Source organism: Lissotriton vulgaris, chromosome 4_1, assembly GCF_964263255.1.
Source record: "Lissotriton vulgaris chromosome 4_1, aLisVul1.2, whole genome shotgun sequence".
In the NCBI taxonomy this organism is placed as follows: domain Eukaryota; kingdom Metazoa; phylum Chordata; class Amphibia; order Caudata; family Salamandridae; genus Lissotriton; species Lissotriton vulgaris.
The window spans coordinates 2021434446-2022587878 of record NC_141691.1 but is presented as its reverse complement, the minus strand read 5'-3'; the positions used below and the strand labels follow the sequence as shown (position 1 = coordinate 2022587878).

The window sequence follows — 1153433 nt, the reverse complement described above, 5'->3', positions numbered from 1 at the left end:
ACAATCGTTTCCTGCACAAAAGGAACGTTGACTATGAGCGACACAAGTTTCATCAACAGCGCCAGGACAAAGATGAACCGCTAACGTCCTTCATACACCGACTGCGGCGCCAGTCCCAGTACTGCGACTTCACAAATTTCTCGCCGGATGCGGCCATCAAGTCCCAAATAATTTCAGGTTGCCATTCTGACGCACTGAGGCGAAGACTGCTAAGGAAGCCACAAGAATTAGCGGAAATTGAAGAAAATTCGCGAATATATGACCAAGCCGAAGAGAATGCGGCGGATATCGAAGTCAAGCCCAGTTCTAGCCGTGAGCACGCCAACTGTGTCTCCGACCGACGACAAGGGCGACAGGACTACCGAGGCAACCCGCGTGACCGATCACGCCGATCCAGATTCTCACCCAGACGCCGGACCGACCACCGGCCGAAAGACTCGGAGAGGAGAGACCGACGACCCGAACGCACCAGACGGTGCTACAGGTGCGGGTATGACTACCCCCACATCGACTCCTGCCCTGCCATGGGCCAACGCTGCCGGAAATGCGGACGATCTAATCATTTCGAGGCCATGTGCAGTGATTACCACCGAGAGAAACGTGGCGGCACTGACCGGCGCGCCAGCCAGCAAAGGCCTTCAAGGACAGACACCAAACGGCACCATGCTAGAGCTGTTCAGGATGAACCTGACCGATCCCCAGCGTCGTCTCACTCCAGTCGTGAATCCAGACGCTCCAGATGGGATCGCCGCTCTCCCTCAAGAGAGTCCAGATCCTCCTCATCCAGACGATCATCCTACACCACCGAGTATGTCAACATCGCTGACAACGATCAGCTCAAGCGCTACCCACAGCTCGACATCATGGTGGGCAACCATGCAGCGAAGTTTGTCATGGACAGTGGTGCATCTCTTAACTATATCTCCGTTGCTGAACACGAGCGCATGGTTCCTAAACCTCATCTGCGTTTTGCACCTGTCCGAGTATACACATGGATGTCGAGAAAACCACTCCCATGCCTAGGGAAGTTTGACACTACCCTCACCTATGGCGACATCACCATCCCCGCCATCATCCATGTTATCAAAGGACCCGATGCCGACTGCCTACTAGGCCTTCCGACTGCTGAGCGCCTGCGCCTTGTGCACATTCTTTTCAACGTGAACGACTGCTCCAACTACGCTGCGAAGTTCCCAGCTCTATTCAAGGGCCTGGGCAAACTAAAAGGCCGACAAGTACATCTGCACATCAACGAGCAAGTCAAACCAATTGCTCAACATCCATGGCGAGTGCCGTTTCATCTGCAGCCTGCAGTGGCTCAAGAGCTGCAAGACCTCCTGGATGCGGACATCATTGAACGCACCGAAGGACCCACTCCCTGGGTGTCCCCGGTAGTCATCGTGCCGAAAAAGGGGACCCCCGACAAGGTTCGCCTCTGTGTAGACATGCGCCTGCCGAATACGGCAATCGAGAGGGAAAGGCACCCTGGCCCACACCTGAGCGACATGATTACGGCCCTCAATGGAGCTACGGTCTTCTCCAAGCTAGACCTCAACAAGGGCTACCACCAGCTCGAGCTGGATGACAGCTCTCGCCCCATCACCACGTTTGCCACCCATCTCGGCCTCTTCCGATACAAGCGTCTCAGTTTTGGTGTTTCCTCGGCCGCCGAAATTTTCCAAGAGGCAATTCGCCTGATCATCCACCATATCCCAAATTCACTCAACTACAGTGATGACATTCTAGTGTATGGCACAAATCTCCGAGAACACGACATTGCCCTTGATCGCGTCTGCCAGGCGCTACTGGACGCTAACCTGACTCTCAACAAGGATAAATGCGAATTCCACCAGTCAACACTAAAATTCTTTGGACACATTTTCTCATCCAATGGCATGAAACCCGATCCAGACAAGGTGGCTGTACTCAACAACACCAAAAGCCCAGCTGACGTGAACGACCTGCGCTCCTTTCTCGGAATGGCAAGCTACTGTGCTCGCTACATTCGCGACTACGCCACCATAAGCCATCCGCTGCGGCTCCTCACGAAGTCCAACCAGCCCTTCGACTGGACCCCGGATTGTGAGCGCGCCTTCAGAGACATCAAACAGGCGGTTGAATCGTCCGACTGTCTGTCCTACTTCAACCCCAGACGGAAAACAGAGATCACTGTGGACGCCAGTCCGGTGGGGCTGGGAGCGATCCTAGCCCAATATGACGACGACTCGGACCAACGGAGGATCATCGCTTACGCCAGCCGCAGCCTCACCGACCCGGAAAGGAAATACTCCCAGCCTGAGAAGGAGAGCCTGGCGGTCGTATGGGCGTGTGAGCATTTCCACATCTTCATCTATGGGAAACACTTCACGCTCATTACTGACCATCAGGCGCTCGTGACAATATACGGAAACCCGAAGAGCAAGATGCCTCCCAGGATTGAGCGGTGGGGCCTCCGGCTGCAGGAGTACACATTTACAATCATTCATAAACCGGGGAAGGGCGACAACCCTGCTGACTACATGTCCCGTCACCCCCGGGACTCTCCAGTACCAACCTCATCCATAGCAGAAGAATACATCCACTTCGTGTCAAGCCATGCTCGCCCTCCAGCCATACCAATGGACACCATCCGTGAAGCAACCAACAAAGACGCTGTTCTGCAGATCGTGATGAAACGCACACTGTCCAACAGGTGGAGACATCATCCGCAAGATGACAATGAAAATCCAGACGTCAGAAGTGAACTCCAGGCTTTCCGACACGTCTCTGATGAACTCTCGATAACCGAAGATGGCCTCCTTCTAAGGGACCACCGGATAGTCATCCCGGCCACCCTCAGACAAGGCGTAGTCGATCTAGCACATGAAGGTCATCGGGGGGTCGTCTCCACCAAGAGAGCGCTTAGAGAGCGTGTCTGGTTCCCAGCTCTAGACCAACTAGTCGAGAACACTCTGAAGGACTACCATCCCTGTCAGCTAACCGGCCCCAGCACGCCGCCGGCACCGCTCCAGATGACCCCACTACCGGACGGCGTATGGCAAGAAGTTGCAATGGATTTCTACGGGCCTCTGCAGTCAGGGAAATATGTGATCGTCATCGTAGATGAATATTCCCGATTCCCAGTGGCTCAGTTCATCCCTTCCACCAACGCCACCTGTACTCTCAAAGTACTTGAAGAGGTTTTCGCAACCTGGGGTGTTCCCCGGATCATCAAAACAGACAATGGACCCCCGTTCAACGGGCATGAATTCAGTGACTTCGCGAAACAGATGGACTTCCAACACCGCAAGGTCACCCCGCTCTGGCCACAAGCCAATGGGACTGTCGAACGTTTCATGTCCACCATCAAGAAAACCTTCCAACAGGCCACCGCCGAGAAAAAGGACCTGCAAGCAGCACTGAATGAAGTCCTCTGTGCCTATCGAACCACTCCTCACTCCACGACGGGTGTCTGCCCTGCCACTCTCATGCTTGGGAGGACACCGAGAACTCGGATCCCAACCTGGGAAGGGGCCCTGAAGAAACCCCTCTCAGACCGCCAGATCAAAGATATGGCTGCAACAGATCGGTACCACAAGGAAAAGATGAAGGAACATGCTGATCTCAAACGGAGGGCCCGATCCCCTTCCCTCAAGGAGGGCGATAGAGTCATTGTTAAACAAGAACAGCGCCAGAAAACTGACTGTCGCTTCAAAGACGAGCCTCTTACAATTGTGCAGCAGAAAGGCACAATGGTGACCGCGGAGTCAGAGAACAGGCGGGTCACCCGAAATGCATCCCACTTTAAGAAGTGCCCTCCAGAAAGACGTGACGGCACACCTACTGCTTCCGTGCTGGAGAACCATGGCAACCCAGAGACTGGCGCACCTGACTCTGCACCTTCCATGGAGCCAGAACCCGTGGTCGAGAACACTGTGTCCACACCGGCTCGACCCCGACGCCAGATACAACCTCCAAAGAGACTAATTGTAGAAATGGACTAAATTTCACTTCGTTGCTGTTTATTAAGAAAGGGGGAGATGTTATAGAGTTGACTGTCTAGTAGTTGGGGTGGGCGGAGCTAGGTGGGCTGAGGGGAAGAGGTGGGGTCAGGACAGGAAAGGGTCAGTTAGTGTAGGGACGGGGACCGAGCTGGAAGTTAAATAAAGAGCTCGTGAGTACTGAGTCCGTGTCCACGTGTATGTGTGGGTTGGGACACGACACCTATGTTGTTCAGTTGAAATCTAATGTGCGGTTGCCACGTATTCCCCAATATCGTATCTCTCTTGATGGTGAACGAGCATTGTTAGCGATCATCTATGATTTGATCGAGAAAGACGTTATTGAGGAAACACGGGGAAACGTGTGCAACAGCCCTGTACTGCCCATTCTAAAACGTACTGATCCTTCGAAACCACCTGTTTATCGTTTTGTTATCGATTTACGGGAGGTGAATAAAATTGTGATTCCTCAGTTCCCCGTTGTGCCTGACATCACGGCATTACTGACCCTGATTCCAGCTTCTGCATCGTGGTTTTCGGTGATTGATTTGAAGAATGCGTTCTTCAGCATCCCGATTGCAGAAGAGAGCAGAGACCTTTTCGGTTTCTCTCTTGGTGGACGCAGCTTCCGGTTTAAACGCGCTCCTCAGGGCTACTGTGAAAGTCCATCGATTTACAGTCAAGCCCTGAAGGGTCAACTGGATGCATTTAAGTTGCCGGCTGGTGCGGCCTTAATCCAGTACGTCGATGACTTATTGGTGGCTGCAGATACTCAGGACATTTGCAAAATTGCTACGGTGTCGCTGCTGCAACATCTCTGCGAGTTAAATCACAAGGTGTCACCTTCTAAACTCCAATATTGTTGTCAAGAAGTAACCTATCTAGGTCACTTATTGTCAAAGGAGGGAAGACGGTTGACCCCAGAGAGAATTGCAGCGATTGCGCGAATGGCTGTGCCAACAACCCAAAGAGATGTGCGTGCCTTTCTAGGTATCACGTCGTATTGCAGGCAATGGATTCCAAATTTTTCATTGCTAGCGAAACCATTGGTAGCTCTTACGTGCAAGGATGTTTCGACTCCTTTACCATGGACGGAAGAATGTCAGAAAAGTTTTTCTGAATTAAGTGATTCATTGTGTTCGGCTCCTGTGTTAGGTACCCCTGACTATAGCAAGCCGTTTACATTATATGTTCACGAGAGGGAAGGTTGTGCGTTGAGTGTCTTAACGCAACCTTTTGGTGGAAAGCAACGTCCATGTGCATATTTTTCCTCGACCTTGGACCCGGTAGCTAGAGCATTGCCGAGTTGCTTGAGAGCAACAGCGGCAGCTGCGGTCTCCATCCGACAATCAGCAGGATTGGTCATGGATAATATGCTTACGGTGATGGTTCCGCATGCAGTCGACACTCTTTTGAATCGTACGAAAACTCAGCACTTGACGAGTGCGAGGTTGTCGGGGTACGAGTTGACGCTGTTGGCAAGCCACATTCAAATAAAACGTTGTAATGTTCTGAACCCGGCAACTTTGTTACCAATTAGCTCAGAGTCAGATGAAATAACAGAACACGATTGTTATTTGAGGACAGAGGAGGAAACAAAAGGTCGAGTGGACCTTAAAAACACCCCATTGGAAGACCGAGATGGAACACTGTATGTGGATGGTTCATGTTTCAAGTTGCCGAATGGTGATGTGACTACTGCTTATGCTGTTGTAAAATTGACTACTGTTGTTGAGACTGCGAGGTTAAACCAGAATTCTGCCCAAGCTGCAGAGCTGATCGCTCTCACTAGAGCGTGTGTGTTAGCGAAAGGGAAACGTGTGAATGTGTTTACCGACAGCCAATATGCCTTTGGCGTCGCACATAGTTTTGGACGGTAGTGGAGAGAGAGAGGTTTTCTAACATCGCATGGTACGAAGATTCAGCATGGCCAGCTTGTGAATGATCTTTTGGATGCACTTACGTTGCCTAAGCAAGTGGCGATTGTCAAATGTAGTGCGCATCGTAAGGTGACGGATGATGTTGGTCGTGGTAATGCTTTTGCGGATGAGACTGCTAAGGAGACTGCACGAAACCTTAGCACTCGAATGTATGTGACGAGTTCGGTTAGGTGGCCTACAGAATCGAGTATGTGTGAGGACACTATCGAGAGTGTGAAAGCAATTCAGAAAGAGGCCACCAAGACTGAAAAGACGAAGTGGAAAGAAAGTACGGGAAAGTTGGATGCAAGTGGTTGTTGGATTGACTTATCGGATCAGAAAATATGGATGTTGCCTGATGCGTATGTGCTGGCTGTTGTGACTATGGCGCATGGGTTAGCACATATTAGCGCGAAAGGTATTTGCAAGTTGCTGTCTCCTGTGTGGAAGAATGATGGTATTACGAAATGTGCTGAACGCTTGGTTAAGAACTGTATGGTGTGTATGTTGTACAATCCTGGTAAGGGAACCCCAACTCCTCCTGGTAGTTTTGCTCCCCCTTCATGTCCCTTTGAGGTGATCCAATTAGACTTCATCCATATGGAGAGATGCAATAACCTGAAATACGTTTTAGTTGTGGTTTGCGCGTTCTCCCGATGGATCGAAGCCTACCCTCTTAAGGACAACACTGCTTTGTCTACTGCTAAAATCCTACTGAAGGAATACTTTCCTCGGTACGGAATGCCTAGAGTTGTGTGGTCAGATAACGGAAGTGAGTTCGTGGGGAGTGTGATGAAGAGTGTGTGTAAGGGCCTTGGAATTAATCAGAAATTCCATAGCGCCAATCATCCCCAGTCAGCTGGTTTGGTTGAAGGGTACAATGGCACCCTTAAACTAAAGCTAGCGAAGATTCAGGCGACGACTGGTCTCTCGTGGCCTGACGCTTTACCTTTAGCATTATTGTCAACAAGGGCAACTGTACACTCCCGAGTAGGGCTCAGTCCCTATGAAATAGTGTTCGGTCGTCCTGCCAATGTTTGGGGGGTCCCTAGACCGGGTGCCTTCTGTGATCTTGAGTATCCAATGTTGATCGATTATCTTCATGACTTGACTGCTAAACTGAGGTTAATTCACCAACAGGTTCACGAAGCATTGCCGACGCAGACGGAGGGTCCAGGCCACCAGCTCCAGCCCGGAGATTGGGTGGTAACGCGAAATTTTTCGCGCAAGAACAATTTGGATCCCAGGTTCACTGGACCCTACCAGGTCCTCCTTGCCACGAGAACTGCAGTTCGTCTCGAGGGACGGAAGAATTGGGTGCACGCCACCCACACCAAAAAGGTCCCTATTCCGTTGCCGGCAGACTCGTGGGTGAGGAGAGGCATTGCATCAACTGAAACCGAAGGATGGCCGGCGTTTGTACCTTTTAGTGACGCACAACCTGTCGGAGAATCCTCAGTGCAGCAAAAAGACACTGTTGAACATTTGTCATTAAAGGACTCAAGACCAGAACATTCAGCTGATCAACAGGACGCTGTCCCTTCGACGGATCCTTTGTTTGACAAACAGACACGTCCTGGGAAAACCCGATACTTTTTGCGATCTAGCACCAGAGACTAATAAAAGTTCCTGTTCTGTCCCTTGACAATTGCATTATCCCGTTTTCCACGATCAGTTTGAACACTCGTATCATTGTAATTATTTTGTATATATTCATTGAGCTTCGTTCCTTATACTTTTTGCTTCCACAGCTGCAGAGACATTTTTCGCATATATATACTTGTGAAATAAAGGCCGTAGGGCCGCACGTGTACTTCCTTCTGGTTAGTAGGTCTTGACACTAGGTTAAAGACCGTCGGTTCCTTGGAACTCCTAGGGATTGACTGCTGCTACACAGAACAAAGTGCGTCAAGAAACGTTGCGGACGGTTGTAGGGAATGGCGTTCTCGAAGCTGATGAACTTGGAAGAAGCTCAGGCGCAAAGATTTAAGTTACAGCAACTCAGTCGTACCAAATGCTTTTTGTTCCAAATATTCGTATTGTTTTTGACTGTTTCTGCATTATTGGCGGGTGGGGTGTATTACACGATGTCTTACTTCTTACCTTCTGCTACACCTACTCCTACCCCTGACCCTAAACTCACCTCCACTGCTTCTCCTCATTCTTTTCATATCTTACCTGAACACGAGCAGGCTAGACGTGCAGAATTCCGCAACAATTCCTTTATTCAGCTCCTTCATCAGCATCAGTTAGTGGTTAACACTACTAATTGTTGGGTGTGTGGGTTGATGCCACATACTACGGATAAGGGAATTCCATATCTGGTGTTACCGTATAGTTCCCAAGGGTCTGCTCGAGCATTTCAAACAATGTTTCGAAGCGCACTAGGTTTCCACCCCATTCGAGAACCACGTTCCCCCTACTCTGGTCCTACCTCGTATCAAAAACCTTTGTCTATAGCAATTGAAGACTTAGATAGCGATATCTATGATCCTTCGCTTATTCCAGAAGAAGAGGTACAAGCCTATAGGGTCCTGAGTAGAGGCGAGTATAGTGTGTTCACTAGTGAAAAACAGCTTAAAAGCTCGCCTCCGATATGGGTCGTACCCCACATTGGTAATTTTTGTCTAATAGGTCGTGGCCGAAGATCGAAAGCCCGACTTGGAGAGAGTGCTTGCACTGAAAATTACATTCTGCCGATGGTCTCGTCCCCTGTGTTTTTGGCCGCCAAGGGTACCTACTTTATCTGTCATGATCGTGCATATGCATGGTTGCCCTCTGACTTTATGGGCTCATGCTTCATCGCAAACTTGTTGCCTCCGACTTTCACTGTAGATGCAGATTATCACAAGACTAGAGTTGTGAGAGGCGTAATTAGCGAAGAGGATACTGCCGGTCAAGAGGCAGGAGACTTTTTCAAGGGTTTCCTCCCGTTTTGGGGACCTATGGTTAATAGTAGGAACCTGAGACAGTTGACTCGAGTGGTAGAATCGACAGCTAATATTACTGCCAGTGCCCTTGGTAATATCACCACTGAACTCCAGGCGGATAGACTTATGACGTTACAAAACCGTATGGTTTTAGACGTGATCTTAGCAGATCGAGGTGGGGTATGTAAGGTGATCCATTCGAGCTGCTGTATTTTCATTCCTGATAATGCTCCGACTGTCTATCAAGCCATCTCAAAGTTGCATAAGATCTCTGAATCCATACACGTGGATGTAGGGGATTGGACGCTACTTGGGTGGTTTTGGGGCCTGATGTCGACTTGGGGTTGGAAGATTCTGATGATCATCGGAGTCGTTGTGGCGTTCCTGTTCACGTGTTGCCTTTGTGTGGAGTGCGGTCCTGCCTTATGTGGCCTCTGTGCTACAACGTGTATGAGACAGCCACCTGTTACCAAGGGGACTCGGTTGGACAGAGCTATGCTACAGCAACATCTAGATGGTCTGATGAATATCGAGTATGATTGCGACTTGTGCTTGCCTACATGAGGGCAAAAGGAGCGTCTGAGGTTCCGTGACAATTGTAAGTGGTGTTTTCGACTCGCACGAATATGGTCGAGTCTGGTATCTATGAACCGCAAATGACGAGTTCAGTAAGTGTGCGCAGTTTCGCTGTGCTAACTTAAACCGTTCGTTTGTTATGTGGGTTTTTCATCCGTACCCACGGGTTCCATCTTAGATACGGCATCCATTTTGTCTCTTGCCCTCAAGTAGCCAGCGAACGGACGCTGTCCGCTTCGCGACCCTGGGACTCCCAAGATATTTGCGGAAGACACATGTCCTTTGTAAGTGTCTTTATGATGAGGGGGATGATACTGTAAGGCAGATGGCCCCGCTCGAGGCTCATCTTGCCGTGCCGGTTTATTGTCTCAGCCGTGCATCTCATTAGGCACGTCCCTTTGATGCCTGTATCTCGTGTTTCCCGATACCTCCCCTTTTACACCCTTTCCGATCTCCCCACTGTTTCTATCTTCCTCTGCACCTGTCTTGGTTCCTATTTCGATCTGTTTTACTGCCGATTGGAATGCACTAATGTTGGGAAGATGGGTTTTTACAGTTGGGAACCGCCAAATGTTTCCGCACTTATGTTCCGGACCTTATGTGTATCAAAGTGACCAAAGCGACCCCTCTGGGGGATAATTGTGGGAACCGGGTTGTAAACCTTTGTCTGCTATGCAAACTTATGGGAAAATCGTGTATATAAGGAGCGATCCACAGAACCAATTTGAAGCAGTCTCCCCAAGTTGCACGTGTTGTACTTGTCGTGACTTCTGTGTTCCCTGCAGTAAATAAACCTTGAATCTTTGACGCCGAAGGAAGTGTCCCGTGTCTCTGTCATTCGTACGCCGGAGCAGGTTACCCACGAAGGTTTCAGGTGTTGTGCCCTGGCACCGCTGGGTTCTAAATAACCCAGTCCTTCACTCTGCACGTCGGATGTCAAAGTCCTGGCTTGACCAGGTAACTTCTAAGATTGGTGGTGGGTGGGGGTAGAGGGAAAGGGCGACGGGTGGGGTCAGACATGATACCTTAAATTGCACAAACTTCAAAGCAGTGAGTAGTAAAGTAAGATGGTATGAAATTTCAGGACTCAATTTGTGGCAAATCCCGGTTGTGAATATGGGCCAAGAAAAAAAGTGAAATGGGGCTTGTCAATGAACATATGTGGCCTAAATGATAGCAATAAAAGACAAATGGTTGCTGCAGGCTTACAGACTTGGGGGGCGAACGTGGTGTGTTTACAAGAGATGCATGTTAAAGGGGCACAGATGCATATTTTAAAATCACTAGGGTATAGACTGATTTGTGCATCTACCCAGGGTGCAAGAGTCTGGGGAGTTGCTATTCTCGCTAAGGGAAGTGGGCTGGTCTTTAGCCGCTCTAAAGCAGACAAATTTGATTGTTGGGTGATCACTGAATGCCAATACGGAAAAAGACAAAAACCGACGCTCTGCACGATCTATGGAAGCAACATCGATGACCCTTCAGTATTGGATGTGATCTCTAATGAAGTTATGCACTGGCCATTACCCCTAATTGTCTGCAGGGATTTAATATCAATTTCCCAGTTAACTGGTCTTTAGAAGATAGTTGGCAGTATACAAGTCGGAAGCCTAAAGTATTGAGAGCATTGAAAAATGTTTGTACTACGCATGGTTTAGTGGACCGCTGGCAGACCATAAACCCTAATGACCCCGGATTTACATTCTTTTCTAATACACATCTTACTCACGTAAAATTGGATTATGTTCTAGTCTCGAACTCAATTAAAACTAAAGGGGATCTGAGAAAACTTCAGAGAATCTGGATCATAACCCACTAATGCTTCTGCGCCGGGACACTTCTGCGCCGGGACGCCCCTTGGCTGGGGTATCTGTGCGCATAATAAATCAATATAACATAACATAACATAACATAATATTCACTTACGAAATTGATTTGGATAGTAGCATCCCAACAGCTTGGACATTTGAGAAAAGTTTGCTTGTAGACGACAACTATTGTCGACACATGAGGGAGTGGATTCCGAAGTTTTTAGATGACAACATAGGTAGTACCTCTCTTGAAACAGTATGGGATGCGTTGAAAGCCGGAATCTGTGGGGAAACACTACAATATTCCTTAAAAGCTAATAAACTAGCTAAAGAAGCTATGCAGAAGATGCAGGAAAATCTAAAACAGGCTGAGGAGAGGTTAGTAAGGGTGACAATGGGAACCATACATGGAGGGAAGGAAGTGATTGAGAAAATGCAGCACCAGGTGGTTATTGATAATGCTATAATTATGAACGTTTTTACTGATAAAGCAGTTAAGAAAGCGCTGTCTCAGAAGGATTAGATATATGAAATGAACGAAAGAATTGGGCACCAACTGGAAGTTGACAAGGAGACAGACAACATCAAATCTGATTCGGAAAATGATTGATTCCAAAGGAAATCGTGTATCCGACTCAGAGCATATCAGACAGGCTTTTAGGCAGTTTTATCAAGTCTTATATACAGAAAACGGCAGGGCGAAATATATATATAGACCCATTCATCCGCAATTTAGAAGAGAATGTAGTAATCAAACCCATGATCTCGCAGGACTATGCTACAAGACACTTGCATATGCAGATGACACCGCAATCGTGACAGCCAAACCAAACACGACCATGACGGCTATTGAAGGAGAGGAGATTCAATTTGACTTTGGTCTCTGGATATGCACTGAAAAAAGTAAAACACAGATTGTGATAAAAGACAATAGCAAAATGCGGGATCCTCGGGTGGTGGAGCAAGCTACTTACCTGGGTGTTAGTATCACTTCTGACCTGGACAAATTGATAGATATCAACCTGAAACCAATGTTACCCGCTATACAGAAAGACCTGCAGCGCATAGACAACTTGCACCTTTCTATCATTGGAAGAGTGAATGTGATCAAAATGATCTTCTTCCCTAAAATGTTATATCTTTTCAGGGCCATCTGTCTGGAAATCTCAATGTTGTGGTTTAAAAAATTAGAAAGGAAGATTTCAAATTTTATTTGGGCACACTCACAGCCCCGGCGGGCATATACATTTCTCACATTACACAAAGATAGAGGAGGACTAGTCCTTCGTAATTTAAGGGCATACTACTGGGCAACAGTGTTAATATATAGTAGTGAACTGCTGCAGAATATAAATGAGTGGGGGAGACTAGAGACTCACTCACACCATCTATTTTTCAACTACTACTAGGACGAGAAAGCAGGGGATACTTTTGGCGACACTTACACAACAGCTATCAAGGAAGAAAAATTCAAAACATTACTTAGTGGATTCAAGGTGTGGAAGATCGTAAGGAAAATGATGGGTATAGAAAATTGGTCTTTCTCTACCCCCTTAGAAAATAACCCACTCCTTCCTGAAATCTTCAATGATAGCTACATGCATAAGTGGTTTGAGGCTGGGATAGTACAATTAGGATGTTTATTTTCACCAGACAGGTTTTTTTTCCTTTGAAGAATTGAAAAATAACTTTGAGCTGAATTGGCAATACTTTTTGAAATACTTACAGATTAGGGACTTTTTGCTACGCAAAGTTGGGGGACGCTGGGTTTTAACAAAAAGGAGATAGTGGAGACTCTAATTCACGATAAAAAAATGCACTATTGGGGGGATTTACGCACTTATTAATGCACAGTTTCCAGATGATTTGGTAAAAATGGCAATGAAATGGCAAGAGAAAGTGGGAGTATCTGATGAAGAATTCAATCATGCTTTATCAATGTCACAAACGACTCCCCTGTCAACTAAGCTACAGGCGCAATTTATGAAAACTTGCTTTTTTTATATTATACCCCTGATAAAATAGCTAAGTGGGGAAGTGGAAAAAGCACATGTTGTCCCAGGTGTAACTTGTGCAGTGCTGATTCAGTTCACATCTTTTCCACCTGTGAAGAGCTGAAATCCATTAAGCAAGACATTGAGAAGTTTCAATCAAATGTATTACAAAGCCCGATAGATTTATGCAGTGATGTTATTCTATTAGGGGTAGCTAACCCTAATAATACTCTAGTAGGGCATGAACTTATATTTATAGCTATGGCTGTTTTCAAACTATGTATTGCCTCCACATGGTTTTGCTCTGTTGCTACCTCTAATCACCAATGGCTAGCAAGGTTTCTTGCTATTTCTAATATGGAAATCGCCATCTATAAAAGAAAGGGCAGAAGGCGACGGGAAAAAGAGGACTAGAAATTTGGTCCCCCTTCGTAGAATGGTGTATGCTGCAAGACAATAATTGAATAACTGTACTACGACTCTAAATAGGAATTGGTAGCAATAATGTGGTAGGTAGTGAACAGCCTCCGGTTAGTGTAATGTATTGGTTATGAGATAAGGTATATAAATGTATTCATATTTGTTATTGTATTTACAAACATTCATGTCTGACCTTGGGTGGGGTGGGGGGGAATTGTGTGTATAAACATCACAATAAAGATGTTTTAAAAAAAAGAAATCAGAGTATCTGTGAGGACGTCTGTAAATGGGAGCAAGATGTTGCCAGCTTTGGCTGTAGAAGACAGATGTAATTCTAGTACATTTCTTTAAACGAGCACCAAACTAGGCACTCTCCTCCAATGGCGATCCATGTACCGAGCTGGGCCTCAGTGGAATGTTAAACCCACTGGCATTTTAAAATTCAATGTATATTACATCATTAGTGTAATGAGGGGAGTGCAGATCATCGTCATTATCACCAATACCCCGCAGTGTTCTCTGATCTGGCACAGGATCAGAATCTGAGCCAAAAAGATAATGATGTCTTTGCTAGTAGCTGTTTTAAAAAATCAATCCTATGCAATTTCAATCAGTTTGTAATATATAACACGATAAGAACAATAAAACAATAAAACAGGGAAAAGCAAACAACGTGAAATCAGAAAGACAGTTTATAAAAGTTCCTTTTAATTATATCAACAATTACATAAGATTAAAAATTGTGTTCAACACAAAATACAAATTCATAACAGTTAGAATCAAATTCATACAAAATTAAAAAAGAAAGAAGTGGCAGTCTTATATTTTTAATCAATTATATCGACGCGCATTTGGACGTGATCAAAACGCCTTCTTCAGGAGTAGCCACCGAATTACATAAGTTCCTATTTTAAATGGTTCTATGTTGATATCTCGCATGAAAGCAATTCAATAATCGATAAAAAGGATCGCAATGGTGTCCTGTATATAAGCAACTCAAAGCGAATAGTCAATTGAAAGATATACAGAGTTTCTGATAGATCGCCGATTTTTTTGCCAATTTTTTTATCTGCAGATGAAATGTAGTGCAAATGGTATCTTTTTAAAACAAAAATTAATGCTGGGTTCCCTTTTCTCTTGACAGAATACGGATATAGATAGGAGACCTGATTTATCATAAGAATATAAGCACAACAACGGGGCAAAAGATGGCCATCCGCATTTGGGGTTTGATAATAATTAAAACGGCGAGCTAATGTCGAAGATGATCAAAGACGCAGCATAAAATAAAGGATGGCTGCCCGCATCTCGCGTTCAATGCCGAACAAAAATAAAACCTGCTAGTAGCTGTGTCATGAGTGTAGAAAGAAATAAATTGACTTCAGAATGAATGGGTGGTACTTATATGTGGCTATGCTTCAATCACTTTTCAGTTTGTTCAGTGTCAGCAATGGGTTCCATGACACCACCTAGTGCTGAGCAGGAGCACTGCTACAAAGTTCTCTATATCCAGTTTTTCCGCTGGGGTGTTATTCTAAGGTAGGAAGTCTGGAGCTGGAAGTATCCATCAGAATGACTTTTACATTAGCCTTCTTTTATTTTGACACTAATCTCACTCCCAAACACAATAGACTGATTTCGTCCACAGTAAACCAATAAGTAGTCCTATTGGCCACTAGGTGCAACTAGACACACACCTGCTCAGGGCCAGGAAACCTTACCAGGTGATAATGTGCTGTACAAATCTACACACAGTGTATGCATTCAAATCAAATGGAGATTGTTACAAAAAACTGTGGTGACATATAGGTCATTGAGTATCTTTCCGGCAGCTTACCAACCTCGTTTAGAGGAGAATATTGGTACTGCTCCCCTAGAAGAGGATCACCTACTAAATTCTGAATTTCCCACCATGCATGTTGTATCACTGTAACCTCCTTTGGAGACACTGCTGCAAGGGATCCACTAAGGCATTGATCTTTGTTCTGAGTGGCTGCAATGCTTGATGCCCCCACTTGGCAAACTATTTTGTTGTACAAGAAAAAACTCACAAAGTAGCAACTGTATGGAGTGAAAGGGCGTTTTCTCCCTCTGCGTTGGACATTGAGCTATTTCTCAAGCTGGGATTGCCATGTACGCATAGTGGTCCTTGGTGTTAAAAATGAGTGTCAGCCATCCTGCTCTAATTAAGGAGGTGCGAGCATGCAAGGACTCCCTACAGTCCTGTGGTGGACCGACGATTGAGTCAAGAGTTTACACCAGCCCAGCTACCAGAGACTCCACCCATACACAGTCAGGTTCTCCTTCATTACTTTTTGGTATAGTGCAGCGCTGCAAGTATCCTTTCGGCGTTGCCTTGCATCTAAGTAAAAGGGCAGGAATGCGCCATATTAATGAAATACAGTGCAATCCTTTCCTCTATGCCAGCACAGAAATTGGTGCTTAGTGCCAATGTAGGCACCCTTACACCAGAGACACCTTTCTGCGCAACAACAATCAATGGAGGTGTCTTCCTCTTCCTACATGTGCTGCAAGATGTAGCAAACAAAGAAAGGTGAAAAAATTAGAAGAACAAGTTACTTACCTTCGGTAACGCTTTTTCTGGTAGATACAGTATCTGCCTGTGGATTCCTCACCTTGTGAATATCCCCCTTGCGCCAGCAACGTTCGGAAAATTCTTCGTAGCATGCCGGCGTGGACGACGTCATAGGAGCACGACATTGGGCGCGACTCCGTCTGACGTCACCGACTCCTTATAAAGCCCACGTCGGCGTGATGACGTCAGTTCCGCCCTTTTTTCCGTGCCTTCGAGGCACCCGGACGGACCAACAAATATATACATATAAACAATGTACACAGTACATGCAAACTAAAAACATTTAAAGTGCAAACCCATAAAATTCCAGAAAAACAAATTCATAAATACATTGCACATAAAACCAGGTATAGCAGAGTGGACAACGGGTAGGCGGGTGGGTCAGTGAGGAATCCACAGGCAGATACTGTATCTACCAGAAAAAGCGTTACCGAAGGTAAGTAACTTGTTCTTCTGATAGATACATCTGCCGTGTGGATTCCTCACCTTGTGAATAGAGTCCCACAGCAGTCCCCACTCCCGGAGGAGGGTGACCACTCTGCTATACCAGGAAATCTTGGAGAACAGAGCACGCAAAGTGGCCGTCCCTCCTCACCTCAGCATCCAGGCAGTAGTGCTTCGCAAAAGTGTGGAGGGAGGCCCATGTCGCGGCCCTGCAAATGTCCTCAACAGGAACACCTCTAGACAATGCAGATGTTGCAGACTTCGCTCTAGTTGAATGAGCTCTAATACCCTCAGGAGGATCCTTACCCGCCAGAAAGTAGCAAATCTTGATGCAGAGGATAATCCACCTGGAAAGTGTGCGCTTGTGCACCGCTCTGCCCTTCTTGCAGCCAGCAAAACCTACGAAGAGCTGATCATCAATACAATAGTCTTTAGTCCTATCAAGATAGAAACTAACCGCTCTCTTCGGGTCCAAGCGATGAAGCCTCTCCTCCTCCTTGGAAGGGTGTGGGGGAGGATAAAAGGTAGGAAGGGTAATGGATTGTCCTAGGTGGAAGGGAGTTCCTACCTTAGGCAGAAAAGCAGCCCTGGTCCTGAGAACCATTCTGTCAGCATGAATGGACAAGAACGGGGGCTTGGAACTAAGAGCCTGAAGCTCACTTACCCTCCTTGCCGAGGTAATTGCAACCAAGAAGACCGTCTTAAAAGAAAGAAGCCTCATTGGACACTTGTGTAAGGGTTCAAACGGAGAACCCATCAGATAAGTTAACACAAGATTCAAGTCCCAATGAGGAACAATAAAGGGAGAAGGAGGGAACTTATTAGTAAGTCCTTTCAAAAATCTTAATACTACAGGAGATTTAAAAAGAGAGGGCTGATCCGGCAAACAGAGAAATGCCGATAGGGCCGAAAGATATCCTTTGACAGTGGCAACAGCAAACCCTTGCCGCGCCAGAGAAAGAGCAAACAACAAAATGTCAGACAAATGAGCCTTTACCGGGTCAACATCCCCCTCCCTACACCAAGAGACAAACTTAGACCACCTATACGAATAAATGGACTTGGTGGAGTCGCGCCTGGCAGAAAGAATAACATCCACCACATCGTGAGGGAGAGAGAAGGAATTCAGATTGCCCCGTTCAATCTCCAGGCATGAAGGGGTAATGTCTGGAGGTGGGGTGTAGAACCTGCCCCTCCATCTGAGAGAGTAGGTCTGCCCTGAGAGGGAGACGGAGCGGCGGGTGAGAGGAGAGGTGGAGAAGATCTGTGTACCACACCCTTCTTGGCCAATCCGGGGCGACCAATATGACTTGGGCCCGGTCTTGGCGAATCTTCCTCAGAACCCGAGGAATCAAGGGTATGGGGGGAAACGCGTAAAGGAGCTGACCTCCCCAGCTCAACTGAAACGCGTCCCCCAATGCTCCTTGCATCGGATACTGGAGACTGCAGAATGACGGGCAGTGAGCATTCTCGCAAGTGGCAAACAGATCCACCCGAGGAGTCCCCCAAATCTGAAAGATGTCGTGAACAACCTCCCGGTGAAGCCTCCACTCGTGGTCGGCAGAGAACTGCCGACTGAGAACGTCTGCACGTACGTTCAGAACTCCGGCCAGATGATTTGCCATCAGACAAATCTGATGATCCTGAACCCAGGACCAGAGACGCAGAGCCTCTTTGCAGAGACACCACGACCCTACTCCTCCCTGCTTGTTGACGTACCACATTGCGGTCGTGTTGTCCGTCAGTACTTGGACCCACTGACCGCGAAGGGAAGGGAGGAAGGCCTTGAGCGCCAGACGTATGGCCCGCAACTCTAGAAGGTTGATGTGAAGCAACCTTTCCTCTGGAGACCAAAGACCCTTGACCTCCAGGTCCCCCAGATGAGCACCCCACCCTAGAGTGGATGCATCCGTCATCACCGTGGCCACCGATGGTGGAAGCTGAAAAGGCTTTCCCTGAGACAGATTGCCTTCCACGCGCCACCAAGACAGATCCGCTGCAGTTTCTCTGGAGATCTTCACTGACTCCCCGAGATCTCCGTTGTGCTGATACCACTGCCTGCGGAGGCACCACTGGAGTGCCCTCATGTGCCAGCGTGCATGGTTGGCCAACAGAATGCAAGAAGCCATCAGACCGAGCAGGCGAAGGACCTTCAGGACTGGAACGACCGCTCCATTGTAAAATAAAGAAATCATTTCCTGAATGTCGCGAATCCTTTGTGGAGGAGGGAATGCACGACATACAGTAGTGTCCAGCACCGCACCTATGAACAGGTTGGGCTGGGAGGGCACAAGGTGAGATTTGGGCACGTTTATCAAAAAACCCAACCTGTACAACAGCTGCGATGTCTCTTGCAGGTGATGAAGCACCTTCTAGGGCAACTCCGCTTTGATCAGCCAGTCATCCAGATAGGGGAACACAGGAATTCCCGATCTCCTGAGATGTGCTGCCACCACCGCCATCACCTTGGTGAAAACTCGAGGCGCAGTAGTAAGTCCAAACGGAACACCGCAAACTGGTAGTGTTGCGAACCCACCGTAAAACGGAGATACTTCCTGTGCGACTTCAGGATCGGGATGTGAAAATATGCATCCTGCAAGTCGATTGACACCATCCAGTCTTCTTCCAACAGCGCTTGAAGAACCTGCGCAAGAGTGAGCATTTTGAACTTCTCCTGCTTGAGATAGAGATTCAAAATCCTGAGGTCCAGGATTGGACGCAACCTGCCATCCTTCTTGGGGATCAGGAATACCGGGAGTAGTACCCCTGACCCCTCTCCTGCTCCGGGACCACCTCTATCGCACCTTTTCTGAACAGAGCCAGGACTTCTTCCTGCAGACGAACTAGGTGGTCCTCCGAACAAAAACCCTGGCAAGGAGGGTAATTGGGAGGGAACTCCTGGAAAGGAAGAGCATACCCATTTTCTACGAGATTGAGAACCCAAAGATCTGATGTAAACGATTCCCAATCCCGTAGAAAATGAGTAAGCCGGCCCCCCACCGGAGCCACATGATCCAGAAGGGCGGATCTAGGGCTGCTTTGCTGCAGAGGGAGGGGGTTGATTATTAGAGGAAGAGGAGGAGGAGGAAGCCTGGCGTCCACGACCACGGCCCTTTTGCTTTCCTCTGTAGGTTTTATACAGAGGATTCTGTCGCTGCTGACGCTGACCTTGGTTGTAGGAACGAAAAGTGGATCTGCCAAATCCCCTAAACTTCCTAGCCGCAGAGCCCCTTGTCTGAAGGCCCAAACACCTCGCCGTAGCCCGGCTGTCCTTGAATCTCTCCAGGGCTACGTCAGCCTTCTTACCAAAGAGGCCTGTCCCATCAAATGGCAAGTCCAACAAGGTAGACTGAACATCAGAAGAAAAATCGGAGGACTTAAGCCATGCGGCCCTTCTGGTTGCAACAGTAGAGCCCATAATCCTGGCAACAGAGTCCACCGTGTCCATTCCACTCTGTATTACCATACGGGCTGCAGCCTGAGTATCAGAGACCACTTCGTTAAAGTTCTTCCTATCATCCTCTGGAAGCTTAGATGAAAGTTGTTTCACAGAGTCCATCAACGCATGAACATATCTCCCCAATAGGAAAGTAGCATTAGTTGATTTCAAAGCCATGCTACCCGAGGAGAAAATCTTCTTAGCAGACTGGTCCAATTTTTTAGAGTCCTTGTCTGCCGGCACTAGGGGTGGGCGGAAAATCCGTTCCGCTCGCGGATTTTGCGGATTTTCGGGAAATCCGCAATCCGCGAGATTTGCGAATTTCCTGAAAAATCCGCAAATCCGCGAGCAGCGGATTTTGCTCGCACTGCTCGCACTGTTCGCGTGAGTTCGCGCCCCGCGAATAAGTGCGAAATTGCAGAAATACGATTTTAGCAAAACTGAAAGTAACTACTTACCAGGTTCAAAAGTTCAGGCTCATCATTAGTAGCCATTTCCTGTAGTGCTTCCTGAGGGGCCCCTCCAGAGTTCAGTTGCCAGTTGCAACTATTATGTGACCCTGCTCTGAACCTCAGAATAGTTACACATATGCCACAAAGGTCCTGAATTACAGCTAAGGGAGACAAGCAGGAGCCAGGCTGGAAGTTAAAATCCATTAATCAGCCCCTAATTCATTATTGTCAGTTGGGGCAGGGCAGGTGTTGTAACTAATTTTGCAACAATGAAAGCACTTAGCAAGTGCAAAAGATCACTAATCAGGGCGCACTAAGGAAGCAGGTGCCAGCTAAAAAAATATTCTGTGACACATTAATCAGCCCCAAATTAATTCAGGTCACTTGAGGCAGGGAAGGTGTGCTTTGCTTTGCCAAAAATAATGTACACTGGACAACCAGAGGGTGTGGTGATGAAACAGAGGGTGGCATGGGTGGGCCAGAGGGTGGCATGAGTAGTCAGAGAGTGGCAGTGGTGACAGAGAGTGGCAGTGATGAAGAAGAGTGTCCCAAACAGGTTGGACACGTAGAAACAACAAGTTCGCAAAACTTGCGACCCGACAGGTAAGTTCGCAAATTGCGAAATTGTAAAAACCCTCGCGAACTGGCAGAAACACGGGCGAACACAAAAAAAAAAAAAAATCCGCAAATTCGCGGGAATTCGCGGATTTTGCGGATTGCGAGTTTGCAAATCCGCAAATTCGCGGATTGCCAATCCGCAAAATCCGCTCATGCTTAGCCGGCACCTGAGGGAAAGAACCCGCAGCTCTGCTGGAACAGGCGGCCTGCACCACCAGACTCTCCGGAGCAGGATGTGAGGAAAGAAATTCAGGGTCATCAAGAGCCACCCTGTAACGCCTTGCCACCGACCTGGAAACTGCAGGAGCAGTCAAAGGTCTCTTCCAAACCTCCTTTATTGGCTCAGTCAATGCATCAGTAAATGGAAGTGTAGGCTCTAAAACTGAAGAAGGCGAATGTAAAACTTCCGTGAGGATGTTGGGCTTGTACTCAACAGTGGGCAAAGTCAAGCCTAGCAAATCCGCAGCCTTCCTAATAACGACGTGATAGGGTGCTACGTCCTTGGATGGAGTATCCGAAACGGATGGCAAACCCCACTCAGGAGAAAGTTCCAGGCCACTTGCGCTTTGGAGGTCCTCAAAACAATCCCCCTGATCTTGTAACTCTCCTTCCTCAACCTCGGAGTCCATATACTCCTTCTCCTCCAAGAGACGTTGAGCTCTGCACCTCGACCATTCCATGCGGACCGAAGTCGACGGATCCGGCAAAGACTCCGACGGCGCCGGAGCCGACGTCGAGCGGGGAGCTTGAGGACGGGAAGCACCACGATCCGAATCACTACGAGGCCGATCCGGAGTCGGCGAAGCCGCAAGCGAAGTCGACGACCTCGGCGGCGCCGTACCGAGCCAAGGAGCACAAGGCGTCGGCATAAACGGCATAAGGGGGCCGTGGCATAAGCCTGAGGCACACCTAAATTAAAAGACAGTGGACCCATGGGACCAACTGGTGCGCCAGTGGGGTACATAGCCCTCGAATAAACACCAAACATGGCATTTAAAAACTGCGAGGGATCCTGACCTGGACCTGGAAAGGGAGGGTACGAGCCCAACGGCCGCTCCGAAGGAGGCTGATCCAGCAAAGGTGCACCCTGGCCCTCTTGATTTTCAGGCTCCACAACCGGAGTCGGTGCTCGAGGAACCTCTTCTTCTTCATGCACCGAAGAATGGTGCGAATCCAGATCCGGTTCCTGCTTCTGAACCGGAGAACCCACATGAGAAAGAGCCGGTGAAGGAGACACAAAGTCATTGTGATGTTTACGAGACTTCTTCTTCGAATCCGAAGACTCCTTGCCAGAGTGATGTCTGGAGTGATGCTTACTCCTCTTGTGCTTCTTCCTCGAGGAGCTCGAAGCATGGCCCGAGGCCGACTTGGACCCGGACCTCGACCTCCCTCTGGACCTCGACCTCTCTCTGGACCTCAACCTCTCTCTGGACCTCGACCTCGCTTTGGACCTCGAAGGGGACCTCGACTTCGACCGCGACAACTGCCTCGACTTAGAGCGCCTGGAAACCGACCTCGAAGACCTTCCGGCTTCTCTTTCCTTCACCTTTGCAAGTAGAAGCTTCGCCTCCCGCTCTCGCAAGGCCTTGGGGTTCATCTTGAAGCAGGAACGACAGTTCTTAACATAGTGATCCGACCCAAGACACTACAGACAGTCGGAATGCGGATCAGTGGTCGACATCATTCGGGTACAGGAACCACATTGTTTGAAACCTGTCTTCCTCGACGGCATCCTCGACGAAGAAGAAAATCTCAAAAGAGAAACTGTAACAGCAAATAGTAACAAGATACAATAAGTTTCGGAGAAGATCCCAGAAACCATTAGCGTTGACGACGCGGAAAAAAGGGAACTGACGTCATCACGCCGACGTGGGCTTTATAAGGAGTCGGTGACGTCAGACGGAGTCGCGCACAATGCTGTGCTCCTATGACGTCGTCCACGCCGGCGTGCTACGAAGAATTTTCCAAACGTTGCTGGCGCAAGGGGGATATTCACAAGGTGAGGAATCCACACGGCAGATGTATCTATCAGAAATGAAGTTATTGCTTCTCGTTACACCTCCCCTGGAGAGGCGCGGAGTTTTGAGATGCCTGGGTGTTTTATTTTCCCAAAATTAATTGCCCGGACCCAGGAACTCTATCCTTATCAGGGGGTCCTTGTTATTATACATATTGATACCCACTGTGCATCCGTGTGGGACCTATTGTTCCTTGTCTATTTATTGTACCGCTATATATGAGTTCTTACTGAACAAGTTACTTACCTTCGGTAACGATATATCTGTAAGAAACATTAGTTAGTATTAGATTCCTTACCTTAGAATATCCCCAGGTGTCAGACTGGATCCGGAAATTTTTGCGTAGCAATACCCCTGCGCCTCGTTAGGCGTCGTCTCCGGCTCCGCGGTCGTCGTCGTCGTCTGCGCCGGGATGACGTCGTCGGAGTACTTAGACGCCGCCTATGCGAGCTGACGTCAGTTTTTAGCCACAGCTTTTTCGCGCCAGATACGCAGAGCCATGGTAGAACCAACACTGGTGCCAAGAAACTAGGGCCCTGAAAGGGGAAGAACCTTAACCCAAGGTATCAGTTCGCAGAACGGGGAGGATGGGTGGGGCGGTAAGGAATCTAATACTAACTAATGTTTCTTACAGATATATCGTTACCGAAGGTAAGTAACTTGTTCATCTGAAAGAAACATGTTAGTATTAGATTCCTTACCTTAGAATAGATACCCCAGCAATACCAACCCCGGTGGTGGGTCTGCGAACCAATACTCACACCAGGAAGTCCTGGAGGACGGAACGGCCAAAGAAGCCATCCCTCCGGACTTGACTATCCAGGCAGTAGTGCCTGGGAAATGTCCTGCAGGGGGTTTCCCCGACCCATGGCAGTAGTAGCCGCCGTGGCCCGAGTGGAATAGGCCCTCAGCCCAACTGGAGGCTCCTTTCTAGCCAAGGAGTAGCACGCCTTGATGCATAAGACAACCCACCGAGAGATGGTCCGCTTATGCACCGCCCGTCCTTTCTTCGCACCCACGTAGCCAACAAAGAGTTGTTCGTCCACCCGGAACTGGCGTGTGCCACATAGAATGAAAGCGTACGTTTTGGGTCCAGAAGATGGAGCCGCTCTTCATCCTTTGACGGATGCGGAGGCGGGAAGAAGGAGGGCAAGGTGATGGACTGCCTGATGTGGAAAGCAGAGACTATCTTGGGCAGGAAAGATGGCTTTGTACGCAGCACCACTTTGTCTGGATGCACAGACAGGAAGGGAGGTTTGCAAGATAGAGCCTGGAGCTCACTCACCCTTCTGGCAGAGGTGATGGCCACCAGGAAAGCCGTCTTTAAGGTGAGAAGACGGAGAGGACAAGAGTGAAGTGGCTCAAAGGGAGCACACATCAGGAAAGTAAGAACGAGGTTCAAGTCCCACTGGGGCATCACAAAAGGGGCAGGTGGAAACATGTGCGTGATGCCCTTCAGAAAACGATTCACTATAGGGGACTTGAACAAAGAAGGTTGATCAGGTAGCTTTAAGAAGGTTGAAAGGGCAGAAAGGTAGCCCTTGAGAGTGCCCAGAGCAGAGCCCTGCTGGGCAAGAGAAAGAAGGAAGAGAAAAACCTCAGAAAGAGGGGCAGAAAGGGGATCCACAGCCTTTGCTGTGCACCATGCCACAAATTTGTTCCACCGGCAGGCTTATACCGACTTAGTGGAGGGACGCCTGGCTGCCAGAATGACATCACAGGCTTCAGGAGGCAAGCCAAATGGCCTCAACTGCCGCCGCTCAATCTCCAAGCATGGAGGTGGAGACTGGACAGGTTCGGGTGGAGGAACGTCCCCTGCTGCTGCGACAGAAGGTCCTCCTGAAGAGGCAGACGGATCGGGGGACCGACTGACATGTTGAGTAGCTCGGGATACCAGTACCTTCGAGCCCAGTCCAGAGCCACAAGGATTACCTGGGCCCGGTCGCGCCTGATCTTCTTCAGCACTCTGGGCAGAAGTGGTATAGGCGGAAAGGCGTATAACAGACCGCAACTCCACTCGCGACGAAATGCGTCGCCGAGCGAGTGCCACCTTGGAAATTCCAACGCGCAGAACTGAAGACATTGTGCGGTCTCTTCGGTGGCGAATAGATCTAACCAAGGCTCTCCCCAGTGCAAAAAGATGCCCTGCGCCACGTCCGAGTTCAGACGCCATTCGTGATCCATCGAGCACCGTCGGCTGAGTTCGTCCGCCCTGGCGTTCAGAGAACCTGCCAGGTGTTGAACCACCAGGGTCACGCCCTGATGTTCCAGCCACTGCCAGAGGCGCAGAGCCTCTTGACAGAGGGTCCAGGACCCCACACCGCCCTGTTTGTTGCAGTACCACATGGCGGTGGTGTTGTCCGTGAACACCTGCACTACACTCCCCCAAACAGAGGGGAGGAATGCTTTCAGTGCTAGACAAATCGCCCTCAGCTCCAGAAGGTTGATATGGAGCTGGGACTCTGCCGGAGACTAGAGGCCTCTGATCTCCGCCTCTCCCAAGTGGCCTCCCCAGCCCTGGAGGGACGCGTCCGTCACAACCACGTGCTCCGGTTGGGGAAGGGAGAGGGACCTGCCGCTGACCCAATCGCGGTCCGTGAGCCACCACTGCAACTGTCTCGCAGTGCCCTCCGAGATCAGGACATGGTCGGACAGGTTGCCCTGATGCTGGGCCCACTGAAACTTCAGGTCCCACTGCAGAGCCCGCATCCGCCACCAGGCGTGATGCACCAGAAGGATGCAGGAGGCCATCAGCCCCAGGAGCCGCAGCGTCAACCTGACCGAAACCCGGAATAGCGGCTGGAAGATGGGAATCAACGCCTGAATATCCCGGACTCGCTGCTCGGGAGGATAAACCCGAAACTGCGCCGAGTCCAGAACAGCTCCGATGAAGAGGAGCTTCTGAGAGGGGCACAGGTGTGATTTCGGCACGTTGACGGAAAACCCCAGCTGGTGCAGGAGATCCGCCGTAATCTGGAGGTGGTTGACGACTGTCTGGGGCGAGCCCGCCTTCAACAACCAGTCGTCGAGGTAGGGGAAGACTGAAACCCCCAACCTGCGCAGATGAGCTGCGACCACCGCCATCACTTTCGTGAACACCCGTGGGGCGCTTGTGAGGCCAAAGGGGAGCACAGTGAATTGAAAATGTTTGAGGCCTACCATGAACCGCAGGTAACGTCGGTGGGCCGGCAGGACGGGGATGTGAAAGTAGGCGTCCTGCAAGTCCAATGCCACCATCCAGTCTTGCGGGTCTAGGGCAGTCAAGACCTGAGCTAAAGTCAACATCTTGAACTTCTCCTTCCGGAGGAAGCCGTTGACGCTCCGTAGGTCCAAGATAGGGCGTAGGCCCCCTTTGCCCTTCTTGGGGACCAGAAAGTAGTGGGAGTAGCAACCACACCCTACTTCTGGCCCAGGAACGCGCTCAATGGCCCCCTTGGCCAAGAGGGCCGTAACTTCCTCTTGCAGAAGTTGCAAGTGGTCCCCCGACACGAGGTGGTACTGCGGTGGCATGGCTGGAGGGGTTGATTCGAAGGGGAGGGAGTAGCCCCTTCGGACGATTTGCAGCACCCACCTGTCCGATGTGACTGTGCGCCAGTGGAAGAGGTGATGGCGGACCCTGCCCCCCACTGGCGTCACATGGGCCTGAAAACTCGGACTAGGAAGGTTTTGAGGCGGGAGCTGCGGGAGCGGGTGCGGACTGGCCTCGCCTAGAACCCCGACCGCCTCCCCGGCGGTTCCCACGGCCGCCACCGCGCTGGACATTTTGCTGTGGTGTGTGGCTGACGGCCCGTGTGGGGGCGCTCCTTCCTTGGCCAGGAAAGGAGCGAAAGGCACCCATTTGCTGGTGCGGGCCGAGAGGCCCAAGGACTTGGCCGTAGCCCTAGAGTCCTTAAAGCGCTTAAGCGTGTGGTCTGCCTGGTCGCCAAACAGATGACAGCCATCAAACGACATGTCCAGAAGCGTGGCCTGGACATCGGCCGAAAAATTGGTGCATCGTAGCCAGGCGTGGCGTCTGACCGCCACTGTCGTGGCCATCACTCTGTCTAGCGTATCGGCGGTATCCAGTCCGCACCGGATAGAGTACTGTGCCGCATCTCGACCCTCCGCTAGGGCTTGGGCGAGTTTAGCCCTGACCTCCTCAGAGCATTGTGGCAGCACGTCCGCAACCATGTCCCACAGGGTGTGGGTGTAGCGGCCCAAGAGGCATGCGATGTTGACTGACCGCAGTCCCAGACTAAGGGACGAGAACACCTTTTTGCCAAACTTTTTGAACCTCTTGGATTCCCTGTCGGGAGGTGCCGACGGGAACGTGGTCTGGGAGTTAGAGGCCTGGATAACCAGGCTCTCAGGGGTCGGATGGTAGCGTCTGGCCACGTTCCTGTTCACAGGCTGTCCTGAGGCGGGCTTGGACCAGGTGCCCAGCAGAACGTCACATAAGGCCTCATTGAACGGCAGCAGAGGCTTGACCGAGCTTGACTGCGGTTTGAGGACCTCGGTGAGGAGATTAGTCCTCACGGCTGCTGAGGGGAGCGTAAGGTTTAAGGCCTTAGCTGCCCGCATCAGAACTATGCTATAGGCTGCCCCCTCCTCCGTAGCCACGGTTGGAGGGGAGACAAAACCAGTGTCTGGAGAAAGATCCAGGCCACTGGCTTCCCCAAGCTCCTCTGTCCAGTCCGTTTGGTCCTGACATTTCTTTGTCAGAGGGTCCTCAGACCCCTCCCAGTCCTCATCATCACCCAATGCCAGGTAGCCAGGATCAACAATTGGGGCCCGTTCATTAAAGTAAAATGTACCCAGAGCCGTCACGTACGGCGCCCAACGGGGCCGGGTCGACGGCTAAACGGGATTGACCGAAGAACTGGGGCCGGCGTCGACCGAAGTCGGCGCCGGTGGTGACACCCTTGGGGACAGCGCCGGCGAGGTCGTGAGGTCGACCGGCGTCGACCCGGACCCGGATCCGGAGCCGGATCCGGACGGGGCCTGCGGCGCCGGGACTGAAGTCGCCGGCGGCACCGAGGCCGAAGCCGTCTGCAGCGTCGGTGCCGGAGCACTCGACCCGCTAGGCCCCGGAGCCGGACCCACTGGGCCCGAAGGCGCCGTCGGGTCCGGTGGAGAAGAGAGCGACCTCATGGCCATGAGGTACCGCTCGATCTCCTCCGTCGCCGCACCCTGTTCAGGGACCCGAAGGTATGGGGCAGGATGCGGCGCTAGCGACTGCGGAGCCGCGTGGGCGGTGCCACCCAAAACCCCGGCCGCGTTGGGCGAGCGTCGGGGGCGGTCGGAGGAGCGATGACGCCGCTCCGACCTCTCCTGCCTCTTACCTGAGGAGGAACCAGAAGACCGATGCCGACTTCCGGAGCTGCGAGGGCTCCGTCCCCGCGATCGATCCCTCGACCTCATATGGGACCGGGACCTCGAATGGCGCGGGGCCGACTGCCGGAGCTCGAGGCGCTTGCGGGACCGCTCCCGCCTAGCCTTCGACGTCAGAGCTCGACAGTTGGAGCAGGAACGGTCGTCGTGGTCGAGGCCTAGGCATTGCAGACACTGGCGATGGGGGTCGGTACTCGACATCAGTCGACTACACCTCGAGCAGGGTTTGAACCCGGGCATCCCTACCGACACCTGAAGAGTCGAGCGACTCGAAGAAGATCAAAAAATTATCAAAAAGTTTTAGTCAAAAAGTGACTAAGGGGTAGAGCTTCTCCGGATCTGCGCTAGCTGGCGCGGAAAAAAAGAAGAACTGACGTCAGCGCGCATAGGCGGCGTCTAAGTACTCCGACGTCATCCCGGCGCAGACAACGCCGACGAAGAACGCGGAGCCGAAGATGACGCCTAACGACGCGCAGGGGTATTGCTACGCAAAAATTTCCAGATCCAGTCTGACGCCTGGGTATATTCTAAGGTAAGGAATCTAATACTAACGTGTTACTTTCAGATATATATGTACACTGTTCATTATTTCATACTCTATGTAAACTTTTTCCTATCCTTTTTTTCATCTTGTCTTTATTCAAATACTAGTGTTCCATCGATATCTTTAAATTATGGCCCAAATGCAAACATTTGGCTTCTCTGACGAAGACTTTGCCACTTTAGTTGGCACTAATGTATCTTCCAGTAATAACTTAACATCAAACCCTCAAAATAGTAGTGACATAGGTACATTTTCGAATCTCCAGAAAAAACTAACTAGGAAAGAGGCCCACGGGGAATTCATGCTCAATTATTCGAAAGCCGGTATCATCCCATTAGGATTGAGAAATAGGAACATTCCCGGTCTTTTTGTAGATGTTAAAGCATTTCTACACAAATTGAGCATGATAGCAAGTAGGTGCTCCCGTGACCTCATGATTTTAATCATAGCTACATCTAAAGAATTAGCCTCAGAAATAAAAAAAAGAAATAGAGGACCTAGAAGAGAAAATAAAAAGATCAACTACAATTGAAGAATCTGATAAACTATTAGAAATAGTAAAGAAAGATATTTTGTACTTGATGGACTATTTGACCAAAAGGAAAAATGAAAAATGTATAAAGGAAAAAAGATTTTATACTCTAGATCGCACATATCCTTAGCCTGGAGAAACCTTTTATAAAACAGATCATTACCAAGGAGAACCCAATTATAATTTTCAAAAGGTCAACACTTTCTCAGACTCCTCAGACCCTGAGTCTGATGGAGAAGGTAATATGAATTATCATGAGGAAGGTCCATTTAATCCTCAAAATGGACACAGAAATGCACGCCAGCCTTTTTTAGGACACCGCAGTGCCAGGCGGGGGCGACAAAGAGTAAGGTTCCAGCCCCAACCCAGAGGCCACTATCAGAATCATCAATATCTTCAGGAACCTCAAGACTTCTTAGAGACTCGCAGCAGACAATACCAGAGACAATGGATGTAATACCCATTTTGAACTTATCAACAAATAATTTGGATGCTACTGATATGTCTCTTTTAACCAAGGGTCTGACATTTGTCCCCCACTCTAAAGCTGACCTTTTTGAATTACGTCAAGATGTTCACTCTTTCTTCAGAAAGATAAGATTAAAAAAGTTATTTATGGATAGGGAAGAAATCAATCAGGATGATAGAGTAGAGAATATAGTAGCTTTGCCCTCTACTTTTACCCCTTCACTGGATCAGGTTGGCCCTGAAATGGCCATCTTTGAAAAAGTGGTTCTAAATAAACTCGAACAAGCACTTCGGTTTCTTCCCAAACCCAGGTACAATATTTCTAAAGAAGAACATACATCCCTGAATCTTCTGAAAAACGATAAATCGCTCGTTATTAAAAGCAGCGATAATGGAGGAGGCATAGTCCTTATGGACTCAATAAACTATGAGATTAACATGCTAAAAATGCTTAATGATCCCACTTTCTACAAAAGAATTACAATAAACCCTACAGAGAGAGTAATTAAAGCTATCCAACAAATCACCACCAGAGGGTTAGACACAGGAATAATTAATAAAAAAGAATATGATTTTTTGAACAAGTCAGACAAAAAGGTATCTTGTATCTACGGGTTACCTAAAATACATAAAAACCAAGAGGACCCTCCTTATCGCCCTATTGTTTCTACTATAGGTACCCCTACTGAAGCCATCTCCAAGTACCATGATAACATCCTAAGACCTTATATTCCCCCTACACCATCATATATCAAGGACACAGGGGTGATAATAACAAAGGTTGAACATCTGCCCTCTAACCAACAAAGTGACTTCATGGTCACTTTAGATGTTGAATCTTTATATAGCAACATTCCCCTATCAGGAGCTATCGATGCAACCATGTGGTTTATAGATGAATACCACATACCATGTTCCAAACCGTTCATTCATGAATGCCTCTCTATAGTCCTCAAGGAAAGTGTCTTCCAGTTTGGTAAATGTATGTATCAGCAAACAAAGGGCGTGAGCATGGGGGCAGCCATGGCTCCGTCAATAGCAAATATATACATGGCCCTGTTCGAATCTAAGCATATCCATAACGAAATGGCCCCATTCTTTGAGTCTGTTTCCCATTGGTACCGTTACATTGATGACATCTTTTTTATCTGGACCAATGGGGAACAGACACTACAAGAATTTTTAATCTGGCTTAACCTTGCTGACATCAATCTTCGCTTCACCGCCCATATTAACTCATCACAAGTTCAGTTTCTGGACATTTATATCAGACATGACTCCAATTTGCTTGAGGTAGACCTATACACCAAGCCTACGGCGAGAAATACTCTCCTCCATTTTACCAGCTACCACCCGAGGAATCAAAAGGATAGTATCCCTTTCTCCCAGTTCCTAAGGGTTAGGCGCAATTCCACCAACTTGAAGGACTATGATTTTCAATCAATTGCAATGAAAAAGAAATTCCTTGAACGGGGTTATCCCCATCGCCTTGTCAGAGAGGCGTACATGGGAGCCCGGTTTTATGACCGGGATGCTCTGCTTAAATCCCAAAAAGAAAAACAAGAACCAAAGCTGGAATGTATAACCAAGCATTCCACATTAGATGCAACTGTAAGACAAATCATCATTGCCAATTGGCATCTTCTAAATGTGGATACTAAACAAAAAAAGCTAGGAAAACCCATGTTTGCACATCGTCGCAATAAAAACCTAAAGGATCTAATAGTTCGATCACGCTATACTGGACCAAATAACGACCTTCCATTCATACAGAAATCATTTGATGGTACCAACCATGTTAGAGATACCTCCCGCTGTGGCTCTTGTCAGTCCGTGACAGCATTCTCACAGGAGAATCATTTGTTTTTAACCAATTCAACATCCCAGCCAAAGAACTGTGGACGTGCAATACACGTAACATAGTGTATTTGCTTTTTTGCCTATGCAATTTGGGCTATGTAGGAGAGACTTCACGAGCAATGAAAACGCAACTCACAGAGCACAGGTCTGCCATTAAGACAAATAAATATACAGCTCCACTTGTTAGCCATTTCATGGAATTTAAACACTCCCCTTCGGACATTAAATGGCGTATTTTGGAGAAAAATCATACTCCTAACAATAATGGAGGTGATACATTCAGGAAGAAAAAGGAAGTATTCTGGATTTTTTCATTAGTTACTTTTACCCAGGGATTGAATAATGAGTTGCCTTGGGAAAACGCCATTATATAGAACTACTATTAACAGATACACCATGCAGTATTCCAGTCCCGCACAAATATCCTTCCTCCATGGATATTAAAATTATAATCCTTACGTGCCCCCTCAATCGCTTCTTTCCTTTATCTCCCTGCATTGACCAACTATGTCCTTGATGGTACGCCTAAAACATATTCGTGAACAATATGTACCAAATTAAAATGAAACATTGTTTTGTCAAATATGGCTTTCACAAATATTAATATTAAAGATCTACATATAAAATTATGTTCATTCCCTTACGTGCTTTTTAGCGATGCACTTTTAGAAATATCATCATAATGCTCTGACTCATTGAGATGTAACTGAAGTATATATCTTTAAGAGGCGTGTCCGGTGCCTTTTGCCACCAATGTGAATGCAGAATATATAAGCGAATCAGAAAGTCTGTACTAAATGCAACTCTTTCCACGAGGCAGTGGACGCCAGACTACGCTGCTCCGGTTAACAGCGCGGTTTTATAAAACAGGTAATAACCGTTTAACCTTCCCTTCCCCTGATAAATTGTTCAGCACGACTTAAATTTTCCTTCCCCTGTTGCAACTTTCAGTAGCTTATAGCACTAGCCTGCAGTACTATCACATACTTGTTATGTTTTTTCTGTAGACAACCAGTATTTTCACCCTCCCTAATCGGATGTGATAATCACAGATTTTAACACCATTAACTGATCAGTGCTTTATCGAGAGCAGAGCAGTGCCACACTTTTCTTTCAGGTAATGGACGTTTCTTTCATTTGCGCGTCCATATCGATATGGTAGTATTTTTTATCTTTTGGCAATTAGGATGTTTTTTCTTATTTGAATTAGGACATCCCTAACGTCTCTCCTGTATAGTTTGTTAATATTTATACAACAAATGTATCTACCAACAGCATTTGTCAAAAGCATTTGAGCAACGGCCCAGCAACTCTCCTAGTGTGGAGTATTTAAAGAAAATCAGTCATATTTACCTTGACGGATCTTATGAGATATCTCTCGTCAAGTTTCGTTTTTCCGGCTCACAACGCGGCATACAATACAGGTAATAGCCGCCCACCCCGTTCTTTCCTGCATATTAAAACTGTAGTAACCCGTAATACGAGTCCACAACATTGATTCTTATCCTTTGATAGCGGGTAATTTAAAAATTTCCATGACATCAGGTAGGATTGAGACTATGCGGCGTTTAATACAGGTATTAGCCGCTTATTCCAACTTTTATATTACAAAACAACAGAAACTTGTAATACTAAGCTTGTAATAATGTCCTATATTTGTTTTTTATACTTATCTTCAGACAAGCTGGTAATCTGATCTCTCTTAGTTAACTTGACCCTCCTCATTTATTAGTACTAAACCAACTAGTAATAGCTATCCTTAGAAAAAGGTTTTCTGCTTTACATGCCCACATTAATAAAGATGCATTGATCTATCCTATCTTCAGGATATCAGATCTCACGAACTTGATATGTGAGTTACGCTTCAAACAGATTTGCGTAGTCAATTTAAACTCAGTCATAAGCACATTATATTTCTATTAAATTACCTGACATGTATATTGGGCATCATCGAGGGAACTAACTAAGTGATACATGTCTCTAACTCTCTAGTTTCTGAAGACGTTACTTTGTTTATTTGACTCGGCACTGACGTCACGTCCCAATACAAGGAGGTGTAACATCACGGACCAGCCGCATTTCAGGTATTTGCCCTAAACAGTAGCTCCTATAACTACTTAGTCTTGACTGCAATAGCTGGTCTTCTTGGTCAGAATAAATAAATATAGGAGCCCTGTGTCTTTTTTGGATCTTGACCAGACTTACTCCAATTACTTTTCCCAACATCATCCTTAGATATATAGTAAGCAGTAACTTTGTATAACTTGTTAGAATAAATAATATCCCCAACATCCATGATAATTCTAATCTATCTCTACTCTCATAGCCCCTTAGCTGTTTCAGAATGGTTTATATAGGTACAGCTATATAGGCAAAAAATATAAATGTTTTCCTGTTTTTCTTAGAAAAATGTCAGCTTATTTTAGTGACTAGTAATACACTAGTTCTCTCTTTGTAGAAAATATAGACTATTGTTCTTTCTGATAAGTACCTAGGTACTACTTTATTTTCCTTCTTTCAAACTTTTTTGATCCTTCTGTTTCCTAATATGTTTTTTATGTGATGAAATGATAAATGTTTGTTGTAATCGGACCTTGTCCTGACAATTGTCTTTGTATTATAAAAGAAAAACATAATGAACTGATGTAATGCGGTATATCATGATATTTTATCAAATTACTGGCTCCTTTGTTCAAGTAAAATGTATTTACTTTTATGCACTGCCCAGCACAGAGACAGACTTTTAAAATATTGTCTATCTATTTGGAGTAACAAGATGGTAGTGTCCTGAGGAAGACACTTTGAACGTGTCGAAACGCGTAGACGGAAACCATCTCTTCATTGTATTATTTAAACAATATGCATCTGTCAATTATTTACTGAAAGAAACCTTTTTATATATCAATGATTCATCTTGTGATATTTTTATACAATTTATTAAATTGAATTTTCTGTGCTACCTTAGTGCGTTGTTATTATTATTTTTCACTCATCACTAATTTGTTACCTGAACTATGCCAGTATTTACATGTTGCCTGGGTGTTTTATTTTCCACAAAAAAAAAGATATCTCACATGAAAGCAATTCAATAATCGATAAAAAGGATCGCAATGGTGTCCTGTATATAAGCAACTCAAAGCAAATAGTCAATTGAAAGATATACAGAGTTTCTGATAGATCACCGATTTTTTAGCCAATTTTTTTATCTGCAGATAAAACATAGTGCAAATGGTATCTTTTTTAAAAAAAAAAAATAATGCTGGGTTCCCTTTTCTCTTGACAGAATACGGATATAGACAGGAGACCTGATTTATCGTAAGAGTATAAGCACAACAACGGGACAAAAGATGGCCATCCGCATTTGGGGTTTGATAATAATAAAAACGGTGACCTAATGTCGAAGATGATCAAAGACGCAGAGTGAGACAAAGGATGGCTCTCCGCATCTCGCGCTCAATGCCGAACGAAAATAAAACCTGCTAGTAGCTGTGTCATGAGTACAGAAAGAAATAAATTGACTTCAGAATGGTGAGTTTGTTCTGTGTCAGCAATGGGTTCCATGACACCACCTAGTGCTGAGCAGGAGCTCTGCTACAGAGTTCTCTATATCCAGTTTTTGCGCTGGGGTGTTATTCTAAGGTAGAAAGTCTGGAGCTGGAAGTATCCATCAGAATCACTTTTACATTATTATTTGTACCAAAGAGAGAGTAAGGGTATTTTTTAGGTACCTACTCCTGAAACCCCTAGGTTAATTTTTACAAAAACAATGACAGGAATAGTCATCAAGACATAAAACACTAATAGTCTCAAAGCAGAGAAGAAATTAATGAGAAACAAAGAAAAAAGAAGTTTTTTTCTTTTTTATGAAACCCCTCACTCACCGACCTGGTCGGTGACATGCTTCATCATCAGGGCCCACCCAAGTAGCCGAGTGCCACTTAGGTGTGCTACGACGCCTGCAATTGCAGCGGAGCTGGTTATTTTGTGCGTAGTGAGGGGTGAAATAAAGGATTAGTGAGGTGATCAAAAAGTATACATCAGATACTCCTTCGGAAATTTTATTCTGGAGACCGTGCAACCAAATTAAAAACTAGTGAGATACTACTCATGGTGCTATTGGCCATATAGTATCTGGAAGTGATTTAAAAACTACGGCTCCCTCTCCATTCAGTCTTTTTCTGTCATTATATGAATTGTAGACATCAACCATATGCTGATTACTTTCTCTTATGGGTTCCAACAGTCATTCCACACAGTTTGCGATTGCTTTTCTGTATATCGTTATGAGAACAATAAAGTTTTCAGTCTTTGTAGTAAACTTCGATATTCCCTTACATAGACAGAGCATTGCCTCTTCACATACGTTCCCTAAAAGACCGAGTGCAAGCATGGACATCACGTGCTCTGGCGGCCAAATGAGGTATTAAGATACGCGGAAGTCGAGGACCCAGTATCCCCGGGACACCGCGCAGGAAAGATAGGTTTCTGGCGGGCTGATACCAACTGACAAGTAAGAGATGAAAAATAACAGATTCTCTTTCTCCCTTGCATTACTAGTTGCTTCCCAACCAGGCATTTCCGATGTCGGTAACAATCGAATCGGGCTTCTGTCTTGTTTTGATTTGATTTGATTTTCCTACAGAATGCTCGGAGGTTACCCACCCGCGATGTCCATGAGGCACATTTAGTACCTTATCTAAGTAAATCGCTGATCTGTGTTCTAAGGGAATAATGGAAGGGTGCGTCTCTTTGGCATCACGATTTTAACAATAACTTTGGACTACTTGATTTTTCGCCACATTTATATTTTGTTTTAAAAAATAACATGTGTTCACAAAATAGGAGTGACCACGTTGTTTATGGTGACTCAATACAGGGTCCTTACAAATAGTAGAGGTAGGCCTGTGACTTATTGTAAACAAATGTAAAACAATAGGATTGGGGTACCGATTATGACCAGCAATATAAAAGATACAATGTTGGGGCACATTAATGCATGCTATAATAGAGTGTAATAAAAACGGACAGAGATGAATGAGCAACCTGACCAGAACATTACTATCACCATGCCATGTATGTTTGTGTTTCTGTTTCAGGTTCTTACACAGAATGCTGTACATAGAACGACAACCGTGAGTACACGGTATTTGCACTGTAGGGTCTGAGATGGGTGCACCTTAGCGTGTACAGACCTCTCGTCCCTCCCATCCTGGCCCTGAAGAAAACCTATAATTACAAGAGGTTGAAACATGTCGACCACCTTTTAAATCACTTCCAGATACTATATGGCCAATAGCACCATGAGTAGTATCTTACTAGTTTTTAATTTGGTTACACGGACTCCAGAATAAAATTTCTGAAGGAGTATCTGATGTATACTTTTTAATCACCTCACTAATCCTTTGTTTCACCCCTCACTACACACAAAATAACCAGCTCTGCTGCAATTGCAGGCGTCGTAGTACACCTAAGTGGCACTCGGCTACTTGGGTGGGCCCCGATGATGAAGCATGTCACCGACCAGGTCGGTGAGTGAGGGGTTTCATAAAAAAGAAAAAAAACATATTTTTTCTTTGTTTCTCATTCATTTCTTCTCTGCTTTGAGACTATTAGTGTTTTATGTCTTGAAGACTATTCCTGTCACTTTTACATTGGCCTTCTTTCATTTTGATATTAATCTCACTCCCAAACACAATAGACTTATTACGTCCAAAATAAACCAATAAGTAGTCCCATTGGTCACTAAGTGCAACTAGACACACACCGGCTCAGGGCCAGGAAACCTTACCAGGTGATAATGCGCTGTACAAATCTACACACAGGGTATGCATTCAAATCAAATGGAGATTGTCACAAATTACTGTGGTGACATATAGGTCATGGAGTTCTTTTCCGGCAGCTGACCAACCGCGTTTAGAGGAGAATATTGGTATTGCTCCCCTAGAAGAGGATCACCTAATAAATTCTGAATTTCCCACCATGCATGTTGTATCACTGTAACCTCCTTTTGAGACGCTGCTGCAATGGCTCCACTAAGGCATTGATCTTTGTTCTGAGTGGCTGCAATGTTTGATGCCCCCACTTGGCAAACTATTTTGTTCTACAAGAAAAAACTCACAAAGTAGCAACTGTACTGAGTCAAAGGGCATTTTCTCCCTCTGCGTTGGACATTGAGCTATTTCTCAAGCTGGGATTGCCATGTACGCATAGTGGTCCTTGGTGTTAAAAATGAGTGTCAGCCATCCTGCTCTAATTAAGGAGGTGCGAGCATGCAAGGACTCCCTAAAGTCCTGTGGTGGAACGACGATTGAGTCAAGAGTTTACACCAGCCCAGCTACCAGAGACTCCACCCATACACAGTCAGGTCCTCCTTTATCACTTTTTGGTATAGGGCAGCGCTGCAAGTATCCTTTCGGCGTTGCCCAGCATCTAAGTATAAGGGCAGGAATGCACCATATTAATGAAATACAGCGCAATCCTTTCCTCTATGCCAGCACAGAAAATGGTGCTTAGTGCCAATGTAGGCACCCTTACACCATAGAGACACCTTCCTGCACAAACAATCAATGGAGCTTTCTTCCTCCTCCTACATGTGCTGCAAGATGCAGCACACAAAGAAAGGTGAAAAAATGAGGAGCAATGAAGTTATTTCTTCTCGTTACACGTCCCCTGGAGAGGCGCAGAGTTTTGAGATATTCCCATGTTTGTTGACCCTTATATAGCTGGAATTGGGTCAAAACCCATGGGTGTTGCATGGGGATGCCCACAGCAATGCCCATGGAAAGCTTCCTTGACGCAGAGTAAGGTAACACAGCACTTTGCACTGCTTTGCCTTACTCCATATCTATGAGTCCATGCAAAGCCATGCAGGGTCGCTTTGTACTGCCTCATACATCTGATTGGGAGGCATGCATCACCGAAGCATCATAAAAAGTGATGCTCCGGCGGCGATAGCCCCTCATAAATGAGGCCACTAGTTTTAGTCAAATGGAGCAGCAATAGGGAAAATCACCAGAACTCAGAGGAGACTCCCAGCACACAAGACATGCAAGAACATTATGTACTATGGCGGGATCGGGGTAAATAGGGTTCAGAGCCCCTTAACCTCACTGGTTGGAGTTTGGGTCATTTCGAAGGTTTAAGACCAGAAAATAAGCAGGGAACGGGGAGCCTTAAGTCGTTTGATACAACACTTTTAGCCAAGCACAAAAAGTAGTATTTGAAGCTCCAGCTGGAACAAGCAAGAAAACTACCAAAAAGGAAGTGTAGTGTAGTTCCTAGTTTCCCACTAGGCCCTGCGCATTGGAATAACATAAACAGTAGTATCGACGTAGAAGTGCGGATCTTCCAGGCCTCTACTGACTATGCTAAACTTAATTGGGTTTGTTACCAACTAGCTCAGAGGTCACTGGAAACTTTCTTGACTGAATAGGAAGTGATCAGCTTCCCTGGCACAGACAAGAAGGGATTCAGTTTTCCAACAACCGTGCAACATGACAACTTTGCTCCTCAGATCAAGAGTCAATCTCTAGGGTCGTGTGAAACAATAGACAGTTATTTTACTCAGTCAGGTTGGTGCAGTTTACTTTCACAATATGTAGAGAATAGAGAGACGGCCGTTTGTCAATAAAGGGTTAACATTTATTGAACAGTCTTTCTTCTCGTAGAAGAGAAATGTATTGCCACAATTGCAAGACTTGTTATGATAAAAAGTACGTACAGTAAGATAAGTATTGCGAAATAATACTGTAAAAGCATTGATATGGTTTCTTAGCCATACAATGGTTTAAAAGTAATAAAACATATATACAGTCATATATACATTAGGCTAAAATACTCAACTGGTGCTTCTAACTACGCCTACCCCAGTGTACCTGACCTAAGCCTAATACTTGGGAGGGGAGTAAGTAAGTAGCTTTAGTTTAAGTTGGTTTTGCCAAGGTTTGCTTCAAGAATTCTCACTAAGGGTTTAGTCAACACCATACCTCTGAATAGAACGACGGAGGTCTGGTATCTCCTTCAGGGGGAACTCGGTATCCCAGTCACGGATGTATGACGGTACCACGCGTACTATTACAACGCGTACCGTTACAACGCTACTTTTACCACGCAAGTCGTTACAACGACTTGCGTGGAGGGGCGCTGGATAGTAAATTATTTAATTTACTATTCCAACTCCAGTCCCCGTGGACTCTAGGGAAAGGAGTTGGATAGTAAATTAAAGTATTTACTATCCTGGAGCGCCCCCCAGCGCATTTCGTTGTAGTGACCTGCGTGGTAAAAGTAGCGTGCTAACGGTACCGCGTTGTAATAAATGCGTGGTAACCGTTGCACACCCCCAGTCACCCGCGAGGGTAGACCAGAAACGCTGGAGCTGGATTTCTCTGCAGGAGAAAGACAGCGTCTCTCTTCAGCGCGTCGAGGAGGAGGAGGGGGGACAGCGTCCGCGGGCAGCTGGCATCTGTTGGGCTCTTCGCAGAGGGACGGCTGTTCAGCTCCTAGTTTCACCACACCATCGTTCACGCTTTAGCAGCGATAATGGTATCAGCAGCTTCAGGCGACGGGCAGCAGGCTGCAGCAACAGGGCGCTAGCTTCAGCTAACAAAGGGCAATTGCTTAAGGCAACGTTGGTAATATTTATACCTGACAGGTGCCTGGTTTGACGTAACTTTGCTGGACATAAGACGTCAATTAAAGATGTCACTAGGAAGTGATAGCTATCAGTCACTCATTAGAGTTCCATTACTAATCAAAACACAGCAAACAGGGATTTCCAGGTTTGCTGAGTTTTTATCTTGTTGAAGAACTCGGAGTGTTAATCTAGGAATCTCAGATAGTGACTTCTGCTCTGTCATTGCACTAATTGGTTGCAAAGGAAGTGGCAGAGAAAACTATTCTGGAATGTGGCTCTGTTCGTGTGAGGCCAGAGATGACTTTCTGAATATCGCACTTGAACGGTTATGCCAATATAGGGAATAAATGGATTTATAGCCGAATAGGGGCATAAGGTCACAGTATCGATCAGGATCCTAGATAAGCACGCAACAGAAGGACACCAAAAACAACACAAAATGTTCCTGAATAAATACAGCAAGCAGAGCTCTAACTACACCCAGCCCTCTGGAACAGACCCTACATGTCCAGAACTGGTGCATAAATGGTATGCCACGGGTCAACAACAGTGCCAAAGAACGTGCCTTAGCCCTGCTGCCTGTAAAGCGTTTCAAAGAGGATTCCACCTTATCTCCAATTAGGCAAGACCCATAAAAGAGCTTGTCAATTACCATGGCCTGTATATTGGCAGAGAATCAATAGACCTCCTCCAGGCATGTCTTTGAAGGCCAACACGGTGCTCGAGGGTCTCGCCAATGCACAGCGGGATCCATACCGGCACGGATAACATACTTGGCAGAGTCTGCACTCATTTTGAACTTCAACCACTAACATTTGAAGCCAAAGCAAAAAAAGAAGTGTTTGAAGCTCGAGCGGGAACAAACAAGAAAACTACCAAAAATGAAAGACACCAGATACAAGACAAAATGTTCCTGTATAAATGCTGTAGCAAGCAGAGCAGAGCAGACCAGCTCACACTGTACTAGCTTCACTTTGTATTCATGGAGTGCAAAACATATGTGTGCTGCAGAGAGCAAAATCCCAGGACTGGTACTTCATTTCTGCTTTATTTTGTAAGCTCTCCCCTAAGTGGTGTGTTAGACAAATGTACTGTGTAAGCAGGGAATTGCAAAAGAAATTTTTGGGAAAAGGTATGTTCCAGGATCTCACGCATGTACAAAGAGTTTCTACACTTTATTAATAACAGAGAGAACCCAATGGCACCGAACATGTCTGAATAAATTACATTTCCAACAGTGCAAACACTGTACTTTAGAGTGGAACTCTTTACAACAGAAGGGGAGATGGTTCCACAGTTTCCAATAACATGCACTTTAGAATATTAGACCTAATAGTTTCCTCCCAGTATTGCTTCACTCTGTACCGTACCCGAACAGTCTCAAGTAAGGCCTAACACGTTCCCACAAACTCCTTTCTTAAGAATACAAGAGGAAAATAAAATATAAATGATTTACACAATCAAGACTGTACATATTTTCAGGGATTTAAGTGGGCCGGGTCTCACCGGAGCTGAGCATTGGAAGGTTTTTAAAGGGGGCCTCGAAAAGGGTCTCTATCGGGCTCTGTTTTTTTGCCCTGGCACAAGCGGTCCGTTTTTTTCCAGACTACACTGACAGCAGTCACATCGATAAGCGCAGCTCACACTGCTCACTTCTCAGTAGTGGAGATGTTATGGCATGAGGTCATGCCAGGCGAACGTTGTACGGGAAGGGAAATCCTTTAAAGAATCATTTTCTATCTATAATTCTCTTCTATTTTTGACATGCAGGAGCAGCAAAATCGTCACCAGGGCTTTAAGTGGGCAGGTGGCTGGTGGTGCTTGCAGTTCCTAAATGCAGATGCTGTGATGGGCCATATCGGGCTCTCCATTTTTACCCTCAGTGTGGAAAAAAATCTCAACTCTACAGCAGTACACTTCTAAGCATTTGATGTAACTTCAGAGAGACTTGTTTTATTCTTTCACAATCTCATTTCAGTGCTGAAGCATTTTCAGTATTATATGCAAGGAAGCCATAGTTGCTGCTTATTTTTCTTATGCAACTAACAACCATTGACAAAGCCAATAATCCTAATTTTTTGTAGGTAAAATGTTACTTGTTGTATGCTATATCTGGATGCAATGACAGAAACAGCAAAAGACAAGTTGGGAAGCCCACTATATGCTAAGCACAGATATTTAACTTAGGTGTTTTTAAGCCATGCCCTTAATTACATCGGCCACGCCCCTTTGAGAGACCACCCCCCAGTTTTTTCATCCCACTTAAAGCCCTACATTTTACTGCAGGGTACCAGAACCATTATTGAAACAGGGAAGTGTACTTACCTGGTTCTGGGCTATCACCAGTTCCCGTGGCAGGATCTGTCGAGAGTAAATAAAAAGTTTAAAAGTAATACTTCATATTACAAACAAAATACAAAATACATCCATCTGCAAACATTTTCTTAAATGCAACATAAATCCTAGCTAGCCCTTAGCCAGGACTATCTGAGCCCCATACAATAAATTCTCATGGCCTTGGAATGAATGGATTTAAAGCGAGAAACAATGGGTTACTTACTTCCGGTAAGGCTATTTACGGTCGATACTATAACAGCAGATTTGTTACTTTGTTATTCCTCACCTTGTGAATCTCCCCACACACTAAACTGGATCCAAAGACTGAGGTAATAGATACAGGTGGAGCCATTGGCCATTGTTGCAACTTCAACCCACCTCTGGACATGACAACACAAAGCTGCATAAAAGTGCCTTGGCTGTATTCTGACTTCGGGTAAACCATTATTTCTTTCCATGCCAAAGACATGGAACATAGCGGACAAATGTAATGGTAGCTTGCTGTCTGCTAAGTTTAACGAAGACCCTTATTATATCTTGAAAATCTGTGCTGCATAAAGGGGAGGCGGGAGGGTGATGAGGAATCTGCAGGTAGAATAACCCTGAAGGTAAGCAATTTACGCTGCTGGATACTTCTAACCACACATTTTTTCTCTTTGCAAATTAAAGTCAGAGCAATGCCCACTCCAAGGAGGTGGGTCTGAGGTGTGGACTTTCAAGGGCCCTGCAGAAAAGAGAGGGCAAAAATAAATTCCCTCCCTAAAGATTTGTAAATCAAAGCAGTAGTGTCTGATAATAGTGTGGGCAGATGCTTACATGGCTGCTTGTCAGATGTGTTATTCTGGAAGGCCCTTAGGGCAGTAGTTATGGTTAAGGCTCTAGTTAAATAAGCTATAAGTCCCTCAAGAGGATCCTTTTTCGCCAGGGTGCAGCATTGCTTGAAGCAGAGGATAATTCTTCGGAAGAAGGTCTGATTCTGGGGTGTCTTTCTATATTTAGCAGCAGCAAACTTGACAGACACCTGATTGTCCTAACTAGAGTCTCCAACAGGTTGATTCAGAGGGTGCAAAGACTTAATATTGGCGGAAAAAATATTGTGGTCAAGAATATCGATTGTTAGGTAAGTAATATTGATGTTTAAAATATCAACGTGTTTAATATCGTTTGCAAAAATATTATTGTTTAAAATATCGAAGTGTTTAATATCATTTGGAAAAATATAGTTGTTAAAATATTGATTTTTTGATTGTTATGTATTTTAGTATATATTTTAAATGTATGTGATTTTTTTTTTGTCTAAGAATTTTTTGTATTTTTATTATTTGTGTAAATATTTTAGTTGTTATTTGAATTTTCCGTTTTTAGTGCCGTAGCGGGTTGTGGGTTCATAGGGGAATAGGGTGGGAAGTAATTTAATTATATTAAATGTATTGATTATTTTATTAGTTATTAATTTTTTTATTGTATTTTGCGTTTTTAGTTCCATAGCTGGATATGGGTTTATAGGGGAATAGGGTGGGAAGTAATTTAATTATATGAAATGTATTGAACATTTTTTTAGTTATTAAGATTTGTTTCATTGAGATGTTATATTATTTTTATTTTTTTATTTAACGAGTTTACCATCAATGGCACGCAATCAAAAAATATGCATATGCAGTGAATATACAGCCATAACTGAAACAGGTAAGGAATATTATAAATCAAATGACACATGTAGCAGCAAGAGCAAATATCATCAAGCAGTGTGGACAAATATACATTACCAGGTATCAATAAAAAAAACACAGTAGGACAATAAGAAAGGAAAAAGGGGCAATGCACATAGTCGCCATAGCAAACGTCAACATATTCGGAAAGTCAGGTGAATTGATTTTAGATCTCTAAAATAGACATGTCCTACAAGGTCATTGCAGGCAAAAAAGTTATAACATACTCTGGGATAAGCATACCCGGGTGTACTGAGAGCAGACCTTATGATCTGTCTGCAGCAGTGAAAGGGTGTTCCAGCAGATATGTCTGTAGTGGGCCCCACATGTCTCGGGGACATGAGGTACGTGGGAGTGGTACAGCATAAGTGCAAAGCTGGTCCTGCCAGAGTATCGTATCTCCCAGCCAATCTTTTATATTTGGGTGCTCGGCCCCATCTGCAGGCCACTTGCCGTTTAGCCAATACCAGACAAAAGGACTCATATTTTCGATGCTCGGCAGGAATGTGTTCAGTGTACCCAAGAAGGGCTATAAGTGGCAATCGGGAAATAGGTCATAGAGTCCAGAGCTGTAAGGACTTGACGCCAATATATAAGTACCTCTCGACATTCCCAGGCAAGATATAGGAAATCAGCTTGTTCTGTTTTACACCTATCACATCTGTTCGTGTCTCACAGACCAAAAATATGGAGTCTAACCGCCATGTAGTAGCTGGGGTGTAGGAATCTATAATGGATAATTCAGAGTCTGCTATTGGAGGAGACCTGTTCTGTCTGCTTGCAGCAGAATGACCATTATTAATCAGTGAGGTCCTGGCCCAGCTCTGCTGCCCATTTAGCACAAGCTGCTCATGGAGGATAGTCAACATCTATATATAGATTGTGGTAGAGTGTGGAAACCAAGTGCGAGGCAGTGGATGCTCACAGGGTTTGGTGCAGTGGGGCTAATGTCCCAGGCTCAGAGGGATACGTGGGGGTACAGGTCTGGATGCCAGGATGAAGACGGGCAAATAAAAAAGTTTCCATGGTAGATGGTGGAGGAATAGGGCATAGTTGTTGGAGAGTGCGAAATTTACCACTCATATATAGGTCTCCGCAACAGTGAATACTTTGTGTAAGTGCAACTTTCTTAAATAAGCCTTCCTGTAAAAGGGCATCTCTGGGTGATAACTAAGTAAGTGGCAGAAGGGGGAGTAAAGGCAGAACTCATGTTTACGTTCTAGGATGCGAGACCAGGCTCTTATCGTGCAGTCTATGGAGGTAGGGCAGCGCCCTCAGGGCTCGATGTTAGAAAGGAGGACGCCATTTAGTGGGATTAGATCTGCAAGTTAGTGTTCAGTGGTTACATACATGGGGAGTATAGTGGGGGGATGAAACCAATAATAGGCAAAGTGTGCCTGAGCAAATATATAATTCAAAGTTAGGTATCTCGAAACCCTTGTGGGCATAAGGCCGCAATAGCATACCCCATTGAATGCACGGCTGTTTACCACCCCATACCAATCACGTCAATTCCAAACGGAGAGAGGCAAAAAAGTGTTGTCCGAGGTCGTAGGGAATATTTGAAATAAATATAGGAATTTGGGGAGAATTACCATTTTGATGAGGGATATGACACCAGTCATAGTTAAAGGAAGGACAATCCACCCGTTGATGCAGTCTGTGACGTGGTCCATAGGGCACCCATAGTTGAGCCGCATTAACTCATTTTGATCCTACTGTAACATGGATCGCTAAATATTTAGCATTCTCAGTACACCATACAATGGGAAAATCTGGTTCAAAAGGAGTAGCAGGACTAGTCAATGGGAATATCTGTGATTTGGACCAATTAATGTGAATATTTGATTGGCTGCCAAATTTAACAAACTCACGCAGTAACAGATTAACATTTTGGCGGAGATGCTTAATGTAAAGGTTGACATCATCAGCGTAAAGAGAGATGGGAATGGGACGGAGGAAACCGCAGATGCCTACGTGCTGATAGTGTTGCCTAATCTTGGCTTCCAGTGGTTCCATTACCAAGGCAAAAAGGAGGGGAAAGAGTGGACAACCCTGCTGAGTGCCTCGGGATAGAGAGATCAAGGGAGAGATGTACCCATTGATCAAAACCTTTGCCGTGGGTGGGGTGTAGAGGAGCTGAACCCATGATAGACAGCCTGTGGGGAGTCCCATACATTGTAAGATGGTGAAAAGATAGTCCCTTTCCACCGAATCAAAGGCCTTAGAGGCGTCAAGGAATACGGCCACAAGCGCTAGTCTGGGACCACTGCCTACAGAATGAATAATAGCGTCCTAAGGTTGTGGGAAGTCGCTCTTCCGGGAATAAATCCAGTTTGTCCATCAGTAGCCTAAGACGATTCACTAGTTATTTAGCAAGTATTTTTACATCTGTGTTTATGAGAGAGAGTGGCCTATAGGACTCACAGCGGTCTGCTGGTTTGCTCAATTTTAACAATGACGTAATTAGAACCTCTCTCATCGAGGCAGGTAAGATTTGTGTCTCTTGTGCTTCAAGAAAAACCTCCTTCAGTACTGTGAGCAGCTGATCAATGTATGTTTTGTAAAAATCAATGGGAAGGCTATCGGAACCTGGCGCCTTTCTGGACTTCATCTGCATGATGGCTTCCCGCCGCTCATCATCTTCAAATGGCGCTGCTAAAAATTCACGCTGGGAGTCCCCCAGCCATCCAAGAGCTATATCTTCTAGATAGGGAGCAAAATCAGGGGTAGCAGTGTTGTGGTTCTGAAAATTCCGGACCCTGCCATAATGGTGTACCAAGGCCTAAACACTTGTGCAGAAAATATCATCATACCACGACGAATTTGGTATCAATAAGACCGGTAATGATCAGGACATTATGCCTGTGTATTTTCATCACGATACAATGATGCATGCAGGAGTTATTGGCAAATTCATTCTGAGCCCACAGGCTCTAGGTTGTGAACAAGCGTCCATTTTAGTTGTTGCCCTTTACATAGGCATATACATGAGCCAATGATTCTTAAAGGACACGTATTCCTTAGCTTGAGTTCTTCCTGACTCCCATTTGACCTGAACAGGCTGAATCTGCCTACGTGATGTTGGCCTCACCAAACCAGTCCATGCCCTCTAGTCAATCTATATTAAAGATCTGAGCAACTTGTTGTGTACATTGGCCTGAGCAAGATTAGAAGGCCGATTACAGTAGCCATGCCTGTTTATGACCCACAAGCATCCCTTATCCTACATTTCTATCTTCCACACCTGGCTCTGTTTCTCTGCTTCTGGGCTTTTACAATGGGGAGGTGACTGTTTATATGATGGGGAGGAAACCAGTTCTATGGTGAGCTCCTCCGGCCTGCACAGGAAAATATGTGAAGTTTGACATATGTTCATGATGGAAGATGGGTTGGTCAGTTTGGGCAAGTAGAATGGAATTCATAATTATAGCCTGCTTTGTTATGGTACCATGGGAGCGACCTACAATGATGTGTTCGTCAGCAAGAATGTGAGCCTAGGGCCAAACTTTTTGTATAAAAGGCCTGCCTGAGAAAGCTCAGGCAGGCTCCCTCTTTCAATTGTAAAACTACGGTTGGACGACGAAGCCTCATAATAATAATAATAAAGATGTCTTTTGATTTTACAGATTGGCTGTCAATTCCTTACCTGCTTTATTATGCAAATTACTGGATAGATCCCTGGTGGGGAGAGTGAGTCATTTTCCACTTTTCTTCAGTTGGCGCCCAACGTGGGGCCTTATCATGGAGTGGTTATCTGCAGGAGTGTTTTGTCAAAGGATGGAAAGATTACTGGAGGCAGGACAGAATTCTACCAAAAAGAGGTACTCTGGGCACAGGGTTTTCTGGGGGATTATCTGTCTTTGTGGCCCAGTATGTTTTTCGATTTTTCTGACTTAAAACTCTCCTAAAGATGTCACTCCTGACTAAGGAACCCATTCTTTTTTTTGCTGTAAGTATTTTTTAACAGACTGTTAGTGCAGTGGGGAATTGACAGTTATAATCTGGACAAATATTTGTGTATATGCAAATTGCAATTTGTATAGGCAGTTGAAGAGATATTTTCTCCATCTGTTTTAGTTGAAGAATAAAAATGGGTCGCTCCCAGTCCTTGGTTATTTATTGATCGCAGAAATGTGACGCAGTCCTTGGTTATTTATTGGTCGCAGAAATGTGACGCAGTCCTTGGTTATTTATTGGTCGCAGAAATGTGACGTTTTGGTTTGGGTACCGGTACATTTGGTTCAGTTGGTAGGCCTTTTGGTTGCTGTGGTTCAGATTATCGTTGGATAATCTTCCTCAGTATTGGTTCCTTGGTTTTATTTGAACACTGCAGTATTCAAAAACCGTGGGTCACGTACATTTGCGTGTATATCGTTGGAGATAGCCCCATGAAGTTTGAAACCCGACTAGTGAGCGCAGATGCCTTGTCGCGGTATTTTGTTTGGTATTAGTATTGACTAGGTTGCAACAAAGGATTCCCGGTTGGAGGATTCGCGTCTGATACCTCCGGTTGGAACTCCAATTTATGAGCTCTCTTTAAAGGTCTGTGAGGCTGTCTCTTTTGCAGCCTTCTGGAAATCTGTTGAAGAATTTAAAAAAACATAGGAACTAAAACGTTTTTGTTGTAAATATGGTTTACAACTAGTTTTGGCAGGTTATTTTTTAAGACAGTCTGTAGGCTGTTCCTTGTTCCTGTCCTAAGTGTTGACCTATGGGTTAAAATGTGTGTTTAAATGTCTATGTTGTTTGTGGGTTTTGTTGTACATTGCGACGGTGCTATGTACAAGAACGGCGCTATGTACAAGATATGGTTAGAGCGCGCTGTTTGTGTGTCCTGAGTGTTTGACCCCCCTTCTGTTTTGTGTCTGGAATGAGCTCAATGTATGTATGTGTATGGGTCACCTTCAATAGATGTAAATAAGGCTCCAAAGAAAAAAATGAAAAAAACGAAATTGCGTGTTCTTTAGACGCACGGTGTTAGATGTTCGCAGCCAAGTCTTTTCAGCTGTAGTATATCTAATAAGAATGTTCATTCAGCCAGCACCTCTCTAGTTAAACACGGGTGGTGGAATTTTGCAAACAGTCCTTTTTAAATAAATGTGGCGCAATCATCTCACGCATTCCCAGTTAGGCAGCTGCGCCTAGGCTTGTGTGTTAATATGTATCTAAATAATAGGCAAGGGATGTAGTGAGCGTTTTATAAGTAGAACAGTCACAAATAGCAATAATTAGGCTTCATTAGAATTTTTTTATTAATTATGAAAAATAATTATTAAAAACAAGTGCTACAAAAATCGTTTTTTAATATTTGTGAAGCTTAACACTCATGCTATGACCCCCTAGCATTAAAATGTTTGATTTAAGTTATGTTGTACCACGAAAATGACCAAACACTTCTGTGCGCAATTTCCCTTACCCCAGGCGCAAACAAGCTCATTTCTATAAGGTATAACTTAGTATTTTCAAAAGCATTTCTCGTAAATTGGATAGTAGACATTCTAGTAATACCCATTAACCAATAAAATTATAGAATATTTATTTCTTAGTATCCAGAATGCAAAAGTCGATTTTCAGATAAATAGACTGTTTTAAATGGTTTCAGGGCCCCTTTTTAAAGTGTCTCTTTAGTAAATACATACATTTAGATCTTAATATATATATTTGCAGGTTGTGCCTTCTTAGGATTCAGCGAGGCAATGTGTCATAGAAATTGTTTTAAATATAGTGAAATATTGCAGGTTATGTGGAAATGGTTAAACCTACTGGCCTTGTCCGCTTCAGTTACCAGGAGCAGGGGACTGGCAGAACCTGTATAACGTGTTTCCAGCAGTAGCGGCCAGCCAAGATGTTATCTTGTAAGGCTGTCTTGTTGACATTTGTGACCTTTTAATTAGGGCCTCGCCTGTGGAATGCAGCATGACATGGTTAAGCATGCATCAGCTGCCTCTTCGTATTTAAATCCCTGCCCATGCCACGGTCCTGACCTGAGGTCACTTGAATAGCCTGACTTGCTCTGATAAATTTAATTCCTGATCATGTTCATAATTTAAAAGTGTCTTCTTGTTACAAATTTGACATTAGCTGGGATGGGGTTTTTGTTTTTTTGAACTAAAATGAGCAGAGGATGCAAGGCATATGTACAGCAATGATGATTGCATTTTAGCCAAAGAATAAATAATAGCTCCAGCATGTTCCCACAAAACGCTTGTTGTTTGGTAAATTATGTCACCAACACATTCATTTTCAATTAGATATGTGCTGACACAGCATTGCATCCCGCTAATAATAATAAAAGGAACACCACACGTGGTTTGCATAGCTCCCAGTTGCTTTCAAAATGCTGCACACAAGCGCTTTATATGAGATGTAGTTGATTGTATATGATTTAAATCTGTAACCTTCATTTCATTGCAGGCTGGCTTGTTCTCATTTGCCGCATTCACATTACATCTGCGTTAAAAGCGCACATCTGAGATAATAAACAAATAGGAAAGGTATTCCTCATGCAAAATTGTAGCACCTGCACTTCATGTCTTACAAATTAAGCACTGTGTAAAATGAAGGAACATGATTTAAAAAGGGCAAATGCAAAAGTGATTTCTTTGAGAAAACAAATATCAAACATTCTGCTAAATGATCTGTAGAACTGGTATATGTGTGTCTCCATGCTAGGAACGATTTTTTTTAGTTAAGTTTATTTGACAAAATGAAAAACGAAGTGTTACATTGAGTTTTAGATAGGCAATAAGTAGAAGCCCTTCCCCAAAATTCTGCAACTTAAAGGCCTTAGGCCTGAGTGAGAATGGGCGTTTTTGCAAGGTACATGGAAAATAGGTTACAGGTAAGTAATGAAAAGTTTTTGTATGTCACGTTGTGCCATGTTTTGTAGTCTGATAAAAAGGGTTAAAATTTATGTTGTATTATGAGAAATGTGTGTGTTGTGTATCTTTTCTGCTTCTTCCTACAGATAATTCATGGATTAATTCACAAGACACGTGAGTTGGCTGATTGAAGAGAAATGTTTTTTTTTGCGTAATTTCTTTAAGAAAAAATGTGTGTGTTTATGTTTCATTTGTACATTTGGTCCACTGAAACGCGTTATTTGACACAGCGACGTTATAATTGACTGCAGGGTATCAATTACCTGATGCCCTGCTGTCAAAAGAAGGGCATGTGCCATGGTATTATGCATGACCGTTTATTCATATATGCTGTTTGTTTGTCTGGGCTGTTTTTCCTTGTGCTTGATATACAGCAAGTATATCTTATGGCTTGAGAAAATTGGATGAATATTGTATTAAGATAAATTTCACAGATATGGATCTCATACTGTGAGCAGTAAGGCAGCAGTTTTTCCAGTGCACGCCTAAATTTGGCTGTAATAATTTTTTTAAGAAAACTAAAATGATATACTGGATCATAGATTGCCATCCGTTGTTAGTCACTTAACTGCCTTTTTCCTTAAGGACAGGCAGCTCTGCATTTATGTATCCTTGATTGGGCCTAAGGATGGAATTATAGATCCGTGACTAAAGGTGGCCTAATTTTGATATCGCATTTTTTATCACATTTTTTGATTCCTGAATAAGCCTATGGATTCATTTTTTTTCGCTGAAGAGACAACTGAACATTAGTTAGAATTATCGTGTAGGGTATAGATTGTCAGCGGTAGAGTTAAAATTCTGTAACATTGGTCTTTTCATGTATCCCCGTGCTCTTGGTGCTGTGTCACATGCCTTAGGCCACCCAAGCAAACTCTTGTCCTTCCTATAGATTTTTCTTTTTGCTTTTTCCCTGACCAATGTTGCATCATGTTGAGTTATTGAAGATTTTAGTTGTGTCCTACTTCCATTTTTCCCTTCTCCATCTTCCTGTCACCAGTCAGCCCATTTATTATTATGGGTGTATTGTTCATGTTCCACATACATTCCCTTTTGATTGATGAGACTAATTTTCAAGAATTTACTTTAGGCCCACTTCAAATGTCTTTTTCAGACTGACTGTCAGGATAGTGATAGCCTGGTTAAATGACCCAATACAAGTTTTCCATCTCAATAGGAGATATCTCAAGTTTACATTCTTTTTAGTACGGCATATTTTTATGTCTATTTTAATTTTTCAGTTCCCTTCTGTTTCTGCTGTTTCAATTTTTTAATAAGATGTGTTCTAATCATGCAGATACCAGGACTCCCTAGTTCTTGTCCTCTTGTCTGCACAGTTGATCATTAGCCTTTGTATTACATAGCGCACTTGATGCACATTGTTTTAAAAAGGGACTTTTCTTCATGTCCTTGATAATATGTATTATGCCATTGCTCTATTTGAGATGTTCTAGATAAGGAGTTTAGGAACACCTAGGCTTCATCATTAAGGAGAATATGTATTTACCCCATTAAATAATGTATCCTATTAGATAATGCCACTGTATGAGGGCATCCATTTAGGTTCCCATGACGAATTGCCACTCCTTTGCACATTGCAGGCCACTTGCTTGCAGCCCTCTTGTCAAAAAGCCAACCCATGAACTGTTTTTATATCTGACTTGAAGGAAACTAACAATTGTGTTACACTTGCTACATCACTAGGGTCCTGCTGGATCTTCCAGAGTCAAAGGAAGAATGATTCCCTGCAGACCTGTGATCAACACTAAACCCACTCCCCATCAGTAAACATGGCAGACGACTACAGACTTCTTGGCCCTGCAATTCCTGAACAGCAATCAGCAGCGTGGGCAGCGGTCATCAGCATGGACAGCGATCATCAGCGTGCCTCCAGTGGTACCTCCTAAGCAAGCCATTTGTTTCATCAGAAGGCGTTGTGAAAAGAAAAGAAAAAAGGAGCTGATTTTCTGTTTTGCCTCAGAAGTTCAGTGCAAAGATGCGAAGGATCCCTGCTTTTGATGGCAGGACTGTCATCCACTTTGTGCAATTTGTTCAAACTGTCATGTGCTTGAACCTCTGACAGCGCGCGGTCCCCTGACCCCTTGGCCCGAGTTTTGGCCTCACCCACACCTCTTTTGCTTTGCACCAGCGGAACGGCGGTGCACCCAAGCATCCACGTTTGGAAAATGGCACTACATTCTGGTGCCCATAAGAGAGCAGCTTGAGCGTCCTCTGACACTAAATGATGAGTGTTGGAGTCTGAAAGGAGTTACTGATCTTGAGAGGTTGATTCTCAGTGGTGCTTGTTTCTGCACAAGATGTTTTGTGCCCTTGATCAATGAAGAGCACATTTCCTGAAGTGTCTGCCACAAAGAAGAGACACTGGTGCATTGTTTTAAGACATTGAGACTTTCGAGTGAGCTGTGAGTGTTTGCCCGGAGGGCACTCGTACTAAACAGTATTGTCTTCTCATGAAAAAGCCTGAATTGAAGAGGCCCAACGCGAAGAAGACACTGGAAGCGGATTTGATGGACAATAGAAGCCTGCAATGAGAGGCTTTGGCGGACTCTGGGTATTTTCTGTGAGCTTGCATAGAATTGGAGTTTGGAAACTAATTTTTGCTGCTTTGCTGGCATTTGTTTTAAAGTACTATTCTGTTTAGTAAAAGCAGAATGAAGTCTCTCTGTGGAAGTGTATCCCTTTTTCATCTGAGAGCATTGATCAGGAACGCCACTGTTTCACTTGAACATATAATAGATTACTGAAATGCATAGGAAGCTATATAAAATGTTATTAAATTCTAGGATTTGCTTTTTGTTTAGGATTGTGCAAGTATTTTGCATTTGACTTTTGTTTTTCTTTTTCTCTTGCTTTTTCTGAAATTGTATTATGGTTTTTTGTTAAATTTTTGATTGGTTACCATTTGCCAGTTGCAGGGTCACGTAGGAGTACCAACGGTTCAGTTTGTGACCTGAGTAGTGGCAGTAGGCCTGCAGGACTTGCAGTGTCCCTATGACCTGCTAATAATCACAGCTGAAGTACTCTATCAAGATCGCGTGAGCGACATTAGAAAATGGAGATTGTATTGAGGAATGACGATGAAAAGCAAGAGATGAAAAACCGAAATTATAGAATGTTGTTCTCTAAGGGTGGTATAACTTTCTCTATTTTAATACTTTTATGTATTCTATTAGTTATTATATTACGTCTGCACCAACTTCTCAACCTACTCTTTCTTTACTGTTTCTTCACATGACTTTCATATTTTACCTGAACATACATTGGTTAGGCCAGAGTTTACTGATAGACCCTTCTGTACAGCTTCTACATCAACACTAGAACATCAATAATTGTTGGGTGGGTGATCTTATACCACATACTACAGATAGAGGTGTTCACTATTTGGTCCTGCCATATATGGCCTTTGTACCACTACGTGTGTAAGAAGACTTGTCCCGAGAGAGTTGCTAAATAGTAAGATAATACTACAGCAACCTCTTGATGATCTGATAAGTATAGACCTAGGTTCAGACTGACATGGGTTTAGGTTATTGCCTATATAAAGGGCAAAAGGAGCGTCTGTGGTTCTGAAAATTCCGGACCCTGCCATAATGGTGTACCAAGGCCTAAACACTTGTGCAGAAAATATCATCATACCACGACGAATTTGGTATCAATAAGACCGGTAATGATCAGGACATTATGCCTGTGTATTTTCATCACGATACAATGATGCATGCAGGAGTTATTGGCAAATTCATTCTGAGCCCACAGGCTCTAGGTTGTGAACAAGCGTCCATTTTAGTTGTTGCCCTTTACATAGGCATATACATGAGCCAATGATTCTTAAAGGACACGTATTCCTTAGCTTGAGTTCTTCCTGACTCCCATTTGACCTGAACAGGCTGAATCTGCCTACGTGATGTTGGCCTCACCAAACCAGTCCATGCCCTCTAGTCAATCTATATTAAAGATCTGAGCAACTTGTTGTGTACATTGGCCTGAGCAAGATTAGAAGGCCGATTACAGTAGCCATGCCTGTTTATGACCCACAAGCATCCCTTATCCTACATTTCTATCTTCCACACCTGGCTCTGTTTCTCTGCTTCTGGGCTTTTACAATGGGGAGGTGACTGTTTATATGATGGGGAGGAAACCAGTTCTATGGTGAGCTCCTCCGGCCTGCACAGGAAAATATGTGAAGTTTGACATATGTTCATGATGGAAGATGGGTTGGTCAGTTTGGGCAAGTAGAATGGAATTCATAATTATAGCCTGCTTTGTTATGGTACCATGGGAGCGACCTACAATGATGTGTTCGTCAGCAAGAATGTGAGCCTAGGGCCAAACTTTTTGTATAAAAGGCCTGCCTGAGAAAGCTCAGGCAGGCTCCCTCTTTCAATTGTAAAACTACGGTTGGACGACGAAGCCTCATAATAATAATAATAAAGATGTCTTTTGATTTTACAGATTGGCTGTCAATTCCTTACCTGCTTTATTATGCAAATTACTGGATAGATCCCTGGTGGGGAGAGTGAGTCATTTTCCACTTTTCTTCAGTGTGTTGCAAACTATATAAGTCTGAATATAAGTCTGATTAGTAAGCAGAAAATGTGTTTAATATATCAAGAATATCTCTGTAGCTCATCCCTGCACCATCTATCACAACTAAGACATAGCTGGAAAAGCGAGGTTGACTAATAGTAGTAACCAATGCTCGGCCGGGTCTCTTGCCCTCACCATAGCGCCAAGCAGTAAAAAGCTTGCCCCTGAACTTCACCTACCGGTCTGCAGTATCAGTATAGTCTGTGAGCTTTTCACGGAGCGTAGCCGGCCGGGTACCTGAATTAGCGGTCCACATGTCCGATTCAAGCTGTTTGATCTCGATCTCTAGGTGACACAAGTTTCTCCTGATATTGCGGAGCACTCCAAAGCTTTTGGACATACATATGCCCTTGACAGTAACTTTAAAAGTCTTCCACAGTGTGCCCACCTGGTCAACCGTGCCCTTGTTTCTGGTAAAAAAAATCAGTAATTTCTTCCCCTAGCTCAGATTGAAAGACGGTATCCAACAGCATGTCCGGCACTAGTCTCTAACAGCGTGGGGTAGTATTGGAATAAGGGGGGTTATTTCTAGGTACACCGGTGCATGGTCAGAGTGTGTGCGAGCCAAGTGCTTAACAGATTGAATCCAGGAGGCAACACCACGTGAACAGACCCAGTAATCGTCCCATTGCCCGCTCTCCTTGCTCTCCCGCTCATCACAAAGAGATCTCCACTCTTGCTGACTTCACCCCTCAACCAGCCAGGGTCTCCCCCCTCCCCCTGTCCAATCCTCCGCCTACCCTCCACGTGATACATAATCCACATTCAGATCCTGCTGCAAAACTCATGGAAATAAACAAAGTACTTCTATCTCTCAAAATTGTCATTCAAAAACTCATTGAGTCAACTGAAGAGCTGACACTTGATCTCTCCTCCAACAAGATCTCTCAAGAGACCCCGCATAGGATTCTGTTGAAACTCCCAGTCCAGAACTGGAATACCAATCCCTTTCCTAACGCCCCAGCTAGAACCTCCAGGACCATGAAGCCTCTCTCAGTACCAGATATTCTCTCAAGCCAGAACTGGAACACCACCCCTACCCGAACACCCCATCTAGACCCTCCAGGTCCTTGAATCCTTTTTCAGAACCAGATGTTATCTCCCTGCTACGATCGTACACCTCTCCGCACTCATTTACCTCAGTCCCCTCTATATCAGTACAAGCAGCCCCACTACCTGCCCCCAGCTCGAACCGTCCTAAGCAAAGCTTCTCGGAACCCATCCAAAGCATCACACCCAACCCTTACAGAGCACCCAGACTCAACACCAGTGCCCTAAACACTAATAATTTCATGCAGATCCACTTCACACACCCACCGCTCACTGACAGCCTGCACAAACCTCACCTGAACTGCATGTTACTTAGCTGCAGGTCAGTGGTTAAACATGCTGCAGACCTTAGAGATCTCATCCTTTCCCAAGAACTGGACCTCCTTGTCCACACAGAAACCTGACTCAACAACTCCTCTGGCCCTATCCTTGACATACTAGTGCCTCCCAGCCACAATATTATCAGACTAGACCGTGCCAAGAAAATTGGAGGTGGTATAGCCTGCATGTTCTGCAACTCTCTCACAGCAAAACAATCCTCCTCAGCTGATCTCTCTTCCTGTGAATACTTAGGAATAGACATCACTAATGCACACAGACCCTCATGCTCCCTTCACATCTTCTACCGCCCCCCTGGTGATAACCTCCCTCTAACTGAAGGCCGTCACTGCCCACAGATCTTCCTTGGTGACTTCAACCTTCACTGGAATTAACCGCATGGTCAGGCGGTTAACACTCTCAAGAAGTTCCTAACTGACCTCTACCTCTCTGAATTCTGAGACAACCCTACACACAACTTAGGCTCGACACTTGATCTAAACATTTCCAACCCCAACACCATTAATCTCAAATCTATTCTTTCCGGTGATTGGTCGGACCATCACTGTATCAACTTCCATATCCTTGAATGCTGGATACCCAATAGATCACAACCACCTAAATAAAAACACTGGAAAAGATCGCTTCTCAACACTAGCGCTAGTGAGCTCATAGTGCACTGCAATGACTCCCTTCCACCGCCTGCAAACATGACCGACGTGCACGACCTCACTGAGCACTATAACAATGCCATGCTCTAGGTGCTGTATGCTACGGCCCCCCTACAACTAAAAAGAATACCCGACAAGGATTACAAACCTTGGTTCAACGACAACTTAAATGCGGACAGACGCAGCCTTAGACTAGCTGAACGCACTTGGAGATCCTCTCCCTCCATGGATCTTCCAAAAATCCTTAGACTCAAAAGAAGTAGATACAACAAACTCATTAGAACCACAAAACATTCCTTCTTCAAAGCCCAACTTGACAAAGCAAGAAATCGCCCGAAACGACTATTTGAGCTGATTAAAACACAATCCAACAACGCACCCACCCAATCTCAGCAATTCGCGCATCCGCAGCCAAACTGCGAAGCGGTTGCTGACTTCTTCCTAGAAAAGTCGAACAAGATTGCATCTGATCCAAGGTTTGATGCACTCTTACTCTCACCTCCTCTTGCCTTCTGCCTCTCCACGCCCCCATCCAGCCAGTCTGTTTTCTCTTCCAAAAACTATGCCTGTTGGAGTCAATTCACACCCCTCGATGACATTACTATCCTCAACACTCTCTCGACCATTAAACTCTCAAACCACTTCAATGACCCCCTCCTCCACAACTTCTATAAAGAAATGATTGGCTCATTAGCACAGCTCTAGTCCAAGATCATCAACGCCTCTCCCCATCAAGGCGAGATCCCGGACTGCCTGAATGAGGGCCTAGTGCTCCCCATCCTTAAAAAACCCTCGGCTGACCCTGAAGACCTGAATAATTACAGACCAATCACAAACATTCCTACCCTGGCTAAACTACTCTAGAAATGTGTTCATGAACAATTGCATAGACACATTGAACAATTCCAGCTCCTCGACCAATTCCAATCGGGTTTCCGCACTGGCCACAGTACCGAAACGGCCAACACTCACATAGTAGATGATGCTCTCACTTTACTGGACCAGAATGAAGCCTGCCTATTAATTCTTCTCGACCTCTCACCTGCATTCGACAATGTCAAGCATGCCAATCTTCTCCACCTCTTTAAATGCAGAATGGAACTATCTGGCATGCTCCTCAAATGGTTTGCCTCTTTCCTCAACAATAGAACTCAAAGAGTAAAATCCAATCAGACTCCATCCAACCCGAGTCCCTGCCTGCTGAGTGTTCCGCAACATCCTCACTCTCCCCCATGCTCTTTAACCTTTTCCTGGAACCACTGACAGTAATTCTTAAAACCTCCAACACCCAATATCACATATGCACGAATGAGACCTAACTATACATGAAAATATCCTCCCTCAAAGACATCAATGCTCTCAAAGGAACCCTGCTCAAACCCCTAAACTGGCTTACCTCCAACCACCTCAAACTAAACGCCCTCAAGATGGAATTCCTCCTCATTGAACCGGCCAGACAAACCCCCACGGTTGTGAAGCACAAGTTATTTACCTTCGGTAATGATATATCTGTAAGAAACATTAGTTAGTGTTAGATTCCTTACCTTAGAATATCCCCAGGCGTCAGACTAGATCCGGAAAGTTTTTGTCAACAGTACCTCTGCGCGCCGCTAGGAGTCGTCTGCGGCTCCGCATCTGTCGTCGGCCACGTGATCGCCAGGATGACGTCGTCAGAGTACTTAGACGCCGCCCTCGCGCGCTGACGTCAGTTCTGTACATAGCTTTCCACGGCAGTAACGCAGAACCACGATAGAAACCGACACTGATGCCATGAAACTAGGGCCCTGAAAGGGATGTCCTTAACCCTAGATATCGGTTCGCAGAACGGGGAGGATTGGTAATGCGGTAAGGAATCTAACACTAAGTAATCTTTTCCGATGGTAAGTAACTTGTGCATCTGGTAAGTCAAGGCACAGACTCCCCCCGACGCTCGCACGACATGTCCGGGGGTTCAGGTGACACCGCTCAAGCGGCCCGCCGGAGCCTCAAGCGGTGCGTCCAGCTCCAGACCCGCCGGTCCCTGGGCTGAACGCAACGCCGGAGGAGATCAGCGCCTTCCTCATGGCCATGAGGTCGCGCTTCCTTCTGTCGGGTCCCGTCGAGGTGCCGTCGGGCCCTGCGGACCTGTCTGGGAGCCCAAGCGGGCTGGCGGCTTCGGCCCCGGCGCTGTCGGGTGCTTCCGCCCCGGCGCAGTCGGTGACTTCCGTCCCGACGCCGCTGGGCTTTTCAGGGTCCAGGCCTGGATGCGAGTCAACGCCGGTCGACATTACGACCCCTTTGCCGGCGTTGTCAACAAGGGTGTCGCCCCCGGTGCCATCCTCGGGCGGTGTCGTCCCCGATCCCCGTCAATGGAGTACTTAGACGGCGCCCTCGCACGCTGACGTCAGTTCTTGTACATAGCTTTCTGCACCAGGAACGCAGACCCATGCCAGAGACCGACACTGGTGCCATAAAACTAGGGCCCTCAAAGGTAAATACCTTAATCCTAGATATGGGTCCACAGAACGGGGAGGATGGGTGGGCGGTAAGGAATCTAACACTAACTACTGTTTCCTACAGATATATAGTTTCCCAAGGTAATTAACTTGTGCATCTGAAAGAAACAGGTTAGTGTTAGATTCCTTACCTTAGAATAGATACCCCAGCAATACCAACTACTGTGGTGGGTCTGCGAACCAAGATCACACCAGAAAGTCCTGGAGAACAGAACGGCCGAAAAAGCCATCTCTCTGGACTTGGCTGTCCAGGCAGTATTGCCTAGCAAACATGTGCAGGGAGGCCCACGTAGCTGCCTGACAGATGTCCTGCAAGTGGACTCTCTGACCCAGGGCAGTAGTACCCGCAGTGGCCCGAGTGGAATGGGCGCGCAGCCCAACAGGAGGCTCCTTTTTCAGCAAGGAATAGCAAACCTTGATGCACAAGACGACCCACCGGGAGATGGCCCGCTTGTGCACCGCCCATCCCTTCTTAGCACCCTCGGAACCAACAAACAGCTGGTCGTCCACCCGGAACTGGCGTGTGTGATCTAGATAGAAGGAGAGAGCACGTTTTGGGTCCAAATGGTGGAGCCTCTCTTCCTCCTTCGAAGGATGCGGAGGCGGAAAGAGGTGGGCAACGTGATGGACTGCCCGATGTGAAAGCCTGTGACTACCTTGGTCAGGAAAGAAGGACGAGTCCTCAGAACAACTTTGTCCGGATGGACAGAGAGGAAAGGAGGTTTTGAAGATAGAGCCTGGAGCTCACTCACTCTCCTGGCAGAGGTGATGGCAACCAGGAATGCAGTTTTAAGAGTCAGAAGACTAAGAGGACAGTTATGAAGTGGCTTAAAGGGAGCGCACATCAGAAAAGTCAGAACAAGTTTCAAGTCCCACTGAGGCATCACGAAGGGAACATGTGTGTGATGCCTTTCAAGAATCTATTTACAACAGGGGACTTGAAAAGAGAAGGCCGATTAGGAAGCCTTAAGAAGGCTGAAACGACCGAGAGGTAGCCCTTGATAGTGCCCAGAACAGAGCCCTGCTGGGCAAGAGACAGAAGGAAGAGGAGAACCTTTGAAAGGGGGGCAGAGAGTGGATCCACAGCCTTTGCTGTGCACCATGCCACAAATTTGTTCCACCGGCAAGCGTATACCGTTTTTGTGGACGGACCCCTGGCTGCCAGAATCACATCACAGACTGCAGGAGTCAAGTAAAATGACCTCAACTGTCGCCACTCAATCTCTATGCATGGAGGTGGAGAATGGACAGGTTCGGGTGGAGGACCGTCCCCTGCTGCGACAGAAGGTCCTCCTGAAGAGGCAGACAAATCGGAGGATCAACTGACACGCTGAGTAGCTCGGGATACCAGTATCTTCGTGCCCAGTCCGGAGCCACAAGGATGACTTGGCCCGGTCTCGCCTGATCTTCTTCAGCACTCTGGGCAGAAGTGGTATAGGCGAAAAGGAGTGCAACAGACTGCAGCTCCACTCGCGATGAAAAGTGTTTCAGAGCGTGTGCCACCTTGGAAATTTCATCGCGCAGAAATGATGACATTGCACATTCTCTTTGGTGGCAAATAGATCTAACCAAGGCGCTCCCCAATGCTGAAAGAGACCTTGCGCCACGTCCGAGTTCAGAGACCATTCGTGATCCATCATGCACCTGCGGCTGAGTTGGTCCGCCCTGGCGTTCAAGGAACCTGGCAGGTGTTGAACCACCAGGGTGATGCCCCGGTGTTCCAGCCATGTCCAGAGGTACAGAGCCTCCTGACAGAGGGTCCACGACTCCAACCCGCCCTGTTTGTTGCAGTACCACATGGCGGTGGTGTTGTCCGTGAACACCTGCACAACACTTCACAGGACAGAGGGAAGGAATGCCTTCAGAGCAAGACGGATCGCCCGCAGCTCCAGGTTGATATGGAGCTGGGACTCTGCCAGAGACCAAAGGCCTCTGAACTTCCTCTCTCCCATGAGGCCCCCCCATCCCAGGAGGGACGCATCTGTCACCACTATTTGCTTCGGTTAGGGAAGGCAGAGAGATCTGACGCTGACTCAATCACGGTTTGTGAGCCACCACTGCAACTGGCTCGCAGTGCCCTCCGAGATCAGGACGAGGTGGACAGGTTGCCCTGATGCTGTGCCCACTAAAACTTCAGGTCCCACTACAGAGCCCGCATCCTTCACCTGGCGCGATGCACCAGAAGGATGCAGGAGGCCATCAGCCCCAGGAGCCGCAGCGTCAACCTGACCGAGACCCGGGATAAAGGCTGAAAGATCGGAATCAGAGCCTGAACATCCCGAAACTGCTGTTCGGGGGGGATAAACCCGAAACTGCGCTGAGTCCAGAACCACTCCAAAGAAAAGGAGCTTCTGAGAGGGGCACAGGTGTGACTTCGGCACGTTGATGGAGAACCCCAGTGAGTGCAGGAGGTGGGCCATAGTCTGGAGGTGGGAGACGACTGTCTGGGCGAACCCGCCTTCAAAAGCCAATCGTCGAGATAGGGGAAGACTGAAACCCCTAATCTGCACAGATGAGCAGCGACCACCACCATCACTTTCGTGAACACCCGTGGGGCGCTGGTAAGGCCGAAGGGAAGCACAGTAAACTGAAAGTGCTTTTGGCCTACAGTGAACCGCAGGTAACGCCGGTGGGCCGGCAGGACGGGGATGTGGAAATACGCATCCTTCAAGTCAAACGCTGCCATCCAGTTTTCTGGGTCCAGGGCAGCTAGGACATGAGCAAATATCAGCATCTTGAACTTCTCCTTCTGGAGGAAGCCGTTGATGCTCCATAGGTCCAAGATAGGGCGTTGGCCTCCTTTGTCCTTCTTGGGTACCAGAAAGTAGTGGGAATAGCAACCATGTCCTGCTTCTGGCCCAGGAACGCGCACAATGGCCCCCTTGGCCAAGAGGGCTGTAACTTCCTCCTGCAGAAGTTGCAAGTGATCCCCCGACATGTGGTGGTACTGTGGTGGTATGGCTGGAGGGGTCCCAAGGACTTTGCCGTAGCCCTGGAGTCCTTGAAACGCTCCAGCGCACTATCGGCCTTGCCGCCAAAGAGGCGACGGCCATCAAAGGGCATGTCCATAAGGGTGGCCTGGACATCGCCTGAAAAGTTGGCAGACCTCAGCCAGGCGTGGCGGCAAACCTCCACCGTCGTTGGAATCGCCCTACCCAGCGAGTCAGTTGTGTCAAGCCCATACCGTAGGTAATAGCGTGCTACATCCTGCCCTTCCGCAAGGGCTTGGGCGAGCTTTGCCCGGGCCTCTTCCGGGCACTGTGGCAGCACCTCCGCAACCATATCCCAAAGAGAGTGGGTGTAACGGCCCAAAAGACAGGCAGTGTTGACAGACCGCAGCCCAAAACTCAAGGAGGAGAACAAGTTCTTCCCAAACTGATTGTACCTTTTGGATTCCCGACCTGGAGGAGCGGTCGGGAATGCGGCCTGGGAGGTCGAGGCCTGGATCACCAGGCTCTCTGGGGTGGGGTGAACGGACAGGAAGCTAGGGCCGCGCGGAGCCGGGCAGTGGCGGCGGGCCATGTTCCGATCTATGGGGAGGCCTGTGGAGGGCTTGGACCAGGTGCCCAAAAGAAAGTCGGGGAGGGCTTTGTTGAACGGCAGTAGAGGCTCCGAGGAGCTTGCCTGCAGTTTGAGCACCTCAGTGAGGATGTTAGTCCTCATGGCCGCGAGAGGGAGCTCAAGAGCCAAGGCCTTGGCCGCCCTGTTCAACACTACGCTGTAAGCAGCCCCCTCCTCCGTAGCCACGGAGGGAGCAGAGACGAATCCAGTGTCAGGCGAAATGTCCAGACCACTGGCCTCCCCTAGCTCATCTGCCCAGTCCTCACTCATCTGGCACTGCAGTGCCAGAGGGTCCTCAGACCTTTCCCAGTCCCCCTCCTCATCCATCTCCTGATAGTCAGGGAAAAATGATGGTGCCGGGTCGTAGATGAATTGCTCACCTGTCGGCGCCGGAGACGGCGCCGGGTGGCATCCTTCTGACGCCGGACCCGGACCGGGGCTGGGCCTGGGGACGATGTCGTCTGGGGACGGCGTTGTGGTGACAACCTCGGGGTCGGTGCCAGCGGAGGAGTCGTGAGGTCGACTGGCGATGACCTGGATCTGGGCCTGGATCCTGCGGGGTCCACGGCGTCGGGACCGAAGTCGACGTTGGCGCCGGGGCTGAAGCCGATGGCCCGCTAGGACTCCCAGACGGACCCGCGGGGCCCGAAGGCGCCTCGACAGGGTCCCATGGAGGGAAGTGAGTCCTCATGGCCACGAGGAAGTCACGTATCTCCTCCGGCGTTGCGTGCATCCCAGGGACCGGCGGGTGTGGAGCTGAACGCGGCGCTAGCTGCTCCAGCGGAGCCACTAGGGGGTGTCGCCCGAACCCCCGGCCACTTTGTGCGAGCGTCGGGGGAGTCAGAAGAGCGATGACGCCTCTACACTTCTTTTTCGAGTGCCTCGACTTACCTGAGGACTTGGTGCCCGACGAATGGTGTTTACTTGTCAAGCGGTGATGACCGCGGCTCCGCGACCGGTCCCTCGACTTCCTCCTCAACCGGAACCTCGATCGACGTGGAGCCGACTGCCGGAGCTCGAGTCGCTTAAGGGACTGCTCCCGTCTAGCCTTCGAGGTCAAGGCCCGGCAGTCGGGGCATGACTTGTCATCGTGGTTGCCCCGAGACAATAAAGGCACTGGCGGTGGGGGCCGGTCACCGACATCAAGTGGTGACAGTCCTCACAAGGCTTAAACCCAGGCATCCCTACCGGCACCGCGAGTTGAAGGTCGACTCGTGAAGAGATCAAAAGTGAGCCAAAACGTTTGTGAAAAGTTGACTGGAGTACTGTACTTCCCGGATTTGCACTTGCTGGCGCGGAAAAAAGAAGAACTGATGTCCCCGCGCGACGGCGGCGTCTAAGTACTCAGACGACGTCATCCCAGCGATCACGACGCCGCCGGGGTACTGCTGACGAAAACATTCTGGATCCAGTCTGACGCCTGGGGATATTTTAAGGTAAGGAATCTAACACTAACGTGTTTCGTTCAGATATGTCTCTCTAATCTCACCACGCTCAACTGCATACCACACCTTATTGACTCCACGAAATCACGAAATTCTGCTTGATAAAAACCTAAACATGCAAGAGCACATCAGAGCATCTACCAAAGGAGCGAACTTCCAGCTGTGCATCCTAAGAAAACTCAAATCCTACCTGCCCCATGAGGTCTTCAGATCGGCAGTGCAGGCACTGGTCATCTCCAGACTAGAATTTGACAGTGCTACTTTATGTGGACTGCCGAAACTCAGCTTAGCCCCCATCAGAGCTTCACTAAATGCGGCTACGAGACTCATCACAGGTTCCGTGAAGACAAACCACATCTCGCCAGACCTGAAATCACTCAACTGGCTTCCCTTTGAGGCAAGGATCTAATTAAAGATTGCTTGTATGACCCATAGAGCTCTTCATTTTAATACCCTTCTCTACCTGGCATATGAGCTGAAACTTTCTGGGAGCTCCCGACCCGGAAGGAGCACCGGCACCTTGCTGCTCAAGCCAAAGAAATTCAATAAGCTTAAAATCTACAACCGTACATTCTTAGGCCTTGCCCCGAGAATCTGGAATGCCCTTCCAGTTAGGACAAGGCTTATTTCATCCACATTTGCCTTAAAAAAAGAAGTGAAAGCACTACTAATGAACAATGTGCTGATCTAGAAACTTTGCTCCTCTTACCTCGAGACTTTATGGATATCCTAACTATTACATGTGATCTGTTGCGACCTACTGTTGCCTGCAATAATGTCCCTATTGTTCTTGTTGTATATTGTACTAATTTTCTTGCTACCATAGCCTTCTCCCTATTTCCCTCCACTATGTAATTTTGCCCTTGTGGCACACTGACCAACTTGTAACTTTTTGTCTCTTTGAGCTGTGTTCCTATTTCTTCTTCAACCTTATGTAAAGCGCTCTGATACCCACTTGGGTCGTGGTCGTGCTATACCAAAACTTACAATAAATAAAATAAATAAAAGTTGTGTGTCCTGCCGAACCGTGTTCTGTAAGTATCCCAGATAGGGCCTCACAAGTGTTGGTATAGTGATGAGGAAGGGGGTTGGAACGGTCCATTGTCAGGCATAGGGCCGTATCAAAATCCCCCCCCCCATACAACATGTGTGGAGACTATTTTTAGTATGTGTCCCCAGAGAGTGGTGAAGTAGTCGGGATCATCCAAGTTAGGACCATAACTACAAGCGAGGGTGATGGATTGTGTACTCAGAGTGCCCCAGAGTATGCATCTGTGGCCAGCAGTGTCACTGTATGTGCCACCTAATAAGAATGGAATAATTATTTTAATCAAGATGAGCATGTCGCATGAGTAAGTCGAGTAGGAGGAGAATGCACATGTAGAGGCCCACCTACTGCCGTAGCAGGAAGGGCGCCGAGGGTCCATATGAGTTTCTTGGAGCATGGCAATTTGTATGTGGTGTTTATCTAGATACGCAAGTATTTACGTCCGCTTTCGAGGGTCTCTGAGACCCCTGATGTTCCATGTGAGCATTTTGATGTAAGTGTGGTCAGTCTGTGCTGTCATAAGAGGTAGGAGGAGATTATATGGCGAGCATGTGTCCATCAAAATGTAATGTGTCCATTCACATAAGATTTGGCATGTTGAGCTACAGCTGTCAAATACGTAACAGAACAATATAAAACATTCCCATCCCATCCCACCCCCCACCAAAAAGAAACCCATATTCAGCTAGCTTCCGAGCAAGCTTCTAACTGCCATCCCTCCCCCACCCACAACGGCACCCCAATTGTGATGGCATAATGCTGCTTACCCAATAATTCCCAATGTCTCAGGCTACAGTCTCTAGCGAGGTAAGGCCAGCAAAGCAAAGGAAGAGGACAACAAGAAACAATCGAAAGATAAAGAAGGCAAGGGTGGATCTCCAACAGGGGGGCACCAGGGGGCCACTAATACTTTCCTATGTCCTACCTCTAACTGCAGTGTAGTCCCCGGGTGTTAACCCATGGGGGGGAGTAGAGTAATGTGGGGGGAATGGGTGCTCGGGATGTATTACTTAAATCTACCAACAATATGTTAATGCAAGTGTAAGTATGTAGTTATATCACAGTCAAAGATCAAAGCCACTAAGGCACTTATCTGTCCACGATTTTTTTGCATGTGTGCAAGACCATCCAGGGGAAGGTTGACAAGGAATGATGATTAGTATGCCGGCACCTCTCTGTAGGATAGCGCAGTGTAACAAGGGCAAGTGTAAGTTTCAGCAGGTGAACTCTGCCTGTATCTTCACGCTTCTACTCAGCCCCTGAGTCGTGAAGGGGATCTGGAGGTGCGGTTGCGACGTGGTGAACGCTGTGCGACAGTTTAAAAAAAATCCTCCACTTGTTGCGGACTTGTGCAGAAGAAATGTTTGCCATCATGTGCAATCCGAGGTTTCGCAGGATACAGGAGGGCGTATTCTATTTGAGCCTTCGCAAAGTTTCTGCTTTACAGTGAGAAATTTCCGGCGCGCTTCCTGAACTGCCAGGATAAAAATCAGGATAAAAGGTGAAAGTGTTCCCTTCATATTGCAGCAGTTTCAATTTGGGAGCCTTCTGAAGTGCAACATCACGGTCCCGATAATTAAGAAGTCGGGCAATGATGGGTCTCAGGGTTTCGCCCGGCGGAGGTATTGGGCCTAGGGAGCGGTGTGCACGCTCGACCACTAGATGTGGTGAGAAAGAATCTCCACCAAAGGATCCCTTCAGGAGACGGCCAACGTAATCGTCCATGCACCCCGTATTTGTACTCTCCGGTATGCCTATTATACGGCTGCTGTTGCGTCGGCTCCTAGCTTCAATATCTTCATTCTTAGCCGCTATGCTGTAGGAGAGTAGGGTCTGCAATCCTATGATCACCCAGATTTTTTGCTTTTGTTTCACTGGTTTATGACTTTCTCTGGCTGTGGGCCTGCCAATCAGACCCACAGCCTGGCTGTTCTCTTTCTAAATTACGACATGTACCCTAGGTGCATTTACCAATTGGTACTGGGCCACCTTATCAGACCCTGTAACTCAGGGCATAGGTGTACCCAGGGCTGCCAGGGGCTGCAGCATGTATTATGCCACCCCTGGCTGGCCTCTTAAATTTGACACAACTGGCTGCATGACAGCTGGGGCAAAGTCGTGTAAACACGCTTTGCTGTAGGTGTAGTATACCTATACCTAACCCTAAAATGGACACACAGATTCCTATCAGTCACTCCTATGGCAGGCCTTGACAATCCTGAAGGCAGAGTGCTTGGAATCGTGTGAGATGGTGCTCTGGCATGAGCTGAGCCTGTCTGCAGCTTGCGGAACCAAGTCCTAATAGCTGTTCCATGATATCGCATACCATATACTCTTAAGTGCATTATAATCCTCGCGGTTAAATGCTAACTTTGGTATTGCTTTATCAAAACATGTCGAGTAAGGTGTCATACGAATTGGAATACTAACCCCTCACCAATTCTGGCGACGGGGTTAGCATTCCACCCTTCTAGAGGGACACGACATGTATGTAACTGTGAACCCCGGTTAAAGTTAACTAAAGCCTCAGCTCCACAAAATGGATGCTGCCACCACAGACACGAGTCTGACCCCCTGCAGCTGGGAGTCCTTCCAGCGAGGGGAGCCTGGACAAAGGGTTTCCTGTCAGGGGTGGTGCTAGCACCGTCCCAGACATGGTTTTGTGTATCCTGGGTAGGCAGGGCTTTACAGGAAGGTGACTGCTGAGTGGCACCCCGGTGCTCACTACGCATAGGCCGGTCTGAACCAGTTCCAGGGGCACACCAGCCCCTGGCCTGGGGAAGTCCGGCATGGCAGAGGGGTGTAACCACCCCCCACCTAGTCCCACCCATAGGCAGGACCTAGTCACCGGGTCAGCCCCCTTTTTTAGTATAAAGATGGGAGCGGGCCCCCTGTTCAAGTTAGATCATCTTTGGAATCAAGACACGACTTTCTTCGAAAGGACTTCACGATTTCTTCTTCAAGATTCTCCCTTGTGGCTAAGGAGTAGTCACCCTGCATCAAGCGGGCACCATCCTAAAGAACACTGCGGTCTGCTGCAAGTCCTTCATCACGAATCCGACGACCCAGCTCGACTAGACCCGGCTTCCCTGGCACCTCTGACCTCTACTCACCTCTACAGCCAAGCTGAGAACCGTGAGTGCGACGAGACCTCGAGGGACCGACGATCGCCAAGACTGCACGACATCTTTACTGCAAGCCCACCGTGTCCTCCACGGGTGAGTGCTTTGGGGTCCGAGAAGCCCCGACCCTGCACAGCTCCAGCACCCAAGATCAGCCTCCCTGCATCTCCACGATCTGCGTGGGGCCCTTCTGCTGTTTGCTGTGCACCGCGTTGTTTGGCTACTAGCCGGCTGGCTTGTGGCCTTCTGAACGACGCCCGACGACATCACTGCTGCTGGTCTGGTTGCTCCAGACTGGCCCTTGCTTCCTTCTTGAAGAGAGGCACCCCGGACCCTCCTGGTCCACTCCAGACGCCATTTTAGGTCCACCGCGTGGGCTTGAATTTGCCAAGGCTTTGTTGCCCAATCCTGGGTCCAGCGACGCCGACAGCTTCTATCTTCGTGGGACAGCTCGATCCTCCTTCCTGGTCGCCGACAACGCCTCCTGGTCCGTGAGATCTCCGAGCCCAGCGTCACCCACACGCCTTGTCGAGGTGGCTACCATCCGGTGCGCTCCTGGTGCCCACTGACTACTGGCTAGTAGTCTCGAACTTGGTCCCCTCTGCTTTCAGGTGTCATCTTCCATCGATCCAGGCTTGGATCCACCGAACTTTCTTCACTGGTCGCCTGCCAGCAACTTCTTTCTTCCAGGCTCCTGGTCCGTCAACGAGGATTCCCGACGTCTTTTGAGTCCTATGCAGCTGCAGCCCCTGGGCTAGGTAACTTCGGCATTTCGGTGCCCCAGCATAGCCTCACTATCCAAGGGTCAGAATCTACTTTCGTTTTCTCCCTACCAGGTCGGGTTCGCCCGTGAACACTAACTTTGCAATTACTAGCTACCATAGACGTTGTCCCGCATCTCGCGTGAGAGTGCACACACTGCACCCGAGTCCCCTAGGCCTCCTATAAGTAATCTGAAGGTTCTATAGTTAAGTCCTAGCGATTCCTAAGCCTATTAGTATTGTACTTACCTGCTAGTAATTTCGCATTCCACTTTTCAAGTATATGGTTTTCCGTGCCCCTCGGGCATTTGTATATACTGTGCTAACTTAAGTATTTTTGTAAGAGTTTTGGTTTGTGCTTAGTACCCTGTCCTCATAAAGAGTACAGGGCTGTTGTGAGTCTTAATAAATAACTGTTTATTTTCATAACACTTGTGTGGTGTCCTTTCACTTGGTGTTCAAGGGGTATATGTGGTATAACAGCTGGCTTAACACGCCCTCTCGAGTCTTTAGCCTTAGACTGCTCGTATCCACGCTACTAGGATAGCTGGTCTATAAGGTTGACTTACAACCAATCATCAATAAGGGTTGCTGGACTGATACATAGTGTTCACTAGAATAGTGACCACTGCATATCAGGCCACCTTCTCACATTGGTGAGCAGCGGTTGGGATTTGAGCTTGCTGTTGTTTTACCACACGTATCCTAAGAATATCTTGTTGAAAGATCACATAAGTACTGTTAGTACATATAACTAAGCTTAGAATACTCTGAGTTCTACTGAACCAGCTGTTGCAGCTCCTCAAGGCCTAGCACACCTTGGCTGCAACTCTTAGCAAGGGATCAGTAGGTAAACACATATTGTAGGTAGGTGCATCACTTACACCACACTAGAAACAGTATGTCGGACAAAGGAGGAAACTCTGAGTCTCCCCTTGTGTCAGCTGACCCTCCACAGGTCATCCCTTCAAGATATACTGTGCTGAGCTTCAAGGAGTTAAGACAGGTGTGTCACTCCAGGAAGATCAAGCAGGGGTCTAACCCCACAACTTCCTTTCTGATTGGTCTCTTGGAGACTTATGATGCCAGAAAAGCTGAGACCCTTCTTAGCTCTTCTAATCCAGAAGGAGGCATGCCTCCCCTTGAGGGAACCAGAGGTGACCCTGACCTCATCCACCTCTCAACTGAGAATGAAGATGTAGAGGATGATGAGGATGAGGATCCCTCTGGGGATGAGGCAAATAAGGGACAGGTAGAAGTCGTTAGACTAAGCAGGTCCAACTTAAGCAAACATGACAGTGGTACTGGGGGACCCCTGGGGCCACTATCAGGTCAGCTTAACATTGGGAATGGACGAGCCAGATCTCTGTCAAGAGACTCTGGCAGATCCCTTCAAACCAATGGCTCTCACAACTCTTCTCAAAGAGGGATGACATCCCCTCAGAGGAGAGTGTATGAAGCTAAAGAAAGGGCAGCCAATCTGAGGATTGAAAGGGAAGAACTTGCCCTGGCCAAAGAGAGGCTTGCCTTTGCTAGAGAGCAACAGTTAAGTGGGGTAGTCCCCACTGGTGGCAGCATTGTACCTAGCAATAGGGAAAGGAGTTTTGATACAAAACACCTTGGGAAGATAGTGCCCCCCTTTAAACAAGGGGATGACATCCACAAATGGATTACTGCTTTGGAGAGGGCCTGCACTGTGCAAGGTGTTCCCCAGAGTCAGTGGGCAGCTATCTTGTGGCTCTCCTTTGAAGGCAAAGGAAGAGACAAGCTCCTCACCACAAGGGTAGAGGATGCTAACAATTACCAAGTCTTGAAGAATACACTGGTTGAAGGGTTTGGCCTAACCACTGAACAGTACAGGGTGCTGTTCAGGGATACCCAGAAAACTCAGTCTCAAGATTGGTCTGACTTTGTAGATTGTGCCACTAAGGCTTTTGAGGGCTGGTTGCTGGGCAGTAAGAATACTGATTATAAAGGATTGTATAATTTGATGATGAGAGAACAAATTTTAAACAATTGTCAGAACCAGTTGTTGCATCAGCATCTTGTTGACTCAGATCTGACCTCTCCCCAAGAATTGGGAAAGAAGGCAGACAGATGGGTTAGAACAAGAGTTAAACAGAACCAGGGCCAGAATCAAGGTGGTCAGAAGAAAGCAGACCAGAAGGGTAAAGATTCTAAGGGGGAACAAAATGACCAGAAGTCTTCGACAGGTCCCCAACAACCCAAAGAGGGTGGGGGGTCAGGCTCCCCAAAAGAAGAAAGAAGGCCAATCTAAAAGGTGGTGCCAATACTGCAAAAGTAAAACTCACTGGTTTAGTGAGTGCACCAAGAAAGGAGGAGGGCAGACTCCTGCCACTGCAGCCCCTAAGGCACCTGTGCCCCCTAGTACAGCCAGCAGTGGTAGTGCACCTCCCAAGGGTTTAGTAGGGTTAACCCTGGGTTCTGAGGGGTGTGACAACTTAGTTGGTACACTCACTCAGGCTGTCCTTGTCAGTACAGGGGATATGGATATGTCCCCTGACATAAGTCCCAATACTTTGGGCAAATACAGACAGACACCTTTCATTAATGGAAAAATGGCTCAGGCCTATAGGGACACTTGTGCCAGTGTCACAATGGTGACACCTAACTTTGTGGACCCTGGACAGATCATGCCAGGTACAGAATTCCTGGTGACCAATGCAAGCAATGTCACTACCAATCACAGTATGGCAATTGTAGCTTTCTCCTGGGGAGGGGTAACTGGCCAAAAGAAGGTTGTAGTTAGTTCAGACCTCCCAGTGGATTGTTTGTTGGGCAATGATTTGGAGTCATCACAATGGTCAGAAGTGGAGCAGAGGACTCACATGGAAATGTTAGGCTTGCCAGCACATGTGTTTGCTGTGACCAGGTCACAGGTCAGGAAATGCCCCACTGAACAGGTGCTGGATCCTGGAACAATGGACCAGACACCTCCCAAGAAAAAGAGCAGCAGGGTTAAGGCTGTGCCTTCCCCCTTGCCCCACTTTGAGGATCAAGTCTCAGAGGAGGCTGACCTACAGGAATTGAGGGAAACTGAGCCCAGAGAGTTTGAACTTGATCAAGTTGAATTCTTGGGTTCAGGGGGACCCTCAAGGGAAGACCTGGGGAAGGACCAGTTAAGCTGCCCTTCTCTTGAACCCCTCAGACAGCAGGCTGCTGCTGAGGCTGCTGGGAACGCCACAGGTACCCACAAGGTATACTGGGAAGATGGACTCCTGTACACTGAGTCAAGAGACCCCAAGCCTGGCATGACCAAGAGGCTGGTTGTACCCTTGTCTCAGAGAGGTTTCCTACTTACCTTGGCCCATGAGATTCCCTTAGCAGGTCACTTAGGCCAGACAAAGACTTGGGACAGGCTTGTCTCACACTTTCACTGGCCTCACATGAATGAGGATACCAAGGAGTTTTGTCGCTCCTGTGTCACTTGCCAAGCCAGTGGTAAGTCAGGTGGCACAACAAAGGCCCCCCTTATACCAATGCCTGTGGTGGGGGTGCCCTTTGAAAGAGTGGGGATTGACATTGTTGGTCCAATGGAACCCCAGACAGCATCAGGGCACAAGTTTATACTGGTGGTAGTGGATCATGCCACCAGGTATCCTGAAGCTATTCCACTTAGGACCACCACAGCACCTGTGGTGGCAAGGGCCCTAGTTGGAGTGTTCTCCAGAGTGGGCTTCCCTAAGGAGGTTGTCTCTGACAGAGGTGCAAACTTCATGTCAAGCTACTTAACTGCTATGTGGAAGGAATGTGGTGTCAATTACAAATTCACTACACCCTATCATCCACAATGCAATGGGCTTGTTGAAAGGTTCAACAGGACCCTAAAAGGGATGATTCATGGACTACCTGAAAAGCTCAGGCGTAGATGGGATGTCCTGATTCCCTGCCTTCTGTTTGCTTACAGAGAGGTCCCACAAAAGGGGGTTGGCTACAGCCCTTTTCAACTTTTGTATGGGCATCCTGTGAGAGGCCCCCTGTGTTTGGTGAAGGAAGGATGGGAGAGACCTCTCAAAAAGCCTGCAACCAGCATAGTGGACTATGTACTTGGTCTCCGCTCCAGGATGGCTGAGTATATGGAGAAGGCATCAGAAAACCTTAAGGCCAGTCAAGAACTTCAAAAAGCTTGGCATGACCAAAAGGCTGTCCTGACTGTTTATCAGCCTGGACAGAAGGTGTGGGTGTTGGAGCCAGTGGCCCCAGCAGCACTCAAAGACAAATGGTCTGGGCCCCACACAATTCTTGAGCAAAAGGGAGAGGTCACCTACCTGGTGGACCTTGGAACTCCCAGGAGTCCCCACAGGGTGCTCCATGTCAACAGGCTCAAAGCATATGTCGACAGGAAGGACATGAGTTTGCTCATGGCCATAGATGAGGGACAGGAGGAAGAGAGTGACCCTCTCCCAGACCTGCTCACTCAGAATCCTGATGATGGGTCAGTAGATGGTGTTGTCTTTTGTGGCAGCCTCTCTGAGCATCAACAGAAAGACTGTAAACAGGTTCTTCAGTCTTTCAGACATATGTTTTCTCTGACACCCAGTCAGACCAATTGGTGTACCCATGAGGTTGACACTGGTGACAGTCTGCCAGTTAAGAGTAAAATCTACAGGCAGCCTGATCATGTTAGAGACTGCATAAAAACTGAAGTGCAGAAAATGTTGGAGTTGGGAGTCATTGAACCCTCAGATAGCCCTTGGGCTAGTCCAGTAGTTCTAGTGCCAAAGCCTCACACCCAGGGTGGTAAGAGAGAGATGAGGTTTTGCGTAGACTACAGGGGTCTCAATGCAGTCACTAAGACTGATGCCCATCCAATACCAAGGGCAGATGAGCTGATAGATAGATTGGCTTCTGCCAACTACTTAAGCACATTTGACTTAACAGCTGGGTATTGGCAAATCAGGTTAGCTGAGGATGCCAAGCCCAAGACAGCATTTTCAACCCCTGGTGGGCATTATCAATTTGTGGTAATGCCCTTTGGTCTGAAAAATGCACCTGCCACCTTCCAAAGGTTGGTGAATCAAGTCCTTACTGGGCTGGATGACTTCTGTGCAGCATATCTAGATGATATTGCTGTCTTTAGCTCCACCTGGGAGGATCACCTGGTCCACCTGAGGAAAGTGTTAGAGGCTCTGCAAGCAGCAGGCCTCACTATCAAGGCCACCAAGTGCCAGATAGGGCAGACACAGGTTGTATACCTGGGCCACCTTGTAGGTGGAGGCCAGGTTCATCCACTGGAGAGCAAAATACAGTCAATCAGGGACTGGGCTCCTCCAACCACCCAGACTCAGGTTCGAGCTTTCTTGGGCCTGACTGGTTACTATAGGAAGTTTGTCAGGAACTATGGTTCAATTGTGACACCATTAAATGAACTGACAAGTAAGAAAATGCCAAAAAAGGTTCAGTGGACAGCAGGCTGTCAAAAAGCATTCGATGACCTAAAGCAGGCCATGTGCACAGCACCTATCCTTAAGAGTCCAGACTACTCCAAACCATTCATTGTCCAAACAGATGCTTCTGAGTTGGGTGTGGGAGCTGTTCTTTCTCAACTGAATTTTGATGGTCAAGACCAGCCCATTGCTTTTATAAGCAGAAGGCTGACCCCCAGAGAGAAGAATTGGTCAGCTATTGAGAGGGAGGCCTTTGCTGTGGTTTGGGCCCTGAAGAAGCTGAGGCCATACTTGTTTGGCACTCACTTCAAGATTCAGACCGACCATAAGCCCCTCTTGTGGCTAAATCAGATGAAGGGTGAAAACCCCAAACTGCTTAGGTGGTCCATTTCCCTACAGGGGATGGACTTTACAGTGGAACATAGACCTGGTACTGATCATGGCAATGCCGATGGGTTCTCCAGATATTTCCACTTAGAACAAGAAGACTCGCCTGGTCAAGGTTAGCTTATTGTCCCAAAGTTTGGGGGGGGGTCATGTAGGAGAGTAGGGTCTGCAATCCTATGATCACCCAGATTTTTTGCTTTTGTTTTACTGGTTTACGACTTTCTCTGGCTGTGGGCCTGCCAATCAGACCCACAGCCTGGCTGTTCTCTTTCTAAATTACGACATGTACCCTAGGTGCATTTACCAATTGGTACTGGGCCACCTTATCAGACCCTGTAACTCAGGGCATAGGTGTACCCAGGGCTGCCAGGGGCTGCAGCATGTATTATGCCACCCCTGGCTGGCCTCTTAAATTTGACACAACTGGCTGCATGACAGCTGGGGCAAAGTCGTGTAAACACGCTTTGCTGTAGGTGTAGTATACCTATACCTAACCCTAAAATGGACACACAGATTCCTATCAGTCACTCCTATGGCAGGCCTTGACAATCCTGAAGGCAGAGTGCTTGGAATCGTGTGAGATGGTGCTCTGGCATGAGCTGAGCCTGTCTGCAGCTTGCGGAACCAAGTCCTAATAGCTGTTCCATGATATCGCATACCATATACTCTTAAGTGCATTCTAATCCTCGCGGTTAAATGCTAACTTTGGTATTGCTTTATCAAAACATGTCGAGTAAGGTGTCATACGAATTGGAATACTAACCCCTCGCCAATTCTGGCGACGGGGTTAGCATTCCACCCTTCTAGAGGGACACGACATGTATGTAACTGTGAACCCCGGTTAAAGTTAACTAAAGCCTCAGCTCCACAAAATGGATGCTGCCACCACAGACACGAGTCTGACCCCCTGCAGCTGGGAGTCCTTCCAGCGAGGGGAGCCTGGACAAAGGGTTTCCTGTCAGGGGCGGTGCTAGCACCGTCCCAGACATGGTTTTGTGTATCCTGGGTAGGCAGGGCTTTACAGGAAGGTGACTGCTGAGTGGCACCCCGGTGCTCACTACGCATAGGCCGGTCTGAACCAGTTCCAGGGGCACACCAGCCCCTGGCCTGGGGAAGTCCGGCATGGCAGAGGGGTGTAACCACCCCCCACCTAGTCCCACCCATAGGCAGGACCTAGTCACCGGGTCAGCCCCCTTTTTTAGTATAAAGATGGGAGCGGGCCCCCTGTTCAAGTTAGATCATCTTTGGAATCGAGACACGACTTTCTTCGAAAGGACTCCACGATTTCTTCTTCAAGATTCTCCCTTGTGGCTAAGGAGTAGTCACCCTGCATCAAGCGGGCACCATCCTAAAGAACACTGCGGTCTGCTGCAAGTCCTTCATCACGAATCCGACGACCCAGCTCGACTAGACCCGGCTTCCCTGGCACCTCTGACCTCTACTCACCTCTACAGCCAAGCTGAGAACCGTGAGTGCGACGAGACCTCGAGGGACCGACGATCGCCAAGACTGCACGACATCTTTACTGCAAGCCCACCGTGTCCTCCACGGGTGAGTGCTTTGGGGTCCGAGAAGCCCCGACCCTGCACAGCTCCAGCACCCAAGATCAGCCTCCCTGCATCTCCACGATCTGCGTGGGGCCCTTCTGCTGTTTGCTGTGCACCGCGTTGTTTGGCTACTAGCCGGCTGGCTTGTGGCCTTCTGAACGACGCCCGACGACATCACTGCTGCTGGTCTGGTTGCTCCAGACTGGCCCTTGCTTCCTTCTTGAAGAGAGGCACCCCGGACCCTCCTGGTCCACTCCAGACGCCATTTTAGGTCCACCGCGTGGGCTTGAATTTGCCAAGGCTTTGTTGCCCAATCCTGGGTCCAGCGACGCCGACAGCTTCTATCTTCGTGGGACAGCTCGATCCTCCTTCCTGGTCGCCGACAACGCCTCCTGGTCCGTGAGATCTCCGAGCCCAGCGTCACCCACACGCCTTGTCGAGGTGGCTACCATCCGGTGCCCTCCTGGTGCCCACTGACTACTGGCTAGTAGTCTCGAACTTGGTCCCCTCTGCTTTCAGGTGTCATCTTCCATCGATCCAGGCTTGGATCCACCGAACTTTCTTCACTGGTCGCCTGCCAGCAACTTCTTTCTTCCAGGCTCCTGGTCCGTCAACGAGGATTCCCGACGTCTTTTGAGTCCTATGCAGCTGCAGCCCCTGGGCTAGGTAACTTCGGCATTTCGGTGCCCCAGCATAGCCTCACTATCCAAGGGTCAGAATCTACTTTCGTTTTCTCCCTACCAGGTCGGGTTCGCCCGAGAACACTAACTTTGCAATTACTAGCTACCATAGACTTTGTCCTGCATCTCGCGTGAGAGTGCACACACTGCACCCGAGTCCCCTAGGCCTCCTATAAGTAATCTGAAGGTTCTATAGTTAAGTCCTAGCGATTCCTAAGCCTATTAGTATTGTACTTACCTGCTAGTAATTTCGCATTCCACTTTTCAAGTATATGGTTTTCCGTGCCCCTCTGGCATTTGTATATACTGTGCTAACTTAAGTATTTTTGTAAGAGTTTTGGTTTGTGCTTAGTACCCTGTCCTCATAAAGAGTACAGGGCTGTTGTGAGTCTTAATAAATAACTGTTTATTTTCATAACACTTGTGTGGTGTCCTTTCACTTGGTGTTCAAGGGGTATATGTGGTATAACAGCTGGCTTAACACGCCCTCTCGAGTCTTTAGCCTTAGACTGCTCGTATCCACGCTACTAGGATAGCTGGTCTATAAGGTTGACTTACAACCAATCATCAATAAGGGTTGCTGGACTGATACATAGTGTTCACTAGAATAGTGACCACTGCATATCAGGCCACCTTCTCACATATGCTTTTCAATAACTTTTCCATTTACACCACCTGGGTCTGTATCTGAGAAGTGGTATCCTCATTCTCGGAAATGCGGCGCTCGGCCTACTTCAATTGCCCATTGTGCTTGTCTACTTTCTGGACCAGAAAGTCCAGGCGGTTATTCATTGTGTCCATCTTCCCCCAAAGATCTGATAGACTATTTTGGATGCAACATCTTAACGTCAACTTCGGAGGATTGGGAGGGTGCTTGCGTTTGATCCACAGTATTGGGTTCAGTATCCACAGATGTTGATCATGATGCGGTCTTCTTGGCACCAAAGGTCAGTCTAGGCTGGCGGCTGGCAGGTTTTTCTATTGCATCACTTCACACTTCTAGGCAGGCTAGTAGTATGTGTAGGTGTCTTTTCACATAATCCCCCAGTTGCATGTATTGAGGCATTGCATGCACAGGCAGCAGCACAAAAAGGGGGATAGGGGTATCACTGTAAGCTCTAGGTTCATAGGTCAGTTCAGTGTGCAATTCCCCACTCAGACAGCACAGTATAGAGAGGGTCCCAGCTTGGATTGTACTGCTTAAAGATAAGGGGAAACTGTTTCAAATGCTAGCGCTCTGCAAGGAGTGTTGGGCAAATACTTAGAAGCAGGCCTCATGGGAGGGCAGGTAGCGTGAGGCGATCTTGGTGAGGAGGGAGGTGCCTGCCCCGCACCGTCTGGTGACAGGCAGGTAATAGTATGGACCCAATGTATACAGCAGCTCTACCGGCTCCCCACCGTGGAGACGCCAATATGCAGGGTTTTTATAGGAGGAGCACAAACAAGGAGGACAGCCAGTGCAGCGTCCCTGAAGCGGGGCAGAGGCCCCGCAAGCTAAGCGCAGCGGGCATATGCAGGGTAGAAAAAGATTGTCCTGTCAGGTTGTCTCTCGGGCTGTTGCGGTGCGCAGCAAGTCCCAACTGCAAGCGGGGAAACACAGCGTATAAATCTCACTGCCCTTGAAGGGCAGGAGAGTACTCCCCACACCTCCACTCTCACCCCCACCGCAGCAAAGAAAATGGCGAACTCTGCGCCGAGGGAGAAGGGCTGCAACCGGAGTAAGCCTCACCTTCTTCTCGCTGGACATAGAGAAAGGCATCTGAAAGTGAATGCGCCCACAGCTCAGCAGTGTGTATACCAAATTAGAGGCAGTTGGCATGCAATAGGGGATCTCCGGCACGAGTTTGCTGGATTTTGGGCCCAAGTCCACGTGGGATCCCCAGGGCTCTAGTTGATGGAGTAGCCGATTAGGTCTCCAAGTATGGGGCCCGCATTTGCACCTGCAGTATGGAGAGTTCCGTTGGTGTGCGTCCGAGCGCGAAAGAGACACCATTTTTTACCAAGCATGACCGGAAGTTCTAATAAGCAGGTAGGCAGTGTTGGTTATCAATTATAGCTAGTAGCGATAAGGAGAAATGACGGATTTCATTGCCGAGCTTCCCGAGCCTCACAGGTGTGCGGCCATCTTGGATGTGCGCCACCTAGCGCTCTCCCGAGATGTTATAATGTTAAATGTGGAAAGTAATTTTTTATGAACTCATTAATAATTTGTTCTTTATCATTTTTAAATAATGAATTGGCAATTAATTATGGTTATTGTGTAATTAGTTTTAGGTGTGTGTTGTGGTATGCATAGGTGTAAATGGTGGGAAGGGTGGAAAGTCATTTATTTTTAATTGATAATTTAAAAATTAGTTGTGAATTAGTTTAAAATAATTAATTTACTAATTAATTATGGTAATTGTGTAATTAGGTGTAGGTGTATGTTGTGGTGTGTATAGTTGTAAATGGTGGGAAGGATGGGAAGTAATGTATGTGTAATTGATGATTTAATAATTAGTTGTTGATACATTTAAAATAATGAACTAGTAATTTTTATGTTTATTTTGAAAATAGGTTTAGATGTGTGCAGTGGTGTTTATAGGTGTAAATCCTGGGACGGGTATTTTTAATTGATAAATGAATAATTAGTTCAGCTATGGCGCTTCCCGCTAGCCTTTGGCTCAGGTGATGCTCCTCCCCCTTCTGTTATGGTGTCTTCGTTTGTTTGGCATGGCGAGAGCGGATGCTGCAGATGGAAGCTGCGGCTGAATTTTCTTTCACGCTCCTTTGAGTTTGTGCAAACTGGTTGAGGGCGGGCTACAGTCCTTGCTGTTCTGGGGCTTTTTTGTGATCTCCGGAGTGCTGTCCCCACCACCGGCATCTAGAGTGCGGATGTTGGACCTGGCGGCTAAGAGATTGAGTCACTGAGAGCTCCCACTGCCTCTCTGGAGGCTCTGGTTTACGGAGGCGGCTCTCTCTTCCTGCTAAGATCGGCATGTTGTCCAACTCTGTGGGTGTAATTGCCCGCAATTGTGGAGGCTCTTGGCCGGACTTCTCCGGTTTTTCTCATTTTACAGCTGCTGTGCAGAGGCTCTGCTGTTGGGGGAAAAGAGCATGGTGTGGTTTTCTCGTGAAGCTGAGGAATAAAAACGCTGGAAAGAAACAATGGGAAACACTGGAAACACTGAAAGACAGTTAATGGAGAAAAAGATTGAGGCAGGAGGAGAGCGGCGGGAGGACGGCGCTAAATGGTGAGTGCTGACTTAATTCGATGGTAAGAGACTCGGGCTGGTCTGCCTTTACGGAATTGAAAACTGGTCTGGATAGTTAATGATATATAATGAAGAAACAGTTGAACCCTGCCGCAGCAGCTGCTAGAGCAGATGCTGCAATTTCTGCAAAAGACAAAACACGTTTAGCTAAAACTAAATTGAATCAGACTTTAACTAAAGCAGGCAGTATAATGCATCATGGTGAGTCCTCCTTTAGTTCTCAAAGCACAGAAACTGATGATCCATCATTAAAGGAGATTAATTTGATGGAGGCTTTAGAATCTGCTTTAGGAGATAAAAACGTGGCTACTTCGCGCAGAGTTATTGTAACTCAGAAAAATCAAGAGCAGAAGATTGCTAGAGATTTTCTTATCTTCGTTAAAAAGATGCTACTTCCTGTTAAGCTAGGGATAGATAAGCCTAGCCAAGACTCTTCAGCCCAGAACACTTTAGTGGCAACAGGAGACACGACAACGCAAGCAGTATCATCAGAGCCAGTATCCTCTCCTGGGCCAGTATCCTCCTCTTCTCCAGGGGTTTCTTCTCCAGGTGCACAGGGAGTACAGATACAAGTAGAAGAACTGTTGCTGGTTTTGTCTGACTCGGACCAACTTCAAACTACTGCTTTGACTGTGGCAATGGCTGTCGCGACTCTGCTTCCTCAGTCTCCGCCCTCTCTCCTTTTTACCAGTGGAAAGGACTCTCTAATACAACCTAATGGTACCATGCCAGCCCAGCAAGGTCAGCTAGATCAGCACGTTCACAAGACCAGCAAGGCCAACAAATGGCTTCAGTCATAATGAGGACTAAATCTCTTTTGAAAAAGGCTACTATTTTATTATATCCCTCGATGATCAAAGATAATAAGTCACAGCAAGGAATTAAAAAATGTGATCATGCACTCCAGGATGAGAAGGCTATTTCGTATCGATTAGATACTAAAACGATGCTAAATATGATACTTTCAGAAATTCGGGACACGAAGAAAAAAAAATAGTAGCTATAAAACAGCGATTGGGGAAGATAGAGGAAGCAGTCGCCCGTCTGCCAATTTGAATTCTGGAGGCTGAATCAAGGATTTCCTCTGTTGAGGATCAAATGAATGGTATTCTTGAGCAAGTGGATTCAGTGTCCCGGGAGAAAATAATCATGGAAAACAAGATTAAAGAACTTGAACATTTCTTACATCGCTCAAATCTGCGGATAGTTGGCGTCTCGGAGAGGCTTGAAGGAGTAGGCAGACTCAATTGGGTCGCATCTTTCATGAAGAAGGTTGTAATTCCTGAGATTTCCGGTAACTTAACATTAACTAAGGCTCATCGGGTTCCAGCACATCTTCCTCCTAACTTGAAGTTTCCACATACTATACTAGTTAACTTTGCGGATTATCGCATGAAGGAAAAAACGTTGTCTAAGGCAATTCAGACGAGACAGTTTGAAATTGAAAATGGAGGTAAATGTAGAACTTTTTTCTGACATGTCAGGAACGGCGGCAAGAAGGCACAAAGAGTTTGTGAAGCTACTGTATATCTTTAAAGCCCAAGCGGCACAAGCTGCTTTTACGCAACAATCCAAACTTTAAGTCCTTGTGCAGGGGAAGTTTCATTTGTTCACATGTATTGAAGAGGCTCAGGAGTTGCTTAAGGTGCTTTCAGTTGGAAAACAACTTGATATTTTAGCCTCTTGTCTTGTTTTCAATGATGCTCTCTCATGTTTAAACAAGGAGAGAAGCATTTAGATCTTGCTGTCTCCTTAAAATTCTTTTTAAATATCTATTAAATGTCATTTTTGATTTCGAACTTGAGGTTTTTGTTTTTCTTTTTGAGAGGGGGGTTAGGTTACCCTTGGTACAATATCAGGGCACCAGTACTAGTACTTGGGGGCGGGAGTAGCCGATCAGGTCTCCAAGTATGGGGCCCGCATTTGCGCCTGCAGTATGTAGAGTCCAGTTGGTGCATGCTGGAGCATGAGAGAGACGCAATTTTTTACCCAGCGTGACCGGAAGTTATAATAATAGGTAGGCAGTGTTGGTTATCAATTATAGCTGGTAGAGATAAGGAGAAATGTCGGATTTTATTGCCGAGCTTCCTGAGCCTCACAGGTGCACGGCCATCTTGGATGTGCGCCACCAGCGCCCCCCCGGGGAAAGCAGCATTTCTTAAGGGGAGGGCTGCTTGGGTTAGCAGAAAAAAAGAGCAGTTGCAATCAGGAAAGTGATAAAATGTGCAGGAATCCACTGAGTACTAAATTGAAGTTAAAAATATTTTTTATTTCTTTTTTATTTTCTTTTTCTTAGCAGAATGAGTTTATCCAATAAATGTCAGATTCTTTCTGTAAATGTCAATGGAATATTGAATATATGTAAATATGGAGGATTAATTAGGTGGCTAGTTACCTTAAAACCTCAAATTCTTTTCATTCAAGACCCCATCTGAAAACAAATGCCCCAAAATGCTATACCAGGAATGTTTTCTAGAGTTTTCTTTGCTTCATCAGGTGTTGCAATGAGGGAGGTTGCAATATATTTTTCAAGGAATATAGAACAAGGGGATCTCCAGGGGAGGTGCGTCTGGGTGCAGGTAAAACTAAATGAACAGGTTCTGAATTTCATTCATTATTATGGTCCAATAACTGGTGATACATCTGCATTACTTACACTATATAAACGTTTGATTGGGGTTTCCGGACAAGTTGTGTTTGAGGGTGATTTTAACCATATTCAAGATTTGAAAATTGATACCTCAAGTAGGAGTAAAAAACAACTGAAACAAAAGACAAAGAAAGTTTTTAATGCTTTGACAGATGATCTTCCGTTAATTGATGCATGGCGATTGCTCAATCAGACTGCTATGGAATATACTCGTTCTCTTGTCAACATCAGACTACATCCCGAATCGACTTTTTATTGATTTCACGTTCGTTGTGCCTTAGGGCTGCAGGCATTGGTGTTAACGCTCTTTCTGATTATTCATACGTTCAGGCCGACATAGAAATTGATGTTTCTAAAAAGAGCAGGTCCAAGTGGTAGATGGACCGCCTTCTCCTTCAAGATTCATTGTGTCTTGAACAGGTTAGGCTCTGGCTACTCAATTATTTTAAAATTAATGAAGGGACAGGTGATATTTTTTCTGTTTGGGATGGATTTGAGGCTGCAGCCCGCGCACAGATGATAGCTGCAACAGTGGGGAAAACTAGGGCACGGTTAGGACAAATTGCACAACTTCAGCATTCGTTGGACAATGCTTCTAAATCTGTGGGCTCCTTCTCGGCCCAGCAGCAACAGGCCAGGAAGGCATTTAGAGACTTTTTTTTAGAAGAAAAAAATAGCTCTCAGATGTATATGCAAGAGGTGTATGAAGAAAGCCAAATGGTTGGGAAGATGTTACCTTGGTCAACTAGGGCTCGACAAGAATATGCCTGTATTGTAGAAATAATTGATCCAAAAACTAATGCCACAGCAATCGACAGAGCTGACATTGCTCACATTTTTGTTGAACATTTTCAACAATTATATACTACAAAATATTCAGTAAATCTGGATATGATTCACAAGTATTTTGCTTTACTTCAATTACCAACAATATCACAGAGTGTAGCTTCTCAGCTTCAGAACGAAATTACAGAGGATGAGATATCGGCTGTTATTAAATCTTTGGCATGGGCAAAAGCCTGTGGCGAAGACGGAATTCCAAATGACTTTTATAAAACCTTTGTTAAGGAGTTGACCCCATTTTTGAAAAAATTATTTGATCATATTAAAACTGGTGGGATGGTATCTTCAGTATTTAAAAGGAAGACAGTATTTAGTTTGGTAAAAAAGGGTAAACCCCCAAATAATCTTAATTCATATAGACCGATCAGTCTTTCAAATGCTGTCTATAAAATTCTTATGAAGATCTGGGCCCAGAGTTTTGTTTCTGCGGTTAAGGAAGTAATTCACTATGATTAAACGGGGTTGATAACAGGCCGTGCAATGGCATCAAATACTTGCTTCTTTATACAAGCTCTAGATTATTTTAACGTAAAAAAGACACCTGCCTGCATTATGATGGTAGACGCAGAAAAAGCTTTTGATTTAGTTAATTAGGACACTTTATTTTATGGGATTCATTCTCCAGTAGTCAGTCAGTCAAGTACACTTTATTTGATTTGTTAAAAATCATAAAAAGGCATAAAACATTTACATACATACATAGAAACATAAAATACATTTTCCAAGTTCGATACAAAATCCTTGTAAACATGTGCAATACAATTGGTCAAGAGATAATCCGCACAAATGATGCACTTATTTAAAAAATACTTTGTGATACATTCAGTAGCACACTATGTGACTTCATTCTAGTTGCCAACACAAAAAAATTGGCCACACAGAATATGATGCGGGTGCTACTCAAGTACTAAAGATAAGCTAGAGCCGGCCTCACATGAATGAAGCCCGCCTCTCTCAAGATAGGCAGCAAGAATTTTTTCCTTATGTCCGAGAATAACCAACAAAACATGATAAAGTGCATGGTATCTTGTGGTGAGAATTTATCACAGTTACAAGGTGGGCCCACTTCTGGTTTTGTCCATGATTGATAACTACCCAAATAAAAGTGGATCAGATTAAATCTGAACTTAGTCAGTAAAAATCTATGGAATGGCCTGGAAACGATCTTAAGGTATGGCTCAAGTGAGGGGGAATATAATAACATGTAATGCGATCTAACTGTAGGCTTCAACAATTCCCGTTCCTCCTGGGCCAATCTGGCCCCGTCCATAAAGTGCTTTTTGATCAAGTTAACGTCCTCCCTCCTAATGCTAGATGGTAATGAAAAGAGTTCCGGACGTCCCAACTGTCCAAAGGTGTTCTCAGGAATTCCAGCCAGGGCACTTTTTTAGCGTGTTCTAATGACATGACATCAGTCAGGATTGCATGATTGAGGGTTAATTCCTTATTAAGCCATATCTTTAACCAAAATATTAATGGGGCCAAATTAAGCCTATCGGTAACATGGTCCAAACCCACCTCCGAATGAATTGAGAAGGTCGGAGTGGACTGGGGGACAGACAATAATGATCGCAAAAACCTGTTTTCCGCTCTCTGGATCAAATCATGATGTACGTAACCCCAGAAGGGTGAACCATACATAGCGATTGGGATGCATTTGGAGTTATAAACTTTTAAAAGAGCCTCCATGGGCCTTGCCCCCAGCCTTTTTGAGAACCCCATAAGAGCAGAGGTCGATCTAGCCACAGATAAGCTTTTTCCCTTAATTTGGGGCCCCACGATCCCTTCTCATCGAAGAGAACCCCCAAGTAAGGGAAGACAGCTACCCTAGAAACCACCTCATCCTTACACACGAAGATTTTAGATTTGAACTTGTTTCTTTGGTGACCAACCACCATCGTGTGTGACTTTTTCGCGTTTATTTTTAAGTCCAGCCGGGCCATAAACACACCAAAAGCGTCCAACAATCGCTGGAGGGCCATGCCAGTGCGGGCTATTAAGACTGCATCGTACGCGTATAGGAGAGCCGGTATCCTTGCATCTCCTACACGCGGAACGTTACACTCCACTGCCTCCAGATAACTCCCCAGGCCGGTAATATAGATGGTAAAAAGGAGGCAGGCCAAAATACAGCCCTGGTGCACTCCTCGCTCTGATTTAAAGCGGCTCGTGCACCTTCCCTCCTTGGTGACCCTGACTGTGGCAAATAGCTCCTGATGGAGGGACGCCATAAAGTTTACCAGCGCCACATCAATCCCGATCTCCAATAGGATAGCCCACAATTTGGCCCTGTTCACTAAGTCGAAGGCCGAGGAGAGGTCCATAAAGGCCAGAAATAACGACCCCTCCTTAGCTACTGTGTATTTAGAGATTAACAAGTGCAAGTTAGAACATTGCTCCAAAGTGCCTCTCTTCTCTCTGAACCAATGCTGTCCCTAACTTAACCAATAGGACTCTGCCTAGTATCTTGATTGCAGAGTCTAGGAGGGAAATGGGTCTATAACACCCCGGGTCATCTCGCTGACCTTTTGTAAAGATTGGCACAATAATTGAAGTAGCCCAAGAGGAGGGGAGAATATTGCCGTTTGCAGCAAAGAAGACGTTTGTTAATACCCTGGCCCAGAGCTTTGGTAAGTGTCTATAGAGATCGGCCGGGACTCCGTCCGGCCCAGGAGCCTTGTTCTTTGAGGTCTCTAAGATAGCTCTCTCTACTTCAGCTTGATCGAAAAGTAGGGGGGCGGACTCAGGTACTACCAGAGGAGAACCTTGAGGTCCCGAGTCCGAATCTCCATACACCTCTCTAAAGTGACAAAGCCATTTATGATCAGGTATAACACAGTCCATGACCGTGTTATCTAGATCTGAGAAAAAGGGCTGATTGATTGTGGCCCAGAATTGGCCACTGTCGCGTAATACGTTAGTTGAGAGTAGTTTCTCCCAAGCAGCCTTCTTTATATTATTTTTTCGGCCCTTAATAGTTAACTTATACTCCTTCCTTAGGGAGGCAATGACCGCCTTATCTCTCGGATTATGTTTTAGGGCTTGTATAAGCACTCTATGGGCTTTTGAGCAGTTCGAGTCAAACCATCTATGATGATTTTTACCTCCCTGCCCTAATTTAGCCGTTAGATCTTTTGAAATTTGTAAGCATTTAGGGCCCGATGTAGGTAGGCCGTTACCGATCGGTAACGGCCGAAAACACCGATTTTCGGCCCTTACCGATCGGTATACAGCCATCGAGATGTAGGGCAAAGAAAATCGTCCAAATCGGTATATATACCGATTCGGAATGGCTACCGAATCGGAAATAATCCGATTCGGAAATACCCCGAATCGGAAAGATAACGATTCGGTAACATACCGAATCGGTAAAAATACCGAATCGGTACATGTACCGATTCGGTAGTGACACCGATTCGGAAAAAAAACGATTCGGTCCATGTATCGAATCGGTAGAGACAGCGATTCGGAAAAATGCCGAATCGGATAACCTACTGATTCGGTAGAGTTACCGATTCGGAAAATCTCTGATTCGGACAGATAGAGAGATGTAGGGAAGCATAGAAATAACGATTTTGGCTCAAAATCGGTATTTCAAAATCGGTATTTACCATGGATTACAATCAGGTGGTAACCAACTTCAACCTATAAAAATAGACCCAAAATGCATTGCAACTTGCAGGATGGCTGCTTTTTATGTCATTGCAAGGCGGCTACGGCTACAGCAAGAAGGAGAGAGGCAATGGCAAAGAGAGGAACAGGTCTACAGACAGAGGATCACCCTGTTCATGCTCACAGAGGCAGAGATCCTACAGAGGTACAGGCTGGACTCAGACACCATTCTGGAGCTCATCAGGGACCTCAAACCACTGTTGCACCACCCCACCCCAAGGGCACACGCCATTCCAGCGCACGTGCAGGTGCTATGCAGCCTACACCTGCTTGCGTCTGGCAGATATCAAAGTGGAGTAGCAGCGGTAGGAGGGGTGACCCAGAGCAGCCTGTCAAGGTTTTTCCACAACTTCCTTGACGCCATGATACACAGGATGGACCAATACATCTCTTTCCCTGCAACCCACGCGGAACTGGTACAAACAAAAGCTGACTTTTACCAGATGGCACAATTTCCCCAAATCATTGGCTGCATAGATGGCACGCACATTCCGATTTGCCCCCCTGCTGACACAGAATACATATACTGCAATAGGAAGTCTACGCACACCATCAATGTTCAGGTGATCTGCAATGCGAAGTGCACCATCACAGACCTGGTTGCAAAATTCCCAGGGAGTACCCACGACTCCTACATTTTTCAACAGAGCGGCATCTATGCACGGCTGATGGCTGGCGAATTTGGTGAAGGATACCTCCTAGGTGAGATACATCATCAGACCCCCATAACACAAAGTAGCTAAGTGAAATACATGTATGCATGTGAGTAATGTTACCCCTTTTCCTTCTAGGCGACAGTGCATATGCCCTCCGCTCATTCATACTCACCCCCTACCTCAACCCCTCTACACCCAGCCAAAGGAGGTACAACCGGGCCCACAAAAGCACAAGGAATGTAGTTGAACGGACCTTTGGCATCTGGAAAAGCAGATTCAGATGCCTGCACAAGAGTGGAGGTGCAAGGCAGTATACCCTCATCACCTGCTGCAAGATAATAGCTGTCTGTGCAATGTTGCACAACCTTGCGGTGAAGAAGGGCACTGAGGTGTAGTTGTCAGACTACGAGGACCATGACGACGACGTTGCTGTGCCACAAACACAACCTGCTGGGGTGTCTACGCCAAGTGATGGCAGATACAGACGTGAGGAGATTACAGAAAACTATTTCTGAGTGAGTACAGATGCACAGACAGGTAAATGGTTGTAAGGAAAAGACATTTTTAATAATGTTGCAACACCGTTACTGCACTGATGTGCAACAAAAGAAAATGTTAAGAAAAAGTAGTTCAATGTCAATTGTCCGGGTTGCCTCACCCGCCCTGGCAAGCTTATTTTTTGCTGCGCTTAGCAGCCCCAGTGGGATGTGCCTCTCCCCCTTCCGCATGTCCAGCAGCTTCAGCAGAGCGCCTGGTGCTCCGGTGCGGCTCCGACACTGCGCTGGCCGGGCTGCTGCGGCTGCTGCTGTCCCCAGCCTCGCCCAGGTCCAGGGCTGGATTGCCCACAGTGTTTGAAATAATAAGTGCCTCCATGGCGGTCGTAATACGGGCCATGCCCCTGGTGACCTCTGCGGTGTTCTGGGTCAGGCTGGCCTCCATATTTGCCCCACGTTGGCATAGCTGTGCGGTAGCAGCAGCAAGGCGGTTTATTGATCTATTGTGCATGCGGGCATCCCTGCGGCGAGAGTGCTCGTGCTCGTCCAGTTTGGTACATAGCTGCGTGATGGCTGTGGTCATACAGCCAAGACCTGTAGCAATTTCCTTATTGCTTTCTACGAAAGTCTTAAACCCCTGCGCCATCTCTCCCATTTGCAGGTTATGCTGTCGCAGCTGGCGCTGGCAGGCCATGATGGATTTCGCCTGCATGCGCTGTATCTTCACCATGCTGCCCTCCAGCCCTTGAAAGACGCTGCCCTCCCGTGCTGGAAGTGCAGTGCTGGATGTTGTACGCCTCCGGGGATTGCTGCTGCCCTGCTGTGTGGGCTGGGGTGCCACTGGTGTTACTGTGTTGGTAGCTGGGGCCTGACCCGCTGCTCCCTCAATGGGGTTCAATGGAGATACAACAATACTCCTGGCAGGAGATGTGGCAGGTGCAGGGTGGCTCGTTGTTGGTGAGTTCTCTGGGAAGAACAGCAATGGGGGTGTGCCAGATATTCGGGGGGAGTGTAGGAATGTGAAGGAATGCCCTAGGTCATCCTCATTTCCCTGGGCACTGGTGTTCTCATCCTCCTCCTCCTCCAGGGTTGCTTGACTAGTGCTCGGCCCTGCCACCGCACTGGAAGATGTTGCTGGTGCTGGTGCCTCAGTTGCTCCTGCTCCTCCGCCTGATGGTGCCCCTAGGTATGAAGAAGCATTTGTGAATTGAGTGCTGATGTATTACAGTCACTACAATTAAAGCATTGCACATATCATTTCAAATACTTTGATTCTGTTCCACAGTTTTTTAAATTATGCTTCTGCACTGGCATTTTGGCCTATTTCTACTGTCTACATTTACCATGATGCATTTCTCATGTCTGTTGGTAGCAGTACTGGGCTGGGGTTGGGCTGTGCATTTTGTCTAAAGGGGAGGTGTCTGGTAGGGTGTGTCATGATGCGCATGCTTCTTACCTTTAGCTGTAGCTCTGGCTGAGCTATCCAGGTTCCCAACTCCAACCACACTCTCCCTCTCGATGGTAGTCGCCACTAGTTCCTCCAGCTCAGTGAGGGGTGGCGCCGGGTTCCTGCCTCCACCAGTAAGTCCAGCTTGCCTCTGCAGCTCTGCCAGTTTCCGCTTTGTTAGGCTGCGGATATCATAGAACCTCTTTTTGAGGTCGTCAAGGCTCCTGGGGGTAACACCAACAGAGTTTACTTTTACCCCAATATCGCTCCACAGCCTCCTCTTTGTGCTCTCAGGTACAGTGAGGTACAGCCTCCCAAACAGCTGCCTGTGTACCCTCACCACCTCCTCCACCAACACTTGCAGCTCCATGGTGCTGAATTTGGGTTTCCTCTTCTGCCCAGCCTTCTGGCTCTCACTGCTGCTAGCCATCTTCCACAGTGCTCTGGATCCTGCTTCCACTGCTGCTCACTGTGAATGCTCAGCTCAGGCTGCCTCTCCTGAAAGTTCTTAATGAGCTGCACCTGCCTGGGTAGCCACTCCCTGCTAGGGTGGGGGAGGGTGGAGCCACCTCATTGGCTGTTGTCTCTGGTTTCAGTTTGACTAGCTTGCCGAATCGGGAATTTACCGATTCGGTACCGAATTGGATTTTTCCGAATCGGATTTTACCGAATCGGATTCTACCGAATCGGAAATTCCCGATTCGGTATTTACAATGCGTTCCTATGGGCCTTTTGGCCATGGGGGTGCATTGCGATCACCGAATTGGTATTTGCCGATTTGGTTGTAGCCGAATCGGTAAATTCCGATTCGGTGGATGCCGAATCGGTAAATTCCGATTCGGTGGATGCCGATTCGGTAAGTATCGAATCACAATACCGATTACGACCGAATCGTTATTTTTCCGATTTTTTTTTCCTACATCTCGTTTTCCGATTTCAAAATACCGATTCGGTGCAAATCGGTATTTTAAAATCGGAAAAAGCGTTTTACCTACATCGGGCACATAGATTCGAAGGCCCCCATGATTTCGTGGTATGCAGCATTTGGGTCCTGGCAAATCACCAGGACTTAGAACCCATGGAATCGCCCCAAGTCGCCTCAAGCAACACAGGGTTATGATCACTGTATAGGGAAACGATTGCTCTATAGGAAACAACCCTATGTAAAATGCCTGGGGACAGGAAGATATAGTCTAAAATTGAACCAGGGTCAGAACCCTTGTAGGTAATTGTTCTGGCCCCTCCACCTCAGAATTAGTTGGTTCAAATAGGTTAAAATTTGCCAGCATCGCTTCCAGAGCCTCTGCAGACTTGGTGTGCTCAAAATGGGGGGGCCTCCGAGCCAGGTGGAGCCTCATACTCTCCTGTACGGCACAGATTGCTGCAGGAATGAATATTAAAATCACCCAATAAAATGAGCTTGAAGTTAGTGTGATTATTTTGGCTGACAGTAAGTAAAAAATGTTCCAAGGTGATGATATGGTCATTACCATTGTCCCTGACCCAAGAATTATAAAAGTTAATAAAAAGAATTTTACGGGTTGGAGATACCACCCATTCCACAATTAAAAGGTTCGGGGAAGCTACTTTGACCAATTTTAGAACCCCCTTGAGTGTTAATGAAAAAAGGAAAATAAGATCTCCCTTTGCTCTGCCAGCGGGACTGGGGACGGCCGGGATGGCGAAGCTAGTAAAGCCGTCCAGCCAGAAGCTAGAAGAGGTGTCCCAAGATTCCTGAAATGCTATAATATCATGGCTGGTAACAAAATTAACCCAGGCCTCGTCTGCCGTTTTAGCTCTAATTCCAACTGATGATTTTACATGCTGCTGCCACGTCAGTAGTGGGTACCCTGACCAGGGCAGGCGACACTGGGACTGGTTGTCAATCAATTTCCTCAATATCTGACAGAGGGGAGAAACGGTTACTCAGAACCGGCCCGCAGCCCTCCGCAGATCTATGCACTGACTGGGGATGAGGCGCAACCTGGACTACTAGCTCCCTCCTTGAAAAGTGTGTACGTATGTGCCCGCCTGGTCTTTCCCCTCCTGATACAGAGCTCACCCCCGCCTTACCATGGGTAGGCAGTGGTCACCATAATTCTTAACTAGGGGTGGGCAGAAAAAGCCCAAGGGAACCGGTCTCATTTGGCCTGTTTCCGATATCTCCGAGCCATCCCAAAACAATCTCTCGGCCAAGTCACAACTGTTGAAATTTATTATAACACAGTCCCCCTGAACGATCTTCGAACGCTTCCCAATCCAACCCACCCTCCTAGCCATGATGATCCTGTTGGAGATATTTGCCCCACCACTGCAAGCATCAGCACACCAAGATCTGGCCTTTACCATTAGGTCTGGGGCAGGCTCAAACTCTCCCTCTTTAAGTGGGGGATTGCCAATAAAGATTGTAACTAAAGGGGCAGCTTCCGGAGGTAAGTCTATTTTTACTTGGCAACCCCTCACCCTCTTATTAAGAACTGAGCCAGAAGACTCTACCGGCCTGCCAGACCGACTAGGATTTGAAGGAATTACCACCGAGCTAATAAGGGCTGTATGTGGGACCCGCGGCCTGTCATTTACTTGCTCCACCCCGCTGCTGGACAACACAATGTCAGTCGATCTAGCGACCTTTTGAATGCCATTCCCTGGCGTAACTATACCTGCTTTATGAAGTTCTGGGGATGAAATACGTTCATTAACAACTCAGTCAATAAGGGCGCATTTCTTTAGTAGGCCAGCAAGGCAGGTGCTCATAGTGTCCACAATGTCTTTTGCGATACCCAGTAGCAGAGGCTCAATCCGCACGACAAATAGGGCCTCTAGCTGTTCACCCAGAAGATCGTTAGTCCCAGGAGCTGCAACTGCGACATCTTTAACATGTTTCCATTTTTTTTTTGTTCCTCTTTGAAACTTGGCCAGTCGACTGGGCACTCAGCAGCGGGGGCGGCACTGGGATATTTCCCAGAGAAGAACCAGCAATGGGTTGTGCCACAGAAGTGGAGTTTGAAATAATCACCACTGGCTCTAATGGAATATGAGGCACAAGAACAGTATTCTGAGTGTCCTAGGTGTTGGAGGTGATTATGAGAGGGGGGGGGGGTCCAACTCCTTAACATCCTGTCCAACTCTGTAGTAATTAAGTCCATAGACGGTTGGTGTAGTTAAGTGGTTTATTACAAGTTAGGTAGATATGATGGTATAAACCAATAGGACCCCAACAGGAACATCCTGCAAGATGCTCAGCCCCAAGCCAACTGCCAGCCTAAGCTCACAGAGTGCTAACATTCCACAGAGCATCATGGCTAGAACATTCCATAAAGAAAGGGGATGGGGCAAGGATACTACATTATCCTCTCCCTTTACAACGGAACACAGAAAAGTTAAAGGGAAAGAGGAAGAACAGAAATATAACACAAGTGCGAAGAAATCTGTAACCCAGGGATGAAATAACATAACATCGCGGGAGGGAAAACAGAAATACCAAAGCTGATAAGGAAGAAAGAAAGAAAGTGAACAGAAGGAATAAACCCACACCATCCTCCTCCTCTTCCAATATTGAACAATAATAGAATAAGTAAACTCCTGAGCTAAAAAAAAACAAACAACCAAGATCTCAGAAAAGACTGAGAAGAGCTCATCAAAAAGCAAGAAAGTAAATCGTGCAAGAGCAAAGTAATGCCACACGTTAATAATGCCACACCTTTAATAAAGGATGTAAAACAACCAAAAGCCTAATGTGGATCAAAAGTCTGTGAAAGCGAATACAAGAATAGATGGATTGTAACCCTAAACGTGTCCCAGAAACTAGGGACCAAAAATGTAAAACAAGAATAATAAAACCAAAGACTTTGGTGATGGGACTAAAAACCCACACAGAAGTGCTACTCTCACGAGAAGACTGAGACATAGCCAAGAAAAAAAAAAACTAACCCTGTATTGAGGGACACTAAAAGGGACTCAAACCCTAGTGTAACGTTACCTAGGTGGGACTGACACCCCCTAAAAGAAAGACAGCAGAGTGGGACAACACCCCCTCTTAAAAAAAAATTGACATGAAACAGGATGATGGGATTAAAACCCACTCCAAGACAATACACCCCTCAACATTTTAGCATGAACAAGGGTAATGGGACTGAAACCCATTCAAAAGTAGAAAAAAAAGACTACTCACTTCACCTTTGAACAAAAGGTCAAAATAGAATATGGGACTCTTAAACCAAAACCCATTACTAAGGAACATGGGACTACAACCCACTCCTAAAGAATCAACGTGTCATTAGAAAAAGAAATGGGACTACAACCCACTCTTACGCAAAATGCATGTCATTACAAAAAGAGATGGGACTACAACCCACTCTTACCAATAGGACCCCAACAGGAACATCCTGCAAGATGCTCAGCCCCAAGCCAACTGCCAGCCTAAGCTCACAGAGTGCTAACATTCCACAGAGCATCATGGCTAGAACATTCCATAAAGAAAGGGGATGGGGCAAGGATACTACAAACTCCTGTTCAGCGGTCACAATTTCCTTAGTGAGAGCCCCCACAGCAGATGAGAGGTAGGATATAATGGACTCTGAGTGTCTTGGCACCATAGCCTTCTTCCCCCCCTCCTCTGCGTTACTAGCTTTCTTGCGATTACCCATGAGTAGATGTCAGAGGGCTGGCCCTGCCCTGCCTCCTCCTGCCCCTGACGGCCACAGACTGCCCGCTCTTTGCCCGGGCTTCGCCCGGCGAAGCCGGTGATACGGAGGAAGCTCCTGCTCTTTATACGCCTTCGGGCGCGCTATCAGGCGGAAGTGGGCGGTGCAGCGGGGCAGCCTGGGAGCTGTAGTCTCCCCCCCTCTGCGGCCGCGCGGTGAGGCTTGCTGCGGTGGCAGGGGAGACCAACAGCGCCAGGGCCCCAGGAGCGTCAGGTGTGGCGAGTGTTCCGGCCTCCGGTCATCAGGTACAGCCGGTATGCTCCCGTGCAGCGTTTCTGTTCCCCGCTCCTCCAAGGGAGCTCCTGCTCTTTATGCGCCTCCGGGCGCGCTATCAGGCGGAAGTGGGCGGTGCAGGCAGGGCAGCCTGGGAGCTGTAGTCTCCCCACTCTGCGGCCGCGCGGTGAGGCTTGCTGCGGCGGCAGGGGAGACCAACAGCGTCAGGGCCCCAGGAGCGTCCGGTGTGGCGAGTGTTGTGGCTTCCGGTCATCAGGTACAGCCGGTATGCCCCTGTGCAGCGTCTGTTCCCAGTAATTACTAAGCTTCAAAATATTTATGAAAGGAGCGCTGGCCCAATTAATAGTTAATGGGGCCCAAATAGAGTTAAACAAAATACATCGTGGGACTATGCAAGGTTGCCCCTCATTGCCTTTGGCAATTAGAATACGAGTCAATATGAATATTAAAGCTCCGACTGACGGAATGGCGAAATCAAAACATTTCGCGGATGACGCCATTCTGTATTCGTCCCCTTAAAAACCAAACCTGCAGTCAACTATGGCAGAATTCAGGAAATGTGAACAAACAGGGGGATATAAAATTATTCCAAGCAAAACTGAAATTGTAATTTTAAATACCGGGTCTGACTTTCTGCCAGAAAATTTGAAACGGGCTTTAAATGCAGATCCCATATGGTATTTGGGGACTTATGTCACAGGCCAATATGGGCAGTTAGTTAAGTTGAATTACGAAGCCACCAGTATAAAGATCCAGAAACTACTTGAAAAATGGACCAATCTTCCTCTAACTGTAATAGGTCGTGTGGCACTTATCAAGATGTCTATTCTACCTCTTTTGATATTTCTTTTTACCAATATTACAATTAAGGTGAATGTTAGTTTCTATAAAGAGATCGACTCAATGATTAGATCATTTATTTGGAATAAAAAGGCAGCTAGAGTTAAGCTGCCGATTTTGAAATTAGATACTCAGGTTGGTGGCTTAGCACTTCCTAATATGCATTTATCTTATGAATCATAATTTTTTGACTATTTAGTGTTTTTATTATCTAAATTGAAACAGGTTGATAACTTTTTTATTAATAAAATGATTAAAGAAGCTGGAACTCAAGTTCCCACATTCTTAAAAACAGCAAAGCTCCCAAAGAAAACAAGATATTAAATGTTAATGGATTTTTCAAATAGACTTCGTACTGTTTTTAAACAAAAAGGGTTTTTCGTGCTTTTTTTTCCTTAAAATTAACTGAGTGTAGAGATTTGGGTTTACATTTTCACTCCACTCAGCTGAAAACATGGAACGATTCTTGTTTGGGTATAGTTAGCCAGTTTGTTATACAGGGCAGGATGATTACTTGGGAAGAAGTGTAGGCCAGATGGCATAGTCACAATAAACTTTCTTTTTTTAAATGTATTCAAAATATTCATTTAAAAAATATATAATCTCATATTCAATAGCTGGAAAAACGGCCAGTGAACTTTATATTTCGAAGTTGACTGGAGTGGGTAATTGGTACTGCTTAATGAGCTCCCAAGACAAATCCCCTCTGGTTTAAAAATTTTGGGAGAAAGTTTCAGTTAAAACTCAATGTTTTTTTTCTCATCAAGAATGGCAAAAAAATATCAATTACAGGAAATAAGATGTTGAATACTGCAAACTAAAAAAGAATGGCATTTCTTGCCACACTGGATGGCATATTATACTCCAGAAGCACTAAATAATATGTATCCAGAGGTAGAAAATAGCTGTTTTAGTTGTGGGACCTTATTGGAAGGGCGATGGCGGCATATTTTTTTCTCTTGCCCTAAGTTGACAACTTTTTGGGAGAAAATATTTGAGTATTTTAGTAGGGCGATTAAAAAAATTTACAAACCTACAGTAGAAGCTGTTCTGTTTGGGATAACTAGTAGGGAGGTTATGCTCTCGAAAACTGAGGGGTATTTTCTTGCTATTGTATGTATAAATTCTTTATTCTGTATTTCATGATAGAAATCCATAAAAGCATTGTTATACACATTATATCATAAAGTGGAAAAAGGAAACAATATTTGCAACAAAAGTTTACAATAAAAGTTTGAGGAAGAATGCTTAAAAAATAGTTCAGTTCTCTTTACGTTAAATACATTTCATTGTGTTGTAAGCAGTTTTCTCACAAATTATTTCTATGTTTAAAAATACATTTCAGGAAGTTAACCATGTGGTAACAAGTAACTTCAGAATCTAAAAATTGAAGGCGTAGCATGGCAGGGCGGCACTGTCTTAAGTCCCACGATTTCAGCAATGGTAGCAACCAAATTTTGCGATGAACATGATAGTACTTACAGAACAATACTGTATGTATAGTTGTCTGGACAGATGTATCATCGCAAGGACAGTGTCCTAACGTTTGCTCCCAGGTGTTTCTCATGGGGAAACCTACTAACCGGTGGAAAAGGTTTAATCTGAATCTGGTTAGTAGAAAGCGGTCAAAAATGCCAATTTCAGGCGTTAGGTAGGGCTAAATTGTGGGGGATAAGATGCACCATGATTGCATGGTGGACAGAAGGTTTCCCTATTTCGCTTGTAAGTCGTAGTCCATCTAAGTGGCTCAGGGCCATTTCTTTCAACTCCTTCTTGGATATCTCGCAGATCTTTTCTGGTGTGATGTAGTATGCCTCCAGGCCTAAGTCCGTAAGAAAGTTTCTGATATAGGCGAGCCATTTTATTTTTCATGAATGGTCTAATGCCATTGAATCTGCCACAATCCCTTTGGTTAGCATGTTTTATCTGAGGTCCATATACGCCACCACAATAGCAAAGGTTGGGGTTTTGCCAGGTTCTCGATGTGCGGTTTGCCTAATTCAATGTGGGATGCATATGTGGAGATACGCCTTGGTCCCACCAGAAGAAATCTTAAAAAGAAATTTTCTGCCACCTGTAGAGCACTGACGTCCGCGTGCCCCCAAACCCCAGCCCCATACAGAGCTACTGTCTGGCATTTTGCCTTATAGATTTTCAGTAGTTCTACAGGCGACGGTTGCCCAATTTTTGTGAGAAGGACATCAGAGCAGCTATTGCCCTCTTAAAGGAATGCTTTCTGGACTCAACTGCCGCTTTCCAATTCAATTTTTCATCTATTGTGATGCCTAAATAAGGGTACTGGGCCGTCAGTTCAAGATTTTGGTTATTAAGGGATATGTCCCTAAACCCTTTTTTCCCTTTGCCTGCCACCATTACAAAGGTCTTCTTAATATTAATGTGGAGGTCAAGGGTGCCCATGAAGTCCGCGTACCTGGTCAACGCCTTTTGTAGCTCACGTGGAGTACGGGTCCAGGATGACGGCGTCGTCTGCATAGAGCAGAGCGGGAATCGGGCGTTGTTGTACTTGTGGGAGGTCTTGAGCCCCCCTCAGAAGTTCCGTCTCCAGACTGTTTGTATATAAGGAGAATAAGAAGGCGGCCAAGACACATCCCTGCCTGACTCCGCGCTGTACTCCAAAAGGTGCAGTCAACTCGCCCCTAACACGGTAACGTACTCTTGCAGAGGTTTTGGAGTATAGTTCCCTCAAGAAATGTAAAAGTGAGGGGTCCACACCCATTTGTGACAAGACTAGCCATAGTTTTGAATGGGACACGCAGTCAAAGGCTGAGGACAGATCCACGTACACCATATGGAGCTTGTCTTTTTTTGCATGAATATATTTTCCCACAGTTATTGACAGGTTTAAGGCCCGCTCCACTGTACCAAATCCTTCCCGGATGCCAAATTGTAAATTGGACAGTACACCCCTATCCTCTGCCCACTGCTGGAGACGCTCAAGGATGACCCTACCAGCTACCTTACCCAGTGAGTCCAACAGTGAGATGGGGCGACAACAGGTAGGATCCTGGTGATCTCCTTTTTTAAAGATCGGGACCATAACAGACTTGGTCCAGGATTCCAGGAGCCCCTTTTTGCAGCTGCCGCGCACACCCATGTCAGTATGGGGGCCCAGAGGTCCGTATTGTATTTAAAGATGTCCACCGGGACTCCATCGGGGCCCGGAGTTTTTCCGTTTTTACTTAATTTTAGGGCCGTGAGGACTTCGGAAATGTCGAATTCTATTAAAATGGGGTAAACGACAGCTGGATGAGTTATATCTTCACTTCCTAGAAGCGTTTGTTTCTTAAAAAATTTTGATAAATGAGAAACCCAGGCTCCTTCTTCTATGGCTACTTCTATTTTTGGGAGGTTATCGTCAGCTAAGAAGGGGGATTTTACTACTCTCCAGAAAGCCTCGCTGTTTTTGTTTAGGGCGCTTTTATGTAGTTTGTCCCACAAGGCCTGTTTTAATTCGGCCTTTCTCTGGTTTCGGACAGACAGATATTCTTTTCTAAGTCTGGCAATTAGCTGTGGATCTCTATCTTCATTATTCAGGACCACTTTAAGCTTGGAGTGTGCCGAAGTGCAGCTATGATTAAACCAACCTCTCTTATTTAAAGTTTCTACCTTTGATTTTTTGTTAGGAGGCCCTTAATGACGGTTTGAATTTTAGAGAAGTTGCTTATGACTTCCTCCTCTGTTGTGGTTAAATCAAGGCATTTTATGACGTGAGGATAGGCTAATTTAATCACCTCTGCTGTGATTTGCCCGGGATTTATCTTCCCCCTTTTTAAAGTATAACCATTTACCTGAGCCAGATGTAGTTTGTTTTGGTTCAAAGCTTTAGCTATCGTTGAGGCAAGGGATTGTTGATGTAATAAGTTGAGTTCTATCCTGAAAGCGGAGTGATCGCTTAGTGTGTTTAATAGAACCTCAACGTGCTTAGTCCTATTTGACAGACCGTCTGATATAAGGATGCAATTAACAGTAGACTGGTAACCCCTCCCTACATATGTTGGTTCTAACTTTTTAGTTTTTTAGTTCAGATTGTTGGCTATTAAGAGGCCCAAGTCTGACAGAAGTTCATTCATGGCTGTGCCCGATTTGTATGACAAAAATGAGTAAGGGGGATATCTAGCTCATAAACCATTCCACCACAGTTTTTACTAAAATATTGACAGGGATGTAGATTGAAATCCCCTCCCCATAAAAAGAAGACAACACCTTTCCCTCCTTTTGTCTGTCTTAAATTAGAGAGTTTTTTATTAAGATTTGATATTACTCTCAGAAATTCTCCTTCCTCCAAATTGTTATAGAAGTTAATGAGTAGGACAGTCTCATTTTTGGGTAGGGAAAGGGAAAGAAGCTGGAAGTTTGCATCCAGTTCAAGAGTGGTTATTTTTAGTTGGTGATTGTATTCGCTATATAGATAGTTAATCCCCCCTTAGCTCTGCCCATACTCCCAGCCAAGGCTGGAGAAAAGAACGTCCTAAAGCCCAGAAGATGGAGTTCCGTTGGTGACCATGTCTCCTGGAGACATACAATTTGGTGTCTGTCTAGGAAACTTATGGCGGATCCGTCCTCAATCTTGTGGCGGAGACCGGCAATATTCCAAGACACAACACTCAAAGTTTGGGGGTCCCTGCTTGGAGTTTGAGTTATTTGTGGTCCAGTATTACTCTCTGATTCCCCTTTTTTGGGGCTAGGGTGGTCTTCATCCTGTGATGGTCAATCAACTAACTCAAGGCCACTATATCTATTCGTCATTGGGATGCCGCTCCAGCCCTCCCAAGATAGTGGTTCTCTATAGGGATCCCTATGATATGGTCCTCCCCAGTCGTCCCTTTCTCCACCCCGATGTCGAGGGCCTACTGTGTGCCAGGGTCCATCGTAATGATAGCCATTCCGATGTCTCGGGGGGTAGAAGAAGGAAAGGCGCTTTGTTCCTATACCGCCAGTTGAGATCGGGTGGTCCCATGAACAAATGTGGTCAACCAGTCTAGGATCCTCAAAGGTGATAAGGACACAATGTTTTTTTGCCATGCCCTACCCAAGGGGCTCTTCTTACCATTAGGATCTTGGTTGAGCAATAGGGAGGAGGTGGGCGATTTGCACTTAGCCAATGTTGGACCTTGTTCTTTAGCGACCAAGTTGCTTCATTTGTTTGATCTCCCAGTTCTGGTACGCCGGTCATTACAACTATGAAGGGACTGGCCTCCGGTGGAAGATTGACAGAAAATCTTCCATCAGGGGGTCCTCTATCCCACCCTCTGTTCGATTGTGTAGCTGGTGTTTTTGGGCCCATGTTATTGTGTTCCAAATTAGTGTTAGTGGTGTTAACCGGGGTGTTACTTAGAGTATTTTCTAATGTTTTTATTTGTGGTCACTATGGGTTGGGCTGGTTTGTATGCTGGGGGGATAGGTTGTTTATTTTGAACAGTGGAGGTTGTTGGGGGCTGCTTACCTCCCCCTGTCTTTTGTACCCCCTGATTTGGCTTTGTTTTACAGAAGTTGTCAATTCAGCTAATGCTTTTTCTATTTGTGCTGGTCTCATTTCTAGTGGTGTGAATAGTTGCTTAAATAGGTCTCTGATAATTGGGCATTGGAATCGGAATTGTCATCTGCCTCCTTACCTGATGGGAGATCGGTTACGATTTCCACAGTAATGGGGGCCGGGGTGTCATGTGGTGTTGATGAACAATCACATTATGGACTTCCTGGTCTCCTCTCGATGGGGTAAGGGTTCGGGACTCTCCTGTCTTGTTAGGAACCTTATGTGATTTTTTAGATTTTTTTGTTGTTTGGGGCTGTAGGTTTTTTCTTTCTTATTGCTCCCTCTCTCCTCCCTCTTGACTGTCTTATTTCATCTGGGGTAGTTTGAATCACTAGATCTGGGGTCTTTTCTAAGTCCAAGGATAGTTGTGAGTCGGAAAGCTGTGAGACCGATAGATCGACTGTGGTTGGTAGGCTATGCCTTTGGCCACAGGCTTCACTCGGTCCAGGGTCCCTAAGTTGATCCGGTGTTCTTGCATCTGCCAGATGTCCCAAAGAGGACCTTCTTGCATTAGCTAAATCTTGGGACACTCTACGTTTTATCAGGGAGATACTCTGATCTATGAATGTATTCGCTCTAGTGATAAAGTTATCGATAGGACCTGTAATTTTCCCATCCTTAGCGGCAGTTTTGCTTCTACTTCCTCGTGTAGACATGATGGACATTAGGGTACTGCCTCACTTAGATCAAAGGGGGTGGATGTGTGGATATACAGGCAGAATCCCAGGGTTGGTATAGGACAGTAGGGGAGAATACATAGAATTTTTGAGGAAGAACTGGATTGTCGAACTTTTTAGGGGGGTGGCCCAGCACAGTCTATAACGGTCACTAACGGGCACAAACCGGCCCGCCCTTGGCCCGGGCTCCGCCCTGGTCTTCGTCCCGCGCGCGTCCCGCGTGCGCGGGGATTGGTAGCATTAAGTAGGAAGAGGCGGGGCGGGAAAGAGGCTCCAGCTGCGGCGATTGCCTGGCCGCTTGGAATGCTGGGCCTCGCAGTCCCGGCCCCGTCCTCAGTGTCCAGCAGTGCCTGCGAATCCTTTGGCGCTCCTCCGCCTCCCGATAGCGCCTCGGATGTGCGCTGGTGAAAATGCTCCTCTCGGTGATCAAATAGGCTCCCAGGATACAAGTCGCAATGGTCCAAACTTCTCCACGGCTAGGGAGCGGCACCCTCTTGCTATTTTATTGTTGGTTGCTCATTCGTTAATTTTACAAAATTGGAGATCATTGGAAGTACCTTTGTTCAAGAAATGGGTTCTTAAAATGAAATGTACGAAGCAATTCGAAGAAGCTTACCCCAAACGGGTGGGGGCAATGAAGACATTTTCACTGATTAGGGAACATTTTGTTGATTATTAAATTGTTGATGGATTTTGCTGTACATGTTTTGTTAATTGTATGATCAAAGCTTTGTATTTTGGATCTATTTCTCACCATATGTAAAGTGTAAGTATCGCATGATTCATGTTAGCTCTGCTCATTAATTTTTTTTAATGAATCATTAGTTAATTGATTTAAATTATTTAATTAGAAATTAAAAATGGTAATTGTGTATTTAGTTTTAGGTGTGTGTTGTGGATATTATAGTATTAAAGCATGTGTATTCAATTAATGTTTATTAATATTTTTATTAATCATATTTTTAATTGATTAATAATTATAATAATTATGGAAATACATTTAAAAAACATTGTAAGTGTTTTTTATTGGTCTGGTGTTCTAGGGTAGGAAACAAAATAAATATATTTATGTTTTACATAATTCTGTTAATATTCGCTTGTTTTAAATATTTATTGTTTTTAAATGTATTTATTGATTTTTTTATATAAAATATTTGCAGAATAGTGTTATATGTAATTTATATTATAATGTGTGTTTATTTTATATGTTATATATAATAAAAATGTATATTTCTTAAATATTGTTTATTTTTATGATTTTATTAAATATACTTAATATATTTTATTTTATTTTATATATATTTTTAATTCGATATTTTTTACATCTATGTTTTTTACTTCGATATTTTCGAATCAATTTTTTCTACTTACCTGTTTAAGTATAGGAAGGGAGTCGATATTTTAGCAATCTATATTTGTTCTTCGATATTTAGAACATCGATGTTTGTTACATTGATATTCTATCAGTGAACTGCTTAAGAGCTACTAGTGTCTTGCAGCCTGCATTAAAACTACCTGTCAGCTGGTTTGAGAATATGCAGCTCCTGTTTTACTAAGCGAGCACTTTAAACGATTGTACGGATCAATCATGAGGCTAGTGAAGATCACAGTAAATGGCTTCCTCTTCTGAAAATTTTATTTTTTTCTTTTATTTCTCAACTTGTTCCTTTTTCTCCTTTCTTTACTCCCCTGCCTTCCTTTCCTTTTTCTTATTTTTCTTATTTATTTGTATCTTTGTGCTCTCTTACCTTTCTTTCCATCTTGATTTATTCTCGGTTTTCCTGCTTTCTCTTCTTTTTTCCCTTTGTTCCTATATCTTTAATTCTCTACTCCTTTCCCTTTTCTGTTATTTATTTTTGCTTTACCTTTCTCTTTTTATTTTATTTCTTCCTTTATTTTTGTATTGGTGTATTTCTTGCGATACTTTGTCTTCCTTCTTCACCTTTCTTCCTCTGATACACCTGCATATCTTTCTTTCATCTCTTTTTTCTGTTTTAATTTTCTTTCCTATTCCTTGTTTCTGTGCTTCCTCCTTGCATGTCATTATTTTGTTTCTCTCCTTTTCTTTCTTCTTTACTTCTTTAACATTTTTCTTTCATTCTTATGCCTTTCCTTTTGTTTCTATGTATTCCTTTTTTCATATTTTCTGCTGCTTTGTCTTTCTTTTTTGTTTTTTTTCTGTTTTCCTTTTTTGCTTCCGCTTCTTTTTTATTTCTTCGTTCCTATTTCTTACTTTAATGTTTTGAAGTTTTTTTCTTCTTTCATCTCACTTTTTTCTTCATTTGATGTTTGCTCACCAGGACTCTTTGCACCCTCCCAGGAGGAATAAAGGGGGACCTACCTCTATGTCCTCCCTCTGTGTCACTAGAACTATTCCCTGGGGAATGGAATTCACCAGTGAGGGGTCTTAAGACTCCTCCTGGTCAGGTTCACAAATGGGGTTATTGGGGTGAGACACCCCTGACTCTTCTTCTGGAGGCACATCACCTATACCCACATTGTCCTGTTCTTCTGATCTGTCAGGAGTCTGGAAGTCATCCTGCAGGAGCTACTCTAAGAGCGGCTTTGTGTTAGGGTTGTTACCTGTCTTATGTTTTATGGATGCAGCCAGGGTCCTAAGCTCCTGAAACTTAAGACCACTGTATTTAGAGGGTGGGGCCTCACTGGACTCACAAACCAAAGGCATGGTTCTAGGGGTAGTGTGGTGTGGCAACTGCCTACCCTAGTGAAAACTAAACTTCCAAAGATCGGAGAAGGGTTGTGCAAGACCCTCAACTACCAATCCAAAAAGTTAAGTAGAACTTCCTAGATTAGAAAATATTATATGTGCCTAGCTAGTGATTGTTTTGCATGCAACTTTCACCTAGATTATGTGATAAAATAGTGCAGGCTTTAATCCCAACCGCTGCTCCCAACGTAGGAGGATGGGTTAATATCTGGTGCACACTTATTTAAGGGGTGCACATTGCACTGAAGCAGGCAAACCTTATGGTGATGTTAGTGGTATTTGAATACCTTTGAATGCTCTCTAAGTGGTTGCTGTGGAGAGCAGCCTTCAGGCTTATGTTTAAGGAATGAAAAGCAGCTTGTTTTACCAACTTAAATCTGTAGTGTAGCTAGATGAAAATAAACCACACAGTGTTTATACAAATTATTGGTCTTATTTATTACACACACTATCACTAAAGAACCAGTTACTTATCTTCGGTAACGTTTCAGTTTTTAATTTGTAAAATATGAAATGAAGGTGCTCAAATGTTTGTCGGAGGCCACACCTATGTTTCTCCGGCTCCACCAACTTCCTCAACTGGCTCCACCCACTTACTCTATTAGCTCCACCCACATCTTCAACTGGCACTGCTAAAAGTCAGATGCAACACCTAATCTGATTTTCAGCAAAGGAGCCTTCCTCAAAGTAAGATTTTGGTAGGAAGTTCCCATGCCCTGTGAAAATTTTGTAAAAGATTAAATAAAAAGTGCATTTCAGCACAATTTGTGAATAAATTAGCAAAAATCACTAATGCATAGAAAAGGGACCATTTCAGTGCTCTATGTGTTGATTTGGGGAAAGGACAATTCTGGGGTATCAGAATGCTTAGCACTTATCACGTACTGCCATTTTCTGCTTTACTGTACTGAATAAGCTTATGCTTTTAAAGGCAGCTATTTGACACATCTCATTCCAAAAAATAAGCTTCTGTATGATGGTGTTCACAACCTATACAATATACTGCTAATACTTCGAATAAATAAAACAGTGATATGGTAATGATTGTATTGAGTCATCTGGCTTTTCAAATGACAGGAGTATTTCCAGAATTAAGTGACAAACCACACAGTCATAGAAATGCCCAGGGTGGACGTCATTTTACTCGTCTTTGATACAAGTACGACCTGAAGGTAGCAGTTAGATTAAGGTACAAAGGCATGATGAGAGAGCTCCAAATAAGCTATGCAAAGAGAAAAGTGGGCTTTTGGAGAAACTGTTACCAGAAATATGCTAACTTTTAGCTGTAAGTTGGAATTGTGTCTTGGCTATAAAAAAAATGACTTTATTTTGGCAAATTAAAACAGGCATGAGGCATGTCAGGTTTTTGGATGGCAACTGTGTGTGCCTACACGGCCATTTAACACAAAATGTGGGATTTTATCATTAGAAGATTTAGCATTTAGCAAGTAAATAAACTGAATCAGTAGTTGAGAAGAGCAGATTTCTAGGACAGCAAAGAGAAGGTACACAGCAATGAATAATATCTGGAGTCAGACCTAAAACAAGAGCTCAGCTTAGTTACTCATTCGGGGTAAAGAGGGGGGCATAAATTGACCATTTTTAAATCCGCGGTCTGTGATTAATCTCTCATTCAAAAGAGAGTGAAGATAATTCCTCAGACTCACTGAACTTTTAATGAAGCCTAAATATGAGGATTAATACTAAAACTTGCAACTGCTCCAATGGCAGGCAATGAATGGAGCCGTGGGCGTCGTCATCCACCACAGTTAGAGGTTTTAATTTCCTGTCTGTGTGGACACAGGTTTCAATCCTAGCAGGTCCCATGCCTTTCATCATTCTGAGGTCGATAAAATGAGTACAATTGAGCTGGGTAACTATAACAATCTGTTGTTTAGCTCCAAGATACCCTCGGGTGAAGGTGCGCTTTACATGTTCTTATGTATACTATGTTATGATTTGCAGTATAATTTCCATTCTTCTCCATTCGACAGGCTAATCCTGAGATAAATTAACAGGTAACTTGGTGCATAGCAGCACTGTGCCATGGCGTGGTACTAGGAGGGCATGAATAAAGTAGTACCTGGCATGTTAGTGTGTGATGTGCACTACATAAATGAAAACGTATGTCTGAGGCTTGCACTTTTATGGTAGGAAATTGCACATCTGCTAGTAACACAAGACAATTGCACAGCTTTCGGAGTTAGCTCTGCACGTTGGAGCTTACAGGAACGCAAGTCATTCGCGTAGAAGGTGGAGCTCATTGCCCTTGTAGTGTAGTTCCTATATTCCCAATAGGCTCTGCGCATTGGAATAACATAAATGATAGTTTAGACGTAGGACTGAAGTCGACTAGGTCTCTATGGAGTATGTTAGACTTAATTGTGAATGCCAGCTAGCTCAGAGGTCACTAGAAACTTTCTCGAATACACAAGAAGGGATTAGTTTCTGACAACCATATAACATGACAACTTTGTTCCCCAAGAATAAGAAATATATCTTCAGAGTTGCGTAAACAATAGATGGCTATTTCACTCAGTCAATCGTGCATGCTTAGTTTCACCAGAAGTGCAGAGAAATAGAGGGACGGGAGTTTTTAATAAAAAGGTTATTTATTGAGCAGTGTTCTTTCTCATGCAAGAGAAGTTAATTGCAACAATCTTAATACTTGCTATGAAGTAAAGTGCGTACAGTAAAAGGAGTATTATGAAATAATACTGTAAAAGCATGTGTATGGTTTCTAAGCCATAAGTTACTTAAAATAGATAAAATACATACAATGATAAATAATGACTACAAGTACGCAACTGGTGCATCTAAAATACGCCTACCCCGTTGTACCTAACCTACGTCTAGTACAAGAGAAGAAGTATGGTGTAGCTCAAGTTAAATAGTTTCTGCCAAAAATCTATCCAACAATTCTCTAAGGGTCTAATCAGCTCCGTACCTTGGTTATAGAATGATGGAGGTCTTGTATCTCTTTCTCAGGAATCGATCTCCCAGTAACCCTCAAGGGTAGCAGGGAAACACTGGGGCTGGGTTTCTCGGCAGGAGAAAAGACAGCGTCTTTCTCAGTGCGTCAGCTGGAGGGTCGGCTTCCTTCGGCACTCGCTACAGCAGGGCGTCGGGCAAGTAGTTAGTCGATCTGCTCCAAACCACTGTGTGTTTGCTAGGGCAGATGTGAGTATATTTATACCTGGAAGGTGCGGAGTTTGATGTAAGGGTGGACATAATAACGTAACTAAGAACTCGAAGTTCTTTACACGCTCCAGGAGTTCTGGGACAAATCAATACTGAAGCAGGGGGAAGTCCCGTACTGCTGAAGGCTGGTTATCTTCAAGAACTCGTTGTACTCTAGGAGCTTAGTGGAAGTATATTCTGATCAGGGGGGGAAGGATCACTTGTCCTGCATAACTTTGGGTATGCCGTAACTGTTCTGAGTAGTCCCAATAAAAAACCCACATGCACGTGCTGGTAAATTTAGCGGTGTTTAGGCGGTATATCTTGTTTCTCGGCCGTCCCTCACACGTGTGTGCATAATCATAGGGTTAGTTTTTTATGCAACCTCCATCCAGGAGGCATTACCCATTGTTAAAAACAGTAGTGATCAGTGATAGTGATTGTGACGTGAAATCGTGAAAAAGTAAAATTGTCTCTCTTATCCAGAAATATTAATTTTATTAGTTCAGTTTTGGAGGCAAAAATTTAAAAATTCAATCGGTGAACTAGAGTGATTATGACTCGTTCACACTCAATAAGTGGTATAGGTCGACATGTTTCAGCCCTTACATTGCCAGGTGGGTCATATGGGCTTTCTTCAGGACCACAGTGCAAAACAGAGACCTCTCACGTCTCTATTGGTGAAAAAGAAAAAAGTTCTAATGGAACATATCGTTATGTTGCTCCTATTGAGGTCAAAATTGTACCTGAAAAGAAAAAAGGACATACTAGACACAAGGTAAAGGGTAATGGGAAACATTTAAGACTATTCGACTGGTTTAAATCAGCAGGAACAAGTATAACGCACAGTGGCGTCGCAACTAAAAAATGGCAATACTTTGCACTGACTACCCTAATCAAAGAATAGGGTCAACTCTCTCATTTATGACATAATGATTTATAAAGACTTCAATTTGTGGATTGGGACTTATTGGTAGAAATTACTCTCAAATGGTGATATGTAGCAAATTGCAAATGAATAGTATGTGTTTGAAGCCACGAGTTGTTGTTTAAATGAAGGTGGCAAATTCTATTTGTGGAATAAATTCTCACTTTACTCTATATTTATTTTTAGATTATTATTATTATTCAGGATTAGAGGTGATTCCTGGATTGCTTTCTTTTGAGGCAAAGGTCAGCCTTCTCGTGTAAATGTCAACCTTTTATAAGTGAAGCTAGAAGTGACACGTTTATTCGGGTGACGATTTTCAGAAACATTCGTGTTTTTATCATTAGCCTTCTCAACATCAATCCCAAGTGTCATTCGATAGCGTATTAGTGCAGGTATAGTGTATTTTACTACTCATTCAGTTTCAACCAACATGCGGCGCTCATCCATTACCAACCCCTTCGTAAGACATACCTTCGTTTTTGGCTATATTAAGCCTCTTCAGGATCTGGGTGGGTCAGGGAGGCACTCTACAATAATAAACATTTGTTCAGATGGAGTCGGCGATATCCTGGAAACGTACAAGAGACTACCTTGTACTAATAATAAAGACAGCGACTAAGATCACAGAGGAACTTACCATTAAGATCCAGATTATAGAGACTAAATTAAACAACATGGTTCATGTGACCATTTATAAGCAACGACTGGAAGAAATTAATAAGGAGATGAGTCAATCCCAAGAGTTCTTGACCCAACAGAAACTTCAGAAATTAGGGAAAGAACTCAAAAAGTTTTCCTTAGAACGGATACATCCCTATAGCCACAAGGATTACAAGCCTAATGACAATGCGTCCAACAACAGTTCCAATAGCGATTCCACCACGGATGGTTCTGACTGGAGTGGAGATGACTTCACCAACAACCAACGAGGCAGGTTTCGTAACAGAAGAGGGAACCGACGCAGCCGCAACTACTGGCGCACACCACAATTTTCTATGAATCCACCAATGATGCTGTTTCCTCTATTTAACCCCCACTTCCAAGATTGGGTAGATCCATACTATCAAGGTCCCCCCCATCAGATGCAACAACCCATGAGAGGTAACTACCAACAAGGGCCGCCTTTTTTAGGGAGAGGCCAGAACAACCGAGGACCGAAACAGAAAGGGGTAACTTGGCAGGATCAAGCACGCCAAGTCCAAACCAGGAGCGTGACCAGAGGAAAAACAGGAACCAACACAACTCCCTCGTTGTAAACCTGACAGACAAAATATTGACAAAAGACCAAGAGGAAGTTCTCAACAAAGGCCTCGGTTATGTCCCGACACCAAGTCTCGACACTTTCAAGATGAAATGCGAGATTGACGAATTCTGTAGGAAGCTCAAGCTCGAAGCCTTTTTTAGCAATCAAACTGCTCAACTCCCTGATGGAGACACTACTCTTAGAAAAAAGTCTACTTTTTGCCCTTTGAACACACAGGTACCTATTGAAATAGTTACGTTTGAACAAGCCGTCATGAAGGAAATAGATGGCTTAAAAGACAATACGAATAAACTCTTTCAAAACTTGTCCAGAGCAGAACAACAGGCACTGAGAGATCTTAAAAATGATGAGAATATCGTCATCAAACAAGCGGACAAGGGGGGAGGAGTGGTTCTTCTCTCAAAAGAGGGTTACGACCAACAATGCATAGAACTACTCTCGGATCAAAAATTCTACAAGAAAATAAATGTAGATCCAACACCAAGACTACAGAAGACCATAACACTAATGGTAACTGAAGCTGAGACTAACGACTGGATCTCAAAAAAAGAAGCACAATTTTTGGAAACCAGTAACCCGAGAATACCTTACTTTTATTCTCTTCCAAAGACACACAAACCTCGCTCACCACCACCAGGAAGGCCCATTGTGTCAGGAATTGGTTCGGACCTTGAACCATTATCACAATTTGCGGACCAATACCTCAAACCCATAATCCAAAGAACTCCGACCTACCTGAAGGATACCAGAGATCTTCTCAATTTACTCCACAATTTCACGTACTCAGAAGATGACATGATACTAGTAGAACTCGATGTAGAGAGTCTCTACACTAGCATGCCACAACAAAAAACACTGGAAACACTTGAGACCATAATTTTCGACATGGACTGGGACCACAAAACACCCAGACATTTCGTCCTGGAATGCTGTAGAATGGCCCTGACCGAAAATTATTTTAAATACAATGACACCATGTTTCAACAATGCCATGGAACTTCCATGGGAAGTACATTTGCGCCTAGTGTGGCGGGGCTTTATGTAAGCCAGTTTGAAGAGACACATATCAACAATCCTGTTACTCCCTTTTATGAACAGATTTTGTTCTGGCGTCGATATATCGATGATGTGATTCTCATTTGGCAAGGAGATTTACCTAGTCTCATCAATTTCAATACCTGGATCAACACTCGGGACGAATGGCTTAAATTCACCTACACAGCCAATAACAAGCAAATTGACTTTTTAGACATCACCATCTACGCTGAGGGCCAAACTTTACAAACAAAGACGTATTCAAAACCCACGTCAAAAAACAGCTTACTTTCCTTCCAAAGCTTTCACCCTAGGCCTTTAAGGGAAAATCTCCCTTATAGCCAATTTCTGAGGCTACGAGGAAATTGTAGCAAATTGACGGAGTATAAACAACAAGCCAATGAACTGAGCGAAAAACTGGAAGAAAGACATTACCTGAAGAGAATCATTGACAAGTGCAAAAAAAGAGCTTGCAATCAACACCGAGATGGTCTCCTAGAATCTACACCAAAGAAACCAGAAACAGATATAACAACTTGTGTAACTACATATGGCCCAGCAAGCAATAAATTAAAGAAGATTGTAAGCAAAAATTGGAGGATATTAACTTCAGCTAATATCCAATGGCCCAAACCCAGATTTGCTAATAAGAGAACCCGCAATCTTAAAGATATCTTGGTCCATACTAGACCTCAACCTATCAAATAACTGGCGATAATGAACTCACCATTGGACATGAGTCCTGTAACTGGCCATTATCCATGTGAATCTTGTTCAGTTTGCCCCTTGACAAAAGCCACAAAAGAGATACAATTACTCCTGGATTTAAAATGGAGACTCCTACAGCACACCAACTGCAATACAAGCCATGTTATCTACATGATCACATGCCCTTGCAAAAAGAACTACATAGGCATGACATGTAGAAAGGTAAAACAACGATTGTGCGAAAATCGAAGCAACGTAAAATGTAAGAAGATCACAACAAAGATGTCAAACCACTACCTAGAAGCAGGCCATACTGTCAACGATCTACAGTGGATTATTTTAGAAACTTTGCGTAATAAAGATCGCAATGCTGAAAAAATTCTTTTTGAAAAAGAGCAACGATGATTACACAGACTTGGCACTGACCTGAATGGTCTGAATGATAATATACCATGGGGTACCATTTATAGATGATGAAATGAATATAAGATCGCCATCCGAAAAACAACCACGAACAGAAGATCTCAGTCATCTTGCCCAAACCTAACACTCAGTATTTGAGAAATAGACCAATTTATGTATATTATCATTAACTCACAACTTCTCACTGATCCATACCCACATTGGTGTAATATTGAACCTCATGTAATGTAAAAACCCAATGCCAAATTGAGCATCAACCACACTTATGTATCCAGATAATAACCCCGATAGTTCGAGCGAGAAAATGAATATGTCTTTATTTATTTTTGAATCCCTATGGCATAAAATCAGGGGTTAATTAATTAAATATTAATAGTGTATAAATATTAAAACGATACATATCACCCCAGATCTGAAAACAGACTACAACACGAAACACCGATAAAGTTTGTTTACGACCTTCATTCCATTCACTACACTAAAAAACGAACGCCCGGAAGTGCAACCTGTTTTCCGGGACTTGAGGTGGCAGAGTCAGCACAAGCAACTGATGGAGAGCCAGAGGTAGCACAAGGACCGGAATGCGGCAGAACCGTAAAGTATTAAAAGACTTGGTACCTCCGTCTGAACAAATGTTTATTATTGTAGAGTGCCTCCCTGACCCACCCAGATCCTGAAGAGGCTTAATATAGCCAAAAACGAAGGTATGTCTTACGAAGGGGTTGGTAATGGATGAGCGCCGCATGTTGGGTGAAACTGAATGAGTAGTAAAATACACTATACCTACACTAATACGCTATCGAATGACACTTGGGATTGATGTTGAGAAGGCTAATGATAAAAACACGAATGTTTCTGAAAATCGTCACCCGAATAAACGCGTCACTTCTAACTTCACTTATGAAAGGTTGACATTTACACGGGAAGGCTGACGTTTGCATTAAGAGAAAGCAATTCAGGAATCACCTCTAATCCTGAATAATAATAATAATCTCAAAATAAATATAGAGTAAAGTGAGAATTTATTCCACAAATAGAATTTGCCACCTTCATTTAAACAACAACTAGTGGCTTCAAACACATACTATTCATTTGCAATTTGCTCCATATCACCATTTGAGAGTAATTTCTACCAATAAGTCCCAATCCACAAATTGAAGTCTTTATAAATCATTATGTCATAAATGAGAGAGTTGACCCTATTCTTTGATTAGGGTAGTCAGTGCAAAGTATTGCCATTTTTTTGTTGCGACGCCACTGTGCGTTATAATTGTTCCTGGTGATTTAAACCAGTCGAATAGTCTTAAATGTTTCCCATTACCCTTTACCTTGTGTCTAGTATGTCCTTTTTTCTTTTCAGGTACAATTTTTACCTCAATAGGAGCAACATAACAATATGTTCCATTAGAACTTTTTTCTTTTTCACCAATAGAGACGTGAGAGGTCTCTGTTTTGCACTGTGGTCCTGAAGAAAGCCCATATGACCCACCTGGCAATGTAAGGGCTGAAACATGTCGACCTATACCACTTATTGAGTGTGAACGAGTCATAATCAATCTAGTTCACCGATTGAATTTTTAAATTTTTGCCTCCAAAACAGAACTCATTAAATTAATTTTTCTGGATAAGAGAGACAATTTTGCTTTTTCACGATTTCACGTCACAATCCCTATCACTGATCACTACTGTTTTTAACAATGGGTAATGCCTCCTGGATGGAGGTTGCATAAAAAACTAACCCTATGATTATGCACACACGTGTGAGGGACGGCGGAGAAACAAGATATACCGCCTAAGCACCGCTAAATTTACCAGCATGTGCATGAGGGTTTTTTATTGGGACTACTCAGAACAGTAACGGCATACCCAAAGTTATGCAGGACAAGTGATCCTTCCCCCCCTGATCAGAATATATAACCTTAGGAAATTGGTTGGATCACAAATTCCTCCTTCCCTCCACATTGATTCTGGCGCTTAGTGGAAGTAGCCATGCCGTATTTGGACTGCATTGGCTGTGCCTAAATATGGTTATGATTCTTATGCCTATATAGGGATATGATAAGTTATACATATATAAGGGCATGAAGAGCAGGCTTTGATACACAAGATGACCCATTGGGAGATAGTTTGTTTGTGTAAGGCCTGACCTTTCTTGGCACCCATGTACACAACAAAGAGCGGGTCATCCTCCCGGAACTGTTTGCTGTGATCCAAATAAAAGGAAAGCACACGTGTTGGGTCTAGATGGTGGAGCCTCTCTTCCTCCTTCGAAGGATGCAGAGGCGGAAAGAAGGTGGGCAAAGTGATCGTCTGCCCGATGTGGAAGGCAGTGACTACCTTGGGTAGAAAGAATGGACGACTACTGAGTACATCTTTGTCCGGAAGCACAGACAGAAAAGGAGGCTTAGGAGAAAGCGCCTGGAGCTCACTCACCCATTTCACAGAGGTGATGGCCACCAGGAAAGCAGTTTTGAGAGTTAAGAGCCTCAGAGGACAGTTCTGAAGTGGCTCAAAGGGAGCCAATATTAAATAAGTTAAAACTAGGTTCAAGTCCCACTGAGGCCTAACAAAAGGAATAGGAGAAAAGAGATGAGTTATGCCTTTCAAGAAACAATTAACCACTGAGGACCTGATAAGGGAAGGCTGGTCTGGGAGCTGAAGGAAGGCAGAGATGGCTGAGAGATAGCCCTTGATAGTGCCCAGAGCAGAACCCTGCTGGGCCAAAGAAAGAAGGAACAAAAGAACCTCAGAAAGAGGGGCAGAGAGGGGATCCACAGCCTTTGCCGTGCACCATGCCACAAATTTGTTCCACCAACCTCGTCTTAGTGGAGGCAAGCCTGGCTTCCAGATTTACATCGCAGACTTCAGGAGGCAGGTCAAATGACCACAAATGCCGCCGCTCAATCTCCACGCAAGGAGTTGGAGGCTGGACAGGTTCAGGTGGAGGACCGTCCCCTGTTGCTACAACAGAACATCCCCCCGAAGAGGCAGACGGGTTGGAGGATCGATGGCCATGTTGAGAAGTTCAGGATACCAAACTCTCCGTGCCCAATCCAGAGCCACAAGAATGACTTTGGCCCGGTCACGCCTGATCTTCAGCATTCTGGGCAGAAGTGGTATAGGCTGAAAGGCATACAACAGATCGCAACTCTACTCACAACGAAAAGCGTCGCCTCGGGAGTGCCGCCTTGGAAATTCTAACGTGTAGAGTTGCTGACATTGCGCGTTCCCTTCGGTGGTGAATAGATCTAACCAAGGCTCTCCCCACTGTTGAAAGACACCTTGCACCACCTCCGAGTGAAGACGCCATTCATGATCCATCATGCACCTGCGGCTGTGTTAGTCTGCCCTGGCGTTCAGTGAACCTTCCAGGTGTTGAGCCACCAGGGATATGCCCTGATATTCCAGCCATGTCCCGAGGCAGAAAGCCTCCTGACATAGGGTCCACAACCCCACACGCCCTGTTTGTTGCAGTAACACATGGCGGTTGGTGTTATCCATGAACACCTGCACTACTCTTCTGCAGATAGAGGGAAGGAACGCTTTTAGTCTAAGATGGATCACCCAAAGCTCCAGATAGTTGATGTGGAGCAGAGACTCCGCTGGAGACCAGAGGCATCTGATCTCCGACTCTCCCATTTGGTCTCCCCATACCAGAAGGGATGCGTCTGTCACCACTGTGTGTTCTGGTTGAAGAAGGTAGGGGTTCTGATGTTGACCCAATCCTGGTTTGTGAGACACCACTGCAATTGTCGTGCAGAGCCATCCAAGATCTGGACGCAATCGGACAGATTACCCTGATGCTATGCTGCACCCACTAGAACTTCAGGTCTCACTGCAGAGCCCGCATATGCCACCTGGCATGATCAACCAGCAGGATGCAGGAGGCCATGAAGCCCAGCAGCCTCAGGGTCATTCTGACCGAAACCCGGGATAGAGGCTGAAAGATCAGAATCCTAGCCTGAATATCCCTGACTCATTGTTCGGGAGGATAGACCCAAAACGGTGTCGTGTCCAGAACCGCTCAGAGGAAGAGGAGCTTCTGAGAGGGAATCAGGTGTGACTTTGGCACATTTATGGAGATGCAGGAGGTGAGCCATAGTATGGATGTGGGAGACGACTGCCTGCGTTGAACCCGTCTTCAACAGCCAGTCATCGAGATAGACTGAAACCCCTGATCTGCGCAGATGAGCTGCGACCACAGCCATCACTTTCGTGAACACCAGAGGGGAGCTGGTAAGGCCAAAGGGGAGCACAGTAAACTGAAAATGCTTGTGGCCTACCGTAAACCACAGGGAATGCCGGAGGGCCAGCAGGACGGGGATGTGAAAATAAGTGTCCTGCAGTCCTACGCTACCATCCAGTATTCTGGTTCGAGGACAGACAAGACCTGAGCAAGCGTCAATATCTTGAACTTCTTCTTCCGGAGGAAGTTGTTGATGTTACTGAGATCCAAGATAGGATGCAGGCCTTGTCCTTCTTGGGGACCAGAAAGTAGTGGGTATAACAACCACGACCTACTTCTGGGACAGGTACGCGCTCGATGGCTCCCTTGGCCAAAAGAGCCGTAACTTCCTGCTGTACAAGGGCCAGGTGATCCTCCGACATGCGGTGGTATTGCGGTGATATGGCTGGAGGGGTAGCCTCAAAGGGGAGGGAGATTGGACACTGGTGCAACATTATCAGTCCCTAGTTAATGGTACTAAGATACACAGGGCATTGGTACAACAGAGGTTCCCAAAGGACTGACGCATGTATTATGCCACCCATGAGAGACCACTTAATTTGTAACTAAAGGCCTGACATTGCAGCCTGTGTAATTTGGTGCTAACCCCACTTAGGAAAGATATATATCTAGGGTCACTGCCCTTAAACCCACTCAAAACCACTTATAACCATTAAGTCACCCCTAAAGCAGGCTTTAGAATCCTGAAGGCAGGGTGCTTGGTTCTAAGTATGAGGGTGCCCCTGCATGACCAGGACACCCCTACAGCCCATGGAGTCCATTGTCCTGGGTTGTAAGTGAGACAGCAATTTGACATATAGAGGGGCACTGCGTCATTGCATGATGACCATATCAAAAGTGGCTGTAAAGAATCCTATCATGTTTGGTATCAAACATGTTGGAATCATACCCCCACACCATAAACAATGAGGACGGAATGATTCTATTCACCCTAAAGCTCCTTTGGGAGTCCCTCGTGCTCCCGGTACCAGTCTTCCAGATGAGGACAGCAAGCTAGGGCTGCTGCCAGCCAGAGAAACGTTTCTGCCCTCTTGCTGCTGAGCCAAGCTCGGGCAAGAGAAGGCAAAGCAATAGGTATTCTCTCACAGGGAGGTCTGATCACCTCCCGGACAAGGTTTAGTGTTTTGGGGCAGGGTGGGGGCGCTTGCCAGAGCCACATATTCTGTGTGCAGGGCACACTTGGTGCCCTCCATGCGCAGTCCAGTTCAAACCAGTTCAGGGAGCCATTGGCTCCTGCTCTGGCGTGAACCTGGACAAAGGACAGGGGAGTATCCTCCCCCTTGTCCAGCCACTCCTTAGGGAGGGCCCCCTGTATCATCCCAATCCTTTCCTTAGAGTATAGAAGGGCTTACCTGAGGGTGGGTCCCTAGATTCGTAGTCAGACAAGATATATTTCAGACAGCACTTCTTCTTCAACTATCTTGGCACGCTGGGCTTTGCTCTGGGCACCACAGCTGCAACCAGAAAGACTCCTGCTGCTCCTGATCACCATGCTCGTCTGCTTCAACGTCCGTGCTGTGCACCATACAGGAATGTGCCCAGGGCTGTGGGCAACCGATACACCTGAAGGAATCTCCCTTGAAGTGAAAGATGACCTGTCTGCTGATCCTGGGCTCCCACGGACTCCGAAAGGCTCAGCAACACAGGTGGTGGTTGTTCTCATCCCGCAAGGCCTGCCCTGTCCTCTCACCAAGTTTGAGGCCATTATCCCTCGTCAGAGCTGCAGAGACCGAACCCCTGAGCACTGCATCTACTTGCAGCTGCAATGGCTTTTTGGCTTCCTTCCACCAAGATCTTTGGGCTCCAAGTAGCCCTAAGCTCAAGCAATTCTAGTGACAAAGATGTTTGTCCGCACCACATCACTGGCACTGTGGGCCAGCATCTTTGGTAAGTTGCTCAAGATCCTCTTGCGCCTCCAGTGCCTCTGCTCAGGGTTTTTCTTGAGGGTCATCTTTGAATTCTTTGTGCTTCTCTGATTCGGCGGGATCTGCCCTGTCTACCATGCTTATAAAGAGTCTCCTGGACCTTGCTGGTCCCGACATTGCACCTTCTTCAACTTTCAGGTGGTTGCGGTTTCCAAGGCTTGTTGAGGCTCCCAGCAGACCCTGACCCCTCAACTCTTGACATCTGACCTGGGGCAGCTTGATTTCCGCTCCTGCTCATCCACAGTATTGCCTGGACCGCACAGTTGCAAGGTCACCATCAGTTTCCCTGCAGCACTCGACATCGGTCAGCATTTGTCTTCCGTGCCTGCTGGTCACTTCTGAGTGGAATAGACTCTGTCCATTCTACTTACAGGTTTTTCACATCTTGAAACCACCTTTGGGTTCCACCAGAGACTTTCACCTTGTCCAGCACTGGGATCAATAGCGGTTTCCGACGCCACTTCGCACCCAGCTTCCCGGGTGCTGGTATCCTGGTTCCTATGGTATCCACGGGTGGGGTGGCTCTGTTCGACAGTGTTTCTTTAAGGGCCACTGGAAAGGTTACTTCTTCTTTAAAATTGCAACCGCAGCTTACTCATCGACTTGCATTGATCCCAAAGTTGTGTTTCCACTCTGCACACAGCCTCTGTGGGGCTCCCAGTTACTTACCTTGGCTGGTTCCCTGGCTCCCAGGCCCTTCTACATCTTCTGAGTATAATCCTAACTTTAGCTATGGTTCGCATACCACTATTTTATTATATGGTTTGGTTCCCCCACCAGTGAACACTGTGTATTTCGTGCTACTCACCGGTTTCTATTGCAAAGTATTGTGTGCATTGTGTATATTTCTGGCTAGGAGATATCTGTATTTGTTAGTGAGTGTCTTATAATAAATACATATTCTTAAAAATACACTGTGTGGTTCTTTTTCACTTAATCTATACCTAAAAGATGATGTTCTGGTAAAACAAGTTGCTTTACAGTCCTTCTGGACTCAGACTGAAGGCTTCTCTCCACAGATACCAATTAGAGAGCTTTCTAAAGTTGTCTAAGACCACTAAAATCACCATAAAGGTTTTCAGGATTGGTGCAAGGTGTCCACTTACATAAGTATACACCATATTCCAAGCTAGTTTCTCACAGAGGGGAAAGCATGCCAGTGTCTGGGGAAGTGTCCAGATAACTGGCTTCACCAAATTTCTCATACCAGTCCAGGTCTTGTTGGGGAATTTCTAAGGGATCCTGCTCCCCTCCCAATTCTATTCCTCTGCTCCTAATCATTCAGCATAGGGCAGAAAAAACAGCATGGAGCCATACAGCTCCATCAGTGCCAGTCTCTGCATCAGGGGATATTTGACGAGAATGTGGAAAGGGGAGGTGCCGCTGTTGGGTGCCGGCGACGCAGAGTACCTTGGTACCGGACGCAATGCTGGGGAAGGTTGCTGTGCAGGTGCGACCGGTGATGGTCCAGACCTCTGTACAGGTCCACTCAAAGACTGTGGTGTCAGTGCCAGAGCCACCGTCATGGGAGCCATGGGCCCCTCCATATCTTGAGCCTGCGGGGTCCCAAGGTGAGCCGGAAGGGTCAGGTCACCCAAATACTAAGCACATGGCGTCTTAAAATTATTTTAGTTGGGTGGGGTTGCTCCTGTCCCCGGTAAGGGAGGGAAATGCGGAGCTGGCTCAGGCACCCGCAGAGCAGGGCCTCGAACGCCGTGTCGTGAGACGGGAGGGGCAAAGCCGAAGCACGCTTCGACTTCTTGCGTTTTCTGTGATTCCTCTTACCTTACTTTAACGACTTTGACCAAGAGCATTCACCGGAGTGGTGCTTGGACCTTCCTCACGACCGAAACCTGGACAGGGACCAAGACCGGTTAAGTGACCTCCGTGGTGCTGGACACCTTCAGCACCATGGCGAGTTAGTCAGAGTATGACTTGGAGTCGTGGTCGTGCTCCATGCACCAAAGACAGACCAAATGGGGGTCCCTGGTTGACATTGTGCAGTGACAGGCGCCGTACAGCTTGAACCCTGAAGTCTTCTTACTCGACATGACACAACAAAACACCAATGAAGTAGAAAAAAAAGTTTTAAAAATTCTGTCAAAAAATGACAGAGGCGAGCTCTCTACAACGGATCGGCATTGCTGGCGCAGAAAGAAAAGAACTGATGTCAGCGTGCTGGAGTGGCGGTTACATTGATGACGTGGACGTCATGACGACAAACACAACGCCGTCATGCTGAGTCGACCGACGCCACCTACCGGTGCACAGGGGTACTGCTGAGAAAAATCTTTCTGATCCAGCCTGGCACCTGGGAGTTCAAATGCCAGGAATCTGTGGCTAGATGTCTCTATCACATCAGATGTATACAATTACAAGCACCAGCAGAGTAAATAGAACGTAGAATTCTACTATGGTGTTAAAACAATGAATATATGCAGTCATATAGATACATGGCAGTAATCATACGTACTACTAAGGTGCTAGCCATAGCTAAGTGTACCTAGCATGTATGTGGGTGGAAAGCTAGGAATCCTCATAGGAAAGAGCCAACCGTAGTACCTGATGGGTGAGAACGAAGGACCCCGTCTTGGTCTAGAGTTGGACACCCCACAAGGCATGTCAGACCACTGCGTGCTGGAGTGTCTCTGTGCAAATACTTCAGTGTCTTGTGTATGCTTGGAAGCTTCTTCTCTGGTTTCCTCAGCAGAGATGTGGTACTTATATACCCAAAAGGAACCCTCAGGGGTTCTACCTAGAGGTGTCATGGTACTGTACGCCTGTCATCCAAGGATGACGATAGCAGTGACTTTTGTACAGAGTTATTATGCAGAAGATGATAATCCTGCTGTGATACTAAGAATCCTCATGCATAATAAATTAGGCTTGTTTTCAAAGAAAACTACAAGACATCTATTTGGCATGTAACTAGGTAAAGGTCAGCGCCAAAACTGTTATGTAGAGCAAGGTAGGACAAATATAGGTGAAAGGTCCTGCGGCTTCCTAGACCCATATTAGGGCACATTGGGACTCATAACACCACAGACCCCTCCTATTCTCTCCTGAGCTTAGCACATCTTCAAAGTGCTCAGGCGACAACATAGCACCCCTGGGTTCAATTAGCGTCAGAATCAGCGCTAAACGACATTGTACCGGCACCAACTTTGGGTGTGAGTCGGGGGACGTTCGTAATGGCACGACCAGCGTCTACTCGGATCTGGAATCACTGGAGCCATGGTCGGAGCCGACGGTGTCGGACTTGATGTGGCCCCTTGCGACTCTGTGGGGCATGAGGGCCCACCAGCGGGGTCATTCCACTCAAATATGGCCTCGTAAAATTCTTTATTTGAGCCGATGCTACTCCATCTCCCGCAAAGATGGGAAGGCACGAAGTCAACTCTGGTTCCAGCTCTGTGGAACTGTGCCTGGAGCGTTGGTGGTCCTTACCCCTCTCGATGCCGCACGTCAGCGAAGGTGAAGAGGAATTCCGTTTGGACTTCTTATTCTTCTGCTCTTCCCTGAGTGTCCCGGGGACCTTAAGTGGGATGGAGACGATTTAGGGCGCCAGGAGCGGTCCTGCGACCTCCTCGTCGTCAATCGGGACCTTCCCGGAGTCTCGTTATACGGTGTTGACTGCCCAGTTGCGAGGAGCTCCATCGCTTGCTCCCTCAGGGCTTCTGAGCCATGGCCTGGTAGTTCGAGCATGACTTTGAATCATGGTTGAGATCCAGATACCAAAGACAGACAAGGAAGTAAACGGTCACCAACATCATGCGGTGGCAAGCACCGCACGTCTTGAAACCTGGCTTCCTTGAAGATTTCCCTCGCACACTGTGAGAAGCTGGCTTGGTTTTTGTGCTTACTTATTTAGGTGCAGCACCCTTCACCAGTCCAGGCGACCTTTTTGGTGATATTAGTGTCTCTAAGTGGTAGCTGTGGAGAGCAGGCTTAGTTCAGAAGGAGTGTAAAGGAGCTTTTTGTACCAGTTCATAATCTTATGGTACAGAGTAAATGAAAAAGAACCCCACAGTGTAGTTATGAAAATAGTTATTTTATTACAAACACTCACTAACACAATGTATTATCTCCTAGCCGGGGTTACCAATACATAGCACACAATATTCAAGTAACAGAGCACGTAAGTAGCAGAAATGCACAGTGGTCTCCAGGGGAAGCAAACCATATACTAAAACAGTGCAATGCAAACCACAACTCAAGCCAAGAGTGGACCCAGAAGATGTAGATGAACCAGGGACTTAGGGAACCACCAAGGTGAGTATCTAGGAACCCCACTGAGGTCGTGGGCAGAGTGGGAGCCCAACTGCATACTCAATGTAAGTGAATAGGTAAGCTACGGCTGCAGATCTGAAGAACAAATACCCTTCCCAGTGGAAACCCCGTGAAAAATGGAAGGCTGGAGAGTCAGCCCACCTGTTGTTGTTTATCGATTTAGATTCCGTATGAATTTCCAGATTCATGCCCTTATATAGGTATATTTCACATTGCCCTTATATAGGCATAGAAATCCTCTCCTTATTTAGGCATAGTCCATGCTACCCAAATACAGGCATGGCTACTTACATCTGTTCATCTACGTCACAACGAGTTCCTGGAAAAGCAGACTCTTAAGCCTTTAGGACTTCCCCTTGCTTGGCTATTGATTTTTCCAAGAACTCATTTGTTATGCATGAACGTCTATTCCTTAGGGGTTCATTCATGACGTTCATATGCCGAACTTTTATGTCAATACTGGCATACCTAAACACCTTCAAGGTATAAATGTACCTTCACTTGCTATGGCAAGGTGCTGTGCGGTTCGGCTACCTACTTGCACGACCCGGCTTGCCACAGCAAGTCCCGAAGTAAGTCATCTCCCCAACTGACGCACTGACCAGATGCTGTCATCCTCCCTGCCGAGAAGCCAGCTCCAGTGTTTCTGACTCCCCTTGCGGGGTGTTAGAGAATCAAGTCCTGGGAAAGAGATACCAACCCCTCTCATTCTAAGGTATGGAGCTGGTTAGAACCTAGAGAAACCTTTGGCTATTCTTGGCAAAACTAAACTAAACTAAAACTAAAAGAGCACCTACTTCTTCCCTCCTACTAGACTTAGGTTAGGTACACTGGGGAAGGATTATTTTAGAAGCGCCAGTTGAGTATTTTAGCCTAAGTAATTTATGTATGCATTTTTATATATGTCAAAGCAACAGACCATGTTATTTCAGTATTATTTTATGTTACTGTTTACGCTGTACGCATTATACTTCGCATTCTGACTTTCGTTTGTAGCAGTTCATATCTCTTGATGGAGAAAGAAGACTGTTCAATAAACCCTTTTTATTGAAAAATCCCATCTCTCCATCTCTGTGCAACTCTGTAGAAAGGAAGCATGCACAAATGACTGAGTGAAACGATTATCTATTTTTTCCACGACTCTGAAGATATTGTTCTGGCTCTAAGGGAAAAAAAGTTGTCATGTTTATGCGGTTTCAGAAACTAATCCTTTCTTGTTCATTCGAGAAAGTTTCTAGTGACCTCTGAGTTAGCTGGCACACACAAGTAATTAAGTTTAATGTACTCGATAGAGACATACTGACCTTAATCCTATGTCAAAACTATAGTGTACATTATTCCAAAGCGCAAAACCTATAAGGGATATAGGAACTATACTACAAGGCGCCCAACGGTTTGGTAAGGGATAATATCCGAAATAGCTGAGTAGGAGGAAAAATCCTATGTATTAGCTTTTTGATTTGTTCAACGTTGAAGGATACAGTTTTCCAAAATATTGTGCACCTTATCTTTGTTCCCTTGAAACTTGCTCCACAACTTTCATTAAAATGACTGATGAAGATAACACTGAAAGCGGTGGAGCTACAGGCGATGATGCCGGACCAGCTTTTAACATAACAGGTTTTATTGAAACCGATGCGAATGCTGTAGTAATTCCTCCAAATTTAAGGAAAGCCATCACTATAAAACTTATTAAACATGGCCTATCATCAAGAGGTGGTAGAGCAGTTTTTGTGATAGAGGCACATGAATATCACCAGACAGGTATTCTATTCATGGATATTCTCCCAGAAGCAAATCCAGTAACACGTATGTTTCACTTCTACAAAGAAGATGATCCACGAGATGAATATATTAATTTCGAGGATATTGAAATTCTGCTCACATACCAGGAGCATGAGCTCTGCTTTAAAGGGGCCCTAAAACATTTAAATCACATTACCAGGCTCGGTCCAATAGGTAGACCAGGAGCAACATGGTCGGCTTTAGCCGGCTATACACCTGGCCCTGAGATTGAAGCAATGTCGGAAGATGAATTACTTAGTAATATACAAAAATTTGTGGAATTATACAATTAAAAACTACAACTGTCTGAAAGTCCAGAAATAGTCTTTACTAAAAAAAAACTCCTATCTCTTCAAAAAAGAATTAGCAGAATAGCAAGCAAACTTCCAAAGAGAAGCGTTCTCATTCTCGAGGTAGGTCTCCTCAAAAGGAGCCCTCTGAAAGGAGATATAGCCTCAGGAATAGGGATAATTTGAGAAAACCTGACAGGTATGAAGATACTGATACACGTTCCTCTCGTACCTTTCAGATATCGTCACAGACATCAGGAAGAAGACGACGGTCAGACAACAAAGAAGAACCGTGAAGTCCAAAGACAATCAACACGTTCAGAGAAGCAAACCCGAACCTCAATTCACCAAAAAGAATGTAGCAGGTCTAACAATTAGACATGAGGAGGATCTTGAGGACACAACTCAAGAATGGAGAATGGGCTCAGACAATGTTGGACAGAGCAGCAGAAGTAACAATAGCTCGCCAGAATCTGAAGGGACTTGGAGACAGTGGACTTGAATGAAGACATTGAAGTTGAAACTGCGGACACCAGGGTTAGTTCTCCACATAGGTTATATGAAATAACACTCCAGATGGAGGGAGACATACCAAGAAAAGTAAAAGCACTTTTTTGGGAGCGACTATCTAAATGTTATGATATACTTCTAGCTAGTGCCTAATTTGTAAAATATTAAGTGTAGGTGCTCAAATGATTTAAGGAGGCCACACCTACTTTTCCATCTCCACCCACTTACACCAGAGGCTCCACCCACTTCCTTTATTGGTTCCACCTACATCATCAAGTCTCAAAACATCATAGCCACTGCCTCTCATCTTGAGTTCCACAAGAAGCTGAAGACCTGGCTCTTCACATAAGCACTTTGAGGACCTCCCACCTACACACCTATGATAACAACTTGAAAGTTATCCCAAATAAGAGAATGTGTGCAACTCTGAAAATGCATCTTTAGGAAAGGTCAATAGAGGACTTGAGGCAGTTGTGCAAACTAAAGAGGATGTGCTTGTACTGTGCTGTTTTAAAGAAAGGAAGGGATGAAAGAAGGAATACATTAAAGAAGGCAACATCAAATGAAGGGTAGAAGGGGTTACTGGAGTGAGGAAATTAGTAATGGATGAAAGAAGGAAGAAATAAGAAAATAATGTGTAAAGAAGAAATTAATGGATAGAAGGAGAAAGGAAATCAATGATATGTGATAGATGAATAGAAAAAAGAAAGGAAAGGAGGAAGAAACGCAGAAGGAAGGGTTGAGAATAGGAAAGGAAGAAATTAAAGAAAGGATGCAGGAAGGAGCAGGAAAAAAAGAAAGTACGAAATAAATGGAGGAAGAAGGATTAAATGCACCAAGGGAGGAAGGATAGGGAATGAATGAGGGTGTTAGGAAGGAAGAATGGAATGAGAGTGTAAAGAAGCAAGAAACAAGATGGGAAAGGAGGCAAGGCTGGAGGTGCTGAGGAAGAGAAAAAAGGAAAGGAAAAAGATTGGACGAAGGAAAGAAAGGAGGTCAGGGGAACCGATACGAGTATGAAAGGTACTGGGTTCAGGAGGTACAGAGAGAATAATGACAGTGTAAAATTGAAAAAAAAAGATTGAAATACATTGGTGTCCTTAACATACCATGTATGTTTGTAAAGCACATATTCACCAAAGGAAGCCTTGACAATAAATTTAAAATGTTGTGATCCAGCTCAACGGCACGCATTTAATCGACCTCAGGAAGATGAAATCCTGAGTTTCCACTCCAAGATTTAAATGTATGACCCTGAGAACAAACACTGATTCCTGGAGTGGATATACAAAAATGTGCAAGAAGGAAAAACATAAAAGAGGGAGTGAGGAAGGAGGAGAGGCAAAGACTCTTTAGTCCTCAAGAGGCAACAGTGGTGGAAGAATGAAAAAGTCATATATGACTCTTTCAATGTAGCTCTTAAATGACAACTCGTTTTTTCTAAACAGGTAACCCTTTCCATCTCATAATAACCCAATCACATACAGTGTAGTGGGTCAAGGGTGGCATTTTACCATTTGTGGATTTAATGAAGGAGACTGACAATGGTGTCCGGACAATCGTTTCTGCAGCATACTATTGCTCATTTTGCTTTTGGACTCTTTAATCAACCGGCATGTATGTTTGAATCAATCAGTTTCAGCTGGTGTGTTCATTCATCTAGTAATTACATTTAGTGGAAATGAAATGAAAGGACACACTTGCAGAGACAATGTGGCAAGTACGTGAATTTCAAACACACAAATACTTCCCTGCTATTAATTAACCTGCTTCAGCCCACTGCCAACCACATTTTAAATCACAAAGTGCATACACTTGTGATTCTGGATAGGAGTATCCTTTTTAAAAGCGTTCTTTCTTTAGGGTTCTTGTTAGCCAGTCTTTTTAATTTGGTAAGTCCAAAAAGCAACTTGTAAATTAGAAATGGCGTTCTTTTCAAATATCTGCTATTTATTTCAGCTATTTCTTCTAACAAATGTGGACTTCCTATATCTGTCGCAATGAGAACACTAAAAAAATATACAGAGCCCTCATTTTCAAGGCAAACACACAAATGACAAAATCAGCAATCGCCTTCCCAGTGCCGAAAATGATTTGCTCCAGTTACCTGATTTTTTGAGGGATGATGGGCTAGTCACATTGTGTTGCGTCAACTTCTGCTTACTGGGTTTAGAATTTCCTGTTATGCCTGCCGCCTGGCTGCTCCTCGTAATGCTGCCAGGTCCTGTGCCACGCAATTAAAGTGCTGGCAGTTACTAAGTGCAGAGCAGCACGTGCACACTGTAGTAAGTTTTGGGCCATGAGTACTAAGTTCGAAAGCAGAATTCCAGACAGCTATCCGGGTCAATGCTGATAAAAATGCATGCTAAGAGTATGCACTATTTTTTAATTTCAGAAAAGGCAGGGCATCAAAATAAATCTACATAGAATTTCATAGCATCAGGCTATCAAACCCAAACTTTGTGACTCAAGCGCAGCTTCTGGCAACCATCGGTCGGATTTCACATTGCAATAAACCTGAAGCGCAGGCCCTCAGCATGAAAGACATGAGGTTAATAATGTGCCTTAATGCCGGAGCCTTTTACTTACCTGCTGACGCTGCCACAGACCGGACCTTCCTTTCCAGGCTGCAGGGACACTGGAGACAAGCCGCCACCGCCGAGAGTCATCCTCTGCACAGACTGCACGCGTCGCCGCTCCGGGACTTCAATTCCCGGCAGCCTACGCGGCGGCGCGCTTCACAGTGACGCGAGGGCGCCAGGAGGCGCACAAAAGCGGCGCTGACACCGGCGGAGCAGGGGGAGCCTTTTACTTACCTGCTGACGCTGCCACAGACCGGACCTTCCTTTCCAGGCTGCAGGGGCACTGGAGACAAGCCGCCACCGCCGAGAGTCATCCTCTGCACAGACTGCACGCGTCGCCGCTCCGGGACTTCAATTCCCGGCAGCCTACGCGGCGGCGCGCTTCACAGTGACGCGAGGGCGCCAGGAGGCGCACAAAAGCGGCGCTGACACCGGCGGAGCAGGGGGAGCCTTTTACTTACCTGCTGACGCTGCCACAGACCGGACCTTCCTTTCCAGGCTGCAGGGGCACTGGAGACAAGCCGCCACCGCCGAGAGTCATCCTCTGCACAGACTGCACGCGTCGCCGCTCCGGGACTTCAATTCCCGGCAGCCTACGCGGCGGCGCGCTTCACAGTGACGCGAGGGCGCCAGGAGGCGCACAAAAGCGGCGCTGACACCGGCGGAGCAGGGGGAGCCTTTTACTTACCTGCTGACGCTGCCACAGACCGGACCTTCCTTTCCAGGCTGCAGGGGCACTGGAGACAAGCCGCCACCGCCGAGAGTCATCCTCTGCACAGACTGCACGCGTCGCCGCTCCGGGACTTCAATTCCCGGCAGCCTACGCGGCGGCGCGCTTCACAGTGACGCGAGGGCGCCAGGAGGCGCACAAAAGCGGCGCTGACACCGGCGGAGCAGGGGGAGCCTTTTACTTACCTGCTGACGCTGCCACAGACCGGACCTTCCTTTCCAGGCTGCAGGGGCACTGGAGACAAGCCGCCACCGCCGAGAGTCATCCTCTGCACAGACTGCACGCGTCGCCGCTCCGGGACTTCAATTCCCGGCAGCCTACGCGGCGGCGCGCTTCACAGTGACGCGAGGGCGCCAGGAGGCGCACAAAAGCGGCGCTGACACCGGCGGAGCAGGGGGAGCCTTTTACTTACCTGCTGACGCTGCCACAGACCGGACCTTCCTTTCCAGGCTGCAGGGGCACTGGAGACAAGCCGCCACCGCCGAGAGTCATCCTCTGCACAGACTGCACGCGTCGCCGCTCCGGGACTTCAATTCCCGGCAGCCTACGCGGCGGCGCGCTTCACAGTGACGCGAGGGCGCCAGGAGGCGCACAAAAGCGGCGCTGACACCCGCTTCGCGGGACGCGAGCGGGACGCCCGGACGAAGCCCGGACAAAGGGCGGGCCGTCTGAGGCCGTCCGAGGTTGGCCACGGTTGGGTTGGGCCAAGGACTTTGCTCTATTCACTCCATCCATTAGCGCACAAGGCTGTCCAGGCTCACGAAGCTCCAGGTAATTAGTAACCTTACTATTTATAGTACTTGTTTTAGTCCCAAGTGGAACTTCTGTTGCCAAATGCCTGCAAAAAAGCAACCCACACCTTCTAACACAATGGAGAACTATCTCGTACAGGTTGTGACAAAAATCAACACTGATAGAAGGGCCTCACTGGGTCTGGATTCACCACTACAATCACCATTAGTAGATATAGAGAACGAGGACTCATTTGCCTTGTTAAACAATAGCCTCCTCGGTGGGGCACATGCCTCCCTCCAGGATTCAAATTGTATTCAGCCTAGCGGCATTGTTGCTAATAGAGAAGAAAATAGTGACATAGATGCACCAACTGTGCTTTCCGTAAATAGCGAGTCTGCTACTTCTACCGCTCCCCCCATCCCCGCACCTAGGGTTTCAGGGGGTAAAAGGAAAGCCATACAAAAGAGAGGAGGCTTAAGGTCATCTAAAAACAAAGTTGCGTCGCCACCAAGGAAATCTACCGATGATGAGGAGGAGGACTTGACTGGGGAAACTTATGTGACTCTTTCCGACGATTTATTGCAAAAACTTTGTTGTCTGATGGATACAAAAATTAAAGGGATGGTAAAACCCCTAATCAGTAAAATCGACAAATTAACTGCTGAGGTTAGCAAACTGGAAGGTCTATTGGGTAAAACCTTGGGAGAGGTGAAAAAACTACCAGAAGCCATTTCAACATGTGTCCAGCCTCTGTTGTCAGAAATTAAATCTACCCACTCTGATGGTGCGTCTTCTGTTGTTACACAAAATCCCCCGTTGCCCTTATTGACAAACTTATCTGACAGGCCTCCTGGAGATGTTTCATCTGCTTTACCCTATGGGGAATTAAATACCACGAATGGAGCATCAGAGCTCGTGGTTGAAGCCTCACCATTAGTTCTCGTTCTTGCTAATGTACCCAAATTAGCCCCCGGCGATGTTGAGTCGACTGCGTCATTACTCAACAAATCATTGTCATGGCTAACTAATAACATGGCCATAACACCCTGGGGCAAGGAGCAACTTGCGGAAGAACTGGTGAATGCACGAAGGGTCGAGTGGATTGGGAACAGGGCAAAAAAATTCAAGGGGGATTGCGTTGTACTTAACTTTACTGACCCCGAGGTCCTGCCTAACATTTTACCAAACCTCCACCCGCCCCAGAAAAGATTTACCCCTATTGTTCCTCTGACTTTAGATTTCTTTTATCCTAGAAAAGGCAGAGGTCCTAATTGCAACACTCTTAGAACAAAATGGAACGTTGTAACTAAGAGGGGCAGCAAGAACTCTGATCTTGCTGAGTGGGGTCTAGGTGTGGAAAATAGATTTGCTGCACTCTCCAACCTAGACGCTTGTGATTGACTACCATGCACCCCTACCACCGTGCTGCAAGTTCCTATGGCTGCTAACTATACAGTGGTTTCGAGTTGTCCACAATCTGTACAGGATGTGATATACACGACTGTATCTAGAGCTGGTGTAGTTATTGTAAATCCTAATGAAACTAGCAATGTTGATCTGTTGTCATCAGGGTTGGATTATTGCACTTGTTCTATAACAGTAAACACATCTGGGAATTTATTGTCTTGGAATATTGCGGGCCTATGTTCCAAAATGGATTGTGGTGAATGGTCTGGTTTTGTCAGCCAATATGATGTCTGCATTTTCCAAGAAACTTGGGCTGTAGATCCTGTATTTGCACTTGGTTATCTGAATTTCTACATCCCAGCTACGAAGGGTCCTAAAGGGCGACCGATGGGGGGACTTACGATATGGGTGCGCCAGGCTCTCATGGTTGATGTGAGAAACATTGAGCTTAATCTAAAAGACATTCAGCTCATTCGATTAAAGGGTAGCTCATCTACCTCCATGGATATCTACAATGTATATGCCAGGGGGGGAAATGCAAGAAAATCTGAGGTCCTTTTGTCTCTGTACAATCTATTAGAAACTCATTCATCAGGGAATAACATATTAATAGCCGGCGACCTAAATCGCACTTTTGAGCCTTTAGACACTGGCGATGCACAATTGGGATTGGAAGAAGACACCCTATGGGATATCCCCGCTCTCAATGCAGTCCCAATAACTCGTTGGACTGAGGACATTCTTGGCCTAAACGCCATGTGTTTTGAACATGGGTTAAGGGCCTTGAATGGCCGAACAAAGTCTGACAGAACACCAGCCATGACCTTTAACAATGGAAGAAACAAGAGCCGTATTGACTACGTAATATGTAGTATGTCCCTATGGCCAAAGGTCATTGATATGGCTGTGTTGGAAAGGTTAGAGAGCGATCACGACCCTTTATGTGTCCTTCATAATTGGTGGAAGCCCGATGCCGTTTTAAATACCTGTGCTGAACCCCTCCCGCCTTCGATTATACCCACTAATGATATGCGCAGGCTGAGGTGGACCAGTGTTAAATCTGACCTGCTGGCTTTGGGAAAAATAAATATGGCAACTGATAGGGCCATTGTGGCCCTTGAGGGTGTGGTCGGGTTACCTTCTACCCAGAACATAGTTACTCAGGTCCACAATGACCTTTTCAAAGAAATACAACGCCATTTTTTAAAACCGACTAATAACAAAAAGCCAGGGAAACTTAGGCCAGCCAAATGGTATAACCAAGACTGCAAGGGGGCCAGGGCCCATTTATGGGCCGCGATTAAAGATAAAAACAAGGAGGCCATTAGGATGGCTAGGGTACAATATAAATCTTCAATAATTAAGGCTAAAAAAGTTTGGGATGAAGCTCATTGGAATATGTTACAGAGTGCCAGCGACCAAAATAACTCTAGGTTATTTTGGCATATAGTTAAATGGGGCCATGACAGGATTGAAGATGCCTCCACAAATAATGTCCCCCAGGATGCTTGGGTAAAATTTTTTAGTGAACAATACGCATCGAGCAACCTGGCTACGGATAGCGTTTGTGTACCCCATGAAACGATGGAAGCTGACACCTTTACGCAGCATGAAATAATGATGGCACTTAAATCTGTCCATCAAGGTCGTGCTCCTGGCATCGACGGTGTACCTGCAGACGTTTTTTTAAACGACACTGCAAGGTGGTCTAAATACATCCATCTGCTAATCAACCACATCGCCAGAGGTGCAGATATCCCTGTGACATGGAGGGGTGCCGTCATCATCCCAATATACAAGAAAGGGGATCGTGCTCTGCCTAGTAATTACCGTCCGATCAGTCTGATCGATACTGTCCAAAAGATAGTCGGTCGAGTAATTGTAAATAGGCTGCTTGATTGGGCTGAGGATAACAACATCTTATCCCCCTTCCAGGCTGGCTTTCGCAGGGCAACCAGCACTGTCGACCAAGTCTTCCGCCTCCAGCTGATTCAGTGGAGGACCGTGGTGCTAGGCGGAGGCAGCCTGTACGCAGCATTTGTTGATCTGCGGGCTGCCTTCGACCTGGTACCAAGGTCAAAACTGTGGGAAGTTCTTGTGACACTTGGGGTCCCCGGGGAATTGTTGTCCCTAATCATGCGGCTGCATGAGGGCAATTATGCCAAAATTCGCTGGGGTGGGTATGGTAATGACACCGTCGAATTTCCAGTTGAGCGTGGGGTTAGGCAGGGTTGTTCAATGGCGCCTACCCTGTTCACTCTTTTTATTAACGGTGTGGTTTCCTCCATGCAGTCCCAGGCAGTTGATGCTCCTTCCCTTGCAGGTGAAAAAGTTCCAATTTTAATGTTCGCCGACGATACTTTAATTTTATCAAAAACACCAGCAGGGTTGCAAAAAGCACTAGCAATATTTGATGATTTCTGTGTAGCTCATGGACTGGAGGTAAATGGGTCCAAGACAAAACTAATGGCCTTCAACCCTCACAGAAATTTTAAATCTAATATTTCGTTGAGTGGTCGTACCCTGGAGGTTGTTAAATCCTTCACCTACCTAGGGATACATATTTCCAACGATAACAGGTGGCAGTCTCACCTTAATATTTCTATATTAAGACACAAGCAAATAGCTGGCACAATCATTAAAGAGCAAAGGAAATCGTTTACTAAGCCCATCAAACCACCTCTGATAATCTATGAGGCAAAAGTAATAGGGTCTGCCCTGTATGGTGCGGAACTATGGGGGTATGAAAACCTTCAGGAGCTCCAAACCTCAGAAAACAAATTTTACAGGAATCTGATAGGCGTCCCCCAGAGCAGCCCGCAATTGCCTCTAAGATATGAATTAGGCAGGAGAGCAATTTCTGACAAGGCCAAACTACGCCCGATTTTATATTGGCGTAGGCTTTGGACCACGCCAGAGCTCTCTCACTATGCAAATGGGTTTAAAGATGTTGTCACTAGAGATTGCTACAACAAAATTAAATGGTTTAAATCATTGAAGACTGCCTTGTTCGATATAGGACTTAATGCTCTTTGGGTTGACCCAGCCGGGGCCCTATTCCCTTCTAAGTCTACTATAAAAAGTATCTACTGGGAACATGTTGTTAATAAAAGTATGCTTAGTTTAAACAGTGGGTCCATGACCACTAGCTACTTAGAGACCAAGCTGTACCCAAATTATGAAATGTATTGGGATTACATATTAAAGCCCATGGACAGGAAACTGCTTTTTCAATTGAGGGTTGGTTCCTTGCCTTTATCCAACTTAACATCTAAATGGAAAGCAGGGGGCGTGACAACCTGTCCTGCCTGTGGGGTAGGCAATGAGACCCTTGGTCACTTTCTGTTCTCATGTTCAAGGTACTCTATTCCTAGGAGAGTTTGGTTGGCCCCAATGTGTAGGAACCTAGGAACAAGAAATAGCATGGTAGCACTGCGGATTTTAAGAACTACATCTGCTAATTGGATTATTACTGCCATTGCGAAGTACCTGGGGTGGGCTTGGGTTTTAAGACAGAGAACGATTAGAGGGCAATAACTCAATCTGTTGTTTACAAGATTATTAGTACACGTCTATTCTCTGTAACAAGTTATGATATATTCAGAGACTGCTAGGCTTTAGTCTATTCTCTGGAAAAAATGATTATTTGGTCAGAGACTGCTAGACTTGTATTCATCTTTTACCCTTTATAACATATTCAATTTTAATGTATCGTCGGTTAGAAATTTTATGATATATTGTCTTTTTTAAAAATTGCTTATTTATGATCACTATTTTTGGCACTTTTTCATATTTATCCTGCTTATGATATTTCTTTCATGTATTATGTCTTTTTTAAACATCAAGTGTGTGCTCAAGTCTAATATGACGTTGTAAATTTAATTGTTTTTTATTATATGTATGTTTGTCTGCTTTTATGAGTAATACTCGAAATAAAGCACTTTGAAATGAAATGTTTTTATTTTTTGTGCAGCTCTTGTTGCTTATATTGTATTGTATTATAATTGCATTTATATAGCGCTTACTACCCCTGACGAGGCGTCAAAGCGCTTTTTCAGTGAGTAGCACGCTACTCCGGAACCCATAAAGGATTAGTGTTGAGTTAGTATAGTAAAATATAAAAGTAATTTGAGTGGTGGCTAGGTTAGTCAGTTATTTGGATTCAGAAGGATAGCTGAGGGATAGAAGAGGGAAACAGGTTAGCATTTACATAACGCTTGTTACCCCTGATGGGGTGTTAAAGCACCTTTTTCGGTGAGTAGCACACTACTCCGGAACCCATAAGGATCAGTGATGAATTAGCATAGTGAAATATGAAAGTAATTTGAGTGGTGGATATTAAACACTGATTTGGATTGAGAAGGATAGCGGAGGGATAGAATAGGGAAAGGTTTGCATTTATAAAGTGCTGGTTACCCCTGATTGGGTGTTCAAGCGTTTTTTTTTGGCGAGTAGGTACCGGAGTTGTCATCTCGAAAAGGTACGTATATCAACACTCTTTGCTGGGATGCCAGGAAGAGTGTAGTCAAATGGAATCCTAAGCCGCATATCAGCATTAAAGGTTTGGGCAAGCCTTAACTCGAGTGGCCAGTATACAAAAGAGCTATGGTCCTCCAATACACCTGTAGCCATTTGCTTTGTCTTGCTTGATTCAACTTTAGACAACTGCAGTTCATTCAATCAAGAATGGGCAGCATGCATGGCAAATAAATGTATAGACAATAACTATTTCTCAATTTAACCAGAAGAAAACATTTTGGTAGCCACCACACATGTAGAAAATGTGTCATAGCACAGGAGAGACCTTTCCTGTAAAGTGCAATTGAAAGTGTAGGCGGCGAAGCAAACTGAAATGTAAGGAAAAAGAAATGGCCCACGATAAACCATACTTGCAGAAGCCTACATCTAACATGGCGCAGGAGTAAGGAGTGGGCAGTCTTAAATGGGGCCGATAGACCAGAAAGAACTAAAGCGGACATGGGCAACATGCAGAAGTGTCAGAACTGTCACTAGGCCAGATTCAGCTACTCAATGTGAATGAAGACCAGAAAGCATCCGCCTCAAAATCCCTTCCATTTTAAACTTATTGGAAATGCACTTTGCTCTCCAAACTGGTCAGAATGTCAGCCCATGGTTCGGAACAGGGCTTCTGAAGCAATAAACCTACCTAGAAGCAACGTTACTGAAACAAATTATGATTCGCTGCAGGAAGCTAGAATAGCCATCCATTTTGAAATCAGAATGGCTTCGCATGCACTCGTTTTTGCTCTTTCTCCTGTCTTTGGATAGGTCTGAATTACGTGTGCTTGTTTGGTAAAGCTGAATGTTAACAATAATGTATACAAAAAGCACACAGGAAAGGGCTTCCGGGCACTCACTCTTCTGCCACAGTGCACTTAGACTGGAGATGCAGGAAAATCTTAGGTCTCACATAAGACAGCATTGCACAACATTGCACCAGGATCTTCAGCAAAACTGGGAAGAATAGCTTTTTTAGGACGTGCAGCATTCATTCTAGGAGATATTTCAATGTTCCACACTGAAGTTTCTGCCTGAGCCCATCAGAATTCAGATTAATATGGTATTTGCTTCAAAGAGCTATTTCTGTGAGTAGTTGTCTCATGTTACTGGGCAGGGCGCGATTCAGGATGGTCGACAAATCTTGCACCCAGGTTTCATCGCAAGAAGCGCCAACAATGATTTTGGTCAAGTCATTTTGAAAGGCACTTCTTTAATGCTGATTTGTCACTTTTCTGTTCTTTGCTGTATTTGGGAGTCAAACTGGTGCGGAGGTGAAACTTTTTCCCAGACAGTGTCAACATGCAAAAATGCCAAAATAATGAGGTAATACTCTCCCTTCCCCGACCCTCATGGGTGAGTAGCCACGCTTTATTACAACCATGTTTGACTGATACAAATGCCAAACACACTGAGGCAAACAGTGAGTTGCACCAAGTACGCGTCCATGTGCACAAAGGTATTCATAAACCGACTTATTAAAAACTATCACTTAAAAGAAGAGACTCAAAGCACGTGTAAATTAAGCAAACGAAAACTATTTTAAAACAGTATACTGCTAAACTAGTGAGAAGGCCCAAACAACTAGATTACACTAAGCAGGAAATAAGCGGCCCAACCAAATTTTGATGAGGGTGTCAGGGAAAAATATTGGGAATGCGTGTAACATAGGGCACTTCACGCCCGGTTTCACAAAATAATGTATTCACAGGATTCTATGGCCGGGATGCCCGTCACCCCCTCCCAACACAATCCCCAAGGATGGGAAGACGGACGCAGTTCTGAACTTTTGGAAGGCGGGAGGGAGTCACCCTCCCGGCCGTATTTATTAAAATATGAAAATAAAAAGTTTCATAATCATGTACAATTTTCATTTATTACATTTCGATGAAGACATGTTCTTTGGCTAACCTTAACAAATCTCTAATACAAAGGTTTCCTAGCCGAGTCTAACATCCTGCAAATGCATACTTTCTAAATTAAAATTGTACATCCTAGCATTAACCCTTTCGATGCTGATGACGAGCTCAGCTCGTCATCACCCACGGGTGTTGTGTGCTGATGACGAGCTGAGCTCGTCATGGTGCCACTAAAATGGCATTTTCCAGCACAGGGGGGGGGAAACGCCCAGCAGCCATGTGGTTAAGGGCCAACGGCAAGGTCTTAACCGGTGTGAGTGGCGGCCGCGCAGAGGACTGTACCCTCATTGCCAACTGTAATTTCCCTTGTCTTGTCGGGGGCCCCCCTTTCCGCTCGACGCCATCTTAAAGGTCGTCCGAGCACCCGTGTGAGGTATCTGTAGGAAGGACAGCGTGGACTCCCCCCCACCCCCACACTCTCTATCACATCCACCGTCGCGGATATCCGGGCCCCGGGAAATTCGTAGGAGGGGCATATAGCCGCCTCCTCCCCTGGAAGGAGCCTATGGCCGTCTCCCCTTAGGCGACCCATCCTTAGTGGGTGCCGCCTCCCAGTGGGAGGGGCCAATGGCCGCCTCCCCCCAGGCGCTCCCATCCATAGTGGGTGGCGCCCCCCCTCTAGGGACCTTGAAATTACTGCTCACTGATTATGACCTTACCGCCACAGGACGGATAGTTGACCGGCTATCCGGCCCTCCCAAACTCCTCCTAAAGGTCATGCTTCCTCAAACCCCTTAGCCATGCTATGAAGTCTCCTATGAGTAAAACATTCCCCTCCCGGGACAGGTGAACCCCATCATTCAGATACATGTGATCACCCCGAATACACCCATGAGGAATGCTATGCAACTGCGCCGAGCGAAACAATCTACCAATTTTGTTGTTAACCTTCTTCACCGAATGGTTCAGTGCTGACACTGAAAGGCCCCCCCGCCACACCTTTCTGGGAATCATGTGGGACCAGGCATCCGTGCACCCCGGGATTCTTTTTGCCAACCAGCTAACGGCCGACAAAACTCGCTCGAGTAATACTCGTCTACCCAGTGTCACCAAGTCATTGCCCCCCAGGTGTACTATGACTACAGATGGCGGTGACCTCTGCCGCCCTAAGAGACCCTCAACAAAAGATTTGAATTGGTCAATACAGAGCCCGCCCCTTCCATGAAAGGCCACTCTGTACCCGTATTCCCCAGCTGCGCGAGTCGCGTCACCTGCCTTGAATACGTCCCCGGCCCGCCTCACGTATGAGTGGCCCACGACCCAAACCACTCTCTCCTCAGACGGTGATCCATGACCGCTGGTCCCCTGGTACTGGGTCAACTGCAAATTCCGCCCTGCATGACATGCTCGCGAAACTGTAAATCAAACAGAAGACAAGAAGCGTGAGTGCATGTAACTTGACTTCACAACATGTGCAATCGCACATACCTTTTAAAACAATTCGAGGACCATCGTCCTAACTGTTTCACTTCTTCTGCACTCTGACCCCTGGCTGTAGCCTCAGTAGCAGCCCCTATCCTAAAGGAGTGGGTCCCGAAATCGCACGGGTCCATGCCCGCCGCAACGATTGTCAGTGCTAGCACCCTCTGGAACTGAAACCTCGTCAGTGGGGTGGCATCGATGTGCCTCAGCAAACTCCCCCCCCATGTATCCGCCCTCAGTGCCAAGTATTCCTCTATACACATTATCGGGCACGTGGGGGACCCTCGCATGCGCTGGACAACAACACTGTTTCCCATAGCTCCCTGGTCAGTTTTGGACCTAGCTATCGTGACTACCATCGAATCACCCCTAATTAGGATGTGATCCCTGCACAAGCATCCCTCCACATCTCTCTTATTCCTTGCGACCAGTTCGCTCACCCGCATAGCCCCATGGAACGCTAATGCGAAAGCTGCCCGGAACAGAACTGCTTCGAATTGGGAGGAGCATGTCGTGACTAGTTTCGTCATGAGTAGGGACAACCTTTCTAAGCCAATAGGGCGCCTCTCATCTTGCTTGCGACCCTCGAGGCGCTGCCAGCCGCGAAGGGCTTTTTTCGCCAAAAAGGAACCTGTTGGGTCTTTGATGCCATGCACCTGCGCCATGAATGAGATGGCCGCCCTGTGTCTATTGGCCGTTGCCGCTGATCGGCCTTCTCTGTGCAGTGCTACCAGGAACCCAAGGAAGGAATCCTCCTGACCCCAGTTCTGACTCCCTGTCGTACCCAAAAATGCACAATAGGAACGAAACGCTCCTTCGTATGCCTTCCTCGTCCTGGGGGCTAAGCTTGCTGCCACGAGGTCTTGTAATCCAGGGCACCGATTAGCCAGAGTGCTTCGGGGAATGGTGCCGCCACTAGGTCCGCTGTAGGTAGATAACCCCTGAACGCCTGCATATGTGAACAAGAGAGTGCATCAGCCGCATGATTCAGTACACCCGGCACATGTTTCGCCCTGAACTGTACATTCAGTCTCATGCAAAGCAGCACAATTTCCTTCAACAATCTCAAGATCCATCTGCAGCGTGCTGCCTGATTGTTAATGCATTCTACAACATTCATATTATCAGACCAAAACACCACTGAGCAGTCTCGGAACTCGTCCGGCCATGTCATCAGAGCAACAAAAATAGGGAATAGCACAAGGAACCCTATGTTACCTGTGAGACCGCTGGTGTGCCACCACGTCGGCCATGTTTGCGCCGACCAACGATTACCAAAGATGCCGCCAAATCCCACGCTCCCCGCCGAGTCGGTCCACAAACCCAGCTCGTCCGAAGACGCTGGCGGCTTGTTCCACACTACTCGACCGTTGAAGTCCGCCAGGAATACCAACCAAATGCGCATGTCCTGGCGAACCTCTGCAGACAGTCTCGTGCGGTGGTGTCCTTCTTTGAGACCAACCATAGCTTGTGCAATAGAGCGTTAAAAGGGGCGGGCCATTGGTATCACTCTCAAGGCAAAGTTAAGCTGACCCACTGCTTGCTGTAACTGGTGCAGGGTCACTTTCGCCATACCAAGGCAAAGTTCCAGGGAAGCCCTAAATTTAGATACCTTTCCCACTGGCAAACGGAAACATCCCTCCACAGAATCGAGCTCAATACCCAGAAACTCCAGTGAAGTAGATGGTCCAACCGTCTTACCTGGTGCCAATGGCACTCCAAACTCCCTCATGAGGATGCAAAAGTCCTGTAGCGCCTGCGCACATTTCGTGTCGCCGGCTGCTCCCAAGAACAAAAAATCATCTAGGTAATGCATAACATGCCTATGCCCCGTGGCCTCGGTGAATGCCCACTCTAAAAAACAGCTGAATTTTTCAAAATAGGCACAAGAAATGGAGCAACCCATCAGCATGCATTTATCCATGTAATAACGTCCTTGGAACGCAAAACCTAGCAGACGCTGATCCTGTGGGTGTACCGGGAGCAACCGGAACGCCGATTCGATATCTGATTTCGCCATCAGCGCCCCGGGGCCCAGGCGATTTAACATGGTGACGGCATCATCGAACGATGCGTACCGCACCGAACAGACTTCTGGGTCAATAGCATCGTTTACTGAGAAGCCCCTTGGAGCAGACAGATTATGGATCAGCCTAAACTCCCCCGGGTCCTTTTTGGGGACCACCCCTAATGGGGAACAGATGAAATTCACCACTGGCGGGCGCTGAAAAGGCCCAGCCACTCGGCCTAGGCTCACCTCTTTAGCGATTTTTCTCTCCACCACACCTGGATTATGCTGTGCGGAAAGCTGTTTTTTACAAAAAGGTTCCCCACGGAAATCCCGCGCCGGGATGTGGAAGCCATATAAGAATCCCTTCCTCAACACCCCAGCAGAGACATAATCAGGGTATTTGTTTAACCAAGGAGTCATAGCCATGAGATCAACGGGAGTAGGCAATTGTACACAACAATCCACCTCAGTCTTGCTTGGACCCTCCTTTACCTCCCGACCCGCTATTTTTCGATCTGCATGAACTCTCCGTGTGAGAGGAATTCCCACAACCCGCACACACGTGCTTGAACCTACATGCACCTTGCGGTCTGTTACAGTTGCCTCTATTGAAGCCCCAACAGACCCCCCGCTTTCCACCATTCCCGCCGGTTTTCGGCTGGTGATCGCCACCGGTGCCTGCTCGAAAGGGCACCGCGGGCTTCTGGCGGGAAACCCCCGACCCATTCCCACCTGGCGAGGAAGTCCTTGCCGTCCCAGGCAGGAGCTGCTTATGCCAAGAAATTGAGTTGAGGCAATCCCATGTCAGAGAGGAATCATACTCTTTTGCTTTACGGAATTTCATGTCGTAACCTTTCCATTCACCCCCTCATACGTTTCATAAAAATCCATTATACGTGCCTGATAACAAGACAGTTCGGGCAATACCTCGGGCTTACGTTCACCAATAATCGCAGTAAACATTGCAAAGGCCTTCGCCCAATTCGTTATCGTCTCCTCAACCCTGAACTCTGCCATCTTGGCGCGCCAGACGCTCGGGTGCCACAAATCTTTCTGTGTTTTAGCATATTCCATCTCGCGATGGTTGGTTAACAACGAAAACATATTGACATACTTGTCTGCCCATATCAACTCTTTTGTGGCCATCGGGATATGTTGCACCACCCTCTCCCGCCTTGAGGGTAATGAGCCCTCCCCTGCCACTGGCAAGGCGAGCTTACCTGGTGCGGTCGTTGTTCCCGCCGTTTTCTCGAGACCAGCTTCCGGTCCTTCTGGTGTCGCCTGTGGGGAGACAAGAGGGAGATTCGCCTTCGCGGCATCTCGCGACTGTCGCAACTGCTGGATTAATAATTTGGCCTCTTCGGCAGTGTCTCCTGGCGCCGTAGCACCCCCTGCCTTCTTATTGAGCCATGCGGCCAACTGGGTGGCCAATTCAGGAGGCATATCCTCATCATTAGCGGGCGTAATCACAACCGGAATCGGTTGACCCGCGTCTGGGGTTGGTACTGGGTCATCGGCTGGTATGGCAGGGATGACCGGGGGCACCTCAGGGACCGGAACCTCCCCTGCCGCCGCCCTCCTCTTGACCCGTTTCCCTCTACCCTCGGGGACGACTCCCGGCAATGCCGGGCCTATTACCTTCTTCGGGTTACCGGGCTTGTTCATTGCGGCCAGTTGCTTCTTAACATCCGCCAAATCACGACCAAGCGCTGGGACTTTTCCGAAGCTTCGTTCCATTCTCGCCATTCTGGTCACCAACATGCAAAGCATCTGGTCTGTCTCGGAACCCTTTCCTGCCTTCTTGCCAGACATGGTTTCGATTATCAACTGTTAGCCGATCAACACGGTCCTGGATCCTTCGCTGTAAAGTCTCTGAAAGAGAAACACAAGAATTACAAGTTCTCAAAATTGCTCCTTGTTCCGTCGAGGGCTCACGAGCAACGAGTGGGTGCAGCCTTCCAAGCACAGGAACAAGAGGACGCTTCTTCGGATTCCCGCTCTCTTTATTCTTCTTCGGGAGGGCGTGTACCCTCCCCCGGTACGCCTACTGGGCGTGGCTATCGGTGTAGGTGTCTAGGACAACCCCTCATGGGCGGGAAAAGGCGCGCCCCGGCTACGCCGCTTCGGACATACCAGCCGAGACACGCCTCCCGCCCAAAATGGTTTCCCGGGAGGATCGGGGCACCCAACCATACGTTCGGGGGGACCGAGTGGTCGCCCCTTTCCATGAGAAGCCTGATAGCGACTGCACAACGTTACCCCTCTACTTATGAAGGAAGTAAATCCAGTCTATAAAACTCATACCTGCTGCTTTGATTGTGGGCGCTCGTTCAAATTCATGATTGTTTTTTGTCATTGTAAAACATTTGACCTGCAGTACTGCACAATGCCAGTCTGCCTTCCCCAGTTCAGCCAAAAGCCCGCCCTCGGCAGTTTCCCAATGGAAATGAAAACATGTTGTTTGTGGAAGGCAGGCATGATCTGCTGACGTGATGAACGTCATCATGTTGATCTTTTAACATGCCTGGACCGGGGTGGGCCTCCGTAATAGGACACACCAGGCAGCAACAGAGGAAGAGCAGGAATTAATTTTTAACCTCTTCATCGCAGGGCTAATTCCCCCGCGGTGCGGGAAGAGAGGGGCCGCGTGCGGCGTCGCAGTGTTCGTGATGAGCTCAGCTTGTTACGCTGCACGGTGGCGCTGTGCTCATGACGAGCTGAGCTTGTCATGACCACGCCCGTTTCTTAGAATGCTCAGCACAGAATAGCAGGGTAATTATCCCCGCATGGGAATGACGCGGCGGTAATAGAGCCACTGTGCCTCATCACCGAAGGTGTTAATAGTTACCGGGCCCTCAGCTGGAGGATAAAGATCGCCTAGACCCGGCCCCCGGAAAGCACCAGCACAAATTAAGCACTGCTTCTAGCAGAACAAGACTGGCCACCAGAATTTGTCAGGGAGTGCCCACATGGCGAAGACATCATTATGCCAGCTTTTTCTAACCATATTCCAGTACAATTAAAATATACTTATGCCAAGAAATGGGCAGCTGCCCAAGCCCCAGCAGTATACAAAAGTCATGTAGCATGGGATGAGGATTCACCTCACCACAAAATCCAGTTAAAAAAATCAACCAACTGCACAAAGGCAGTACCCAGTTAAGCAAGAAGCTAAAAAATAGGTCAGGGAGATTATAGATCAACTTGAATACCAGGGGGCGATTGAAACATGCACCTCATCAATGAACAATCCTTTGTTTCCTGTCTCCAAACCAGACAATACATATTGTCTAGTTTTGGACTACAGACACCTAAACTCTTGTCGCAAAACATTCGCAATGCAAAATGCACACCGTACAGCATTAATGAATAACATTGTATGTAAAAAATATAAAACCACATTAGACATATCAAATGGTTTCTTTTGTCAAAAAACTGCACCTGAAAGTAGGTATTTGACCGCTTTCTCAATAATGGAGACACAGCGTCACTTCTGTTGTCTCCCTCAAGGATTCAAGAATAGTCCTGGGTTATACTCAGCTAGGGTAACAGAGTTACTACAAATCTTTGATGACAAGGCATTGTCATGCATCGGCGATATCTATCTGACAGACCATGACTTGGATAGGCACTTGAACAGGGTGAACACCATTATTCTGGGCTTTGCATCTGAAGGGTACAAATTCAGCTTTAAATAATCTAGAATTGCCCATCTCAACGTCCTTTGTCTTTGATATTAATTATCAAGTTAAGGCAAAAGCCTCGCAGTCAACTTTTTAGAAAAATGTGCACTGTTCCAACCTCCAAAAACGCTGAAAAACTTACAGTTGATTCTAGGTTTCCTGAATTTTGAAAGCACTTACATTCTAAACTACACAGAAAGCGTTACACCTCTCTACGAATTAATCAAACCTGATTTTATAACAATAAATTGGACACAAAAACACACAGAAATTTTGTGTTCACTCCAAACAGACAAGTTAGAAACTAAACATTTACAAACATGCGTAAACGTACGCAACTTAGTTATCCGCATCCTTCCGGGTCAATGTGCATTCACCTACTTAACTTTAAATGAAGGTGAAAAGGTACCAATTGCATACAAATCACCTTTGTACACACAAGCAGAAATAAAATTCACTTCTACAGAAAAACGTCTGACAGTATTTCAAACCGCTGTAGCAAAAGAAAGAGTCCTAGCACAGGGGAAACGCATTATGATCGTTACTCCTGTACCTGCCTTAGAAGCAGTGACAAAAGCGAGCATTCCAAATACTAAAGTTTTACATCCAAAATGGATACAATGGGATAATTCTCTTACTGCAACTGATGTTGAATACGTTTTTGATCCTTATTTAAAAACACAAGCAATCCTGCAATACGAACAAGAATGTCCTCTGCCTACTGAAATTCTGCCTCTGGAAGAGTATGAATGTATAATTTATACTGACGGATAGGCACAACCTGCTACCTGGGGTAAACAGGCTTATAGTGCTACATGCCCGATCGTTAAAGGTCGTATACGCGATGGCAAATTCAGACCTATGGTCACAAAAATGCAATCTCTAGGAGATTGTACAGCTCAGTGAGCTGGACTACAGGCATTCATAATGGCACTTGAAAATACGGATCGCAAATTCCCCACACTCATAGTGTGCGATTCTTTATACTGTGTACAATCATACAATGAACATTTACAGAATTGGCTTCCATATGGTTTCAAAGATGCATAAGGTGGCCCAATCAAGCATAAAACACTTTGGGAACAAGTAGTTCAGTTGCAAAACGGACTACAAAACACTCACATGATACACACGCTGAGTCATCAACGTGAGGGCGTTCACGTTGAAGGAAATTCATTGACTGATGAAGCCACGAAGGGGGCTGTTCAATTGGCTTACGTAGCTGCAATCACTCATTCAAAAACTAAAATGGACAGTGAAATAATGCTGGCTGTCAATGCTCCAAGCAAAGGCAGTGGTGCAGCGTTACCTAAAGGGTTTCCACTCAAATACTCATATATAACTGATACAAACAATGTTCCGTTTTCTCGAATCCCTGCAAGTGGGGGATAGGGTCATTTTAAACATTGAACATAGATTAGGACTAATCCTAGAAGCACATGAAGGGCTCACCTCTGCTCATGCAGTTGTTTCCCCCACAGTATCATTATTAAACCAGAGGTACTGGTCGCCAAGCATTAGGAAACAAACCTGAAACTATGTTTTGGATTGTGAAATATGCCAGAAGATGAAAGTCTCAACTGTGAAATGTCCTGCGCAGACGCCCCTGTTAATTTCGGATAAACCATTAGCTTTACCTGGACCCCTTACAAAAGGATGTTAACTATAAATATGTTATGGTCGCAGTGGATTTGTGTTCAAGGTTCCTTTGGATGTGGCCTCAGTGCTCAGCTCACACTCAAACTGTTATAAAAGATTTGCGATTCTTTATTGGCAAATTCGCAGGAGGGACGCTACATTCTGACCAGGGTGCTGCGTTTAGCTCTCAAGCTTACAAAGAGGCCATAGCCAGTTTGGGCGTTGCATTGCGGTACTCTTCTCCAGCTATTATCCTCATTTGGAAAGTGCCCCAGCTTAAGATATGTTAGCACTGATGATCTAAAAGAAGTGGGGTTCATGGTAAACAGTAAGGGGGAGGAAATAACCAAGGTTTTACTCCACTCAGCCCTAATAAAGGATGCAATAGAAAAGGCAGAGACCGAGATGTTACGGGAAGGCATTAGAATACTAAAAAGGAAGGAAGTATTATCGGATAAGTTAGGGAATTCATTCCTCAGAAATCACGCAGCATTAGGCGAGAGACAAATAAAAATTATTAACCTGGGGAGAGGTACCAAAGACGCCATAGAAATCACGATAAGACCCAATGACCAAAGGTGGGATATGGAAGATGTACTTGCTGGGAATAGATACAGAGAGTTGGCATACATGAGTGGTGAGGAAGATGGTTCTACGAGCGAGATCGATTAGGAAGTAGGGTCGCCGCACAGCCTATCTATAATGACCTGGAACATAAATGGGTATAATAGAATAGTGGCACAGGAGGATTTTAAAAATATCTTGAGGAAAAATTATATCGTTTGCCTCCAGGAAACTTGGCTGTGCGGCGAAATCCCTGCTACCGTAGGATTTACTCATTATGTAAAAGCAGCAAAAAGGAACATGGTGGGTAGACCTTCAGGGGGGTTGATGACGTTGATTTCTACAAGGATTGCCACGCACATTGAACCCCTGGAACTAAAGTGCAATTGGGCACTGGGTAACAGAGTGCGAACAATAAATAATATGCTGGGGGTTGAAAGTCTATGCATTATAAATGTATATATTCAGAAAGGAAAAGCAAATGAGTATAAGGCAGACTTGGAACGCTTAAAAACTGACCTGGAAGAGGTGTGTAACCGGTTTCCAAGGGATGTGCTCATAATATTGAGAGACTTCAACCATAAATTGAACCCTAAAATAATGGACTCTTGGTTGAAGGACTTGTTGGATGCATATAAAATAGAGCGGGCGCATTTTCCCTGCTGCGATACTTCAACTAAAGATGATGAGCTTGGGCAACTGTTGGGGGTTATGGGATTTGTATGTTCCAACGGTAGAAGGAAAGCGGACAGGCCTGCAAAGCGTACCTTTAAGGTAGGGCAACAATTGTGCCCCATAGATTATGTATTCATACAGGCCTGGCATTTCCATCTCATCAAACAGTTTGAAATTCTGAGGGTGGAGGGTAGTGACCACTATCCATTGCAGGTTGAACTTCAGGTAAATAGCCCCCCGCAAAGACAAAAAGTGCTATTAGTAGATGTAGTAAATGTAGAATATCCCAAGCGGTTAACAACACGAATCACCGATGAATATATACAGAAACTAAGCGCATATCAGCTATCTGTGAATTTGGGTAACCTTGCACCAGAAGAGGGCATAGTCGAGTAAGAGGGTGTAATAAGGCAATTGGTGGAATGCCTCCGGATTAAGTTAAAGTGTATTAATCATAAATCAGTAAACAATGCAACATTACACCCTAACAATACCAAACATTGGTTTGATGCTGAATGCCGGAAACTAAAGGCCGGTATTAAGAAACAAGAAAGACGCCTCAGGGGTAACTACAGTGAGGAAGTGGTATTGAAGTTAAAATATAAGACAGTTATCAGAGATAAAAAAATGAGCTTAAAGGACAAATGTTGGGATAACTTACTCGAGGTAATTGAAGATAAAAATGTGAAAGGCTTTTGGAGGTTAATACAGGACTGTACGGGAAAAGCACAAGGGACCATGTAGTGCTCAGTGCCAGAGGACAAGTGGCTGACCTACCTAGAGGAAATTTATGGAAAATGGCCAATGAGGGAGGGAATAATGGCAAATGTTTGGCCAGGAATAAGTGAAGAATTAAAAATTCACTTTTTTCCCCAGACCGAATTAGAACCATTATAACTAGGCTAAACCTAACACGGGCTGCCGGCCCTGACAACTTGCCAGCTGTCATAATAAAAACAAACATATAATGGTGGGCAGAGTTCTTTTCAAATATGTTTCTAGGGATCCTAAATACAGGTGAATTCCCTGCAAATTGGAAAGGGGCTATTGTCAGGCCAATCCATAAAAAAGGAGATGCAAACTCCCCCAAAAATTACCGGTTAATAAACCTTCTGGATATAGGCGAAAAGGTCTTTTCCAAGGTAATCCTAGGGCTACTAAAGGAGTGGGTGGAAGATAAACAGATAATACCCCCAGAGCAGGGGGGGTTAAAAGAAGGCCACTCAACGGTTGACCATTGTTTTGCTCTGTGGTCCATTACACGGAAGTCAATTGATCAGAGGGGTAATTTATTCTGCTGTTTTGTTGACTTCCGTGCAGCCTTTGATTTGTGGACAGGGAGCAGCTGTGGTCAACACTAGTAGGGTATGAACTACAGGATGACTGCTGGTCCTTATCCAAGCATTACATACAGAAAATTGGGCACAGATAATATTGGACACGGACGGAGGACTGACTGGGAGAATTCCTATTGGGAACGGCTTAAGGCAGGGGTGTGTTCTAGCCCCCCTGCTGTTCGCCCTGTTTTTAGCTGACCTACCCCAAGTATTAGGAGACGTCAGAGGGGCGGACCCGAAATTGGGAGGGAAGCACATATCGTGCCTCCTTTATGCCGATGACCTAGTAATTATGGACCAAACAGAGATAGGCCTCCAGAGAAAATTAAATAGGTTTAAAGAATACTACACGAGTAAAAAATTAGTGGTAAACATGGACAAAACTAAAATGGTATGTTTTGGGAGAAGAAAAGCGAAGTTTTCGTGGTATCTTGGTACAGTTTTGCTTGAGAGGGTGTGCAATTCCAGATATCTGGGAATGTGGTTCTCATGTAACTTGAAATGGCACACACACCTGCAAGCATTAAAAATAAGGGCATTGGCGTCGGTCAAAGGCCTAAAAAGATTTAATAATAACTATGGTGAAAGGTCAGATAGGCCGGTCTTAAAAGCCAATCAAGCAATGGTCCCCCCACAATTTTTGTATGGAGCCGAGGTCCTTTACTTCAGTGGCAAGACCTCCTGGGATAGAGAGGAGGGAAATATATTAAAAAGCTTATTCGTGCTGCCAAAATCCTCTATGGTGCAGGCAGCACGACTGGAGCTGGGAATAACCTCCTGGGCTTTAACATCTTGCAGGAGCCTTGTACGCTTCTGGCAGCGGTTGGGACTAGGGGAACTTACTAAAATCTCCCAATTGGCTAAGGAGGAAATTACCATTGGTGAGCTTCCCTGGGCAAAAGAGGTAAGAGCTTCAATAAGTAAAGCTTATGGGGTGTTAGATTTGAAGGTATGCTTGCCGCAAGACCCCACAATATTTGGAAAAAAAGAATTAAAGATTCAAGGGGTCAATATGTCCCGTAGTTATGATCGGGACTACCTTGCCCAAATGTCCTTGGTAGCACACATGAAAGTGGCATGGGAGAGCAGCCAACACTTCCATTACGTGGATCGGTTACCCAGCCATAATCTGAGGTGAGAAGTCTTGAAAATGCGAATTGGTATAAACCCAGGCTATGCGAATAACGGGGCTTGAAACCTAATGATAGGATGTAATGGGAAATGTACTTGCACTTTAGGAACCACTTGTGATATTTTACATATTTTATTAGATTGTACGAGATTTTTAGATCTTCGAAAGGAGTTTTTATGTCTGATTTTTAAAAAATATAAGATTACACACAGAATGCAAGCGGCAACTCTTCTGGTCGAAATGGAGAATTTAGATATAGCCTGTGCGTTGGGGAAATATATGAATAAAGTTAAGTTGTTCCTTAAATGCGCAGAAGAACATGTATAGTGCAGCCCTTACCTCCGAATAAAGGTAGAGATACTAAGCTATAACAGTAGTAAAAACTGCATTCTGAAGAAGTTATGTATAGGTAAAATTTTAGCGATTTTAACAAATAAATGTTATAATACTCCATTTTAAAAGGAACAAGAGACATTAAACTACACGTATCTTGAGGTGTAATTGTGGTTTTAGTATTGTCATGTTAAGCTGCTGTTCTTTCGCTTTGCTGAATATTGTCATGTTAGGATGCTGTTCTTTCTCTCTTCACGGAATGTGGAAAATGTACTTTTAATGTTCTAACAAATCAAATAAAGTTTTGTTTGACTGACTGACAAGTGGTTCCAGCGATTTCAACGAATCCGGCTGCAATTCCAACCATTAACAAAACTGCCTCAGGATATCTCATTAACTTTGATACCTTTTCTGAGGATCTGAGCGAACCTGAAACAACATCAGCAACTTCAAAGAACAAGCAACTGACTTTTTTCATCACCTGGAAAAATCTTATCTGGTTTCACCAAGGAATGAACTATGGATTGTGTTGGGAATATTTTGTCTTCTACTTTAGTTAGCTCTGGTAATAACTCTGGGTATGCTGATAAATGGAAGATATGTAAAAATGGAAACAGCAAGTAAGAAAGTCAACTTACTCCTCAAGCCACACAAATCATCCCATCGTGAACAAAGAGACTTGTCAGAAGTAAACAGCAGAGCCGTTTCTATAACTGATGGTATAGCTTTGGACAAAACAGAAATTACATTTTTGGCCCGTCTGAGCTGTTGAAGATTCCACACTTATTTAAGATTTCCCTAAGTGACTTTATTACTTCTAGTACATTTTCTGATGATTGGGACTTCAAGACTGTTAATAATATGATGTCTGATCTAGAGATGTCTGAAGTATTCACAAATCATGAATATTTAGAGGGTTCATCAGACTATGAACAAATGTATTGTTATAACCATTAGGGTCATCATTTCTTGCACAAATCAGCAATGCCTAGAAATGTATATACGTATAACCAATGGAAACATTGTCCTACACCTCCAAAGGGTAGCTCAAAAAAATAATTTGCGAATAAGTTTCCATATTTTTCAGGGGTCAATGTATCCAATGCAGAAACATTTTACTTTAGAAATGTGAACAGAACAGGAATGAAAAGTATGTTAACCAATACAAAACTGATTTATTCTGCAGCCTTTTATGCCCAACTGTCTAGACAGGGTTTCGACTTTTGGAAAGACAACATTGAGACAAAAACTGTCTGGGGGGACAAAAGATTGGCAAGTGCAGGGGGTAGAAGCTTTTTTTAGAGCATGTATCATGCCTGAGCAAATAATGTTTTTGAATGACACTGTCCAACAAACGTCTTGCCTTGGGTTAGCCAAGATCAAGGACATGAACACACGACCAAATCAATACCTGCCATTAATACCTCTACACGGTAAGGTCGACGTACATAATATTTTGCATCACAACAGATCAGATCCAGATTGGAACAAATGGTTGCTCTGGCCCCTACACACAAATAACTGTCAAGATCGATTCCTGAACAAAACTCAAGGTTTCAAAATCAATAGGCCAGAACCAAGATATGTTCAAAGACAGCATCCTGGGTTAATAACAATATACAGTGTAGCGAAGCTATGCCTTGATTGGCTACAGAAAGCTACACTTCAGGATGTAAAACAACACTTATCTTTACTTAAAGATGGCGCAGTCCTCAGGAAATTCTTGCTAGGACCAAGGAAACTGCATCAAAAACATTTCATATATGTCGGTATATATACTGCATATAATGAAATATGGAAGATTATGCAAGCAGAGACTGCAGGACGAATATGAGAAATTGATCTTTGCTTGCCCTCCACACAGTTGTAATCATTTTGTTCATTTATCCAGCTGCCTGGAATTCAGCTTTCAGGGGCACACACATGACCGCGTATATTAACATATCTTCGATAACTAAATAATTTATGGTGATTTACTCTGGCATCAGCACGGAGAGTAGGAGGACAGTCAATAACCTACATGGATATTCAGGGTTGGCACCCGACCGTTTAATCCTTACTAAAATTCTTCTACGATTCATTGCATCCACACAAATACATATCCATTTCCATGCTATCAACTTGTAATGCTGCACATTACAATACAACATTATTTTAAAGTTAAAGCCAGACCTAATCTCGTTGCCAGTGCTTGTTCAACCTTGACATTCCAGCAAAGGTTAGCCCGATCTCAAACCATAACAAGTTTCACAAATCATATTTGTTTTGCAGATCATATTTCAAGTTCGACTCGTGTCTTTCTCGAATCTAGAACACCCGTCTGTTTCAGTATAGCTATTGCTCATGGTCAGTTTCAGTTGTAATACCACACTGTTCTTTACCTCCATATTCCTCTGCTGCTCCACCTCCCTGACAAAGCAACACAAGAATTTGCAAAGCTAGCTGGTATGACTTATGCCACCAGCCATTTTCACTTTGTCAATGCATTAGCTTTTTTCAATGCATGTTGGTGTTTGTAAAACTTTATTGTTTGGCACTAACAGTTACCCTAACCCCTTTCCATGGCGACAAACTGAGAACAAAAGCTCTTTTCATCTGGTTACAGCAATTGTGTAAGGCTAAATGAGAAGAGTTAATATAACACCCAGGATAATGTGCTGCATGCCTAAATACTTTTAAGATCCTAAATGTTAGACCGTTGCATTGCAAATGCTTGTTTAAAGGGTGCCTCGAAACGGTTCTCTATTGGGCTTTGTTTTTTTGCCCTGGCACAGGCGGTCCATTTTTTTCCAGAGTGCTGTGACAGCAGTCACATCGATGTGCGCAGCTCACACTGCTCACTTCTCACTGGTTGAGATGCTATGGTATGAGGTCATGACAGGCGAGCGTTGTAGAGGGAAGGAAATCCTTTAAAGAATCATTTTTACTCTCTCAGTACGCCCGTTCTTGCCTGGACCGCACCCAGCGCCAGAACCCCTGGCCCCCGCAAACACCACAACGACCCACAGTGCTACGATGCCAGCACCCTCCAACCACTCAACCCCGAACGAGAACACACCTGCCACCAGGCCATCCCGAAGCGCACCCAAGGATCCTTCACCTGCCGGAACTGCAGCTTCACCAGCACTCGGCTGGCAATACCACCTACCAAAGGACCCAACTACATCAGATGCATACTCCTCAACACCCGTTCCGCCTGCAAACACTCCGTCGAACTATGGGACCTCCTCGATTTTACAACCCCAGACATCGACTTCCTGACGGAGACCTGGCTGAACCCCACCTCAGCCCCCGACAACTCCATAGCTATTCCAGAAGGCTACAAGATCACCCGCAGGGACCACACCAAGGGCGTAAGAGGAGGAATCGCCATTGTCCATAGGAACACCATCTGAGTCTCGACCAACACCGAGGATACCCTCAGCACTGCTAAACACATGCACTTCCAGATTCACACCGACCCCAACACCACCCTCAGAGGAACCCTCGTCTACAGACCCCCGGACCCTGACCACAGTTCAGCGACTCCATCGCCGACTTCATCCGCACACACGCCCTCGCCTACATGGACTACATCCTCCTCGTGGACCTGAAGTTCCACCTCGAGAACAACGATGACACCAACTCCACCACCCTGATCGACAACCTCACTAACCTCGGACTCAGACAGCTCGTGACAACCCCAACCCACGCTGTCGACCACACACTGGACCCCATCCTCACCGTAAGCCCCCAAGTCTCCTTCAACCACATCACCGAACCCCACTGGACCGACCACCGCTGCATCCCCTTCACCTTAAGGAAGCCCACAAACGCACCCAACAGATGCCTCGACACTGCTGGTGCAGGGTCACAGAAGACCAGCTAACCACCACCCTTGCCCAGTATATGCGATCCCAACACCGCTGCCCGCAACCTCAGAGAATGGATCAACGACTGCACCAACACGCTCCGCTCAAGACTCCCTCCAACAGCCACACCAACAAGAAAGCCACCTGGTTCACCGAAGGCCTCCAGGCCTCCAAACGAACATGCCGAAAACTGGAGAAGAACTGGCTCCACGAACAAACACCTGACAGATACACAGCCCACAAGAACGCCAACCGCAGACACCACCAACTCATCAGAACCGCCAAGAGGGCCTCATTTAAAGACCGCCTGAAAAACAATGCACACAACAGCAAAAAGCTCTTCAACATTGTGAACAAACACTCCAAACCCAGATCCAACACCAATGACATTCCGCCTTCGCAAGACCTTTGCGACGCACTGGCCACCTTCTTCTACCGAAAGATCGCCGACATCCACGACAGCTTCCATGCCACAACCACCCCAACAACCATTGCCCCCACGACCACCACCTGCACCAACCGCCTGCTCTCATGGACCAGCGTCAACGACAAGGACACCAGCGAGAGCATGAACACAATCCACTCCGGATCACCGCTAGACCCATGTCCTCACCACATCTTCAACAAAGCCAGCACAGCCATCGCACCCCATCTCCAGAAAGTAATCAACATCTTCTTTGAGGCAGCAGCCTTCCCAGAAAGCTGGAAGGACGCCGAGATCAATGCCTTACTCAAGAAACCCAAGGCAGACCCCAAGGACCTCAAGAACTTCCGACCCATCTCCCTGCTCCCATTCCAGGCGAAGATCACCGAGAAAATCGTCAACAAACAGCTGACCCGCTTCCTCGAGGAGAACAGCATCCTTGACCTGTCCCAGTCCGGGTTCCGCAGCAACCACAGCACCAAAACCGTCCTCCTCGCCGCCACCGATGATATCAGGACCCTGCTTGACAACGGAGAAAAAGCGCCCCTCATCCTCCTGGACCTGTCAGCCACCTTCAACGCGGTCTGCCACTGCACACTACGAACACGCCTACACGACGCCGGGATCCAAGAGAAGGCCCTGGACTGAACCACATCCTTCCTCTCCGGCAGAACTCAGAGCATCCGTCTACCCCCTTCCGCTCCACTGCCACGGAAATCATCTTCGGCGTACCCCAGGGCTCCTCCCTCAGCCTGACCCTGTTCAACATATACATGGCAACGCTCGCCCACCTCGCCCAACAGCACAACATCATCTCCTACGCCACCCAGCTGATCATCTCCCTCACCAAAGAGCCTCACACCGCCAAAACCAACCTCCATGAAGGAATGAAGGCCATAGCCGAATGGATGAGGAATAGCTGGCTGAAGCTGAACTTGGACAAAACGGAGGTCCTCATCCTCGGCTCCACCCGCTCATCCTGGGATGACTCCTGGTGGCCGACAACCCTAGGAACAGCCCCAACACTCACCGACCACTCTTGCAACATGGGGATCATCCTGGACTCCACCCTCTCCATGACTAAACAGGTCAACGTCATCTCCTCATCCTGCTTTAACACCCTCCACAGGATTTTCAAGTGGATCTCCACCGAGACAAGAAGATCAGTCACCCAGGCCCTTGTCACCAGTAGGCCGAACTACGGAAACGCCCTCTAAGCAGGAACATCGGCCAAGCTCCTAAGACGATTGCAATGCATCTAGAATACCTCTGCATGTCTGATCCTCGATATCCCCCGCCGCAGCCACATCACACCCCACCTGAGAGACCTGCACTGGCTCCCCGTCAACAAGAGGATAACCTTCAAACTCCTCATCCACACAAACAAAGCTCTCCACAAAACCGGCCCAGCATACCTCAACAGACGACTCAACTTCTACTCCCCCACCGGCCACCTCCGCCAGCCACGCCCTCGCCACACTTCCCTGTATCCAAAGAACAACCGCCGGCGTCATATCCTTCTCCCACCTCACCACTAAGACCTGGTACACCCTCCCCACCAACCTACGGCAGACCCAAGACCTAGCGGCCTTCAGACGACTCCTCAAGACCGGGATCTTCGATCACTAGCAACACCCTCCCCCTCCCCCGCCAGCACCTTGAGACCCTCCCAGGTATGTAGTGTGCTTTATAAATGGCATGATTGAGTGATTCATTTATTGCATTTCTCTTCTATTTTTAACATGCAGGAGCAGCAACATCGTCCCCAGGGCTTTAAGAGGGCCGGCTGCTGGCAGTGCTAGTAGTTCGTAAATGCAGATGCTGAGATGGGTCATATTGGGCTCTCCATTTTTGCCTTTAGACTCAGGATGGAAAAAAATCTGAACTCTGCAGCAGTACCACTGCAAAGCCTTTGATGTAACTTCAAAGAGACTTGTTTTATTCTTTTACAATCACATTTCAGAGCTAAAGCATTTTCAGTATTATATGCAACAAAGCCATAGTTGCTGCTTATCTCTCTGATGCAACTAACAACCATTGACAAAGCCAATAATCCTGACTTGTTGTAGGTAAAATATTTCTTGTTGTATCATATATCTGGATGCAATGACAGAAACAGCAAAAGACAAGTTGGGTAGCACACTATATGCTAAGCACAGATTTTCAGCTTAGGTGTTTTTAAGCCATGCCCTTAACTACATCGGCCACGCCCCTTTGAGAGACTCTCCAGTTTTTTCATCCCACTTAAAACCCTGCTACAGGTCTGGCTTTAGCACTAGTGGCGCACTGTGCGACAATGTTTGTTGGTGCCCCCCCCCCAATTACCACCTCCGCCACTGATTCCCTCAGTACCGCCATTTGACAATGCCACTCAAGTCTCTATAACCACTGTCTCTTAGATTTATTTACTTTTATAGCGCCACTCATAGCAGTGTAAGTATGTAGGAAATGTTTCATAAGATAGAGGCCTACAAGGAGTAGGAGTCACATTTCATCCATACTGGCAGGCAGGTTAGAGTGCTTGGACTGGAAAAACACAAATTCAGAATTTAAAATGGTACACATTTGTTAGTAGTTTTCTTTAATAATAAGAATTGATTTCTACCCAAGTGAACCCTTTTTGAAAGAATAGGGCAACGAAACACTGGGCAGAAAACATATAGCTCTAATATTTTCCTTGCTGTTTGCATGCAGCTCTTTGAGAGCAGTGAATAGCTCCCTGCTCTATATTAGGATTTTAACTTATAAACTGCAAGTAACAAAAGGATCTCTGAAAAAAGCGGCAATGCATTGACCTAATTATTTTAGATGCATTTTGTCATCTGAATGGGACGCTTTCTTAGCAGTAGGCATATTAACCCTCTGCACTCTAATGAGTCAAAACTTTCACTAAACAAAGCTTGGCAGCCCACTATATGCTAAGCACAGATTTTTAGCTTAGGCGTTTTTAACCCAGGCCTTAATTACATAAGCCACACCCCTTTGAGAGACCCCCCAGTTTTTTCATCCCACTTAAAGGCCTGTATTTTACTGCGGGGGGCCAGAGCCGATATAGAAACAGGCAGTGTACTTACCTGGGTCTGAAGTTTCACCAGCTTTCTCTTTCTTGGCAGAACCTGTCGAGAGTAAATAAAAAGTTTAAAAGTAATACTTCATATTACAAACAAAATACAAAATACATCCCACTGCAAACATTTTCTTAACTGCAACACACATCCTAGCCCTTAGCCTTGGCTGTCTGAGCCCCATACAATAAAATCTCATGGCCTTGGAATCAATGGATTTAAAGCAGGAAACAATGCATTACTTACTTCCGGTAAGGCTATTTCCAGTCGATACTCTAACTGCAGATTCGTTACTTTGTGATTCCTCACCTTGTGAATCTTCTTATGCACTAAACTGGATCCAGAGACTGATGCAATAGCTACAGGTGGAGCCATTGGTCATTGTTGCAACTTCAACCCACCTCCGGACATGACAACACAAAGCTGCATAAAAGTGCCATCGCAGTATGCTGACTTCAGGTAAAACATTATTTCTTTCCATGCCAAAGACATGGAACATAGCAGACAAAAGTAATGGTAGCTGGCTGTCTGCTAAGTCAAATGAAGACCCTTATTAAATCCTGAAAATCTGTGTTGCATAAAGGGGAGGCGGGAGGGTGTTGAGGAATCTGCAGGTAGAACAACCCTAAAGGTAAATGATTTAGCCTGCTCGAAACTTCTAACAGCAGATTTCTCTCTTTGTGAATCAAAGTGAGAGCAATGCCCCTTCCTGAGAGGTAAATCAGAGGAGTGGATTAGTGCAGAAAACAGAGGGCCCAAATTCCCTCCCTACGAAATTGTGAATCAATGCAGTGGTGACTGATAATAGTTTGGCAGATGCTCACATGGCTGCTTGTCAGATGTGTTATTAGGGCAGTAGTTACGGCTCATGCGCTAGTGAAATAAGCTGTAATACCCTCAAGAGGATCCTTTTAGCCAGGGTGCAGCATTGCTTTGTTGTGTAGCATTTTAGAATCCAAGCGTAATTTACCGATTCATGCCCTTATATAGCTATAATTCTTAATTGACCTTATAGAGGCATAGAAATCATACCCATATTTAGACATTAGCCATCCAGTCCAAATAGAAGCATGGCTACTTCCACTAGTTCCAAAAAGCCACAGCGATTTCTTGGAAAACTCAGCTTCAGCAGTCAGGGACATTCCCTTGCTTGAATATTGATTTGTCCCAGAAATCATGGAGTTTTCAAAGAACTACCATTCCCTTGGGGTTATTTGATGACGTTATTATGTCCGACTTTACGTCAAACTAGACACCTTCAAGGTATAAATATGCCTAAACTTGCCCTAGCAAACACACAGTGGTTCGGAGCAGCTCGTCCATCGACTTGCCCGACGCAGCTCGCTACAGCAAGTGTCGAAGGAGGCCAACCCTTCAGCTGACGCACTGACAGAGTAGCTGTCTTTCTCTTGCTGAGAATCCAGCTCCAGTGTTTCCAAGCTCCCCTCGCGGGGTGTTTGGAAATCGAGTCCGAGACAGAGATACTAGACCTCCTTCATTCTAAAGCCAAGGTACGGAGCTGATTAGACCCTTAGAGAAATCTTGGATAGATTCTTGGGAAAGAAAAAATAAACCTATGCTACACCTCACTTACTTCTTCCCTCGTACTAGACTTAGGTTAGGTACATCGGGGTAGGCGTATTTTAGAAGCACCAGTTGAGTACTTTTTAGCTTTGTTTTTTATGTATGTATTTATCTATGGTCTAGGAACAATGCTTTTACAGTAATATTGTATATTACTCTTCTTACTGTACGCAGTATACATTGCAACCAGTATTACGATTGTAGCAGTTCACTTTACTTGCATGAGAAAGAAGACTGTTCAATAAAACCCTTTTATTGAAAACGCCCGTCTCTCTATTTCTCTGCACCTCGGATGAAACGAAGCATGCACGATTGACTGAGTAAAATATCTATCTATTGTTTCCACGACTCTGAAGATCAGTTTTATTCTTGGGGAAACAAAGTTGTCATGTTTATGCTGTTGTCAGAAACGAATCTTGTTTATTCGAGAAAGTTTCTAGTGACGTCTGAGCTAGCTGGCACTCACAATTAAGTCTAATATATTCGATAGAGACCTAGTCGACATAAGTCCTCCGTCAAATCTATAGGATATATTATTCCAATGGGCAGAGCCTACTGGGAATATAGGAACTACATTACAGCTTGAAGCAGAAGATAATTCATCAGAAGAAGGTCTGACTCTGGACTGCATTTCCAATGTTGCAGCAGCAAACTTAACAAACACCTGATTATCGTAACTAGAGTCTCCAACAGGTCGATTGAGAGCTACTAGTGCCTTGCAGCCTGCATTAAAACTACCTGTCAGCTGGTTTGAGAATATGCAGCTCCTGTTTTGCTAAGCGAGCACTTTAAAAGATTGTACGGATGATTCATGAGGCTAGGGAAGATGGCAGTCAATGGCTTCCCCTTCTAAAAATTGTCTTTTTTTTCTTTTTATTTCTCAACGTCTTTCTTTTTCTCGTTTCTCTACTCCCTTCCCTTTCCTTATTTTTCTTATGTCTTTCTATCTTTGTGCTCTCTGACCTTTCTTGAAGTGTTGATTTATTCTCAGTTTTCCTGTTTTCTCTTCTTTTTTCCATCTTTGTTCCTATAGCTTTACTTCTCTACTCCTTCCCCTTTACCGTTCTTTATCTTTGCTTTGCCTTTCTCTTTTTCTTTATTTTCTCCCTTTATTTTCGTATTGGTGTTCTTCTTTCAATATTTTGTCTTCTTTCTTCCCCTTTCTTCCTCTGACACTCTTGGATATCTTTCTGTCATCTCTTTTTTCTGTTTATACTTTCTTTTCTACTTTCTTCTTTCCTGTTGCTTGTTTCTTTGCTTCTTCCTTGTCTGTCATTATTTTTTTCTCTCCTTTTCTTTATTCTTTGCTTATATTTTATCTTTTTCTTTCATTCTTATGCCTTTTCTTCTGTTTCTCTGCCTTCCTTTTTTCATATTTTCTGCTGCTTTGTGTATTTTTTGTTGCTTTTCTTCCTTTCTTGGTTTTGCTTCTTTCTTTTTTTCTTCATTCGTATTTCTTCCTTTTATGTTTTGAAATTTTTCTTCTTTCATCTCACTTTTTTCTGCCTTTCATTTTTGCTCTTAGACCTCCCCAGGATTCTTTGCACCCTCCCAGAAGGAATAAAGGGGGACCTACCTTTAGGGTCTCCGTCTGTGTCACTAGAACTATTCCCTGGGGAATAGAGTTCACCAGTGCGGGGTCTTCAGACTCCTCCCGGTCAGGCTCACAATTGGGGTTACTGGGGTGAGACACCCCTGACTCTTCTTCTGGAGCCGCATCAGCCATACTCACATTGTCCTGCACTTCTGGCCTGTCAGGAGTTTGGAAGTCATTCTACAGGAGCTACTCTAAGAGCGGCTTTAAGTTAGGATTGTTACGTGTCTGTTTTATGGATGCAGCCACTGTCCTAAGCTCCTGGAGTGGCTTTACACTATCCTTCACACACACGTGCTCAATATCAGGGATACTGATATATAAGACCCCCTGGCCCGTGCGGAGGGTTCATTGAATCAATCAAGGACCTTACATCTGCCAGGGCGAACCAAACTACACATTTTATCATCATAGGAGATCTTAATATGCACCTAGAAGACACAAAGAATGCAGAGGCATGCAACCTAGCGCAAGACCTCCTAGCACTTCAAATGTGACAACTAGCGACCAGCCCAACTCACAATAAAGGACACCTATTAGACCCGGTATTCTCGAACATGAGCCAGCTGGAGACTCAGAACCCCGTCCCTATCCTGTGGTCAGACCATTTTTTAATCCCCATAGTGTGAAAAACACTGCAACCACGACAAGATTACCATCCGTCTAGAGAAAGGGACAGACCATGGGCCAAAATCATCCCTGAAAAATGGACAGAGCAGCTAACCACCACCTACCCGAGTAATGCCACAGTGCCCACTGCTGCATATGAGAAATACGATGAGTGGATCACTGGCTCCTTAGACGCAACCATTCCGCATAAATGGAAGGCCAAAAGGCCCACCAACAAAAAAGCACCGTGGTACACCCCAAATATTCGGGAACAAAAACAAAACTGCAAAAAACTTGAGAGAGCTTGCAGAAGGAACTTCTGCCTAGAGAGAAAACAAAAATATAAAGAAGCGATAAAAAGATTTCAAACAGAAATTAGGAAGGCACAAGCACTCTATTTTGAGGAAAGGATCATAGGAGCAACTAATGCACCGAGAGAAATTGCAAGAATAATGAAAACACTGTCCACATGCCCACAACCAGAAGGTCCCAAAGAGGGAATCCCACAGAGATTTAAGGAAATTGCGGAATTCTTTAATAATAAAATACTTAACATCTACAATTTATTCCAACCCCCCCCCCAGGATAGGGAGGATACCCTACCCCCAAATGCCCACAAGGGACTAAACACGCCTAATGAAGGAGGAAATACAGAGGGTATGGAAGACATACCGACCATGAATCTTACAACCCTCGATCTCATTTTTGGGAAAATTAAATCGGGATCGCCCAACGACCCAGCACCAGTACACATGCTAATAAAAGTTAAGGAAACAATCCTCCCGGTCATCCCAGAAATGATTAATCTATCCCTGACCACGGTAACAGTACCAGTCAGATGAAACAGGCGATGGTAAGGGCTCTTATTAAAAAGACAAGCCTTAACCCAGATAATTGGGGAAACTACAGTCCAGTATCACTTTGACCATTCGTCAGTAAGGTAATAGAGAAACACGCAGAGGCGGTTCCTCCATGGGGGCGTTTGGGCGCCGCCCCCCCTGTTTTCTCCCCGTGCGAGAAGGCAGAAACAAATGGTAGTTATTGCCTTAATATAACTACCATTTGTGATTTGTTTCTGCCTTCTCGCACGAGAAAGCAGAACTTCCTTCCTGGTGTAGAGTCAGAGTGGGCGGTGTGTTACTCGAGGGCAGGGGGGAGTGGCTTGGGGGAGTGGCTTGCCCAATGTTGTTAATACTGATAGTTTGGTCAGCCTGAGGCCGCCCAAACAGACAGTATTAACTACAGTGGGAAAGCCACTCCCCCAAGCCACTCCCCCCTGCCCTCGCGTAACACCACACACTCACTCTCCCTTTTCTCTCTGTATGCTGCTGCAGCAGCATACAGAGAGAAAATGACGTAGCCTGGGGCAGCCGGCCGCCCCAATCAAAAACGAGGTGGTGGAGGGGAGGGAGGCTGCCTGCTGCGCAGCCTTCCTGTGATGACGTGCTGCAGGACTGGAAAATGAGGAAGGCGGGAGTCGGGACAGAGTCTCTCCGGACGGTGAGTTTATTTTTTTTTATTACCCGTTCCTATTTCATTTAAGTTCATACTTTTCCATTTGCTTTTTTATTATTGAGAGCCGCTCTCTGTCACAAACTGATACTACCGCCCTCAATTTAAAATGACAGTGAAAAACGTGCTCCAACCCATCAACATAATGTCCATAAAAGCAAACTCAGTTCTTTTTACCTCATCACGCCATAACCGGCAGTTATTTGTATGCTTATCTTCCTCCGTATTCAGGGCATCATCAACTTCCCTCCCATTCTGACCTGTCCTAAAACCTATTTTCACACGTGTTCCCTGTAAGTCCCTAATTAAGGCAAACCCCGTGACCAAACATGAGATGTGCTTCCTAATGCAATAAATAAGTGCCTAACATACCCATAATGCACTGGCCCTGTAATCAGGAACCGTGAACCAAACTCAAATAAAACAAATATAACTAATGATTTGTGAGCAACGAGAAAAAAGTGAAACAAGTCAATATAAGAAATAAATTAAAGCATAAACAGTAATAAAATCGCTCTTAACAACTGAATCAGTCCCTTTCAGTTCACCAAAAATCTGTTGTGTGTAACAAATAAACTTGATGTTAAATTAAAATTAGATGCAGTTCAGACTAGATGACACTGTCAGCAATCCGCCCAAGATGATGTAATTGTCGTGCTGTCCCCACAGTGGTCTTTCTCAATACAGAGAGAAAAGATAGAAGCAGTCATTTGTGGGCATTGCAGCTGCTCCAAAATTTCAGTGCTTGTGTCACAGCAGAAGCACGGAGGCTCGCGCAGCATACAGGAGTAAGGGACAAAGTGCTTTGCTTTCCCTTTTCTCCTCTTTGTACATCAACACCATTTCAGTCCCCATTGATGCAAGGTGTGATCCTGGTACAATCACATTGCATAATGTTTCATATTCGCCAGTGTTTGTGGAGTGATTTGGTGTAACCCTGTAGCAGAGAATGGGCAGGAAATAGGCAGACTTAAGGGGTTGTACCTGTATTGATGTTTAACAGTGCACCATTTTATAAAACGTGCAATATGTTAATGGAAAAGTAATGGTTATATTTATTTAATCATATTTTAATGCCTCATACCCCTAACTACCTCCCGGCTTTTAGAATGCAGTGTGGTGTTTCAGAGATAAAACCTTGAACATCTGAGATGGAAGGGGGGAGGAGGCTGAGTGTCTGACTATTTGTCTACATTATAATTCCTATTATAAGATCCGTTTGGGTGTCTGCTTTACAGTTTCAAGACTGAGATGTGTCTGCTTGCTAGTTGTGTATTTGTCTGTCTACTTGGCAATCCCCAGTAGAGAGGTGTATGTACACCTGTAGTGAGCATGGGTCTCTGTGGAGCTGGGTGAAGGTACAAGAGCAAAGCTGTGTGAATTGAGGGGAGGGGAGGTGCAGTGACCGATCTGTTTAATAGGCCCAGCCAGCACTAATTGCTTTATTAACCTTCCTGCTTCCTCAAATTTGCTTAAAAATGCACTGTTTGTCCACTCTTTTTTTCAAAATTTTCTTGGTGGGGAAGCCCTCAAACCCCCCGTAGGTTGTTCGACCTTGCTCACTATACTCGCTACCCGTAGTGCAGTACAACAATAATGTTACGCCCCACCACTTTCAAATGTCACCAGCCGCCACTGGAAACACGTGAACACAATACTGTCCAACTATCTAGAATCAAAGGACATCCTGCACAGGACCCAGACAGGCTTTCGCCCCAACCATGGGACTGAAAAAGCACTCTTAACACTAATGGAGAAAGCCAGGAAAGTACTGGATCACGGAGGAACAGTGGCAGTTATTCTATTAGATCTTACGGCCGCATTTGATACATTTAACCATAAGATTCTAGTAGATAGACTTAGAGAAATAGGATTCAGAGGAAGGGCTCCAGACTGGCTGAAGTCCTTCCTATCAAACAAAACCTTCCAGGTGTTCGAAGACAGGCACAAATCGAGAGAGATTCCTCTTATTAATGTGTACCTAAAACCACTAGCAGAGAAAGTACAGCCATATGGTGTGACCATAGTCACATACGCAGATGATACTCAGCTGGTGGTAGCTCTGGAACACGCAAAGGAAGATCCCATTGATCTTAATCCTGTCTGGAACAGGTTGCCACATGGATGGCACACTCATTCCTAAAGCTCAATGGAGACAAGACAGGGATTATGATTCTGGGAAACAAGGCGGAGACACACACTAGTATGGACTGGCCTAGGAGGCTCGGCCCAAACCCCCAGCCCAAAGAGAAAATCAAAAGGTTAGGAATATGGCTAGATAAGGAACTCAAACTTGGCCATCAAGCAGTCACCACAGCAGCCACCTGCTTTGGCATCCTAAAACAACTTAGAAAGATTCTCCCACTTCTCCCGGACACTGCACGTAGAACCATGATACAATCTTTGATTCTCACTCTATCTTGGAACCCCTAAAACTACGATCAGGAAATTACAAATAGTGCAAAATGCAGCAGCCAGATTACTCCACAATATCCCTAGCAGACAATCAGCAAAACCTGCGCTGATGGCCCTACACTGGCTACACATTGCTGAGCGTATAAAATTCAAAGCACTATGTATTTCCCATAAAACCCTCTGGAATACAGGCCCGAAAATAAACAAATCCCTCCTTACCTTTCACCGCCCCTCACGTAACCTTAGATCGGCCAGCCTTTTCCAATCCAAGGTACCCATAACTAAAAGAGTAAGAGCAGGCGGACGTATGTTCTCATATAACGCAGCCTTGCTATGGAACTCTCTCCCGATCAAGCTCACATCGAACCCCAACCACATAACTTTCAGGAAACACCTTAAGACTTGGCTATTCCAGAATGCTTTCTAGATCTCCTTTGTCCTGTATATCACATGACAGCGCTGGGATGCCTGAGGGTAGCCATGTACTTAACAAGAATTATTTAATAATAATAATAATATAAGACCACTGGATTTAGAGGGTGGGCCGCACTGGACTCGTCGACCAAAGGCATGGTACTAGGAGTAGTGTGGTGTTGCACCTACCTACCCTAGTGAAAACTAAACTCCCAAAGATTAGAGAAAGGGTTGTGCTAGACCCTCAACTACCAATCCAAAAGTTAAGTAGAACTTCCTAGATTATAAAATATTGCATGTGCCTAGCTAGTGATTGTTTTTTATGCAATTTTCACCTAGATTAAGTGATAAAACAGTACAGGCTTTAATCCCAACCTCTGCAGCCAAATGTAGGAGGCTGAGTTAATATCTGGTGCACACTTGTTTTAGGGGTGCACAATGAACTGATTCAGGGAAACCTTATGGTGATTTTAGTGGTCTTTGAATACCTTTGAATGCTCTCTTAGTGGTTGCTATGGAGAGAAGACTTCAGGCTTATGTTTAAGGAATGTAAAGCAGCTTGTTTTACCAACTTAAATCTGTAGTGTAGGCTAGATGAAAAGAAACCCCACAGTGTTTATAAAAATTGGTCTTATTTATTACACACAATATCACTAACAAACAAGTTACTTATCATCGGTAACGCATTATCTGGTAGAGACTCTAGCTGCAGATTCCTTACCTTTGCATTTCGGAGGTGTCAGGCTGGATCTGTAAACTTTTGCTGAGCAATACCCCTTTTGCGTGGCATCGGGTGGGTCCATTTGGCTCAACATGCCATTGTAGGCATTGGTAGCATCTGTTCGTCACGTGCCTCTATAGGAACCACCCAGGTGCGCAGACGTCAGTACTTTTAATTTCTTCCATGACAGAAGTGCAGAGCCACGAAGTAACTCACGCAGTTGTGTGCAAAACTAGGGCCCTGAAAAGAGGAGTAACACTAGCCCTACAATATTAGTCCGCACAGTGGGAAGGCATGGGTGGGGCTGTGAGGAATCTGCAGCTAGATAGAATATTGCATGCGCTGCCCAGGCTTGGCTTAAAAAGGAGAAATGTAACCACAGAAACAGTCAACATTTTGAATATTCAGTGTTGGCAGACATCATCCATTTGGGAAAGGTATCAGCACCCCCACAGCTGCGGTATTCATTCTGGACAACTTGAATAAACAAGGACCAGGCCCTGGGCTGTGTCAGCCAGTCTGTGGCAGCTAGTGTCGCTTAAGAAAATCCCCAAAAGAGTTTCACTCTGCAGCAGGTAATATCGTCGTCACTAGCCGGCTGAGTGTTGCCTCTTTTCCGGGGCTTCTGCGTCACAATGTCATCTTCCTCTGCAAGACTGGCACCACCAACCACTCCCCAGCTATCCAGCGAGTTCCGAGCCTCCTCCAGGGTGGTAAAATACTATGCTTGTCCATCTGCCACCAGAACAGTTTTGCCGGGAACAAAGTAGAGTAATTTCTTTTAACATTTCTCCATGATTTCTTGACTTCAGGAAAGGACCGCCGCATTCTCTGAACTTGGAGGGTAAAGTCCGGGAAGAAAGCAGCATTATTACATCGGACTGGAGGTGCACTGCGAGCGGACTACAGAATGACATCTCAATCCCGGTAGTTAAAGATGCGTGCTACTGTAGGGCTCGGTGGGACACCCAGTCCTATTGGAGTGCCAAGGTCTCTGTGGGCACAACGGAGAAGTATTTTGAGAGGGCACGTTGTTGTAACTGTTTGAGTATAAGGTCTTCCACAAACCACAAACAAATTAACACCCGGTCCCTCTGATCATTCAGTGACTCCTATTATGCAGATATTATTTCTCCTACAGCACCCCTCAAAATCTTCCAACTTGGCTTCTACGACATTCGTAGTAGCACACCCACACCCTTAGGCTCTTTTGAACATGCACCTTTCCTGTGTAACCAAACTCATCATATGGTTCTTACTCAAACAACATCGCCCTTACTGGATTTTTAATTTTAGCCATTTACAGTGCAGTAGTGGAGTCTACATATTTATAGTGAAAAAGCGGTATTCACAACTTCCTTCATACACTTTTACAGCCAGATTCATCAAGCGAAATGCGCTCGCAAAAGGGCCAGATTCTGAGAATCTGGCCCTTTGCGAGTGCAATATTTGCATTTGGGATTCATCATCCCAAATGCAAAAATCGCTAATAAAGAATTCGAAAATTTGCGAGGATTAGCATTTAGGAATCTCTATTAGAGATTCCTTAAATGCTATTCATGAAACATTTTAAAATTGCGAATTCGCAATTTAGGAGCGCTATTCACCACAAAGTCAAACCTCCTGGTAAATAGCGAAAACTTAGAAAAATGCATTTAAATGCATTTTTCTAAGTTGCATGTTACACACACACATGTCCTTTGGACATTTGTGTGCACAACATCAGTGTAAATTCACATTTCAGGGGTGTTACAGGGTGTCCTTTGGACACCCCTGTACCCTTGAAATTGCATCCTTATTTGCGATTAGCAAATTGCTAATCTCAAATAAGGAATAACTCCCCTTTCATTCCTATGGGCCTTTAGCAATTTGCTAATCGCAAATAAGGAGGATGTAGGAATCACAATTTATTTTGCGATTTCTACATGAATCCAGATTTGCAAGTCCTTAATAACGATTCCTTAATAATCGCTATTAAGGACTCGCAAATCGGGACTTTGATGAATCTAGCTGTATGTCCCTACGGAAGGTCTGAAGCAATTGCCTGACGAATATGAAGAATAAGAAGCCTGAACAAACCGATGCACTCAATAATATTTTGAGTTGTACTGGAAAATTGCTTTGGTGTTTTATTTATGCATTCTTTTTTCTGGTTTTGGGGATTTGTATTATCACAAACGTGAGGTAAAAGTGTTTCAATAAAATAAATTAAACAAATAAAGCAACAGGTCACAAGCAGGCCAAACAGCGGTCCTGAGAAGTTATATGAGTGGAAGCGAGAGGAAATATGTCACAAGCAGAAGCAACAACATGGGGCAGGCAACAGAAAGCAGCAAGCCTTGAGGAGAATGGCATACAATTTTGGTGTAAATGCAGAACTGGAAAACCTTCCAGACCAGGGGAAGGGATTGGACAATACAAATGTGCAGTCGACTTGCTACCAAGAATTACTCTTGCCTCCGAGCCAACACCCTCCCTGTATGACTGACAAACCTTTATATGGCAGCTCCCTATAATCACAAGCAATCTTTACTTCCCTCGACCCAGCAGTGAAGAAGTCACTATCTATCTATAACAACAGCAACATTATGATCCAAGCATCAGACACCAACATGGATATCTTCAACATACACTTTCACACTCTCTTGAAGACCAAGACTTCAAGCCAAAACACATATCTCAATCTCCAACATACTAGCAACCCTTCAGGTACTCTCTCAAACTCTACCTCCTGACAATCCACTCACACTGCTACACTTCACAAGAGATTACCCTCTCACGATACGCACCAATAAAACATTGGCCGACCACAGTACTCCTTTAATGAACACACCAATATGTGTTGGGCCCAATGCCGAGGTGTGGCAGCATAACTTTCTCAAACGCACAATGATTGCATTATCCGAGGCTTTCCACTCAGAAACAACTCTTTAAACATCTGGAGCCTAGACCTTTATGCCCCCTTAAAAGCGTCATGTTTAAATATACCAACACCCATACCCAAATCCATTTTCTGGATTACTCTCTAGGGTACTCCTCAAGTCACAACTCACCGCATGATAAAACCACATTGTCTCACCTTAGCCAGAGGAGGAACTGTACAACCCATACCAACCAATTTTCAAAGACAGAACAATAGTTCATACGAAAACCCTGCTGAGATAGCAGAAACCATCTGATTGCATGACATAGAACTATTCCTCACAGAAACATGGATTCCTGGCTCCACTGTCCCTCTGATGGACCTATTAGTTCCTCCTGACTTTGAGAGTATTCTGAGAAATTGATAGGGGTGCTCTGGAGGAGCCCTAGCAATTATTCACAGGAATTTGCTAAACCTAAACTGCATCAGAACAGGGACCTACTTTACATTTAAATACCAGGGAGTGACCCGCAATCGCTTCCACCTCCACTGTGGTGAACAGGCAGACAACAAGGTAATTCCTTCCTAGAAATCATCAAATTTAAACAACTCTGCACAGGCCCAATCCATTTGAACTTCTCATTGCTAATGAAGATACTACCTGGAAACCCTGCCTGGGGTGGACTCTTCTGGAAATTTCATAATTTTCTACCTACACTCCGAAGGTGTTCCTCAAAAAGGTCAAGTCGCCAAACAGAAAGTGTGGTCCAGGGACACAAGACAAATTGATGCTAAAGAGCTGTCTTCCAAAATCAGGTCTATCCAGGCCAAGGGTGTGGAATTCCTATCGCCTGACGCCCAAGCAGGCTTTGAAAATTTACAAGAATGTTACCAGACCTGCAGGTATAGTGACTTAGATACTCTACTCAACCTAACTGTAATGCTCTTGACCTATAAACTGATTTCAAAGTATGTGATCCTAGGCAATTATTTTAATTCATTGAGCCGCCATTTACTTCATTGTCTCATATGATAGCACCTTCAAATACGCAAGTTCAGCATGTCTGCTGTACCAAAAACTATTTTGTTTGATTTAATAGACTAAGATTTGGCTCCATATATAATACAAATTTAGCCACATATAAGATACACATGACCACTGACTTGCCTCTAAGTTTATTAATAGCAATTCCATCATGGTGGGGCATGAGTGTTTCTCAAATCATGTTAAAAAACTATCACTTTTAATAAAGACATAGCTAAAGCGTGAAGTAGTAGCACACTGTCATTTGCAATCAACACATTTTTGATTGAAATGGCAACATTTCCCACTGACATGCTATTTTACTGATAAAACTATAGAAATATTGTTTGGAAATCATGGGCCCGATTCACAGAACTAATTTACGACAAAATCCTAAACTTACCACTTTTGGTTTTCAGAAAAGGCATTTAGTAGTCTTAAGCTAGGATTTTGTCCTAAATTAGGATTTTGTCTTGAGTTAAATTTAAGTTTAACTTAAGTTTGTCTTAAGTTTAACTTAAGACAAAATCCTAACTTAAGATGAAATCCTAACTTAAAACGAAATCCTAATTTAAGACAAAATCCTAATTTAGGACGAAATCCTAACTCAGGACAAAATCCTAACTTATGACAAGATCCTAATTTAAGACAAAATCCTAACTTAAGACAAAATCCTAATTTTATTTTTTGATAATCAACTTCATTGGCATTTTTAAAAACAAAACAGGGAAAGAATTTCATTAGTCGCAGCTCGTGAATCAGCAGGTGCAGTAGGGTAAAAATCACAATACATATGGGTGAAAGAAAAACATTCCAGTCCGACATCTTATTTAGCATGGTAACAACAAAGACAGTGGGCAGATCTGGGTTCACGGCGGAGCCAGATTAAACTATTTCCCCCATATTTTAGGAAACATTTCAGGGGTACCCCGATATTCAAAGAGGGTCTCTTCCTGGGCCCGCACCAGTCCACCCCCCTCCTCCACCCCCCCCCCCCCCCCCACCGTGGGACCGGATTCCCGCATCCAGTTGCGTGCTATGTCCCGCTTGGCCACGGCCACCGCCGTCCCCAATAGGCGTTTGTCTGCTTTATTTCCGTCTAGGCTATCGAAGATACCCAGCAACAGTCAAAGTGGGTCGTGAGGGACCTCCCAGCCCTGAGCCTGTTAAGTTCTCTCTCCACCCTCCTCCAGAACTTCGCCAGGACCGGGCATGCCCACACCATATGATAGAAGTCTGCTAGAGAGTGCCCACATCTGGGGCATTTCGGGGAGGGTCGCAAGTGAGCTCGGAAAAGCCTCTCTGGAGTGAGGTAGGACGTGTGTAGATAGTATGTTTGTACCAGCCGTAACTTGGAGAAAGTGGTCAGAGTATGCGGGGCCATCAGGGCGTCTCTCCAATCAGCCTCCTCCAGGGGTCCCACCCAACCCTCCCAGCGGGTGCACAGTTGGTCAAGGGACGAGAGTCTATTGTTGACTAGGGCATGGTAAATTCGGGACACTCCTCCCCTACCCAGATCCCCCATCATCATTTGGGCTTCCAGCGGACTCAATTCTGGAAGGATGGTAGACGCGGGAAGGTGTGCATGCAGGGTGTGGCGCAGCTGCAAATATCGAAAGTGTTGGGTGTGAGGAAGGGCGTGGCACTGCTGTAGGTCAGCGAAGTCTCACATGTGGTCCCCCACCCAGACGTCCCCGAGCACCGACACCCCAATGAGATCCCAGCGCCGAAACCCTCCAAGGGTCGAGACCTCCTGAAGCCAGTTCCCATGCCAGAGTGGCGTCTGGCCGGTAAAGTTTGCGGTCCCATCCTGTATGGCGCAGGGCAGTGCGCCAGGCCAGCAATACCGCCCGGGTAATCGGAGCCATGGTTTGTGGGACAGGGCAACCATAGAGGGTTGCTTGGAGCTGAGGAAAGTCCGTCTCTTCCAGTTCCACCTGGTACGCCGGGTCGGACCAGCCGCCCACGTACCAATCGTGGATGACAATAAGCTTGGTGGCGAGGTAGTAGACGTAAAGATGGGTCACCCCTAAGCCCCCGTCAAAGGGAGGAATGCAGCTGTGTGCGAGGGAGATACGCGATCGCCCGCCGCTCCAGAGGAACCTGGAGAGGGCTCCGTTCAGCTCCTGGAACCAGGAACGGGGAAGGGGGATAGAAGTATTCTGTAGAATGTATAGGAAATGGGGGAGGACCATCATTTTGAATAGTGCGCTCCATCCCATGGGGTTGAGGGGGAGGGATTGCCATTTCTTCAGGTCAGAGCGCATTCGGGTTACTAGGGGCGTCACATTCAGTGCCCTCTCCAGCTCCGGCAATAGAGTCACCCATATCCCCAAATACCTGACCGATTGACGCCTAAGGGGGATGGAGGACTACCAGTCAAAGCATTCCCGGGAGGGATGCAGTGGGGCCAGGGTGGATTTCGCCGCATTGAGCCGGAGGCCAGAGACTCGTTCGAAGTCCTGAAGGATCTGCAGACACCTAGGTACGAAGATGCCGGGTCCACCAGATAGAGGAGCACGTCATCGGCATAGAGGGCTATCTTGTCGAAGTGGCACTCATTCCAGGCCCACCCCTGAACGAGGCGGTCGAGTCAGACGAGGGTCCCCAGGGGCTCCATCGCTAACGCGAACAAGAGTGGTGATAGGGGAAATGCCTCTGAGAGCGTCCCGTTAATCAACACTCGGGCCATGGGGCTCGCATAAAGGACCATAACATAGCTGCGGAACCGCGGGCTGAAGCCCATCTCCTTCAGGACGTCTTGTAGATAGTCCCAGCCCACCGTATCAAAAGCTTTCTCAAAGTCAAGAAAGAGGAGGGCCAGATACGGAGTGAGGTGGGAGCCATGGGCCAGAGTCAGATGGAGGCGGCGGATGCAGTGGCGAGTACCTCTGGTCGGCATGAAGCCACATTGATCCGGAGGGACCAGATCTCTCAGGAGGGGCCTGAGCCGCTGGGCCAGTATGGTGGCGAAGAGCTTGATTTCGGTTTTTATAAGGGAAATCGGGCGGAAGTCTGCGCAGTGCACGGAGGGCGCAGGGGTTTGGGGGATGACCACAATCGTGGCTAGGTCCGACTCGGGGGGAAAGGATCCCTACTCCAATACGTTGTGGAAAAGAGTCAACAGGTGAGATGCTAGAGTGTCCCGGAAGGCTGTATAGAATTCCTGAGGGAATCCGTCCCGACCGGGAGTCTTGCCATTATTCAGAAGAGGGATGGCCTCCAGGACTTCCTCCTGTGTGAAGGGTTTCTCCAGGACCGCGGCATCCTCAGGGGTGAGGGAGGGTAACCAGGCACCCGCCCTGCTCAGGAGGGTAGACAGGGACGTGTTGGGTGAGCGCGCCGCATAGAGATGGGTGTAGAAGTCGGCGAAGGCTCCGAGGGTAGGAGATTAAGTTGTGTAGAAGTTTACCGTTTTTATCCCCCCAGCCGTAGATCCGCGCCACTGACGACCGCCACAGCTGCTAAGTCGAATTGAGCGAGATCTGACGGAGCTCCTCCCGGATCAGCGCCAGCTGTCGAGTGGGATCATTTAGACCCAGTGCCGCTTGCTCGGCTTCAAGCCGGGCAGCCTGAGACTCCAACTCTGCAAGTCGGGCCAGCCGGTCCGCTCGTTTGGCGTGCACTAGCCCTCTCGCCACTCCACAAATCACCACTTTAGCGGCATCCCAAAGTGTCCCTGGCGACTGGACCGAGCCCTCATTGGCGGTGAAGTAGTGGGATAGTTCATGCCTCAGTTCGTCTACCAACGCCTGGTCCTGCAAGAACCATGCATTGAGGTGCCATACCGCATGCGGACCCCCCAGCACGGAGCCCATGCGGAGGGAGACGGGGGAGTGATCCGACAGCCCCCTCAGTAGGATAGTAACCCCAGAGACCAAATGACAGTCTGTGGCCAGGAGCAGGAGAAGGTCTATGCGGGAGTGGGTGTGGCGAAAGGCCGAGGTATGAGTGTATTGTGTCTTGCGCGGGTTCCAAACCCGCCAAGTGTCGCATAGCCCCAAGGCCGAAGCCCAGCCCGACAGGGCCGCTGCGGAGGAAGAGCGGTACGCCGACGGGGGGCCGGTTGAGTCCTGCCCTGATCGCATAACGGCATTGAAGTCACCTCCTATAATTGTGAGACTGGGCGGGAAAGTGGGGACGATCTGAGTGAGGCATCGGAGCATCGGGGACAAGAGGGTTGGCGGGACATAGACACTCAGGATGTTTAGGGGACAGCCCTCCAGCATGCCCAAGATTGCGACATAGCGCCCCAGCGGGTCATTGTAGGCTTTAAGCAGGGTGAAGGGGAGACCTCTCCGCAGCAGGATCGCCACCCCTCGAGACCCCCGCTTGAACCCTGAGTACCAGACCATCGCGAGCCCTTAACGTGCTCGGAAAGTGCATTGAGTCCCTAAAAGGTGGGTCTCCTGGAGCAGGAGCAAGTCCGCCGAGTGGCGATGCGCTGCTCAAAGGACCACGGCGATCTTAATGCGGTCAAGGAGACCGTTGACGTTCCAGGAGAGGACGTGGAGGGGCCTCATTAGAGTGGAAGACATTCAGGGAGGAGGAGGATATGGGAGATCGCGGGGACAACTGGGGACGCGCTTCGAGGGGGAACTTACAGCTCCACAGCGGGTTAGAAGAGCGGGCTGTGCGCCTCCCCCTGGCAAGCAGGAGGTGTCATGGCGCGGGCAACCACGCCTGCGGGAGCCAGTCCGGCATCGCCTAGGCTTGGGCCCTTCTTGCGCAGGGCGGAGGGTGGGACCTCGGGAAGGGGAGAGTCTTCACCCAGGTAGAAGGGGGCGCTCCACCGTGAGCCAAGTCCAGGCATCCTGTGGGGAGTCAAACAAAAAGGACTTGCCCTGAAAGAGGACCTTGAGTCGGGCGGGGAATAGGAGGCCATACCTCAGGCCCAGGGCCCGGAGCTTTTGCTTAACATCGTCGTAGGAACTCCTCTGAGACTGGACCTCCCTCGAGTAGTCCGGGAAGACCATGATTTTGGAGTTCTCAAATAACAGTGGACCCAGGTCCCTAGCCGCTTCCAGGATGGCACCCCGATCTCTGAAGTTGAAGATGCGGAGAATGAAGGGTCGGGCAGGGCCTCCGGGCGGGGGGGGGGGTCGGGTGCTAGGGATTGATGGGCCCTCTCTATGCCGAACCAGGGGGAGAGCTTCACAGCCGGCATCCAGGATCGGAACCAGGTTTGGCCACCGGACCCTTCTCCACCCCCTCCGGAAATCCCAGGAGGCACAGGTTAATCCTTCGGGCTCGGTTTTCGGCATCCTCCGCCCTGTGGTGAAGATCCGACGTCAGAGTTTGGAGACGGGCCACTTGGGTCTTGAGGGCGGCCAGGTCATCCTCCACCATGGATATGCAGGACTCGGCTTCGGTGATCCGTGCCGTCGCGCTCCTGAGGTCCTGTCAGATGAGGGCCACATCCACGCGCACCTACCCAATTTTGGCCTCAACCGATGTCTGGGAGGCGCTGATCGTCTGGAGGATTGTTGAGAGGTCCCCTCCCTCCGCCCTAGAGGGAGGTGGGGGCTCGTCCCCAGGAGCATGGTCTGTCCTAACTAATTGGTCCATGCAGAGCTGGGAGGAGGGGACCGGGGTCTGTGTGTGCTTTCCCCGGACCACGGCTTCTACAGGCGGTCGTGGGCCAGGAGGAGTATCGCTGCTCCAGGTACGCAGTCCAGCGGGCACACCGCCGGATCGTTCAGCGGGTAGATTAGCAAGCGGGGGCCTGAGTGGAGGAGGGGTCAGCAGAGGGAAGCCATAGCGTTCCTGATGCAGGGAATCAGTCCAAAGGCGAGGCCCCAAGGCGGTCGTCCCAGTCGTTGCGCTTGTGGCTGGCCTGGCCCGGGTGTAGCAGGGTGAAGCAGAAACCTGTAAGCACAGCCCCAGGTCCAGGGCCTCTCCACCGACCCCCACGCCGCCGCGCCTCGCGGAGGAGCAGTGTCTGTGTCCGGATGGGTGCAGACGTGTCCAGGCTCCCACTCCCGAGGCAGGCGGAGAGAGTGGGCGAGGGCAGTGGCTGCAGAGGGGTGCAGGAGGCGACTGGAGCGTGTCTGGCGACAGGCCGGAGTCCCGGGGGGCAGAAGCACAGCGGGGGTCGAGGACCGGCGAGGGGTCAAGGGGCCCCGGGGGGCACTGGGGCGTGTGGAGTCACAGTCCTATTGAAAGCCCACAGGCGGAAACCCCTGGGGGTCCAACCCCTGCCCTGACCCCCTCCTCACCTTCAGTTCAGGCAGTCCAGGCCTCCAGCAGGGCCCCGAGGCGACAGCCCCCCAGAAGCCGTCAAGTCGAGTCTCCAGGGCCACAAAGGGCCTCCCAGGTGCCGGGGGAACGTCCCAAGGGGGGGGCAGCCGATGGGGCAGTTCAGCAGGACCCCAGAAGCGCTCCCGGGCGTAGACACAGGTCCACCGGGCCTTCAGTTCAGGCCTCCAGAACCAGGCAGTTCACAGCGGGCCAGGTAGAGAGTTCACAATTGCTGACAGGCCTCTCCTTTCGACCCTCCGTGCCAGCACCGCACAACGCCCAGTGGCCGCAGGCAGGGGCCCGGATGGGTCCACGGCTCAGGGAGGCTCAGCAGATGAGCACGGCAGGGATCGCCCTCAGCCCCCGCTGCCCAGGCAGGCCCACCGACTCCAGAGGGCACACGGGGCTCGCGTCACGCCCCTGGGCTGGGCAGGCGGGTGCAGCAGCTCCAGCCAGGATGGGAAGCCCAGTGGGGGCCCGGAAGTCATGCCTCTCTCTCCGCCCGCACGACGGGCCGAACAGTCTATGGGGGCCGCAAAAGGATCGTCGCCGCCGGGAAATGGGAACCGAGCGCTCCGGAGGTCAGTAAGCGATGGAAGCGCGTAGAAACCGCCGGGCGACCTCCAACTTCGCCAGGAGGTGACCAGCGGACGGGACAGTGCAGCGGTGTCAGGTGGGTCCAGCAATAAAGGCTGCTGCTGGCGGATAGAGGGCGGATGACGGATGGGGGTCCAGAGCACTCTTAGAGTGTGACCGCCATCTTGACGCCCTACAACAAAATCCTTATTTAAGACTACTAAATACCTTCTATTTAAAACGTTGCTTGCATCACACTTCCGAAATACAAAACAAAATGTGCTTAAGTAATTCCCGATATATTTAGAAATTTTTGTACTAAGCATTTACAAGCTATATGAATGTTGTGTGTTAGATACAAAACTGACATCCTACAGCCTTTTGTTTAACCATGATTGTCAGACAGCTCACTTGACAAAATCCTCTAACTGTAGAAAGAGAATTAAACACCATTTTCCAAAATAAGATAAGAATTCATTAGTAAAAAGACAAACTGACATTTGGCCTCTGCCCTTGAACAGACAGCAAATGTGTCATGATAAAAACAAGATTTAAAGGCATCTTAATTGCTCATTCATCTTCTGAATGAACACCTGCTACTTTCCAGCTCAAGTTCACTCCCTAGAATGGACTAGTAAGACCTAAAAATAGCTTGACCTGATAAAATGTGACTCACCATAACAAGTGGGAGAGTCGATTTTTCGAGGCCTGGCAGGACATATTGTTTAGGATCAAGACAGAAAAGTGTTCATGTTTATTTTGTCCTTGGAACAAATGGGCACAAACCCCTACAGCACTAACCCTTTGGCTGTCAATCACAATACCACATTATGGATCTGTGAAAAAGCATTGTCTGCAGTTAAGGTTAAGATCGTAGCCGTATGTTCATGCTTTTCAAACTTCTATTTATGGTCCCTTAATGCAAAGACTTTATTATTCGAGTGAAAGCTCTAAGGAAATGTTGCAAGCTCTTCTACCACTACTGACAGTGGTTCCAGTATAAAAATGTGCGCATGTATTAAGAAGGTTTAACATTGGGAGATGCTGCCTACAATGCTCCCAGATTGTTCTGCAATTAGATGCAAATACTGTGTAAAGTCAGTTGTGTAAATATGAAAAATTTGAAAGTAAACAGGCATTGGCAAAGTCATCAGTCTAATGTTGGTTTGGGAATATGTGCTTTGTTTTGACATGGCTTTCGTAAAATAATATTTTTTGTTAGCTTCCAGACAGTCACTAATATAAGAAAAACATTGTCTAAAACCAAAATATTTGTAGGTGTCAAAAATCACAGGGTGCTATAGTTCTTGGGACTTAAGTAAACGTCTCTGTGCCAGTGTCCCTTCTGAAAGAGTAAAATGCAGTCACACAGAGTGCAGCTAACCATAGACAAAGTTATATACATTTTTAACTGATAAAAAAAAGAGTGTCATGGGTAAGCGGAGATAGGCACATAGGGCACAACATACACTGCGTTGTGTGAGTGATTTGGCACGAACTACATCTCCCAGAATCCTCAGAAGAGACTGGTCATGACACCTGACTGAGGATATCGAAGCCCCACCCTGGAAGTGCTCGGGGCTTGTCACTCGAGTAATCTGATTTTTGAGAAGAAACTAAGCAATATTGAGGTGCTTGGCTAGCTGCTAATCTTCGAGTTTGTGAAATCTTTGTGGCAGTCGCCTGTCGAAGACTGCCTTTACATTTCCTTTGGAAGCGAGATAATTTCTCAGCCTTTGGTGGTCGGGCGAGTTGCACTTGATGAGTCATCGTAGAAACGGAGAGAGAGAGACCCTATAATTCAGAGCGTCTGGCGCTCAGCTACAGATCCGGCTGGAACACCAGGAGCGGTGTTTGTTTGAAAGCGTGATACGCTTTTCTACCTCCAGTAATGTGCTGAGCAACGAGTGATTGCTATGAGCGAGGAAAGATAACGCGCTCCGTTTTCAAACCTACTTGTGTTTCCTGGAGCTGCTTTTGAGACATCTTAGGGTAAATAAACAACGTTGGTACGCGCTGAGGAAGCGCTTCATTTCTTTGTTTTCTTTAGTACCTGATTATTGTTCAGAGGAGTGGGGCGGCACTGGACGTATTTGTGTATTTCTGGCCTCCAGAGGAACAGTGCAACAGCGCCAAGAAGCGCTTCATTTTTGGTTCTTTTTGCAAAGTTTATTTACTCCCTCTGGAGAGTAAGACAGGCTGGGAGATTAACAGAGTGAATAAACCTGTTATACAGGGAACATTAAGCAGCCAGAAAGGATTGCACAGTCACCAGCCTGAGAGGATTACCTACGATCAGAAAAGTACCTTATCCTGTAATGAATAAGGACTGTTTGTTTTCAATATTTTCTTTATTTTTCTCTTTTATGCCTTTTTACATTGGGAGAAGCACGGTTGTAATTTAAGTGAGTACATAACACATAAAGGTATATGGTGGTTCTATGAATGAATGAGGTGGGGTAATCTCATGTGTGTATTGTGTCTTCACTTACGGTGGATTCCTCACCTTGGGAACAGTGCAGAAGCCTGCTACCTCATTGGTTGGGCATTGGCTGCTGAAGGCAAACTAAAGTGGTTGGTTGGCTGTTTCAGCAGGGAGTTGGAATACTGGTGCCCTTGCTGACCAATGTGTTGCCACTCAGTTTCTCGTCTGCGATCCTAAAAGGACTTGACTGCATCATTTTCTGGGAATGCTGCCTCTAACAACACACCAGCCCTCTGGAACAGCCCCTAATTTTCCAGAACTGGTGCATAGATGGTTTGCCACGCGTCAACAGCCCCAAAGAACGCGCCTTAGCCCTGCTGCCTGTAAAGCGTTTCAAAGAGGAGTCCACCTCATCTCCAAATAGGCAAGACCCATAAAAGAGCTTGTCAATTACCATAGCCTGTACATTGGCAGAGAATCAATGGACCTCATCCAGGCATGTCTTTGAAGGCCAACACTGGTGTCGGAGGGTCCCGCCAATGCATTCAGCGTTCTCCATACTGGCAGGGATAACATACTTGGCAGAGTCTGCACTCCTTTTGAACTTCAACCACAAACACTTTAAGGCAAGGCACGAAAAGAAGTGTTTGAAGCTCTAGCGGGAACAAGCAAGAAAAGTACCAAAAATGAAAGACACCCGAAACAAGACAAAATGTTCCTGTATAAACGCAGCAGCAAGCAGAGCAGAGCAGACTAGCTCACACCGTACTAGCTTCACTTTGTAGTCATGGAGTGCAAAACAGATGTGTGCTGCAGAGAGCAAAATCCCAGGACTGGGACTCCATTTCTGCTTTATTTTGTAAGCTCCTCACTAACTGGTGTATTAGACAAATGTACTGTGTAAACAGGGAATTGGCAAATATATTTTTGGGAAAAGGTATGTTCCAGTATCTCGCGCATGAACTGAGAGTTTCTACACTTTATTAATAGCAGGGACAACCTAATGGCACCAAACATGTCTCATCAAATTACATTTCCAACAGTGCACACAGCTTACTTTGGAGTTGGAACTCTTTACAACAGAGGGGGGCAGGGTTCAACAGTTTTCAATACCATGCACTGTCGAATATTACACGTAATAGTTTCCTCCCCGTATTGCTTTATTCTGTACTGTACCTCAACAGTCTCATGTATGACCTAACACATTTCCACAAACCCCTTTCTCTGGAATACACTTGGAAAATAAGAATATAAGTTATTTCCACAAATCAAGACTGCACATATTTTACCGTAGGGGGCCGGAACCATTATTTAAACAGGCCAGTGTACTTACCTGATTTTGAATGACGGCCAGTTTTCTTGTCAGAACCTGTCGAGAGTAAATAAAAAGTTTAAAAGTGATACTTCATATTACAAACAAAATACACCCTTCTGCAAGCAGTTTCTTAAATGCAACACAAATCTTAGCCCATGGCCAGAAGACTGTCTGAGGCCTGAACAATAAACTCTCATGGCCTGGGAATCAATGGATTTAAAGCAACAAACAATGCATTACTTACTTCCAGTAAGGCTAAATCCGGTCAACACTCTAACTGCAAATTTGTTACTTTGTGATTCCTCACCTTGTGAATCTCCCTACGCACTAAACTGGATCCAGAGACTGATGCAATCGCTACAGGTGGAGCCATTGGCCATTGTTGCAACTTCAACCCACCACCGGACATGACAACACAGAGCAGCATAAAAGTGCCATCGCAATATGCTGACTTCAGGTAAAGCATTATTTCTTTCCATGCCAATGACATGGAACATAGCAGACAAATGAAATGGTAGGTGGCTGTCTGCTAAGTTTAACGAAGACCCTTATTAAATCCTGAAAATCTGTGCCGCATAAAAGGGAGGGGGAGGGTGGTGAGGAATCTGCAGGCAGAATAACGAGCACATTGCACTTACGGCCCAAATCGAGGACATTTGATCGCCTGAATAGACCTTATTCCTGTCATCTGCCTTTTCTCGGGCTCTCCCTACACTTGACTCCCGGTTTTCACTAATAACGATCACGCCCGATGCGGGACGTGCTACACGGATACCATTTTATGCCGCATCCTCGCCCTGACTGGTTCCCGCGTCATCGACCAGTGTTTAACCTTGTTAATTGGCTCATTAACCACTGGATGCCCGTTTTCCGTGTATTGAGGCTGACCCCAGCAAGCACGTTTCTTCATATTGTTGGCTACTTCCCAGGCATTTGTTCGATATTTCAGTCCTGATGATGTTCCCAGAATTTCTCTTGGGATCGAAACATTGTTGACACCTGCATCTTAACTCTATACTTTAATTCCATATTTATGTGGAGTACAAGATGCATTTCTCATTGTGACTTTTGCATATCTACATATTTTTTCTTTATAAAAGTCACTTTTAAAGTCACATGCCTGTGGTACAGAAATCGCTGATTTCCAATTACCCTGTCATGTTTAGCTCACTCACCTTGCATATTTTGTGGTGTGTTTAATTATATTTAAATAAATATCTTGAAATTGTCTATTAAGACATAAACAGAGCCAATCTTTATTGTGATAATTTGGCTACAAATGTTTTGATTATCAAACTTAAAGGGACCACTGTCTCATATACTTAAGATATGGAACATAGCAGACGAGACACATGTAATGGTAGCTGGCAGTCTGCTAAGTCTATCGAAGACCCTTTTTAAATCCAGAAAATCTGTTGCGGCATAAAGGGGTGGCAGGATGGTGGTGAGGACTATGCAGATAGAGTAACCCTGAAGGTAGGTAACTTAAGCTGCTGGATACTTCTAACCACAGATTTCTCTCTTTGCGAATCAAAGTCAGAGGAATGCCCATTTCAAGAAGGTAGGTCTGAGGCATGGACTTTACAAGGGTCCTGCGGAAAAGAGAGGGCAAAAATAAATCCCCTTCCTAAAGATTTGTGAATCAATGCAGTAGTGTCTGATAATAGTATGAGCAGATGCTTACATGACTGCTTGACAGATATGCTATTCTGGAAGGCCCTAAGAACAGTAGTTACTGCTTATGCTCTAGTGAAATAATCTATAAGGCCCTCAAGAGGATCCTTTTTGGACAGGGTGCAGCATTGCTTGAAGCTGAGGATAATTCATCAGAAGGTCTGATTCTGGACTGCCTTTCCATTTTTAGCAGCAGCAAACTTAACAAACATCTGATTATCTTCCATAGGGTCTATAATAGGTCGACTGACAGCTACTAGTACCTCACATCCTGCGTTAAAAATACCTGTCGGCTGGTTTGGGACTATGCAGCTCCTGTTTTGCTGAGCAAGCACTTTAAGATTGTACGGATCATTTGTGAGGCTAGGGAAGATAATGAACAAGTAACTTACCTTCGGTAACTCATTATCTGGTTGAGACTCTTACTTGCTGCAGATTCCTTACGTTTGAATTTCCCTGGCGTCAGGCTGGATCCGTAAACTTTTTTTGAGCAATACATCTTGCGCGCATCGACAGGGTGGCTCACTTAGTCTCCATGTGAAATCAATGGCGTTGTTTATGACTTTGTGGTGCCTATATAGTTGCCACCCAGGCACACATGCATGAGTATTTTTATGCTTTATTCCAAGTCAGAAGCGCAGAGCCACGAAGTAACTGACGTAGTCGTATGCAAAACTAGGGCCCTGAAAAGGAGAGTAATCCTAGCTCTACAATATTAGTCCACAAAGCTGTGAGGCATGAGTTGGACAGTCAGGAATCTGCAGCTAGATAGAGTCTCTACCAGATAATGTGTTACCGAAGGTAAGTAACTTGTTCATCTGATAGAAACTTCTAGCTGCAGATTCCATACTTTTGAATTAGATACCTAAGCCATACCATGCCGATGTGGGCTACGGACCAATATCCTTTACTAGGAACTCCTCCAGGACCGAGCAAGCAAAGTGCCAGTCTGTGTGGACCTGACCGTCCAGGCAGTAGCATTTTGCAAACATCTGATAAGATGCCCACATTGCTGCCTGACAGGTTTCTTGCACTGAGATACCTCGAGCCAAGGCCGTAGTCGCTGCCTTTCCCCTGGTGAAATGGACCCTTAGTCCCTCGGGCTGCTTCTTTGCAAGGGCATAGCAGATCTTAATGAAGAGAATAACCCAGCAAGAGATGGTCCTTTTCTGCACTGCCCTTCCCTTCTTTGCTCCCACATTCCCCACAAGGAGTTGGTTGTCCGCCTGGAACTCTTTAGTGAAATCAAGTTAGAATAAAAACACTCTTTTTGGGTCCAGTCGGTAGAGGCGCTCCTCTTACTTAGAGGATGCGGGGAGCAAAGAAGGTGGGCAACTTGATTGACAGACCCAGATGGAAAGGGCCACAACTTTCAGTAAAAAGGATGCCAGGGTGCAAAGCACCACTTTGTCTGGAAAGGACATAAGATAAGGAGGAGAGAAAGATAACGCCTGCAGTTCACTCGCCCTCTGGGCCGATGTAAATGACACCAAGAAGGCTGTTTTGATGGTTAACAGCCGGAGGGGACAATTGTGTAAAGGCTCAAAGGGAGCGCACATCAGATAGGTGGCGACCAAACTAAGGTCTTACTGCGGCATAACATAGGGCGTATATGGATAAAGGTGAGACAGCCCTTTCAGAAATCTATGTGCAATGGGAGATTTGAAGAGAGAGGATTGGTCTGGCAGATGCAAAAAGGAGACAGAGCAGAAAGGTAACCCTTGAGAGTTCCCAAAGCAGAGCTCTGTTGGGCAAGGTTCAGAATGAGCAGAAGGACAGTAGAAAGAGAAGTAGAAAGGGGGTCAATAGACCTTTCTGTACAGTATTATACAAATTTCTGCCAACAGCAGTTGTATACCATCTTAGTGGAGGGCGACCTGGCCCCAGAATAACATATTGCCATATTGACAATTTTGGAACTCTACACTGACTCGCTCCCTCTTACCATTCTGGGAGATTTCAATTATCATCTAGAAGCACACAATACCACTGATACGGCCAGATTGATCGACAACCTAGATGCCATCAATCTTAAACAATTAGCAACAGAACCTACTCATCAGGCCGGTCATACGCTGGATGGAATTTTCACTAATGACCCGGATATTACTGTCCATAATATACAGGCTTTACCATGGACAGACCACAAAGCTATTCATGTTAACTTTAAAACTATTAAACCACAACCTGGAGCACAAGTGAAAGTCCCTAAGACACTAATTAGATGATGGGATAAAATTAAAGAAGATGACTTTGAGTCGGCACTTAACTCTTTTCCGATCACTCAGGAATGTGATAACAATAAGGCTGCCCAGCAGCTAGATAACTGGTTAATGGCAGCAGCGGACAAGATCGCGCCCAAGAGATTAATAACCGGAAAAAAAGCAAAAACATCCTCACCTTGAAACACTTTAGAACTAAAAGCCTTAAAAATTGAATGTAGGAGGGCAGAACGCCATTGGCGGCAGAACTACGATATCCTAAAAAAGATATCACGTCACGTTATAAAGAAGCAGTTATTGCAATAAAGAAACAATTTTTTACTGTGAAAATAAAAGAGGCAGGCAATTCCGCTAGGGAATTGTTCAGAACGGTTAATTTGCTAGCCAAGTCACAGCAAAACAAAAGGGTTAAGCCAGACCAAAATGTATGCAATAAAGTGGCAAATTACTTCCAAGAGAAGGTGCGGGAGATTTATAATAACTTCCCAAGGTGAACAACCTTTACAACGAAACTTTTACAATGCACTACCATTACAACTTGGTCATTACAACACAAACCATTACAACGCATTGCGCTGGGGGGCACTCTAGGATAGGGAATAAGTTTAATTTCCTATCCAACACCTTCCCTAGTGTCCACGGGGACTGGAGTTGGAATAGAAAATTAAACTTTTCACTATCCAGCACCTCTAAGCGCTATGCGTTGTAAAGGTATGCGATGTAAAAACCGCGTTGTAAAGGCAGGCGTTGTAATAGCCTGCGTTGTAACGTCATACATCCACTTCCCAAGCTTACCTACTCCTCAGAATACATTAACACCTAACATTAGCCTACAATGTATGCTGTCTGGTTTTCAGCCCATGAATAACAATGTGGTGCAAAAACGACTTATTTCTATAAAATCAGGTGCACCCACTGATCATTGCCCTCCCCCAATAATACATCAAGTAGCCCAGAAAATCTGCAAAAAACTCACACCAATTTTAAACCAAGTTATAGCCACCGGCACATATCCAATTATCTGGAAAAAGGCAGCCATTCGACCTCTTTAAAAAAAAAACTTAGACCCTAATGAACCCAAAAACTATTGACCTATAGCTGGTCTACCTATCATGGCAAACGTATTGGAAAAACAAAGCAGCAGAGCGATAACCGAATACTTTGATGTAAACAATTTGCTCGATATCTCGCAGCATGGGTTTCGTCCACGTCACTCTACAGAATCAGCATTGATTCTTGCAGCTGAGGAGATTCGCAGAGTAGTGGATGGTGGGGGAAGGGTGGTCCTCGTACTCCTTGATCTCTCGGCCACTTTTGATACCGTAAACCATGTGGTTTTGCAGCAGCGGCTGAGGGATGCGGTGGTCGAAGGGACTGCCCTGTCCCTAATGTCCTCTTTTCTGGAGGCTAAGGAGCAAAAGGTGTTCTGGGATGTCATACAGTCTGAGAGTTTTAATCTCCCCTTTAGAGTGCCTCAAGGATCTGCGTTGTCACCAATCCTTGTTAACTTGTACATTGCCCCCCTAGCTAGTCTAGTTAAAAAAACACGATTTTGGACTGGTATGATACGCTGATGACTCTCAGCTTATCATCTCCATCCCCGATGATCCAGAAGTCACTGCAGTTAGGTTCCATGCCTTCCTCACTGACATTATGAGATGGATGGACCAGAACTATTTACAAATAAATACAGAAAAGACAGAGGTGATGGAGTTTGGAACAGGTCAATCTATTTGGAGTCAAACTTGGAGGCTGGAGAATGCCCTCACCCTATTGACAAGGTTAGAAATTTGGGAATTATTTTTGACAATAAGCTGAATTTTGGTGCCCAGGTAAATAGCCTTGTCTCCTCCTGCTTCTTCCTCTTAAAAATACTGCAAAAAATTCTCCCTTTTATTCCTTCAAATACTCCAGAAAACTGTGATGGTAGCGCTTTCCTATCAAAATTGAACTATGCAAATGCATTGTTCCTGGGTATTGATAAATTTCAGCTACAAAAACTGCAATCTTTGCAAAACGCGGCTGCCAGACTTCTTCTGGGGCTGCGTAGAGGACAACCGACATCAGCTGGAATGAGATCACTACACTGGCTCCCTATTAAACAACGTATTGAATTTAAAGCGCTAACTTTGGTGTACTAAGCAGTAAATGGGGGGAGTGCAGCTGATCTTCAAAAGCTTTTTATAGCCTATGTTCCCTCACGAGCACTTAGATCGGTTACTCAAGGATTAATAAAAACTGTAAAATTTAGAAGAGCTAGATGGGGCGGTCAAGCTATAACACACTGTGCAACTACGCTCTGGAACAAACTACCTATATACTTGAGACGTCATCCGAATCTCCAGCTTTTCAGGAAGAATTCGAAAACCTGTTTTTTTACAGCTTCATAGGTCATAAGCATTCTCACTGTGTATCCACCCTCTCACTTCAGCGCCAAGACACCTCGGTATTCGAGCGCTCTACAAGAAAAATAAACATAAAGATAAACATTACAGACTTCAGGAGGAAGGTCAAACGCCATCAACTGTCACAGCGCAAACTCCACACATGGAGGTGCAGAGTTGACATGTTCTAGTGGAGAACCCTCCCCTGCTGCTGCAACAGAAGATCCTCCTGAAGGGGCAGGCCGACTGGAGGATCGATGCTCATTCTAAGAAGCTCTGTATACCAGACTCTCCTTGCCCAGTCCGGAGCCAAAGGATGACTTGGCCCAGTCTCTCCTGATCTTCTTCAGAACCCTGCGCAGGGGTGGTATGGATGGAAATACATACAGCAGGCCTGAGCTCCACTCACGAAAAAAGGCATCGCTGAGCGATAGACGCCTTGGAAACTCCAGCACGCAGTACTGCTGACACTGCGCCTTCTCTTTGAAGGCGACCATATCTAACAAAGATTCTCCCCACTTCTGAAAGAGACCATGGGCCAAAGCCTGGAGAGGCAATTTGTGATCCGCTAGGCATCCATAGCTGAGACAATCAGCTTTGGCATTCAAAGAACTTGCCAGGTGTTGAACCACCAAGGTTATGCCCTACTGTTCCAGCCATGTCCAGAGACGCATGGCCTCTCGACAAAGGGACCACTACCCGACCCCGTCTTGCTTGTTGAAGTACCAGATGGCAGTGTTGTCCATGAACAACTGCACTAGCTTCTCCTTGACAACAGGAAGAAATGCTTTCAATACCAATCGAATTGTTCGAAGCTCCAACTAATTTATGTGGAGCCCCAACACTGCCGGAGACCCGTGTCCCCTGATTTCCACCTTTCCCAGATGACTGCCCTATCTGAGAAGTGACGCATCTGTCACGGCTGTGAAATCGCGTTGGGGAAAGGAGAGGGGTCTGCCATTGACCCAATCGCGGTTCATCAACCGCCACTGTAGTTTCTTCGGAGATCTGCACAATGTCGGTGTGATTTCCCCGCTCTTGTTCCCATTGGAACTTCAGGTCCCACTCCAGAGCCCACATACGCCACCTGACAGACATGCTTCGCCATGAGGCCATCATTCTCAGAATCAGTCTCACTGAAATCCAGGAGAGAGGCCGAAACATCTGTATTATAGACTGAATATTCTGGACTCACTCTTCGGGAAGATAGGCCCGAAACTGCACTGTGTCCAGAACTGCTCCAATTAAAGGGAGCGTTTGAGAAGGAGTCAGGCGTGACTTCGGTATGTTTATAGAGAACCCCAGCGAATGCAGGAGGTTTGCTCTAGTCTGAAGGTGGGAGACCAATGCTTTGGGCGAAGATGCCTTCAACAGCCAATCATCGAGGTAGGGGAAGACTGACAACCCTAACTTGCGCAGATGAGCTGCAACCACGACCACCACCTTGGTGAACACCCGAGGGGCAATGGTAAGGCAGGAGGGAAGCACAGTAAACTGAAAGTGCTTGCGGTCTACCTTGAACCGCAGGTAATGCCTGTGGCCCGACAGAATCGGGATGTGAAAATATCCATATTGTAGGTCCAACGCTACCATTCGGTCGCCTCGGTCAAGGGCAGACGCGACCTGAGCCAAAGTAAGCATCTTGAATTTCTCCTTCTTTAGGAAGAGATTGACGGTCTGAAGAGCTCAAATGGCCCGTAGCTCCTTTTTTTAGGTCTCGCCTAGGTAGCACATGCGCTGTCTCGTCGAGAGATGCTGTATACCTTAGAGTGGGGTAGCTCTGCCCACTTACTGCCTATCTTTTTGATTAGTTGAGTTCCTAAATGCTGCAATCTAATTGGTTTTCCTAAACTTAATCCTGCCTCCTGACGGCCATGTCATCATTTTTCTCCTTCCATAGCTATCAGCCCCTTTACTTTTAAAACTGTTTTGTCCCCCTGCCTCCCCCCATTTCCTCCTGCAGTCCGTCACTTCGCTGCCCACCACAACCCCCCATCCACTCCTGTTCCTGCCTTCTTGAACGACCGCAGTTTTATTTACAATGCAATAGGTCTCGCGTAAATACAAGTCCTATTGCATTTGTAAATGCTTTTTTTCCCTCTGATTGGCTGGCTGCATTTGCACTCTATTTTGCCTGACCTAGACGCTTGCATGCGTGCGATGCTATACACCATACACATGCACGCCAAAAGTCTGCCTCTTGTTCTTTTTTCCCCCCTCCTCAATCACTGGTTCAGCACATCGCGGGCTTTCAAAGGAACGAGGCGCGTCTCATTGTACGCAGCTTGCCCGTTGTTTTTTTTATAATTAACATATTAAATAATGCCGGCCGCAGGTCTTGTTTCCTCTTCCACCTGGTCTCAACTTCACAAACGAGCGAGACCGATTGGGGTTGCCACTGCTTTTTTAAATGGGAGTCGCAGCCTTTTAAAAAAAACATATCCTATTTCTTAAAGCTCGGTTTTCAAAAATGTGAGCCTTTCTTTGCTTCGGTGCAGCGGCTCCACCACTTTCGGAAGGCAGATAATGCTTTGGGGCAATATTGGCTGTTAGGGTAACAAGAGGGGGGGGGTTGGGCTGGTAGCAGAATGGGAGAGCACGTTTGAGTCAATATCACCCCTAATGACTCTGTCTTAATAAATTCTAGCTCACTGACCACCAGGGAGTGGTGCGGCAGTCATAGGAAGGTGCTCCACCTTAGTCAGGTGTCACCCGCATTTCCGTGCATAGCGCAGACTGCGAGCTCGGCCTGGCATGCCTGGATTAGCTGTTTTTCATCCCCCGAGGGGCAAATCTAGGGCCTGCATTGAGGACGGGTAGTTCCGCCAGCCGACAGTGCTATCCCCTGGGAGAAGCAATCACTGCGGTTCTTTGGCCATGACTTCCAGTGGCAGAAAACCTCATTAATACAAGCCCTTGTGTATTCTGTTTAAGTTAGGCATGGTGGGCGCCGCTGCACTGTCGTATTGACCAGGAGAATTGTACCATATTTTACCGAAGAATGCAACAGTGTCCGGGTTCAGATGCCCAGCCGGCATTCCATGCAGGGCCCCAACTACTGTTGTGCCCTCCCTCCTACCCAGAGCGGGGCGCAGTGGGGGCTGGAGGTTGAAAGGAGGGCAGTAGGATTGTTGCTGTTGTGGCATGTACCGGGGGCAATCAGTCCAACACTGATGGTTTGCTGGATGCGGCCTCAGACTGCATGCCACGACCACCTGTGGTGCAGGTATAGAAGGGGCACGAGTGAGGCCTAATCACCATACCTGCTGCCTAGGGAGCTAAGGCCAAAGGCAAATTAAATAGCGCAAAGAGTTAGGACAGAACAAAAGCAACAATGTGGGTCCGACCCTCCCGGGATCCCTCCGTTTGTATGTAAAAGATAGATTATACATATGTAAAGGATAGGTGTAGGAAAGTTAAGCCCTTGCCTGCACCATGTAAGGTGGGCACCAGGGAGTTCATTGTGGTGGGGAAAGAAGGCCTGGGACCAATAATGTGAGAGAGCTGAGGCCAGGCTCTTCCGAAGCATCAGCGGTGTGGGTGTTAGGGCACATGTGCTTCTCAATGAAATCAACACTCAACGCACATCCTGTTATAGCTGGAATCACTGCAAGGGAAATTTACCAATGATTGAACCCTTTCCATGAACAAGTGATCAAATGCAAAATGAGGCAGGGAGCGTGCAATCTTAGGGTTTTCGCTCACCAGCAGAATGATTAAGTGGTAGAATCACGGTGTCCCTATGTGGGGGGGTGAGGGGGTGTCTTTTGACCGCTCCTATGTGATGTGTATCAAAAGCTGTTCACCGCACTAAGCGGAATGTAAATGATTTTATTGATAGTTGAATTTAAGGGTGCAAGCACCACACGGGATCTTAAAACGTTCAACAGTGCATTCCAAGGATCATATAGACAGTGAGTTTTTTAGTTGCAAATGTCTGAGTTGGCACAGAACACCCCCTTCCAGGGCAGCTCTGAGACTTGGTAACCAAGGTTGAGTCCTGGCGTCGTTGGTACACATGTGATCTGGCATGCCTTAAGTTTCCCTGGAAATAAATAAATTAAATAAATTCAGCAAACTAATCTATAATGCCTCCAAAGGCAATCCTTTTGAGACATTACACGGGAAGAACATAGGGGCAGCAACCAGATGCCGAAGGAAGACTTGCTAAAGTCAAGCCCTGAGCCAGATGAGGTGCTGTGAACACTCAGCCCATGATCCTGTGCATGGCGCATCTGGATCAGCCAACCTGGCGCAGTTCCGCAGATGGTCATGCTTTTCACCCAGGCAGTACAGGCCACGTTTGTTTACTGGCTGGTGAACTGCGAGGTTAGGGTGCGCTCATTTAGAGCCCTTCATCCCGCACCAGTTCAACTGTGACAGGCAGTGCCACGAAGCATGTAGCTTCTCTGCAGCGCAACGACGTGCACTGAGCACACAGTTGCTCCCAGAGATAGTAATCGTGGTTTAGGGTACTGATATGCACATACTACATATATTGGGTGCATGGGGCAGAGAGGGGGCACGCAATGTAGTGGCATACTATTGGCTATGCCCTTGGGTGTAGTAATTTTACCTTCATTTGGTATGCTGGAGACCGGTGGAACCGTATTACCAGTGCCACAGCGATACCGTGAGGGCCACACAAGGGACAGGCTGGCCTAAAACATGCTTGCAACCCTTGACCCTGCCTCCAGGCCGTCGCTCCCCACACCGCGCAGCTCCACCTGACTGTGCCGGTGCTCCCAGGCAACTGCTGCCGCTGTGACCAGGGTTCAACGCCCGCCGTAGGCTCTGCTCGTTTTTAGTCTCTAATTGTATTATTTATGCTGTATTGTCTCTCTGTTCCATTGTTTTGTGCTCGCTTTTGCTGCCCTGTATTCATAACGTTTTCTCCCCCCACTGTTTGCCCCTTTGCCTTCTGTCTACCCCTCGCGGCTCTCCCCGATTCCCGGTTCCTGCTGCTGTGTCCCCTGCGGCCCTCCCCCTCGTCCTCCATTGGCCTCCCCGTCTCCCAGCTGCACCTCCCTCCCACCTCTCCTCCTATGGCGGCCGCTGTGCTGCAGTGAGAAGCGACACCTAACCCTGCCTCCAGGCAGGCCGCTCTCCACACCGTGCAGCTCCATCTGACTGCGCTGGTGCTCCCAGCCCAGCTGCTGCCGCTGTGACCAGGGTTCATTGCCCGCCGTAGGCTCTGCTAGTATTTTTTGTCTTTAATTGTTTTATTTGTGCTGTATTGCCTTTCTGTGCCATTGTATTGTGCCTGCTTTTGCTGCCTTGTATTCATAACGTTTTCTGCCCTCACTGTTTACCTCTTTGCCTTCTGTCAACCCCTCGCCGTTCTCCCACAATTCCAGGTTCCCGACCCGGCGTCCACTGCGGCCCGCCCACCCCGTCCTCCATTGGCCTCCCAGCTGCACCTCCCTCCCATCTCCCCTCATATTGCCGCTGCTGTGCGGCCATGCAGCTAGCGCGCCGCTGACACACCGAAGGTGTTCCTAAGGCAAGCCCGTCTGCGCCCGTCCGTGCCTGGATCATGCCCAACGCCAGGACCCCTGGCCCACGCAAGAGCCACAATGTAGGAAACTAGGACCCCCCAAAAAGCTCTAGAGCTCCTAGGACAGGGCAAATTACCAATGCGAAAAACTTTCCTAGGCAGTGAGATACATAAGTATTACATTAATTTATCTGACATAATGTGGGGGATGACCCAAGCTCATTGCAATTAATGGACAACTGTTTAAAACATGTTAGTTATTCTTTTATTCGTGTTTTTTTAAAGTTCAAACGTCAAAAGGCAATAATCAAAAACATTTATATACAAGTGCATATACATCAGTTGTAATGTATTTACCATGGGTAACGAGCGGTGAGCATTTTGTCAAAAACAACACAATAAAGGCATACATAATAGGAAAACAACAAAAATACATTAAATATACATTAGGAACAATTGATTAAAAGGTGAAAGAAGTGGGGCAGTGGATATATTGTGGCAGATGGTAATAGTTGTTACAGTTCTCTACGAGTGTTTTGGCATGGAGCATGCCTTCTTCAGGAGTGCCACGAAGGTGTATCCTAGTAACTGGATCAAAGAAATAATAAATGTAGCGCCCAATAAATGTAATTAATATGATACAATCTGTATATACATTATTGCACTGAGCTCAATAAACTGATCAAGTGTTTAATGTCTGCTCAAAAATGTTTCCAGGTGATACGTAGTGAGGAAACCATGCCGTTTGTGAGAGATAAATAGATGAGAAGACTGTCACCAAAATAAATCAGAGAGGAATTGTGAAATAGGCCTTAGGTCATCAAAGTATAGTGCTGACATAAAAGAGAACCCAATAATATCTAATACCTAACAGTTGCTCAGAAAGCCCTGAAGTGTAGAATACCAGAGGATAGAGATCATAGGGGAATAAGAAAACACTTACAAACCAAACAAGAGCGTACAGTAGCCAGGAGCTGGTTGGTCAATCAAACGAATAGGTAAGTGCGCCTTCAGCTGATGATAACCTGGAGTTAAAGAGGCAATAACCAAATCTGAAACTAAACTGTTTTGAGAGATAATGGAAGGTATCTCTGTTTATAGAGGGGTTTATGTAGAGCAAAATCTATATAGTCCCCAGTTATAAATACTGTAGAGGATGTTGAATAAGACTACATGCCTATTTATTAGCTAGATACAAGGTTACGTGGAAGGTGAAGTGATTATATTAGCTAGCTAAAACTGTGAAGGCTGACCTGTTGCAAATTGCAATGATATACTGGTCAGTATAAATTAAAGATGTCTAATTGTTAATCACTAGAGGTCATTTTATATTCTGAATATATTTTGTCGACTTACTTTTAGTTGAGACACTCAGTCTCACTTTGATGTAATGCAGCTTTTGCAAAAACTCAGTAGTTAAAACTGAATGTATTAATCTATAAAGTAAAAACAAAAACATGCGATTACCTAAACGTCCAGGAGACAAGTAGACATGTTGAAAATATAGATAACATTGCAATTTCCTAAATACAGCGGTAATAACTGTCCAGTAGGGATCACAATAAAGCAGCAGGGACAATCTGCTTCTGTAAGTCAAGACAGCAGTAAGGAAACTATGATAGAAAGGGGACATACCTCAACAAACTACTCAACCTCTACACCCCCACCCGCCAGCTCCGCTCCGCAAACCACGCCCTCGCCACCGTCACCCGCATCCGTAGAGTGACCACCGGCTGCAGATGATTCTCCCACCTCGCCGCCAAGACATGTAACACCCTCCCCATCTGCCTACCGCAAACCGAGGACCTTCTGACCTTTGGAAAACTTCTCAAGACCTGGCTCTTCGAACAGTAGCATCTCCCCCCCGCCCCCAGCGCCTTGGAACCCTCACGGGAATGTAGTGCGCTTTACAAATGACTGATTGATTTATTGATTGATTGATGCTTCAGAGATAACGAGGGGCCTCAGTGTCATCTGGGGTATGTCCCAATTGGAATGGAGCAGGCAAAAAATCTGTACGTTTTTCTTGTAACTCCATTGCAGTAGCAGATGGGGAAGAGCCTTGTATGAGCCGAGTTTCTCAGCAGGTTACAGATCAAGGTAGCTCACCAGGTTTCAAAGGCAGGGAAAGAATCTTGGCTCATTTTGTACACCAACCATCGAATCTCTTTGCTAGAATGGGTAGGTTTGTTTTTCATGAGCAGAAATGGGTGGTATTTCCATTAACTGGTGCATGACAGGCAGGCAAGGACAATGTGAATCTGTAGCTGTAGCTAGTGAAACTACATTTGTAATTAGCAAAAGAGTCCTCTGCAATTTGTTGCCACTTCCAGCTTTCGCAAAATGTTAATGCAATTATTATTATTGTTATTATATTTACATTTATATGGCGCAACAACTACCCGGAGGTTTCCCGGTGCCTATGGACCATGCTAGAAAGAAAAGAACAGCAAGTCAAGCTCAGTGATCGAATAACCACGTTTTGATGCCTTTTCAAAATTTGACATAGGTATGTCAAAAGACCGACCACCCATACGAGCAAGTTTGAACTTAGGGTTCATAAATTTAGCCTGCTTGGAAGATCTATAAAGGCGAGTGGGGATGTACTGGTGAACTAAGGAGCTAAGATAGCGAGGAGCTATACCAGTGTTGATTCTGTGCATATAGCAAAGGGCTTTGAATTTGGACCGATTTTCAATCTTTAGCCTGTGTAAGTCCCGAAGGGTCTTGGTGATGGAGGCTGTTAGACCTGGCATCATTGGCATGAGTCTCCCTTCCATTTTTGACGGATTGCCTCCTCTGTTTTGATATGTTTTTGCTCGTTTTATGCTTTGGGCACTCTGCCACTGCTAATCAGTGCCACCGTGCAAGTGCTCCCAATGCTAAATTGATGTCCTAATTGGTTATTACATAATTGGGTTATTTGATTTATCTTTCAGCCACAAGTAAAGTACAGTGCACCATGTGTGCCTAGGGCTTGTAAATCAAATGCTGCTGGTGGGCTTGCAGCACTGGTTGTGCCACCCACAGAAACAGCTTGTAAAGTGTGTCTCAGGCCTGCCATTGCAAGCCCTATGTGCAGTCTAGCACTGCCATGTCGACTTGGCCAAGTGCACCCACTTGCCAGTCCCTAAACCTTCCCTTTACTTCATATTAGACACCCCTATGGCAGGTCCAAATGCAGGGTGCATTGTAAGTATAAGGTAGGACGTACTCTGATGTGTGTAGCCTGTTCTAAAAGTGAATTACAGCCATTTTTGTTTTTCACTATTGAAGGCTACCTGTTCTCCATAGGGTAGAATGGGCAGTTAGATTATTACATTCTTATAATCCTAACTGACTCGGGGAACATGGTAGAAATTCGAATTTAGTATGCCTGAACTCAGAATAATAAAATACATATTTTAGTAAAGTTGGTTTTAATATTAGGTGTTTCCTTGCCTAACTATCCAGGCCTGCCTCTGCTGGGTTGTGTATTCCTTGCCTGGGTTTGTGAGTGACAGGGCTGGGGGATTCCAGAAGACAGGATGGGGCAGCCCGGTGGTGGATAGAGAGATCAGCATCTAGATGGGAGGGAGGAGTTGCACTTGGGACCTGAATAGGGCTGGGCCTTCCCTCTACAATGCTGGCTCCACCTCCTGTGGCTTGTCTGATGTCTCTGCCCTGCACTGCTAAAGGAGAGGAGGAATCATGTCAACAGAGTGCTCCAGAGCTGTATCCTCCCTCCCCTGTGCTGGCTCCACCTCCTCTGGGGCGGCTGATGTCTCTGCCCTGCACAGTGAAAGGAAGAGGAGAGTCATGTAAACAAAGTGCTCAGGAACTGGTTTGGAATAGGCAGAGGCCTCTCTGCCTTCAGAGAACAAAGGATTTTGGAGTATAAATATGGGGACCCTAATCCCAAGAAATTAGATCACTTCTGGACAAGAAACCTTTCTGCCAACGAGAAGAACCAAGGAAGCTGCAGGAGTTGTACCGCCCCTCTGCCAGTCTGCTGTTTGCTGGGTTGGCCTGCAGTGGTTGTTTCATTGCCAAGAGAAAGGAGAAGGAACTTTGTAAGGACTTTCATCTACAGAATATTCTCCAAGGGCTTGAACTGTGCTTGCCTACTGCTGAATTCTCAGGGACAAAAGACTTCACCTCCAGCTCCCCACTGAATTTCTTTGGTGGGAATTCTGAATCCAGACACTTGCGTGCCGCTGGAAGCGCGACGCATTGGGAAGAAGCGTCTCACCGCCGCAGCTGAAATCGTTGCATCGCCGGCGAAGCGAGCCTTCGCAGCATCTCCTTGAAAGCGTGTGTTCATCGAAGCTGCCTGCTGTCGCATCACCGGAGAAGTGTGACGCCATCGTGAGAGTCGCCATCACCTTACAGGAGAAGCGTGTCGCAAGGCCTGTCGTGGCTCCAAAGTACAGAGTCATCGCAAGGCTACCAGGGCCTCATCGCATCGTCATCGCATCACCTCATCAACGGCGCCATCTGCTCGCATCGCAACCGGATCATCGCATGGCATCAAGGCCCCATCTTGCGTACCGCAATGAGGGTGCAGGCTGAGAATCTACGCGTCACCTCCGCACCAGAAAGGATTACAACGCATCCCCTACTCTGCGCAAGCATTGAGGCACCACGCAATATCTCCCCCGGATCACGGAACCGACACATCTCCCCTTTTGCAATCCTTTTGCTTACTTTGCGTTATGCATCCAGGTATTTTGTTGAGAACTTTGTTGTATTTACCATCAACTTGAACTAAGCAACTTTAATCATCTTTTAAGTAATCTCAAGTGTAGTATTGTGGATTTTTGTAGTTGTGGTCTTGTGTTGAAGTCTATATAAAGAATACTTGTTTTTATAAAACCTGTGTTGTGTCCATCTGTAGAGTTTTCACGGTATTACTGTGTATATTCACAAATGCTTAACACACTGCCTCTGAGCTAAACCTGTCTGCTCGTGCCAAGCTACGAAGCGGGTGAGCAGGGGTTATTTAGGAGTGTAATCCCCTTATCCTGACTTAGAAGTGAGGGTCCCTAGTTGGACAAAGGTGAATGCCATTGCCAACTACAAACCCCCAGATCTAACAGAGGCCATTCGAGGTAGCTGATATAGGAGCCTGGCTGCTGAGTTTTGAACCACTTGCAGCCTACGGATTACATCCTTGTTGGCCTCGAAATATAAGACATTGCTGTAATCCAATCTGGACACGATCAGGGCTTGAACGACAGCCTTTTGAGCCGTAGGAGGCCGCAACCATAGGATCTTTTTTAACCATTTCAAAATAATAAAATAATAACGCACATTGAGGCAACCTGGACCGCTTGATGACGTATAGACAGTTGATTGGCTATAATAATGTCCAGGTTGCGAACAGATTGAAAAGGTTGGGGAAGGGGACCCATTTGATGCGGCCAATGTTGTGGGCCCCAGAGAGCTTTGTTTTCACCAAGAATTCCGCGTTCCGTGGTTTCAGTGATTCCCAAGAGTGTCAATTCGGTAGAGAAACCCGTTCTAAAACCAGATTGGGACGGATGTAAAATATTTTGGGAGTTCACGAATTGAGTCAATTGGCAATTAACATGTTTTTCCAAATTTTTGGAGAATGAGGGAGCAAAGAAACAGGACAGAAGTTAGAAAAGACTTCCAGATCAGCGTTTGCTTTCTTTAGCAAAAGGAGGATCATCGTTTGTTTCCAATTAGCAGGTACTACTGCCTCAGCAAGTGAGGCATTGAGAAGTTCCATAATAAATTTCAGGATAGAGGGGTCCAATTTTTTTAGAACAGAGATTGGAAAGGATCCTTAGGGGAGCCTGATTTTATACTATTTAGGATGTTATTAAAAGAGACCCTTTCAAGAGATAGCCATCTGTTGAATATGCTATCAGAATTGTCCTTTTTGTCCAATGAATCAGTGGGGGAGGTAGAATTTGCGGATCTATGACAGAATTTCGACAGACAGAATTTCGACCTACACAAATATCGGCGTAATTATATCGATAGCCAAAATATCGACGCCCTATGTACAACATGGTAAGTACCAAAATATCGAAAAATTAATATCGATGTTAAAAATATCGCTGTTAAATATATCGATTTTTTTTAAATTTAAAATAACATAAAAAAACCTGTAAATAATACTTATTAATTACTTAAACATATTTAAATATATGTAATAATTGTTAAAAAAATAATAATACATATTTAATAAAAAAATAAAATGATAAATCATATATAATATATAATTACTTAACAATAATTACTATTCCCACTCCAGTGGGTGCAACAGTAGGGAAAACTGACCCTGAACACTAAAAATACCCCTTTACCCAAAAACCTAAAACTGACCCTGAACCCTAAAAATACCCCTTTACCCATAAACTGAAAACTGACCCTGAACCTTAAAAATACCCCTTTACCAAAGAACTGAAAACTGACCCTGAACCCTAAAAATACCCCTTTACCAAAGAACTGAAAACTGACCCTGAACCCAAAAAATACCCCTTTACCCAAAAACTGAAAACTGACTCTGAACCCTAAAAATACCCCTTTACCCAAAAACTGAAAACTGACCCTGAACCCTAAAAATACCCCTTTACCCAAAAACTGAAAACTGACCCTGAACCCAAAAAATACCCCTTTACCCAAAAACTGAAAACTGACCCTGAACCCTAAAAATACCCCTTTACCAAAGAACTGAAAACTGACCCTGAACCCTAAAAATACCCCTTTACCCAAAAACTGAAAACTGACCCTGAACCCTAAAAATACTCCTTTACCCAAAAACTGAAAACTGACCCTGAACCCTAAAAATACCCCTTTACCCAAAAACTGAAAACTGACCCTGAACCCTAAAAATACCCCTTTACCCAAAAACTGAAAACTGACCCTGAACCCTAAAAATACCCCTTTACCCAAAAACTGAAAACTGACCCTGAACCCTAAAAATACCCCTTTACCCAAAATTAATTAATATTACAAATAAATTACTTCCCACCCTATTCCCCTATAAACCCACAACCCGCTCCAGTAGTAAAACATATAATTTAGTTAAAAATATACATAAATTATCAATTAATTAATCAATTAATCAATTAAAATAAATCATTGCCAATTAATATTTAATTGCAAAATAAATTAATCATTGAAAAATAATTATTTAATTACAAATAAATTACTTCCCACCCTATTCCCCTATAAACCCACAACCCGCTGTGGTAGTAAAACAAATAATTTAGTTAAAAATATACATACATTATCAATTAATTAATCAATTAATCAATTAAAATAAATCATTGCCAATTAATATTTAATTGCAAAATAAATTAATCATTGAAAAATAATTATTTAATTACAAATAAATTACTTCCCACCCTTTTCCCCTATAAACCCACAACCCGCTGTGGTAGTAAAACATATTATTTACTTTTCTATATTTTTAAATTATAAAAACATATTAAACACATATTATAACAATTAATTTAAATACTTAACTAATATTTCTAACACATATTAGTAAATCGAAATTACTTACATCGATATATATGCTATCGATATTAGTAATTTCGATATTACTTACCTTAGGGTCAATATTCTGGCCATCGATATTCTGGACATCGATATTCTGTCCCATCGATATTAGCAACTCGATATAAGTGTAGGTCGAAATTAAAAACTCGATATTTTGACTGTTTACCAGAATTTGCTAGTAAGTTGTTAACACTTAGGAAACGGTTCTCCATTCGTATCAAATTCAGAATACATTTTATCAATTTTTTTCATTAAAAAACACAGCTAGATCTTCACATTGAGTTTCTGTTATTTTTTGAGGCTCCGATTTGTGCGTAGCGCCAGACAATTCTTGCACCACCTTAATTAGCGTTTTAGGGTTATTTTGAGACAGCATGATATTGTTCTTTGTGTATTAAGTGAGCACTGCTTTGCATAGTACCTGGTAACCTTTGATGGCCTGTTTATAAACCCGTTTTTCAGATGAAGCATAGAATTTTCTCCAATGTCTCTCTAGCACTTTACATTTCGTTTTTTCTAATTTGAGTTTGTATGAGAACCATGGGGCAGGAGGGCGGTGGCTGTTGGTTTTATTCTTAGCTAAAGGGAGGCATGTGTCAATGGATGAGGTTAGCCTGCTGTGGATGGCCAGCTTCTGTAGGGCTGACTAAAATCATGGCCGGCATAGAGTGCAAAAGGTGAAGATTAAGAAGATCAACATTACGTTTTTTCCAATTTTTAAAGCCAGTTGCACCAACGGTGGAGGACGAAGGCTCATGTCCCATCACCTGTCTGAGCTTAAAGCTCACTAGAAAGTGGTCCGACCACAAGCTCCTTGTGCCGGGGGAAGGCAAGATGGCTGCCGACAGTCCGTAGGGGGTAGCTGCACTCGGCCACTCTCCTGCAATTACAGCTATCTTATGGTTAATCGTACTGGCATGGCTCAGTTTTTGAAAAAAAACCTTCTCTAATTGACCCACGAGGACACAGAGGTTGGAGGTCTATCTGGATGCTGGACTTCTGGATGAGCTAAGAGGGAGTACGTATGGAATATACAATTGTCTGGTTGGCTGCACCAGAAGAGATAGACACATGCTGGCTGAAAAAATTGAACAAATCGAACATATTAAGTGTACCATCTGCACCGAGATGTAGATGGCAGGCAGTACTGTCCAGAGCATTTTCCAAGACATTATCTAAGGCGCTCTCAAACGTTAAGGAGAGGCTAGCATCGTGTCAAGAGGTTTGGAGGGCTGTTAAACGTGTCATGGCCCCCAAGGTGCCGAGGACTACCCAGAAGAAGAGACAAGAAGAAGAAGTGGAAGTATTCAGTGAGCCTGGAACACCAACTGCGAAGCTGCAAACAAAGGCACAGCAAAGGGCGCAGACAAGAAGAGAGGCAGCTAAAAAACGGGAGGAAGAGCGACTCCTAGCAAGTTTGAAGAGAAAAGAGGAGCGACGCAAGGACTTACCTGTACTGGATATTGCAACAGAAGCAATACTGCGGCAGCCTCTGATTTTCGAGTCATTTCAGGCAAGGGGGCCATCGTCTTTTTCATCTTCATCAGCAGCTGCAGCAGTAAGAGTATCGACACCAACCGATCTTGAGGGTGCCGAGATGGAGCCCACAGCGCTGGATACCGGGACTGCTGCAGGAGCAGACTTGGAGCAGAGGGGGTATGGATCCGGCTCTGACGCGACACATGACGATGTAGCAGAGGCAGGCAGAGGCCTCCTGACCCAGCAAACGCCTGAAAACGGATCGAGTGGAGCAACGATTGGATCGACTGCGATGCACTCACTCGCTGCAACGCATGGGGCGGAGATCTCTGCGGGCGTGCAAACAGAGGCTGCAGAAATCACGGCGGACAAGGAAAGGAAAAAGGCTCAAGCGCATGGAACATCGGCGCCCACTGAAGTGCCCACTGAGCTGGAGGTCGAGGCGGAGGCGGAGGAGGAGGACAAGCGCGACCATCCTGCTCTGACGGAAGTTACAGAGCGTCTGAGCCGGGAAGCCTTAGTAGGCGGAGAGTCTGGCAGAGGCGGAGAGTCTTGTGGGGGCGGGGCTAAATCTGCAGATGCAAAGGAATCGGAGGTAATCCCTCACAAGGAAGGAGCTGGCGCTGGAATTGGAGGTGGAGACAGCGAGTGTAGAGCAATGCCAGGTATTGGGGGTGCTGATGGATTAGACAGCAGGCACAGGGCCTGCGAAGGAACTGAAATTGTAGCAGTAACTGAGAACAACAAGGAAAATGATGCATTCGAAGTTGGTGCAAAATGCAATAAAATAGATGCTATGGATATGGCTGCTATGGATTTGGATATGGCTCATGATAGTAATAGGGTAAATGAAAAAGATGTATATGAAGCTAGGGATATATCCAATAAAATAGGTGCTATGGGGTATGTCTTGAGTAAAAAATTAGAGGACTTTATAAAAGAGCCTATAACAGCGCCAGAAGTTCCTGATGCCACAAAAGCCACAAAAGGTCCAGAAGGATGTGATATTCATGAGTCTACTATTAGGGTCACAGTAGGATCAAACGGCATTGGCATTGATATAACTAAACCACAAATGGCAGAGGCAGAGGCAGTAGCAGTCGTAGATTCTGAGGTCTCTGGGGTTAAGAAAGCAGTATTAGCTAACCAAGGAGCAATTCCCAAGAAAAAGAATAAGAATAAGAATAAGGACAGAAGTAACAGCCAAATAAAAAATGTATCTCTGGTAAAAACCCCACTGAATAACGAGGATAGTGAGGGCAGTGACTATAGTGATAATAGTGAGTTGTTGGAGGAGGAGGAGGAGGAGGTGGAGGAGGAGGAGGAGGAGAGTGAGGAAGAGGAGGAGGGAGAAGGGTCAGACTCACTATCCACTTCTTCTGCAGAGATGGAAGATTATTCAATGAGCGACTCCCAAGAGACGGACGATGATCTTTTATGCTCAAAAAAGATGAAGGTAAAAAAAGATCTAAAATCTAAAACTAAAAGTAAAACCCACAAGGTCAAGGGTAAATACCGAGGAAGAACCCTAGTAAGCAACAATAACAAGAGCAAAAGTAAGAGTAAGAGTAGGAGTAAGAAGGGAACGATGCCGCCAAAAGAAATATCTAATACAATTGAGGGGGCCGAAACTGACCCGAACAAGGACAGGTTTGACATCTTACTTGCCACAATGAAACAAATTCAAGGAGAAGCACGCCAGGAAAGTCAAAGAGCCAAGCGGGCTAATAAAAAAATACAGAAATCTCTCCATAACTTACAGGACATGTACTCTGAAGTAACAGGTAGACTAGCAGAGGTAGAACAGAGAACTGGCAAAATGGAGGATGAAATGGCAGAGATACAGGAATTCAGACAGACCCAGGGAAAAACTGAATCTGATATTTTATGGAAACTGGAAGATTTTGAAAACCGCCAGAGGAGAAATAATATAAGACTCTTAGGAGTGGAAGAAGGCAAAGAAGGGGGAGATATGAGAGCCTTTGTCGTAGAACTGCTGAAAGGTGCGTTCCCAGAAATGGACGCATGGGACTGGGATAAGGAAGTGCAACGGGCACATCGCTTCCCCCTCGTACAGAAAAAAGGCAATGCGGGTGCAAGATCGAGGGCAATCCTTGTTTATGTAGGAAATTACTTGCTAAGGGAGGAGGTGATTATGAAAGCTAAACCTACTAAGAAACGCACATACAAAGATATAACTTTCTTTGCCCGTCCAGACTTTTGTCACACAACAGTCGAGAGAAGATGGCGGATGCGGCAACTTATAGTACCATTCCAGAATCTAGGCTGTGAAGTTTATTTACTGTTCCCGTCTCGCTTGAGGGTGGGGCTTAATGGACAGTTCAGAACTTTCTTTTCGGAAATCGTTGCCCAAGAATACTTGACCTATCTTCGAGAAGAAAGAAGACATATTTATTTATTTTATTTATTTACGCAACTTTTATAGCGCGACAAATACCCGAAGGTGTCTCGGCGCTGTGGAGCAAACTGGAGTCTATCATCAAGCCATCCTCTTACTAATTAAACAGCCATGTTTTCAAGAGCCTGCGAAAGCTCATCAGATTCGGGGCGGTTTTGATGGCTAGTGGCAAGAGGTTCCAGAGTTTTGGAGTGGCCACAAGAAAGCGCCTGTCTCCCCAGGTGACCGATCTTGTGCGTGGCACAGGGAGGAGACTGATATTGGCCGATCTTAATTGCCTGCTGGGAGTATACAGTTGAAAGGCTTCAACCAAGAACTTAGGTCCCGTGCCATGTACAGCCTTATAAGCAATACAGAGGGCCTTAAACTTAACACGGCTCTCGACTCTCAGCCAATGAAGCTGACGAATACCGAAAGTGGTGGATTTGCGACGAGGGATGTTGAGAAGAATCCTAGCAGCCGCATTCTGAATAGATTGCAGCTTCGTTGTGACACGCTTCTGGGTATGAAGGAAGAGTGCATTCCCATAGTCTATCCTGGAGAAGACTAGGGTAGAAACCAGAGTCTTCCCAGCTGACGGCGGGAGGTAAGGCAGCAACTTCTTTATTTTTTTCAGAATGAAAAAAGATGATGACACAACCTTGTTGGTATGAAGATCGAAAACCAACTTAGTGTCAAAGATCACTCCCAAATTTCGGGTTTTTTCCACTGGAACAGGTGGGGGGCCAAGCTTTTCTGGCCACCAACCATGAGACCATTCAGGGGAGAGTCTTCCGAAGGTCATAATCTCAGTCTTATCCGAGTTGAGGCGAAGGCAGTTCAGGGCCATCCAGCTACTGACCTCAAGCATAGCTTTCTGGAAGTTGGCTGCTACAGTGTGACCATCCTTGTGGATACCCAGCACCAGCTGGGTATCATCTGCATACGATGTAAGCTGTATCCCATAGGCCTTTATTATCCTCGCCAAGTCCGCTACATAGATATTGAAAAGCATAGGGCTTAGCGAGGAGCCTTGTGGGACTCCACAAGGGAGTGCAGAGATAGGGGAATAGAAATCTCCCAGCTTTACTGTCTGGGTACGGTTTGCCAGGAAAGATGAAATGAGATCCTTGGCACGACCGTTAATCCCCAAAGCAGTGACACGGTTGACTAAGGTGGCATGGTCGACCGTGTCAAAAGCTGCTGACAGATCCAGAAGGATAAGGACAGCCGCCCCTCCCTGGTCCATGATCACCCTGATCTCGTCAGAGGCCTTTATCAAGGCAGTCTCTGTTCCATGCCCTTTCCTAAAGCCAAACTGCGTGTCGTCGAGAAGATGGTGAGTCTCGACGAACTCTGAGAGCTGTCTGTTCATCAGGTATTCGCATACTTTGGCGGGAAAGGGCAGGCACGCGATCGGTCTGTAGCTTGCAACAGCTGTGGGATCTAAGGAAGGTTTTTTCAGAAGGGGTTTTATGACAGCGTTCTTCCATATACTTGGAAATTGACCTGTCGAAAATGCAATATTGCAGATCTCCATGAGAGGGCGAGAAATCACTTCTGTGAGTTTTGACATCACAGATGGGGGACAAGGCTCCAGTGGGGAGCCCGATTTGATAGTAGAGATGATTTTGATCACATCCTCATGTGGGGCGGGTAGAAAACAGGAAAAATGGTCATGGTTGTGGAGAGACAATGGTTCTTCCCCGCTACCACCTCTACATTCAGTTCTGGAATTATCTTCAAAAGAAGCATATATATCTGCAACCTTCGTGATAAAAAAGGCAGCTAATTCGTCACAAAAAACCTGTGAGGGCTCCACTTCAGGCCCAACGGGGGGGAAAGACAAGGTGTTGACAACAGAGAACAGTTCTCTGGCCGAATTAGCAGCGGTCTTGATTTGTGCCGAGAAAAATTCAATTTTCCGGGCCAAGATTGCCTTTTTATAGATCTGAAGGGCATCCTTATAAGTTTGTCTAGCTATGGGGCAGTAGACCTTCCTCCAGCGCCTTTCTAGATTTCTGCAGTGTTGGCGGTGTAGTCGAAGATCTTCATTGTACCAGGGGGCCGAAGGGGATACTCTGTTGGGCTTCGTGATTTTCTCTGGGGCCACAAGGTCAGCGGCACTTCGGATCCAGTCCTGAAAAGCTGAGGCTGATAGAGCCGAAGTATTATCACCCTGAGGACGGGAGGAAACCATAGAGACCGAAACGGACAATTGGATCGTACAGAGATCACAAAACAAGTAGCTTCTATCTCAAAGAGATAACTGAGCCTTTTCTATTTTTTTTGAGATGATGCGATTATATTCTGAGAATGTTCTAGCACGGGGGGTGGCCGGGCGAGACTCCCCTGGGAGGGCACGGCTGTCACACATAGGTCAGGATTGACCTATTTGCCAGTAAGGGAAAGGGTGGGGAGGGAGGGGAAAGAGGAGGGGGTGGGGGGTGGGAACCACAGGGGGGACAGGGCACGGCAGGAAAAAAAACAGAGGGGAGGAGCTTAACAAAAATATTCTTTGGTCACAGGGAACAGGCGGGGTTGAGAAAAAGGAAAGGAAGTAATACAATAAGCAACGCTGATTCAAAGATAATGAAATGGAGGATTACTAAGCAGATAATGTACAGTAGAGAGGGTAGTAGGGAAAGGAGATGGGAGAACATGGATAATGGGGATTAGAATTATAACTTGGAATGTTTGTGGGCTAAATGACCCCCACAAAAGAGCGAAAATAGCGTTAATGCTGAAACAAGTGAATCTAGATTTCGTATATATCCAGGAAACTCATATAATTACAACACAAGCTTATGTTCTGTCACAGCTAGGATTTAAGGTACTAGTTCACTCAAGCCAAGGGGTCAAAAAAAGAGGGGTAGCTATCCTAGCTAGGAACAATAATGTTCTAACCAGGAAGAAAGCACAAGACAAATGGGGAAGATGGGCTATGGTTGAGTGCTGGATTGATGGAGAGTGGAAAACATTGGTAAATGTATATGGATCACAGAGGACGATCCCGATATATTTCAATTCTTAGATGTTGAATTAGCAACCTGGGCACCAAACAGTATATTGGGAGGTGATCTTAACATTAATGGTGCAGACGGATTAGGACTGGGTTCTTTTGGAAAGTATAGCGGTAGGAAAAAAAAAGTATTTCAGGCACTACACAGTCTGGTGTTAAACAATGCTCTTTCAGATGTATGGGGGAAAAAGATATTGGATAACAAAGGGTACACATATTACTCGGCACCGCACCAAACATGTGCAAGATTAGATTATTTTTTTATTTCAAGTACTAGTATCTCTGACTCGAAGATTGAAAGGCTGCCACGGGTCCTAAGTGACCATAACCCTCTAGTACTTACTATAACAACAAAAACAAGTACTAGACAGCACACGAACTGGACTTTTGAAAGAGAGCTATTGAAAGATGAGAACTATATAGAATACATGAAAAAATGGATTACTGACTTTTTTTGTTTAATAAAGATACAGCAGAAATGGGAGTTGTTTGGGACACTTTTAAAGCTGGAATACGAGGTGAAACAATGAGTTATAATTCTTATAAAAGGAAACAAGTTCAGTTGAGGAATGTAGAATTAGCTTCGAATGTCTTGATGGCAGAAGAAAATCTAGAAAATAGTGTGGTGTCGGGGCGGGATATCGAAAAAGCTTGGGTAGAGCTAGTAAAAGCCATAGGTGAGGCAGAAGGCGAAATTGCCAGCAAAGCGGCGAAAATTTATAACACTAAAAGGGAGAAGTGCTATGAGCTGAGTGAGTCAGTGGGTAGGATACTGGCTACTAGAGCAAGACAACAAGAATCTGTAGGCATAGTGAGGGAAATTAGGGACTCCGCGGGTATGATACATACAGACTCGATTAAAATAAGAGAAGTCTTTAGGATATTTTATGAGAAGTTATATGATGACGAATTACAGGGTCGTGACTCTCTAAAAGATAAGGAAGAAATGAGGGAGTATCTCGAAGATATCCCTGTAGAGCCAATAGAGGAAGAGGAAGCAGATGGGTTGGAGGAAGAGCTTCAGTTAGAAGAAATAAAGCAGGCAATATGGAACCTACCTTCTGGTAAAGCAGCAGGTCCTGATCAGATACCCATTGAATTTTATAAAGAATTTTGGGATTGTTTGAGAGAAGAAATGGTGAAGGTGATGCAAGGTGCACAACTGGGCACAACATCGCCTAAATCATGGGGGGGTGCAGAGGTGGTCGTAATATTAAAAAAGGGTAAAAAACCGGAGGAACCAGGCTCGTACAGGCCTATAACCCTACTTAATGCAGACGCAAAAGTTTTCTCTAAAGCCTTGGCATCAAGGCTGGCAAGAATTATAGATAAAATCGTTAGCAGCTGCCAACACGGTTTTATACCAGGGAGAGGAACCACCCACCATATACGGAAGGCAATAACTTTATTTGACGTCTCGGCAGTTACAGGGGACCCGATCGCAGTGATGTTACTCGATGCAGAAAAAGCATTCGATCGGGTCTCCTGGAGCTACCTTTGGTATGCTCTAGCTAGAACAGGAATTAAACAAGGTTTTATCAAAGCTTTACAAACTCTCTACTTAGAACCAGTAGCGACACTACGAGTGAACAGTGGAAACACAGGACAATTTCGTATAAAAAGAGGTACCAGACAAGGGTGCCCTTGCTCACCCTTATTGTTCGCTATATATATGGACCCGCTTATACGTAGAATAGAGGCATCAGTGATGATAACACCAGTTACAACGCTTATTGGGCAATGTAAAATCTTAGCCTACGCAGATGACATCGCTGTTATTTCTCCAAACCCATCTGAAGCTATTGAACACCTTGAGCTAGAGGCGATGAAATTTGGAAGAATCTCGGGATACAAATTAAATACAACAAAAACACAGATAATTAAAAACTCGTATACCCCATGCTTAGACAACCGAGTAACACAAGAAGGTACATATCTAGGGGTTATCATAATGGCAGACTTGGATAACTTGGTGGAAAGGAATATTTCCCCTTTAATCAAGAAAGTGGAGAAAGACCTGGATAGATGGGATAATTTACACCTCTCAATAGTGGGAAGGTCTAATATAGTAAAAATGATTATCCTTCCAAAATTTCTATATCTATTTAGGGCAATACCGCTATTCTTTGATAACAAAATATTTAAAAAATTGGAGAGTATGCTAAATAGATTTCTTTGGGCAAAAGGGAAAACGAGAAGGGCTCTTAGATACATGACATTGCCAAGAGAAAGGGGAGGCTGGGGAGTCCCAGATTTAAAATCTTATTACTGGGCGGCGGCTCTACAGAACATGGCTGGTTTAATGGGAGGTGAACAGGGCAGTGGAGTAGAGGAGTGGAGTAAATTTGGATCATTAGCAATCTATGGCCTAACTCTGGGAACGGAAGCGAAGGATGTTCTCCTGAAATTTACAGAGGCTAGTTATTACAAGAGGACAAAGTTCAAGATAATAGCAGCAGCATTCGAAATTTGGAAAAGTTTTGCTAAAAAAATTGGCTTAGGAAAATTTAATTCTTATACAAGATTATTATATAATCCAACCCTCCCACAAGATATCTTCTCGGGACCTATAATGGCAGAGTGGGAAAACAGGGGAATCAGAACCATTGGAGATATTAGGGGGGAACAGTGTTTTCTCCAATTTAAAGATCTGCAAGACAGATATACCCTAGAAGCTAGGCAATTTTTCAAATTCCTCCAGATTAGGAGTTTCCTCCTGGGAAAAAAAGGTGGTGTTCTGGGATTCAGGCGTAATGCTATTATGGAAATTATTCAAAAGGGGGAGGATTGCACAATTAAAAGATTGTATGCTGAACTGATGAAAGTAAAACAAGATGATCATCAAAAGTGGAGCGAAAAATGGAAGGATAATCTTACAATCAGTTCTGAAAGCTTTGGTATCTCCCTAGAAATGGGGAACTCATTACTATGTGCAGCATCATTACAGGCTCAACACTACAAAACAATTTATCACCTGTATTATACACCGGCTAAAATAGCTCAATGGGGAGGTTTAGTGGGTATTACATGCTATAGGTGTGGAAGCTCGGATGCTGATTTGGAACATGTATTTGCTTTATGCCCCCGTTTAGATTTATTTAAAAAGGAAATCGAATGTTTTATAAGTAAAATTTTAGAAAGCGAAATTGTTCTAACCCCAGGAACCATCCTATTAGGAGTGAACGTTGAGGATATACGTTCTTTTCGTGGGAGGGAATTTTTGTTTGTCGCTATGTCTATAATGAGATTATGTATAGCCTCTGCATGGATAGATCCTGTACCACCTACCTTCCATAAATGGCTGGCTAAGTTACTAATAACGTATAAAATGGAGAAGGAGATATATGCAAGGAAGGGAAAAAGCGTCAGGAAACTAGGTAATATAATATGGGATCCTATAACTCGATGGAAGGAGGAATAATAGTGAGAAATGTTGGATTGCTTGCAGATAAGAAATACCAACTTGGTGCAATTATAATATCGATGCTGTACAATATGAAAGTATATTTTGCTTCTACTTATGCTATTTTTGTGACCTAACTTGTGCTCTAATTTATTTCTGGCAATATCACCCTCGCCTGCTGATGACTTAGTGATTGTTTTTTATCTTGATTTATGAATTATTGATATACACTTCTTCTCCTTCAATCTGTGGTTTGTATTAATGATGCCGTGCCTTGTATATAAATGCAAAATACTTCAATAAAAAATATTTAAAAAAAAAAAAAGAAAGTGGTCCGACCATAATAAGGGGAAGTTGGCTCACAAGCAATACTAGATAAGTTGGAAAAATAGGGTCTAGTTGGTGTCCTGCCTTATGAGTAGGTCCAACATTACATAAGATGACATTTAAATCAGCTAAGTCCGAAATTAAAGTGGAGCTAATAGAGCAGTTAGGATCGTTAAGATGTAAGTTCAGGTCTCCTAAAATTGAGAAGTTGGTGGCTTCAAGTAACAAGCATTTGCAATGCAATAGGTCTCGCATTTGCGAGAGTTTGAGCTATTTTTATTGTTAATGACATTGCCTTTTATTTATGTTTTGGTTTTTGAAACATAAATAAAAGCCATTGTCATTTACAATGCCAATAGGTCAAACCTTCGTAAATGCGAGACCTATTGCATTGCAATTGCTTGTTGTATTCATTCACTAGGCACATGTTAAAGACTGGTTGACAGAAGGTACATACTTTGTTTGCAGTTGGGGCTGTCTCGGATATTCTTATGTAGTTCCTAACCCATTAGGGGGGCTTTTGTAGGGGTGCTGAAGGATTGATGTCCATAAGAGATTTGCAACTATTTTCAAGAATGCCTTGCTGCCGTGTTTGTTGGGTTAAGTGCTGTGGGAGATCTAATGTTGCGGTGCTGCTACTGCTAGGCTGTGGCCATGTTTTGGTGTAGTATTCAACATTTGTTACTGTGGAATTAACATGTGTTCTGCTGAATTTTAATGTTAAATGTATCAAAATTAACTTTTCATGCCATCTTTCAATGAATTAACAAAAGCATTAACTGTTACATTGGATTAGCCTTCGCGCTCCTTTGAAGGGTTGCTTTAGACAAGGCATAGTTTAGCAGCAAGCTTATTATCTTTAGGGCGAAGAAACCTAGCTTTCAATCCCTGCTTTCTACTCTCCATTAAATTGTGTGACCCTGGGCAAAACACTGCCTTTAGCTCAGCTCCATCGTCTGCGACAAATGTTGAGAGTGCCTAGAAGCAATTAATTTTACAGTGTGTCATTTGAAAGAAAATGTTACCCACTCCCGAGTATCCTACTCATCACTGCATGGGGATGGGCAGTCTCCTTCACAATGACCAACTTGCTGTGAGATGTATGGCGGGGCAATTCACATTACAAATCCACACTCTGAAGGGGCATTGAATTTTGACTCCAACATGCTTTCACTACAGTGGAGCCTTTTGGAACAAACATCCTGGCATGTGGGGCACTGTACAATGAAAATGTACTTTGCGTTAATGTAAGTAGGCTACCATTGTCCTCCTTACATCACAGCCTTGCCCCACGCCTCATCCCATCCGCACACCTTGTACGGTTTTCTCAAACACGGTTGCAGGCAGCCGACATAGACCCATCAAGAAGCCCCCCTTGAGTCTGCCACAGGAGCTCCGACTGAGACCCATACCGATATAAATTTGTAAGCCCAGTGACCTCCGGAGAATCGTTCCCCGAGTGCGTGACATTGCGTGCCGGCGCTGCCGGGCTCGCCACCCTCCTCGTCGAGCTGCCCAAAAATAATCCGGATTAATAAGGCTCTCATGTTACTTCCACGTGCAAGTGCTCTCATTGACGTGACGACATTCAATAGAGTTTACTATGCAAACACCGAGTAATGAAAAATGTTTGGTATCAGTTATGCGACCGGGGATCCTGTACCAGTTGAGTAAGGGTTACCGCTCCTCTACCTACAGATAGGAACGTGTCTCCTTGCCTCCAGACCACCTTCCTTGTTGTGGGATCGGGACCGGACGCAGGAATAGCGCGTACGGAAGTCAGACATTTTGGGACAGTCAAACCTTATTTAAAGACTACCTTGCACAAAATCCCAATACTGCGCGACTGAGTTATTTATGCCTTTGTTTTTGTGATTTTTATATAGCAAAGGCTAGGACCAGAGCGCTTTACAATAGAGTCGAAACAGTTCAGTAACAAGTCACGTATTGAAAAAAACTCACCGCCGCAGCCCGGATTGGAAAGGAAGCCAGGCAACCTGTTTTGGGACGGGGTGGGGCCACAAACAGGAAGCAGACGGGAGCCTACCCTGCGCTCCTATAGCCAGCCGGAAGATTTGTGTGTGAGCTAGCGGGGCTCCCGTGGTCGTGGAGAGCCCGCCTGTTGCCAAGACTGACCCGCTGGCTGCCGAGGGAGACAGGGACATGCGGAAAGACCCCCGTAGGTGTGGGGGGATGGGGGTGCACGCGTGTGTGTCTGTGTGTGTGCATGTGTCTGTGTGTGTGCGTGTGTCTGTCTGTGTGTGTGCGTGTGTCTGTCTGTGTGTGTGCGTGCGCGTGTGTGCACGCGCGTGCATGTGTGCATGTGTGTGCCTGCCGGTGTGGGTGTGTGTATTTGTGTGTTTGCACACTTCAAGGAATCTGAGGCAGGAGATGTGCACGGCGCCGGCCTAGACGTGCGTGTCCACAGACGCCAATCGCCGCGCGTGCCCGACCCCTGTCTCAGAATCCCAGGAGGCGGGCAACATTAGTTGTCGAGCTGGATGCAATGCTTCACATTGCTTTCTCCAGCTCGACCTAAAAAGGGAGCAATAAAATCTGGGAGCACCGCTACCCAGGCTCCAGCTGGGCCCAGGGGGCGATAAGTCAGCGTCCCCGAAAAGGTAAATTGAGACGTAAGAGAAAGTTTAAAAAGGCAGGGTTCACAATTATTAATAGGAAGCTCTTCCCATTTAAAAGAAATTCTTTTTTTTAAATAATTCCTATGCCACCTCCCATTTTATTCAATGCAATGTAGAAGACCTTCAGTGAAGAGCTCATAGGTCCGGGCAATTCATTACACCAGACTCAGCTCCGCAATGTGCATGGCCTAGCAAAGCATATGTGAGCTTTTCTTGGAAATTTCAGCAGAGGTCCCCGTTACGGGTTTACGGCATATATTGCGAGAAATCAATATGTGAATCATGAACCGTTTAACAAAGTGATATTGTAGGTTTGATTTTGCTGACCAGACTTTCATGGTACTAATTCCACTTATCAACAATGCACAAGGGGGGCTCTCCTTTCCGATCAAAGCCCCCATCATCGCCACACTAGTGTCGGGATGAAGACACGATCCCAGCACTGACATCAGAAAAATAAATAAATAACCCTCACTTGTACCCTACGTGCCGCTAAAATAAATACATAACCCTCACTTGTACCCTAAGTGCCGCAAAAATAAATGCATAACCCTCACTTGTACCCTAAGGGCCGCTCACTTCAAGGTTATAGAGCACTTACCTACTTCAAGGTTATAGAGCACCTACCGTGCAGATCAGCAACGAATAATGACAGCAAGCATCACAATGGTAGCTAACATTCGGTACCAGGCGGGGGCAAATACATAGAGTAAAGGAGCCATAGGTTGCTAGCAGCCAAATTGTTTTTCCAAGGTTTGCATTTAGGAGTCTAGTTGTGTCAGCCTCTCTGTAAACAACACCGTGATCTTGATCAGCGTGTGTTTTACACTTTGAGTAGTCTATAGGAGGGGATATTGAACACATAGAGCTAAAAAGGAAAGATGTTGTGCGCATTTACTGACACATTTGAGTAAGCTAAGTTACAAGGACATAACCATCATTTCACGAGCTTCAAGAATAAGATACTGACCTTCCAGATTGAACCACATGCACTAACAAGACGTTAGTCACCTTAAGAGAGAGACAGCACAGCAACATCTGGCATAGCGCCCCAGCTACATAATCCTAGCACGGCTCCCGGGAGGAGCACCATTCATGCGAGGGGCACACTTAATCAGAAGCAATGGTCAATAGGCCCCTTCAAGAGGAAATAGAAATGAATGAATACATCAACAGAAACAGATTGGTGCACTAAAAGCCCTGGAGGAACCATCGCACAATCTAAACAAGTAGGCGTCTGCCATTTTCTAAAAACCCAGCAAGGGAGGTTTGTTAGTGTTTGCACTTATTGTTAATGTGTGTGTAGTCTTGTAGGCTCGTAGGCGCTGACAATAGGATAAGAGTGCATTGGTCATAAATAAACATACTTTCAATGTACTTACGGATCTATATATTTATCACTTTCTTCTAATTTAGCATTTCCAATGCACTACCCTATTTCCCAGCCGATACTTTGCTCAATATAACTTCTAGCCCAACCTTCTGACTCATCTCAAACTTCTTTCTACTACTCTTTCCAATGCACCTCTCTATCTCTCAGCCTATACATCCATTAATATATCCTCTACTTCCACTCTCTTATTTATCCCAAACCCCATGCCACTGCTTTGATCCCAAAAATACCCCTTTCTAGACTCTCTCCTACTCTACACCTCCTTGCATCATCTGAAACCTCTTTTTACTATACCGATCCCCTAAAAAAAACCTTTCTAAACTCTTCCCTCTGACTCCTCCCCTCCAAAATTCCTTTTCACTCATCCAAAAGCCACCTCATACTGCTAAGACCTAAAAAAAAGAATTCCTTAACTTTTTTATCCCTCCACTATCCTTTTCAATCAAAATTAACAGACTAACATGTTCACTTCTCAAATTCCATATTCAACTATACTAATTCACCACTAATCCTTTATTGGGTTCCAGAGTAGTGTGCTACTAGCGCTATATAAATGCAAACCTTTTCCCTTTTCTATCCCTCCCCAAACATTCTCAATCCAAGTAACTGACTAACATATCCACCACTAAAAGTACTTTCATGTTTCACCATACTAATTCAACACTAATCCTGATGGGTTCCAGAGGAACAAGTTACTTACCTTCGGTAACGCTTTTTCTAGTAGATACAGTATCTGCCTGTGGATTCCTCACCTTGTGAATATCCCCCTTGCTTCAAGCAAGCCGGGCCGACGAGGCTGAAATGCCAGAAACCGGTCCCCGGTAGCTTGTCTCCTTCCCAGTAGAAGAATTGGCTTGGTAGTTTGGTTTGCCCTGTTCCCATCATGCACTGGGACAGGAACAGACTAATTTGCATATAGCCAGGTTCTGAAGCTGGGATGGTGCAGTGAGCTAAAAAACGGTGATGGATCAAGCCCTGATCTCTTGACTGGGTAGGAGTATTCTGCATCATTCAGAAACTCTGTCCATCACCTTTTCCAAAATTGATTTTATCCACACTATGTGTGGGAGGGTATACTCAGACGTGAGTCCCTAGCTCATTGCACCATCAGGATTCAAGCAAGCCGGGCCGACGAGGCTGAAATGCCAGAAACCGGTCCCCGGTAGCTTGTCTCCTTCCCAGTAGAAGAATTGGCTTGGTAGTTTGGTTTGCCCTGTTCCCATCATGCACTGGGACAGGAACAGACTAATTTGCATATAGCCAGGTTCTGAAGCTGGGATGGTGCAGTGAGCTAAAAAACGGTGATGGATCAAGCCCTGATCTCTTGACTGGGTAGGAGTATTCTGCATCATTCAGAAACTCTGTCCATCACCTTTTCCAAAATTGATTTTATCCACACTATGTGTGGGAGGGTATACTCAGACGTGAGTCCCTAGCTCATTGCACCATCAGGATTCAAGCAAGCCGGGCCGACGAGGCTGAAATGCCAGAAACCGGTCCCCGGTAGCTTGTCTCCTTCCCAGTAGAAGAATTGGCTTGGTAGTTTGGTTTGCCCTGTTCCCATCATGCACTGGGACAGGAACAGACTAATTTGCATATAGCCAGGTTCTGAAGCTGGGATGGTGCAGTGAGCTAAAAAACGGTGATGGATCAAGCCCTGATCTCTTGACTGGGTAGGAGTATTCTGCATCATTCAGAAACTCTGTCCATCACCTTTTCCAAAATTGATTTTATCCACACTATGTGTGGGAGGGTATACTCAGACGTGAGTCCCTAGCTCATTGCACCATCAGGATTCAAGCAAGCCGGGCCGACGAGGCTGAAATGCCAGAAACCGGTCCCCGGTAGCTTGTCTCCTTCCCAGTAGAAGAATTGGCTTGGTAGTTTGGTTTGCCCTGTTCCCATCATGCACTGGGACAGGAACAGACTAATTTGCATATAGCCAGGTTCTGAAGCTGGGATGGTGCAGTGAGCTAAAAAACGGTGATGGATCAAGCCCTGATCTCTTGACTGGGTAGGAGTATTCTGCATCATTCAGAAACTCTGTCCATCACCTTTTCCAAAATTGATTTTATCCACACTATGTGTGGGAGGGTATACTCAGACGTGAGTCCCTAGCTCATTGCACCATCAGGATTCAAGCAAGCCGGGCCGACGAGGCTGAAATGCCAGAAACCGGTCCCCGGTAGCTTGTCTCCTTCCCAGTAGAAGAATTGGCTTGGTAGTTTGGTTTGCCCTGTTCCCATCATGCACTGGGACAGGAACAGACTAATTTGCATATAGCCAGGTTCTGAAGCTGGGATGGTGCAGTGAGCTAAAAAACGGTGATGGATCAAGCCCTGATCTCTTGACTGGGTAGGAGTATTCTGCATCATTCAGAAACTCTGTCCATCACCTTTTCCAAAATTGATTTTATCCACACTATGTGTGGGAGGGTATACTCAGACGTGAGTCCCTAGCTCATTGCACCATCAGGATTCAAGCAAGCCGGGCCGACGAGGCTGAAATGCCAGAAACCGGTCCCCGGTAGCTTGTCTCCTTCCCAGTAGAAGAATTGGCTTGGTAGTTTGGTTTGCCCTGTTCCCATCATGCACTGGGACAGGAACAGACTAATTTGCATATAGCCAGGTTCTGAAGCTGGGATGGTGCAGTGAGCTAAAAAACGGTGATGGATCAAGCCCTGATCTCTTGACTGGGTAGGAGTATTCTGCATCATTCAGAAACTCTGTCCATCACCTTTTCCAAAATTGATTTTATCCACACTATGTGTGGGAGGGTATACTCAGACGTGAGTCCCTAGCTCATTGCACCATCAGGATTCAAGCAAGCCGGGCCGACGAGGCTGAAATGCCAGAAACCGGTCCCCGGTAGCTTGTCTCCTTCCCAGTAGAAGAATTGGCTTGGTAGTTTGGTTTGCCCTGTTCCCATCATGCACTGGGACAGGAACAGACTAATTTGCATATAGCCAGGTTCTGAAGCTGGGATGGTGCAGTGAGCTAAAAAACGGTGATGGATCAAGCCCTGATCTCTTGACTGGGTAGGAGTATTCTGCATCATTCAGAAACTCTGTCCATCACCTTTTCCAAAATTGATTTTATCCACACTATGTGTGGGAGGGTATACTCAGACGTGAGTCCCTAGCTCATTGCACCATCAGGATTCAAGCAAGCCGGGCCGACGAGGCTGAAATGCCAGAAACCGGTCCCCGGTAGCTTGTCTCCTTCCCAGTAGAAGAATTGGCTTGGTAGTTTGGTTTGCCCTGTTCCCATCATGCACTGGGACAGGAACAGACTAATTTGCATATAGCCAGGTTCTGAAGCTGGGATGGTGCAGTGAGCTAAAAAACGGTGATGGATCAAGCCCTGATCTCTTGACTGGGTAGGAGTATTCTGCATCATTCAGAAACTCTGTCCATCACCTTTTCCAAAATTGATTTTATCCACACTATGTGTGGGAGGGTATACTCAGACGTGAGTCCCTAGCTCATTGCACCATCAGGATTCAAGCAAGCCGGGCCGACGAGGCTGAAATGCCAGAAACCGGTCCCCGGTAGCTTGTCTCCTTCCCAGTAGAAGAATTGGCTTGGTAGTTTGGTTTGCCCTGTTCCCATCATGCACTGGGACAGGAACAGACTAATTTGCATATAGCCAGGTTCTGAAGCTGGGATGGTGCAGTGAGCTAAAAAACGGTGATGGATCAAGCCCTGATCTCTTAGCTGGGTAGGAGTATTCTGCATCATTCAGAAACTCTGTCCATCACCTTTTCCAAAATTGATTTTATCCACACTATGTGTGGGAGGGTATACTCAGACGTGAGTCCCTAGCTCATTGCACCATCAGGATTCAAGCAAGCCGGGCCGACGAGGCTGAAATGCCAGAAACCGGTCCCCGGTAGCTTGTCTCCTTCCCAGTAGAAGAATTGGCTTGGTAGTTTGGTTTGCCCTGTTCCCATCATGCACTGGGACAGGAACAGACTAATTTGCATATAGCCAGGTTCTGAAGCTGGGATGGTGCAGTGAGCTAAAAAACGGTGATGGATCAAGCCCTGATCTCTTGACTGGGTAGGAGTATTCTGCATCATTCAGAAACTCTGTCCATCACCTTTTCCAAAATTGATTTTATCCACACTATGTGTGGGAGGGTATACTCAGACGTGAGTCCCTAGCTCATTGCACCATCAGGATTCAAGCAAGCCGGGCCGACGAGGCTGAAATGCCAGAAACCGGTCCCCGGTAGCTTGTCTCCTTCCCAGTAGAAGAATTGGCTTGGTAGTTTGGTTTGCCCTGTTCCCATCATGCACTGGCACAGGAACAGACTAATTTGCATATAGCCAGGTTCTGAAGCTGGGATGGTGCAGTGAGCTAAAAAACGGTGATGGATCAAGCCCTGATCTCTTGACTGGGTAGGAGTATTCTGCATCATTCAGAAACTCTGTCCATCACCTTTTCCAAAATTGAATATCCCCCTTGCGTCAGCAACGTTCGGAAAATTCTTTGTAGCACGCCGGCGTGGAAGACGTCATAGGAGCACGGCATCGCGCGCGACTCCGCCTGACAGCACCGACTCCATATTAGACCTACGTCGGCGTGATGACATCAGTTCTGCCCTTTTTTCCGTGCCTTCGAGGCACCCGGACGGACCAATGACAGTAGATATATACAAATACATTGTACACAGTGCGTACATTTCAAAATTATGCACACATAGTTTGTAGCAAAGTAAGAAAAACCATTTCAAACATATACATAAATATACAAAAATGTACATAAGCATAGGTAAAGCAGAGTGGACAACGGGGAGGCGGGTGGGTCAGTGAGGAATACACACGCAGATACTGTATCTAGCAGAAAAAGCATTACCGAAGGTAAGTAACTTGTTCTTCTGATAGATACATCTGCCAGTGGATTCCTCACCTTGTGAATAGTCCCACAGCAGTCCCCACTCCCGGAGGAGGGTGTTCACCCTGCTATACCAAGAAATCTTGGAGGACAGAGCGTGCAAAGTGGCCGTCCCTCCTCACTTCGGTATCCAAGCAGTAATGCTTCGCAAAAGTGTGGAGGGAAGCTCAAGTTGCAGCTCTGCAAATGTCCTCAACAGGTACACCTCTAGACAATGCAGAAGTAGCAGACTTTGCCCTGGTAGAATGAGCTCTTATACCCTCAGGAGGGTCCTTACCCGCCATAGAGTTGCAGATCTTGATGCACAGAATTATCCACCTGGAAAGTGTGTGCTTGTGCACCGCTCTATCCTTCCGGCAGCCAGCAAAACCAGCAAACAGCTGGTCATCCACTCGAAAGTCTCTTGTTCTATCAAGATAAAAGGACACGCCCTCCTAGGGTCCAGACGGTGCAGTCTCTTTTCCTCCTTGGAAGGGTGAGGGGGAGGATAGAAGGTGGGAAGGGTAATGGACTGTCCTAGATGGAAGGGAGTTACCACCTTAGGCAGAAAAGCAGCCCTGGTCCTAAGAACCATTCGATCAGCATGAATGGTCAGGAATGGGGGCTTAGAACTAAGAGCTTGTGGCTCACTTACCCTCCTTGCCGAGGTGATCGCAACTAGGAAGACCGTCTTAAAAAACAAAAGCCTCATGGGACACTTGTGTAAGGGTTCGAAGGGAGAACCCATCAAGAATGTTAAGACAAGATTTAAGTCCCATTGAGGCACGATAAATGGAGAAGGAGGGAACTTATTAGTGAGGCCCTTCAGAAACCTCAAAACCACTGGAGATTTAAAAAGAGAAGGCTGATCCGGCAAACAGAGAAATGCTGACAACGCTGAAAGGTAACCTTTGACTGTGGCACCAGCAAATCCTTGCTGCGCCAAAGAAAGAGCAAACTGCAAAATATCAGACAAGCGAGCCCTCAAAGGGTCAACAGCCCTCTCCCTACACTAAACAACAAATTTAGACCACCTATACGAATAGATGCACTTGGTGGAGTCACATCTGGCCGAAAGAATGACATCCACCACATCGTGAGGGAGAGAAAAGGAATTCATGTTGCCCCGTTCAATCTCCAGGCATGAAGGAGTAATGTCTGGAAGTGGGGGTGTAGAACCTGCCCCTCCATCTGAGAGAGGAGATCTGCCCTGAAAGGGAGACGGAGCGGCAAGTCACTATCTGAATCACAGAAGATCCCAGAAACCGTTAGCGTCGACGACGCGGAAAAAAGGGAACTGATGTCATCATGCCAATGTAGGCCTAATATGGAGTCGGTGACGTCAGACGGAGTCGCGCCCGATGCCGTGCTCCTATGACGTCGTCCACGCCGGCGTGCTACAAAGAATTTTCCATCAGGTTGCTGACGCAAGGGGGATATTCACAAGGTGAGGAATCCACTGGCAGATGGATCTATCAGAATAGCGTGTTACTTGCGCATCAAAACCCCATCAGGGGTAGCAAGCGCTATATAAATACAAACCTCTTTCTCTTTTCTATCCTGCCACCTCCCTTCTCTATCCAAATAACTGAATAACATATCCACTACTCAAATTACTTCATATTTTACTATACTAATTTTCAACACTAATCCTTTATGGGTTTTTGTAAATCAGCAGCGATTAGATTAAGCATTAACAGAAGACATGCTTCGTTTTGACCATTATTGTAATAAATGTGCCGACTCCATCTTGTATTTCTAGCGGCCATTTTGTATGCCATACATTGCCACGTGCTCGTCATGTGCTTAGTCCTACCTTCTTGTTCACCGCGCCTGAAGTCTGCCCGGCAACAGGCTATTTTTAGGATTCTCCGCTTTCAGCATGTCCAGACATGCGCAGTAGGATCAGCAACTGGTATTAATTGGTTCCAGATAGGAATGTGTGTTATCGGAGACTGTTAACTCCGCCCACTCATCGATTGTGCCTTCCAAAATGTCCTTGTATGGTCATAAATCTGCTCTTGTCTTTTGTACCGCCTTCTCTTGAGCCCCCTCATTGCGTATAAACGGGGCCAAGTGCTTTAGTTCGGTGTGCTACTCGATACAATACCGAAGGGTGTTGTGTGGACTGTAGTACCACCTTTAAAGGTTTAAGAAACTTTGCTTTTGTATTTTCCAGTTTCATTGCCAACTTCGTCCTAAGGTCTGAGGACTCTGTGCAGAGAAGGGCGAACCCTTGCACTAAGTAGGCCTAGCTGAGGTTTGCTTACAACAAATTGGCGCCCTACACGTGGGGCTCATCGGCGACTCGGATGCCCGAGGGAGCGGTCATGACGAAGGATTGAAATCTCGGTGCGGACGCGTACGCATGCCAGAGGAGACCCGAGTCGTGGCATCCAAGGCGTTTTTTCCTTTCTTTCCGATCTGATCATCCAGGTGGTGCCGGTCCTCGACTGAGATCTCTTCTGTTGGCGTGCCGTGCAGTGGCCGTTTGGTCGAATTTAGAACTTGGCAGTTGGAGACTGGACACCCTGTGAGTGGTAAGAACCGTTGTACGGTACTTGCTGTGGGTTTTGGAAGCCTGTGAGTGGCAAGGCAGTTTTAGGATACGCTTGCTGTGGCAATTTTGGAATGACTAGTCACTGATGTGTATGCGTATGTGTATGTGAAATATATGTGTTGCAACACATATAGGCAGGTAATGAGGAGACTTTTCTCCATAATACGATTTTGATTTGAACGGCACAACGTATTACAGATACTTTAAGTGCTACTTTGATTACAATACTGCATATTCTGCACTATTTTTGGCATGCCTGTTTATAGTGCACTTCGTAGGATGTGCTGCTTTTGTGAAAATAACCGGTTAAAACTTGAGGAATCGCAGCCGGCTCACCCAGAGGGGAAGCCTTATAGAGAGATGTATGTGAAATATAGTCTTTCTTCTATAATGTACAGCACGTTGTGGAGGAAATACACGCAAAAGGATCCTGAGTTATGTTGGCCGAAGTATGGGTCATTTGATATGCGAAAAATTGAGTATGTGGAACAGTGTATGTTTAAGCAAAAATCTAGAAAAGACATGTTTGAAAGTGTGCGAATGTGGGTGAAAGAAGTACGTGAGCGTGAGAAACGTGCGCAAGCGCTGATTGAGAAAGAGCAACGGAAGAATGTGTATGAAAAAGGGCAAGAATTGAGGAAAAAGGAGGCAAAAGAGTTGGAAGAGAGACAGGAAAAGGAGCGCAGATTACAGATATCTGGCTAATATGCTGTTCGACAACCTCTTTATCCTGTCTTTCATAAACCGCAAGATGATTTTTCTTTGTTAGATCATCCTCCGCCTCCGTATATCGTTCCGTCCTCTCCATCCAGTGATGATGAGGATTCCGGTACAGATCGAACAAAACCAGATACCCGCTCCATGATTCCGGTCGACCGTGCGGCAGAACCTAGGAAACTGGCTCGGCAGTCACTTAAGGATACTATTACTGTTTCAGATATTTTAGAGACTTTTAAGGGATGGCAAGATAGAGAACAGATGTATTTTACTGAACATTTTGCAGATGAAGTTGTTGAGATGTTTCAAAAATGATCTGATGTTCTCGAACCTGATGATGTGGCAATTGATTGTAAGCAATTACGTAAAGGTTCTTTTCCTCTTTCCCAGGTGACTGATACGATCAGGCGACTGGTTAAACTTCGAAATGATGCGCTTTGGCTACGGGAGGAGAAACGAAAAGCTAAAACAGAAGACCGAGCGACATTGGTCGACGGGAAACAATCATCTATTTTCGAAACAGATAAGACCGCGATAGTGCATGCAAAGCCTATGCGAGAGGCCGCGCCTTTATATGTTCCTCCTAAAGGAGCGGGTACTAGTGACGATAAATATTCTGTAAATGGAAAAGGGTATTTATAATTTGGTGTATACTCCCTGGAATAGAGCAGATGTTATGGCGCTTAAAGCTGCATTGCCTGATCCGCGTAAAAATCCTGCCGCCTTTCATGAGGAAGTCGAGGGAGCCTTAAATTCTTGTACCATGACGCTGGCTGATATCGATTTATTTTTCGGGCTCATATTGCCGCCCGATATGTGGCGATCCGTGCGTAAAGTAGATTATAGCACAGTGTACGGGGCAGTAGGGAAGGAGATAGAGAGGGAAGATACGGACAGGGAACCAGCGCAAAAGCCATGTCAATTGATTTTAGATCTCCACGGTGCAATATTAGCTAAATTAAAAATTATTATTCCCCCTAAAAAGATTGATTGGACTGTTTGAACATCTTGTAAACAAAAGACAGATGAATCAGTTTCAGATTTCTTCACACATTTTGAGGAAGCTTCTCATGATTTTAGTGGCCAGTCGCTAACGGACGATACGGGCCGTCACTTATTTGTCGATAAGTATGTTGCGAACCTATTACCAGGAATGGCTGGCCGCTTGAAAGCCAGTGAAAGCTCTTGGACAAACTCTTCTCCGGCATCCGTCCTGACAATGGCTCAATATTACGAGCGTCAGGAACTTGAAGCGAAGGGCAATGAGGATAAAAAATCTAAAGAATTGAAAACAAAAGTTATGTTATCTCAGGTCTATGGTGCACCTCTTCGAGGTAACGACAGAGGCGGACGAGGATTTTCTAATTCCTCCTTTACTTGTTTATCTTTGGCTATTGATCAATGCACGTATTGTAAGAAATTTGTTCACTGGGCAGATGAGTGTCCATTGTTGCGCTCACAGCGCTATGTCGGTGGCCGAGGATCCATGAGGAGCCGCTCGGGGAACTCAGGACCTAGAGGTGCCATGAATGATCGTGCTAGGTTTGATTCTAATGTGCGGGTACAAAATGGGTTCAATACTTTTGATAGGCGCAACCAATACAAAATGTCTGATTATGCGCAGCCTGAGTCGCATGATTCTGCTTATGCATAGGATTGCGTAGGATGGGGTAAGTAATCAGTTGAAGTTCCAGTAGATCAGAAGGTCCTTATGTTACAGCACATGTTTTGGGTTCTACTGATCAGTTTCTGGTTGATTCAGGAGCTACTCGTAGTGCTTTGTCTAAACAATTGGTTCCGAGGGCTCCCCTGTCTGGCTTAACAATTACATCGATAGGGTTCGATGGAACACCTTCCCTTAGCCCATTGTCACAACCACTTGCATTTCATGTTGATATGTTTGCTGCTCCATGCCCGTTTTTGCTTTCCCCGAACACGCCAGATAATATTGTGGGTCTTGATATGCTCAAGTATTTCAGAGCCACAATACGATGTTCCCCTAAAGGAGTGCGTGTGATTTTGAATGACAATTACCCAGTAACAGACAGAGTTTGTATTGTTCAAGAAGATACTGCATTAGCTTCCCTACCTAACACTCTGTGGGCTACTTGAGATACAGATGTGGGTCAGATGGTTATTCCACCAGTACATATTAGTGTAAAGGAGGGAGCTGTGTTGCCGCGCCTGCCTCAATATTGAATTTCACAGGAGGGTGAGGAAGCACTCACACGAATTGTACAAGATCTTATTGAAGTTGGAGTTGTTTAGGAAGTTTCCTTTAACATTTGCAACAGTCCGATCCTCCCAATTTTGAAGACAGATACTGATACTAGGATCTACAGATTTATCATTGATTTGCGGGAGGTCAATAAGATAGTGGTGGCACAATATCCAGTGGTTTCTGATATCACAATACTTCTTACCCTAGTTCCACCTACTGCAACTACATCCTCTGTTATAGTCTTGAAGAACGCTTTCTTTTCGATCCCTATTCATCCTGATAGCCGATATTTGTTCGGTTTCACTTTGAATAATCGATCGTATAGATTTTGCAGAGTTCCTCAAGACTATACCGAGAGTCCTAGTATTTACAGCCAAGCATTGAAAAGACAGCTTGATTCCTTTGTTCTACCCGAGGGTGTGGCGCTCATTCAGTATGTTGATGATATTCTGTTAGCAGCTGATACCCCCGAACAATGCGAGAAATGCACGCTGTCTTTGCTTTCTTTCCTTGCTTCACACCATCATAAAGTATCAAGAAAGAAATTGCAGTATTGTAGACCAAAGGTAACCTACTTAGGTCACCTTTTGTCTAAGGAGGGGCGTGCACTCACATCAGATCGCATTCAAGCAATTCTAGATACACCAGTACCTTCCACACAGAAAGAGGTTCGAGCATTTTTGGGTCTTACTTCTTTTTGTAGGCAATGGATATTAGGATTTTGATATATCGCTAAACCCTTGTTAGCACTGTTGACAAAAGATACTCCAATACCCCTGGACAGAAGAATGTGAGAATGCTTTCCAATAGTTACGACAAGCCCTTTGTTCAGCGCCAGTGTTTGGTACTCCAGACTACACGAAGCTCTTTACATTGTACGTACATGAGAGGGATGGATGTGCATTGTCAGTTTTAGTACAGACACACGGCGATAAGCAACGCCCCTGTGCATATTTTTCAGCAGTACTTGATCCTGTTGCTCGAGCGTTGCCTGGATGTTTTCGCTCGGTTGCAGCAACAGCTGTGTCAATACGCCAGAGTGAAGGGATAGTCTTATCACATAAACTGTTTGTGTTGGTAACTCATGCTGTTGATACTCTACTGAATCAAACGAAGACGCAGCATTTAACTAGTGCTCGTCTGACAGGATATGAGCTGACGCTGCTGGCTCCTCATATTACATTGAAGAGATGTGCAACGCTAAACCCAGCCACGTTGTAGCCATTTCCGGCGACTCAGCCTGAGGCCCAGGAAACACACAATTGTATTTTTCTGACTGAGGAAAAGACAAAGAGCCGTATTGATTTGCAAGATACTCCCCTTCCAGATGTGGATGGAGAACTGTGGGTTGATGGATCTTGTCTGAAGTTACCAGATGGTACAACTGCAGCCGCATATGCAATTACTACGCTTCACACAATAGTAGAGACAGCTTGTATACCACAGAAGTCAGCTCAAGCAGCAGAACTGATGGCTTTGACACGAGCATGTGAGCTTAGTACAGGATTGTGTGTGAATATTTATACAGATAGCCGCTATGCTTTTGGAGTGTCAAATGATTTTGGCCTGCTCTTGAAGAAAAAAGGCTTTTTGGCATCACACGGGATGCAGATAATGCACGTAGAACTAGTGCACAATCTTTTGACTGCATTAACATATCCAAAGAAAATAGCTATAGTAAAATGTAGTGCACACAAGAAAGTGACTGATAGGGTGGGACAAAGAAATGCCTTTGTAGATCGAGTGGCACTTGAGACTGCGATGCAGCCTGATACTACTTCGTATGTAGTGAAATCACAAGCTGAGTGGTGGCACGATGCCAGGAAAGAAGTATTAGAGATACAGAGGACTGCTTCTGACAAAGAACAAGAGCAATGGTCCATAGATGGAGAGTTGGATGATGAAGGTTGTTGGCGAAACAAACAGATGGATAAATGGAAGTTGCCTATAGCTTTTGTATAACCTATGGTTCCGATGGCACATGGGCTAGCACATGTTGGAGCTTCAGCAATAGTGAAATTGCTTACACAAATTTGGGAGCATCCAGAAATTGCTAGCACAGCTAAGAGAGTAGTACAGTCCTGTATGATTTGCTTACAATTTAATCCTGGAAAAGGGACACGAACTCCAGCAGGAGGATTTGCGACACCGACTGCACCTTTTGAGGTTTTACAGATGGATTATATCCAGCTTAAACGCTGTAATGATTTGAAATACGTCTTGGTGGTGGTATGTGCCTTCAGTAAATGGATTGGGGCATACCCCACTAAGGACAATACTGCAATTACTACGGCAAAGGTGCTTTTGAAGGAATTCTTTCCTCGCTACTGTGTTTGCAGATTTTTGTGGAGCGACAACGGACCTCATTTTGTAGGGGACGTTATAAAGTATTTCCTGAAAGGATTAGGGATCAAACAGAAGTTTCCTGCATTATTCCACCCACAATCAGCAGGTTTGGTGGAAAGATACAATGCAACTCTAAAACTGAAATTAGCTCAAATACAGGCTTCTACTTCTGTGACTTGGCCAGATGCGTTGCCACTGGCATTGTTGTCAATCAGATCAGTGCCTCATTCTCGAATGGGTCTCACACCTTATGAGATCCTTTTCGGCAGACCTATGAATATCTGGGGAATTCCTAAACCAAGTTCTGTGTATGATGTACCTTGTGTCTTAATGAATGACTATTTGGCACAATTAACTGATAACTCGGTTTCTATTCATCAACAGGTTCGAGAAGCACTTCCTGACAGATCCACAGGAGAGGGCCATAACCTCTGACCTGGCGACTTCGTCCTTCTGAAATCTTTTGAGAGGTCGAGCAGTTTGCAACCAAGGTGGCGTGGGCCAGAGCAGGTGCTACTACAAGAACAACAGTTCGAGTCACGATCGGAAGAATTGAGTCCACGGTACCCATTGTCGCCGAGTACTCCCGACTTTGGTGGAGCCTGCTGTATTGACCGACCACCAAGAGGTTCTGACTGCAGAGAGTGGTCGTGCTGTGACGCCTGACGGATCTGAGGAGTTCTTCCCGGACCAAACAGTCCCTGGAGCAACAAGATATAATTTGAGGCCGAGAGAGAAATCTGCAGCATTATGAAAGTTGTCTGAGCATTCCCTGGGTCAGTGAAACGGAGAGCCGATGAGGCAAGGGGGGGGATCAGCCCTGCATTAGAGCAGTGACACCCGTCTTGGTCCGTGGTGAAGAAATCAATGGCTACCCAGGGGTGAGAGCTTTGGCAACTACTTTAGTGTCAGGAAGATTTGTTTTGTGTTGTGACTAAGAATGGAGAAGAAGAAGAAGGTTTGTGTGTTATAGGGTTTGTTGTTGCCTTGATGATTGTGGCAACAATAACATGGTCTGTAGAGGAAACAACTCCTGCTCATGAGTTGTTTGTTGTTACTACGCCTACACCAGAGGAGCATTATTTCTTTTCGCTCCCATATCAAGAATTGAAACATCGACAATCTTATCTTAATAACACATTCATTCAAATGCTGCATCACACTTCGCTACTATGCGACAAACTGTTGGCTTTGTGGGATGATGCCTGCACATCAAAAGAAAGGAGGTACACCGTTAATACCTCTCCCTTTTTCGCATAATGGCTCTTGTCGAGCCTGGTATACTTTGCTCTTTGCGACTAGGAAGCCTACAGTGGCAGACTGCTTTTTCCGTTAAATAAAGAGTGCCATCAGGACAAAGATGGGTATCCCCAACTGAATGGAACTAAATGGGAGTGGGAGGAATACCGACCGGACAATATTTCAACGCCATATATCTTCACGAACACGAGAGACTCATATAATGCTGAACATTTTGTCATTTCTGTTACCCAAACGCAAACAGAACTATGTGTACAGAGCATTGGACATATCCCTGTGGGAGTCAGTGATTGTATTACTGTATTGAATATAGATGGTCTAAATAATAGTACTTTTTTAGCTTCACACAACACCTAATTCTAGTGTGGAAATCGTGGATATTATCGATTGCCAGCCGGATGGACTGGTATCTGCTACGTGTCTTTTTTGTTGCCCCCTGTGTTTTTAGCACCTCTACTGTATCACCGAAATCTTAAATTGTTCAACAATATTACTGTGAATAGGTACAAAAGGACGTTGACTACTGATAATGTTGAACAGGCTGACACTAGCCTACAACAATATATAGATTTCAATTTAGGATTGTTCTTTTTTGTAGGTGCTGCATTAAATAGCAGAAAAGTGCGACGATTGACTAGTGTAGTGGAAGCTGTTACCGATCAAACAGCTGCAGCTTTAGGAAATATTACTGAAGAATTGCAGATTGCAAGAATTGTAGCTTTGTAGAATGGAATGGTCCTGGATGTAATGTTAGCAGATAGAGGTGGTGCATGCCGTGTTATAGGTAGTAGCTGCTGCATGTTTATCCCTGACCATACTCCATCAGTGTATAAAGCGATTATTAAACTTCATAAAATCGCTGCAGACATTCACACAGAAAATGGTACATGGACTTTTACAGAGTGGCTTTGGACTCTGATTTCTGCCTTGGGCTGGAAAGTATTAACACTCCTATGTATAATAATTGCAATAATTTTCACCTGTTGCGTCTGTATTCAATGCAGCCCCATGATTTGTTCTATGTGTGTCAATGCTTGTATACCAACTAAAAGTAATATTACAGAAGTCAAAATGCAGAATGATCTTAAAAAGGAGATAGATAGTATGATGGCCATTGATATAATAGATGAATATCTGGCCTTTCCTAGGAAGTCGAATGTCTTCAGCTAATGCTTTTGTAAATCAGCAGCGATTAGATTAAGCATTGGCAGAAGACATGCTTCGTTTTGACCATTATCGTAATAAATGTGCCGACTCCATCTTGTATTTGTAGCGGCCATTTTGTATGCCATACATTGCCACGTGCTCGTCATGTGCTTAGTCCTACCTTCTTGTTCACCGCGCCTGAAGTCTGCCCGGCAACAGGTTATTTTTAGGATTCTCCGCTTTCAGCATGTCCAGACATGCGCAGTAGGATCAGCAACTGTTATTAATTGGTTCCAGATAGGAATGTGTGTTATCGGAGACTGTTAACTCCGCCCACTCATCGATTGTGCCTTCCAAAATGTCCTTGTATGGTCATAAATCTGCTCTTGTCTTTTGTACCACCTTCTCTTGAGCCCCCTCATTGTGTATAAAAAGGGGCCAAGTGCTTTAGTTCGGTGTGCTACTCGATACAATACCGAAGGGTGTTGTGTGGACTGTAGTACCACCTTTAATGGTTTAATAAACTTTTCTTTTGTATTTTCCAGTTTCATTGCCAACTTCTTCCTAGGGTCTGAGGACTCTGTGCAGAGAAGGGCGAACCCTTGCACTAAGGAGGCCTAGCTGAGGTTTGCTTACAACATTGGAGTGGTGGGCTACTCACCAGAAAAGCGATTCAACACCCATCACGGGTAACAAGTGTTATATGAATGCAAATCTTTCTTCCCCTTTTATCCCTCCGCTATCCTTCTCACTCCAAATAACTGACTAATATCCCCCACTGAAATTACTTCATATTTCACCATATTAATTCACCACTAATCCTTTGTAGGCTTCCTGAATAGCGTGTGTCAACAAGCGCTATATAAATACGAACCTTTCTCCTCCTCTATCCTTCTACTATCATTCCAAATCCAAATAACTGACTAATCTATCCACCACTTAAAATGTACTTGTATGTTTCACTATACTAATTCAACACTAATCCTCTATGGGTCCTGGAGTAGCATGCTACTCGCCGAAAAAGGGCTTCGACGCTTCGTCAGGGGTAGTAAGCTCTATATATAAATGCACTTACAATACAATACAATAATAACAAAGGGAGCTTGCCCCACCTGATTATTTATCGTCCCGTATTGGGTTCAACCTTCAGCAGCATCTAGGAAAGATGTCACATTTATCACATGGCCGGGGCAATGAGTAGAACCTTTCAAGAAGTCGAACGCCACCGCCAGCAGTGGCATTGCCATTTTGGGCAACAACTGCTCGTTGAGGCAAGAATAAACATTGCAAGATATTAATTGCATGACTTGGAAATAATTAATTTAGTGCCAAAGCTGTGTTGAATCGGAATGGGCTCAGCCCCTTCCACGCAGCTTACAAACATATTACTGTCTCCGGTGAATCTATGCTCTCGCGTATGTTAAATTCATCAGGTCAGAAGACGGAACAGCACCCTCCACCTCAGCTATGAACATTGCCCTTTGCATTTACAACTCAAGAGCGACATCTCAGTGCACGGGGGCAAAGCTCTCAGAAGCCAATGTTACCCTAATAATGGCTGTATTTATTCAATTACCCCAACAGCTGTCAAAGGGAGAATGTTCTTGCTTGCATCAGAAGCCATAGCGTTTTTGCTTCGCTACTGCATAAAACAAACCAGAGACGTTTTAAAAGGCAATCTGGGCTCTGGCCCAGGGCCCAGTCTTTAGGGCCCCCTTGATAGAGCTAGCTGTGTTCGGGAGAGTCTTGCCCTCGTAACCTTAAATAATACATATTTTTAAATATTTTTATTTTTCATTACTCACACAGCATAGACAAATAGTAGACTACAGTTGTGCACATTATTTCCATTAATTGCATGTCTATAACAGTAACAGTTCACAACCCACAAATAGGCCTTGCATAATTCTTAAACAGATTGTTTTAAATAGCATTTTCCTTTAATTTATTTTGAATGTGGGTGAGGTGCGAGTGTATTACAGACATTTTGCAGAGAAATGTCCGTTTATGTTTCATACAACATCCATAAAAAAGTTCTTTTACATCAAAACAGGACCTCGCATATGGGAAATGGGAGGGTGCCACCGAGATTTTTTAAAATAATGTTAGTGAGCTGCTGCTGCGTTACAATATTGAAAACACACATCAATGGCTGTAAACACATTCAGGATTTTGGACAAGTGTGTGTATGTGCACGTTCTGTGACCTGGCGAGGAGGGCAAATGGATCATTAACTCAAAGCTGGTGAAAACTTGGGCCCCCAAAGTACTTTTGGCCCAGGGACCCCCAAAATCCTTAACATGTCTCTGGCAACCGTGATGACGTGACGGTAATGGGAACGGATTCGGCGGCCTGAGCGCACAGGGCAGAGGTCAGCAGGTCAGACGGATCCGAGCGGCTTCTTTCTAGAAGTGCTGCTGCAGCCGCCTCTCGGCGCCCGGTGCTGGGGCAGAGCATGCAGGGATCCGCAGCAAGGACCTGTGCCACAGCCTACAGTGGAGACCGATGTAAGGGTGGGGGCACTCTTAACACCTTGGTTGCTTTGACTTTTCCCCTCCTGTGCTGCAACCCATGATTTACCATTGTTCATGACGAGCTCAGCTCGTCATAAGCACAGCTCCACTGTGCCTCTGAACGAGCTGAGCTTGTCATGAGCATGGAAGGGGTTAAAGGTACAGCGCCTGGCTTGAGCTCGGAGAATCTTCAGTTTTACTGCGGTGTTGCAATCGCGAGTTCATTGCCACGCAGCTGACTGAAGTATCTTGCAAATATTACAGCCAGGAGCTTTAAAGTCTTTAACTTTGCCAGTTTTGTATGAATAACAAAAACGTTGTTACTGGTAGGTAGGTGGGTTACTGCTTTAAGCCTGAAATCCTTTTATTACATGCAGTTCATAAATTGTCTCTTCTAAAAATAAATATTGGTCTGACTGAAATTATCAGTGATGTTGCCATCCGCCATGCTGGCATTCTTATAGGGAAGGACCGTTGCTTGTTTGTTATACATGTTCAGTGCTTTTCATATATATATATATAAATGCCTGTGCTCCTCTCTGTGGTGCTGTACGTTAACAAGCCACCTGTTCAAAATTAGGGAAACCCATCTAATTTAGGTAACCCGCCCTAATCCACATACTTACCTCCTTTCATTTCAGGAATATATTCTACTATTTCTATTAAGCAGAGGTAAACCATTTGCAAATTGCATCTTTTAATTGCCTCCTCCCACCCAAATGATACCATAAGTTAAAAACCTAGGCAACCGCTGCTTTTTTTGGTATATTATGCACTTCATTTCTAAAACAATCCTCCACTGCAAACAAACAGAATAAATAAAAAACATTGTATTTTACAACACCAATAGCTCTAATTTTTGAAAATGCAAGACTGATTGCAATGCAAATGCTTGTCTTTTTTAGAATCAGAAAGCAGCGGGAATAACAACCACTGCCTACTTCTGAAACCGGGACCCTTTCCATAGCTCCCTTGTCCAAGAGAGCTCTAACTTCCTCTTGCAGCAACTTTAAATGATCCTCCGTCAGCCATTTTTCTGATTTGGCAGAATGAGAGGAGGAAAAAAAAGGAAAGGCAGAGAATAGCCCTCCTGGACAATCTGCAAGACCCACTTATCTGAAGTTATGGATCTCCAGTTGGGGAGATGATGACGAATTCTCCCTCTAACTGGAGTAGTGTGGTCTTGCAGAGTTTAGCCTAGGAGTGCTTGAATGCTACGGCTGCTGGGGGCAGTATGGCCGATGACTTCTGTCATCCATTCCTAGATTGGAGAGCACCGCATCACGTCCTCGCATGGCTTGGGCAGTCTGAGCAGGACAGTGGCTGGGATAGTGCTAACATGGATGGAAACCCCTTCAATTACCACGAAAGTGGCGAAAGGAAGACTGGCCATGAGGTGTAGAAGAGAGGCCCAAGGATCTGGCCATAGCTCGAGAGTCCTTGAACCTGACCAGGCCGAGTCTGACTTTCCTCCAAAAAGACAGGTTTCATCAAAGGGAATGCCCATCAGATTAGCTTGGAAATCCCCAGAGCAGCTTTTGTTTGAAGCCAGGCGTGGTGCCTCAATGCCACCGTCGTTTAAATTAATCTGCCCACCGCATCCGTCGTATGTAGGCCACACCATACAGTGAATTTAGCTGCATCTCTCCCATCTTTGATCACTTGGGAGAGCACAGCCCAGGCCTCCTCTGGGACCTGTGGCAGTATTTGGCAACCGTCTCTCAAAGGGTACGGGAGAATAGGTCCATTAAGCACGCGGTATTCACCAGCCTCAATGCCAGGCTGGAGGAAGAAAACAATTTCTTCCCAAATGCATCCCACCTCTTAGATTCACAATCTGGGGGGCGGAAGGGAATGAGCCCTTGGACATAGAGGCCTACACCACCAAACTTTCTATGCTGGGTCGCCTGGAGCTGAGCAATGTTGGCGTGTAATTGTCCTATTCACAGGAACGCCGGAGCTAGGCTTGGACCATGTGCCTAGAAGGACGTCCATAAGTGCTTCATTAAAGGGCAAAGGGGGTTCAGAAGTAGAAGCCCACTGTTGAAGCACTCAGTAAGGACATTATTCCTGACCTGCCTAAGGGCAGTTCTAGTCCATGGACCTCAGATGCCCTCCTTACCACCAAGGCATTAGATGCCATTCCTCCGTAGTCACTGGGGAGGTGTCCAGTCCACTGGCCTCCCCAAGTTCCCCATACCAGTCCAAGTTCTCCTCAGAGACATCCTGGCATTCCAGAGGGTCCACAGACCTCTCCCCTTCCTCTCCTGAGCCTAGCACATTTTCAAAGTGCTCAGGCGCATCATTGAACCACTGGGCTCAATCGGCGTTAAGCAACGTAATTCTGGCTCCGTGTCATAGGGGAGGATGGGGCTAGCGCGGCCGATGAGGGGCAGCTCTGCAGGTACCGACTTCGAGTTTGACGCCATGGGAGGTCACGATGACACGACCGGCGTTGACCCAGATCTGGGATCTGATCCTTGAGACCCCACCAGCACTGTGGCCTGAGCTGATGGCGACGAAACCGATGGGGCCCCTTCCGACTACGTGAGGCCCGAGGGATCACCAGCATGGCTGTTCTGCTCAATTGCACGGGGCAGGGCCTTGTAGAATTCATTTATTTGAGTGGGATTCTCTCTGGCTCCCGAAAAGGGTGGGAGGCATGAAGTCGACTCTGGATCCGGCTCGCTGAACTGTGCCATTGGTGATCTACCTCTCACATTAACAGACGTCAGCTGAGGTGAAGATGTAGTCTGTTTGGACTTCTTCTTACGCCTCTTCCCTGAGTGTCCAGAGGACCTCGAGTGGGATGAAGAGGACTTAAGGCTCCAGGCGCAGTCCCGAGACCTCCTCTACTTCGATCGGCTCTGGGACATACGCAGTGTTGACTGCCGACCGCGAGGAGCTTCATCGCTTGCTCCCTCAAGGCCTTCAGAGCCATGGCCCAGCAGTCCAAGCACGAAACACCAGAGACAGAGGAGGTAGGGATTAGTGACCAACATCATGCAGTGGCAAGCACCACACGGCTTGAAACCTAGCTTCCTTGAAGACATCCCTGGCACATGAAGTGAAAAAAAGTCTCCAAATTCGACAAAAGTCGAGAAAGCACCTGCCAAAAAGTGGTAAGGGGGTTGCTCTTCCAGTATCGGTGCTTAACTGGCGCAGAAAGAAAAGAACTGATGTATGCATGCGTAGGTGGCCTTATATAGGCACCGCAACAGCATAACCGACGGTACCAACGACATCACGTGGAGCTAAATGGAGCCACCTGACGCCGCACGCTAGGGGTATTGCTCAGTAACAGTTACTGGATTCAGCCTGACACCTGGGACCTTCAAGGGTAAGGAATCTGCAGCTGGAAGTCTCTATCAGATGTATTAGTATATCTCCTACCCAGAGATATCAACACAATACACAGGAATAATTAGAAAGCAGTCAGGTAAGTAGCACAAAATACAATGGTCTCTGGAGGAGACAAAACCATATCAGGATATATAATAAGCACTTTGCACTTTACACTGTAATTGTTCATTTGATGTATCAACTGAGCTGATAATTTGTCGTTTTTAAATATGACTGTATACTCTCATTTTTAAAAGAAAAACTGTAACTGATCCCTCGGATTACAATGCTTTTAAGGTGTTATACTTTGCACTGAATAAAGTTTTGTTAGACTTTGATAAAGTAGTATGTGAACTGCCAAGGAGAACGGGACTTGGACCAGAAGACTCAGAGGAACCTGGACACAAGGAACCACCCAAGGTAAGTGCCCAGCAACCCCATGGAGGCTGTGTGCAGAGTGGAAACACAGATGTGTGCGCAACAGAAGTCAGCAGAGAAGTCGCAGTTGCAGTTTTAAAGAAGAAGGATGCTTCTCGGAGGACAGAAGAAACCCTTTGGAAGATCGAAGGTTGGAGTGCTACCCGACCCATGGATCCCCAGGAACCAGGCTACCTGCACCAGGGAAGTGAGGTGCATAGGGGTGAAGTGACGTTGGAACCTGACATAGAAAACAATGGGAGACTTTGAAAAAGATGCCTATGAAGAAGATTGCGAAGGAGTCTGGTGCAATCCAAGAGGTGATTCTGAAAGTGAAGAACCTGCAAGCAGAGGGGACAGAGTCTATGCCACATGGAGGTGACCAGGAGGCACCAAAACACAATGCCCACTGATGCAAGAAGGTTCAGAAGAGTCGACAGTGACAAAGTTGCTGCAGCTGTTAGGACTAGTCAACGCTCATGAAGACCAGGAGACGTGCAGGAGCTTTTCCCACATTCAATGACGGTGACTAGGTGGTCGGGGTCCGGCGGGAGCTCCAAGAAGCCTTGGATGCTGCACTTCGCATGGAAGACTAAAAAGGAGCAGTATTGGGACCAGCAAAGATCTAAGGGACTCACCAGCAGCAGCAGAGCAGGCCCCATGTAAGCTTGAGAGCCCACTGAAACAAGAGAAGACCCTCAGGAGAATTCACATGCCAAAGACTCAGGAGTTGCTAGAGGACCTCAGGCAGCTCACCAAAGATTGAGGCCCATGATGCAAGGGCTGCACTGATCTTCAGGATGCCAGGTTCTGGAGACTGGAGTTTTTGTAGCCCAAAGATCTCTGGAGAGCAGAGGCAACAAACCTTGGCAATGGTGAGTCAATGCGGTACACAGGTGTTTGGTCCCAGCTGTTCCAATAATGGATACTTGCCTCAAATATGTCGAGGGGACAGGTCAGGCCTCAAGGGAGTTGCAGAACCACCACCTGTGTTGCTAAGCTTAAGGTAGTCTTTAGGACGATAGGAGCAGCAGACTGATCAGCTTCATTGCAGTTCCTGCAGATGTAGGTGAGAGACTCTTTCACTCTAAGGGAGATTTCTTCGGGTATCCTTGATGCCTACAGGTCTGTTGAAAAACCTGGATGAAGCACAGATGATGGAGAAGACTTGAAGAACAGCGAGACCAGGAGCCTCCGTAGTCTTCCTTGGTGCAGGCTTGGTCCAGTTAAAGTCCAAGTGTACAGGCAATTCAAGAGCGACATAGTTTCATGGTTGAGCCCTTAAGTACCCTAAGGAAAAGGTTGGAACGAATTGGTTTCCCTTCCAGAGGAGGGGCTGGACAGAGGGGAGGATCCTCCCAAGTCCTCTGTCCAGTTCCATACCAGACAGGAACCAAAGGTTCCTGAAACTGGTTCAAGCTGGAGTCTGAAAGAAGGGTGCTAAATGTGCCCTTCTTAGTAGTCTGGTGGCGCGCGCAAGCGCCCATTTCCAGCACAATGCACTAAGTCCTGTCTGGGAGGTGGTTATACCTTCCTGTGACAGGAAACCTATTATTCTGCCTTCCCCTGCTCAAGCCTTGCTAAGCAGCAGGAGGGAAGAATCATGTATGTAGTCGGCAGCAGCACTAGCTTGCTTGCAGACCATGAAAGGCTGTACCAGGAGTTCAGGTGGGGGGTCCCCTAAGGAGCCCCCTGTACATGCGATCATACTTGCAACACTTAAATCTATGTTGGGGTATGATTCCAACATGGTTTAAACCAAACCTGACCGGGTTCGGTGCAGCCACTATATATTTAGACGTCTCGTAATGAATGATGTCCACTCTATACCTTAAAATGGCTGACCGCGAGTGGGGCGCTAGAGGGCGCATGGCAAGATGGCCACACTGATGAGGGGCTCTGCCTGACCGAGTTAATATCCGTCAATTATCTGCTGCATCCCTGGATCCTAGAGCCTGCTGGTGGACGTGGTGATCATCCACTTACCTGCTGAACGGGTTACGCTGTTTGCAGTATTGTAGAGCCCTCCACACCGTTCTAACGAGCTTGGAAGACTCAGTTGTGGGGCTGCGTGAAATGGCGGCCACGGGGTTGTGACAGGCCTTGCTGCCGGCTGGGGCGTCTCTGTGCTGATCCCCGTCATGATCTGCTCCTTCCGCTGGGGGCTGTATTCTGCGGTGACTTCGGAACTGAATGGTGTACAGACAACTTCGCCTGAGGCTAAGACGGAGAGCGGCGTACTGTGCCTGAAGCATAAGGGAGGTGAACCTGCTGCTGTGCGACGGCGAGCGGAGTCGCCCGGGAGTGGGCAGATCGGTGCGCTAGAATAAACGTGGAGGCCTGCCGGGAGGAGCTCTGGAGATCGCTGACACATCTGTGTGCCCGCCGGCGCTTGTGGCGGGAAGTGGGGTCAGGTCCTAGCGACGGCCTGGTCTGCGGAGGCGGGACTGGGCCTTGCGCTGGGCTGTGCCCTGCGAGCTGCGGCTGGTGTGAACGTTGCTGGGCGCTGCGACTTAGGAGTGGGGAAGCTGCCCAGAGACTCCTGAAGGCTTACATAGGATCCTCGCTGTATGGAGTGGATCCCGTACGCGGTCCTGCCAGCGCCTCCTGTGAACGGCACCAGTGTTAGGCCGTGAATACCCAGCCTGGAGTAATCAGACATCAGCCCTGGGGGGGGGGGCACACTGCGTGAGGACTGCTAGCTGCCTGACTGCTTGAATGCTATTCACCGGCCTGTGGTTGAACTCGCTGGAGCGTACTGTCTCTCTCCTGATCTCCTGCACATAATAGCTGATCTATTTAGACGGCCTTGTTGGAGGGGGTTTATGTAACCAGGGTCATTGTTGGAGGGAAGCCTCATTACATGCTCACAGATCTACACCTAAGGCCTGTTACGAACGCCTCAGTGATATAGGGGAACTGTTGGCCTTGCCCCTTACAACACTCACTCCTGGCTGTGTTCTTGGCAACTTTACATACTGCACGCGTAGCATTGATAGCTTAATATGGGGAGGACTGATAAATCCCAGCCGCGCCTCAATTTTGAACTGCGCAAGGCCCCTAAGACCCCACAAAAAACAGCCTCAGATTCTGAAGCTGATGCGCAAGTGGAGGGCCCCCCCACGCTGGAAACCACGCAGATGGCCATGCAACGCACGCTGCAGTCCATTGAGTGCACGATGGCCGCAGTGAACCATCGCCTGGATCATATGTCATCACAATTAGAGAAACAAACAGCACGTGTGGGGGAGGTGGAGCAGTGGGTCTCGGCAGCCGAGGATGGCTTGAGCACAGTTGCGGATAAAACTCTCAACATGGAGAAGGTTCTTGCTCTGATCCAATCAAAGAATGAGGACTTGGCGCCGTGCTCCCGGCGCAATAATCTCTGAATTACTGGTTTGCCAGAGTCAACCAATGTGGGCAAAATGGAGACATATGTTGAGCGCCTGATTTTGGACAATTTTGGCACAGAGCAATTATCCAACATGTTCATTGTGGAGCCCGCTCACCGGTCTCTAGCGGCTAGGTCTGTTACGGGAGCCCCCCCTTCTCCTATAATAGCCCGAGTTTTAAACTATAGGGACAGAGACACTATACTGCGCCTGGCTAGGGTGAAAGGTACCATAGTTCACCGGGGCAACACGAGTGCCTTCTTCCCTGATTTCCGGATCGCAGTCCAGGCAGCTCGGAGAGAGTTTGGCGCTGTGAAACAGTTTCTGAGAAATGAGGGAGTTCCCTATGCCATGTTATAGCCCGCCCGGCTCCGTGTCGGCACTGTAGATGACAGTAACATTTTCTCATCCCCGAAGGCAGCTATGGAACACACCAAGCATTTGAAACGGAGGAAAAGAGACTCTACGGCTGTGCCTGAGGAAGAAGAGTAGTGTGGCATTCTACTGACTGTTGAGAGTTGATTGGCACCTCTGGTCATTTGCAATATGGTTCGGACATCATGTCCTTCATATTTGACTGGCGCGATGTATAATGTTTGGCTCTGTACATGACTAACTCCTTTATACACAGTCTATGGTTGCCGCATTTGCATTTGTTGTCCCTTCCAGCGCTCTGAGGACAGTGATGGAACATGATACAGCGTAGAAGCGCAGGAAACATGACTGCATCGTGGGGACTCTGGATATAGAACAGTGAGGATTCAGTACTTTTGTATCATTTACTGGCATTCCTGCTCTCTATTTTTCCCTTTTTACTTATGTAGTGATGTTTGGAAGGTCACATTGTCTTCATGCTCTTCTACTGTTGGCATGTGTGATGCCCATCCTGAGGACCCCAGCTCCTTTTTGGGACAAGCGGCCAACTACTTAGTTCTGTGGCCTCCTTGGCGGCTTGGTAAATCGATAGTCTACTCTTAGGTGATACTTTGTGCGGGCTCAAGGTGTAGGGTTCTGTTCTAATTCTAGGTCTGTACAGCACCTCATTATCACTATACTATGTATGGTTGGGTATCCCGACGTCGCAGTGGGCACCGTATTATATATGTACATGTGATATGTGATGCATTCCTGTGTTATTAGTGCTCAGTCAACTTCTACTATGTGGGAGTGTTCTGAATCTGCACCCCCCACATATGGGTATGCCCCAAATCTGTTTTGCTATGAAAGGGGGAGGGGGTGTTTGGTTGGGTGTTGGGGCAGCTTTGCCATGTTTGGGGTGCTGAAGTGGGTGGGGGTTGGGAGTGTTTGGGGTGGGGAGGGGGGACTGGTTGCCTGGGAGAGGGGGCTGGCGGGGAGTTTGGGGATGTTCTTGGTAGGGCTAAGGTGCTGGGGTAGGAGAGGGGTGACTGTTTTGGTATTGTTTTCTATGTGCAGCTGTGCGAAGTGTGTTGGCAGTATATTGTTTCATGCATCTGATAGTGTAATCATCGATCTTTTGCGTTGCATGTTGCTTGAGTCTGGTACATGATGGATGGGGCAGGTAAAATTACTTAGATCACATGGAAAATCAGGGGGTTAACTAACCTGAAAAAGAAGGTGCTGGCGTACTTGGACCGCCATAATGTACAAGTTGCGATTCTACAGGAGACACACCTCACTGAACGCACTGCGGCTAGTGAGGTGAAGAAATGGGCTGGTGTGCGACTCACCTCTTCCTATTCCTCGTATGCAAGGGGGTTATGGTGTTAATTAAAAAAAGTGTCCCATTTGTGAGCACGCACGAGGAGATCGACAAGCATGGCCAGTATATTATAGCGCAGGGGAGGTTATGTGGCACCTTGATCACAGTGGTGAATGTATATGGCCCCAACATAGATGATCCGGACTTTTATAAAATGCTGTGGAACAAAGTCTATAAACTGCCTGCATCTGCTATCCTATGTGGGGGAGATTTTAATGTGGTGCTGGATCAAAATATGAATCGACATTCACAAAATAGTGTTCATGTCAAAAAGGCTGCGCAGGCTGTGCGTGATGATATGTGTGATTTTTGCCTTAATGATGTATGGAGGTTGCGACATCCTGGATTACGGGAGGGGACGTGCTACTCATATACACATAACACTTGGTCCCGATTGGATTATTGGCTAGTGACACATGATGTCAATGCTTGGGAGTCGCAGGTATTGCATCCGCCCCGCACGCTATCTGACCATGCGCCTGTGCTGCTTGACATGCACCTCCCTACCTATGGCCCGGCCTCATTTAGATGGAAGCTGCAGCCATCGGCCTTGTTAGATCCAGTGTTTAAGCAAGGTTTACGGGTGGCTACTGAAAATTACTTTGCTGACAATATTGGATCAGTGTAAAGTATGGGCACCATCTGGGAAGCGTTCAAACAACTATTAGAGGGGCTTGCATAGGTCTACAGGCAGGGGTGCTTAAGTCTTTGCGCAACTCCATGGGGAGATTGGAGCGTGAATTGGCACGGCTGGAGCGGCATTATGAGGAGGCGCCAGATGTGGCTACCTTAGCTGCAATAAGATCATAGGTGAATGAGTGCAATGAATTGGCCGAGCAGGAAGTGCGGCATCTAGCACGGCGATGCAAACCCCGATATTAAGGCGAGGGTGGTAGACCGGGGCGCGCGTTAGCTGAGAGAATTACAGAACCATGGGCCAAGTATTGTAATGTGTAGGGGATTACAGAGGGGGGCACGTCCATCTCGGACACTGCTGGTATACTGGAGCAATTTGTTCAATATTACAAGGCAATTTATGACAGTAGGCGAACGGCTAGTGAGGAGGAAATAGATAGCACAACATATGGATGACGTGGCCTTGGTTTGGTTGTCTAAAGGCCAACAAGATTTTTTTATGTATTCATTAACTTCTGAGGAAATTGAAGATGCCATTGCTGTATTGCCTAATGGGAAAGCAGCGAGCACAGATGGGCTTCCGTCTGAATTTTATAAGGAGTATGCTGATATGTTACTGCCCCATTTAACGCTCATGTATGCGGAGGCGTTTGAGCAGCAGCGGTTGTCTGACTCACTTAGAGAAGCATTGCTTGTCACACTATTGAAGCCAGGCAAGCCACCGGATAAGTGCGAGTTGTATAGGCCATTGCCGCTTATGAACACTAATGTAAAAATACTTGCGAAAGTTCTGGCGACGCGGCTGCGCCTGCTGCTAAATGTCATGGTACTCCCGGATCAATCAGTATTTATCCCTACGCGTTCCATGGTGCATAATCTGAGAGCATTGTTTGCTGTCATGCATCTTTTAAAACTGGAACTGCTGGAGGTTGCGGTTCTCCTAGACGCCACAAAGATGTTTGATTTGATTTGATTGCGGGGACCTATATGTTTGCCGTGCTACATCGAATGGGGGTACCGTTTTTTTTCACCAATTGGATAAAATTGCTGTACACTGATCTGGTGGCTCGGGTGCGTGTTAATGGGCACGTCTCGGAGGCGTTTCCGATTAAGCGAGGTACTAGACAGGGGTGTTCAGCGTTGAGATTTTATCAAAATCCATTAGCAGTATCAATGTATGCTGACGACATGGTTCTGTATGTGACTGAACCAGTAAACTATCTAGAGCAGGTTATTCAGGAATATATCAGTTTCCAATGGTATTCAGACTAAGCCATTAACTGGAGTAAATCTATAATATTCCCTTTCACGTGGTGTACCGTGCCATTTGTGTTAAATTACCCCTTGGAGTGGGCGGCTGATCCTGTGCGGTATCTTGGTATCTGTATAAATCAGGACCCGCAGGAAGTCATTAGGACTAATTATGGTGTGGCAGTATCAAAGCTCAAGGATCAAGTGGCTCAGTGGACTCGTCTGCCATTGACTTTTGCAGATAGGGTTGCTATAATCAAAATAGTGGTGCTTCCAAAATTTCTATATTTATTTGTCAACGTCCCTATCACTTTAGCACAGCATTTCTTCACCACACTGCGCTCCTTATTAATCACACTTGCGCAGGGGGAAAGAAATCTCGAATTGGATGGGAGACTCTAACAAAACCTTATGCGATGGGTGGATTTTCGGTGCCGGACATGCACTTATATTATCTCTGTGCTCAGGCACAATTTGCCTATTACTGGCAGAATGCACAACTGTTTACGCCGCATGTGGCTGTTGAGACCAGCGCAGTACACCCCTTGCCCTTGAAGGCATTGATAGTAAATCCATATTCAGTATACGAGCGAGGTGAAGTTTATATGGTACAGTGTACGGCTCGGGCTTGGGCAGAGCTGGGGAAGCGGACGCGACGAATGCCATTGTATGCACCAGCAATGCAGTTGCTGCATCATTCTGAAATATCTGTGACAAGGGAAGCTGGAGCTTAAGCCTTTGCATACCGCCGGGAAGCATGTTATGGGTGACGCCTTTGCAGGCGGGACTTTTATCTTGGTACAGGAGTTTTTGAAAGATGGGGTGAATGAGGCCATGTCGACATTCATATATACTAGACTTCGGGCTGCCATGCGTAGCTTGTACTCAAGCTTTCCTGATGAGCCTTCCACATTGGGGGCGCAGCAACTGCTGTACACAGCACAGACTAAGACTAAATTAGTCTTACAGCTCTATTATGCCTCACAATTAGATGAAGGTGCAGTGCAGAACAACTCCAGGGCCAAATGGGATGAGAGTCTCTCACAACCGCTAACGGACGAGGAATGGGAAGAAAGCTGTTGAATGACTGGGAGTTTTGCAGTCAATGGTAACTTTAAGCTCATTCATTATAAGTACATTCACCAAATGTATTATACCCCTGCCCAATTGCATAAATATGGCCTGAGGGACTCGCATTGTTGTAAAAGATGCAGCGCGGATAACGCTGATTTTATACACCTGGCATGGTTCTTTCCAAGAATACCTGCATTTTGGGCCGAAGTGACAACGGCGTTGAGTGACATGACTGGTGTCTAAATCACAAGAGATGTTAAGATATGTTTGTTGGGTATTGTCTCTAAGGTCCCAGCTGGTGTTCGTAAGTTGGTGGTGTTATCTCTGCAATTAGCTAAATGCAGAGCTGCTATAGGTTGGGATGGCAGACCCACACCCAAACTAAAACAATGGCTACATGATCTAGCTTACTGCCGTGACCAACTCACTTTTTATGCGGAGGAGTTTCCGAAGAGCGTCTATGCCAAGGGGCCCATACACTACATATATGTTGGCACAATCTGTGGAGGACTGAGCACATACTGAAGGTATAAGCTGATACGAATGCACTGACTTAACCTCCTGATGGTATTTCCCCTATTTCTATTGTTTATTTATTTATTTATTTATTTATTTCTGGTATTTGTAGAGCGCAGCATTCATCCCAAGGGATATCAAGGCGCTAAAAAAGAAAAGGCTGCTGAGGTTTATGCAGGAGGGGTTAGTATTTGGGAAAGAGGTGTGTTTTGAGTTTTTTTCGGAATGAAAGAAGGTTTACGGTATGTCTCAGGTCAATCGGTAATTCATTCCATCGTTTGGCCGCCAGGTGGGAGAAGGCCCGTCCTCCTGTCCTTGTTTTATAGATGCGCTTAGGTTTTGCTAGGGCTGAGTTAGTGGATCGCAAGTTCCTGTTTGGAGAATAAAATTCAATTTTCCCTTGCAGGATTGTAGGGCCTGTTTTGTGGAGGGCTTTGTGCGCATGACAAAGTAGTTTGAATGTGGCACGCTGGCGCATCGGCAGCCAATGGAGTTGTTTTAGGCATGCTGATGCCGAGTCACGTTTGCCTTTATTGCATACCAGTTTGGCAGCCTGGTTTTGCAGAACCTGTAGGCGGGAGAATAGCTGCTCGTTCATTCCTTCGAATAGAGCATTGCCATAGTCCAGACGGCTAACTAGGAGGGCCTGGGTAATCGTACGACGACAGTCGAGTGGGATCCAGGTGAAAATCTTAGCGAGGAGTTTCAGGATTGCAAATCCCTTACCCCACAGTGTGCGCACATGATCTTTCATAGATAGTGCGTCATCCATCATAATGCCAAGATTTCTGGCGTATTGTTTCGGGGTCGGGGCTGTTCCCAGTGACGGTGGCCACCATGAATCGTTCCACGATAGTTTGGCTCCTCCGAACAGCAAGATTTCAGATTTTCCGGCATTGAGCTTGAGGCAGTGGTTACGCATCCAATCTGCCATTTCGGAGAGGCAGCTGTGGAGTTTATTTTTGGTTGTTTCTGGTCTTTCCGATCTTTCATCCATGGTCACCATCAGCTGCGTATCGTCGGCATATGAGCAGATGCCGATGCCCCACTTTCTTCCGATGTCGGCCAGAGATGATACGTAGGCATTAAAGAGAGTGGGGCTTAGGGAGGCCCCTGATTAATACCTGATTAATGCCATGTGACATGTTGATTACCTGATGTAATATATGGGATGTGAATTGTGGGCACACATGACATCTGTACTTTGTGTTTCTGTTTCTAAAATGATAAATAAAAATATTTTGTTTAAAAAAGAAAATGTCGGAGCGTGGCCAAGATGGAGACCTGATCAGATGCGGGTCTCTGAGGTTCCTGCCCGGTCCTCCTCCAGAGCCCTTAACAGCGTTGTTTGATTCCCCCTAAGCACCACGTACCTTGGCTCCGTGTCGGGAAAGACAGATCGCAGATCTCGGATGCCGCTGCAGAGCCGGTTCAACCTGCGGAACAGCCTGGGTGCCGGGCGGCGATGAGAGCGGGAGCAGTGTAATGGCGGAAGGCCAGCCACAGTGACTAACAAGGCCTGGACCCCTGGCGGATGTCGCGATCTGCCGGTGCCGGTGGAGCGCGAGCAGGGGTTACCTCGCCCTAGGTCCTGACACCTGCGCTGTGAGAAGCGCTCCTCGCCATTGACGGCGCACCCCTGGCAGATAGAACGGGACAGGGCCGGGTGACGCGAAAATTGAAGCCCCGGTCCCGGGCCTACCCGAGACTGCTCCCGCACGTCGACTGCGGACCAACACGGCGCTACAGCGCCAACATACCCCGCACCAAGGCACTGACAACCGGGGACCCCCGGGGAGCAGACTCAGCACCCGAGACACAGGCAGCAGCATAGCGACCTCCCAGCAGTGAGCAGTGGAGTGGCCGGGATTTGTGGAATTCGAGGCCTGGAGGAGGGCCTGGGGGAGGGGCGCCTGGCCTGAGGGCCCACCTGGTGGCTGAAAGACACATGAAGGAGCCCTGACGCGGCCCCCCGCCACACCGGCCCAGTTGTGAGAGGCAGCCGAGGTCGTGCAGCACACGAGGCCTGTACCCCCCGCATATCGGGACAGGATCTGGGAGAAGCGTGACTTCGGAGAGAGAGAGAAGAAGCGGCTAGCGGCTGATAGAGGTGAGGAGGCTGAGTATCGGCAGTGGATGGTGGCGACTCGTGGGCGCACTCGAGCCCCCGGCAAGGGATCGGCAGAGGCCCGTACGCTGTAACAGACTGGTGAGGTGGTGTTCAGGCCCAGCGCTTCGTGGTGACTGCTTGGCGACAAGGCCCAGTCTCCTGCTTGCCCGATCAAGTGGAGCTACAAAGGGTCCATTGAGTGATCCGTTGGGAGACCTGTGTAGTGACCCGATGGCGGCCCCCCCTGTCAGACAGATAGCCCCTACAGTGGGTCCCCTTGTTGTAGACTCTACAGCGGATTCCTGGTAAACGCATGAGAGATGGAGGCTGCCCATCGACTTGGGCCATTGGGAGTCTGGGAGGAGAGGCAGGGGCGACCCACGTGGATCTCCTGCCCCTTCAAGACTGTTGCAATTGAGCCTGGAGCCCTCGGCTATACGCACAACCGGACCCTGAGCCGCAGTCGCATAAATTTGACGGTGCGCGAGACGTACCATGGCGGGCCTACGGGGGAAAAAGGGGACTCAGACGCTCCCTGAAATGTTAGCAAAGTCGCAACTCAAACCGGACAAGGGCTCGCCCTCACCCAAGGCCACAAAATCTCAGCCAGCCATGTCGGAGGACCAGGTGCCCATCACTAAGTCTTACCTAGAAGCTCTGTTTAACTCCCTCTGGGAGGACTGTAAATCGCTGAAGCAGGAGGTGGCCGGCGAAGTGAGGGAACTTCGGAGAGAAGTAGATGGCTTGGGGGAACGAGTGGTGGCAAGGATCAGAACTTTAAACTGGATACGGCGGGAGATGGGGAGCCGGTGCAATTCTTTCCGATAAGCTGCTACGGAGTGGCGGAAAGGAATATTTCCGATTAGTCTAGCAGCTGCATTTTGAACAACTTGTAACCTTTCAATAAGGTAGAGGGGGGCGCCAGCATAGAGACTGTTGGCATAATCTAGATGCGACGTGATCAGGGCATGGACAATAGTCTTACGGGAGTTCAAAGGAAGATAAGGAAAGATCTTCCTGATCATGCGTAGTTTGCCGAAGCAGGCAGATGTTACCTTATTGATCTGGGCCTTACAAGACATGGTATTATAAATTGGAAGCCCAGATTGTGGGCTGACTGGACTGGAATTGGAGGGAGGTTCAGAACGGTAGGCCACCACAAGGTAGCAGGAGGAGCAATTTTTTGGTTAAAGAACAGAACCTCCGTTTTGTCAGTGTTCAAAACCAGGTGGTTAGAGGCCATCCAAGAGCAGATGTTGCCAAGGCAGTTGCGAAAGTTGGTAAAATGGGAGTCAGAGTGATCTCTAAAGGAAAAAACAAGCTGCGTATCATCAGCGTAAGAGATCACCCTGACCCCCCACGACTCAACCACCCTGGCAAGCGGGCCTAGGTAGACATTGAACAAAAGAGGTCTCAAGGCCGAGCCCTGAGGCACTCCACACAAGAGAGGTTTATCCTCTGATTCAAAGGGCCGAAGAAGTACCCTCTGCATCCGCCCTGAAAGGAACGATCTGATCCAGGTCAATACAGTGCCTCCGATTCCCAGCTGCTGCAGACGATCCAGTTGTATATCGTGGGACACCGTATCAAAACCGGCGGACAGGTCCAGGAGGACCAACATGGCCTCCTCACCCCTGTCCCTACACTCACGAATCGTCTCCGATACCTCTAGCAGTGCAGTCTCTGTGCTAAAGCCGGTTCTGAATCCTGACTGGGAGTCATGCAGCAGCTGGTTAGTTTCTAGGTAATAGGCCAGTTGCCTCTGAACTACCTTTTCCAGGATCTTAGCAGGTTTGTGAAGAAGGGATATCGGGCGGTAGTTACAAAATTGTGAGGGATCCGCATCCGATCTTTTTAGAATGGGGACCAGCATAGCCTGTTTCCACACTAAGGGGAATTGACCCAGCCTAAAGAGGAGTTGCATATGGAGAGAAGAGGGCTGGTTAAAACCGGGGCAAGATTTCCCATCACTTTGGCGGGGACTGGATCCAATGGTGACCCTGAACTAACTTGACCAAGCAATTTAGTGGTAGTCTCAAGAGTAAGATCTTCAAAGGAATTAAATGAGCATTGCTGAGAGTCAAACTCAGCGGTCAGAGGGGGGGACAGAACTGGTTCAAATGAGGAAGATAACTTAATGATTTTATCCTGAAAAAAATCAGAGAGCCCGTTGCAGAGGGCCTGGCTAGGAGAGCTCTGGGCCTTCATGGCAGGAGGATTCACGAAATCCTTCACTATCTTGAAGAGAGTTTTGGTGGAATTCTCAGCCTCCTTAATTAGCTGTGAGAAGTAACCTCTCATTGTGGACTGTTTTAACTTTTGGAATTTATTCAAGGCAGACTTGTATACAGTTTTAGACTCAGGATCATAGGTCTGCCGCCATTTACGTTCAAGCTGTTTGCATCGGCTCTTTTCCTCCCGCAAAGTGGGAGAAAACCAAGGAGCAGAGGGTCGAGATCTAGCGGAAGTGATAGGGGCTAGTGGGGAAATAACATCAAGTGCGGCGGTGAGAGCGGAATTATATCTAACAACTTCCTCATTAAGGTCTGTAGAAGGATCGAACTGATAAGAGAAACAGGGATCAATGGTGTCACAGGTGACTTTAAGCCATTTTCGTCCATTCTCTCTATTCAGATAAGAAGGGGGGGGGGGGAAGGGATGGTAATTTCAAAAGGAAGGAGAAAATGGTCAGACCAGGTAAGGGGCAGTGCAGGAAGATGGATTATTCGTAAATATAAGGTCAAGGGTATGACCAGCTGTGTGTGTCGGGCCCTCAACTAATTGGGACAAAGTTAATCCTTGCAAGGTTTCAATTAAAAGAGACGCTTGTAAGCAGGAAGGGTTATCAACATGTAAGTTGAAATCTCCTAACACCGTAAAATAAGCGTGTCTTAGGGAGAGATGGGCTATTGTGTGCAACAGGGTGGTAAGTGAAGAAGTGGAGGCAGTAGGGGGATTATATACCAGGATACCAGCTAGAATAGTGGTGGCGGAATCCAAGATTGTGAAATACATATATTTAATAAGCCCTAAATTAGTGAGTTTCTTAACGGTCAGGTTAAGATGTGATTTTAAAATAACAGCAAGGCCCCCTCCGGTTTTGTCGTTGTCACGATTAATACCCACCAATCGATAGCCGGAGGGAGTGGCCAAGTGTATATCAGGTTTGGATGAATCTTTGATCCACGTTTCAGTAAGGAATAGGATGTCCCAATCCTGAGTGTCAAGAGATAGCCATATCTCATTGGCGTGGCGAGGCAGGGAGCGACAGTTGACTAGAGCCGCCTTTAACAACCTAGGGGGAGTCTGGGGTTTAGTGATCTTCAATGAAGGAGGGCAATGATTCCGCAGGGAGGTAATAGCGAATTTACATGAGAAACAGTTGTAAGGGAGATCCTCTAAACTAAGAGGACAACAACAGACACCTGGGGAACAGATGCCTTGTCTGAGCTGAAGAAGCTGGGTATTAGTCCAAATAATTTTCGTGGGTCGAGTGACAGGGGGACGGGAAGTCCCCTTTTTTATATCCATTCTGGAGGAGGGTGGGAGGCGTCCAAGAGCTGGAGCGCTACCCTGCCTCCCCCCAAGATGGCGGCTTAGCCTTCTACCAGCCGGCGTCAGCGCTGCAATCGGCTGCGCCGGGGGTTAGAGCCCAGTGCCTGAGACCTGAAACGAAGTAGTCTCGTCAGGATCAGCAAAGTAAGCAGATAACACAAATTTAAAAATGCTCCAATAAAATATTTACAGTTTTTAAGACACTCGCGTTAAACTCGGCAATGTTCGCTAAAATAAGGGATAGGTAGAAGATGCCCCCGGCTTCCGCCTCAGGGGAGAATGACAAGTAATCTTAACCTTGAATGTGCGGGGTCTAAACAACCCTGTTAAGCGACGTGCCATTTTGTCCCTACTAGAGAACGCCCAAGCAGACATCTGTTTACTACAAGAAACCCATCTGATGGCCCGCGATTGTCATAGACTCCGCTCCCGAAAGTTCCCAACCCAGCTCTTCTCCTCAGGCCCCAACAAGACTGCGGGGGTAGCGATCTTAGTGGCACGGACATTTAGAGGGGAGGTTCTACATAAGTGCGCAGAACGAAGGGGGAGACTGTTAGCGTACCGCTTTGACCTGGGAGGCCTATTGCTTACAATCGGGTCCATCTACAGTCCTAACGACGGCCAAGAACACTTTCTACATTCAGCCCTCACTGACGTCACAGATACGCCTGATAGACACATCATACTGGGGGGAGATCTCAACATGGTGTTTGACACAGTCCTGGATAGGTCAGCACAACGGGCCACCCAAACCGGAGTGTTCTCTGCCAGCTGCACAGACCAGTTAGCAGAACTGGACCTCCACGACCTCTGGAAAATTGGTGGTGACCAAAAGAAGCAGGATTCATCTAAAACGCAAGATATGAGTGGGGACAAGGGTAATGATAAGAAAGAGTATTCCCAAGAGCCCAAAAACCTGCATTTGTGGGGAGTCGCAACCATCCAAGAAATGCAAGAAGAAACGTTGGTGCTATGTCTGTAAGATAAAGAACCATTGGACAAAGGATGCTGATTATCCTAAAGCCAAGGAAAATTCCACTACCACTGCCCCTAAGGCAACTGCACCCCTTAGTTCCATTACAAGTGATAGTACAGCCCCCAAGGGATTAGTAGGGTTAACCTCGGGATTTGAGGTGGGCTTTGACTTAGTCAGGATGCCAGCTCAGGCTGTTTTGGTGTTGATGGTGGCACAGATCTTGCCACCTTACTGGTAAGTCCAACTAACTTGGGCAAGTACAGGCAACAGCCTTTACTTAATGGAAAAGAGGCAATGGCCTACAAGGACATAGGAGTTAGTGTCACTATGGTGACAGAGAACATTGTGTCCCCTGGCCAGATCATACTTGGACAAGTGTACCGGGTGACCAATGCTAGCAATGTCAGGACTGATCATTACTTGCCAGTTGTGAATCTCAGCTTGGGTGGGGTAACTGGACCTTAGAAGGTTGTAGTATCTTGAGACCTACCTGTAAATTGTTTGTTGGCCAATATCCGCAGTCCGGGAAACAACCTTTACAACGCAACTTTTACAACGAACTACCATTACAACGAAACTTTTACAACGCAACATCCATTACAACGCATTCATTTACAACGCAACCATTACAACGCATGACACTACAACGCACACCACTACAGCGCATGCCATTACAACGCAGTCATTACAACGCATAGCATTACAACACATAGTACCCTTACACTATCCAACACTTACCCTACTGTTGCACCCCCTGGAGTTAGAATAGTAATTTTCACCCCTACACTATCCAACACTTACCCTACTGTTGCACCCCCTGGAGTTAGAATAGTAATTTTTACCCCTACACTATCCAACACTTACCCTACTGTTGCACCCCCTGGAGTTAGAATAGTAATTTTTACCCCTACACTATCCAATACTTTCCTTACATGCAATGCAATGTAATGTTATGCGTTGTAATGGTATGCGTTGTAAATGTAGTATGTGTTGTAATGGAATGCTTTGTAAAGGTAGTTTCAAAGAATTTGTTGTATTGGCATGCGTTGTAATGGTATGCGTTGTAATTGATGTTGCGGTGTAAAAAATGCATTGTAAAGGTAGGCGTTGTAAAAGTATGCATTGTAACGTCATACATCCCGCAGTCCGTGCAGGTAACAGTGGTGGGGTTGTGTTAGGGGGGATTTGGAGGGACGATGCCAAGGAAAATTATTTATTTATTTAATTTTCCCTCAGCATCGTCCCTCGAAATCCCCCTTATACAGCCCCACCCCCCACCGATGTTACCTGCACGGACCACAGCTGTTGGGCAATGATTTGGAAACTTCAGTTTAGGCTGAGGCAGTGTTCAGGACTCATGCTGAAATGTTGGGCATCTCTGCAAGGGTGTTTGCTGTGACAAGGGCTCACAATAAACAAGCTGCTGCTGAGGCTACAGGGAATATCAGTGGGTCCCATAAGATCTACTGGGATGAAGACTTCTTTACTAAGGTGGTAGAGACCCCAAGCCAGGAGCCACCAGGAGGTTGATAATACCCCAGAAGTTTACAGATTTCCTGCTCACTGTTGCGCATGATTTTCCTCTGACAGGACACTTAAGGAAAAGCAAGATTTGGGACAGGCTTGTCCCTCACTTTCACTGGCCCCATATGTCTGAGGACACTAAGGAGTTATGTCGCTCCTTGCCACTTGCCAGCCAGTGGTAAGTCAGGTGGCATTACAAAGGCTTCCTTAATTCCACTTATAGTGGTTTGGGTTCCGTTTGAGAGGGTTGGGATTGACATTGTTGGTCCCATGAACCCTCCAACAATATCTGGGCACAGTTTTCCCTGACACTCAGTCAAACCACCTGGTGTGTCCATGAAGTGGACAGAGGTGAGAGCCTACCTGCTAAGAATAAAATCTACAGGCAGTCTGACCATGTCAGAGATTGCATCAGGATAGAGGTCCAAAAGATGCTGGAATTGGGATTAATTGAACCCTCGGATAGCCCCTGGGCTAGCCTAGTAGCCCAAGGGCTACTAGGTACCTAAATTTCACACCAAGGGTGGAAAAAGAGAAATTAGGTTTTGTGTAGACTACAGAGGTCTCAATGCAGTCACCAGGACTGATGCTCACCCAATTCCCAGGGCAGATAAACGTATTGATACTTTGGCCTCAGCCAAGTTTCTGAGTACATTTGACCTGACTCATACTAGCTGAGGATGCCAAAGACAGCATTCTCAGCTCCTAGTGGGCATTATCAATTTATTGTAATGCTTTTTGGATTGAAGAATGCACCTGCCACATTTCAGAGGTTGGCGAACAGAGTTCTCACAAGCCTGGAAGCCTATATTGCAGAATATCTATATGATATTGCTATCTTTAGCTCTACCTGGGAGGATTACCCTGCCCACCTCAAGATTGCTTTGGAGGCTCTGCTAAAAGCAGGCCTCGCTATCAAGGCCACTAAGTGCCAGGTTGGGCAGAGAAAGGTTGTGTACTTGGGCCACCTGGTAGATGGAGGCCATGTTCAACCACTACAGAGCAAAATCCAGACCATAATGGAATGGATTGCTCCAACTAACCAAACTCAGATTAGAGCTTTCTTGAGTCTGGGTATTACAGAAGATTTGTGGAGGGATATGGGTCCATAGTGACTACCTGAATGATCTGACTTTAAAGAAAATGCCCAAGAAAGCTCAGAGGACAGTAAGCTGTCAAAAGCCATTTGATTACCTTAAGCAGGCCATGTGCACTACTCCCATTCGGCAGAGTGCTGATTACTAAAAACCTTTCATTGTGCAAACAGATGCATCTGAATTAGGGGTGGGGTTTGTGTTTTCACAACTGAATGCAGAGGGCCATGACCAATCAGTAGCTTTTATCAGCAAAAAGCTGACTCCCAGAGAGAAACGTTGGTCAGCTATTGAGAGGGAGGCCTTTGCTGTGGTCTGAGCCCTGAAGAAGTTGAGACCATACTTGTTTGGCACTCACTTCATTGTTCAGACGTACCATAAGTTCCTCTTATGGCTTACACCGATGAAGGGATAAAACCCCAAACCTTTGAGGTGGCCTATTTACCTACAGGGAATGGACTATACAGTGCAACATAGGCCTGGGAGTAAAAGCAAATGCAGATGGACTCTCATGATATTTCCACTTAGAAAATGAAGACTCAACTGGGCAAGATTATTCTCATCTCCTTATGTTTGGGGGGGTTGTGTAGGAAAGAAGGATCTGTTTTTATGGTTACCCCCACTTTTAGCCTGGTACTAAGCTTTTATAGACTAGTCTGGCTGTGATCTTGTTAATCAGGATCCCAGTCTATCTGCTTTCTCCCTTAAATTGGTATGTTCAGTACTTAGGTACATCCCATAGTGGATACTGGGGTACCCTTATCAGTCCCTAGGATATGGTACTAAGGTACCCAGGGCATAGGTACCCCAGAGGACCCCCATAGCCTGAAGCATGCATTATGCCACCCATGGAAGACCATTCATAATGGAACTACAGGCCTGCCATGACACTGACCCCTCAGCACTCAACATCTGACGTGGGACAGTACGTGCACAGCTCCTGGTCTTCCTCAGCGTGTCTGGTCCTCACAGCAGCAGAGGTAAGGTCTTCATCTACTCTCCTACAACTCATAACATTGGTGGACATTCATCTTCTAGATCTCCAGCTCACTCCTGTAAATGTAAATGTAAAATATAAATGTGTTTGTATTTATATAGTGCACTTCTACCCTGAGGTCTCGTAGCGCTGTATTCATACCGCTGTGGAACCCTTCCTAGCTTTCCTGTGAGATTTCCACTCCTGGGCACCCCCAAAGTGAAGCCAGGCATCCAAGTGCTGCTGGGGCCGTTGTGGAGATTAAGCAAGCTATTGCCCAGAGTCACAGAGTGGGACCCATGATTAGACTAGGCACCAAGGCGAGAATTATCAGGTCCGGGGAGATTGAGTCCAAGAGCCGCCGAGGCAGGAATTAAACCCTGGTCCCGGGCCTGACCTCTGCATCAGGGTCTGCCACTCTAACCATTGAGCCATGCTTCTCCACTCCTGAGTAACATAGACTCTGTTCCCTCTGCTTGCAGGGACCTCTCAAATAGAATCCACCTTCAGATTCCACTGGACACTTTCTCCTTCTTCAGCAGCGGCACTTTCCTGAAGGTTTGCTATTTCTGACACCACTTCACACCTATAAACCCGGCTTCCCTGGTGTAGGTAGCGTGAGTACTAGGGAATCCACGGATGGGGTGAATCTCCAACCTTCTGTCGTCCACAGGGTTTCTTCAGGGTCCACTGGTAAGGGTCCTTAATCTTTTAAATTCCAACAGCAACTTACACGTTGATTTGTATGGAACACGCAGTCATGTTCTCACACTGCACATGCTCTCCGTGGGGTTCCTAGTCACTAACCTTGGGTGGATCCTTGGGTCCCTAGCACTTCCATGTCCTCTTGACACTTTCTTGACCCGAGTTGTGGTTCTTATACCACTTTCTTAGTATATGGCTCCCCCCCCCCCTCCCGGTCCACTGTGTGTTCTGTGCTATTTACTGAATTTCTATGCAAAGTATAGTGTGTCCCTATGTCCAGATGCACAGAGAAGAAAGGGGGCTTAAAAGATAGAGCCTGAAGCTAATTGACCCTGCGACCAAAGTTGATGACAACAAGGAAGGCAGTTTTCAGAGTAAGGAGCCTGTGTCGACAGTTGTGAAGGAGCTTGAAGGGATCACACATAAGATATATCTCAATGGGACACTATGAAAGGAGATGAAGGACAGAGATGAGTAATGTCCTTAAAGAATCTATTTACAATAGGGGACTTGAATAAAGAGGTCTGATCTGGCTGCCAAAAGAAAGCAGCGATAGCTTCAAGACAGCCTTTAAGAGTGCCCAGAGCAGAGCCCTGCTGGGCCAAAGAAAGTATATACAAGAGAACCTCTGAAAGAGGGTCAGCCTTTGCTGTGCACCATGACACAAAATTGTTCCTTTTACAGGTGTATACCGTTCGAGTGGGAGGGACGCCTCAGTTCCAAGATGACAATGCAGACTTCAGGTAGTAGGTCAAAAGCTGTCAACTGTCACCGCACAATATCCATGCAAGGTATGGGAGGCTGGAAAAGTTTGGGTGAAGAACCGTCCCCTGTTGCTGCGACAGAAGATACTCCCAAAGGGGCAGTATGATTGGAGGATCAATGGCCATGCTTAGGAGCTCGGAGCACCAGACTCTTCGTGCTCAGTCTGGAGCCACAAGAACAACTTGGGCCCGGTCGGGCTTGATCTTCTTCAGCACTCAGGGCAGAAGTGGTACAGGCGAAAAGGCCTACAGGAGGCCGTAACTACACATGCGACGAAAAGCGTCACCGAGCGAGTGCCGCCTTGGAAACTCCAACGTGCAGAAGTGCTGGCATTGCGCCTTCTCTTCAGTGGTGAACAGATCCAACCAAGGCTCTCCCCACCAGTGAAAGAGACCTTGCACCACCTCCGATTGAAGACGCCATTCGTGACCTACCAGACACCAGTGGTTAAGTTTGTCCACCCCGGCGCTCAGAGACCTGCCAGGTGTTGAACCACCAGGGTCATGCCCTGTTGTACCAGCCATGTCCACATGGGGAAGAGCCTCTTAACACTGGGGCCATGACCCCACCTTGCCCTGTTTGTTGCAGTACCACATGGCGGTGGTGTTGTCTCTGAACACTTGCGCTACTTTCTCTTTGAGAGAGGGAAGGAAAGCTTTCAGTGGAAGGAGGATTGGCTGGAGCACCAACAGGTTTAAATGGAGCCCGAACTCAGCCAGAAACTAGATGCCTCTCATCTCTGCTGTAGGAGGCTGGCTTGGTATATGGTAGCTACTTATACTCTGCCCAAATCCACACAACCCATATGGTGATTTTAGTGGTCTTAGACAACCTTAGACAGCTCTCTGAGTGGTAGCTGTGGAGAGCAGTCTTCGGGCTTAGTCCAGAAGGAGTGTACAGCAGCTTGTTTTACCAGAACGTAATCTTATTGGTTCCGATTAAGTGAAAAAGAACCACAGAGTGCATTTATAAAAATAGGAATACATCATAAGATACTCACTAAAACATACAAATATCTCCTACCCGGAAATATACACAATGCACACAATGCTTGAAAATGAAAACAGGTAGGTAGTACAAATAAGCAGTGGTTGCCGGGGAAGGCCAAATCACATACTTAATATAGTGGTTTGTGAACTACGATTCAAGTCAAGACTATACCCAGAAGACGTAGAAGTGCTGGGGACCCAAGGAACCACCCAAGGTAAGTAACCGAGAATCCCACGGAGGCTGTGTGCAGAGTGGGAACACGACCATGTGCTCAAATCAAGTCAGAAGAAGGTCCCTTCCCAGTCGACCTTGAAGAAATCCCGTGGAAGACAGATGGTTGGAGAGCTCCCCGTATAACACATGGATACCTTACGAATCAGCATACCTACACCAGGGAAGCAGGATGCATAGGTATGAAGTGGCATCGCAAACCGCTGTCAAACTCAATGGAGAACATCAGGAAGAAGTATCTGCTGGAGAAGGTGAAAGTGTCTGGTGCAACCCAAATGTGGATTCAAATAAGAGGTATCTGCAAGCAGGGGGGACAGAGTCTGTGCCACTCAGGAGTGACCAGGAGACACAGAAGACGAATGCCCACTGATGTTGAGTGTTGCAGGAGAGTTGACGGTGACCTTGGAGCTGCAGCTGTGTGGACCAGGCAATGCTGAGTAAGACCAGGAGTTGTTCACAAGCTGTCCCACGTCGGATGTTGAGAGCTGAGGGGTCAGTGTCCGGCAGGAGTACCAACAGGCCTTGGCAACTACAACCAACATGGAAGACCGAAAAGGTGCAGATAACTCACCACATTCAGGGGAGTTAGAGCAGGCCTTAGCAACACTGGAGTCAAAGTAGACCCTCAAGAGGGCCTACAGGCCAAAGGCACTGCAGTTGCAAGAGGAACTCGAGCAGCTCACCAAAGATGCAGGCACCCGGTGCAAGAGATGCAGTGAGGATGGAGAACTTGGTCACAGAAGATACTTGAGGTGGGGGCTATTTGGAGCCAAAGATCCTTGAAGAAGAGAGCCAACAAGCCTTTGCAACAACAAGTCGATGGGTGCACAGGATACTGGCCTCAAACTTGGTATGAAGACAGTGCAGGCCTCGAGTGAGTTATAGAACTAACACCTGTGTTGCTGAGCCTTTCGGAATCCGTAGGAGCCCAGGAGCATCAGACCGGTTAGCTTGGTTGCGGTACCTGCGGATGCAGGGAAGTCACTCCTTTCTTCAGGTGTCTTGGATGTCCACAGGCCTTGGAAGGTTCCTGTATGGAGCACAGGAAGGGAAGTTGCCGCAGACAAGCAGGGTGACGAGACCAGGAGCCGCAGGAGTCTTACAAGTTGCTACCTTGGTCCCCAGAACAAAGCCAGGGTAGTCTTGAGAACCCAGACGGTCGAAGATGAAGTGGTCTCTTGATCTGAATCTTGTCCCATGAAATTGAAATTGAAAATACTTGATAAAGCGCACTGTGACCTGGCGGCTTCCTGGCGCTGACGTAGGCAGTTGATGAGGATGGAATTCTACTGAGAAAGTTTAGCAGGAGTACGCTTGAGAGAATAAGAGGGTCTTAAGGGCCTTACGGAACTGGGTGTAGACTAGGGTTGATCTGATGGACAGTGGAAGGCTGTTCCAAAAACAAGGGGCTAGTATGGAGAAGCGGGTGCCTCCAGTCTTGGATCTGCGGAAACGCAGAACATTTAGGAGGGCTTGGTTGGAAGAGCGGAGAGTACGGTTGGGAATGTAGGCGCTGATAAGATAATTGATAAAGACCGGGGCATTACGAGCACGGGCCATGAAGGCCAGACAACCGATTTTAAAAAGTGCTCTCTGGCGGATGGGAAGCCAGTGGAGAGATTTCAGCACGGGTTGATGTGAAGGGATTTGGGGAGGTGAAAAATGAGACGGGCAGCTTGGTTCTGAATAGCCTGAAGACGGCGAAGTTCGTAGGCTGGAATGCCTACGAAGAGGCTATTTCCGTAGTCAAGACGGGACAGAATCAGAGCTGAAATGATAAGTTTGAGGGCGTCAGAAGAAAAAAAACGGGACACTTTCCGGATGATCCGGAGGGTGAGGAAACAGGAAGATACTACTGTACTAATCTGGGCGTGCATGGAGAGGTCCCGAATGACTTTAATGCCTAAGGTTTTAGCAGAGGCCACTGGCGTGGGCGGGGGGCCGAAGGTAGAAGGCCAAAAAGCAGCCGACCAGGGAGAAATGGTGTGGCCAGTCAGGACCAACTCCGTCTTGTCCAGATTTAATTTGAGTTGGTTGGAGTTCATCCACTCGGAGATAAAGGTTAGGGTGGAATGAAATTTAGGTAAGGAATCAGAGGGGGAGGAAAGATCGAATACCAGCTGGAGGTCGTCCGCATAGTTATATACGGAGACCCCCATTTCCAGAAGAGAAAGAACGAGAGGGTGAATGTAAAGATTGAAAAGAAGGGGGGACAGGGAAGAACCCTGGGGGACTCCACAGGGAACCAGGCGGGAGGGGGCAGAGAAACCAGAGAGCTGGACCGCCAGCGTCCGTTCGGTGAGAAAAGAGGTGAGCCAAGAGAGGGCAGTGCCTCGAATGCCCGCTGCGCGGACACGGTCAAGTAGAATGGAATGGTCGACCATGTCGAACGCAGCGGACAAATCGAGGAGTAACAAGGCTTGGGGCAGATTAAGGTCAGCCTTGCTCTTGAGCTCATCTAGAACGGACAAGACCACTGATTCAGTGGAGTGGACAGGGCGGAATCCCGCTTGGTGTGAGGCCAGTAGATGGTTTCCCTCGATGAAGGTAGAGAGACACATCGTGATATGGCTCTCTAGGATCCTCCCAGGTATGGGAGGAGGGAGATGGGTCTGAAGTTGGATGGGAGAGATGGGTCCAGACCAGGTTTTTTCAAAATAGCAAAAACTATAGCTGACTTGAAGAATGTTGGTACTAGACCAGATGAAATGGAGGCATTAAGGAGAGAAATGGGGTGAGCAGGACAGTGGGTAGGAAGCTCTCTCAGGATACGAGCTGGAACACAGTCTGTCGGAGAGCCCGACTTGACTTTCTGAAGGAGTTCAAAAAAGGCATGCTGAGAAATGTGGGGAAATTGATAAAGAAAAGCGGAGGGTGAGGGAAGAGCAATGGAAAAGAGCAGCGTTGTGACTGGAGGGATATTAGATTTGATTTTTTTTATTTTCTCTAGAAAAAAATTGTTAAGGGAAATGCAAAGATCTTGAGAAGGAATAAGATTAGGGTTGGCCCTATCCGAGGAAACTAGATCATGAATAGTGGAATATATCTCCTTAGGCTTGTTGGCTGCGGAGGTGATTATTTCTCCGAAAAATAGGTCGTTTTGGCAGAGAGAATGATTAATAGAGTCTTATATTTAGCACGCAGCAGAGGGCAATAATTGCGCCTCCAATGGCGTTCAGAGCGCCGAAGGTCTAATTTGAGGTTTTTGAGTTAATCCGTGAACCATTTTTGGGCGTCATGGGGGCGGCAGGCCTTAACTTTCTTTAAGGGAGCGACCAAATTACAAGAGGAGGATAACCAATGGTTCAGAGCACCTACTTGAGAATCAAGAAAGAGATTCGCAAAATCAGGAGGGGAAAGAGCGAGGGAGGCCCCAAGGGAACTAAGATCAACTCGATTCCAGTTGCGGGCCGAGATGTTCCTGGGTATGAAGGGTCTCTCTGGAGGTTCAAGCTGGATGGAGAAGGAGATCAGAGAGTGGTCGGACCATATGCAGGGGAGAACAGTAGGGCAAGATATGGGGCAAGATATGGGGCATCTGGCCGACCAGATCTGGTCCAGTATGTGGCCCTGGGCATGAGTGGGAGAGTGAACGTGGGAGAGGAAATTGAGACACTGAAGAGTGGCTGAGAAGTCTTTGGAGAACTGGTCTTCCTTTGGATCACCTGGCCAGTAATTAAAATCACCCAGGAGGATCACGGATGAGTTGTTAACCACGAGCGTAGCCAGGATTTCCTGAAGAGTAGATACGAAGGAAGGCATGTTCTGTGGGGGCCGATACATAAGGATTATTGTGAGGGGAGCCGGAAGGTTAGTAGAACGAGCGACTAAGAAATCCACACCGGGAATGGGAGGGTGGGGGAGAAGCAAGAATTGAAGGGTGGAACGAATTATCATCGCCACCCCCCCTCCTGATTTACCTGCTGGGCGATCCGCCCGAAGAGCGTAGTAGGAATCAGGTAGGGTGGATAGTAGGTCAGGAAGAGAGTCAGCAGAGAACCAAGTTTCTGTTAAAAACAGAAAGTCGGGAGACTCGGTGTCCAGTAAATTAAAAAGTTTGAGCTGATGCTTACCGGCCGATCTGGTGTTTAGCAAGTAGGCGGAGGCCATAAGAGGCGGCAGGGCAGGGGAGAGGGCAAGAGAGGAGAAGGTAGTAGGCCGGGAGATAAGCGGCATAGGACTGGGTAAAGTAGGTAAAAGGACAGAAATACCCAGGGAAATGATTCGCTGAAGGAGGGGGGGGCAATGGGCTGCAAATTGTTATATGACAGTAACTGGGCTGAGGTATAGATTAGAGTAGGGGCAGGGTGCATATTCAGTTTTAAAAAGTAATCATTCGTAGCTCCCGGCTTCCGCCTCAGGAGTTTGTTGCATCAGCCTACAGCGCGAGTCAGCGAGCGCACCGCTTATGTAGGGGGTGGGGGCGTGGCCTAAGAGAAGTGGGCGTGGCCTACGCTCCAGTGATGACGGGGATCCTCCTGCGACCCGCTGCAGCGCCTTTACTCGGCTGCGCGAGGAGAAGGGTCAAATCTCAAAGGTCAAATGACAAATCTAGGGACCCACGCACAGGTAAGCCCTTAAATACCCTGAGGAAAGCGTTTATTATGATTCCTAACCCCAATATAGGTCTTGGTAGTCATCTACACTTTTACCTACATTTACCCTGTGATTCTACTACATAATCGTTTTTGGTGCTGTCCTTTTACTTAGTTAGGTGCTGCATAAATGCTGTGTGGTTTTCTCTGAAAACTAGTCTAATTTATTTATTATGCATGAGGATTCTCTGAATCACAGCAGGATTACCACCTTCTACATAATAACTGTGTATAATGTTCATCACTATCGTCATCCTCAGCCGACATGACATAGCAAGGTAGATCCCCTGAGGGTACCTTTTGGGTACATAAGCACCACGTCTTTTCTGGGCCAGGCAGAGGAGAAAGACTTCTATGCTGACATGCTGACATGAGATGCTGCGGTCCCTGCAATGCAGACACTCCAGCACGTAGTGGTCTGACATCCCTCGTGTGGTGTCCAACTCGAGAGCAAGACTGGGTCCCTCATTTTCTCACTTCAGGCAATGGGGTTGGCTCTATCCTAGGGGGATTTTTGGCTATACACCTACATACATACTAGGTACACTTAGGTACATCTAGTTAGGGTTAGTACAATTAGGTACATCTAGTTCAGGTTAGCATAGTAGGAGTACGCATTATTACTATCATGTATCTATACACCTGCATATATCCATTATGTTAGCACTAGGGTAGAATTCTACCATCTATTTACTCTGTTGGTGCTTATGCCTATATATATATATATATATATATATATATATATATATATATATATATATATATATATATATATATATGCATATTACCTACTGGCGGTCGCCAGTAGGTAGTTATAGTTAGGATTATTTTCAATGCAAAATCTCAACATTCTATTGTGAATGACTTTGGCGCCGGTTGAGGAATGTGCCTGAAAATTTCCTCAAATTTGCCTCGCGGCGCCCCGGTCCTTCCCTGAAAGTTTGGGGGGGATTTGTCAAGCGGAGGCCAGGGTAAAAGGGGGGTCCCAAAACGTGTTTTCCCCATGTTAATTTCCATAGGGCGGTCAACCTCACTTTTAGCCCGAACGGCTGAATGGATTTCCACCAAACTTGGCAAAATTGCAGGGACTGGTAGCCCGATGTGCCTTTGCTATGTCTCAAGATATGTGCTCCAGTGAATTTTGAGTAATTTAGTTTCAAAAAAATATATATATCTATGGCCGCGCCCCGGTACGCGCACCAGGGTGCTACCCAGCGCGCTACGCGAGTTCGCGCGCGGAAACCTGATTGGCTCTTGGGTGTCTGTAAACATTCCAAACAGTCAGTAGCGGCCGCCATCTTGTGCCTCGGTAGGATCCAGACACAAGAGGTGGCAAAAACAAAGGGGGAAATGACCATAAGGTGGCAGAGTAGACCCCTCCTGACCCCCTAGGCTTATTGTGGGGGCTATAAAAGGGCCCCACGGAGCCCCCCCCAAAAACTTTTTTTGATTTGCGCGGGGGGAGCGCCCGGTACGCGCACTGCGGTGCGTACCGGGAAGCATTCCATGGGAAAAAAGAATGATAGAGTTTTTAAAAATGTAGCCTTTTTTTATAATGTGGAGGTAGTTCTAAAAAGAACTGTTTTTTTTCTTCTTTTTGTTGTTTTATATTTTTTTAATGTTTTTTTAACATTTTGTACTTTTTTTGGCTTTCATGAACTATTTTATATATTTTTTGTTATTTTTATGGGGAGAAACAAAAAATAGGGAATTGAAAATGGCTCAACTGGAGCAAAAAAAATCAGGAAAAAATTAGGGTTTTTTGGGGCAATTGTGGTTGTCACCAGCAAGGAGGATGAGCTTTATGCTCTGTTCACCATAGGAGATGGTCTTACCACAAAAAATACATGTAATTCGGAATTCCCCAAACCGTGGTTGTATGCAAGGGATCGTCTCCCTTGTCTCTGGTCCCGATGGAGTGGGTTGCTTTCTTTTGGAGGTGGTGGTTGTAGATTGGGGAGGGTTACTGGCCAGTTCTCTCACCTCAGCTGCAGAATAGTTGTTTGGATGCTTGCGCTGCATGTGCCTAATCATGGTATTATTACCAAAAGAATATTTTTTGTTAGGGTTCCCCCTGAAAAGTTCCATGTTACAGATTAGGCAAGTCACCTTGGGCGCATTGACTTTTTTCTTGTCCTCTGGGATTGAAAAAAACTCCCATACAATGTGCTGCCTTGGCTTGTATGGGGTATTGTCTTCTGGCAGCCACCTTCTCCCTTCTTCCTCCTCCTCCTCCTCCTCCTCCTCTTCTTGACCACCAATGTAATGTTGTGGTGGTCCTTTTGATGGTTGTGGTGGTGGTGGTGGTGGTGCAGATGCTCCAGCTGCTGCTGCTACTGTAGCCATTTTAAAGTACAACATTTTTCTCAAAGATGTTGAAACAGGCCTTCCTCAGTCAAAGGACAAAGTCAGAATAAGGAAAAAAGGTGGGGTCTTTCATCATTTGGGAAAAAAACTGTCCTGAACCAATGAAAAGTGTTATTTTCAGGTCACATGACCCGGGCTTTCATCATTTAGAAACCAAAACTGTTCTGCACCAATAAAAAGTGTTATTTTTAGGTCACATGACCCGACGCGCTTACGTGACGCGCCCCGGGTGCGCCGCGTAAGCGCGTCAGATGATTACATTGCGCAATCGTATTCGCTCGAGTATTTCCGTGTGCACTTATGCCGTGCGTATCACGCGGCTACGCGATACGTCATGATGTTTTCGTTCGCGGCAATAGCGCTAACGGGACGCTCACCGGTGCGCGACCCGGGGTGCTCCGAAAAAATGCGCTTTCCAGTGCGCACACCGGGGCGCGCCCCTGGAGCGCACCAGGGCAAATATATATATATATATATATATATATATATATATATATATATATATATATATATATATATATATATATATATATAAATATACAATATAGGATTCATTATAAAAAATATTACATTTCATAGGTTTGAGGCCCTATATATAGTTAGGAATTAGCATTTAAAAAACCTATGAAATTCACTGAAAAAAACATAGGTTTCACACCAGTTATGTCACTGACCATGTCATGAGTGATGTAATATGTGACGTCATCAGCAATGCATTGCACGCGCAAGTTATAGTGAGTCCAACTAACTATAACTTGGCAATTTCAATGGTTTTATGCGAGTAAAACTTCCTGCTAACTATAACTGGTGTGAAACCTATGGTTTTTTTAGTGAATTTAATAGGTTTTTTAAATGCTAATTCCTAACTATAACTGGTGTGAAACCTATGTTTTTTTCAGTGAATATATGTATATATCTGTTTCTGTCTTTTGGTTGTTGCAGCACACTTATATTCCACTAGAATCACACTGTTTAAATCAATGCTTATTGAAAATTTCCACATCGTTTATTCTGTGTATCTCCCTGAGACATTGTGAGCACGAATGACTGAGCGGGTTGTCATGTTTGACAGTTGCCAGAAACTATTTTCTCCTTGGTAAGAGGAGTTCATAGTGGCACTGTGAGCTAGCTAGTATACACGCGAACATATCCGGTTGGGGTGTCTGGAATCAGTTTGGACACCAATCCCATAGTTGATGTGGTCTAAATGCGCAGATCCTATTTAGATTTATAGGAACTACACAACATAACCCCTGCCAACGTTGGTTTGGTTATTATTTGATTGTCAAATCTAAGTAGTTCAGTTGTGCTTTTCTCAGAGACCCCTATTCACATTTACCCAGAGATGTATGTATGTGGGAGGAAAAAACTGCTGCAGCTGAATAGGCATATCCTATGAATTGGCTGTAGGTTTGTTCTAGCTTGAAGGATTATAGTTCCCTACATTGTGCATAAAACCTTATCTAATTTTCCTTGAAACTCTTTCAACAATGTCTGTTGAAGAAAATGCTGCATCCGCATTATATTTGAATGCAGCGGGGGATGAAGAGCAGGAATGTGCGATAAACATTTCAGAAAATGTCAGACATGCACTCTCAGCATTAGGTGGGACTGTAACATTCATGATCGAACGACACAAGTCATTCAGGAAGGAGGTATTCTATTCATGGGTTAAATTCCCACCTGTTGATTCACACACATATATGTTTCATTTTTACACTCCGGATAAAAAAAACAAAGGAATACAGTCCATACGAGGACATTAAAGTTCCGCGCAGTTACCACGAGCATATAAACTGGTTTAAAGGCACTCTCCCATACACCACAGATAAAGTGAGACTCGGTTCACTCAGCAGAGACGGAGCCACTTGGCCAGTCCTAGTTGCTTACACACCACATCCAGAAATTGACACATTTCCAATAACAGACTTACCTGCAATTCACAAAGAAGTATTAACACTTTACAGAAACATTATCCAGTTCGTAATGAGAACCTTCACACTTCAACCTAGAAGGGTGACACCAGCAGGTCGACTAAAAGGGACTGCAACTAAAATCACCCACGAACACTAATCGCCGTTATGGAAAGAATGCCCGCTAAACGTGAACAAATGCCATCTGGAAGGCACAGAAAATAGCACAGTTAGAGGCAGTGTCTCCACACACAGGCCCAAATGAAAAACACAGAATATGGACAATGTGCTTGCCTATGGGGATAGCACCCCCTATAGGGGATTGTACCTCTTGAGGTACATTTTTCGCTGCCATCTATACCAGTACTCATGGTATGCCCTCAATAACAGTGATACTAGAAGTATTAAGACAAATAAAGAATCAGTATGGAGCGAAACCTGCTCTGAACCTGGGGATGAAATTATTAGGCAATATTTTTCCCAGGTATCTACAATTATGTAAGCAAACATAAAAGGGGAGGCAGCAGCGGTGGTTATAAGACAAAGCCTGAGGGAATGCACTCCTGCACAACAGGAGCAAGAATTACCAAATATTATCGAAGATATATACATCGAATTAGGTAGTGTTAATTTGGGAGATAGAGCTACAAAACAGCAAGCAATGGGTAGTCCTGAAAAGGATAATTCTAAGCAAACATCTAATCCTTCAAAAAAGAAATAGTATAATAAACAACAGAAAAAATAGATCACAATCTAGGGATGAGTCTTCTTAACAGGAGCCCTCCGAAAGGAGGTATAATCTAAGAAATTGTGATAACATTAAAAAACCTGACAGATATTAGGATACTGATACACGTTCCTCTCATTCCTTTCAGGGTTCATCAAAAGACTCCGAAAGGGAGGGACGGTCAGAACTCAGATCAGAAGAGCGAGCAAAGTCAAGAGACACACATTGTACTTCAGACTATAATATCAAAAAAGAAGATAAACCCATGTCAAAACCTCAATTTAAAAAGAAGAATGTAGCTGGCCTTAAAATAAGAAATTCCCAGGCTGCTGAAGACACCTGATAAGTGTCCCACACCAGTTACATGAAACAACACTTCAAAAAGAGGGGGACGTACTCAGGAAAGGTAAAGGTCTCTTTTGGGAGAACCTGACTGTTGGATACAGCATCCTTTTGGCTGAAAAGAAGACTGGCCACCTGAGTTTGTTATGAATTGCCAAAAAAGAGAAACAGTTATTTTACCAACTTTCTTTGGCATCTTTCCAGAATCTTTAAAATATTCATATTCGCAGGAGTGGGCAATAGAATCGAAATTTGCCTAGCATTTGTAACGGTAAGTTTCAATTCTATTAAGGACACGGAGGCGAGGATTATGCTTTTCTTTCTTCGCATTTATTATAATATTGAAAACACAGCAGCCTTAGAAAAGCTCATAATGTAGAAAATGCTTAAATTACAACAATGAAGCATTTGAATCACATAACTCAAGAAAAACAATGTCTCTGGGACTACAACTCCCATCATGATAACACAACAGTCTGAACGGAGTCCTTCCTCTATGTCCACAGTCCATAGATAGGGAGTCCCTTCTCCAAGTTCCTCCTCTTTCTTCGCGCAAATTACGCCATCAGTTCATTGGTCTGGCTTGAAACCGTCATTTCCTAACAGAAGAACAGCGTCGTAACGGAAAATACAGGAGTTTACAACCGAAATAAACAATCACAGGATCATATTCAACCATGAGGAAAACCTTTAAAACCTGGTTACTTACTGCCATACGGGCGGGTTGACGCTCGACGATATACCGGGTGGGATAATCCTCGCCTCCGTGTCCTTAATAGAATTGAAACTTACCGTTACAAATGCTAGGCAAATTTCGATTCTATGGCAGGACCGGAGGCTCAGATTATGCTAGTTCAAAGCTTACTCACCACCAAACTTGCAATATCCACCACCGGCTTAAAGTAAAACCTCTTAAAGGTGGAATCGGAGGACCAGTCCGCGGCCCGCATCAAATCCTCTAAACGAGCTCCCGCAGAGAAAGCCTTAGAGGCCATGGCCCTTCTGGCAGAGTGAGCTCCGAAACGTTTGGTATCAATACCTGCCTCTTGCATGACCCAACGCACCCACCTGGCTATGGTGGGGGAAGAGACCGCATGGTGTGGTTTTCGCAAGGCAATTAACAATTGTCTCTCGCCCGGAGGGCGAATGTCCCAAGTCATATCTTCATAAGCTTTCAAACACTGAACAACACATAGCTTCGGGACATCCACGAAAGCCGGATACGAAATTGTTCTAGAAGCCGACTTTGTGCGGCGACCAATCGTGAAGGTGACACCATCTGGCGAAAACACGCGTGCCGAGACATCCAGAGCACGCACATCCGACACTCTCCGGCAGGACACCAAGCATAGAAGCATAGCCAGTTTCGCTGAGAGTTCCTTGACCGATAGGTACCTGTTAGGTTGCCAGGACAGAAAAAGGTTCAAAACCAAATTGACGTCCCAAAGGACTGAGTACCGGGGCTCCGGCGGCAACGCCAACCGGACGCCCCGCAAAAGTCGGCACACAAAGGGGTGTACCCCGATCGGAGAACCGTCAACTGGATGGTGTGCCGCAGAAATAGCCGAACGCACCGCATTAATCGTGCGGTAGGCAAAGCCACCCACGGCCAGTTCCGCCAAATAATTCAACACGGGAACGAGTCCCGCGACCAAGGGATCCAAACTCCGTCGAAGACACCAACGCACCCACTTAGACCAAGCGGATTTGTAGCGCTTCGACGTACTGACAGCCCAGGCCTTGGATAACAGACCTTCAGCTGATCTCGAAAGGCCCGGGAGCGACCAACGTCTCCTGAAAGCCTCCATGCCATGAGGTGGAGAGAGCCCTGAACGATTAGAGGATGCAGATCCCGATCCGGGCTGAGGAGCAAGTGAGGAAACCGGGGGAGTAGGATTGGAGAATCCCAGGAAAGTTCCAGAAGAACCGGAAACCAGACTTGATACCTCCAGAGCGGCTTCACCAACACCAGCTCCACTTCCTGCCGGCGAACCTGCACCGCCGTTCGCATCACCATCGAAAAAGGTGGAAACGCAAAGGGCTTCTCCTTGCCCCAGTCCTAGAGAAACGCGTCCGTGGCCTCTGCCAGCGGATCCGGTCTCCAACTGAAGAACCTCGGAAGTTGATGGTCCAAGCGGGACGCAAACAGGTCCAGTGAGAAAGGACCCCACAGCCCGTTGAGCCAGCAAAAGACCTGGACATCCAACATCCACAGACTGGAGTCCCGGAGATACCTGGAGTGCCAGTCTGCAACCTGGTTGGCCTGACCCGGCAGGTACTCCGCCGTCACCGATACATGATGGTCTAGACAGTAATCCCAGAACTGCTTTGCCAAATTCACCAGTGCACGGGACCTCACGCCCCCTAGGTGGTTCACATACCGCACTGCCGACACATTGCCCATTTTCAATAGGACACACGACTTCACCGAGTCCCTGGTCCAGCAGCGTACTGCAAAGGAACCTGCCAGAAGTTATAGACAGTTGATGTGCAACTTCTGTTCTTCCAAGGACCAAGTGCCGCCTGTTGAAAAATCTCCACAGCGCGCTCCCCAACCGCGTCTGCTGGCATCGGATTCGATGACGAGGTCCGGGGAAGACCCGAAAAATGCACGACCATTCCAGGCCTCCATGTGGGTTAGCCACCACAACATCTCTTCCTTGACCTCTTCCGATAGCGGAACCATTTGGTCGTATGACACGCCTCTGCGTAGGTGATAAGCCTTGAGGCGCTGGAGGGCCCTGTAGTGCAGAGGGCCCGGAAAGATGGCCTGAATCGAGGACGATAGCAGACCCACCACTCTGGCAACTTGACGTAACGACGTGTGAGATTTTGAAATTGTCTGTCGCAAGACGTGCTTGATCTTGGACAACTTCCGAGACGGAAGACTCAGGGAGGCGTCGACGGAGTCTATGACAAATCCCCAAAATTCTACTTTCTGAGAGGGTACAAGAACCGACTTGTCTCCATTGATGACAAAACCGAGCTCCTGAAGGAGGTCGACAGTCCGTCCCAGTTGAGAAAGCAAGCTGTGTGGACATTGCGCCATCAGCAAAATGTCGTCCAGATAGACGATCAGGCGAATCCCCTGCGCTCGCAAGAATTCCACCACGGGATGTAACACTTTGGTGAAACACCACGGAGCCGAGGATAGACCGAACGGAAGAGCCGTGAATTCGAACACCTGTTCCCGCCAGAGAAACTGGAGGAAGCGACGGTGAGGAGGATAGATTGGAACCACAAGATAAGCATCCTTGAGATCCAACCGTACCAACCAGTCCCGTGGAAGGAGGATATCTCGAAGGAAATGAATTCCTTCCATTTTGAAATGATGATAGACCAACCACCCATTGAATTCTTTGAGGTTGATCACCGGACGACGGCCTCCGCCGGGTTTGTCCACTAAGAAAAGATTGCTGATGAAGCCCGACGGATGCCGAGTCAATTGGCGAACGGCCCTTTTGCGGAGAAGTTCCGCGACCTCTTCGTCTATCAACTGGGCATCGGACACTGAAAAGGTTATAGGGCGCGGGGCGCACACCTGGAAAGGCTGATCGTAGAATTCGATATGAAAACCGCGGATAGTTTGCAGCACCCAAGCATCCGCTGTAAGGTCTACCCACGCCCTCCTCAAGGCCGCTAGTCGGCCGCCAATCTGAACCTGCTCCGCGGGGATAACACTCACCGTGTGTGTTGGAAGCGTTGGAGTTCCTCCTGAAGCCTCGACCTCCGAAACGCTGCCCTCTCATAGGGTAGAAGGAGATGAAGTTGGCCGAGGTGTTGTACTGCCCTCGCCCGGAGCCTTGCCCTCTGTTGCCGGCATTCTGCCCGCCACGGCCGGTCGCGCGGCCCCTACCGCGACCGGCCCCTTGGGAGAAACGCTGTTGGAACACACGTTTGATACTGGTCTGAGCTCTATCAAGGGATGTGAAGGTAGACACGAACTTCCCTAGCTCCTTGATGAACGGTTCTCCGAAGAGACCGCCTTGGGCAACCGCTCCTGCCTCCGAAGAGGCTAAGTCTCCCAACTTAGGGTCTAGCTTAATTAGGAAAGACCTCCGCCGTTCGGTGGAAAGGGCGCAGTTGGCATTGCCTAAGAAAACAATGACCCTCTGCGCCCAATTTGACAAGACGTCGGGGTCAATGGCGGATCCAGTAACTTTAGCCTCCTCCGCCATGTCTAGGATCTTAGTAATGGGTCCCACTGCGTCGAGCATCTTGTCCTGACACGACCGCCAGGATCGGTCAATGCCCTTACGCGGGTCTTTCATAAACTTTGCTAGAAACGTTGCCATCTTGGCATCTAAATCCGGTGTCATGGCAACTTTCCCCTCCAAGGTGGGCCTAGGGCATTCCCCACGGAGGCATCCCCTGGCCTCCTGCTCCAGAGGCTTACGCAACCGACTAGCCACGAACTTTGCCACCTTGTCACCCGGGGCCCAGGCTGCGGACCGCGGATGCATGATCTCATCCGGGTCCAGCATACCTGAGCTGTCCCGCGGTAACTCAGTGGCCGAGCTCGAAGGTCGCCAGGAATGCACCGATTCCTCGTCCCCGTCCGAATCCGGGGAATCCCCCGGAGACGAAGGGGCAGTTCCAGTAGCCACCACCGAGGCGGGGGCCGCAGGCTGGTCAGGTGGGGACTCAGTCGCCTTAGCCAAAAAAGCGTCACGCAGACGCTCAAAGGCACCCTTGTCCACCCCCTGAGCACCCTCCGACAACCCCCCCTTGCAGGGTTTCTTAGGAGCAGGGGGGCCCTCACCTGATGGACCTGGGAGGGCATAAGGGTTTCCTGACTGCGCCTGAGCTAACTTGGCGCATTCCTCCACTATGCGCGCAGAGAGACGCTCCTCCATAGGGGTTACCACCTCTGTCACGCAGCGGTAGATGGAGCTGTCTACTGCTTGGTAGAACTCCTCATCCTGCAGATAGGATTGAGAATCACCCCCATAATATTCGTCCTCCATGCTGTACAAAGCTAGCGCAAAGGGGTTCGCACACTACCCAACAGCTTGGGTGTCACAGAAATTAGGGCAGACCGGAGGACTGCAACAGTTTTGGATGCCAGGGACTGGCAAAAATTTGGGTGCACTCACACCCTCAGCGCGCAGACCCACCCCAGGGGGACCAGGTCAGCTGCCTCACAGCGCGCTGCCACACCAAACACAAACACGAGTGCAGACTTGCCAAATCGGCGTCAACGCGGTAGAACACCGCAATACAGACCCCCACCGGGGCGTTCACATATGGGGCAAAAGAGTACAGACCCGAGATACGGGCGTTCAGTGAGGCAGACTCGAGGGCTCGGCTCCGCGGCGGTTGGTCTCCCCAGCGCGGCTCCTCTGTGAGGAGAAACTCGCGCCGGAGACCAACGAGACGCGGCCGCGCCCCCTAGCGGATGACTGCGCACCGCAACAACATACACAGGGAAACAGTCGCGAAGGAAGCGAGACGGCGCTTCCGCGACCTGAATGGGACTCTGCAAGGAAAAAACACATCAGAGACCCATAACCCCAAGAATAAAAACATTACAGTGCATAAATACGTCAGAAATCCCCTAACAGCATCAAAGTGAGAGAGGGAGAAAAAAACACTTAACTGGCTGCGGAAGCAGCGAAGAAAGAGGAGGAACATGGAGAAGGGACTCCCTATCTATGGACTGTGGACATAGAGGAAGGACTCCGTTCAGACTGTTGTGTTATCATGATGGGAGTTGTAGTCCCAGAGACATTGCTTTTCTTGAGTTATGTGATTCAAATGCTTCATTGTTGTAATTTAAGCATTTTCTACATTATGAGCTTTTCTAAGGCTGCTGTGTTTTCAATATTATAATAAATGCGAAGAAAGAAAAGCATAATCTGAGCCTCCGGTCCTGCCATAGAATTTGCTCCTGCATTAACCACAATCATGTTATCCAGTGAAGGAAAAAGCCTAGCAGTCAACTTTTTAGAAATTTGTGCACTGCTCCTACCTTCAAAATCTTTGGCAGAACATACATTTTGGAGTACGCAGAAAAAGTAAAACCTTTCTACAACTTTATCAGAACTGATTTTTCATTGCAATACTGGACACAGGAACACACAGAAATCCTATGTTCCTTACAAGCTGGCATGATAGCTTCTTAACACTTACACACATGTGTAAACACTACAAATTTGATGATCTGTATAATTGTGGGTCAATCAGGGTACATATACCTAACCTTCAATGAAGGCGAGACAGTACCATTGCATATAAATCACATTTCTACACGAATGCTGAAATGTATTTTGCATCCAATCCTTACAGCAGTACAGATTGCTGTAGCGAGAGAAAGAGCACTGGCACAGGGAAACCAAATTATTGTTGTGACTCCAGTACGGGCCTTAGAGGCAGTTACAAAAGATAGCATTCCAAACGCAAAAGCACTGCATCCACAATGGATACACAGGGAAAATTCTCTCACTGCATAAAAAACACAAGCATTTTTGCAGTATGAACATGAATATCCTCTCTCAAATAAAATAATGCCTCTAGATCAGTATGAATACAATATTTACACTGACAGATCTGCTCAGCCTGCCATAGTAAGCAAACAGCAATAAAGCACAGTTTGTGCGATTATAAAGGGATATATGCGGGATGGCATTTTCTGTCCTAGCAATACATAGACACAGTCTCTAGGAGATTGCACGGCTCAACTGGCAGAACTTAAAGCCCTGATAATGGCACAAAAATACAGATCGAGAATTCCCCACACTAATTATGTGCAATTAATTTTACTGTGTTCAGTCTTACAATGAATATCTTCACTACTGGGGTTAGAATGGTTTTAAGGACTCAAAAGTTTGCACAATAAAGCATAAGTTGCTTTGGGAGCAAATGACAGAGGTGAAAATTGGCTTGTTGTGGTCTCATGTGATTCATACACTAAGTCATCAATGTCTTGGCATGCACGCTGATGGGAATACATTGCCTGATGAAGCTGCGAAGGCAACAGTGTGAACTGCTGCCATAGCTGTAATCATTCGTTCTAGCATGAGGATAGACAGACAGATAATGATAGCTGTACTTGTTTCACAAAAAAACAGCTCAGCCGTGCCAAAAGGCTCTCACTCTAGAACTCCTACAAGTTAGATGGACATAATATTATGTTTGCTAAAATTCCAGGAGCATAGTATCTTTTTTTATGACTTATTATTATGACTTATGTCCCGAAATGCAATGGTCACGAGAAACAATATTGTATATCATGTCAACGCATGAAGATGGCTAATATGCATGTGCTTACAGATGTATCACAGTATTGTTATATGTGAATGTAAACATACAGTATTGAGATACTAAAAAACAGATGTGAAAAATAAAGTATAAATATAAACTAATGTGAAGAGAATGTAAACACTTTTGAATAGTGCATACTGGTTTCAAGCTTAGTAACTTGAGTGGATCGATTATTGGTTTGAGTTGCATGTTGGACAGCATGCATTCCAGCGTAGCACACTAACACAGATGGATGAACTATTGAGATCATTGATTATAAGGGAGTGCATTACAAATTTCCACAAATGTATTTCCATTGTCCATTCTTTGTAATAGCACCCAGCATGTCATTTGACACCATTTCAAATTTAACTGATTACAGGGAAAGTGCCAGGGCTTTTACGGATGAACAAGCTACAGAAATATATTCCTTGATTCAGGAAGTCAGATCATTAAACATACAGGGCAGCTACAGTCTCAACAACTTAACAATTAGAATATCTAAGCAGACGTGAGCTCAACCAGCTAATGCATGCATCCACATTGGTGCAATATCACAAAGACAAATGAATTCCGAGAGGATCAAGACTTTCGATCAAACCCATGCTGTTTTGCTTCCACCAAAATAGTGTATTTATGGATAAATTGCCCACCAGCGTGTACAATCCTTCTATTATTGGAAGAATTATACAAAGCCATAAATGAATTAAAGGAGATATTTATTATCAAACAGGATTTGGAAACACATATGGAACCTGATACTTGGAAAATCACACTACATGGGATAATTTTGCAATTGGATCTCTATAGTGATGAACTGCAAGAAGTGAAACTGTAGAAGTTTGAACGTGACACTATAGATTATGAGTTACGTGAGGTATACATCTGAGCAGAGGTGTATGTCCAAAGACGCTCTAACTTCAAAAAAATAACAACCTCTTCTAATGAAAGTGTAGTGTCAGACAGAGATTTAGGCTGATTCACAGAACTAATCTGATACAAAATCCTAAATTTAATAGTAGTAAAGTTAGCATTTTGTCTTAACTTAGTATTTTGTTTTAAGTTAGGATTCTGTCTTAAGTTAGGATTTTGTCTAAAGTTGGTATTTTGTCTTAAATTAGTTTTTTGTCTTAAGTTAGGATTTGGTCTTAAATTAGGATTTTGTCACAAGTTAGCATTTTGTCTTGAATTAGGATTTTGTCTTAAATTAGTATTTTGTCTTAAATTAGTATTTTGTCTTAAGATAGTATTTTGTCTTAAGTTAGGATTTTGTCTTAAATTAGGATTTTATCTTAAATTAGTATTTTGTCTTAAATTAGGATTTTGTCTTAAATTTTGATTTTAAGACAAAATACTAACTTAAGACAAAATACTAATTTTTTTTGTTTAACATTTTTTTTTTAGAGTTTTATTTGCATGATACAGCATTATATGTTTGCAATGTTAGCCTTCACGTCAGGTGCCCACAAGCAATTAGATAACAGCAATACATTATGCGACATCCATCCCGTTATACATTACAGATGACAAGCAAGAAACATCTTATTGTGTCTGGATATTGCTCTTCTGACAAGACAAAATACTAACTTAAGACAAATACTAACTTAGGACAAAATACTAACTGAGGACAAAATACTAACTTAAGACAAAATACTAACTTAAGACAAAACACTAATTTAGGACAAAATACTAACTTAAGACAAAATACTAACTTAGGAAAAAATACTAACTCAGGACAAAATACTAACTTAAGACAAAATACTAACTTTAAACAAAATACTAACTTAAGACAAAATACTAACTTTACTACTACTAAATGCCTTCTGTGAATACCAAAAGTAGTAAGTTTAGGATTTTGTCTCAGATTAGTTCTGTGAATTGGCCCCATGGACACTAATCAGGCTTCAGCAAAATAATTGATTGCAGATTCTGATCTTCTAAATAAAGACATTGAAGATGAAAATCAACACAAACAACAATGTCACCATCTTTTTTGTCACAACCTCCAGATGTACGTCAACAACCTGGCCAACAAATTGGAAAAGCACACATAGTAGCCACAAAGCAAGGAGAGGAAAAAGAAAAGGCTCGAAAGAACCTAAGGAGCCAGAACAGAGTTTAGTCTAAATTATCATCTTTGACACTCACACCTCAGCAGAAAGTCATAAATAAAGTCATGGCTGTTGTACCCATGTACACTACCAATGAGCTAGAATGTGAGATAGCATTGTGCAAATTTAAAAGGAATCTGGGATTAAGACATTTATTTACTAATGTAATTCCACCAAGCGAGGACCCACAAGAATCCGAATTCCTTGACTTCAAAACCAAGAGTAATGTTCAAACCCCAGTCTCACACAAAATGCTGGATAGCTTTGAAATTCTGATAAAAAGGGATATATAGAAATTGAATTTTAAAAAAAACATGGAATACAAAACATGACTGGATTGGACTGGAGAAAAGCACATTAAGATCCTTAGCTAACAATTTTGACATAACTATTCAAAAAGCGACAAAGGAGATGCACTGGTTTTAACGACTACTTCTTACAGGCATTTGTGCAAAGACGGAGTTCATACGTGAAAGACACAACAGATTTTCAAATGATATTGAAGACGGAGACTGACATCAATAATACTGGCTGGATATTGTGTACCATAGATGTAGCAGCTTTATATACTTCCATTTTCCATTCTAAAGAAATGGAGGCTGTTAAATGGGCATTACTTCAACAACCCAACATTAAGGCTGATAAAGTATTCCTGCTGGAGTTATTACATTTTTGTTTGCACCACAGTTACTTCTAATGGAATGTCAATTTTTATTTACAACAAACTGGTACATCTATGAGCTCCGGCATGCGCTAATATATTAATGGCCAAATTTTAGGATGATTACGTATTCACGGATGAAGAGTGGCAAAACAATGTAAAATTATACTGCAGGTAAATAGATTATATTTTTCTCATATAGACTGATTCCAAGGAAAAACTTGAACGTAAGATTCAACAGCTGAACACTTATGATTCAGAGATTCAGTGCACCCACACGATTGATGATCATAAGATCTACTTTTTAGATGTATTAATCATGAAAACGGAAACGGGTTTACAGACTCAGGTACACACTAAACCTACAGACAAAAACAATGCTTTACTTTACACAAGTTTCGATCCTAATAATATGATACACAACTTGTCTTACTCTCAAATTTTAAAGATTAAAATAATCTGTTCTGGTAAAGATGTCACAGACAAGAACACATAGTATGTATTTAAACTACGCTATGCAGAGTGGGTTTAAAAACACTGAAAGTCCGTTGTCTAGTGGAATCTTTGTAATTAATACACGTGACACACCACCTGGCTGCAGTAGGGGAGGAGTAACTCAAATGTTAAATAGTGCGCCATAATTGAGTGAAGGATTTACAAGGAAGATATGTGAGCTGCTGCTATGTAGAAACATTGAGGTGACACAAAGATTTGGTGCTTGTGAAAAACGAGTTGGCACGTCGAGAGCCTAGGTAGTGAAATAATGGATGCAGATAACATGTCACGGTAAGGGTATTAGAAGTCAAAGCAGTTAAAGGAATTTCAAAGGTGCTTCAAATGAATTAGGCGAACGATGTGGCAGTGTACATTGATGTGCTCGTTTCATAGATGGAATCACTTCCTTCATGATATGTAAAACTAACGTTATGATACAAATAGTAATAATTGCAGCATGGTTAAATTACTTGAAGGCAAATGTTACGAGTTGTTATAAATGGTGTTATTTTTATCAAATTGTTCATTGTATGAGCAGTAATTGCGATGACGTTCTCACACATGCATTGTTTTATTATTTGTATTGTAGATAGCCCCGAAGAAGGGTTAATCCTAAAATGCATTGGGTGCTTTTTAAATAAAAGACGTGACATGTGGAAACCCTCTTGTCTCCTGTGTTTGCATAAAACACCTTCACATTGGATTCAAATGGATAAAATGAATTGAAGGAATTAAACTAAAAGAATGAAGAGTAAACTGGATAAAAAAATGAATAAGTTGAAGATTAAAAAAGGATTTATTTGATTGGATTCATTCAAGCAATTTTGGCTGTGCTGCTTGAAGGGGAACCAACATTGAGTTCCCTTAGTGTTACAGACAAGAGCATCACAGCCCAAAACAAAAGTATCAAAGTATCAAGCAAGAGGGTACCCTACAGACATTTTGGAGAAAACAGTGCAACGGGCCTCAACACTGGATAGAGACAGACTGTTGATAAAAAAATCTAAAGAAAACAGAATAATGTAAAGTTTTTGTATCTAGATTTTCTACCAGTTCTACTGCCCTGAAGACGATCATCAACTCAAGGTGGAATATGCTTCAGAATGAACATCACTTTAAAAACATTTTCATATACAAATCAAAAAACCTTAAAGAAATGTTAAGCACTCATATTAGAGATAAGGAATTACCGTGTCAAGGGACTAAACAAATTTAACAACTGCATTCACTACAATATTGTGATTCTAGGAGCAAGTATTACACACAGAGGACTGGCGAAATATTGCAATTAGCACACACAACTGATTGTAATTAAAAAAAACTTGATTTACGGCATCAAATGTCCTTGTGAACTATTATATGTTGGCAAAACAGAGAGGAAGATAAAAGCGCAAATAACAGAAAATAAGAGTACGATTCGTACTCAAAACAATTTGTCAAGTTTGGCAACACACTGGTTAACAGCTAGGCACACAATTTCACAGTTACATTTTCAGGTGAAAGAAACAATAGAGACTGTCCCGGGTATACACATCTTAAGATCCCTACTACAAAGGGAAATATATTAGATAAAAAAATTAGACACACAAATTCCTAACGGTCTTAATGATAAAGTAGACATGAGTTGTTTTTTGTAAAGTGTCAGATTAGACATACATCCAAACATCATGTATTCAAGAATATGCACATATGATTATTGAACATTTCTGTATTTGTACATTGGAAGAATGAGTACTTGTTTGGCAGTTTTATTTTTGTCTTGAATACATATCATAGTCGAGAACTACTTAAAATGTTACTGTTAATTGGTTCATAAACGATCACTAAAAGTATGTAAAAATATTTTATTTACATGTTTTCCATTTGGTTTACTACACTAACCCACACTAACTTATGTATGACATAAACATCTAGTGAGGTGGATAAAACTTGCCATATCACTGGAAGACTAAGTCAGATGATATTTGTACCATATTATATCAGAGCTATAGTATGATGGAAAGCAGTGGCACTGTCAGTAGATTCGTTGACACAAGGAACGAGATCTGTGGACTTTGAATTCCTGCTTCAATATATTTAAACATAGACTCACTTAATATGCTGGTTATGAGTATATTTTAGTTTAGAATTGTTTTTTTAAACATGTACAGTTGAGGAACATTCTATGCTAAGATGGTGCTGACACAGGAGGTAGAAATAAAGAGTTCTCATGGCAGTCTGTCGTTGATGTTGATGACCGATTGGATTTTAAACTAGATCACTTGGTACTCCATTAGTATTGGCGTCTTCATTCCATTGGGAGAAGAGAGGATTATCTTGAGGTGAGCGGACCATGTTGAAGTTAGGGAGGGTCATTAATAGAGCTTGGAAATGGGGATATGTGACACGGATGAGAGAAAGAACTATGGTATGATCAGAGCAGAGGGAAGAGGTTACATATTTGCAACTAAAGTGGATCCATGTTCGATTTTAGAAACAGAAGTGAGTAACATTGGGTGGAGGAGAAAGTAGCACAAATACATATTGTAATTTGCATCTCACCTATATTGAAGTGTATGATAATTTTTACCTAACGTGAATTCAGTGTTCTAATGTGAGGCGTATTGTTGAATTTTTTTGCAGTATACAGAAAAAATACTCATCAGATATATTGGATTTTCAGGATTCACTTGTAGTTAGTGCTTGAAGCATGATTATGACATGAACTATGTGGGTGATATTGTTTTTCTTATAGCACATACTCAGCAGTGAGGCACTTATGGCATGGGCACAGATTGTCAGTCGATGGTATGGACATAGTAGAGATCACGCTACGTGTTGGTGTTTCATGAAGAAGTCTCTTGGGTGGATGACTGGAGTAACTGGACGTTCTGACAGACATCACTAACATGACACTCATTTTTCCATGTAACTGACATACATTTTGTAAACTGTAGAAACAGTATAATTGCTCCCTTTACATTGTCACTTTGATTTTCTTTACATTGGCCCCTGAGAAAGGGACTTATGTCCTGAAATGCATTGGGCATGAGAAACAATATAGTATAACATGTCAATGCATGAAGATGGATAACATGCATATGCTTACAGATGTAGCACAGTATTTTTATATGTGAATGTAAACATATAGTACTGAGGTACTAAAAAACTGATGTGAAGAGCAAGTTACTTATCTTCGGTAACGCTTTATCTGGTGGATACAGTATCTGCCTGTGGATTCCTCATCTTGTGAATATCCCCCTGCGTCAGCAACGTTCGGAAAATTCTTTTGCAGCACGCTGGCGTGGACGACGTCATAGGAGCACGGCATCTTGCGCGACTCCGACTGACGTCACTGACTCCTTATTAGGCCTAGGTCGGCGTGATGACATCAGTTCCGCCCTTTTTTCCGTGCCTTCGAGGCACCCAGACGGACCAATGACAATAGATATATACATACACAATGTACATAGCACAAAATATTCAAGATAACACACACAGTGTGAAGTTAAAGCATGAGAAACACAGTATATACAAATAAAAAATATATATATATATTTATTTATTTATTTGTGACATTTGTTGAGCGCGAACAAATGCCCGTAGGCGTCTCAGCGCTAAAGATTCTGTATATGACTCTTGGGAAAAAGTGATGAAAAACAAGAGAGGTTACTGAGTGATCAGGAGTTTACTGATTAAACAGCCAGGTCTTTAACCGTTTTCGGAATTGAAAGAGGGATTGACTTGACCGAATCTGTAGTGGAAGGACATTCCAAAATCTGGCTGCCATTACCACAAAACGTCTGTCTCCCCAGGAGACGGTCTTTGTACGGGGTACCACTAAATGATACGATGTCGTGGATCTCAATTGTGTAGTAGGACAGTAGGCGGTGAGCTGTTCTATGAGGAACAGCGGACCTTGTTTATGTACCACTTTATATGAAATGCATAAAGTTTTGAATTTTATACGATTCTTAATCGTCAGCCAATGATAATTCCGGATAGTTTGGGCAATCGGTTTGAATTTAGGAAAATTCCTCGGAAAGCAGTCTCCCCGCAGCATTTTGTATCGTCTGCATTTTATTGACGACCCGAGCTTGTGCATTGGCAAATAAGCCATTGCAGTAATCCAATGAAGTAATCCAATGAAGAAAGTACCAGTGTGCTTACCAATGTTATAAGTCTTAGCTTATGAAAAAAGTTAAGCAGGGCTGGACTGGGAACCACAACCGGCCCTGGCAAAGTGCTCGACCGGGCCCCCCTCCCCACTCGAAGGGGGCTGGCCAAGCACTTTGCCAGGGCCGGTTTTCGGCCGATTTTGTTACAGGGCCGATTTTGCAGCTATGCTGCAAAAACGGCCTTGTAACAAAAACAGCCCCCAGGGGCCCAAAACTGGCCCCCACCCGTGCGGCGCTACGGGGGATTGCCCGGTGCCCGCTATGGCAAGTCCGGGCCTGAAGTTAAGGTTGTCATCAAAAATTATTCCCAAGTTCTTGAGCCTTGGGACGGGCGTGGGCAGAGATCCCAGAGAAGAAGGCCACCAGGAGGGTGACCACGCCGGGAAGAGTTTTTCAAAGATGACAACCTCTGTCTTCTCAGAGTTAAGTTTGAGGCTATTACAGGCCATCCAATCTTTGATAGCCAGCATACCCTCTTGGAAGCGTTCAGCGGCCTCTACTCCATCGTTGTTGATGGCGAGCACCAGCTGTGTGTCATCGGTTTAAGAGGTAAGGCTCATCCCATAAGATTTAATGACTCTAGGTAGGTCCGACACATAAATGTTAAAGAGTGTCTGACTTAGGGATGAGCCCTGGGAAACCCCACAGGGTAGAGACAGTTCAGCCGATTGGAAAGGTCCTAATGTGACTGCCTGTGTTCTTCCAGGTAAGAAGGAAGCACGCAAGCTCTTCACTCTGAGTTGGATGCCCATTTTTTCGACACGATCGATCAGAATAGAATGATCGACCGCGTCGAAAGCCGCGGAAAAATGCAGAAGTACAAGCACTGCCGTCCCTCCCTGGTCTGTAATAAGTCTAATATCTTTGGCAGCTTTAATGAGGGCAGTTTCTGTACCATGGAGCTTGCGGAACCCAAACTGCGTGTCATCTAGGAGGTGGTGTTCCTCGATGTATTATGACAGCTGACAGTTCATTGCCTTCTCTGCCACCAGGAACGGAAGACGGGCTATTGGTCTATAATTCTTCAACTCATCTTTATCCAGATGTGGGTTTTTTAAGAGCGGTTTTAAAAGGGTGTTTTTCAACATATCAGGGTAGATCCCTGGTGTAAACATGGCATTGCATATTTGTGTAATTACATCCGTTATTGAGTCCATTACAGGGGGGAAGACTTAAGGTGGACAAGGGTCCAAAGCTGATCCTGATTTTATGAGTTTAATAATATTGGTATTTGTAACTCATTAATTTCTTTAAATTGAGTTAGGGAATGTTCAGGGGATATAATACTAGTTGAATAGGCGCTAGGGTTATCTTTAGATGAGAACTCTGCATAGATGCCGTTAACTTTTGCATAAAAGAAATTAGCCAGAGCATCGCAGAGGGCTTGTGAAGGAGGGGGAACAACAGCAGGTGCTTTCTCTTTAGATGAGAACTCTGCATAGATGCCGTTAACTTTTGAATAAAAGAAATTAGCCAGAGCATCGCAGAGGGCTTGTGAAGGAGGGGCAACAACAGCAGGTGCTTTCCCTGCCAGTTGCTTCACTACATCATATAATTGTTTATTGGAGTTCTTTGCATTTTCAATGTGTTCACTGTATATATATATATATATATACATTCAGAATCAACACAATCTTAGGTATAGAAGAGTGGACAATGGGGAGGCGGGTGGGCATGTGAGGATCCACAGGCAGATACTGTATCTACCAGAAAAAGCGTTACCGAAGGTAAGTAACTTGTTCTTCTGATGGATACATCTGCCAGTGGATTCCTCACCTTGTGAATAGAGTCCCACAGCAGTCCCCACTCCCGGAGGAGGGTGTCCACTCTTTTATACCAGAAAATCCTCGAGGACAGAATACGCAAAGTGGCCAACCTTCCTCACTTTGGTATCTAAGCAGTAATGCTTCGCGAAAGTGTGTAGGGAAGCAAAAGTTGCTGCTCTACAAATATCCTCTACATGTACACCCCTAGACAAAGCAGATGTAGAAGACTTTGCTCTAGTAGAGTGAGCTCTTATACCCTCTGGAGGTTCCTTACCAGCCAAGGCGTAGCAGATCTTGATGCATAGTATAATCCATCTTGAGAGAATGCGCTTGTGCACAGCTCTTCCTTTTCTGCAGCCATCAAATCCAACAAAAATCTAGTCATCCACTCGATAGTCTTTTGTTCTATCAAGATAAAAGCTCACCGACCTCTTGGGGTCCAGACGGTGAAGTCGCTCCTCCTCCTTGAAAGGGTGAGGGGGAGGATAAAAGGTAGGGAGGGTCATGGACTGTCCTAGATGGAAAGGAGTTACCAGCTCAGGCAGGAAAGCAGCCCTGGTCCTAAGAACCATTCGTTTAGCATGAATGGTCAGGAACGGGGGCTTTCAACTAAGAGCTTGAAGGTCACTTACCCTACTTGCCGAGGTAATTGCAACCAGGAAGACCGTCTTAAAATATAAAAGTCTCATGGGAAACTTATGCAAAGGTTCGAAAGGAGAACCCATCAGAAATGTAAGCACAAGATTCAAGTCCCATTGAGGCACAATAAAGGGAGTAGGAGGAAATTTATGTGTAAGGCCCTTTAAAAACCTTTGAACCACAGGAGATTTAAACAAAGACGGCTAATCTGGCAGGCAGAGAAAAGCCGACAAATCCGAAAGATAACCCTTAACTGTAGCCACAGCAAACCCTTGCAGAACCAGGAAAAGAGCAAATTGAAGTATGTCAGATAAACGAGCCCTCAAAGGGTCAATGGACTTCTCACCACACCAAGACACAAATTTAGACCATCTGTATGAATAGATTGACTTGGTGGAGTCACGCCTGGCCGATAAAATGACATCCACCACATCATGTGGGATAGAAAAGGAATTCAGGTTGCCCCGTTCAATCTCCAGGCATGAAGGTTTAAGGTCTGGAGGTGGGGGTGTAGAACCTGCTCCTCCATCTGAGAGAGGAGATCTGCCCTGAGAGGGAGACGGAGCGGCGGGCACGTGGAGAGTTGGAGATCTGTGTACCATACACTTCTTGGCCAATCCGGGGCGATCAAAATGACTTGGGCCCAGTCTTAGCGAATCTTCCTCAGAACCTGAGGAATCAACGGTATGGGAGGAAACGCATAAAGGAGCTGTGAATCCCAACTCAACTGAAACGCGTCCCCCAAGGCTCCTTGCATCGGAAACTGGAGACTCCAGAATGACGAGCAGTGAGCATTCTCGTGAGTGGCGAACAGGTCCACCCGAGGAGTTCCCCACGTCCGAAAGACGTGACGAACTACCTCTGGATGAAGCCTCCACTCGTGGTCAGCTGAGAACTGCCGATTGAGACTGTCTGCACGCACGTTTAGAACTCCGGACAGATGATTTGCCATCAGACAAATCTGATGATCCTGAACCCAGGACCAGAGACGCAGAGCCTCTTTGCAGAGACACTGCAACCCTACTCCTCCCTGCTTGTTGACATACCACATTGCGGTGGTGTTGTCCATCAGGACCTGAACCGACCGACCGCGAAGGGAAGGGAGGAAGTCCTTGAGTGCTAGACGTATTGCCCGTAACTCCAGAAGATTGATGTGAAGCAACCTTTCCTCTGGAGACCAAAGACCCTTGATCTCCAGATCCCCCAGATGAGCACCCCACCCTAGAGTGGATGCATCCGTAATCACCGTGGCCACCGATGGAGGTAGATGGAAGGGCTTTCTTGAGACAGATTGCCCTCCAGGCTCCACAAAGACAGATCCGCTGCAGTTTCTCTGGAGATCCTGATCGACTCCCTGAGATCTCTGTTGTGTTGATACCACTGCCTGCGAAGGTACCACTGGAGTGCCCTCATATGCCAGCGTGCATGGTTGACCAGCAGAATGCAGGAAGCAATCAGACCGAGAAGACGAAGGACCTTCAAGACTGGAACGACCGCTCCATAGTGAAATAAAGGAATCACTTCCTGTTTGTCGCGAATCCGTTGAAGAGGAGGGAATGCCCGAAATACAGTTAAATCCAGTACTGCACCAATGAACAGGTAGCGCTGGGAGGGCACCAGGTAAGATTTGGGTACATTTATCAAAAAACCCAACCTGTACAACAACTAATTTGTGTCTTGCAGATGATGGAGCACTTTCTCTGGAGATTCCGCCTTGATCAGCCAATCGTCCAGTTAAGGGAATACTGGAATCCCTGATCTTCTGAGATGTGCTGCCACCACAGCCATCACCTTGGTGAAGACTCGAGGCACAGTAGTAAGACCAAACGGAAGGACCACAAACTGGTAATGCTGCAGTCCCGCCGTAAAACGGAGATACTTCCTGTGCGACTTCAGGATTGGGATGTGAAAATATGCATCCTGCAAGGCGATCAACACCATCCACTCTTCTTCCTGCAGTGCTTGAAGAACCTGCGCAAGGGTGATCATCTTGAACTTCTCCTGCTTCAGGTAAAGGTTCAAGATCCTGAGATCCAGGATTGGACGAAGTCTGCCATCCTTCTCGGGGATCAGGAAATACCAAGAGTAGCATCCCTAACCGCTTTCCTGCTCTGGAACCACCTCTATCGCACCTTTTCTCAACAGCGCCAGGACTTCCTCCTGCAGAAGCAGTAGGTGGTCTTCCGAGCAAAAATCTTGGCAAGGAGGGTAATTTGGGGGAAATTCCCAAAAGGGAAGAGCATACCCATTCTCCACGAGATTGAGAACCCAAAGATCTGATGTAACTGATTCCCAATCCCGTAAAAAATAGGTAAGCCGACACCCTACAGGACCCGCATGATCCTGAATGGCGGATCTAGGGCTGCTTTGCTGCTGTGGGAGGGGAGTGGGTGGCAGAAGAGGAAGAGGAGGAGGCCTGTCGTCCACGGGGACAAACTCTTTGTCTGCCTCTGTAGGACCTATACAAAGGATTTTGCTGCTGCTGTGTCTGCCTATAGGGTCTAAAAGAATATCTTCCAAATCCCCTATATCTTTTGGTCACAGAGCCTCTGGATTGCAGACCCAAAGATTTTGCTGTTGCCCTGCTGTCCTTAAACCATTCCAAAGCAGCATCAGCCTTCTTTCCAAAAAGGCTTGAGCCATCAAAGGGCAAATCCATTAATGCGGCCTTCACATCAGCCGAGAACTCCGAGGTCTTTAGCCAAGCCGCTCTTCTAGTGGCAATCGAAGAGCCCATTACTCTTGCTACCGAGTCTGCTGTGTCCATACCACTTTGAATGTCCTGCCGAGCAGCAGCTTGCGTGTCAGAAATGACCTTGTTGACATTTTTTCTGTCCTCTTCAGGAAGCTTAGGTGACAACTGCTTCACAACTGCTTCACTGAATCCATCAAAGCATGGATATAGCAAACAAGTGGCATTTGTTGATTTTAAGGCCATACTGCCAGATGAAAATACTTTTTTTGCAGTCTGGTCCAACTTCCAGGTACCGGAGGAAAAGCACCTACAGACCTCTTAGAGCAGGCAGCTTGCACCACCAAACTCTCCGGTAAGGGATGCGAGGACAAAAAATCGGGGTCACCAGGAGCCACTCTGTACTGCCTAGCCACGGTCTTAGACACTGCAGGAACTGTTAGAGGCCTACTGCATACTTCTAGTATTGGATCCGTTAGGGCGTCAGTAAAGGGAAAAATGGGTTCAACCACTGATGTAGGTGAATGAAGAACTTCAGTCAGTATATTTGACTTATATTCAGCTGTAGGCAAAGTCAAATTCAACAAGTCTGCTGCCTTCTTAATCACAAGGTGATAAGGCGCAACAACCTTAGAAGGAGCACCTGACACTGAGTTTAAATCCCACTCAGGGAACAGCTCTAACCCACTTGCCTCTCTCAAGTCATCAAAATAATCCTCAGGATCAAGAAGTTCACCTTCCTCGTATTCAGCTTCCCTATAACTCTGCTCCTCCAAAAGGCGCTGGGCTTCCCACCTCGACCTCTCCTTTTGAATCGACTTTGTCGGATCCGGTATCGACTCAGAAGGCTCCGGAGCCGGCGCCAAACGCGGAGCCCGGGCCGGCGTCGAGCCTCGAGGCAGATCTCGACATCTATTCGACGTCAGTGCAGCCGCATACGGCGTTGATGACTTCGGCGGCGCCGAGATATGCCAAGGAGGAGTCGGCGTCGGCATAAAAGGAAGGAAAGGCGATGGAGCATAGGCTTGAGGCACACCCAAATTATAAGCCAATGGACCCATGGGACCAGCGGGTGCTCCAGAGGGGTACATGGCTCTCGCATAAGCACCATACATGGCATTTAAAATTGCGAGGGGTCCTGTCCAGGACCTGAAAAGGGAGGATACGAACCCACCAGCTGCTCCTGAGGAGGCTGCACCGGAGTCGACACCTCATGTTCCTCTTTGTCCTCGGGTTGGCCAACCGGAGTTGTCAAGCCCTGAGGATCAAGAACCTCTTCCTCCATACGCTCCGGAGATTGCGATGGAACTGGAGACGGATTCAACTCCGAAGCTGGTAAATGTTTCAGAGCTTCACAAGGCAAGACCTCCCCTTCAGGATCCTGACTCAGTGAGGAAGTTACCATGCCCCTTCGATGCCTTCTTTCAGATGACTTAGCTATTGAGTCCGAATCTTTCCCTGAATCATTCCTGGAACTATGTCTCCCCTTCTTATGCTTCTTCGTCGAAAGACCTGGAAACATGCCCCGACGTCGACTTCGAAGCTGACCACGACCCAGACCTCGATTTCGATCTTGACTTCGAACACCTCGACTTTGACCTCAAACTCTTCCTGGCCTCTCTACCTTTCAATTTGGCAACAAGCAGTTTGGCCTCACGTTCTCGAAGAGCCTTCGGGTTCATCTTTAAACAGGATCGACAACTCTGGACGTCGTCATCCGAACTCAGACACCAGGTGCAGTCACTATGCGGATCCGTGATGGACATCATCCTCCCGCATGCATCACAGGGCTTAAAACCTGTCTTCTTCGACTACATCTTTCGAAAAGACAGCAACACCAAAAAGATACAGAAGAAATCCAACAGTAACAAAGTTACCACGAATCGCAACAGAAGATTCCCGAAACCGTTAGCTCCGACAACGTGGAAAAAAGGGAACTGATGTCATCACGTAGGCCTAATAAGTAGTCAGTGACGTCAGTCGGAGTCGTGCGCGATGCCGTGCTCCTATCGACGTCGTCCACGCCGGCGTGCTGCAAAATAATTTTCCGAACGTTGCTGATGCAGGGGGATATTCATAAGGATAGGAATCCACTGGAAGATGTATCCATCAGAAAAAGAAAGTATAAATATAAATTAATATGAAGAGAATGTAAAGACGGTTGATTGTATATTTTTGGAGTAGTGCTGCCTGGTTTAAAGTTTAGTAACTTGATTGGATGAATTATTATTTTGAGTTGCAGGTTGGACAGCGTGATTCCAGTGTAGCACACTACCATAGATTGAAGAACAATTAAGATAATAGATCATAAGGAAGTGCACTTGTCCTGGCTGTTGAAGGAAACAGAACAGTACTTCTTCCCCCTCTCGCCCGTAAAAAAGAAAAGAGATTCATCTCCATTTATCTGATCAAACCACACTATGTGGCTGATACTGAATAGCAGCCGGCATGTGATCCTGGGTAGCCGCTGATCTCCTCTAGCTAACATACAGGAGGTTCAGACAGAAAGACTAGTAACATTTGAAGAGTCTACTATACGAAATAGTGGAGTTACCAACAATGAAAGCAAACTCATTCCTGTTACATAGAACAGCAACAAAACAGAAATGAGACAAAGATCTCAATTCAGCCGAACACTGACATCTACATCAATATGCCTCTACAGGAGACATCTGCATGTCCCACAAAACTGGCTGAGCTGTCCAAGATAGATCAAACTGCATCTGGCTATTTCACTGATTTTGACACTTTTTCTCTGGATCCATGTGAACCTGAGCCACTGCCAGCTCCAGTTTCCCAGAAAAAACAACTTCATGATTTCTACCTTTGGCTGAAAAAGACTCACCTTGTCTCACCATGGCTACAGCTCAGGATAGTTACTGGTATACTGGTCCTAGTCCTCTGGATAGGGTTAGTGACTGTCTTTTTCTCACTACTGAATGGACATTATCTCCCAGAACGCTCCACTGTATCACTTGTGAACTTGGTCCTGAAACCACATATGTCATCTCATTGGGAACAAAGAAACCTGTCCTTTGTGAACATCACAGCAGTTCCGGTTCCTAAAGGAATAGTTTGGGATAAGGTTTCATATGATGTATTTGGTCCCCCAAAATTTTGAAAATACGGCATGCATTTAAAATATTTTGAATTATATCATCACCTCCAGTACATTCTCTGATGATTGGGGGATTCTGATAATTCCTTTGGCGCAAACCAGTGTTTTGTTCCTGCTGTCGCTGCCGCTCCGCCCGCCCAGACCGTGACTCTGCTGCATTTTCCCTACTTCCGGGTCAGGTATTAGGGCTGGGTTCTCCTGGCGTCAGCGTCCAGCGGTGCGGTATGGAGCCGCGGGCCAGCGGAGATCATACTTCGGACTTGGTGGCGTTTGGAGCAGACTACAGAGTGGTCGCGTGGTGTGGTTGTCATTTCTGGTGTTTCTGGACCAGGACGGCGATAGTGAGGAGTCTTGTTTTGCACTGTGCAGCTCAACGCGCCAGGCCAGGTGACTTTCAAGTAACGAGGATTTAGGGCATATGTCTGTTTACATTAGGTTTCATAGTACATTTGTTCGTGTGTGCAGGTGATTTATGATGACTTGTGGTTGAGGCAGCTGTTGCTGGTTGGCCACCAGGGAGTCCTCTCCCCGCTGTGTCATGTTCTCTCAGGGGCTTGACAGTGCAACGGGAGGAGAGGTGACTCCTGTGTTTTGGCTGACCAGCTGTCGATTTCTATGATTGGTTTGAGCCGAGGAAGGCTTTTGGAACCCAAGGTCCCCTGGGACCAGAGCTGCAACTTTCCCTGCAGACCTGGACAATTCCATTTTTATCGTGGGTGAGGTTACCTACCCTTTAACCCCAGTGAATAGGAAGGGGGTCTAAAAAAATCCAAGAGGAGCGTAAGAGTCTTTGGGAGCATAAAAGTCTTTGGAAGTGAATTTGAAACAAGCGGACAAGGCGGCGGCAGCTGAGGGCGTTTTGCAAGAAAGAGATAAGGATAATTTCCTTTTATTTTTAACTTTTTTTATTACAATTTCATCAATTTTTTGTTGGTTCACCAATGAACTCCTCTCGTACATCACCTTGTGTGCTTCGCTGAAAGTGAGCCCTCCTCAGTGCTCTGAAGGGTAGATCCCAGTGGAGTTTTTGTAAAAGGAGGAAAACAGGAGGGAAGAAGACATTTGTTGAACCTGATCAAAGTGCACTATGAAATGGGGTAGCTCCACGTTCACCTCTTGTAACCTCAACAAAGAACTTTATTCTCAAACATTTTTATAATGGAGCCCATTCTTCATTGGTGGAGGGGATTAAGATACCCCATGAGCCACCAAGTACTGTGCTCAGCAATGGATGAAGTGCAAATAGCCAACCTCTCAGCGTCTTCTTTACAGGCAACAAGTGTAACTACAAGCAGGAGTCCAAGATGGTCTTCCTCAACCCGTTTAGACATTTCCCTATCATCCTCCTGCTCCAAGAATTCTGATCTTATACAGGGGAATTGTAAAGAAAATGATCCGAGCTGAGCTATACTTTCACCCTGTAAGGCCCCTCTGGTTGGGGAACCAGACTCAACCTTTGGATCTCAGCCAACCACCTCGTCATCTTTGTCAGATGTAAAGCTGCTTCTGCAAACTACTTTACATTGCATCTTAGAAGCGTTGGTTTCGATAAGGACAAATCAGGTGGGCCAATCAAAAGTACTGAAAGACATTCAACATGAACTTCAGCATCTTAAACATAATACAGGCGAACACATGACGACTCAGCCACCTGCTGTAGTAACATTTGCTGAGCCTAGGAGAGGCCATAGTACGATTTCAGAGGAAACTGAAGGTCCATTCGTTTTGAAAGGATATGTTCATATTTACGAATGACCTATGCTTGTGAGGAAAAAGAATCATCATCTGAATCCTTTAACATTTATCTCAGGGTCTAGCTGTGGACAGATGGCATGTACTCGGAATAGATTTTTGGGGTCCCATGCCCCAGGTGCAGACAAAAAGAAGGTCCCAAGTATAAAGGGAAAACCTAGTAACAGTTCTTCCCCCAAGGTCAATACTCGAAGCCCACCAGTGGTAGAGTTGTAGATGCATCCTCATAAAATAGGGAAAAAAACGAATGTAAAACTTCGTCTCAAAGTTAGCCCGGATCCCATTCTCCCACCTTTGATTGTTCGCCCCACCCCAAAAAATAAAGGTCCTACATTAGCTCGTAGCAAGGTGTCTAAGTCTCAGATTCTGAATAAATCTTATAAAGAACTCCCTTTTGTTTTTTTCATTGTTCCCCAGCTCGCAGTCATAGTCTTCAGAGCTACTCTTGGATATCACTCATCGGGGAAAAAAACTAAGAAACTTCAACCTTTGAACTGCTCACAAATACTCCATTTATTCCATCAAATTCCTTCCCTTTCAGGGATATCTTCATTACACCTAACCACTGTTGGGTTTCCACTTGGTGAACAAGGTAGAGAAGTTTCTAGAATGTTTCTTTTAATTCACCTTGTATCACGCATCTAGTGCTTAGGGGCAAGGATGACCTAGCTAAAGCAGGACTACAAGCCTTCCGCCCTTTAAAAAAGAGCCCTCCTCCATTTGTCTCTCAGTTGGGCCCTACCCCTCTTGCCATCTTAAAAATACACACTGGATTATGAGCCACCCAATGGGAGTGGTTTATTCCTTACAAACCGCCCGTAAGGTCTGATTGTGTATGGCAAAGTAGCCTGCCGCTAAACGATCTAAGAGTGGTCATAGTAAATGATAGACCACCCATGCAGCCTGAACAATTAGCATGGGGTCAGGGTTATAGGTTCTCCCCCTTATAGCACTTTTTGGAGGGCAGCGACTGGAACACTAGACCCAATTCCCTCTAGAATGAGGGCTTCTCTCCAAACTTGAGGATCTTGAGATGGAATACCCATGGGTTTGAATGTTTGAGGAACAGTGATGAATTGGAAGAAAGTTTGAAAGCCTTTCATCTGATATTCCTTCAGGAGTCCTAGCTGAGAGAGGACCTGACAGTAGAAGGCTTTGTGGCACCGAATAGTAAAGGCTGGAGTCAGGGTGAAGGGAGAGCATCTGCAGATGTCCTGACCAATGTTCCCTCTAATTTCTTACCTCTGTGGGCGGTAGTGGAATATCCCTGAGCGCTGCAATCAAGGCTATGTGCGCCAACCAACTGGACATGCAAGTGAGGGCTGAGCTCAGCAATATAAATCTTATGGCAATTACCACTCCAAACCTTTGTTTACAATGAGAGCAAAAACAGGTGCATTATACACAATAATCTCTCTATAATAGGGTCTTGAGACAGTTTTGCAACATTTATACATAGGTTTGTGACATGAAATGTTCACTCCTGTGGCACCCACCCCTTGTTTTAGAAAAGAACTGGACATATAAGGTTGTACTATTATAATATTTTACTGAACAGCAATGTTAATGCAAGCAATTAGAAGGAGGCAGCTATTATTGAGCTTGAACCCACATCTATGCGTGTCATGTCAGTGAAATATGCTGTCATTTTTCCTATTGTAAATTGCCGACACCAGGGCACATTGGACAGCGACTGCAGGCTTTCTGCTTTATTGTTACGAACAAGAATATACAGACAGTGAATGGGCTCTCTTATTTACAATTTAAGTTGGGCCAAATCAAAGTCCTCATTCAAAGGGCAATCAGCCCAACCTTTATTTAAAAATAAGCCTGGCTGCGGGTCACCAGGAGCCTAATACATATACACCAAAGCAATGGAGGAGAAACAAATGTATATAACTTATCACTTTGCAAGTCAAGTACTTTAGAGAAACATTTGAGGCAGCCTTTTGAATTTGTTTATCCCTTTTATATAAACTGTAAGCAGGTAATGTAAGACGGTAGGCCTATGTTAAGAGTGCATAGCTGGGAGAAACAAAAAGTGTGGATTTAAAATGTAACAGTGCTGGGGCTATGTCTGTATTTATAAGACTTTATTACTATGCAATGGAACCCTTTTTTAGCAGCTTTATAAGACACATCGATAATGAAAACCATAAGGTCCCGAACCGATGCCTTTCAGTTTGCAAGCAGCTTGTTTATGCTTGCTGTGATTTATTATATGGTTTGCAATGTATGTACTGCAAGTGATAAAGGATATGTGTCAAAAGCAAAAACCTGCTAACTTATCTACAATACAATTTGTGATTTGCATATCACATAGTGTGCTTCACACATGTATTAGCCCTCTATGCAGCATTATGCATCAAAACTGTAACTCGACAAACCACAGATCTCGACAGCAACTGCATTAACCACTAGAGTTATCCTACTGTTACTATTACCCCCTGAGATTTTCTGAGCACCCAATTATCTCTGTAGAAAGTTTCTTAACACCATAAGATGTATTAAAATTCAGACTGTGTGATCAGTTTAGCTAGAACAGATTTACTGTTACATTTGTCCTTTTTGCCAATTTCTTTGCTGCAGAGGTTGAAAAAAGTAAAGGTATAAGTTGACAGCCACACTGATTTTCAAGACTCTGTTTCTCTTGACTGCACCCCCTTTCTGTTTTCACTTCTTGACCACCGGTTATAGATTATTATTATTATTATTATTATTGGACATTTATTAAGCGCCTGGTTACGCCACTGGCGTGTCCCCGCGCTATGACAAGTGGAGTGACTGTCCCCCCTCCTCCCAACCAAGCTATCTACTGAAAAAGATGTGTTTTAAGTTTTTTCCTGAACTGGATTTCGGAGGGTTCAAGCCGAAGTTCCAGTGGCAGATTATTCCAGCACTTGGGAGCAAGGTATCTGAAGGATCTGCCTCCCATACGAGCTTTAGATATTCTTGGAACTTTTAACAGCCCGGTCTGCGAGGACCGGAGACTGCGTGTAGGCTCGTAATAGGCTACTAGGCTCTGGAGCGGAAGAGGTGCCTTGCCATTCAGAATACGATGGCAGGTGGCAAGGGCCTTAAACTTCACTCTCCTCTCGATGGGGAGCCAATGGAGCGCTCGCAAGGCTGGCTTGGCGGAAGACCTCCTGGGGAGTCTGAGGACCAACCGCGCTGCCGCGTTTTGAAGAACCTGCAGGCGGCCGATGACCCTGCCCGTGGCCCCCAAATAGAGCAGGTTCCCATAATCAAGTCGGGAGGTGACCAAGGCATGCACCAGCGTCTGACGAGCAGAGATGGGAAGCAGGTCTAAGACTTTCCTGAGGGCTCTCAGAACACTGAAGCATACCCCCGCCACCCGACCGACATGTGGGCCAAAGGTGAGGTCCTTATCGAGCCACACGCCCAGGTTCCTGGCCTCACGGCAGGGAGCGGGGACTTCCCCCAGACAAGGTGGCCACCACACCGACGACCACGCCGACGGTGCACCCCCCACCACGAGCACCTCGGTCTTGCTCCCGTTCAACTTTAAACAGTTGGCAGACATCCAGGCAGCAAGGTCTTTCATGCAGTTCCTGAAGATGTCTGCCGCAAGACCGGGCGCGCGCGATAGGGAGATGACCAACTGCGTGTCATCGGCGTAGGACACCAGGCGGAGGCCATGACCCTCCACAATGGCCGCCAGGGGGGAGACGTAGATGTTGAATAGAGTTGGGCTCAGGGACGAACCCTGAGGTACGCCCTGGCCCAGCTCAATCTCCCTGGAATAGCACTCACCCAGTCTGACTTGAAAGCACCTCTCAGAGAGGAAGGACTTGATCCAACCAAGCGCAGCTCCTATCACCCCGCCTCCATTCAGACACTGTAGCAAGGTGGAATTTGCTACAGTGTCGAATGCTGCGCTTAAGTCTAGAAGGATCAGTGCCATCGTCTGGCCCTCGTCTACTCCCTGTCTGAGTGCTTCTACCGCCACGAGGAGAGCAGACTCCGTCGAGTGACGGGGACGGAAGCCAAATTGCGAGTCGTGGAGTAGCGAAGCCGTCTCCACGAACTGCATGAGCTGTATGTTGGCTATTTTTTCCGCCACCTTCGCCATGTAGGGAAGGAGGGAAATAGGACGGAGGTTATCCAGCTTTTCAAAGCTAACGTTGGCCTTTTTTTGCAGGGGAAGTACCACCGCCGGTTTCCAGGCCTTCGGGACCACCTGAGACTCAAAGGAGATGTCCAGCAGCTGACACACATAGGGCTCTAGCACTGGCAAGCTGTCCTTGAGCCGGCTGGGGGTGGTCGGATCTCTAGGGGAACCGGATTTGATGGATCCACAAATGCGGAGAAGCTCCGTAGTGGAAGGAGTGACGAACATGGTTAGCCGATGTTCCCCTTCCCTTCTTGGGAGTTCCAAGGGGGCAAGGCCGCTGTCTGTCCTCTGGGGGAAGGAATTGTATATGTTGGAGACCTTGGTTGCAAAGTACTCCGCAATACGATTACAGCCCTCCGTGGTGCAAAGTTTCTTCGGCGCGGCGGCGGATTTTCCTATTGCAATGGATTTGTAAATAGAGAAAAGCTCCTTGGTGGACTGCTTAGCTTCCTCAATTTTATTGCAATAGTACGATGATTTGGCCTTCCTAATCAACATGTGATAGGCACGTCTGCAATCAGTGTAAACAGTTTTGGCCTGCATGGAGTATGCAATCCTCCATTGCCTTTCGGCGCGTTTACATGCAGCTTTGGCCGTTCGCAGATCCTCATTGTACCAAGGCGCCGACCGTTGTATTCGGCCGCCTGATTTCGCCATACCCAGAGGTGCCACCTGATTCAGGGCTTCCAGGATACGCTGGTCCAGGTTGGAATTCATCTCATCAGCCCCGTCGCCCCCAGGATGACCTTTCTCGGTAAGTGCCAGGTTGAATTTGGCCTGGGAGAACGCTGTCCATCTGCGCCTCGGATGTTTATCAGCGGGAGGGTCATTGGGGCGAAGTCCCTGTATTTCGATGGTAAAGGGGACGAGGAAATGATCGGACCATGCGATGGGAATCGGGGCTTGTGCGTCCACTTGACTCCAGTTAGCAAAAACTGGGTCCAGAAGGTGACCCAGCTTATGGGTGGGTTGCAGTACCTTCTGCTCAAATTGTAAGCTAGCCATCGTGTGGCATAGCTCGCTCGCCACTCTGTCCGAGGGGGTATCTAGGTGTAAGTTAAGATCCCCTAGGACCAGATATTTGTCCGAGCGTAGAGAGGCTTCTGTGACACCTTCCACTAACTTTTCAACAAAGGCTGTAGAAGAGCCTGGAGGACGATAAATTAACAAGCCTTTCAAGGTGAAGCAGCCATTAATAGAAATGGAGAAGGCGCCAGCCTCGCTGTCGTCAATCACAGTGCGATCCAGCTGACATTGATAATCTTGCCGCACAACAATGGCTATGCCGCCCCCTCTCCCACGTGGTCTATCTAGCCTTTGTAGGCAGTAGCCTTCAGGGATGGCCTCAATGATCTCCGGCATGGAATCTTGGTCAAGCCAGGTTTCCGTGAGGAAAAACAGATCCCATTGTTTCCCCGTGAGGAGGTCATGAATATCGAGGGAGTGTTTCCGTAGGGAGCGAACATTTAGTAGACCACATACCAAAGTATGTTGGCCTGCGGTTAGCGCCTTACCTGTGTTGAAGGTGTACTCACAGTGGCTGCAGCCCGCATTGGTCCCTGCGTCAATGCTGTGGGGGCATAGCCCGCATAGCTCTCTACGGAGGAGAAGTAAATCATCTCGACTCCAGGAGACTTGACAGGGGGGAGAGGCAGGGGTTATGGCCCTGGGCCGCAGTCGGCCGCGGACGGGCGCAGACGGGCCTAACTCTGGCGCAACTCCGGCGCGACTTCTTCGCGCCCGCTGCGCTCGCCCGCTGCGCTGTCGACAGCACATCCGCCTTATATCCCCCCCAGCGTTCCAACAACTAGAGCGCTGCTGTTCCCTACCGGAAGTGCCTGGCTCGGACCCTCCACGCCCTCTGCTCAAACGGCGCTAATCACCGGCGTCAGACCGAGGCGGGAGGGAGGGGCGAGTCCAGTCCTCCGTAATCCGTCTAACAGAGCTCAGCCGAGCTAAAAACAAGGGGCACACACAACACGCTGCCAACACGCTGTGCTTCCCAGCCAGGTGAGGAGAAATAATGTGCAGAATTAAAATAGCATAAAATGCTCACGCGCCGCTAAGCAGGCGAGCTACACGCAGAAGCGCTTTAGTTTTAAAAGCGGTAGGGACGCTGCCACAGTCCACTTACCACACAAGGCTCCTGAGTCCAGTGCCTTATATCCCCCCAGCGTTCCAACAACTAGAGCGCTGCTGTTCCCTACCGGAAGTGCCTGGCTCGGACCCTCCACGCCCTCTGCTCAAACGGCGCTAATCACCGGCGTCAGACCGAGGCGGGAGGGAGGGGCGAGTCCAGTCCTCCGTAATCCGTCTAACAGAGCTCAGCCGAGCTAAAAACAAGGGGCACACACAACACGCTGCCAACACGCTGTGCTTCCCAGCCAGGTGAGGAGAAATAATGTGCAGAATTAAAATAGCATAAAATGCTCACGCGCCGCTAAGCAGGCGAGCTACACGCAGAAGCGCTTTAGTTTTAAAAGCGGTAGGGACGCTGCCACAGTCCACTTACCACATCTATGAGGTCTTTGTAGTGGGTTCATGGTGAGTAGGAAAAAAGTGCATGCTGTTCTAAGATCAGCACAGGATAAAAGCCTAACAGCCATTCATTCCCCTACTTCCCCAAGTTCTAACAGCACCATATGTAAATGGTATGACTTGAAAACAGTTGCATTCCTATTTGTATGAGCTGAGCCTTGAAAATATTTGGAATGCAAAACATTCAACAAACATCATGTTAGTACATAATAAGGTTGCACAGGATAAAGCGGTCCAGGAAAGGGGAACCCTTCAAATAAGATGTGAGACAAGATGAGGCCTTCACTAATTCGAGGAACTGGTTATAGTCTACCCTATTTTGAACAATCCCGATGTAGGCCTGCTCCTCATTGCTGACACTGATGCATCCTTGCAGTATATCCAGTGGTGTTATTTTCTCAAAACTTAACTACTGCAGAGAACAATTTCCTAATTTAAGAACAACTTATTGTGATGTGTTGTGATTGGCTCTCCTAAACCAACCACAACGCTACAATGCAGCGTTGTAGTTGGTCTGAGTGTCGTGTTTGGAACTCAGACAGGGACTGGGGGCCTGGGCATGTTCTCCATGCAGATTGTTATGCAGCCTGCATGCGAAACATGCTAAAGTGTTCATTACTGTTTGACTGGCCTGAGAGGGCCAGTCAAAGCTTCATGCACACTTCAGTGTGCCCACCACTCCTACTTTGCTCTGTCAGCAATGCAGCCCCCGCCCCACCCTCAGGCTGCTGCAGCAGGGAAGAATAAAATGATAATAACATTGCGTTATTATCATTTTATTTTTCCTTTCTTTTATTGCTGCAGAGCAACAGTAAGGCGACGCTCCTCCGCCTTAGCGTAGGAGCCCTCACTGGGCTCAGGACAACAGCATGAAAAGACTGTTTCTTTACCTTTATCTCATCATCGGGACATTGAGGAAGCATACAACATAGCAAGAATTGAGTAAAAGTAAGTAGCTAAAAACATAAACTGAGAAACAGGAGTGACTGCGCGTTCTATGGATGAAATGTAAACGGCAATAAATAAATGTTGTGTACAATACAATAATTGCCGCTTTGTGCCCCGAAATGCTGCTGCTGATAGTTTTTAAAAAAAGTTTTATATAACATAAACTCAGAGTGTTTTACATAAGCACCATTTAAATTACACAAAGACACCTTAATTTGTAGGTCGAGCCTGGGCAACGGATGCGCTGCTGTGAGGCATGCTGTATTGGTGTATGCACTTGAAGTCCCGCCCACTCTCTGCCCATATTTGTCATTGTCCTTCTTAAATGCTGGCTTCTGATTCGTAAATAGGCTTGTTAGTCCTTCCTTAGTACCACCTTGTCTTCATTTGTAACTGTAGTGTCTTGATAGCAATAACGACAGACACTACATTGCATGTACATCAGGGAGCTTTATTGATTGCTGCTTCCCTCGTCCTGGTCCCTACTCTAACTGCCCTAAGCTCGTCCCCTTTAGCCCCTCCTGTTCCTGTTCCTCCCCCTAGCTCCACCCTAACCACTAGACTGCATCCCAACATTACAGTAACCTCCCATGGCTACAGGCCCTTTTAGTTCGGCTGGGCATGCAACGCTGGCAGACATAGGCCTTTCAAGAGGAGACATGCAAGAGAAACTAGCTGGTACAGTGCATACTACACGCTATACATGCCAACGTGGAACTCTTTGAGGACGGAACGTACAACACATACAGGGAGACATGGATAGGCCAATGTGAACCCCTTCGGACTCAGCTCACTTGGAGAGTGGAGACGTGCGTGCCAATGTGAATCTTTAGGGCCGGCCTTCACATACCAGAAGACAAGGGCCCACCAATGTGAAACCATATGGGCATACTGCACATACAAAGCGACATACATGTTAATAAGTAACACATTGTAGGGGACATGCATGACAATGAAAAACTATTTGGGCACAGTAGAATTACAAGAAACGTGTGCATGCCATTGTGAAGCTTTCTAGGGACAGTTCATTTTACACATGCTAGATGACATCTGCATACCAATGAGAAACGTTTTTGGAAAATTACACACTTCACATCTGAGGAAAAGTGCACGTAAATGAGAAACTATCTGTGCACAGTACATACAGAGTTTACCTATGTGTATGCCAATGAAAACTATTTTGTAGCTATACATACAACACTCAATTGGAGACAGCTTCTTGTCAACGTGGTTCTATCTGGGCACAGTTCACATGGCACTCACTAGGAAAGATGTGTATGCCAATGTAAATCTATCTGGGCACAGCACATGCAGTGCTGTGTGTGGGTTTGAATATAAAACTGTCTGGGCACAGCACACACAGTGCTTGTGTGTGAATGTAACACGTTCTGTTCACGGTACATAGAGCACTCACTATGAAAGCTGTGTGTGTCAATGTAACATTTTCTTGTCACAGATCATACAGAGTTCTCCAGAGAAAACATGTGAATGTAAAACTGTCTAGCACAGCACACACGGAGCTCTCTAGAAAAGACGTGAATGGCAATGTAAACCTATCTGAGTGCAGTGCATACAGAGCTGTGTGAGTTAATGTGAAACCATTCAGACTCGATACATACAGCGCTCACTGGAAAAGGTGTATGTGCCAATATAAAACTATTTGGGTGCAGTGAGTACATGGCTCACTGGGGATGACGTGTACATACAGTGTGGTGTGTGTCAATATATAACTATACGGGGGTAGTACGTGCAGTGCTTGCTAGCAAGCATGCAAATGACAAATATTTGTGCAAAATACAACACAAACTAGAAGAAGTATTTGCAATGCAATAGGTCTCACATTTTTGTTTTTTAAACACATACATAAAAGGCATTATCATTCACAATGCTAATAGCTAAAAATCTCGCAATTGCGAGACCTATTGCTTTGCAAATGCTTGTTTTAAATATGAGGGGAATTAAGTGATCTGCCCCGGAGGGCACACTACGGCAACATTTTTCCCTTGAGGCTAACACTGTCTTTGGTGATTATGAAGGCATTTCAGTAGCTTTTCAGGGGGGGAGCACACAAAAATAAAATTGATGCAAGCCTGGAATTGTCTCCCCTGTTCCAAAGACAAAAGCACTGTCATTTACAATGCCGCGCGCCGTGGCGCAAGGGTAGGCAGATGCGTGACGCATCTCATGACGTAAGAGCGGCGCATCGCTGGAGTCGCGTCTCAATTGCAAAGCGACTCCAGCAATGCTCAGTTGTGCCCTATACTTAACGTGCTGCGTCAGTCCTTACGCCTGCTTCAAGCATTTTACTGACCTCTGCTGGTCGTTTTCTATCAAGAAAATTAAACAGAGGCAGTTGCCAGAAAATTGAAAAAAAGAAAGTCCCTCAACAGAAAGCAATTCTGATATTTTACAGACCTCTACTGGTTGTTTTCTATCAAGACAGTTAAATAGAGGCAGTTAACCAAGCAGGAAGAAATTCTGGTATTTGACTGACCTCTACTGGTCGTTTTCTATCAAGACATTTAAATAGAGGAAGTTGAACAGAAATAAAGTCCCTAAGAAGAAGCAGGCAAGTCCTAAGGCTGATCTCCAGAGGCCACAAACTACATACACATATACATATATACTCAAGAGGTAATATCAATTTCTTAATAATTAGTTCTATTAAATAAGACTTCATGAAGAAAAGTTTTATAGTATTAGGATCCATTCATTCATTTTTACTGGTCAGAGGTTGATCGTTGTAAATAAAAAAGTGGTCATTGAATGGTCCATTCACTGGCATACCTTATGAAGTTCAGTTCTTTCTGTTCATTGGAATGTATGAAAACATTTATTGTCCTTTTTTCGATTATCTGTACCAGTACCTGATATTCGAGTGTGTTGTTAAATAGGAACATGATGACTAGAGAGGTAGATCCTTAAAGGACATACATCATGTTAATTGTGTACACTTTGTTTTTGTATAATTTTTTAAAAAATGCATTGATACAGAATTTTTGTTTGTAAACAGCCCTGATGTAGCGCAATTGGGTGCGAAACACGTGTTGGCTATTTGCGGCTATTCACAACTTTGGAGGCTGCGTGCTGCAGTGAGAACATCATCTAAAGAAAGAATAAAGAAATTTAAAGAACGATTCAAGAAGTCATGTTGGTTTGTTTTTTTTCAGTATATGGCAATTTATATTTTGAAAAATAAGATACTGGCGGCGACCAGTAGATGAGATTACCAGCGCCGGACGTTATTCCTATTTCCCGCTATTTATTGTTAAATATACTAAAATATATACAAGAGGTCTTAAATGCTCATCCTAAAAAAGGGAGTGGTACAGACCTCAAACATTATAGGATTATTAGCCTTTTGGATATTTTGATAAAGATCTTCTCTAAGATTATTTTATCCAAATTAGAATACTGGGCTTCTGAAACTAAGAGAATACCAATAGAACAGGGGGGCTTTCGGGAGGGTCATTCCACTATAGATCATTGCTTCGCCTATAATTCGGAAGGACTGGAGGTAAATCAAAGGCTCTGCTGTTGTTTTGTAGACTTCAGGACAGATTTTGATTTAGTGAATGGAGATACCCTTTGGGAGAAACATGCTGCCTGGGAGCTCCCGTTAAACTTTCTTTCTGTACTTCAATCGTTGCATTCTGATAATTGATCCCAGGTGGAGCTAGGCAAGTCACGTTGGTTATCCCAAAGCATCTCCATCGAGAATGGCCTCCGGCAAGGTTGTATTTTAGCACCCCTGCTTTTTGATCTATTTTTAGCCGACCTTCCTGCTTTTATCTCCCAATCCAAGTCTTTTTCCCCCAAAGTCGGAAAATATCACATTGACTGTCTGCTATCTGCAGATGATCTGGTACTACTGGATTGTACTCGAATTGGTCTGTGGAGGAAATTAGATGCCTTAGCATCAAACAGCCTCGCGGTAGGTGGAACGAAAGGCGAGGAGCTCCGGGAACCCGCCTGTGAGGAGCGTGTGGAGAGGCCGGGCTCTGAGCGGAGGAGTGGCCGGTCCGGGATATGACTGCGGCTGCAGGAGGGATATGCACACTGCCGAGCTGCCATTCCTGCTGGGCCCGAAAGCGGCGGCGGGACGCGTGTGAGGCAACTCCTCCGCCATGAGCTGCTCGAGTGGAAGCGGCGGTTGAGAGGTGGACTGCTGCGGCTGGCTGCACAAGTCTCCGCCCGAGAAAAAGTTGAAGCGCTATTGATATCCACTGCTACAGTGCACAACTCGGATGTAGATGGGTCTCTCTCAAAGAGATCTCACGAAGACCTTGGACAACAGAGTTTGCACATTTCCTACTACTACCTCAGACAACAGAACACTGCTGAGCTACATGATGCGGACATGCGGCCGTGCTTAGAGACGGTAGTCCCTGCCCAGCCAACATATTGCTGCAGCCACGATCGCCTGGGCCCTCCTACCTGCCATCAGTAGGCGCCGCGGGAAGCTCCGGGGGCACTGAAGCGCAGCCATTAGTAGGGGACCCCACCGGATCGCCGATCATGGCTTCAACACTCGGCTGCACCCGGACCAATGTACTCTGCGTGATAGCCCGCAAACCCTGTGCTCCCAGAGGCCGGATCTTGCATTCCCCCATCAGGTCAGCAGGGTGGGAGAGGACCCCACTACCCCTGGGTGTAAGGGTCCTGCAAACAGAACCAACCAATATCAGTTGTGCCTGACCCTAAGATGGTGCCCAACTACCATCGTAAACAGCGCTGCAGTTTGGAAGACTTTGAGCCTTAAAGCAGTGTTTCCCATAACAATTGAAGCGGCGGCGGGGAGACACGGAGGCTGCCCGGGAGAGGCAATTGTATGCACACCCTCCTGGACTCTATTACACTTCACTGCCCAACCAGTAATTGTGCTGTCTGGAAGTTTCCGGCAGAAATGTACGCAGCGTGTATATGACGGTGGAAGGTCAATCGTACCTCTCAGCGGAGCTTTAAGTTTAGCGGCACACTCATCCAGCCTCTCACCAGATAACATTTAACGTATTTACTATCTGAGTCAACTCGTGCTGCACGCCGATTGGACCCTCAATGCTGCCTGACCCTATGATGGTGACTGCTACCACTCCTGTGCTAAGTCCATGCCGCAACAGCGCCCAGCTTACCGTTGCTCCCTGGCACTGTTCCTCAGGCTAATCTGCTGTTTTTAGCTTGCAGCCCCTTTCCTTCTGGGTCATAGTGATTAGAGGAGATTGACCGAATTCGAACATCAATGACTCATCCCCCTTACCCATCTACAAGATGGCCACCTCAGTAAAACCCCCCCGATGCTCTTTTTGGCCTGGGCTAAAATACCTGGTCACAGGTCCGATCCTGATCTGCTTTCACCCTTTCCTGTTTCAGCTCATCCTCCAGGACAGTTACTCGATGAACTCTCCACCAACAGTTGAGACCTAGCTATTCTGACTGATGCCCGTGGAGCTACCTTGATAGCCATAGGGGAGATGAGCTGTGGACTCCCTCCCGTCACCTACCCAGCCGGTCCTTGGACAGACTCTCCTTCGTCTCACCTGACCTCTAAGCACCCTCCTTTCCCTTCACTCTACCCCCTTACCCCTATCCGCTCTAGTCACTTCCAGATTTGGATTTTTGCCCTCTCCTGATCTTGTTCACTGTATCCTTCTTGTTAAACACTTGGACATTCTTCTGTGAACTTTCCCTCGTCTGTGCGGACCTAGCTATTTTGACTGATGCCTGATGGAGCTAACTGGCGAGCTATAGGGGAGACGGGCTGTGGATTCCCTCCTCGGTCGTCGCCTACCCAGTGGGTCACTGGGCGAACCGCCCTGTGTCTCTCCTGATGTCCTTTCACTCATCCTCTCCCTTCACACTTTCCCCGTCCCTGTCTCTGCTCTATTTGTTCACCTTCTTTTCTCCCTAAATGTGTTGCTTATTTGATGTAATTTAATTGTTATCATTTTTGTAACTTTATGCAATCTAATGTAAAGCGCTCTGATACCTACGGGTCTACCCAGCGCTATATAAAACTCATTAAATAAAATAAAAATAAATAAACTTATAGTAAGCAAAATAAGCTCTACATTGACCTGGAAAAGACCGAAATCTTGGTTTTTGGAAAAAAGGTAAAGAAATTCAGTTGGTACTTAGGGAGGTGGAGCAAGTTGCCCAATATAAATACGTGGGTCTGACCTTTAGTAGGAACCTGAATTGGGATACACATCAGGATGATATCAAGCAGAAGGCCCTATTGCAAGCCAGTTGTCTATCAAGATTTAATACTCAATTTGGGGGGAATGTCCATATTCCACTACTAAAGGCCTATGAAGTGACAATTCCCCCTTTGAGTTTATATGGGGGAGAGGATTTTACCCTTGATCCCTCATATGAATGGGATAGATCAATAGGGGTAGTGTTGAGAAGGCTTTCATCTCTTCCCCAAGGCACCATGGTACAAGCAGTAAGGAGAGAGTGTCAGTTGGTCTCCTGGAACCTGATGACCTTTACTCAGGCCCTAAGATATTTTAATACACTTTCTGAAGATGATGAGGTGACCAAAGTTTCCAGATTGTGCTGGAAAGATATTCAATGTAGTGAAAGAAGGTGGGCAAAGTATGTAAGAACTAGGTAAATTACTCTTAGGAACATCCATACATATAGTGGCAGAATTACATCCTGGTCCCCCTTCCCAGGCAAGCATACATTGAAAGAGTCTGTTGCGTTAGTGTTTGAATCCAATGACCTATTCTACCTGAGCAATTAACCATCTATCAACTTCTAAATCTCCACTCTGGGCCAGGACACTGCCTTTCCCTACTTGTTAGAGCTACCAAATCCAGGTTTGTGAAGTGGAATATTAAGGGTATTAATCTACTCATCCTGCCCATACTGGGCCAGGGTCCAGGATAATAGAGGCCTCTGCCCCCTGAATGCAAAATGTACTTTTGCTCATTTTTCAGGGTTTTACACATCACATCCGCGCTCATATTACTATAAGCTTGCACCTACATCTGCAAAGAAAAATATGCTTGCCAACACAAAACAGATATACTTTGTTTCCTTTATTCCCCAACTATCTGAACAGGTTTTTGACTTAAGAAAGGACACTTTAGACATAAAATCAGTCTAGGGAACTAAAGAATGGCACTACTTAGAGCATGCCTCGTACCACAGCAAATTATCTTCCTGAATGCCACTGTGCAACAGACTTCATGTCTTGGGTTAGCCAAGAGCAAGGACTTGAACACACCTATGTAAAAATCTACTTGAGCGGCAGAAAAGGTAAGCTTGTGCTGTGCATGGTGTTGTTCGCAATGATTGCACAGTGCGGACAAGCATCCAGCACTTTGCAATCACTGCAAACTGCATTTTTCTACCGTACTCCGCCGCTTGCGGAGCTCCGCTTAGTGCAACACAGTTTTTTTGCACTTGGCGAAGCTTCGCATAGTGCCACTCTGCGAACTCCGCCCAGGGTTAGTAAAACTGCTGTGAAGGGAGTACCATGAGTTCTGGTGCTCCAATGGGCTAATTCTCTCACTGCAACAGATGTAGACTACACACTTGATACTATATTGAAAACACAAGCATTTCTGGAGTACGAACAAGAATATCCTCAGATGAAAACTGTAACCCCAAGTGGTACAATTCTCTATCGGGGGACCCATCTACATTGGCATGCAAATTACTAGTATTCTGTGTTTTCCTGTGGGGAAATACTGCTTCAAGCTGTGCTATTTTCTGTGCTATCCAGAACGGAATTTGCTACCGCATGGTGGGCATTCTTCCCATACCTACGTTCAGGGCTTGTGGGCTTATATTTGGTGTAGTCTATTGAGGTTGACCAGCTTGAGCAATCCACGCAGGTTGAATTGTCAGTGTTCACATTACGAACTGTGTAAGGTTTCTATATAGTTTTACTACGTCTCTGTAAAGTGTATGCACTTTTGCTGCTTACAATGTATCAATGTATGGATGCAGTGTGTAAGCAGCTAGGACCGGCCAAGTTACTCCTTCTCTGCTGAGCGGACCGAGTATCACATTTGTTGTGGCGAGTGGGAGAGTGCCTTTACACTAATTATTATGCTGTTGGTACGATAACTGGACTTCTTTGTCCACGTATGAAAAGTGTTCTTCAGGTGTGTCATCTACAATAAAGTATGATACAACTTTGTGCGTGCATCTGCAGATGGGAATCTGATCCTAGAATACCTTTGTTCTGAATGCCTTGTGTCCCTTAATCACAAAGGTAACACCACCACCCATTGCCGGAAGGTCGAATTGTAATATTTGCATAATAACTGCATGTCTTTAATTTTCTGTAATGCTAAGAGCAACTTCCTGATCTACTTCCCCTGTACTCCCACTGTCGTCTCCAGTGACAGAAATTGTGGGAGGAAGAAGAAGGAAAAGTGGTAAAGTTTTTCACAATGAGGGAATCTTTTATCCCTTCAATATTGAATAACCCACTGCTAATACATAGGATCTACCTACTAAGGTAAGGCAGATTTTCCTTCTCACCACAGACTCTGAAAAATGAGAGTAGGAGTCAGTGAGGAAGCATGACTGAACTACTCATTTGGCATGATGTGTAGTTCATGAAAATACACAGCATCTGCGCATTTGTTGGACAACATAAGCTAAGGGCTTGGTGCCTAAGAATTGGTTTTGAGCCCGCAGCAGGATTTGTCAGCCTATATACCAGCTGCCTCACAGTACCACCATAAGCCCCCTACCTTTACCAAGGAGCAAATAGTTTCTGGCAACCACTGAACATGACAACCAATGACCCTTCAGGGATCGTGGAAGCAGTGCAGTACTTTTCGCTCAGTCAATCGTGCTCACTTAGTCTTAGAGAGATACACAGAATAAACTTTGGGGAGGCTTTCAATAAACACTTATTGAACCATCGCCATTCTAGTATAAAACATATATGCTACAATAATCAGTAAACAGAAACAAACGTAAGAAGTTACAAGCAGCACCAAAAGAGTGAACAGTATAAACATTTCCACCACGGTGCTAAAGCAATGAATATATGCAGGCATATAGAAAAACAGCAATCTCTGCATACTTATTCAATGTGGACCCTACCTAAGTGTACCTGACATGTATGTGGGTGTGAAGCCAAGAATCCCATAGAAAAGAGCCAACCCTATTACTTGATGGAAGAGAATGAAGGACCCCGTCTTGGTCATGAGTTGGACACCATGCAAGGGATGTCAGACCACTGTGTGTTGAAGCTTTGGCATACAGAGACCTCCGTGTGAGTGTAGTAGCGTCTCCTCTCGCTACCTAGTGAAGGTGTAGTTCTTTTATATCAAAAGGGCGGCCTTGGGGGGTCTACCTAGATCGATATGTTTATGATTGTAGTTATGGAAATTACCCTGAATCAATGTTTGTAACTAAGCAAAGTAGCCCTGTTGCCCGACGATGAAGATAGTGAGGACTTTTGTTCAGAGTATGTTAATCCTGTTATGTACGTTATGCCAGGGGGTTAAGATATGATGCTAAGAATTCTTCATGCATAATAAATTAGGCTAGTTTCAAGGAACCCAATTGACATTTATTCAACAGATAACTGGGTAAAAGTTAAATGCTAGAACCATTATGCAGAACAAGGCAGAGCAAATGTAGGTAAAAAGTCACTTTGCTACTTAGGCCTAGGTTAGGAAACATAACAACACCCCCAGGCACCAGTCTCGATGAGGAGAATTTTGTAGAAGTGCTACAATGTGAAATTGTGTGGCTCCGTGTTGATTCCATATGCATATTACAACCACCCCTGCTAGCTGACGTTATTTCCTTGTCTTTTGCCTTTCCACATTCTAAGGAAAGTGAACAATTGTTGGTAACTATGTGATGACTACTAACTTGGGACCTTTGCAAATGTTTAAACAGACACCTCTCTGAAGAATAGGAGGTGGGAGTGCAGTGAGGAATTTGTGTTACAGTATCTACCAGAAAGAGCATTACCAAAGGTGAGTAACTTGTTCTTCTGATGTATACTTCTAGCAGCAGAATTCTCACCTTAGCATAAATACGAAAACCATACTTTAAAAAGTGTAAAACCTGTGTATTGGGCTCTGACCAAAAAATCTTGAACAACTAAGTGGGTGAAGTGACCATCCTTCCGGACCTGGCTGTCAAGGCAGTAATGCTTTGTGAACGTATACACCCACACATATCTTACAGTCTGGCAGTTATCAAGGCCAACACAGTGATAACAGCCATGGCCCTGGTGGAATGGGCCCTCAGACATTCCAGGGACTGCTTCCTGGGCAATTCAGGCCAGATCTTAATGGAGAGTACTATCCACTTCATCAAGGTACTCTTCTACACAGGTTTTCCCTTTTTTGCTTTAAAGAACATAACAAGAAGCTGGTCCTAAATCTATGTAACACTTAAAAGCTGATTTGGATCTCAACAATACAGCCTGTCCTCTTTTTTCAAGGGATTGGGGAAACAAAAAATGCAAGGGACGGATTGTCCAACATGGAATGGATTTACGACTTTTGGTAAAAAGGCCACAAGACCTCAGCATCAATTTATCCAGAAAAAAGTGGCGTACAGTGGTTACTCTGACAGTGTTTGCACTACACTCATGCAATGCTATGACTTTATTGCAATTAGGAAAATAGTCTTCCAGGTCAGGAGATGCAGTGGGCAGCTATGCATAGGCACCGAAGGCGAGTATGTGATGAATGTCAAGACCAAGAATAGTTACCATTGTGGCATCACAAATGGTTTTGGGGGAACAAGTGTGTCCTGTGCAATGTTCAGAACTTTTGGCACTGTGTGTTCTTGACAGGATTCTCCCAGTGGTGCAAGACTCCATGCGCCACCTCCGGAGGATATAGATGTCACTCCTGATCTGCCAGATGATGACTGCTTAGTTTGTGCATTCTGGCTTTCAAGGGCCCTGTGAGGTAGTTTCTAACCATAAAGATACCCTGGCACTCTAGCCATCTCCAGAGGCGTAAAGTATCCTGGCACAGGACCCCACTCTGCTCTGCTTTTTGCAGTACGACAGGATGGTTATATTGACTGTGAGAACCTCGACCAGCTTCCCATTAATGGATGGCAGAAAGTGTTTCAGGACTAGACAAATGGCCCATAGCTCCAGTAGGTTTATGTAGAGCATATCATCCACTGTAGAACATAGCCCACTGATCTCCACCTCCCAAAGGTGACCTCCCCCCTCCCAGCCCTGTAGTGATGTGCCCATCACAGCTGTCCCCTCTGGGTGGGAAAGGGAGAGTAGCCTGTCACAAAACAAATTGTGATCGGCTAGCTACCAAGAAGACCTGAGTGGTCTTAGAAAGTTGGCCTTGATAGTTGACCACTAGGATTTCATATCCCAATTTAAGACTCTCGTGTGTCATCTGCCATAGTTGACAAAGAGTATGCACGAGCCAAGAAGTCTTAGAACCACATTCACTGGATTCGGGATCAAGCCTGAAATATCGGGATCACAGTTCGACTGTGTCGGACTTGTTACTGGTGAAGAATAACCCTGTACTCCACTTGTCTTGGATTTACCCAATGATTATCATGAACAACCAATGGGTGTTGCTGATGCCGAGGATGAGAACAAATCGATAATGCTTGTGGCCATCTTCAAACATAGACAAATAACTTTTAAACTGCCAGGCGGGTATATTATTTTATCTTAAACAGATTTATATAGTGCACGTCTACCCATAGGTGTCTTTGCACTTGCTAAACATACATATGCTGAGCCAGGATTTACTAGTTGTTAAATAACCATGTCTTTAGTTCCTTTCTGAATGTGAGGAGGGTGGATATTGCCCCAAGATGTGGTGGAAGAGAGTTCCGAAGCCTGGCTGGGCTGTCGGTAAAGCTCCTTCCTTCCCAGTTCACTTACCTGGATCTTGAAGTAGTGACCAGTCTAGCACTGGCAGATCGAAGGTGTCTGTTTGGAGTATACCAGTAAAAAAGCGTTAATAAAAATTCTGTTCCTTTTCTATGCAAGGCATTATGGCCCGGGCAGAGCGCTTTAAATTTTATTCATTGTCAGACTAGAGCCAATGTAGTATCCAGATGTCTGAGGAGACTGAATGATCTTTAGGAATATCCAGAATCAATCTGGCTGCTTCATTTTGCACCGATGGGAGTCTTCTGAGTAGTTTGTCCTGGAGGTTCATGTACAAGCCATTACAATAATCCAATTTTGATAGGTATATGAAATTCCATGCTAGGCAAGTCAAAGGCCACCATGCAGTGTCTCCCGGACCAAAGCATGTTGGACCTGAGTGAGCTTTTGATTTTGCCCTTTTTCAGGGTTCAGAGTTCCAACATAGTCCTGAGGCCACATACTTTTTCGGGAAAAGGAAATAGTAAGAATAACAACTGCCAACTTTCTCTGAATACAGTGGCTTGGCAGTTCGGGCTGGACTGTTTCCATAAGGAAAGGGTCAAGACAGATTTTCATATGGCTGGGTCCGTGGACAGCAGGCAGTGTCTCCTGGACCAGAGCATGTTGGATCTGAACCAAAGTGAGCCTTTTGATGTTGCCCGATTTCAGTGGTCAGAGTTACAAGGTGGTCAGGATGCCCCATACTTTTTGGGAAAAGGAAATAAGAATAACAATTGACAACTTTCTATGAATCAAGTGGCTTGGCAGTTCTGGCTGGACTGTTTCCATAAGTAACAGGGTCATGACTGATTTGCATATGGTTGGGACAAAACTGGGGTGGCGCAGTGAGCAAAATAATCATGAATTAAACCCAGATGCTTGTGACTGGTTTGATTGAATGTTTGATTTGTTCAGCATTCTGTCTATCAATTATTTGTTTTGCATTTGTTGGCCTAAGTGGGAAGGGTATGCCCAGATGGGGATCCTATGCTCACTGCGCCACTGGATTCAATCTAGCCTCGCTCATGAAGGGTGGTGCCCCAAAACCGGTCCCATGATGCTTGTTACTGGACCAGGGAGGACCTGGCTCGGCAGTTCGGACTGGACTGTTTCCATAAAGAACAGGGTCAAGGTTCCTAGGATAAGGAGGGCTCGCATGGGAGGAAGATCATTCCGCCACCTGGTGGCGAAGAGCTGGAATTCCCTACCCCTTAACCTCCGCCTGGAGCCATCTGAATCCAGCTTCCGGAAGAAGCTAAAAACATATCTATTTTCACGATAACTGGGCTTACTTCACTCTTCTGCTTTTTGAGTTCTTCGGTTTCAGCGCGGGAACACGCCATCTGAGCGTACCAGGCGCTTTATAAAATTCCCTTATAAGACTGATTTGCATATGGTTGGGGCCAAACTAGGGTGGGGTGGTGAACAAACGAATAATAGATTACACCCAGATCATTGAGACTGGGTGTGAATGTTTGCATTGTTGAGAATTCTGTCCATCAATTGTTTGTTGTGCATTGGTGCCCTAAGTGGGAAGGATATGCCCAGACGTGGGCGCCGTGCTCACTGCACCACTGGATTCATGAAAGCCTGGCCGTATGAAGGGTGATGCCGTGAAACCTTTCACAGGATCCTTGTTTCTGTTCTAGGGATGACCTGGCTTGGCAGTCTGGGCTGGACTGTTTCCATAGGAACAGGGTCAAGACTAATTCGCAATGGCTGGGTCCAAACTGGGGTGGCGTGTTGAGCAAAAGATTCATGGATTAAACCCAAATCATTGTGACTGTGGGTGAATATTTGCATTGTTCAGTATTTTGTCCATCAATTGTTTCTTCTGCATATGAATCCAGTAGCTTCTCTATTGCCCCACTGTAGAGGAGCACGCATAGCTTCTGGAGTTGTATGGACAGATGCTGTGCTGAAAATCCTATGGAATAGGAGGAATACTGGATGAGAAAGAAAGGGAAGGTAGGTTATAGCTGTTTCAATTATTTCTCAAGACTTATGTAGGAAAAGGATCTGCTTTTATGGTTACCCACACTTTTTACCTGGTGTCAGTTTGTTTTTGACTGTAGTCTGATGGGATTCTCCTAATCAGGACCTAAGCAACTATGCTCATCCCCTAAATTGACTCTGGTAAGTACTTTGGTACATTCACTATTGGATACTGGTGTACTCTCATAAGTCGCTAGTATATCTACTAAGGTGCCCAGGACATTGGTACACCAGGGTTTGCCCATAGGCTGCAGCATGTATTGTCCTACCCAAGGGAGTCCACTTAAACTCTTACTACAGGCCTGCCAGTGCAGCCTCTGTGAGATGTGCTTGCACCTCTCATGACAGATATGTTTCCATATATCAGGGTGCTTGGTAACAAGTGTGAGGGTACCCTGCATAAGCAGGACACCACTGTAAACCCCTGAGTCGATTCTCCAGGCTTTGTAAGTGCGGTCAGCCAATAAGGTATTTAGAGGACAACATTCAATATGAGATGTCTAACTATAAAACGGCTGCGCCGAACCCGGTCATGTTTGGTATCAAACATGTTGGAATCATCCCTAAAACCAATTCCATCGCAAAAAATTAATAATTGAATGTACTGGATGGGCTCCTCAGAGTACCCCCGTTTACTCCCTTTTACTCCCAGTAGCAGCCTTTCAGGGTCTGCCAGCAAGTTAGTCCTGCTACAGACCACAGACACAATTCTGCCCTACTGCTGTTAAGCTAAACTTCAGCAGAGGTAGAAAAATAGGTTTCCTGTCACAGAAAGGTGTGACCGCATCCCAAACAGGACTTAGTGTATTGGACCGGGGTGGGGGTGCTTTTCAGTGCCTCTAAACTGCTTTGAAGGGCACATTTGGTGCCCGCCTTCCGTACTCCAGTTTAAGCCAGTTCAGAAACCCTTGGGTCCCGCTCTGTTGGAAAACTGGGTAAAGTACAGTTTTGCACCCCTCTGTCCAGCCCCTCCCCTTGGGTACTTAAGGGATCCCCTGTAGGTGGGGACTCAGATTCGTCATGGAAGAAAACTCACCTCCAAAACCAAGACACTATTCAACTGTCTGGATACTCAGACTTTGATGGATTTCGACTGGAACCGAGACTGCATCAAGGAATACGCCTACAGCTCCTGGTCTCACTGTTCTTCAAGTCTCCTGCATTATCTGTGTCTGTCCTTAATCCAGGTTCTCCAGAAGACCTGTGGACATCAAGCACATTTGAATTAATCTCACTTGGAGTGAAGGTGTCACTTTCCTGCATCTGCAGTCACCACTAACAAAGCTGACTGGTCTGCTGCTCCTGTCATTCTATTGACTTCCCAGCAACACAGGTTTTGGTTCTGCAGCTCCCTGGAGGCCTGTCTTCTCAGCAGTTTTGTGGACTGTTCCCTCGTTGGAGCTGCTGGGACCAAACGCTGTGCACTGCATTGATTTGCTGTTGCCTTGCAGCTTGGGCCTCCATCTGTGGTGAGCTGCTGAGGTTCTCTTGCAATCCTAAGCCTTCCGTCTGTGGGTCCTCCTGAGTGGTTTCCTTTGCTTCAGTGGGCTTCCTTGCTTGCTCGGGCCGGCTCTGACACTCCTGCTCTTGGTGGGATCTTTAGAACTTGCTGGTCCCAGCGTTTGCATCTTTTCGCTTTCCATGCCATTTGTGGCTACCAATGCTTGTTGGTGCTCCCGTGAGTTACTGACCACCTAGACACCAACTATCAAATTGGGACAGCTCATACACAGCTCCTGGTCTTCCTAAGCATCACTTGGTTCTGAACGCTGCAACGACAAGGTCACCATCTGCACTCCTGAAACTCTCAACATCGGTGGGAATTGGGCTTCCATGCCTCTTGGTCGCCTCAGAGTGGCATTCACTCTGTCCCCTCTGCTTGCAGGTTCCCCTCTTCAAGAACCCACTCTTGGATTCCACTGAACTCCTTCACAGGCTTCTCTAGGGGCATCTTCTTCAAAGCCTTCCATTGTCATCCACTGTAGGTGCCGATGCCAATTCACACCTATGCTTCCGGCTTCCCTCGCTTCGGTAATTTGGTTCCTTGGACATCCACGGGTGAGGTGCTCTCCTACCTTCCGTCCTCCAAAGGGTTTCTTTGGTCCTCTGGGAAGGGTTCTTCTTTAAAACTGACACTGCAACTACTCCATTGACTTCCATTGGGCATGCAGCTGTGTTTCCACGCTGCACACAGCCGCTGTGGGGCTCCTGGGACTTACCTTGGGTGTATCCTTGTTTCCCCTACGGATGGGCGGACATCTCCGTTCCGCCCACGGTATGTGTGGAGATTTGCCCCTTACGCCTTTCGCATTGTAGGCGGCGAAACGAGGCACTTTGCACACTCGGGGTGTAACGGAAGTTGGCCTGCTGCCTGCCTCCCGCCCGCCTCCCGCCCACACAATTAAATAACATTAAAAAGCCTTAAATAGCATTTAAAATAAACTTACCTTATCGGCGGTCCATCGTGCCTTCTTCTGGGAACTGCACATGCACGGGAGCCTGCGCATGCGCATTCCTGGGGAGTTGCCCCCTGTGGATTGTCAAACCCACTGGCATTTTATATATTAATGTATATGACATCATCAGTGTAATGAGGGAAGTGCATATCATCATCATCATCATCACCAATATCCTGGAGAGTTCTTTGATTTGGAACATGATCAGAATCTGAGCCAAAAAGATATTGCTGTCTTTGCTAATAGCTGTATCATGAGTGAAGTCAGAATGAATGGTGGTACTTCATGGTGCCCTGTTTCAATCACTTTCGAGGTGAAGAAGTGCCCGCATGGGGCTCCATGAGAGTACCTAGTGGTGAACAGGAGCACTGCTACAAAATTCTCCATATCCAGTTTGGTGCCTGGGGGTTATTCTAAGGCAGGAAGTCTGAAGCTGGAAGTATCCATCAGAATCACTTTTACATTACCATTCCTTCATATTGACACAAATCTCAGTGACAACAACAATACAATTCTTTCCTCCACAGTAAACCAAGAAGTAGTCCCACTAGGCCCTATATGTAACTAGGCACCTGCCCAAGGCCAGGAAACATTCCCAGGTGATAATGTGCTGTGTAAATCTACACAGAGGGTATGTACTCAAAGCATACAAATCAAACAGAGATTGTAACAAATTACTGTGCGGACATCCAGGTCATTGAGATCCTTGCAGGCAGCCCACCAACCGCGTTCAGAGTACAATATTGGCTCTGAAACCCTAGCACAGGATCACCTACTAAATTCATAGTTTCCCGCCATGCACGAGGCATCTCTGTAACCTATATTGGAGCCTCTACGGCAGTGGCTCCAAGGAAGGCAGTCATCTTTGGCTCAGTAGCTGCAATGTTTGATGCCCCCACTTGGCAAATTATTTTGTGCTGCAAGAACAAACTCACAAAGTAGCAACTGCACTGACACAAAGGAAGTTGCTTCGGACATTGAGCTATTTCTCGACCTGGGATTGCCATGTCCACATAGCGGTCCTGAGTGTTAAAAATGAGTGACAGCCATCCTGCTCTAATTGAGGAGGTGCGAGTATGCACGGAGTCCCTACAGTCCTATGGTGGACTGCCACCACTTGTCAAACCCAGATCCAGTCATTTGAAGCAGGCAGCATCAGATTGAGAAGGATGGCAGTCGGGCATTGGCCAATGGGCCGGTGCCAAAGGGTCTCCTTTGGGCCGGTTTCTCTATCAACCCGACCACAGAGCCTTATTGTCTCTTCCCCGCCCGACCACTGTAGTCCGGAGCCAGTATCATGGGCAGGAAGGCTCAGAGGCAGTAGCTTGCAGCAACGCCACTCTGTCAGTATTCTGGCCACTGCAGACTTTAGCTTTGCCCCGTGGGGTTGGAGCAGACACTCAAGCAGTGTCTCACTTCCCTGCTGTGCTGTTAAACTGAGGCTTCTGGCTGGGAGCAGGTTTTCTGGCATTTGGTTGGGTCATTAGCAGCTCAGCTCCCCTTGAGCAGCAGCAGCTATACTTGGCTGGGGAGGTGGAAGAGTATGTGAAGGGGCCTGCCTGGGGCCTGTTGTTGGCACCTCAGGGCCAGAGTCTTTCAGGCCTAAAGTGTGTGCGGGGGTGGGGGGTATGCTTGCATAGGCTTCGCTGTGAGGCATCTTTCATGGAGAGAAAACTTGAGAGGATGTAATGTTTGGGTCAGAGCTGCTGAATTTGAAAATAGGTTTGAGCCCCAGCCTCAGCTCAACATCCTGTGATTCTGGGCAAATGACTTATTTGCCCAAGGCCTAAAATAATAATATATATTTTTTTTTTATTGAGTTTGCATAACAAGGTACAATGCAGTTGAGTGCACATTACAGTTTTGCATTGTCGGGCATAGGTTAGGACACAACATTGGTTGAGCATTATTCCACATTTATCTTAAACTTCTAGTATACGTTATTTAGCAATGATTTCTGAGTCCCTGCTGCCGAGAGTTTGTATATTATTCAGTTGCATGTGTGTTTGCACTTAACAGGTATGTTACGTAGAGGCCCAAAAATCTTTTGGCCGTGAGGCTTCAGGTAGTTCTTCTGCATAGGTTTCAAGTTGTGTCTTGCAATAGGCTAGATCCCATAGCCATACTTTTTTCTTTGGGACCCTTTCCCACCCCAACATATGGAAATTAGTTGCTTGGCTAATTGCAGTGCCTAAAATGAAAATGTATTCAGGGCCGGACTGGGAACCAAAACCGGCCCTGGCAAATTTTGCAGCTATGCTGCAAAAACGGCCCTGTAACAAAATCGGTCCCCGGGGGCCCAAAACCGTCCCCCACCCTTGCGGCGCACTGGGAGATTGCCCGGTGCCTGCTTCGGCCAGTACGCCCCTGAATGTATCTGATCTTCTGTAATGTGACTGGTGCTCTTAAAAACGCTGCCCTTGGCCTGAGTTCACGCTAAAACTACAATAAAAAATAACCTGCTTCTTGTTCATGTTTTAAGAGTCTGCAAAGTCTGGAATAATAATAAAATTGGATTCTTTATACAATAATAAATATGTCCTTCTTGACATGGGTTTTCTGCCTTTGTTTAGTTTTTATTTTAACTATCTGTCATGGATTATTAAAGCAGATTTAGACCACATTTGAAACTCTGTTCATTGTATGTTTATTTTTTAAAGTACATATTGATCAGAGGAGAAATACCAGCATTAGACGATTTTCATCATTTTCCGATGACCAGGATATTAAATTACCAGTAATGCTGGTCAAAAAATGGACAGGTGGCATATATAACCGCATTGTGAGAACGTTATCTCACCTCACCTGCCCAGCCAAAAGGTAGTGTTTCTAGCTTTCACCAATGTTTCTGGCTCTAGGAGCGTTAAAATATGTAATTTATCAAACATTTCTCTAAAAAGGAGCCCAATGAGACTAGCCAAATGCTGTTTTATAAATGGGTGAAATCCGGGAACGTGGGCCACTTTTTTAAGAGGTGCCCAGGCCTAATTGTAACCCCAATGCAACACTGGGAACAGCAATATTGTTATTGTTATTGTTATTGTTACTTTAGCTTATATAGCGCCATCTCACCTACAGGTCTCAAGGCGCTTGATAGGGAAACTCACCATAGCTCAGAGGAGACTCCCAGCACGCAAGACATGCAATACAATTCTGTATTAGGGCGGCCTCAGGGTAAGTAGAGTTCTGAGCACCTTGACCTCACTGGTAAAACCAAAAATAAGCATGGAGCGAGACACTGAACTCTTTTGATACAACACTTTAAGCCGGAGCATGCAAGTAGTATTTGAAGCTGAAGCGAGAATAAGCAAGACAGCTACCATAAAATGAAGGGCACCAGAAACACAAAATGTTCCTGTACAAAAGCTACAGCAAGCAGAGCAGAACAGCTCACACCTTAAAAGCTTCAATTTGTACTTCATGGAGTCCAAAGTACATGTGTGCTGGAAAGAGCAAAATCCCAGGACTGGGGCACAATTTCTGCTTTATTTTGAGAGCTCTTCTCTAAGTGGTGTATTAAACAACTATGGGGCAGATTTATGTCGGACTTGCGCCGCCGTTGAGTCACGCAACAGCGAAGTAAACGTGGCGCATCCCTGCGACCCATTTACAACGTGACGCATGTAGGCAGATGCGTCACGTTGTAAAGCTCTGCGCCACATGTGGGCGTTCCGGTGCAGGGTGGGCGTTCCGGGGCAGGTGCGCCTTGCAAAAGTGGCTGAGCGAAATCTACAAGATTTCACTCAGTCACTTTTAGGCCAATGCTGCGTCAAAACCCTGCGCCTGCTTGAAGCAGGCGTAAGGCTTGACGCAGCATTGGACAGATAGGGCACCCCTGAGCCTTGCTGGAGCTGCGTCGCGCTTGCGACGCAACTCCAGCATTGCGCCACCTTTACGGCACAGATGCGTCACGCATCTGTGCCATTTTTGCCCCATGGTGCGCCGCACCATGGGTGGCAGAGCTGCGGCGCACAATAACTGGCTCATCCCTGTGGATGCGCCAGTTATTGCAAATCTGCTCCATGCTGTGTAAGCAGGGAATTAGATGAATTAAAACAGTGAATGTTGTCAGGCATTGTTTTTCTATTTCTTTGGTTAATTGGAAAACACATTTTCGGAAAAAGGTATGTTCCAGGATCCCGCACATGCACAGAGAGTTTCTACACTTTATTAATAACAGAGAGAACCCAATGGCACCGAAAAGAACACGTCTCATCAAATTACATTTCCAACAGTTCACACAGCTTACTTTAGAGTTGGAACTCTTTACAACAAAAGAGGGTGTGGTTCAACAGTTTTGAATAACATGCACTGTAGAATATTAGACGTAATAGTTTCCTCCCAGTATTGCTGTACTCTGTTCTCTACCCCAACAGTCTCAAGTAAGCATAACATGTTCTCATAAAACCCTTTTCTTTGGAATACACGTGGAAAATAAGAATAGAAATAATTTCCACTAATCAAGAGTGCACACATTATACTGTAGGGGACCGGAACCAATATTTAAACAGGCCAGTGACTTACCTGGTTTCGTACTTTTCTTGGGGGAGCCTGTAGAGAGTAAATAACAAGTTTAAAAGCGATACTGTATATTTCAAGCAAGATATATCCTTCTGCAAACAGTTTCTTAAATGCAACACAAATCCTAGACCTTGGCCAGAAGGCTGTCTGGGCCCCGTTTACTAAACTTTCATGGCCTAGGAATCAATGGATTTAAAGCAACAAACAATGCGTTACTTACTTCCAGTAAGGCTATTTCTGGTGGATACTCTAACTGAAGATTCGTTACTTAGCTGATTACGAGTCTGACGATCCGAGGACCACCAGGTTTGTGGTGATGGTGGTCTCCCCACCACCCTATTATCAGTTGGGAGGTGGGATAGAAACAGCCCGCCGCAGCTGCCAGGGAACTACCATTCCCCGGCGCTGTTGCAGCAGTGTAGGGCATTGATATGCTTGGTGCCACCGACACGGTCCAGCCAAGCATATTAGGAGATTCCTCTCCCCCAGGGTTTTCCTGGCGGTTGCTCATACATGAAATCCCTGGCACAGAGGAAACAAAGAGGGTCCTACAGAGCCCACTGTGCCACGGCGCTCTGTGGATGCACACAGGGAGGCACCATATGTACTCCCCTGTGTGAATTCACACCAGTTCCTGCACGGCATGGACATTTCAATCCATGGCCTGCACACATTTTTTGGGGTGTTTCCATTGCGGTGTCTGTTTTTAGAGGCACCGCTGTAGGAATGCCATAAGAAAGCCACCAGACAGGAGGAAACTTTTAATCTGGCAGGCGGACTCACCATGGGTTGGTGGTGCGGCAGCAGTGCAGACCAGGCGTCGCACCGCCAAACTTGTAATCGGGCCCTTAGTGATTCCTCACCTTGTGAATCTCCCTACGCACTAAACTGGATCATGAAACTCATGCAAAAGCAAAAGGTGGAGCCATTGGCCTATGTTGAAACTTCAACCCACATCCGAACATGGCGAGACAGAGCTGCATAAAAGTGCCATCGCAGCAAGTAGACATCAGGTAAAATATAATTTCTTTACAGGCCAAAGCTATGAAAAATAGCAGACAAGTTTATTGGTAGATGGCTGTCTGCTAAGTCTAACAAAGACCCTTATTAAATCCTGAAAATCTGTGCCACATAAAGGGGAGTCGGGAGGGTGGTGAGGAATTTGCAGGTAGACTAACCTTGAAGGTAACTAACTTAATCTGCTGGATACTACTAACCGCAGATTTCCCCATTTGCGAATCAAAGTCAGAGCAATGCCCCTTCCTAGGAGGTAGGTCTAAAAAGTGGATTTTACAAGGGCTCTAGAGAAAAGAGAGGACAATAACCCCTCCCTAAGGAATTGTGAACCAATTAAGGGTGGGCGTAAAATCCGTTTCGCGGGCGAATTTGCGTATTTTCCGCGATTTCGCGATCCGCGAATCTCGCGAAATCGCGGTAAAATCCGCGAATCAGCGGGGACGAATTTTCAGCCAAGCAAGGGCTACAGCAGCAGGTGCAAAAGTTGAACCTAATTTCTTTGTAACCTTTTACAAAAGGGTTACAAACAAATTAACTTCAACTTGGACACCTGCTGCTAATTGCTTCCTGGCGCCTCTTTGCCTACTTGCAACTATTCTCTGACCCTGCTCTGACCCTTGAAGCAGGGTCAGAGAATAGTTACAAGTAGGCAACGAGGCACCTGCCCAAGGAATTAAACCTCATCAGGAAGCACTTACAGATATAAAAAACAGGAAGAAGGGAGAGGATGGCAAATACACCCATTTTGAGTTGTCAGGAGGGGTTAAACTTAAAGAGACCTTTACAGCACAATTTTCATATGCATTTTGCTAAAAATAAAAAGCTGTATGTTCTGTAGGGGCAACTCAGGAATCTGGCCCTTCAGAGATCCGGCCTCTCTTTCTTTCTCTCGTTCTCTCTCTCCCTCTCTCTTTCCCTCTCTTTCTCTCTCTTTCTATCTATCTATCTATCTATCTATCTATCTATCTATCTATCTATCTATCTATCTATCTCTCTCTCCCTCTCCCATAAACAACTGTAAGGGTAACTTCGCTATGTAAGCGGCTCGCAAAGACGCAAAAAGCCCCGCGAACACGCAAAAAACCCTGCGAACACGTTAAAAAACAAAAATCCGCAAATTTGCATAAATTTGCGAATTTTGCGGATCACGAATTCGCAAATCCACAAATTCGCGGATCGCGAATTCGCAAAATTCGCCCATGCTTAGAACCAATGCAGTAGTGTGGGTAATAGTATGGGTAGATGCTTACATGGCTGCTTGTCAGATGTGTTATTCTGGAATGCCCTGATCTAGGGCAGTAGTTGTGGCATAGGCCCTAGGGAAAGAAGCTATAAGTCACTCAAGAGGATCCCTTTTGGCCAAGGTGCAGCATTGATTAAAGCAGAGGAAAATTCATCAGGAGAAAGTTTGATTCTGGACGGCATTTCCATTTTTGGCACCAGCAAACTTAACAAACACCTGATTATCTTTACTAGAGTTTCCAACAGGTCGATTGACCTAGTAACTCGCAGCCTGTATTAGTATATCTCTTGCATAACAGCCTGTCAGGTGGTTTGACATGCAGCTTCTGTTTTGCTAAGCAATCACTTTAAAATATTGTGCAGATCATTTTGTGATGCTAGGGAAGTTCACAGTGCAGGACTTTCTCTTCTGAAAATATTTTTTTTGTTTTCTTTCCCAGCTTCTTTCTTATTTAGGTCTCGCCCGATCCAGAGCATGCGCTGGTCTGGCCGAGACATTTAGTAGCTGCTTATAAAAGTGCTATCAAAGCGGCAAACAGCTTACTGTCAGAGCACAAGCGTGCGGGCTGCTGTGCGCGCATCCCTAGTGTGGTTTAGTGTGTCATCCTGATTGCGATCACTTTCGCTTTTAGAGTGATTACGATTGCAATGACTTTCGCTTTCACGTCTGCACAGCGTTACTTTTACTGCCGCGTGGCCTATGCTTGGTATAATAACACAGGGTGCTCAGTCTGTCGAGGAGATAATGCATGGAAACGATGTTGCAGCTTACTTACCCCCCTCTCTCAATCTCTAAGGTAATGTAGAAATAGATAAAGGGCAAATGTGTTTGCTTGGATCAGGATGGAGGAAGTCGACATACCTGCCATCATAAAATGGGTTATTTCGTGTGAGAACTGATACCTGCGTGCACCCAAAACACTACAAAATGTCTTCAAAATGAAATTCTACTTGGAGAAAACAGTCTATATGTCTGTTATGTTAACAGATTTTACGATTCATTAAAACAAACATCACACATCATCATATGGGTATAATAGACATTCTAGAAACATAAACGAGGAGCGTTACCTTTTAGCTTTCTTTAGCGACAATACCTTGTCATACAAAATTATTTAAGTCTCGGTCGTCTACTCTCGGTCGCTATCCTCGCAAATACCTTGTTCTCGCTCTAACTTTGTACGTAGATCAAGCGCAGCGAGTTCAGTGAATGGCTAGTCAGTTAAATGACCGCATTCGATTATTGTCCTGGGAAGCTCAGCTGCCAATCTGTAAATGTTTTTGTTTGTTTGTTGTAGAGTGACAGGAGTTTGTTGTCTCACTTACAGGTACGTGCATCTGAGTCTTGCATCAGGCTCAGATCATAATGTATCACTATTGGTTCTAGCAGAGGTATTGTATTTATGCACTCATAATCCAGACTGAATGCATTACTATTTCACAGTAAACTACCCCACTCAGGACTTTAGCTCTAAAACATTTTTATAAATAATATTTTTGGGGGTCCTTCCAAACCATCTCGCAGGACAAAGGTAAAATACCCTGCGCCTATTTCGGCTTTCTTCAGAGCTATTTTTAGCCCCGCAATGAACCGGACTGTACTGGGATATGGAAAGATTTCAAGCTATGCTGTGTCGGCTGTGAACAACTGACTCATCTAGTAAATCTCCTTTCTTTCTTTCTTTCTTTCTTTCTTTCTTTCTTTCTTTCTTTCTTTCTTTCTTTCTTTCTTTCTTTCTTTCTTTCTTTCTTTCTTTCTTCCAAGCACCAACATATAATGAAATATACAAGCACCAACATGTAATGAAAGAAACGAGTGATGAACCAGTGTCCCCTGAATGATTCATATTCCTACCTCTAAGGAACGTTTGATTGTTTTCAACAAGTAAAGTTGGCATGAGCCTCTGCTGAATGTGGGGTTGTCAGAAAATTTCCAATCTTGTACCTTGTATATTGAATAAGTTGTTTCCTGTCTTCTTGTTTACCGTGAACTATATAGCATATATCAGTATCCCCTCTATGTATAAACGTATTTTTATTTTGGTAGGAACTAAGATACTGCAGTTTTTACTGTTTCTCGGTGCTCGACTCTCTTCCCCAATTTATTTGGGCGCTCGCCTTTCCAGGATTGATAACCATAGTGGCCGAATTGAAATTCCTGTGTAACCTGATAACTCATGTAAGTAGTTGATTCCATCATGGTTCCTTATTTCAGTTATGTTACATTTAGTTTGCTTTTCGAATTTTATACCCAGAGTAAAATATCACAATGCAGCAACAAACAGGCTAGAGTAAGACCCTTTTCGCAATAGGAGATAATGTGTGATAAGGTACCATTGTATTTCAAGTTGCTAAGGGTGTTAAGAGTGCTTTGTTTTTTATGTAAGCTGTACATCATCAAATGTAGACTTGTGTCAGTGTGCAAACTTGTCCTAAAATCCAACTACTGGGACGTGCTAACAGCTAGGACTGGGAGTGGTGCAGTCCTGATATGGACTTTGGTGATCCCCCAACTGGAGCCGTCACTTCTGTCTAATCGATTAAGCTCAGTAGCAGGTGATAAACACTATTGTAAGAATGACAGGCAAATGGTTGTCATTTCAAAGCGTTATACCAATAATTAATAGGCAGTTTACATAGAACATTACATAGGTAAATTCAGCAGTTAAGGAAACAAATCATAAGTACAGATAACTCAGTACAGTTCTAAATGAAAATTTACACAGATTTGCCACCCCAGGCACCTGACTCTTTCAACTCAGTTAATTCATGCATTATATTCATAATGTTAGTAATATAGCTGTGAGGCTGCTTACCTACGCACGGTACATAGGCACAGAACTCCAGAGCGTGAATGACCTTGCAAACTCCACCTTTCTTCATGAGGAATAAATCCAGTGCAAGGTGATTATGCATAAAGATATCTCTCATTGCAAGCATGTCTTTATTTGTCCATGTTAGTGTGCCTGCAGTGTTAGTGTCAAGCCGATCAGTAACATGTTGGATATAGTCTCTCCAAATAAGTAGAAGGTGTTGGACTGGAAGGTCGAATCAGGAAATCTTGTCAGCATAACGGTTGCCTCTACCACTCTTGTGTGCAGCACACTTTACCACAGCAATATCTTTTGCCATTTGCAAAGCATCTAACAAATTTGAAACATACAGCCCATTCCAGATAGGGGTGCCGGCTGATGTAAAAAATATCCTTGATGGAACCACAACTGGCCGAAAGTGTGCACAATGCTAAACCCATACTGGTGGTCAGTTCAAATAGTGACTCGCAGCCCTTTTGAAGTTCAGCAGGCTCTGGTAAGGGCAATCAGCGTAGCCACCTGTGCAGACGTTCCATAGCACAAGTATGATATACAGCATAAGGTTCCTCAAAAAAGGTTTTGGGGCCAAGGAAAACACCTTTTCATGTTTATTTTGTCCTTGGGACAAGTAGATCCAACCCCATTCAGCACAAATCGTTTGGCTGCCAGTTTACAGTAACACATTTTGGATAAGAGAAGGGCATTGTTTGCAGATACGGTAATATTTGGGTACATGTGTTAATGCTGTTTGAACTTATGTTTATGGTTCATTAATGCAATGCCTTTATTATTAGGGTGGGTACTTGTAATCCTGGACTGCATTACTGATTGTGATTCCAGTATAAACAAGCATTGGCATAGCCAATAGGTCAAGCTTTTGGGACCTTAAAAGTGTTTAGCCATGCAACAGTTGATGTTGTTGCACCAAGGATATTGTGCTGCATAACTAAATACTTATAAGGTCACAAAAGCGAGACCTATTGGCTATGCCAATGCCAATCCTTTCTCTCCTTCTTTCCTTTCCCTTTCCTTTTTTCTTTCTACCTTTTACTGTCTTACTTTTCTTTGATTCTTGATTTTCACTTGCTTTCTCTAATTTTTTCATCCAATGTCTTTAATTCTCTACTCCTTTCCAAATTCTGTTCTTTATTTCTGCTTTGCCTTTCTCTGTTTCTGTCTTTTCTTCTGTTTCTCTGCCTTTGTTCATATTTTCAGCTGTGTTGTCTTTCTTTTTATTGTTGTGCTTTTCTTCCTTTTTTGGTTCTGATTTTTTCTTCTTTTCTTCCTTCCTATTTCTTTCTTTTTTCAGCTTTTTTCTTCTTCCAGCTCACTCTCTGCTTTCTATCATTTATGTTCCATTTCTTATTCTTTCTCTGCTTTCTTTTTTCTTTTCCTATCTAATTTGTTTTTATTTCTTCCTTTTATACATATCAATTCCTTTCCCTTCTTTCCTACATCCTTTCCTTCAACCCTTCCTTATTTTCTTCCTTCCTTTCTACACTCTTCCCTTCCTTCTTTCCTTTCTCTTCCATATTCCCCTCAAACTTTCTGCATACTTCTTTTTCTTCCATCATTTCTATGTTTTCTTTCTCTCCTTTTTCTTTAATTCACTCCTTTTCTCTTTTTATTTATCTTCTTTCTCCATACCTTTTTTTTGTGAATTTTTTTCTTTTAGTTCTCACCTTCCTTAGGCACACTTCTTTGGACATTTGTATACAGTCTGGTGGTAAATCTAGGTGTCCATTTCGTATGACTTCAAGACCCAAGCCGCCAAATTCAAAGATTTTAAATGGAGAAGAAGTATTTTCCCTCCCACCATTGTGGTTGAATGGCAGTTTCGTGTGAGGTTCAATGTTCTGGAAATCACAATTGCTTGGCCAAACCAGAGTTATCAGGATCATGGTTAAGTGGGTTTGTTAGAATTGACGTTTTCAGTGCAGTAGAGGAAAAGCATATAGAAAATTCTTGCTTCCTTCTTTTTAAATAGTGCGTGGTGTTTGTATTGTCCATCTCTACTAGAACTGTTTGTGTATAAGGTTGGGTGAAAAGGCCTAAGAGATACATGCACTGCCTTTAGCTTGAGGAAGTGGGCAAACACAGATCATGTGTATACATCATGACATAGACCTGCCTCATGGGCTGCGATCGTTTGGAACAGGGAGGAGCGTCCAGGTGCTACCCTCACAGTGGTAAAGACTACCGCCTTTGCCCAGGGATAAGCAGCACAAGTGTGGTGGTGACAACATACTGTGTAGTGTTCAGTGGAACTGAACAGGCCCCATTTTATCTCTTTACCTGGGGTGAGGCCTACATGCTCACTCACTTAAAGTTCTGCTGCTATGAGGTTAACTCACACTTTGCTATATCAGTTTGGACATTAGTGCTGCACAGTACGTGTGTGTGATATGCATGTGCTGTATGTATGGGGGCCTGGGAATAGTACAATACATGGAAGATTCTGGGTTCCATTTTGCAGGGCCAAGGGCTCACCGGATGAACAATAGAAGGTATCGGAATCCTCCAATTCAGATTTGTTTATTGTTGAACTACTGTGAGCTTTGTGGGACACACTGGAGAAAGGGAGAGTCAGGCTCTTCAGTATACTTCAAGGGAACTCTTTGATTTAGAGAGGCCACTGAGAAGGGGCTGGGCAACTCTCGGGAAGGAGATAGGGGCTCAAAAGAGAATAATGAAGAGCAGGGATGAGGCCCTGGGCTTGCCTTCGGAAAGATATATCACTGTGGCTGACATCAAGGTGTGACCATCCAGTCGCTCACATTGCCTGTCTTGTGAGGCTATCAGATTTACCGTCGCTTTTGCTGTGACAGACTGCTTTCTGATGGAAGGGCAGGGCAGAGGAGAATGCACTTCTGAGGGAAGCAGGTTCCCAACATAAACTTCAAAGACTCAGACTCTAAATCATATTTGATTTCTGAATATGGGCTCTAGGAAGGAGAGCTTGTGGCCCCCAAAATTGTCAGCAGTAAAGCAGCCAGTCAGACTGTTCGACGAGGAGAAGCTCTGGGACATATGTCTTTGACCAGGACTGGGTGTCAAGGCCTGCAAGTTTCACAGCTGAGTAAGGGGATATCACTATGGGAATCCAAGAACATCTGTCGCTTGAGCCTGGAGCACCAGTGCATGCCTGCCCTGACTAGTATGCACTGTAAGAGCATTAGAGGGAGGTTGGTCTAGACGGGGAGACAAGAAATTGGATCCATGTAGTGAGGTGCGAGAAGATGGATGCTGCACCAATCAGGTTGTTTCCCGTAAGCCTGTATGCCTGGTGGGGCCAACAAGAAGATTACTGCAGTGCCAAGCAGGCCATTGCCTGTGTGCAGTATGAGGATGGAGACCTTGTCCACCGGGGGGACTAGGCACCAAAACGAGGCAAGAAGAGTGGTGTGGTTTAGGTTGTCTCAGGGAGGAGGCCACCATGGGGACCTGTGTTGCCCCAAACCCTGACGGAGGACCTGCACCAGAACCCTGCCCAAGCATTAGGAGAATCCAAAGAAAGCATCAGGCCAGCACCAAGAACTCCCTGGTCGCAGCCTCCACAGGACCATGTATAAGGAAGTAGAGCACACTCAACCGCTCCCTCTTCTGGGTGACGAGAGAGCAACTTAATAGAGGCAGTCCGTGCAGTTTCAGCACCAGTGAAGGGAGTATGCTTGGAGACTTCAATCGAACAAATTACTTACCTTCGGTAATGTTAGACCTGGCACCTTGGCGTGAGTCTCCCTTCCACTTTTTGCTGATGTGCCTCCGATGTTTTGCTGGTTTTCCGATACTCAGGGCACTGCGCCCCGGCTGACCCGTGCCGCAGTGCAAGTGCTCCCTACTGTAAATTGTACATGCGATTGGTATCCATGATTGGTGCATTGGATTTACTGTCAGTCCCTGGTAAAGTGCACTAGAGAGTGCCGGGGCTTGTAGATGCCAATACTGCTGGTGGGCCTGCAGCGCTGGTTGCGCCACCCACCGAAGCAGCCGTAAAGATGTGTCTGGGAACTGCGACCGCAGAACCCGCGTGCGGTCTCGTACTGTCACGCTAGCTGGGCAAGTGCACCCACTTGCCAGCCCCGAACCTTCCCTTGACTACATATTAGTCACCCCTATGGTAGGCCTACGGGCAGGGTGCGTTGTAGGTGTAAGGTAGGACAAGGCCTGATGTGTGTGGCATGTCCTAGTAGTGACTTACAACCAAAACCGTATTTCACTATTGAAGGCTACCTGCTCCATTAGGCCAGACTGAGCTGCTGGAGTTATTACACCCTATAATCCCGGCAGGCTCAAGGAGCATGGTAGCGAGTCATGTTTAGTATGCCTGAACTCAGGATGATAAAATATTTCTTTTAGTAAAGTTTATTTTAGTATCCTGGGTTTGCAAATGCTACTTTTAGAAAGTTAGCATTTGCTTGCCTAACCATTTCAGCCCGCCTCTGCTGGTATGTGTATCTGACTGTCTGGGACGTGTGAGTGACAGGGCTGGGGGGATGACAGGTGGTGAATGCGCAGATTACACCTTAGTGGGAGGTAGGAGTGCCTCTTGGCTCGAACTGTAGCTGTGCTCTGCCACCACAATGCTGGCTCCACCTTCCTGGGGAGCGACTGATGACTCAGCCAGCACCTGGCCCAGGAAGGGCGAAGCCCCCATCAACAAGGTACTCTGGCCGCCCCTGTCCGCACAATGCTGGCTCCACCTCCTGTGGGGCGTCTGATGCGCCTGCCCCTCACACTGAAAGCAGAAGCCGGAGTACACCCACCAGGGTACTCAAGGACTGAGAGTGGCTATGCAAAGGCCCCCCTGGCCTGCGAGAACAAAAGAAATGGCCTATAAAAGAAGGAGCCCTGCTCCTTGAGAATTAGATCCTGTTTGGGCTACAGAAGGACTCTGCCCGACGAGAAGGACCGTGAGAGACAAGGAGGGGTGCTGACTCTTGCCTGTGTCTGGTGCCTTGCTGCCGAAGGAGAGGAAGAAGAAAAGACTACGAGAAGACTTTTGCTTTACTTTGTGCCAAACTCTGCTAAAGAGATCTCCAAGGGCTTGCAACTGAACTTGCCCCCTGACCAGCGTCCCAGGACTAGTGGACACTACCCCCTGAGAGAAAGCGACTGCGGGTGCTGACCATCGCCGCAGTACCGACGGAGGAATCTCCTCCAAGGCAACGACATCCACCTGACCACCGTGACCGGGGCCCAAAGCAACAGCGAAAGCAAAGTGAGGACCAGCCGCCGCTGGCCCGAACACCGTGACCGCAACTGCACCGGGAGCCCGAGAGCAAAGCAAAGGAGGACCGTCCGGTCCGAGCTCTCGAGTTGACTGCGCAACGAGCAGCCACTCACCTGCAAAGACGGACAGTTGCCCTGTGAGAATCCGCAAGGTCGGTAGCCTGCCCGACAGCCCAGCTGTGAGCGCACAGCTGCACCGGCACTTGGCTGGGTACGTCCTGCACTTGAGGACCGTACTGCCTCTTGCCGCCACCGCACGGCCGCCGCCTCCAGGGTCGGAGCGGACGACGAGGAGAGGACCCTGCCGCCACAGAACACCGCTGCCCCGGATGACCCGTGAACTGCTCGGCTGAGAGCCGCAACGAACAGCGACCCCGGGAAGGCAACGCGACGTGGGACAGATCCCCTGGAAGCCGCCTGCTCCACAAGAACTTTTGTTGACATCGGCCTGAGGGCCCTAAGAGACCGCTTAAACTGCTAGAAAGACCTGTGGTAACCTGAACTGAGTAACTTGCAACCGTTATCGTAAAGTACGTTGACTGTATTCACAAGCCTGCTTAAAATCTATATAAAGATATATATTTTTACAGAATACAGTCTGGTCTCGTGGTGTGGTGGGTTGGTTGTAAAGGTGTAATATTGCAAGTGTTTAACCCTATGTGCCCCAAAGATTAGCCTACGACTGCTTAGGATACACTACCTAGAGGGTAAGCAGAGGTTGTCTGGAAGGTAACCCCCAGCCCTGACGAGGAAGAGGGAGTCCCTGCTTGTTGCTAGTGTTGCACTGCGCCAACTAGAGCCTCCCCCTTTCTACATTGGTGGCAGCGGTGGGATTTCGAATTTACACTTGCGATATCTATACCTGAGCTTCTGACCACTACACAAGGATTACGGTCCAGTTACTTAGCCACAGACTTTGCTTTTGAATTTTGCCGAAAAGAAGATTCCGAGTGTGAAAGCCATGCCGGGCACGAAGAGCCTGGATGGAGCGGAGTCCACGACCTCCGAGGTGTTGGAGGTGGAGTGGGACCCCGCAAAACTGGATAAATATTCCAGGGATGAACTGAAGTTCTTTTGCAAGAAACTCAAGGTTCCGCACGCTGGTTGCAAAAACAAGACCCAGCACTCCAAGGCCCTGAAAGCCTGGGTAGAGTCCAGAAAGACCCCGGAGGATCAAGACGCCCTCGCCGAGCAGAATGCCACGGAGGAGCAGAATGCAACGGAGGAGCAGAATGCCCTTGGGGATCTGATTGACCTCGAAAGGCAAGACAGCGTGCACAGCTTTGGTAAAGGCCTGTCGCCAGAGGAGCTGGCGGACAGGAAGGAAACGAGGAATCACGAAAGAAAGCTGGCAGAATTGAAAATCCAACTGGAGCTTGAAACGAAAAGAATGGCGCTGGAAGAGCGAAAGCACCAAATGGATTATGAAGTAAAAATGAGGGAGATAAGTCTCAAGGAGAGAGACTTGGATCGTCCTCCCTCTGGTGGCAGCACATCGCCAGTGCAGGTAGAGTCAAGAGTGCACATCCCGAAGGACGTAGTTAAGGAGTTCTTTAAGGGGGATGACATAGGACAGTGGTTTAGGGCATACGAGGTAGCCATGTCCTCTCACCGGGTCCCTGACAAGGATTGGGGAGCGGGGTTGTGGGGAAGGTTCCTTAGCGAAGGGAGAGATACCTTGCTAGATTTGCCCGTTGAAAATCAGAGATCCTATTCCCACATGAAAGAAGCTTTAATGAACAGGTACGGGCTTACCCCTGAAATGTATAGACAGAAGTTTAGGGGATGTACTAAGCGGCCTGGGAATACGTATGTGGAGTATGTGACTTACTTTTGCAGAGCACTGGATGGTTGGGTGAAGGGTAGCAAAGTTAATGATTTTCAAGGTCTCTTTGATTTGATTGCATGGGAGCACTTGTCTGATCACTGTTTTCCTGAGTTACGCCAACACCTGATCGATAGCAAGCTGTCCAACCCGAGGAAGCTTGCTGAGGAGGCGGACCGCTGGCTCAGCACCAGGGTCCACAAGGGTCCCGTGGGAGACTCCGCCAAGAGTGGGCAGGGTCCCCAGCAGAAGAGTGGGGGGGACAAGGGGGGAAAACAGAAAGGGTTCCAAAAAGGCCCCCAAAGTAGTTCCCAGGGGAACCCGCAGCAGGGTTCTCAGCCTCCCCCACCCCCGAAGCAGAATGGAGCCCCGACAGGTAAACTTGTTCCAAAGGGGCCCTTCAATTGTTTCAAACGTGGCGAGCCTGGGCACATATCCAGTGACCCCAAGTGTCGCCTGTTTGGAAAACCCGCACCCACTGGTGCTCCGCCCCGACAAGTGACTAGCGTTCACCTGGGAGAAGAAATGATGGTCCCGGGGGGTGGAGATCCCGTTCACATGACCCTAGTCTCGCTAGGAGACAGTGAGATGATCCCTACGAACTACCTGCCCTCTAACACTAAGAAATATGGGCAGGTGGTGATCATCAATGGTAAGGAAGCTGAGGCTCTTAGAGATACAGGAGCCAGTGTGACTGCAATGAGGCAGCACCTGGTGTCTCAAGAGCAGGTTGTACCCCATGCCTACTGTAGGGTTATCAACGCTGATAATTCTGAGAGTCAGTGTCCGATGGCTCAAGTTCCCTTCGAGTGGGGGGGGGTCTCTGGTACTCTGCAGGTCTGTGTGAGAAAAACCATGCCTGTTGACTGTTTGCTAGGGAACGACTTGGAGCACTCCCCTTGGGAAAAGGTGGAGAAGACGACTCACCTGCGGATGGTGGGTCTGCCTGACTGGGCGTGCGTGACCACCCGGTCGATGGCAGCCAGTAGGGGTGATCGAGAGGTCCTGGGGCCTGAAGGAGAGGCCCAGAACCCGGCCTTAGGGAGAAGGCACAGGGGGCGCGGGAAACTGGCCCCTGAGGTTCCCACGGTCCAGGAGGAAGCAGACCTTGAGGGGGATGCCCTGGAGCCTACAGGGGAACAGATCGCCGAACTGGGGGACCTGCCTGAGCTGACCCATTGGCAGCAAGAAGGAGGACCCTCCAGGGAGGAATTCTGCAAGGAGCAGAAAGAATGCCCTTCTCTCGTGGGTATGCGGCAGCAGGCCGCAGACCAGGCCAATGGTGTTCAGGCCAAAACACATTACGTGTACTGGGAGAACGACCTCCTGTATTCGGAGCCTAAGGCTGCTGAACCTGGGTCAGCCCGTGTGCTGGTGGTACCCCAGAAGTTCAGAGCCTTCCTACTGGGTCTGGCTCATGATGTGCCTTTAGCAGGACATTTGGGGATGGACAAGACCTATGACAGGCTTGTCACCCACTTTTACTGGCCCCAAATGCATAAGAGTTCAGATGCTCATTGCAGAACCTGTCCGACTTGCCAGGCAAGTGGGAAGACGGGAGGGAAGAACAAGGCTCCCCTCCAACCCTTCCCTGTGGTCGGTACGCCATTCCAGCGAGTGGGTATTGACATCGTTGGGCCTCTGGACCCCAAGACAGCCATGGGCAACAGGTTTATCCTGGTCTTGGTGGATCATGCCACCCGGTACCCTGAAGCCATCCCTCTGAGGACAGTGACGACCCCCGTGGTGGGACGTGCACTGATGGGAATTTTCTCACGAGTAGGATTCCCTCTAGAGGTGGTGAGCGACAGGGGGACCAATTTCATATCCAAGTATATGAAGTCCCTTTGGCAAGAGTGTGGCGTAACGTATAAGTTCACCACGCCTTACCATCCCCAAGGTAACGGGTTGGTTGAGAGATTCAACCGAACCCTGAAAGGCATGATCATGGGCCTAGAAGGTCCGATGAGGCGTAAGTGGGACGTCCTCTTACCATGCCTGCTCTTTGCATATTGCGAGGTGCCACAGAAGTCCCTAGGGTTCAGCCCCTTTGAACTACTGTACGGTCACCCCGTGAGAGGACCGCTGAGTTTGGTAAAGGAAGGCTGGGAGCAATCTCCCAGGAAACCTCCCCAGAATGTATATAGCTACATGCTGGCCTTCAGAAACCAGACCAGACGCTTCAGACAACTTGCCGAGGCAAATCTGGAAGCGAGCCAGGAGGAAATGAAGCGGTGGTACGACCAGAATGCCACTCTGGTCGAGCTTCAACCTGGACAAGAGGTGTATGTCCTGGCCCAAGTGGAGCCCTGTGCCCTTCAAGATAAGTGGACAGGCCCATTTGAGGTTGTGGAGCGCAAGAGCCCCGTGACATACTTGGTGGACATGAAGACGCCCAGGAACCCTTTGCGGGTCCTACATGTCAACCGCCTCAAGCCCCACTTGCGAAGGTCCGAAGTGGGCATGTTGTTGGCAACTGATGACGGAATGGAGGAGGAGTCGGAGCCTCTTCCTGACCTCTTGGTGGCCTGTGAGAAAGATGGGTCAGTGGATGGAGTTAACCTCTCACCCACCCTGACCGCCGAACAACAGGAGGACTGCCGCCAGTTGCTGGGGCAGTTTCCAGATCTGTTCTCCCTGGTTCCGAGTGTCACAGATTGGTGCGTCCATGATGTGGACACTGGAGACAGCTTACCTGTGAAGCATAAGGCTTACAGAGTGACTGACAGGGTCCGGGCCTGCATCAAGGAGGAGGTCTCCAAGATGCTTGCCCTCGGGGTGGTTGAGTCTTCCAGCAGTCCTTGGTCCAGCCCCGTGGTCTTGGTTCCGAAGGCTGCTGCGCCGGGAGCCGCACCCGAACTCCGGTTCTGTGTGGACTACAGAGGACTCAATTCAGTCACGAAGACTGACGCGCACCCCATCCCCAGAGCTGACGAGCTCATCGATCGGCTAGGGGCTGCCCGGTTCCTCAGCACGTTTGATTTAACGTCTGGGTACTGGCAGATCGCCTTGACCGAGGGGGCAAAGGAGAGGTCGGCATTCTCTACACCAGATGGGCATTTCCAGTTCCGGGTTATGCCATTTGGAATGAAGAATGCCCCTGCCACCTTTCAGAGATTGGTCAACCAGGTGTTGGCTGGACTGGACGAGTTCAGTGCCGCCTACCTGGATGACATCGCGGTGTTCAGTGGCACCTGGCCAGAACACCTGCGACACCTCTGGGAAGTGTTGATGGCCCTGCGCAGAGCAGGCCTCACAATCAAGGCAAGCAAGTGCCAGATTGGGCAGGGTTCCGTGGTGTACTTGGGACACCAAGTTGGGAGTGGCAAGGTAGCACCCTTGCAGCCCAAAATTGAGACCATCCTGGCTTGGGAACCCCCCAAGACCCAGACTGCAGTGAGAGCCTTCCTGGGGCTCACTGGGTATTACAGGAGGTTTGTCAAGGGCTATGGCACGATCGTGACCCCCTTGACAGAGCTGACTTCGAAGAAGCAGCCCAGGAATGTGATTTGGACTGACACCTGTCAGAAGGCTTTTGACACCCTGAAGACTGCCATGTGCACGGCGCCCGTGCTCCTGGCCCCTGATTTCTCCAAGGAGTTCATAGTGCAAACAGACGCTTCAGAGCATGGTGTAGGGGCGGTTCTTTCACAGATGACTGAGGAGGGCTTTGACCAACCCGTAGCCTTCATAAGTAGGAGGTTACTTCCACGGGAAAGTAGGTGGAGTGCAATAGAGCGTGAAGCATTTGCTGTGGTCTGGGCGCTGAAGAAGCTAAGACCCTACTTGTTTGGGTCTCACTTCCGAGTTCAGACGGACCACAGGCCCCTCAGATGGTTGATGCAAATGAGGGGTGAGAACCCGAAACTGTTGAGGTGGTCCATTTCTCTACAGAGTATGGACTTTACGGTGGAACACCGCCCTGGCACCGATCACGCCAACGCTGACGGTCTGTCCAGATTTTTCCGCCTTAGTGATGTGGAACTCCCTGGGGAAGGGTAGTTCCCCCCACATTTCAGCTGGAGGGGACACATGTTAGACCTGGCACCTTGGCGTGAGTCTCCCTTCCACTTTTTGCTGATGTGCCTCCGATGTTTTGCTGGTTTTCCGATACTCAGGGCACTGCGCCCCGGCTGACCCGTGCCGCAGTGCAAGTGCTCCCTACTGTAAATTGTACATGCGATTGGTATCCATGATTGGTGCATTGGATTTACTGTCAGTCCCTGGTAAAGTGCACTAGAGAGTGCCGGGGCTTGTAGATGCCAATACTGCTGGTGGGCCTGCAGCGCTGGTTGCGCCACCCACTGAAGCAGCCGTAAAGATGTGTCTGGGAACTGCGACCGCAGAACCCGCGTGCGGTCTCGTACTGTCACGCTAGCTGGGCAAGTGCACCCACTTGCCAGCCCCGAACCTTCCCTTGACTACATATTAGTCACCCCTATGGTAGGCCTACAGGCAGGGTGCGTTGTAGGTGTAAGGTAGGACAAGGCCTGATGTGTGTGGCATGTCCTAGTAGTGACTTACAACCAAAACCGTATTTCACTATTGAAGGCTACCTGCTCCATTAGGCCAGACTGAGCTGCTGGAGTTATTACACCCTATAATCCTGGCAGGCTCAAGGAGCATGGTAGCGAGTCATGTTTAGTATGCCTGAACTCAGGATGATAAAATATTTCTTTTAGTAAAGTTTATTTTAGTATCCTGGGTTTGCAAATGCTACTTTTAGAAAGTTAGCATTTGCTTACCTAACCATTTCAGCCCGCCTCTGCTGGTATGTGTATCTGACTGTCTGGGACGTGTGAGTGACAGGGCTGGGGGGATGACAGGTGGTGAATGTGCAGATTACACCTTAGTCGGAGGTAGGAGTGCCTCTTGGCTCGAACTGTAGCTGTGCTCTGCCACCACAATGCTGGCTCCACCCTCCTGGGGAGCGACTGATGACTCAGCCGGCACCTGGCCCAGGAAGGGCGAAGCCCCCATCAATAAGGTACTCTGGCCGCCCCTGTCCGCACAATGCTGGCTCCACCTCCTGTGGGGCGTCTGATGCGCCTGCCCCTCACACTGAAAGCAGAAGCCGGAGTACACCCACCAGGGTACTCAAGGACTGAGAGTGGCTATGCAAAGGCCCCCCTGGCCTGCGAGAACAAAAGAAATGGCCTATAAAAGAAGGAGCCCTGCTCCTTGAGAATTAGATCCTGTTTGGGCTACAGAAGGACTCTGCCCGACGAGAAGGACCGTGAGAGACAAGGAGGGGTGCTGACTCTTGCCTGTGTCTGGTGCCTTGCTGCCGAAGGAGAGGAAGAAGAAAAGACTACGAGAAGACTTTTGCTTTACTTTGTGCCAAACTCTGCTAAAGAGATCTCCAAGGGCTTGCAACTGAACTTGCCCCCTGACCAGCGTCCCAGGACCAGTGGACGCTACCCCCTGAGAGAAAGCGACTGCGGGTGCTGACCATCGCCGCAGTACCGACGGAGGAATCTCCTCCAAGGCAACGACATCCACCTGACCACCGTGACCGGGGCCCAAAGCAACAGCGAAAGCAAAGTGAGGACCAGCCGCCGCTGGCCCGAACACCGTGACCGCAACTGCACCGGGAGCCCGAGAGCAAAGCAAAGGAGGACCGTCCGGTCCGAGCTCTCGAGTTGACTGCGCAACGAGCAGCCACTCACCTGCAAAGACGGACAGTTGCCCTGTGAGAATCCGCAAAGTCGGTAGCCTGCCCGACAGCCCAGCTGTGAGCGCACAGCTGCACCGGCACTTGGCTGGGTACGTCCTGCACTTGAGGACCGTACTGCCTCTTGCCGCCACCGCACGGCCGCCGCCTCCAGGGTCGGAGCGGACGACGAGGAGAGGACCCTGCCGCCACAGAACACCGCTGCCCCGGATGACCCGTGAACTGCTCGGCTGAGAGCCGCAACGAACAGCGACCCCGGGAAGGCAACGCGACGTGGGACAGATCCCCTGGAAGCCGCCTGCTCCCCAAGAACTTTTGTTGACATCGGCCTGAGGGCCCTAAGAGAACGCTTAAACTGCTAGAAAGACCTGTGGTAACCTGAACTGAGTAACTTGCAACCGTTATCGTAAAGTACGTTGACTGTATTCACAAGCCTGCTTAAAATCTATATAAAGATATATATTTTTACAGAATACAGTCTGGTCTCGTGGTGTGGTGGGTTGGTTGTAAAGGTGTAATATTGCAAGTGTTTAACCCTATGTGCCCCAAAGATTAGCCTACGACTGCTTAAGCCACACTACCTAGAGGGTAAGCAGAGGTTGTCTGGAAGGTAACCCCCAGCCCTGACGAGGAAGAGGGAGTCCCTGCTTGTCGCTAGTGTTGCACTGCGCCAACTAGAGCCTCCCCCTTCCTACATTGGTGGCAGCGGTGGGATTTCGAATTTACACTTGCGATATCTATACCTGAGCTTCTGACCACTGCACAAGGATTACGGTCCAGTTACTTAGCCACAGACTTTGCTTTTGAATTTTGCCGAAAAGAAGATTCCGAGTGTGAAAGCCATGCCGGGCACGAAGAGCCTGGATGGAGCGGAGTCCACGACCTCCGAGGTGTTGGAGGTGGAGTGGGACCCCGCAAAACTGGATAAATATTCCAGGGATGAACTGAAGTTCTTTTGCAAGAAACTCAAGGTTCCGCACGCTGGTTGCAAAAACAAGACCCAGCTCTCCAAGGCCCTGAAAGCCTGGGTAGAGTCCAGAAAGACCCCGGAGGATCAAGACGCCCTCGCCGAGCAGAATGCCACGGAGGAGCAGAATGCAACGGAGGAGCAGAATGCCCTTGGGGATCTGATTGACCTCGAAAGGCAAGACAGCGTGCACAGCTTTGGTAAAGGCCTGTCGCCAGAGGAGCTGGCGGACAGGAAGGAAACGAGGAATCACAAAAGAAAGCTGGCAGAATTGAAAATCCAACTGGAGCTTGAAACGAAAAGAATGGCGCTGGAAGAGCGAAAGCACCAAATGGATTATGAAGTAAAAATGAGGGAGATAAGTCTCAAGGAGAGAGACTTGGATCGTCCTCCCTCTGGTGGCAGCGCATCGCCAGTGCAGGTAGAGTCAAGAGTGCACATCCCGAAGGACGTAGTTAAGGAGTTCTTTAAGGGGGATGACATAGGACAGTGGTTTAGGGCATACGAGGTAGCCATGTCCTCCCACCGGGTCCCTGACAAGGATTGGGGAGCGGGGTTGTGGGGAAGGTTCCTTAGCGAAGGGAGAGATACCTTGCTAGATTTGCCTGTTGAAAATCAGAGATCCTATTCCCACATGAAAGAAGCTTTAATGAACAGGTACGGGCTTACCCCTGAAATGTATAGACAGAAGTTTAGGGGATGTACTAAGCGGCCTGGGAATACGTATGTGGAGTATGTGACTTACTTTTGCGGAGCACTGGATGGTTGGGTGAAGGGTAGCAAAGTTAATGATTTTCAAGGTCTCTTTGATTTGATTGCATGGGAGCACTTGTCTGATCACTGTTTTCCTGAGTTACGCCAACACCTGATCGATAGCAAGCTGTCCAACCCGAGGAAGCTTGCTGAGGAGGCGGACCGCTGGCTCAGCACCAGGGTCCACAAGGGTCCCGTGGGAGACTCCGCCAAGAGTGGGCAGGGTCCCCAGCAGAAGAGTGGGGGGGACAAGGGGGGAAAACAGAAAGGGTTCCAAAAAGGCCCCCAAAGTAGTTCCCAGGGGAACCCGCAGCAGGGTTCTCAGCCTCCCCCACCCCCGAAGCAGAATGGAGCCCCGACAGGTAAACCTGTTCCAAAGGGGCCCTTCAATTGTTTCAAACGTGGCGAGCCTGGGCACATATCCAGTGACCCCAAGTGTCGCCTGTTTGGAAAACCCGCACCCACTGGTGCTCCGCCCCGACAAGTGACTAGCGTTCACCTGGGAGAAGAAATGATGGTCCCGGGGGGTGGAGATCCCGTTCACATGACCCTAGTCTCGCTAGGAGACAGTGAGATGATCCCTACGAACTACCTGCCCTCTAACACTAAGAAATATGGGCAGGTGGTGATCATCAATGGTAAGGAAGCTGAGGCTCTTAGAGATACAGGAGCCAGTGTGACTGCAGTGAGGCAGCACCTGGTGTCTCAAGAGCAGGTTGTACCCCATGCCTACTGTAGGGTTATCAACGCTGATAATTCTGAGAGTCAGTGTCCGATGGCTCAAGTTCCCTTCGAGTGGGGGGGGGGCTCTGGTACTCTGCAGGTCTGTGTGAGAAAAACCATGCCTGTTGACTGTTTGCTAGGGAACGACTTGGAGCACTCCCCTTGGGAAAAGGTGGAGAAGACGACTCACCTGCGGATGGTGGGTCTGCCTGACTGGGCGTGCGTGACCACCCGGTCGATGGCAGCCAGTAGGGGTGATCGAGAGGTCCTGGGGCCTGAAGGAGAGGCCCAGAACCCGGCCTTAGGGAGAAGGCACAGGGGGCGCGGGAAACTGGCCCCTGAGGTTCCCACGGTCCAGGAGGAAGCAGACCTTGAGGGGGATGCCCTGGAGCCTACAGGGGAACAGATCGCCGAACTGGGGGACCTGCCTGAGCTGACCCATTGGCAGCAAGAAGGAGGACCCTCCAGGGAGGAATTCTGCAAGGAGCAGAAAGAATGCCCTTCTCTCGTGGGTATGCGGCAGCAGGCCGCAGACCAGGCCAATGGTGTTCAGGCCAAAACACATTACGTGTACTGGGAGAACGACCTCCTGTATTCGGAGCCTAAGGCTGCTGAACCTGGGTCAGCCCGTGTGCTGGTGGTACCCCAGAAGTTCAGAGCCTTCCTACTGGGTCTGGCTCATGATGTGCCTTTAGCAGGACATTTGGGGATGGACAAGACCTATGACAGGCTTGTCACCCACTTTTACTGGCCCCAAATGCATAAGAGTTCAGATGCTCATTGCAGAACCTGTCCGACTTGCCAGGCAAGTGGGAAGACGGGAGGGAAGAACAAGGCTCCCCTCCAACCCTTCCCTGTGGTCGGTACGCCATTCCAGCGAGTGGGTATTGACATCGTTGGGCCTCTGGACCCCAAGACAGCCATGGGCAACAGGTTTATCCTGGTCTTGGTGGATCATGCCACCCGGTACCCTGAAGCCATCCCTCTGAGGACAGTGACGACCCCCGTGGTGGGACGTGCACTGATGGGAATTTTCTCACGAGTAGGATTCCCTCTAGAGGTGGTGAGCGACAGGGGGACCAATTTCATATCCAAGTATATGAAGTCCCTTTGGCAAGAGTGTGGCGTAACGTATAAGTTCACCACGCCTTACCATCCCCAAGGTAACGGGTTGGTTGAGAGATTCAACCGAACCCTGAAAGGCATGATCATGGGCCTAGAAGGTCCGATGAGGCGTAAGTGGGACGTCCTCTTACCATGCCTGCTCTTTGCATATCGCGAGGTGCCACAGAAGTCCCTAGGGTTCAGCCCCTTTGAACTACTGTACGGTCACCCCGTGAGAGGACCGCTGAGTTTGGTAAAGGAAGGCTGGGAGCAATCTCCCAGGAAACCTCCCCAGAATGTATATAGCTACATGCTGGCCTTCAGAAACCAGACCAGACGCTTCAGACAACTTGCCGAGGCAAATCTGGAAGCGAGCCAGGAGGAAATGAAGCGGTGGTACGACCAGAATGCCACTCTGGTCGAGCTTCAACCTGGACAAGAGGTGTATGTCCTGGCCCCAGTGGAGCCCTGTGCCCTTCAAGATAAGTGGACAGGCCCATTTGAGGTTGTGGAGCGCAAGAGCCCCGTGACATACTTGGTGGACATGAAGACGCCCAGGAACCCTTTGCGGGTCCTACATGTCAACCGCCTCAAGCCCCACTTGCGAAGGTCCGAAGTGGGCATGTTGTTGGCAACTGATGACGGAATGGAGGAGGAGTCGGAGCCTCTTCCTGACCTCTTGGTGGCCTGTGAGAAAGATGGGTCAGTGGATGGAGTTAACCTCTCACCCACCCTGACCGCCGAACAACAGGAGGACTGCCGCCAGTTGCTGGGGCAGTTTCCAGATCTGTTCTCCCTGGTTCCGAGTGTCACAGATTGGTGCGTCCATGATGTGGACACTGGAGACAGCTTACCTGTGAAGCATAAGGCTTAAGAGTGACTGACAGGGTCCGGGCCTGCATCAAGGAGGAGGTCTCCAAGATGCTTGCCCTCGGGGTGGTTGAGTCTTCCAGCAGTCCTTGGTCCAGCCCCGTGGTCTTGGTTCCGAAGGCTGCTGCGCCGGGAGCCGCACCCGAACTCCGGTTCTGTGTGGACTACAGAGGACTCAATTCAGTCACGAAGACTGACGCGCACCCCATCCCCAGAGCTGACGAGCTCATTGATCGGCTAGGGGCTGCCCGGTTCCTTAGCACGTTTGATTTAACGTCTGGGTACTGGCAGATCGCCTTGACCGAGGGGGCAAAGGAGAGGTCGGCATTCTCTACACCAGATGGGCATTTCCAGTTCCGGGTTATGCCATTTGGAATGAAGAATGCCCCTGCCACCTTTCAGAGATTGGTCAACCAGGTGTTGGCTGGACTGGACGAGTTCAGTGCCGCCTACCTGGATGACATCGCGGTGTTCAGTGGCACCTGGCCAGAACACCTGCGACACCTCTGGGAAGTGTTGATGGCTCTGCGCAGAGCAGGCCTCACAATCAAGGCAAGCAAGTGCCAGATTGGGCAGGGTTCCGTGGTGTACTTGGGACACCAAGTTGGGAGTGGCAAGGTAGCACCCTTGCAGCCCAAAATTGAGACCATCCTGGCTTGGGAACCCCCCAAGACCCAGACTGCAGTGAGAGCCTTCCTGGGGCTCACTGGGTATTACAGGAGGTTTGTCAAGGGCTATGGCACGATCGTGACCCCCTTGACAGAGCTGACTTCGAAGAAGCAGCCCAGGAATGTGATTTGGACTGACACCTGTCAGAAGGCTTTTGACACCCTGAAGACTGCCATGTGCACGGCGCCCGTGCTCCTGGCCCCTGATTTCTCCAAGGAGTTCATAGTGCAAACAGACGCTTCAGAGCATGGTGTAGGGGCGGTTCTTTCACAGATGACTGAGGAGGGCTTTGACCAACCCGTAGCCTTCATAAGTAGGAGGTTACTTCCACGGGAAAGTAGGTGGAGTGCAATAGAGCGTGAAGCATTTGCTGTGGTCTGGGCGCTGAAGAAGCTAAGACCCTACTTGTTTGGGTCTCACTTCCGAGTTCAGACGGACCACAGGCCCCTCAGATGGTTGATGCAAATGAGGGGTGAGAACCCGAAACTGTTGAGGTGGTCCATTTCTCTACAGAGTATGGACTTTACGGTGGAACACCGCCCTGGCACCGATCACGCCAACGCTGACGGTCTGTCCAGATTTTTCCGCCTTAGTGATGTGGAACTCCCTGGGGAAGGGTAGTTCCCCCCACATTTCAGCTGGAGGGGACACATGTTAGACCTGGCACCTTGGCGTGAGTCTCCCTTCCACTTTTTGCTGATGTGCCTCCGATGTTTTGCTGGTTTTCCGATACTCAGGGCACTGCGCCCCGGCTGACCCGTGCCGCAGTGCAAGTGCTCCCTACTGTAAATTGTACATGCGATTGGTATCCATGATTGGTGCATTGGATTTACTGTCAGTCCCTGGTAAAGTGCACTAGAGAGTGCCGGGGCTTGTAGATGCCAATACTGCTGGTGGGCCTGCAGCGCTGGTTGCGCCACCCACCGAAGCAGCCGTAAAGATGTGTCTGGGAACTGCGACCGCAGAACCCGCGTGCGGTCTCGTACTGTCACGCTAGCTGGGCAAGTGCACCCACTTGCCAGCCCCGAACCTTCCCTTGACTACATATTAGTCACCCCTATGGTAGGCCTACGGGCAGGGTGCGTTGTAGGTGTAAGGTAGGACAAGGCCTGATGTGTGTGGCATGTCCTAGTAGTGACTTACAACCAAAACCGTATTTCACTATTGAAGGCTACCTGCTCCATTAGGCCAGACTGAGCTGCTGGAGTTATTACACCCTATAATCCCGGCAGGCTCAAGGAGCATGGTAGCGAGTCATGTTTAGTATGCCTGAACTCAGGATGATAAAATATTTCTTTTAGTAAAGTTTATTTTAGTATCCTGGGTTTGCAAATGCTACTTTTAGAAAGTTAGCATTTGCTTGCCTAACCATTTCAGCCCGCCTCTGCTGGTATGTGTATCTGACTGTCTGGGACGTGTGAGTGACAGGGCTGGGGGGATGACAGGTGGTGAATGCGCAGATTACACCTTAGTCGGAGGTAGGAGTGCCTCTTGGCTCGAACTGTAGCTGTGCTCTGCCACCACAATGCTGGCTCCACCCTCCTGGGGAGCGACTGATGACTCAGCCGGCACCTGGCCCAGAAAGGGCGAAGCCCCCATCAATAAGGTACTCTGGCCGCCCCTGTCCGCACAATGCTGGCTCCACCTCCTGTGGGGCGTCTGATGCGCCTGCCCCTCACACTGAAAGCAGAAGCCGGAGTACACCCACCAGGGTACTCAAGGACTGAGAGTGGCTATGCAAAGGCCCCCCTGGCCTGCGAGAACAAAAGAAATGGCCTATAAAAGAAGGAGCCCTGCTCCTTGAGAATTAGATCCTGTTTGGGCTACAGAAGGACTCTGCCCGACGAGAAGGACCGTGAGAGACAAGGAGGGGTGCTGACTCTTGCCTGTGTCTGGTGCCTTGCTGCCGAAGGAGAGGAAGAAGAAAAGACTACGAGAAGACTTTTGCTTTACTTTGTGCCAAACTCTGCTAAAGAGATCTCCAAGGGCTTGCAACTGAACTTGCCCCCTGACCAGCGTCCCAGGACCAGTGGACGCTACCCCCTGAGAGAAAGCGACTGCGGGTGCTGACCATCGCCGCAGTACCGACGGAGGAATCTCCTCCAAGGCAACGACATCCACCTGACCACCGTGACCGGGGCCCAAAGCAACAGCGAAAGCAAAGTGAGGACCAGCCGCCGCTGGCCCGAACACCGTGACCGCAACTGCACCGGGAGCCCGAGAGCAAAGCAAAGGAGGACCGTCCGGTCCGAGCTCTCGAGTTGACTGCGCAACGAGCAGCCACTCACCTGCAAAGACGGACAGTTGCCCTGTGAGAATCCGCAAGGTCGGTAGCCTGCCCGACAGCCCAGCTGTGAGCGCACAGCTGCACCGGCACTTGGCTGGGTACGTCCTGCACTTGAGGACCGTACTGCCTCTTGCCGCCACCGCACAGCCGCCGCCTCCAGGGTCGGAGCGGACGACGAGGAGAGGACCGTGCCGCCACAGAACACCGCTGCCCCGGATGACCCGTGAACTGCTCGGCTGAGAGCCGCAACGAACAGCGACCCCGGGAAGGCAACACGACGTGGGACAGATCCCCTGGAAGCCGCCTGCTCCACAAGAACTTTTGTTGACATCGGCCTGAGGGCCCTAAGAGAACGCTTAAACTGCTGGAAAGACCTGTGGTAACCTGAACTGAGTAAGTTGCAACCGTTATCGTAAAGTACGTTGACTGTATTCACAAGCCTGCTTAAAATCTATATAAAGATATATATTTTTACAGAATACAGTCTGGTCTCGTGGTGTGGTGGGTTGGTTGTAAAGGTGTAATATTGCGAGTGTTTAACCCTATGTGCCCCAAAGATTATCCTACGACTGCTTAAGCCACACTACCTAGAGGGTAAGCAGAGGTTGTCTGGAAGGTAACCCCCAGCCCTGACGAGGAAGAGGGAGTCCCTGCTTGTCGCTAGTGTTGCACTGCGCCAACTAGAGCCTCCCCCTTCCTACAGGTAACAATATATTTTTAAGAAACATTAGTTAGTTATAGATTCCTTACCTTAGAATTGCCCCCAGACATCAGCCTGGATCTGGAAAGTTTTTCATCAGCAGTACCTCTCTGCATCAGAAGGTGTTGTTGGTCGGTTCCGTGTTCGTCATTGGCGTTGTGTTGCTGGGATGACATTGCAGCAGCTACTTAGACGCCGCCCTCACGCGCTGACATCAGTTCTATACACGACTTTCCGCGCCAGAAAGACAGAGCCCAGCAAGACACTGACCACTGGTACACAAAAACTAGGGCTGTGAAAGGATCACCTTAACCCTAGAAATCAGTTCACAGAATGAGGATGATGGGTGGGGCGGTGAGGAATCTATAACTAACTAATGTTTCTTACAAATATACAGTTACAGAAGGTAAGTAACTTGTTCATCTGAAAGAAACACGTTAGCTATAGATTCCTTACCTTAGAATAGATACCCCAGCGATACCAACCCCCAGGTGTATCTGCAAACCAAGATCACACCTGAAAGTCCTGGAGAACAGAACGGTCAAAGAAGCCATTTCTCCAGACTTGACTGTTAAGACAGTAGGGCTTCGTAAAAGTGCAACGAAGCCCACGTAGCTGCTTGACAGATGTCATGCAGAGGAACGCCTTGTTCCAGAGCAGTGGTTGCCGCGTCACCCTGGTGGAATGGGTACTCAGCCCCACTAGAGGCTCCTTCTTTGCCAAAGAATAGCAGGCTTTGCTAAACAAAATGACCCATCTGGAGATAGTTTGTTTGTGTACGGCCTGACCATTCTTGGCGTCCACGTACCCAACAAGGAGCTGGTGCGATCCAAATAAAAGGAAAGCACACATTTTGGGTCCAGACAGTGGAGCCTCTCCTCCTCCTTTGAAGGATGTGGAGGCGGAAAGAAGGTGGGCAAGGTGATGGTCTGCCCGATGTGGAAGGCAGTGGCTACCTTGGGTAGAAAGGATGGACGACTCCTGAGGACAACTTTGTCCGGATGTACAGATAGAAAAGGATGCTTAGAAGAAAGCACCTGGAGTTCACTCACCCGTCTGGCAGATGTGATGGCTAGTAGGAAAGCAGTTTTGTGAGTCAAGAGAGATAGTCCTTGAGAATGCCCACAGCAGAGCCCTGCTGGGCCAAAGAAAAAAGGAACAAAAGATCTTGAGAAAGAGTGGCAGAGAGATTATCCACAGCCTTTACCGTACACATGCCACAAATTTGTTCCACCAGCAGGCGTATACCGTCTTAGTGGAGGGACGCCTGGCTGCCTGAATGACATTGCAGACTTCTGGAGGCAGGTCGAATGACGTCAACTGTGGCCGCTCAATCTCCATGCAAGCAGGTGGATGCTGGACAGGTTCGGATGGAGGATCGTCCCCTGCTGCTGTGACAGAAGATCCTCCCAAAGAGGCAGACAGGTCGGAGGATTGATTGCCATGATGAGCAGTTCGGGATACCAGACTCTTCATGCCCAATCTGAAGCCACAAGAATGACTTGGGCCCAGTCGTGCCTGTTCTTCTTCAGCACTCTGGGCATAAGTGGTATAGGCAGAAAGGCGTACAACAGTCTGCAACTCCACTCGCAGTGAAAATCGTCGCCTAGTGAGTGCCGCCTTGGAAAATCCAAATCATAGAATTTCTGAATTGCGCATTCTCTTTGGTGGCAAATAGAACTAACCAAGGCTCTCCCCACTGTTGAAAGAGACCTTGCACCACCCCTGAGTGAAGATGCCATTCGTGATCCATCATGTCAAATTCACAAATAAGGAAGGTACACTCAGCGAAAGTAAATCAAAGCCAACAAATAAGTTACATTGTTCTTTTTTATTACTGAAATTGTTAAAAACAGCAAACAACCAACGCGTTTCGTTCCTTATTGGCAAAGGCACTTCTTCAGGGCTAAAGGTTAAGTAAGTCGAAGAATATAGGGACAACAAATATACGGTATCCAAGGTATCCAAATAATGATTTCGGACAATGTTCAAAAGGATGCGCATTAGCAAAGCATCACAATTCAAATCTATAATTCATCCAGCATATGAATGTTGCTTCCAATGTATAGGTAAATACTGAAGTGAATAAAGAGACCACGGAGTGTACTTCCGAAGGCAAAATGAAGACAATTTACATTGTGATTTTAAAATCTGGAACTGTTCAATGCGAACGTGACGAACAGCATAATAACTGGCAGCCTTCAAGCACCTCCGGCTGAGTTTGTGGGCCCTGGTATTCAGTGTACCTTTCAGGTGTTGAACCACCAAGGATATGCCCTGATGTTCTAGGCATGGCCACAGAGACGGAGACCCTCCTGACATAGGGTCCATGACCCCACCCCACCCTGTTTGTTGCAGTACAGCATGGCGGTGGTGTTGTCCGCGAACACCTGCACTACTCTTCCCCAGACAGAGGAAAGGAATGCTTTGAGTGCAAGACAAATTGCCGGGAGCTCCAGAAGGTTGATGTGGAGCTTGGACTTCGCTGGAGACTACAGGCCACTGATCTCTGCCTCTCCCATGTGACCGCCCCATCCCAGAAGGGACGCATCCGTCACCACTGTTTGGTCTAGTTGGGAAAGGGAGAGGGATCTGCCGTTGACTCAATCCTGGCTCGTAGCCACCACTGCAATTGTTGTGCAGTGCCTTCCGAGATATGTACGCAATTGGACAGATTCCCCTGATGCTGCATCCACTGGAACTTTAGGTCCCACTGTAGAGCCTGCATGTGCCACATGGCATGATTGACCAGCAGGATGTAGGAGGCCATGAGGCCCAGCAGCCCCAGGGTCATTCTGACTGAAACCCGGGATAGAGGCTGAAAGATCGGAATCATAGCCTGAATAGCCCGGACTCGCTGTTCGGGAGGATAGACCCGAAACTCTGTTGTGTCCAGACCCGCTCCAATAAAGAGGAGCTTATGAGGGGGAATCAGGTGTGACTTTGGCACATTGATGGAGAACACCAGTAAATGCAGGAGGTAGGCTGTACTTTGGAGGTGGGAGACCACTGCCTGGGGCGAACCCGCCTTCAACAGCCAGTCGTCGAGTTAGGGGAAGACTGAATTCCCTGATCTGTGCAGAGAAGCTGCGACCACCGCCATCACTTTTGTGAACACCCGAGGGGCATTGGTAAGGCCAAAGGGGAGCACGGTAAATTGAAAATGCTCGTGGCCAACCGTGAACCGCAGGTAACGTCGGTGCGCCAGCAGGACAGGGATGTGAAATTAAGTGTCCAGAAAGTTCAACGCTATCTTCCAGACTTCCGGGTCGAGGGCCGACAAGACCTGAGCAAGTGACAACATTTTGAAATTCTCCTTCCGGAGGAAGCGCTTGACGTTCCTACGATTCAAGATAGGACGCAGGCCCATGTCCTTCTTGGGGACCAGAAAGTAGTGGGTATAACATCCACAACCTACTTCTGGGCCACGAATGTGCTTGATGGCTCCCTTGGCCAAAAGAGCCGTAACTACCTGCTGGAGAAGGGCCAATTGATCCTCTGTCAAGCGGTGGTACTGCCGTGGCATGGCTGGAGGGGTAGCCTTGAAGGAGAGGGATTAGCCCCTTCGGCATATCTGCAAAACCCACCTGTCTGATGGGATGGTGCACCAGTGGGGGAGTTGATGGCGAATCCTGTTTCCCACTGGCGTTCGATGGGCCTGAAATGTCAGACTAGAAAGGTTTGGAGGCTGCTGCAGAGGGGGGGTTGGTAGAAAGGCCCGCCCGCTGACCCGCAGAACCACGACGGTTGATCCCACATCCCCGGTTGCGCAAAGGTTGGGTAACTTGCTGCGGCCTGTGGCTCTGGGAAGGACGTAGTAGGGCACCGCTTTCGTAGCCACGAAAGGGGTGAAAAGCAGACAGCGCAGGGCGGGTGGAGAGGCCCAAGGACTTGGCCGTAGCCTGTGAGTCCTTGAAACACTCTAGGGCGTTGTCTGCTTTGTCACCAAAAAGGCGATGGCTATCAAAGCGCATGTCCATTAAGGTGTTCTGGACATCCCCCGAAAAGCCAGTCGATCTCATCCAGGTGTAGCATCGAAGCGCTACTGATGTTGAAATGGTCCTGCCCAGTGAGTCGGTGGTGTTGGGCCTGGACCACGTGCCCAAAAGGACTTCAGTGAGGGCCTCATTAAACGGCAGCGGGGGCTCCGAAGGGCCCACAGCCGGCTGAAGTACCCCCATCAGGACGTTAGACATGACCACCACCGTAGGAAGATCATGTTTAAGAGCCTTAGCCGCCCTATGCAACACCACTGTGTACGACGCACCCCCCTCCGTAGCCATAGTAGGAGCAGATAACATGCCAAGGTCAGGGGTGGTGTCGAGACCACTGGCATCCACCAGTTCCTCTCTCCATTCCTGTTCATCGAACTGGTCGGTCAGAGGGTCACCTGACCCCTCTCAGTCCTCCTCCTCATCCTCTGGGTGCCATTCAGGTTGAAAAGGGAACGCAGGAGTGAACAGGGGCACAAAAACCTCTTGCAACCCCGGTCCGGCTCTTAGTCCACGTTGGGATGGAGGCCCGGATTGACGCCGGCCAGGGGGCCGACCGGTGTCGAATGCGTGCCGGAGGTGTAATCAGGTCAACTCGGGTTGATCCAGATCCAGTCCTGGATCCAAAGGGGGCTGGCGGTGCTGGACCGTAGCTGTTGGTGGAAGAGCCCAAGGCCCCCCAACCGAGTCTGCGGGGTCCAAAGGCATGCCAGCGGGTTTGGGTTGCCCAAAGATGGTATGTCTCCACTCGTACAATGTAGGAAGGTGGGCGGTAGTCGCTCTGGGTCCCGGGAAGGGAGAGAAAAGCAGAGTTGACTCTTTAGGTTCTGCACGAGGAGCCGCGGGAGTCTCACCACCCGCATCTCTCATCGGGTTGGCGACAGACGAGAAGTCAGAGAGCGACAATGCTTTTTCAACTTTTTCTTATGCTTCGACCCCGAGAGCGAGGACTTCGATGACTTGGACGAATGGTGGTGGCTCTGCGACCAGTCCCTCGACCTTCCTCACGACTGGGACCTCGAACGGCACAGAGCCGACTGCCTGTACTCCAGCAACTTTCGGGACCGTTACCGCAAAGCTTTCGGCACCAGGGACCAGCAGTCGGAGCATGACATGGGGTCGAAGTCATGGTTGCACTCCAGGCAACAGAGGCTCATGCAGTGCAGATCCGTCACCAACATCAGTCGATTACAGGAATCGCATGCCTTGAAGCAGGACATCCCTCATGCATCAGGAGTGGAAAATTTGAAAAAGAAGTCAACAAAGTCAAGAAAAAAGTTCGTGAATAAGTGACTGGAGGTACCGCTCTTCCCAGATCTGTGCTGGCTGGCGCTGAAAATGAAAGAACTGATGTCAGCGCGCGAGGGCGGCGTCTAAGTAGCTGCCAGGATGTCATCCCGGTGACATGACGCCAACAACGAATGTGGAGCCGACCGAAGACACCTTCCGACGTGCAGAGGTACTTCTGACGAAAAACTTTCTGAATCCAGTCTGACACTTGAGGGTAATTGTAAGGTAAGGAATCTATAACTAACGTGTTACTTTCAGAGACTCAGATTTTGCTAGTGTGGTTAGGACTGATTTACAGGCCGGATGGCCCTGACAGAATTTGCCTGCCAAATAGTGCTCGGCGCTGGACCACTTTTGATATTAAATAAAGACTTCAAGTGGGACTCCTAAGACTTGGACTACTAGTGGACTTAACCTAAATGATGCCTACAGTGAAAGGGGAATAAGTCACTTCTGTTATTGAGAGGAGACTGGGACTCATGAAATAAATTTGGACAAATTTATGTTTAAGACAATATTATCTGGAGACAGAGCAGCGATAATGGCATACCTACAGGTTCGAACTCCCAGCCTGTTCCATTCTGGCTTAAGCAGAGATCTGCGTTGGGAATTAAATGAGGGACAGATGCAGAGCACATGCAAGATTGTTTCTGGTGCTAACCCGCATCCTCTGCATGTTGTGTCCTCCTTCTTACGACGCCAGGTGGGTAGAATTTGAAGAAAGCGCCAGTCTCCCATTCTCAGGGCAATCAGGCAGCTTCGGCCAAACCCGCCCTGAAGCTTCTCCATTGGCTCCCAGTGAGAGAGCGAGTGAAGTTCAAAGCCCTGTGCCTGGCCCACAGACTGCTCCAAAACAAAGGCCCCCCTATCCTAGAAAAATTCATCAGACCATATAAAGCCCCAAGATCCCTTCGATCCGATCACGAAAATCTCATTATCATCCCCAGAGTCAAGAAGGCACGCACGGGTGGAAGACGCTTCTCGGTCCATACCGCACGCCTTTGGAACGCTATACCCCGCGACCTGAGAACAGAACCAAACTACCTACGATTCAGGAAGCGGTTGAAAACCCTTCTCTTCCCTTAATTTCTGACCTCCCCCCCATGTCCCCACTGACCCACAGGTGTAGGGATCTTAGCGCTGGGATACTCACGGGTGACTACGCGCTTTATAAAAATTTTTAATAATAATACCTCTGTGTCTTTTCTACCTACCTCTGAATATAATATGTGAACTTGTAGCAAAAGCGATGCCACGTTGCTTTATGAACAGCTGGCTGTTTGACCATTGCATGACGGAGTGAACATATTTGAAACCCATACCTATGCCCTTTGGGAATGAGCAGCAAAAATTAGTCTGCTGACTACCTTCTGTGTCACTGACTGAAGTGGGATGTACCATGTTACAACGCATACCATTACAACTACCTACCATTACAACGCGACCATTACAACGCATACCATTACAACGCATAGCGCTTAGAGGTGCTGGATAGTGGTAAGTATAATTTACTATTCCAACTCCAGTCCCCGTGGACACTAGGGAAGGTGTTGGATAGTAAATTAAACGTATTCCCTATCCTAGAGCGCCCCCCAGCGCACTGCGTTGTAATGGTATGCGTTGTAAAAGTTGCGTTGTAATGGTAGGTAGTTGTCAAAGTTGCGTTGTAACAGGTGTATACCACTGAAGTGTGTATGCAAGTTTGTAAACTGCAATAGGGATAGCTGACTCTCTTCTACACCATGGGTACTTCACTTAGCAAAAATAACTTGAACGACAGTCAACCAGCACCACCAAAAGACTCACCTGCTCGCCAGGGGCTCGATTCACAGAATTAACTTAAGATGAAATCCTAAACTTACTACTTTTGGTATTCACAGAATGCACTTACTACTTTTGCTATTCACAGAATGCACTTACTACTTTAGGTATTCACAGAATGGATTTACGACTACTAACTTTACGTCTGCACTAGGGCCGGAGCTTCCGGCCTGGAGGCGGAGCTTCCAGCCCAGAGGCGGAGCTTCGGCCCAGAGGCAGGACTTCCGGCCTAGAGGGAGATTTCAGCCATGGCTAAATCTCCGGCACCGGCCAGAATCCCCACCTCCGGGCCGGAAGCTCTGCCACCAAACCAGAAGCTCCACCTCCGGACCGGAAACTCCGAGTGTGGACGTAAAGTTAGTAGTCGTAAATCCATTCTGTGAATACCAAAAGTAGTAAGTGCATTCTGTGAATACCAAAAGTAGTAAGTTTAGGATTTTATCTTAAGTTAGTTCTGTGAATCGGGCCCCAGTTGTCTACCCGCCATGGCTTAGTTGCCATATAATATGCACGAAAATGGCACAATTTGACTGCAAAGAGGCCTGACTTGTAATTTCCACTTACAGAGATTTACAATATAACCATATTGTCCTACTAACGACAGGTATCAATTCTGAAAGGAAAGAAAATTAGGCCATTAAAGTGAGACTGTTTTTGGTTATGGAACACAGCATTGTGGGACATAGGGGTCACCAGCGATGTTAAAAGTAAAGTACACCGAGAACTATTCGAATTATTAAAAGGGTTTTGGGAACAAAAGGCAGAGCAACTTCAGAGGGAAAATTAATTGGAGGTTGTTGGTGCCTTCCCTTTCCTTCCAGTGACAAGTGCGCAGTCACAGGCGGAGGGTCAGGTCTCTGTACCGCTCACTGGGCGCAGATGCATCAACCAGTGCTCGTCAGCTCATTAGCTCATAGGAGCCTTTTCAAACATGTTTCCATTGTGATCAGCCACAACACTGGAGAGACAACTGCCCCATGCCCTACCAAGGATCACAGACCCAGCCAAGCCTGGAAGTGCACCATCAACACCTACTATCCAGAACGCATTTGATGAGGACTTCAACGGAAAGGCAGGAACGCAAACACGGCAACAACACAGGCGTCACACATTTGAACCACCACCCCCGCCACCCACAAGAGGAAAGAACACCAATGGTACCCAGAAGCTGGGGGAGCGACTGGGTTACCTCCTCCGCCTCCTGGCATGTACTATGGGTGCCCGAGAATGGTAGACTGCCTAACAGCCCCCGCAATAATGGTAGACCAGGAAGGATTATATCGAACAAAACAGTTCCTTGCCTGATTGAAACTGGGCCACAAAATCTATACTCAAGAAGTCCCAGATGCTAGAAGCACCACTCTCAGATAAACAGATTATGTCAGTCGGCATGCCAGGACAACCAGTAGATAAGTACTTGACACAACCCCTACAATTGGCAGTGGGACTACTAACAGTCCAAAATCAGTTTGTCCTGAGCAGATGTAAATTTGTAAGGCAGAGATCTGCTGTGCAAATTACAGTGCACCATCAATTATTCTCCAGATGGGGTGTTCCTGGATTGTAGGAGCAAATTGAATACCACCACCACTTCAACAGTCCCCGACAGTGTCTGGGCACAGGGATCAAATGATGTGGGGCAGCTGCTAGACTTCCTACCACTACAGATAAAATTAATACCAGGGGCAATACTTCCACGAGTATCACAATACAAGATAGCAAAGGAAGGGGAAGAGGGCATCGCCCCAGAGATAAAAGATTTGTTACAACAAGGCATAATATGAGAGATACAATACAGCACATGCAACACCCCTATACTCAGTGGCTTCACTAGGGTTAGTGTCACCCGGTGTGGGTAACTCATGGTGTCACCCCCTCACGACTTACCGCATGGACCTCCTGCGCTTCGAGTCCGCCATGCTATTTCAATGGGGGTTTTGAGTTTGGCACACAGTTAGTGCCTGGACAGCATGGTGGTGCCGCCTGGGATATGCAGTGACCTTCAGTACCCATTCCGACCCCCCCACGCCCTGCATTTAACCAAACCACCGGAGGTGAATGGCGGTTCGTTCTGCCCTGTGTATTTTGAAGCCGGAGCCCCTCGCTGGTCTGACGCATTACCTCTGAGAAAAAGACAGAGCAGCACGTCGTAAAGTCTGTACACATCCTGTATCACAGTAACATCGACACATAAAGGTCACATGCAGTATAGAAAGGCAATTCCAGATTTTTACGAGGACATGTCTAAGCATTACTGCATCTCCGTATTGACGTCATCGGAAAGCCCTCAACTTGGGTACCCATTTACTCCTGTGCCCGCAGTGCCCATCTCAGCGCCACCGATTTGCTTTGCCATCTGCACAAAAAATCCATCTCTTTAACTGCACACCTAACCACTAGGCCTCATTTACTGCCCCCGAGGAATGAACAGGCATTGCCGAGGAAATAAAAATGTCTGACACGTGCATGCTGCTGACATCCACAAATTACTCAGGGGATATATTGGCAGTTGAAGGAAAGCGCATGGACCTGGCTGTCTGACTGTAACAAGGGCCTGTCTTCCGCCTGAAAGTCCCTGCATGGGTGAGTGGGTTGTTGGGAGAGTAAAGAGGGTCTAGCTTAGGCCTAATGGTCCTGAGTGGGTCGCGGCAGGAGCAGAGGGTCTTCCATGAGCCTGGCGGCCCTTGGCTGTTTCAGAGGAGGGCATAAGAGATTGGGGGTAGCGAGGGTCAGGGTAGGGGAAGAGAGGGCTTTCTGGGGACCAATGAGTTGAAATGAGTGGGTTTTTGGTGTTCATTTAAGGGCTTCCTTTGTACTGGTGGTAGCCCTTTAGACGTTTGGATGTGGGGCACTTCTTGGGCCGGCCTTGGGGACTGGGAGTAATTCGATTGCGATCTGTTTGTGTGCCACTGCACTGCCACATTTCTAACTTCATTCATATAAAGGATATTTCTCTCACCTCGGCCTCCGGACCCAAGTTAGTCCCAAACTTGAAGGAGAGACAACTTCACTCGCGAATCAAAGAAGGTGGTGACATTAATAATTCTTATTATAGACCTCCAGAGGTGGGCCAAGAGGTTTTATCGTTGACACATTGGATAGTATAAGAATCCCACCCGCTAATTGGGCAAGTTTTAGTTGGGATTTAGTTTGCTGGGGGCCCCATGACAAACTATCATTAATTGTGACCCCTAGGTAAACAAAAGTGCTTACCCTTTCCAATCATGTTTTACCCAAAACGGGATTGGGTCTTGTGGTTCTAGGCGGGTTGAAGATCATAAATTTTGTTTTAAGTGAATTGATCTCCAGTCTCGAGCAATACAAAATTCTACAATACCATCCAACGTTCGTTGAATGCCCATTGGAGATCTGGGCCTAGATGTAGGTAAATTTTATTTAACCACTTCTTAAATACCGAATTTTACTGATTCAGTATTTAAGAAGTGGTAAAATAGAGGGGGGGGGGGGGATGTATGTATTACAGAATCGGTAAATACCGAATCGTTAAGGTTCGGTATTTACCGATTCTGTAAATACCGATTCGGTAATGCCCATTGATTCCTATGGGCATTGAAGCCCATAAGAATCAATGGGCATTACCGAATCGGTATTTACCGATTCCAGCAAGGGTGCAGGGGGTGTCACTTTGACACCCTCTAGCACCCCAAATACAGGCATGTGTGCCATGTGGCACACAGACATGCCCTAAGGGCATGTCTGTCTGTCACATGGCATAGGTGTGCATGCACACCTGGATTCGGTATTTGACCACCCAATTGAATTGGGTGGTAAAATACCAAATCGGAAAGGCCTTTGGGACTCAGAAGAGTCCCACCTACATCTAGAATTTACTGAATCGGTAAAAATACCGATTAGGTATTTTACTGATTCGGTAAATTTACCGATTCGGTAAATTTACCGAATCAGTAAAATTGGCCCCCTACAACCCAAAAACCCATTTACCGGTCGGTAACGGCCGAAATCGGACGTTACCGGCCGGCAAATGGCCACCTACATCTGGCCCCTGGTGAGCAAGAGGGTATCATCGGTGAACATTATCCCCAGTACCCTGTTCCCTGCTTGCTTGGGTGCGTCATTATTCTGTACTCCATTTAGGTGCGCGATTACCCCGTTGACGTAGAGGCAAAACAGGGTCGGTGCGAGCACACAGCCCTGCATTACCCCCCGGTCAACTGGGAATCTGGATGTTAATTCACCACTCTTCCCACATCTAACTTGGGCGAAGCTAGCCTCATGTAGCCTTATCAGGACTGAAAGAAGGTGGATGGGAACACCCAGCTCGAGAAGGACACTCCAGAGTTTACCCCTTGGTACAAGATCAAAGGCAGAGCGAAGATCAACGAACACAATATGGAGGCTGCCACCCTCTATACGTGCCATTTTCCAGTGCAAAAGCACTAGTTGAAAGATTTGATCCATGGTTGAGGTGTTCTTCCTAAACCCTGCCTGATAAGGGCTGAGTATTGCATGCTCCTCCATCCAGTCCAGTAGCCGTTCCAGAATAAGTCTTGCAAAGATCTTCTGAGGAACGTCAATGAGACTTATAGGTCTGTAGTTGAATGGGAAGCAGAGGTGAACCCTTTTAAAGATAGGGACTATCTCTGCTACCAGCCAAGTACTGGGGAGAGCCATACCTCTTAGAATTGCATTGAATACTAGCGATACACACCTCGTCCACCGTTACCTCACACTCCTCTGGCTCAATATTGTGCGGGCCAAGGATAAGGGAATTAGCAGATTTATCAGGGGGAGCCTCTCTAGAGTAGAGAGCCCGAAAATGTCCTCCCCATGTTTCTGGCGCTAGGTTGGGTTCTACAGCAGTTTTCGGTTGACCTGTGCTGGTATTATTTATGGACCAAAATGTTTTGCAATCGTTGGTGTTTAAGGCAAAGAATAATCTAGTCCACTTTTCCTGCTCCCACTCTTCCCTCGCGCACTTGGTTAGCCTTTTATATCGAGCCCTCCTAGCTTCGATAGCTGTTCTATTATTATCCTTGAAGGCCATCACTAGCTCTGACTTGGCTTTCCTGCATGCCTTATTGTACCAGGAAGAGCAGGGGACCCTTTACCCTTCTTGGACACCCTGGGATTCAGTACCTCAGCTAGGTTAGTTAGTAGGTCCCAATGGAGGACCTCTAGCTGTGATAGAGAATCCACTGACAGTGGTAGATCAGCTAGGACTGCAACCTCAGAGAGAAAGGGAATTGCCAATTTGTAAAATTTCGCTATCTGTTCTGGATTTTCCTTAAAACAAGACCATCTAATTCTGCGCCTATTGTTAGTCAGGGTGAGGTTGTTATTGTTGTTAAGACCGTCACCCATCGCTGGAGCTCCGTTGCTGCCCGGTTTGGGCAGGCCCATTTCTAAGATTAGGGCGTTATGGTCACTATCCACTCTAGTCACCACAGTGAGATCAATTACCCTCGTCCAGAGCCTGGTTTCCAGCAGGATGTAGTCAATATGAGACATTTGTCCTGGTTTATTATATGTGCATTTGGCTGGGATGTCCAAGGGAGTACGGCCATTGCATGCACGTAGGGAGTGGGTGATGGTTAATGCCATGACCTGTACGGCTAGTGGGGACCATGCCCTAGAGGGCGGGGCCTGGGTCATAGGAATTGACCAATGGTCATCCTCTGCCATTAGAGTTCCTTCATTGAGTCCCTCTAGGGGCTCAAAGTGGCAGTTCAGATCTCCCCCTACCACTATGTAGAAATCATTCGGAATAGTTGAGATGAAGATGGAAAGGTCAATAATAGTGCTGGACTCTTTGCCTATGCTAACAGGATGTGAGTAGACATTAATCAGTGCTAGCTTATAGGCATTTGGCCAGGCAAGAACCACACATTAAATATCTCTAGAGTGAGTAATAAGTATTGTAGCTTTGCAGCCCAGCTGAGATCCTACCCAGATTGTGAGGCCTCCCGAGGGACGACCTCTCCCTCCCCAAACGGCCGGGATATGAAAAGAGGCGAAGCCCACCCTGAATTGCTCTGTGCGCGCCCAAGTCTCCTGAAACAGGCACACATCATTTGCATCCACAAAAGATCCCCATGCTGGACAGGCAAGTTTGTTAGATAATCCTGCCAGATTCCAGGACAGGGGATTTATTACCTCTTCATTTGGGCCCCTAGCTTTTCTCTTAATTTGCTCCACATTTGCCTCCTCAAGTGGGCCTGCTTCACCTATAGGACTAGGCGTAAGCTCCCTCTCCCCAATAAGGTCGACCACAGGCTCCCCATGCAGGGGGCAGCTACTTGCAGCAACTAGAGTCGATACAACCACCTCTCGACTTGTGCTCTTCCCATCCCCTATTTCTTCCTGTGTCTGTCTACCTGGATCGATCCTCTCTTCCGGGTCTGCCTCAGAATCTACCTCATTTATACCCCCAGTACTTCTATCCAATTTACTGGGATTCAGTCAATCCACCCTGTCTAAAGAACTAAATCTATTGTGTAGGCAAACGGCATCAATTACCCGGTATTCTCTGGGCCTTCCCCGGCTCGTGCCTATCCTTGCTAAGGGGCCTGCTAAGTTCCATGGTGAATCTCTACCAGTACTAGTGCGTGCTAGAGTCGGGGGATAGAAATACAATAGGGGGAGAGACTGAATGGCTGTCTCGCCTGTGGGCTGTGTCCACTGACATATATGAGACACTGTCTGTGTGTCCCTAAAGTTTATTAGGACGCAGTCTCCCGTGTGGTCCTTAGTTCTATGGCACACCCATGATACCCTATGGACAAACACAATTTCACTTGTTACGCTTGGCGGTAATGGTCTATTTTTGCTAAGCCAATCACTAACTTTATTCTTTAGTGAAGTATGTGTCTCTTCAATATCATTTGTCAGCAGTGGGACCCCTACTAAAACTACAACAAGAGGGCTGCATTCTGGAGGAAGATAAATTTGCGTACTTGGTATTTTGGTGGTACGTTGTGGATTTGGGGCAGCATTCTGAGTGCTTCTAGTGTTATCCTTGCTTTGGGAGTACCTATCTGACTCATTCATGACTGGCCCAGGTTTGACCGGTTGTAAACTCCCAACCCCCTGGTCCCGCCGATCTGGCCTTATCGTAACAGGCCCGGGTTTGGTCAGTTGCAAGCTCTCAGCCACCTGGGCCTTTTGGTGGTCTGGCAATGACCTTCCCCTGCTTTTGGGATTTGCACCAAAGGGGCTTGGGGGTGAATGCTCAATACTGGGATTGCAAGGGCTTGTTAGGACACCAGAGACCTGGTCTAAGGCGTTAGTGAGCGTTAGTAGGTTTGCTTCAATGACTGACATTCTATTCATTAGGGGCGTTACAAAATCATCAATAATAGTCCCCACTTTCTCCCAAAAAGCACTGTTCAAGGTAACCACAGGGACCACAGGAGTGTCAGGGGAAATTGGAGTCAATAAAGGTGTCACAATCTCTGATTCCGCATTATGTTCCAAAGTTTTCTGGCTCACTTCAGCCGGCCTTGCTGACCTAGTTCCAGTGGAGCAATTTTCCTTTTGTGGGCCCCCTACCGTCTTCTTGTTTTTAGGACCTTGTTTGTCCTTTAGTGGCTGCTTCCTGCCCTTGTGGGGGGCAGTCTTGGACCTAGTTATTGCACAAGTTGACTGGTCCGGTGACTTATTTTCTGCCACAGAATCCCCCATCGCGATTGACATAGCGTTGCCCAGCAGCAGAGAATCATCAATAGTGAGGGTAAAGGCCTGGGGGGATGGGGAATCCAGCAAATATCCATCCTCCTTTGGGCACTTCGCTGACCCAATGACAGCTGTTGTTCCGTTACCGCAATCTCTTGGGCGATTACATTAGATGCTCTTGTGATAAAGTAGTCCAGTGTTCCCATGGAACCCCCCCCTTGGGCCCTTTAATTTCCTTTATGACACCACTTGCCATGGCTGGAAATGCAACCCTCTACAACAATTAACACATTTCACGGGGGCGCTAGAGGGCGCCGGACGAGATGGCCGCACTCGTGTGAGGCTCCGTCTAGACCATTAAAAATTCGCTAATTTATCCTGTTTCCCCGGCGCTTTTGCCGTACACCTCGGCGGAGCTTGATCCGCTACCATTGGTGACTCCCTGGGGCGCTCTGTGCGTTGATTGCAGCTGTCCTGCGGGCGCCTGGAGCTGGACAGTCCCAGGCCGGGACGTGGACGACGGAGACTCCGGCGGGTGTGGAGCGGAAGTCTCGCTGCGGTCTGGGACCTTGACGCCGTTGCTGCCTGCGAGAGTGGAGCCTTGGAGACGGCGCTTCGTGACTGCGGAGGCGGCGAGGCGGAGCTGACAGCGGGATCCCCCGGAGCGACTTCGGCGCTTTGGACGGCCTGAATTGGCCCTGCTGGTCCCGGTGAGTGGGGCGGGGCGCTACGCTAGCCCGGTGCTGCGGAGGTGGTGCTAGGCCGCGATAGCCCGCGCCGCGCGAGCTCGGGCCGGGGGGGCTGGGGTAAGGGTCGGCTGAGGAGCGGAGTGGCCGGGAAGGACAGAGGCTTAGGCGGAACCACGTTCTAGGCTGCCAGGGAGAGTGCTCATCGCCACGCACGTTGCACCGGGAGGCCTGCTACGCTGGGTGATGCAAGCCTGAGGAGCGCCCGCCATCTTGGGGCCTCCTCTCTCCTGGCTGCTGATCATTGCACACCGGCGTCGGCGCATATCCAGCGCTACCTGTCCTACCATTGGCGCTGTCAGGAGAGGGGACCCGGACCCGAGGGCCCTTCAGCGCTGCCTTTCTGCTGCCTTGGGCTCTAAGCTTTACTGCTCATATTTGCACTGTGAGACTACACGAAGATTGCTTGGCGCGCTTCACCCGCTGGAGTGACGGTACTGCTTGGCCTGGACTGGGGGTGCCTGTGGGCCTGGGCCTGGGCCTATTTCACAGTGAGCGGTGACTGGTGGATGCTCTAATATCATTTTGATAGGCTTACCTGAGATCACTGCCCTGCATAGCCGAGTTTTAGACCGCGCTGAGTTAGATCGCAGTCATGGGCAGGCCTGATGGAAACCAGCCTAAAATCAACTTTGAAGCGAAAAAGACTGCGCATACATCCTCCGAGGCGCCCGCCGACTCCGACCAGGGTGGGGCTGTTGGGGGTACACCTAATCTGGAATCCACACTGGTGGCTATGCAGAAGACTCTACAGTCTATTGAGGGCACCATGGAGTCAGTAAATCATCGTCTTGATCAAATGGCGACACAATTTGACCGTCAGAACGAGCGGATGGGAGAGGTGGAACAGCGAGTTTCCGCCACGGAGGATGGTCTGGCCACGGTCTCGTCCAAAGTATTTAGTATGGAAAGAGTGCTGACGGTCATACAAGCGAAGAATGAGGAGTTAGAAGGGAGGTCCAGGAGGAACAACGTTCGCGTTACAGGCTTGCCGGAATCCACGAACGTGGGGCGCATGGAAGACTTCATGGAACGCATGATCGTCGACATATTTGGGGCTGACCAGCTATTCTGTGTCTTCATTGTGGAGCGTGCGCATCGGTCCCTAGCTAAGAAGCCTCCGCCGGGAGCGCCGCCGCGACCTATTGTGGCTAGGATCCTGAACTATAGGGACCGGGACACTATTCTGCGGCTTGCCAGGGAGAAGGGCTCCATAGACTATCAAGGTAACAAACTGGAGTTTTATCCCGACTTCACCATGGCAGTGCAGACAGCACGTAAGGAATTCGCTGCGGTGAAACAATTACTGAGGGCGGAGACCATCGCTTATGCCATGTTGTACCCTGCGCGTCTTCGGATTGGTCCTCCTTCGGATAACAAGATTTTCTCCTCACCCAAGGCAGCCATGGACTATGCCAAAAGAATGAAAAAACGTGCTAAAGAACCGCCTGGACGTCATGAAGGGGATGATGAAAGGCTGGACGAGGAGGCCTGACCTTCATTGCACTGCTAGCTATGGTGATGGGGGGACTGCGGAGTATTGCACTGGGTCGCCTCTATTGTAGCGTATGCATTATTTGCTGAAGAGCCGCCCGGGCGTTTCAGCCCCTGGACCACTTTGCACTGTTGCTCTACATGTTGCGCGAGGGGGAGTGCTCTGATTGACGCTGCCCCTGTTGGTGCTGCCATGCTGCTTCAGCGGGGGCTCTCTTCCAGTAGAACTCAGCTGAATGTGGTTCTGTTGTGCAATATATGCCACTACGCTGGATGAGGTGACCTGTCTGGGATTTAGGCGCTGTTCTTTGGGTGTGGACGCCTTCGGGGGCGCCCAGTGCAATGTACTGTTATATGTATGCCATCATGTCTGATGCTCTGACCGTGGGGGTGGGTAGAGGGGTTGGGGTTGTTGTCAACTACGCCCCCAGATAAGGGAGATCCTCAAATGTGGCTGTTTGCATTGTTGGGGGTTGCAAAGGGGGGGGACACGGGGAGGCTTTGGCAAGTTGGGAGTGCTGAAGTGGGCGGCGGGTTGGGGGATGGGATGTTGAAACTTGTTGGGATGTTGTTGTTTTTCCTGGTCAAGGGGAATGAGTCTGAGACATCTATGGGCTGTGAGTGGGGCTGCAGTTGGGGGTTCCGGGTCTTTACCAGCACTACTGGTGTTGTCTCCGGGTTGGTGAGAGATGGGGGATGGTCTAGCGGGTGGGGGCTGCCGAGGAAGAACTCACTGCTGGGATGCTTACACCTTTGGCGATATGGATAGGGGGGGCACCGTCACGTGTGTTACATGGAATGTGCGAGGGCTAAACAAACCGCAGAAAACTAGACAAATGCTTGCCTTTTTGAACAGACATGGAGCACAAGTAGCGTTTCTGCAGGAGACGCATCTCAAGGGTGCGGCGGCTGAAATGGTGGGCAAACAGTGGGCGGGGGCGAGGTGGGCCACGTCGTATTCTTCCTATGCCCGTGGGGTAATGATTCTGATAAAAAAGAATGTTCCGTTTGAGGTGCTACATGAGGAGGTGGACCAGGATGGTAGATATATTGTTGTGCAGGGTAAAATGTGTGGCACGTTAATCACTCTTCTCAATGTCTATGGTCCTAATATAGATGACCCTGATTTTTTCATTGCGCTCTGGAACAAGCTGTATAACCTACCACCATCGGCAATCCTCTGTGGGGGGGACTGGAATGTTGCGTTGGATTCTGAGTTGGATAGGAGGCATGACCGGCCTTGTGAGCGTAAGAGAGTGACGGATGCAGTGCGCGAAGGTATGAATGGGCTGCAAATGTTGGATGTTTGGCGCTTGCGGAATCCTGGCAGGCGGGAGGGAACTTGCTACACATCAGCGCACAATACGTGGTCGAGATTGGATTACTGGTTATTGACCCGAGATATGAGTGGATGGGTGCTGAATGCGGAACACCTGCCCCGCACGCTTTCTGACCATGCCCCTGTTACACTGAAACTGCGGATACCTACACATGCTCCTGCTCCATTTACTTGGCGACTCTCCCCTGGAGTGTTAACGGATCAAGTGTTGTGTGAGCGTCTGCGGCAGATAGTTGAGGAGTTCTTTGAGACCAATGTGGGCTCCGTGGATAGTATGATCACGGTGTGGGAGGCCTTTAAGGTATCAGTGCGGGGTGCATGTATCGGGTTGCGGTCCAGGGTCCTCACGTCCATCAGAGACTCTATGTCCAAACTGGAAAGGGAGTTGTTGGCTTTAGAGCGCCGACTGGAGGAAGGGGCGGACATCACATTGCTAGCGGATATTAGGGCGAAGGTCACAGAATATAATGAATTGGCTGACCAGGAGGTGAAATTTCTGTCCAAACGCGCTACAGCCAGATATTATGGAGAAGGGGGTAGGCCGGGCAAGGGACTTGCAGATAGGATTCGAGACCCTTGGGCTAGGCACTGCACTGTATTGGAAATTGAAGATCAAGGAGATGTGGTGACTACGTCGGATGGTATACTTGCCTGCTTCTCGAGACATTATGCGCAACTCTATGAGCATAGGGAAACGGCGAAGAGGCAGAAATATCGCGGTATTTGGAGGATGTGGCGCTGGTGTGGCTCTCCAGGGGTCAACAGGAATTCCTAATGCATCATGTTACTGAGGCGGAATTTAGAGACGCAATAGCAGCCCTACCGAATGGGAAGGCGGCTGGCACAGATGGCTTGCCCGCCGAATTTTATAAAACATATGCAGATTTGCTTATTCCGCGACTGGCTATGGTCCTGGAGGAGGCTTTTGAATGCGGACGGCTTCCGGGGACTATGAGAGAGGCGCTCTTGGTGGCGCTCCCTAAGCCCGGTAAACCTCTAAATTGGTGCGAGTCGTACCGTCCCCTTTCACTCATGAACACTGATGTTAAAATAATTGCCAAAGTGTTAGCCACGAGACTGCGTCTCCTCCTGCCGGTTATGGTACTACCTGATCAATCGGGGTTTATCCCCCTCCGGTCCACCACTCACAACCTGAGGACCCTATTCGCCGTCCTACATCTCCTTAAGCCAGACCTAGCCGCGGTGGCGGTCATGCTTGATGCCGCCAAGGCCTTCGATTTAGTGGCATGGAAGTATATGCTGGCCGTTCTGCATCGGATGGGGGTGCCTTTCTTCTTCACGTCACTAATTGCCCTGTTGTATAATGCACCCACGGCAAGAGTTAGGATTAATGGTCATGTTTCTACCTCCTTCCCAATACAGCGGGGGACAAGGCAGGGCTGCCCTCTTTCGCCCCTGCTTTTTGCCATCATGATGGAACCGTTGGCCTGTGTCTTGCGGCAGAGGTATGCGGAAGCAGCGCTGAAGTTCCCTCTCAGATCGTTGGCCGTGTCAATGTACGCTGACGACATGGTCCTATATGTCAGGGACCCGGCGCTTCACCTGTAAAACATAATTCGAGAGTTCATTAAATTCGGCCGGCACTCAGGACTGACCATAAACTGGGACATGTCAGTGGTGCTGCCTCTCACGGATGTTACTCACCGGGTTCCATTGGAATTCCCGCTGGAATGGGCGACGGAGTCAATTAGATACCTGGGAGTTTGGGTGCACAGGGATTGTCAAGAAGTCATAAGGGCCAACTACGGCGTTGCCATTTTCAACCTGGAAGACCAGGTGGCGAGATGGACTCGTCTCCCACTGACTCTGGCGGATCGCGTGTCTTTGATTAAAATGGTAGTGCTGCCGAAATTTCTTTACCTCTTCGTCAACATTCCAGTCCCGCTGAGGTCACACTTCTTTGCGAGACTGCAGTCCCTGTTGATATCTCTCACCTGGGCCGGCAAGCGGCCGCGAGTGACTTGGGAGGTACTGACCAAGCCATACGATCTGGGTGGGTTCGCCCTGCCGGATATGAGGCTTTATTATCTTTGCGCACAGGCACACTTTGCGAGCTACTGGATAAATTCTCCGCCATACACTCCGCACGTAGCATTGGAAGCAAGCGCAGTCCTGCCGTACCCGCTAAGGGCTATGATAGTAAATAAGCACTCGGTGTTTGAGAAGGGGGAGATTGATACCGTGCGGCTCACGGCGACTGCATGGACTAACCTGGGTAAACGAGCTGGCAGACTACCGCTATACGCCCCGGCTATGCCGCTACTTTATCACTCGGATATCTCTGTCTCGGGCGAACCGGGAGGGCTGCAGATTCTGCGGGAGGCTGGACTACAGACTATGGGGGACCTATTTCCGGGAGCATCGTTTCTCTCCTCTCAGGAGATGACAACCCGCTCGACGAATGCTACTATGTCCACCTTTGTGTATGTCAGGCTACGGGCTGACGTGCGTGACTTATACCCAACATATCCGGAGGATCCATTGGCCCTAGGTGCCTTGCAGTTGCTATATACGATCAAGGACAGGACTAAATTGCTATCTAAACTATATAAGGCTGCACAGGAAGATGAGGGTGGGGGGGCGACCCTGGCCAGAGCAAGGTGGGATAGGAGTCTCCCGGAACCGCTGAGTGATGACGATTGGAATGAATGCTGTGCTATGACTGGGGGGTATGTGATCAATGGCAACTTCCGCCTTCTGCATTATAAATTTCTACAACAGTGGTACTATACGCCGGCCCAACTGGTACGATATGGGCTCAGGACCACTGCTCAATGTGTCCGATGCGGAGCCGAGGACGCTGACTTTGTACACCTTGCCTGGGGATGCTCGCGCGTCTACGATTTCTGGCAGGAGGTGACTGAAAGGCTGACTGTCATGGCTTGAACTGAGGTAAAGCTGGATGTACGCCTGTGTCTGTTGGGCATTGCTTCTGGTGTGGCTGCGCCGTCGCGGCGGCTTGTAGTGCTGGCGCTTCAATTAGCCAGAAGGAGGGTTGCTATGGTTTGGGGAGGGAGGAGAGCGCCTGAGGTGCAATTGTGGCTGAAGGATATGGCCTATTGCAGGGACCAACTGAACTGTTACTATGACGAGTTACCTGCGGAGTCTCGCCCGAGGGATGTTTGGGCTCCGTTTACACTTTATATGCTGTCTTTAACAGACACTAATAGCGACGAGAGTGGGACGGCTGCTTTGTCTGACGGCGAGGAGGGAGCTGCTTGAGATGTTCTTGTGCGGAGGCGATTGGATTGCCCTGTATCTAGTGTGGAGTGCCTGGGCGGTGGGCATGACAGTGAGAATGTAGAGGACTGCAGGGACCAGCATGGCACCCATGACTTACCGATCCTTGCTACGGCCTTTGGAGGGCTCTGAGAAGGGGGTGAATGTTCCCTACCTGGGGAAGCACTGTTAGACATATGATGCATTGGCTGCCCTACCACACCATGCCTACTGGACTTGGACTACTCACTGAAACCAGGATAGGACGGGGGGGTGGGTTGGGACTTGTTGAAGTTGCCTTTCTTTATGAAAACTGAAAATTAGACCGAGATCACATGGGGGCGAACGACCGCACTCTAAGGGTGTGCTGTAAATATTACATCTGGATTAACTGTAAGTGCCTACGTGAGCTAAGACTTCTGGACTCCTGCACTCGTGCCTCTGGCGAATGATGTCAAGCTTGTATGATATCTGTGGTACACCGATTGCGGCCGGCCCCAGCAGTGGGTTGTAGGCACACCGCTGTGTATATGAACAATGTGCAATAAAGGTCTTCCAAAAAAAAAAAATAATAATAAATTAACACATTTCACGAATCTTGGGACCAGTCAATTGGTCTTACCGTTAGGTTGCTCGGCGGCCAATGTCCCGGTGAAAATGTTGGAGGGTAGGCCCAGCCCGCCTCGCACGGGCTCAGGCAGCAAGGGGAGGCGCGCGTTGTTGCTGAGTGCGGGGGCTCCTGGGCAATGGAGTCCCGCTGGCTCACTCTCTCCAGTCCGGCTCCTGGCAAGTGTCCCCAGTCAGCTTTTGGTAGTAGGGTGTCAGAACCGTGATAGCACCTCTATATTACAATAATTTGCTTTTGCATTTTGTTCACACATGCCTGGATGACCATACAATAATTCAAAAAGTCCACGCCGGCAGCCTACCTGGAACTCGCATTTTCATCACATGTTAAACACAAATACCTTTGTCTAAGGTTGGGAAACCTGCCAACCAATGCCGATCAACCTAAATGGAGGACCCCGGACATCAAGGAGTGCAATCTATGCGGTGCAGCAAAGCAAGATCTCATTCACCTGATCTGCATTTGTCCCGCATTGGACCAGGAACGCCAGAATAGGCTAAAAGCGAATTTCAAACAATATGGCATTCGCACTTGTCGTTCAGCGATTATACAAGTCCTATGCTCTGCGGACCCTCAGTTTATCTGTAGAGCAGTTAAATTCATCACCAACTTTGAGGAAAAGAGAGGAACTTACAATACTGGTGCAATTATTCCCTCTATAACTGTCTCTACCCTCTTGAAGCTCAAAGGACATTTTTATTAACGATTTTAACTTCTAATTATGTATGTATCTCCAGACTAGCTTTTTCTTCCCCTTTTTTAATACTATGGCATCTTATCTTTTGTATTGGTTTTTATTAACTATACATATAAAGAATTGTAAAAGCATTGACTTGATTGAACACAACAAACCAACATTTGAGGTGCGGAAGTTTTTCCAGCAGGGACCACTACTTCCACATTTGAATTTATTGTATGTTTTGTGGTTAACAGCACTCAAGTTCATTTGAAGGTGTGATCTGATACTTATAATATCAGAGGGCGTCAGTAAGTCACGCAACCCTTAGCACTAATACAAATAGATAAAGTTGGCAGGATTTAATGATGACAGGGACAAGGTTTTTAATTAAATCTTCTCGGGACAGAATATTCAAAATAGAAACATGACAATACCGACTGACAAATCTCAGGGACTAAAACAACTGTTCATAAAGTTTGCCAAAAAGTTTGATGAATTCAAATGTAGAGGACCACAGAATGAAATAATGCCTGTGGCCTCGGCCTCGGCCTCAGCCAGTAAATGTGACCCATCTAGTATCAGAAACTGAAATAAGTGAAACTCGAGGTGAAATATCAACGACTGTGGGGGGAGGGGAAATACCAATGCAGACTCCTCTTTTTTAACAGAAATAGAACGGTACAGAAAGGGAACCAGATCAGGCTTCTACCAAAAGACTACAAGAACAAAAGAACCAGACGAGTGGGAAGAAAGATCAAGCACAAACCAGGCCGAAAAAAGAGTAACAAAATCCACATCATGCATTCAAAAGAACTAAGTGCTGAAGTGGGTGAAGTACCTAAAGATACATCTGTGTCTAAAACTACTAGTAATTAGACTACTAGTCTAATTACTATGTTTCAATTGTCAATCTATCACAACGTGTACTATATATTGCAGAAAAAAATGTTTTAAGGAAAGGCTTAAGCTTCTGCGCTATGTCTAATGTCTAATATGGATATTCAGATCCATATCGATTTGTTTAAATTTGTGTGCAGCCTAAAACTAAAACAATATTTTAATGCCAATCAGAAACCGTATCCAATTCCTATTTTTTTAGTTACCAAGAGTGACAAAACGATTAAAGATATTCAAGATCTACAAATGGTGTTGTCATCAGATGAGAGCACTGGGCCAGCAACAACTATTGGTGAAATTTTACAAGATTTGGATATAGCCACCAATTTAAATATGGATAGTGAACGTAGGACTAAATCGATCTTTTTACCCCTGTTGCCACCAGAGAATCTGAGCGATTCATTTTAAAGGGCGTAACATTCATTTTAGATACCAAGGACTTATTGAACAAACTGGAAGACCTGGTTTATTCAGAGGAATTAACATTTATTTCACTTGATGTTAATGCTCTATACACTACATTCCTCCAAAAAAAGACAAGGCAGGTCAAGACAATCCAATAAACCCATGGGTTTCTACAGGTGTACTGCATACAGTGTCTGCCAATACGCAGAAAATAGAACAATGAGCTTCAGTTATGATACAGGACAGGTCTATAAAATAAGACATTTCATTAACTGCAACACTAAATATGTAGTGTACTGTAATGTGTGCCACTGTGGCCTAATTTATGTGGGAAGTACAATTAGGCCCTTAAAGGAATGGATCCAAGAGCACGTCAGAGCTATTCGGAATGGGAACACTATCTACCCACTTGCTGTCCATTAAAAGAATATGCTTGCAACAACAGAGATTGTAAAACTCAGTTTTCATGGAATTGCCATAGCAGATGAATATGCATGAGGTGGTAACAGAAGGTTAGCAATGAAAAAAACTTGAAACTAAATGGTTGATAAAACTTAAATCTGTAGACATAGGGCTCAATGTGGATAGGGAGTTACATGTTTTTCCTCTTGACTGATATTTTGCATTATTAGAGTGTTTATACTAACTGATACTCAATAACAACTTAAATATGCCTCCTGTCATAACAAATCATGGTGGAGTATAATTTACTGTGGATACATTAGTTATAATCTGTATCAGGAATCACTATGCATTAAGGTTTGTTATACATATTGTTCACTTACTTCTATGTGTACTTTATCTAACTCTCTGGATTTGGTGAGCTTTCTTTTTTGACATTTTGAACTTTCGACATTTTGTGTGTTTCTTAACCACCCTGCTGTACATACAGTGCGGTTGTAATGGCAGACAAAATTTGTGGAACGTGATAGACTTAGAATGACATCGCAGGCTCTGTCTATGCTTACTTAAGTATATGGGTCCGTAACATCTTAAATCTAGGGACACTATCTATGTTAATTTTACCTTTTTTGATACAATTAGATAACACTATAGTACAAGGTACTATCTATAGTACTCAGTTTTGGGCACAAATATGGTGGGCCTAGCAAAGATACATTTGTTCATTTTCTTTGGTATGGTGAACCTCAGTACTATAATGAATTTGTGTGCACTTTGGACTAATGGTGACAAATAGTTTGATACTATTATCGCATTGTATATTTCAACTTTAGACCACTTTAAAATGGCGCTGCTGATGACTCCGCAATGCTAGATTTCTAATATCAGTATATGGACTTTATACGTAGAGTTCATGTGTACAACGTGATCGTGGTGACCATCGGAATTTTACGAGGTACTGGGAACATCAAGTACTTTATAGACTAGTACTATTATTATGCTCTCTTACTTTTCATAGATTATATAAACAGGATGTGTAGTTGGAGACCGTTAAGTATATATAGTATTGCCATATTATTGTGCTACAAGACACCCAATAGACTGCAAAAATTTATATTATATCGAAATACAAGATTGCATTCTAATCAGGACTTTTTCCTATGGACAATACGAAGAGCATGACCCCTTCAAAATGGTGCTACCTTTTGTTCTGTATTTTGGAACTGGGCACACTAATGTACGGTACAGAAGCGCAAGAGTAACATGACTACAGACGGCTTTGAAAATACTGAGGGAAATGGACGCGCAGCTTCGTTGAGGAGAGCACAGACTCACTTTTGGTCAAACTAAAGATTATTCTTGGGTAAGTGCAATTATTGGGATAATGAGCGACTGGATTAGTGGTGCACTAAACCATTTAATGGGCCTTATATTCATGGTAATTTACTGATAGTATATTTTGTATAACTTTCATTTACAGTGAGGAAGCTTATCAGGGACTTACTCATCACGTGTCAAACTCAGTCCTCTTTATCGCGATTTCTTATGACAAGCCTAAAATTTCTCTAGGATTTTACTTTTATCTAACTTTAAATATGGTGTCCAGTCTTCTAAATAACACTATTTGATTTTCTAACCATGACTTTATTGAACAATCAAATTATCAAATTGCGCTTGCCCTGTATATTAGTAGTCTACTGGCAATGTTCAACATCACAATAATCTTTGATTACTGATCATTAACAGTAATACAGAACATAAAGGATTTGGGTCATGATATAATACACAGTATGCAAAAACATGGTTAATTGCATCTCTGAAAGGCAACATTGTATTTTATTGAAACTTTTTACTGGGATGTAGGACTGACCTTCCAATTACTTACAAGTACATTTACTGCATATGTTTAACATATGGGAACCACTTTATGCGCTATACTATGGTCAGATGTTCAGTATCAGGATAGATACATGGACCAATCAAATGATTTGCTATACAATTTGTATTCCAAACTTTTATTAGAGTTTGGCTTAACTACGATTTATAGATTTTGCCATCTCAATGAGTCTCATCCACAATAGTCCAGCGATTTGACTCATTGTACTCTCATCGTTACAGATTCTGATTTATTTATACTTGTCCGGGCGTGACTTTTGACGTTGTTGCAGGGGAAACCTATGGACATGAACAAATAAATACCTGAATTTAGAACTGGGGGGTTTACAATGTTACCACTATTTTACCAGAACTGGGCGGAATCAAGCATAGACTTTTTGACATGACTTTTGGTGAAGGATTTATTTCACTTTTGGTGCCTTTCAGACTCTTTTCCTTTTGGTGAAACTTCAGGCTAAGAGCACAATATCTGGTCTTTTTCTCTCACTTTAATGATACTCTTACCCTCTGGAATGATCAATAGAGCTTTCTTCTAAATATGAGACAAATATTTTCGTGCCATTTAATCTGTTTGAAAAAGAATGGCGATTGCTTGTATTCAGAAAATGAATTAACAAATGTCTGTAATCTTACCATTACATTGTATGAACAAAGACAACATGCATTATATTGACATTCCAGCCTTGAAATAGTCAATAAAAGATGAAACACATGTTGGCTGATCTATGCTGGAAGTTCCAATGAATAAACCAACAGTGGAAATAATTTGAAAAAATACAAGGACTCTTGTGTTGCCTTCATTCTTGAGAAGAGAGATTAATGACTTTTGACATATTGTGCTATAATGATATCTTGATTAACTGTATTTGTGTTTCCAATATATCCATGACTTAATGTTAATGTTTTAAAAATTAGATCCCTTTGGGAATTTTTGCATACTTCACAACACTCCTGATTTATTTATTTATTTATTTACGGTTTTTATAGAGCGCGTAGTCACCCGTGAGTATCCCAGCGCTATACCTCGAAATCCAGAGGAGAAGGAGTGCAGAAGAATTGGGGGGTTTATGGGAAGAGAAGAGTTTTGAGCGAGCCAGATGTTCGGGGGTAGAGAGAGCCCTTTTTGTCCCAGGAGCAGAATCTCTGTTTTTGACCCATTAAGCTTGAGGGCTGAGTCGTTCATCCATTGGTGTATTTTGGAGAGACAGCCATGTAGGTTGGAGGGTTCTTGCTTGGGGCCAGATAGAGTTACCACCAGCTGTGTATCATCAGCATAACTGATGATAGTCACTCCAAATGGGGTGACCACCTCCTCCAGTGGGGCCATGCACACGTTAAATAACGTGGGGCTTAGTGACGAGCCCTGGGGCACACCACACCGGAGGGGGATGGCAGGGGAGCGGCTGTCACTTTCCCAGACTTGGAAGGAGCGTTGGATTCCAGTCCACATACCCCAGACCCCAGCTAATACACACTCACTATTTAACTACCAATTTCTAAAATTTGCCAATTGATCAACAATGTAGTAAGTGTTTCATTTATTAGTACATTAAGAGTTCTTAACACATTAAAAATCACAATAAAATACAATGTTTAAGATTAAAAAACAGAAAAGGCTGTGACAAGTCAATATTATTACACAATTAAAAGCTTAATTTGAAAACTTATCACCAGCATTAATGCCTTAAAAAAAGAAAAAACAATGTGTCTTATTAAAAAAGGACCAATGAGCCCTCTCTGTTCTGTTGATACTTAATGTTAATGTTTACTTATTTATGAGAGTGCTGAATGAGGTTCTACTAGATTCATATTGCCAAGTATCCCAGCTACAGCAACACATTTCACTGTATTAGATCTCAGCTCTGCTTTCTTTTCCATTCCTTTGCATCCCGATTCGAAATATCCTTTTGCATTCCAATTCCAGCAGAAAAGACTAACGTGGGAAAGGCTCCCACAGGTCGTTACAGAGTCCCCATCTATCTTTTCCAGTGCCTTAAAGACAGATTTAGACTTTGTACAGTTACCGAGGGCTTAACCCTAGTTCAGTATATAGATGATTTACTGCTAGCATCACCATCACTGGCAGCCTGTACAGAAGACATTGTGGCATTGCTCTGCCACTTGGCACAGAAAGGTTACAAGGTCTCACCAAAAAAGTTACAGTTCTGCATACCCATAGTGAAATACCTGGGATATGAATTATCCGAAGGGACAACAAATTACTATCAGAGAGAGTAACAGCCATTGCACACTTCAGAAGATCATGCAGACGGAAAGAGATACAAGCTTTCTTAGGAGTAGCAGGATATTATAGGCACTATATACCAAACTTTTTATTGATTGCAGGCCCACTTGAAGCCCTCACACACAAAGAAGTGCCATTCACAGTGTCAGAGTCACCAGTTTGCGAAAACGTTTGTGTCGCTAAAGAATGCCTTGAGTACAGCACCAGCACTAGGGATACCCGAATACACCAAAGATTTCCACCTGTTTTGCCATGAAAAAGGGGGCTGCTCATTGGGAGTATTGACACAAAAACACAGCTCTTTCTACCATTCAGTGGCCTACTTCTCGGCTACCCTAGACCCTGTCGCTGCATCACTGCCGTCATGTTTGAGAGCGGTAGCATCAGTGGCCCTGGCAGTGGAACAGTCAGAGAACATGGTCCTAGCACATGTTCCACATCTGGTCGACACCTTGTTGACAACAAGAAAAACTCAGCATTTGACAAATACACGTCTCACTAGATATGAACTGACCCTGTTAACAGCCCACATTATTATCAAGAGATGTACCACCTGTAACCCTGCTTGTTTGTTGTCCTTTGAGTATGACAATGATGACCCTACAACAGATGATGATTTTGATGACTGTGTGCTAGTCACAGATATGTACACAGAGGTTCAACCTGATTTAGGAGATACACCCTTCCCACATGCAGATGGAGATCTATTTGTTATTGGTTCATGCATCAGAGATAACACAGTATCACTGCAAACCTCTTATGTTTTGGATGGGGCAAAGCTGACCAACTACAAAAATGTTCAAGCTGCAGAACATATCCCATTAACAAGGGCACGTAAACAGGCTGAAGGAAGAATAGTGAACATATACAAAGACTGCCAATATGCTTTAGGGGAGGCCCATGATTTTGGCTAGCCGTGGGCTATGAGGGGATTTCTCACCTCAGCTGGATAACAAATACAGCATGCACCATTAATAGCACAGCCATTACAAGGCCTGTTACAATGAAAAAGAGTTGCAATTTTAAAATGTTCTACATACACTTCCCCCGAAGACTATGTATCATGGGGCAATGCATTCATTGATGCAGAAGCAAAAAGAATAGCACTAACAGGTTGTGAAAATGCAGTGGTTTAGATTGCACCTGCTCCACATGATACTAGGGTGAAGATTGTTTATATGCACAATGATCCAAAGTAAATTCAGAAAAGGGCGTGGGTGGAAGAGAAGGAGGAATGTAAAAGGGGAGGATGTAGGCAAACAGAAGTGGAAATATGGAATGGTCCAAATGGAAAAATATGTTTGCCAATGACAATGCTTTATCCCATTTCCACTTTTCCATTGACCATCACATGCAGGACGTGATGGGATGATCCAACTGTTTTTCCAATGCTGGTATAATGCAAAACGTTGCCAACAGGCTCAACGCCTATTTAAACAATGCACTGTCTGCTCATAATATAATATTGGAAAGGGTACCTCCACTACCCCAGGCCACTTCGCTGCCCCTTATCGACCCTTCAAGATCCTGCAGATCGACTTCATTGACACCCCCCCACTCGCAAGTACGTGTTGGTATGTTGTGTAGCATTTTAGGATCCAAGCGTAATTTACCGATTCATGCCCTTATATGGCTATAATTCACATTGCCCTTATATAGGCATAGAAATCATACCCATATTTAGATATAAACCATCCAGTCCAAAGACAGGCATGTCTACTTCCACTAGTTCCAAAAAGCCACAACAATTTCTAGGAAAACTCGGCTTCAGCAGTCAGGGACATACCCTTGCTTGAATATTGATTTGTCCTGGAAATCATGGAGTTTGAACTACCATTCCCTTGGGGTTCTATGATGATGTTATTATGTCCGACTTTACGTTAAACTAGGCACCTTCAAGATATAAATATGCCTACACTTGTCCTAGCAAACACACGGTGGTTCGGAGCAGCTCGACTATCTACTTGCCCAACGCAGCTCGCTACAACAAGTGCAGAAGGAAGCCGACCTCCAGCTGACGCACTGACAGAGAAGGCTGCCTTTCTCTTGATGAGAATCCAGCTCTAGTGTTTCCAAGCTCCCCTCGCAGGTTGTTGGGAAATTGAGTCCCAAGACAGAGATACCAGACCTCCTTCATTCTGAAACCAAGGTACGGAGCTGATTAGACCCTAAGAGAAATCTTGGATAGATTCTTGGCACAGAAAAACTAAACCTATGCTATACCTCACTTACTTCTTCCCTCGTACTAGACTTAGGTTAGGTACATTGGGTAGGCGTCTTTTAGAAGCACCAGTTGAGTACTTTTAGCATTTGATATATATGTATGTATTTATCTGTGGTTTAGAAACCATACAATGCTTTTACAGTATTATTTCATAATACTCTTCTTACTGGATGCAATATACTTTGCAACCATATTAAGATTGTAGCAGTTCACTTTACTTGCATGAGAAAGAAGACTGTTCAATAAATTCTTATATTGAAAATGCCTGTCTCTCTATTTCTCTGCACCTCTGATGAAACGAAGCATGCACAATTGAAGATCAGTTATATTCTTGTGGAAACAAAGTTGTCATGTTTATGCAGTTGTCAGAAACGAATCCCTTCTTGTTTATTCGAGAAAGTTTCTAGTGACCTCTGAGCTAGCTGGTACTCGCAATTAAATCTAATATATTCGATAGAGACCCAGTCGACCTAAGTCCTATGTCAAATCTATAGGATATATTATTCCAATGCACAGAGCCTATTGGGAATATAGGAACTACACTACATTGCGCCCAACGTTTGGTAAGGCACTAATTTAACGCTAGATACTAGAGTAACTAAGTCGTGCTTTTCACAGAGACCCCTTTTTCCCGTAAAATACTCCAATAGACGTCTGGAGTGTGTAAAAGGATAAAATATCCGCCATTACTGAGTAGGACGAAAATCCTATGTATTAGTTTTTGGTTTGATTCAACGTTGAAGGATACAATATTGTGCACCTTATCTTTGTTTCCTTGAAACTTGCTCGCCATCTTTCATTAAACAATGTCGCCTAACTGCGACAATAACGCAACCGGTGGAGCTGCAGCAACTTCAAACTAATCAGGTTTAAACATTACAGGTTTCCAAAAAACTGACCTGGATGCTATATTCATCCCGGAAAACTTAAGGAAAACTATCACTATAATACTTAGAACAAATGGTCTATCACCTAGAGGTGGTAGGGTAATTTTTGTCATAGAGGCACATGAATATCGGCAGACAGAGGTATTCTATTCATGGATAATCTTCCTTGAAGCAAATGCAGTAACGCATGTGTTTCACTTCTACAAAGTAGAGGATAATCCAATGGAATACGTTCCTTTCGAGGACATTGAAATTCCACTAACTTACCAAGAGAATCAGCTCTGGTTTAAAGGCGCCCTACAAATTCAAAATCACATTACCAGGCTTGGTTCACTAGGTAGACCAGGAGCAACATGGCCGGTACTAGCCAGCTATACACCACATCCTGACATTGAAGAAATGTTGAGTGAAGAACTATTAGTTCAACTAAAACTAATACAATTCATAGACAATTTTGTCCAATATTCATGCAGATTCTAACAGTCCAACCTCCTGTAAGGATTCCACAACAAATCCCTCACCAGGGGAACACAAATAAAATTACACCACAGACTATACAATCAGTCATTGGTAAATTGCCCGCAAAAAGGGAACAAATTCCATTCTGGATAGCTCAAAAAATTACTCAAATGGAGGCAGTATTTCCTTACAGTACACCTCATGAGATATACAGAATTTTAACAATCTGTTTACCAATGGGGATCGCACCACACCTGGAAGACTGCAACACTTGGGGTACAGTCTTTGCTGCAATTTACACAAAAACACATGATGTTCAGTATATGGCGGTTATACCAGACGTGTTGAAACAGATTCAAAATGAATACGGGCAGAGCCTGCTTTAAATCTGGGTATGAAATTACGGAAAGATTTCAAACAGGTCTCAGCTATAATATTAGCTAATATTAAAGGTGAAGCAGCATCAGTAGCGATCTTCCAAAAAATAAGGGAAATTGATATAACTGAGCAACCATATAAACTTGCCAGAATAATTGAAAAATCTCAATTGGGGAATTGTGTGATAGTTTTGCCTGTTTGCGGATTTGCACATCCGCAAACAGGGAAAAGTATCACACTTAAACACACATCAGATTGTAATTCCAGTGTTCTGATATATGCAATTAAGTGTCCATGTGGATTTGTTTATGTTGGGCGCACCTCAAGGAAGGTGAAAGTGCGGATGACCGAGCACAAAAGTATGATATGAACTAAGAACATGAAATCTTGTTTGGCAGTACATTGGCAAGAGCATGGTCACACAATACCCCAATTGAGATTTACTGTACTAGAGAGATTGAAGGAGACACCACATGTTGATGTAACCAGATTATTGGCACAAAGAGAAACATATTGGATAAAGTCCCTGAGGACACTGATTCCCTATGGACTCAATGATAAGTTAGAGATGATTTGCTTTTTGTAAATAAAATGTATATGTACTGAATTAATATTTAATTTTTGCACGGGATCACATTCACACATTATCGGATTCATGCTCAAAAAAACCTCACTAGCACTGATTTCATATTAAAGGATTTTTTACAGGATTATTTTTGAGAATTATTTTTGAGAATAGTTTATACGTGGGCCATCAGTTTTATTCTTAGATAGGAGACCAATGTACCTATCATAAGTCGAGCAAACGAGACATTAGTCATGTTTTAGTTTGTCTAGAACGAGCTTGTGAATACAGATGCCATCTTGGGTAGAGAGAACAGATTCTATAGTCCTTTGTTTATGTTTGTAGCGAGGGTGACGTAACACGCCAACTTTAGGCACCCGGAGATAGTTCCGAAACACAGGGACAGCGTTTGGTAGCTTTTACGAACGAACACGCAAAGAAATAGGTAAGAACTGGGCGCACTTTGAAGGCAGAGCCTTGATTTTATAGTCTTTCTGTGAACATAGATTGTAAGCTTATACGGCGTCATTTTAATTGTATTTTAGGAAAGGGGCAGAGACTAAGGCGTAGTAGCACTGCGGACACTGTTCGAACATTGCTTCTGACACAAGTGAGTGATTATTTGGTGACGTACGCATAGGTTTTATCTATCACAAAACTTGGTAACTTAGGTAATTATGGATAACATTGTTTCTTCTCTAGAAGTTTACAAGAAAACCGACAAGCATTTTGATACACCACGCTTACCCGTTCGATTATCATCAGTGAAGGTAGGAGTGTGAACGAGTTAGTAGCATGACTCTATGACACCTGAGCACACACATGGTTTTTTGGTGAATAGCGTTTGGGCACTGAGTAAGCATATCACAGTATTTTTAGTTGTCGTTTTGAGGTACACACTTTTCAGTCACTGGTGAACTTTTGTGAGCAGGATTACTGGTAATGCATTATATGTGAGAACCTAGCTGGGTATTCTCTGGTTTCTGATAAAACATTTTGTGGTTGAAATGACTTAAAATGAATTTAGTTTATTTGAAAATGTTAATAACTCACTAGCATCTGATGTATAGTGATAGATTTCTATTGTATTTATAGAGTATTCCCCTGACGAAGGTGCATGCCGAAATGCATTGGGATATGTCTTCATGTGTTGATACTTGGAGAGTTGTTTGAAGATTTCAAACGAATATAATTCATGATAAAAAAAGAAGAATAAAAGCCTTTTGAAGAAGGAAAACAATACAATTGATTTATGATATCTTGTTTTCGTTGAGTTCTCTTCTGTTATCATTTATTGTGATAGTGTAATGTGATGGTTAATAATCATATGCATGAATAGCTGTTTAATCTTTGGAAGAAACATTTTTTGACTTGATATGGTTTGAATGCATACAAAAAATTGTTAATATAATTTGCATCACGTAACAGTGAGCCAGTGGACACTGCACCTCATAACACAGGCTTCTGTGGATTATTTATGAAGAAATCATTATGCCAGCCTTCTCTAAGCATATTCCAATTCAATTAAAATATATCTATGCCAGAAAATGGGCGGTAGCCCAGGCTCCAGCATTATATAAAAATCATGTGGGATGGGATGAGGATTCCCCTCACCACAAAATCCAGTTAAAGACTCAAACAACTGCACAGAGGCAGTATCCAGTTAAGCAAGTGGCTAAAAAACAGGTAAAAGAGATCTTAGATCAACTTGAATACCAAGGGGTGATTGAAACATGCACCTCGTCAATGAACAAGCCTTTGATTCCTGTCTCCAAACCAGACAATACATATCGTCAAGTTTTGGACTACAGACATTTAAACTCTTATTGCAAAACCTTTGCAGTACAAAATGCACACAGTGCAGCACTGATTAATAACATCATGCACAAAATATATAAAACCACACTAGATAGTTCTAAAGGTTTCTTCTGTCAAAACATTGCACCTGAAAGCAGGACCTTGACAGCTTTCTCAATTATGGGGACACACATCGCTTCTGTCGTCTCCCCCAGGGATTCAAGAATAGTCTGGGGTTATTTTCAGCCAGAGTAACAGAGTTAATACAAAAGTATATTGATGAGGCATTATCTTATGTAGATGACATCTATCTAACAGACGATGATTTGGACACGCATTTGTACAGAGTGAATGCCATTATACTTGGATTCTCTTCTAAAGGGTGCAAATTCAATTTTATGAAATCAAGAAATGCCCACTTCAACGTCCTTTTTTAGGGCTAGTGCCCTTTTCTATTTCGCAGAAATAGAAAACAGGGGTGAGTCCTTATGTCGCTGATCCAGTTCTTTCCCCAAAGGCTCTCTTCAGGCAGCTGATTGGCTTTCTTCAAGGAGGATTTCCAACAGTTCACGTGAATCCCAATCATGTGATCTGCTCTCATGCACGAGCCTTCAAAGCCTCAGCCATTTGCTTTCCAACCAGCGCTGCAGGCCGTGACTCACATCAAAGGCAGCCCAGCCCAGCTTCTCCCAGCAGGCAGCCCACCCCCCTCCCTCTCTTGACTTTCAGTGACTTCACACTTCGTGCCCTTGTCCCTTCAAGGCAGCCCAGCTCAGCTTCTCCCAGCAGGCAGCCCACTCCCCTCCCTCTCTTGACTTTCAGTGACTTCACACTTCGTGCCCCTGTCCCTTCAAGGCAGCCCAGCCCAGCTTCTCCCAGCAGGTAGCCCACCCCCCTCCCTCTCCATATGGTCGCTCGAGTTCCAAGCTTCCCCAGTGTGCGCTCGTTCACTTCACTTTTTCACGGCTGCAGGCCGTGACTCCTTTACCACTGATTTGCCAGTTGTAATGCTTTCTGTGTGCTGCTGTGAAGGCATTCTGCTTCAATTTTAAACATTAGGCCAGACACTTTTTCATCCTTTATAATGTTGTAAATACAAAACACTGACTATGTTGAACAATGTACCATTTAAAAATAGCTATTCATTATTTTCTTACTGCGAACCGGGTGTCTATAGATTAATCTTATTTCACTTGTAAACTTTGTGAGCAAATCAGAAAAGGGCCTTTTCTTTTGAGGAAAATAAATGTTAATTTCTAAAGCGCTACAACGTATCCAGGGTTTCTCAGCGTTAGATCGATATTTTTATAATTACATGTTTATAAGTCTGCCCAGCCTGTGCCGTCTCTCCCGACCCCTTAACCCTTCACCCTGCCCCCACCTCCTGCTGATTCCCAGTCCCTTGCTGTCGTCCAGTTCCTTGTTTCATCTTTGTTTACCCTCTTCTTTCTCTTTCGTTCTCCCTCCAAGTCCATCTGTCAGCTGTCTTTATCTTTATCTTTCTGTCCCTCCATCTTTCACCATGTTCTTTTCCCCCTGTCGCCCTTTTCACTCTCTCCCTTCTTCCTCGCTCTCTCGCTTCCTTCTTCCTCTCATTGTTCCTCACGCTGGAAAGAACGTGAAACACAGTGCAAGAAAGTGTGTTGTGCATATGGAGCGGCGTAAAGCTTTCGAGACTAAGCTGCTCGTGTGGCATTATACCAACACTTTTATTAAGCTCACTGAGTCGATAATACTGATGTTTGTTGGTAAGGCGAGTCGGATATTGTGCAGAGCGTGCACCGTGCGACACGGGTGTGCAGAGCAGATTGCCTCTTAGAACACGCTGAAGTTGTGCAAAGCACCCTTCTGCAGATAAAATAACACACCAAACCAGCTGGACATTGACTGTCACAGGGGCACACATTTTCGAGTAGTGAAGTGTGGACAGTTGATCCTTCATTAATACTCATTACAACTAGACTTATTGGGCAGGGGGGACATTAAATTATGCATCAAGGTTGTCTAAATTATGAGGCAAGAAAAGACAAATTATGTGGTACAGTGTGCAACATTTGTAATACTTTTAATTCATTATTTTGTCATTTTACTCATGGTAATGCTCTCTGATGAATGATTTGAGCACCAGTTATGTTACACAAGGACACTTTCATTGTGTGGTAGGCGCAGGGAGATAAAGTGATTTGATCAGAAACACAGGATGCTGAGCCCACGCCGAGGCTCCAACTCGGTTCCCCAGCAGCATTTGGCGCATCAAAGGCTTCGCTGCCCCGCCCCCCGCTGTCACCTATTCACGGCCGCAGGCCTGCCCTCCTCTTGCTGTCTGTAGTTCCTTTCACCCCCGCCGTCGTCCTGCTGTCCGTGGTAACTCTCACTCATTGCTTCTGTTGCATATGTTTAAACTTGCTGTTATATCGGCCCTTGTGTAGCACAAGCAACGGATTACAAATGCTATAGGTGTCACATTTCCACAAGTTAACACTATTAGCATTGTAAATGACAAAGTTATTAATTTCCAAAATTTCAAAACAAAAACATAAATAATAAATTTGTCATTTACAATACTAATCCCTCAAACTTTACTAATGCGAGCCCTATTGCATTGCAAATGCTTGTCTAGTATATGAGTTATCAAGTGAAGGCAAAAGCCTGGCAGGCAACTTTTTAGAAAAGTGCGCACTGCTCCAACCTCCAAAAACACTGAAAACTTACAGATAATTCTTGGTTTCCTGAATTTTGGTAGAACATACATTCTAAATTACACAGAAAGGGTTTAACCTCTCTACGAATTAATCAAACCTGATTTCAAAACTACTAATTGGACTCAAAAATACACAGACATTTTGAATTCAGTGCAAAAAGACTTGTTAACAACAGCACATTTACAGACAAGCGTAAACGTACGCAACCTTGTAATCGGAATAATCCCAGGAAGATGCAGATTTACGTACTTAACCTTTAATGAAGGTGAAAAAGTACCAATTGCTTACAAATCACACTTGTACACACAAGCAGAAATGAAATTCACTTCAACAGAAAAAATTCTGACAGCGGTTCAAACTGCAGTAGCAAAAGAGAGAGCTCTCACACAGGGTAAACGCATAATGGTCGTTACTCCTGAACTTGCCTTAGAGGCAGTGACAAAAGCAAGCATTCTGAATGCAAAGGCTTTACATCCAAGAAGGATACAATGGTTTAACTCCCTTGCTGCAACAGGTTTGAATACGTTTTTGACCCCTACTTGAAAACTCAAGAATTTCTACAATATGAAAAAGAATTTCCTCTGCCCACTGAGATTCTGCCTTTGGAACAATACAAATGTATAATTTATACAGACGGATCAGCACAGCCTGTATTTGGGGGTAAACAAGCTTATAGTGCTGCGTGCGCAATTGTTAAAGGTTGCTGGCGCGATGGTAAATTCTGAACTACGGTCACAAAAACACAATCTCTCGGAGACTGTACAGCTCAGCGAGCTGAACTACAGGCTTTCAAGATGGCGCTTGAAAATACCGATCGCCTTTTCCCCACTCTCATAGTGTGCGATTCGTAATATTGCTTTCAATCTTACAATGAATACTTGCAGAGCATGGTTCAAAACGGTTTCAAAGATGCAAAAGGTGGCACAATCAAGCATAAATTGCTTTGGGAACAAGTAGTTCAATGACAGAAAGAACTACAAAAGACTCTTGTGATCCATACACCGAGTCATCAGCGTGATGGAGTTCACGTTGCAGGGAATTTATTGGCTGATGAAGCCGCAAAGGCAGCTGTGCAAACGGCTTCCATAGCTGTAATCACTCGTCCGAAAACAAAAATAGAAGGCGAAACAATGCTAGCTGTCAATGCCACAAGCAAAGGCAGCAGTGCAGCGTCACCTCTAAAATATCCACTTGAATATTCATACATAATTGATGCCAACTCCGTCCCTTTTGCTCAGATCCCTGGAGTGGAGGATAGAGTAATTCCAAACAGGAGATGTAGAGGTGCTTTGATCCAAGAAGCACATATGGGAGAGGGTCTGAGACATCTAGGGATCTGTACATCTAAACTAAAATTAAAAGAGACATACTGGTGGCTGAGTTGCCACATTCATGAATTTGCAATTAATTGCCATGACTGCAACAGAGATCGCAGCAAAGAACGCCACCAGGTACCTAACTACAGTGTAGTCAGCCCAGTACAGACACCGTTGTTAGACAGCATTAGACTATCTACACGCAGACGTCCCTATGGACAAATACGGTCCCATAACTATTAGGACAGATTCATTTGGATGTGGCCCCAGCGCTCGGCTGACCCTGAGCTGTTATAAAAGATTTTTGAGTCTTTATCGGCACATACGCAGTCAGCATGCTACATTCTGACCAGGGCCCTGCATTTAGCTCCAAAGCTTACAAGGAGGCCATGGCCAATCTGGGCGTTGCATTGCGGTATTCAAGTCCATTCCATCCTGAGGGAAATTCTGTAGTGGATAGAAAAAAATGGGATATAAAGCAATCTATAACAGCTAGAGTATTAGGCTTGGGCTTGGGTGGGTCAAACATCTAATAAGCGTCCAACGTAGTATAAATAATCTGCCAAGAATTTCTCTGGGTGGAATCACTCCATATGAAATCCTTTTTGGTACTAGATGCTTGTCCAGGACCTCGATCATCACACTTTAGTGGTGGAACAAAAACCCTTTGATATCAAAGACCGTTTGGCTGTTTTACAGGACTTAAATGAGAAAAGGAGAAGTCAAAGCAACACAATACAGAAGCCAACAACCACTGAGGGAGAACCACCCGTCCAAGCAAGGCCTGTCTGGATTCCATAGATTTGGGATCTAGTCAGAGAGAAGATGGCGGATAAGAAGGAATTTGGGCCTTCTTACAGAAAACCAGTACTTGTGATGGCAATCCACGGATCAAGAACAGTGTTAATGCTGCCCCTTGCTGGAAGAAAAGAGAACAGGTTCGTATCCATCGACCTGGTTAAACCACATCATGTGGCTGAGGCCCAGTGCACTCCAAAGATGTAGCAGAAGACCAAATCTTGCTATTATCCAAGAGGTTTAGACTGAGAGACTGATAACAGTTGAAGACTCTGCAGCACAAAACAAATGACTAAGCAATAATGCAATGGAACTTCGTTAATTCTTTTTCTGGTGGATACAGTATCTGCCTGTGGATTCCTCACATTGTGAATATCCCCTGCACCAGCAACAATCAGAAAATTATTTTGTAGCTCCTCACGCCGATGTGAACGCCCGAGCTCGGCGGTAAGAGGGGTAGGACACACGCCTACCACGCGGAGTCAAATAGCCTCCTATGACAGAGGCATGCTCACGCGCTATACAACCCGCCGAGTTTTGATGAGGCAGTTAATTCTTGACCTTTAGGCAAGGACTTATCACCAGTGAGGTAATACTTCTACCCATATGCTGTTTAATAATTCAACACTATTGATTTAGGCAACTCCTAAGGTAGACAACAAATAATAGGTCCTGATGAATCGCAGTCACTGTACATAGCGAGAAACATGTCGACCAACCTCTCCAATCTCTAGCCTAGTCTAGAATAAAGAAACATCATTTTTCTAGCTATTCTAGTCTAGATACACGTTTTTAACTGTAACTAGGGACCGCCCGAATAAAATAGTCTCAGGTACCCTATGCTACATTTTAACCACACATTGCTGTCTACTAAACCTACTGGCCCCATACCCGCACTTCACCAATAGGCAGTTGGACCCAAAAGATCTCCGACAAAGAGCCCCTCTACGAGGTGAGCCCGTTGGGAATTGCACCGCCTACCCGACGAGGAGCAACCGCCGATGATGAAGCATGACACCTGCAAGGGTGTGTGAGGCCAACATGTCCAACATAATGGATACCCAGTGGGAGGTCAATACCTTTTTACCACCACTGTTTCCTTGACCAGGATACCTGTACAACCCAACCCCGCACCCCCTTCCCTACTTCCCCGCCCCCGTTAGGAACAGCCTCGTCAATTTTGTTTGCATAACTTTGACTGAGGGCCTTGACTAAGGCTGGACCTTCCACTCCATGTGAGTGGTAACCACGCCCTCCTGGATCGATTTGGATCACCTCCTCCCTTCTTTTGTAAACATAAAGGCCATTGGGACCAGATGGTGCTCAAGAGGAGTACATGGCTCTTGAAAAGACCCCATACATTGCATTGAGGTAATGCGTCGGGTCTTGACCCGGGCCTGGAAAAGGTGGATAAGTCCTGAGATTCAGCTCTTGACGAGGCACAGCAGGTAACGTGTCAACAGGATTCAATGGAAGATGTACCGGAGTCGAACACTCTTCAGAAAAAGGAGCTTCTTCCTCCTCTCGAGGTGGAGAGTGCGTCGACATCAGGGAGACTGCTCCGGAGACTCCAAAGGAGAAGGGTCACCTTCAGGATTTGGTACAATAGGCAAAGGAGACACATAGTGTTTCTGATGTCGGCGTTTTGGTGACTTCGACTTCGGATCCGGCTCTCTCTCGGAATGACGTCGAGACCCATGCTTCTTCATCTTATGCTTCTTCTTGGATCGAGAAGCATGCCCCTAAGATGACCTCGAAGCCGACCTCGATCTCGAGCAGGACCTTAAACATCTCCTACCTTTCTTCCCCTTCAAATTCGCCACAAGCAGCTTCGCCTCCCTCTCTCGAAGTGCCTTTGGGTTCATTTTCTTGCAACTGGAGCATCCTTGGACGTCCTGGTCCAACGACAAGCACCACATGCAGTCTTCATGCGGATCCGTAATGGACATCAACTTTCCTCACTCCCCATAAAGGTTTGAACCAGGACTTCCTCGAAGACATTTTGACTGGAAACAAGAAATACTCGAAAAAGACAACAGTAACAAAGTTACAAACGAGCTACTGAGGATCCCAAGAAAATCCGTTAGCGTCGATGACGCAGAAGAAAGGGAACTGATGTCATCACGCCGATGGAGCCCTTTTATGGAGTCAGTGACGTCAGTGGAGCCGCGCGTGATACGGTTGATATCAGTGAACATCACAGCCATTTCTATACCGGGGGGTATAGCATGGGACAGAACTGATTATGACATCTTTGGCCCAGCAGAGCTGTTGAAGATTATATATCAATTTAAGGTTTCCTTAAGTGACTGTGTTTCACCCAGCACATTTTCTGATGATTGGGACCTTGAGGCTGTTAATAATAAGTTGGCAGATTTAGAGATGTCTGCTAAATTCATAAAACATGAATACTTAGAAGGTTCGTCAGATTATGCACAAATGTATTTTTATAATCACTATGGTCATCATTACTTGCACAATCTGCAAACCCTAGAAATGTTTATACTTTCAATCAATGGGAACACTGTCCAACGCCACCTAAGGGTGCCTCAAAAGCATTCTATGAAAAATGTCCATACTTCTCAGGTTTTAATGTCTCAAATCCGGAAACATTTTACTTTAAAAATGTTAATAAGACAGGAATGAAAAGTATGTTGACTAATATAAAGCAAATTTATTCTGCAGCCTTTTATGCCCAGCTGTCCTCATTAGGTTTCGGCTTTTGGAGTGACAATATAGAAATAAAAACTTTCTAGGGCTCAAAAGACTGGCAAGTGCAGGGAACAGAAGCATTATTTCGAGCTTTCATTATCCCTGAACAAATAATGTTTTAAAACAACACTGTTCAACAGACATCATGCCTTGGCCTGGCCAAGATAAAAGATTTGAACAAACCGTCCATACCTACACCACACCTGATAGTCAAAACACATCAGAGGGAGGGGTCGAGGTAAAATTTATTTTTTTTAAAAACAGAACTGATCCTAATTGGAAAAAATAGTTAATCTGGCCCACAGACACGAATAACTGTCAAGATAGATTCCTGAACAAGACACAAGGGTTTACAGTAACTAGGCCAGATCCAAGATATGTCCTGAGAAAACATCCAGGGATAGTAACAACATACAGTGTAGGAAAACTGTACCTTTTAGTGGCTACACAAATCTACACTTACAGATGCTAAACAACATTTATCTTTACTTAAAGATGGCATTGATTTAAGGGACTTCTAGTTCCGGCGAAACAACGTCATAAACGTTTCATATTCGCAGGTATATACGCCATTTATAATGAAGCTTGGAAACTGACACAGGCAGAGACTGAGGAAAGAATTCGAGAAATTGATCATATTAATTTAGAGAAAGTACTCTCTGTAGTTGACAATGGGTTAACGACCCTGTCATCCAGAATTTATTCTTTAGACAGCATAGTATCCTCTGTCATAGACATAATGGAACAGGACTTGCTCATGCTACAGCATGGACAGTCACAATTGCGTTCTATAATGCTTTTAGGCTGGGCATTGTAAAATCCTCGTTCTGGATATGTGCCATGGCGTCTAATCAACACCACGTCATTGTTTTCTGTATTTAACCTTACAGATAAAAAAATCACTCTGGCACAAAGAGGAGCAGACTATACGGTGCTGAGCATTGAAAAACTTGAAAGATTACCATTAACTGTTTCAGAAAAACCTGCAACCGAATGGCTAATATACGGGATAATCACTCTGCCTGTCACAATTTTCAATTTTCAATACTGTTCGAAATATATACCAGTTGCCGTGTACGAAAGGTTGGGTAAGAAATACATAAAGTCAACCTGGGAATTACCATACACACACAAATGTTGGAGTGGGGGAAAAGAAGTATTTCTTAGTGGTACACAATGTAAAAGCACACTAAGCGGTACACTTTTATGCCAGGGTATTAATTTACATGGAGCCTGTGATGGTTCTTCGACCAACTTATCCTGCCACCTGCAAGGTTCTCCAGCAGCAGTGATAGATCCAATTTTTAGGCAGCTTTCTAACAGGAGCTATATAATGTTGAATGATCACAGCTGTTGTGGCATGTTTCCTGGAATAGCCTATCTCGTAACTGTGCCAGCCAGGGTCACTTGTTGTATGCAAGTATTGTTTCCTAATGCTAAGGCAGACGGGAAGTTGCCATTATAGCCTTCACTGAACACCTCTTCTATTCGAATTGATACTTTAAGCAGAATGAAAGCCATTCATTTACAAAAAACTGTGCCACTAACCTCGTCCAATGAGACTTATGAACTACAAGTTGCAAGGTCCACTGCAGAGATACATGCCGTTTTATCCACAACTGCCCCGTACATTTCATAGAGATGTTAGGTCGTATCTTAAACATGTCTAATACCAGTGGTATGGTAGCACAAGTCACTACTTGTGTAACGATATATCTGTAAGAGACATTAGTTAGTGATAGATTCCTTACCTTAGAATATCCCCAGGCGTCAGACTGGTTCCCGAAACTTTTGCGTAGCAGTACCCTTGCGCGTCGGTAGGCGTCCTCTGCGGCTCCGCGTCCGTCGTCTTCGTCGTGGGCGCCGTGATGACGTCGTCGGAGTACTTAGACGCCGCCTCCGCGTGCTGACGTCAGTTCTTAGACACAGCTTTTCCGTGCCGGAAGCGCAGAGCCATGTCAAAAGCCAACACTGGTGCCATGAAACTAGGGCCCTGAAAGGGGATGACCTTAACCCTAGATATCGGTTCGCAGAACAGGGAGGATAGGTGGGTCGGTAAGGAATCTATCACTAACTAATGTCTCTTACAGATATATCATTACACAAGTAGTAACTTGTGCATCTGAAAGAGACACGTTAGTGATAGATTCCTTACCTTAGAATAGATACCCCAGCAATACCAACCCATGGTGGTGAGTCTGCAAACCAATAATCACACCAGAAAGTCCTGGAGGACGGAACGGCCAAAGTAGCCATCCCTCCGGACTTGACTGTCCAGGCAATAATGTCGTGCAAACGTGTGCAGCGAGGCCCACGTAGCCGCCTGGCAAATGTCCTGCAAGGGCACACCTCGGCCCAAGGCAGTTGTAGTGGCTGTGGCTCGAGTGGAATGAGCCCTCAGCCCAACAGGGGGGTCCTTCTTAGCCAAGGAGTAACACGCCTGGATGCACAAGATGATCCACCGGGAGATGGTCCACTTGTGCATCGCTTTCCCTTTCTTAGCGCCGGCGTATCCAACAAAGAGTTGATCATCCACCCGGAACTGTTGTGTGCGATTCAAATAAAATGAGAGCGCACATTTTGGGTCCAGACGGTGGAGCCTCTCTTCCTCTCTCGAGGGGTGCAGAGGCGGAAAGAAGGTGGGCAAGGTAATGGATTGCCCAATGTGGAAGGCCGTGACTACCTTGGGTAGGAAGGAGGGCCTTGTTCGTAAAACAACCTTGTCCGGATGGACTGAAAGGAAAGGAGGCTTACAAGACTGAGCCTGGAGCTCACTCACTCTCCTGGCAGAGGTGATGGCTACCAGGAAGGCAGTCTTCAAAGAAAGAAGGCGAAGAGGAAAGTTGTGAAGTGGCTCAAAGGGAGCGCACATCAGAAACGTAAGAACCAGGGTCAAATCCCACTGAGACATCACGAAGGGAACAGGAGGGAACGTATGAGTGATGCCCTTTAGGAATCGATTAATGATAGGGGACTTGAACAAAGAAGTTTGGTCAGGCAGCCTCAGAAAGGCTGAAAGAGCCGAGAGATAGCCCTTGACAGTGCCCAGAGCAGAGCCCTGCTGGGCAAGAGAGAGAAGAAAGAGGAGAACCTCAGAAAGGGGGGCATTAAGGGGATCCACAGCCTTTGCTGTGCACCATGCCACAAATCTATTCCACCTGCAGGCGTATACCGACTTTGTGGAGGGACGCCTGGCTGCCAGAATGATGTTACAGACTTCAGGAGGCAAGTCGAATGGCCTCAACTGTCGCCGATCAATCTCCAAGCATGGAGGTGGAGACTGGACAGGTTCGGGTGGAGGACCGTCCCCTGCTGCTGTGACAGAAGGTCCTCCTGAAGAGGCAGACGAACCCGGGAATCGACTGACATACTGAGTAGCTCGGGATACCAGTACCTTCGTGCCCAGTCCGTAGCCACAAGGATAACTTGTGCCCGGTCGCGCTTGATCTTCTTCAGCACTCTGGCAGAAGTGGTATAGGCGGAAAGGCGTACAACAGACCGCAACTCCACTCGCGACGAAATGCGTCGCCGAGCGAGTGCCACCTTGGAAATTCTAACGCGCAGAACTGATGACATTGCGCGTTCTCTTCGGTGGCGAATAGATCTAACCAAGGCTCTCCCCATTGCTGAAAGAGACCTTGCGCCACGTCTGAGTTCAGACGCCATTCGTGATCCATCATGCACCGGCGGCTGAGTTCGTCCGCCCTGGTGTTCAGAGAACCTGCCAGGTGTTGAACCATCAGAGTCACGCCCTGATGTTCCAGCCATTGCCAGAGGCGCAGAGCCTCCTGGCAAAGGGTCCACGACCCCACCCCGCCATGTTTGTTGCAGTACCACATGGCGGTGGTGTTGTCCGTGAACACCTGCACTACACTCCCTCGGAAAGATGGGAGGAATGCCTTCAGTGCTAGACGAATCGCCCGCAGCTCCAAAAGGTTGATATGGAGCCGGGACTCCGCCGGAGACCAGAGGCCTTTGATCTCCGCCTCTCCGATGTGGCCTCCCCAGCCCTGGAGGGACGCGTCCGTCACAACTACGTGCTCCGGTTGGGGAAGGGAGAGGGATCTGCCGTTGACCCAATCGCCGTCCATGAGCCACCACTGCAGCTGTCTCGCAGTGCCCTCCGAGATCAGGACATGGTCGGACAGGTTGCACTGATGCTGGGCCCACTGAAACTTCAGGTCCCACTGCAGAGCCCGCATCCACCACCGTGCGTGATGCACCAGAAGGATGCAGGTGGCCATCAGTCCCAGAAGCCGCAGTGTCAACCTTACCGAAACCCAGGATAAAGGCCGGAAGATTGGAATCAGAGCCTGTATATCCTGAACTCGCTGTTCGGGCAGGTAAACCCGAAACTGCGCCGAGTTGAGAACCGCTCCGATGAAAAGGAGCTTCTGAGAGGGACACAGTGTGACTTCGGCACATTGATGGAAAATCCCAGCTGGTGCAGGAGATCCGCCGTAGTCTGGAGATGGCTGACGACTGTCTGGGGCGAGCCCGCCTTCAACAACCAGTTGTCGAGGTAGGGGAAGACTGAAACCCCTAACCTGCGCAGATGAGCTGCGACCACCGCCATCACTTTTGTGAACACCCGTGGGGCGCTGGTAAGGCCGAAGGGGAGCACGGTAAACTGAAAGTGCTCGTGGCCTACCGTGAACCGCAGGTAACGCCGGTGGGCCGGCAGGACGGGGATGTGGAAATACGCGTCCTGCAAGTCCAACGCTACCATCCAGTCTCCTGGGTCTAGGGCAGCTAAGACCTGAGCCAGAGTCAGCATTTTGAACTTCTCCTTCCGGAGGAAGCCGTTGACATTCCTCAGATCCAAGATAGGGCGTAGGCCCCCTTTGCCCTTCTTGGGTACCAGAAAGTAGTAGGAGTAGCAACCACGTCCTACTTCTGGCCCAGGAACGCGCTCGATGGCCCCCTTGGCCAAGAGGGCCAAAACTTCCTCCTGCAGGAGCCGCAAGTGATCCCCCGATACGCGGTGGTGTTGCGGTGGCATGGCTTGAGGGGTCGTCTCGAAGGGGAGGGAGTAGCCCCTCCGGACGATCTGCAGCACCCACCTGTCCGAAGTGACAGTGCGCCAGTGAGAGTGGTGATGGTGAACCCTGCCTCCCACTGGCGTCACATGGGCCGAAAAGCACAGAGTAGGAGGGTTTAGAGGCGGATGCTGCGGGGGAAGGTGTGGACTGACTTTGCTTGTCTGCGGCGAGTGGGTGGTGGCACGTGTGGGGACGCCCCTTCCTTGGCCACGAAAGGAGCAAAAGGCACCCGTTTGGTGGCGCGCGGCCGAGAGGCCCAAGGACTTGACAGTAGCCCTGGAGTCCTTAAAGTGCTCAAGCGCGTGGTCTGCCTTGTCGCCAAAGAGGCGACGGCCATCGAACGGCATGTCCATCAGAGTGTTCTGGACATCTGCCGAAAAATTGGCGGATCTCAGCCAGGCGTGGCATCTCACCGCCACTGTCGTAGCCATCGCTCTGCCTAGCGAGTCGGTGGTATCCAGCCCACACCTAATTGAATACTTGGCTGCATCTCGGCCCTCCACAAGGGCTTGGCCGAGTTTGGCCCGTACCTCCAACGGGCACTCTGGCAGCATCTCCGCCACCGTCTCCCACACAGAGTGGGTGTAGCGGCCCAAGAGGCATGCGGTGTTGGAAGACCGCAGTCCCAAACTAAGGGAGGAGAATATCTTCTTACCATAATTCTCATACCTCTTGGATTCCCTGTCCGGCGGGCCGTCGGGAATGTGGTCTGGGAATTAGAGGCCTGGATGACCAGACTCTCAGGGGTGGGGTGGGAGGACAGGAAACATGGGTCGCCCGAAGCCGGGCGGTGGCGTCTGGCCTCGTTCCTATCTACGGGTGAACCCATAGTGGGCCTGGACCAAGTGCCCAAAAGAACGTCAGTCAAGGCCTCATTAAAGGGCAGCAGAGGCTCAGCCGAGCATGACTGCGCTTTTAGGACCTCTGTGAGGAGGTTAGTCCTCACGGCCGCGACGGGGAGCTCAAGGCCCAAAGCCTTGGCAGCCCTCGTCAACACCACACCATAGGTAGCCCCCTCCTCCGAAGCCACGGTAGGAGGAGAGACAAATCCAGTGTCCGGAGAGGTGTCCAGGCCACTGGCCTCCCCAAGGTCTCCTGCCCAGTCCTCATGAGACTGACACTCCTTGGTCAGAGGGTCCTCAGACCCCTCCCAATCCTCCTCATCACCCATCTCCTGAGATTCAGGGTTGTAATTGAATGAGGTCGGTTCATACAAGTTGAATTCTCCAAACAGCGTCGGATGTGGCGCCCAGCGGCGCCGCTCCGACATCCGAACCAAAGCAAAGGAGGTATCGGGGGCGGCGCCGCCCGAGGACAGCGTCGGAGGTGACACTGGACGGACCGACACCGAGGGGGGTCGTAAGGTCCACCGGAGACGATCCAGAGCCCGAGGAAGGCCCAGCGGCGCAACGCGGCACCGGTGCCGCTGTTCCCTGCGGCGCCGGGCCCGAGGGCACTGGCGGTGTCAGGATCGTGGGGCCCTGAGGCGCCGGGCCCGAAGGCGCCGGCGGCGTCGGGGCGAAGCACCCGACGGCGTCGGGGTCAAAGCCCCCGAACCGCTAGGGCCCCTAGACGGGTCCGCTGGGCCCGAAGGCGCCGTGGAGCCCGTCGGAGTAGAAAGGGACCACATGGTCATGAGGTAGCGCTCAATCTCCTCCGGCGTCGCGTTCACCCTTCCGGAACTGAAACTGGGATGTAAGAAACTTGAACAGGTGTGGAGACATGCCTACCTGCCCGAGGCAACGAGAGCGCTGGGGATGGCGCAAAAAAACTACTATGCGGCCATCAGATCTGCCAAGAGCAGTTATTTTGCAGGGCGAATTAATAAAGCAAATAATAACAGCAAGGACATTTTTTCAATAGTAAAGAGCTTCTTATCACCATGTGCTGCACAACCAGTGTTACCTTCATCCGAGCAATGATGTGAAGAGCTTTCTTCGTTCTTTGTTGATAAAATTGCCAAAATTCAGGATGACCTGCTTGCCGCCTGTGACAGCTTTCAGTCTCCCCCTGTATCTCTTCCCTCTACCATGCCGAAGCCACTTGAACAGTTTGCTAATTTTGCTCTGTCTTCTGAGTCCGACATTACTGCTGTCCTTGCGGCCTTAAAGTCAGGGTCCCCTTCGGACCCCTGCCCTGCCAGAGTCCTCGGGGGGATAGCGGAAATAGTTGGCAAAGAGGTCACCCAGATCATTAATCTTTCTTTTCTCTCTGCTACTGTCCCGCTTTGTTGGAAACAAGCTAAATTGCTGCCACTTTTGAAAAAGACTGGGTTGGATCCTACTGTGCCTTCCAACTATCGGCCCATATCATTACTGCCAGCCCTAGCAAAAGTTTGTTAGAAGATCACTTTTAAACAGTTGGACAACTTTGTTGAAACATCTCAGGCACTGCACCCAGCCCAGTCTGGATTTAGGGCTGCTTATAGCACCGAAACAGCCCTAGTTGAAATGGCGGAGGCCATTCGGGAGTGCCTGGATGGAGGTGGCAGAGCGGCTCTGATTCTATTAGACCTCTCTGCCGCCTTCGACACAGTGCCCCACGCCCTTCTTCTCACTAATTAGCCACCATTGGTGTTACCGGCAAGGCACTCGACTGGTTGACGCTTTTTTAGATAATAGGACACAACAGGTCTGGATGCCCCCATTTGCTTCCTCTCCAAAGAAACTCCCTACTGGGGTTCCCCAAGGGTCTACCCTGAGCCCCTTGCTTTTTAATATTTACCTAACCCCTTTGGTCTATTTAACAGAACAGTTAGGGGCAAAAATTATGGCTTACGCCGACGATACTCAACTTTTGTCACTTGGCCTAAGGACAATTTGGATACGTCGGCGGTTCAACTTTGTCTCTCATCGGTCTTCCGCTGGTTAGCATGTGCCCAACTTAAATGCAACAAAGGCAAGTCTGAGGTTCTCCTTTATGGCTCCCTCCCCGATAATCTTAGCAAACTCATATGGCCCAGTGACCTTCCCTGCCCAAAATCAATTGCCGGTCCAGCAAAAAACCTGGGAGTTTGGTTCGGGCATGACCTCAAGTTTGAGAACCACATTAAAAAACTTACGGGGTCTGTTTTTCTACTCTCAAAGCTCTTCGTAGGTTCTTTCCCCTTCTCCCGAGAGAGGCTAAAGAGACATTCTCCCGTGCCCTAATACTTTCCAGGTTGGATTACGTGAACAGTTTGTCAGAGCTGCGAGGGCCTGGAATGCTCTCCCCCTTTACTTAAAGACTGCTCCAACCATCACAGCCTTTTAGAAGGGGCTGAAAACTCACCTGTTTAACACCACTCTGTAAACTATTTCCCTCCTTTATTTTTTTTTTGTTTTTTTTTTTGCCCTCTGATCCGCCCTCATCTTCCTGCGCCAGGATACTATTTTTAGTAATAGAGCGCGCTACAAAAGTTTTTATGTCATATATATCATATATGGGGCGGGACGAGACGCCTGCGACTCCGGAGGAGCCGCGTGGGCGGTGTCACCCGAACCCCCGGCCGCATCGCGCGAGCGTTGGGGGGAGTCAGAAGAGCGATGATGCCTCTTCGACTTCTTGTGTTTCTTACCTGACGACTTGGACCCGAAGGAGTGGTGCCGACTCCCGGAGCTGTGACGGCTCCATCCCCGCGACCTGTCCCTCGACCTCCCGTGGGACCGGGACCGGGATCTCACTCGGCGCGGGGCCGACTGCCTGAGTTCGAGTCGCCTGCGGGACCGCTCCAGCCTGGCTTTCCTCGAAAGGGCCCGACAGTTGGGGCAGGCCTCGTCGTCGTGGTCGACGCCTAGACACATCAGGATTAGGCGGTGAGGATCCGTGACCGACATGGTGCAGTCGCAATCGTCACAATGCTTGAAACCAGGCATCCCTACGGCACCGATCGGAGTCGCAAGACTTCGAGAAGGATCAAAAACGATCTAAAAAAAGTTAGTGAAAAATTGACTGGGTTACTGCTTTTTCCAGATCTGCACTGGCTGGCGCGGAAAAAAGAAGAACTGACGTCAGCACGCGGAGGCGGCGTCTAAGTACTCCGACGACGTCATCACGGCGCCCACGACGCCGACGGCGACGCGGAGCCGCAGACGAAGCCTACCGACGCGCAAGGGTACTGCTACGCAAAAGTTTCCAGGTCCGGTCTGACGCCTGGGGATATTCTAAGGTAAGGAATCTATCACTAACGTTTCTCTTTCAGATCATGTATTTAACCCATTCGATGCTGATGACAGAGCGGTTCCGTCATCAGCATCGGTTTGGCTGCGCTGATGACGGAACCGCTCCGTCATCAGCACAGCCCCTGGGGCATCGATTGTGCCCACACCAACAGGGATGGCAGCGGAAGAGTTTTCGCTGCCACCCCCAAGCCCCCCCATGCTTCCTGATGATGTCAGCGCGCACAGCGCGCGCCGACGTCATCAGGAAGTGATGGACGCGCTGGAAACCATTTGTTTACAGCACGTCCAGCGAGAGGAGGTAGGTTTTGACCTCCGGTGGGGCGGGGGGGGGGGGCATTTTGTTGGGCCTTGCGGCATCGGGAGGAGGAAACAGTGTTTCTTCTCCCCTGATGTCCCAATGCAAGGCATTCTTGGTGCACGATTGTGCACAGCGTCGCAATCGTGCACCAGGAATGCCTCCACTAAATACCAGGGATTTTTTTTTCTGAAAAGGAAGCGACCCCTTGGGCAAGGGTCGCTTCCTTGGGGGCAAATTATTTAATCAGACTTTTCTGCCACCCTTGGGGGCAGATCAGCCATTTTTTGGCCGATTATGGACCCATAGGGAGCCAGAAAAGCCCACTGGACCCAGGGATTAGTTTTTTATAAAAATCGGAAGCGACCCCTTGTGAAAGGGTCGCTTCCTTGGGCCCCAGATTAGGCCTAAGTTCCTTCTGCCCCCTCTGGGGGCAGATTGGTTTATTTGTTTGGCCTTTCTGCCTCCTTCCGGCCCTCATGGGTGGCAGAAAACTCCACTCGACCCAAGGGAATTAATTTTTTTTTAAATGGAAGCGACCCCTTGGGCAAGGGCCACTTCAAGGGGGCCCAATTTTAAAAAAAAATATATATTCTGCCCTCCCTGGGGACAGATAGCCTGATTTTTTGGCGTTTCTGGCCCCAGGGGGGGGGGCAGAAAAGCCCACTAGAGCCAGGAATTTTTTTTTAAAATTGGAAGTGACCAGTCGCTTCCACGGGTCAGTTTTTTTTAGTATATTCTGCCCCCGGGGGTGGATCGGTTTCTTTATTTGGCCTTTCTGCCCCCAGGTGAGGGCAGAAAACCGCACTAGACACCAGGGAGTGTTTTAAATTTGAAATGGACGCGACCCCTTGGGCAAAGGTCACTTCCTTATAGGTCTATCTAATTTGTAAGACTTTTCTGCCCCCTCACCCCCCTTGGGGACAGATTACCTATATTTTTGTCATTTCTGGCTGGGAGGAGGGAGGGGGGCAGAAAAGTCCACTAGTGCCAGGGTTGTAAAAATAAATAAATTGGTTGCTTCCATATATTTGTTTATGTGTATTCAGCACGTTTATTTGGCCTTTTGGCCCCCATTTGTGTAGTGACATAGCCTGTTATAATGTGTATTGTTTTTATTTCTTGTGAATTGTAATGTTTTATTTTCCCCTTTTTTGTTCTAGTTCAAGGCTTTTGCTCTTTAGACTGTTGCAGGTTGCGGTTTCGTTACTGGTGGTTCTGCTGTTTGTGTAGTTGCATGTGTTTGGTAAGAGACCTTTTTTGTACAATTTCAATGTAGTGGTGTTGTTTGCAAAGTGAGTAATAATACCAGTATTTAGTTTCTGTTTTTTGAGTGTCTTGATGTGTATTTTGTTTTCTGTAGATTATTTTTTTTTCTTCTTTCTAGTGGGATATCGTTGACTATTTGCTGTGTCTTTGCAGAGTAGGTGCTGGTGAGTGTAGATATCCCTTGTAAGTGAATTGTATCGTTTTTCAGAATATAGATCTTTGTAATAAAGGCACACATTTTTTACTTGCTTTGCACAGTTTCTGGTTGTTGACTTGTTTGTGCAGTTTCCGTTCTTAGTAAGGATAATGGATAGCTGCCAGATTACAGCTCAGCAAGTTGTTGAAATGCTTTTGGATTCTTCCTCTGACCATGGTCCAGAGACTGACTCTGATTCTGAGGCAGAGGTGGGAGGGGAAGATTCAGGCAGTGAGTTTTCTCTCCACATGGCATCATCTGAGGATGAAGATACTCTGAGTGCCGATGAAGCTACTCTTGGTGCGGATGAAGTGCCTGTGTTAGAGGAGGACATTGATATGCCTAGGGCTGCAAGACTTCCCGTTGGTATAGTGAGACAAGAGGCACCTGGGCTGCAGCATGGGGCTGCAAGACTTCCCATTGGTATAGTGAGACAAGAGGCATCTGGGTTGCAGCCTGGGACTGCAAGACTTCCCGTTGGTATAGTGAGTCAAGATCAGTTGGGCGGCAGCCTGGGGCTGCAAGGATTCCCGTTGAAAGTGCTGACCTTTGGGTTGCCCCAGGCATGGTGCAGCTGGCATTTTGTCAGACTTTACTGTTGTTCCAGGGTGTAAGGTGAACACTGAAAACCTTTTGCCGATTGATTTATTTCAGTTGTTTATTGATGATGTGTTTTTGGCAGAGATTGTTGAGCAGACTAATTTGTATGCCAAACAGTTTTTGAGGGAGAACAGTGCCAGCCTTAAGCCTCACTCTAGAGCTACCCGGTGGACTCCCACAAATCTGAAAGAGATGAAGAAGTTCTTGGGTTTAACTTTTTTGATGGGCTTGCTAAGGAAGCCATCAATGGCTTCATATTGGTCTACTAGTCCCTTGATGGCAACTGCTATATTTCCGGCAGTCATGAGTCGTGATAGGTATTTGCTTCTGCTTCGGATTATGCATTTTGTCGATAATGGTTTAGCTTTGCCATGAGATCACCCTGATTGTGACCGTCTTTTCAAGATTCGGCCTGTCATTGATCACTTTGTTGATTGATTTTCTGAGATCTATGCTCCAGGGAAAGAAATTGCAGTGGATGAGTCTTTGGTGTTGTTCAAGGGCCGCTTGGTTTTTAGGCAATACATTCCTAGTAGGAGGGCACGCTATGGAATTAAGCTGTATATGCTGTGTGACAGTAGGACTGGATATATCTATAATTTCAGGGTGTACACAGGTAAGGAATCTAGGATTAACTCCCCTGGTTGTCCGTCCGCTTTTAGAGTGACTGATAAAATTGTGTGGGAACTTGGTAGAGGATTATTTACCAAAGGCCATCATTTATATGTAAATAACTTCTACACTGGTGTGCGGTTGTTCAGGGAATTGGCCAAAGTGGACACTGTTGCTTGTGGCACAATCCGCTGTAACTGTAAAGGCTTCCCAAAATAACTTGTTTGTCAGAAGCTTGTCCGGGGACAGTGCAGTGCATTGCGTTGCAAGGAGCTTCTAAATGTGAAGTTTTCAGACAGGAGAGATGTCCACATGTTGACTACCATCCATGATGAAAGTACTGGACCGGTGACTGTTTGGGGTGAGGTTGCTGAAGCGCGCAAACCTGTGTGCATTTTAGACTATATTAGGCACATGGGGGTGTTGACAGAGTAGATCAGAGTTTGGAACCAAATGCTCTTCTTAGTAAGGCTTATATTTGGTACAAGAAGTTGGCTATCCATCTTTTCCACTTGGCAACCTTTAATGCTTTTATTGTGTTCCAGGAATCTTGTCCTCAGTCAAAGATGACATTTGCAAAGTTTCAGGAGTCTGTAATAGGCAGCTTTGTTTTAGTGGAACAGGCAAGTGTTCCTAGAGTTGGAGTGGTGGAGGATGTTGCTAGATTGAAAGATCGCCACTTGCCTGATCACATTCCTCCCATATCCTCAAAAGACTTTCCCAGTAGGAGATGTAGAGTCTGTTGGCGAAGAGGTTTGCAGAAGGAGGATCGTATGTACTGCCCCGAGTGTCCTTTTAACCCTGGGCTGTGCGTGCCTGCTTGTTTTAGAATGTAGCACACGCAAAATAATTTTTGGGAGCATCCATGAGTGGTAAAGTGAACTGCATGGCCTCTATTGTTTAATAATTTGTGTTCAGTTTCAAGGTTGGCATTTGTGTAGAGTGTTACTTTTAGTTGTTGTGTTAGTAGATTTGTATCAAGTTGCAATTTGTTTGTGTTTTCTTATTTATATTAAAAAAAATTCTTAAATGTGATGTCGGTTTGCGATAAGTGCCCATCGTCTGGCGGTGTGCGTGGTCTGTCTCTTGGATGGCGGTGTGTTTGGATTGGTGCTTGGTTGGCGGTGTGCCTGGACCGGTGCTTGGCTGGCGGTGTGCGCCCCCAGGTGTCTACTTTCTAGAAATGTACGGGTTTGGTAGGTTACCCTAGATGGCCGTCCAGCACAGGGCCAAAAACCCAGGTGACCCCCCTTGCAAAAGCAGGTGGTTTTGACATTGGCATTTTTGAAGTCGCCTTACTATGTTTTGGGCCCTTGCCTGTCCCGGGTACCTGGGCCTCCCACACAAGTGAGGCACCATTTTTATCGGGAGACCTGGGGCAATGCTGGGTGGTAGGAAATTTGTGTGAGCCCGGTGATGCCACACATTCCCACATACAAATGTGAGAAAACAATGATTTGTTTCAGCTAAAATTGAGGTTTGTACGGATTCTAAGTAAGGGGACGTCGGGAGATCCACGTAAGCCATACCTCCTTGGAAGCCCCCGGGGTCTACATTCCAGAAATGTGTGGGTTTGGTAGGTTTCCCTAGGTGCCGGCAGAGCTGAGGCTCAAAAACTACAGCTAGGCATTTTGCCAGAAATGGGTCATTTTTCACTGTGAAATTGAGGTATGACCACGTTGCGTTTTGCGCCGTTTCCTGTTGCAGGCACTAGGCTGACCCACACAAGTGGGGTACCATTTCTCTCAGAAGACTTTGGGAAACGCGGGGTGAGTGGAAATTTGTGGATCCACGTAGACTCCAGAACTTTCCACCACAGAAATGTGGAAAGAATTTGTTTTTTTGTCAATTCTTTAGGTTTGCAAGGGATTCTGGGTAACAGAACCTGGTGGGAGGCAGTCAAGTCACCCCATCCTGGATTCCCCTGGGTATCTAGTTTTTAAAAATGTATAGGTTTGCTAGGTTTCACCAGGTGCCGGCAGAGCTAGGGTTCAAAAACTACAGCTAGGCACTTAGCCAAAAAAGGGTCATTTTTCACTGGCAAGTCCAGTCAGCAGCAACAACCAGATTACCATAGAGAACAGTCTCCTGGAAATGAAGTGGTGTGAGCGCATGATACATATTCTGGGCCTAGCTCGGTTATGAGACCTGACTACCAAGTGGTTCCTATCATTCCGACCAATCTGGCAAGATTGCATCTTACCTGTTCTAAGATGCCTGCTATGTGGAGAAGGTTGTAAGTTGGACATCGGTCTAACACTTCCATCAGCACTGCCAAAGGATGTTGATACCTTGCTTGGTTCAGTATAGGCCCATGCATCGTGTTGTCCCCAGGGGCTACCGATTCTGATGACAGCATTCATTGAGATCTCACAGACGCAATCCGCTGACGACGAGATACATGGATCGACAGGCACACAGGTACCATGTCCATCTCTGACTAACATTGCTAATGCGGCTAATGCTGACGATGATGTTTCACATTTTTGTGCTATCGGTTTACCTAATGAAGTGGTCCAACTTTCACCTACTGTGGTAGACAAATTCTTTACCAACTTAAAAGATTTGATGTTTTCTCCAAACAACTAGAATGACTTTTGAAGTTAGCACACAGCGTCCTTTGGAAGTCTGTATTCAACCTTCACTTTTCATGACAAAACTTCCAACTTCCAACTTTACAGCGCTTGGACGCCCCCAGGCATCAATCGCGCTTAATAAATCCACATACAAATACAAATACAAATACAAACTTTAGAACTCTATTTTTTTGCGATTTGACTTTTCCAAAATTAAAACTTTTTTGGGCACAAAGTAATCTGCTTAAAGTAGAACTATTCTTAGAGAACAAGAATTCTTTGAAACACTTCCAAGAGACAATATTTGATCTTGTCCACAAGCCAAACAGTATATATTCTGTCATGGAATGGTCTCGACCTTTCTTCTGTATTTCTGTCATTCTGATAAGCATATTCCAATGTCACATTAAATGCTTTGAATGAAAATGTTGCTTTTTTTTAAATGCATACAGCACAAATGCTCATCTTTCATGTACAACAATTTCAAATGCATTTTATGTATTTTGGGTGGGATTTTTAAACATCATGCTTTAGATATGCTTAAAAATGCTTAGAATTTAGTAATATCGAACATAATAAAGTGGAGTGGATGTTGTGTAGCATTTTAGGATCCAAGCGTAATTTACTGACTCATGCCCTTATATAGCTATAATTCACATTGCCCTTATAGAGCCACAACGATTTCTTGGAAAACTCGGCTTGAGCAGTCAGGGACATCCCCTTGCTTGAATATTGATTTGTCCTAGAAATCATGGAGTTTTCAAAGAACTACTATTCCCTTGGGGTTCTTTGATGATTGTATTATGTCCGACTTTATGTCAAACTAGGCACCTTCAAGGTATAAATATGCCTACACTTGCCCTAGCAAACACACAGTGGTTCGGAGCAGCTCGACTATCTACGTGCCCGACAAAGCTCGCTACAGCAAGTGCCGAAGGAAGCCGACCCTCCAGCTGACGCACTGACAGAGAGGCTGCCTTTCTCTCACTGAGAATCCAGCTCCAGTGTTTCCAAGCTCCCCTCGCGGGGTGTTGGGATATCGAATCCCAAGACAGAGATACCAGACCTCCTTCATTCTAAAACCAAGGTATGGAGCTGATTAGATCCTAAGAGAACTCTTGGATAGATTCTTGGCAAAGAAAAATTTAACTTCACTTACTTCTTCCCTCGTAGGTTAGGTACATTGGGGTAGGCGTATTTTAGAAGCACCAGTTGAGCACTTTTAGCCCTTGTTATTTATGTATGTATTTATCTGTGGTTTAGAAACCATACAATGCTTTTACAGTATTATTTTATAATACTCTTCTTACTGTACGCATTATACTTTGCAACCAGTATTACGATTGTAGCAGTTCACTTTACTTGCATGAGGAAGAAGACTGTTCAATAAACCCTTTTATTGAAAATGCCCGTCTCTCTATTTCTCTGCACCTCTGATGAAACGAAGCATGCACGATTGACTGAGTAAAATATCTATCTATTTTTTTCACGACTCTGAAGATCAGTTTTATTCTTGGGGAAACAAAGTTGTCATGTTTATGCAGTTGTCAGAAACTAATCCCTTCTTGTTTATTCGAGAAAGTTTTTAGTGACCTCTGAGCTAGCTGGCACTCACAATTAAGTCTAATATATTCGATAGAGACCTAGTCGACCTAAGTCCTACGTCAAATCTATAGGATATATTACTCCAAATCGCAGAGCCTATTGGAAATATAGGAACTACACTACAGGGTATTGTTTACATGTTCAGCAAAGGGACTGAGGCATAGCCATCCAAGAACTGCGATGCACAGACTGTTGCCAAATGGCTCCTGAAAGAGTTCATTCTATCCTTTTGGAGTGGCTATGCTTTTGAGTACTGACAATGGACCAACATTCATCTCACATGTGATTGAAGGGTTGTTCAAGGGGATAGAAGCTATACAGAAACTAAATTTTGCCTATCATCCACCAGCAGCGGGCGTTGTTGAGAGAAAGAACAGGTGCTGAAAAATAAAATAGGGAGCATTTGTGCATCTACTGAACTGGCCTGGTTTGATGCACAGCTGCTTGCCCTGTTGTCTATGAGAAGCACACCAGACAGAGTTACAAAGTTCAGCCCACATGAAATAGTCTTTGAAAGCGGGGAACGTCCTTTACAACTGAACTTTTACAACGAAGTACCGTTACGACGCAGGTTTAACAACGAAAGTCATTACAACGACTTTCGCTGGAGGGCGCTCTAGGATAGGTAATAGTTTCATTTACTATCCAACACCTTCCCTACTATCTACAGGGACTGGAGTTGGAATAGTAAATAAAACTATTCACTTTCCAGCGCCCTCCAACGCAAGTCGTCTTAAAACCTGCGTCGTAACGGTACGAGTTGTAAAAGCACGCGTTCTACCGTCATACATCCTTTGAAAGCCATGTGTTTGAACATGTCTATTCTCCCTCTCTCCATATCTGATGATCTGCTTCTTCAACACTGCAAAAGACTAACAGAGACTTTACATTATCTTCACAATCAGGTGCTGAAGGTCCTTCCTGAAACAGAGATACAAGCAGCCCCTGGCCTCCAGCTAGGGGATTGGGTTTGGATCAAGGCCCACACCAACAAGCACTGTCTCTAACGTCAGTGGAAGGGACCATATCAGGTCCTTTTAACAACAGTAACAGCGGTCAAGTGTGAGGACCTGAAACTTGGATCCATGGCTCTCACACAAAGAAAGCAGTGACAGATCCGCCACCACAGGAGCCTCCAGTTTCTTCCCCAGCATCACAACAAGGATAGCCTGTACAACCTGCATTCCACCGAAAGAGCCTAATGAGAAGGGTACCACCAGTTCATCTTGAAGGGTTGCGTGTGCTTCACACAGCAAAGAAAGGAAGAGTGTGCAAGCGGGCCCTAACAAAGCATCGACAAAAGACATCTGGAACATCAAAGCCCCAACCCCTCAGTCTACAAGCTGTGACAATGAGACATCATTACTTTATTTCTCATCACTTTGTTTCCTTCATATTAAGTACCTAAATAATCAAAGTGTTGGTAAACCTCTCGAATTACTTGTAGAAAGGTACCAACACTTGGTTTTGTTTACAGGTATCACCCTTGAGGATCCGCATTCTTCCTCAGCACACTTTTTATAAGCGTGATAGTGCAACAGAAGATAATACATTCTTCCAACTAGCCACACAAGCCATATGTACCAACGACCGGAAACATTTCTCAAGATTTGCAGAGCAATGAAAAGAAATGGCCATGGGAATTACTGCCAATAGGCAACCCTAGTCCTGCCATTATAATAACTACTCTCCTTATAGTGTATTCTGATGACATCGCTATACCAAGCACTGGCCCTGAGATACTGCTTAATGAAACAGAGACACTGTACCAAATAAACAATTCAACATTGCAAAAGTTGGGGAAGGGGGACAGTTGGCAGGGCAGGAGAAATATAAAAAAGAGAATTGGGAAAAATATGAAGAGAACAAATATGTTCAAATAGTGAAATTCTATGCAGAAGCAATGAATGTATCCAATTGTTATGTTTGCACCCATCTACCGATGAACAAGCAAGATACAATGTTTTGCCACTAGGTAAAGCCGCTGCGTGTGTTTTATTCAAACTCACACTAATAGAGCAATGTAACATGTCTGCCAAAATAGGAAAAAGAAACAAGGTGATGATAGACTTAATTGAGCAGGCTACAGATAAAGGGGTTGCAGAGGTTATGAATGATAAAATTAATGGAAGCAGCATCAGGCCGACGTAGGAAGAGGGCTGCAGAATTGGACACACATGATAACTCACCTTGCCAGAGCATGAAGCCTCTGAAGAGTGACCAGTCACTAATTGGCCAGCTTAAAAAAAGTAAAGGAAGAAAAATGGGTAGAGGACCACACCCAGGAACATGGTTAGCTTCAGGGGCTAAGAGGGAGGAGGACCTGGCAATCCTAGTCCTAGGAACTTAATAAGAGCACCACAGTGTATTAGAAACACCAAGTATAATGCCCTAATATCAACGGGTGGAGGTAAAGACAACAAAGTGTCAAAGTCAAGTATTACTGTGGGTACTAGCAACTGCTCCTACTATGTTAATATGGAGGGAATAAAACAAGGGATTTAACAACTATCATCCAGGGTGATAAGTTACAAAGGGGCGTTCTTTGAATGTGGAGAACACACATTCTTTTTTTCTGTCAGAGGGACGGTATGGTAGCTGCTGTCTCTCTCTTGTAATATCCCAAAAGACCCATGTTGTTTAGCTGTCACTGATAGATCTGAGAATGAGGGTAAGGGACCGTTTCAAGAAAATTGTGCCATGGGTAGACCATATGCTAACAGCTTTAGGCACCGCTGGGGCAAATTTACGCTACTGTCAGAATAGGGCAGCTGGCAAACTTGATTAAGGATTTAGCAGATTCCACTGCAGCAGCCCTGGGCAACATCACAGAAGAACTCACCGCAATGAGAGAAGTAGTATTACTAAACAGAATTGCATTACAAGAAGGAGCCTTCCAGGTCGTCCATCAGTCTTGCTGTGTATTCATACCGGATAACAGCAATAAAATACACCATGCGATAGTCAACATACACACAGTGCAAAAATAGGCAAAGGGGATACACACTAGGGAACTGTTAGAATCCATTGGAAACTGGTTCCGGGATGGGGCTCCTGGTTACTAGAGGCCCTAATAATAGGAGTAACGGCACTCCTCACCTTATGTCTACTGATACAAGTATGCCCCAAGTGTCTCAATGCAGTCATCAACACCTGCTGCAACATAAATAATAACTCATTAGGTAATGATACTCATGGCAGGATGCACAGAATATAACTGAAAAGAGTGCAGGATGATCATGACGACGAAAATGACATATTTTGAATGCCTGAATATGCCATCACCATGGTTTATCCAAAAATCGGGAATGTAGCAGCTAAGTTTAGATAAAAATGGTGGCATCCATTTTGTATAACTTGACATTGTGATAATTCAATGATGATGGAAATTGTAGACAAATAAATAATCATTGCTTGAGCTCATGTGGTGGTGCTGCTAGACAGCTTACGCTTTGCCAAGTAAGCTGCCGGTAATGCAACACATTGCAAGGCCTGCACAAAAGAGTACATTTCCATGTTACTGAATTCTGCCTGCTTGCCTTTGGAACATGTCCTGAGGGCCTCAGAAATAGATCCAGACACGCAACGAGATAATGTTGACCGTTCTGATTGGTCAGCATCTATTGCTTGGATTTTGTAACTGTTAAACTGTCCGACTTTAGACGTACACGTTAGGTGGCTTCCAAGTATATTCTTGTGTAACTGTGTACTGTAAATTTCCAAGCAAAATGTGTTTCTACACCACCTCCTGGACTATGATGGCCCAGCCCATTACCTGTTACGCATGACATACTGTAATTAAATCTTGTGGTTTGAAACTATATATTTTTGTGTTCTACTTCTGCTTATTACAGCAATCAGCACCCAACTGATGTTCCCATACATGTAATAAATGTTTTTATTTCACTCAGGTGGTGTGACGTAGTTTGTTTTAGGTTCTACAGATTTTGCCAGTTTCAACACTATAGGAGAAAAAGTGTTAGCGGTTTCTCAGGTAAGTACACAACTTATGAGTTGGAGTTTAGGGAGTAATGACCAAGGTTACCCAGGTCTAGATGGGCACTCAAGTTGCACCACCAGCAGCACTGGGGCGCCGGGTGCAGAGTGCAGGGGCTCAATGTTAGCCAACGGGGCTAAGGGGGCTTTCGGTTAGGGACTGCTGATGAGCAGGCCACTCAGGTGTGGCAGCAAAGCTCCTAGTTAAGGCAAGCACTGCAGGGGCCAACAACCAGCACAGGAGCTACACCACCAGTGGCAACGGTGTTGCCAAGTGCAGGGTGCCAAGAAGACGTCAGCAATTCTGTGATTTTCAATGGAGACCTTAGGTTAGGAGAAGTTGCAGCAGGCTCAGGCAGAGAGGCTTCCTTAAGGTGACCAGTGGATGGAGAGGCAAGTTGGGATCTTGAGAGATGTCTAGACACTGTCGGTAGGTCCACCCATGGCCATGGAGCGTTGGGTGCAGGGGTGTCTTCTGGCGTGGTTTTTGTACCAGCTCCGGTCACAGTCGGGGGGACCCTACAGGTTGAGGCTGCAGGCGTCGTCCTAGACTTGAAGCTTATGGGAAGTCGGGGATCACCAGATGCCAGATCAGGATCACCAGGGAGACCTCCTTGTGGCGTTGGGCCACTCAAACTCGGGCCATGGGTGTCGGGTGCAGAGTGGTGAAGAATCGCAGACTCACCTGAATCCGGATTCTGGTCTTGCAGTCTTACTTGAGAAAATCTGGTGCTCACACGAGACAGAGTCTGTAAGGTGACTACAGGGCAGGTCCTCCGGACTATGAGGTGCTGCTGTACACTCCAGTTTCTTCACTGTAGGCAAGTAGGAGTCGGGATAAGTCAGTAGGGCTGTGGCCAAGGTAGTAGGTGTCCTCTTCTTCCTGGGTAGGCACAGCTATTTGGCCCTCCTTCTTTCTTCCTTGAATGTGAGGAGGAAAGGTTCAGGGTTGCCCTTAAATAATCGATTTTGGGCATTTAAAGGGGTTTGCAGGTCAGGAACAATGGGTCCCTTCTTTGGGGTGGGTACACTGCCTATTATGCCACCCTCGAGTGGAAGGGGAGCATGAGCATCTTCCTGATAGGTTGGATCCCTTCACCTTCATGATGGAGGGGACTGATATGTGTGCTTTACCTTGCCTCCCCCACCTGATTGATGGGGCTGACAAAGGTGGTCACACCTCCCTCTAGCTTGGTTATCCCGCTGATTCTCCTGCTAAAAAGTGGGGGCAGAATTGAATTTGAATTTGAATTTAAAATATTTATATAGCGCAGCGTACACCATGCGGTTTCTTGGCGCTTTGGAGGCTCAATTAGCAGTAAAAATGCAGGACTGATAGAGAGTAAGAAAGATCAATTTACATTAAGAAAGGCCTGGGTAAAAAGGAGGGTCTTAAGATCTTTACGAAAGGAGGAGTAATGTGTGGCCAGGCGCAAGTGATCGGGAAGGGAATTCCAAAAGGAGGGTGCCAAAAAAGAAAAGTTGGCTCCACCCCATTTCTTGCGTCTGTACCGGGGAACCTGAAGGAGTGATTGTGTGGATGAACGAAGCTCGCGGACAGGGATGTACTCTTTAAGTAAGGAGGAGATGAAGGCCGGGGCAGTCCCTTGGCGCGCCTGAAAGACCATACATCCGGTTTTAAAGAGGGAGCGCTCCCTCACAGGTAGCCAATGTAGTGCTTTCAGCAGGGGAGTAGAGTGATAGGATCGGGGGAGGCCATACACCAATCTCGCCGCCTGGTTTTGAACCAGCTGGAGCTTCCGCAGGCTATACGCTGGGATGCCGTTGTAGAGGGCATTGGCGTAGTCCAGCCGGGAAATGACCAGAGCGGACATGATTAGCTTAAGTGCAAGAGGAGAGAAAAAGCGAGAGACAGAGCGGATAGTTCGGAGAATAAAAAAGCAAGAAGAAACCACAGAAGTAATTTGAGAATGAAGATTGAGGTGGTTATTAAGTTTAATGCCCAGAGTTTTAACTGAGGAAGAAGGTGTAGGAGGGGAACCCAGAGAAGAAGGCCAGAAGGAAGAGTTCCAGGGACTGGAGGAACCACCCGTAAGGACCAATTCTGTTTTATCTGGGTTCAACTTCAGATGGTTGTGGTTCATCCAGTCTCTGATGAAAATCATAATTGACTGAAAATTAGAGATAGAATGAGGGGAAGAAGACAGATTAAAGATAAGCTGGAGGTCATCTGCGTAATTAAACACAGTGACCTCCAGTTGTTGAAGTGCAGCAATCAAAGGATAGATGTAGAGATTAAACAAGAGGGGGGAGAGAGAAGAGCCCTGAGGGACACCACAAGTGACTTTGAGTTGGGTGGCCGAGAAATCCCCCAACCGGACCGCCTGGGTGCGGTCCCTCAGGAAGGACGATAGCCAGACCAGGGCTGAGCCCTCGATCCCCGCCGCACCGACACGGGAGAGTAAGATGGAATGGTCCACCGTGTCGAATACGGCGGAAAGATCGAGGAGCACCAGAGCCTGGTAGTTGCCCTAGTCCATGCCCTCCCTGAGATTGTTCAGGACCGACACCACGACGGACTCGGTGGAGTGCCTAGGCCGGAAGCCTGCCTGGCGGGACGCAAGGCCCCCATTAGTTTCTACATGGGCACTGAGGACCGATGTTACATGCCGCTCCAGCACCTTGCCCAGAAAGGGCAAGAGAGAGATGGGACGATAGTTGGCTGGAGCGGAAGGGTCCGCGCCAGACTTCTTGAGGATGGGGACTATGGTGGCAGATTTAAGAGATGGAATTACCACCCCCTGGGCCAGCGAGGTATTGATAAAGGATATAGGCGGTTCGGGACAAGCGGAGTAAATCTGTTGCAGAATGTGGGCTGGGCAAATGTCCGCCGGGGAACCAGATTTTACTTTGGGAAGGATTGCCAGAAACCCTTCTTTAGTGATCGACGGGATAGAAGAAAGAGAACCGTGAATAGTCGGGAGAGAAGGCTCAGAAAAAGTGGGGGAAGGGGGTGGAATGTTAGCTCTAATGTTGACAATTTTTTCTAGAAAATAAGTATTCAAAGAATCACAGAGGGACTGAGAAGGGAGGGGCTTGAGAGTGGCCCTGTCAGAATAGGCCAATTCCTGGACAATGGAGAAAATCTCCCTGGATTTGTTTTCCGCTGCCAGGATTTTTGCTGAGAAGTGTGTAGTTTTAGCACTTAGTATGGCTCTTTTGTAGTCACTCAGCAAAGTCAGGTATCGATTTTTTTGTAGCGGGCAATAATCCTTTCTCCATTGTCTCTCGGCCTGCCGAAGAGCCAGTGGGAGAAAGATTCTGGTGGCAGCAAAGGCAAGGACAGCTTCCAAAGGCGGATGGCCGTTGAAGCTTCCCCCTCCTTGGATCCATCCCATTCTGGCGGAGTAGGTATGACACCTCTGCCCAGGATGGGTTTTGTTTCTGCTCCCAGAGAGTGGAGGCTCCGTACCCAGCGGTCCAGAAACCTGTCCGGTGGTGGCAAATGGTGGACAGCCATTTAGGAACTACACTTGGGTGGTCGTTTTTCAGGGAGCATCTCTAAGACGTGACCTCTCCTACACGTTATTCCCGCGGACCGCTCCATTGAGACTCCGAGTTTTAAAACACTGCATCCTTCCAAATTCTTCATTGTCTGAAGACCTTCTTCCAAGATTCCGAGATCTGGCTCTACCGGAGGGGAAGGAAGCGGGGTTCCGCCCCGGACACGCTCTGGAGGAAGCGGAACTGGATCACCCAAGGCCCTGATCATCACATCAACCTTTGACCATTGCCCTTTTATTACAGTTGGCCTCTCTGGACCTTGACATTTCCGGCCTCATTGCTGAACCTTTCTATCCTGCTGCCAGATTTAGAGACTCTAGACCCATGAGCTTTACCGCTCCTGAACCTGCTTTTCACTACCAGATTTTCCTTAGACTGATGACTGATCGTTTTTCAGGGGGCATCTCTAAGACATTAGTGAGAATGCTGCGATGCAGAAGTACTGCTGCCTATGGCAGAGTCAATACCAGTGGAGGACGTTTCAAGCATCTCACATCAAGGAGGGAGCAGCTGTCATTCTGGCCAGGCCTACAAGTCCCAGCAGTCTTTGCGGCTGCTGCCGCATTCTTCCTGCGCCCGGAAGCGATTAAGTCCAGAGACCAGGCCCCGCAGGGCGGGACGTGTACGGGTGTGCCCGGGCAATGCCTGGGCGAAGCCCAGTCCGAGGGCGGGCTTGTCTGTGCCCGTCAGCGCCAGTAAGTGGAAGGACAGGACCACCCCCTTTCCATCTGTTTCCAACGGTGCTAGGCCTCATGGATTTAACATTGCCACACAAGGCACTGCAACCTTCTATTTTTACTTGGACTTGTAACCTTGCTGCGTTAATCATTCTTCATTCTTTCGCTGACCTTGGCTTGGGAATCCTGATACTGTGTAATACTTTTTGTTTGTTTATTTCAGGGTTCATAATCTTGGGGCTGGCTGTGTCATTATCTAACTGATTCTGTATTGTAACTCACTGCTGGGTGAGGCTAGTTGCTGCGGGTTGGCAAATGTGAGCTATCCACAATCTGGGTGTTGACCAGGTTCAGACTTATCATTTTTCGTTGGTCACACTCCAGTACCCCAGTAAGCTCAAAGGGAGCAATGGGAAAAAGAAAATCCAATGTACTTGGGGGTGGAAATGAGAGCATGGGGGTACAGCTAAAAACGACCAAGGCCAAGCATGTCCGTAAGTCTAGAGCGAACAATTGTGTTTTAGATCATATTTATGATCTCCTAATTGAATGTGAAGAAATTCTTGTACCATCGGATTTCTAAGTTGCGCCAAAATCCCCTATGCCCACCAAGTTGCCCAACCCCACACTTACTGCGAAGGCTAACATGCAAAAACGTATCCCTCATGTTTTTATAAACCTGTAACACGTAGCTCATGTGGCATCACTCAGCCCCTTGATTGACTTCCATCATCGCCCCTCATTTTTGATAAAACTAAGCATAGTACCAGTTTGGGGCCTACCAGGGTAATAGACCAGGACCCTCCTGTCATTGTCATTCTGGACCATATCCTCGCCCTTTCCGATTGATTCCTACCGCTCCAGAATTTGAGCTGTGTTAATGAGGGAGGAGTGGGGAAGGGGTGGAAAGAGGATGACTTTGTGGAGCTTGTGGAAGGTCAGGGAGAACTAAAGAAAGGGGAAGGGGAAGTGGCAGGAGGTGTAACTGGGGCAGACATTGACGAATGAAAGTGAGATCCTCAGGACCATGAACGACCTTAAGAAGGAGGTAATCCTATTAAAACTGGTTGTTCTCAACCTCACTGAGCAGGTCAAATCTCTATCAGCTGGAGAAGCCTCACTAGCTCAGTCCCCCCAAAATTGTAGCTGACAAATATCCTAATCAACCAAGAGTTGCTACACGCCCAACGACTCCCACCCGTCTCATCCGCCAGAAGCCATCTAATACGGCTTCAAGGGAACGCCCTCTGCTATCGGACACCAGCATAGATATGAGGAGTATGCAAAAAGGAGGGTGGCCAGTTGTAAACCAACACCATAAGCAGCTTGGGCGGTGTATGTGCCACGAATTTCCCCTCACCAATTTCCCACAATCAACTGGATGGAGAGACTCAGCTACCTCCTAAGTCTATTTTTATGATAAATGTTCCTAGAACTACTTCTCCTATGAAGGCAAGGACTTTCTGGTTAACAAGGCTATCCACAGGATTCAACATGTTAGGGGCTGTGGCTCAGTAATAAGGGATGACATCAGGGCCGCAAAAAAGGATAACTAGCCCTAATTCTTAGCTAGATTCCATCAAACTCTATTTTGCAGATAGCAACGTGGTCCATGACTTGATAGCACTTGAAGCTAGAACCAGTTCCACTTCCCTAACGGGTTTTTAACTCAAATACAGACCTCCCCAGTCTCCATGGGTAACTACCCCGTGCATCGGGGTTTGCACCTGGGTCAAGAATCATCTCTCGCAAATATTGATTGACTAATCCACCCCGACATTCCAGATACTGTGAATAAACAGCTAACAAGCTCAATCAGGCAGCATTGTACTGAAGCGTCTAGGGACTGTACCAGTATAGTAAAGTCTATAGCGCCCGTAATGCCGATTGAGTCTGGGATGGTCATCTCATCCCGACCCAAAATGCTGGATCTAAGGAGGGAGCTTATCCTGGGACTACACCCCACCCAACAGTAGCTAGCAACCACAATTGACTGGACACCTCTTTATCGCCAACTTTTAGTCGTCAAACATCCAATAAATTTAAGTTGATTTCGTGGAATGTTGCAGGCTTAAAATCGAAAATGGCTCTTTTGAATTGGGCCCAACACTTTAAGTCTTTTGATATATGTATTCTCCAGGAAACCTAGAGTACTACTCTTATCCACTTATCTGGCTATCTTACTTTTTATCGTCCAGCTTCCTCCAACAAACCTGGCAGACCTGCAGGGGGACTAATTATCTGAATAGGAATTGTGTTAGCTTGTACCATCTTCAAACTTCACTCTAATAGTCCTGACATACTTGCAGTCCAAATTTGAGGCAGAAAGGAAGCATTGCTAGGTATCTAAGTCAATGCCCGGTGACCCATTGCAGGTAGATGTTCGCCAACTTTACAAGAGCTGAAAAATCTACTTGACTTCAGAGTTACTGAGGCTCTATTAATTGTTGTGGGCGACTTCAAAGTCACCTTTGAACCTTAGGCTAGGGAGGACATATGTGGTACAAGGGAGGAGGACGAGTTGTGGCATGTGTCCCCCCCCCACCCTCAATCTGCTTCTCATCAAGAAATGGTCACAAGCCTTGTCCCTTGAGTATGGATTGAGGGCTGCCAATGGCCTTACAAGGTCAGATGTAAGGGGGGGGGGGGTGAATACATTCAATAGAACCCTCAACTTGAGTTGCATTGACTTTTCTTGCTTGATCTGAAACTGTGACCATTGATGAATGACCTGGTAGTGGCAACCACCACATATAGTGATCACAACCCCCTAGACCATTCCCCAGTGTCATTCTGGGATAGGTGTTTGAATTCAACTAGTCCAGTAGTTATGACCAGGGAGGTATGTCCTTCGAACAACAACAGACAACTTAAATGGGATAGGGTTTCTCTTGATGTAGATAAACTATAAATAATTCAATCAAATGTGCTTGATAGCACTACTACATTATCTAGTTGTCATCAAGGGAAGTTGTATGAAGTTACGAGTTGCCATAGCTACAGTTGGTGAACAGACAAAATACTGAGTTTTTTTATTTCGACCTACATTAATATCGAGTTCAAAATATTGTAGGGAGAGAATATCGACATCAAGAATATCGGTGACCAGAATATCGACCTTAGGTAATAAATATCGGTTTTGTTAATATCGAAGGTATTAATATCAATACTAAAAATATTGATGTTAATAATATCAATGTTTATGTTAGTGTTATGTATTTTAGTATATATTTTATATGTATGTGTTCCACATATTTTGTTATGTTTTGTGTTACTTTTTTTAATATAAGTATTCATTGTTTATAAGTTAGTAATTTTTTTTAAGTAAGTTTTGCGTTTTGGTACTGTGGCGGGTTGTGAGTTTATAGGGGTATAGGGTGGGTAGTAATTTAATTATAGTAAACTAATTCCTAATTTTGAGAAATTATTAATTATTTTTTATTAAATTTTGCATTTAAGTTCTGTAGCGGGTTGTGGGTTTATAGGGGAATAGGTTGGGAAGTATTTTAATTGTAATGAAGTAATTATTATTTTTTATTTATTGGTTTTGATTTGACATTTTATTAATTGATAATTAAATTAATTGTATTAATTTTTAATTTGTTCAAGTTGTGGGTTTAGAGGGGAATGGGGTAGGTAGTAAATTAATTATAATAAAGTAATTAATAACTTTTTGGGGGTTTTGATAATTAATTTATTGTTTATTAATTATTAATTGGTAATGCATTTTTATTAATTGATTAATTGATAAATATATTAATTGTGTTAATTTCGTTTAGGAGCGGGTTGTGCGTTTATAGGGGAGTAGTGTGGAACGTAATGAATAACAATTAAGTAAATATTTATTATTGGTATTGCCAATTAATTTATTGTCAATTATTTATTAATTGGCAATTAATTTTTATTAATTAATATGTGTTGGTATTGTTAATTAATGTATTCCTAATTAATTATTAATTGGTAATTAATTTTTATTAGTTAATTAAATGATAATTATATTAATTCTGTTACATTTTATGCGGAGTGGGTTTTGTGTTATAGGGTGGGAAGTAATTTAATGTTACTAAAGTCATTCTTAATTTTTATTTATTGGTATTTATAATGAATTTATTGTTAATTTATTAATAAATCATTATTTCATTTAAAAAATAAATAATTGATAAGTATGTTATGTTCAACCCCTACGCTATCCAACACTTTCCCTACTGTGTCACTCTCTGGAGTTGGAATAGTACATTTTACCCCTACGCTGTCCAACACTTTCCCTAATGCTGCACTCACTGGAGTGGGAATAGTAATTTTAACTCTTTTGCTATCCAACACTTTCCCTAGTGTTGCACTCTCTGGAGTGGGAATAGTAATTTTTACCCCTACGCTGTCCAACACTTTCGCTACTGTTGCACCCACTGGAGTAGGAATAGTAACTTTTACCCGTTCGCTATCCAACACTTTCAGTACTGTTGCACTCTCTGGAGTATATATCATAATTTTAACCCTTTCTCTATCATACACTTTCCCTAGTGTTGCACTCTCTGGAGTGGGAATAGCAATTTCTACCCCTATGCTATCCAACACTTTCCCCACTGTGGCACTCTCTGGAGTTGAAATAGTAATTTTTTCTCCTACGCTATCCAACACTTTCCATACTGTTGCAATTCATGGAGTGGGAAGAAAACAAGTTACTTACCTGTAACTTTAGTTCCCCAGTATTGGTAACTTTCATAGATTCCCATGCTTTGTATCATTCCCCGTCGTCGGAATGGGAGTCTCGGTAACAAAAATACCATAGCTGTAGGTACAAAAGACAATGGAAAAAGGCCTAGGCCTCATTACCTTTTGTAGCATATCACCCTCTTTGTGTAAAAGAGACCAAACTTTTGGCCTCAGCCAATCAGAAGTGCCTCACCACTTAGAACCTTCCTGAAGGAACCTCAGAGCCTCAGATGTTCGTAGCCGTTGTGTACTGAGACACCATCTGTGCTGTAGGCTGAGCTTTCCCCGGGGAGGTGGGTGGGCGCATGGGAATCTATGAAAGTTACCAATACTGGGGAACTAAAGTTACAGGTAAGTAACTTGTTTTCTTACCCCAGTATTGGAACTTTCATAGATTCCCATGCTTTGTATCAGAGTAGTAAGCAGTAGCAAGATAATCACATTTTGCATCGTAAATAATAGCAGTCGACAACATGACATTAGATACAAAATGTGAAAAAATGGAAGGTGGGAAGATAGGAAAGCTCACCATTAGTGGAAGAGGTTCCTCAGGACAGCCTGTCCAACTGCTGCATCCTCCTGCTGCAGAGATTCCAAGCAGTAGTGCTTGGTAAAAGTGTGCACGCTGCTCCAGGTTGCAGCTCTGCAGATGTCCTTAATTTGCACCCCTGCGAAGAGTGCTGTGGAGGAAGCCACAGATCTTGTGGAATGCGCTCGTATCTTTCCAGTCAGAGGCTTACCAGCAGCCCTGTGACAATGTAATATAGCACTTGTGATCCACCTTGAAACACCCTGTTTGGAGAGTGGAAGGCCTTTACTAGGTCCCCCGAAGGCCACAAACAGTTGGGTAGATTTTCGAAAATCCTTAGTACGCTGTAAGTAAAACTTCAAGCATCGCTGTACATCCAGTGAATGCAAGGCTTTTTCCGCCGGTGTGGAAGGCTGAGGAAAAAACGTTTTCAGAATGACCGGTTCATTCAAATGGAAGTCCGAGGGGACCTTTGGCATGAACCTAGGGTTAGTCCTCATGATGACAGTGTTCCTTTTGAATTGAAGGAAAGGTTCCTGAATGGTCAAGGCCTGTAACTCCCCTACACGCCGAGCCGACGTGAGAGCGAGGAGAAGAGCCAATTTCCACGAAAGGTATTTGATGTCAGAACGATGGACTGGTTCGAATGGGCCCTTCATGAGTTGAGAAAGGACCAGATTCAAATGCCACGTTGGTGGAGGTGGTCTCACCGGTGGATAGACCCTGAACAGACCTTTAAGAAACTGTTTGATTATCCTTGAAGACCATAATGAAGGTCCAGATTCCGTCCTCCTGAATCGTGACAAAGCAGCCAAATGGACTTTAATTGATGAGTGGGCCAGACCAGACTTGGCCAAGGACAGTAGGTATGGGAGGACCTGATGAGGTTTGGAATTGAATGGATCAATGTGTTGCTGTCGACACCAACAACAGAATCTTTTCCACTTAAGGCGGTAAGTTTTGTTAGTGGAAGGGGCCCTTGCTTGGGACAAAACCTCCCTAACTTCCTTAGACAATGGCAGGTTCATAAATTCTCGCTGCTCAGGAGCCATGCAGTCAGGTGTAACGACTGAGGGTCTGGATGTAGAATCTGTCCTTCGGACATCGTGAGAAGGTCCGGCAGAATTTGGAGAGGTACAGGAGGAGCGATCGACAGCAGATGGAGCTCCGTGAACCAGAACTGCCTCGGCCAAGCCGGGGCTATCAGGATCATCCTGCACGGTTCCATCTTGAAATTCTTGATTAGTCGTGGTATTAGAGGAATGGGAGGAAAAGCGTAGACAAATGTCTTCGACCAGGGTATCAAAAGGGCATTTCCCAGAGAATTTGGATGGGGAAGCCTGCTTGCGTAAGACCGGCATTTGTTGTTGGTCGGGGTGGCAAACAGGTCGATGTCCGGTCTTCCCCACCGGCTGAAGATTTGTTCCAAAATGTCTTGATTCAACTCCCATTCGTGGGTGACCGAGGATGACCTGCTCAGTTTGTCGGCGTTTTCGTTGAGGACGCCCGGCAAGTGTTCCGCCATCAGAGACATGTTGTGTCGGATAGCCCATTCCCAAATCTGCTGGGCTTCTTGTGACAATGGGCGCGATCTGGCCCCTCCTTCCTTGTTCACATAGTGCATGGCCGTGGTGTTGTCCGTCCTGATAAGCACTTGTGAGCCCTCCAGGAGAGGAAGAAACGATTGCAGAGCCAGACGTATTGCCCTGAGTTCTAACAGGTTGATGTGGAGGCATTTCTCCTGGGGTGACCAATGACCACTGACATGAAGGTCCTGCAGCACTGCTCCCCAGCCTTCCAACGACGCATCCGTCGTTATCACTTGAGGAGACGGGTCGCTTGCGAAGGATAAGCCTTGGGACAAGTTGTCTAGGTCTGTCCATCATAGGGCCGCATTCTTCATTTCCGGAGTGATCGCCACTTTGTCGTCGAAGGAACCGTGGACTTGCCGCCATTGATTGTCCAGTTGTTCCTGCAAGGGACGCATCCTCAGTCTGCAATGGGGAATCAGTGGAATGCACGACGATATTACTCCCAGCAGAGACTTGTAGCGGCGAACTGAAAGAGACTTTTTTGTTTGTAAGTCTTGGGCCATCGTCTGTAACTTGTGCCTCCTTTCCAGAGTGGGAAAAGCTCGTGAAAGCTTTGAGTCCAAGATGGCTCCCAGAAACCGGGCTCTTTTGGACGGGATCTGGCAAGATTTCTCGTCGTTTAGAGTGAGACCCAGGTTTCGGAATAAATTGGTACACGCTTGAACCGCCTGTAGCGCTGCCTCTCTGGACGGAGCCTTCAGCAGCCAGTCGTCCAGATAGGGGAAGACTTGAAACTTGTGCCTCCGCAGGAAAGCCGCTACTGGAGCCAGCACTTTCGTGAATATCCTTGGTGCTGAACGGAGTCCAAAGGGTAAAACCCTGAATTGGTAATGGCTCTTGGCTACTGTGAATCGCAGAAACCTTCTGTGTGCTGGGTGAATCGGAACATGAAAATAGGCATCTTCGAGATCGAGTGTGGCCATGTAATCTCCCGGGTTGATTAGTTTCAAGATGTCCTGGAGGGACACCATCCTGAAGGACAGAGAGATGAGATAGGTGTTTAGCCCCCTGAGGTCTAAAATGGGACGCCACTTGTCGAGCGTTTTCCTCACCAGGAAGAACCTGGAATAAAATCCCTGGTTTCTTTGGTTCGATGGAACTGGCTCTATCGCCCCTTTTCGGAGCATTTGTTGAACCTCGAGCCGAAGGAGACGCTGGTGTTTTGAAGGAGTGGCTGCCGGGGGCTTGGGTGGCGGAACTTGAGTGAACTCTAAGGTATGCCCTTTCCGAATGATGTTGAGCACCCAACGGTCCGATGTTATTAGGGACCAGTTGTGAAGGTATTTGTTGACCCTGCCTCCAACTGATGATTTCCTGGAGGAGGGTCCAGTAGGAAGAGCCAGGAGGCCGCTATTGGCGCTTGGACGAATCTCGTCCTCGCGCACCCTGCTTTCCTTTACTGTAAGGCCTGGAGTAGTTGGTAGACTGGCCTTGCCGCTGTTGGTAAGATTGGCGTTGCTGTTGGGAACCGGATCCTGTGTTGGAATACCGTTGTTGTTGGAAGGATCCTCTATACGTACCACCCCTGCCTCTGGCTCCCTTGAAGGGGGACTTCCTGTACTGAAGTGTTCCTAAAGACCTAGCGGTCTCTGTGTCTTTTTTAATATCTTGCAGGGTGTCGTCAATAAGTTTGCCGAATAGAGCCTCACCATCAAAGGGAAGATCCAACACTTTGTTCTGGACCTCTGGTCGGAACCAAGTAGCTTTAAGCCACCCTTGGCGACGGAGCACTGCCGCTCCAGCTAGTGAACGAAATGCCGTAGTCGCAATGTCCATTGCACAATCGATTATTTCCATCGACGTCGCTTCTCCCTCTTTCAAAACTTTCTTTGCCTCCGACATAGATTCAGGAGGTAGCTGGTCAAGGTACGGGGAGACATCGCACCAGAGTTGACGGTCGTACCTACCCAGGATGGCTAAGGCATTAGCTGCTCGCACCAGCAAACTCGCCATCGCTGAGAATCTTTTTCCCACATTATCTAACCTCCGTCCTTCCTTGTCCGGAGGAGTTGTCAGCGGTGCTGAAGGGTTGCGCGATTTCCTCTGCGCTGCCTGCGAGATTACAGAGTCTGGTTTCGGATGACCTGTCAAGGCCGCTGGGGCATCATCGGTTGCTCTATATTTCTTTTCCAGACGCGGTAGCACCGGCACCACCGTCGCCGGGTGTGTCATGGTCTTTAGGCCCTCTTTCCATAAATGATCCACAATCGGAATAGATCTGGCATTTTTCTGGAAAGGTTCTTTAAAGTCATATAAGAAGCAATCCGTGGTGACTTTAGGCATTGCTAACTTAAATCTTGCCGCCGCCCTCTCCATTAGCTGATGGAAACCTCCAATATCCACTGGCGGGGAGTCCGCCGGGTCCGGATTTGGCGATGCGGGATTGTCAATAATGTACTCATCATATTCCGTGTCGGGAATAGAGACGTGATCCGAATGTTGATCCTCATCCGAGGATTCATCAACATCATGTGATCTTGGTACCCCAAAGGAATCCTGAGGGACAGCTGTTTGAGGCTGTGGAGAGGTTGGAGCCGAGAGCGTAGGTGGCACCAATGACGCCTGAGTCGTGGAAGGCGTAGCAGGTGTTGACGTATTTGGCAAAGGTCTACTGGCCTTAGACTTATAGTCCTGTAGCATCCTATGTAGATCCTGTAGGAAAGATGTTGGCACTGAAACCATTCCCTGGTCAGAGTGCTGTTGTTGATGTTGACCATGATCATGCTCCTCGTGGGTGTATTCGCCCTCTGAGTCGGTGTCCTGGCATTTGACAAATAGTTGCGAAGGACTATTGGCATAACTATATGCATCTTGGTCATCTTCCTCTGATTGACCCTCTTGCAAGAGCATTGTTGGTAGCAGAGGGGACACTGCCCTTGGAGAAGTCATCTCAGGTGTGATCCGCGTCACAGAAATGGTGATACGCTTTTCTGTGGCCAAGATCGTGGGTTCCGTCGTCGACGGTTGTACATACGCCGTCGAGATAGGCGTCGTGGACGTTGTCGTCGACGAGACTGTGGACACACCAGCCGTCGTCATAGTCATCGTAGTCGTCGTCGACGCCCTCGTCGACGACACCGTCGTCATTGTCGTCGACGGGACTCTCGTCGTCGACACTGTCGTCGTCGCCCTCGTTGGTATCGTCGTCGACGGGGCTTTCGTCGACGAGGCCTTCGTCGTCGACGGGGCCTTCGTCGTCGACTGAGTCTTCGTCGTCGACGGGTCCTTCGCCGTCGACTGGATCTTGGGCGTCGACGGGGCTCTCGTCGTCGACGGCTCCTTCGTCGACGGCTCCTTCGTCGACACTTGTGAAGCCGGTACCTTCGTCGTCGGCGCCTTCTCCGCCGTCGACGGTCTCGTCGTCGACGAACTTCCAGTTGACGGAGCCTTAGATGATTCAGTCGACGGGACTCCCGCTGTCGACGTCTTCGTCGTCGAGGACCTAGAAGTCCTCTCAGAAGACTGGCTTTGAGGCGTTTTGAAGGCTGTGGAAGTCTTCGCGCCAGTAGACTGCGTAGAAGGTCCATCCCTCTCCTTTACACTTCCGTGAGGAGATTTGCTGGGACCTTGGCTCTCAGACTCACTGGGGGTCTTTTTTGAGGCCTTAGAAGATCGACTTACAGAAGAAGAAGGGGAACCCCTACCCCTTTTCACTGACCTTCTAGTAGAAGCCATCGATCCAGCATCTTCACTGTCACTGGAGACAGTATCCTTCCTCGATTTAAGTCTTTGCAGCCATGTCAGGAGCCTACCCTCACGGTCCCGGAGGGTTTTGGCAGAAAAGGAGCGACAGATTGCACATTTCGCTACCTGGTGGTCAGGATAGAGGCAATAGATGCAGTCCTCATGCTTATCCTCCACAAACAGCCTTTTCTTGCCACAGGAGGAACAAGGCTTGAAAAGCGCTTTTTTCTTCTCAATCTCCGACATACTGTCAGGCAGCAACAATCCTGAGAAGAATCCTAAAGATCCTGAAGAAAAAACTGTTGAAAAAACCTGATGAAATCCTGTAGAAGAGTAGAAGTTGAGCAGAGCTCAATGGAGACTCCCTAGCACAACGTGCGGTAGAAAATCTGAGGCTCTGAGGTTCCTTCAGGAAGGTTCTAAGTGGTGAGGCACTTCTGATTGGCTGAGGCCAAAAGTTTGGTCTCTTTTACACAAAGAGGGTGATATGCTACAAAAGGTAATGAGGCCTAGGCCTTTTTCCATTGTCTTTTGTACCTACAGCTATGGTATTTTTGTTACCGAGACTCCCATTCCGACGACGGGGAATGATACAAAGCATGGGAATCTATGAAAGTTCCAATACTGGGGTAATAGTATTATTTTTCCCTCCGCTATCCAACACTTTCAGTACTGTTGCACTCTCTGGAGTATATATCATAATTTTAACCCTTTCTCTATCATACACTTTCCCTAGTGTTGCACTCTCTGGAGTGGGAATAGCAATTTCTACCCCTATGCTATCCAACACTTTCCCCACTGTGGCACAACTCTTTTGCTATCCAACACTTTCCCTAGTGTTGCACTCTCTGGAGTGGGAATAGTCATTTTTACCCCTACGCTGTCCAACACTTTCGCTACTGTTGCACCCACTGGAGTAGGAATAGTAACTTTTACCCGTTCGCTATCCAACACTTTCAGTACTGTTGCACTCTCTGGAGTATATATCATAATTTTAACCCTTTCTCTATCATACACTTTCCCTAGTGTTGCACTCTCTGGAGTGGGAATAGCAATTTCTACCCCTATGCTATCCAACACTTTCCCCACTGTGGCACTCTCTGGAGTTGAAATAGTAATTTTTTCTCCTACGCTATCCAACACTTTCCATACTGTTGCAATTCATGGAGTGGGAATAGTATTATTTTTCCCTCCGCTATCCAATATTTTTCTGTATTGTTTTAGTTAATATTTGATATAATTAATTTTTTAAAAATTCAAAATATTTTAACATTTTAATTTGTTAAGTATTTTGTTTCAATTTTTATTAATATTATTTTTGTATGTGTACATATGTATTTATAATTTATAAAATGTTTTAACAGTTTATAAGTTATTGAAATAGTTATTCATGAATATTATTAGGTAAGGATATATATTATATTTTATATGTATACTTCATTTTAACATTATGGGGTCGATTCCGATCCTGGAAAAAAAACGTCCGTACGATTTGTATCCGGAGCCCTCTCCGTACGAATCGTAAACATGCCGTATGACCCAACGAGTACGATCCGGACTGGGATATGAGGACACGATTCGTACGGTCCACGTCAGGTAAGGGCGATTCGTACGGAAAAGCACACAATCACATAAACACCATACGGTCCGTACACCCCATGATCGCAGGGGTACGGTGCATACCCCTGCGATCAAGGGGTGTACGCACTGTACCCCTGTGATGGCAGGGTGAATGCACCGTACACCCAGCGAACTTGGGGTAAGGTCCGTACACCCCATGATCGCAGGGGTATGGTGCGTACACCCCATGATCGCAGGGGTACACACCGTACCCCTTCGATCATGGGATGTATGCATCGTACCCTGGGGGGGGGGGCATTCCGTACTTGTTTCAGGGCGAACTCTGCTTTTACGGCTGTTTTCAGCTCCCGTAGAAAAAGGGTCGTACTGTGCGTACCCGACAAGAATCGTACTTGCTGGGTCGGAAAAACCAGCCGCGAACCTACAGATGTCGCGTACAGCGGGTTCCGAGGTAGATTGGTACGGGGATTTGATTCGTACGGTCTCTGTACGATTCGTACGGAGTCCAGCTCTTGGTACGAATCGTACTTAGTCGTACGTACGGGGGACGTTGCAGGGTACGATTCGTATGTTTGTATGTTCCTTTTAATTATATGTATTATTTACTTTATTATACATTATTTTGTTAACATTAAAAAAACAATATTTTTTACAATGACATTTTTGACATCAATATTTTTTTAAGTATTTTTGTACTTACCAACATGTAAGTAGGATGTCGATATTCTTTACTTCGATATTTCTGTCACAATATATATTTGTTCCTCAATATTTCTGTAGTCAATATTTTGTCAGTGATTCCCACCTTTTTAGTCTACTGGCCTCCCTGTTTACCCTTTTTAGAAATGACCGTGTCCCAAGGATCAGTGGAGGAGCTTCCAGTGGAAGCCCAAATGCAGGTCCATACAAGTCTGTGGGGCAAAAAGCGCCCCAGAGAGGCCCAGAGCCATTTTAAATATTTGAAACATGAACCTGAAGATGCCAGATTCCAGATTCCTATAGAATGCATTAAGTCCAGATATGGCATATGATGCAAGTCAGACACTTACGAAGGACTTCAGTGTTAACGCTGATGTTATCTCGTTTGAGATCTGGAGCGTGTGGATGTCAATGTCCTTTAGGCAATGTTCTTGTGCTTCTTCTTCGACTTGTCCCTAAACTTGTCTAGGGACAATCAACTCTGCCTTTCAACTACCTATTGATGGTGATCTTGACCAAGTTAAGCTGTGTTTCTTGGGTTCTGCAACACTCAGCTTAGCCTCTTGTTCTCTAATGGCTCAGGTGTACAAGGGAACACCTTTTACATGATTTTGGAGCCAACGTGGTACTAAAAGCACCAAAGAGCAGACCGCAGAAGGGTTGGTAACCAACATCTGGTTCTGACATGAGAGGGACAACTTCAACCCTGTTATATTTAGGGTAGCATGCCTGCACACAACCAAAAGACAATTTTTGAACATTTTGGCACAAAACAGAGATCACTAGGAGTGGAGCTTTAGATCTGTATCATCAGGTGCAGAAAAGGACAATCCAATGTTGGCACACAGGCATGGTTTCTTTATGAGGTTCCGTTTTATCATAGCAGGGGATTGGTCAGAGCCACATTCAAAGCTGATGAGCCATCTGCTGGCAAGCTAGGGTTATTGCAGTAGTTTCCAGATCCTGTCCAGTGCCTGAAGACTCGAGACTCACAAAATTGGGGACTATAAAGTTGACAAATCTGCGGTTAGAAATGTCCATCAGAATCATTGCTACTGTAATGAATTACCACAACTTTAGCTTTCAAATCATGGTGCTAGAATAAACAGAAAAAGGGGCTCTATACTGTTAGACTTTACCAATATATGGAAAAAATATGTCAATTATAGCAATGAGATTGACTGTGTTGGCTATCTACACAGTCTCAAACATGTCGCTCACAAGCTACCAGTCGCAAGGAGCCTTTCTTGGACTACTTTACAGCCTGTCAATTGAGTTAAGGAGATGCAGCTGCCTCCCTGCTGATGCCGCATTTTAAAACTTCGTGCACCAGTCTGAGTTAGGGGCACACTGTTTCAAAGCCTTCACCCTGAAAAATATTACCTTCATGAACCTCTATTTTCTTAAACGCAAGGTAAATTACTTGATCAGTTGTTAGATTAAAGTAAAAGCTGCATTTTCAGAGGTGAATTGAAATTATCTATCTCTCCTTTCTGTCTCACTTTTTTCTTTTCTCTTCTCTTTATCTCCTTTGTTTCTCACCTATTCCATACGCCCTTTTGATTGTTTCAGTCTTTAATTCCTCTTATATTTCTTTCTTTCTCTCCTCTTGTCTCTCTTTCTCGCTTTCCTCTTATCTCACTTCTTTTCCCCTTTACTCCTTTTTCCTTCTTTCTCTCCTTTGTTTCACTTTTCTTCTTGCTCTCCTCCTTTCTTTTTTAATTTCTTTTATTCTCCCCTTCTTTCTTCTTTAGTTCTCTTGCTCTTCCTTTTTCCTCCCCATTTTTTTTCTTAATTTCTTTCTCTCTTTTTTACGTCGAGGATTTGAGACCTCTTGTATATACTTTAGTATATACTTAAATGTGTATGTACTTTGTGGGCTCTGGAGATCAACCCTAGGACTTGTCTGCTTCTGCTTAGGAACTTTCTTTACGTTTAACTGCCTCTTTTGAGCTCTCTTGATAGAAAACGACCAGTAGAGGTCAGTAAAATAAGAGAATTGCTTTCTGCTGAGGGACTTTCTTTTTTTGAAATTTTTCTGGCAACTGCCTATATTTAAGTTTGTTGAAAGTAAACCTCTAGCGGAGGTCAGTAAAATACCACAATCACTTCAGCATTCTCTAGATTCCAGTCCAAAGAAATAGTCTTCCACGAGCACCCATCGACAATAATATATTTTTCAAATCTTCTATTTTCGGGGATATGACCACCGAAGGCCCTGACTTTATATTAAAAACAGAGCTTTGGAATATACCATTTCCTGCTGAAAGGCAATATTTCTCTCGATGTGTTCCGATACCTGGCATGTCCCATAGTTTGGTGCTTACTTTCCCTCCATGTTAAAGATCTGTAAATGTTTCAGCACCCAATCTAATGTGCTGCATAGCTAAATACATATAAGGTCCCAAAGGCAAGACCGATTACACTGCAAATGCTTGTTGATGTTTGTTCTTGCGGCTTCTTTCTTTCAGCTTCTGTCTTTCCTTTTTTGGGTCCCCAGTTTTCTTGATCTCCTTGTTATGTAAAGTCTATTGTTTTTACGATAAAGTTAAGAGTGGATTTCATAACGTCCCGTCTTTTTTCCGGCTTTTCATTGGTTTATTTGCTTGTCACTTACTTTCCTTCCATTTCGATTGGATGTAGTGCATTTCCCTGCATTTACCAATGCTTGTTCCTCATCAGCTTCACTTCTCATTTTGCAATGGCAGAAATACTGTTAACTTCTGCTTTGGTGGAATTATTTACCCATACAGTTTTGCCTCTTTCGTCTTGTGGGAGATTTATATAGTGAAAATTATCCAGAGAGATTGAGGGCCAGATGTGCAACCCTTTTTTGCATTCGCAAACGGGAGATCGGCCCGTTGGCGACTGTAAAAAAGTATCATTCCACGTACAAATACTATTTTAGGAATCAACGACTCGCAAAATAGCGTTTGCAACTCTCGCTATAAGGAATGGCCGTATCTTCCTAATAGTGAGACTCACTGCCATGTACTATTGTATTGCGACTACATTTGCAGTCGCAAGCTTCATGTGACTACATAAAACAGGTCACCACATGCAAAAAGAAAAGATGTCGGCCTCCGTGCAAAAAAAAGCCTTCAAAGCATACCCTTGTTGTCTTTTACTCCAGCTGGGCTTCCAAGAATTCTCTCTTTATTAAAAATTGATGGTTTTGACTCAATGGCCTGAGGTGCAGCACAGAATCACAGGATGTTGTGCTGCCCATACTCCTACTCGGATCCCCAGCTCTCGAGTCAGCAGCTCTGGCCGCTGCCCATATCCTCTGTACTCCTGTGATGCTTGTCAAGGAGCTATTTTCTTCGTCCCTTCTTCCCAGACTCGGACCCAGCTCATTATTCATCACCTGGGCCGAACCATTGCATTACCAATGCTTGTTGTCTCTTTGTTACATTTCATTTCCATGTTTGTTTCCTTCTTTCTCACATTCATAGCTTACCTTCTTTAGTCTTTCCTTCTTCCCTCTTCTTGTATTATCTCAAATGTGTCCCTTATCTGCTTCATTCCTTGTTTCTTTTCCTCTTCTCCTGTGATCCTCCTTTTATTTTCTCCTCCTGTTCTCCTTTTCTCCATATTTCCTTTTCTTTTCGCCTTTTACTCTTCTCTCAATCCCCTCTATTCTTTATATTTTTAGTCCCTCCCACCCTTCCTTTCTTTCAATTATTTTCCTCCTCTACTTTATTCTTTCTTTCTTTTTCCCCTTCAATTCTTGAGGAATGCTTTATTTACTAAAGCAATCACTTGATTCATTAATTTGTGGTTCATTTTTGCTCCACGTATTTACCCAAAGATATGGTGATAGCTTTAAATATATGCTTTCTTGTAAAGCACTAAGAAGTCGGCATGTACATATTCTTAGTGCTCATGGTTAATAATGAAATAAATAGTTAAACATAACCTTCTGACTTATCTTTGCAGGCCTGACAGTACTTCGACCTTTTCTCCTCCAATTTTGGAACCTCTAATGCAAAAATAAATGTGTACCATTGTTGCCACATGTTAACACGATTCCTGAACCATTAAGACAGAGCCTGTTTCTGTACACTAAATCTGGATGTTGGCGCTCAACAAGGTACTGGGTGCCTCATTTATGAAAAGTAAAGCATCGCTGCGTGAAAACAGCGATGCGTCACTTTTCACTGCGCACTCCTTGCGACATTCCTTATGCGTCATATTTAATGTATGACGCATCATGTCGCAAGGAGTTACAGATACATCAGTATTTCTGACGTATCTGTAAGCGCAAAAGTGACGCATTGCTGGAGTGTGTCACAAAAGTGACGCAACTCCAGCAATGCGTCCATTCACATGGGGAAAGCCCCATGTGAAAGGGATTGCGTCAGTCTTACGCCTGCTGTGAGGCAGACGCAAGATTTGACGCAACAGCGTCCTAAAAGTGACGCAGTGAAATCTCATAGATTTCACTGCGTCACTATTACGAGGCTTTTTGCAGGGGAACGCCCCCTCTGCATACATTATACCTGACGCAGGTATAATGTGGTGCAGGGATTTAAAAAGTGACGCATCTACCTAGATGCGTCACTTTTTAAATATGGCGCAACAAGGCGCATTTTTTTCACCGCCGGTGCGTCACAAAAAGTGACGCACCGGCGGTGCAAAACTGACGCAAGGCCTTCATAAATAAGGCCCCAGATGTCTTTAGGGACCTTGCTGTAGGATACAGTGTCAGCCAATATATTTGATGACGAGGAAACTACAAACTGTATTAAGACACTCACCTCTCACAGGTAATTCATTAATAAGACAAAACAGCTCCATGTGATCCTACAAGATACAGCTCTTATGCCATGAATAATGTGTCCTCAATGGAGCAGGAGTGTGTGTGATTTAGTAGCAGCATTTAGTTTTCATTACATTTATGTCCCCTTATCAAATCCATGCATTAGGAAATAATTCAGGATGGATTTCATTTAGCAGAAATAGCTCTCTCTTGGAGACTCATATGCTTGAGTGTTTACATGAAACAGAACCGCATCCTGCACATTTGCCAGTCTATATTTAGACCCCATCTAGGTACAGATTCTGGACTGGTTAATACATGTGAAAACCTCCTTTTGGCCATTGGTGAAGACCAGTAAGCAACCTAGATATGCCTTGACCTCTCAGCTGCATACTACATTGACAGTCTTTCAGGATTAAGGCTATGCACATATTCCCAATCAGGTACAAGGTGAACATGGGTAGGAGACTGTGGAAAGCGGGACAATGAAAGATGAAGAGGTGGGGAACACTAGACCGCAATATATTACCTTTTTGATTTTGGGTACACTTACACTTCAGTGCATTATGGTGGACCTGTATGTATGAATAAAAATTCAATTGTATCGTGCACCACTTCTTGTTGATCTTGGGTTAATCGGTAATTCCGTGCTTCTGGGAATCACTCCCTGCCCAGGAGTGTAACTGTCTGAATACCTTGGAAGCAGCCGCACTTCTACGGGGTGTCTCCCTGGGCACAGGTAAATGTGCTGTAACCACAGCAAAATTCAAATAAAGTTCTTTTAAAAATTTCTGGTGTGTTGCTTCGTTCTTTAATGTGTTTGTTTTACACATTAATTTCATTACATTAACAAATGACACTTCATGTCCCATAAAGCTTTTTCTGTGTCAAAAGTTTTGACAACTTTCACTTCTCCCTATGCATTTCGGCGTTTTGCCTTCATCAAGGGAATATCTGTATTGAGTAAAAGAAGGATATTCGTTTTAAGCGGTGGGCTTCCCACCCGAGAAAATATATCCACCACCTGATTAATAATAGTTAGTTGACAGAAGTGTTCTTTATCAGCGGTTTAGCGTTCATTAAATATTGTCACATTATCTGTATATTCTATGCACATACGTTAAACATTAGCTCTGTGCGTGTTAGTGATTATTTTCTCCCCGTGAGTGCTTAGCGTGCGCTACGTAGCATTTTCAGCAATGAAGCCGATTCTTCTATTGCGGTAAAACACCTTATATTACTGAAGTTTCTCATGGGCTTGTGAGTCTACATGCTTTTAACAGCATCATTATTTCAGAAAAACGCTTACCGATTTAACAAGGAGTTTCCTAGCTTTGATGATCTCATGTGTATGTAGTTGCCACTGCTTGTCAGTGACGTTAAAAAGTGTACGCGTGTCTCTACATCCATTCATGTGAACGGGAGAAGGGATTGCCCCTGCCAGGCTGGCGGTAGTCAGTGCCGGCCCTGAGGCAGCAATCCGCCCGCCATCCCTGTAGAAAAGACCCCCGCCATATTATTATTATGGCGGGGGGGTCCGCGGCGGAAGGAAAGACTGTCCGCCGCTTTTCCACCCAGTCGACATGTCAACCGGGTGGAAAAGTGTTCAACATGGTGGCGTGTCTTTCAGACACCGCCAACCATATTCCAAAGTGCATATGTGAATGTCTTTCCGTGGCAGCATTGCCGCCACGGCAAGGCATGCAGAGTCTGCTTGGGGGGCACGTTGCGGGCCCCCATGGACTTGGGGGGGTGAGGGGTGCACATGGCCTTTCAAAGTACAACATGGCAGGCACCGCGCGGTGCCTGTCACGTTGTGCTTTGAAAGCACAACATGTATCTTTAGCATTGCGGCGGTCAGTGCTTTCAGCACCGCCTGCCGCAATGTTACAAATACGGGACGTGCCCGCCACTGTGGTGGGCGCATCCTAATTTCCCCCACGAGACCCCCGCCCTTATGGCGTGTGGTCCCTTACAACGTGAGGATGGCGGGCGGAAAAAAATCCGCCCGCCATCCTAATGATGCCCTTAATGTCCAAAAGAGAGTCAATGAATACTATTATTAAAAAGCAATCACCATTTAGAGATAACATTGGAATTCTAGGCTTTCATTCGATCTCTCTCATGAGCAAAGTATTTCTATTGTCTTTTCCTTCGCTGTTTTCCAATACTTCCAGTATGCACGCTTTCATCTGACTGATGTGATGTTGAGCCTCAATCAAATGGGATGCTACCGTGGACTTCACGGCCTTGGTTCTGATAATGCCTTTATGTTCATTCATGCGTATTTTCAATTTTCGTTCTGATTGTCCTATATAGGTTTTCCCACATGGACATTTTGACATGTAGATGATATTAGACGTGTTGCATGTAGCATTGACTTTTAGATGAATTTTGTGACCTTTCATGGGGTGGGCAATGTACCCTCCTCGTATTAAGTTGTGGCCTGTTCTTTTTCTTTGCCCGGGTCTGAGACGATCCTTCTGATTCAGAAATGCAATATGAAGAGATCACTAACCTTACGGAATCTAGTGCAGAAACTTTTGCTTTCGCATATGAAGAAATTTTGCAACTATACGCATCAATGCAAGAGAAATCCACCAAATATATTACCACCCGTACTTAAGAACAACACATTAGACAACTACTTTATCTGTCCTGGAAAGAAATAAACCAACGATTAAACGCTAGCACAATGATAAGGTACTGTAAGGCGCAGAGGATCCCAAGAGGTCTGAGAATGTCCTTGAAGCTGTCTTTATGTAAAAAAAACACATAAAAATGTACTGAAAGATGGTACGCAATATTGAATAAGTGCTCCCTAGACCTCATTTTACTAATAATAAAAGAACTATCTAACATACTGGAGGAGCTCAGGAAGGAAAGTGTGGCAGTGAAAACGGAACTAGAGAAATCAATGACCTCAGAAGAATTAACAAAGATGTTGGAAGATATCAACAATCAACTAAAAAAGCACACTCAAGAGGTGAATGAAAGGAAAATTAGAAAATATCGAAGAGACACCATTGATTATAAATTAGGGGAAGTGTACACGTGGGCTGACATCTAAACCAAAAAGAGGCAGAACAGGCCTTACACCCCAAATACAGATACTTCTTCATCTGACAATGAAACTTCTGACTCGTCAAGAACTGTGAAAAAGTCAAGCACTGCACTGGGACAGCAGCAGTCAACTGAAAGGACCTCATCCTCATCCTCCTCTCCTCTCCTCTCCTTTTTTTGAGGTAGGCCGCGACGAACGGGACGACCCCGGCGGGGAAAAAGAAAAAGACAAGGAGAAAGGGAAAGATCCACCTCAAACGAGAAATGTGACAGAGAAGAAGGACAAGAGCAAGAAAGGAAGTCACTGAACAGTTTGAATAATTTGGTGATCAACATATCTGATTACCATTTCAGTAAAAGCCAACTACAAACACTTCAAAAAGGGACCTCATTCATGCCTACAGCCCATACTAACTTCTTAGAAATTAACATCAGTTTTCTTAAACTTATGAGAAAGTTGAGGCTGCACCATTTCTTTGAAAACTTAATAACCGAACATGATGTAGAGGGAGAAGATCCTCTCAAAGGATTGAGACCAACAAGCACATATATGGCACCGGTGAGCCATAAGACCCTTGATGGAGAAAATATGGCTCCACTAACGCACACCGGACAACCGCACAGACCACAAGGGTGCCACCCGCAGACATCACCACCTCATCTGATTAGCCAAGAGATCCTCCTTCAAAGACCACTTGGACAACAACGCACACGACAGCAAAGAGCACTTCAGCATCGTAAAGGAACTCTCCAACCCCAGCGCCAACGCCAACGACATCCCGCCCTCACAAGAACTGTGCGACTCACTAGCCACCTTCTTCCACCGCAAGATCACTGACATCCACGACAGCTTCAACACCACAACCTCCCCAACTATGCCAGACTCCACCTCCCCTGTGAACACCACCAGTGCCATCCGACTGACCTCCTGGTCCAACGTCCACGATGACGAGTCACGCAAGGTCATGAACTCCATCCACTCAGGATCTCTGTCAGACCTGTGCCCACACCACGTACTCAACAAAGCAGGCTCTGCCATCGCACCCCAACTACGGAAAGTCATCAACATCTCCTTTGAAACAGCAACATTCCCGGAAAGCTGAAAACACGCCGAAATCAACGCCCTCCTTAAGAAGCCCAAGGCAGACCCCAAGGACCTCAAGAGCTTCCGGCCCATCTCCCTGTCCCGTTCCCGGCAAAGGTCATCGAGAAAATTGTCAACAGAGAATTGGCCCGCCACCTGGAAGACAACAAAATCTTGGACTCGTCCCAGTCCGGATTCAGAGGAATCCACAGCACCGAGACAGCCCTCATCGCCGCCAGATGACATCAGGTGCCAACTAGACAACGGCGAAACATCAGCTCTCATCCTCCTGGACCTGTCGGCCGCCTTCGACACGATCTGCCATCGCAGTCTAAAGACACGCCTCCTAGAAGCCGGAATCCAAGAGAATGCCCTTGACTGGACCACATCCTTCCTCTCCGGCAGAACCCAGAGCGACCGCCTCCCATCCTTCTGATCCAAAGCCACCAACATCATCTGCGGCGTCCCCCAGGGCACATCCCTCAGCCCGACGCTGTTCAACATCTACATGGCCTGCCATCACGAACTCAACATCATCTCCTACGCCGACGACACTCAGCTCATCCTCTCCCTCACCAAGGACCCACACACCACCAAAACCAACCTCCACGAGGGAATGAAGACCATCTCTGACTGGATGAGGAGCAACCGTCTGAAGCTGAACTCGGACTAGACGGAGGTACTCATCCTTGGACCCACCCCCTCAGCCTGGGATGACTCCTGGTGGCCGACCACACTGGGAACTGCACCAACACACACTGACCATGCACGCAACCTAGGATTTATCCTAGTCTCCTACCTCTCCATGGCTAAGCAGGTTAACGCTGTCTCCTCCTCCTGCTACAACACCCTCCGCATGCTCCGCAGGATCTCCAAGTGGATCCCGACCAAAACAAGAAGAAGAGTGACACAGGCCCTCGTCATCAGCAGACTGGACTACGGCAATGCACTCTACGCCTCCGCCCAACTGATCGTCAACGTCCCCTGCCGCAGCCACATCACCACCACCTGAGAGGCTTACACTGGCTCCCCGTCGACAAGAGGATCACCTTCAGGCTCCTCACCCATGCAAACAAGGCACTCCACAATGCCAGACCAGCCTACCTGAACAGCAGACTCAGCTTCTACACCCCTACCCACCAGCTCCGCTCTGCTAGCCTCACCCTTGCGGCTGTCCCCCGCATCCAAAAAACGACCTCCCGTGGCAGATCCTTCTCCTACCTCGCCGCCAAGACCTGGAACACCCTCCCAGTCCCTACTCATATACGGCAGACCCAAGACCTACTCACCTTCAGAAGACTCCTCAAGACATGGCTCTTCGAGCAGTAGCAGCACCCTCCCACCTGCCCCCCCCCCCCTCAGCATCTTGAGACCTTGAGGTAAATAGCACGCTTTACAAGTACTCTGATTGATTGATTGATTGATTTGTTTGAACAGATAGTGAAATAGGATCTGTTGAAATTAAACTTCCATAAGAAATCTAAAAATAAGAACCTGTCAGCAAAAGAATTTGGGATCTTACGGTCAATTTCAAACAATAAAGCAGTAACCTGTCAGAAAGCTGATAAGGGAGGAGCCCTAGTGTTATTGAATACGGCGTACTATTTGGAACAAGTACATAATCACTTACAAGATGAAAACATTTATATGAAACTTGAATCTAATCCCACTACAGAAATCAAAGCCACTTTATTGAACATCGTGCAGAAAGCACTAGACAATGGTGTCATCAATGAGAAGGTCAATAAGTACCTAATTCAAAACAACCCTAAAAGCCCAAGTTTCTACATGGTGCCAAAAATCTATAAGGATCTAATAAAACCTCAATGCCACCCCATTGTATCCACAAGGGAAGCCTTCATGAATCAGTGGGCAAGTTTCTGGATCGCTACTTACAATCATGTGTACTTAAGATGAGATCTTTCCTTAAGGATACCACAGATTTTCTCAAGATACTTAGTAACATCACATTAAACAATGAAGAACCCACAGTACTATGTAAAATTGACGTAAAATCCCTATATATGTCTATTTCTGAAAACCTGGATTTATTCTCAGTCTGACTCCTCAGTCCTCGCAGCTATTTGATCCATGCCCCCCTAGACGACCTTCTACGTGCTCAGCGCCAAGATGCTCCTTCCGGAGCGAAAGTTAGCGCTTTACAAATGTCAATAAATATCAAAATATCAAATATCAAATATCCCGCACCAGCAAGGCATTGAAGCGGTAGAAAAAGCTCTGCTGCATGCTGAATATGAGGACGACATGAAGGTGTTCCTGATGGAACTATTGGAATTTACATTAATGCACAGCTATTTCAAGTGGGATAACAGTTGGTATTTGCAGAAGAGTGATACATCTATGGGCAATTGCGCAGCACCAACATATGCAAATATATTCATGAATGATTACAAGGAGGAGCTCAACCTTAATACACCACCATGGAAGGAACACATACAGTTGTATCTGTGCTACATTGATGATATTTTCATTATATGGAGAGGAACAACAGAAACATTGTCAGCTCAAATAACACAACTGAATGCCATTGACGAGAGGATACAATTCACTTTTGAAATGCAAGAGCAGTTCATTAATTTTTTGTATTTAGAGATTACAAAAACACCTTTAGGCTTTGCAACAAACCTTTATAGAAAGCCTACAGATAGAAATAACACCTTAAGGTATGACAGTTTTCATCTGCAACCGCTAAAACAACAACTACCATACTCTCAGTTGTTGAGATTCAAAAGGATCGTCTCAGACCCGGGCAAGGAAATAGAACAGTTCAATCATATGATACAGTGCTTCAAGCAAAGAGGCTATCCGCAGGATGTACTCGAACAAGCGTCCAATCGAGCAAAGAACAAAACCAGAGATGAACTGTTAACAACACAACCCAAAACCAAGGATGAAAGAATTACATGTGTAAGCAAATATTCCACAATCAGCCGACACTTTAAGAAAATAGTCAAAAAACATTGGATTCTCCTGAAAAAGGAACAAGATTTCAAGAACATCTTCGAGCAAGAACCTTTGTTCGCATATACAAGAGCCAAGAACATAGGAGAAATAATTCGGCATCCACCTTAGACATGTGACAGAAAAGCATACAGCAGGACTATCCCATTTTAGTACTGCAACATTTGCCACAACAATAATTCAAGGAGGGTACATTACCCTCCCCAGGAAAGGTCACAAAATTCATCTCAAAGTCAATGCTACATGCAAAACGTCAAATATCAACTACATGTTAAAATGTCCATGTGGGAAAGCCTATATAGGCCGGTCGGAACGAAAATTGAAAATACGCATGAATGAACATAAAAGCAATATCAGAACCAAGGCTGCGAAGTCCACAGTAGCATCCCGTTTTATTGAGGCTCAACATCACGTCAGTCAAATGAAAGCCTGCATACTGAAAGTAGTGGAAAAGAGTGAAGGAAAAGACAATAGTAATACTTTGCTCATGAGAGAGAACCATTGGATTTACCATCTGAACACTTTCAGACCTAATGGAATAAATGAAAGCCTAGGATTCCAATGTCATCTCTAAATGGTGATTGCTTTTTAATAATAGTGTTCATTGACTCTCTTTTGGACATTAAGTGCCTATCGGACTGCTAGCAACTGATTGATAAGCATCTTTAAATTTCATTTACACACACCAGATCGCACACTTATGTTGGGTTGAACTACACCTAATGCATTCCTTTAACTGGTATATTTTCAATCATTGGAAGTATTGATAGCATACAATGTTTATTATTAATGTGAAACTCTTTAACAGTAATCAACAAGCGAAAGCGTTCTTTTTTGAACTCGCATTTATTCTCAGCGTGTACATCTAACAGACACCCTTCTCCCGATCACATGAATGGATGTAGAGACACGCGTACACTTTTTAACGTCACTGACAAGCACCGGCAACTACATACACACGAGATCAACGAAGCTAGGAAACGACTCGCGCTCGTTAAATCGGTAAACGTTTTTCTGAAATAATGATGCCGTTAAAAGCATGTAGACTCCCAAGCGCGTGAGAAACTTCAGTAATACAAGGTGTTTTACTGCAATAGAAGAATCGGCTTCATTGCCGAAAACGCTACGTAGCGCACGCTAAGCAGTCACAGGGAGAAAATCATCACTAACGCGCACAGCACTAATGTTTAACGTTGCGCATAGAATATACAGATAATGTGACAATGTTTAGCGAACGCTAAACAGCTGATAAAGAACACTACTGTCAACTAACCATGATTAATCGGGTAGTGGATATATTTTCTCGGGTGGCAAGTCCACTGCTTAAAACGAATATCATTCTTTTACTCACTATAGATATTCCCCTGATGAAGGCGAAACGCCGAAATGCATAGGGAGAAGTGAAAGCTGTCAAAACGTTTGACACAGAAAAATGCATTATGGGACATTAAGTGTCATTTGTTAATGTAATGAAATAAATGTGTGAAACAAGCACATTAAAGAACGAAGCAACACGCCAGCACATTTGAAAAGAACTGTTTATTTGAATTTTGCTGTGGTTACAGCACATTTACTTGTGCCCAGGGAGACACCCCATAGAAGTGGGGCTGCTACCAAGGACCTGTATGTATGGCCATTCATGATATATATCATAACAATGTGTTGTTAGCTTCTTTAGCTCTCCACTTTCGTATACATTTGCACTCATTATCCTCCCCTCCTTTTTAATGTTCTTCCCTCTTCATTCCCTCATGGTAGGTCTCCAATTAGGCCCTCCTTCACATGTGAACCACTCTCCCCCTTAAGAGGCTCCCCTTATAGCTCTGGTTTATTTATACCCACACTGGTTTATTTATTCCCACTTGTGCTTAAAAATCAGAAGTACTCTCTGTTTGGAGTGCTCTAGAGGGTGCTGTCACCTGATTGGTTATTGTTCAAGTTTGGTCCTTTTTTAAAAAGGACATATATAGACTATTAAAGTGAATTTGCATTGCCATTACACCCTACTATACTGTTACATACTGCTTTACTATAGTACAGTGGGACTCCCACTTCGGCAATGGGGAATGATTCAAGAATGTGTTTCTTTGAAAGATCCATACTGATTAACTAGTCAATTCTCTCCCTCTCTCTCTCTCTCTCTCTCTCTCTCTCTCTTACACTCTCTCTCTCGTACACTCCCTCTCCTGCTCGCTCTCTCACACACTTCCCTTTCCTGTTTCCCCACAGATTCCTACTGTAGGTGGCAAAAACTCTTGCTCACGTTCATGGGCATTGAGTGAATGTAGGGGCTTTCATAACACCAAATATGCACAATCTTCTTTTCACCCTCTTGCAAAAAGTGATGCAGTTTTCCTCTGAGGACTGCCCCATCTCCTGTGCTTTTCAGTATCATCCTGTGTCTACCGATCTAAGTGCCAGGGCAACATTGACTAAAACTCCACATGTATTTAGAAGTGATGTTGAAAAACATACTCTGAGAGCAGCTCACTAGCATTGTCGAAGCTTCTTCGATCACATTTACTTTTAGTTAAGGTAGGTTTCATTGGTCTGAATGGCACAAAGAGGAACATCCTACTTGCCCATGGGGTTGGTCACCCATCATGCATGGCTAGCTGCCCTACTAGGGCTGGAGCCCTGGCCAGCAGAAGTAAGTGTTTTGAGGGCCTGCCTTTGGGGCACTTCCCAGTAGAGGAGTGGTGTACTGGAGGGAGGAAGTGGAAACTGAAGAGATGGCAATGTTCTCTGGTGGGGCTATATTGAAGAAAGTGGTGTAGAGAGAAGTGTCTAAACGTGATCTGGTTTAGAGGTTCCACTGGTGTGCATCATAGGACAGCTCTGTATTTGACTGGCATGTAGACGTTCAGGATGAATTTTACCTGATCAGAGAGCAGTTGTCTCTCCAGAAATGTCAGACACCTGGACCCAGATTCAGTCAGCCTTTGTGTTGCCATTGCATCATTCAAGACAACGCAAGGCAACAAAAGGGCTTAAGTGACAATTAATAAGCCACGAGAGGACCCCCAGCGTGGTCCTGTGTGGGTTAGCAAATTCAGAGTAACACAAGACAGTGTTAATCACTACCTCGCATCACTCTGCGCTGGGAAGGTGTTCCTTGGGGGGAGTGAGTGAGTTCCCTTGCATCCACTAATGTATTTTAGCAAATTCCCAGAATGACGTAGGGTAATAACTTGGAAACACATCAAAATACTACACCGTCGCAACAGAGGCATAATGAGGAGAATATGTTTATGTCTTTGTGTTATTTCCTCTTTCTACATATGCTGCCTTCTGCAGTATATGTAGAGAGTGGAAAATACCTCTGAGGATTGTTTAAGTGCAGAAAGATGTCCCTTCCTACACAAAAACAATGAAGCCTGTAACGTAGACACCATTGCACCATGGGTGCACCCTGGTGCCAGGGTGCCTGTGCTGGCTCTAGGAAGCACTCAAATTGGCAGCACAGAGAGAGAGAGAGCAGGGATGCACCATATCCTGGTAAATATGGTGCAATCCTGCTTTCTCCATTTTTCCGAAATGCAGAAAGTTGTCTTGTTGAGTTGTGTCAAATGTTAGTAAATCTGTCCCCTGGTCTAAAATATTGGTGAGCAACAGGAAACATCAAATGCTTGTCTGGGTACTTGTAACATTGGTCTCCATCAACAGGCAACAGATTGATCAGAAAGTTTTTAAACATTGTCTGAACCTAAAGGCTAACATAGGCTTTCCCTTAAAGAAGAAAAATAATTCTGTTCAGCTGGTGAAGTTAGATGACGTAATTTTTGCTGATGTTACACCTTGTGGAGCTCGTCATGAGCATGCGGGCCCTGTGCGCGCCCCCCTTCCCCCAGCACAGTGGGAGATTAACCCCCGCAGCGAAGGGGTTCATTTCGGTAAACAGCCTTTACAACAAAACTTTTACAACGCACTACCATTACAACGCGGTCATTACAACGCAAACCATTACAACGCATTGCGCTGGGGGGCGCTCTAGGATAGGGAATAAGTTTAATTTTCTATCCAACACCTTCCCTAGTGTCCACGGGGACTGGAGTTGGAATAGAAAATTAAACTTTTAACTATCCAGCACCTCTAAGTGCTATGCGTTGTAAAGGTATGCAATGTAAAAACCGCGTTGTAAAGGCAGGCGTTGTAATAGCCTGCGTTGTAACGTCATACATCTGTTAATTTCAATATAGAAAACATGTGACACTGTATAAAAGGTGGACCCAGGGCAACATCTTAGAGCAGAGTAGATATGCTTGATCTTGTCAATGTTTTCTGACAATGTTCATTACCTCTCTGCTAACGAAAAAATATATCACATGAGGGTTGAATAGTGGTTTCACCCACTCACAGGGGCAATTATTAATATCAGAAGGTTGCAGTCTTTAACTTCTTTACTCTACCCAAGTGGCAAGTAAATTTACTTTGCCAGACAGAGTGTTTATTTGAACTTCTGGAAATTCTGCCGGCCTGGAACCTTTGATAGCAAACTAACTGTGATATGGTTTGTACGTCTTCTATGAGTATTTGTTTTCTGTGTGCTGATAATGTATAGAATAGAGATGGACGAGCCAGCAAATTAACAGAGAGAGCTGAGATAGAGGCAAACCAATGGTCAACCTTGTCTTTAAGAGCCCTAATATGAGCTGAACAGATTACATCATTCCAATATAAATGGTACAACAAATACCATGCAAACATATAATGATGTCAAAATATTTAAAAGGATATTTTTGTGGAGGCGTTTCCCTATAGAGCATTAGATTGTAGCACTACATTCAGCGGCATTTATTGTAAGTGATATTTTCCAGGCTTCCACTTAAAAACATTCATGCCCCCAAAACACTAACATGAGGATATTGCTGATTCAGTAGGCAAGTCTGTTGTTATGTATCTGTGATTCGTGGCATAGGTTGCTATTAAAGGCTGACCAAGATTATAGCTTATAACTGTTTGAGTAGCAGTAGAAGGCTGGCCTTGTATATTGCAAAAACAACAATTGATGGACAGAATGCAGAACAATGTCATACATTCACCCCAGTACAGGAATCTGGGCCTAAATCCATCGTTTTTTTGCACTCCACACCACCCCAGTTCAGACATGACCATATGCAAATCAGCCTTGACCCTATGCCTCATGGGAACAGTCCAGTCCGAACTGCCAAGCCATGTCTTTCCTGGACCGGAATCAAGCATCCTAGGACCGATTTCTTGACTCCAGTGGTGTGGAGAGCATGGGACTCACGTCTGAGCATACCCATCCCACTCGGGGAGACAAATGCAAAAACAACAATTGATGGACAGAATGCAGAACAATGTCATATTATATTGAGCACAATTATTTAAGTGATGCACCTTGCACTAATCCAGACAAACCTTATGGTGATTTTATTGACGTTGGATAACCGTAATGCTCTAAAAGTGGTGTCTGTGGAAAGCAACCTTCAGGCTTACCTTGACCGAGAGTAAAGCAGCTTATTTTTCCAACTTTAATCTGTAGTGTAGGTAAGATGAAAAGAAACCACACAGTGTTTATATAATTAGGCCGTATGTATTACCCATCACTAACATATTGGTATATCTCCTACCCAGAGATATCAACGCAATACACAATAATGCTTAGAAAGCATCAGGTAAGTAGCACAAAATACAATGGTCTGCAGTTGGAGAACAAGCCATATACAAATGTAGTGGAATGTGAACTGCCAAGGAGAATAGGACTTGGACCAGAAGACCTAGAGTAGACAGGAAAATGAGGAACCACTCAAGGTAAGTGCCTAGGAACCCCACGGAGGCTGTGTGCAGAGTGGAAACACAGCAGCATGCCCATTGGACGTCAATGGAGAAGTCACAGTTGGAATTTTAAAGAAGAAGGACTCTCCCCATAGGACCTTGAAGAAACCCTTTGGAAGATAGAAGGTTGGAGAGCCACCCCACCCGTGAATGCCCTAAGAACCAGGATGCCTCTTCGAGGAAGCTGGGTTCAAAGGGCTGAAGTGATGTCGTAACCTGCCATAGACAGCTGTTGGAGACTTTAAAGAAGATGACTCTGAAGAAGACTGCGAAGAAGTCTTGGGCAATCCAAGAGTGGATTCTGGAAGTAAAGAACCTGCAAGCAGAGGGGACAGAGGAAGCTGTGAGGACCAGACAAAGTTGGAAACCAAGAGCCGTGCACAAGCTGTCCCACGTCGGATGGAAATGACTATGGGGGGGTCAGTGTCTGCCGCGAGCACCGACAAGCCTTGGTAGCCGAAACTGGCATGGAAGAAGAAAAAGGAGCAATGTTGGGACCAGCAAAGTCCAAGGGACATGCAAACAGCATTAGAGTCTGAGAAGCCTCCGGGAAAGCAGGGCAGCGCACTGAAAGAAAATAAGACCCTCAGAAGGACCCACAGGAGTCACAAGAGGACCTTAGTCAGCTCACAAAAGATGGAGGCCCACGATACAAGGACTGTGGAAAGGACGCTGATCTTTAGAAATTGAGATGCTGGAGAGTCTTGTAGCCTGAAAATCTCTGGAGTGCAGAACCAACAAGCCTTGGAAACGGCAAGTCAACATGGTGCACTGGTGTTCGGTCCCAGAGGTTCCGACAAGGGATACTAGCCGCAAAATTAAAGGAAGGACAGGTGAGGCCTCGAGGAAGTTGCAGAACCACCACCTGTATTGCTGAGCCGCAGGAAGTCTGAAGAACAACAGGAGCAGCAGACAGGTCAGCTTCATTGCAGTGCATGCAGATGCAGGGGAGTGACTCCTTCACTCCAAGGGAGATTGCTTCGGGCATCCTAGATGCCGACATGTTTGTTGAAGAACCTGGATGAAGCACAGACAACAAAGAAGTCTTAGAGAACAGGGAGACCAGTAGCAGCATGAGTCTTCCTTGGTGTAGTCTCGGTTCCATTCAAAGTCCAATGAAGTCCAAGTGGCCAGACAAATGAAGGGTAACATAGTTTCAGGGTTGAGTCTTTTACCTCAACGAATCTGAGAACCCACCCAAAGGGTAGCAGTTAAGTATCCTAAGGAAAGGGCTGGAACGACTTGAGGCCCATCCCAGAGGCAGGACTGTAAAGAGAGGAGGATACTCCTGTGTCCTTTCTCCAGTTTTTGCCAGAGCAGGAACTAAGGGTTCCTGAACTGGTTCAAAGTGGAGTTTGAAGGAGGGCTCCAAATGTGCCCTTCACATCAGTCTGGTGGTGCTGTCAATCCCCCATCCCCAGCCCAATACACTAAGTCCTGTCTGGAAGGTAGTCACAACTTCCTGTGACAGGAAACCTATTGTTCTACCTTCCTCTGATTGACCTTGGCTCTGCAACAGGAGGGCAGAATGATGTCTGTGGTCAAAAGTATCACTATTCAATTCAATTCAAATGATCTTTATTCGGATTTTAGTACATCCATAAAAGTACATACAGAATGAAAATACATTTAAAAACAGATTAAAAACATGTATAAAAAGTTAAAAACAGATTATCCAATTGGATTTAAGCAGCATATATAACGTAAAGTGCGATGTACATAATATGAAGTGCAAAATACATAGTAGAGGAAGAAGCATTAATCTATTAGTGTACTTAATCACAGAATTCAATTTATATTCTCCCGCAGGGATTATTTAAATCAAAGCACATATACAATTAAATCTGTAATCAGTTTATAGTGGAATGATAAAGTGCACGAAATACATAAGATGGCATAGTACTATCGTCCGTTAACCATGTTCCATACTTGCCCTCGATCTCACGCAAACTTTTATGAATCAGCTTACAGTATATATAACTTCATCTATGTGCAACATTTGCAGAAATTTTAATGCATGAATGGAATCTCGAAGATTATATTTACGAAGAATCGGCCTTAAATATTGACAGGTGTACAATTTGTAGTGGACACAGAAGAAGAGATAATGCAGTAAACTTTGTTTTCCGCCTTGAGAACAAGGACAGTCCAGCTCTTCTAGTTTTTTGTTATAGCCGAGGGGGAAGCTGAGCAAATTAACTATGCTTCCATCCCGAAACCTGAATAAAAGGCTCCGATTCCATCTTCCTATAGGGATTAACAAATATCTTAAAGGATTGTTCAAATTATCAATACCTGGGTCAATAATGCGCAAATATCTAGTGACAACTGGTTTAATGGATTCTGATCTCATCCGATCCTCATTATATAAGTCCAGCAATGCCCGTTTAATACTATTCTTATGAGCGGGTACAATAGAATTAGGGGAGCTAAATAAAGATCCTTGACCCACGCTCTGCAGACTGTTTTTGACTGCATTTAACCAGGGTATGTGATGGGATCTATCACTTAACAAACAGTCAGATATTATACTGCGCGTTAAGGATGCTGCTGGATTTAACCATATTTTAATCCAGAAAAGCGCAGGCCTTGACTTAATAAAATCAACAATATATGGCAGCCTTAGTTCATTGTGACAAATAAATGTAGGGGCACAAAGAACTCCCCCCAGCACCCTCCTGCAGAATCTATTTTCCTCCAACTGGAGGGCCATGCTGTTGCAATAACCCCACACTTCAGCTCCATATGTCCCAGTTGGCTGGCATTGGGTGCGATAGATGTTGAGGAGGGGGGTAACAACATCAGCCAGTTTTGGTTGACGGAGAGATAAAATTGAGTAAATTGACTTGCCAATTTTATTTCTCGCATGGGCAGCGTGTGGCTGCCATGAGCCTGAGTTAGAGAATAACAACCCTAGGTAGGGGAAAGTGCTGGTGCATTTTAAGGTGTTGTTACCAGATTTAATTGATGTAATATTATACTTTTTTGGTCCGCAATTCATGATAAAAGATTTTTTAAAATTGGTATTTAGACCAAGATCGGACATGAAAGCTACAAACCCAGAGATTAAAATGCGTAAGGCATTCGGTGTATGCCCCATTAATACTGTGTCATCCGCATAAAGTAGGGTAGTAATGGGGGAACCATTTATAATTGGAACGTCCTTAGTGATCTTACTCAGAGTGCTGCTCAACCCATTGATATCCATACTAATATAATAAAGAGAGAGCCCAAACCTTTGAGGCGGGTAATCTCAGGAACCACAGCACCAATCACAACACCCAATACAGCGTTGGAAAGGGCAGTTGCAGCAGAAGGACATAGGCTATGCAGACGCCCACCATATACATTTAAAAGGTAAAAGAACCGTGCCAGCAAAGTAGTCCCTTGTGGGCGTGTGCTGGGGGCGTGACAAACGCTGGGGGTGTATGGAACATTCCGCCCTTCATGCCATGTCTCATATCGTGTGCTAATCCCACCCTGCTCCCTTTAAATACCCCTGCACCCCATAATCATAACCCACCCTTACTCCTTAAAATACCCCAACACCCTTAAACACTAATCCATTTTACCCCTATAAATATACCCTGTACCCCAAAACCCAAACCTATCCCTAAACCCTAAAATACCCCTGTACCCCAAAACCCAAACCTAGCCCTGAACCCTATAAATACCGCTGTACATCAAAACCTAAACCTACCCCTGAACCCTAAAAATACCCCTGTACCCCAAAACCCAAACCTAGCCCTGAACCCTAAAAATACCCCTGTACCCCAAAACCCAAACCTAGCCCTGAACCCTTAAAATACCCCTGTACCCCAAAACCCAAACCTACCCCTGAACCCTAAAATACCCCTGTACCCCAAAACCCAAACCTAGCCCTGAACTCTAAAAATAACCCTGTACCCCAAAACCCAAACCTACCCTTGAACCCTAAAATACCCCTGTACCCCAAAACCCAAACCTACCCCTGAACCCTAAAAATACCCCTGGACCCCAAAACCCAAACCTAGACCTGAACCCTTAAAATGCCCCTATACCCCAAAACCCAAACCTAGCCCTGAACCCTAAAAATACCCCTATACCCCAAAACCCAAACTTAGCCCTGAACCCTAAAAATACCCCTGTACCCCAAAACCCATACCTATCCCTAAACCCTAAAACTACCCCTGTACCCCATAACCCAAAACTATATCTGAACCCTTAAAATACCCAAACACCCCAAAACATATACCTCAGTACCCCAAAACATATACCCCTATACCCATACTTACCTTATCCAAACATTAAAAAAAACATGCTTTTACCATTCATGCATTTAAAACTAATTTCGTTGTAAATGTATGCGTGGTAAAAGCATATAAAATGTAATGCCATGTGTTATAATGGCATTGCGGAGTCATGGTACTTTCATAATGAAAGTATGCGGAGTGATGGTATGCGGAAAGAAAGTTGCGGAATAATGGGTGTTTACCCTCCCCCGGTAAGTACATTGGTGGCACGGCGACACACATCTCCAGCAACATACTCATATTTTTTCACCACCCATTTGAAAAATGCACAGGTCTCTCTCATTGATGGCCAGCACGACATACACTTTTAGACACACCTCCCGCCACAAGTTCTAGAATTGCGAACTTTAGAGCTGGGGAGCTACGTTCGAATCTTGGCATCAGCTTAACATCCTGTGATTCCAGGCAAATCGCTTTGTCCCCCCGTGCCTACCACAAAGGAATGTGTTCTTCTGTAATGTAAATTGTGCTCATGCCATGTTGTCGAATTCGCGCTATATAATATTGCAAGGAAAAATGAAGTAGGGAAACTCGAGTTCCCACACTACTGAGCGTGCACTCTTAAGTGCATCAGCAGTGCACTGTGAATCGGAGCGTTTCACAGGCCTGTCACAGATAAGAAATGCTATCAAAACGAAATCCTACAAAACAATATACTACTGGCCGGCAGCAATTCATACCCAGACAACGTCGGGACGGGCTGCTAGTATAAAATAAAAAGCAGTGGGGCGAGTACGCAGCCCTGTCTGACTCCTCTGCTAATAGGGACGTCATTGGATAAATCACCATCATTATTAATTCGTACTCTCGCTTTTAAGTCCCTATGTAAATAAGAAAGAAAATACACCAGTGAGTCATCCAAACCATAATCAAGCAAAAGTGACCACAACCTAGAACGATTAACAAAATCAAACGCAGAACTCAAATCCATGAAACCTAAATAAAGAGGGGATTTTTTAACAATGATATATTTGGCCATGATCAAATTTAAATTTAAACATTGTTCAATAGTGCCTACTTTGCTTCTGAAGCCCAGTTGACTACAATGAAGAACATTGTTGTCCTCAGCCCAATTCCTTATCCGTTTAAAAATTACCCTTCCAAGGACTTTTAACGTATTATCGATCAGTGAGATCGGGCGGTAACAGGCGGGGTCCGACCTGTCACCTTTTTTAAATATTGGTACGATGACACTGTTCGACCAGGATTCGGGAATTGAGCTATCATTCAGGTTGTTAAATAAGTTGCATAATAGAGGGGCCCAAAAATTAATTTCTGATTTAATCTGGTCAATTGAAAGGCCGTCCGGGCCGGGGGCTTTATTGCTAGCGCTATCGATAATAGCATCCTCGACCTCCAATAATGAAAAGGTCAGAGGTTCAGCGCTATTGGATAGAGAGACAGTATCTAGGGGAGTGGCTGATGTGGCATAAATTTGGGAGAAATGCTCTACCCACGCCTCACCCGTTATATTACTGTTAATTGGATTGATGTTAGAACCAAAAGATCTTAAGGACTTAACTTCTCTCCAGAAACCTGTTGTGTCCTTTAGTGTGGCAGTACGCGTGAGAGCTTCCCAGTGATTAATCACTAAAGCCTCAGATCTAATTCGTAAGGCAATTTTATATTTTGATCTTAATTCTCTCACGAGTGGAGCATCCCTTGGGTTGGTGTTTAAGGCTGCCCTCAAGTCCCTATTGGCCTTAGAACAAGAGGAATCAAACCAGCGGGGACCATGAGATGTATTCTGCCTAGCTGGTTTGGAAGATTCTGTTTTAATGGCCCCACATAAATTGCCAAAGGCGCCAACCACATCATTACCAGGACTTGTATATGACAGGCAAATCTCTACTGTCTCAGGATGTTTTTTAATTACTCTGGCTAGAATCTCTTTGTTGTCCACTCCTTCCCATACTAGTCTTAATCTATCTGTTGATAAAGCCAGATTTTGAGGCCCTGCCTCTAACTTTGCTGCAACCTTTAAGGTCTGTGGATTGTGTAAATATATTCTGAGCGGATAGTGGTCGCTATAAGCGGAACAGATGACTTCTGCTTTTAAAATTATGTCGCTTAATGTTGGGCTTGTAAATATGTAATCTATCGTAGAGGCACAGCCCTGACCTATAAAAGTGGGGGTTGTTATATTATTTGCACTAGTACCTGCAATTTCCATTACATTTACTAGGTCACGGGAGGCTAGGTGGTTTTTCAGCTCCTCACCGTTTTTGCATAGCGGGCTGTTGCGATACATATGAGCGTTAAAGTCCCCTCCAATGCAGATGCCATCAAAGGGCCCATACTTTTGCCCTCCCATAATTTCATCAATAAAATTAAACAATAACATAAAATTACCATTAGGACGGGTAACAAAGTCGTTGTTATAAAAATTAATAATGCATAATTTCATTCTGTTAATGTACTTCATAGCCATAAAACAATTACCCGGTGTAGGGATCAATTTAGTTTGCACCCCGGATTTTATTTTGGACCAGATAGATAGACCCCCACTGGGCCGTCCCATATGAGAAGGGGAAGCCTTTAGATTATAACAACAGAATCCCTCCATTGTTGGTGATGTTGTACTCCAAGTTTCTTGTAGCATCAATATATCGCAGTTATTATCAACCCAATTAAGCCATTCTGTAATTTTCAATTTGGATTTTAGACCTGCTATATTCCAGCTAACAAGAGATAATTCTGAATCCAAAGGCAGTTGGTTATGAGTCGGGGGTATTTGACTCAGAGCAGTCTGAGGCAAAGATTGTGAAACAGTCTGGGGTTCGGATATTGGTATCAAAGATAATTCGACAGAGGTAGTCAAAGATGGTCAGTCTTGCATATCCAGATCCGAAAGAGGTGCAAATCTATTGTACATTTGAAATGGAAATGGGGGGGGGGGGTTGGAATTGCATAGGCGGTGGCCGGAAATGCATAGGTGGTGGTTGGAAATGCATTAATGACGGTTGGAATTGCATAAAAGGAGGACGAGATTGTATTGCCATTTGTCTATAGAAATAACTCAAGGGTAACATAGATGCAACAGTAGAAATAGTAGAATAGTTGCTATTTCTGTTAAGGAGGTTTCTTACAGTCCCTGGGTTTTTAAAATTAAGAACTATACAGTCACCTTTCTTGTCTTTGAGTAAAGGCCCCACCCACGATACCCTGCGGGCCGATATAATCTCTCTTGAAATATCAAATCCAACGCCTTTGTGCTTAGTCAGCCAGTCTATGCACTTATTCCGCAATTGCACCCATGATTCCCCCTGGTCCTCCCTCAACGGCGGTACTCCTGCTAGGACCAAAACAAAAGGACAAGCATCCGGTGGCAAATGTAAGGCTGGCCCTTGATGTTTAAAAGGTTTACTTGTCCCTTGAAGGCCAGTACCCTCATTGTTATTAGCAGCAGTTGGTCTTAATGCTGTTGTGGATTTGGTTGGACCATTATTGCGGTTAGAAACAGAAATGTTGGGAATAGGGGGAGTGGTAGTTTTTCTAGGGGCAGGTGTGGGAGTCGGTTTTGTGGGTAAATTGGATGTTGTCAAATTTGACCTTCTATTGGTAGATCGGGGTTGAATTGTAGGTGGTGCAATAGGCGGAGGTAATGTTCCAGGGTTACTCAAAACCCCGCCCAAAGAGGTGGTAGTTTCCTGTTTCTTTGATGACAATGTATTGTTTGCAGTTTCCAATTCTTTTAAGAGGCGGTCAGCTCTAATTTGGTCCAAGATAACAGACCCCTTCCTTTTTATTTCTCCATTCTTGACCAGGTTATCTAATCTGTCCAGTCTTTTAAAAACGTTATTAAACTGATTGATCATTTGCTTTTCTAGTCGGTTAAAAATAGTATCCACTATGGTTTCTATAAGGTTCCCATTCTGTCTTGAGAGATTATAATTATCTCCCATTAAAGCTGTTTGAGTCCATATGGTATTAGAGTTCCCACTAGAGTGAGTGGTAGTTGCAGCAGAAATACTGTCCATGTCTGCGAAGTCTTTGTCTTCCGTAAGAACAATTTGTGCCCCCGAAGATTTATTTTTGTTCCACAGACTTTGAGGTGTGGGCTGATTCTTGTGGATTAATGGCTGTTTCCTTTTATTAGCACTTTGCTTAGTTATGCCTCTTTTACGTTTTTCCCCTCCCGGTTTATTGCTACTAGTATCAATACTATCCAGGGTAATGACATCGTCCTGGGAAGCTGTTGTAATAGTAGAAACACTTTCTGTCAGCAGGGATACTGGGGATGTTGATATCAATACCGGCTTAGAGGTGACAACCGCTGGTATTGAAGAGGCGGGGTCAGGTGCTATGTAAGTGACGGTATTTTCATCATCCAAAATAGTGGGCACATCAACAGAAGGATGTGACGGTTTTACCACAATTACTTCAGGGGTTATGTGTATATTTCCGTTTGTACAACTTGTACTGCTTGTTATACTCGATTTGTTGTTGATAGTAAGGGAACCCATTGAGAACCTCCTTTCAGTCTCCACAATTTCATTAAAAGCAGTTTCTATCAGTGTCTCAAAGGATGTGATGAGGGAGACAGAAGTATCAACACCCTGGGTTAAGACATCGATATTATTACTGGTAAGCGAACTATCACCCATTTTACAATCCTAGTTAGGTGCTCACCTTTGAGAAGAATGTTAGAGGGGTGGCCCGCCCGACCACTGCTGTCCACTGACGGCCACAGACGGCCCGCCCTTTGCCCGGGCTTAGCCCCGGGCGTCCCGCTCGCGTCCCGCGACGCGGGGGTTCCCGAGCTTTATAGCTCTGTTGGCGCTCTCTGGGCGCGACCCGCGTCACTCAGCACGCGCCGCCGCGAGGCCTGCCGGCTTTATAGCTCTGTTGGCGCTCTCTGGGCGCGACCCGCGTCACTCAGCACGTGCCGCCGCGAGGCCTGCCGGGATTTGGCGGTGTTTGCAGCTACTGTCTCTGCCCACGTCTGACTCTCGGCGGTGGCGGCGATAGTCTGGAGTTCCCCCCGCTCTGCCGGGGTTCCCGAGCTTTATAGCTCTGTTGGCGCTCTCTGGGCGCGACCCGCGTCACTCAGCACGCGCTGCCGCGAGGCCTGCCGGGATTTGTGGTCTCCCGGAGCGGCGGCGCGTAGTCCGGTGCCTTTGGACTCTTGGCGGTGGTGTTTGCAGCTGCTGTCTCTGCCCACGTCTGACTCTCGGCGGTGGCAGCGATAGTCTGGAGTTCCACTAGGTTTCTTGCAGAACCTGAAATGCTGTAACCTGGAGTCCAGGGGGGGTCTCCTCAGGAGCCCCTCATAGATGGGATTATACTTCCTACACTGAAATCGGTGGGGTATGATTCCATCATGTTTGATACCAAACATGACCAGGTTCGGTACAGCTACTATATAGTTAGACATCTCATAATAACTGATGTCCACTATAATTCTAAAAATTACTGACCACACTTACAAAGCCTGGAGAATCAACTCTGAGGTTTGTAGGGGTGTCCTGCTCATGCAGGGGCAGACTCACACTTATAACCAAGCACCCTGCCCTTAGGACTAAGTAGTCTGCCATAGGGGTGAAACATATTTTAACCCTTTTCATGCGTCGGACGGTTGGGAGTTGTCCAACATCACAGTGGGTGTGTGCGTTGGACGGCTCCCAACAGTCCTAGCACCCACCCACGGGGTAGGCACTGGTACACCGTTCACCGACATCACAAGATGCAACTGGACACGCTGGAAGCCATTTACTTCCAGCACTTCCAAGGAGGAGGGGTGGGTTTCTCCTCAGGGAGAATGGGGGGATTTAAAAAAGAGGCATCGGAGGAAAGGAAAGGGTTTTTTCTTTCCTCTGAAGTCTCTTTTCAGCATTGCTGCTGCAGGATCGCGCATGGGGCGCGATCGTGCAGCAGGAAGGCCCACTAGACACCAGGGATTTTTTTTGTTTATGTAAATGTCTTGTGTTTCTGGGAGTGGCCCCTTGGGGAGCAATCTGTTTAGCCGTTTCTGCCCCACTGGGGGACCAGGTCGGCCTCCAGAAAATAATTAATTTAGTTGGGAGCCCACTAGTCCACCAGGGATATTTTTTAAAAATATGTTTTTGGGGTGGGGCCCCCTAGGCAAGGGTTGCTCCCGCTAAGGGTGCATTTATTTTGACGATTTGTTCCCTGGGTGGGGGCGGGGGGGCGTAGATCAGCTCAAATAATGTTTTTGTGACCACTAAGGTACCAAGGATTTTTTTGGGGAAACATGTTTTTGGGGAGCAGCCCCTTAGGCAAGGGACACTCCCTTTTGGTGAGCATTTATTTTCGCTGTTTCTACCCTCCCTGGAGGCAGATTAGCCGTACATTTTTAGGTCCAAATGCCCCAAGGGGGAAGACGCCATTAGGCACTAGTGATTGTTTTAGTGTTGGGGAGCGGCCCATTGGTCAAGGGTCACTCCCCTTTGTCGGGTGAATATTTTGGCGGTTTATGCCCCCCTTGGGGGTAGATTGACCTTATGTTCTTAGGCCCTTCTGCGCCTAAGGGGAGCAGAACCCGTTAGACACCAGGGATAGTTTTTGTGTTGTTGGGGAGCAACCTCTTGGACAAGGGTTGCTCCCCTTTATGGGGTGAATTTTGTGACCATTACTGCCTTTCTTTGGGGCAGATTGGCCTTATGTTTTTAGGCCCATCTGTCCCCAGAAGCCACTAGACACCAGGCTTATCTTAAATGTTGTTGGGGAACAGCCCCTTGGGCAAGGGTCCCTCCCCTTTATGGGTGTATTATTGTGGCTGTTACTGCCCTCTTTGGGCTTGTTGCCATACCACATGGCGGAGGTGTTGTCTGTGAACACCTGCACTACTCTCCCCTTGACAGAGGGAAGGAATGCTTTCAGTGCAAGTAGGATCGCCCGGAGCTCCAGAAGGTTGATATGGAGCCTGGACTCCGCCGGAGACCAGAGGCCTCTGATCTCCGCCTCTCCCATGTGGCCGCCCCTACCCAGGAGGGACGCAACCTTCAACATTATGTGCTCCGGTTGGGGAAGGGAGGGTGACCTGCCGCTGAGCCAATGCTGGTTCGTGAGCCACCACTGCAACTGTTGTGCAGTGCCCTCTGAGATCTGGACGTACTCGGACAGGCCCCCTTGATGCTGCGTCCACTGGAACTTTAGGTCCCACTGCAGAGCCCACATATGACATCTGCCATGATTGGTCAGCAGGATGCAGGAGGCCATGAGGCCCAGCAGCCTCAAGGTCATCCTGACAGATAAACTAAATAAATAATAGTAGGAGTAATTCCCCGAGGAAATCAGTGTTGAAATCCACTAGGTACCATGGAGCTGAAAAAGGAAGGATTATTCCTTTTTTAAAGGACCCCACATCCACCAACCTTGTTGGTGACATACTTCATCATAGGTGTCCCACCCGAGGAACCAAATGTTACTTGGGTGTGCTTTAGCACCTGTTTACAGTGGAGCTGTTTTTTTTTTTACAAAAAGTGCAAGTGAGTGAAATGTGTTTAAAATTTTCTTTGTTGTACTAAATTATTAATGTGGAGCAATAAGACAAGATTACAAATCAGTAAGTGATACCCTAGGAGGCTTCAATGTCCTGTGATATCCATAGTGAAAGTGATGGTCTACATGTTTCAACCTGTAGGTGGTAGTACTAGGTTTTCTTCAGGACCAAGTGGGATGGCCAGAGCAATGTGCAGACGTTAAGGTGCACCTCAACTCTGAGTCAATTATGAATCATTATGCGTACTCACATATGGTAGCCTCTCATCCTTTCGAGAGAGGAATCAAGAGAGGAACAACCTGAAAAACAAATGAACAATCACACAAAGTCAATGTCAATACTGATTGACCTTCTGAGCAGGGCTTGAAGGGCTCCTAGCGGTTTTAATTCACTTTCACCTTTATTTTATTTCACAAATGTATTTTTGATTGCTAAACTTACTTTGTGTTATGTTGGGCATGTCCCCGGTTCACCACTGATTGTTCAGCTTGCGTGGAGGGACAGAGCACCGTACCAGGAAGTGTGTTACTCCACTTCCGGTCTTCGCCGAGGTCAGCAGTCTGGCTGCTCGCCACCACCAGCATATAAACCCCAGATTGTATTTGCTCGTGGATTCTTTTTGGGACATCACTAAGCTAAATGCTCGCATTTACTGCACTTGCCCAGCTCTTTAGCGCTAGATACATTATTTGAAGCTCATTTTAAAACGCTGACGGAGACGCTTTATTTGAAGGGCTCCTAGCGCTTTTAATTCACTTTCACCTTTATTTTATTTCACAAATGTATTTTTGATTGCTAAACTTACTTTGTGTTATGTTGGGCGTGTCCCCGGTCCACCACTGATTGTTCAGCTTGCGTGGAGGGACAGAGCGCCGTACCAGGAAGTGTGTTACTCCACTACCGGTCTTCGCCGAGGTCAGCAGTCTAGCTGCTTGCCACCACCGGCATATTGTAGTGATTACGAGGTCGAGGGGGCTGATTCCCTATTATGCACGGAAAACGGGAAACGTCCTTAAGACTACAGCTACCAGAATGCCTTGGGGCCTTTTCCACAGACATAAGCCCCTCCTATACAGGGGAAAGGTGCTTGTCAATTAACCTGCTTCCAGAGAGGAATGGCGGACAGCGTGAAGATTCGAGTTTTTGTTTTCTTGTTATGGACCTGGTGAAACCTTGACCTCCGAAGAAACGGAGAGTGTTTGAGACAATCGTCACGCAGTACCTGTGGAAGGAGAGCGGGCTCGCCTCCTTCGCATCAATCCTTTTCCCTGTGGAAAGAGAAGCCACGATGCAATTAAACACGCGGAGTCGCGTTTCAATGGCATTTGGTAAAAAAAACATTTGTGCTGCTAACTGCGTCTGAGAGAAAGACGAGTCGGTACAATTATTTTCAGTATTAGTGGAGAATACCTTAGTGTTTTGTGGGCACAGTTTATTTTCATTTCCGTGGGAGCCTGTTTTGAAAGAGCTGGACATTTGCTCTGAATTAAGGACACGAAGTGGTACTACTTTAAATGATCCATGGAACCTGTGTTGTGACTGGAAAAACACCTTGTTAGAAAGGAAGACAATTATCCTTTTTCTAGTGACTTTTTATGTTTTGGTGTTTGGCAGCATTTTAAGACTGTGCACCTTTTGGGGAAGTGATTTGTCACGGATATTAACCCTCAGAAATTGGGCTGAAGTTATTTCTGATCTTCAATTAGAAGGTACTTGAGGAATACGAATAATTGCAGCAGTCTATGAGACTTTGGTGAGTTGGAGGAGGGGACGAACAATACCTTGTATAAATAGTATAAGAGAACATGGAGTAATCTTCTGCTTTGTCGCCCTGTTATACAGCGTTGGAGGCCCTTTCCGACACAGCGCAGAGTGCACACCACGCCCTTGAGAGGAATACAGAAACCACAGCCTCTTTATTATTTTATCAACTTCCCCTTTTCCCCCGGGGCACAAATTCACGCAGGGAGTGTATTCTTCTCTGTTGGGGGTCGTGTCGAGAGGGATTGAGGGGCTTAGCTTCGGACATCGTCTCCGCTTGGCACAAGAACAAGGTTAGTGGCATTCTTTATACTTGCGTTGCTGCCAATCCCGGCAGATGGACAAGCCCAAGTATACAAGCCCGGCCTAGAAGATGGATATTGAAAACGTGTTGAAATATGTGGTGGAGAGCCTGGCGGCTTTGCAGCAGGTGGTCAACACATCCAGAAGTGAGAACCAGGCCCTATACAAGGAAGTTGGTAGCTTGCGGAGAGAGGTGTCAGGACTAACACAAAACGGTCAAGGAGGGGTTTCTTATATTAAGCCAGCTACACTGCCACCTCTAGTATCTACTGCACACACTTCTCTGTTGGGAGCCGAAGGGGTGGGTTTTTTGTAACTCCTCTGACTACATCTCCCCCATCAGATGCTGTCCCTACAGTACATGTCATACAAAGCACCGGTATCCCGTTGGCGCCCCCACAAAGATTCTATGGGGACCCCAGGAATTTCGAGACCTTCTTGTACCAGTGTAGGTTGCACTTTTTATGTAAACCTGGGGTGTTTCAGGATGACTCTGCAAAAACAGCCTTTATGATGTCGTACATGGGAGGCAATTCTGCAAGTTGGACTATTCCACTTTTAGAAAGGAACGATCCTGTGTTGCACAGTTTTGTTGTCTTTTGTTTGGAACTGTGAAAATCGTTTGATCGAAAATCACATACGCTTTCCTTAGACAGGGAATTATTAACATTGCGACAAGGGTCCCAGGACTTGTTGTCGTATATTACGTCCTTTAATCGACTAGTGGTCGAAACTGAATGGCCTCCCGCAAAGAGAATCTATATATTCTATCAAGGATTACGAGGGGAGCTCAAAGACGTTTTGGCACAAGCAGTGCAACTACCTAACACCTGTGAAGACCTCATTGATCTGATAGTCCAGTTAGATCATAGACTCCTAGAACGGAGAGGGATAAAAACAGAGGAGACGGTCGCTACTTCTATCCTCGCATCAAAAGCTCTACTGAAGATCATCCTAAGGTGGCTGAAGGGGTAGAGCCTATGCAAATAGGAGGAATACGGGCCCCCTTTCTCTGGAAGAAAAGGAGAAAAGACGACGAATGAAGCAATGACTGTACTGTGGCAAAGGAGGGCATTTCATTAAAGATTGTAGAGCAAGGAATGCTCTGCCTGGATGACCTATGGTGCCGCAAAGCCAGGCCATTGTTCAATCAGGAAGTCCGGCGGAAAACTAAAGAGCCCAAATCAGGAAGAGATCTCTGCCTTGGGTTGTCAACTACAAACGATCTCTCCTACGCTTGCCAACACTCTACATCCAGCGATAGTACATATGAATCTCAAAGTCACTCTGTGGGTCAACTCCCAAGATGCCTTGGATATAGATGCGTTGCTTGATTCTGGTGCCACAGGGAATTACATCGATCAGGAATATGCCATGAAAATCGGAATAGTCTGTGAGAAGAAAGAAAGACCTGAATTGGTGAAAGCAGTGGACGGAACTGTCCTGTCATCTGGTCCAGTGTCGTACCATACCCGTTCATTATTAATGCAGACGAGCCAGAACCACCAAGAACATATCCAATTCGATCTTATAGATGCACCCCAATTTCGTCTTATCTTGGGTATGCCGTGGTTGACTCTTCATGATCCTAAAGTCAGTTGGGCGGCTCGTACCATTACCATGTCATCGGATTATTGCAAGGAGAATTGTAGACAGGAAATGCCTTGCTCCAGCGTTCTTCGCAAAACACCATCGGTGTGTCTGGCAACAGAATGTTCCAGTGAACACTATTGTTGTGCCACCATCCTTCCTGATGAGTACAAGGAATATCGTTCCTTGTTTGACAAACAAAAGGCTACTGACTTGCCTCCACATCGGGTATATGATTGCCGCATCGAACTACTGCCCGGAGCAGATATTCCATGCAGTCGGGTATATGCCTTAACCAAAAAAGAGACGCAGTACTTAAAGAACTACATCGATGAGAATCTGGCAACCGGGTTTATCCAGCATTCAACATCTCCAGCCTCATCCCCAATGTTTTTCATTCCGAAGAAGGATTGTGACGAATTGAGGCCTTGTATTGATTATAGGGCCATCAATAGAGTGACAGTCAAGAATCGCTACCCTCTCCCCTTAATACCAGTGCTCTTGGACCAGCTAAAGGGGGCCCGTTTCTTCACTAAACTCGATCTTCGCGGGGCTTATCATTTGGTTAGGGTCCAGAGAGGGGATGAATGGAAAACTGCGTTTCGAAAAAAACTTGGGCTGTTCGAATACAGAGTGATGCCATTCGGGCTCTGTAACTCCCCTGCCGCATTCCAGTTTTTTATGGATGAGGTGTTGAGAGGTTGTCTGGAGACTTTTTGCGTCGTGTACATAGACGACATTTGGATCTATTTGTCTACCCTTCCAGAGCATGTGGAACATGTGAAAACCGTGCTCAGTAAACTACAGCTTAATTCACTTTATGCAAAGGTCGAGAAATGCCTGTTTCCTGTTAAAGAAGTCTCATTCCTTGGTTATGTCATCAACGCGCAAGGTTTTCATATGGACTCCAGTAAGGTAGATGCTATCACAGGTTGGAGTACCCCTCAGAATGTCAAATCTGTGCAGAGTTTCCTTGGCTTTGCCAATTATTACAGGCGATTCATTAAAGACTTCTCCAAAATCATTCATCCTATTTCTAGCTTGTTGAGAAAGAATACCCTGTTTTTATGGAGTAAGGAGGCAGCCAGCTCATTTCAGTTTTTGAAAGACCAGTTCACTCGGGCCCCTATCCTTCGCCATCCCGATCCTCAGATACCTTTTGTGCTTGTAACGGATGCATCTCAATTTGCAGTTGGAGGGATATTATCTCAACGCCATCCTGTAACCGGCCAACTACATCCTGTTGCTTATTTCTCAAAAAAGCTCACTCCTTGTGAGATAAATGACACCATCTTGGATAAGGAACTCCTTGCGATAAAAAGGGCTTGCGAGGAATGGCGCCATTACCTATTGGGAGCGGTTCATACTGTCGAAATCTATACTGATCACAGGAACTTGTTGTTTCTGAAAACTGCAAAGGCGCTTACTCCTCGACAACTACGATGGACATTGTTCTTCTCCGATTTTGATTTTGTCATCAAATACAAACCAGGGCCACAAAATGGCAAGGCGGATGCCCTTTCTCGCATTGGCGAAACAGAGGAACAGCGATAATTGAGTGTCAACGAACCCCCATTGATCTTGACTGAAACGGGTGACCTAGCCTTGTTGTCTTCGCAGGAATTCCTGGAAGATGTGCGAGTCGCCCTTGCTGACACCAACTTACAGGAATTGGTACAGGAAGATCCTGAACATCGTGTGGAAAAAGACGATCTTGCCTATCAAGGCTCAGCTATCTATGTCCCAACAGAGACCTTGTAACGACAAGTGTTAAAATGGATTCACGATTCCCCTTTGGGTGGACATTTGGGGATCTATAAAACCATTGCTAGTGTGGAACGTTCCTTTTGGTGGCCCCGAATCCGAGAAGATGTGCGGTACTACATAAAGAACTGTGCTGTTTGTGTTCAAGGAAAGTCCATCCATGTTAAACCTATTGGACTTCTTAGACCTCTACCTAATCCTCCAAAACCCTGGCATACTCTATCAATGGACTTTATAGTTGAAATGCCACCTTGCGATAAAAAGACTGTGATCTTGGTGGTGGTAGACCATCTGACAAAGATGGGGCATTTCATACCTTTGGCTGGCCTGCCCACCTCAGCGGAACTGGCAGTGGTGTTTCTTCAGCATATCGTTCGAGCTCATGGCATTCCTTGTGCGCTTATAACTGATAGAGGAACCCAGTTCACTTCTTGATTCTGGAAGGCTCTCTGTAAGACTTTAGACATCGATGCCCAACTCTCTTCCTCCTACCACCCCCAGACTGATGGTAAAACGGAACGCCTGTATCAGACGTTAGAGCAGTATCTTCGTTGTTTTACCTTGCAGAATAATATGGACTGGACTAAGTTGATTTGGATGGCAGAATTCGCCTATAATAACGCTATACACTCCACCCTGGGCTGTTCCCCTTTTTTTTGTCTTTTTGGCTATCACCCTAATGCGCTCCCATTCGAAGTACCTGTGCACTCACCCTAACCTAGCATACATGAACATCATGCCCATCTTAAGGCAGTGTTGATAGCTGCAAAACATAGCCTGGCCACTGCTCACTCTTCACAGAAACGCTTTGCAGACAGGGGAAGAACACTCAAACCAGATTACAAGGTGGGGGACAGGGTATGGCTTTCTACTAGAAACCTTCATTTAAAAGGGGAGAATAAGTTGAAACCTAAATATGTGGGGCTGTATAGTATAGTCGAGGTCATCAACCCAGTGGCTATGAAACTGTCCCTATCTGGCTCTTGGAAGATTCATCATGTATTTCATGTTTCCCTCCTCCAACTTTGTCCCCCCAGCACGAGGCTTTTGGATAGACCCCTTCCGGTTGATAGATGGGCAGGAGGAATATGAGGTGCAGACAATTCTTGACTCTCGTATGGTTAGAGGGAGGATTCAGTATTTGGTGGAATGGAAGGGTTATGGGCCAGAGGAGAGAACCTGGGAACCTGTGAGCAACCTAAACTGTCCTGTGTTGGTTGATCTTTTCCATGAACTGCACCCTGGTAAGCCTGGACGACCGCCGGGTCGGCTGTCCTTGAGAGGGGGTTCTGTAGCGATTACGAGGTCGAGGGGGCTGATTCCCGATTATGCACGGAAAACGGGAAACGTCCTTAAGACTACAGCTACCAGAATGCCTTGGTGCCTTCTCCACAGACATAAGCCCCTCCTATACAGGGGAAATGTGCTTGTCAATTAACCTGCTTCCAGAGATGAATGGCGGACGGTATTCCCCGTCGGATTCCAGCGTGAAGATTCGAGCTTTTGTTTTCTTGTTATGGACCTGGTGAAACCTTGACCTACGAAGAAACGGAGAGTGTTTGAGACAATCGTCAAGCAGTACCTGTGGAAGGAGAGCGGGCTCGCCTCTTTCGCATCAATCCTTTTCCCTGTGGCACGTGAGTAAAAGAAAGCATTTCTGCTGCTAACTGAGTCTGAGAGAAAGACGCGTTCGGTACAATTACTTTCAGTATTAGTGGAGAATACCTTAGTGTTTTGTGGGCACAGTTTATTTTCATTTCCATGGGAGCCTGTTTTGAAAGAGCTGGACATTTCCTCTGAATTAAGGACACAAAGTGGTACTACTTTAAATGATCCATGGAACCCGTGTTGTGACTGCAACAACGCCTTCTTACAAAGGAAGAAAATTATCCTTTTTCTAGTGACTTTTTATGTTTTGGTGTTTGGCAGCATTCTAAGACTGTGCACCTTTTGGGGAAGTGATTTGTCGCTGATATTAACCCTCAGAAATTGGGCTGAAGTTATTTCTGATCTTCGATTAGAAGGTACTTGAGGAATATGAATAATTGCAGCAGTCTATGAGACTTTGGTGAGTTGGAGGAGGGGACGAACAATACCTTGTATAAATAGTATAAGAGAACAGAGAGTAATCTTCTGCTTTGTCGCCCTGTTATACAGCGTTGGAGGCCCTTTCCGACACAGCGCAGAGTGCATACCACGCCCTTGAGAGGAATACAGAAACCACAGCCTCTTTATTATTTTATCCACATCCCCTTTTCCCCCGAGGCACGAATTCATGCAGGGAGTGTATTCTTCTCTGTTGGGGGTCGTGTCGAGAGGGATTGGGGGGCTTAGCTTCGGACATCGTCTCTGCTTGGCACAAGAACAAGGTTAGTGGCGTTCTTTATTCTTGCGCTGCTGCCAATCCCGACACATATAAACCCCAGATTGTATTTGCTCGTGGATTCTTTTTGGGACATCACTAAGCTAAATGCTCGCATTGACTGCACTCGCCCAGCTCTTTAGCGCTAGATACATTATTTGAAGCTCGTTTTAAAACGCTCGCGGAGACGCTTTATTTGAAGGGCTCCTAGCGGTTTTATATTCACTTTCACCTTTATTTTATTTCACAAATGTATTTTTGATTGCTAAACTTACTTTGTGTTATGTTGGGCGTGTCCCCGGTCCACCACTGATTGCTCAGCTTGCGTGGAGGGACAGAGCGCCGTCCCAGGAAGTGTGTTACTCCACTTCCAGTCTTCGCCGAGGTCAGCAGTCTAGCTGCTCGCCACCACCGGCATGTAAACCTAATGCCCCCTCTGACGCGCAGCGGACAAGCGCAGCAGGAGCGAAACGGGCGCGACGAAGGCGCGCCTAAGGCAAGCCTGTCTGCGCCCGTCCGCGCCTGTACGGGGCACAGGGCCAGTCCCCCTGGTCCTGGGCATACTGATGCCTACTGTACCCACTTGCGCTATTCCTCCTCTCAGCTGAGTGAACTTAATGCACCTATTACCAACACGCGGTGTCGACACCTGCCCCCTCCTAGCTGCCTTGTGTTCGCCCCTGCCCCATGTCCAGGCTGTAATTACACTATCCCTTGTCCTTTGCCTTCCGCTATACCATCAGCTCCACATCTAAGCGCTATTTTCGTTCAGCGCTTATTAATGCCCGCTCCCTACCGAAACACAGCTTGGAAATTAGGGAATTCATTGCAAACCAGGAGCTGGACATCTTGTTTGTAACTGAATCCTGGCGAGAGGCTGCTTCCGGCCCGGATTTCTGTTCTGCCACCCCGGAATGCTTCTGTGTGGTAAGACGGGACAGAACCACGGGGAGAGGAGGTGGCTTAGCCATCATCCATAAATCGGTTTTTCACTCCAAAATCGAACCCATTCATCGACTGGATTGTGAAGCCTGTGCCTTTTCCATCACTCTCAATCACAATCAAGTTTTTATAGGCATCCTTGTATACCGTCCCCCTGGCCCGCACACTCGTTTCCTTTCGGCCCTTGATGAATTTTCTGAACTCTCCTTAGGTCAGTCTGACTATACCATCTTGAGGGACTTCAATTTTCATCTGGAAGTCGCAGGGGACAAAGACACCACTCAAATTATTGCTGACCTATCAGCGGTAGGATTACAGCAGTTAGTGGCAGCCCCTACTCATCAAGCAGGACATACGCTTGATGGTTTGTTCACCAATAATCCTAATATTGCATTGTCCACAGTTGTTCCCGTAGTATGGTCGGACCACTTTGCTGTCATTTTCACCATCCTGGCTCATAACCCCAACCCTCCTCAGGCCACAGCTCGTACCCCCATCAGTACCAGAGCCTGGAAAAACCTGGACTACCCTCTCTTATCCAATATCTTGGCTGGATCTCCTTATGAGGCGAAACCACACCCCAGCCTACTGTCCAGGTACCAGGAGTGGATTTTGGATGCAATTAATCAAGTAGCCCCGGCCAAATCCATCATCTCTAACCGGGCTACGCCATCTGCCCAATGGTTCACGGAGGATCTCCGACTACAACGACAGTATTGTAGGAATTTAGAAAGGAGCTGGCGCAAGCACTATGGCCTTTCGGACAAGCAAACCTACAAAGATGCGCTAGCGCTATATAAGAAATCTATTATTAAACACAAAAGCGCTTTCTTCCTGGTCCAGATTGAGTCCGCCCAGAACTCCGCACGAAAGCTATTCCAAGTAGTCGATTCTCTCTCTAATCCTCCGACAGGGCCTCTCATTAAGCCATCTCAAGATCTTTGTAATGCGGTAGCGACTTTTTTCTCCACCAAGGTCACTCATCTTTCTCCTCCCTTAAACGCTCGAAGTGCCCTGAACCCCCTACTTTGTTCCCTTTACCCACATCCACTTTTTTCCAAATTTCATATGGTTTCTACTGAACAGATCAGCAAGCTTATTACCCTTATTGAGTCCGGGTCTCCATTAGACCCTTGCCCTCCTTCCATACTGAGTGCTCTCACAGAGGTTATTACGTCCCCGCTCACGGACTTATGTAATTCCATCTTTCAGACAGGTATTTATCCAGAAATTTGGAAAAGCCAATCATCAAGCCTCTGTTAAAAAAAACATCCCTGGACCCCGCTGACTCAGCCAGTTACAGACCCATTGCCTGCCTCCCATTCCCGGCCAAAATATTTGAAGCAGTCGTGAACCAACAGTTTTCGAGGGTTCATCGATCACCATCAACTTCTAGATGACACCCAGTTCGGGTTTAGGAAGGGCCACGGCACCGAAACAGCTCTAATAAAGGCCTCTGACGAGATTAGGACTATAATGGACCAGGGTGGGGAGGCGGTCCTTGTACTCCTAGATCTGTCCGCTGCCTTTGACACGGTCGATCACTCCATCGTGATCGACCGTGTCACATCCCTGGGGGTGACTCATCTTGCTAGGGACCTCATTGCGTTGTTTCTGGCCAACTGTACGCAAGCGGTGAAATTGGGCACTTTCTATTCGCCCACCTTCACCCTTCCGTGTGGGGTGCCCCAGTGCTCCTCGTTAAGCCCCACATTATTTAATATAAATGTGGCGGATTTGGCGAGGGTAATAAAAGCACACGGACTGCGCTTAACCACCTATGCGGATGACACCCAATTGGTGTTGGCGGTGCATAAGGATGGAACAGCCGTTGCTGCTAGATTCCAGGAGGGGATGTTGGCCATTAGCTCATGGATGTCGAGTAACAGCTTGAAATTAAACTCGGACAAGACCGAGGTGATGACCTTTGGCAACCTTTCGCCGGAATGGTCTTCCACCTGGTAGCCCAGTGAAATGGGCTCACCTCCCACTCCGGTTGCCAGGGTCAGAAACCTCGGTGTCATGTTCGATGACAAGTTGTTATTCAAGCACCATGTGAATGCAGTGGTCGCATCCTCCTTCTATATGTTGAGTAAGATTAAGAAGCTGTTGCCATATCTCCCTCCAGCTGCAGGAAAAACTCTGATCACCGCCCTCGTCTTTTCTAAGATGGACTATGGTAATGCTCTCTTCCTCAACACGCAAGAGCAGGTCCTAACCAAACTGCAATCTATTCAAAATGCGACAGCCAGAATCCTGCTCGGCATCTCCAGTCACTGCCCCACCTCCTCAGCCATACGTCATCTGCATTGGCTAAGAGTCAAGAGTCGGATTACATTTAAAGCACTCTGTATCGCCTACAAGGCCATCCATGACTCAGGACCCAGGTTCCTAAGAGATGCTTTTCGGATCTATGCCCCTAAAAGATCACTTCGCTCATCCTGCACTTACCACTTCCCTGTCCCACGTACCAGAACCCCCACCTGGGGAGATAGACGTTTCCTAGTAGCAACCCCCAGGCTGTGGAACTCTCTCCCGTTGTCCATCAAAACCAGTTCCACTCTCATCATGTTCCGTAAACTTCTGAAAACCTGGTCATTCAATCAATGATTCATTTGGCTGCTCTTTTTCCCAGGAAGTTCTATATGCGCCGAGACACCCCAGGGTAGTTGTGCGCAATAAAAATCCCAAAAACATAAACATGAACATAAACAGCAGTTTCTACATGTAAGGTACTAACATTCAAATACTATGTGAAATGCAAAATCATGGACACGTTTCCCAGTTAGGACAGGTGAGTGCATTTCTGGGTCCGCCTACTAGCGGTAATAAAAATGGAATCCAAAAGTGCAACCACACTATACAGACCCACAGAAGCAGTCAAACTTGGGTGTCATTGCTGCTCAACCAGAAAGGTGAGCATGTACTGGAAAGAGGAAATAATACAGGGGAAAACAAACAAGAAAACGGGAGTTAAAGCGAGAAAAGGAAAAGAGGGCAATGCTCACTACAGGCTTGTTGCAGCCTGACTTCATGGAGACCATGGGGAGGGTACTGGCTCTAGTCACACAAGTGTCAAGTGATCCTCCAACATGCGGTGGCACTGTGGCGGCATAGCTGGAGGGGTAGTCTTGAAGGGGAGGGAGTAACCCCTTCAGACTTTCTGCAAAACCCACCCGTCCAAGGTGATGGTACGCCAGTGGGGAAGGTACTGGTGTATCCTGCCACCCACTGGCGTTTGGTGGGCCCGAAACACTGGACTAGGAATATTTGGAGGCAGTGGCGGCAGGGGAGGTGGTGGACTGACCCGCCCGCTGGACCCATGACCCACCTCGCGGGTCCCACGTCAGCTGAGCCGAGCCAGCTGAGCCGCCCTCCCACAGACTTCAACAGCGCTCCGTTACCTGGAAGCGCCGTGACTCACTCTACGCTTCCCAGCTGAGTGGTCGATCCCTTTGGCTCCGGTATCGTTGTATAACGCTTTTTGCTGCAAACTGTGTGGAATCAATTGCCTGCTGTGCGCTTTGTATGCCGCTTTGTATATTTGATATTTAACATTGCCAGCGCGACTTTGCTGCTCTTTTAGCCTATTCCCCCAAGCGCCCTCCATTTTGTTGTTGTTGTCCTCATACTTAGCCCGCCCCGCCTCCCAGCTGAGCCGCCCTCGCCCCTCCTCCCCACCCTCCTTATATGACAGCCGTTCCCGCGCGCAGCGTTTACGCGCAGCGATCGCGCCCAATCCGCGCCGAAGGTGCGCCAAAGGTAAGCCCGTCTACGCCCGTCCGCGCCTGGACCGCGCCCAGCGCCATACCCCCTGGCCCCCGTCCCTCCCAGCCCCCCGCATTACCTACGATGCCGCCACCCTCCTAGCCCTTAACCCCGGTCGCGCCCCCAACTGCGTCCAAGCCGCCCCTGGACACACCCATGGACCTTTCTCTTGCTACTCCTGCAAATTCATCGGCACCGACAACATCTCCGCTACAACCACAACACAGATTCCCGACCCCAACCACCTACAGTGCATCCTTCTCAACACTCGATCGGTCCACAGACACGCCATTGACCTATGGAATCTACTAGACACCATCTCTCCAGACGTCGCCTTCCTAACAGAAACATGGATGAACGCTTCCTCCGCCCCAGACATCACCATTGCCATCCCTGAAGACTATAAGATCACACGCAAGGACCGCACCGGCCACACAGGAGGAGGAATCGCTATCGTCCATAAGAAATCAATCCGCATCTCAACCAGCTCTGACGCCAACCTCGCCAACTCCGAACACCTTCACTTCCAAATCCACATCGACCCCAAGACCACACTCAGAGGCACCCTCCTCTACAGACCACCAGGACCCCGCGCAAAATTCAGTGAAGACATCACGGACTTCATCACCCCACACGCGCTCCCCTCCAAAGACTACATCCTTCTGGGAGACCTCAACTTTCACCTTGAAAAGATCAACGACCGCAACACCACCACCCTCTTAGACAACCTCGCCAACCTCGGACTTAAACAACTAGTCACTTCCCCCACCCACATCGCAGGTCACACACTCAACCCCATCTTCACCTCCAGCAATCATGTCTCCTTCAGCCACACTACGGATCTCCTCTGGACTGACCACAGCTGCGTTTACTTCACCTAAAACAAGCCAAATCCCACAAATCACCTCCAACCAACTCTGCAAAGAAACTGGAACAAAATCACCACGGACCAGATCTCCGCATCGCTCCTTCTAAACACCCCAGCCCACTCTTCTAACCCAGACCAAGCCGCCGCCAACCTCACCCTATGGTTATCCAACACCGCCGACACCTTAGCACCACTGAAAAAACGTCAAAGCAAACCTGGCAACAAGAAGGCCTCATGGTTCAACGATGATCTTAAGAAGTCCAAGAAACTCTGCCGCTCCCTTGAAAAGGCCTGGAAAAAAGACCCAACCACTAGCACCAAGGACGCCTTCAAAAACGCCTCCCGCACTCACCACGAACTAATCCGAAAGGCCAAGAAAGCAGCATTCAAGGATCGACTTGACAACAACGCCCACAACAGCAAAGAACTTTTCAACATCGTCAAGGAATTTTCCAATCCCTCGGCCAACTCCAACGACATCACCCCCTCTCAAGCCCTCTGCGACTCCCTAGCCTCATTCTTCCACAACAAGATTGCAGACATCCACAACAGCTTCGACAACCAACCCGGAGACCAACCCACCCTACCATTTGCTGAACATTCTCCCCCCATGAACACCCTTAACGACTGGAACCCAATCTCCACTGAGGACACAATCCGCCTGATGAATTCCATCCACTCAGGATCCCCCACAGACCCATCTCCTCACCACATCTTCAACAAAGCAGACTCCGTCATAGCACTGCACCTCCGAGACGTCATCAACTGCTCCTTCAACTCCGCCACCTTCCCGGAAGACTGGAAACACGCTGAACTCACCGCCCTTCTGAAAAAACCCACAGCGGACCCCACCGAACTCAAAAATTACCGCCCCATTTCGCTCCTTCCATTCCCGGCCAAAGTCATCAAGAAAGCTGTCAACAACCAGCTCGCCGTTTTCCTCGAAGCCAACAAATCCCTCGACTCCTCACAATCTGGCTTCCGAGCAAAACACAGCACTGAGACCGCCCTCATCGCAGCAACAGACGACATTCTAACTCTACTGGACAATGGAGACACAGTCGCCCTCATCCTCCTCGACCTCTCTGCAGCATTTGACACAGTCTGCCACAGCACCCTTTTACAACGCCTCAATAACATCGGAATACAAGGAAAAGCACTCGAATGGATCACCTCGTTCCTCACCGGAAGAACCCAGAGAGTCCGCCTCCCACCATTCAAGTCCGAGGCCACTGAAGTCATCTGTGGCGTACCACAAGGATCCTCACTCAGCCCCACCCTCTTCAACGTATACATGAGCCCCCTCGCGGCCATCGCCCGCCAACACAACCTCAACATCATCTCTTACGCGGATGACACTCAACTAATCCTTTCTCTCACCAATGACCCCAGCACCGCCAAAACTAACCTACATGAAGGAATGAAAGAAGTTGCCGAATGGATGAAACAAAGCCGTCTGAAACTGAACTCAGACAAAACAGAAGTCCTCATCTTAGGTACATCCCCCTCTGCATGGGACGACTCTTGGTGGCCGGAAGCCCTTGGAAAAGCACCCATCCCGACAGACCACGCACGGAACCTAGGCGTCATCCTGGATTCTTCACTCTCAATGAACAGACAAGTCAGCGCCGTATCCTCATCCTGCTTCAACATTCTTCGCATGCTCAAAAAAACATTTCGCTGGATCCCCACCGAAACAAGGAAAACAGTCACCCATGCTCTGGTCACGAGCCGACTGGACTACGGAAACACCCTCTACGCAGGTACTACCGCTAAACTCCAGAAGAAACTTCAACGAATCCAAAACGCCTCAGCCAGGATCATATTAGACATCCCACGCAACGAACACATCTCTGGTCACCTGAAAGACCTCCACTGGCTTCCCGTCAATAAGAGGATCACTTTCCGACTGCTAACCCACGCACACAAATCACTCTACGACATCGGACCAGAATGCCTCAACTCACGACTGTCCTTCTACACCCCGTCCCGCCAACTACGTCCTTCCAGCCAAGCCCTCGCCACTGTACCTCGCATCAACAAGACCACCATGGGAGGCAGATCCTTCTCATACCTGGCTGCTAAAACATAGAACTCACTCCCCGCTTACCTTCGCCTTACCCAGAACCACCTAGCATTCAGAAAGCAACTTAAAACGTGGATATTTGACAAGTAATCCTCCTCCCCTTTCTAAGCGCCTTGAGACCCTCTGGGTATGTAGTGCGCTATATAAATTCTCTGACTTGACTTGACTTGACACAGAATGGGATTAACAGCCCAAGTGGCATGCAGTGTTCACAGACTGCAGCCCTGAAATGGCGGAAGTAAAAATGTTCTTCCCAAACAGTTCCAGTTTCTTGGATTCCCTGTCCGGTGGTGCGTAAGGGAATGCGCTTGGGGACGCAGAGGTCTGAACTACCAAGCTCTTAGGGGAAGGGTGTTGGGAGAGAAAAATGGGGTCGCCCGGGGCCAGGAGATGGCGTTGGACCATGTTCTTATCCACACCAGCCCCTGTTTTGGGCCTGGGCCAGGTACCCAAAAGAATGTCTGAAAGTGTGTCATTAAAGGGCAGTAGAGGAAGACGCCGGCCAAAGCACTTCTGTCAGGAGGTTAGTCCTGACAGCCACCGTAGGGATGCTCTATGCAACACCACAGAATATGTACCACCTTCCTCCATAGCCACGGAAGAAGGAGACAGTGCGCCAAAATCCGGAGTAAAATCCAGGGCACCTGTATCCTCCAAATCCTCTTCCCAGTCTGGGTCTAACTCGCACCGGGCTGCAAAGGGGTTCTCAGACCCCTCACAGGCCTCCCTGTCCTCCCCAACCTGCCTGGCAGGTGGAAAAGAGGGAGGAGGATGGAGAAAGGGATAGAAATTCCCCATCTGCATCGGAATCTGCGTCGATCAACACCCTCCAGTGCCGTCTCCATGTCGGGGTGGAAGCCGGGGACGGCGTCGGCCAATGATGCCGGTGGCGTGGCCATAGACGTCGATGTTGGTGGAGGTCGTATGAGGCCACCCAACATCGGCTAGGATCCACGTATGGATTCATGGGGGTCATGCATTGTTGAGAATGGAGTCGTCAACAACGTCGGGCCGGAGCCAGTGATGAAGAGGAGCGAGGACCCCCAGGGCCCAAAGACTTGCCAGCGGGGCCCGATGGGCCAAAAAGGCGGGCCATGGCTGACAGAAAATCCTGTAGCTGGGCCGGAGTCGCCGATGGACCCGGGAAGGACTGGTAGGCCATCGGCAACTGCGCAGGCTCTGCCGGAACCGCAGGGGTGGTACCACCCGCACACTCAGCCATGTCGTCCGACAGGCTAGAGGAAGGCAAAGAGTGATGACACTTCTTCGACTTCTTGTGCGTTGCCTTATCTGACTCTGAGTGCGAAGACTTTGTTGAACGATGGTGGTTTTGGCTCCATGACCAGTCCCTCGACCTCTCACGGTACCTTCAATGGCGCAAACCAACTCCCAGGCCTCTAGCAACTTTCGGCACCGCTCTCGCAAAGTTTCAGAGCCATGGCCCGGCATTCGGGGCAAGACTCGGAGTCGTGGTCGCAGCCCAGGCAGTAGAGACACTCACGGTGCGGGTCCATCACCAACATCGTGCGGGGACAGGCCACGCAAGGCTTAAAACCAGGCATCGCTATACACCAGGAGTCAAAGACTCAAAAAACAGAGACAAAAGTCGACTGGGGATACCGCTCTCTCCGTATCTCCGTCTCTCCGTATCTGCGCTGGCTGGTGCAGAAAAAGAAAGAACTGACGTCCTCGCGGGTGGGTGCCTCTAAGTAGCTCCAGCGACGTCATCTCGGCGACTACTACGCGAACGACGTAAGTTGAGTCGCACAACGAAGCCTACCGACGAGCAGGGGTACTGCTGACCAAACTTTCTGGATGCAGTCTGACGCCTGGGGGTAATTCTAAGCTAAGGAATCCATCACTAACGTGTTTCTTTCAGATATGTTTCACTCTGAACCTTCACTCACCCTCGTGCCAAACCCAACCAGTATGTGTGTGTACTTAAAGGATAGTTCTTTTGAAGTAATATTTGTCTTTACTGACTTTCTCTGCCAGTGTGTACATTGTCTCTACATTGTCTGTTGATGTTAGTGTTGTAATGTGCTGGGGCTGCCGCTGGTACTGTGATTGTGTGTGTCAAGTATGAAATGTGTGTGAATGGCCTGTAAAGAGGTTGATGCCTTGCCGTGGCTTTACAGCTCACAAGTAAGCATGGGCTGAAACTTCGTTCAGCTCGTGGAATATTGGATTTTTTGCGATTTTGCGATCCGCGAATCTCGCGAAATCGCGGTAAAATCCGCGAATCAGCAGGGACAAATTTTCAGCCAAGCACTTACAGGGTTACAGCAGCAGGTGCAAAAGTTGAAGCTAATTTTTTGAAACCTTTTACAAAAGGGTTACAAAGAAATTAACTTCAACTTGGGCACCTGCTGCTGTAAGCCTGTAAGTGCTTCCTGGCGCCTCATTGCCTACTTGCAACTATTCTCTGACCCTGCTCTGACCCTTGAAGCAGGGTCAGAGAATAGTTACAAGTAGGCAATGAGGCGCCTGTCACGAAAATTAAACCTCAACAGGAAGCACTGACAGATATAAAAACAAGCATTTGCAATGCAATAGGTCTCTCATTAGGAAAGTTTGAGCTATTGGTCTTGTAAATGACAATTTTTTTAATTTATGTGTTGGTTTTGAAAATAGCTAAATTAATAGCTTTGTCATTTACAATGCCAATAGTTATAACTTTCGCAAATGTGACACCAATAGCATTTGTAATGCAACATGTTTTGTATTTACGTGACTTAGATGTATTGGTATTACAAATTACAATGGCTTTTCATTTTTTTAAATAATTAATACTTAAATAAAAGTGATTTTAATTTATAATGGCAATAGCTTAAACTTTTGTAAATAACTTTTGTGAAGATTATGTTCAGTGTATTTTATTGTGACAAAAATCCAAGAACAGAAGTGAAAAATTAACATCTTTTTGTGACATTTGTAATAAAGCTTGAAACATTGAGAGAACATATTTGAACCAGTTGTTGTTAAATGGTTTCGCAGATTGATGCTGGGGTGGCGCTGAGTGGTGCTGTGGTGGTGCTGAGGGGTGCTGTGGTGATGCGGAGTGGTGCTGAGTGATACTGGGATGGTGCTGAGTGATGCTGGGGTGGTGCTGAGTGGTGCCGTGGTGGTGCTGAGTGATGCTGTGGTGGTGCTGAGTGGTGCTGTGGTGGTGCTGAGTGAAAATTTGGTGGTGCTGAGTGATGCTGTGGTGGTGCTGAGTGATGCTGTGGTGGCGCTGAGTGGTGCTGTGGTGGTGCTGATTGGTGCTGTGGTGGTGCTGAGTGATGCTGTGGTGGTGCTGAGTGATGCTGTGGTGGTGCTGAGTTGTGCTGTGGTGATGCTGAGGAATAATGTGGTGGCGCTGAGTGATGCTGTGGTGGCGCTGAGTGATGCTGTGATGGTGCTGAGTGGTACTGTGGTGGTGCTGAGTGGTGCTGAGTGATGATGTGGTGGTGCTGAGCGGTGCTGTGGTGGTGCTGAGTAATGCTGTGGTGGTGCTGAGTGATGCTGTGGTGGTGCTGAGTGGTGCTGTGGTGGTGCTGAGGTCATAATGTGGTGGTGCTGAGTGGTGCTGAGTGATGCTGTGGTGGCACTGTGTGGTGCTGTGGTGGTGCTGAGTGGTGTTGTGGTGGTGCTGAGTGATGCTGTGGTGGTGCTGAGTGGTGCTGTGGTGGTGCTGAGTGATAATTTGGTGGTGCTGAGTGATAATGTGGTGGTGCTGAGTGATGCTGGGGTAGCGCTGAGTGATGATGTGGTGATGCAGAGGGCAGAAAGGCACAAAAAGCAGTCTAACAAAGGGCAGAAGGGCAGAAAAAGCAGTCTAACAGAGGACTGAAGGGCAGAAAAACAAGGGAAAAACGAGTCTAACAGAGGGCAGAAGGGCACAAAAACAAGGGAATAACAGAGGGCAGAAGGGCACAAAAAAGGAGTCTAACAGAGGGCAGTAGGGCAGAAAAACAAGGGAAAAATGAGTCTAACAGAGGGCAGAAGGGCACAAAAAACGAGTCTAACAGGGGGCAGAAGGGCAGAAAAATAAGGGAAAAACGAGTCTAACAGAGGGCAGAAGGGCACAAAAACAAGCGAAAAACGAGTATAACAGAGGGCAGAAGGGCACAAAAAACGAGTCTAACAGGGGGCAGAATGAATCTCGCCCTGCGTGTTTGTCCACGAAGATCCACCTTTTTGTGCAATACCTCTACTAAACTGGGGTACTTTCTACTGTTTAATCAGTAAGTGCTCCCTCGTTGGCTAAATGTAAAGGGGCAGATTTACAATAACTGGCGCATCCCCAGGTCCAGCAATGCTCTGGCGGGCCCTATCTCCCCAATGCTTCGTCAAATCTTGTTGATTTCACTCAGCCATTTGTAGGAGGCGTTCCTGCGCAGGAACGCCCTCCTCTGCGCCGGAACGCCTCCTGATGGCGCAGGGCTTTACAACGTGACGCATCTCTCAGATGCGTCACGTTGTTAATACCCAGCACCATGGTGCATCTTTTGTGCTGCCGCTGCATCACAAAAGTGACGCAACTGCGGCGCAAAAGAGGCGCAAACGGCTTGTAAATCTGCCCCATAGTGCTTTTACTACACTGTAGCTGCGTAAAAGGGCCAGAAGATGTGTCTCCAGTGACCATGTGTGCCTGTGCCTGTGTTACAGGCACACATGGTCACTGGAGACACATCTTCTGGCCCTTTACGCAGATGCAGTGTAGTAAAAGCACTATACATTTACCCAATGAGGGAGCACTTACTGGATTAGCCAGTAGAAAGTACTCCAGGGCAAATCGCAAAACAATTCGCGATTTTGTGGGAAAATTTGCGAATACGTGGATTTTTTGGTGATTTCGCAGGGAAATCCGTGAATTCGAGTAACGCGAATTCTCAAATTTCACCCATGCTTACTCACAAGCTGTGAGTTATTTGTTTGGGTTTTAAACCTTTTAATTATTAACAGTGTATTTCCTTTTTGTGAATCTCATTAATAAAATGTACAATTTGAGCCTTTCGCTCACCCTTGTGTCAAATCCAACCAGTATGTTTGTGTACTTGAGGAACAGATGGATAGGCAGTCATATTCGTCTTACCTGTCTTTCTGTGCTAAGGTTTTTTTTGACTCTAGAGAAAATTTACCAACTTTAGATATTTTTGTAAGCACAAAAATGGGGAGTACTGGGTGGTGTGCTTCTCATGAATGTCATCAAGTTTTTTAATCACAATACCATGCAAACCTCAAAATGTGACTATAGTCACACATTTTTCTTGCATTACTGAGTCATAAACTTCTGGTATCAGAAAAATCATAATTTTCCTAACATCCAGCATTCCACCCAGGTCTCCTGATCACAATGGTACCACACTTGTGAGGATGGGCCAAGTACCCGTGACAGGCAAGGGCACAAAATGTATTGAGGAGGCATCTAAATTACCTATCACTAAACAACTTAGTTTTGCAAGGGCGTCAACTGGGTTTTTGGCCCTGGGCTCAGCGGCTATCTAGGGAAACGCAATAAACCCACACTTTTCTGAAAACTATACACCTGGCCTGGGGAGTCCAGGGAAGTTTGGTTTGCGTGAACCCCTAACGTTTTCGTACCCAGAATCCCCTGCAAACTTTACATTTTGCTGAAAGAATTACATTTTTCTCAAATTTCTGTGTGGGAAAGTTGTGGGATCACTGGGCTGACACAAATTTCCTACCACCCAGTGTTTCCCCAAGTCCCTGGATAAAAATGGTACCTCACTCGTGTGGGTGGGCCAGGTACTCCCGACAGGCAAGGGTACAAAATGTATTGTGGAGACATCAAAATTACCTATCACTAAACGACCTGGCTTTGCAAGGGTGTCACCTGGGTTTTTGGCCCTGGGCTCAGCGGCCATCTGGGGAAACCTACCAAACTAACCAATTTCTGAAAACTAGACACCTGTGGGAGTCCAAGTAGGTAAAGCTTGTGTGGATGCCCCAACGTTTTCTTACCCAGAATATCCTGCCAACCTCAAATTTAGCTGAAAAAAACCCGATTTTTCTCAGATTTCTGTATGGGAAAGTTGTGGGATTAGCGGGCTGACACAAATTTCCTACCACCCAGCGTCCCCCCAGGTCTCCCGATAAAAATGGTACCTCCCTCGCATGGGTGGACCAAGTACCCACAAAAGGCAAGGGCACAAATCTTATTGAGGAGACATCAAAATTAACTATCACAAAGCGACCTGTTTTTGCAAATGGGGCAACTGGGTTTTTGGACCCGGGCTCGGCGGCTATCTAGGAAACCTAACAAGCATACACATTTCTGAAATCTATACATCAGGGGGAGTCAAGGGAGGTATGGCTTGCATGGATCCCCCAACATTTTCTGACCCATAATTCTCTGCAAACCTCAAATTTAGCTGAACATAATCATATTTTCTACATATTTTTGCATGGGATCACCGTGTCAGCATAAATGTCCGACCACACAGTGTTCTCTCAGAGACCTGAGTGAAATGATACCTGGTACCATTTTTATTGGGCGGAGGACAAATGCTGGGTGCTAGGAAATTTGTGTCAGCCCTGGGATCCCACAACTTCCCCACAGAGAAATTTGAGAAAAATATGTTTATTTCAGCGAAATTTGAGATTCGCAGGGGGTTCTGGATAGAAAAAAGTAGGGGGGGTCCACTTTGCGGAATGCTGGGAGGGTGAACATTTGTGGATCCATGCAAATTCCAGAACTTTCCATCACATAAATGTATTCTTCGTAACAGCACCTAGTGGGAGCCACACAAGTCACCCCATCCTGGCTTCCCATGGGTCTCTAGTTTTCAAAAATGTATAGGTTTGCTAGGTTTCCCTAGGTTTCAGTTGAGCTAGGGTGCAAAATCCACAGATTGGCACATTGCAAAAAAAGAACAATAGTTACTTACCTGTAATCTGTGGTTCTCCAGTATTGGTGTCTTTCATAGATTCACATGCCTGAATCATTCCCCGTCGTCGGAGTGGGAGTCCCACGGTATATAAAAAAGCAATAATATGCTTATACTAACCAAAAAACCTTGATAATAACCAACCAGGAAGTAAAGTAGCCCTAGCTACAGGAGCAAAAAGCTCCCACACTCATGACTATACTAGTCATTATGTTAGACCAAACTGCAGCCAATCAGGCGACAGCACCCACCAGAATGTTCTCCCCAGAGGCTCAGGCTCTCAGATTTTCTCGCACAGGAGTGAAACCAACATAATTGCCTGAGGGAGCCTCTGAGGGGAGGTGGGCGGGTTGCATGGGAATCTATGAAAGACACCAATACTGGAGAACCACAGATTACAGGTAAGTAACTATTGTTCTTCTCCAGTATTTGGGGTGTCTTTCATAGATTCACATGCCTGAATCAGAATAGATAGCAGTACACATAACCTAATTATTATTATTATTATTAAAAGGTTCTTTTATAGAGCATCCCAGCGCTTAAGATTGACCAGACAGAGATAAATTAAAAATAGAGATCTGAGTTATCTAGTTTTTGGAAACAGAAGAGTTTTTAACTTTTTCCGGAAGACAAGAAGGTTAGGCTCCTGGCGAAGAGGTGGAGGAAGAGCATTCCACAACCCAGCCGCATTGTGCGAAAACAGACGACCTCCTGTGCGGGCTCTGCTGATCCTAGGAGCTATCAGCAGGTTTTGTTGGTTCGAGCGAAGATTTCTGGTGGATTTGTATGGTCTGATCATGTCATCTAGAATGGGGGGGCACTCCCATAGAGTGTTTTATGGACCGTGCAGAGTGTCTTAAAATGGATTCGCTCCTTTATGGGGAGCCAGTGCAAGGTACAGAGTGCGGGCCTGGCTGATGTACGATGACTGGTGCCCGTAAGTAGCCGTGCTGCGGAATTCTGGACAACCTGAAGTTGCCGGATAACCGACACGGGGGCTCCAAGATAGAGCGCATTTCCATAGTCCAGCCTAGATAAAATAAGGGACTGGACTATGGTTTTCTTTGCTGTTTCGGGTAGCTGAGGGAGGATTTTCCGAATTGTTTTCAGCAGTCCGAAGCAGGTGGCCACTGTCTTCCTTGCCTGGGTCTTGAATGATAGCTCTGCATCCAACCAAAACCCGAGACTCTTTATCTCGGTCTTTGGAGTAGGTCCTGGACCCATACAGGGGGGCCAATGTATCACGTTGTTGAATATGGCTCGTTTTCCTAAAAGCATCAGCTCTGTTTTTCCTCCATTCAATTTCAGGTGGGACAAATCCATCCAGTTTGCTACTGCCTCCAGGCAACGGCAAAGCCTGGAGGGGGGGGATTCCACCTGATTGAGAGAGACAACTAGCTGGGTGTCGTCAGCATAGCTTACCAGTTGGATCCCAAAGGGAGCTACTACTTCCGCCAGGGGCGCCATATAAACATTAAACAGTGTGGGGCTAATGCTCATAGACGCTAACAGTATATCAGTATACATGCATAATGATAAAATGCAAAAGTCATGGTAAAGCGTCTAAGAAAGAGCATAGAGGAGGCGGGAGAACAGAGGCTCACCTTATTGGAAAAGATTGCATAGAACTGCTCTTCCCACCGAAGCATCTGCATCACTTGCTGAGTCCAGACAGTAGTGCCTCGTGAACGTGTGCCTGCTGGACCACGTTGCGGCTCTGCAGATTTGCAGAAGAGGCACCCCAGTGAACAAGGCAGTGGAAGAGGAGACTGCCCTTGTCGAATGCGCTCTTGGTAAGGCCTGTAAGGGTCTTTTCTGCTTGTTGAAAGAGTCCAATCGTTGACGAGACCCATCTAGCAATAGTCTGTTTGGACACTGCACAGCCTTGGCGCAGTCTGCCATAGGCCACAAACAACTGATCTGACTTGCGTACAGCTGATGTCCTTGAAAGATAAAACTTGAGGCACCTCCTGATGTCCAAAGAGTGCAAAGCTCATTCAGCCGGTGTTTGTGGATTTGGAAAAAATGTCTTGAGGATTACCGGCTCATTTAAATGAAAATCCGATGGGACTTTGGGCATGTACTTTGGATTGGTACACAGTACCACCGAATCAGAAGTAAATTGAAAAAAGGGCGGTTTAGACGTGAATGCCTGAATGTCACTGACCCTTCTGGCAGATGTTAAAGCCAGTAACAAAGAGACCTTCCAAGTAATAAACTTAAGGTCAACCTTATGTATCAGCTCAAAAGGGTGACGCATGAGTTGGGCTAGCACCACATTCAAATGCCAAGCAGTAGGCGGCCGTCGAATTGGAGGAAACATACGAAATAGACCCTTGAAGGATTGCTGGATTATTCTTGAAGAAAACAGAGAGTTCGATCCGTCCTGACGGAATCGGGAAATGGCTGCCAGAAATACTTTCAGGGTTGAATGCGCCAAACCCGATCTAGCTAGTTGCAGGAAGAAAGGTAATATTTGCTCTGGTCTCAGCATGAAAAGGATGTAGATCAACAGTCTGGCACCAGGCACAGAAACGCTTCCACTTGAGTTTGTAGGTCTTAATGGTTGACGGTGCTTTGGCGTTAGCCAATACCTCTTGACAATCATGAGGAATGTCTAAGTGGGCGAATTCATTGTGTGGAGGAGCCAAGCTGACAATTTCAGCGAAACTGGGTCCGGATGGTACACCTTGCCCTTCTGAATTGTGAGGAGATTCGGTATTCGAGGCAGTTGTATTGGCTCGCACTCCGAGAGGAGGAGAAGCTTGGTGAACCAATATTGCCGGGGCCACCTTGGAGCAATCAGGAGTAGACGACATGGTTGACTCCTCATCTTCCTGATGATCTTGGGAATTAACGGAATTGGCGGAAAAGCGTATGCAAATATTCAACACTAATTCATCGAAAGGGCATCCCCACACGAGTCCTTGTGGGGAATCCAGTTTGCAAAGCGTTGGCATTTCCAGTTCTGGGTTGTTGCAAACAAATCCAGGTCGGGATGACCCCACTCTCGGAATATCTGATCCAGGGATGGTTGATGCAGTTCCCATTCGTGATTGCTTCCTGCGGACCTGCTGAGTGAGTCCGCTAGGACATTGGCAAGCCCTGGGACATGGACCGCCGACAGATTGATGTTGTGATCCAGGGCCCAATTCCAAATCTCCCGCGCCTGATGGGACAACCGGGCCGATCTTGTGCCTCCCTGCTTGTTCAGGTAATGCATGCTTGTTGTGTTGTCCATTCGTATCAACCCGGTAGAGCCCTCCAAAATCGCCTGAAAGGATTTCATGGCGAGAAAAATGGCTCTCAATTCCAGCAGATTTATGTGCCATTTTTTCTGTTGAATATTACATTTGCCACTGACTGTCATCCCTTGGAGATGGGCGCCCCAGCCCTCCAGAGAAGCATCCGTGGTCATGATGAATCTGGGCCCCTCTGTTAGGAATGCGCATCCCACCTTCAGGTTGCCATCTTGTTCCCACCACTGGATGGAGTTTCTCATCTGAGGAGTTATATTGATGACGTCCTCGAATGAGCCTGTTACTTGCACCCACTGACGACTGAGTTCCTCTTGCAAAGGTCTCATTCGCAGGCGACAGTTGGGGGTGAGAGGGATACAGGACAAGATCATCCTGAGGAAAGACTTGAACTTGCGAACAGAAATGCACTTTCTTTTTAGCAATGATGAGGACATCTTGTGAATCTTCACTTGCCTTTCTTTTGATATGAACACTTGGGCGAGCCTTGTGTCCAGCGTGGCTCCCAAAAATTTCCACTTTGATGGAGTCAGGTGAGACTTTTTGAAATTCACCGAAAAACCCAGGCTCTGGAATAGTGATAGACATCTCTGAACGTGAGTTTTTGCCAAGCCGATGGAACTTCCTTGATAAGGCAGTTGTCCAAATATGGATAAATTTGAACTCCCTCTAGTCTCAGGCGTGCGGCCACCGGGGCTAACATTTTTGTGAAAACTCTGGGGGCCGAACGCAGTCCAAAGGGGAGTACTTTGAACTGGAAGTCCCTGCCAGCCACTCTGAATCGTAAGAATGTCCGGTGTAGGAGAGTAGGGTCTGCAATCCTATGATCACCCAGATTTTTTGCTTTTGTTTCACTGGTTTACGACTTTCTCTGGCTCTGGGCCTGCCAATCAGACCCACAGCCTGGCTGTTCTCTCTCTAAATTACAACATGTACCCTAGGTGCATTTACCAATTGGTACTGGGCCACCTTATCAGACCCTGTAACTCAGGGCATAGGTTTACCCAGGGCCTACCAGGGGCTGAAGCATGTATTATGCCACCCCTGGCTGGCCTCCTAAATTTGACACAACTGGCTGCATGACAGCTGGGGCAAAGTCGTGTAATCACCCTTTGCTGTAGATATAGTATACCTATATCTAACCCTAAAAATGGACACACAGATTCCTATCAGTCACTCCTATGGCAAGCCTTGACAATCCTGAAGGCAGAGTGCTTGGAATCGTGTGAGATCGTGCTCTGGCATGAGCTGAGCCTGTCTGCAGCTTGCGGAACCAAGTCCTAATAGCTGTTCCATGATAACGCATACCATATACTCTTAAGTGCATTATAATCCTCGCGGTTAAATGCTAACTTTAGTATTGCTTTATCAAAACATGTCGAGTAAGGTGTCATACGAATTGGAATACTAACCCCTCGCCAATTCTGGCGACGGGGTTAGCATTCCACCCTTCTAGAGGGACACGACATGTATGTAACTGTGAACCCCGGTTAAAGTTAAACGAAGCCTCAGCTCCACAAAATGGATGCTGCCACCACAGACACGAGTCTGACCTCCTGCTGCTGGGAGTCCTTCCAGCGAGGAGAGCTTGGACAAAGGGTTTCCTGTCCGGGGCGGTGCTAGCACCATCCCAGACAGGGTTTTGTGTATCATGGGTAGGCAGGGCTTTACAGGAAGGTGACTGCTGAGTGGCACCCTGGTGCTCACTAGGCATAGGCCGGTCAGAACCAGTTCCAGGGGCACACCAGCCCCTGGCCTGGGGGAAGTTCGGCATGGGAGAGGGGTGTAACCACCCCCCTCCTAGTCCCACCCATAGTCAGGACCTAGTCACCGGGTCAGCCCCTTTTCTTAGTATAAAGATAGGAGCGGGCCCCCTGTTCAAATTAGATCATCTTTGGAATCAAGACACGACTTTCTGCGAAAGGACATCAAGATTTCTTCTTCAAGATTCTCCCTTGTGACTAAGGAGTAGTCACCCTGCATCCGCAGGCACCATCTAAAGAACACTGCGGTCTGCTGCAAGTCCTTCCTCAGGAATCCGACGACACAGCTCGACGAGACCCGGCTTCCCTGGCACCTCTGACCTCTACTCACCTCTACAGCCAAGCTGAGAACCGTGAGTGCGACGAGACATCGAGGGACCGACGATCGCCAAGACTGCCCGACTTCTTTACAGCACGCCCGCCGAGTGTTCCACTGGTGAGTGCTTTGGGGTCCGAGAAGCCCCGACCCTGAGCAGCTCCAGCACCGAAGATCAGCCTCCCAGCATCTCCACGATCTGCGTGGGGCCCTTCTGCTTTTTGCTGCTCACCGCGTTGTTTGGCTACTAGCCCGCTGGCTTGTGGCCTTCTTAACGACGCCCGACAACATCACTGCTGCTGGTCTGGTTGCTCCAGACTGGCCCTTGCTTCCTTCCAAAAGAGAAGCACCCCGGACCCTCCTGGTCCACTCCAGACGCCATTTTAGGTCCACCGCGTGGGCTTGAATTAGCCAAGGCTTTGTTGCCCAATCCTGGGTCCAGCGATGCCGACAGCTCCATCCATCGTGGGACAGCTCGCTCCTCCATCCTGGTCGCCGACAACGCCTCCTGGTCCGTGAGATCTGCAGAGCACAGCGTCACCCACTCACCTAGTCGAGGTGACTACCATCCGGTGCCCTCCTGGTGCCACCTGACTACTGGCTAGTAGTCACGAACTTGGTCCCCTCTGCTTTCAGGTGTCATCTCTCTTCAAGATCCAGGCTTGGATCACTTCGAACTCTCTTCACTGGTCGCCTGCCAGCATCTTTCTTCCAGGCTCCTGGTCCGTCTACGAGGATTCCCGACGTCTTTTGAGACCTATGCAGCTGCAGCCCCTGGGCTAGGTAACTTCGGCATTTCGGTGCCTCAGCATAGCCTCACTATCCAAGGGTCAGAATCCACTTTTGTTTTCCTCCTACCAGGTCGGGTTCGCCCGAGAACACTAACTTTGTCTTTACTAGCTACCATAGACTTTGTCCCGCATCACGCGTGAGAGTGCACACTCTGCACCCGAGTCCCCTGGGTCTCCTAGAAGTAATCTAACGATTCTATAGTCAAGTCCTAGCGATTCCAAAGCCTATTAGTACTGTACTTACCTGCTAGTAATTTCGCATTCCACTTTCAGAGTATATGGTTTTCCGTGCCCCTCGGGCATTTGTATATACTCTGCTAACTTAAGTATTTTCGTAAGAGTTTTGTGTTGTGCTTAGTACCCTGTCCTCATAAAGAGTACAGGGCTGTTGTGATTTTAATAAATACACTGTTTATTTTCATAACACTTGTGTGGTGTCCTTTCACTTGGTGTTTAAGGGGTATATGTGTGGTATAACAGCTGGCTTAACACGCCCTCTCGAGTCTTTAGCCTTAGACTGCTCGTATCCACGCTACTAGGATAGCTGGTCTATAAGGTTGACTTACAACCAATCATCAATAAGGGTTGTTCGACTGATACATAGTGTTCACTAGAATAGTGAGCACTGCATATCAGGCCACCGTCTCACATCCGGTGTCTGGGAAAAATGGGCACATGGAAGTATGCGTCCTGAAGGTCGAGTGTTGCCATGTGATCCCCTGCTGAGAGAAACTGGAGGATTTCTTGAAGCGTCAACATTCTGAAAGATAATTTCTTGAGGTACTTGTTGAGGGCACGCAGGTCGAGGATGGGGCGCCATTCCCCCGACTTCTTGCGGATCAGGAAAAATCTTGAATAAAATCCTGTTCCCTTTTGATGTTGAGGTACCCTTTCTATTGCTCCTTTCCTGAATCATAGAGTGTATTTGGGAAAACAGCTCCTTGAGATGAGCTGGAGGTGGTCCTCTTGGGGGAGAATTTGGAGGGGCTTTGACGAATTCGAGAATGTGACCTCTGGAAACCACGTCCAGGACCCATCTGGTAATCTTGGACCAATTTGAGTAATGTAGGGATATTCTTCCTCCAATTTGTTTCAGGCTGTGACAAAGTGGTGGCAGGATGTGTCTCTCACTTGCTCTTGTTGTCTCTCCCTCGATAAGAGGTTTTTCCTCTTGATTGAGAGTAATTATTTCTCCTTTGGCCATATGTTTGTTGACGGTATGGCTGGTATCTCTGATTTCCTTGGGTGTTACTGTAGGAGCGTTGCTGTGAATAACCTCCTCTGTTCGAGAAATTGCCTCTTCCTCTTGCGCCATGAAAGGAAGACTTCCGAAATTGAAGAGAGCCGAGCGACCGTGCCGTCTCTGTGTCTTTCTTTATGGCTTGTAATGCCTCGTCAACATGTTGACCAAAAAGGAACTCTCCATCATAAGCCATGTCCATGATCTTTGTCTGGACCTCTAGATGGAAAGATGTAACCTTTAACCATCCTTGCCTCCGGAGAACAGCTGCTCCCGCCAGCTGTCTAAAACCTGTGGCTGCCACGTCCACTGCAGCATCAATTATTTCAGAGGAAACGCTCTCTCCCTCTAGTAGGATCGTTTTTGCTTCAGACCTATCCGGCTCTGCAAGCTTCTCGATGAAGGGCGATATGTCGGACCACATTTGCCTATCATACCTTCCAAGTATTGCCAGTGAATGTGCGGCTCGGACCGTGGTTGCCGCAATTGTTGACACCTTCTTCCCTATTGACTCAAGAAGTCTACCGTCTTTATCAGGGGGAGCAGAGACCTGTGTAGATGGATTCTTGGCTCTTCTTTGTGCTGCCTGTGTGACTACGGACTCCGTCTTAGCCTGACCAACCAGGCATGCTGGTGATGAAGTAGGTGCTCTATATTTTTTATCTACCCTAGGTAGTACTGCGGGCAGAGAATTTGGTGTTTTCATTATCTTCAGACCTTCCTTCCATATAAAGTCAATGATTGGAATAGACCAACTTTGTCTTTATGGCAAGTCTTTAAAATCATAGAGGAAGCATCTGTCTTGTTTAGCCTCCATTGAGATGAGGAACCTTTTTGTAGCTCTATCTATAATCTTATGGAAGCTGGCAATGTCCACCAGCGGAGAATCCGCTGCTGGCGGGGCCGCTGGGGAAGGGGTTTGTGCCTGACAGTCTTACCACCCCGACGATACCGACTTGTCGTCCAATTCACCGTCTTCTCGTTCGTCTTCCGACAAATTTTCACCCCCTGCCTGATAGGATGGTACTGGTGAAGAAGGTAGTGTGGACCGTGCTTCTTCAGCTGCCACTTGAGAAGGTGATTCTTGAAATCCTAAAGTTGCCGTAGATGTTCTTGGCCTAGGCTTAGAGACATGAGAATCACCCGATTCTGAAGGTGGAAACCTGCGATAATAATCGCTTAACATATATTGGAGGTGTTGGAACAATTCCATAGGCATTTGCTTGCCAGGTGTAGACCCAGTCTCCCGACTAGCGTGCTCCTGCAAACTCTCCTCCTCCTCCTGATCTAAGTCTTGAACTTTAATGAGCAAGTCCGAAGGGCTCCAGGCCGCATGGAAAGTGTCGTCCTCGTAGGATTCTTCTTCCTCAGAATCCAACAATTTATCTGGTAGTTTTAAAGGAGACAAAGCTGTGGAGGATGAACCACGCTTCTGTAGGAGTGAAGCAGTGGTAGCCGGTGATGGCAAAGGTATTGTGGATGCTCCTGCCGACCACACTTGCATTGCCGTACAGGTTGACAGTGGGGGCGTTGATGGAGTCACCGATGCTGATGACAAGCTTGATTCTGCTAGATCCGTCGTCGACGGAGCGCCCGTCGACGGTAGTGACTTTATCGACGATGAACCCGTCGACGAGGTTGTTTTCTTCTTCGTCGACGGTGTCGACGTCGACGGAATTGTCTGCTTCGTTGACGAGGAGGTCGTCGACGGATCCATTTTCTTCGACGACGGTAACTTCGTCGACGAGGTTGTCGTTGACGGTAACTTCGTCGACGTGGGTGTCGTCGACGGTAACTTCGTCGACGAGGGTGTTGTCGACGGTAACTTCGTCGTTGAGTACGACGTCAACGGTAACTTCGTCGACGGGTATGTCGTCGACGGAAAGGTCTTCTTTGTCGACGGCAAGAAAGTCGTCGACGCCTGAGTCGACGACGAAGAGCTCATCAACAGTACCTTCAGGATTACCGTCGACGATCGATGGAACTATCTTCATCGACGGGATGGGTCTCACTTGTACCTGAACCACCGTCGACGGTGAGGAGGCTGTAAACATCACCATAGCAGATTTTGGTGAGGAGAAAGTCACCGTTGAAGTGGAAGAAGTGGTCACATGAAGAGATGGCGATGATGAGGCTGCTCTTGAGTCTGCCATGGCCAGAGGTGTAAACTGAGATGAAACCTTAAGAGCAGGTGCCTTGGAAACGGTAGATTTTCCTGAGGGCGCAGATGTCACTGGTGGAAACACCTTCTTGGAGGTAGTAGGCAAACCAGAATCCTGAGAGGATTGGGCCTTCTTCAATACCTTAGCCCTAGGAGAAGCCAACTCAACCTCAGTTTTTCTCTTCCTTGAGGAGACAGAAGACCCTGAGGCAATGCTCCCTACCTCTAATACAGGGTTATCGTTGTCCTTTATCCTCTGAAGCCACAGGAGAAGGCGACCCTCTCTGTCCCTAAGGGTCTTTTGAGGGAAGGTTCTGCAGATTTTACATTCCTTCGCCTCATGATCCGGATACTGACAGTATATGCATTTCTTGTGAGGATCCTCCTTGAACAGCCTTAGCTTTCCACAGGAATCACAAGCCCTAAAAAGGGATTTGGAAGTAGACATCCTTTGTAGGTCAAAAAACCAACCAAAGTAAGAATAAACTGAGCAGAGCTCAGGGAGACTCCCTTCACACGACGTGCGGTAAAAAATCTGGGAGCCTGAGCCTCTGGGGAGAACATTCTGGTGGGTGCTGTCGCCTGATTGGCTGCAGTTTGGTCTAACATAATGACTAGGATAGTCATGAGTGTAGGAGCTTTTTGCTCCTGTAGCTAGGGCTACTTTAATTCCTGGTTGGTTATTACCAAGGTTTTTTGGTTAGTATAAGCATATTATTGCTTTTTTATATACCATGGGACTCCCACTCCGACGACAGGTAATGATTCAGGCATGTGAATCTATGAAAGACACCCCAAATACTGGAGAAGAGTCTGTTTTCACTGCAAGAATTTGATGCCCATGTTGCGTTTTGGGTAGCGTCTTTATCGGGAGATTTAGGGGAACACAGAATAGTAAATCAACTGTTATTACCCATTGACTTTCTTTGCATTTCTGCAATCCAAATGTACAACAATTTGTAAAAAAGAAGTAATTTTCGAAAATGATCTCTAATTCACATTCTTGTATGGGTACCGACAATTTTGGAGATGTGCAAAAAACCAATGCTACTAAACTCTAAATTCTGTTCCCATTTCAGAAACATATTGGTTTCCTTGGTACCAATTTTTCACTCCTAATATTTTACCAAATGAATTGTGATACACCTGGTACACAATGAAATCCATTGCATGACGCAGCTCAGTTATTGGCTCTGGCTTCCTTGGGTTCTTGGTGCACCTACAAATCCTATATATCCCCACACCCTGAAGGGTCTACTAGATGTAACGATATATTGCTTTAAAAAATCAGTCATATTTGGAAGAAGTTATAGGTGAAAACGTTGGCACAAATCACTGTGTTTTTAAACTCAATTTCAATATTTTCTATTTTCAACTGTTACTTTCTATAGGTAAACCTTGAATGATCTACACAAATGACTCCTTGCTCAATTCTGAATTTTGGGCCTGATTCACGTAAGTAATCTGAGACAAAATCCTAACTTTACAGCTTTTGGTATTCACAAAAGGCATTTAGTAGTAGTAAAGTTAGGATTCCAAATTTTACTACTACTAAATGCCTTTTGTGAATACTGAAAGTTGTAAAGTTAGGATTTTGTCTCAGTTTAGCAGTAGTAAAGTTAGTAGTCTTAACTTTACTACTACTACATGCCTTCTGTGAATACCAAAAGTAGTACGTTTAAGGATTTTGTCTCAAATTAGTTCTGTCAATCGTCCGCAATGTCTAGTTTTCAGAAATGTATAGCTTTCTGGGATATATTATTAGTTTCACAGCCATTTCTACTACTAACTGGAAAGACGTTGAAAGCACAAAAATAAGATAAATAGACTTTGTCCCAGTAAACTGACAAAACTGTATAGAAAATGTTGGTTTTCTGACAAAAGTCTGCCTGTCCCTGATAGCTGGGAAGATGGTGATTCAGCGCCAAAAACCCTTAGTTGATACCATTTGCAGGGAACAAAGCAGACGCTTTCTTCTGCAGCAATTTCTTCACATTGAAAAAAAAACTAAATAAGCTGTATTTTGACTAATTTATGGGTCCCCTCCAGGGGAATCCACAAACCCTGGGTACATTTAGAACCCTCAGGTGTTGGACAAAAATTGCACAAAAATTGATGTTGATATCTTCTGTGGACATAAAATTACAGGGTCCGTAAGAGTAAACTACCTCAAATAGCGAAATAAAGGCTTAGCACAGGGAGGAAAAGGCCTAGCAGTGAAGGGGTTAAGTGCAGTGACCTCAGATATAAGAAAACTTATATCTGTTGTGAGAGGTGTAACCACCAATTCACACAGGCAGCAATGGCAGGTCTGTAGTCACAGTTTAAGTTGATACCCATGGGTGGAATAATACATGCTGCAGCCCATGGGAGACCCTTGGTGTACCTAAGCCCTGGGTACCTTAGTTCCATATATAAGGGACTTACAAGGGAACACCAGTAGCCAATTGTGAAGGTACCAAAGTCCTTACCATGTCAATTTAAGGGAGAAAGCACAGTTGCTGGGGTCCTGATTAGCAGGATTGCAGCAGACCATGTTAAAATCACACTGACATCAAGCAAAAATTGAGGGTAACATGAAAGAAGATACTACTTTCCTACAGTTTGTGCAATTAAGCTACTAGAATGGTATAACTTTCTGTCCCTTTTTACATCAGAGATTCATGCTCTGTTTTCAATTTTTTTGAAGACCTAAATCATACACTGTTAAATAAGTACACATTTTACATGCTTAATCTCTTTTAGATTTAGGTACAACAAGAAGAACGTCTCAAATATGGTAAATGATGTAAGTAGGAGGGCAACAGAAACAACACAAAAAAACACAAAGGTTCAGCTTGTTATCGGGTCTAAACTCCAAGTGGACATCTAGCTGAGTCAGAGCCAGGCATCTGCTGAAGCCAGTCCTCAGCCTTCAGTGCTTCAACCACCTCGAGTACATCCTGCAGGGGTGTAGAGTCAGGGGGGATTTCAAAAAGGGGGGATGTCAGGAGGAATGTTTGGGGTGTCAAACCCCCCCTTAAATGTCTTTTCTGATAAATAGTTGAGTACAAGTGATTACAGTCAAGTACTGTGAATTATCAGCCGGTTTTCACCAGGGATGTTTACATACACACAGATTAAAGGCCACACACGCACTTTCTTCCTGTCTGTTTCGAAAGTCCTCAAAATATTGGTCATTTTATTTATTTTATTTATTTATTTTGAGAGTTTTATAGAGCACAAACAAGACCATTGCGGATATCAGAGCGCTTTAAAACACAGTGGGGTTACTTATTCAAAAAATAGATCGTTATACATTACATAAGACAAATCAATCAGATAAACAAAACAGCTTGTGCAACGAGAGTAAAGAAGATGCTAGCGAGTAAGGTCCTCTTGAGTTAAGACCAAGCAAACTATAATGACTAGGTAGTTGAGTAGACCCTAGTCATAGGAGGAATACTGGTAAGGTACGAAAGATCATCAGAGTTTCTTTAGTCTATGTTCATGTGAATTTAGCCATGAGGATCGATTTTACTTCCTTTTTGAAGGAAACAGTGGAGTGATTGTGTCTGGTTTACAGAGGTAGAGCATTCCAAATCCTGGGTGCCATCCCTGAGAAGGATTGTGTATATGTTTTTTTCTTGTTGCATCTATGTGGCTTCAGGAGTAGATATTCTGCACTTCTTGTGGATCTTATACCACCAGAGATTGTGAGTTTCTGTGAGAGGTATTCTGGTGTATTGTGATGTAAAGCCTTATGCGTCATGCACGCAATTTTCAGGTGGATTCTGGCTTCAAATGGGAGCCAGTTCAGGGATTTTAGGTCTGGAGAGATATGGGACCTTCTTTTTGAGCCTGTGATGAGTCTTGCTGGGGGGAACACCAAAGTGCTAAAACTCACCTGAGTGTCCGGAGCCGTGAGGGGAACGGCGGAGCTGCGCCAAGGACCACCGGGAGAAAGTGCGACCCGCGAACCGCGCACTACAATCCCCAGCAGCCCCTGGGGCGGGGCACGACGCTGACGGCCTGAGAGCGCCCGGAGGCGCCTGTTAAAAGGCTGACCCCCCGGGAGCCCAGTGGGGGAACACCAAAGTGCTAAAACTCACCTGAGTGTCCGGAGCCGTGAGGGGAACGGCGGAGCTGCGCCAAGGACCACCGGGAGAAAGCGCGACCCGCGCACTACAATCCCCAGCAGCCCCTGGGGCGGGGCACGACGCTGACGGCCTGAGAGCGCCCGGAGGCGCCTGTTAAAAGGCTGACCCCCCGGGAGCCCAGTGGGGGAACACCAAAGTGCTAAAACTCACCTGAGTGTCCGGAGCCGTGAGGGGAACGGCGGAGCTGCGCCAAGGACCACCGGGAGAAAGCGCGACCCGCGAACCGCGCACTACAATCCCCAGCAGCCCCTGGGGCGGGGCACGACGCTGACGGCCTGAGAGCGCCCGGAGGCGCCTGTTTAAAGGCTGACACCCCCTCTCGCCCCGCGAGACGCGCGCGGGAGCGACCGGGAGAAGCCCGGGAGAAGGGCGGGGCCGTCAGGGGCCAGAAGAGGCCGGGCAGGGCCACCCCCCTTGGCACGAACTGTGAGTACCACTGAAGGACATTTCGTGTAAAAGTCACTGTTACCCCTTGTATTTTTAACCTGAGTTGTACGGATATTGTCACAGAAATCCCAGAAATGTCAGTCCAAAGTACATTGCCGGATAACTACTTACTGAAAGTGGTGTCCAAAATCAACAGCGACAGGAGGAAGTCACTGGGAAAAAGTACTATTGCAGACCCTCCTTTGTCCATCGATGCAAACAATCATGTAAACCCTGTAAATCTTAATAACACTGTTAACGAGATGGTCGCCCCTGTGGAACTCGATAATAGCACCACTATTATTAATGTCGAAGCAACCAAGGCCTTAGACCAGTCAATAATGGGGGAGGAAGACCAAGGTAATAATCTCGAGGGGACACCTCAGCAATCTGGGAGGGCCTCCAAATTTATGCGTGCCTGCAGAAAACCAATCCCTAAGCGAGGTAGTCATATCTCTAGAAAGAAAAAAGATACGACCCAAGTGGAACAGACCAATGACTTAGTATCCGCGAACCTAGATAAATATGTCTCCCTGAAGCCTGACCAAATTGACTCACTAACAAGTGCAATTCTTAGTAAACTTAGTACGGTGGTAGAGCCATTGATAACTAAGATAGGAGATCTTCAGGAGGAAGTAGTCAGGTTAAGGGGTTTGGTGGGTAAGCATGCAGACAACTTGGAAAAGTCCCTAGCTGACATTAAAAAGTCTACCGGTCTTGTTACTGCTCCCATTAGGGATAAGGAGCAGTCACAAGCCTCTACCAGTGCCCCTACCACTATTGCCAGGAAACAATCCTCTAAAGATCAGTCGAAACAACAGAAACCACCACCGATAATGTCACAGGAGGGAGGAAGTTCATCAAATCGATCTAACCATGGGGTCACAGGCAACCCACCGAGTGTTAAAACATCAGCCCCCTTGCAAGCCCCTACACAAGTAACAGCACCTATGGTGACAGCTGCAACTAATACGATGGGAGGATCTAATGGGGAGCCTACTAGGATCTGTAGACGCCCTGTTGATCTACCACCCGACTGTGTACCTTACGTGGTGGTATTAACTAACGTCCCTATTCTCACTCAGTCCCCAAGAGAATATGAGACACCTGATTCTTTGAGAAATAAAACCATCTCCTGGCTAAATCAACATTGTGGCTATCCAGCCGGCTATGCTGACCAAATTATCTCCATCAGAAGAGTAAATTGGATAGGTAACACCAAAAAAATCGGTGGGGGGGACTGCGTGATTATAAACTTTAAGCACCCACAACATGTGGCAACGGTCCTGCTTAGAGCAGCTTCAATTACGCAGTCTGAGACTGAAGTAGTTGCTAGGCCGTTGGGCTATTTTTATAACCACCTCGGTGGGCAACTGCCATCTAATTGTAAGGAGAAGACTCCGAGCAATCCCACCTATCCTCATATGGTAAATAGACCATTGATGCCTAACTTCTTCTTTGGTCCACAACATGGTCCATTCATTCCAACGCTGCATATGGGGAACCCTATGTTTGGGGGGAATGCCCCTTTAATGCATACCCCTAACCCATTTGTTCCATTTGGCAACTCCTCTCTGTATGATAATGGAATGGTTTACCAGGTCCCTACCCAGAATAGGTTTCAGTCCCTGAGTCACCTAGATCAGAACGATTGACATGAGATTGAACCCCCTAGAGATCTAGAGTTTAGAACTCTTAATGAAGCGGCCGTTTTGTTAACTAATGAAATGAGTAATGTATGTTTGAACTGTACGTTGAATGGGGGAGACACCCTAAACTCTATACCTAACATAGAGCTTTTTAATATAGATAATAACATGTCCATACCTAGTGAGGAACTGTCAAACGACAGCAATGAAAGAGAGAATATAACTTGTCATATTGCTAGCTGGAATATCGCGGGAATTGTGGCCAAGGAGGATGCTTTAGGCTGGATTGATTTTGTGCATTTGTTTGACATCCTATGTTTTCAGGAAACATGGAGTAAAAAATTCAATGGCATTGAGGGGTATGTGTCATATGAGCTCCCAGCACTGCCCTCATCTCATGGTAGAGCTAAAGGCGGTCTGTTGGTGTTAATTTCTGTCAAATTACCAATCCTTGTGAAAAAATTTGTTAACGTGGGGGCGCATTCACAAATTTTATGGCTTACACAAGAACCCGGAAGAAACATCCTTTTGATAAATTTCTATAACAATGTATTTGACAACAATAGACATTTAGTGATTAACGAATTAGATACAGCAGTGAATAATTTCGTGAGGAAATTTAACGATGTATTTGAATTTATTTTTGTGGGGGATTTTAATGTACCTGTGTGCCCATTATCCACCCAGAAAGTTTGTGGTGTGTATAATCGACAGGGGGAAGCTGAAGTTCATTTCCCCCACCACACTTACGGGGAAACTTTGAATAATTTTATGATTCATTACGATTTGGAAATCTTGGATAATGCTAAAAATGACACGAGTGGAAATATTCCAACTTTTAAAGGAAGGGGCGCTAATACCGTTATTGATTTTATATGTATGTCATCAACTATTGCCCCGTTATGCCCGATGCCCAATGTGATAGATATTATGTTGAGTGACCATAACTGTTTGACCACTGAACTAACCTTTTGGGTAAAAAACCATGTCTGTGAAAATGGTATTATCAATAATATTGAACCCCATAGACAGAATGGTTATAGATTGAGGTGGAAAGGAGAAAAAGCCGCTATAACTTCAGACTCAATTATATCTAGTTGCTTGACAGATATCACAGCAATTTTAGAATGTGAAGACACCTCGTCTGACAGTATTGATCACTTTAACAATATTAATTCCATTATTAACAAAAAGTTCACCAAAAAGGCGGGGTCTAAAGCAAGGTGTCCAAGGGGCTGGTGTGATCATGCTTGTTCCAATGCCCGTAAAGAACTCAAAGAGGCCCTTGCAGCCAAACCAAGGGACAAAGTTTTGGTGGTCCAACTTAGACAGGGATTTAATACTACCCTGAAACGTAGAAAAGCTGAATTACAGCAAGAGGCCTGGGATAACCTCACCCTAGCTGCGGACACGAACAATTGTACCCTGTTCTGGTCCACGGTAAATAGGCCATTCCTAAAAGAGGACAAGGTTCCTGAACTCACTTCTAACGTGAGCATGGGCTCATGGATCCAACATTTTTCTAAAAATTTTGATTCTTGTAATCTAATAGATACCAACGGGGATAGATGGCCCATCCTTGCCTTAGATATAACTATCTGTGAAACTATGGCTAGCATTAGAGCTAGCAAAGGAGGCAAGGCCCAGGGGCCAGATGGCGTTCCCATAGACGTGTATAAGACCGCCCCAGATATATGGGGGCCATTGCTCACCAAAATCTTTAATACAGCTATCAGCGGTAATATACCGTCCACTTGGGAAGAGTCAATAATCATCCCTATTTTCAAGAAAGGAGATCGTGGGGATGCAAAAAATTATAGACCTATATCCTTATTGGATTCATCAGTTAAAATTATGAGTAGGGTCCTCCTTGTAAGATTAGAAGAGTGGGCAGAATCTAACGAGATTTTAAGTAATTGCCAGTTTGGCTTTAGAAAAGGCCGTGGTACTATAGAACAGTGTTTGAATTTAGAACTATTGGTGGGAAAATATACCAAGGCAAAAAACGGGTCACTCTTTCTTTGTTTCGCCAACCTTAGGAGTGCCTTTGATCTGGTAGATCACGCAATACTATGGGCCAAATTACTGGAGATGGGTGCCCCAGAGGGAATTATCTATTTCTTAGCCCGATTGTATGAAAAACTTCGCACCAGTGTTCGCTATGGACCCAATGGGGAGTGTATCACTAAGTTTGGGATAGGAAGGGGCATCAAACAGGGGTGCGTTCTTGCGCCCCTGCTTTTTACCCTTTTTATTAATGAGGTTGAATCTGCCCTGCAGGCAGTCGCTGCGGATGCCCCTAGAGTTAATAACTTTAACATACCAGTACTACTCTATGCGGATGACGCAGTGTTACTGTCTAGGACACCCTTGGGCCTTCAACGCTTAATGGATTGTTTTGTATCCTTCATTAAGAATAGGAAACTGGTGATTAATAAGGCTAAGACTTATGTAATGGAATGCAGCTCTGGAAAAGTTAAAAGAAAAGGGGAAACCATTAGGAGCCATTACGTTTGGTTATAAGCGCTGTGGGCTCGCGCTGCACGTCGCGCTCAGAGCGCTTATAACCAAACGTAAATGGCTCCGCGCAGCGGACGCGCATTGCGGGCGCGCCGATCGCGCGCCGGAGTCAAGCCAGAGTCCTGCCCGTCTGCGCCCGTCCGCGACCAGCCGGGGCGCGGGGCAGGGGACTCTGGTCATAATGTCATCGCGCAGGCACCCGAGATGGTACTCTTTCACCAGCAAACCCGCTACACACGCGCGACTCTACTTGAAATCGGTAAGACCCCTATTAAATCATGCTGGCACTCCGCAGACCCCAATGCAATGCCTTCACAATGCAATATATGCAACTACCGCTTTTACAACGATTCCAACTCTAACCATCCTGCACCTAATCTCAAATTGATGTTACTGAACTGTAGATCCATGGTCAAACACAAATTGGAACTTCATGACCTATTACAAAATCATGACTTTGATGTACTGTTTTTAACCGAAACCTGGCTAGAAGAATCCTCATCCCCCGAAATACTTGAGACAGTCCCGCTGAATTACAGCCTATTGAGAATTGATAGGCCTGTACAGCGAGGTGGAGGTCTTGCAATGATATTTAAAAAAGAATTGGAATGCACCCTCACTAACAAGGGCATCACTAACAGTGAAAGCGGTACTTTCACTATTAAAGTAACCCCTTGTATGACCATTACTGGGCTTCTCATTTATCGGCCCCCTGGCAACGCTACTCCCTTTTGCAACCAGCTAATAGAAACGGCGACGCAACTAGCTATCAAATACAATAATTCTATGATTCTAGGCGATCTAAATCTTCACTTTGAAGATCCCAATGCTAAGGAAGCCCAACTACTGAAGACTGCCCTTCACGCTTTGGGGATAACACTGCTCTCCACCTCTCCCACACACAAACATGGCCATCTTCTCGACCCTATCTTTGCTACTTGGGAAGGCATTGATATACAACCTCCGGTCCCAATCATCTGGTCAGACCACCATATGATCACGTTCAACATACCTAAGACCAGGACTAAGAACATTGGCAACAAACCCTTGTATGCCAAGCGGCGTAACTGGAAAAATTATACCCCAGAACGTTTGATTGATGAATTAAAAACCCACCCCCTCCCCAAGGTCAGTCCTTACAAGATACCTGGAACTCTTATGAATTATGGTTGAGTAAGGCACTTGACAAAATTGCCCCTTGGACGTGTAAGCCCCCAGCCAGGAGAACAAAATCTGAACCGTGGTTCTCAGAAAAATTGAAAGTAGCTAAAGCCCGCTGTAAAGCGACTGAAAGAAAATGGAGAAAGAACTACTCCACGGAACTTAAGGAGACCTACAAACAAGAATTAAAGTCTTATCAGAGACTTATAAGAGAGGAAAAAAGTCTCTTCTATCAAAACAGAATTGAAGAGGCGATAAATCCATCTAAAGAACTATTTCGGATTTATAAGGAACTAACAGACACGTCGAACCTGGATACGCAGGATACGTATTCAAATGAGTTATGCAAAAAAATTGCGGACTTCTTTGTCAACAAAGTAGAGAAAATTCATGCCACTTTCCCCACTCCCCCCACATCCGGTAAGAAAACACCCCTTCTTCAAAAAACCACTCTTACCCACTTTCACACTCCTGACAAAGAAAAACTGTCCAGCATAATTAACAGCATCCATTCTGGCTCCCCTAATGATGTGTGTCCGTTAGATAAGTGCAAAGACATCATGGACCATACCCTTATGGATCAAATAAGCCAACTTATTACCCTCTCTTTCAAAGAATGTCATGTCCCAGAGGCTTGGAAAACCGCCCAGGTCATCCCTCTGAAAAAAAAACCCAACATTCCGGTCACCCAATTTCAAAATCTCAGGCCAATATCCCTTTTGCCTCAATGCGCCAAGATAATCAAAAAAATAGTTAATATCCAACTAATGGCGTTTTTAGAAGCAGAAAATATTCTCCACCCTACTCAATCCGGCTTTAGATCTAATTACTCCACGGAGACAGCTGTCCTGTATTCCACGGAATATATCCGAAAGATGGTGGACGAGGGAGAAACAGCAGCGTTGGTCATGCTTGATCTAAGCGCAGCTTTCGATACTGTGCTACATGCCACGCTGCTGTCCCGTCTTTCAGACATCGGAGTAAAAGACCATGCACTGGCGTGGATTAAATCTTTCCTCACGAATAGATCTTTCCAGCTTCATTGCCCGCCCTTTAAATCATCTTCTCGTGCCGTGAGCTATGGGGTTCCACAGGGCTCTAGTTTGAGCCCTACATTGTTCAACATCTATATGGAACCCCTGGCTCAGATCATAGAGAACTTCGGGGTGGGCATTGTTAGCTACGCCGACGACACTCAGCTTATGTTTAAGCTTACTCCTGATACCGAGAAGTACGCCTCCAACTTCTCGGAGTGCATGGCTGCTGTCGCCATATGGATGGACAGTAATTGCCTCCGGCTTAATGGAGACAAAACAGAGGTGCTAGTGATAGGGAATAAAACCTCTCTATGGTCTCAAGCGTGGTGGCCCACAACTTTGGGCGAATGCCCTCGCCCTGTTGAGAAGGTCAAGAACCTAGGGATCATGATCGACTCTGATCTATCAGAAAAATCCCATGTCAACAAGATCATTGGAAAATGCATTGGCACATTAAGAATTCTTAGAAAAATCATCGACCTTATTCCTATTAAAGCCAGGAAAACTATTGTGCATGCACTTATTACACCTCACCTGGACTATGGGAATGCTCTCCTTTTAGGCCTCAACCAAAAACATCTCCACCAGCTGCAATGCTTACAAAATGCGGCAGCCCGCTTGGTACTAGGTCTTCCCAAAAGAACCTCTGCCAAGGCGGCATTGTCTAAACTTCACTGGCTCCCCGTTAGGGAGAGAATAAAATTCAAGAGCCTCTGCTATGCCCACAAGATAGCCCACAACAAGGGTCCTACCTATTTAAGAGGCCTCATGACCATCCACCGCCCTACCAGAGACCTTAGGTCCTCAGGAATGTCCCTTTTCAAACTCCCCTGCGTCCACAGAGCAAAAATTGGCGGCCGCTCCTTCCGCTACCTAGGAGTGAAACATTGGAATGCTCTTCCGGTTCACTTAAGAATGGAACCCTCTGAAACCCTTGTCAGAGCTAAACTGAAAACCCATCTCTTTCCTCAATAAGCCTGTGTTTCCATTCCTTTCTTGATTCTCTGTGAGTTTTTTTTCCAGCAATCAGCGCGGGGATACACAGCTGTGCAGCCATGCGCTTAATAAATGTTTTATTATTATTATTATTATTGATGGTGAACCAGTGAAAAAAGTTGATAACTTTTGCTATTTGGGAATTACCTTTTCTCATAATGGGAGCTGGGCCACTGAACATAAGGTGGTCAGAACCAAGATGATTAGGAGCGCCAATGGGGTCTTTCTGTTTGCCAAGAAACTGGGGAATAGACGTATTAAAGACATGTTAAATATTTATCAATCAAAGTGTCTTTCTGCTGCCCTTTACGGGGCAGGAGTCTGGGGGGTGTCATCTGCAAAGAGCTTACAGGTAGAGGAGAACCTCTTCCTGAAAAAGCTCCTATGCTTACCCAGGTCTACCTCCAACTCCTTGGTTCAAAATGAAACAGGGATCCAAGCCCTAAATGATCTGATCATGCTAAGGCCCATTCTACTGTGGCGCTCGATCTGGCTCAGTGATGGTACCACACTGAACAGAGGCAATTATTAAGGACTGCCTTTTATTGGATCAACACTTGAAGATCCCCTGCATCAGCTACATTATTGAATGTGTACAAAATCTATTTGGAATCAATGTGCTAATGGACCCCTACAGGCTTTCGGAAATCCCCAAATCTGATGCGAAAACAATATTTTTAAATCACTGTAATGAAAGGCATCACTTAGAGGACTCTAAATTAACCACCTGTGTACTATACAATAGCATGAATGAATTTACCGGTTTCAGTCCATATCTACTACAGGTGACAAGAACCTCACACCAGTTTGTACTGACAAGAATGAGGATGGGTATAGCACATCATCTGGTCGCGTGGCCTAACATTAAATCGCGCCCTGTTGGTCCCTGTACATGTGACAATAAGACTGAACAAAGCACTAAGCACTTTCTGTTAACATGTGATTTGTACACTGAGTTAAGGAAATTCTACTTGAAACCATTATTCATTAGATTTGGAGTGAGAGACATTACAGAGGCTATGAAATTGATTTTTAATCTGAATCACGCGGACATCTGTTTTTTTACTGCATCTTTTTTATTTAAAGCGATTAGCGCCAGGGAAAAGTATGTGTTTTTAAAGACTTTTGTACATTTTAAATATTTATTCCATCCCCCTCTGGATATTTTGTAATATGTGTATCTCTTTTTCTTTGATCATGTTTATATATTGTATATTATGTTTGCGTCTATGAAATTGTATGAATTGTCTGTATTATTTGTGCTTTTATGGACATGTTTTTTAAATGTTCCGAATAAAGCTTTATGAAATGAATGAGTCTTGCTGCAGCATTGAAGGAAGCTCTAAGGGGTGCTGTTGTTGCCTTAGGCAGGCCACAGAGAGACACATTTCCATAATCCACCTGCGGGAAAACTAATGCTTGAACTGCCAACTTGAAGTCATCCAATGCTCTTTGGCCCCTCTTATGCACCCTGTTTGTCGTATAATATATTGAGACATTAATAGCCATCCTAATACATCGAAAATCTGAAGCTCACATCCCCCAGTCTTACTGACCAGCTACCCTCCTGACAGCCTGTGATTTGAAAGCCTGTAAATGCAATGCTAGAAGTTGTTACTTGTGAATAATATTTGTAATCCATGTCTTTCTATAGGCACTATTTCCTTGACTTGTCTTTCTAATAGAATAACTTGAATTGTATTGCATTTGTGAGTTGTTCTTAGTAATCTACCTGTGAATGTTTGGTGGGTCTGTGGCGCAATCATTTGTATATTTCTGAGTAGCCTTATTTCAAGTATGATACCTGCACTTTAGAAATATTATTCAAATGTTGAGACCTTGGAGCACACATAGGTAAGGAAATGTGCCTTCGTACATGATCACCCCCTCCCATTTGGACTGATGCTGATGGTTTTTCGACTGAAAGTGCACCGAGTCCTGCCAAACAGACCTCAGTGCCAGTGTTCTGACCCTTGAAAGGAAAATATCTAATTTGTCTACCCACAATTGGCATAACTTTTGGTTTCGACTGTAGCCAGTGGCAACTGGTTATGTTCTAGCCCTCTTCAGGACTTCGTAGGACATCGACCACTAAGGCCAAAGTTACTCCCTTTGCTCGAGGACTTCGGGGTGGCCACAGAAAGACATTGGCTCAGCATTTGATTCCCATGACAGTTTGCCCACAGAGCCTGGAACTGGGCTGGAGACTGCTTTACTCGAGAGTTAACTGCTCATATGTACCTGATAGGTCTCTGTGACTAGCTCCGTATCGGAGTTAGCAAGAGTAGCCATTTAGCTGTTTTCAAATCACTTTTCGTGGCTAACCCTAAGCTGCTGGTTGTGGTAGATTAAAATCATGTATTGTGCTATGATTTATTGTTCCTTTAAAAATTCATAGTTCCGGAACTGTCTGGTGGATTTATGTCATTGAGGAGTATATTTAAAGATATAAATACCACCTACATTCATACATTGGTGTCGGATTTTTATTGTGTTGCGTTTTCTTCCTATTCAACTGTTTTGGCACTTCTTAACACTTTACACTTGATCCTTAGATAAAGCCTGACTGCTCTAAGCCACACCTACCCAGGACTAAACTAAGGTTTTACAAACAAACTTGACCAGGCCTGATAAAGAACTCTGCCATCATTACACAGTGAGGTTGCGCAGCCAGACCACGTAATAATCCTTATTCTCAAAACAAATGCAAAGTAAACCATCAAAACTGCTCCCCTAATATGGCAGGATGCTGCTGGCTGAAAAGTCCTTTGACACTTGCCACAATAAGCCTATAAAATACAAGCCGGACTGGATAAGGTTAGACGCTTGACGGGTTTGCCTCTGTAAGGCTGGTAGGATTCATTCAGATTCACTGAAACTCTGGACCACTGTCTGAACCATTAGTATACTGCTGGTCCCAGTGAGTCACAAGTAAGACTTGAGGGTGAAAGGATGTCTAAGGTGGGGCAGATGAATCTATCATATTTCTGTCTTTTATTTCCAAGGCGGTAGAGTTGGGCCAGAATCTGTCATGTTCAAAGCACCCTCATGCATCTATCACTGCACTACAATATAAACTGCATCTAAAAATAGTTTTTTTTTTCTATTTTAAGAAAACAAAGTCGAGTGGAGAATGTGTGACTTCAGTCACTTTACAAGGTTACTGGATCTATACCTCTAAGGTCAGTTTGTTGATTTTGAAGTACTAAATGCAAATTTGATCCAGACATGTCGACCCACACAACAGTGGTGAATGCAAATGCTGTTCTGCAGCCTATGCCAGTAAAACATGGCTTGAGGGACATAAAAGCAAGGTCATGTGTTGCACAGACATGTAGTGGAAGTGAACGGCACTCCTGGTGCTCAAACGACATTAATACAAGTGGTCAGTACTTACGTTCTTGTAAGTTGTGGCTTCTTTTCGCAGCGGATTCTGGAAGAAGGAAAGAAAATGTTGACAGCCATGTCTGCATAACCGAGACAGCATACAAGTGTACAAACAAAGGTTTCTTTCCTAAGTGCCACAGGGTAATGCCTTTAGGACAAGTAATCATGCGATATAAACATGGGGTAAGAACAGTCAGTGAAGGTGGGACTTGGTTTGTATGAAGGCATTTTGCCAAAACAATGGACAACATGGTGTCTAGGTTTGCTATCATGTGTTTACTATTGAGGGTCCTCTCTAGCAGTGCTATCCATTAAGTAGCGTTACACTCACCCCTTTGGGCTGCTTAGTTATTGTGTACAGACTGAAACAACTGGAGATCTCAGATTTCCACTGCATCCACATTCTCCAGGGAGTCTGTTCCATCGCAACATGTGACCACACATTACCCAACCCTCAACCATCCAACACCCTTCTGGATATGCATACCCTCTAGTCAACCTATTACCAAAGCTTATGGACAGAGACACAAGGTTTCATCATCAACAGTTAGGGCTGTGTCAAGAGTTTAAATAACTACAAGCACTGGTAAATGCAATAGGTGTCACTTATGTGATTAAAAATAAGCAGTTGTATGTGTTTACACTGTGCCCCTCCCAAAGCCAATTGCATACCTGCTCACCCACTTAAGTTTAGAAGGCAGCAAAACTGGGAACAATATCACATTTGAACTGGGAGGTTGCCAACATGGAGGCGCTGGAAAGAACAAGGTAAACAACTTCCCATAGTCAACCTGATGACATTCACTCTCTGAACATGATTGTTTCCTTTCTGTCCCTCTTTAAGCCATTCTCCACTGAACAGCACCTCTTCCTTTTTCAAAAACATGTTGTTTTCCGTTTTTCTATACAATTACCATGACAGCACTGCTGGTGTTTAACTATTGTAATTATACAACGAGCAGTGTGCAAAATATTAACACTGCAAGCTTTGCTGGTATAGCTACTGCTAGCCGTGCCGACAATGAGCAGTGTGAATCGACGGGGTCTGGTTTACGAGGGTTTGATCAGGTACCGTGCGGGTGCCTGGCTTTGCTGGCGGTGTGCCTACTAGCCATCACCCCCTCCCAAGACCCATGGTGTGATTAATGATCACTCCACATATAACTGCTGGGTTCCTACAAACAAATCAAAACCAAAGGGGAAGATGGACGGAGTGTTGAACAATGCAAGCACTCACCCCCCCGTCAACTGGTCTGGGTTTAATCTATCATAATTCTTTAGCTTACTCCGCCGCCCTGGTTCAAACACGGCTATATGCAAATCAGTCTGACTCTGTGCCTCTTGGGAACAGTCCAGCCCGAACTGCCACACCATGTCTTCTCTGGATCGGAAACAAACATCCTGGGACCGGTTTCAGACTCACAGCCTTCATCAGTCAGGCTGTCTTGAATCCAGTGACAAAGTGAGCAAGGGACCCACGTCTGGGCATACCCTGCCAACTTAGGGCAAACAAAGCAAAACCATAGGGGATGATGGACGGAGTGTTGAACAATGCAAGCACTCACTCCCAGTCAACTGATCTGGGTTTAATCCATCATCATTCTTTAGCTCACTCCGCCACCCCAATTCAGACATGGCTATATGGAAATCAGTCTGACCCTGTGCCCCCTGTGCCTCATGGGAACAGTCCAACCCCAATTGCCAAGCCATGTCTTCTCTGGAATGGAAACAAACATTCTGGGACCGGTTTCGGGCTCACAGCCCACATCAGCCAGGATAGCTTGATTCAAGTGGCTTGGAGAGCATGGGACTCATTTCCGAAACCGGTCCCAGGATTCTTGTTTCCGGTCCGGAGAAGACATGGCTTGGGAGTGCTGTGTTAGTATTGTGACTCTGTGGGAAGTGTTTGTATGTCCTGTGTGATTATCACAGAGGTAGGGTTATCATGTATGATGAAAGGGGAAGGGGGAACATATGTACAAGCCCCTTGGGAAAACTATTTACAATAGGGGATTTAAATAAAGATGGTTGTTATGGCAGCCTCAAAAAGGCAGACAGGGCCTAAAGGTATCATTTGAGAGGGCAAACAGCTGAGTCCTGCTGGGCAAGTGTCAAATAAAAAGTAAGACTTGAGAGAGGGAAGCAGAAAGAGGGTCATTAAATCGTTCTGTACAATATTTTGTGTCACCGGCAGGCATATGCAGTCTCAATAGACGGATGCCTAGCTGCTAAAGAACAAGTTACCTACCTTCGGTAATGCTTTTTCTGGTAGATACAGTATCTGCTTGTGGATTCCTCACCTTGTGAATATCCCCCTTGCGTCAGCAACATTCGGAAATTCTTTTGTAGCTTTGCGCCGACGTGGACGACGTCATAGAGGCACGGCATCGCACGCGACTCCGCTGACGTCACCGACACTACAATAGGCCCACGCTGGCGTGATGACATCAGTTCCGCCCTTTTTTCCGTGCCTTCGAGGCACACGGACGGACCAATGACAGTAGATATATACACAGTATACGCAGGAAAAGTATCAAGCTAACACACACAGTGTGAAGCAAATGCAATTAAACATTTGAAATAAACAACTCCTTGACAATAAAGTAAAAACATTACAGTAACTCTGGCATAGAAGAGTGGACAACGGGAGGCGGGTGGGTCAGTGAGGAATCCACAGGCAGATACTGTATCTACCAGAAAAAGCATTACCGAAGGTACGTAACTTGTTCTTCTGATAGATACATCTGCCAGTGGATTCCTCACCTTGTGAATAGAGTCCCACAGCAGTCCACACTCCCGGAGGAGGGTGTCCACTCTTCTACACCAGAAAATCCTGGAGGACAGAGCGCGCAAAGTGGCCGTCCCTCCTCACCTTAGTGTCCAAGCAATAATGCTTTGCGAAAGTGTGGAGGGAGGCCCAAGTCGCGGCTCTACAAATGTCCTCAACCAGCTCACCTCTTGAAAGTGCAGATGTCGAAGACTTAGCTCTAGTAGAGTGAGCCCTTATACCCTCTGGAGGATCCTTATTGGCCAAAGAGTAGCAGATCTTTATACAGAGGATGATCCATCTTGAAAGAGTCCTCTTATGTACCGCTCTTCCTTTCTTGCGGCCAGCAAACCCAACGAAGAGCTTGTCATCAATTCGATAGTCCTTAGTTCTATCAATATAAATACTCACCGCCCTCTTGGGGTCCGGACGGTGTAGTCTCTCCTCCTCCTTGGAAGGGTGAGGGGGAGGATAAAAGGTAGGAAGGGTAATGGATTGACCTAGGTGGAAGGGAGTCATCACCTTAGGGAGAAAAGCAGCCCTGGTCCTGAGAACCATTCGATCAGCATGAATGGTCAAGAATGGGGACTTGCAACTAGAGCTTGAAGCTCACTTACCCTCCTTGCCGAGGTAATCTCAACCAGGAAGACTGTCTTAAAGGACAAAACCTCATGGGACACTTGTGCAAGGGTTCGAAGGCAGAGCCCATCAAGTATGTTAAGACAAGATTTAAATCCCACTGAGGAACAATAAAAGGAGTCGGAGGGAACATATTTGAGAGGCCCTTCAAAATCCTCAAAACCGCAGGAGATTGGAAAAGAGATGGCTGGTCCGGCAAACAGAGAAATGCAGACAATGCCGAAAGATAACCCTTTACCGTAGCAACAGCAAACCCTTGCTGCGCCAAAGAAAGAGCAAACTGTAGTATATCAGATAAATGGGCTTTCAAAGGGTCAACTGACTTCTCCCCACACCAAGAGACAAATTTTGACCATCTATAAGAATAAATGGATTTAGTGGAGTCACGCCTAGCCGATAATATGACGTCCACCACGTCATGTGGGAGAGAGAAGGAATTCAGGCTGCCCCATTCAATCTCCAGGCATGAAGGTGTAATGTCTGGAGGTGGGGGAGTAGAACCTGCCCCTCCATTTGAGAGAGGAGATCTGCCCTGAATGGGAGACGGAGCGGCGGGCGAGAGGAGAGGTGGAGAAGATCCGTGTACCACACCCTTCTTGGCCAATCCAGGGCGACCAGAATAACTTGGGCCCGGTCTTGGTGAATCTTCCTCAGAACCCGAGAAATCAAAGGTATGGGAGAAAACGCGTAAAGGAGTTGACTTCCCCAACTCAACTGAAACGCGTCTCCCATAAATCATATCCAGAGGGTGATCACGCTTTTTTACGGAGCAGAAATTACAGGAGACCCTATGGCCCTAATTCTGTTGGATGCAGAGAAGGCCTTTGATAGGATCTCCTGGCAGTTTCTTTGGAAAGCAATGGTGACAATGGGATTTCGATCCAAGTTTATTCAGGCGATTCAAAAAATGTATATCAATCCTAGGGCTGTTGTATCTGTTAATGGAAGTCTAACCAAGGAAATTATCATTTCTAGGGGAACTCGCCAGGGATACCCATGCTCCCCATTGCTCTTTGCAATATACATAGATTCCTTTATTCGCTATTTGGAGAAAAACAACAACATAACACCCATTATATCACAGGGTATGCTCCAAAAACTGATGATATTACCATAGTCACCGCAGATCCCATAGTAGCAATGCTGACCATCGAAGCTGAGGCCAGGAAATTTGGGCTGGTTTCTGGCTACGCGCTAAACCAAGGGAAGACACAAATTGTTCTAAAACCAAAAATGGTGATGGACGATCCAAGGGTGGTGAAGGGAGCGACATACTTGGGAGTCACAATTTCCTCAAAGCTGGGGGAAGTTGTGGACATAAACCTTAAGCCAATGTTGAACACAATACAAAAGGATCTACGACGCTTAGATAATCTCCACTTGTCCATTATTGGGAGGGCAAATGCAATTAAAATGGTGTATTTACCCAAAATACGATACTTATTTAGGGCTGTCTATCTAGAGTTCTCAAGTCAGTGGTTTAAAGTAATAGAACGTACCTTTTCTAGATTTATATGGTCATATGCACAACCCCGCCGGGCATATAAATATCTTACCCTTCCTAAGAACAGAGGTGGGCTAGCTCTTCCCAATTTAAGGAGATATTGTGTATTACTCTACAGTAAGGAACTTCTGCAGGGGGGGGGGGGGCTCAGAGGAACATACCGCTTCAATCTTTCAGCTACTGGTGGGGAATTTCAGCTATGGCTATTTTTGGAGGGATACACACGACATCTACCACAAAAAGGTCAAATTTAAGACACTATATAGCAGTTTTAAGGTATGGAAGGTTGTAAAGAAAATATTAGGAATAGGACCAATTTCACATTACACTCCGATATTGAACAATCCTATTCTTCCTCCAATAATTTTTAGGGATAACCGCGTAAACAAATGGTATAATCTAGGAATAACACAATTAAGGTATTTTTACACTACTCAGGGGATTACATCTTTTAATGCTCTGAAGGAAGAATTTGAGTTAGATTGGCAGGACTTTTTTAAGTACCTCCAAATAAGGGATTTCTTAACTCATAAACTTGGGGCAAGGATATTCGTGGAAAATGTACGGTAGTAGAGACAATTATCCATTCTAAGAAAGACTTAATAGGCGGGGTTTATGGTTCATTGCTGGATAAGCTCCCGGATGATTTAGATAAACGCAATGAAGTGGTAAAGTAAACTAGAAATCTCAAAGGAAGGATTTTTATATTCCTATCAGCTAGCCCAAACCATTATTATTTCCACTAAACTCCAAACACAATTTTACAAAACCTGCTTCTTTCTCTACTATACACCCGATAAGATCGCAAAATGGGGAACCGGCAAGGGGACTTGCTGCCCGAGATGTAATTTATTTAAAGCAGATTCCGTTCATATCTTTCCCTCTTGTCAAGATTTAACCCCTCTGACGCAAGATATAGAGAGGTTCTTAACCTCAGTTCTTCACAGAAATGTTACTTTGTCACAAGAAGCAATAGTACTTGGGGCAGAAGACCCAGACAACCTTGAGAGTGGCCACGACTTTATATTCATTGCTATGGCAGTCCTGCGGCTCTGCCTAGCCTCGGCTTGGCTTGACCCGCTACCACCCTCCTTTCAACAGTGGCTAGCCAGGCTTTTAGCTGTGTATAATATCGAGACAGCTATATATAGGCGAAAAGGCAGATCGCGACGCAAAAGGGGTATGAAAATCTGGACTCCTCTTACACAATGGCGAGACGCACAAAACTAATTATTATCGATGCTGTTATGAATGTATGTTACAGCTTTTGTTGTTTTCCGTGATGCTGAATATATTTTGTAAATGTTCTATAATGACTGTATGTATGACAAGAACAATGTAAAGCACATGATGTTAATGTGTAGAATGTTTCCCTGTCCGGGGGAGGAGAGGGGAATCAATATGTTAAAAAACAATAAAAACATTTATAAAAAAAAAAGAAACGCGTCTCCCAAGGCTCTTTGCATCGGATACTGGAGACTGCAGAATGACGGGCAGTGAGCATTCTCACGAGTGGCAAACAGGTCCACCTAAGGAGTCCCCACGTCTGAAAGACGTGACAAACCACCTCTGGGTGAAGCCTCCACTCGTGGTCGGCCGAGAACTGCAGACTGAGACTGTCTGCTCGCACGTTCAGAACTCCGGCCAGATGATTTGCCATCAGACAAATCTGATGGTCCTGAACCCAGGACCAGAGGTGCAGAGCCTCCCTGCAGAGACACTGCAACCCCATTCCTCCCTACTTGTTGATGTACCACATCGCGGTCGTGTTGTCTGCCAGGATTTAAACCGACAGACCGCGCAGGGGAAGGGAGGAAGGCCTTGAGCGCCAAACCTATCGCCCGCAATTCCAGAAGGTTGATGTGAAGCAACCTTTCCTCTGGAGACCAAAGACCCTTGACCTCCAGATCCCCCAGATGAGCACCCCACCGTAGAGTGGATGCATCCGTTATCACTGTGGCCACCGGAGGAGGTAGATGAAAAGGCTTTCCCTGAGACAGATTGCCTTCCACACTCCACCAAGACAGATCCGCCGCAGTTTCTCTGGAGATCCTCACAGACTCCCTGAGATCTCCGTTGTCTTGATACCACTGCCTGAAGACTCAAGGCGCAGTAGTAATTCCAACAGGAAGGACCGCAAACTGATAGTGTTGCGATCCCACCGTAAAACGGAGATACTTTCTGTACGACTGCAGGATTGGGATGTGGAAATACGCATCCTGCAAATCGAGCGACACCATCCAGTCTTCTTCTATCAGCGCTTGAAGAACCTGTGCAAGGGTGAGCATTTTGAATTTCTCTTGTTTCAGCTAGAGATTCAAAATCCTGAGATCCATGATTGGACGAAGCCTGCCATCCTTTTTGGGTATCAGAAAATACCGGGAGTAGCATCCCTGACCCCTTTCCTGCTCTGGGACCACCTCTATCGCACCCTTTCTTAATAGTGTCTGCACTTCCTCCTGTAGAAGTAACAGATGTTCCTTTGTGGAAAAACCTTGGCAAGGAGGGTAATTGGGAGGGAATTCCCGAAAGGGAAGGGCATACCCATTTTATACGAGATTGAGAACCCAAAGATTTGATGTAACCGATTCCCAATGGCGTAGAAAGTAGGTAAGCCGACCCCCCACCGGACCCACATGTTCCTGAATGGCGGAACTAGGGCTGCTTTTCTGAGGCTGGGGGGTTGGAGGAGGTAGAGGAGGAAGAGGCTTGACGATATCGAGGTCAAGCCCTTTGTCTTCCCCTATATGTCTTGTACATTTGATTCTGCTGCTGCTGCTACTGCTGCTGCTGCTGACCTTGCCGATAGTTGCGAAAGGAAAGCGACCAAAGCCTCTGAACCTCTTGGCGGTAGAACCTCTGACTTGAAACCCTAAAGATTTGGCAGTAGCCCTACTGTTCTTAAATCTTTCTAAGGCTGTATCAGCCTTTTTGCCAAAGAGACCAGATACATCGAACGGCAGATACAGCAAAGCAGCTTGAACATCTGCTGAAAAGTCTGAGGTTTTCAGCCAAGTCGATCTCCTTGTGGCAACTCCAGTGCCCATAATACGTGCCACTGAGTCCGCAGTGTCCAATCCGCTTTGTATCACTTGACGTGCCACTGCCTGTGCGTCAGATAACACCTCCTCAAAATCCTTCCTGTTTTCATCAGGGATCTTAGGAGCCAAAGAACTCATAGTACCCATAAGGGCATGTACATACCTCCCCATAAGGCAAGTGGCATTAGTTGACTTCAACGCCATACTAGCAGAGGAGAAGGTCTTTTTAGCCACCTGATCTTGCTTCTTGGCATCCTTACCACAAGGCACTTGAGGAAAAGCACTCATAGTCTTTTTAGAACAGGCTGCTTGTATGACCAGACTCTCAGATGAAGAATGAGATGTCAGAAAAGCAGGGTCTTCAGGTGCAACCCTGTACCTTCTCGCCACACTCTTGGAAACTGCCGGTGCTGTTAAAGGCTTTTTCCATACCTCCATAATGGGCTCCGTTAAGGCCTCATTAAACGGAAGCAATGGTTCCACCACCGAGCTGGGCGAATGTAAAACTTCTGTTAGAAGATTGGACTTAAACTCCACTGTTGGCAAAGTCAATTGCAGAAGTTCCGCTGCCTTCCTCATCACCACATGATAAGGCTGGACATCCTTTGAAGGCGCATCAGAACTGGACGGTAACTCCCACTCCGGAGAAAAATTCAGGCCACTAGCATCAGCTAGATCCTCAAAGCGGTCATCTTCCAGCTCACCTTCCTCCATATCAGGGTGTAACTCCATAAATCTCTGCTCCTCCATAAGGCGCTGTGCCTCTCTCCTGGACCTCTCCTTAACACGCCTCACCGCTGTATCCACCAACGACTCCGACGGAGTCGTAACCGACGTCGGCATCGAGTCTGATGGTCCAGTGGGTTGCCCTCGAGGTCGAACTAGAACGGGCGACGCCAGTACCGGCGTCGATGACCTCGGCGGAGCCGGGTAATACCATAGCAGAGTCGGAGCCGGCATGAACGGCATGAATGGAGCCGGAGCATAGGAGTGGGGGACTCCTAAGTTGAAGGCCAGAGGACCCATAGGACCCGAAGGTGCACCAGAAGGGTACGACGCCCTTGAAAAGACACCATGCATTGCCTTTAAAAACGCAGATGGGTCTTGGCCTGGGGCTGGAAAAGGTGGCTGAAGACCCTCAGGCTGATCTTGAGCAGGGTTCAGATTCGGCTCTTCAACAGGCGCAGAATCCTCATCCACATGAACTTCGTCCTCCTCTCAGGCCGGGGGCAGCGCCGGAGACGGATTCGAAGCCCGAGTCGGCGACTGAGCTTGCGACTCCGAAGGAGAAGCCTCACCTTCCTGATCCGAGACATCCAACATGACCACCTTGGAGCGTACCTTCTTCGGTGACCTCGACCTCGAGTCCGACTCCTTACTGGAATGACACCAGGACTCATGTCTCTTCTTCTTATGTCTCCTCCTCGACTTCGAAGCATGGTCTGAAGCGGACTTCGAAGTCAACTCCTCTCGCGATCTGGATCTTGACTTCGGTGACCTCGACCTCGCCCTTCTCGTACAAGATCTCGAAGATTTTCTTCCCTTGTCACCCTTTAGGTTCGCTACCAGAAGTTTGGTCTCTCTTTCCCGCAGGGCCTTCGGGTTCATCTTCCGACAAGACGAACATCCATCCACATCATGGTCAGAACTTAAACACCATATGCTGTCCTCGTGCGGATCCGTGATGGACATTAATTTCAGCATTCCCTGCAGGGCTTGAAGCCGGTCTTCTTTGTCGACATTGTGTTGCAACAAAGAAGCAGAAAAGCAAAGATAAATGTAACAAAGTCACTAGAAAGCTACTGAGATTCCCCGAAACCGCTAGCGTAGACAACACGGAAAAAAGGGAACTGATGTCATCACGCCGGCGTGGGCCTATTGTAGTGTCGGTGACGTCAGCGGAGTCACGTGCGATGCCGTGCCTCTATGACGTCGTCCACGTCGGCGCGAAGCTACAAAAGAATTTCCAAATGTTGCTGACGCAAGGGGGATATTCACAAGGTGAGGAATCCACTGACAGATGTATCTATCAGAAATAACATTACTGTCTTCAGGAGAAAGGTAAAATGCTATCAACTACCACTGCTCAATCTCCATGCAAGAAGGCGTAGAGTTCACAGGTTCGAGTGGAGGACCCTCCCCTGCTGCTGCGACAGAAGATACTCCTGAAGAGTCTTCCTGAGCAGAGGATCAATGCTCAATTGGAGAAGCTGGGGATATCAGACTCTGTGCACAGCCCGGAGTCACAAGAATGACTTGGGCTCAGTCGCTCCTGATCGTCCTGATCGTCCAGAGCACTCTGGGCAGGAGAGGTATGGGCAGAAAGGTGTATAGGAGGCCTGAGCTCCGCTCAAGACAAAAGGCTTCTTCAAGCAAGAGCCACCTTGGAATATTCCAATGCCCAAAACTGCTGAAATTTCTTGTTCTCTGCGGAGGCCAACAGATCTAACCAAGGCTCTCCCACTGCTGAAATGGACTTTGCGCCACCTCTGGATGGAGACGCATTTGTTATCCGCTATGGATCAATGGCTGAGTTTGTCCACCCTGGCGTTCAGAGAACCTACCAGCTATTGGACCACCAGGTTTTTTGTCCTGCTGTTCAAGCCATGTCCAGAGACTCAGGGCTGGGAGCGAGAATACTTTGCACGCTGCTTATGTTTTTAAAATAATTTGTTACTGTGGTACTTAGCTTCTTGCTGTATTTTTAAACTTGCACATACCCGGATTGCCTCAACATACAACTGTCCTTCTACACACCCACCCGCCAACTACGATCATCCAATCAAGCCCTCTCCGCAATTCCGCGCATGCACAGATCCACCATGGGAGGAAGATCCTTCTCCTACTTAGCGGCCAAAACCTGGAATTCTCTCCCCACTCACCTCCGACTTACATAGAACCACCTCTCCTTCAGAAAGCAACTAAAAACCTGGCTATTCGATAAGTAATGCACCCACCCTCCCTCAAGCGCCTTGAGACCCTCTGGGTGAGTAGTGCGCTATACAAATTCCTGAACTTGAACTTGAACTTGCACTTGAACTGATTAGAGGAACTGTTGTCCTTCACTTCGCCGATTAGGTGCGGAGTCTCCACCCGCTAGTAGGCCTGCCGGTACTCCCCACGCCCACCTTGCTGACGGGACGTGGGGGCGGCGGTCTTGCACTCTGACACGCTCTGCGTCAGTGCAAAGGGAGTTCCTTGCCCGCAGGCGCCCCACCTAGAACACTCTTGAGGTGGAAAGCCGGGAGCGAGAATCCTTTGCACGCTGCTTATATATTTAAAATAATTTGTTACTGTGGTGCTTAGCTTCTTACTGTATTTTTAAACTTGCACGTACCCTGATTAGAGGAACTGTTGTCCTTCACTTCGCCAATTAGGTGCGGAGTCTACACCCGCTAGTAAACCTGCCGGTACTCCCCATGCCCACCTTGTTGATGGGACGGTGGGGGCGGCGGTCTTGCACTCTGACGCGCTCTGCGTCAGTACAAAGGGAGACGTCCATGTCTTCGCGCAGCGGAAGCGGGCAGTGGGCGCCCCTTTGGCGCGCCGAAGGTGCGCCAAGGGTAAGCCCGTCTGCGCCCGTCCGAGCCCTGACAAGCCCAGAGCCCACGACCCCTGCTCAAATTCAGCCAGAGGTCAATACCCAGGCTAAGATCGGTTACTCGTCCATGGAACTCCGTAACATACTGAAGGCCGTCTCCGGCATATCGGGAGCCATGCTAACCTGTCCCTCTAAACTCCCCGACCCCCTGGAAGGTCTGGTAGCCTGTAGGAGCTGCCCCTTTCAAGGGGACCAACTTATTAGTCATGTTCCATTAACACGCCCACACAGGACCCCGCCGTCGGAGGGCCTGTCATACATCCTTTGCCATGTCCGGTCCTTATCTAAACACCCATTTGAAATCTGGGACATGATCCACTCTCATGCTCTGGAGATTTGTTTCCTGACGAAAACCTGGAGGAATTCCGCCAATCTCCCGATGATCAATATGACTATCCCAGACAACTATGGGTTTATCCAGTTGGATAGGGTGGGGAAAACCGGGGGGGGGGGGCATTGCTATAGCTTTCAAAAAGCACAAGAAAGTTGCTTGGATTGAAACGATCTCTGATAAACACCTGAAGATGGGTCTTTTTAAAATCACATTCTCTCCGTCAGAAATTGGGACTGGGGCCTTAGTTTACCCCCCGCCTGGTCCTAAAGTGGATTTCACAGATAGGCTCGTAGATTTGATAGCTACCCATGTCTTGGCCTCTAGCAAATTTCTACTACTAGGTGACTTTAACTTTCAGGGAGAGCTCCATGAATCTCCCAAAGTGAATAAACTCCTCACAGATATGGAGCATCTTGGGCTTTCCCAAAGAATCCAGGGCCCTACCCACAACGGGGGACACACTCTTGACCTATTATTCACAAATATCGACTCGCTTGCGTATGATGCACCATGGCCTCTAACCTGGTCGGATCACTCCATGATTACATTTATGAGCTTGCCTCGTCGATTTCCGTGTACGGGACAGCCCGCTGGCAGAGACCAATTGATGCAGCGGCCTTGGAACAAGCTCACCCCCCAGGCATTCGAGGCAGTGTTCTCGGTGCCCCCTATGTTAAAGGAGCGGGAGGTTTCCTCAGCTCTGTCGACCTTCACTATAAAAATGGTTAGAGCCCTGGATACAGCTATCCCAACAAAAAGGAAGTCAAGAGCCCCTCTGAATCGACACTCCGCCCAATGGTATACATCTGAACTTAGGCAGAAAAATCGTCTTGCGAAAGATTGGAGAGACTCTGGCGCCGAAAAAAATCCCCCCAGTAAAAAATTATTTTTAAATCTTCCCTGACAACCTACCATCACAATCTAAAGGCTGCGAGACATGTGTTCATTGCGAACCAAATCGAGAATGCCACTAATTCTGCTAAAGCGCTATTCGATATTGTGAAAGATCTTGTGTCTCCAGCTGCATGTAAGAACATAAGTTACTTACCTGTAAACTGTGGTTCTCCAGTATTGGTGTCTTTCATAGATTCACATGCTTGAGTATTCCCCGTTGTCGAAGTGGGAGTCCCACGGTACATAAAATAGCAGCAATATATGCATATATAAATAATAAATGACCATATTTATATACATACATACATACATACATACATAAAATACAGTAAAGTATCCAAAAAAACCTCAAAAGTACCATAGAACAGAATAGGCCCATAGAAAGCCTAAGGGAGAAACTCAACTTAGTAACATATCAGTGTCATTATGTTTTGGTCCACATTCCAGCCAAATCAGGCTGTAGTTCCCTCTAGAACCTTCTCCTCAGAAGCCCAAGTCCTCAGATTTTCGTAGCACAAAGTAACCAAAAGTGCCTGAGGAGAAGAGAGCCTCTGAGGGGAGGAAGGGAGGGTTGCATGTGAATCTATGAAAGACACCAATACTGGAGAACCACAGTTTACAGGTAAGTAACTTATGTTCTTCTCTAGTATTAGGGGTGTCTTTCATAGATTCACATGCTTGAATAAGAGTAGAAAGCAGTAAATCATCATATAAGTCATAAAGGTAACACTAAACTTCAAGCATACAAGAACATATCATAAATATGTAATATATCAATATGCAAGAGAAAAAACCTTTATGACTGGAGGCGGGTAGCAACAAAGGCTCACCTTTATTGGAAAAGATTCCGCAGCACCGCTTGACCCACCACTGCATCTGCAGCGTCTGTTGATTGGAGACAGTAGTGCTTCGCAAAAAGTATGGCTGCTCGACCACGTAGCAGCTCTGCAAATGTGCCGCAGAGGTACCCCCGCAAAGAGGGCAGTAGAAGCTGACACAGCTCTAGTTGAATGAGCACGTACTGGAGCCAGAAGAGGCTTGCCAGCCCGTTGATGACAAAAAGTAATGGTAGAAGAAATCCACCTAGTAATAGTCTGTTTGGTAACAGGTTGTCCTTTGCAGATCGGGCCCTAGGCCACGAATAATTGATTCGATTTCCTGAATGATGCAGTGCGCTGAATGTAAAACTTGAGACAACGTTTCAAATCCAAGGAATGCAATGAACGTTCCGCAGGAGTTTGTGGATCAGGAAAGAAAGTCTTGAAAATGACTGGTTCATTGAGATGGAAATCATTAGGGACTTTCGGAATAAATTTAGGATTAGTACGTAGCGTAACAGCCTCCTTGGAGAATTGGAGAACAGGAGGCTGAATTGTGAATGCCTGAATATCACTGACACGCCTAGATGATGTCAAAGCGAGCAATAGAGCAACTTTCCACGTGAGGAATTTTAAGCTTGCTGAGTGGATGGGATCGAAAGGAGGTAAGAGGAGCTGAGACGAAACCAGATTTAGGCGCCAAGCAGGTGGAGGACGACGAATGGGTGGAAACATACGGAAGAGGCCTTTGAAAAACTGTTGGATGATTCTAGATGAATACAGCGAGGTGGAACCATCATGACGGAAGCGGTAAAGTGCTGCCAAAAACACCTGAAGAGTGGAGTGGGAAAGTCCTGACTTTGCAAGGGACAGGAAGAAAGGTAGGATCTGTTCTGGTTTGGCGGTCATTGGATCCAAGGCTTTGGTGTGGCACCAGACACAGAAATGCTTCCCCTTCAATCTGCGTCAATGGTTAGACGCGCAAATTCATTGTGTTCAGGTTCCAAGCATGGAGCTGGAGGTATGCCGGATCTGGGTGGCAAATCTGCCCTTGCTGCATCGTGAGGAGGTGAGGCAGAGGATGAAGCGGTATTGGTTCTTTCTGGGAAAACAAGAGCAGGTCCGAGAACAATGGGCGTCGCGGCCACTTCTGTGCGATCAGGATGACATGAAAGGGTTGAAGCCTCATCCTGTGCAACAGGCGCGGAATCAGAGGAAGCGGAGGGAAAGCGTAGATGAATTCGTTCAACCAGCTGATCAAAAATGCATTTCTGCTCGACTCTCTGTGGGGATGAAGACTTGCAAAGCGTTGGCATTTCCTGTTGGCGGCAGTCGCAAAGAGATCCATTTGCGGCTGGCCCCACTGACGGAAAATGAACTCGAGAGTTGGTTGGTTGAGTTCCCACTCGTGATTGTCCGAGAGAGACCTGCTGAGTGAATCCGCTAGAACATTGGAAACACCCGGCACATGGATGGCAGTAAGATGAATTTGATGACGAATCGCGCATTCCCATATCTCCTGTGCTTGTTGGGAAAGCAGAAGGGACCTTGTGCCGCCCTGTTTGTTTAGGTTATACATGCTGGTGGTGTTGTCTGTCCTCACCAGCAGAGATTGGCCCTGTACTATCCGTTGAAAAGATTTCAGGGCAAGGAATATCGCAAGAAGCTCTAGGCGGTTTATATGCCAAGTGCGTTGGATTGCAGTCCACTTTCCTTTTACTGACATTCCTTCGAGATGCGCTCCCCAGCCCTCCAGGGACGCATCAGTTGTAAGCGTCAGAGTCGGAGTAGCGTCTTGAAAAGAGCGACCCATGGATATGTTCGGAGGGTGAGCCCACCACTCCAGTGCCACCTGAATGCGGGGCGTGAGAAGGATCCTGTCGTTGAATGATCCTGAGATCTGTTTCCACTGCTTGTCTAATTCCTCTTGCACGACCCTCATATGTAGCTTGCAGTGGGGAATCAACTGTATGGCCGAGGAAGCCTTGCCTAGGAATGATTTCAACATCCGGACTGAAATGTACAGTTTTGACTGCAGGAATCGTGCTATCTTGAGCATGCGGTCTTGTCTATCCTGGGAGACAAAAACCTTTGCCAGCCGAGAATCTAGTGAGGCTCCTAGAAAATCTCGCCGCTGTGACGGGCGAAAGTGTGACTTCTGGCAATTGATGGAAAGACCCAATTTCGAAAAAGAGAGATGCAAGACTGAGGGTGCTGGATTGCCAGTTGGAGGTTTAGAGCCTTTATAAGACAATTGTCCCGGTATGGATAAAATTGAATGCCTTGTAGGCGCAGAAAAGCAGCTACCGGGGCCATGATCTTGGTAAAGACCCTTGGTGCTGAACGTAGGCCGAACGGCAGAGCTCTGAATTGGAAGTGTAGGTGTCCGACTGTAAAACGGAGATACTTTCTGTGCCTGGGCTGAATCGGCACATGAAAGCATGCGTCCTGGAGGTCGATCGTGGAGAAGAACTCTCCGGGATTGAGATAATTTAAAATCTGGAGCAAGGTCAACATTTGAAATGTTTTTGACGTGATGAATTTGTTCAGGGCCCTTAAATACAAAATGGGGCGCCACTCTCCCGACTTTTTCTTGACTAGAAAAAAGCGGGAGTAAAACCCCTTGCCCTGCTGGCCTTGTGGTACAACCTCGATAGCACCTTTTCTGATCATTAATTTGACTTGAGCCAATAGTTCTTTGAAATGGGGAGGAGGCGGGCCAGTAGGGGGGCGATTGGGAGGGAATTTTGTAAACTCCAAGGTATGTCCTTTTGAAATCACATCTAGGACCCATTGATCGGAAGTAATGTTGGACCAATTCAAGTTATAATTTGAGATTCGACCTCGAATTCTTACAGTCGGTGGAAAATTGATTCTGGGACTGTCACTGTTTCTTTGTATTTGAACCACCTCTGTAGGTGGTTTTCCTCTGGTATGGTCTGGAGGAGGTCTGTCGATTCTGGGACTGGTAAGTTTTCTTTGTCGGTTGTCATTGTAGGAGCGATATTGGTGTGATCCACGAAAAGTGGAAGAGTTGCCACCTCAACCACGTGCTCCTCGAAATGGCCGTTTTCTATATTGGAGAGATCCTAACGCCTTGGCCGTATCCGTATCCTTTTTGATCGATTTGAGGACCTCATCGACATGTTTGCCGAAGAGCGATTCACAATGATAAGGTAGATCGAGGACTTTAGCTTGAACTTCAGGGCGAAATGCTGTCGATTTTAACCAGCGTTGACGCCTCAAAACAGCAGCCCCCGCCAATTGCCTGAACCCCGTAGAGGAGATATCAATGGCGCAGTCAATGATCTCTGAGGAGATCTTTTCACCCTCCTCAATGATGACTTGTGCTTCTGTACGGATGGCATCCGGTAATTGTGGAAGCAATGCTGCAATCTCGGACCACATTTGGTGGTCATACCGCCCAAGAATAGCTAAGGAATTAGCTGCCCTTACAGTGGTGGCTGCCATGGTGGTAAACTTTTTTCCTATGGAATCCAGCTTTCGGCCTTCCTGATCTGGAGGAGAAGTGAGGGGTGTGGAAGGATTGCGAGACCTTTGGGCTGCCTGAGTAATGACGGAATCCGCCTTAGGTTGTGACACTAAGCATGTCGGAGAATCTGCTGGCGTTTTATAGTTTTTATCGAGTCTTGGTAAGACAGCCGGGATCGAATTTGGTCGCTCCATCAATTTGAGACCTTCATTCCAAATGTGGTCGATTATTGGAATAGTGTGAGCTTGCCTTGGAGGTAAGTCTTTAAAATCGTAAAGAAAACAGTCAGTCTGTTGGACGTCTAGAGTGAGATGAAATCTCTTAGCAGCGCGGACCATCAAGTTGTGGAAGCTGCCAATGTCCACAGGAGGCGAAGCTAATGGCGACGTTGGTGGAGTTTAAGGTGTGTGAGCCCTGTAATCATCCCACTCTTGAAGGCCATTGTCATCATCATCATTCGGATCCGTATTGTTAGGGTCTGGATCCTCATTGTCCGTATCATGCTGGGTACGCACCGGTGACCTTGACGGAACTGGTGCAGAGGCTTGTGGTTGTGGAGGAGGTTGCAGCACTGGAGAAACAGGCCTAGACGGTGGGAATCTGTGATTATAATCATCTAGCATGTGCTGCAGATTCATTACCAAAGACAGCGGTATCTGTGTCGTTTGTTCTGACATAGGTGCCTCTGACCTGTCTACAGGAAATAGATCTGTCCCATCTTCGACCTTCTCTTCCTCCTCCTCATCATAATCCTGGCACTTGATGTGTAGCTCGGATGGACTAGTCGCTTGTCCAAAGACATTATCCAGCTCTGAATCATCATTGGAATCCTCCTCCGCAGACTGAAATAATTTGTCAGGAAGAGTAGAACCACTCTTTATAGGACTCAACTGTATTAGAGGTACTTGTTTCAGCGTGGAAGCAGTGACAACTGTGAAGGTGGTAGCCGTGCCCAAAGAATGGTGCAGCGTCAACGAGCCTGTCGATGTGGTGGTGGAAGAGTCAAAAGCCGGTTGAGGCGTCTGCACTGTGTCCAAAGGCAAAGAATCAGTCGACGGATGTGATTTAGTCTTCGACGAAGAGTGGACCGTCGACGAGGTGGCAACCGTCGACTAAGTTGCCGTTGACGGTAAGGCAGTCGTCGACGAAGTAGTCGTTGACGAGGCAGGTCCCGTCGACGGGCTACGGCCCGTCGACGATGCTGTAATCTTGGTCGTCGACGATGAGGAGTGCGCCGACGAGTGGCACGTTGACGGTTGTTTCTTCGTCGACGAGGTGGATTTGATAGCCGTCGATGAGATCTTTAAGACAGAGGTAATGGGTCTCACCTTGTGTGTTGTCGTCGATGAGGTGGACGTCGTCGACGTAGTTCTCGAAGATATTGAACATGTCGTCGTCGACGTGGAGACCGCATCTACAGATTTCGTCGTCGTAGTCCGTCGACGAGACAGTGCCCGTTTTTGAGGAAGAAGGCATGGCTTTGGACAATGACGCCAAGGGCCAGGTCTCGTAGGCGCAATTGGAGGTAAATCCTGTGGGGAGACAACTTTAGAGATTTCTACAAGTCTCTTTTTCTTAAGAAAAGGAGAAGGCATCTCTGACTCCGACCTACGCTTTTGAGAGGTCTTTGACTGGAAAGAAGAGACACTCTCATCCTCCGAGACCACAGTGTCCGTTGCCTTCAATTTCTGAAGCCACAGAAGGAGACGGGCCTCTCTGTCCCTTAAAGTTTTAGGTGGAAAAGTACGGCAGTACTTACAGGTCTTCACTTCATGGTCCGGGTAGAGGCAGTAAATACATTTACTGTGTGGATTTTTATGAAAGAGACGCAATTTTCCACAGGATGGACAAGGTCTAAACAAAGACTTCCTTGAAGAAGACATTTGAGAAGAAAAAACAGCTAAGTAAGATGAAAAAAACTGAGCAGAGCTCAGGGAGACTCCCTTGCGGTAGAAAATCTGAGGACTTGGGCTTCTGAGGAGAAGGTTCTAGAGGGAACTACAGCCTGATTGGCTGGAATGTGGACCAAAACATAATGACACTGATATGTTACTAAGTTGAGTTTCTCCCTTAGGCTTTCTATGGGCCTATTCTGTTCTATGGTACTTTTGAGTTTTTTTTTTATATTTTACTGTATTTTATGTATGTATATATGTATATAATTATGGTAATTTTTTATTTATATATGCATATATTACTGCTATTTTATGTACCGTGGGACTCCCACTTCGACGATGGGGAATATACAAGCATGTGAATCGATGAAAGACACCCCCAATACTGGAGAAGCAATTTTCTGTAGAGTCCCAAGATCTCTGCAACTCACTGGCGAGGTTCTTTCAGGAGAAAATTGAAATTATCTATTCCAAATTCTCACACGACGCGCCTACCTCCCCTAATTCAGGTTATCAAGTTATACGGTCTGACTGCTCCCTTGAATGTTTTAGACCAATCACTCTAGCAGAAACTCAGAAAGCACTAGAGAGCGCTAAATCAGGCTCCAATGCAGACCCTTGTCCCCCAAAAATCATGGCACTTCTGTTCCACAATCTGGCTCCCACTATTCAGGAACATTTTAACCTCTCACTTGCAGAGGGCGTAATTCCAGTCCCTTGGAAGGAAGCATTTGTCCATCCTATCCTAAAAAAAACTACGGCTAACCATCAAGAGTTGGGCAATTACCGCCCGATCTCGCTGCTCCCCTTACTGGGTAAAACGCTTGAAAGCATGATCAATCAGCCATTGAACAGCTACCTTGAATCAAACTGTATTTTAGACGCCTTGCAGTCTGGCTTCCGTAAGGGTTTCATTACGGAAACGGCGCTTTTAGCTTTTACTGACTCCCTGCGGATGTCGTGGATGCTGGAGGATCGGCAATCCTGATCCTTCTTGACCTCTCCGTGACCTATAATACCATCTCACATGCTAGGCTGGCGGAGAGGTTAAGAGCCATTGGAATTCAGGGACTGGCCCTCAAATGGCTGCAGAATTTCCTGTTAGATAGATCCCAAACGGTCATCATGGACCCCTATCAGGCAGAAAAAACTCCAATGGACAAGGGCGTCCCCCAGGGCTCCTGCCTTAGCCCCACCCTCTTTAACATCCTATATGGCACCATTGGCTAAGGTAGTGGAAGCTCTGGGGTTCGAAACTATTTCGTACCCTGATGACACCCAGCTGCTGTTTAACATCGGCCCAAACCAGGAGGCAGACAGACTCAGTTTTTCCATGGGTATCTTGGTAATCTCTAACTGGATGACCAACAACTTTCTCCAGTTGAACCCGGGGAAGGCGGAAGTCATGCTGCTGGGTAAGGCTTCGGCAGTCTGGTCCAAGGAGTGGTGGCCTACACAACTGGGTGCCCCACCCACACTCAAAGAATGTGTTAACAACCTGGGTATTAAGATCAACCACTTTCTGTCCATGCAAGATCATGTAGCTGCCGTTTCTGGGTCCTGCTATTAAAGGCTAACAGCCTAATTCATGAAGCCTAAATCGGCTCGCAAAGGGCCAGATTCTGAGAATCTGGCCCTTTGCGAGTGCGATTTTTGCAATTGGGATTCAACATCCCAAATGCAAAAATCGCTATTTGCTAATTCGCATATTTGCGAAGAATTACATTTAAGGAATCTCTATTTGAGATTCCTTAAATGTAATTCATCATCCATTTTTCAATTGCGAAATCGCAATTTCGGCCCACAATTTACCGCAAGGTCAAACCTCGTGGTAAATTGCGAAAACTCAGAAAAATGCATTTAAATGCATTTTTCTGAGTTGCATGTTACACACACACATGTCCTTTGGACATGTGTGTGTGCAACACCTGTGTTAATTTCCATTGCAGGGGTGCTACAGGGTGTCCTTCGGACACCCCTGGCACCCTTGTACTCGCAATCTCATTTGCGATTAGCTAATTGCTAATCGCAAATGAGGAATGACTCCCCATGCATTCCTATGGGCCTTTTGGCCCATAGGAATGCATGGGGAGTTATTCCCTATTTGCGATTAGCAATCAGCTAATCGCAAATAAGGAATCAGTGGGAATCGCAATTAATATTGCGATTCCTACATGAATACCGTTTTGCGAGTCTCAAATAGCGATTCCTTATGATTCGCTATTTGAGCCTCGCAAAACGGCCCGTTCATGAATCAGGCTGTAAGACTCCTGAAGAAGATTCTCCCTTTTATCCCGCTAGAGCACCGTAGAACCCTAACCCAAGCGATGGTCATTAGCCGTTTGGATTACGGTAATGCCCTATTAGCAGAAGCGGGAATAAATTCCCTGAAAAAACTGCAGGTGATCCAGAATGCAGCGCAAGATCTTTCTCGCTGCCTCTGCTGAAAAAACTGCACTGGTTGCACTGGTTGCACTGGTTGCCTATAAAGCAAAGATCCTTCTTTAAGGTCTGTTGCCTGACCTTTAACGCCCTTCAGGGTCAGGGCCCAAAATACCTGCAGAATAAGCTGGTAAAATAAATCCCAAGCCGTCCACTGAGATCCAGCTCGCAGCTGTTACTAAAGGTCCCTCGCATGAGACTTCATAGGTCAGGATGTAGGGCTTTTTCTTACTTGTCCCCCAAACACTGGAACAGCCTTCCTAATTCCCTACGTGAAATTCCATCCTATCATGTCCTTAGGAAACATCTAAAGGCTTTTTCGTATTAAAGGTTCCTTTCCTCTCTGTTCCTTTTCTCCTGGGTAAGTTCTGAGTAAGCGCTGAGATGCCCCACGGTGATTTGAGCGCTATACAAGTAGATATACCATAACATAACATAACATAACATAACAGGGCCTCTTGACAAAGGGTCATGACCACCCCACCATGTTTTTTGCAGTACCACGTGGCGGTGGTGAGGTCTGTGAACTCTTCAACCAGATTTCGTTTGATTGAAGGAAGAAAGGCTTTCAACGCCAATGGAACCCCTAATAGCCTTCTGGGACCAGAAGGTGCCAGTAGGGTCAGGAGTCCCAAAATCAGGCACATGGCATCATAGAAGTCTATTTCGCTGGGCGAGGGTAGCTGCAGCTTCTGGGTAGGCTGGGAAGCATAGAGATGAGCCTGCTGCAGGTTCATCTGAACCAGGCCTAGAACGCAGAGAGTTGAGTTGAGCGCATCGACCACAAGTAGCTGTAGGAACCACTCCCTCAAATCTTTCCGAATCGTGGCCCGGCAGTCGGAGCACGACTTCGAGTAACGTTCAAGCACCAGACACCAAAGACAAACCTCGTGTGGATCCATTACGGTCAGGGCACAGTGACAGGCAGTGCAAGGCTTGAATCAAGAAGTCGTCTTGGACATCCTAACACACCAAAAAGGTCAAACAAAACATCAATAAAAGCCTGCAAAAGGTGATATAGGGTAGCTCTCTTCATGGGTCTGTGCTAACTGGTGTGGCAAGAAAATAACTGGCATCAGCAGGCCAACGTGGCAACTTTATAGGTGACAAGGATGTCACACTGGTGACGATGACGCCAACAACATCATGCGGAGACGACCAATGCCACCTACGGGCACGCAAGGGTACTGCTCAAAAAAACGTCTTCCGGATCCAATCTGATGCCTGGGAAATTGAAGGAATATACAGTTAGATGTCTCTATCAGATACCATGAACTGTAAATGTTAGAGGTAAATCTTTCCTCATGGCAATTTCTTTACCCAGTACTGCACCGCTCGCTAGCATTATCATCAACAGACCCAACCGCCTCTATCTCGGTTTTATCTGCATTAATCTTAAGGGAGTTATTCTTCATCCAGCCGATAATGCTTGCAATACAAAGCTCAAATTTTTCTGCAACCAGTTGCAAATCATTAGAGTTGGAAACAATGATTTGCATGTCGTCTGCCTAGGAAACCTCCTGGAACCCAAATGAACTCACCAGCTCAGCTAGAGTTATCATGTAAATATTAAAGGGGGTGGGGCTCAGTGAGGAGCCCTGCGGAACACTGCAAGGGAGGCTAAAGGCCGTAGCTCTAAAACCTCAACAGCTGACTATGTTCATTCTCCCTGTCATAAACGAGTGGAGAAGCTGCAAGGCCTTTCTCATAATTCCCACTTTCTGAAGACGTTGAGCCATGCACATTGGGGTAAAGGTATTGAATGCCCCGACAGATTGAGCAAAGGTGATTACCTTGGTCTTCTGTTGTATACTTCTAACAGCAGAATCCTCACTTTAGCATAAATACATAAGCTATACTTCCAAAAGTGTAAAACCTCGGTATTGGGCTCAGTCCAAAAAGTCTTGAACAACTAAGCAGGTGAAGTGGCCATCCTGCTAGACCTGGTTGCCAAGACAGTAATACTTAGTGAACGTATGCACCCACACATATGTTGTAGTCTGGCAGATATCAAACCAACACAATGAAGGCAGCCTTGGCACTGGTGGAATTGACCCTCAGACATTCCAGCGACTGCTTCCTGGCCAATGCATGGCAGATCTTAATGCAGAGGACTATCCACCTCATCAAGGTACTGTTCTGCACAGCTTTCACCTTTATAGCTCTGAGAACAAGTTACTTACATTCGGTAACAATGTTTCTACTTAGAATTTCCCCTAGGTGTCAGACTGGATCTGGAGATTTTTTCTTAGCAGTACCACTGCGTGTCAGTATGTGGTATCGGCTGACTCCGCGTTCATCGTGGTAGTCACCAGGATGATATTGCGGTGCCTACTAAGACACCGCCCCTGCATGCTGATGTCAGTTCCGACATGACTTTCCATACCAGAAGCGCCGAGCCATGAAAGACACTGACCACTGGTGCACCACGACTAGGGCCCTGTAGGGGAGTTCCTAACCCTAGAAATCAGTTCACAGAGAGGGGAGGATGGGTGGGGGGGCAAGGAATCTGTAACTAACCTATGTCTCTTACAGATACATCGTTACTGAAGGTAAGTAACGTGTTCATCTGAAAGAGACAGTTAGTTATAGATTCCTTATCTTGAATAGATACCCCAGCAATACCAGGCCCGGAGGGGGGTTTGTGAACCAAGTTCACACCAGAAAGTCCTGGAGGACAGAATTGGCAAAATAGCGTCACTCCGGACTTGACTATCCAAGCAGTGATGCCTGGATGAACATGTGCATAGATGCCCACGTTGCCGCCTGGCAGATATCAATGAGTGGGACTCCACGTGACAATGATGAGATCCCATGGACTCATCTGTAGGAGGGCGACCATTTCAAACTCTGTTTAACTGTACTGACGTAGACTTTACCCTAAGCCCGGTTTACTCATTTGTATCAGTGCGATATATGACGAGGTGACTGAACTACGACTCGTCACTAGATGACGTCATTCGGTAGTTCTCGGTCTTCTCACGCTATCTTGAGCACACCTCTCGGGTTTACGTGGCATGACTCGTAAATCTTTACACTTGGGAGAACAGGCTGGTGCTATTGCAGTTAGATACCAGCTCCCATAGGGGCATGACTCCATGGACTCACCTGTAGGAGGGCGATTACATAATATTCTGTTCAATGGAGTACCACTGCGTTTCAGTATGTGGTATCGGCCGACTCCGCGTTCATCGTGGTAGTCACCAGGATGATATTGCGGTGCCTACTAAGACACCGCCCCTGCATGCTGATGTCAGTTCCGACATGACTTTCCATACCAGAAGCGCCGAGCCATGAAAGACACTGACCACTGGTGCACCACGACTAGGGCCCTGTAGGGGAGTTCCTAACCCTAGAAATCAGTTCACAGAGAGGGGAGGATGGGTGGGGGGGCAAGGAATCTGTAACTAACCTATGTCTCTTACAGATACATCGTTACTGAAGGTAAGTAACGTGTTCATCTGAAAGAGACAGTTAGTTATAGATTCCTTACCTTGAATAGATACCCCAGCAATACCAGCCCCGGAGTGGGGTTTGTGAACCAAGTTCACACTAGAAAGTCCTGGAGGACAGAATGGGCAAAATAGCGTCACTCCGGACTTGACTATCCAAGCAGTGATGTCTGGATGAACATGTGCATAGATGCGCACGTTGCCGCCTGGCAGATATCAATGAGTGGGACTCCACGTGACAATGATGAGATCCCATGGACTCATCTGTAGGAGGGCGACCATTTCAAACTCTGTTTAACTGTACTTACGTGGACTTAACCCTAAGCACGGTTTACTCATTTGTATCAGTGCGATATGTGACGAGGTGACTGAACTACGACTCGTCACTAGATGACGTCATTCGGTAGTTCTCAGTCTTCTCGCGCTATCTTGAGCACACCTCTCGGGTTTACGTGGCATGACTCGTAAATCTTTACACTTGGGAGAACAGGCCGGTGCTATTGCAGTTAGATACCAGCTCTCATAGGGGCATGACTCCATGGACTCACCTGTAGGAGGGCGATTACATAATATTCTGTTCAATGGAAGCACGGTGAACCTATTCACATCAGGGTCAGACGTGGCGAGTTGACTGAACTACAACTCGTCACTCTGTGACGTCACTTTGTAGTTCTTGGTCTTCTCGCGGTATCTTGAGCATACCTACCTATGCACACCAATGATTTTTTTATAAATTCTTAACTTTGGGAATACAGATCGGAACATGTACAGCTACATACAAGCTCTTAGAGGGACAGGATCACACACTAGACCAAGTACGACTAACACACTGATTATGATCACATGATCTGAGAACGTCCCGGAAGCCATCGGTCCCTGTATGACGGGACTCCGCCCCTCTGTAAATCAACTTAAGCTGCGTCTCGGCACAAATCACTGCCTCCCCCCTGACTTGGCACCTACGACTGAGGCAACGACAGACAGGTCAGAGCTTATGATCCTGATAGTCGAAATTTGACACTCAGAGTCGGGCTCTATCAAGGGCAATACTGAGTGTTTGCTAAACACCTCGCCGGTTTTTATGCTTGTACCCACTCGGTGTATTTGGACATACCCGTTTTTGCTAAACCGGTATTACCATCTGTTTAAAGTTTTTATCTTCATGTTCAGCGTGTATGCTCTGTAGATTAGCATTAATAGACATACCCCGAGCTGTCCAGATGTTTGTAAACACTATTCTAGGAACAGGAGCAGTCCAGTCTGTAAGAGTAGTTACACCAACACGGACGTGGGTGTAACTCGTTTTTAGTTAAGCAATCTACAACAAAAGGTCCTTAAATTGCATGAAGGTTCATTTGTTAAGTAATTTTACTTCTGCTTCCTGTGGTATTTACTGCATATTATTGATGTATAATAACTCAATCAGCGTGACTAGGCACAATGATAGATAGTTGAGTGCCGACCTATGAGTACTATTGAGAGAGTTGACATTCGCGGTGTGGCTTCAGTGGAAACATGAGAGGCTCTAGGAGCAATTTTGTTTTACTCACCACACCCCATACTTCTCTCCCTTAGAGCGGGGCCTCTGTCTTCCTGAGCAGGGTCCAGAAGAGGTGAGGTTTATTCCCCGGCCAAACTGGGTGAGTGCTAAATCAAAGAAATGTTTTTTTACGTAGTAAGACACCGCTGCTATGTATCTTATACTGAGAGCCTTGTGTTTGTCTTTTGTTTTATAGATGTGACACTACTCCAGTTTTTGACACGGGTGGAATCTATGATGGACTAACTTGTCCACGTATAACCTTTTTTCTGTTTTCACCTTTATTGGTAGGACACTTACTATAGCAGTAGCAATCTCTTAAAGAACAGAGCCCCTGAAGAAAGCCAGTGGAACCTCTTTTTCCTAGTGGCTGAAACATGTTGGCCTTGTCTGGATAGTAGCCGATATTTGTTTAGGGATGCCCCAATTCCTTTTTGCACTGTTCTTGTTTTTAATTAGACGGTGAAATAAATGTTTAAATAAAATGTAGCAACCTATGTTCTCTATTTTATCTTTCACACAAATCACTTTCCTTTGCACTGCACACATTCCCATACTTTGTCATTTATCTCTTGGTCAGTACAGTGTGTGTGGGTTTGACCCACTGAGATCTTATGACAACTAGGGTGTGAAAACTGTCCCAATGATCGAGGGACATTCCACCCCATGTTTTCTGGATGACCAGATGAGAATATAGATCATCGCAAGACATTTGATGGGAATCCAACACTGTTTCTTTTGTGGGTCTCGCCGACACACACATGTGCTCACGGTTTAGTTACATTAGTATGCACCTTCATAACTCAGTAGCTGTATGGTGTTCAGACACCAATAACTGAATTAATAGCAGTTACGATTCGAGTAGGATCTGGTATACCTGACTCTTAGGTATAGATTCTTGGTTCTCTGTTGTTTGTATGACTCCACGTGACAAAGCAGTAGTTACTGCCGTAGCCCTAGTCGAATGAGAACACAGCTACACTAGAGGTTACTTTTTCACTAAAGCATAAACAATTTATATACACAAGACAACCCATCTAGAGATGGTGCACTTTTGGACAGCCCAACATTTTTTGACACCTACATAGCCAATGAAGAGTTGTTCGTCCACCCGGAGGTCTTTGTGCGGTAAAGGTAGAAGGGAAGCACACATTTTGGGTTCAGACAGTAGAGTCTCTCCTCCTCCTTGGAAGGGTGCGGAGGTGGGGAAAAGGAGGGCAGAGTGATAGTTTGTCCTATGTGAAAAGGTGTAACTACTTTAGGAAGAAACAAGGGTCTTGTCCTAAGCACCACTTTGTCCAGATGTACAGAGAAGAAAGGGGACTTAGAAGAAAGAGCCTGAAGCTCACTCACTGTGATAGCTGGCAGCAAGAAAGGCAGTATTCAGAGTGAAGAGCCTGAGAGGACAGTTGTGAAGAGGCTCAAAAGGAACACACATAAGGTAAGTCAAGACAAGGTTCAAGTCCCACTGGGGCATTATGAAAGGAGATGGAAGAAAGAGGTGAATAATGCCCTCAGAGAAACTATTTACAATAGGGGATTTGAATAAAGAGGGCTGATCTGGTAGCTGAAGAAAAGCAGATATGGCTGCCAGATAGCCTTTAAGAGTGCCCAGAGCAGAGCCCTACTAGGCCAAAGAAAGAATGAACAAGAGAACCTCAGAAAGAGGATCAGAGAGGGGATCCCCAGCCTTTGCTGAGCACCATGCCACAAACTTGTTCCATCAACGGGCGTATAACGTCTTAGTGGAGGGACGCCTGGCTGCCAAAATGACTTTACAGACTTCAGGCAGAAGGCCAAAAGCTGTCAACTGTCACTGCTCAATCTCCATCTAAGGAGGTGGAGACTGGACAGGTTCGGTGGAGGACAGTCCCCTATTACTGCGACTGAAGAGCTCCTTGAAGGGGCAGTCTGATCAGAGGTTCAATGGCCATGCTCAGGAGCAATGGATACCAGATTCTTTGTGCCCAGTCTGGACCCACAAGAATGACTTGGGCCTGGTCTCGTTTGATCTTCTTCAGCACCCGGGGCAAAAGTGGTACAGGTGGAAAGGCGTACAGGAGGCCGCAGTTTCACTTGTGAAGAAAAGCGCCACCGAGCGAGTGCTGCCTTAAAAACTGCAACGCGCAAAACTGCTGACATTGCACCTTCTCTTGAGTGATGAACAGATCTAACCAAGGCTCTCCCCAACACTGAAAGAGACCTGGCTCCACCTCTGAATGAAGACTAAATTTGTGGTTCACCAGGAATCGACAGCTGAGTTTGGCTGCCCTGGCGCTCAGAGAACATGTCAGGTGTTGAACACTGCCCTGATGTTCCAGCCATTACCAAAAGCGAAGAGCCTCTTGACATAGGGTCCACGACCCCACCCTGCCCTGTTTGTTGCAGTACCACATGACAGTGGTTGTGTCTGGGAACACCTGCACTGCCTTCCCCTTGAGGGAGGGAAGGAATGCCTTCAGTGCAAGATGAATCACCCAAAGCTCCAGAATGTTGATGTGGAGCCCGGACTCTGCTGCAGACCAGCGGCCTCTGATCTCCGCCTCTCCCATGTGGCCGCCCCACCCCTGAAGTGATGCATCTGACACCACTGTGAACTCTGGTTGGAGAAGGGAGAGGAATCTGCTGTTGACCCAATCCTGGTTTGTTAACCACCACTGCAATTGGTTTGCAAGGCCCTCCGAGATCTGGACGCGATTGGAAAGATTCCCCTGATACTACGCCCACTGGAACTTCAGGTACCACTACAGATCCCGCATATGCCACCTGGCATGATCTACCAGCAGGATGCAGGAGGCCATGGGGCCTAGCAGCTCTAGGGTCATTCTCACTGAAATCTAGGACAGAGGCTGGAATATCGGTATAATAGCCCGAATATCCCAGACTCGCTGCTTGGGAGAATAAGCCTGAAACTGCACTGCATCCAGGACAGCTCAAATGAAAAGGAGCGACTGAGAGGGAGTCAGGTGTGACTTTTACAAGTCAATAGTGAACCCCCAGGGAATGCAGGAGGCCCGCCGTAGTCTGGAGGTGGGAGAAGACAGCCTGGGGCGAGCCCGCCTTCAAAATCCAGTCGTCAAGATAGGGGAAGACTGCAACACCTGATCTGCGCAGAAGAGCTGCCACCACCGCCATCACTTTTATGAATACCCAAAGGGGAGCATGGTGAACTCAAAATGCTTGTGCCTCCCGTGAACCATAGGTAGCGTCTGTGGCTGGCAGGACGTGAATATGGAAGTAGGCGTCGTGCAAGTCCAACGCCACCATCCAGTCTCCAGGGCAGAGGGCAGACAGGAGCTGACCCAACATGAGCATTTTGAACTTCTTTTTCCAGCAGAATCTGTTTAGGGCACTGAGGTCTAGGATAGGACGCAGGCCTTTGTCCTTCTAGGGCACCAGAAAGTAGCGGGAATAGCAACCACAACCTACTTCTGGCCCAGTGACCCTTTGGATTGCACCCTTGGCCAAGCAAGCTGAAACTCCTTGCTGGAGAAGAGCCAAATTATCCTCCGACGTGCGATCGAAAGATGGTGGCATGGAGGGAGGGGTAGTCGGAAAAGGGTGGGAGTAGGCCCTTCGGACAATCTGCAAAACCCACCTGTCTGACATGATGGTTTGCCACTGGGGAGGTGATGGCAAATCCTGCCAACCACAGGCCGTTGATGACCCTGAAAGGTCTGACTAGGAAGGTTTGGAGGCTGCTCAAGGGGGGGGAAAGGGTGGATTAGCCCGCACCCCTATGGCTCCCAGACCTGCAAGGTCACTGGGTCCCATGTCCACTGCCATGCAGAGGCTGGGCAGCCTGCGTGGACCGGTGGCTAGGCTGGGCCAGCTGTGGTACGTTGCCCCTTCTGTAGCCATAAAAAGGGCAAAAAGCAGACTGTGGTGGGAGGACGCAGCGAAGTCCAAGGATTTGGCCACAGCTCTAGAATCCTTCAAGCGCTTCAGCGCTGAGTCTGCCTTGGCACCAAAAAGGTGACGGCCATCAAAGGGCATGTCCAGCACGGTTGCCTGGATGTGAGAAGCTGGCTTGGTCGATGGTGTACACTTATGCAAGTGGGCAACTTGCACCAATAAAGACAACCCCTATGGTGATTTTATTGGTCTTAGACAACCTTAAAAAGCTCTCTAAGAGGTAGCTGTGGCGAGCAGCCTTGAGGCTTAGTCCAGAAGGAGTGTAAAGCACTTGCATAAGTGTTTTACCACAGCATAATCTTATAGATATAGATTAAGTGAAAAAGAACAACACAGTGTATTTATAAAAATATGTATCTATTATAAGACACTCACTAACATGTACAGATGTCTCCTAGCTTGAGATATACACAATACTTTTCAATAGAAACAGGTAAGTAACACGTAATACATAGTGATCACCAGGGGGAGACCAAACCATTTGCTAAAATAGTTTTATGCGAACCATGACTCAAGTCAAGACTATACCCAGAAGACGTGGAAGTGCCAGGGACCCAAGGAACCACCCAAGGTAAGTAACCAGGAGCCCCCCATAGAGGCCCTGTGCAGAGTGGGAAGACGACCATAGGATCAATGCAAGTCAATGGGTAAGTCGCGGTTGCAATTTTAAAGAAAAATGACCTTTCGCAGTGGACCCTGAAGAAACCCTGTGGAAGAGAGAAAGTGGAAGGTGGATACAGGAGCCAGGATACCTACACCAAGGAATTTGGGAAGTGGCGTCAGAAACCCCCGTGGAACTCAATGGAGGACTTAAAAAAATGCAACTACTTGAGAAGGTGAAAGTGTCCGGTGGAACCCAAAGGTGGATTCAAGATGTGAAGAACCTGCAAGCAGAGGGGACAGAGTCTATGCCACTCATGAGTGACCAGGAGGCATGGAAGACGAATGCCCACTGATGTCGAGTGTTGCAGGAGAGCTGACGGTGACCTTCAAACTGCAGCTGTATGAACCAGGAAACGTTGGGGAAGACCAGGAGCCGTAAACGAGCTGTCCCACGTAGGATGTCGAGAGTTGAGGGATCGGTGTCTGGCGGAAGCACATACAAGCCATGGCAACTGCAAGCAATGTGGAAGTTGATGAAAGCATAATTTCGGGACCAGTAAGGTAAAGGAGACTCACCAGAATCAGGGGTGTCAGAGCAGACCCAGAGCAATGAGAGGAACCCAGGGAATTCAAAGATGACCCTCAAGAGGACCCACAGGACGGAGGCACTGGAGTCGAAAGAGGACTTGAATCAGCTCACCAGAGATGGAAGCCCTCGGTGCAAGTGATGTATTGAGGACGAAGATCTTAGTCACAGGAGATGCTTGAGATTGGGGCTTCTTGGAGCCTGAAGATCTTGGTGTCAGAAAGTTGGCCCTGCTGCTTGTCCACTCAGATTTCATAACCCAATGCAGGTCTTGCATTTACCACCTTACATAGTTGTGTAGCAGGGTTTCCGTTCTCCCACAGAACTGTGCATAGAGATCTAGAACCTCAGTGAGTTAGGATGATCCAAAACTCATCTCAGTGTCAGAAATCCCCTTACCTAGCTAGCTACAGTGTCTCATGGATCATTATGGAATGATCCATGTCTTAGACAAACCAGAACATGAACTTTAGAATACCTCAGGAATCGTGGAACACATGAACACTCTTTCGTTATATAATCATTTCAAACCAAAACTGAGAGTCAAAGAACACAAGTGCAAGTTTGAAATATTTATTATTCAATGCAAAGTTCTCAAACGCAGTATCTTGTATAATACCAAAATGCAGATTATAAAAATCAGAGTCAGCAGCATAGTCACTAATCCATAGTAAGCAAAAGGTGCTAGCATGTTATAATGCAAATTCTATAGAAATCTATATCACCTATATTTCGCGCACCCTATCTAGCATATCATTTTATATCTAAGAAGGTCTCATTCGGGCTTTAGCAGGGCGGCCCCATACCTCTCAATGTCAGTAGGAGCAGATCACATCAACAGCTACCAGCTCTCTTCATGCGCAGCACCAAGTGTCTACGTTCATTCCGTGTAACTCTATCTTAAACCCGCGTAGAGCCCAAAATGTTGGCATCAACATTATTTGTGTTATGTCTAATGTGGTGCGAGGATCAGGCCTCCCAGCAACCTTGTGTTAGGTTAATTTTAGAGTGTGCAGCTCTCAGTGTGCAGACAGTTGTACCAAGTGTACCAGGCAAAGCTGATAGCATAGAAATAACATATTATTCTCAAATAAACCACCTCACCGCTTCTAGGGTGAAAGCGACAACAACAAGTATGTGTCGTGTGCAAAACTGAAGCCGAAGGAAAAAAGGCTGTTTAAACATGTAATGCACTCATGCTAACTTAACGCAATATATGTAACGAAGTATCCATATGACACCCCCCCATTGGTCCGAGCACCGTCAAACATAAGGGAAAAGGCAATACTAAATCAGATACAAAAATTGAAAGCAAAGTTCAATAATCTTGAGCTAAAATAAGCTAAAAATATGTATGAATGAATATGTATGAATGCCTACAGTGGCCTCAAGTCTAAAAATAAAAACAAAACTTTCGAACCAAAAGTTATTCGCCAGGTCTCAAAAATATGAAATGTAGGACCAGGCTGCATCAATCCAAATGTCTGTAAGAGAAAAAACAAGGCACTTATTCGATATCCAAAGTCATGTGCCACATTGACGTTATCCTCAGCGACATCACGTGATTGAATTCTCCATCAGCTGAACACAGTTCATCCCTCCAATTCAGTGAGGGGAAAGTCATATTTCACAACAAAGCACTCCTCCCAGGCATGTCATGATTGGAAAGTATATGCAAAGAAAGTTGCAACAGCCTCCAGTATGAAATCACTGCCATCATCCGAAAATAGTTCAGCAATCCAATTCAGCAATGGGAAAGAACATACGTGCTCCTCCAGCATCGGATCCTCCTGTAACGCCAGAGGACAACTCGGTGGGTTCACCAGATCGCTGTGTGTCAGAAAGGCATCCGCCGCTGCAGAGATCTCCCATTGGCCCAGAACTCCATTTATCGCTGCCAAGGCCATAACTCTTTCGCCAGAACAGATCAGCTCATGAGCCACCACGGGACGCATTAGTTGATCAAAATCGACGTCAGGAGCAGTCTTCAAGCATAGGCACAAATCAATGGCCCAATCGAACTCGCAGCTCAGGCAGTGAAACACAGGTTGGACACACGTGAAGTCGGTGAACCGAAATGACAATCTATAGGCCGTGCTTAAAGCTGCAAGCGGCAAAGTTCCATAGTAATTGAGCATCCGATTACGGCACAGTGTCAGGAGGCGTTGAACGGCGTCTTGCGCAGGATGGGCATCCATGTTTTATGAAGAAAAACACCAACAGAATGCCTGCGGCTACAGCCAGCAACACAGGTAGTCCACCAAACAAACTCGAAAAAATAGTGTGGAAAAACGTGGGAATGATACCAAAAACTTTTTCAAACGTAGTCACGAGGCCACTGCTTACTAATTTAAAAAAATGTGCAAGCCCAGTCGTTGAAGAAGCATTACAAATCTGGTGTACCAGCTCGCAGAAATGAAACGGCAAATCAGTATTTAAAAGCGCCTGCACCTCTGTGCGGGTGTTAGCTATGTGAAGGACATAAGTTTCCCGGGCCGAACTCAGGGTCACTTGTTTTTGAGACAAAAGGGCCCTTATTCTGCTTAAACCATTGAATCTTGCTTCCAAGGTTGGAATCCGTGGCCAGATGGAGACATCTGAAGACCCATGCGTGGGTGGGTATAGAACATTCTTGCAGCACACCACACGCTCTGATACAGTTACCACATAAGCCACACCAATTAATAAACCACAACATAATTCGTTGTTTAAAAGCAAATAACTACCATTAGCTAATAATGTGAATGTGGGAACCACTGCTGGAACTGGCGTGCCCTTTAAAACACATGCTAAATTTGGGCGGTCCTGATTACAAGAACCGTGTAACTGAATGTGTCTGCATATTAATGAATGGTCAGGTGACTGTGTGCATTCCTCACCATTAAGATTCACTTCTTTTCCATCCTTCAGACATCTGTATGTGTATGGTAATGACCATGCCTCATGTAGGAATGCATTGCCTAGTGGTTCATATCGTCCTATAGCAATTTTGTATCGGTAAGTCTGACTTTGGACATGAATTTCTGTTTCACTTTAAAATAAAACGACTCAGGATTTGATTGATTAAAATCTGTAAAATATAAGTATTTTCCCAGAAATGTACTCGAGCTCCCTTGCAAAGGCGCAGGACAATGTTCCCACTGTGTGTAGTTTACCGGAACCCTCACGGAACTCGTTTTGTGTAAGAAATGATTCCCATAATGTTGATAGCAAAACAAATCACCATAATTAACAGAATCCAAGTATAAATCCTCAGCATCGAAGGCAGCATAATATTTCAAATCAGAGAACAATGCTTCTACGGCCTGAAGATCCCAATCATCAGAACGAATATTTTGCTTAATCACATCTCCCATGTTTACTCTAAGCACATTAGGAACATTAATAACTTCTGTGGGGCCATGTATCTGAAACCTAACCGCATCCCACACAATCCCATCAAGGACAGGCCAAGCAGTAATCTCTACTGAATGTAAGTCTCTCTTTAGTCTGTGTGCTGAATGTGAGGAGGAAAGAGGGGCCAATGTTCCATTAAGGTACCGAATTCCTGTTCTTTCTTTCACATAATGGCCATCGATCAGGCGGAAAAAATAAAACACAAAACCAATTGACATAAAAAGATAAAATGAAAATAGTATCAGCCAAATGTATGTCCAAGGTGGAATTAAAAAATGTTTTTTAAACAACGTGGCATATTTTGCAATAGTCGATGGTTTCTTTGAAAGTTCCGAATCAGAGTCAAAAGAGAATCTGGATTGGTTAGCCAAACGAGCATGTAAATCGGACATAGATAAATCAGCAGGATCTGCATAGGTCACCTCATCAATGTTAGTAACAGGAATAGTATTTAATAAAGGACTGGATATGGCAGGCATCTCGAGGGACACCTCCTGATCTGCACCAGATGTAATAGCCAGCACAGAGTGCCTCACCATGGAAGGACAGGATACAGCCGGTGTCATGCTATGAAGAATCGGCCACCCTGTGTGTCTTGACATTGTCAATAGAAATAAATCTGTTTTCTTTACGACCTGGAAGTGGTGGTAAAATGACTGTTCTTGTGCCCTTCACTCCAAGGACCCGAACCGGCGCTCGATATGAGGGACCAAACTCTTTTTTGTTATCGATCTTCTCTCGAACCAGTTCTCCAACTTGGGGTAGCCAGCCAACTACCGGGATCTGCAACGCATCATCCGACGTGGAGGGCAAGTGTTCCTTTGCAAGACTGTCTCTGGTCTTTTGTAGATCCTGTAAAACATTGCAATGTTCATCTACGTCAAAGGCCGCGGCCTGGGCCTGGCAGTCTGCACCATCAAGGTCAGGGACGTACATCTTGATACCAAAGTGCATTTCGTATGGGGTCCGCCCACCCAGAGACCTTCTAGGGAGATTATTAAGCGCACGCTGCACGCCATAGAGGTGGGTCAGCCAGTTTCTACCAGTGCCTATAACACGGGCTGTCAAAGATTGCTTTAAGTCGCGGTTCATTCTTTCTACTACAGAATTGCCCTCAGGCCTGTAGGGACTCGAAAACTTCACCTGTACTCCCAACGAAACCATAGCATCCTTATATGCCTTAGAGGCAAAAGCCGGACCCTGGTCCGAATGGAAAGCACCACAAGCAAAGATTCCCACAAAGACACGCAAATCCTTAATGACAGTTCGCGAATCAGCGCTTCGATGCGGCCATACCCATACAAAGCGTGTGCATGAATCAACTGCTACTAAGATGTATTTATACGCAGTATCAGAAGAAAAAGGACCGCAGTGATCCAAATAAACACAACCAAGTGGTTTATTAGAGATGTACAACTGTGTCTGAGGCGGACGCGCAGCAGTAGAAGGCTTGATCTGCTGACAAATGTCACACATAAGGACATAATCGCGCGTCTGTTTGTACAGTCCCCACCACCAGAACCTCTGTTGTAGCTGAGATACAGTGGCTGAGACGCCCGCATGCGCAGACGCCACACCTTCATGAGCCGCTGTAATCAGAGAAGCTCTGCGATCCGAGTTGGGAACTAGACGCTCTCCAACTTCAGGAATTTTCACATAAGGAACCTTATCGGGACTTAAGTGGTATGTGTACTTCGAAGGGAACCCCGCAGGATATTTACCTCCCTTCTCCGTGGCAGCAACAGCCGCCAAGATGTCATCATCTATTTTGCTTTTGGACCTCGTGACTGCTGCAACTAAGTATTTCGATACCGCTGACTTCGCTGCTTCATCAGCAAGCGAGTTGCCAACAGCGTGGACCCCCACGCGCTGGTGGCCAAGAGTATGAATCACAAACACGAGCGGCAGTTTCTCTTTAAGTTCCGCCACTCGGACCCAGATAGTTTTATGTTTTATTGTGCTACCCTTGGAATCACGAAAATCATTCTGAATCCAAAAGAACAAGTTCTCATTGTAAGACTGGACACAGTAGTAAGAATCACTTACGATTAAAGTCGTCACACTAGGATCAGCGTACTCCAATGCGAGCATAAGAGCACGGAGCTCTGCTAATTGTGCGGTGCAGTCTCCTAGTATTTGCGTGTGCACGACACTGGACTTGAACTCATCGTTCACCATGGCACCGACCACAATGGCGCAAGCGGAAACGTAGGCATGTTTAGAGCCATGCGCAACCTGCGCCGAACCATCCGTGTAAATGATACAATGGAAATCCTCCAACGGCCGCATTGCTAAAGGAGCAGGATGAACAAATTCATACTGTAAATACTCCTGCGACCGTAAAGCGGCGTCAAAAATAAACGTGACATCCTGAGATGTCAAGGATGTTGCCCACTAAATCCACCGAGGGTGCAAAGCTTTAGAATTCGGTACACTGGCTTTCGTGACCGCCTCCAAGGCAGGACACGGGGTAACAACCAACATGCGCTTTCCCTGCGACAGGGCACGTTCTTTAAGAATTGCCATCTGCACAGCCGTTAAAACTTTCTCCACAGTGGAAAAACGCAGTTCAGCCGAAGTGTACAAGTGTGACTTGTAAGCAATAGGTACAGTATCCCCCTCATTAAAAGTCAGGTACGTGAAACCCACCGTCCCAGGGATAATTCTTATCACCAGGTTGGTTTGGTTATCACGAGTCTGTAAGTAGTCAGAAGCGAGCATATCAGCCTGCAAAGACTGCAGAACGGCTGAATGCTCAGGCAGCCAGCATGATTTGGAAAAAGATGGTTGTACCAAGGCATATAAAGGCTTGATACGCTGGGCATATTCCAGAATGTATGTCCTCCCGAAATTTAAAAAACCCAGTAAAGACTGTAATTTTTTCAGCGTTGTCGGAGAGCGTAACTGCGCGCATTTCTCCAGGAATTGAGGAGCCAACCCCTTTCCTTCGTGGTTAAGTTCATAACCCAGAAACAACACTGTGTACTCCGCAATGTGTGATTTTGCAAAGTTAAACTTGTAACCCATGTCTGCAAAGTTACAAATTATGCTGTTTACTCGACACAGATGCACCCAAAGTTCGTCGTCTGTGAGATAAATGTCATCCACATACGAACATGCAACTGGATCGAAACTCTCCAAAAGAGAGACTATGCGGGCGGAAAACACTCCAGGACTATTCTTATAGCCCATTGGGAGTCGTTTAAACATTTTCTGTACGCCGCCGCACGTAAAACTGGTCCATTGGGAACTTAGACCATCTAATCTATGTGCATAAAAACCATTGGAAATGTCAAGCGTGGTTTTGAACCGTTTACGCTCAAGACTATTTACTAGGGCAGAGCCGTGAGTATTCTGTACTGCACAGTTACGGCAATGCGAGTTCAAATGCTGGTAATCCAAAACCAGACGATATGAGCCGTCCGGCTTGTTAACAGTAAAAAGGGGATTATTCATTGGTGACACACACGTTTCAATTACACCTTGATATTCCAATTGTTCAAGGATAGCCGCGACCGAAGCTTTAGCTTCACGCCGTATGGGATACTGGGGTTGTGGCTGCGGCTGTGACCGTAAAGGAATCTCATGGCTAGGGGACAATTTATCCCAGCCACACTGATTTCGGTACACAGCCGGCGCAAGCGCCAGAGCCCACTCTTCTGCAAAATGCAGCGCTTCCACTCTCGATACAGTGTGCGCGAAACTGGGGAGGATCACCTCCTCCCCTCGCGGAGCTGCGAGAACAAAAGGTGGGGGCCAGTCAGCCTCCGAAAGCAAAATGTCATACGTATCCGAAAGATTTTCCCAAAATACCCCTTTTACAGTTCGCTGCATGTCACCTTCAATTAACAGGACAATTTCAAAAAGTCTTTCAGGGGGAGCAACATGTGTATCAGCTGTTTCAATCACAATAAAAGTCTCAGTCGCTGTCACCTTCAACAGTGGACGGAGGGCCTCTCTCACTATGGTAATCTCTGCCGCGCTGTCCAGCAAGGTCAGAGCCCACGTCAGATTCCGAAGCCGCGTTCTCACTATCTGGGGCATATCGATGCGCCGTTAAGGCTGCGACTTTCTTCTTGGCAAACTGCGGTCTCTTTGGCGTAGAGTCGTCCCGCTGATCCCCTTCACTTCGCGTGCGGGGCTGGCCACGTCCTTGCTGGCCACCCCTGCCCCTGCCGCCCCCTCCACCACCGGTTGACGGAGCCGATGAGTCCTGAAAGGAACGAGGAGAGCGTTTGTCAGAAGCCTGAAATCTCTCAGGCGATTTAATCGTCGCGCGATCGCGCAAATCATAAACTCGATCTGACTGCGCAGGCTGTGAAGGCGTAGGACTAGAAACCTGTGTCTGCTGTTGTTGTTGCTTACCCTGATTCTTCTTTTTAGGCCAATTTTGTTTTTTGGACTTGGGTTGTTCACCCGTTTCCGAAGACTGTCCCTGGGGCTGCTTCTTCTCTTTTTCAGAAAAAGCTTTTAAAGCCTTAGAAGTGCGGCCAACCATTTTATAAGCCGCCACAATAATTCTTGCCAGCTGACGGGGTTTCTCGGCATCAGGAATTAACGCCAGAGCATTGGCCACCTGAAAGTTCACTGCATCCCCCTTGACATTTGCAAGGATAAGACCGCAAACCGTCTCAAACGAGCCGCTCAGGCGCATACCCAATTCAACCGCCGACTCCGGTCCGTGATCATCCTGAACACGTTTAAGGACCGCAGAAAGGTTTGACACAGACGGGGTGCCATAGCACCTCGAGTAAACCGCTGCAAAAGTCTTACCCCATGTTTCACAGTCAGCAAGTTCAGGGGCTAAATCTTTCGGTAAACTAAGCGTAAGAATCCGGTGTTTTTCACCCGGAGTCGTATTAGGAAACACAGCCTCCAGCTGGTCGAATTTCTCGGCAAGCCAGTAAGGAAAATCATCCTTATTCTCTGGCTTTCTGCCCATAACGGAATTCACCAAGACAGGACTGATTTTCAAACCAGCCTGTTCTGCCCGAAGCTGCGCCCCTGCGGGGACTGCGCCATGAATATTACGACCAATGTAATGAACAAGCGCTCTAATCACTCCAACCGCGACATCATGAAGACGCCGCAGGTCAGCTACACTACAAGTAGCGCGATTAGGGTGAGGAGTAAATCCACCCAAAGCGGGCCAATTTGTGCCCGGAATGGACAAAGGACCTAACCTCGGAACCGTTAAAGAATGGGGTAGGACGCCACCAAACCAAACTCCGTGCTGCCAAGCATCGATAGGTACTTCCAGTGCCCTGTACGGAGCATAAGCCGCCGGTACAGCCGAGGCAGTGTATGAATGATAGACACCCAAATTAGCGTCCACTTCCGGAAATGTCTCCCAGGAATAAAACAATTCGTACGGGTACGCATGTTCCGCACTCACCACCAGAACCACAGCCAAGCCTTCCGCAGGTACATTATATGCCCGCAAGTGGTCGCGAACCGCGACGCGGCTATGCTGCGCTATGTCCACGGCCATGTTAGCACAGGAAGTGAAAAAGAGACAAAGAGCACTACGTAGCACAACTGGGTAGCAATTCAAAGAAACCGTTTTTAGAAAAATTCAAGCTTGAAAAGACCTATTTAAAAAATAGGTAGGTTTTTCCGACACCACCGTTTACCGGAAACGGGAATGAAGGTGTCAAGGTTTGAATGATATACTACTCGAGTGTCATGAAATAAGGCCAACCAAACCGTTGGGCGCCATGTAGCAGGGTTTCCGTTCTCCCACAGAACTGTGCATAGAGATCTAGAACCTCAGTGAGTTAGGATGATCCAAAACTCATCTCAGTGTCAGAAATCCCCTTACCTAGCTAGCTACAGTGTCTCATGGATCATTATGGAATGATCCATGTCTTAGACAAACCAGAACATGAACTTTAGAATACCTCAGGAATCGTGGAACACATGAACACTCTTTCGTTATATAATCATTTCAAACCAAAACTGAGAGTCAAAGAACACAAGTGCAAGTTTGAAATATTTATTATTCAATGCAAAGTTCTCAAACGCAGTATCTTGTATAATACCAAAATGCAGATTATAAAAATCAGAGTCAGCAGCATAGTCATAGTAAGCAAAAGGTGCTAGCATGTTATAATGCAAATTCTATAGAAATCTATATCACCTATATTTCGCGCACCCTATCTAGCATATCATTTTATATCTAAGAAGGTCTCATTCGGGCTTTAGCAGGGCGGCCCCATACCTCTCAATGTCAGTAGGAGCAGATCACATCAACAGCTACCAGCTCTCTTCATGCGCAGCACCAAGTGTCTACGTTCATTCCGTGTAACTCTATCTTAAACCCGCGTAGAGCCCAAAATGTTGGCATCAACATTATTTGTGTTATGTCTAATGTGGTGCGAGGATCAGGCCTCCCAGCAACCTTGTGTTAGGTTAATTTTAGAGTGTGCAGCTCTCAGTGTGCAGACAGTTGTACCAAGTGTACCAGGCAAAGCTGATAGCATAGAAATAACATATTATTCTCAAATAAACCACCTCACCGCTTCTAGGGTGAAAGCGACAACAACAAGTATGTGTCGTGTGCAAAACTGAAGCCGAAGGAAAAAAGGCTGTTTAAACATGTAATGCACTCATGCTAACTTAACGCAATATATGTAACGAAGTATCCATATGACGGTTGACAAGGAGTATGCACGAGACTAAGAAGTCTCAAAGCTACCCTCACCTTCATTGAGGATCAAGCCTGAAATATCGGGCTCACAGTCAGACTATTTCCAACTTGTTACTGGTGAGGAATAACCCTCCACTCCACATGTCCTGGATCTACCCAATGATTTTCATGAACAACCAAGAGGTGCTGCGGATGCCGAGAACGAGAAAAAAAAAATTGATAATGCTTGTGGCCAAACGTAGACAAATGCCTGTGAAACTGCCAGGCGGGTATATAAAATTACGTGCCCTGTAAGTGCAAGGACACCATGCAGTAGCTCCTGGACCGGAGCCGATTTGATCTGAACCAAAGTGAGCCTTTTGAATTTGCCCTTTTTCAGGGGTCAGAGTTCCAAGGTAGTCCTGAGGTCCACATACTTTTTTGGGACAAGTAAAATGCAAGAATAACAACTGCCAACTTTCTAGGATTTCAGCAGGTTCTCTATGGCCCAACTGAAGAGGAGCAGGCATACCTCCTGCAGTAGGATGGACAGATGTTATGCTGAAAATCATTACGGAGCAGGAGGAATACTTGATGAGAAAGAAAGAAAAGGTATGGTCTACCCGGTTCAAATAATTTGCCAGACTTATGAAGGAAAAAGGGATCTGCTTTCATGGTTACCCCCACTTTGAGCCTGTTGTCAGTGTGTTTTTGAATGTAATCTGCTGGGATTCTGTTAATCAGGACCCCAGCAACTGTGATCTCTCCCCTAAATTCACTCTGGTAAGTACTTTGGTACATCTACAATTGGTTAATGTTGCACCATTACAAATCCCTAGTTCATGGTACTAACGTACAAAGGGCATAGGTACAGCAGGGGTCTCCCATGGGCTGCAGCATGTATTGTGTAACCCTGGGCAAAGCACTACGCTATGCTCGCGTAGTTTGCGAAGTTTACACTACTTCGCACTATGCGAATTGCACATAGCACAGTGCAAACACTCTTAGCATAGTGCAGCAAGTCAGTTTTTGCTTGTTCGCAGTCCTTAACATTAAGTTGGCGACCGCGAGCAAGCAAAATGACATCCCGGCGAGACTTTTTCATCATTCGCGATCAGCAACATCAAATTGCCGATCGCGAGCGTGGAAAATAAACCTCCCGGCGAGATTCTCAACTTGGGGAGGTCAGGTTTCTCATTGCAAGTGGTCGCATATGCTCGCGACCGCTCGCAATGAAAAACTACTAGGCCGCGTTGAGAAAGCTGCCGCTCGAATAAAAATCTACTCGAGCGGCAGTAAAAGACAGCTTGCACAGTGCAAGATGCCGTTTTCAATGATTGCACAGTGCGGCCAAGCATCCGGCACTGTGCAATCATTGCGAACAGCGCACTACGCAGTTCGCGTAGTGCTAATCTTAGCTCGCATAGTGCGAAGTGCACTTCACGTAGCTACGTGTAGCACTGTTCGCGAACTACGCCCAGGCTTAGTATTGTGCCACCCAGAGGAGTCCACTTAAACTCTGACTACAGACCTGCCATTGAAGCCTGTCTGGGATGGTGCTTGTATCTATCACGACAGATATATGTTTCCTTATATCTGAGGTCACTTCACTTGAAACCTATAAGTCACCCTTATGGAAGCCCTTTCAGTCCTGAGGGCAGGGTACTTGGTTGCAAGTGTGAGGGTGCTTCTGCATGAACAGGACACCACTGCAAAACCCAGAGTCGATTCTTCAGGCTTTGTAAGTGTGGTCAGCCAATTTAAGGTATATAGTGACAATCAGTCATTACCCGATGTATATCTATAAAATGGCTGTACCAGACCTGGTCATGTTTGGAATTAAACATGTTGGAATCATACCCCAACACCAATTCCAGTACTGAAAGTATGGTCCTGTGTACTGGGGTGCTCCTTATGGAACTCCCTGTTCTCGCAGCTTTCAGGGTCTGCCAGCAAGCTAGTCCTGCTGCTGACCACAGACACGATTCTGCCCTCCTGCTGCTGAGCTGAATGACCATAATAGTGGTAACAGTACATACTATCAAAGTCAGATGTGTCTTCTAATATTTCATTGCTTGAAAATGCAGCAGCTTTTTCTAAACAGACAACATATTATTGACATTTTCCAAATCCCAATCATGGGAAAATGTACTGGAGGTAATATTATAATTTAGAGAAATGTTAAATAAATGTGGTATTTTCAAAAGTTCAATTGAGCCAAATACATCATAATCAACCTTGTCCCAAACTATACCATCAGGAATTGGCATCATAATCAACCTTGTGCCAAACTATACCATCAGGATTGGAACAGCTGAAATGTTCATGGAAAACAAGTCTTTATGTTCACGATGAGATGATGTATTAGGTTTCAGTACTAAGTTCACATTGGATACTGCAGAGTGTTCTCGGAGATCATTTCCATTCACAAGTAAGTCATTGAAATGTCACTCATAATTACACTGAAATTATGAAAATATCACACATCGCATTCTGAAACCTTGGCAGCTATGCTAAGTCTGTACTGCGGTGAATGTAGGACATTGTTCTGCATTCAGTCCATCAACTGTTATTTTTGCATTTGACACCCCGAGTGGGAAGGGTATACTCAGACGTGAGTCCTGTGCTCTCCACACCACTGGAGTCAAGCTACCATGGCTGATGACGGCTGATAGCCAGAAACCGGTCCTAGGATGCTTGATTCCGGTCCAGAGAAAACATGGCTGGGCAGTTCGGGCTGGACTGTTCCCATGAGGCACAGGCTCAAGGCTGATTTGCATATGGCCATGTTTGAACTGGGGTGGTGTGGAGTGCAAAAAAACAATGGATTTAGGCCCATATCTCTGGACTGTTCCCGTGAGGCACAGGGTCAAGGCTGATTTGCATATGGCCATGTCTGAACTGGGGTGGCTGAGTTAGCTAAAGAATAGTGATGAATTAAACCCAGATCAGTTGACTGGGGGTGAGTGTTTGATTTGCTCAAACGCTCCGTCCATCATCCCCTTTTGTTTCACTTTGTTCGCCCTAAGTTGGCAGGGTATGCTCAGACGTGAGTCCCTTGCTCACTAGGCCACTGGATTCAAGATAGCTTGGCTGATGAGGATTATGAATCCGAAACCGGTCCCAGGATGCTTGTTTCCGGTCCAGGGAAGACATGGCTTGGCAGTTCGGGCTGGACTGTTCCCATGAGGCACAGGGGCAGGCTGATTTGCATATGGCCATGTCTGAACTGGGGTGGCTGAGTGAGCTAAAGAATGGTGATGGATTAAACCCAGATCAGTTGACTGGGGGTGAGTTTTTGATTTGCTCAAACGCTCCGTCCATCATCCCCTTTTGTTTCGCTTTGTTCGCCTTAAGTTGGCAGGGTATGCTCAGACGTAAGTCCCTTGCTCACTTGGCCACTGGCTTCAAGATAGCCTGGCTGATGAGGATTATTAATCCAAAACCGGTCCCAGGATGCTTGTTTCTGGTCCAGGGAAGACATGGCTTGGCAGTTCGGGCTGGACTGTTCCCATGAGGCATAGGGGCAGGCTGATTTGCATATGGCCATGTCTGAACTGGGGTGGCTGAGTGAGCTAAAGAATGGTGATGGATTAAACCCAGATCAGTTGACTGGGGGTGAGTGTTTGATTTGCTCAAACGCTCCTTCGATCCTCCCCTTTTGTTTCGCTTTGTTCGCCCTAAATTGGCAGGCTATGCTCAGACGTGAGTCCCTTGCTCACTTGGCCACTGGATTCAAGATAGCCTGGCTGATGAGGATTATGAATCCGAAACCGGTCCCAGGATGCTTGTTTGCGGTCCAGGGAAGACATGGCTTGGCAGTTCGGGCTGGACTGTTCCCATGAGGCACAGGGTCAGACTGATTTTTATATGGCCATGTCTGAACTGGGGTGGCTAAGTGAGCTAAAGAATGGTGATGGATTAAACTCAGATCAGTTGTCTGGGGGTGAGTGTTTGATTTGTTCAAACGCTTCATCCATCATCCCCTTTTGTTTCACTTTGTTCGCCCTAAGTTGGCAGGGTATACTCAGACGTGAGTCCCTTGCTCACTTGGCCACTGGATTCAAGATAGCCTGGCTGTTGAGGATTATGAATCCGAAATTGGTCCCAGGATGCTTGTTTCCAGTCCAGGGAAGACATGGCTCGTCAGTTTGGGGCTGGACTGTTCCCATGAGGCACAGGGGCAGGCTGATTTGCATATGGCCATGTCTGAACTAGGGTGGCTGAGTGAGCTAAAGAAGGGTGATGGATTAAACCAAGATCAGTTGACTAGGGGTGAGTGTTTGATTTGCTTAAACGCTCCGTCCATCATCCCCTTTTGTTTCGCTTTGTTCGCCCTAAATTGGCAGGGTATGCTCAGACGTGAGTCCCTTGCTCACTAGGCCACTGGATTCAAGATAGCCTGGCTGATGAGGATTATGAATCCGAAACCGGTCCCAGGATTCTTGTTTTCGGTCAAGGGATGACATGGCTTTGCAGTTCGGGCTGGACTGTTCCCATGAGGCACAGGGTCAGACTGATTTGCATATGGCCATGTTTGAACTGGGGTGGCTAAGTGAGCTAAAGAATGGTGATGGATTAAACTCAGATCAGTTGACTGGGGGTGAGTGTTTGATTTGCTCAAACGCTCCTTTCCTCATCCCCTTTTGTTTCGCTTTGTTCGCCCTAAGTTGGCAGTGTGTGCTCAGACGTGAGTCCCTTGCTCACTTGGCCACTGGATTCAAGATAGCCTGGCTGATGAGGATTATGAATCCGAAACCGGTCCCAGGATGCTTGTTTGCGGTCCAGGATAGACATGGCTTGGCAGTTCGGGCTGGACTGTTCCCATGAGGCACAGGGGCAGGCTGATTTTTATATGGCCATGTCTGAACTGGGGTGGCTAAGTGAGCTAAAGAATGGTGATGGATTAAACTCAGATCAGTTGTCTGGGGGTGAGTGTTTGAATTGCTCAAACGCTTCGTCCATCATCCCCTTTTGTTTCACTTTGTTCGCCCTAAGTTGGCAGGGTATGCTCAGACGTGAGTCCCTTGCTCACTTGGCCACTGGATTCAAGATAGCCTGGCTGATGAGGATTATGAATCCGAAATCGGTCCCAGGATGCTTGTTTCCAGTCCAGGGAAGACATGGCTTGGCAGTTCGGGCTGGACTGTTCCCATGAGGCACAGGGGCAGGCTGATTTGCATATGGCCATGTCTGAACTAGGGTGGCTGAGTGAGCTAAAGAAGGGCAATGGATTAAACCTAGATCAGTTGACTGGGGGTGAGTGTTTGATTTGCTTAAACGCTCCGTCCATCATCCCCTTTTGTTTCGCTTTGTTCGCCCTAAATTGGCAGGGTATGCTCAGACGTGAGTCCCTTGCTCACTAGGCCACTGGATTCAAGATAGCCTGGCTGATGAGGATTATGAATCCGAAACCGGTCCCAGGATTCTTGTTTTCGGTCAAGGGATGACATGGCTTTGCAGTTCGGGCTGGACTGTTCCCATGAGGCACAGGGTCAGACTGATTTGCATATGGCCATGTTTGAACTGGGGTGGCTAAGTGAGCTAAAGAATGGTGATGGATTAAACTCAGATCAGTTGACTGGGGGTGAGTGTTTGATTTGCTCAAACGCTCCTTTCATCATCCCCTTTTGTTTCGCTTTGTTCGCCCTAAGTTGGCAGTGTGTGCTCAGACGTGAGTCCCTTGCTCACTTGGCCACTGGATTCAAGATAGCCTGGCTGATGAGGATTATGAATCCGAAACCGGTCCCAGGATGCTTGTTTGCGGTCCAGGATAGACATGGCTTGGCAGTTCGGGCTGGACTGTTCCCATGAGGCACAGGGGCAGGCTGATTTTTATATGGCCATGTCTGAACTGGGGTGGCTAAGTGAGCTAAAGAATGGTGATGGATTAAACTCAGATCAGTTGTCTGGGGGTGAGTGTTTGAATTGCTCAAACGCTTCGTCCATCATCCCCTTTTGTTTCACTTTGTTCGCCCTAAGTTGGCAGGGTATGCTCAGACGTGAGTCCCTTGCTCACTTGGCCACTGGATTCAAGATAGCCTGGCTGATGAGGATTATGAATCCGAAATCGGTCCCAGGATGCTTGTTTCCAGTCCAGGGAAGACATGGCTTGGCAGTTCGGGCTGGACTGTTCCCATGAGGCACAGGGGCAGGCTGATTTGCATATGGCCATGTCTGAACTAGGGTGGCTGAGTGAGCTAAAGAAGGGCAATGGATTAAACCTAGATCAGTTGACTGGGGGTGAGTGTTTGATTTGCTTAAACGCTCCGTCCATCATCCCCTTTTGTTTCGCTTTGTTCGCCCTAAATTGGCAGGGTATGCTCAGACGTGAGTCCCTTGCTCACTAGGCCACTGGATTCAAGATAGCCTGGCTGATGAGGATTATGAATCCGAAACCGGTCCCAGGATTCTTGTTTTCGGTCAAGGGATGACATGGCTTTGCAGTTCGGGCTGGACTGTTCCCATGAGGCACAGGGTCAGACTGATTTGCATATGGCCATGTCTGAACTGGAGTGGCTAAGTGAGGTAAAGAATGGTGATGGATTAAACTCAGATCAGTTGACTGGGGGTGAGTGTTTGATTTGCTCAAACGCTCCGTCAATCATCTCCTTTTGTTTCGCTTTGTTCGCCCTAAGTTGGCAGGGTATGCTGAGACGTGAGTTCCTTGCTCACTTGGCCACTGGATTCAAGATAGCTTGGCTGATGAGGATTATGAATCCGAAACCGGTCCCAGGATGCTTGTTTCCGGTCCAGGGAAGACATGGCTTGGCAGTTCGGGCTGGACTGTTCCCATGAGGCACAGGGTCAGACTGATTTGCATACGGCCATGTCTGACCTGTGGTGGCTGAGTGAGCTAAAGAATGGTGATGGATTAAACCAGGATCAGTTGACTGGGGGTGAGTGTTCGATTTGCTCAAACGCTCCGACCATCAATCCCTTTTGTTTTGCTTTCTTCGCCCTAAGTTGGCAGGGTATGCTCAGACGTGAGTTCCTTGCTCACTTGGCCACTGGATTCAAGATAGCCTGGCTGATGAGGATTATGAATCCGAAACCAGTCCCAGGATGCTTGTTTCCGGTCCAGGGAAGACATGGCTTGGCCGTTCGGGCTGGACTGTTCCCATGTGGCACAGGGTCAGACTGATTTGCATACGGCCATGTCTGACCTGTGGTGGCTGAGTGAGCTAAAGAATGGTGATGGATTAAACCCAGATCAGTTGACTGGGGGTGAGTGTTCGATTTGCTCAAACGCTCCGACCATCATCCCCTTTTTGTTTCGCTTTGTTCGCCCTAAATTGGCAGGGTATGCTCAGACGTGAGTCCCTTGCTCACTAGGCCACTGGATTCAAGATAGCCTGGCTGATGAGGATTATGAATCCGAAACCGGTCCCAGGATTCTTGTTTTCGGTCAAGGGATGACATGGCTTTGCAGTTCGGGCTGGACTGTTCCCATGAGGCACAGGGTTAGACTGATTTGCATATGGCCATGTTTGAACTGGGGTGGCTAAGTGAGCTAAAGAATGGTGATGGATTAAACTCAGATCAGTTGACTGGGGGTGAGTGTTTGATTTGCTCAAACGCTCCGTCAATCATCCCCTTTTGTTTTGCTTTGTTCGCCCTAAGTTGGCAGGGTATGCTCAGACGTGAGTTCCTTGCTCACTTGGCCACTGGATTCAAGATAGCCTGGCTGATGAAGATTATGAATCCGAAACCGGTCCCAGGATGCTTGTTTCCGGTCCAGGGAAGACATGGCTTGGCAGTTCGGGCTGGACTGTTCCCATGAGGCACAGGGTCAGACTGATTTGCAAACGGCCATTTCTGACCTGTGGTGGCTGAGTGAGCTAAAGAATGGTGATGGATTAAACCCAGATCAGTTGACTGGGGGTGAGTGCTCGATTTGCTCAAACGCTCCGACCATCATCCCCTTTTGTTTTGCTTTCTTCGCCCTAAGTTGGCAGGGTATGCTCAGACGTGAGTCCCTTGCTCACTAGGCCACTGGATTCAAGATAGCCTGGCTGAAGAGGATTATGAATGGGAAACCGGCCACAGGATGCTTGTTTCCGGTCCAGGGAAGACATGGCTTGGCAGTTCGGGCTGGACTGTTCCCATGAGGCACAGGGTCAGACTGATTTGCATATGGCCATGTCTGAACTTGGGTGGCTAAGTGAGCTAAAGAATGGTGATGGATTAAACTCAGATCAGTTGACTGGGGGTGAGTGTTTGATTTGCTCAAACGCTCCGTCAATCATACCCTTTTGTTTCGCTTTGTTCGCCCTAAGTTGGAAGGGTATGCTCAGACGTGAGTCCCTTGCTCACTTGGTTACTGCATGCAAGATAGCCTAGCTGATGAGGATTATGAATTCGAAACCGGTCCCAGGATGCTTGTTTCCGGTCCAGGAAAGACATGGCTTGGCAGTTCGGGCTGGACTGTTCCCATGAGGCACAGGGTCAAACTGATTTGCATATGGCCATGTCTGAACTGGGGTGGCTGAGTGAGCTAAACAATGGTGATGGATTAAACCCAGATCAGTTGACTGGGGGTGAGTGTTTGATTTGCTCAAACGCTCCTTTCATCATCCCCTTTTGTTTCGCTTTGTTCGCCCTAAGTTGGCAGTGTGTGCTCAGACGTGAGTCCCTTGCTCACTTGGCCACTGGATTCAAGATAGCCTGGCTGATGAGGATTATGAATCCGAAACCGGTCTCAGGATGCTTGTTTCCGGTCCAGGGAAGACATGGCTTGGCGGTTCGGGCTGGACTGTTCCCATGAGGCACAGGGTAAGACTGATTGTCATATGGCCATTTCTGAACTGGGGTGGCTGAGTGAGCTAAAGAATGGTGATGGATTAAACCCAGATCAGTTGACTGGGGGTGAGTGTTTGATTTGCTCAAACGCTCCATCCATCATCCCCTTTTGTTTTGCTTTGTTCGCCCTAAATTGGCAGGGTATACTCAGACCTGAGTCCCTTGCTCACTTGGCCACTGGATTCAAGATAGCCTTGCTTATGAGGATTATGAATCCGAAACCGGTCCCAGGATGCTTGTTTCCGGTCCAGGGAAGACATGGCTTGGCAGTTCGGGCTGGACTATTCCCATGAGGCACAGGGGCAGGCTGATTTGCATATGGCCATGTCTGAACTGGGGTGGCTGAGTGAGCTAAAGAATGGTGATGAATTAAACCAAGATCAGTTGACTGGGGGTGAGTGTTTGATTTGCTCAAACGCTCCGTCCATCATCCCCTTTTGTTTCGCTTTGTTCGCCCTAAATTGGCAGGCTATGCTCAGACGTGAGTCCCTTGCTCACTTTGCCACTGGATTCAAGATAGCCTGGCTGATGAGGATTATGAATCCGAAACCGGTCCCAGGATGCTTGTTTGCGGTCCAGGGAAGACATGGCTTGGCAGTTCGGGCTGGACTGTTCCCATGAGGCACAGGGTCAGACTGATTTGTATATGGCCATGTCTGAACTGGGGTGGCTAAGTGAGCTAAAGAATGGTGATGGATTAAACTCAGATCAGTTGACTGGGGGTGAGTGTTCGATTTGCTCAAACGCTCCGACCATCATCCCCTTTTGTTTTGCTTTCTTCGCCCTAAGTTGGCAGGGTATGCTCAGACGTGAGTCCCTTGCTCACTAGGCCACTGGATTCAAGATAGCCTGGCTGATGAGGATTATGAATCAGAAACCGGCCCCAGGATGCTTGTTTCCGGTCCAGGGAAGACATGGCTTGGCAGTTCGAGCTGGACTGTTCCCATGAGGCACAGGGTCAGACTGATTTGCATATGGCCATGTCTTAACTGGGGTGGCTAAGTGAGCTAAAGAATGGTGATGGATTAAACTCAGATCAGTTGACTGGGGGTGAGTGTTTGATTTGCTCAAACGCTCCGTCAATCATCCCCTTTTATTTCGCTTTGTTCGCCCTAAGTTGGAAGGGTATGCTCAGACGTGAGTCCCTTGCTCACTTGGTTACTGCATTCAAGATAGCCTGGCTGATGAGGATTATGAATCCGAAACCAGTCCCAGGATGCTTGTTTCCGGTCCAGGGTAGACATGGCTTGGCAGTTCGGGCTGGACTGTTCCCATGTGGCACAGGGTCAGACTGATTTGCATACGGCCATGTCTGACCTGTGGTGGCTGAGTGAGCTAAAGAATGGTGATGGATTAAACCCAGATCAGTTGACTGGGGCTGAGTGTTCGATTTGCTCAAACGCTCCGTCCATCATCCCCTTTTGTTTTGCTTTGTTCGCCCTAAATTGGCAGGGTATACTCAGACCTGAGTCCCTTGCTCACTTGGCCACTGGATTCAAGATAGCCTTGCTTATGAGGATTATGAATCTGAAACCGGTCGCAGGATGCTTGTTTCCGGTCCAGGGAAGACATGGCTTGGCAGTTCGGGCTGGACTGTTCCCATGAGGCACATGGGCAGGCTGATTTGCATATGGCCATGTCTGAACTGGGGTGGCTGAGTGAGCTAAAGAATGGTGATGAATTAAACCAAGATCAGTTGACTGGGGGTGAGTGTTTGATTTGCTCAAACGCTCCGTCAATCATCCCCTTTTGTTTCGCTTTGTTCGCCCTAAGTTGACAGGGTATGCTCAGACGTGAGTTCCTTGCTCACTTGGCCACTGGATTCAAGACAGCCTGGCTGATGAGGATTATGAATCCGAAACCGGTCTCAGGATGCTTGTTTCCGGTCCAGGGAAGACATGGCTTGGCAGTTCGGGCTGGACTGTTCCCATGAGGCACAGGGTCAGACTGATTTGCATACGGCCATGTCTGACCTGTGGTGGCTGAGTGAGCTAAAGAATGGTGATGGATTAAACCCAGATCAGTTGACTGGGGGTGAGTGTTCGATTTGCTCAAACGCTCCTACCATCATCCCCTTTTGTTTTGCTTTCTTTGCCCTAAGTTGGCAGGGTATGCTCAGACGTGAGTCCCTTGCTCACTTGGCCACTGCATTCAAGATAGCCTGGCTGATGAGGATTATTAATCCGAAACCGGTCCCAGGATGCTTGTTTCCGGTCCAGGGAAGACATGGCTTGGCAGTTCGGGCTGGACTGTTCCCATGAGGCACAGGGTCAGACTGATTTGCATATGGACATGTCTGAACTGGGGTGGCTGAGTGAGCTAAAGAATGGTGATGGATTAAACCCAGATCAGTTGACTGGGGGTGAGTGTTTGATTTGCTCAAACGCTCCTTCCATCATCCCCTTTTGTTTCGCTTTGATTGCCCTAAGTTGGCAGGGTGTGCTCAGACGTGAGTCCCTTGCTCACTTGGCCACTGGATTCAAGATAGCCTGGCTGATGAGGATTATGAATCCGAAACTGGTCTCAGGATGCTTGTTTCCGGTCCAGGGAAGACATGGCTTGGCGGTTCGGGCTGGACTGTTCCCATGAGGCACAGGGTCAGACTGATTTGCGTATGGCCATGTCTGAACTGGGGTGGCTGAGTGAGCTAAAGAATGGTGATGGATTAAACCAAGATCAGTTGACTGGGGGTGAGTGTTTGATTTGCTCAAACGCTCCTTCCATCATCCCCTTTTATTTCGCTTTGTTCGCCCTAAGTTGGCGGGGTATGCTCAGACGTGAGTCCCTTGCTCACTAGGCCACTGGATTCAAGATTGCCTGGCTGATGAGGATTATGAATCCAAAACCGGTCCCAGGATGCTTGTTTCCGGTCCGGGGAAGATATGGCTTGGCAGTTCGGGCTGGACTGTTCCCATGAGGCACAGGGTCAGACTGATTTGCATATGGCCATGTCTGAACTGGGGTGGCTAAGTGAGCTAAAGAATTGTGATGGATTAAACTCATATCAGTTGACTGGGGGTGGGTGTTTAATTTGCTCAAACGCTCCGTCCATCATCCCCTTTTTTTTCGCTTTGTTCGCCCTAAGTTGGCAGGGTATGCTCAGATGTGAGTCCCTTGCTCACTTGGCCACTGGATTCAAGATAGCCTGGCTGATGAGGATTATGAATCCGAAACCGGTCCCAGGATGCTTGTTTTCGGTCCAGGGAAGACATGGCTTGGCAGTTCGGGCTGGACTGTTCCCATGAGGCAGAGGGTCAGACTGATTTGCATATGGCCATGTCTGAACCTGGGTGGCTGAGTGAGCTAAAGAATGGTGACGGATTAAACCCGGGTCCGTTGACTGGGGGTGAGTGTTTTATTTGCTCAAACGCTCCATCATCCCCTTTTGTTTCGCTCTGATGACGGCTGATAGCCAGAAACGGGTCCTATGATGCTCGATTCCGGTCCAGGGAAGACATGGCTTGGTAGTTCGGGCTGGACTATTTCCATGAGGCACAGGGTCAAGGCTGATTTGCATATGGCCATGTCTGAACTGGGGTGGTGTGGAGTGCAACAAAACGATGGATTTAGGCCCAGATCTCTGTACTGGGGTGAATGTATGACATTGTTCTGCATTCTGTCCATCAACTGTTGTTTTTGCACAAGTCTACCACACACAGCACATTTGAACATCTCATAATTCCATGCCACATAATTCTACTATGAATAATTCAACCCTACAACATTCCATACCACATAATTACAATCCTAAAAATGTAAAAACCCATATTGCCACTTCACTCCATACCACATAATTCCACATCACATAATAAAATTCCACACAACATAATACCATTCCAAAACACATAATTATACTCCACACAACACAATTCAACTATACATAATTCCACTTCAACCTATATAATTATACTTCAGACAACATATTTACACTCCACTCTAAAACAAATAATTACCCTCCACAAAATAAAACTCTGCAACATGCTGCATAATTCTACTCCACACAATTATACACCACACCATGCCACATAATTCCACACGTCGTACAATTCCACAGTTCATCACACAACATAATTCCACTCCACATAATACCACTCAGCACCACATAATTTACCTCCATATAATTTTCCTCACATAAATTCACTCCACATAAATCCAGTCTATTCCACGTAGCGACATTCCACATAACTACACCTCACACCATGCCTCATAATACCACTCAACATAATTTTCACTCAACAGTGCACACTTCCACGTCACACAAATTCAACTCTACATATTTTCATTCCACACAACATAATAAAACAGCAAACTACATAATTCAAACCAACAACACAATTACACACCACATACATCCACACTGCACCACACAATTGCACACCATGCTACAATATTTAACAGCACACCACATAACTAAACTCCACTACATACCACTCCACAACACAAAATACCATTCCAGATAATCTCTCTTCAAGACACACAATTCGACTCCATGACACACAATCCCACTCCACATAATTCCAGTACACTCAATACCACACAATTACTATACACATAATTACACTGCACACTATGTCACTTTATTTCACTACACAGATCCAATCCACACAACACAATTCCATAACTAACTATTCCAATCTAAACCATATATCTCTTGCGTATATGCAAATGCATAGATTGCAAAACCATATATTGCAAGATCCTGTTCCTGGAGGGAGCTGCAATCCTTCACCTGCCGGCTCTCTGCTGCCTCCTCCCTTCTCAGAGCTGTGCCCTGTGGTGAATGCTGTCTCTGAGAGGCCCCCACCCCCATCCTTGTTCCGGACCTGGCTCTGGTTCTGACTGAAGAGAAACAATGTAACTTGTTACTTTGTTTCTCTTAAGTCCTGGGGCAGCGCGTGCAGGCTGCTTTAGGCTGCTTTAGAGACATGAGGGGTTTGCTTTCGAGCAAGCCTCTCTCTCACAGCTCTCGAAGAGCTGAGGGGGCTCCATTCAATTACTGGAGTGGGGCCCCACTGCACAGCGCAGGCTGCGGGGGAATGTGTTACACCCCGGCGCACATAAGGTAAGAAAGAACCAAGTTCAAGTCTCACTGAGGCATTACGAAGGGAACAGGAGGAAAAAGATGAATAATGCCCTTAAGAAAGCAATCTACAACAGGGCACTTGAAAAGAGGAGGCTGATCAGGAAGCCTAAGAAAGGCTGAAATGGCAAAGAGGTAGCTCTTAATAGTGCCCAGTGCAGATCCCCGCTGGGCTAAAGAAAGAAGGAACAAGAGAATCTCGGAAAGAGGGGCAGAAAGGAGATTGCTGCACACAATGCCACAAATTTGTTCCATCTGCAGGCATATCCAGTCTTAGTGAAGGGACGTCTGGTTGCCAAGATAACATCACAGACTTCAGGAGGCACATTCGGGTGGAGAACCGTTCCCTTCTGCTGCGACAGAAGATCCTCCAAAAGAAACTGTATGATCCGAGGACTGATGGCCATGTGTAGCAGCTCGGGATACCAGACTCTTCATGCCCAATCCCGAGCCACCAGAATGCTTGGGCCTGGTCGCGCTTGACCTTCTTCAGCACTCTGGGTAGAAGTGGTATAGGTGGAAAGTCGTATAGAAGACCGCAACTCCACTCACGGCGAAAAACATTGTCTAGCGAATGCTGCCTTGGAAACTCTGAATGCCAGAATTGCTGACATTGTGCATTCTCTTCCAAAGCTCTCCCCACTGCTGAAAGAGACCTTGCACCAACTCCGAATGAAGACACCAAGCGTGATCTTTGATGCACCTATGGCTGAGTTTGTACAGCCTGGCGTTCAGTGAACCTGACAGGTGTTGAACCACCAGGGATATGCCCTGATGTTTCAGCCATATCCAGAAACAGAGATTGTCTTGACATAGGGTCCGCAACCCCGCCCTGTTTGTTGCAGAACCACATGATGGTGGTGTTGTCCAGGAACACCTGCACTACTCATCCTCGGACAGAGGGAACAAATGCTTTTAGTGCAAGACGGATTGCCCGAAGCTCCAGAAGTTTGATGTGGAGCCGAGATTATGCCGGAGACCAGAGGCCTCTTCCTTTCCCATGTGGCTGCCCCACCCCAGAAGGGATGCATCCGTCACCACTGTGAACTGTGGTTGAGAAAGGGAGAGAGATCTTGCTGTTGATACAATCTGGGTTCGTTAGCCACCAATGCAATTGGCGAGCAGTACCCTCTGAGATCTGGTAGCAATCGTACAGGTTCCCCTGATGCTGTGCCCACTGGAACTTCAGGTCCCACTGCAGAGCCCGCATATGCTATCTGGCATGATCCACCGGCAGGATGCAGGAGGCCATCAGACCCAGCAGCAACAGAGTACCCTGACCAAAACATAGAACAGAGTCTAAATGATTGGAATCATAGCCCGAATATCCCGGACTCGCTGCTCAGGAGGATAGACCCGAAACCCCGAAACTGCGTTATGTCCAGAACTGCTCCGAGGAAGAGGAGCTTCTGAGAGGGAGTCTGTTGTGACTTCGGCACGTTGACAGAAAACTCCAGGGAATGAAGGAGGTCGGCAGTAGTCTGGAGGTGGGAGATGACAGCCTGGGGGCAAGCCCGCCTTCAACAGCCAGTCATTGAGTTAGGGGAAGACTGGAACCCCTGATCTACGCTGATTATTTGCGACCACCGCCATCACTTCCGTGAACACCCAAGGGGTGTTGGTAAGGCCGAAGGGGAGCACGGTAAACTGAAAGTGCTTGTGGCCTAATATGAACCGCAAGTAGCACCGGTGGGCCGGCAGGACGGGAATGTGAAAGAAAGCGTCCTGCAAGTCCAACACAACCATCCAGTCTGCAGGGTCCAGGGCAGAAAGGACCTGAGCTAGTGTCACCGTTTAGAACTTCTCCTTCCGGAAGAAGTGGTTGATGTTCCTGAGATCCAAGATACAGCCGCGGCCCCTGGAGGGAGTTTCGGTGGGGCAGAAAGGTGGAGTGGGGAGTTGCAGGGTGGGGGGTGCTGAAAACCGTAATATGGATAATTGGAGGTAAGTAAACAATTTAATTAATAAAATGAATTTCGTAGCGTGTGCTGCATCGCATTTTGCGATGCAGGACGCGCTATGAAATTTGTTTTGTTTAATAAATTGTTTACGTACCTCCAATTATCCATGCTCCAGTTTTTAGCACCCCCACCCTGCCCCTCCCCCCTCACCTTTTGGCCCTACCTGAACTCCCTCCACAGGCCATGGCTGCCAAGATATTAAGCAGGCCTTTGTCCTTCTTGGGCACCAGAAAGTAGTGGGAATTGCAACCAAAACCAACATCTGGGGCAGGAACTCGCTCAATGGCTCCCTTGGCCAAGAGAGCCGCAACTTCCTCTTGAAGCAGGGCCAGATGATCCTCAGACATGCAATGGTACTTAGGTGTCATGGCTGGAGAGGTAGTCTTGAAGAGGAGGGAGTAGCCCCTATGGCCTATCTGCAAAACCCACCTGTCCAACGTGATGGTGTGCCAGAGGGGGAGGTGAGGGTGAATCATGCCGCCCACTGGCGATTGGTGACCCTGAAAGGTCGGACTAGGTGGGTTTGGAGGCTGCTGCAGAGGGGGCTGTGGTGGACTGGCCCACGGGTTGGCCCTCAGATCCACGGCAGTGGTTGTCATGTCTCCGGCCGCACAGGGGCTGAACAGCTTGTGCCGGCCTGTGGCTCTGGGTATAACGTGGCAGGGCACCCCTTCCGTAGCCACGAAAGGGGCGAAAGGCAGACTGTACAGAGCAGGTGGTGGAGAGGCCCAAGGACTTGGCCATAGCCAGATAGTCTTTAAAGCGCTCTAGCATGTTGTCTGCCTTGTTGTTGAACAGGAAACAGCCTTCAAAAGGCATGCCCAAAAGGGTAGCCTGGACATCCCCTGAAAAACCATCAACCTCAGCCAGGCGTAGCGTCAAAGGGCTACTGATGTTGAAATCGTCCTACGTAACAAGTTGGCGGTTTCCTATCCACAGCAAATGTTAAACTTGGCAGCGTCTCTCCCTTCGACAACTGCATGGGAGAGTACAGCCCAGGACTCCTCTGGGCTTTGGGGCAGCACCTGCGCCACCGTATCCCAAATGGAGTGGGTGTAACGGCCAAACAGACATGCAGTGTTTACCTACCGCAGTCCCAAGCTGGAGTATTAGACCTGGCACCAATGGCGTGGGTCTCTATTCTATTTTTTGCTGTTGCCTCTGCTGTTTTTGCTGGTTTTAGATGCTTTGGGCACTGAGTCACTGCTATTCAGTGCCACAGTGCAAGTGCTCCCTGTGGTAAATTGTTGTATGGATTAGTTACTCAATGATTGGCTTATTTGGTTCACTTGTCAGACCCTAGTACAGTGCACTGCGTGTGCCCAGGGCTTGTAAATCAAATGCTGCTGGTGGCCTTGTAGCACTGATTGTGCCACCCACCGGAGCAGCTTGTGAAGGTTGTCTCAGGCCTGCCATTGCAGAGCCTGTGTGCAGTCTGGTACTGTCAAGTTGACCTGGCAAGTGCACCCACTTGCCAGTCCCTAAACCTTCCCTTTTCTACATATTAATCACCCCTAAGGTAGGTCCAAGGGCAGGGTACATATTATGTAAGAGGTAGGACCTGCCCTGATGTGTGCATGCTGACAGTGAATTACAGCCAATTTCGTTTTTCACTATTGCAAGGCTACATGTTCCCCATAGGCCATCTTATAATCCTAACTGACTTAGGGAACTATGTAGAAATTCGAGTTTAGTATGCCTGAACTCAGAATGATGAAATACATCTTTTAGTGAAGTTGGTTTTAACATTCTGTGTTTGAAAATACCACTTTTAGAAAGTAGGTATTTTCTTGCCTAACCTTTCAAGCCTGCCTCTGCTAGGTTGTGTATTCCTTGTCTGTTTTGTGATTGACAGGGGCTGGGGTGGCTCCAGGACACAGGGTGAGTCATCACAGGGCTGAATAGACCCATATGCATGTAGAGTAGTGGGAAGAGTAGCAGCTGGGCCTGAATAGGGTTGTGCCTGCCTTCCACAATGTTGGCTCCACCTCCTGTGGTGTGTCTGAGGACCCTGGCCCACCCTGACAAAGAAGAGAAGGAGTCTTGTAAACAAAGTTCTCCAGGACTGAGCAGAACTGTTTTTTGACTAGGTGCAGACACTCTCTGCCTTAACACCATCAACTCTTATGATTTCCCCCCCCTGCGCTGAAAATCTGTAAAACCCATTGTTCATGACGAGCTCAGCTCGGCATGAGTGTACGAGAGGTGTACCTCATGACAAGCTGAGCTCGTCATGAGCGTCGAAGGGGTTAAGAGACACAGGATTTTGATGTATAAAAAGGGGGACCCAGATCCCAGAACTTTAGGTCACTCCTGGGAATCAAGACAGCTGCTTTTCTGAGGAGAAGAACCAGAGAAGCTGAAGGAGGTGACTACCCCTATGCTCTGTGTTTGAGGGTTGGCCTGCAGTGGTTGCTTCATTGCCAAAGAAAGTGGAAAAAGGCCTGAGTGTGCTTTCATCATTTTGAAGAAGAAACTCCAAGGGCTTGTACTGTGCTTGCCTCCTGATTGAAATCTCAGGGATAGAAGACTTCACCCCCAGCTCCTCCCTGAATTCCCTTGCTAAGAACTTGAAATGCCAGCTCTTGTGCTGGGTCTTCTGAGAGACTGTGTGTCGCTGGGAGCTGGAAGTGCGACTCAACGACGAGAATCGTGTCGCAGCCACAGCAGTTGCCGTCGCAACGACAAAGAAGCGATCCGCTGGTGCCGCTGTCACCATCGCATCGCCGAAGCGTGTTGCATCACCGGAGACGGTACAAAAGGGGGTGGGCATCTGAATCAATCAAACACTCACACCTAGTCAAAAGATCTGGGTTTAATCCATCACTGTTCTTTAGCCCACTCTGCCACCCCAGTTCAGACATGGCCATATGCAAATCAGTCTGACCCTGTGCCTCATGCCAAGCCATGTCTTCCCTGGACCGGAAACAAGCTTCGGAGGACCGGTTTCTGGCATTCCTGCCATCTTCAGCCCGGCTTGCTTGAATCCAGTGGCAAAGTGACCAAAGGACTCACGTCTGAGCATACCCTGCCACACTTATGGCGGCCAAAAGCGGTACAAAAGGGGGTGGTGATGGACGGAGCATCTGAATCAATCAAACACTCACACCCAGTCAAAAGATCTGGGTTTAATCCATCACCGTTCTTTACCCCACTCTGCCACCCCAGTTCAGACATGGCCATTTGCAAATCAGTCTGACCCTGTGCCTCATGGGAACAGTCTAGCCCAAACTGCCAAGCCATGTCTTCCCTGGACCGGAAACAAGCTTCCGAGGACCGGTTTCTGGCATTCCTGCCGTCTTCAGCCCGGCTTGTTTGAATTCAGTGGCAAAGTGAGCAAGGGACTCACGACTGAGCATACCCTGCCACACTTATGGCAGCCAAAAGCGGTACAAAAGGGGGTGGTGATGGACGGAGCATATGAATCAATCAAACACTCACACCCAGTCAAAAGATCTGGGTTTAATCCAACACCGTTCTTTAGCCCACTCTGCCACCCCAGTTCAGACATGGCCATATGCAAATCAGTCTGACCCTGTGCCTCATTGGAACAGTCCAGCCCGAACTGCCAAGCCGTGTCTTCCCTGGACTGGAAACAAGCTTCCGAGGACCCGTTTCTGGCATTCCTGCAGTCTTCCGCCCAGCTTGCTTGAATCCAGTGGCAAATTGAGCAAGGGACTCTCGTCTGAGCATACCCTGCCACACTTATGGCGGCCAAAAGCAGTACAAAAGGGGGTGGTGATGGACGGAGCATCTGAATCAATCAAACACTCACACCCAGTCAAAAGATCTGGGTTTAATCCATCACCGTTCTTTATCCCACTCTGCCACCCCAGTTCAGACATGGCCATATGCAAATCAGTCTGACCCTGTGCCTCATGGGAACAGTCCAGCCCAAACTGCCAAGCCATATCTTCCCTGTACCGGAAACAAGCTTCCGAGGACCGGTTTCTGGCATTTCTGCCGTCTTCAGCCCAGCTTGCTTGAATCCAGTGGCAAAGTGAGCAAGGGACTCACTTCTGAGCATACCCTGCCACATTTATGGCGGCCAAAAGCGGTACAAAAGGGGCTGGTGATGAACGGAGCATCTGAATCAATCAAACACTCACACCTAGTCATAAGATCTGGGTTTAATCCATCACCGTTCTTTAGCCCACTCTGCCACCCCAGTTCAGACCTGGCCATATGCAAATCAGTCTGACCCTGTGCCTCATGGGAACAGTCCAGCCCGAACTGCCAAGCCATGTCTTCCCTGGACCGGAAACAAGCTTCCGAGGACCGGTTCCTGGAATTCCTGCCGTCTTCAGCCCGGCTTGCTTGAATCCAGTGGCAAAGTGAGCAAGGGACTCACATCTGAGCATACACTGCCACACTTATGGCGGCCAAAAGAGGTACAAAAGGGGGTGGTGATGGACGGAGCATCTGAATCAATCAAACACTCACACCCAGTCAAAAGATCTGGGTTTAATCCATCACCGTTCTTTAGCCCACTCTGCCACCCCAGTTCAGACATGGCCATATGCAAATCAGTCTGACCCTGTGCCTCATGAGAACAGTCCAGCCCGAACTGCCAAGCCATGTCTTCCCTGGACCGGAAACAAGCTTCCGAGGACCGGTTTCTGGCATTCCTGCCGTCTTCAGACCGGCTTGCTTGAATCCAGTGGCAAAGTGAGCAAGGGACTCACGTCTGAGCATACCCTGCCACACTTATGGCGGCCAAAAGCGGTACAAAAGGGGGTGGTGATGGACGGAGCATCTGAACCCTGATCTTTTGACTGGGTGTGAGTATTTGATTGGTTCAGATGCTCCATTCATCACCCCCCCCCTTTTGTACCGCTTCTGGCCGCCATAAGTGTGGCAGGGTATTCTCAGACGTGAGTCCCTTGCTCACTTTGCCACTGGATTCAAGCAAGCCAGGCTGAAGACGGCTGGAATGCCAGAAACCGGTCCTCGAAAGCTTGTTTCCGGTCCAGGGAAGGCATGGCTTGGCAGTTCGGGCTGGACTGTTCCCATGAGGCACAGGGTCAGACTGATTTGCATATAGCCAAGTCTGAACTGGGGTGGCAGAGTGGGCTAAAGAACGGTGATGGATCAAACCAGATCTTTTGACTGGGTGTGAGTGTTTGATTAGTTCAGAGGCTCCATCCATCACCACCCCCTTTTGTACCGCTTCTGGCCGCCATAAGTGTGGCAGGGTATTCTCAGACATGAGTCCCTTGCTCCCTTTGCCACTGGATTCAAGCAAGCCGGGCTGAAGACGGCTGGAATGCCAGAAACCGGTCCTCGGTAGCTTGTTTCCGGTCCAGGGAAGGCATGGCTTGGCAGTTCGGGCTGGACTGTTCCCATGAGGCACAGGGTCAGACTGATTTGCATATAGCCATGTCTGAACTGGGGGGGGCAGAGTGGGCTAAAGAACAGTGATGGATCAAACCCAAATCTTTTGACTGGGTGTAAGTGTTTGATTGGTTCAGATGCTCCATCCAACACTACTCCCTTTTGTACCGCTTCTGGCCGCCATAAGTGTGGCAGGGTATTCTCAGACGTGAGTCCCTTGCTCACTTTGCCACTGGATTCAAGCTTACCGGGCTGAAGACAGCTGGAATGCCAGAAACCGGTCCTCAGTAGCTTGTTTCCGGTCCAGGGAAGGCATGGCTTGGCAGTTCGGGCTGGACTGTTCCCATGAGGCACAGGGTCAGACTGATTTGCATATAGCCATGTCTGAACTGGGGTGGCAGAGTGGGCTAAAGAACGGTGATGGATCAAACCCAGATCTTTTGACTGGGATTGAGTGTTTCATTGGTTCAGATGCTCCATCCATCACCACCCCCTTTTGTACTGCTTCTGGCCGCCATAAGTGTGGCAGGGTATTCTCAGACGTGAGTCCCTTGCTCACTTTGCCACTGGATTCAAGCAAGCCGGGCTGAAGACGGCAGGAATGCCAGAAACCGGTCCTCGGTAGCTTGTTTTCGGTCCAGGGAAGGCATGGCTTGGCAGTTCGGGCTGGACTGTTCCCATGAGGCACAGGGTCAGACTGATTTGCATATAGCCATGTCTGAAGTGGGTTGGCAGAGCGGGCTAAAGAATGGTGATGGATTAAACCCAGATCTTTTGACTGGGTGTGAGTATTTGATTGGTTCAGATGCTCCATCCATCACCACCCCCTTTTGTACCGCTTCTGGCCGCCATAAGTGTGGCAGGGTATTCTCAGACGTGAGTCCCTTGCTCACTTTGCCACTGGATTCATGCAAGCCGGGCTGAAGACGGCTGGAATGCCAGAAACCAGACCTTCGTAGCTTGTTTCCGGTCCAGGGAAGGCAAGGCTTGGCAGTTCAGGCTGGACTGTTCCCATGAGGCACAGGGTCAGACTGATTTGCATATAGCCATGTCTGAACTGGGGTGGCAGAGTGGGCTAAAGAACAGTGATGGATCAAACCCAGATCTTTTGACTGGGTGTGAGTGTTTGATTGGTTCAGATGCTCCATCCATCACCACCCCCTTTTGTACCGCATCACCGGAGAAGCATACCACCGCCGCAGAGGTCGCCGTCGCATCACCGGAGAAGCATGTTGCAGAGCGTGTCGCGGCTCAGAAGATCATCGAGTCGCCGCATGACTGTAGGGCGTGCACACATCACATCTACCTTGTCAATCAATCAATCAATCAAAGACATTTATAGAGCGCGCTACTTACCCGTAGGGTCTCAAGGCGCTGGGGGGGGGGGTGCCGTTACTGCTCGAACAGCCAGGTCTTCAGCTTCTTCCTGAAGGAGAGGTGGTCTTGGGTCAGGCGCAGGTCGGTCGGGAGGGAGTTCCAGGTCTTGGCGGCCAGGTAGGAGAAGGACCTTCCTCCTGTTGTCGCTCTTCGGATGCGGGGGACGGCGGCGAGGGCGTGGCTGGCTGATCGGAGGTGGTGTTTGGGAGCGTAGAAGTTGATTCGGTTGTTGAGGTAGCTCGGGCCTTGATCGTGTAGGGCTTTGTGTGCGTGGGTGAGGAGACGGAAGGTGATTCTTTTGTTGACGGGGAGCCAATGCAGGTCTCTCAGATGTCCGGAGATGTGGCTGTTTCGTGGGATGTCGAGGATGAGTCTGGCTGAGGCGTTCTGGATCCGCTGGAGTCTCTTCTGGAGCTTGGCGGTTGTACCGGCGTAGAGGGCGTTGCCGTAGTCCAGTCGGCTGGTGACGAGGGCCTGGGTGACGGTCTTCCTGGTCTCGGTGGGGATCCACCAGAAGATCTTCCGTAGCATGCGTAGGATGTTGAAGCACGACGAGGAGACGGCGTTGACTTGCCTGGTCATGGAGAGGGAGGAGTCCAGGATGAAGCCCAGGTTGCGTGCGTGGTCCGTCGGTTTGGGTGCGGTGCCCAGGGCGGGGGGCCACCAGGAGTCGTCCCAGGCGGAGGGCGAGGAGCCCAGGATGAGGACCTCCGTCTTGTCTGAGTTCAGTTTCAGGCGGCTGGTCGTCATCCACTCGGCTACATCTTTCATCCCTTCGTGCAGATTGGCCCTGGCGGCGGCGGGGCCGTTGGTCAGGGAGAGGATCAGCTGGGTGTCGTCGGCGTAGGAGATTATGTTGAGGTTGTGTTGGCGTGCGATGGCCGCGAGGGGGCTCATGTAGACGTTGAAGAGGGTGGGGCTCAGCGAGGATCCTTGAGGGACGCCGCAGATGACTTCGGTGGCTTCTGATTTGTACGGTGGTAGGCGGACTCTCTGTGTTCTTCCGTCGAGGAAGGAGATGATCCATTCCAGTGCCTTCTCCTGGATTCCGACGTTGCTGAGGCGCTGCACTAGGGTGCGGTGGCAGACAGTGTCGAATGCCGCGGAGAGGTCTAGGAGGATGAGGGCCGCTGTATCTCCGTTGTCCATCAGGGCTCGGATGTCGTCGGTGGCAGCGATGAGGGCGGTCTCGGTGCTGTGTTTGGCTCGGAAGCCAGACTGTGAGGGGTCGAGGGATCCATTCGTCTCGAGAAAGGCGGCCAGCTGTTTGTTGACGGTCTTCTCGATGACTTTGGCTGGAAACGGGAGGAGCAAGATGGGGCGGTAATTCTTGAGTTCGGTGGGGTCCGCTGTTGGTTTCTTGAGAAGAGCGCTGAGTTTGGCGTGCTTCCAGCTCTCAGGGAAGGTGGCGGTGTCGAAGGAGGTGTTGATAATGTCCTGCAGGTGGGGTGCGATGACAGCGTCGGCCATGTTGAAGACGTGGTGAGGGGAGGGGTCGGTCGGAGATCCGGAGTGGACGGAGTTCATCATGCGGACGGTGTCTTCGGTGCTGATCGGAGTCCAGGCGCGGAGGGTGGTGATGGGCGGCGTTGCTGCGGTCGTGGCGTGCGTCGATTGAATGCTGAAGCTGTTGTGTATGTCCGCGATCTTGTTGTGGAAGTAGGAGGCGAGGGAGTTGCAGAGGTCTTGCGATGGGGTGATGTCGTTGTTTCCGGCGTTGGGGTTGGAGAGCTCTTTCACGATGTTGAAGAGTTCCTTGCAGTTGTGTGCGTTGTTATCCAGCCGGTCCTTGATTGCAGTTTTCTTGGCGGCGCGGATCAGATGGTGGTGCTTCCGGGTTGCGAGCTTGAGGGTGGTCATGTTGTCCGGTGTTGGTTCCCTTCTCCAGAGTTTCTCGAGGGCTCGGCAGTTCTTCTTGGAGCTCTTGAGTTCGTCGGTGAACCATGGGGCTTTCTTGCTGCCGGGTCTGCTGGGCGGGGTCCTCAGAGGGGCGAGTTCGTCCGCGCAGTTGCTGATCCACTTCGTGAGGTTGTCGGCGGCCTGGCTGGGGTTCGCTGAGCTGGCAGGAGGGTGCTGGCTCAGGGAAGCCGCGAGCTGGTCGGCTGTGATCTTGTTCCAGCTTCTTCGGGCAACCTGTTGCTGGTGGTGGTGGATCGTCGTTCTTTTGAAGGTGAAGTGGACACAGCTGTGGTCCGTCCAGTGGAGTTCTGTGGCGTGGCTGAAGGCGATGTCTTTGCTGGATGAGAAGACGGCGTCGAGTGTGTGTCCGGCGAGGTGGGTGGGGGTGGACACCAGCTGCTTGAGTCCGAGGTTGGCGAGGTTGTCGAGCAGGGTGATGGTGTTGCGGTCGTTGTTGTTCTCCAGGTGGAAGTTGAGGTCCCCCAGGAGGATGTAGTCAGCGGAGGGGAGGGCATGCGGGCTGACGAAGTCGGCGATGTCCTCGCTGAATTGTGTGCGTGGTCCCGGGGGTCGGTAGATCAGGGTGCCTCTGAGGGTGGTCTTCGGGTCGGTGTGGATCTGGAAGTGCAGGTGTTCGGCGGTCGTTAGGGTGTTGTCGGTGCTGGTCGTGATGCGGGTGGTGCTCCTGTGGATCACGGCGATGCCTCCCCCCATCTGGTTGGCGGTGCGGTCCCTCCGGGTGATCTTGTAGCCCTCTGGGATGGCGATGGCGATGTTGGGCGCTGAAGAGGCGTTCATCCAGGTCTCAGTGAGGAAGGCAACGTCAGGGGCTGTGGTGTCGAGGAGGTTCCAGAGTTCGATGGCGTGGCTGTGGACGGAGCGGGTGTTGAGCAGGATGCACTTGAGGTGGTTGCTGCTGGTGTTCGGCTTGGTAGGTGCTGGTGCAGGGCAGGTCCAGATGCAGGTGAACTTGCAGGCGGGCAGCTGAAGGGTCCGTGGGTGCGTCGTGGGGTGGCTCGGTAGCATCCTGGGATTCGGCCGGTGTTGAGTGCGATGAGGGTGGCGGCGGTGTACGTCAGGCGGGTCGGCCGGGGTCCTCGTGGGCCAAGGGTCCTGGCACTAGGCGCGGTCCAGGCGCGGACGGGCGTAGACGGGCTTACCTTTGGCGCGCCTTCGGCGCACAATCGGCACGCCCGCTGCGCGTGACCGCTGCGCGTTCGCACGGTCGCCATATATGGCCAAGTGCGCGGGGGCGGAGCAGCTGGGAGGCGGGAGCGGGGAGGGTACAGAAGGAAAAAAGGGGCGGGGTTAGCGGCGGTAGCGGGGAGCGGGGAGGGAAGACGAAGGGCAACTACTAAACAGCAAAACAGGCAATACAGAAGAAAAAACAATTCAAATGCAGCAATGACAACAGGGGCACAGGGTGAGAAGCGGCGCCCAGGAGCCTGCAGGTCAGGCGAGCACGGACCACGCCGCTCGAAGGAAGAGGGCGTGGTCACGCGGCAGCAGCCGGGCAGCGAGGCAGTCAGGCGGGGAGGCACACGCAGCAGCTGGTGGCCGTGCGGCGCGGGGGTGTCCTAGAACTAGGTCACACTCACCTGCGTCGCACGGTCGCCATTTATGGCCAAGTGCGCGGGGGCGGAGCAGCTGGGAGGCGGGAGCGGGGAGGGTACAGAAGGAAAAGATTGTAACCAAGACGCCATTTTTTCGCATCGCCCTGGAACGTAATTACAATGGATCGCAGTAAAAAACCGACGCATCACCTCCTCACACTGTAAGGAAGTGAGCATCAACTCCCCTAGGCAGCAGTAAGGACTGCAGTACGAACTTCATTTCCAAGTATATGAAGTCCCTGTGGCAGGAGTGTGAAGTTCACCACTCCTTACCAACCCCAAGGTAAGGGGTTGGTTGAAAGATTCAACTGGACCCTTAAAGGCATGATTATGGGTCTAAAGGAATCCATGAGGCATAAGTGGGGCATCCTCTTGCAATGCCTTGTCTTTGCTTACCGAGAGGTACCACAGAAGACCCTAGGGTTCAAACCCTTTGAACTTCTCTATGGACCTCTAAGTTTGGTAAAGGAAGGCTGGGAGGAAGTTCCCTGGAATCCTCCCCAGGATGTGTATAGCACCATGCTGGCCTTCAGAAACCTAACCCGGCGTTTCAGGCAGCTCACTCAGGCGAATCTGGAAACCAGCCAGGAGGAACCAAAGCAGTGGTAGGATCAGAATCCTTCAGCTTGGTCAGAAAGTGTGGGTCATGGCCCCAGTGGAGCCCTGTGCTTCCCAAGATAAGTTGACCGACCCTTTGAGGTGATGGAGCGCAAGAGTGATGTCACCTACTTGGTGAACTTATGGTCTCCCAGGAACCCTTTGCGGAATGGAGGAGGAGACTGAGCCTCTTAATGACCTCCTGTTTGCAACAGATCCAGATCGGTCAGTGGATGGTGTGAACCTCTCTTCCACCCTGACCCCTGAGCAACAGAATGACTGTCACCAGTTGTTGGGACAATTTTCTGATCTGTTCTACCTGATTCCCAGTTTCACTGACTGGTGAGTCCATGATGTGGGCACTGGGGACAGTGCTCCTGTTAAGCACAAAACTTACAGATTGACTGACAGGGTGAGAGCTTGCATCAAGGAGGAGGTCTCCAAGATGCTTACATTGAGGGTGATTGAGTCCTCTAACAGTCCTTGGGCCAGCCTAGTGGTCTTGGTCCCAAAGGGTTGCAAACCGGGTGTCACGCCAGAACTACGGTCCTGTGTGGACTACCGAAGGCTCAATTCAGTCACCAGGACTGATGCGCAACCCATCCCCAGAGCTGATGAGCTCATTGATCAGTTAGGGGCTGCCCGGTACCTCAGCACGTTTGACTTAACGTCTGGGTACTGGCAGATTGCCTTGACAGATGGGGCAAGAGAGAGGTCAGCATTTTCCACACCGGATAGGCACTACCAGTTCCGGGTTATGCCCTTTGGGATGAAGAATGCTTTTGCCACCTTTCAGAGGTTGGTCAACCAGGTGTTGGCTGGACTGGATGAATTCCGTGCTGCCTACCTGGATGTCATTGCAGTGTTCAGTGCCAGTTGGGAAGAACATCTGCGCCACCTCTGGGAAGTGTTGATGGTGCTGCGGAGAGCAGGTCTCATGATCAAGGCGAGTAAGTGCCAAATCCGGCAGGGTTCCCTGGTATATTTGGGACACCAGGTTGGGAGGGGCCAGGTAGCGCCCCTACAGCCCAAGATTGAGACCATCCTGGCTCGGGAACCTCCCAAGACCCAAAGAGAAATGAGAGCCTTTTTATGACTCACTGGGTACTACAGGAGGTTTGTCAAGGGTTATGGCAGCATTGTTGCACCCTTGACAGAGCTGACTTCCAGAAAGTAGCCCAAGAAAGTGAACTGGATTGACACCTGTCAGAAAGCTTTTGATGCCCTGAAGACTGCCATATGCATGGTGCCCGTGATCCTGGCACACAACTTCTCAAAAGAGCTTATTGTCCAAACAGACGCTTCAGAGCATGGTGTGGGGGCTGTTCTGTCACAGATGAATGAGGAGGGCCTAGACCAACCTGTAGCCTTCATCAGTAGGAGACTACTTCCACGGGAACAGAGGTGGAGTGAGATTGAGCATGAGGCATTTGCTGTGGTCTGGGCAATGAAGAAGTTGAGACCATACTTGTTTGGGACTCACTGCAGAGTTCAGCCAGACCACAGGCCCCTCAGATGGTTGATGCAGATGAGGGGTGAGAATCCAAAGTTGTTGAGGAGGTCCATTTCCCTACAGGGGCTGGACTTCACGGTGAAACACCTCCCTGGTACAGAACATGCCAATGCTGATGGTCTGTCCAGATTTTTCTGCTTAGCGATGAGAACTCCCAAGAGGCAGGGTAGTTCTCCCCACTTTTCAGCTGGAGGGGACACGTGTTAGATCTGGCACCATTGATGTGGGTCTCCCTTCCATTTTTTGCTGTTGCCTCTGATATTTTTTGCTGGTTTTAGATCCTTTGGGCACTGAGTCACTGCTATTCAGTGCCACAGTGCAAGTGCTCCCTATGATAAATTGATGTATGGATTAGTGACTTTATGATTCTCCTATTTGGTTTACTTGTCAGACCCTAGTACAATGCACTGTGTGTGCCCAGGGCTTGTAAATCAAATGCTGCTTGTTGACTTGCAGCACTGATTGTGCCACCCACTGGAGCAGCTTGTAAAGTGTGTCCCAGGCCTGCCACTGCAGAGCCTTTGTGCAGTCTGGTACTGCCATGTTTATATGGCAAGTGCAACCACTTGCCAGTCCATAAACCTTCCCTTTTCTACATATTAGTCACCCATAAGGTAGGCCCAAGGGCAGGATGCATTGTATGTAAGAGGTAGGACCTGCCTGATGTGTGTGGCATGTCCTGATATTGAATTAAAGCCAATTTCGTTTTTCACTATTGCAAGGCTACATGTTCCCCATAGGCCAGAATGGACAGTTTGATTATAAGATCTTATAATCCTAACTGACTCAGGGAACTAGATTGAAATTCGAGTTTAGTATAACTGAACTCAGAATGATAAAATACATATTTTAGTGAAGTTGGTTTTAACATTCTGTGTTTGAAAATACCACTTTTAGAAAGATAGGTATTTTCTTGCCTAACCATCCAAGCCTGCCTCTGCTAGGTTGTGTATTTCTTGTCTGGTTTGTAAGTGACAGGGGCTGGGGTGGCTCCAGGAGACAGGGTGAGTTCGCACAGGGCTGAATAGACCAATCTGCATGTAGAGTGGTGGGAGGAGAAGCACCAGAGCCTGAATAGGGTTGTGTGTGCCTTCCACAATGCTGGCTCCACTTCTGTGGTCTGTTTGAGGAGGACCCTGGCTCACCCTGACAAAGAAGAGAAGGAGTCTTGTATACAAAGAGCTCCAGGACTGAACAGAACTGGTTTGAACTAGGTACAGACACTCTCTGCCTCAAGAGACAAAGGATTTTGGTGTATAAAAAAGGGGAACACAGACACCATAACTTTAGATCATTTCTGGGAAGCAAGAGGACCCCTTTGCTGAAGAGAAGAACAGGAGATGGTGAAGGAGGAGACTACCCCTGTGCAGTGTGTTTGGGGGTTGGCTTACAGTGGTTGCTTCATTGCCAAAGAAATTAGACAAGCATTGGCATAGCCAATAGGTCTCGCTTTTGAGACCTTCTACGTATTTAGTTATGCAGCACAATATCCTCGGTGCAATAACATCAACTGTTGCGTGGCTAAGCACTTATAAGGTCCCAAAGGCGAGACCTATTGGCTATGCCAATGTTTGCTATTTTTTGTTCTTGGGGGAAACCAGGCCTGTGGCAGGAGGGTCAAGCGTGAGTGGCAGGGAGGTGAGGAGTGAATGCCAAGAGGGACAAGGGTGACTGTCAGGCCATGGGGGTGAAGGGTGAGTGCCAGAGAGGTGAGGAGTGAGTGTCAGGGAGATGAGACGTAAGAATCAGGAGGGTCAAGGATGAGTGCCAGGGAGAGGAAGGGTGAGTGCAGAGAAAGGGGAAGTATGAGTCCCAGGGGTGAGGGGTAGCTGCCAGGCAAGGGGGGTGAAGGGCTAGTGCCACGGAGGTGAAGGTTGAGTGCCAGGTCAGAGGGATGAAGGATGAGTGCCAGGGAGATGATGGTTGAGTGCCATGGAGGTGAGACGTAAGAGTCAGGAGGGTCAAGGGTAGGATCCAGGGAGGAGAAGGGTAAGTGCAAGGGGTGAAGGGTCGCTGTCCGGCCAGGGGGATGAAAGGCTTTTGCCATGGAGGTGAAGGGTGAGTGCCAAGGGTTGAGTAGTGAATGTCAGGAGGGACATGGGTGAGTGTCAGGGAGGTGACAGTCGAGTGTCATGCAAAGTCAATGCTGAGTGCCAGAGAGGGAGATGGGTGAGTGCCAGGTGCGAGGAGTGACTACCAGGCCTGAGGGGTGAAGGGTGTGTGCCAGGGAGGTGAGGGGTGAGTGACAGACTGTAAACAGTAGTGAGTTGGGTTCTAGAAGGAGGTACGGAGATCATCACCCGGTGTGTGCCAGGCTGGGATTTATCAGTGCCAGGTCAGGCTGGGGTGGATGCCAGAACCTCTGAAAGGCGGGTGCCAGGTCACCCGTAACCTCAGTACAGGAGTGGGGTGTGCAGGAGAGAGTAACATCTTAAAACAAGAAACTATTCAAAATCCCGACTACTCCACTTTATGGTCTTGCAACCTTATGCGGAAAATAATTTGCAAATGAATAGGCTTCAGTAGCGGACTTGCAGCTTGTTACAGCAACTTATTGAGATAAAGTTTGCATTGCAAATAAGCCAAAGCTAACACAATTTGAATTAGTAACAGTAAGATTCGCAATGAACTAGAGACAAGTTAAAAATGCACCCCAGAATTAAACCAAGGATGCAGAATAATAAAACTGGGAGCAATATTGGTCTCCTTTTCACATGCTGACAGCCAAAAAAACAGGGTGTTGTGAAGGACTCGGATTCTGGTGAAATCAGATTTTTTAAAAGAGTACATTTTTCATAAAATGTTTTGTTGCGGTTGTGTGTGTAGTTGTGGTTATGTGTGTGGTTGTGGTTATGAGTGTTTGTGGGTGGTTGTGGTTGTGTGTGTGTGTGTGTATGTGGTTGTGTGTGTGGTTGTATGTGTGGTTGTGGGTGTGGTTGTGGGTATGGTTGTGGGTATGGTTGTGGTTGTTGGTTTGGTTGTGTGTGTGTGGTTGTGTGTGTGGTTGTGTGTGTGTGGTTGTGGTTGTGTGTGTGGTTGTATGTGTGGTTGTGTGTGTGTGTGGTTGTATTTGTGTGTTTGTGTTTGTGTGGTTGTGTGTGTGGTGGTGTGTGGTTGTGTGTCTGGTTGTGTGTGTGGTTGTGTGTGTGTGTGTGGTTGTGTGTGTAGTTGTGGTTATGTGTGTGGTTGTGGTTATGAGTGTTTGTGGGTGGTTGTGGTTGTGTGTGTGTGTGTGTATGTGGTTGTGTGTGTGGTTGTATGTGTGGTTGTGGGTGTGGTTGTGGGTATGGTTGTGGGTATGGTTGTGGTTGTTGGTTTGGTTGTGTATGTGTGGTTGTGTGTGTGGTTGTGTGTGTGTGGTTGTGGTTGTGTGTGTGGTTGTATGTGTGGTTGTGTGTGTGTGTGGTTGTATTTGTGTGTTTGTGTTTGTGTGGTTGTGTGTGTGGTGGTGTGTGGTTGTGTGTCTGGTTGTGTGTGTGGTTGTGTGTGTGTGTGTGGTTGTGTGTGTGTGTGTGTGGTTGCGTGTGTGTGTGGTTGTGGTTTGGATGTGGTTGTGTGTGGTTGTGTGTGTTTGTGTGTGTGTGGTTGTGGTTGTGTGTGTGGTGGTATGTGTGGTTGTGTGTGTAGTTTTGTGTGTGTGTGTGTGGTTGTGTGTGTGTGGTTGTGTGTGTAGTTGTCTGTGTGTGGTTGTGTGTGTGGTTGTGTGTGTGTGGTTGTGTGTGTGTGGTTGTGTGTGTGTGGTTGTGTGTGAGTGATTGTGGGTGTGGTTGTGTGCGTGGTTGTTTGTGTGTGTGGTTTTGTGTGTGTGTTTGGTTGTGTGTGTAGTTGTGTGTGTGGTTGTGTGTGATGTGTGTGTGTGGTGTGTGTGTGCGGTTCTGTGTAGTTATGGGTATAGTTGTGTGTGTGGTTGTGTGTGTGTGGTTGTGTGTGTGGTTTTGTGTGTGGTTGTGTGTGGTTGTGTGTGTGTAGTTGTGTGTTTGTGTGTGTGGTTGTGGTTGTGTGTGTGTGTGTGTGTGTTTGTATGTGGGTGTGGTTGTGTGTGTGTGTGTGTGGTTGAGTGCAAGGTTGTGTGTGTGGTTGTGTGTGTGTGGTTATGTGTGTGGTTTTGTGTGGTTGTGTGGGGTTGTGGTTGTGTGTGTTTGTGTGAATGGTTTTGTGTGGATGTGGTTTTGTGTGATTGTGGTTGTGTGTGTGGGTGTGGTTATGTGTGTGTGTGTGTGTGTGTGGTTGTGTGTGTGTGCTGTGTGTGTGAGTGTGGTTGTGTGCATGTGGTTGTGTGTGTGTGGTTGTGTGTGTGGTTGTGCATGTGGTTGTGTGTGTGGTTGCGGTTGTGTGTGGATGTGTGTGTGTGGTTGTGTGTTTGTGGTTGTGTGTGTCTGGTTGTGTGAGAGTGGTTGTGAGTGTGGTTGCGTGTGTGGTTGTGTGTGTGGTTGAGTGCATGGTTGTGTTTGGAGTTGTGTGTGTGATTTTGTGTGGTTGTGTGTGGTTGTGGTTGTGTGTGTGGTTGTGGGTGTGGTTGTGCGTGTGGTTGTGTGTGTGGTTGTGTGTGTTGTGGGTGTGGTTGTGTGTGGTGGTGGTTGTGGTTTTGTGTGAATGGTTTTGTGTGGTTGTGTGTGGTTGTGGTTGTGTGGGTGGTTGTGTGTGTGTGGTTGTGCATGGGTGGTTGTATGTGTGTGAGTACTGTAATCCATTCGAGTTGCGTGTTGGGAGCAATTAAATTAGGTCTGATACCAATTTTTATAGTTGGTCATGCATGGAAGAGACCACAAATGGTGGGAGACCAATAAGTTTATTCATAAGACTAATATTAATAAGACTATTTTGATGCAACTCGAAAAAGTTTGCACACCATGGTAATTAACATTTGGATTCAAACAAAAGTGAAAGTGATCGGACGGAGGCAGAGGGGAAAGCACAGGAAATAAAAACAAGCAACTTAATGACCCGTGACGGAGATGACAGATGGCAGCTGCTCGCATGCACGCTCGCGTGAACGCAAGCGTGTAGCACACCAGTGGCACTTTGAAAACTCACCTACTAAATGTCTCGGATAGACCAGCGAATGCGCTGGATCAGGCAAGACCTAAAAAGGACTGAGTGTGCTTTCATCATCTTGAAGAAGAATCTCCAAGGGCTTGAACTGTGATTGCCTCTTGCTTGAAGTGTTAGCGATACAAGACTTCACCCTCAGTTCCCCCCTGAATTGCCTTGCTGGGAATTGAAGTACCTGCTTTTGTGCTCGGCCTTCTACGAGACTGCATGTCACTGGGAGCTGGAAACGCGACTCAACGATGAGAAGCATGTCTCCACCACAGCAGTTGCCATCGCATCGCCGAAGAAGCGAGCCGCCACTGCAGCTGTCACCATTGCATCGCCGAAGCATGTCGCATCACCTAAGAAGTGTGCCGCCGTCGCAGAGGTCGCTGTCGCATCACCGGAGAAGAGTGTTGCAGGACCAGTCGCGGCTCAGAAGATCATCGAGTCGCCGCATGGCTGTCGGGCGTGCACGCATTGCATCTACGTTGTTGCACTGTAACCAAGACACCATTTTGTCGCATCGCACTGGAGCGTCTTTGCAACAGATAACAATAAGAAACCGAAGCATCACCTCCCCACACAGTAAGGAACCGAGCATCAACTCCCCTGCGCAGCAGTAAAAAAACAACGCATTCACTTGCCTGAGTGTAAGGAGCCCACGCATCACCTTCCCTGTGACCCTTTTGTTTGTTTTGCATCACGCATCCCAGGTACTGTGAGAGTAAAGTGTTGCATTTACAATCAAAAGTGAACTAAGCTATTTCTACCATTTTAAAGACTTATTTGGATTACAGTATTTTGGATTTTTGTTGTTTGGTCTTGTGTTAAGTCTAGTAAAGATTACTTATTTTTCTAAACTGGTGTGGTGTCCATTTGTAGTGTTTTCACTGTATTACTGAATGCGTTCACAAATGCTTTACACACTGCCTCTGAGATAAGCCTCCTTGGTAGCTCCTGCCAAGCTACCAAGGGGGTAAGCAGGGTTATTTTAGGAGTGTACCCCCTTACCCTGACTAGAAGCAAGGGTCCCTATTTGGTCAAAGGTACATACCTCTGCCAACTAGAGACCCCAATTCTAACATGGAGGAAGAAAACATTTTCCTCTCCAGGTGGTCTAGTTTTTTGGATTCCCTATCAGGTGGTGTGTTAGGCAATCTGACCTTGAATGTGGAGGCTTGGACCATCAAGCTCTCCAGGGTGAGGTGTTGGGAGATGAAAGTGGGGCCATCCGGGTCCGGCTCTGTGTCTACGTCGGGGTGGAGGCCGGGGTCAATGGCAGCTGGAGGCACGACTGGTGTCGGCTGCAGATGTGGAGCCAGTGGAGTCGGCGTCAGGGGACATGTAGTCAGGTTGACGGCGCGATCTGGGCAAGGCCTGCAGTGCCGGGGCCGAGGCTGCTGTGTTGAAGGCCGAAGACCCCAGCCAAGTCCGCGGGCCCAAAGGCGTGGCAGCGGAGTCAGGCTGCTCAAAGAGGACATGCATCGCTTCGTAGAAACTCCAAAGTTTGCAGGGGTCGCACTGAGTCTTGGGAAAGGAGGGAAATGCAGAATCAACTCAGCGGGCTCTGCACGTGGAGCCCCAGAAGGGGCAACACCAGCATCTCTTGTCGCGTCAGCCGACGGATGGGGAGAAGTCAAAGAGCAACAAGGTTTCTTCACTTCTTTTTGTGCTTCGACTTACCGGAGGAATGCGAAGACTTGAAAGAAGATTGGTGGTGGTGGTGGCTCCACGACCCTTCCCTCGACCTCTCGTACCCCCAGGACCTCGAGCGATGCGGCGGGGACTGCCGGGCCTCGAGAAGCTTTTGGAACTGGTCCCTCAAAGACTTCAGGTTCATGACCGGCAGGCGAAACACGACTTGGAGTCATGGTCGGGTACCAGACAGACCAGGCACATGCGGTGCGGATCTGTCACCGACATCAGCCATCAGCAGGAACCACACGCCTTGAAAATGTGCATCCCTGACATGCACCAGGAGTCGAAGTCTCAAAAACGACATCGACAAAGTCGGCAAAAATTCAGTCAAAAAGTGACTGGAAGTACCTCTCTCTCCAGATCTGTGCTGGCTGACATGGAAAAAGAAGGACTGTACCATTGGGGGAGTAGAAAAAATTTATGCTGGGAACCTAGCATGGAAAATACTGTTAGATACCTGCATTCAGGCACATTCAGGCGCATTTGAGATAATAAGTGTTGTTTTGAATTTTTGCCTCACAATGTTATTCATTAATGCGGCAGTGTGTACAATCTGTACTGCAAATGTTTTTGTGCCTGTGTTCAGATATTGGTAGTCTAAAACTAGACAGTATGAATTATGGGGTTCATCATGGGAAACAAAGGATTATTCATTGGGGGGGTGCATGTTTCAATGACACCGTCGTATTCAAGTTTATGTAAGTTCTTCTTGACCTGTTTTTTCGCTTCTTGTTTTATTGGGTATTGTCTCTTGGGAGTTGGACTAGTTTTTACTGGGTTTACATGGTGTGGTGACTCAGCATCCCACCCAACATGGTTACGATAAAGTCTTGGAGCAAAGGATACTGCCCACTTCCGCTGGTATGTGTTTTAAACTATACTGGAGCGTGGTCGGAAAAAGCTGGTGAAATTACTGTTTCTCCCTTTGGGCACTCCATAACAATTTCAGGCAGCCAATCTTTTCCAGCTAAAAGATAAGCGTGGGCGTAAAATCTGTTTTGCGGGCAGATTTGCAGATTTTTGACGATTTTGCGATCCGCGAATCGCGCAAATTTACCCAATATTCTGCAAATTCGCAAACTACGAATTATTTTGCTTGGTCGCGCTTGAAAAATACAATATCGCGCGCGCGGCGTTGTCTTACCGTGATTCTGAGTCCGCCGAGTTGTTTTTCTTCAGGTTTTGCGTGTGCGGCGCCATTTTCGATCTTGCTGCGTGATCGCGCGAGAGTTTTTCAAACGCAATTACGTTATCGCGGCTTGCCATCTTGCACGACGAGAGTTTGACAACGCGAGTACGTCATAAAAGCCCACGATGGCGCGCAGCTGACTTCCGGCGGGAGATTCGAACAGCTCGCGTTCCCGAAATTGCAAAATTTGCAATTCTGCACAAGAAATCCACCTCAGGAAGCATGAACCTTGTGAAAATGATGATTTTGATCAGAATAACTCCTCAGATTGACATTTCACTGCACTTTATGGTGCAGGAGTCCATTTTTTGGGGTGGGGTGGGAGGAAGGAAGTGCCTCAGAGTCTCCAACTTCCTGTTCCTGTCGCGCAGGCTCCTCCGAGTGCTTTGTGCATGTACTAGTCACTTTTCATTTGGCTGTTGAACTGGAAGGATTACTTTCTGTGACTGCTGCTGGATTTGTATTTGAGGACTTTTTGGACTTTGGAGTTTGGATCACTTTTGGACTTGACATTTTACAAGTAAGTTGGTGTTGTTTGTTTGGGGCATTGCAGTTGAGGCAACTACAGTTCTAAAACTTTTTTCACAACTTTACCAAAATATATATTGTGGTGGGTAGCCACAGTATCCAGTAGGCCCAGAGTTAGTCATGGGTGCATGATACAACTGTTTCTGTGATTTGTTTTTTTTCTTCTTAATTCTCATTTATGTCATGGAATTTTAGGTCACTGTTATATGTTGATTTTTTTTTAATTTTGGGGTGCCTGTAAAGCCTCACTACCCAGTAGGCTCAGGTGTAGTGAGTAGTGCATGGGCCTAGTCTTTCTGTGGGGTGTCTTGAATTTAAACATAATTCAGGACATGGATGGCATGGGATTGTGTTTTTCGACTTTTTGGGGTGGTGTTGGGGCCTGGCCATGTGAGTGGGGGACATTTGGAGGCCTGGTAAAGGCAGGGCCTGGCCAGGTGGTGGGGGTCAAGGGGCCATTTTTAAGCCAGGCAGTTTGCTCAGGCCTGCACCTACTTTGCCTTGCTTTCAACCATTATGCCCAGGGGTACTCAGTGGTGCATGGGCCTAGTCTTTCTCTGGGGTGTCTTGAATTTAAACATCATTGAGGGCATGGATGGCATGGGATTGTGGTGATTTCTAGGTGTTTTTTTACTTTTTGGGGTGGTGTTGGGGCCTGGCCATGTGGGTGGGGGCCATTTTGAGGCCTGCTACAGGCAGGGCCTGGCTATGTGGTGGGAGTCAAGGGGCCATTTTGAAGCCAGGCAGTGTGCTCAGGCCTGTACCGACTTTGCCTTGCTTTCAACCATTATGCCCAGGGTTACTGAGTGGTGCATGGGCCTAGTCTTTCTGTGGGGTGTCTTGAATTTAAACTTCATTGAGGGCATGGATGGCATGAGATTGAGTGATTTTTGAGTGTTTTTCGACTTTTTGAAGTGGTGTTGGGGCCTGGCCATGTGGGTGGGGGCCATTTTGAGGCCTGGTACAGGCAGGGCCTGGCTATGTGGTGGGAGTAAAGGGGCCATTGTGAAGCCAGGCAGTGTGCTCAGGCCTGCACCCACTTTGCCTTGCTTTCAACCAGTATGCCCAGGGGTACTTAGTGGTGCATGGGCCTAGTCTTTCTCTGGGGTGTCTTGAATTTAAACATCATTGAGGGCATGGATGGCATGGGATTGTGGTGATTTTTGAGTGTTTTTCGACTTTTTGGGGTGTTGTTGAGGCCTGGCCATGTGGGTGGGGGGCATTTTGAGGCCTGGTACAGGCAGGGCCTGGCCATGTGGTGGGGGTCAAGGGGCCATTTTGAAGCCAGGCAGTGTGCTCAGGCCTGCACCCAGTTTGCCTTGCTTTCAACTAAGCATAGGCGAAATTTGCGAATTTCCCTGCAAAATCGCAAAAAAATCTGCTAATTCGCAAATTTTCCCGCGAAATCGCAGATTTTTTTGCGATTTGCCCTGGAGTACTTTCTACTAGCTAATCCAGTAAGTGCTCCCTCATTGGGTAAATGTATAGTGCTTTTACTACACTGCAGCTGCGTAAAGGGCCAGAAGATGTGTCTCCAGTGACCATGTGTGCCGGTAACACAGGCACAGGCACACATGGTCACTGTAGACACATCTTCTGGCCCTTTACGCAGCTACAGTGTAGTAAAAGCACTATGGGGCAGATTTACAAGCCGCTTGCGCCTCTTTTGCTCCGCAGTTGCGTCACTTTTGTGACGCAGCGGCAGCACAAAAGATGCGCCATGGTGCTGGGTATTAACAACGTGACGCATCTGAGAGATGCGTCACGTTGTAAAGCTCTGCGCCATCAGGAGGCGTTCCGGCGCTGGGGAGGGCGTTCCTGCGCAGAAACGCCTCCTAAAAGGGGCTGAGTGAAATCTACAAGATTTCACTCAGTCACTTTTAGGCCAATGCTGCGTCAAAACCCTGTGCCTGCTTGAAGCAGGCGCAATGCTTGATGCAGCATTGGGGAGATAGGGCCCCCCAGAGCATTGCTGGAGCTGCGTCCAGCAATGCGCTGCTTTTACGGAACAGATGCGTGACACATCTGTGCCATTTTTGCCACATGGTGCGCCGCATTGAAAATGCGGCGCACCATGAGTGGCGGAGCTGCGGTGCACAATAACTGGCGCATCCCTGGGGATGCGCCAGTTATTGTAAATCTGCCCCTATACATTTAGCCAACGAGGGAGCACTTACTGATTAGACAGTAGAAAGTACTCCAGATGAGTAGAGGTATTGCACAAAAATGTGGCATCTTCATGGACAAACACGCAGGGCGGGATTCATTCTGCCCCCTGTTAGACTCGTTTTTTGTGCCCTTCTGCCCTCTGTTAGACTCGTTTTTCCCTTGTTTTTCTGTCCTTCTGCCTTCTGTTAGACTAGTTTTTCCCTTGTTTTTCTGCCCTTCTGCCCTGTGTTAGACTCGTTTTTTGTGCCCTTCTGCCCTCTGTAAGACTCATTTTTCCCTTGTTTTTCTGCCCTTCTGCACTCTGTTAGACTCGTTTTTTGTGCCCTTCTGCCCTGTTATTCCCTTGTTTTTCTGCCCTTCTGCCCTCTGTTAGACTCGTTTTTGTGCCTTTCTGCCCCCTGTTAGACTTGTTTTTTGTGCCCTTCCGCCCTCTGGTAGATTTGTTTTCCCTTGTTTTTCTGCCCTTCTACCCTCTGTTAGACTAGTTTTTCCATTGTTTTTCTGCCCTTCTGTCCCGTGTTAGACTCGTTTTTTGTGCCCTTCTGCCCGCTGTTAGACTCATTTTTACCTTGTTTTTCTGTCCTTCTGCCCCGTGTTAGACTTGTTTTTTTGTGCCCTTCTGCCCTCTGTAAGACTCATTTTTCCCTTGTTTTTCTGCCCATCTGCCCTCTGTTACACTCGTTTTTTGTGCCCTTCTGCCCTGTTATTCCCTTGTTTTTGTGCCTTTCTGCCCTCTGTTAGACTCATTTTTTTGTGCCCTTCTGCCCTCTGTTAGACTCGTTTTTGTGCCTTTCTGCCCCCTGTTAGACTCATTTTTTTTGCCCTTCTGCCCTCTGTTAGACTCTTTTTCCCTTGTTTTTCTGCCCTTCTGTCCTCTGTTAGACTGTTTTTGTGCCCTTCTGCCCTCTGTTAGACTCCTTTTTTCCCTTGTTTTTCTGCCCTTCTGCTCGTTGTTAGACTGCTTTTTGTGCCTTTCTGCCCTCACCACATCATCACTCAGCGCTACCCCAGCATCACTCAGCACCACCACATTATCACTCAGCAATACCACAGCACCACTCAGCACCAGCACAGCATCACTCAGCACCACCACAGCACCACTCAGTGCCACCAGAGGATCACTCAGCACCACCACAGCACCACTCAGCACCACCACAGCACCACTCAGCACCACCACAGCACCACTCAGCACCACTACAGCATCACTCAGCACCACCACAGCACCACTCAGCACCACCACAGCATCACTCAGCACCACCACATTATCACTCAGCACCACTACAGCACCATTCAGCACCACCACAGCACCAATCAGCACCACCACAGCACCACTCAGTGCCACCACAGCATCACTCAGCACCACAACAGCACCACTCAGCGTCACCACAGCATCACTCAGCACCACCACCACATCACTCAGCACCACCACATTATCACTCAGCACCACCACAGCATCACCACAGCATCACCACAGCATCACTCAGCATCACCACAGCATCACTCAGCAACACCACAGCACCACTCAGCACCACCCCAGCATCACTCAGCACCATCCCAGTATCACTCAGCACCACCACAGCACCACTCAACATCACCACAGCACCACTAAGCACCACCACAGCACCACTCAGTGCCACTCCAGCATCAATCTGCGCAACCATTCAACAACAACTGGTTCAAATATGTTCTCTCAATGTTTCAAGCTTTATTACAAATGTCACAAAAAGATGTTAATATTTCACTTCTGTTCTTGGATTTTCGTCACAATAAAATACACTGAACATAATCTTCACAAAAGTTATTTACAAAAGTTTAAGCTATTGCCATTATAAATTAAAATCACTTTTATTGAAGTATTAATTATTTTAAAAAATTAAAAGCCATTGTAATTTGTAATATCAATACATCTAAGTCACGTAAATACAAACCATGTTGCATTACAAATGCTATAGGTGTCACATTTGCGAAAGTTGTAACTATTGGCATTGTAAATGACAAAGCTATTAATTTAGCTATTTTCAAAACCAACACATAAATAAAAAAAATTGTCATTTACAAGACCAATTGCTCAAACTTTCCTAATGCGAGACCCATTGCATTGCAAATGCTTGTTTTTATATCTGTCAGTGCTTCCTGTTGAGGTTTCATTTTCGAGACAGGTGCCTCATTGCCTACTTGTAACTATTCTCTGACCCTGCTTCCAGGGTCAGAGCAGGGTCAGAGAATAGTTGCAAGTAGGCAACGAGGAGCCAGGAAGCACTTATAGGCTTACAGCAGCAGGTGCCCAAGTTGAAGTTAATTTCTTTGTAACCCTTTTGTAAAAGGTTACAAAAAATTAGCTTCAACTTTTGCACCTGCTGCTGTAACCCTGTAAGTGCTTGGCTAAAAATTCGTCCCCGCTGATTCGCGGATTTTACCGCGATTTCGCGAGATTTGCGGATCGCGAAATCACGGAAAATCCGCAAATTCCGCGAGCGGAATGAATTTTCAGCCCATGCTTACTTTCAACCATTATGCCCAGGGGTGTTCAGTGGTGCATGGGCCTAGTCTTTCTCTGGGGTGTCTTGAATTTAAACATCATTGAGGGCATGGATGGCATGGGATTGTGGTGATTTTTGAGTGTTTTTCGACTTTTTGGGGTGGTGTTGGGGCCTGGCCATGTGGGTGGGGGCCATTTTGAAGCCTGGGACTGGCAGGGCCTGGCCATGTGGTGGGGGTCAAGGGGCCATTTTTAGGCCCGGCAGTGTGCTCAGGCCTGCACCCAGTTTCCCTTGCTTTCAACCATTATGCCCAGGGGTACTCAGTGGTGCATGGGCCTAGTCTTTCTCTGGGGTGTCTTGAATTTAAACCTCATTGAGGGCATGGATGGCATGGGATTGTGGTGATTTTTGAGTGTTTTTCGACTTTTTGGGGTGTTGTTGGGGCCTGGCCATGTGGGTGGGGGCCTTTTTGAGGCCTGGCCATGTGGTGGGGGTCAAGGGGCCATTTTGAAGGCAGGCAGTGTGCTCAGGCCTGCACCCACTTTGTCTTCCTTTTAACCATTATGCCTTGCGGTACTCAGTGGTGCATGGGCCTAGTCTTTCTGTGGGGTGTCTTGAATTTAAACATCATTGAGGGCATGGATGGCATGGGATTGTGGGGATTTTTTAGTGTTTTTCGACTTTTTGGGGTGTATAACTGATGTTCCTCTGGCTTCCATTGCTTTTAGGTGCACAAGATAACCACCAGTGCCAGGAGGAAGTCCTGCAGCGGTGTTTGCAGCACAACGTCACGTGTGGCCAAAGACAAAACAACTCTGCAACTCGTGCAACTGCGGCCTGCTATTCTGACATCTCAAGAAGATGGCCCCAGAGAAAGTTGGCCGTAGCGCCTCAGCGAAAAAAGTCACCAGGTAGATCCACTGTCAATCACATTCAATGTGTGATTACCCTGATTGATGGTATGGAGGTTTCGGGAAACCCTATGGCGCTGGTTCTGCTTGATGCGGAAAAAGCATTCAATAGGGTCTCCTGGCCCTTCTTGTGGGCGGCCATGGCTAGACTGGGCATAAAGTAAGGATATATTCAGGCAGTTCAAAAATTATATGTGAACCCAAGGGCGGTAGTCATGGTAAATAGTGGCCTATCTGAGGAACTGATGATTGCACGAGGAACAAGACAGGGCTGCCCTTGCTCTCCATTGCTTTTTCAATATATATTGACCCATTCATCCGCAAATTAGAAGAGAATGTAGTAATCAAACCCATAATCTCGCAGGACTATGCTACCAAAACACTTGCATATGCGGATGACATCGCAATCGTGACAGCCGAAACCAAACACGGCCATGACGGCTATGGAAGGAGAGGCGATTCAATTTGGCTTGGTCTCTGGATATGCACTGAATAAAAGTAAAACACAGATTGCGATAAATGACAATAGCAAAATGCGGGATGCTCAGGTGGTGGAACAAGCTACTTACCTGGGTGTTAGTATCACTTCTGACCTGGACAAATTGGTAGATATCAACCTGAAGCCAATGTTACCCGTTATACTGAAAGACCTGCAGAAAGTCCTGCAGCGCATGGACAACTTGCACCTTTCTATCAGTGAATGTGATCAAAATGATCTTCTTCCCTAAAAAGTTATATGTTTTCAGGGCAATTTGTCTGGAAATCTCAACGTTGTGGTTTAAATAATTAGAAAGGATGTTTTCAAATTTTATTTGGGCATAATCACAGCCCCGGCGGGCATATACATTTCTAACATTACAGAAAGATAGAGGAGGACTAGCCCTTCCTAACGTAAGGGCATACCACTGGGCAATGGTGCTAATATATAGTAGTGATCTGCTGCAGAATATCCAAGGAGTGGGGGAGACTAGGGACTCACTCACACCATCTATATTTCAACTACTACTAGGACGAGAACGCAGGGGATACTTTTGGCAACACTTACTCGACAGCTATCACAAGAAAAAAACATTCAAAACATTACTTAGTGGATTCAAGGTGTGAAAGATCGTAAGGAAAATGATGGGTATAGAAAATTGGTCTTTCTGTACCCCCTTGGAAAATAACCCACTCCTTCCAGAAATCCTTAACGATAGCTACATGCATAAATGGTTTGAGGCTGGGATAGTACAATTAGGATGTTTATTTTCACCAGAGAGGTTTTTTTCCTTTGAAGAACTGAAAAATAACTTTGAGCTGAATTGGCAAGACTTTTTTAAATAATTACAGATTAGGGACTTTTTGCTACGCAAAGTTGGGGGGCACGGGGCGTTTAACAGATAGTGGAGACTCTAATTCACGATTAAAAAAAGCACTATTGGGTGGATTTACGCACCTAATAATGCAGTTTATGGATGATTTGGTAAAAATGTCAAAGAAATGGCAAGAGAAAGTGGGAGTATCTGATGAAGTATTCAATCATGCTTTGTCAATGTCACAAACAACTCTCCTGTCAACTAAGCTACAAGCACAATTTTTTAAAACTTGCTTTTTTTTTATATTATACCCCTGATAAAATAGCTAAGTGGAGAAGTGCAAAAAACACATGTTGTCCCAGGTGTAACTTGTACAGTGCTGATTCAGCTCACATCTTTTCCACTTCTTAATTCTGAATTTCCCGCCATGCATGTTGTATCACTGTAACCTCCTTTGAAGACGCTGCTGCAATGGCTCTACTAATTCAGAAAAGGGGGTGGTGATGAACAGAGTTTCTGAATAAAGCAGAATACTCTTACCCAGTCAAGAGATCAGGGCTTGATCCATCACCGTTTTTTAGCTCACTGCACCATCCCAGCTCAGAACCTGGCTACATGCAAATTAGTCCACTTCTTAAGAGCTGAAATCCATTATGCAAGACATTGAGAAGTTTCTATCAAATGTATTACAAAGCCCGATAGCTTTATCCAGTGATGTTATCCTACTAGGGGTAGCTAACCCTAATAATGCTCTAGTAGGGCATGAACTTATATTTATAGCTATGGCTGTTTTCAAACTATGTATTGCCTCCACATGGTTTTCCTCTGTTGCTCCCTCTTATCACCAATCGCTAGCAAGGTTCCTTGCCATTTCTAATATGGAAATCGCCATCTATAAAAGAAAGGGCAGAAGGTGACGCAAAAGAGGACTAGAAATGTGGTCCCCCTTCGTAGAATGGTGTATGCTGCAAGACAATAATTGAATGACTGTACTACGACTCTAAATAGGAACTGGTAGCAATAATGTGGTAGGTAGTGAACAGCCTCCGGTTAGTATAATGTATTGGTTATGAGATAATGTGTATAAATGTATTTATATTTGTAATTGTATTTACAAACATTCATGTCTGACCTCGGGGTGGGGGGGAAAGTGGTGTGTATAAAAATCAGAATAAAGATGTTTTATTAAAAAAAAGAAATCAGAGTATCTGTGAGGACATCTGGAAATGGAAGCAAGATGTTGCCAGCTTTGGCTGTAGAAGACAGATGTAATTCTAGTACGTTTCTTTAAACGAGCACCAAACTAGGCACTCTCCTCCAATGGCGATCCATGTACCGAGCTGTGCATCAGTGGAATGTCAAACCCACTGGCATTTTATTATTCAATGTATATTGCATCATCAGTGTAATGAGGGAAGTGCTGATCATCGTCATCATCACCAATATCCCGGAGTTTTCTCTGATCTGGCACAGGATCAGAATCTGAGCCAAAAAGATAATGATGTCTTTGCTAATAGCTGTGTCATGAGTGCAGAAAGAAAGGACTTGACTTCAGAATGAACGGGTGGTACTTATATGTGGCTCTGCTTCAATCCCTTTAGAGTTTGTACAGTGCCAGCATTTTGCTCCATGACACCACCTAGTGCTGAGCAGGAGCACTGCTACAAAGTTCTCTATATCAAGTTTTTGCGGTAGGGTGTTATTCTGAGGTAGGAAGTCTGGAGCTGCAAGTATCCATCAGAATCACTTTTACATTAGCCTTCCTTCATTTTAACACTAATCTCACTACCAACCACAATAGACTTATTTCGTGCACAGTAAATCAATAAGTAGTCCCATTGGTCACTAGGTGCAACTAGACACACACCTGCTCAGGGCCAGGAAACCTTCCCAGGTGATAATGCGCTGTGCAAATCTACACACATTCAAATCAAATGGAGATTGTCACAAATTACTGTGGTGACATATAGGTCATTGAGTTCCTTTCCGGCAGCTGACCAACCGCGTTTAGAGGAGAATATTGGTACTGCTCCACTAGAAGAGGATCACCTACAAAATTCAGAATTTCCCGCCATGCATGTTGTATCACTGTAACCTCCTTTGGAGACGCTGCTGCAATGGCTCTACTAAGGCATTGATCTTTGGCTGAGTGGCTGCAATGTTTGATGCCTCCCCTTGGCAACCTATTTTGTTCTACAAGAACAAACTCACAAAGTAGCAACTGTACTGAGGCATTTTCTCCCTCTGCGTTGGACATTGAGCTATTTCTCAAGCTGGGATTGCCATGTACGCATAGTGGTCCTTGGTGTTAAAAATGAGTGTCAGCCATCCTGCTCTAATTAAGGAGGTGCGAGCATGCAAGGACTCCCTAAAATCCTGTGGTGGAACGACAATTGAGTCAAGAGTTTACACCAGCCCAGCTACCAGAGACTCCACCCATACACAGTCAGGTCCTCCTTTATCACTTTTTGGTATAGGGCAGCGCTGCAAGTATCCTTTCGGCGTTGCCCTGCATCTAAGTAAAAGGGCAGGAATGCACCATATTAATGAAATACAGCTCAATCCTTTCCTCTATGCCAGCACAGAAATTGGTGCTTAGTGCCAATGTAGGCACCCTTACACCATAGAGACACCTTCCTGCACGACAACAATCAATGGAGCTGTCTTCCTCCTCCTACATGTGCTGCAAGATGCAGCACACAATGAAAGGTGAAAAAATGAGGAGTAATGAAGTTATTTCTTCTCGTTACACGTCCCCCGGAGAGGCGCAGAGTTTTATGATATATCCCATGTTTGTTGACCCTTATATAGCTGGAATTGGGTCAAAACCCATGGGTGTTGCATGGGAACGCCCACAGCAATGCCCATGGAAAGCTTCCTTGACGCAGAGTAAGGTAACACAGCACTTTGCACTGCTTTGCCTTACTCCATATCTATGAGTCCATGCAAAGCCATGCAGGGTCGCTTTGTACTGCCTCATACATCTGATTGGGAGGCATGCACCACCGAAGCATCATAAAAAGTGATGCTCCGGCGGCGATAGCCCCTCCTAAATGAGGCCACTAGTTCTAGTCAAATGGAGCAGCAATAGGGAAAATCACCAGAACTCAGAGGAGACTCCCAGCACACAAGACATGCAAGAACACTATGTACTATGGCGGGATCGGGGTAAATAGGGTTCAGAGCACCTTAACCTCACTGGTTGGAGTTTGGGTCATTTCGAAGGTTTAAGACCAGAAAATAAGCAGGGAGCTGGGAGCCTTAAGTCGTTTGATACAACACTTTAAACCAAAGCACAAAAAGTAGTATTTGAAGCTCCAGCTGGAACAAGCAAGAAAACTACCAAAAAGGAAGGACACCAAAAACAACACAAAATGTTCCTGAATAACTACAGCAAGCAGAGCTCTAACTACACCCAGCCCTCTGGAACAGCCCCTACATATCCAGAACTGGTGCAGAAATGGTATGCCACGCGTCAACTGCCCCAAAGAACATGCCTTAGCCCTGCTGCCTGTAAAGCGTTTCAAAGAGGAGTCCACCTTATCTCCAAATAGGCAAGACCCATAAAAGAGCTTGTCAATTACCATGTCCTGTATATTGGTAGAGAATCAATAGACCTCATCCAGGCATGTCTTTGAAGGCCAACACTGGTGCTCGAGGGTCTCGCCAATGCACAGCGGGATCCATACCGGCACGGATAACATACTTGGCAGAGTCTGCACTCATTTTGAACTTCAACCACTAACATTTGAAGCCAAAGCAAAAAAAGAAGTGTTTGAAGCTCGAGCGGGAACAAACAAGAAAACTGCCAAAAATGAAAGACACCAGATACAAGACAAAATGTTCCTGTATAAACGCTGCAGCAAGCAGAGCAGAGCTGACTAGCTCACACCGTACTAGCTTCACTTTGTAGTCATGGAGTGCAAAACAGATGTGTGCTGCAGAGAGCAAAATCCCAGGACTGGTACTTCATTTCTGCTTTATTTTGTAAGCTCTCCCCTAAGTGGTGTGTTAGACAAATGTACTGTGTAAGCAGGGAATTGCAAAATAATTTTTTGGGAAAAGGTATGTTCCAGGATCTCACGCATGCACAGAGAGTTTCTATACTTTATTAATAACAGAGAGAACCCAATGACACCGAACACGTCTCAATAAATTACATTTCCAACAGTGCAAACAGTGTTCTTTAGAGTTTGAACTCTTTACAACAGAAGGGGAGATGGTTCCACAGTTTCCAATAACATGCACGGTCCCATTATTGCTTCACTCTGTACCGTACCCGAACAGTCTCAAGTAAGGCCTAACACGTTCCCACAAACTCCTTTGTTAAGAATACACGAGGAAAATAAAATATAAATGATTTACACAATCAAGACTGTACATATTTTCAGGGATTTAAGTGGGCCGGGTCTCACCGGAGCTGAGCATCGGCAGGTTTTTAAAGGGGGCCTCGAAAAGGGTCTCTATCGGGCTCTGTTTTTTTGCCCTGGCACAAGCGGTCCGTTTTTTTCCAGACTACACTGACAGCAGTCACATCGATATGCGCAGCTCACACTGCTCACTTCTCAGTAGTGGAGATGTTATGGCATGAGGTCAGGCGAACGTTGTACGGGAAGGGAAATCCTTTAAAGAATCATTTTCTATCTATATTTCTCTTCTATTTTTGACATGCAGGAGCAGCAAAATCGTCACCAGGGCTTTAAGTGGGCAGGTTGCTGGTGGTGCTTGCAGTTCCTAAATGCAGATGGTGTGATGGGCCATATCGGGCTCTCCATTTTTAACCTCAGTGTGGAAACAAATCTCAACTCTGCAGCAGTACACTGCTAAGCATTTGATGTAACTTCAGAGAGACTTGTTTTATTCTTTCACAATCTCATTTCAGTGCTGAAGCATTTTCAGTATTATATGCAAGGAAGCCATAGTTGCTGCTTATTTTTCTTATGCAACTAACAACCATTGACAAAGCCAATAATCCTGACTTGTTGTAGATAAAATGTTACTTGTTGTATGATATATCTGGATGCAATGACAGAAACAGCAAAAGACAAGTTGGGAAGCCCACTATATGCTAAGCACAGATATTTAACTTAGGTGTTTTTAAGCCATGCCCTTAATGACATTGGCCATGCCCCTTTGAGAGACCATCCCCCCCAGTTTTTTCATCCCACTTAAAGCCCTACATTTTACTGCAAGGTACGAGAACCATTATTGAAACAGGGCAGTGTACTTACGTGGTTCTGGACTATCACCGGTTGCTGTGGCAGGATCTGTCGAGAGTAAATAAAAAGTTTAAAAGTAATATTTCATATTACAAACAAAATACAAAATACATCCATCTGCAAACATTTTCTTAAATGCAACACAAATCCTAGCTAGCCCTTAGCCAGGACTATCTGAGCCCCGTACAATAAACTCTCATGGCCTTGGAATAAATTGATTTAAAGCAAGAAACAATGGGTTACTTTCTTCAGGTAAGGCTATTTCCGGTCGATACTCTAACTGCAGATTTTTTATTTTTTGATTCCTCACCTTGTGAATCTCCCTACACACTAAACTGGATCCAAAGACTGATATAATAGCTAAAGGTGGAGCCATTGGACATTGTTGCAACTTCAACCCACCTCTGGACATGACAACACAAGGCTGCATAAAAGTGCCTTGGCAGTATTCTGACTTCAGGTAAACCATTATTTCTTTCCATGCCTAAGAAATGGAACTGGGGTGGTGTGGTGAGGTTTTTGCCTTTGTCACCCGAGTGGCATGGGTATGCTCAGACGTGAGTCCGATGCTCTCTGCACCCCTGGATTCAAGCAAGCCGGGCAGAAGACGGCTGGAATGCCAGAAACCGGTCCTCTGAAGCTTGTTTCCGGTCCAGGGAAGGCATGGCTTGGCAGTTCGGGCTGGACTGTTCCCATGAGGCACAGGGTCAGACTGATTTGCATATGGCCATGTCTGAACTGGGGTGGTGTGGAGAGCAAAAAAACGATGGATTTGGGCCCAGATCTCTGTACTGGGGTGAATGTATGACATTGTTCTGCATTCTGTCCATCAACTGTGGTTTTTGCATGTGTCACCCCGAGTGGGATGGTGTTCTGACTGACTTTTTCGGCCCTCCTTTGAGGGAAGATGATTGGAAGTGACTCCAGTCTATTATCATTCTAGAGGAAGGATTAGATTCATAGACAGGGCCTATTCACAAGGCATAGTAGTGAACTTTCGTACCCTTTTCCTTAGAGCAGGGCTTATAAACTTATGTTAGGGGATAGATTCATTAGTATTAGTGATTATCCGTCCTTTTGCAAGAGTGTTAGTATACCTTCTATGGAGTTATGCTTATTTCGGGCCTTGTAGGCCTCAAACGGGAGAGACTCCATCTTGCTTTCTGCCCCGGCAGCTTGAGATGCTTTTAGGTCAAATGTAATGTTTTAGTTTCGAGGTGTTGTTCGCTTGGAGAGAACCGGCTCAGGCTGGCCCTTATCGAAAGACTGTATTTTCCTCCACTCCGAAGACACAATATCAGGCCAGCCGGCTGGGAACGTGTCCTTGGTACGGGGAGGTACAAGAATTTGGTGGGCGGCAGGTTGCTGGCCATAACTTTCCATGAAGGAACAAGCTTCCATATTAGTGAAAGCATGAGGCAGTAAATTTGTCAGTCTGTAGGCGGCAGCTAGCCGTTAGCATCATTGCCATTAATTATTTCCAGGCAGACAGTCGCCATTTTGAAGTCCGAGAAAGACCGAGAGGCTGATACTCTCTGAGAAAGATTGAAGTTATTTTAGTCGGAGCAGCTGGCGAGCTTTGACATATAAGATCAGAGCATTCCGAATGAAGTAGTTAGTCAAGAGAACGAATACCAGAGTGGCTGAAACTGAGTTATAAGATCGAAGTCGAGAAGTGAAGATGGTCCGTAATTGAGAGGAGAGAGGAGTAGCGCAGAACAGCCAGAGAGAGAAAGCAGCCAATAAAGAAAGGTTCCAGTGACTTGAAGGAAAGCAGAGAAGACAGAGCATAGCGGTGCAGACGTGTACCCGTGACTGCTGAAGGGTGACTTTAAGACGAGCCAAGGCACAGACGAGAAGGGAACCTATATGACTGCTGAATCCAGACTTCACATTAATCAGGTGACGTCGGTCTTTTTCCCATAGTGTGCACATTCTAACCTTTCACTTTCCTTTGCAGGATATATATTATAGTGTAGTATTGTGTTTTTATGATCATTGTAATAAAGTACCCCGGTTCTTAGTGAACCAGCATGTGCCTCGTATTCTTGTTCAATCAGGGTAACCTGCTCTTCTAGTCAGGCATTGTTTTCATGAACGGATGTAATTCCCGGTCAGGTAAGAAGTGACTGAGCAACGAGGGAGAGAGGGGCCCCTTGGTGTGGAGAATAGATTGTACATCATCCACTTTGGTAAACTGTTGTGTAATCCATAATATTGTAGTATCATATCCCTAGTAGCCAATGAAAGATTCCTTCCAAAGGTATTCATAGGAAAGGGATCGTCGTTGGTAAGCGGCGTTAATGAGAACACTAGGCGGGACACTGGTGCCGATACCCGCAGGATTGCGGCTTGGGATGTAAGTAATGAGAACACCAGGGAGGATACTGGTGCCTAGATCCGCAGGATTGCGGCTCGGAATGTGAGTGAGAGAACACCAGGGAGGAGACTGGTGTCTAGACACGCAGGATTGCGGCTTGTCGAGCGAGCACTGACTGTGGTCAGTGTGTAATGGTAACTAATCAGAACTGCCCTAGGGTAGACTAGTCTGGGCCTAAGTTGCCGTGAGACTAACTGGTATGAGTGGGATATTGTAGAAAACCTATGCATGTATATTGCTAATTCCCCATCCTTAGGTACAAGGCATATATATACCTATTGTAAATACGTCCTGAGGAGGGAGGTGATTACGTTCCGGCTGGGTTGGAGGTGCTCTGAGGAGCTGATCCTATCTGGTCCGAGAATCCGGCCGTTACATCTGGCGGCACGAACTGTTTACGAAGCCTGTGTGCGCTGTATTGTTTTAATCTTGTTGGTTTGCGCTCAGATCGTACGTGGTTTCTTTTGTATATTATTTGTTAATAGTTGTGTATATCTTTTTTGTGTGTCAAAATGTTTTCGCGAAAATCGAAATCTACTTTTAAATTGCCTGTTGAAATTCCCGGCTGGGAATCAACGCCTTACGAGGCTTTGGCCCATGAGTGGGCCGATTCTACTGGTTTGAGTGAGAATTGGACTTCTTGTTTGGAGCTGGCGGAGCCGGCTGATGTGGTTTCTTGCTTGCAGAAGGCACCAGTAGTGAAGGGTGATGAGCTTCCTATTTTAGGACGCAGAGGTTGGATTGTTTTGACTACGTACAGAATTTTACATGAGAAATTTGTGAAATTACAGCAATGGTTTGTGGATATGGAGGAAAAGTTTGTTGAGGTGCAAAATGCGCATACTTTTTTGCGATGTCAAAATAAATTGCTTGCTGACAAACTTGAGACTTATCAGACTATTGCCAAAAGGGCTGCTGTTCGCATTGCAAAATATAAGTATAGACACCGTCGAGGTCGTGTTTGTAAACGGAAAGTGCGTCTGGTCGTGGCGAAAGCCGGACTGGATTGGAACCCCGACGAGTGGGATGGTAATATCTGGGACTCGAATGATTCTGGCTCCTCGGCTGAGGAGTCTGACAAGCGCTAGTCTTCTTGCTCCGAACGTGACTGTAAATCTACTTCTTGTGACAAAGATGATGATTCCGGCGACCGTGGTCGCTCTTCCCATTCTAATGACGTTTCTCGTCCTGATTGTTCCTCTAAATCTATGGATCGGGCTTCTTCGGATGCTTGTCCGGAGGTTTCTGCGCATCCGGTTTTTCGACGCAAATTACAACAAGCTCCTGGTAATCCTAATGGTATTGCTTTGGATAGTTTGGAAGACTTTACTCAACAAGAGGTTAGTGACATTTTACAACGATTTCGACAACGGCCTGGTGAGGCTTTGCTTACGTGGATGGTGCGCCTTTATGAATTGGGCGCTGCAGGTATCATGTTGGATGCGGGAGATGCCTTGAAATTTTGCTCTTTGAGTTCCGATTCTACTGTACAAGATCATTTTCGAAATTTTAATGGTGTTGGCCAAAATAGTCTACTCCAGTTAGCGACTGATGGCTGTAACCATAAATATCCTACTGAATCTGACTGGCCTGTCAATGACAAGCCGTGGTACACTTTGCGCGATGCGGCGCAGCGATTGAAAGAGGAGGTGATGAAAACTGCGATTTTTCTCAGTACTGCTGACAGGTTATTGGATGGTTTATTGACATCTTCGGTGCGGAATCGCATTATCCGCTCTTCCCCTGTTGCTTATAAGCAGGTTATGATGACTTTGTTGATCAATCAAACTGGCAATGCTTTATCTATGGTGCTTTAATCTGTCCGTCAACTTGGTGAGTTGGGTGACTGGTTTAAACCTGAGAGACAGTCTAGACCGGAGGGTCGTACTGCTGGAGATGATAAATTCTCTAGACGTGATATGTTTCTTGCGCTGTTGGATGACGGTGTGAAAAAGGAGGACATTGATGGTGAACCTAATAATCGCTTATGGGACATGTTTCGCAAACGTGGTTTGGATCGTAAGGAGGGTGCCGTTGTGTGCGTAAGAATGATTGTGATCGTGGTTGTTCTGATGACAGTAGTGACGACAGGCGTCGTGTGGATTCTGATCGTCGTGGTGAACGGCGATATGAGCGTGATGTATCCCCTCGTTGAGAGAAGGAGAGGGGGTGTGAGGGAGAAAGAGAAAGGGGTAGAGATGATCGTGTCTACAACAGATATAGAGAAGAAAGGGATCAGTCCCCGGAGTTGAGGAGAAGGGAGGATCGACACAGACTTTCCGATCGTAACTCACAGTACCATACAGATGACAGGAATCCATTTCGTAATGGAGATGGATATGAACAGATGTTTAGATACCCAAAAAACATGAGAATATTTATCCTGATTTGTCCTGGTTGACAGAACGCAGTAAGAATGACTAGGAAATAGGTCAAGCTCCAGTACGCAGGTGGGCTCACAAAGATAATAGACCCTATGTAGATTTTGAAATTTTTTGGAAACATCGTAATATCCAAAGGGCCCGAGCATTGGTAGATACAGGAGATGAGGCCACTCTTATTCATGGAAAATCAAAGAAATTCAAAGGCCAATTTTTCACAATTACTGGTTTAGGTGGAAAGGAAACTCCCGCAGTGCAAACTACACTTGAAATGAGAATAGGTAGAATTCCCCGAAAAGAATATTCTGTATTAGTTGTACCACTTTTAGAGTACATAATTGGAATTGACATTCAAAAAGGAATGATTTTGCATTTGGATGACGGCTGTTATCAATTTGGAACTAAACATTATATATCGTCCAGTCCCGTACGGGTTGGTCGTTTACGAATGCCCCCCATAAAAATCCCTCAGGCTACAAAAGTTGTTTCTCAGAAGCAATATCGTATTCCAGGTGGCCATGAAGAGATTAGTGCCACTATTCAGGATTTGGTTGACGCAGGAGTTATAACTCCGGTTACTTCTGCTAGGAATAATCACGTTTGGCCCGTGCGCAAGAGTGTTAATTCTTGGCGCATGACTGTTGATTATCGCGAACTGAACAAACATACACCCCCTTTGACTGTTGCAGTACCAGATATTATTACTTTAATTGAAAGAATCCAAAAGCATCCAGGTACATGGTATGCGTCCATTGATATTGCTAACGCCTTCTTTTCAATTCCGATTGCCCCCGAGTGTCAGGAACAATTCAGTTTTACATGGAATGGACGTCAAATGACGTTTAGAAGTCTTCCCCAAGGTTATGTACACAGTCCTACGATCTGTCACCGGCTGGTGGCGGAACATTTGTCTGAAGTAACTGTACACCCGCAAATTCAGATATGTCATTATATTGATGACATTTTGATTCAAGGTGAAACACAAGATCAAGTTCAGACCCAATTAGATCAAATCCTTGAGTGCTTACGTGAAAAAGGTTGGGAAATTAATCCCGATAAGTTACAAGGTCCATCCCAAAGTGTAAAGTTTTTAGGCATCAATTGGCATGAAGGTCACAGAGAGGTGATCCCACAGGTTAAACAAAAAGTTTTAGATTTTGCAGTCCCAAGAAACCGGAAGGAAGCCCAGAGCTTCATTGGCTTGTTTGGCTTTTGGCGTCAGCATATTCCACATTTGAGTCAGATATTGGCCCCTTTATATCGAGTCACTCGCAAAAAGAATGTGTTTGAGTGGGGTGAACCACAGCAAAATGCGTTTAATCTGGCAAAAGAAGCGATTCAGTATGCTTTGGATCTGTGGCCTGTGTGCGAGGGTGATGTGGATTTGAATGTGTCCGTGCAAGGTCTTTATGCAAACTGGAGTTTGTGGCAAAAATAAGGCAGACAAAAAGTACCATTAGGTTTTTGGACCAAAAAGTTACCTGAGGCTGGTGAGCGTTATACACCTTTTGAGAAACAATTGCTTGCATGTTATTGGGCTCTGGTGGATACCGAGCAATTGACTTTGGTACATGATGTGGTTTTGAGACCCAAAATTCCTATTATGCAGTGGGTTTTGAGTTTGCCGAAAACTCATCGAAATGGACATGCTCAAGAGGCGAGTGTGAATAAGTGGAAATGGTACATTCAATATAGGGCACGTGTAGGTCCGAAAGGTGTAGCATCTTTACATGAGCAAGTGGCGCAGGCGCCATCGATTGAGACTGGAAGTGATTGCTCCCTACCTGTAGTACAGGAATCTCCTGTTAAGTGGGGTAAGCCATTTGATGATTTGTCCGTGGAGGACAGAAAACATGTGTGGTTTACGGATGGTTCAGCAAGGTTCATAGGGAAGAAACGGCATTGGAAGGCAGTGTCCTATAATCCGATCACACAAAAGTTGCTGAGTACAACCGGTGAGTGAAAGAGTAGTCAATTCGCTGAATTATATACAGTTTTCCAAGTTTTGAAACAGGAATTACCTGGCACATGTCATATTTTTACTGACTCCTGGTCCACTGCTAATGGACTGGCGGTTTTGTTACCAACTTGGCATTCCATAATTGAGAATTGCATTCAAAAGAACTGTGGGGAAAAGAATTATGGCAAGAGATTTGGGAAATGCTCCCACAGAGTACTGTGACAATCTTTCATGTGGATGCTCATACACCAATAGACTCCCTTGACAAATTCTTTCATAACATTGCAGATGAGTAATCTAAAATTGCTGAGGCAGTGGTGGACATGCAAGATTCTGATTTGGCGGGATTGGCGAAATGGGCCCACCAGAAAGCAGGACATTTTGGAGAGAGAGCCACTAGCAGGTGGGCCGCCGATCGAGGAATTTATATTCCTTTAGATTACATTAAAGATACCATTTTGCATTGTCCCATCTGTCAACATTCTAGACGACGAAAAGTACCACAAATTGTTAAACGTCATTTACATCGAGGAAAATTGCCTGCTCAAATTTGGCAGATTCATTATATTGGTCCACTCCCTATGAGTAAAAATTGCCAATATGTTTGTACAATTGTCGACACCTACAGTGGCCTTTTAGTGGCCTTTCCTTGTAAACAAGCTACCCAGGTGAATACCATTAAAACATTGGAATTGATTATGCTCTATTATGGTGTTCCATTTCAAATTCAATCTGACAATGCATCCCACTTTCGTGGAAGATTGGTACAGGAATTATGTGTGGAAAATAATATTGAATGGGTGTTTCATATACCATATTACCCACAGGCATCAGGCCTTATTGAAAGAATGAATGGTTTGCTTAAAGAACAATTGCGAAAATTGACTGACAATAAATATAAGAATTGGAGAGATTATTTGTTCCAAGCACTGTTAATTTTCAACAATCGTCCCTTTTTGAATGCTGAATCTCCTTTAATGCGTTTGTTTCCCCCAACTGTCGATGCGAAACCCAATTCCATTGGCAACACAGTAATGTACTGGGAAATTTCCCCCGGAGCACTGGCTCCATGCAGAGCAACCCCAGGTTCCGCAGGCTTGGACCTGCATGCCATGAATGACACTGTGATTAAGAGTAAAGATCGAGTCATCATTGAAACTGGTGTTGGTGTCTGTATACCAACTGGAAATTTTGGACTGATCGCCCCTAGATCGGGCCTGGCCTTAAAAGGCATTCAAGTACTCGGAGGAGTCATTGACAGTGATTATCAGGGAGAGATTAAGGTTCTCCTGCTGAACAGCAGTGAGATTGATTTATCGATTCAAAAGACTGACCGAGTTGCTCAATTGCTAATTATGCCTGTTTTCAGTGGTGAGATTCAGAAAGGCACCGCCCCAACGTTGCTAACTGTTCGTGGACAGAAAGGATTCGGCTCTACGGATAATCCGGGAGCGAGAATATGGGTGCAATCGCCTAAAAATCCCCCTGAACAAGCTGAAATCATTGCAACCGGTCATGACAACACCATTTTAGTAATGAGACCAGGGAAAGATAGCTGGGAAGCTGTCCCGGCTGATAAATGTTACTTACGAGAATGAATAATGCCTGTATTTGATTTTCTTTCAGATCATTCTCTGGACTGCTGCTGCAGGATGTGCCGGCGTTGGACTCCTTTTGGTCTGCTACATCGGGAGAGGAGGGAACCCACAGACTTTGGTTGATTCGAGAACCCGAGTACCGCGTTCCTTTGCTGCGTGGGATTCATCATCTAACTTTTGGACAACTTTAGCTAAGCGAGTTACCAATTCTCCACATTTTTGCCTGACACCGATGCGTTCAGTAACTGACATTCTAGCGACCTGTTTGGTTGCTGTCCCCGCCTCGTTAGAAACTCTAAAGCATATTTTTAATGTATCAAATGCCCGACCTAATGTAATTCTGGGCGACTTTGCAGCTCATGAATATTGTCCTTTATGTACTATACTTTCGGATTCAATGCCCCCGATTCATTCCCAAATTACTACTTATAATATCACACAGGGAGATCTGTGTTTCTTTCTTACTTGTGATCCTAATGCAATTACTGAATGTATGCGGTCGAAGCTCAAAGCAGCAACTTCTTTTTCAGCTCATGAACGAACTTTGTGCTCCCGGAGACCTCCAAAGTCATGTACTTCTGTTAAAAATAATATGACCTGTAAGAGCATAGTAGTTGCCCCTAGCCATTATCGTACAATGTTGTTACCCTCTGGTTGGCTTTTTTCCTGTGGCAACACCTCTTGGCCCTATATTCCCGCAAATATTTCCGGAGGCCCATGTGCCATCACTAGACTGAGTTTATTAATGTTTTCCTCACATCCTAATACCTATTCCCGTATAGTTCGTGATGCTATGATGTTACATGAGGATTGTGATTCTTCCCTACATCTCTATTCTAAGTCTGAATACCTTAGTTTAGCTATTTCGATTATTGGTGTCCCAGCATTGGCTGTTTATAACGCCAAATCCATCGGGAAAATGGCCTGTTGGATGGTCAAATCAATCAATCATACTTCTACAATTTTATCTGATATGTTATTAGATGCCCAGGGTGAACGTAGAGCTATTTTGCAAAATTGTGCGGCCATTGATTATCTTTTACTGAAGCATGGACATGATTGTTCTGATTTTGAAGGTCTTTGCTGTTTCAACTTGTCTGATAATACCAAATCCATTCAGGCTCATATTGACAAACTTCATGACTTGACTGAAGAGGTTAGAAAACACATTGATCAGGGCTGGTTTGACTGGCTCTTCAATTGGTTACCTGACTTACATTCCCTACAACAGATTTTAGGGGGTATTGTGATTGCTATTACTATTTTAGTAGCTATTTGCTGCTTTATTCAGTGCATTCCTTCCCTACTCCAATACTGTAGACTCGGCACGAGAAATAGATCAGTTAGTTTTGTCTCCTATTATTCTTCCACAGATGTCAGTTCCGTATAACGAATGATTAATAGACTGAAGTCAAGGGTGAAGTGTTCTAACCGACTTTTTCAGCCCTCCTTTGAGGGAAAATGATTGGAAGTGACTCCAGTCTATTATCATTCTAGTGCAAGGATTAGATTCATAGACAGGGCCTATTCACAAGGCATAGTAGTGAACTTTCGTACCCTTTTCCTTAGAGCAGGGCTTATAAACTTATGTTAGGGGATAGATTCATTAGTATTAGTGATTATCCGTCCTTTTGCAAGAGTGTTAGTATACCTTCTATGGAGTTATGCTTATTTCGGGCCTTGTAGGCCTCAAACGGGAGAGACTCCATCTTGCTTTCTGCCCCGGCAGCTTGAGATGCTTTTAGGTCAAATGTAATGTTTTAGTTTCGAGGTGTAGTTCGCTTGGAGAGAAACGGCTCAGGCTGGCCCTTATCGAAAGACTGTATTTTTCTCTACTCCGAAGACACAATATCAGGCCAGCCGGCTGGGAACGTGTCCTTGGTACGGGGAGGTACAAGAATTTGGTGGGCGGCAGGTTGCTGGCCGTAACTTTCCATGAAGGAACAAGCTTCCATATTAGTGAAAGCATGAGGCAGTAAATTAGTCAGTCTGTAGGCGGCAGCTAGCCGTTAGCATCATTGCCATTAATTATTTCCAGGCAGACAGTCGCCATTTTGAAGTCCGAGAAAGACCGAGAGGCTGATACTCTCTGAGAAAGATTGAAGGTATTTTAGTCGGAGCAGCTGGCGAGCTTTGACATATAAGATCAGAGCATTCCGAATGAAGCAGTTAGTCAAGAGAACGAATACCAGAGTGGCTGAAACTGAGTTAGAAGATCGAAGTCGAGAAGTGAAGATGGTCCGTGATTGAGAGTAGAGAGGAGTAGCGCAGAACAGCCAGAGAGAGAAAGCAGCCAATAAAGAAAGGTTCCAGTGACTTGGAGGAAAGCAGAGAAGACAGAGCATAGCGGTGCAGACGTGTACACGTGACTGCTGAAGGGTGACTTTAAGACGAGCCAAGGCACAGACGAGAAGGGAACCTAGATGACTGCTGAATCCAGACTTCACATTAATCAGGTGACGTCGGTCTTTTTCCCATAGTGTGCACATTTTAACCTTTCACTTTCCTTTGCAGGATATATGTTATAGTGTAGTATTGTGTTTTTATGATCATTGTAATAAAGTACCCCAGTTCTCAGTGAACCAGCATGTGCCTCGTATTCTTGTTCAATCAGGGTAACCTGCTCTTCTAGTCAGGCATTGTTTTCATGAACGGATGTAATTCCCGGTCAGGTAAGAAGTGACTGAGCAACGAGGGAGAGAGGGGCCCCTTGGTGTGGAGAATAGATTGTACATCATCCAATTCGGTTAACTGTTGTGTAATCCATAATATTGTAGTATCATATCCCTAGTAGCCAATGAAAGATTCCTTCCAAAGGTATTCATAGGAAAGTGATCGTCGTTGGTAAGCGGCGTTAATGAGAAAGCCAGGCGGGACACTGGTGCCGATACCCGCAGGATTGCGGCTTGGGATGTAAGTAATGAGAACACCAGGGAGGATACTGGTGCCTAGATCCGCAGGATTGCGGCTCGGAATGTGAGTGAGAGAACACCAGGGAGGAGACTGGTGTCTAGACACGCAGGATTGTGGCTTGTCGAGCGAGCACTGACTGTGGTCAGTGTGTAATGGTAACTAATCAGAACTGCCCTAGGGTAGACTAGTCTGGGCCTAAGTTGCCGTGAGACTAACTGGTATGAGTGGGATATTGTAGAAAACCTATGCATGTATATTGCTAATTCCCCATCCTTAGGTACAAGGCATATATATACCTATTGTAAATACGTCCTGAGGAGGGAGGTGATTACGTTCAGGCTGGGTTGGAGGTGCTCTGAGGAGCTGATCCTATCTGGTCCGAGAATCCAGCCGTTACAGATGGGTATGCTCAGACGTGAGTCCCATGCTCTCTGCACCACTGGATTCAAGCAAGCCGGGCTGAAGACGGCTGGAATGCCAGAAGCCGGTCCTCAGAAGCTTGTTTCCGGTCCAGGGAAGGCATGGCTTGGCAGTTCGGGCTGGACTGTTCCCATGAGGCACAGGGTCAGACTGATTTGCATATGGCCATGTCTGAACTGGGGTGGTGTGGAGTGCAAAAAAACGATGGATTTGGGCCCAGATCTCTGTATTGGGGTGAGTGTATGACATTGTTCTGCAATCTGTCCATCAACTGTGGTTTTTGCATTTGTCACCCTGAGTGGGATGGGTATGCTCAGACGTGAGTCCCATGCTCTCTGCACCACTGGATTCAAGCAAGCCAGGCTGAAGACGGTTGGAATGCCAGAAACTGGTACTCGGAAGCTTGTTTCCGGTCCAGGGAAGGCATGTCTTGGCAGTTCAGGCTGGACTGTTCCCATGAGGCACAGAGTCAGACTGATTTGCATATGGCCATGTCTGAACTGGGATGGTTTGGAGTGCAAAAAAACGATGGATTTGGGCCCAGATCTCTGAACTGGGGTGAATGTATGACATTGTTCTGCATTCTGTCCATCAACTGTGGTTTTTGCATTTGTCACCCCGAGTGGGATGGGTTTGCTCAGACGTGAGTCCCATGGTCTCTGCACCATCATTCCCCATCATTTGGGGTAAGAACAATTCTGGGGTATCAGAATGCTTAGCACATATCACATACTGTCATTTTCTGTTTTACTGTACTGAATAAGCTTATGCTTTTAAAGGCAGCTCTATTACACATCTCATTCCAAAAAATAAGCTTCTGTATGATGGTGTTCACAACCTACAAAATATACTGCTAATACTTCAAAGAAATAAATCAGTGATATGCTAATAATTGTATTGAGTCATCTGGCTTCTCAAATGACAGGAGTATTACCAGAATTAAGTGACAAACCACACAGTCATAGAAATGCCCAGGGGTGGACGTCATTTTACTCGTCTATGATACAAGTACGACCTGAAGGGAGCAGTTAGATTTAGGTACAAAGAGCATGATGAGAGAGCTCCAAATAAGCTATGCAAAGAGAAAGGTGGGTTTTTGGAGAAACTGTTACCAGAAACATGCTGACTTTTAGCTGGACGCTTATTGGAATTGTGTCTTGGATATAAAAAAAATTACGTTATTTTGACAAATTAATGAGGCATGTCAGGTTTTTGGATGGCAACTGTGTGTGCCTACTAGGCCATATAACACAAAATGTGGAATTTTATCATTAGAAGATTTAGCATTTAGCAAGTAAATAAACTGAATCAGAAGTTGAGAAGAGCAGATTTCTAGGACAGCAAAGAGAAGGTACACAGCCATGACTAATATCTGGAGTCAGACCTAAAACAAGAGCTCAGCTTAGTTACTCATTCGAGGTAAAGAGGGGCATAAATGGACCATTTTTGAATCCGCGGTCTGTGATTAATCTCTCATTCAAAAGAGAGTGAAGATAATTCCTCAGACTCACTGATCTCTTAATGAAGCCTAAATATGTGGATTAATACTGAAACTTGCAACTGCTCAAATGGCAGGCAATGAATGGAGCCATGGGCGTCGTCATCCACCACAGTTAGATGTTTTAATTTCCTGTCTGTGTGGTCACAGGTTTAAATCCTAGCAGGTGCAATGTCTTTCATCATTCTGAGGTCGATAAAATGAGTACCATTGAGCTGGGTAACTATAACGATCTGTTGTTCAGCTCCAAGATACCCTTGGGTGAAGGTACGCTTTACAAGTTCTTATGTATACTTTATGTTATGATTTGCAGTACAATTTCCATTCTTCCCTTCGACCGGCTAATCCTGAGATAAATTAACAGGTAACTTGGTGCATAACAGCAGTGTTGCATGGCGTGGTACTAGGAGGGCATGAATAAAGTAGTAACTGGCATGTTAGTGTGTGATGTGCACTACATAAATGAAAACGTATGTCTGAGGCTTGCACACTGCACAGTGAAGATTCAGACCGACTTCGGGCCTTATCATGGTTATGTTGCATTTTGTGGGAGGGAATTGCACATCTGCTAGTAACACAAGACAATTGCACAGATTTCGGAGTTAGCTCTGCACATTGGAGCTTACAGGAACACAAGTCATTTGCGTGCAAGGTGGAGCTCATTGCCCTACTGAGTCCAGTCCAAAACCCCCATGCAAACATGTGGTTCCTTTCCTGCTCTGCAAAGCTCACAGTAACACACAATTTATGAAGGTGTAGAGGTGAAAAGTGCAGTGCGCGGCTGCAGTAATAGAAATGAAAGTCATAACGGCCAGAGCTGCCAACATTGGCGCTGGGGCACCAGGTTTGAGTCTGGGCAGGGTGCTCAATATATAGCGCTGTGACATATTTAAATAGAAAAAAATGAATAGTGAATGTGCAATTAGCTCCCGCGATTTGTGTACAATTATAATCCCGTTTGCATCCACAAAGGATTTGTGGCCATAGAGTCAATATTGCTATGCCTGCGGCTGCACATCCCAATAAAAGTTACAATCCTATCCTTTGCCAGGCTCAAGATGGTGCTTCCTTCCCTTCCCAGCACCAGTGCGCCGCACAATCATCCTCTATGCCTGACATCTCACATGACCAGTGTATTATATTCATGTATTTTTGGAATAATGGTACAAGTAAGCGTCAGATTGCTATTCCTGAGTCATTCTGACAACTGCAACAAGCATTATCAGGCTAGTAGTTAACTTATGGTCTATAAGACCGTACATGTTGAGGCCAGGGGCGGGTTTAGATTTAGAAGTTGAAGTAATCAGTAATCTCAAACCCACGAGTCAACAGACTTTAGCTACTTTTTAGGTCTCGGCATCGAGACCTATTGCTGCCGAGTTCGCTCTCAAGGGACACAGAGCGGTGCACGAGCCGACCAGGCTATGTGGACACGCTTAGCAGGCCGGCCGAAGGCACGCACACACAGAGAGCCAGACGCGCAGACACACAAACACACACACACACACACGCAGTCACACAGACACACAGACACGCAGACACACAGACACACATACACACCCCCCCACGACTAAGCCCCACTTACCGCATCAGCAGCCTCAGCCGCCACTCCTGACTTCTGCTGCCACTACTCCTCTGGGCCTGCCATCCACTCAGTGGGCGCATAAGACGGACGTGAGCGTGCACATCCCAACACCGGAAGTTCGGGAGAGTGCACGCTCACGGCTTGTTTATCTTCCTGTCTAGGGGATCTTTTTCCCGTCCGTACCATTAAGAAGGGTTATTTATTGTACCGCAAAAGTAGACACACATTCACAAAATTAATAATTGCCACAAATGACTTGCAATATATGTAGCTATTTGGCGCTGTTAAATACAGTGCCTACATAGCAAAAGCCGTACAGAGTGAGTCTTTAGGTGTGCTGTATGGCCCGTTTCCCCCTCAGAAGCATGCACAATGGTACAGACCAAGGCGCGCGCTGGCTCTGGCGGTTCAGTGGCTCCAGGGTGCGGGGCGCTTCAGTCTGTGGCGCGGAAAGAGCACGCTGGGCCTGGGTGTTTGGGTACTGGAAGTAGCATCTGCTGATGCAGGGGTATGGGGACGGAACTGCGGGGCGTGGCCATGGAGTAGCTGACGGTCCCCAAGGACGTGTTTATGGATGTCAAGTTCTACCCGGTTGGAGATCTGGATCCTCAGGTACTTGAGACGGAAGGTCTGGTAAGAAGTAGGACCCAGGCTCCAAAAGGGAAGGAGCGGTATCTGGCCAGTGCTTTCTGACCTGGGTCTTGGTCGGCAAGAAAGGACGCGCCCGGGCATTGCAAGGCTGTGTCTCCGTCCTGCTTATAAATTATTAACTCAAGAGGCCCATGTTTTGAGCTGCAAACTTGTTAACCCTGTTCTCGCCCCTCCTGTCTAAACTTGAAAGAGACTGCCCGGTATCCCAGCTGTCGTAATACCTATGAAAAATCTTATTCCCAAAGATGTGTATGGATTCCCGCGTTTCCTTTAAACCAATTTGATATATTTAGTTGACTTTCTTGAGATTGTCAAATCTCATTTAGTAGAATACCCAAAGTTTTCAAATCAAATCTCATTCCCTGAGAACAAGCAACTGCGAGAGGCCGGCTTTTCACAGGCAGTCCCTTTATTATGCAACCACAGATACCGGCACATGGATGGATGGATGGAATATATATATATATATATATATATATATGTGTGTGTGTTTGGGTGCAGTTAGACGGTGGATTAAGTGAAGGAGTGCACACAACACGGTACAGCACAGATGCCAGGAGTGGCCTCGGGCAGTGCCCACGGATGCCCAGCAGAGGCGGTGCGTCTCCTACGCCGCTCCAGCCTCCCTGACCCGCAGTGTGCAGTGCAGAGAGCAGACTACCAGCTCTAATGAAGTAACAGCTGCCATCCATCACCTCCCAGACGCCGACACCGACTGGTAATGCAGTGCGCAGGGCTCGAGGCTACCCCCAGCCTGCTTCCGCCGGGAGCTTTACTGGGAGAGGCGGCCATAGCTCTGCAGAACCTGAACTCCCCCACCATGGCAGGGGAGGGGGGAGGAGGGCAGAGAGTGAGACTCTACTGAATCTGCCCTCATTCACCAGGGCCTGGGAGTGGGGGTCGGGGGAGAGGGGGAGAGGGAGGGGCAGAGACTCTACAGAACATGTCCTCTCCCACCAGGGCATTTTTATTTTTATTTTTTGCATATTTATATAGCACGAACTCGACTTGGAACGCTTTACATGAGCTCCGTATTTAAATTACACATTCAGGTACGAGGAGATTAAGTTATTTTAGCCCAGAATCACAGGATGTGTACGTGACCTCAGCCCCACCCCCAGCAGAAAGTAACATCTTAAATTGCTCAAATTTGAGGGGAAGAACAGTACGGCAAAATAGGCCCCCTCAAAATCAAATGCCCCATAGAACTATCAACAGTGACTGCCTTTTCTCTCTATTGCTTTTTTCTTTCTTTCCTTCGTTCTTTCTTTTTTTCCTCTTCACCCCTCCTACCCTTTGCGTGCATTGTTACGCCACCCCGCTCTCCAATCTGTCTTTCTTATTCTCTCTCACCTCTGTATGTCTCCGTTTTTCTTACTCAGTTCCCTCTGGCTCACTCACATCCTCTCTCTCACTCACACTCTCTTTTCTCTCGCTGTCGATTCCCTTGTCACCTCTATCTATCGATGCCTGCACCCATTCTCTGTCTAGTGATCTCTCTTGCACACACTTGCAGACTCCGTGCCTTTCCAGGTATGAACAGATTTCTGTTTCTAAGTGCCTCTGACTTTGTCGAAATTCCACTGTCTCTGCAATTCGGTAGCCCCTTCAAGAATCCCGGGGCTGATTCCATCTCTCAGCACAGCAAAAAAACGCCACCTCTTTCCCCACTCTGAACACTCTGTGCGTGTGTGTGGGGGGGCTGCGTGTGTGTGGGGGGGCTCTCTGTGTGTGTGTGTGTGAGGGTCTCTGTGTGAGGGGCTCTGTGTGGGGGCTCTGTGTGGGGGGCTCTGTGTGTGGGCTCTGTGTGCGGGGCTCTGTGTGTGGGGCTCTGTGTGTGTGTGTGTGTGGCTCTGTGTGAATAACTTTTTTTGTAGGTGGCTCTATGTGTGGGTGGCTCTGTCTGTGTGAGGGTGGCTCTGTGTAGGTGGCTCTATGTGAATGACTCTGTGTGGGTGGCTCTGCCTGGGTGGCTATGTATGTGTGTGCGTGGGTGGCTTTGTGTGTGTGGCTCTGTGTGGGTGTAAATGCAATAGGTTATGCATTTGCCAGCGATTAAGCTATTGGCATTGTAAACGACAATACCATTTATTTACCGATTAAGCTATTAGCAATGTAAATGACAATGCCATTTATTTATGATTTATAAAAAAAAATGCATGAGCAATGCCAATAGCTCTACCTTTAATAATGCTGAGACCATTGCATTGTAAATGCTTGTTACAATTTGATTTACAGCTTCCATGCTGCCATCCCCGGGATGAGAGCGGGCAGTCGAGGACTGCGAGAGTGGAGATACAGTCAGACTAGCCCGTTTTTTTGCCAGCCTCCAGAGATTTTTCCCAGTACTCTGAAGCAGGGGCCGGGCAGGTAGGCTGGGCCAGCGGCCACCCCTATCAGGATAGAAGTGTACGGCCGGGGGCGGCTAATAGGCCAGGCAGTGCACAGAGTGCATCAGTCTGCATCATACACATCATGATCAGCAAATTTTGTGGAGCCAGACTCAGCTACCACCACAACGTTGACCTGACAACCGTCACGCCACCACGCAAAACAAAAACAGCTTAGGTTTGGCATGGTATTGACTTAACTTAAAAAATTATCAATGGGGGGAGTGAAGAGGTGGTGCTCAACGGCACCAGGGTGGGCCCATCCTCCTCTCCTTAAAGTACAGTTAATCAACAAAGGTCCACATCACGTAGAGTGGGAATGTATCCTGATGTTCATGGAATACACACTGTGTGTTAAAATACCCCTCACACACCAAAAGGGCCCTTGGTGTCATGCTTCATCATTGGGGTCTTCCCGCCCCACTGCGGGACGGGGCAGTGCTACGACAAGCGACTACGCTGGAGCACCTTTTTTTATGTGGGTGCTATGTGAGTGAATAGGAGTGAGTGTCAGTGGTGAGATATAAGTAAGTGGTGTTAAAAAATACCTGGCCTAGTGGTAGAAAAAAATATTTAATATACATTGGGTGGTATTGTTAAAAAAGTGATTCGGAGAGATATGGCAAGTTAATGGGTTTACTCTCCTGTGCAGGTCAACATGTTTCGGGGCGCTATACCCCTTCGTCAGGACCAGGGTCAAATCCCCCTGTCACTCACTCATGTTTTAGCACAAAAAGTCTTAGGGTGTATGTACAAAGAAAAGTGATGATATACTTTTTATCAATGTGTATATATAATTAATAATACACGACTGCTTCCTTAACCGTTGAGCAGGACTGGGCCTGGTATTACTAAGTAACTGGCTGTGGCTTGCCTTGAACGGATGAGACTCGCTGTGTGGTGCGCGTGCAGGTATCCTGGGAGGTGGGAATCTAGAAAAAATCTGCACACGCTGCCGCACCGCCCCTACCCCACCTGCAGAACCAAAATCCACCCCATATCATATTCTTGGCATCATGGCTACTGTCTGCTACTTAATACTTAAGTTAATTTGCCTGTGCTGTACTCGTGGAGTACAGGCGGCCGGCTTGGGACACTCACTGCCTTATTGACTGACTTAGTGGTTCCGTAACCGTTAGGCGGGAGTCGGGACTGGGCCCTGTGTGATGCTTCGCGCCTGGCGCCTTCCCGGACGTTTTTAAAATTTCGCTGTGGCATGCCAGAAGAACACTGCTCTAGGCTAGCACACCGTCCCAGGCGAGGCAGTAGTACTCTAGCAGGCTCTCTGGCAGTTATGTCACTCAGTACCTTCTTCCTAGCACTACTTCACAGTGTCACACAGTAACCATCACCATAGCTGCCAAGGTTTCAGATTGCCATGTGTCACATTTTCAAAATTTCAGTGTAATTATGAGTGACATTTCAACAACTATGAGTGACATCAACTAATGAAGACCAGGGAAATAAATATCAGAAATAACAGGCATGCCCAGCGGCTCCCCCCACACACAGATGTAGCCTGTGGTTAACTTTTAAGGTATTGGAAAGGTTTTGCGAACTCAGCACTATAAGCAAAGGCTTTTACCTTTAATTGACTGTATCATGTGACCAGCTAAATGGAAGAACTCATCTTTTCAATTCAACATTAAAGTCAAAACTACTAAGTCGCAAGCGTGATTGGCCGTTAGACTCTCAAAGTCAACACCGAGTTACCAAACATACATCAAACATCTCCTGAAAGAAAGTATTTCTTCGAACATCCTGCCCCTGTGGTAGCTTCACGCTTTTCCGGCAGGGCTCGTTAAGCAGTGTGATTAAATCAATAGATGCGCACTACCCCGGTGGTCTGGTGTGCAGCCGCCCGCTATGTTTAATGATTAGAATGGACCTCTACACACCCAGCACCTACCACGCTGTAAAAAAAATGAATCCCCCCAGGGAAACTTGTAACTTTTCATTTCAAGCGACTTCATCTGAAGTGCAGGACTCGGACGTCCCCAAAGGAAAAGAGAAGGTCAGGGGGCAGCAGCACAGCGGGATGCAGATGCTGCAAAGGAAGTGAGACCAGCACAAGCACCCCCTGCGGCTCTTGTTAACTACTACCCCGAAAATTGCCAGGATTCATAACTAAACTCTGCCCATGGCGACATAAACAAAAGGTGTAGTCTGCTGCATATTGTCATAGTCTGTTAAATGATTGACGCGTTCACCCCACTATGCCCATAGTCACCTGGTAAAGTCTCACATATCCTCAGGCGCTTCTAGGCATATCCCATACTTTTACTTGTATTAGTAAGTTGAGAATGTACGATCGAATGACTGAATGAATAATGGCATTTATAAAGCATGCTTAACATCGATGAGGTCTCCAGGGGCCAGTACTCAGAGGAGTTTACACTGACTTAAAGCTGCAAATAGAAAGTGACGATCTAATCTGTGTGTGGCGGGAGATCCAGAGAACAGGACCCACCGTAGACAATGGCCTTCCACCCCTAGACTTAATTTTATGCCTTGAGATTGTGAGGTGAAAGATCTCAGTGATGAAATAACAGCATGGCAGGTGTTAACTATTGAAAATACTGCAACTCACTCTGACAGCACTTACTGATGATTCAGGTGCCACGGTCCAGTGTGGGCTAGGGTCAGTTGCATTGCCAGGGTGGGATGCAATCTACTTCATTCCAACCATGGGCCGCTGCACCGACAATGAGCACTCGGCTCTCAACCTAATCTCCTTTCCCGCCCCTGACGCGTTTGACTCTCACCCCCCACTGACCTTAGCCTAATTAACTCCAACAACTTGGTAGTAGACCGGAGACTCTCCAATGCCTCAAATCACTCAGTAAGTGGCGACACGGCACCTTAGGGAGAGGCGGCGGCCGTCAGAGCCCCGTTTACGGCACTTCAACAGTGTTGGCCAGGACGTGAGGAAATCGCGCCGGGCGCCGTACTGCCAGCCGCAGAAGCAGCCAGTTAACGCACGACTTGTGTCTGAGAGGGCAGGCCCCGCGGTCCCAATAATTTTAATTGGGCAGGGGTGCGTCTTGATGTCACATGATGTCGTCAGCACCGCGGCGGGAATCAGCCAGCACTCTGCCTGCAGTTTTGCAACATTGTAGTAGCAAGCATGACAATGAAGCATTTGGGCACCCACGCGCTCTCAGAGAAGCATCTGATATTAATTACTGTCTCCTGGAGTCTGCGGGGAGCGAAAGCTGTCATGGTGCACTCAGCAGAGCAGCTGCCCTACCTCCGGCGCACTCAGGTCAGAGGCACCTGCACGCATGCACCCCCAGCAGTGCGCCACGATCCGGAGTCCACCATTCTGTTTGTTTCACTTTCACATTCAACTCAAGGAGCAGCACACTGTCTTTTAAGTTTTCCAGAGGCTGAGTCTCATGATGACTCATGATGAAGATGACGATAGCAGGACTGCTTTCCAAGTCGGACCCTTCCTGGCAGTTTGTGTAGTCAGTCAGTGTTACTGTTATGTTACTTCAAGTTAAATGATAAAAGCAACAGTAACACTCTGTGCAGATCAGCGCTATCAAAATCAATGAAGTGCTGCATTGCATGTAGAACCAGTCCTGATAATTAGGTGACGGTGCTAAGCAACGGAAAGCGCTGGCACAAATTAAGCACTGGGTAACGCGTTACCTGGTAGAGACTCTAGCTGCAGATTTCCTACATTTGAATTTCCAAAGCGTCAGGCTAGATCCGGAAACTTTTACTGAGCAATACCCCTTGTGTGTGGCGTAGGGTGTCTCCATTTGGCTCCATATGCCGTTGTAAGCGTTGGTTGCAAAAAGAACAGTTGATGGACAGAATGCAGAACAATGTTATACATTCACCCCAGTACAGAGATCTGGGCCTAAATCCATCGTTTTTTTGCTCACCATGCAATTCCAGTCTGGACCCACCCATATGCAAATCAGGCTTGACCCTGTGCCCCATGGGAACAGTCCAGCACGAACTGCTAGGGCAGGTCCTCTCTGGACTCGAAACAAGCATCCAAGGACCAGTTTCAGGCTTTCAGCCCTCATCAGCCAGGATAGCTTGACTCCAGTGGCATGGAGCGCACAGGACCCACGTCTGGGCATACCCGTCCCACTCGGGTGACAAATGCAAAAATAACAATTGATGAACAGAATGCAGAACAATGTCAGACATTCACCCCAGTACAGAGATCTAGGCCTAAATCTATTGTTTTTTTGCTCACCATGCCATTCCAGTTTGGACCCAACCATATGCAAATCAGTCTTTACTCTGTGCCCCATGGGAACAGTCCAGCACGAACTGCCAGGCCAGGTCCTTTCTGCGCTGGAAACAAGCATCCTAGGACCAATTTCGGCCTTACAGCCCTCATCAGCCAGGATAGATTGACTCCAGTGGCATGGAGGGCAGGAGACCCACATCTGGGCATATCCGTCCCACTTGTCGTACATTCACCCCAGTACAGCAATCTGGCCTAAATCCATCGTTTATTTGCTCAACATGCCATTCTAGTTTGGACCCAGCCATATGCAAATTAGTCTTTACCCTGTGCCCCATGGAAAAAGTCCAACCCAAACTACCAGGACAAGTTCTCCCTGGGCTGGAAAGAAGCATCCTAGGACTGGTTTCATACTTTCAGCCCTCATCAGCCAGGATAGCTTGACTCCAGTGGCATGGAGCGCACAGGACCCACATCTGGGCATACCCATCCCACTCGGGTGACAAATGCAAAAAGAACAATTGATGAACAGAATGCAGAACAATGTCATGTATTCATTCCAGTACCGAGATCTGGGCCTAAATCAATCTTTTTTTGCTCACAATGCCTTTCTACTTTGGAAATAGCTTGACTCCAGTGGCATGGAGAGCACATGACCCACACCCGGGCATACCCGTCCCACTAGGGGTGACAAATTTAAAAAGAACAATTGATGGAAAGAATGCAGAACAATGTCCTAAATTCACCCCAATACAGAGATCGGGGCCTAAATCTATAGTTGTTTTGCTCACCATGCCATTACAATTTTAGTTAGCGTTCGTAGCATCTCTTATGACGTATGGTGCCTATATAGGAACCACCCAGGTGCACAGAGGTCAGTGCTTTTCATTTTTTCTATGCCAGAAGTGCAGAGCCATGAAGTAACTTGCATAGACGTGTGCAAAACTAGGACCATGAAAAGAGGAGTAACTCTAGCCCTACAATATTAGCCCGCAAAGCGGGAAGGCATGGTTGGGGCTGTTAGGAATCTGCAGCTAGATAGAGTATTGCATGCTCTGCCCAGGGTCAACATAAAAAGGAGAAATGTAACCACAGAAAAAGTCAACATTTTGAATATTCAGTGTTGGAACACATCGTCCTTTTGGGCAAGGTGTCAGCACCCCCACAGCTGCGGTATCCATTCCGGACAAGTCGAATAAACACGGAACAGGCCCTGGGCTGTGTTAACCACTCGGTGTCAGCTAGTGTCGCTTGGGAAAATCCTCGGAAGAGTTTCTCTCTGCGGCAGGTGATATCATTGTCACTAGCCGGCTGAGTGTTGCGTCTTTTCCAGGGCTCCTGCGTCACATTGTCATCTTTTTCTGCGAGATTGGCACCACCAACCACTCCCGAGCTATCCAGCCAGTACTGAGCCTCCTCTGGGGTGGTAAAATACCATGCTCTTCCATCTGCCACCACTAGCAGTTTCGCCGGGAACATAGTGGAGTAATTTATTTTAAGCTTTCTCAACGTTTCTTGACTTCAAGAACGGACCCTCGCATTCTCTGAACTTGGAGGGCAAAGTCCGGGAAGAAAGCAGCATTATTACATCGCACTGGAGGAGCACTGCAAGCGGACTACAGAATGACATCTCGATCCCGGTTGTTAAAGATGCATGCTACTATGGGGCTCGGTGGGACAGCCGGTCTTTTTGGAGTATTTTGAGAGGTCACATGGTTACAACTGTTAGAGTATAAGGTCTTCCACAAACCACAAACAAATTAACCCCGGGTCACTCTGATTATTCAGTGACTCCTATTATGCCGATATTATTTCTCCTACAGCACCCCTCAAATTCTTCCAACTTGGCCTCTAGGACATTAGTAGTAGCACAGCCTTAGGCTCTTTTGAACATACACCTTTGCTGTGTAACCAGACACATTATATGGTTCTTACTCAAACAACATCGCCCTTACTGGCAATTTAATTTACAACATTTACAGTGCAGAAGTGGAGTCTACACATTTATAGTGAAAAAAGCATATTCACAACTTCCATTCATACACTTTAAGTCCCTAAGTAAGGTGTGAGGCTATTGCCTGTTGAATGTGAAGAATAAGAACCCTGAACAAATGAATGCACTGTTAGATTTTGAGTTGTACTGGAAAATTGCTTTGATATTTTTATTTGTGCATTCTTTTTTCTGTTTTTGTGGATTTGTATTATCACAAGCGTGAGGTTAAAAATGTTTTGATTAAAAAAAATGCATTGGAAATAAAGCAACAGGTCACAAGCAGGCCAAACAGCAGTCCTGAGAAGTTATAGGAGGGAAGGAAGAGAAACATGTCACAAGCAGAAGCAACAACAAGAGGCAGGCAACATAAAGCAGCAGGCCTTGTGGAGAATGGGATAAAATGTTGATGTACATACAGTAGTAGTAGTGCTTTATTGGGCAGTTAATAAAAACCATTACAAATAGCCATCGACAATAAAAGAAAGCAGATTATAAAACACAGTTAAAAACAATTAGTAAAAAAAATCAAAATACCAAATATAAAAGTAATTGAAGGAGTGTCCGTCCACCACTAGATACACGTGTGTTTCTTCAAAGAGGATTTTGTTTGTCTATCCTAGATCTTATTCCCAACGGACGATACGTTCTATCAGCTCCTTTCCCCTATTTTTTCTCGTACCTCATTGCGGTGGTGCTTCAGTGTTCCGGATTAGTTTAAGTCTCTAGGCCGTCCTGATGATTGGAGGCTGACAGTGTTAAGGGAGTGGTGTCGGTATGTGCTTGTTCTTTCGATGTTTTGAGCCTGGATTCTACCACTCCGAGATATTTTACCAATCGGCAAGCCATTTGCACGTCATCACCTCTAAAGCAGGCCAGTGTTGCTTCTCTGCAGGTCCTGTTTCCATTTTTTATAAATAGGGGTCTCAGTAAGTTTAGCCGGACTTGCAGCAGCTCTTTGCAGATGGTAATGAGGTGTGTGATGTTTTCCTCCTGCGTGCCGCACAGACGGCATAATGCTGATTTTGGGGGACGCAGCCACGGGGCCAAGTAGTCCACTGATGGTAGTACTCCCAGTCGTAGTTTTAGAAATGATTCTTTTGTTGTTTTGGAAAAACTGGTCGACAAATACGCCTGTGGAGTAAGTTTGTTATAAGTTTGTACGGTCAGCCAGCCATGTGCTCGCTTAGCTAATGAAGCTTTGTCTTGAAGAAGGGATTCTTTCTTAACAATTTTGTTTACAGTTCTTTTAAAACCTGCCAGATTCCCTTGCAGTTCCCATAGCTGCCTTGCCCCCAGTTGGTTGATGGAGTCCTCCAGAAAGAGTCTTGCTGGACTGACGTTTTTTATTTTGTAGATCTTTCCAGAGGAGTGCATTAAGAGTATTTGCCGCTCCTCTGATTATTTTGTACCAGGTCTTGAGGTATGTTCCCTTGCGTGCAAGCTCTTCCTTAACCAAGCCAAGTTCAAGTCGGATCTGCACCAGAGAAGTGTATTTCGGAAGACCGAACATTATCCGCATTGCTCTTGTGACTACTCCGTTCAGGGTTCCAATGTCCCTGCCTCTCATTGCTTCACTTCCGTATGTGATAGATGGAATCAGTTTTGCCTGGATCACTTGGAGGAGTGGGATGAGGTTTGGGCCGGTGATCTTATTTTTAAGGTTCCTTATTGAGCTCATTTGATGCTCTCGATCTTCACCTCGCTCATTTGGGAGCCACTCATAACAGAGGTCATCAGCTTGACGCTGTTTTTGCTAATACTGCCAACCTGCAAGCCCTCCAGATGTTGGCCCTTCCCTGGACGGATCACCACCTTATTCCTTTCAGCTGGTTGCTGAAGAACCGGGGAGATCCCGTGCCTAGACAATACACTGTGGAACGACTCTGGTCGAAGCTGCCGGTTGAAAGTTGGGTTGAAGAGCTAGCGATAACTCGCCCTGACCCTGTAGATGACCCCAATATTGCTGATCAACATCTGGCTAATTGGCTCACTAACTCTCTTGATCGACTGATTCCTAAAAAAAGGAGGCTTATCAGGGAGAGAAGAACTGCTTCTGCCCCCTGGTATACTCCGGAACTCAGGAGTTGCAGAACTTCTTGCAAAAGGCTTGAACGTGCCTGGAGGAGAGAGCAGACGGAAGAAAGCCGGGCTAATTATAAAAGAGAGATGAGAAAATACAAAAGTGCACTGAAGGATGTCAAAAAGATTTTCTTTAGTGATAAGATTGAGAGGGCAAGTAACTCTCCAAGAGAATCCTTTAAAATTTTTAAAGAACTCCTCAAAGCCCCAGTCCCGCCAGTCGTGCACGTCAATCCTAAAGACAAATGTGAAGAACTGGCTAGTTTCTTCCATTCTAAAATAGATACTATCCTATCCTCTCTGCCCGCTATGCCTCAAATCTCTGAGCCGGCTACTGGTCCTATAAGCTGCCCGGCCGAACTTGTCTCTTTTGGCCCCTTCTCGGAGGAGGAGGTTACAAAGGTCTTGGTGGAGATGAAGAGTGGATCTCCGAGTGATCCAGTGCCTATGAAACATCTTAAACTTGTGGCTAATACTCTGTCAGCTCCTCTCACTGACCTTGTCAACCTCTCTCTCTCTCATGGTATAGTCCCTCAGAGATGGAAAAAGGCAGTAGTAAAAGCCCTACTGAAAAAACCAGGCTTGGATCCCGCCAATCTGACCAACTTCAGGCCTATCTCGCTTCTGCCGGGGTTTTCTAAAATCGCAGAGAAGCTGGTTAACCGTCAGCTCTCTTACTATCTTGAGGCCAACCACCTGTTGGGAGACTCCCAGACTGGTTTCCGTCCCGGCCAAGGAACGGACACAGCCCTGCTGGCGGTAGTGGAGGAAGCAAGGAGCACTCTTGATGCTGGAGGATCAGTGGCAGTGATCCTCCTGGACTTGAGTGCTGCCTTTGACACCGTGAGTCACCAGGTGCTCCTCCAACGCCTGTCAGAGGTAGGTGTCTCAGGGACGGCCCTGAAATGGTTGGGATCTTTTCTCTCCAACCGTTTCTACCAAGTCTGGGAAGGGGCAGAGCAGTCCTCCCTATTCCCTCTTCAATGTGGAGTCCCTCAGGGCTCATCGTTGAGCCCTACTTTGTTCAATGCATATATGACTCCACTTGAAAGAGTGGTAGCCCCCTCGGGGTTGAAGATCATCAGCTATGCTGATGATACTCAGCTGGTGGTGGGCCTCACTGAGCTGGCGGAACAACCCAACTTGTTGCATGACTGCCTGGCTAATGTCTATCAATGGATGTCCAACTCAGCTCTGAAGCTCAATGGAGGAAAAACTGAGCTGATGCTCTTGGGCAACTCCAGTCCCTCCATCATTGCCAGCTGTTGGCCCCGGTCTCTTGGCGACCCTCCATCTCCCAAGAAGGAGATCAAGTCCTTGGGAGTATGGTTGGAGGAAGATCTGTCCTTTAGGACCCACGCCAGAAAGACCGCGGGGGTTTGCTTCGGTCTACTGAAGTCAGCCCGAAAGGTACTCCCACTGCTTCCGGATCCAGCTAAGAAGCTTTTGATGCGTGGTTTAATCCTTTCAAGGCTTGACTTTGGTAATGCCCTGTTTCTTGGTGCCCCTGAAGCCACCTTTAAAACCCTCCAACAGGTGCAAAATGCAGCTGCCAGAGTTTTGATGGAGATCCCTAGAAGGCAGTCTGCTGCCCCGGCCTTGAAAGCACTTCACTGGCTCCCTGTTAAGGAGTGGGTGAAATTCAAGGCGTTGTGTACGGCCCATAAAATTCTTCATGGCAAAGGCCCCCCCATCCTTTTTAATATGGCCCGTCCTTATAAACCTCCCCGCCTTTTGCGCTCAGACCAGCAACATCTTTTGCAATCTGCGAGAGTCAGGAGAGCTCGGACTGGGGCAGGCGCTTCTCAGTACAGGTGGCATCTCTGTGGAATTCTCTGCCCCTTAAGATTCGCTCAGAGCACAAGATCCTAGCATTTAGGAAACTTCTTAAAACCTACTTGTTTCCACAGTAGTGAGTTATCGAGTTCCTCCTTCTTTGGTCTGTTGCGCCGGGATGCCCCCGGGTAAGCTGAGCGCATTACAAATTTCATATAATAATATAATAATAATAATAATAGAGATACAGCTATCATTAGGCCTCTCCTCTTTATGTCCTCCGCTTGTGGTTTGAAGCTGCCCCTATCGTCAATAATCACTCCCAAGTAACAGTATTTATTTGTGATTTCCAGTTTGTTTGTGTCCAAGTGCCAACTGAATGATGGATTCTTCTTGCGATAATTGAGACGCATAACTTTTGTTTTGCTGTAATTGATGCCCAGTTTGTTTGCTTTGGAGTAGTCCGCGGTGATGTCGAGAAGTCGCTGTAGGCCGATCTGGGTCTGACTGATTAGCACCAGGTCATCGGCGTAAAATAGGTTGGACAGCTGTGTGCCCCCTAGTTTTGGAGCATGTGAGTTATTGTCGTTTAATGTAGTTGATAGTTCAGCCATAAAAAGTTTGAATAAAGTTGGTGCTAACACGCACCCTTGTTTTACATCTGTGCTGGTCGGAATTTTCCTGGTTAGGAAATCTCCAGAACCTAATTTGACCTGGACCCACGTGTTGCTATGCAGGAGGATAAGTTGATTCAATAGGGCTGCTGGAATTTTCATTCTCTTCAGTTTTTGCCACAGCAATTTTCTATTTACACGGTCGAATGCGGCGCTATAGTCTATGAAACACATATACAAGGAATAATTTCCCTCTAGCGCTGAGTCGATCAGTAGTGACAAGGCTAGGATGTTGGTGGATGTCCCCATTTTTTTCTGAAGCCAGTTTGATTAAACGGGATTACTGAAGTTTCTTCTGCCCACAGTGTCAGTTCATGAAGTAGGAGACCCGCAAAGTACTTAGCCTCGTTGTCTAGTAGGGCTATTAGCCGATAGCTTCTTGGGTCTTTTTTATCGCCTTTTTTGTATATTGCTGATATTATTGCCCCTCTCCATGACTGTCGGATTGTCAAAGTTTGGCAACTTTTTTCAAAAATAGGTTTAAGAGTGGTCCCCCAGTATTTTGGCTCCTGTTTGAATATTATTGGAGGTATTCCGTTTGGACCGGGTGCTCCATCTCTTCTCCCTTTCGTGATCCTGTTGATTATTTGTGCGGTTGTAATTAGTGCTGCTTCATTCGCGGTCGAAAGTTCTTGATGTGGGGACGGGTATTCCTTGATCTTTGCATTAGCTTTGCCTGTTTCTTTCCGTGTTTCGTTGGGGGCACTGAAGTGAGTGCTAAAGTGGGTTATCCAGTCCTCTTCTGTCACGTGTGATTCAATCCCTTGGTTTTGATCATTGATCATGCCATTGATCTTTTGCCAGAACGGTGCGCTGCGGTTTGTTTTGGCATCGTATAGGGTTTTGCCCTAAATGCCTCTTCGGCGTCCTTTTTTAGCTGCCATATTAATTTCCTACGTTCGCCTTTTAGTTGTCTGAGAACTTGGTAGGAAGAGGGATCTATTTTTACTCTTCGTAGGGTCTGGTTAATCAGCGTCTTCAATGTTTTTAGCCTGCTGTTATTACAGAAGTTGTGGTGTCTCTTCTGTGTCGTATTGCAGTTTTTCCTAGATCGTGTTACGTGCTTTATTCTTTCGGCTGAGTCTCTCATTTTTTTTGTGAACGCTTCCCAACTTATTATAGGATTTTGTGTCATAGATTGTGCTTCAGTAAGAGAGTGTTTTGCTAACTCTAGTAGGTTTTGTGGGTTGGAGACTTTGCATTTTACCCTTCTTTCGTTTAATGTGAAGTCCATTCCTAAGTTGTCACATCTAAGTGGGTTTGGTGTTGCCGAGATGTGCATCGTTGTTTCCTGGGGCAGGTGGTCGCTGTAATCCATTGAGCCGATACGGAAGTCTTTGACTCTGTAGAAAAGACTGCGAGAGACAAAAGTAAAGTCAATCGTGGAGCTTGCCTGAGTGCTGTGATATGTTGCAGACTGTGGTCGGTCTCCTGAGAATCTTCAGTTGAGTGCCCTGAGGCCCAGCTCCTCTAATTTGGCCAACAGGGTCCTTGTTGTTTTTTTGCTTCTGCTTCTTGGTGATTGAATTCCCAGGCAAATGGATCCTCGTCGTAATTAGTATCCGTGTCCGTGTGGTTGAGCATATTTAGGTTAAAGTCCCCTGTGATGATTAAATTATTTGTAGACTCAATTTTCACTAGTTTCATGAGTTCTTCCTTCAGTTGCTGTGCTCCCTTCTTTTTCGCCCTGGGGTGCAGGTAGATATTTATTAGAATGATGTCCTCTTTTGGGTCTTTGGCGCGAAGTGACAGTCGTAGTGCTTGTATTGCATTTGGGGCAGCTATGTTATAGTCTAATTGGACTGCCTTTGATATCACTGTAAGTGCGCTGTATATGGCGAGGCCACCTTTCTTGTGGCCAAACAGAGAGCTCTGAGTAGGCGGTTGGAAGTTCAAGGTATACCCAGACAGTGCAGGAGGCGATTCGGACCAGGTTTCTTGTAAAGAAATGATGGTAAATTTTTTCAAGTAGCTGTCTAGGTCGGTGTCTGTGAACTTGTCTCCTGTGCCGTTAATATTCCATGAGCATATGCTTAGGATGTTGGTGGTATTGGTTGTTTTTGTTTTTGTTTGTCATTGGGTTACCTCTTTTGCATTTAAAGACTTTGCAAGCCAACTCCAGTTCAGTTGGGTGAGGGCCTTGTGTCGTTGGCCGATAATCTGATTTCAGCCTGGTCTAAGTTCTGTTGTCTCTCTGGCGTTTTGCTTTGTGCTCCTCTTAAGACAGTTCTTTTGAGAGACGGCTCCTTGGCCATCTTTTGATGACTGTCATTTAGTAAGGGCTCAGGGTATCTAGAATGTGACAGGATTTCTAGTTTTATTCCCCAAGAGTCGAACATTGTCTTTTCTTTGATTATTCTCTCTGGGAATTCTCCTGTGGTCCAGGTTGTTTTTGTAGATTCAACGCCTGGATACCTTAGATATTCAATAAATTCTACGGATTTCAAGTCTGCCGATGTAATTGTTTTGAGGCTTTCTATTGTTTTCAGTAGACGCAGGGTGTTTCCCCTGTTCAAAATGTCCATTGAGCCTCTTGAGTGGTACTCAGGATGGAATATTATTGTCGTTGATGTACCCTCTGGTCTTCTCTCATTTGAGTGCATATTGACACGGGCAGTGGAGTGGGTTTCCCCTTGAGTGGGGAGTACCATATGAAGTACTGTTTTAGGCTGGTCGTTCATAGTGTTAGCATCCTGTGGGTCTAGTCCCGGGGGGTTTTACTTCATCATTACCGTCATCTCAGGACTTACTGGGATTTTGTTTTTCATCCCTGTTCTCCAGCGACTTTTTAACATGGTTTGCCTTACTCTGTCGTGTTTGTTCTTGTTTTTCTCTATCAGTTGACTCTGAGGTTGTTTTTTAAATTGTGCCTCTTGTCTGAGCCAATGTTTTTTTTTGTTTGGGTCGGGCTCAGCATGACTTTCGAACTTTTGGGCGAGTTGCTGTAGGTAGAACAGCTTTGAGGGGCCGGATCTGTCTCGGGTTTATTCTCTTGGTCGATTTTTTACTGGGGCTCCTCTCGGCGACTTATACTTTGTTCTTCTTTTCCAACCTTGCTGGTGGGGAACTAGCTACTAAATGATCGCTTTTGCAGCCCTGGTACCATGCTATGATCCCTGTCAATTTCCTTTGGTTTCTTCCCTTCCTTTTCTGTCTTCTTTCCCGCTTTTCCTTGGGGAGGGGGGGGCAATGCTCCGTCTTTTTGGTTGGGTTTGCTAGAGTGCGCAGAGGCCTCAGTGGCTTTTTGCCCTTGTTCGGATTGTTGTGTGCTAGTAGATGGTGTGTTCTTCTTGATTATTTTTTCCCTTGGCGGGAGTGAATTAGTAGGTGTCTTTGGGGACTCTTGCTTTATAGACTGTGGAACATCTTGCTCAGATAATGAAGTTCCAAGCGGTCTCTCCGGTTGATTATGAGGATTGTTGTTTTTTACTGCCGTCCTTATGTCGGATAGAAGGTTGTCCAAGGCTGTTGGTAACGTTACTAGTTTGTCCACTATAGTGATGCAGGAACAGTTTGATGCTATCATCTGGGTCTCTACTTGCGCCCTTTTTATCAGTCCGTTCAGGTCTGCTAGCTTACCATCTGTGTTTGAGAAGAAGGTTGCCGAGGAATTGAGGACAGAGAGTTGCAAGTCCATCTTGTCAGATTGGTACTGGATAGCATTAACTGATAGCTGCATTGTCTGCAAGAGGGACGCCCAGATGTCTACGTTGTTCTTGGTTCTTTTTTTCCCGGGCTGTCACAGATGCCTCTTTGTTTTCCTTGCTCCAGTTCCACTGGGTAAGATGCAGCCAGAGCTTCCCACTCTTCCGGAGTGAGGAACGAGCTATCAGGGTCGTTTGGTCTGGGTACTGTAGGTCCTGTGCTGGGTGTTGTTTTGGAAGTGGCAGGTTGGGCCCTGTTCTTTGTGCCTGGTGGTGGTGGTGGTGGTGCTTGCTCACCACTATCCTTTTGCGGCTCAGTTTTATCATGTTTCAGGTGTTTGTAATCAATTGTGAGGGGTGTGTTTGGGCCGTTTTCCCTTTGCTCCTGATTTGTTTTGTCGGATGCTTGCCCGGCCTTGATGGAATCCGCCCCTTCACCTGGGTCATGGTTATTAACATAAGCAAGAGTTACTTGTGTCTCCAGTGACATTTTCCTTGTATGTTTGCAGGGTGTTGGTTCCTTTTGTATCACTTGGGCTTTGTTCATTGAAAGTTTGTTCGTATGAGCCCAGAGAGGTTCGTCCATGGACCCACGTTTTGTTGTACAGTCTGGAGTCGTTTCTGGTGTCATTTCTGGTCCGGCAAGAGCCTCAATGGTTCCTGGTGGTCCCTGGGTTCTCAGCTGGGGTGCTTGGGGTGCTTGGGGTTCGCCATTAACATCGTCCCTCCCTTTGTTTTTTTCTCTTTGTCTTGCAGGGCTTGTCAGGATTTGACGGGTCCTCCCCATGAGTCCTGTTATTACATGATTTACAGTCAGGCTCTCAGTTGAAACCACCATTAAATCCTCCTTATTTATGCTCGACAGGGTTCCTGAGCTTTCTTCGCCGGCCCGCAGTGAGTCCCGCTCTTGGGGGTTAGCATGACCCCTTTCCTCTGGCCCCACTTGGTCTAACCCCTTGTTCGTGGGGGCTCCTCTGTGTGTTTTAGTAGGGTTGAGTGGCGTCTGAAGGTTGGTTTTGTTGTCATTGTTTAAATAGAGGAGCGTGCTGGGGGTCTTTGATGAATGCAAATTTTGTGTACATTTTTGGTTGAACACAGAATTTATTGATAGGTTGATTTCGTGGGTGCTCTTGTGCTTCCGAGCCACCTGGACTCCCGGGACTGGAGAGCAAGGCGAGCAATGGGGAGGGCTGGGGAAGTTCTCTCTCTCCTTCTTTCTTTCCCCTGGCCCCTCCGCTCCCCACGCCTTCATCACTCGTGTTCATCAGGTCCTTCTTAAGCTTCCTTTTTGACTGCCTTCCCCTGTTCCGAGGGTTTGGGGGTGCAATGTTGTCCGTGTTGTCCCTTCGCCTCCCCGACCTCATTGTGTTGTGTCTTTATTTCCTTATCCTCATCCTTGCCCTTGCCCTTGAGCACACAAATCCGAGTGTCTTGTGTCTTTTTGACCTTGATACTTATCTGTTAATAAGCACCACTTAGTGTGCCTCTAAACAAGCTGCTGCTCCCCTTATTTCCGCCCCCCCCCTCTTTTTTTTTCTCCCTCTGGGTTTAGTGGGGGGTCGGTGGTAGGTTTGTGGTGGCAGTGAACGGGCTGTAGGAGGGAAGGGGAATGGAAAAGGCAGTTCCTCACCTCCTCAGTCCGGTCCGGTGTGAGCAGTTCGCTTGGCTGCTGTACCCTCGAGCGGGGTCTCTAGCTCTCTGATCCACGACGCCGAACCTCCAGATCTCTAGAGTGAGCTCAGCTGAAGCTCAGCCCGGATCTGCTCTCTCTCCCACCTGGCCTGGCGAGATCAGCTGCTCCTCTTAACTCGGTGCTTGTCTCAGTGCTGACTTGTCCGCGGCTCCCGACCTCTCTCTTGCCTTTTTCCCCGGTTTTGCAGCACTGCAGCCCCTCTTGCGGCTCTCTCCCGCCTGTCGCCTCTTCTGCTTTCACCGCCAGCGCTGGAGTCCGTACAGACGGCGTTGGAGACGAGTGAAACCTGCAGCGGTACCCGGCAGTCACCGGCAATCGCTGGCTGGGTGGGTGAATCAGGACGGACCCAGGCGGGTGAGAACAGCGCTGGAGAAAGCCCGCCGCTCGGACCCGCGGCTCGGACTCACGGCTCACAGACCGCCCCGAACGCTCCCTGCAGACTCTCAACCAGGGAGACACGGGCAAGTAGGCAGGCTGGCAGGCGGGTGGGTGTACCGGACCGGGCCGGACCGGACCTCGGGAGACTGGAAACGGTGAATGCGGCCAGGTGGAAAGCACTCAGCCCCGCGGTCCCGACCCAGTTCCAGGTGCGCCAACTGCAGCAACTGAACAAACCCTCTCCTGCTGGCGTGTGACGTCACAACAACAATCGGTGTACATACAGAACTGGAAAACCTTCCGGACCAGGGGAAGGGATTGGACAATACAAATGTGCAGTATACTTGCTACCAAGAGCTACTCCTGCCTCCAGGCCAACCCCCTCCCTGTATGACTGACAAACCTTTATATGGCAGCTTCCTATAATCACAAGTAATCTTTACTTCCCTCGAACTAAAAGCGCAGAAGTCACTATCTATCTATAACAACAACAACATTATGATCCAATCATTGGACACCAACATGAATATCTTCAACGTTCACTTTTACACTCTCTTGAAGTCCGCGACTTCTAGCCAAAACACATATCTCAATCTCCATCATACTACCAATCCATCAGGAACTCTCTCAAAATCTACCACCTGACAATCCACTCACACTGCTACACTTCCCAAGAGACTAACCTCTCCTGATAAGAACTGATAAAACATCGACCAACCACAGTACTCCTTTAATGAACACGGCAACATGTGTTGCGCCCCATGCCGAGTTGAGGCAGCAGAACCTTTTCAAACGCACACTGATTACATTATCCCAAGCTCTCCACTTAGAAACATCTCTTTAACCATCTGTAGCCTAGACATTTATGCCCCCTAAAAAACGTCATGTTTAATTATACCAACACCCATACCCACAACCATTTTCTGGATTACTTTCCAGGGTACTCCTCAAGTCACCACTCACCATGTGATAAAACCACATTGTTTCACCCTAGCCAGAGGAGTATTGTGTTTTTATCTAGGAACCTGAATCAATATTACCATGTTATGCCCTTGTACGGCCATAATCAATAATATCCCTAAAATGGCATAAGAATCAGATCCATATTTCAGTAAATCGCCCTTGCAGTCCAAGGCACGGCAAAAGCTACTTCCTTAGATTCCTAGAAAGCACAATGAGTTCTTTCAACACACCAAACCTCCAGCAACCTGGGAAATCCCCGCTTGCTTTGTTTTGATTTGTAATAGAAATCCTGCGAGCACTGTAAGAACTGCCATTTCTTAGTGACATCTTTATTCACGTCTTATGTCCAAACCTTACGTCAAACTCAGCACCTTTCAGGTATAAATATACCAACGTTGCCTTAAGCAAACACACGGTGGTGGTTTTGGAGCAGAGCAGCGATCTACTTGCCGAGAGCCCAGCAGATGCGAAAAGCCCACGGATGCTGCCCCTCCTCTTTGACGCGCTGAGAAAGACGCTGTCTTTTCTCCTGCCGAGAAAATCCAGCTCCGGCGTTTCCAGCCTACCCCTACGGGTGACTGGGATATCGAGTCCTGAGAGAAAGATACCAGACCTCCTACATTCTATTCCCAAGGTACAGTGCTGACTAAACCCTTAGAGAGAATTCTTGAACCAGATTCTTGGCAAAAGCAACTTAACTTAAACAGCTACTTACTTACTCCTTCCCACGTATTAGGCTTAGGTCAGGTACACCGGGGTAGGCGTATTTTAGAAGCACCAGTTGAGCACGTTAGCCAATGTATATATGTATGTATATATTTTATCCATTTTAAAGTGTCTTATGGCTAAGAAACCATATCAATGCTTTTACAGTATTATTTCATAATACTCCTTTTACTGTACGTACTTTACTTTATATTAAGTATTGCAATTGTGGCAATTCATTTCTCTTGCATGAGAAGGAAGACTGCTCAATAAATAATACCTTTTATTGAAAACGCCCTTCTCTCTATTCTCTGCACTCTGGTGAAACTAAGTATGCACATCTGACTGAGTGAAATAGCTGTCTATTGTTTTCACACGACTCTAGAGATTTACTCTTATTCTGAGGGAGCAAAGTTGTCATGTTTATGCGGTTGTCGGAAGCTGAATGCCTTCAGCCAGGGAAGCTGATCTCTCCCCATTCATTCAAGAAAGTGTCCAGTGACCTCTGAGCTTGCTGGCGCAAACCTAAATTAAGTCTAACATAGTCAGTAGAGACCTAGAAGACCTCAGTCTTACGTCTACACTGCTGTTTATGTTATTCCAATGTCCAGAGCCTATTGGGAAAATAGGAACTACACTACATGGCGCCCAACGTTTGGTAAGGCGATAAAACTAATGCAAGACGTTAGAGTAACTCAGTCATGATTTTTTACACAGACCCTTTTTCCTGTAAATACTCCAATAGACGTCTGGAGTGGGTGAAAGGTTAAAATCCGCCGGTACTTAGTAGGAAGAGATTCCTATGTAGAGTTTTTGGTTTAGTAAACGTTGAAGGATACAGTGTTCCAAAATATTGTGCACCTAATCTTTTGTTTTCTTGAAACTTGATCTGCAACGAAAAAACCTTTCTGCCAGTAAAAATGACAGATAGTGATGAAGAGAGAGAGGCAGCTAGAATAGCAGCTCAACTAATAGAGGATGACACGAGTCTCCTACAGAATGACCGGAATGCTATCCTCATTCCAGTCAACATTAGAAAAACTATAACTCTAAAACTTATAGAAAACGGACTGACATCACCAGGTGGTACAGTCATTTTCGTGATAGAGGCACACGAATATCGGCAGACAGAGGTATTCTATTCATGGATAAACTTTCCAGCGGCAAACGCTACAACACACGAGTTCCACTATTACAAAATAGAGGAACCTCCGGAAGAATACACTCCTTTCAAGGATGTGGAAATCACACTAAATTACCAAGAGCACCTGCTCTGGTTTAAAGGCGCCCTAAAACATAATGATCACATCACCAGGCTCGGTTCACTAGGTAGACCAAGAGCAACATGGCCAGTCCTAGCCAGCTACACACCAAATCCAGACATTGAAAAAATGTCAGACAAGGAATTTTAGCCCAGCTAAAATTACTAATTAAAATTCATAGACAATTAGTCCAATATGTAATGCGGACTGCAACAGTCCAATCAGCTATTAACATTCCACAGCTGAACCCTCATCAGGGAAACACAAACAAAATTACACCACAGAACATACAATCATGTCTTGGTAAAACACCCACAAATCGGGAACAAATTCCATTCTGGCTAGCACAAAAGATAACTCAAATAGAGACAGTATTCCCGAATACTACCCCTAGTGATAAACACAGAATTCTGACTATCTGCCTTCCAATGGGGGTCGCACCACATGTGGAGGATTGTGACACTTGGGGCACAGTCTTTGCTTCCATTTACACAAAAACACATGGTGTTCCGTCTCTGGCGGTGATACCAGATGTACTAAAACAGATTCAAAATGAATACGGTCCAGAACCTGCTTTAACTCTTGGTATGAAATTACTGAAAGACTTCAAGCAGGTCTCGGCTATATTATTAGCCAACATAAAAGGAGAAGCAGCATCTGTGGCGATCTGCCAAAAATTGAAAGAAACAGATATAACAGACCAACCAATTGAACTTGCCAGAATCATAGAAAAATCCTATGAAGAACTAGGTAGAGATAGTTTGGGTGGGAAACCAGTAAAACCCCATCTACTTGAAAATCCTGAAAAGATATTTATTAAAAATAATCTAAACACTCCAAAAAAGAGCTGGGATGGAAATATTTAATCAACTCCCAAAGAAAAAAGATTCCAGTCCAGAGGAAGGTCTCCTCGGCGGAGGGAAAGAACTCTGAACCGAGAGCACAAGTCTCCCCAAAGGGAGCCCTCTGAAAAAAGATACAACCTTAGAAATAGGGATAATTTAAAAAAGCCTGATAGATATCAAGATATTGATACATGTCCCTCTCGATCTTTTCAGACTTCCTCGCAGAAATCGGAAAGAAGAGGACGGTCAGAACACAGGGAAGAGCATGTCAAGTCCAAAGACAAGGAACCTGCTCAAAGTAAAAAATTACAATTTCCAAGAAAGAAGGTAGCCAGTATTAAAATAATCAAACATGCAGAGGATACTGAGGACCCAGCTGAAAAACGGAGAGTGGGCACAGACAATGCTAGACAGCGCAGCAGAAGTGACCATAGCTCGCAAGATCCTGATGAATCACCTGGAGACAGTGGACACGAATGAATGTATTCAGGTGGAAACTGCAGATACCAGAGTTAGCGAACCTCATAAAATAAACGAAATAACATTGCGTATAGAGGGAGATAAGACTAGGAAGGTAAAGGGTCTGTTTTGGGATAACCTCTCAAAAGGCTATGACATCCTATTAGCTGAGAAAGACTGGCCACCAGAGTTTGTCAGGGAGTGCCCTCATGGCAAAGAAATGATTATGCCTGCCTTCTCAAATCATATTCCAATACATAGAAAATACATATATGCAAGAAAATGGGCAGTAGCTCAAGCACCTGCATTATATAAGAATCATGTAGGATGGGATGAGGACTCTCCTCCTTACAAAATCCAGTTAAAATGTCAACCAACTGCACAAAGACAGTACCCAATTAAGCAAGAAGCTAAAAAACAGGTCAGGGAGATCTTAGATCAACTTGAATACCAAGGGGTGATTGAAACATGCACCTCTCAAATGAACAATCCTTTGTTTCCTGTCTCCAAACCAGATGATTCATATCATCTAGTCTTGGACTACAGACACTTTAACTCATGTTGCAAGACATTTGCAGTACAAAATTCGCACAGTGTGGCACTAATGAATAACATAGTTTGCAAAAAAAACAAAACAACATTAGACATTTCTAATGGGTTCTTTTGTCAAAATATTGCACCGGAAAGCAGGTATTTAACCGCTTTCTCAATAACGGGGTCACAGAAATTTCTGTCGACTCCCACAGGGATTCAAGAATAGCCCAGGATTATTCTCAGCGAGAGTAACAGAGTTACTACAAATGTATGATGATGAGGCATTATCTTATGTCGATGACATCTATCTCACAGATGACGACTTGGATACTCACTTGAAAAGAGTGAACACCATAATACTTGGGTTCGCAGCTTAGGGTGACAAATTCAACTTTAAAAAGTCACGAATTGCCCAACTAACTGTCCTATTTTTAGGATATGAATTATCAAGTGAAGGCAAAAGCCTAGCAAACAACTTCTTAGAGAAGTGCGCTGTACTCTAAGCACCAAAAACGCTGAAGAACTTCCAATCGATACTAGGCTTCCTGAATTTCGGAAGAACTTACATGCTAAATTATGCAGAGAGGGTTAAACCTCTCTACGAATTAATAAAACCTGATTTTAAACCAATCAATTGGACTCAGAAACACACAGAAATTTTGAGATCATTGCAAACAGACGTTAGCTAAAACAAAATTAGAAACTCGTGACAAAACACGCAACCTTGTAATCCGAGTCATCCCAGGAAGATGCAGATTCACGTACCTGACCTCTAATGAGGGAGAAACAGTAGCAATAGCTTACAAATCACATTTGTACACACAAGCAGAAAAAACATTCAGTCTTACAGAAAATACTGTAAAGGCGGTTCAGACGGCTGTAGCAAAAGAAAGAGCCCAAGCACAAGGCAAAAGAATAACAGTTTTTACAGCAGAATCAGCCTTTGAGGCGTTTTTCACCCCAGTTAATCTAAAAACGGTGGCACTAGATCCAAAATGGATACAGTGGGAAAATTCTCTTGCTGCAGAAAAAACTGAATGATTTGAAGTATGAAGAAGAATATCCTCTGCCAATCGAAATTCTGCCTCTCCAACAGTACTCTTGTATAATCTATACGGACAGATTTGTACAACATTTTGATGTGGATAATAAATCATACAATGCAGCATGCGCGATTGTTAAAGGTCGCTGGCGCTGTGGTAAATTCAGACCAAAAATAACAAAAACTGAATCACTGAGAAACTGTTCGGCTCAGCAAGCTGAAATCAGATCTTTAAAGATGGCGCTTGAAAATGCCGATCGTGAATTCCCGACACTAATAGTGTGCGATTCGCATTCCTGCGTCAAATCTTCTAATAATGACTTGCAGAACTGGGTTCAAAACGATTACAAAGATGACACAGGTGCCACAATCAAGCATAAAATGCTTTGGGAACAAGTAGTTCTTTTACAGAAAGAACTACAGAATAAAAAGGGGGGCCCTTGGGCCCCCGCCCGCATGGCGGCGCGGCATTCCCCTTTCCCCTTGCCTCCCGGTGGTGTGGGGGTGTGATCTCCCGGCGCCCAATGGTACGCGGGAGGTGTGCGCCACACCATCGGTCGGCCGATGCCCAATCCCTGATCCGGAGGGGTGAGGGGACGAGGCGGCCCACCCTCTCCCTGCGTCCCTGGGAATAAAAGAGGGGGGAGCGCTCAGTTGGCCCTTCTTGTCACCTGACGCTCCCCCACACTGGTCATGCCCCGCGCTCGGGCCTCCTAATTTTCTGTTTTCTCTTTCAGATCAAGGACTGCTGACTGGAGTGTGTGGTAGCGCGACGTTGGAAGCAGACAGACGAAGAGTTGACCGTAAAAGATCGAGGACCGTGGATCTGTAGAGTGCAGGACACGCAAGTCATCGACAGTAAGAGGAAGCGGGGGGCTTGCATTTCATTGCTTCGTGTGGCCGCCGGGTGGGTCTACGTTAGAGTTTGGCCACCCCTAAAATTCGGAATAGCCAGTGTTGCGGTCGCTGTCGCGTGGTGCTCATAGCCCCCTGCACATCCTCCGTCTCGTGAAGGTACAGGGCGCACTGGTTGTGAATCTGAGCAGTGAGCGAATTGATCAATAGTCGGAATGCCGGGAGCCAAGGGCGCTAAGGGGTCAAAGATGGAGTTGATGTTTCAGGCCATGATGCGTAAGATGAATGCCATGGATAAAAGATTGAATAAGGTTGACGGCCTAGAGGCCCGTATGATGGAAAGGATGGATGATATCGCAGGCCCGCGCGGTAGGCCCAAGCGGCAGATTGATGCGCCTTTACTGGAGGGAGATTCCGATTCCTCGCCTAAAAGGGGCAAGGCTAAACGGCCAAGGCGCAATGCTTCCGCTCGTGCACCGGTGGGGTGCCCACTACCCCGGAGCCGGTACTCCCGGCTCCCTTGGCACCGGATTCTGCCTTGCCAGCAGGGGCCAATCCTGTCGGGCCGGCGCCGCCTGCCCCAGATGGCCCACTTCCATTGCCCCCCGTGCCGGCACCCATGGCGCCGTCATCACCGGTGGTGCCGGCAGTAGTACCGGATTGCGACACTCAGATTCCTTCTGAGTTAACGGCGCAGATAGCGGCTATACTTCCTTGGCTGCAGAAAGGGGGTATGATGCCCTCAATACTAGACCATGCCGCGGAGGCGGCAAAAATGGTGGAGAAGATTAGGGCGGGAACAGTTACGAGTGCGGCTGCGGCCTCTGTTTCTCCTTCTGCAGGTTTGGATGCCGCTCGGCCGAACGGAAGCGATGCAGGACCAGCCCCGGTGTCCGGTAACGGTAAGGAGGTAGCCCTGCGTCTTTTAGGGGCCGGGACGATTCCGTCTAGGAGCGAAGATTTAGGGCAACATGTTTCTCGGGCGGTGAAAGAGATGATTTGGGCGGGAAAGTACATATATATTTTCTCTTTTCTATTAGACAATAGGGAAATGGAAAATGCAAAAATGCTAAAGGAATGGATGCTTCCTAGCGAATGGAGAGTACAGTGTGTGAAGTTTAGGGTGGAGTAAACTCTGAACAATTGGATCAGGGCCTTCTCCATCCTTACAGCTATCACTGTTGAACGCCCTCCAAACATGCATGCAGCAATGGCTTGCTATCAGAGCAGGATCGTGGGTTGGAGCGAGCAGTATGCCGGGGACGCATGGAAAGAATATGATGTTAATTTCAGGAAGTCGAAGGAGTTCGACTCGTCGTTGTCATGGGACAAGGTGGACTCATTGTCGTGGCATAAACAGTTTGCAGGGAGCACGGCCCCTGCCCAGCCCGGGACCCTAGCCAGCGCGTTCCCCGCAAAGACCCAGCAGCCCTTTCGTGCGGCGCCGGGGAATGAGTTCCCAGGGAAGAGATGGGGAGGCGGCGGGGAAAGAAAGGGTGTGTGTTGGGACTTTAACAAGCGTTCCTGTACAAGACCGGCCGGCACATGTAGATTCAGACATGCATGCGCAATCTGTGGTCACACTTCCCATCCCGAGACAACATGGAGGAAAAATGGTAACCAGAGTCAGAGAGGGGGAAAGAAACCAGAATAGCGCTGGGAGCACGGTTAGCCCCTCCCCGGTTAATGTCCTGGCAATGATTCCATGGTTGAATAGATACCTAGACCACGGTGCAGCTGTGTTACTGCAGGAAGGTTTCTCCCAAGGTTTCCGGATCCCGGCTGGGGGATACACCGGCAGTGCGCACTGTAGGAACCAGTTATCTGTACAACATAATCCTGCGGTAGTTATGGCTATGATCTGAAAAGAACTGTCCCTGGGCAAGATAGCGGGGCCATTCCAGCGAGTCCCAGTGCCGGATTTTGTGTGTTCACCATTAGGCGTAGTCCCCAAGAAAGAGACTGGCGAGTTTAGACTGATCCACAACTTGTCGGCTCCGAGAGGGGCGTCCTTGAATGATGCGATAGATGAAGGAATTTGTAGTGTAAAATATGCTTCCTTTGACCAAGCAGTAGAGCTATTGCTGGGATTGGGGCGGGGCACTCTCATGGCCAAATCAGATATTGAATCTGCCTTTCGTTTGTTGCCGGTGCATCCTTTGGACCACCACTTACTTGGTTTCGCTTTTGAGGGAAAGTTTTACATGGACAAATGTATGCCTATGGGTTGCTCGATCTCTTGTGCGTACTTTGAGACTTTCAGTTCCTTTCTGGAGTGGGTCATGAGACAGGCCACGGGCCACAAACAGGTCATGCATTATTTGGATGACTTCCTTTTCCTGGGAGCGGCGGGGACTTCGGAGTGTGCCTGGGCATTGCAGGAATTTTGCGTGCTCATGCGGGCTTTCAGGGTTCCGTTAGCGCCCGGGAAGACGATTGGCCCGACCACCTGTTTGGAGTTCTTGGGTAATGAGATTGATTCATTGGAAGGGTGCTTCAGGTTACCCAAAGACAAAGTATCGAAATTCAGGGCGGCATTGCGCCAGTGCCTTCTGAAGGAGAAGGTTACATTGCAGCAGCTACAGGAGACGGTGGCCCAATTGAACTTTGCATTGCGAGTCATCCCAATGGTATGCCCTTTTTCTCGATCGATCGCCCAAGCTATGAAGGGTTTGAGAGAGAAACTTCCGATGGAATTGTTCCCGATATGGGTAGCATTGATGGTCTGGCCGGCGCACCTTAGCAATCAGTCAGTGGTTTTCTAGTCGGACAACATGAGCGTGGTAGAATGCATTAACCAGCAAGCGGCTACAATGTTTAAAATGTTTAAAATGGAACGTGACTTTCAGGGCCAAACATGTGCCAGGTGTTCTCAATAATGCAGCTGATGCCCTTTCTCGCTTCAAAATGCAGGTGTTCGGGGAACAGCTTCCAGCAGCGGACCCATCGCCAGCACCTTTCCCGGTTGCTCTCTGGCGGATTGGTGCCCCAGACTACCGTACCTCGTGGCATCTAGCTTAGCCCCCAGGACCAAAACAGCATACAAAGGGGCGTTCTTGTCTTACTGTACTTTCCTCGGGCATGGTTGGGAGGCTAGCTGGGCACATGAGGACAGTTTTGTTGCATACCTAGAGCTGATGCACAAGGAAGGGCGCTCGGTGGCAGCCGCAAACAGGCACAGGGCAGCAGTTTCATTCTTTGCACAGGCCAAGGGCGTGAGGGACCTTATGAACACGTTTGTAGTGCGCAAGGCGTTGAGGGGCTGGCGTTGCATTAAGGGACACTCGACAGATTCGAGAAAGCCTATTGGGCTGGTAAGGCTTACAGCCCTTTTGTCAGCACTCCAGGATGTCTGTAGTTCATCTTGGGAGGTGCTGCTTTTCAAGGCGGCGTTCACGCTAGCGTTTTATGGGGCCCTGAGACTAGGCGAGCTAGTAGCCGCGTCCAAAGTTGACAAAATGGGCGGCCTGCAAGTGGGCTGCGGGGTGATCCATGCTGATACCATGTGGGTAACGATTCAAAGATCGAAGACCGACCAGGAGGGAAGGGGGAAAAGATAGTGCTTCACCGTGCTCGGACCAACCCTTGTTGCCAAGTCTCGCATGTGGAGGCTTTTAGGAGGCAGTGGGACGGGACACCGGGGGGGGGGCACTATTGTGTCACATGGATGGTACTCCTTTGACCAGGTACCAGTTTAGGAAGGTCTTGGACCTAACGGTCGCAAAAGCAGGCCTGGATCCCGCGGAATTTGGGTCCCATTCGTTTAGAATCGGGGCAGCAACTGAGGCAGTGGTAAGGGGACTCCCAGCCGAAAAGGTTAAAAGGATTGGAAGGTGGTCTTCTGAGTGTTACAAATGCTACGTACGTGTTGCCATGTTGTGACATGGCCGGATGACTCACGCTTGTATCTCTTGGTTTTGCAGTTTCTCGAACCTGTCACGCGGGAGAGGAACTTGCCGAATGTCGGCAGAAGACAGCAGCATTGCAACACAAGCAACAGGAAGATCGTCGGACAATGGTGACTTGGATTGTGGGCCACTCTTATGTTAGGCGCACGAAAGATGTATTTCTTGCAGGTGACAGGATGAGAAGGGCTGAAGAGGAGGGGTTCTCCATCTCTTTCTTCGGGAGGGGAGGCTTGGGGATTAGGCAGTTCAGGGATTACTTTCTGGAATTATTGTCACAGCAACCCGCCCCCCCGTCAGTGGTGATACTTCACCTGGGAGAGAATGATTTGACCAAACTGGGGAGACGCATCCTGATAGATGAAATCATATCCACTGCGGGGTGGGTGTCTAGGACTTGTGCAGGTTGCACTGTAGTCTGGTCGCAACTTATTCCTCGTTGGCAGTGGCGAGGGGGGACTCGGTCAAGGCGTTGAATCACTCGGTAAAGAGGATCAACACACAGTTGGGCAAATTGTTTCGAACCCCCCGGTTGCAGACGATTCCTCATGGGTGTATTTGGGGGGAGCATTTCTACCTGCGGGACGGGGTACACTTGACTGAGGCTGGGAACGTCCTGTGGTCAAATAACATTTTAGCATGGCTAGAGGGATATGCGAGGGGGACATGACCTTTCTGAGGAGTCGGAAGGGGGAGGCCAGATCGTCGGGTAACAATGCTGGCCTGTGGCGGTAAGGTCATGACCGGTGAGCAGCTATTTTAAGGTCTTAGGGGGCGGCATCATCCTTTGGAGGTGTCCGCCCAGGGGGAGAAGGGGTCACTGGCCCCTCCTGGAACTTCAGGGGCAGCTGGTAACGCAAGTTAGGGCCCTCCTTCACTGTTTAAATGAAGTTCACGGGGTGGACCGAGCAATTAACAGGCTCGGCTGCATGGATGGACTGAGTAAGTAACGGGCTCAGCTGCATGGGTGTACCGAGTAATTAACGGGTTCGGCTGCAAGGGTGGACCGAGTAATTAACGGGCTCGGCTGCAGGGGTGGACCGGGTAATTAACGGGCCCAGCTGCACATGCGCACCTGCGTAAGGGCGCAGCTTGTAAGACCTGACACCGGTTAGCGACCTTGCCATATCGCCATCAATGTTAGTATGCAAAATTTTCAGATGAGGATGTTAGATTCGGTTAGGAAACAAGCTGTATTAGAATCTTGTTAAGGCTAGCCGATCACAATTGTCGATATAAATGTATCTAAATGTTTCTGAATAATTTTGCATAAAATTGTATATTTTGTTTGACAATTTTTATTATTTTGTATCTTAATAAATACGGCCGGGGGGTTTTGCGACCCCCCGCCTTCCAAAGACAAATCATGTTCCGTTTCGTTGTATTCTGGGTTGATGTGGGCATACAGGGAGAGGGGCGGTAGCCGTCGCTGACCATGGACTCATGTGATAAACACTCTGAGTCATCAACGTGATGGCGTTCACGTTGCAGGGAATTCATTGGCTAATACAGCCACAGCAGAAGCAACTAAACCGGCTTCCGTAGCCACAAAAAAGCTTTCAGAAAAATACATAGACGGGGAAACCATGCTGGCAGTAAAAACGTCTTCAAAAGGCGACTGTGCAGCACTACCCGTGAACTATCCACTCAATTATACATACATAATTGACGCAAACTCCGTTCCTTTTGCTCCAATTCCTGGAGTGGGGGATAGAGTAATTCCAAACATGAACAGGAGAGTTTTATTAATAGCAGACGCACACATGGGTGAAGGTCCTAGGCACAAACAGATCAAGGAATCTCTGACAGAATTACAATCAGAATACTGGTGGCCGGGGATGAGCCTGCAACATTATAAATTTGCAAAGGGCTGTCCAAACTGCAACAGAGATCGCAGTAACGAGCCAACCGGAGTATTGCCATGGCCATTTCTGTAAGTTAGCATGAGGCTATCTATACGTAAAATCCAGCATCCAATTAATTTCTTTTAAGACTAGATTCACTTAAAAATACAGACCCCGTCGCTCGGCTGACGCCAGAACTGTTATAAAAGATTTGAGAGTCTTTATCGGCACATACGCAATTGGCATGGTACATTCTGATCAGGGTCCTGCTTTTAGCTCTCGAGCTTATAAGGAGGCCATGACCAGCATGGGCATTGCGTTGCGGTACTCTTGTCCCTTCCATCCTGAGGAAAACGGGATCGTGGAAAGAAAAAACCGAGACATAAAGCAATCTATACCGGCAAAGGTACTAGGTTCGGGTGGCGGGTGGGTCCAACATATAACAAGTGTCCAACGTAGTCTTAACAATCTGCCAAGAAATTCTCTAAAAGGTTTCAGCCCGTACGAACTATTGTTCGGAACTAGAATGTATATTCAGGATTTAGATAGTCAAACTTCAGTGGTAAAAGGTATGAAAAAATGCTTTGACATCAAAGATCGTTTGGCTGTTTTACAGGACTTAAATGAAACAAGAAAAGCCCTGAGCAACATAAAGTTAAAACAACAGCCAACAACTACTGAAGATACACGACCTGTCCCAGCAAGACCTGTCTGGATTCCAAAGATTGGGGATCTGGTCAGAGAGAAGATTGCGGTGAAGAAGGAATTTGGTCCTTCTTACAGAAAAGCAGTACCTGTCTTAGCTGTCAGCGGAACAAGATCAATTGTACTACCGCCCCTTGCTGGTAAAAAGGAGAACCGAGTTGTATCGACCTGGTAAAACCACAATCATGTGGCCAATAATAAGTAGTAGGCCCAGTGAACTCCCAAGAAATAGCAGAATACCAAAATTTGCTACAATCCAAGAGGTTCAAACTGAGAGACTAATCACATTTGATAAACCTGCAGTGAATAAAAAAGGACTATGTAGCAATGCCATGGAACTTGTGCCTCTTGAAACCCAAATTGAAACAGTTTGTCAAGAAACACCAGTCTACAACGATGTAGCCTCAGACGAAGCTAATGAAAGAAAACTTGAAAAAGCAATTCCATCAATTGACAGAACTGCATCTGGCTACTTCATCAATTTCGATAACTTTTCTGAAGATCCAAGCGAACCTGCAGAAACGCCAGCAACAAAAACTTTTAAAGACAAAGCAACAGAACTCTGTCATCAACTCAAAGAAACCTATCTGATTTCTCCATGGATTGAATTTTGGATTGTGTTAGGTGTACGTTTCCTCCTGCTTTGGCTCATCATGGTACTTTGTTTTGGAAAATTAATTGAGGGAAAATATAGTACAATGGACACAGCAAGTCAGAACATCAACTTGGTCCTAAAGCCACACAAGTCATCTCACATCGAGAAAAGAGAACTATCATCAGTGAATGTCACAGCCATTCCAATACCCAGGTAGTTTGGGACAAAATGGATTACGAAATCTATGGCCCGGTCGAAATCTTGAAATATCCTCACCAGTTTAAGGTTTCATTAAGTGACTTTGTAAAACCAAGTACATTCTCTGATGATTGGGACTTTGAAAGCATAAATAATATGATGTCAGATTTAGTAATGTCAGCAAAATTTACAGAACATGATTATTTACAGGGTTCATCAAACTATGAACAGATGTATTGCTATAACCACTATGCAGATCACTATTTGCATAAATCTGCTCAACCTAGATATGTTTTTAAATATAATCAATGGGAACATTGTGCAACTCCACCTAAAAGCAGTTCGAAAACATTCTATGAGAAATTCCCATACTTCTCAGGGTTTAACACAAGTGATGCAGAAATATTTTATTACAAACTGTTAGATAAAACAGGGACAAAAACTATGCTGACAAATACTAAATTGATTTATTCGGAAACATTTTATGAAAAAATGATTACATTTGGTTTTGATTTCTGGAAAAACAACATTGAAACAAAAACCATCTGGGGTACAAAAGAATGGCAGGTCCAAGGTTTAGAAGCATTATTTCGAGCCTGCATGATCCCAGAATAAATAATGTACTTGAATGACACCATTCAACAAACTACTTGTCTTGGTCTAGCCAAGATTAAAGACTTAAAGAAACCGTCTATTCCAAAACCAATACCTGATAATACAACCACAGATATTGAGATAGACGTATCCCAAATTTTACACCAAAACAGAACACATCCTGATTGGAAAGAGTGGTTAATCTGGCCAACAGACACAAATAACTGTCAAGATAGATTCCTGAACTAAATACAGGGGTTAAAAATGATCAGACCAGACCCTAGATACTCCCAGAGACAACATCCAGGGATAGTAACAACATACAGTGTAGGGAAACTATGCCTTGAATGGCTAAAGACATCCACACTGGCAGAAATTAAGCAACACTTGACTTTACTTAAAGACGGTGCTGACTTGCGCGATTTCATAATGGGACCACGCAAACAGCATCAAAAACGTTTCATGGCGGCCAGTATATACGCTGCGTACAACGAAGCTTGGAAAGTGACTCAAATTGAGACAGCAGAGAAAATACGAGAAATTGATTGTATTAATTTGGAAAAATCACTTTCTGTTGTGGACAATGGGTTAATGACTCTGTCCTCCAGAATATATTCACTGGACAGTATTGTATCATCTGCTATCGATATAATAGATCAGGACTTGCTAATGTTACAACATGGCCAGTCCCAATTACGTTCTATTGTACAGCTAGGCTGGACGTTGCAAAACCTGCGGTCGGGCTATGTGCCATGGCGTTTAATCAACACAACGTCATTGTTCTCTATCTTTAACCTTACTGATAAACAAATCAGTTTGGCACATAAAGGAGCAGACTATACGATTCAGAGCATTGAAAAACTTGAGAGATTACCATTGACAATGTCAGAAAGACCTGTCATTGAATGGATAATACACGGAATAATCACAATTCCGATAACAACTTTCCAATTTAAAAATTGCCAAGAGTATATACCAGCAGGCCAGTATGAAAGGTTGGGTAAAGGGTACATTAAGTCATCATGGAAATTACCTTATACACACACATGTTATAGTGACAAAAACAAGAGTGTATTTCTGAATGGTAATAATTGTAAACGATCACTAAGCAGTATACTTGTGTGCCAAGGTATTAATTTACATGGGGCCTGTGAGGGGACTTCAAATAACCTTTCATGCCACCAGCACGGCAGACCTGCAACACAAATAGAGCCATTCTTTAGACAACTTTCTAACGGGAGTTACGTTCTAATAACGGACCACAGCTGTTGTGGCATGGTGCCAGGGAAAGCATATCTCGTAAGCGTTAGTTCCATGGTCATTTGCTGTATGCAAGTATTGTATCCAAACGGCCCTCCTGATACAGAGGCGACGGTTTGGCCGTCCTTGAATATCTCTTCTATACGAATTGATACTTTAAGCAGAATGAAGTCTGTTCTTTTACAGACAACAGTGCCTACAACGTCATCAAAAGAAACGTATTATCTTGAAGTTGCAAGGACAACAGCAGAGATACATACACTTTTATCAACTAATTGCCCCGTGCATTTCGTAGAAATGATAAGCCAAATCCTAAATATGTCTGATGCCAGTGGTATCGCACATGTATTTAAGACAATTTTTTCGGCACTGTTAAACATCCTTCGAAGCAGTCCTGGCCATTTTTCCCAATTTTGTCCATTCGGTCTTTGGCGGCTTACCACTACTTTTGGGACTCGTAGCAGGAATTTTATTTTTGACCCTTCTGCTCCGATATGTCAAGCCAAAACGCAGACATGACTCCAGCAAAAATGAAAGAAACGATCCTAGCTATACGCTATCGGGACCTCATAACTAAAGTCCTTGGATTAGCCCGGCTAAGAGATCTGAATATGACCTGCTTTCTTTCATTCAGACCTATATGGCAGAACTGTATCTTACCTGTGCTTAGATGTATGCTATGCGGAGAGGAATGAGTGTTGGACACCTGTCTTACACTACAATCAGCAGTACCAATGGATATCGATACTTTGCTAAGTCCTGTAACGGCTCATGCATCGTGTTGTCCCCAGCGGTTACCAATCCTGATGACGGCATTCGTTGAAACTTCACCACTACGGTTAGGTGGGAGTGTAGCAAGAAAAGAGCAACATCACCCAGGTACGACCTTCTGTGAGCATTGCTGATCCTGACATCGATGATAGCAATCATTCTCACGACTGCCCGGTTACAGCATTTTCAACCATGGTCGAACTTTCACCTGAAGCTGTAGACTGTTTTTTTGCACATCTGTCTGAAGTAACGTTCTCCCCTGAACAGAAAGAATAACTTTTTAAGCAAACCGGCACACAGCGTTCCCCTGAACTCTGAATTCGGCCTTCAGCTTTGATAAACAAAAGCTACTGAAAACATTTGGAACTATTTTTTCCCCTGAAAACGAAATTATTTTTTTCCAAATTCCAAAATATTTACCTTTTTTTGGCACATGTACTCTGCTTAAAGTAGAACTAGTCTTAAAGAACAGAGCTTCTATTTTTAGTAATTCTAGAGACAAAATATTACCTCAGCCTCTAGCACAAGCACAAGCAATTGCATTTATATGTGATGAAATAGTCTTGACCTTCTTTTCTGTATTAAGAGACATTTGTTGTGTAATTTTCGCAAATCGTACAGCTAAATATATATGCATCCTTTTTCTTTTACTGAATGATTACACTGCCTAAAAAACGTACAGTACCAATAATCTTTCGTGTATTTCGCATACACCATTTCGAATGCAAAAATGAATTTTGGGTTGGTTGGATTACACATGCACCTTTACATGTTTACTATTGCTTAGTTTTTAGTAAAGATGGACATTAGATCGTGGAGTGGGTATTTTGTTTTTATCTAGGAACTTGAATCAATTATTACCATGTTATGCCCTTGTACGGCTATAATCAATAATATCACTACAATGGCATAAGAATCAGATCCATATTTCAGTAAATCGCCCTTGCAGTCCAAGGCACGGCAAAAGCTACTTCCTTAGATTCCGAGAAAGCAAAACGAGTTCTTTCAACACACCAAACCTCCAGCAACCTGGGAAATCCCCGCTTGCTTTGTTTTGATTTGTAATAGAAATCCTGCGAGCACTGTAAGAACTGCCAGTTCTTAGTGACATCTTTATTGACATCTTATGTCCAAACTTTACGTCAAACTCGGCACCTATCAGGTATAAATATACCAACATTGCCTTAAGCAAACACACGGTGGTGGCTTTGGAGCAGAGCAGCGATCTACTTGCCGAGATACCAGCAGATGCGAAAAGCCCACGGACGCTGCCCCTCCTCTTTGAAGCGCTGAGAAAGACACTGTCTTTTCTCCTGGCGAGAAAATCCAGCTCCGGCGTTTCCAGCCTACCCTTGCGGGTGACTGGGATATCGAGTCCTGAGAGAGAGATACCAGACCTCCTACATTCTATTCCCAAGGTACAGTGCTCACTAAACCCGTAGAGAGAATTCTTGAACCAGATTCTTGGCAAAACCAACTTAACTTAAACTGTTACTTACTTACCAGGGGAGGCCACCGACAGTTTCAAAGTCGCCAAGGGGGTTAGACAAGGGTGTGTGTTGGCCCCCACCCTTTTTTCTTTGTTTATTAATGGGGTGACTAAGTATTTTTCTAACTTTCCAACGGACGCCCCCTCCCTTGCTGGAAGGAAAATTCCCCCCCTCATGTTCGCGGACGACACTCTTATTATTTCTAAAACGAGGCAGGGCCTTCAGTCCGTGCTGGCCCGTTTTGAGTGTTTCTGTAGCGAGCATGAGTTAGAGGTGAATGTCAGCAAGACCAAATTTATGGTTCTGCGAGGCCCCAAGGCTGTGAAGGCCAAGGTGTCGATGAGCGGAGCCATTTTGGATCAAACGGAGGTCTTTACATATCTGGGTGTCACATTAAGTGGGAACTTGAGCTGGAAACCCCAATTGTATCTTATGACCCTGAAACATGCTCAACTTGGGGGAGCCTTATTGAAGGAGCACGCAAAATCTCTCACTAAACCTCTGGCACCGTTGGTAAAAATGGATGGCTCCAAGATAATTCCTGCAATTATCTACGGTGCAGAACTGTGGGGGTATAGTGATTTATCCACTCTGAGGGTGGCACAGAATAGGTTCCTCAGAATGGCAACTGGTCTCCCACAATCAACACCTTGCTTACCCTGCAGCTTGAGTTAGGTGTTAAATCTATCGAGGACGTGGTACGGTATAGACCACTGGCGTTCTGGTGTCGTCTGTGGACTACACCCGAATTAACACTGTTTGCTGAGGCCATCGTTGAGGTGAGGGGGCTCGAAGGGGCCCATAGGGTACCCTGGTTCTCTCCTCTCAGGATGCTATTGAAAAATCTTAGCTGGAGGCACTATGGGTTGATCCAGCACGTGCTACCTTTCCATCAAAAAAGGCACTCAAAGATATTTATTGGCACTGGATCGCTGAGAGGAGATCCACCATGGTTGTTGGTCCTACTATGTCACTGGAATTTTTGGTTGTTAAGGATGCCCCTAAATATGAAGCCTACTGGGACTTAATAACCAAGCCAAATGATTGTAAACTGTATCATCAATTACGAGTAGGCTTGTTACCCATGCGGGGGCTTACGAACTCCTGGTCGACTGGTGGCAGCGATAAGTGTCCTTTCTGTGTAACAGCAGTAGAGAATATTGAACACTTTTTCTTCTGCTGCCCTATGTACTCGTTACCCAGAAAAGTTTGGCTTTTACCAGTTTGCCGCTTATTAGGTACTAGATCTGCTGTTGCAGCGACTAGGATTCTAAAAACTGATACTTCTCCCCCTATCGCCATTGGTGTAGCAAAATTTGTGAGCTGGGCTTGGTCAATCTGCATTCGCAACATGGTAAATGAAGTTCCTATTGTATATGTTTTTATGAGTTTTTAGCTGCAACTTAGTATTGCTCTTATGTAGTCAGGGGTCCTTTGTACATCATTGTCTAAATTTAATACATTTCTTAACATGGTTTTAAAATGTAACGTATTTATTATCTTATATGAAAAATCGTATGAACAGTTTTTTTATGTATTTTGTCTTTTATGATGCAAATCGAATAAAGACCTCTTGACTGACTTACTCCTTCCCACGTATTAGGCTTAGGTCAGGTACACCGGGGTAGGCGTATTTTAGAAGCACCAGTTGAGCACGTTAGCCAATGTATATATGTATGTATATATTTTATCCATTTTAAAGTGTCTTATGGCTAAGAAACCATATCAATGCTTTTACAGTATTATTTCATAATACTCCTTTTACTGTACGTACTTTACTTTATATTAAGTATTGCAAATGTGGCAATTCATTTCTCCTGCATGAGATTGAAGACTGCTCAATAAATAATACCTTTTATTGAATATGCCCGTCTCTCTATTCTCTGCACTCTGGTGAAACTAAGTATGCACATCTGACTGAGTGAAATAGCTGTCTATTGTTTTCACACGACTCTAGAGATTTACTCTTATTCTGAGGGAGCAAAGTTGTCATGTTTATGCGGTTGTCGGAAGCTGAATCCCTTCTTGTCTGAGCCAGGGAAGCTGATCTCTCCCCATTCATTCAAGAAAGTTTCCAGTGACCTCTGAGCCAGCTGGCGTAAACCTAAATTAAGTCTAACATAGTCAGTAGAGACCTAGAAGACCTCAGTCCTACGTCTACACTGCTGTTTATGTTATTCCAATGCGCAGAGCCTATTGGGAAAATAGGAACTACACTACAGGAGGAACTGTACAACCCATACCAACCAAATTTCAGAGACAGAACATATGCTCATAAGAAAACTCTGCTGAGATAGCAGAAGCCATCTGATTGCATAACATAGACATATTCCTCTCAGAACCCTGGCTTTCTGACTACACTGTCCCTCTAATTGACCTATTAGTGCCTCCTGACTTTGAGATTATTCTGAGAAATTGATATGGGTGCCCTGGAGGAGGCCTAGCATTTATTCACAGGAATTTGCTAACCCTAAACTGCATCAACTTTACATTTAAATACCAGGGAGTGACCCACAATTGGCTCTCTCAATTACCACCAAGTTACACATCATATCATGCTCTACAAGATAACCAGGTCTTCACAGATCAAAATATTGACCTCATCACTGATCACTCTATCTCATCCTAAATACAACTTTTTGGGGGGCTTGAACCTCCACTGTGGCGAACAGCCAGACAACAAAATTCATCACATTTAAACAACTCTGTACAAGCCCAATCCATTTGAAATGCTTCACCCTTGAACTTCTCATTGCTAACAAAGGTACTACCTGGAAACCCTGCCTCCGGTGGACTGGTCTGTCCATTTCATTATTTTCTGCCTTCACTCCGAAGGAGTTCCTCTCAAAGGCCAAGTCGTCAAATAGAAAGTGTGGTCCAGGGACACAAGACAAATTGACCGCAATGAGCTGTCTTCCAAAATCAGGTCTAGCCAGGCCAATGATGTGTAATGTGTATCGCCTTACGCCCAAGCAGGCTATGTAAAATCACAAGAATGTTACCAGACCTGCAGGTATAATGACTTATATAATCTACTCCACCTAACTGTAATGCTCTTGACCCATAAACTGGTTTCAAAGTATGTGATCTTGGACAAATATTTAATTCACTGAGCTGCCATTTACTTCATTGTCACATATGAAAGCACCTTCAAATACGTGAGTTCAGTTTGTCTGATGTACATAATATTATTTTGTTTGATTTAATAGACTAAGATTTGGTTCCATATATAATACAAATCTAGCCACATATAATTTACACATGACCCCTGACTTGCCTCTAAATTCATTAACCGCATTGCCATCAGGGTGGGGCAGGACTGTTTCTGAAATCATGCTAAAAAACTATCACTTTAATAAAGACATAGCTAAATCATGAAGTGGTAGCACACTGTCATTTGCAATCAACACATTTTGATTGAAATGTCAACAATATTTCCCACTAACATGCAAGTTTACTGATAAAACTATACAGTGTACAAAAAAACTATACAGTGAACAAAAATAGGGGTCCATTAGGATGGCGGGCAGATCGCCACCGCCGGGCCGGTGAAAGTCACCGCCGGCCCGGGGGGGTGATCCGCCCACCATTCACACATGAAAGACCCCACTGCCATATTAGGAAGGCTGGGGGGCCCGCGGCGGATGGAAAGACCTTCTGCCACTTTTCCGCCGGTCGACTTGTCAAGCAGCGGAAAACATTGATAATATGGTGGCGGTGTCTGCAAGACACCGCCATCCATATTGCGATGACTGCAGAGATCAGCCTTTGGGGGCCCGTAGCAGGACCCCAGAAAGTTAGAGGGATGGGGGTGCCTATGGGGGGTACCTTACCTATGGTACCCCACTGCATTTGCATGCTCAAGGTGGCAGGCACCTTGCTGTGCCTGTCACGTTGTGCATGCAAAAGCACTATGGGCATTCCCAGCATTGTGATGGGCGGTGCTGTGAGCACCGCCACCACAATGATGGGGATAGGGTTTGGCACCGCCACGGTGGTGGTGGCATCCTACTTTCAGGCGCGGGACAGCCGCACCCCTAGTGGACGGTCCCATATTCTGTTACGGTGGCGGTGGACTTTGTCCGCCAGCCATCGTAATGGAGCCCATTGTTTGGAAACATGTTTTTGCAAATATTTGTATTTTCCATATCACCAAGTAAAGTGCTCCGATTTATTTTGCTCCTATTTAAAACGTTGCTTGCATCACACTTCCGAAATACAAACCAAAATGTGCTTAAGTAATTCCCGATATATTTTGGAATTTTTGTACTATTATCCTAATGGAGCCCATTGTTTGGAAATCAGATTTCTGCAAATATTTGTATTTTCCATACCACCAAGTAAAGTGCTCCGATTTATTTTGCTCCTATTTAAAACGTTGCCCTTGAACAGACAGCAAATGTGTCATGATATAAACAAGATTTAAAGGCATCGCAATTGCTCATTCATCTTCTGAATGAACACCTGTCTCATTCCAGCTCAAGTTCACTCTCCAGAATGGACTAGTCCTAAAATAGCTTGACCTGATAAAATCTGACTGTGGGAGAGTCGGTTTTTCGAGGCCTGGCAGGACATATTGTTTAGGATCATGACCAGCAAGTGTTCATGTTTATTTTGTCCTTAGAACAAATGGGCACAAACCCCTACAGCACTAACCCTTTGGCTGTCAATCCACAATACCACATTATGGATCTGTGAAAAAGCATTGTCTGCAGTTAAGGTTAAGATCGTAGCCATATGTTCATGCTTTTCAAACTTCTATTTATGGTCCCTTAATGCAAAGACTTTATTATTCGAGTGAAAGCTCTAAGGAAATGTTGCAAGCTCTTCTACCACTACTGACAGTGGTTCCAGTATAAAAATGTGCGCATGTATTAACAAAGTTTAACATTGGGAAGCTGCCTACAATGCTCCCAGATTGTTCTGCAATTAGATGCAAACACTTGCTGATGCTTGGAAGCATGATTGATAAATATTTTATTTTTTAAATAAAAAATGTACACAAAAATATACAACTAGAAAAAATGTTTTGCTGAAAAGCTGAGCAATTGTTGGTGCCATTTCCCAGAAGCATTATCTAGTAACACGTTTGATACATGCTAGCATTTGCAAAAAATACTAATAATGAAAAAATCTGTATAAAGCCAGTTGTGGTAATATGAAAAATATGAGAGTAAACAGGCATTGCAAAGTCAACAGTCTAATGTTGGTTGTCAGCATTTTAGTTTGGCAATGTGTGCTTTGTTTTGATATGGCTTTCGTAAAACAATATTTTTGTTGGCAACCAGACTCTCACCAATATAACAAAAACATTGTTTAAAACCCAAAATATTTTTGGGTGTCAAAAATCACAGGGTGCTATAGTCTCTGGTACTTAAGTAAACATCTCTGTGCCAGTGTATGGGAAGCCGTTCATGTCAAAATTACAGATCCCCATATAAGACACCTCCTGAAATGCATGGAGTGCTGCAAAATAAATTTGAGAGACACCAGAATGAATGTAACATATGTCTAAACAAAGACTAAACATGGCAGAGTGAATATACTACCTAGTGGACAACAGGAATAACACACACTCTAAATTGGATATAAGGTATGTTGAGATGTATAGTAACTACGCTGAAAGGAATATGACTGTTGCTGAAAAGAATACAACAAGAACTCAAGTGAATATAAACCTTATTGAAATGATATAGACATCTCAGAATGGCCTTAAACAAGGCTGCTTATTGGCACCCCTTCTGTTTTCCCTATATACAACTGACCTCCCTGCTGCTGTGTCTCACAGTGAGGGGATCGCGCCGTTGATAGGAGGGGCGCCAATATCCTGTCTGATGTATGCCGACGATGTGTTGTTGCTCGACTTAACTCCCATGGGTTTGGCAAATCGGCTTCAGGCACTTCAGGACTTTGCCGGGGTGCATCATATGAAGATCAATATTAATAAAAGTAAAGTGATGTGTATTGCTGGTAGGAAGAAATGCCGTTCGACAAATTTTGGCTGGGCTATTGGAGGGCATAGATTGGAGGTCGTAACTTGTTATACCTTTTTAGGGAAAATATTCTCGGCCAATATGAGCGAGAATCTCCATATAGAGCACTGCTCTCGCAAAGCTCTTGCCCATGGCAATGGGCTAAAGTCCCTATACCTGGCAACGGGGAAAAGACATTTTTCTAGCCTTTTAGAAGTATTTAGAGCTAAAATCCCCGCAACCATCTTGTACGGTATAGAAATAATAGAGATAAAATATTGGGACTTTTGCCACAAGACTGAGGGAAAGCTCCTAAGATCCCTCTCGACTCTTAACAATGCCTGTCCACTGGCTGCCTGCAGGCTGGATTTTGGACTCAGGAGTGCCTGGGTTCAGGGGCTGTGCGCCCTAATAAGGTGGGTAGCCAGTTTGGCCAGAGCGAGAGAAGGAACCCTGCGAGTTTTACTCAAAAATGAACTTTTGGGCAATTTTAAGGAGTTCTCTAAACTCGTTAGTAATTTCAGAGGGGCTGTGAAAATCCTTAACCTCTTGGCTGCTAAGGCATTATTTGAGTTTCTATTTAATTTCCATTGAAATCAATGGAAAGTCCATGACGAGTTACCCTTGTCATTAGCGCTGAAGTGGTTAAACTGGATGAAAGCGCTCTTTTCTCCTACTCTCCCACGCAGTTAAAGCAGGTACTTAAGGAGGCTTCGTGGGAGTATTGTTTTTTATCCGACAAAAAAACAGTTGGAGATAAAAGGAATGTGGAGCCGCTCATTTCCTCCTATAGGTTGAAACAGCCTCAACCGTATGCCCTATGGAACTTACCACATGGGATACGTAGGTTTTGGTTTTTATTACGTTATGACTTAATCCCTCTTAACGTGTTGATGTCCAAATGGCATGGAACTTCACCTTTGTGCAATTTATGTAAAATGAATAACCAGGACTGTATGCATGTACTTTTGATTTGTCCTATGTTACGTAACTTGCGCGATCGATGGCTTAAAGTAATCTGTCTCCGCCTCAGCATTGTCACTTTACAAGATTTTCTTCATGCACTTTATTGCCCACCGAATGAAATGTTTTGTGCTTATGTTTTTAACTTTTTTAAAGGATTTTTAGCTATTTATTAATTTTGCTGGAAAACTGTGTCTGCCCGGCCTGGTTGGACTGATGGACTGCAGTGTAGCTATTACGGTTCGAATATTATGTTTTTATAATTCTTGTACCTTCGATGAGTGTGTTGCTTTGTTTGTATATGTTTATGTGGCCCTCTTTGAGAGCCAAAACATAATAAATAAATTTGAAAAATTTGAATTTGATATAGACTGGTGCTGAAATGAATATAACCCACATTGGAACGAATATGGTACATATTAAATTGAATTTGACAGTCTTTAAAATGACTGTGACACACATGAAATGAATGTGAGACATACAGCAATGAATACAAGCCATGTTCAAATGAATATGACACATGTTCAAATGAATATAAGATAAGTTGAAATACATATGACTAGTGTCAAAATGAATATAACTAACACTGAACTGAATATGACACGTGTTCAAATGAATACAAGATACGTTGAAATAATTATGACTAGTGTCAAAATGAATATAACTAACACTGAACTGAATATGACACATGTTCAAATGAATATAAGATAAGTTGAAATAAATATGACTAGTGTCAAAATTTATATAACTAACAATGAACTGAATATGACACGTGTTCAAATGAATACAAGAAAAGTTGAAATATTTATGACTAGTGTCAAAATGAATATAACTAACACTAAACTGAATATGACACATGTTGATATAAATATGATTGCAGTTGAAATGTATTTGGTGCACATTAAAATGAATATGGTCCACACTGAAATGAATATGAGAAGCTTTAAACTGAATACAACATCCATTGGAACCGATGAAACATGGCAGAATAAATATTCTACCTATTGGATAATGTGAATAACACACTTTGAATTGGATAAAAAATAAACCGAGATGTATAACAACTACGCTGAAAGGAATTTGACTGTTGCTGAAAAGAATACAACAAGAACTAAAGTGAATATAAACCTTATTGAAATGATATAGACTGGTGCTGAAATGAACATAACCCACATTGGAACGAATATGGCACATATTAAATTTAATTTGACACTCTTTAAAATGACTGTGACACACATGAAATGAATGTGAGACATACAGCAATGAATACAAGCCATGTTCAAATGAATATGACACATGTTCAAGTGAATATAAGATAAGTTGAAATAAATATGACTGGTGTCAAAATGAATATGATTAACATTGAACTGAATATGAAACATGTTCATATGAATATGATTGCAGTTGAAATTAATTTGATGTACATTAAAATGAATATGACCCACACTTAAATGAATATGAGATGCTTTGAACTGAATACAAAATCTCTTGGATTGAATATGATACATATTAAATCGAATGCAACACTTTTTCAAATGGCTGTGACATACATGAAATGAATGGCAGACAATCAGCAATGAATACAAGCCATGGTCTTAGGAATATGGCACATGTTCAAATAAATATAAGATAATTTGAAAAAAATATGACTAGTGTCAAAATGAATATGACTACGTCTGAAATAAATATGACATACGTTCATATGAAGATGACTACAGTTGAAATTCATTTGGCATGCTTTAAAATGAATATGGCCCACTTTGGAATGAATATAAGAAGCTTTGAATTAAATACAACATCCATTGAAACGAGTATTGCACATCTTGAAATAATTCTGACACATGTAGAAACATACATGACATATGTTGACACAAGTAACATGTTTGTTGAATTTGAAATTACACACTTTCAAAGGAATATAACAACTGTTATATTAAATCCTGTTGAAATACACATTACTCATGTCATAATGGATAAGACAGGCATAGCAATGAATATAACAATTGTTAAAATTAATTTGCCCTAGGTTAAATTAATGTGATACATAATTGAATGAGTATGGCATGCACTGAAAGTAATCTACCTAGTGTTAAAATGATAATGGCCTACACTGAACCGAATCTGATATATGTTGATATGAATGTGAACATAGTTGAAATTAATTTGTTATGCCTTAAAATGAATATGGTCAACATTTAAGTAACTACGAGAAGCTCTGAACTGAACGTGGCATACATTTGTAATGAATATGGCATGTTTTGAAATAAATCTGAAACATGATTAAATCCACATTTTGCTGCAAGACAAACTCTTGTTTAAAATGGAGTCATGTGTACAGAGTACCAGATTGTCCGGATAGAAGATGTTGTAGGAGGAGTGTACAGAGAGTGCCTGCAATTTGCTGACTCTTCTGGACAATTTGAAATAGGCATTAGAAAAGCAGTCTTTATAGTTAATAAATGGAGAAAATGTTAGACCTGGCATCCTTGGCGTGGTTTTCCCCTGTATTTTTGCCACTGCCTCCTGTGCTTTTGCTGTGTGCTGGGTTTCGTTTTTGCTGGTCCAGATGCTTTGTTACAGCAATCAAATGATTGACAGAATGCTGACAATGCAAACATTCTCCGCCAGTCAAAAGATCTGGGTTAAATCCATCGTTTTTTTGCCCACTACACCACCCCAGTTAGGACCCAGCCATATGCAAATCAGTCTAGACCCTGTGCCCCATGGGAACAGTCCAGACCGAACTGCCAGGCCAGGTCCTCCCGGGACTGGAAACAAGCATCCTGGGACTGGTTTCAGGATATGTTAATCAATCCGTTTTTCTGGATAAGATTAACGATCTGATGACAGAAATTCAGCACATCCCTACTTTGCACTGTTCAATGGAGACCCCTTACCCCTGCCCTAGGCAGACGAATCTACTGACCACCCTACCCTTTCTTACTAAGGAGCTACTGTCTATCTTAGTGGGACGGGTGAAAACTGGCTCCCCAGCTGATCCCTGTCCCCCTAAAATCTTTAAAATGGCTTGGCCGGGCATTGAGGACAAAGTACTCTCTCTCCTGAATCGCTCCTTGGAAACAGGGCTGGTCCCCTCCAATTTTAAGGCAGCTCGGGTGCTCCCACATTTAACCCTTTGGATGCGGGGGTTATTCCCCTGCTATGCTGGGGGTCGGGGGCGCGCACAGCGTCCCGGTGCTCCTGACGAGCTGAGCTCATCATGAGCCACGGTGCTCGTGTGCTGATGACGAGCTGAGCTCTTCACGGCCACACCCGTTTCCTTAGAACGCTCAGCACAGCAGGGGAATTATCCCTGCGTGTGAGCGTTCTAACGGCCTTGACGAGCTCAGCTTGTCATCAGCACACAAGCACCATGGCTCATGATGAGCTCAGCTCGTCATCACCATGGGAGGCGTTAAAGAAACCTGGTGCCGATCCAAAAAACTTTAAGAAGTTCAGGTCAAATTCTCGGCTACCTTTTCTGGCAAAAATTATCGAACAGCATGTATTACAATCTTTTACTCGCCACCTGGAGTCCAATCAGCTTCTTGAGCCTAATCAGGCAGGGTTCAGAGCCCATCACAGTACGGAATTGGTCATGGTTTCCGTACAGGACGATCTGAGACTTGGGGAAGACAAAAAAGTGCTGTGTGCTCTGGTACTCCTATACCTATCTGCATCGTTTGACACTGTTGATCATCACCAACTACTAACGCGGATTAGTGACATAGGGATCCGGGGCATGGCTCTGGCTTGGCTGACCTCATTTCTTAGAGATCGGTCCCAGCGAGTACAATTCGGAGATCTGGTGTCCCAGCCACCTAGGCTGGTGTGTGGAGTACCCCAGGGTTCAGCTTTATCCCCCCTGCTTTTCAATGCCTATCTGCAGCCTTTAATTGCTGCATTGAATCATTTGGATTGCAGGGTTTATTATTATGCCGACAACACCCAAATCTTGATCCAGATCGACCATTCACCTAGGGCTTACCTGAGAATGCGAGACATTCTCAGGTTTACCATCAACTGGATGTCAGCAAACTCGCTAAAAATCAACCCTGAGAAAACAGAGGTTTTAGCGGTTACTTCAACCTCGAACCCTTGGAATGACCTGTTCTGGCCCGCAGAACTAAGTACCTTCCCCCAGTCGGCCATGGCCGTAAAAAGCCTTGGTATCAAGATTGATGCCTTGCTATCCATGACACAACAAGTATCGGCGGTGGTTGGAACCACTGTGGGCTTAATGCGTCAGCTCCGGAAACTGTCTCCACTTCTGTCTTTAAGCACCCTTAGACTGGCAGTTTCTGCTCTGATCTTATCACGTCTCGATTATGGGAATGCCCTATATCTTGGTTTGCCAAAAAATCTTTTGGCCAGGCTTCAGGTGGTAATGAATGAGCTGGCGAGACTAATTTTTTTAAAAACCCAGACATACACAGGTCATGCCCTTATTGCAGAACCTACACTGGCTCCCGATCTTACAGAGAACCAAATTCAAAAGTCTCTGTATTGTGCACAAGGCTGTTCATGGCTCAGCACCTAGTTACATCAAGGTCCGTTTGACTAATTACTGCCCGAGTAGGGTTCTCTGGTCGGCTGATGCCTGCTACCTGGCCTGCCCCCGGTACAATTGCTCGTCCTTGAGTGGGCGAGCCTTCTCGACCGTTGCTCCTTAGGCATGGAACCGTCTCCCCACTGAACTTCGTAAGGAAACGAATCTCCTCCGCTTTAGGAAGAGTTTAAAAACTGTACTGTTCTTAGAGGCATGGGGATCACTTTGAACAGCTCACTTCGCTCTGAACTAGTTCTGGACGTCCGCTGACATCGCTTAGAGACCACTGGGTGATAACGCGCTCTATAAATCCACAGTAACATAACATAACATGCCACCCTTCTTCAGCAAGGCTAGCTTGAATCCAGTGGTGCAGTGAGCAAGCGACCCACGTCTGGACATACCCGTCCAACTTAGGGTAAAAAGTGTTACAGCCAACAAATGATGGACAGAATGCTGACAATGCAAACATTCTCCTCCGGTCAAAAGATCTGGGTTAAATCCATCGTTCTTTGGCCCACTTTGCCACCCCAGTTTGTACCCAGCCATGTGCAAATCAGTTTTGACCCTGTGCCCGATGGGAGCAGTCCAGACCGAGCTGCCAGGCCAGGTCCTCCCTGGACCGAAAACAAGCATCCTGGAACCAGTTTCAGGATATGTTAACCTTCTTCAGCCAGGCTAGCTTGAATCAAGTCGCGCAGTAAGCAAGGGACCCATGTCTGGGCATACCCATCTCACACAGGGCAAAAAAGGTTGCAGCAAACAAATGATGGAAGGAATGCTGACAATGCAAACATTTTCCCCGAGTCAAAAGATCTGGGTTAAATCCATCCTTCCTTTGCTCACCATGCCATTCCAATTTGGACCCAGCCATTTGCAAATCAGTCTTGACCCTGTGCCACATGGGAACAGTCCAGACCAAACTGCCGACCAACCGACTGTTCCCATGAGGGATTGATTTGCATATGGCCATGTCTGAACTGGGGTGGCAGAGTGAGCTAAAGAATGATGATGGATTAAACCCAGATCAGTTGACTGGGGGTGAGTGCTTGCAATGTTCAACACTCCGTCCATCATCCCCTTTGGTTTTGCTTTGTTCGTTCTAAATTGGCAGGGTATGCCCAGATGTGGGTCCCTTGTTAACTTTGCCACTGGATTCAAGCTAGCCTGGCTGATGACGGCTGATTAGCCAGAAACTGGTCCCAGGAATCTTGGTGCCGGTCCAGGGAAGACATGGCTTTGCAGTTCGGGCTGGACTGTTCCCATGAGGCACAGGGGCAGACTGATTTGCATATGGCCATGTCTGAACTAGGGTGGGGTAGTGAGCTAAAGAATGATGATAGATTAAACCCAGATCAGTTGACTAGGGGTGAGTGCTTGCAATGTTCAACACTCTATCCATCATCCCCTTTGGTTTTGCTTTGGTCTAGAAGCTTTGGGCACTTTGCTACTGCTGATCAGTGTCAAAGTGCAAGTGCTCCCAATGTAAATTGTGCATATGGATTGGTGTTTTCCTGATTGGTTTGTCTGACTTGCTACTAAGTCCCTAATATAGTGCACTGTGTGTGCCCAGGGTATGTAAGTCAAAGGCTGCTAGTGGACCTGCAGCACTGATTGTCTCACCCACACAAGAGCCTTTCAAAAGGGGTCTCAGACCTTCCACTGCAGCGTCTGTGCGCAATATCTACTGCTATGTCGACCTGGCAAGTACACCCATTTGCCAGGCCCTAAACTTCTTTTCTAGGACATGTGAGTCACCGCTAAGGTAGGCCTAAGTTACTCCTAATGGCAGGTTGCAGTATATGTGAAAGGTAGGACATGTACTAATATGTGTGGCATGTCCTGATAGCGAAATGCAGTGACTTTCGTCTTTCACTATTGAAAAGCTACCTGTCCCATAGGATAGGATGGGAGTTTATTTAAAATATCTTATAAGTATAACTTTCCATTGGGACAAGATGGAAAGGTGGCGTTTGGGATCTCTGAACTCAGAATATAAAAATGCATCTTTTGGAAAAGATGATTTTTAAATTGTGTGTTTAAAAATACAACTTTTAGAAAGTGGGTATTTTCTTGCTTAGCCATCCTGTGTGCCTCTGCTGGTTTGTGGATTGACTGGTTTTGGAGTGGCAGAGGCTGGAGATGTGCATTCTCTTCAGATAACCACTGGGAGGGTTGAAGTGTATCCTGCCTTTCCTGGATGAGTCAATGCTGAGCTGAATAGACCTGGGTTGCATTTAGAGTAGTGAGAGGAGCTTTCCCTGCACCTGAATAGGTCTGGTCTGCATTGGACAAGGCTGTCTCCACCTCCTCCTGGGAAGCTGGGCTAGAGAGGACAGAACTGGTTTTGTCTGGCGCACAGAGCCCCTCTGTCACAAGAGAACAAAGAGAAATGCAGTATAAATATTGAGGCCAGACCCCAGGACTTTAGATTACTTCTGGACTCAAAAGGAATATCTGCCAAGGAGAAGAAATGAGAAAGCTGAAGGAGAAGTACTGCCGCTATGCAGGGTGCTGTATGGGGTTGGCCCATAGTGGCTGTTTCCACCCAGGAGAGGACAAAGACTTTGCTGTGTGCTGTGTCTCCTGCTTGAGGAAGATCTTCAAGGGCTTGAAGTAGATCTTGCCTCCTGTTCTGAAGTCTCAGGGAGACAAATACTTCACCCCCAGCTCTCCTGAACTTCCTTGCTAGGAGTTCGGACCTGCCAAGATATGCCTGTTCCTGTGTTGAGCCTCTGGATGTTGTTCTTGCTGCTTGGAGCTGGGAAAAGAGAATCAACTACAGAAGCATGACGCATGTGCACCCATTCCTGATGCAACACCACTGTGCAGGAAGAATTTCCATTCATCGCCATGGAGCTGCTGAAGAAATCAAGACCACGCTTGCCCGTGGCTGGAGAAATTGCCCTACGCTGAGTCTCATGTACCGTTCCCGGAAGTCCGAGATCACAGCACCGACTACGATGCAGGCCCTGCTGTTCCACTGCAAGAACCTATGCATCGTGGGACCACGGCTGAAAAGATCAATGCAGCACGGTTGCTGCCCCATCGAAAACCGATGCATCCCTGAATCCCCACGCATTGCACTGGGGAGCCAATTCTACAGCAACGCCCTGGGCCGCATTGTAAGAAACAGATGCATCACCTCCTCTTCAGTAAGGAACCGACGCATCACCTCCCCTGCATGGCAGTAAGGAAACGACGCACCACCTCCCCTGGAACAAGGAACCAAGTCATCACCTTCCCTGCGCTTAAGGAACCGACGCATCAAGGGTCCCTACTTGGACAAAGGTACCTACCTCTGCCAACTAAAGACCTCCATTTCTAATAGAAAACAATTGTGCAAGGACTCAAAGGATGTGCTCATTAACTCCAATTGTGGCATCATGAATGGCCTGGGAGGAAATATATTTTGCAATACTTTGTGTGACTGAGTTCTCAACAGGTGAGTTGAACAAAGAAGATTGGTCTGGCAACCACAAAAAGACTGAAATGGCCCATAGGTAGCTGTGATGAGAACAAGGCCCTGCTGGGCCATGAACAGACAAATCAGAAGAAACTGAGAAAGGGGTGCAGATAGAGGATTGATGTTCCTATATGAACACCATGCCACAAATTTATCCCACCAACTGACATATACCAACTTGGTGGAGGGATGCCTGGCAGCTAGAATAATATCACAAACTTTGTGAGTACGTTTGAAAGCTGTCAACTCTCACCCCTCAATTTCCACTAATAAAAGGTGTGCAGGTTTAAGTGCAGGTCCCTCCCCTGTTGTTGCAACAGTAGATCCTCTCGATGAGGCAGCCTGGTCGGGGGACCGTTGCTCATGCTCAACAGCTCGGAATACTAGACTTTCCATGCCCAATTCGGAACCACAAGAATGATTTGGACCTGGTCATTCTTGCTCTTTTAGAGAACTCTGGTCAGAAGTGGTACTGGCAGAAAGACACACAGGAGGCCGGAGCTCCACTCCAGACTAAAAGCGTCTCCGAGCTAAAGACGCCTTGAAACCTCTAGTGCACAAAATCACGGACATGGCATGTTCATGGCAGTGGCAAACAGATCTAGCGAAGTTCTCGCACCACTCTTGACAGAGACCTTGCACCACCCCTGGATGGAGACACCATTATTGATCCACTAAGCATCGTCCTCTAAGTTCGCCCACCCTGACCTTCAGAGAGCCCGCTAGGTGTTGAGCCACAGGGAAACACCCTGATGTTCCAGCCATGTCCAGAGACACAGAGTCTCTTGAGAAAGGGTCCCGGACCCTACTCTACCCTGTTTGTTTCAGTATCAGATGGCAATTGTATTTTCCATGAGTACAGGTACCAGTCTTCTCTTGATCAAAGGAAGAAAGACTTTCAATGACAAGCAGATTATTCAATATGACATAGAAGGTAGTGATGGTTTAACAGGATTGCACATCAATCATGAACAGTAGATTATTTCAATATATGAATATACGCTAATAATATTGGTGCCCCTTAAGGTAACCGAATAAAGACACCCCACTACCACAGATGTCAGCACACAAGATTTACTAAGAGCTCCTGTGCAAAGTTTAACAAAACCACTGTACCTCGGCACTCTTCAAATAACTCACATTTGTCATATAGTGTGACACAAATACTGTTAGGCAAATGATGTGATTACTCACAGGAAACCAATCCATACAATTAGACTGCTGCACAGTATCATTTAATATCAAGTAATGGTGTTTCATTCAAAAGTGCACAACCAATAGCCAGGGTGTAGTCCAAAACACAAAAATATTTCTTAACAAAGATTCTGTTGTCATTAGTGAATCCACAGAGGTCAAGATCATACAACCTCTCTGTTGGCAAAGATGGAAAAGATGGAAAACTGCTGTTTTCCATCTTTGCCAACTGAGAGGCCGTATGATTTTGACCTCCATGGATTCACTAATGACAAAGAATCTTTGTTAAGAAATATATGTTTGTGTTTTGGACTACACCCTGGCTATTGGTTGCACACTTTTGTATGAAACGCCATTACTTGATATTAAATGATATTGTGCAGCAGTCCAAGCAGATTATTCGAAGCTCTAATATACTGATGTGAAGCCTGGACTCTGTCCGAGACCAGACTCCTCTGATCTTGATCACTTCCAGATGGTTGGTCCTGACAAGGAGTGGCACATCTGTCAATATACTCAGCTCTGGTTGAGGAAGGTAGAGAGATCTGCCCTTGATCCAATTGTGATTCATCACACACCATTGCACATCTTTCACAATTCCCTCCGAGAGCTGGACCATGTTGGAGAGATTCACCCGATGCTGTGCCCACTGGAACTTCAGGTCAAACTGTGGAGTCCGCATATGTCAACGGGCATGTGTCACAAGCAGGATACAGATTGCCATGAGGTCCAACAGCCTCAGTGTCATTCATACCGAAAGCCAGGATAGAGGCTGAAACATTTGGATGAAAGTCTGAATATCCTGGACTTACCAAAATTGTACTTTGTCCAAAACAGCTCTGATGAAAGGGAGCTCATTATAGGGAGTCAGGTGTTACTTTGGCCTATCGATAGTGATCACCAGCAAGTGCAGGACATTCAAGATAGTCTTGAGCTGAGAGTCAACTGCCTATTGTGAGCCCGCCTTTAACAGCTAATCTCGAGGTAGGGAAAGACTGGAATCCCTGAGCTGAAGGGGAGCACTGCAGGATTAAAAGTGCTCTTGGCCCATCGTGAATGGCAAGTAACATCTTTGGACAGGCAGGATGGGCATGTGGAAATATGTGTCTATCAAGTCAAACGCTACCAACCAGTCTCCGGGATGCAGGGTGCATAGGACTTGAGGGAGCATGAGCATTTTGAATTTCTCCTATTTCAGAAATAAACTATGAAGGTGCAGGTCTAGGACAGTATGGAGGCCTCGAAGGTCTCTGTCCTTTTTGGGCATCAGAAAGTAGCAATATAGATAATAATACTAGTAACTGGGTTGACAATAGTGTGGCAAGTAGTGGCACCTCTAGTGTTCACGTCAATCTGAACAGCACAATTTATCTACGGTGCAACAAGTAAGAGGATAACCCACAACTGCCAAATCGGACCGTAGTCCTTAATACACAAAAACAAGGAACTTGTGCACATGTAATTATATTTAATAGTGTTAATACTGAGAGTATCCCACAAATCACACGATCACACAATATATGATCCAAACGAGGTTCTTTTTCTCCTTTTTCAGGTTCATTTAATTTCCAGGTGCCCAGCCATATAGCAATATAGAAACCATGACCTACTTCTGATGCCGGCACCCTCTTGATTGCTCCCTTGGCCAAGAGAGCCAACACTGCCAGATGGAACAAGGAGAGGTGGTCCTCCATCAGCTGGTTGTAAGTGGGTGACGTGAGGGTAGGTGTTGTCATAAAGGGGATGGAGTGACCCTTTTTACAATCTGTAAAACACAATGGTCGGATGTTTCCAAACTCTGGTGGTGCAGATGATGGCCTATCCTTCCCCCCACTGGATGCCTTAAGGCAAACTAAAGGGGTTTAGAGGCTGCAGCTGCAGGGGGCTATGTACTAGCCTGCCCTTTGGCTACATGGTCTGTGGGACCCGTGTCCAAGGCTACAAAAAGGCTTGGAAGGTATGAATGCGGTTAAAAACCACTTCTGTGGCAGAAGGTTGACTAAGGTGGATGAGGGGCCATGGAGAAGCCCAAAGAGCTGGCCATAGATCTGCTATCCTTAAAGTGCTCCTGCACTGAGCCTGCTTTCTTCCAAAAAGAGGAGAGCCCTCAAAGGGCCTGTACATTAGTGAGGCTCTAGCATCCCCTGAAAAGCAGGTGGTTCTCAGCCAGTCATGGCGCAGAAGAATTTCCGATAATTAAATCACTCTACCCAGCAAGACTGCCATGTTCAGCCACATTGTATGTTGAATTTTGTTGCATCTTTCTCCTAAGCAATGGCTTTGGAAAGTATGGCCCAGGCTTCCTCCGAGTCCCATATCATATGGAAGTATTGGCCCAAGAGGCATTGAGTGTTCCTCCCAAACACAGTGCAAGGCTGGCAGAAAAGGACACCCTCTTCCATGAAATATCCTTTACAACAAAGACCAGCATATGCAACGCAGTCATCACATTGACTGTGACATTAACGCATGTTACTTTAACCCACAAGTTATTACAATGACTTGCTGTAGGGGAAGCGTTGTTGGACTGGTTTTGGATTTTTAAGTCCAACACCTTCCTACTGCTGCCTAGACTGGAGTTGGAATATTAACTTATACTATTCAAAAGTCCAGGGCCACCTAAATCAAGTCGTTGTAATGGCTTGCGTGGTAAGGTAACATGTGGTAACCTCACAGTTGGGTAGTGACTGCGTTGTAAAGGCATGTGTGGTAAATGCATGTGGGGTTCCTTCATACAACCCGTCTACTCAAAGGTATCCCACCTCTTGTATCCCCTATCCGGTGGAGTGGTATGGAACACATCAGGATTAACTCCAGAGTTGGAGGCCTGGGCCTCGAAGCTCTACAGGGTGGGGTGCAGGGTAAGGAAACTGGGGTTCCCAGGAGTGAAACAACAGTGGCAGGCAATTGTATTAAGCACAGCAGGCCCTGCACAGGGCTTTGGCTAGGCCCTGAGTAGGACATCAGTAAAGGCTTCGTTAAAAAGAAGGGTTCAGATGAGGTGACTCCCGAATGAAGCACCTCTGTCAAGACATTCGTCTTCGCTGCCATTGAAGGTCCGAAACCTCAGCCACCCTACACACCACCATAGCAAATGAGGCATGCAGGAAACATACTTGTCAACTCGCTGACCATGAACAGGGGTGGGAAGTTTTATTTACATTTTTCTAAGTAGCAAATTCTGTTTTACATTTTTAGAACTCCTTTTGGGCTGCTAGGCCTTAAATATGGGTAGTCCACTACCTCTGATGCTCAGCTGTTTACGTTGATGCTCATTGTGACTATGGGAAGGTGGTGGATATTTTTCAGTGCATTTTCTAGTTGGGAACGTTGGGTTCTGACTTTTTCTTTTTAATTCTGTTTTTTCTCTATTTTGATTTGTGTTGGGTGGGCCAAACCTAAGGGGAATGTGATTTCAACTGTAAGTGTGCTGGGTGACTGCCAACCAGGTCTCCAGTGCTAGATATCTTTCTCATAAACTGTACCTCAGCTGGCACAGCTTTACACCACTTAATAAGTCCCTAGTAAAGAGTACGTCTGGTACCAAGAGCATAGAAGCTGAAGAGGGACCACTGGGGCTGCAGCACCAATGTTGCCACCTTAGGGTCCCCTCACCAAGGCTATGCAAACTACCACTGCAGGCTGCATGCCTTGATGCAAGCAAAACTAGAAGAGTCAACATGGCAACACCTCTGTGTGCCATACCTACAGACACTGCCTGTGATATAGGTAAGTCACCCTTTACAGCAGACCTTACCAGCCCTAAGGCAGGGTACGCTATACCTCAGATGTGGACAAAGCTGCGGCGCTTTATCTCGTTTTTCTCCCCATTAATTACAGCTCGACCAAAGGAGTCTGCTGCACTTACCCTCCAAGTCCCAGCATTAGGGTAAGCATTGTGGAGATAGTAGTCTCTTTATTAATTACTTAGTGCACTTATGACTGACACGTTTTGTGCACTTACAGTCACTTACGATGACTGCTAGTGCTTCTACATTGTATATAGATGCTATTTTTTGATTGTACATTGTTTATTATTTGTCTTTCTTACAGGCTTTAGAATAAGGCAATTTTCAGTGGAGAGTGATTCCTTAGCCCACATAGTGGAAACTCTTTCATCATAGTCTGGTTAGAGTTCAGCCCGCCAAATTTTTCCTCTAGGTCCTGATGAATGCCGTAAAGCCCACCGGGCCGATAGGCAGAACCATGTCAACCACATCAAATTCGGTGAGGGGACAATAGAATCCCCACTGCACCGGCCACTCTTTTTAAACACCATATAGATGCATGTCACATTAAAATAATTTGACATCTATAATGGCCTTTTAACTCACTTTTTGTATATATGGTCCCCCACTTAGCTTAGAAGTGCATCCCTGTCAGGTGTATGCATGCCCTCTACCAAACCAGGGGGCATATTATCAAGAATGGGCATTACATTATCGGCGCTTTTATCAGCAGGAAACTGCCGATAAAGCGACAATAATGGGCTTGATAATATGCTCTATAAATTCCAATTGAAGCCCATGTTAGATGTGAAGACATCTAACATGGGCTTCGATTGGAATTCATAGAGCATATTATCAAGCCCATTATCGCCTCTTTATCAGCAGTTTCCTGCCGATAAAAGCGGCGATAATGTAACGCATATTCTTGATAATATGCCTCCAGGTTTTTAGAGGGCGAGGACTGGTTAATGATGAAGCATGACACCAGGTGGTGTGTGTGACCAGTCCTTCACTTTTTGTGAGATGTCTTCACTCACATTATAAAACACTGTGTCATCTAGTAGAAACATCCATCTGGAAGCGGCCCCATTTGCGATTATTACCACTAGATGTGTCCCTGACCTAATGGGGTGAATCTACGCTCTTAGAGACTGGGAACAATGTCTCCTCCGGGCGTAGGTGTTTCACACCTCCCCCAGGAACAGCTTTCCAGGGTAGGAAGCTTCAAAGGCCTTGCCATCTTTTAAATGTTACCCAGGCAGCTCCAACTAGTGGAGGATGCCAACTCTCCTGTCATGACCTCACTCTTTACGGAAGGACCAGTGGGAAAAGTAGAAAGAATAGAAGGTGTACCCACCTTCAGCTAGCACCTCTCCTAAGGTGTAGCAGGCGAAGTGAAACACATTTTTCAGTTCCCTCCATCTTGCTATGGAGGGAAATTGTCATGTTAGGGGTATGTCCATTCCCTAGTGGGAGTGGTCATACAGAGGGTGTAGTCAACCAAAGGTAGATAGCCCAATGGCCATTACCTGGTACTACATTTAATGCCCCTAAATGGAGTATTTAGGTGGCATCCCTGAGCCCTGAATTTCAGATTTGATGGACCTAAGAAGAGAAAGGACAAAGAAGAGCTGTTGACCCCAAGGACAAAGAACCTGCTGTGGATGTTTGGGCGTGAAACCTTGCCCGCAACCGCCAGACTGGACAATCAGTAAAGACTGCCTCATCCTGCCACTAGGAGACCTTTACAAACCCCAAAGGTCCTCCAGCCATTCTGACTCAAACTCACTCAGACACAATCATTCTTGCTCACTCTGACTCATTCAGTATCATTCACTCTCTCTCATACTGACTCCCTGTCCCACTCATTCCGACTCACTCAGACTTGACTCACTCAGTCTCACAAACAGTAACAATCTGTTACATTCCCTGTCTGTCTCCCTCACTCATTCATTCATTCTCACTTATCACTTAGTCCTCACTCCTTCATTGGCACTCTTTTACTCGCATACATGCTCACATATACACACACTTTCATGGACACACACTCTCACATTTACTTACACATTATTTTAAAGCATTTTTTACTTGCCTTGCTGTCTATGCAGGTCCCGTTTGCTGCTTAACATTTTATCTTCGGACAAATAAAACTGAAACCTCAAATCTGCGCAGACGCAGATTCATGTTCTCAGTCTCTGCTCATTCACTCCACCCTTTCCCAACTCTATGACAAGCTCGAAAAGGGTGGGGTGACTTGCGTATTCAAGTGTGCCCTCTGGCACTGCAGGGCTTCAGCCTGCAATGCCTATGTCTAACGTTATCTGTGACACTTTACCACGTAACAGATTGGGAGGCACTCAGGAATGCCTGGGGCCGGACGCCAGAGCTGGGGTTTCAACAGCTGCAGATAATCTCTGATGGCTGGTGCAGGCGCCTTTATGCGCCTGCACCAGATATTGTCTCTTACAGAGCTGTCTTAAGCTGCTGCTAGACAGCATTTTCTTTTTATACCAGAGAATAAAAGATTATTATTCACTCTTAGTATAACAAGGAGGGGCATAGCGCTGGAGCCCTAAAGGGGCCAACCCCGCTTGGTGCATATAATTAATAGAGAGCACTGTGAAAAGTAGTGTACACTCATCAAGGGTCCTCCAGTGATATCTTTCTTCAGGAGCAACTTAGTAGAAACACTGCCTCCACTGACAATGGTAAGAGGATGGAAGGCATGTGACACCCCAGTGGTGCCAGGCAGCAGTCTGAGAGGTGCTCATACACCCAGTGTGCCTCCCAAGAATAAACACCCGATGCTCGGAAGTCCAGAGAATTATAGCAAGGTTAGAGAGGGCTAGTAAACAGCTTTGCAGGGAGAGTATAGGCAGCAGATATCTGTCAGCCCTTCGGTTAGTAGTGTAAAGCATTTAACCCCTATCCAGAGGCAGGAGTCATGGTGGCTGCACAGACAGAATCCTGCACTAAGAGTCCAGCGGATAGGGTGAACAAATGACAAGGAGTACATACTATCAAAGAACTCACATACATGCCAATATTTTAGAAGAGGAAAGTGGGAGTTTTTAAAAAAAAAATATCGGGAAAATGTTTTTCTCCCATTGACTTCGAATGAGGCCTGAATATACTTTTTTTCTGTACCTGTCAGGAGCACAGAGAAAGTGCTGTGATAGGCAGAGAGAACATGGCAAACATGTTATCCGACTCACACAAGAACAGTCCCTGTTGACAGAACTCTTAAGTCCTGGTTTATGGGCATCCGCACTGGGCATGCTGTGATATAAGGCATTTACTCATTATTACATTAATGTTTTTGCATATGGGGTTGCTATGGTCGACGACGTTTCGATGCCTTTTTACATTTGGGGTGTCATCATCAGGACAAAGAATAACAACATTGTTGTCTTGAGTAAGAATTATTAACACTAAGCCTTTTTGTTACAATTACTTCACATTAAATATTTACATGGGGAAGAAAAATGAGAAACAAAGAAATGGCATGAATAGCAGGCATGTTAATTGTGACTTCTTAATATTGCTAGGAGTGATGTAGAACCACAAGTGAGACTGTGTTTTATCCTAAGATTGTGCATGAAGTACTCGCAAAACGGCGATTTTGATCGGCGTGACGAATAAGTGAAAAGCGAGTGAAGAAGTTAAACTCGCGGCAATTGCTGGGCGTGCGTTTTTTGGAGAGATGCAAATGTTGGATTGAGAATCGGTGCCAGTGTGGTGAACGTGCCCAAGTGCGAGGGGTGATCTATGCGGACAAGAATAAAAAAACGGGCATGCTTGCTAAGCGCTATCGTGGTGTGCACATTAGTTAACAAGGGGTATATGAGACGGTAATATCAGGTGGCTCTCAGTGAATGGACATAAATAAAAGCGAGCGCGTTCGAGTAGGGTTATGAAATACACCTACGTGCTTGGTTTCTGTACGGCCGTGGTTGCACAGGCCCTTACGTGAGGTAATGGGATTACGAGCCTTCTGTGGAAAGCGAGAAAGTAAAGTTAATTAAGTTGCCGTGTTGGTCAGTGGCGGTAAACCGGAGTAAAGCTGGGCTTAATTTTTACCTTATAGGCTGTATTTAACGAGTCACAATGGACCTCGAGAATGATCATGGACTCGTCCGCCCAATCTGTTCCGCTTTAAGCACAATGGCTGAATCTGGCGGGAGGGCAAGAGACATAAAAAGGATTTAACCCCTTTAGTGCTCATGACAAAGCCAGCTCGTCATGGGCATTACCTGCGCTGTGCTTATGACGAGCTGGCTTTGTCATGTAAAGTGGGTTTTTAAAATTTTCAGCTTACAGCGGGAAATGCTGCAGCACTCATAGTGTTAAAGGAGTGGATTTTAGACTACTATCGTCTAATAAGGGAAGGATGATCGTGTAAACGGCGCTGGGAGAGAACTGACTTACTTGCTAGATGCAGTAGCACTGCGGCAGTTGTGGCGATCCAGTATGCTGTGGTACCGTGTTCCTAAGGCAGTTTAACTACAGCTTGGGTAGTAGAAAGCGTAAAGGGACTCAGCTCAGTGTCTAGTGAGGAACGAAGTGCCCGCGGTGGCCATTTTGAAGTGGTGAATTTGTCAGATGTGAACATGCATGTTCAGAGTGCAGACGGCGTATGTGACTTAAAAGAATACATTGTTTGCAGTTTTATTAACAACAAATACATTTTGTTCAAGGATTACAGCAGGGAGGTCCTGTCCTCAAGACGATTTAGGCCATTCCGAATACTGTTAGTTTTCAGGATCCAGTGGAGTTCTTCCTTATTGAGCAGTTGTGAGATATGTGCTCCTCTGGGGGGTGGTTTGATGATGGTGACTACTGTCCAAAGAAGATCTTTTTCATTGTGTCCTTTTGATGAGAAATGTTCAACAAGGGGTGCGTTAGCCGTTTTGCATTTGATCCTACTCCGGTGCTGTCCTATTCAGAGTTTTACTTTTTGGCTAATTTGCCCTATATAGATTAGCTTACACGGACAAAAAAATGGCGTACACAAGGTTTGCAGAGTTACAGTTCGAAAAATATTTACGTTCATATTTGATGTTGCCATATTCAGACGTTTTACCTTCAATTGTGGTGTCACAACATATACCGTTTCCACATTTAGTATGGCCTGTAAGAGGAGGAAGGCCCCATGCGTCATTTAAAGTTTTTTCAATGATTGCTGTGGGAGAGCTGCCGTTAATAGGTGGTCTTTAAAGTTCTTGGCTCTTTTGAAAGCAAACATTGGCTTATCCAATGTTAACTGACCTGCGTTCAAAACTGGCCAGTGTTTTAGCACACTTTTTCTGATGGCATTAGATACTGGTGAGAATGTAGTAACACAAATGAGCTTATCTTGTTCTTTCTTTTGTTTGTGCTCAAGAAGGGTTTCTCTTGGGCAGTACCATACCCTTTTGAGCGATCGGCGCACTAGTTTGCGCGGTTAGCCTCTGCTCCTTAGTTTTTTGCTTAGGGTTTTTGCTTCAGAAAAATAGTCATCTCTGAAATAGCAATTATGCCTGATGCGTAGAAATTGGGAAAAGGGCAAAGAGTCTCGTAAGGCCCGTGGGTGATGGCTTTTATATTCCAACAGAGTATTATGCTCTGTTGGTTTACGGTGCAATGAGGTGGTCAGACGGCCTTCAGTATGCTTTATTTCTAGATCCAGAAATGGGATGGAGTCCTTGTTAGTGGACAGAGTGTAGCTGAGACCTCCGCTGTTGTTGTTCAACCAATGTTGAAAGCATGTGAGGTTGTCAAGGGAGTCAGTCCATCTTAAGAAGATGTCGTCAATGTATCTTTTCCACAAGGCAATGCCGTTGAGGAAAGGATTGGACGTATCTAGGATGCTGCTGGTCTCCAGGTGGTCCATATACAGGGTAGCCAGGTTAGGAGCAAAAATTGCTCCCACTGAAGTACCCCTTACTTGGCCATAGAACTGTCCTTCGAAAAGAAATTTTTTTTTCGTCAGGCAAATTTCGAGTAGTTGGAGAATGAACATGGATGGGACGTTATGTGGCCGTGCACGTGTTTCTAGAATCTTTTCAATCACACGGAGAGATTCATATTGCGGGATGTTAGTATACAATGATTCCACATCCAGCGAACACATGGTGCTGGACGTGGGATCAAATGGATGCTCTTCCTTTAGATTTATCTATGACATGGGACCACTTGGCTGCTTTTTCAGCATTCAGACACCAGGCAGAAGGGGCATTATGGTACTTTATCGCTAGAGTACAGTTGACACTTCCTCCGTACCCAAGCCTGAAATGGTTATAGATAGGGACAAATGGAAGCCCACAGGTTGCGGGTCCAGGTTTGTTCAAGCTCCTAATCCGCACTGACTGTCAGTGCGATTAGGATCTTGAACAAACATTAAATATTAAACAGTAAATATACGGGCATATTATATACATGCCAACATATTTGGAAACTCCCGATTCTGAAGCCAAAACATTTTCCTCAATTTTTGTTTTCAAAATCTCCCTCTTTGCTGTTCCAAAATGTTTTCGTGTTTGTAACATGCCCGTTTATTTACTCTCCCCATTTGTCAAAAGTACTGCAAGGTTGGCAAACACTCACCAAGTATTCGAGGACTACTCTAGAGTAGTAAACCCTCATCTCTTCATTTATTTGGAGGCTATTTCTTATGTGCCTTTCATCAGTCTCGGGAGCCAGCACAGACAGGTCCTGCCTCTGATGTGAGCAGCAGTCACCCGGTGTAGGAATGGCAACAGGTGAAGTATAATAATTTCTGCTCTGGCCAGGCCAGAGACCGCTGGTGAGACAGACTCACAGGCCAGGTTTTTTTTAGGTCTTTGCTAGACAGTGCATGTACTGTGTCAGAGACTACTGTATTGAATATGTGGGCCTCAGCCAGCCCACATGCTTCCTATTTGCTCACTCCATTGTCTGTCCCATATTCCTTGTCACCACTTGTCCCTGGTATGCATGGTGATGCCTCTTTTAATGTTTAGCCCTCCCACCAGAACATGAAAATCAACCACTGCTCCCGCTTTTACCAGCACATTTGGACCTATTTTTTTCTTTTTCAGCACTCTACATAGAGCTCATGCTTCACAAGCTCCGTCTCCACCCACCCACGCTCATGCCTCATCCACTGATCACCCCCACCCCAACCCCTACACTGCTTTTCCCTTTGTTGCACTTACCCCGTTTCCCGCACCTCCCTCCCGCCACTGCTTGTTCCCTTGTATCTCCTCCAATTATGGGATCTGTCGAGAGAAGAGAGGTTTGTCCAAGGCCAGGCACATAGCCTAGGAATCTTGCATCATTGTTGGTATATTTCCTTTAGATGTGATCCTGGCCCACAGTCAGCTTTGGATAATGGACTGCAATGATACTTATTGTGCATTTTCTTAATACGTGCATGGGATTTGAAGGATCTCTATACTCTTTGCTCATTCGAGGTGTGTTAGCATCCCGCTTTGTATATTTCCGGGTGTTTCTCAGTGCTATCAGATTTTGTATATAGTTCATAATATAGGGAGCTCTGGCATGTTTGCACATTATGTTTCTGAGTGATTGTATATTTGTAACAGCTTTAATGCTTTGGTATGCAGTCTCGTATAATTTTCTACCCTCCTGACATGGGAGTGCCTGTGGGCCCCTGCCCACTTGTTCTCGTTGGGCTATAGGTTGTTAACTTGTTAAATACAGTAGCCGCCCGCGGAGCATCTAGCTGCACAGCATCATTTTCAGCAAGAATATTCTAATTATCAGCTCTTGGCTGTGCTTTCAGAGCAGAGGATTCATCTTTATCTAATGGTGAGAGTGAAACGTCCTAAATGTGCCACTGAGTATTCATCATGAGAGCTTTGTTGCGTTTCCTCATTTTTTTCCTTCTCTGAAAAAGAAGCTGAAGAGTCTCTACTACCTCGAAGCAGTTCATTTAATGATGCAGGTACAGAACAGGGTGATGCTACAACTTCTGTTTCATGTACTAATACTCTGGACATATCAACATCAGACCTTTTGTTTGCAGAGGCAGCAGGAGGATGTCTGTGATCTGCCTCCGTCCTTTTTTTTTTCAGGGTAGGGGTGCGCTGATCACCTGACCGTGTAATCCAAGATGCACTATGAACAGGCTCAACACAGCAAATGTGTTTCCCCAAAAGTACCATCACCTATGGCCACTTCTTTTAAAATTGAAGGCAAATGGAAGGCCAATGGAAGTTGTGGCAGGGGCGGGTCCTCTGCTCAGGCAGTGGAGCATCACCCCAATGCATTTCAGCACTGCAAAAAAAATGATAGTTCAATGTTATTATCATTTTATTCTTCTGTGCTGAAGCAGTTTTGAGGGGGTTGGGCTGTGATGAGCAGAGGGGGAGTGTTGGCCCTCTCCAAGTGAGCCCGACTGTTTGGCTGGCCGTCTTGGGCCAGTCAAACAGTCATGCGCACTTTACTAGCTGTATTGTACAGCCTGGGTGGAGAACAAGCTTGGACTCCCAGTCCCTGTCTGAGCGCTAAACCATGGTGCTCAGACCAATCTCGATCCTGTCCTGCTGTAGCATTGCGATTGGCTCAGGGGAGCCTGGGTGCTTCCTGCTTCCGGTTCACACAGAAGGAAGAGGATGGAGAAGAGGTTGCAGCCGGCAGATAAGTGACTTTTTTTTTACAGCCCCACTACTACTGCCAGGGAGGAGCCGCCACGTACTTCTGGGTTTATGCAGTGGTCATAGTCGGGGGAAAAAGTAGAACTGTGGAGGCGCGGCCAGGGCGACTGACGCTGGAATCTAGGGATCACGGTTCGATCCCCGGCTTCGGCGGCAGGTTAGCCCAGCACCATGTGACTCTGGGCAATAGCTTGCTTAATCTTCCCGACGGCCCCCAGCACCTAGAGACCCTTACGGGTGATTGTGCGCTTTACAAATGTGGATTATTATTATTATTATTAATCTATGGGAGGAAATAACTTGAGGATTGGGTCAGTGGGAGGAGTAAGAGGTGTGACCAGAAAAAAACAACAAATCACAACTTTTTTGTATTTGTTTGGCATTTCACATTTCTTGTGCATGAAGCAGAGACCATGAAGTTTGTGAACGCTGGGGCATATTTTCAAAAAAAGTGGCGAAGCATATCATTAAGCCAAGAAGGCTAACAACATGCTTCATCACTTTAGAAACGCAAGGCTGCACCATATTTATTAGAATATGGTGCTGCCCTGCATTTCGCCTTGCGCTGGCTCTAACTTTTGCATCCTAGCACCAAAGCAGGCACCCTCGCACCATAGTGCAAGGGTGCCTTTGTTGAAGGAAAGATTGTTCATGTGCAGGAATGGGGACCTTCCTGCACATAAACAATCTTTAAATATCATTTCGTAACTTCCATGTGTGCTGCTTAATGCAGCACACATAAAAGTTACAAAATGTAATTTTGTTTAACACCTTGGCTGCTAAGGCAATTCCCATCCTGTGCTGGAAATTGCTATTCTACTTTATTCATGACGAGCTCAGCTCGTCATAAGCACAGCTCCAGTGTGCCTCATGGGAAGGGGTTAAAATAATGGTTTAAGTGCAGGAATGGGGAACTTCCTGCACATAAAAACAATCATAGGCAATTTGCTGTTTCGAAGTGCGCTGCACAAGGCAGCACACATGGAAACAGCAAAAACTAGGAGAAATAAAGCATTTCTCCTTGTTTCGCCAGTTTAAGACCAGGTTTTCCCTGGGCTTAATTCTATAACTGCCCCCTATTTACACCACCCTTGTAAATAGGGGGCAGCATCAAAATCAATGGTAGTTGCGGTGGAACGCCAACCGCAACACCCATTGCCCGTCCCGTTCACGCTAAATACAACGTGAAAGTGTGCCTTATTTACAGGGCAGCGTTAAGCCACTTTAAATGTCTTAACGCTGCCTTGTAAATAAGGTGAGGCTCCTATCGTCATCACAACATCACTGACTAAAAAAGATGTTGCGGTGGAGACTGGGGCTTGTAAATATGCCCCGTAGTTTGGTGCGCGTGCACATCCTGCATTGCCGATCCCTGGTGAGTTGCACTAATGCTGATAAAACAAGGCCAATGGAAGTTCCAATGAGTGAGGCAGACTGGCTCTAGGGTGTGCTGCTTCGGCCTGCCCACAAGATTTGGGTGAACTTGTGTGAGTTGTGGTGGACAGGCCATCAAGGTTAACCCATACTTGCTGACACTAGGTTCCACCCGCTGGTGCTAAGACACCAGGGCGTCTACGGTCTAGCAGGGCCTTCTAAAGTCTAGCACAGGAATGTGTTCCTACAGGAGAGTGGACTGGGGGACTGGTCATGAAGGCTGAACCTGGTTCCACAGTTCCAAATTCAACAGCTCTGGCCATAGTGCCACATCTTCTCCCCCAATGAACACCATACTGCCCCACAGAGAAACTCGTACTACCTTCAGCTACAACCAAATTGTGGCCCGCTATAAACACTGAATATGTGATGTAACAACACAATCAAAATGATCATAGTATGTAACATAGCAGCTTTTACAACTTGCGCTGGAGGGCGCAGGACTTAGGAATAGTCACATTTACTATTCCAACACCAGTCTACGTACAGTAGGGAAGGTGTTGGATAGTAAATCCTACTATTCCTTAGGTTATAGTGCCATCCAGCGCAGGTCGATGTAACGACTTGCGTTATAATGGCTGTATTGCAACTGCATCGCAGTGTACTCACCGCAATGTAAAATGTTTCCCATGCAACTCAATTCAAACTATGCTCTAGACAAGAGTAATATGCTGCCTCGAAAAAAAAGTACCATCATCCTGGAAAAAGCAAACATAGGGAATGCAAGATTAAGTAAAGCTTGTGAAATGCAAGCAGGAACGACATGGTTACCTTTACCCTTTTACACTCATTATTCAGAGATCAATTTGTGTTTTGCCTGGAAGGGACCCGTTTCAATGTCTGTTGTTTATATTGTTACAGAACGTAAGTAGTATGGTTTAAAAATACCACTTTTCTGAACACAGAGCCGTGGTACAAATTTTACAAACTAAAATAAGGACAACTGATAAGGATCACATTGAACGTTTTTCACTTCACGGACCATTGCAAAGTGGCTGCCAAGAATCCACTACAAGACCGCAAATGTAGTTCTCAGGCATCATGTCAATACAAGACCGCAAATGTAGTTCTCAGGCATCATGTCAATACAGGTTTTATTAGCTTTGGTGCCGAAGCATCTACTTTTATTATATTCAGAGGGTCTCAAAAATGGCTTCCACATTTCTGATTTATTTGAATAGGTGCACACTACAAGACTCTGCAGCCTCTCACCATTATCTGCTTTTTGAACTCATTAATGGCAGTTGTGGTCTACACTTGTCCAGCTCATCGCTAGAACTGATTTGCTGGGCTAGTGAGCATTTTTGAAAGAACTGCTTGCCCTCTTTGCTATTGAGCAGCAGAGAGCTAATCACTTGCTTCTGGAACATTCACCCTTATCTGTGTTTCTTCAAGACTCTCTGCTCCCTGACGGATTACACTTCTTAGCTCCCTTTTCCAGAATCCACTCACTTGTACACACTAGGCGAGACCTATTTGCATTGCCCATTGCACGAAGAAAGTGCCATAGCAAGCAGAGAGCGTGACAAAAATATGCACTGGCCTGCAGGAAGAGAAGGGTTTAAAAAAAAAAAAAATACACCGTTATTTATAAAATAAAGTGTTCTTTGGTGCAGTCTGATTGGGGTCTCCTCATTGAAAAAGACTAAATGCGCCAATAACAAAAGGATTAGTGTATAATGTACCTGTAAATACAGGCATCACATTCATGACTAGTCAATAAGGGTGAGTATGTGTAATTCTTGAGTTCATTAATTAGCATAGTTATTGCAAGTGGGCTTCACAGCTGGCTCATCACTATTTAACTGAGTTGGAATTTGATAATTACGCGAGTACCGTATTTTTCTGAATGCGCGTCTGGAACGTACAGCACACCCTAACAAAAAGCTTGCATTTTCTTGGAGGACTGATCAAAAACCCGCCACTGGGAAGGTATGATGCACAGGCACCATTATGACGTCATTACAGATTTCCCCACTGCAGCGAATGCGCGTATTTCATATGGCCATATCGCCGAGTGACAGTTATGATTGTTTGGCCATTGTCGCAATAAGAAAGATTAGGTCACTGGTAGTGGACAGTTTGAGTCACACAAACTGTGCCGGTCTTAACACTGGCGACGGTCCCTTGTATTCCGGATGCAAAGCACAGGTGAAAGGGCGAAATTCATCTGGCTGAAAATAAAAAGATGTAAGGGGGACAAATGAAAAGAAGGAATAAGATGAAGTATAAACATCCAGTGCCTCCTGCAGTGCAGCGATACTTGCTTCTATGAGCTTTGTACCATGCTTAATGAGATGATAAAGCGTACCACAGGGGAAATCGGGGCTTTCTGTTTAGGAATCAAGAGGCGGGAGACTAGCCTTGAAATCGGTGGTCTCCCGCCTGAATCAGGAGGGTTGGCACGGATGCTGGTTCAGCCCGCAGCCCGTGTTCAGCTAGGACGCAGGCCTCGATGGAAATCGAGCACCATAGAGCGTTGGTTTGATGCCGAGGGGGTTCTCTCTATCACTTCCAGCCTTTAAAGGCACTCTAGGAGCAGGATGGAAATCATGCAGCAATAGAGCCTCGTACAGTCAGCACCTTCCAGGGCGCCAGTAGAGATCCGGGCGGTGTTCTTCTCACAGCTAGTGCATCCGGGCTGAGGACTCATGGCCCACCGCACCGCAGCCTCACTCAACGAAAAATAGACATCTCTGGGGTGCAGCAGGGGGCTCGTCCCTACGAGCCAGCAGTGACACTCGGCTAAATCTCAGGTGGGGGGAGGGAGGGGCGCTGATGGACACCTGAGAGCGAATGACCTCTGCTGAAGTGCTGTGCTGCCGTGGGAAGTGCAGTTCTCATAGGACAAAGGGGCAGTAAAAGGCACACCACCGGATCACGGGCCACAGATGCATCAAATATGGAGCAAGCCTGGCCAGGCCCGCCTCACTCCTGCTGCCGATGATGGTCATCAAGGCACTGCACCGAGTACCGATAATGGGCACGGACACTCCAAGCTTTCCATGCGTTTCATAAGTGCAAATGGAGCTCGTGGTGTAATGAACCCATGAGTGTAGAGTAATTATCCACAGCAAATGATGAGCAAAGTAAGTTTATTTGTACAAGAGAAGCACTCCCTGCAAACAGCTTAAGTCTCCAGGAGTTCAGCGGTAACTGACTCCACAATACAGTTGTGATACAGAAGACGTTAATAACAAACTGTACATGGTCTCGAGTGATGCACAATCAAACCACAATAACACTCGAGACATGTGCTTGAATAATAACACTGGCACGAGTCGGCACGAGTGTATGTAAAAGGATGCGCGAGGAAATACTCGCGCCGAGCATATGCTCGCGCTGACTCGTGCACGGAATACACAACACACCTTCCCTCCTTATTAAAGGGAGAAAAGAAAAAAAAACAGAAAGAGAAAAAAAAAAAAAAATAAAGTTGCATTACTCTTAAAAAAAACATTAAATTACATTTTTCCTGTCATATAAGCAACAAAATCAGACAACCACTTAGGTTTCTTAGAAACTCTTTTGGATAAAGGAACATCACACAGAACAGCAACGTCCTGACTGGAGGTACTATTACTAGAACAGGAAGGTACAGTATATGTAGTATTCTGATTGGTATAACCAGTGCTTGAACAACAAGGCAAAGCATCTGTGTTATCACGAACTGCACCCTCACTGGAATCTTCATCCAAAAAAGAAAGATCAGGATGTTCAGGAACAGGTTCTTTGCAATAAACATCCTTGTCAGCTTTAAGAATAGCAATTCTACTCAGGTTCCAAACTTTATTGTTAGATAATCTCACAGAGTTTTTTAATACCTCTAACACTTCAAAAGGGCCCATAAATGAACTTTCGCCTTTCTTGGCCTTCCACGGTTTCTTAACTTTTACCAACATACCAACTTCCACTTTCGGATCCTTCTTTGAACCACATTTCTCATCAAAGTACTTTTTGTTAGAGCAATGAGTGCGAATAAGATTTTCCTTAACTATACTCAGATCTACGCTTGCAGAAGTAGACTTGACTAACCACGAAGGATTCACCTTAGTTCTAGGGACTCTTCCCCTCATCACCTCAAAAGGAGAATATCCAGTCATGGAATTCTTGGTTATCCTGTACATCCATACTTTTTTAAAAATCTCAATTTCCCATTTTTTGTCATCATTACCAGTAAACAGTATAGCACTCTTCAAAACCCTATTGAATCTTTCTATTACTCCATTTCCACTAGGATTATATAAGGAAGTAGTGGAATGAACAATACCAAGCCTTGAAAAATAATCATGGGCTTTCTTTGAATTGAACTGCACACCATTGTCTGAAATAATTCTTACTGGAAGACCTTCTTCAATAAAAACTTTATCTAAAAAACAAAGAACCGAATCTGTATCTATTTTCTGGACAATTTTGACAATTGGCCATTTAGAAAAAATGTCAATGGCTGCAATGACATACTTAGATTCGCAACCAATAGGACCCATGATGTCTATGGCAATGGTTTCCCAAGGGTTGTCGGGAATGGTATGCGCACCCATATTGGGTTTTAAAGTAACCAAAGACTTATCTGAATTAGCACATACTACACAATTCCTAACTAACCGTTCAATAAACATATCCATCCCTGGCCACCAAAATAAATGTTTAACTTGTTGCTTAGTCCTAACCATGCCACTATGACCTTCATGACCCTGTAGCACTATAACTTTCCTCACACCCACGGGTGGAACAATACGCTCACCTCTTTTGATGATGTTCTCACAACATGAAAGTTCTGACCTCACTTCCCAGAAACTTTTCAATTCAGAGTTCAAACACTTCTTGTCGGGCCAAGTACCAGTAATGTAACTAGCAACATTCTTCAAATTTTCATCAACTTCAAATTTCTCTTTCCACAGAGTTTGATCAATAGAATCATGAATCATGGCAATCTGAAAATTGTCCCATTCATTATGTAAATCTTCCTGAATAGGTAGGGGCATCCTAGATAAAAAATCAGCAGAAACATTCTCTTTGCCAGGTAAATATTGTATATTATAAATAAAGTCTTGTAAACGCATGGACATGCGTGCAATGCGGGCTGAAGCTCTCAACATACCTTCCGTGGTGAGAAGACGTACCAACGGTTTGTGATCACTCCTCAGAGTACATTCCTTGCCCCATACAAATACTCTGAAATGTTCTAAAGCCCAAATGCACGCTAATGTTTCTCTTTCTATTGTGGAGTACTTTTCCTCAGCAGGGGTAAGAGCTCTGGAAGCATGCGCAATAATTACTTCTTTACCCTCCTTGGTTTTTTGAGTAAACACAGCACCCAGTCCTTTTGCGCTAGCATCAGTAGTAATAATGTTTTGCAGAGAAGGATCAAAACAAGAAAGTGCACTTGCGGAACAAATAGCACTTTTCACATCACAAAACTCCTTCTCACATTCACTTGTCCACTCAAAAACAACTCTATTCTTAATCAACTGTCTAATATTATATGTTCTGCATGAGAAATCAGGCACATACCTTGCGTAGAACTCAACTAAGCCTAAGAAGGATCTTACATCATCCTTAGATCGAGGATGAGGAGCAGACTTAATTGCTTCTAAAAGTGAAGGCTTTGGTTTGACACCATCTGCACACAGCTCATGACCTAAATAATTTACAGAATGAACACAAAATTTACATTTCTCATGCTTAATGGTAAGGCCATGTGTATTAAGTGCATTCAAAACTTCCTCTAAAGCAGCAATGTGTTTGTCCTTGTCATCATTGAATACCAAAATGTCATCTTGAAAATAGATAGCATTTTTACAATCCTTTAAAATGTCTTGCATAACTCTCTGAAAAATTGCTGCTGCCGACGCCAAACCAAAAGGCATCCTGTTGAATCTGAAACACCCAAAAGGTGTAATAAATGCAGTTAGATCTTTGCTTTTCTCATTTAGCTCTATCTGATGGTAAGCAGCAGATAAGTCGATAGTTGAAAAAATATTTGACCCCCCAACAACAGACAACATTTCAGAAATACGAGGAAGAGGGAATTGGTCTACAACAATATTGTTGTTAAGATGGCGAAGGTAAATGCATAGTCTCACCTTGCCATTGGCCCGTCTGGCAACCACTATGGGCGAAACCCATTCAGATGATTCAATTCTATCTATTATGCCACCTTCCACCAAACCATCTAATTCATTTTTAACTTCCTCTCTGACAGCAAAAGGAATATTTCTGGCTTTGTGTATTTTAGGGCAAGCATTATCCTTTAAGCGAATCTCATGTTTAAAGCTAGTTAACTTCCCAATACTTTTAGAAAAAACATTAGGGAATTTTTTTAACATTAATGAGGAAATGCCATTCTGCTCATCAATTAACATCACTGGATTAGGGCTATTTGGATCCAGAACTATGTCAAGTTTGCCAAAGTCAAACCAGCTAAGCACTGACGGACCCTTTTTTGAAACATATAATTTTGCTATGCATTTTCTGTTCTTAAACCTGAAAACTAAGGTTCTGAACCCTAAAATATCTATCCTTCCCCCTGAATATCCCTCGGGATTGATATCACTGTCTTCTAAGTGACTGCCTAGTCTAGGTACGAATAACTTTTTCCAGACAGATTCACACACTATAGAGTAGGGTGATCCTGAATCAGCGTACATGTTGATTTTTACCCCTCCAATAACCATATCACATAATGGTTTCTTCTTAATGGTGTTGTCCTTCACATTCAAAATTACAGAATCTTTTATGTTCAAAACAAAAGAACAGTTATTAGAGTCATTAGTGAAATCCTCATCATCACTGTTTTCACTTAGTTCAATACACTTTACTTTTTGATTAACTTTACCTTTTCTGCAAGCAGATGTAAAGTGCCCCTTTAAGCCACAATTGGAACATTTCTGTTTTAAACCTGGGCAAGATTTGTTATTTGCCAAATGTGACTTACTGTTACACCTAAAACACTTAAGGTTACTTCTTGAATCTTCAAGATTTTCTTTATGAGAAAATACTTGTTTCTTTTTAGAAGAGTCCTTATTTTTACCATCATATTTATGATTAATTTTTGCAACCACATCTTTACTAACTGAAGTCTCTTTGCCTTTAACCTGCAATGCGCTCCTACAAGAAAGTTCAGCTTTTCTTACAATAGCTACTACAAAGTCTAAGTTTTCATCACCATTTATCCATAGTCTTTCCTGTATAGTTTCATTACTGGAATGCATAACTACCTGATCTCTGATGAGATCCTCTTGTAAATTACCAAATTTACAATCAAGTGCTAAAGTTTTAAGACAAGAAACAAAATTATCCACAGATTCTTCACTTAACTGTTTTCTCTGGAAAAACTTAAATCTAGAAATTCCTATTCATACTTTAGGAGAACAGTATTTATCAAAATCATATACTGCTTTATCAAAAACATTCAGGTCACCACTAGCTTGTGAAGTGGGAAGTTGATTGAAGGCTTTTAATCCTTCAGGTCCCAAACAGTGTAAAAAAATACCTTTTTTTTCTGGTGCTTTCATTTTACCATTGGCATCTAATGTCTCAATATAGTTTAAGAAATAAGCTTTCCACTCGATCCACGGCATACAAGGAGAACTACCAGCTGACCAATAACTTTGAGGAGGAGCAAGAGTATAACCTTGAGCACACATAATAAAAAGAATTAGAAAGTTAATTTACACTGAAAGAAAGTAACTAGAATAAAGTACTTGGTGGTAATGGCCAGAGAAAAAAAAATAAAGTACTTGATAATCGAAGAAAAATAAAACCTTCAAACAAGTTTTGAAGAATCCAAGCGTTTTTCTGTGTTCAAAGAAGATAATATCCGTCTTTTCCTGTATTTTGTGTCATAATCTGCCTTTCCAATTTCCACTCGGTTTTTTAATTCTCCCCGTTTATTTAAACTGTAAAATGAAACAAATCCGGGGAAAAGAAACGAAGTCACCTCATCGGTTTCGCCTCAAAACGGAGTAACCAATCAAGAGCAGTGTCTCAGCGTCTCAAAGGTGCAGAAATCGCTTCGTCTTTAACCAGAGCGTGTAGGAAGAAATCACTATCGCACTGCAGCGTGAAGAAAAGGAAATAAATGAATTCTTCCTTTCAGATGGCTGTGCAGCGCTTAATTCTTCCTTCGGATGGCAGTACGTGACTTGTAAACAGGTAGATGAATAAGTAAAGAAACTTATTTACTTTCACTAGTTCCAACGGAAAATTGAAAAAATCGTAGAATCTGCATAAAATAAAACAGGAAATGCTTCTCCGAAGGGTTCAGTGCTCAGTCCCTCGTCGCCAAATTGTAGGGTAATTATCCACAGCAAATGATGAGCAAAGTAAGTTTATTTGTACAAGAGAAGCACTCCCTGCAAACAGCTTAAGTCTCCAGGAGTTCAGCGGTAACTGACTCCACAATACAGTTGTGATACAGAAGACGTTAATAACAAACTGTACATGGTCTCGAGTGATGCACAATCAAACCACAATAACACTCGAGACATGTGCTTGAATAATAACACTGGCATGAGTCGGCACGAGTGTATGTAAAAGGATGCGCGAGGAAATACTCGCGCCGAGCATATGCTCGCGCTGACTCGTGCACGGAATACACAACAATGAGTCACAGCCCGAGGCTTTCAACAGGATCCGCCTCAACCAACGGCGCACACTGGAACTGAACGTTCCGTGCCGTGCGCCAAAAAGTGACGTCACAGTATACCACTGTGATTGGCTGTCAGTGTCACGTGCTTTTCAGTGTGTGTTATACACAATTCACCATATCCAATTCATTCACATGCTTATCCAGTTCATTCCGTTTCTATGTTACACGATGTTACTCGTATCCAATTTCAGTGATGCCCATATTAATTTCAAGAAAAGTGTTACTTGCCTCACTGTTATTTATATAGATTTCAAGAGTTCTCATATTTAAACTATTCTGTAATGTTATTTTTTTTTAAAGTATCTTTTGTGTTATATCAACTTTAAACAAAACAGTATACTCGCCTACAATAAGTAACAGCACCTCAACACATGGGGCAGCATATATTTTAATAGATTAACAGTCCAGCAGTACCCCTCTTTTCTCAGAAATTGTTCATTTTCACACATCAGGATGGCACCTCCAAAGAAAAGTGGCATTCATCAAAGCTTATCTAGAGCTTAAAGCAATCCCCAAACTCCTACAGTGCATGCCACGGCCGGGCATATCCTATGCCCGTAAGAGCCCGGAGGAGGCTGTGACCACCCTCTAACATCGTGATCCTGGGGTGAGTGCTCTCCATTATTGCACTGGAGAGCTTTATAGAGTGGATCTGTTAACATGTTTAGGTATAACTCGAACCTGGTTGCTATTCTGTGGATACTGCCTATCGTGATCTTGAGGTTTTGATAACGGCAAATAACAATGGGAAAATGCAAACCCCAGGAGGTTCAAGCGAAAACACCTTCTCCCTCTTAGAATATTTGGGGTTGGGTAACAACAAAGCCAGTGATGAGGAGGCAAATTCGGCTCCTAATCCAACAGGGGCATGCCTGAAAGTTACATCTCGACCTTCTTGATCCACCAAATGACTGAAACAGCAGCACACGTCTCAGTCCCTTCTAGCCCATATGCTGACTCAAACATTATTGACCCTTATAAATCCAGCCTAGAGGGCACCATGCTTACACCTTCTTGGGCTGTGGACCTCATGGAGTCCTGTTTTGGAAAAATTAAAGACTATCTGCATAACTTTCCTCATTTACAGTGCGGTTGGTGGCCATCGAAACGTGTCTCGATTGCTTTTTATCCCAACAAAAGCAAACTGTATGTTCAATATCAGTAGCAGAGGATGGTGCCCAGGTTATGACCTCCAACTGCCAACTCAAACTGGTTAAGGACTGTAGAACCAGCCCCACAGCCACTTTACCTACAGATGCTGTAATTAGCCATGGTAAAGGGACTGAGGTTGCAGGTACTTTGCACACATCAAAAGCGTTTGGAGTTAATAAGGCCTCATTGTCCTTTAACAATGGGGCTGCAGGGATTCAGCCCCCTATGCTAAATACCCCAGTATCCTTACAGAGGTAACCAATGACCAATCTCACCACAACATTTTTCCCCTATGTACTTGTTTTGGTAGGAGTTCCTGAGTTGAATGTGAATCAATGAATCAGAAGGAGGGCCAGGACGAGTTGACTAATACATGTTTAATTTGGCTGGTCCAACAGAGGAAGATCCTCAATTACATGGCTAATGAGATTTTGCTCACATGGACAGTGGTGTGGTTGAGTCGGGACCCAAGGATTATTGTAGTGGTTGTATAATTATAAACTTCAGATCCCCCCAGGTAGTGCAGAGGTTATTTGGCCTGCTTGCCCAACTCAGGAGAGTCTGTGAATGGGTTATTCGGTTGGGGTATTTTTATAAATCATCTTGTTTTAGGGAATGTGAAAATTTTACAAAAAAAAGGTCATGTCTTCGCATTGGCCCTGTAAAGACTCCCGTTGAGCATGTGATACGGCCTGTTGGTTTTACAGTTCCCACTTCGAATCGTTTTGATGCCATGGATGGGGTGGAGTGACTAGCCCCTGACAAGAACGGTTCTCCCTGATTATGCTCTCCATTAGGAAGGGCAAGAGAACAAGCCAAGGTGATAGGGCACACTATGATGACAAGGGCGAGTCACAGTTTGACGTCGCAGGCTTGGCTCTCGAGGACAGGTCGGTCAAGTTATGGAGATTTTTGACAAAAATACTCCAAATGATTTCAAACCTCTGAATTTTTTTTCCAAAAGGGTCCATTTGGGGATTCAGTGTGTCCTTAACAACAATCCAAGGCTCCAGAAACTATGGCACCTCATCCTTCTTCCCTCCTGCTCCCTTCATTCTTCCTCACCTTTTACCCCTAATCTCTAATTTTGTATCTCTTGGATTCCACCTTTTCTTTTCGCTTTGCGTGATAAGTGCAATTGACAAATGATGATGTCCTAAAAAGTTCACCAGACTCTCTATTGTAGGGCAGTCTAATACCTCACACCACATGCCTCTGTTCTTACTCCTCATTCCTTATCACTCATCCCTGTTAGAAATGGGACGGGCCAAGTCCATCAATCCCTATCTCCAATTTCCTTTGTCCTCATGACTCAGTGATCACCCCTCATTCATCAAACCTCCTACCTTAACTCCCATTCTCTGCTTGTCACCATTCAATTCATATTTATTAGTCCTAGTTCTTCACCCCATCCCATACTCTTCTTCTTTCACACCTCATATCTCACTCTTTATCTCTCATTCCCTATCTCTCACTGCACATTCTTTTCATTTCACCTCTTTATTGCTTATGCCTTACTTCAGATTTCTCATCCCTCAATCTTCATCTCTCATTCCTCAATTCTCATTCTAACCTCATTGCTGTTCATTCCTTGCTTCCTGTCCCTAAACCCTCATTTCTTATTTTCACTTCTCTTTCTTCATCCTGAGACCTTCACTTCTCTTCTTTTCATCCTCATACCTCATTGCTTACGCCTTACTCCTTATTTCTCGAGCCAGATGAACATAAGTTACTTACCTGTAAACTGTGGTTCTCCAGTATTGGTGTCTTTCATAGATTCACATGCTTGAATATTCCCTGTCGTCGAAGTGGGAGTCCCACGGTACATAAAATAGCAGTAATATATGCATGTATATATATGAGAAATATTATAAATAAAATATACATACATATAATGCAATAAAATGTAAACTTAAAAAAGTACCATGGAACAGAATAGGCCCATAGAGAAGCCCAAGGGAGAATTCACTTTAGTAACTTATAGGAGTCATTATGTGTTGGTCCACATTCCAGCCAATCAGGTTGTAGCCTCCTCTAGAACCTTCTCCTCAGAAGCCCAAGTCCTCAGATTTTCGTAGCACAAGTAAGTATAAATGCTTGAGAAGAAGAGAGCCTCTGAGGGGAGGATGGGAGGGTCGCATGTGAATCTATGAAAGACACCAATACTGGAGAACCACAGTTTACAGGTAAGTAACTTATGTTCTTCTCCAGTATTAGGGGTGTCTTTCATAGATTCACATGCTTGAATAAGAATAGAAAGCAGTAAAACATACATTAGTCATAAAGGAAGATACAAATTAAGTTTAGGCATACCTTATCACTTAATAAGCAATAAAAAACCAAAACATGACAATACCTTTATGACTGGAGGCGGGTAGCAACAGAGGCTCACCTTTAATGGAAAAGATTCCGCAGCACCGCCTGACCCACTGCCGTATCCGCGGCATCTGTTGATTGCAGGCAGTAGTGCTTCGTGAAAGTATGGCTGCTGGACCAAGTAGCAGCTCTGCAGATTTGTCTTAGAGGTACCCCCGCAAAGAGGGCAGCAGAAGTCGACACAGCTCTCGTGGAATGAGCTCGTGCAGGAACAGGAAGGGGCTTGCCAGCCCGTTGATGACAATAGGATATGGCAGACGATATCCATCTGGTGATAGTCTGTTTAGTTACTGGTTGTCCTTTGCATACTGGACCATATGCAACAAACAATTGATCAGACTTTCTGAAGGCAGCTGTGCGTTGAATGTAAAATTTAAGACAGCGCTTCACATCCAGAGTGTGTAAGGAACGCTCCGCTGCAGATTGAGGTGCAGGGAAGAAGGTCTTAAGAACAATAGGTTCATTGAGATGAAAGTCACTGGGAACCTTAGGAATAAAACTGGGATTTGTTCTCAAGGTGACAGCCTCGTTGGAAAATTGCAAAAACGGTGGCTGTATAGCAAAGGCTTGAATGTCGCTGACGCGTCTAGAAGAGGTCAGAGCAAGTAACAGAGCCACTTTCCAAGTGAGGAACTTCAGATTGGAAGAATGGATGGGCTCGAATGGAGGCAAAAGCAGCTGAGACAGAACTAGGTTGAGTCGCCATGAAGGTGGAGGCCGACGGATTGGAGGAAACATCCTAAAAAGGCCTTTGAAGAACTGTCTTATGATCCTGGAAGAGTACAAAGATGTTATGCCATCATGACGGAAACGAGAGATAGCAGCCAGAAAAACCTTAAGGGTAGAGTGAGATAGTCCTGATTTTGCTAGCGACAAAAAGAATGGCAAGATTTGTTCTGGCTGAGCACGCATGGGATCCAGTGATTTAGTGGAACACCAAGCGCAGAAACGCTTCCATTTCAGTTGGTAAGTTTTGACAGTAGATTGTGCTCAAGCATTTGATAGCACTGTCCTACAATCCTTGTCGATATTCATGTGTGCAAATTCATAGTACTCAGGTTCCAAGCATGAAGTTGAAGGTATGCTGGATCCGGATGGCATATTTGACCTTGATGCATTGTGAGAAGATGTGGCAGAGGATGCAACCGTATCGGCTGTGTCAGAGAGAACAGGAGGAGATCTGAGAATCAAGGACGTCTCGGCCATTTGGGTGCGATCAGGATCATCCGACATGGTTGGAATCTCATTCTGTGTAACAGACGTGGAATGAGCGGCAGAGGAGGGAATGCATAGCTGAAGGTGTTCGACCAATTTATTGAAAAGGCATTCCCACTCGACTCCTTGTGTGGATGCCGGCTCGCAAACGTTAGACATTTGCTGTTGAGAAACGTTGCAAAGAGATCCAACTGCGGTCGGGCCCACTGTCGGAAGATGTAATCCAACGTTGGTTGGTGTAGTTCCCATTCGTGGTTGTCCGAGAGGGCTCTGCTGAGCGCGTCCGCCAGCACATTGGCCACACCTGGTACATGAATAGCTTGGAGATGTATTTGACGTTGTAGAGCCCAGTCCCAAATTTCCTGTGCCAGTTGTGATAGCACGAGAGATCTTGTGCCGCCCTGTTTGTTGATGTAGTGCATGCTGGTGGTATTGTCTGTCTTCACCAACAATGTCTGTCCCTGCACTACTCTTTGAAAGGACTTCAAGGCCAAGAAAATCGCCAGTAGTTCTAAGCGATTTATGTGCCAAGTGCGCTGAGACGCTGTCCACTTGCCCCTCACTGACATTCCGTCGAGATGAGCACCCCAACCTTCCAGGGAGGCGTCTGTCGTCAGTGTCAGTGTTGGTTGCTCGTCCTTGAATGAACGACCTGTTGCTATATTTGGAGGATGAGCCCACCACTCCAAAGCTCTTTGCATGCGGGACGTTAGATGGATCTTGTCCTCGAATGACCCTGATACCTGCTTCCACTGGCTGTCGAGTTCTTCCTGAAGGACTCTCATGTGCAGCCTGCAGTTGGGAATCAGTTGAATGCACGAGGAAGCCATGCCGAGGAATGACTTGTACATTCGAACAGAAACGTACTTTCTTGACTGCAGGAATTGAACTTTCTGCAACATTCTGTTCTGACGTTCCTGTGACACGAACACTTGCCCTAGCCGAGAATCGAGCGAGGCTCCTAGAAAATCTCGCTGTTGAGAAGGGTGAAAGTGTGACTTCAGGCAATTGATGGAGAAACCTAAAGTTTCGAACAGGGATATGCAGACCTGTGTGTGTTCTTGTGTCAGTTGGAAAGTCCTGGCTTTTATGAGGCAATCGTCCAGATATGGATAAAACTGGATGTTCTGTAAACGCAGGTAAGCGGCCACCGGGGCTAGCATTTTGGTAAACACCCTTGGTGCCGATCGAAGGCCGAATGGAAGGACCTTGAATTGGTAATGAAATTGGCCGACTGTAAAACGAAGGTATTTCCTGTGCCTGGTGTGAATAGGCACATGGAAATATGCATCTTGAAGGTCTATTGTCGAAAAGAACTCTCCTGGAATGAGGAAATTCAAGATTTGAAGTAGGGTTAGCATCTGAAAAGTCTTGGACGCAATGAACTTGTTTAGAGCCCTTAGATCCAAGATGGGGCGCCACTCTCCTGATTTTTTCTTCACTAGAAAGAAACGGGAGTAGAATCCCTTCCCGCGTTGATCTTGCGGTACCAATTCTATGGCTCCTTTCCTGATCAGAAGCTGCACCTGGGCCAACAGTTTCCTGAAATGGGGAGAAGGTGGGCCCGAAGGCGGGCGAGCGGGGGGAAATTTCGTAAATTCCAGGGTGTGTCCTTTTGAAACTACATCCAAGACCCATCGGTCGTTGGTGATGTTCGACTAATTGCAGAAGAATTTTGAGATTCGACCTCCAAGATGCACAACCCTCTCACTGTTTTTTGCTGGTGTTCGCACCACCTCTGTAGTTGGACTTCCGTTGGTAAGGTCTGGAGGTGGATGAACGATTTTGGGACTGATAGGATCCTTTTTGCCTGTTGTCGTAAGTGTATCCTCTATATTGGCCCGTGCCTCGAAAAGTAGAGGTTCCTCCTCCTCTACCCCAAGCCCCACGAAATGGCCTCTTTCTGTATTGCAGAGTTGTTAAGGACTTCGCTGTGTCCGTGTCCTTCTTGATGAGTTCCAAGGCATCATCAACGTGCTTACCAAACAGAGACTCGCCATCGTAGGGCAAATCGAGCACTCTGGATTGAACTTCCGGCCGGAAGGTTGTTGACTTCAGCCAGCCTTGGCGAAGCAAAACTGCAGCACCCGCCAATTGTCGGAATCCAGTAGAGGCTATATCGACGGCACAGTCGATAATTTCAGTCGAAATCTTCTCTCCCTCGAGAATGATGGATTGTGCTTCCTCCCGGATGGAGTCAGGCATTTGGGGAAGTAGACCAGCGATCTCGGACCACATTTGCCGGTCGTATCGACCCAGAATGGCTAAGGCGTTGGAAGCTCTTACCGTTGTCGCTGCCATTGTGGTAAATTTTTTACCAATGGAATCCAATTTGCGGCCATCCTGATCCGGAGGGGAAGTTAGGGGTATTGCAGGATTTCGAGACCTTTTTTGTGCCGCCTGAGTGATCACTGAGTCTGCTTTAGGCTGAGAAACTAAGCAGGCCGGGGAAGTAGGCGGTGCTTTATATTTTTTGTCCAGTCTAGGTAGAACGGCTGGAATGGAGTTAGGACGTTCCATTAACTTAAGACCCTCTTCCCATATGTGGTCAATAATGGGAATGGTATGAGTTTGGCGTTGAGGCAAGTCTTTAAAGTCATACAGAAAACATTCTGCTTGCTGTGTTTCTAACGTTAGGTGGAACCTTTTTGCTGCACGAACCATAAGGCTGTGGAAACTTGCGATATCCACTGGTGGCGAAGTTCTCGGTGATGTTGGTGGAGTAGAGGGTGTCTGTGCCCTATAATTGTCCCAATCCTGCATTTCCTCATCATCAGTGTCATTATCTCCAGTGTGTGGAGTTTGACCCTCATTATCTGTATCAGGAGCAGCACCTAAAGGAGACGTAGGTGCAACAGTCGCTTGAGCTCGAGGCCTAGGTGCTGGAGACTGTGGTTGAAGCACTGGAGACTGAGGGCGTGGAGCTGGAGCCTGGGACCGCTGCACTTGGGGTGCTGGGGAAGGCGGTAGTGATGGTGGAAATCTACGATTGTAGTCATCCAGCATATGTTGTAGGTTTTTCACCATAGACATAGGAATTTGTGTAAAGCGTTCGTAATTAGGTTGTTGTGTGCTATCCAATGGAAAAAGGACGTTCCCATCTTCGACGGTATTATCCGCATACTCATCCTCATCGCTGTAGTCCTGACACTTTATGTGTAAATCCGATGGACTGGTTGCTGGTTGGTAAAGTTGATCCACTTCTGAATCATTTCCAGATTCCTCTGCTCCAGATTGAAATAATTTCTCCGGAGGTTGTGATCCACTCCTAATAGGACTTAACTGTATTAGTGGCACAGACTTGAGGGACGAAGTAGAAACCACTTTGAAGGTGGCAGCAGATTGTAGGGGTTGCTGTGTCGTCGACGAGCCCGTCGACGAGAGTGGCATAGCCTTAACACCCTCTAGTTGTTTTTTCGTTGGCGCCGCTGCATCCGGCGTAGGAAATTTAATTTTGGTAGACGATGATTTTTTGGTCGTCGACGAGGCCGTCGACGAGGCCGTCGACGAGGCCGTCGATGGAATCGCTGTCTTTGCTGTCGACGAGGAAGTCGTCGGCGGAGCAGCCGTCGACGGGGGTTTCATCATCTGCGTCGATGGTATCGTCGACGGGGCTGTCGTCGACGAGGATCCGGTCGTCGACGATGAAGCCTTGGTCTTCGTCGACGGGAGAGCCGTCGACGATGGATGCGTCGACGGTGGTTTCTTCGTCGACGGTGTGAGTGACGAGATCATAATAATGGAAGAGATGGGTCTCACCTCCTGGCTGCTCGTCGACGAGATGATCATCGTCGTGGCAGAACTAGTCGACATGGAAGAAGTAGTCGTCGACGTGGAAAAAGTCAAAACAGACTTCGTAGACGCTGAAGACGTCGACGGACGCGTCGACGAGCCCGTCGACGAGCCAATGCCCATTTTAGAAACGGAGGGCATGGTCTTGGGACGAGACGCCAGAGAACTAGGTCCCGTAGGCGCGCCCTGAAGCAAGTCTTGTGAGGAGACATCCTTGGAAGATCCCAGCTTTTTACTCTTCTTAAGAAAAGGAGAGGGGATTTCAGTCTCAGACCCACGCTTCTGAGAGGTTTTAGAAAAGCCAGATGACATACTCTCAGCATCGGACACGACGTTGTCAGATGATTTCAACTTCTGTAGCCACAGAAGGAGACGAGCCTCTCTGTCCCTCAAGGTCTTGGGAGGAAATTTGCGACAGAGTCTGCAGGTAGAGACAACATGGTCCGGATATAAACAGTAAATACACTTACTGTGTGGATCCTCATGAAAAAGGCGAAGTTTCCCACAGGAAGGACAAGCCTTGAACAGAGTTTTCTTTGAAGAAGACATTTTGAAGAAAAAATATGAAGAAACTTGAAGAAACTGAGCAGAGCTCAGGGAGACTCCCTTCACACGACGTGCGGTAGAAAATCTGAGGACTTGGGCTTCTGAGGAGAAGGTTCTAGAGGAGGCTACAACCTGATTGGCTGGAATGTGGACCAACACATAATGACTCCTATAAGTTACTAAAGTGAATTCTCCCTTGGGCTTCTCTATGGGCCTATTCTGTTCTATGGTACTTTTTTAAGTTTACATTTTATTGCATTATATGTATGTATATTTTATTTATAATATTTCTCATATATATACATGCATATATTACTGCTATTTTATGTACCGTGGGACTCCCACTTCGACGACGGGGAATATTCAAGCATGTGAATCTATGAAAGACACCCCTAATACTGGAGAATCCTTGTCCCACCCTCCTCACATTTTTCACTGCTTGGGCCTCAACCCTCAGTCATCATCCTTCACCTCTCACCTCTCAACCCTCACACCTCATTCTTTACCTCTCTTCTCTCACTACTTGTCCTGCATTTCTCCTCTCTTACTAGTCATCTTTTACTCCTTAAGGATTACCCCTTGTCCCTCAATAACCTTACATGCCTCTACCATAATGTCTCACTCACAATTTCTCACTCTTTAACTCTCATCCCTTAATCCTCACCCCTCACCCTTCATCCTTCGTTTTGTATTCTTACTCTTCAGTCCTCATTTCTCAGCCTTCACTCCTAATCACTCATGCCTCACTTCCCATTTTCACTACTCATCTCTTACTCCTCATACCTCATGTAGTACTCTTCCTTTATCTGACACTTCTTACTCTTCATACCTCAGTCCTTATCCCCACCCATTATCCCTTCATTTATATCATCCCTGATTTATCTTTCACCACTCTTCCCTAACATTTCATCCCCACACTGGGCATATAGGTTCTGTGATGAATATTGAGCGTGGTATTCCTTTTAACATTTCTAGGTCTCACATAGGCAGCGCTTGTGCTGTCTCGTCAAGTCATGCTGTATTTAGAATGTGGGCTTGACACCCTGCCCATTTTCGGGATATGTACTTAATTAGCTCCTTTGAGTGTCTTTGAAATTGCAGCGGTGCAGGTAATTTATGAGTGGGCGTGGTTCGGACGGCGCCCGGCCATCTTCCGCACACACCCACCATGACGTCGGATGGCCGGTGGCCGTCCGACGCACGCAAAGGGTTAAAGTGTCAAATGTCAGCTTTTCTATCAAATTCTTTGATATTTGAGGTGAGCAAATTTAGAGTGTCACTGGTGTTGCAGGTCCTCAATACAGGAGCTGCTTTCCAACTAAACTTGAGAACTACCCATAGTTCTCTGCTTCTTTTTCTACGCCTGAAAGGGGTTTGTTTTGACTTATACTGGGGGCTCCCTTGTGTCTGGACAAACCTATACCTATTTCAAGAGCTCTAATAAGAGCAAAACACGTGTCAGGGGTTGATTTTATTAATTTCAGGTTGGCTTGGTTAGTATTTTACCAATTCAAAGCTGTAATATTGTGCCTGGAGTGGTAAAAGACTTTTGTCATTTTAAAGCTCGGCTTGGATAACACTATGCTAGCCCTGTGCTTAAAAACGTTGCTGTAGAAATGGCAAAAGACTGTATCCCTTTCTATCTCGGTGTGGAAGGAACTATGCTAATCCTACACTTAAAGACTTTGATAGAAAAGTAGACATTTGAGGTGAGCATGAGGTGAGGTGAGGTGAGTGTTTCTGGAGTTGAGGGTGCTGTATACAGGAGCTGCTTTCCACCTAAATGTGATAACTACCCAGAGTTCTCTGCTTCATATATATATGGTGTGATTGATTTTTTGCATGACTGACTAGGTGTGTGAGTAACTCCATGGATAAGTGACAGTCTGTGAGTGTCTGTTTATACTGATTGTATCTAAGGTTATATTAGAGTCTGAAGATGTTCATTGTATTATCACATAAATGATATCATCAGTGATGTGATCAGTAATGTCAAATAAGATGTCATCAGTGATGTCATCAGTGATGTCACTGACCATGTCATGAATGATGTAATATGTGACATCATCAGCAGTGGATTGCGGGTGCGCAATATATAGTTAGGGTAACTAACTATATATGAAATTTCAATGGTTTTGTGTGAGTAAAATATGGTTTTGTAAATGCTAATTCCTAACTATATATGGTCTATAACCTATGGTTTTTTCAGTGAATTTCAATGGTTTTTTAAAAGCTAATATCTGTAGCTGTAAAATGTCTTTTTCTTTATATCCCAAATTATATTGTATATGTTTATGATTAATTTTAAAAAAAATATTTTTTGGGTTCGCTCCTGGTTCGCGAACCGGGAAGCTTTCCGTTAGCTCAATTTGATGCCGCGACCCGGTCCGCTAACCGGTAAACGTTCCGTTTGCGCAACTACCGCATCAGAAATCAACATCGTGACGCGTCGCCGAAACGCGACATATCACGTTGTTGCGTAATGCGTCTTATGACGCGCCGCGTTAGCGATCCCGGAAGTGCTCCGGACCGCGAACCGGAAGCGATCCGGGGCGCGGCGCGCACCGCGTAACGTGAGCGGAACAGGTCATGTGACTTGTGTATAAAAGTTTTCATTGGTTTATTTCACTTTTGGTTTCCTAATGATGTAAGACTAGGTCATGTGACCTAAAAATAACACTTTTCATTGGTTTAGAACTATTTTTTTTCACAAATGATGAAAGCCCCCACCTTTTTTCTCACTCTGACTTTCAACTTTGAGAAAGGAAGACCTGATCATTTGCTCTGATTAAAAAATGGCTTCAATAGTAGCTTCAGCTGGTGCACCCCCACCACCACCACCACCATCTCCTCATAGGAAGAGAGGACCACCTGCACAGTTTCAAGGAAACCCAGAGGAGGAGGAGGAGGATCCAGAAGAGGGAGAGGAAGATGAGGCACCACGATTTATCAAAGAGTTACCCCGGGTATCTCATCACAAAAATAGCTTTATTTGGCAATTTTTTTCCATTCCACCAGGAGAGAAAAAAGTCAATGCACGATATGCTACGTGCCTTATATGCGAAGAGAAATTATCAAGGGGCACTGATAAAAAGTACAGCTATGGAAACCACACGATGCACCGACATATGCAGAGGTGGCATCCATTAAATTATAGTCGGGCAGAGATGCGTGAACTACAGGAGAACCCCCCAACTTCGGTGGCCAGAAAATCTACTGATATTTCTCTCACAGTTGCAGAGGCAAGCGAAACCGTGCCAAATATTCAAAAGAATTTTGTCCATATGAAGCTTACTTGCTTATATTGTGGGACATTAATTTCATGCGCAAATATGAGTGTGAAATTAATTAATTTAGCATTCGAGAAACACCGATGCTCTAAACGCCCCAAGTTTTAATTTTTTTTTGTGCTCCTGTTGAGCCCTTTTCAATGCCTCTTTTTGTTCTTTCCCTTTGAAAAAAAACAAAAAAAACAAAAAAGTGTTCAAAAAATACAAAAAAAACAAATAATGTTCAAAAAAGAAAAAAAAAATATAAAACATCAAAAACATTAAAAAAAAGTTCTTTTCAGAACTACCTCCCCTTTTTACAAAAATTGCTAGAAAGTGTAACACTCTGGCAAGCTGTTTTTTTTTAGTTCGCTTTCCGGTTCGCTCGCCGGTTCGCGAACCGGGAGCTAACCCCAATTTTAAAAAAAATAAAATAAAGGAGTAAGTACAAGGGAAGAAAACAGAGAGTAATGTTAAAAGAAAGACAGCTATAGGGACTAAACCAGAAATGGTGTTTAATAGATTTATTTACCTAAGAAAAGAAGGAAGAGGATATAATTGTGGAAAACAAAATACATAAGGAAGTGAAAGAATCAAGCATTGAAAATGCAATAGGTTTCACAATAGAAGAGTTTGTTCTTTTGGTTTTGCAAATGGATGAGTGGCGTTGTGTGGATGAGAGGCATTGCGTGGATAATTGGCGTTGTGTGGATTATTGATGTTGCGTGGATGAGTGGTATTGCGTGGATTAGTGGCATTGTGTGGATGAATTGCGTGTGTGAATGGCGTAGTGTGTGTGAGTGACGTTATGTGCGTGAGTGGCGTTGTGTGTGTGAGTGGCGTTGCGTGTGTGAATGGCGTTGCGTGTGTGAATGGCGTTGCATGTGTGAGTGACGTTACTGTGAGGGGGGGGGGAGGAAACAGACGGCGATTTGGTAATGTGCACACGCATTTTAGGTCAATACACTTGTGTATTGAACCAAAACCCACGGGCACAGCTCCAAATTTGCACATTTAAATAATCTTTGTTTAAAGCTCTATAGTCTGAAGCCCTATAGTAGGTGAATGTGATTGAAATGTAACGAAAAGAGTAGAAAACATTTACCTTATAATTCTTGTTAACTTTTTCAATTCTTTTTTCATATTTTCAATCTGTGAAAGAGAGAACAAACATTTCAAAAAAATTAAAACATGTATTTAAAAATTAGAAAAGACAAGGGAAAAGGTTCAAGAACAAACAGTTTTTCAACAACTTTGACATTTACAGAAGCCTCTGCTTCTCTACGTCCCCTAAACAGTCCTAAAGATATATATTTTAAACAAACAGTATCTTGATGCTGATGAAGTGAGGCCTATTTTGGAACATGGTGCATCTTTTGCACTGCTGATGTCTCACAATAGTGATGCAATGGCAGCGCAAAAGAGATGTAAAGCCATCATAAAATTGTCTCTAACATTTTAAATAATTGTTTCAGGATGCAAATAAGATGTGTCCTTTCCAGAGGTTTGTTTGAGGTGAGGCCTATTCAGGTTTAAAAAAAAAACAGTACCCAGAAGTGCAGCACTGTAAGCATTAACTTTGACACTTACAGAAGCCTCAGTTTCTCCATATCTACCTCACATTTCTAAATGTATATCATAAGTACAAAAAGTAGAGAATTAATTATACATGTTAAATGGTTTATTTTTGCTGTTCTCAGAATGTATCAAATTTCACTAAAACAGTGACTTGAAGGTATTCATCATGTAACAGCGGGGAAAAAAAAACACAATCAAAATGATTGTGTTTAAAAAACCCATACAATATAAGAAATCTGAATTCAAAACTCATAAAAATTAACTTACTTTCCATTACGTCGAAGGATGTCCTATGAATACCTTACACTCCTTTGTGCTATTAATATTTTCAGCCCGCCACTTTCTGAAAGAAAACCTCCATCGTTTTGAAAAATATGTTACATACATGTTTCCACATGGCCAAATCATGTTAGAGCGATTTACAACTTTTGGAATTCTTGTAACCAAATCCCGTCATTTTCTATTTTCGCAACTTTCAGAAAGAAAACGTTTAAGATTACTTTCACAATCCTGGACTACTAATATCTTACTCTTCTTGCTCACTGATGTTCTACTTTTCCTATCACACTGATACTGCTTACTATGAAGCAGACTTACTTGCATCAGGTTTATATAGTTGGATTTTTAAAATGACATTATAATCAAAATTTTGGACCAATAATCTAGACAGCATTGCAGACTTACATTCCCTCTACTCCATGAACCTCTTGAAATTCCTCAGAGCACATCCCGAGATTCTTTCCCTAAAATTTTGGTTTTAAAAACACCAGGTAAGAATTTTTAAGGTCATACGGCAATTTTTTTTTGAAAGTTATAACAGAATCGTTGCAGAATGACCAGCCGTTTCTGGACTTTAAATAAGCTGTGTAATGTCCTGATGTTGTTGAAGGACCGTCATGATAGATTATTGCTACAGTTACAAAAGTCCTTCCTGATATTGACAACTGCGAAGCAACAATTTTTTTTATTAAAGTTGTCAATTTTGTTCCATCAGGCCTACATCGTTGGAACATTAAAATGACATACTGGCCATATCTTCGTATAAATAATGTTGACATCATTTCAGATTTACATTGGCTACACTCCATGTTGTGATCAGCTGCTTTTACTAGCTTATTAAAGGACACTGATTTACTGTCTGGCAAAGTTAAATATATAAATCTTTCTGAGTCTACACTAGATGTACTTGATACCCCACAGTTTTCGCAGTCATGCTGCCATTGATAAGAAAGCCCAAACAGGTGATCTACATCTACACCCTCATCTTGCAATACATCAAGCATATACATTAAAAACTCCTGACAATCCTGCTGATTATTTTCAGAGAAGTCTGTTTGACCTGAACATTCGTCTAACAGATAACGAACTTCAGACACACTTTCTACTTTTGTTCGATCAGTGCTACATTTCTCTAACACAGAATTCAACAAACAGCATAAAGTCTCTAGTGAAAAGAGAACATTAACCACTACATTTGCATAGCAGTTGACACCAGAACTGTTTTCAAATTGAAAACCGACAACATCTTCAACAGAATCCGTTTTCTTTCTGCTTACAATTTTCGGTTCATCGACTTTTGGGCTTTTTGCTACAACCTCCCTACTATTACTAATATTTCTTCGTTTCCGGCCTACCACACGTTTCTCAAACAAAGGATATTGAGGCAAATGTGGCGCATACTCTCTTCTTAATCTATTGTATTCTTTAACACAATCTAGATCCGCACAAATGTTTGTGACATCACAGTCAATCAAGTACAATCCCGATAAAGTTCTAACTCGTGACAATGCCACATATGCCATACCCTCCTTGAACCAAGAACTGCCAAGATTCACTAATGCACTATCTACACTTAAACCTTGCGATCTATGGATTGTCACCGCATATGCCAAGCAAACAGGAAACTGCTTACGGCGAACATATAAGTCTTTAACAAGCAAAAACCTAGCAGAACAACGACCAATTAGCTGTACTTCCTCAATGCCATCAAATTTAATTTTTAAAAATTCAATTCCATCTCTACTTCTGTATTTCTCAAAATCAACAAAATTACCCATTGATCCATTTACCAGACCTCTTTCAACATGTAAATTCCTTCTCAAAATGATTCGGCAATTTAAACACACATTCAAAGTCTTTTCAAAACCCGCTGTTTTAGATATTGTCTTCTCTAATGCATCCAATTTTGATTTCAAATTCTCAGACAAAATAATTGTTGATCCCATATGCTCTATTCTGTCAGTAGCTTCCAGTTTCACAATCTCTTGCTTTTCTAAATGCAACATTTTGTTGTTGAAGATGGCACATTCTGCAAGAGTTGGCATCAAACATATTCCGGATTTCTTCTCAGTAATTTTCTGAAAAATATTCTCAGGCACAACGTCTTGTTCTGGATATAAATTTGACAGTAATCGTGCATTTAAAGCTTCTTTCCCATGCTCGGTCACTTTTCCAATTCTAATATCTTGTAGAATATTCTTGTAATCTTCATCCTTTGCCTGACGCATATTTTCATGCAGTTCAGCATAATTGAAGTTTAACCATATATTGACGTTGCCAATGCTCCTTAGGCACTTCCTGGTATCTTCATGCGTGAGTATTTTGAACACAGGTTGTCCTTTTACTGGTGTCAGCTGCAGAAGATCTCCGAAAACAATGATGTGTTTGCCACCAAATAACACATCATACTCAGTTTTAAGAACTTCTTGCATTCTCAAATGCACAAAGGCAAGCATGACATTGGAAACCATGCTTACTTCATCAATGATAAGAAGTTTCATTTTCCTCAAGACTCTTGAAACTTCACAACAAGCATCTCCAGATAACTTGTGGTATTGTATTTTGTTGTCATGCTCCACTGGCAGCATCAGTAGACGATGCAAAGTAATACCTTTAATGTTATGTGCTGCCAGTCCAGTTGGAGCGGTACACAAGACAGCGATGACTCAGTCCTTTCCTGCAAATAACAAGAAATTGCTTTAATGAGGAAACTTTTTCCAGTTCCCGCTTCTCCACTCACGTACAGTCGGACAGGCTTCAACGACGTACATGAGCACTCTTTCTTCTCATGACTTAATCCATGATCAATTTGCTTGGTAACTTCGTCATATATTTTCCTCTGCTCAACGTTGAGTTGTTTTTCCAAGTCTTCTAAGTTAACCGCATCCTCCTGAGCATGTGCCATGGCTCTTTCCACTTCATTCATAGCAGTGGCAGCTTCATTTTTGATAATAGGTCCTCCTAGTGGATCCTGACTCAATGAAACAGAACTCTGACTGTCCTGAGAACTGTCTCTGGCAATCTCGGCTGCAATCGTTGCTTCCTGCTCAATTTCCAAAGTCAACATTTCTTGATATTTGGGAAAAGCAGGACATTCTATGGTCTCCTTGGCGGCAGTGAAAGAGTCTTCGTAACACAGGAAATCTCCAAGCAGTTCCTCTTCTGCACGCCAAGGCTTGAAAAGTTGCAAAAGTGCTAAATAGAAAAACTCCTTTTTTTCTGGAGATTCGCCACTCAATTTTCGATGGTTTACTAATTGACATTTTCTTTGCTTGACCAGACATCCCTCACATCCAATTACAGCATACACACCTTTCTCAATATCTTCTTTGATGTTCCTCTTGAATATGTAATTTTGTAGAACCTCATACAAACAAACATTCTCAAGGTGACTGCTTCGATTTGGATAATATGTATCCAACATGTTGGTCTTCAAAATGTCGGTACTGTTTGGCTCCTTTTCCGCCAAATACTCAATTTCCCGCACAGGTTTCAGAACTCGATTCCGTGTTGCAGCAAGACCAAGACTCGCCCAAACGATACTCCTGGATTTGGCATAAAGACTTGCTGAAGACAACCGGTCAGAACATTCATAAGCTCCAATTTCTCGATGCGACAACATCTTCAGACTGAAACTGTACAACTTCTTACTGAGGCTCTTTTCATGGGAAATGTCCTCCCACATATCCTTCAATTCTGTCTTTTCTTTTTTGGTGATGTAAGATGTGACATACCGAGCCACAGCCATACAGTTGTCAGCCACGAACTGTATATCCATGTTAGCATTCCACATGGACAAAATCACTGGGTTGTAATCGTTGATGTACTTGGACTCTTCGTTCCTTTTCAAATTGTATGTATTTTTGGGTGATTTCCTCGCCTCGTCACATTATGTCGCAGAGAAGACATCAAACTGTTCACTCTTCCTTTAGAAATCACCGGTCGTGGAAAGTTGAAACGACATTTGGTGTAGAACTTGTCCTTGTTTCTGAATTTACGACGACAGTACTTTCCACAACGATGGCTTTGGAAACGTAGAACTTGTTCTCTTAGGCTTTTCTTCTCCGTTGCGTTTGGAACAGCACACGTAGAATACTGTTCTATGAAACTCATCACTAAGTCATCCGGATCTGTTCCAAATTTAAGTGCATCCTTGATCCACAGCAGCATATGTATATGAGGAGCTTGGTACTCCTTTCTCCAGAAGAAATCCAACACCTCTCCAAGAGGTGGATTCTTCTTATTCATGATGAAAGACATCATAGATTCAAATCTATGATTGAAGTACCTGCATACATTCACTGGATCCAAAGAACACAGTTCTCCGGGTGTCTTGAATTCAATGCTTTCAATGTTTCCATTTGCCTCTCGTAGAAATTCAAGTAAGTCTTCCCAGCCATACTCGGCACAGCTCAGAGTGAGGAACCATGTCGGAGTTCCTAAGTTCCTCAGCATACATTTTAAATCACCATGACGACGGTACCAGTACTCATTAGTACCACGCTGACACGCCATGAGATTAATTAGGTGAGAATCCAAAATACTGTCTTGGACATTGACTTTATGCATAAAGTCACTTGCCGAGATGTTTTGCATCTGTATACCACTTTTCAAGATGTGGTTCACTGCATATGACAGTCCAGACAGATCGCTTTCAAACAGGAGATGAAACAAATAAGGAATGCATTGACGAAACCTAGGATCTTCTGCATACAAACGTAAAGTCCGGTGTTCAGAAGCAGGAATTTGATGTGGTCGCTCATCATATCTTCCTCCTTGACCTGTTGGAAATAGCCGTGGGAAACACCGAGCTTCCAAACCTTCCTCCCAAACACTGATTGGACTCCCTTTGGCTTGTTTCATTTGAAACAACTCAATAGCATTCCCCATGACTTCCTTGGAATGCAAAGGATGAACACTATAATGTTCATATATTTCTTCACTTTTAGAGGCTTCTACTTTCTCAATTTGGCCAGCACACAAATCGCTATCGTCTTCATCACTTACTTCCTCTTCTGCAACATATACATTCTTATAGTACTTATTATTTTTTTTCAAATACAATGTTGCCTTTTTGACTTTCCTAACATCCACTAAATCTTGCCATATTTTCTTATTCTTTGTCGGAACCCCATTAACTAAGATAACCAGAGGTTCCTCTTCCACTTTTTCTACTCCAATTGTGTTAATGTTTTTGTTCAAATCTAGAGGCAAATAAACAACTCTTCCCTTTAATCCTCTCTGTAAATCTGATGGAGGAAACTTCCCTGTCTTTGGCTCCATTCTTACAATAGCCTGAAAGGGATGGATACTTTGAATCAAAATAGATTCATAAGTATTTAAATCCTTCAATTCAGAAGGAATCTCAACCAATTCCAGATTATTATGAACCGCCCTAGCAGGCATCTGGTTTTGGTTTAATTTGTTACAACAATAAGTACACACACGTTGATCCGATCCCAAATCAAAACAATTTTCTACCATCAAGTATGTTGCGAAATCCTTCCATTCACTATTATTTTCCCTTTCACTTTTTGCATATAAATCCACTAACTTAGTCTGATTCTTATAATAAGTGCGTCGACAACACACACAAGAGAAATTAGGCCTCTCACTTGATTTCACCTGAAACGTGGCAATTTCCTTCTGAAAATTATCTGTACTGGAAACCTGTACATTATCTTCAACATTACCCTCTACTCTGGGTCAATTTGAACATTCTCATCTTTACTTCCAAAGTAACAAAACTCAATTTCTTCACAAATATTCTTGACATCTATTTCAGAACCATGCAAAAGAGCAGCACATAATTGTTTAAGCATAATTGCTGGACTCTTAGCATAATACAACATTCTGACTAATTTCCTCACTTTATTATGATGCACTGCTAGCATCCTGAAATGATGAAAAACACTCTGGCATACTCTCCTGGAAAGACAAGCCAGTGAATGACCACGCAAACCTGTCACTTCTCTCTCTCTGCAAGGATCTAATTCTTGCAACAACTTCATTTTCTGCTTCAAACTTTTCTTATTAAATGTCCGTACAAAATCACAAAGCAAATTGATGGAATCCTGTCGCACACTGCAAATAGAACTACACTTCCAAATGTACTCAGGACCTTTAGGACGTCTTTCTAAAACCTCATTACCTAACACCTCTTCTATCTCTGTTGTCACAAGTTTTTCTTTTTCAACTGGACAACCATCCTTCACTTCATAAGCTCGACCACTGGTGTCAACTGCAAGCACCAAATCATTATCCTGAAAATAACTCTCCTCATTAAAAAATGCCTCACAACTTGAACTATGCATCCATTCTCCGGAAAAAACTTCACAAAAATTACTTCGATTAACTACTCTCTTCCATCTACTATTTGATTTGAAATCAGAAATTACCTTGTTTAGTTTCCTAATTCTATTGATTACCAAAATAAATAACTTTCGCTTAATTTCGAAAGCATGATCAATAATTTTCTCTACATTTTTCTTTTTCTTATAAAATGCCACTTTCTGTTGGCCTTTCTTAATATTTTTTAATAAATTAACTATTATCCTGTTGCGGAACATTCGTTTTCGAATGTCCCTAAACTGTTGTTTCCTTCTACTATCATGCACAGAGTTATCTCTTGCTCTAGCAGTAACATTTTTGATTGGTCTTTCCTTTCCGTTTAAATTGCTTCTCTTTTTCTGGACTGAAACATTTTCTGTAGAAATACTTTTTTTACTACAAATATTTCTTATGAATGATTTCGTGGTCTTACCCGGAGCTTTCTTGGTGATTTGACAAGTTTTTTTGGGAGAGGACTGCTGCAGTAATCACTGAACTTGCTGTCTTTGACGTTTTCTAGCCTTTCTAATTCGATTCTTAGTTGTCATTTTCAATTTTTGAAATGATCTGCAGTTGAATCTGTGATAAAATATTTTAAAAAAATGTTATTAACCACTATTACCAAACAGTAAATGAATAACAGTCATCAAAATCTTTACACCCTACTTATTATTTAACATAGCAAATCTTTTGCACCACCACTGCGTCACAAAAGTGACGCACAGTGGTACAAAACATTTACAACAAGGGGTGGTGAGGGACAGAGTCTCTGAATTAAACAGAATACTCTCACCCAGTCAAGAGATCAGGGCTAGATCCAACACCGTTTTTTAGCTCACTGCACCATCCCAGTTTCAGAACCTGGCTGTATGCAAATTAGTCTGTTCCTGTCCCAGTGCATGATGGGAACAGGGCAAACCAAACTACAAAAGCCAATTCTTACACTGGGAAGGAAACAAGCTACCGGGGACCGGTTTCTGGCATTTCAGCCTCTTCGGCCCGGCTTGCTTGAATCCTGATGGTGCAATGAGCAAGGGACTCACATCTGAGTATACCCTTCCACGCTTAGGGTGGACAAAAATATTTACAACAAGGGGTGGTGAGGGACAGAGTCTCTGAATTAAACAGAATACTCTCACCCAGTCAAGAGATCAGGGCTAGATCCAACACCGTTTTTTAGCTCACTGCACCATCCCAGTTTCAGAACCTGGCTGTATGCAAATTAGTCTGTTCCTGTCCCAGTGCATGATGGGAACAGGGCAAACCAAACTACAAAAGCCAATTCTTACACTGGGAAGGAAACAAGCTACCGGGGACCGGTTTCTGGCATTTCAGCCTCTTCGGCCCGGCTTGCTTGAATCCTGATGGTGCAATGAGCAAGGGACTCACATCTGAGTATACCCTTCCACGCTTAGGGTGGACAAAAATATTTACAACAAGGGGTGGTGAGGGACAGAGTCTCTGAATTAAACAGAATACTCTCACCCAGTCAAGAGATCAGGGCTAGATCCAACACCGTTTTTTAGCTCACTGCACCATCCCAGTTTCAGAACCTGGCTGTATGCAAATTAGTCTGTTCCTGTCCCAGTGCATGATGGGAACAGGGCAAACCAAACTACAAAAGCCAATTCTTACACTGGGAAGGAAACAAGCTACCGGGGGCCGGTTTCTGGCATTTCAGCCTCTTCGGCCCGGCTTGCTTGAATCCTGATGGTGCAATGAGCAAGGGACTCACATCTGAGTATACCCTTCCACGCTTAGGGTGGACAAAAATATTTACAACAAGGGGTGGTGAGGGACAGAGTCTCTGAATTAAACAGAATACTCTCACCCAGTCAAGAGATCAGGGCTAGATCCAACACCGTTTTTTAGCTCACTGCACCATCCCAGTTTCAGAACCTGGCTGTATGCAAATTAGTCTGTTCCTGTCCCAGTGCATGATGGGAACAGGGCAAACCAAACTACAAAAGCCAATTCTTACACTGGGAAGGAAACAAGCTACCGGGGACCGGTTTCTGGCATTTCAGCCTCTTCGGCCCGGCTTGCTTGAATCCTGATGGTGCAATGAGCAAGGGACTCACATCTGAGTATACCCTTCCACGCTTAGCTTGTCTCCTTTCTGGTGAAGAATTGGCTTGGTAGTTTCGTCTGCCATTTTTCCCATAATGCACTGGGCCAGGGACATACTGATTTGCATATAGCCAGGTTCTGAGCTGGGATGGGGCAGTGAGATAAATAACGGTGATGGATCAAGCCCTGATCTTTTGACTGGGTAAGAGTGGTCTGTTTAACTCAGACACTCTGTTCATCACCACCCCCTTTTCTAAATCGTTTTTGGCCACTATGGGTGTGGCAGGGTATACTCAGACATGAGTCCCTTTCTCACTGCTCCATCAGGATTCAAGCAAGCCGGGCCGAAGAAGGCTGAAATGCCAGAAACCGGTCCCCGGTAGCTTGTCTCCTTTCTGGTGAAGAATTGGCTTGGTAGTTTAGTCTGCCCTGTTCCCATGATGCACTGGGCCAGGGACAGACTGATTTGCATATAGCCAGGTTCTGAGCTGGGATGGGGCAGTGAGATAAATAACGGTGATGGATCAAGCCCTGATCTTTTGACTGGGTAAGAGTGGTCTGTTTAACTCAGACACTCTGTTCATCACCACCCCCTTTTCTAAATCGTTTTTGGCCACTATGGGTGTGGCAGGGTATACTCAGACATGAGTCCCTTTCTCACTGCTCCATCAGGATTCAAGCAAGCCGGGCCGAAGAAGGCTGAAATGCCAGAAACCGGTCCCCGGTAGCTTGTCTCCTTTCTGGTGAAGAATTGGCTTGGTAGTTTAGTCTGCCCTGTTCCCATGATGCACTGGGCCAGGGACAGACTGATTTGCATATAGCCAGGTTCTGAGCTGGGATGGGGCAGTGAGATAAATAACGGTGATGGATCAAGCCCTGATCTTTTGACTGGGTAAGAGTGGTCTGTTTAACTCAGACACTCTGTTCATCACCACCCCCTTTTCTAAATCGTTTTTGGCCACTATGGGTGTGGCAGGGTATACTCAGACATGAGTCCCTTTCTCACTGCTCCATCAGGATTCAAGCAAGCCGGGCCGAAGAAGGCTGAAATGCCAGAAACCGGTCCCCGGTAGCTTGTCTCCTTTCTGGTGAAGAATTGGCTTGGTAGTTTAGTCTGCCCTGTTCCCATGATGCACTGGGCCAGGGACAGACTGATTTGCATATAGCCAGGTTCTGAGCTGGGATGGGGCAGTGAGATAAATAACGGTGATGGATCAAGCCCTGATCTTTTGACTGGGTAAGAGTGGTCTGTTTAACTCAGACACTCTGTTCATCACCACCCCCTTTTCTAAATCAGTGGTACAAAACAGGCATACACCTATCATAAATCGCTCCCTAACATTTTAAATGATTGATTCAGGATGACGATAAGGTGTGGCCTATCCAGAGGTTTGTTTGGGCCCAGATCTTTGGACTGGGGTGAATGTGTGACATTGATCCATATTCGGTCCATCACCTGTTTTGTTTGTTTGAGGTGAGGCCAACACACGGTTGCAGATGAGATTTTCGCTTGTTGAAGAAAACAAAGGAGATAATACATGTGAAGGCCTACCAATGAAGTAAGTCATGTCCACTTCACTCTTGAACAAAGGGCAGACCTCTTTTGAATCTGTGGTCAGACCTAAACTTCATCTGCACAATGTCATTCATAAACTTAGGAAACACTAGTGATGTAATTGAAAAATGTGGAGTTTCTTTTCCTCATTTCAGAATTACATCACCTGTGTTTCCTCCTTGACTTTAAATGTCCTTAAGACACATGAAAGCGTTTTTTGATTGCCCTTGCACCATTTTTGGGTCATTTTTAACATGGCTATGTAACTCCCATAATCAAAAACTAAATTTGCCAAGCACAGGTGGGAGCATATTTACAAGAAACTTGCCCAATGGAGAAAGCTCTTCAATTAAAATGGGAAAAATAACATCATAGACACTCAAATGCCTTATAAATATGCCCCAAACAACCTATGAAGCTCTACCAGTACATATCCAGAAATGTAATTGTTTTCAAAAAATCGTTTTTAAACACAACATATAAATCAATTGTATACCTACATTCAAGAGGAAATGACTAAAAATGTCCTTAAGACACATGAAAGCGTTTTTTTGATTGCCCTTGCACCATTTTTGGGTCATTTTTAACATGGCTATGTAACTCCCATAATCAAAATCTAAATTTGCCAAGCACAGGTGGGAGCATATTTACAAGAAACTTGCCCCATGGAGAAAGCTCTTCAATTAAAATGGGAAAAATAACATCAGAGACACTCAAATGCCTTATAAATATGGCCCAAACAACCTATGAAGCTCTAGCAGAACATATCCAGAAATGTAATTGTTTTCAAAAATCGTTTTTAAACACAACATATCTGTTTCAGCTTACATGAGAGACCATGGAATGGGCTCCATGTACAACAATAACTTGCGTTACTGCATGCAAGATTTCAACACAGAATATGCATTTACAATTTCTCAAAGAAACAAAATCTATTTGTATATCACTTGAGACAAAGCAACATTTTAAAAACACAGCTTTCTTCATCATTTTCTCCTTAAATTATACTATTCTCTATCTAAATTAAATAAATCTTTTCTCACCTTAGCAAATACTTTTTGAGTTTCAAAGCAGTCTTAGAAATACACCAAATTGTCTTCAGCAGAACAAAGAGGATGCACTCCAGAGGCTGCAGCTATAGAAAGTACAGAAATGCTGATATTCATTACACATATCTCTCATATTAGCCAATCATAACTCTTCCCTCACTTTTTTCAAATCAAAACCCTTCCCCCCTCTGCCCTCTCTACCTTTTTTGCTTAGCAACCACCTCCTGAAAGACCTCTCATGTTTGCAAGTTCACACAACAATGTTTCAATTGAACTCTGAACTCTCAGTGCACCTGCGTATCCAGTGCAATCTTTCATTAAATGTTTTTTCCTTGACCATTCAAATTACATCTTTCAAAGAACACATCCATGCACCCTAACTTTCTGTTTTCAGAAATGGAAATGCACCAATCACTGCTAATGAATCATTAGCACTGAAAATCCACAGTTTTTTTTCTTTACAAACTCCTACTGTTTCAACTGCCGTTTCATTACCACACTTCATCTGACTGCAGCACAACCTTCTCTCACCATGTTTTATGTCTGGATTGTTGGACATAGTTACATCTACTGGGCTCAAAGGTATGCTGAGAACAGAAATTTACTTAACCTCAATTTACAAGATGTGGAAATTAAGTGGTTGGGCCAAAGAGGATTAAAATGTCACCAATTGATACCATTGGTGAATTGTGCACTGTGGAGGTAAGTATTTGGGCACTTTGACTGGGGTAGGTCTAGAAATGCTTTTAAAGGACACCTTTGAGCAATTAATGGCACTTTTTCCTCAAACTGCCTTGGTATATTCAAATATATGCCAAAGACAGAAATGGAGGTGGTCCAACCAATTTTGTCCACAAATTGAGAAGTCGAGGAAGCATGTAAACAAATCTGTTTCAGCTTACATGAGAGACCATGGAATGGGCTCCATGTACAACAATAACTTGCGTTACTGCATGCAAGATATCTACAGAGGAGATGGAGTTCACTTCTCAGGTGAGGGCAACAGAATTTTCATTTTGAATTTAAGACTGTGCATTGGTACCTACTTATAAGTACCAAAATGTACCATAAACCCAAAAGCTCTTCTCAGAGCTACCCTACATCTGATCACTCACAATTATTATTTTACTCTAACTTTTTACTCTAAATTTCAACAAACTACGCTCCCCAGAGCGCTACCCGGTACGCGAACCGGAAGCTAACTGCGCAAAATTTCTAAAAAAAATGTTTTTTTCCCGCACATATGGGCCTCCTCAGCCACCCTCAGAAAACCTAGGGGGTCAAGATACTTGTACCGTGCCCCCTTCTACCCATTCTGAACATTTTTTGCCCTCCATCTTGTATCTTAATTCGACCGAAACACAAAATGGTGGACTCCCGTAACGCTGCTGGTTCGCGAACCGGACCGCTTCCCGGGAAGCGGTCCAAAAAAAAAGGTGGGAAAGTAATTTACAGAAAAACGACTAGAGACACTCTCACCAAATATAGATTAGCTCATACTACATAACAATCCCTTTCATTTTCACAAATTTGATTGAAATTCCATTTAGCCATTTAGCCTGTAGACCTCTCTAAATACCGTTAGGTAAATTACTTCACAAAACACATCTGAAGTGTTGGAATTGACAACCAATGAAAATGTTACTTTCATTTTCTACTTTTATTACCTGACATTTGATTGGTTATATACCTGAATATATATAAAGGAAGAGAAGGAAACACAGCCATTTTGACTGCTACTTCTTGTTGTACATTTCAATTGAATTATCACTAAACACTTCAACTTGTTTGTAAAGGTAAGTTGTTATTTTTAAAACTGAAGTATATTGTGCACTATAAGTTAATATGGTAAACTTTTTCTGATAGTTATATACTATCCCTCTGTAGTAGTTATAGATTTAGATAGACTTCTCTGTTATACTTATGGATGGAGTTAGGCTTCTCTTGTATAATTATGAATTTACTTACGTTAAATCACATACACTTTTTTATATTCCTACTTCCACTCTGATACTATACACTGCCAAAAGATAAATTCACTGATAAAAACTGCCTATCTAAAATTAATCCCAGCAGTGCCCTATCTCTACTAATATATATATTTTTTATCCGAATTTCAGGCAAAATGGAAGGCGAACAGAAAGTTGAATTTCAAATTGTCCTGCAAGAGAGCAGCCAAGAAATCATTGATCCAAATGAAATTGAATTTATGAATGAAACTTGGGACCAAGAACTACTGCAATGTGTGGAAGCAGTAGATGACCTCCTTAAAAATGAGGACATTTTACACCCTCAGAGACTACAAACTATGTTCAATGAAAATAATAACATTTCTGACAGTGAAATGTTAGAAAGTTTATTAAATTATGAAACACAATCACAATAATAAAAATTGCTTAAAAAAAAGAAATTAAAAAATAATCAACAAAACCAACAATCAATTAACATACAGTATTTGAAAAGTCTATCATTCTTTTTTCCTTATAGTACGCTCCCCAGAACGCTTCCCGGTTCGCGAACCGGACGCTCCCCACTGCCGGGCCCTTTTAAAACCTCCACATAAAACCTAGGGGGTCAAGGAGGATCTACTATGCCCCCTTATGGTAATTTCCCCCTTTGTTTTGGCCTCCTCTTGTCTCTCGATCCTACCGAGAGACAAGATGGCGGCCGCTCCGGACTGTTTAGAATGTTGACAGACACCGGAGAGCCAATCAGCTTCGCTTCGCGAAGTTCCGTTACGCGTCAAGTACGCGAACCGGAGCGCCGCCCAGAGCGCGCTTACAGATATATATCTTTTTTTGAACGTTAATTTCTCAAAATCCACTGGAGCACATATATTGAGACCTAGCAAAGGCACATCGGGCTAACAGTCCCTACAATTTTGCCAAGTTTCGTGCAAATCCATTCAGCCGTTCGGGCTAAAAGTGAGGCCAACCGCCCTATGGAAATTAACATTGGAAAAATGCGTTTTGGGACCCCCCTTTTTTCTCGGCCCCCCCTTAACGAACCCCCCCCCCCCAAAGTTTCAGGTGCTGCTCAGAAACAAAATGTGCCATTTTCCTGAAAATTTCAGCCAATTCCGTCCACAAACAAAAGGTAATATATATATATATATATATATATATATATATATATATATATATATATATATATATACAAATATATGTGTTTGGGAGTGTGTGTGAGACACCTATACTGGGTGCTGTCTTGTGTCTGGACAAAGCTATATCTCTCTGGAGAGCTCTAATAAGAACAAAACATTTGTTGAGCCCGCCGGAGGAGCTATTCCATTGCTTATCCAGACATCCCTGGGGCATCCTTCCCTCCATTTTTTCCTCCCTCTCTCCTGGATTTGCTGCGGCCGCACACTGCCTTGGTTGGGCTTGTGTGAAGCCGGGCAGCGTAGCTTAGAGGCTACCTGCTGGGGGTGTCCTGGGATGTGGTGTGCCAGCGTGCCTCACCCGTGAGGCTCTGTGGGTTGGGATTCTGCACCTGGTGCTGGCCTCAGATGCAGCCGCCTTCTTGGGTTCGGGGTCACCACAGCTGGCCAGCGCTTCTCGCCGCGGCTGGCCAGCTCTTCTCGCTGCAAGGGGGCCCGTGGCAGCCCTGAAGTGCATTCACGCCCACCCTGGCTGACATCTTGGGGCCCTGGTATGCTGTTGTGGCCCCCTCTTACTGTCCCACCCTGAGACTGGCTGTGAAAGACTGCTGACACACGCTGCTGGTAGCACGCTGATTGGGACTGCCACCAGCTCTTTTTTACTCCTTCCATATTTTCTACTTTTTTGTCACTTTCTTACTGCATTTTTCTACTTTTCTGTCATTTTCTTTCACTTACTGCATTTTTCCACTTTTTCACTTTTTCCTCTTGTCACTTTTGTGCCTTTTCATTGCTGTGTCCCTGCCGCTGCTCGTCCCCATGACCCCATCCTCCTCCAACCCTGCTTACCTGCTTCTCCCGTGTCCCTGCTGTCTAGCTCTCCTCCTCACGCTACTTAATGGCAGCCGCTGCGTGGTTGCACTGCTGCACGCTGAAGACACCTGGACAATGCCCAGCGCCACAGACCCTGGTCTTCGGACCATCCACTGCTATGACACAACACCCTCTATGCCCTCAACACCAGATGCCACACTGCTTGCAGCCGGGCATCGCCAAATGACACCCAAGGCCCTTTTTCCTGCCGAAACTGCAGCTGTACCTTCACCTGTCACTGTACAACAGCCTCATCCACCGCACAACCAACAAATACAAGACCCGACGTCTCAGCTGTATTCTGCTCAATACACACTCCCTCCACAAAAACGCAGTGGAGAGCTGGGACCTACTCTACTCCATCGACCCCGACATCACCTTCCTCATGGAAACCTGGATAAACTCCACCTCTGCCCCGGACATCACCACCACCATCCTGGAAGGCTACAAGATCATTCACAAGGACTGCATCAACAAACTGGGTGGCGCCATCCCCATCATACACAAAAGTACCCTCCGCCTCAACACCCACTCGGATGACCACTCGACCAACATGGAGCACCCTCATCTACAGGCCCCCCCGGATCCTGTCCATGCCTCAGCGACTCCATCATTGACTTCATCGCACCATACGGTCTGGCCTCCACAGACTATATCTTCCTTGGCAACTTCAACTTTCACTTGGACAACCCCAATGACAAGAGCACATCATCCCGGCTGGAGAACCTCCCCACCGTCTGACTGAAACAACGGGTCACCTTCCCCAACCCACTCAGCAGGACACACACTCAACCCCATCTTCTCCCCTGGTGGCAACATCACCTTCAGCCAAACCTCTGAGCTCCTTTGGACCCACCACCACTGCATCCAAACCCACCATACACCACTCCGTCCACCGCTACCCATGCAGAAGTTGGAACAAGGTCACAGAAGAACAGCTCACCAACTCCCTCAGCAAAAATCCACCTCCAACATCTGCGAACACTAATACCTCAGCACGTACCCACCACAGATGGATCTCTAACTGCGCCTACACAATGGCTCTCTTGAAAAAAAAAACAGGCAAACGACATTCCACAAAAGCCAGCTGATTCTCTCCCACCCTTCATGAGTCCAGACGCAACTGTAGATGGCTTGAGAAGAGATGGAGGAGCAGCTAGACCCCGGAGGACCACTCAGCCTTCAAAACGGTTGTCAGCGCACACCACCACCTCATTAGAACAAAGAAAGTGGCCCTACAAGATGGGATCAACACCAATGTACTCAATAGCAAAGAACTTTTTGCCATGGTCAAAGAATTCGACAAATCCAGCACAGACAGCAGACATCCCACCCACCCAAGACCTCTGCAACAACCTCGGCACCTTCTTTCACTACAAGATTAAGGAGATTATGACAGCTTCAACAGACTCAATACCTAAGACCCTCTCACAACACCCGCAACCACCGCACCCAATGACACTTGACCCCAGCAGACCCTCCTCAGTTGGACTTCCCTCAATGCTGACAACACCCTCAAGACCATGAAGAGCATTCTTTCTGGAGCCCCTTGGACCCCTGCCCGAACCACATCTTTAACAGAGCTGCCACCTCCTTTGCTCCAAACTCTGCTGCACCATCAACTCCGCTACCTTCCCGAAAGACTGGAATGCGCAGAGATCAACCCCTTGCAGAGGAAACCCTCTGCCGACCCGAAGGACCTCCAGAACTTCAGATCCAGCTCTCTGCTCCCTTTCCCAGCCAAGGTCATCGAAAAGGCAATCAACGCCCAACTTTACGAGTTCATTGAAGAGAACCACATCCTGGACCTCTCCCAATACAACTTCGGAAGCAACCACAGAACTGAGACCGCCCTCCTTGCAGCCACAGATGACATCTGCACCCTCCTCGACTGAGGTGAAACAGCAGCCCTCATCCTCCTGGACCTCCCGGCTGCCTTTGACACCATCTCCCAATGCACCCTATGCCCTAGACTCCATGAAGCCAACATCCACGACAAATCCCTGGAATGGATCTGCTCCCTCCTCACTGACTAAACACAGAGAATCAGACTATCACCGTTGCACTATGAACCCACAGAGACCACTGAGCTCCTCCGAGCCCCACTCTCTTCAACATCTACATGGACCCTCTCGCGGGCTTTGTCAAGAACCACACTCAACATCTTCGTCTATGCCGATGACACCCAGCTGATCCTCTCCCTCACCAACGAACCCACATTCGCCAAGAACAACTTCCATGAAGGGATGAAGGCTGTCGCCACCTGGATGAGGGACATCTGCCTCAAGCTCAACTCAGAGAAGACTGAAATACTCCACCTCAGACAAATCCTGGTGGCCCACAGAACTTGGATCCCCCGCCCATAACAACAGCATGTACAAAACCTCTGCATCATTCTAGACTCCTTGCTCACCATGAACCACCATATCAACTCAGTCTCATCATCCTACTTCGAAAGATCTTCAAGTGGATCCCATCCAAGTCCAAAAAAGATGGTCACCCACACATTCATCAGCAGCAGACTCGACTACAGCAACACACTCTAGGCCGGCATCAATCAGAAACTCCTCAAGAAACTGCAGGAACATTCACAATGCCCCCGCCAGACTCACCCTCATTATCCCCCACCACAGCCACATCACCGTCCACCTGAGAGACCTCCACTGTCTCCCAGTCAACAAAAGAATGACCTTCAAGCTCCCCACTCCTGCCTACAAAGCCCTACACAACATTTAACATGTGTACCTCAACCACCACCTTGAATTACACTCACCCAACTCTGCCCAACTGACCCTGGCTATGTATCCGCAAGACCATGGCCGGAGGAAGATCCTTCTACTACCTCGCATCAAAGACCTAGAACACCCTGCATTTTCACCTCAGGCAATCATCATCACTGCCTCAATTCAGAAAGGACCTCAAGACCTGGGTCTTCAACTGAACCACAGTGCCTTCGACAGATCAGCAGTCGTGCTTTACAAGTCACATGATTAATTGATTGAATCATGTGTCAAGGGTTGCTTTTATTCAATTCAAAGCTGTGATACTGTGCCTGGAAAGGTAAAACTCTTTGGTTATTTTATATTTCTGCATGGATGGCACTAGCTAATCCTGTGTTTTGAAGACTTTGCTGTAAGAATGACAAAAGACTTAGGGCCTGGTTACGAATTTGGAAGTCTGATGGACTGCTAAACCCGCGTGGCAGGGCGGCTACCGGCATTCTGACTGCCATATTATGACTTTGATGGTCAGACTGCATAGGACCGCTGTTACCACAGGGTTGCAAGATCCCTGTCAGTCTTGCAGCATCTGAGGCGCACAATATGCTGGAGGTCGGGCTGCGGCACCCTCAAGCATATTACGAGTTTCCTCACCGCTACAGTTTTAATGGTGGTAAGGCCACCATGAAAAGTGTGGTGGTGAGGAAACTAAGGGGGCCCTACAGGGGAAGGAGATGCATGCAGGGGGGCATATGGTTTGCACCCTGTCGGTATGCACCCGTGTTCCAGCACGGCATGGACTTCACAGTTCATGCCGTGCTGGAACATGCTGTGGCAGTTACATGGTGCTGCCTTTCTAAGGGTCACATATGAGTCTTTGATAGGTACTGATGTGGGCCACCTAGCCGCCGCAGGACTGCCCAGTCGGAATACGGCGGGTGGCTAGACTACAGGTTTGGCGGTCTTGGAGTGTGCAGCTGGCGTGGCAGCCCGCACCAAGACTGCTAAACTTACAATCAGGCCCTTAGTCACTTTCTTTCTTGGCCTGGTTGGAACTGTACAAATCCTATGCTTAAAAACTTTTCTAGAAAAATAGACATTTGAGGTGAGCAGATTCGGTGGTGTTGTAGAGTGCTCCATAGAAAGGAGCTGCACTCCATTTACACTTGGGAACTACCCAGAGTTCCTTATTTCCTCTTTTGTATAATTTAGACAGCACTGTAATCCAAATTATTCTTGCCTCCCTTTACCTCAACCACCTCTAAACCCTAAAATCAACCTTACCTCCCTTTATCTCTACGCGCACATAAAAAAAAATTGTTATTTACAAAAATACTTACCTATGTGGTAAATACGGTGTAACAAATGTAGAAATACTTACCTGCAGTGCAAATGGATGCATGTAAAGGATGCACGATAAAGGCTGGTTCCTTGTGTTATGTTCTGTTAAATGTGTGTTATATTAATTTTAGTTAATTCAATTTAGTCCTCATCATATCAATTCAGACTATGTAATATTCATTTCAATATGTAATATTCATTTTAAAGCAAATCAACATAAGTTCATTGCAAGCCATATTCATTTGAACAGGGTTCATATTCATTTAAACATGGCTTGTGTTCATTTCTATATGTGCTTATTTTCAAAGCATGTTACATTTATCTCAAATAGTTTCCTATTCATAAAAAAATGGCATATTCATTTTAAGAAATGTCATATTCCTTTTGATGTGGACATATTCATTTCAACAGGTGTCATATTCATTTTAAAGTGGTTCATATTCATCTTAACATGTGTCATATTTCTTTCAATGAATGTCATATTCATTTCAATGGTTGTCAGATTCACCTTAACATCTGTCATAATAATTTTAACATGGACCACATCCATGTCAACATAGGACATATTCATTTCAATACTTGAAATATTCATTTTGATGTATATCATATTCATTTCAAAGCATAACATATTCATTTTGACATGTTTAATTTTAATTTCAGTGTTGGTCATATTTATTTTAAGGCATTTTAAATTAATTTTAATGGGACTCATATTCATTTCAATACATGTCCTATTCATCTTAGCGTATATCATATTGCTTTCAATAGATGTCTCATTCAAAATAACAAATCTTGTATTAATTTTAACATTAATCATAACCATTTCAACACGTACCATAATCATGTCAATGTGTATCAAATTACTTTCAAAGCAAGCTGTATTCATTTTGATGTTACTCGTATTCATTTTAAAATATGTAAAATTCCTTTCAATGGACCTCATATTCATTTGAACTCATTTCATATTCATTTTAACATGTTAGATTTTTTTTCAATCAATGTTATATTTATTTCAATGTATGTCATATTCATATTACCACTTGTCATATTCGTTTTAAGATGCAACTTATCCATTTTAACATACATCATATTCATTTGAATATGTATCATATTAATGATAATGCATGGCATATTAATTTTGACAAAGGTCATGAGAATTTCAGCTTTGTTCATACTCATTTTGGAGCATATCAAATTCAGTTCAATGGGGTTTTTATTAATTTCAACACAAGCCATATTCATTTGAAATCCTCTCCTATTCATTTCTGTATATCTCGTATTCATTGTAATCTAGCTAATATCCATTTCAACTCAATGTATATTCATTGCAACATGCATTATATTCTTTTCAGAATATAATATATTCATTTCAGTAACTTATATTCATTTCAATCTGTCATTTTCATTTTAATGTATGTCATATTCCTCTTGGTGTATGTCAGTCATTTCAAAAAATGTCCCATTCTTTTTGATGCATATTGTATTTGTTTCACTGATTGCTGTATTGTTTATAATGACGGCCATATTCATTAAAGTATCATTGATGTATATTTTAATGTATCTCTTATTCAATTCAGAGTGTGTGTTATTGATAATAATCACTAAGTAGTATATTCACTCTGCCAGGTTTCATATTTGTTTTGGTTCAAGTCAGATTCACTCTGCTAGGTATTACATTTACCTTGACAGATATTATATTCATGCTGGTGTGTGTCATATTTATTTTGCCTCATGATATGCATTTCAGAAGGTTTTGTATACGGGGATCTGTAATTTTGACGTGAACGGCTTCCCATACCAGTGTCCCTTGTGAAAGAGTAAAATGCAGTCACATAGAGTGCAGCTAACCATATAAATGTAAATTGATACTTGTATAGCGCACTACTCACCCGCGGCAAAAAGTAAGATACAATTATAAACTTAACGACGAAAGAAGACACCTTAGATTGAGTGATCGGAGATGGAAACAAAAACGCTCAAACGTGAACCTATCCCTTTTCTGCTCGGAAGGAAGAAAGGACGAATCCAGCATCTTGAAGGGAAAAAAATCCATATTTTTTAGATCACAACAAGATCACGCAAAAAAAGACTAAGCAAACTTTACGAGAATGTCAAGCAACAGACCTGCTTCAATTCAAAGTTTGCCCTACCTGTTAAAAAAAGCAACGTGCTATCAATCTTCTTCACAGAGAAAATCACACTGTGTTGCTAGACTTATTTCGAGAACAAAGTATTTCAGTCACATCTCCCCCGAGCTCATCAATCTTACCGGGCGCTACCTATCGAACCATATTAAAAATTACTTGATTTGCCCGCAGAAACTCAAGCCATCTCGTCCGTGGGGAGTGCTCCCAAAATATAGAATTCCATTCCTCAAGAGATACGGACCAACCCCTTGTTTGAATCTTTCGAAGGCAATCCAAGAGCCCACAGACAACTCAGGAAATAAGCGCTACCCTCTTAAATCCTACCGAGAGGTGAATCTCCCGTCTTTGATTCAATTTTGGATTGCTCTCTGAATGCTGTATTTCAATAGGAGCATGATTTTCTTTTGAAATACGCTCCTGCCCTTCTTCCCCCCCCAACACTCCATTACCTATTGGCTAAGCTAGATCTACTCTAGCTCCACCTCTGCCCAAGTTACTCTGTTAAATTTGACCCGGCTCTGCTTCTCTAGCTTTCTGAATCATACATAACGCCTAATACATGTTTTGGTGATAGCCACAATGTTAGATTATATTGCTTTTCTATTTGTCTTCGTGTTTATAGTGTGTTAAATAACTGAAAAACGCTCTGACGCACTCTGACCTGGTACACGCTACAGAAAACTAAAAAATAAATGGCATCTCCTACACCACTGCCAATACCCTACAGTTTCCACTAACTTTGTGATACTCTTCCATAAAAGTAAATCCATTATCCTCATGGTTTGCATTCCCTCTCCTTGATGAAGGCATCCCCTAAAAATGATGCAATACTCTCTTCTCCCCTTCCTCCCCCCTCATGCTTAGTCTTGTTTACTGCGTGCCAGTCTCTAGCTCCAGTCTACGGCCTGCCATCATCACTGTGAAAAGTTGGCCTGGTATACGATGTTCACTATTCTAGTGAACACCTCGCATCAGTCCAAACAATGGTTGTAAAGTCAACCTTATAGACCAGTTATCCTAGAGGTAGCGTGCACAGAACAGTCTTAGGCTAAAAGACTCTTGAGGGCGTGTAAAGCCAGCTGTTTTACCATATGTAACCCCTTGAATATCAAATGAAAGGACACCACACAGGATATATATAAAATATATATGTATTTATTTACTAACACACTCCTCTGAACTCTTTATGAGATCAGAGGCAAAAGCACATAACAAGTTACACTTAGAAATACTTTAAATAGCACAATATACAGTTAGGCCATAGGGGGGCGGCAAACCATATACTAAGTAAGTGGTATAAGAACCACAACTTGGGAAAGGGGAAGGCCTAGGGAATCGCTGATGCTACACTATCTGACCCTTAGGTTAGGAGTAGGAGGCCCACAGGCAGCGCGTGCAGAGTCAGTACTCTCACGCGAGAGTTAATAGAAAGTCAATAAGTAAAAGGTAAGTAAATGAAGTTTTAGGACACTTCCGGTCTAACTAGGATTACACAACTAGCAAAACTGGACACTAGGATAGTCAATCCCTACAGGAGCACCGAAGTACTCTTGTTACCTCACCCACGGGCTGCGGGTGCATAGGTGTCAAAGTGTGTCAGGTTTTCTCGTCGTTTCCTATGGAGCCTTGGAAGAAGGGGCGACCAGGAGGAAGGTGTCCGGGTGGATCCAAGGGTGGATTGGAGTTGAAGAGGACCTGCAAGCAGAGCGGACAGAGTCTAGGTCACTAGCCAGTGACCAGGTGGAACCAGGAAGGAACCAGACGTCGTAGAGGAGCATGCAGGTGCTGGGGTGAAGCTTGGAGTTGCAGCCACTCGGACCAGAAGGCGTCAAGGACGACCAGGTGCTTGAAAGGAACTGTCCCACGAAGGATCTCGTAGATGGAGGGGTCGGCTTCAAGATCAGAGCCAACAAGCCTAAGCAAAGGCAACCCACGCAGGATACACAAGGTGTTTCTGGTGCAGACCAGGAGGGTCTGAGGTACTTCACCTTTGCAGGGAAGCAAGGGCCAGTCTGGAGCAACCAGACCAGCGATGGATTTTCACAAAGGATCGTCGCCAGGGGCTACTAGCCAACGGGCCAGCAACCGGACAACGCGTCGAGCAGAACACAGGCAGAAGGGCCCCACGCAGATCTTGTGGAGTGTGGAGGGCTGGTCTTTGGTGCAGGTGGAGCTCGGTGTCGGGGTGTCTCAGTCCCCAGGGCACAGCTCCGAGGAGGCCTCCGGGGCTGCGCCGTTAGCAAGTTGTCGACTTTTCAAGGTACCTGCTTCTAGGGGTCCTGACGCCTTCCACGGGGCTCAGCTGTGCTGGAGTCGTGCAGTGGGGTCAGAGGGATCCAGGAGGCAAGGTCTTGTCAGGCTCTGTGCTCGAGTTCCGGCGGGAACGGGGACAAAGCAAGCCGTCGAGTTGCTGGATGGTGCCCGGTTTCCCAGGGTGGTCACTCCTTGGCCACAAGGGAGATTCTTCAGTCTTCAGCTTGGATGAATGTCGAAGGATCCAGAGTTCCGTCTTCTGTCGATTCCATGATTAATCTAATTTCTCCTGGGTCAGCCCTCCATGTCCCAATACACATCCTCCTGTCTGGGGTGGCGCTCGCCCCTCCCCAAGCAGGAAACTATTGTCCAAACCTCCGTGACTGGAAGGACTCCCAGCAGCAGGAGGTCAGACTTACCCAGATGCCAATGGCTTACCGGGTTCCCCCTTGTTTGTGTTAGCAGACTTGTGTCTGTGGCAGCAACATCCATTTTGTGATGCTGGGGCTCTGGTTAACTTTAACCGGGATAGTCAGAACTAACATGTCTTCTCCCTCTAGAAGGTTGGAATGCTACCCCCGTCGCTAGAATTGGCGAGGGGGTAGTTTTCCAAAGTGTATGACACCTTACACAACATGTTTTGATAAAGCCAAACCAAAGTTAGCATTAACCGCGAGGATTATAATGCACTTAAGAGTATATGGTATGGCAATATCATAGAACAGCTATAAGGACATGGTTTGGAAAGCTGCAGACAGGCTCAGCTCATGCTAGAGCACCATCTCATACATAACCAAGCACTCTGCCTTCAGGATTGTTAAGGCCTGCCATAGGAGTAACTTATAGGTTACTATGTGTCTATATGTAAGTAGGTATAGGAATACTACACCTAAGCAAAGGGTGGTTACACAACCCTGCCCCAGCTGAGTGATCAGCCAGTTGTGTCTATTTGAGTGGCCAGCCAGGGGTGGCATAATACATGCTGCAGCCCCTGGTAGGCCTTGGTTACACCTATGCCCTGAGGACCTATGGTACACTTCTACAGGGGCTGACAAGGTGAACCAATTCGCAATTGTGGATGTACCTAGAGTACATGGTGAATTTAGAGAGAGTGCATCTGGGCTGTGGGTCTGATTAGCAGGCCCACAGCCACATCTAAGTCGAAAACCAGTAAAGCAAAAGCAAAAAGTGGGGGTGACCATAGGAAGCAGACCCTACTCTCCTAAATTCACCACCAGCAGGCAAATTCTATCTATAAGAAAACATCTATAACCTCTATAGCAGACTCTTCTTTCCCACACACAATCTCCCAAACCCAATGTATTATCACTTTCTGAGTCCTGACCTCTCACTTAGCATGCATACCCTAAACAAGTGCCCCACTCCTGGGGCGAAGGGTAAGCTCCAACAATCTGCAAAAGATACAAAGTAAACGGAGATGAAGACCAGTGCGCAGCAACCAATGAGCGAGAAGATGAAGAGAGCACCCTCCAGCCGGTATCCCCGACACTGTCCGCCTCACACGTGACACCAGCACAGGCAGCGTCTACACCCAGACCCGGCACCATGAACACCAAGAGGGGACTAGGAGGAGTACACATGGAAAGAGAAAGTGGACGGCAGGGGTGGTATGCAGGGAAAAATGACAGTGGATAAATCATTGTACGTGAGAGAGAAAGAGGGAACAAGAGCTGTACCATAGAAAGACAAACATTTGCAATGCAACAGGACTCGCATTTACGTGAGACCTATTGCATTGCAAAAGGGAATGCGGGCGGGCACACAACAAACAACAGAAGTGGGGGGAGGAAGAGAAGGCACGGACAGCAGGAGGGGGGGACACGGGAAGAAAATAGTGCGCATGCAACATGAAGTAAAGGGACCAGTAGCCATGGAAGGACACAAAGGACAACATGGCCATTATAAGGAGGGACTACCAGCCTATAAACCAATCGGAAGGCAGCATTTAGGAAGGACAAAGACACAAGGCAATGAAAAAGATGGGCGGGGGAGTGAGTGGGGCTTCCCTCACATTGTAGACTACCACAGATCAACCACAGAGAAGCGCTTGTGCACTGGCTTAGGGCTCAGCCTAAAAGGAATGCCCGGTTGCGAAGCAAAACCTTGTCCGTAAAGGACATAGATAAGGAGGCAAGCAAGATAACAACTGCAGTTTACCCACCCTCAGGTGCCGATGTAACCGCCACAAAGAAGCTTGTTTCGATGGTCAACAGCCAGAGGGAACAATGGTGTAAAGGCTCAAAGGGAACGTACATCAGATAGGTGAAGACCAAATTGAGGTCCCACTGCTGCATAGGATCGGGCATATGTGTAAACACCTGAGCTAGACCTTTCAGAAATCTATGTACAATGGGAGATTGAAGAGAGAGGGTTGGTCTGGCAGCAGCAAAAAAGCAGACAGAGCAGACAGGCAACCCACGAGAGTTTCCAAAGCAGAGCCTTGTTGGGCAAGGATTAGAATGAACTAAAGGACAGTAGAAACAGAAGCAGCAAGAGGGTCAATAGACCTTTCTGTAAAGATTAATGTAAATTTCTGTCAACTGCATGCATATACCATTTTATTGGAGGGCCGCCTGGCTGCAAGAATAACATTAAATTCTTCAGGAGGAAGGTCAAAAGCTATCAAATGTCACCGCTCAATATCCACGCATGGAGATGCAGAGTTGACAGGTTCAGGTGGAAAACCCTCCCCTGCTTCTGCTATAGAAGATCCTCCTGAAGGGGAAGCGTGATGGGAGAATTGGTCCTTGTTCTCAGAAGCTCTGGACACCAGACTCTCCTTGCCCAGTCCGGAGTCACAAGGATGACTTAGGCCCGGTCTCTCCTGGGCAGGAGTGGTATGGGCTAAAGACATATAATAGACCTGAGCTCCACTCATTATGAAAGGAGTCGCCGAGCAATAACTGCCTTGGAAACTCCAGTGTGCAGCACTGCTGACACTGCGCATTCTCTTCGGAGGCAACCAAATCTAATGAAGATTCTCGTCACTTATGAAAGAGACCTTGGGCCACCTCCAACTGGAGACGCCATTCGTGATCCGCTAGGCATTAATGGCTGAGACCATCCGCCCTGGGATTCAAAGTTCCTGCCAGGTGTTGAACCACCAAGGTTATGCCCTGCTGTTCCAGCCATGTCCAGAGACGCGGGCCTCTCGACAAGGGGCCTACGATCCCATCCCGCCTCGCTTGTTGCAGTACCACATGGCGGTGTTGTTGTCCGTGAACACCTGCACTAGCTTCACCTTGACAGAGGGAAGAAATGCTTTCAATGCCAATCGAATTGCTCGAAGCACCAACAAATGTATGCACACACCAACTCCGCCGGAGACCAGTGTCCCTTGTTCACCTCTCCCAGAAAGCCACCCATCCCCAGAGTGACACATCTGTCATGACTGTGAGATCTGGTGGGGGAAGGGAGAATGTTCTGCCATTGACCTAATCGCAGTTCATGAACCACCATGGAATATCTCTCACAGTTACTACCAAGATCTGGACCATGTCAGTGAGATTTTCCAGTTGCTGTACCCATTAAAACTTCAGGTCCCACTGAAGAGCCCGCATGCGCCGCCAGCCATGCTTCACCAACAGGATGCAGGAGGCCATGAGGCCCAACAGCCTCAGGGTCAGTCTCCCCGAAATCCAGGATAGAGGCCGAAACATCGGAATTATAGCCTGAATATTCTGGACTGACTGCTTGGGATGATAGGCATGAAACTGCACTGTGTCCAGACCTGCCCCAATGAAAGGGAATGTCTGAGAAGGAGTCAGGCATGTACCACCAAATCCTCGGTTGGGGTGGGGTGGGGTGGGTTGTTGGCTGAGAAACTTATGGTCACCCGGTGCTGGGTGATGATGGTGTGCAATCGTCATATTCACAGGAGCACCTGTGCTAGACTTGGACCACATGCATAGAACAACGTCTGTAAGTGCTTCATTAAAGGGCAAAAGGGGTTCATACGTTAAGCCGCTGGTTGAAGCACCTTGGTGAGGATATTAGTCCTGATTTGTACTGAGGGAACCTCTAGTCCAAGGATCTCTTTACCAGCATGGCATAGGCTGCCCTCTCCCACATAGCCACTGTTGGTAGAGAGAGAATTTCAGTATCTGTGGAGGGGTCCAGTCCACTGGTCTACCCAAGTTCTCCATACCAGTCCAAGTTCTCCTCAGAGACATCCTGGTTTTCCAGAGGGTCCACAGTCATGTAGTTCCTTCAAATCCATATAGGATCTGCGCGTTTCGGCAACATAAAGTAAGGAATTTATGTTCAGGCTGATTCCAGACACACCGAATGAGATGTGTAGGAAAGGAAGATCTGCTTTCATAATCACACACACTTTTAGCTGGTGTCATTATGTTTTCTGACTAGTCAGACTGGGATCCTGCTAACCAGGACCCCATTCTCTTTGCTTCCTCCATAAATTGGACATGGTGAGTACTCAGGTACGGTCCTAATTGGGTACTGGTGTACCCTAGTAAGTCCCTAGTATAGGGTACTAAGGTAACCAGGGCATAGGTACAACAGGGGTCTCCCATAGATTGGAGCATGTAAAATGCCACCCATGGGAGACACTCAAATTATGACTCCAGGCCTCCCATTGCAGTCTGCGTAAGCTGGTGCTAGCACCACTTACAACAGTTGTAGGTTTCCCTATATCTAAGGTCACTGCACTTAAAACCTATAAGTCAACCCTGAAGGCCGGGTGCTGGGTCTTAAGTGGGAAGGTGCCCCTGCATGAGCGTGGCACCCCTAAAACCTTGAGAGTCCATTCTCCCGGGTTGTAAGTGCATCAGCCGTTACGATATACAGAGTGGCCATGCGTCATTACACAGCGGCCATCTCTAAACTGACTGGAACGAACCCTGTCATGTTTGGTATCAAACATGTTGGAATCCTACCTCCAAAACAGCATGATTCCATGCACTGTAAAGCTCCTCCTGGAGGACCACAGTGCTCCCAGTACCAGTCTTCCAGAACTGGACAGCAAGCTAGGGTTGCTGCTGACCAGATGCACAAGTTACTTACCTTCGGTAACGATATATCTGTAAGAACCAGTAGTTAGTGTTAGAATCCTTATCTTAGAATACCCCCAGGTGTCAGACTGGATCCAGAAAGTTTTGCTTAGCAGTACCCCTAAGCGTCGGTAGGCGTCGTCTACGGCTCCACGTCTGTCGTGGTCGCCGGGATGACGTCGTCTGAGTACTTAGCTGCTGCCCTCACGCGCTGACGTCAGTTCTTCTTTTTTCCGCGCCAGCAAGCGCAGATCCGGGAAGAGCAGTATTCCTTAGTCACTTTTTGACTAACTTTTTGCGATCTATTTTGGATCTTCTTGAGTCGTTATCGACTCCGGTGCCGGTAGGGATGCCTGGGTTCAAGCCCTGTGATGACTGTATGTCGGTTACCGACCCCCACCGTCGGTGCCTTTATTGCCTCGGGCCGACCATGTTGACAAGTCGTGCCCCGACTGCCAGGCCTTGACGTCGAAAGCTAGGCGGGAGCGGTCCCATAAGCAACTTCTGACTCTCAAGACTGCATTCCTGGTTGCCATCAGCTCTGCCAGGAGAGTGAGTGAGCTCCAGGCTCTATCTTCTAAGCCTCCTTTCTTTTCTATCCATCCGGACAAGGTTGTTTTAAGAACGTGTCCTTCTTTCTAAGTATGGGCTGAAAATCCGTTCAGATCGTGGAATTTGTGGATTTTGGCAATTTTGCGGTCCTCGAATTGTGCGAATTTGCCCAAAAATCCGCAATTCGCAAGCTGGTGGATTAATTTGCTTGGTCCCGCTTCAAAAATACAATCTTGCGCGCACAGCGTTGACTTACCGTGATTCTGAGTTTGGCGAGTTGTTTTTCCTCCCGGTTTCCGTGCGCTGCGCCCTTTTGGATCTTGGTGCGTGAACGCGCAAGACTTTTCGACCGCGAGTAGGTCATAGTGGCCCGCCAACTTGCACTGCGAGAGTTTGAGAATGCGGCTACATCATAAGGGCCTGCGATCACGCATCATGGGAGTAAACAATTGCGAACACGTAGATGCGACACGCAGCTGACTTCCGGTGGGAGATTTGAACAGCTCGCTTTCTCGAACTTGCAAAAATTGCAATTCTGCACAAGAAATCTACCGCAGGCAGCATAAACCTTCTGAAAACGATGATTTGGATCAGAATAACTCATCAGATTGACATTTGGCTGCACTTTTTTGTGCAAGGAGTCCTTTTTTGGGGGGTGGGAGGAAGGAGGTGCTCCAGAGTCTCCAACTTCCTGTTCCTGTCCAACAGGCTCCTCCCAGTGCTTCGTCCATGTCCTGCTCACTTTTCATTTGGATCTGAAGCTGGAAGGATTACTTTTTGTGGCTGCTGCTGGATATTTGTATTTGAGGACTTTTTGTTTGGATCACTTTTGGATTACTTTTGGATTTGAGATTTTACAAGTAAGTTTGTGTTGTTTGTTTGGGGCATTGCAGTTGCTGCAACTACAATTTTTAAACTTTTCACAACTTTAAAAAAAATATATTGTGGGTAGGCACTGTATCCAGTAGGCCCAGGGTTAGTCATGGGTGCATGATACAACTGTTTCTGTGAGTTTTGTTGACTTTAAATATAATTTATGTCATGGAATTGAATAGCTCACTTTTATATGTGGATTTTTTTTTGGTGTGAGTGTAAAGCTGCACTAGCCAGTAGGCCCATGGGTACTTAGTGGTGCATGGACCAAGGCTTTCTGTGGGGTCTCTTGAATGTATAAGCTAATCAAAATAGAGAGCAAGAATTTTAAGGGGCTGGTCCTTTCCCCAAAAGTAATAATGTAGAAAACAATGTGGACTAGCCCACTGAGTTTGTAGAATATAAATTAGTATTCTGGGTCACTGTTGGCTAAGGACTTAGTGCTAGACCCAAAAGGTCTTGTTATAAACCCCTCACACACAAACCTGGTTGGTGTCATGCTTCATCATTGGGGTCCAACCAGGCAGCCGAGTGCCGCCTGGTTGTGCTACTACACCTGACTACAGAGGAGCGGGTGTCGTGCAGTAGTGTGATGTGGATGAAGGTGAATGTTAAAATACACTTCTGGTAGTCTTTGCCTAGTAATTTATTCCTGGCGGCCCAGAGTGTCAGGATAAAAACTATGTGGTGCAACTACTAGTAGAGAAATTATATCCACGAGTTGACTGTGTGGTGGTGGTCTACATGTTTCAGTCCCTTAGAAATTTGGTGGGACTTTCTTCAGGACCAAGAGACGGACTGTGAGTGGCAAAAGTGGTGCCACGGGTGTGTTGTCTCCTACACACGTGCTAAGGTGTGTGGAAAAAGGAAAGGTAAAAAGGTGGTACTGTATACTTACAGGCACCTGGTATTCGCGAGAAAAATCCTGTAAGGATAGAAAAGAAGACAAATGCACAGCATACTAAATCAGGAAAATATGCAGGACATGAGTTATCTAGAGGAGTTCAGGATTCTTTGTGACATGCGGCATGCATGGCTAGGTAAGTATCGGCCAGGACCAGTGACGTACTTGCGCTTGAGCGCAAAATGCACGTGGGGAAGTGGAAGAGCATGGTTATGTTGAAATGCGCATCATACTGTGTGGCATGATGTAACATGTTATTGCGGTGTGCTGGAATAGCATGCTGTGTTCTATAGCCGCCTAATACAGGACCAACCTGATGGTCTGTATAAAGGAGCCCTTGTGTGGCTATAACTAGGGCCGCTACCACTACTTAATGGTGAGAAAAAACAAACATTTAAAAATTACATGGTTCTAAAATGAAGTTGCGCCCCCGAGGGCAATCATGCATCGTGAGACAGAACAAACATATAGAAATTACGTAGTATGTAGGGCACCAATAATTACTTTGCTATAACATGGTTTCCCAGTATTTCGGGGCCCGGGGGAAAGGCATCTCTGTAATGGATCTGTGTGGGCTTGTAAATAACAATGATTATTACCACAGATCGTCACAAGAGCAAGGAGGAAGGAAGGAATCTGCTGTGCTGTCCGGCAGATTGGGGGCAAGACCTTACTTATTACGAGCGTGTCCTCTGCAGGGTACCTACATCGGGTCCCTCGGCGTCCCGGCTGGTGAGGAACCGCCGGTTGTTTATGCATTATGTACCATCCCATTCAATGTCTGGGTTCCGCCAGGGGCGGCACCACCTTCCAATGCGCATGCGCGTTGGAAACATGAACGTTACTGCGCATGCGCTGGGGCAAAGGGCAGTCCTGTGAACACGGCGGCCATCTTATAATGGGATTTTTTGTTGGCACAAATAAGTGTGTATAGGTATATGTTCCTGAGGCACACAAGTTAATGTACTCAATGCAACTGAAAATGTCATATTTCATATCCCCATGTATGTCTAGTTTGGTTCAGCGCATCAGTCGATATGGGGCACGGAACAGCCCAGGGTGACGATATGTCAAAACATATTGTGGCATGGTTCTCCCAATAAAGCCAATAGTGTTGCTTTGAAAAGTGCTACTTTGAAAAGAGCATTACAGGGAGTTGGTTCAGACTGGAGGTGTCTAGTAATATTTCCTGGTGTGGGAAAAGGCACCAAGTTGAGTAGGTTTATGAGGGGAAAGCGCACCGTCATTATCAGAGGTTGCTCAAGGTATTCCATGGAATATTGTCGTTTAGGCCGGACTTGTGGGTAGATAGACGGTAGACCCACCTCTGTTCTTTGTTCAAAAGTATGTCTTGGCTGTTTGGCCCCTCAGGGTTGATGCTCTCAATCACGACCCACCGCATGTCATTGGTGGTGTGGCCCATTTCTAAAAAATGGTTGGTTAGTTTAGTGGTATTCTTTTTGCACCTGATGGTGCTGCGGTGTTCACAAATTTGTGTCTTTATTTTGCGGCTTGTCATCCCAATGTGCCAGAGGTTGCATGGACATGTGATGTGGTAGATTACATGCGTGCTGTTGCAATTGGTGTGGCTGCGGATCTCCCATAGTTTTCCTGGTTCCAATGCCAGGGTTTTTGTTGTGCTAGTCAAATGACACACACTGCAGTCGCCACAGGCAAAGTGCCCTGTGATGCTCGGGAGACCCCATGCATTGGTGATGGTGTTTCTAGGGGTACATTTGACCTTGGGTCTGGTTGAGACAACAGCGTCCTTTATCGATCTGGGTTTTTTGTGTGATATCAGGGGGGGGGGTCCCACTGTAAGTTCCCTGCCCTGATAATATTCCAATGTTTTTTAATTATTTTGGATAATTGAGTTGAGACTGTGTTGAAAGTGGTTACACACGTCAGTGGTATGGGTTTTGTCTCACATTGGCATGTGTCTATTAGAGTCTTGCGATTTTGGTTTTTGGCACGTTTTTGTGCTTTGTCCGTGATACTTTTGGGATAACCTCTTAGACTCACTGCAATTGCGTCTAAGTCTCAGAAATTGACCATAGGGCAGGTTCTCCCTGAGAGGTCTAGGGTGGAAACAGGAGAAGTGTAGCAAGGAATTGCGAGCTGTAGGTTTGTAATGAGTTTTGCTTTTTAGTGAACCTGCGGACGCTTCCATGTCAAGGTCCTGGAAGGTGGTTTTGGTTGCATTGAAACTGTATGTGAATTTGAGGTTCTGGTCGCAGGTGTTCAGCCAATTGCAGAAGTGAGTTAGTGATTCTGTGTTCCCTTCCCAAATCAGTAGGATATCGTCTATATATCTCTTATAGAATTTGATTTGGGGAATTTTTGGTACGTTGTCAGCGAATACATGCACTGATTCAAAATGGTGGACGTATAGCCCTGCTATACTAGGAGTGAAAACGCTTCCCATGGATGTCCCGTACGTTTGCAGGTACAGCTTGTTTTCGAATTCAAAGAAATTTTCTTTCAGTGCTAGTTTGGCACAGTCCCATATGAATTTGGTTGATGTGCGGTGTGGCCAGTCATTGTTAGCCAGAGCTGTTTCTAGGACTGTGAGTGTGTCGTCCTGTGGTAAGCTAGTGTATAGGCTTTCCACGTCCAGGCTGACTAAGAAAGATGTTTCAGGGTTGTACTGTAAATCGACTAGCAGCCTGAGTAGATCTTTAGTGTCTTGTAAGTAAGTATTGGTGGACTGTACCATCGGTTGGAGGAAAAAATCACAGTAACGTGAAAGTGGTTCCAGGAGGGATCCAACGCCGGAGACAACGGGTCTTCCGGGAGGTGGAATCTTGTTCTTGTGGATTTTTGGTACACAGTAGAAATATGGGATTTTTCCTTCAGTTGTGGTGAGGAATTTTGCTTCACTTGGGGTAATAAGACCTGTCTCTTCTGCTTCCCCGACTAGGTTGGTAATATTTTCTCTGAGCTTGTTGCTTGGATCCTCTTGTAGTCGCCTGTAGTTCTTAGTGTCACTAAATAGCCTAAGGCATTCTTTTCTAAAGTCTTCCTTGTTCATGATCACTGTCCCTCCTCCGGTTTTATGATGATGGCTGCATTTTCCCATTTGCCTTTAGGGCATGGATGGCATTGGATTGTGGTGATTTCTGTGTGTTTTTCGATTTTTTGGGGTGGTTTTGGGGCCTGGCCATGTGGGTGGGGGCCAATTTGAGGCCTGGTCCAGGCAGGGCCTTGCCATGTGGGTGGGGGTCAAGGGGCCATTTTGTAGCCAGGCAGTGTGCTTTGTGCCATAGACCTGCACCCAGTCTGCCCTGCTTTCATCCGTTATGCCCAGGGGTACTCAGTGGTGCATGGACCAAGGCTTTCTGTGGGGTCTCTTGAATTTAAACATCCTTTAGGGCATGGATGGCATTGGATTGTGGTGATTTTTGTGTGTTTTTCGATTTTTTGGGGTGGTGTTGGGGCCTGGCCATGTGGGTGGGGCCATTTTGAGGCCTGGTCCAGGCAGGGCCTGGCAATGTGGGTGGGGGTCAAGGGGTGATTTTGAAGCCAGGCAGTGTGCTTTGTGCCACAGGCCTGCACCCAGTCTGCCCTACTTTCATCCATTATGCCCAGGAGTACTCAGTGGTGCATGGACCAAGGCTTTCTGTGGGGTCTCTTGAATTTAAACATCATTTAGGGCATGGAAGGCATTAGATTGTGGTGATTGTTGTGTGTTTTTTGATTTTTTGGGGTGGTGTTGGGGCCTGGCCATGTGGGTGGGGGCCATTTTGAGGCCTGGTCCAGGCAGGGCCTGGCCATGTGGGAGAGGGTCAAGGGGCCATTTTGTAGCCAGGCAGTGTGCTTTGTGCCATAGGCCTGCACCCAGTCTGCCCTGCTTTCATCCATTATGCCCAGGGGTACTCATTGTGGTGCATGGACCAAGGCTTTCTGTGTTTTCTCTCTTCTATTAATGTAAAACATCCATTTTTGATTCAAAATGATTGCAATTTTTTATTTTTGGTCTTTCCGTTTAGGGGTGTGTTGTAATAATAATAAATGCCTAGTTGCAAATATTAATTGAAGCACAACATATGCAACATTTATTTAACTGATGTTCCTCTGGCTTCCTTTGCATTTAGGTGCACAAAGAAAACCACAAATCAATCATCCTCATCGTTCATCATCAGTGCCAGGAAGAAGTCCTGCTGCTGTGTGTGCAGCACAACGTCACGTAACGTCACTTGTGGCCACAGACAACTCTGCAACTCGTGCAACGGCGGCCTGCTGTTCTTCTGACATCTTAAGAAGATGGGCTCAAAGAAAGGTGGCCTTAGCTCCTCTACCAAGAAAGTTGCCAGTGCCACTGCCAGTAAGAAGGAGCAGAATAACAAGTTACTTACCTTGGGTAATGCTTTTTCTGGTAGATACAGTATCTGCCTGTGGATTCCTCACCTTGTGAATACCCCCTTCCGTCAGCAACATTCGGAATTTTTTTTTGTAGCTTTGCGCCGACGTCACAGAGGCACGGCATCGCGCGCGACTCCGCTAACGTCACAGACACCATAATAAGCCCACGCTGGCGTGATGACGTCAGATCTGCCCTTTTTTCCGTGCCTTCGAGGCACACGGACGGACCGACAACAGTAGATATATACACAGTATACAACAGTTCAGATAACACACACAGTGTAAAGACAATGCAGGAATTCAAGTAGAATAAAACACTACTTTTGTGAGTAACATAAAAACATTAAAACATTGCCATTATCTAAGGTATAGAAGAGTCGACAATGGGGAGGCGGGTGGGTATGTGACAAATCCACAGGCAGATACTGTATCTACCAGAAAAAGCCAGAAAAAGCGTTACCAAAGGTAAGTAACTTGTTCTTCTGATAGATACATCTGCCAGTGGATTCCTCACCTTGTGAATAGAGTCCCACAGCAGTCCCCACTCCCGGAGGAGGGTGTCCACTCTCCTATACCAGAAAATCCCAGAGGACAGAACGCGCAAAGTGGCCGTCCCTCCTCACCTCGGAATCCAAGCAGTAATGCTTCGCGAAAGTGTGGAGGGAGGCCCAAGTTGCCGCTCTACAAATATCCTCTACAGGCAGACCCCTAGACAAAGCAGATGTTGAAGACTTTGCTCTAGTAGAATGAGCCCTTATACCCTCTGGAGGTTCCTTACCCGCCAGGGAGTAGCAGATCTTGATGCATAGTATGATCCATCTTGAAAGTGTGCGCTTGTGCACCTTTTTTCCTTTCTTGCAGCCAGCAAATCCAACAAAGAGCTGGTCATCCACCCTGAACTCTCTGGTTCTGTCCAGGTAGAAGGGTTCAAACGGTGAAGTCTCTCCTCCTCATTGGAAGGGTGAGGGGGAGGATAGAAGGTAGGAAGGGTAATAGACTGTCTTAGATGGAATGAAGTCACCACCATAGGCAGAAAAGCAGCCCTGGTCCTAAGAACCATTCGTTCAGCATGAATGGTCAAGAATGGGGGCTTCGAACTAAGAGCTTGAAGCTCACTTACCATCCGTGCCGAGGTAATAGCAACCAGGAAGACCGTCTTAAAAGACAAAAGTCTCAAGGGACATTTGTGCAAAGGTTCGAAAGGAGAACCCATCAGGAAAGTAAGCACCAGATTTAAGTCCCACTGAGGCACAAGAAAGGGAGTAGGAGGAAATGTATTTGTAAGGCCCTTCAAAAATCTTAAAACCACAGGAGATTTGAACAATGACGGCTGATCCGGCAAACGAAGAAAAGCCGACAAAGCCGAAAGATAACCCTTGACAGTGGCAACAGCAAACCCTTGCTGCACCAAAGAAAATGCAAATTGTAGCATATCAGATAAACGAGCGTTCAATGGGTCAACAGATTTCTCTCCACACCACGTGACAAATTTAGACCATCTGTATGAATAGATAGATTTGGTGGAGTCACGCCTGGCTGATAGAATGACATCCACCACATCAGGTGGGAGAGAAAAGGAATTCAGGTTGCCCCGTTCAATCTCCAGGCATGAAGGTGTAAGGTCTGGGGGTGGGGGTGTAGAACCTGCCCCTCCATCTGAGAGAGGAGATCTGCCCTGAAAGGGAGACGGAGCGGCGGGCACGAGGAGAGATGGAGAAGATCTGTGTACCACACCCTTCTTGGCCAATACGGGGCGACCAATATGACTTGGGCCCGGTCTTGGCGAATCTTCCTCAGTACCCAAGGAATCAAGGGTATGGGAGGAAACACGTAAAGGAGTCTTGAGTCCCAACTCAACTGAAACGCGTCCCCCAAAGCTCCCTGCATCGGATACTGGAGACTGCAGAATGACGGGCAGTGAGCATTCTCGCGAGTGGCGAACAGGTCCACCTGAAGAGTTCCCCACGTCCGAAAGACGTGACAAACTACCTCCGGGTGCAGCCTCCACTCATGGTCGGCTGAGAACTGCCGACTGAGACTGTCTGCACGAACGTTCAGAACTCCGGCCAGATGATTTGCCGTCAGACGAATCTGATGGTCCTGAACCCAGGACCAGAGACGCAGAGCCTCCCTGCAGAGACACTGCGACTCTACTCCTCCCTGTTTGTTGACATACCAGATCGCGGTGGTGTTGTCCGTCAGGACTTGAACCGACCGACCGCGAAGGGAAGGGAGGAAGGCCTTGCATGCCAAACGTATTGCCTGCAATTCCAGAAGATTGATGTGAAGCAACCTTTCCTCTGGAGAACAAAGACCCTTGACCTCCAGAACGCCCATATGAGCACCCCACCCTAGAGTGGATGCATCCGTTATCACTGTGATCACCGCTGGAGGCAGTTGAAAGGGCTTCCCTTGAGACAGGTTTCCTTCCACTCTCCACCAAGTCAGATCCACTGCAGTTTCTCTGGAGATCCTCACAGACTCCCTGAGATCTCTGTTGTGTTGATACCACTGCCTGCGGAGGCACCACTGGAGTGTCCGCATGTGCCAGCGTGCATTGTTGACCAACAGAATGCAGGAAGCCATCAGACCAACAACCGCTCCATTGTAAAATAAAGGAATCAACTCCTTTATGCCGTGAACCCTTTGAGGAGGAGGGAATGCACGACACACAGTTGTATCCAGTACCACACCTATGAACAGGTTGCGCTGGGAGGGAACAAGGTGAGATTTGGGTACATTTATTGAAAAACCCTACCTGTACAACAACTGAGTTGTCACTTGCAGATTATGGAGCACCTTCCCTGGAGATTCTGCTTTGATCAGCCAATCGTCCAGATACGGGAATACTGGTATCCCCGATCTTCTGAGATGTGCTGCCACCACAGCCATCACCTTGGTGAAGACTCGAGGCGCAGTAGTAAGACCAAAAGGTAGAACCACAAACTGATAATGTTGCGATTCTACCGTAAAACAGGAGATACTTCCTGTGTGACTGCAGGATAGGGATGTGAAAATATGCATCCTGCAAGTCTATTGACACCATCCAGTCTTCTTCCATCAGCGCCTGAAGAACCTGTGCAAGGGTGAGCATCTTGAACTTCTCCTGTTTTAGGTAAAGGTTCAAGATCCTGAGATCTAGGATTGGACGAAGTCTTCCATCCTTCGTGGGTATCAGGAAATACCGGGAGTAGCATCCCTGACCCCTTTCCTGCTCTGGAACCATCTCTATTGCACCCTTTCTTAACAGTGTCAGGACTTCCTCCTGCAGGAGTAACAGGTGTTTCTCCGTGCAAACACCTTGGCAAGGAGGGTAATTCGGAGGGAATTCCCGAAAGGGAAGAGCATACCCATTTTTTACGAGATTGAGAAGCCAAAGATCTGATGTAACCGATTCCCAATCCTGTAGAAAATAGGCAAGCCGACCACCTACAGGACCTGCATGATCCAGAATGGCGGATCTAGGGCTGGTTTTCTGTGGCTGGGGGATTGGAAGAGGTTGAGGCGGAGGAGGCTTGATGTCCTCGAGGACGAGCTCTTTGCTTACCCCTGTATGACTTATACAGCGGATTTTGCTGTTGCTGTTGCTGCTGCTGCGGTTGAACTTGACGGTAGGGACGAAAAGAAGAACGCCCAAAACCTCTATACCTTTTAGTTGATGAACCTCTGGTCTGCAGCCCCAAAGATTTCTGCAGATGCCCTACTGTCCTTAAATCTTTCCAAAGCTGCATCAGCTTTTTTACCAAAAAGTCCAACACCATCAAAAGGCAAATCCAACAACTCAGCCTGAACATAAGATGACTTCAGCCAGGCAGCCCTTCTAGAGGCAACAGCAGTTCCCATGATGCGAGCAACTGAATCAGCAGTGTCTAGCCCACTCTGAATCACTTGGCGAGCAGCCGCCTGTGCATCGGCCAATACCTCATTAAAATCCTTCCTGCTGTCCTCAGGAATTTTAGGAGTTAACAGCCGCACTGAGTCCATCAGGGCATGTATATATATCCCCAAAAGGCATGTGGCATTAGTTGATTTTAAAGCCATACTTGCTGAAGAGAAAGACTTCTTTGCAGTCTGATCCTGTTTCTTGGATTCCATATCCCCAGGTACTTGAGGGAATGCACCAACATTTTTTAGAACGGGCTGCCTGAATAACCAGACTTTCAGGCAAAGGATGAGAGGATAAAAATTCAGGATCCCCAGGTTCAACTCTGTACCTCCTTGCAAAACTCTTAGCCACTGCAGGAGCTGTAAGAGGCTTGCTCCAAACCTACAAAATAGGTTCAGTTAATGCTTCATTAAAATGAAGCAATGGTTCGATAACAGAACTTGGGGAATGGAGGACCTCAGTCAAGAGATTGGATTTATATTCCACTGTAGGCAAAGTTAAATTTAAAAGTTCCGCAGCCTTCCTCATGACCATGTGGTATGGTGTGTAACGTCCTTTGAAAGGGCAGATCTCCCTGCTACCTTGGATATCCAAAATCGCGGAAAAGCACGTTAATCAATCCCTCACAGAATTCCTGGAAGCAATTAAATTACTGGACTCATCTCAAACTGGGTTCCGCCCCATGCACGGAACAGAAACCGCTTTACTAGCTGTAACAGAAGGAGCAAGAATGATCGTGGATCAGGGCGGCACTGCGGCCATTATCTTATTGGACCTCAGTGCCGCCTTCGACACTGTGAATCATGACATCTTGCTTCACAGAATCTCAGAACTAGGGATAACATCTACAGCAGCGGCCTGGCTACAATCATTTCTTTCAGAGCGCTCATTCGGGTCTGCGAAGGCGACACCACCTCGCCCAGTAAACCGCTCAGTTGTGGGGTTCCCCAGGGTTCGTCCCTAAGCCCCACACTGTTTAACATATACATGCACCCCCTCGCAGAAATAATTCGCCCTTTTGGCGTCCAAGTCGTGTCCTACGCGGATGACACGCAACTGGTGGTTACCCTGAATCATCCCTCTTCATGTCCTAATGATCTCAGAGGTTGCATGGAAGCAGTAAGTACCTGGATGAGCCAGTCTTACCTGAAACTAAACGGTGACAAAACAGAGCTAATGGTACTGGGTAACTCCACTCAAAAATCCATTGAGTCTCTGTGACCACCAGATCTAGGCCCAGTACCCCCAGCCAGGAACACCATCAAGAGCTTAGGAATATGATTAGACAGCACATTATCCTTCGGACACCAGGCAACCAAATTATCTGCCACCTGCATGGGCATTATAAGACTCATCCGAAAGATCCTGCCGCTCCTCCCTTTCAAGACCAGACATATCATGGTCCAGGGCCTAATCCTCTCCCGGCTGGACTTCGGGAACGCCCTTTATCTAGGTGCCCCCGAGTCAACCCTGAAAAAACTCCAGGTGATTCAAAACTGCGCTACCCGCACACTTCTGCGCATTCCCCGCCGCCAATCAGTGAAATCTGAACTAAAAGCCCTCCACTGGCTGCCAGTAAAAGACAGAATCAATTTTAAAAGCATGTGCATTGCCCACCGTGCCTACTGGAGGAAAGGAGCAATCCTGAACCACACCTTGATTACCCCCTACCACCCCAACAGACAGCTTAGGTCGACTCATACCTTTCAAGTCATCAGACCCAGGTTTAAAAGAGAAAGGAGTGGAGGAAGAATGTTCTCAACAAGCGCGGCAAGGCTCTGGAACTCCCTCCCAATCTCTATTCGTTCAGAACCCAATCTTCTGCACTTTCGAAAAAAACTAAAAACCTTTCTCTTCAGCAGATAAAATTGACCCGCCCCACACACCTGTATTTGGCTAAGCGCTAGGATGCCTGCGGGTAGCTATCGCGCTATACAAAAACCATATCCAATCCAATCCAACCAGACACAGATGACAGCTCCCATTCAGGAGAAAGCTCCAAACCACTAGCTTCTCCTAGTTCTTCAAAGCAGTCCTTCTGAAGCTCACCTTCTTCCATCTCAGCCTCAGCTTCTCTATATCTTTGCTCCTCTATAAGGCGCTGAGCATCCCTTCCGGATCTCTCTTTCAGCAGCCGCGCCGTTGGATCCATGAATGACTCCGACGGAGACGGTATCGACGTCGAGATCAAATCTGAAGGCCCAGGGCGCTGTTCTCGAGGTCGACTCTGAGCCGGCGACGCCGGTATTGGCGTTGACGGCTTCGGCGGCGCCGAGCAATGCCAAGGCGGCATTGGAGCAGGCATAAATGGCATAAAGGGAGCTGGAGCATAGGAGTGGGGAACTCCTAAATTAAACGCCAGAGGACCCATGGGACCCGAAGGTGCACCAGAGGGGTGCCATGCCCTGGAATAGACTACATACATAGTGTTTAAAAACGCAGTAGGGTCTTGACCTGGAGCCGAGAAAGGTGGGTAAGAACCCACAGACTGACCCTTCAGAGGTTCCAGATTCGCCTCCTCTTCCACAGGTGGATGTGTCATAGACATCGAGCGCTCATTCAAAGGGACCTCTTCATCCTTTCGAGCCGGAGACGGCGCCTGAGACGGCGCCTGAGATGGATCCGAAACCCGAGCCGGAGATTGAGCCTGCGACTTCAAAGGCGAAGCCTCACCTTCTGGATCCAAGACCTCTGGTGATGGAGTCACTACATCCTTTCCATGTTTCTTCTTAGGCGACTTCGGTCTCGAGTCCGAATCTTTACCGGAGTGATGTCGAGATTCATGCCTTCGCTTCTTATGCTTCTTTTTCGACTTCGAAGCATGATCGGATGACGACCTCAAAGGCGACGCCGTGCTGGATCTTGACCTCGACCTCGCCCTTCTCGAACGCGATCTCGAAGTCTTCTTTTCTTTTCTTCCTCTCAACTTCGCCATCAGAAGTTTAGTTTCCCTCTCTCGAAGTGATGTCGAAGAACAGCCTTTGACATCATGGTCCGAACTCAGGCACCAGATACAGTCCTCGTGCGGGTCCGTGATTGCCATCATTTTGCCACACTCTCCACATGGCTTGAACCAGGTCTTCTTAGTCGACATCTTCAATGAGACAAAGAAGCAAGAAAACAGAGTAAACAGTAACAAAGTTACCAACAGCTACAGAGATTCCCCAAAACCGTTCATCAACGACGCGGAAAAAAGGGAACTGACGTCATCACGCCGGCGTGGGCTTATTATGGTGTCGGTGACGTCAGCGCAGTCGCGCGTGATGCCGTGCCTCTGTGACGTCGTCCACGTCGGCGCGAAGCTACAAAAAGAATTTCCGAATGTTGCTGATGCAAGGGGATATTCACAAGGTGAGGTATCCACTGGCAGATGTATCTATCAGAAGAAGCAAGTGGCGCCACTTACCAAGGAGATTGGTGTGCCCACAGACACTTTTTTGGGGAAAAAAAAGTATACGCCTGCAGCAGCGGTGTCCACCGGGGACCTAGCTGGGAGCAGCACCTCAGCTTCATTGGTCTAAGTGCCACCACGCCAAGTTAGGCCCAAGGCCATAAGTGCCGCAGAGGCAGCCACTTTAAGTGCTCAATCACCATCGACCAGTGATCTTGGCGTTGACTAATCGCAAGAAAGTAGCATCCAATCAACGCAGGGTGTAACTGATCTAACGAGTGTTCAACCACAACCGCAACGACAACCACAGGTGCAACAAGGAGAGGCGCAAGGAGAGATACAAGGAGAGGCGCAAGGAGAGGCGCAAGTAGAGGTGCAAGTAGAGGTGCATAGAGAGGCGCATGGAGAGGCACAACTGCCCACAATGCTTGTCCCTCCAGAAGTAGGGGCATATCAGGAAATCAAGATTCAAGTGGAGGTATCATCCGAGCAAGCCACTCCTCCTGATGATGCATTGTCTTCCGGATCCCCAGCAAGACAAAGGTCAAGGAGGGCTAGTACAAGTTCTTCTTCAAGCCCCCTTCCTTCTGATGATCTTGATCTAGATTGGAACCCAACAATGCAGTCTGAGAGGGAGGCACGCCATGAGCCGACAAAGGTAGCTAAGCCTAAAAGGAAGGTTCCCGCAAGGCTTTCACTTATGGGTGATGACGACGAAAAAAGAAGTAGAAGTGGTGGATTCTGCTGCTGATGAACAGTCTGACGATGACGACCCAGTCCTCACAGTCGTCACTCCAGCCCCAGCGGGCATGCAGCAGACAGACCTTTTTACCCTATCCCGAATTGCTGCTGAGCGGGATGTGGGCGGCGTGGCACTGGTACCACCACCAACACAAGTAACTACTACACCAACACGACCTACAGCTGCCATATTTTCTCTTCAGAAGGGCCGGCAGGGACCTCCATCCAGCTCGACCTCCGTTGCCTCAAGTAGTGGTGCTGTAACTGTAAGTGCACAACAGAGTCAAATTCGGCCACGCTCATTCTCCACTTCATCTGGCATTGAAAGTAGCCCCTCCACCACCACCACCAGACATCTCAACTCCCCAGTTTGGGACTTCTTTAGTGTTAGCAAAAAGACGAAAAACCTAGTTATTTGTTCGATTTGTAAAACTGTAGTTATTCGGGGTAGATTTGGTACCAACTATGGTACCGGAGGCAAGAGAGGTCATCTTCAAAAACACCACACTATGCAGTGGGAGGTGCACCTAAGTAAGATCCGGGAAGCCAAAAGTACAAATCCAAATGTAGACATTAATATTGCATCTGATGATGAAGAGGAGCTGATCGTGCAGGGGGGAGGTGAACAACCGAGAGACATTTTTTCTGGTACACACAGAACCCCTGGCAGCAGCACTGCAGTGGTAGCGCCCATACCCTCCTCTACCCCAACAACATCAAGGAGGCACAGTAGTCTGGTAGAGACACCAATGCGAAAATGTACATCAATGAGCCTAACTGGGTTGAAGAGGTCTGCATCCTCATCACATATGAAAACGGTCCACACCACCATTAAAAGCATGTTTTGGTCGGAGGCGCCATTGGAACGCAACCACCCAAGGGCACGTCTTTATAATGCAATGCTGGCTAAAATGTTAGCACTGGACCTTCTCCCTTTTTCTTTCATGGAAGGGGTGGGTTTTTGACAATTTGTGGCAACAGTCTTCCCTAAATGGAAGGTTGCTAGCCGGTCCAATTTTGACAGAGTCGCGGTTCCATCACTACATCAAGATGTGCTGGAGGTGATTGGGGCAGCTTTGCAGAAGAGTGCTGTTCACACTATCCACCTGACAACAGACATGTGGACCAGTTGCCAAGCCCTTGTTTACATGTGCATCACTGCACACTGGGTCTCTTTTGCAGGGGTTAGAGACAAGATGTCTGCAGGTGTTGACACTGCCACAATTTTTCAAGCTAGTTGAAAACATGCAACAGTAGCCATGTTTGCCATGGAGAAATCTCATTCTGCAATAAACATTATGGAGGAGTTTAACAGTAAAGTCTTTAAATGGCTGCACCCAATAAAGCATATGATTGGTTATGTTTCCATGGATAATGGCAGTAATATAGTTAGGGCCATGAATGATGGTGGCTATTTCAGAGTGCCGTGTTCGGCGCACAGTATTAACATTGTTGTTCAAGATTTCTTGAAAAAAGAAAACACAGTCAGCAAGTTACTGACCACCTGCCGAAGAATTTGCACACATTTCAGCCATTCTTTTAAGGCCAGGAAGCAGCTGAGGAAACTTCAACATGAATGTAGAGTGCCAGTCAGAGGACTCATCCAGGAGGTGGTAACATGTTGGAACTCAACCTTCTACATGCTTGAGTGTCTGTCTGAACAGTGCTTGGTAATCAATGAGTATGTCTTTGCACTGGGTTCTACTATGAAAGACATGAGGCTAGAGTTGGAGGAATGGGACCTAGTTAATCACCTGACAGACATGCTTTGTCCTTTTGAGGTCTTCAAGCGTGAAGTCAGCAGGGAGGACTGTACTTTGGGCAAAGCTATCCCATTGTTGCGCATGCTAGAGCACCAACTGAAGGTGGTGTCTTCAACGTTCAAAGATGATACTGACAAGCAAGATGCATATCAGTTGGCGGAGAGCTTATTAACACGCCTAGTAGACAATGAAAGACTTAAAAAAATACATACAGAACAACATTACATTTGTGCCACTAGTCTAGATCCATGGTACAAAAAGGCAGTGGTCAGCAAAGCATTCATTCCTTTTACTGAAGCAGATGTTTCAAAGTACAAACATTGGCTAGCTCTGTCAGCCACTCAGTTAGAAAAAGAACGGCAGGAAATTGAAGGAACCGGCAGAAGTACTACTGAATCAGCAGGCCCTCCGGCGTCAAGGTCCACTTCTGTGGCCGAAGGCAGTCACTTTCCCCTTCAGCCGTTACCTACACCAGCAACCGTATCATCATCCTCACCTGTACCAGGCCCAGCCATAATATTGTCGGAAGCGGATTGGATAACTCATCAAGGGTTTGCTCGCTCCAGTGCTGATGCAAAGGCCGCAGACGGTACGCAAAGTGGAGCAGCCATGGATGACCTTGAGTGGATGGTGCAGGCCTATCTGGATGACCCAACAGAGGTCTACATTGTTCACAACCCATTGGTGTATTGGTATGGGAAAAGGCCTCACTGGCCACTGATCGCCAAGCTGGCTCTAAATCTTTTGTCTTGCCCACTCGCAAGCGTGTCTTCTGAACGTGTTTTCAATGCTGCTGGTGCCATTATAACTTCTAAAAAGACCCGCCTCTTGCCCAAAAATGTGGAGAGGTTAACAATTATCAAGATGAATCAGCACTTCATACCACCAGATTACAAAATACGCGAATTCGCGCAGGAAGAAAAGGACACCGACTTAGGTGACGGAAGTTCTTCTCTGTTAGCTGACCTACTCCAGTCTCAATTCACAGAGTTTGAGGGCGAGCTCTACTTCCCTGACACCTAGGTCTGAAACTGACTTCCTTTTTTTTTCGTCCTGACTCCTTATTCACTTTTACTCCTGTGTGTCTTTCTTTGTTTTGCAACTTTTACCACAACAAAACTCTAATCACAAAAAATCCATCAGCAGCACTTTCTTCGTCTTATTTCCTTATTGAGGGTGCCGCTGTCTGCAATCCTGAAGTTCACAAGTTCACAACTCAGTCATGCTCCTCTATCCTCCTCCTCCAGACTCCCCCCATCCATTTCCCTCAAGGCAGATGGCTGGATTACGCAGAATGAAGAAACTGTTGCTTCTCAGATGAGTCCCCTCAAAAGTAGTGGGACTGGAATTACTGACTATATGCTGATTGCTGCCAGTTACTTCTGAAATTGACACGAGAGGCTGCTCTCGTGGCTACTCTCTGGCTCATCATCGTCGGTTTACAGAAGAACTATGGCCATTTTGTGAGTGGCAAACAGGTTAACCAGTCAACAACAACTATAGCCGAACGACATGTCTGTCTAGTCGTGGTATGGAGTGGTCGAGCCAGTGTAGTGTTGTTATGCCAGAGTCCAGACACCAGTTCATGTAAAATTGCGGCTATGTGGCTTGGTACATACAATTAGATATGTTTTGTCTGTCTGTGTCATAGAGGTATGCCACATCAGGTTGCTTCATTCACTCAGTGGTGCCTGCCTTGACCATCTGCATGGCCCTGGCCTGCTGTGTGCTAATTACTATCCTTGAAAAGGAGACTCAGAGTACGTACTTTAGAAATGATGCTTGTATGCAATTACTGTCGCCTCTGAAACTGAAAGTGTTATTTTGCACTACACACCATACCTTATATTTTTCTCTCCGTGGTGTTTTAATTTCACTTCCTGTTTTTCCATCAACTATTAGACCCCGGCTTTTACCCTGTGCGATGGGAAAAACGATTAACTCAGGCTTACCATTAGCGATCCGCAATTCCGCATCTGCCAGGCAGGCAGTGGACAGTGTGTCTGGTCACCAAGATTGATCGACGGAGCGTCAGATGGAATGGAGGAGTACCCCGAATAGGAGGAATGGCTGGATGCATGCAACTTCCCAAATTGAACAGGACAACTATAACATACAGTTACAGTATCCTCTTCACTTCTCCTTATCTTTTAAATAATGTTATTGTTGTGAACTTCTATGAGTGTGACTCTGTGCGTTTGTTTTCTCTCTGCTTCAAATTCATCCCTCAAGCTATTTGATAAGTTTCTTTCCTATTTTTAAAACTAATTTAATGTACTAATACGTGTTTATTCTCTCTGAGGGCAGATAGGCAAGTGAAATTGCGTAATTACTGCAGCCCTGTACTGTCACATTGTTTCTTCATAGTTAGTAAGTTGTAGTAAGTACTACTTTTCAGTAACCTAACCATCCAGGCAAGTGAAATTACGTAATTACTGCAGCCCTGTACTGTCACATTGTTTCTTCATAGTTAGTAAGTTGTAGTAAGTACTACTTTTCAGTAACCTAACCATCCATTTAGCAAACAACTTCATGCATGCAGTAGTGCATGCACTTTCTTTATGTCCCTTAAAAGATTTATGGATATCTTCATATCCAAAGATTTGTTTTTCTTCATTTGTTGTTTGTGCATGCTGTACTTTTTTCCCTCTCTCCACAAAACCTTCCCAAATAAACCCATTCCCATCCAATTTTCAAACCCTAACCCTCTTCCCCCGGGCTGTGTGGTTTTCATTGAGGTGTGGCTAAATGACAACAATAATTCCACACACTTGCTGGCAGCTCGATGAATCCTAGGATATTGTAATTCTGCTTAAAAAAACACCAATGAGTATTTTCAAATCAATTCTGAATTTCATGCCCACCATCAATTGGATCCATCGTCAACAGCATCCTCCTACACGTGAAGAAAGGATAAGCTGCTGTGTCACTGTTCCTGTTGTAGCTATAATCAGCCATGCAAATATTTTTTTTCCATACTTATCTTCAGCATTGCTTAGGCTACAAAAATATATACCGTTCCTTCTAATACTAGTCTCAGGCCACTCAGTGTCTCATTTTCTTTTTTTTTCATATGCTGCTACTGCTAGTGTGGTACCACTCCTACTACCACCACAACAATGGAATTTCTGCCCTGGATGGATTTCATGGGCAACCGTAATCGCCATTTGCCATGCTGCCAGCGCTGTGCCTAGCTCTATTCTCAAACATGAATCACAGGTAAGATAAGCATTTTGGGGAGGTAGAATGATGGGCTAGGACTCGGAGGAGAGGAGAGACTGACAGTAGTACTAGTAAAGTACTAGTAGGGCAATTGAATTCACTAACTCTGTTAGTGGCACTTTTGTACATTTTTGGACGTTTTAGATAATTCATGCTGGTAAGTTTGAGGAAACCAAACGTACAGTAACCCCCGACCACCACCCCACAAAATATGAACGCGTACAGTATGTTGAAGTATGTAAAATAAATATTTATATTTCCCCTAACAAAAGTAAACTATTCAAAAGACCCAACCCATTCCCCTCCCTAACCCCAACCTATGTCCATAAGAATGTCCCTCAAAAGTCCCTTTGAATCCCCAACGCCCAATTCCCCCCCAACAGTCTTTAAAAAAGGGGCAAGGGACAGTCACTTCCGGTGGTGTCCTGTGGAAAGGTGGTTCCGCATCTCTTTGCGGAGGTCCTGGAACTCGCGATTCAGCTTCTCATCCGCGCACTCCAGGTAGTCCACTCTCCGGCAGAGACGGGGTTGACGTGCCAACCAGACTCTGGGGGGGCAGCTGTTGTTTTTTCTGTTCCGCGTTGGCGGCGGGAGGCTGTCGGACCACGGCGCCGTACCACTGGAGGCTGCTGGCTGGTGGACCCAGGGGCACTGGAGGAGGATGCATTTGTTGCCGCCTCCTCCTCCTGCTCCCGAGCCACCAGCTGCCGATATTCGGCACAAATGGCCTCCAGCTTCCGGGCCCTGGCCGGACAGCCATCTCCTTTAGAGTGAGTTTTTGTGGAGCATCTATATGAAGAAAGAAAGAAAGAAAGAAAGAAAGAAAAATACTGTAAACAATACTTTTTAACATTAACACAATATAATTCAACAGAAAGTTGTCTCACAGTAACACTAGCAACTAGCAAGCACAGTATAACATTTTGGCATGTATCTTTCTGCCGTCTTTGTAGGCCTGTAACATTAGTGGGAGTTTCAGGAATTTTACTAGAAGCACTATGGACTCACTACATAGTCAGAGAGTACACCAGTCTTCTTGTTTTATGAAAAAAAATTACTTGTACGTGAACTTGTGGTAGCCGGAATAATGCCAGCTCAGTCAGCTTGCACCCAAGAAAAACAGACACAAGCCATGATGACGCAGACTCGCATTACTTTAAGCAGTACATGCAGGTGGGGATAGGGAAGCTCTTACTTTTCTATAGGGGTGGCACTGGTCATACTCGGTTACATCAAGGGCTACTGCTCAATGTGATTTATATTTCGCACTGCCCCCCCGGGCCTTGACTACTACAAAAGGAAAATGAAGATTATTCATTTCTGATCATATATCCAGCCGATCACATGATCTCTGCTTATATGATGGATGAATTTAGGTGCTTTGTTTTGATAAATTAAGTGAACAACAGCGATAGGCCACCCATGATTGACACAGCTGAAAGAAAATTATTAACATAGGGAGTGAGTGTGGTACCCATAATTGCCGGAGGAAGGTACTTGACTTGATATAATGTGAACTAAACAATACATACACAATATATGCCGTGCTTGCAAAGTAAACTACTGTACTGTTAGTCAAGGGAGTATTTCTGAACAATCACAACTTCTAGTATTTGGATTTCCTCTGCTTTGCTACTTTGGCACGGACATGATGTTCAAAGTAACACTTTTCATCCACTGAGCGTCTGCTCTACATACACCTCTGCTATCTATGAGGAAGAAGATACCATCCAAGCTTCCAAAGTAAACGTCTATCATTCTTCTTAATGTCTCAACTGGACCAACTTTACTTTTTCTCAACAAACAACTAACACCCTTTTTATTTTATTTGGTAAACCACCGTCTTGATTTGCATTTGAGTTTCACCCAAATGATATATTGCAATGCATACCAGACATGCATTTTCTGATTCACCCACACAGGCAGTCATCTTTCTTTCTCCTCAAACCATCCTTGCTTCAAGCAGCCATGCATCTGATTCCTTCCTATCAGCCACCTCTGCACGTTAAAAAACACATATATCATTATTTACAGTCATAAATGTTACGACTCGCTCGTCCTTGCTTCAACCGATCTTTCCCTTTTAGTTCACCACATCCCTCAAGTTCATCTGATCTGACTTGGCTTCACGATAAAAGTTTCACAGCTGAGTTGAAGTCACATAGAGGGGGCCATTGCTTACGCAAGAACTACCGCCGCTTATTCTATTGCTAAGTCAAGGGTGACTGTCTTCTCTGTGATTGGCAAAAATGTAGTTATAAATTAGTAACTGTTTTTAACAGTACAGTGTACTTGTACTAGTGTACAGTACATCATACACCCCTTTGCGAGCCTACTCTAAAATGTCAATAAGGAGTAAAATAACTTACCACCATCCGTCGCTGCTGAGTCATCCCCCCACGATTCAGAAAAGGGGGTGGTGATGGACAGAGTATCTGAATTAAACAGAACACTCGTACCCAGTCAACAGATCAGGGCTTGATCCATCACCGTTTTTTAGCTCACTGCACCATCCCAGCTCATAACCTGGCTACATGCAAATTAGTCTGTCCCTGGCCCAGTGCATCATGGGAACAGGGCAGACCAAACTACCAAGCCAATTCTTATACTGGAAAGGAAACAAGCTTCCGGGGACCGGTTTCTGGCATTACAGCCGTCTTCGGCCCGGCTTGCTTGAATCCTGATGGTGCAGTGAGCAAGGGACTCACATCCGAGTATATTCTTCCACGCTTATGGTGGACAAAACGATTCAGAAAAGGGGGTCATCCCCCACAGCAGCTCCTCCTGGTGGCACTTTTGGCGCCGCCGCATCAGCCGCTGGAGTGGACGCTTCCGCGCTGCTGGCCCCGGCACTGGTGGTGTTAGGTACCGCATCCGATGTTGTGGCGCCTAGAAAAAACATGTCATATTTTTAGATGCCATACACCACCCCCTACTTCGTCTCATTATGGAAGAAAATGTTAATACAGAAATAATTTTTAAATATTGGGACTAAAAAAAAGTGACGGTTTTGGGGAGGGTGTTAACTTTTTATATGCTTAGCCATAACATGCAACACTTTTTGGCACAACTGATGAATGCGTGCTTTTTAGTGTGCACCATTTTTCTAAGTACAGATAGAAGATTCCATTGCCCTTCTGCCAACAAGAGCTTTTCAATTTACACCACCTACTCCTAATAGCCACCAGTACTTGAAGTTCAAACAAGGTGAGGGCTTCCGCACAGTTATTATAATCATTAGATGTATTAAGTTGAAGTATATTCTAGGGAAGGGTGTTTAAACTTTAACGTCATCTATCAACACTGTTTGCTGGGAATACTGCGCTATTAAAAATAAAGAAATTGTTTTTTATTTGTTATTTGAAAATAAAACTTTAAAACTAAAAAACACTGTGTGGTTTTTGTTCACGAGTGAGTGAGCTGAAGGGGGGAAGGGAAAAACCAGGAAAAATCATTTACAGGCTGAGGGGGTGGATCTAGAAAATGATTTCAGAATTTCTTTGCATATTAACGGCATTAGAAGTAGGCAATGTATGAGGATATGTGGTTACGGACAATACCTTGGACAATCTGAGACAAGCTTAAAATTTAAGGTTTATATTTTTTTCTTTCTTTTACTTCTCAGATGTACGAACTAAAATGCTTAGCCTGGAATGTAGCAGGGCTAAACAGTAAGAACAAAAGGTGTTTGATAAAAGAAGAATTGAAAATGCTAACCCCCATGTTGCCCTTTTATCTGAAACACATATTGCGGGGAAGGATAAGAAACTACTCAACCAACTGGGATACAATATCATAGTTTGCTCCACTTTTGGGCAACCTATAAGAGGAGTTGCTATTCTTAAGGATAGACGATTTAGGGCCGAAACAATACAAACCTCTTGTGGCAAGGATGGCAGATGGGCAATAGCGCAGATTAATTTTGAGAATGTTAAATATGTTCTATGTGTGGTTTACGGTTGCAATACAGACGATCCCACTCTTTTCGACCAACTGAATATTAAACTTTTGGATTGGGAGGGAGAACTTATTATTATGGGGGATTTTAATTGTATTATGGACTACAGAATAAATATAACTAGATCTGGTAGTTCTCAAAGGATGCACAAAACCAGGTCATCTATTCTTGACCTATGTCGCATACACAATATTAAAGATGCCTGGCGACACTTATATGCAAACAAACCGGGGTATACTTATTTTTCCGCACCTCACAAATTATGTTCAAGGTTAGACAGGGCATTAACAAGCGACAATTTACTGAAAAATAGTTCCATGGTTCTATGCTCTCGAATTTCTTCTGATCACAATGCTATAATACTGATATTTAAAACAACAAATATTAGAGCTACTCCCCGGCCATTTTCTTTCCCTAAACATCTGATTTCAGATATACGCTATATGGCGCAACTAAAGCTACATCTTACTGAATTTATAGATATAAACACAAATTCAGCTTCACCTGCTATGGTATGGGATGCCTGTAAGTCAAGCATCAGGGGTTTTACTCAGGCTTACGTGATCAGACTAAATTTAGAACGCAAAAAAATAACGATTTATTGATGTCAAAAATAACTCTTCAAGAAGAACTATTATCATCAACGAGCACAGAAATTGGTCTTAAACTTTGCTCTCTCAAAAATGAAACTAAGACTAAATTTATTCAGAAAAGCACAAACAACTTACACAAATTTAAAATAACACAATATGAGGGGGGGGGGACAAAATCGGGAACATTTTTGTTTATAAAGCCGCTGAGGACAGAGCAAACTCCATAATTACAAACATTCGGGGTGCTGGTAATAAAATTTATACCCAACCACAAGATATTCTAGAACAATTCACCGATTTTTATAGAACTTTATATACCCCAGAAGTGGTGCCTAATCCAGATGATATACAGAAATACATCGAAGACCACACTGTAGATACTCAGAACAGTCCAGAGATATATTCACTGTCTGATGATATAACAATGGCTGAACTACATCAAGCCATTGCCTTATTACCTGTAGGAAAAGCGGCAGGGGAAGACACCATACCCTTAGAAATATACAAACTATGTCTAAACGAGCTTGAACAATTACTACTGAAAGTTATTCAATCTGTAGGCTCAGATGGAAAAACACCTGAATCCTGGAATAGGGCAAAAATAATATTATTTTTGAAGAAAGGCAAACCAAAGGAAGAGAGAGGATCATACCGCCCTATCTCTTTATTAAATACAGACGCAAAAAATTTTGCCAACATTTTAGCACTAAGATTGGCTCCTATCATGCCCCAGATCATCAACCCACAACAACATGGCTTTATAACTGGGAGAGATACCACCATACATGTTAATATGGCTATTACCGCATTTGACGTTGCAGAGACCGAATCCACCCCACTTGGTATGATCTTATTAGACGCTGAAAAAGCTTTCGACCGAGTGAGGTGGGACTTTCTCTGGTGCGTATTGTCTAAAATAGGGTTCGGGGACAATTTTTGCGGTGTATACAAGCATTGTATGATAACCCAACAGCATACACCAGCTATGGGGGGCTGGCATCCTCAGACTTTTTGATCCAACGAGGAACCCGCCAGGGTTGCCCCCTATCACCTCTTTTATTTGCCCTTTCACTGGAGCCTTTTTTGTTTGCCCTTCAATCCCAAACTCAGATTGCACCTTTTAGATCAGGACCACAAGAACTAAAAATAACTGCATACGCCGACGACATTGCGGTTCATACAGAAGATATCATCGAGGCACTAAAGGGAATAGTATTAGAGGCTGGAAAATATGGGAAGGTGGCGGGTTATAAATTAAATCTACAAAAAACACAAGTAATAGCTAACTACACTCCAACCGTGATAGTGCCTGAGATATGCTACATTGCTACTTATCTCAGGTTCAAAATAGCGGCCAAACTACAAGAAATTAACATAATAAATTATAACGAACTAACCAAATCTACCAGCCTATTATTAAAAAAATGGCATAGACTACCTCTGAACCTAATCGGCAGAATCAATCTAATCAAGATGAAGGTATTGCCCAAATATGTGTATCTATTTCGATCTATACCACTCGCGTTAAATAACCAATTTTTTAAGAAACTTGATGGAGTACTCAGTAGCTTTATCTGGGGGTACAAAAAAGCAAGAAGATCATTGAAATTCATGAAAAACAACACGAATGAAGGAGGGCTTAATTTTCCCGATTTTAAATTGTATTTTTGGTCCGCTTTTGTTATCCGCCTTCGCTCTTTACTTAATGAAGGAAGGGCTTTGTTCTTCCACTCTTTTATGCTAAAGTCTGACTCGAATATGTTTTTGTTTAGAACCAATGATCCTAATTACTATAAAAGGGTTAAATTTAAGACCGCAAGAGTCATAACAAAGATCTGGGGCAATATACTCTTCTTTTGTAATACTAGTTTTTTCCACTCAAAGCTTCCATTATGGGGTAATCCGGGCCTTCCAAGTATTTTTAATGATAGTGCTACACGTGGTTGGCTTAGATAAGGAATTGCTGTTTTAGGGGACTTATATGGCACACAAGGATTCTTAGATTTTAACACTCTCAAACTACTATATAACCTACCTGAAAACATGAGGTACAAATATTTACAGATACATGACTATTTGATTAATAAAAACCAAATCTTGGAGGTCACTGAATGTGATATATGGACCTGTTTATATTCACTAAAAAATAAGTCTGTAATAAGTGAAGCATATAGATCTCTTACTGACTATAAACCAAACGATTGTATAACGTTGGCCGACAAATGGAGTAGAATATTGGGCTTAAATATAACATCTAAACAGATAGGGAGTTCCCTGACAAACATCAATAAACGAGTACGGTCATCTAGTCTAAGACTCCAACAATTCAGAACAACTTGTATGCTATATTACACCCCGGAAAGAATTTCTAAATGGTCCTCTAATAACACCTACAGTGACCGCACAAAATGCCCCAAATGCTCTACTGAAGCAGCTGATCTGGTACACATGTTATTCTCGTGTCCCAATCTTAAGACTTTCTGGTGCGATATTGAAAATGTTTTGAAAATGAAACAGATTCAGCTGCCTACGTTCACGGCTACCTCTGTTCTGTTAGACACCTACCCTGTCTCTTTTCCACAGGCTGCCCTGGCCACGGTACTTATGTCTTGCACTAAGCTAACTCTGGCTAGAGCTTAGACCAGCTCAAAAACACCTAAGGTTTGGGACTGGTGGGCACTGGTAACCGAGATATATTCAATGGAATTAGCTTTAGCAAATATCAGAGGCATACGCACATTGAAAAAGCATGAAAAAAACTGGGGAACTTTTGTAGAGCGATAATGTTATATTCTATTTTCTTTCGGATGTAGGGAAATTTTTTTTTTCACGAACTGATATTGGATATCTCTTGGGTAATATAACCTGTATGACTGTTGAAAAGAAACTGTCATTACCTTTTCTCTTGCTGTTTGCTTATCCTCTTCTCTCTTTTTCTCTCTAATAACACCTCATGGCCTACTCGTTCTATTATATGCTTTATATGATTTATATATGTTAACTTATGTATTTATGCTTTAATGTACTTCTTCCTCGTCAGCCTGTCAACAATAAAAAAAATGTTAAAATAAATATATATATTTTTTTAAATATTGTGACAAAAAAAAAGTGACGGTTTTGGGGAGGGTGTTAACTTTTTATATGCTTAGCCATAACATGTAACACTTTTTGGCACAACTGATGAATGCGTGCTTTTTAATGTGCACCATTTTTCTAAGTACAGATAGAAGATTCATTGCCCTTCTGCCAACAAGAGCTTTTCAATTTTCACCACCTACTCCTAATCACCACCAGTACTTGAAGTTCAAACAAGGGGAGGACTCCCGCACAGTTATTATAATCATTAGATGTGTTAAGTTGAAGTATATTGTAGGGAAGGGTGTTTAAACTTTAACGTCATCTATCACCACTGTTTGCTGGGAATACTGCGCTTTTAAAAATAAAGAAATTGTTTTTTATTTGTTATTTGAAAATAAAACTTTAAAACTAATAAACACTGTGTGGTTTTTGTTTACGAGTGAGTGAGCTGAAGGGTTTGCAGTTGCACTACTGCACTTTGCAAGCATGCTTCCATGACTCTGATAGGTCAGTACTCGGTAGTCTTCTTCTGTTCATCTGGGTCGTATAATCATTGGTCAGACACACAAGATAGTCGATCAGGGGATTGGGGTTTCAACTTCTGTTCTGACTGAGGTATGTGGAAAGTCGAACTGCACCTATCATCAACAATGTCCTATTTTGCTTGTCCATACTTCTGTATGTGCTGAATAGTCCCTGAAACACTAGCGGTATGGAATGTGCTCCTATCAAATCAAATAAACCAACTACTAGCTTATTCTTGGTGGACATTGACATTTTGTTGTTGGGAATTGTCAAAGCACTTACATTAAGAAGACTGGAATAGACAGCAAAGGCAACCCAGAGGACTGCACTCAGTGCCTAGAGCTATTGCTGGATCAGAGTTTTGTTTAACACGTTTGCCGACTGGGCAAACTTAGCTACCTACACAGACTGACTCATAATAATAGTAAATAGTAGTAGCACAGAGAGTGATAGTAGAGGCAGGGTAAGAATGTAGAAACAGTTTGCAAGAAGATCAAAGACTATTTTGTAAAAAATAGAATTAGGAAACAGTTTGGAATGAATAGGTGCTGTAAAAGTTAGGGAAGTATAATAATTAATATTAACAACAGAACAACTTACTGGAGCCAGCAGAAGAGACCTCTCAGGACCGATCCTGCCCACCTTTTTCCGCCGGCGTCTCTGTCGTGGTCTTGCCCCTGGGAGGTGCTGCTGATGATCATGAAATAAACACAAACATGGATGATTGTTTTTTTGAAATATTTGATTTCTTTGACCACAATCTAAAATTATTTCGGGAAAACAAATTGCCAACAATTGCACTACATGTATTGACCTATCTGATCTGGTCAACTAGGAGGATATTACAGTATTGCTTGATCCGCAGACCGTGTACTTGGAAAGTTTTGTAAATCACTAACTAAACCAACAACAAAAAGGTTCTACTACGACTTCAAGCAATCAGCAGCACGCGACGTAACAGACACAGTCCGTCATCATGATTGCAGACCACAAAAAAATTTCCTACTACTAAATAACAAGTCATAATATACTCAACCTATCAATCCACCACTATCTCTCCTTAGTGGCAGCAGGAGTACAAAGGAAGGACTAGACTTGAGTCTCTAGTCTGTCTAGCATTACGCAGTTCCTTAAAGTACTCACTCATACATAATCACTCAGGCCAAATGAGCACAAATTGAAAACAAGTAAGCATAGTAGCACCGCCAGTGAGCAGGCGAGCACCTGCAATCACAGAAGCTTTTTAAATGTAATTTACCTGCAATGGCAGAATTTTTGCTCTTTGGAAAAAACAAATTGCAATATCATAACAGAGCAGAAGAAAACAAAGTAGTGATTAAATTCTAGCTACTACTACTCACCAATGCCCTGGATCTCGACTCCAAGCAGGTCGAGCAGGTCTTTCTCCTGGTCCAGGATGTCGGGCCACCGGTACGTCGCCTGGTTGTAGGTGCGCCGGACCCCAGACTCCCGATACATGGCCCGGCACACCTTCCTCCATAGTTGGCAACGCTCCCGGAGCCAGTACCCGGCACCGGGCCTGCCGCCTGCCGCGACGGTCTTGGGGAGATGGCGCTGGACGTAGAAAATCAGTGCGGCCACCTCCACTGCGCTGAAGATCTCCCGGGCTACTACTGCCTCCGCCCTTAAGCGCCCACAAGAGAGCCTGGTACGGGGTGCGTGACCCTTCCCCTTCATGTTCTTCCCGGCTCCCTTTGCCATGGGCCTGGACAGGAAAATAATATAGGAAAGAAAAAAGAATAGGGAAAAAGTAAATAAAACAAAAGAGTTAAAAAAAGTAGTTTTAAGTAACCAAAAGTAGAAAAAAAAAATTTATGTAGAAAAATAAAGAGATAGATAAAGAGTAAAAAAATAAAAACAAAGTTCAAAGAAACAAAGGATTGCAAAGATTAAGGGAGGAGTGAAAAAGCATGCCCAGAACCATAGCAATAAATGAAAAACAAGATGGCCGCGGCCATTGCGACCACGTGGATAAGTTTGCGCGATATTTTCCCCGTGAGCACCCATAAACGGACACGATCACGTCATTGCGCCCCGCACATAGGAAATGCCCAACGCGAGCATGCAACTAGCACTAGGAAACACAAAAATACACAACACAAACACTGAAAACAAGATGGCCGTGCCCATGGGTAACTTTGCGGTCGGCGAGCTGAAAAAAACCCTGCGAACAAGCAAAGCCCCCACGAACACGCCAAAATAAAAAAATCCGCAAGTTTGCAGATTTTGCACAAATTCGCGTATCGCGAATTCGTAAATTTCGCCCATACTTACTTTTTTCCTGCCCAAGGTGGTTACGGCCTTTCATTTCGGGCAGTCCATCACCTTGCCAACCATCTTTCCGCCTCCGCATCCCTCGAAAGAGGAAGAGAGGCTCCACCGTCTGGACCCAAAATGTGCACTCCCCTACCTTGATCGCACATGCCAGTTCCGGGTGGATGACCAGGTCTTTGTTGATTACGTGGGCGTGAAAAAGGGACGGGCGGTTCACAAACGGACCATATCTCGGTGGGTCATGTTGTGCATCAAGGTCTGTTACTCCTTGGCTAAAAGAGGAGCCCCCTGTTAGGCTGAGGGCCCATTCCACTCCGGCCACGGCGGCTACTACTGCCCTGGATTGGGGAGTCCCCTTGCAGGACATCTGTCAGGAAGCTACGTGGGCCTTGCTGCACATATTTGCTAGACACTACTGCCTGGACAGCCAAGTCTGCAGAGATGGCTTTTTCGGCTGTTCCGTTCTCCAGAAGGTAAGTAACTTGTTCATCTGAAGGAAACACGTTAGTTATAGATTCCTTACCTTAGAATAGATACCCCAGCAATACCAACTCCGGAGGTGGATCAGCGAACCACGATCACAACAGAAAGTCCTGGAGAACAGAACGGCCAAGGAAGCCATCTCTCCGGACTTGAATATCAAGACAGTAAGTAGTGCTTCATAAAAGTGTGAAACGAAGCTGATGCAGCTGCCTGATAGATGTCAGTCAGAGGAATACCTCGTCCGAGAGCAGTGGTTGCTGCTGTCGCTTTGGTGGAATGGGCGAGCAAATACACTGAAGGCTCCTTCTTAGCCAAAGAACAGCAGGCTTTGATACACAAGATGACCCATTGGGAGATAGTTTGTTTGTGTAAGGCCTGACCTTTCTTGGCACCCACGTACACAACAAAGAGCTGGTCATCCACCCGGAACTGTTTGCTGTGATCCAAATAAAAGGAAAGCACATGTTTTAGGTCTAGATGGTGGAGCCTCTCTTCCTCCTTCGAAGGATGCGGAGGCGAAAAGAAGGTGGGCAAAGTGATGGTCTGCCCGATGTGGAAGGCAGTGACTACCTTGGGTAGAAAGAATGGACGACTCCTGAGTACAGCTTTGTCCGGATGCACAGACAGAAAAGGAGGCTTAGGAGAAAGTGCCTGGAGCTCACTCACCCATCTCACAGAGGTGATGGCCACCAGGAAAGCAGTTTTGAGAGTTAAGAGCCTCAGAGGACAGTTCCGAAGCGGCTCAAAGGGAGCCCACATTAAATAAGTTAAAACTAGGTTCAAGTCCCACTGAGGCATAACGAAAGGAATAGGAGAAAAGAGATGAGTTATGCCTTTCAAGAAACGATTAACCACTGAGGACCTGATAAGGGAAGGCTGATCTGGGAGCTGAAGGAAGGCAGAGATGGCTGAAAGATAGCCCTTGATAGTGCCCAGAGCAGAACCCTGCTGGGCCAAAGAAAGAAGGAACAAAAGAACTTCAGAAAGAGGGGCAGAGCGGGGATCCACAGCCTTTGCCGTGCACCATGCCATACATTTGTTCCACCGGAAGGCGTATACCAACTTAGTGGAGGCACGCCTGGCTGCCAGATTTACATCGCAGACTTCAAGAGGCAGGTCAAATGACCTCAACTGCCACCTCCCAAGCTCCACGCAAGGAAGTGGAAGCTGGACAGGTGCGGGTGGAGGACCATCCCCTGTTGCTGCAACAGAAGATCCCCCCAAAGAAGCAGACAGGTAGGAGGATTGATGGCCATGTTGAGAAGTTCTGGATACCAAACTCTCCGTGCCCAATCCAGAGCAACAAGAATGACTTTGGCTTGTCATGCCTGATCTTCTTCAGCATTCTGGGCAGAAGTGGTATAGGCTGAAAGGCATACAACAGATTGCAACTCTACTCACAACGAAAAGCCTTGCCTCAGGAGTGTCGCCTTGGAAATTCCAACGTGCAGAGTTGCTGACATTGCGCGTTCTCTTCGGTGGCGAATAGATCTAACCAAGGCTCTCCCCACTGTTGAAAGAGACCTTGCACCACCTCCGAGTGAAGACGCCATTCATGATCCATCATGCACCTGCGGCTGTGTTCGTCTGCCCTGGCGTTCAGTGAACCTTCCAGGTGTTGAGCCACCAGGGATATGCACTGATGTTCCAGCCTTGTCCCGAGGCGCAAAGCCTCTTGACATAGGGTCCACAACCCCACCCGCCCTGTTTGTTGCAGTAACACATGGAGGTCGGTGTTGTCCATGAACAACGGCACTACTCTTCTGCGGATAGAGGGAAGGAATGCTTTTAGTGTAAGACGGATCACCCAAAGCCCCCATATAGTTGATGTGGAGCACGGACTCCGCTGGAGACCACAGGCATCTGATCTCCGCCTCTCCCATTTGGCCTCCCCATACCAGAAGGGATGCGTCTGTCACCACTGTGTGTTCTGGTTGGGGAAGGTAGGGGTTCTGATGTTGACCCAATCCTGGTGCCCTCCAAGATCTGGACGCAACATGAAAGATTATCCTGATGCTATGCTGCGCCCACTGGAACTTCAGGTCTCACTGCAGAGCAGGCATATGACGCCTGGAATGATCAACCTGCAGGATGCAAGAGGCCATGAAGCCCAGCAGCCTCAGGGTCATTCTGACAGAAACCCGGGATAGAGGCTGAAAGATCGTAATCATAGCCTGAATATCCCTGACTCGTTGTTTGGGAGGATAGACCCGAAACTGTGCCATGTCCAGAACCGCTCCGAGGAAGAGGAGCTTCGGAGAGGGAATCAGGTGTGACTTTGGCACATTGATGGAGATGCAGGAGGTTGGCCGTAGTCTGGAGGTGGGAGACAACTGCCTGGGTCGAGCCCGCCTTCAACAGCCAGTCATCGAGATAGACTGAAACCCCTGATCTGCGCAGATGAGCTGCGACCACAGCCATCACTTTCGTGAATACTCGAGGGGAGCTGGTAAGACCAAAGGGGAGCACAGTAAACTGAAAATGCTCGTGGCCTACCGTGAATCGCAGGGAATGCTGAAGGGCCGGCAGAACAGGGATGTGAAAATAAGTGTCCTGCAGTCCTACGCTACCATCCAGTCTTCTGGGTCGAGGGCAGAAAAAACCTGAGCAAGCGTCAACATCTTGAACTTCTCCTACAGGAGGAAGTGGTTGATGTTCCTGAGATCCAAGTTAGGATGCAGGCCTTGTCCTTCTTGGGGACCAGAAAGTAGTGGGAATAACAACCACGACCTACGCGCTCAATGGCTCCCTTGGCCAAAACAGCCGTAACTTCCTGCTGTACAAGGGCCAGGTGATTCTCCGACATGCAGTGGTATTACGGTGATATGGCTGGAGGGGTAGCCTCAAAGGGGAGGGAGATTGGACACTGGTGCAACATTATCAGTCCCTAGTATATGGTACTAAGATACCCAGGGCATAGGTACACCAGGGGTCCCGAAAAGGACTGACGCATGTATAATGCCACCCATGGGAGACCACTCAATTTGTAACTACAGGCCTGACATTGCAGCCTGTGTAAGTTGGTGCTAACCCCACTTACGAAAGATATATATCTAGGGTCAATGCCTTTAAACCCACTTAAAACCACGTTTTACCATTAGGTCACCCCTAAAGCAGGCCTTAGAATCCTGAAGGCAGAGTGCTTGGTTCTAAGTATGAGGGTGCCCCTGCAAGACCAGGACACCCCTCCAGCCCATGGAATCCATTGTCCTGGGTTGTAAGTGAGACAGCAATTTGACATATAGAGGAGCACTGCGTCATTACGTGATGACCATATCAAAACTGGCGGTAAAGTATCAAACATGTTGGAATCATACCCCCACACCATAAACAATGAGGACGGAATGATTCCATGCACCGTAAAGCTCCTATGGAAGTCCCTCATGCTCCCGGTACCAGTCTTCCAGACGAGGACAGCAAGCTAGGGCTGCTGCCAGCCAGAGACACGTTGCTGCCCTCTTGCTGCTGAGCCAAGCTCGGGCAAGGGAAGGCTGAGCAATAAGTATTCTCTCACAGGGAGGTCTGATCACCTCCCAGACAGGGTTTAGTGTTTTGGGGCAGGGTGAGGGCGCTTGCCAGAGCCACATAATCTGCGTGCAGGGCACACTTGGTGCCCTCCATGCACAATCCAGTTCAAACCAGTTCAGGGAGCCATTGGCTCCTGCTCTGGCTTGAACCTGGACAAAGGACAGGGGAGTATCCTCTCCCTTGTCCAGCCCCTCCCTGTATCATCCCAATCCTTTCCTAAGAGTATAGAAGGGCTTACCTGAGGGTGGGTCCCTAGATTCGTAGTCAGACAAGATATATTTCAGACAGCACTTTATCTTCAACTATCTTGGCACGCTGGGCTTTGCTCTGGGCACCACGGCTGCAACCAGAAAGACTCCTGCTGCTCCTGATCTCATCACCATTATCGTCTGCTGCAACATCCGTGCATGTGCACCACATAGGAACCTACCCAGGCCTGAGGGCATCCGAGACACCTGAAGGAATCTCTCTTGAAGTGAAAGAGTCAGTACCCTACATATGCAGGCACCCTAACTAAGATGACCGGTCTGCTGATCCTGGGCTCCCACGGACTCCGAAAGGCTCAGCAGCACAGGTAGTGGTACTTCTCATCCCGCAAGGCCTGCCCTGTCCTCTCACCAGGTTTGAGGCCATTATCCCTCATCAGAGCTGCAGAGACCGAACCCCTGAGCACTGCATCTACTTGCAGCTGCAAAGGCTTTTTGGCTTCCTTCCACCAATATCCTTGGGCTCCAAGTGCCCTAACCTCAAGCAATTGCAGTGACAAAGATGTTTGTCCGCACCACATCACTGGCACTGTGGGCCTGCATCTTTGGTGAGTTGCTCGAGATCCTCTTGTGCCTTCAGTGCCTCTGGTCAGGGTTTTTCTTGAGGGTCATCTTTGAATTCTTTGTGCCTCTCTGATTGGGCGGAATCTGCCCTGTCTACCATGCTTGTGGAGAGTCTCCTGGACCTTGCTGGTCCCGACATTGCACCTTCTTCAACTTTCACGTTGGTTGCGGTTTCCAAGGCTTGTTGGGGCTCCCAGCAGACACTGACCCCTCAACTCTCGACATATGACCTGGGGCAGTTCGATTTCCGCTCCTGCTCATCCACAGTATTGCCTGGTCCGCACAGCTGCAGTTGCAAGGTCACCATCAGCTTCCCTGCAATACTCGACAACGGTGGGCATTTGTCTTCCATGCCTGCTGGTTATTTCTAATTGAAATAGACTAAGTCCTTTCTGCTTGCAGGTTTTTCGAATCTTGAAACCACCTTTGGGTTCCACCAGACACTTTCACATTGTCCAGCATCAGCATCTTTCTGATGTCCTCCACTGGGATCAACATCGGTTTCCGATGCCACTTCACACCTATGCACCCAGCTTCCCGGGTGCTGGTATCCTGGTTCCAAAGGTATCCACGGGTGGGGTGGCTCTCCAACCTTCTGTCTTCGACAGGGTCTTTCTTGAAGGTCCACTGGAAAGGTTCCTTCTTCTTTAAAATTGCAACACAACTTACCCATCGACTTGCATTGATCCCACAGTTGTGTTTCCACTCTGCACACAGCCTCCGTGTGGCTCCCGGTTACTTACCTTGGCTGGTCCCATGGCTCCCTGGCACTTCTACATCTACTTAGTACAATCCTGACTTTAGCCATGGTTCGCATACCACTATTTTAGTATATGGTTTGGTTCCCCCACCAGTTACTACTGTATATTTCGTGGTACTTACCTGTTTCTATTGCAAAGTATTGTGTGCATTGTGTATATCTCTGGCTAGGAGATATCTGTATGTGTTCGTGAGTGTCTTATAATAAATACATATTTTTATAAATACACTGTGTGGTTCTTTTTCACTTAATCTATACCTACAAGATTATGTTCTGGTAAAACAAGCTGCTTTACAGTCCTTCTGGACTCTCCACAGATACCACTTAGAGAGCTTTCTAAAGTTGTCTAAGACCACTAAAATCACCATAAAGGTTTTCTGGATTGGTGCAAGGTGTCCACTTACATAAGTGTACACCATATACCAAGCCAGTTTCTCACAGAGGGGAAAGCATGCCAGTGTCTGGGGAAGTGTCCAGACAACTGGCTTCACCAAATTTCTCATATCAGTCCAGGTCTTGTTGGGGGATTTCTAAGGGATCCTGCTCCCCTCCCAATTCTATTCCTCTGCTCCTAATCATTCAGAATAGGGCAGAAAAAACAGTATGGAGCCATACAGCTCCACCAGTGCCAGTCTCAACATCAGGGGATGCTTGACTGTGTTGTCGAGAATGTGGATAGGGGAGATGCCGCTGTTGGGTGCCGGCGACGCAGAGTACCTTGGCACATGACGCAATGCTGGGAAAGGTTGCTGTGCACGTGCGACGGGTGATGGTCCAGACCTCTGTACAGGTCCACTCAAAGGCTCTGGATTCAGGGCCGGAGCAACCGTCATGGGAACCACGGCCCCCTCCATCTCTTGAGCCTGCGGGGTCCCAAGTTGAGCCGGCAGGGTCAGGCCGCCCAAATACGGCGCACATGGAGCCTTAAAATTATTTTAGTTGGGTGGGGTCGCTCCTGTCCCCGGTAAGGGGGGGAAATGCGGAGCCGACTCAGGCACCCGCAGAGCAGGGCCTCGAATGCCGTGTTGTGAGACGGGAGGGGCAAAGCCGGAGCACGCTTCGACTTCTTGAGTTTTCTGTGATTCCTCTTACCTTATTTTGACGACTTCGACCAAGAGGATTCACCGGAGTGGTGCTCGGACCTTCCTCTTGACTAAAACCTGGACAGGGACCAAGACCGGTTAATTGACCTCCGTTGTGCTGGCGCCAGGCTGCAAGAAGCTTTAGGGAAAGCTTCCTCAAAGCCTTCGGCACCATGGCGAGGCAGTCGGAGCATGACTTCGAGTTGTGGTCGTGCTCCATGCACCAAAGACAGACCAAATGGGGGTCCGTGATTTGCATGGTGCGGTGAAAGGCGCTGCACAGCTTGAACCCTGAAGTCTTCTTACTCGACATGACACAACAACACACCAATGAAGTAGAAAAAAAGTTTAAAAAATTCTGGAAAAAAAAAATGACAGAGGCGAGCTCTCTTCAAAGGATCGGCGCTGATGGCGCAGAAAGAAAAGAAGTGATGTCAGAGTGCTGGAGTGGCGGTTACATTGATGACGTGGATATCATGACGACAAACACAACGCCATCATGCGGAGTTGACCGACGCCACCTACCGGTGCACAGGGGTACTGCTGAGAATTTTTTTTCGGATCCAGCCTGGCACCTGGGAGTTCAAATGTCAGGAATCTGTGGCTAGATGTCTGTATCAGATCAGATGTATACAATTACAAGCACCAGCAGAGTAAATAGAACGTAGAAATCTACTATGGTGTTAAAACAATGAATGTATGCAGTCATATAGATACATGGCAGTAATCATGCTTACTCCTAAGGTGCTAGCCCTAGCTATGTGTACCTAGCATGTATGTAGGTGGAAAGCTAAGAATCCTCATAGGAAAGAGCCAACTGTATTACCTGATGGGTGAGAACAAAGGACCCCCGTCTTGGTCTCGAGTTGGACACCCCACAAGGCATGTCAGACCACTGCGTGCTGGAGTGTCTCTGTGCAAGTACTTCAGTGTCTCGTGTCTGCATGGAAGCTTCCCCTCTGGCTTGCTCAGCAGAGATGTGGTACTTATATACCCAAAAGGTACCCTCAGGGGTTCTACCTAGATGTGTCATGGTACTGTGGGCATGTCATCCAGGTATGACGATAGCAGTGACTTTTGTACAGAGTTATTATGCAGAAGATGATAATCCTGCTGTGATACTAAGAATCCTCATGCATAATAAATTAGGCTTGTTTTCAAAGAAAACCACAAGACATTTATTTGGCATGTAACTAGGTAAAAGGTCAGCGCCAAAACTGTTATTTATAGTAAGGTAGGACAAATACAGGTAAAAGGTCCTGCGGCTACCTAGGCTCATAACACCACAGACCCCTCCTATTCCTCTCCTGAGCCTAGCACATCTTCAAAGTGTTCAGGCGACAACATAGCACCCCTGGGTTCAATCGGCGTCAGAATCAGCGCTGAGCGACATTGTATCGGATCTGGAATCACTGGTGCCGTGGCCGAAGCTGACGGCGTCATACTCGATGTGGCCCCTCGCGACTCTGTGGGGCATGAGGGCCTACCAGCGAGTTCATTCCACTCAAATATGGCCTCGTAAAATTCTTTATTTGACCGGATGTCGCTCCAGCTCCCGCAAAGAGTGGAAGGCACGAAGTCAACTCTGGTTCCAGCTCTGTGGAACTGTGCCTAGAGCGTGGGTGCTCCTTAGCCCTCTCGATGCCGCACGTCAGCCAAGGTGAAGAAGAATTCCGTTTGGATTTCTTCTTCTTCTGCTCTTCCCTGAGTGTCCCAGGGACCTTAAGTGGGATGGAGATGATTTAGGGCGCCAGGAGCGGTCCTGCAACCTCTTCGTCTTCAATCAGGACCTTCCCGGAGTCACAGTGTCGACTGCCCAGTTGCGAGGCGCTCCATCACTTGCTCCCACAGGCCTTCTGAGCCATGGCCTGGTAGTTCGAGCACGACTTGGAATCGCGGTTGAGCTCCAGAGACAGACAAGGTAGTGATCGGTCACCGACATCATGCGGTGGCAAGCACCGCATTGCTTGAAACCTGGCTTCCTCGAAGATATCCCTTGCACACTGTGAGAAGCTGGTTTGGTATTTTGTGCTCACTTATTTAGGTGCAGCACCCTGCACCAGTCCAGATGACCTTTATGGTGATTTTAGTCTCTCTAAGTGGTAGCTGTGGAGAGCAGACTTAGTCCAGAAGGAGTGTAAAGGAGCTTGTTGTACCAGTTCATAATCTTATGGTACAGAGTGAATGAAAAAGAACCCCACAGTGTAGTTATGAAAATAGGTATTTTATTACAAACACTCACTAACACAATGTATTATCTCCTAGCCGGGGATACCAATACATAACACACAATATTCAAGAAATAGAGCACGTAAGTAGCAGTAATGCACAGTGGTCTCCAGGGGAGGGGAAACCATATACTAAAACAGTGCAATGCAAACCACAATTAAAGTCAAGAGTGGACCCAGAAGATGTAGATGAGCCAGTGACTTAGGGAACCACCAAGGTGAGCATCTAGGAATCCCACTGAGGTCGTGTGCAGAGTGGGAGCACAACTGCATACTCAATGTAAATGAATAGGTAAGTTACGGCTGAAGATTTGAAGAACAAATACCCTTCCCAGTGGAAAACCCGTGAAAAATGAAAGGCTGGAGAGTCAGCCCACCTGTTGTTGTTTATCGATTTAGATTCTGTATGAATTTCCAGATTCATGCCCTTATATAGGTATATTTCACATTTCCCTTATATAGGCATAGAAATCCTGTCCGTATTTAGGCATAGTCCATGCTACCCAAATACAGGCATGGCTACTTACATCCATTCATCTAGGTCACAATGAGTTCCTGGAAAACCAGACTCTTAAGCCTTTAGGACTTCCCCTTGCTTGGATATTGATTTCTCCAAGAACTCATTTATTATGCATGAACGTCTATTCCTTAGGGGTTCATTCATGACGTTCATATGCCCAACTTTTACGTCAATACTGGCATTCCTAAACATCTTCAAGGTATAAATATACCTTAACTTGTAATGGCAAGGCACGGTGCGGTTCGGCTACCTACTTGCACTACCCGGCTCGCCACAGCAAGTCCCAAAGGAAGTCATCTTCCCAACTGACGCACTGACCAGAAGCTGTCATCCTCCCTGCCGAAAATCCAGCTCCAGTGTTTCTGATTCCCCTTGCGAGGTGTTAGAGAATCAAGTCCTGGGAAAGAGATACCAACCTATCTCATTCTAAGGTATAGAGCTGGTTAGAACCTAGAGAAACCTTTGGCAATTCTTGGCAAAACTAAACTATAGCTAAAAGAGCACCTACTTCTTCCCTCGTACTAGACTTAGGTTAGGTACCCTGGGGTAGGATTATGTTAGAAGCAGCTGTTGAGTATTTTAGCCTAAGTAATTTATGAATGCATTTTTATATATGTCAAAGCAACAGACCATGTTATTACAGTATTATTTTATGTTACTGTTTACGCTGTACGCATTATACTTCGCATTCTGACTTACGATTGTAGCAGTCATATCTTTTGCATGAGAAAGAAGACTGTTCAATAAACCCTTTTTATTGAAATGCCTGTCTCTCTATTTCTTTGCAACTCTGTAGAAACGAAGGATGAACGAATGACTGAGTGAAACGATTATCTATTTTTTCCTCGACTCTGAAGATATTGTTCTGACTCTAAGGGAAACAAAGTTGTCATGTTTATGCGGTTGTCAGAATCTAATCCTTTCTTGTTCATTCGAGAAAGTTTCTAGTGACCTCTGAGTTAGCTGGCACACACAAGTAATTAAGTTTAATGTACTCGATAGAGAAATACTGACCTCAGTCCTATGTCAAAACTATAGTGTACATTATTCCAATGCGCAGAGCCTATTAGGGAAATAGGAACTATACTACATGACGCCCAACCGTTTGGTAAGGCACTAACTTAACGCTAGATACTGAAATTACTCAGTCGTGCTTTTCTCAGAGACCCCTTTACTCATAATACTCCAATAGACGTCTTGAGTGGGTAAGGGATAATATCCGCAATAGCTGAGTAGGACGAAAAATCCTATGTACTAGCTTTTTGGTTTGTTCAACGTTGAAGGATACAGTGTTCAAAAATATTGTGCACCTTATCTTTGTTCCCTTGAAACTTGCTCTGCAACTTTCATTAAAATGACTGACGAGGATAACACCGAAAGCGGTGGAGCTACAGGCGATGATGCCAGACCAGCTTTTAACATAACAGGTTTTACGGAAACCGATGCGAATGCTGTAGCAATTCCTCCAAATTTAAGGAAAGCCATCACTTTAAAACTTATTAAACATGGCCTATCATCAAGAGGTGGTAGAGCAGTTTTTGTGATAGAGGCACATGGAAATCACCAGACAGAGGTATTCTAGTCATGGATAGTCTCCCAGAAGCAAATCCAGTAACACGAATGTTTCACTTCTACATAAAAGAGGATCCACAAGAGGATATTGAACTTCCACTCACATACCAGGAGCATGAGCTCTGCTTTAAAGGCGCCCTAAAACATTTAAATCACATTACCAGGCTCGGTCCAATAGGTAGAGCAGGAGCAACATGGTCGGCTTTAGCCGGCTATGCACCTGACCGTGATATTTAAGCAATGTCGGACGATGAATTACTTAGTAATGTACAAACATTTGTGGAATTATACAATTGAAAACCACAACTGTCTGAAAGTCCTGAAATGGTCTTTACTAAAAAACACTCCTACCTCTTCAAAAAAGAATTAGCAGAATAGCAAACAAACTTCCAAAGAGAAGCGTTCTCATTCTCGAGGTAGGTCTCCTCCAAAGGAGGACTCTGAAAGGAGGTATAGCCTCAGGAATAGGGGTAATTTGAGAAAACCTGACAGGTTTGAAGATACTGATACACTTTCCTCTCATACTTTTCAGATATCATCACAGACATCAGGAAGAAGACGACAGTCAGACAACAAAGAAGAACTGTGAAGTCCAAAGACAATCAACACGTTCAGAAAAGCAAACTAAAACCTCAATTCACCAAAAAGAAGGTAGCAGGTCTAACAATTAGACATGCCGAGGATCTTGAGGACACAACTCAAGAACGGAGAATGGGCTCAGACAATGTTGGACTGCGCAGCAGAAGTAACAATAGCTGGCTAGAACCTGAAGGGACTTCTGGAGACAGTGGACTTGAATGAATACATTGAAGTTGAAACTGCGGACACCAGGGTTAGCTCTCCACATAGGTTATAAGAAATAACACTCCGGATGGAGGGAGACATACCAAGAAAAGTGAAAGCACTCTTTTGGGAGCGACTTTCTAAAGGTTATGATATACTTCTAGCCAGTGCTTAATTTGTAAAATAATAAGTGTAGGTGCTCAAAAGTTTTAAGGAGGCCATACCTACTTTTCAATCATTACCCACTTCCACCAGAGGCTCCACCTACTTCCTTTAGTGGTTACACCTACATCATCAAGCCTCAAAACATCATAGCCACCGCCTCACATCTTGAGTTCCGCAAGAAGCTGAAGACCGGTCTCTTCACATAAGCACTTCGAGGACCTCCCACCTACACACCTATGATAACAACTTAAAAGTTATCTCAAATAAGAGAATGTGTGCAAATCTGAACATGCAGCTTTAGGAAAGGTCAATAGAAGACTTGAGGCAGCTGTGTAAACTAAAGAGAATGTGCTTGTACTGTGCTGTTTAAAAGAAAGGAAGGGATGAAAAAAGGAATACATTAAAGAAGGGATCATCAAATGCAGGGTAGAAGGGGGTACTGGAGTGGGGAAATAAGTAATGGATGAAAGAAGGAAGAAATAAGAAAATAATGTGAAAAGACTAAATTAATGGATAGAAGGAGAAAGGAAATCAATGATGTGTGAGGTGCCGCTCGTAGCCTTGAACTGCTAATCCTGTTGCTGGGCTATTGGTTCACTTGTTTTCCCCGGACTGCTGCATTAACTGGAGCCTGAGGATCAAGGAGCACTTACACACCGGGATATCACCTCCGCTGATGGGGCCAGGACTGCGAGACCCAGGGTGCACAGCGCTTAACCACCATAGCGCACCTGGTGTCTCTTCCCGCCCCCAGCTCCCGTGCGGCTTGATAAGGCTCGCGGCCCCCGCTCCACGGGTGCCGCTCGTAGCCTTGAACTGCTTGTCCTGTTGCTGGGCTATTGGTTCACTTGTTTTCCCCGGACTGCTGCATTAACTGGAGCCTGAGGATCAAGGCGCACTTACACACCGGGATATCACCGCCGCTGACGGGGCCGGGACTGCGAGACACAGCGCTTCACCACCATAGCGCACCTGGTGTCTCTTCCCGCCCCCATCTCCCGTTTATAAACACTACTCTCTCCGCGCACACGGGCCGAGCGCGGGACTCAGCCCGGGGCTAAGCCCAGGCAAAGGGCGGGTTGTTTGAGGCCGTTCGAGGACGACCAGGACCGGGCTACCCCCCTTACAGGCGTCTCCCCGGCATACACTGATTCCAACTTTGATTGACGATGACTATGATGGAAACAAGGAGTAAAAGCACGCTGGTGGCAACCGGCGTTGCTAAAGGTACTCTGGATAATTACTTTGTAAAAGCTGGGTCATTACTGATCGATGAAATTACAATCCTGGAGAGGCGTATTTCCCAAGAAATTGACTGGGTGAGAAGATCCTCTATGGGCCCCTTGGCACAGGCCAAGAGCCCAACCAATAGACTCATTTGTAACGAGCACACTGAGTCTAGTAATGGGGCAACTAGTGTCAGCGAGCACTTAGTGAATTTAGATTTGACCAATCTCTGCTCACACACTAGCGTGAAGGATCAAAGTGATTTTGTTGATCTGAGCCTGCTAAATCTCCCATTGGTCCAACCCCACCCTGCCCTATTCCCCAATCCTGATCACGCTCCCTATACGGTCACTATTAATGACAGAGATACATCATGGGGACAAGGGAAGGAGCAGTCCCCAAAGTGAAAAGCGGGGACATAAAAGAGGCGGGAGGAAGGCAAAAACCTCAAAGTCCAATCCTACTTCGAAGGTCAACAGTTATGGATTGAGCACACTGGGGAATTCGTCTACTGACGAAGTTGAGTTTATACCAACTGAGATTCAGCCTGTAGTGACATCGGAACACAACAGCAACAACTCCCTTGAGACTTCTGGTGAAGACATTGCCCTAGCCGATATAGGATCACTTTTGAGAACCCTATTAAGTCCTTTAGAAGCGCGGTTAATTAAGATGGAAGCAGGCTAGTGAACATAGAGAAATCCACAGTCCAACTAGTCGACAACCTCAAAATAGAGAGTAAAATAGATAACAAGGGTGGTAGAGGGGGGCAGAGATAAAGAATAAGAGGGGCGCTCCAACTAACACCACGGTGGGTATTAGTGCAGTGTCCCTAGCACATCAGGACAAACCAACCACCTCTCAAGTTATGACCACTCAGTCCAGGACTAATACGCCTATCCCCAACAAGCCACAAGCACCCCCTTCCCAAACTATGCCCAAACAGCCTAAGGCTAATACTCCTGTCCTTAGTCAGCCTCCCAAAGTAGTAGCACCTATAGATGAGACACTAGGAAATACTAAAAAACCAAGAGTAGTGAACTTGCCGCCGGAGGCAAGTCCGTATACAGTAATCCTAGCAGGGGTTCCAGAGTTAAAAACCACTCTTATTGAATCTACCCCCTTTCTTAAGAACAAGGTGATGGATTGGTTATCAACGTATAGACCTCTACCGCATGGTATAACAAGTGAAGTCCTTATGGTAAGAAGGGTCCCGTGGGTGGGCAGTTCAAGAAAAACCATCAAAGGAGACTGTGTCCTGATTAGTTTTAGAGACCCCATGACCGTCTCCCATATTTGTGGATGGTTCCATGATGACCAGGGGACCAATATTCAGTCCCTACCCCTTTCTTTTTTCTACCCCCGGCTGATATATGCATATGAGGAGGAGGGATGGGGCAGCCTTCCTGAGAGGGCGGGAGGGAGAGGAGACTTTCACTACCCAAGCCGTCACCAACCAGTGTATTTTACACCTAACACTGAAGAGGAAGGCTGGGAAATTTGTCACAGGAGTGGCGGTGGCTGGGGGGCAGAGAAATAGGTGATTATCGCCGCCCCAGACCTCAACTCCCTATATATTTTCCCTTGTCCAATAGGTATAGTTATTTGGACATGGTAGATTGACAGTCCAGGTGCAACGCCAATGGCATTACTCCTACCCCAGGGAGGGTGTGGAGGTAGATATTATTTCCCCTGGACCCACAATGGATTCAATGGTAGTGTCTGGGCAGCTTGACGCTCCACTACACAGCAAAGAGAAAACTCAAACCACTGTGGATTTGCCCCTTATAAACACGGAACCAGGGGAAGCATTAGGAGATTTGACTCCAGAGGTAAGGCCTCTGGATAATGTAATTGGCATTGTTCCCTCCCTAACAGCGGCCTCCAATCCAAAGCCACCATCCCTGAAGATAATTTAATGGAATGTGGCTGGCTTGGGCAACAAGCTGGATTTACAGGAATGGACTGCCTTTGTCGATTCCGGGGATGTATGCCTGTTTCAAGAAACCTGGGCAAGGGACGAATACTCTCACCGGAGTTTCCTGGCATTCTCCGTTCCCGCGAAATGGGGGGGTAGGGGCCGTCCCTCTGGAGGCCTCTCAACATGGGTGGCAACACATTTGGGCTGCCAGGCGGTACGTCTCCCCTCGGCCTCTGAGGACATATTAGCGGTATTGCTTGAATGGTCAAATTCCTGCAGACTTGCTGTGATAAATGTATATTCAAGGCCGGTAAATATAACACGAGAATCACCTACCATCGAGGAATTATCAGCTTTCCTCAGTGAAATTCCCAAGGGTACCCCATTTCTGGTAGGTGGGGACCTGAACTCACACTTTGAGCTCCTAGCAGGCCTCTTGGATGGTTCCTCCCAGGAAGAGGATGCAAGGTGGTCAGTTCCCTCTACAGTGGCCCCTCCACCCAGAGCTTGGACACCACTTGCCCTACAGATTACCACCCTAACTATCAGACATGGTGTTAGAGCATGCAATGGTCGTATCAAATCTGACATACCTAGCAAACATACTTACAATAGAGTGGGCAGGGAGTCGCGACTGAACTATGTCCTTGTACAACTTTGCTCGTGGTCGCATATCATCGATTTTAGAGTGATAGAAAGAGTAGATAGCAACCACAATGCCCTAGAACTGGACTATGCTTTCCCTGGCAAGGAGGACAGGGATAACGACACGGTGGGGGCAAATCCTGGGCTCCTCCTCGAAAACAACAGAAGGAGAATTAGGTGGGAAAAATTAGTCACCAGTAGAGAGAAGCTCCCCAAGATTTATGCTGGAATTATTCCAATTTTGAAAAAAGTGGGTACTCTAAGTGAGGAAATCTGCAATCAGGAAACCCATAAATTACTCTATCTGGCACATGAAGATCTTATTAGGACCATGGCGGCAGATCTGTTTACCGAGGGTCAAAGCAGTGGCGGCGTGGTACGCCGCAAAACATGGTATAATACTGCATGCCGCAAGGCGAAGGGAGTTCTCCTCTCATGCATTAAGGAGGGCAAAAGCAGATTGGAGATACAGGCCAGAAGACGGGAATATAAGAAATTGATCACCCAGGCAAAGGTTGAATGAGAGCAGGACAAGTGGGTGGAACTTTCTAGTTCTCTAGCCACCAGGGACTACCGCAAGTTTTGGCGAATCGTTAATGCGGGATCCGAGTATTTAGTATCGGCTATTGAACTGAATATTTCACCAGGGGTATGGCAGGAGCACTTTCAGTCCCTCTACACACTGGAAGTCGGGGCCTTATGCAATCCATCCCTAACTATAGTTAGCCATTCTAAGGGCGACCTGTTTACAGAAAAGGAGGTGCGAGCAGCTATTGCGGGACTGTCATCAGGCAAGGCGCCTGGGTTGGATGGCCTCCCAGGTGACCTGTTCAAACAAGAGCCTGATGTGTGGGCTCCCTATCTGCTGACAATATTTAATGCCGTCTTGGTGGGCATGGAGGTCCCCAGTACTTGGCTGGGGGCAGAGGTAGTTTCTATATTCAAGAAGGGCTCGCCTCTGCTCCCAGCCAACTACAGGCCCATCAGCCTTATAGACGTGTCCCAGAAGCTTTTTGGTAGGCTTATATTAGACCGCCTCCAGATCTGGTTAGAGGAAACTGCTATTCTGAGCCCATATCAGGTGGGATTTTGAAGAAGGGGTGTCCACAACCGATCAGATTTTCCGCCTAAACCTCATCTATCGGAGGGCCGCACTAATCGAGAGGGGTAGCTTGTACACGGTCTTCGCGGACTTGCGAGCCGCCTTCGATTTGGTGCCAAGATCCAGATTATGGAGTGTGCTCAATGAGATGGGGGTTCCAGTCGAAATTCTTGCTATTCTGATGAGATTGCACCGGAATAATTTTGCACGTGTCAGGTGTGGCAGAAATGGTAAATTAACTGAAAGATTCCCCGTTGGCAGAGGGGTGAGACAGGGCTGTGTGCTTGCACCGACCCTGTTCTACCTCTTTGTCAACGGGGTAATCGCCCACCTGAACAGGATTGATGATACCAATGCTCCTAAATTGAATGGCAGCAGGGTGCCCGCCATTATTTTTGCGGACGACACCCTGCTGCTGTCTAAAACCCCCATGGGAATTCAGCGGATACTTGACGGTTTTTAAATATTCTGCACGGAGAGGGGCTTAGAGATCAATGCCCTTAAAACAAAATATACGATCCTAAACCCCACCCCTTCGACACGTCCTAATCCCTTGCTTGGTTCATCGCGACTAGAGAGGGTCTCCACATTTGAATATTTAGGAGTAACCTTAAATGAGAACATGACATGGGGACACATCAGATTAAGGCAAATATGAAATTGGTGCAGATAGTGGGTGGCATCTCAAGGATGATGAACAAATCAACATATCGTCCACTTGGCCCTGTCATCCAAATTTATAAATCTCAGGCACGGGGGGCTGTTACCTATGGGGCTGAATTGTGGGGCCACATTTCTGCCCAAAACATGATGATAACGGAAAATAAATTCATCAGACAGGTGGTTGCTCTCCCATCAAGCACGCCGTTACTCCCTCTGAGACTAGATTTGGGAGTTAGACCAATCGTAGAAGAATTGGGTCTTAAACCTTTAACTTTCTGGCGAAGATTATGGAGCAGCCAAGAACTTATTGTCTATAGGACTGAGCTTGAGGAGTTTTTAACCCTACCAAAAGCCATCCACACTCCATGGCTAAACTACATAAAAAGGTCATGCAAGAGTTTGGGCCTCTCAGAACTGTGGACTGACCCAGCAAATGCATCTACCAGGATACCACGCAAAGTTCTGTCAAAAGCTTATTACGATCTAAAGCTTACTATTGCTCTGGACAGCAAGCGTGAGGGTTCCCTGACGAACCTATTTACTCAAAGTAAAGACTTCTATTTTCTAGAACATGTATTGGCTGGTATGACCCCAGTGCTTACTAGGAAGTTATTTCTTCAGTGGAGATACGGCGCATTACCTTTTAGGTCTTTCATCAGTTCTTGGTCTTCGCCACCAACAACGGAGCAATGCCCGGCATGTGCATATCCCCAAGAAAATGACTTACATGTGGTTCTATTCTGCAAAGCCTATCAAAGCATCAGAAAATATTGGCTCGTCCCCCTTCTCAAAAACTTGGGTTTCAGACAGTCCCTCCCTGTGTACAGAATCTTAAAGACTGACTTGTCACCTCCAATTGTTTTTGCACTGGCAAAATATCTCACAGCAATGTGGTTCATTCGCACCCGCATCTTGAAGGCGGATGCGGACTCATAACAATTTTACCTTACTAATGATTTTTAGCTTCTTGTTGATGAATTGTTTTAAATACTGCCAGTCGAACCTTTTAATTAATGTTCTATTTGTACAAAGTATAATGACTGTGATTATTTGTATATCTTTGATGATCTAACTGATCGAAATAAAGATTGAATTGAGATAGATTAATAGAAAAAAGAAAGGAAAGGAGGAAGAAACGCAGAAGGAAGGGTTGGGAATAAGAAAGGAAGAAATTAAAGAAAGGATGCAGGATCAGGAAAAAAAGAAAGTACGAAATAAATGTAGGAAGAAGGATTAAATGCACCAAGTGAGGAAGGATGGGGAATTACTGAGGGTGTAAGGAAGGAAGAAAGGAATGAGGGTGTAAAGAAGCAAGAAACAAGATGGGAAAGAAGGCATGGCTGGAGGTGCTGAGGGAGAGAAAAAAGGAAAAGAAAAAAGATTGGTCGAAGGAAAGAAAGGAGGTGAGGGAAACCGATACGAGTATGAAAGGTACTGTGTCCAGGAGGTACAGAGAATAATGACAGTGCTACATTGAAGAAAGAAAAGATTGAAATACATTTGTGTCCTTACATACCATGTATGTTTGTAAAGCACAGCACATATTCACCAAAGGAAGCCTTGACAATGAATTTAAAATGTTGTGATCCAGCTCAACTGCACAAATTTAATAGACCTCAGGAAGATGAAAGCCTGAGTTGCCACTTCAAGATTTAAATTTATGACCCTGAGAACAAACACTGATTCCTGGAGTGGATATAAAAAAGTGTGCAAGAAGGAAAAACATAAAAGGAGGAGTGAGGAAGGAGGAGAGGTCTGAAGGCAAAGACTCTTTAGTCCTCAAGAGGCAACAGTGGTGGAAGAATGAAAAACTCATATATGACCCTTTCAATGTAGCTCCTAAATGATAAATCGTTTTTTCTAAACATTTAACCCTTTCCATCTCATAATAAGCCAATCACATACAGTGTAGTGGGTCAAGGGTGGCATTTTAACATATGTGGATTTAATGAAGGAGACTGACAATGTTGTCCGGACAATCGTTTCTGCAGCATACTATTGCTCATTTTCCTTTTGGACACTTTAATCAACCAGCATGTATGTTTGGATCAATCAGTTTCAGCTGCTCAGCTGTTGTATTCATTCATAGAGTAATTAAATGTAGTGGAAATGAAATGAAAGGACACACTTGCAGATACAATGCAGCAAGTATGTGAATTTCAAACACACAAATACTTCCCTGCTATTAACTAACCTGCTTCAGCCCACTGCCAACCACATTTTGAATCACAAAGTGCATACACTTGTGATTCTGGATAAGAGTATCCTTTTTAAAAGAGTTCCTTCTTTAGGGTTCTTGTTAGCCAGTCTTTTTAATTTGGTAAAGTCAAAAAAGCAACTTGTATATTAGAAACGGCGTTCTTTTTCAAATATCTGCTATTTCTTTCAGCTATTTCTTCTAACTAATGTGGACTTCTTGTATCTGTCGCAATGAGAACACTAACAAAATATACAGACTCCTCATTTTCAAGGCAAACACACACATTACAAAACCAGCAATCGCCTTCCCAGTGCCGAAAATGATTTGCTCCAGTTACATTGTAGCTGATTTTCTATCACGTATGCCAATTAATCTTACTGACAGTTCTGTTCACGAATGGGAAAATATTCAAGTGGCATTATTTATTTTATTATTTATTTATTTATTAGGTTTCTAAAGCGCGACAGCTACCCAAAAAGGGTTTCCCAGCGCTGAGAGACACTATATTCCTGAGCAGATTGTGCAACTCTGAGAGGGAGCAGGAGCAACTTACTGATTAAAGAGCCATGTTTTGATGGCTCTGCGGAAGTAGTTGTAGCGGGTATTAGTATATGACCAAGGTTTACCTAAAAACGACAAAGTTGTTTGGGAAAAGTCCTGTAAGGAAGACACTGTTCTGATGAAGTTGTTTTCTTTTATTACAAATGGGTGGCCATCTAAATGTTCAGTATCTAACGATTTAAAGCATTTATGGGAAGTTCGAAATGAACTTTCTACATCAAACGGTAACATCATGAGAAATGATAAAGTTATTCCGCCGACCAAGTCTCCTTGGCACAGTATTGCAATTGACATAATGGGACCTATTGGCTCTCAGAATAAATATGTTTTAGCTGTAATAGATCTTTTTGTTTTATGTATCACCCTCTTACCAAAGGTTGGGTGTGTGCTTGTGTAATGAGTAACCAAGGCACTTACCCGCTCTCAACCTCACCTCTTTTGGAAAAATAGGCCCTTTGAGAAGGATTATCAGATAGGTCTTTAGACCTGTGATGTTTTCTTTGTATGTTTATTCACGAGTGACTTATGGTCAATAACTCAATACAGGCAATGCATCCTAACATCATGCAGTCACTAGTACTTTTCGTGGTAATTGTTATTTACTATTTGTGTTATTATTATTGTTGGTATGTTTTGAGGTACTTTCACATACGGTGTCCTGTGAGGCCTGTTCCCATGTCACTGCATGAAAGACAGCCTGCAGCTATGATATCACGTTGTTGACTGAGCGCGCAGACAACTGAGGAGGAAAAATCATGTCACAATGATAGCTTCCCCTCCAGGTATAAAAAAAAGTGTCTCCAGTAAAAATACCTTCCACACTATTTCTCCTTACCTGGAACCAAACTGAAAATGTAGAACATTGTTAAAAAAGACATGCTTGAGATTTCTAATAGAACACCAATCTGGCCATTTAAACATATTGAGTGCTAAACTCAGAGAGTTTCAATGTATCCAGCTTAGAAATATTTACATTCAATACATTCAAATAACAGTAGTTTACATAACTAATAGTTGTTTTAAAAATCTAGGTTGGCTCCAGTGCTCATGGGCAAACATTTTAAACCTGTTTTTAGTGGTAACCAGCATGTGCTTTTAATTACACGACCAAAGTCAATAGTCAATTTACACTGCAAACTAACTTGACCCTACCATCTTCAGATAAAACATGAATGTACATGCTATTTTGTTTTTTTCTAGCATATGCCTTGAATAGGGTGCACATCTGAATTACAAAAAGTCTGCATAGTCCCTTCTTTAATAAGAAATGGACCACCTTAGAAGACGGTGTAGACTCAATGGTGGCTGAGCCCTAGTGCATGAGGGATTGCCTACATGGAAAATGAGAGAATCCCATTTGCTGATGTGTCTGCACCAAGGTATGAACACAGAATTTGAAAAAGTCTGAATAAACCCAGCATTTCCATTGAATTCACTATACAGCATCTTTTTTGCTGTTAAAGAAATTTGGTTCTAACATTTTGATGTCATCCTGGTTGACATTTGCCTTTCTACATTGGCATAACATTAAAATACTGCAGACTTCTGCTTGCCTCAGACCAAATGCTAAAACTCTTGTCTCATGATGATCTTTAATAAAATTAATAGGTTTTAAAACAAGTTGATGATACAAGCGATGAGGAAACCTAACAGAATCAGGGACCATGCCTTTAGTTGGTTTCCAGGCTTCTTTGCACTGGTCAAAATGTCTCTTGATATTACTAAAGCCAAATAGACAGTTTCACAATCTAGTCCACAACCTATAATATTGGGATTTTAACACATGGTCTTTTCACTACTAAAACACCAGCCTTTCAGTCAGCTCTCTTTTAAAAAATGTGTTTATGGCCTCGCCTGGCTTGTTAGCACAGCTATCGCCAAACAATTATGTGAAAAAGGATCACCAGGAGAGGAAGCTTTGGCTCTGCACACATCTTGGGAGCCAAAAGTACTTGTTTTGATTGAACAGAAGTTATGTGCTTCAACAAAAACGTGCTTGCCCTCCACACAGTTGTAATCATTTTCTTTATTTATCCAGCTGCCTGGAATTCAGCTTTCAGGGGCACACACATGACCGTGTATATTAACATGTCTTCAATAACTAAATAATTTATGGTGGTTTACTCTGGCATCAGCACGGATAGTAGGAGGACAGTCAATAACCTACATGGATATTCAGGGTTGGCTTATAACACTACCGTGGATTAGGGGTCTAGAGGGAATGTTTATAGACATGTAGGTGTAAATTCCCTCATTACAATTCTGAAAAACCACTCTATACACCTACAGCCTTTTACATGTGTATACAATGTTAGTAGACACGCCCCAGTTTATCTCTCCACTCTCAAAATGTGTTATAGCACAAGGGAAGGCGTCCCTTAAGGATAAGACCCCTCACTCACCTGAGGGTGACATGCTTCATCATATGGGGCCTCCTTACCAGTGGGGAAAACCTAGTCACCACTGGGAGCTACTACTTCAGGATTTTAAGGAAGGAGCTCAGAGATGTTTTGAAGGGGTAGGATGGTAATCCCATATGTGTGATGATGGGTTGTAGTGAGGAGTTATGCAGCGCTGTGTGAGGGAAGGGTGTGAATTACAACTGTCTAGATAGGATCACCAATTGACTTTATTAATATGTTCTACCTGACAGGATTAAAAATGTAACAGCACAGTGGTATGGATATGAACCACTGTTACTGATAGGTCAACATGTTTCAGCCTGTTGATCAATGTATCAGCGGCTTTCTTCAGGACCAGATAATTTACAATGCTGCTGCAATAATTGTGTAAAGAATGAAAATAAATATGTAATACACCACCAGTATTCCTGCTCAATTCTTTTTCTTGTGTCAGGTCATACTCTGGGTATCTGTGGAAAAGACACAAGGTACAGAGGCGGTTTTTTAGGATAGAAGGAGGGAAGAGAAAGGGACAATAGGGTACATCAAACTTTTTGTAATTTGATCACATGTTGAACTGTGCATTGTGCGTTTGTCACTATGTCACAATTAATTATTCTTATATTAAGGTTTATAAGTATTAAGGACTTACCCACAAAAGTTGGATAGCCCAGCCTCACCTCTACCTGTCAAGCCGCTCAGGAAGGAGGCCCCGCACTGCGGGAAGAGAAAGGCACTGTGGTAAACCTAGCTACACTGTCTTTCACCTAAAATACTGATTTCCCTATTGCAAGGGACATATGCACTATAAGGCTGTGAAAAAGCGACGCCCATAATTGCATTTAAGACAGAGAGTGTTTTACTATTGACATTAGTAACAAGGAAGTAGACTCCTTCAGAGTAGGACCATTGTAAAGCCCATGTTTATCTAGAATGAACAACGCGTGCGCTATAAGCTATTGTTGAATGCCCATACATGCGCACCCATAAAGTACAGCGCATAACAAAAGATTAGACGGCCGGAAATCACAGCACCCGCGCATGTGCGAGCAAATAGTGGTACACACCTGCACATGCGCAGTAGACAAACATCATGCAGGCGTTAGAACAGACGGCTGTGATTCAGAGGACCCTTCTTTCGGCACAGCGGTACCCAATTAGGAAACGGACAATTTAAACATGAGTATACCTGCCGTTCGGTACCTCCCGGGGCAAGCTCATCCCGCGAAGGGGTACCGACGGACAGGTGAGTTATTTTAACCCAAAATGGTCTGTCTCTATGTGTTGTTCATTCTAGATAAACATGGGCTTTACAATGGTCCTACTCTGAAGGAGTCTACTTCCTTGTTACTAATGTCAATAGTAAACCATTCCCAAACCAATTGAGAGTAAGAATTGTCATGTTAAAAACACTCTCTGTCTTAAATGCAATTATAGACTTCGCTTTTTCACAGCCTTGTAGTGCATATGTCCCTTGCAATAGGGAAATTAGTATTTTAGGTGAAAGACAGTGTAGCTAGGTTTACTACAGTGCCTTTCTCTTCCCGTAGTGCGGGGCGTCCTTCCTGATCGGCTTGACAGGTAGAGGTGAGGCTGTGCTATCCAACTTTTGTGGTTAAGTCCTTAATACTTATAAACCTTAATATAAGAATAATGAATTGTGACATAGTGACAAACGCGCAATGCACAGTTCAACATGTGATCAAATTACAAAAAGTTTGATGTACCCTATTGTCACTTTCTCTTCTCTCCTTCTATCCTAAAAAACCGCCTCTGTACCTTGAGTCTTTTCCACAGATACCCAGAGTATGACCTGACACAAGAAAAAGAATTGAGCAGGAATACTGGTGGTGTATTACATATTTATTTTCATTATTTGCACAATTATTGCAGCAGCATTGTAAATTATCCGGTCCTGAAGAAAGCCGCTGATACATTGATTAACAGGCTGAAACATGTTGACCTATCACTAACAGTGGTTCATATCCATACCACTGTGCTGTTACATTTTTAATCCTGTCAGGTAGAACACATTAATAAAGTCAATTGGTGATCCTATCTAGGCAGTTTTAATTCACACCCTTCCTTCACACAGCGCTGCATAACTCCTCACTACAACCCATCATCACACATATGGGATTACCATCCTACCCCTTCAAAACATTTCTGAGCTCCTTCCTTAAAATCCTGAAGTAGTAGCTCCCAGTGGTGACTAGGTTTTCCCCACTTTTAAGGAGGCCCCATATGATGAAGCATGTCACCCTCGGGTGAGTGAGGGGTCTTATCCTTAAGGGACACCTTCCCTTGTGTTATAACACATTTTGAGAGTGGAGAGATAAACTGGGGCGTGTCTACTAACATTGTATACACATGTAAAAGACTGTAGGTGTATAGAGTGGTTTTTCAGTATTCAGGGTTGGCACCCGATCTTTTAGTTCTTACTAAAATTCTTCTACGATTCTTTGCATCCACACAAATACATATCCATTTCCATGATATCAACTTGTAATGCTGCAAATTACAATACAACATTATTTTAAAGTTAAAGCCAGACCTAATGTCAATGCCAGTGCTTGTTCAACCTTGACATTCCAGCAAAGGTTAGCCCGATCTCAAACCATAACAAGTTTCACAAATCATATTTGTTTTGCAGATCATATTTCAAGTTCGGCTTGTGTCTTTCTCGAGTCTAGAACACCCTTCTGTTTCAGTCTAGCTATTGCTCATGGTCAGTTTCAGTTTCATACCAAACTGTTCTTTACCTTCCACATTCCTCTGCTTATCCACCTCCCTGACAAAGCAACACAAGGATTTGCAAAGCTAGCTGGTCCGACTTATGCTGCCAGCCTTTTCAATTTGTCAATGCATTAGCTTTTTTCAATGCATGTTGGTTTTTGTAAAACTTTATTGTTTGGGACCAACAGTTACCCTAACTCCTTTCCGAGGCGAAAAACTGAGAACCAATGCTCTTTTCATACGGTTACAGCAAGTGTGTAAGGCTAAATGAAAAGAGTTAACATAACACCCAGGATAATGTGCTGCATGGCTAAATACTTGTAAGATCCTTAAGGCGGGACAGTTGCATTGCAAATGCTTGTTTAAAGGGGGCCTCAAAACGGGTCTCTATTGGGCTTTGTTTTTTTGCTTTGGCACAGGCGGTCCTTTTTTTTCCAGACTGCTGTGACAGCAGTCACATCGATGTGCGCAGCTCACACTGCTCACTTCTCACAGGTTGAGATGGTATGGCATGAGGTCATGACAGGCAGGCGTTGCAGAGGGAAGGAAATCCTTTAAAGAATCAATTTCACTCTCCTAGTGCGCCTGTCCATGCCTGGACCACGCCCAGCGCCAGAACCCCTGGCCCCCGCAAACACCACAACGACGACAGTGCTACGATGCCAGCACCCTCCACGCACTCAACCCCGGACAAGAACACACCTGCTAACAGGGCATCCCGAAGCGCACCCAAGGACCCTTCACCTGTCTGAACTGCAGCTTCACCAGCACTCAGCTGGCAATACCACCCACCGAAGGACCCAACTACCTCAGATGCATACTCCTCAACACCCGCTCCGCCTGCAAACACTCCGTTGAACTATGGGATCTCCTCGATTTTACCTCCCCAGACATCGCCAGCCTGACGGAGACCTGGCTGAACACCACCTCAGCTCCTGACATCTCCATAGCCATTCCAGAAGGCTACAAGATCACCCGTAGGGACCGCACCAACGGCGTAGGAGGAGGAATCGCCATTGTCCACAGGAACACCATCAGAGTCTTGACCAACACCGAGGATACCCTCAGCACCGCTGAACACATGCACTTCCAGATTCACACCGACCCCAACACCACCCTCAGAGGAACCCTTGTCTACAGACCCCCCGGACCCCGACCACAGTTCAGCGACTCCATCGCCGACTTCATCAGCACACACGCCCTCGCCTCCACGGACTACATCCTCCTCGGGGACCTGAACTTCCACCTCGAGAACAACGACGACAACAACTCCACCACCCTGATCAACAACCTCACCAACCTAGGACTCAGACAGCTCGTGACAACACCAACCCACGCTGTCGACCACACACTGGACCCCATCTTCACAGTAAGCCCCCAAGTCTCCTTCAACCATATCACCAAACCCCACTGGACCGACCACCGCTGCATCCACTTCACCTTCAGGAAGCCCACAAACGTACCCAACAGATACCTAGACACTGCTGGTGCATGGTCACAGAAGACCAGCTAACCACCACACTTGCCCAGTACCCATCCACCGACCCCTGCGACCCCAACACAGCTGCCTGCAACCTCAGAGAATGGATCAACGACTGCGCCAACACCCTCGCCCCACTCAAGACTCCCTCCAACAGCCACACCAACAAGAAAGCCACCTGTTTCACCAAAGAACTCCAGACCTCCAAACGAACATGCCGAAAACTGGAGAAGAACTGGCTCCGCGAACAAACACCTGACAGCTCCACAGCCCACAAGAACGCCACCCGCAGACACCACCAACTCATCAGAACCGCCAAGAGGGCCGCATTTAAAGACCGCCTGGAAAACAATGCACACAACAGCAAAGAGCTCTTCAACATTGTGAACGAACACTCCAACACCAACGACATTCCGCCTTCGCAAGACCTTTGCGACGCACTGGACACCTTCTTCCACCCTTCTTCCACTGAAAGATCACAGACATCCACGACAGCTTCCATGCCATGACCGCCCCAACAACCATTGCCCCCACGACCACCACCTGCACCAACCGCTTGCTCTCATGGACCAGCGTCAACGACAAGGACACCAGCGAGATCATGATCATCATCCACTCTGGATCACCGCTAGACCCATGCCCTCACCACATCTTCAACAAAGCCAGCCCAGCCATTGCACCCCACCTCCAGAAAGTAATCAACATCTCCTTCGAGACAGCAACATTCCCAGAAAGCTGGAAGCACCCCAAGATCAAAGCCTTACTCAAGAAACCCAAGGCGGACCCCAAGGACCTCAAGAACTTCCAACCCATCACCCTGCTCCCGTTCCAGGCGAAGGTCACCGAGAAAATCGTCAACAAACAGCTGACCCGCTTCCTCAAGGAGAACAGCATCCTGGACCCGTCCCAGTCCGGGTTCCGGAGCAACCACAGCACTGAAACCATCTCCTCGCCGCCACCGATGATATCAGGACCCTGCTTCGCAATGGAGAAACAGCGGCCCTCATCCTCCTGGATCTGTCAGCCGCCTTCGACGCGGTCTGCCACCGCACACTATGAAAACACCTACACAACGCCGGGATCCAAGAGAAGGCCCTGGACTGGACCACATCTTCCTCTCCGGCAGAACTCAGAGCGTCAGCCTCCCCCCCCTTCTGCTCCACTGCCACCGAAATATCTGCGGCGTACCCCAGAGATCCTCCCTCAGCTCGACGCTGTTCAACATCTACATGGCACCGCTCTTCCACGTCGCCCGACAGCACAACATCATCTCCTATGCCGACAACACCCAGCTGATCATCTCCCTCACCAAAGACCCTCACACCGCCAAAACCAAGCTCCATGAAGGAATGAAGGCCATAGCCGAATGGATGAGGAATAACTGGCTGAAGTTGAACTTGGACAAACCGGAGGTCCGCATCCTTGGGTCCACCCCCTCAGCCTGGGACGACTCCTGGTGGCCGACAACCTTAGGAACAGCCCCAACACCCACCGACCACGCATGCAACCTGGGGACCATCCTCGACTCCACCCTCTCCATGACTAAACAGGTCAACGTTGTCTCCTCATCCTGCTACAACACCCTCCGAATGCTCCGCCAGATTTTCAAGTGGATCCCCACCGAGACAAGAAGATCAGTCACCCAGGCCCTCATCACCAGTAGGCTGGACTACGGAAACGCCCTCTACGCAGGAACATCGGCCAAGCTCCCAAGACGATTGCAATGCATCTAGAACGCCTCAGCACGTCTGATCCTCGACATCCCCCGCCGCAGCCACATCACACCCCACCTGAGAGATCTGCACTGGCTCCCCGTCAACAAGAGGATAACCTTCAAACTCCTCAGCCATGCACACAAAGCTCTCCACAAGACCGGCCCAGCATACCTCAACAGACGACTCAACTTCTACTCCCCCAGCCACGCCCTCGCCACACTTCCCCGTATCCGAAGAACGACCGCCGGTGGAAAATCCTTCTCCCACCTCGCGGCTAAGACCTGGAACACCCTCCCCACCAACCTACCTCAGACCCAAGACCTAGCGGCTACTCAAGACCTGGCTCCCCCCCCCCCCAGCGCCTCGAGACCCTCACAGGTATATAGTGTGCTTTATAAATGGCATAATTGAGTGATTCATTGATTGCATTTCTCTTCTATTTTTAACATGCAGGAGCAGCAACATCGTCCCCAGGGCTTTAAGAGGGCCGGCTGTTGGCGGTGCTAGTAGTTCTTAAATGCAGATGCTGAGATGGGCCATATTGGGCTCTCCATTTTTGCCTTCAGACTCAGGGTGGAAAAAAATCTCAACTTTGTAGCAGTACTACTGCAAAGCCTTCGATGTAACTTCAAAGAGACTTGTTTTGTTCTTTCACAATCACATTTCAGAGCTGAAGCATTTTCAGTATTATATGCAACAAAGCCATAGTTGCTGCTTATCTCTCTGATGCAACTAACAACCATTGACAAAGCCAATAATCCTGACTTGTTGTAGGTAAAATGTTTCTTGTTGTATCATATATCTGGATGCAATGACAGAAACAGCAAAAGACAAGTTGGACAGCACACTATATGTTAAGCACAGATTTTCAGCTTAGGTGTTTTTAAGCCATGCCCTTAATTACATCGGCCACGCCCCTTTGAGAGACTCCCCAGTTTTTTCATCCCACTTAAAACCCTGCTACAGGTCTGGCTTTAGTACTAGTGGCGCCCAGTGCGAAAATGTTTGTTGGTCCCCCGCCCCAATTACCACCTCCGCCACTGATTCCCTCAGTACAGCCATTTGACAATGCCACTCAAGTCTCTATAACCACTGTCTCTTAGATTCATTTACTTTTATAGCGCCACTCATAGCAGTGTAAGTATGTAGGAAATGTTTCATAAGATAGAGGCCTACAAGGAGTAGGAGTCACATTTCATCCATACTGGCAGGCAGGTTAGAGTCCTTGGACTGGAAAAACACAAATACAGAATTTAAAATGGTACACATTTGTTAGTAGTTTTCTTTAATAATAAGAATTGATTTCTACCCAAGTGAACCCTTTTTGCAAGAATAGGACAACGAAACACTGGGCAGAAAATATATAGCTCTAATATTTTCAATTAACAAATGGATCTCTGAAAAAAAGCGGCAATGCATTGACCTATTTATTTTAGATGCATTTTGTCATCTGAATGGGACGCTTTCTTAGCAGCAGGCATATTAACCCTCTGCACTCTAATGAGTCAAAACTTTCACTAGACAAAGCTTGGCAGCCCACTATATGCTAAGCACAGATTTTTAGCATAGGCGTTTTTAACCCATGCCTTAATTACATAAGCCATGCCCCTTTGAGACACCCCCCAGTTTTTTCATCCCACTTAAAGGCCTGTATTTTACTGCTGGGGACCAGAACCAATATTGAAACAGGGCAGTGTAATTACCTGGTTCTGAAGTTTCATCCGCTTTCTCTTTCTTGGCAGAACCTGTCGAGAGTAAATAAAAAGTTTAAAAGTAATACTTCATATTACAAACAAAATACAAAATACATCATAATACAAACATTTTCTTAAATGCAACACACATCCTAGCCCTTAGCCACGGCTGTCTGAGCCCCGTACAATAAACTCTCATGGCCTTGGAATCAATGGATTTAAAGCAGGAAACAATGCATTACTTACTTCCCGTAAGACTATTTCCGGTAGATACTCTAACTGCAGATTTGTTACTTTGTGATTCCTCACCTTGTGAATCTCCTTATGCACTATACTGGATCCAGAGACTGATGCAATAGCTACAGGTGGAGCCATTGGCCATTGTTGCAACTGCAACCCACCTCTGGACATGACAACACAAAGCTGCATGAAAGTGCCATCGCAGTATGCTGACTTCGGTAAAACATTATTTCTTTCCATGCCAAAGACATGGAACATAGCAGACAAATGTAATAGTAGCTGGCTGTCTGCTAAGTCTAACGAAGACCCTTATTAAATCCTGAAAATCTGTGTTGCATAAAGGGGAGGCGGGAGGGTGTTGAGGAATCTGCAGGTAGAACAGCCCTAAAGGTAAATGATTTAGCCTGCTCGAAACTTCTAACAGCAGATTTCTCTCTTTGTGAATCAAAGTCAGAGCAATGCCCCTTCCTAAGAGGTAAATCAGAGGAGTGGATTTTACAAGGTTATTGCAGAAATTAGAGGGCACAAAATTCGCTTCCTAAGAAATTATGAATCAATGCAGTAGTGTCTGATAATAGTGTGGGCAGATGCTTACATGGCTGCTTGTCAAATGTGTTATTCTGGAAGGCCGTTAGGGCAGTAGTTACGGTTTATGCGCTAGTGAAATAAGCTGTAATACCCTCAAGAGGATCCTTTTAGCCAGGGTGCAGCATTGCTTTGTTGTGTAGCATTTTAGAATCCAAGCGTAATTTACCGTTTCATGCCCTCATAGAGCTCTAATTCTCAATTGCCCTTATATAGGCATATAAATCATACCCATATTTAGACATTACCCATCCAGTCCAAATACAGGCATGGCTAATTCCACTAGTTCCAAAAAGCCACAGCGATTTCTTGCAAAACTCAGCTCCAGCACTCAGGGACATCCCCTTGCTTGAATATTGATTTGTCCTAGAAATCATGAAGTTTTCAAAGAACTACAATTCCCTTGGGGTTCTTTGATGACGTTATTGTGTCCGACTTTACGTCGGACACAATAACGGACTTCAAGTAAAACGATATTTCTTTCAATGCCAAAGACGTGGAACATAGCAGACAAATGTAATGGTAGCTGGCTGTCTGCTAAGTCTAACGAAGACCCTTATTAAATCCTGAAAATCTGTGTTGCATAAAGGGGAGGCGGGAGGGTGGTGAGGAATCTGCAGGTAGAGTAACCCTGAAGGTAAATGATTTAGCCTGCTGGAAACTTCTAACAGCAGAGTTCTCTCTTTGTGAATCAAAGTCAGAGCAATGCCCCTTCCTAAGAGGTAAATCAGAGGAGTGGATTTTACAAGGTTATTGCAGAAATTAGAGGGCACAAAATTCCCTTCCTAAGAAATTATGAATCAATGCAGTAGTGTCTGATAATAGTGTGGGCAGATGCTTACATGGCTGCTTGTCAAATGTGTTATTCTGGAAGGCCGTTTGGGCAGTAGTTACGGTTTATGCGATGGTGAAATAAGCTATAAGGCCCTCAAGAGGATCCTTTTAGCCAGGGTGCAGCATTGCTTTGTTGTGTAGCATTTTAGAATTCAAGCGATTTCTTGGAAAACTCAGCTCCAGCTTGAATATTGATTTGTCCTAGAAATCATGAAGTTTTCAAAGAACTACAATTCCCTTGGGGTTCTTTGATGATGTTATTGTGTCCGACTTTACGTCAAACTAGACTCCTTCAAGGTATAAATATGCCTACACTTGCCCTAGCGAACACACGGTGGTTCGGAGCAGCTGGACTATCTACTTGCCCGACGCAGCTCGCTACAAGTGCTGAAGGAAGCCAACCCTTCAGCTGACGCACTGACAGAATCAGTGAATCCAGCTCGAGTGTTTCCAAGCTCCCCTCGCGGGGTGTTGGGAAATTGAGTCCCGAGACAGAGATACTAGACCTCCTTCATTCTAAAACCAAGGTACGGAGCTGATTAGACCCTAAGAGAAATCTTGGATATATTCTTGGCAAAGAAAAAATCAACTTATGCTACACCTCACTTACTTCTTCCCTCGAACTAGACTTAGGTTAGGTACATCGGGGTAGGCGTATTTTAGAAGCACCGGTTGAGTACTTTTTAGCTTTGTTATTTATGTATGTATTTATCTATGGTGTAGGAACCATACAATGCTTTTACAGTAATATTTTATAATACTCCTCTTACTGTACGCAGTATACATTGCAACCAGTATTACGATTGTAGCAGTTCACTTTACTTGCATGAGAAAGAAGACTGTTCCATAAAACCCTTTTATTAAAAACGCCCGTCTCTCTATTTCTCTGCACCTCTGATGAATCGAAGCATGCACGATTAACTGAGTAAAATATCTATCTATTGTTTCCACGACTCTGAAGATCAGTTTTATTCTTGGGGAAACAAAGTTGTCATGTTTATGCTGTTGTCAGAAACGAATCCCTTCTTGTTTATTCGAGAAAGTTTCTAGTGACCTCTAAGCTAGCTGGGACTCACAAATAAGTCTAATATATTCAATAGAGACCTAGTCGACATAAGTCCTACGTCAAATCTATAGGATATATTATTCCAATGCGCAGAGTCTATTGGGAATATAGGAACTACACTACAGCTTGAAGCAGAGGATAATTCATCAGAAGAAGGTCTGATTCTGGACTGCATTTCCAATGTTGGCAGCAGCAAACTTAAAAAAACACCTGATTATCTTAACTAGAGTCTGCATTAAAAATACCTGGTTTGAGAATATGCAACTCCTGTTTTGCTAAGCGAGCACTTTAAAAGATTGTACAGATGATTCGTGAGGCTAGGGAAGATGGCAGTCAATGGGTTCCTCTACTAAAAAATTTTCTTTTTATTTCTCAACTTCTTTCTTTTTCCCCTTTCTCTACTTCCTTCACTTCCTTTCCTTTTCCTTATTTTTCTTATTTCTTTCTATCTTTGTGCTCTCTGACCTTTCTTTAAGTCTTTAAGTCTTGATTTATTCTCAGTTTTCCAGCTTTCTCTTCTTTTTTCCTTCTTTGTTCCTATAGCTTTAATTCTCTACTCCTTCCCCTTTACTGTTCTTTATTTTTGCTTTGCCTTTCTCTTTTTCTTTATTTGCTCCCTTTATTTTTCTATTGGTGTTCTTCTTTCAATACTTTGTCTTCTTTCATCCCCTTTCTTCCTCTGATACTCTTGAATATCTTTCTGTCATCTCTGTTTCTCTTTATACTTTCTTTTCTACTTTCTTCTTTCCTATTGCTTGTTTTTTTGCTTCTTCCTTGTCTGTCATTATCTTTTCTTTATTCTTTGCTTATTTTTTTATGTTTTTCCTTCATTCTTATGCCTTTTCTTCTGTTTCTCTGCCTTCCTTTTTTGATATTTTCTGCTGCTTTGTCTTTTTTTTGTTGCTTTTCTTCCTTTCTTGGTTTTGCTTCTTTCTTTTTTTCTTCATTCGTATTTCTTCCTTTTATGTTTTGAAATTTTCCTTCTTTCATCTCACTTTCGTCTACCTTTAATTTTTGCTCTTAGACCTCCCCTGGACTCTTTACACCCTTCAAAGAGGAATAAAAAGGGACCTACCTTTAGAGAGATCCCTCTGTGTCACTAGAACTATTCCCTGGGGAATAGAGTTCGCCAGTGAGGGGTCTTCAGACTCCTCCTGGTCAGGCTCACAATTGGGGTTACTGGGGTGAGACACTCCTGACTCTGCTTCTGGAGCCACATTAGCCATACCCACATTGTCCTCCACTTCTGGCCTGTCAGGAGTTTGGAAGTCATCCTACAGGAGCTTCTCTAAGAGCGGCTTTAAGACAGGGTTGTTACGAGTCTGATGTTTTATGGATGCAGCCAGGGTCCTAAGCTCCTGGAACTTAAGACCACTGGATTTAGAGGGTGGGCCTCACTGGACTCATCGACCAAAGGCATGGTACTAGGAGTAGTGTGGGGGTTGCACCTACCTACCCCAGTGAAAACTAAACTCCCAAAGATTAGAGAAAGGGTTGTGCTAGACCCTCATCTACCAATCAAAAAAGTTAAGTAGAACTTCCTAGATTATAAAATATTACATGTGCCTAGCTAGTGATTGTTTTGCATGCAATTTTCACCTAGATTAAGTCATAAAACAGTGCAGGCTTTAATTCCAACCGCTGCACCCAAATGTAGGAGGCTGGGTTAATATCTGGTGCACACTTATTTAAGGGGTGCACAATGCACTGATTCAGGCAAACCTTATGGTGATTTTAGTGGTCTTTAAATACCTTTGAATGCTCTGTTAGTGGTTGCTGTGGAGAGTAGCCTTCAGGCTTATGTTTAAGGAATGTAAAGCATCTTGTTTTATCAACTTAAATCTGTAGTGTAGGCCAGATGAAAAGAAACCCCACAGTGTTTATAAAAATTGGTCTTATTTATTACACACAATATCACTAACAAACAAGTTACTTATCTTCGGTAACCTATTATCTGGTAGAGACTCTAGCTGCAGATTCCTTACCTTTGAATTTCAGAGGTGTCAGGTTGGATCTGGAAACTTTTGCTGAGCAATACCCCTTGTGCGTGGCATCGGGTGGGTCCATTTGGCTCAACATGCCATTGTAGGTATTGGTAGCATCTGTTTGTCACGGTGCCTATATAGGAACCACCCAAGTGCGCAGACGTGAGTACTTTTAATTTTTTCCATGCCAGAAGTGCAGAGCCACGGAGTAACTCACGTAGTTGTGTGCAAAACTAGGGCCCTGAAAAGAGGAGTAACACTAGCCCTACAATATTAGTCCGCACAGTGGGAAGGCATGGGTGGGGCTGTGAGGAATCTGCAGCTAGATAGAATATTGCATGCGCTGCCCAGGCTTGACCTAAAATGGAGAAATTTAACCACAGAAACAGTCAACATTTTGAATATTCAATGTTGGCAGACATCATCTATTTGGGCAAGGTATCAGCACCCCCACAGCTGCGGTATTTATTCTGGACAACTTGAATAAACAAGGAACAGGCCCTGGGCAGTGTCAGCCACTCGGTGTCAGCTAGTGTCGCTTGAGAAAATCCCGGGAAGAGTTTCACTCTGCAGCAGGTGATATCGTCGTCACTAGCCGGCTGAGTGTTGCTTCTTTTCCAGGGCTCCTGTATTACATTGTCATCTTCCTCTGCAAGACTGGCACCACAAACCACTCCCCAGCTATCCAGCCAGTCCTGTGCCTCCTCCTGGGTGGTAAAATACCATGGTTGTCCATCTGCCACCGCCAGCAGTTTTGCCGGGAACATAGCAGAGTCATTTATTTTAACGTTTCTCAACGATTTCTTGACTTCAAGAAAGGACCGCCGCATTCTCTGAACTTGAAGGGTAAAGTCCGGGAAGAAAGCAGCATTATTACATCGGACTGGAGGTTCACTGCGAGCGGACTACAGAATTACATCTTGTTCCCGGTAGTTAAAGATGCGTGATACTGTGGGGCTCGGTGGGACACCCGGTCTTATTGGAGTGCCAAGATCTCTATGGGCACAACGGAGAAGTATTTTGAGAGGCCACGTAGTTTTAACTGTTTGAGTATAAGGTATTCCACAAACCACAAACAAATTAACCCCCGGTCCCTCTGTTCATTCAGTGCCTCCTATTATGCAGATATTATTTCACCTACAGCGTCCCTCAAAATCTTCCAACTTGGCCTCTAGGACATTAGTAGTAGCACAGCCTTAGGTTCTTTTGAACATGCACCTTTCCTGTGTAACCAAACTCATCATATGGTTCTTACTCAAACAACATCGCCCTTACTGGCTTTTTAATTTCAGCCACTTACAGCGCAGGAGTGGAGTCTACACATTTATAGTGAAAAAACGGTATTCACAACTTCCTTCATACACTTTTAGTCCCTAATGAAGGTGTGAGGCAATTGCCTGACGAATATGAAGAATAAGAAGCCTGAACGTATTCTGTTCAAAACTATGTGTATGGCACAGCGCATTGCGCAGGGAAAGGGACCCATACACTTATTTTTTTTTTTTTTTTTTGTATGTTCTTATATAGCGCTCGACTACCCGGAGGCATCTCGGCGCTTGCCTTGGGAACCCGTCCTGGCTTTTCCCTGTGAGATAGCCCCTAACGGGCATCCCCAAAGGTGAAGACCAGGCATCCCGCAGCGGGGGGCCGTTGTGGAGATTAAGCAAGCTTAATGCCCAGAGTTGCAGAGTGTGAACCCATGATTAGGTCAGGCACCGAAGCGAGAATTATCGAGTCCGTGGACATTTGAGCTCAAGACCCTGCCGCGTCGGGAATTGAACCCTGGTCCCGGGTCTGACCTCTGCTTCAGGGTATGCCTGCTCTAACCGGTGAGCCACACTTCTCCACTTACAAAATATGCTAACCATGTGTCGTCCTAAGCAGCTACTGAGATCCCTAGGAAGTATGCAATTCCAGGTTTCGTGTATTTACAGAGCACGGATGGGCGGCCGCTCTTTTAGATTCCTAGCGAGTAAACAATGGAACGCACTTCCTATTGAGCTCCGTATGGAACCGTCCGAGGTGAGGTTCTGTCAGAAATTGAAGACTCACCTATTTCCCAAGTAGTTAGGTCCAATATCCAGTTGGCTCCTTCCTCTGTTCCTACCCGGACAGTTGTTGAAGCTCTTTTATGGTCTGTATCTGCAGCGCAGGGACACACTGATTTAAGTGTAACCAGGCGCTTTACAAACTTTATTGTTATTATTATTATTATTAATATTATTATTATTATTATTATTATTATTATAACAAACCGATGCACTCAATAATATTTTGAATTGTACTGGAAAATTGCTTTGGTATTTTATTTATGCATTCTTTTTACTGGTTTTGTGGATTTGTAATATTACAAACATGAGGTTAAAGTGTTTCAATAAAATAAATTTTAAAAAAATAAAGCAACAGGTCACAATCAGACCAAACAGCGGTCCTGAGAAGTTATATGAGTGGAAGGGAGAGGAAACATGTCACAAGCAGAAGCAACACCATGAGGCAGGCAACAGAAAGCAGCAGGCCTTGAGGAGAATGGGATACAATTTCGGTGTAAATACAGAACTGGAAAACCTTCCGGACCAGGGGAAGGGATTGGACAATACAAATGTGCTGTCAACTTGCTACCAAGAATTACTCTTGCCTCCGAGCCAACACACTCCCTGTATGACTGACAAACCTTTATATGGCAGCTCCCTATAATCACAAGCAATCTTTACTCTCCTCAATATAGCAGTGCAGAGGTCACTATCTATCTATAACAACAGCAACATTATGATCCAAGAATCAGACACCAACATGAATATCTTCAACATACACTTTCACACTCTTGAAGACCAAGACTTCTAGCCAAAACACATATCTCAATCTCCAACATACCAGCAACCCTTCAGGTACTCTCTCAAACTCTACCTCTTGACAATCCACTCACACTGCTACACTTCCCAAGAGATTACCCTCTCACGATACGAACCAATAGTACTCCTCTAATGAACACACCAACAAGGGTTGCGCCCAATGCCGAGGTGAGGCAGCATAACTTTCTCAAATGCACAAGGATTGCATTATCCATCTGTAGCCTGGACCTTTATGCCCCCTAAAAAACTTCATGTTTAAATATACCAACACCCATACCCACAACCATTTTCTGGATTACTCTCTAGGGTACTCCTCAAGTCACAACTCACCACATGATAAAACCACATTGTCTCACCCTAGCCAGAGAAGGAACTGTACAACCTTAACCAACCAATTTCCACAGACAGACCACTAGTTCATACGAAAACCCTGCTGAGATAGAAGAAACGATCTGATTGCATGACTTAGACCTATTCCTCACAGAAACATGGATTCCTGGCTCCGCTGTCCCTGTAATCGACCTATTAGTTCCTGCTGACTTTGAGAGTATTCTGAGAAAATTATAGGGTTGCTCTGGAGGAGCCCTAGCAATTATTCACAGGAATTTGCTAAACCTAAACTGCCTCAGAACAGGGACCTACTTTACATTTAAATACCAGGGATTGACCCGCAATCACCTCTCTCAATGACCACCAATTAGCACCAAGTTACACATCATATCATGCTCTACAAGATAACCAGATCTTCACAGATCTAAATATGGATCTCATCACTGATCAATCCATCCCATCCTTTACACATCTTTTTGGGTGGCTTCCACTTCTACTGTGGTGAACAGGCAGACAACAAGGTAATTCCTTCCTAAAAATCATGAAATTTAAACAACTCTGCACAGGCCCAATCCATTTGAAATGCTTCACCCTTGAACTTCTCATTGCTAATGAAGATACTACCTGGAAACCCTGCCTCCGGTGGACTGTTCTGGACATTTCAGAATTTTCTACCAACACTCCGAAGGAGTTCCTCACAAAGGTCAAGTCGCCAAACAGAAAGTGTGGTCCAGGGACACAAGACAAATTGATGCTAGAGAGCTGTCTTCCATAATCAGGTCTATCCAGGCCAAGGGTGTGGAATTCCTATCGCCTGACGCCCAAGCAGGCTTTGAAAATTCACAAGAATGTTACCAGACCTGCAGGTATAGTGACTTAGATAATCTACTCGACCTAACTGTAATGCTCTTAACCTATAAACTGGTTTCAAAATATGTGATCCTAGGCAATTATTTTAATTCATTGAGCCGCCATTTACTTCATTGTCTCATATGATAGCACCTTCAAATACGTGAGTTCAGCATGTCTGCTGTATCAAAAACTATTTTGTTTGATTTAATAGACTAAGATTTGGCTCCATATATAATGCAAATCTAGCCACATATCAGATACACATGACCACTGACTTGCCTCTAAGTTCATTAATAGCATTGCCATCATGGTGGGGCATGAGTGTTTCTCAAATCATGTTAAAAAACTATCACTTTTAATAAAGACATAGCTAAAGCGTGAAGTGGTAGCACACTGTCATTTGCAATCAACACATTTTTTATTGAGATAGCAACATTTCCCACTGACATGCTATTTTGCTGATAAAACTATAGAAACATTGTTCGGAAATCATGGGCCCGATTCACAGAACTCATTTACGAAAAAATCCTAAACTTACTACTTTTGGTTTTCACAAAAGGCATTTAGTAGTCTTAAGCTAGGATTTTGTCCTAAATTTGGATTTTATCTTGAGTTAAACTTAAGACAAAATCCTAACTTAAGATGAAATCCTAATTTAAAACGAAATCCTAATTTAAGACAAAATCCTAGTTTAGGACAAAATACTGACTCAGGACAAAATCCTAACTTATGACAAGATCCTAATTTAAGACAAAATCCTAACTTAAGACAAAATCCTAATTTAAGACTACTAAATGCCTTGTGTGAATACCAAAACTAGTAAGTTTAGGATTTTGTTGTAAGTTAGTTCTGTGAATCGTGCCCCATTTTTCATTTTTTTTAAAACAAATTTTATTGGTTTTTATTCACACAGCATATAGCCGTAATTATATAACCCGCATTGTCTAAAACCCCTCAAATAAAACCCCCCAGAGAACAGATACAGCGAGAGGATCAGGAACAAACTAGTGCGAGTCTCTGAGTCCTGGTGAAATGCCTCTCGCTGCATCCCCTACTCTGAACCCATCCGCCCACTCTCCTCCCCGGATCCCCATCATTGATATCCACATCCAGTTTCAGTTATAGTAATTTGTAGGAACAGGAGCTGGTGATGATTGTACAATGTAGTGTGCCTGTCATGTCCCAGGAATGGTCACCTCTAGTGCTGTTGCTTTGCTATGCCATCATTGGTGCCAAAGTCGCGCAGTGACTGTACTAAAGCGTCCCACGCCTGAGCTGCTTCTAACGCCTTATCCTTACCCTGCGCATTTTGAAGTCTCAGCATACGTGAATCATCCCCCATGTTTCTGCAAATATTTGTATATTGCATATCACCAAGTAAAGTGCTCTGAATTATTTTTCTTCTATTTAAAACGTTGCTTGCATCACACTTCCGAACTACAAAAAAGAATGTGCTTAAGTAATTCCCGATATATCTAGAAATTTTTGTACTATGTATTTGCAAGCTATATAAATGTTGTGTGTTAGAAACAAAACTGACATCCTACAGCCTTTTGTTTCACCATGATTGTCAGACAGCTCACTTGACAAAATCCTCTAACTGTAGAAAGAGAATTAAACACCATTTTCGAAAATAAGATAAGAATTCATTAGTAAAAAGACAAACTGACATTTGGCCTCAGCCCTTGAACTGACAGAAAATGTGTCATGATAAAAACAAGATTTAAAGGTATCGTAATTGCTCATTCATCTTCTGAATGAACACCTGTTACTTTCCAGCTCAAGTTCACTCCCTAGAATGGACTAGTAAGTCCTAAAAAATAATTTGACCTGATAAAATCTGACTCACCATGCAAGTGAGAGAGTCGATTTTTCGAGGCCTGGCAGGACATATTGTTTATGATCAAGACCAACAAGCATTCATGTTTATTTTGTCCTTGGAACAAATGGGCACAAACCCCTACAGCACTAACCCTTTGGCTGTCAATCCACAATACCACATTATAGATCTGTGAAAAAAACATTGCCTGCAGTTTAGGTTAAGATAGTAGCCATATGTTCATGCTTTTCAAACTTCTATTTATGGTCCCATAATGCAAAGACTTTATTATTCGAGTGAAAGCTCTAAGGAAATATTACAAGCTCGGCTACCACTACTGACAGTGGTTCCAGTATAAAAATGTGCGCATGTATTAACAAGGTTTAACATTGGGAAGCTGCCTACAATGCTCCCAGATTGTTCTGCAATTAGATGCAAATACTGTGTAAAGCCAGTTGTGTAAATATGAAAAATTTGAAAGTAAACAGGCATTGGCAAAGTCATCAGTCTAATGTTGGTTGTCAGCATTTTGGTTTGGGAAGGTGTGCTTTGTTTTGACATGGCTTTCGTAAAATAATATTTTTTGTTAGCTTCTAGACCCTCACCAATATAAGAAAAACATTGTCTAAAACCTTAAATATTTTGGGTGTCAAAAATCACAGGGTGCTATAGTTCTCGGCACTTAAGTAAACGTCTCTGTGCCAGTGTCCCTTCTGAAAGAGTAAAATGCAGTCACACAGAGTGCAGCTAACCATAGACAACGTTATATATATTTTTAACTGATAAAAAAAGTGTCATGGGTAGGCGAAGATAGGCACATGGGGCACAACATACACTGCGTTGTGTGAGTGATTTGGCACGAACTACATCTCCCAGAATCCTCAGAAGAGACTGGTCATGACACCTGACTGAGGATATTTAAGCCCCACCCTGGAAGTGCTCGGGGCTTGTCACTCGAGTAATCTGATTTCTGAGTAGAAACTAAGCAATACTGAGGTGCTTGGCTAGCTGCTAATCTTTGAGTTTGTGAAATCTTTGTGGCAGCCGCCTGTCGAAGACTGCCTTTACATTTCCTTTGGCAGCGCAATAATTTCTCAGCCTTTGGTGATCGGGCGAGTCGCGCTTAATGAGTCATCATAGAAATGGCGAGAGAGACTCCCTACGTTCAGAGCGTCTCGCGCTCAGTTACAGATTTCGGCTGGAACACCGGGAGCGGTGTTTGTTTGAAAGCGTGATACGCTTCTATGCCTCCAGTAATGTGCTGAGCTACGAGTGATCGCTATGAGCGAGGAAAGATAACGCGCTCCGTTTTCAAACCTACTTGTGTTTCCTGGAGCTGCTTTTGAGACATCTTGGGGTAAATAAACAACGTTGGTACGCGCTGAGGAAGCGCTTCATTTCTTTGTTTTCTTTAGTACCTGATTATTGTTCAGAGGAGTGGGGCGGCACTGGACGTATTTGTGTATTTCTGGCCTCCAGAGGAACAGTGCAACAGCGCCAAGAAGCGCTTCATTTTTGGTTCTTTTTGCAAAGTTTATTTACTCGCTCTGGAGAGTAAGACAGGCTGGGAGATTAACAGAGTGAATAAACCTGTTATACAGGGAACATTAAGCAGCCAGAAAGGATTGCACAGTCACCAGCCTGAGAGGATTACCTACGATCAGAAAAGTACCTTATCCTGTAATGAATAAGGACTGTTTGTTTTCAATATTTTCTTTATTTTTCTCTTTTGTGCCTTTTTACATTGGGAGAAGCACGTTGTAATTTAAGTGAGTACATAACACATAAAGGTATATGGTGGTCCTATGAATGAATGAGGGGGGGTAATCTCATGTGTGTATTGTGTCTACACTTACAGGGCAGACAGGGGTGGATGCAGGAGAGTGAGGTCTACACCTTCCGAGGACATCCCTATTCTGAGCCTAACAGCGGCTACGTTATTGTTTCTTTTGTCCCTTTTTTCCCTTCCCCCTGGGGTGGTGTTATCCGTGCAGTGTGTATATATATATATATATACTTTCCACTCCTGTGTTTACACAATCGTAAACAGGCGCTGACACAGTGGGTTCTCATTCAGGAACAAGTTTTATTTATTTCAAGTGCAAAGTTTGACGCGTTTCGACAAATGGAACCGTCTTGCTCACAACAAAGAATTCAGGTGAGTGAGTGCTTTTTAAAGATGCAAAGTGCTCATTGGTCTGCGCGGAGGCATCATTGTTGTCATAGCAACCATTTCACCATGGCCACAGAAAAGTTACAACTTAAATGCAATGCTTGAAAACGCGCTGTACATAGCATTCACATTAAGCGCAATAAAAATAATAAAGTAAAGTAAACATATTCGACAACAATTCATTTCATTGTATCAATGTTTTTAACTTTTATCTACTGAGGTTCAGCGCTTGTGAAACTCGTGAAGCTGCCACCTTCATCTTTCAAGATGACTCAGCTCGATATGTGGTTGGTCATTGCTTGTGAATTTTTTCATGTGTGTATAAACTTATACTCATATTATTTTTGTACATAGGTACCAGTCGTAACTTTAGGCTAAGTAATTATCAAAGCGATACATCTCACATATGTCATATGTTAAGGAGGGAAAATGGCTTAAGGGTCTAGTGCCCCATATTTCAGCCCAAATAATATCTAATGACACAAAACTCCTCCATAACTCGGATTGTTCTTGAATATAGCCTATGTGGGCAAATATGAGTGAGAATCTGACATATAGTGTTTCAAACTATTAATGTTATTTTACCTAATGTAAGATACTTTTGTTGAATTTTCTTACATGAAAGCAATGTTCACACCAGCCATACTTTATGCTGCCACCACTAAAATCTCTTTTGACCTTGTGTTTATTCTACTGTGTTATTTACAGCCTTTGCTCAAAAGTAATAGTGAGGTTAATTTTAACCTTCTCTTACGGAGGGGTGGGTTCGAGTTCGCATAGAAAGCTACTTTCATTGTTCTTATTATGTGGGCTATAAATGTACACTAAGGGCCTCATCTGCGATGATGAAGTACTTAATGTTCTCCGCTATTCCCCCATGTATGGTATTGATGTGCCTTGCCACTGGGTATGAGGGGTCGTTGTTAGTGATAGCTCTTAAGTGCTGTAACACCCTCACGTGGGCAGGATGGATAGTGCTGCCCACATATTTTTTATTACAGCTACATTGCAGGACGTAAACTGCAAAGTCCGTCTTGCATGTATAATTTGCACATATCGCTAGTGTTTTTTTTCTATGTGGCACATCAACTTTGGTAACATTCATTCCATACTGGCACGCTTTGCACTTAGTGCATTTATAAAACCCATTTTTTGTTTTTAACCATGGTGGTTCTTTCTTCTTCAAGACAGGGACATTCACTACCAATTCTTCCTTCATACTTTTAGTTTTACGAAAAGTAAGCTGAGGGATTTTGTTACAGCTATTCCCTATCACAGGATCATTCCTGACTATGGGCCAATGCCTATAAATGATGTTTCTAAGTTGTTTCTGATAGGCATTGTAACCTGTGATTAGGCGTGGGGTCCCTGTGTCTTGTTTTGACCTTGGTGTTCCTGGTTTGTGAGAGAAAAGTAAATCTTTTCTATCCTTCACCTCGCATTTTTGTTACGCTGTCTTTAGTGTATGTTCAGGATAGCCTCTGAGGCGCAATCTGCCAAACAAACTAGCCTTGGAATTTTTGTAGCTTGTGTCCGTACTGCAGTTTCGTCGCATTCTCAGACATTCTGCATAGGGGATGCTATCTATTAAGTTTGGGGGATGATAGCTGGAGGCGTGAAGGATGGTGTTTCCAGAGGTGGGCTTACGGTAGGTACTGGACTGAATTTTGCCATCTGCCACAAACAACTCCAAATCTAGGAAATGTATCCTACTCTTGCTGGTTTCACATGTGAACTTAAGATTCAGGCTGTTTTGATTTAGTTGCTCTGCAAATTCCCTTGCACTTTCCTCACTTCCTCTCCAAATAGTAAAAATGTCATCAATATAGCGACTATAATGCGCCATATTTTCTGACATTTCTGCACTGTGTGTCTTCATGAGTACTTGCTCCTCCCACCAGCCCATATGCAAATTAGCATAGCTGGGGGCGAAGCAAGTACCCATGGCAGTCCCCTGTGTTTGTTTGTAGAGTAGTTTGTTAAAGGCAAAGGTGTTATTCTCCAAACACCACTCAGTCATTTGGAGCAGCATCTGAGTGTGTTGATACAAATCAATGCTTCTACCGCCCAAATAATGCTTAATTGCATTCAAACCATCTCTGTGCCTTTTGCTCGTATAGAGGCTTTGTACATCCAAAGTCATGAACACAAAATTTGTTTCCCATTTTATGTCAAAGATTTTTCTAAGAAAGTCCCTACTGTCTTTTGTGTAGGAAGGTAGTGTTTTTACATGAGGTTGTTGGAAAAAGTCTACGAATCGGCTAGTGTTTTCGAACAATCCTCCTATGGCGGAAATTATAGGTCTTCCAGGAGGGCAGGTTGCATTTTTATGCACCTTAGGAATGAGGTACAAATTTGGAGTTACTGGGTAGTTGTTTTTTAAAAAGTCAAATTCGTTTTTCGAGATTGTTCCAGCACTTTTCCAGTCATATAAACTCCTATGGTACCTCTCTTGAATGTTAGAAATGTTAGTCGCACTGATCCTCTGGTAACATTCTTTATCAGATAGCTGAAGTTGTGCCTCAGAATTGTACATTTCAAGAGGCCAGAGGACCACATTCCCTCCTTTATCGGACCAATGTACCACTACATCGCTTCTTTCCCTGATTTTGGACATGACATTGTCATACGCTAATCTCTCATTAGCATGTGTTTTAAAGAAGTCATTACTGCTAGTCCAAGACAAAGATTTTAGGTCATGTATGACTTTGTCTGAGAAGATATCGATGCAGTCTTTAGGCATGTTAGGGCAGAATGTGGATCTTGGTTTAAACTGCGTTTTAGTTGTACCCGCAATGTAAACCCCTGCATAATCTGCCGCATCTTGGGTGTCCATAATGCCATTATTTTTGTTAGTATCCAGATCCGCCATTTCCTTGATAAATGTAATTTCGTCAATTCGCCAATTCGTGTCACCGGTCGGTTCTTTGTCACTGTTATTTGTCTCTTTATAATTGAAAAAATGTTTTTTCAATTTTAATTTTCGTATGAACTGGTGTAAGTCTATTCTTGTTTGTGTATAATTAAAATTTGTGCGCTTACAAAAGGACAATCCCAATGATAAAGTCTCTTCTTCTGTACTTGTTAAGGCCATATCTGATAGATTTATGTCTGTGTTTTTGTCTTTTTCTTCCGTAGGTGTGGGCATTATCGTTTGTAATTCCTTCTGTAGTTTTGTTTTTTTGTTTCTTTTTGTTGTCGTGCATTTCCCCCATCCATTGTTTTTTCGCTTTCTGCTTTTTGAGACGTTGTTTTGTTTTTGCTGTAATTTTGTTAGGGCCGCCGTGGCCTCAGGGTTCGCAGTCTCTCCTCCCGTAAAAAAAGAAATTCATCTGCGGGGGTTGGTACTGTCTGCACTTGGGCTGTGGCTGTTGAAGTGCTGGGGTCTGATTCTGCTCCCGAGCTTATTTCGGACTCCTCTGGTGTAACATCTTCATGCGCATTTGTAGTAGGCAACTTCCTTTGTCTTATGCCATCATACTTCCTCGCAGATGTATATATGCGTCCCTTCATATAGTCTGCACGGTCGTGCTGGAATTTTTGCGCTTTTCTTTCTTTTATTTTTTGTTCATATTTTGCCACACGGGTTTTAATCTCTATCATTTGTTTGGCTATGAAGTCCTGTTCTTCATGTTTCCGAAGTTCCTCTGCAATAGTATCTAATTGTGCCAAAAGTTTGTCTCTATCTGTTGCGGCATATATATATATATATATATATATATACTCATGGGTATCTCCATATATTCAGTATACTTTATTTGAATGATTATTAAAAATCAATACAAAAGATAACAATTAGTATGAATAAAAACAATCATATAAAAGGATGTTTACAATTTAGTAAGACAATGTATATTTTGGAAGCATATACTACATGAAAGCTTCCCCCAGGTGAATAGTCACTTTATACCATGCTTGTCTTATCCATTAATGCTGTTCGCGCATGGTAAATTAATTTGGCAAAGTTGGCCATGTGCTTCACCGTGTCCAACAAGTATAACTGGAAAACTGCCTCTTTTACTGTCCGTACACCTAGTTGAAGAAGAATGGGCCTTAGATGGATTCTACGGACTGACAGCAGGGCAGGACAGCATAAAAGAATGTGAGATAGAGTTTCACGTTTGTAATGACAGAGGCGACATTCCGTGATCACTGGGCCAACTTTGACAGAGGGATACAGCTGTTTTAAGGGGAGCACATGCAGTCTTGCAGCCAGAATCCTTTGTAGGGCTTGCCTACCCAACAACTGTACAAGACGTGGTTTGTGGCTATTTAAAATGTGAGGAGAGCTTTGAGACTCATGTAAGCCTCTGACCGTCAATGCTTCAATGTCCAGTTTTCGTGAGCAAGTTCTTACTCGCTTTTTCGTAACTGATTTGATGGTTGTATATTTTATTATGTTAGGGTCCCAGTTTTCTATTGCTAAATTCAGGTGCTCCTTGGCTCCATATAGGGGAAGGGATTAACCAGCTTCACCATCGTTCCTTCTGTATCCCGCTGTAAGGTTAGTGTGTAACCTTCCTCTGTATGACAGAGTGACAAGCCCCCGGTTACTCACGGCCTGAATGATGGACACCAATACTGTTTCTCACATCAGTATTAGAAACCTTGACCGCCCCAACGATGGAGGTAGATGACTTTAGGGGAGACAACCAAGAGCTCCGGAACAAAATGAGCACCATGAGACGTGAGCCTGCAGGGTTGTCTCGCCCTAGTCCTACGGGTTCGCGGGGGGCTCAGTACATTATAAATTGGACGCTACCTCCACCAGCATCTCATGATGACGGTGCAGGGCAAACGACGCATACCGTGGGTGGGGCTGCGGGTCCTTCCAGCATACAGGTCATACAGCCTACACAATTACCGTTGGTGCCTCCCAAACGATTCTTTGGGGATCTAAAGAAATGTGGTATATTTCTAGGACAGTGCAAGTTACATTTCATGTGTAAACCAGCTGTGTTTCCCACTGATCAGGCTAAAACAGCTTTTGTAATGTCGTACCTAGGTGGTAATGCCGCTAGCTGGCCTTTTTCCCTTATAGAAAGAGACGACCCTGCCTTGCGTAATTTCGACACCTTCTGTGAAGAAATGCGCAAAGTATTCGATAGGAAGGCTCATTTACTCTCCTTAAACAGGGAATTAATTACACTTAAACAAGATACACAGGACTTACTGTCCTACATCACCACTTTCAACAGACTCATTGCTGAAACTGATTGGCCTATGAAAAAAAGGTCATCGCTGTGTTACCAAGGGTTGAGAAGTGAGTTAAAAGATGTATTGGCTCGGGTGGTACACATGCCAACCTCTTGCAATGAATTTATAGACCTCACCGTGCAACTAGACCATAGACTACAAGAAAGGAGAGGAGACAAACATCGTACCGAAACCAGATATATGACCCCACGCCCAAGAGCCATAGCAGACGGATGTTCTGCAGCTTCAGATGGGACAGAACCCATGCAGATTAGCGGTATCCGAGGACCTCTAAGTGTGGAGGAAAGAGAGCAAAGGAGAATACAAAGGCTATGTTTGTATTGTGGGAAACCAGGGCACTTCATCAAGGATTGCAAGGCAAAAATCAGAACATCCTACAAAGAGTTCAAAGGAAGTCAGAAAGCGCCAGTGGTGGGTTATTTGCAAGAGAAGTCAGAAAACTAGAATGCCCAAACAAGTCCCAGATCCCTTGTTTGAGGCCACAAGAGGAAAAGGTCTGTCCAGCAGTAATTAACACAGTACAGAATGCAGTGGCACACATAAAGGGTTGCGTTATCTTTGAGATACCTGGGGCCGGACTTGTGCGAGTACATGCCTTATTAGACTCAGGGGCTACTGGCAGCTTTATTGACCAAAGTTATGCACAAGAAATCGGAACGCCCTGTGTAAAGAAGAAGGTCCCAGAACTGGTGAAAGCAGTAGACAACACAGAGTTGACGTCAGGTCCTGTACGATACCATACCCAGCAGATCAAATGCAGGTGGGCTTGAATCATTATGAGTACATCCAATTCGACTTGATAGACGCCCCCCATTTTACCCTCATATTGGGCATGCCATGGCTTACTAGCCAGCAGTTGTCTTACACAAAGTGTGGGATGTGTCACCGCCCTACCCAAGGAATATCAGAAATACCGTTTTCAGTGAACAAGAAGCAACCAAACTGCCTCCACATAGAGCGTATGATTGCGTGATTGATCTGGAACCAGGTGCCAGCATTCCATGTAGCCGCATCTATGCCCTCACCGAAGTCGAAACCCTTTATTTACAGCAATACCTGGAGAAACTATTGGCAACTGGCTTCATTCGGCAATCATTTTCACCAGCATCCTTGCCTCTTTTTGTTTATTCCAAAACGTGAAGGAGGTCTGAGGGTGTGTATTGACTATAGGGCGATCAATCGCGTAACCAAGAAGAATAGATACCCTCTGCCCACAATACCCGTGCTATTGGACCAACTGAAGAGGGCTACAGTCTTTACCAAGCTAGACCTCCGTGGAGCATATCATCTGGTGAGAGTGCGTAAGGGAGATGAATGGAAGACGGCATTTCGGACCAAATTCAGACTATACAAATATCAGGTCATGCACTTCGGGCTATGCAATGCCCATGCCGCATTCCAATATTTCATGGATGAGGTATTGAGAGGAATATTGGACGTTTCATGTATCGTCTATATCAATGAGATACTAGTATACTCAACTTCCATGGAAGACACATCCCTCATGTGTCTGCAGTTCTGGAATGGCTACAGCAGTATTCGCTTTATGCGAAACTAGAGAAGTGCTTCTTTCACACCACTGAAGTAGAATTCCTGAGTTACGTCATGGGCCCCAATGGACTCTGTATGGATAGAAAGAAAACGCAAGCCATCATGGAATGGAAATCCCCTTCCTGCGTTAAGGCCCTACAGTGTTTCCTGGGGTTTGCAAACTTTTATAGAAGATTTATAAAAGACTTCTCACGTATTATTCAGCCCTTGACGCTCCTTCTCCGGAAGCGAGCTACATTCAAGTGGACGGCGGCAGCAGACGAAGCCTGCCAGACGTTTAAACATCGTTTTACCAGTGCTCCAATACTGAGACATCCTGGTGCATCCCAGCCGTTCATACTCGAGACAGATGCCTCTTATTATGCTTTAGGGGGAATCTTTTCCCAACGGCACCCCAACACTGGCCAACTGCATCCTGTCACCTTCTTCTCAAAGAAGCTGTTCAGTTCTGAAGTAAACTACAGTATCACAGATGAAGAGCTGTTGGTCATTAAACGCGCATGTGAGGAATGGAGACACCATCTATTGGGGGCCAGACACACAGTAGAAATCTATACAGATCATCGGAATCTGCTGGTTTTGAAGAGTGCCAGGGCTCTAACCTCGACAACTACGGTGTAATTGTTCTTCGCAAACTTTGACTTCATGATCAAGTACAAACCAGGGCCACAAAATGGAAAGGCAGATGCACTGTAAAGCTCCTCTGGGAGGAATTCAGTGCTCCCTGTACCAGTCTTTCAGACCTGGACAGCAAGCTAGGTCTGCTGCCGACGGAGCCATGTTTCTGCCTTTCTGCTGCTGAGGTAAGCTCGAGCAGGGGAAGGCATTACAATAGATTTCCTGTGACAGGGAGTTGTGACCACCTCTCAGACAGGGGGTAGTGTATTGGGGCAGGGTCGGGGCACTTGCCAGTGCGACTGAGACTGCTTGAAGGGCACATTTGGTGCAATCCTTGCATACTCCCGCTCAAACTAGTTAAGGGAGCCAAACACTCAGGCGTGAAACTGGACATAGGACATGGAAGTATCCTCTCCATTGTCCAGCCACTTCTCTGGGAGGGACCCCTGAGTCGCCCCACCCCCTTCCCAAGGGTACTTAAGGACTTAACTGTGGGTGGGTCCCTATATTTATCTTGGGATAAGATTCAGATCATTCACCACTTCAACTTTGACCATCTGGACACTCTGGACTTTGTTGGACTTCTCTTTGAGAGAGGAGACTGCACCGGGGAAAATTACTGCTGCTCCTGGTCTCGTCGTCCTGTTTGTCTTCCGCAACGTCTGTGTCCGTGCTCCATACACGTTCTTCCCCAGAACATGTGGCTATCCAAGACACCTGATGAAATCTCCCTTGTAGTGAAGAAGTCACTCTCATGCATCTGCAGGCACCGCTGTCCGGTCTGCTGATCCTGAGCACCCAGGGACTCGGACAGGATCAGCAGCACATGCGGTGGTTCTGTCACTCCCTAAAGGCCTGCACTGTCTTAATACAGCGTTTGAGGCCAGTATCCCACGTCGGAACCGCTGGAACAAAACCCCTGCGCACTGCGTTGACTTGCCATTGCCAAGGTTTGTTGGCTGTCTCCCCCAGAGATCTTGGGGCTCCAAGAACCTCCAGCCTCAAGAACACGCCTGCAGCCAAGATCTTCACCCTCACCGCTTGATCTGCACCATGGACCATCTTCATTGGTGAGCTGCTCAAAGTCTTCTTACGACTCGTACGCCTTCGGCCTGTGGGTCCTCTTGAGGGCCCCTTTGGCTTCAGTGGGCTCCCCTGCTTGCTTAGGGCCTGCTCCAACTTACCACACTACATCTTTTTAATTGAATATGTTGTTTGCTGCTGCCAAGGATTGTTGCTGCCGGACGCTGCACCCGTGGCTCTCGACACCCGACGTGCAACAGCTCATAAATGGCTCCCGGTCTTCCAGCCCGTCGCCTGGTCCATTCAGCTGCAACTTGAAGGGTACTGTCAAACTCTGCTCCATCTCCGACATCAGTGGGCATTAGTCTTCCATGCCTCCTGGTCACTCCGGAGTGGCACAGACTTTGTCTCCTCTGCTTGCAGGTTCTTCTCACCTTGAATCCACCTTTGGGTTCCACCGGACACCTTCGTCTTCTTTTCCAGAAGCAACTTTTCCTCAAGTCCTCCATTGTGGTCTACGGAGGTTTCCGACCACACTTGACACTTATGCACTGGGCTTCCCTATTTCCTGAGGTATCCACGGGTGAGGTGACTCTCCAACCTTCCATCTTCAACTGCGTTTCTTCAGGGTTCGCTGGGAAGGGTCATTTTTCTTTAAAACTGCAATCACGACTTACCTATAGACTCCCATTGAGCAGGCAGTTGTTTTCCCACTCTGCACACAACCTCCATGGCGTTCCTAAATACACACCTTGGGGGGTTCCTTGGGTCCTTGGCTCTTATACGTTGTAGTTCACATTCCACTATTTTAGCATATGGTTTGGTCTCCCCCAGGAGACCATTGTGTATTTATGCTATTTATATGTTTAATTTGTAAAGTATTATTTGCATTGTGTTATATCTCCAGGTAGGATATATTCTTATGTGTTAGTGAGTGTCTTATAATAAATACATATTTTGTTATAATACACTGTGTGCTTCTTTTTCACTTAATCTATTCCTATAAGATAATGTTCTGGTAAAACAAGCTGCTTTACACTCCTTCAAGACTAATCCAGAAGGCGGATTTCCACATCTACCAGTTAGAGATCTTTCTAAGGTAAAGACCACTAAAAACACCATAAGGGTTGTCTGGATTAGTGCAGGGTGCCCACTTACAAAAATGTGCATCAAATATCAAGCCAGCTTGTCACACGGGTTGAGAATGATCCTGGGGAATCGGACTAGGAAGGTTTTGCGGTCGAAGAGGAAATGGAGGCTTGGCTCGACTTCTGGTTTCCTGAGCCTCGAGGCCAGGGTGAACCTTGTCCATGGCCCCCCAAAGGTTGCTGAACTTGCAGGCCCTTTGGCCAGAACAGCCACAAAAGGAGCTAAAAGTGGATGAAGTCCTGGGGTCGTTGACGAGGCCCAAAGAATTGGCCGTGGCCCACTAGTCTTTAAAGCACTCAAGGGCAGCATTAGTCTTGTCTCCGAAGAGACAGGAGCCATCAAAGGGCATGTTGATGAGGTTTGCCTAGACACTCGCCGAAAACCCATATGTTCGTAAGCCAGATGGCAACGTACCGCAACCGTCGAGGATAACGCTAGCGAGTCCGTCATGTCCAAGCCACATCTGATGGCGAACTTAGCTGCGTCACTCTTTTCCGATATAGCTTGGGAGAGTAGAGCCCGGTCCTACTCAGAGACTCTGGGCAGCACCTGCGCTATTGTTTCCTTATAGAAGGGGAATAATGGCCCAAGAGATATGCAGTATTCTCCGACTGCAGTGGTAGACTGTCGGAACAAAACATTTTCTTCCCAAAGTTCTACAGCCTCTTGGAGTGCCCGGGAGTGTCCGGGAATGCAGAAGGGAATGCGCCACAAGAAGTAGAAGCTTGGACCGCAAAGCTTTGGGGGGTGGGATGGGCGGTGAGGAAAGTTGGGTCGCCCTGTGCAGGGTGATGGCAGCGGGCGATCATCCTATTTACAGGAGCCCATGTGCTGGATTTGGACCATGTCCTCAGAAGGAAGTCTGTTGTTGCCTCATTGAATCGTGGTAGGAGCTCTGAACTCAAGACCCCAGGGTGCAGGACCTCTGTCAAGACATTTGTCTTGACTGCCACTGAAGAAATCTGCAGGTCAAGGACCTCCGCAGTACTATGCACCGCCATGGCAAAAGATGCTCCCTCACCCCCACTCTTTGCTTGATGTAATGCTGTTTCTGACTAGTCTGACTGGGACCCAGCTTATCAGGACCCTAGTCTCTGGGGTTTCGCCCCTAAATTGGTTTGCTAAGTACTCAGTGACATCCCAGATTGGACACTGGTGCAACATTATCAGTCCCTAGTATATGGTACTAAGGTACCCAGGGCGGAGGCAAACTAGGGGTCCCCCAAAGCCTGAAGCATGTATTATTCCACCCATGAGAGACCACTCAATTTGTAACTACAGGCCTGCCATTGCAGCGTGTGTAAGTAGGTGCTAACCCCACTTACAAAAGATATAGGTTTACCTATATATAGGGTCTCTGCACTTAAAACCATTAAGTCACCCCTAAAGCAGGCCTTACAATCTTGAAGGCAGGGTGCTTGGTTCTAAGTATGAGGGTGCCCCTGCATGAGCAGGACACCTCTACAGCCCATGGAGTCCATTGTCCTGGGTTGTAAGTAAGACAGCCATTTGACATAAAGAGGGGCACTGCGTCATTACGCGATGACCATATCAACACTGTAAAGAATACTATCATGTTTGGTATCAAACATGTTGGAATCATACCCCCACACCATAAACGATGAGGGAGGAATGATTCAAGGCACCATAAAGTTCCTTTCAGAGTCCCTCGTGCTCCCGATATCAGTCTTCCAGACCTGGACAGCAAGCTAGGGATGCTGAGGGACAGAGACACGTTTCTGCCCTTCTGCTGCTGAGCCAAGCTCGGGCAAGGGAAGGCATAGCAATAGGTATCCTCTCACAGGGACGTGTGATTGCCTCCCAGACAGGGTTTAGTATATTTTGGCAGGGTTGGGGTGCTTGCCAGAGCCACATAGTCTGAGTGCAGGGCACACTTGGTGCCCTCCATCCATCTCCTAATGTACCTTAAAAAAAAAAATTTAATGTGTGTTTTCTAGCCCCTCAAAATTACCCCAAATCCACCATCTTCGGACTTGTCCACACGGTACACCTATGGTTTGCCCACACCAAGGTTTGCGGTTGGAACGAATTGCAATAGAAAGATGCATGAAGCGATCATGATTGTAAAAGCTGTACAAGGTACTGGGTGAGGCAGCAGTAGGGAAGCTTCAGGCTAGGGCTAATTTAATTTTAAACACTGGGACGGAGTCCTTGTGATCGGGTTGATGGTTGACAACAGAGTAGACGTAGCATTGGAAGGGAATAGTAGGCACCTAAGATTTGAGTCCCAACAGCAGACATGAGTAAAGTAGAAACAAAAGAAGGAACACATTTCATGATCACAGTATTAAAGCCAGAGAGGAGGTGATAAAAAGGCACTGCTGTTTCAGAGAAAGTGGTTCAGAATGGGCACCTTTCCTGTTAACAGTGAGGGCAAAGGACTATAGCTCAACAGGGCTCTCGACATTTATGCAAAAACTCCGTTATCAGATTTCCAGATTTGTATATCTCGGATACTACAACTTCTAAAATCTTAACTCCGCTGCCAGTGTGGTGATAAGACCATGATTTTGCTGCACCTATTATCGGCTCTGCTTTGATCCTGTTTGGAGCAAAAAATCATTAAGCCTCTGAGAAGATAAGCCTCAGTGCTGAGCAGGTTGTAAACTTCAGATCGACAGCAGCTTATCCCTGCACAAGTCCTATTGAAAGCTACATTGCCTGCAGCCATGTGGATGGGATTATTTGCAGTTGTGAATGTGGGAGAAAACTGATATCTCAGTAGCACGAGATTTCAAACGTTACCGTGAAGGAGCCCCGGTTTGTGGGGCTCTTTGATGCATAGTGGGGCACCCCGAGACATTGTGGGATGTGGGTTTATAGGGGAATAGGGTGGGAAGTTATTTAATTGCCTCAAATTATAAAGCGCTCTGATATCCTTTGGAATCAAGTTCGCGCTATATAAAACTTTATACATAAATAAATGTATAGTCTAGTTCAAACCAGTTCAGGGAGCAGTTCGCTCCTGCTGTGGCGTGAACCTGGTCAAAGGACAGGGGAGTATCCCCCCATGTCCAGCCCCTCCTTAGGGAGGGGTCCCTGTATCGTCCCAACCCTTTCCTTAGGGTATTTAAGGGCTTATCTGAAGGTGGATCCCTAGATTTGTAGTGGGATAAGATACATTTCAGACAGCACTTCTTCTTCAACTGTCTGGGCCTTCTGGGCTTCGCTCTGGGCACCACGGCTGTAACCAGGAAGACTCATGCTGCTCCTGACCTCATCACCATGCTCGTCTACTGCAACGTCCGTGCCTGTGCACCACACAGGAACCTTCCCAGGCCTGTGGGCACCCAAGACACCTGAAGGAATCTCCCTTGTAGTGAAGGAGTCAGTTCCCTGCATCTGCTGGCACCCCAACTAAGCTGACCGGTCTGCTGATCCTGGGCTTTCAGGGACTCCAAAAGGCTGAGCAACACAGGTGGTGGCTCTTCCCAAGCCTCTAGGCCTGCCCTGTCCTCTCACCAAATTTGAGGCCAGTATCCCTTGTCAGAGCTGCAGAAACAGAACTCCTGAGTACTGCGTCGACTTGTAAAGGCTTTTTGGCTTCCTTCCACCAAGCTCTTCCAGCTCCAAGTAGCCCCAACCTCAAGCAACTCCAGTGACCAAGATTTTTGTCCTCACCACATCACTGGCACCGGGGGCCTCCATTTTTGGTGAGTTGCTCGAGGTCATCTTGCGACTCCAGTGCCTCCGGCCTGGGGTTTTCTTGAGGGTCATCTTTGAATTCTTTGTGCTTCCCTGATTGCTCAGGATCTGCCCTGCGCCCCTGCTTGTGGTAAGTCTCCTGGACTTTGCTGGTCCCGACAATGCACCTTCTCCAACTTTCATGTTGGTTGCAGTTTCCAAGGCTTGTTTGTGCTCCCGGCAGACACTGAGCCCTCAACTCTCAACATCTGACGTGGGACAGCTTGTTTCCCACTCCTGGTCATCCACAGCATTGCCTGGTCTGCACAGCAACAGTTTCAAGGTCACCATCACCTTCCCTGCAACATTCGACATTGGTGGGCATTCGTCTTCCGTGCCTTTTGAGTTGCATAGACTCTGTCCCTTCTGCTTGCAGATTTTTCACATCTTGAATCCACCTTTGGGCTCCATCATACACTTTCACCTTTTCCAGCAGCAGCATCTTTCTGAAGTCCTTACTGGGTTCGACAGCGATTTCCGATGCCACTCAGCATCTATGCACCAGGCTTCCCTGGTGCAGGTATCCTGATTCCTACGGTATCCATGGGTTGAGTGGCTCTCCAACCTTCTGTATTTGACAGGGTTTCTTTAAGGTCCACTGGGAAGATTCCTTCTTATTTAAAATTGGGTCCCTGGCACTTCTACATCTTCTGGGTATAATCCTGACTTGGGTTGTGGTTTGCATATTACTATTTTAGTATATGGTTTGGTTCCCCCTCCCCCTGGTGACCACTGTGTACTTTGCGCTACTTACCTGTTTCTATTGCAAAGTATTATGTGCATTGTGTATATCTCTGGCTAGGAGATACCTGTATGTGTTAGTGAGTGGCTTATAATAAATGCATATTTTTATAAATACACTGTATGGTTCTTTTTCACTTAATCTATACCTATAGGATTATGTTCTGGTAAAACAAGCTGCTTTACACTCCTTCTGGACTAAGACTGAAGGCTTCTCTCCACAGCTACCACTTAGTGAGCTTTCTAAAGTTGTCTAAGACCACTAAAATCACCATAAAGGTTTTCTGGTTTGGTGCAAGGTGTCCACTTATGTAACTGTAAAACATATACCAAGCTAGTTTCTTACAGAGGGAAAAGCATGCCAGTGTCTGGGAAAGTGTCCAGACCACTGGCTTCACCAAATTTCTCATACCAGTCCAGGTCTTGTTGGGGGATTTCTAAGGGATCATGTTACCATCCCAATCCTATTCATCCACTCCTAAGCCTTCAGAATCGGGCAGTCTCGGCATCGGTGAATGCTTGACTGTGTGGTCGAGAATGTGGAAAGGGGAGGTGCCATTGATGGGTGCCGGCGATGCTGAGGACCTTGGCGCTGTGGAGGTGTGACCCGTGACGGTCCAGACCTCGGTACGGGTCCACTCAGAGTCTCTGGAGTCAGGGCCGGAGCCACCGTCATGGGAACCACAGGGGCCCTCCATCTCCTGAGCCTGTGGGGCTCCAAGGTGCGCCAGCAGGGTTAGGTCACCCAAATATGGCGCACATGGCATTGTAAAATTCTTTTAATTGGGCGGGGTCATTCCTGTCCCCGGTAAGGGAAGGAATTGGGGAGCCGACATAGGCACCTGGGGCCAAGAACATCGTCTCGTGACACAGGAGGGGCGAAGCACCCTTCAACTTCTTGTGTTTTTTGTGGGGCCTCTTACCTTACTTCGACAACTTCGACAAAGAGGATTCACCGGAGCGGTGCTCGAACCTCCTCTCAACCGAGACCTGGACATGGACCAAGACCGATTAGGTGACCCCCACGGTACAGGATGCCGGGACCAATCCCTCAAAGCCTTCGGCACCATGGCTAGGCAGTGGGAGCATGACTTGGAGTCGTGGTCGCGCTCCAGGCACCAAGGATGGACAAAATGGGGGTCCGTGATCGACATGGTGCAGTGACAGGCACTGCACAGCTTGAACCCTGAAGTCTTCTTACTTGACATGACACACTTACATACCAATGAAGTCGAAAAAAAAGTTTTTAAAAGTCTGTCAAAAAATGACAGAGGCTAGCTCTCTTTAACGGATCTATGCTGATGGCACAGAAAGTAAAGAGATGATCACAGCGTGCCGGAGAGGCGGTTACATTGATGACGTGAACATTATGATGACAAACACAACGCCGTCATGCGGAGTCGACCGGCGCCACCTACCGGTGCACTGGGGTACTGCTGAGAAAAAAACCTCAAATCCAGCATGGGCACCTGGGTGTTCAAAGGTAAGGAATCTGCGGCTAGATGTCGCTATCAGATCAGATGTATACGATTACTAGCACCAGCGGAGTAAATAAAAGTGGACGGAAAGGATTTAGTGCTCCAGGAGCGGTCTTGCGACCTCCTCCTCTTGAATCTGGACCGCCGCAGAGTGTCGTTGTATGGTGTCAACTGCCCAGCTGTGAGGAGCTCCATCGCTCACTCCCTCAGGCCTTATGAGCGATAGCCTGGCAGTTGCACGACTTCGATTCGTGGCCGCGCTCCAGACACCAGAGACAAGGTGGGGATCACTCACCGACATCATGTGGTGGCAAGCACCACACAGCTTGAAACCTGCCTTCCTCGAAGACATCCCTCGCACACTGTGAGAAGCTGGCTTGGTATATTGTGCTCACTTATTTAAGTGCAGCACCCTGCACCAGTCCAGATGACCCTTATGGTGATTTTAGTGGTCTTAGACAATCTTAGAAAGCTCTCTAAGTGGTAGCTGTGGAGAGCAGCCTTCAGGCTTAGTCCAGAAGGAGTGTAAAGCAGCGTGTTGTACCAGTTCATAATCTTATGGTGCAGATTAAATGAAAAAGAACCGTACAGTGCAGTTATGAAAATAGTTATTTCATTACAAACACTCACTAACGTATTATCTCCTACCCCGAGATACCAATACATAACCCACAATATTTAAGAAATAGTGCAAGTAAGTAGCAGAAATACACAGAGGTCTCCAGGGGGAGGCCAAACCATATACTAAAACAGTGGAATGCGAACCACAACTCAAGCCAAGAATGGACCCATATGACGTAATAGAGCAGGGGACCTAAGGAACCACCCAAGGTGAGTATCTAGGATCCCCACGGAGGTCGCTTGCAGAGTGGGAGCACAACTGCATACTTAATGTAAGTATGCAGTTGTGTTGCAGATTTAAAGAAAAAATACCCTTCCTAGTGGACCCTGAAGAAACCCCATTAAAAATGGAAGGCTGGAGAGTCACCCCACCTGTGGCTACCGCAGGAACCAGGATGCCTACACCAGGGAAGCCAGGTACACAGGTGTCAAGTGATGTCGGAAACTGCCATAGACCACAATGGAGGACTTCAACAAAGATGCCATTGGAGAAGAAGACGAAAGAGTCCGGTGGAAACCAAATATGGATTCAAGTTGAGAGGTACCTGCAAGCAGAGGGGACAGAGTCTATGCTACTCAGGAATAATTAGGAGAAACGGATGACGAATGCCCACCGATGTCGGGATTGCAGGAGAGGTTGACACAGCCATTTAAGTTGCAGCTTTGCGGACAAGGAGATGCTGTGGATGACCAAGAGCCAGAAAAGAGCTTTCCCATATTGGCTATCGAGCGCCAAGTGGTCAGTCCGGCAAGGTCACCAACAAGCCTTGGCAGCAGCAAGCAACAAAGCAGATGAAAAAGATGCAGTGTTGGGACCAGCAAGTTCGCAGGGACTCACCAAGCACAGGAGAGTCGGAGCCAACCCCAAACAAACGTAGGAACCCATTGGTGCCAAAGAAGACCATTGAGAGGACCCACGGGACAAAGGCACAAGAGTCGCAAGAGGACCTCAAGCAGATCACCAAGAGTTGCAGGCCCACGGTGCAGAGGATGCAATGCAGGCGAGGATCTTGGTGTAAGAGGATGCTTGCAGTAAGAGCTTCTTTCGGCCCGAAGACATCTGGAGGAGAGAGCCAATAAGCTTTGGCAATGGCAAGTCAACTCAGTGCACAGGGGTTCTGTTCCAGCAGTTCAGATGAAGGAAACTGGCCTCAAACTTAGTTAGAGGACAGCGCAGGCCTCGAGGGATTTGCAGACCCACCACCTGTGTTGCTGAGCCTTTCGGAGTCCGTGGAAGCCCAGTATCAACAGACCGGTCAGTTACGATGGGGTGCCTGTAGATGCAGGGGAATGACTCCTTCACTCCAAGGGAGATTACTTCGGGTGTCTTGAAGTTCCACAGGCCTGTCGAAGAACCTGTATGGAGCATGGACACAGATGCTGCAGAAGACCAGCAGGATGATGAGACCAGGAGCAGCAGGAATCTTCCCTGGTGCAGTCGTGGTTCCTTAAGCGAAGTCCAGCGAAGTCCAGAGTGTTCAGACAGTTGAAGTGAAGTGGTATGTTATCTGAATCTTGTCCCACAACGAATCAAGGGACCCATCCACAGGTAAGCCCTTAAGTCTCCTTGGGAAAAGGTTGGAACAATTCAAGGTTCCCTCCCAGAAGAGGGGCTGGACAGTGGGGAGGATACTCCCATATCCTTTGTCCAGTTTCGCGCCAGAGCTGGAGCTAATGGCTCCCTATACTAGTTTGAACTGGAGTATGCAAGGAGGGCACCAAGTGCCCTTCAAGCAGTCTCAGTGGTGCTGGCAAGTGCCCCCATCCTGCCCCAATACACTAAACTCTGTCTGGGAGGTGGTCACACCTCCCTGTGACAGGATATCTTTTGTTATGCCTTACCCTGCTAGAGCTTTTAAAAAAAAAAAAAAATTATTAACACCTTCATTAATACAGTCCGAGACATATACAGCATACCGCCTACAACCCCCTCGGGCCGGCAATGCGATAATAATAGATGTGGTCAATAAACAGGCAGCTAGTAGTACACAGCCATATGCCGTCAACCCTGGGGTATGGCGGCGCAAGGGAACTTTGGGGTAGGCGTTCAAACCGCTAGCAACTGCAGGTGCCATGACAGTGCATATGTGAAAGCCCCCGTCCACACAGAAGTTGGTTCGTGTAGGTCGTATGCTGCAAAGTCAGAAATGTAGGTGTATTTTATATTATTTGATACCCCCCTCCCAAAAGTAAACTCCCCACTCCCCCCTCACCCAAAAACTCCAGAGAAACCCCTGTCCACCCCCCGTTATCCAACCCGTTCGCTAACCTACGTGCTACAGGAAATGCCACGCTGAATCTTGTGCCAGTGTCCACATCCCTCGCCCTGAGTGTAACCTCTTCGGAATGTTCCGTGTGTATCCCATTCTCACCCTGTTTAATATCCTGTGTGTACCACAACCAGCCTCTCACCACAGGACAGCCGGGCATCGATACTCCACCCAGCCGTCGCTGTTTCCCCCAGGTCGCTGACGCACCCCCGCTCCTTGAGTTCACAGGGGTTCATCGTCTATGTGTTAGTTATCGCACATCCTCCCCCTCTTCCCGCTGTGTGTCCGCCATGTCATCCCTAGTGTATCTAAAACTGTTATATAGGCCCCAGAAGTTTTTCGGCCTGCTGGTGGGAGGGAGGAGCTCACTGTAGTGTTCCGCTTGCGTGCAGCAGTATACCATATCTCTAGCCCACCGTTTCTTGGTCGGTGTCGGCCCTCTCATCCAACACTGCGCCACTGTACGTCTCGCCAGTAATAGTCCCATATCTGTCAATCGCCTGTATGCCACCGGTAAGGGCTTCGAATAGCCCAACAGCGCCAAAGCCGGGTCGACCGGAAGTTTAAGATCCAGTATCTCGCTTAGTTCCGAAATGACCGCCACCCAGAACTCATGTATCCTACGGCAGCCCCACGCCACGTGTAGGATATCTGCCACCGGCGCGTGGCAACGCTCGCATTCGGGATGACTGCCGGAAACCGTAGCGATGTAAGCGCTCAGGAGTGTAATACACCTTCTGCAAGAATTTAAAGTGTATCAACCTGTGTCGCCCATTCAGTGACAGCTTCCTAGTAGTGACACAACAGTATATCCACATAGAGTCGTCTATCACGATCTCCAGGTCATTCTGCCAGGCCAAAAGGGCCTTGGAAGGTTCCTGCGCTCTATAGGAGACAATGCTCTTGTATAAGTGCGCTGTCATATTTTGCGGAGATACAGTAGCTATAACGTGTGAGAGTTCCGGAAGGTCCGGTGGCTCTGCCAGGTCTGAGCCCAGGGCATCCTTCAAGGCGCTCCGGACTCTGTGGAATTGAAACCGCTGTAACAGCGTCGGGCTATTCACTCCATGGGCAATCTGGTCCCACGTTTTAACTTTCCCATCCGTAAACAGCTCTCCTGCAGTCTTAAGCCCCAGCTCATGCAGGGCTCGGATCACGTTCCCGTCCACGATGGGGGCCAGCCACTGCAGCCATTCTACCGCCATCGAGGGGGAGTATAGCAACTCTCCCTCTCTGGCCTTCAGTAACGCGTTCCAGGCATGCTTTGTAGCCGTTATCGAGTCTAGTACACCGACTCCACGATCCACAGGGGTGCAGACTGTGGCTGGGAGCAGAAGAGGGTCCGCAAAAAGCCGCTCCATCCGCACGTGTGGGATGTTCCTATCACCATGAATCCACGTGTGCAGGTGTGTGGCCTGAGCCACCCTATAGTATCTCTCTAGATCAGGCGCACCAAGCCCACCCAGCTCATACGGGAGCGTGAGCGTGTTCCACTTAACCCGCGGCTGCCCACCTCCCCAGGCCAAGCGAGTCATGAGTTTCGTTAGGTTCAGAAAGAAGGCTTTCGAGAGTATAATGGGCAGAGTGTTAAACAGAAATAAAAATCTCGGCAGAATCACCATCTTCATGATGGCTATGCGGCCCATCAGGGAGAGTGGGAGCTTACACCACCGTTACACGTAGTCCTCACATTTACTGAAAGCCACCCCATAGTTTACACTAAATAGCACCTCCGGGTCCGTGTGAATCATTATGCCAAGGTATCGCACCGGGTCCGTAGACCAGTGTAAAGGATATTCCATCTCAAAGCGATCTGTCACCGGGGTCAGTGGGAACACCACCGACTTCTCCCAATTAACCTTTAGGCCCGAGAGGGCGCCAAAGCGCACTACCTCTCTTAGAACGGGGGAAAGATTTGATTCCGTATTTCGCACGTAGAGTAATGTATCGTCCGCGTACGTTGAGACGATTATTTTATATGTCGGAAAACTAACCCCCCCGGTGCCAGTGGTATTCTCGCAACGCACACGCGAGTGGTTCAGCAACGAGGGCGTACAGTAACGGGGATAGGGGGCAGCCCTGTCTTGTGCCTCTGCTGATGGTGAAAGGGTCCGAAACGCGATCCCCCAGTCGCACCCTGGCCAAAGGTCTCCAATACAGCGCGACAACCATTTGTAAAAACTTCTCACCCAGACCCATGCGACGCAAGACCCGAAGCATGAACGGCCACTCGACAGAATCAAACGCCTTCTCCATATCCAAGAAAATCGCGACAGCCTTCGCATCCTGTCGCACATGTTGCATTGTGCCCAACACTGTACGTATGTTATAGGTCAAGTTCCTTCCAGGTACAAAGCCAGACTGTTCTGGGGCAACAATCTCTGGCGCGATGAGGGACAGCGGGGTGGCCAGGACCTTGGCATAAAGTTTGGCGTCTACGTTCAATAGGGAAGTGGTCTGTACGAGCTGCGACATTAGAGGGTTTGCCCGGCTTCAAGATGGTAACCAATAGGGCCTCTCTCATCGTACTGGGCATGCTGCCATCCTCGCATATCTCGTCAAACAAAGACAACAGGTGAGGAATAAGTTTGTCCTTAAAAGCCTTGTAGAACCCCACTGTCAAGCCGTCTATCCCAGGAGCGCAGTGCACGCGCATGCTAGCTAACGCCTCAGAGATCTCGTCTGCTTGTATGGTTGACATGAGAAACTCCCTTTCTGACTGAGCCAAAAACGGTAGCTGTATATGTTCCAGGTAGTCGTCCATGTCAGACTCTAGGTCTTCTGTTTTAGTAGTGTACAAGTCGGAGTAATAGTCACGGAATGCCGTGATAATCTCCTCGTCCGTCGTAACCGTGCTCACTCCTGAGGTGACAAGTTCCGTCAATCTGGGGGCTCTCCCGGTGTTACGCAATATTCTGGCTAATAGCGAGCTAGGTCGCTCGCTCTCACCGTAAGTTCTCGTCGAGGCATACTTCCCCATGTAACAAACCTCCCTATCCGCCTCCTCGTTGAATTCCGAGATAAGGGATTGTAGTCTGTCAGCTATAGAGGGGTCTGGGTCAGTCAAAAGTTGAGTCTCCAGGTCAGCTAATTGGGATTCCAGGGAGCGTAGCCGCTGTCGTATGGCCTTTAACACACTGGAATGTTTGGTCATAGCTATCCCGCGAATGAAGACCTTGAAAGCCTCCCAAACCGTGTGGAAGGTATCCACAGAGCCTAAATTCTTCTCAAAGAAGAGGTCGATTTCCTCCGCCATTTCCCCTCTAAAGGTATCATCTAACAGGGCGTACGGAGGGAATCGACAGGTGAATGGGGGGATCCTGCGATTCAGCGTCTCCAGTACCAGTAGTATCGGTGAGTGGTCAGATAGCGTTCGCGCAAGTACAGTGCATGCCAAAATTCGGCCAGTGATGGAGTGAGAGGCCAACCAGTAGTCAATCCTGGTGTGTATGTCATAAGAGGAAGAGTAGTGAGTGTACCCACCCCTGCCCGCGTTCCTGCTTCTCCACACATCAACCAGATCCAGTGTCAGCAGCTCCGCCTGGAGAGTCACCGCCGCTGCAGCCGGTTTCCGCGCGGGGCCGGAGGACCTGTCTAACTCTGGGCCCAGCACGAGGTTAAAATCACCCCCCCAGAGCATGTGTGCAGAGGCATAAGTTCTACAGCATAGGGCTAACTGGGCGTAAAAGTCAGGGGAGTCATAATTCGGGCCATATACATTAACCACAATTAAGTCATGTCCTTTCCCCTCGCATCTCGAAATTAGATAACGGCCCTCAGGGTCAGCTTTAATCGGCCGCAGAACTAGCTTGGAGCGTGGGTTTTGCCCATGTCAAAACTCCCCTAGAGTGTGTAGTGAAACCCGCCACTGTGGAGTTCCCCAATAGGCCTCTGTGTTGTAGCATCCTGCTTGTGAGTGGCATATGGGTTTCTTGAATGAGAGCCAGGTCTACATGGTATCTCTGTAGATAATGGAGCACCTTCCTCAGCTTCCTGTGATCATTCAGACCACTGACATTCCAGGTTAACACTCGCAAGGTATCAACAGGATTTTCCAAGTTCGTCACAGGGGCACTAGGCATCGGAGGCAACTCAAAGCAATACAATAGTACACGGCCACAATACCACAAACAGTTCCCGTGTCATCTGAATAAGTCAGCAAACATTCTGCGAACAGTCCCCTCCCCCCCCGTCTCCCACTCTGCCCACCCTCCACAAAAACATTAACTCCCATAGAACCACACTCCATCCCCCCGCCCACAGCAGACCCACCCCAACCCGGTCCAAAAGTAATCCACCCACCCCACTCCCCAGCAGACCCACCCCAACTGTGTCCAACCAACACAACAGTGTGCTTAACGCGCAGGGGCCTAGGTAGCCAAGTGTCACAGTCTCTGCCTATGTCTCAGAACGCTTGTGAGCCCCTCCACCCGCTCCCGCCATGCACAGTAACCACAATTAGTGCAACGTTTCATAACTGTGAAAATTATCTGGTTCGCACCACACCTGTGTGAGGCGCACTCAAGACCATGTCTGGTAAGTGTTCCCAGTCCAGGCCACCGAACTCCAACAGAGGAAACTCATGTGATAGTTCCCAGCATGCGCAGGGGCCAAGGGTGTATTGACATGTAACCAGAGTAGCCTCCCCCTCCAAGCCCCACCCCTCTCCCAAGACCACTTATCTGTATAGCTTGCAGTCTTCATAAAGTGCATCAGGTGTCCCATCTCTTCTCTAGGTGGGGGCTGCTAAAGTCCGATCCGGGACATCGCTGCTCAGACGCAAGGTTAACAATTGAGCAATGAAAGAGATCAATCCTGATTGTCCAGCTGGCTGTCGTTCTCATCGTCCTCGTGGTTCTTTTCAGAGCTCGTTTTCTGTTCCTTTGACCAACGCTTCATCGCTTGTTGCAGCGCCTTAGGATCCGTGAAGATATGGGAATGGCCTCCCTTGTTGACGCGCAGCTTGGCCGGGTACAGCAACGCATAGTCCAGGCCCATCTCCCTGAGACGCTTTTTGTGCGGGATGAACTGTTTCCGCTCCTCCTGCACCTTCGCTGCAAAATCTGGGTACAGCGAGATGGCGGACCCCTCATATTGCAGTTGTTGTTTTGACCGCGCCAGGCGGAGTGCAGTGTCCCTGTCCCTGTAGTTAAGTAGTTTGGCTATGATAGGGCGCGGAGGCGCTCCAGGCTGCGGCCGAGGTGCTAGCGACCTATGCGCTCTCTCCACTGTAAACATAGCTGAAAACACTCCGTCTCCCAGAAGTTTCGTGAGGAGCTGCTCCACGAAGCGCTCCATTGGGCCCATAGATGTGCTCTCCGGAAGGCCCGTGATGCGTAGATTACAGCGCCGCGAGCGCGCTTCCAAATCTTCAGTCTTGTCCTGCAGGGCCTGCATCATCCTCTCCATCTTTTTTTGTGCCGTATCTAGGTCCGTCTGTGCCTCTTCAACTTCCGTCATCCTCCTTTCAGCCATATTGTGTCTCTCGGCGTGCTTGTCTAGCCGTTCCGCCATCCGATCCATTCTGTATGACATAGCATATATCTTGGACCCCAGGGCAGAGATACTGGTCTGTATGCCCTTCTCCATGGAGAGCAGCATGGCCTTAATGTCTGAATCAGTGCCCCGAGCCTCCTCCGACCGCGTCGTAGGGCCATCTTCTGCAATCGGGCTTTGCTGTAGCAACCGCTTCTGCGAGAAGGGCAGCTTACTTTGGGTCCTATCGCCTTTGCCCATCTCGCAACGATAATCGCTTGCAGACTGAGCAAAGGCGTGGAACTTCTGAGGCAGGCCGCGGAACGTGTATTCACAAGTCTATGTCTCCCGAGGTTGTCTCCACACCCCGAACCACCCTCCGACGTGGGGCAGAGAGGGAAGATGTCCAGCCCTATGCAATCGCCGCCTCACCTCGGGGGCCACGCACTACTTCGGCCCAGGGCCACCAGGGTGTGTGTCGCAGCGGCCAAACAGAGCAGGCCGCGGCTCAGAAGGAAAGGATAGCCCGGGGAGTGAGGGGGCGGGGGTCCTGTTGCCAAAGGAGCCAGCCCTGTGCCGACCAGGAGACGCACTTCACACCAGGCGCGATGTCATTAGCCGCCCTGAGAGCGCCTTGTCCAACCAACTCACCAGGCGCGGAATAGGAAAATGGCGCGAAGCCCCTCCAGGGGGTAGTCATCCGCACTGCTTGAGTCAGCCAGGGTAGGAGCCTCCAGATCAGCCCCCGACGATGTCCGTCCCGCTGTGAGACCCCGGAGTCATCCAAGGTCGGGCCCACGTCCGTCTGTCGTTTCGGGAGGGGCCGTGGCTCCCCTCCGCCTTATTGTGAGTTTTCTTGAGGTGGGGGCAGTCTCTGTAGGCCCTGCGCCGATGGGCAGTGGCGCGCGGGGGTGCCGCCGACCCTCGAAACACCTCCGGTATGCCCCCTGCTTTCGGGCGGGGGGGAGACTGCTGGACCGGCACCGTGCGTCGCCTGCGGCCGCACGCCTCGTTACGCCGCACGGGCGCCGTATGAACTCTGGACCGCGGCTTCCCGGCCTTGCTCCTCCGAGACGCGGTCACAACTCCGCTCAGCCGCGGCTCCTCTCCCCCGCCTCCGCCAGGGCGCCCGCCCGTTCCTCACACGCTGGGCAGTCTGTGAGACCCGGAATCGGCCCTCTATCGTTGCTGATTCAGGATTATGCAGGATATTATTGTCCGTGCACGGCGGAGCCGCGGGATCAGGCAGCCATTTCGCTTGCCGGCTAGCTCCGCCCCCTACCCTGCTAGAGCTTGGCTCAGTAACAGGAGGCAGTATCTTGCCTCTAGTCGGCAGTAGTCTTAGCTTGCCATCCAGTTTGGGTAGACTTGTACCGGGAGCACTGAGGGCCTCCAGGAGGCACTTTACAGTACCTGGAATTGATTCCAACATGTTTGATACCAAACTTGACAGGGTTTGTTACAGCCAGTTTAGAGATGGTCATTGCGTAATGACGCATGGAAACTCTATATGTTATAATGGCTGTTGCACTTAAAACCCGGGAGAAGGACTCCGTAGGTTGCAGGGGTGTCTCGCTCACTTAGAACCGAGCACCCTGCCTTCAGGATTGAAAAATCTCCCTCAGGGGTGACTTATTGGTTTTAAGTGTAGTGACCTCAGATATAGGGAAACTTTTATCTTTCATAAGTAGTGCTAGCACTGGCAATGGCAATGGCAGGCCTGTTGTCACAATTTGATGGTCTCTTATGGGTGTCATAATACAGGCTTTAGAATCTGAGAGACCTGGAGGCAAGATGGCGGCCGTGACATGGGCTGTGTGAGCAGCTCATTCCCACTCTCTGTGTCTCGGGGAAGAGAACCGTTACTTTTCTGGACCCGGACTCTGTGACTCTGTGACCACATGGGACGTTTGCTTTTGGGAGAACGGAGCCAGCTTTCTGATTCTCTGATTCTACCTTCGACTGGGACGACAAATCTCATCTGGGAAAACTTACTGGCAGGGACGCTGATTGATGCTGCGAGACCTGCGATTATTTGTGCATGTGCTCGGTTGGGGTCAGTCGACTCTCTAGACTCTGTAGACTCCGATGCTGGCCGACTTTTTTTCACTCCGCCAGTGTGCTCCGTCTTGGCGGCTACCTGCACTGCTCTCAGGACTTCATTGTGGTATCGTACGCGGTCGTGGAGGATCCGCGTTCTATAAAGAGATGCCGCCGAAAGGGAAGGCTTCTACACGTAGCGGGAAAGCTAAGGAGCAACCTGAAACGGAGGCAGCTTGTCAAGACGCTGTCAGTGAGCCGGTTAAAGGAGGTGAGAATCGTCGACAAAAGGCTCCTTCTCCTAATTTGAAAACGGGGGGGTAAAACTGATGGGAAGTTGAATGTGCCTGCTCGGGCAACGAAGCAAGGGACTCTTACTCTGCCAGTTCTGTTAGAAAGGCAGTCTTAAAAAAATACTGTGTTACTGGGATTATTGAAAAGGAAATGGAGCTGGATTCTGCTAGTTGTGACATATCTCACTTGTGTACAGAGGCTGAGAACACTATTGCTAGTGAAACTGTTTCTCATTTGGAAGTAACAGAGTTGCACACAGGTCTCATGAATTTCTCTAAAAGACTTGGTTCGAGACCCATGGAGGCTATGATCCGCATTTATAAATCAAAATGCTTAGCAATCGCATCCTATGGGGCAGATATTTGGGGCTATGTAACATCTCCAGGTATTCAAACGATAGAAAACAAATTTATACGATCTCTTCTGTCACTCCCACAGTCATCCCCTACATTTTAAATTCACCGTGAAGTGGGCTTGGGATATATCACTGATCTCCTAAAAATGATCCTCCTGCTACGATGGGTTAAAACCTGGACAAATGAGGAGATTACGCTGAACCACCTCATACTTAAAGACTGTATGGCCTTGGATAAAGCGGATAGTATACCCTGGCTTGCGTATGTTAGAGCGGCATGCGCGAGGCTGGGGCGTCCGGACATGTATTCATTACCACAGGGCCTCAGGAAAGAGGATGTAGGGTGGGTTAAGTTGCATTTCCGAAATCTGCTGGAGACAGAAAGGGATGAGGTCGAACTTAGTAAACCAATGGTGAGATTAATATATCAATTATCAATCTCCCCAGTCATGGAACCTTACCTAAAATATGCGACTAAACCATACCATCGTTTTCTTTTACTTAGGTTCAGGTTCAACCTCATTCACCTTGTGCTTGGTGCCTATACAAAGTGGGGGACCCCAGAAAATACCCCACCTTGTACCTGTGATAGTTTTTCTACACAGGACACGCTTCATTTAGTGATGTTTTGTGAACACTATCTGGTGCCCCGCAAAAAATTCTTATATCCAATTTTGAAAGATCTTAACTTTGTCCAGGTGAGGCCTGCACTCTTACATTTGCAAATGCTTAATTCTGTGCAGGTGACATATAGTGTAGCCAGTTTTTTGGTAGGGGCAGCGCGAATAAACAAAATAAGACTTACCCAGACAAACAATTAAATAGGTTGATATTTTGTCAACTACGTTCTGGGAAAATGTATTTAGAACAGTGGGAAACAGGGGTGGCCTCTTTTGTACTGTTTAGTATCTATTCTTTGTATCAAAGATTTCAATTGTTTTAACAATGAACGTATGAATTGCAATCATGTGTATATTTGTATATTTGTAAATTTTACCCGTATAATGTATCCATGTTTAATAATGAACTGTGTATTGCTTTTATGGTTTTTATTAACCGAAATAAAGATATTTGACTGACTGACTGAGTTGCAGTTCAATAGAACTCCACTGGCTATCCGTGAGATGGATAGTGAATGCAGCATTTTGGGAAATGGAGTTCATGATAAAGTCAAAGAGCCTTTGACAGGCAGTTTGGATAATCTTGTTTCAGAAATAGATCTGTTGGCTCTAACGGAGGAGGTTCCCCCACAAGACTTGACAGGGTCTCAGGAAGCTGTTGATAATTTTTATTCATTATCTGACCCATCATCAGATGAGAGTATTAATTTAAGCAAAGACTGGGCTGAGTATTCTGAGGGCAGCAGCTCGGAGGATCTGTCAAGGCTAAATTTGGCTTCACCTAACGTTAGCATCTCCACAGTGAAGAGGGTCAAGAAAAAAGGCTCTAATCATATTAAAGCAAATGTGGATGCTTTGGCAACAAAGAGTACTAAGGGAGCGGAAGTTGTAGAAGCAGAACAGTCTGATACTGCTCGGAATAGCGTAAAGATGAATGGAAAGGAAATAACTGACCCGGAGGAGATCACTTTGGCTACAATCTACGAAACAATGATGAGTCATAGAGCAGAAAGTAAAGCTGAAAACACACGAACTCTAGCAGTGTGGAAAAGTTAAGAACGCAGTTCGCCGGGTGAAAAAAATCCGCTCCGATACTGCAGAGAGAGTTACGGAAGCGGAGGCCAGAATATCGGCATTAGAGGACGGTGCTGCTGCCCGAAAATTAGAGCTGGAGTCTATTAAAGCTCAGCGTGATGATCTCTGCTATAAAGTGTGAGATTTGGAGAATCAAGCTCGAAGAAACAATTTACGCTTTCTAGGAATACCTGAAAAGAAGGAGGGGTCTGATGTACGGAAGTTTGTATGCGACCTATTGTCTGAAGCCTTCCCAGAAATTACAACTTGGGACTGGTCAAGGGAAATCCAGAGAGCTCATCGCTTCCCGTTTACTATAAAAAAAAAACACGCCAAGGAGAGGAAGAGCGTCCAAGAGCGATCTTAGTCTGTTTTAATACCTTTCTTGCAAGGGAAGCTATATATGCTCTAGCTAGGCCAGATAAAAAAGCATCGGCTAAAGAATGTAGCTTTTTCGTTAGGCCAGATTTTTGCCAGGTTACTGTGTCTAAGCATTGGCATTTGCGTCAATTGATACCTGGTTTTCAAAACAAAGGTTTTTTTTTGCAGAATCCAGCAAAGCTTAAAGTCAGTGTAAAAGGGCAAACAAGATTCTTCCTCTCCGAAATTGAGGTGCAATAATTTTTGGAGTCTTTGTAGGGAGACTACGATAAGTTAAGGGTCTGGTTCTCCTTTTTTCCTTTTTTTTCCTTCTTTTTTCCTCTCTTCCCCGCACCAGGGTGGTGGGGGCATGGCACTCCAATATTTGCAGGAACTGATAGCCCCTGGGCCTCATATGGAGAGAATGGTGGGTTGGGCGGGTGTGTGCGCTGGGAGGGAAGCAAGGGAGTGTGGGGGTGGTTGGTGGTGGGGGGGTGAAAAATCAGCAGCAGATAACATATATTCTCAAGTAGTCCGCTGTGTTCTCTGTGTTTCTAAGAAAAGAAATAGTGATGAGACGTATAGAAAGTGCGTAAAATGTGTAGGAAAGGGGGTACCCAACTATGTTCTGACCTTTTGTAAGTATGTTTTTGCTCCTTGAAAATGGATAGGAAATTAAAGAGTTGCACTTTGAACATATGCGGTCTTAATGATTTTAGGAAGAGGCAGGTACTGACAAGAATTGTGCAGTTGTTACATATCGACATATTATGTCTACAGGAAACGCATGTTGCGTGGGCTAATAGGGGTTATCTGAAAAATCTTGGACTGGAATTAGTTGTGTGTTCTAAACAAACTGGGGTGAAGAGAGGGGTTGCGATATTGATGAAACGTGGGCTTGGAGTCTGTGTGAAAACCTTTGCAGATAAATGGGGTCGCTGGGCTATTGGCGAACTCCTAATTAATCAATATAGATTTATAGTATGTAATGTGTATGGACCTAATGTGGGCCATTCAGAACTTTTGAATTTTTTTGAACACTGAGTTAGCTCAGTGGGCGCAACCCGTCATAATGTGTGGTGATTTTAATATACATTTGGATGCCAAGGTGGACCTCAGAGTTAATAGTATTTATTCTGGCAGGGCATTGGTTAGTGAATGAGCAGAGGGAGCCCCGGTACGCCGCGGACAAGCTAAGTGCATTTTATTTATTTTTCTTTGCCCATTTAATTAAATTAGGTATGTAGGAGAGGGGGGCATGCGGCGCGTAGTGGGCTACGCGAAGTGCGCAGGTGGGCGTAGTTTCTCGCCCACTTTGCGTAGCTTCGCGTAGCCCCACTACGCACACTACGTCCAGGGTTACTCTTATCGGCCCATCTCGTTACTGAACTCTGATAGCAAAATCGAAGCTAATTGCTAATAGGCTGAATGACTTTATGTCGGGCTTGGTGTCATTAAGGCAGCATGGCTTTATACAACAGAGAGACACTACAGATCATGTCAAAAGAATAATCTCAATCTTGGACTGGTCGAAGGCAACCAACTCTCCCGTAGGCGTGGCCCTGTTGGATGCTGAAACAGGGTCTCGTGGAGGTTTCTGTGGTCAGTCCTAGAATGGAAGGGGTTTCCGATAGAATTTATTACGGCCATACAGACAGTATATCTTCACCATCGGCTATGATACGTATTTCGGGTAAGGTATCAGGGTATATTGCGATAGCAAGGGGGACGGTTATTTGCTCTTTACATCAAACCCTTTTTATTAGCTTTGGAGAATAATTGGGCAATATAACCTATTGAGATAAATAATGGTAAATATAAGACATTTGCATACGCAGATGATATTGCTGTTGCGACCTCTGATATTAGCAATACTTTACCAAGGATAATTGAAGCAGCTGAGGTTTTTGGCAAATCCTCGGGGTACAAACGTAATGTCTCTAAGACGCAAGTTATTCAATCGGTGGCCGGCCGTCCAGCTGATATCAATTTTGTAACAGAGGCAACTTACTTAGGTATTAAATTATCATCTACTGTGGATGATATTATTTCTCTGAATCTGGACCCAGTTATTGCCTCTACTAATAAGACACTAGAAAGGATCGATAATCTGCAGCTGTCTCTTTATGGGAGGAGTAATGTTTTAAAAATGCTTATTTTTCCCAAGTTTCTGTATATGTTTCGGGCCATTCCTTTATTTATTTCTGCTTCTTTCTTTTCCCGTATTGATAGAATGTGTTCAAGGTTTTTGTGGGGATATCATCGATCTAGGAGAGCCCTTAAATGGTGTAGGCTACCCAGAGCTAGAGGAGGTTGGGGTGTCCCCAACTTTCAAATATATCATTGGATAGCTTTACTAAAACACATGGGTGTGTTATTGTTACATAATGACCCTACGGAAAACTTCGCTGCCCCTTCTATTTATGAGATGCTAATGGGTGTAGAGGCGAGGCAGTGCTTTGTTCGTGTAATTGAACCTAGTTATTACACGAAAATTACATTCAAGGTGGTTTTGACCGCATTTGAAATATGGAGGAAAATTGAAAAGAAACTGGGTATATGGTCCAAATTAAATTGGTACATTCCTTTCAAGAATTGCCCTTTTCTTCCTGAAATATTTAGGGATCAGGTCATGGATACGTGGCATCAGGCCGGAATTTATACAATAGGAGATCTGTTTCAGGGGAAACAGGTAGCTTCTTTTGATTTCTTGCAGAAGAAATATAATTCAGAGCGTATTGATTTTTTTAAATACCTTCAGCTACGGAGCTTCCTGGAACAGAAAATAACCCAGAACCAGATTATTGTGCAAAAAATTTAAATTGTGGAAGCAATTCAATTAAGGTCTAAGATGGAGCCCTTATATCAGATGATCATTGACAAGGCTGAGGATGACTTAGAGGCGCGGGTGGCTAAATGGCAAAATATATTGGGGATAGGCCGAATTGATTTTGAGAGGATAATCGAATTAGCCACTAAAGTGTTATTGAATGGCCCTTTAATAAGATATTTGGTTCGCAGGGAAGTGGGAATGTGCCTCGAACAGAGGCTGAAGAGAGGCTCATTTTTATTTGTATGTCTATTTTCCGTTAATGTATTACGTCTTTATGGCTTGATGTTGAACCACCAACTTTTATTAATTGGCATGCTAGATTGCTGTCTATATATCATTATTATAAATCTAAGGGTATGAGAAGGAAAATGTTTGGGTTGAAACTGTGGTCTCCTGTTACTAGTTGGATTGATTTTTGAAGTTTTGTATGTTGTGTAGAGACTGCTGTTACTGTCGAAACTGTGACTGAAGGTATATATCTCCATGTATATATGTGATTCATTGGATTGATGTATAGATTGTTGTTCTTATTAATTCTTCTCTTGTCTGTATTTTGTCTGTCTGCTGATATAAACTACTAATAAACAAAATAAATTTAAAAAAAAAAAAAGACTCTGAGAGACCTCTGGTGTACCTATGCCCGGGTACCTTGATCCCATATACTAGGGACTTACAAGGGTACCCAGTAGCCAATCTGGAGTGTACCTAAGTACTCACCATTTCCAATTAGGGAGGAAGCACAGAGACGGGGGTCTGGTTAGCAGGATCCTAGTCAGACTAGTCAGAAAAACATAATAACACCAAAAAAAAGTGGTGGTGACCATGAAAGCAGATCCTACTTTCCTACACACTAAGTGGAAAACATTCTCTGAATTCGACAAAAGTTGAGAAAAAACATGTCAAAAAATGGCAGAGGAGTAGCTCTTCCCAGATCAGCGCTTAGTTGGCACGGATTAAAAAGACCGGATGTCCACGTGCCTATTTAGGTGGCGATGTGACACGGAGCTGAATAGAGACACCTATGTATTGTTCATCAGAAGTTTCCAGATCCTGCATGACACCTGGGAAATTCAAAGGTAAGGAATATTCAGCTAGAAGTTTCTATCAGATATTGAAAAGCACAGCTGTCATAGTCAAATGCTAAAGAGAACCTTTATGTATCAGAACTAAAGGTGGACCTATTAACTTGGAACAATATCAAACTAACATAGAGGATATGGTCTCCTGACTGGAGGGAAGACTTTCTTAGAAATGTCTCGAGAAAAATGTAAATAGAAGAAGAAGCTCAGGTCTTCAGGTGTCTAACCTTCAGTGTATCCATACCATCCTGAAGAAGATTCAAATGACCACAGTATAAGTATTCAGAAGCCAAAATGCCAAGTTCAACCATGAAAGTCTGAGGTACACAGCCTGGTCCCCAGTCTCATGAAGGCAATCAAGTCTGAATGCTATTGCCATTCTGACAGATGCAGAAGGTCAGTGAACTACTGGATGTGCCATTTGAGAGCTATGAACATCATTATTGCTTGGGGAAGGTTTACAACTGATTGAATCAGTGGCATCAGTGTATAGAAAAGTAATTCCCTTCATTCCTGATTGATAATACCTGCAGGCAAAGTCTGGGCATTGTTTGCTTACTACGGCTACAAAGAGGTCTATTCAAGAATACCCCTAATTGTAGACAATATCTTGCAGGACTTTGTCATGCAGTACACACTCAAGAGTTTTTTGGAAAGTTCTTCTGAGTGAATCATTTGTGCATTCTGAACACCTGGTGGATGTATAGCTGTAATGTGTAGGTTTCTGATTATGCACTATTTCAATATTGATTAGACTTCCAGGGCCAGAAATATTGATTGTCTCCTCCCTTGTTTGTTTAAGTATTACATTGTTGTTGTATTGTCCTTTTGAATATAGAAGGATTTTGTGACGGATTATGATCTTGGTGGATGGGAGACTCAATCACAAAAGTGACAGATATCCCATCCGCCCTATTACCAGTGCCATAAGATATATGGAATTGTAATTTGGCCTCACGTTTGTGACGGAGTTAGCTTGTCCACCACGATCGTAATCTGCCCCTTTGTCTTCAAAGATGATAGAATAAAATTGAGATCAAAGCGGACTTCTCTCAATTCCAGAAAGTTGACATTATAAGTAACCTCTTTCTTAGACCAATTTCACTGTAATTGAAGGTAAATCCTTATCCTAATACAATGCATCTGTCGCACAAGTAACTTACCTTCGGTAACAATATATCTGTAAGAAACAGTAGTTAGTATTAGATTCCTTACCTTAGAATATCCCCAGGCGTCAGACTGGATCCGGAAACTTTTTCGTAGCAGTACCCCTGCGCGTCAGTAGGCGTCGTCTGCGGCTCGGCGTCCGTCGTCGGCGCCGGGATGATGTCGCCGGAGTACTTAGACGCCACCCTCGCGCGCTGACGTCAGTTCTTATACACAGCTTTTCCGTGCCAGAAACGCAGAGCCATTATAAAAACCAACACTGGTGCCATGAAACTAGGGCCCTGAAAGGGGATGACCTTAACCCTAGATATCGGTTCACAGAACGGGGAGGATGGGTGGGGCTGTAAGGAATCTAATACCAACTACTGTTTCTTACAGATATATAGTTACCGAAGGTAAGTATCTTGTGCATCTGAAAGAAACAGGTTAGTATTAGATTCATTACCTTAGAATAGATACCCCAGCAATACCAACCCCGGTGGTGGGTCTGCGAACCAATAATCACACCAGAAAGTCCTGGAGGACGGAACGGCCAAAGAAGCCATCCCTCCTGACTAGGCTGTCCAGGCAGTAGTGTCTTGCGAAAGTGTGCAGCGAGGCCCACGTAGCTGCCTAACAGATGTCCAGCAAGGGGACTCCCCGGCCCGAAGCAGTAGTAGCCGCCGTGGCCCGAGTGGAATGGACCCTCAGCCCAACAGGAGGCTCCTTTTTAGCCAAAGAGTAGCATACCTTGATGCACAACACGACCCACCGAGAGATGGTCCGCTTGTGTACAACCCGACCTTTCTTAGCGCCCACGTAACCAACAAAGAGTTGGTCATCCACCCGGAACTGGTGTGTGCGATCCAAATAGAATGAGAGCGCACGTTTTGGGTCCAGACAGTGGAGCCGCTCTTCCTCTTTAGAAGGATGCGGAGGCGGAAAGAAGGTGGGCAAGGTGATGGACTGCCCGATGTGTAAGGCTGTGACTACTTTATACAACAGAGAGAAACTACAGATCATGTCAAAAGAATAATCTCAATCTTGGACTGGTCGAAGGCTACCAACTCTCCCGTAGGCGTGGCCCTGTTGGATGCTGAAAAAGGGTCTCGTGGAGGTTTCTGTGGTCAGTCCTAGATTCGAAGGGGTTTCCGATAGAATTTATTACGGCCATACAGACATTATATCTTTACCCATCGGCTATGATACGTATTTCGGGTAAGGTATCAGGGAATATTGCGATAGCAAGGGGGACGAGACAAGGATGTCCTTGTGTAGTGTAGTTCCTATTTTCCCAATAGGCCCTGCGCATTGGAATAACATAAACAGTAGTATCGACGTAGAAGTGCGGATCTTCCAGGCCTCCACTGACTATGCTAAACTTAATTGGGTTTGTTACCAACTAGCTCAGAGGTCACTGGAAACTTTCTTGACTGAATAGGAAGTGATCAGCTTCCCTGGTACAGACAAGAAGGGATTCAGTTTTCCAACAACCGTGCAACATGACAACTTTGCTCCTCAGATAAGAGTCAATCTCTAGGGTCGTGTGAAACAATATACAGTTATTTTACTCAGTCAGTTGTTGTGCAGATTACTTTCACAATATGTAGAGAATAGAGAGACGGGCGTTTTCAATAAAAGGTAACATTTATTGAACAGTCTTCTCGTACAAGAGAAATGAATTGCCACAATTGCAAGACTTGTTATTATAAAAAGTACGTACAGTAAAATGAGTATTGCGAAATAATACTGTAAAAGCATTTATATGGTTTCTTAGCCCTACAATGGTTTAAAATGAATAAAACATATATACATTCATATATACATTAGGCTAAAATACTCAACTGGTGCTTCTAACTACGCCTATCCCAGTGTACCTGACCTAAGCCTAATACTTGGGAGGGGAGTAAGTAAGTAGCTTTAGTTAAGTTGGTTTTGCCAAGGTTTGCTTCAAGAATTCTCTCTAAGGGTTTAGTCAACACCATACCTCTGAAATAGAATGTTGGAGGTCTGGTATCTCCTTCCAGGGACTCGATATCCCAGTCACTCGCAAGAGTAGGCTGGAAACGCTGGAGCTGGATTTCTCGGTAGGGGAAAAGACAGCGTCTCTCTCAGCGCGTCAAAGAGGAGGAGGGGCAGCGTCCGCGGGCAGCTTGCATCTGCTGGGCTCTTGCAGGGGGACGGCTGTTCAGCTCCTAGTTTCACCACACCATCGTTCGCTCGTTAGCAGCGATAGCAGTAGTGATAGCAGCGATGGTATCATCAGCATAACAGCAGCTTCCGCTTAAGGCAACGTTGGTAATATTTATACCTGAAAGGTGCCTGGTTTGACGTAAGTTTTTGGACATAAGAGGTCAATAAAGATGTCACTAGGAAGTGATCGTCTATCAGTGCTCATTAGAGTTCTATTACTAATCAAAACATAGCAAGCGGGGCTTTCCCAGGTTGCTGAGTTTTTATCTTGTTGAAGAACTCAGAGTGTTTATCTAGGAATCTTAGATAGTACCTTCTGCTATGTCATTGCACTAATGAGCTGCAAAGGAAGTTGCAGAGGAAGCGACTCTGAAATGTGGCTCTGTTCGTGTGAGGCCAGAGACGAGTTTCTGAATATTGCATTTGATCGGTTATGCCAATATAGGGTTACAAAGGGATTATAGCCGTATAGGGGCATAAGGTCACAGTATCGATCAGGGTCCTCGATTAGAACGCGACACCCACTCCACGAATTGATGTTCATCAAATTACTAAAACTAGAGCAATAAGATGCATGTGTAACATTGCCCACCCCAAAATAGATATATGCATTTGAAATAGGCGTATTTGAAATACGTGAAAATATAGGTACTGTACGTCTTTAAGCATAGAAATCATTCAAAATTATAGCATATGTAATCAATGAACGATTATGCGAAAAAATTACACATGAAATATCTCTTAATACAGAAAAGAACGGCGAGATAATTTCCTCACATAGAAATGCATTGCAGTAAAATGTGCTAGAGGCTGGTGTAAAGTTATTATGTCTCTAAATTTATCTAAAAATAGAAGTAGAAGCTTCTGTTCTTTATGAATAGGTCTACTTTAAGCAAAGAATTTTCGTGCCAGAAAAAGGTGAATATTTTTTTTTAAAAGTGTTCAATTCAAAAGAATTCTGGTTGAACGGGGGAATAGAGTTCCAACGCTTTTAGCAGTTTTTGTTGTTCAAAACTGAAGGCCGAATTCAGAGTTCATGGGAACGCTGTGTGTCGGAATGCTTCTCTAAAGTTATTGTTTCTGTTCGGGTGAGAACATCATATCAGACAGGCTCTCAAAGAATTGGTCTACAAAATCAGGTGACAGTTCGACCAAATTCGATAGTGCTGTAACTTGGCAGGTGTGAGAATGATTGCTGTCATCAAAGTCTGGATCGGCAATGCTCACAGAAGGTCGTACCTGGGTGATGTTGCTTTTATTTTTCGCTCCACTGTTACCACCTAGTCGTAGCACAGGAGTCTCAACGAATGCCGTCATCAGGATTGGTAGCCGCTGGGGACAACACAATGCGTGAGCCGTTATCGGACTGAGCAAAGTATCGATATCCATTGGTACTTCTGATGGAAGTGCAAGACAGATGTCCAACACGCACTCATCTCCGCATAGCATACATCGAAGTACAGGTAAGATGCAGGATTGCCATATCGGTCTGAATGAAAGGAACCAGGTCATGTTTAGATCTCTCAGCCTGGCCAATCCAAGGACTCTAGTTATTCTGTCCCGGTAGCGAATTGCTAGGATTGTTTCTTCCATCCTCGTAGGAGTCATGTCTGAGCTTTGGCTTGCCATATCGGAGCAGGAGGGTCAAAAATAAAATGCCTGCTACCAGTCCCAAAAATAGGGGTATGCCGCCAAAGACTGAATGTACACAATTAGGAATGATTCCCAGAATTGCTTGAAATGGTGTTAGCAGTCCCGTAAAAATCGTCTTAAATATGCCTGGGATGCCTGTGGCACTAGACATGTTAAGGAGTTGGCTAAGCATTTCTACGAAATGCACGGGGCAATTTGTTGATAAAAGGTCATGGATCTTTGTAGCTGTCCTTGCAACTAGGAGATCATACGTCTCTTTTGATGACGTGATGGGCACTGTTGTCTGCAAAAGCACAGACTTCATTCTGCTTAAAGTATCAATTCGTATAGAAGAGAAATTCAGACGAGGCCAGATGGGAGTCTCTATGTCTCCAGGCCCGCTCGGAAACAATGCTTGCATACAGCATTTGACCATGGAAGTTATGCTTACTAGATAGGATTTCCCTGGCAAAAGGCCACAACATCTGTGATCTGTTCTTAGAATGTAACTCCCATTTGCGAGTTGCATAAAGAAAGGCTCTATCTGCGTTGCAGGTGTGACAAGCTGGTGGCATGAAAGGTTGTTAGAATTACCTTCACAGGCTCCGTGTAAATTAATACCCTGGCACAAAAGTATACCGCTTAGTGAACGTTTACAGTTTTCACCACTAAGAAATACATTTTTGTCGCTGTCACTATAGCATGAATGTGTGTATGGTAATTTCCATGCTGACTTAACATATCCTTTACCCAATCGTTCATACTGGCCAGTAGGTATGTATTCAAGGCACTTTTTAAATCGGAAAGTTGTTATCAGAATTGTGATAATCCCGTGTATTATCCATTCAATGACAGGACTTTCTGACATTGTCAAAGGTAATCTCTCAAGTTTTTCGATGCTCAGGATTGTATAGTCTGCTCCTTTCTGTGCCAAGCTGATTTGTTTATCAGTAAGGTTAAAAATGGAAAACTATGACGTTGTGTTGATTAAACGCCAAGGCACATAGCCTGAACGAAGATTTTGCAGCGTCCAGCCAAATTGTATAATAGAACGTAATTGCGACTGGCCATGCTGTAACATTAGCAAGTCTCTGTCTATTATATCAAAGGCAGATGATACAATATTGTCCAACGAATATATTCTGGAGGACAGAGTCATTAACCCATTGTCCACTACAGAAAGTGATTTTTCCAAATTAATACGATCAATTTCTCGTATTTTTTTAGCTGTTTCAATTTGCGTGACTTTTCAAGCCTCGTTGTATACCCCATAGATACTGGTTGCTATGAAACGCTTTTGACGCTGTTTGCGTGGTCCCATAATAAAATCGCGCAAATCAGCACCATCTTTAAGTAAAGACAAATGTTGCTTAATTTCAGCCAGTGTGGATGATCCTAGCCATTCGAGGCAGAGTTTCCCTACACTGTATGTTGTTACTATCCCTGGATGTTGTCTCTGGGAGTATCTAGGGTCTTGTCTGGTCATTTTTAACCCCTGTGTTTTATTCAGGAATCTATCTTGACAGTTGTTTGTGTCAGTAGGCCAGATTAACCACTTTTTCCAATCAGGATGTGTTCTGTTTAAATGTAAAATGTTAGTTACGTCTATCTCAATATCTGTTGTTGCATTCTCAGGTATTGGCTTTGGAATAGCCGGTTTGTTAAGGTCTTTTTTCTTAGCTAGGCCAAGACAGGATGTTTGATGAATTGTGTCATTTAAAAACATCATTTGTTCTGGTATCATGCAGGTTCTGAATAATGATTCTAGGCCTTGTACCTGCCAATCTTTTGTACCCCAGATGGTTTTTGTTTCAATGTTATTTTTCCAATAATCAAAACCAAATGTCATCATTTTTTCATAAAATGCTTCTGAATATATCAATTTAGTGTTTGTCAGCATTGTTTTCAATCCTGTTTTATCTAACAGTTTGTAATAAAACGTTTCTGCATCACTGGTGTTAAACCCTGAGAAGTACTTGAATTTCTCAAAGAATGTTTTAGAACTGCTTTTAGGTGGTGTAGCACAATGTTCCCATTGGTTATACTTAAAACATTTCTAGGCTGTGCAGATTTATGCAAGTAATGGTCACCATAATGTGTGAAGCAGAACATCTGTTCATAACTAGACGAACCTTGTAAATAATCATGTTCTGTGAATCTAGCTGACATTACCAAATCAGACATCATATTATTAATACTGTCAAAGTCCCAATCATCAGAGAATGTACTAGGTTTTACAAAGTCACTTAAGGAAACCTTGAATTGATGAGGATACTTCAGGATCTCGACCGGACCATAGATCTCATAGTCAGTTTTCTCCCATACTACCCCACCGGGTATTGGAATGGCTGTGACATTTACTGTTGACAGTTCTCTTTTCTTCACGTGGGATGATCTGTGTGGTTTGAGGACTAAGTTGATGTTCTGACTTGCTGTGTCCATTGTACTACATTTTCCCTCAATGAATTTTCCCAAACAAAGTACCATGATGAGCCAAAGCAGGAGGAAAAATATACCTAGACCGAACCAGAACTCTAACCATGGAGAAATAAGATAAATTTCCTTGAGTTGATGAAAGAGTTCTGTTGCTTTTTCTTTAAAAGTCTTTTTTATTTCTGGCATCACTTCGGGGTTGCTTTGATCCTCGGAAAAGTTATCGAAGTCGATGAAATAGCCAGAGGCAGTTCTGTTAATTGTTGGGATTGTTCTTTCAATTTGTCTTTCGGTAGCACATTCAGATGCCACATCATTGTAGACTGGTGTTTCTTGACGAACTGTTTCAATCTGTGTTTCAAGAGGCACGAGTTCCATGGCATTATTGCATAGTCCCTCTCTGTGCACTGCAGGCTGATCGAATGTGATTAGTCTTTCAGTTTGAACCTCTTGGATTGTTGCAAGTTTGGGTATTCTGTTGTTTCTTGGGAGTCCACTGGGCCTCCTGTTGATTATAGGCCACATGCTTGTGGTTTTACCAGGTCGATTGATACAACTCTGTTCTCCTTTTTACCAGCAAGGGGGGTAGTACTACTGATCTTGTTCCGTTGATTGCCAAGACAGGTACTGCTTTTCTGTAAGAAGGCCCAAATTCCTTCTTCACCACTATTTTTTCTCTGACTAGATCCCCAATCTTTGGAATCCAGACAGGCCTTGCTGGGGCTGTTGCTGGTGGTGCCTCGTCAGTGGTAGCTGGCTGTTGCTTTAACTTTATGTTGCTTAAGGATTTTCTTGTTTCATTCAAGTCCTGTAAAACAGCCAAACGATCTTTGATGTCAAAGTCTGTTTTCTTATCTTGTACCACTGATACCTGACTATCTAGGTCCTGAACTCGCATTCTAGTTCCAAACAATAATTCGTATGGGCTGAAACCTTTTAGAGAATTTCTTGGCAAATTATTAAGACTGATCTGGACACTTATTAAATGTTTGACCCACCCAGCACCGAACCTAATACCTTCGCTGTCATAGATTGCTTTATGTCCCGGTTTTTTCTTTCTACCACACTGTTCCCTTCGGGGTGTGACGGACAAGAATACCGCAACCCAACTCCCATGCTGGCCATGGCCTCCTTATAAGCTCGAGAGCTGAAAGCTGGACCCTGGTCAGAATGGAACATGGCAATTGCGTATGTGCCGATAAAGACTCGCAGATCTTTTATAACCGTTCTGGCGTCAGCCGAGCGCTGGGGGCCACATTTTTTAAGTGGGTTTAGCCTTAATGGTTAATAGGACACAGGATGGGATGTAGACAGCGTTACGCTGTTTCTGATTGGTAGCTGGTAGCATAGTTCACTACTGCGATCCCTGTTGCAGTTTTCACAGTTGTTTGCATATATTTGGTGTTGTACACTCATTCCCGGCCACCAGTATACTGATTGTAATTCAGTCAGGGATTCCTTAATCTTTTTGTGCCTAGGAACCAATCCCATGTGTGCGTCTGCTATTAAAAATATTCTCCGGTTCATGTTTGGAATAACCCTATCCCCCACTCCAGGGATTCGAGCAAAAGGAACGGAGTTTGCATCGATTACGTATGCATAATTGAGTGGATAGTTCACGGGTAGTGCTGCACAGTCGCCTTTCACGGTCATTTTTACTGCCAGCATAGTTTCCCCATCTATGTATTTTTCTGCACGCTTTTTTGTGGCTACGGAAGCCGGTTTAGTTGCTTCCGCTGTGGCTGTATTAGCCAATGAATTCCCTGCAACGTGAACGCCATCACGTTGAAGACTCTGTGCGTGTATCACGTGAGTCTTTTGTAGTTCTTTCTGAAAAAGAGCTACCTGTTTCCAGAGCAATTTATGCTTTATTGTGGCACCTGTGTCATCTTTGTAATCGTTTTCAATCCAGCTCTGCAATTTATTATTGTAAGAGTTGACACAAAAATGAGAATCGCACACGATTAGTGTCGGGAATTCACGTTCTGCATTTTCAAGCGCCATCTTTAAACATCTGATTTCAGCTCGCTGAGCCGAACAGTTTCTAACTGACTCAGTTTTTGTTATTTTCGGTCTGAATTTACCGCACAGCCAACGACCTTTAACAATCGCACAGGCTGCATTGTAGGATTTTCTCTCTACGTTGAAATGCTGTACAAATCTATCTGTATAGATTATACAGGCATACTGTGGGAGAGGCAGAAGTTCAATTGGCAGAGGATATTCTTCTTCATATTCTAAATCATTCAGTTCTTCGAATTGTGGGGCGAAATAGTATTTCTCATCTTCCGCTCCTAGAGAATCTACATACTGTATCCATTTCGGATCCAGTGACACTTTAGGCAGGTTAACTGGGCTGAATAGCGCCTCGAAGGCGGATTCCGCTGTGAGGATATTAATCCTTTTACCATGTGTTAATTCTCGTTCATTTGCTAATGCAATTTGCACTGTTTTCACAGTATTTTCTGTGGGACTGAATGTGCTTTCTGCTTGTGTGTACAAGTGAGATTTATTGAAATTGGTACCTTTTTTCCCTCATTAGAGGTCAGGTACGTGAATCCGCATCTTCCTGGCATGACTCGGATTACAAGATTGCGTGTGTTGTCACGTGTATCTAATTTTGTTTTTGCTAACATGTCTGTTTGCAGTGATCTAAACATTTCTGTGTGTTTTTGAGTCCAGGTGATTTGTTTAAAATCAGGTTTGATTAGTTCATAGAGAGGTTTAACCCTCTCTGCGTAATTTAGAATGTAAGTTCTTCCGAAATTCAGAAAGCCTAGAATCGATTGTAAATTCTTCAGCGTTTTTGGAGCTTGGAGTACAGCGCACTTCTCTAAGAAGTTGTCCGCTAGGCTTTTTCCTTCACTTGATAATTCGTATCCTAAAAATAATACTGTCAGATGGGCAATTCGAGACTTTTTAAAGTTGAATTTGTAACCTTCTGCTGCGAACCCAAGTATAATGGTGTTCACTCTTTTCAAGTGAGTATCCAAGTCGTCGTCTGTGAGATAGATATCATCTACGTAAGATAATGCCTCATCATCATATATTTGTAGTAACTCTGTTACTCTGGCTGAGAATAGTCCTGGGCTGTTCTTGAATCCCTGTGGGAGCCTACAGAAATTTTTCTGAGACCCCATTACTGAGAAAGCGGTCAAGTATCTGCTTTCTGGTGCAATGTTTTGACAAAAGAAACCATTAGATATGTCTAATGTTGTTTTATATTTTTTCCTAACTATGTTATTCATTAGTGCAGCACTATGCGAATTTTGTACTGCAAATGTTTTGCAACATGCATTAAGGTGTCTGTAGTCCAAAACTAGACGATATGAATTGTCTGGTTTGGAGACAGGAAACAAAGGATTGTTCATTTGAGAGGTGCATGTTTCAATCACCCCCTGATATTCAAGTTGATCTAAAATCTCCCTGACTTGTTTTTTAGCTTCCTGCTTAATGGGATACTGCCTTTGTGCAGTTGGTTCACTTTTTAACTGGATTTTGTGAGGAGGAGAGTCCTCATCCCATCCTACATGATTTTTATATAATGCCGGTGCCTGGGCTACTGCCCATTTCCTTGCATAAGTATATTTTTTGTGAATCGGAATGTGATTCGAGAAGGCAGGCATAATCATTTCTTTGCCACGAGGGCACTCCCTGACAAACTCTGGGGCCAATCTTTTTCAGCTAATAGAATATCATAGCCTTTTGAAAGTTTATCCCAAAATAGACCCTTTATTTTCCTAGTCTTATCACCCTCTATACGCAATGTTATTTCGTATATCTTATGGGGCTCGCTAAGTCTGGTGTCGGCAGTTTCAACCTGAATGTATTCATTCATGTCCACTGTCTCCAGATGACTCATCAGGATCTTGCGGGCTATACTGATTTCTGCTGCACTGTCTAGCATTGTCTGTACCCACTCCCTGTTTTTCAACTGTGTCCTCAGTATTCTCGGCATGGTTGATTACTCTAATACTGGCTACCTTCTTTTTTGGAAATTGAGATTTTTTACTCTGAGCAGGTTCCTTGTCTTTTGACTTGTGTGCTCTCCTGGGTCTGACCGTCCTCTTCTTTCCAATTTCTGCGAAAAAGATCGAGAGGGACGTGTATCAATACTTTGATATCTATCAGGCTTCTTCAAATTATCCCTATTTCTAAGGTTATATCTTTTCTCAGAGGGCTCCCTCTGGGGAGACTGGTGTTCTCGAGTCGGAGTTCTTTCCCTCTGTCGAGGAGACCTTCCTCTGGACTGGAAAACTTTTTCCTTGGGAGTGGATTGTTTATTTCCATCCCAACTCTTTTTAGGAGTGTTAGAATTATTTTTAATAAATAATTTTTCAGGATTTTCGAGCAGTTGGGGCTTTACTGGTTTTCCACCCAAGCTGTCTCTACCTAATTCTTCATAGCATTTTTCTATGATTCTGGCAAGCTCAATTGGTTGATCTGTTATATCTGTTTCCCTCAACTTCTGGCGGATCGCCACAGATGCTGCTTCTCCTTTTATGTTGGCTAATAATATAGCCGAGACCTGCTTGAAGTCTTTCAGTAATTTCATACCAAGAGTTAAAGCAGGTTCTGGACCGTATTCATTTTGAATCTGTTTTAGCACTTCTGGTATTACCGCCATAGACGGAACACCATGTGTTTTTGTGTAAATGGAAGCAAAGACTGTACCCCAAGTGTCACAGTCCTCCACGTGTGGTGCGACCCCCATAGGAAGGCAGATGGTCAAGATTCTGTGTTTCTCAATAGGGGTAGTATTCGGAAATACTGCCTCTATTTGAGTGATTTTCTGCGCTAACCAGAAAGGAATTTGTTCCCGTTTTGTGGGTGTTTTACCAAGACATGACTGTATGTTCTGTGGTGTAATTTTATTAGTGTTCCCCTGATGAGGGGTCATCTGTGGTACATTAACAGCTGGTTGGACTGTTGCAGTCTGCATTACATATTGGACTAATTGCCTATGTATTTTTATAAGTGTTTTTAGCTGTACTAACAGCTCATCTTTTGACATTTTTGCAATGTCCGGATGTGGTGTGTAGCTGGCTAGAACCGGCCACGTTGCTCCTGGTCTACCTAGTGGACCGAGCCTGGTAAAATGATCATTGTGTTTTAGGGCGCCATTAAACCAGAGCAGGTGCTCTTGGAATTTTAATGGGATTTCAATCTCCTTGAAAGGAGCGTACTCTCCCGGTGGATCCTCTATTTTATAATAGTGGAACTCATGTGTTGCGGCGTTTGCCGCTGGAAATTTTATCCATGAATAGAATACCTCTGTCTGCCGATATTCGTGTGCCTCTATCACGAAGACGACTGTGCCACCTTGTGTGGTCAGTCCATTTTCTATAAGTTTTGACGTTATAGATTTTCTTAAATGTGCCGAGATAATTATTGCACCCGGTTCAGTAGTCCCGTCGGGACCCTGCTGAGTCGCATTTACTGCGGCATCAGCTCCGTTGTTCTACTGACATTTTATAAATGCAGGTTTTGCAGAGCAGGTCTCCAAGGAGACAAAGATTAGGTGCACACTATTTTGGAACACTGTATCCTTCAACGTTGAATAAACCAGAGCTTTACATAGGAATCTCTTCCTACTAAGGTCGGGCGAATTTTAACCTTTCACCCACTCCAGACGTCTATTGGAGTATTTACGGTAGAAAGAGGTCTGTGTGAAAAATGCACGACTGAGTTACTCTAACGTCTTGCGTTAGTTTATTGCCTTACCAAACATTTGGGCGCCATGTAGTGTAGTTCCTATTTTCCCAATAGGCCCTGCGCATTGGAATAACATAAACAGTAGTATCGACGTAGAAGTGCGGATCTTCCAGGCCTCCACTGACTATGCTAAACTTAATTGGGTTTGTTACCAACTAGCTCAGAAGTCACTGGAAACTTTCTTGACTGAATAGGAAGTGATCAGCTTCCCTGGTACAGACAAGAAGGGATTCAGTTTTCCAACAACCGTGCAACATGACAACTTTGCTCCTCAGATAAGAGTCAATCTCTAGGGTCGTGGAAACAATAGACAGTTATTTTACTCAGTCAGTTGTTGTGCAGATTACTTTCACAATATGTAGAGAATAGAGAGACGGCGTTTTCAATAAAAGGTAACATTTATTGAACAGTCTTTCTTCTCATACAAGAGAAATGAATTGCCACAATTGCAAGACTTGTTATTATAAAAAGTACGTACAGTAAAATGAGTATTGCGAAATAATACTGTAAAAGCATTGATAAGGTTTCCTAGCCATACAATGGTTTAAAATGAATAAAACATATATACATTCTTATATACATGAGGCTAAAATACTCAACTGGTGCTTCGAACTATGCCTACCCCAGTGTACCTGACCTAAGCCTAATACTTGGGAGGGGAGTAAGTAAGTAGCTTTAGTTAAGTTGGTTTTGCCAAGGTTTGCTTCAAGAATTCTCTCTAAGGGTTTAGTCAACACCATACCTCTGAAATAGAATGTTGGAGGTCTGGTATCTCCTTCCAGGGACTCGATATCCCAGTCACTCGCAAGAGTAGGCTGGAAACGCTGGAGCTGGATTTCTCGGTAGGGGAAAAGACAGCGTCTCTCTCAGCGCGTCAAAGAGGAGGAGGGGCAGCGTCCGCGGGCAGCTTGCATCTGCTGGGCTCTTGCTGGGGGACGGCTGTTCAGCTCCTAGTTTCACCACACCATCGTTCGCTCGTTAGCAGCGATAGCAGTAGTGATATCAGCGATGGTATCATCAGCATAACAGCAGCTTCAGCTTAAGACAAAGTTGGTAATATTTATACCTGAAAGGTGCCTGGTTTGACGTAAGTTTTTGGACATAAGACGTCAATAAAGATGTCACTAGGAAGTGATCGTCTATCAGTGCTCATTAGTGTTCTATTACTAATCAAAACATAGCAGGCAGGGCTTTCCCAGGTTGCTGAGTTTTTATCTTGTTGAAGAACTCAGAGTGTTAATCTAGGAATCTTAGATAGTAACTTCTGCTATGTCATTGCACTAATGAGCTGCAAAGGAAGTTGCAGAGGAAGCGATTCTGAAATGTGGCTCTGTTCGTGTGAGGCCAGAGACGAGTTTCTGAATATTGCATTTGATCAGTTATGCCAATATAGGGTTACAAAGGGATTATAGCCGTATAGGGGCATAAGGTCACAGTATCGATCAGGGTCCTAGATTAGAACGCGACACTTGTTCCCCCTTGTTATTTGCTCTTTGCATCGAACCTTTTTATTAGCTTTGGAGAATAATTGGGCAATATAAACTATTGAGATAAATAATGGTAAATATAAGACATTTGCATACGCAGATGATATTGCTGTTGCGACCTCTGATATTAGCAATGCTTTACCAAGGATAATTGAAGCAGCTGAGGTTTTTGGCAAATCCTCGGGGTACAAACTTAATGTCTCTAAGACGCAAGTTATTCAATCGGTGGCCGGCCGTCCAGCTGATATCAATTTTGTAACATAGGCAACTTAGTTAGGTATTAAATTATCATCTACTGTGGATGATATTATTTATCTGAATCTGGGCCCAGTTATTGCCTCTACTAATAAGACACTAGAAAGGATCGATAATCTGCAGCTGTCTCTTTATGGGAGGAGTAATGTTTTAAAAATGCTTATTTTTCCCAAGTTTCTGTATATGTTTCGGGCCATTCCTTTATTTATTTCTGCTTCTTTCTTTTCCCGTATTGATAGAATGTGTTCAAGGTTTTTGTGGGGATATCATCGATCTAGGAGAGCCCTTAAATGGTGTAGGCTACCCAGAGCTAGAGGAAGTTGGGGTGTCCCCAACTTTCAAATATATCATTGGATAGCTTTACTACAACACATGGGTGCGTTATTGTTACATAATGACCCTACGGAAAACTTTGCTGCCCCTTCTATTTATGAGATGCTAATGGGTGTAGAGGCGAGGCAGTGCGTTGTTCGTGTAATTGAACCTAGTTATTACAAGAAAATTACATTCAAGGTGGTTTTGACCGCATTTGAAATATGGAGGAAAATTGAAAAGAAACTGGGTATATGGTCCAAATTAAATTGGTACATTCCTTTCAAGAATTGCCCTTTTCTTCCTGAAATATTTAGGGATCAGGTCATGGATAGGTGGCATCAGGCCGGAATTTACACAATCGGAGATCTGTTTCAGGGGAAACAGGTAGCTTCTTTTGATTTCTTGCAGAAGAAATATCATTCAGAGCGTATTGATTTTTTTAAATACCTTCAGCTACGGAGCTTCCTGGAACAGAAAATAACCCAGAACCAGATTATTGTGCAAAAAATTGAAATTGTGGAAGCAATTCAATTAAGGTCTAAGATGGAGCCCTTATATCAGATGATCATTGATAAGCCTGAGGATGACTTAGACGCGGGTGGCTAAATGGCAAAATATATTGGGGATAGGGCGAATTGATTTTGAGAGGATAATCGAATTAGCCATTAAAGTGTTATTGAATGGCCCTTTAATAAGTCAACATTTTATGTCCATTTTTTATTTGTACTATACGCCGGGAAAACTTGCTAAGTGGAATTCTACAAGGGGGAATAAATGTAATCGCTGTGGACAACTCGCAGCGGATGCACCTCATATGTTTTTCTTTTGTCCTAAGCTATCTCAATTTATTAAGGATGTTGAGTATTTTTTGACACATAGTCTGGGTATCCGACAGCAATTATCTGCATAATTAGTGATATTTGGTTCGCAGGGAAGTGGGAATGTGCCTCGAACAGAGGCTGAAGAGAGGCTCATTTTTATTTGTATGTCTATTTTCCGTTAATGTATTACGTCTTTATGGCTTGATGTTGAACCACCAACTTTTATTAATTGGCATGCTAGATTGCTGTCTATATATCATTATTATAAATCTAAGGGTCTGAGAAGGAAAATGTTTGGGTTGAAACTGTGGTCTCCTGTTACTAGTTGGATTGATTCTTGAAGCTTTGTATGTTGTGTAGAGACTGCTGTTACTGTCGAAACTGTGACTGAAGGTATATATCTCCATGTATATATGTGATTCATTGGATTGATGTATAGATTGTTGTTCTTATTAATTCTTCTCTTGTCTGTATTTTGTCTGTCTGCTGATATAAACTACTAATAAACAAAATAAAAATAAAAAATAAAAAAAAGACTCTGAGAGACCTCTGGTGTACCTATGCCCGGGTACCTTGATCCCATATACTAGGGACTTACAAGGGTACCAAGTAGCCAATCTGGAATGTACCTAAGTACTCACCATTTCCAATTAGGGAGGAAGCACAGAGACGGGGGTCTGGTTAGCAGGATCCTAGTCAGACTAGTCAGAAAAACATAATAACACCAAAAAAAGTGGTGGTGACCATGAAAGCAGATCCTACTTTCCTACACACTAAGTGGAAAACATTCTCTGAATTCGACAAAAGTTGAGAAAAAACATGTCAAAAAATGGCAGAGGAGTAGCTCTTCCCAGATCAGCGCTTAGTTGGCACGGATTAAAAAGACCGGATGTCCACGTGCCTTTATAGGTGGCGATGTGACATGGAGCTGAATAGAGACACCTATGTATTGTTCATCAGAAGTTTCCAGATCCTGCATGACACCTGGGAAATTCAAAGGTAAGGAATATTCAGCTAGAAGTTTCTATCAGATATTGAAAAGCACAGCTGTCATAGTCAAATGCTAAAGAGAACCTTTATGTATCAGAACTAAAGGTGGACCTATTAACTTGGAACAATATTAAACTAACATAGAGGATATGGTCTCCTGACTGGAGGGAAGACTTTCATAGAAATGTCTCGAGAAAAATGTAAAAAGAAGAAGAAGCTCAACCTTCAGTGTATCCATACCATCCTGAAGAAGATTCAAATGACCACAGTATAAGTATTCAGAAGTCAAAATGCCAAGTTCAACCATGAAAGTCTGAGCTACACAGCCTGGTCCCCAGTCTCATGAAGGCAATCAAGTCTGAATGCTATGGCCATTCTGACAGATGCAGAAGGTCAGTGTACTACTGGATGTGCCATTTGAGAGCTATGAACATCATTATTGCTTGGGGAAGGTTTACAACTGATTGAATCAGTGGCATCAGTTTATAGAAAAGTAATTCTCTTCATTCCTGATTGATAATAACTGCAGGCAAAGTCTGGGCATTGTTTGCTTACTACGGCTGCAAAGAGGTCTATTCAAGAATACCCCTAATTGTAGACAATATCTTGCAGGACTTTGTCATGCAGTACACACTCAAGAGTTTTTTGGAAAGTTCTTCTGAGTGAATCATCTTGTGCATTCTGAACACCTGGTGGATGTACAGCTGTAATGTGTAGGTTTCTGATTATACACTATTTCAATATTGATTAGACTTCCAGGGCCAGAAATATTGATTGTCTCCTCCCTTGTTTGTTTAAGTATTACATTGTTGTTGTATTGTCCTTTTGAATATAGAAGGATTTTGTGACGGATTATGATCTTGGCGGATGGGAGACTCAATCACAAAATTGACAGATATCCCATCCGCCCTATTACCAGTGCCATAAGATATATGGAATTGTAATTTGGCTCACGTTTGTGACGGAGTTAGCTTGTCCACCACGATCGTAATCTGCCCCTTTGTCTTCAAAGATGATAGAATAAAATTGAGATCAAAGTGGACTTCTCTCAATTCCAGAAAGTTGACATTATAAGTAACCTCTTTCTTAGACCAATTTCCCTGTAATTGAAGGTAAATCCTTATCCTAATACAATGCATCTGTCGCACAAGTAACTTACCTTCGGTAACAATATATCTGTAAGAAACAGTAGTTAGTATTAGATTCCTTACCTTAGAATATCCCCAGGCGTCAGACTGGATCCGGAAACATTTTCGTAGCAGTACCCCTGCGCGTCAGTAGGCGTCGTCTGCGGCTCCGCGTCCGTCGTCGGCGTCGTTGGCGCCGGGATGATGTCGCCGGAGTACTTAGACGCCACCCTCGCGCGCTGACGTCAGTTCTTATACACAGCTTTTCCGTGCCAGAAACGCAGAGCCATTATAAAAACCAACACTGGTGCCATGAAACTAGGGCCCTGAAAGGGGATGACCTTAACCCTAGATATCGGTTCACAGACCGGGGAGGATGGGTGGGGCTGTAAGGAATCTAATACCAACTACTGTTTCTTACAGATATATAGTTACCGAAGGTAAGTATCTTGTGCATCTGAAAGAAACAGGTTAGTATTAGATTCCTTACCTTAGAATAGATACCCCAGCAATACCAACCCCGGTGGTGGGTCTGCGAACCAATAATCACACCACAAAGTCCTGGAGGACGGAACGGCCAAAGAAGCCATCCCTCCTGACTAGGCTGTCCAGGCAGTAGTGTCTTGCGAAAGTGTGCAGCGAGGCCCACGTAGCTGCCTAACAGATGTCCAGCAAGGGGACTCCCCGGCCCAGGGCAGTAGTAGCCGCCGTGGCTCGAGTGAAATGGACCCTCAGCCCAACAGGAGGCTCCTTTTTAGCCAAAGAGTAGCATACCTTGATGCACAACACGACCCACCGAGAGATGGTCTGCTTGTGTACAACCCGACCTTTCTTAGCGCCCACGTAACCAACAAAGAGTTGGTCATCCACCGGCGTGAGCGATCCAAATAAAATGAGAGCGCACGTTTTGGGTCCAGACGGTGGAGCCGCTCTTCCTCTTTAGAAGGATGCGGAGGCGGAAAGAAGGTGGGCAAGGTGATGGACTGCCCGATGTGGAAGGCTGTGACTACTTTGGGCAGGAAAGAGGGTCTTGTCCGCAACACCACGTTGTCCGGATGGACAGAAAGGTAGCGAGGCTTTGATGAAAGAGTCTGGAGCTCACTCACTCTCCTGGCAGAGGTTATGGCAAAGAGGAAAGAAGTCTTAAGGGTAAGAAGATGGAGAGGACAGTTATGAAGTGGCTCAAAGGGAGCGTACATCAGAAAAGTAAGTACAAGGATCAAGTCCCACTGAGGCATCACAAAAGGAACAGGGGGGAACATATGAGTGATGCCCTTCAAGAATCTGTTAACAACCGGGGACTTGAACAAAGAAGGATGATCAGGTAGCCTTAAGAAGGCGGAAAGGGCAGAAAGGTAGCCCTTGATAGTGCCCAGAGCAGAGCCCTGCTGGGCAAGAGAAAGAAGGAAGAGGAGAACCTCAGAAAGAGGGGCAGAAAGGGGATCCACAGCCTTTGCTGTGCACCATGCCACAAACTTGTTCCACCTGCAGGCGTATACCGACTTTGTGGAGTGACGCCTGGCTGCCAGAATTACATCACAAACTTCAGGAGGCAAGTCAAATGGCCTCAACTGTCGCCGCTCAATCTCCAAGGATCGAGGTGGAGACTGGACAGGTTCGGGTGGAGGACCGTCCCCTGGTGCTGCAACAGAAGGTCCTCCTGAAGAGGCAGACGAATCGGGGGATCGACAGACATACTGAGTAGCTCGGGATACCAGTATCTTCGTGCCCAGTCCGGAGCCACAAGGATAACTTGGGCCCAGTCGCGCCTGATCTTCTTCAGCACTCTGGGCTGAAGTGGTATAGGCGGAAATGCGTACAACAGACAGCAGCTCCACGAGCGACGAAAAGCGTCTCCGAGTGAGTGCCGCCTTGGAAATTCCAACACGCAGAACTGATGACATTGCGCGTTCTCTTCTGTGGCGAATAGATCTAACCAAGGCTCTCCCCACTGCTGAAAGAGGCCTTGCGCCACGTCGTAGTTCAGACACCATTCGTGATCCGTCATGTACCGACGGCTGAGTTCATCCGCCCTGGCGTTCAGGGAACCTGCCCGGTGTTGAACCACCAGGGTCATGCCCTGATGTTCCAGCCACTGCCAGAGGCGCAGAGCCTCCTGGCATAGGGTCCACTACCACACCCGCCCTGTTTGTTGCAATACCACATGGCGGTGGTGTTGTCCATGAACACCTGCACTACACTCCCCCGGACAGAGGGGAGAAATGCCTTCAGTGCAAGCCGGATCGTCCGCAGCTCCAGAAGGTTGATGTGGAGCCGGGACTCCGCCGGAGACCAGAGGCCTCTGATCTCCGCCTCTCCCATGTGGCCTCCCCAGCCCTTTAGGGACGTGTCCGTCACAACTACGTGCTCCGGTTGGGGTAGGGAGAGGGATCTGCCACTGACCCAATCGCGGTCCGTGAGCCACCACTGCAACTGTCTTGCAGTGCCCTCCGAGATCAAGACATGGTCGGACAGGTTGCCCTGATGCTGGGCCCACAGAAACTTCAGGTCCCACTGCAGAGCCCGCATCCACCACCTGGCGTAATGCACCAGAAGGATGCAGGAGGCCATCAGCCCCAGAAGCCGCAGCGTCAACCTAACTGAGACTTGGGATAACGGCTGAAAGATCTGAATCAGAGCCTGAATATCCCAAACCCGCTGCTCGGGAGGATAAACCCGAAACTGCGCCGAGTCCAGACCGCTTCGATGAAGAGGAGCTTCTGAGAGGGACACAGGTGTGACTTCCGCACATTGATGGAGCACCCCAGCAGGTGCAGGAGTTCGGCCGTAGTCTGGAGGTGGCTGACGACTGTCTAGGGTGAGTCCACCTTCAACAACCAGTCGTCAAGGTAGGGGAAGACTGAAACCCCTAACCTGCGCAGGTGAGCTGCGACCACCGCCATCACTTTCATGAACACCCGTGGGGCGCTGGTAAGGCCAAAGGGGAGCACTGTAAACTGAAAGTGCTTGTGGCCTACCGTGAACCGCAGGTAACGCCGGTGGGCCGGCAGGACGGGGATATGAAAAAAAGCGACCTGCAAGTCCAACGCTACCATCCAGTCTCCTGGGTCCAGGGCAGCTAGGACCTGAGCTAGTGTCAGCATATTGAACTTCTCCTGCTGGAGGAAGCCGTTGACGTTCCGCAGGTCCAAGATAGGGCGTAGGCCCCCTTTGCCCTTCTTGGGAACAATAAAGTAGTGGCAGTAACAAACACACCCTACTTCTGGACCAGGAACGCGCTCGATGAAGTGTCAAGTGATCGAATCGAGGGACCCGAATCGAGGGAGGGATCGGGGACGGCGCCACTCGGAGGCGGCGCCGGGGACGACACCCTGGGGGCCGGCGGCGGCGAGGTCGTTAGGTCGACCCGCAACTACCCGGATCCGGACCCAGATCCTGTGGGGGCCTGCGGCACGGGACCGAAGTCAAAGGCGGCATCGAGACCGAAGCACCCGACGGCGTCGGGGCCGAAGCGCCCGACCCGCTGGGACCCCCAGTCGTGGCCGCTGGGCCCGAAGGCGCCGCAGAACCCGACGGAGGAGTGAGCAACCTCATGGCCGTGAGGAAGGCCTCGATCTCCTCCGGCGTCGTGTTCTGCTTAGGGACTGATGGGTATGAAGCAGGCCGCGACGCCCGCCGCTCCGGCTGAGACGTGAGGGTGGTGTCGCCCGAACCCCCGGCCGCGTCACGCGAGCGTCGGGAGGAGGCGGAAGAGCGATGACGTCTCTTCAACTTCTTGTGCTTACCTGAGGACTTCGAGTCGAAGACCGAGGACGACTTCCGGAGCTATGGTGGCTCCAACCGACTGCTGGAGCTCGAGTCGCTTGCGGGACCGCTCCCGCCTAGCTTTAGACGTCAGGGCTCGACAGTCGGAGCAGGCCTTGTCGTCGTGGTCGAGGCCCAGGCAATGAAGACACCGGCGGTGGGGGTCGGTAATCGACATCAGTCGGTTGCAGTCGGCGCAGGGTTTAAACCCGGGCATCCCTACCGGCACCGTCGGAGTCGTTAGACTTCGAAAAGGATCAAAAATGATTGAAAAAGTTTAGTCAAAAATTGTCTAAGGGGTACCACTTTTTCCGGATCTGCACTTGCTGGCGCGGAAAAAGGAAGAACTAACGTCAATGCGCGAGGGCGGCGCCTAAGTACTCCGGCGACGTCATCCCAGCGCCAATGATGCCGACGACGGATGCGGAGCCGCAGACGACGCCGACTGACGTGCAGGGGTACTGCTACGCAAATGTTTCTGGATCCAGGCTGACGCCTGGGGATATTCTAAGGTAAGGAATCTAATACTAAGCTGTTTCTTTCAGATACATTTTTTTGACAGAATCTCTTTATTGAAAGGCACTTCTTTAAGAGGATTATCCGATAGCACCAGAAGAGGAATGACTGAATTGCAGACTGGGAAAGAGTGAGTCTGTAGTCCAAACGTCTAGAAAATTGGCATTACTAGGCCTCTAGACATTGCCTCATGTAAAGGTGAGCATGAGGTACTAGGAGAACACAGGATGACTTTGGGCCCAGCAATAAAAATAAAATGACTGCCGTCAGATTTGCTGTCCAGGCACTTCAGACAAATGCTTAATACCTTCACCTCTGAAGGATTCACTCTTGTGACCTTAGCATCTAGGACCATGCCCAATTACGGAATTGGTGTCAGATCTCTATCAATTTATGAGGAGTAAAACAACAGACATTTCATTCTTTACTTTTTATAAGAGTGAAAATACTGAACTTTGGAGTTGCAACAATCTAACGCTGCACATTTCACAATACCATCAACTGTAAATAGTAGAGGTAGTTATTTCCTCACAGCAATTTTTTTACCCAGTACTGCACCATTAGCATTATCAAATTAGCATCTACAAAACCAATAGCCTCTCTGAAACGATACAATGTAGGGAGCCAGAAGACCCGTTCTTTAGAGTGTTTTTGGAATGAAATGGGAATTTCAATTATTTGCGGAAATCAAATTAACACCAAGCATTCTGTGTTTTCAGTGTGTTGTAAGGAACTCCTTTAATGTTGAAATCATATTCAGGTTACATACTTGTGAGTGCTGTGCTTACTGCTCAGGGGACAATATTCGAGGTAGAATTTGGCAAGAAGAAACAATTAATGTAATAGCTAAGCCCCAGATAAGCTAATTATGTATCTTTGGTAACTCTGTTTCTGATGGATGCTATAACCAACTGCATATTCCACACGGACCAGGGTCTATGAGGAGAATTTTGTAGTAGTACCACAAGGTGAAATTGTGTGGCCCGTGTTGGTTCCATACACATATTATCACCACCCCTGCGAGCTGACTTTAGTTTCTTGTCTTTTGCCTTTCCGCGCTCTCTGACGTGGAAAGTGAACAATTGTCGGTAACAATGTGATGACTACTAACTTGGGACCTTGTCAAATTTTAAAAAGAGACCTCTCTGGAGAGTATGAAGATGGGAGGGCAGTGAGGCATCTGTGGTTAGTAAGAGTATTCACACAATAGTGAAGGTGACTAACTTGCTCTTCTGATGTATACTTCGAACAAAAGAATCCCTACCTTAGCATAGTTACTAAAACCAGACTTTCAATAGTTGGAAGTCTGTGTGTTGGGCTCTTTTTAAATGTATTTTGCAGTTGGTAACTGAACAGATGATCCGCAAAGCAATATCAATGAGATACATAATAAATGCTTGTTAATTAACATGTATTGCAAAGTCTACATTCCAATATTTCAAATATATAAGTATTGGGCTTAGACTAAAATGTCTGGAAGAACTTAGCGAGTGAAGAGACCATCCTGCCAGACCTAGCTGCTAAGGCAGTAATGCTTTATGAATGTATGCACCAACACATATGTTGCAGTCTGGTAGATATCAAGGCCAACACAGTGGTAGCAGACTTGGCCCTGGTAGAATGGGCCCTCAGATATTCCAGGGATGGCAGATCCTAATGCAGAGGACTATCCATCTCATCAAGGTACTCCTGGACACATCCTTCCCCTTTTTCATTCAGAAGAACATCTCAAGAAGCTGGTCCTGGTACAATCTACTTAAAAGCTAAAAGCTGATTTTAGTGCCAACAATGCAGCCTGTCCTCCTTATGAGAGGTATTGGGAGCAAAGAACACAAGTAAAAGATTGCCCATCATGGAAGGGAGTCTCAACATTCGTTAAAAAGGACACAGAGTCCTTAGCATCAATGTATCCAAAAAATACATGTTATATGATGGTTGCACTGACAGTGCTTGCAGAACACTCATGATATCGTATGATATAATCGCAATGAGGAAAATAGTCTTTAAGGTCAGGAGACGCAGCAAGCAACTATGCATAGGCTCAAAAGGTGCGCACCTGATGAATGTCATGACCAAGTTAAAGTCCCACTGTGGCATTACAAATGGTTTGGGGGAACAAGTCTTGTGCAATGCAGAAAGCTGTTGACACTGTGTGTTCTAGATAGAGGTGAAAATATCTAGCCAGGATTCCCCTCCCTCACTGGTGCAAGACTTCCCATGCCACCTCCAGATATAGATGACACTCCTATTTGACAGATGACGACTGCTTAGCCTGTCTGTTCTGGCTTTCAAGGGCTCTGTGAGGTGGTTTCCAACCATAAAGATGCCGTGGCTTCCTTGCACAGGACCCTACTCTGCTCTGCTTGTTGGAGTACCACAGGATGGTGGTATAGATTGTGAGAACCTCCTCCACCTTCCCTTTAATGGATGACAGAAATTCCTTCACGACCAGACAAATAGCCTGTAGCACTAGTAGATTTATGTGGAGGGAGCCATTCACTGGAGAACATAGCCCACTGATCTCCACCTCCCACAGGTGAACTCCAGCCACCACCAGCACTGTAGTGATGTGTCCATCACCTCTGTCTGCTCTGGGTGGGAAAAGGAGAGTGGTCTGTCACAGAACAAACTGTGATCAGTTAGACACCAATGTAGATCTTGAGGTCTGAGTGGGGTCAGAAAAGTGGCAATGATGAATGGCCATTTGGATTTCATATCCCAATGCAGGGCTCCCATGTGTAACCTAGTATAGTTGACAAAGATTATACGTGAGGCCAAGAAGTCACAAAGCCACCCACACCTGGATTAAGGATCAAGCCTGAATCTTCAGGATCATAGTTATTCTGTCTCAGACGTGTTACTGGTGATGAATAGCCCTGTTCTCCACGTGTCCTGGATCTCCTCAATGAAGAGGAGGTATGGGAATAAAGAAACTCCTGACCTCTGGAGATGGGCAGCAACCATCACCATCGTTTTCATGACCAACCAATGTGAAAAACAAACGGATAATACACGTGGCCACCTTCACCCATAGACAAAGGCCTGTGAAACAGACCAAGGACTCAGTCCAGTGTCCCAGGTACCAGAGCTTGTTGGATCTAAATCAAAGTGAGCCTTTTGATTTTGCCCATTTTCAAGGGTCAGAGGTTCAAGTTAGTCCTGAGGCCCACCTACTTTTTCAGTACAAGGAAATAGCAAGAATAACAACCTCCAACATCTTCTGAATCCAGTAGATTCTCAAGGGCACCAACGTAGAGGAACTGGCATACCTCCTGCATTAGGAAGGACAGATACTATGCTGAAATTCATTATGGAGTAAGGAGGAATATTGGATGGAGAAGAGAGAAAAAGCCTGTATAAATAATTTGCAAGTCTTATCTGTTGTGTGTGGTGGATTTCTCACCTTGGGGACAGTGCAGAATCCTGCTACCTCATTGGTTGGGCATTGGCTGCTGAAGGCAAACTAAAGTGGTTTGTTGGCTGTTTCAGCAGGGAGTTGGAATACTGGTGCCCTTGCTGACCAATGTGTTGCCACTCAGTTTCTCGTCTGCGATCCTAAAAGGACTTGGCTGCATCATTTTCTGGGAATGCTGCCTCTAACAACACACCAGCCCTCTGGAACAGCCCCTTTTTTCCCAGAACTGGTGCATAGATGGTTTGCCACGCGTCAACAGCCCCAAAGAACGCGCCTTAGCCCTGCTGCCTGTAAAGCGTTTCAAAGAGGAGTCCACCTCATCTCCAAATAGGCAAGACCCATAAAAGAGCTTGTCAATTACCATAGCCTGTATATTGGCAGAGAATCAATGGACCTCATCCAGGCATGCCTTTGAAGGCCAACACTGGTGGCGGAGGGTCCTGCCAATGCAATCAGTGGTATCCACACCAGCACGGATAACATACTTGGCAGAGTCTGCACTACTTTTTAACTTCAACCACTAAAACTTTACGCCAAAGCACGAAAAGAAGTGTTTGAAGCTCCAGCGGGAACAAGCAAGAAAACTGCCAAAAATGAAAGACACCCGAAACAAGACAAAATGTTCCTGTATAAACGCTGCAGCAAGCAGAGCAGAGCAGACTAGCTCACACCTTACAAGCTTCACTTTGTAGTCATGGAGTGCAAAACAGATGTGTGCTGCAGAGAGCAAAATCCCAGGACTGGGACTCCATTTCTGCTTTATTTTGTAAGCTCTTCACTAACTGGTGTATTAGACAAATGTACTGTGTAAACAGGGAATTGGCAAATATATTTTTGGGAAAAGGTATGTTCCCGTATCTCGCGCATGAACTGAGAGTTTCTACACTTTATTAATAGCAGAAGCAACCCAATGGCACCAAACATGTCTCATCAAATTACATTTCCAACAATGCACACAGCTTACTTTAGAGTTGGAACTCTTTACAACAGAGGGGGGCAGGGTTCAACAGTTTTCAATCGCATGCACTGTCGAATATTACACGTAATAGCTCCTCCCAGTATTGCTTTATTCTGTACTGTACCTCAACAGTCTCATGTATGACCTGACACATTTCCACAAACCCCTTTCTCTGGAATACACTTGGAAAATAAGAATATAAGTAATTTCCACAAATCAAGACTGCACATATTTTACCGTAGTGGACCGGAACCATTATTTAAACAGGCCAGTGTACTTACCTGATTTTGAATGATGGCCAGTTTTCCTAGGAGAACCTGTCAAGAGCAAATAAAAAGTTTAAAAGTGATACTTCATATTACAAAAAAAAATACATCCTTCTGCAAGCAGTTTCTTAAATGCAACACAAATCTTAGCTCATGGGCAGAAGACTGTCTGAGGCCTGAACAATAAACTCTCATGGCCTTGGAATCAATGGATTTAAAGCAACAAACAATGCATTACTTACTTCTGGTAAGGCTAAATCTGGTCAATACTCTAACTGCAAATTTGTTACTTTGTGATTCCTCACCTTGTGAATCTCCCTACGCACTAAACTGGATCCAGAGACTGATGCAATCGCTACAGGTGGAGCCATTGGCCATTGTTGCAACTTCAACCCACCACCGGACATGACAACACTGAGCTGCATAAAAGTGCCATCGCAGTATGCTGACTTCAGGTAAAACAATATTTCTTTCCATGCCAATGACGTGGAACATAGCAGACAAATGAAATGGTAGCTGGCTGTCTGCTAAGTCTAACAAAGACCCTTAATAAATCCTGAAAATCTGTGCCGCATAAAAAGGAGGGGGAGGGTGGTGAGGAATCTGCAGGTAGAATAACAAGCGCATCGCACTTACGGCCCAAATCGAGGACATTTGCTCGCCTGAACATACCTTATTCCTGTCATCTGCCTTATCTCGGCTTCTCCCTACACTTGACTCCCGGTTTTCACTAAGAACGATCACGCCCGATGCGGGACGTGCTACACGGATACCATTTTATGCCGAATCCTCGCCCTGACTGGTTCCCGCATCATCGACCATTGTTTAACCTTGTTAATTGGCTCATTAACCACTGGATGCCCGTTTTCCGTGTATTGAGGCTGATCCCAGCAAGCACGTTTCTTACCATTGTGGGCTACTTTCCAGGCATTTGTTCGATATTTCAGTCCTGGTGATGTTCCCAGAATGTCTCTTGGGATTGAAACATCGTCGACACCTGCATCTTAACTCTATACTTTAATTCATTATTTATGTGGAGTACAAGATGCATTTCTCATTGTGACTTTTGCATATCTATGTATTTTTTCTGATTAAAAGTCACTTTTATAGTCACTTGCCTGTGGTACAGAAATCGCTGATTTACAATTACCCTGTCATGTTTAGCTCACTCACCTTGTATATTTTGTTGTGTGTTTAATAATAATATCAAACTTAAAGGGACCACTGTCTCATATACTTAAGATATGGAACATAGCAGACAAATGTAATGGTAGCTGGCAGTCTGCTAAGTCTATCGAAGACCCTTTTTAAATCCAGAAAATCTGTTGCGGCATAAAGGGGTGACAGGATGGTGGTGAGGACTATGCAGATAGAGTAACCCTGAAGGTAGGTAACTTAAGCTGCTGGATACTTCTAACCACAGATTTCTCTTATTGCGAATCAAAGTCAGAGGAATGCCCATTTCAAGAAGGTAGGTCTGAGGCATGGACTTTACAAGGGTCCGGCGGAAAAGAGAGGGAAAAAATAAATTCCCTCCCTAAAGATTTGTGAATCAATGCAGTAGTGTCTGATAAAAGTGTGAGCAGATGCTTACATGCTTGACAGATGTGCTATTCTGGAAGGCCCTGAGAGCAGTAGTTACTGCTTGTGCTCTAGTGAAATAATCTATAAGGCCCTCAAGAGGATCCTTTTTGGCCAGGGTGCAGCATTGCTTGAAGCTGAGGATAATTGATCAGAAGAAGGTCTGATTCTGGACTGCCTTTCCATTTTTAGCAGCAGCAAACTTAACAAACATCTGATTATCTTCCCTAGGCTCTTCAATAGGTCGATTGATAGCTACTAGTACCTCACATCCTGCATTAAAACTACCTCTCAGATGGTTTGGAACTATGCAGCTCCTGTTTTGCTGAGCGAGCACTTTAAAAGATTGTAAGGATCATTCATGAGGCTAGGGAAGATAATGAACAAGTAAATTACCTTCGGTAACTCATTATCTGGTTGAGACTCTTACTTGCTGCAGATTCCTTACGTTTGAATTTCCCTGGCGTCAGGCTGGATCCGGAAACTTTTGCTGAGCAATACATCTTACGCGCATCGACAGGGTGGCTCACTTAGTCTCCATGTGAAATCAGTGGCGTTGTTTATGACATTGTGGTGCCTATATAGTTGCCACCCAGGCACACATGCATGAGTATTTTTATGCTTTATTCCAAGCCAGAAGCGCAGAGCCACGAAGTAACTGACGTAGTTGTGTGCAAAACTAGGGCCCTGAAAAGGAAAGTAATCCTAGCTCTACAATATTAGTCGGCAAAGCTGTGAGGCATGAGTTGGACAGTCAGGAATCTGCAGCTAGATAGAGTCTCTACCAGATAATGCGTTACTGAAGGTAAGTAACTTGTTCATCTGATAGAGACTTCCAGCTGCAGATTCCATACCTTTGAATTCGATACCCAAGCCATACCATCCCGATGTTGACTACGGTCCAATATCCTTTACTAGGAACTCCTCCAGGACCGAGCAAGCAAAGTGCCCGTCCCTGCGGACCTGACCGTCCAGGCAGTAGCATTTTGCAAACATCTGATCAGATGCCCACATTGCTGCCTGACAGATGTCTTGCACTGGGATACCCCGAGCCAAGGCTGTAGTCGCTGCTATCCCCCTGGTGAAATGGACCCTTAGCCCCCCTGGGGATGCTTCTTTGCAAGGGCATAGCAGACCCTAATGCAGAGAATAACCCAGCAAGAGATGGTCCTTTTCTGCACTGCCCTATCCTTCTTTGCTCCCACATTCCCCACAAAGAGTTGGTTGTCCACCTGGAACTCTTTAGTGAGATCAAGGTAGAATGAAAACACTTTTTTTGGGTCCAGTCGGTAGAGGCGCTCCTCTTACCTAGAGGGATGCGGGGAGCAAAGAAGGTGGGCAACTTGATGGACAGACCCAGATGGAAAAGGGCCACAACTTTCAGTAAAAAGGATGCCAGGGTGCAAAGCACCACTTTGTCTGGAAAGGACATAAGATAAGGAGGAGAGAAAGATAACGCCTGCAGTTCACTCACCCTCTGGGCCAATGTAATCGCCACCAAGAAGGCTGTTTTGATAGTCAACAGCCGGAGGGGACAATTGTGTAAAGGCTCAAAGGGAGCGCACATCAGATAGGTGGCGACCAAACTAAAGTCTTACTGCGGCATAACATACGGCATACATGGATAAAGGTGAGACAGCCCTTTCAGAAATCTATGTGCAATGGGAGATTTGAAGACAGAGGGTTGGTCTGGCAGCTGCAAAAAAGGAGACAGAGCATAAAGGTAACCCTTGAGAGTTCCCAAAGCAGAGCTCTGTTGGGCAAGGGTCAGAATGAGCAGAAGGGCAGTAGAAAGAGAAGTAGAAAGAGGGTCAATAGACCTTTCTGTACAGTATTATACAAATTTCTGCCAAGGGCAGGTGTATACCATCTTAGTGGAGGGCGACCTGGCCCCAGAATAACATATTGCCATATTGACAATTTTGGAACTCTACACTGACTCGCTCCCTCTTACCATTCTGGGAGATTTAAATTAACATCCAGAAGCACACAATACCACTGATACGGCCAGATTGATCGACAACCTAGATGCGTTCAATCTTAAACAATTAGTAACAGAACCTACTCATCAGGCAGGTCATACGCTAGATGAAATTTTCACCAGTGACCCAGATATTACTATCCTTAATATACAGGCTTTACCATGGACAGACCACAAAGCTATTCATTTTAACTTTAAAACTATTAAACCACAACCTGGAGCACAAGTGAAATTCCCAAGACACTAATTAGATGATGGGATAAAATTAAAGAAGCTGACTTTGAGTCGGCACTTAACTCTTTTCCTATCACTCAGGAATGTGATAACAATAAGGCTGCCCAGCAGCTAGATGACTGGTTAATGGCAGCAGCTTGATACACCTTAGAACTAAAAGCCTTAAAAATTGAATGTAGGAGGGCAGAACACCATTGGCGGCAGAACTACGACATCCTAAAAAAAGACATCTATAATGTGACTATGTCACTATATAAAGAAGCAGTTATTGCCACAAAGAAACAACTTTTTACTGGGAAAATAAAAGATGCAGGCAATTCCACTAGCGAATTGTTCAGAACGGTTAATTTGCTAGCCAAGTCACAGCAAAACAAAAGGTTTAAGCCAGACCAAAATGTATGCAATAAAGTGGCAAAATACTTCCAAGAGAAAGTGCGGGAGATTTATAATAATTTCCCAAGCTTACCTACTCCTCAGAATACATTAACACTAACACCAGCCTACAATGTACGCTGTCTGGTTTTCAGCCCATGAATAACAATGAGGTGCAAAAACTACTAATTTCAATCAAACCAGGTGCACCCACTGATCTTTGCCCTCCCTCCATTGTACATCTAGTAGCCCAGAAAATCTGCGGAAAACTCACACCTATTTTAAATCAAGTTATAGCCACTGGCACATACCCGATTATCTGGAAAAAGGCAGCCATTCGACCTCTTAGAAAAATCAAACGTAGACCATAATGAACCCAAAAACTATCGACCTATAGCTGGTCTACCTATCATGGCAAAACTATTGGAAAAACAATACAGCAGAGCGCTAACAGAATACTTGGATGTAAACAATTTGCTCGATATCTTGCCGCATGGTTTTCGTCCACGTCACTCTACAGAATCAGCATTGATTCTTGCAGCTGAGGAGATTTGCAGAGTAGTGGATGGTGGGGGAAGGGCGGTCCTCGTACTCCTTGATCTCTCGGCCGCTTTTTGATACTGTAAACCATGTGGTTTTGCAGCAGCGGTCGAGGGATGCAGTGGTCAAAGGGACTGCCCTGTCCCTAATGTCCTCTTTTCTGGAGGCTAGGGAGCAAAAGGTGTTCTGGGATGGCATACAGTCTAAGAGTTTCCAGAAGTCACTGCAGTTAGGTTCCATGCCTGCCTCACTGAAATTATGAGATGGATGGGCCAGAACTATTTAAAAATAAATACAGAAAAGACAGAGGTTTGTAATAGGTCAATCTATTTGGAGTCAAATCTGGTGGCCGGTGGAAGCCGGAGAATGCCCTCACCCTATTGACAAGGTTAGAAATTTGGGAATTATTTTTAACAATAAGCTGAATTTTGGCACCCAGGAAAATAGCCTTGTCTCCTCCTGCTTCTTCCTCCTGAAAATACTGTGAAATATTCTCCCTTTTATTCCTCAAATACTCCAGAAAACGGTGATGGTAGAGCTTTTCCTATCAAAATTGGACTATGCAAATGCATTGTTCCTGGGTATTGATAAATTTCAGCTACAAAAACTGCAATCCTTGTAAAACGCGGCTGCCAGACTTCTTCTGGGGCTGCGTAGATGACAACCGACATCAGCTGGAATCAGATCACTACACTGGCTCCCTTTTAAACAACGTGTTCAATTTAAAGCACTAACTTTGGTATACAAAGCAGTAAATGGGGGGAGTGCAGCTGATCTGCAAAAGCTTTTTATAGCCTATGTTCCCCCACGGGCACTTAGATCGGCTACTCAAGGATTAATTAAAAACTGTAAAATTTAGAAGAGCTAGATGGGGCGGTCGAGTTATAACACACTGTGCAACTAAGCTCTGAAACAAACTACCTATATCTTTGAGACGTCAGCCAAATCTCCAGCTTTTCAGGAAGAATTTGAAAACCTGTTTTTTTTACAGCTGCATAGGTCATAAGCATTCTCACTGTGTCTTCACCCTCTCACTTCAGCGCCAGGACACCTCGGTATTCGAGCGCTCTACAAGAAAAATAAACATAAACATAAACATTACAGACTTCAGGAGGAAGGTCAAAAGCCATCAACTGTCACAGCGCAAACTCCACACATGGAGATACAGAGTTGACAGGTTCTGGTGGAGAACCCTCCCCTGCTGCTACGACAGAAGATCCTCCTGAAGGGGCACGCTGACTGGAGGATCGATGCTCTTTCTAAGAAGCTCTGTATACCAGATTCTCCTTGCCCAGTCCGGAGCGAAAGGATGAATTTTCCCAGTCACTCCTGATCTTCTTCAGAACTCTGGGCAGGGGAGGTATGGATGGAAAGACATACAGCAGGTCTGAGCTCCACTCATGAAAAAAGGCATCGCTGACCGATAAATGCCTTGGAAACTACAGCACGCAGTACTGCTGACACTGCACCTTCTCTTTGGAGGCGACCAAATCTAACGAAGATTCTCCCCACTTCTGAAAGAGACCTTGGCCACCGCCGACTGGAGATGCAATTCGTGATCTGCTAGGCATCAATGGCTGAGACCATCTGCTTTGGCATTCAAACAACTTGCCAGGTGTTGAACAGCCAAGGTTATGCCCTGGTGTTCCAGCCATGTCCAGAGACGCATGGCCTCTCGACAAAGGGACCACTACCCGACCCCGTCTTGCTTGTTGAAGTACCAGATGGCAGTGTTGTTGTCCAGGAAAAACTGCACTAGCTTCTCCTTGACAACGGGAAGAAATGCTTTCAATGCCAATTGAATTGTTCTAAACTCCAACTAATTTATGTGGAGCCCCAACTCTGCCGGAGAACGGTGTCCCTTGATTTCCACCTCTCCCAGATGACTGCCTGATCTCAGAAATGACGCATCTGTCACAGCTGTGATATCACATTGGGGAAAGGAGAGGGGTCTGCCATTGACTCAATCGCGGTTCGTCAACCACCACTGTAGTTTCTTTGGAGATCTGCACCATGTCGGTGTGATTTCCCCGCTCTTGTTCCCATTGGAACTTCAGGTCCCACTCCAGAGCCCACATACGCCACCTGACAGACATGCTTTGCCATGAGGCCATCAGTCTCAGAATCAGTCTTACTGAAATCCAGGAGAGAGGCCGAAACATCTGTATTATAGACAGAATATTCTGGACTCACTCTTTGGGAGAATAGGCCCGAAACTGCACTGGGTCGAGAACTGCTCCAATTAAAGGGAGCGTCTGAGAAGGAGTCAGGTGTGACTTTGGTATGTTTATAGAGAACCCAAGCGAATGCAGGAGGTTTGCTTTAGTCTGAAGGTTGGAGACCACTGCCTTGGGCGAAGACGCCTTCAACAGCCAATCATCGAGGTAGGGGAAGACCGACACCCCTAACCTGCGCAGATGAGCTGCGAAAACCACCACCACCTTAGTGAACACCCGAGGGGCACTGGTAAGGCAGAAGGGAAGCACAGTAAACTGAAAGTACTTGCTTTCTACCTTGAACCACAGGTAACGCCTGCGGCCTGACAGAATGGGGATGTGAAAATATGCATCCTGTAGTTCCAACGCTACCATCCGGTTGCCTTGGTCAAGGGCAGACAAGACCTGAGCCAAAGTAAGCATCTTGAATTTCTCCTTATTTAGGAAGAGATTGACGGTCTGAAGAGCTCAAATGGCCGGCACCTCCTTTTTTAGGTCTCGCCTAGGCAGCACATGCACTGTCTCGTCGAGAGATGCTGTATACCGTAGAGTGGGGAAGCTCTGCCCACTTTCCGCCTATCTTTTTGATTGGTCGAGTTCCGAAATGCTGCAATCAAATTGGTTTTCCTCAACTTAATCCCGCCTCCTGACGGCCATGTCGTAATTTTTCTTCTTCCATAGCTATCAGCCCCTTTACTTTTAAAACTGTTTTGTTCCCCTGCCACCCCTGTTTCCTCCTGCAGTCTATCACTTTGCTGACCACCACAACCCCCCCAACCACTCCTGTTCCTGACTTCTTGAACAACCGCAGTTTTATTTACAATGCAATAGGTCTCGCGTAAATACAAGTCCTATTGCATTTGTAAATGCTTTTTTTCCCTCTGATTGGCTGGCTGCATTTGCACTCTATTATGCCTAACCAAGACGCTTGCATGCCTGCGATGCTATACATCGTACACATGCACACCAAAAGTCTGCCTCCTGTTCTTTTTTCCCCTCCTCAATCACTGGTTCAGCACAGCCCTGGCTTTCAAAGGAACGAGGCGCGTCTCATTGTTCGCGGCTTTCCCGTTGTTTTTTTTATAATTAACATATTAAATAATGGCGGCCGCAGGTCTTGTTTCCTCTGCCACCCAGTCTCAACTTCACAAACGAGCGAGACCGATTGGGGTTGCCACTGCTTTTTTAAATGGGAGTTGCGGCCTTTTAAAAAAACAAATATCCTATTTCTTAATGCTCGTTTTCAAAAACGTGAGCCTTTCTTTGCTTTGGTGCAGCGGCTCCACCACTTTCGGGAGGCAGATAATGCTTTGGGGCGATATTGCCTGTTAGGGTAATAAAGGGGGGGGCTGTCAGCAGAAGGGGAGAGCGCGTTTGAGTCAATATCACCCCTAATGACTTAGTCTTAATAAATTCTAGTTGATGCGGCAGTAATAGGAAGGTGCTCCACCTTAGTCAGGTGTCACCTGCATAGCGCAGGCTGCGAGTTAGGCCTGGCATGCCTGGATTAGCTGTTTTTAACCCCCTGAGGGGCAAATCTAGGGCCTGCATTGAGGACGGGTAGTTCTGCCAGCCGACAGTGCTATCCCCTGGGAGAAGCAATCAATGTGGTTCTTTGGCCATAACTTCCAGTGGCAGAAAACCTCATTAACACAAGCCCTTCTGTATTCTGTATGCTGTTTAAGGTAGGCATGGTAGGTGCCGCAGCACTGTCGTATTGACCAGGAGAATTGTACCATATTTTACCGAAGAATGCAACAGTGTCCGGGTTCAGATGCCCAGCCGGCATTCCATGCAGGGCCTCAACTACTGTTGTGCCCTCCCTCCTCCGCAGAGCGGGGCGCAGTGGGGACTGGATGTTGAAAGGAGGGCAGTAGGATGGTTGGCTGTCCACATAACGGAGGATGGTGTCTCTTACCTCTGGTTGCTGTTGTGGCATGTACCGGGGGCAATCAGTCCAACACTGATGGTTTGCTGGATGCGGCCTCAGACTGCATGCCACGACCACCTGTGGTGCAGGTATAGAAGCGGCACGAGTGAGGCCCGCTGCCTAGAGAGCTATGACCAAAGGCAAATTAAATAGCGCAAAGAGTTAGGACAGATCAAAATCAATACTGTGGGTCCGACCCCCGGGATCCCTCCGTTTGTATGTAAAAGATAGATTGTATATATGTAAAGGATAGGTGTAGGAAAGTTAAGCCCTTGCCTGCACCATGTAAGGTGGGCACCAGGGAGTTCACTGAAGCAGTGAAAGAAGGTCCGGGACCTTTAATATGAGAGAGCTGAGGCCAGGCACTTCCGAAGCATCAGCGGTATGGGTGTTAGGGCACATGTGTTTCATAATGAAATGAACACTCAACGCACATCCTGTCATAGCTGGAATCACTGCAAGGGAACTCTACCATTGATTGAACCCTTTCCGAGTTAGTTGATGAATCGGCATTAACTTCCTTGAACAAGTGATCAAATGCAAAATGAGGCAGGGAGCGTGCAATCTGAGGGGCAGATTTATGATAACTGGTGCATCCCCAGGGATGCGCCAGTTATTTTGCGCCGCTGCTCCGCCATCCATGGTGCGCCGCATTTACAATGCGGCGCACCATGGGGCAAAAACGGCACAGATGCGTGACACATCTGTGCCGTAAAGGTAGCGCATTGCTGGAGTTGCGTCGCAAGCGAGACGCACCTCCAGCAAGGCTCGGGGGTGCCCCATCTTTACAATGCTGCGTCAAGACCTACGCCGGCTTCAAGCATGCGCAGGGTTTTGACGCAGCATTAGGCCTGAAAGTGACTGAGTGCAATCTTATAGATTTCACTCAGCCACTTTTGCGAGGCGCACCTGCCCCGGAATGCCCACCCTGCGCCGGAACGCCCACAAGTGGCGCAGGGCTTTACAACGTGATGCATCTGCCTAGATGCGTCACCTTGTAAATGGGTCGTAGGGATGCGCCACGTTTACGACGCAGTTGCGTGACGCAAAAGTGGTGCATTCCCAACATAAATCTGCCCCTAAGGCTTTTCGCTCACCAGCAGGAGGATTAAGTGGTAGAATCACGGTGTCCCTATGGGGTGGGGGGGGGGTCTTTTGACCGCTCCAATGTGATGTGCATCAAAAGCTGTTCACCGCACTAAGCGGAATGTAAATGATTTTATTGATAGTTGAATTTACGGGTGCAAGCACTACACAGGATTATAAAACGTTCAGCAGTGCATTCCAAGGATCATATAGGCAGTGAGTTATTTAGTTGCGAATGTCTGAGTTGGCACAGAACACCCCCTTCCAGGGCAGAAGAGGTAGAAAATACTGCTCTGAGACTGGGTAACCAAGGTTGAGTCCTGGCGTCGTCGTAACACATGTGATCTGGCATGCCTTAAGTTCCCCTGGAAATAAATACATGAAATAAATTCAGCTAAATAATCTATGCCTCCAAAGGCAATCCTTTTGAGACATTACACGGGAAGAACAGAGGGGTAGCAACCAGATGCCGAAGGAAGTCTTGCTAAAGTCAAGCCCTGAGCCAGATGAGGTGCTGTGAACTCAGCCCATGATCCTGTACATGGCGCATCTGGATCAGCCAACGTGGCGCAGTTCCGCAGATGGTCGTGCTTTTCACCCAGGCAGTACAGGCCACGTTTGTTTACTGACTGATGAACTGCGAGGTTAGGGTGCGCTCATTGAGAGACCTTCATCCCGCACCAGTCCAACTGTGACAGGCAGCGCCAAGAAGCATGTAGCTTCTCTGCAGTGCCACGACATGCACTGAGCACACAGTTGCTCCCGGGGATAGTAATTGGGGTTGAGGGTACTGATATGCACATACTAGATATAATGGTTGCATGGGGCAGAGAGGGGGCAAGCAATGTAGTGGCATACTATTGGCCATGCCCTTGGGTGAAGAAATTATACTTTCAGTTGGTATGCAGGAGACCGGGTGCAACCGTGTTACCAGTGCCAAAGCGATACCGTGAGGCCACAATAGGGACAGGCTGGCCTAAAACATGCTTGCAGCCCTTGACCCTGTCTCCAGGCAGGTCGCTCCGCGCAGCTCCATCTGACTGCTCCCAGCCCAGCTGCTGCCGCTGTGACCAGGGTTCAAGGCCCGCGGTAGGCTCTGCTCGTTTTTTTGTCTCTAATTGTTTTATTTGTGCTGTATTGCCTTTCTGTGCCATTGTATTGTGCCTGCTATTGCTGCCCTGTATTCATAACGTTTTCCGCCCTCACTGTTTGCCCCTTTGCCTTCTGTCTACCCCTCGCCATTCTCCCACGATTCCCCGTTCCCGCCACTGCGTCCACTGCGGCCCCGCCTACCTCGTCCTCCATTGGCCTCCCCGCCTCCCAGTTGCACCTCCCTCCCATCTCCCCTCATATTGCCGCCGCTGTGCGGCCATGCAGCTGGCACGCCGCTGACGCACCGAAGGTGTGCCTTAGGCAAGCCTATTTCCGCCCGTCCTGGCGCTGGATCATGTCCAGCGCCAGCACCCCTGGCCCCGCAAGAGCCACAACACCTGCCTCCGCTACGATCCCAGCACCCTCCAAGCCCTCAAAGCCGTACGTTCACGCATCTACTGACTAGCCGCCCCGAAACGCACCCATGGTCCCTTCTCCTGCCGAACTGCAGCTTCACCAGCATCTGGCCCACCAAACCACCTACCAAAGAACCCAACCACTCCAGATGCATCCTGCTCAACACCCGTTCAGCCCGCAAACACGCCGTGGAACTCTGGGACCTACTCAACACCGACACCCCAGACGTTGCCTTCCTGATAGAGCCCTGACTGAATCCCTCCTCGGCACCCGACATCGCCATAGCCATCCTGGAAGGCTACAAGATCACCCGCAAGGACCGCACAAACGGAGATGGAGAAGGAATTCCCATCGTGCACAGAAAACCCTCTGAAGATTTTGACAAACACCGGCGACACCCTCTGCACCGCCCAAGAACTCAAGAACTACCGCCCCATCTCGCTCCTCCCGTTTCCAGCCAAAGTCATCGAGAAGACCGTCAACAAGCAGATGGCCGCCTTCCTCGAGACGAATGGATCCCTCGACCCCTCACAGTCCGGCTTCCGAGCCAATCACAGCACCGAGACCGCCCTCATCGCCGCCACCGATGACATCCGAGCCCTGATGGACAACGGAGAAACAGCGGCCCTCATCCTCCTAGACCTCTCCGCGGCTTTCGACACTGTCTGCCACCGCACCCTAGTACAGCGCCTCAGCAATATCGGAATCCAGGACAAGGCACTGGAATGGATCATCTCCTTCCTCGACGGAAGAACACAGAGAGTCCGTCTATCACCATACAAGTCAGAGGCCACCGAAGTCATCTGCGGCGTCCCTCAAGGATCCTCGCTGAGCCCCACCCTCTTCAACGTCTACATGAGCCCCCTCGCGGCCATCGCACGCCAGCACAACCTCAACATAATCTCCTACGCCGACGACACCCAGCTGATCCTTTCCCTGACCAACGACCCCGCCGCCGCCAGAGCCAACCTGCACGAAGGGATGAAAGAGGTAGCCGAGTGGATGACGACCAGCCGCCTGAAACTGAACTCGGACAAGACGGAGGTCCTCATCCTGGGCTCCTCACCCTCCGCCTGGGACGACTCCTGGTGGCCTCCCGCCCTGGGCACCGCACCCAAACCGACAGACCATGCACGCAACCTGGGCTTCATCCTGGACTCCTCCCTCTCCATGACCAGGCAAGTCAACAACGTCTCATCGGCATGCTTCAACATCCTCCGCATGCTACGGAAGATCTTCTGGTGGATCCCCACCGAGACCAGGAAGACCCTCACCCAGGCCCTCGTCACCAGCCGACTGGACTACGGCAACGCCCTCTACGCCGGTACCACCGCCAAGCTCCAAAAGAGACTCCAGCGGATCCAGAACGCCTCAGCCAGACTCATCCTCGACATCCCACGAACCAGCCACATCTCCGGACATCTGAGAGACCTCCACTGGCTCCCCGTCAACAAAAGAATCACCTTCCGCCTCCTCACCCACGCACACAAAGCCCTACACGACCAAGGCCCGAGCTACCTCAACAGCCGAGTCAACTTCTACGCTCCCAAACGCCTCCTCCGATCAGCCAACCACGCCCTCGCCGACGTCCCCCGCATCCGAAGAGCGACTACAGGAGGAAGGTCCTTCTCCTACCTGGCCGCCAAGACCTGGAACTCCCTCCCGACCGACCTGCGCCTGACCCAAGACCACCTCTCCTTCAGGAAGAAGCTGAAGACCTGGCTGTTCGAGCAGTAGCGGCACCCCCCCCCCCAGCGCCTTGAGACCCCACGGGTATGTAGCGCGCTCTATAAATGTCTTTGATTGATTGATTGATTGATTGATTGACCGCACAAACGGAGATGGAGAAGGAATTCCCATCGTGCACAGAAAACCCTCTGAAGATTTTGACAAACACCGGCGACACCCTCTGCACCGCCAAACACCTGCACTTCCAGATCCAGACCGATCCCAACACCACCCTCAGAGGAAACCTCATCTACAGACCCCCTGTACCCTGGCCACAGTTCAGCGACTCTATCGCCGACCTCATCAGCACTCACGCCCTCGCCTCCACGGACCTGAACTTCCACCTCGAGAATGACCCCAACTCCTCCACCCTGATCAACAACCTCGCCAACCTCGGACTCAGACAACTCGTCACTACACCCACCCACTCCGCCGGCCACACTCCTGACCCCATTTTCTCAGCAAGCGCCCATATCTCCTTCAACCACACCACCAAACTCCACTGGACCGATCACCGCTGCATCCACTTCACCTTCCGGAAACCCGCCACGCACCACCGCCCACAACAGATGCTGCTGGAGCAAAGTCACTGAAGACCGGCTGTCCACCACCCTTGCCAGGAAACTACCCGCAGACCCGACGGAACCGACCGACCCGACACTACCGATCACAACCTCAGAAAGTGGATCAACGACTGCACCAACACCCACGCCCCACTCAAGAAGCCCTCCAAACCCGTACCAGCAAGAAAGGCAGCTGGTTTACCGAAGACCTCCAGGCCTTCAAACAAATCTGCCGAAAACTCAAAAAAAAACGGATCCGCGAGCAAACACCGGAAAGCTACACAGTCCACAAGAACGCCACCCGCAGATACCACCACCTCTTCAGATCCATCAAAAGGACCTCCTTTAAAGACCGCCTAGACAACAATACACACAACACCAAAGAGCTCTTCAGCATCGTGAATGAACTCTCCAACCCCAGCTCCAACACCAACACCAACGACATTCTACCTTCACAAGACCTGTGCGACTCGCTGGCCACCTTATTCCATCACAAGATCGCAGACATCCACGGCAGCTTCAACGCCATGACCACCCCGGCAACCTTGGAGACCCCCGCTCCCACAACCACCACCCACACCAACCGGCTTCTCTCCTGGACAAACATCAACGATGAAGACACCATCAAAATCATGAACACCGTCCACTCCGGATCCCCGACAGACCCTTGCCCACACCACATCTTCAACAAAGCCAGCAGCACCATTGCACCCCATCTCCGGAAAACCATCAACATCTCCTTCGAGACAGCAATCTTCCCTGAGAGCTGGAAGCATGCAGAGATCAACGCCTTACTCAAGAAACCCGAGGCAGACCCCAAGGACCTCAAGAACTTCTGGCCCATCTCCGTGCTCCTGTTCCTGGCAAAGGTTATCGAAAAAGGCTGTCAACAAACAACTGACCCGGTTACTCGAGGAGAAGATCATCCTAGACCCATCCCAATACAGGTTCAGCAGCAATCACAGCATCGAAACTGGCCTCATCGCCGCCAACGACTACATCAGGACCCTCCTAGACAATGGAGAAACCGCCGCCCTCATCCTCCTGGACCTGTCAGCTGCCTTTGACAGGGTCTGCCAGCGGGTAGACAGTCAAAATATCGAGTTGGAAATATCGACCTACCATAATATCGAGTCTGAAATATCGAAGGAGCATAATATCGAAGGCAAGAATATCGTAGGACAGAATATCGACCCAAGGTAAGTAATATCGAAGTTAGTAATATCGATAGCATATATATCGATGTTAATAATTTCGATGTCACTAATATCGATATTTGTATTATTTTATAGTTTTTTATTATGTATGTGTTATATGTTTAATTTAAGTATTTAAAATAATTACTATTATATGTGTATACATTTTCTATAATAATATATAAATTTATAAGGAAATTTGATGTTTTAGTACCGGAGCGGGTTGTGGGTTTATAGGGGAATAGGGTGGGAAGTAATTTAATTATGGTAAGTTGTTTAATAATTAGTAGGATTAATTAATTAATTATAATTATTTGCTAATTAATATTGATTAATTGGGAAATAATTAATTGATTAATTGATATATATTTTCTGTAGCGGGATGTGGGTTTATAGGGGAATAGGGTGGGGAGTAATTTAATAATAATTAATTAATTAATATATGTTTTTAAATATTTATAACTAATTAATTGGCAAATAACTAATATTAATTAGTTAATTAATTAATATAATTTTGTACATATTTTAAATTAGTAATTAATTGGTAATTAAATAATATTAATTAGTTAATTACATTAATTAGAGTAATTTATTTATATATAGAATTTTTAGTTACTGTTAATTAATTAATTGGGGAAAAATGATATTAATTATTAAATTATATTAATTACAGCTTATGTGCTAATATATTTACTTTATTGTTATTGTTAATTAATTATTAATTGCTAATTAAATAATATTATTTAACTTTGGGTTAAGGAGTATTTTTAGGGTTCAGGGTCATTTTTGGGTTTTTGGGTAAAGGGGTATTTTTAGTGTACAGGGTCAGTTTTGGGTTTTTGGGTAAAGGGTTTTTTTTAGGGTTCAGGGTCAGTTTTCAGTTCTTGGGTAAAGGGGTATTTTGAGTGTTTAGGGTCAGTTTTCAGTTTTTGGGTAAAGGGGAATTTTTAGGGTTCAGGGTCAGTTTTCAGTTTTTGGGTAAAGGGGTATTTTTAGGGTTCAGGGTCAGTTTTCAGTTTTTGGGTAAAGGGGTATTTTTAGGGTTCAGGGTCAGTTTTCAGTTCATGGGAAAAGGGGTATTTTTAGGGTTCAGGGTCAGTTTTCAGTTCATGGGTAAAGGGGTATTTTTAGGGTTCAGGGTCAGTTTTCAGTTCTTGGGTAAAGGGGTATTTTTAGGGTTCAGGGTCAGTTTTCAGTTCATGGGTAAAGGGGTATTTTTAGGGTTCAGGGTCAGTTTTCAGTTCTTGGGTAAAGGGGTATTTTTAGGGTTCAGGGTCAGTTTTCAGTTCATGGGTAAAGGGGTATTTTTAGGGTTCAGGGTCAGTTTTCAGTTCATGGGTAAAGGGGTATTTTTAGGGTTCAGGGTCAGTTTTCAGTTCTTGGGTAAAGGGGTATTTTTAGGGTTCAGGGTCAGTTTTCAGTTCTTGGGTGAAGGGGTATTTTTAGGGTTCAGGGTCAGTTTTCAGTTTTTGGTTAAAGGGGTATTTTTAGTGTTCAGGGTCAGTTTTCAGTTGTTGGGTAAAGGGGTATTTTTAGGGTTCAGGGTCAGTTTTCAGTTTTTGGGTAAAGGGGTATTTTTAGGGTTCAGGGTCAGTTTTCAGTTCGTGGGTAAAGGGGTGTTTTTTGGGTTCAGGGTCAGTTTTCTCGACTGTTGCACTCTCTGGAGTGGGAATAGTAATTTTATCCCTACGCTATCAAACGCTTTCCCTACTGTTGCACTCTCTGGAGTAGGAATAGTAATTTTTACCCTTACGCTATCCAACGTTTATATAATTAATTGTTAAAATATCACATGTTTATTTTATTTTTTATATTACTTACATTTTATTTATGTTATTGTTTTATGTTTGTAAATGTATTAGTAAATTAGAATATATTTCATTAATTTATAAATTAGTAAATTAATTATTAATACTTATTGTTCAGTACATATATATTATATCTTTACTGTATATATTTAATTAATGTATTATTAATATATATGTATTATTTATTAATTTTAAACATTATTAGATACTTTTAAATATGTATATTTTATTTATTAGTGTTATATACTTACTTTTACATTTATATATATAAAAAAAATCGATATTTTTAACATCGATATTTTTTACATCGATATTATTTTTTCGATATTTTTGTACTTACCATGTTGTAGATAGGATGTCGATATTTTTGCCCTCGATATTGTTGACTCGATATTCTTGTAGGTCGATATTTCTGAGGTCGAAATTCTGTCAGTGATCCCTGCCAGCGCATAGTATAAACACGCCTCTACGACGCCGAAATCCAAGAGAAAGCCGTAGACTGGACATCCTCCTTCCTCTCCGGCAGAACACAGAGCTCCCCCCCTTCCGCTCCGAAGCAACCAAGATCATCTGCGGCGTACCCCAAGGCTCATCCCTCAGCCTAAAGCTGATAAATGTCTACATGGCACCGCCCGCCCACGTCGCACGACGGCAAGACCTTAACATCATCTCCTACGCCGACGACACCCAGCTGATCCTCTCTCACACCAACGACCCCCACACTGCCAAAACCAACCTCCACAAAGGAATGAAGGGTGTCGCCGATCCGGATGAGGAGCAGCTGACTGAAGCTGAACGCAAACAAGACGAAGGTCCTAATCCTTGGATCCAGCCCCTCGGCCAGGGACGACTCCTGGTGACCGAATGCACTAGGAACACCCCCAACACCTACCAACCACGCACGCAACCTAGGGGTCATCCTCAACTCTACCCTCTCCATGACGAAGCAGGTCAGCGCAGTCTCCTCCTCCTGTTTCAACACCCTCCGCCTACTTCTCAGGATCTTCAAGTGGATCCCCACCGAAACAAGAATGACGGTCACCCATGCCTCATCAGCAGTAGACTGGACTACGGAAACGCCCTCTATGCAGGAGCCTCTGCCAAACTCCTGAGATGGCTCTAATGCATCCAGAACATCTCAGCGCGCCTGATCCATGACATTCCTCATCGCAGCCACATCACACCCACCTAAGAGGCCTGCGTTGGCTCCCTATCAACAAGATGATAACCTTCAAACTCCTCACCCATGCACACAAGGCACTCCACAACACCAGGCCGACATACCTCAACAACCAACTCAGCCTCTACAACCCCACCCGCCAGCTCCACTCCACAAACTACGCCCTCGCCACCGTCGCCTACATCCGTAGAGTGACCACCGGCTGAAGATCATTCTCCCACCTCGCCGCCAAGACATGGAACACCCTCCCCATCTGCCTACGGCAAACCGAAGACCTTCTGACCTTCGGAAAACTTCTCAAGACCTGGCTCCTCAAACAGTAGCTGCCCCCTCCCCCCAGCGCCTAGAAACCCTCATGAGTATGTAGTGCGCTTTACAAATGACTTATTGATTTATTGATTTATTGATTGATTGATGCTTCAGAGATAACGAGGGGCCTCAGTGTCATCTGGGGTATGTCCCAATTGGAATGGAGCAGGCAAAAAATCAGTACGTTTTTCTTGTAACTCCGCTGCAGTAGCAGATGGGGAAGAGCCTTGTATGAGCCGAGTTTCTCAACAGGTTACAGATCAAGGTAGTTCACCAGGTTTCAAAGGCAGGGAAAGAATCTTGGCTCATTTTGTACACCAACCATCGAATGGGTAGGTTTGTTTTTCATGAGCAGAAATGAGTGGTATCGTATATCCATTAACTGCTGCATGACAGGCAGGCAAGGACAATGTGAATCTGCAGCTGTAGCTGGTAAAACTGCATTTGTAATTAGCAAAGGAGTCCTCTGCAATTTGTTGCCACTTCCAGCTTTCGCAAAATGTTAATGCAATTATTATTATTATTACATTTAAATTTATTTGGCGCAACAACTACCCAGATGTTTCCCGACGCCTAAGGACCATGCTAGAAAACAAAGAACATCAAGTCAAGCTCAGTGATTGAATAATCACGTTTTGATGCCTTTACAAAATTTGACATAGTTATGTCAAAGGACCGACAACCCATACAAGCAAGTTTGAACTTAGGGGTCATAAATTTAACCTGCTTGGAAGATCTAAGAAGGCAAGTGGGGATGTACTGGTGAACTAAGGAGCTAAGATAGCGAGGAGCAGTACCAGTGTTGATTCTGTGCATATGGAACAAGCATTTGCAATGCAATTGGTCTTGCATTAGGAACGTTTGAGCTATTGGTCTTGTAAATGACAATTTTTGTATTTATGTGATGGTTTTGAAAATAGCAAAATTAATAGCTTTGTCATTTACAATGCCAATAGTTATAACTTTCGCAAATGTGACACCTAAAGCATTTGTAATGCAACATGGTTTGTTTTAAGTTACTTAGATGTATTGATATTACGAATAACAATGGCTTTTAATTTTTTTAAATAACTAATACTTAAATAAAAGTGATTGTAATTTATAATGGCAATAGCTTAAACTTTTGTAAATAACTTTTGTGAAGATTATGTTCAGTGTATTATATTGTGATGAAAATCCAAGAACAGAAGTGAAATATTAACATCTTTTTGTGACATGTGTAATAAAGCTTGAAACATTGAGAGAACATATTTGAACCAGTTGTTGTTGAATGGTTGCACAGATTGATGCTGTGATGGCGCGGAGTGATGTTGTGGTGGCGCTGAGTGATGCTGTGGTGGTGCCGAGTGATGCTGGGGTTGCGCTGAGTGATGCTGTGGTGGTGCTGAGTGGTTCTGTGGTGGTGCTGAGTGATGCTGTGGTGGTGCTGAGTGATGCTGTGGTGGTGCTGAGTGGTGCTGTGGTGGTGCTGAGTGGTGATGTGGTGGTGCTGAGTGATGCTGTGGTGCTGCTGAGTGGTGCTGTGTTGGTGCTGAGTGATAATGTGGTGGTGCTGAGTGGTGCTGTGGTGGTGCTGAGTGATGCTGTGGTGGTGCTGTGGTGGTGCTGAGTGGTGCTGTAGTGGTGATGAGTGGTGCTGTGGTGCTGCTGAGTGGTGCTGTGATGGTGCTGAGTGGTGCTGTGGTGGTGCTGAGTGATGATGTGGTGGTGCTGAGTGGTGCTGTGGTGGTGCTGAGTGGTGCTGTGGTGGTGCTGAGTGATGCTGAGTGGTGCTGTGGTGGTGCTGAGTGATGATGTGGTGGTGCTGAGTGGTGCTGTGGTGGTGCTGAGTGATGCTGTAGTGGTGCTGAGTGGTGCTGTAGTGGTGCTGTGGTGGTGCTGAGTGGTGCTGTGGTGGTGCTGAGTGATGCTGTGGGGGTGCTGAGTGGTGCTGTGGTGGTGCTGAATGGTGCTGTGGTGGTGCTGAGTGGTGCTGTGGTGGTGCTGAATGGTGCTGTTGTGGTGCTGAGTGATGCTGTGGTGGTGTTGTGGTGGTGCTGAGTGGTGCTGTGGTGGTGCTGAGTGGTGCTGTGGTGGTGCTGAGTGATGCTGTGGTGGTGCTGAGTGATGCTGTGGTGGTGCTGAGTGATGCTGTGGTGGTGCTGAGTGATGCTGTAGTGGTGCTGTGGTGGTGCTGAGTGGTGCTGTGGTGGTGCTGAATGGTGCTGTGGTGGTGCTGAGTGGTGCTGTGGTGGTGCTGAGTGGTGCTGTGGTGCTGCTGAGTGGTGCTGTGGTGCTGCTGAGTGATGCACAAAAGGTGCATTCAACAGGTAGCAATGAGGCGCATAATATAAAAAAGAGAAAGCAATGTACGTTGTTGTTGCTATCATCATCAACGGTGTTGTTGCCTTTGAACATTCATAATCAACATCATTTTAAAGAGGAAATTCAAGCAAAGAAAAAAGGTAACGTATTGATGAAAAGAGCAGAAATCTGGAATTGATGGAAGAAGAATGATCAGGCTTTAGTAAGGGAAAGATAAAACAATGACATTCAAAATAAAAAAAACTAAGACAAGACAAAAAGTGATAGAATCTGAACTCTATTCGGAAATCGCTGATGTCTATTTTGACTTGGTTTCTGTCGAAGGGGCTCTGCTTAAATACTGAATTATGACAATAACCTATATGGACACCGGAGGGCGCGCGTTACCATGTTTTTTAGGAGAACAAAAATTATATACTTTGAAAAGAAGAAGAACCCATTAAGATTATCTTTAACGTAAAAAGTAGCCTTTTTTTAAGGAAATAACAAAGTTCACAATTATTGTATCTTGCAAGACCGGAAATGGCAGCTTTCCTATAAAGTCTGACTCACCGAGAAGTGTGGCTCACCGGTTAGAGGCGGCAGACCCAGAAGCAGAGGTCGGCCTGGGACCAGGGTTCAATTCCCGATGCGGCAGGGTACGGAACCAATGTCAGCGGGCTCGATAAATCTCGCCTCGGTGCCTCTCTAACCATGGGTCCCACGCTGCAACTCTGGGCAATAGCTTGCTTAATCTCCACAACATCCCCCTCGCTGCCGGGGATGCCTGGCTTCACCTGGGGATGCCCAATAGGGACCATCTCACTGGGAAAGCCAGGACAGGTTCCCCAGCGGCACACAGCGCCAAGAAACCCTGGGGTGAACGTGCGCTCTACAAATTCATACTAACATAACATAACTAACATAACACCCGGTTGCAGCGCCACAATCAGACAGACACACAGACAAGGCGCTTGTTTTCACATTTTGCCAAACTAGGCAGGACCAGTGTCTTAATCTAGACGATTACAGCAGCACAATAGTGACTGGAGATGCAGACAAGAAAAACACAGCGGGATGCCCAGGGTTCATGGTTCATTATATAAAAATTGTTATATATTTGCTTTGATATAGCGCTTCACAAAACGCTACTTCGTTTTGTAAGCACTGCAAATAACAGGTGTAAAAAATCACTTAATTTAATACGAATCAATTTACCATCATTAGGAGGATGGAAGGTTGAATTGGTCTGTGTGTCTGCGTTGCATAATGCGCACGTTAGGGGCGGGTGGGGGGTGGGGCTGCAGCAGAAACTGGAGCCACTTGCCGGCACAGTGTGAGTGTTGGACCCGGCCCTTTTGGCAGGTTCACCCCGAGACTTTTTGCTTTTTGCTAGCCTGTTTCTGGAACCTGGTGGTGGTGATATTAGGCCTCTGCGCACTTTTTCACTGTGGTACAGTGTAAAGTGCGTGAGCTCTCTGTGTATGTGTGGTGAGTGACCTGCCCTCCCATAGGAATGCATGGGGAATATGTATGACCATGGTAGTTGCTGATGTGTGGGGAGTGCAGGGTCGAGTTTGGTATGTGCGAACTCGTGAGATTGAATGCTGCGTAATGATATATGCGGCATGATTGTGTCTAGTGTAGAAGTGCCACTTTGAGCATATTTGTGTAATTTGTGTCTGGCGTGTGATTGGCTGAGGCTGGCTGGTGAGCCTGTATCCAAGAGTCTGCGAGGGTCTGCCCCGGTGGTGAATGGAGTGTTTAGCATGCTGATGTGAGGGGAGAAGTGAGCCTGGGCCTGCTCGTGGATTGACCGTCTGGTTTGAGGGTCCTGAATGAGGCTGGGTTTTCCCCACACAATGCTGGCTCCACCCCCTGGGGTGCGTCTGATGTCCCTAGCCTGGCCAGTGAAAGGAATTCCCTATAACCAGTTCTAGCTGGTTCTCACACTGCCTGCACCCTGCTAGACAAAGGAATTTACAGTATAAAAAGGGGCTGTGTCCCCTTACAATTTGTTCTTGTTTCTGACTGGAATCCTGCCAGGGGAGTGCTGCTGCTTGGGTCAGGGGAAGGCTTGCCTCCCTGTGCCCTGCCCAGCCCCTGGATACCTGATGGACTCTGGGGGCCTTTTCCTGGGGTCCCCTGCTGCATGCTGGGACCCCTTTGCTATGGGAGTCTTTGCCTTTGGGGCTTGATAGGCTCTGCCCCCTTAGCGCCTGGGAGCGCTTTATTTTTATTTGGAACTTCTTTTTGCCTGCTAGCGCTGGGGAGCGCTTGATTTGTATTTATAGCGCCTGGAAGCGCTGTATTTCCCTCCCCCCCGAGCGCCTGGGAGCGCTATATCTGTTTTCTAGCGCTAGGAGCGCTGTGGATTGTCCTTTAGGGCTTGGGAGCCCTTTATGTGCTAATGCCGGTGCCCACCCGGCATTGTCCACGATCAAGTGCCCACCTCGATTGTTAAATTACTGAGTAGAGCCGGTGCCCACCCGGTCTTTGCCCCGTGTTTCACCGCTGCCGGCCCGGGGTTCGTGGAGGAGACGCTGCGCCCGCCTCCCCTCCAAGGGCCGCGCTGCCATTGGTGGAGGCTCGGCGCCCGGGGCCGCAATGTGATTGGCCCCGGGATTCCCTTGTGTCATAGCCAGGCCCCGCAGCCATTGTTTGGGCCGTGAAGGCTTGCCCCAGATCGGAGGATGTCGAAGGAGGCCGGGGAAAAGGCAGGAAGTGACGCTGGCTCCGCCGAGAGGCTCTCCCTGGAGTGAGGGAGCCCCGCCATCTTTAGAAGTGCTCGGCCCCCAGGAGCGGGACCGGGTGAACAGGAGGGCGCTGCCTTTGCCGAAGAGCCGCCGCCGCACAGGGAAGCCGGTGAGTGCGGGCGTCTTGGGAGGGAGCTCCACAGCTTCCGGGGGCATTTTGTTTATTTCGAGCCGCAGATGCTCTGGGGCACAAGTGGATTTCGAGTCTCCTCCGAGGGACTCCAATGAGGGGCATAATTGTTTTAGAGCTCCGAAAGGCTCCGTGGGGGCGCAGGTCGGTGCCTGTGTAGGCACAGCACCCAGGGGCATTTAGGGCGGCCCCAGATGTCAGTGGGGCGTCCCACCGTTTTCAGTGCCCTTGTTCAGAGCGGCCCCGTTGGCAGCGGGCTGCTCCCACCTGTGGGGGGCATGATTATTTTAGGAGCAAGAGGACTCCCATGGGAATAGTTGATACTAGAGCCATTTCCAAAGCCACATGTTGGGGGCACAAGGAGTTAGGAGCCAGAGGGCTCCAATGCACTGTTGTTCATTCAGAGCTAGAGGGCTACCACGTTTTGGCGAAGATGTCTCCTAAAGGGCCAGTGAGGGCCCTGTCGCAGGTTTGTCTCCAGCTGCCCAGCAATTAGTGGGCAGCTGCACCATTTAGGCGAAATTGGAGAGAGTCCCTGTGTGGGACAGAGATGGCACAGTGGTGCCAGGCCTGCTACAGCTGCGCAGCACTGAGTTCCAGCTGCAACGTTTAGGCCCTGTGATTGTTCCCAGGTGCCCAGCAAGTAGTGGGCCCCTGCAACGTTTAGGTTTTGCGCCGGTGGCGCACCCCTGACTGGCGCTACATTGGCAGCGCGCCCTGACATTCTGGACACAGGGCTCATTAGTCCCTTTATTAGATGGGGGCTGGTATGTGATTTTATTTAGGCGCAATGTGATAATCTATGTGATGGTAATTGCCTAATGTGAGTTTTGCGCAATGTGATGTGGTGCTAGGAAATGTAATGCATTTAATATGATTACGCACCTTGATCTTACACCTCTGAATGTTTTTAGGCATCATGTGTTTTTGCGCTATTGAGTTATGTTCTGGCACCTCTGAATGTTTTAATGCATCATGTGTCTTCCTTGATTTTACACCTCTGAATGTGTTGATTTATGCATCATGTGTTTTTCCTCCTCTGCACCTCTGAATGTGATTTTGATGCATCATGTGCCTTGTTCTTGCACCGCTGAATGTATGTTTTATGCATCATGTGTTTTCCTTCCCTACACCTCTAATGTTGTGGTGCATCATGTGTAATGTGTTCTTGTTTATACCCCTATCTGTATTGTGATACTTAGGTGGTTATTCTTTTTAGTACAGGTGGTCCTAGTGAGGTCCTGGTTCCCTGCGTGACATTCTCCTAAGGTGTTTAGGGTTGCGTAGGTGGTACTTACCTGTTACCAGTAGTTTCTGGTTGTGATTTATATTTGCTAATTTGGGCTATAGTGATTTTATATCCTATATTCTATTTTCTACTAAGTGCTGATTCTGACAGGCGCCCACGTGGCCCTGTCCTGTGTAAAAAATCCCTTGTTAATATTGCCCGTGCCAGTTGGCACATTGTACATGTGTGATTCTATGTGATGTGTTTTGACAATACAGAAGTTATTTTTATATAACCCTGTGTGGAGTTCCTTTTGTGGTGTGCCTAGGATGTTGTTGCTGGTGTGTGCTTGCGCAAATGCTTTACACATTGCGTCCGGGATAGGCCTGTCTGCTCGTGCCAAGTTACGAGGGGGTGAGCAGGGGTTATCTTGGCGTGTGACTCCCTTGACCTGACTAGAATGGTGGTTTCTGCCTAGCTTTGGCGTCAGCCTTAGCCAACCAGAAATAGCCAGTTCTAACATTGTTGGACAGCGGTGAGGTTAGGACTTGTGTTTGCGCAGTGCCACATCGACAGCTGGCTACATTACAAAACTCTGCATTTTTTAGATAGTCACATGTTTGGGATTATTGTTTGTGATTTTGTTTTTCTTCAAGAGTGTCATTTTCAGATGGTGTTTTCTGCACTTTTATGTTTAGTGGCAGATGAGAGAAAATGACAGGGCGGGACGCTAGTAGAGGGGGAGGTTCCCATAGATAAGGAATCCCTTGCTGGGTCCAGTGCCCAATCCCTGTTCCTGTCCCTGTGTGGGTAGATGGAAGAGAGGGAGTGTGGAGGAGAAATGACTAGCACGGGAGGGTGGTTATCCCCTGAGTGTAGTGTGGGTGTCTGGATTCCCCAGTATGGTAGGATCCAGTGGTGGCAGCTAAAATGTGTCCAGTGTGTGAAGTCCCATTCCCAGTTCCCAGAGTATGGTGCCTGGTGCTCAGTAAGAGGGGTACAGGTTGAGAGTCAGGGTCAGTGAGGAACTGTCTCACCAGTCTGGAGGGGGAGTGTGTGAATGAGTGGTGTGTTGAACTGGAGGAGTTGGTGTGAGGTTTTTTTAAGGAGCTTGCACGAGAGGTGTACCTCTGGTGGTGTGCAGGAGGTCCTGCAGAGGCACTGGATAAGAAGGTGGACATCTGGCGGTGTGCTAGATGTCTTGCAGAGGCATTAGGGAGTGAATCTAAAAGTAGAGGCTTGTGTATCTGATGATTCTGTGTAGGGGAAGAGGTTCATGTGTAGCCCAGCTAGGTCCCAGTAGGATGGTAGGGGTGTAGGGGCTCAAGCCCTGTCTCAGTGTAGGCGGAGGGAGTGTGGGACGGTGTGTCCCACGTTGGCCCGAAACCCTATCTCAGGGCCGGGAGGGTTCCCTAAGGGAGCACCAGGTCAGGGGCCTAGGCTGTACTTACAGGTCATTTGAGGAGGATCTTCCTGTATCTAGAGGACGGGGAGTGTCTGTAACCAGAACTCCGGTGGGCTTGGTGTTGAGGAGTACCGCCCCTAAGTTAAGGGTGCAGAACTCTGGAATGGGGAGCAGAGGGCGGTGTACTTCTGACCCCGGTGCAACCTGAGGGATTAGATCCTAAATTGGGAGATTAGGAAGCTTCCAGGTCAAGAGGAATCTCTACCAAAGTGAATCAGCTGAAGAGACTGAGGGGGCCTCCCTTGCTGTGTGATCTGGGGCTCACCTGCAGTTTGTTGTTTCCACTAAGGTAGAGGAAAGGGGACTTTGCTATGTGCTGTGTCCCCCCACCTGCTTGAAGAGGAACTGTGCTGTGTGCTTTGTACCTCAGAAGTGAAATCGTTTCCAGGTGGTAGACCAGTGATGGAGTGAGGTCCTGATCTGGTAGGAGAATTGTGTTCTGGTCGGTGCTTCCCTGTGAGGGTGCGGAAACCCAGAAGTAGAAGTAGGGTGGGGCATTCTTGCCCGTGACCTCTGGTCAGCCTGAGGGTGTGATCCCTAGGTTGAAGGATCAGTGGTATGTAGTTGTAGCTACACTGAGAGGGAGAGTGGAGAATGGCTATTGTGTGCCAGGGGTTACTGCCCCCCACTATGTGGATTGGTCAGGACCTGTGACATTTGGATGACCTAGGGCCTGGTCCTGGCCGTGGATGACTAGAGAGTACCAGTGGGGTATCCTAGTTGGGCCAGAGAGCTGTTGTTGAGGGAAATCTATGTAGGTTCAGAGTGGCGAAAAACCGGAGGGTGTCCCTGCCGTGCGGGCCCGTGTTCGTGTTTTGTCGCCCAAAGCAGGGAAGCCCATCAGTGGAGTGATTGGTCTACCCTGCGTTTTGGCTGGAAGGGGGGTTGTGTTGGACCCGGCCCTTTTGGCAGGTTCACACCGAGACTTTTTGCTTTTTCCTAGCCTGTTTTTGGATCCTGGTGGTGGTGATTTTAGGCCTCTGCGTACTTTTTCACTGTGGTACAGTGTAAAGTGCGTGAGCTCTCTGTGTATGTGTGGTGAGTGACCTGCCCTCCCATAGGAATGCATGGGGAATATGTATGACCATGGTAGTTCCTGATGTGTGGGGAGTGCAGGGTCGAGTTTGGTATGTGCGAACTCGTGAGATTGAATGCTGCGTAATGATATATGCAGCATGATTGTGTCTAGTGTAGAAGTGCCACTTTTAGAAGTTGGCATATTTGTGTAATTTGTTTCTGGCGTGTGATTGGCTGAGGCTGGCTGGTGAGCCTGGCTCCAAGAGTCTGGGAGGGTCTGCCCCGGTGGTGAATGTAGTGTTTAGCATGCTGATGTGAGGGGAGGAGTGAGCCTGGGCCTGCTTGTGGATTGACCGTCTGGTTTGAGGGTCCTGAATGAGGCTGGGTTTTCCCCACACAATGTTGGCTCCACCCCCTGGGGTGCATCTGATGTCCCTAGCCTGGCCAGTGAAAGGAATTCCCTATAACCAGTTCTAGCTGGTTCTCACACTGCCTGCACCCTGCTAGACAAAGGAAATTTACAGTATAAAAAGGGGCTGTGTCCCCTTACAATTTTATCTTGTTTCTGACTTGAATCCTTCCAGGGGCATGCTGCTGCTTGGGCTCAGGGGAAGGCTTGCCTCCCTGAGCCCTGCCCAGTCCCTGGATACCTGATGGACTCTGGGGACCTTTTCCTGGGGTCCCCTGCTGGATGCTGGGACCCCTTTGCTATGGGAGTCTTTGCCTTGGGGGCTTGATGGACTCTGCCCCCTTAGCGCCTGGGCGCGCTTTATTTTTACTTGGACCTTCTTTTTGCCAGCTAGCGCTGCGGAGCACTTGATTTGTATTTATAGAGCCTGGAAGCACTGTATTTCCCCCCTGAGCGCCTGGGAGCGCTCTATCTATTTTCAGCGCTAGGAGAGCTGTGGATTGTCCTTTAGCGCTTGGAAGCGCTTTATGTGCTAAAGCCGGTGCCCACCCGCCATTGTCCACGATCAAGTGCCCACCTCGATTGTTAAATTACTGAGAAGAGCCGGTGCCCACCCGGTCTTTGCCCTGTGTTTCACCGCTGCCGGCCCGGAGATCGTGGAGGAGTCGCTGCGCCCGCCTCCCCTCCAAGTGCCGCGCTGCCATTGGTGGGGGCTCGGCGTCCGGGGCCGCGATGTTATTGGCCCTGGGATTCCCTCGCGTCGTAGCCAGGCCCCGCAGCCATTGGTTGGGCCGCGAAGGCTTGCCCCTGATCGGAGGACGTTGACGGAGGCCGGGGAAAAGGCAGGAAGCGACGCTGGCTCTGCCGCGAGGCTCTCCCCGGATTGAGGGAGCCTCGCCACCTTTAGAAGTACTCGGCCCCCAGGAGCAGGACCGGGTGAACGGGAGGGCGCTGCCCTCGCCGAAGAGCCCCCGCCGCACGGGGAAGCCGGTGAGTGCGGGCGTCTCTGGACAGAGCTCCTCAGCTTCCGGGGGCATTTTGTTTATTTCGAGCCGCAGAGGCTCTGGGGCACAAGTGGATTTTGAGTCCCCTCCGATGGACTCCAATGAGGGGCATAATTGTTTTAGAGCTCCGAGAGGCTCCAATGGGGCGCAGGTCAGTGCCTGTGTAGGCACAGCGCCCGGGGGCATTTAGGGCGGCCCCAGATGTCAGTGGGCCGTCCTACCGTTTTCAGTGCCCTTGTTCAGAGCGGCCCGTTGGCAGCGGGCTGCACCCACCGGTGGGGTGCATGATTTTTTTAGGAGCAAGAGGGCTCCCATGGGCATAGTTGATGCCTGAGCCATTTCCAAAGCCACATGTTGGGGGCACAAGGGGTTAGGAGCCAGAGGGCTCCAATGCACTGTTGTTCATTCAGAGCTAGAGGGCTCCCACGTTTTGGCCAAGATGTCTCATAAAGGGCCAGTGAGGGTCCTGTCGCATTTTTGTCTCCAGCTGCCCAGCAATTAGTGGGCAGCTGCACCGTTTAGGAGCAATTGGAGAGAGAGTCCCTGTGTGGGACAGAGATGGCACAGTGGTGCAAGGCCTGCTACAGCTGCGCAGCACTTAGTGCCCGCTGTAACGTTTAGGCCCTGTGATTGTTCCCAGGTGCCAAGCAAGTAGTGGGCACCTGCAATGTTTAGGTATTGCGCCGGTGGCGCATCCCTGACTGGCGCTGCATTCCGGACACAGGGCTCTTTAGTCACTTTATTAGATGGGGGCTTGTATGTGATTTTATTTAGGCGCAATGTGATTATCTATGTGATGGTAATTGCCTAATGTGAGTTTTGCGCAATGTGATGTGGTGCTAGGAAATGTAATGCATTTAATATGATTACGCACCTTGATCTAACACCTCTGAATGTTTTAGGCATCATGTGTTTTTGCGCTATTGAGTTATGTTCTGGCACCTCTGAATGTTTTTATGCATCATGTGTCTTCCTTGATTTTACACCTCTGAATGTGTTGGTTTATGCATCATGTGTTTTTCCTCCCCTGCACCTCTGAATGTGATTTTGATGCATCATGTGCCTTGTTCTTACACCGCTGAATGTATGTTTTATGCACCATGTATTTCCTTCCCTACACCTCTGAATGTTGTGATGCATCATGTGTAATGTGTTCTTGTTTATACTCCTAACTGTATTGTGATACTTAAGTGGTTGTTCTTTTTAGTACAGGTGGTCCTAGTGAGGTCCTGGTTCCCTGCGTGACATTCTCCTAAGGTGCTTAGGGTTGCGTAGGTGGTACTTACCTGTTACCAGTAGTTACTGGTTGTGATTTATATTTGCTAATTTGTGCTGCAGTGATTTTATATCCTATATTCTATTTTCTACTAAGTGCTGATTCTGACAGGCGCCCACGTGGCCCTGTCCTGTGTAAATAATCCCTTGTGAAAGTTGCCCGTGCCAGTTGGCACAATGTACATGTGTGATTCTATCTGATGTGTTTTGACAATACAGAAGTTATTTTTATATAACCCTGTGTGGAGTTCCTTTTGTGGTGTGCCTAGGATGTTGTTTGCGGTGTGTGCTTGCGCAAATGCTTTACACATTGCCTCCGGGATAGTGCCAAGCTACCAAGGGGGTGAGCAGGGGTTATCTTGGCGTGTGACTCCCTTGCTCTGACTAGAATGGTGGTTTCTGCCTAGCTTTGGCGTCAGCCTTAGACAACCAGAAATAGCCAGTTCTAACAGTGAGTATCTCTCTATCAGGGTTAAATCTGGAAATGAGTGACCTGCCCACATGCTGCTGTGTTTAACTGCTGTTACCCTGTGAAGAGATTAGAGCTATAAGGAAACATACTTTGGAAATATCAGTGGAGAATAATAAGTGAATTAAAATTGTGAAGCGGCCAGTACCATAGAGCCAAGCTTGAAATGAATGGAAAAGCTATATTTTGGGTGAAGCTGTTGAACGCTGGTTGCGGGGAAGCGGAGTGCTGAATGCATTGGTGGCCTCTTTGAAGTGAAGGGAAAGCGGGATGTTTTTAGGAGAACAAAAAATATATACTTTGAAAAGAAGAAAAACACACCCCTGCTTCTTGGCGAGTAGACAATGGACACATCTGTAATTAACTAAAGACAAAGGAGAAGACGCAGCTCTTTCTCGTGATATCGATGCAAAGTAGATCATTGTGCACTAACAGGAAAAATAATTGAGCAGTGATTCTTTTAACATCTCAATGTTACATTTTTAAGAAAGACTGGGGAATCGAGATTCTCTCTGTTCGGCGGGCATGTACTCTTCGTTTAAGTAACATGACAAGCAAGCATACTTTGAGGAGCCTGCTGACAGTCGGGAGGCCGTGGGCAGCAACAGCAGGGATAAATAATTAGGGGGGGAGGAGAAATGCAAGATACGGCCTGGTGGCCGTGAAAAGTGTGAAGCAGGGGGCGGGGGAGCGGATGCCTTTGAAGTGAAGCTCTCGGAGGCAGGCGGGAGCAAATTGCACACGCGCGCATGAGCACATTCACTCGACGAAATCCGCAATGGTTTAGACCTTGGTTTGCCCCCAATAATCTCGTCTATTTATTCCTTGCAGAATATAATAGACGAGACCTAAAAAGGACAGGGCATGTGGTATGTATTCACCCAAGATTGGCTCAGGTCTATGCTTCCACCCTCTAGGAATTGCAGCTGCTTATGGGCTGACAATCTTCTGGCAAGGAAAGCACCTTGGAGTCTAGTATTACAGTGGAGCAGTAAACTGGTTACAGAGGATGCCATAATAATAATTACACAACTTGTATCACACACTCTACAACTTGAACGGTTTCAATGCACCGATAACAAGTGATACTCATTAAATAATTGAATGGCACTCACTTCATAGACCTTGGAACAATGGACCTCTTATAATCTAAACCAGTGACCTTCAGGTTACTCACAGATGCTTAGTCCAAAGAGCTATTTTAGAGCCTCAGGTTTACCAGCTTTTCCAGTAAGCAATCAATGGTTTTGTAGTAAGGAGCATTCTGCTTTCCATTCGTACAAATCCCTCCACTAGTCCTTGATGCTCGCGTTGGGGTTAGCGAGATAGGCTACCCTCCTGTAGGGTGTAGTTTTGCAATAGATTAAAAGACAATCTTGTATATACCCACTGAGCTGTGACGCTCAGGATAAAGTGTTACTGAATGAGCCCCCTGGCTCTAGGTGTAAGCATGCTGTAATAAACTCTGATACTCAGGGTGGCTTGCGGCCTCAGGGTATGCAGACACTCTGTGCTAGACTCTTACTGCCCGTTGTCTGCAAGTCAGTGATGCCGCCCACTTCTGTGGTGGCTCTGGTCCTGGGGGTGCATTGTCAGTGGGTAAATCACTCTTCCACCAAGGTGAGAAGGCACTGCAATAGGCTCTGGTGTTGAGAAAGGCTTTTGAGTTAGAAAAAAGCTTTGCCCCTGTAGTTTTCAAAGTAATGCTTGTATAAACACTGAATTAATACCCGAACCCCGTCACCCCCGCCCACCCCCCTCAGTGCTTCAAGACCCTAACGGGTGAGTAGTGTGCTCTACAAATCAGACGATTGATTAATTGATTGAATATCTTGCAGTGTAAAGGTTTGGTACTGAAAGAAATGTCATGCCTCTGAGGTGGTCATACCCAATGTAATAAGGCAGGCCATTCACCTCACAGTATGTTCTGTTAGTGGCAGACATTCACAGCTTCTGGGTGGGGTCATACTGCATTCAACTTCGGAATGGGTTGCAGAGCGCTCATATTTCTCAAATCTGTGTGTGAGAAGCTATGAAGCCCCCTTTTTTTTGCATTCAGGCATTGCCAGTCATGTTTCATGCATTAAATCTCAGGACTACAAGTACCAGAATGCATAGGGTATATAATCTGCACTGGATAAACTATCCGAGCACGAACTATGGAAACTTGAGAGAATGTCCATGCATATGAGGACGGCAAACACATTGCATGAGGCGTTGGCTCAGTCAGGGATGTATGTTTTCCAAAATGTATTCTTGTAAACCCAGTAGGGGCAGTAATTTATGTTACAGGCCCCGCTGGGATTACCGGCTACTCCTAACGACAGCCTTAGGGAGTGTTGTTCCTTAGCCACCTGCAGCAGGGAATACATTAATTCACGTCCTTCACCATGCTTGTACATCTTTATCATAACAGCCTCTGCCTAGATTTCAGAGTAAACTCCTGCCTAACCAAACTCCTACGCAAACAGGCTACCTCCACAGTAAGTTCCAGAACAAACCCCAGCCTCCGCCCTCTCTCGATTATGTCAGGAGCTCCCCTGGAACACTGTTTACCTGGGCGTGTGCGAGCTCTGCTTCCTAAAGGCGATTTATTTAAGCCACCAGCTGCGCATGGCGTTATGGTTTGATGTATACATACATTTCTTGCAGTAATAGCTGCAAGTAAATACAATTAAAAACGCGCGCTAGAGAAAAACCTGAGTCAGCAGCATAGTAAGCTCTTAACTTGGCAAGAGACACGGACTTTAAACTGTGCAGATTCTACCTTGAGAGTTACAGTTATACATTTTATTGAGTAGTTTGGGCAGATAATGTGCTCACTTTTCACCTGCAAAGCCTCTGCGCAGGCCAGCAGACTTCCTGGCTCCATTTTCATAGTGGTATACAGGAGGGACACTTTCCTCAGAGGGAAGGGATTCCTTCTAGCAGCCACCATGAATGAAATTAAATTAACAACTTACCCCTTCCATTCTGTTTGGGCCTGAAGACGCTGCCCATGTTGGCTCCTGCCGGCTGTGCTGCCTGATTATCCTGCCCAGCTTGAGCCACTTTGCACGAATGAAAAAAGTTAGAGCGTCATGCGCGTGTTGCACGCTGTGAGCGTGCACGCCGTGAGCGTGCACATCAGCGTGGCCTCCGGCTCGCGCCCGTGGTGCAGAGGGAGCCCTGGTGCCATAGAGGGAGTGCGGAGGAGGATTCCCCCCGCAGACCGGGTGAGTGGGGGATTCTTCGTCGGTGCACGGTGTCGGCTTCCATAGTGGGGGGCAGCGAGGGCTCTGAGCGTCGAGGGTCTGTACGGTCTCCTGCAAACTCTGAGTCCTTCTGCCCGCTGCTGTGCTGGTGATCGGGCAAGAAGCCGATCGCTGCTGTTAGGATGCGGCGATGGGCAGTAGGGGGCTCGTCCTCAGCGCAGAGGTGATGGAGAAAGGGGGTTGGGGGCATGGGGGACCTGGGGCGTGGTGGTATAAGACAGAGGGGGGAAGAGGTGAGTGCAGAGATGGGCAGGAACTCTTCTACCTGTTGCGACTTAGTAAACAAAGTCTGTGTACCCTGATGGGTGACACGAAGGCGAGCTGGGTATAGTAGGGCATAATCAATCTGAGCTTGCCTGAGCTTTTGGTTGACAGCCAAAAACTTATGACGCTCCTCTTGCACATGTAGCGTGAAATCAGGGTACATAGTGAAAGGTATTCCATCGTAGGTCAGCTGTTTTTGCTCCCTGGCAACACGCAAGGCGACATCCCTGTCCCTATAGTTCAACAAGCGAGCAATGATAGGTCTAGGATTGCTGCCAGGAGGAGGTCGAGGACCCAAGGAGTGATGTACCCTTTCATTCACAAAGTGAGGAGACAGCAGCTCAGCACCCACCACAGATTTCAGCAATTTCTGAATGTATTCCTCCAACCTACCCGTATTCGTGCTCTCGGGAATGCTCAGAACGCGCATATTATTCATCCGACTGCGTGCCTCAATGTCCTCATTCTTTGCCGCTATTATCTTGAACAGTTGTCCATTTGTGATGTCGCTTTTTGTAGCTGGATAGTGGTATTTTCCACATACGAGACGCGCTGTTCCGTCTCCTTGATTCGCATCTCGTGCCCTTCGACCTTTTGCACAATAGCATCCATTCGCGTTGACACCGAATCCATTTTCTCAGCCATGGCTACAAAGCCTTGTCGAACTTTGAACAAGAGTGACTTAAGATCATCACTCGGTGTCTGTTGATGGTCCTGTTGAGAGGACTCTGCTCCAACATCCACTTCCATTTTCTGCTGCCTAGTGGATTTTTTGCCCCCAAAGGTAAATCGTGGTTGTCGGGCATCCAATTTCCCCATCGTGCCCCCGGCTTTAAATGTGACTGCAAGTGTACTTTAGCCCTGATTGTCACGTTGCGTTATCACCGACACTGAGGCTCAATGCGTAAGTGGCCCTCCATCCCAGTCAGTGTGCAGGAACCTCCACAAGTTATCCGTAACTTTACAGCAGCAGAGGTGTTAGGCACAGTCAGTGCAGGATTAAGATACCCATATGCAATTGCGGAACTATTGTACAGGCCTGTACTTGCAGCGCTCCACCGCACCCACTCCGCAACCGTGCAACTCTGTGCTTCTGTCGGGGGAACTGGCCCCCCACTACTGTTGCCACTATTTTGTAGTTGCGCTTGGGCTAAATCCTGTTCTGTGAGGCGCAGCTTGAATCCACACTCCACACTACTTGCATCCACTTCATGGCCACTGCACCCTCTATAGTGTCATCACACTATGGAGCAATTATTATGCCCACTGCTCTCCTGAGGATCAATGTACGGTGCAGTCTCTTGCTTCGCCTGTAGTCAGAATCATGAGCCCACCGGTCTGCCCGCCTGCGCCCAGTGTCTCAGAGGCAGTGCTTCAGTCTTCCAGCCCTCGCCCACTGTGCCATGTACCAATGCCGACAGAGCCCAGATTTCCCTCCCTCTACTCTTCCAAGGCGCAGATAAAAAGGGGTAAGGATGATGCACCAATGGTGCTCATGTAGGAGGGTCACCTCAACAACCGGTAATCGGCAGCACCCATGCCGCGCGCTCTCCTCAGCCACCTGCTGTGCCCTCATGCGTCGCAATCAGTCGTCCAGAAATCTTTGGCATATGTGGGGAAGTCACGCCTGTACCTCAATCCCTCCAAACAGCTCCTCAGGTAGAGACTAAGCTGAGTGTCCAGAGTTGTGTTCAACATCAGGAGTATAGGCACAGTCAGGGCCCCATCACCCACCCGCACCTAAAATGGCCGTCCTGTACGCTAGCGAAACGCACCTCTCAGCACCTCAGCAAAGGTCGCACACAGACTATTGTGATAATCAGCTCTCTGCTCCCGGCGCACTCACTGTTCAGTAAGTCCCCTGTGGCCATCGCACAGTGCCCATACAGTAACGCGGCATTTCCGCAAGCCTGTCCACCGGCTCTCCGTCCCGGCCTGACTGCCTCATGGGGAACCTGGGCCTCACGTAGCCCTCTGTGCCGAGGAGTAATTCCAGGATCACCAGAGCCCGTCCGATGGTCAGACCGCTCACACTCCCCGCTCTCTCCAGCCGCTGCCGCACGTCCGAGTTTTAGCACCACTGCATTCCTGAAGGCAGAGGAATTAACACCTCATGCTAGGAAACTCATTTAGCTGACAATGAGCATGATGAATGACGGATGTCTGTGTCGGTCTGCGGGAGCCTCACTCCGTTGCGGCCATTCCGCTCGTGTGCCCCCTAGCGCCCCCAACTTTGTGTAATCTAATGTAAAGGGCTCTGATACCTACAAGTCTAGCTAGCGCTATATAGAACTCATTAAATAAAATTAAAATAAATCCACTTATAGTAAGCAAAATAAGCTTGCTTTAACCTGGAAAAGACCGAAATCTTGGTTTTTGGAAAAAAGGTACAGAAATTCAGTTGGTACTTAGGAAGGTGGAGCAAGTTGCCCAATATAAATACCTGGGTCTGACCTTTCGGAGGAACCTGTATTGGGATACGCATCGGGATGATATCAAGCAGAAGGCCCTATTGCAGGCCAGTTGTCTATCAAGATTTAATACTCAATTTGGGGGGCAATTCCATATTCCACTACTAAAGGACTATGAAGTGACAATTCCCCCTTTGAGTTTATATGGGGGAGAGGATTTCACCCTTGATCCCTCATATGAATGGGATAGTTTAGTAGGGGTAGTGTTTAGAAGGCTTTTATCTCTTCCCCAAGGCACCATGGTACAAGCTGTAAGAAGTTTAAGTTGGTCTCCTGAACCTGATGTCCTTTACTCAGGCCATAAGATATTTTAATACACTTTCTGAAGATGATGAGGAGACCAAAGTTTCCAAATTGTGTTGGAAAGATATTCAAGGTAGTGAAAGAAGGTGGGCGAAGTATATAGGAACTAGGTAAATTACTCTTAGGAACATCCATACATATAGTGGCAGAATTACATCCTGGTCTCCCTTCCCCGGCAAGCATACATTGAAAGAGTCTGTTGCTTTAATGTCTGAATCCAATGACCTATTCTACCTGAGCAAGAAACCATCTATCAACTTCTAAATCTCTACTCTGCGCCAGGACACTGTCTTTCCCTACTTGTTAGAGCTACCAGATCCAGGTTTGTGAAGTGGAATATTAAGGGTATTAATCTATTCATCCTGCCCATACTGGCCCAGGGTCCGGGATAATAGAGGCATCTGCCCCCTGAATGCAAAATGTTCCTTACTGGATATATTAATGGACTGCTTCTTTTATTTCGCAAACCCAAATAATGTTTTCCCATACCACCAATCGGAACATTGCCCAACACTATTGAAAGGTAGTTCACAAACAATTGCACAGCCTTTTGCTTATTTTTCTGGGTTTTACACATCACATCCGTGGTCATATTACTATAAGCTTGCACCTACATATGCAAAGAAAAATATGCTTGCCAACACGAAACAGATATACTTTGCTTCCTTTATTCCCCAACTATCTGAACAGGGTTTTGACTTAAGAAAGGACACTACATACATAAAATCGGTCTGGGGACTAAAGAATGGCAGGTTCAGGGAAGCGAGGCACTATTTAGAGCATACCTCATACCACAGCAAATTATCTTCCTGAACGACACTGTGCAACAGACTTCATGTCTTGCGTTAGCCAAGAGCATGGACTTGAACACACTTATGTAAGAATCTACTCGAGAGGCAGAAAAGGTAAGCTTGCGCTGTGCATGGTGCTGTTCGCAATGATTGCACAGTGGGGATAAGCATCCAGCACTGTGCACTCACCGCAAACTGCATTTTTCTCCCGTACTCAGCCGCTTGCGGAGCTCCACGTAGTGCAACAGAGTTTTTTTTGCACTTGGCGTAGCTTCGCATAGTGCAACTCCGCGAACTCCGCCCAGGGTTAGTAAAACTGCTGTAAAGGGAGTACCATGATTTCTGGTGCTCCAATGGGCTAATTCTCTCACTGCAACAGATGTAGACTACACATTTGATTCTATATTGAAAGCACAAGCATTTCTGCAGTACGAACAAGAATATCCTCGGATGAAAACTGTAACCCCAAGTGGTACAATCCTCTATCAGGGGAGCCAGCTCCATTGGCAGCAAATTATTCGTTTTCTGTGTTTTCCTGCCAGCCCGTGTGGGAGAAATACTGCTTCAAGCTGTGCTATTTTCTGTGCTATCCAGAACTGAAATTGCTACAGCATGGTTGTCATTCTTCCAAAACCTGCGTTCAGCATTTGTGGGCTTATATTTGGTGTAGTCGATTGAGGTTGACTAGCTTGAGCAATCCACGCAGGTTGAATTGTCAGTGTTCACATTACGAACTGTGTAAGGTTTCTCTATAGATTTACTACGTCTCTGTAAAGTGTATGTACGTTTGGTGCTGACAATGTATCAATGTCTGGATGCAGTGTGCAAGCAGCTAGGACCGGCCAGGTTGCTCCTTCTCTGCTGAGCGGACCGAGTCTCACATTTGTCATGGGGAGTGGGAGGGCGCCTTTACACCAATTAATATGCTGTTGGTACGATAAATGGACTTCTATGTCCACGTATGAAAAGTGTTCTTCAGGTGTGTCATCTACAATAAAGTATGATACAACTTAAGCATGCATCTGCAGATGGGAATCTGACCCAAGAATAGAATACCTCTGTTCTGAATGCCTTGTGTTCCTTAATCACAAAGGTAACACCACCACCCATTGCCGGAGGGTCGAATTGTAATATTTGCATAGTAACTGCATGTCTTAAATTTTCTGTACTGTTAAGAGCAACTTCCTGATCTTCTTCCCGTGTACCCCCACTGTCGTCTCCAGTGACAGAAATTGTGGGAGGAAGAAGAAACCCCTGACCCTGCTTGCCGGCCAGGTCGCCCCCTCACTGCCGAACAGTTCCACCTGTGCGCACTCACCCCGCTGCTGCCGCCTGAACGTGTGTTTGATCGTTGTGTGCCTTGGACCGCCGCCAAGTATCTGGTGACAGCCATTCTTGTGCTTTGCCTCCAACGCTAATGTATTCTTGTGGCTTTCTCCCTCCAATTGTACTGGGTTTTTTGTTCCCCCTTGTAAGTTAATTGTATTAATGTAGCCCAGGTGAGCCCCTCCACTATCCCTTTTTTTATCTTCTGTTTCCCCTTCTCCCACCGCTGCCCCTGCAGCTACGCCCCTCGCCGCCGTGCTCCCACCTCCCAGCTGCTCCTCTCTCCCTCCCAGCCTTAAATGGCGGCCGCTGGCTGACAGTGGAAGTGCCCCCTGACCCTGGTTGCAGGCCAGGTCGCTCCCCCACTGCCAAACAACACCACCTGTGCACGCTCACCCCGCTGCTGCCGCCTGAACGTGTGTTCAATTGTTGCGTGCCTTGGACCGCCGCCAAGTATTTGGTGACAGCCATTCTTGTGCTTTGCCTCCAACTGTAATGTATTCTTGTGTCTTTCTCCCTCCAATTGTACTGGTTTTTTGTGCCCCATTGTAAGTTAATTGTATTGTTGTTGACCAGTTGAGCCCCCCACCACTTCCTTTTTTATCTTCTGTGTCCTGTTCTCCCGCCGCTGCCCAATACAGCCACGCCCCCTCGCCACCCTGCTCCCACCTCCCAGCTGCTCCTCCCTCCCTCTCTGCCTTAAATGGCGGCCGCAGCTTGTCCGCGCGTAGCGGGCGTGCAGAAGGCGCGCCAAAGGCAAGCTAGTCTGCGCCCGTCCACGCCTGGACCACGCCCAGCGCCAGAACCCCTGGACCCCACACACGCCACGACTCTAGACTCCGATACGACGCCAACACCCTCCACGCTCTCAACAACGGCCCAGACCACCGCTGCTTCCAGGCCATCCCGAAACGCACGACAGATCCTTCTCCTGCCACATCTGCAACTTCACATGCGACAGATCTACCAAACCACTATGGACCGGACTCAACCACCTTCGCTGCATACTCCTCAACACCCACTCCGCACGCAAACACGCTGTCGAGCTCTGGGACCTGCACTACACCACCGCCCCTGACATGACCTTCCTGACCAAGACCTGGCGGAACGACTCTTCGGCACCTGACATCGCCATAGCCATAGCCATCCCAGACAGCTACAAGATCTCCCGCAGAGACTGCACCAACGGGATGGGAGGAGGGATAGCCATCATCCACAAGTCCAACCTCCAGGTCCACACCTTCGCACACGACTCCCTCAACTCCGCCGAACACCTTCACTTACGAATCCACACCAACCCCAACACCACCCTCAGAGGAACACTCATCTAAGACCTCCTGGAGCCCGGGCCCTCTTCAGCAAATCTACTGCCAACCTCGCCAGCACCCACGCACTAGCCTCCACGGACTACATCCTCCTCGGGGACCTGAACTTCCACCTCGAGAACAACTACGACGCCAACTCAGCCACCCTTATCGACAACCTCGCCAACCTCGGCCTCCGACAACTTATCACCAAACCCACCCACGCCGCCGTACACACGCTTGACCCCGTATTCTCCACAAGCACCCACGTCGCCTTCAACCACACCACCAAACTCCACTGGACCGACCACCGATGCATCCACTTCACCTTCAAGAAACCTACCACGCACCACCACACCCAACAGCTGCATCACCACTGCTGGAGCAAAGTCACCGAAGACCAGCTAACCTCCACTCTCACCCAGAAACCACTCACCAACCCCACTGACACAGACGCCGCAGCCCGAAACTTCAGAAAGTGGATCGACAACTGCGCCAACACCCTCGCCCGATCAAGACACCATTCATCAACCAACCCAGCAAGAAAGTCCCCTTGTCCACCAAAAGAACTCCGGACCTCCAAACGTACATGCCGGAAGCTGGACAAGAAATGGCTCCACGACCGCACACCAGAGAGCCACACAGCCCACAAGGGCGCCATCCGCAGACATCACCACCTCAACAGAACAACCAAGAGATCGTCCTTCAAAATCCGACTGGGCAACAACGCACACGACAGCAAAGAACTTTTCAACATAGTGAAGGGATTCTCTAACCCCAGCGTCAACACCAACGACATCCCGCCCTTGCAAGAACTCTGCGACTCACTGGCCACCTTCTTCCACCACAAGATCGCCGACATCCACGACAGCCTCAACTCCTCATCCCCCCCCCCGACCGCAACAGACCCCACCCCGAACGCCACCTGCACCAGCCAGCTAACCTCCTGGTCCCACGTCAACAATGAAGAGACACACAAGGTCATGAACTCCATCCACTCATGATCTCCAGCAGACCCCTGCCCACACCACTTTTTCAACAAAGCTGACACAACCATCGCACCCCAACTACGGAAGGTCATCAACACAGCAACATTTACGGAGATCTGGAAGCATGCCGAAATCAACGCCCTCCTCAAGAAACCCAAGGCGGACCCAAAAGACCTCAAGAACTTCCGGCCCATCTCCCTGCTCCCCTTCCCGGCGAAGGTCACCGAGAATCGCCAACATGCAGCTGACCCGCCACCTCGAGGACAACAACATCCTAGACTTATCCCAGTCCAGATTCAGACGCAACCACAGCACCGAAACTGCCCTCATCGCCGTCACAGACGACATCAGGCACCAGCTAGACAACGGCAAAACTTCCGCCCTCATCTTCCTGGACCTGTCAGTCGCTTTCGACACAGTCTGCCACCACAGACTAAGAACACGCCTTCAGGAAGCCGGAATCCTGAAAAAAGCCCTGGACTGGACCACGTCCTTCCTATCCGGCAGAACCCAGAGAGTCTGCCTCCCGCCCTTCCAATCCGAAGCCACCGACATCATCTGCAGCGTACCTCAAGGCTCATCTCTCAGCCCGACCCTGTTCAACATCTACATGGCCCCCCTCGCACAAGTGGCCCACCAGCACGACCTGAACATCATCTCCTACGCCGACGACACCCAGCTCATCCTCTTCCTCACCAAGGACCTACACACTGCCAACACCAACCTCCATGAGGGAATGAAGGCAATCACTGAGTGGATGAAGAGCAGCCGCCTGAAACTGAACTCGGACAAGGCAGAGGTCCTCAACCTAGGCCCCACCCCCTCTGCATCGGACGACCCCTGGTGGCCGACCGCACTGGGAACAGCTCCAACACACACGGACCACGTATGCAACCTAGGATTCATCCTCGACTCCTCCCTCTCCATGTCAAAGCAGGTCAACGCCATCTCCTCCTCCTGCTACAACACCCTCCGCATGCTTCGCAGGATCTACAAGTGGATCCCGACCGAAACAAGAAGAACAGTAACCCAAGCCCTCGTCAGCAGCAGGCTGGACTACGACAATGCACTATACGCAGGAATCCCGGCCAAACACCTGCGACGATTACAACGCATCAAAAATGCCTCCACCCGACTGATCCTCAACGTCCCCCGCCACAGCCACATCACCTCCCACCTAAGAAACCTGCACTGGCTCCCCGTCAACAAGAGGATCACCTTCAAGCTCCTCACCTACGCACACAAAGCACTCCACAACACCAGACCAGCCTACCTGAACAACAGACTCAGCTTTCACACCCCCACCCGCCAGCTCCGTTCTACCAGCCTCGCCCTTGCCGCCCTCCCGTGAATCCAACGAACAACCTCCGGAGGCAGATCCTTCTCCTTCCTCGCCGCCAAGACCTGGAAGACCCTCCCCACCCATCTGCGGCAGACCCAAGACCTGCTCACCTTCAGAAGGCTCCTCAAGACCTGGCTGTTCGAGCAGTAGCAGCAACTCCCTCCCCACAGTGCCTTGAGACCCTCACGGGTAAGTAGGGTGCTATGCAAGTTCATGATTGATTGATTGATTGAGAAAGGAAAAGAGATAAAGTTTTGCACAATGAGGGAATCTTTTAATCCTTCAATATTGAATAACCCACAGCTAATACATAGGATCTACCTACTAAGCTAAGGCAGATTTCCCTTCTCACTACAGACGTCTCTTGTTAGATAAGAGTAGAAGTCAGTGAGGACGCATGACTGAAGTACTCATTTGGCATAATGTGTAGTTCATGAAAATACATAGCATCTGCGCGTTTGTTGTACAACATAAGCGAAGGGCTTGGTGCCTAAGACTGGTATTGGCCCCCCACAGGATTTTTCGGCCTGTAGACCAGCTGGCTCACTGTACCACCATAGGCACCCTAACTTTACCAATGAGCAAATCGTTTCTGGCAAACACTAAACATAACAACCCATGACCCTTCAGGGATGGTGGAAGCAGTTCAGTACTTTTCGCTCAGTCAATCGTGCTCACTCAGTCTTAGAGAGATACACAGAATAAACTTTGGGGAGGCTTTCAATAAGCATTTATTGAACCAGCGCCATTCTAGTATAAAACATATGTGCTACAATAATCAGTAGAAGCAAACAACGTAAGAGGTTACAAGTACCAAAAGAGTGAACAGTATAAACATTTCCACCACAGTACTAAAGCTATGAATATATGCAGGCATATAGAAAAACAGCAATCTTCGCATACTTCTACAATGTGGACCCAACCTAAATGTCCCTAACATGTATGTGGGTGTGAAGCCAAGAATCCCATAGAAAAGAGTCAACCCTATTACTTGATGGTAGAAAATGAAGGACCCCCGTCTTGGTCATGAGTTGGACACCACGCAAGGGATGTCAGACCACTGTGTGTGGAAGCTTTGGCATGCAGAGACCTCTGTGTCTGTGTCAGCGTAGAAGCGTCTCCTAGTGAAGGTGCAGTTCTTTTATATCAAAAGGGCAGCCTTGGGGGTCTACCTAGATCGATATGTTTATGATTGTGTTAATGGAAATTAACCTGAATCAATATTTGTAACTAAGCAAAGTAGCCCTGTTGCCCAACGATGAAGATAGTGGGGACTTTTGTTCAGAGTATGTTAATCCTGTTATGTACGTCATGCCAGGGGGTTAAGATATGATGCTAAGAATTCTTCATACATAATAAATTAGGCTAGTTTAAAGGAACCCAATTGACTTTTATTCAACAGATAACTGGGTAAAGGTTCATTGCTAGAACCATTATGCAGAGCAAGGTAGAGCAAATGTAGGTAAAAGGTCTCTTTGCTACTTAGGCCTAGGTTAGGAAACCTAACAACACCCACAGGCACCAGTCTCGATGAGGAGAATTTTATGAAGTGCTACAATGTGAAATTGTGTGGCTCCGTGCTGATTCCATATGCATATTAGAACCACCCCTGCTGGCTGACGTTATTTCCTTGTCTTCTGCCTTTCCACATTCTAAGGAAAGTGAACAATTGTTGGTAACTATGTGATGACTACTAACTTGGGACCTTTGCAAATGTTAAACAGACACCTCTCTGAAGAATAGGAGGTGGGAGTGCAGTGAGGAATTTGCATTAGAGTATCCACCAGAAAGAGCATTACCAAAGGTGAGTAACTTAACTTCTGATGTATACTTCTAGCAGCAGAATCCTCACCTTAGCATAAATACGAAAATCATACTTCCAAAAGTGTAAAACCTGTGTATCAGGCTCTGACCAAAAAATCGTGAACAACTAAGTGGGTGAAGTGACCATCCTGCCGAACCTGGCTGTCAAGGCAGTAATGCTTTATGAACGTATACACCCACACATATCTTACAGTCTGGCAGTTATCAAGGCCAACACAGTAATATCAGCCTTGGCCCTGGTGGAATTGGCCCTCAGACATTCCAGGGACTTCTTCCTGGCCAATTCATGCTAGATCGTAATGGAGACTGCTATCCACCTCATCAAGGTACTTTTCTGCACAGCTTTCACCTTTTTTGCTTTAAAGAACATAGAATGAATCTGGTCCTTAGTACAATCTATGTAAAAGGTAAAAGCTGATTTGGCTCTCAACAAAACAGCCTGTCCTCTTTTTTCGAGGGATTGGGGGAACGAAAAAAGCAAGGGAGGGATTGCCCAACATAGAGTGGAGTTACGACTTTTGGTAAAAAAGGCACAAGTCCTCAGTATCAATTTATCCAGAAAAAAAGTGGTGTACAGTGGTTACTCTGACAGTGTTTGCACTACACTCATGCAATGCTATGACATTATTGCAATAAGGAAAATAGTCTTCCAGGTCAGGAGATGCAGAGAGCCACTATGCATAGGCTCCGAAGGCGAGTACGTGATGAATGTCAAGACCAAGACTAGTTACCATTGTGGAATCACAAATGGTTTTGGGGGAACAAGTGTGTCCTGTGCAATGTTCAGAACTTTTGCCACTGTGTGTTCTTGACCGGATTCTCCCAGTGTTGCAAGACTCCATGTGCCACCTCCGGAGGATATAGATGTCACTCCTGATCTGCCAGATGATGACTGCTTAGTTTGTGCATTCTGGCTTTCAAGGGCCCTGTGAGGTGGTTTCCAACCATAAAGATACCCTGGCACTCTAGCCATCTCCAAAGGCTTAAAGTTTCCTGGCACAGGACCCCACTCTTCTCTGCTTTTTGCAGTACGACAGGATGGTGGTATTGACTGTGAGAACCTCAACCAGCTTTCCCTTAATGGATGGCAGAAAGTCTTTCAGGACTAGACAAATGTTCCATAGTACCAGTAGGTTTATATAGAGCACACCATTCAGTGGAGAACATAGCTCACTGATCTCCTACTCCCATAGGTGACCTCCCCCCTCCCAGCCCAGTAGTGACGTTCCCATCACCACTGTCCACTCTGGGTGGGAAAGGGAGAGTAGCCTGTCACAAAACAAATTGTGATCGGTTCGCTACCAAGAAGACCTGAGTGGTATTAGAAAGGTGGCCTTGATACTTGACCACTAGTATTTCATATCCCAATTCAAGACTCTTGTGTGTCACCTGCTATAGTTGACAAGAAGTTTGCACGAACCAAGAAGTCTCAGAGCCACCTTCACCTGGATTCAGGATCAAGCCTGAAATATCGGGATCACACTGTGTCAGACTTGTTACTGCTGAAGAATAACCCTATACTCCACTTGTCTTGGATCTCCCCAATGATTATCATGAACAACCAAGGGGTGTTGCTGATGCGGAGGATGAGAACAAATCGATAATGCTCATGGCCATCTTCAAACGTAGACAAATGCCTATGAAATTGCCAGGCGGATATATAGTGCATTTCTACCCGTAGGTGTCTTTGCGCTTGCTGAACATAAACATGCTAAGCCAGAATGTACTAGTTGTTAAATAACCATGTCTTTAGTTCCTTTCTGAATTTGAGGAGGGTGGATATGGCCCTAAGATGTGGTGGAGGAGAGTTCCAAAGCCTGGCTGTGCTGTTGGTAAAGCTCCTTCCTTCCCAGTTCACTTACTTGAATCTTGCAGTAGTGACCAGTCTAGCACTGGCAGATCGAAGGTGTCTGTTCGGAGTATACCAGTTAAAAAACTCTGTTCCTTCTCTATGCAAGGCATTATGGACCGCACAGAGCGCTTTAAATTGTATTCATTGTCAGACCAGGAGCCAATGTAGTTCCCAGATGTCTGAGGAGACTGAATGATGTTTAGGAATATCCAGAATCAATCTGGCTGCTTCATTTTGAACCGATTGGAGTCTTCTGAGTAGTATGGCCTAGAGGTTCATGTACAAGCCATTACAACAATCCAATTTTGACAGGTGTATGACATTACGTGCCATGTAAGTCAAAGGCCACCATGCATTGTCTCCCGGACCAAAGCATGTTGGATCTGAACCAAACTGAGCTTTTGATTTTGCCCTTTTTGAGGGTTCAGAGTTCCAACATAGTCCTGAGGGCACATATTTTTTCGGGAAAAGGAAATAGCATGAATAACAACTGCCAACTTTCTCTGAATCCAGTGGCTTGACAGTTCGGGCTGAACTGTTTCCATAAGGAAAGGGTCAGGACAGATTTTCGTATGGCTGGGTCCATGGACACCATGCAGTGTCTCCTGGACCAGAGCATGTTGGATCTGAACCAAAGTGAGCCTTTTGATTTTGCCCTTTTTCAGGGGTCAGAGTTACAAGGTGGTCAGGATACCCCATACTTTTTGGGAAAAGGAAATGACAAGAATAACAACTGCCAACTTTCTATGAATTCAGTGGCTTGGCAGTTCGGGCTGGACTGTTTCCATAAGGAACAGGGTCAAGACTGATTTGCATATGGCTGGGACCAAACTGGGGTGGCTCAGTGAGCAAAATAACCATGAATTAAACCCAGATTTTTGTGACTGGGTTAAATGTTTGATTTGTTCAGCATTCTGTCCATCAATTATTTGTTTTGCATTTGTTGGCCTAGGTTGGAAGGGTATGCCCAGATGTGGGTCCCGTGCTCACTGCGCCACTGGATTCAAACTAGCCTGGCTGATTAAGGGAGATGCCATGAAACTGGTCACAGGATCCTTGTTTCTGTTCTAGGGATGACCTGGCTTGGCAGTTTGGGCTGGACAGTTTCCGTAGGAACAGGGTCAAAACTGTTTCTCAATGGCTGGGTCCAAACTGGGGGGGCATGTTGAGCAAAATATTTATGGTTTAAACCCAAATCCTTGTGACTGTGGGTGAATATTTGCATTGTTCAGTATTTCGTCTATCAATTGTTTCTTTTGAATATGAATCCAGTAGCTTCTCTATGGCCCCAATGTAGAGGAGCAAGCATACCTCCTGGAGTTGTATGGACAGATGCGGTGCTGAAAATCTTATGGAATAGGAGGAATACTGGATGAGAAAGAAAGGGAAGGTAGGTTATAGCTGGTTCAAATAATTCTCAAGACTTATGTAGGAAAGAAGGATCTATTTTCATGGTTACCCCCACTTTTTGCCTGGTGTCAATTTGTTTTTGACTGTAGTCTGATGGGATTCTGCTAATCAGGACCCAAGCAACTATGCTCTCTCCCCTAAATTGACTCTGGTAAGTACTTTGGTACATTCACTATTGGTTACTTTTGTACTCTCATAAGTCTCTCATATATGTACTAAGGTACCCAGGACATTGGTGCTCCAGGGTTCACCCATAGGCTGCAGCATGTATTGTGCTACCCAAGGGAGTCCACTTAAACTCTTACTAAAGGCCTGCCATTGCAGCCTGTGTGAGATGTGCTTGTACCTCTCATGACAGATATGTTTCCATATATCAGGGTGCTTGGTAACAAGTGTGAGGGTACCCCTGCATAAGCAGGACACCACTGCAAACCCCAGAGTTGATTCTCCAGGCTTTGTAAGTGCGGTCAGCCAATAAGGTATTTAGAGGACATCATTCAATACGAGATGTCTAACTATAAAACGGCTGCACCGACCCCCAGTCATGTTTGGTATCAAACATGTTGGAATCATACCCCAAAACCAATTCCATCGCTAAAAACGAATGATTGAATGTACTGGAATTTTACTCCTCAGGGGACCCCCTTGTACTCCCAGTAGCAGCCTTTCAGGGTCTGCCAGCAAGCTAGTCCTGCTACAGACCACAGGGACAATTCTGCCCTCCTGCTGTTAAGCTAAACATTTTGTACCGCTTTGTTCGCCATAAGTTGGCAGGGTATGCTCAGATGTGATTCCCTTGCTCACTTTGCCACTGGATTCAAGCAAGCCTAGCTGAAGACAGCTGTAATGCCAGAAACCGGTCCTAGAAAGCTTGAATCCGGTCCAGGGAAGGCATGGCTTGGCAGTTCGGGCTGGACAGTTCCCATGAGGCACAAGGTCAGCCTGATTTGCATATGGACATGTCTGAACTGGGGTGGCAGAGTGGGCTAAAAAACGGTTATGGATTAAACCCAGATCTGTTGACTGGGTGTGAGTGTTTGATTTGTTCAGATGCTCCGTTCATCACCACCCCCTTTTGTACCGCTTTGTTCGCCATAAGTTGGCAGGGTACACTCAGAGGTGAGTCCCTTGCTCACGTTGCCACTGTATTCAAGCAAGCCTGGCTGAAGACGGCAGTAATGCCAGAAACCGGTCCTAGGAAGCTTAAATCCGGCCCAGGGATGGCCATGTCTGAACTGGGGTGGCAGAGTGGGCTAAAGAACGGTGATGGATTAAGCCCAGATCTATTGACTGGATGTGAGTGTTTGATTGGTTCAGATGCTTCGTCCATCACCACCCCCTTTTGTACCGTTAAGCTAAACTTGAGCAGGGGTAGAACAATAGGTTTCCTGTCACAGAGAGGTGTGACCGCATCCCAGACAGGACTTAGTATATTGGACCGGGGTGGGGGTGCTTTTCAGCGCCTCCAAACTCCTTTGAAGGACCCATTTGGTGCCCTGCTTGCGTACTCCAGTTTAAGCCAGTTCAGAAACCCTTGGCTCCTCCTCTGTTGCAAAACTGGGTAAAGTACAGTTTTCCCCCCCCTCTGTCCAGCCCCTCCACTGCAGTTTCAAGCATTTCCCTCCAGTTCTTGAGGGATCTCCAGTAGGTGGGGACTCCGATTCGTCATGGAAGAAAACTCACCTTCGAAACCAAGACACTATTCAACTGTCTGGACACTCAGACTTTGATGGAATTCGACTAAAACTGAGACTGCATCAAGGAATATGCCTACAGCTCCTGGTCTCACTGTTCTTCAAGTCTCCTGCATCATCTGTGTCTGTCCTTCATCCAGGTTCTCCAGAAGGCCTGTGGGCATCAGGCACATTTGAATTAATCTCACTTGGAGTGAAGGTGTCACTTTCCTGCATCTGCAGGCACCACTAACAAAGCTGCCTGGTCTGCTGCTCCTGTCATTTTATTGACTTCCAAGCAACACAGGTGGTAGTTCTGCAGCTCCCTAGCGGCCTGACCTGTATTCTCAGCAATTTTATGGACCGTTCCCTTGTCGGAGCCATTGGGACCTAACCCCTGTGCACCGCACTGATTTGCTGTTGCCTTGCGGCTTGGGCCTCCATCTGTGGTGAGCTGCTGAGGTACACTTGCAATCCTAAGCCTTCGGCCTGTGGGTCCTCCTGAGAGGCTTCCTTTGCTTCAGTGGCCTTCCTTGCTTGCTCGGGCCGGCTCTGACACTCCTGCTCCTGGTGAGACCCTTAGAACTTGCTGGTCCCAGCATTTGCATCTTTTCACTTCCCATGCCATTTGCGGCCACCAATGCTTGTTGGTGCTCCCTTCAGACACTGACCACCTAGACAACAACTATTAAAGTGGTACAGCTCATACACGGCTCCTGGTCTTCCTCAGCATCACTTGGTTCTGAACGCTGCAACAACAAGGTTACCATCTTCCCTCCTGAGACTCTCAACATCGGTGGGAGTTGGGCTTCCATGCCTCCTGGTCCCCTCCGAGTGGCGTTGACTCTGTCCCCTCTGCTTGCAGATTCCCCTCTTCTATAACCCACTCTTGGATTCCACTGGGCTCCTTCACAGGCTTCTCCAGAGGCATCTTCTTCAAAGCCTTCCATTGTCGTCCACTGCAGGTTCTGACGCCAAATCACCCCTATGCCTCCGGCTTCCCTCGCTTCGGTAATCTGGTTTCTTGGACATCCACGGGTGAGGTGCTCTCCTACCTTCCGTCCTCCAAAGGGTTTCTTCGGTCCTTTGGGAAGGGTCCTTCTTCAAAACTGACACTGCAACTACTCCATTGACTTCCATTGGGCACGCAGCTGTGTTTCCGCGCTGCACATAGCCGCCGTGGGGCTCCTAGGACTTACCTTGGGTGGATCCTTGTTTCCCCTAGGGGTGGGTGTCTGGGCGGACAGCTCCGTTCCGCTCACGGAATGTGCGGAGATTTGCCCCTTCCGCCTTTCGCAATGTAGGCGGAGAAACGAGGCAAATCTCCGCACACTCGGAGCGTAATGGAAGTTGGCCTCCCACCGGCCACCCGCCTCACCAGGAACGCGCATGCGCAGGCTCCTGCGCATGCGCAGTTTCCAGAAGAAGGTGCGATGGACACGGATGCGGCGCCGATAAGGTACGTTTTATTTTAAATGTTATTTTAAGTCTTTTTAATGTTATTTAATACTGTGGTCAGGAGGAGGGCGGGCGGCGTCGCATAACGGAACTATGCGGAGAGTGACAAGATTGGTTTATTCTCCGTGCTTCTCGTGTAAGTCTCTTACGTGACTTCCATCCACCCCTAGTTTCCCCAGCTCCTCTGAGTATTCTGCTTCAAGTCCCTTTCTCCTTTTCAGTTTATATTCCACTTTCTAAGTATATGGTTTGGTCTTCCCCTGGAGTCCAGTGTATATTTTTGCAACTTACCTGATTATTTTGAAGTATTCGTGTGTGTATCATTAATATCTCTGGGTAGGAGATATACCAATGCGTTAGTGGTTGTGTTGTGTAATAAATAGACTTATTTTTTATAAAACACTGTGTAGTACTTTTTTGTCTAATGTACACTGTTGACTAAATGTGGTAAAACAAGCTGCTTTACACTCCTTTAAGATTTGCTTGAAGGCTGCTCTCCACAGCTACCACTTTGAGAGGTTTCTATGGTAACCAAAGACCACTAACACTAAAATCACCATAAGGGTTGCCTGAAATAGTGCAAGATGCATCACTCCTGAGAGTGGTCACCATATGCTTAGACAGAGTCCTACAACTTATCTGCCAGATGAGGTGTATTCCCATCCTTAGAGAAAATGCTCTATCTTACCACCCCAATGGTTGTGTATGAGCTGCTGAAGTCAAAATTAAGTGGCTTGTTGGCTGTTTCAGCTGGAGAAGAGGAGATGGAATAGTGGTGCCCTTACTAATCCATGCTTTGCCAGTCAGTTTGGCATCTGAGATCCTAAAAGGACTTGGCCGAATCAGTGAACAGACATAATATCGAGGCCAAAATATCGTTTGGACAAAATATCGAGTATTTAATATAGACTGGACAAAATATCGACAGGACAGAATATAGACAACAGAAATATCGTTTTTAAGGTAAGTGAAGTAATATCGACTGTAAAAAATATAGATAGATAAAATATCGAAATATATAATATAGATAGTTAAAAATATCGATTTTTTAATAATATATAATATTTTTTAGTGTATTTTTATGTTATAATATGTGTGAAAAGTGTGTATTTATGTTATAAATAATGTTTTTAAATGAAAAAAATTTTTAAGAATATTGCGTAATATAATTCTGTAGCGGGTTGTGGGTTTATAGGGGAATAGGGTGGGAAGTAATTTAATTATAATTAATTAAATATGTAAATGTATTTATTGATAGTAATTAGTAATTAATTGTAACTTAATTTATATTTGGTAATTAATTTAATTAGATTTTTCGAATCATTTATATTAATTGATTAATTGGTAATTATGTAAATTTTACTAATTTAATTTCTGTAGCGGGTTGTGGGTTTATAGGGGAATAGGGTGGGAAGTAAAATAATTAAAATTACATGAATATGTAAATTTATTTATTGATATTAATTAGTAAGTAATTGTTAATTAATTGATATTAGTTTATTAATTTAATTATAATTATTAATTTATTTATATTAATTGATTAATTGGTAATTATGTAAATTTTACTAATTTATTTTCTGTAGTGGGTTGTGGGTTTATAGGTGCATAGGGTGAAAAGTAATTTTATAATATTTAATTAAATAAAAAAATAATAGAACGTTATTTATTTGGAAATAATTGTGAAATAATTTTTAAGTATAAAAAAATAATTGTTAATGTATAATTAATTTGCATTAATAGGTGATTAATTACAATATTTATTGTTAAATAGTAATTTTAAAATATTATTTATACTATTAGATAACATATTTATTTACTTTTTATTAATTATTAATAGATATTCATTGTTAGAATTTTGAATAATATAAAAAATATTTACTTTCCCTAATGTTGTATTCTCTGGAGTGGGAATAGTCATTTTTACCCCTACCCTATCCAACGCTTTCCCTACTGTTGCACACACTGGAGTGAGAATAGTAATTTTAACCCCTACGCTATCCAACACTTTCCCTACTCTTGCACCCACTGGAGTGGGAATAGTAATTTTAACCCCTACGCTATCCAACGCTTTCCCTACTGTTGCACTCTTTGGAGTGGGAATAGTAATTTTATCCCCTACGCTATCCAACGCTTTCCCTACTGTTGCACTCACTGGAGTGGGAATAGTAATTTTAACCCCTACGCTATCCAACGCTTTCCCTACTGTTGCACTCACTGGAGTGGGAATAGTAATGTTTACCCCTACACTATCCAACGCTTACCCTATTATTATTATTATTATTGCATTTCTTATATAGCGCCAGAATCGACCCCCGAAGGGGTATCTCCGCGCTTGCCTTGGGAACCCGTCCTGGTTTTTCCCTGTGAGATAGCCCCTATAGGGCATCCCCAAGGTGAAAGCCAGGCATCCCGCCGCAGGGGGGCTGTTGTGGAGATTAAGCAAGCTTAATGCCCAGAGTTGCATAGTGTGAACCCATGATTAGGTCAGGCACCGAAGCGAGAATTATCGAGTCCGTCGACATTTGAGCTCAACACCCTGCCGCGTCGGGAATCGAACCCTGGTCCCGGGTCTGACCTCTGCTTCAGGGTCTGCCTGCTCTAACCAGTGAGCCACACTTCTCCACTATGCTTGCATTCTTTGCAGTGGGAATAGTAATTTTTACACTTTTGTAATTGTACGTTAATAATATTGGCTGTTATTTAATTATATTTTGTTACTCTATATATATGTTTTAAGAAATATTATTTAAAAAAAATTATTTTGACTTTCATTAATTATTTAATTATTATAAATTAATTTAAGTATTTTTAAATATATTTTAGTAATTAATTATTAATATTAATGTAATTTAACATTGTTTTTATTAAAGTCGATATTTTTTACAACTATATTTTTGTAAACGATATTTAAAACTCAATATTTTTGTACTTACCTGTTAATACATAGAAACTCGATATTTTGACTGTCTATATTTTGTCAACGATATTATTGCAACTCGATATTTTGGCAATCGATATTATTTCAGTGATCCGGCTGAATCATTTGCTGGGAATGTTGCCTCTACCTATATACCAGCCCTGTGTAACAGATAATATATTTCCAGAACTGGTGCGGAAAATGTTTGCCGCGAGTCGACAGCCCTAAAGAACACAACTTATCTTTGCTGCCCATAAAGCATTTCAATATTTTAAGTAAACAGTGCTCCTTATAAAAGGGGGCTGAATAGGAATATGATTAATATAGACTAGAATCAGTGCTATATTGCTACTGTCCAACCAGACAGTAAATTTAATAAATGATCAAAACCAAAAATAACAAACACACAACAATAAAGTGGGACACAGTCCTGCGTCCTACACAGTCACAAAACATGCACAATTAGACGAAAACATTCAGGCAAGAAAGAAATAACCTGTAAATAATGCAATTAGTAGGAACAAGCTTGGAGGCGACAGCCGTGGCACTTGTTTTATCACAGTAGATTAATGTCCCAGATGTTCTAACAAGTCGAATACTTTTCTAGCAATTAACAAAATACTAGGATCATCATCAGGACGGTCTAATACAAGCCTGGAAAAGTGGTGTCTATTTGTGAGGCAATCGTGGAGCTGGGATAGTGTCAGTGCACGGGGCCACATAGGTGGTGCAGATGGCGGCTCTAATCAGGGCCTTAATTGGGTGGCCTGAAAGGGTAGAGAGGGTACGAGGTGCTGATACACAACGCGGTTGCCTCAGTGGAAGCTGCGAAGAATTTCAAAGCAGAGTCCACCTTCTCTCCAAAGAGGCAAGACCCAGTAAAGAGCATATCATTTATCATAGATGTATCTTGCGACAGAATCAATGCACCTCATCCAGGCATGTCTTTGAAGGCCCACACTGGTGCCAAGCGTACCGCCAATGCAATCAGCACTATACATACTGGGATAGATAACATACTTGGCAGTGTCCTAGCCATCATAAATGGTCTGACCAGAGAAGGTCAAACGTCATCCGGGACTACTGGCCAAGTCATGATGGCCATGTACCAAAGGGCATGTGTGTATCGGCACAATAGTCAGACTATGTGTAAATACTGCAGTGCCAAGCACGCAGAAGAAAACAAATCTGCCACTGGCATCAATATTTCTGGGTTTCCTGGTCAAAGGACTGGTAGGAAACGAATTAGGGTTCACCTTATTCCTCGAGGCATGTACAATAAGGCTTTCTAAAGTAGGGTGCTTTGTGAAAAAAATCTGCATCACTAAGTGCGGGTTTATGATGTCTGGTCACCTGCCTGCTAACAGGCAAGTAAAAACAGTTTCAACCAAGAAATCAGAGTATCTGTGAGGACGTATTTAAATGGGTGCAAGATGTTGCCAGCTTTGGCTGTAGAAGACAGATGTAATTCTAGTACTTTAGTTACCCTTCAAACCAGCACTGCAAACAAGGCACCTCACTCTATTGGCGACCCACGTACGGGTCGAGTTGCCCCCTGTGGATTGTCAAACCCACTGGCATTTTATATATTAATGTATATGACATCATCAGTGTAATGAGGGGAGTGCAGATCATCATCATCATCACCAATATCCTGGAGAGTTCTCTGATTTGGCACAGGATCAGAATTTGATCCAAAAAGATAATGCTGTCTTTGCTAATAGCTGTATCATAAGTAAAGTCAGAATGAATGGTGGTACTTTATGTTGCTCTGTTTCAATCACTTTCGGGGTGACGAGGTGCCCGCATGGGGCTCCATGAGAGTACCTAGTGGTGAGCAGGAGCACTGCTACAAAATCCTCCATATCCAGTTTGGTGCCTGGGGGTTATTCTAAGGCAGGAAGTCTTAAGCTGGAAGTATCCATCAGAATCACTTTTACATTACCATTCCTTCATATTGACACTAATCTCAGTCCCAACAATAATACAATTATTTCCTTCACAGTAAACCAAGAAGTAGTCCCACTAGGCTCTATATGTAACTAGACACCTGCCCAAGGCCAGGAAACATTCCCAGGTGATAATGCGCTGTGCAAATCTACACAGAGGGTATGTACTCAAAGCATACAAATCAAACAGAGATTGTAACAAATTACTGTGCGGACATACAGGTCATTGAGATCCTTGCAGGCAGCCCACCAACAGCGTTCAGAGTACAATATTGGCTCTGAAACCCTAGCACAGGATCACCTACTAAATTCATAGTTTCCTGCCATGCACGAGGCATCTCTGTAACCTACATTGGAGCCTCTACGGCAGTGGCTCCACTGAAGGCAGTCATCTTTGGCTGAGCAGCTGCAATGTTCAATGCCCCCACTTGGCAAATTATTTTGTGCTGCAAGAATAAACTAACGAAGTAGCAACTGCACTGAAACAAAGGAAGTTGCTTCGGACATTGAGCTATTTCTCGACCTGGGATTGCCATGTCCACATAGCGGTCCTGAGTGTTAAAATTGAGTGACAGCCATCCTGCTCTAATTGAGGAGGTGCGAGTATGCACAGAGTCCCTACAGTCCTATGGTGTTCTGACTCCACCCGGGGTGCCGCTCGCAGCTGATTGCTGAATCCGTGACTTTGCTTCTTTTCTCCTGCTTGTCGTGCCCTGAAGAAAGGGTGAAATTACCTGCTTGGATCGTGTGAGGCTGACCAAACAGGGGCCGGGACTGCGAGACCCAGGGTTCCGCGCAGGATCACTGCAGCGCACCTGGAGTCTCTTCCCGCCCCCTGCTCCTCCTTGATTGCCTGCCTACATAACAGCTCGCGGCCCCCGCTTCGCGGGAGCCGCTCGCAGCTGATTGCTGAATCCGTGACTTTGCTTCTTTTCTCCTGCTTGTCGTGCCCTGAACAAAGGGTGAAATTACCTGCTTGGATCGTGTGAGGCTGACCAAACAGGGGCCAGGACTGCGAGACCCAGGGTTCCGCGCAGGATCACCGCAGCGCACCTGGAGTCTCTTCCCACCCCCTACTCCTCCTATAAAGACACACCCTTGACGCTAAACGGGACGCGTGCGGGATGCCGGACGAAGCCCGGACAAAGGGCGGACAGTCTTAGACAGTCCGAGACAGGCCGTGACTGGACTGGGCACGTTATACTGTCTGTGCTGAACACGAGTTATCTGGCTGCAGTAAGACACTTTGCTCTTGGATATACATAATTCGTGATTCACTACTATACCATCCTTGTTATATATCGTCTAGCATTGCAACTAATATTATTTAGGATGCCAAAAAAGATTCTGGTCGCTGCGGCAAACACCATGTATAATTATATGGTACATGTAGTATCCAAGATTAATAATGAAAGGAGACAGTCACTAGGTTTAAGTCAATCCCCCATTCTCTCCCCCCTGAGCCCACCACCAAACTCCCCGTGGGTAGATATACTATCTCAGGACGTAGGAAATGAAGTCCCAGATACAGAGATACATGATAGCGGGACTCTTAACCATAGTGTACTCATAGAATCCGACCAAAATTCAGTTCACGATAATGATACTGAGTCCCAGATAGATGATACAGAACAAGATCCCCCTGTACAGGAGGGTATACAGGTGAACACTGTAGATGAAGATCCCCCTGTTCTTGTACCGGTTACACGGGCATTTAGAAAGTGCAGAAAACCGCAAATACATCGCGGTGGGTCTCATCCAGGGAGAAAGAGGGTTGCATCGCCACCGAAAATTAGGGATAAAAGTAGGGGGCAAGGAGATGAAATTGGGAAACAAAATGTGGATGAAGAGCTTTTAACTAGGATAGCTGACATAATTGATTGTAAGTTTAAGGCACTCATTAAACCAGTAGTGGCCAAATTAGACAAGCTTTCTGCTGATGTCAAGAAACTATGTGCGGTCCAGAAAAAGATAACGGAAGAGGTCACAAATATATCAACTATAGTCACAAATCTAGCTAATACCACAAAAGAGCTTACCGCGAGAGGAATAGAGGAAGGTGCAAATGAAGTACATACCAACCCCACCGGACAGGCACCAGCAATAGAGCATAATCAACCAAGGATAAGAGAAGATCAGCCTCCAAAACCATCTGAATCGGTCACATTAAGTACAGAAAAAGATTCACTACAATTTATAGAAGACGCGTCCCCCCTAGTGTTGTTACTGGCAAATGTTCCCCCCTTGGCTATAGGCCAAATAGAATCTCCTACAGCATTGATAAGTAAGGCCCTGCACTGGCTGTCTGGTAATATGCAGATGGCCCCCTGGGGGGAAACAACAGCTAGCAGGAGACCTTAAGGTTGCCAGAAGGGTACCCTGGATAGGGCAAAATCCCAAAAAGTTTAAAGGTGACTGCATAGTTCTAAACTTCACAAATTCAGCTGCATTACCCAATATTCTATCAAACATTCTCCCTCCTCAGCGTAGGAGAGGCACCATTGTTCCACTTACTTTAGAATTTTTTGGTAAAAAACAGCGAAGCATGACTTATCCCAAGACAACCTACACCTACACCAGGCCAGTGTGGACTGGAACAACAAATGGTTGGGGCTTAGGTGCATCAGTTAATAATTGGGGGCACAGTTTAGATAGGTGGGAAGGTCCACAACAGATACACCAACAAGAATACCAATACCCTATCCATTTTATTACCCAGTACAACATTCCCATTTCTAACAGGTTTGATGCCCTCTATGGTCAGGGAGGGTTGGAAGGGGTGGAATGACTACCTGATACGCCCTTTTTTCCTGCCCACAGTGATCGTATACAACAAGATGTAGGACTAGGTAACGAGGACCACACATCTGCGCTGCACAGATTTAATACCGAGATGACAGCTCCATCAGCTCAGATAAACGGGCCCATAAATTTATTAAATGTACAAAATTCTGTTCCTATCCAAGCTGTCACAATACATAATTCTGTGGAAGTGCAGGTAGGCAGATGTACAGGCCCAATGCCCCCTATCCCAGTTGAAAAGGCAAATGTAGACACAGATACTAAAACTTTGCGCTCATCATTAACATGTAATGAAAGTTTAATATCTTGGAATATAGCCGGGCTCTTTGATAAATCTAGTGACATCGGTTGGCTGTCTTCTGTCAAAGAACATGCGGTAATATGTCTCCAAGAAACATGGCTGGTGGACAAAAATGTACACGTTGAGGGTTATCAAAATTTCTTTATTCCAGCAGAACCCTCAGTTAGCGGTAGAGCAAAAGGGGGGCTGGCAATATATGTCAACTTGGCTCTTACATGTCTTAAAGCCGAGCATCACACTGGAAATAGAAATATTCAGGTTTTAGAGTTAAAGAGGGGAAAAACTAAGTTCACACTGATCAATTTCTATAATGCAGTGAATCAGAATGGCGATTGTAACATACAGTCTTTATGTGAATTCTTAAGGGATAATGCTGGACATTTGCCCCGCCAAATACTAATTGCAGGCGATTTTAATAAACATCCATGTGGAAACCCTGGAGAGACCGCTATTGGCCAACTGGGTTGTAATAGCCTGGACGGTTTCCACTTTGACCATTCGCGGCGTGGAACAGAACTAAACATGCTAATGAAAGAAAATAACTTAATCACAGCAATGTCGACAGTGGCGGATCAAACTCTCTTTCCTATTCCCACATTTAAAGGCCATGCAACAGTATCATACATAGACCACATTCTGTTGGCTGTTGACCTCGCTAATATTGTTCTGGCTACTGCATTCAAATGAGCATTTACAGCGATCATAACCCTATATGCATTAAAATGGGTGGGAAAATCTTTGAACAACGAAAACCATGTGTGGACCGTGGGTCCATAAAATGTATAAATGGAAAGCGACGCTTAAAATGGTCATTGGTGAACTGTGAAAACCTGTATACTTCTATTAATAACATGTGTAGTCCTGAACTTTCAGTATGCATATCACCTGTATCATTACCGCAACAAATCCTATCATCCTTTGAGGATGTTGCCTTAACAGTAGGGTCGTTGTTAACGGTGTCAGTCAAAGGGAATGCAAATAGTAATCCAAAGTGGTTTGACAAAGTTTGCTCCAAGGCTAGCCGTGAGCTCAAGATAGCATTGAAAACAAATCCTAGAGATCCGGCGCTTATCAAGGCCATGCGTGCTAGGTATAAAAAGTCCCTTGATAATCGTAGGAGAGAGGTAAAGAAAAGTGTTTGGGAGTCTCTGCTTGATCCTGAAACATTGAGAAATAGTTCCATGTTTTGGGATATTTTAAATAAACCCTTGTTCGATCACCCAAGAAATTTCACTGTGGGTACAAATATCCCAGAGGAAGAGTGGGTTAATCATATTAGCTCTAAAAATAATGAGTTGCAGGCTGAATACATTCCGGTTAAATTTAAAGAAAATTCGTTGCTCTTCTCAACAAACGAGGTTGCAAAGGGAATTGAAGGGCTGACAAGTAATAAGGCGCCAGGACCGGACGGTCTTCCACCGGACCTTTTTAAATCCTGTAGATCACTATGGGCACCAGTTCTTACAGCCGTTCTTAATGCAGCTGTGACTTGTGGCTGCCCAAAGTCATGGGGGGTATCTACCATTGTACCCGTGTTCAAAAAAGGAGACCGTAATAGCCCCCTCTGCTATAGACCAATATCTTTAATCAACTCTGTTGCTAAAGTAGTGGGGGGAGTAATTTTAAACAGACTGGTCACATGGTCAGATGAAAATAATGTAATATCCCCAATTCAATACGGATTTAGGCCTGGCCACTCTACGATTACCCAATGTCTAAATTTGTACCTAATTATAGGGAAGTATACCAAGGCCCAACAGGGAACAATTCACATGCCGTTCATGGATCTTTCGTCGGCTTTCGACTGTGTAAGCCGTAGAAACCCCTGGGACGCCATGGCGAAAAGGGGCGTAGAGCAGAACCTAATTAACCTGTTAGAAGATATGCATTCTGATACGAGAGGTAACGTCAGGTACACACAAGATTTGAATGTGACAAAAGACTTTGGAGTGTACCGGGGAGTTCGACAAGGATGCATCTGGCCCGTTCCTTTTTAATTTATATATAAACGATTTGGAGGAGCACCTCTTAAGAACAAATGCAGACTATCCTTATATTGGACGAAAGGGACTGCCGGTTCTGCTATATGCGGATGTCGCAGTCCTTTTATCCAGAACTGCTAACGGTCTTCAAACCCTATTAAATTCTTTTTTCACTTTTATGAAATCCAGAGATTTGAGCATAAACAACTCTAAATCTTTCGTAATGAAGGTTGGCCAGGGTAACAAAAAGCCAAACCGCCTAAACGTTAATGGTGTATCAATCCCCGTAACAAATACATTCTCCTATCTTGGAGTCCTGCTCGATCATCAACTGAACTGGGGACCCGTAATACAAAAAAAAAAGGGAGAGGTAATCAGGGCAAATGCGGTAATATTTGATTTTTCAAGAAAAATGGGCAACAGCCCAGTTGCTGCATTACTCCAACTTTACCAGGCCAAGAGTGTTACTACTGCATGTTATGGCAGCGAGATATGGGGATACGCCCCATTAGGAGCCCTGGAGATAGTTGTAAACAATTTTCTCAAGCAGTTACTAAGAGTCCCTAGGAGAACAGCACATTTTTCTGTACATGAAGAGCTGGGTATTCCATTTTTAAGTGATAAAATGGCAGTAAACCCTCTAGTATGTTGGCTAAATTGCTGGCTAAATAACGACATACCACTTACTCAGCTCATATTGAGAGAAGCGTTAACATGGGAAAATAGGCTGAAGGTTCCTTGGATAAAGTATCGGAGTAATTGCTTTAATGATATAGGGCGACCCAAACTTTTCCTAACACCAAACTCCATTACGAAATTGGATGTTATTTTTGTGAAGAAGGCTTTTATCTCTTCCAGATACTTAGCCAGGGAGTCTAATGAAATGAGGAAAGGGGTGTACGAAAACATGCGCTAATAAAAACAACTTTGCTCATGGAACCGTACCTATTATGGCCAATGTCAAGTTATGACCGCTTTTTGTTGACAAGGTTTAGGCTGGATTTATTCCACTTACTTCTAGCTGTGCCTAAGGGATCTTATCGTGGAAAAGTGTTGCCGACTTGCGGCTGCGACGAAAAGTCTCCGCAAGACCTGGCACACTTCTTGTTTTTTGTCCTTTTTATAATATACCAAGGAGGCTATATTTAAAACCCTGTCTTAAAAAATGTAACTTTTCTCAATTCAGACCAGCACTTTATTATCTCCAGATGATAAGTTGTGATTGTACCCTGTTTGTATCCAGTTTTTTAAAACTGGCAATCAAATTTAGGAAAAGTATGGAAGGATAATAGCACTGTTAATTGAAAAGATAACCTTTTTAAGCTCTTAGAACATTTCTATTTGATAATCTGAATGTTTAATCTGCCTGTAACTTTTTGTGAGCGTTTCTTTGTTAAGTCATTTTTAACCGTTTTGTATGCTAATATGAGCCAATATGTGTATATTGTGTAATGCTTTTATGGTTGTCACTTTAAACAACCGAATAAAGTTTTCTTGACTTGACTCCACCCGGTCAAACCCAGATCCAGTCATTTGAAGCAGGCAGCATTAGATTGAGAAGGCGGGCAGTCGGGCATTGGCCAATGAGCCGGTGCCAAAGGGTCTCCTTTGGGCCGGTTTTTGTTGACAAGGTTTAGGCTGGATTTATTCCACTTACTTCTAGCTGTGCCTAAGGGATCTTATCGTGGAAAAGTGTTGCCGACTTGCGGCTGCGACGAAAAGTCTCCGCAAGACCTGGCACACTTCTTGTTTTTTGTCCTTTTTATAATATACCAAGGAGGCTATATTTAAAACCCTGTCTTAAAAAATGTAACTTTTCTCAATTCAGACCAGCACTTTATTATCTCCAGATGATAAGTTGTGATTGTACCCTGTTTGTATCCAGTTTTTTAAAACTGGCAATCAAATTTAGGAAAAGTATGGAAGGATAATAGCACTGTTAATTGAAAAGATAACCTTTTTAAGCTCTTAGAACATTTCTATTTGATAATCTGAATGTTTAATCTGCCTGTAACTTTTTGTGAGCGTTTCTTTGTTAAGTCATTTTTAACCGTTTTGTATGCTAATATGAGCCAATATGTGTATATTGTGTAATGCTTTTATGGTTGTCACTTTAAACAACCGAATAAAGTTTTCTTGACTTGACTCCACCCGGTCAAACCCAGATCCAGTCATTTGAAGCAGGCAGCATTAGATTGAGAAGGCGGGCAGTCGGGCATTGGCCAATGAGCCGGTGCCAAAGGGTCTCCTTTGGGCCGGTTTCTCTATCAACCCGCCCACGGAGCCTTATTGTCTCTTCCCCACCCGGCCACTGTAGTCCGGAGCCAGCATCATGGGCAGGAAGGCTCAGATGCAGTAGCTTGCAGCAACGCCACTCTGTCAGTATTCTGGCCACTGCAGACTTTAGCTTTGCCTCGTGGGGTTGGAGCAGACATTCAAGCAGTGTCTCACTTCCCTGCTGTGCTGTTAAACTGAGGCTTTTGGCTGGGAGCAGGTTTTCTGGCATTTGGGCCATTATCAGCTCAGCTTCCCTTGAGCAGCAGCAGCTATACTTGGCTGGGGAGGTGGAAGAGTAAGTGAAGGGGCCTGCCTGGGGCCTGTTGTTGGCACCTCAGCACCAGAGTCTTCCAGGCCTAAAGTGTGTGCGGGGTGGAGTGGGGGTATACTTGCATAGGCTTCGCTGTGAGGCATCTTTCACAGAGAGAAAACTTGAGAGGATGTAATGTTTGGGTCAGAGCTGCTGAATTTGGAAATAGGTTGGAGTCCCAGCCTCAGCTCAACATCCTGTGATTCTGGGCAAATGACTTACTTAATTGTCCAAAGCCTAAAATAAACATTATTATAATATTTTTTTATTGAGTTTGCATAACAAGTTACAATAGAGTTCAGTGCACATTACAGTGTTTTTTGCATTGTCGGGCATATATATATATGTACTGATTGCGCCAGCTATTTTACCACATGTCTGTTTTAAAGAATGCAACAACACCATAACTAGTCACCTTCCGATTAGGACACAACATCTGTTGAGCATTATTCCACCTTTATCTTAAACTTTTTCTGGCATAAATTATTTAGCAATTCTGTCTGAGTCCCAACTGCAGAGAGTTTGTATATTATTCAGATGCATCTGCGTTTGCACTTAACAGGTATGTTACGTGATGGGCCCAAAAATCTTTTGGCCGTGAGGCTTCAGGTAGTTCTTCTGCATAGGTTTCAAGTTGTGTCTTTCAATAGGCTAGATTTCCATAGCCATACTTTTTTGTTTGGGACCCTTTTCCCACCCCAACATATGGATATTCGTTGCTTGGCTAATTGCAGAGCCTATAATAAAAAGTAATTTGATCTTCTGTAATGTGACTGGTGCTCATAAAATCGCTGCCCCTGGCCTGAGTTCACGCTAAAACGACAATAAAAAATAACCTGCTGTTTGCTCATGTTTTAAGAGTCTGCAAAGGCTGGAATAATAATAAAAGAGGATCCTTTATACAATAATAAATATGTCCTTCTTGACATGGGTTTTATGCCTTTGTTTAGTTTTTATTTTAACTATCTGTCATAGATCATTAAAGCAGATTTAGACCACATTTTAAACTCTGTTCATTTTATGTTTATTTTTTAAAGTACATATTGATCAGAGGAGAAAATACCATCATTAGAGGATTTTCATCATTTTCCTATGACCAGGACATTAAAATACCAGTAATGCTGGTTAAAAAATGGACAGGTAGCAAATATAGCCACATTGTGAGTTATGGCCTTCGGGCCACTTTATTTCACCTCACATGCCTAGCCAAAAGGTAGTGTTTCTAGCTTTCACCAATGTTTCTGGCTCTAGGAGCTTTAAAATATGTAATTTATCGAACATTTCTCTAAAAAGGAGCCCAATGAGACTAGCCAAAAGCTGTTTTATAAATGGGTGAAATCCAGGAATGTGGGCCACTTTTTTTAAGAGCTGACGGCCCTAATTGTGACCCCAATGCGACACTGAGAGCAGCAATAGTGAAACTCACCAGAATTCAGAGGAGACTCCCAGCATGCAAGACATGCAATACATTTCTGTACTATGGCGGCCTCAGGGTAAGTAGAGTTCTGAGCACCTTGACCTCACTGCTAAAACCAAAAAGTAAGCAGGGAAACGAGGCACTGAACTCTTTTGATACAACACTTTAAGCCGGAGCATGAAAAGTAGTATTTGAAGCTCCAGCGGGAACAAGCAAGACAACTACCATAAAATGAAGGGCACCAGAAACAACACAAAGGGGCCGATTCCGATTCGGTAAACTAATCCGTACAACCGAATCGAATCCGTAGCCCTTTCCGTACGACTCGTCCAATTACCGTCCGAATCCCGTAGTACGATTCGTAGGAAAAATATACGACCGAATCATTGTGAACGTACGAATAGCAAGGGAAAATCCGTACAACACGGACCCTCAAAGTGAACCGTATGAATCGTAAACATGCTGTACGACCCGAAAAGTACAATTCAGACCGGGGAATCAGAATGCGATTCCTACGGAAAACGTCACGTATGAGCGAGTCGTATCACCATTGTAATGGAGCCATATGCGAGCGTGTGTAACGCTCCGTACCCCGGCATTCATGGCATGTGTACGCACCGTACCCCGGTATTCATGGAGTGTGTACGCACCGCACCCGGCATTAATTGATGTACCGGGGATGCGGTTCGGTTGGACTCTGCTTTTCCAGATGTTTTGAGCTCCCGTAGAAAAAAAGTCATACGAAGTGTTGCAGAGACGAATCGTACTTGCTGGGCCGGAAACTGCTGCTTAATTACGTACGGATGTCACGTACTGCGTGTTACGGATACAAACCGTACGTATTTTTTAGTTGTACGGTTTCAGTATGATTCGTACAGAGATCTGCTTTGGGTCCGAATCGTACTTTATCGTACGTACGGGGACATTTACAGGTACGATTCGTATGGGAAATTTGCTCCGTATGGCTATTTGTAAAGGGATTTTACCAAATCGGAATCGGCCCCAAAATTTTCCTGTACAAAAGCTACAGCAAGCAGAGCAGAACAGCTCACGCCTACAAGCTTCAATTTGTACTTCAAGGAGTACAAAGCATATGTGTGCTGCAGAGAGCAAAATCCCAGGACTGGGACACAATTTCTGGTTTATTTTGTGAATTCTTCTCTAAGTGGTGTATTAAACAAATGTACTGTGTAAGCAGGGAATTCGTTCAATTAAAACGGTGAATGTTGTCAGGCATTGTTTTTCTATTTCTTTGGTTAATTGGAAAACACATGTTTGTGAAAAGGTATGTTCCAGGATCCCGCACATGCACAGAGAGTTTCTACACTTTATTAATAACAAAGAGACCCCAATGCCACCAAACAGAACACGTCTCATCAAATTACATTTCCAACAGTGCAGTGTACTTTATAGTTGGAACTCTTTACAACAAAAGAGGACATGGTTTAACAGTTTTGAATAACATACACTGTAGAGTATCACATGTAATAAATAGTTTCCTCCCAGTATTTCTTTACTCTGTACTTTATCTACCCCAACAGTCTCAAGTACGGCATAACACGTTCTCACAAAACCCTTTTCTTTCGAATACACATGGAAAATAAGAATATAAATAATTTCCACTAATCAAGAGTGCACTTATCATACTGTAGAGGACCGGAACCAATATTTAAACAGGCCAGTGACTTACCAATTTTCGAACTTTTCTTGGCGGAACCTGTAGAGAGTAAATAACAAGTTTAAAAGCGATACTGCATATTTCAAACAAAATATATCCTTCTGCAAACATTTTCTTAAATGCAACACAAATCCTAGTCCTTGGCCAGAAGGCTGTCTGAGCCCCATTTAATAAGCTTTCATGGCCTAGGACTCAATGGATTTAAAGAAAAAAACTATGCGTTACATACTTCCAGTAAGGCTATTTCTGGTGGCTACTTTAACTGAACATTCGTTACTTAGCTAATTACAAGTCTGATGATCTGAGGACCACCAGGTTCGTGGCGATGGCGGTCTCTCCACCGCCCTATTATAAGTTGGGCAGTGGGATAGAAACAGCCTGCCACAGCTGCCAGGGAATCACCATTCCACGGCGTTGTTGCAGCAGTGTAGGGCATCAATATGCTTGGTGCCACAGGCGCGGTCCAGCCAAGCATATTAGGAGTTTCCTCTCCGCCAGGGTTTTCATGGCGGTTGCTCCTATATGAAAACCCTGGCACAGAGGAAACAAAGAGGGTCCTACAGAGCCCACTGTGCCACTGCGCCTTGTGGATGCACACAGGGAGGCACAATATGTACTCCCCAGTGTGCATTCACACCAGTTCCTGCACGGCAAGGACACTTCAGTCCATGGCCTGCAGGAATTCTTTAGGGTGTTTCCATCGCGGTGTCTGTTTTTAGAGGCACCACTGTGGGAATGCCATCAAAAAGCCACCAGACAGGAGGAAACTTTTAGTCTGGCAGGCGGCCTCACCATGGGTTGGTGGTGCTGCGGTGGGGCAGACCAGGCGCCGCACCGCCAAACTTGTAATCGGGCCCTTAGTGATTCCTCACCTTGTGAATCTCCCTACGCACTAAACTGGATCATGAAACTCATGCAATAACAGGTGGAGCCATTGGCCTATGTTGCAACTTCAACCCACCTCCGGACATGACAAGACAGAGCCGCATAAAAGTGCCATTGCAGCAAGTAGACATTGGGTAAATCATAATTTCTTTACATGCCAAAGACATGAAAAATAGCAGACAAGTTTAATGGTAGATGGCTGTCTGCTAAGTCTAACAAAGACCCTTATTAAATCCTGAAAATCTGTGCTGCATAAAGGGGAGGCAGGAGGGTGGTGAGGAATTTGCAGTTAGACTAACCTTGAAGGTAACTAACTTAATCTGCTGGATACTTCTAACTGCAGATTTCCTTATTTGCGAATCAAAGCCAGAGCAATGCCCCTTCCTAGGAGGTAGGTCTAAAGAGTGGATTTTACAAGGGCTCTAAAGAAAAGAGGACAATAATTCCCTCCCTAAGGAATTGTGAATCAATGCAGTAGTGTCGGTAATATTATGGGCCGATGCTTGCATGGCTGCCTGTCAGATGCGTTATTCTGGAATGCCCTGATCTAGGGCAGTAGTTGTGGCGTATACCCTAGGGAAAGAAGATATAAGGTCTCAAGAGGATCCCTTGTGGCAAAGGTGCAGCATTGCTTAAAGCAGCGGACAATTCATCAAGAGAAGGTTTGATTCTGGACTGCATTTCCATATTTGGCACCAGCAAACTTAATAAACACCTGATTATCTTCACTAGAGTCTCCTACAGGTCGACTGACCTAGTAACTCTCAGCCTGCATTAGCAGTAGCGGTCGGCAGTAGGTGTTTCTATAGGGCGGTGACGTGGGCAGGAGGAGGGGCAGGGTGGGGGGAAATAATGTATGGATTACGGAGTTTTACAGGTAAGTAAACATTTAAATACATAAAACGAATTTCGTTGCGCGCACTGCATCACATTTGGTGATGCAGTGTGCGCAACGAAATTCGTTTTATGTATTTAAATGTTTACTTACCTGTAAAACTCCGTAATCCATACATTATTTCCCCCCACCCTGCCCCTCCTCCTGCCCACGTCACCGCCCTATAGAAACACCTACTGCCGACCGCTACTGTGCATTAGTATATCTCTCGCATAACAACCTGTCAGCTGGTTTGATATGCAGCTTCTGTTTTGCTAAGCAAGCACTTTAAAAGATTGCACGGATCATTTTGTGATGCTAGGGAAGATCACAGTGTAGGACTTTCTCTTCTGTAAAAAGTCTTATTTTGTTTTCTTACCCAGATTCTTTCTTTTTTAGGTCTCGCCTAAACCAGCGCATGCGCTGCCCTGTCCGAGACATTTAGTTTCTGCTTTTAAAAGTGCTACCAAAGCGGCCACCAGCTTACTGTCAAGCACACATGCCTAGCGTGGTCTTTTAGCGCATCATCGCGATCACAATCACTTTTGCTTTTAGACTGATCGCGATCGCAATGACTTTCGCTTTCACGGCCATGCAGCGTTACTTTTACTGCTGCGCGGCCAATGCTTGGTATATTAATACGGGGTGCTCAGTCTGTCGAGTAAATAATGCATGGATACGATGTTGCTGCTTACTTATCCATCTCACTCAATCTCAAAGGTAATGTAGAAATAGAAAAAGGGCAAATGTGTTTGCTTGGATCAGGATGAAGGAAGTTGACATACCTGCCATCATAAAATGGGTTATTTTGTGTGAGAACTGATACCTGTGTGCACCAAAAACACTACAAAAGATCTTCAAAATGAGATTCTATTTGGAGAAAACAGTCTATATGTTTGTTATATTAACAGATTTTACGATTTATAAAAACAAACATCACACATCATCATATGGGTATTACAGACCTTCTAGAAACATACACGAGGAGCGTTACCTTTTAGCTTTCTTTGGCCATAATACCTTGTCATACAACATTATTTAAGTCTCGGGCGTCTACTCTCCGTCGCTATCCTGGCAAACACCTTGTTTTCGCTCTAGCTTTGTACGTAGATCAAGCGCAGCAAGTTCAGTGATTGGCTAGTCAGTTAAATGACTGCATTTGATTATTGTCCCGGGAAGCTCAGATGGCAATCTGTAAATGTTTTTGTTTGTTTGTTGTAGAGTTACAGGAGTTTGTTGTCCCACTTACAGGTAAGTGCATCAGAGTCTTGCATCAGGGTCAGATCATAATGTATCACTATTGTTTCTAGCAAAGGTATTGAATTTATGCTCTCATAATCCAGAGTGAATGCATTACTATTTCACAGTAAACTACCCCACTCAGGACTTTAGCTCGAAAACATTTTTTTAAATAATATTTTTGGGGGTCCTTCCAAACTCATCTCGCAAGACAAAGGTGAAATAACCTGCATCTATTTCTGCTTGCTTCAGAGCTATTTGTAGCCCCGCAATGAATCGGACTGTACTGGGATATCTAAAGATTTCAAGCTATCCTGTGTCAGCTGTGAACAACTGACTCATCTAGTAAATTTTCTTTCTTTCTTTCTTTCTTTCTTTCTTTCTTTCTTTCTTTCTTTCTTTCTTTCTTTCTTTCTTTATTTCTTTCTTTCTTCCTTCCTTTCTTTCTTCCTTTCTTTCTTTCTTCCTTTCTTTCTTTCTTTCTCTCTTTCTTTCTTCAATCCAAATCTGGGTTCCATTTTGCCGGGCCAAGGGCTCACCGGATGAACAATAGAAGGTATCAGAATTCTCCCATTCAGATTTGTGTATTGTTGCATTCCTGTGAGCTTTGTGGGATACACTGGAGAAAGGGAGAGTCAGGCTCTTCAGTATACTTCAAGGGAACTCTTTAATTTAGAGAGGCCAATGAGAACGGGCTGGACAACTCTCGGGAAGTAGATAAGGGGTTATAAGAGAATGATGAGGAGCAGGGATGAGGCCCTGGGCTTTCCTTTGGAAAGATATATCACAGTGGCTGACATCAAGGTGTGACCATCCAGTCGCCCACACTGCCTGTGTTGTGAGGCTATCAGATTTACAGTTGCTTTAGCTGTGACAGACTGCTTTCTGAAGGAAGGGCCAGGCAGAGGAGAATGCACTTCTAAGTGAAGCAGGTTCTAAACATAAACTTCAAAGACTCAGACTCTAAATCATATTTGATTTCTGAATATGAATATGAATGTGGCCCCCAAAATTGTCAGCAGTAAAGCAGTCAGTCAGACTGTACAAGGAGGAGAAGCTCTGGAAACATCTGTCTGTGACCAGGACTGGGGGTGAAGGCCTGCAAGTCTCACTACTGAGTAAGGGGATATCACTATGGGAATCCAAGAACATCTGTCGCTTGAGCCTGGAGCACCAGTGCCTACCTGCCCTGACTAGTATGCACTGTGAGAGCATTAAAGGGAGGTTGGTCTAGAGGGGGAGCCAGGCAAATGGATCCATGTAGTGAGGTGTGAGAAGATGGATTCTGCACCAATTGGGTTGTTTCCCGCATGTAGGTTAAACCAGGCAAGCCTGTATGCCAGGTGGGGACACCAAGAAGATTGGTGCAGTGCCAAGCAGGCCATTGCCTGTGTGCAGTATGAGGATGGACACCTTGTACACTGGGGGGACAAGGCAGCAAGACAAGGCAAGAAGCGTGGTCTGGTTGAGGTTATCTCAGGGAGGAGGCCACCATGGTGACCTGTGTGGTCCCAAACCCTGACGGAGGACCAGCAAAAGAACCCTGCCCAAGCATTGGGAGAATCCAAAGAAACATACTAGCATCAGGCCAGTACCAAGAACCCCTTGGTCGCAGCCTTCACAGGACCATGTATGACAAAGTAGAGCACACTCAACCGCTCCCTCTTCTGGGTGACGAGGAATCAACTTACTGGAGCCAGCCCCTGCAGTTTCAGCACCAGTGAAGGGAGTATGCATGGAGACTTCAATCAAACAAGTTACCTACCTTCGGTAATGATATATCTGTAAGAAACATTAGTTAGTTATAGATTCCTTATCTTAGAATTATCCCCAGGCGTCAGACTGGATCTGAAAAGTTTTTCGTCAGCAGTACCTCTGTGCGTCAGAAGGTGGTGTTGGTCGGTTCTGTGTTCGTCGTTGGTGTTGTGTCGCTGTGATAACATTGCAGCAGCTACGTAGATGCTGCCCTCGTGTGCTAACATCAGTTCCATACATGACTTTCCGTGCCAGAAACACAGAGCCATGCAAGACACTGACCACTGGTGCACAAAACTAAGGCCGTGAAAGGATAACCTTAACCCTAGAAATCAGTTTGCAGAACGGGTACATTGAATGGGGCGGAAAGGAATCTAAAACTAATTAATGTTTCTTACAGATATATAGTTACCGAAGGTAAGTAACTTGTTCATCTGAAAGAAACACGTTAGTTATAGATTCCTTACTAGAATAGACACCCCAGGAATACCAACCCTCAGGAGTGTCTGCGAACCAAGATCACACCAGAAATTCCTGGAGAACAGAACGGTCAAAGAAGCCATTTCTCTGAACTTGACTGTCAAGACAGTAGTGCTTTGTACGATGCCCTGGTGGAATGGTCACGCAGCCCCACTGGAGGCTTCTTCTTTGCCAAAGAATAGCAGGCTTTGCTAAACAAAATGACTCATCTGGAGATAGATTGTTTGTGTGCGGCCCGACCTTTCTTGGCGCCCAAGTACCCAACAAAGAGCTGGTGCGATCCAAATAAAAGGAAAGCACATGTTTTGGGTCCAGACAGTGGAGCCTCTCTTCCTTTTTCGAAGGATGCTGAGGCGGAAAGAAGGTGGGCAAGGTGATGGCCTGCCCGATGTGGAAGGCAGTGACTACCTTGGGTAGAAAGGATGGACGACTTCTGAGTACAACTTTGTCTGGTTGCACAGATAGAATAGGAGGCTTAGAAGAAAGCACCTGGAGCTCACTCACCCATCTGGCAGATGTGATGGCCACCAGGAAAGCAGTTTTGAGAGTCAAGAGAGATGGCCCTTGATAATGCCCAGAGCAGAGCCCTGCTGGGCCAAAGAAAGAAGGAACAAAAGAGCTTGAGAAAGAGTGGCAGAGAGATTATCCACAGCCTTTACCATACACCATGTCACAAATGTGTTCCACCAGCAGGCGTATACCGTCTTAGTGGAGGGACGCCTGGCTGCCAGAATGACATTGCAGACTTCTGGAGGCAGGTCGAACGACGTCAACTGTGGCCACTCAATCTCCATGCAAGCAGATGGAGGCTGGACAGGTTTGGGTGGAAGACCGACCCCTGCTGCTGTGACAGAAGATCCTCCCGAAGAGGCAGACAGGTCAGGGGATTGATGGCCATGTTGAGCAGTTAGGGATACCAGACTCTTGGTACCCAATCCGGAGCCACAAGAATGACTTGGGCCCAGTCGCACCTGATCTTCTTCAGTACTCTGGGCAGAAGTGGTGTAGGCAGAAAGGCGTACAACAGACCGCAACTCCACTCGCAACAAAAATCGTCACCTAGTAAGTGCCGCCTTGGAAATTCCAATGCATAGAATTGCTGACATTGCGCGTTCCCTTCAATGGCAAATAGATCTAACCAAGGCTCTCCCCACTGTTTTAAGAGACCTTGCACCACCTCCGAGTGAAGACGCTGTTCGTGATCCATGATGTGAAATTCACAAATAAGGAAGCTACACTCAGCGAAAGTAAATCAAAACCAACTAATAAGTTCCACTGTTCTTCTTTATTACTGACATCGTTAAAAACAGCAAACAGCTAACTCGTTTCGTTCCTTATTGGCAAAGGAACGTCTTCAGGGCTAAAGGTCAAGTAAGTCAAAGAATATCGGGACAACAAATATACGGTATCCAAGGTATCCAAATAATTATTTAAGACAATATTCAAGAGGATGCACATTAGCGAAACATCACGATTCCAATCTATAATTCATCCAGCATATGAATGTTGCTTCCAATGTATAGATAAATACTGACGTGAATAAAGAGACCACGGAGTGTACTTCCGAAGGCAAAATGAAGACGATTTACATTGTGATTTTAAAATCTGGATTTGTTCAATGTGAACGTGACGAGCAGCATAATAACTGGCAGCCTTCATGCACCTGCAGATGTGTTTGTGGGCTCTGGTGTTCAATGTACCTGCAAGGTGTTGAACCACCAGGGATATGCCCTGATGTTCCAGCCATGTCCAGAGGTGGAGACCCTCCTGACATAGGGTCCATGACCCCACCCCGCCCTGTTTGTTGCAGTACCACATGGCGGTGGAGTTGTCCGTGAACACCTGCACTACTCTTCCCCAGACAGAGGGAAGGAATGTTTTGAGTGCAAGACGAATTGCCCGAAGATCCAGAAGGTTGATGTGGAGCTTGGACCAGAGGCCTCTGATCTCTGCCTCTCCTATGTGACCGCCCCATCCCAGAAGGGACGCGTCCGTCAACACTGTGTGGTCTGGTTGGGGAAGGGAGAGGGATCTGCCATTGACCCAATCCTGGCTCGTGAGCCGCCACTGCAATTGTCATGCAATGCCTTCTGAGACCTGAACGTAATCAGACAGATTTCCTTGATGCTGCGCCGACTGGAACTTCAGGTCCCACTACAGAGCCCGCATATGCCACCTGGCATGATCAGCCAGCAGGATGTAGGAGGCCATGAGGCCCAGCAGCCTCAGGGTCATTCTGACTCAAAACCAGGAGAGAGGATGAAAGATCAGAATCATAGCCTGAATATCCCGGAATCACTGTTCGGGATGATAGACCCGAAACCGCGTCGTCTCCAGAACCGCTCCAATGAAGAGGAGCTTCTGAGAGGGAATCAGGTGTGACGTTGGCACATTGATGGAGAACTCCAGTGAATGCAGGTGATCAGCCGTAGTCTGGAGGTGGGAGACGACTGCCTGGGGTGAGCCCGCCTTCAACAGCCAGTCGTCGAGATATGGGAAGACTGATACCCCAGATCTGTGCAGAGGAGCTGCGACCACCGCCATCACTTTTGTGAACTCCTGAGGGGCGCTGGTAAGGCCAAAGGGGAGCACGGTAAACTGAAAATGCTTGTGGCCAACCGCGAACCGCAGGTAACGCCGGTGCGCCAGCTGGACAGGGATGTGAAATTAAGCGTCAAGCAAGTCCAACGCTACCATCCAGTCTTCCGGGTCGAGGGCAGACAAGACCTGAGCAAGCGTCAACATCTTGAAATTCTCCTTCTGGAGGAAGCAGTTGACGTTCCTAAAATTTAAGATAGGACGCAGGCCCTTGTCCTTCTTGGGAACTAGAAAGTAGTGGGAATACCAACCACAACCTACTTCTGGGACAGGAATATGCTTGATGGCTCCCTTGGCCAAAAGAGCCGTAACTTCCTGCTGGAGAAGGGCCAAGTGATCCTCTGACATGGAGTGGTATTGCCGTGGCATAGCTGGAGGGGTAGCCTCGATGGGGAGGGAGTAGCGCTTTCGGACTATTTGCAAAACCCACCTGTCCGACGTGATGCTGCACCAGTGAGGGAGGTGAAGGCGAATCCTGCTGCCCACTGGCGTTTGATGGGCCTGAAATGTCGGACTAGGAAGGTTTGGAGGCTGCTGCAGAGGGGGGGGGTTGGTAGACTGGCCCACATGCTGACCCCCAGAACCACGACGGTTGATCCCACATCCCGGCCGAGCCAAGGTTGGGTAACTTGCTTCGGCCTGTGGTTCTGGGCAGGACATAGCAGGGCACCCCTTCCGTAGCCACGAAAGGAGCGAAAAGCAGACTGCGCAGGGCAGGTGGAGAGGCCCAAGGACTTGGCCGTAGCCTGTGAGTCCTTGAAATGCTCTAGAGCGTTGTCTGCTTTGTCACCAAAAAGGCAACAGCCCTAGGGCATGTGCATTAAGGTGTTCTGGACATCACCGAAAAGCCAGTCGATCTCATCCAGGCGTAGCGACGAAGCGCTACTGATGTTGAAATGGTCGGCGGTGTCCAGCCCACAATGGATGATAAACTTTACTGCATCCCTCCCGGCGGATACAGCTAGGGAGAACACTATCCGGGCCTCCTCTGGACACTGACGCAGCACCTGTGCAACTGTATCCACACAGAGTAGAAATAACGGCACAAGAGACATGCAGTGTTTACCGATCGCAGTCCTAAGCTGGCAGAAGAGAAAATCTTCTTCCCAAGATGGTCCAGCTTCTGGGATTGCCTTTCCGGTGGAGCGGTAGGGAATGCGCGCTTGGAAGTGGAGGCTTGTACCACTAAGCTCTCCAGGGTGGGGTGTTGGGAGAGGAAAGTGGGGTCACCTGGAGCAGGGCGGTGGCGTCGGGCAATCATCCTTTCCATGGGAGCCTCCATTTTGGGGCTGGACCACATGCTCAAAAAGACTTTGGTGAGGGCCTCATTAAACAGCAGCAGGGGCTGTGAAGGGCCCGCAGCCATCTGAAGCACCTCCATCAGGAGGTTAGTCCTGACCGCCACCATAGGAAGCTCATGTTTGAGAGTCTCGGCGTACCCTACGCAACACTACTGTGTACAATGCACCCTCCTCCTTAGCCAAGGTAGGAGGAGACACCACGTCAAGGTCAAGGGAGGTGTCGAAACCACTGGCATCCACCAGTTCCTCTCTACAGTCCTGTTCATCTAACTGGTCGGTCAGAGGGTCACCTGACCAGTCCTCCTCCTCATCCTCTGGGTGCCATTCAGGTTGAAAAGGGACCCCAGGAGTGAACAGGGGCACAAAAACCCCTTGCAACGCCGGTCTGGCTCTGGGTCCACGTCGGGATGGAGGCCGGGGTTGACGGGGGGCCAACCGGCGTCGAATGCGGTATTGGAGTCAGAGGAGGTGGCACTAGTGGAGGTGTAATCAGGTCAACTGAAGCTGAAGTGGAGAAGTGGACGTTGGAGAAGTGTGGCTCACTGGTTAGAGGAGGCAGACACGGACACAGAGGTCAGACCCGGGACCAGGGTTCAATTCCCGACGCGGCAGGGTATTGAGCTCAAAATGTCCACGGACTTGATAATTCTCGCCTCAGTGCCTACTCGAATCATGGGTTCACACTCTGCAACTCTGGGCAATAGCTTGCTTAATCTCCACTACGGCCCCACCGCGATGGGATGCCTGGCTTTCACCTTGGAGATGCATAGTAGGGGTTATCTCGCAGGGAAAAGCCAGGACGGGTTCCCAAAGCAAGCGCCTTGAGACCTTACGGTGAAAGGCGCTATATAAGAACGTATGATTTACGATTTACGATTTGATCCAGATCCCATCCTGGATCCAAGAGGGGCGGTGCGCAGGGCCGTAATTGTCAGTGGAGAAGGCCAGGGCCCCCCAACCGAGTTTGCGGGGCCTGAAGGCATGCAAGCAGGTTCGGGCTACCCAAAGATGGTATGCACCACCTCGTAGAACTTAGGAAGCTGGGTGGGAGTCGCTCCAGGTCCCGGGAAGAGAGAGAAAAGCCGAGTCGCCTCTTCAGGTTCAGCGCGAGGAGCCGCGGGAGGGGCACCACTCATTGGATCGGCCGACCGACGGGGAGAAGTCGAAGAGGACGATGGTTTTTCGACTTCTTCTTATGCTTCGACTTATCTGACCCTGAGTGCGAAGACTTCAATGACTTGGACGAATGGTGGTGGCTCCGCGACCAGTCCATCGTTCTCCCCTGCAGGACCTCAAACAGCACAGAGCCGACTACCAGCGCTCCAGCAGCTTTTGGGACCGTTCCCATAAAGCTTTCGGCACCATCAACCAGAAATCGGAGCATGACTTGGGGTCGTGATCGTGCTCCAGGCAATAGAGGCAAATGCGGTGCAAATCCGTCACCGACATCAGTCGATTACAGGAACCTCATGCCTTGAAGCAGGACATCCCTCAAGCATCAGGAGTGGAAAACTCAAAAAAGAAGTTGACAAAGTCGAGAAAAAAGTCAGTGAAAAAGTGACTGGAGGTACTGCTCTTCCCGGATCTGCGCTGGCTGGCCCTGAAAAAGAAAGAACTGAAATCAGCGCGTAAGGGCGGAGTCTAAGTATCTGCCACAATGTCATCCCGGCGACATGACGCCAACAACGAATGTGTAGCTGACCGAAGACACCTTCTGACGTGCAGAGGTACTTCTGACGAAAAACTTTCCGGATCCGTGTGAAGAGGTCGCTCCCCCACGCTCTCTGCCTGGACTTCGCAGCGCTTGGGTCTGACTGCTTGCCTTTCCACATATTGCTGCTTGGGTATCGTAGCTCCGACTGCTTAGCTCTATAATTAGTGATTGCGCTTGTAAACATTATTCGTTAAGTTCCTGTTCCTGCTATTGTCCGCTTTGGCTCTGACTGTGCTCGCATGTAAATTCAGGCGCTCGCATTGCTAAAGTATAAAAATAAGTATTACTGACTGATTGTGCTGGTACCTCCGCCCATAGCGCCATTCATCACTTCCAGATCCACACCGACCACAAGACCACACTCAGAGGCACACTCCTCTACAGGCCCCCAAGATCCCGCGCACAATTCTGCGAAGACATCACTGACTTCATCACCCCTCACGCCCTCCCCTCCAAGGACTACATTCTTCTGGGAGACCTCAACTTTCACCTGGAAAAGAGCAACAACAGCAACACCACCACCCTTCTGGAAAATCTCGCCAACCTTGGACTCAAACAACTAGTTAACACCCCCACCCACTACGCAGGACACACTCTCGACCCTATCTTCACCTCCAGCAAGCACATCTCCTTTAGTCACTCCACAGCTCTCCATTGGACAGACCACAGCTGCATTCACTTTGTCTACAAAAAGACCGCAACCCACATTCACCCCCAACCTACTCTGAGAAGAAAATGGAACAAAATCACCATCGATCAGATCTCCACATCGCTTCTTCAATACCCCCCTGCCTACTCATCGAACCCTAACCAAGCAGCCATTAACCTCACACAATGGCTAACCAACAGCGTCGACAACCTAGCACCTTTGAAAAAACGTCAAACCAAGCTTGGCAGCAGAAACGCACCCTGGTTCAACGATGAGCTTAAGAAATCCAAGAAACTCTGTCGCTCCCTTGAGAAGGACTGGAAAAAAGACCCAAACACCAGCACCAAGGACGCCTTCAAAAACGCCATCCGCATTCACCACCAACTGATCCGGACAGCCAAGAAAGCCTCATTCAAAGACAGACTAGACAACAACGCCCATAACAGCAAGGAATTATTCAACATCGTCAAAGAGTTTACCAACCCCACTGCCAACTCCAACAACATCACCCCATCTCGCACCCTCTGCGACTCCTTAGCTTCTTTCTTCTACGACAAAATCTCAGACATCCACAACAGCTTCGACAACCTACCTGTAGACCAACCCACTCAATGTTCTACTGATCCTTCACCACCCCTGAACACCCTCAATAACTGGAACCCAATCTCCACTGATGACACCATCCGCCTGATGAACTCCATCCACTCAGGATCCCCCACAGACCCATGCCCTCACCACATCTTCAACAAGGCAGACTCCATCATCGCACCTTACCTCCGAGACGTCATCAACTCCTCCCTCAACTCAGCCACCTTCCCAGAAAGCTGGAAACACGCCGAACTCAGCGCCCTTCTGAAAAAACCCACAGCTGACCCCACCGAACTCAAAAACTACCGCTCCATCTCGCTCCTTCCATTCCCAGCCAAAGTCATAGAGAAAGCAGTCAACAACCAGCTCGCCGCCTTCCTCGAAACCAATAAAGCCCTTGACTCCTCTCAATCCGGCTTCAGAGCCAAACACAGCACTGAGACTGCACTCATTGCTGCAACGGACGACATCCGAACACTGCTGGACAATGGAGACACAGTCGCCCTCATCCTCCGTGACCTCTCCGCAGCCTTTGACACAGTATGTCATAGCACCCTACTACAACGCATCAAAAACATTGGAATCCAAGGAAAAGCACTGGACTGGATCACCTCGTTCCTCGCCGGAAGGACTCAGAGAGTCCGCCTCCCACCATTCAAGTCAGAGGCCTCTGAAATCATCTGTGGCGTCCCACAAGGATCCTCTCTCAGTCCTACCCTCTTCAACGTATACATGTGCCCCCTCGCGACCATCGCCCGCCAACACAACCTCAACATCATCTCCTACGCCGACGACACCCAACTGATCCTCTCACTCACCAAAGACCCTAACACAGCCAAAACCAACCTACATAAAGGAATGAAAGAAGTAGCAGAGTGGATGAAGCTCAGCCGTCTGAAACTGAACTCAGACAAAACAGAAGTCCTTATCTTAGGAACCACCCCCTCCACCTGGGACGACTCTTGGTGGCCAGCGGCCCTTGGAAAAGCGCCCATCCCGACGGACCACGCACGGAACCTGGGCGTCATCCTAGACTCCTCACTCTCGATGACCAGACAAGTCAACGCCGTTTCATCATCCTGCTTCAACATTCTTCGCATGCTCAAAAAAACATTTCGCTGGATCCCCACTGAAATCAGAAAAAAGGTCACCCACGCACTGGTTACAAGCCGCCTGGACTACAGAAACACCCTATACGCCGGAACCACCGCAAAACTTCAGAAAAAACTACAACGCATCCAGAACGCATCAGCTAGACTCATTCTTGACATCCCGCGTAAAGACCACATCTCCAAACACCTGAAAGACCTCCACTGGCTCCCTATCAATAAGAGAATAAGTTTCCGCCTCCTCACCCACACACACAAAGCACTCTACGAACTTGGTCCCGAATGCCTCAACACACGAGTTTCCTTCTACACCACCCCCCCCCCCGCCAGCTTCGCTCTTCCAACCAAGCCCTTGCCGCTGTTCCTCGCATAAACAAAACCACCATGGGAGGTAAATCCTTCTCCTACCTAGCGGCCAAAACCTGGAATTCACTTCCCATTCACTTACGACTCACCCAAAACCACCTAGCATTCAGAAAACAGCTTAAAACCTGGATATTTGACAAATAATCTCCCTTCCCCTCCTCAAGCGCCCTGAGACCCTCTGGGTATATAGCGCGCTATATAAATTTTGACTTGACTTGACTTGACTTGTGCCCCAATCTCGTCCTTCTTCAGGTTTGTTTTCGCTGCCATTTTGTTTGTTGTGCCTCGTAGCCAGCCTCCCCTCCCTGCTAAGCCCTCCCAGCTGCTCCTCCCTCCCACGGACTGATCAGGCTCGTTCGTTGTTTGCAGCGCTGTGACCTCTTTGACTGAAGAGGTCGCTCCCCCATGCTCTCTGCCTGGACTTCGCAGCGCTTGGGTCTGACTGCTTGCCTTTCCACATATTGCTGCTTGGGTATCATAGCTCCGATTTTTTAGCTCTATAATTAGTGATTGCGCTTGTAAACATTATTCGTTAAGTTCCTGTGCCTGCTATTGTCCGCTTTGGATCTGACTGTGCTCGCATGTAAATTCAGGGGCTCACATTGCTAAAGTTTAAAAATAAAAATAAGTATTACTGACTGATTGTGCTGGTACCTCCGCCCAAAGCGCCATTCATCTCTGTGCCCCAATCTCGTCCTGCTTCAGGTTTCTTTTCGCTGCCATTTTGTTTGTTGTGCCTCGTAGCCAGCCTCCCCACCCCGCTAACGCCTCTCAGCTGCTCCTCCCTCGCCCCCTCCCCCTCCACCATCCACATATGACAGATGCTTTCCCGTGCAGCGGCCACTCGCAGCGGTCGCGCCTAACCACCTGAAGTGCATCCTGCTGAACACCCGCTCGGTCCACAAACATGCCACTGAACTCTGGGACCTACTTGACACCACATCATCGGACGTCGCCTTCCTTACAGAAACATGGATGAACGCATCATCAGCGCCCGACAGCGCCATAGCCATCCCGAACGCTTACAAGATCATCCGAAAAGACCGCACCAACCAAACAGGAGGAGCATCGCAATCGCCCACAAGAACACCATCCGAATCACGACCAGTTCCGACGATAACCTCGCGACCGCCGAACACCTTCACTTCCAGATCCACACCGACCCCAGGACCACACTTAGAGGCACCCTCATCTACAGACCACCAGGAACCCGCACACAATTCAATGAAGACTTCACTGACTTCATCAGCCCACATGCCCTCACCTCCGAGAACTACATTCTATTGGGAGACCTCAACTTCCACCTGGAAAAGAATAATGACAACAACACCACCACCCTTCTGGACAACCTGGCCAATCTCGGACTCAAACAACTTGTTGACACCCCCACCCACTTAGCCGGACACACGCTCGACCCTATCTTCACCTCCAGCAAACACATCTCCTTCGATCACACCACAGCTCTCCATTGGACGGACCACAGCTGCGTTCACTTCAGCTACAAAAAGACCACGACCCACATCCCACCACAACCAATTCCTCGAAGAAACTGGAACAAAATCACCACCGACCAACTCTTCACATCGCTTAACCAAAACCCCCCCGTCACATCATCGGACCCAAACCAAGCTGCAAACAAACTCACACAATGGATCACCCACAGCGCTGACAAATTAGCGCCCTTGAAAAACCACCAGATCAAACAAGGTAGCAAAAAGGCCCCTTGGTTCAACGATGACCTTAAGAAATCCAAGAAGTTATGTTGTACCCTTGAGAAAACCTGGAGAAAAAACCCAACCACTAACAACCTGACCACCTTCAAGGACGCCACCCGCAAACACCACCAATTGATCCGATCCACCAAGAAATCAGCATTCAAGGATCGACTCGACAACAACACCCACAACAGTAAAGAATTATTCAACATCGTCAGAGAATTTACCAACCCCACCGCCTGCACCAACGACATCACTCCCTCACAAGACCTCTGCGACTCTCTATCCTGTTTCTTCCACAACAAAATCGCCGACATTCATAACAGCTTTGGAAACCTGTCCGAAGAACAACCCATTCCACCTACCTCCGAACCAAAACAGCACTCTCACAACCTCTGCACCTGGAACCCAATCTCGACTGAAGACACCATCCGCCTGATGAACTCCATCCTCTCAGGATCGCCAACCCACTCATGTCCCCACCACATTTTCAACAAAGCAGACTCCATCATCGCACCCCATCTTCGCAATGTTATCAACTGCTCCTTCAACTCCGTTACCTTCCCAGAAAGCTGGAAACATGCCGAACTCACCGCCCTTCTGAAGAAACCCACAGCGGACCCATCTGAACTTAAGAACTACCGCCCCATCTCACTCCTCCCCTTCCCGGCCAAAGTCATCGAGAAAGCCGTCAACAGTCAGCTCGCCACCTTCCTTGAATCCAACAATTCACTTGACCCCTCACAGTCCGGCTTCCGAGCACAACACAGCACGAGCCCGCCCTCATTGCTGCTACAGACGACTTCGGAACACTACTGGACAACGGAGAAACAGTTGCCCTCATCCTACTTGACCTCTCCGCCGCCTTCGACACAGTCTGTCATAACACCCTCATGCAACGCCTCAGCAACGTCGGAATACAAGGGAAACCATTCAAAAAAGAGGCAACCGAAGTCATCTGCGGCGTACCACAAGGATCATCACTCAGTCCCACCCTCTTCAACGTGTACATGAGTCCCCTCACATCCATCGCGCGACAACACAACCTCAACATCATCTCCTACGCTGACGACACCCAGCTGATCCTCTCCCTCACCAAAGACCCTAACACCCCCAAAACCAATCTACACGAAGGAATGAAAGAAGTAGCCGAATGGATGAAGAACAGTTGTTTAAAACTTAACTCGCACAAACCGGAAGTCCTCATCTTAGGATCATCCCCCTCTGCATGGGACAACTCATGGTGGCCACTGGCTCTGGGCACAGCCCCCATACCCACAGATCACGCACATAACCTGGGCATCAACCTAGACTCCTCCCTATCGATGACCAGACAAGTCAACGCCGTTTCATCATCTTGCTTCAACATCCTACGCATGCTCAAAAAAATCTTCCGCTGGATCCCCACCAATACAAGAAAGACAGTCACCCACGCACTAGTTACTGGCCGACTAGATTATGGAAACACCCTCTACGCCGGAACCACAGCCAAACTACAGAAAAAACTCCAACGTATCCAAAACGCCTCAGCCAGACTCATACTGGACATCCCCAGTCAAGCTCACATTTCCGGTCACCTGAAAGATCTCCACTGGCTTTCCATCAACAAAAGAATAACGTTCCGTCTCCTAACCCATGCACACAAGACCCTCTACGACCTAGGACCCGAATGCCTTAGCAAACGACTGTCCTTCCACACACCCACCCGCCAACAACGCTCATCCAATCAAGCCCTCGCCACAATCCCGCGCATCAATAGATCCACCATGGGAGGAAGATCTTTCTCCTACTTAGCGGCCAAAACCTGGAATTCTCTCCCCACTCAACTTCGCCTCACACAGAACCACCTCTCCTTCAGAAAGCAGCTAAAATCCTGGCTATTCGATAAATAATGCACCCACCCTCACTCAAGCGCCTTGAGACCCTCTGGGTGAGTAGTGCGCTATACAAATTACTGAACTTGAACTTGAACACCTGGGGATAATTGTAAGGTAAGGAATCTATAACTAACACGCTACTTTCAGAGACTTAGATTGTGCTGGTGTGGTTAGGACGGATTTACAGGCCGGATGTCCCTTGCGGAATTTGCCTGCCATATAGTGCTCAGCGCTGGACCACTTTTGACATTAAATAAAAACTTCGAGTGAGACTCCTGAGACTTAGACTACTAGTGGACTTCACCTAAATGAGGGCCTGCCGTGAAAGTGGAATAAGCCACTGCTGTTATCGAGAGGAGAATGGGACTCAGGAACCCATCTACAAAACACTAGAATCCTGATCTCAGGGGAATGCGTGTTTTGTTTCAGAAGGTCATATCTTACTTTGTGTTGGTATAGAAATACTCCTTTTTTGTATAAAAGGAAATAATTGACTGGACAATCATTTATTGCTGCTGCTGATCGTCTTTTGAGCTGTGGACCTGTGTCTACCCCCCTGTGTTTACCCTCCACCTGAGAAGTCTTGGACTACTCGAAATGCGCTACAACTAAGAGTCAAGTGCTGAAGGGGTACTTGGCCCAGCTGCTCAGAGTACACAGTAGGAAGGTTCTTGGAAAATCAGGAGTAAAAGGCTTTAATCCTCATGGTTTGGCCCGGTAAGGCCTGCTAGCCCCATGTCCCTCTGTACTGATTCCAGACACCTGCCAAGAGCAGCATAATCACTAGCCAATTTGAGGATTATTGCCACCTTCCACAGACTTTTCTACAATCAGCCTCAATACTTTTGTCTCTGGTGCCAATGGATGTTTCTTGTGCTCCATAGATGTTCAGTTTGGGTTGCTGGCATAGAAATAAAGGATCTTGTTGGGCAGGCTTCTTGAGGAGATGTAGAATGGTCAATTTTACAGTGGCTGGGGTTTAAACATTTTATTTTGTGACTTTTATGAAGCTTGGGGCCAGTGATTAAATTTGTTTTGGTGAAGCTAGCCATTGCAATGTCTCAATCATTCCTAATACAGAAGAGAGAGGGTAATCACCATAGAAGGGTGGTGATGTGATGGAGTAGTGGCTTGTCCTGTCGCTGTAATCATCGCCATAATAGAAACCAGTCTTGACACCAATGGAATTGGTACCATGGATGTAGGAAGGTGGCTCTGTCTATAGTATACCAAAGTAAGGTATAGTGCGCACAGACTCCGTGGAGTCTGTAAAGGTATAACAGAGGCAAAATAAGGCAAGTACTAATAGCTCTCTGCGTGGTAGTGTGGGCAAGCAGGTAGGCTTATCCATAGGGTGTGTTAAGCATTTATTTTGTTCACTCAATCAAAACTGATGGAACACACTCAGAGACAAAATCCAGACCAACTTGAATTAGTATAAAAAGGTATGCTTCTATTTTATTTCTAGAAACAAGCAGGACTAGATACATTTGAAAATGCAATTGAGGATGGATTTGTAGTTGTTACAGGTTTGTATCCCTTTAAGACGCAATTTGAATTACACAGTAATTACTTTCAGAATTCGTTTTAGTTACTTTTGGATACCTGTGAGTACTGGGGGTGGTATACCTAGATACCACACATAGGATTATTACAATACAGGGTAAGACTTTTTATACTTTGCAGTTTAGTTCTCTTTTCTCCATACAAACATCAGTTAAAAAAGGAACATTTTAGGTCGAAAATCTCTTACCGTGGGTTCCTATTGTGGAAACTAAGTTTAGATAACAATGGTGGCATCCATTTTGTATAACTTGACATTGTGATAATTCAATGATGATGGAAAATGTAGACAAATGAATAATCATTGGTTGAGCTCATGTGACAGTGGTGATAGACATCTTGCACTTTGCCTGCCAGTAGGCTCTCAGTACTGCAACACATTGCAAGGCTTGCACAAAAGAGTACATTTCCAGGTTACTGCCTTCTGTCTGCTTACCTTAGCAACAGGCCCTGTAGGTCTCAGAAATATATCCAGACATGCAAACAGATAATGTGGACCATTCTGATTGGTCATCCTCTATTGCTTTGATTTGGGCATAATGTAACTGTAAAACTGTCCGACTTTAAACACAAGGGGGACTTTTCATGTGCAAGTTAAATGGTTTCCAAATATATTCTTGTGTAATGTGTAAATTAAATTCTTTGACACAAGATGTGAGGCGGAGAGGTGGTCTTGATGACTAAAAGGTGGAAATAACAAGATCAAGAACATATGAGATGTAGAAGTCTATCACAACTTGCTAAACCCTGCCAGACTGAATGCAAGATTGGAATGAGCCCGCTGAGCATAATTGCGATCTGGAGCCCTGATGATGTCTTTGTGGAGAAAACGCGTAGGCTGGGCTGAGTTGACTACTTGTGATCAAATTGAATAAATAAACATCAAGATTAACATGAAAAACAAGACTCCCATGTGAAATTATTGGACATTGAGATTTATGTTATGACGAGACCTAATCAGAGACATTGGAAATTCAAGAAATATATAATTACAGATTTGTACAGGATCCTTTCCACTGTGATTGGATTCTTCATGTTTGTTGCCCAGGGGAGGAATGGGGGGGGGCAATCCAGAGTTGAGCGTAAGAAAGTGAAATTCTAATTGTCGTTGTAACAATATCAGTGGGATTGTGTTAGGAGCTCTCATTGCGTTTGTTTATATATTCTTTTTTGTGTTATATGTGTACGCATATGTAAATGTAGAGTTCACCAGTTTTTTGCCTCACCTTTTCATGTGATTCTACAATTTTGTCCAGCCACGCCTCTGTGGGTCCAGGTGGCCCTCAGAGAAAGCAATGGGATGAAATTACTACTCTACCCCTGTGTCTTTCCTACCTACCTCTAAATATAATATGTGAACTTGTAGCAAAAGCGATGCCACGTTGCTTGATGAACAGTTAGCTGTTTGACCATTGCATGACTGAGTGAACGTATTTAAAACCCATACCCATGCCCTTTGGGAAAGAGCAGCAAAAATTAGTCTGCTGAATACCTTCTGTGACACTGACTGAAGTGTGTATGCAAGTTTTTAAACTGCAATAGGGATAGCTGACACTTTCCTACACCATGGGTACTTCACTTAGCAAAAATCACTTGAACGACAGTCAAGCCGCACCACCAAAAGACTCACCTGCTCCCCAGGTGTCCACCCGCCATGGCTTAAGTGCCATATTATATTCACGAAAATGGCACAATTTGACTGCAAAGAGGTCTGACTTTCAATTTCCGCGTACAGAGACTCACGATATAACCATATTGTCTTACTAACGACAGTTATCAATTCTGAAAGGAAAGTAAATAAGGCCATTAAAGTGGGACTGTTTTTGGTTATGGAACATAGCATTGTGGGACTTCGGGGTCACCAGAGATGTTAAAAGTAAAGTACACCGAGAACTGTTAGAATTAAAAAAAGTGTTTTGGGAACAAAAGGCAGAGCAACTTCAGAGGGAAAATTAATTGGAGGTTGTTTGTGCCTCCCCTTGCCTTCCAGTGACAAGTGCGCAGTCACAGGCGGAGGGTCAGGTCTCTGTACCACTCTCAGGGCGCAGGTGCATCAACCAGTGATCGTCAGCTCATTAGCTCAAAGGAGCCTTTTCAAACAGGAGGATGGTGTGCATACACTGGCCCACATCCCAGCACTCAGTTTGCTCCGATGCATCATAGTAAATGCAGTGCATGATAACACTTATTTTGGTGACAAGGTTTAGTTTTTAACCCTTGCTGGTACAGCCAGTGTTGTGCCTTTTCTAACAGGAGGAGGGTGGGCACACACTGCCTCACATCCCAAAACTCAGCTATCATTCACTGCATTTACTATGATGCATCAGGGCAAACTGAGTGCTGGGATGTGAGGCAGTGTGCGCCCAACCTCCTCCTGTTTCAAAAGGCTCCCTTGAGCTAATGAGCTGACAAGCTCTGGTTGATACACCTGTGCACTGCAAGTGGTACAGAGACCTGAGAAGTCTTTGCCTTGCATTTCCAACACCCCCAAAAAGAATGTGTTGCTCTCTATTTAAGAAGGACAACTATCCTGAAACACGTGTCTAAAGAGAGCACTGGCTGCACCAACAAGGCTGAAAAACTAAAGCCTGTCACCGAAGTAAGTATTATCATGCATTGCATTTACTATGATGCATCAGGGCGAACTGAGTGCTGGGATTGAGGCAGGGTCGATCACCCTCTTCCTATTTGAAAAGGCTCCCTTGAGCTAATGAGCTGATGAGCTCTGGTTGATGCACCTGCGCCCAGTGAGTGGCACAGAGACCTGAGAAGACTTTGGGTACCATTTTCCATAGCCCCAAAAAGAATGTGTTGCTCTCCACTGAAGAAGGGCAACTATCCTGAAACACTTCTCTAGAGATACACAGCACTGGCTGCACCAACAAGGGTGAAAAATGAAAGCCTGTCACCGAAGTGAGTGTTACCATGCACTGCATTTACTATGATGCATCGGGGAATCTGAGTACCGGGATGTGAGGCAGTGTGCGCCCACCCTCCTCCTGTTTGAAAAGGCTCCCTTCAGGCAATATGCTGATGAACTTGGGTTGATGTACCTGCGGCCAGCGAGTGGTATAGAGACCTGAGAAGACTTTGGGCAGCATTTCCAGCACCCCCAAAAAAAATGTGTTGCTCTGTACTGAAGATGGGCAATTATCCTGACAAACGTGAATGGAAATACACAGCACTGGCTGCACCAACAAGGGTGCACTAGACGAACTGAGAAAGGGAATTAGCAAAAGGGCACAGGACTTAAATGATGAAATGCAACATATTAAAACATCAGTGTAATGAACACACAATATCACCCCCTTAATTAATTATTGCAGAGTGGCACCAAGAATATGATGATCACTCTGCTGATGCAACACAAAATATTGCCCAGATGCGTACACTAATTTGGGATGTAACCGTGTATGTATCTCAGATGAGGCAGGACACTGTAGCCTTACAAAACGCCTACATCGTCACAAAGTAGCACAAACACACGTCCGTGTCCTCCACAATATGGGACCTTGCCTTGATACCACTAACGTCAACTCCAGGCAAAAGATTCTTAAAAAGTGAAAGTGAGAAATGTCAGAGATTACTAGGAGAATTATTAGAGGACAAATTACAAATGTCACAGTTTAGACAGCAATATTAGAGAATATCGGGAAGCTGTGCTGTAACTAGAAAGTACAAAATTAATGCATGACTTATCCTCAGTGTGTTGTGGCTACGCCCACCTCACCAATAGCGCAGAAACAAGTGGTGTAGGTCCCACCCCACTACTATCACAAGATTATGAATGGGATATGACAGGTTTGGGGTTTTTAGACTCAGACCTACTGACCTAGGAAGATTAAAAAATAAATAGGACCTTAGAATATGCCATCACCAAATTACGATAATGGAAAGACCTACAGTCTTCACTAAGAACTTTAGGTGTTGCCAAGAGCTTAGAGACTGTGACTGCATGCCCAGTACTAACATAGAATGAATTAATAATGCCTATGAGAGAAGTCCTGATTGGAGATGACAAAGAGCATCTAGCATACATTCAAGCCCCATGGACAAAGGCAGATCTCCTGTCATTTACTAAAGATTTTCCCGAACTGCATGAGGAACCACACAAATGGTACACAGAGTTAAATAGAAAAGGAGTTTTAGGAGATTTGTAGTGGAAAGGTATGGACACATTGTTTAACATTATTGTACCTACAGACTTATGAGAAGATTGTAAAAAAAAGACACAATGGCCAAAGAAGGAACCAGAGAAGGGAGAAGGGGTAGACCAGGTGACACTGTACAGGAAAAATATAAGGAGGTAGTACAATTCCTGAAAGAGGGTGTAAATGCATACTTTGATGGCCTCTTACTTATTTATCAACACTATAGCGGCATTCGCAACCCCATGTGGGAGGCCATTGCAGGCTTTATAACCACCTTTGTCCATGGCCTCAATCAACCAATTCAAACACACCTAAAGATGTCCTTTGTATGTTGGCACCAGGAACCAATAGAGAAGGTTGTGGCAGCAGCAGGATACTGCGTAGGTTATCAAGTACACTTATAGGCCATGGAAGCAGAAAAAACAAAAAGAGACAAGGTAAAATTATTGGTGGCATAGGAAAAGTTCTATAGGGGAGAACAGGGAGGAAGTAGCGGTAGGGAGAATTCTAAAGGACGAAGGGGAGGCAGGAATAACAGAACATCTTCTCAACCTCCACTAGGGACAACATGTTTCCATTGTCATCAGCCAGGACACTGGAGAGCCAACTGTCTCATGCTCCACCAAGGATCAAGACCCAGGCCCAGCCAAAAAGTGCACCATTAACACCTACTGTCCAGAATGCATGTGATGAGGACTTCAATGGACAGGCAGGAACGCAGACACTGCAACAACACAAGGGTCACACATATGAACCACCACCCCCGCCACCCACAAGAGGGAAGAGACACTAATGGTACCCAGAAGCTGGGGGAGCGAATGGGTTTCCTCCTCCGCCTCATGGTATGAGAATGGGAGACTGCCTAACGGCCCCCGCAGTAACGGCAGACCAGGAAGGACTATATTGAACAAAACAGTTCCTTTCTTGATTGATACTAGGGCCACAAGATCTATGCTCAAGGAGTCCCAGATGCTGGAAGCGGATCTATGATGTTACAACGCATTATTTTACAACGCATGCTGTAACATCGCAACTTTTACAACGCAGGTTCCATTACATCGGATGCCATTACAACGCAGGACATTACATAGCAGATGCTATTACAACGCATACCATTACATCGTAAGCATAGGTAAGTATATCTTTTTAAAAAAATGTAATTAAGTTAATTTAATTAATTTAATTTAACTAATATAATGAAATTAATTTTAAAATTGTAATTAATTTAATTTATTTAATTTAGTTTAATTAAATTTAAAAATGGAATTAATGTAATTTAATTATTTTAATATAATTTATTTAATTTAATTTAATTGAATTGATAATTGTAATTATTTTAATTTAATTTATTTTATTTAATTAATATAATTGAATAAAACTTAAAATTGTAATTAATATAATTTAATAAATTTAATTAAATTCAATTAATTTAATTAATTTAATTTAATTAAAGTCGTACTTTAAAAATAATAAACCCTAAAAACACCCCTGTACCCCAAAACCCAAACCCAGCCCTAAAACTTAAAAATACCCCTGTACCCTGAGGTAATAGAAATTTTCAGGTAGCCAAAGTGTCCCCCAACTCGCACCCTATCCATGTACCCATGTTCCATGTATGTCGTGTAACTTCTGTTCTGTTCATACTAGAAGGACGCATATGGATTTGCGTCGAACCTTAACATGTCAGCTATCCAGTCATGCATGAAAATCCTGTTCATTAGGCTTCTAAACCTATGGTGCCAACGTCTTTACATGGTACACTTTTGAATAAAGCACACGTTTTCTCCATGTTTCCTGGCCCAGTCGAGCTAGGCCCTTAACGAGTCTCCAAGTTCATTTCTGCCTCTGAAAGCTGCAGTTTAGGTATGCATCCCTGACCTCTGCCTTACATCCTGCACAGACGAGCGGTGCCTGGCTCGGCCTGCTTGCCTGCCAAAACGTTATTTTGCCTACAGTTATCTGTTCAGCCTCCGCGAAAACACATTCCAGTCTAGTGAAATAGGTAAACATATTCCCGGCTGCAGAGCAAAGGGCCCTGCCTTCCTGTCTCCATGCAAGTAATTTACTGTTCCCGTTACCATGGTAGGCCCATGGCCCCCGCATTCTACATGAAGATTCATATGCACGCACTAGCATTCAGTGATGAACGGCCTCTGCCCGAGAGACCTTTTACTTCAGACACTACATCCTCCAAACATGAGATACCAGATATGCCATAGGTGCAGGTCGTTCTGACACCCCAGACATCAGTCTCCTCTACTCGTGCAAAAGTCAAAGCCCCCAGTTCTCCCCAGTTACACGTCATGCTCAGCTGCGCGCGCATATAGGTCAGAAGTTTCTGCCGACTCTGCAAACTTTCACTAAGCATCCACCCACTTGTGACGTTTCATGTTACGTTTCTCTGACATGTCAAGTGCACGCCAATGTGTACGCCTTCTTACACGCCTTCTGTTACGCACATGTGTTCTTATCTCTCTCTTTCCACCTGTTACGCCTACTGCATTGGAATCAAGTATACTGTTTTACTATATATAATGTGTACTGTTAATAAAAAGTTGAATATCCCTTCCTGAGCCTTCGTGGTGATGGAACTCGGTATCCATACCTCGAGGTATTATTTTCATTAAAGCCCGTATGACTCAGATTCCACGGACTCTGCCTCTCATTTTCGAGCTATCCTTTTACTTGTAATTATATGGAAAAATGATACGGTAAATTTATTTACCACAACCCCAAAACCTAAACCCAGCCCTAAAACCTAAAAATACCCCCATACCCCAAAACCCAAACCCAGCCCTAAAACCTAAAAATACCCCTGTACCCCAAAACCCAAACCCTGCCCTAAAACCTAAAAATACCCCTGTACCCCAAAACCCAAACCCAGCCCTAAAACCTAAAAATACCCCTGTACCCCAAAACCCAAACCCAGCCCTAATACCTAAAAATACCCCTGTACCCCAAAACCCAAACCCTGCCCTAAAACCTAAAAATACCCCTGTACCCCAAAACCCAAACCCTGCCCTAAAACCTAAAAATACCAATGTACCCCAAAACCCAAACCCAGCCCTAAAACCTAAAAATACCCCTGTACCCCAAAACCCAAACCCAGCCCTAAAACCTAAAAATAATCCTGTACCCCAAAACCCAAACCCAGCCCTAAAACCTGAAAATACCCCTGTACCCCAAAACCCAAACCCAGCCCTAAAACCTAAAAATACCCCTGTACCCCAAAACCCAAACCCAGCCCTAAAACCTAAAAATACCCCTGTACCCCAAAACCCAAACCCAGCCCTAAAACCTAAAAATACCCCTGTACCCCAAAACCCAAGCCCAGCCCTAAAACCTAAAAATACCCCTGTACCCCAAAACCCAAACCCAGCCCTAAAACCTAAAAATACCCCTGTACCCCAAAACCCAAACCCAGCTCTAAAACCTAAAAATACCCCTGTACCCCAAAACCCAAACCCAGCCCTAAAACCTAAAAATACCCCTGTACCCCAAAAGCCAAACCCAGCCCTAAAACCTAAAAATACCCCTGTACCCCAAAACCCAAACCCTGTCCTAAAACCTAAAAATACCCCTGTACCCCAAAACCCAAACCCAGCCCTAAAACCTAAAAATACCCCTGTACCCCAAAACCCAAACCCAGCCCTAAAACCTAAAAATACCCCTGTACCCCAAAACCCAAACCCAGCCCTAAAACCTAAAAATGCCCCTGTACCCCAAAACCTAAACCCTGCCCTAAAACCTAAAAATACCCAAACACCCCAAAACATATACCTCAGTACCCCAAAACATATACTCCTATACTCATACTTATTAAAAAAATTACTTAAATTAATATATTTAATTTATAATATTAAAAACATAAATAAATATATTTATTTATAATTAATATTAATTAAATTAATTAAATAATATTAAATAAAATTAAAAAAAATTATATACTTACCAATACTTACGATGTAATGGTATACGTTGTAATAGCATCTGCTATGTAATGTCCTGCGTTGTAATGGCATCCGATGTAATGGAACCAGCGTTGTAAAAGCTGCGTTGTAACAGCATTCCGATGTAAAAGTTGCGATGTATCAGTAACATACCGCTGGAAGCACCACCCTCGGCATGCCAGGACAACCAGTAGATGAGTACTTGACACAACCACTAAAATTGGCAGTGGGACCACTAACAGTCCAAAATCAGTTTGTCCTGAGCAGATGTAAATTTGTCAGGTAGGGATCTGCTGTGCAAACTACAGTGCACCATCAATTATTCACCGGATGGATGTTCCTGGATAGTAGAGCAAATTGAATAGTGTCACAGGCATATATGAAAATAACAGCATCAGTCATACCACCACCACTTCAAAGGTCAGTCCCCGACAGTGTCTGGGCACAGGGATCAAATGATGAGGGACAGCTGCTAGACTTCCCACCATTACAGATAAAATTGATACCAGGGGCACCACTTCCACAAGTACCACAATACAAGATAGCAAAGGAAGGGGAAGAGGGCATCACACCAGTGATAAAAGATCTGTTACAACAAGGCATTACAACAAGGCATAATAAGAGAGATACGATACAGCCAATGCAACACCCCTATATTTACGGTGAAAAAGGCCGCCAAGGGCTAGGATGGGGCACTAGTGTACAGATTTACACCATATCTAACAGAATATTAGTCCCATCACTCCCTGTGGTTCTAAAACCTGCCACTATATTGTCAAGTAGAGAAGAGACATCAATGACTTTGGACGTATTGTGCTAAAAATGATATCTCGATTAACTGTATGTGTGTTTCCAATATATTCATGACTTAATGTTTATGTTTACTTATCTATGAGGGTGCTGAATGAGGTTTTACCAGATACATATTGGATGTACATTAGATCTCTAGTGTACAAATTGTCACCTTTGGTAGTAGGGTGTCAGAACTGTGATAGCACCTCTCTATTAAAATAATTTGCTTTTGCATTTTGTTCACACAAGACTTGATTGAAAACAACAAACCAACATTTGAGGTGCAGATGTTTTTCCAGCAGGGACCACTACTTCAACATTTGAATTTATTGTATATTTTGTGGTTAACAGCACTCAAGATCATTTGAAGGTGTGATCTGATACTAATAATATCAGAGGGCGTGAGTAAGTTATGCAACCCTTAGCACTAACACAAATAGATAAAGTTGGCAGGTATTATTGATGACATGGACAATGTTTTTAAAGAAATCTTCTCGTAACAGAATATTCAAAATAGAAACATGACAATACCGACTGACAAATCTCAGGGACTAAAACAACTGTTCATGAAATTAGAAAGAACATGCAAATAAGAGCTGTCTCGATAGTGGGATTTGACTATTTTGAAAAATACATAAAAATTAAACAAGTACCAAGAGGTAATAGACTAATAGTTTTTCCTTAATTTGAAGATTTGGAAACAGACTTATTAAGTGAATGGGAGAATTTGATTTTATCCTCATCCTTCGGAATGATGTATATATTAATAAGGCATGCTGAGAGAAAAAGATCTAAACTGTTGAGTGCAATTGAGCAGTTAGAATATGAGATCTAATCACTGAATCCTAAAGAAGCTACTGAAATTTTTTTTAAGATTTTGAGAGAAGTCCTTAGTGCACACCAAGCATACATCAGAGATAAGAAAATGGGAAAACTTAGAAGAGATGACAATGGCTACAGAAATGGCAGAATATTCCTGTTCGCCAAAAAGTTTGATGAATTCAAACGTAGAGAAGTACAGAATGTGCAGAGTGAAATAATGCCTGAGGTCTCAACCGCAGCCAGTAAATCAGACCTATCTAGTATCAGAAAGTGAATTAAGTGAAACTCGAGGTGAAACATCAACGACTGTGGGGGGAGGGGAAAATACCAATGCAGACTCCTCTTTTTTACTAGAACTAGAACGGTACAGAAAGGGAACCAGATCAGGCTTCTAACAAAACACTACAAGAACAAAAGAACCAGACGAGGAGGAAGAAAGATCAAGCACAAACCAGGCAGAAAAAAGAGTAATGAGATCCACATCACGCATTCAAAAGAACTAAGTGCTGAAGTGGGTGATGTACCTAAAGATATATCTGTGTCTAAAACTACTATGGTCAATGTTCTAAGTGATGATGTTTCTTCAATTGTCAATCTATCACAACGTGTACTATCTACTGCAGAAAAAAAAAATTCTCAGGAAAGGCTTAAGCTTCTGCCCTATGTCTAAACCTGATTTTACTCAGATCCATATCGATTTGTTCAACTTTTGTGCGCAGCCTAAAACTAAAAAAATATTTTGAGGCCAATCAGAAACCGTGTCCAATTCCTATTTTTTTGGTTAACAAGAGTGGCAAAACGATTAAAGATATTCAAGATCTACAAATGTTGTTGTCATCAGATGAAAGCACTTGGCCAGCACCAACTCTTGGTGAAGTTTTACAGGATTTGGATATAGTCACCAATTTAAATTTGGATAGTGGACTTAGGACTAAATCTACCTTTGTACCCACGTTGCCACAAAGAGAATCAGATCGATTCATTTTACAAGGGCGTAACATTCATTTTAGATACCAAGGACTTATTGAACAACCTGGATGATCTGGTATTGTCAGAGGAATAAACATTTGTTTCACTTGATGTTAATGCTCTATACACTAGCATCTTGTTAGATAAGGGCATTGAGGTCCTAACTTACTATCTATCTAAGCGAGATGCCACTCTATATGGGCATACTGAAATGATTTTGGAGCTTACGCACCTTACATTGGAAAACAACTTTTTCTTACACAATGGTACATGGTTTAGACATTCTTCCAGGGACGCCATGGGGTCTAAATTTACCCCATCTTTTGCTAACATCTGCATGTTTTTTAACAGCACCATATCTGGAGAAGCTTCTGCCGAACATGACCGGATCTATCGCTTATTGGGGGTGATTTATAGTTGACATCCTTATGATCTGGAGTGGAGATGATGAGACTCAAGGCATTAATCTTACATCTCAATAACAATATATACAATTGGGGGTTCACATATCAGATTAATAAGAAGGAGGAATTGGATCTTTTGAAATCTCATTTTACAACTAATCACCTTGGAGAACGCACAAAGTAAGATAAGGAAAAGTTCGCACACTAAGCTTTTACGGCATGGCAACAGAAGAAAACAAAAGAGAACTAATGTGGCACTCATTACACAATACAACTCACATAGTAATGATATCTTTAAAACCCTGGCACCTTCTGAAACTAGATCACAGATTAGAACAACATGTAGCTAAAAACCAGAGATCACATACAGCAGAGGGAGGACACTTGGGAACATATTGTGTCCATCCAACATGCCTCCAAAAAAGACAAGAGAGGTCAAGACATGGTTTCCCAATAAACCCATGGGTTTCTACAGGTGTACTGCATGCAATGTCTGCCAATACGCAGAAAATAGAACAATGAGCATCAGTTACGATAGTGGACTGGTCTATAAAATAAGACATTTTATTAACTGCAACACTAAATATGTAGTGTACTGTAATGTGTGTCACTGTGGCCTAATTTACGTGGGATGTACAATTAGGCCCTTAAAGGAACGGATCCAATAGCACAAGAATGGATCCAAGAGCACATCAGAGTTATTCGAAATGGTAACACTAACTACCCACTCGCTGTCCATTACAACAATACGCTTGCAACAACAGAGATTATAAAACTCAGTTTTCATGGAATTGCAACAGCAGATGAAAATGCATGGGGTGGTAACAGAACGTTAGCACTGAAAAAACTTGAAACTAAATGGTTGATAAAACTTAGATCTGTAGACCTAGGGCTCAATGTGGTTAGGGAATTACATGTTTTTCTACATGACTGATATTTTGCATTATTAGAGTGTTTATCCTAACTGATACTCAATAACTGTATAAATATGCCTCCAATCATACCAAATCATGGTCAATCAATCAATCAATCAATCAATCAGGGGATTTGCAAAGCGCACTACTTACCCGTTGGGGGCTCATGGCGCTGGGGGGGTGGGGAGGAGCTGCAGCTAGTGGTCGAAGAACCAGGTCTTGAGCAGTCTTCTGAAGGCCGGGAGGTCTGCGGTCTGTCGTAGGTGGAGGGGGAGGGCGTTCCAGGTCTTGTCGGCGCGGTGGGAGAAGGATCTGCCCCCGGAAGTGGTTCTGTGGATGCGCGGGATGGCGGCCAGGGAAAGGTCGGTGGAGCGGAGTTTCCTGTTGGGTACATAGAAGGCGAGTCTGTTGTTGAGATATGCTGGGCCGGTCTTGTGGAGTGCTTTGTGTGCGTGGATCATGAGTTTGAATGTGATTCTTTTGACGACGGGGGCTGGTGCAGGTCTCTCAGGTGCGGGGTGATGTGGTCCTGGCGTGGGACATCAAAGATCAGCCGTGCTGAGGCGTTCTGGATTCTTTGGCGTCTGTTGATAAGTTTGAATGGGGCTTCGGCGTAGAGGGTGTTTCCATAGTCAAGTCGGCTGCTGACGAGGGCATGGGTGATGGTTTTCAGTGTGTCCGTCGGGATCCATCTGTAGGTCTTGCAGAGCATACGGAGGGTGTGGAAGCAGGAGGAGGAGACTGCGTTGACTTGGTTGGTCATGCTGAGCTTGGAGTCGAGGATGACCCCTAGGTTGCGTGCGTGGTTGGTTGGTGCCGGGGGGGGTTCCCAGTGATGCTGGCCACCAGGAGTCGTCCCACACTGAGGGGTTGGGCCCAAGGATGAGGATCTCCATCTTGTCCGTGTTTAGCTTGAGCCGGCTTGCCTCCATCCAATCGGCGATGGCCTTCATACCCTGGTGCAGGTTGGATTTGGCGGTCCTTAGTGAGGGAGAGGATCAGCTAGGTGTCGTTGGCGTAGGAGATTATGTTGAGGTTGTGTAGTCTGGTGATGCGAGCGAGGGGAGCCATGTAGACGTTGAACAGCGTCGGGCTGAGGGAGGATCCCTGTGGGACGCTGCAGATGGTTTTGGTGGTTCCGGATTGGAACGGAGGGAGGAGGACTCTCTGGGTTCTCTCGGTGAGGAAGGAGGTGGTCCAATCCAGGGCCTTGTCTCAGATCACTGAGTTGTGGAGGCGAGTGCGAAGTGTGTAGTGGCAGACGGTGTCGAAGGCGGCGGAGAGGTCCAAGAAGATGAGGGCTGCTGTCTCACCGTTGTTGAGTAGGATTCTGATGTCGTCTGTGGCGGCGATGAGGGCGGTTTTGGTGCTGTGGTTGCTGCGGAAGCCTGACTGGGAGGAGTCCAGGATTTTGTTGTCTTCTAGGTAGTGGGTGAGCTGGATGTTGACGATCTTTTCCATGACTTTCGCTGGGTAAGGGAGCAGGGAGATGGGCCGGAAGTTCTTGAGGTCGCTCGGGTCCGCCTTGGGTTCTTTCAGGAGGGAGTTGATCTCAGCGTGCTTCCAGCTCTCCGGGAAGGTAGCGGTTTCGAAGGACAGGTTGATGATGTTACGCAGGTGGGGTGCGATGAGGCTGTCGGTTTTGTTTGCGATGTGGTGGGGAAGAGGATCAGACGGGGAGCCTGAGTGGATGGTGCTCATGGTCTTGATTATGTCTTCGGTGCTCACGTTGGTCTATGTGGTCAGAGGATCGTGGACGGTGGGGTTTGGAATGTTCGTCGTGCCGAGGTCTCTAGGGTTCAGTCAGGGGTTGAAGCTGTTGCGGATGCGGTGGAAGAAGGCAGCGAGGGTGTCGCACAGAGCTTGCGATGGCGGAATATCGTTGGTGCAGGAGCTAGGATTGGAGAGTTCTTTCACAATGTTGAAGAGCTCTTTGTTTGTGTGGGCGTTGTTGTCGAGGCGGTCTTTGAATGAGGCTCTTTTGGTGGTCCTGATGAGGGGCGTCTTTGTGGGCTGTGCGGTTGGCGGGCGTCCTATCGTTGAGCCAGGTTTTTTTGAGTTTCCGGCAGGTATGCTTGGAGGCCAGGAGCTCTGGGGTGAACCAGCTGGCTCTCTGGCTGGTGTCTCTGTCAGTGGGTTGTCTCATTGGTGCTACGGTGTTGGCACAGTCCTCCATCCAGAGTCTGAGGGTGCAGGCCCCATCCTCAGGGTCGGTGGGGCTGGTTGGTGGGTTGAGTGCGAGGTGTGTTTCTAGAAGGAAGTTCCTTGGTGACTTTGCCCCAGCGTCGGCGGGGGATCAGTAGGGTGCGGTGGTAAGTGACGGGTTTCTGGCAGGTGAAGTAGACGCAGTGGTGGTTGGTCCAGGTGAGCTTGGAAGCGTGGCTGAAGGGAACCTGTGGGATGGCAGTGAAGATGGCATCGAGCGTGTGGCCGGCGATGTGGGTCGAGGTTGTGACGATCTGTTTCAGTCCGAGGGTGGTGAGGTTGTCGACCAGGGTGGAGGAATTGCTGTTGTTGTTATTTTCCAGATGGTAGTTCAGATCCTCGAGCAGGATGTAGTTGGTGGAGGTCAGTGCATGCGTGCTGATGAAGTCGGCGATGGAGTTGCAGAATTGGGGACGTAGGCCGGGTGGTCTGTAGACAAGGGTGCCTCTGAGGGTGGTCTTGGGGTCCGTGTGGATCTTGAAGTGCATGTGTTTGGTGGTGTTGAGGGTGTCGTCGGTGTTTGTGGAGACCTTGATGGTGTTCTTGTGGATTATAGCGATACGTCCTCCGACTCCATTGGCGCAGTCACTGCGCGAGATCTTGTATCCGTCGGGGATGGCCACTACGATGTCTGGGGCGTAGGCTTCGTTCATCCAGGTCTCGGTCAAGAAGGCGACGTCAGGTGATGTGGTGGTGAGTAGGTCCCACAGCTCGGCGGCGTGCTTGCCTGCGGAGAGGGTGTTGAGCAGGATGCATCGCAGTTGGTTGGGTTCTGCTGCTGTGGGTGCCTCGGCGTCGCTGTTGCAGGAGAAGATGCAGTTCTGGCAGGTGAAGGGGCCGTGGGTGTACTTGGGGGTGGCCTTGTAGCAGTTGGTGGTGCGTCCGTGTTTGAGAGCGATGAGGGTGTTGGCGTCGTAGCTTTAGCGGGTATCACAGGTTGTGTGAGGGCCAGGGGTTTTGGTTCTGGGCGCAGTCCAGGAACGGACGGGCGCAGACGGGCTTGCCTTAGGCGCGCCTTCGGTGCACCAGCGGCGCGCCTGCTGCGCGCGTCCACTACGCCGCCATATAAGGGGAGGTGGGGAGGGAGGATCAGCTGGGAGGGGGGAGGCGGGTTGCCAGGGCAGCGAATGGGCACGGGGGGCTGGGGCCGCAGGAGAGGCAGCGGTGGGAAAAATCGGCGAAAATGAGCTAACACCTAGACTGGGAGAAGCCACAGAACAGGCTCACAGCAGCAGGGCACAGAATAAAAAATCGGGCAGGGGCACAGGCACACAGGATACAGAAAGGAGAGAATGGGCAGGGGCACAGGCACACAGCAGCAGGAAGCAGCAGCTGCGGCAATCAGGTGCGGGGCACCAGGAGCACGAGTCCGCAGGCAGGAGGCAGCAGAAGGATGGCACTAGCACTGGTGGCTCTGCAGAGGAGGGGGAGCGACCTACCAGGAAGGTCAATGGTGGAGTACAATGTACTGTGGATAAATTAGTTATAATCTGTATCAGGAATCACTATGCATTAAGGTTTGTGATGAATATTATCTATCTCCTTTTGGAGTTCAAATCAGAATTGCTATGTATTAATGCTTGATATACATATTGTTCACTTATTTCTCTGTGTACTTTATCTAACTCTCTAGATCTGGTGAGTTTTAATTTTTGACATTTTGAACGTTTGACATTGTGTGTGTTTCTTAACCACCCTGTACATATAGTGCGGTTGGAATGGCAGACAAAATGTGTTGAACGTGATAGACATAGAATGACAGCACAGGCTCTGTCTATGCTTACCTAAGTATATGGGTCCGTAATATCTTGTATCTAGGGACACTATCCATTTTACTTTTACCTATGTTGGTACGATGAAATAACACAATTGTGCAAGGTACTATCCACAGTACTCAGTTTTGGGCACAATATGGCGGGCTTAGCAAAGATACATTCGTTCATTATCTTTGAGATGGTGAACCTCAGTACTATAATGAATTTGTGTGCACTCTGACTAATGGTGACAGATAGTTTGATACTATTACAGCATTGTATATTTCAACTTTAGACCACTTCAAAATGGCTCTGCTGATTACTCTGCAATGTTAGCATTCTAATATCAGTATATGGACAATATACGTAGAGTTTATTTATTTATTTCAAAGGTTTTATATAGCGCTGCTGGACCCGAGAGTATCAGAGCGCTTTACAAGGAAGGTGAAAACAAATAAAAAGGTAGAGTAAAAAACAAGCAAGAAAGCGTTACATTGTGATAGTGAGTTCAAACATGTCTAATGCGGCAGAGAAGCATGGAAATATGAATTAAAATGTATATAAATAAAGATGGAAAGGAGAGAGAGGGAAGTGAAGCGAGGGTGAGAAAGAGTAGGAAGGAGTATAGAGGAGGAGGGAAGGAAGTGCATAATAAGAGAGAGAGGAGTGACCAGGGATGGTATCGTAATACTAAGTATCACAATACTTTGAACATGTATAGTGTCAGTGACATTAGATACCCCAGTATTTGTTAAGAAGCAGTATTTTAAGTTCTTTTTTGAAGAGATGGTAGGAAGTGTTGCAGCGGATATCCTTTGGGAGGGAGTTCCAGATTGTGGGAGCGTTACCAGGGAATGCAAAGGATTGGGTCTTATGACATTTAAGTCTGGGTGGGATCAGGACAAGTGAGTTTGTGCTTCTCAGGGATCTGGAACAACCTGCTTTCTGAAGTTTTGTTGCAAGGTAGGAAGGGGTGTTTTGTTGGAGAGCTTTGTGAGTGATGCAGGCAATTTTGTATGTGGATCTCCCTTCTATTGGTAGCCACTTGAGATTTTTGAGGATGGGGGAGATGTGATCAAATTTTCTGCAATCGGAGATGAGTCTAGCAGCAAGGTTGAGGACAGATTTAATTGGGGCAAGATGGATTTTAGGGGTGCCAGCCAAAGTGGCGTTGCCATAGTCGATCCTGGAGAGGACCAGTGATTGGACAAAAAGTTTGAAATCTTCTGCTCGAATAAAAGGTTTGAGTTTTTTGAGGTGGAGAAGGGTGAAAAGGGCGCTTTGGATGCATTTTTAATGTGGGGGATGAGTTTGAGATTTTGGTCAATACTGATGCCATGGGACTTAACAGTATTAGAGGTGGAGAGAGGGCAGTTTAATGCTTTGATGTCGTTTACCCAGAGTTGGATGGGAAGAGGATTGTTTTTGGGAGAGAAAATTATGATTTCTGTTTTTTTGGGGTTTAGTTTGAGATGGTTCAGATGGAACCATGTTTGAATTTTAGTCAGTGTCTCATTTAGGTGAAGGATGTTTTTGTGAGATTTGATCTTGTAGTATAATTGGGTGTCATCAGCATAGAGTTGGTAACTGATATTAGAGTGTTTGAGGATGAGGGTGAGTGGTTCCATGAACAGATTGAATAGGGTAGGGGAGAGGATGGAACCTTGAGGTACGCCAAGTGAAACAGGTTGAGCTTTGGAGAGGAAATGGCTACGTTTCATTTGTTGAGATCTGTTTTGTAGGAATGAGGAGAACCATTTGAGTACCTTGCCTTCAAAACCAAATCGATCTTTGAGAGTGCTGAGAAGGGTGGGGTGGTGGGCGGTATGAAATGCAGCTGAGAGGTCGAGTAGGATAAGTATCAAGGATTCTCCTTTGTCAAGGGAACGATGAATATCATCCATGATATTAAACATAGCAGTTTCTGTACTGCATTGCTTTCTAAAGCCAGACTGGAAGACATCAAGGAGGTTGAATGAGACAATATGTTTCTCTAGTTGCATTAGGACACATTTTTTGAGGGCTTTGGAGAGAAAGGGAAGGTTAGAGATGGGACGAAGGTTGTTTGGATCATTGGGGTCAGCTGTGGTGTTTTTGGGAATGGGCGTAATTTGGCCAAGTTGAAGGGAGGCAGGAAAACAGCCTGTGGAAAGAGAAGAGTTGATAATTTTAGTCCATATAGGGGCAATGGTAGATTTGAGTTCTTGAGCTAGTGTGGCGGGGAGAGGATCTTTGGAGTGTGCAGAAGGTTTAAGTTTGACAATGATATTAGTGATCAAAGATTCAGATACTGGACTGAAATCGTTCCAAGAGGCATTGTTTTTAGCGGGGGAGTTTGTTATATGAAAGGTATTATGCAGGAGTAGATCAGGTAGGGAATCAGAGGTATCGGGCGAAGTGGAAGAAGTGATCAACGTAGACTTATGAGTGTTTGGAAGAGTGTGTAGGGTAGTGGTAGGTTGGGGTGAGAGAGGGAGGGAAGAGAAGGATAGTTCGATCATGTTGATTTTGTTCGTAAAGAAGCTAGCAATTTCTTCGCATTTGTCGGTGGAGGCTAATATTTTAGAAGGGCCAGTGGATGTTTGTTTTTTTACAATATTGAAAAGTTCCCTAGGGCGGTTTCTGGCTTGATCCAGTTGAGATCATAGAATGGAGGCTTTTTAATTAAATATGTGTTTTTTGCACTGGCTCGAGCAGTTCTAAGGATAGTCAGATTGTCCACGTTTTGGTGGGATCTCCAGACCCTTTCAGAATGTCTAAGTGACCGTCTTTCATTATTTAGTTCGGAATTGAACCAGGTCTTAGGGGGTATATTTTGTTGTTTTTTTAGTTTGATAGGAGTAATTTTGTCTAGGGCTTCAAGAATAGAGTTGTTATAATGGTTGGTTAGGTCATTTGTGCTGTCAGAGAGAGGTGGTAAATCTAAGTGAGCCATAATTGTTGTTTCGAGTTCGCCGGGAGGAATAAGGTGAAGGTTGCGTGGGGATTTTTTGGATAGTATATTGGTGGGGGCTGGGCGAAAGGTAGTTTTGGTCAAGGTGAAAAGGATGAGGTAGTGGTCAGACCAGTCAACCGGAAAAATATTTGTGAGGGAGGCTAGATCTTTGTTCGTTATAATGGCATCAAGGGTGGCACCTTTGTTATGAGTGGGAGAAAGGCAGAGTTGGGACATATTGGTGATGTCCATAGTATTATTAAGTAGGATGACAGCAGGATCAGCATTGTTCTTCCAATGGATGTTATACTCACTGAGGAAGAGGTTATTAGAATGAGAGAGTGACGATTGTATGATAAGATAAGTCAATTCTTCCGTAAAGGAGATGTTGTTACCTGGGGGGTGGTAGATGATGTGTAACAGGGTAGTGGGGGAGTCAGGTATGGTGAGATCGGCACAGAGGTATTCAAAGGATGAAGGGTCTTGAAGATTGACTAGTGAGATGTTAAGTTCGGCTTTGAAAATTAAGGCGAGTCCACCGCCTGTTTGATCGATTCTGTCTTTTCTGATGATATCATAACTAGGGGGGATAAGCATGTCGAGGATGGGGGTGGAGTGGGGGTGAGCAATGTTTCAGTTAGGAAAGCAATATCAATGTCTTCACTGAGAATAGTTTCAGCAATCTCCGTAGCGTGACAGGAGGCAGATCTACAGTTTATCAACATGCAGCAGAGGGGGGTGGGGACTGGTGGTGGAGAGGGGGGGACAAATGGGGATCTGTTTAAGTAGTTGAGGAGGTCTGGGGGAGGAGGGAGGAAGGAGGAAGGGCGGGATTGCTTGTTCCTAAAAGAACTGGAATAGACGACAGATGCGTCGGGTAGGAGGTGGATCGGCAGTTCGTCATCATGCAACGTAAGGTAGTGGGCTCAGGTAATTGAGAGGGGGGCAAGGGGGGGTAGCTCTAAGTTGTTGGGGAGGTCTGGGTGAGGAAGGAAGAAGGGGGAGAATTCTGTTTCCTAAGAGAACTGGGATAGAAGATTTATGACTGAGGGGTAAAATGTACGACGGTAGGGGTGGAGAGATAGTTAAATTAGAGGAAGTTTTAGCTTCAGAGGTTTTTGGTTGAGTACCAGGTTGTGGTTGAGTGGAGTTGTGTGGAGTCACGATTGGTGTGGGTTAAGTGGGTAGTGTGTTGGTTAAATGGTTGTAAGAGTGAGGGGTGTTTTTGCAGGTGATAGAGTTAGGCTGACAGTATGTAGGTGTGTTGAGGAGGTTGTCAGTGGGTGAGGAGATGTTTTTTAGAGGAGTGCTATGTCACTTCTAAGAGAGGAGAGTTCTAAGATGAGGGACCAAAGGGCAGGTTCAATGTTCGGGGAGGCTAGAGTGTGAGTTGATAGGTGCGGGGGGACAGTGTTTATTTGTCTGTTTGTCGAGTAAGGGTTGTTAAGTGGGGGGGGTAAAGTGTGGCGGAAAAGGTATAAAGCCTGTTGGGGGGGAGGGAGTGGCATGTGTTATTGGAATCATGGGAGATCAGGGGGGAGGGGGATGTAGGGGGAAGCGTTGTTTGGATGAATGTAGTGTTGCAAGGGGGGGATATTGGTGGGGAGGTTGGGAGGCGAGGTGAGTGTAGCGGTGCAGGGTGACTTAGGAAGAGGTGCTAGGGGGGGAGAGGTGAGGGTAGATGAACAGGGGGATGTGGGGGTAACGTTGTTTGGATGTAAGAAGTGTTGCAAGGAGAGGAGATGTTGGTGGGGAGGTTGAAGGGAGAGGTGAGTGTAGCGGAGCAGGGTGACTTAGGAAGAGGTGTTAGGGGGGAGAGGTGAGGGTAGATGAAGGGGGGGATGTGGGGGTAACGTTGTTTGGATGTAAGAAGTGTTGCAAGGAGGGGGGACAATAGGGGGGAGCTTGGAAGGAGAGGATTGTGTAACAGAGCATATCTAAGTAGGAAGATGCGATGAGGGGAGGGGAGCAGTGAGGGTAGATGGGGTAGTAAGAGTTGAGGAGTTACGTGGAGAAGAGGGAAGAAGGATGGGGTTGGAATGGTGGGTGATGAATCAAGCGGTAGAAGGGGTGCGATGGCTGTGTTCAGGGATTGTGAGATGGTTTGGGATGGAGTGCTAATAAGTTGTTTAATGGGCATAGTGGAGGGAAAGGGAGAATCAGCGGGGGAGTGAGAGAGGGGAGGGAGATGTGGAGGGAGATGCATGCCATAAAAGTTGGGATTGGTCAGAGGAACGGGGTAAGAGGTAGGGTTGATCATTGGGGGTAGGAGAGGGAGGTGTATAATCAGTTGGGAGCGATGGAGTGGAGAGAAAAATTAAGGGAGATGTGGACACTGTAGGTTGGGTTGGGTCAGATAGGTGAGGTGAAAGGGAAATGGGTGGGATAGGGGGTGATGACTCTAGGGTAAGATGTGGTGAGAGAGCAGGGTATGGGGATTGTGTGGCAGTTAGGGATAAAGTGCTAATATGTAGATCATTAGAAGTGGGAGAGGATGGGAGAATCCAGAGGAAGCGATAGGGGGTAGAGAAAAATGGGGGCGGATGTAGATACTAAAAGTTGGGGTTGGTCGGAGAGACAAGATATTAGTGGCAGGGGTGAAAGGGGGGCGGTGAGTCTAGGGGAAGGGGGTAATAATGGTCAGGATTCGAGGAATTTATGAGGGTCTGTGGTAAGGCGTTGAAGTGTTGTTCAAAGATGTCAAGGTGTTTTTCAGATGCTTGGATGAGTATGGATCCCGATTTGAAGATGGAGATATCTATTTTGCCGGGAAAGGAAGAAGATCGTTTGGTGGAGAGTTTAAAACCGTAGGGGATGTTGTGTGAGTTGGAGATAAGGAAGTGACCTAGGAATATGGTTTTTCATTTAGACGGGCGTTTGGTGAAGAAGATGAGATTGGTGACAAGTGAAGAGTTAAGGCTGTTATGGTGGTCAGCGAATAAGGTTTCAGGGTGGAGACAGATAAGTTTGTGTTTAAGTTTCTTTTTACCATGTTTAGAGAGATGGGGTGGGTAGATGATGGACCAAGAGTTTGGACCAAATTTGGAGATGTGTGGGGATGAGATTGATGATGGAAGAGTGAGTGGAGGCATGGTTGAGAGAGAAGAAAAGAGAGGGGGGGAGGGGAGAAGCACACTGGAGTGAGAACAAACTAGTAATCCAGGGTAGTATGGGGGTGGAGTTTTATGGAGGGGGGTGAGATGAGTGAAGTCAAAGCTGATTCATATACAGAGATGAGTGGGAGGTGGAGTTATGAATCACGAAGAGAGATAAGTGGGAAGAAATTAACTTAGTAAGATGTAAACCTACGCACAATTTGTAAAATTGTCAAAACTGATACACGTAGAGAGATAAGTGGGAAGAAATTAACTTAGTACCCTCACTATATGTCATATCTATTTATTTATTTACTTGTTATTTTACCCCTACCCCCTTCTAGATTGCCCTTCGATCTGCACATTACTCTCTACTATGTTACTTCGTGCACTTTATTGACTTAGTATTTGGTTTTGGTATTTATTTCACTGTTGTTCACTTCATTCACTTTTCTAATTTGTGTTCGGTTTTTGCATTTCATTGCTGCTTTTGTTTTTATTCAACATTCACCGTTGCTTATTCCCCATCACCATCAAGGCGGACCGCCCCAGCGGCAGGCAGCGTAATAGCAGGCAGCGTACCTCAGGCTACGAGCTTGTCATACGGAGTTCAAGGGGTCGGGCAAGCAGCTCCTCATCAACCGATGGGGATATCGACGTCAACGAAGCAAGAGCAATGAGGCAGAGGGCGTCGGACTCCGGGAACAAGGGCTCCATTCGAGGACCTCAAGGAGTCGTGCTAAGAGGAGGCAAGCGCTCACTCAAGGCTCCGAGTTCGTTCTGCGGGGAATTCGCGGAGCCGGGCAAGCAAGCTCCACATCGACCGCTGGGGACGACCACATCCATCCGGTAGGAGAGCAGTGTAGCAGCGGGTGTCGGACTCCAGGGTCAAGGCTCCTCCAAAGAACCTTTGAGGAGCCGTGCCAAGTGGAGGTCAGCGTCGGGTAGCTGCACCCAGAGGAACAGGCCAGGCAGCTCCGCGCTCAGCGATGCAGCAAACTCGGTAAGTAGCGCTCCGGCGCTGAAGTCCAAGGTATCTGTCGATAGAGGGTATATTAAGATTTCGTCCGGTGGGTGAAGTGAGGCAGGTCTTTTGGTTTAACCAGGGATTTTCACCGAAAAGGTGATACCTAAACCAGGAGCTCTTTCCTGCAGCTGCTCCTCATTCATTTTATCCAACAGTGATCATGGTGACCATCAGAATTGTAAGAGGTACTGTGAACATCCAGTACTTTATAGACTAGTACTATTATTATACTCTCTTACTTTTCATAGATCATATACACAGGATGTGTAGTTGGAGACCGTTAAGGATATATAGTATTGCCATATTATTGTGCTACAAGACACCCATTAGAACCGCAAAATATATAGTATATGGAAATACAAGATTGCATTCTAATCAGGACTTGCTCCTATGGACAATACGAAGAGCATGACCCCTTCAAAATGGTGCTAGCTTTTGTTCTGTATTTTGGAACTGGGCGCACTAATGTACGGTACAGAAGCGTGAGAGTAACATGACTACAGCCGGCTTTGAAAATACTGAGGCAAATGGACACGCAGCTTCGTTGCGGAGAGCACAGACTCGCGTTTGGTCAAACTGAAGATTACTCTTGGGTAAGTGCAATTAATGGGATAATGAGCGACTGGATTAGTGGTGCACTAACCCATTTAATGGGCCATATATTCATGGTAATTTACTGATAGTATATTTTGTGTAACTTTCATTCACAGTGAGGAAGCTTATCAGGGACTTCCTCATCATGTGTCCAACTCAGTCCTCTTTATCGCCATTTCATATGACAAGCCTACAATTACCCAAGGATTTTACTTTTATCTAACGGTAACAATGGTGTCCAGTCTTCTCAATAACATTATTTTCTTTTCTAACCATGACTTTATTGAACAACCAAATTATTAACTTGCGCTTGCCCTGCATATTAGTAGTCTACTGGCAATGTTCAACACCACAATAATCTTTGATTACTGATCATTAATAGTAATACAGAACATAAAGGCTTTGGGTCATGATATGATACACAGTAAGCAAAAACATGGTTATTTGCATCTCTTAAAGGCAACATTGTATTTTATTGAAACTTGGATGCTTTACTGGGATGTAGGACTGAACTTCCAATTACTTACAAGTACATTTCCTGCATATGTTTGACATATGGGAACCACTTTACGCGCTATACAATGGGCACATGTTCAGTATCAAGATAGATACATGGACTAATCAAATGATTTGCTATACAAATTGTATTCCAAACTTTAATTAGAGTTTGGCTTAACTAGGATTTATAGATTTTGCCATCTCAATGGGTCTCATCTACAATAGTGCAGCGATTTGACTCATTGTACTCTCTTAGTTACAGATTCTGATTTATTTATACTTGTCCGGGCGTGACTTTTGACGTTGTTGCGTTGGAAACCTATGGACTTGAACAAATAAATACCTGAATTTAGAACTGGTGGGTTTACAATTTTACCACTATTATACCAAAACTGGTAGGAATCACGTGTAGACTTTTTGACACAACTTTTGGTGAAGGATTTATTTCACTTTTTGTGCCTGTCAGACTCTTTTCCTCTTGGTGAAACTTCAGACTAAGAGCACAATATCTGGGGGCATATTACCAAGGGCATTATCGCCGCTTTAGCTTGACTTTTTCCCGCTAAAGCGGCGATAATTGTATCGCCCTATTACCTAGCTGTCGCTAACACCAGTTAGCGACAACTAGTAGGAGATAGCGGGCATTTAGGTGCCCACTTTGCATGTCAGCGATAATTATCGCTAATGACATGCAAAGTTGGCGTGCCAAGATGTTAGCGACTGGAAACAGTCGCAAACATCTCTATCTCCTATTACCAACTTTTGGAAATAATCGCGCTAAGCGCGATTATCTCCAAAAGCTAACGCCTGCCCAGAGCTGTTCTTAGCCATGTTATCCAAAGTTAGGTGGATAACATGGCTAAGAGCATTTGCTCGGTAATGCATGAATATCACTGACTTTACAACGATATTCATGCATTTCGTCCGATTTTTATCACTTAGGAGATAAACCTTGATAATAGCAAGGCTCCGAAGCGATAAAAATCGGCGGAGCTCGGCGATATTAATATTGCCGCTAAACCAACATAGCGATAATCATCGCTAGTTGTTGGTAATATGCCCCCGGGTCTTTTTGTCTCACGTTAATGATACTCTTACCCTCTGGAATGATCAATAGAGCTTTCCTCTCAATATGAGACAAATATTTTCGTGCCATTTAATCTGTTTGAAAAAAAATGACGATTGCTTGTATTCGGAAAATGAACTTACAAATGTCTGTAATCTTACCATCACATTGTATGAACAAAGATAACATGCATTATATTGACATTCCAGCCTTGAAAAAGTCAATAAAAGATGAAAAAACCTGTTTTCTGATCTATGCTGGAAGTACCAATGAATAAATCAACAGTGGAAATAATTTGAAAAAATAAATTTACTCTTGTGTTGCCTTCACTCTTGAGAAGATAGATCGATTACTTTTGACGTATTGTGCTAAAAATGATATCTCGATTAACTGTATTTGTGTTTTCAATATATTCATGACTTAATGTTTATGTTTACTTATTTATGAGAGTGCTGAATGAGGTTCTACTAGATACATATTGCCAAGTATCCCAGCAACAGCAACACATTTCACTGTATTAGATCTCAGCTCTGCTTTCTTTTCCATTCCTTTGCATCCGGATTCCCAATATCCTTTTGCATTCCAATTCCAGCAGAAAAGACTAACATTGGAAAGGCTCCCACAGGTCTTTACAGAGTCCCCATCTACCTTTTCCAATGCCTTAAAGACAGATTTAGACTCCATACAGTTACCAGGGGCTTAATCCTAGTTCAATATATAGATGATTTAGTGCTAACATCACCATCACAGGCAGCCTGTACAGGAGACATTATGGCATTGCTCTGCCACTTGGCACAGAAAGGTTACAAGCTCTCACAAAAAATGTACAGTTCTGCGTACCCACGGTAAAATACCTGGGATACGAATTAACCGAAGGGACACAAAAATTACTACCAGACAGAGTAACAGCCATTGCACACTTCCCAAGTTCATGCAGACAGAAAGAGATACAAGCTTTCTTAGGGGTAGCAGGATATTATAGGCACTATATACCAAACGTTTCATTGATTGCACGCCCACTTCAAGCCCTCACACACAAAGAAGTGCCTGTCACAGGGCCATGGTCCCCAGATTGCAAAAAAGTTTGTGTCACTAAAGAATGCCTTGAGTACAGCTCCAGCACTAGGGGTACCAAAATACACCAAAGATTTCCACCTGTTTTGCAATGAAAAAGGGGTCTGCTCATTGGGAGTATTGACACAAAAGCACAGCTCTTTCTACCATTCAGTGGCCTACTTCTCGGCTACCCTAGACCCTGTAGCTGTATCACTGCCGTCATGTTTGAGAGCAAATTAAGCAACAAGGGGTGGTGATGGACAGAGTTTCTGAATTAAGCAGAATACTCTCACCCAGTCAAGAGATCAGGGCTTGATCCAACACCGTTTTTTAGCTCACTGCACCATCCCAGCTCAGAACCTGGTTATATGCAAATTAGTCCGTTCCTGTCCCAGTGCATGGTGGGAACAGGGCAAACCAAACTACCAAGCCAATTGTTTCACTGGGAAGGAAACAAGCTTCCGGGGACCGGTTTCTGGCATTACAGCCGTCTTCGGCCCGGCTTTCTTGAATCCTGATGGTGCAATGAGCAAGGAACTCACGTCTGAGTATACCCTTCCACGCTTATGGTGGACAAAATAATTAAGCAACAAGGGGTGGTGATGGACAGAGTTTCTGAATTAAGCAGAATACTCTCACCCAGTCAAGAGATCAGGGCTTGATCCAACACCGTTTTTAGCTCACTGCACCATCCCAGCTCAGAACCTGGCTATATGGAAATTAGTCCGTTCCTGTCCCAGTGCATGGTGGGAACAGGGAAATCCTTGCTCATTGCACCATCAGGATTCAAGCAAGCCGGGCCGAAGACGGCTGTAATGCCAGAAACCGGTCCCCGGAAGCTTGTTTCCGTCCAGTGAAAGAATTGGCTTGGTAGTTTGGTCTGCCCTGTTCCCATGATGCACTGGGCCAGGGACAGACTAATTTGCATATAGCCAGGTTCTGAGCTAGGATGGTGCAGTGAGCTAAAAAACGGTGTTGGATTAAGCCCTGATCTCTTGACTGGGTGAGAGTATTCTGCTTAATTCAGAAGCTCTGTCCATCACCACCCCCTTTTGCTTAATTGTCATGTTTGAGAGCAGTAGCAACAGTCAGAGAACATAGTCCTAGCACATGTTCCACATCCGGTCGACATCTTGTTGACAACAATAAAAACTCAGCATCTGACAAATACACGTCTTACTAGATTTGAACTGACGCTGTTAACGCCCCACATTATTATCAAAAGATGCACCTGTAACCCTGCTTGTTTGTTGTCCTTTGAGTATGACAATGATGATCCAACAACAGATGATGATTTTGATGTGTGCTAGCCACAGATATGTACACAGAGGTTCAATCTGATTTAAGAGATAAACCCTTCCCACCTGCAGATGGACATCTATTTGTTGATGGTTCATGCATCAGAGATAACACAGTATCACTACAAATGTCTTACGCAGTCAGCGCGGCTAAAAAAATGTATTTGAGGGGGAAAGACTGACCAACTCCAAAAATGTTCAAGCTGCAGAACATGTCGCATTAACAAGGGCACGTAAACAGACTGAAGGAAGAATAGTGAACATATACAAAGACCGCCAATATGCTTTTAGGGTGGCCCATGATTTTGGCTAGCTGTGGGCTATGAGGGGATTCCTCACCTCAGATGGATAACAAATACAGCATGCACCATTAATAGTACAGCTATCAAAAGGGCTGTTACAATGAAAAAGAGTTACAATTTTAAAATGTGCTACACACCTCCTCCAAAGACTATGCATCATGGGGCAATGCATTCATTGATGCAGAAGCAAAAAGAATAGCACTAACAGGTTGTGAAAAAGCAGTGGTTCAGATTGCACCTGCTCCACATGATACTTGGGTGAAGATTGATGATATGTACAATGATTCAGTGTATATACAGAAAAGGGCGTGGGTGGAAGAGAAGGAGGAATGTAAAAGGGGAGGATGTAGGCAAACAGAAGAGGAAATATGGAATGGTCCAAATGAAAAAATATGTTTGCCAATTACAATGCTTTACCCCATTTCCACTTTTCCATGGACCATCACATGCAGGACATGATGGAATGATCCAACTGTTTTTCCAATGATGGTATAATGCAAAATTTTGCCAACAGGCTGAACGCTTATTTAAACAATGACTGACTGACGATATTTATAAATCACACTACTGCCGAGGCATCTTACCCGGTTACTCACCGGTAATATCCATTACTCCGAGTCCTGGTCTCCCCGTCCCATTCCTGACAAGTGAGCAGCCAGTCTGCTCTACAGAAACCCCTACCTAGCTGAGCTGTTTGCACTTCCCCCTAGGATGACGTCACCATCATGTGACTACAAAGGGGGAAGTGCATTAAGAAACATCCTGAGAATACCAAAGAACCCAGAACGAAAAACAGACAATCACCCAAAGAAAACCCAAACCAGGGAGGGAGGGAAGTGCTCAGGAATGGGATGGGGAGACCAGGACTCGGAGTAATGGATATTACCGGTGAGTAACCGGGCATTACCTCCTCGTCCTGTCTCCCCGTCCCATTCCTGACAAGTGAGCCCATACCCAAGCACACGGTGATTGTAAGAAAAAAACAGACCAAACAGTTTGAGAAAAAACAGGTCCAGTTTTAATCAACCGAAAATAGTACAGATCACAAATCATGTACCGCAGAAAGGACACTAGCCCCAAAAGCAGCAGAGGCCGCCATCCCCAATTGAAGCCGATAATGGGCAACAAACATATGGGGAGAAGCACACGTGGCAGCATTGCAAATGTCCCTCAACGAGGCCCCCTTGAACATGGCCCAGGAGGAAGACATGCTCCGAGTCGACCGACCCCGAACAGAAGAAGGCAGAGGACAGTGGGCAGAATCGTAAGCAGAAACCACAGGGCCCCTGACCCAACGAGACAAGGTGGACAAAGAAGGCCAAAGCCCCAGCCCGAGAGGCCATCGGTGACAAATAGGGAATCAACTTTACGGAAATCAGCCATACGCTCCAAGTAGATGCGAAGAGCCCTCAGCACATCCAATGAATGGAGGAGCACCTCCTCAGGAGAGGCAGGAGCCGGAAAAAACACTGGGAGAACAATATACTCCTGACAGTGAAAAGAAGACACCACCGTAGGAAAAAATAACTGACCTTATCATCGCAAAAGCGCAAGAAGGAGGTGGAAGCCATCAGCGCCCCAATCTCACCAACCCTCCGCCCAGAAGTAATGGCCACCAGGAAAATAACCTTAGCAGAAAGGAATTTCAGGGCCACGGAGTCCAAAGGCTCGAAAGGAGGACCCGTCAAAGCCTGGAGAACCAAGGGAAGATCCCAAGGAGGCACAGGAGAACGAGAGACAGGACGCTGAAGCAAGAAACTCCACAGAAGGCAAGCCACCAACCGGGAGACAGAGGAAACAGAGGAACCCCGAAAAGCAAGAATGGCAACTCATTGGGCCCGCAGGGAAGAAACCGCAAGCCCCAAGACGAAACCATCCTGCAAGAAGTACAACACCCTCACGGCCTCACAGGAGGCAGAAGAGAGACCCCTTACAAGACACCAGGAGGAGAAATTCTTCCAGTGACGGTCATACGACTTCCAGGTGGAAGGACGCTGAGAAAGCTGGAGACATCGGGCAACCTCAACCGAGCAACCCAGACCCAGTAAACTCAACCTCTCAAGTGCCAAACCCCCAGCCGAAGGCGACGCAGGGAGGCAACCCCGAGAAGAGGAGCCCGCAGCGGGAGGGAGACAGGGGAAACCTCCAATCAGGGCAAACAGAAAAGGTCAGCAGAAGGGGGAACCAAGACTGCCGAGTCCATTCTGGAACCACCAGGAGAACCTCCGCCCGATCTAATCGAATCTTCCGGAGGACCCTCGGAATTAAGGCAAACAGAGGGAAGGCAAACTGCAGACCCCTCGACCAAGGAATCGAGAAAGCATCGGTAGCCCACGCCAACGGAGAGGGAACTATGCTGCAAAACCAAGGTAGAAGGGCGGACTCCTCCGAGGCGAAAAGATCCAGCCAAGGAAGGCGGAACCTGAGGACAATCAGATCGAACAGATCTGGGAACAGACAGAGGGACACCGAGGAGGGGAACACCCTGCTCAAAGAATCCGCAGGCCCATTCTGCTTCCCCAGAAGATAGACCGCCGTCAGAGACAAGAGAGTCGACTCGGCCCAAAGGCCGATCTTCCGGGACAGGAGAAACAGAGCACAACACATGCCCCCTGGTGATTCACATAAGAACGAACCACCTGATTGTCTGTCTGCACAGAGACTGCCCGACCCCGAAGGAGAGGAGCGAACGAAAGAAGAAGAAGAGCCAACCAAACCGCCCTCAACTCCTTCCAGTTCGAGGACTGGAGGGATTCAAAACTGGACCACCGACCCTGAGCCTTGGAGGTACCCAGAACGGCACCCCACCCCAAAGCACTGGCATCTGTGGACAACACGACCACAGACTGAGGAGGAAGGAGATCGAACCCCCGGGACAGAGACAGAGGGGACAACTACCACTGGAGATCCGCCCGAATCCCCAGAGTGACAGGGATGAGAGTCTCGTAGTCCAAGGAGGCAGGATCCCAGTGCGACAGGACATGATGTAACAGGGGGTACAGATGCAGCCTGGCCCAAGGAAGGAGATGCAAAGTGGACCCTATCTCCCCATGACTCCGCAACCAGGCAGACACTCGGGACTGGGTCAGAAGACAGGAAAGGTGACAATACAATGTCAACTGGCGCTCCTGGGAGAGGAACACCATGCCCAAGTCCATGCGGAAGAGAGCCCCCTGGAATTTCAGGGACTGGGAGGGCACCAGGGAGGACTTTCGGCGGTTGATAAGGAACCCAGCAGAATACACACCTGATCCACATCGGACGGAGCCTGCGAAAAAGAAGGAGAGACAATCAACCAGTCATCCAGATATGGAAACACCAGCATCCCCCTGGAATGAAGAATACCCACCAGAGGGGCCAAGAGCTTGGTGAACACCCTGGGCGCCGATGACAGGCCGAAAGGGAGGACCCGGAACTGATAGTGAAGGGCCCCCACAGCAAAACTGAGAAAATGCTGGTCCTCCGGATGGACAGGAACGTGCAGATATGCATCCATCAGATCCAGGGACGCCAGGTAGCCCCCCGGAAGGACCAGAGGCAGGATGGACTGGAGAGTCACCATCTTGAATGGACGATGGAGAAAGAAGTGATTGACCTGCTTCAGATCCAAAAAAGGACGAAGATCCAAAGTGTCTTTCTTGGAGACCAGAAAGAGAATTGAATAGCAACCCAGCGGAGGAACCTCCACAGTAGCCCTCTTCTCCAACAGGAGCTGCATACCTGCCAACAAAGCATCTCTTCGCAGAGGAAGATGGGGCAGAGGAGTCTGAACAAAACCCAGAGGAGGAGGAGAGGAAAACTCGATCCGGCAACCTTCCGAAACAGTCTGAACTGCCCAGGCATCCGGAACCGATAACCACTGGGCGCGGAAGGACTGGAGGCGACCACCAACTGGCAAAGGCAGACAGTCATAGAGAAGAGGAGGAAGCGGGGATGGAAACACCGGCAGCGGCCCGGGGCTTGGCACTTCCAGGGGCCCCCCGACAACGACCCCTGTCAAGAAAGGGCTGAGAAGCGCCAAGAGCAGGAGGCCCAAAAGCGCGACGGTAACCAAACCCACAACCCCGAGAAGGAGGGCGGACCGGAGCCACCAGCTTGCGGTTCTCAGCAGACTGCTTGACCATACCCTCCAGCTGAGGACCGAACACCTTGGAACCTTCAAAGGGCAACTTAAGGAGGACCGACTTCTGGGAAGAGTCCGCCTTCCAGGAATGCATCCAATTATGACGACGGGCAGCAATGGAAGCACCAGAAGCAGCCGCCGACCCCAAATTGTCAAAGGAAAGATCCGACAGGTAACGCACCTGCAACTCCATCAGAGACAAAAGAGGCGTGGCATCCTCGCCGTCGTTCTGCAGAACCGACAGGGACTGGAAATCCTTAAGGAGCGACTGAACCATATAGTTAGAATATGCAGTCGCCCGGACAGAAAAATTAGAAGCCGCATAGGAACGCTTCACCGCCCCTTCAACACGTTTATCCACAGCGTCCGCAGGAAGGGCGTCCTCAGAAACCACCAAACCCTGAGATGAAAGGCCAGCCATCAAATTGTCAACTTTCACAGCCTGAGGGAACTCAGTAGCAAAACCCTCAAGAGGGTAACGCCTGGACAGGAAACAAGGAAAAGAAGGCTTGACCACATCCTTCCATTCGTGAGACAGCACATTGCGTACCGCCCCGTGCAAAGGAAAAGAGTCAGGAGCAGGCTGGACATACTGCGTAAAGAAGTAATTCTCCAAAACAGCATCCGCAGGAGGAGAGAAGCCAAAATTGGACCGCACATGGGTGAACAGTTCAGCGAGTTCAGCACCCTGAACAAAATGGCCACCTACACCCTCATCATCATCAGGACCAATTGTCGTAATTTGACAATGGCCGAGTTAGCGCCTTTGACAATGGCCGAGTTAGCGCTTAGCTGTGCTACACGTTTTCCCGCTTACATTGGCTATACTTGGAAACGCCATTTTGTGTGTTACGGCGGCCATCTTAGGTCATAAGCGGCCTCGTGGCCAGCGTGCCCTTTAGTCCGTTGTCCGTGCCACTGACCACTCGAGTTTGCCCAGCAACAGGCTATTTTTAGTACTGGTCAAGCCTGTGCATGCGCAGTCCCCACTGACCAGTCACCCCTCAGGAATGTGCCGCCAAACTGACCAGCGGAGTTGTAACCCCTCCAATGAGCTGGCTGTGTTCCAAAAATGACCATATATGTACATACTGCTCTGTAACTTTGTACCGCCTATCTTTTTATTACCTGCATATTGTATAAAAGAACGGGTCCCACCGATGTTCGGTGTGATACTTCTTGCATTACCGAAGGGTGCTCTAGGAATGTACCACCACCCCATGGGGTCTTAATAAACTTGTTCTTTGAATTTTTCAGTTTCCGTGCCAACAGTTCTTGAATGTAAGTGGGTTATCTTCGGAGCATGTAGGCCTTGGCAACCCGATACTACAAATTGGCGACCACGAAGGGACTCATCGGCGACTCGGATGCCCGAAGGAGAGGTCGTGACGAAGGTTTGGAAACTCGCCATGGACGCGTACGCTGCCACTGAGTGACCCGAGTCTTGGCACCCGCGGTGTTTCTTCCTTTCCTTCTGATCTGACCTTCCAGGTGGCGCCGGTCTCCGACTGAGTTCTCGATCGTCTGCGTTGCTGGATAAAGTGCCGTTTGGCTGATTCGATTAAAAGACCTTGGCAGTTGGAATCTGGACCTTTGAGACTTTGGGTAAGATTTGTGATCGGTAAGGTAGTCTGCGGACGCTTACTGAAGTTCTATGATTTGTGATCGGTAAGGTAGTCCTCGGACGCTTGCCGAAGTTCTATGAACTATGACTTTGATTTGAGTTAGCTAACATTTGTGAATTTGTGAACTTTGAATCTATATGTGTAGTGCACTTCACATAGGCAGGCATGTAGAGATGTTTCTCTAATTTTGTTTTTTTCCTTTGAGCGGCACGTTTGTGTGAAGTACTGTAAGTGCCATTTTATACGGTATCGCGCTTTCGTGATACTTTTTGAACATGCCTGTTTTAAGCACACTCCGAGGGATGTGCTGTCTTGGAAATGGTACCACAATTAGGTTAGCGGAAGCACAGCCGGCTCCCCCAGAAGGAACACCAAATCGTGAAATGTATATCAAATTTGGCCTTCCCCCTATAATGTACAGTAAATTATGGAATAAGTATACTAAATCGGATCCTGAATTGCAATGGCCTCTACATGGGTCGTTCGATTTGCGTAAAGTTCAGTTTGTGGAGCAATGTTTGTTTCAACGAAGGTCTAGACAAAATATGTTTGATTGTGTACGAATGTGGGAGAAAGCGGTGCGTGAGAGAATGAAACGTGAAGTTGCCTTGGCGGACAAAGAGCAGCGCAAGGCTGCTCGTGATAAGGCTTTACAGCTTGAGGAGAAGGAGGCTCAGGAGAAAAATGAAAGGGAGGAACGGGAACGTAAATTGCAAACGACTGGTCAATTCCCTATTCGCTGACCGCTTTATCCTGTCCTTAATAATGAAATTGATGATTTTTCATTGCTAGATCGATCACCGCCTCCGTACGTTTCGCCTACGGCTCCAACTGCAGATTCGGATGATGACGGACAGGATAAGCCGGGAAAGAAGGGTACATCTGGTTTCAGGTTTTCTGCGGAGAGATCCGCACATTTACGTAGTTGGGCTCGTAAAGTGAATACGAATTTTGTTTCCCAGTCTGAAGTTGTTACTGAGAGGGGTAATTGGACAGAACAAGAATTATTGTATTTTTTGGCTACTTTGGCAGATAAAGTTGTTATCGCATATCGTCAACTTTCAGATACGCTAGAACCTAAGGTTGTGTCAGTTCACCGTGAGAATTTGGATAAAGGTATATTTGATCTTGCAGATGTCGATGCCCTTTACAAGCAACTGATCCAGCTGCGAGATGAGACTACCAGATTGCGGGACGAGCGGAAAAGGAATAAGGAGTCCGGGCCGGAGTCTAATGGGCAGTCTAAGGAGTGTTCTCTCCGGGGTTCAGATAAGAGTTCTGCAATGCATGTTATGCCTATGCGTGAAGCCGCACCTTTGTATGTTCCACCAAAAGGGGAAGGTACAGATGATGATAAATTGTCAAAGGATGCGAAGGGGTATTTTATATATAACTGGGTGTATACGCCTTGGAATAGAGCAGATGTTATGGCGTTGAAAAATTCTTTACCTGATCTTCGTAAAAATCCCGCAGCATTCTATGAAGGGGTGGAAGGGGCTATTTCGTCTTGTGTGATGACTCTTGTCGATATAGATCTGTTTTTTGGGTTAATTCTTCCGCCTGATATGTGGAGACAAATTCGTAAAAATAATGATGAAACAATACTGGGGGGAACATGGAAAGAAATAAATGCAGCTGATTTAGATAGGGAACCGGCATGTAAGCCCTGCCGGTTGATTTTAGACCTCCCGGCGGCTATTTTGAATAAATTAAAAACGCTCGTACCTTCTAAAAAGATCGATTGGACTATGTTAGCGTCGTGCAAACAAAAGCCAGAGGAAACGGTTTCAGATTTCTTTACACGCTTCGAAGAAGCGTTTCACGATTACAGTGGTCAGTCGTTAACAGACGATACGGGTAGGCATTTGTTTGTAGATAAGTATGTGGCTAATCTCTTACCGGAGATTGCAAAGCGATTAAAATCGAGTGAGAGTTCCTGGGCCACGGCGACCCCTGCGTCTTTGTTAACTATGGCTCAGTATTATGAGCGGCAGGAGTTGGAGGCTAAAGAAAGTGTTGATAAAAAAGCGAAAGAATTAAAAACGAAGGTGATGTTGGCACAGGTTCGTGGAACACAGGGTAGAGGGAATGATAGAGGTAGACGAGGTGGAGGCAATACGTCGTATGGTCGTACGGATATAGCGGAGGATCAATGTGCGTATTGTAAAGAGTTTGGGCATTGGGCTGACGATTGTCCGGTACTTCGTGAACAACGTAGTCAGCGTGGTCGTGGAGGTGGTAGGTCGAGAGGAAGTTATACGGGAGTAAGAGGTGGCAGAGGTGATCGTGGAAGGGCTGAGGAGAGGGGCCGTGGCCAGGATGAACGAAATACTTTTGATAGACGAAACCAATATCAGATATCGGAGGGTGAGAATGTGGAGCACCAGGATTATGTGCATGCATAGGACTGCGTAGGATGGGGTACGGAATCAATTGAAGTGCTGGTAGATCAGAAGGGTCCATATGTAACAGCGGGCATTTTGGGTTCTACTGATCAATTTCTAGTCGACACAGGAGCTACTCGTAGCGCTTTGTCAAAAAACTTGGTTCCGAGGGCTCCCCTGTCTGGCGAAATGATAACATGTGTAGGGTTTGATGGCACACCCTCCCCTAGCCCATTGTCAAAACCCCTTGCACTTTGCCTTGACAAATTTTTCAGTTTTGGTCAATTTTTGCTATCGCCCCATACACCAGATAATATCCTGGGCATTGATTTGCTTAAATATTTTCGAGCAACGATACAGTGCGCTCCTGAGGGAGTGCGGGTTATCCTGAATGACAATTATCCTGATTCGGATAGGTTTTGCACTATACTAGACATTCCAGCTTTAGCCTCTCTCCCGCACACGTTATGGGCGACCTCGGACACGGATGTGGGAGAGATGCGTATTCCACCTATTCATATTACTGTTAAGGAGGGGGCCTCTCTGCCACGGGTGCCACAGAATAAGATTTCGAGGGAAGGTGAAATTGCTCTGACGCATATTGTTCAAGATTTGATAACTGCAGGAGTGGTGGAGGAGGTTCCCTATAATGTTTGTAACAGCCCTATTCTTCCGATCCTTAAGAGAGATACTGACGACAAAGTCTATCGGTTTATTATTGACTTGAGAAAAATTAACAAAATTGTCATTCCCCAATACCCGGTGGTGTCCGACATTACGACCTTGCTTACACTGGTGCCACCAACGGCAACGACCTTTAGTGTAATTGACTTGAAAAATGCGTTCTTTTCCATCCCTGTCCATCCTGATAGCAGATATTTGTTTGGCTTCACGTTAAATAATAAATCGTATAGATGTTGTCGTGTTCCTCAAGGTTACACTGAGAGCCCGAGTATCTACAGCCAGGCTTTGAAAAGACAGCTTGATTCCTTTGAGTTACAGTCTGGGGTTGTCCTTATCCAATACGTGGATGACCTTCTGCTTGCTGCAGATTCTTATGCACAATGTGAGAAGAGTACGATTGCGTTGCTTTCTTTTCTGGCACAGAATAATCACAAGGTTTCTAAGAAAAAGCTTCAATACTGTAGACCCAAGGTGACCTACCTCGGTCATCTTTTGTCTAAGGAGGGGCGTGCATTAACATCAGATCGAATTCAGGCGATTTTAGATACACCAGTCCCCCGCACACAGAGAGATGTACGCGCCTTCATAGGGTTAACGTCCTTTTGTAGGCAGTGGATCATGGGGTTTTCGCACATAATAAAACCCTTGCTAGCGTTACTGTCCAAAGCTACACCAATGCCCCTTGAATGGACAGATGAATGTCAAAATGCTTTTGAACAATTGAGACAGGCCCTCTGCTCTGCCCCCGTATTAGGCACACCAGATTACACGAAGATTTTCACATTGTACGTGCATGAGAAAGATGGGTGCGCGTTATCAGTGTTAGTGCAAGTACACGGGGACAAGCAGAGGCCATGTGCGTACTTCTCAGCCATTCTTGATCCTGTAGCACGAGGGTTACCTGGGTGTTTCCGAGCAGTTGCAGCAACAGCGGTAGCTATACGACAGAGTGAGGGAATAGTGTTATCGCACAAATTGTTGGTGTTAGTTCCCCATGCAGTTGATGCCCTGTTGAATCAGACGAAAACCCAGTATCTCACGAGTGCACGGTTAACAGGATATGAGCTTACACTTTTGGCGCCACATATCACACTGAAAAGATGCGCTACCCTGAACCCTGCCACTTTATTGCCCTATCCGGTCGAGGAGGGTCAGGAAGAAAAACATCATGATTGTGTTTTCCTGACCGAGGAACAGACAAAGGGTCGTGTCGACTTACAGGATATGCCACTTCCAGATGTGGATGGGGAACTGTGGGTTGATGGATCGTGTTTGAGGCTGCCAGATGGCACGACTTCCGCAGCCTATGCGATCACGACACTTAAAACAGTGGTGGAAACAGCTAGAATACCACAGAAATCGGCTCAGGCAGCAGAGCTGATAGCCCTGACAAGAGCCTGCGAATTGAGTGCTGGCCTATGTGTGAATATATACACAGACAGCCGGTACGCCTTCGGAGTAGCACATGACTTCGGGCTACTCTGGAGAGAGCGTGGGTTTTTGACTTCTCACGGGGTACACATTATGCACGGAGAACTAGTGCGTGATCTCCTAAACGCGTTGCTTTGTCCAAAGAAAGTAGCGATAATAAAATGCAGTGCCCATAAAAAGATTACCGATAAAGTGGGTCAGGGAAATGCCTTTGCGGACAGCATAGCGAGACAAACGGCTATGTCCCGAACTGACTCCCCCATGTACGTGACACAATCACAGGCTGAGCGATGGTATGACGCTAGAGCGGAGATACTAGATATTCAGAAATCAGCTACGGAATCAGAACTTGCGGCATGGGCAGCAGATGGGGTGCTAGATGATGAAGGTTGTTGGAGAAGCAAGGATATGGAGAGATGGAAATTACCTGCAGCTTACTTGCAAGCGATGGTCCAGATGACACATGGGTTGGCGCACGTGGGGGCTCTGGCAATCACTCGACTGTTAACACGAGTTTGGGAGCATCCCGAGATTGGAAATACTGCCAAGAGAGTAGTGCAGACCTGCCTGATATGTTTGCAGCACAATCCTGCAAAGGGGACCCATACTCCGAAAGGAGGGTTCGTTCCACCTTCTGCACCATTCGAGGTACTCCAAATGGATTATATCCAGCTTGAGCGTTGCAACAATCTGAAGTATGTCTTAGTGGTGGTATGTGCTTTTAGCAAATGGGTTGAGGCTTTCCCCACGAAAGACAATACAGCTCTGACAACAGCTAAGGTGTTGCTTAAGGAGTTTTTCCCTCGATTTGGAGTTTGTAAATTGTTATGGAGCGATAATGGGCCTCATTTCGTTGGGAAAATTGTGGAGTATGTGTTGAAGGGTTTGGGAATTCAGCAGAAGTTTCATGCTGTATTCCACCCTCAGTCGGCAGGTCTAGTTGAGCGGTATAATGCCACGTTGAAACTTAAACTGGCTAAAATTGTGGCGTCCACGACATTGAAGTGGCCGGACGCCTTACCGCTAGCATTGCTCTCTCTCAGATCAGTGCCCCACTCGAGAACTGGCCTCACACCGTATGAGGTGGTGTTTGGACGGCCTATGAATATTTGGGGGGTGCCCAAGCCGCGATTGATACATGATGTGCCTTGCATATTGATGAACGATTATTTGGCACGATTAACAAATGATTTGCTTTCTATTCATCAACAGGTTCGAGAAGCGCTCCCTGACAACTCTACTGGAGAGGCCCACAATCTTCATCCTGGCGACTGCCGCTCCCTACCAAAACACCACACTGAGATTGCCATGCTGCTCGAGGAGAAAAAACCTGACGCAATCTTCCTGACAGAAACATGGCTCACTGCTCACTCCGATCCAGACGTGGCTCGAGCACTACCCACAGGCTATCACATCCTCAGGTTGGATAGACCGGTCGGCAGAGGCGGAGGTCTGGCGATCATTCTGAAAAACCAGTACCAATGCTGTATCTCAGCAGACACTATCCCTGACTGTGAAAGCGTAGCTTTCTGCTTAGAATTCAATGCAAACAATTCCTTCTCAGGTACCCTGATTTATCGCCCCCCTGAGCCTGTAAAAATGTTTCACAGGTCCCTACCAGAAATCATCGCGGAAAGAACCCTCACGTCCGCCAACCACACGATTTTAGGGGACCTTAATCTTCATTTCAATTCCCCTGCAGACCACATCGCACAGGAATTGCTAGAAGATCTGGAAGCCCTCCAACTCCCCCAACTGGTGGCTGCTCCGACCCATGAAAAAGGCAATTTACTCGATCCCATTTTCAGTAACTGCCTGGACCTAACTGTCGATCAACCCATTTCCCTTCCGTGGTCAGACCACTTTTTGGTCCCCTTCTCCTGGGCCACACACAAAACCCCCCAAGCACCTCCCCAAGTTACCATCAGGAGAAATTGGTCAAAACTCCCTTTGGAATCCTGGCTGCATAAATTGGACTCCACCCGCCCTTCACCCTGCCCAGATCCTAATGTGGGAAATGACAACTACAGAGATTGGATCACTCGCTCATTAGACTCGACTCTCCCGCTTCGCAAATCCTCCTCGAAGAGACCACATAAATCTGCCCCCTGGTTTTCTGACTCCCTAAAACAGCTTAAACGCACCTGCAGACAACGCGAGAGAGCCTGGCGCCTAGATTTCCTCCCAGAAAAAAAGTCCTCCTATAAAGAGGCCATTAAGGCATATAAAGAAGGGATCAGAACGGCCCAGGCTACCTATTTCTCTGAGAAAATACTGGGAGCGAAATCTAAACCCAAGGAAATCTTCCAAATCATAAAACAATGCTCTAGTGCCAATACGGCTCCCCCCCCCTATCAAAAATGTAATGTAAAAATGTAATGTAATTTGACTTATATAGCGCACAAATCACCCGAAGGTCTCAGGGCGCTTGCTTAGGGAACCCGTCCTGGTATTTCCTTGTGAGATACCCCCGGCAGGGTATCCACAAGGTGAAAGCCAGGCATCCCGCCGCGAGGGGCCGTAGTGGAGATTAAGCAAGCTATTGCCCAGAGTCGCAGAGTGTGACCCCGTGAGTTGAGTAGGCACCGGCGCGAGAATTAACGAGTCCGTGGAATTTTGAGCCCGAGACCCTGCCGCGTCGGGAATCGAACCCTGGTCCACGGCCGCTCTCAGCCTCCGGGTCTGCCGCCTCTAACCACTGTATTTACAACATGGGGTGGTGAGGGACAGAGTCTCTGAATTAAGCAGAAAGCTCTCACCCAGTCAAGAGATCAGGGCTAGATCCAACACCGTTTTTTAGCTCACTGCACCATCCCAGTTTCAGAACCTCTAACCACTGAGCCACACTTCCCAGGAGCAATACAACGAGCTTGCAGATTTCTTCCATGACAAAGTTTTAAAAATTTATTCCACCTTCCCACCTGTAGCCACTCCCCCGGAAGCGATCGAACCACTCTTCCGCAGACCACTTTCTCGGCCAGACCAGCCTTCGCTCGAGCACTTTCTCCCCCTCGACCTCGACACTTTAAGTAAAGTGGCCCGCTCGGTCAAGTCAGGATCTCCCCGTGACCCTGCCCCTCCAGACATCCTGATGCAGGCAAGTAAAGCCACCCTGCCTGTAATCTTGGATCTCCTGAACACGTCCATTTCTGCATGCTCTGTCCCTACAGCCTGGAAGCAGGCCATGGTACGGGCGCTGCTAAAGAAACCCAGCCTAGACCCTAACGACCTGTCCAGTTACCGCCCCATCTCACTTCTTCCGTGGGCGAGCAAGGTGCTAGAGAAGCACATAAATGCACAGCTGGTGCAGTTCCTGGAGGACCACTCGCTGCTACACACATCCCAGACAGGCTTCAGACCACAGCACGGAACAGAAACCGCCTTATTAGCAGTCACCGAAGAAACTAGAAGGATTCTGGACCAAGGAGGCTCAGTGGCAGTGATCCTCCTTGATCTAAGTGCCGCCTTCGATACGGTCAGCTACTCCACCTTGCTGGACCGTCTCCACAACATCGGAGTTTCAGGTGACGCTTTAAGGTGGTTTGATTCCTTTCTGTCTGGGAGGTCGTTTCAGATCTTCGACGGTGCAACAGTATCCACCAGCAAACCCCTGAGCTGCGGAGTACCACAGGGCTCCTCCCTGAGCCCTGTGCTGTTCAACGTTTACATGAGGCCGCTGGCAAGTGTCGTCGAGCCGTATGGCATTAAAATCGTGTCATACGCCGACGACACCCAGCTTGTGGTCTCGCTGGCCACCGAGAACAGCAGGCACTCCTCAGCCGATCTGTTACACTGCCTAGAGGACATAAAGGGCTGGATGACCAACTCCTCCCTCAAACTAAATGGAGACAAGACGGAGCTCATGCTCATGCTCTTAGGCCCACCCTCCCCAGTCCCGTTCACCTCCCTGTGGCCCAATGCACTGGGTCCCCCCCCCCACCCCCAAGGAAAGCGTGAAGAGCCTGGGAGTGTGGTTGGATAACAAACTTTCCTTCTCCACCCAGGCCACAAAACTATCTGCCACATGCTTTGGCCTACTGAGAACCTTGAGGAAGGTTCTTCCGCTGCTTCCGCTGCTTCCGCTAGAAGCTAAAAAGGTTGCGGTCCAAGGCCTTATCCAGTCCCGCCTGGACTCGAACAATGCCCTATACATGGGAGCACCTGAGTTTACTCTCCGAAAACTACAGGTTGTCCAAAACTGTGCTGCGCGTTCCTTGCTGGAAATCCCGCGCACTCAGTCTGCTAAACCCGCTCTAAAAAGTCTCCACTGGCTGCCAGTGAGGCAGAGAGTAGCCTTCAAAGCACTGTGCCTGGCGCATCGCACCTTTTGGAACACGAGCCCAGCGATCAACAGAAATCTTGTTATCCCCTACCATCCCAATAGGAACCTACGATCAAAGGAGGCCTTCCTAGCTGTCGTTCACAGAGTAAAGCGAGCCAGAGCCGGGGGAAGACTGTTCTCGCTGAATACCGCCAGGCTCTGGAATGACCTTCCCCTCTCACTCCGGTCCAACTCAGATCTTCTTTCATTCCGTAAAAACCTAAAAACATGGCTGTTCGACAAATCCTCTGTACCCTAGCACCCCTTCCGTCACCTTCTGGTCAGCTCAGCGCTTGGACGCCCATGGGCAGCAATCGCGCTCTACAAATACTGTTACAATTACAATTAAAATTACAATTTGTGATGATCAAGTCGTTTGAGAGGGCGAACAGCTTGGAACCGAGGTGGCGTGGCCCCGAGCAGGTCCTCCTGGCGACTCGAACAGCTGTACGAGTCACCAATAGAAAGCGGTGGGTGCACTCAACCCACTGCCGTCGTGTCTCTCCTGATTTGGTGAATCCTGCTGTGTTGACCGACTACAAGGACATTTTGGAGAAAGAAAAGAGCCCAGCTGTGACATCGGCCGAAGTTGAGGGAGCCTTCCCGGACCACACTGTTTCTGGACGAGAGCGCTATAATCTGCGGCCACGATAAAGAAGAATTTTTGGTTTTTCAAGACTGGTTGGTTACCGCTCTGGGGTTTGTGAAACGGAGACCGGGAATCTCAAGGGGGGGGGATCAGATCTGCCAAGAGTAGCGACACCCGTCTTGACCCCGGAGAAGAAAACAACGGCTACCTCGGAGCTCAGCACCGTATTTTTCTTTTTTAGGTATATACATATGTATATTTGAGACTTTGTGAACAGTTTGAACTATCTGAGACATTAAGAACTTTTTGAACTATGGCGTCTTCCGCATCACGAGACAAAAGAATACTTGGTGCCATCCTTTTCGTCTTGACAATTGTGGTAATAGCTGTGATAGCTTGGGTAGTTGAACTTGTGGTGCCTGCCCGTGAACATTTGCTGCCGACTACCCCGGCTCCATCTGAACATTTCCACTTTACATTGCCCTATCATGAAGAACGGCACCGACAGACTTATTTGAACAATAGCTTTATTCAGATTCTGCATCATACGCATAACATGACAAACACGTCTAATTGTTGGGTGTGTGGGATGTTGCCTGGGCACCAGAAGAAAGGGGGCACTCCACTCATTCCTCTCCCGTTTTCACATAATGGATCCTGTAATGCCTGGTACACTCTTCTCTTCACTTTGAGATGGCCAACAAAAGGGGGGATGCTTTTCCGTTTGAATAAAATTTGTTATCACGACGGGGATGGGTATCCACGAGCTGAGGGTACTCGATTTGAGTGGGAGGAGTACCGCCCCGATAATGCATCTGCCCCACGTGTTTACAGCAATCAACGGAACATCAATGTATCTAGCTCACATGTTATTAATGTCATTGCTACTAAAGCCGATTTGTGTATACGCAATAAAGGTACAATTCCGGTGGGGAAAAGTGAATGCAACACCACACTTACCTTTGACAGCCCGAATGGCATATCGTTTGTAGCATCTCGCAACACTTATTTCATTTGTGGAACGAAGGGTTATCATCAGCTTCCGTTGGGATGGTTAGGCACTTGTTATGTATCTTTTGTATTACCCCCTGTATTCATCGCCCCGCCAATGTATCATAATGATTATATTTTGTATCATGACTTTGTTTTGAATCGTGTTAAACGGACTGTTGTTTTGGACGATATCGACCAGACCGATACTGCCTTACAGCAATATGTGGACTTTAATTTGGGACTGTTTTCCTTTGTTGGGGCCGCCCTGAATAGTCGGAAAATACGACGATTGACCCGTGTTGTTGAGGCTGTAGCCAATGATACTGCTATTGCACTTGGAAATATTACGGAAGAACTCCAGATTTCTAGGATTGTTACACTCCAAAATAGAATGGTTTTAGATGTAGTTCTAGCTGACCGTGGGGGGGGCGTGTAGAATTATCGGAAGTAGCTGCTGTGTATACGTACCTGACAATTCTCCATCTGTTTATGATGCCATTTCTAAATTGCATAAGATAGCTGCTGAAATACACCCGGACAATGGAACTTGGACTCTTTCAGGGTGGTTCTGGTCCATGCTTACCACTTGGGGTTGGAAACTGCTAACGATTTTATGCATCATTGTGGGGATACTGTTCTTTGTATGCTTATGTATTCAATGTGGCCCAGCTTTGTGTTCTATGTGCTTATCGGCTTGCATACCATCAAGACGAGCTCTTGCTCACGACTAAATGATGCTTCATAAGGAAGTAACTCAAATAATGCTAATTGATATAGAAGATGAACACCCTGATTATGTTCACTATGAGGTAGCTTCAGCTAAACGCTAAAAGGGTCGTCTGTCGTAATTTGACAATGGCCGAGTTAGCGCTTAGCTGTGCTACACGTTTTCCCGCTTACATTGGCTATACTTGGAAACGCCATTTTGTGTGTTACGGCGGCCATCTTAGGTCATAAGCGGCCTCGTGGCCAGCGTGCCCTTTAGTCCGTTGTCTGTGCCACTGACCACTCGAGTTTGCCCAGCAACAGGCTATTTTTAGTACTGGTCAAGCCTGTACATGCGCAGTCCCCACTGACCAGTCACCCCTCAGGAATGTGCCGCCAAACTGACCAGCGGAGTTGTAACCCCTCCAATGAGCTGGCTGTGTTCCAAAAATGACCATATATGTACATACTGCTCTTTAACTTTGTACCGCCTATCTTTTTATTACCTGCATATTGTATAAAAGAACGGGTCACACCGATGTTCGGTGTGATACTTCTTGCATTACCGAAGGGTGCTGTAGGAATGTACCACCACCCCATGGGGGCTTAATAAACTTGTTCTTTGAATTTTTCAGTTTCCGTGCCAACAGTTCTTGAATGTAAGTGGGTTATCTTCGGAGCATGTAGGCCTTGGGAACCCGATACTACACAATGTCATCCTCAGGAGCAGCCTGCGGATCCAAAGAGACAGGAGGCACCTTGGGAGGAGGGCCAGCCGCGTCCCAAGCCAGGAAAGCAGCAGCCACAGCCTCATTAATAATGAGGTGCAGGGCATCAAGAGGGGCAGCAGAGGAAGAAGCCTCGGAATCCATGCCAGTAACCAGCCGAGTCCAAAACACCAAAATCAGGCAGAAGCAAGGACAAAATACCAGTCAGGAAGGACCCCATTTAAAGGACACGAAGTCCAGAGGACACGAAATCCCACGAGAGCTGGAAAAGCGGGCCGGCACAAAAAGCACAGCCAACAGCCAGACTCACCCCCCAAACGCACCGTGAAACACGAGCGCCGCACCTCCACAATCAGAAAGCCCTGCCCGCTAAAGCAGGGCACACGGGGACTCGAGAAAATACCCAGGAACGGCCGCTGAAGCAGGCCCATGCATCAAGGTAAGAGCGCACTAAGACAAACGGCCGCTAACGCAAACCGCATTTCAAAAGGCAGACCGCCGGCAGAGGCAGCGCAGGGGGAACGCATAGTAGCAAACAACGGGCGGCCGCTAGAGCAGGCCGCCGAAATCAAAACAAAACAAAAGGAACTTACCACAACTCGAGGCAAACTCCGAACAGCACAGCACAGCCAGGCAACAGGCACCCGTCGCAGAAAAAAAAGAACATGATGTTTCTTAATGCACTTCTCCCTTTGTAGTCACGTGATGGTGACGTGATCCTAGGGGGAAGTACAAACAGTTCAGCTAGGTAGGGGTTTCTGTAGAGCAGACTAGCTGCTCACTTGTCAGGAATGGGACGGGGAGACAGGATGACGAGGTAATGGCGCTGGGGTAGAAATGAACTGAGAGATAACACGCGTACATTGGAGTTGGCAGAAAAGCCATGCTTTTATTTCTTTATGAATGCCAATCTATTAGGTAATCTTCTCAGATGTACTGGTAGAGTGTTCCAGAGTTTGGATGCTAAAAAGGAAAACCGCTTTCCTCTGCAGCGTACTCTTTTTATCTTTGGAATTTGTACAAGGCCAAGGGTGGATGACCTTAGAGACCGTGGGGGAGAGTAATGTGAGAACAAAGCTCGCACATCCTCAGCCCCATCTCCAAACAAAGCTTTGTGCACCAGGCAGAGTGATTTAAATTCAATATGTCGTCGGACCGGAAGCCAGTGAAGATTCTTTATCGCTTTCGATGACGGCTGGTGTTTCGGTAACCCAAGCAGAACTCTGGCTGCCGCATTCCGAATAGTCTGAAGTTTATCCAGTTGAGCAGTACCCTTTCCCAAATACAGGGTGTTACAATAGTCGATTCTAGATAAAATGGTGGCTACTACCACCGTTTTCCTCAGAGAGAAGGGAATGTAAGGGAGAATCTTTCTCACGCCCTTTAGCATTAAGAAGCATGCAGACGAGACCTGATTCATTTGCGACGCCCAGGTGAAATTTTTATCGAACATAACTCCGAGATTCCTTGCCTTTATGACCGGCACTGGGCAAGTGCCAGCTGTACTAGGCCAACACAACTGATTCCAGATTGAGTCTTTTGAACCAAACTCCAAGACTTCAGTTTTCTCAGCATTCAGCTTCAGAAAGTTCGAGCTCATCCAGGTCATCAAATGTTGAGGTACATTTACAGAAATCAGCTGCCCTAGCATCTGAAGACTCAGTTACATAAACCATGAGCTGAGTATCATCGGCGTAAGACACCAATGTAAAGCCATAGCTCTTTACCAATCTGGCCAGCGGGGCTACGTAAATGTTGAACAGTGTTGGTGATAAAGCCGAGCCTTGCGGGACTCCACCCGGAAGTGTAAATTCCTCCGATCGGTTTCCATCCCAAAGGATCATTTGTTTTCTAGATGATAAAAAGGATGATAGGAGAGAAAGAGCTATACCACTGATACCTACATCCTGCAGCCTTTGATTTAATACCGTAAGTATCAAAGGCTGCTGTTAGATCGAGCAGGACTAGTATCGCCCTTCCTCCTTCATCAATCACCTTACGAATCTCCTCTGTTGCCATAATCAAGGCTGTCTCCATAGAATGGTTTGAATGGAAATCGTGTTGCGAGGTATCTAAGATGTTATTGGTCTCAAGATATGATATTAATTCTGAATTTATTACTCTCTCCAATACTTTCGCAGCAAATGGTAAACAGGAGATGGGACGATAGTTCTTTTCGTCAAGTGGATCCAGCTTGGGTTTTTTTTAAAAGCGGACGGATACAAGCATTTTTCCATGCCTTGGGAAAAACTCCTACAGACAGAGATTTTTTTATTACTGGAGATAAGGACATACTGATCTCCTCTGGGGCCAGATGAAGTATGTACGATGGACATGGGTCCAGGGGGAGCCAGATTTAATATTTAGCACCAATTCCGCTACTTTTTCCTCTGTAGTAAGCGGGAAGGACAGCAGACCTTCATGCCTCAGCCTATATTCAGATTGAACTAGGGCTTCTACTCCTATATTGCTTGTTGTATACGGATTGCACCTTGCTTTGGAAGAAAACTGCTAATTTATCTACAAATTTTTGATTAGGTGTAAACATTACATCACATGGGCATTTCAGCAAGGCAGTGACAGTTTGAAATAGTTCTTTTGAGGAGTTAGCGGCTTCGTGGATTTTGGCAGTGTAGTAGGAAGCTTTAGCCTGTATAATTGCGGCCTTTTGCCTACACTTGATCTTTACTAGTTTAAGATTAGGCGAGTACCAGGGAGACTAGACCCTTTTATGTTGAGCTTTCTTAGCCACTTCAGTTGCCGCCTTGTCTGCCTCTATGTTTAGCCAGTTGTAAAAATCAGTGACCGGTTACCGATCTGTTGCTGAGTGCCACCACAAGGTCCGATTTGCTTACTGACTTCCATGCCCGATATTTGTCGGCCGGAGGTCGAGAACTCCTTACTCTAATTGATGTTACAGGCGTGGTGTCGAAATGCACTGCATAATGATCGGACCACGGCAAAGGGCAGACCTTCTTAATCTCTATACGGGAGTTGTTGGTACATATCCCATCTAGCATGTGCCCTGCTATGTGTGTGGGTTCAGCGGCGATCTGATTAAGATCAAAGCTAGCTAATTTATCTAGTTAACATGCCGTATCAGAGTTATTATTATCTTCCAAATGGAAGTTAAAGTCACCTAGTACAGTAAAGAGCTCTGTATCTAGACAGGATTCCAGGTAACTGTGGATGGAATTTGAAAAGCACGCTCAGGTCCAGGGGGTCTATAGATTCATAGACCCGGAAATACTTCTGCATTGTTGTATTTTATAGAGAAGGATATTGCTTCCACGCCTACTATAAACTCTAGAGTAACTCTGACCATGTAGTTAGAATGATGTATTAGAGCAATTCCTCCACCTCTTGCCCCCACTCGGTCAGAGTTGGCGGCAATATATCCCATTGGTGCCAGATGCCAATCAGGGTCACTGTTCTCATTAGCCCATGTCTCAGTTTAGAAAACCAGGTCCGGGTTTTCTGTTTGTATCAGACATTCTAGCTGGAATTTATGTTTCCCCATCGATCTGTCTGCTCACAATATAATGTTGGAAAGGGTACCTCCACTACCCCAGGACACTTCGCTGCCCCTCATCAACCCTTCAAAAGCCTGCAGATTGACTTTATTGACATGCCCCCCACTGGCAAGTACAAGTACGTATTGGTTATTGTGTACCTGTGCAGCAAAGGTACTGAGGCAAACCCATCCAAGAACTGCGATGCACAGACTGTTACCAAATGGCTCCTGAAAGAGTTAATTCTGTGCTTTGGAGTGGCAATGCTTTTGAGTTCTTACAATGGACCGGCGTTCATCTCACATGTGATTAAGGGGTTGTGCAAGGTGATAGAAGCTATACAGTAACTAGATTATGCCTATCATCCACCAGCAGCGGGCGTGGTTGAGAGAAAGAACAGGGTGCTGAAAAATAAAATAGGGAACCTTTGTGCATCTACTGAACTGGCCTGGATTGATGCACTGTTGCTTGCCCTGTTGTCCATGAGAAACACACCAGACAGAGTGACAAAGCTCAGCCCACATGAAATAGTGCTTGAATAGCCAATGAATATTTCACGCCACATGTCTATTGTCCCTCTCTCCGTATCTTATGATCTGCTTCTTCAATACTGCAAAAGACTAACAGAGACTTTGCATTATCTTCACAATCATGTGCTGAAGGTCCTTCCTGAAACAGAGATGCAAGCAGCCCATGGCCTCCAGCTAGGGGATTGGGTTTGGAACAAGGCCCACACCAGACAGCACTGTCTCTAACGTCAAACTATATCGGGTCCTTTTAACAACAGCAACAGCGGTCAAGTGTGAAGACCTGACATCTTGGATCCATGGCTCTCAAACAATGAAAGCAGTGACAGATCTGTCACCACAGGATCCTCCAGTGCCTTCCCCAGCATCACAACAAGGATAGCCTGTACAATCTGCATTCCACTGAAAGTACCCAATGAGAAGGGTGCCACCAGTTTAACCTGAAGGGTTGCGTGTGCTTCACACAGCAAAGAAAGGAAGAGTGTGCAAGCAGGCCCCAACAAAGCATCAACAAAAGACATCTGGAACATCAAAGACCCAACCCCTCAGTCTACAAGCTGTGACAACGAGACATCATTACTTTATTTCTCATCACTTTGTTTCCTTCATATTAAGTACCTAAGTAATCAAAGTGTTGGTAAACCTCTTGAATTACTTCAAGACAGGTACCAACAGTTACTTCGTTTTGTTTACAGGTATCACCACTGAGGATCCGCATCCTTCCTCAGCAGACTTTTTATAAGCGTGATAGTGCAACAAAAGATAAGACATTCTTCTAACTAGCCACACTAGCCACATGTACCAACAACCGGAACAATTTCTCAAGATTTGCAGAGCAATGAAAAGAAATGGCCATGGGTATTACTGCCAATAGGCAACCCTAGGCCTGCCATTATAATAACTACTCTCCTTATAGTGTATTCTGATCACATTGCTATACTTAGCACTGGCCCTGAGATACTGCTTAATGAAACAGAGACACTGTACCAAAATGAACAATTCGACATTGCAAAAGTAGGGGAAGTGGGACAGTTGGCAGGGCAGGAGAAATATAAAAAAGAGAATTGGGAAAATTATGAAGTCAAGTCAAGTCTAGTCAGATAATTTATATAGCGCACTACATACCCAGAGGGTCTCAAGGCGCTTAGAAAGGGGAGGAGGATTACTTGTCAAATATCCACGTTTTAAGTTGCTTTCTGAATGCTAGGTGGTTCTGGGTAAGGCGAAGGTAAGCGGGGAGTGAGTTCCATGTTTTAGCAGCTAGGTATGAGAAGGATCTGCCTCCCATGGTGGTCTTGTTGATGCGAGGTACAGTGGCGAGGGCTTGGCTGGAAGAACGTAGTTGGCGGGAGGGGGTGTAGAAGGACAGTCGTGAGTTGAGGCATTCTGGTCCGATGTCGTAGAGTGATTTGTGTGCGTGGGTTAGCAGTCGGAAAGTGATTCTCTTATTGACGGGTAGCCAGTGGAGGTCTTTCAGGTGACCAGAGATGTGTTCATTGCGCGGGATGTCTAATATGATCCTGACTGAGGCGTTTTGGATTCGTTGGAGTTTCTTCTGGAGTTTAGCGGTAGTACCTGCGTAGAGGGTGTTTCCGTAGTCCAGTCGGCTCGTGACCAGAGCATGGGTGACTGTTTTCCTTGTTTCGGTGGGGATCCAGCGAAAAGTTTTTTTGAGCATGCGGAGAATGTTGAAGCAGGATGAGGATACGGCGCTGACTTGTCTGTTCATTGAGAGTGAAGAATCCAGGATGACGCCTAGGTTCCGTGCGTGGTCTGTCGGGATGGGTGCTTTTCCAAGGGCTTCCGGCCACCAAGAGTCGTCCCATGCAGAGGGGGATGTACGTAAGATGAGGACTTCTGTTTTGTCTGAGTTCAGTTTCAGACGGCTTTGTTTCATCCATTCGGCAACTTCTTTCATTCCTTCGCGTAGGTTAGTTTTGGCGGTGCTGGGGTCATTGGTGAGAGAAAGGATTAGTTGAGTGTCATCCGCGTAGGAGATGATGTTGAGGTTGTGTTGGCGGGCGATGGCCGCGAGGGGGCTCATGTATACGTTGAAGAGGGTGGGGCTGAGTGAGGATCCTTGTGGTACGCCACAGATGACTTCAGTGGCCTCGGATTTGAATGGTGGAAGGCGGACTCTCTGGGTTCTTCCGGTGAGGAACGAGGTGATCCATTCAAGTGCTTTTCCTTGTATTCCGATGTTATTGAGGCGTAGTAAAAGGGTGCTGTGGCAGACTGTGTCGAATGCTGCAGAGAGGTCGAGGAGGATGAGGGCGACTGTGTCTCCATTGTCCAGTAGAGTTCGAATGTCGTCTGTTGCTGCGATGAGGGCGGTCTCAGTGCTGTGTTTTGCTCGGAAGCCAGATTGTGAGGAGTCGAGTGATTTGTTGGCTTCGAGGAAAGCGGCGAGCTGGTTGTTGACAGCTTTCTCGATGACTTTGGCCGGGAATGGAAGGAGCGAAATGGGGCGGTAATTTTTGAGTTCGGTGGGGTCCGCTGTGGGTTTTTTCAGAAGGGCGGTGAGTTCAGCGTGTTTCCAGTCTTCCGGGAAGGAGGCGGAGTTGAAGGAGCAGTTGATGACGTCTCGGAGGTGCGGTGCTATGACGGAGTCTGCTTTGTTGAAGATGTGGTGAGGACATGGGTCTGTGGGGGATCCTGAGTGGATGGAATTCATCAGGCGGATTGTGTCCTCAGTGGAGATTGGGTTCCAGTCGTTAAGGGTGTTCACGGGGGGAGAATGTTCAGCAAATGGTTGGATGGGTTGGTCTCCGGGTTGGTTGTCGAAGCTGTTGTGGATGTCTGCAATCTTGTTGTGGAAGAATGAGGCTAGGGAGTCGCAGAGGGCTTGAGAGGGGGTGATGTCGTTGGAGTTGGCCGAGGGATTGGAAAATTCCTTGACGATGTTGAAAAGTTCCTTGCTGTTGTGGGCGTTGTTGTCAAGTCGATCCTTGAATGCTGTTTTCTTGGCCTTTCGGATTAGTTGGTGGTGAGTGCGGGTGGCGTTTTTGAAGGCGTCCTTGGTGCTAGTGGTTGGGTCTTTTTTCCAGGCCTTTTCAAGGGAGCGGCAGAGTTTCTTGGACTTCTTAAGATCATCGTTGAACCATGAGGCCTTCTTGCTGCCAGGTTTGCTTTGACGTTTTTTCAGTGGTGCTAAGGTGTCGGCGGTGTTGGATAACCATAGGGTGAGGTTGGCGGCGGCTTGGTTTGGGTTAGAAGAGTGGGCTGGGGTGTTTAGAAGGAGCGATGCGGAGATCTGGTCGGTGGTGATTTTGTTCCAGTTTCTTTGCAGAGTTGGTTTGAGGTGGTTGGTGGGTTTTGGCTTGTTGTAGGTGAAGTGAACGCAGCTGTGGTCAGTCCAGAGGAGATCCGTAGTGTGGCTGAAGGAGACATGATTGCTGGAGGAGAAGATGGGGTCGAGTGTGTGACCTGCGATGTGGGTGGGGGAAGTGACTAGTTGTTTAAGTCCGAGGTTGGCGAGGTTGTCCAGGAGGGTGGTGGTGTTGCGGTCGTTGATCTTTTCAAGGTGAAAGTTGAGGTCTCCCAGAAGGATGTAGTGTTTGGAGGGGAGCGCGTGTGGAGTGATGTCTTCACTGAATTTTGCGCGGGGTCCTGGTGGTCTGTAGAGGAGGGTGCCTCTGAGTGTGGTCTTGGGGTCGATGTGGATTTGGAAGTGAAGGTGTTCGGAGTTGGCGAGGTTGGCGTCAGAGCTGGTTGAGATGCGGATTGATTTCTTATGGACGATAGCGATTCCTCCTCCTGTGTGGCCGGTACGGTCCTTGCGTGTGATCTTATAGTCTTCAGGGATGGCAATGGTGATGTCTGGGGCGGAGAAAGCGTTCATCCATGTTTCTGTTAGGAAGGCGACGTCTGGAGAGATGGTGTCTAGTAGATTCCATAGGTCAATGGCGTGTCTGTGGACCGAGCGGGTGTTGAGAAGGATGCATTGTAGGTGGTTGGGGTCGGGAGTCTGTGGAGTGGTCGTAGCGGAGTAGTTGTCGGTGCCGCTGAATTTGCAGGAGTAGCAGGAGAAAGGTCCATGGGTGTGTCCAGGAGCTGCTTGGACGCAGTTGGGGGCGCGACCGGGGTTAAGGGCTAGGAGGGTTGCGGCATCGTAGGTAATGCGGGAGGGCTGGGCAGCGCAAGGGGCAGGGGGTCTGGCGCTGGGCGCGGTCCAGGCGCGGACGGGCGTAGACGGGCTTACCTTTGGCGCACCTTCGGCGCGGCTGGGGCGCGGTCGCTGCGCGTGAACGCTGTGCGCAAATGCTACGGTCATAAATGGTTGGGGGGGAGGGGCGAGGGCGGGTCAGCAGGGAGGCGGGGCAGGCTGTGGGGGTCAGGCTCTGAGGCACCAACAACAAACAACAACACGCGTAAGATGGCGGCAGCGTGGGGAGAAACGCTACTGGAGGTAGGCTGGGGCTCAGGTGACTGTCTGTGCTAGCAGTAGGGTCGCGCTATGTTAATTAGCGTTAGAAAGTCGAGCGCCGTGCAAACAATGCCCACAAAGTTTTCCACCCATCTACCGATGAACAAGCAAGATACAATGTTTTGCCACTAGGTAAAGCCATTGTGTGTGTTTTATTCAAACACATGCTAATAGAGCAATGTAACATGTCGTTGGGTCATGGTCTGACCTATGTCAAAAGAGGTAACTATTTTGGGCAGAAAAGAGGGCCAGTGCAAAGGACCACTTTGTCCGGATGAGCAGCAACAAATGGAGGCTTGGAGGGTAGAGCCTGAAGCCACTCACCCTGTGGGCAGAGGTGATGGCGAGCAGGAAAGCAGTCTTTAAAGTAAGAAGACCAAGAAGAAAATTATGTAGTGGCTTGAAGGGAGCACACATAAGATAAGTAAGGACAAGAGTCAAGTCCCATTGGGGCATTACGATAGGAGAAGGAGGATAGAGATGACCCCTTCAGGAATCTATTTACAATAGGAGACTTGAAAAGAGAAGGCTGGTCATGAAGGCGAAGAAAGGCTGAAATGGCCAAAAGATAGCCTTTCAGGGTGCCCAAAGCAAAGACCTGCTTGGACAAAGATACAATAAAGAAGAGAACCTCTGAAAGAGGGGAAGAAAGGGGATCTTCAGCCTTTGATGTGTGCCATGCCACAATTTCTTTCCATCTTCAGGTGTATACTATTTAATGGAGGGACGCCTGGCTGCCAAGATGAAGTTACAGACCTCGGGAGGAAGGTCAAAAGCTGTCAACAGTTGCCGCTCAATCTCCACGCAAGGAGGTGGAAGCTGGACAGTTTCGGGTGGTGGTCCGTCCCCTGCTGCTGCGACAGAATAGTCTCCCAAAGAGGCAGTCTGATCGAAAGATCGATGGACATGCTGAAGAGCTTGGGGTACCAGACACTTCATGCCTAGTCCGGAGCCACAAGAATGACTTTGGCCCGGTTGCGCTTGATCTTCATTAGCACTCTGGGTAGAAGTGGTACAGGCCCAAAGGCGTACAGGAGGCAGCAACTCCAATCACGAGGAAAAGTGTCACTGAGCAAGTGCTGCATTTTAAATTCCAACGCGCAGAACCGCTGACATTGCACGTTCTCTTTGGTGGCGAACAGATCTAACCAAGGCTCTCCCCACTGCTGTAAGAGACCTTGCACCATCTCCGAGTGAAGACACCATTCATAATCCATCATGCACCAGCGGCTGAGCTTGTCTGCCTTGGTGTTCAGGGAACCTGCCACGTGTTGAGCCACCAGGGATATGCCCTGATGTTCCAGCCATGTCCAAAGGCAAACAACCTCTTGACATAGTGTTATGTTTATTTCTAGGACCCTAATTCAATATTCCCGATTTATGCCCTTGTGAGGTTATAAACAATAATATCGTGATAAAGGCATAAGAATCAGATCCATATTCAGTAATAGCCCATGCAGTCCAAAGCACAGCACGGCTACTCCCATCGACTCCTAGAAAGCACAACGCATTCTTTAAACAAACCAAGCCTCCAGCAGCCCGGGAAATTCCTCCCTGCTTTTGTTTTGATTTGAACAAGAACTCCTGAAGTCCGGCAAGAACTGTTAGTTCTTAGTGACGTCTTATGTCCAACCTTACGTCAAACCCGGCACCTTCCAGGTATAAAATACCAACAGTTGCCTTAAGCAAACACACGGTGGTTTGGAGCAGAGCGGACGTCTACTTGCCCGAGAGCCCAGCTGATGCGAGAGCCCACGGAAGCCGCCCCTCCCGTTTGACGCACTGAGAGAGACGCTGTCTTTTTCTCCAGCCGAGAAAATCCAGCTCCGGTGTTTCCAGCCTACTCTTGCGGGTGGCTGGGATATCGAGACCTGAGGAAAGAGATACCAGACCTCCCACATTTTATTACCAAGGTACGGAGCTGACTAAGCCCTTAAGAAAATTCTTGATGCAGATCCTTGGCAAAACTAGTCTTAACCAACTTAACTTAAACTGCTACTTACTTACTCCCTCCCAAGTATTAGGCTTAGGTCAGGTACATCGGGGTAGGCGTACTTAGAAGCACCAGTTGAGTACGTTAGTCAATGTTTTTATATATGTATATATTTTAAGTACTATATGGCTAAGAAACCATATCAATGCTTTTAAAGTATTATTTCATAATACTACTTTTACTGTACGCACTTTACTTTATAATGAGTATTGCAATTGTGGCAATTCATTTCTCTTGCATGAGAAGGAAGACTGCTCAATAAATAACATCACTTTTATTGAAAACGCCGTCTCTCTATTTCTCTGCATTCTGGTGGAACTAAGCATGCACGATTGACTGAGTGAAATAGCTGACTATTGTTTTCACACGACTCTAGAGATACACTCTTATTCTGAGGGAGCAAAGTTGTCATGTTTATGCGGTTGTCAGAAACTGAATCCCTTCTTGTCTGAGCCAGGGAAGTTAACCCCTCCCTATTCCTTCAAGAAAGTTTCTAGTGACCTCTGAGCTAGCTGGCGCCAACCTGAATTAAGTTTAACATAGTCAGTAGAGACCTAGATGACCTCAGTCCTACGTCTACACTGCTGTTTATGGTATTCCAATGTGCAGAGCCTATTGGGAAAATAGGAATTACACTACAATAGGGTCCATGACCCCACACACCCTTTTTGTTGCAGTACCACATAGCAGTGGTGTTGTCCGTGAACCACTGCACTACTCTCCCTTTGACAGAAGGAAGAAATGCCTTTAGTGCAAGGCGGATCGCCCAAAGCTCTAGAAGGTTGATGGGGAGCCTGGACTCCGCCACAGACCAGAGACCCCTGATCTCCACCTCTCTCATGTGGCTGCCCCATCCCAGGAGTGATGCATCTGTTACCACTGTGAACTCTGGTTGGAGAAAGGAGAGGGTTCTGTCATTGACCCAATTACTGATTCGTGAGCCACCATTGCAATTGACGTGCAGTCCCCTCTGAGATCTGGCCGATATCTGAAAGATTAACCTGATGCTGCACCCACTGGAACTTTAGGTCACATTGCAGAGCTCGCATGTGCCATCTGGCATGATCCACAGGCAGGATGCAGAAGGCAATGAGACCCAGCAGCCTCAGGGTCATTCTCACCGAAATCTGGGAGGCTGAAACATCAGTATTATAGCCCGCATATCCCAGGATTGCTGCTTGGAAGGATAAGCCCAAAACTGCGCTGTATCCAGAACTGCACTGATGAAAAGGAGCTTCTGAGAAGTGGCTTCAGCGCGTTGATAGTGAACCCCAGGAAATTCAGGAGGTCCGCAGTTGTCTAGAGATGGGAGACGACAGCCTGGGGCGAGCCCACCTTCAACAGCAAGTCGTCGAGAAAGGAAAAGACTGGAACCCCTGATCTGCACAGATTAGCTGCTCCCATCGCCATCACTTTCGTGAACACCCGAGAGGTGCTGGTAAGGCCAAAGGAGAGCATGGTAAATTGAAAATGCTTATGGCCTACTGTGAACCGTAGGTAACAACTGTGGGCTGGCAGAATGGGGATGTGGGAATAGGCGTCCTGCAAGTCCTACGCTACCATCCAGTCTCCGGGATCGAGGGCAGAGAGGACTTGCGCCAACATGAGCATTTTGAACTTCTCCTTCCAGAGGAAGTGGTTGAAGGCCCTGATGTCTAAGAAAGGATGCAGGCCTTTGTCCTTCTTGGGTACTAGAAAGTAGTGGGAATAGAAACTATGAACTACTTCTGGCACAAGGACCCGTTAAATAGCTACCTTTGCTAAGAGAGCGACAACTTCCTGGCGCAGAAGGGCCAAGTGATCCTCCGACATGCGATGGAGTGCTAGTGTCATAGAGGGAGGAGTAATCTTGAAGGCGAGGGAGTAGCCCCTTCAGACTATCTGCAAAACCCACCAGTCCAAACTTATGTTGGGGCAATGGGGGAGGTGATGATGGCGAGTCAAGTCACCCACTGGCCTCTGGTGGCCTTGAAAAGTTGTACTAGGAAGGTTTGGAGGCTTCTGCAGGAGGGTATGGGTGGACTGGCCCGTCCCCATGGCCCCAGACCGGCACCGATGGGTTCCACATCTGAGGCCACGCATAGACTGGGTAGCTTGCAAAGCCTTGTGGCTCAATTGGGTGGAACGTGGTGGGGCACCCCTTCTGTAGCCACGGAAAGGGCGAAAGGCAGACTGTAGGGAGAGAGGTTGCTGCGAGGCCCAAGGATCTGGCCATAGCCCTAGAATCCTCTAAGCACCCAAGCACTGAGTCCGCCTTGTCACCAAACAAGCGCAGGCCATCAAAGGGCCCAAAAGGGTGGATTGGGCATCCCCTGAAAAACCAGATATCCTAAATCAGGCGTAGCATATCAGGGCTACCGATGTTGACCCTGTTCTGCCCAGAGAATCATCGGTTTCCAGCCCACACCTGATGGTGAACTTAGCTACGTCTTGACCATCAGCAATTGCATGGGTGAGCACAGCCAGGGCCTCCTTCATGCACTGTGGCATCTAAGCATGAGCGAATTTTGCGAATCTGGCGTTCGCGAATTTAGCAAATTTGCGAACTCGCAATCCTCAAAATCCGCGAATTCTCGCAAATTTGCGGATTTTTTTTTGTGCTCGCAAGGATTTCTGCCAGTTCGCGAGGGTTTTGTACCAGTTCGGAATTGCGAACTTACATGTCGGCTCGCAACGGTCGCGATTATGTTGTTTCTACGTCTGGTTCATCATCACAGGTTCCCAGCACCCTCTGTTTCACCCCTGCCACCCTCTGTTTCACCCATGCCACCCTCTGGTACATCAATGCCACCCTCTGGTTCATCATCACTGTAGATTATGAGGGGAAAAAGTAAGCACATCAGCCCTGCTTCAACTGACATGAATTAATTTGGGATTGATTTATTAATGTGTCACTGTTTTAAAATTCCAGTCTGGCACCTGCTTCCTTATCTGTAATTTGCTTTCTGTTGCAGTGCAATTTTTTTTCCCAAAGACCTTTTATGGCCTACTTATACCTATTCTATGAGCCTGCTGTGAGGGTCAGAGCAGGGTCATACAATTGTTGCAACTAGCAACTGAACTCTGGAGGGGCCCCAGTCAGGAAGCACGACAGGGAATGGTTACTAATGATGAGTTTGAACTTTTGAACCTGCTGAATGCTTTCACGTTTGCAAAACTCGTTTTTCTGCAGAACAGCATTACAGCAACTGTAATGCCCCAAACAAGCTTACTTGTGAAAGTTGATTTCTAATCCAAAAAGTGATCCAAAGAAAGTCAAAAGGCCTCAAATCCAAAAAAGTGCAGGCAAATGTCAATCTGAGGAGTTATTCTGATAAAAATCATCATTTTCAGAAGTTCTATGCTGCTTGCTAGTGGATTTCTTGTGCAGAATTGCAATTTTTGTAATTTTGCGAGTGCGAGATTGTTGCTGCCTACATGTTCGCAATTGCGAACTTACACCGCACGCCGCAAAATTGTATCACCAAGAAAAAAAAATCCGCTGCGTGCGAATTTGCGGATTTTTGGTAAATTTGCGAGCGTTCGCGGATTGCGAATTTACCGAAAAACCGCAAAATTCGCGAGCGGAACGGATTTTCCGCCCATGCTTAGTGGCATCACTTGTGCAACCGTATCCCACACAGTTTGGGTATAACAGCCCAAGAGGCATGCAGTACTCACCCACCGCAGCCCTAAGCTGGCGGAAGAAAACATCTTCTTTTCAAGGTGGTCCTGCTTCTTGGATTCCCTATTGGGGGAGCAGTAGGGTAGGCACCTTCAGAGTACGAGGCTTTGACCACCAATCTCTCGGTTTGGGTTTTGGGGGAAGAAAAGGGGGTTGTCCGGGGTGGGCGTTGGTGTCGGGCAATCATCCTGTCCACAGAAGCCCCTGTGCTGGGCTTGGACCAAGTGCCCAGAAGGATATCTGTGAGGACTTCATTAAAAGGCAGCAGGGGCTCCGAAGAGGCAACTGCTGGCAGAAACACCTCTGTCAGGAGGTTAGTCCTGACTGCCAAGGCCTCAGCCACCCTAGGTAACACCAGTCATAGGAAACTCCATCCTCAGAAGCCAGGATACTACGGCAGTAATTGAGCGCGTTACAAAACAGCATAACATAACATAACAGGGTGGGGGGAAAGCGTGCCAAGGTCTGGGGAGGTATCTAAACCACTGGTATCTCCCAACTCCTCTCATCAGTCTTGCTCTTCAAGTTGGTCCACTAAAGGGTCAACAGACCCCTCCCAATCCTCCTCACCCTCCTCTGGCTGCCACTCAGGGCAATAGGGAATGCCAGGAATGAACAGCGGTACATACGTTTCTTCCGGCATCAGTACCGATGTCGGGTGATGTTGGTCCAGCACCAGGTCCAAGTTGGGAGTGAGGCCGAGGTTGATGCCGGTTGGGGGCACAACCAGCGTCGGGGGAGTCATCACTGGAATCGGCGCAGGGGAAGGTACTGTGAGGTCAACAAGCACCGATCCTGATCCATCGAAGATCCAAGGCCCCCATCCGAGTCCATGGGGCCCGAAGGCGCGCCTGCGGGGTCGGGTTTCCCAAAAGTGGTGTGATGCGCTTCGTAAAAAGCTCGAAGCTGGGCAGGAGATGCTCCAGCCCCGTCAAAGGGAGGCAAGTCCAGAGCCGTCCCAGAAGCGGGCTTCGCAGATGGAGCTGGAAAGTGACAATGCTCTGGGTCCGGCATCCAGTTGGGTTACGGACGGGGAAAAGGCGAAAACGAAGGTGTAGTCAAAAAATGACTTGATAGTTAGGCTTGCAGCTTGCAGGGCCTGTAAAACCTTCCCCAGATAGACCAGGTTATCCTGCCAGGAGGAGCTATACACAGCAATATCATCAAGATAAGCTACACTAAACCCTTCCAACCCAGCAATGACTTGATACACCAAGCTTTGGAAGGTAGCGGAGGAGTTCTTTAGAGCAAAGGGCATCACAGTAAACTGGAAGTGCCCATCAGGTTTGGCGAATGCTGTCTTTTCTTTTGCTGCAGGGGCCATGCCAATCTGCCCTGCAGTTAAGTCAAAGGTACTTTATTTGGCAGCCCCTAACTTGTCTATCAATTCATCAACTATGGTGATGGGGTGTGCTTCTGTCTTAGTGACTGCATTGAAGCCTCTGTAGTCCACACAAAACCTAATTTCTCATTTCTATCTTTCCAGCCTGTGGATGAGGTTTGGGGACTAGGACCACTGGGCTGGCCCAGGGACTCTCAGAATACTCAATTACCCCCAACTCCAGCATCTTGCTGGCTTCAGCTTTGATGCCTTCCTTGACTTGGTCAGACTGGCTATAGATTTTTGTTTTGACAGGTAAACTGTCTCCAGTGTCCACACCATGAGAACATTAGGGCGGCTGACCTGGGGTCAATGAAAAGAGCTGTGAATACTGTTGCAGAACCTGTCTGCAATCTGCCTGCTGTTGGGCAGAGAGGGTAGACAACTCCATCCACTGACCCATCTTGGGAGCTATAGGAGAGTAGGTCAGGGAGAGGTACACTCACTGCCTCTTGATCTTTTTCAGTAACCATGAGCATGGTTACATTAGCCCTGTTACAATAGAGCTTGAGGTACTTCACATGTATTAACCTTTTGGGAGACCTCCTAGTACCCAAGTCTACCAAGAAGGTGACCTCACTCTTTTTTCTCTAGGATAGGGTAAGAGTCACTCCATTTCTCCTGGATGGCCTTTGGTGCCACTGGCTCCAAACCCCACACCCATTGCCCATAGAGTTAGAGTTCTACCAGTGCAGTTATTTGGTCACAACAGAGTTTCTGGAGCTCCTGGCCAGCCTCAAGGTGTTTAGAAGCTTTATGTATGTACACTGCTATCCTGGAACGAAGGCCTAGTACATAGTCTACCACATCTTTCTTTGGTGCATGATGGGCTCCCTCCCATCCTTTCCTCTCAAGAGATAGTGGTCCCCTTACATGGTGGCCAAACAGAAATTCAAAGGGTGAATACCCTACTCCCTTTTGAAGCACCTTTCTATAGGCAAAAAGCAGGCAGGGTAACAGAACATACGATCTCCTTTAGAGCTTTTCAGGGAGTCCCATTATCATACCTTTGAATGTCTCGTTAAATCTTTCAACAAGGCCATTGGTTTGTGGTTGGTAAGAAGTCGTGAACTTGTGAATCATTTCACACTCATCCCACATGTGTTTTACGTAGGCAGACATGAAGTTGGTACCTCCATCTGATATTACCTCTTTAGGGAACCCTACCCTGGTAAATACACCATTGAGGGTTTTGGAACAACAGGGGCTGTAGTAGTCCTAAGGGGAAAGGCTTCAGGATACGCAGTAGCATGATCCAGTACAACTAGAATAAACTTGCTTCCTGAAGCTGTGGGAGATTCAAATGGACCAACTATATCCACTCCTACCCTTTCCACTGGTAGTGAAATTAGGGGGGCCTTTGTGTGTCCTGTTGTCACACTGGCTTGACAGGTGGCACATGAACTTACAAACATCTTTACTTTTTGGGACATCTGGGGCCAATAGAAGTAGGTGACAAATCTCTCCCAAGGTTTGATCTAGCCCAGGTGCCCAGCTCAGGGTATGTTATGAGCTAGAGTAAGTAGAAGCTCCCTATACAACTAAGGCACTACCACTCTCCTAGTGGCACCAGGTATTGGGGTCTCTGGCCTCAGTGCAGTGTACAAGAGTCCTTTTTCTCAATAGACCTTGTGAGAGCCACTGACATCTCCCTGCTCCTGTGCAGCAGATTGAGGCCTCATGCCTTCAAGAGTGGGTAAGACCTGCTGTCCAAGTCACAGCTGTTCCCTAGAGGGTCCCCCTGGTCCCAAAAGCTCTACCTTGTAAGGTTCAAGATCCATGGGCTCAGCTCCCTCTGGGGCTGACAGATCCTCTCCCTGAGGAGAGGGGTCCTATTCTTTTTGCTGTGTGCAAGCTCTTTCACCAGTCGTCCTACCTTTCCTCTTGGGAGGTTGGGCCACCATTTCATGCTCCAATCCTACTTTTTCACCATGTGCTAGGTATTGTGCTCTTGTCTTTACACACACTATCTCAGAGATTTGCAGCATGGCTGTATGTGTCTTTCTTTCGGTTTCCAGATCATTTCCAAGCAGACAGGTGGCTGTGAGCTTTGGAGAGACTACTAATTGGTTCAGGCCAGCAACCCCACTCCCCCAGTCTAATATCACCATGGCTATGACATGGTTAGTGGTGAGACTCTCAGCATTGGTAACTGCATAGGTTTTTCCAGTAAGGCTTTTGCTCTGGGGAAACCAGTGGATCTCTCACCATAGTGACACTAGCACCTGTATCCCTTACAGCTTCTATCTTAGTCCCATTCACTAGGGGATACTGCTGGTATTTCTTTAAATTAGGGGCCAGACAGCCAAAGTGACTAACCCTCTCTCCCCTTCAGAGACTAAGACAGCCTCAGTGTGGACCCTGATTTGCTCTGGGCACACTATTGATCCCATCTGGAGATTTCCCATACCAGTAGAGGCTGGTGGGGAGCTAGGGGCTGGTTTGTTGGGACAGGCAACATTTCCAGTTTGGTCTTTCTTCTTGTTACAATAGAAACACCAGGCCTTTGCAGGATCAACATGTTTCCCCTTGTAACCACTAGTATGCTTTGAAGAGTTCTTGGGCCCACCCCCTGAACAGGATTTTGGGGACCTTTAGAAGACTCTTGTATTTTATCTTAGTGTTTCTCACCCTCTTTCCCCTAGGGAGTCATTGTGACCCAATTCTTTAGGTCATCCCCAGTGGTTGTCTTTGTTACCTTTGACTTGACCCAATGGTCCACCTTCTTTCCCAATTCTTAGAGAGAAATTGGGCCTAGGTCTACCAGATGCTGATGCAACTTTTCAATGATGCAGTTAATTAAAATGTGTTCCTTCATAAACAAATTATAAAGTCCCTCATAATCCTGCAATTTACTCCCAGTCAACCAGGCACCTAGTGTCTTTACTGGTTAGTCTACAAATTCCACCCAGGACTGACTGAATTTTATGGCCCCCCTGAACTTGATTTTTTACGCCTCAGTAGTGAGTCTAAATCCCTCAATCAAGGTGCCCTTCATGACTTCATATGCCTCTGCTTCTGCCCCTCTAAGGTTCAGAAGTCTGTCTATGCATTTCCCAGAGAACAGTGCGCCAGAGAAGTGCCCCCCAGTAAGACTTCTACACTTTAATGGCTTCATAAGCCCTCCCAAAGGCTTGTGAACCACTTGGTGATGGCATCACCAAACTCAAATGTATAGACAATCCACTTTTTAGGATCATAGGATTCTTGCTTTTCTAGATTTTGTACATTGCTGCCACCATTGATGGGTCCTATGCTCATCTCTGCTCTCTCTTTTTCTAGAGCTAGGAGCCTAGTCTCTAGGTCTAGTCTTTTGGGCATCCTTATTTAAAGGAGATCCTCCTAAATGAAGTTGTTCCTCAAGTCTGGTATGGAGTTGGCCCTACCTCTGTAGGAGCCAGACCCTGTACCTCTTGGGTGTGGAGGGTAAGACACAAAGTTCCCTTCGACCCTTAGTAGTTGAGGTGGTTGGTCTAAAATGCCATTATCCTTGCTACTTTCTCCATTCTCTTGAAGGTCTTCACATTCTTCTGTGGGGTGAATTCTTGCATGCCCTGACAGGTACTCCTGGAGCTGTATCCTGGTAAGGTTGGACCTAGTTCTTATTTGTTTAGCATTACAGAGAAGCCTTAACTCTCTAACCTGTAGGTTGGATTAAGGGGTGAGGTCAAGCTCCTCAACCATATTCCTTGGATTACTCTTTCTATTTCTAAAATTGGGTTCTTCTTGGAAGACCTACACTAACTAACAGTTCTAGATACTTACCCCTAACTTCAGGGATTTTTACTTTTTGTAAAAGAACAGCTTCAGGGACTTAACACAAGGCCCTACCAAGACTTTGTAGACATTTGGAACAATAATCAGTTCAAAAAATGATTTGTACTAAAGACAATTTTTGGATTCTTGTCATGTCATCAGAGGTTGACTAAATTAGTCAAATAAATGCAAACATTTACATCCCACCGCTGATCAACTTATGTAGGAAGCTGGCTAGTTTATACTATGCCAAAGTAAGGTATAGTGTGCACGGAGTCCGAGGAGTGACCAGAGGTATAACAGAGTCTAAATTAGGTAAGTACTAACAGCTCTCTTTGTGGTAGTGTGGGCGAGCAGTTAGGCATATCCAGAGGGTGTGTTAAGCATTTATTGTGCTCACTCAATCAAGACTAATGGCACAATCTCAGAGACAGAGTCCAGGCCAACTTGGTAAGTATAAAAGGAATGATGGTATTTTACTTCTAGAACCAAGCAGTACTTGATACAGGTAGGTAAGATATATTTTCAATTTACATAGAAATGCAATTGAGGGTGGATTTGTAGTTGTTACAGGTTTGTATCACTTTAAGATGCAGTTTGAATTGCACAGTAATTACTTTCAGAATACGCTTTAGTTACTTTTGGACTACTTTGAGTACTGGGGTGTTATGCTTAGATACCACACAGGATTAATACAATACGGGGTAAGTAAGACTTTTTATGCTTTGCAGTTTAGTTTGCTTTTCTCCATACGGACATCAGTTCAACACAACGTTTTCGGCCCAAATTTCTTCACATGGCTCCCTATGGTATAGAAAGTGGTAGTTGTTTCTCAGGTAAGTACCCAATTTACGAGTGGGACTTTTGGGGGTTAGATCCAAGGCTCCCCAAGGTCTAGATGGCCACTTTATTATACCACCAGCGGCACTGGGGCGCCAGGTGCAGAGTGCAGGGCCCCAATGTTAGCCAACTAAGTTAAGTGGGCCTTCGGTTAGGGACTGCTGACAAGCAGGCCCCTCAGTTATGGGAACAAATCTCCTAGGGGTTAAGATCAGCACCTCAGGGGCCAACGACCAGCACAGGATCTACACCACCAGTGGCACTGGTGCCAAAAATAAATTGGCGACCCTGTGCTTTTCAATGAAGATCTTCAGTTCGGAGAAGTTGCTTCAGGCTTGGGTAAGGGGACTTCCTGAAGGCGACCTCTGGCTGGAGAGGAAAGTTGTGATATTGAGGCATGCATGGACACCGTCAGTTGGGCCACCCAAGGCTGTGGGGCGTAGGGTGCAAGGGTATCTCCTGGTGCCGGGTTTTCTTACCAGCTCTGTTTGTGGTTGGGGGGCCCTTTGGGTTGAGGCTGCATCCTGAAGCTTGAGGGAGGTCAGGGATCACCGGATCCTAGGTCACAATTGCTGGCACCAACTCCTTGTGGTGTTAGGCTACTCGAACTCGGGCCGTGGGCATCAAGTGCAGAGTAGGGCAGAATCGCGGAATCACTTGAGTCCGGATTCTAGTCTTGGAGTCTTTCTTGAGCAAATTCAGTGATCATGGGAGACAGAGTCTGTAAGGTGAGTCCAGGGCATGTCCTCCAGGCTCTGGGGGGCTTCTGGACATGCCCTTTCTTCACTGTAGGCAGGTTGGTGTCAGGACAGGCCGGTGGAGCTTGGGCCAAAGAAATAGGTCTGCTCTTCTTCCTGGGTCAACACAGATCTTCGGTCTTTCTTTTTCTTCCTTGAATCTGAAGAGGCAAGGTTTGGGATTGCCCATAAATACTATATTCAGGAGCATTTAAAAAGGTGTGCAAGTCGGGGCCAATGGGTTCCTTCCTTGGGGTGGGTAAAACCCCCTAATATGCCCCCCTCCAATGGGAGAGGGGGCATGAACTTCTTCCTGATTGGTTGGGACCCCTCATTTTCAAGAATGAGGTGATTGAGATGTGTGCTTCACCTCGCCTCCCATACCTGAGGGGTGGAGTTGACAAAGGTGGGCACACCTCTCCTCCTAGCATGGTTTTCCCACTAATTCTCCCAACGAAGGGGAGCAGAACTGGTGGGAGACAGTTGCTGAGGGCAGCAAAAGGCAGGGACAGCTCACAAAGTTGGTAGGGATTTGAAGCTTCCCTTTCATGGACCCAGCCCATGCTGGGGGAGGAGGCATGACAATCTCTGCCCAGGGTGGGCTTTGTTTTGAACCCAGAGAGCGGGAGCCCTCTACCCACGGTCCATAAACCTGCCTGGTTGTGGCAAATGGCACGCAGACATTCGGGAACAACAGTAGGACTGGTCATTTTTCAGGGGGCATCTCTAAGGCATTAGTGAGAAGGCTGCGATGCAGAAGTACTGCTGCCTATGGCAGAGTCAATACCAGTGGAGGACGTTTCAAGCATCTCATAGTAAGGAGGGAGCAGCTGTCATTCTGGCTAGGGCTACAAGACCCAGCCATCTTCGCGGCTGCTGCCGCATTCTTCCTGCGCCCGGAGGCGCTTAAGTCCAGAGACCAGGCCACGCAGTGCAGGACTTGTATGGGTGTGCCCGGGCAACGCCTGGGCAAAGCCCGGGCCAAGGGCGGGCTCATCTGCGCCCGTCAGCGCCAGTAAGAGGAAGGGCAGGACCACCCTCTTTGCATCGGTTTCCAACGGTGCTAGGCCTCATGGATTTAACATTGCCACACAAGGTACTGGAACCTTCTATTTTTAATTGGACTTGTAATCTTGCTGTGAAAATCATTCTTTATTCTTTCGTTGACCTTGGCTTCGGGAATCCTGATACTGCGTAAGACTTTTTGTTTGTTTATTGCTGGGTTCATAATTTTTGGGGCTGGCTGTGTGATTATCTAGCTGATTCTGTATTGTACCTCACCGCTGGGTGAGGCTAGTTGCTGCGGGTTGGCAACTGTGAGCTATCCACAATCTGGGTGTTGACTAGGTTCAGACTTTTCATTTTCTGCTGGTCGCACTCGACCTTCTGAGATGTGCAGCCACCACTGCCATCACCTTGGTGAAGACTCGAGGCGCAGTAGTAAGACCAAATGGAGGGACCGCAAACTGGTAATGTTGTGACCCAACCGTGAAACGGAGATACTTCCTGTGCGACTTCAGGATAGGAATATGAAAATACGCATCCTGTAAATCGATCAACACCATCTAGCAGCGTCTGAAGAACCTGCGCAAGAGTGAGCATCTTGAACCTCTCCTGTTTGAGATAGAGGTTCAAAATCCTGAGGTCCAGGATTGGACGAAGTCTGCCATCCTTCTTGGGGATCAAGAAATACCGGGAGTAGCATCCCTAACCCCTCTCCTGCTCCGGAACCACCTCTATCGCACCCTTTCTGAACAATGCCAGGACTTCCTCCTGCGGGAGAAGCAGGTGGTCCTCCGAACAAAATCCCTGGCAAGGAGGGTAATTTGGGGGAAACTCCCGAAAAGGAAGAGCATACCCATTTTCCACGAGATTGAGAACCCAAAGATCTGATGTAATCAATACCCAATCTCGTAGGAAATGGATAAGCCGACCCCCCACTGGGCCCACATGATCCGGAATGGCAGATCTAGGGCTGCTTTGCTGCGTTGGCAGGGGGCTGGGAAGGGAAAGAGGAAGAGGAGGAGGAGGCTTGACGACCTCTGGGACAAGCTCTTTGTCTGCTCCTATAATACTTGTACAGCGTATTTTGCTGCTGCTGTGGCTTTTGTTGAGATTGTTTATAGGCTCGAAAGGAAGACCTGCCAAATCCTCCGAAGCGCTTCCCAAATGTGCCTCTTGTCTGAAGGCCCATCAGGGCATGGATGTAACGTCCCATCAGGCAAGTCGCATTAGTAGATTTTAACGCCATGCTGGCTGAGGAGAAGACTTTCTTAGCTGCCTGATCCTGCTTTCTCGACTCTTTCTCTCCAGGAGCCTGCGGAAAAGCCCCCACAGACTTCTTAGAGCAGGCAGCCTGCACAACTAAACTTTCAGGCAGGGGGTGTGTAGATAAAAAGTCACCCTATATCTCCTCGCAACAGCCCTTGAAACGGCAGGGGCTGACAAAGGTTTCTTCCAGACCTCATAGATTGGCTCAGCCAAAGCATCATTGAATGGCAGCATTGGTTCAATTACAGAGGAAGGTGAATGCAGGACCTCCGTCAGAATATTTGACTTGTACTCAGCAGTAGGCAGAGTGATGTTTAACAAGTTTGCCGCCTTCTTTATTACCACATGGTAAGGAGTCACATCTCTAGAAGGTGCATCAGATGTAGAGGCCAAATCCCACTCAGGAGACAGTTCCAGGCCACTAGCCTCCCTCCGGTCATCAAAAGGATCCTCAGACTCCTGAAGCTCACCTTCCTCCACATCTTCATCCCAATACCTCTGTTCCTCCAGAAGCCTCTGTGCCTCACGCCTCGACCTTCCTTCACAAACGAAGCCGACGGATCCATGATCGACTTCCCCTGGAGTCGAAGCCGGCGTAGAACCTGAAGTTGGGCGAGGCAGTTTGACTCGAGGTCGAACCGGATTCGGCATCGGAATCGAGGGTACCAGCGTCGATGGAATCGGCGTCAACAGCTTCGGTGTCGAAGGCTTCGCCGGCGTCGGAAAATGCCAATGCGGTGCTGGAGCCGGCATGAAAGGCATGAAGGGCGCAGGGGCATAAGCCTGGGGAACACCCAGACTAAACGCCATAGGACCCGTGGGACCAACAGGTGCACCAGACGGGTACATTGCCCTGGAGTAGACCCCAAACATGGCATTGATGAATTGCGTTGGATCCTGACCTGGAGCCGGAAAGGCAGGATATGAGCCTCCATCACGACATCGACCTCCTCTTCAGGCTGGTGCACCGGAGTCGACTGACCCGCAGGCAACGGAGCCTCGACTTCGCCAACTTTCTCCACCTCACCTTCATCCTCCTGGCCTGAAGAATGGGACGGAACCGGAGATGGATTCATTACCTGCTTTGGTGATCCAGGCGAATCCGCACGCGAAGCCTCACCCTCCGAGACCTGTGCTTCCGAAGCCGAAGACACCACCTCCTTCCGAAGCAGCTTAACCTGCGACTTCGGTCTCGAACTCGAGTCCTTTCCAGAATGATGTCTTGACTCATGGCTCTTCTTCTTGTGTTTCTTCCTCGAGGACCTCTAAGCATGAGCAGAGGACGACTCCGATCGTGACCTCGAATGAGACCTCGACCTCGAACGCCGAGTTCGCGACTTCAACGTTTTTTTCCCCATCTTACTTTTTAATTTTGCAACGAGGAGCTTCGTCTCCCTCTCTCGAAGGGCCTTTGGTGTCATTTTCTTGCAAGATTGGCACTCCTCAATGTCATGGTCAAAGCTCAGACACCAGACGCAACACTCATGCGGGTCAGTGATTGACATTGTCTTGCCACATTCACCGCAAACCTTAAATCAGGTCTTCTTCGACGACATCTCGACAGAAGACAATAAGACTCAGAGAAAAATCACAGAGTAACAAAGTTACTGTAACAGCTACAGACGATCCCTTGAAAACCGTTAGCGAAAAAAGGGAACTGATGTTATCACGCCGGCGTGGGCCTATATTGGTGTTGGTGACGTCAGCGGAGTCGCGCGCGATGCCTTGCCTCTATGACATCGTCAACGTCGGCGCAAAGCTACAAAAAGAATTTCTGAATGTTGCCGACGCAAGGGGATATTCACAAGGTGAGGAATCCACTGTCAGATGTATCTATCAGAATCTGACATTTGGTGACGTATATAACACCTTAATAGAGGTCATAAAACTTTTCCCAAACCCTACCCGGCACATAACATTCCACAAAAAACGCCATTTCACTCGATTGAACGCTTTTTCAGCGTCTAACAGGATTAGTCCCAATTGCCGTTTTTCCACTTGGGCTATGTCAAAAAGAGTTATAACTTTATTTATATGTGTAATTGTTCCTCTGTTAGGGATAAATCTGTGTTGATTTATCGAAACTAATGGTGTGATAACTTTTGAAATGCGATTAGCCAGGATTTTAGAGGAAATTTTGCTGTCACAATTAAGTAAAGAAATCGGACGGTATGAGCCTGGTAGCTCGGGAGGTTTGCCCTTCTTATTGAATACCACAATAGTGGCTTCATCCAATGATTTGGGTGCTCCACCAAGCTGTGCTGCTCTAAAGGTTTCTAGCATAACATACTTTAATTGACCAAAAAAAAGTTTATGCCCCAGGTATTAAATCTGGACCAGCAGCCTTCCTGATTGCTAAACTTTTTACAGCATTTTCCAGTTCTTCCATAGTGAAGGGACTATCTAACCACTCCTTATCAATAGAGTCTAATTGATTGAAGCTACCCTCCTGTAATATTGCATCTACTGCCACGGCTCTGTTTTGTGTAGTATATAGCTCTGCATAAAATTTCTGAAAAATAGCCATAATTTTCTCTGTTTCCGGACATAAGTTCTCATTAGAATCTACTAATCCTGCTATCCTTCTTGAAGCCTCCTTCATTCGCAATCTTAACGCAAGGCATCTTCCTGTTTCTTCCCCGAACTCATGACATTCTCTCTTATATACCAAATATTTCATTGCCATCTCGGTATTCCATACCCCAGAGATTTTAGCACGACATCGGGCAACTATATCCTCAAGGTCCGAGATATTCCCTTGATTTACTGTTTTTTGATTTCTTTCACTAAGTTCTCCTCTGCGGTTCTTAGTGCAGTGTACATATCTTGCATTTCTGCTTTAAGTTTTTTTTAATGAAAAATTCCATAGATCAGGACTTCACCTCTGAAGCAGACCTTAAATGACTCCCATACATTATCAATACTGGTAGAATGTAGGTTAACTTTAGAGAATTCAGTTATCCAATTTGACATCTGACTTTTAAATTGATCATCATGACATAATATTCGATCGAAAGTCAAGCCTCTCCTTATACCCTCAATTTTTAAATCAGATATTTCAATTAAGATTGGTGCATGATCAGATGAAATCCTAGGAAATAATTGCATACTAGTTCCACTTAGTAAAGAAGAGGGAATAAATAAATAATCTAATCGGGCCACTTTTTTTGTGAGGAAAAGAATAAAAAGTGTAACCTGGGCTCAGAGGATAAAAATTGCCCCATGCATCAAATAACCCATGGTCTGCTAAGAGATTGCAGAGAGCTCTAAAAACCGGGGGTTTACGCCTGGTATAGTTCACCGGTCCTGCCACTATCTCTTGAGTATTTAAATTAATATTAATATCACCACATATGATGAGAGGTGTCGCCCATGATGCCAATTCTAGGTTCAAACCCTCCAGAGTTTCTGCCTCGTCCAAATTGGAGCCATAAATTGAGCACAACGTAATTAAAGAGCCACATATATTTAATTCCGTTATAGCCCAGCAACCCCATGTATCCATTAAGCTTTGGCCAACTAAACAAAATTGTGATTTAATCAATATCATAACTCCCTGGGTCATCGAAGTCTGTGGTGAAGCAGACACATACGGGCACATGCATCATTGTCAATTGCATTCGCAAACGGTGCGAATCGCAATTTTCGTCCGTTTGCGAATGCAATTGACAAAATTGGGATGCACCATGTTTTTCGCAATTTTAGAAATCGCAATCATGTTGCGATTTCTAAAATTGCGATTGCATTTAAGAAATCACAATTTGAGATTTCTTAACCCCATGCGCGCTAGCAGTTTTCACGCTGTGCGCTGAGTTTTTAAAAAACCCGCGTTACATTACGTCTCGTCATGAGCGTACGACAGGTGTAACTCATGACGAGCTCAGCTCGTCATGAGCGTCGAAGGGATTAAATGCAATGCATGAACATTTTAAATTTGCGAATTCGCAAATAGGGAGAGGTAAATTACCATGAAGTTGACCTTCATGGTAATTTGCGAAAACTTTCAAAAATGCACAAAAGTGCATTTTTGAAAGTTTCATTTTACACACACACATGCCCTTGGGGCATGTGTGTGTGAAAAATGCACTTAAAGTTATACTTCAGGGGTGCAGGGAGGTCCTTTGGACCCCCCGTGCACCTTTGAAATTGCATTTTGAATTTGCGATTCGCAAATTGCGAATCGCAAATTGAAAACGACTTCTCATTAATTCCTATGGGCCTCTAAGCCCAGAGGAATCAATGGGAAGGGATTCCTTAATTGCGATTCGCAAATTGTGAATCGCAATTAAGGAAATTTAAGAAATCGCAGAAAAAATTGCTATTTTTTGGTGCATAGCCGTTTGCGATTTCTTAATTGCGATTCCTTAATTATCGCAATTAAGAAATCGCAAACGGCAACAATGATGCATGTGGCCGTAAGAGATAACCCAAGTCGGCCACTAAATGTCTGTTGCTCCATGACAAATGTGTCTCCTGAAGACATAAAACATCTGGTTGGATATATCGAAGTTCCCCTGCTACCCTCTTCCTTTTATTAACAATATTGAGGCCAGATACATTTAGAGAACACATTTTAATTCCTCGTAGCACCATGATAAGTCATTTTTAGTGAACATTTTTGTAAAATAAAAAGACCATTTACCATAGCCCTTTGGAAAGCTTAAAGACATTTTGTAAAATGTATCTATTTCAATCCTTTTCTCTGTAGCTCTCCCCGTGGTTTTTAACCCTTTTTTACCCCACCACCGTGCCCTGAACCCGCTCGACCCCCTCCACCCCTTACTCTCCATGAGCCCCCCCACCACCCTTCCCCACCCCTTATCGAGGCTTTAGGACTTATGGTCCTGTAGATGTAAAGCTTCCCATAGCCCCCTGCCTTCCCTCACAGAGATATTTATACAATCATGAAGCAGAAAACTACTACAATGAGCAGCCAGAATCACAAAAAAAGATAAGATAATCACTAAATCGCTAAAGAACTCATGCAAAGAGAGCAATCAATCTTTTACAGCAGAAAAACACTTTTCCATTGATTATTCCAGTATAGCCTGCCACGCCTACATAGAATTTAGAAACTCTTTTGCAGATACGTCACTAGTGAAAAAACGAGTATGCTCTTTATAATTAACTAGCAGCCCGTCCCGACGTTGTCCGGGTATGAATTGCTGCCGGCCAGTAGTATATTGTTTTGTAGGATTTCGTTTTGATAGTATTTCTTATCTGTGACAGGCCTTTGAAACGCTCAGATTCACAGTGCACTGCTGATGCACTTAATAGTGCGCGTTCAGTAGTGTGTGAACTCGAGTTTCCCTACTTTATTTTTCCTTGCAATATTATATAGAACGCACTCAACAACATGGCATGAGCACAATTTACATTACAGAAGAACACATTCATTTGTGGTAGGCACGGGGAGACAACACGGTTTGCCTGGAATCACAGGATGTTGAGCTGATGCCGAGATTCAAACGTAGCTCCCCAGCTCTAAAGTTCAAAATTCTAGAACTTGTGGCGGGTGGTGTGTCTAAAAGTGTATGTCGGTGCTGGTCATCAATGAGAGAGACCTGTGCATTTTTCAAATGGGTGGTGAAAAAATATGAGTATGTTGCTGGAGATGAGGGCCGCCGTACCGCCACCAATGTACTTACCCGGGGAGGGTAAACACCCATTATTCCGCAACTTTCTTTCCGCATAGCAAAACTCAGCATACTTTCATTACGAAAGTACCATGACTCCGCAATGCCATTATAACGCATGGCAATACATTTTATATGCTTTTACCACGCATACATTTACAACGAAATTCGTTGTAAATGCATGAATGGTAAAAGCATGTTTTTTTTAAATGTTTGGATAAGGTAAGTATGGGTATAGGGGTATATGTTTTGGGCTACTGAGGTATATGTTTAGGGGTGTTTGGGTATTTTAAGGGTTCAGATATAGTTTGGGGTTATGGGGTACAGGGGTAGTTTTAGGGTTTAGGGATAGGTATGGGTTTTTGGGTACAGGGGTATTTTTAGGGTTCAGGGCTAGGTTTGGGTTTTGGGGTATAGGGGTATTTTTAGGGTTCAGGGGTAGGTTTGGGTTTTGGGGTACAGGGGTATTTTAAGGGTTCAGGGCTAGGTTTGGGTTTTGGGGTACAGGGGTATTTTAGGGTTAAGGGGTAGGTTTGCGTTTTGGGGTACAGGGTTATTTTTAGGGTTCAGGGCTAGGTTTGGGTTTTGGGGTACAGGGGTATTTTAGGGTTAAGGGGTAGGTTTGGGTTTTGAGGTACAGGGTTATTTTTAGGGTTCAGGGCTAGGTTTGGGTTTTGGGGGTACAGGGGTACTTTTAGGGCTCAGGGGTAGGATTGGGTTTTGAGGTACAGGGGTTTTTATAGGGTTCAGGGCTAGGTTTGGTTTTTGTGGTATAGGGGTATTTTTAGGGTTTAGGGATAGGTTTGGGTTTTGGTGTACAGGGTATATTTATGGGTTAGTGTTTGGAATGGAATAAGACTTATATTGCGCAAACTTAGCCCGGAGGGGCATCAAGGCGCATAACTACACAGAGAAATAGGGGCCAAGAGGGCAGATACAGCAAGTAGTAGGTTAGTAAGCCTGAGAAAAGAGCCAAGTCTTCAAGAGCTTCCGGAAGATCGACAGGGAGGGTTGGCTAGAAAATTCAGGGGGGAGACTGTTCCATAATTTCGGGGCAATAGTGGAGAAGGCTCGACCACTCCATCTAGTCTTTTTAAATCTGGGGACAGCGAGGAGATTTTTCGAGCAAGACCGGAGCATTCTGTTAGGGATGTAGGGGCTGATGAGGGTTTTTATGCCTTCCGAACCAGCACCGAACAGAGCCTTATGTTCAAGACAGATGATCTTAAAGGAGATCCTGGCTTGTATAGGAAGCCAGTGGAGATCCTTCCTGGCTTGGGTTACCGATGAAAGCCTAAGCAAGTTTAGGACCATCCTAGCTGCAGCATTTTGAACAGTCTGAAGGCGATGGAGGGATTTCTTATTGATGCCCCATACAGCGCATTGCAGTAATCTAACCTGGAAGACACCAGGGCCACAGTTGACTGCTTGCGTGCATCAGGGGACAAGTAAGGGGCAATCTTTTTAAGCATTCGAATGATGTTACAGCAGGTGGATACTGTTCTATTGACCTGGGGGTCAAAAGAGAGGGTTGGGTCTATTAGAACACCAAGGTTTCTAGCCGAGTTGGTGGGATGAGGGCAATTTCCCAAGGCTGGTGGCCACCAGTCCCCTGACCAGATGTCATGGCTTCCCCCAAAGATGAGAACCTCCGTCTTCTCCCCATTCAGTTTTAGGTAGTTTCGCACCATCCAATTTGATACTGCCTCCATACAAGTTCTAAATTTGGAGGCAGCTTCCATGGTAGGTAGGGTGGTGGATACGATAATCTGGGTGTCATCTGCATAGGACAGGATTTGATACCCAAAAGATCTTACTACCTTGGCAAGTGGGGTTACGTAGATGTTAAATAGAAGAGGGCTCAAGGAGGAGCCCTGTGGAACCCCACATTGCACGGCCTTAGAAGGGGACAGAAAGCTACCAAGCGTTACCCTTTGCTGTCTCTGATGAAGAAAAGAGGACAAGAGACTTAATGCGCTTCCCCTCACTCCTATTCCTTCAGCCGATCAACCAAGATTGAAGGGGATAGGGTGTTGAATGCTGCTGTAAGATCTAAGAGTACCAATAGCGTGGTCTGTCCCCTATCAACCTCCAAGCGGATGCTGTTTGCCACAACCGTGAGTGCTGACTCGGTGCTGTGAGCAGCCCGAAACCCATGTTGGGAAATGTCAAGGAGACCATTGCTTTCTAGGTATGTAGTCAGATGACTATTTAAGTGGGTCTCCAGCATCTTGGCCGGGGCTGGTAGTAGGGATATGGGTCGGAAGTTCTTTAATACTTCTGGGTTCAGAGATGGCTTCTTCAGGAGCGGTCTAACAACTGCCAGTTTCCATAGAGTCGGAAAGGATCCTTCAAGGATGGCCTGATTCATAACCTCTAGGAGGGGAGGGAGGGCTACCTCTCTACATGCCTTCAATATTTTTAAGGGGCAGGGATCTAGAGGTGAACTTGATTTAGTAGCATCCAGAAGGATGCTTAGTTCGTTCTGAGTTAAGAGGGGAAAGCTAGAAAAACTGACAGAATGAATCTGCTCCAGGGGCTCATTATTTAAGGGGAGTGAGGGTGAGGGCAGAAGGGGGATGGCTGCGGAGTTCCATGCCTCCGCGTAGCCTCCCGTGACCCGTGGACTGTGACCCCGCCCCCTTGAATGGCGGAATGCAAGATCGCTGTTTGAGAACGCCGCAGCCACGACGGGGAGATGCTGATGCTCTGGCGTCTATCGTGTTAGCTGAAAAGATCGCAGCATATCGTTTTGCGGTGTGAGACGTCTGCTGCAAAATCGCTGGGAGAGTCGCGGTATATTTTTTTCTTTTTTGCAAGTTACCGCTCGATGCTCGATGCTCTCCTGAGTCCTGGGTCCCGGCATTGTAACCGGCATTGCTGCCTCCCTCAGCTTGCTCCAGCCTGCCTGCCTGCCTGCCTGCCTCGGACACTGCCTCCTTCCTCTCTTTGCTCACCTGCTCACAAGGTATTTCTAGCTACAAGCCTCTAGAATCCGGGGGAGATTTCTTCAATTTTCATCGGGGGTTTTTCTATAGACTGATGCCTGCCGAGTAATGTACTGTATCACTGCTCTGCACTGCCCTGCTGGTTGAAAGCCGGGTCTGCAGCTACAGCTACTGGGTCAATGCTGGCAGTATCCCTGACTCTAACGTTGTGAGCCTTCTGAGCCTTCTAAAAAAAAGAAAAAAACAAAAAAAAACACCCCCTGGGAAAAAAAAAGGATTCTAAAGAAAATCTTTTCCTGTAGCACTGGCTTGATAAGTGGCTGGTTAAGAGGATCGAACCCGCAGCACCAGGAGTAACAACGGGTCTGGTGGGGAAAGGAGACTTCACAAGGAGTTTTTCTTTTTTTCTTTTTTTTTTCTTTTTTGAACAAAAACTGACAGAAAAAAAAAAAGAATATACGTGAAAATGGGCAAACCTCAAAGGGAAGGCGAGGAGGTTGTGAAGACCAGCAAAGCCGAACTGGCTGCCCGTCAGAAAGCGAGAACGCGCTTAGCCCAAGCTAAAAAGTCCTCTCGCAAGGCAGCTAAGGAGAATGATAGAGGCAAAGGTAAAGCTGGAGGGGAAAGCTCAGCCGGGGATACGCTACCGGAATCTTTAGAGGATGAATTGCCTACTCCTCCTAACCCCAAAGAGAAAAAAAAGGCTGGGATAGACTCTCAAGAGAGCAATGACTTAGTTGTACAGTCAGATCAAAAACTTGAGCTAGAGCCTGAGCCAGAGCCAGAGCTGGAAGTAGAATTACTGGCCGGCACTGTAGAATCAGCTCCGGAAATGTCGCCTCAAGTAAGAGAGGTAAAAAATAAAAATGGTAAAGGAGGAAAGAAGGTTAAAGACTATCCGCTTTTTGCGAAAAAAAACACTCCAAAGTCTCTTTCTGCGCAATCCCCCGTTGCCTTAGCTCCAGCCACCTCATCAACCACAATACCTTTATCAGCCTCATCAGCCAGCATAGTACGATCTAATGAACTATCTAATGACTTGTCCAAAGCAATTTGTCATGACAAGATGTCCGTGCCTCTTCTTTTAAGTGCTTTACAACCTTCTAGAAACACACTAGAGACTCTGAATGGGGCGGGCCACACGCAAATCTGTTCCTCGTCTTCAGCTAAACAAAGCGAGGTATTTGGAGCCCCAAATACAGAGGGGAATGAAGTACAGTTGTGCTCTGGCAAAAACAATTCAGGTGCTACAATAAATCCTTTAGTAGGGGAAGATAATTTTGTGGGTCTGGAAGAGAGTTCAGAGGCAAGATATCAGCTGGGCATCCGCGAAATGTTGAACTTGATTCTAGATGAAATTCGAGAAATCAAACATAACCAGCAAGTGGAGATAGCTGCCCTTCAACTAAGAATGGATAAATTTGAGGAATCCATGTTGGGAATCCCAAAAAGACTGCAGGAAGCAGAGACAAGGATCTCTACACTCGAAGATCAAATGAACCTGGTTGCCGGAGAGGCAAAGGAGGCAGCGAAGAAGAAGAATGCCCTTGAAAACAAGCTAGAGGAGCTCGAAAATCATTATAGAAGGTCTAATCTAAGGATCGTGGGGGTTCCGGAAGGATCAGAGGGCTCCGATCCCATTCAGTGGGTTGGTTCTTTTATTCACCAGACAGTCCTACCTGAATTCGAGGGAGATCTGACAATAACAAGAGCCCATCGGGTCCCGGCTCAGCGCTTCCCTAATTCTCCGTTTCCAAGAACTATTCTTTTGAACTTTGCTGATTATAGGATCAAGGAGAAGATCCTATCAAAAGCTTTCCAACATCGTCAATTTGCAGTATCAGAAACTGTAAAATGCAGGATCTTCTCTGACATGACTGCAGCAGCGGCAAAAAGAAGAAAAGACTTTGTGAAAATCTTACACTTATTCAAGGCAAATGGCGCTCGAGCCTCAATCGCGCAGCAGTCAAAATTGAAGGTCCTGGTTAAAGGAAAATTCTATTTGTTTACGGACATAGAAGAAGCTCACTCTTTTTTGGAAGAGATTACTTCAGGAGCTAGGTCGGAAAAGGGGAAAATCTAACTTGGGCCTAATCTTGCTTATTTTTTTTATTTTTTTTAATTATTTTTTCTTCCCTTGCATGAATAATGTACAATATCTGCATGGGGCGGTAACAGATCCATGGGTTACTCAGGGTGTAACAAAAGGACACCCAGATCAGAAGGAGTGGGAGGGATGTGGCCAGCGTGGAAGGTAGGGGGACTTCCACATTCCTGGGGAGGGTGGGGGACGGGGGGGGGGGTAAATGCAGTAAAAAAGAATATGAGCAATGGTTACTTCTCTAATCTTAGTTTTTCTAATAGGTACGCAGCTGTGATAAAATATTCTTTCAGATGAAAAATAACACTTGTAATATCCTGTCTATCAATGTAAACGGAATGTTAAACAAACAGAAGTATGGGGCGTTGCTGAAGTGGATAATTTTTATTAGACCTCAGGTGGTCTTCTTTCAGGAGACTCATTTGAAGTCTAATAGTCCGAAGTTGTTTATTCCTAATTACTTTTCTAAAGTATTTTTTTCATCAGCAGGGGTGGCCCAGAGAGGGGTTGCTATCTACTTCTCAAGGGATCTTGCCTGGGAAATTCTCCAGGTCCATAGAGACGTTAAGGGCAGGTGGATCTGGGTGGTTGCCAAACTGCAAAATAAAATTATAAATTTTGTCAACTATTATGGCCCCATCCACGACGATATTACCGGTCTATCAGAAATGTATGAATCTTTGAGGGGCGTTCCAGGACAGATAATACTAGGAGGAGATTTTAATTTTATTCAAGACCTGTCAAGAGATACTTCTAACAAGAAAAAGAAACAGCTTAAACCCAAAACAAAATGTTTTTTTGAAGCACTCTTACATGAATATCAATTAAGGGATCCGTGGCGTTATAGAAATGCTGAAATTGAATCTTTCACATGCTATTCCAACCGGTTCCGGACTGCATCCAGAATAGATTTTTTTTTTTTAATATGTAGATCTTTTTTGATCTTAAGAGCTGTGATTGGATGCAATCCATTTTCAGACCACGCTAGAATTGAATTAGAATTAGAATTGGGAGGAGTGGATGAGATGCGCCCCAGGTGGCAGCTGGACCGCACCCTCTTACAGAACCAGGATTGGGTTTCACAATTCAGAGATTGGATTATACAATACTTTGTAATAAATGATAATACAGCTGAACCCTTTTCTGTTTGGGGCGGATTCAAAGCTTCAGCACGCGCCCAGATTATTGCATATACTAGCGCTAAGGCAAACGAAAGAAAGTTAAAAATAGCTATGCTTCAATCAGACGTAGAGAGGGAATATGCATTGCAGCTTCAACATCATTCAAGCAAGCTAGAGCAGGCTAAAACTCTTCTTCGGGATTAATTTGTCGCAGAAGAGATTAACAGCTCGAAAGCCTTTCAACAAAAAGTCTATGAAGACAGCCAGTTGGTAGGGAAACTATTAGCTAACTCTACCAGAAAAAAGCAGGAGTCATCACTGATAGTGAAAATTCGCGATCCCCAGAGTGGGCTGGAGGAGGAGGATAGAGACAAGATCTCAAAAATCTTCCTGGATCATTTTGAAAAAATCTACTCTACGGAGTACCAGGTAGAGGATGTAATGATTCAGGACTATTTTGCAGATATACAAATCCCCAAAATCTCCGAAAGCCGGATTAATCAAATTAGTCTGGAAATAAATACCACTGAAATACAAAATTGTATAAGGGCAACCTCAGGGGGAAAGGCTTCCGGACAGGACGGATTTCCAATAGAATTTTATAAGGTTTTTTTTATAGAATTAGCAACTCCCTTGAAAAAGTTATATAATTATATTAGGCTAGGCGGGTACGTCCCTGCCGAGTTTAAGGAATCTACAATTATATGTTTTCTTAAAAAAGAGGGTGAGGGCAGAAGTGCCTTGTTAATATCCAATTCCATGTTAAGAGTTTTGAGGGATAGATAGATGTCAGAAATTTTGGAATGAAAGAAGTCTACTATATTATCGCATAGTTCCTGTGACTCAGCAATGGAGTCGATGACTTTAGGGGTTGACAGAGTGTTGATGATTTTAAACAGCTCCCTTGACGATTTCAGCGAGGTGGTGATTTCGCTGAAATAGTTCTTTTTTTCTTCATCTATAGCCTTTTTATATTCTCTCAATGCTGACTTATGTTGCCTCTTCCCCAGGGGGTCGAGCAGGCATACCATGCTCTTTCCTTCTGTCTACATTTTTGCCGTGGGAGTCTTAGTTGCTCCGAAAACCAGGGTGATGAGGGGGTCTTTCTGGCGGAATAGTGTTTTTTAAGGGGTGCTAAGGCACCCATTGCCTTATATAATCCGTTTGATAGATTCAAAGCGCCTTCATTCGAGTCGGGGGAGAGCCTATATCTGTAATGAAGGGGGCAAGGGTGATATTTGAAATCTCGCTATAGTTTCTCTTAAAGTCCCATACCTTCCTATTAGCTTAATTTTGGCCGGAGGGAGTCGTATTGAGAATGAATGGCACTGCCCAGTGATCAGACCATGACAGAGGGATAGGAGTTCCTGTCAATAGTCTGGTATCATTGGAAAAGATGTATAAAGAAAGTTAGAAGGTACCCTGCCAGTTACTTATAGAGGTCCCAGCTAGGGGATCCTACTGTGATAAAGTGAGGGGGTGGTTAACTCAGAGGCTGAGGCTGCACAGGACAAAACTAAGTCATTCCAACCAAACTAGACAACATGTTTTGAAAAAATACATATTTTTTTATTATTTTCTCTCTTCTTAAATATATTCAAAAGACATACATATATAAATTTAAATAATCAGTGATATTTCACAAAATACATAAGCAAAATTCTTTTCAGGATTAGGGTCTGCCCACACTTCAATCAATCTACCACACTCATTCACACAGGGAGTTTCCTAGCTACAATAGGGACATTCGACTCTCATTCATCCATTCTTATAGTCCTGGCGCAGGCAACAATAGATATTAAATAAGTTGCCTAAAACGGGGGGTTAAACCAGGAGGGTGGTGTTAATACGGGTCCTGATGTTTTTTTGGAACGGTTGCCGTATTCCTGGGACAACGTGCCGACGCGCGTTTCGGTGGAAGGCCAATATGACCGCACCTTCGTCAGGGCCAAGGTAGAATGCTGGGCAGGGGTAAGGAGTAAAAAATCTAGAAGTAAAAGAATCATGTCTTAGTACTACAAATTTTGATAAACGGACACAAAAGAGACAAATGCTATCATTTCATTTACTTAAATTTCCATCACTCTGCCAAACATTTTTGAAAAGAGTTGATTCAATATATGCCAGGATGACATTTTTGGCACTGTGCATAAACAGACCACCTGAAGACACTCCCCAGGTCAGAATTCCCTATTTCGTGGAATCCAAAGAAGGCATATAGATAGCCTTAGCCAAATGAATAGTAGAGTTAATTTACAACAACATATAACATCACACACCTTTTTTTCTTTAATCTCACATATATAGTTTCATCCACCTAAGACCTCTAATTTCACCAAGACAGTTTCTCATTTGTTTTTTTTAAAACAAAGAAGGTTGCTAATATAAAAAGACGGGAATTATTTACGACAGAGGGATAGCTAGATCGTATTATCTACCTGGAACAGATTATGGCTATTTGGTACATACTATAATACCCGATAGTTCACTTTCATAAATGTTACCTGTTTAGGTCATTGGAGACGCCTACGAAGTAAGGATCACCTTCACCATTTTAGGAGGGGGTAAGTTCCTTTTATCACCTTAATGAGAAGGTACATTCAGTCACCAATTGCAATCAGAAATTAATTGAACTTTCTCATATACTAGATAAAGAAATATTCATTTACCCAGGTTTGAGGAGTCCACCCGCGACCCCTCCTATAGGGTTTATCAGATCAATTAATTCGGTCGAATGAATCCTATCACTTCGGACAGACAGAGATATCAGGTCCTTCTAAGTATGGAGAAGACACGGGGATTAAATACGCCATCCATTCGTTTTTATCGGGATAGTCACGCCCCACTATTAATAAGAAAATTAGCATGAAATTCTACCTTCCGGTTTGTTGCTCAGTTAGTTCGTTATAGCTTCTTCATTAAATACTGCCGGGCATCAGGAAGAGGGATAGTTGATAGATATTCCTATTAATAACATGGCACAATAATGCGTATTTGTTAGTTTCGAGGTTTGCCCATATTGCCGTAATTTAAACCCAGAGAATCATCTATGTTTTATTACCTGTATTTTCTAATCCTTTACTTTCGATGTCATAGATCGGGTAAAAAGATATAGTGCGTCTGGTATTTCCGTAACTAATACACACAAAGAAACAGATGGAAATAAAGGGTGTAGTTAAACATCACATCTCTTGCTGTTATGAAACCCTGGTGGCACACTCTAATGCCAGAGTCAGTTTTAAAATGACTCGTTTGTTACTTTCCATGATGTGAATTTCCCCCGATGTTTAGTAAGGAGAGGGCAGATAAACAAACTGACACGAGCTCATTGGTGTAAAGAGATTTCAGATAGACCCTTTCCAGATATGGAACAATAACTCGGAGATTCATGAACAAGGGCTATGCATCTTGGAAAACTCATAGGTTTACTGCGCAGTAGTCGCAATAACAGTATTTACCTTAGAGTTAAATCAAGCCCGGCTTTGGCTTATGGATTCCACCGACAGTATTTAGAACCATAGCGGGGGACCGCATCCACGGGTTCCTAATCAAGGGCGAGAAGAGATACAAACGCCCGTTATGCAGTGTTTTTACCCACGTAGTTTTACAGGTTAAAATCCCTATTTGCTCGCTCTTCCGCGCTTACCGTCTAATAGTCGGTCGTTTTCATTTGATGGGGTTCCGCCGGCTGCCTCGGTCGGCCAACTTCGTGATACAGGACACTCGCCTGTGCGTTTTGTGTTTGCATTTAAATACGCATTATTTCGCGCTATCGCCAACTCTCCACAGCTGTGCCCCGTAATTGGTGGACAGTGAAGGAGGACTTCTCGATCTACATACACCATCTCCGCCATCTTGGTAAAACCTACGTTAGGCGGACGATCGGCTGTTTGCGGTTACACAGCCAATCCACAAACCGGGTCCGCCATATTATGTAAACCTATTTTTCTAAGGTTTAATACCGGGTAAAATTATTGTAGCTATATAGCCATATTACGCTGAGCCTTTTTATTAATGAAGTTAGATGTTCTAAAAAAGCTAATTGGCAAAGCCAGATTGTGTCACTTTTTAAGGATGTTATATTTAAACAGGAAGGATAATCGCGTTATATGGCCCATGTCTTCTATACTTTATAGAATAATTACAAAAGTCAAATCGGGTTCTTTTCTATAAAGTTATACTGGGTGTAAGAATAACATCTTCCATCCGGTTGATTCTCCACATTTCCCATCGTATAATACCGTCAATTCTTCAGCATATATACCTTCAGTTAGTCAATTTCTATAAGATGGCTTGGTGCCACGGACATTCTTCATTTAGCCCTTTTTCCACCGCATTGAGATAAAAAATCCAGAATACCTCCCGTTTTTTTCTTAGGCTTGTTGTGTCGGTTCCTGGGTTGGTTCTTATTTTCTCCAGGATAAACCATCGAAGTTCTGGCTCCGTGTGGTTTTTTTCCATCCAATGGGTTACTAATGGGGCGGTCAGCTTTTGGTTCCTGATATTAGATTTATGCTCACCAATTCGTGTCCTACATTCCCTACCAGTTTCTCCAACATAAGGGAGATTGCAGGGACACAATATCAAGTAGATAATGTTGCTGGTCCGGCAATTAGTCATATTTTTGTTTCGTATTACAGACACTGTGCGGGTATTAGTGCTCACAGTCCCGCCAGTAATGGCTTGTGGGCAAATATGACAAGTCCCACATTTGTGGTTGCCATATATTGGCTCCAAGCCAGTGATGGTTGCTTGTCTCTCCACAGGGTTTTCTTGAATCTTACCCCGAACCAGATGGTTTTTAAGGTTGGGGTTCTTTTTGAACGCGAAGATGGGACGATGTAGGTGTATCTTATCATTTTCCAGATTCAAAAGATGCCAACTTGAGTTGATAGCTTGTCTTATTTTATGATTCAGTTCTGAATGGCGGGTCACACATACAAGTTGTTTTAGTTTTTCTGGTTCCCTTTCAACAAACATGGCCTCCCGGTCCGTGTATCTCGCTCGTTTGAATGACTCTTTGATAAGTCTAGGTGGATACCCCCGGAATAGTAGTTTTTCTTGCAGAATGTCGGCTTGGTTTAAGAAGTCATCCATGAATGTACAGTTCCTTCTAATGCGAAGGAACTGACTGTACGGAATACTGTCCCTCTGACTCCGTGGGTGGTAACTCGCATATTGGAGTAGAGTGTTCCGCGCTGTGGGTTTGGTGTAAAGTGAGACCTTAATGATGTTGTCGTGGTGCTCGATCCAAATATCAAGGAATTCTATTCTGGTTGTGCTCCGGTGGCTGGTAAATCTCAAATTGGCATCCGCCGCATTGATCCACTCAATGAATTCGTGAAGCTGTTCCTCGGCCCCCTTCCAGATAAAGAAAATATCATCGATAAATCTTTTCCAGCTTTTAACGTTTTCATAGAAGGGGGCCATTTCATTAAAGACATTGGTTCTTTCGAACTCACCCATGTACAGGCAGGCTATGCTTGGGGCGCAGCTTGCTCCCATACTTACTCCAGATGCCTGTCTGTATATGGTGGTATCAAACTCAAAGTAGTTCTCAAATAGAACTATTTTGACACAATCCATAATGAAATCCTTGTTTGTAATTTCAGTGTTCCTAGAGATGACAGTATCAATGGCATCGTACGCTCCTCTCTGGGGTATGTTAGAGTACAATGATTCTACATCAAGTGTTACCATGATTTCAGAGTTCTCAAAGAATTGAGTGCCTTCCACCTGCTGAATGAAGTGTCCTGTATCACGCACGTACGATTCAAGTTTAGTCACCATAGGATTTAAAAATTTGTCGATATATTTAGACGATGGCTCGGTGGCTGAACCAATCGTCGAGACAATAGGTCGCAATGGTGGATCCGTACTGCACTTACGGGTCTTGGGTAGCCCATAGATTATGGGGAGTTTGGTGTTACTAGGGGTCAGAAATTCCGCCTCATCCTCACAGATTTGGTTCTGTGATACAGCTTTCTGGACCATTTTTAGAATACGCTTTTTTAGGGCGTTTTCAGGGTTGCGAGTGATCCTTATGTAGTGGCCTGATGATGATAGAAGCTCGGTCATTCTCCTTTTATAATCAGATGTATCAAGTAGTGCGATTCCTCCCCCTTTATCACAGGGTTTTATCGTGATGTCCCGGTTTGTTTCAAGTTCTTTGAGTGCTCTGTTCTCTATGGCTTGCATGTTGGCTTTGGGAATGGGCACATATTTAGTCATTTTGTTTATTTTCCGCATGACTGTTTTTTCAAAGATGTTGACTTCAGGGCCGACCATTTCTAAGGTCGGGGTGAATGAGGATGGTGGTTTACAACCAGATTTATTTTGGTCATTATTGGGGGGTGGTGCCTCCAAGAAAAATTTTTGAAGTCGGACCTTCCTGAAGAAAAGCTGTAGGTCTTTATTCAGTTCAAATTTACTGAAATTCGCTGATGGAACAAAGGACAGGCCCCTAGATAGGAGTTGGGTAACTGCTGGATCTATGCTCTCACTGGACAGGTTGAACACAGGGAGTCCCCTTATGTTCGCCAATATTGATGGTGGCGGGTCTGCACATACATTTGTGGTTGACCCCGACCCTGATGGTAGTTCCTCGTTTGTGGGGCTCTCGACGGTGGTCGGGAATTGCCACGGCGGTTCCCTAAAAAACGGTTTTGATGATGATTACGGTCGAACCCTCCATTTCTATTGCCTCTATTGGTATTGTGACCACGGTTAGAGTTGTGGCTTTGGTCATAGCCAGGGTCGTAGCTTGGGTCATACTCATCGGGGGCTTCCCCCTCAGAGTCCGTTGTTTCCGAGAAGGTAGTGACCTTCCTTCCTTGACCCCATCTGGGTGCCTGTCCGCGAGGTGCGTTTTCTTCTTGGGTAGTGTAAAATTCACTTCCCAAATAGGGGTATGCCCTTTCTTGAGTAAACATTCGGATGTCCTTTCTTAACTTTTCTGTTTTCCTTTTTAGTAGATAGTCAGAGAAGGATTCCAACTCAAATTGGATCTCTTCTAATTTTCTCTTCCCCTCGTCTACTGCATCTCCCTCTTTCAGTTTGTCCTCCAGCTCGCGAATTTCTTTATTTAGAATTTCAATGATGGTACGGGCCGTTTCCACAATCAGCATCATCCAGTCCCTGGAGCAACGGTTCGAAATAAGGGCCCATCGCTCATTGGAAAAGATGCCGTCTAAAGTATGTCCGGCAAAATGCGTAGGACCATTCACCAGCTGGCTTAGCCCGTATAAGGAAAGTTGCTCTATCAGAGATATGGTATCGTTGTCATCATCTCTCTCCAAATGATAGTTAAAATCCCCCAGAAGGGTAAAGTTGGGTTTACTAATAAAAGGCTCTAGGAGTGTAAGTAATTCATGACAGGAGGTAGTTCTAGGGCCAGGTGGTCTGTAACATAAAATCCCAGCAAACGAAGCAGAGGGGGCAAGCTGGATGGTAAAATAAAGTGCCTCCTCGTTACCAGATGGAGATGAAAGAGGATCAATACGACATGTGTAAGTCTTTACATAGAATTCCCAAACCCCCACCCCTATGTCTCATCGGTCCATTCTGCTTAAAGCATAGCCATCTGGAATAGCCTCCACCAGATCTGGTCCTGAGGAGTCCATACATCAGGTTTCTGTTATAAAAACCCAGGCGAGTTTCCTCTGTGTTACAAATTCATTGAAGGCAACCTTATTTTTTACCAGAGACCTTGCGTTTATGAGAAAGACTGCCGGATTTTCTGAGGGTTCAAATCTCTCCCTTCTGGTCTGCCGTCTCCTGAAAAATCTGCTACGGGCTGGTCTAGCGGAACTGCAACTACATGTCATGGTCAAAATATCCTCGAGTGGAAGAGTATGGTGGCAAAGGGAGGGGGGAGGTCTAAGAGTCAGCAGGCTAGATAGAAGACTTACTTCATGTTCCTCAGAAGAAAGGAGAGGTCCAGTCCGCCCATCCTGCAGCGCGTCCTCAGCGCAGACGGGCGCAGACGGGCTAGACTCTGGCGTGACTCCGGCGATGCTCCAGCGCCTCCGCTGAACGCGTCCGCTGCGCAGAGAAATCGCCGAGTCTTTTATGTGCTGAGCAACTAGAGCGCTGCAGGAGAATCCTCCCACCCAGCTAAGATGGCCGCCGCTAATTTCAGGTCCGTGTGCCTCAGCCCTAAATCTGCTGGACACCAGTATTGAGTTCAATGCGCTAGCAAAATGGGAAGCCAACAGATAAGTGGCAGGCCAGGTCAATAGGGGGCTATTCTAAGTGCATTTTTAAATTCGATCTTTAAAAACACTGCTCAATTAAAATTGAGTATTTGGCTTATCAATCAAGTAACAAAGCGTGAAAATGAAAGTAGAATAAGCACACACCACACAACCTCCCGGCTTCCGCCTCAGGTGGGAACAAACATTCAGTTTAAGAGTGTTGGGGTATTTTAAGGAGTAAGGGTGGGTTATGATTATGGGGTGCAGGGATATTTAAAGGGAGTAGGGTGGGATTAATACACAATATGAGACATGGCATGAAGGGCGGAACGTACCACACACCATCAGCGTTTGTCACGCCCCCAGCACACGCCCACAGCACAACGCATACACGCCCACAAGGGACTACTTTGCTGGCACGGTTCGTTTACTTTTTAAATGTATATGGTGGGCGTCTGCATAGCCTATGTCCTTCTGCTGCAACTGCCCTTTCCAACACTGTATTGGGTGTTGTGATTGGTGCTGTGGTTCCTGAGATTACCCGCCTCAAAGGTTTGGGCTCTCTCTTTATTATATTAGTATGGATTTTTAGTTTGGCGGGGTTCATTTAATACGCGTGAGCTCCCTTACCCTGAAATTGAACAATCAACTGACGAAGTTGCCAGCGACTTTCCATTGTATATTTACAGAAATCTGGCGTGGCAAAAAATTCAAAACCACCCGTGCTCTTTTCTAATTAGGCCGTGCGTTAAAAAAACATCCGCCCTGGCCACAAAACTGTTAAAGGAAATCAAAAAAGTTCTAGGCTTAGCCTCCGCTTGGCCTGGTCGCAAGCGAATATTAAAAGGAAATCTGAGTGCCCTTTCAATTTCCCTATCCCAATCCCACTTTGAGAGTTCAGGAAAAAATGATTTAAACAGCTCTACAATAAATTTACGAGAGTCCTGTCCCTCTTTCCCTTCTGGTATCTGCATAAGTCTCAAATTGTTACGGCGAGCACGATTTTCAAAGTCCGCCATTTTCCACTGTATATCCTCCTTCCTATTACTCAATGACTCAGTAACAGCCTTCTGTCGAACAAGTTCATCTTCTATGTTAGAGATCCTTGCTTCAGCTTCAGTAAACCTTGCCTTAAAATCTGCTTGAGATTTTACCATTCTGCGAATTGAATTTTGCAATTCTCTACAAGAGTTCTGCTTTCTTTGACTCTCCTGTCGCGTTTTATTCATATGAGACAGGATAGTTTGATGTCTTGTTCGGCTGAATCTTTTACCCCCTTTTTAAGGGGATGCTGTTGATCTCCTGCCCCCCCTTACTCCATTACTGATTCTCCTCTTTTCCGCACTATTACAGGGCTCTCATCATGAAAGTCACATGAGTCTTCCATATCCAAGTCCTCAACACCACTGTGAGCACTATCAGCACTATCATCTGCCATATTAATCTGTTTGGAGTACTGCAAAGCTAAGTCCTCACAAGATGAAGCTGAATTTTCAGAAAGGGAATAGAAATCCCCTTATTTTCCATCCATTATCTTTGCCTGAGCCTGTGCTTGTACTTGTGCTTGTTTTTGTGCTGGTGCCTGTGCCTGTGCCTTTGCCTGTGCAAGCCCACCGTTCATAGTATGCAAATTCTGACAATTGATATCTTGTATGGCTTCACTCATGCTAATGCCTCCAGCGTCATTATTCATGCAAACATCATTGCTCATACAAGCACAATTTTCTGAGCCCGGAGTGAAAACAGATACAGTTTCAATTCTTTCAATAGAAAGAAATAGTCTCACTCTCTTTCATGACCGTCACAGCTTCCATAGCTACTGTTGGAACATCAGTATTACAGGCACTAGTTTGTTTAGCCTCCACAACCAATGCCGTTTTCTTCCACTTCGGTTTTTTCTCAGCGGCCGTGAAAATTGCTGGTATGGTTCTGCTATCACCTGCTGTGTTTTTACCTTTTACTAAGTTGTTTGTTTTCTTCTCCGCCGCAGCAGTATCTTTTGCCATTTTCTCTGCCCCCTCAGAGTCAGCCTCACCGTTTGTAGCCTCTTGACCGCGCGGTTTCCCACGGGCCCCCTTAAGCGGCATAGCTGGTCCGACGTTGCTTCTTTCCTGAAGCCGTATGGCGAAGCCGCCTGATTTCCATGAGCAGCCGTCAGCTGTGAGGGATCCCGCCCACCAAGTGCGCCAGCACCTGATGGCTCTGTGAATGAACGCCAAAAACGTTTCCGGCATCGGCCGCCGTTTCAACCGTCTCACCGCCCGGGAGAAAAACGCCGATATTCAGGACTTTCTTGGCAGCGTGAGAACTTTGCCCAGTATACCTGATAAGTAATGTACCGGATTTAGCAACAAGGGAGGCAGACACTACTAGACACCAGAGTTTTTTAAATATTGATGTTGAGGAGTGGCAAGGGGTGAACATTTTTGGCTGTTTCTGCCCCTCTTGGGGGCAGACCGGACTTATGCTTTTAGGTCCACATACCCCCCAGACTGGCTGGTGGATTGTGTGTGGACAGGTGCATTATTTACATGTGGATGCTATGTTTTATTTCCTCTTTTTATTCTAGTGCAAAGTTCTTTATTCTTGTTTGTGGTTTCAGCAGTGGTTGTTCTGCGTTTTGCATAGGATTATGGTCTAGCCACAGAATTACTGCTCAGTGGGTGGTTAGTATGCTTTTTGAATCTTCCACTGACCATGTTTATGAAACGAATGGTGCGTCTGAGGGAGAGGAGGGAGTGTAAGACTTTGACAGGAGTTTCTGTTCATGAGGAATCAACTGATGATGAAGCTACTCTCAGTGTGGATGAAGCTACTCTCAGTGCTTGGAGGACCTCTCGGAATCGCTCAGGACTTTTTGGGAAACTCATGCATGTACTGCACTGTTTTCAATTAGCGCTAGTGCATGTGTGGCGTTTACCTTGCGGGAGCGAGCAGCTGTGCCATCTGTTTGCCATCTGTTCAGTTTCATATTTCAAAGGCTTCATGTTCACTTTGTGGCTGCGTGTCCGGGCACTGTTTTCTGTACAGGAGAGGGTCTCTTGTGATTCCAGATGCGAGCATTGGCGCCGTGCGGCTATTAAGCAGTCAGCAGACTTCCTCCTGACTACTAGATCGCAGCAGTACATTGCCTGTCACTATTTGGTTTTTGAAACCAATCTTTAACATGTGCCCTGCGTTCCGCTAATCAGTCTGCAAACATGTTATGCAAAGCCACCATAAGTAATAAAATGTGACCGGTTCCATTCTCTGTCCCGATGCCATAACGTTCAATACTGTTAACATACACGTTACAATTTAGGATTCGCCGGCCTTCTCCCTGCTGACAGAAAGTATCTACTGGTACCCACTAACTCACCCCGAACCCCAGCACCAGGCACGGGTGTGAAAGGAGGATATTTGCAAAAAACAAAAATCAGAATGTCACCTTGAATTGGAATTAAGCAGCGGAGTGTTGATGCTCAGCCGCATTTCAGTCGCCAGCTGCATTACTTCCAGCCCCAGGCCTACCACAGAGAGTTAGTGAGAAATTCACCTCACTGTGACTCTTCCCAGAAGTAGCACCATTAATAAAAGTGTTATTTCAGAGAACCGTGGCAAGGCCGGAGCACTCCAATGCCTGAATAGAGTGCCATGAGACTATAACAATCAAGGCCTTGATGATATGGCAAGTGTTTTTAACACTATGATATCCTGCTGGTTCCATCATGTAAATGATGTGACGTCCTCCAATATTCCCAGAGAGATGACTGGTCTCTGCGCCCTCATTTCTAACTGATCCAATGCAGTTATTTTGCAGGCAGTACGCTTAAAAATGTGTATTCCTTAATAAAGACGAAGCTTATTATGCAGTGATGCACATTAACACTTTTAAACAACAAGCTTCAGGGGATATTGATTTCTGCCGCTGCCCATATATTTTTTTTGTGCGCATGTGGCTTAACGGCTAGAACAGCCGATTTTGAAGCTGTAGAACCAGGGTGCATATTAACAAGGCGAAGTATCGCCGCTTTTTCGGCGAATTGTGCAGAGAAAGCATCAATACTTCTAGAGCCCTATCCACAAGGGCATGTTAACGCCTGCCACAAGCCCACTTTGCATGTCAGCGACAAACATCGCCAATGACATGCAAAGTGGGCGTTCCCACGTCCCACCACATGTAAAATGTGGTTGGAGGTGGGAACACCCTATTACCAAGGCAGGAGTTGGGAGACAAAAACCTGAGATAAACTTGTTTATCGCTGGTCTCCCAACGAATTCTCTGACCAGGTGTTAAGGCATTGATAACATGGGGGTGTGGATCATAACGCTGAATCCACCGCCCCATATTATCAAGGCACAAATTAGCGCGTGAAAACAACGTTTGTTTTCATGCGCTAATGTTCCATATCGCCGACTATCGCCGGATTTAATTTCGCCTACGTGTTGCGCATTGATAATTACGCGCTAACACGGCGAATAAATCCGGCGATAGCCGGCTATATGGAAATGTGCGATGTGCGTTATATAATGCGCATCTAGATAATATCCCCACAGGTTTGAGTCTGGAGGGAGGCCCAAACATCCTGAGATTTTGTCCAAATTACTTTATCTCCCCATGCCGAAAAAAAATAATACGTGTATGTGTCAGGCTGAAATGCAACTGGTACTCATGTAAAGCGCTTTAATACCTTCTGGTCAAGTTGGTGCTATATAAAACTGCAAAAAAAAACGGCAAAAAAAAAGCTCAATGGCCATCTTTCCATCTTTTGAAATTTGGGAATGATCGAAATTAGCACAAATTATCCAACAAAATGACCTGCTACTATGGATCCGTGTTATTGTGCCTATGAGGCAGCACTCCTCTGAGAAAAGGGCACTAATGCAGAATGAAGATAGGAAAGGTTAGAACCTGCAACAATTCACTGGGGAGAATTTTACAGTTTTTGAGGTAGTATAAGCATTTTTGTCATGCCCTCACTATACACCTAGTATTGTCTTATAATAAGCACTTCATTATCTTTCATTTACATCTTATTGCTAAACGATATCTTGTTCTCAACAGAAGAGCACACTGAAATGTACAAAAAGATACAGCCCACATTAGATTGCCAAACCCTATGCAGTCAGACTATGCTGCAATTGAAATATGATGTGCAAAATTGCTCATTTATTTGTGTTGCATATGCTTCTTACAATTTCAGGCGCTAAAGCATATTTTAATATACTCTCAGTAGGGATGTCTAATGTTGGATAACAAGAGGCCTAAGGATGTTAAATTTCTAGGATTTCCACTATGTGAATGATTCTGTTTTAGGATTCACTGTAAATGTATCGCATGTGAATAGCCTGAAACTCCAGCATGGCCCTGCCTTCTGTGCAACAACGGTGGACAGTTCAGGTGCGGACGTGCACCTTCTCTTTATCATGTTTTTATAACTTCCAAGAGTTAGGCTTTTCGATCATGAAAACCATGGAAAAGTGACTGCAGTTTTTTTTTAGAACCCATCCTAGACAATCTAAATTGAAACTGTTGAAGCGGAAGTTTCTTAATATTTGTGAGGCATGTCCTACATTTAATTATATCTCCCCTGGCTGCACAATCTGAGATTATGACCGCTCGCTGCACTCAGCACAGTGAAGGGCACTTGGGAACACAGAAATACCAATATTGGCATTATCCATCATCCTTAATCTAGCTGAAATCAGGATTTGGAAAAATACATGAGACATCACAATAATCTAAATGCTCCAATCAGGAGAGCTATTTAACTACAAGGGGTGGTGAAGGACAGAGTTTCTGAATTAAGCAGAATACTCTCACCCAGTCAAGAGATCAGGGCTAGATCCAACACCATTTTTTAGCTCACTGCACCATCCCAGCTCAGAACCTGGCTATATGCAAATTAGTCTGTTCCTGTCCCAGTGCATGATGGGAACAGGGCAAACCAAACTACCAAGCCAATTCTTATACTGGGAAGGAAACAAGCTTCCGGGGACCGGTTTCTGGCATTTCAGCCGTCATCGGCCCGGCTTGCTTGAATCCTGATGGTGCAATGAGCAAGGGACTCACATCTGAGTATACCCTTCCACGCTTAGGGTGGACAAAATATTTAACAACAAGCGGTGGTGAAGGACAGAGTTTCTGAATTAAGCAGAATACTCTCACCCAGTCAAGAGATCAGGGCTAGATCCAACACCGTTTTTTAGCTCACTGCACCATCCCAGCTCAGAACCTGGCTATATGCAAATTAGTCTGTTCCTGTCCCAGTGCATGATGGGAACAGGGCAAACCAAACTGGTAAAGCCAATTCTTATACTGGGAAGGAAACAAGCTTCCGAGGGTGAGCTGGCAGTCTTCCTCACTATAAAGGTTAACAAGCATTGGCATAGCCAATAGGTCTCACTTTTGGGACCTTATAAGTATTTAGTTATGCAGCACAATATCCTTGGTGCAATAACATCAACCGTTGCATGGCGAAACACTTAATAGGTCCCAAAGGCGAGACCTATTGGCTATGCCAATGCTTGTTTCAGTTGTTTACGGATGATGTATTCTTGGGCTGAGATTGTTCAGCAGACTAATTTGTAAGCTGAACTGTATTTGAGGGACAACAGTGTAAGACTTAGGCCCCGCTCTAGAGCTACCATTTGGAATCCCACAAATCTGGATGAGATGGAGTAGTTTTGGGGTTTGACTTTTTTGATGGGCTTGATAAGGTAGCTGTTCGTGGATTCATGTTGGTCTACCGGTCCATTGATGGCAATGGCCATATTTCTTGCAATTATGAGTCATGATCGGTATTTACTTTTGCTTCGGATGTTGCATTTTGTTGATAATGCTTTGGTGTTGCCACAAGATCACCCTGAATGTGACCGTCTTTTTAAGATTCGTCCTGTTCTTGAGCACTTTGTAGATCGATTTTCAGAAAATTATACTCCAGGGAAAGAAATAGCGGTTGATGAGTCTTTGGTCTTGTTCAATGGCTGTTTAGTTTTTAGGAGTACATTCCTAGCAAGAGGGCACATTATGGAATTAAGATGTATATGGTGTCTTAGAGTAGGACAGGATATGTCTATAATTTCCAGGTATACACTGGTAGGAATTCCACAATTGACCCCCTTGGTTGTCCGTCCACTTTAGGAGTTTCAGAGAAAATTATTTGAGAAGTTGCTAGAGGATTTTTTCATTAATGTCACCATTTGAACCTAGAGAACTTCTACACTTCTGTGCAATTGCACAAGGAATTGTTCAAAGTGGGCACTCTTGCTTGTGGCACAATCCATTCTAAATGTAAAGATTACCCAAAAGAGCTTGTTTGCAAAAAGATTCAGAGGGGATAGGGCGTATTGCGTATTGATGTACTGGTAGCTGTGAAATTTGCAGATAGAAGGGATGTGTACATGCTGACTACCATCCATGATGACAGTACTTCAACTGTGACTTTTTGGGTCATGTTGCTGAAGTGCGAAAACATGTGTGCATTGTAGACTGCAATAAGCACATGGGTGGTGTCGATAGAGTAGATCAGAGGTTGGACCTTTAAATTGTTGTTCGTAAGGCTTACATTTGGTATAAGAAGTTGGCCAAAGCAAACACAAGGAGATGATGGATGGAGCCGTGAAACTTTTTAGTCACAGATCTGGGTTGAATCCATCATCGATCTTTAGCTCACCTTGCTCCTCTAGTCCAGACACAGCTATATGCAAATCAGTCTTGACCCTGTGCGTCATGGGAAAAGTCAAGCCTGAACTGCCAAGCCATGTCTTCCCTGGACCGGAAACAAGCATCCTCCTTGTGTTTGCATACAAAGTTGGCCATTCATATTTTCAATTTAGCAATTTGTAATACTTTTGTTGGGTTCAAGGAGTGTTCTCCAGCATCAAAGATGACTTTTGTTCAGTTTCAGGAGTCTGTGATAAGCAGCCTTGTTGTAGGGGAACAGGCAAGTGTTCCTAGTGTTGAAGTGGTGGAGGGTGTGGCTAGATTGAAAGATCAGTACTTTGCCAATCCCTCTGAGAGATGTAGAGTCTGTTTGCCCAGAGGTATGCAGAAAGAGAGTCGTATGCATTAAGCTGATTGTCCTTCTAATCCTGGTCTGTGTGTGCCGACGTTTCAGATTGCATCACCCTCAAATACGTTTTTGGGAGCACCCATGAGTCTAACAGTGCACTGCCTGGTCTGTATGGTTTTATATTTGTTGTTCAGTTTCACGGTTGGCATTAGAATGTTGTCTTTAGTTACCGCTGTTGTGTTTGGAATTACAGTTTTGTATCTAGTTCCAATTGGTTTGTGTATTCTTTCTTGTTAAAAAAAATGTGATGATGGTGTGCATGGACTGGTGCTTGGCTGGCGGTGTGCATGGGTTTGCACTTGGCTGACGTTGTGCATGGGCTGGCGCTTGGCTCGGGGTGTGCGTGGGCTGGTGCTTTGCTGGCGGTGTGAGTGGGCTAGTGCTTGACAGGCAGTGTGGGTGGACTGGCATTTGGCTGGCAGTGTTTGAGTAATGATAAACTGCAGGTCATTACACACTCTGCTAGCCAAATGCCCCTGCACACACTAAGTCAGCCACCAGCTGGTGTGATTGCTGTGTCAGTCATGTGGGCGTATGAAAGTGATGGGCCCTTGAATGGCACTGTCTGTTGATGTGACTATGGTAATGTGCTAGGCCCGCGGCTGCCGGTATGAATGGTCTTGTGTGTCACGTATGAAAGGTGTGTGAATGGCCTGTAAAGAGTTTGGTGCCTTACCGTGGCTTTACAGCTCAAGAGCTGGAGTTATTTTTAGTAAGTTCTGTTGGTTTTTTTCAGTGTTTTCAAGTGATTTCAATACCTTAAGAAACAGTGGTTGTCAGTGGTTACACATTTTCAGAAACAGTGTTTTTCCTGTGTTTATGGACCTTTTTGCTTTTATTATTGCCTGCTTTCTGCACTGATAGTGCATGGTATATAGACAGTTTGCGTACAGTGTATATGAGGTCCAAATACACTTTTACAAATTTGAAACTTATCATAGTACACCATAAAATACTTCTCTAGTGAGTATTTGGTCATGCACGCTTGTATGTTTCCTTACCATGTAAACTTTTATCTGTGAAAAGGACCTCTCAACATTGGCACTTGAGACTGGAAATGCCAAAATAGCCATTACACAATTTGCTAACTCTGGCCACTGACATAGCTTTCCATGCCAATACTAGTGCCCCTGAAGATTGTGATTCTCTATGACAGGTTCTGCAACATATGCTTTGAACTGAACGTATATGCCCTCAGAGTTATTGAAGTGGTCAAATAAGAGGCAGTACTTTTGAAACTCCTGAGAAAATTGCCCGTTACGGAAAGAATCTATAATTTATGCAGAGTACCACAGTGAGGGTTCATTGACTTCAAATGGCATGGATGGTGAAGGGCTATTTCACATACATTGTACAATAAAAGTTCCTGAATTGCTCCTCAACATTTCTTTGCTTACCAAGTGGCAAGCACTCTAACATGGAACATGTTGCAGTGCCAAAGTGTTGCCCAGTCTACTCTCAAGGATATGTTTCACATCTACACCAATTATGGTGAACACTTGGTAGACAAGGGTGTTTCCAGACTCTAGTTTTTTATTATGTTTGCTACAGCCGTCATGCTTTCCTGTAAAATCTAAGAATACAGTAGAGTGTACTTTTTCCAAATCCCTATCAATATGTGACCAAAGATCCTCACACTTCTTAGATCATCACTCAGCAAATGTTCTGTAATCGGTTGCCACATGGATAATATAGCATTCATGGCCTCTAGGACTGAGAACCACTAGCAAAGTGACACAGTTGAGTTGACTCTTTCTTTGATGCCACACAGAGCATAAAATTAGAAATATTTTTTTTTGTTTCCGCTCATAACAAAACAGTGCACCAGAATGGACTAAAAAGTCAATAGCATTCTTCATTAACTCTGAAGATTGTAAAGATGCTTTCAACATACCATATAACAAGTGGCAAGGATCTCTAACAGGAAAGCACTTCAGCTCAGATATCGATTTTGACAGGTCATCACACAACTTTTTTATATACGTAGCGGAATCACTAAAAATACAAACAATATCACTCCAATCTTTATTGAACTTCATAAGAACTTTTGCAACAGCATTCCAAGTGACAGCACTCTTTTCACATATACCTATCACTATACCTTGCATTGAATGTTTAAAGCCTGGGGTGTTTTGGCAATTCACCTACTATCAATACTGACTCACTAGAAAAGGGGGCTGATATGTCAAGGGTTTTTACCCATTCTCTGTGGGTAAATGTGATGGTACATATTGGGAAAGATTCTTATGAAACCTACAGTTTTCCTATCAGTGAAAGACTCAGGCGTAGCTCAAAAATCAAATATGATTTTGATATTTCCTGATTGTTTACAGTTTATGTAATAAATGAACAACCCCTAGAACATGCTTCTAACCCCTGTATCTTTAGACCCAAGACCACAAAACTGAAAAAAGGAAAAAGAAACAATATTTTAGTGACATCCCTAAACAACAAAACTCAAGCAGAATAATGTGAGCCCAGTCTTTCTTACTGCTACCTTATATTACAAAGTTACATTGCATTTGCCCCTTCGTAAAAAAATAAAAATGACTTGTTCACTCTCCTTTTCCTTTCTTTGAATAGCATTCAGTTTGTGGCTGTACAGGTTTTGTTTCAGTGTTTATATGTTTACATTGGTGAGGGCTATTTTCCTTCCGGTGGGGTTTTATCAGTTATAATAGGTTTAAACCTAAAACCGGACACCCTAATTATTATCAACTGTGCATTTCCTTTTTGTGAAATCTTGATAGTAAAGAACAAGTTACTTACCTTCAGTAACGATATATCTTTAAGAAACATTGGTTAGTGATAGATTCCTTACCTTAGAATTACCCCTATGCGTCAGACGGGATCCAGAAAGTTTTCGTCAGCAGTACCCGTGCGCATTGGTAGGCGTCATTGTGCGGCTCCGCGTACATCGTTGGCGTTGTAATCGCCGAGATGACGTCGCTGGAGCTTCTTAGACGTGCCCAAGCGCGCTGACGTCAGTTCTGTATACAACTTTCCACACCAGGAACGCAGAGCTAAGCAAGATACTGACCTCTGGTGCATTGAAACTAGGGCCCTGAAATGGATGAGTTTAACCCTAGAAATCAGTTTGCAGAACGGGTAGGAAGGGTGGGGCGGTAAGGAATCTATCACTAACTAATGTTTCTCACAGATATATCGTTACCGAAGGTAGGTAACTTGTTCATCTGAAAGAAACACGTTAGTGATAGATTCCTTACCTTAGAATAGATACCCCAGCAATTCCAACCCCGGTGATGGGTCTGCAAACCAAGATCACACCAGAAAGTCACAGAGAACAGTATAGCCAAAGAAGCCGTCTCTCCGGACTTAACTGTCAAGGCAATAATGCTTAGTAAAAGTGTGCAGCGAGGCCCACGTGGCTGCCTGACAGTTTTGCAGGGGGACACCACATTCCATTGATGTAGTAGCTGCTGTCGCCCAACCCCACCGGAGGTTCCTTTTTAGCCAGAGAATAACAGACCTTGATACACAAGATGACCCAGCGAGAGATAGTCCTCTTTTGTACAGCCCAGCCTTTCTTGGCGCCTACGTAGCCAACAAAGAGCTGGTCATCCACCCGGAACTGTTGTGTGCGATTCGGGTAAAATGAGAGTGCACGTTTTGGGTCCAGACAGTGGAGCCTCTCTTCCTCTCTTATCTAGATGAACAGTCAGAAAAGGAGGCTTACAGGAAAGAGCCTGGAGCTCACTCACGCGCCTAGCGGAGGTGATGGCAGCCAGGAAAGCAGTTTTCAAAGTTAATAAACAAAGAGGACAGTTGTGAAGCGGCTCAAAAGAAGTGCACATCAAATAAATGAGAACCAGATTGAAGTCCCACTGCAGCATCACAAATGGAATAGGAGGGAAAAGGTGAGTAATGCCTTTGAGAAATCTATTTACAACAGGGGACTTGAAAAGAGAAGGCTGATCAGGGAGCCTGAGAAAAGCCGAAATTGCAGAAAGGTAGACCTTAATAGTGGCCAGAGCAGAGCCCTGCTTGGCCAGTGAAAGAAGTAACAAAAGGACTTCTGAAAGAGGGGAAGAAAAGAGGATCTACAGCCTTTGCTGTGCACCATGCCACAAATTTGTTCCACCTGCAGGTGTATACCGATTTAGTGGAGGGGCGCCTGGTTGCCAGAATGATATCACAGACTTCAGGAGGCAAGTCAAATGGAATCAACTGTCGCTGCTCAATCTCCATGCATGTAGGTGGAGGCTGGGCAGGGTCGGGTGGAGGACAGTCCCCTATTGCTGCGACAGAAGATCCTCCTGAAGAGGCAGTCGGATCGGAGGATCCATGCTCATACTGAGTAGCTCGGGATACCAAACTCTTTGCGCCCAATCTGGGACCACAAGAATGACTTTGGCCCGGTCGCGCCTGATCTTCTTCAGTACTCTGGGTAGAAGTGGTATACACGGAAAGGTGTAAAATAGACCACAACTCCACTTGTGACAAAAAGCGTCACTGAGCGAGTGCTGCTTTGGAAATTCCAAAGCGCAGAAGGGATGACATTGCGTGTTCTCTTTGGTGGCAAGCATTTCTAACCAAGGCTCTCCCCACTGTTGAAAGAGACCTTGCACCACCTCCGAGTGAAGATGCCATTCGTGATCCATAATGCACCTGCGGCTAAGTTCCTCCGCCCTGGCGTTTAAAGAACCTGCAAAGTGTTGAACCGTCAAGGGAATGCCTTGACATTCCAGCCAAGTCCAGAGACGCAAAGACTCCTGACATAGGGTCCACTACCCCACCCCACCTTGCTAGTTGCAATACCACATGACGGTGGTGTTGTCTGTGAACACCTGCACTACTCTCCCCTTGACAGAGGGAAGGAATGCTTTCAGTGCAAGTAGGATTGCCCAGAGCTCCAGAAGGTTGATATGGATCCTGGACTCCGCCGGAGACCAGAGGCCTCTGATCTCCGCCTATCCCATGTGGCCGCCCCTACCCAGGAGGGACGCAACCGTCACCACTAGGTGTTCCAGTTGGGGAAGGGAGAGGGACCTGCCGCTGACCCAATGCTGGTTTGGGAGCCACCACTGTAACTGTTGTGCAGTGCCCTCTGAGATCTGGATGTACTCGGACAGGTCCCCTTGATGCTGCGCCCACTGGAACTTTAGGTCCAACTGCAGAGCCCACATATGCCATCTGGCATGATTGGTCAGCAGAATGCAGGAGGCCATGAGGCCCAGCAGCCTCAAGGTCATCCTGACAGATAAACTAAATAAACAATAGAAGGAGTCATTCCCAGAGGAAATCAGTGTTGAAATCTGGCAGGTACCATGGAGGTGAAAAAGGAAGGATTATTCCTTGTTTAAAAGACCCCTTATTCACCAACCTAGTTGGTGACATGCTTCATCATATGGGTCCCACCCGAGTAACCAAATGTTACTCGTGTGTGCTTCAACACCTGTTTACAGTGGAAATGTTTTTTTTACAAAAAGTGCAATTGAGTGAATGGTGGTTAAAATTATCTTTATTGTACTCCCTAAATTTTTAATGCGGAGCAATAAGACCAGATAAAAAATCAGTAAGTGATACCCTAGAAGGCTTCAATGGCCTGAGGTATCCATAGTGAAAGTGATGGTGTACATGTTTCAACCTGTATGTAGTAGTACTAGTTTTCATCAGGACAAGTGGATGACCCGAGTGGTGTGCAGACACTAAGGTGCACCTCAACTCTGAATCAATTATGAACCATATTGTGTACTCACATATGGTAGCCTCTCACCTTTTTGAGAGATGAACAATCTGAAAAACAAATGAATAATCACACAAAGTACATGTCAATACTGCATGACCGTCTGAGCAGTTTCTACATGTATGGTACTGACATTCAAACACTGTGTGAAATGGAAAATCATGCACACGTCTCCCAGTTAAGACAGGTGAGTGCATTTCCGGGTCCACATACTCGCGGTGATAAAAATGGAAGCCAAATGTGCAACCACACTATACAGACCCACAGAAGCAGTCAAACGTGGGTGTCATTACAGCTCAATCAGAAAGGTGAGCATGTATTAGGAAAGTAGAAATCATTCAGGGGGAAACAAACAAGAAAACGGGAGTTAAAATGAGAAATAGAAAAGAGGTCAATGCTCACTACAGGCTTGTTACAGGCTGACTTCATGGAGACCATGGGGAGGGTACTGGCTCTCGTCACATTCTGTGGATAAAAATGCAGACAGCTGTAATGGGCAACACTAATAGCAAAACAAATGGGGCGATTCCCGCCAGCAGTTGTTACTTACTACGCCACATCGTGCTACCACACTGACAGAAACCCAGGACAAGGGCCAAAGATCGGACTCATAGCCCGAATGTCTCGGATTCGCTGTTAGGGAGGATAAACCCGAAAATGCACCGCTCCGATAAAGAGGAGCTTCTGAGATGGAATCAGGTGCAACTTTGGCACGTTGATGGAGAGCCCCAGCAAATACAGGAGGTCGGCCATAGTCTGGAGGTGGGAGATAACTGCTTGGGGCGATCCGGCCTTCAACAACCAGTCGTTGAGATAGGGGAAGATTGAAACCCCTGATCTGTGCAGATGAGCTGCGATCACCACCATCACTTTCATGAACACCTTAGGGGCGCTGGTAAGGCCAAAGGGGAGTACAGTGAACTGAAGGTGCTCGTGGCCTACCATGAACCGCAGGTAACGCCGGTGGGTCGGCAGGACGGGAATATGGAAATAAGCGTCCTGCAAGTCCAACGCCAGCATCCAGTCGTGCGGGTCTAGGGCAGACAAGATCTGAGCAAGTGTGACCATCTTGAACATCTCCTTCCAAGCGTTCTGACGGTCTAAGATGGGACTCAGGCCCTTGTCCTTTTTTTAACCAAGAAGTGGTGGGAGTAAAAACTGTGACCTACTTCTGGCATCGGAACTCGCTCAATGGCCCCATTGGCCAAGAGTGCCGTAAGCTCCTGCTGGAGAAGTGTCAAGTGATCCTCCGACATGTGTTGGCACTGTGGTGGCATAGCTGGAGGGGTAGTCTTGAAGGGGAGGGAGTAACCCCTTTGAACTATCTGCAAAACCCACCCATCTAATGTTATGGTACACCAGTGGGGGAAGTGCTGGGGTATCCTGCCACCCACTGGCGTTTAGAGGGCCTGAAACACTGGACTAGGAAGATTTGGAGGCAGTGGTGGCAGGGGAGGTGGTGGACAGACCCGTGACCCACCTCTGCAGGTCCCACGTCCACGGCTGCACAGAGACTGTTGCTGCACAGGCCGGTGGCTCTGAAACAAACATCCGGTGGTGCGGAAGTGAATGAAATTGGAGAGGCAAGAGGTCTGGACAACCAAGCACCCAGGGGTAGGGTGTTGGGGGAGAAAAATGGGGTCGCACGGGGCCGCATGATTGCTTCGGGCCACGTTCTTATCCACAGGAGCCCCTGTGTCGGGCCTGGACCAGGTACCCAAAAGAATGTCCGAAAGTGCGTCATTAAAGGGCAGTAGCGGCTCCGTAGAGGAAGACGCCGGCCGAAGCTCTTCTTTCAGGAGGTTAGTCCTGACAGCCACCATAGGGAGCTCAAGGTGGAGAGCCTCGGCTGCTCTCTACGCAACACCACAGAATATGTACCACCTTCCTCCGTAGTCAAGGAAGAAGAAGACAGTGCACCAGGATCTGGAGTAAAATCCAGGCCACCTGCATCCTGCTAATCCTCTTCCCAGTCTGGGTCTAACTCGCACCGGGCTGCGAGGGAGTCCTCAGACCCCTCCCAGTCCTCCCCGTCCTCCACAACCTGCCGGGCAGGCGGAAAAGAGGGAGGTGGATGGAGAAAGGGATAGAAATCCCCCAACCGCTCCGGTGCCGTCTCCACGTCAGAGTGGAAGCCGGGGACGGCGTCGGCCTGTGATGCCGGTGACAGTGCAATAGATGTCGATGTTAGTGGAGGTCGTATGAGGCCACCCAACATCGGCTGGGATCCATGCATGGATCCATGGGGGTCATGCGTAGTTGAGACCAGAGTCGTCGACGACGTCGGCGCTGGAGCCGGCGATGAAGAGGAGCGAGGACCCCCAGGGCCCAAAGGCTTGCCGGCGGGGCCCTATGGGCCAAAGAGGTGGGCCATGGCTGTCAGAAAGTCCTGTAGCTAGGCCGGAGTCGCCGACGGACCCGGGCAGGGCCGGTAGGCCATCGGCAACTACCCAAGCTCTGCCGGCGCCGCAGGGGTGGCACCACCCGCACCCTCAGCCGTGTCACGCAACAGGCTAGCAGAAGGCGAAGAGTGACAACGCTTCTTCCACTTCTTGTGCGTCACCTTACCTGACTGCGAGTGCAAAGACTTTGTTGAACAATGGTAGATTTGGCTCAAAGACCAGTCCCTCGACCTCCCACAGGACCGGGACCATGAACGGCGCAAACCGACTCCCAGGCCTCAAGCAACTTTTGGCACCACTCCTGCAAAGTTTCCAGAGCCATGGCCCGGCATTCGGTGCACGACTCAGAGTCGTGGTCGTGCCCCAGGCAGTAGAGACACTCATGGTGCGGGTCCATCACTGATATTGTGCGGGGACAGGACGAGAAAGGCTTAAAACCGGGCATCGCTATACACCAGGAGTCAAAGACTCAAAAAACAGAGGCAAAAAGTCCCAAAAATAACTCAGTCAAAAATTGACTGGAGGTACCGCTCTCTCCAGATCTGCGCTTGCTGGCGCAGAAAAAGAAAGAACGGACGTCAGCGTGTATGGGTGCCTCGAAGTACCTCCAGCGATGTCATCTCGGCGACTACGATACCAACGACGTACGATGAGGCGCACAACGACGCCTACCCACTCGCACTGCTAACGAAAACTTTCCGGATCCAGTCTGACGCCTGGGGGTAATTCTAAGGTAAGGAATCTATCACTAACGTGTTTCTTTCAGATATGTTTCACTCTGAACCTTCACTCACCCTCTTGCCAAACCCAACCAGTATGTGTGTGTACTTAAGGATATTCTTTTGCAGTAATATTTGTCTTTACTGTCTTTCTCTGCCAGTGTGTACATTGTCTCCACGTTGTCTGTTGATGTGAGTGCTGTATTGTGCTGGGGCCGCAGCTGGTACTGTGATTATGTGTGTCAAGTATGAAAGGTGTGTGAATGGCCTGTAAAGAGGTTGGTGCCTTGCCGTGGCTTTACAGCTCACAAGCTGTGACTCATTTGTTTAGGTTTTTAACCTTTTAATTATTAACATTGCATTTCATTTTTGTGAATCTCTTGTTAATAAAATGTCAAATTTGAGCCTTTCCCTCACCCTTGTGTCAAATCCAACCACTATGTGTGTGTACTTGAGAAACAGATGGATAGTCATATTTGTCTTATCTTTCTGTGCTAAGGTGTTGTTTGTCTCTAGGGAAAATTTACCAACTTTAGATATTTGTGTAAACACACAAATGGGGAGTACTGGGTGGTGTGCTTCTAATGAATCTCATCAAGTTTTTTAATCACAATACCATGCAAACCTCAAAATGTGACTATAGTCACATTTTTCTTGCATTACTGAGTCATAATTTTCTGGTATCAGAAAAATCATAATTTTCCTAACATCCAGCATTTTACCCAGGTCTCCTGATAAATATGTTACCTCACTCATGTGGACGTGTCAAGTACCTGTGACAGGCAAGGGCACAAAACGTATTGTGGAGACATCAAAATTACCTATCACAAAACAACCTGGTTTTGCAAGGAGGTCACCTGTATTTTTGTCCACGGGCCTGGCGGCCATATAGAGAAGCCTGCCAAGCCCACACATTTCTGAAAACTAGACACCTACGGGAGTTCATTGAGGGTTGGCTTGCGTGGACGCCCCACCGTTTTCCCACCAAGAATCTCCTGCAAACCTCAAATTTAGCTGAAAAAATCAAATGTTCTCAAATTTCTGTGTGGGAAAGTTGTGGGATCACGGGGCTGACACAAATTTCCTACCACCCAGTGTTTCCTAAGTCTCCCGATAAAAATGGTACCTCACTTGTGTGGGTGGGCCAAGTACCCCCAACAGGCAAGAGCCCAAAAAAGCTATACACCAAGGGGAGTCCAGGGAGGTATGGTTTGCATGGATCCCCAATGTTTTCTCACCAATGATTCCCGGCAACCCTCAAATGTTTCTGAACATAATCACATTTTCAACATATTTTTGCATGGGATCACCGTGTTCACCTCAGAGTCCCGAGTAAAATGATACCTGGTACCGTTTTTATTGGGAGACAAGGAGGAATGCTGGGTGCTAGGAAATTTATGTCAGCCCTGGGATCCCACAACTTCCCCACAGAGAAATTTAAGAAAAATATGTTTATTTCAGCTAAATTTCAGGTTTGCAGGGGATTCTGGGTAGAAAAAAGTTGGGGGGTCCACTTTTGGGAATGATGGGAGGGTAGAAACTTGTGGATCCATGCAAATTCCAGAACTCTCCATCACAGAAATGTGAGGGAAATGTGTTTTTTTACACAGTTTGAGATATGCAAGGGATTCTTCGTAACAGAATCTAGTGAGAGCCACACAAGTCACCCCAACCTGGCTTCCCATGGGTGTCTAGTTTTAAAAAATGTATAGTTTGCTAGGTTTCCCTAGGTTCCAGTTGAGGTAGGGTGCAAAATCCACAGCTTGGCACATTGCAAAAAAAGAGTCTGTTTTCACTGCAAGATTTGTCCATGTTGCGTTTTGGGTAGCGTCTTTATCGGGAAACTTAGGGGAACATAGAATAGTAAAACAACTGCTATTACCTATTGACTTTCTTTGCATTTCTGCCTTCCAAATGTACAAAAATTTGTAAAAAAAAAGTACGTTTGAAAAATGACCTCTAATTCACATGTTTGTATTCCCATTTCAGAAAATTAGGGACATATTATCAACGGCCAGCGATAGAAATATCATCGCTGGCTATCGCTGAATATTATCGCCTTGATAACGCTATATTTACAATGCATAGCACTATGGCGATAATATTTCAGAAATACTGGTGTTTTCAATGGAACATCGTTGGTTTTCCAGCGATTTTCAATTGAAAATAGCAATAACATTTCTGATACAACCGTGTGGTCATATCAGCATAATCCGTCTCCCATTAGAAGTATGCCTTAGTCAGTTAAGGCTGAGGTAGCGTGTTTTTTTTTAATCGATGCACCTCCTTGTTAATATGGCGAAGTTGCCTTCACGATATTAACATGTGTTGTTTTCACAGACACAACTTTTTTTGCATCTCATTAGTGATGCGAGGCGAGGCAGTGAAAAAACGGGCTCTACATCATGGAAACACATGCTAGCGTGTCCTTGATGATATTGCGATATAGTTATTGCCGCTTTTCGCCCAAATACGGACGCTAAAGAGGCGATAATTATATCACCAGCCCTTGCTAATACGCCACATACTGGTTTTCTTGGTATATTTTTCACTCTTTATATTTTACCAAATCAATTGCGATACACCTGGTACACAATGAAAATCCATTGCATGATGCAGCTCAGTTATTGGCTCTGGCTTCCTTGGGTTCTTGGTGCACCTACAAATCCTATATATCCCCACAACCTGAAGGGTCTACTATATGTAACGGTATATTGCTTTAAAAAAATCTGGCATATATAGAAGAAGTTACAGGTGAAATCATTGGCACAAATCGCTGTGTTTTTAAACTCAATTTCAATATTTTCTAATTTCAACTGTTACTTTCTGTAGGTAAACCTTGAATGATCTACACAAATGACTTCCAGCTGAATTCTGAATTGTGGGCCTGATTCACAAAAGTAATCTGAGACAAAATCCTAACTTTACAACTTTCGGTATTCACAAAAGGCATTTAGTAGTAGTAAAGTTAGGATGCCTAACTTTACTACTACTAAATGCCCTTGTGTGAATACCAAAAGTTGTAAAGTTAGGATTTTGTCTCAGTTTAGTAGTAGTAAAGTTAGGAATCCTAACTTTACTACTACTGATTGCCTTCTGTGAATACCAACAGTAGTACGTTTAGGATTTTGTCTCAGATTAGTTCTGTGAATCGGCTACAATGTCTAGTTTTCAGAAATGTATTGCTTTCTTGGATCCATTATTAGTTTCACACCCATTTCTACTACTAACTGGAAGGACATTGAAAGCACAAAAAATAGGATAAATAGATTTTGTCCCAGTAAACTGACAAAAACTGTATAGAAAATGTTGGTTTTCTGACAAGAATCTGCCTGTCCCTGAAAGCTGAGAAGATGGTGATTCAGCACCAAAAATCCTTTCTTGATGCCATTTGCAGGGAACAAAGCAGACGCTTTCTTCTGCAGCAATTTCTTCACATTTAAAAACCCTCAAATAAGCTCTATTTTGAGTAATTCATGGGTCCCCTCCACAGGAATCCACAAACCCTGGGTACCTTCAGAATCCTCAGGTGTTGGACAAAAACTGCACAAATTTGATGTTGATACCTTATGTGGACATAAAATTACAGGGGCCTTAAGCACGAACTACCCCAAATAGCCAAATTAAGGCTTAGCACATGGGGGGAAAGGCCTAGCAGTGAAGGGGTAACGTGCAGTGACCTCCAATATAAGAAAACTTATATCTATTGTGAGAGGTGTAACCACCAATTGACACAGGCAGCAATGGCAGGTCTGTAGTCACAGTTTAAGTAAATACCCATGGGTGGAATAATACATGCTGCAGCACATGGGAGACCCTTGGTTTACCTTTGCCCTGGGTACCTTAGTACCATATGTTAGGGACTTACAAGGGAACACCAGTAGTCAATTGTGAAGGTACCAAAGTACTTACCATGTCAATTTAAGGGAGAAAGCACAGTTGCTGGGGTCCTGATTAGCAGGATCGCAGCAGACTATGTCAAAATCACACTGACATCAAGCAAAAATTGAGGGTAACATGAAAGCAGCTACTATTTTCCTACAGTTTGTGCAACTAAGCCACTAGATTGCTATAACTTTCTGTCCCTTTTTACATCAGAGATTCATGCTCTGTCTTCAATTTCTTTGAAGACTTAAATCATATACTATGTTAAATAAGTACACATTTTACATGCTAAACCATTTTAGATTTAGGTGAAACAAGAAGACCATCCCAACTATGGTAAATGATGTAAGTAGGAGGACAGCAGAAACAACACAAACAACATTCAGCTCATTGTCGGCTTTAAACTCCAAGTGGACATCTAGCTGAGTCAGAGCCAGGCATCTGCTGAAGCCAGTCCTCAGCCTTCGGTGCTTCACCCACCTCGAGTACATCCATGTATTTCCGTAGGCAATATTTCCTTGACTTGTCTTTCTAATAGAATAACTTGAATTGTATTGCATTTGTGAGTTCTTCTTAGTAATCTACCTGTGAAAGTTTGGTGGGTCTGTGGCACAATCATTTATATATTTCTGAGTAGCCTTATTTCAAGTATGATACCTGCACTTTCAAAATATTATTCACATTTTGAGCCCTTGGAGCACACATTGTTGAGGAAATGTGACTTCGTACATGATCACCACCTAACATTTAGACTGATGCCGATGGTTTTTCGACTGAAAGTGCACTGAGTCCTGCCAAACAGACCTCAGTGCCAGTGCTCTGACCCTTGAAAGGAAAATATCTAATTGGTCTACCCACAATTGGCATAACTTTTGGTTTCGACTGTAGCCAGTGGCAACTGGTTATGTTCTAGCCCTCTTCAGGACTACGTAGGACATCGACCACTAAGGCCAAAGTTACCCGTCTTTGCTCGAGGACTTCGGGGTGGCAACAGAAAGACATTGGCTCAGCATTCTCAGTTGATTCCTATGGCGGTTTGCCCACAGAGCCTGGAACTGGGCTGGAGACTGCTTTACTCAAGAGTTAACTGCTCATATGTACCTGACAGGTCCCTTTGACTATCTCCCCATCAGTATTAGCTAGAGTACCCATTTAGCTGTTTTCAAATCACTTTTCGTGGCTAACCCTAAACTGCTGATTGTGGTAGATTAAAATCATGTATTGTGCTATGATTTATTGTTCCTTTAAAAATTCATAGTTCCGGAACTGTCCAGTGGATTTTTATAATCGAGTAGTCTATTTAAAGATATAAATACCAACTACTTTCATACATTGGTGTCGGGTTTTTATTGTGTTGCGTTTTCTTCCTATTCAACTGTTTTGGCACTTCTCAACACTTTACACTTGATCCTTAGATAAAGCCTAACCGCTCTGAGCCACACCTACCCAGGACTGAATTAGGGTTTTACAAATGAACTTGACTAGGCCTGATAAAGAACTCTGCCATCATTACACAGTGAGGTTGTGCATCCAGACCACGTAATAATCCTTATTCTCACAACAAATGCAAAGTAAAACATCAAAACTGCTCGCCTAATATGGCAGGATGCTGCTGGCTGAAAAGTCCTCTGACACTTGCCGGAATGGATGTATATCATTACAACACATGCTTTTACATCGCTTGCTTTTACATCGCAGGTTTTACAACGCATGTTGTTACAACGCATAGTGTTGAGGGGTGCTGGATAGTGAATAGTTTAATTTACTATTCCAACTCCAGTCCACGTGGATAGTAGGGAAGGTGTTGGATAGTAAATTAAATCTTTTCCCTATCGCATGCGTTGTAAAAGTTGCGTTGAAAAAGATGTTCCCCGCCGGAATAATCTATAAAATACAAGCCGGACTGGATAAGGTTAGACGCTTGACGGGTTTGCCGCTGCAAGGCTGGTAGGATTCATTCAGATTCACTGAAACTCTGGACCACTATCTGAACCATTTGCATACTGCTGGTCCCAGTGAGTCACAAGTCATGGTCGAGGATGAAAGGATGGGGCAGATGAATCTATGACATTTGTGTCTGTTATTTCCAAGGCAGTAGAGTTGGGCCAGAATCTGTCATGTTCAAAGCACCCTCATGCATCTATCACTGCTCTACAACATAATCTGCACCTAATAATAGATTTTTTTCTACCTTAAGAAAACAAAAGTAAAGTGGAGAATGTGTGACTTCAGTCGCTTTACAAGGTTACTTGATCTATACCCCTAAGGTCAGTTTGTTGATTTTTCAAGCACTAAATGCAAATTTGATCCAGACATGTCGACCCACACAACAGTGGTGAATGCAAATGCTGTTCTGCAGCCTATGCCAGGCAAACATGGATTGAAGAACATAAAAGCGAGGTCATGTGTTGCACAGACATGTACTGGAAGTGAACTGCACTCGTGGTGCTCAAACGGCATTAATACAAGTGGTCAGTACTTACGTTCTTGTAAGTTGTGGCTTCTTTTCGCAGCGGATTCTGGAAGAAGGAAAGAAAATGTTGACAGCCATGTCTGCATAACCGAGACAGCATACAAGGGTACAAACAAAGGTTTCTTTCCTAAGTGCCACAGGGTAATGTCTTTAGGACAAGTAATCATGCGATATAAATGGGAATTAAAGATAGTTTTTCTAAACATGGGGTAAGAACAGTCAGTGAAGGTGGGACTTGGTTTGTATGAAGGCATTTTGCCAAAACAATGGACAACATGGTGTCCAGGTTTGCTATCATGTGTTTACTATTGAGGGTCCTCTCTAGCAGTGCCATCCATTAAGTAGCGTTACACTCACCCCTTTGGCTGCTTAGTCATTGTGTACAGACTGAAACAACTGGAGATCTCAGATTTCTACAGCACCCGCATTCTCTAGGGCGTTTGTCCCATCGCAACATGTGCCCACACATTACCCAACCCTCCCCCATCCAACACCCTTCTGGATATGCATACGCTATAGTCAACCTATTACCAAAGCTTTATGGACAGAGGGCTGGACTGTTCCCATGATGCCCAGGGTCAGACTGATTTGCATATAGCCATGTCTGAACTGGGGTGGCGGAGTGAGCTAAAGAATGATGATGGATTAAACCCAGATCAGTTGACTGGGAGTGAGTGCTTGCATTGTTCCATACTCCGTCCATCATCACCTTTGGTTTTGCTTTGTTCGCCCTAAGTTGGCAGGGTATGCCCAGACGTGGGTCCCTTGCTCACTTTGCCCCTGGATTCAAGATAGCCTGGCTGATGAGGGCTGTGAGCCCGAAACTGGTCACAGGATGCTTGTTTCCGGTCCATGGGGCACAGGGTCAAGACTGATTTGCATATGGCTGGGCTCAAACTGGAATGGCTTTGTGAGCAAAAAAACAATGGATTTAGGCCCAGATCTCTGTACTATGGTGAATGTATGACATTGTTCTGCATTCTGTCCATCAACTGTTTTTTTTGCATTTGTCACCCCGTGTGGGACGGGTATGCTCAGACGTGAGTCCTGTGATCTCCATGTCACTGGAATCAAGCTATCCTGGCTGATGAGGGCTGAAAGCCCGAAACCGGTCCAAGGATGCTTGTTTCCAGTCCAGGGAGGACCTGTCTTGGCAGTTCGGGCTGAACTGTTCCCATGGGGCACAGGGTCAAGACTGATTTGCATATGGCTGGGTTCAAACTGGAATGGCATGTTGAGCAAAAAAGAAATGGATTTAGGCCCAGATCTCTGTACTGGGGTGAATGTATGACATTGTTCTGTATTCTTTCCATCAACTGTTGTTTTTGGGTTCCTAAAAACAAGCAGGTTCCTGCAGGAACAGCAGGTTTCAATGAACTTTTTCCTGTTTTTCACATACTTATTGCGCTCATACTACCGGGTTCTACACACTGGTCCTGAAGAATGCCTAGCTAGTAGCAACATATAGGCAGAAACATGTTGACCACTCACAGTGAGACATAGCTTAACAATCTATCCAGCACATACATCGCTCACTCCGTTTTTATCAGTGCCTGGTTGGCCGACAAATAAAATTATTTTTGGACACAACCCAGAAACTTTTAAACTCACTTCACATTCACTTGCACTTGTTATTCAAACAATATCAACCAGCTCTGCAGTATTCCTGGCGTCGAAGCACAACGGGGAGGTACTCGACCTTCGTGGTGGGGCCCGATGAAGCATGTCACCAACCAGGTTGGTGAGTGAGGGCTTTCTAAATATTCAAATATGATTCTTCATGCTTGCTCTTCTCCTACGACTGCACACTCTTTTGTTGTTTTGACCATTGATTAATATTGCAAGCCTTAGGGGATAGCTACTGCTAGCACTGCCGACAATGAGCAGTTTGCATATATTAACACTGCAAGCCTTAGGGTATTACTACTGCTAGCACTGCCAACAATGAGCAGTCTGCATATATTAACACTGCAAGCCTTGGGGTATAGCTACTGCTAGTACTGCTTACAATGAGAAGTCTGCATATATTGACACTGCAAGCTGTAGGATATAGCTACTTCTAGAACGTCCGACAATGAGCAGAGAGCCTATATCAACACTTCAAGCCTTAGGGTATAGGTACTGCTGGAACTGCTGACAATGAGCAGTATGCAACATATTAACACTGTAAGCCTTGGAGTATATCTAACGCTAGCACTGCCGACAATAAGCAGTGTTCCTATACTAACACTGCTTGCCTTGGGGTATAGTGACTGCTAGCACTGCCGACAATAAGCAGTGTGCATATATTAACTCTGTAAGCTACGGGGAGGGATCTGTGGTGACATCCAGGACAACTGCCATGATACGAAAAAAATCCTGCAGGTACGTTGTAAGCGCTGGGCATGACCAAGCCATGTGTAAGAAGTCAGCTAAAAAAGTACCACACCTCACACATTTAATTCAGTCCCTCCCACCAAATTTAGCTATCTGCTATGTAGTAAAATACTAATATTGCAATTACTTAGGTGCTGTAACTTTACACTGTCCAGTTTCACGACAGAGCGGGAGCAAATAACTCCCTGAACTTGTTTGGACTGGATTATGCATGGAGGGCACCAAATGTGCCCTGCACACAGACTATGTGTGGCTGGCAAGCGTCCCTGACTTACCCCAATACACTCAACCCTGTCTGGGAGGTGGTTACACCTGCCTGTGACAGGATACCTATTGTTCTGCCTTCACCCTGTCTGGCAGAGCAGAAGGAAATGCGCCCTTAGATGAAGAGGCTTGGACCACAAAGCTCTCGGGGGAAGGGTGTTGGGTGAGGAAAACTGGGTTGCCTTGGGTCAGGCGGTGTAGGCGGGCAATCGTCCTTTCCACTGGAGCCCCTGTGCTGGGCTTGGACCAGGTGCTCAGAAGGATGTCAGTGAGGGCTTTGTTGAAAGGCAGGAGGGGTACAGAGGAGATTGCCGCAGGCTGCAGCACCTCTATTAGGAGATTAGGCCTGACAGCCCTGTCCACCACTGAAGGGAGCTCTAGGCCAAAGGCTTCGGCTGCCCTTCGCACCACCACAGCGTAACACACTCCCTCTACTCCATAGCCACAGTAGGGGGAGAAAGCATGCCACGATCCTGGGAAGTTTTCAGACCGCTGGCCTCACCCAGAGCCTCTATCCTGTCCAGCTCTTGAAGTTGGGCTACTAAAGGGTCAGATGAGCCCTCCCAGTCCTCACCACACCCTTTTGGCAATAGGGAAAACCAGGAATGAACAATGGAACAAAAGTACCCTCCGGCGTCGGATTCAACTTTGGCCAACATCGATCCGGCTCCATTTTCGGAATGAGGGCACGGATGGCATTGATGGGATCATGGCCGACGCCGGGAGAGATATCGCTGGGGAAGGTCGAGTAAGGTCGAACATCGTCGATTTGGATCCAGGTCTGGATCCTCAGGGGCCAGCAGGAGCTGGAGCAGCTGGTTTACTAAGGCCCAGAACCCCCGACCGGCTCTGCGGGGCCCGAAGGAACACCAGAGGAGCCGGGCTACCCATAGATACCATGAAGGGCTTCGTAAAATACATGAAGCTAGGCAGGGTACGCCTGGCTGCCGGAAACGGATGGAGGCACAGAGTTGTCCCTGAAGGAGGCTTTGAAGACAGAGATGATGAGTGAGGACCCTCTGGGTCCCACATTGCGTCAGCTGACTGAAGGGGAGAAGGCAAAGAGCGCCAGTGCTTCTTCGCCTTCTTCCTGTGCTTCGACTTACCCAAAGATTTTGAAGACTTGGACGAAATGTGATGGCTCTGCGAATGGTCTCGAAACCTTCCCTTTCTAGCAAAACTGTGAGCGATGCGGAGTGGACTGCCAGGCCTCCAAGAGTTTTGGGGACAGCTCCCGCAAAGACTTTGGATTCATGGCCAGACAGTCAGAGCACGACTTCGGGTCATGGTCGCACTCCAGACCCCAAAGGCACACGAGGTGCAGGTCTATCACAGACATCAGTTTGTGACAGGCCTCGCAGGATTTGATGCCAGTCCGGTGATGGGACATGCCTTACGCACCAGTAGTCGAGGACTCGAAAAGAAGTTGACAAAAGTCAAAAGAGTTTAGTCGAAAAGTGACTAAAGGGGTAGTTCTCTTGGGATCTGCGCAAGGCTGGTGCAGAAAAAGAAAGAACTGACGTAAGCATGCAGGGGAGGCATCTAAGTTGGCACTGCAATGTCTTCTAGGCGACCGCAACTCTGAAGAGGGATGCAGAGTCAACCGACGCCCCATACCGATATTCAGGTCTACTGCTAAGAAAAAATATCCAGATTCAGTCTGACGCCTGGGGGAAATTCTAAGGTAAGGAACCTGTAACTAAGTGTCTCTTTCAGATGTACCCCAAAAGAAGCTGGTCCTTAGTACACTCTATGTAAAAGCTAAAATCGTATTTGGGTCCTAACAGTACAGCCTGTCTTCTTTTTTCGAGGGATTGGGGGATAAAACACATACGTGACTTATTGCCAATCATGGGAGGGATGGCACTCATGATATGCCAGATGATGACTGCTTAGTTTGTCCGTTCTGGCTTTCAAGGGCCCTGTGAGGTGGCTTCCAACCATAAAGATGACCTGCGACTCAAGCCATCTCCAGAGGTGCAAAGCCTCCTAGCACAAGACCCCACTCTGCTCTGCTTGTTGCAGTGCCACAGGATGGTGGTATTGACTTTGAGAACCTCTACGCCATCCATTAAATGGAAGCTGGTAAAGTCCTTCAAGACCAGACAAATGGCCTGTAGCACCAGTAGGTTTATGAGGAGCGAGAAATCTATTGGAGAACATAGCCCACTGATCTCTACCTTCCACAGGTTACCTCCATCCCAGCCCAATAGTGATGTGTCATCACAACTGTCCACTCTGGGTGGGGAAGGGACAGTGGCCTGTTGCTGAACTAACTGTGATCGGTTAGCCACCAACATAGATCTTGAGGCTTGAGTGGTGTCAGAAAGGTGGCCTTGATGCTTGCCCACTCGGATTTCATAACCCAATGCAGGTCTTGCATGTGCCACCTTACATAGTTGACAAGGAGTATGCACGAGACTAAGAAGTCTCAGAGCCACCCTCACCTTAATTAAGGATCAAGCCTGAAATATCGGGCTCACAGTCAGACTGTTTCAGACTTGTTACTGGTGAGGAATAACCCTGTACTCCACATTTCTTGGATCTACCCAGTGATTTTCATGAACGGCAAGAGGTGCTGCGGATGCAGAGAATGAGAACAAATTGATAATGCTTGTGGCCAAACGTAGACAAATGCCTGTGAAACTGAAAGGCGGGTTTATAAAATAATGTGCCATGCAAGTAAAAGGACACCATGCAGTATCTCCTGGACCGGAGCCCATTTGATCTGAACCAAAGTGAGCCTTTTAAATTTGCCCTTTTTCAGGGGTCAGAGTTTCAAGGTAGTCCTGAGGTCCACATCATTTTTTGGGACAAGGAAATTGCAAGAATAACAACTGCCAACTTTCCAGTAGTTTCTCTATGGCCCAACTGAAGAGGAACAGGCATACCTCCTGCAGTAGAATGGACAGACGCTATGCTGAAAATCATTACGGAGCAGGAGGAATACTAGATGAGAAAGAAAGAAAATGTAGGGTCTACCCAGTTCAAATAATTTGCCAGACTTATATAGGAAAAATGGATCTGCTTTCATGGTTATCCCCACTTTTAGCCTGTTGTCAGTGTGTTTTGGACTGTAGTCTGCTGGGATCCTGTAAACCAGGACCCCAGCAACTGTGTTCTCTCTCTCAAACTCACTCTGGTAAGTACTTTGGTACATCCACAATTGGTTACTATTGTACCCTTATAAATCCCTAGTTCATGGTATTAAGGTAGATAGGGCATAGGTACAGCAGGGGTCTCCCATGGGCTGCAGCATGTATTTTGCCACCCAGAGGAGTCCACTTAAACTCTGACTATAGTCCTGCCATTGAAGCCTGTCTGAGATGGTGCTTGCATCTATCACAACAGATAGTTTCCTTATATCTGAGGTCACTTCACTTAAAACCTATAAGTCACCCTTATGGAAGTCCTTTCAGTCATGAGAGTAGGGTGCTTGGTTGCAAGTGTGAGGGTGCCTCTACATGAACAGGACACTACTGCAAAACCTGGAGTTGATTCTTCAGGCTTTGTAAGTGTGGTCAGCCAATTTAAGGTATGCAGTGACACTCAGTCAATACCCGATGTCTAACTATAAAATGGCTGTACCAAACCTGGTCATGTTTGGAATTAAACATGTTGGAATCATACCCCAAAACCAACTCCAGTACTGAAACTATGGTCCTGTGTACTGTGGTGCTTCCTATGGAACTCCCTGTTCTGCCAGCAAGCTAGCCCTGCTGCCGACCACAGACACGATTCTGCCCTCCTGCTGCTGAGCTGAATGACCATAATGGTGGTAACCGTATATACTATCAAAGTCAGATGTGTCTTCTAATATTTCATTGCTTGAAAATGCAGCAGGTTTTTCGAAACAGACAACATATTATTGACAGTTTCCAAATCCCAATCATGGGAAAATGTACTGGAGGTAATGATATCATTTAGAGAATTTTTAAGTAAATGTGCTATTTTCAAAAGTTCAATTGAGCCAAATACATCATAATCCAACCTAGTCCCAAACTATTCCACGAGGAATTGGCACCATAATCAACCTTGTCCCGAACTATACCATCAGGATTGGAATAGCTGTAATGTTCACGGAAAACAAGTCTCTTTGTTCACGATGAGATGATGTAAGTGGTTTCAGGACCAAATTAACATTGGATACTGCAGAGGGTTCTGGGAGATAATTTCCATTCACAAGTAAGCAAAAAACAGTCACTAGGACAATCTATAATAGAAAAAACAATGCTCCAGATATTATCCAGAGCTGGAGCCAGGGTGACACTAAGTGAGTCTTTTTTAGAAAAGTGTAAAATTCACAAATTTGTTTCTTATGGGAAACTGGAGCTGGCACATACTCATGTTTGCAGGGATCAAGAGAGAAGGTATCAAAATCTATGAAATAGCCTGATGCAGGGTGATCAATCTTTGGTAGCTCAGCAGGTTTTGTTGAACCAGCAGGTGTCTCTTGTCGAGGCATATTGATGTAGAAGTCGGTGTTTGGCTGAATAGATATATGTCTTTCAACTGTTTCTTGAAGTTCTGTTTCCAGAGGAAGGAGTTCCATTTCATTGTTGGAAATTCCATAACTTTGAATTGATGACTCTTCGAACGTTATGAGTCTTTCTGTCTGTACTTCCTTAATGGTAGCAAGAGGAGAGCCCATGAGTCCTCCAATTCACTTTCGGCCACATAGAGTGGTTTGATTAGATCAATGGATATGAATCTCTGTTCTTTTTTGCCGGCAAGCGGCAGAAGAAGTACTGATCTTGTTCCTTCAACAGCCAGGACTGGTACATGCTTTCTGCATGAAGGCCCAAATTCTTTCTTGTCCTCGTTCTTTTTTCTGATCAGATCCCAGGCTTTTGGGACCCAGACAGGTCTTGCCGTGACTGATTTGACTTCCCCAGTGATGGTGCATTTCACCTGCATGTTGCTTGGTAGTGCTCTGGATTCATTTAGAACCTGTAAAACCTCCAAACATTTATTGATGTCAAATGGCTTTTCATCCTCCACTGTGCCTTCATAATCGAGATCAGGTACACACATTCTCGTCCCAAATAGGACCTCATACGGATTGACACCTCCAAGAGACCTTCTTGGCATATTGTTGAGGGCACGCTTTACCCATGTAGGTGATTGACCCAACTACCACCCGAACCTAAAACTTTTCCTGTTAATGACTGCTTTTGTTCCCAATTTTTCCTCTCCACAACCAAATTTTCCTTGGGATGGTACGGAGAGGAGGGCCACAGTCAGAATGTAATGTGCCAACTGCGCATGTCCCTATAAAGATTTGCAAATCTTTTATAACAGTTCGAGCATCAGCCAAGCGCTGAGGCCATACCCATAGGAATCTTGAGCATGAATCCACTGCCACCAAGGTATACTTGTTAGCTCCATTCGAATGTAGGGGGCCGCAGTGGTCCAGATAGACACATGCTAGAGGTCCATTAGATATTAGTAAAGGTATCTGCGCTGGACGCGCCACGGTGGAACCCTTCATATGCTGACAGATGTCACATTTTAAGATAAAATTCTTTGTCTGTCCAGTCAAACCAGGCCACCAACAGCGCTGTTTCAATAATGAAACTGTTGCGATAATCCCTGCATGTATAGAACCTAGACCCTCGTGTTCAGCTAGTATGAAACCCAATCTGCGATGCATGTTCATTATTTCTCTATCCCAAACTCCATGAATCGAAGCATACGTAATTTTGCTTGCATCTAACTTGTACGAGTATTTGACTGGAAAACCTTTCAGTAAGGCTGGGTTGTTTTTGCGTGAAGCATTGACAGCTGTCAATATCTGTCCATCTATTCTCAATTTTGAACGAGTGGCTGCAGCTACAGCAGCAGTTCGTACTTCCCCTTTTGCTGCTTCATAATCCAGTGAATTCCCTTCAACGTGAGCGCCATCACGTTTATGACTCAGCGTGTGTATCATGTGAGCGCTTGGTAGTTTGTTTTTCAATTCAGCTACCTGTTTCCATAGCATTTGATGCAGAATTGTGCCACCTTTTGAGTCTTAAAACCCATTCTGACCCCAGTAGTGAAGGTATTTGTTGAATGACTGGACACAATAAAATAGATCGCACACTATAAGTTTGGGGAATTTTAGATCTGTAATTATCAGTGCCAGTAATAGGGCTTTTAATTCTGCCAGCTGAGCTGTGCCGTCTCCTAGAGACTGTGTCTTCGTATTGCTGGGAAGGAACTTATCTTCCCGCATACGACCTTTTAAAATTGCGCAAGCTGCGCTGTATTGCTGTTTACTTTCTACGGCCGGCTCAGCACATCAGTCAGTGTAAATAATGTATTCATACTGATCTAGAGGCATTATTTCATTTGGGAGAGGATATTTCTGTTCATATTGCATGAATGCTTGTGTTTTCAGTCTTGGGTCATATCTGTAGTCAACATCTGTTGCGGTGAGAGAATTAGCCCATTGTATCCATCTTGGATGTAAGCTTTAGCATTAGGAACGCTTGCATTTGTAACAGCCTCTAAGGCAGGTACTGAAGTTACAAAATTATTTGTTTCCCCTGAGCCAGAGCTCTTTCTCTTACTACAGCAGTCTGTAACAATGTCAGAATTTTCTCTGTGGAGGCAAAGTGTATTTCAGCGTTTGTGTACGAATGAGATTTATAAGCTACTGTTTCGCCTTCATTGTAGGTTAGGTAAGTGTACCCAGATTAACCCGCTATAACGTGGATCACCAGATTGTGTACATTTACGCATGTCTGTAAGTATTTTTAAGCTATCATATCAGCTTGTAGGGAACAAAGGATATCTGTGTGTTCCTGTGTCCAAAGTCTAACTGAGAAATTGGGTCTTACTTAGTCGTAGAAAGGTTTTTCTGCATAATCCAAAATGTATTATAGATTCAAATTTTTCAGGTGATTTAGGAGGTTGCAGCAGCGCACACTTTTCTAAAATATCTGCCATGCTTTTTGCTATGCTTGATAACTCGTTTCCCAAAAATAGGACATTGAGGTGAGCTATTTTACGTTTTTTTTTAAGTTTAATTTGTAGCCCTCAGAGGCAAATCCCAAAGTTATGGTTTTTCACCATTGTCAAGTTATCATGTAAATCATCTTCCGTCAGATAAATGTAATCTACATAAAAAGACTCAAACCCGACAGTCCTCCTGCAGGAGACACATCTGATGGGCATGCACTGCTCCTTACTCGGACGAGGGTAATACACTAAAATGGCGCATGCAGGTTTCTCCAAAGGGTCGAGAGGATTGGCCATACTAATTAAGAGTTCACCCTCCTTTCAGATAGTCAGGAAAGGCTGGACTATTTGTTTACTCTGGCTGGAGAGATAGTGACTATAGAAAAGGCGGAATATCTAGCTAAGGGCATATCCTATCACTTGTCACTGTAGGTCACGGTGGGAGGGAAAGCCAGGATAAGTTGCTGAGAATGGCGGCTGAATGCCTGGGCGTTACAAGATAGAGAAGTTGCTAAGGTAATTCGCATAGACACAGAATTATATTTCAAGGAAAATGAGGGATCAGTGGTGTAGGCAGTCACCCTGTGGGAGGCGTTTATGATGGTGATACGAAACAGGGCGCAAAACATTATCGCTCACAAAAAGAGAAGGGAGACACAAGAGTTCGAGAATTTGGAGTGCAAACTGCTTGGTTCAGAAAGCATCGGAGACCCCAAAGCGAATGACCGTATCCTCTGCTAGATAGAGGTAATGAGACAGGAGTATAGTTTGCTGGTCACCCAAGAAGTTAAAACCCACTTACTGGCCACACAATATTGCCTATACGAAACTAGCGACTGAGCAGGGAAACTCCTCGCCTGGTTGAGTAAGAAAGAGATGTTGGCGAGATGGGGTGTAGCTATACAGGTGCAGGAGCAGACGCACACGACACGCCAAGAAATAGCGTGCGCTTTCACCCGCTACTATGCGGCGCTCTACAGATACAGACCACTAGCGAATGAGACATAAATTAACGTTATCTGGAAACAATTGAAATTCCCACCCTGCTGCAGGAAGCCGAGATGTGCTGGACAAAGAGCTAACCCTAGAAGAAGTGACAGAGGCAACTGGGATACAGAAATTAGGGCAAACTCCCGGCCCGAATGGGTTATCCACAGAGTTCTTTAAACAAAATGCTAATTTCCTAGGCCCACATCTATTAAACATGTTCCTAGCAGCAAAAAAAGAAGTAATACTCCCACCTGACCTACAAACAGCCACAGTGATAGTGATTCATAAAACTAGGAAACCCCCAGATGACTGCGGGTCCTACCGACCAATATAATTGCTCAATCTGCATACCAAAATACTTGTAACTATACTGGCAACACGCAGTGATCACCCCACTTATACACAGAGATCAATCATGCTTTATGCCCAAACGAGCCACTCACTTGAATCTGCACCAGTTGGCCAACTAGATGGATACGGTTAAACATAGAGACAGACCCCATGTGCTTCATTCCCTCGACGCCGGAAAGGCATTTGACATGGTCCACTGGGCGTTCATGTGACAAGCCTTAAAGAAATGTGGGTTTGGACCGTTTTTATGGAATTGCAGGAATTTATCTACACGGAGCCAGTGGCTAAAGTCTGAGTAAGTGACTTTGGCAATCTGGCCCGTTCAACGAGGTATTAGACAAGGATGTCTCTTTTCCCCTATATTGTTTGCCCTAGTCCTGCAGCCTTTTGTGTGCGTAATAAGATCCCACCCCGTGCTGAGTAGCTTCATGGATGAAGGCCAAATACTCGAAGAAGAACGCATATCACTCTACGCAGATGATATTCTGACATATGTCACTGAACTGGCTAAAACGCTCCCGAAGATCCTGCAATTCATTTGATGAGTTTGGTCAGAATGCAGGCTATAGAATTAATTGCAGTAGATCCAACCTATACTCAGTGGGATGCTCCATTGGGATTCAAGAAATCCCAGGTTTGCCTACAGGCAACCCAAGAAGGGTTCAGTTTCCTTGGTATTTATGTTACCACTGATGAGGCGGCTAGCCTGACCCAAAACATTAAGCGAGTTCTTATAGAATTCCAAGAAGAGGTCAAGAGATGGAGAAGACTCCCTCTGACGATTATGGGCAGGGCTCAAATGTATAGGATGATTACTCTCACCAAGTTACTCTACATACTACAGAACACTTATAACAAGATACCAAAGACTATATTTACCACACTAAATAGCGAGCTTTGGATACTCCTGTGGGATGGGCCAAACCCAATAATGGAGCTGCAAACAGTTTAACGCAACCCATATAAAGGGGGTATTTCCCTACCAGACATAAGAGCATACTATAGAGCGTCTCACTTGGTTGTAATTAATGAATGGAGTCACACAGCAAGAGACCACCCCCACAAATGCACTTGAGAGGCTCCAGTTCCGGCAACATACACAAATGCACTATTTGTATGCGGGCAAATGTGTCAGCCAACTCCTGTCGGCCACACAAAGGGTGATTGAAGCATGGAGAGGGGCTGAGAAACAGCTGAAATGGGATACTAGGCCCACGAGGGAAACCCCCCTATGGGAAGGGTCGAGATTATCAGAAATCAGGAAACTTACGGACTTTAAACATTGGGATATGATTGGGATCTCCAAATTGGGAGGCGTACTAGAGAGGGGTACCCTCGTGCCCTTTGACCCACTCCAGACCACTTACCAATTACAAAATACACAAAGCTATGTCTATCTCAGGCTGAAACATGCCTGGAAGGTGGAAGGGTTGGATGTAATCGAACTTTCAGAGTTTTTGCCCCTAGAGGGCAGACTCCTGCAAGAAGAAATCCAAAACAAGGCCATCTTATGGATGTACAAAACTCTACTTAACAATATGCCTGACAAACTGGGGCCACTGAGAGATAAATGGGAACTGACCACAGGACCGATGGAAGACTTCCAGGTTAGTGGCAGTTCCTGGTTTCCACTGGGAGCCAGCACGCTCAAGGGGCAACACTGTGGCACACGTATATATTTTTATCTCTTGTATCTGCCTTATCGCGGCGCTCTGCATGTTTAGAGGCAGGCGCTTAGCTTTTTTAAAATGTATTGTTTATTTTAATTTGGGTACTGTGTCATCACCTGTTGTGTGCTCCCATCCGCCCGGTCCATCGCGGCTCCTTCTGCCGTTCGTGTGGAGGGCGGCTCTCTCACCGCGGCTCTTCGTGCCGATCGGTGGAAAGCAGGCGCCATACTGGGAGGAGCCTGAAGGGCACTTAGACCCGAGTCAGCGGTCCAGCTGCCCGAGGCTCCCTCGCATAAAACGCAATGTGTCTACGTGAGCGCAGCGGACGAGTGCAGCGGGCGCGACGATGGCCCGCCGAAGGTGCGCCTAAGGTAAGCCCGTCTGCGCCCGTCCGCGAACGTTTGAGGCCTGGGGCCTCAGATTCTGGCCAAAATTATATTTACACTGCCTCTGACCTACTTACACTTAGACCCCCTGAAAACCTGTGCCCTCCTTTACCCTTGCATATATTAAAACGCACCTCCCAGTATGGTATTTCAAAAGTCAAGACCTCAGCAGCTGACTTTAAGCTCAGGAAATTTTCGCGTATTAGCTCCCCTTTGTCTACTAACTCTACGCTGGAGCTTCGGTGTATTTATCTTAATACACGCTCAATGACTAAACATCAGTTGGATATTTTTCTTTTGTTGACCTCTGAAAAACCAGACATTCTCTTTTTAACAGAAACCTGGCTTACTCAAGATTCATTGCCAGATATTCTTGCATCACTCCCCTCTGACTACTATATTATTATGGCCAACCGTCCACCCGGGAAAATGGGTGAGGGAGTAGCCGCTATCATCCTTAAAACTCATAAATTTCAAGAATTTCCATTGTTGTCTCTTACCGATACAGAGAATATTGTCATTAAGAGCGACACCAATAGCGGGGCTCCGTTATTAGTCTTACTATATCGTCCCCCTCAATCCATGCCTACCTTTCGTTCGTTATTAGCAGAACAACTGGCTTCTCATGTGACTAACTATTCTAAAATTGTTTTAATTGGGGACCTTCACTACTGGTTCGATAATGTGGCCGTTGATTCCCAGGCAGCAGAACGTAAGGACCTATTACTGGACATGAACTTAACTCAGCATATACACTCTCCCACCCATCAGAAAGGTCACAGTTTGGACCAAATCTGGTCCCATAATCTCTCTCTGTCTCCCCCTCCATACGACCTTGTATTTGGTCAGATCATTTTTTCATACACGTTTCACTTATTGTTAATATGACTATTAAGTCGATGCTGCGGGCGGGTGGGAAAAATAGGAAATGGAGGTCCATTAATCTACCGGCATTTTTAGATACCCTGGCCACTACCCTTCCCTCAGAATGCAAGGATATAGATTTCAGGGATGAGTTGCTTTCACAATGGCTTCGACAGGCTGCGGATATCCACGCTCCCCCTGTGAGTTTTTCCAGATCACGCACGAATGATGCCCATAAATGGTTTACCCCGGAACTGAAGAAACAAAAGCTTGAGATAAGACAAAAAGAAAGGAAGTGGAGAACTAACTATTTCCCACAAGATAAAGAGACTTACTGCTCTGCTCGGAAAATCTATCAAAAGACCATTCTCAAACATAAAACTGATTATTTTTCGGCCAAAATTTTAAACTCACTAAATAAATCAAAGAAGGTGTTCAATATAGTGAACGACCTCTGTAACAGTGACAGAACAGCTCCTCTCGTAATCCCCAAACAAAAATTATGCAACTCTCTAAATGAGTTCTTTAGAGAGAAAATTATCACTATAAAACAGAGCATAATTAGTTCCCCTGTCCCGATTCTGTTGGATGATATATTTATAACCCCATTACATTAGATACCCTTCCTTTTATCGATCTTAAAACCTTCTCTGAACTTCTCTCGCGTGTTAAGTCTGGATCACCTGATGATATTTGTCCACCTCACATTTTCAGAGAGATAGGTATGGCTATCCCACAAAGCATTCTCTCTTTTTTAAATGAGTCACTTGCACAGGGCAAGGTACCTAGTAGCTTTAAGAACGCATGTTAATACCTCTAACAAAGAAACTTGGTATTGACCCAAAAGACCTAAATATTACAGGCTGATCTCCCTTTTACCCTACTTGTCAAAAATTTTGGAAGCCCATGTCTCTAACTGCCTGTCTAGTTTTATTGAAATGTCTGAATACCTGGAGCCGAATCAGGCAGGCTTCCGTCCATGCCATTCTACTGAGACCGTGATACTTGCTGTTCAGAACACTCTTAGATCTAATGCGGATAAAGACATCCATTAGGCTCTTGTGCTCCTTGACTTGTCGGCCGCGTTCGACACGGTTGGCTATTCCATTCTTGTCAGTCGTGTCGAGCAGGACGGCCTCAGGGGACCTGCTCTGAGCTGGCTAACCTCCTTTACCTCTGAACGCACGCAATCAGTTAGATTAGGGACCTTTACGGCCCCAAGAACCTCGTCTACTTGTGGGATCCCTCAGGGATCTTCTCTGTCCCCATTATTGTTTAATTTGTACCTTCGCCCAATATTATAATCCCTAAAAAATCCCCAAACTTCGATTTTTAATTACGCAGATGATTTGCAACTTGTTTTTTCTTTAAACTCTGCAGATGCTGCGATTGAATTTCAGAACACTATGACCCACATCCAAAGGTGAATGAATCTGAACCACCTCAAACTAAACCCGGGCAAGACAGAACTTATCTTGCCCGGGAAGAGTGAAATCAGTTGGGGCACTCATTTTTGGTCACCTAACATGGGGGTTCCACCCACCAAATCACCCATGGTTAAGAGTTTAGGGGTGACTCTTAGTGAAGATCTATCACTCAAAGGTCAGATAGGGGCGGTAGTATCATCTAGCTTCTTTCAGCTTAGAAAAATAAAGAAAATAGCTCATTTTTTTTAACTCACTCTGCCCTGATCCAGGTAACTATTGCCCTAGTACTGTCTCGACTTGACTTCTCGAATAGTCTGTACTTACGACTTCCAGCAGGTCAGCTAAAGAGACTGCAATTTGTTCAGAATCAGGCAGCCAGACTCATTTGTAAGCAACCTAAATGCCAGTCCATCAGACCCGGTCTAGAAAAACTACACTGATTACCGGTGGCTCAAAGGGTTGCATTTAAGGCTGTCTGCATCATTTTTAAAGCCCTGCAGAGTAAGGGTCCCAAATTCATAAGGAATCTGGTACCTAAGTATGCCCCCTCACGTAACCTTCGCTCTGCTCACTAACACTTGTTAGTTGTCCCTGTGTTTAAGAAGAAACGTCAGGGAGGCAGTTGTTTTAATTTTCTTGCTGCCTCCCTATGGAATTCTTTACCACTGCCTCTAAGACAGTGTGATGTGCATCATTGTGTATTTATTTTCACACTGTATTCAGCATTATCATAGCGCTTTGTTTACCTGGCTGTGCATTACCTTGTATTGGATTCAGCATTAACATTGCGCTCTGTGTACTCGGCTGCGCAGTACCTGTCATTGTATTACTTTCAGCATAGCGCTTTGTCTCCGCGCTTGAACCCGCTCCCACTGCTATAGTATCTGTAACTATATTTGGCCCTCATAGCGCCCCATTGATCCTTGTTTGTTGTTGTTGCGGCCATCTTGCTTGTTGACCCGAGCCCTCCCTCCACCTCGCTCCCGCCTCCCTGCTGCCCCTCCCACGCTCCGCCCCCTCCACTCTCCATTTTAGTCAGATGGTCCCACGCGCAGCGTCCACGCGCTGCGGCCGCGCCGAAGGTGCGCCAAAGGTAAGCCTGTCTACGCCCGCCTCAGCGCCTGGACTGCGCCTAGCGCCAGACCCCCTGGCCCTCGTACCACCCACCCCACCCGCATTACATATGACGCCACCACCCTCTTAGCCCTAAACCCCGGCCGTTTCCCCAACTGCGTCCAAGCCGCTCCTGGACACACCCATGGACCCTTCTCCTGCAACTCCTGCAAGTTCGACGGCACCAAGAACAACTCCTCATCCACGAACACACAACAGATATCTGACTCCAACCACCTAAAATGCATCCTGCTCAAAACCCGCTCGGTCCACAGACACGCCATCGACCTCTGGAACGTACTAGACACCATCTCTCCCGACGTCGCCTTCCTAACAGAAACATGGATGAACGCCTCATCAGCCCCAGACATCACCATTGCCATCCCGGAAGGATACAAGATCATCCGTAAGGACCGCACCGACCAAACAGGAGGAGGCATCGCTATCGTCCATAAGAACTCCATCCGCATCTCAACCAGCTCAGACGTCAACCTTGCCAGCGCCGAACACCTTCACTTCCAGATCCACACCGATCCCAAGACCACACTCAGAGGCACCCTCCTCTACCGACCTCCAGGACCCCGTGCACAATTCAGCGACGACATCACTGACTTTATCACCCCACACGCCCTCCCCTCCGAGGAATACATTCTACTGGGAGACCTCAACTTTCACCTGGAAAAGAGCAATGACCGCAACGCCACCACCCTTCTGGACAATCTCGCCAACCTCGGACTCAAACAACTTGTCACTACCCCCACCCACATCGCAGGTCACACACTCGACCCTATCTTCACCTCCAGCAAACATATCTCCTTCAGTCACACCACAGCTCTCCATTGGATGGACCACAGCTGCGTTCACTTTATCTACAATAAGACCACAACTCACAACCATCCTCAACCTACTCTGCGAAGAAACTGGAACAAAATCACCATCGACCAGATCTCCTCATCGCTTCTTCAAAACCCCCCTGCCCACTCCTCAAACCCCGACCAAGCAGCCATTAACCTCACCCAATGGCTATCTAACAGCGCCGACATCCTAACACCGTTGAAAAAACGTCAAATCAAACTAGGCAGCAAAAACGCCTCCTGGTTCAACGATGATCTTAAGAAATCGAAGAAACTCTGTCGCTCCCTCGAGAAGGCCTGGAAAAAAGACCCAAACACCAGCACCAGGGACGCCTTCAAAAACGCCACCCGCATACACCACCAACTAATCCGATCTGCCAAGAAAGCCGCATTCAAAGACCGACTAGATAACAACGCCCACAACAGCAAGGAATTATTCAACATCGTCAAAGAATTTACCAACCCCTCAGCCAACTCCAACGACATCACCCCCTCTCAAGCCCTCTGCAACTCCCTAGCTTCGTTCTTCCACAACAAAATCGCAGACATCCACAACAGCTTCGACAACCGACCCGGAGACCAACCCACCCAACATTCTGCAGGACCTTCACCCCCCTTGAACATCCTTAATGACTGGAACCCAATCTCCACGGAGGACACCATCCACCTGATGAACTCCATCCACTCAGGATCCCCCACAGACCCATGCCCTCACCACATCTTCAACAAAGCAGACTCCATCATTGCACCACACCTCCGAGACGTCATCAACTGCTCCCTCAACTCCGCCACCTTCCCGGAAAGCTGAAAACACGCCAAACTTAGCGCCCTTCTGAAAAAACCCACAGCTGACCCCACCGAACTCAAAAACTACCGCCCCATCTCGCTCCTTCCATTCCCAGCCAAAGTCATTGAGAAAACTGTCAACAACCAGCTCGCCGCCTTCCTCGAAACCAACAAATCCCTCGACCCCTCACAGTCCGGCTTCCGAGCCAAACACAGCACGGAGACTGCCCTCATCGCAGCAACAGACGACATTCGAACTCTACTGGACAATGGAGACACAGTCGCCCTCATCCTCCTCGACCTCTCCGCAGCCTTCGACACAGTCTGCCATAGCACCCTTCTACAACGCCTCAGAAACATCGGAATCCAAGGAAAAGCACTGGAATGGATCACCTCGTTCCTCACCGGAAGAACCCAGAGAGTCCGCCTCCCACCATTCAAGTCAGAGGCCACTGAAGTCATCTGCGGCGTACCACAAGGATCCTCACTCAGCCCCACCCTCTTCAATGTATACATGAGCCCCCTCGCGGCCATCGCACGCCAACACAATCTCAACATCATCTCCTACGCTGACGACACTCAACTGATCCTCTCACTCACCAAAGACCCTAACACCGCCAAAACCAACCTACATGAAGGAATGAAAGAAGTAGCCGAGTGGATGAAGCACAGCCGTCTGAAACTGAACTCAGACAAAACAGAAGTCCTTATCCTAGGTACCTCCCCCTCCGCCTGGGATGACTCTTGGTGGCCAGAGGCCCTTGGAAAGGCATCCATCCCGACGGACCACGCACGGAACCTGGGCGTCATCCTGGACTCCTCACTCTCTATGAACAGACAGGTCAGCGCCGTCTCATCATCTTGCTTCAATATTCTTCGCATGCTCAAAAAAACATTTCGCTGGATCCCCACCGAAACCAGAAAAACGGTCACCCATGCACTGGTTACAAGCCGCCTGGACTACGGAAACACCCTATACGCCGGTACCACCGCAAAACTCCAGAAAAAACTCCAACGCATCCAGAAAGCATCAGCCAGACTCATACTAGACATCCCGCGTAAAGACCACATCTCTAGTCACCTGAAAAACCTCCACTGGCTCCCCGTCAATAAGAGGATTACTTTCCGCCTTCTAACCCACGCACACAAAGCACTTTACGAACTTGGACCCGAATGCCTCAACTCACGACTTTCCTTCTGCACCCCCCCGCCAGCTACGATCCTCCAACCAAGCCCTTGCTACCGTACCTCGCATCAACAAAACCACCATGGGAGGTAGATCCTGCTCCTACCTGGCAGCTAAAACCTGGAACTCACTCCCCTCTCACCTTCGTCTCACTCAGAATCACCTAGCATTCAGAAAGCAACTTAAAACTTGGATATTCGACAAGTAATTCCCCACCCTTCCTCAAGCGCCTTGAGACCCTCTGGGTATGTAGCGCGCTATATAAATCTATTGACTTACCTTTAGACACACCCTTAAGACGTGGCTTTTTGGACAGGCCTACCCTTAGAGTAGTGTGGAGTGTGCCCTCTAAAGTGCTATGTTGTGTTCCCTAAATTCCGATAGCGTCATGAAGCCCGCGGGCGTACGGGCGCTGAATAAATACATATTAACATAACATAACAAGACATTGACTGGGAGGCTGCCCTCATGCACCCACATGAAGTGGCGATAAAGCAGAGGTTACGTCTCATACAATATAAGATCCTGCACAGGGTTTACTTTGACAGAGCCCGACTACACACTATGAGACAAGCAAAATCCCCAAATTGCTTAAGGTTTCAGTATGAACGAGGCACATTCATAAACACATTGTAGGACGGCAGTAAAATAAAAACATACTGGACTCAGATACTAGGAAAACTGCACAAAATACTGGGGGCCCAACTCGAAAGAGAGGCCAAATGAACAAGTTGCTTACCTTCGGTAAAAATATGTCTGTAAGAAACATAGATAAGTTATAGATTCCTTACCTTAAAATTACCCCAGGCGTCAGACTGGATCTGGAGAATATTTTTGCCAGCAGTACCCCTGCATGTCGAAAGGTGGCGTAGGTTGGCTGTGCTTCGTCATTGGTGCAGAGCCAAGCAAGACACTGACCACTGGCGCACAAAAACTAGGGCCCTGAAAAGAAATCCTTAACCCTAGAAGTCAGTTCGCAGAACAGGAAGGATGGATGGGGCGTTAAGGAATCTATAACTAATATATGTCTCTTACAGATATATTGTTACCGAAGGTAAGTTGTAGTGTAGTTCCTATTTTCCCTATAGGCAATGCGCATTGGAATAACATAAACAGCAGTGTAGACGTAGGACTGCGGTCTTCTAGGTCTCTACTGACTATGTTAGACTTAATTTAGGATTGCGCCGGCTAGCTCAGAGGTCACTGGAAACTTTCTTGACTGAATAGGAAGTGATCAGCTTCCCTGGCTCAGACAAAAAGGGATTCAGCTTCCGACAACCGCATAAACATGACAACTTTGCTCCTCAGAATAAGAGTCAATCTCTAGAGTTGTGTGAAACAATAGACAGCTATTTCACTCAGTCAGTTGTGCAGATTTACTTTCACCAGAGTGCAGAGAATAGAGAGACAGGCGTTTTTCAATAAAATATATTATTTATTGAGCAGTCTTCCTTCTCATGCAAGAGAAATGAATTGCCACAATTGCAAGACTTGTTATTATGAAATGTGCGTACAGTAAAAAGAGTATGACGAAATAATACTGTAAAAGCATTGATATGGTTTCTTAGCCATAAGATAGTTAAAATGAATAAAATATATACATTCATATATACATTAGCTAACGACCTCAACTGGTGCTTCTAACTATGCCTACCCCGGTGTACCTGACCTAAGTCTAATACATGGGAGGGAGTAAGTAAGTAGCAATTTAAGTTAAGTTGGTTTTGCCAAGAGTTTGTTTCAAGAATTCTCTCTAAGGGTTTCGTCAGAACCGTACCTCTGGAATAGAATGCAGGAGGTCTGGTATCTCCTCTCAGGACCCGATATCCCAGTCCCCCGCAAAGGTAGGCTGGAAACGCCAGAGCTGGATTTTCTCGGCAGGAGAAAAGACAGCGTCTTTCTCAGCGCGTCAAGGAGGAGGGGCAGCGTCCGTGGGCTTCTCGCATCAGCTGGGCTCTCTGCAAGGGGACAGCTGTTCTGCTCCAGTATTCACCACCACCGTGTGTTTGCTTAAGGCAACGTTGGTATATTTATACCTGAAAGGTGCCGAGTTTGACGTAAGTTTTTGGACATAAGACGTCAATAAAGATGTCACTAAGAACTGGTCTCTCTTACAGTGCTCGCAGGAGTTCTATTACTAATCAAAACAAAGCAAGCGGAGCTTTCCCAGGTTGCTGGGGGTTTGGTATGTCGAAAGAACTCGGTGTGCTATCTAGGAATCTAAGGAAGTGGCTTCTGCTGTGTCATGGACTGACATGGACTGCAGAGGCGAGTTACTGAAATATGGCTCTGATTGTTATGCCATTATAGGGATATGTATTGATTATAGCCGAATAGGGGCATGAGGTCACAATATTGATCGGGGTCCTAGATAAAACACATCACCCACTCCACGAATTTATGTCCATCAAATTACTAAAAACTAAAGTAATAAGAAGCACGTGTATTCCTACCCACCCCAAAATACATTTTGCATTTGAAATGGTGTACATGAAATACATGTAAATGAATAGGTACTGTACGTTTATCAAGCATAGTAATCATTCAAAAAATATTGCATATGTATTCAGTTGAACGATTTTGCGAAAAATTACACATGAAATGTCTCTTAATACAGAAAAGAAGGGCGAGACTATTTCATCACATATAAATACAGTTGCTGTAAAATGTGCTAGAGGCTGAGGTAATATATTGTCTTTAGGTCTACTAAAAATAGAAGCTCTGTTCTTTATGAATATTTCTACTTTAAGCAAAGTACTTGTGCCAGAAAAAAGGTAAATATTTTGGAAATTTTGGAAAAAAATAATTTAATGGTGAGCGGGGAAAAATTAGTTCAAAACGCTTTTCAATAGCTTTTGTTTATCAAAGCTGAAGGCCGAATTCAAAGTTCATGGGAACGCTGTGTGCCGGATTGTTTTTCCAAAAAGTAATTTTTTCTGTTCAGGGGAGAACATCATTTCAGACAGGCTCGCAAAGAATTGGTCTACATATTCAGGTGACAGTTCGACCAAGTTCGATAATGCTGTAACTTGGCAGTTGTGAGAATTATTGCTATCATCGATTTCAGGATCAGCAATGCTCACAGAGGGTCGTACTTGGGTGATGTTGCTTTCTCTTTCTGCTTCACTGCCACCACTTAGTCCTAGCGCAGGAGTCTCAACGAATGCCGTCATCAGGATTGGTAACTGCTGGGGACAACACGATGCGTGATCCATTACTGGACTTAGCAAAGTATCGACGTCCATTGGTATTGCTGATGGTAGTGCAAGACAGGTGTCTAACACGCATTCCTCTCCGCATAGCATACATCGAAGCACAGGTAAAATGCAGGTCTGCCATATAGGTCTGAATGAAAGAAACCAGGTCATATTCAGAGCTCTTAGCCGGGCTAGTCCAAGGACTTTAGTTATGCGGTCCCGGTAGCGTATTGCTAGGATCGTTTCTTCCATTCTCGCTGGAGTCATGTCTGTGTTTTGGCTTGCCATATCGGAGCAGGAGGATCAAAAATAAAATACCTGCTACGAGCCCCAAAATTAGTGGTATGCCGCCAAAGATCGAATGGACAAAATTGGGAAAGATGCCCAGGACTGCTTCGAATGGTGTTAACAGTCCCGAAAAAATTGTCTTAAATACATTCGAGATACCACTGGCATTCGACATATTTAGGATTTGGCTAAGCATTTCTGTGAAATGCACCAGGCAATTTGTTGATAAAAGTGTATGTATCTCTGCCGCCGTCCTTGCAACTTGGAGATCATATGCCTCTTTTGATGACGAGATGGGCACTGTTGTGTGCAAAAGCACAGACTTCATTCTGCTTAAAGTATCAATTCGTATAGAAGAGATATTCAAACTAGGCCAAATCGGAGCCACTGAGTCTCCAGGGCCGTTCGGATACAATGCTTGCATACAGCAAGTGACCATGGAACTCACGCTTAAGAGATATGCTTTCCCTGGCACCAAGCCAAAACAGCTGTGATCCGTTATTAGAACGTAACTCCCGTTAGAAAGTTGCCTAAAGAATGGCTCTATTTGTGCTGCAGGTGTGCCATGCTGGTGGCATGAAAGGTTGTTTGAAGTACCCTCACAGGCCCCATGTAAGTTAATACCTTGGCACAAAAGTATACCGCTTAGTGAATGTTTACACTCTTTACCACTAAGAAATACATTTTTGTTGTTGTCACTATAACATGTCTGTGTGTAAGGTAATTTCCATGATGACTTAATGTATCCTTTACCCAACTTTTTATACTGGCCTGCCGGTATATACTCAAGGCAATTTTTAAACTGGAAAGTTGTTATTGGAATTGTGATAATCCCGTGTATTATCCATTCAATGACAGGTCTTACTGACATTATCAATGGTAATCTCTCAAGTTTTTCGATGCTCAGGATTGTATAGTCTGCTCCTTTCTGTGCAAAACTGATTTGTTTATCAGTAAGGTTAAAGATGGAAAACAATGATGCTGTGTTGATTAAACGCCATGGCACGTAGCCCGAACGGAGATTTTGCAACGTCCAGCCTAGCTGTACAATAGAACGCAATTGGGATTGGCCATATTGTAACATTAGCAAGTCCTGGTCTATTATATCAATTTCAGATGATACAATACTGTCCAGTGAATATATTCTGGAGGACAGAGTCATTAACCCATTGTCCACAACAGAAAGTGATTTTTCCAAATTAATACAATCAATTTCTCGTATTTTCTCGGCTGTTTCAATTTGAGTCACTTTCCATGCCTCGTTGTATGCAGCATATACGCTGGCCGCTATGAAACGTTTTTAACGCTGTTTGCGCGGTCCCAATATGAAATCGCGCAAGTCAGCACCATCTTTAAGTAAAGACAAGTGTTGCTTAATTTGTGCCAGTGTGGATGTTTGTAGCCATTCAAGGCATAGTTTCCCTACACTGTACGTTGTTACTATCCCTGGATGTTGTCTCTGGGAGTATCTAGGGTCTGGTCTGAACATTTTTAACCCCTGTATTTTGTTCAGGAATCTATCTTGACCGTTATTCGTGTCGGTAGGCCAGATTAACCACTTTTTCCAATCAGGATGTGTTCTGTTTTCATTTAAAATTTGGGATACGTCTATTTCAATATCTGTGGTTGCATTATCAGGTATTGGCTTTGGAATAGACGGTTTGTTAAGGTATTTAATCTTGGCTAGTCCAAGACAGGTTGTTTGTTGAATTGTGTCATTCAAGAACATTATTTGTTCTGGGATCATGCATGCTCGAAATAATGCTTCTAGGCCTTGTACCTGCCAATCTTTTGTACCCCAGATGGTTTTTGTTTCAATGTTATTTTTCCAGAAATCAAAACCAAATGTAATCATTTTTTCATAAAATGCTTCTGAATATATCAATTTAGCATTTGTCAGCATGGTTTTCGTCCCTGTTTTATCCAACAGTTTATAATAAAATGTTTCTGCATTACTCGTGTTAAACCCTGAGAAGTATTGGAATTTCTCATAGAATGTTTTTGAACTCCTTTTAGGCGCAGTAGCACAATGTTCCCATTGGTTATATTTAAAAACATTTCTAGGTTGAGCAGATTTGTGTAAATAGTGGTCTGCGTAATGTGTAAAACAGTACATCTGTTCATAATTAGATGAACCTTGTAAATAATCATGTTCTGTAAATGTTGCTGACAACACTAAATCCGACATCATATTATTTATACTTTCAAAATCCCAATCATCAGAGAATGTACTTGGTTTTACAAAGTCACTTAATGAGACCTTAAACTGGTGAGGATATTTCAAGATCTCGACCGGTCCATATATTTCATAGTCTGTTTTGTCCCAAACTACCCCGCCGGGTATTGGAATGGCTGTGACATTCACTGAAGATAGTTCTCTTTTCTCAATGTGAGATGATTTGTGAGGCTTCAGAACTAAGTTGATGTTCTGACTTGCTGTGTCCATTGAACTGTATTTTCCCTCAATGAATTTTCCCAAACAAAGTACCTTGATGAGCCAAAGCAGGAGGAAAAATACACCTAACCCAATCCAAAATTCTAACCATGGAGAAATAAGATAAGTTTCTTTGAGTTGATGAAAGAGTTATGTTGCTTTTTTTTTAAAAGTCTTTGTTGCTGGTGTCACTTCAGGTTCGCTTTAACCCCTTCAGTGCTGATGACAAAGCCAGCTCGTCATGGGCTTTACCTGCCCTGTGCTTATGACGAGCTGGCTTTGTCACAAACAATGGGATCTCAAAGAGTTCAGCACCCAGCGGGAAAACCCATAGCAGCCAAGGTGTTAATCTTCAGAAAAGTTATCGAAATTGATGAAGTAGCAGATGCAGTTCTGTCGATTGTTGGAATTGTTTTCTCAACTTGCCTTTCATTATCACATTCTGATGCCACATCATTGTAGACTGGTGTTTCATGACGAACTGTTTCAATTTGTGTTTCAAGAGGCACAAGTTCCATGGCATTTCTGCATAGTCCTTTTTTATGCACTGCAGGTTTATCAAATGTGATTAGTCTTTCAGTTTGAACCTCTTGGATACTTGCAAATTTGGGTATTCTGTTACTTCTTGGGAGTCCACCGGGCCTACTATTTATTATAGGCCACATGATTGTGGTTTTACCAGGTCGATTGATACAACTCTGTTTTCCTTTTTACCAGCAAGGGGCGGTAGTACTACTGATCTTGTTCCGTTGATTGCTAAGACAGGTACTGCTTTTCTGTAAGAAGGCCCAAATCCTTCTTCACCGCTATTTTCTCTCTGACCAGATCCCCAATCTTTGGAATCCAGACAGGTCTTGCTGGGACAGGTGGTGTGCTTTCAGTGGCGGTTGGCTGTTGCTTTAACTTTATGTTGCTCAGGGCTTTTCTTGTTTCATTTAAGTCCTGTAAAAAAGCCAAACGATCTTTGATGTCAAAGTCTTTATTCTTATCTTCTACCACTGAAGCAAGACTATCTAAGTCCTGAATATGCATTCTAGTTCCGAAAAATAGTTCGTACGGGCTGAAACCTTTTAGAGAATTTCTTGGCAAGTTGTTAAGACTACGTTGGATACTTATTAAATGCTTGACCCACCCATCACCCGAACCTAATACCTTTGCCGTTATAGATTGCTTTATGTCTCGGTTTTTTCTTTCCACTACCCGTTTCAATCAGGATGGAAGGGACAAGAGAATCGCAATCCAATGCCCATGCTGGTCATAGCCTCCTTATAAGCCCGAGAGCTAAAAGCAGGACCTTGGTCAGAATGAAGCTTGGCAATTGCGTATGTGCCGATAAAGACTCGCAAATCTTTTATAACAGTTCTGGCGTCAGCCGAGCGCTGGGGCCACATCCATATGAATCTCGTACAGGAATCCACTGCGACCATGATAAATTTATAGTTGCCATCCCTTTGTAGGGGCCCACAGTGGTGCAGGTAAACACATGCTAATGGTTTATCTGAGATGGGAAGGGGTGTCTGCGCTGGTCGTTTCACTGTTGATACTTTCATTTTTTGGCATATTTCGCATTCTAGTACATATTTCTTAGTTTGTATTCTCATGCGAGGCCACCAATATCTCTGTTGTAATAATGATATTGTTGCGGAAACGCCAGCGTGTGCAGAAACAAGCCCTTCGTGTGCCGCTGTAATTAGTCCTAACCTGTGTTCCATGTTTGGAATTACTCTATCCCCCACTCCAGGGATTTGAGCAAAAGGAACATTATTCATATCTGTTAAATATGAGTACTTTTCTGGAAAGCCTTTTGGGAGTGTTTTTCTATCATGTTTTACTGACGCACTGACAGCTTGTAGTATATCGTTGTCTATTTTTGTTTTTGACCGGGTGATAGCAGCTACGGAAGCCGTTTGCACAGCTGCCTTCGCGGCTTCATCAGCCAATAAATTCCCTGCAACGTGAACGCCATCACGTTGATGACTCAGAGTGTGTATCACGTGAGTCTTTTGTAGTTCCTTCTGTAAAAGAACTACTTGTTCCCAAAGCATGTTATGCTTGATTGTGCCACCTTCTGCATCTTTGAACCTGTTTTCAACCCAATTCTGCAAGTATTCATTATAAGATTGAATGCAATAATATGAATCGCACACTATAAGTGTGGGGAATTCGCGATCTGTATTTTCAAGCGCCATCTTAAATGCTAGTAGTTCAGCTCGCTGAGCTGTACAATCTCCTAGAGATTGCGTCTTAGTGACCATTGGTCTAAATGTTCCTTTGTGCCAACAACCTTTAACAATTGCGCACGCAGCACTGTAAGCTTGTTTACCCCCAACTGCGGGTTGTGCCGATCCGTCGGTATATATGATACTTCCGTATTGTTCTAGAGGCAGGATTTCAATTGGCAGAGGACATTCATATTCATATTGTAAAAATTCCTGTGTCTTTAGGTTAGGATCAAATTCATACACTACGTCTGTTGCAGCAAGAGAATTAACCCATTGGATCCATCTTGGATGCAGAGCTTTAGCATTTGGAATGCTCGCTTTAGTTACCGCTTCTAAAGCAGGCAAAGGTGTAACGATTATTATTCGTTTACCTTGTGCTACGGCCCTTTCTTTTGCTACAGCAGTCTGAACTGCAGTTAGAATTTTTCCCATTGAACTGAATTTTATTTCAGCTTTTGTGTACAAATGTGATTTGTAAGCTATTGGTACCGTTTCTCCCTCATTAGAGGTCAGGTACGTGAATCCGCATCTTCCTGGGATGATCCGGATTACAAGGTTGCGTGTATTGTCACGTGTTTCTAATTTTATTTTAGCTAACATGTCTGTTTGCAGTGATCTCAAAATTTTTGTGTGTTTTTGAGTCCAGTTGATTGGTTTAAAATCAGGTTTATTTAATTCGTAGAGAGGTTTAATCCTCTCTGCGTAGTTTAGAATGTAAGTTCTTCCGAAATTCAGGAAGCCTAGAATCGATTGTAAGTTCTTCAGCGTTTTCGGTGCTTGGAGTACAGCGCACTTCTCTAAGAAGTTGTCCGCTAGGCTTTTCCCTTCACTTGATAATTCGTATCCTAAAAATAGGACTGTTAGATGGGCAATTCGTGACTTTTTAAAGTTGAATTTGTAACCCTCTGCTGCGAACCCAAGTATTATGGTGTTCACTCTTTTCAAGTGAGTATCCAAGTCGTCGTCAGTGAGATAGATGTCATCGACATAAGATAATGCCTCATCATCATACATTTGTAGTAACTCTGTTACTCTAGCTGAGAATAGTCCTGGGCTGTTCTTGAATCCCTGTGGGAGCCTACAGAAATTTTTCTGTGACCCCATTATTGAGAAAGCGGTCAAGTACCTGCTTTCTGGTGCAATATTTTGGCAAAAGAACCCATTAGATATGTCTAATGTTGTTGTGTACTTTTTGCGAACTATGTTATTCATTAGTGCCGCACTGTGCGAATTTTGTACCGCAAATGTTTTGCAACATGAGTTAAGGTGTCTGTAGTCCAAGACTAGACGATACGAATCGTCCGGTTTGGAGACAGGAAACAAAGGATTGTTCATTTGAGAGGTGCATGTTTCAATTACCCCTTGGTATTCAAGTTGATCTAAAATCTCCCTGACCTGTTTTTTAGCTTCTTGCTTAATTGGATACTGCCTTTGTGCAGTCGGTTGACTTTTTAACTGGATTTTGTGAGGAGGAGAGTCCTCATCCCATCCTACATGATTCTTATATAATGCTGGTGCCTGGGCTACTGCCCATTTCCTTGCATATATATATTTAGTGTGAATTGGAATGTGATTTGAGAAGGCAGGCATAATAATTTCTTCGCTAAGAGGGCACTCCCTGACAAACTCTGGTGGCCAATCTTTCTCGGCTAAAAGGATGTCATAGCCTTTTGAGAGGTTATCCCAAAATAGACCCCTTATTTTTCTAGTCTTATCTCCCTCTATACGCAGTGTTATTTCGTATATCTTATGAGGTTCGCTAACTCTGGTGTCTGCAGTTTCTACTTGAATGTATTCATTCGTGCCCACTGTCTCCAGATGATTCATCAGGATCTTGCGAGCTATGCTGATTTCTGCTGCACTGTCTAGCATTGTGTGTGCCCACTCTCCGTTTTTCAGCTGTGTCCTCAGTATTCTCGGCATGTTCGATTACTCTAATACTGGCTACCTTCTTCCTCGGGAATTGTAATTTTTTCCTTTGAGCAGGTTCCTTGTCTTTGGACTTGGTGTGCTCTTCACTTGGGTCTGACCAATTTGCGAAAAAGATCGAGAGGGACGTGTATAAATACTTTGATATCTATCAGGCTTTTTCAAGTTATCCCTATTTCTAAGGTTATATCTTTTCTTAAAGTGTTCCCTCTGGTGAGACTGGTGTTCTCGAGTCGGAGTTCTTTCCCTCCACCGAGGAGACCTTCCTCTGGACTGGAAAACTTTTTCTTTGGGAGTGGATTGTTTATTTCCTTCCCAGCTCTTTTTAGGAGTGTTCAGATTATTTTTAATAAATCATTTTTCAGGATTTTTGAGTAGTTGGGGTTTTACAGGTTTCCCACCCAAACTATCTCTACCTAATTCTTCATAGCATTTTTCTATTATTTTGGCAAGCTCAATTGGTTGATCTGTTATATCTGTTTCTTTCAATTTCTGGCGGATCGCCACAAATGCTGCTTCTCCTTTTATGTTGGCTAGTAATATAGCCGAGACCTGCTTGAAATCTTTCAGTAATTTCATACCAAGAGTTAAAGCAGGTTCTGGACCGTATTCATTCAGAATTTGTTTTAGCACATCCGGTATTACAGCTATGGACGGAACACCATGTGTTTTTGTGTAAATGGAAGCAAAGACTGTACCCCAAGTGTCACAGTCCTCCACATGTGGTGCGACCCCCATTGGAAGGCAGATAGTCAGAATTCTGTGTTTCTCAACAGGGGTAGTATTCGGGAATACTGTCTCTATTTGAGTAATTTTCTGTGCTAACCAGAAAGGAATTTGTTCCCGTTTTGCTGGAGTTTTTCCAAGGCATGATTGTATGTTCTGTGGTGTAATTTTATTTGTGTTCCCTTGATGAGGGGTCAGCTGTGGAATATTAACAGCTGTTTGGACTGTTGCAGTCCGCATTACATATTGGAGTAACTGTCTGTGTATTTTAATTAATAATTTTAGCTGTGCTAAATGTTCCTCTCTTGACATTTTATCAATGTCTGGATGTGGTGTGTAGCTGGCTAGAACCAGCCACGTTGCTCCTGGTCTACCTAGTGGACCGAGCCTGGTAATATGATGATTATGTTTCAGGGTGCCTTTAAACCAGAGCAGGTGCTCTTGGTATTTCAATGGTATTTCAATCTCCTCGAAAGGAGCGTACTCTTTCGGTGGTTCCTCTATTTTGTAATAGTGGAACTCGTGTGTTGTAGCGTTTGCCGCTGGAAAGTTTATCCAAGAATAGAATACCTCTGTCTGCCGATATTCGTGTGGCTCTATCACGAAAATGACTGTACCACCTCGTGATGTCAGTCCGTTTCCTATAAGTTTTGAAGTTATAGATTTTCTTATGTTTGCCGGGATGATAATCGCACCCGGTTCATTAATCCCTGTAACATCGGGACCCTGTTGATTCGCGCCTGCTGCGACTTCATTGGTTCCGTTGTTATTGCCATTTTCTGGCATTGTATTAATGAAGGTTTGCAGATCAGGTTTCCAAGGAGACAAAGATTAGGTGCACAATATTTAGAAACACTGTATCCTTCAACGTTGACTAAACCAGAAACTCTATATAGGAATCTCTTTCTACTAAGTTCCGGCGGATTTTAACCTTTCACTCACTCCAGACGTCTATTGGAGTATTTACGGGAGAAAGGGTCTGTGTGAAAAAGCACGACTCTAACGTCTTGCGTTAGTTTTATCGCCTTACCAAACAGTGGCGCCATGTAGTGTAGTTCCTATTTTCCCTATAGGCTCTGCGCATTGAAATAACATAAACAGCAGTGTAGACGTAGGACTGCGGTCTTCTAGGTCTCTACTGACTATGCTAGACTTAATTTAGGTTTGCGCCAGCTAGCTCAGAGGTCACTGGAAACTTTCTTGACTGAATAGGAAGTGATCAGCTTCCCTTGCTCAGACAAAAAGGGATTCAGCTTCCGACAACCGCATAAACATGACAACTTTGCTCCTCAGAATAAGAGTCAATCTCTAGAGTCGTGTGAAACAATAGACAGCTATTTCACTCAGTCAGTTGTGCAGATTTACTTTCACCAGAGTGCAGAGAATAGAGAGAGGGGCGTTTTTCAATACAATATATTATTTATTGAGCAGTCTTCCTTCTCATGCAAGAGAAATGAATTGCCACTATTGCAAGACTTGTTATTATGAAATGTGCATACAGTAAAAAGAGTATTACGAAATAATACTGTAAAAGCATTGATACGGTTTCTTAGCCATAGGATAGTTAAAATGAATAAAATATATACATTCATATATACATTAGCTAACGACCTCAACTGGTGCTTCTAACTACGCCTACCCCGGTGTACCTGACCTAAGTCTAATACATGGGAGGGAGTAAGTAAGTAGCAATTTAAGTTAAGTTGGTTTTGCCAAGAGTTTGTTTCAAGAATTCTCTCTAAGGGTTTAGTCAGCACCGTACCTCTGGAATAGAATGCAGGAGGTCTGGTATTTCCTCTCAGGACCCGATATCCCAGTCACGGAGGAGGGGCAGTGTCCGTGGGCTTCTCGCATCAGCTGGGCTCTCTGCAAGGGGACATCTGTTCTGCTCCAGTATTCACCACCACCGTGTGTTTGCTTAAGGCAACGTTGGTATATTTATACCTGAAAGGTGCCGAGTTTGACGTACGTTTTTGGACATAAGACGTCAATAAAGATGTTACTAAGAACTGATCGTTCTTACAGTGCTCGCAGGAGTTCTATTACTAATCAAAACAAAGCAAGCGGGGCTTTCCCAGGTTGCTGGAAGTTTGGTATGTCGAAAGAACTCGGTGTGCTATCTAGGAATCTAAGGAAATGGCTTCTGCTGTGTCATGGACTGTCATGGACTGCAGAGGGGAGTTACTGAAATATGGCTCTGATTGTTATGCCATTATAGGTATATGTATTGATTATAGCCGTATAGGGGCATGAGGTCACAATATTGATCGGGGTCCTAGATAAAACGCATCAAAGTAACTTGTTCATCTGAAAGAGACAATTAGTTATGGATTCCTTACCTTAGAATAGATACCCCAACAATACCAACCCCGGAGGTGGGTCCGCGAACCAAGTTCACACCAGAAAGTACTGGAGAATAGAACGGCCAAAGAAGCCGTCTCGCCGGACTTGCCTGTAGAGGCTGAATTGTTTTGTGAACGTGTGCATAGATGCCCATGTTGCTGCCTGACAGATGTCGTTAAGGGTGACTCCCCATCCCAAAGCAGTCGTGGCTGCCGTCGCCCTGGTGGAAAGGGCACGTAGCTCCACCTGAGGTTCCTTCTATGCCAAGGATATACCAAGCTTTGATACACAAAACAACCCATCTAGAGATGGTCCACTTGTGTGCGGCCCAACCTTTTTTAGCGCCCCAGTAGTAAACAAAGAGCTGGTCATCCACCAGGAATTGTTTTGTGGGATCCAAGTAATCAGAAAGCTCACATTTTAAATCCAGACGGTGGAGCCTCTCTATCTCCTTAGAAGGATGCGAAGGCAGAAAGAAGGTGGGCAAAGTGATGGTTTGGCCAATGTGGAAAGAAGTAAACACCTTGGGAAGAAAGGGTGGACGAGTTCAAAGGACAACATTGTCTGGATGAAAAGCCAGAAAAGGAGGTTTTGAAGAAAGAGCTTGGAGCTCACTTACCCTGTAAGCAGAAGTGATGACAACCGGAAAGGCAGTCTTTAAAGTAAGAAGTCTGAGAGGACAGTTACAGTTCTGGGAGAAAGGCTCAAAAGGAGCGCACATACAGTGGCGTAACAAAACTTGAGGGGGCCCCCCTGCAAAGTACATGGAGTGGGCCCCCCATTCCCTGCGACAGTCAAGAGATCTCAAAGCCAGCAACCCACCATACAGCAGGGGCACACCCCAGCCATAAAAAAAGGAATCTGGTTCCTCCATTGGCCACCTCTCCACTTTAATTGGGCGAGTTACATATATCAGTAAATACTGCTGCTGCACCTTCCAGGAAAGTTACATAACACTGCCTCCGGCCGGCCCACCAAACACATCCTCCTACTTGATGGCCCACCTTCAAGCGAAGCCCACTCAGTTAACCAGCTCCAAACAGACCACTGCCTTCATGCCTTCTACTTATGCATCCATTAACTCTACTCTCACCCCTACATAACTTGCAGTTATGCTTTTCGGCCCGCCTTTAAAACCACCCCTCGGAGTCACTGCGAACCTGTGACCGCCGCCCACTGCTCCCCTGGGTTGTGGGAGCAAAGCTCCTAGGGTTTAGGTGAGGGCAAATGGAGAAACAAAGTAGCGCAAAAGGTGCACCCTCAGTGGCACTGAGGCAGCCGGGTGTAGAGTGCTGTTTCGACATCGGAGCCCTGTTGTTTTCAATGTGGAACCTCCGGTTTGCAAAAGCACTGCAATCAGGGAGACAAAGGACTTCTGGGTGCGACCATCACTTCGAGAGGTAAGTCGGGTGAAGGGGTGCCTTTTGGGGTCGGATCTTCTTACCAGCTCCTGGTCGCGGTTAGGGGGGCCTTCTGGATTTACACTGCAGGCGTCGGCTGGAGGATTGAGACAGGTCAGTGGTCGCAGAATCTCGGTTCAGGATCGCCGGGGTGACCTCCTTGTGGTGTTTTTCCACTTGAGCTCGGGCCGGGTTCGGCAGGTGCAGAGTGGGCTGGATTCGCGGTCTCCGGCTGCTGTCAGAGGTTGCAGTTAAACAAATCCGGTGTTCACAGGAGAAGCAGTCTTTGGGAGTGAAGGCAGGCAGGTCCTCATGGGTTTTTGAGGTTGCTGGCTGCAGGACACAGCAGGATTTCGCAGGAGCAAGTTCGAGGGGAGACAGGCCTGTAGGGCTGGGGCTAAACCAGTGGGCATCTTCCTCTTGTTAGCTGGCTGCATGGCTGTTTGGCCCTTCTTCTTTTCTTCTTGTCGTTTCTGGATCTGAGGAAGCAAGGTTCAGGGTGCCCCCTAAATACTAGATTTAAGGGCGATACAGGTAGGTAGAAGGTAGGGACCAATGGATCCCTTCCCTGGGGTGGGTACACCCCCTATAGTGCCACCCTCAAGTGGGAGGAGGACAAAAGCCTGCCCCAGGTTGGTTGGGTCCACCCATCCTCAAGATGGTGGGGACTCAGATTTGTGCTTCACCTCGCCTCCCCACCTGAGGGGTCGCGTTGGCAGAGGTGGACACACCACTCTTCCTCACTTGTTTTTCCCGCCGGTTCTGCCACCCAAAGTGGGGGGCAAAACCAGGGGGGACCAGTTGCTGAAAGCTGCGAATGATGTGGAGAAGCTCACAAAGGCGGCAAGCCTTTGAAGCTTCCCCTTCGTGAACCCTGCCCATCCTGGGGGAGCAGGCTTGGCACCTCGTCTTAGGATGTGTATTGTATCAGGACCACAAGAGCAGCAGGCTCTTGACCCAGGGGTCCAGAAACATGTCTGGTGATGGCAGCCTAGGCAGCCACTCAGTCAGGTCACTAGAGGTGGGTTCGTTTTCAGTGGGCATCTCTGACATGCCCTCTCTGTGCATTTTTTATTAAATCCCACACTGGCTTCAGTGTGGGTTTAATGTGCTGTAAATTTTGATACCAAACTACTCGGTTTTCAGTGTTGCCATTATGGTGCAGTGGAGTTTGAAATTAAAAACTCCCAGCACCATATACTCTTAATGGCACCACTTAACTCACAATATCAAAGAATGGACTTAGACACTGTAGTGGTACAGGGCTCATGCACTTGTGCCCTCACCACTGGTATAGTATGCCCAACTAGAGGGGTGACTGATCTATGCCAGGGCAGTGGGTTCTAGGCATGGCACACAGGGATGTGTGCCATGTTGACTCTTCACTTTGTTCTGCACCATAATACGCAGCCTGCAAAGGCAGTGTGTGAGTGTAGTGGTACAGGGCCTCTAAGGGTGGCACAATAAGTGCTGCAGCCCTTAGAGGCCTTCTCTGGTCACAGTGCCCTGGGTACCTGTGGTATCCTTTACCAGGGGCTGACCTCTGGAAAGAGATGCCAATTGGGTTTGTTTTGGGTAAAAACACAGGCCCTGTGAACCTGATTGGCAGGGACCCAGGGCACACCAAGTAAAAGTGCATCAATAGTGGGGGGTTACTGCAACAGAAAACCACTTTCCTACATTTCCCCTGTCTCCTAAACGAGATGCGGTAAATTTCATTATGCAGTACAGCTGACTGTGTGGTAGTCCTGTAATGAATGTCCCTTTTCTATGCCCACAACATTTTGCCGTATTTCCGTTGTATGCTCATAAAGTTAAGTCTCGCAAGGATTTGTTGAAGGCCTGCGCCATGCATCAGCTGCCCTACAATGTCAGCCGTTTCAAGTGCGGCATATGCAAGGACTTTTTCCTGACGGGAGCTAGGAGCTTGAGAAGGGCAACGGAGCTCTGGAGTGGGTGATGTGACCCAGGATAACTCCGCCTACCTGCGGGGAGTGATGTGCAAAAACGTCCGCTCTGCATAGAGGAGCCGGGGGGATCTAAGATTCCAAAACGATGACACCACAGAGCTGAAGTGCCCAATTTCATTTCTGTTTTGTTGTTGGAGAAACGGAAATAAGGATGAGTAAGTATTAAAGGAATAAGATTCTAGAGTCTGTTTCCAGCCTGATTCCTACTTGTTTTCTTCGAAACTTTCACAGGGCGGTAATAGCTACTTTCAACAGTAGACATACCGGAATGAAAAACAAAAACGTTAATTGTGAAGGTCCCGTAACGCCTGTGACCTAGGTGTATTGGTAACTCTTACCTGTGTCAGAGCGTTGATTTCTTCAGTTGCAAGATAGATATATAGCTGCACCGATTAGGTGTGTTACATTGAGTAATTGCTAAATGAGTGACAATGGTTTCCGAAAGCGTTACTGTACCCAGGTGATATTGTATTGATACCGCACAATACACTCTCGGAGTGCATAGACAAAACCTCCCCTCCCCTTACTGCCATGAATTATTGCTCCGCCGAGGGTTATCGCCTCTCTCATAGTTCCACCTGTTACTGTTGGCCCTCTTGCAGTCCTCAATGCTCCTCTTTTGACTAGAGTCTATCGAGAGGCATGCTCTAACAGTCTACGATATTGCCTCATCCAGTTCCTTAAGCTCGGGCCTCTGCCTGCTAGTCGCAGGCCTGTGAGGCCCTATTTACACACACACAGAAGAGGCCTCAGGTCCCCGTTCGTCCGGAAAGTGTTGTAATAATGCACCTACAAACCTTGCTCTGCAGACAAAGTGATTGTGCCGAGGGTCTAGGTGCCTACCGTAGCACAGGGAGCTGTGGCCTAACTCTAGTCTGGGAGCACCACAGGCGCCACTGCACATACTGCTTCAGGCTCGGATCTCCCATCCTCACACTCCTGGCTAAATGTACGAAACCACTCAGACCAGGGCAGTCTAGACCACATAGTCCTAAAACATGTTAGATCCCTGTTGCACCCTACCTCAGACAGAAGATCACTGAGGAGGCACTAGAGGGTAGGTCACTGGGTTTTACTGTGATTTTAGCATCCCAGAAATGGACTGAGTACTCATAGATGAAAGCAGCTCTTTTTGAAAGGTTTAATCTGACCACAGATTTGCATTTAAAAACAACTTTGCAGCATTTCTATGCAGAGTAACCAGACATTATGGCAGGCCTGATTGGACCTTGAATAAATTGCCACTTTTAAAGTGCTGGATTAAGTGTAACCTGGCGTCGTCAAACCTCTGATTTCTGCAGAAAACATCCTATGTATTTATTTTGTTGAGTTACATTAACTTGCAGCTGATGGAAAACTGTTTGGCGCTTGCATGTTTGCAAAGACACCCGGTAGGCTGGTCACCATGAGGATGCAGAGGAATACACCTAATACAAAGCACATTTTCACACTGATTCACTCACAGATGCCAAAGTTTCAGATTGGTAAGTGTCAAGTTTTCATAATTTAACTGTAATAATTGGTGACATTCACGCAGTCTGACACTGCTCAGTTTTTAGTAGCCTGCTGTTAGGGCACTTTAGTTCAGTGACTTTCTTAGAGTTTCTAGTTGCTCAAAAGGGCGTAATGTCTTATATTTATATGTTTCCCTCCTCTTCATTGCTTGATTTTGCTCACGAGAAAGTGTAACTCATAGTCGTTGAAATGTCACTCATAATAACACTGAAATTATGAAAATATCACACATCGCAATCTGAAACCTTGGCAGCTATGCTAAGTCTACCACACACAGCACATTTGAACATCTCATAATTCCATGCCACACAATTCTACTATACATAATTTAACCTTACAACATTCCATACCACATAACTACAATCCTAAAAATTAAAAAACACATATTGCGACTTCATTCCATACCACAAAATTCCACATCACATAATAACATTCCACACAACTTAATACCACTCGAAAACACATAATTACAGTCCACACAACACAATTCAACTACACATAATTCCACTTCAACCTATTTAATTATACTTCAAACAACATATTTACACTCCACTCCAAAACACATAATTACCCTCCATAAAATACAACTCTGCAACATGCTCCATAATTCCACTCTGCACAATTATACACCACACCATGCCATATAATTCCACACGTCACACAATTCCACAGTTCATCACACAACATAATTACACTCCACATAATATCCCTCAGCACCACATAATTTACCTCCACATAATTATGCTCTACTCCATATTGCATAAATCCAGTCTACGCCACGTAGCAACATTCCTGTTAGATCTGGCACCTTGGCGTGAGTCTCCCTCCCCTTTTTGCTGATGTGCCTCAGATATTTTGCTGGTGTTCGCGGCTCAGGGCACAGCGCCACGGCCAATCCGTGCCGCAGTGCAAGTGCTCCCAATGTAAAGTGTATATGTGTAATTGATCTCCATGATTGGCTTATTGGATTTACTGTTAGTCCCCAGTAAAGTGCACCAGGAGTGCCAGGGCATGTACATACTGATATGGCTCGTGGGCCTGCAGCGCGGGTTGCGACACCCACAGAAGCCACCTTGTAAAATGTGTCTAAGGTCTGCAACACCCCAGACGTTCCTATTGCTCATGAAGCAAGCTTCATAAGTATGACAACTATTGCCAGTAACTCCTAGTATTTGTGTTTCTATGTTGTATGTGATGTTAGTACCTTTTCTTTTACAGGGCTTATTAAAAGCAAATGGTGAGGTTCCAGGTGACTGCACCTGCTTGAACTACCCGGCACATGGGTAACCATTAGTTGATATTTCTTTTTGTCTTTCTACAGGTCATTGAGCTTGTAGCAGACCGCTGTAGGCACATTTAGCCTAATATTTCACTTTTTTGTAAATACATCTTGATATTATCTAGAAATACGTGAGTAAGGTGGGTGAAGTTGTGCCCCCGTCCTGAAGAAGGAGCTTGCCTCGGAAACATGTCGACGCACACCAGAGGTCCTGTTCATTAATACAACAGATTTGACCTCACACTGCACCCTTTTAATAGTACCAGCCAGAGTTTAGAATACATTTTTTCCAATATACTCATGTGCCAGGTACTTTTTAAACCTTCACCACGTCCCACCACTCACTTGTAAATACACCCCACACACATGCACCACATATAGTCATTAACTATAAGTGCTCCCGCGTAGTCGTTGGTCGCAGCACGCCGCATCCCGTTAGAGGGGTGCGAAGACCCCGATGATGAAGCATGACACCAAGGGGTCTGTTGGTGTGTGAGGGGTATTTTACAAAACACTAAGTGCTCCAACACTTGTTGAACATTTCACCCTACCTGCGAGTGGATTCTCGTTGTTTATTAAAGTATCTCTGTGGAGCAAGAATCCAATCCCCATTTGCTCTACCTCCCCCTCTTGTTTTTTGTACAATATTTAACAGCACACCACATAAGTAAACTCCACTACATACCACTCCACAACACAAAAAACCATTCCAGATAATCTCTCTACAAGACACACAATCCCACTCCATGACACACAATCCCACTTCATATAATTCCAGTACACTCAATACCACACAATTACTATCCACATAATTACACTGCACACTATGTCACAATATTTCACTACACATATACAATCTACACAACAAAATGCCACAACTAACTATTCCAATCCAAACCATATATCACTTGCATATATGCAAATGCATAGATTGCAAAACCATATATTGCTTGTTTACCTTGCAATGCTTCCCAGCAGATCCTGTTCCTGGAGGGAGCTGCAATCCTTCTCCTACTAGCTCTGTGCTGCCTCCTCCCTTCTCAGAGGCTTTGCACTGTGGTGAATGCTGTCTATGAGAGGCCCCCACCCCCATCCTTGTTCCCGACATGGCTCTAGCTCTGACTGAAGAGAAACAATGTAACTTGTTACTTTGTTTCTCTTTATTCCTGGGTCAGCACGTGCAGGCTGCTTTAGGCTGCTTTAGAGATGTGAGGGGCTTGCTTTGAGCAAGCCTCTCTCTCACAGCTCTCGAAGAGCTGAGGGGGCCCCATTTATTTACTGAAGAGTGGGACCCCCGCACTGCGGGGGCTGCGGGGGTGTTTGTTATGCCCCTGCGCACATAAGGTAAGCAAGAACCAAGTTCAAGTCCCACTGAGGCATTTCGAAGGGAACAGGAGGAAAAAGATGAGTAAGGCCCTTATGAAAGCAATTTACAACAGGGGACTTGAAAAGACAAGGCTGATCAGGAAGCTTAAGAAAGGCTGAAATGGCAGAGAGGTAGGTCTTAATAGTGCCCAGAGCAGATCGCCCCTGGGCCAAAGAAAGAAGGAACAAGAGAATCTCAGAAAGAGGGGCGGAAAGGAGATCCACAGCCTTTGCTGCGCATGATGCCACAAATTTGTTCCATCTGCAGGCATATCCCATCTTAGTGGAGGGACGCCTGGCTGCAAAGATAACATCACAGACTTCAGGAGGCAAGTCAAAAACCGCCAACTGCCTCCACTCAATCTCCACGCAAGAGGTGGAGACTGGACACGTTCGGGTGGAGTAACGTCCCCTGCTTCTGCGACAGAAGATCCTCCCAGAGAGACCGTATGATCCGAGGATCGATGGGCATGTGTAGCAGTTTGGGATACCAGACTCTTTGTTGCCAATACGGAGCCACCAGAATGCTTGGGCCCGGTCGCGCTTGATGTTCTTCAGCACTCTGGGCAGAAGTAGTATAGGTGGAAAGTCGTATAGAAGACCGCAACTCCACTCACAATGAAAAGCGTTGCCTAGCGAATGCTGCCTTGAAAACTACAAATGCCAGAATTGCTGACATTGCACATTCTCTTCGGTAGTGAATAGATCTAACCAAGGCTCTCCCCACTGCTGAAAGAGACCTTGCACCAACTCAGAATGAAGACACCATTTGTGATCCATCATGCACCTGCGGCTGAGTTTGTCCAGCCTGGCATTTAGTAAACCTGCCAGGTGTTGTACCACCAGGGATATGTTCTGATGTTCCAGCCATGTCCAGAAACAGAGAGCCTCTTGACATAGGGTCAACAACCCCACCCCGCCCTGATTGTTGCAGAACCACATGATGGTGGTGTTATCCATGAACACCTGCACTACTCATTCTCGGACAGAGGAAAGGAATGCTTTTAGTGCAAGACGGATCGCCCGAAGCTCCAGAAGTTTGATGTGGAGCACTGACTCTGCCTGAGACCAGAGGCCTCTGATCTCTGCCTCTCCCATGTGGCTGCCCCACCCCAGAAGGGATGCATCTGTCACCACTGTGAACTCTGGTTGAGGAAGGGAGTGAGATCTTCACGTTGATGCAATCCCGGTTCGTTAGCCACCATTGCAATTGGTGTGCAGGGCCCTCCAAGATCTGGTAGCAATCGGACAGGTTCCCCTGATGCTGTGCCCATTGGAACTTCAGGTCCCACTGCAGAGCCAGCATATGCTATCTGGCATGATCCACCAGCAGGATGCAGGAGGCCATCAGACCCAGCAGCCGCAGAGTACAGTGACCAAAACCTGGGACAGAGTCTGAACGATTGGAATCATAGCCCGAATATCCCGTACTCGCTGCTCGGGAGGATAGACCCGAAACTGCGTTGTGTCCAGAACTGCTCTGCGGAAGAGGAGCTTCTGAGAGGGAGTCAGGTGTGACTTTTGCACGTTGATAGAAAACTCGAGCGAATGCAGGAGGTCGGCAGTAGTCTGGAGGTGGGAGATGACAGCCTGGGGGCGAGCTCGCCTTCAACAGCAAGTCGTCGAGTTAGGGGAAGCCTGGAACCCTAATGTACGCTGATTATTTGCGACCACCGCCATCACTTCCGTGAACACCCATGGGGTGCTGGTAAGGCAGAAGGGGAACATGGCAAACTGAAAGTGCTTGTGGCCTACTGTGAACCGCAAGTAGCACCGGTGGGCCGGCAGGATGGGGATGTGAAAGAAAGCATCCTGCAAGTCTGAGGCTACCATTCTGACTCCAGGGTCGAGAGCAGAAAAGACCTGAGCTAGAGTCACCTTTTTGTACTTCTCCTTCCGGAGGAAGTGGTTGATGTTCCGGCGATCCAAGATATGACGCAGTCCTTTGTCCTTCTTGGGCACCAAAAAGTAGTGGGATTAGCAACCACGACCTACTTCTGGGGCAGGAACTCACTCAATGGCTCCCTTGGCCAAGAGAGCCGTAACTTCCTGTTGGAGCAGGGCCAGATGATCCTCTGACATGCAATGGTACTGAGGTGTCATGGCTGGAGGGGTCTCGAAGAGGATGGAGTAGCCCCTATGGCCTATCTGCAAAACCCCCCTGTCCAACGTGATGGTGCGCCAGAGGGGGAGGTGATAGCGAATCCTGCCGCCCACTGGCGATTGGTGGCCCTGAAAGGTCAGACTAGGAGGGTTTTGAGGCAGCTGCAGAGGGGGCTGTGGTGGACTGGCCCACGGGTTGGCCCCCAGGTCCATGGCAGTAGTTGCCATGTCCCCGGCGCACATGGGCTGAACAGCTTGCGCTGACCTGTGGCTCTAGGTGGAACGTGACAGGGCATACCTTCCATAGCCACAAAAGGGGCGAAAGGCAGTCTGTACAGAGCGGGTGGTGGTGAAGCCCAAGGACTTGGCCATAGCCAGAGAGTCTTTAAAGCGCTCTAGCATGTTGTCTGCCTTGTTGTCGAACAGGCGACAGCCTTTAAAAGGCATGCCCATATGGGTAGCTTGGACATCCCCTGAAAAACCATCAACCTCTGCCAGGTGTAGTGTCGAAGGGATACCGATGTAGAAATTGTCCTACATAGCAAGTCGGTAGTGTCCAATCCACAGCGAATGTTAAATTTGGCTGCGTCTCTCCCCTCGGCAACTGCATGGAATAGAGTACGGCCCAGGCCTCCTCTGGGCCTTGGGGCAGCACCTGCGCCACCATATCCCAAACGGAGTGGGTGTAAAGGCCAAACAGACATGCAGTGTTTACCGACCACAGTCCCAAGCTGGAGTGTTAGACCTGGCACCATTGGCCTCTCTTCCATTTTCTGCTGTTGCCTCTGATGTTTTTGCTGGTTTGAGATGCTTTGGGCACTGTGCCACTGCTATTCAGTTCCACAGTGCAAGTTCTCCCTATGGTAAATTGATGTATGGATTAGTGACTCAATGATTGGCTTATTTGATTTACTTGTCAGACCCTAGTACAGTGCACTGTGTGTGCCCAGGGCTTGTAAATCAAATGCTGCTGGTGGGCTTCCAGGAAGGAGGAATACCAAAAGGTGCTAAGGGCTTGGGGGCAATCTAGGAATGCCAATGGGCATCCTGAAAATCCAGTGGAGGAGGCAGATAATTTAGATGGGCAGCTTGAGGGGTCATTGGGCCTAACCATCGAGGAAGTACCTTCCAGGGCAGGCAGCAGTGTTTCTTCCAAGGGCCTGTCCCCAGGAGAGCTGGAGGACAGGGAGAGGGAAAGAGTGCATATGTTGGAGCTAGCCAAGCTCAAAATAGATGGTCAGAGGGACATAGAGAGCAAGAAAGTAGAAATTGGAATGAAATTAGAAATGAAGCAGTTAGCCTTAGAAGAAAAGAGAATGCAATTTGAACATGAGAGAGTATTGAGTTAATTGGAACTCAAGGACAAAAGTTTAGAGGTTCCTCCCTCTGGTGGCAGCGCACTACCAGTGCCTGTAGAAGGAAGGGCCTACATCCCCAAAGAAGTAGTTAAAGATTTCCACAAACATGGGGATATTGGTCAATTGTTTAGGGCTTATGAAGCTGCAATGTTGGCCCACTGGGTCCCTGAGAAGTATTGGGGAGCGGGGTTGTGGGGCTGCTTTGTTAGTGATGGGCGGGACACACTGTTAGATTTGCCAACTGAGGAGCAGGTGTCCTATGCCCACATGAAGGGAGCCCTAAAGTCCAGATATGGTTTGACCCCAGAGAGTACAGACAAAGGTTTAGGTATTGCAGGAAATTGGAGTCTACCACATGGGTGGAATATGTGTCTTTTTTTTGCAGAGCATTGGATGGTTGGGTGAAGGATAGCAAAGTGGATAATTTTGAGACTCTTTATGATTTGTTTGCATGGGAGCACTTGTCCAATAATTGTTTTCTAGAGCTATGCAAGCACCTGCTTGATAGTAAGCTGACTCACCTAGGAAGCTTACTGAGGAGGCAGACCACTGGGGTAGCACCCGGGTCCAGAAGGGTCATGTGGGAGACTTCAACAAAGGTGGGCAGGGTCTGCAGCAGAAGAGTGGGGGGATAGGGGTAAACAGAGGGAGTAACAGGAGGGCCCCAAAGTTATCCCCAAGGGAACCAAGAGAAGGGTTCCCAGCCTCCCCCTGAGAAGCAGGCAGGGACCCAACAAATAAGCTTGTTCACAGGGGGCCCAAGACCTGTTTTAACTTTGGTCTAGTGGGCCATTGTTCCTATAATGCTAAATGTCCCCAATGCACCCACTGGTGCACCAACCCGGCAGATGGCTAGTGTAGCCCTGGGGGAGGGATGGGTGCACAAGGTGGGTGGGGTCCAGCAGAGATGTCCCTTGTCTCTTTAGGAGACTGTGAGGCGGTCCCCAAGACCCAGCTGACTCATAACACCAAAAATACAGGCAGTGGGTGACCATCACTGGCAAGGGGGTGGAAGCTATGAGAGACACCAGAGCCACTGTGGCAGCTGTCAGTTGTCGGATGGTGTCTAAGAAGCAGGTAATTCCCCATGCGTACTGTCCTGTAGTTGCTGCTGAAAACTCAGTGCGCCACAGTGAGATGGCCCAGTTTGCTTTGAGTGGGGGAGGTCGGTCTCAGGTACCCTTCAAGTAGCTGTGAGGCCAGCCATGCCTGTTGACTGTCTGTTGGGCAACGACTTAGAAAGCTCGCCTCGGGCTGAGGTGGAGAGAAAGGCTCATTTGGACATTTTGGGTCTGCCAGCATGGGCGTGTGTGACCACCCGGTCCATGGCAGCCAGTAAGGGTGTTCAAGGGGACCTTAAGCCTGAGAGAGTGGCCTAGGTGCCTGCCTTAAAGAGAAGAGGTAGGGGGCACAGGAAACCGGCCCCTGAAGTTCCCACGGTCCAGGAGGAGGCAGACCTTGAGGGTAATGTCCTCGAACCTACAGGGGAGCAGATTGTTGAATTGGGAGTCCTGTCTGAGCAGACCCATTGTCAGCAAGAAGGAGTTCCCTCCAGGAAAGAGTTCTGTGAGGAGCAGAACAAGTGCCCTTCTCTTGTGGGTTTGCGGCAACAGGCTGCAAACCAGGCGGCAGGTGATCAGTCTGGATCACATTGGATCTACTGGGAGAACGGTCTCCTGTATAGTGAGCCTAAAGTTGCTGAACCTGGGTGAACACCTGTGCTCGTGGTACCCCAGCACTTCAGAGCCTTCCTACTGGGGCTGGCTCATGATGTGCCTTTAGCAGGGCATTTTGGGGAGGACAAGAGCTTTGAAAGGCTTGTCACCCACTTTTATTGGCCCCAAATACGCAAGAGTTCAGACACTCATTGCAGGACCTGTCAAACTTGCCAGGCAAGAGGAAAGAGTTGGAGAAAGCACAATGCTCGTCTCCAGCCATTCCCTGTGGTCAGCACTCCTTTTGAACAGGTGGGCATTGACATTGTGGGGCCTCTGGATCCCAAGACAGCCATGGGCAACAGGTTCCTTCTGGTCTTGGTGGACCATGCCACCCGGCACCCAGAAGCCATCCCTCTCAGATCACTGACGGCCTCGTGGTGGGATGTGCACTCATGGGGATTTTCTCCAGCGTGGGCTTCCCCAGAGGTGGTGTCAGACCGTGGTACGAACTTCATTTCATTTCATATGAAGTACCTGTTAACAGGAGTATGGTGTAACATACAAGTTCACTACTCCTTACCACCCCCATGGTAATGGGCTAGTTGAGAGATTCAACTGGACCCTTAAAGGCATGATTATGGGTCTTGAGGAACCCATGAGGAGTAAGTAGGACGTCCTCTTGCCATGCCTTATCTTTGCTTACCGAAAGGTGCCACAGAAGTCCGTAGGGTTTGAACTTCTTTATGGACACCCAGTAAGAGGACCTCTGATAAATGGTAAAAGAAGGATGGGAGGAAACTTCCCCAGGATGTATATAGCTACATGCTGGCCTTCAGAAACCTAACCCGGCGTTTCAGGCAACTCGCTCAGGCAAATCTAGAAGCCAACCTGGAGAGATGGTAGGATCAGAATGCCACCCTGATTGAGCTTCAGCCTGGTCAGAAAGTGTGGGTCATGACCCCAGTGGAGCCCTGTGCGCTCGAAGATAGGTGGACCAGACCCTTTGAGGTGGTGTAGCGCAAGAGTGATGTCACCTACTTGGTGAACCTACGGTCTCCCAGGAACCCTTTGTGGGTCCTGCATGTCAACCGCCTGAAGCCACACTTAGAGAGGTCTGAAGTGGGCATGCTCCTAGCAACAGATGCTGGAATGCAGGAGGAGACTGAGCTTCTTAATGACCTCCTGTCTGCAACAGAGCAAGATGGGTCAGTGGATGATGTGAACCTCTCTTCCACCCTGACCCCTGAGCAACAGAATGACTGTCACCAGTTGCTGGGACAATTTTCTGATCTGTTCTACCTGATTCCCAGTGTCACTGACTGGTGCATCCATGATGTGGGAACTGGGGACTGTCCTCCTGAAAATCACAAAACGTACAGAGTGACTGACAGGGTGAGAGCTTGCATCAAGGAGGAGGTCTCCAAGATGCGTGCGTTGGGTGTGATTGAGTCCTTGAACAGTCCTTGGGCCAGCCCAGTGGTCTTGGTCCCAAAGGCTGCTGCACCGGGTGTCACGCCAGAACTGCGGTTCTGTGTGAACTACCGAGGGCTCAATTCAGTCACCAGGACTGACGTGCACCCCATTCCCAGAGCTGATGAGCTCATTGATCGGTTAGGGGCTGCCCGGTACCACAGCAGGTTTGACTTAACGTCTGGGTACTGGCAGATTGCTTTGACTGATGTGGCATGAAAAAGGTCAGCATTTTCCATGCCAGATGGGCACTACCAGTTACGAGTTATGCCCTTTGGGATGAAGAATGCTCCTGCCACCTGGACTGGAAGAATTCAGTGCCGCCTGCCTGGATGTCATTGCAGTGTTCAGTGCCAGTTGGGAAGACCATCTGCGCCACCTCTGGAAAGTGTTGATGGTGCTGAGGAGAGCAGGTCTCACGATCAAGGCGAGTAAGTGCCAGATCGGGCAGGCTTCCCTGATGTACTTAGGACACCAGGTTGGGAGAAGCCAGGTGGCACCCCTACAGCCCAAGATTGAGACCATCCTGGCTCGGGAAACCCCCAAGACCCAGAGAGATGTGAGACCCTTTGTAGGACTCACTGGGTACAACAGAGGTACAAAAGGGGGTGGTGATGGACAGAGCATCTGAATCAATCAAACACTCACACCCAGTCAAAAGATCTGGGTTTAATCCATCACCGTTCTTTAGCCCACTCTGCCACCCCAGTTCAGACATGGCTATATGCAAATCAGTCTGACCCTGTGCCTCATGGGAACAGTCCAGCCCGAACTGCCAAGCCATGTCTTCCCTGGACCGGAAACAAGCTTCCGAGGACCGGTTTCTGGCATTCCAGCCGTCTTCAGCCTGGCTTGCTTGAATCCAGTGGCAAAGTGAGCAAGGGACTCACGTCTGAGCATACCCTGGCACACTTATGGCGGCCAAAAGCGGTAGAAAAGGGGGTGGTGATGGACAGAGCATCTGAATCAATCAAACACTCACACCCAGTCAAAAGATGTTTTTGCTGTTTTTAGATGCTTTGGGCACTGTGCCACTGCTATTCAGTTCCACAGTGCAAGTGCTCCCTATGGTAAATTGATGTATGGATTAGTGACTCAATGATTGGATTATTTGGTTTACTTGTCAGGCCCTGGTACAGTGCACTGCGTGTGCCCAGGGCTTGCAAATCAAATGCTGCTGGTTGACTTGCAGCACTGGTTGTGCCACCCACAGGAGCAGTTTGTAAAGTGTGTCTCAGGCCTGCCACTGCAGAGCCTGTGTGCAGTCTGGTACTGCCATGTTGACCTGGCAAGTGCACCCACTTGCCAGTCCATAAACCTTCCCTTTTCTACATATTAGTCACCCCTAAGGTAGGCCCAATGGCAAGGTGCATTGTATGTACGAGGTAGGACCTGCCTAATGTGTGTGGTATGTCCTAATAGTGAATTACAGCCAATTTCATTGTTCACTATTGCAAGGCTACATGTTCCCCGTAGACCAGAATGGGCAGTTTGATTATACCATCTTATAATCCTAACTGACTCAGGGAACTAGGTTGAAAGTTGAGTGTAGTATAACTGAACTCAGAATGATGAAATACATCCTTTAGTGAAGTTGGTTTTAACATTCTGTGTTTGAAAATACCACTTTTAGAAAGTAGGTATTTTCTTGCCTAACCATCCAAGCCTGCCTCTGCTAGGTTTTGTATTCCTTGTCTGGTTTGTGAGTGACAGGGGCTAGGGTGGCTCCAGGAGACAGGGTGAGTCAGTACAGGGCTGAATATATCAATCTGCATGTAGAGTGGTGGAGCACTTGGGCCTGAATAGGGTTGTGCCTGTCTTCCACAATGCTGGCTCCACCTCCTGTGGTGTGTCTGACAGAGAAGAGAAGGAGTCTTGAAAACAAACTGCTCCAGGACTGAACAGAATTGGTTTGGACTAGGTATAGACACTCTCTGCCTCAAGAGACAAAGGATTTTGGTGTATAAAAAAGGTGGACCCAGACCCCAGATCTTTAGATCATTTCTGGGAATCAAGACGACCCCTTTACTGAGGAGAAGAACCAAAGAAACTAAAGGAGGAGACTACCCCTGTGCTGTGTGTTTGGGGCAGGGCCGGACTGGGGACAGAAACCAGCCCTGGTAAACCGCTCGGCCACCCCCCCCTCTTTGGGGATGGGGGTGCGGCCAATGTTAGCTATAGCCAGTTTTGGCCCAAAACCGGCCCCCACCCTGGCGGCCCACCGAGGAAATTCCCGGTGCCCGCCACGGCCAGTCCGACCCTGGTTTGGGGGTTGGCCTGCAGTAGATGCTTCATTGCCATAAAGTAGAAAAAGGACTGAGTGTGCTTTCATTATCTTGAAGAAGAATCTCCAAGGGCTTGAACTGTGCTTGCCTCCTGCTTGAAGTCTCAGCGATACACGACTTCACCCCAAGCTCCCCCTGAATTTCCTTGCTGGGAATGGAAGTGCCTGCTGTTGTGCTCGGCCTTCTGAGAGACTGCGTGTCGTTGGGAGCTGGAAGCTGGAAGCACAACTCAACGACGAGAAGCGTGTCTCCGCCACAGAAGTTGCAGTCGCATCGCCGAAGAAGCGAGCCGCCGCTGTCACCATCACATCGCCGAAGCGTGTTGCATCACCTAACTAGTGTGACGCTGCTGCAGAGGTCGCTGTTGCATCACCAGAGAAGCGTGTTGCAGGGCCTGTCGCTGCTCAGAAGATCATCGAGTTGCCGCACGGCTGTCGGGCGTGCACGCATCGCATCTTCGTTGTCGCACCGTAACCAAGGCGCCATTTTGTCGCATCGCACTGGAGTCTCATTGCAACGGATCACAGTAAGAAACCAATGCATCACCTTCCCACACAGTAAGGAAGCAAGCATCAACGCCCCTGCGCAGCAGTAAGGAACCAATGCATCCACTCCCCTGAGTGTAAGGAGCCAACGCATCACCTTCCCTGTGACCCTTTTGTTTGTTTTGCGTTACACATCCCAGGTACTGTGATAGCAAAGTGTTGCGTTTACAATCTAAAGTGAACTAAGCTATTTCTACCATTTTCAAGACTTATTTGGATTACAGTATTGTGGATTTTTGTTGTTTGGTCTTGTGTTAAGTCTAGTAAAGATTACTTATTTTTCTAAACAGGTGTGGTGTCCATTCGTAGTGTTTTCACTGTATTACTGTATATGTTCACAACTGCTTTACACACTGCCTCTGAGAAAAGCTTGTCTGCTCATGCCAAGCTACCAAGGGTGTGACCAGGGTTATTTTAGGAGTGTACCCACTTACCCGAACTAGAAGCGAGGGTCCCTATTCGTTAAAAGGTACCTACCTCTGCCAACTAGAGACCCCTCATTCTAACATGGAGGAAGAAAACATCTTCCTCCCCAGATGGTCCAGTTTTTTGGATTCCCTATCAGGTGGTGTGTTAGGGAATCTGCCTTTGGATGTGGAGGCTTGGATCACCAAGCTCTCAGGGGTGAGGTGTTGGGAGATGAAAGTGGGGTTGCCCTGGTCTGGCACTGTGTCTACGTCGGGGTGGAGGCCAGGGTCAACGTCGGCTGAGGGCACAACTGGCGTTGGCTGCAAATGTGAAGCCGGTGGAGTTGGCGACTGGGTAAGTGTAGTCAGTTTGACGGCGTGATCCGGATCCAGGCCTGCGGTACCGGGCCGAAGCTGCGGCATTGGAGGCTCAAGACCCCTGCCAAGTCTGCGTGCCCAAATGCGTGCCGGCGGAGTCGGGATACTCAAAGAGGGCATGCATTGCTTAGTAGAAACTCCAAAGTTGGGTAGGGGTCGCACCGAGTCCTGGGAAAGGAGGGAAACCTAGAGTCGACTCAGCGGGCTCCGCATGTGGAGCACCGGGAGGAGCACCACTGGCATCCCTTGTCACATCGGCCTTCGGCATACGGGTCCCCTCGAGGTTCTTGCTTTGCTTCAGTGGGCTCCCCTGCTTGCGCGGGACTGCTCTGACTCTCCTGCTCCTGGTGAGACCCCTGGAACTTTCTGGTCCCAACATTTGCATCTTTTCACTTCCCATGCCATGTGTCGCTATCAAGGCTTGTTGGTGCTCCCTCCAATCACTGACCATCTAGACACCGACATCCAACGTGGGACAGCTCATACACGGATCCTGGTCTTCCTCAGCGTCACTTGGTTCTCACAGCTGCAACAACAAGGTCACCGTCTTTACTCCTGAGACCCTCAACATTAGTGGGCATTTCGCTTCCATGCCTCCTAGTCCCTTCTGAGTGGCATAGACTCTGTCCCCTCTGATTGCAGGTTCATATTTTCATGAACCCACTCTTGGATTTCGTCGGACTCCATCACAGGCTTTTCCAGAGGTATCTTCGAAAAGTCTTCCATTGTCGTCTGCGGCAGGTTCTGCAGTCAATTCTCCCCTATGCATCTGGCTTCTCTGGTACAATAACCTAGTTCCAGGAACATTCTACTGTGGGGTACTCTCCAAATGTCTGTCCTCCAAAGGGTTTCTTCTGGATCCTCTGAGAAGGGTCCTTCTTCTTTAAAACTGCAACCGCAACTTCTTCTTTTGACTTCCAATGGGCATGTGGCTGTGTTTCCACTCTGCACACAGCCTCTATGGGGTTTCTGGGTACGTACCTTGGGTGAATTGTGGTTTCCCCAGCTCCTATGGGCATCCTGCTCCAAATCCCTGTCTCTTCTGCAGTTCACATTCCACTTTCTTAGTATATAGTTTGATCTCCCCCTAGAGTCCAGTGTATACCTGATTATTTTGAAGTGTGTACTGATGATATCGCCACGTAGGAGATATAGCAATGTGTTAGTGGTTGTATTGTGTAATGAATAGACTAATTTCTATAAAACACTGTGTTATACTTTTTAATTCTAATCTATACTGTTGCTTAAATGTGGTAAAACAAGCTGCTTTATACTCCTTCAAGATAAGCCTACAGGCAGCTCTCCACAGCTACCACTTTGAGAGATTTTTATGGTTATCAAAGATCCCTAAAATCACCAGAAGAGTTGCCTGGATTAGTGCAAGATGCGTCACTCCTGAGAGTGTACATCATATACTGAAGCAGATACCACATCTTGGCCCGGATAGACGTTATCGCCATTAGAGACATACCCAACGGAAAAATTATCAAATTCTCCACACACTAACGGTCCTCCAAAATCAGCAACATTAATTTGAAGACCATTCCTGATGGGCACCCATTCTCTAAAAGAATCTGCCTAACAGTCTTACCCTATCGGAGAAGTGCAATAGCCTATCAACACAAGATAAGATAGAAATACATCTACCAACTACGTCTACGAAGGACGTGAACCGATACAGAACCCACTGAAGCAGTCCTCTACTTCATTTTCAGAATAATGTCCGCTTCTAAATTCCAGGGACAAGAAGAATTTCAAAATCCCCATAACTCGCTGGTCTCTATAAGCTCATGAATCTGTGGCTCGATTCCCCAGAAGAAGGCGCTGGTATAGCGCTGAAACGCACGTCGGAATTATTTTTAATCTCGCCACACCCTTTAGAATATGACTATATATATGCACTGTTTAAATAATGCATCTTATAAACTTGTATAATCATTCAATGTATGTTGTATATAATGATTGAATACCATATGTACTGTATTTTGTGACACAAATATTTTGTACTTTTAAAAAAAAACTTCTTTTTAAAACTATGAATCTAGAACTTTTTTATATAGTTTTGTTTGCTTGACATTGTATTTGCTAGGCCTGTGCATGACATATTCACGTATTGTTCAGACTGTCTAGGGAGATATCCATACACCATCATATACTAAGCCAGCCTCTGACAACCTATCTTCCAAATGTGGTGGACTCCCATCTTCGGAGAAAGTGCTCAATCCCGCCACCCCACTAGTTGGCATGGGCTGCTGAAGTCAAAGTTTTCTTTTTAGTTTTTTTAAGTTGTTTTTATTAGTTTTTTCTAAAATACATGTATCAAAACAAAACGAACACAGTATAGCCAGTGATCATACATGTAAAAATATAGAATCAATTACAGTCTTATACAACCCCCATGATTAATAAGCAGAGTGCAGCGCTATGACCATCTCAAAAATAAAGAAAAAGGTTACACACATGCTAGCAATCGCCTATGCCCACGTTCCATGTCACATCTCCCCACAATTCGACGAGCCTCTGCCCATAACCAGTGCATGACAGCAATCACAATCCCGCATCTCGTGTCTCCCAGCGCTGTCCTCCCACCAGCTCTGTCACATGGCTCCCAGCTCACTCACCAGCCAGTCTCACGCAACTTGTTTTCACCAAAAACCCTCACTGAGTAACTTCCCCTCCGAGCCTAGCCTCTTGGACCCTCTCTCTCTGCCATTGGAGAAACGGTTCCCAGATATCTCATGGCCTTGAGGTAGGTGGCATCAGCTCCCAAAAGGTGCCCAACTGGGTATGTCCGTAAGTGAAGTCCGCCAACCAGTTCTGGATCGTCGGTACCTTACGCCTTCCCCATTTTACAGCCACCTGTCGCTTTGCATATAATAACAGCAGAGCGTGCAATTTCCTCAATTTGGGCACTGTGCGCCATACATATCCCAGGATCGCCAGTTCAGGGGACAGGATATCTACCCGGCCCACTATCCAGTTCACAGCCTCAAACACCAAGGACCAGTATCCCTCCAGTTTTACGCAGGACCAAGCCATGTGTAGGAACGTAGCAGGAGAGTGCCTGCATCTCCAGCAACAGTCTTCCTCTGCAACCCCATTCTGTGGAGGCTGACCGGTGTTCTATAGAAATGGTGCAGGTATTTGAAATGGATCAGTCGCAATCTGTAGTTAGGGGACAGCTCAGTGAGTTGCTCACAGCAGAAAGACCACTGCTGCTCGGTGAGCGGGGTATGAAGCTCTGCATTCCATTGTCGAAGAGCTGTTGTGTGCTCTGAGGATGTGACGCTTTGAATTTGTGTGTATAGTCTAGTGACCAGCTTCTGAGGGGAGGGGGAGCTCACTATCGTTTCGAGCTCCTGAAACACCGGAGGGGCTGACGGGAACTCACTGCACAATTCTTTGCAAGCCGATTTCAACCTGTGGTACAGAAACATGTCTGAGAAAGACACCTCTTGCCCCTCATCTGCCAAAGGTGGGGGTATGACATCACCATCGGCGAATAGGTCAGCAAATTTGTGAAGGTCTAGCCTCTGGTGTGCTGACTTGCTTATTCCACCCTCTATACACGGCAATAGGGGATTCTGCACAACAGAGAGGGACGGTGCATACATTGTGGGTACACCTGCCATCTTCCTCAATTCATTCCATGCCCATTTCAGCATCTCTGCCGTGTCGACCTCGCCCCTGGGTCGCTGTACCTTTGTGCAAATGGCCATTTGTAGCGGGATCGGCGCCATGCTGTCACACTCCACAGCAACATGTGGCTGAAATGGGGAGGGGTGTATCAAATAGTGCAAAAACTGGGCCTGAGCGCACAGCGCATAAAGGCGCATGTCCGGGGCCCCCAGGCCTCCCTTGTTCAAGGGTGGCGTCAACACCTCCTAAGCCGATCTTGCCTGTCCTCCCGCCCAGACCAATTTTACCAAATTGGACTTCAACATGGCAAAAAAATGAGTGTCAGGGGAATCGGGACGTTAACAAACAAATACAGAAATTTAGGTAGCACAATCATTTTCGTCAGAGCTATTCGTCCGGTGAGCGATAGGGGCAAGCGTTCCCATATTTTTACCTTCCCTTCCATCCAAGTCATGGCCCTGCCATAGTTCATGTTACAAAGCTCTTGAAGGTTTCTGCTGATCCAGATTCCCAAGTACTTTACCTCTTCGCTTTCCCAGCGCAGGGGGAACTCCGACACAACAGTCGGGGTACTGCCTGTCAATGGAAAGAAGACCGACTTGGACCAATTTATGCAGATGCCGGCAAACCCACCAAATCTTATGAATTCACGTAACACCGGGTCCAAGTTTACCTCCGGATTTACTAGGTATAGAGTCACATCGTCCACATATAATGAGATTAATAGGCTGCGGGAACTGAACCCAATGCCCCGTGCATTATGATGTTGCCTTACACGGGCCGCCAATTGCTCCATCGCGATGGCGAAGAGCAGCAGGGACAGGGGCCAACCCTGCCGAGTGCCCGGCGAGATCGGAAAAGAATCCGAAATCAACCCATTTATCTGTATCCTCACACAAGGGGCAGTGTACAGAAACTTGATCTTTAGCATAAAAGGCTGGCTAAAACCCATGTTTAGCAGGATCTGAAACATATACAGCCATTCTAGGGTATCGAACGCTTCCAAGAACACCACAGCAGCGTGTACAGAGGGGTGCAGGTAATGTAGCACAGAAAAGATGGTACGCAAGTTGTGGGAGGGGGCTCGGCCTAGGATAAACCCCCACTGGTCAGGTCGCGCTATGAGCAGCAACAAGGGTTGTAACCTATCGGCGATCAACTTGGCGAATATTTTAGTATCCACATTGATCAACGAGAGGGGCCTATAGGAATCCATTTCATCCTCAGCTTTACCTGGCTTAAGCAACGTGACTATCAGAGCTTTTCTCATCGAATTGGGTAGTGTGCCCACCTCCAATGCTTCCTCATACACCGCCAATAGCTTAGGCGCGAGCTGTTTTGCATATACTTTGTAAAAGGAAGTGGTCAGGCCATCTGGACCGGTGCATTATTGAGGGGCATACCGCTTATGACCCATGTAATGTCTTTTGCTGTGATCGGAAGATCCATGTATTTCCTGTACATGTCGTTGAACCAGGCGAGCTCTATAGTCTCAATAAACGACCCAAACCCCTCTGGGCAGTCGTTCTGAGTGGCGGTGTACAGGCCTGCGTAGAATTCAGAAAAGGTTGCCAAGATTTCCTCCTGTCCCCGCACCACACCGCCAGATCCATCCTTAATCTCATGAATGTGAGTAACTGATCTAGATGGCCTGACCATGTTTGCCAATGTGCGACCAGGGCGGTCCCCTTCCCCATACCTCCTCGCCTCCGCATATTTCCCCAATAATTTAACCTCTCGTTGTGCTTCTTCGGCATAGTCTAACAGTTTCTTTTTCATCAGCCCGATGCATTGCCCGCTTATAACCACCTTGAATGCCTCCCAGAGTGCGCTTACTGTAGCAACTGACCCTGTGTTGTTGGTGAAGTAGTCCTCTATGTCATTTCCTATCTCTGCCCTGAAGGCTTCGTCTAGTAGGGCGTGCGGTGGCATTCGCCACATAAGTGTTTGCTTAAACATAGTGGGAAGGGACAGTCGCAACAAGCACAGAGCGTGATCTGATAGGGAGCGGGGCAGGTGCGGGACTTCAGCTGTGCAGGCCGCCATATCCCGGGACACTAGCCAGTAGTCTAGATGGGACCAAGCATTATGGTGTTCTGTGATGCATGTACCCTCCCGCAACCCAGCGTTCCTGTGCCTTCCAATGTCCACTAAATCCCCATCTGCTATTATTTCCCAGGGGGCTGCGCTAACCGCTGGGTGTAAGGATCTGGTTGTGCCCCGTCTATCCAGGGGTTCGTTAAGAATTGCATTGAAGTCCCCTCCCCAAATAATCGTGTCGCATCCTAGTGTTTTTACCTTGGACCATAGGGAGGTGAAAAAATCAGGAGAGTCAGTGTTTGGGCCATAAATGCATACAATGACGATGTAGACACCGCATGAGAGCCCTCGCACCAGGACATACCGGCCCTCAGGGTCGGTTTGAGCTAAATCTACCTACCAATCCAAACCAATCTCAATAGAACTGCCACCCCCCTCGCATAGTTAGAATAGATTGCAGAATACGTGGTCCCCCATCTGCTATGGCCGAGCTTGCAGGATGGTGTGTTATTGAGATGTGTTTCCTGCAGTAGGCACAGGTCCACACCATGAAGGGCCAAGTAAGCATGCACAAGCCGGGACTTCCTACCGTCAATCAGGCCGCGGACATTCCAAGTGAGGCATGTCAACTGACTAAAGGCAGCCATGTGTAACTGGGGTGAGCGGACTCACTGCATTCCACTTTGAGGTCACAACACGGCCCTCAGAGGCGACTATCTCACACCATGCTCTCGATCTACTGGCATTACTGAACCAAACAGCCCCCCCCATCCCCCACCTCCCACTCCAACCCCCCAAACAGGTTGCAGAATATCCCACCAAATACGAACTTTGAAACAGTGTAATAGCATTGCAAATGGGAACTCTTCCCACATATACTATACTATACTATACCGGCATATACCCTACTGCACGCTATCCAGTCCGCCAACAAACTCCTGACTTGAAAGAAAAGAAAATATATATATATATGAACAGGCTATGCAATCCTGTCCCCCCAACTTTCTGCAGGCCACAATTATACAGATCAATTTAGCTATCCTGCCAGAGACTCATCTCAGGCACAGCATTAGTTAATACGATACCACTGTTATTCATTGTCACTGAGGTTCCCATCAGCTGATGCCTCCAGATTCTGCTTCTTCTTGGACACCTTGCCCCCAACATGTTTTGCGAATTTCAACGCCGACTTGGCATCCGTGAAAAAATGTTGCCTCCCATCCAGGGAGACCTTTAATTTTGCTCCGTAAAGCAGAGAGTAGGAGACCTGCGCCTGCAACAATAGACGCTTGGCCGGCGTGTACTCTCTCCTCGCCGCCTGCACTGCATGGGTGAAATCAGGGTAGAACGAAATGGTATTCCCTTGGTGAGTGACGGTGCCTTTCTCTCTTGCCTTGCGAAGGATAATGTCCCTATCCTGGTAGTTCATCAGTTTCTCTATGATGGGCCTAGGTGGTAGTCTGGCAGCCGGACGTGGCCCCAACGATCGATGCGCCCTCTCCGCAGCAAACACTCTGGACAGATGGGGATCAAAGAGCTCCCGAAGCGGGTCTATGACAAATGACTCCATCTTGGTAATAGCGGTCGTCTCCGGAACTCCCGTGATGCGTACATTGTTACGCTGTGACCGCGCCTCCAAATCTTCGTTCTTAGCCCTGATGATTCCTAGCATCTTGTCCATATTGAGTAGCTGCTCCTTCGTCTCCACCTGAAATTCGTGGTAGTCCGTGTGTCGATTCTCAAGTGCGTCAAGACGAGTCTCGTGTGTTCCGACTTGGGTCTTGACAGCGTCTAGTTGCGATGTCAAATTGTCTAGTTTGGCGTCGATATTACGCAGGCTAGAGCGCATATCTAACATCAAAGTGTGCAGGGCTGATCTCTGACTGTCTTCGTCTTCATCCCGAGCCGCTTCCACCTGTGATGTCGGGTCAGGCCCGCTCTGTTTGTTTGCTTTTTTGGCATCGAATGTTATCTTGGGCTGCCGCGTGTCGGTTTTCCCCATAATTGCGCGTCTTCAGGCGAGTCCGGGCCAACTCATACGGTGCGTCCCAGACGCAAAGCGATTCTTGTGGACAGCTGCTCAGCGGGCTCTTGTCGACCAGGCTGCAGTAGATCACACCGACCAGTAGACGCTGGTGGACACGCCAAGCTCACCACAAAATGGCCCACTGGCTGCAGCTCGGTGTCCCCAGGCAGCATCTATGTCCCAGCCTCGACCAGTAGAGTGGGCAGTGGGTCTACACCAAACCCCCGTGTTCGCATGTGACCAATGCCTATATCCATGCTTTGCCCACCTTCACTCCGTCCCATACAAAATGGTGGCCTCACCGGGGGTTCCGCAGAGCCCAACACACGTTTCCTCAATCAGGCCAGACAGTGTCTCAGCGCTTCTGTTACATGCCTTCTTGTGGCAGTGCTCCAAGTAGCCACCCACTACCTCACTGCTCCTCAGTCCCCCGCTAGGTAGAATGCGGCTAATGGCTCCACGGCTGTCTGGGGAGGGCTCCCTTGCGATGCCCCCTTCAAGGTGCCCCCACGCCGTTACCTGGTGTGGACGCTGCGACGGTCCTCACAGGATTCGCCGTCTGCTGCTGATCCGTCACCGGCACGAACTGCCGGCCAGAACTGGGCCCGCAACAGTTCGGCACAATGTGCCTCGCTCCGCCGTTACTCACAGGCACCTCAGGATCGTCGTTCCTTCCCTGCTATGGATGGCGCTCCAATGCCCGGCTCCGATCTTCCGCGCAGCTGGGCCAGCAGGTCAACCTCTACCCTTGCCGGCTCCCCGACAGTGCAGTATCGGCCCGGACTAGGCCCCTCAATCCACAGGCTCGCGGAGGGCAGCTCTCGCTATCCCGGCGTGTTCGGCCGGTGAATTACCTCAGCGTTTCTCGGCCAAAGGATAAGGGGTCCAGCCAGCGGAGCGCGCTTAGAAAGCGGCCATTCCGCTGCGCAGCAGGCCACGCCCTCGCTGAAGTCAAAGTTAAGTGGCTTGTTGGCTGTTTCAGCTGGAGAAGAGGAGTTGGAATACTGGTGCCCTTTCTGATCCGTGTTTTGCCAGTTGGTTAGGCATCTGCAATCCCAAAAGGACTTGGCTGAATCCTTTTCTGGAAATGTTGCCTCTACCTGTACACTAGCCCTGTGTAACAGCTATTATGTTTCCAGAACTCGTGCAGAAATTGGTTGCCACGGGTAAAGAGCCCCAAAGAATGAGCCTCAGCTTTGCTCCCATAAAGCATTTCATAGCAGAGTCCACTTTCTCTCCAAAGAGGCAAGACCCAGTAAAGAGCATTTTTATAGGCGCAAATGGGTTCGCAAACCCATTTGCGCATGCTAGAAAGCTATTGGGCCATGTACATTGTCTATTTCGCGAGTCGCAGTTTTTTTTAAGACTCGCTAAATTGGTTTTGCGACGTGCTATTTGGAAGGGGCATTCCCTTCCAAATAGTGAGTCTCAAAACCATGTACAAATGTTTTGCGACCACAATTCTATATCAGGGCTGGAGGCGAGGATTATGCCTTCTTTCTTCACTTTATTGGCACATAGCAGCAAGAAGAGATAACACAAGACTACATTTCCCATGATCCAAAGGGCAAGGGTAGTCGAAAAAAAACAATGTTATTAACCAATCAGAACCAATGTTCAATCACTGTCGTCCAGCAGCTCTATAGCCTCTCACCAGTATCCTTTCCTCCTCTTCCTTTGCTGCAACGCAGCCAGATAAGTGCTCTTCAGTATTACTGCTGTGTGCTTTGTCTGGTTCTTGCTGATTTAATGTTTCTTTTCCTATGTCAGTTATACGAGCGCTCTTTGTGCTACACATACAGTTATTCTGCTTGCGTTTGTAGTGATCGGTGGGGGTTGCAGGCAAAGCGTCTTGACAGTTGCTTGACAGGGTTTTTGTTTAGGTGAGTCGCCCGCAGTTTTTCTTTCAAGTGTAATTGATCAGCGCTTCCCAGTCTTCTGCTTTGTTGTTTCTCCCTTCACCTTGGGGACGGTTCTCTGTCCCTACACGGCGTACTGCTGGCATTGTCCTGACGACCTCCCACAGTGGGGTGTCGCCTTTAAAGTCGTGTCGCGCCGCAGAAGCCTCTATGGGCAGGGCTGACGGCTCACGTGACTTTTGACAGGAGCTGGTCTGAGGTGAACGCCTTGCATGGTCGACAGACAACAGCGCTTCAATTTTAAAGCATTGTTAGTTGTTTTCTTTCGTGCTCGGTACTCTGTGAAGCCCTATAGAGTACGGAGTCTGTACTCCCCCATTAATGCCTCTTTGAGGTCTTGTACTGGCCCTGAGGCCACAAAAAATTGTACTTCCCAGACCAGAGTGTTCCCTGAGGGGACATTGTGTGTGTTTGATTTTTTTCTGGCCAGCAGTGGTCCCCTGGGGCTAGAACCCCGCAAATTTTGGTTTTCAACCACCCAAAATAGTCTCACTGACACCCAGCAGCATTTACTTGTCCCTAGAACAGGGGGTATTTTGGAATTTTTCACAGACCTGTCTATTGTCCATATATATTATGGAATTTACGAGGATGAGTGCCAGGAGGAGGAGGACCCCTTGGCAGACATGCCTGGGGTAACACTTTTTATGAAGCGGTTGACACCTCTATCTATAAGGCAGTAGACTTGGCCATTTCACCTCTTGAGAACAGGCTTTTCAGCCAGATTGAGCAGGCATTTGAACGTCTAGGGCATAGGGTGGCGGCCCCCTCCCAAGCCCCATCCACTTCCGCCCAAGAACCTGGATCTTCCCCACCTTCTAGACGTCCTAGGGAACCGGGTGTTGATGTGGATGCCTTTGAGCATTTGAAAAAAGCTTTCCTGGACAGTCAGCCTGCGGGTTCTTCATCTCTCCCTAAACCTTTGACTCCTGCCCTCCCTCCGACCCAGCCCAACCGCTCAGGACACCCCGACCCCGCTTCCTTCCAAAGATATTCAGGCTGTCACTCCTGCATCTGATATGCTGGATTCCAATGAAATTGTACATCCCAGATCATCTTAATGATTCCCATCTGAGAAAGTAGCCACATATGTCGCAGAACATATATGCCGCCCTCTAGAAAAGGAGGCCCGTAACTGCCTTCGGGCGGAGTGTCCCTGTCCCTCCTTGGAGGGAAAGGATGCGCTCACTCCGAAATTGACCCTAGAATGTCAACATTTCTACAGAAAATTAAAAGAGACCCTAAAAAGGGCATCAATAGATCCTGGATGGCATGCCAGGATAAGCTCCTGGACGCCCTTGGCTCTGCCACCAAGATTCTAGACATGGCCGAAGAGGCCAAAGCTTCGGGCTCACTCATTTCTCCTGAGACTTTGTCTGGTTGGGCGCAGAGGGGAGTGATTTTTCTAGGTAACACTAACTGCGCTCTCGCCACAGAGCGCCGCCAGTCACTCTGGATTAAGATCAATCCGAAACTAGGAGACCTTGCGGATTCGGAGGCCGGCACCGTCGCTCACGGTGGATTATTTGGAGAGCCATTCATAAAAGAATTAGGTAAATTCGTAAATACTTTTACGTCCTTAGACAGGGCTCAATCTACCATTAAAAAGGTATTCCCTTGTGTTTTTCAGGGGCTGGTTGAGGCAGGAGCTGCTCGACCGGTTGTCAAAACCAACAGACCAACCAAAGAGGCTCCGGAACCTACCAAGACCAATCCAAGTTTAACAATTTTTACCCCACACGTGGCGGACGTGGGAAAGGCAGAGGTTTCAGAGCAGGAGCATCTAACTCTAACTCCGGTGAGTGTTCACCCTTTTTCCCCCTCAAAGCATAGAGGGGCGGTTGGCAAGTTGTTACCAGGCCTGGCGAGCCATTAACTGGGATGCTTGGCTTCTACAGACCATGAGGGGTTTCCATATAAAGTTTGTTGGGTTTCCCGTGCAAAAGCTGGCACCAAGTCCCATCCACTTCTCATCCCAGGATGAGTCCCTCCCTAGTGGACGAGGAGGTTTCCTCCCTCCTCCACAAGGGAGCCATTGTCCAGGCGTTGCTTTATCCTCAAGGCTTTCTCAGCAATATCTTCTTGATCGACAAGACCGATGGCGGCAAGAGGCCAGTGATCATCCTGAGCGAATTCAAGGAATGATTGGTATACCACCATTTCAAAATGGAGGGCGTACACCTCCCGCGGGAAGTTCTTCGTCCTTCCGATTGGATGGTCCGCTTGGACCTCACAGACGCCTACCTGGTGATTCCAATCTTTCCGCCCCACCGCTGTTTCCTCCAGTTCCTTTGGCGGCAATGAGTTTTTGAGTTCACGGCTCTACCATTTGGGCTCTCTTCCGCGCCCTGGTGCTTCACCAAGGTGCTCAAGCCAGAGGTGGAGTTCCCGAGAGCTCGGGGTGTCAGGATGATTGTTTATCTAGAGGATCTTCTTCTGATGGCCTCGTGCCCCTGTCAATTGACGGAACAGCTTCAGATGGCAATGACTCTCCTCCAGGATCTTGGCTTTGTAATCAACGAGAAGAAATCGTTGTTACATCCAACCCAATCGAGTACATTCTTAGGGTTCGTCATCGACTCTGTGTCCTCCACTCTCAGCCTCCCAACCAGGAAGGTGGCAAAAATTGATCACGAATTGCGGCGAGTCCTATTAAAACAACAGGTTTCCCTGCGCCAGCTGGCGCGCGTGGTCGGCCTTCTGTCGGCCTCGATTCAGGCCATCTTCCCGGCCCTCTTCACTACAGTGCCCTTCAATGCCTCAAGGCTTACTTTCTTCGGAAGGGCTACCCTTACTCCCACAGGGTGGATTTGTCTGCCAACGCCAAGGCAGAAATCCTGTGGTGGCTGGAGCATATGGACGCCTGGAATGGCAGAGCGATCTTTGTGTGGGCTCAAAATCTTGTCATAGAGTCAGACGCCAGCAGACTCGTTGGGGCGCCCGCTGCTGAGGCTTTTCTACGGGAGGATTGTGGTCTCCCGAAGAATGGTAATGTAGTTTCTTATATACCGCACGTATCACCACAAAGGGTATCTCGGCGCTTGCTTTGGGAACCCGTCCTGGTTTTTCCCTGTGGGATAGCCCAGCTGGGCACCCCCAAGGTGAAAGCCAGGCATCCCGCCGCAGGGGCCGTAGTGGAGATTGAGCAAGCTATTGCCCAGAGTTGCAGAGCGTGAACCCCTGATTCAAGTAGGCACCGAAGCGAGAATTATCAGGTCCGTGGACATTTGGGCTCCAAACCCTGCCATGTCGGGAATTGAACCCTGGTCCCGGGCCGACCTCTGCTTCTGGGTCTGCCTCCTCTAACCGGTGAGCCACACTTCTCCACTAACAGAGGTTACATATAAACTGTCTGGAACTCCTGGCAGGTTCCTTCACTGTGCGGTGTTGGACAAAAGAATTGGTGCAGTCTTGCGTCCTCTTAAAAATGGATGTCTCAGCAGTCCGCTATATATATCACTTGGGGGGCACCAGGTCGAAGGCTCTTTCAGATCTCGCTGTGAGCTTCTGGCAATACTGCCTGGACAGTCAGGTCTCGGTGATGGCGGAGTATCTGCCAGGTTGGGACAATGTGACAGCGGATTACCATTCTCGTCACTTCAGGGACTCCAGTCTGTGGAAACTGGATCAGGAGGTCTTTGCGTCCCTCCACGACCTGTGGGGTTCTTGCACGATTGACCTCTTTGCCTCCAGGCTGGAACACCAGCTCCTGAGATTTTGCAGTTGGAGGCCGAACCCTCTAGCGGTGGCCACGGACGCATTTCTCCAAGACTGGAGCGTGGAACAGGGGTATGCTTTTCCCCCTTCACGATGGTCACGCGGACAACTGCTCAAGTCCGCTGACAGGCCGCGGACATGGTCTTAGTCACTAACTCTGGAGGTCTCAAGTGTGGTTTCCGGTTCTTCTGGAACTTTCTTGGGTTTCCAATACTACTCCCCCGGTTTCCTACTCTTCTGACAGACCCGAACGGAGATCCTCATCCACTGGTAGTGACAAGCTCATTGTCTCTCATGGTGTGGAGGATTTCAAGGGCAGATGGCAAACCCCTGGCCTTTCGAGAGAAGCTGAAATCCTTATCTCTAAGGCTTGGGTGGACAGTACCGACAAGAGATACAGATCCGCTTGGGTCAGATGGTCCTGTTGGTGTGTGCAAAGGGGTGTCAATCCCTTGGTCATGGATGTGGTCCACATGGTGAATTTTTTGGCCCATTTGGCCTCGAATGGTTTGGCCTATCGGTCGATTAATCCCTTCAGATCAGCAATTTCCTCTGGTCACGTTCCAGTCAACGGCTCCCGGTGGTGGAGCATCCAACAGTTTGTAGACTGTTACGAGGTATTCGACTTTCTTTACCTCCAAAACCGCGCTATTCCACATTATGGGATGTTAATTTGGTTCTGAATCTTTTCCTATCCTGGCAACCTAATAGGTTCCTGTCCAGGAAGAAATTGTCTGCTAAGTAAGCAATGCTCTTGTGCCTGGTATCCTGTAGAAGGTTTTCAGATGTCTGTGCCCTGGACATTACTAGTGTCACACTGGGGTCATATCTTACCCGGAATTCCGGGATTCCCCCTAAACTGTGTGTAGTTTGTTGCCTCAAGGCCTATGAGGAAATGACGGAGGAATTTCGTCCTCTGAGGGAAAGGCAATTGCTGATTGCACTGCGTAAGCCTTTCAAGGCAGTCTCTTCTCCTACCATCGCCAGATGGGTTAGGTGGGTGATGCAGGAAGCAGGCATCAGTCTCAGTCAGTTTGGGGAGCACTCGGCAAGAGGTGCCATGGCTTCCAAGACGATCGGCTTGGGTACCCTCCTGGAAGATATACTCAATGCGGCTGACTGGTCTTCTGAATCCACCTTTAAGAGGTTCTACTTCAAGCCCATTCTTGATATGGCTCAACTGGTCGTGAGCAAGCTTTAAACAAGCATAATACTCGCCTTCAGTCCTGACATGAAATGAAAAAGTTCCTAGCCTACGTAACGGAAAGTTTCAATTCTATTAAGGACTTGGAGGCGAGGATTATCCCGCCCATTGCTCCTGGAGGAGTCCCCACCCCGTACAGTAGTATCAGTTTACATTGACTTACCATTATTGATATTTGATGTTCATGTGTCAGAACTTACCTCACGTTTTCCTTGTAGGGTGATGGTGTAATACCTCTGGTAACCCCAATCTGGTCTTTTCAGGTTTGGATTCCAACAAACAGGATGCCTGAAGAGGAAGTTTGGGGCTGTCTTCGCACTTTCACAGAGGAGGAAAGGACACTGGCGAGAGGCTATAGAGCTGCCTGACGACAGTGATTGGACATTGTTCCTTGGTTCTGATTGGTTAATAACATTGTTTTGTTTCGACTACCCTTTCCCTTTGGATCATGGGAAATGTAGTCTTTTGTTATCTCTTGTTACTGCTATGTGCCAATAAAGTGAAGAAATAAGGCATAATCCTCGCCTCCGAGTCCTTAATAGAATTGAAACTTTCTGTTACATTAGCTAGGAAATTTTTCATTGTGGTCGCAAAACACTCGCAATTACCACCTACTTCAAGTAGATGGTAATGCATTCACAAATGGGAAGGGATCTCGAGGGACCCCTTCCCCTTTGCAAATGTATGCAAAATAATTTTTTAAGGGCAGGCAGTGGTCTCAGGGACCACTGCCTGCCCTTAAAAAATTTAACGAAAACCTTTAATTTTCTTTTTTTTTTTTGAATGGAAAATGGGCTGCTATCTTTTTTTAAAACTGCTTTATCTAAAAGCAGTCCAGGACATGGTGGTCTGCTGAGCCCAGCAGTCCACTATCCCTGTAAGGGCTGGCATTCCCAATGGGCTCGCAAATTGCGAGAGGCTCATTAATATTAATGAGCCTCGCAATTTGCGACCCCATTGGGAATCGCGAATATTGTTAAACACACTGCTGTATATTTCATTTAGCGACTCCCAATTTGCGACTCCCAATGTGTCGCCAATTGCGAGGCACTAAATGGAATGGTCGTACATCTGGCCCCAAAATCCTTAGTAATTTGAGTGTTTGTTTTGTGTGCACACTTGTGTTTATTTTTGGAATTACTCTTTTAATATTTTAAATTTAAATCATACAAATTGCTTGGGGGTCCCCGGCTTCCAGTGGTGACTCAATGGGGGTCCTCAGGAGTCAAACGTTTTGGAACCACCACTGTAGAAGACAGCTGTATTCTAGTATGTTTCTTTAAATGAGCACCAAACTAGGCACTTTCCTCCAATGCAATCCATGTACCGAGCTGCCCCCAGTGGATTCTCAAACTCACTGGCATTTTATATATTATTCTATTTGGCATCATTAGTGTAATGAGGGGAGTACAGATCATCGTCATCATCACCAATATCCAGTAGTGCACTCTGATCTGGCACAGGATCAGAATCTGAGCCAAAAAGATAATGATGTCTTTGCTAATAGCTGTGTCATGAGTGCAGAAAGAAAGGACTTGACTTCAGAATGAATGGGTGGTACTTATATGTGGCTCTGCTTCAATCACTTTTAAGTTTTTACAGTGCAGCACCGGGCTCCACGACACCACCTAGTGGTGAGCAGGAGCACTGCTACAAAGTTCTCTATATCCACTTTTTTGCGCTAGGGTGTTATTCTAAGAATCACTTTTACATTAGCCTTCCTTCATTTTGACACTAATCTCAGTCCCAACCACAATAGACTTCTTTTGTCCACAGTTAACCAATAAGGAGTCCCACTGGGCACTAGGTTTAACTAGACACACACCTGCTCAGGGCCAGGAAACCTTCACAGGAGATAATGCGCTGTACAAATCTACACACAGGGTAGGCATTCAAAGCATACAAATCAAATGGAGATTGTCACAAATTACTGTGGTGACATACAGGTCATTGAGTTCCTTTCCGGCAGCCGACCAACCGCTTTCAGCGGAGAATATTGGTTATTCTCCTCTACGAGAGGATCACCTACTAAATTCAGAATTTCCGGACATGTATGTGGTATCACTGTAACCTACTATGGAGACGTTGCTGCAATGGTTCCACTAAGGCATTGATCATTGGCCGAGTGGCTGCAATGTTTGATGTCCCCACTTGGCAAACTATTTTGTTCTACTAGAACAAACTCACAAAGTAGCAACTGCACTGAGTCAAAGGGTGTTTTCTCCCACTGCATCGGACATTGAGCTATTTCTCTACTAGGGATTGAATTGTCCTTATAGTGGTCCTGGGTGTTAAAAATGAGTGGCTGCCATCCTGCTCTAATTAAGGAGGTGCGAGCATGCAAGGACTCCCTACAGTCCTGTGGTGGACCGACGATTGAGTCAAGAGTTTACACCAGCCCAGCTACCAGAGACTCCACCCATACAAAGTCAGGTTTTCCTTTATTACATTTTGGCATAGGGCAGCACTGCAAGTCTCCTTTCGGCGTTGCCCTGCATCTAAGGAAAAGGGCAGGAATGCGCCAATTTAATGAAATACAGCAAAATCCTTTCCTCTATGCCAGCACAGAAAGTGGTGCTTAGTGCCAATGTAGGCACCCTTACACCATGGTGACACCTTCCTGTACAACAACATTCAATGGAGGGGTCTTCCTCTTCCTACATGTGCTGCAAGATGCAGCACACAAAGGTGAAAAAATGAGGAGAAATAAAGTTATTTCTCCTCGTTACACCTCCCCTGGGGAGGCGCCCAGTTTTGAGACATTCCCAGGTTTGTAGATCCTTATATATCTGGAAATGAGTCAAACCCCAGGGGTGTTGCATGGTAATGCCCACGGCAATGCCCATGGAATGCCTCCTTGACGTAGAGTAAGGTAACACAGCAGTTTGCACTGCTTTGCCTTACTCCATATCTATGAGTCCATGCAAAGCCACGCAGGGTCGCTTTGTGTTGCCTCATAAATATGATTGAGCGGCATGCGTCATAAAAAGTGATGCTCCGGCGGTGCAAGCCCCTCCTAAATGAGGCCCCCAGTTCTAGTCAAATGGAGCAGCAATAGGGAAAATCACCAGAACTGAGAGAAGACTCCCAGCACACAAGACATGCAAGAACATTATGTACTACGGCGGCATCGGGGTAAAGTAGGGTTCAGAGCACCTTCACCTCACTGGTTGAAGTTTGGGTCATTTCCAAGGTTTAAGACCAGAAAATAAGCAGGGAGCTGAGAGCCTTAAGTCGTTTGATACCACACTTTAAACAGAAGCACAAAAAGTAGTATTTGAAGCTCCAGCTGGAACAAGCAAGAAAACTACCAAAAAGGAAGGACACCAAAAACAACACAAAATGTTCCTGAATAACTACAGTAAGCAGAGCTCTAACTACACCCAGCCCTCTGGAACAGACCCTACATTTCCAGAACTGGTGCAGAAATGGTTTGCCACGGGTCAACAACAGCGCCAAAGAACGTGCCTTAGCCCTGCTGCCTGTAAAGCATTTTAAAGAGGAGTTCACCTTATCTCCCAATAGGCAAGAGCCATAAAAGAGCATTGTATTGTATTGTATTGTATCTGTGCTTATATAGCGCAACTGCCACCCTACGGGTATCCTGGCGCTCAGATATAATACCACCGGATCGGCGTGATGACGAGCAGAGCAATGGAGTGTACGGATCAGACTTTCGGGAAGAGCCAAGTTTTCAGGCTCTTCCTGAATTCAATTAGAGAGTCAGCCTGTCTGATCCTTTGTGGCTGCTCATTCCACAGCTGAGCTCCTACCACACTGAAGGCCCTTCCTCCCATCCGTGAGTGTTTAAATCTCGTGCTTTCTAGAAAGCTAGCACCAGAGGACCGGAGCTGTCTCTGCGGAAGGTACCAAGAAAACCTTTCTTGTAAGGGGATTGGGCCCATCTCGCGGGATGCTCTATACACCTGACAGAGTGATTTAAAGAGAACCCTTTCCTTGATTGGTAACCAATGGAGCTCTCACAGGGCACGAGTAGAGGACGCGTTACGCCACAGATTCAGCACCAGTTTTGCCACGGCGGACTGAACTCTTTGCAACCCCTGGAAAATGTACTGAGGAGCCCCTAAATACAAGGAGTTGCAATAGTCCAGCCTGCTCATCACTGTGCTGCTTACTACCAAGGAGCGCAGATCCTTTGGTAGGATTGGTAGTATCCGACGAAGCAGACGTAGCATGCCAAAGCACACGTTAGCTGTCTTAATTGCCTGAGATTCCATCTGGAGGTTCTTATCTATTAGAACCCCGAGATTCCGTACCGTACTGGCCGGAGTCAGTGGATCCTCCTCGGGGGTAAGCCTAAACTACGTCGGGGTATACTAGGACAGCCTCACCGATGCGCAGTATAGCACCTCTGTCTTCTCTCCATTGAACTGCAAAGAGTTCCTCCGCAGGCCAATCTGCGGTCTGACGCATGCACTCTTGGAAGCGGTCCATGGAAACTACCTGTTTTCCTTCCAACGAGAAAGCCAGCTGTGTATCGTCCGCGTAGTTGACCAAGTCAACCCCGAACGAATTAATAATAGGGAAGAGCGGCTGCAGATAGACATTAAAAAGGATGGGGCTAATGGCAGAGCACTGTGGGACCCCATAGACAATGGGTGACTTACAGGATGTAAAAGGTGCCATGCTAACTGTCTGTTCTCTCCCTGTTAAATAGGACCATAGCCATTGCAACACCCGTCCCTTCACGTCTATTCTCTCCAGTCTCTCCAGAAGGATTGAGTGGCTCACTGTGTTGAACGCGGCCGACATATCAAGGAGCACTAAAACCGTGCCATTCCCGTTGTTGGCCCGCATTCGTAGATTGTCCAACATAGTCAACAACGCTGACTCCGTCCCATGTCCAGGCCGAAACCCGAACTGGTCCTTATCCAGCAAAAGATGTTCCTCCAAAAAGCTGGATAACGATTTGCTTACGACCTTTTCCAAGATTTTAACTGGAAATGGGAGCAGAGAGATCGGTCGAAAATTAGTTTGTTGGGTTCAAGGTGGGCTTCTTTATCAGGAGTGTTACCACCGCCTGTTTCCATCCCGCCAGGACGGTACTCTCTTCCAGGGACTGATTACAAATCTGGCGAAGCCAAAAGAATGTCATTTGGCCATAGGTCTTCCACACTTTCTGTGGTAGAGGGTCAAGTGGGGATTCTGAAGATATACTTTGCACCACGATGTTAAAAGCAGGGGCAGTAAGAGCCTGGAAGCTATCCAGAGTGTATAGCTGACACGGGGTCCCTTCCCTCTCCTGTAGATCTTGAATCTAGGCAACAGTATTATTCTCCACAAATGAACTGACAATCTTCCCCACTGTATCCAGGAAGTGCGAGAAAATTTTATCGCACAATTCCTGGGAGGCCACCACTTTATTATTCAAACAGGTTGGAGCCGAAATATCCCTGACTATCTTAAAAAATTCCTTGGTCCCGTTAGAGGCATTTAGGATAGAATTGGAATAGAAATTTGCCTTACATTCTAGGATCCGTAGCTTGTATTTGGCCTGTGCCGACCTCAGCTTCAGCTAATCCCCTTCTGAATATCTCTTCCTCCACTTTCAATTACCATAGCCAGTATATTGGCAGAGAATTAATGGACCTCATCCAGGCATGTCTTTGAAGGTCAACACTGGTGTCTGAGGGTCCCGCCAATGCACAGCGGGATCCATACCGGCATGGATAACATACTTGGCAGAGTCTGCACTCCTTTTAAACTTCAACTACTAACACTTTACGCCAAAGCACTAAAAGAAGTGTTTGAAGCTCCAGGGGGGACAAGCAAGAAAACTACCAAAAATGAAAAACACCAGAAACAAGACAAAATGTTCTTGTATAAATGCTGCAGCAAGCAGAGCAGAGCAGACCAGCTCACACCTTACAAGCTTCACTTTGTATTCATGGAGTGCAAAACATATGTGTGCTGAAGAGAGCAAAATCCCAGGACTGAGACTCCATTTCTGCTTTCTTTTGTAAACTCGTCATTAAGTTGTGCGTTAGACAAATGTACTGTGTAAGCCAGGAATTAGAAAATAAATTCTTTGGAAAAGGTATGTTCCAGAATCTCATGCATGTACAGAGAGTTTCTACACTTTAATAATAACAGAGAGAATTTCCAACAGTGCAAACAGTTTACTTTAGAGTTGGAACTCTTTACAACAGAAGGGGAGATGTTCCACAGTTTCCAATAACATGCACAGTCGAATATTAGACGTAAAAGTTTCCTCCCAGTATTGCTTCACTCTGTACTGTACCCCAACAGTCTCAAGTAAGGCCTAACACGTTCATACAAACCCCTTTCTTAAGAATACACGTGGAAAATAAAATATAAATGATTTACACAATCAAGACTGTACATATTTTCAGGGATTTAAGTGGGCCGGGTCTCACCGGAGCTGAGCATCGGCAGGTTTTTAAAGGGGGCCTCAAAACGGGTCTCTATCGGGCTCTGTTTTTTTGCCCTGGCACAAGCGGTCCGTTTTTTTCCAGACTACAGTGACAGCAGTCAATCTGCTCACTTCTCAGTAGTGGAGATGCTATGGCATGAGGTCATGCCAGGCGAACGTTGTACGGGAAGGGAAATCCTGTAAAGAATCATTTTCTATCTATAATTCTCTTCTACTTGTGACATGCAGGAGCAGCAAAATCGTCACCAGGGCTTTAAGTGGGCAGGTTGCTGGCGGTGCTTGCAGTTCCTAAATGCAGATGCTGTGATGGGCCATATCGGGCTCTCCATTTTTAACCTCAGTGTGGAAACAAATCTGAACTCTGCAGCAGTACCACTGCTAAGCCTTTGATGTAACTTCAAAGAGACTTGTTTTATTCTCTCACAATCTCATTTCAGTGCCGAAACATTTTCAGTATTATATGCAAGGAAGCCATAGTTGCTGCTTATTTTTCTTATGCAACTAACAACCATTGACAAAGCCAATAATCCTGACTTGTTGTAGGTAAAATGTTACTTGTTGTATGATATATCTGGATGCCATTACAGAAACAGCAAAAGACAAGTTGGGAAGCCCACTATATGCTAAGCACAGATTTTGTAGCTTAGGTGTTTATAAGCCATGCCCTTAATTACATCGGCCACGCCCCTTTGAGAGACCCCCCCCCAGTTTTTTCATCCCACTTAAAGCCCTACATTTTACTGCAAGGTACCAGAACAATTATTGAAACAGGGCAGTGTACTTACCTGGTTCTGGACTATCACCAGTTGCTGTGGCAGAATCTGTCGAGAGTAAATAAAAAGTTTAAAAGTGATACAAACAAAATACAAAATACACCCTTCTGCAAGCAGTTTCTTAAATGCAACACAAATCTTAGCCCATGGCCAGAAGACTGTCTGATGCCTGAACAATAAACTCTCATGGCCTTGGAATGAATGGATTTAAAGCAGGAAACAATGCATTACTTACTTCTGGTAAGGCTATTTCCGGTCGATACTCTAACTGCAGATTTGTTACTTTGTGATTCCTCACCTTGTGAATCTCCGTACGCACTAAACTGGATCCAGAGACTGATGCAATCGCTACAGGTGGAGCCATTGTTGCAACTTCAACCCACCTCTGGACATGACAACACAAAGCTGCATGAAAGTGCCACCGCAGTATGCTGACTTCAGGTAAAACAATATTTCTTTCAATGCCAAAGACATGGAACATAGCAGACAAATGTAATGGTAGCTGGCTGTCTGCTAAGTTTTACGAAGAACCTTATTAAATCCTGAAAATCTGTGCCGCATAAAAGGGAGGGAGAGGGTGGTGAGGAATCTGCAGGTAAAATAACCCTGAAGGTAAATTATTTAACCTGCTGGAAACTTCTAACTGCAGATTTCTCTCTTTGCTAATCAAAGTCAGAGCAATGCCCCTTCCAATGAGGTAGGTCTAAGGCGTGGACTTTCAAGGGTCCTGCAGAAAAGAGAGGGCAAAAATAAATTCCCTCCCTAAAGATTTGTGAATCAATGCAGTAGAGTCTGATAATAGTGTGGGCAGATGCTTATATGGCTGCTTGTCAGATGTGTTATTCTTCAAGGCCCTTAGGGCAGTAGAACAAGTTACTTACCTTCGGTAACGCTTTTTCTGGTAGATACAATATCTGCCTGTGGATTCCTCACCTTGTGAATATCCCCCTGCGTCAGCAACATTCGGAAATTCTTTTGTAGCTTCGCGCCGACTCGGACGTCATAGAGGCACGGCATCGCTTGTGACTCCGCTGACGTCACCAACGCCCATGCCGGCGTGATGACATCAGTTCCGCCCTTTTTTCCATGCCTTCGAGGCACACGGACGGACCAATGACACTAGACATAAACACAGTATACACAGTACCAATATCAAGGTAACACACACAGTGTGAAGTAAATGCAATACAACATTTGACAATTAAATAAATACATAATAGAAACACTGGCATAGAAGAGTGGACAACGGGGAGGCGGGTGGGTCAGTGAGGAATCCACAGGCAGATATTGTAGCTACCAGAAAAAGCGTTACCGAAGGTAAGTAACTTGTTCTTCTGATAGATACATCTGCCGTGTGTATTCCACACCTTGTGAATAGAGTCCGACAGCAGTCCCCACTCCCGGAGGAGGGTGTCCACTCTTTTAAACCAGAAAATCCTGAAGGTCAGAGCGCGCAAAGTGGCCATCCCTCCTCACCTCAGAATCCAAGCAGTAATGCTTCGCGAAAGTCGCCGCCCTACAAATATCCTCTACAGGAACACCTCTAGCCAATGCAGAGGTGGACGACTTAGCTCTTGTAGAATGAGCCCTTATACCCTCTGGAGGTTCCTTACCGGCCAAAGAGTAGCAGATCTTTATACAGAGGACAATCCATCTTGATAAAGTTATTTTATGGACCGCTCTTCCTTGCTTGCAGCCAGCAAAGCCAATGAAGAGCTGGTCATCCAACCGACAGTCTTTAGATCTGTCCAAGTAAAAGGACACCGCCCTCTTGGGGTCCAGACGGTGCAACCTCTCCTCCTCTTTGGAAGGGTGTGGGGGAGGATAAAAGGTAGGGAGGGTAACAGATTGACCAACGTGGAAAGGAGTTACCACCTTTGGCAGAAAAGTAGCCCTTGTCCTAAGAACCATTCGATCAGCATGAATGGACAGGAATGGGGGCTTGGAACTAAGAGCTTGAAGCTCACTAACCCTCCTTGCCGAGGTTATTGCAACGATGAAAACTGTCTTAAGGGTCAAAAGCCTCATAGGACATTTGTGGAGAGGCTCAAAGGGAGCACCCATCAAAAAGGTCAAAACAAGATTTAAGTCCCACTGAGGCACAATGAAAGGAGAAGGAGGGAACCTATTTGTGAGGCCCTTCAAAAACCTAAGAACAACAGGAGACTTAAAAAGAGACGGCTGGTCAGGCATGCAGAGAAATGCCGACAGCGCAGAAAGATAGCCCTTCACTGTGGCAACAGCAAGCCCCTGTTGCGCCAGAGAAATAGCAAACTGAAGAACATCAGATAAATGGGCTCTCAAAGGATCTAAAGACTTCTCTCCACACCAAGTGACAAATTTCAACCACCTATACGAATAAATGGACTTAGTGGAGTCACGCCTGGCTGACAAGATGACATCCACCACGTCAGGCGGGAGAGAGAAAGAACTCAGGTTGCCCCGTTCAATCTCCAGGCATGAAGGTGTAAGGTCTGGAGGTGGGGGTGTAAAACCTGCCCCTCCATCTGGGAGAGGAGATCTGCCCTGTGAGGGAGACGGAGCGGCAGGTGAGAGGAGAGGTGGAGAAGGTCTGAGTACCACACCCTTCTTGGCCAATCCGGGGCGACCAATATGACTTGGGCCCGGTTTTGGTGAATTTTCCTCAGAACCTGAGGAATCAAAGGTATGGGAGGAAACGCGTAAAGGAGTCGTCCTTCCCAACTCAACTGAAACGCGTCCCCCAAGGCTCCTTGCATCGGATACTAGAGACTGCAGAATAACGGGCAGTGAGCATTCTCGAGAGTGGCGAACAGGTCCACCTGAGGAGTCCCCCACGTCCGGAAGACGTGACGAACTACCTCCGGGTGAAGCCTCCACTCGTGGTCGGCAGAAAACTGCAGACTGAGACTGTCTGCACAAACGTTCTGTACTCTGGCCAGATGATTCGCCATCAGACAAATCTGATGGTCCTGAACCCAGGACCAGAGATGCAGAGCCTCTCTGCAGAGACACTGCGACCCCACTCCTCCCTGCTTGTTGATGTACCACATCGCGGTCGTGTTGTCCGTAAGGATCTGAACAGACCGACCGCGAAGGGAAGGGTGGAAGGCCTTGAGCGCCAGACGAATCGCCCGCAACTCTAGAAGGTTGATGTGGAACAACCTTTCCTCTGGAGACCAAAGACCCTTGACCTCCAGATCCCCCAGATGAGCACCCCACCCTAGAGTGGATGCATCCGTTATTACCGTGGCCACCGATGGAGCAAGTTGAAAAGGCTTTCCTTGCGACAGATTGCCTTCCACGCTCCACCAAGACAGATCCGCTGCAGCTTCCCTGGAGATTCTCACTGACTCCCTGAGATCTCTGTTGTGTTGATACCACTGCCTGCGGAGGCACCACTGGAGCGCCCTCATGTGCCAGCGTGCATGGTTGACCAATAGAATGCAAGAAGCCATCAGACCGAGCAGACGAAGGACCTTCAGGACTGGAACAACCGCTCCATTGAAGAACAAAGGAATCATTTCCTGTATGTCGCGAATCCTTTGAGGAGGAGGGAATGCATGACATACAGTAGTGTCCAGTACTGCCCCTATAAACAGGTTGCGCTGTGAGGGCACCAGGTGAGACTTGGGTACTTTTATCGAAAAACCCAACCTGTGCAACAACTGAGTTGACACTTGCAGATGATGGAGCACCTTCTCCGGCGACTCCGCTTTGATCAGCCAATCGTCCAGATACGGGAATACAGGTATCCCTGACCTTCTGAGATGTGCTGCCACCACAGCCATCACCTTGGTAAAGACTCGAGGCGCAGTAGTAAGACCAAAAGGAAGGACCGCAAACTGGTAGTGTTGCGACCCAACCGTGAAACGGAGATACTTTCTGTGTGACTTCAGGATTGGGATATGAAAATACGCATCCTGCAAGTCGAGCGACACCATTCAGTCCTCTTCCAGCAGCGCTTGAAGAACCTGAGCAAGGGTGAGCATCTTGAACTTCTCCTGTTTCAGGTAAAGGTTCAAGATCCTGAGATCCAGAATCGGCCGAAGCCTGCCATCCTTCTTGGGGATCAGGAAATACCGGGAGTAGCATCCCTGACCCCTCTCCTGCTCCAGAACCACCTCTATCGCACCTTTTTGAAACAGTGCAAGGACTTCTTCCTGCAGGAGAAGCAGGTGGTCCTCCGAACAAAAACCCTGGCAAGGAGGATAATTCGGGGGAAACTCCCGAAAAGGAAGCGCATACCCATTCTCTACAAGATTGAGAACCCAAAGATCCGATGTTATCAATTCCCAATCTTGAAGAAAATGGGTAAGCCGGCCCCCCACTGGGCCCACATGAGCCGGAATGGCGGATCTAGGGCTGCTTTGCTGTGGAGGCTGGGGGCTGGGAAGGGGAAGAGGAGGAGGAGGAGGAAGCGTTACGGCCCGAGCCCGGGACCTCTGCTTTCCTCTATAAGATCTATACAACATGTTTTGCTGCTGCTGCTGGGTTGACTTATAGGCTCGAAAAGAAGATCTGCAAAATCCTCTTGTACGCCTACCAAAAGTGCCCCTGGACTGAAGGCCCAACGACTTCGCAGTCGCCCTGCTGTCTTTAAAGCGTTCCAAGGCAGTGTCCGCTTTTTTCTCAAACAATCCAGACCTGTCAAATGGAAGATCCATCAATGCCGCCTGGACATCTGTGGAAAACTCACTTGACTTCAGCCATGCAGCTCTTCTTGTGGCTACGGAAGAACCCATGACCCTAGCCACAGAGTCTGCCGTGTCCAATCCACTTTGAATAACCTGCCTTGCTGCAGTATCAGAGATTACCTCCTGGAAGTCTTTTTTACTCTCATCAGGCACCTTGGGCAGCAACTGCTTCACAGTGTCCATACGAGCGTGGATATAACGCCCCATCAAACAGGTAGCATTCGTGGATTTCAAAGCCATACTGGCAGACGAGAAAACCTTCTTAGCAGCCTGATCCTGCTTTCTTGACTCCTTTTCCGCTGGGACCTGCGGAAATGCACCCGTAGATCTTTTGGAACATGCAGCCTGCACCACTAAACTCTCTGGTAGAGGATGAGAGGATAAAAACTCCGGGTCTTCAGGAGCTGTCCTCTATCTCCTAGCTACTGCCCTAGATACAGCAGGAGCCGATACAGGTTTTTTCCAAATCTCCAAAATTGGATCCTTTAAGGCATCATTAAAGGGCAACAATGGTTCAGACACTGAAGAAGGTGAACGAAGGACCTCCGTGAGCAGATTAGATTTAAATTCTGCAGTCCTCTTTATCACTACATGATAAGGAGTCACATCCCTTGAGGGTTCATCAGAAACCGAAGCAAGGTCCCAATCAGGTGACAGTTCCAGGCCACTAGCAACAGACAGGTCCTCAAAAGGATCCTCAGAATCCTGTAGTTCGCCTTCCTCCAGATTTTCCTCACAATATCTTTCCTCCTCCATCAACCTCTAGGCCTCACGCCTTGATCTTAGCTTCACATTCGAAGCTGACGGATCTGCAATCGACTCCAACGGAGCCGGTGCCGGCGTCGAACCTGACGTCGGACGTAGAAGAGACCCACGACGTCGATCAGGGTTCGGCTTCAAAGATGATGGGACTGGCGTCGACGGAATCGGAGACGCCGACCTCGGCGTCGAAGGCTTCGGAGTTGAAGGCCTCGCCGGATTCGGATAATGCCAATGCGGCGTCGGAGCCGGCATAAAGGGCATAAAGGGCGCAGGTGCATAGGATTGAGGAACACCCAGACCATATGCCATGGGACCCATGGAACCAGAAGGAGCCCCAGAGGGATACATAGCCCTTGAATAAATTACGAACACATGTCTTGTTCAATGTGTTTGACCCATTGTGCTCTATATTGGATACTTGTGTCCTAGCTCTACACCACTTATATTTGTCTCTCCCATCACTAGGATTATTTTCACCATACAGTTATATTATGTTCACTAAAGATATCTGAAGATTTCACCTTCCATCATTTTACTGTATGGATAAAGTATCCTCTTTTGTAAGTATATTGTCATTTATTGTGTGCTATGTCATATTACAACTTTTTAACATGTATTATGAGTTGCTCTACTAAATATGTCTACAATCTTTACCAACTTATATGTCAACATTCAATCTCATATATTTGATTGAAGTAAAAATACGTTCGCTCATATAGATGTCATCAGTTTTTTCTATATGACGGGGCTTTCTCTAAATGATCAATTTATTTTTAGTCAGATACTGTACAATCGCTAGATATCATTCTGTCAATCTTTGGCATTGAGTGAACAAACCAATAGTCTTGGTCAGTCAGGTACTAAGGAATGTCGATTTGAGATTTCTATACTGTTAACCATGTTTGTTGTCATTTGCACCTTCTGTATATTTGTTGATGTATTGACATAAAATTATAAATGTGTGGATAATATTTTAACATATGTATTTTTCTCTTATGAATGTATTTTCAGGACTTAATCTGTGACTCCTGAAGAAGGCGGTTCACTGCCGAAACGCGCGTCGAGTTTTTATGCTTTTTCAATACCTTAGTTTCACTTTCCTAAATTGTTTGCACACCAAACGGAGGAACATAGCACTGCCAGCGAGATACAGCGGCTCACCCTTCTACAACTCGGCGCACTTCCACCACTCGGCGCTTCCGCTTTGCGGGTGCCCCTTCGCCTGTGCTGAGGAGGGGAACATACCTGACGTTCGTGAGGAGCACTGAGGCGGTAAGGAGGAAAAGCGGCACCGGGCGTGTGGCTGCCGCGGGGCTGCGAGCGTGCGGGGACTTCAATTCCCAGAAGTCCCTGCTAGACCGACGGAGAGCTTCCGGTCCGCTCTCCCTGCTGGCCCGCCCCCCGCCCTCCTGAGGCTTCATAACAACATCCTACTCCCGCAGCGCGGGACGCAGCCCGGGCTAAGACTGGGCAAAGACAGGGCCGTTTTAGGCCGTTAGAGACCGTTCAGGACCGGACCGGGCCATTCCTCTTGGTTTTATTTTCTGTGTTTCATTAGCTGGCCTTCCTGCACTATTCATATATTGATTGTAATATCCCTTCCACACAATGTCCTCGCGCGAAACTAGGAGTAAGGCTACTAAGACCTCCAAAAAAGCCACAGGCACCTTAGATGATTTTATCACCAGGACCAGCCTCTCTATTGATAATGAAATAACTAAACTTCAGCACAAAGTATCAATAGAACTTGAGTGTGCCAGGAGGCTCTCAACTGAACTTGCACTCAGAAAAAATCTTCTCTAGGCAGCATTGCAACCTCCAAAATGCCTGAACGCATTACTGGCCCAAAACCAATTATAACCTCGGCCGAGGTTTACTCAACAGTAGAGGAAACAACCCCTCCTATTAATCAAGAACCTCCTGGGCCTTCCGTTAGAGCCGAATCTGAAAGTCTATCACCGCTGAATCTTTCAAAGGAGAGTGCTGAGGATATCGCAAATGGGGCGTCCTGTCAGCTACCAGTTGAGACAGAGTCTAATAAAAGCAAGTCACCCGCCAAGGCACCATCAAAGCATAAAAGAAAGCGCAAACACCTAACCGCTTTCGCTAGGAAAAAAGCAAAAGTAGCACTTAGCCATAATATCACGGGGGGAACACCAAGTATGCCTACTGTAACAACTGATAACACTGTACACGATGTAGCGCCAGTAACTGTAGAAAATACTAATGCTAACATAGATGAACAAATCTCTATCTTCATGTCTGATCATTCAGTCAGTGAGGGGCAAAGAGTCTCGTCTGATATGGCAGTACAAGATGGTGGAAGGGAAGAATTTTTAAAAATAGTGTGGGAGACGCTTAAGAGACTACTTAAACCACTAGAAATCAGGCTAACTGGCATTGAGAACCAGCTACTTGAAGTTGAGAAAAGTGTCATCACCTTGTCAAGTTTAAGCCTTAACTGTACTGAAGTGCCTAGAGCCACTCAGCAAGCTCCAGTCCCCGCCCCGGTCTTAACAATAAATACAAATTCATCGAATGTGCAGCAAAAAAAGGAGGGGATAGTAAGAAATACAAATGTTAAACAACCAACTAGCACTAAAGAAAAACCTAATCCAACTCCCTCAACTTCTACAGCTGTAAATATTACTAGTAAACCTTCACAGAAAAATCAGGTACATAGTAACACTTCCCAATTGCCAATTCTTCCCTCTACCCACTCTTCCAACCAGAGTGTATTAGTCCCAAATAAACCCCAATTCAATCCGCCTGCATATCCTTATATTACTCCTGCAAGTAATCAATCCTTGCCTGATAAATCTTTTATAAATACCACTCATAAGTCAAACCATCAGTCTAGCCACACGTATAGCAATTTTAGAGGAGGGTATATAGATCTGCCACCAGACGCTAGCCCATTTGTAGCTGTCCTCACAGGGGTGCCAGAATTGGATAGCCAATATGAAGAAAACTTCCAATCTTTAAAAAACAAAGTGATTTTTTGGCTAAACAAATATAAACCCATTCCTAACCAGATGAAAAGTAAGATCCTTATGGTTAGGAGGGTACCATGGGTAGGGCCAACGGCCAAATCAACCACGGGTGACTGTATTGTCATATCCTTTGAAGAACCCCAAAGTGCTGAACAAATCTGCAATTGGAAATCGTACGGTGCGAATCCTCCCATTGAAGCTAGACCCCTATCATTCTTTTACCCTCCACCTAGACCCATTCATCATGTCCCCAAGTGGAACCCTGTCAATCAGTATTATGACAGTGCTCCCAATTTGGCTAGACATGGTGATTATAATATGTGGTCTGGCATCCCCACCTTCAATAGATTCAGTTGCCTAGATGCTGTCGATTGACTTGGCACTATGCCTGACTGTATCTCTGATTTATATGACACCTTCTGTAGCATGGACAAAGGTAATCCCAATCTTAAAAATGTCCTACAATTGCATGATGATGAACAGATCACTAAGGATAGGATGCATAGGACCATCTCAAATCCCCAGAAAATGGAATTATCTTATAAAGCCGGAAATGCATGCTATAGTATAGCTAAGGGTGGTCCGGATGGGGGATCTAATACTATAGTGAGAGAAAGAGCCAGGGATGCAGAGGAAGTCATGCCAAACCTACAGCTAGGCAGCGTATCTAAACAGTGTGTAGCCAATCCCTCCCCTGACACTCAGAGCCTATTACCTCGCTTACTTATTCTATCGTGGAACATCGCAGGTGTTTGCAAGAACTTAAAAGACCCTGACTGGGCAGACTATATTGACACCTGTGACATTTGTCTGCTACAAGAAACCTGGGCTACAGAAGTTCCACACCGGGTAGGATATAAAACTTATGGTATCGAGGCAGTCCAGTCCGACAGAGGAAGACCATCAGGGGGCCTAATAATTTGGCTAAAAATCACCTTGGTCATGCAGGTTGATCTTGTTGATACAGGCTCTCCTGATATCTTGGCCCTAAGGGTTACTCCACCCTGTGGAAACGAATGTTACATCGTCAATGTTTATAACAGACCGATCGGCCACTCCAAGGTTTCACCAACACTTGAAGCCCTGGATCTCCTCTTGAAAAACGTAGTTGGAGACACCCCGGTTATCTTGGGAGGAGACCTAAATTGTAATTTCGAACCTGTCCCGGGCATCTCTGATGTGTTTGAAGATGAGGACCAAGCGTATAATATTACCCAGCTTGAAACCACAAAATCTGTTAAATACTCCACATTGGCCAGCCAACTACTAAGACTCACCGCAGATCACGGCCTTAGAGCAGGCAATGGCCGTCTCCCGTCGGACTTGCAAAAACAACCAACCTTCTCTAAAGCTAAAAGCAATCTAGACTTTGTACTTGTTTCTCTTAGCATCTGGCACTTTTTGATTGATCTGAAAGTAATAAGTAGGGGGGAAAGCGATCACTATCCTTTGGAACTTTACATCAACATGAATATGGTTAGTGACACCATCACAACATCAACTGAGAATACCCATGTAAGCATGTGTAAGGACGTCCACACAAACAACAACAGACGTGCAGTAAGATGGCCATGTGTTCTGGCGGATGGTAAGGCCTTAGCGTTGGTGTACTCTCTTTTTGAGCAAACGTTTGCACATATAGTTGACCATGCCTTCTTACCTGAACACTTTGATCATTTCGTTGATCTACACAAAGTCTTCTTTTCAGAACTAAAAACGTATCTATCAAAAATGCCGAGAAAAAAGCAACAAAACATAAGAGTGGCCAATCACGGAAAGTTATGGTATGACCACTCGTGCAGGATTGCTAAAAGAAACTTATTGCTTGCCATTAAAAACAAGGCAAAAGAAGAAGTTAAACTTGCAAGGGTGGAATACAAACGTATACTATAAACATCCAAAAAACTATGGGAGGAATTAAATTGGGCTGAAATGTTAGCTGCTGCAAAAATTAATGATAATGTTGGCTTCTGGAGGCTGGTGGCTAATGGGGGGCATGCTGGGAGAGCTGTGAAAGATGTATTCATGGATGAGATGACCTGGGTAACTCACTTTACAAATCTCTATAAACAATACGATGGCGACAGTAAAGGGAGCTTATGGTCCCCCCCCCTTATTGAACCCCTCAACTTTACACTGGATGAGACAGTAAGGGCGATCAACGGACTTAAAAACACCAAAGCCCCTGGCCCGGATAAAATACCGGGGGATCTTTACAAACACGAAGTTGACGTCTGGGCCCCATATGTGAACCGCCTGTTTAATGTTTTATCCTCAAACTGCAACTTTCCAGATAGTTGGCGTGCAGCGGAGGTTGTGTTAATATTTAAAAAGGGGGATAGACTGATACCCTCTAACTACAGACCCATTAGTCTGATGGACACGCTCCAAAAATTATATGCTAAACACTTGCTATTCAGGATTAATGACTGGCTGGAAGATTCGAACATAATTTCCAAATTCCAAGCTGGTTTAAGGAGTAAGACCAGCACTATAGACCAAATTTTTCGATTTTGTTGTTTGATTTGGAAGTATGTGCACATTAAAAAAGGTCACCTGTATGTAGCCTTCGTTGACCTGAGGGCTGCATTCGATCGTGTCCCACGCAGTCTACTTTGGAAAACTTTAAGAGAAATAGGTCTACCGGGATGCCTCCTAGCCCAAATAGTTGAGCTGCATGCTGACAACTTTGCAAACATCAGGTGGGGCCCTAATGGCGAGTTGACACGCAATATTCCTATTGAACGCGGGGTTCGCCAGGGATGTGTCCTGGCCCCTACCTTGTTTTCTCTGTTTATTAATGATGTCCCCGAATATTTGAATGCTTGTGTTAATGATTCGCCGCAGCTCAATGGTGAAAGGGTGCCTGCGTTGCTCTTCGCAGATGACACAATACTTATATCTCAAACAAAAAAGGGCCTCCAGGCACTCCTTAATTCCTTCAGTTGCTATTGTCAGACAAAGGGCTTGGAAATTAATGCTGATAAAACAAAATGCATGTCATTAAATCCCAGTATGCCAGATAGAGGGCTCCTGACCTTGAATAGCCAAAAATTAGGTATTGTGGAAAACTTTTCCTATTTGGGTGTTGTACTCGATTCCAAACTAAGTTGGAAAGCCCAAATCGAGAAAAGCAAGATATCATATGCCCAAAATGTCAAGCCAATTTTATGCAAAATGAATACTAGCACGAGCAAAAGTGTAACCCCGGTTTTAGAACTTTTTAAATTTAAAATACAATCTGCTGTGCTATATGGAGCAGAGATATGGGGCCCATGGGCAAAGAATAGTTTTCAAAATCTGGACAACAAATTCATGCGTGCTTCTGTAAGGGTTCCTAATAGTACACCTCTTTTACCTCTCCAACTTGACCTGAACTTTAGGAGAACAGACCACCTAGCTATCCTAAGACCATTAATATTCTGGGTTAGGCTTTGGACCACCCCGGAGCTGATAGAATACAGAAATGGTCTACATGAACTGATGACTCTTGATTCCTTTAATTCCATCCAATGGCTAGTGCATATTAAAAAATGGTTTACACTCCTGGGCTTATATTCAATGTGGGAGACTCCCGACAAAATGTCCACCTCTTCCAAACTAATAGTTAAGCGAGCCTTTTGGACCCACATGAGCGGAAAATTAGTGGATGGAAGTAGTGTTGGTTCCGCAGTCCAGGTCTTTCTGTCATTTAAGGATGAGTTCCGTTTTGAATCATTCCTGGACGAGATAGAGCCACCCATTGCAAAAACCCTTTACTTAAAGTTCAGATACGGGATACTTATGCTGAATTACAATACCGAAAGATGGGCACAAAAAAGACTGGGAGAATCGAATGTTAAAACGGGGTGTTGCCCTATGTGTTCCAATGTCTGTTCTGAGAATGAGGTTCACATGTTTTTTGTTTGTAGCGCCTACATGAATGCTAGAAAGAAATGGCTAAAACCAATGTGTAACCTCTTGGGAACTAGGTCCTGCTCAATAGCTTTTAGGATCATGAAAAGTAATTCAACCCAGTACATTGTATTTAGCATAAGTAAATTCCTATATTCTGCCTACATAACCCGTAAGAAACAAGGACAGGTACTTTGAGTTGGAAAGGTGTATATGTTTACATAACTCTTACATTTTTAATATTTTTATATATTTTTAAAATTGAAATGAAATATATTGTGTGTTTTTTTATTTTTAAAAAAATGAATTGTAAAAGCTATTCTTTCTCCATGTACCATTTTCTTAATTGCTGCCATGCTTACAGCTTGATTTTCTATGTATGTATGTGACTTTTATGGCCAAATTGGCCGAAATAAAGTAATAAATAAATAAATAAATATGTTTTTTTGTATGCAATTTTCATTGTATTGAATATGAGTTTTATGCTATATGTTTATTGTAATTGTGTGTAATTGATGAATTTTTTATTCTTATCATGGTCATTCACAATATGATTTTTAATATATTGATTAAAAATATATGTTTTATATAAACTGTCATTTTTTCGAGTATTCCTTTTGACCACTGGTCTGGCTCCATTGTTCACTCAAGTCTTTCTGATGGCCTAGGATTTTTTCTCACACCTGTTGTTACCCTGCCCTAGGAGTCTATATATTAACACTACCCAGGGGGTCCTTGTTACTCTCACGTGTTTACCCACAGCTTGTCTGTGTAGGGCTGTGCTTCCTTTGTATCACTACAAATTATATCAAAGATTGTCAGTATTGACTTCATTATTATTTTTGCCCCTTTTTTCTTATTTTGTTTCCTTGATACTCTTATCCTCACTAAATCATGGCCCAACTACTGACATTTGGGTTCTCTGATGAGGTGTTTGCCTCTCTCGTCGGAATTAGCTCTGCGCCCAGTAGTGGAGGTGCACCTAACATCACCAATAATGAGGATAGTCGCAAACTTATCGAATTTAAAAAGAAATTGACAAGCATTGGAAGCCCATGGGGAATTTATGTTAGCCTATCTTAAGAATGGCATTATCCCCATGGGTCTTAAAGTACGGAATATTCCAGGCCTTTTTGTTCACCATAGGCCATTCTTAGAGAAATGGAGCCTCATTGCGAACAGATGCTCTCGAGATATTATGATCCTTATTATTGAGACCGCCAAGGAGCTAGCCGCAGACATCAAGAAAGAAATTGATGATTTAGAGACCAAACTTAAGAACTCTGGTAGTATAGATGAAGCCATGAGAAAAATTGAAGAGGCTAACAAAGAACTAGAGTCATTTAGTGCATACCTAAATAAACGTAAAAACGACAAATTAACAAAGGATAAATGTTTTTACACATTGGAAGGAACTTACCCCTATCTGAGGCAAGATTTTTATAAACAAAATCATTACGTTGACGAAATTAGACCTACTCCTCAAAGAGTCAACAATTTTACGGACTCTTCAGACTCAGAGAATGAGGTACATAACAACTATTATGAGGCAGAGAACAATTACAATCAATATAATGGACCTTGCCCTAAACAGCCTTTTTTGGCCAACAGGGGCCCACGACGAGGCAGACCCAGAGTTCACTTCCAGAATCAATCCAGGGGCAATTTTCAGCAAGCCCATCAACAGCAACAACATCAACATCAACAACACCAACATCAACCACAGGAACCCCAATTCATTCGCGAGACACGCAATTGCCAATATTGGGGACAGGGGATGTAATCCCCATCTTCAATCTGTCCTCTAAACACATAGACATCTATACTGAGTCATTACTTTCGAAAGGTCTATCATATGTCCCTCATGCACAGGTCAATGTATTTGAATTACAAAAAGATATCATTTCTTTTTTTCGAAAAATTAGATTAAAAAAGTTTTTTTCTTCCTCAACGTTAGACACTAGTAATATAATTCAGGGAACAAGCCAGTTATCGTTACCTTCCACCTTTAATCCCTCCCTAGACCAATTAGGACCAGAGGTTGCCAGTTTTGAACTAGTTGTTCTTCAACAACTTGAAAGAGCCCTTCGATTTATACCTAAACCTATTTATAACTTGAGGAGAGAAGAATCAGAAGCCCTCCAAAACCTTAGAAAAGACAACAAGTTGATAGTTAAGAGCTGTGACAAGGGAGGTGGTATCGTCCTGCTAGATAGTGTGAAATATGAACAAAAGATGATAACCATGCTTTCAGATACTGCTACCTACTCTAAGATAAGAGCCAATCCCTTGCTTCAATATCTAAAAAGATACATAATCTCACTCTAACAGCACTTTCATCAGGAGATATCAATCAAAAGGAATTTGATTACCTTAACAACCATCAACATAAAACAGCATGCATTTACGGCATGCCTAAGATCCATAAAGATCTAATAGACCCCCCCTACAGACCCATTGTTTCAACGATAGGCACAAATACAGAACCCCTCTCTAAATTTATTGACTCTTATCTACGTCCTCATGTGCCCAAAATTACTTCTTACATTAGAGACACAGGTTCAATGATATCAAAAATAGAAAATCTACCTTTCGATCCCAATAAAGACTTATTAGTCACGATGGATATCGAAGCGCTGTACAGCAACATTCCGCAGCAGGAAGCCATGTTAGCCACTAGTTGGTTTATTGACACCTTTAACATCTTATGTCCTAAAGACTTTTTATTAGACCTGCTTCAGATTGTCCTCTCTGAGAATATTGTTGAATTTGGAAACACCCTCTTTCGTCAAATCAAAGGCGTCAGTATGGGGGCATCAGTTGCTCCCTCCATCGCTAATATCTACATGGCAGCCTTTGAAACTAGATTCATTCACAATGAGATAGCACCGTTCTATGAGTCCATCTCCCATTGGTCCAGATATATCGACGATATATTTTTTATCTGGACCAATGGGAGAGATTCACTCCACGAATTTCTTGAATGGATTAACTTGGCAGATACGAATCTCAAATTTACTGCTCAATATAGCGACATACAGGTCGAATTTTTAGACAAAATCATCAAGAACCAAAATAATAAACTCATTGTGGATCTTTTTATTAAATCTACAGCGAGAAATACTCTCCTTCATTTTAAGAGTTTTCATCCGCGGTGCCAAAGAGAGAGTATACCCTTTTCCCAGTTTCTCCGAGTCAGAAGAAATTGTTCCAACCTAGCGGATTTTGACATTCAGGCTAAAATTATGTGACAGAAATTTCTAAATAGAGGTTACCCACACAGGTTGGTCCGAGACTCGTATAAACGAGCTAGGTTTTACGATCGCGACCATCTTCTCAGAACAAAACCCCCCGTAACCAATGATCAACTGGTATGTATCACAAAACATTCCACTCTCGACAATACAGTTAGACATATTGTCAACTCAAATTGGCATATTCTGAATTCGAACCCTACCAGTAGCAAATTAGATATACCAATCTTTGCGCATAGGAGAAACAAAAATCTCAAAGATCTCATTGTGCATTCTCGTTTTGCGACAAGCAACGTTCATTCAGAATTTGTACAAAGATCAATCAGTAACAATTTCCCTGTTAAAGGCACTGTCAAATGCTCATCCTGTAAATCCTGCAGTAACATCATTGAAGGTGAGTTTTTTGAACATAATGGTTGTCAGACCTCTGCCCAAGACATGTGGAACTGTAAGACTGCGAACTGCATCTATTTCATTTTGTGTCCATGCCAACTTGGTTATGTGGGCGAAACCTCTGGATCCGTCCAAACTAGGCTTACAGAACACAGGTCAGCCATTCGTACTAATAAGCACTTGGCCCCTCTGGTGAAACATTTCACAGAAAACCACCATGCTCCAGATGATTTTAAATGGTGCATCTTAGAAAAAATTAGACTCCCTAATAATAAAGGTGGTGACCAAGTCAGAAAGAAAAGGGAGGTCTTCTGGATTTTCTCTCTGGGAACTTTCAAGAAGGGCCTTAATGCCGAAATTCCCTGGGAGAATGCAATTCTTTAAGCCACTTTTCCTCAGCCACCTTACATTATAGTTACCCCTTCTCTGTTTCATTAGTTCTAATTGTTGTTATCTGTACCATTTTAATTGGAGAAATAAAAAAAAAATGTTATTATTAATTTTAATTTTGTGTTCTTTAGTTGTTAAAGAAATAGTCTCTTGTATATTTATAATTTTTATATATATATCAATTATCTATAGCTTCCTAGGTGTATATATCATTATCTGATATTTTAGTCTTGTGAATCTCAAGACACATAGTTATATATATATATCAACCCCTTCTACTTTTTTGTGCTACCACTCGTTTCAGTAGTTGATCATCATTTTCTTCACCTCCCTATTTCTTAACTCCGTGTACATCCATGCGATTGTGCGCACGCTGTATTTCGTAATATAGACAGTGTTCTGAACCAGGATTCGCCTAGCATATTCAGAAAGTTATTTTTCCACTATGTTGGTCTTTATATATATGTTCGTTTTACATATATATCTAATGAAAGGCATGATCAATACTATTTAATTATACTAGATCTTTATTATTTTTAGATTAGTATTAGTGTTTTTAACATCATGATTAACAACCCTTATGCACCATTTTTGAATGGGGACGCTCTTGTGATCACTGGATCGAGAATCACAGTATTCACGCGCCATTTTGAACTGGGACGCGCTTTGGATCCCTCCTTCCCCACTAGTCCTACTTTTCTATCTATTGACATCACGAGTGTTGATGTTTTTTCGCGCCATAAACTCCCTTTAAATGAGACACCAGTCGTCCGGTGTTTATCTTCATTTTACGTGGAGGACTGGCCCCCACACCACGAACTTCGGAGCAGCACCATCTTGCTGTTCGCCTACCATTCACTTATTGAAGGTAAGAATCTCGCTGCGCTGGGTGCTTCTGGACTCATTACACCATAATCTATCACGTTTTTTATCAATAGCGAGATTTCAGTTTATTAATACACTATCCTGACTCTCATTTCAGTGGCGTCTTTCGTCTTTACATCAAGGCATCCTTACCTTTTGATATACATCCGGCTTCCTATTACATCCCAAAACTTTATTGAGAAGGTAATTGGGACATTTATAATCTTTATCATTTTGTAGTCTAAGAGGTGAATTGTATTCATCGAGAGCTACAACTTTACTAGCGATTATTAAGCATGTATCTCCCTCTCCCTTTTTTTCCCCTCTCCTTTTTTTTTTTTTTTTAAATTATTAGCGATACTGCCTCCAACGTCCTTTTAAAGATAAACTCCTTATTATCACACATCGCCTTCTCCCTCTGGAAAAATTCAGGTACCATACGGCGTTTCTGAACCATGTGTTCTAACTATGCTTTGTTAGAATAATGTTTATCTCTTGTCATATATAGATGTGCACCTATTATTGATCAGCGCCTTTTTGGTGTTATTGATCTTTCTCTATTTTTCCCGCTGCCTTCACTTATCCATTAGTTGTGAGATTGCGCTTGGGAGTGGAGTACTGCGACACTTCGAACAGGAACGACTTCGCTGCTCCTGATTAATACATTTTTTGCTTTTATCTTCACTTTCGGCATATAGAGTATTACCATATATCAGGTAAATATATAACTACAGTTAACTAATAGTTACCATTCAGGCTAACATTTAGCAATTAAGTGTGTTGTATACTGTAGCCTTATCCACACTGAGAATCTCCCTCCTCCCCTGCCTACCTCATAATCTAGAAATCTCTATATTTATAGGGCTATCCACATGTCTTGTTCAATGTGTTTGACCCATTGTGCTCTATATTGGATACTTGTGTCCTAGCTCTACACCACTTATATTTGTCTCTCCCATCACTAGGATTATTTTCACCATACAGTTATATTATGTTCACTAAAGATATCTGAAGATTTCACCTTCCATCATTTTACTGTATGGATAAAGTATCCTCTTTTGTAAGTATATTGTCATTTATTGTGTGCTATGTCATATTACAACTTTTTTAACATGTATTATGAGTTGCTCTACTAAATATGTCTACAATCTTTACCAACTTATATGTCAACATGCAATCTCATATATTTGATTGAAGTAAAAATACGTTCGCTCATATAGATGTCATCAGTTTTTTCTATATGACGGGGCTTTCTCTAAATGATCAATTTATTTTTAGTCAGATACTGTACAATCGCTAGATATCATTCTGTCAATCTTTGGCATTGAGTGAACAAACCAATAGTCTTGGTCAGTCAGGTACTAAGGAATGTCGATTTGAGATTTCTATACTGTTAACCATGTTTGTTGTCATTTGCACCTTCTGTATATTTGTTGATGTATTGACATAAAATTATAAATGTGTGGATAATATTTTAACATATGTATTTTTCTCTTATGAATGTATTTTCAGGACTTAATCTGTGACTCCTGAAGAAGGCGGTTCACTGCCGAAACGCGCGTCGAGTTTTTATGCTTTTTCAATACCTTAGTTATTAAATATGTTTTTTTGTATGCAATTTTCATTGTATTGAATATGAGTTTTATGCTATATGTTTATTGTAATTGTGTGTAATTGATGAATTTTTTATTATTATCATATGGTTTGACTTCCTGGTCATTCACAATATGATTTTTAATATATTGATTAAAAATATATGTTTTATATAAACTGTCATTTTTTCGAGTATTCCTTTTGACCACTGGTCTGGCTCCATTGTTCACTCAAGTCTTTCTGATGGCCTAGGATTTTTTCTCACACCTATAAATTCCGAACATCGCATTCAGAAAATGCGAAGGATCCTGACCTGGGCCTGGGAAGGCTGGATACGAACCCCCAGGCGGATCTCGAGGGCGCGGAGCCGAAGCGGCATCGACCTCCTCTTCAGGCTGGTGCACCGGAGTCGACAGACCTTCGGGCAACGGAGCCTCTCCCTCTCCAACCACCTCCTCCTCACCTTCATCCTCCCAACCTGAAGGATGGGATGGGTCCGGAGATGGAACAGCTTTCTGCTTCGGCGAACTCGGTGAATTCGCATGCGAAGCCTCAGCCTCGGCATCCTGTTCCTCCGAAGCCGAAGAAACCACCACATTCTCGACCAGCTTCACCGGCGACTTCGGCTTGGAACCCGTCTCCTTTCTCGATCGATGTCGGGATTCATGGGTTCTCTTCTTATGCTTCTTCCTCGAAGACCTTGAAGCATGGGCTGAGGACGTATCCGATCGTGACCTCGAGCGAGACCTTGACTTCGAACGTCGAGTCCGCGATCTTGATTTCTTCTTTTCTTTTCCTTCTTTAAACTTGGCAACCAGAAGTTTTGCTTCTCTTTCCCGGAGGGCCTTTGGTGTCATCTTCCTGCAGGATTGGCAGTCCTCGACGTCGTGGTCAGAGCTCAGACACCACAAACAGCATTCATGCGGATCTGTAATGGACATCACCTTATTACATTCTCCGCAGGCCTTAAACCCGGTCTTCTTCGAAGACATGTCGAAAGAAGTGAAGACAAAGAGACTAGAAACAAATAGCAAGTAACAAAGTTACAGCCAAGGCTACAGACGATCCCAGAAAAGCGTTAGCGTCGACGACGTGGAAAAAAGGGAACTGATGTCATCACGCCGGCGTGGGCCTATTATAGGCGTCGGTGACGTCAGCGGAGTCGCGAGCGATGCCGTGCCTCTATGACGTCCGGGTCCACGTCGGCGCGAAGCTACAAAAGAATTTCCGAATGTTGCTGACGCAGGTGGATATTCACAAGGTGAGGAATCCACACAGCAGATGTATTTATCAGAAGTTACGGCTTATGCTCTAGTTAAACAAGCTAGAAAGCCCTGCAGAGGATCCTTTTTGGCCAGGGTTCAGCATTGCTTGAAGCAGAGGATAATTCATCAGAAGAAGGTCTGATTCTGGGGTGCCTTTCCATTTTTAGCAGCAGCAAACTTGACAAACACATGATTGTCTTAACTAGAGTCTACAACAGGTCGATTGAGAAGGTGCAGAGACTTAATATCAATGTGTAAATATCGACTCGCACCAATATCGATGTAAAAATATCGTGGGTGATAAAGATCGCCGGAAAAATATTGTGGTCAAGAATATCGATTGTTAGGTGAGTAATATTGATGTTTAAAATATTGTAGTATTTAATATCGTTTGCAAAAATATTGTTGTTTAAAATATCGAAGTGTTTAATATAATTTGTAAAAATATAGTTGTTAAAATTATCGATTTTGTATTAATGTTATGTATTTTAGTATATATTTTATATGTATGTGATGTGTTTTTTTGTATAAGAATTGTTTGTATTTTTATTATATGTGTAAATATTTTAGTAGTTAGCAAATATTTTTTTATTTGAATTGTGCGTTTTTAGTACTGTAGCAGGTTGTGAGTTTAAAGGGGAATAGGGTGGGAAGTAATTTAATTATATTAAATGTATTGAATATTTTTGTATTTATTAAGATTTGTTTAATTGAGATGTTATAGTGTTTTTTTTAATTGATTTTTTAACTTTTATTTATTGAGCTTACCATCAATGGCATACAGTCAAAAAATCAGCTTATGCAGTGAATATACAGCCATAACTGAAATAGGTAAGGAGTATTATAAATCAGATGACACATGTAGCAGCAAGTGCAAAAAAAGTTGCTCTTCCGATAATAAATCCAGCCTGGTCTGGGAGAACCAGTTTGTCCATTAGTAGGCTAAGACCATTCGCTAGTAATTTAGCAAGTATTTTTGCATATGTGTTTATGAGAGAGAGTGGCCTATAGGACTCACAGCGGTCTGCTGGTTTGCCCGGTTTTAACAATGACGTAATTAGTGCCTCTCTCATCGAGGCAGGTAAGATTTGTGTCTCTTGGGCTACAAGAAAATCCTCCTTCAGTACTGGGAGGAGATGATCAATGTATGTTTTATAAAAGTCAATGGGAAGGCCATCTGAATCTGGCTCCTTTCCATACATCATCTGCATGATGGCTTCCCGCAGCTCATCATCTTCAAATGGCACTGCTAAAAATTCACACTGGGAGTCCTCCAGCCATTCAAGAGCTATATATTCTAGATAGGGAGCAAAATCAGGGGGAGCAGTGCGTCGCAAACTATATAAGTCTGTATAGTAAGCAGCAAATGTGTTTAATATATCAAGACTATCTCTGTGGCATATCTCCGCACCATCTATCACATCTAAGACATAGCTGGAAAAGCGAGGTTGCCTAATAGTAGTCGCCAATGCTCGGCCGGGACTCTCGCCCTCACCATAGTGCCGAGCAGTAAAATGCTTGCCCCTAAACCTCACCTCCCAGTCCGCAGTATCAGTATAGTCGGTGAGCTTTTCACGGAGCGTAGCCCACCGGTACCTCACTTAGCAGTCCACATGTCTGATTCAAGCTCTTTGATCTCAATGTCAAGGCGACGCAAGTTTTTCATGATATCACGGAGCACTCCAAAGCTTTTGGACATGTATATGCCCCTGACAGGGACTTTAAAAGCCTCCCACAGCGTGCCCAGCTGGTCAACTGTGCCCTTGTTCCTGGTAAAAAAATCCGTAATTTCTTCCCGCAGCTCAGCTTGAAAGACGGTGATCAACAGCTTTTCCGGCACTAGTCTCCAACAGCGTGGGAGTAGTATTGGAATTAGGGGGGATTATTTCTTGGTACACCGATGTATGGTCATAGTGTGTGCGAGCAAAGTGTTTAACAGATTGAATTAAAGGGGCAACACCATGTGAACAGACCCAGTAATCTAGTCGAGACCAAGTTGTGTGTCCTGCTGCGTAGTAGGTGCCTTCCCTTTCAGCGGGGTGTACATAACACCACCCATCCACCAAGCTGTGTTCTGTAAGTATCCCAGATAGGGCCTCACGAGTGTTGGTATAGTGATGAGGGAGGGGGTTGGAACGGTCCATTGTCGGGCATAGGGCCATGTTAAAATCCCCCCCCCCAATAACATGTGTGGAGCCTATTTTTAGTATGTGTCCCCAGAGGAGAGTGGTGAAGTAGTCGGGATCATCCAAGTTAGGACCATAACTACAAGCGAGGTTGATAAATTGCGTACCCATAGTGCCCCAGAGTGTGCAGCTGCGGCCAGCAGTGTCACTTTATGTGCCACCCAATATGAATGGAGTATTTCTTTTAACCAAGATGAGCGTGCCACGTGAGTAAATCAAGTAGGAGGAGAATGCACTTGTAGAGGCCCACCTACTGCCATAGCAGGAAGGGCACCGAGGGTCCATATGAGTTTCTTGGAGCATGGCAATTTATATGTGGTGTCTATCTAGATATGCTAGTATTTGTCTCTGCTTTCGAGGGTCTCTGAGACCCCTGACATTCCATGTGAGCATTTTGATGCAAGTATGGTCAGTCTGTGCTGTCGAGGAGGTAGGAGGAGATTATATGGCGAGCATCTGTCTAAATGTAATGTGTCCATTTACATAAGATTTGGCATGTTGAGCTACAGCTGTCAAATATGTAATAGAACAATATAAAACATCCAGATCCCATCCCACCCCCACCAAAAAGAAACCCATATTGAGCTAGTATCAAAGCAAGCTTCTAACTGCCATTCCTCCCCCACCCACAACGGCACTCCAATAGTGCCGGCATAATGCTGCCCACCCAATAATTCCCAACATCTCAGCCTACAGTCTCTAGCCAGGTAATGCCAGCAAAGCAAAGGCAAAGCACAACAAGAAACAATCCGGGGGGGGGGGCACCAGAGGGGCAGTAATCCCTTCCCATGTCCCACCTCTAACTGCAGTGCAGTCCCGGGTAGTAACCCATTATGGGGAGTAGAGTAATGTGGGGGGAATGGGTGATCGGTAATATATTAGTTAAATCTACCAACAATATGCTAATGCAAGTGTAAGTATGTAGTTATATCACAGTCAAAGATCAAAGCCACTAGGGCAGTTATCTGTCCACGATTTTTCTGCAGGTGTGCAAGACCATCCAGGGGAAGGTTGACAAGGGTTCATTAAAGAGAGGCAAATGATGCGTAATACGCCGGCACCTCGCTGTAGGATGGCGCAGTGTAACAAGGGCGAGTGTACGTTGCAGCAGGGGAACTCTGCCTGTATCTTCCCGCTTCTACTCAGCCCCTAAATGGTGAAAGAGATCTGGAGGTGCGGTTGCGATGTGGTGAATGCCCCGAGACAGTTTTTAAAAAATCCTCCACATGTTGTGGATTTGTGCAGAAGATATGTTTGTCACCATGTGCAATACAACGTTTTGCAGGATACAGGAGAGCATATTCTATTTGAGCCTTGAGAAGTTTCTGCTTTACAATGAGAAATTTTCAGCGCTTCCTGAACTGCGAGGGTAAAAGCAGTATAAATGGTAAAAAGTGTTCCCTTCATATTGCAGCGGTTTCAATTCGTGGGCCTTCTGAAGTGCAACATTACGGTCCAGATAATTAAGAAGTCGGGCAATGATGGGTCTCGGGGTTTCGCCCGGCGGAGGTCTTGGTCCTAGGGAGTGATGCGCACGCTCGACCACTAGATGGGGCGAGAAAGAATCTGCACCAAAGGAGCCCTTCGGGAGACT

The 1153433-nt window shown here is 46.2% G+C and overlaps 1 long non-coding RNA gene across 1 annotated transcript; it reads right to left on the bottom strand.

The window, feature by feature from the left end:
* Positions 1-182304: 182304 nt before the first annotated feature.
* On the bottom strand, positions 182305-1129620 carry LOC147724904 (uncharacterized). Its single transcript, XR_015310115.1, has 4 exons — positions 1129582-1129620; positions 1057763-1057798; positions 322212-322238; positions 182305-182342 (listed from the first exon to the last, which is right to left on the bottom strand). It is a non-coding gene; the product is annotated as an uncharacterized LOC147724904 (long non-coding RNA).
* Between the last annotated feature and the right edge of the window lie 23813 nt (positions 1129621-1153433).